The 929,448-nt window shown below is 36.9% G+C and overlaps 6 protein-coding genes and 1 long non-coding RNA gene across 22 annotated transcripts in view; 5 read left to right on the plus strand and 2 right to left on the minus strand.

Annotated features, from left to right (window-relative positions):
* The window catches only part of TMEM236 (transmembrane protein 236), a gene marked incomplete at its 5' end in the record, with an annotated part of 47,890 nt that extends 14,036 nt beyond the window's left edge, over positions 1–33,854 (plus strand). Inside the window, 3 exons of the mRNA XM_081300522.1 lie at positions 10,358–10,430; positions 13,908–14,049; positions 30,321–33,854. Coding sequence (XP_081156648.1) covers positions 10,358–10,430; positions 13,908–14,049; positions 30,321–30,904 — 799 coding nt within the window. The 3' untranslated portion in view covers positions 30,905–33,854. The remainder of the gene's footprint in view (positions 1–10,357; positions 10,431–13,907; positions 14,050–30,320) is intronic.
* Positions 33,855–40,795: 6,941 nt separating this feature from the next.
* On the plus strand, positions 40,796–127,357 carry MRC1 (mannose receptor C-type 1). Its single transcript, XM_081298996.1, has 30 exons — positions 40,796–41,001; positions 53,429–53,830; positions 56,887–57,060; positions 60,147–60,311; positions 68,702–68,815; positions 73,038–73,184; positions 77,188–77,373; positions 80,397–80,554; positions 81,034–81,144; positions 83,134–83,249; positions 86,611–86,759; positions 89,905–90,104; positions 93,375–93,502; positions 94,013–94,100; positions 95,290–95,434; positions 96,862–96,903; positions 98,257–98,420; positions 99,498–99,565; positions 100,900–101,000; positions 101,685–101,827; positions 102,390–102,504; positions 105,488–105,654; positions 109,098–109,200; positions 112,388–112,620; positions 114,844–115,009; positions 115,723–115,872; positions 121,024–121,137; positions 121,645–121,809; positions 123,925–123,966; positions 125,025–127,357. Exons 1-30 carry the CDS (start codon positions 40,941–40,943, stop codon positions 125,273–125,275), a joined length of 4,368 nt encoding a protein of 1,455 aa, XP_081155122.1. The 5' UTR covers positions 40,796–40,940; the 3' UTR covers positions 125,276–127,357.
* Positions 127,358–144,959: 17,602 nt separating this feature from the next.
* SLC39A12 (solute carrier family 39 member 12) lies at positions 144,960–215,664 on the plus strand (the record flags this gene model as incomplete). Of its 3 annotated transcripts, none has more annotated exons than XM_081299749.1 (12): positions 144,960–145,220; positions 152,197–152,478; positions 155,574–155,781; positions 167,286–167,458; positions 171,598–171,769; positions 176,580–176,752; positions 180,034–180,189; positions 182,368–182,478; positions 184,818–184,884; positions 189,183–189,341; positions 190,961–191,148; positions 215,536–215,664. In XM_081299749.1, 12 exons carry the CDS (start codon positions 144,960–144,962, stop codon positions 215,662–215,664), a joined length of 2,079 nt encoding a protein of 692 aa, XP_081155875.1. The 3 variants fall into 3 exon arrangements, with proteins under 3 accessions (XP_081155875.1, XP_081155876.1, XP_081155877.1); XM_081299750.1 differs by having other exon boundaries at positions 182,371–182,478; XM_081299751.1 differs by lacking the exon at positions 182,368–182,478.
* An 88,718-nt stretch (positions 215,665–304,382) lies between these two features.
* Positions 304,383–667,185, plus strand: CACNB2 (calcium voltage-gated channel auxiliary subunit beta 2). Of its 8 annotated transcripts, none has more exons than XM_081298774.1 (14): positions 304,383–305,204; positions 312,889–312,981; positions 550,606–550,725; positions 635,223–635,345; positions 636,960–637,096; positions 640,289–640,365; positions 645,224–645,357; positions 649,239–649,319; positions 650,341–650,399; positions 659,378–659,487; positions 662,820–662,971; positions 664,368–664,463; positions 665,529–665,708; positions 666,377–667,185. In XM_081298774.1, exons 1-14 carry the CDS (start codon positions 305,064–305,066, stop codon positions 666,869–666,871), a joined length of 1,998 nt encoding a protein of 665 aa, XP_081154900.1. In that variant the 5' UTR covers positions 304,383–305,063; the 3' UTR covers positions 666,872–667,185. The 8 variants fall into 8 exon arrangements, with proteins under 8 accessions (XP_081154900.1, XP_081154893.1, XP_081154894.1 ...); XM_081298767.1 differs by having other exon boundaries at positions 304,492–304,755; XM_081298768.1 differs by lacking the exon at positions 645,224–645,357 and adding an exon at positions 645,973–646,034 and having other exon boundaries at positions 304,492–304,755.
* LOC308651552 lies at positions 664,373–669,551 on the minus strand. The gene is made up of 3 exons (XR_014022582.1): positions 667,901–669,551; positions 666,342–666,585; positions 664,373–664,509 (listed from the first exon to the last, which is right to left on the minus strand). It is a non-coding gene; the product is annotated as an uncharacterized lncRNA (long non-coding RNA).
* Positions 669,552–671,965: 2,414 nt separating this feature from the next.
* NSUN6 (NOP2/Sun RNA methyltransferase 6) lies at positions 671,966–723,994 on the minus strand. 5 transcript variants are annotated; one of them, XM_081298777.1, is made up of 11 exons: positions 717,835–718,344; positions 715,641–715,796; positions 711,949–712,028; positions 703,112–703,221; positions 701,574–701,727; positions 699,660–699,741; positions 689,110–689,229; positions 685,721–685,865; positions 677,366–677,514; positions 673,142–673,203; positions 671,966–672,213 (listed from the first exon to the last, which is right to left on the minus strand). In XM_081298777.1, the coding sequence occupies exons 1-11, from the start codon at positions 717,907–717,909 to the stop codon at positions 672,156–672,158; spliced, it is 1,191 nt and encodes a 396-aa protein (XP_081154903.1). In that variant the 5' UTR covers positions 717,910–718,344; the 3' UTR covers positions 671,966–672,155. The 5 variants fall into 5 exon arrangements, with proteins under 5 accessions (XP_081154903.1, XP_081154901.1, XP_081154904.1 ...); XM_081298775.1 differs by having other exon boundaries at positions 673,142–673,267; XM_081298778.1 differs by lacking the exons at positions 711,949–712,028; positions 717,835–718,344 and adding an exon at positions 723,744–723,994 and having other exon boundaries at positions 673,142–673,267.
* Positions 723,995–724,243: 249 nt separating this feature from the next.
* ARL5B (ARF like GTPase 5B) lies at positions 724,244–927,665 on the plus strand. Of its 3 annotated transcripts, XM_081298780.1 has the most exons (9): positions 724,245–724,347; positions 724,463–724,583; positions 736,897–736,957; positions 739,342–739,489; positions 741,928–742,011; positions 746,189–746,340; positions 747,350–747,389; positions 864,648–864,678; positions 868,322–868,390. In XM_081298780.1, exons 2-9 carry the CDS (start codon positions 724,535–724,537, stop codon positions 868,375–868,377), a joined length of 621 nt encoding a protein of 206 aa, XP_081154906.1. In that variant the 5' UTR covers positions 724,245–724,347; positions 724,463–724,534; the 3' UTR covers positions 868,378–868,390. The 3 variants fall into 3 exon arrangements, with proteins under 3 accessions (XP_081154908.1, XP_081154907.1, XP_081154906.1); XM_081298782.1 differs by lacking the exon at positions 864,648–864,678 and adding an exon at positions 927,651–927,665 and having other exon boundaries at positions 724,244–724,583; XM_081298781.1 differs by lacking the exon at positions 864,648–864,678 and adding an exon at positions 908,888–909,067 and having other exon boundaries at positions 724,244–724,583.
* Positions 927,666–929,448: the final 1,783 nt, after the last annotated feature.

Raw genomic sequence — 929,448 nt, forward strand, 5'->3', positions numbered from 1 at the left:
TTATTGTTGTTATTTAAACATGTTTTTGTTTAGCCCTTGGAGTTATCCTGATAAACAATAAAAGTGATGATAAACTGAAGACAATTATATGCTATCAGTGATATTCCTTGAATTTGGAGAATATTTTCTATCTCTATGTTTTAAGAATAATGAGTGCCAATATAGTGATATAATTAATATCTTATCAAGTATTTTGCATTTACACATTGCTTTTATGTTTCAATTTCTCACTTAACCTGCATGACAGTGTTGTAAAGTTGACCAATTGGACTAATTCCCATTTTATAAGGGAGGAAACAATTTCACAGAGCACAACATACACTAAATCAACAATTGAACCTGAACTGTAATGCAGTGCTCTTTCCTTTACTTATTAACACTTCCTCATTCTTTTAAAACTATTATTCCTTTTTAGGGTTGCCTGCAATAATTCATAATGGACTAGGGAGATATTGGGAGGAATAAAGAAAAGATATATCTCCAAATACCAAAGTGCATATTGCAATAAACGAGGGAGTCTTTTCCTGGAATACCAATAAATATGCAAAACTAGTGAGCTACAAGGCTAACCTGAAACTAGAGCAGCTCTCCACTGAGAAAGCACCTTGGGAGAAGGATAATGGAGGGTTCATGGAGATTCCCAGACTTTCTGGAGCTATATCTCAGGAATTCCCTTGGGTCCTTCAGAGTGCAACTACTTTAGACTGTAACATGTCAGGAATCCTGGATGGTGTCAAGTTTCAAAGACCCCTATATTTTAGGTTACATTTACTTTGCTTGAATCCTTAATGTTTGAGGAGAGTTTGCTGCTGTGTGTTGGGTAGTGGTAATAGTGTGGTAGTAGGTATACTCATAGTAAAATAAGAGCACATATTTATTGAACATTTTCTATGTATTAAGCATAATTCTAAACACTTTAGACTCTTTTTAGTTAAATCCCTAACCCTTCCATTTAAGAACTATAGTCCCCATTTTTTTTTTTTTTTACAAATGAGGAAATTGAAGCACAGGAGTTAAAAAATCAAACAGCCAAGGAAGAGTTGAGATGAAACTGCTGTGTGTCCAAAGCCTGGTCTCGGGAGCACCTAGCTGTTTGTAGCAGCACACACAGAAGAGACACACCATATCAGTAACAGCTGTGCACTGCTGCCCAGACTAGCTAATCTGCAAGAAGCAGAGCCTATTCTTTTTAGCACCTTGAGAGATCATTCGTTGGTAAAATTCCATTAACCAAACACTGGTGCTTAATAGTTACTTCCTTCCAGAACACTCCTGTGGATCTGTCACCTTCTCACACACTCAGTATCAATAACGTAGTCACACTTGACTGTAGTTTTTCTCTTCTTTTCTCCTACCATATCCCATAAATCAACAAGAGTATACTTTTTCTTTTCTCTCCCCGCCATATGCAATGTCCCCATATCCCATAACTTCTGTCTCCTCTCTCTTGCATCACCTTCCTATTCCCCATTACTGTCTACTTTATCCCAATTGGACCTTTCTTTCTGGGTTCACCATATATTTGACTTTCTGGCATCGTTTCCCAAATTTTTGTGTATTCAGATCCAATGTTGGACTATTTGTCCTGATTGTTTTCATTCAAGGAAACATAAAAAGCATTTTGTTGATTAATTCTAGGGTCTGGCAACCTTCATCAACTGGTGGTCTTGCCTCTTCCCCTTATTTACTCCTAGAGCTTGTTGATGGGGCAGTACAATCATATATGTTTAACAATAGGTAGGTTCTGAGAAACATGCTTCTTGATGCAATCAATAGCCATAAGATGTATGAGGCTACTTTTGGCATAACAGGGCATACTCTTTTATGGAAAACCTTTAAAATTAATTTTAAACTGTTTTCTTTGTTTTTAAAATATGTTTTGATTTTAATTGACACATAGTAATTATAATATATGCAGGATATAGTGTGACATTTCAAAACATACACATATTGTGTAATGATAAATTCAGGGTCATTGGCATTTTTATCTCCTCAGACATTTATTGTTTCTTCCAGTTGGAAATATCCAAATTCTTCTCTCCTAGCTCATTTGAAATATTAAGATAATCGTTGTCAACCCTGGTTATCCTACTGTTCTATAGAACATAAAAAATTATTCCTTCTATCCAACTGTACCCTGTACTCATTAGGTATCTTCTCATCATTTCTCTTTCCACCATAAATGTCCCAGAAACATTTTTAATAAGTAGGAATGTACTCTCTAAAATAACAACAAAAGTATAGTATAGAAAATACAAAAGCCAGTAACAGTAGTTTATTATCATCATGGAGTGTTTTATATGGTACATAATTGTATTGCTATGCTTTCAGTTGACTGGCAGCTGAGCATATGTGTTTGTACCAATATCACTACCAACATGTTCCACTGTGTTACGACAAAATAATGGCTACCCTATGACTACCTGAGAAGCTAGCAGTCCCACTTGATTTTGTGATGGATGACATATCTTCTTGGTCTCCTTGGGGAGTCGTCACTAAACATCTTAGCTGGAGAATCCCTATGAAATCCTTCATGTTCATAGTGACCCACTGGTCCACCCAAAGGGTTTGTTTAAAAAGCTCTAAATTTACCTATTTGAATTTCTTTCCACTTTCCACTTCCCATTCACTCAATCCCTTTTAAAGTAAGTGTTTGCTGAGTAGCCTCTGACAGCGTGGCAGTCCTGTCTACAAGCTGACATCATGTGTACTAGCCACATACATACCTGATGCCCTCACTATATCCTAGGACTTAGCCGGGCTTTCAAAACCATCTACCTGCTTACTTGTTCAGACTCCTCCTACACACTCTTCATTCTAGCTAGTGCTATTCCCAGGCTACTGTAGGGTAATATCTGACTCCTTTTGGCATTGCATCCTTCATCAGGGATGTTGTAGTCCACTGTGGAGACTACACAATTACACCTGATAAATTAAGGTGATTTAAAGCACTGTACAATAAATTACTGCATTTTATGTGACCTCCCTCTACAAATCCTTTATTAGTCCAGAGAATAGAGTCATCACAACTTAATGCTGACAGTTGGGGAGGTGTCTTCTTTTTCAACTCATTCTTTCTGCCTCACCCTCAGTCCCACCACTGTTAGCACCCACCAGGGCCTTGCATCCAGCAGGTTTCTTGTACACAGGGTGTGTGGATTTAGGTTTATTAGAAGAGTGCTGTGCTTTAGAGGAGACAGAAGAAGTCTCACCAGGCAAGATTTGAGCTAAACTTGGCAAAACAGAAGCAGGGGAATATTCCAGAGGAAAGGAATGACTATGAGGACTACATAAAAATTTTTAAGGGGTAGGAGAGAGCAACTTGCTTAGAAAGGAGAAGACAGAGAGCTGGATAGTGCTTCAGAGTGGTTAACCTATTGAATTTTGCAGTCCAAAAGACCTAGATTAGAACTCTTCTTTCACTTCCTGCTGTTGAAACTGGGGCAAATTATTTAAACCTTTGACATCAGTTTCATCATCACTAGGAGAATTGTGGGATTTGGGTGATGTGTGTAGCATGCTTTTCTACAGTACTTGGCATGTAGTATGAGCTTTTTAAATGTAGTATAGACAGGGAATGTTATTATGTGTTGGAGAATAAGATCAGATTGTGGTCTTAGACAGGTAAGGTTGACTTAATGAGTTAGGTAAAAAAAAGAATCATATATTTCTGAGCAAGGTAGTCATATAATACACATGATATAAAACTTAGAACCTTGCCCATTTTTGTGTACTATTCAGTGCCATTTCATTCTAACTGCAGTGAGATGAAATCTTAGTATAGTTTTGACTTGATTTGAATTTACTAAACTGATAAAGGTGTTGAATATATTTTTTTTCATTTAGTCATTTTCTGACTGTATTTCTTCTTTTGAGAAGTTTCTGTTTAGTTCATTTGACTATTTCTTAATTTTCCTTTCTTGGTGTTAAAAACTGACATTGTTGTGTGCCATCGCCACCATCCGTCCACAAAACTGTCTTCATCTTGCAAAATGGAAGCTCTACGGCCATGAAACAATAATTCCCCATTTCCTGTCCCCCAGCACTGTATATTTTAAGCAGGGCAGTGATAAGATGTGTTTTATATTTTAAAATATGGACATAATGTGGGCAGGCAAGAAGAGAAGTACTAGGTAACAGGAAGCAAGATAGGAAATATTTCAGATGAAGGATGATAGTGGATGAACGTAGCAGAGGATGACTTTTGGCAGTAAATCAGACAGGGTTGGATGATGGATTGGAACGGGTAGGGGGGAGGACTTGTGTTCTGTTTCAGACAGGCTAAGTTTGAATTGCCTCTGAAATCCAGGCAGAGATGTCAAACAGGTTTACAAGTTCCGAGCTCAGGAAAAGAGAAACCATATATTTGTCATGGGCAAGTGGGTGGTATTTAAAGCCATGGAAATTGATGAGATAATCAAGGGACATAATTTAGATAAAGAGGAGGCTCAGGAATAATTGATGGGGCACTTTCCTCTTCCTAAGGTCAAGTTGAAAGTAATAGGGCCCTGTACATGGTTTAACAAGGGTTACATAGGGACCCTTTTTTCTGATTTATTTCTTATTGGTATAAATATTATATATATTGGTGGGATTTGTTTTTGCATATTTGTTTATGTGCATGATATAACAATATAATTTGGTTATTATCATTCCCCAGTATTTCCTCTTATTCTCTCCTCATCCTTCTCCTTGGGAGGGAGTAGATCTTTCCTCTACTCTATTGGTCTCCCTTTATTTTTCATGAGACATTCCCTCCAACCTTTTTCTTTCCTTTTTTTTTCTCTAGCTTCCACATATGAAAGAAAACACGTGACCCTTGACTTTTCCTGTTTGTGCTTAACATAATGTTCTCAAGTTCTATCCATTTTTCTGCAAATGATATAAGTTCATTCTTCTTTACGGCTGAATAAAACTCCATTATGTATATGTAAAACATTTGCTTTATCCGTTCGTACATTGATGGACACTTATTCTGGCTCCATAGTTTGAACTGTGCTGCTATAAACATGGGTATGGCAGTTATCACTATACTATAATGACTTTACTTCTTTAGGATAAATACTGAGGAGATATGGCAGGGTCTCTTGAGTAATCTCTATGCTGATTTCCATAGTGGTTGTACTAATTGACAATCCCACACCAATGAAAAATCGTTACTTTTACTCCACTTCCTCTGCAGCATTTTTATTGTTTGTATTCTTGATGGCTGCCATTCTAACTGCAGTGAGATGAAATCTCAGAATAGTTTTGACTTGATTTGAATTTACTAAATTTATAAAGATGTTGAATATTTTTTTCACTTAGTCATTTCCTGACTGTTTGTATTTCCTCTTTTGAGAAGTTTCTGTTTAGTTCATTTGAGCATTTCTTAATTTTCCGTTTTTGGTGTTAAAGTTTTTGAATTCTTCATATATTCTGGATATTAATCTTCTGTCAGAAGACTAGCTAGCAAAGATTTTTATCCATCGTGTAGGTCACATTGCTATTTCCTTTGCTGTGCAGAGGCTTTTGAATTTAATACCATCCCATTTATTCTTGGTATTATTTCCTGAGCTTTAGGAGTTCTACTGAGAAAATCAGTGCCTGTGCCTGTATAAAGTAGTGTTGATCCTACATTTTATTCTAGGAATTGAATAATTTCTGGTCAAATTACTAGGTCATTTTAAAAATATTTTTTTATATTGAAGGACATTTATTTTATTCATTTATTTATTTGTGGTGCTGAGAGTCGAACCCACTGCTTCACACATGCTAGGCAAGTGCTCTACTGGTAGATCTTTGATCAATTTTGGAGTTGACTTTTGTGCAAGGTGATAGGGCTCTAGTTTTATTCTTCTACATACAGATACACAGTTTTCCTAGCACAATTTTCTCCAGTATATGTTTTTGGCAACTTTGTCAAGGTTCAGATGACTGTATCTGTTTGAGTTTATTTCTGTGTCTTCTCTTCTATTCCATTGATTTGTGCATGAGTTTTTATGCCAACACCATGCCGTGTTTGTAACTGTAGCTCTCTAGCATAATTTGAAGAACAGGTATTGTGATGCCTACAGCATTGCTTTTTTCATTTAGAGTTGCTTTGATTATTTTGGGTCTTTTAGTTTTTAAAATAAATTTTAGGACTGTGGTTTTTTTTTTTGTTGTTGTTGTTGTTCTGTGAAGAATGTAATTTGTATTTTGATGGGAATTGCATTGACTATGTGTATGCTTTTGGGAATATGGCCATTTTAATATTAACTCTGCCTTCCTATGAACATGGGAGGTATTTCTTTTCTTTCTTTCTTTTTTTTCTTTTTGACTACATGCTGTATGTTTTTATTTATATGACTTTCTTTTTTTCTAGTTCCTAAAGGCATTTTTAAAAATTATTTATTTATTCTAATTTGTTATATATGATATCAGAATGCATTTCAATTTATTGTACCCATTCAGAGCACAATTTTTCATGTCTCTGGTTGTACACATAGTAGAGTCACACCATTCGTGTCTTCATACATGTACTTGGGGTAATGATGTCCATCTCATCCCACCGTCTTTCCTATCCCCATGCCCACTCCCTTCCCCTCCCTCCACTTTGCCCTATCTAAATTTCCTCCATTCCTCACATGCTCCCCACCCCCATCCCCAGTATGGATAAGTATCCTTATATTAGAGAAAACATTCAGCATTTGTTTTTTGGGGATTGGCTTACTTCACTTAGCATAATATCCTCCAACTCCATCCATTTACCTACAAATGCCATGATTTTATTCTCTTTTAATGCTGAATAATATTCCATTGTGTATATATACTACATTTTCTTTATCCATTCATCTACTGAAGGGCATCTAGGTTGATTCCACAGTTTAGCTATTATAAATTGTAAATTGTGCTGCTATAAGCATTGATGTAGTTGTGTTACTATAGTATGTGGTTTTTCAGTTCTTTGGGTATAAACCATGGAGTGGGATAAGTGGTTCAAATGGTGGTTCCATTCCCAGTTTTCCAAGGACTCTCCACACTGCTTTCCATATTAGCTGCACCAATTTGCAGTTCCACCAGCAATGTATGAGTGTGCCTTTCTCCATGGGAGGTATTTCTATCTTGTTTTTGTCAATGTCTTTCTTCAGTGATCTATAACTTTCATTGTAGAGGTCTTTCACCTTTAGTTAGATTAATAAAACTATTGTGAATGGGATGGTTTTTCCTGATTTTTTATGACTAGATTTATTATTAGTACACAGGAAAGCAACTGATTTTGGTTTGTGGATTTTATAACCCTACTTTGCTGAGTTTATTATTAGTTCTAGCTATGTTCTGATGGAAGTTTTCCCATCGTCTAAGGATAGGATCATATCATCTACTAACAGTGATAATTTGACTTTTTCCTTTTCCATTTTTACTCCTTTTGTTTTTTCTCTTGCCCAATTTCTCTGGCTAGAATTTCTAGTATTATATTGAAGAGGAGTGATGAGAGGAAACAGCCTTGTCTTGTTCCTGATTTTACAGGAAATGCTTTCAGCTTTTCCTCATTCTCAATGGAACAGGAATAGTGAGGTCAACAATTGTCAACAGCAAAAATAAAACATAACTATGAACTAGATGTAGCATTATGGTAAGCAACTAGTGTCAGCTATACCATCTACCATGAACTGGGGGCAGCAATTTTATAAACCAAATAAAAGATGGCAAAAATATAATTCATTAAGAGAAAAAGAAAATGTGATAGGAAGGTACAAGACGGTTTAGAGTATTCAAATGTGAAGAGAAAGAAAGCAGAAGAGATGTAGCAAGCGGTAGCTATAAAGAAAAAGGAGAAAAAGAAAAGAAGTAAAGCAAGTAAAGACAGCATGAAAGTAAGAACAAGAGAGTTTGGCTATTAGAAGGGGAAGAAAAGAGAGAGACAACAAGAGAAACAAACAAAAACAAAAAAAGCCAAAATAAATGAACAACCCTCTCCCACCCCAGCCCTCAAAAAACAAGATAAAGAAAAACAACAATCATGGAAAATGCTAAGAATAATAAAAAAGAGACAGTATGTATATGCATAAATAACTAGGAACCAATTAGCACAGCAAGAACACTAAAAAGAATTTTAAAAGGCAGGGTGGAGGGGATACTTAATGCAAAAGAATTATCTCCACTGAGATGGAAAAAATTTTCAATAAAAAACTTTGAATGGATGTTCACTGCCTGTGTCCTCTTGTACTTTATTCTTGGACTATGTACCCATAGAGAAAGCAAAGGCTGGGAGTTGTTAAACACTTATTCTTTTTGTGTTGAACCCCAAGCTACCAGCTGGAGTGGCTTAAAGCTGAAGCTGGTTGAAATAGCATTCAGTTTCTTTTCTCACCAGTATAAGGCAGGATAGAATGGGAAGTACCCTGGACTGGACATTTATCAGGACAGACCAGATTGATATACTCCCAGGGTGGGGCTGCTGCACAATTCTAAATGGGAAGTTTCAGAAGCTGGGACTTAGCTCTGACAGGCCTTTAGGACTATTTTGGGTGGTATCTGCTCTGGAGAGATTACATTAACACACCCCTAGGGTTGGGCAGATGACAGTTTCTACTGAGCATCTGTATCTCAGGAGTATTCCCAGAACAGTATTGGTGGGGTAAGGGAGCCAACCCTCTGAGTTTCACATACCACCACCCATGAATATGGCCTTTCCAGGTCTAGTCCCCAAGTGCAATCATGCCCACCGGTTCAGTTTTCTGGCTTTTTTTTTTTTTAAGCTGATCATGTGAGCTGCCAAACTCCAAGGGAAAGCAAGTTGCACTCCTCTCCCTATCTCTGACTTAATTCCCACTAGGTAAAATCTTCTGTGTGCCTGTTTCAATTGTGTTCTGGTAGGCACACTCTCAGATGTATGGCAGGTGCTTTCCAGAACAGTATATTTGCTGTGCTCTCCAGGATTGCTAAAGCACCAAGCTGCAACCTGTGGCTCTTGCTTCAACTCTCCACTTACCAGTTGAGAAACACTTGTCAAACACTAGCTCATGGTACAACCTCCAGTTCATTTAAGTTCAGACTGCTTTTCTGTCCCACAGGATTTTCCATACCAAATTTGTCCATTGTTTTTCTGCCTGTGCTTGTTTTATTTCTCCCCTCTGTGGTGAACCGGTGCTGCTGCCACTGCAACAATTAGCTTGGCCCCAATTTACTCCTTTTTCCCCCTTTTGTTCAATGCACCCAAATTTAAGAGTCCTAAGATTCTCTGTCTGATATTGAATTTCAGTGAATTCCCTCTTTGACCCATGTCACCGAGGAACAATACTCCTGCCACATGAACTCCCAGCCAGGCAGCAACTGCAAATGTAGCCTTAGCATTTCTCTTCTCTGTACTCCACCATCTTGACTTCTCCCTTAGGGAGCTGTGTATTGCAGGAGCACAGGTCTGGACTCACACAAAGAAGCAAAGTTACCAATTTCAAATCCCATCATAACTGATGTTAGCCATGTTTTGCTGGGTCTGGCTAAGAGTGAGGACATTCTACCCTGCTAACTTATGTCTACACCTACAACATCTACCAGGAGGCAAGGACAGGGCATGCATGATAAAGTCAAGTAGAAATTATTAACAATTTGAAAATGTTCAAAACATATTATATAAATGTAATTAATATAAAAATGTTTTTAAGAAAAGAGAAGGTAAATATTTCATCATAAAAAACTTTTGAATTGTCTTCTCATAAATCAGTGAAGCCAAACACCATTTAATTTTCTCTGTCATAAGATATAATATTATAGTTATAGTATATCTCCATAACCATTTGATTATTTGATTAATTTATTATGTAAGTTTTCAGAAGTGATCCAAAAAGAAGTTTGAAAATTTTGTCATTTTTATAAATGTGTGACTTTTTTTTTTTTTGGTTAAAGTAAAAAAAAGTCCAAATGTTTTTACTTTAAATGATCTTTATCTATTAGTTTGTCATTCCTAAATTTAATTAAAAAATAAGTTTTACAACGTGGGGTACAGTATTGCTTGAGAATTAGTGCTGTTTTTTTTTTTTCTTAGTTGGTCACCAGAGCTGGCTTGTCCTCTTGGGTAGGTTTTGAAGTAATAAATTACGGAAATGTTAAATGTCATTGGATGGGTACTTTGATGCTTTCAAGATTCTGTGGTTTGTTAGTTATTCAGATTATCTGGAAATCCGTCTCCCCTTTGCTGGAGAAAACAATTCTGTTTTTTGCACATGTTCCTTTTTGCCATCCTCAAACATTTGGGAAATGGAAATAGGGAAGCAGTTAGCTTCTTAGAAAAACTATAGATGAATGGAACAGGAACTGCAAAATTAGCAAAATGTAACAGGAACTGTCGATCTGGTACATTATTGCTTTGCTTATTTTTTTTCTCCTTTGCTAGGAGACCCGTTCTGATGATGTGTGTAGTACTCACCACCCTTCCCAGCTTCAGCTTTTCTATAGCAGTGACTGAGGTATGGAATTTTGATTTCTTCTGCTGCAAGGTTTTGAAATTTAAAAAGTTTCCTGTTATTGGAATTTGATTGAGCAGCATACCCCCCACAAAAATTGTGTAAAGCTATGTAATCTAGTTTTCTTTCAAATTAAAATATATTTATTTTAAGGAATGAGATAATTGTTATGTTGAAGTTTAACATTTAACATTTAATTCTGTTCTAAATGGAAAATTACAAGGTCCAAATGAATAACCTCTCACACACTTAAGATCTTTCTTAAAGATATCCATGCTGGACATAGTGAGGCACACCTATAATCCCAGTGACTCAGGAGGATCTCAGGTTTGAAGGCAGCCTCAGCAATTTAGCGGGGCTATAAGCAACCCAGTGAGACCCTTCCTCAAAATTAAAAAAAAAAAAGTAAATATAAAAGGCTGGGAATGTGGCTTAGTGGTTAAGTGAACTTGGACTCAATTCCTGGGGGAAATAAAAAAGAAAAAAAAATCCCTGGATAAATGCTTTGCACCTGATGTCTACTTAAAACTGACATTATGTTTTGACTAAATATGGCTTCAAGAGGGACTTAGATGGGCATCCACAAGTAGGAATATTGTGGGTACTACTTGTAGTCTGTGAACCTTTTATTATCCAAGAAGGTCAAAGAGGAATGCTCCACTAATCTTACTAATTTTCAAGTTGTTGAGAAATAGGAAGAGAGTAACTTGGGAGATTTCCAAGAGCTTTACAAATTCACTTTACAACCTCCCAAGAAAAACCACTATCGTAAAATGGTGTTATATCTGGAGTTTGATGGCCCTTTTTGGTTCATTTCTATGATCTATCTATCGCCCCCTGTTACCTATTTTTCTTTCCTCTTTTTCTTATATTTTCACTGAGGTGTAACAAACAGAAATGTTCACAAAGCATAAATGTACCATAGTGATGTAACACAAAGCAAACCCTGGTTCAAATACTACTGAGGTCAAGAAATAAAACTGAGCCCACTCCAAACCATGCTCCTCTCAATGATGACCTTTCCTTTCTCCCCAAAGGTAACTTCTACCTCATAAGTTTACTTCTTTTAAAATTAATTTTTAATGGAAAATCAAATTAAATGTCCTTTATATGTAAATGAACATATGATCTCTGTCTATATTATCATGTGATATATATATATGATCTTATATATATAACATAAATCATGACTGGCTTCTTTTATTCAAAAGTGTGATTGTGAAAGTCATTCTCTTTTAAATATATTTTTTTGTTAGAGCATCATAATTGTCATAATTATACATAGTAATCGAGTCATCTATTTTTTTAAATGTAGCTGTAGTTCGTTGCTGTTCACTGTTTCATTTCATGCAGTTATTACAGTTGGCTACATGCAATGGCACATGCCTGTAATCCTAGCGGCTCAGGAGGCTGAGGCAGGATGATTGCAAGTTCAAAGCCAGCCTCAGAACTCAGTGAGGTACTAAGCAATTCAGTGAGACCCTGTCTCTAAATAAAATACCAAAAAAGGGCTGGGAATGTGCTCCTGAGTCCTTTTGTCGGTACCAAAAAAAAAAAAAAAAAAAAAAAAAGAAAGAAAGAAAGAAAGAAAGATATTACAATTAATAAATGAATGAATGAATAACACAACATAGTGCTGGGCATCACAGACAAGCCCAGTCCAATAATTCAAGTTATTTATCAGTTCTATCTTGATATTCATTTCAGTTGTTTCCAGTTTTGGCTATTACAAATAATGCCACTGTGCACATCCTAAACAAGTCTTTTGTACACATGAGCCATATTTCATTAGGTTAAATTCATAGAAGTAGAACTGATGAGTCATAAGATATTCAAGTGTTTGTCAACAACTAGTGCCAAACTAGTTTCCAAAGAGATCTTTACAGTACAGAACCCACTAACAAAGAATGAGCATTCCTATTGCTATGCATGCTTACCAACACTTGAGTTGATTTGAAAGTGTCTTTTCCACATTCAGATTACAATGCCTTTGTTGGTTATGTTTTGTGCTCTTGACTTCCCTTCATACTCTTACTGATATCTTTTGATAAACAGAAGTCCCTAACTCAAAAACAGACCCACTTATCAGTTTATTTTCTTTATGAAAAAAGCTTCTGGTCACATATTTGAGAAGATTTTATTGTATTGTAAATCTGAATCTCAAAGTCATAAACACATTCCACCATCTTACATTTCGGAGGCTGTGTTGCTTTTCCATTCTCATTTGGACTGACACTTCATCTGGAACTGATTTTTGTATATGTTGTATACTTGAGAGCCAAATTTTATTTTATTTTTTCCAAATAACATCCAATGAACTAAGCACCATCTAGTAAAAAGCCCATCCTTCCCACATTTCTCTGTAGTCTTGGCTTTGATATAAGATGCACATACACATAACCTGGGATTTTTAGGCTGTCTGTTCTGTCCCATTGCCTGCTTTAATATAATTTAATTGCCTGCTTTAATTTAATTTAATTCCTGTGCTAACAAACACCACACTGTCTCCATTCTTATAGCTTTACAATGGTTCTGCACACCCAGAAGAGCAAATTGTCCTATCTTCTTTTTCTTCTGGAATTTCTTTCCTTTTGTATTTCCACACAAATTTTAAGAATGCTTGTTATTTTCCACAAAAATTCAAACAGCATTTGAATTTGCATTGAATGATATCCTTTTCTCAAAAGTCTCATTTTTAACTCTTTGTCATTGGTATTTAGAAATAATTCATCCATTCTGAGGAATTTTCTCCATGTATAATCATCTAGTCTATAAATAATGATACTGTTTGTCTTCATTTTCAGTACTTAACCTGTATATTTTTTTTCTCTTATTACACTGGCTAAGGCCTCCAGTACAATGCTGTATAGAAATGGTTATGGTAGCATCCGAGAGGGAAAACCTTCAACATTTCACCATTAATATGATGCTTGCTAAGGGCTTTTTCTAGGTACCTTCTCTGCAGATTAAGGAAGAAAGCCAAGTTGGGTTCACCTGGGCTCTCCCTCCTTGGAAGATCTAAAAAGCCAATAAGCTCTGTTTAGCAGTGGATTTGGAAGGATTGCCCATTCCACTCTAACTGAGAACTGGCTATTATATTTTTGCACACATTTACTAAGCTTCATCTACAATGAAAAACTCTTCAATTTATTTGAACCCTTATTCCCTCTTAGGAAATGGTTAAAAACCTTGTGCAGTTTAAAACTCGAGAAGCTTACAACCAAACTTTAAGTTTTTCATAAAATGTGTTTATAATTAACTTAGCACTGTTAGCAGAGTATTAAAAGAATTTTGAATAAAGAAAGCACAATCGGGGCTGGGGTTGTGGCTCAATGGTACAGCACTTGCGTAGCATGTGTGAGGCACTCCAATCCTCAGCACCACATAAAAATAAATAAATCAAAAAAAGATATTGTGTTTATCTACAACCAAAAAAAAAGCACAATCATTGAATGAGTCTAATTGATTTTCTAAAAACAGGTTCAAAAGAACATCAATGGCTCTGCAGATTTATTGCCTGATGCCTTACCTGATCTCCCAGTGTCCCTGGTTCTGTTATCCTTGATCTTGGTTGATATAATTGAAAAAATCAGGATATATCCCCTCAGAGGAAGTGAAGAGAGTAAGTATTCTCCTGAATATAAATATTTTTAAAAGTTTGATATATCTTTTATCTTTCTGCTACTCTGTTTTTTGATGGTAGGTTCAATGATACCATTTCTTGGGGTTAACATTACTGATAAAAGATTGAAAATGAAGATATCTGAACATAACCAATTTTAAACCTCCTTTGATAGTCAGTTATTTCTTGTTCGAATTTTGGTAGTACTGATAAATAAATAAATTTGCCAAATATTTAATGCTAAAAACTTTAGTGGTTATCCTAACAAGGAAATTATCTAGTTCTTGAAGATTTATATATTTTTTTTTCTAGGAACTGTCTTAAATCTTTAAGTTTAGATGAATTAAAAAGTAGTTCAGATACCTTTGCTATGGGAATTATTATGACCATTACAGTTGTGTCTTAAAGAATTATGTGTTTTTAGTTGTGGATTATACAAAAATCAAAGATCGCACTAATAAAACCAAAATACATCATATTCCTCCAGAGTGATTCAGTTGTTTATTCAGTCATAAATTCCTTTAGCTTACATTTAATTTCATGTCATAGTTTGTATAATATTTTATTGCTTGGCTGAGGTTTTGTCATGCTATACATTTGAAATGGGCACATATTGTAAGATCACTTCCTGATGGGGTGGATAGAATGAGCTATAGAAGCATGCTTCAGAGTGACAGGGTAACTATGAGAGCCAGTCAATCATTTATGGGTTGGGCACCACCAATCACCCTTTCAGTCTTTCTTGAATCACAAAATGAAAGCAAAACTGAATTGGAGGCCATCAGGAATTCTGAGCCTCTCATTTTGCACTTTGTTCTTAGGTGGGAGATGATGGGCTGTTATACTTAAAATGACACAGGTGACAAGGAAGTAAGATGGCACTGAGCCTTTCCCTCCCCCATTGAGGAAAAAGCACTCCCAATTACACCTCTTCTCCAGAGCCAAGTGTATCTGTCTTAAACTGAAGAGATTTGGGAATATATAAATCCTTTAATTCATCTCTTGACTCTTTAAAACCACAAATCTATTTTGAAAGCAGACTGTGATGACTGTGTTTTCTGTTAAGTGAAGATTCTCTTTTTAAAAATGCACATTTTTGGTGAGGAGAATAAATTAATGGCATCTTATTTCAGTTAGTGAGGAGTTGGAGTTTTAAAGGGGATTTTTTTTCTCTGTATCCAGCAGTAAGGATGACTGTGGAAATCAAAATAAAGGATTTCAAAGAAGTGGGTCTTGGAGAAGACTCCAGAACATCTTGTACAACTGATTCTTATTTTAAGATGCTCCTTTTTGAGCTCTTTTCTGCCCAAATGTAGAAGGGTTAATTAATATATGGTTTAATGGTTCCACAAAAAAAAAAAAACATTTTAACAAATACCTTTGTAAATATTAAGGGTACATACATACAATTTTGATGCAAATTTTTAACTCAGTCTCCTACACATTTTAACATGCATGTTTCTATAATAAATTATGTGAATTTTTAATTCATGGGGTATTGCCATTTATCCCCTGAGGCTTAACTTAATAATTAAAAACATTAAGATATAAATCTGAGTGGGTACCAGAGATTGAACTCCAAACAACAACAACAAAAAGATATAAGGGATTATTTCAATAATTTTGTATTTGTTTGGATTGGCCTTGTGGCCTAAAATATATTGTACTTGGGAAAAAGTTTTATGAGCAGCTGAAAATATATATTTATCTATTGTTTTTTACTATTGTTTATAAAGTCCACTTTATAGTATTTTTTAAACATAAGTAAGATTTTATAGTTAAAAACAGGGCTAATTTTTGCAACTGAAAGCTAAACCATATCATGCATAATCAGTATCTCATAATCACAATGCATTTGGAATAATCACCATGGCAAACCTGTGTATATTGGATTTTGAGAGAGCAGAATTAGAAATAAAATGATCCAACAACAACAAAAAAAAAAGATATAAAACTTAATACATAGATTGGAACCTAAGCAAGTATACTCTAAATATAGTATTATTCCATGTAGGACTTCAGAATCAAAGAAATGGGGTGGGAATGGATGGTGAATAAGGTTTAGACAATTTGGGAAAAGTAAATACATTCTGTGCTCTGTTCAGATAATTTGAAATAAATACATATCAATTAGTTTGTAACAGTCTTGACTTTATACTATATGAAACTAAGGTGGACTAAAGTGCTTGGATTTATGAACATTTATATCCTCCTTACCAACTTAATTCAAACTACAAAATTTTGATCTTTGTGTATCTTTTCCTTTTCCAAATCTTAAATAAAATTATTCTTTACATTATTTTATGTATGAAATATGCAGAACCATGGAATCCTTCCTGTTAACTTGGAATAGAAAGTTTCCCATTGAAAACACCAATGTTACCATTGGAAATACCTCCATATCAATTGATTACCATGTCACAGTTTCTGAACTCATCCTTTCGTGTCTGTGATAGCATTACAGACACACATAGGGCCGAATAATATCAATCCCCAGTGATATAAAAAATGACAAGAATAGAATGTATAGTTTGACTATCCCCCACTTACTGGTCTGTGGATACAAATGTATCCATCTCAAGTTTGTGAGCTGAATTCCAACCTTTTAAAGACAGGACCTGCATCTCCTCTTCCACTCCCATCTTGTTCCTGTTCCTAATTTAAAATCAGATCCGTGGTGGGTCTCTTCTGTTCTCATGTGTTGGTTCAGACTATTGGACGTCCAGTTGCTCCTGCTTTACTATTAGCTGCCCCTCTGGGGCACAGAGAGTCCCGTGTGCTGCTTCCCACCATGCCTGCTGGTCCTTGCCCTAAACATGGTTAGTCCTGTGGTTGTCTTTGGGATATAACAAATGCCCTGTGGTGTTTTAAGTAGACTGATTACAGCTGCCAGTTGGAATATTGACTTCAATCCACTGAATTCTATTTTTTTCTGGAAATGTTTAGAGACTTCTTTTGTTTGGAAACAGTCTTTTATCCCCAGAATGTACATGTTATCAACAGTTTGCCTGTCAATTTCAAGTAATGGCCCTTCTTCTCCACTGGGAACTGTTGCTGTCCTCCTCCCCATAGCAGAACCTATTGAGCCAGACTCCTTTTTTTGAGGTGTTTTCCCCCCATGGGGGACTCACACTTTCTCCTTACATGAGGATTCCTTATATTGTCTGAACCTGTAATCATGGTCATTATTTGATTCTTCTCCCCTGCCACTACCTAGATTCCTCCACCCCCCTATAAACCAGCAGATACAAACAGACCCATCATGAAGGTGTGTCCATGGCTAGGAGTTTTCAATCCTACCTATGGGACTTATTTAAATAGTATTCATAGCCCAGCTTGGACACCATGTTACAAAATAGTATGAGAAGATATAGTTAAACTACTATGGGGCTATTGGGGAAGACAAGCTTAATTTTTCTCTACAGTGTTAGAGGTCAGAAAGGACAAAAGTAGGGATCTGGGGTTTGTAGGAGTTGTAGGTGAACATGGTGAAGAAAGTTTTTGACGTCAGAGGAAGGTTACACCTCAAGGAACGCAGGTGTGCATACAGGTGAAAGGATGTGTTTGGGAAGTACAGATAACTTCAGCTGGATTTCACACCCTGAATCAACAAAACTGTTGCCACAGTGGAAATGACTTTCTTAAAATCAATTGCTACTTTCTTATCAAGTTGTCATTTGGAAACCTATGAGGCTGCTTTCAGGAGCTGGTATGAAAACCTGGGTAGAAGGTAAGAGTGGAAGTGGGAGAGATTGAATTGGGGAGTTTAGAGGATCCAATTTCTACTTCAACCAGATTAGGAATGATAAGTAAGATTTCACCTGAAATACAAATGCTAAATATTTTAAAACCAATACTCTAAGGCCTTCATTTAGAACTGCTGGCAGTACTCATTTTTAGGGTAGTGGCCAACTCTTTACCTCTCTAGGTCTAATTCTCTGGGAATTGTGACTTTGCACAGTGCTCCGGGCAAATTCAGCTTTGCTGGTAAAGTAGGCCCATCATGGTGGACTCTACAACTTCTGAGACACAACATTTATGAAAAGCATATACGTTTTTTAATATGCCATTTCAAATTGTCTTAATTTTAGTGTTGTATTTTTTCAAAAGGATGCATATCCATTTTCATAGAAATAAAAAGGGGAACATAATCCCATAATCTGGAGATTTATAATTAACAACATCTTATTGTATAGTGTTCAGTTAATGGATTTTGTAACTTTTTTCCCCTTTACAATATGTAGGTAGCTGTTATTCTTGTGATTACATAATCATCCCCTGCCTCATTTTTATTGGTCAAATAGTATTCCATCATGTTAGCGAACCATGATATATTTAGCTAATCCTCTGTTGTTGGACACTTAGATTTGTTCTGGTTTTACTGTTATAAGCACTGCCACTGCCAAAGGACAAGGTATGGTTAGAATGAGTAAGGCCATGTGTGTTTGAGTTCGGGAGGAGAAACAAGTCATGGTAGAGCACATTCATGTATTGTAAGGCATAGGTTGGCTGTGTTTAAAGGGACCCTGTGATGTGTCTGGGAGACAGAAACCACTCAGTGAGGTAACTGGCCAAAAAGAAGCTGGGGATGGAGAGAGTTAACTGCTACTGGATCAGAGCCGAATGATATCAGGATGATGACTGCAGAGTGTCCTCAGAAGACCTGGAGCATCTGCTCATGCCCAGACTTCTTGGCAACAATGCTGCCCGAAGAAAGTGACTATTATGGACTGGCTGCACATGTGGAGAAATATAGAAGGGGCCCCTAAGGGGATTGTACAAACAGTACGGTGTAGTAAGAGTGATTTGGCTACATTAGAGCTCACTGCCGAGTCAGAAGTGACTTGCTGGAGATGAAGTCAACAGGCTATTTGAGTGGAAAACCTCAGCACTTGCAAAGGAGGTGGTTTCCACTGTCACATCAGTGAGAGGTGCCAGGTATGGTGTTGGCAGGGTAAAGTTTTCAAATAAATCTGCTCACAGGGGCCTTCGTCCAGTTCCTTCTGTGCAGTCTCTTTAATACCCAAAGACTTGAGCCAAGTGCTACAGGGACCTCAGTAGCACAGATGATTCTTTCTAGAGGAGAAATGCTTAGATGCACAATTTCTGGCTCAGCGACCACATAAGATTTTAAGGCTTTTTTATGTCAGTAATCAAATTGCTTTCTCTAAAAAAAAGTTCTAATTTACCTTCTAAATGGCAGTGTAAGGAAACACCTGCTTCTATTCAACCTTGTAACTTATTCCATTTTATCTTTGCCAATTTCACAGGCAAATAGTATCTTATTACCTTCATAGTTTGCTTTTATAAAGTAGGAGACATGTTTGACATTTTCTCATAGGTTTTTTTTTGCAATTTAAATTTAAAGAAAAATAATGTATTTATTTCCTTGATCTGTTTTTCTGATGGTATATCCATTTTTTTGAACCAAGGATTCATGAGTTCTATAAATGTTAAGGAAGTTAAGTTTTGTCTGTCATATATGTAGCATATATTTAAGAGTTATTATTTGCCTTTTGGTTTTACTATGATTTTTTTATTTTTATTTTTTGTGGTGCTGGGTATTGAACCCAGGGCCTTGTGCATGTAAGGCAAGCACTCTACCAACTGAGCTATATCCCCAGCCCTACTATGATGTTTTTGATTTCAAGATTTTTACTGTTGGCATAGTTTAAGCTATCATTCTTTATTGGTTCAGTCTTTGGTATTATGCTTTAAAAGTCTTTTTTATTATTTTTACTGAAAGTGTAAATTATTTGTCAGTTATTTTTTTTTCAAAAAGTTATATTTAAATGTTTAATGAAGAAAAGTTGAATTCTCTGTAGGGTGCAGATTGGTTAATGCATAAATAGCTAATAAATTAAACATGTTAATTGTTTTGGTCAGCTTTTTCATCACTGTGACCGAAAGATCCAACCAGCACAATTTTAGGGGAGGAAAAGTTTATTGAAGGGCTCATAGTTTCAGAGATCTCAATCCATACACAGCAAACTCCATTCCTCGGGGATCAAGGTTAGTCAGAGCATCATGGTGGAAGAGTGTGGTGGAGGAAAGCAGCTCACATGATGATCAAAAAGCAAAGAGAGAGGCTCCATTTGCCAGATACAAATATATACCCCAAAGTCATGTGCCCAATTCCCACCTCCTCCAGCCACAATTTACCACTTCAGTTACCAGCTAATTCCTATCAGGGGATTAATTCACTGATTGGGTTAAGACTCTCACATCCCAATCATTTCTCCTCTGAACTTTCTTGCATTGTCTCATATCTGAGTTTTTGGGAGACAACTCACATCCAAACCATAACAATAATCAATATATTAACTTACGTGATCTGGCAAAGTTTTTTGATTTATGCCTCTATCTTATTTCTTTTTAGTATCAGGAATTGAACTCAGGGCCACTTAGCCACTGAGCCACATCTCCAACCCTATTTTGTATTTTATTTAGAGACAGGGTCTCACTGAGTTGTTTAGCGCCTTGCTTTTGCTGAGGCCGGCTTTGAACTTGGGATCCTCCTGCCTCAGCCTCCTGAGCTGCTGGGATTACAGGTGTGTGCCACTGCATCTGGCTAATTTTTATCCATTTTTTCCAATAGCTACAATGTTTCAAACAAACAAACAAACAACAGAGTGCTTTACAAACATAAATGCAAAGTATAACCATTCATATCAACTAAATCTGAACCATTGGGGATAGAAATTAGGCATGTACAGATTTTCAAAAAGAAATATCATTGAATGATTCTGATTTTTTAATCTTTAATTAAGGGCAGGGCAGTATTTTTCATCCTCGGCTATATATTAGAATCAACTATGGAGCTTTAAAATGTTTTGACACCAAGGTGCATCCTCAGATATTTGCATCTTGGAATGAAAGCCAGGCACTAGGAATTTTTAAAACTCTCCAAGGGGTTTACAATCATGAAAGTAACAAGGAAGAATGAAAAGAAAGCAATCGGGGGAAATTACAATTAATGATGCCCTATTTTTTTTTTTTTTTTTTTTTTTTTTTTTGCGAAACAGGAAGCACATTTTCTGCTGAGAACAGTGGAGATGAGTGATAGGGAGAGACTAACAGAATGTGGAAGCTCTGGAGCGATCGCTACAGGGTGGGAGTGAAGTGGGCCAGGGCCAGAGAGAGGAGTGGATGAGCCAGGCCTTTACAGTAAGGAGTGAAACAGGAGCATGTTCTGCCACCAATAAAGATTATGGGTTTTTTTTTGTTGTTGTTGTTGTTTTTTGGTGATAGGTAGAAATCTGGGCATCGATTGTAGAAAAGGTAGAACTATAAAACTGATCCAGTTTAGGAGTTTGTAGAGCAGGAAAAGGAACTGTTCCTTCCTGTATTATTTCTTTTTGATATTGACTTGTCAAAACAATTTGTTAGCTTGGCATGGTGGAACACACTTGTAATCTCAGTGGCTCAGGAGACTGAGGCAGGAGGATCTAGAGTTCAAAGCCAGCCTCAGCAAAAGCAAGGTGCTAAGCAACTCAGTGACACTCTGTCTCTAAATACAAAAAACAAAAAACAAAAACAATTTGCTTTTCCATCTTTTTTAAAAATGATGCTGGGGATCGAGCCCAGGGCCTCACACATGCTAAACATGCTCTTTATCCAGCCCCCAAGCACAATTTTTTAAATGAATAGCAATGATGATTTTATTGAAATTTAAAGTTATTTCTGAGGAGTCGGGGCCACCTATTAACACATATGCAGGGGCTCTTAATTGTGGGTGCCCAGCAGCATAATACACACACATGAGCTCTGTTTACAGATAGGAAGAGGAGAATCTACCATCTGTAAAATTTTAAAGCTCCATAACAATCCTGATGCCCACTCTGATAAGAATCCTCAAGGTAAAAGTCGAGAAGCCAAATCTAAATTCCTAAAGAAACTCACTTTCCAGATTTTCTTGAAATGTAATATATCACACCTTAACCAGATAGAATGCAAGAGATGTCACAAAGGTTAAAGGGGAGGGGGCAAGGAATGGCAGGGAGTGGGGTGCTTTTTCTGAATAAAATGAATGGCATTTTGAGTTCCTCTTTGTTTCTTTTTAAGAAATAGCTTATTATACAGTATGAGTCCAGAGTGAGCTGGATTTCCATAACACAGTGTTTTGCAATGTGTCCAGGGATGAGAGTGAGGAACACTGTGTTCAGGGCCATGCCAAGTAGGGAGGGTATTTCCTTCCTCGCCCTCCCGGAGCTATGTAGAAGAAGGAAGTTTCAGGAAAGTGTGTCAGTTCCAGGAGTTTTTCTTCTCAAGAAATAAGTGGCCATTTACCAGACTAGGGCGAGAGGAGGATAGAATTTCTGATTTATACCTTCTAATGAAGCACCAGCTATCAGGATTAGATCCATGAGTGTTGGGCCAAAACCTCTCATGGAGTAAGCCCTGAGCCAACAGACACGGGACATCAGAGGCCATCAAAATCTTGAGTGAAGGCTTCATTCAATTGAGAGAGCTATGCATAATTTTAACAATTTGTTATTATATTGTTCATTTTCTCCTAAACAGGCAAAAAAAGAAATGTGTGCAATTTTAGTATGTCCAATGAGACATTTGAGGGTGGCAGAATATTTTCAAAGTAAATTTTCCAGACACTGATAGGAAAAAGGGAACATAAAAGTTCAGTATGCATTTCTTTTGAATGCTCAACTTTGATTTTTCCGTGTCATTATTAACCTCAGTTTGAAATGAAAGGTCAATGATTTTTCAATATCTAAATTTTCTGGTCTTGGATTTTGAAGGGTTAATTCCTGGCATAAGGTGCAGATGTCCTTGGTCATTTTTTTTTTTTTTGTTTACATTGTACATATATTAACAGTGGGGTCCTTTCTCTAGGAACACTGTTTTCTCCTGCTCTGCTTCCACTGTTATTTTAGGGTGCCAAGTCTCCCTATTTCTGAGCGTGTGCATGGATTGTCAGGGGTGGTGATAAAGTCTTTTCCTATGAACTGAAAGACAGTCTTCTCGGAATCACACATCTGCCCTTTTCTTGCCCTGCCTGGTGACCTCTGGGTTGACTGTTGCCTGAAAGTCTTCTGAAATGCTTTGAACCATTGCTGCTGCTGCTGGTGCCATCTGTCTGTCTGCCTGAATCCTGCTGGGCTATGCAAGTGCCACACCACCCTGGCATGCTCTGCTGGGCCTGATGCCACGTTACATCTTCTCTTACCGATGAGCTATGCAGGTTCCCAAAGCTGTGCTGCCAGCTTCTCCTGATGGCTTCCAGGGCTTGTTAGTGGAATCAATCCATAAGGACTTGCTTAAAGGGCTCTCTCTAAGACTGGGGCCAGAGCAGTAGCAATCTGAGGCAGAGCAGGGCAATCTGAGTGGTGGACCCTGTGCAGGTCTCTAAAGTCCTTCAACCTGTTAACTGTAGGGGTATTGCTATTGGACCAGGCTTTTATGCTTTGGGTCACTGATCTCAGTGCAAGATACCCCTCCCCTACCAGATGTGTATTGCTAACAGACCTCAGAAAAGAAATTCCTTTCATCTCTTATTCAGCAAATGTTTATGTTGGAGCTATTCTTTACCCAAACCAGGCACCCTACTAGGTGGTGAGGGCACAATAGTGAGTGAAAACAGAAAGATGCCCCCTCTTGTGAATCTCCTTGGCTAGTGGGCATAAGAAGCTGTTAATAAGCTGCTCTTATAAATAAGTATAATTAATAAAGGTGAGATAGGTGTTCTGGAGCTAATAAAGCAAGCTTATTCCCTTATGTATCATCGTTTTTCACCCAACTTGGATCCAGGTGGGATGCCTAGCTCTCATTTGTATCTGAGAATTTAACACTCTGGTGTTTGTAATAATATGGGGAATACTAATAGAGGCATTTCAAACCATTTTAAAGTTTAGAATTTTTAATATCTGTCAATGAGACACACTATATGCTTTCCAACATTTTATCTTACTATTTATGTTTTATTGAAATATACTCTCTTTATATACCTATTATAAAATAAATAAGTACTTGAAGCAACCTAATAGAAATAAGGGAATAAACAATACAGCCTGCATTATTTTTGCATGTTACATATTTTGGTCAACATCTAGAAATACATATCATATATTAGTAATATAACTATGTAATATGATTTTCTACTTCTATATAGTAAATTAGATCCTATCCTCTAGACTGAACATTGATCTCAACTATGGAGAGGGTCTGAATGTAAAGGAAGTTCTGAAGATTTGGAAGTTTAGGTCAGGAAAATTTTCTCGATCTTTAAAAATAGAGTAATTTAAAACTGATTATGCGATCAGTTCTTGGCAATTCTTGCACAGTACTGGATGAATCTAAAAGTAATAATAGAGAGGAAAACAATTGTGAGGGCTTTTAGCTTCTTAGTTGTGTTCTCAGATGAAAGAGTTCTCTTAAAATTTTACATTGCATAAAATCCAGAAGTGACACATTTATTTATTGTCAAATTGACACAGTGCAAGAAAGTGAACTGAAAGTAGGTGCTAGGACTTTTGAATTTTCTCTATAAAAATATAGTATCTTTACTAAAGAAACTTGCCACAATTATTTCCCAGCTAGGAATGAGCGACCATCAGCTTTTCTAGATTCTTGATGGTGGGCTGAATATGGTCTTGGATTCATCATCACCGTCATCATCATCACATTCACATTCAGTTTCAAGCACAGACAATCAATAGTAAGCTAGTTAATGTATACCCAGCTGCTCCTCCAAGGTGGAGATGTGGATGGAGGAACTCTGATTTGTGGTGCTTGCCGATTTCTGGGCTGTAACCCCTCCTGATGTGACCAGCTTCAAGCTACAAAGGCCATATCCCTGAATACCAATGTTGGAATTGGGAAGAAGAACATGCAATGAGCTCTAGGTAGCTGCTAGAAGCTGTCCTCACCTGTACAGATATTACACCTGCAGAGTACCATTTTTCTTGATGATGTGAACAGGCATATATGAGAAATTGACTCATGAACTTGTGTGACACGGTTTCCAAAGTTTTGTACATCCTTAGAGGATGGGATACTGGGTAACAATGTGACCTTGGCTGAAGTTTAACAAGCCACCATCATTCTTCCTATTTACTATGCTCTGTTATTTTCTATTCTTTCCAATTAATTTAAAGCAGCCAATTATCTAGCTATTGCAACTTTTTATTTATCTAACCCATATGATTGTTCTAGGTGCCAGACACTATTTTCCCCTCAGTATGGCCACCCTATTAGATAGGTACCACATTTCTGCATTTATTACTTAGTGATATAACATTATTAGTGATATTACTTGTCTTCCTCCCTCAATGAGTGTATAGTGTCAAAGTAACAATATTTATAATTTTCCTTTGTATGTACTCTAATTTGTTCCCTTTATCCTTCCTGTTCTCATTCTCTGAGAGCATTGACTAAAACTTCTGTGCATGCTTGTTTTTTTTAAAATATTTTAATAGAACTATTAACTTTCTTCTCTAGATTTTCTTTTCAGTTAGATTTCTTCATTAGAACATTTTCTGCTGAAGGAAAAAACAAATTTGGAGACTGTTGATCAAGACTGGCCATACTTGGTTTCCGAGTAATTCTTTGTCTTCTAGTTGCTGAGAAATGAGTCAGAATCTTATTATATGTCATGACCTCACTGTCCTTTTTTGACTTCCATCTCCTCTAAGTGAGTCTGTCTATTGCCCAGATATTTTCAAAGGCTTTCTTCTTGGAATAAAGACCAAAACTTTCCTCCTGGCCCTTAAGGATGTATCTAATCAGTCTCTGCCACAGACAATGTGGTATAGTGGTTAACGTTTGGGATGCAAATTCTGGTTTCTCTACTAGCCTGCTGCATCTTAGGATTTTTACAAGTGAGTTAATGCACATAAAAGGCTTAGAATAATGACCAGTATATACAAAGCACTTCATAAATATTGGCCCCTCTCCTTTTCCTCTGCCTTTCCTGCTTCCCTAACCCCTACCCAAACTCTCCCCTCATCTCATGCTACTGGAAGAATCTTTACACATGCTGTTTCTACCACCTGGAAAGTTCTTTTTGCACGTGTCCCCTAATTCATCCCTACTTATTCTTCCTGCCTCTGCTTAGTTGTCACTGCTCAGAGGAGCCTACCTTGGCTCCTTAGGTCAATTTGAATCCTTCTCATTTCAGAAGTTCCAGTCACTTCTTCATATCCATAGTTTCTGCATCTGAGGATTCAACCAGCCATGGACCAAAAGTATTTGGGGGGGAAAAAAAAAGAAGGTGGTACATGGTGGGTGGGGTGGGGTGGGGAGGGGGTGGGAGGGTGAGTCTTCAGCATCCACAGATTTTGGTTCCCATGGGTTTTCAGGAACCAGAACTAAGGAATGACTCTATTTTCCTTTCAAAGACCCGCCACCATTTATTATTTTGTATTTATTGGTATGAGCAAAGGATATTCATAGGCTGAGGAGGGGACTGTCTCCATACTATTTGCCATTTCCTTGGCTGATGTCCAGTTTAGGCTCCATGCAACACTTGAACACCCAGGCAGCTGGCAGTCCAACTAGCACATTGCAATATCAGCTTCAATCCTGATTTGTGACTCCTCTTTCTTTTCTTCCCTTTTGATTGAGGTAACTCATGTGTTCCTGTTGTCTTTGCAGGAGGAATACATAGTCACACAGAAAATGTCTCACTACCGATTTGTCAGGTTGTGCTGCATTCATTCCTCCTAAACTATCATAGACTTTGGGGAACAAGCTAGAAGTAGAACTAAAGCAATAGAAATAGTAGTAAAGTCAAATAGATAGGACTGAGCTACTTCCAGATTTGTCTGCTTACCAGATAACACTGTCTCAATTATTTAGTTTGCAGTGAAGCTAAAAAGTAATTTCAGCAACTGACTTTGGATATGAAGAGCTATGCAGAGTAGCTGCTATATTTACTTGTTACTGTCACTGTGATCTCTTAGTATATGAGTGGATTGCTCTCTTCATGCCTATATCTTTTAGGGCATGCACACACATACACAGACACACACACACTAACTAACTAAAATAGAACAAGTAACACTTAACAACAGGAAAAAGAATCTCAGCTCTGAGTGGAAGTTTATAAAGTATTAATTTGAAGAGGAACCTAATCACAGAGCCAAAGGGAATAATATTGAGTATACAAATGTTTACATAATATTGAGTATACAAATGTTTACATAATATTGTGTATACAAATGCTTAGAGATACGTTTGCTGATCTAAACCAGTGACAAAAAGATTTCTTGGCTTTTTAACTCACCTTTGCCCTGCTGGGAAGGCAAGAGAAATTTCCAGTTAATAGTTCCTGGACTTTTTTGCTGGGAAAAACAAAAAATAAAAAAACAAAACCTGACTGAGTCCCTGTACCTCAAAATCTGAACTAGTCCATATTAAATTGAAAAGAGGACAAAATACACATGGATTAGAGTCTAATATCTCATCAAAAATGAACTCCAGCTTGGAACTCATTGTTCATACCCATAGCTCTTACTCTCAGCTGTTATTAATCTCACTGACTGTTTAGAAAATGTTAATGTTTTACTTCTTAGATGGCCAGCCACTTCCTGGCCTTGAAACAATGCTGAATTTGCAATCATATTTCAAAAGTCCAAATCATACACTATGGCTCTTCATGTTCACAAAGGGATTTAGATTTTCATTCAAAGAACTTTTTCTACTAAGGATGGTGAAGGAGAGTTCTCTACAGCATGACATATGCCAAGAAATATATATATATTTTTAAATTGTTGCATTATACATAGTAGTGGGATTCACTGTGACATATTTATGCAGGGTGACACAGGCCAGTACCTCCACTTTCATTCCCCTGAACCTCTTCGGCTATTCTACTGTTTTCTATTAAGAACCATCATTTCTCTGTTGATTTTTTTAAAAATTAAATGAGAAAGGCAAGTGACCTTCTAAGTTTAAAAAGAGATAATTTCATGAATAAATAATAATCATATATATTATTTTACCTCTGACTTGAATATTGTTTGTTAAGATGATACCCACTGAAGCCACTGTGACTTCTTTTTTTTTTTTTTTTTTAATTTGTTTTCTCTTGTTATATAAATCCATTATTTTTTTTTTTTAGAGAGAGAGAGAGAGAGAAAGAGAGAGAGAGAGTTTTATTATTTATTTTTTTTAGTTCTCGGGGGACACAACATCTTTGTTGGTATGTGGTGCTGAGGATCGAACCCAGGCCGCACGCATGCCAGGCGAGCGCACTACTGCTTGAGCCACATCCCCAGCCCGCCACTGTGACTTCTGAGGTTTGTAAAGAGGTTTCAAAGAATCATGGGTCCTACTATTTACTTATGAATAATTCACACCAGAACTAATGTTTCATTAAGAATTTAGATAGCCTTTTTAGTTTATAAAAATACTCAATTCAATCTTAAAATTTAAAAATAATTAGTTTTATGAAAACAAAGTTTATTGTGTCCTTTAACTAAACACTCCTGTCATCACCAAGCATTTTATTACTCCTTAATCATAATTTATTTTAAAATGTTTTTGCTTTCAGCTCAATGCCATTCAAAACAAATTTTTATTGATTTTGTCTCTTTGACCTTTAGAGCAAGTCAATCTAATGACTCCCTTTAAATTCGGTCTTATCAGGTAACTTGGCAGCTGAGTATGTTCACTGCGTAAACTTTATCAAGGCCTGGTGAATTCCTAGCAACAAAAATAATGCTTAAGGAGATAAGTGTTTGAAAAAGAATGTGCTGTACCTTTCATGTATGAAATCAGTGCCGTTGGGCTGGAGATGTAGTTCAGTGGTAGAGCACTTGCCTAGCATGCATACGACCCTGAGTTTAGTCCCCAGCATCAAAGACAGTGCCATCAATATCAGGTGTGGGTCTTGAGATTTGAGGGTCCCTTCATAATCTCCAACCTTCACATCCTATGTATACACAGTGAGGAAAGCGCGCGCGCACACACACACACACACACACACACACACACTCCACAATGGGGTAAATCAAATGCCCTCTTCATTCAGATAGCTGGTGTGTACAGATTCATGGCCATGGACAGATGCTTTAAATAACCAATCCTACTGACCACTTCAAAAACTTTGGAAGAGAACAGCTTAAAAGTCTTGAATTCCATTTCTCACTCTTTACTCTGATTCTCTAGTGATTATACAGATTCCCTCTTACTATCAAACTCCCCACCTACAAAATGGGGGTGAAGAGACTCTCGTCAGTCTGTTTATCATACAAAATGGTAAAGTTGGACTGGTGAACTTTTAATTTGATTTTTGGATAGTCATATATTTCGTAATGCTTTTAGACCGGTAATTGCAGCTTTAAGGTTAAGAGTTTGTCAGTTGGAGTCAAAGAAATCTGGGTGTGAATTCCAACTCTGTGCATACTGACTGTGCATGAATTTAACCTCCTGGGCCTCAGTTTCCAATTTGTAAAATGAGATACTCTTATTTTGTCCTGAGGACTAAATAGTGCTTAAAAGCATTTAACTCAGTAAAAATAATGGCTGTTACAATAAAATGGTAAAATTACTTAGACTGAGGAGAGGCGTTGGAGAAAATAATGCTAAGTGAAGTTAGCCGACCCCCCCCCCCAAAACAAATGCCAAATGTTTTCTCTGATTTATGGTGATTGACACATAGTGGGGTAGGGAGGGGGAGCATGGGAGGAATAGAGGAACTCTAGATAGGGCAGAGGGGTGGGAGGGTGCAGGGGGTTAGCAATCATGGTGGAATGTGATGGACATCATTATCCAAAGTACATGTTTGAAGACACGGATAGGTGTGAATATACTTTATATAGAGAGATATGAAAAATTGTGCTCTAATTGTGTAATAAGAATTGTAATGCATTCTGCTGTCATGTATTTTAAAAATAAAATCAATTCAAAAAAGTACTTAGGATTCATAACCAGAAAGACACTCAGACACTAAGAACCTTCTCAACCTCTGTATTTTTTTCAGCATGCAGCACATTTTTATATTCTTGTGTGAAAAAAAATAGGCTTCAAATAAGGAAACCACTAACAATTTTCTTTTAACTTGAATTTTAGATTATCATTGTTGTTGTTGTTGTTGGTACCAGGGTTTGAACTCAGGGGTTCTTTACCACTCTTATTTCAAGACAAGGTCTTGCCAAATAGCTGAGATGGCCATGAACTTGTGATCCTCCTGCCTCAGCCTCATTTGGATCATATACACGCACCACCATGCTGGGCAAATTTGGGATTTTAAATTTTAATACAATTCATATTAAAATTTTAAATTAAAATGTAAATAAATCCATTGATTGCAGGCAATGAAGATGGGCACATCCACACAACCTCTTTGCAACAAATAAAAACTGTGACGGAGCAAGTGAGACAGAATGAAGTCAGCCCTGCGTCTCCCCAGGGAAACAACTCCATCCATGTGTCTCGGCCACTAGGAGCAGTGACTCAAAGGCATGTTCCTGTCTTAGTGGGACCCCAGGAGCCCTCCTTTGACTCTGGAATCCTGAGAACAATGTCCCGCAGAGATGTCCGGGCAGAGGTATTCCTGTGGAGCTTTCTACTGTGGTCGGACACTGTGGAAATGTTACGTGTCGCTGGTCACACGGCTGTGTACAAGTCGGGCTGGCTGTACCCAGTCTACATATTCAGTTTCATTTCTCTTCTTCGAATAATATTCACTCCCAAGAACCCTCTTCTGAATTCCTTGGGCATCCTACTACAGGATTTACCCTTTGTTTTTGTGAGACTTAGTTTAATTATTGTCCTGGGGACTATTACACCCGTATTGGGACTTTGTAAAAATGTACTAGTGACTCTCTCTTATGTTTACTTCAATTACTTAACCAAACTCAGGGTTTTCTCTACCTTTGAAGCATCTCCATTTTAAAAAGAAAGGAAAACCCCGAGACTTCATTAAGCATATGTGCACATTTGTAATAATTTTTTTTTTTCCTGGACCATATGTGTTTGTACTATACAAAGACATGAAGAATAGATTGTAGAGAAAAAGCGCTTCTAATAACTATAGCATATCAATTTTATATATAAAAATGGTGCTAAATTTAAGCAGTTATATTCATATAAGTGAGCTACAATGGATCACAAGAAAATGTTAGTAGTTAATTTTAGTTATGTATACTGCCTTTTTTTCTTAAAGCACTCTTTAATAAAGACTTTTTAAAAATAGAAATGTTTACCCTGTAATTTAGCTCAGAATGAGGTATATCTTTTACATTAAGAAGTTGCATGAAGGCTGGGGTTGTAGCTCAGTGGTAGAGCACTTGCCTTGGATGTGTGAGGCGTTGGACCCTCAACACCGCATAAAAATAAATAATAAAATAAAGATATTGTGTCCATCTGTAACTAAAAAATATTAAAAAGTTACATTAATTAATTAAAATTAGTTTTTAGGAAATATACCTGAAATTATTGAATACTTTTAGATTCAACTTTCTTTAAATCTGAAAATTGAAGTTGTAGGTTTCCTTCAAACATAGAATTATACACACACACCACTATTTTTTCTTTACTGCAGTGCTGATGATCAATCCCAGGTCCTCATGCATGTTAGCCAAGTATTTGGTCACTGAGCAACTATATACCTCAACCCTGGAATTACAGTTTTCCTCTACTACAAGTGACTTTTACATAATTGATTGATTTCATGAAAAGCAATTTACTTTAACAGATGTTTGACACAGTTTAAGCCTTAGTTGTTTTGCTAGTGGTGTAGTACTAACATGAGTGTTAATATAATGAAGTCAACATACTTCAACAATCTGTGGTACTATGTCATGAATATCTTGAAACCTTAAAACAATTATGTACATAATCACATAATTTGCTTTCCCAGTGTTGGGACACTCTGATATCCACAGCTGGGGCTCACCATTTGATAAGGGAATCTTGTGAGCAACTTCTGTCTCCAGAACAATGATTTTCTAACCAGTTTCTTCAGTGACATGGTAACAGGTAGTGTGAGAATAGCTAAGTGACCTTGTGCACCCTACTTTCCATCAAATGACCCCCAGGCTCACTTTGCCAGGTTTTATAGTTTTTCTCACATTGTAAGAGAAGGTTTACTGTCAAAAGCTTGACTGCTAACATTATGATTTGTGCAAGTTTTTTGACCACTGAGGGATGCATGTAAAAGATGAACTCAATACTACTTCTACTTTAATAGGATTGAGTCAACGAAAGAATAAGGAATTCCCTTAGCATATTGTCTGAAAACAATAATAACTTGATAAATCTTGAATATTTAAGGGCACTGTCCCCAAGAAGCAAGCAACTGGATGCATTGTTTTAATTTTCCTCTTTTCTTTTCTGCATCCTTGCCCATCCTTTGGGAATGATAATTTAAGCTTTGCATTTGTGAAAAATAATATGTAGAACCTTAAGGCTACCTAAGGCTATAACTTTTGATCAAGTGTTGTTATGTTCAAAAACGAACAATTTGCTGACTCTACAAAGTGAATATTGCCATTCTTTCATTAGATGCGTGAATATCCTTCCTATGAGTTCTCATATAAACCAAATTGTAGCATGTTTTCTAAGTCTTTAATTAGGTGTTTGCTTTTCTTGAGTTCCTCCTTGATCTGTAATGTTTTAAAGGAAGGCCTCAGAGAATGCTGCTTAACAATGCATCTTTATCTGTCAATCTTACGAGTATTTACAATACTCAAAACCTAAAAAAATACATAGTACACATAAAATTTCTTTCAAATTCTTGAAAATATTCATGGCAATATTTTTTATTAAGAAAATTCTATATAATTAAGTGATTGATTGATAATATTCTTAAATGTGAAATATTTTACATAAGTGTGTATTAATCTTTGTATTGAAAATTATATACTCAAAAGTATTACTTGAGTTTAGAATGCATTTTGTATGTAGTGTTTGAATATGAATGTGCCTGATATTTGGGAAGTGGCAACACTTTGAATAAGTAATGAAGGCATGTACAAAAGATTATGTGCAGGAGGAAAAGAATTGTGTATCTAATTGACTTCAAGTCTATGGTATTTAAGTAAGCATTACAATAAATTATGCTAATGAAACACTTATACTTCTACATTGTGTGATTAAAAGTTATGTTATTAAAATTGTATTGTGATTCTCATAGCTTCTATGATTATTGGTATTAAGGCCCATATACATTTTGAACATGATAAAAATTTTACTTTTCTGCTATTTAAAAATATTTGTGGAAAAAAGTAGCCAGATCTATAGTATGACATTTTATCCCAAGTAATATTTAAAGCCCAACTGATAATTATGTCCTCATTAAACATTCATATAAAGTTAGTTGTTGAAAGATACACTTACATTTTTTTCTGTGATCAAATATATTGTACGATGTAATGATTTTTATAAACATTCTTTAATAGATTTTTTAGTGTCTTTTTCTAAAAGCTAATGTTGGAAATTCCAATGTGTGAATGTCAGTCTTCTTTTTTTTTTTTTTTACATATATAGGCCCCTTTTCACTGAGTGACAATTGCACTATGTCATAGGAAAGGAAAGGGAAATGAGAGAGTTTGTCGAATGTGTATTTTATGCTGGGCACTGGGCAGTTTGCTTAACAATTATTATCTTGTGTAGTGAATCTTGGAGCAGGACTTGACTCAGTGAATGTCATTGTAGGCATTGAAATATGCATTGAGTTAACATTTTTAAAATGACAATATATCACTTAGAAGCTATAGTGCCTGAAAATAAATACTTTTGCCATAGAGGATATAGTAAATAACAAAAAGAAAATGCATGTAATATCCATTGCTGGAGCATTTTATTTTATGAAATATTTTTTATTTGCTAATTAAATTTGTATGGTTAAGCAAATCTTTTGTTGTGAAGTTTATTTCCTTATGAAAGGATGACCTTTACTTAATCTTTAGCTTCCTGGCTGCCTGTCTCTCATTTACTCTCTGGGCTTTTTAGTCCAAATGTGCAGTCAGGAGGTGATAGATACACATATATCTGTGTATATAGAGAGACACAGAGAAACATTAAGAACTAAATCAATCTGTTAGAAGGGTTTCAAGGTATTAATTCACAAACTCAAAACCATACTTCCTGATATGGTTTGGATGTGAGGTTTCCCCCCAAATCTCATGTACGAGACAATGCAAGAAGGTTGAGAGGAGAAATGATTGGGTGATGAGAGCCTTAACCCAATCAGTGAATTAATCCCCAGATGGGATTAACCCAGTGGTATCTGAGGTTGGGTAGGATATGGTTGGAGGAGGTGGATCACTGGGGTCATGCCTGTGTGTATACATTTTGTATCTGGCAGGTGGAGTCTCTTTCCACTTTCTGATTATTATATGAGCCACTTATCTCTGCCACACTCTTTTGCCATGATGCACTCTTTTGCAGCCTTACCTCAAGCCCCAAGGAATGGAGCTGGTTGTCCTTAGACTGAGAACCTCTGTCATGGACTGAGCCCCCAAATAAACTTTTCTTATTGTCAGGTCTTTTGGTTGCAGCAATAAAAAAGCTGATTAAAACACTACCCTATGAATTTATCAAGACTGACATCTGTGATTGGGCTACCATAGACCAGGGAAGAGTGCCCCTTCAGGTTGAGGAGTGCATAAATTGTACAGCCCTGAGAAATAAAAGCCAGAGTACCTGTGGTTAACAGTTTCAGTAACAGTAAAAAATTGTAAAACAGTTGACTATTTACAAGATCTTTTACACATATTGCCACATTTATTCTGAAGATTGGTTTTTGAACATTTCATTAACTCATTCATTCAACAAATCTGAGTACCTGTTATTGATGAGGTGTGGTTTTTATGAATCAGTAATCTACAAAAAAGTCTTAATAAAATGGTCAAAGTTACTTTAGAAAGTAGCTTAATCTTAAATGTATCAAACTTATCTTCTATGAATTTGAGGACAATATTTACTACAGTGATATTGTTGTAAAAGTTGACATTCACACGAATACAAATTTTAATTTTTCAGAATGTCTATTAAAATATTCAAAATTTTCCTTACATTGAAATTGGAATATTAATAGATTTTTCAGGAAACTTTCTGTAAAAATCTTTCTCCCCCCCCCCAAAGATTTATAATAGATATTCTAGAATATATGGGGGAATAAACACAAAGTTTGCATTCCAATTGTTGAAAAACATAGATAACGTTAAACACTTGGTGTGGTTCTGAAGAGCAATTCTAGTATTTTTGTGTCTTGGTTTCTATCTGTGAAGTGTAGGTCACTTTCAGATTATAATTACATTTTTCATCTTATTTTTAATTTTCTCCCCAATATTAAATGGGAGTAATATTCCAATTAATTACTTTGTAAAATTAAATAAGATAATAAATATGTGCCATGTCAGATAATACAAAATAAAGCATTGGTTATAGAACTGTAAAATTTATGGATCCTTCAAGTAATTTGGACACAAATGTTGTAGAGTACAGAAACCTAAATATTCTCTCTGAAATGATTGAGATTAAAGTCAAATTTTAGATAAATAATCCAACATGAAGAAACTTGATTATTATAATTGTTCTCTATGAAACTGTGATTATTGTTGGTATTTTGCTTCATTTGGATAAGAATTGAAATATATGGAAGAAGGAAAAAAAAAAAAAAACCAGGCAGACCTGGAATTCCAACTACTCAGAAAGTTGAGGCAGAAGGATCACAAATTCAAGTTCTGCCTGAGCAACTTGCTGAGACCCTTTCAAAATAAAAGCTTATAAGGGATGTATCTCAGTGGTTGCCTAGCAGGCATGAGTTCCTGGGTTTTAGCCCCAGTACTGGGAAAAAAAAGTGTCTATCTTCTAAATTTAAAGATTCATACTCAAGTACATTATTATTTTTTCTTTTTTCTTCTGCTTGAGTAGAAATTACCTTGATATCATTTAAGCAAATTTGCCCATAAAAGATAAGCTTACTTAAAAAAAAAACTTTGCCTGGATCACCTGTTTCATCTATGGGAAATAATATACTTTTATTACCCTTCTCTTTATTATACTTAAAAGATTTTTTTTTTTTTTTACAAATTGGAGGTTGAGACAACCTTCCCTACCTTGAGGAAGTCTATTGGCACTATTTTCAAAATATGTGCTCTTTTATGCAAGGAGGGATCAATTTAGGAGGGAAAATTCAAAGCTGTGTTATTTTTCAAATTTCCATGGTCACCCCAGTTTTCAGCAGCCACCTCCCCTGACCAGTTAGCAGCCATCACATCGAGGCAAAACTCTCCACTTGAATCACTGAAGATTCATGTGAAGGTCAGTTTTTAATTTTTTTTAAGCAATGAAGCTTTTTACTTTTTGCAGTATGGGTACTGAACCCAGGGCCACAGGCATGCTAGGAAAGTACTTCACCACTGAACAATATCCCAGTCCTTCTTTTAAAATTTTGTGACAGAGTTGCTGAGACTAGCCTTGCAGTTGTGATCCTCCTGTCTCAGCCTCCCACGTAGCTGGAATAATAGGCATGCACCACCATTCCTGTCTTGCAGTAAAACTTTTTAAAATGAAGGTATGTACATATTATAGACAGAAAGTTATTACACATGTAATACCGTAGATTGTCAATATAACTTCTATGGGCACTGAGGAATAAAACATTTTGTGGGGCTTGCTTTTTTTCTGATATTTACTCTTGCTGTGGTCTGGAACGGAGCCTCATATTTCTAATGTAGGCCTGTGACAGGTTACCACAGAATTTGTTGAGCTAATTTTCTTGGTACTATTTCAGAACAAAGCAGAATCTAAGTTCATCATCTATGGAACTGAATGGGTATGAGGTGGCTGACGTTTGAGAAGGAGAAAGTTTGAGAGGAAATGAAATAGTTTAGCAATCGTCTTTCCAAAAAGAAATGAGAATTTCCTTTTATTTCGGCTTGAAGAAATGTCTAGGTAAAAGTATCAACATTCACAGCTAACCAAAAACCAGAACCAAAACTTAATTGAAGGGTATGAGGAGGAGGGCAAAGGTTGGATTTTGAAAAATTGAAGTAAAACATATATAGCATAAAATTTACCATTGTAAACTTTTTTTTTTTTTTTTTTTTTTTTTTTTTTTGGTACCAGGTGTTGAACCTAGGGGCACTTAACCACAGAGCCACATCCCCAGGCCTTTTTAATATTTTATTAGAGACAGGGTCTTGCTGAGCTGCTTAGGGCCTTGCTAAGTTGCTGAGGCTGGGTTTGACCGTGATCCTTCTGCCTCAGCCTCTTGAGTTGCTGAGATTTCAGGTGTGTGCCACTGTGCCCAGCTACATGGTAACCATTTTGAATGGTACAATTCAGTGGCTTTAAGTATATTCATATAGTTTTTTTTTGTCATTATTTCAAGGAATTGTCATCGTCCAAAACAGAACCCCTGTACCCATTAGACAATAAGACTCCATTACCCCCACCCCCATAAAATCTAATGTCATAAAGATTTTTTTTCCTAGTGTTTTCTTCTAACAGTTTCATAGTCTTAGTTCTTTTTTTTTTTTTTTAGAAAGAGAGAGAGAGAGAGAGAGAGAGAGAGAGAGAATTTTTTAATATTTATTTTTCAGTTTTCAGCGGACACAACATCTTTGTTTGTATGTGGTGCTGAGGATCGAACCCGGGCCGCACGCGTGCCAGGCGAGCGCGCTACCGCTTGAGCCACATCCCCAGCCCCAGTCTTAGTTCTTAAGTTTAGGTTTTTTATTTACTTCAGTGTAATTTCATATATGTAATTTCATAATTTCTTTTGTATGTTGATGTCCATTTTCTCCAGTATCATTTGTTGAAAACACCGTTCTTTCTTTATTGAATCAACCACATCTATTAGGATTTATTTCTAGAACCTCTGTTCCATTCCATTGGCCCATTTGTGTGTCCTTACGATGCTGCTACACTGGTCAGGTTACTGTATTGTGATTTTGTAGTTAAACTTTGAAATTGGAAATATGAACTCTCTTTTCTTTTTCAATATTATTTGGGTGATGGGGAGCCCCTTAAGATTCCATATGAATTTTCAGATGGGGTTTTGTATTCCTGCAGTGCCACAGTCCGGCTGGGCACAATAACCGGGAGGTGACAAGCGACTTGAAGGTTGAAACGGGAACTGCTTTATTGCCGGGAAACTCAGCGGGAACTGAGCGGGGAACTCAAAGTAGCGGGCACCCAAGGTAGCAGGAGTGGCTTTATTGCAAAACAGTAGAGGTATATATACCTAATTGATTACACACAGCTTGTCTCAATTAGCATCATCTAGATACAGTAGTCAGCCAATAAGGAATCCCCATCATCTTAATGGCTCGGTGGCGTTGCCTCACAAACCACTCCTCCTGGCAAACTGCCAGGTGCCATGTTGACTTGATTTGTGGTCCCCAACACTGCAGAAAACAGCATTGAGATTTTGATAAGAATTGAATAAATGTATAGATTTCTTTGCGAAATTTTGTTCTTTTAACAGCATTAAATCTTCTATTCCATGAATCTGGTATATCTTTTCATTTATTTAGATCTTTACACAACCCTCTGTAGTTTTCAACATACAACTTTGTTTTTGCCTTATTGGTTAAATTTATTTCTAAGTATTTTATTCTTTTAGATGTTATGGTAAATGGAATTGTTTTTTTAATTTCCTTTTTTGGTACTGGGGATTCAACCCAGGGACACTTAACTACTGAGCCACATCCCCAGCCCTTTGTTATATTTTATGTAAAGACAGGGTCTCACTGAGTTGCTTAGGCCCTTGCTAAGTTGCTGAGGCTGGCTTTGAACTCAAGATCCTCTTACGTCAGCTCCTCGTAGCCACTGGAATTATAGGCATGTGCTACTGCACCTGACCTTAATTTCCTTTTCTAATTTTTCAATACACAGCTGCTTGAGGAATGAGGAATGAGGGATGGAGGATGGTAGCAGCAAGTGAAAAGTTAAAATTCACTGAAATTCACCAGCCTCTTTATCACTTTCTCCCCTGGATGCTCCAAAATTTTGAGATAAGGCTATAGAATTACAAGGTCCTTCAGACAGTTCCTGCCAGTCCCATGGTTGTTTAGGTAGAGGGACTGATTCCTGAACTTCCTACTGTATCATCATCTGAAATACGATTCCTTTAAGAGTTGATTTCTTTTTTTGCCTTGGTCTGATCATCTCTTGAAGCATGGGAAAACTTTGTTTCAATAAGGTCAAGGGCAAATATTTTTGTGTGACAGTTGGCTTTATTTTGCTTCAAAGCCAACAATTTTATTACTGATTGTGATTTTTAATTACACAAGTGACACACTTGTTTAATTTTTAAAGACAGAAGGTAAGTGTAGCGATAATTTACTTAAATTTTCTTTCCTTCTGAAATCAACATGAATCTAAGTTAGGAAAAAAATATTTGAAGGGTATATGATTGATTTATGTTTAAAAGTCACAAATGATTCATTTAAAATATTTTAAATCCCAAATCAGTGAAACAATGTTTGAGAATGAAACATTGTTGTTTCATCTGCTCTATTTTGCAGGCTTTTTTTTTGTTGTTGATGTTGTTGTTTTGGGTCAGTCAAGTCATACATTGTCACCATCTTTTCCTGTCAGAATAATCTTAAACCTAGCATGCTAAAAAAAAAAACCAAACAAACAAAAAACAACAACAACAACAACAACAAAAAAAAAAAAAAAAACAAAAAAAAAAGAAAGCACTGTATCACAATTTTATTAGGAAGTAAAGTTTGTAATTTTATCACAAAGACAGTGAATCGTGGAGATAAACCATTTAAAATTTCAAAAAAAAAATATGATGTTTTCTGTAGCTTCCTTTTGAATTACTAACACACACACTCTTCAGTTACCAGTGGGCTATCTTGTCATTACTATGTTTCAAAATGTTCTTCATTCTTATTTTACTCCTGAAAAATAACAAAAATAGGTGTGTGTGTGTGGGGGGGGGATTTAAAATTTCTGAATGAAAGATCTATTGACCTTTGTATTTTGAGAGGAATTCCATTTGTCACGAAACCAATACACATCTTCAGACCAAAAGACCAGTTTTTCCTCCAGCAAGAGGACCCTTCTGAACAAGAAGAGGGCCATGATGTCTGAAACTGGGCAGCAAGGCTGTAGGGTAAATCCTTTGCCACTATTTTCTCTGGCTTTCTAGAAAAAGACTTTTAGAACATTCTCCCTCTGGGGTCTCTCTGGGGTCCCATTTTAGATTGAGCTTCCTTTTCACCTTTCTCCTGATTAGAGGAGGAAAAGTTGACATGAACTGTGTTTTTTGAAGCTTTCCAAGAAGAAGAAGAAATGAGGAGGAGCAGGAGGAGAGGAGAGGAGAGAGAGAGAGAGAGAGAGAGAGAGAGAGAGAGAGAGAGAGAGAGAGAGAACTCTAAGCATGGGATATAGAGAATAAGGGGGTCAGTGTCAACCCGTAGGTGCCAGTTTCCACCATGAAACTGTCCCCTTCAGAGCCTGCCATGTCTGTCTCCGGGGTGGAGGCTTGTGCCCAAGGCCCAGGTGACGGCCCGCAGCGTGGCCCAGCCAGCTCTGCCATAGGAGGCCGAGGTCCGGGAGGTTTCACTTCTCCCCCTGGCAGGCCAGGCCTGGCTGCTCACTTCTCACTCTGGCCTCCCTCCTCCCCCATGGTCACCCTTTTCCTACACGTGCGCCTTTGTCCCCTTCCCCCTGTGACTGCTCTTCTCAGAAGTTAGCTTACGAAGCAAAGTTGTAACTTTGAATTCCTGTTTTTCTAGCCACCCTCATGTGACAGGATATCTCCTTATTGGAGGTTTTTCCTAAATTCAGGAGCCCTTTAAAAGGGACGGCTTCCTCTGTCCTCCTTTTCAGCTGAGCATCTCTGAGAACCTGTACCAAGCAGGGGCCCTCTGGCTGTTTTATTTCTTTTCTTTTTTCTTCTTCTTTCTTCTTTTTTTAACGTCCTCTTCTCCATCAGTGGATGAAAGGATCAACTCTGGGCCATGAGTCTGTCCCTACTCCTGGTTTTTGTCTCTGTCACTCCCGTTGCTGTGCAGCTATTGGGTAAGTCTGCGCTGCGGTGGGGGCCTTCCAATGTAGGGACCTGTGACACAGCCTCCATCTGGGGTTAAGATGAACACCTGAGTCCTGTCAAGACCTCTGAGAGGAGGCTCGCACAGCCCTGGGCAGCACCAGGTTCTGCTGCAACCTATGGCCCCCAGCTGCTGCTGGCAGCTAGAGGAAGGGGCAGATTTGCGGGTGTCTGGTGCTGTCTGGCCTGCAGCCTCCTCCCCCCCACCCCCACCCAATCTCTCAGGTCCCTCTCTTTTGAAGGCATTCCTCTCTATTTTATCTGTGCAAGGATTTCCTGTTCCGGGGTTTGCTTCTTCTCTTTTTCCATGTACGCTCTTGACATCTCACTCCCAATAAATATCTTGGAAGTGCTTCTGGCTGAGAGGAAGAGGGAAAGGCTTCCCCTATCCCAGGCCTTAGGAGAGGATGAGGGAGCACCCCAAAGTAGATTCCAGGTCCCTTCTACTCATTTTTTTTTTCCCCTGTGAACCATTTCAGTCATTCATAGTTTTGACGGCCTTCAAGCTGGTTCTTATCTGTATTCTAATTGTTCTAAGTGTCTCATAAGTGGATTTATTGGGGTTTTTACTTATTACTCTTTGCGGGTGTCTGGTGCTGTCTACATCAGGGATGGATTCAGAGCTTTTCAGATTCCCAAAGACATTGTTAAGTCTTCCTACTTCTCTAGACTCAGCCTGTTTAAGAAAATTCTCAGCCTGGGAAAATTTTCATCCCTTTCTGTTTTGAATGATATATAAGGGATTTCAATTTTGATTTTTTTTTTTTTTGGTTCCTTATTCGCCTTTGTTCCTGTCAATCAACGAACACTGAGTGCAGTTTGTGTAGGAGTCCTTTCCCTACCTGCTGGGACTGTGGGCAAGAAGCTCCCTAGGGAGAGAGCATCTGATAAAAGAAAATGCTAAATTCTAAAAAGCTTTAAGTTCAGGGATTATCAAAACACAAGCAAAGACAATATGCTTTGTGCCCTGCCTCTGCCACTTGCTAGCTGTGTGACCTTGGGCAAGTGATTTATGACTTGTACTTTAGTTTGGACAATGATATTTCCTGCCCCATGAGTTGTGGTGATTCAATGAGTTAAAATATGTGTGTGTAGAAAGGAGTATGGTCCATAGTAAGTGCTTCATGAGAGTCTGCTATTAAAAGCAGCAACACCCCCCCACACACACAATAGTAATTAATTGTCTAATAAGTCCAAAGCAGTATATTAAGCATTTAAAGGAGAAGTTTCTCAAGAAAAAAAAAAATATGCTGAAATTCCTGGAGCTGAAGGAGCCAGGGCTACAGAATATTTCTCACAATTAATCCTGGGTGCTGGAGAAGGGGCTGCTTAACCCAGCCATGAAAAGACTGCAGTATAGGTGAGGACTTATCCCGTCTCCATCTTTTCCAAGATATCTGTCTTGGGCAAGAGGATTAAAATAGTCTTCAAGGTTAAAGGTAAAAACTCAAATAGCAAAAATCTTCTAAGGATTGTGCTCTCTCAAGCAGAGGAATTTGCTGAAGAATAGCAAGGTCCTTGTCACTGAAGGTCTTCAGACAGATGCTGGATGAACAATTCACAGGCAGTTTATGAGATCTGGTCTCTGTAAGCTGACACAGTTCAATAGAAACATAATCTATTTCATGATGAAGCCACATTCCTAAAAAAAAATAAGTGAAATTATTTTATGAATATATTCTATTTAAACCCAATATATCTCAAACATTATCGCCTCAATTTAGCCAATACAAAAATCATGGGGATCACTGCACATTCATTTTCAAAATTAACTCTTTAAAATCTGACGTGTATCATCCACTACTTGCTGTAGGTCTTGACGGAAGCTATTGTCATTCAGAATGTATGACAGTCACGTGGAGCTGCTGCCGTGCATCTTGGGCAGCACAGCTACAAACCTTAGTTTTCTTTGAAATGACTCAATGCTTTTGGAGCAAGCAGTGTTTCTCAATTTTCGCAGGAATGTTTCTCTCCTTGAATCAGCAGGATGACTTCCTCTGAGTAATGTCTTCCTCTTTTCGGGCACAGATATTGGAAAAAGGAGGGAGGTACTGAAATCTGTTTACTTAGAGAATAAAAACCTAATAAGCAATAAAAAGGGGGCACAGAGGTCCTTCCAGATTTTTGTTGTTCTTATTTTACTCAACAGTCTGTGATCCTTAATTTTTTTTACCTTCCCTTGCTCCAAGTAGCACATGACCACAGGATTCTGATAAAAGCAGAGCACCTGCTTAGTTGGTAGCAGACTAAAGGATATGGGACTTCTCAGGACCTCTTTTCCTGGCTTCCTACCCATGGGAGGGTCTCCCTATTTCCGGATGGTTTATTTCCTTTCAACCAAGAATCCTTTTACCTCCAAGGCAGCTTTCCATTCCATTAGCCCCGTAAGTCACAGTGGGTTGATGCCAATGGACAAGCTGGTTGTACCCTGAGGAGCCCAGGGAGGTGAGCAGAGGTTGCCCTGGTTACTTTTCTTGCCCTGTTACCTCCCAAACTTCATTGCCACCGTAGGCCTCAGTGGGTTATAACTCTAGGAGAGATGCTCTGAGAGTTGCTCAGACACTGAGGTTGGACCACTTGGAAATGGGTTTGGCTCATGGCAGTGCTGTGCTGGTATACTTAACAACTGGTTTTCTGAAGAAAGAAACCATCGATTTGACTTGGGGTATTTACTGATTTTTATGGTGTAAGCATTCCCATGATGGTTGATGTCAAATTACAACGTGGTGACATATAAGAAAGAGCTGGGGAGAAATGACAGCCAGCTTTTGTGGATGGTGTTAAGTGCAACACAGAACCTTTCCAGGATAACAGGGAACCAACAGTTATGAAGAAGCTTAGAACCAGGGTTAATCATGAAAATGAAAGGGAGTCTTGGTGTGAGAGAGAAGCCATGGCATTATGTCATTAAAGCAAGAAGCATCTTGGAAATGATGTTTTGAATCATCATTTTACAGGCGAGGCAACAGGTTTAGCAAGGCAAATGTCCAGAAGGTCACCATTTGGCAGGTAGAGGCAGACTTAGGACTTTACCCCTCAGCTCCCTTTAGATCTTGCTGTAATGTAAGACCAAATGAGTGTTAGGACTTTACCCCTCAGCTCCCTTTAGATCTTGCTGTAATGTAAGACCAAATGAGTGCAGATCAAGTTACCCCTGTGGTACACACGGGGAGCTCACAGTGGGAGGGAATCAATCCAATTGTGATTTTGACATTGATGCCTTGCTAACTTGTGTAATCCTCATATTCTTCCTACTTCAGATTCCCCATCTAAATGCTAAGGGAGATGATTACTGTCATAGCACCAATTCTCACAACCACTCTTGGGAACTTGGGTTTCAGCATAGACATGTCTTGCAATATTAATCTTTCAGTGTATTTTATTTTTCATTATTCTCAATTAAGTAGAAGAAAAATACTCCTCCTCACCCTCACTGCACGGCTTCCTCAGGGCTGGTATTTGGAAGTCTGTGCTAATATCCAGATCTTGGGACAGCTAGTTAGATTTGATTTTGGATCGTTAAGTGTAATTTTTGGTTTAATGTAACTGTAGAATTAACACAGGCCCCAGGGGCCCCTAGAGTCACATAAAGCAGATGGGAAGGTGGGAAGGGGTCACACTCTACCTTTTACTAGATGACAAAACAGAGGCTCAGAAGAATGAATGGGGTGCCGAAGTCCACACACCAGAGAGGACAAGAGAGACTCTTGATCTTGCTTTTTTGACTCAGGCTAAGAGGTAGAAATAATTTATCAGCTGGAGTGTGTTACTAAAGGAAAATGTAAATTCGGTTCAAAACAAAGGCACCTTAAAAGAAAGACTTAGATCTCTGTGCTTGTTTCAGTTAATTTTTAGCTTTTTATTTCAAAAAGAGGAAAGGGAGGGAATTAATATTTATCAAATGCTCACTGTGCACATCAGGTGCTTTACCCACTTTCTCTCATAGAAGTTCACTCATCTAGAAGATATTCTCAAAAGACCTTATTATGCCCATTTAACAGATTAGGAAATTGAGGCTAGAATGGTGAGTTTAACTAAGGCAGCACAGCTAAGAAAAGGTGGGACCAGAATTTGATTCCAAGTCTGCCTACTCTAAAGCTAGAAACTTCTTCTCTTTCTCTTTCTGGGCTGCTGCATGAACCCATTTGTTGTCTCAAATTTCATCTTGTTCAGAACCCACTTCACACTGTGTTCAAGACTGATTTCCCCCAAGTTAATGATAATAATAATAAACAACACAGATGGAGCAATTTCTGTGTCAGGATCTGTTCTAAGCACTTTGTTTAGATTATCTCATTTAATCCTTTCAGCAATGAATAGGACCTGTTACCTCCCCTGTATTGTACAGATAGGAAAATGGAAGTACCCAGTTGTACTGAAACTTGACCAAGGTCACAGAGCCTGTGAGCAGAGGAATCTGGTAATCTGGTAAACAAACACTGAAGCTTCGATGGATCGTGTCCAGGTAGACAGGATACAGAAGATTAGTTCATTAGCATGGCTGTGTGTGGAAGAAGAGAGAGAAGAATAGAGTCAACTTCCTAACCTGCAAGATTTGTCTGTCCTCAAGCTGGGGGTGAGGCTGGATTCTGAAGTTGATACAGGAGGAGAGGAGAGGAGAATGAGCAGGGAGGGAGGAGGCAAGGTCAGTAGGGGGAGAGAGGCCTCTTCCCGTGAGATAGATGGGAGTACATGACCCAGGGAAATCCATATTTGAGGGGAAGTTGGAGTGACCTTGGAAAAGTCTCATCACCTCTATTTCCTCCCGGAGAATCAGAATCTACTTTGAATTCATATTTGATCCTCCCCAAATGGCCAAAGGCAGCGACATGAATGAGTAGGTTCTGTGAATGAATATCTGTGAATGAATGCATGAAAGATCAAGGTGAAAATCTGAGTCAGTCTGCAGGTTTGGTATTGCTAACCCCTATACCATGACTATTCCACTTCTCCCTTCCCCCACCCAGCACCTGGCAAAGCCCTTCATATAGGTGTATGATAAGCACTTTTCACTCAAATTATCTTTTTTGGGGGAGTCATTATAGGTTTTACATTTGTTTAGTGAGGCTAATGGACAGCGTAGATTCTTCTAGAAGATGACCTCTGATAGCTGTACTGTGAGTTGAAGTCAATTAGTTTTGTAGGGAGGAGGCCCCAGGAAGCACTATCAGGGAATGGGGAAGTGAGACAGGGAGGGAAAGTATTGACAAGCCAGTGGCCACTGTAGACCACAGGAGCTCAGATTTGCTGGGGCTCTCTGGGTGACAGTGTGGAATATGTGCCTCTATGTCATCCCATACGAGGTGCAGGGCATGGGGAGAGTTCATCAATTCCCATGAGCCACCAGCAAAGGAGGCTCATAAGGGGCCTTCATTCTCTGACCCCTCTAGTCTGGTGTGTGTGCAGGCCTAGGGGGACCTAATGGACCAAAGAAGTCCCAGGTCAAAAGATGTGGTGCTGGCATTTTGGGAGAGGGGCCATCATGACTGAAATAGCAAGGCCAAGGAGAAGGAATGGGGTTCTGACAGTTCCTGCTCCAGAATTCTTGCTTATCTTTTTCTTCTTCAGTTTTTCTTTCTTCCAGAAGTGATTTTCTCATGTTTTAACACCAGCATTTTATTTGTTTATAATGGAGAAAGTCTAAAAATATATTAGAAACTATATCAAATAGCAGTTGTATTCCTAAATACTCACCTCTTATTTTGTTTTATTTGGTACCAGGGATTGAATTCAGGGGCACTTAGCCATTAAGCCACATCTTCATCCCTTTTTCATATTTTATTTAGAGACAGGGTTTCACTGAGTTGCTTAGTGCCTTGCTAAATTGCTGAGGGTGGCTTTGAACTTTCGATCCTCCTGCCTCAGCCTCCCTAACTGCTGGGATTATAGGTGTGTGCTACTGCACCTGGCTCTCACCTTTTATATTCTCAGTTTCTTTATTGGTAGATTTAGAAATGTAATTACTTGTTTTATGCTAATGAATGATTTTAAATTATGTTAAAACTTGCCTAAAAGAAAATTTGTATCCAATAATATTGGCTATTTTAGTCTTTGGTTACTTTTTTTTAAATTTCTAAGATGACAGTGGAATGCATTACAATTCTTAATTCACATATGCAGCACAATTTTTCATATCTCTGGTTGTATATTCACACCAATTTGTGTCTTCATACCTGTACTTGGATAATAATGATCCTCACATTCCACCATCATTAATAACCCCATGCCCTCTCCCTTCCCCTCCCACCCCTCTGCCCTATCTAGAGTTTGTCTATTCCTCCCATGCTCCCGCTCTCTATTCCACTATGAATCAGCCTCCTTATATCAGAGAAAACATTCAGCATTTGGTTTTTTGGGATTGGCTAACTTCACTTAGCATTATCTTCCCTAACTCCATCCATTTACCTGCAAATGCCATGATTTTTTTCTCTTTTATTGCTGAGTAATATTTCATTGTGTATCTATGCCACATTTTTTTTATCCATTCATCTATGGAAAGGCATCTAGGTTGGTTCCACAGTCTTCAGTTACTTTTAACCTGAGCTGATTGATTGGAATTTATCACATTGTTCTGGATATAGTTTTGCTCGTCCTGTTTCTGTCCTGGGAATAATCACCGTGGAGTGTGTGTTTGGTGTGGGCAGGGAACTTGTCTTTGGTTTCTCCTTGAATTGTCATTAGCACAGTGCTTGGCACACAGTAGTTGTATGACAAATATTTGTTGAAAAGTAAATATGAGATTGTAAAGTGAAGTTAAGATGGAGAGATAATCTAATTTCATAAATTTATAATGTGCAAATATTAAAAAAGGAAACTCATATATTAGGTCCCATAAATTAGATTGCTGAGAAATGAGTATAACTATTTCACTGTCCTCATTTGTTCCACTTTGCAGTATTTCTATTACAGAAGCATATCTAGGATGTTTATAAATGTTACATTGGTGTGGTGAGGAATGACAAAAATGTGGCAAGTTGCTTTTGGGTCAAGGCCGGAAGTGCACTTTCAGAGGAAGAAGTATAGCATTTGACATCTGATACATTTCACAGAGACAATGATAACAGTCAAACGACATGCTGGCGATTTGGGGAGAATCATAATGCATGAAATGTATCACTGCTGTGTGATAATTTTACATTTCCTTGTATTGTCTGACAAAGGCAATATCGAACTTGCACTGCTTCCTAATGTCAAAAGATAAGCAACGGAAACAAGAGTAGATAAGTGTGCACTGAAATAGAAATCTTTCATTTCAAGTACTCTTTTCATAAGTACAAATGTTCATAAATTGCTTTGAGAGAAAAAAATAAACTTTCAGGTAAAACCCTGGTTTTAAATAGACCCATAATTGGGCATGCATTATTAAATAAAATAATTCACAAGAGTTACTAGTCAAGGTGCTTCAGGTTTAATGAATAGTCTTCTATTCATTCAATAAATATTTGTTAAGAGACAATCTGTGCTTTCCAAAGAGAGACTCCAGTACCAAACCAGAAAGATCGAGTTCCTCTTTCACATGGCATTTACCTAGTAGGGGAGGGATATAGACAAAGCATAGGTAAATAAATGAAAGAAAGAGAATATATCATAAGATATATGGATATTAAAGAGAAAATAGAAGGGGGGAACTAGCTAGTAAGTTCATCTGCAGGAACTTTAAAAAGCATCTCCAGAAGAGGGAACTCAAAATATGAAGTTACTAAAGTGGAAATGAGCCTGGAGTGTTAGAGGAAGAGAAAAGCAATGTGGTTGGAAGGTGGTGAGTGAGAGTACAAGTGGTGAGAGGAGGTGAGGGCAGAGGGACCATAGGGCTGGAGCATGCCTTCTCTAGAAGGCTGTGATGTGGAAGTCAGATGGCTTCTTCCTGGGTGCCTTGGTACCACTCTCAAGGGGTTTCTATTGTTGGAAAATGAACTTCAGTTAGAAGCAAAGTCTCTTCCCAGCCCCAAACCCTCTCCATAAAGGTGGAAGAGAAAGAAAACACTTTGATTACTGAGTAAGCATGCAGCCAAAGTGTGGTGTGCAGTCACAGGCGATCCAAAAAAGAGACTCAACAATTATGTCATTGGGATCTGCTTAACATTATGTTAAGCAAAATAAGCCAAACTCAGAAAGTCAAGGGTGGTGTTTTTTCTCCTATATGGAAGCTAGAGAGGAAAAAGGAAAAGAAATGTGGCAGGTGGCGGGAGGATGGCAATCTCTTGAAAATCAAAATTAGATCGGTAGAATAGAGGAAGGAGACCAAGGGGAGGGAGGAGGGAAGGAAAAGGGAAATACTAGGGAATACCACTGGCCAAATCATGTTGTATCTTGGGCATATATGAATATATAACAGTGAAACTCACCATTATGTATGATTATAATGACCAGAAAAATATGGAGGGAAAAAAGAGAAAGAAACAATAGAAAGAAATCTTCACTCTTTTATATGGTTCAGTGGATTCAACCATTTCATGGGTTAGGCTTTGCAATATGGACTCAGGGACCAAGTCATTACCACATCCTTTAAGAAACAGGGAGTTCAGGTGTTATCTTCCTCTATGATTCCATTCCAAAGTAAGGGTAAGAGTAAGAGTGTAGCAAGACCATGATAGCTTGGTGTAGGTTGGTGACCATGAAGTTGGAGAGAAGAGAATGGATGAAGGCATATGATATGTATTAGTCAGGGTTTGGCAGAGGAATAGCATGTGTGTGTGTGTGTGTGTGTGTGTGTGTGTGTGTGAGAGAGAGAGAGAGAGAGAGAGAGAGAGAGAGAGAGAGAGAGAGAAGGGCATGCAGGCAGGCTTATTTGAGGAATTGGCACATACAGTTTTGGATGCCAAAAAATCCAAAATCGACAGGCTAGAAACTCAGGAAAGAGCTCATATGTTTTAGTCAGCTTTCCATGACTATAGCAAAGTACTTGAGATAATCAACTTTATAAAGAGAAGGTTTATTTTGACTGACAGTTTTGGAAGTTCCAACCTACCATTGATTAATTGTTTTGGGCATGTGGTGAGGCAGCACATCATAGTGGGAGTGCCTGGCAGAGCAAAAGCTCTCACTTCATGGCCAGGGAGCATAAAAGAGAAAGGGGAAGGGACCATAGTCCCACAGACCCCTTTAAGAGAACATTCCTAGTGACCTAAGGACCACCCATAAGGCCCCACCTCCTAAAGCATTTACCATCTCCCAGAAGCACCACCCTGCAAATCAAATCTTTAACTCATGGGCCTTTAGATCCAAACTGTAACAGACTCCAAAGGCAATACAGAGGTAGAAATCCCTCTTCCTCAAGGAATATCTTTGGTTTGTTTTCTCTTAAGGTCTTCATATCATTGGATGAAGTCCACCCACATTATGGAGGGTGATCTAATTTACTAAAAATCTCTTGATTAAAATGATGATCTTAGAAGAAGATCTCAGCAAAATTCAGATTGGTGTTTGATCTAATATCTGCTTACCATGATCTCACCAAGTTGATATAGACAATTAGCCGTCAAGCCGTATTTTCAGTTACCATTAATAGATTCAATTATTGTCCTGGAACAAGAGGGAAAGCTGAGAATCTGGGTTGACCCTAGGGTTTTTGGTTTATGAATCTGCGTGGCTAGTGGTGCTGTTAAGAAAAGGTATATTGGATTTTTGTTCATTAAATACCACCATAATTAAAATAGAATTAAGTTGAAGCTACAGATGAATATTAGGCACCCAACAGCTCAGAAGACTGAGGCAGGAGAATTGCAAGTTCAAAGCCAGTCTCAGCAATATAGTGAGGCCCTAAACAATTTAGCTGACCCTGTCTCAAAATTAAAAGAAAAAGGGCTGGGGAGGTGGCTCAATGATAAAGCACCACTGGGTTCAATCCCTGGTACCAAAATAAAATAAAATAAAAGTCAAATAAGTGTAAATCATCTGAAAGAGAAACACTAGTCATGCATTGACTTTTATGCACCTAACCTTATGTAGCTGTTTACCAAATGGATTGCTGACCAAATTCTGCCAGTTTATTAGTGTTTGGATTGCTGACCAAATTTGTCCAGTTAATTAGTGTTTGCAACAACATAATAAAAAATGGCTGAAATATGAAATGGAAGATACATTTATTTTTAACAATGAGATATTACTGAGCAAAGCCATCTGAGAAGTCAAAGACAAGTTCAGTTAGGAAAATGGCAGAGGAAATAGTCAAAATAAATCAAAAGTAAGTTTCAGAATTTATTACTGCTTTATTCAGCTTTGCATTGCTGTGGCCCAAAGACCTGACAAGAGCAACTTAGAGGAAAAGTTTATTTTGGCTCTTGTTTCAGAGGTTCGGTCCATGGTCAGCTGACTTTATAACTCTGGGCCTGAGATGAAGGAGAACATCGTGGGAGAAGGGTGTGTCAGAGGAAAGCAGCTCAGGACATGGCAGCTAGGAAGGAAGGAGGGAGGGAGGGAGGCAGAGAGAGAGAGAGAGAGAGAGAGAGAGAGAGAGAGAGAGAGAAGAGAGAGAGAGAGACCTGTTCACCAAGAACAAGATATAAACACCAAACTCTAGTAACCTACTTCCTCCAGCCACAACCCACCTGCATACAGTTACCACCCAGTTAACCCACATCAGTGGACTAATCCAGTGATCAGGTTACAATTTGCATAATCTAATTACTTCACCTCTGAACAATCTTGCATTGTCTCACATATGAGTTTTGGGGGACACCTCATATCTAAACCATAACAATTACCTTCGTAGATTGGGGGAAACCAAATTTGCATTTGTGTATGGTAAATGATCATAGTAACTTTTTCAAAAAGGACATTTTTTTTTATTTTGAACAAAGCACCATGTTATTCAATTTTTAATTTTTTTTTTGCCAAGGCAGGAAGTCACGTGAGGGTGTGGGCAGCAAGAAAATAAGATGAAGTATGGATAGGAGTTCTGCTGGTCTGGAGGTTGTGGGGTGAGATTTGGTCAGATATGGCATGTTCCGCTGACGCATGTCTCCAGAGACACCAACAGAAGCAGGTATTCTAAAAAAACATAAGGAAGAGCTGAGGAACTCAGGCAGCAGTTCTAAGTGGCACAGAATTAGGATCCCAGCTAGGACACAGACAAGAGGTCTCCAGCAAGTATGGGCAAGAGCTGATGGAGGAATGTGCCTGATCTCTTGAGACTGAGGTTCATCATAAGCTTTAAATTCAAACGATCCAAATCCTTTGAACGATTTTGGAGTGCAGGTGGTGCTAACCTCACTGGACAGTTGACATCAGTCAATGTGGTGTGGCTTGTGAAAGCAGAGGAAGATCTAGTGGTACTAACCTTTGTTTTATTTCACTGGGATGATTTGATTAAAAATAGTGAGCTCCTTTGTCAGACTCTCAAAAATCAGTTCGTTTTGAAAGTACCATGCAAAAATCAGTAGAAGACATTTAGGAAGACTTCAAAGAAGTATTTAATTTGTATTCATTTCTTTTCATTTGTACATTATTTAAAAAGAAAAAAGAAAAATCTTGACATATATTCAATTTTGATTTAAAAAAAATATGCTTACCAGATGTTTTTTTTCTTTTCTTTTTTTAACAAGAGGAAGTCCTGTTTTGCTAGCTAGCAGCTATGTACTATAAGTAAAGCTATCTATACACATTTCTTTAAATCATCAGTTTCAAATTATCAGCACAAAATACATTGTTAAACTTATTGATGTAAAGTATTATCTCAAATTTTTATTGAAAATGTCACAAAGAATAATTGAATATATTTTTGTATCTTTTTGCTATAAAAAGGTATAGACATTAAAATGTGAGTTAACAATACACACTCTAGATGCTAACTAAATCTTTTAGTGAACTGTTATAGGGAGAGAAGAAATAATAATAAAATCAAAATAAAACAAAAAAATTGTTGTGTTAGCGTGACCTGGACTACCAAGAAAAATATTTCAAAAATTTGGAGAAGAAAATTATATATTTGATTTTATATTATTTATATATGTTTCATTTATCTACTTCAAAAATGGTTGGGATATATCACACTTCAAAATCCTGGTTTAGGACATATATGTATCAATTTTAAAGCTTATCTATATTTGATTATCCACATTTTCTTTTCTCAAAATTGTATTATTTTTTTCTATTATCTGCCCTTCATATTCCCTCCACTGCTGTTCCTGAGCATTTAAGGAGAACCTTTTCCTAAGTCCCCTGATAATGATCAGGCCATCTTGAGGACACTAGTTACAGGTGCTAACTCTGGGGGACCCTTCAGTCTCATCCCTCCCTCTGGCTTCCAGGGAGCCCAGGGGGAAAACGAGCTGGCTCAGGGTACCGTGATCTTCAGGATTTTTCCGGTCATCATGAATCTTTATTGGGAGCTTTGGACCTAAAATATTGACCTCTTTGTGTGGACACACTCACAGATGCTTTCCTTCTTCTTCTTGACAGACACTAGGCAGTTTTTAATCTACAATGAGGATCACAAGCGCTGTGTGGAAGCAATCAATCCCAGTGCGGTCCAAACTGCAGTTTGCAACCCGAATGCTGAATCACAGAAATTCCGATGGGTATCCGAATCCCAGATTATGAGTGTTGCTTTTAAGTTATGCTTGGGGGTGCCATCCAAAACGGATTGGGTTCCTGTCACTCTATATGCCTGTGACTCGAAAAGCCAATTTCAGAAATGGGAGTGCAAAAATGACACACTTTTTGGGATCAAGGATGAAGATTTATTTTTCAACTATGGCAATAGACAAGAAAAGAATATTATGCTTTACAAGGGATCTGGTTTATGGAGCAGATGGAAGATCTATGGAACCACAGATCATCTATGCTCTAGAGGTTATGAAGGTAAGAGACTTAGAATTTTTTATCTTTGTGTTCAATTTATTTCATCTTCTTAGTTGGAATTGAAGCAAATGAACATGTTCTTGTATGGTCTGTACTAGAAATATTAATTGATCACTTTTTTTGTTTTGAATTATTCGGTGTTTTTAAAGAACATGATAGTGATTAAATGTGAAATAAATTCTCAGCTTTCCATTTTCTGTCTAGAAAAAGAGGAGAGGAGAGTAATACCTAACACTATTTGTAATTAATAGGAAAGCATTTCTTTTGAATTTCTCTAAATTACATATATTTTTAAACAATGGGGTATAATTTTTACAAAATAATTTTCACTATAAGCTTTGATCCCAAACCTCCTATTTAATATTATAAGGCTGTAGTGATGAAAACTTCTAACCAAACTTTTATTTTTCTTTTATGTAAGTTATTCCTGGAGAATCCTCAGAACAATGTTTTTCACAAACTTAGATTGCCTAAAATGAAATTTTGGCAAATTACTTGACAGTTTGAATTTCTAAGTGTTTCCAATTCATTTTGTCATCCTTTGGTTATTTAGATACTATGATATGCAGGTTGAAAGAACTGAGGACTTATAAATTAACAGGCAACACATTTAGATAACTCTCTTAGAAAGTGTAGCAGCAGTAAGGTGAGAACATTTTTTTGTAGTTGGTTTCTTGAACTACTGAAAAATAAGTAAGATCAGAGTATTTTGTCTTCCCTTATCTTGGCTAAATTTCATTCTCTAATGGTTGCACGGAAACAAAACAATACAAAGACAGAACTTGAAACCTTTTGCAAAGGCTGGTTTCTTGAGTTAGTTGATGTTATAACCCCATTTCATTTAGATACTTGGTTACTGTGAAGAGTTATCTAGAACAACCTCAAGGTCAGAGAAGGAACATGTCCTTGGGAACAAAAGACAGTTATTTTCAAAATTACTTTGTTACTGGGATGGCTAAGAATAGTAGAATGTAACTTAGCACAGCTAAGACAGAGCATAGAAGAAATTCTGTCCTTTGTGAGGAGATAATTTCTCAGCTTTCCATTTTCTGTCCAGACTACTATGCTAATTGAGGATTCCATTTGAAGATCAGTGCTAAGACATCATCAGACATTTATTTTAAATAGCATACTCCCCTCTTTCATCTTTTCTCTTCTCCCTTTACTTGAAGACAAATATCCATGGGGTTTAGGAGAGAGGTCCTCTTACATTAATACGTTTTAAGAATTATTTGTGGAGCTGGTTAACAACGCAGATCCCTCCCAAGCTCCCTTTCCCACTCAGATTCTGCATTAGTATATAAGAGCAAGGACCCAGGAAACTTCTGAATTATTTCTATAAAGACCTGGGTGATTCTGATGCAAATGGACCATAGATCACATACTCTCTAATGATCTATCAAAAAAGTCATCCTGTTACAGGGTCTAGCCCCTCAGAGTGACCTGGAGGTCCATTAACAAGACTATACACTAGAACTGAAGACAATTTAGAGTTGGGGGATTGGCTGAGACTAGAGATTATCTTAGAATATTAGAATCAGAATTGTAGACCTGGATGGATTTAGGTTATCTGGAAGTTTGGAGAATAATAAGAGCAATTTTAGGGTTCTTTAATGAGGTGACTGGGGGGAGTCTGGTTCTTGTGGCCTCAACAATGCCTGGTGTACAGAATGCCTCAGTAATTTTCCAATAAGCCAAATTCGTCTTGAAAGAGACATTTATTGTTGGCATCTATAAATCCAGCAAGGAAAATTTTCAACAAACTTAAAAAATAGTACACCTTGCCTTGAGGTGGTCTTAATGGATATTCTTTATAGAATGGAACAGGAATCCCAGTGACTAAGAGTTGGCATGATTCTTTCTGAATCTAGGACATCCCTAGGTAATTTATGATTTGGAAGACTAGTCCTGTAACTTAGGAGAACTAAAGCTAGAATAGTGTTTTGGAATTATTAGCAACTAGCTAATTGATAAACAATTAATTTTGAAGTAATTAAAAATAGAACTTGCTAGAATAAGTACAATAAGTAAAAGAAAAGAAAAAAAGGGGGAGGGGCTGACATTTATTATACCCTTAATATAAGCCATATGCTTTATAAACTTTTTATTATCTAAATGCTCAAATGTCTTTTGAAAACTTTTTCAAATTACGGAATCTGTTAAGGAAAGTATTCTTACCTAAAATAAATTCTGAATGTCAACCAGTGGCAAAAGGTCAAATACTTCAATGTAGATGGTTGTTATCTCTCAAAGTGGGGATTCCTTCAAACACAGAGACTTTGGAGATCCTGATGAATTCAGTATTGAGTTGTTTGGTTGTGGGTGGAGATAGGTGTGAACTTTTCTAATCCGTTGTCTTAAGCCAAGCCATAATCAACAATGATTCTGCATTTGTTTTCAATGTTCTTTTCTAGTTAAATCCTGGGCTTCCCACCTAATCTGTTTGAAATCAGACTTTAAAGAGACAAGTATCAGGTTCGATTATAGATTCTGAATACGTTTGATTTTCTTTCATGATGTGGATTAGAGAACTAGGTCCAGATTCTTATCCTTCCTCATAATCACTGTGGAGAGACTTAGTGGGGGCTGGTCGGATAGGAAGTGATTGAAGGAGATTTAAGTGTTGCTTGTGCGTTTTGGGCTACACAGCTTTAAAGTTATTTCCTATCTAAAGATTCAATAATGTTGTGATTCCAACCAAGAGGAAGGATGACCTCTCTTCTGTTTTGAGGAAATGCAGAAGTTAATGCTGGCATCAAAAGAACTGACCACTATTACCTTGTAAGAGGAAGGAGGAAAACGTGTTTTAAAAGGCAGTGGAAAAGACGTGGTACTTAGTGCAGACTGCTGTGGATACCCAGCCAAAAACTGGGGAAGAAGGGGAAGTTGGATCCCTCCACCCACCAAAAAAAAAAAAAAAAAAAGATTCCCTCCCTCCCCGTGATACATCAAGTATTATGAGAAGAGTAAGACGAATTCCATCGTGCGCTTCTTACTGGAAAGTCAATATTAAGGACTATCACTCACATTTTAAGTGCCCATCCATGTTTCCCTAGATTTGTACACGCTGCTGGGCAATGCAAATGGGGCCGCCTGCGCATTTCCATTCAAGTTTGAAAACAAGTGGTACGCAGATTGCACAAGTGCCGGGAGGTCAGATGCATGGCTCTGGTGTGGAACCACCACAGACTACGACACTGACAAGCTCTTTGGATTCTGTCCATTGAAATGTAAGTAACTGTTTATTATCAAAGAAAGTTTGGCATATTCAGTATTGCAACCTAGGGATAAAACCTTTTGTTTCCCTACAGCATTTCCCCCCAAAGTTATTTCACATTTATTATCTCATTGCATTCTACCAGGACCCTTTCCACATATCATTGCTCCTGTTTTTGTAAGGGAGAAAATGGTTCATATGGGCTGAAGACAAAAACAGATCTGACTCTCATTCTTGGGGCTTTTTATGTGTATTTAGATGTTACTAAGAAGATTGCACCGTTGTCCCAACATACCCTGCATTAGATGACCCCTTAATTTTTACCAACTCTCAGTTATTTCTAAGACTGTATACTTAACACTGGAGGTAGGCATACCCTTCCCCCCAACCCACATATGCTTTATCTTCACCAAACCTTAGATCAAACACAGAATTTAAGTGATGTGTTTTGTTGGAACTGGGAGGCGGGATTTCTACATTTTGTGTCAGCGTAGTGAAAGGGGCTCCTCACAGAGAAAATGATCGCTTAACTTAAAAAGAGGGTATCATTTAATTTAATATAGCTATGCATCAATGGGAATGGGTAAATTATATGCTTGAAGATCTTTTTAAAATGAAAGATTAGTTGTCCTTGTGGTAATTGCAAAATAAGTGGCACTGCATTTTATTGGTGGGAAACTGCCAGAACATATGGATTCTTGGTGCTCTGTCCATGCTTGCAAATCTGTACAGAAGCAGTGTAGCAGGTTTTAAGTAGGTGGAAAAGTGCATCAGTGTTGGGAGGGGAGCTGGGGCTGAGGAAAAGGAAAAGGATGGATTCTTTGCTATACTTTTCCCATTGCATACATCCTTTCTGCTGCCAGCTTGCTAAATTTCTGACCCCTCACCTCTCTCACCTCCTATTTTAGACTAGATCAGAGCAGCTGCAGTTTCCTGGCATCCCCCAGAACTTTCTCCTGCTGCCTTGCAAAGAGGTGGGGGTGAGGAAGAGCATCCAAGGTGGTTCAGAGTGGGAGTGCAGCCCCTGACTTGAAATAGCATCACTTACTACTAAATTTTGTGACCATAAATCCACATGTAATTACTTTATGCCAAATGTTATTATAAAACAGCACAGTTTTCAAAAATATTTTTATTTGTTAAATTAAAAGAGACATCTTAGAGTTTTCCTCACTTATTTGTTTGGATCTATAGCCCCTAATCAGCCCATTAAAAGCAAATTTGAGCCAGGCATGCGGGCACACATCTTAGTGGCTTGGACACTCACAAGTTCAAGGCCAGCCTCAGCAACTTAGTGAGGCCCTAAGCAATTTAGTGAGACCCTGTCTTTTAAAAACAAAAAACAAAAACAAAAACAAAAAAACCATGAATATAGCTCAGGGCTTAAGTGCCCCTGGGTTTAATTCCTGGTATCAAAGAAAAAAAAGTAAATTTGATTTCTTAGCCTCATAGATTGTTATAATTGTTCTATGTGTAGCTTTTCTGGGTGAATGTCCACAAGGGTAGCAGACTTCCAGCTCATAGATAGAATTTTGTCTCTTTTCTATCAGCATTTAGAGATTTAATACCCATTAAAGGTTTATAGATGTCTAATATATGTCTGGAAAAAATTGAACTTTTTTTTTTTTTAAAGAAAACAGTACTCGTTTTTCAGTGATTGAGGAATGTTTCTCTTTTACTTAGTTGGAATGATATTTTCTAAATCTGTTATTGCACAGGTCTGACGATAGCATCCTTCACTTCTGTGGTGTTCACAAAGGAGTTGTTGTATCAACATGTGATTTAATGACTAGAATGTGGAGATAAATGATAATTCACTAATCATAGAGAAAACTCACAGCCTTAGCTATCCTTGGATATGTGTTGGAGGAAGATCCTGAGTAAATTCATTAGAAAAAAAGTTTTAGTCTTGTTTCTTCTAATTTATATCTTCAAAGTCAAGTGATATATTTTCCCTCTTAAATGTGAAATAATGGTAGAAGATAAAAAAAATGGGGGAGAGGGGTTGTGACTCAGTGGTAGAGCGCTCACCTAGCATGTGCGGGGCACTGGGCTCGATCCTCAGCACCACAGAAAAATAAAATAAAGGCATTGTGTCCAACTACAACTAATATATATATATATATATATATATATATATATATACATACATACATATACACATATTAGTTGTATTGTATATTAAATTGGCTGATTTCAATATATATTAAAAATTTAAAGCCCAATGTATAAATTTCATGCCTTAAGGGGTTTTGTAATATCAAACTCTATTTCACTTTATATTCCTTTTAGAACAGTACTTTATTTTATATTAGCCTAAAATAAGCAGGTTCAAAACAGGAAAATGAGGTACCAGTTATTGACCTAGGGACACTAAATATATGTTCTTCATTGTCTTTTACATTGATTATTGTAATGTCTTCCTTCATGACAATAGGAAAAGGAAAAGACCCATTCTTTCGATTCTCTGTAGCTTGCAACTTTAAGCTCCAACATCAGTTGTACAATTTTGCTGAGGGAATTTGAACTCTTTGGGAAGATCTGCCCAACCAGCAAACCTAGACATCAGTTGGGAGACAACATTTAATTTTAAAATGAAAATATACCTTCTTTAAATGAAGAGTCAATTGTGCTTCCTTTATTGGTCATTTATGCCCATTTTCTCAACTCTTCCATGAATGTGGCAAAACACCTACTTGCAGAGAGAAGACATATATTTATTTCCTCTCCCCCATTTCAACCTTTTTGTAGATTAAGAAACTTGGGCTGGTGTCTGATCTTTTTATTTGCCCCACTTCTAGCTCATCCGATGTCCCATGACCCAGCAGGAGAATACAGAAGGGATGCCTCCTTTTCTTTCTTTAGGCTCATGGAAGGGATTGGATGTGATTGTTTTGTGAAACCCACTCTTCAGTTCAGAAGTGAAGAAAATCCAACTGGATTTATCAATAAGTGAAAGAAAATGAAATAAAAAGAAAGGAAAGAAATAAAAAGATAATGCTTCAGGCAATACAGCTAATAGAAGGGGCTAAAAAAATATTGTTGGCTGGAAATGTTTCCATGTCCCATGCAGCAAATTCTGTCTGACTTCTTTTGCAGTTGAGGGCAGTGCAAACTTATGGACTAAAGATCCATTGACCAACGTTCTTTACCAGATAAACTTCAAATCTGCTTTGACTTGGCACCAGGCAAGGAAGAGCTGTCAACAACAGAATGCTGAGCTCCTGAGTGTCACAGAGATTCATGAGCAAACATACCTGACAGGTAATGACATGGAAAGAAAACAAAGTTGTAAGTCAAGTCATGATTATTTTATTTCTACATAAACTGAACTTAAAAGTACTCAGCACTCAGCACGTATGATTATAAATATCAGGATATGGGTGATCCCTGGGCAGATAGTTTAGAGGGTATGAGAAATTCGCACTCTGATGACAATGCCAGGAATGGCAAATAGGTCTTATTTCATAGGCCAACTTTGTTTTTTTTTTATTGGTTGTTCACAACATTACAAAGCTCTTGACATAGCATATATCATACATTAGATTGAAGTGGGTTATGAACTCCCAATTTTTACCCCAAATGCAGATTGCAGAATCACGTCGGTTACACATCCACAATTTTACACAATGCCCTTGGTTGTGACTCTAGAGAGTATGCTAAGAAAGATTCTGAGGACTAACCTGGCTCAAAGTACAGGATGCCACAATCAATGGGTGATGTCATTCTTGGACACAAAGCCGTGGACCATTCTGGTTAAGTATTCATTATCTAGGTCTAACCTGAAGTCAAAACAGAGAGACTAGGGCCAGAAATAAATATGGGAGCAAATCCACCTTCAATTGTCTGCCTCAAGAGCCCCCTCCTGCCAGTTTGCTCTAACAATGCTATTAGATTAATATATCTCCTATCTTGTGACTGCCCTGTTTCAAATACCCTTAATGGCTTCTCATTTCCTATCAAATAGTTACTAAAGCAACCTTTGCCTGATTAATAGGCTATCATGTATCCATCTACTGCTCTTCCCCTTCATGCATTTTATCATCTTTTTTTGCGGGGGATTGAACTCAGAGTCACTCGACCACTGAGCCACATCCCCAGCCCTATTTTGTATTTTATTTAGAGACAGGGTCTCACTGAGTTGCTTAGCATCTCACTGTTGCTGAGGTTGGCTTTGAACTTGCCACACTCCTGCCTCAGCCTCCCAAGCGGCTGGGATTATAGGCTGCATAATCCACTGCACCCAGCCCATTTTGTCATCTTTAAAAAAGAAAAGTCTTGGGTTCCTCCTGGATGATGTAGATGTCTCATACTTCTCACCTTGGCATTTTCCTATGCCAGTTTTTTAAAACCTGGAATTTGCAAAATCTTATATATTTGCAATGCAGTTCTGTCCACTTCCCTTTGCATTTCTCTTATCTTGTGTCCCACCTTAATAACAGTTTCCTACAAATTTGCCCTACTCCCCCCAAAAGAGTATAAATACATTAATTTGTTATTATTATTATTTTTTTACTTATTTATTCATTTCACCAGATATCAGGTACCTGTGTGTCAGGCTTTATGCTAGGTTCTGGGGACACCAAAGCCAACTCTGTCCTGTTGCCATTAAGTCTAAGGGGTAAGACAGACATGAAAAACAAAATGAATGAACAGGTTCAAATGCTAGCACAGGCCTCAGAGGAAGGGATCTGAAATCTGTGTGGAGACTGGATTAGAGGGGCAAATATCTGAAACGAGGAACATCCTATGAAGATGTACACCCTACTCCAAGCAGATTCACACAGAAACTTCCAGAGGAGTCTCCACGAATGTTTGCTGATTCACAAACAGTGATACAGCAAAATAAAAATAATTTTATTTTGAAATTCTACCTAATGTTTACACAACGAGACAAGAAGACAGTAAGTGCAGTGATTCTTTAAAAGTGAAATTGGTTATATATGATCTGGGAATTTTGCTAGAGTGAAGTTGTTACTCAGACCTAGATCCCTGAGATTCCAGACCAGTAGCTGGCCCAGGAATCTGCATTTAATCCATCACCCAGATGATGCTGGGGCAGCTAGTTGAGGGATCACACCTGGTGAAACACTGTATCAGCATGTGCTATATCCAGGAACAATACCAGATAGTAAAGGGGAGGGGGCAAGGGCGTAGACTCTGCAATCAGACTTGCTTCATTTCCTAATACTTTTCTTTTTCCAACTGTTTTTGGATGATATCTTTCATCAGCTGGAACCCATTGCTCCTCTAAGCTATTATTAAACAGAGTGAAGATAGAAAAGCAATATGATCTCACTGTGTGCATTCATGAACCTAGAGATAGGATTCCACCTCCGTCTGCTCAATTGTTCTATTTTGTGTTGGTCTTTGGTGCCTTCCCAATATTGGGACAAAGGATCAGAGCAACTAATATTTACAACCATGAGTAAAGGAGAGAGAAAGAGAAGAAGGCATGGACAGAGATCAATGTAAATTCATGTAGATGATTAAGAAATAGAAAAGGGAGATTCAAGAGTTACCTGCATTTTTGCGTATGTTGGAGAAATGGGTGTTGGGATTGAAATGGTTTCATTTGGTATCTGAAGGTTGCGTTTTCTTGTCTTCTACAATTTTTACTTGTTTTCTGGCTTTCTGAAAGTCAAGGGATGGAGCATGGGTCATTTTTTATTCTCTTCACCAATTCCAGAGAAGAAAGGGATGATAGGAGTGGACAGCATCTCTGCCCAGCTAGACTCATATCCTGGTCCCTGGACTCTCCTATCAGACTGGGAAGGCAGGAAATGCTTCCCTGGTCAACAAGCACCATCAGTGTGCCCACCAGGGGAGCCAACAAGCCCCGAGAGATCCAGGGCTGGGTTGACTTCAGATGCTTATTTGAATCTTTTTCCAAGGGTATGGAATTTGAGTCAGCAAAGTTTAACCAGAACCTGGATAAGAGTGACTTTTCTAATGAGATTTGGAGTACTTCATGCCTTTCTAAGTAATAGATATCAATCAATCAGGAAAAAATATCTAAGAGGAAATGTAAAAAATAGAGGGAGGTTGGGGTTGTGGCTCAGTAGTAGAGAACTTGCTTAGCATATGTAAGGCACTGGGTTTGATCCTCATTTAAAAAAATAAGTAAAATTAAGGTATAAAAATTTTAATAAAATAAAGGGAAGGCATTCCTTTTTTTCTGAAAGAATGATATTCACAGCAGTCAATATTAATGATATTCACAGCAGTCAATATTGGGATATATGAAGAAGAATCTAGGAAATAATGGTGTGCATAGGTGTTTGTGATACTCTCTATTTGGAGAACTATAGCATAAAAATGAACCCACAAATTATTATACTTTTAAAATGAGGTTTATTTAAGTGAGGATTTTGAGAAATAAATATTATTTTTAAAAATGAGTAAGCCAACATGATAATTCTGACATTAAATTCGCTGTCACTTATTGATCAGCTGGTGTGAGCCAGAAATAAAGTCCACACCAACTTTATAAATAAACATTATTATCCCCACAAGCAGCGTCACAAACACGCAGAGAGACGTTAGGAAACTTGCTGAATGCCCCTGGTTGAACTGGAATTCATCTCAATCTTCCATTTTACCCTGCCTGTGTATCACAGAATTGACAGGTTTCCTGTGTACCCCAGAGCTCTCCTGAGAACCCTTAATTTTCACCTGGCTTCTCCTTGCTTCAGCAAAGATATTGCAAACTGGAGATCTGATTTTATATAGTCTTCAGGACTCAAAAGTTTCTGCCTAGAAGCTCCTTGGCAACATCACCCTCAGCCACTTCACTATCTCACTTCTGTTTCTGCCCTGAAAAATCTTGGGACAACTCTATTAATCTTCAGTTCCTGAATCAGATTTATAACTATGTCTGTACAGGCTTAGGATTTACAGAACTGAAATGAGATAGAGGAAGCAAAATTTGGTTTGTTGTTCTGAATGTTTTTACCAGTTTCCTTTGGGACTACCTAGAAAACAAAATTGAACGTATATATCAAAATGAAAAAAAAAAGTGTAGTACTGGATGTGAATACATGTTCTATCATAACTGAGTTCAAAAGCAGGTTTATCACTATTTCAGGCAATACGTGCAGAAGAATTTATTTTAAAAATAAATTTAGCATGTGAAATTAGTGCTTTGTTTAGTAATACTAAAATATTTTGATCTGCTCCTCTATGAAATAACAAATACACATTAGGAAAAAAGATGTGAATGATGCTTTTGTTCTTTAATTGATTTTTTCTGTGTATGTATGCCTGGTGCTGGGGATTAAATTCAGGGCTCTGTGCATCCTAGGCAAGTGCTCTACCACTGAGCTGTAATCCTAGGCCTGTAAGTGATCATTTAACACAAGATTTGAATTTTGTTTCTAAATCACATCTTTTTCTTACTTTAATTCAAAAATGTAGGTATTAGTAGTAATAATAATGGTAATAGGAGCCACATTTATTAGACACAATACATCAGGCTCTATTTTTAAAAGTATTAATCAATTTAATTATTCAAGACAAACTTAGAAGTGCCTAGAACTAATAAGGAAGGTCAAAGGATAAATACTTCCTGAAAACAGCTGTAGGCATTTCTCATCCCGCCAAAGAGGAATTTACATAAGCAATATCAGACAAAATATACTTTAATGCTTCTTTAATTAATGAATTATTTAGTCTTGATAATTTAATTATGCTTATTTTCTTAGCTGAAAATTTTGTGAAATCCCAGAGAGGTTGATTTTGGGAATAGCTATGTAGTATTTCTTTTAGCTTACCCTTCTGCCAGTATAGAGATAATTATTATTCAAATTAATACAACTTTAAATGATTTGTTAAAAATTATCCAATGTTCAATAGTAATTAGTAGAGTAATTATTAACATAAAGAATATCATCAATATTATACTGATCTCAGAATATTTCTAAGGTACAGTCTGATAAACATGTGTCTCCTCTTGGCACTTTATTCGTAATGAGGAGGGACAGTACTCCAGTTGATTTCTTTCTCCTAAAGAAACACAAATACCAATTTAGTACTCAAAATAATTGTCATATTATTAAGATAAAAGGAAGTGGGCTGGGGTTGTGGCTAAATGGTAATAGAGCACTTGTCTGGAATGTGTGAGGCACTGGGTTTGATTCTCAGGATAGCGTATAAGTAAATAAATAAAAAGTTCCATCGACAACTAAAAAAATTAAAAAATTATAAAAGAAAGTAATTGGTGATATGAATAATTATAAAATGATTTTAATATGGACAAATTCATTGTTTTTTTAATGAATATAGTTATTCTTGATAGTGTTTAATCCCACAGATTTAAGACTAAACAAATATTTCCTTTTTTGATAATGTTATTTCCTTAGAAAAACCTTATAATACGTATCTCTGGATTTCGTGGTACAATTCTAACCTTGAAAATCCAAAGCTGAGTCTTCCTAGGTGACAGGAGTGAGTCCTGGCAGTGAGCTATTGTTTTGGAAGCTAAAACATGTATTAGAAATATCTGCTTAGTTCATTCTTTGCTTAAAGGTGCTCTACAATTTAAAATTATCTCAAAAAGGTATTGTAATAATAACTCACAGGCAAATTTAATTTCAGTGAGGATTAAATCCACCGGGAAAACAAATTGAACCTTGTGTTCCCATCCTGAGCTGCTAATCCTCTTCATTACTCTCAATAAATTGCTCAGACTCTCTCTTCTCATCCATAAAGCAAAAGAATTGAACTAGGTAACTCCCACGTTAAATAACACTGGGCTAGTTCTTCAACTTTTTTTTTTCCTAGAATGCTTGGTAAAAATAAGTGGATTTTAATTAATTCTCACTGATTTTGCATGTCAGTATTTAATTCTATCCCATTTTTTTATTGCTTTATTTAAAGAAATCATAGTAGGGTTTACTTTCCAGGACAAGCATCCAGTATTGAGGTCAATTCAATTTATTAAGCCTCAACCTACTTCATCAGTTTCAACCTATCAGTATCCTCAAGTGGTTATCTGTTTGCACACTGCAGTTTTACAGACCTGGGGTGTGAAAAATGTGAGATGACTTTTGACATTGAGATCCAGTGCTCCTCATCCATGTCAACAAATGACAGGACTCTGTGTCTCTACAAACTCATGAAAAATTTGTAAAAATTTAATGACTTAGAATTATGGAGTCTGAACTTTGGTGTCATGGTTCAAATTTCCAGTTCTATTATATCATTTAAACACCCAGTTTCTTCATCTATAAAAGTTCAGTGGCAAGGCTCTTGTCTTGCATATGCGAAGTCCTGACTTTGTTTCCCTGTTCCAAAAAACCAAACCAACCAACCAACCAAACAAACAAAAAAACTTTATGAGGATTAAGTGAGCAAATACAGTCATTTAATTACTTTAAAAAATTTTTTTATTCTAATTTGTTATTTATGACATCAGAATGCATTGCAGTTCATATTACACATAGAAAGCACAATTTTTCATATCTCTGGTTGTATACAAAGTATATTCACACCATTCGTGTCTTCATACATATACTTAGGGTAATGATGTCCATCTCATTCCACCCTCTTTTCTATCCCCATGCCCCTCCTTTCCCCTCCCACCCCTATGCTCTCTCTAGAGTTCATCTAATCTTCCCATGCTTTACCTCCCAAACCTGCTATGAATCAGCCTCCTTATATCAGAGAAAACACTTGGCATTTGAGTTTTGGAGATTGGCTGCTAACTTCACTTAGCATTATATTCTCCAACTCCATCCATTTACCTACGAATACCATGGTTTTATTCTCTTTTATTGATGAGTAATACTCCATTGTGTATATACACCACATTTTCTTTATCCATTCATCTACTGAAGGGCATCTAGTTTGGTTCCACAGTTCAGCTATTGTGGCTTATGCTGCTATAAACATTGATGTGGCTGTGTCCCTGAAGGATGCTGGGTTTTTTTTCTTTTAGTTGTGGATGAACACAATGACTTTATTTTATTTATATATACGTGGTGCTGAGGATCTAACCCAGTGCCTTACACATGCGAGGCATGCGTTCTATTACTGAGCTACAGTGCCAACCCAGTAGTGTGCTGTTTTTAAATCCTTTGGGTATAGACCAAGGAGTGAGATAGCTGGGTCAAAAGGTGGTTCCAGTCCCAGTTTTCCAAGGAATCTCCATACTGATTTCCATACTGGCTGCACCAGTTTGCATTCCCACCAGCAATGAGTGTGCCTTTCCCCCTACATCCTTGCCAACACTTATTGTTGTTTGTCTTCATAATAGCTGCCATTCTGACTGAAGTGAGATGATATCTTACAGTAGTTTTGATTTGCATTTCTCTAATTGCTAGAGATGATGAGCATTTTTTCACATATTTGTTGATTGATTGTATATCATCTTCTGAGAAGTGTCTTTTCAGTTTCTTGGCCCATTTATTGATTGGGTTATTTGTTATTTGTTTGTTTTTTGGTGTTTAGCGTTTTTGAGTTCTTTATATATCTTAGAGATTGTGCTCTCTCTGATGTGCAAATGGTAAAAATTTGCTCCTAAGCTGTAGGCTTTCTATTCACCTCACTGATTGTTTCTTTTGCTGAGAAGCAGCTTTTTAGTTTGAAACCATCTCATTTATTAATTCTTGATTTTAATTATTGTGCTATAGAAGTCTTATTATGGAAATAGGGGCCTAATCTGATTCAATTATTATAAGTGTTTCATAATTGGTAACTCTTAGCACTGAAAGATTGGACTGGGGAGTATATCCAAAAAACTTGCCCAGTTACATTTATATATACATACACACACACACACACACACACACATACACATACATATTTAGATTGGTATTTTTATTACCACAAAGAACAGTGTTTTTTAAAATTTGTTTTTAATCAACTAAAAGAATTTAAAGAGAACAGGGAATTCGTATCTATGGCTCTTAAAAAGATAAAGGTAATAATGGTTAGTTTTTCACACTGGGAGGTCCATGTTGCTTCTGTGTTTTGTCTTGTTTTTTAACTTCCACAGTAGGCTGAGGATTGAACAGAGTTTTAAACATTGTAATTGTGATTTATTATCTGCCTAAGTGAAGAGTTTAGAGTAACATAAACATTTAGTGCCTTGAATTACCATTTTAATAAAGAAGAAAAATTGACTTATACAAATATAAGATTCTTAAAGTAAGTTCTGAAACGATAAGAACTTACTGAGGTTGAGATAATGACTCACGAACATGGTAGCTTAAAATGTTCATTGAAATTTTTGAGTCATAGAGAATTTTGGCTTTTATATAAAACAATCTTACTTTTACTCTCAAAAGAAGTAAAATGTCATTATTTGATGATAGTTAAAGACAGTTAAGTTATATCAAAGTAAGAAGCACATTCGTAATATCCTTGAGAAAGCATGTAGTAGTTAGGAGGATGGGGTTTGTCATGGTTAGATCTGGGTTGAAACCTTAGCTAGAGTCTTACTAACTCGCCTAGCTCCCTTGGCCTCAATTTCTTTATCTGTCAGTGCAGTAATAGTTCTACTTGCTTTTGATTACTAGTAGAAACAAAGGAGGAAGGTCAGGCTTGATATTTATTATTTCTCTTACATGTTGATTCAAGCACTTACTTCTGAATTGAACTTCAATGTTTTCTGAATATCTGTTTTATTTTTGGTTTTGCTTCTTGTTGTACAGGACTAACCAGTTCCTTGACTTCGGGACTCTGGATTGGGCTTAACAGTCTGAGTTTCACCACTGGTTGGCAGTGGAGTGGTGGCAGTCCATTCCGATATTTGAACTGGTTACCAGGTAAGGCTAAGCCTGTCTGTGGTTGAATTAATCCAAGTTGAATTCACCAGGATGCTGTTAAGACCTTTTCATCTCACATGAAGATCTCAAAGAGAAGAACTGGGAGACTTCATTGATCACAGTCCATTTCTCAACCTGGTTGGCTATCTACCAGCTAGATTTGAATATTCTAGAACTCTTAAGGTTATAGACTGCCAGCTTCCTGGGATAAGAATTTGTCTTCCAGGATTATCCCCAATTAATACATGTCTCTGTTTACAGTATGAATTCTCCGCGTATTCTTGATTTGTTAAGGTATTATACTCAAAAGCAAATTTATAGCTAGTCTGAACTATGATTTATTAAAGACAGTAACAGATATTATTATTACTATGTATACATATATACCTGTGTGTGCATGTGTGTGTGTGTGTGTATATATATATATATATATATATATATATATATATATATATATATATATATATACTATGTACACACACACACACAAAACATGTTCTTGCGTCCATCTTCTCATCATCTCTGAAAGTGTTATTCACCAAATATTTATAAAGTTTGGCAAGGTGGTTTCGATTCTTTGAATGTCTGACTTTTGAATCTTTGTCCTTTTGGAATTTTCTTTAACATTGCAGTTGAAAGTGCTTATCTATAAATTACCTGAAAGTGCTTAAACACAAATTATGTTTATAATATGTAACACATAATAACACATAATATGTTACATACAATAATCAAAGATTTATGGTTTTATTAATTGGGGATAATCCTGGAAAACAAGTTCTTATCTCAGGAAACTGGCACACTATAATCCTACAGTTTTTTACATATACACATTATGAATTTAAATGAACTGAAATTATCCTGATTGACAAATTTCTCATTAATTCAGTTGTGCAATATTTATAATATTGCTGTTACTAATACAAATACCCTAAGGTTTACATTGATATCATTTTCTGCTGTTTTTAATGTAGTACAATTGTGGATTAAAAAATATTACCTCAGTCACAGCTTATAATATTCCATACTAGCATAAACATTAATTAGCACTTCTCTTGACAATTTGTAGTTTGATTGTAGAAAACTAGAGTCAGGGAAAGACAAAAACTTCAGTGGCTTTCTAATTTTCTGGAGGATATAAAATGGTGTGAACTAATTATTTCTATGTTATCATAACATACAAGTAACAGAAGAGGAGACTAATTCCTGAAGGTAAGTCGTATGTACAAAGCCACTGTTCAGAGAAAACAAAAAAAGTAATGCTAAAAAGTTTTTGCATTATTCACTAACACCAACTGATGTTGTAACACAGTGTGGATGGATGGGTTCTTGGTCTTATGAATTTGAGGAATAAAATCTACAGGCACAAGGGTGAGAACAAAGTAACTGGATTTATCATAGTAATAGAAAGAAAGCGAAGCTTGTGAAGTGATGGGGGATGTCTCAAGAGAGGGTTGCTGACAGGTATCTGTTGTCTTGGGGTTTTTATGGGCTGGATCTATTCCTATAGGTGATTGATGGGGTATAGGATCCAGAAAGGGGCCAATCAACTCTGTTTTGTCTTCTTCAACAAATCTGGGAAAAGTGATTTCTAAGCTTTTATTAGCACAAGGGTGGGAGTGAGCATTGGTTAGCACAAAAGGAAGTGCTTGGGGTAGAGGTAGATTTTGTGGTTGGCAGTTGTTAGGGCTAGGGGTAGGGGAAACTAAGGAAGATCTATTGCGGTTGAAGCTTTCAGGGGCAGTGACAGGAGGTTCCCCAGGCCCAAAGTCTCCTTTCAGGATGGCATGGTCTCATTCCCTCTTTCCCTTCTCTAAAGCCCTTATCCTATCTCCCTATCCTGGTCTACCTTTGAGTTTCAATGTTAGTAGCTGCTAGAGAACCTCTATGGAGTGTGATTTCAATCCCTTCAATCCCATTACAGTACCAATCCTGGCTCCTCAGGAAAGAGTGCAATTAATAATCAGTAATGTCTACCATAGGTGTAGAAAAGGAAAACAGTAGCATATTGGTCACATCTTTCTTTATCACTTTTACTACAAACAATATCAAGACAGTGTTCTTTGATATGTTCAGACTTTATCTTTTAAAGCTAAACTTTTATTTTCTATATTGACTAGTGTTTAAAAAAAGAGAGGAAAAAAAGCAAAAAAGAAGAAGAAATTTGGTAAAATAGTATTCCACTACATAGATGTTAAAACATGCTAGAAGTTTTAGAGGTTATGTTTTGGTTTAGATTGATTAGATTTTACTTTGAAATCCTACTTTGGATGTATTCCTTCAGTGCATGATAGTGCAGTGTTGTTGCTTTAGTGTGTGAGAGACAGGGAGAGAAAGAGTGGAGAGAGAGAGAGAGAGAGAGAGAGAGAGAGAGAGAGCGAGAGCGAGCTGAGAATCAAATCTGGAGCCTGATGCATGCTAAGTGCATGCTTTACTACTGAGCTATATACCCTCAGTCCTGTCGCTTTAAGCTTGACATGAAAAATCACTTTTATTTTCTTCTGAAATACAAAAAGTAAATATTACTATAAGGGATGTACTTTTTATGAGTGAGGATTTCATTTGTCTGCCTATTCATTCTGTCAAATTATGCTGGAGAATATTAGTTGGGCTCCAACAGATCATTAGACAATAATAATCATATATTAGGAACTAGAATTCACTCTTAGTGGCTAAATTGTCGTACAATGTAAAAATTAGATCATTTTCTTTATTCAGTTTAGGAGTAAGGATTATAATTTTTAAGCACTTGTATTCTAAGAGTTCAGTGTGAGAATTTGGGGGTTAATGTTGGTGAAGGTGAGGGTGTGAAAGGAGAATATTAATGGAAAATATTAGCCCCAATTCCTGAAAAGTAGGTACAGAACTACATCACCTTCTGAAAGACTACAAGAGATTTCTAAAAGTAAAATTAGAAACTTCGTGGAATTCTATAAATCGCTTTTGTATAAATCATTCAGTCAAATATTTCAATTGAGCACTTACCAAGTGGTACATTTGTTAAAATATATTTACTTTTTAAAAATTCTTTTACACAAAGGATGAATTAGTATGAATTCAAATATGTAATGACTATTAAAGCATTACAGACCACTGTTTGGTATCTTAAAGTTGGCAGCGGCATTGTTTTGGCAAATCAACGTATAATGTGATTTACTATTGAATACGCGAATTACTAACCAACAGCTGTAAGTGTATTATTGTTTCTTGAAAGTTTCTCTCTAGTACTGGCAACTTACTTGTTAATTTAGTTACCCTGGTGTTTTAGTCACAGTTTCAACACACTTTTAAAAACATCTTTATATTTATAACTCACAGTTGTTTTTTCTTTGTGTAATATTTGAAAATTTTCTGCTGAAACTTTATAGAGCAGGTAACATGATTTCCATCTTGCAGGAAGGGAAGGGAAGTTCAGGAATACATAGGTTATATACACATCCAAGGTCACAGAGTAAAATCACTAGCAGAGCATCATTCATTGGCCCTGACTGCAGGTGTGAAACGTAGCTAGTGTTTGAAGTCCTGGTTTAAAATTCAAACAGCAGAGGAACACAGAGCAGAGAAATGCAGGTAGCAATACATGGAACCACTGCTCAGTAATGTCGTCTATCTGGATCTTTAATCAGTTCATAGTAAGAAGTGCATGAGAAATTAACTACTCAACTTATTCTTCAGGGGGCTGAGTGGAAGGAACTGAGAACCTAATTCTGGGAGCTTAGCATGTTGTCATTACAGATCTCCCTTCCTTTGCCTTTGTCCTTTCCACTGTCTTTCTTTCCGGTCTCCTCTCTCTAATTGAGGAAAGTTTCCCTATGTGCAGATTCTCTAGCCTGGTTCTCAGTTATCCTGGTGACGTGACTTGGCTTTTCAGTAGGTATTGACAGTGTTTAATATACAGATACCGCTTTGTGATCCATAATGTGATCTAGTGTGATGATTGTTTAAGTCTAGCTTTATTAGTGGACGATAGGGAAAAAGGTATTTCAAAGAAGTATACTTTTATAATCAACATTTTTCGGGATTGGAATGATCCAATAACAAGGAAACAAATAGATATCCATCATGTCTTTTGCTCTGCAGTCAGTAAATATTTATTTGTGAATGTGTAGCAAAAGACAGAATGGGGATCCATTAAATCTCGAGGATGAAGATGTGGGATTGGAGAACTGTCTACTTGGAATACGTGTAATAGTGCCATTTAAACTTTCTCATTTTCTCAAAGGAAGCCCATCAACTGAACCTGGAAAAAGCTGTGTGTCACTAAATCCTGGAAAAAACGCTAAATGGGAAAACCTGGAATGTGTTCAGAAACTAGGCTACATATGTAAAAGGGGCAACAATACTTTGAATACTTTCATTATTCCTTCAGGTGAGTGATCAATTTGATCTGAAGTGTGCAAAATATTAGAAGTTAAATAGAAATAAAATTACAGTCTCATTATAATTGTTGGGAATGACTCCAGAGGTCTTGTTCGTAGTTGATGGGTGATACAGTTTTGTTGTTGGTTACTACCACTGGTTGTAATGTTTCCTGAGTGTGCAAAATCTTTGACATAAATAAGAATCTTCCCAAGCCTTTGGGGTAGCTATTATTTTTCACATGTTAAAGAATTGGAATAAGATACATATAGCACATGTACCACTTGCACTTATGACAACATTGGAATCCGAGGTAGGAAATAAATACTGGAAGGGATGTTTTTATTATGTCCTCAGGGATCAATCTGGGCTCCAGTGTTGTTCAATGCAGCATCTAAAATTGAAGTTTTCACAGAATGGAATAAAATATTCAAAAAGTAGTCACAGAATGTTTCATATATAGACGAGGCCCCAGGAAAAACTTCAATGATTGTCTCCATTATAATCTTATCTAAGAGTTAAACTGCTAAGGTGAGGGATGAATTCTTTCTTCAAAGTAATGAAAAACAAACTCCATTTTTTACCATCAGCTGTTTGTGGAGAAATAACTAATGCTCCCCAGGGTTTTATTTAACTTTTTTTTTTTTTCCTGCTTGGGAACTGATAGTGCTGCGTTCTTGAGTTCTTTCTCCTTTACTTTTAGAAGCAATTTCATTTAAAACATGATTGACATACTTAGAAATTCAAAATGTGCCAAAAGACAAATGATAATATCCTCCCTTATCTCTACCACATAGTTCCCTCTCTCTGGAGAGTCAGTGTTTCTGCGTATGTCTATCCTTATCTACATGTAAGCGAACATATTTATAATTTTGTCTATTTTATTGACATGGCAACATACTAGCCATATAGTTATTACCTTAAGCTTTTTTAAATTTAATTACAGTTTTGTTCACCATTCCATATAGTACATAAATAGCTTATGTACTCATTTTTATGGCTGAATGATAGCCCTTGCACAAACTATAGTTTTTGACTAGTCCTCTCTAAACAGATTTGTAGTTTTCTTCCAAGCTTTCATTATTATAAAAAATCCTGAAGCATTTACATGTCCTTTCATGCTTATGATAATTCCTAGAAGTGCAGTTGCTGGATTAGAGAGTAGGTGTGCCTGTAACGTCAATAGCTGTAGAGATGGTCAAGACCTCTAAAGGCTGTAAATGAGGGTACCAGTTCATGGGCTTGATTGTGCTTTATAGACACTTCAGAATGTCTGTGGACATGCCTCAGGGAGACTGCAATCACTTTTACATTTCATATGCTCTTCCTTAGAATAGTGTAATTCTTCTTTCTTAGAAGAGCTCATACAGTTTCCTTTCAAAGACTTGCAATTGCCATTTTGGGGAAGAGGAGAAAGGTTATTTTATAATTTCTTTCACGTGGGAGGCAGAATTCTGTAACTTGATCTTGTTGCTTAACCCACCAGTTTCAGGTTCCTCATCTCCAAAATATAAATATTAATAAATCTTCTTCCTGAAAAGTGTTGTGTGTATTGTCAAGCACTCAGGCCATTCTTATTTTTCCACTGTTTTTCCCTTGCCTTACTTCCAACCTTCATTTAGTTTTTGCATATAACTATACTATCTGGATTATTCTGTATTTACAAACCCTACTAAACCAATGCTTGATAAAGCATACCAGAGATCAAATTTTGCTGTATTCATGATTGGTGAACCCTTCGGCAAGAACTCAACCTCATACCCTGTCGGTTCTTGCAACAGTACCTTGTTTGCCCCAAATTCACAGTGTAGTCTAGAACTGTATTTTCTAGTTCAGCAACCGCTAGCCACATGTGGCTTTTGTGAAAATAAAATGTGTTTAGTTCAAACTGCGATGTACCACAAATGTAAGAATACACTTGATTTCTAAGACTCAGCATGAAAAAAAGGCAAAAAAAAAAATCCCAATTTTATTGATTACATATTGAGATGATAAAGTTTTGGGTGTATTGAGTTAAATAAAATGTTTATTAAAGTGAAGTTGACCTGTTTTATTTTACTTTTATTTCCTATGGCTACTAGGAAATTAAAATGACATGTGTGGCTTACCTTTGTGGTCTACATTATAGGCAATGCTGCTGTTGAGGAATAGAGCTGTTTTGTGGGATCCTGCCCCCAGGGAACTCCTCTTCATTTTTCTTGAGTTGGTTGTTTTCATGTTTATTTATTTAGTGGTACTGGGGGTTGAACGCAAGGATGCTCTGCCACTGAGATATCTCCCCAGTTCTTTTTATTTTATTTTTGAGACAGGGTCTTGCTACGTTGCTGAGGCTGGCTTTGCACTTGGGATCCTCCTGCCTTAGCCTCCAGAGTTACAGGCATGTACCACTGCCCAGCTGTTTTCATGTTTTAAAATATATTTAAAGGTCATTTATTTTGGTTTTAAAGTCCTCAGCATTGCCTGACATTATCTTCTGTTTCTTAGACAGCAAAATTAAAATATCCCACCAGAGGGCTCCAGAGGCATGCTAACAAAAAAAAAAATAAAAATTAAAAAAATATTTTTTTTCCTTCCTTCTTTAACTTTTCCCCCCTGTTACTACTGGAAGGGTACAGAATCTAAACTGCATTGAGGGAATAGAATTTTTAACATATGCATCTTCTATTACAATAGTTCAGCATTAGGGCTTTGTATTATATATTTTCTTAAATTGCTACTGCACAGAATCCTGGGCTTAACCAAAGATGTTTCCGAGACTATCTGCTTTTAGAGAAAATGGGATTGACTCTTTAAAAGAATGACCTACGATTGTCTCCTGAATTGAAAATTTGCTAAAGGTCCACGTTTGAGAACATTTAATATCATGCTTAAATATATAAATTAACCTTTATTTGATCATATAGTCCCTTTCTAGCCAAGGTATGTTGCAGTTTGAAACAGTGTCTATAGAATGGTAAAAATAAGCTGCCTGTATATCACATACAACTTCAAATTTTCTCCCAACCAACACTGGTGGTAGCTATCATGCTCCAGGCCCTATGTCAGGTTCAAGGGTGTACAGGGATGCGTGCAGTTGAGTCTGCCATCAAGCTTCTTGCCCTGGCTCATTTCTATTAGAGTAAACATTTAAAATTATAAATTTGACCATAGCTATTCATACCAATAATACAGTGCTGTTACTGATTTCTTAACTAGTAAGTGTGTAGTGTATGTCATTTATAAGAACATCAACTCTATTCTATTTCAAAAGAACACAAAATAAGTAATTTAACATTAGTATGAGTAATACTGTTTAAAAATATTTACACATGTGATTACTTTGGTTCATGTATGTGATAGGACTTGCTTAATATCACGCAGCTGTGGCAAATTCAGGTTCTGCCTGAAAGACTTCTGAATTTCTATTGCTCTCTTATCATAACAACATACCATCTTTTATGAGTGAGTAAATGGGGGGATGGATTCAGAGGTGCAGGTGGCTGGCTCATGCTACTGTAGTTGCAGAGGCTCTTTGATGGGTCTGCCTCAATGCAAATCTTTTTCATGCCCACCTTATGAGCATTGCACTCCTTGAAGAATCATTGACTCCCTAAGGTCCATGAAGAAAAAGGTACATTGAAATATTCCAGAGGATGTATTATGTCAAAACTTTCAGGCTTCCAGAATTTAAACTGTGCCTAATAGATGCTTAGTACAGGTTTGCGGATGTTTTAAGATGTTGGTAAAATTAGTCTTCTATATCTTACTGTGGTCTTGTGACAGGTACACATTTTTAAAGAGACTTCCCCTTTGACATTAAAGATGGATTCACTTTTTTTGTCTGAAAGTAAGGCAAATGGAACATGTCTAGCCTATCATTTATGAATCTATATGCCAAAGGTGAAAAATAAATATTACCATTATTTGCCTACAACTACGAACTGTTTTATATTTAGAATGCTGGAAAATATTATTATAATTTTAGACAAAATTTCTCTTTTAAGTGCCTTCCAAACCATCTTTTTTTTTTCTAGAAAGTGATGTGCCTACTAAGTGTCCTAGTCAGTGGTGGCCATATGCAGGCAACTGTTACAAGATTCACAGAGAACAGAAGAAAATCCAGAGGGATGCTTTGACTGCATGTCGGAAGGAAGGTGGTGACCTCGCAAGTATCCACACCATTGAGGAGTTTGATTTTATTTTCTCCCAGCTGGGATATGGTGAGAAACCTTATACTGGTAATAAGTTGAGCTCCAACCCTTTCTCCTCTCCGCCAGTGTCTGAAAAATTAATCAGAAATGTTACTTTTAAATTTAAATTTAATTTTAAATTTAAATTAATAACTAAACTAAAGGTATAGATTGAATAGTAAAGGCTAATCATGCGTACAGTGCAAAAATTATATAGTAATTTAAAGGATTTTTATCACTAAGTGGTAATTCAATTATTTTTCTCATAATATGTAATCAAATTATGGATAGTTTTTAAGTGTTATTTTCCCACATAAATATTATGTGTGGATACAGAGATTCTACCTTAAAATTCTCAATGATGTTTAACTTTTGGAATTACTAGCGTCTATGTATGTATTTTCTTTTTTAAGGCCCGTATTTTATCTCACAAGAGACATCTTTAAGTGTACCGTCTCTTACTTTGGATTTTCTTTTCTTTATTAATGCAGCTAAGGCTGCTAGGGTGTTGTTGAATAGCAGGAGAAATGAACCGGTTTTTTTGTTTTGTTTTGTTTTTGTTTTTTTTTTTTTTTTTTGAGTGATTAGGTGTTGGCCTGAGCCTTTTAAAGAAATTGATGTCTCAATCTAGGTGGACACTTTTAAAAGTGCATAGAAAATGTATTAAGCAGAAATAAAAGATGGGTAAAATGAGTTGGGAATCCTGGTCTTAGAGAAGGGCTGGCTAAGAAACAGCACAATGATCATGGGCCTTCTGCAGTTCTTGTTGATTAAGTGATTATCATTTTCATCTCTCACTGATGAGGCTGCTGAATAGCTGCAGCTGTTCTTCATTTCCACCCAGCAAAACAAGAGGAAGTGGATGGTGGTGACAGAGTTGCTGCTGTCTAATGCATACTGCCTGGAAATGGATTGCGGCAGTGGGGGAGAAAAAGCAATTAACAAGTAGATAGGAAAAAATAGGAAAAGATTTAAAAGGTCCCCAAACCTTGTTATTCCTACCAACTGTGTCCACTGGAAACCATTCTCCTTGCACACCTCCTTGAGGGTGGTACTGAGAAAATTGCCTGCTGCTGACTGTAAACAATTTCTTAATTCTTCTGTTTACCTCTCCTGGGAAATTTAGACTAAGTGATAATGAAATCACAAGGGATATATCTGAATAACAGTTACTTACCATCATCAAGTCTGGGGATGAATCAGTGGGGGACAGGTAGGTTAGAATGCTCAGGGGCTGCAGTGTAGATCTTGTCTACTTTCTATAACGTGACTGAGCAATAAGAGAATCATGTTTTTATTGCTATAATTATTGTGGGAAGCTGGACGACCAGGGTTGCTTTTAAATTCAGCTTGAGAATTAGTAAATTTAGAAATGTTTTTATTTTTAAAAAAGAATTATTAAAACCAGAAAATATATAATATTTATAATATTACAACATTGTAATGCAATATATACTTATTTAAAACAAAATCATCTTGATAAAGGTAAAGGAAAGTTATAAAATGAAGATTGCCACTTCTAAATCAAAAGTCTTCAGAATTCTTTTTATTTTAATTATGGAAGTATATTGCCTGTGGATAAATTGGGACCTGCACCCATAAGCTATGCCTTTCCCAACTAACACAGCTCCCTTAACTGATTTATATAAATTAGCCTAATGACTTTACACTCACGTGTTGTATATTTTTGTAGGATGACTGTGCTTAGGAATTACAAAAGCTGTAGGGGGAGAACAGTTTCACGACAAAATATGTTTGTAGGAGTCTCTTGATACTTTATTATAATTGTGGGACTTGGGAGTTGAAACTTACATTCATCTTCAACTAAAATCCTTAGGGGACGCATGAGGTCTCTTTGAAACCTATATTTGTTGCTCAAAAGAGCATGATCTGCCACTCCAAGTGAGAGGAAAAGGGGGCCATCCGGGCACTGTCATTCATGCTTCGTGACTCTGGAAACATCTGCTGCGCTGGCATGAGGCCAGTCAAGGACTTCTCCAAAATCAAAGCTGAATGACAACTTTTAGGACGAAGAAACTTAACCACTTAGGGAATTTCTTATAATCATCTTTATAATCCTTTGAAATATTTTTTAACCATGAAAAGACCATTTAACAAATATTCATGATGAAATTTCCAGTTATGCAAATTAGATAGATATTGAATTATAGATTCTTTAATTTGTTTTGTTTGGAAATGTTTACTTTTTGCAGGCATGGAATCTTATATCTGCAATTACTGCAACTTTTTCCCTCATTTTTGTTGTGATATTTAGAATTATTAGAATGGGAGTAGCTCCTTATAAAATCAGCAATATTTTCCATATAATTTGAAAAAAACAGATCAGATTTTAAATCTTAACCTTGTTATTTGAGTTCTGCTAGTATTTCTTGATATTTCATGGTGAAAATTATTTTAAAGTCATTTATATTTCTAGACTAATAACTAAATGCCAATTGTCAGAAACCAGTCTGTCTCCTCAGTCTATGTTTCTATCACTGTTACTCTTAATAAAGTGATTGATCAATCAACAAAAGCAACTAGAATATTCTTAATTCCAATGATTAGTAAAATAGAACTGGTTTTAAATTTGTTATTTAAAAGTATTCATAAGATTTGATACTAGTCAAATAGGTCTTTATGCACTGAATACCATATTTCCAGCGATATAAGTGCAGTTGGCAGGAAAATTATTTGTAACAAACAAGCATCTTCACAAGATAGAGTGTAATAATAGATGTACCTTAATTTCATTTTCACAACTCCCAGGAGATATAGTTTGTAATAGTGACAACTAAAAAACTCAAGTCATATTTACAATGCAAAGAAAACATTACACAACCTACCACTGACAACATAAAATGTGGTTTACATCTGAGTTTTCAGCATGTAGGTCAGATTAACACTCCAAAGGATTACATTTTATGACAATGACGATATCAAGGGAGTCTAGTTGTGTTGACAAAGCAGAGTGCCTTCCTTTCCCCATACCCTGTTGACCTTTGGAAAGCAACCTTTGTATACAGTAGGTTTGTATTTTTCTTCCTGTTTAGAGCCAAATGATGAGTTGTGGATTGGCTTAAATGACCTCAAGATTCAAATGTACTTTGAGTGGAGTGACGGGACTCCTGTAACATTTACCAAATGGCTTCGTGGAGAACCAAGCCATGAGAACAACAGGCAGGAAGACTGCGTTGTGATGAAAGGGAAGGTAAGGCAACTTTACCGACATCTGGGAGAAGTCAGCAGAGTCTTCCTTCTGTCCCTCTTATTGCGTATGTTTGGTGAGAGTGTTTCCATTTGAGATATTTTTATATAGATCAAAATTGAACTAAGATTCAGATTTAGTTTCTTGAGTTTCTATCAATTGTATTGCCAAGTGACATTTTCAAGAAGACCAGAAAGATGTTTTTTGCTCCCAAAGATAAACTTAACTAACCATTAGCTAATATTCAGAAGTTCCTATTGCTGGGTCATAAATGGTACCCACAACCACACAGTCACTTTACATCGGTATAGCTGGAGTTCAATTTGCTGTTTACATGTAAACCATGAAATTTCCTTTCCCTTTTATAGTTGCCATAGTCCCTTAATATCATTGGATCTTAGTTTTCCTTTATGGAATCACAATTGCAAGAAAATAGCATCAAAGAACAGATAATCATTTATTTTTCTTTGTGCTCCCTTAAGGATGGGTACTGGGCAGATATGGCCTGTGAGAAGCCACTTGACTACATCTGTAAGATGAAATCACAAACCCAAGCTCCAGAAACAGAGGAAGCAGAAACAGGCTGTCGGAAAGTAAGTATAGAACGTACACAATGACCAGTCAATATTATTTGATATACTTGTCTTTACTTTGTAGGAGAAATTCTTCGTTCTCTGCAGAACCAAAATGTTTCAATGGTCTAAATGTTCAGTGGTTTACTGCGTTTGGTGTCATTGTTCTGTTGAAAGTTTTTTTTTTTTTTTTAAATTCTCTGCAGGTAATATAGGGCTACCCATGGTCAGTGGTTCCATTCAGAATGTCATGAGAATTGGATGAGAGAACAGGGAATAAAATGGCACTCCTCATAGAGCCTGGTGAGGGCACTGATATGTAGGCAGGTCATAGGAATTAGTGACATCCAGATGTTAGGAGTCTATGATCTGTCCAGAACATTTCCAGTAGATAACCTCAAGTGCATATAGCAAACTATCCATGGTCACTTTTTCCATATATGTATATGGGACTGACCTTGAACTTGGGATCCTCCTATCTCAGTCTCTCAAGTGGCTGGGATTACAGGCTTGTGGCACTGCAATTTGTAATGGTTTGTAATTTTCAATTATGAGTTGGGGTCCACTGTTCCCACCCCTACCCCCAAGTATCATCATCTCAGATGACCTGGTATGTGGAATTTTTTCTGCTGCATGTTATTTTGCATTCTACTTCCTTCAGTGCCTAAGAACCCCCACCTTTGTAGACCAAGTATTACTTTAATATTTTGGCCATGGATCTCATGCAATGTGAATAGTGTAGAGTTGGAACTGGCATCCATCTTGGTGCAGAACTGGTATCCATCTTGGTGCAGACCTGGCATTTATTTTCAAACTAAAGAATATTTTTTCTAATACCCAGAACCCCAAGCAGATGACAAGGCTATAGTCATTTTTTGTTTCTATGGCTGGAGTTTTCTAGTTCTCCATTCACAGAAGGAGACTCCTCTTCCTAGAGGGGCCTCAATTCCAACTCCCTGCCTCAGGTGGGTGAAAAAACAAATGTTGTATTCTTATGGACAGGAATATCCAGCCCCTTGGATCTTAATCTGGATTTGATACACCGGTAGACTATTTTCCATTTAGCTTTTAATATTCTATTTATATTTGGTACTCAGAGAGTTCCCCTTCTTCCTGTCAAACTCTAGTATGGATTTTTTATTTATTGTTATGTATTTGCCCCATTTGATGTATGGGAGAGGAGCCACATCAAGTTGTGTTGCCTGAGGTTGAATGAGTGCTCTCCTATGATCAGATGATATAGATTTAATTTCACCATTGGTAATTGCCTCTATAGACAGCCAGACTTGCTATTTCCCAAATTATTTTCTGTGGTTAACTTTTTTGAACTGAAATCTTAGCCGGTTGTTCAGTTTCTTCAGTGACTGTCTCACAAATAGTTGAAGGACACATAAGAACTGAAGAGAATTACCACCCTTTATAATTTCTTATGTGACACACAATGTAATACTGTGTTGTTTTTAATGTATATATATACACACACACATATATACATATACATGTATATATACATATGTTTAATCATATATTTGATTTTTGTTGCATTTCAAGTCCTTCAGGTTTATGCTCTTTAGACATTTCTATTATTTATTAATTTGTGTTTCATGATAGAAGATTACCAAAATAATATAGTTTCTAACATATATACATGATGATCTGCTTTTTTCTCCATTGCTTGATGACATTATTTTTTTTTTCATTTTTTAAATTTGTTTTAATTAGTTACACATGACAGTACAATGATCTTGACATATTATACATTTGAATCAGATGGGATATAATTTCTCATTTTTCTGAGTGTACAGGTTGCAGAGTCACATTGGTCATGCAGTCACGTATATACCCATAGCAATAATAATGTCTATTTTATTCTGCTGTCCTTCCATTCCCCCCTCTCTCCCCTCCCCTCCCATCACTTCTCTCTACCCAATCTAATGTGATACAATTCTTCTTCTTTTTTTTTCCCCCTCACATCGTCATACCTGTATTCTGGCTTGATGACATTATTAGGGCTGGAAAAGGCATGGCTTTTACTGCTATATGATTGGACACACACTTTCAACATTTACAGAAGCCAACCAAACATGCCAAAATGAGAAAGCTTATTTGACAACAGTTGAAGACAGGTATGTCACTGTTTTAATTTTATTTTAAAATATAGTCAAATAATGAAAAGTTTTCAAAAAGGCCTGAAAACTGAAATATCAGTATGCTCTAAATTTTTGAGTGAATCATGTGTGACCTTGTGGTATGGCTTATAAACGGAAAATCATTAAAAACAATACTCTTATTTGAATATTAGTTGCAAACATTATAAAATATTTTGCTACTTTTAGTACTATAAAGCAATATTTAGAACAGCTTACTAATAATCTAATGAATGTAGTTTTAGAATGAACTCTTCTCTGATCTACTACATGTCAATTTTAAAACAGGAAAGGTAAGTAAAATTGGTCAGCTCAAAAATCCCACTTTCTATTTCTGCCACTTTCTCCACCAAAAAAGAGCACAGAAGCGTCAGAATCTGAGGATACAGAAGGAAAGACCAAATCAAACTCAGTTTCTCCTGATAGACACTCACAGTACAGAGTGCGTCTGTGACACTATCTACCTGGACATGGAGTCAGCCCACAGCCTGAGGACTCAGGTCCCAAGACTGCCCCTTCAAATGCCACTCATAAGTCCTAGGTTGTTTTACATGTGCTTCTGAAAGACTGGATGTGTAGGAGTTCCTTCTTTAAGTTCAATTAATTTGCTTGAGTAGCTCAGGGCACTCAGGGAAACACTTACATTTACTGGTTTATTGAAAAGGATATTATAAAGGATATCCATGAAGAGGTGCACAGGGTATGGTGTGGGAGAAGGTGCATGGAACTCCTAAGCCCTTCTTGGTTTGCTGCCCTCCGGGAGCCTCAATGTGTTCAGCTGTCTGGAAGCTCTCTGAACCCTGTCCTTTTGTGCTTTTAACAGAGACTTCCTTGGCTAGGCATGATTGCTAAAAGACTGGGTGGGAAAAACTCAGCAAGGTCTGCTGTTCACAGTCCTCTTGGCTACTCTGTGCCCCTCTCTCCAGGGCATGGGAGCAGGACCCTTCTGGAATGAGGGGGTTATTATGACCTACTATAAAGCAAGCATTATAAGCTTGGAGTTGAGGACAAAATCCTCTCTCTCTCTCTCTCTCTCTCATAGTATCGCAGAGAATAATTTATTCAGTCTTTCCATCCTTTCATTTTTTCCCCTTTACTTTATTAATAGTCTTGCAGGTCAAGAAAATAAAATAAATAAAATAGATATAGAAGATTTTATATAACTTTTAACCTTTAACGTAAAATTTACTTATTCATTCTTTACTTAATTCTCTGTAGAGCCTTACATTGGCCACCTAAGAAAATTAAAAGAAACTTAAGAATATCTATTTTATTTGTAGCAAAAATTATTGAGTGTTAATAAACATAATAAAAAATAAATTATACCTATTGGTCTTTCAAAGCAGACCCGATAAAAAGTCTAAGGAATAGTGTTGATATTAAATATCCTTTCATAGGCTGGATGCAATGGTACATGCCTGTCATTCAGTGACTTAGGAGGCTGAAGCAGAAGGATTGCAAGTTTGAGGTCAGCCTCAGCAACTTAGCAAGTCCCGAAGTAACTTAGTGAGACCCTGTTTCAAAAAAAGAAAGAAAGAAAAAAAAAAAAAGACTGGGGATGTAATTCAGTGGTAAAAATGACTGTTATAATATTTGCAGTATTTATAGAACAACTGTATTTCAACTTATATCTTCATCTCATGTACAGTTAAATGCTAATATATCATGGCACACTCCATGATGCAACATCTGAAAATCAGAACAAAGATACTTTGCATCTTCTGACAGAGAGGATAAACTGCCTGTCTTTAAGTACTACAGGGATGATTTGTATCTGCACTATCACTGATTTATTAGTCTACTGAAGAATAATGTACAAGATTTCACTATATTTTATGTTAGTTTTTCTGTGTTTTTGGTGACATTTATATTTAGGAACCCATTAACTCTTGTTGAATTTGAATTTTAACTTCTTTATTGCAGTGTATCCAATTAACGAATACTCTTTTCGTATCAGTAAACTCGAAAAAGGACAAAAACTCTATCTACATCATGTTCAGAACCAATCATAAGGTGTAGGTACTTGATCTGCAGGTATTCTGCAATACATTTTCCCATAATTCTTGAGTTCTGTTCACACAAATTCTATCTGGATATTCTGGATATTCATTTATTCTAGAAATAGATTTCAGAAGCTGAAATGTTGTAATTCCATTTGGTCTTGTCTTTGGGTCTTGTACATTGTATGTTAACAGTCACAGAATTTTCAAGGAAATGCATATTTATGTTATTTATTTTTATGTAATTTTATTTAAAAATAAATGCAATCTCTGTCTATGAAATTCAGGCAACATCTCAATGGCAATAAACTCCTTAGAACATAATAAAAGTATTTTTTAAACTACAAAAAAAATTTGGATATTTAAGGAAAATAAGCTGCATTTGGAACTTGTGTTTGTCCTATTTGATGCACAAAATCATTAAGACGATGGTCAATTAATGTTCTGTTGTTGCTACATCTCTCCACATCCATTCTCTGGTCTTTTTGAAGTCAACTCCTTCTCTTTTTGTTCCTGAAAACTCTCTCTTGTTCCAAGGAGAGATTTCTGTCTGTGTTGCCATCAGTCAATTAAAACAAACTTCGGTTGCTTTTTCCAAACAAATTGCATTGTTGCCCGGTGATGCCAATTCCAGGGATGAGAACGCAAAGGCTAAGTGTTAGAATTTGTGTTCTGCCTCCAGCTCTTGGTAGAGACCGAATTTTTGCTTCTATTTCTTAATAATTTTCTCTTTCAGAGTTGAGACATGAGAAATAAAATTGAGGGAGAAATCCTCACAGATTATTTCATTTGCAACATCTTCAATAATGTTACTATCCCTCTCCTTGCTTAATCAAGAATCGAGTGGAGTGTCTGGCCTATTTAAAAAGTGAAATAATTGTTTTTCATTTTAAAAAGACTTTTTAAATGACTTTATTTTGTTTATTTATTTATTCATTTATTTATTTCATATGGTGCTGGGGAACCAACCCAGTGCTTCACTCGTGCTAAGCAAGCACTCTACCACTGAGCCATAAATCCAGCCCGAAAAAATTGAAATAATTGTTTAAACAAACCTTTAAAAAATTTATATAGCGCCTTCCTTTGTATTTTGAGGAGGGTAATGACGTTAGTATATGTGAATGATTTTATCCACTCAGCTCTGTATTTTTCCTTCGTAAACTTACCTATCTTAAGAGACAATTTTTATAATTTAAGTGACCTAAATATAACACAATATGGTTGCATTACCAACTACAGCATAGCTCAAACATAACTGAGATACTTTTCGTGTTGATAACTTAAAACATTCATATAAATATTTCTAAAGATTAGTTGAATATTAATTTTTATTTTTAAAGATATGAACAAGCATTCCTGACTAGTTTGGTTGGATTGAGGCCTGAAAAATATTTTTGGACAGGACTTTCGGATATACAAAACAAAGGGACCTTTCAGTGGACAGTGGAGGAGGAGGTGCGGTTCACCCACTGGAATTCAGATATGCCAGGTACGTGCCCTGCCTTTTTTCAGGGATTCATTCATTTTATGAATCCATCTGACAAAACCTGTTACTTCTCCCTTTCCAAGTAGACAATGGAAATTAATTGTGTTTTCAGTAACTATTTATATTTCACTTATTTTTCTTTTTGTTTTTTAAATCTCAGTGAGTTTGCAGTGTTCTAAGGAAAAGAAGGAAGAGAGGAATTGCTAGTTTATTTGGTATTGGTCTATTTGAAAAATACTTGTAAAATCCTAAGGAGTCACAAATGTTCTGAATAGTGAACTTTTCTGAAAACTTGAACCTTTATTAAATGGATATACAACTTTTCAATGCAACTGTAAAAAGAAATATTGTTCTTGAGTGGTGGGGTAAAAAGAATGCTTATGTGGAATTCATTATTCTGCTTTCTTGAATGTGTGATTATGTTTAACCCTTTGTATGGCTGAGCATAAAAGAGTAGAATTTATTCAAGTGAGGAAAAAGGAAGACAGAGCTCCCTCAAGGTGAATGGGGACCCATTCAGGGTTTTCACTTAACTGTGCTAGTCTAGGGGTTTTTATGTAACTACTAGCATTGCATATAACTAAGGGCATTGATCAATGTCTGTGCTAATCAGGCATAGGAGAATTACCAAATGGTCAAAATCTATGTCAATCAGGTATTGGAAAAATGCCAAGGCTATTAGTTAGCCATTGAGTTTGTAACCTTTACTTAGGTCTGAGAACACATTTAGCTGGATTGTTCGTCATGCTTTTACGAGTTAATCTCATGAAGTGGCTTTTACATTTAGAGAAGTCTTTATGTGTCCCATTTCCTTAACTGCCTGTTTTTATTATCCATCCTATCTTTTTCGACAAAACACAGAAAATTCAACATCCTTTATAAAAAATATTTTATGTTCTTGGGTCAGAAGCTAAGAAAGAAAACAATAGCCCAAGCATGTGTATTTACTACAGAGTGGTTGAGTAACTTATCAATCTAATAATGATCTAGTAATACACCCTAATCTCCTGCAGTTATTTTAACTTGCATTCTCCCTCAGCTTCTAATAAGAAAAACAATAATCTGAATGGTGCAATTCTTGTATAATTATTAAATTATTGAACTTTATGAAAAATAATAAGATTGAGGCTCAGTCTTAAAGTTACTGTGTAGGATATTAAGAACTGAAAGTGTATTTAAAAAAAATCTTGGTAGGAATTGTCCTTTGTACTCTTACATTTACTTTGCCTCTTTTGCTCATTAAGCTGTAAGATTCTGCAAGATTAATCCTAGAATGTCTTTGAGGGGAATAAAAAACAGATCAAACTGTAGCTGGGCACGGTGGTGCATTGTTGTAATCCCAGTAATTCAAGAGGCTAAGGCAGAAGGATCTCAAGTTTGAGGCCAGCCTCAGTAACTTAGCCAGGCCCTAAGCAAATTAGTAATACCCCGAGAATGGGCTCAGTGGCAAAGTGCCCCTGCGTTCAAACCCCAGTACTCCCCTCCTCCAAATCAGATCAAACTGGAGGTACAATTCATTTGCAACCATTGTTATAGGGAAACCTTGATGGAAGGTTCCCCTTTAGGAAATGTTGACCTTTTTGACTTGAATGTACAGTTTTGAGAAGAGCAGGCAAGAACTGCCAGGCAAGTTCCCCCTCATGCTATGGTGAACTGATTCTGGGAGTTGGTGGGCTGCTACAGCCCTAGCTCTCTTGTATTCCAAGGTAATCAGGTTCCAACTCAGGACTATAAAGAGGATGGGATTATTGTGGGACTCAGAGAAATCTCTTGGGATGTCAGGACATCAGGTATTTAAGAGAAAACATTCTGGAAAAGATTTACCTTTTAAGAATTATGAGAATTATATCTAAGCCCTTAAATATCTTTAAAATACCATTAATAAAAAATATTAGCTCATTGGTGCAGCAAGAAATTATGATGTTTTCAAAGCTCTTAGTTAATTACTGTTTGGAAATAACCATCACTAGGAAATAGAATGGTAGACTATTAAGCTTAGTATATTTGTTGCAGAGGGGACCTGCCCGTGGAGCCAAAGTGGCCACAGGGGTCTGTAGCCACCAGTTTTTCAAATCCTAAAGGAAGAATTTCACTCGAGTTGCACAGAAGTTTATTAGAAAAGTAGAATGAATATTACATAGAGTATAGGAAGGAGGTGGCTCTTAGAGAATCTGTTGTTTTCTGGGTTTTGGGTTCCTTTGTTCTCGCCTTAGTTTCACATTCTCCCTTTAAGAGGTTTAGTACCCCTTGTATAACTCTCAGCAAATACCCTTTGTGAGGGTCCTGACGACCTGGTCACAAGGGGTGAGTGAGACATGATCTTGAAACCAACATTCTCTTTAAAGGTTATAATTAACTATGGCTGGGGGAGGGTTGGTGCATCAGTTCCCATTTTTCCAGATCTTTGTGTTGATAAGGTCCTCTGTGATTGGTGATCCTGTGATCTATGGACTCTCTTTGATGATACTGATACCCTCTCTATCAGTGACCACCCTTCATCCTCCTTCTTCCTGCTGAACATAGTCATCATTTTACTTTATGTACTTCTTTAATTATTAAAGCTGGCATTCATCACAACCCCGTCAGCTAGGCCCTGTGAAACGCATTTTAAGATGAAGAAATCAAGTTCACAGTGGCTGAGTAACTTATCGAAAATCTCCGTCCTCAGGAGTATCTCGTTTTGAAGTCTGTAAACAACTTCAGCCTTAGAGACCTACAAGGACCTAAGGGGAGAAAAAGTTCTTAAAGAACTAAAAAGAAAACGCAGTCAGGCAGCCCGCAGGAAGGAAGGAATGAAGGAAGGAACATTAACTCACTTCTTTTGTCATTGTGGCACATTTGATCATACTAAAAATATTGTATTTTTACATGCCTATGTGTGAGATGTTAGAAATTCAAAATATTCTAAAACTTTCTACGATTAAGATCATAATTCAGTTGGAGACAGAGATCACATAAATAAAAGGCCAGAGATGGTTCAAATAGCACAAACAATGGTCAAATGCTGCAGTAGTGCTCTCCTGCCTCGTGTTACCCTGTGAAGGTTTGAGCAAGCACCCTCACCCTCAGCTTGGAACGGGCTGCTGTGGGGCTGCAGGCCTGCAGAAGACTCCTGTAGACTGAATTCTGCTTCATCTATTTAATGCAGGGCGAAAGGCAGGATGTGTTGCCATGAGAACTGGGCTTGCAGGGGGTTTATGGGATGTATTGAAATGTGATGAAAAGGCAAAATTTGTGTGCAAGCACTGGGCAGAAGGAGTAACTCGGCCACCAGAGCCCACGACAACCCCCGAGCCCAAATGTCCAGAGGAGTGGGGTTCCAACAGTAAAACAAGCTTGTGTTTCAAGGTAAGCGTCACTTACTAAGCTAATCAAGAATCTAGAAAAAAAAAAAATCTGAGATATCCATCAGCCCAAAGACTCACTTAAGGAATTAAAGAAAAACAAAGTACACACCCTAGAAATTTTATTCTGATTTTATTGATCTAGAAAGGGCCTGGGTGTCTGTTGGTTTGATGCCAGTGGCTTATGTAGACCAATAAATGCAGCCAACCACCCAAATGCAACTTGTGGAAGTCTTTCATAACCTGCCTTGTCATTATTACCCCCTCTCTGCCTTTTTCTTTTCTTTTTTTTTTTTAAAGAGAGAGTGAGAGAGGAGAGAGGAGAGAGAGAGAGTGAGAGAATTTTTAATATTTATTTTTTAGTTCTCGGCGGACACAACATCTTTGTTGGTATGTGGTGCTGAGGAATCGAACCCAGGCCGCACGCATGCCAGGCGAGCGCGCTACCGCTTGAGCCACATCCCCAGCCCCCTCTCTGCCTTTTTCTATTTATCTAGTTTTATTATCCTATTGTGAACTCCTTATTTTTTTCATCTTTATCAGAAGCTTTGTTCCCCCTCACGCTATCCTTTGCATCTCATTTTTGTCCTGCTGTTGAAGCCTAAGCTAACTGAATTGGCAAACTAATCTACAATAGTGCCATGAAGGTATTCAAGAGAAAGTACTTAGGTTTCTGTGATTTCATCCCTGATGGATCTACTGATGGAAGATGAAGTCATTGAGAGGTAGGGGCACATGGTCTTTCAGTGCCCTTTAAATGACAGCTCAGAATTCTACTATTATTTTACACATTCCTAGGTTGGACCATCTATTTCTTCCTGATAGAGTCAAGTTCACCAAAATAAACCATCAGCCAATCAGAAATAGAAACAAAAGCACAGACGAATTAAACCTCAATGAATTAAGAATTTGGGCTCTCTCTCTCTCTCTCTCTCTCTCTCTCTCTCTCTCTCTCTCGTCATATCCTTTCTAGAGAAAGTCACACTTAGGCAAATACAGCAATGTATCTACTACTTAACATATTGTCCTGCTGTCATGACCTCTTTTATGGCAATTAGTCATGACATGCCTTGTAAGACAGTTTGAAAAGACTAATGAAGAATGTCTGTCAGGCCTAGAGATGTGGCTCAGTGATGGAGCACTTGCATAACATGTGTGAGGCCTGTCCCCAGTCCCCAGCATTATAGAAAAACAAAAACTGGTTTCAGAATGAAGTTGTTTCGTATCCTCTAATTCAAGAAAGGATATGGCAAGTTAAGCTGGTCCCTCCCACTAGTAGAGGATGGAAAGTGGATGGGTAGATTGTCTCATGAAGTAAAGGAATGAAATCCGTGGTCACAGGGGTGAGAGCAAAGTAACAGGATTGATTTCAGTAATAGAAAGCAAGCAGGGCTCCCAAAGAGGGAGAAGTTCCAAGAGAGGGTTGCCCACAGGTTTGTCACCTAGGGGTTTTTGTGGGCTCAATCTGTCCCTATAGGTGATTGGTAGGGTATACAATTCAGAAAAGGGCCGTTCAATTCCATTTTGTTTTTTTCAACAAATCTAGAGAGAGTAGTTTTCAAGCCTTTATTATCATGAAGGTGGGGTGAGGGTTTGTTGGCACAAGAGGGGGATTTAGAAATTTTGTAGTTAGCTGTTGCTAAGGGGTAGGGGTAGGAGTAGTTGAGAAAGAGCCACTGTGGTTGAAGCTATCAAGGGCAGTGACAGGATGTTCTCTGGGCCTGAGGTCTCCTAGGATGACAAGCTCTCATTCCCTCCTTCTCGACTCTGAGGCCCTTATTCTACCTGCCTGGGCATGGTGTACCTTCCTGCCTCCGTAGCAATAGAGATCAGTGAGTTGTTCAATCTAGGTGGACCTGTTAGGGTTTAAAATAAGTTACATAGAAGAGAATATATTGAGCCAAGACAGAAGAGGATTTTGGATTATTTGAGGGCTAACACAAGCTGATCAAATATTTTATTATTACCACTGGAAATTTTGCATCAGTGCATAAAGGTCAGATTCTTTCTATTTATAGCCTTTTGCCCAAGTGTGGTTGGTAGGTTATGGAGATTTGTTGCAGATTTTTTTTTTTTTTTTGAGAGAAGCAGTGGAATTATCCAGATCTGGAAAGTGAACTAGAAATTCTAGTAGACAATATTTAGATAGCTGTTCAACGGATCAGTATATGTGTTTCACTAGAAATGATGAGGTTTTAGACATGGTTGGAGTAGGCATTATTTGAACATATATAGACCATCTTTATAAATATAAAGATGTGAGAACTGACAAAATTCAGCTGATAGTAATTTTTTTAAGAAAATAAAATCTGATATCAGAGTCTATTAAGGTGAAATGCTCACTGGAGACTTGAAAGTCATAGGAACCACTGATGTGGAAACTTGCTCTAGTCAAACTCAGGTCAAGGTGAAGATTTTCTCACATTACTTCATGACAATCTGGGCAGCTTTAGTCCATTCAAAGCAAATCTCTTTTACCATAGCCTGTTAGGGTGATGTGCTTGAAGAACAATGAATGAAAATTATAAAAGTCAGTGGCTATGATGAATTCATGTACTATTACCATAGGTTGATCCAGATTGTCACTGTGGATCCCATTTCATAGTTCTATTTGCAGTTCTCTGGAAAATAGGATGTAGTCCCTAAATTATGACAGCCATTAAGTGTAGTTTACCTTGTAACTAATTTCTGCCAGATGAGTGTCTGTCCTTGCTTGTGCTCTAATAGTTGTTAAAATGTGCAAGTATGAGGACATAAGAAAAGGTAGTTTTGAAGGAGACTGTCAACAAAGTTGTTGGGATATTGTGAGATTATTCATTATTTAAGCTAAACAGGATAACAAACTATGGCACAATTTTAGGGAGGTCATTTCCTTAAGGCTTTCCTTATTCATTTTTGTTTTTTTTCTGTATCAAAAAATTTACATTTTTGCATCTCTATGCCTCTTTCCTCATTTAACCAAATTAACTCTTTCTTCTACAATGAGCTATGTACCTAGTCCATAGGCTTCTAAGATTTTAATCTAATGAAATATTTTAATCTTATAAAATGCTTTTATTTTGTAAGATTTTCTCAAAAAAAAAAACACCCCCAAGTTTTCTTACCCAAACATTCACTCATAAGTTGTTTTTACAAGAAGGAAATTATATGGTTTGGGGATAATATTACAATGTTTTGCTTTTCTATAAATGAAATCTCATCAAAGGAAGATGATAGTTTCTCTTGATTTGATAAGCCACGAAGTGTAAAATGGTTTCTGAAATCATATCTTTAGCTGTTTGCAAAAGGAAAACATGAGAAGAAAACATGGTTTGAATCTCGAGATTTTTGTAGAGCTCTGGGTGGAGAGCTAGCCAGCATCAACAACAAAGAGGAGCAGCAAATAATATGGCGATTAATCACGTGAGTGTCTTTTCTTTTACCAATTCGTATCTGGTGCTCAGTCAAATTCAGGTCAAGGTGAACATTTTCTCACATTGTTGAGAAAATGCTTACTTTTCTGAAATTGTTGGTACAGGAAGCTACTTTAAACACCTGCTTGAGGTCCCCATTCCATGGGCCCTTTTTGATCTACTTTTAGTTCGAATTCCTTTGATTTTATAAGTTTAAAGCCAGTGATAAATTGCCCTACAAATTAGAAAACACTCAATACACATTGATTGAATGAATGAATAAATCACCATTTTTCATGGCTTTGCAAGGATGTCTTCTCAATGAGTGGGCCATTTTCAGTATAATGATGGGTTGTACCAAAATGTATATCTATTCTACAATACTTAAATTTAGTTGCTAAATGTTTTTACGTGTGTGTTAGCTTATTTATATTTTGGAGGTAACTTTCAAATCTGGTAAGTCCTTATAGATGATTGAACTTGTTTCTTGAAATCCCATTTTTTATTTATGCTTTGTTAGGACTAGTGGAAACTACCATGAACTGTTTTGGCTTGGATTGACGTATGGAAGTCCTTCAGAGGGGTTCACCTGGAGTGATGGTTCTCCTGTAAGTAATTTAATATATCATTTTTACCTATGCACATACTTATTTTGATGTTATCCTTTGGTTTAATTCAAACTTTTCAGCAAGACAGCCTATTGTGATAGCTAGACAGTTTTCTATGCAAAATAAACATAATTTGAAGGACCAGTAGCATGTTCTTGGGTAAATAGTTTTCCTGTTAATCCAAAGCAATCCTGTCGTTTACTGGATGAAAAAAAGAATAAAAAATCATTGCAACAGTATAATAAAAAAATGTCTTCATTGTATACAAAATTGCTAAGTGTTATATAGTCCCTTCTGGATCAGCAGAACTGGGTACAAGTTTTTACATTCCCATTAATAACTGTTATGGTTTATCATATTTCTCCATTCTCAGAATTGGACAAATGAAAGGTTGGGGCACTTTCTGGCAACATTTAGCCCTTCTAATTGTCACAGGAAATTATTTTGTATAACCTCAGTTCTGTCTCTTCTTGTAACCTACCAGCAACTTTCCAAGGTACATAGGATGGTTTATTTGATGGCTCCATGGATATCTGGATTTTATATTTATATCTCTGGAAAATAGTTCATAATCCTTAGTCTAAAACCCTGTGGGCACTGATTACATAATGAAAACTCGGAAGAGAACCTAAATGCAGGGCTTTGATTGATTTCTGCTGTTTATTTTGGCAAAGTTTGGTTGGTCTGTTAGCAACATTTTATAGGTATTTTTATGTGTAAGAAGAATTAATTGCATTTCTTTTTCCTACCCATCTAATAAAAAGAAAGCTTCCACAACTCACTGAAATATTATCCTTTAAGAGTGGTTTTTAGTAGCTTTCCATATAGAGAAGTGGAACTTTTTTGCTAAGTTTTTCCTATATATAAATCCCACTTTTGTGTCCCTTGGATCCATTATATTTAATGAGAGCAAAGGAAATGTCATAAAAATCATTTGCCTACTTTAGTCAACTTCAAAAGTTTCCATGTAATAAAAGCTATTTTTTTCTCACTCATGTTCATAAACTGCTTTCAAATCAAACCTCTGGTTAAAAAATAAACAAGTGGATGAAAAATGCAAGTATTTCTTTCTTTTTCTGTTTGGACAGATGATTGACACTGGCCTGACACAAGTCATTAATAGTTGCAATCGTGTTCCTAATATAGCATTGCATCTTGGCCAAGATCAAATCTAATATTTCTAATATAGGTTTCATATGAAAACTGGGCTTATGGAGAACCTAATAATTATCAAAATGTTGAGTATTGTGGTGAGCTGAAAGGTGAGCCGGGTATGTCCTGGAATGATATTAACTGTGAACATCTTAACAACTGGATTTGCCAAATACAAAAAGGTATGATCAACTGTCCTCCCCTTTCTCTGAGATTGGAACTAATCTTCTGGCACCCCTGTATTCTCCCTTTCTTAGTAGAATCAAACAAACTAACAGAATAAAGGAACTGCCAGGGACTGTCACTTCACAGGAAAAGAATGAAGTCACCAAGCACAGATAAGTGTTCCAAAGGAACACAAGATCAAAAAGTCACCCTGGAATCCAGGACGAGAGTCACATCCTCCAAAATTATTCCCATAGGCAGCTCTGATTCTAGGTTCTACAGTAGCAGGTTCTACAGTAGTAGAAGTGGGTGGGTGTCCTGTGCTAGGAAGCAAAGTCATGAAAAGGCAGTGAAATTCCTTTTTGGTTTTCACCTCTGACCTTCTACACTAGTCATCAAATAGTTGCTCCAAGCCTGAGTAGTTTATTGATTTCTCAGCTAAATATTCAACATTAAGAACAAGCACCATTAGACCAACCACGTTATGATGATGACTCAGAAAGTTTCACACATCCAACTCAAACACTGAAGTTAGAGGATCCAGATTCTGATGTTAAGGTAAACACACCACAAACAAGAAAGCAAACCTACCCTTGAAACAAAAATCTACATCAGCTTCCTTTGTTAAATAGATAAATGGAACCACATCGCCCTCTGCTGTTGGGGAATGGTGGCAACCACCCCACTTTGCTGCTAGGGCACCACAGTGCCCCTGCTCACTGTTCATTTTCCTTACTCCCTCTGCTTAGACAGTGCTTTCAAAGTTATGGATCAGAGGAGTCAAGGGACCACATTTTTAAAAAGGTCTCCCGGATGCCAATGGCTAGTATCCTTTCAGATATATTATTAACTACTCAGAAAGAAAATCAATTTATTTAAATTTTAGTAAAACATACATTTAATAAGATTCTTTGAAGAAAATGTATTCATATTTTATATATAAATAGTTCACATTTGAGTAGTTTCAAATAATGAAATTGTGATTTCACAGCTATCTATAAGATATCTGGCTGGAAAACTAATGTCTATTGAGTGCCTACTGCATGCCAGTAACTCACACATTTTACCCCCACCTATTTACACATATTACTAATCCCTGTTAGCAATTGACAAAATAAACACTTTAAATGTGGGCTTAGCATTTGAAGCTAGCCTTCCTGACTTTAAAATTTGTGTTCTTTTTCTTTCCTTGACAACCTACCACATGTGCCTAGAAACTACCTTCCTATTTCTGGTGACCATCATTGTACCTAAATTTATTTAAGTTTTAATTAATGATTCTCTTTTCCTTCATTTTCATCCTCTTAACATAAGTGAATTGGACAGTGGAAGGGGTCGGGTGTGAATGGTTAAGATTTTAACAATACTGACCCATGAAAATAGAAGGATCTGTGATCACAGAGGTTCAATTACATTTTATATCTATATTTCTCTTGTTTTACAGGAAAAACCTTACAACCAGAGCCAACACCGGCTCCTCAAGACAGTAGGTGTTTCTATATTTTCTGATTTCTGAATTGGTAGTCTTTCCCCTACCTCCAACTTTTCCCTTTAACAATGGAAATAATTATCCTAGGAGAGTGGAAAGCAGAAGTTCTTTGAGAATCTCATGTAATCTTCTGGCACCCCTGTGTTCTCCTTTTATTAGTAGAACCAAACAAACTAACAGAATAAAGGAACTGTCAGGGAATGTCACCTCACAAGATAAGAAGGAAGTCACCAAACACAGATAAGTGTTCCAAAGGAACACAAGATCAAAAAGCCACCCTGGAATCCAGGACAAGAGTCACATCCTCCAGAAATATTCCCATTGGATTTTAGATTATTCGATTTTCCTTTCTAGAGAGAAGCTCATATGCACAAGCATAATACCTGTTAGAATAGCTTCACATGAACTTATGAACCAAAGGGCCCTGATTTCTTTTTCTTAAGCACCTGGCCAACGGCTGCTGCTGCAACAGATCACCTCAAACTTGGTGGCTCAAAACAACACATGCTTATTTTCTTACAGTTCTGGAAGAAATTGACCTCAATGGGCCCAAATCCAGATGACTGCATTTCTCATGCTCCCTCCAGAAGCGCTAAGGGAGAGCCTGATTCCGTGCTTTCACCAGCTTTTAGAGCTGCGCCCTTGCATCCAGACATTCACGGTCCCTTGCTCCATGAAATCAGCAATATAGCCTGTTGCTTCAGTTATCATATCACCCTTACATAGTCAAGTCTCCCTCTGTGTCTCTCTGTAAGGTTGCTTGTGTTACATGTAGAGTCTGTCTAGAAGATTTCTCCTTCCCAAGATACTTAATTTAATCACGCTTACAAATTCCTTTTCCTTATAAGGTAGCATCCACAGATTTCAGGAATTAGGACCTAGGTATCTTTGTGGGCCCCTGTTCAACCCACTGTAGCATAGGACTACAAAATTCTATTGTTTGAAAGAAGCCTCAGAAGTCTTCTTGGTGTATGAATTCCTTAGTTTTCCAATTCTATCCTGATGTACCCAAGATCATCTATAAAAACTTATTTCTTAGAATAGGATAAAATCTGACCTCATAGCTCACATTGCTTGGACCTAGAACACCATGGGTGCACATATGTAAATGCTTCCGGCTGTGCTATCCCATTGATGAAAGTAACACTGGGATTTATTTTACCCATTAATGACGCATGGAACTCAGGGAGAGAAACCGTCTAGTTTTTATAGGGTTGGGGAAAGGTGGATATTTGGCTGACAATTTATTCTATATTTGATATAGAAATCCTGCTTATTCTGGGCTCTCAAAGTGATAGATTCTTTATCCAAGTAAAATTCATTACCTTTTCTCACCATTTTTTTTTTCAGATCCACCAGTCACTGAGGATGGGTGGGTTATTTACAAAGACTACCAGTATTATTTTAGCAAAGAGAAGGAAACCATGGACAATGCTCGAGCATTCTGCAAGAGGAATTTCGGTGATCTTGTTTCTATTAAAAGTGAAAGCGAAAAGAAGTTTCTATGGAAATATGTAAGAACATGATTAATTTAAGAAAAGGTGACATGTTGTAAACAAAAATGATGTGTACCCTTGGTGTTCCATGATAGAATTTCAAACTCTGCTGAATTTGAAGGTCCTAAATTCAGGGGGCCATAATGGAAGCACCCTCTTTTAGAGGTCTTGATGGAAGTTATATCTTATAGTTTGAATATTCAATGTAGAATTGCAGAATCCAGAAACATTTTTTAGTTTGGACTTTATGAAGATCCATACTTGATGGCTTTGAATTCATTCATTTGATTTACAAAGATCTTAAATCTTAACTAATTGTTGTATATCACTCCTGGATTCTTTTTATGTCATTGTATATTTTGGTTATTAATTTTTCAAAAATCTTATTTGGACCAAATTGCTGGCTAACAGATAGTATAGTATGATTATTTATATAAAAATCTTTCTTGGATGTCCTCAAATTGTTAGGTATTGCTGAAGGTATAGTTTATTTTTTTTTGAAGAGTGCTTAGCTCAGGGTCTTTCTTATTAAAAATATTCATGGCACCCCTAATTGTTTGCAAGAAAGGAGATAAGAGGGATAGCAAAAAACACATTGATCTGTACTAAAAGAAAAAAATTCATTTGAAAACATTGGCATGAGTATGTAATCTGACTACAATATTACATATATTTATATTATGTATTATGTATTAAACCCACATATTGAATGCATGTAGTTTGCAATAACTATAATATATAAGTATATAATTTGTAAATCTATGGACATATATTACCAATATAAATATATATATTTACTTTGGTACCCAATCTCCACTAGCTACTTTGTTTTAAAAGGTGTTTTCAACACCTAACTATTATGGACATCTGATATTATGGTGAATGACTTAAGAAATTTCCTTTATAAATGTGGGTTGCTAAATTGTATGTATATCTTCTTTTTATTTCTATGAAAAGTATACATGAACATACACAACATTTTCTCATGAACCTTAGAAAATATTCCAAATAGACTTATTAATATATAGGTTTTATTTAAGAACTTGATTATTATGTGGTCATGAGTTGAATTTTATGTAAAATTTTATGTTCCAGATAAACAGGAATGGTGCACAGACACCATATTTTATTGGTTTATTGATCAGTTTGGATAAGAAGTTTATGTAAGTAAATCAAGCTAAAACAACTTTTCTTAGGATAAGTTGTTTTGGGTTTTGCTTGCTGAATGCTTTTTAAAAAAATATACAGTATTTTTGGTCTGAAAGCATCCTTAGAAAAGTAAAAAGGAATTATAAATGATCCTATTAAATATTTTCAATGTTACAAATTCTCAAACAACTAAAATTGGATTTAATCTTGCAAAATGTAACCTTTCTATCTTTCAGCCACCAGTAAATCATCAACTAGGAGATTATATTAGATAAATATTAATGCTTAACTTATTTTAAAAATTATGATCCCATTGGATTAATGGCACCTAGAACCAAAGGATCCTTTTTTGACTGCTGATCCACACCAACTGCTCAGCTGCAGGGTTTTGAATGCTCTTTCAACTGCAAGAAGTACTTTCCTTTCAAAACAATGATTGTCCTGCTTTTTGTTGGATAGAGGAGCCAAGAAAAACTGAGTAGGAGGGAAGATATTAGTACAATTTTGAGGTTTCTTTCCTTATTTATTAATACATATCTGAACTTGAAGAGCAGACATGGCCTCCCAGCTTATGCATGAACATCTTAGCCACATATGTTCCATGGGTCGTTTATTAACTTATTTGAGCAAGGGACGTAACTTCAAACTCGTTATTTTTAAAGGACCTATTTTATCATCTCTAAAATGAGAAGGCTGGGTCTGGTGATTTCTTTTCCTCCCAGCTCTCACAGTCTTTGTGTTTCTATAACTTAGGCAAATAGGCATTGGCCCATCTACTTTACAAAGAACCAGAGTGACCAGAATACTCAAAGAATGGGCCTAATAAGAAATTCTGTATTCTCTGCCTCTCTATGGGTGGTTATGTGGGAATTGTGCCTGAATAGTACTGTAGAGGGATTTCTGCTTCTGGCCAACTTCCAGAGCAATTGGGATCTTCATTTGTTTTCCTACTTCAGACCTAAAAGTAGTTTCTTCCAGGGAGGCAAAAGAAGAGGAGAGAAAAAGTATTCATCATTCATATCTGTCTAGTACATTTTAGTGGACAATTTACTAATGACTGATGATATACTAAAACAAAGATAGATGATGTTTTATAAGATTAAATCCAATTTGATATTGTTTGTGAATTTGACCCACAGGCATGAGGATTGATTGCTACAATGGGGCAGGGACAACCAAGTACCTGGGCCTTGGGATTTTCCCGCCAGTGTCTCTAGATTTTTTCTTCTGTTTGCTGGGCATTCTATGCTTCCTTCCCTTTGATTGACTTGCCATTTCCCATCTCCAGGTTGTAGCCCATTATGTTACTGAATGAATTGTTGCAAAATGCTTGAATTTTCTTTTCCAGTTGGATGGATGGGAGTAAAGTGGATTATGTGGCTTGGGCCACAGGTGAACCCAATTTTGCAAATGAGGATGAAAACTGTGTAACCATGTATACAACTTCAGGTAGACAACACACAAATCTTCTGGAGTTTGTTTTGTGCTGTTATGTGTCATTTCCTACATCCTTAGGGTAAAAGTAGCAAGTGTACACTTAAGTCAAGCAAGAAAACAGGACAGTTCTAATCTTAACAGCATAGCTATTCAATTTATAAAGAGAAATGTGTAAGGATGCTTATCATTTGTTAGTTTAATAACAAATGATAGTCAATCTTCTCATTTCTTCCCAAATTTAAAAACATTTTTTTCATGATCTTACTTGTGACAAATATCCAGAATATGTTTATCTATCACTTTATCTCTTTTTCTAGCTCCTTTATTTATTGCTCTAAAATGGGAATAATGACCTACTCTGATTTTGTGAGATAATGCATCTAAAATTGTACAGATGCTTAGATATTATTAGTTTGTTATTATTAGTAGAGATTGTTAATTAGATAATGTATCTGCAGCACCAAGCACACGCTTGGTTCATAGAAATCTCTATAAAGTTGAACTATTATTGGTCTAAGTAAAATAGCAAAAGGGATATTACATGGATTCTTCTAGTCACTTGTAAAAAAAACCATTTGATTATATTCTAAACTATTTTTGAGAACCCTTATAAAATATAAACATATTTCTAAAGTAGAGTAAGTGTTTTGAAACATAAACATGTAAGTCTAATTTAACTATTTTGCTGTTTGCCAGGGTTTTGGAATGACATTAACTGTGGCTATCCAAATGCTTTCATTTGCCAGCGACACAACAGCAGCATTAATGCCACTGTTATGCCTACTACGCCCCCCAGTCCAGGTGGCTGTAAAGAAGGTTGGAGTTGGTACAATAACAAGGTATTAGGAGAATTCTTTGTAGTCTTGACATCAACCAACATGGACAGTGACGATGCAGATCTCTCAGCTCAAAGTTAACTTTTGCTTACTCAGCACTTTAGGAAATTTTTGGCAAGTATAAGTGAAGGTTCCTGTGACAAATTCTCAATAGAATTTGAGAACAACGTACTTAAGATATCCAAATCATTGTATGCTTTATCTCAAGGGGGAATAAAACTTTGCAAAAACCTAACATAATTTTTAATCCCTATTTGGTTGTTAATAAAATTTGTATTTAGCTCTAATCATTTACATAATAGTGTCCATCTACAACTACATATATATATATATATATATATATATATATATATATATATATTTATTTATAAATAAATACTTTTATTTTTATATGTTTGTTTTTATGTGGTGCTGAGGATGGAACGCAGTGCCTTACATGTGCAAGCAAGTGCTTTACCATTGAACTACAACCCCAGTTAGTTCTAAGCTAGATGAATAATTTTGATTTCCATAGAGCAAACTTTATTATCTTTAATGAACCCCTGTTTTTCTCCTTCCATCTCAGTGTTTCAAAATCTTTGGATTTGCTGAAGAAGAAAGAAAAAATTGGCAAGAGGCACGAAAAACTTGCATCGGATTCAAAGGAAATTTGGTATCCATACGCAATGAAAAAGAGCAAGGTATGCAGGCCGTTTCCCAGTCATTGATAAGAATTTAAGTATGTAAGTTTGCTCATGGAATGGTAAGATTACGGACTGTATCTTTTTGTTTTTTTCAGAGTAAAAACCAGTAAGGGGAAAAGAAAAAAAAACACCACAACAAAACTTATTTAGAATAATTTTATTCAGTTGTAGGCATCATGCTGGGTCTTTTACATGGAATCCTTTTCCATTTTCATAGCCACTTCATGAAGCAGGAATTATTATTCCAGTCGGAGAGTGAGGAAATGGTGTTCAGAGAGCCTTGAGTCAGGGAACTTGCCTGGTAAAAGAGAAGTTTGGAATCAAACCCAGCTTCAGTCACATCCCGATTTCACTAAATCAGTTTGTTTCCCAAAGAGCCAAGGATAAGTGGTTCCAAGAATAAAAGAAAAAGTTACCGATTTCCCATTTACTTCTCCTCTAGTCACATGATCCTATGACTTATAATACAATAAAATGGAGAAATGTGAACTATGAACAAATTTAGAAAAAAAATTTTTTGATAAAATGTGAGGATAAACCAGAGCAATGAAGAGCATCAAAGGAGAGACCTTGTCATATAGCAGATGGTAAAATTCATTCTACTGTCATCAAAGATAGGAACTCAATCAGTTTGTGTGGTCTTTGGTGGGGCTGCTTTGCTAAGATAGGTATTAGGTTAAATTTGTGATTTGTACTTTTGCTTATTTCGTTTTTTAATGTGGTGCTGGGGCTCGAAGGCAGTGCCTCATGCATGGTAGGCAAGTGCTCTACCACTGAGCTACAACCCTAACCCAGTGATTTGTACTTTTGAAGGAGGATGTTGACCAACTGCAGGAGATTCAGACTAATGATAAAGGGTTTGGAAACCACTGCAAGGGACTCATGAATAAAAGACCCTAATGTTAGACAATTTGGAGGATTATAGTGAGCAGCCCCCCAAAGGAAAACCTAAGACCAAGGAGTGGCAGTTACAGGGAAACAGATTTGGGTTCAAAATGAAGAGGCCATCCCAATAGCAAAAACTGATCAGATAGATGCTTAAACTGGAGGATATTCAGGTGCATATGACAGAGCCAGACATATTGGCTGCTACACAGTATAGGGAAGAGGTTCATTAGATGTTTGTTGTATACATTCATTTCTGAGGGTGTTATAGGAAAAAAAAATGTAGACTGGATATTCTCTCTATTTTTTTTTATTCTGAGATTCTTTGACTTCTCAAATCACTTACTACCAAAATTGATATGTTTTCAAAAGTACACAAGAAAGAAGGAACTAGAAACCTACCTGGTGCTCTCCCCGTATTTATTGTATAAATGCTGTCATGCGCTCTTCTAGAAAAAATTGTACAACGAACCAACCAAGAATTCAATGAGAATCTTTGACAAGTTCAACAATTTGCCAGATACCCAAAGAAAAGGGTCAAGCCACAGCACACGTTACAAGAATATTACATTCACATTTGTCTAACTGGCCTCCACATTTTGGGCTCAAAATGTATTAACCTAATACCCAGCAGAGAAACACAATAATGGATTTCCTCTCTTAACCACAAAGTGCTGATTCCTGGCATAACAAAATTAGAACGTGGGTAATAGAGATGTACAGAAGGAAACAATTTTCAGATAAAATAACATTATTCCTGGCAAAACAGGTACACATTGTTGAATTCTTATTGTGGCTGTTGGCAGTGAAAAAAGTCAGGCTGAATATTGGCAGGTGGAACTTTTCCACATTTCATGTCAAGTTGGGAAGAAGGCAAAAGTTAGGATCTTATTCATGAATCAAAATAAAACCAAGGTAAATATCTGCCCATGCTCTTGTTTCTCTGAAACATGTCGGAAGAAGTCTTTTTTTGTTATTGTTTTTTTACCTTTAGTTAATTGAGAAAAAAGTTAGTCTCGAGGTGAGGTGGTTGCTGCCTCTACCCCTCTGCAAAGAGTTAACGTGGCAATGGCGGTTCCTTGGGACTGTGGGTTCATCAGTAAATAGACCAATGGATCTCTGTAGACTTTGAGTGCATTTTCTATTAGTAACCCCAAGCCCTTAGTCATTTCATTGCCAATTTACATTCAGGAGCCATGTTCAAGCATAAATGTTTGCAGACTGCTTTTGAGCATGTCTCATTCACTTAGAAACCAATGGTTTGGGCACAGTTGCTGGCAGCAGAAGGCAGCTGCTGCAATAGGCATGAGCTAATGGAAAGGAATGGGGCACATGTGCATTTAAACCTTTTTATAGCTCCTGGGTATTTGCCACTGTCCTCTCTGCCACAGAACTGATAAAGGAACAAGAAACCATATTGCACTACATGATCTGAATTTCTCTAGATCTCTTTACCCAATGATGGGAACACTGCAGTCTCAGAGGTGCTCTGGTCCGAGCACACTCAGCAAATGACCACCGATCCCTAGGAGTTGCCCATCCAGAAGGAATCCCACTTGGGTTGCTCTTTGCCTTCAGCAATCTGAGATACAGCTAGTTTGAGAAGCTAATGTTCCTTATGTCGATTTTTGGAAGTTTTAAGAGCCTTCTCTTCCATAGTGGTTATAATGGGAGAGTTTTATTTTCGTAATTAGGAGCAGCTGCTAATTCATAGGATGACTTTTTATGAATTTTTAAAAATATGTACCTCTTTCTGCAGGATAGTAGGGAACCACAACCCAGATCAAGGTGTACAACAGGAGAGTGGGGCATGGGATGAACTTCAGCCTCCTTTGGGTCCCTCGCCCTGGTGCCTTGCCAGTAGCCTCGATAAAACCTAGTCTTTTATTGTAGGAAACTTTTCAAAGTCCAAAGTTCAGTGGCTAACATGATACTAAGGTTAGAATGTGTTTATTTTCGTGGTAAGTGCTTTTAAATAATAATAAAGTCTTGAACACATGCTCTGTATTTGAAAATGAACCTATATAAAAATATTTTCTATATTTTGAGTGTTAACCCCTGAGGTTTAAAATCAGTTTCTGAAACTTTCTTTTAGCATTTCTTACCCATCTCATGAAGGACTCCACTTTTAATGCCTGGACTGGGCTGAATGATGTGAATTCAGAGCACACGTTCCTTTGGACAGATGGGCGAGGAGTTCATTATACAAACTGGGGGAAAGGTTTCCCTGGTGGAAGAAGAAGCGGTCTTTCTTATGAAGATGTAAATATGACTTTCAGATCACCTCTCTATGCACTATCGGGCTTTAGTAGACTCATCTTATTGTTGATTAACCTCCCATGGTAAAAAGTCTACAAGAGTATTCTTTAATTTGGTCCATTCTTAGAGCTTTTAATTATTTCAGACCTTGAGGAAGGGGTTCCTGTTTGGTTGGGAGCTCTTTGCCTTGGGGGATGGGTGGTAGTGAGCAGTAGGAAAACTGGCTTTCTAATAAGAAGGGATTGCTGGTAGTAACTCTTGAACCCAGGGTTTATCAACTTTCTTTCCATTAGCTGTCCCTTGCCCCTTGCAGCTGTTGTAGTATTTGGGGTACAGGTATGGAAGCTACTATTGCTCCTAAAGATATCATCAGTATCATCATTATCATTATTGAGCTCCTATTTACAGGATGTTTTATGTGCTAAACACATGTGTTTTTGTGCATGAACCCGAAGACTATCACTTCTTTATTACTTTTATTCTTATGTAATAGAACTGTCACCCTGCTGGTGTCAAACAACGTGCTAGGAATTGTAAAAAGCATGAAGAAATGTATGATTTTGTTTTTAACCTTTAAAAGGCTTGCACTTAAAACCACAAGATTTTTGGAGTAGAGCAGAGACTGTGAGTCAGGCTAATGGAAGAAAAGAAGAACTAAGATTGTGGATGTGGATGGGTGGAGAATCTTTGGAATGTAGGACTTAAGGGTATGGGATAGTTAAGGCTCATGGGACAAGGATGCTGGCAGAATGGAGGTTGACAAGATAGCTGCATGGTAGTGGGATCTGCCATCAGCTATGACTCAGAAAATGTGTTAAGGGTATGTTTATTTCATAGGGACACTCTCATCATTTGCATTGTTTATGAACTGCAATCACATTAAAAATAATTAAATTGGTGTATCATCGTTGACTTAGTATTTTGACAGCATTTTCTTTAATTTCTAAGTATTTGGAGATTTTCTAGCTAATAGTGATTTCTGGTTAATTCTCATTATAGTTTGTGTCTGATTTCTATTCTGTTTTAAAAAATATTTATTTTTTAGTTGTAGTTGGACATAATACCTTTATTTTATTTATTTATTTATTTTTATATGGTGCTGAGGATCGAACCCAGGGCCTTACATGGGTGAGGCAATTGTTCTACTGCTGAGCCACAACCCCAGCCCTAATTTCTATTCTTTTAAATTTGTGAAGGTATGTTTTCTAGAGCGAAAGACAGAGAAAGAAACAGAAAGGAAGAAAATGCACACTCTGCATTTTTCCTATATTTGAGTTTAAAAAGGAAGAGGAAATGGAAGGAAGATAGAGGTGGAAGTTAAATGATCCAAAACTCACTTTCTGAAGAGTTGGGCTGGGTGGAGCCAATGGGGTAGTCCATGACCTTGTACTTAGGTGAAATTTTAGAAGCTGGCCACTGCATTCAAGTCCTCAAATACCTTCATGTGGTTAGGAAGCTGCAGCACCAGTAACTCAGTTCTATGGAAGGGTGAGTTTATCTAGACGGATGTTGTAATCCATAAATATAACACACACACTCACACACACACCAACCAGTATCAACACTAAGGAATATGGATTTTTTTCCATGACAGAAAGTCCAGAGTCTGAAAGACTAATTACAGTATTTCATTATATCTAAGGTATAATACCTAAGGTAACATTGATTGAAAAATTCACTGTTATTGTATGTGCCACTCAAAACGAATGACTGCCAGATAATCTCTGTTGTGCTGCTGACTATGATATGCATCTTTTATTTAGAAATGTTAATATGTGAACAATATGCATCTTGAAATTTGTGAAGTATGATACATGGCTCACCAGCATCGCCATAAATGCAATTTTTTTTCCATCTTTCTGCTCTATCTCCTTGGCATGCTGGTAGATTAGGAAAGTTCCTGGCATTACATCCAATCGTCCATTCCTTTATGGCTCTTTATCAACAAGAAGCCCTTTCCCTGGGAGCCCTCCTGCCTCCAGGGCACCTTGCATATCTCCCTCTTTGGGAAGCAGTGAAACTTGTCATTAATGTGTAGGTTTAGAGCCTAAGTGCCTGAGTTTTAAAGCTAACTTTTTTATATATTAGCAGTGTGAACTTGGGACCCAAGTGTGACCCCGTGCCTCAGTTTTCTCATCTTACAAATGGGCACAATCATAGTACTTACCTCACAAGGATGGGTGTGAGTTTACATGAATTAATACATGTCTAGCACTTAGACCAGTGTCAGACATTATGAATGTAAACTGTAGTCATTACAATGGTTGATTAAAAAAAGCCACTGGCAGGTACAGGTTTCATGAGACTTTTTGGTTTACTTTTGATTGTTAGACTATTCTATGGAATCTTGGAATTAAAAACACATTCACAACTAAACAAATGAAATATATTTACAACTCTGTCATACTCCCTAGTAAAATTACAAATAAGATGTGAAACTTTCTGGCTATACTAATAATTTGTTCAGAAACTGAAATAATACTTTTATAAATTAAGTTAGTGATGAACAATATGAATTGTTCTCATTTCCCTTTAATCATAGGATCCCTCCTTCTGGGTTTGGATAGTGAGAATTCATATGGGTAAGAGATGGTGTTCTCATAGTAACTTTGGTTCCTAAGTTTTCGTAGAAATTAATAACATTTCTGATAACAAAGTTTCAAGCCTATCTCTAAAATTTATCCAGATCTGTTTGTTTTTCAAATCAGAGAGCAAGGGTTTAAATGTGAGGGATCTACAGTTGGTTGGAAAGTAATGATGGACTGAATATACTGTAATGAGGACTACCTTAAAACTCCACAAAGTTAAGAATACCGAGGGACATTTTTTTTTTTGCTTATTAATGAGCTGTTTTAATAGTTATTAATTCATACTTTTTTTGCCTCTTAATAATTTTTTATTTTGTAATTTAGTATTTTATAACTAATAAAGGTAATTCATATTAATTACTCTATTTTACTCATACAACCATTCTATATGAATAATAATATTCTCATAAAAATTTGTAATATAAAGTATTTTTAATTAGTTAATTAATTAATTATAATTAGGTATATATGGCAGCAGAATGCATTTTGATTCAATGTACACAATTGCAGCACAACTTCTCATTTCTATGGTGTTACACAATGTAGTGTCTCACGATATGTGCAGTCATACATGTACCTAAGGTAATGATGTCCATCTCATTCCACCATCTTTCCCCCATGACCCCTCCCCACCTCTCCCTCCCCTTTGACCCATCAAAGTTCCTCCATTTTTCCCTATTATGGATCAGCATCCACTTATCAGAGAGAACATTCAGCCTTTGTTTTTTTGGAATTGGCTTACTTTGCTTAGCATGATATTCTCCAACTCCATCCATTTACCTGCAAATGCCATAATTTTATTCTCTTTGAGTGCTGAGTAATATTCTCTCCTTTTTTTCTTTATATAAAAATGTACAGGCTGACTGTGTTGCTATCATTGGAGGCAAATCAAGAGATGCAGGAATGTGGATGGATGATACCTGTGACAGTAAGCGAGGCTACATATGCCAGACTGATCCTGGTAAGTCCTTGGCAAGCCTCACCTGCCTGTGGAAGAAAGGGTATAGAATATGTTTTTAAAAACTGGACCATTTTTGCACATCAATAGGCCTGTTTGCTTCTCAATTTAATCCATCTGAGGCTGTGATAGACTAAAGGAGTTTCCACTCTTGATTCATGAAGTCTGCTCCTCCTCATTACAGAGAGCTCTGTGCAGATTAAACTTTAAATGGAAACTTAAGTTTGTTAGAAACCTGGAATATTGTCATACTTGTACCTTGTTTTTAAATGTCAACACAAGAATACTACAGTTCAACATACAGAATGTGAGAACCATTGGCACAAAACATCACATATGACTCATTATTTGTTTTCTAGCCTGTATCTTAAAAAATGTAGGTATCTGCCTTAAGTTTCTCTTTTCCTAGGAAAGCTGAACATGATTCAATAAAAATATAAGAGAACATGTGGATATTTACAGTGAATCAATACAATGGTGCCAACACATTGCAATGTTTAGTGAAACTAGAATAATGATGTCTAGCTACACAAAAGAATCAGAAATTTAAAAATCGGTGAGGGTTGAGGGTAGGAAGGGGCTTATCCTGAGAACAGCCCTCAGAGGATGAGACTGAATTAGGAAGGACTTGTTCTCCCAGACCTGAAAGATTGTTCAATATTTTCTGGGGAATCAGGAAACTAATGTCAACTCATGAGAGGACTGAAAGTCAGCTGAGGCCATGTCCCTCCCTCTTTATACAGTTGGCCCTCTGTATCTGTGATTCAATACCTGTGGATCAATCAGATGCAGATCTTTGATATTCGTATATTTGGAAAAATAATTGCATTTGTACTGAACATATACAGATGTTTTCTCTTGTCATTATGCCTTTAGCAATACAGCATAAGAACATTCACATAGCATTTGCATTGTGTTAGATATTATAAGTAATCTAGAGATGATTAAAATATACAGGAGAATGTGCATTGGTTATATGTCATTTTTATTTTGTTGTTTATTCAATTAATTGTAACTACTACATAAAACATACAATATTGTACCTGTAAAGGGAGTACCATGCAATGTTTCAGTACATGTATATACTGTGTAATGTTTAAATCAGATTAGATGTCATTTTATATAGGGAACTGGAGCATCTGCAGATTTTGAATCCAAGCGAGGAAGGGGTGTCCGGGGACCAATCCCCTTGCTGATCCTAGAGATGCCTGTACTATGGCCCACTGCACTTGGCCTTGGGCTGCCAGTAGTATCAGAGCTGCTGTTTGTGCCTGTGTTCTTTGGGCAATGAGGGAAGTTCTTTTCAGAAGTGAATAGTGATTCACAAGCTTGTTCAAATCTTCTTTTTTCCTACTTCTCATAAACATAAGTGATAGAATATTTTTCCATGCATAATATATTTTCAAAATTTTATGACTTAAGGAAAAGTTCACGGTGTTACAGTGAAAAAAGATAGCACATCAAATTGCATAAGCCATGAACTATCAAAATTGCTATCTTCCTATTAAAAGTCAAGAATTAAAAAGACTACAATAATATGAGAAAATAGGAATAAATCATTGTCTTCAGATAGTGGGATAAAAAGACAGCTTAAGTTCCTTCTTTTCTGGTATTCTGTGTTTTTCAAAACCTCTACAACTATATTATCTAGATCTGAAAATCTTTTAACATAAAGAAACAATGTTTTAAAGAATATATAAGACATTGTCTTTGCTATGCTCTAACCACTAAAAACAATCTCTTGATATTTTAATTTTTTTTCCTTCTACTTTTTTAAAAAAATATGCGTGTTTTATGAATAAGTAAAATGGATACCTAGTTGGGTATCACCTGTGAAATGATTTTTTTTCTATGAGTTTTACCTCAAGCCTCACCTGTTACATTTAATGGTTCTAAATTTTCTCAGTGGCATTATTATGAGCCCAATGTCCCCATGTTGGGGAGCTGTAGGGCAGTTCCATGAGGGCCGTAATATTTTAGGGATCCTATCAGGGTCCCTTAGTTTAATGATATTATATCAACACAAGATGGCAGTAACAGCAGAAGAAAGGGAGGCTGCTCCCTTGCTGGAATGAAGTCACCTCATAGAAGGCACAACCCAGAGAAAGTTTTGGGTCCTTCTATAGTAATAGAACAGGGCAGGTAATGGATTGGCTGGTATAAAGTGGAAGAAGTCAGAAAATGGGCCAGGACAAAAACAGGTAGGCAAGGATATCTAGAAACCTTAGCCAGGGGGCACCTTTTTGGTGAAGAACCTGGTTGTAAATATTTTACCTTGTGCCAGTTGCAAATGTCTGTTGGGACTGTTCAATTCTGTTGTGGTCATCGACAATCATAAACACCCTGTAAACAGAAAAATGTGTCTGTGTTCCAATCAAACTTTGTTATTTATGGATGCAAATCTGAATTTCATATCATGATTACATTTTAAGCAATATTCTTTGAGTTTTTTTCCCCCCTGGCATTTAAAAGCCTTTGGTAGTTCATGGGCTACAAAAACCAAATAGGCCAGATTTAATCCTCTGGCTGCTTTTTGCTGACCTCTGCCCTAGGGTATCAGCTAAGGCAAACAAAGACAGGCTTTGCCTTGTGTCTTGTTTATGTGGCCTAGAATACAGGCAGGAACATAAAGCATTAGGAATCCACGCTAAGATATTAAGGAGGAAAGATCCAGAGCTGATGTGACCCTGGCTCAGTTTGGATAAGAGGTGAAGGTCTAAGGAAGGACCTAGAAAATCATTTTCTTCAGCTATTGCTTCCATAAATAACTGGTAAGAGTAAAGCTTGATCCTAGACCAAGGTTAAATGAACCAGTAACTTGTGTTTGTAGAGCTTCACTTTAGAACCTATCTTGTGAAAAGTGAATTACTCACAGGTTGAGTCAAACAGGTATGAACAGATGCAAACTCATGCGGGGATGACATTTTGTTCATCCAGATATTAGATCACATTGAATTTGCAATACATATATTTTTTTAGTTTAGATACTTGATCAAATACCTGCCTTAGTATTCTAAATATAGTTCAGAAATTATTTAATTTAATTAGGCTAATGGATTAAAAATAAAGTTTCTGATTTCTAATGCACAATGGCTCATGAAACTATTTTAACACTGGACAGTTTGGATTTGTGATGTGCAATGAATAATTATTGATAATGCTAATAAAAATAATCAAAATTTTTTTGTAGATCCTTCTTTGCCTTATTCTCCAACACCAACCCCAAAGGGTGGCTTTATTAAATATGGTGAAAGCAGCTATTCACTCATGAAATTGAAGTTAACATGGTATGATGCCGAGGCATATTGCAAGAATTCCAATTCTCTCATTTCTAGTATTCTGGATCCCTACAGCAATGCATTTGCATGGATGCAGATGCATGCATTTAATGTACCTGTGTGGATTGCTCTGAACAGTAATTTGGTAAGATGTAACAACGTGTACAACCTGACATGATTGATAAAATTATGATTGTGGTTGGATAATTGTCTTTCTGTTCATTCTGTTGAACACTTATATGAAAGAAACTATGGTGGGCAGTGTGAATGGTACCAACATAAATAAGAAGGATCCCCTGCCTTCAGGGATCTAGTAGGCTAGTGATGTGTGTGTCAGAAATCAAACTCAGAATGATCTGACCGATATTCACTTTCTTGCTTTTTAATAATAAATTATATTCTGTATTTGAATAGTTTCCACTACTTGCTTATTTATTTCCAGTGTCATGATTATGACTCTGTCATGAGATTAGGAAAGCAGGTCAGGGCATAGTTACTAGGTGATGGGGACATTTTTGATTTTTAAATTTTTTTGGTGAAAAACTATTCTGGAGTTGTTATGGGTCCCACGGTTGTAGAGTTTTCATCCATGTTGTGAGAAGTATTTCACTGCAGTCAATTTACTATAATCTTTCATAGAAAAGGGAGATTGTCAGTGAATAGGACAGAGTGCGGGAAGAGGCCAAGAACTAAGAGTGGTGATAAGTTACCAAAATATCACTAAATGAGTCTTCTCTGGTTCCTTGTGGTCCATCTGTCCTTCCATGTTGACCCAGTTAGTCAACCAGAAAACCTCTAAAATAGAGGAAATAGAGGTGTTAGTAGGTCATTAAGGGATAAGATAAGAAGTGCTAAAGAGAGCACCTAGGAAGTGTTATTGGAGGAGTTGGGCCAGGGGAGAGGACCAAGAGGACTCCTCAGGGAAAGTCAACCTTTTTAGATGTAGCATAGGATGGTAGAACATAAGGAATGTCAAGAAGAGGGAAAAGGATAAGAGGGAGGTGAAACTGGAAAGTAGATTGCTGTCAGACGTTATTAGCTTCCAGTGACTTGATGCAGAGATGGACATTTACACGTTATACAGTGACTGTTTCCTAAGCAGGGAAGTGAATATTTAAAATTATCCATATGATTTTTGTGATTAAACTTAGGTGAGACATTTTTACATCTCTGTTGACTGTGTTTTTAATAATTAATCTACTTGATCAATCATTCATTTTCTTCTCGTAGACATGGTCACAATTCTCTTTGAGTTTAAACTAAGCTTTTCTTTGCTTTTAGAATGATTAGTTCTCTAAAATGCTAATATTTATTACTAAACAGTACTGTTATTTCCCTTATGTCTGTGGAATCAATGATTTTCAGGGATTTTGATTAAACGTGGGAAAGTACTAAAAAATTTCTGATGAGATGACATATATTTTTAATTTTTGTCATTGGATCTTTGACAATTGACTTGGTAAATTAAATAATGCAGTTAAAAGGGGGAAATGTTTGAATTATTTAAAAAATTCAGTCACCTTTAGTTAATGTTATATGTCAGCTATAAAATACCTTAGACTGTTAAAAGGACATAAATAATATTTTTGATGCTATCATTTGTGACCATAAATTTGTCTGGGTAAATGTGATAAGAAATTGGGGCTGGGGTTGTGGCTCAGCAGTAGAGCCTATTGTGTGTGAGGCACTGGGTTCAATTCTCAGCCCTGCATATAAATAAATTAAATAAAGGTCTCTTGACAACTAAAAAATTTTAAAAATGTGTTAAGAAATTAGTGTGCAAGTGGAATAAAACAACCAGCTTTTTAAAAAATGACATGATTCACATCATTGAAAGGACATCTAACTGGAAGTCAAGAGATCATGGTGCCTCTGTTATTTACCCACTTAAATTACCTTACCTGTCATGTCATTTATCACTGGTGCTGTTTCTACAGCAGAACAATGAAAAGATCAGAAGAGATTAGTGCTTCTCTCAGGGGTCCATGAATCAATGAAAATTAAAGTTTATTATAATTTCAATAATGTAAGAAATATTTTATTTGTTATAATGATCAAACTTCAACCCTAAAGACTTGAAAACAAAGAAAATTTCATGGAAGAAGGCAGACTTCCTTTTTTAGTCAGTGTTTTTCAAAATAGCTTCAGAAGATGTATTCCTAGGAATCTCCAAGAAATAACCATTTATAAGAAAAGATGCCTTTCCTGAATTTGAGTTGGTAGAAATGATTTATAATGTTTTTCCCCCATATGTTCAAGATTCTTGGTCAAATAACAGCTTTGAATATACTTTTTCTTCATTTGATTCTTTTGGCATTTTCTAAATGAAGCAAGACATCCATGTTCATTGTTGTTTTTATTCTTGCAGACCAATAATGAATATGTTTGGACTGATAAATGGAGGATGAGGTACACTAATTGGGCAGCTGATGAGCCAAAGATGAAATCAGCATGTGTTTACCTAGATGTTGATGGTTACTGGAAGACATCATACTGCAACGAAAGTTTTTACTTTCTCTGCAAAAGATCAGATGGTAAATTTAGAATTTTCTGAATAAGCTCCTACACACCACTGTTGATGTTATTAAATGGTAATGTGTCATGCGTAGCTTAAAATAAAGTAAGACATTTTCCCTTACCTAACAAAAGACCGACTTGGCTGTCAATCGAACATACTGGTCAAAATAATGGAAAGAGGAAAATTTCTTAATTTCTAGAGTTTAATTGCTCTTTTAAAATCCCTGAATGTCTGCTATTGAGGTTGTCCTCTGAATCTATAATGATAGATTCCCCGCCCCCCACAGCTGTATCATTATATCATAGTGCATGTAGATTTGCCAGAACCAAAGATATCATAGACAGAGCCCAGGATTCTAACTACATCATAAATTATATTACAAGGACCATTATTACAATTAAGAAGCTAGGGTTCCAGAAAAAGAAAAGAGTGACTTGAAAAAGGGAATTCCTTTATAAAAATTATTTTCTAAACTTTTAACATTACTATAGATATTTATAGATTTATACGCTTTAATTATAAGTATGATTGATTCTCATAGTGCATTCTGTTAAAATGTATTTAAAATAAGTGAAAAATGAACAATAAAAATGGTGGAGCCATATGATGAGCCTTAGAACTTTCCTTTTTTATTATGTTAGATGATAATAATTTTCCTTAGCTGTGAAAATATTATTCTCTATACTGTAGAAACTTCAGGTTTTGCTTTAAATGTCTTTTTATTAATAGAAATACCTGCCACTGAACCCCCACAACTGCCTGGCAGATGTCCAGAGTCAGAGAACTCTGCATGGATTCCTTTCCATGGTCACTGCTACTATATTGAGTCTTCATTTACAAGGAACTGGGGTCAAGCTGCTCTAGAGTGTCTTCGGATGGGTAAGAGCCACATTTCCTAAAAGAAAGTTCCACAATTGTGTAGAGTACAATGACATTAATAACATTATAAATTACAAATACAAGGGATGTAAAATTACCTATTTATTTATTTTAAATTTTTTTTTTCTTAGTTGTTGATAGATCTTTATTTTATTTATTTATACATGGTGCTAAGAATCGAACCCAGTGCCTCACACAGTCCAGGCAATTGAACTACGGCTGAGCCACAGTCCCAGTCCACCTATTTATTTTTTTTAATTATTATTTTTTTTTGGTAACAGAATGGTCCACATCATATCTCTTAAATGTAATTTCTAATTTTGTAACTTTGAAATTTTAGGAAATGCAGATAAAAATCAGTTATTTGTGGAACAAATCTTTCTGCCCCAGAATTCTAAATTGTTTGGATGCTCATCCTCAGTTTTCCAGAATATGCTCAAACTCTTATCAGTAATTGGCTCAGGAGCCAATTTGCTTTACTGTTAATAGACAAGTTTTTACATTTGGCCATAATATTAGTGAAAAAAAAAAAGCAAAACAGAACCAAAATAGAAATGACATAGATGAATGATTTTCCTTATGGAAAAAAAAAGTTCAAGAAAAATAAAACTTTTCAGGGTACATTTAAAAGTTACTTAATTAAATTCCACTGAATACTTACTGAATTAACTTTGCTATACTTTTATTTCCCCAACTGGGGGTTCTTCATCCAACAGAGGTATGTAAAGATTAGGGTAATATTCTCATTTCCTTTTGGTTCCTTCAAAAGTCAACCTTGACCTTAAATTTTAAATTCTGAGTGAGATGAAGTCTGATTTCTCAAATTTTGAGGCTCTGATATAAGGTCATATGTTTACAATTATCATCTTTTCCTGTTTAAACTTTATCATTACAGAATGTCTTCATTGCTTCTAGTAATAATTTTTTTTTCTAAATGTCTAGGATTAGTATAGCTACTCCAGCTCTTTTTAAGTTATTATTTGTATAGCCTATTCTTTTCTATGCAAACTATTTGTGTCTTTGTATCTCCTTTTTAGATATATTTATTTATTTAGATCTTTCTAATTAATTAACATTAATGTCCAACCAATCTCCATTTTTTTCCATTAGTGTCTCCTCCATTTAAATTCAGTGTAGTTATTGATAAGGTTGGATTTGATATGCTATTTTGCCATTTTTTTGATCTGCTATTTTGCCATTATTTTATGTCTTATGCATTTTGATTTCCCTATTTCTCTATTACTGCCATTTTATGTTAAATAGATAATTTTTAGTTTTCTACTTTAATTCCCTTGTTTATTTTATTATATAAATAATTTCTAACTTGTTATGGTTCAATTTAAAATTTTTTTTCACTTTCCATTGGGTTCATTAGGCCATAATTTCATTACATCAGGGAGCATCTGTATATTTTTTAGTTATTTTCTTAGTGGTTGCCCTGGGAATTACAATTAACATCTTTATTAGAAACAATCTAGATCAGATTCACATAAATTTCATTTTAGTTGTATATAAAGTTTTGCTCTTGCAAGTCTCTAGTCCCTCTGCCCTCCTTGTGCTGTTATTATCATATAAAAACACCTTTATACTTTGTAGCAACAACACAGATTGAGAATTATTGCTGTATGTAGCTATATTTAAAATAGATACAATAAAAAGGAGTTATAAGCAAAATATACATTTGTACCATGTTTTACATTTACCTATGTACTTACCTTTCCTAGTGTGCTCTTTATTTCTTCTTGAGGATTTGAATTTCACAAAGCTTTTATTTTATTTCAGACCCAAAGATCCTTTTTTTATAGCATTATAGTTATGCATAGTAGTTGGGTTCATTCTGACAAAGTCATACATGCAAGGAATTTGTTTTTAATCCCCATTCCTCTGCCTTTCCCCCTCTCCTGTTTCCCCCTCTTCTCCTTCCTCTATTGATCTTCTTTTTACTCCTTTATTTATTTTTGATTGGTGCTTTCCACTTATACATAATGGTGAAATTCCCTTTGGTACATTTATATATGAACATAACCTTGTTAAGTTCATCCTATATTTCCTGTCCTTCTCCCTCCCTCATGTTCTCCACCTTCTACTCCACTGATCTTCCCTTTATCTTTATAGCTAAATCCCACCCCCACCTCTTTCTTTCCCTTATTTTGCTCTACCTTCCACATATGAGAGAAAACATTTGCCCCTTGATTTTCTGAGTCTGGTTTAGCTCACTTAGCATGATGCTTTCCATTCAGAAGGATCCTCTTTAGTATCTCATAGTGAAAATTCCTGTTTATTGGTACTGGGGGTTGAACCCAGGGGTGCTTTACCACTGAGATATATTTCCAGTCATTTTTATTTTTTATATTGAGATAAGGTCTCACTAAGTTTCTGAGGGTCTTGCTAAGTTGCTGAAGATGGCCTTGAACTTGTGATCCTCCTGCATCAGCCTCCAGAGTCACTGGGATTACAGGCATATGCCACCATGCCTGGTTCTTCATTAAAACAAAACAAAACAAAACAATTCAGGAATGTTTTAATATTTCCTTGTTTTATTTTTCAGTACTATGGACTAAGAATTGAACCCAGGGCACTTACCACTGAGTTACATTGCCAGCCTCCTTTTAATGTTTTATTTTGAGACAGAATCTTACCAAGTTGCTGAGACTGGCCTTGAACTTTTGATCCTTCTGCCTCAGCTTCCTGAGTCCTTGAGATTTTTGAAATATAGTTTTGCTGGATAGAAAATTTCTCATTTTATTTTAGCTTTTTGAATATTTCCTCTGACAGCTTTCTAACCTCCATGGTTTCTGATGAGAAATCAGTGTTAAGATATCTGGTGGGCTAGGGACATGGTAGAGTACTTGCCTACCATGTGTGAGGCCCAGGGGTCAATCTCCTCCACGAAAAAGAAAAAAAAAAATCTCTGTATGTGTTGAGTCATGTCCTTCTTGCTAGTTTCATGATGCTCAGTCTTTGGACAATTTGATAATGATGTGCACAGATGTGGATTTCCTAGACATGGTACACACATGTTTTATAGTGCCTAGAACTAATTAAATCTCCCAGGTTTTGCTGAGGGGATCTGTGTGTGCTGGGATGTGCTTTCAACACCCATCCAAGCTATTTAAAAGTCTGCATTAGCCTTCACTTCCTGCTTTTGTAAAGCCTTTGTAAAGATTAGATGGAAGTGAAAACTTAAGACCTTTTCTTATCTTTCTCAGGCATGCACACAGCCCTGGGCACATGCACACCCAGTGTGTGTCTGTGACCTTTTAGTTCCCTACAAATGTGTCAATACTTTTAAAGTCCCCTGTGGACATTTTATTCTCTAGCTCTTGCTTTTAATTTTTTGTTAGCTTATTGTTTGCCCCTACTCTTATCAATGTCTTAGGCAATTGCCACTGATAAGTTTTTTGTTTTTTTTTAAACTCGTGTTCCCAGGAAACAAGTGACAATAAGTGATCTCTGAATAAGGTCAAATAAGGATACACTTTTCAAGTGGAGTTTTCTAGGGAATTATCAGACAGGATAAATAAGGGACATTCTTTGAGAATGCAGCTTGGAAAAGGCTCCAATCTGGTTGTTCTCATTCTTTTAGTGCCTTCTAAGCTGCTGATTTTTACTGTGGTGGTAGGGTTGTTGGTGTTTAAGGTCACTACAGACCTTAATGGCAATGGTATTAGTACAAGTTAAAACACCATAAAGCTTACTGTCATTACCAAGATCTAATCATTTTCTTACATAAAATGCAAGCCTTTGTCTAATTTTCAGCATTCTGAAAAAGTTGCTTTTGACAAAAGTTGATTTTGACAAATTTGTTGTCATTCTCAATGTTTTTGTAAAGGAAATGATTTTTAGAGGTCCTGTTCTGCTTTGGAGTTTTAAAATTAAAAAAAAAGTTTTCTTTCATGTTGTTAAACATTTTAAAATTTTTGTAATGAATATATAGGAACTTTGTTTTCATTTTCAGGTAACTGTTTTATCTGGTCAAAAAGATGAATGATCTTCATTCATTAAAGTATGTCACAAGTATTTTTAATGGCTAATGTGAATAAAATATATTTAAGAATGAATTATAAAATAATGCAAAAAATAAAAAAAAATAAAATAAAAACCAAGGAAACAACTCAGGACCCAGTAGAATGGGATGTAAATGCATGATTTATTCAGGGTGCCTTAACTTAACACCCTGTTAGTGTGAGGATCTTAGCAAATTACTTATCCTCTGCACTTTATTTTCCTTATCTACAAAATGGGGTATTAATAGTACCTACTTAATGAGGCCTTCTGAAAATTTAATGAGATAATGCTTCTAAAGTCCAAAACAAAGTGTCTGTCATTAAATGCTTGAAGTATATTAGTTATTATTATAAATCTTTAGATTACTACTATAAAATCTAATGCTGACCATTCATCGTGAGTTATTAATTTCAGCTTGTCTGGTGTTCCACTTTGCTCTCTGTTCTTCCTTTGAACCGTCCTATGGGTGACATTCATGAATGAAGCTGGAATAATACTCCTATAATACATTGCATCATTCTGATGCCTCAAAAAATGTTCTTTATTACCACATTACCAATCTTCTGCCATCTGCAGACAGTCCTAACCCATATATATTTTTTCAATCTTCCCAGATTAGTGTTACACTGGAACTTTCAGCCATCTCTGATCCTAAAGAAGTTCTGTGCTTCCCTCCTTCTTTGCCTTTCCTCTTATTATTTCTTCCTGGAATTATTTTCTGTCCCTTGTACATAAAATGCTGCACTCCTATCTTCTTAAATTCTATTTTTTTTCCATCCTGCTTTTTAGTTGCTTCACCTGGAGTGGATATTTGATGAGGCTGAAGCATATTGCACTGATTTTTTTCTCCTATTACATTCCTTTGTAGTCTGAATTTATAACTGGTCCCTGACCCATAACTTTATTGACTTTTTCTATGTCATCCTCATGTTTGCAGGTACTAGTCCATGCTTGTACACAAATGATGTTTTAAAAGCCACATTTTCCAGAATTGAAACTGAAGAAAACAAAATGCTCAATCTTTGAAATTCTTCCTCTTTAGTGGAGATGCTGGGTTGATTTTTTATTGCTCCCATCAATACTGTTTATAAAAATATTTTCAGCTACTTAAAGTTTCATATCTTTCCTTTTAATCTCTTGCAGGTTCCACTCTGGTTTCCATTGAAAATGCTGCTGAATCCAGTTTTCTGTCATATCGGGTTGAACCTCTTAAAAGTAAAACCAATTTTTGGATAGGACTGTTCAGAAATGTTGAAGGTAACTTTTGCAGAAATCTTATTTAATTGCAAATAGTTCAAAATGTTGTATGTATAATGAAGCTTCAGTTTTGGAAAGTCTTGCCTTAAATAATGCTTAATTTGTGATGAGTTTGAAAATTCAAACTCTCATGATTATTTGAGATAAGAACCTAAAGTTCTTATCATATTATATTATCTTCACAGTTGCTAATTAAAAAAATATATATTCTCTAGCTAAGTTTAAGAAGGTTTAAAGAACATTTTTTTCCCAAAATAAAAAAGCTAGGGAAGGATAGGCATAAATAGTTGTGCTAATTAGAAAAATGTTTTCACCTCAAGCTATATAATAAACCTATTCTCCGTGCGTGGTTTACTTCACTATAATATAGTATTGCCTATTTAGTTATGAACAGTTATTGATTCTAGTATAAAATAATATGCTTAGAAATTCTGCATAGTAAGCTGAACTTGTTTTGAGATGGGTTATTTTTAGCTTCTGTTTTTATTGGTTTTATTTGTTGATCAGGGATATGGCTCTGGGTAAACAAAAATCCAGTTTCCTTTGTCAACTGGAATACTGGAGATCCCTCTGGTGAACGAAATGATTGTGCAGCTGTAGACGCATCTTCTGGGTTTTGGAATAATATTTACTGTTCTTCTTACAAAGGATATATTTGTAAAAGACCAAAAAGTAAGTAAGAAGCTTATCACATGGCAAATATGTTCATGGGCCAGTTTTTTTCATATAGTAAGATGCCGGTATGGGATTATAACTGATTCCAGATCTATTGCAAGCTTTCTCCCATTATCAGTGAAAAATCCATTTTGCTGTGGGGATCATTTGCTGCCCAGCTGTGAGTGAGTGAACAGTATTCTGTCTGCTAGCCGACAGAGTAATTTTGGTTTCTCAATATGTTTATAATGGGATATTCATGCCAATGGATTTGCAAAACTGCTAGCGATTTGGACAGCCCATTTACAAAGCCCTACTGCACAAGGGGAAAGGGGTGAAGTAGTGACCAGTCCAAAACAGAAGAGGCCGGGACTCTCAAGAGAAAACAGAATTGATCATGGAGGAAGTCATCTAAAACCAGCTCAGTCTCCCTCTGAGATAGAGTCGAAGACTATGGAAGGAAAGGAATTGAGAAAATTAATAGTTAATTGGTCACCACGTGTCATTGTCTGGACTTCAATAATATTTTGATGCTATTCTACCTAGCATAACATCCTTCTGAGAGAGAAAATGATTAGTTAGATAGAGGTTTAAGTACACAAATTAGATACACTAATTCTGTCACCTTGGTAGGTTTTTCCTCTGGGAATGTTGGGTTTGCACTCTGGGTCCAAGTTTGCCTTATTTTACTTTTCATTCAAATGCCGTGTGATCACCATCTCTAGCAGTCAGAGAAATGCAAATCAAAACCACCCTAAGATACCATCTCACTCCAGTAAGATTGGCAGCCATTATGAAGTCAAACAACAACAAGTGCTGGCGAGGATGTAGGGAAAAGGGTACTCTTGTACATTGCTGGTGGGACTGCAAATTGGTGTGGCCAATTTGGAAAGCAGTATGGAGATTCCTGGGAAAGCTGGGAATGGAACCACCATTTGACCCAGGTATTGCCCTTCTCGGACTATTCCCTGAAGACCTTAAAAGAGCGTACTACAGGGATACTGACACATCGATGTTCATAGCAGCACAATTCACAATAGCTAGACTGTGGAACCAACCCAGATGCCTTTCAATAGATGAATGGATAAAAAAAAATGTGGCATTTATACACCATGGAGTATTACGCAGCACTAAAAAATGACAAAATCATGGAATTTGCAGGGAAATGGATGGCACTAGAGCAGATTATGCTTAGTGAAGCTAGCCAATCCCTAAAAAACAAATACCAAATGTCTTCTTTGATATAATGAGAGCAACTAAGAACAGAGCAGGGAGGAAGAGCAGGAAGAAAAGATTAACATTAAACAGAGACATGAAATGGGAGGGAAAGGGAGAGAAAAGGGAAATTGCATGGAAATGAAGGGAGACCCTCATTGCTATACAAAATTACATATAAGAGGTTGTGAGGGGAATGAGAAAATAAACAAGGAGAGAAATGAATTACAGTAGATGGGGTAGAGAGAGAAGATGGGAGGGGAGGGGAGGGGGGATAGTAGAGGATAGGAAAGGTAGCAGAATACAGCAGTTACTGATAGGGCATTATGTAAAACTGTGGATGTGTAACCGATATGATTCTGCAATCTGCATTTGGGGTAAAAATTGGGAGTTCATAACCCACTTCAATCTAATGTATGAAATATGATATGTCAAGAGCTTTGTAATGTTGTGAACAACCAATAAAAAATAAATAAATAAAATTAAAAAAAAATTAAAAAAATTAAAAAAAATCAAATGCTGTGTGATGCCTTAGGCTTCAATAGGCTGACTTAAAAATTCTTAGCTTAGGATATTTTACTTATGGGTAGATTTGATAGGTTTTTTAAAAGGTATCAGTGCTCAAATACATGTTGGAGGATCACATTTTCAGATCTTCTGTGTTCAGAATTACCATTTATCTTTAGGATGCTGCTATAGCATAAATAAACAAAAGAATAGATGGAGATAGTTTTTTGTATCTGTATCTCTCTATCTATCCTATCCTATTTATCCATCCATCCATCCATCCATGTCATACCATATCATACCATATCACCAAATATGGAGTATTCCATGTATCACTGAGCCAAATAAAGATTGCTATTTGCATGCAGTTACTATGGATTTTTATAAATATTTTTTAAATTTTTTTTACAGTTGTTGATGCTGAACCTACTCAGACATTAATGACGACAAAAGGTAAGAAAACTATGAACTTTCAGTATTAATCATATGATACAGTTTAGTTTAAAAGTCATAATAATTACTACCTACTCTTGCATTTTAAGTAAAATTGTTTTAATTAACTAGCCTTTCTGATTATGTCATCAACCTACCTTGATTGATATTTTAGTAAAATAGGGTTGGGAGTCATGTTGGTATTTTTACACTAAGAAGTTATTGAAGACATCATTGACTCTTATTACAAAGAATTTATGAGAACCACTGGATGAAATTTGAAATTTCCTCAATGTTTGTAGTTTGTTTGTTTGTTTGTTTGTTTGTTTTTTTGGTGATGGTGGTACTGAGGATCAAACCCAGGGCCTTGAATATGCTAGGCAAGTACTACATCCCCAGGCCTTTAAAAAACTCTTTTTTATTTTGAGACAGAGTCTTGTTAAGTTGCCCAGACTGGGTGGGATTACAGATGTATACTACCACACCTGGCTAATCTTTTCTTTTTATAGCAAAGTTCTTTTGTGTTTTTGTCTTAACTTTCATAGACCATTTGAACTAGGTAATTAATCCTATTTTACTCATTTTATTGACTGCTAAATAAAGCTCAAGGTGAAATTTATGGCTCTCTTCTAATGCCCTTATTATCCTTATTCGTGCTATTTGTGTACTAATTATATTCATGAATTTAAATCTCCACTATTCTTAGATTTTTCCAAAATTTTTATTTATTTTAAATAATCATTATTATTGTATTATTTTATCTTCTTATAATCTGTCTTAAATTACTTGGAAACAAAATGTGTGTGTGTGTGTGTGTGTGTGTATAATTTTTAAAACATTTGTTATTTAGGTCAGTAGTATGACATACAATATTCCTGTAACTGAATCATAATCTTAATATTTTAAACTATCCTCTGTATCTTGCTGATTTTGTTTTTAATGCTTTGAATTTCTGCTTGATAAATATCACTTGAAAGAATATTCATGTATTTTAGTTTTTCAATAAGGAAAGTAGTATTGTGTGCTATCGCATAACCCTGTCTCTCTCTCCACTTGTTTCCTAATGATTTTATTTATAGCTGACTCAAGGAAGATGGAACCTTCCAAACCATCTTCCAACGTGGCAGGGGCTGTGGTCTTTGTGATCCTCCTGATTCTAGTGGGTGCTGGCATTGCTGCCTATTTCTTGTATAAGAAAAGACGTGTGCACCTACCTCAAGAGGGTACCTTTGAGAACACTCTCTATTTTAACAGTCAATCCAGCCCAGGAACCAGTGATATGAAAGATCTCATGAGCAACATTGAACAGAATGAACACATGGTCATCTAGTATCATAATGTGATTTTGTTATGTTTGAATTTCAAAAAAATTGTAACTAAAGTTTTAAATTCTTTAATTCAATGTGATTGTTCCTTTTAAAAATGTGTACTGTATTATAATAAATAGTCTGTTCTTTTTCTCTGCCTAATTGAAGAAATAATTGCTTGTTTTCTAGCCTGGCAATATGTTTTCACCAAAGAGGGATAATAATGTTGATTACCACTGTTTGAAATATTTTAGGCGAATATACAGCACTATGATGCTTATGAATCATCCATGGGTAGCTAGGATCAACTTCATGCAGATTACAAGAGCTCTAGAAATAACCAACTAAGCCTCTTGAAATATGTAAACGAGCTCCCCCAAATATGCTCCCACTGAATTATAATCCAACAACTAGAAGACCATTTCAAAATCAGTTCAAATAACCTCAGATGGAATAAAAATTCAGTCAGTTTCCACTTTTACGAGTCTTGATTTCACTCCAATAATTTAGAAGTTATTTGTCCACATGCAGAAGAATAAAGTGGTCAAGAATCTTGTTACCCCAGCCAAGGTTTTGCAAGTTGTTCTTTGTACTGTTATATGTATATCAGGAGGGAAAAGATGTGAAAAATGTAAATTTGCATAACTGGATGTATTTGGATTATGTGAAATAAACATTAAAGATAAGGTCTATTTTTAATAGATTTGCATTTTGGTGCTCTTGTTAAGTGTAAATTTGCTTTAAAATGAGATTTATTTACTTTAAATTTTACTCTTAAAATAAATGATGTTATCAGCAGAAGAATTCTTTAAATTGAACTCTTCATCTGTTTGGAAAAGGTATGTTGCTAAAACACTGTGGAATATGAGGTTTTCACCATACTCACCAGCACATTTCTCCCCCCCTCCCCCCCGCCCCCATATTCCCTGTATCATTGATTCAACTCAGAATTCAACAAAGGTGCTATTATTGAGAACTTAAAATACTAAAGAATCATTTTCTCCCTTTAGCATTTTTTTAGCTCAAGAGTTTGGACATAAATAAAGGTTTATGTACATTGTGAAATATATCATAGATTTCACATCCACACATGGTACTCTCCTGCCCACTCATCCTTTTACTTTCCTAAGATTTCATTCGTGGGCAGGAGTTCTTTACTCAGGACCACTGGACAGGACTCCTTAGATGGCATTAAGGAGGCGGTGGGGGGATGAAAACACATTTATTCACATTTGTTCCCTTTTTTGAGGGGGTGATATGGATAGTTATATTTTCAAGAAAGTCAATAATTCAAAAAAGATTCAGAAGCAACTAGTTGAGTAGGGGGCTATGACAAAGTTTCTAATACCCCAACTTATAGGAGACAGAGCAATCGGAAGTGAGAAGTAATCAAGTATGGAAAAGGTGTTTGGGCTCAAACAACTCCCTTTTCTACAACTAATAGAAAACATCTTGCTTTTATTTTCTTGGTAAAAACAAAGCATGTTCTGCTTGAAGAATTCCAACAGAAATAATGGTTATAGAGTCAAAGCAGTACATGATGAATTATACTAAGGGAATCACTTTCTCTCTTTCTCTCTCTCTCTCTCTCTCTCTCTCTCTGTGTGTGTGTGTGTGTGTGTGTGTGTGTGTGTGTATTCTGCCCTCAAGCTGCATGAGAGAATTAGAAATATGGAATGGGAGATATATACAAGTGAGGCTGGTTTGCAAATTCTGTAGGCAAGTCTTTTCATTGTAATTCACATAAAATACTTTAGACTCAACACAATATATATCTCAGATTCAAATATCTTATCATTTGGAGAAACGGTTTGACAGGGTTGCTGAGTATTATGTTTCACAATCTCACATTACCCATTCTGACATATGTATCCAAGTCACATGTATCTACAGACCTATCCAAACATAATACTAAAGCACCAACAATATGTTTTGGGAGAAGGTATTGGGTGGAGTAGACCAGTTTTGCTTTTGGTCGTTTTAGTTTTTTGTGTTTGTTTTTGTTGTTGTTAACTGGAAGCTCTCCCTGGCGATTGGGTATTATTTGAGTGCTGTTGCTCTTCCTCACTAGCTTTAAAACTTGTATCAGGTTTTTATCAGAAATCAATAGCTGGAAGATTTTTGAGAATGGTTTTTCCTGGTTGAACTCAATGTGAAAAGTCTGTTATTTGAACTCTAAAAATAAAGGTGTTGTCTATAGAGGCTGGAAGACTCTTGACTCATCCATTTTTCAGTATTCATTCACATATCTGTTTACATTTTTATCCAGTCTTTTATCAAATATTTCTTGAGTGTCTTATATATATGTGGCAAGCATCAAGCTAGCCTCTATAGATTCAAATATGGGTAAGAAGCATAAGAAGAACAGTCTAGTGGTGGTCCAGACACGAGCAGATCATTTTGAAACAATATGGCAGAGATGCTAGAACATGCCAAAGGTATAAATGGAGTAATGAGATAGATAGATGTGGTTGCCATCAGGGCAAAGCCACGTTTTGTGGGCCAGAATCACAGTACCCACTATCTGTCAGGCTGGATTTCAGTCTTGCTTTGGTCCCATCCTTTCAATGTCCTTGTTCCTCCCTTTTGGAATACAGTGTTTTTGCTGTGCCATTGTATATCAGATATATGTAACTTGCTTTTGATTTTTCAGAAGCTTATAGCCAAGAGTTTGCCTTGAGTCTTTTTTTTTTCAGTTCTTAAAAATTTACTAATTATCATTCCTTTAAGGATTTTTCTTTGCCTTGAAGCTTGAAGGAGACTTTAGATTTGGACTTTTGAGCATTGCTTAAACTGCTAAGTCTATGGGAACTCTTGGAGATGGACTAAATACATTTTGTACTGGGAATGGACATACGTTTTTGGGAGCCAGAGGGTGGAGTGTTATGGTTTGGATCTGTGAAGCTCATGTATTAGGCAATGCAGGAATGTTCAGAGGTGAAATGATTAGATTTTGTAAAATGTAACCACATTGGTGGGTCAATCCACTTGATGGGTTAATAATTTAAATGGACTACCAGGTGGTAACTGAAAGTAAGTGAAGTGTGACTGGAGGAAATAAGTCACTGGGACATAGTCTGCATTCTATTTGCCCATGGTCTTTTCCTCCTCTGCCTCCCACATGCCACATGCTGAGCAGCTTTCTTCCGCCACGCCCTGATGTTCTGCCTCACATGAGACCCAGAACAATGGATTTGGCTGGCCATGGACTGAACTTTTGAAACCATGAGTCCAAATAAGTTTTTCTTCCCCTAGTTGTTCTTGTCAGGTATTTTAGTTGCAGTGAAGAAAAGCTAACATACCCAGTCTTTTCAGAAAGACAGGAATTCATTCAAAAGGATGGTGTCTCCATTACCTAACCACCTCCTGATAGGCCCCACCTTTAATGGTCTTACAATTTTTTAATACCATTACATTAGAGACCAAGATTCTAGCTCATGAATCTTTGGGGGATGTACCGTATCCAAACCATAGCAATACGAGTTTTTTTGTGAGATTGTATTCTGTGTCAAATTAAGCTTGAAAATTAGTTCTTTTTCCCCCAATATTATTCATACAATTTACTTATTTTCATTAACTAAATGATTGTATAATCTAAGAGTCTCTTCATTTGTTTGAAATTTATCTCTTCTTTAAATTACTACTTTGGGATGATAAAAAATCCTCTTGTTAATATTTCTTTCTTGATCTCAGAATAATCTCTATTGGTTTCATGACTATTTGCTTTTTGCTTTGTTTCATGATCCCATTAAACTTATTTGTATTTTCTCCTAATTCTTTAATAAATTTAAAAATGATCAATCAAGGTTATACTTTTCATACATCTAAACCTTCTATTGAAGCATTTCTCAATTTTTTTAATTGAGATTTTCCAAGTGAAAGTTAAAATTGTATATTTGCCAGAACTCTAGTAACACACATTCTCATCAAAATAGATAAATTGAAATTATAAAAGCAATTATAGTGGTTGTACAATTGTTCATACTATTTCTAAAACATTATGCTTTAAGTAGACATTGCTGATAATTGAAATTTCAACTTACATTTTTCAGACTCTGGTGATAGAAAAAAGTTTGTATAGATTAGATCAGGTTTCATATATTTCTAACCTTTCTCCTCTAATTCCTCTTTGCTTTGGTCCTGTCTCTCAACCTTCCTGTCAGGCTGGGTAGTTTTGCACATGGGGTGACCAGGTATATTCCAGAAACTATTTGGGAAGTGGCATTTTGATGTGTCCCTTTCACCAGGCTGAGCTCTGGTACTGTTACCCAAACATAAACCTAAGTGCTCAGTGAAGAGATGTTGCAGAAGTAGTTAAAGTCCCTAATCCATCCACTTTCCATTCAAAATATTATCCTGAGTGGGCCTGAGTTAATCTGTTGAATTGCCTTAAAATCAGGCTTTGGCTTTTCTTGGGGAGAAGCAAGGGAAGGAGAGACTCTTGACTGTAGAGTCCAACTTTGGCCTGTGAAACTCTGGCTGCTTCGTCTTCCCTTTCTGATGGCCTGTGTTATGAACTTCAGACTTGCTTAGCCAGTGTTTGGTTTGGGTTTGGAATGTTTCCCCAAAAGTTCATGTCTTAGGCAATACAGTAATGTTCAGAGCTGAAAAGATTGTACAGCAAGAGCTACCACTTCTTCCATGGATTAATCCATTTGATGGATTGATAATTTGAATGGACTACTGGGTGCTAACTGTAGGGAAGTGAGGCATGGCTAGAGGAAGCAGGTCACTGGGGATGTAACTTCGGGGACTACATCTTGTCTCTGGCTTCTTTCTCTCTGCTTCATAGCTTCCATGTGCTGAGCAGTTTTCCTCTTGCCACGCCCTTCAGCCATGATGTTCCTGCACTGGAAACGTCCAGACAGGATCTGAGACCTGTGAGCCCAAAGTAAACTTTTTCTCCTCTAAGTCATTCTTGCCAGGCATTTTGATCACAGTGACAAGAAGCTAACATAGCCAGTCTGACACAACTGTATAAGCCAATTCCTTGTCATATCTGTATATCTATGAGTATCCTACTGCCCACATCCCCACACAGGTGGTGGGAATGGGGTTCTCCTCTGGTGGAATGGGCTGACTGAGAAATAAAAGCTAAGAGAAATAAAACAGCAAAATAACCACAGAACACAGAAAGTAGTTTCAAACTGGGGGCAGGACAGGCAAGCTGACCAGACGGGTCCAGCTTCTAACACACAAAGGAGCCTGCATCTGCTTTATTTATATCAGAAAACATCAAAGACTTTCCATAGAAAGTTCTTCACCAAAATAGGATAAGTGTGGGGGCAGGTTGGCTGCTAAGTTCCTAACGGGTTAAGCCCATCTCCAGTGCTTTCTAACAGAGGGACCTTTCTAACAGAGCATTGGGCAGTCTGTCTCCAAGGGACAGCCACAGGACCTATCCCTTCCCTGGCTGCAATGCCGAGTAAAATTCCTCATGCATTTCGTGGATTGCTTCCCACAGTATACATCAGTATACACGATCACCAGTCTCTTAATATTTCCTACTGGATCTGTATTCTTGGTTGAATCCTGACTGATACACCATTTTTATATTGACAACCATATCAAAATATTATTCCATTAAACCCCAAACCCAATGTATTCCAAACTCAACGTCTGTTTACCCTGACTCCACAGAAAGCTCATGACCAACTCAACACCAAGCAACACAAGAGGATGGTGTGGAGATGCAGTTAAAATGAAGAGTCTAAGTCAACTATGTTAAAATATGCATATTTTACTTTAAAAATATGACCATGTGAAAAGAGAGATAGAACCTTGGAAGAGATCCATGCAAGGGAGTGGCCCTGAAAAGGAAACTTCTTTAGCTTTAGTATAGATTGAGTCTGAATGTCAGGAACAGTTTCTGAGAGAAGTGCCACTCAGGGGAGACCTGAACAGAACCTTAAATATAAAAGGCAAACTTGGAGGAAAAAGGAAGGCAGAGATGGACACTAGACAGAGGAATAGTTTCTGTGTGGTCCTCTCTCTATTTGTTCTACATTCAGAGCACGCAGGTATGATATTAGGCTCTGCCCAGGTAACCCAACCAAAAAGACTCCATGTCTCTCTACATAATCGAAGCTGCATGATGTACTATCTGGCCTCATTTAAAAGACGCCCGAAATAATATTTCTTTAAACTCAGACATTCAAATCTCAGGCCATGAATTTATCCTAGTAGATTCATGAAGAATTAGGCTCAGCCCCCCGCCCCACCCCCCAGAAATTTAGGTCCTATATAACTAGGGGATGCATAGAACAATTTTCTTTATAAAAAAATAGGAAGTGGAAAATTCTATCTTAATTTGGAAATATTTGTATTACTAAGAATATAAAGACCCTTATATATATTAGTGAGAATTTCTTCTCTGCTGACATGTGACGGAAAAACAATTTTGTTAGCTATGTTCTTAAGCACATGTAATCACCTGGGCCTTCCTCCAGGCACCTTGGATCAGAACGATGGAAGTGGGATGTAGACATCACCTTAAGACAATAGAGTAAGCAAACAGAAACTTCAGGTGATTCTACTGGGCAATGAAGATCTACGATTTAACTGTGTCCCCTACAAAACGCAGGGGTTGAAAGTCACCGGAATAGTACTGATGGCTGAAGCCTTTGAGAGGTGATTAGGGAAAGAAGAGTCATTTGTGAATGTATTTAAGATTCAATAAGAGGCAACGGGAGGACTTCAGTTCTATTGCCTTTCTGCCTCTTGCAACTTGAGGACACAAACTCCCCACCCCCCCACCCCCCCCCCCCCCCCCGCACACAGCAAGAGGTTTCTTTCAAGATGTCAGAGAATAGAATTGAACTTGAACTTAGCTTTCAAAATTGTGAGAAAGTAAGTTTTGCTGTTCTTTATAAATAGCCCAGTCCATGGTATTCCCTTATAGCAGCACAAAGCAACTAAGACATGAAGAGAAAAAAATATTAAATAGAACTAGCTTGAAGGTATTAATTATTCCTCAGGATTCCCCATTAGGTCAAATTCTTGAGAACATGAGTATAATAATCTCTCCCACAATTAGGGGAGAGCAGCTGGTGAATTTCCTGCTGTAGAATAGCTACTCGTCATATAATCATTTTTTTAGCAGAGAGGTTATGACCAAAAAATTTTCACATTATAATTTCCCTTTTCATGCTTCTGGTTTTTTTTTTAGGGAATTGATATTGTGTCCAAATATCAAATAAGAAAATTTTCCTTAGGACATTGTTTTTGGTTAAACCTCAATAGATGTTATCATAAAAAATGTATCAAGAGACTATTGCAACAGGAAATTTCACCCAAACCACTGAATCCATGTACCAGGAAGATGTCTTTTGGCGTTAGCATTTCTTTAGAATTTTGTAGACAGTGTTTTTCATTTGGACTGGAGCCTTCTTTAAAGGAAAGTGACACTGACATTAGAAAGATTCCCTGAACCGGCAGGAGATCCTGCCACTGTGGTGGCTTTAAACTATTAGCATTATTCATCAGAACACTTCATGATTAGGCTTTGTCAACCATTATTGATCACATTCAGCTAGCTGTGAGGGATGAGTGGCAATCTTATCTCGGTTTTCCCTTTAGGGGTCTGATTATAGCTCCTGTGCACACAGTTCCCTGGGAGTTTTAAAGAACCCTATAAAGCACACATCTTATTTTTTTTTTCCTGTTGATTCATTTTTTCTTTCAAGGCAAGAAAGTTCTAACTCTCTGGGTCTGTCTGACTTTGATTCATGATCTTAGCAGGAAATTTTGCTGGGCTAAGAGCCACATGGGCTTGTTCAAAACCCATTCCTCTCTGGATTTATGCTTGTAATTCTGATTAAATAGACCTGGGTGAGAGTCTTGAAACCTGCAACTAGGTAGACAACCCAGGAGGCTAAGGTGTGCAGCCCTTAGACTATGACTTTGATGAGCACTCTATTTTGGAGTCACAATGTGTTAAAACAGAATTTTCCCAAAGGTATTAAAAGTCTCACATAATCCATGTCCAAAAGCATAGGAATTAACTAAGGTGATAGCTTCTCTATTCTTTATGTTTATTAACCACAAACCATAGATGTTTAAAATCCACTTTTGTACTTGCTATATTTTGGATCTTGAATGTCTCCCAAAGACCCATGTGCTAAAAACTTGGTCTCAGGCTGATGATATTGAACAGTGATGGAAACCTTTGGTAGGTGGAAGCCTTGTAGGAAGTCCTTAGGTCATTGGATATGTGTCCTCAAATGGGATTGTGGAACTTCAGCCCCTTTCTCTTCCTCTTTGTTCACTGGCTCATGATATAAGTGGTCTTACTCTGCTGTGCACCCCTCACCACCAAAACAATGGGTACTCTTAATCATGGACCAAAACCTCTAAAACCATGAATCAGAATAACCTTTTCTCTTTTGAGGTTTATTGACTCGGGTGTTTTATTATATTGATAGAGAGCTAACACAGTTCTTCCCTGCTGCACTCCCTTCTAGTTGTCGTACTGTCCCTACATCCCCTTCTCCAGCACCACTGATGAGTATGTACATGAAAATATTTTCCATATTTGTTAGGATATGAATTCCAGGAAGGGAAAAGCCAAACATTCTGTAGTCTTGGGCAGAACCTAGATCTTTGAGAAAAGAACATTTTTCTGGGCTGTGGGCACTACGAAGAGAGTGTTTTCAACATAGAGATGTCTAACCCATGAAAATGCCAGTCTTCTTGGGTCAGAGTTTGCTCGTGTTCTAAAAGGAAGTAAAGTGGAAACTTCTGATGCTTGTGATTGTCATAACTTGGTGATTCAGCTTTATTCTCTTCTAGAAAGAAGAAGGCAGATGAAACAAATGACATTAGCTTCTTTAAGAAAAATCACAAAGGCCATTTTGAAGGAGATTTCATCTCTTCTTAATTATTTTGAAAATCAGAGTACCACTTGGATAGAATTGTAATGGAGGAACGGATTAAGTCCCCATCATATGTGGGGCACACTTGCACATAACCAAATGGGATTCTACATAGTCCTGAAGTGTTCTCTTGATTGGCATGTGCCACCCCAGTGGTTGATGCTGAAATTCAAAGGCTCTGGCTCTTGAGCTGGTAGGGACAGAGGAAGAGGGGAATTTGAAGTTTCCAGCAGACAAAAAGAGAGGGTATGTGGTGATAATCTGTAGGAATCTTCTTCTCTGAATATGATGATTTGTCACAATAGCAAGTTTTTTCCATCAGAAAAGTTCTGAGCTAAGAGACGGGCCACACTTTTGTAGTTTCTGTGCCTTTTTTTTGTTACTGAGTTTGTCTTATAAGAAGTTCTGATTTGATGGGGTCATGCCAGGATTCTCTAGGGTCCCTTGCTGCCTGTGCCAGTAGGCTATAACGAGGGATGGATCATTCAACAAATGCTTCTGTGGGAAGAGTCTGTTCCCATATTGTATGTACCCAGCTATTTCTGCTGTGAGCCCCATGGATGGCAGCCTGGCTGGATGCACCTGTTACCAGTCTCAGGAACCTGTAATAATATATCTATTCCAAGGTAGGTACTGGGTCTCTTATCTTCACTCCATGCAGGGCCATGCCCCATCCAGGGTAGACACATAGCCAAACATGCAGAACATGAAGAAAACAGTCCCGGTTGGGACTCTAGCCTGAGCAGCTGACTTGAATTCCACTGCCAAGCAGAAAAGAATCTGGCATGATTTCTGAGGAGTCTCAGCCAACGGGTGCTTCTGAAACCATGGCTGTCCTCTGAGCTTCCCCTAAGGATGTGTATAGTTCTTGTGCTTATTTTTGCTTCTTTATTGTTCTTGCTTAAAAGCCAGATTCCTTCTCTAAAAGGCAGCAAAACCTCAGGATTTTCCACGTGGGCAGAATAAGCGTGGAGAGGCAGGCAGTATCAGGTAACCCTTCCTGATGTTGATCCTTGCAGTGTCCAAGCCACTGTGTTCTTTTGGACAATCTTCAACCAGGCATAGTCCATAGTGCCAAGCCTCAGGATATCACAGAACTGCTTACAAAACACTTGTTCCTTTACAAGAAACAGAATGAGTTAGCCAAGAGGGTATACCTGCCAACATAGGCTAAGACAAAAACCAAAAAATAGCCCAAGGACCATGAAAGTGCTCTTGGTGGAAATAGCCACAGTCCATCTTTCTCCAACAATTTCTATTCTCTGCCTAACAAAAGTACTTTGGTAGCTTCCACCTGTTCCAAGGAACAGACACAGACACAGAAGTACACACAAGACTAAAGGAAAAAAAAATGTGGTATTTCAAGAATTATAATAGGCAAAACACCTGGGCAGCTAACAACATCTGTAACTCATGCACTTCTTTTTCAATCTGTAGGTCTAAACCAAGTGGTGTTTTATAAGTTATTCTGAAGCAGTGCATAAAGAAATACAGATAATAAAAAGACTTGTGAAATCAATTTCATTATTCCTAAAGAATCCTTTCTCTTTTCAAGAAGAAAATGTCATGATGTTGACTAGAACGAGGCAGCAATTTCATCAGCGTGGGAAACTCATTATGGACTTGTTTTTATTGTGTCATTTTTCAACATCAGATTTTTTAAAAATTAATTTTATATAGGTGCATTATAATTATATATAAAGTGGTATACATTATGATATATTTATACATGCATATAACATAATTTGGTCAATTTCACTTTCCGGTACCTCTTCCCCTTCCTCTATTCTGCTGGGCTCTCTTCTAATTTCAACATCATCAGATTTAAAGAAAATCCTTGTGGATCTTAATTAAAAAGGAAATCCCTGGATGGGATCATTTTTTTCTCATTGGATCCAGTCCATTAGCATGAAGTACTAACCCTCTCTAGTTCGTCAGACTTAAGCAATTAGTTCCCCACACTGTATCCACAGCTCTTTCATGTTAGGGTTATTTGGGGATGGGTTTGTGATCTCCCACAAGACCCAGCACAGCCTTGATAGTATAGATCTTTGTTTTTCACAGAAACTATAGTAGTAATTTCCACATACCAGGCTCAAAACATGTGCTCACTTAACCAAATTGTTACTTATTAAATTAAAGATTTATTAGAAATCATTTCTCAAATAAATAAATAAATAAAGGAACCCATTTCTCCAGTAAATGGTAAGGACAACTTTCATTCCCTAACATTAACCACTGTGGGATTTTTAAAAAATTTAACAATCTATATTTTCTTCCATATTCTAAGCCAGTAGCTAGAATCTTAGTGTTCTTTTGCCTTTGGAGCTTTTGCACAAAGAAGGCAGAAATGATTGGTATCAGAGGCTCCTTCTGTCATTTTATAAGAGCCAATTTTCATCAGAAAGATGCAAGGGGTCCTTGAAGAGAAGAGGAGAGAAGAAAGCATTTTTAAGAGAAAGGAAAGGAATTAGGGATATGTCACTGACAAGAGCATGGGGTCCTCTGGGGACCAGAAAGTAACCCACACTACTGAAGCAGTGTCCTGGATAACCAAGCCTCAGAGGCAGGCAGGGAACCCGAAATCAGACAAAAAGGTTTCTAGCCTCAGTAAAGATTCTGAGCCCCCACATGCAGAGTGGAAATAACAGGTCAGTGAACTAAAGCAGACACAGGAATGAGAATGAGAGGCTTCTTAGCAATCACCAGAGTGCAGCCTGTATTTAGGGCTTCCCTAGTGTTTGACCTGGGACTCTGGTTCTACCTTAAGATGGAGTTTCTCTCCACCCAGCCTCCATGGAGGCTCACAATTAGACTAAAGTTGATAAAAGGAAATAAAGAGAAGCCATATTTTTCACACACACACACATTTACTACTGATTTCCTGTCAATATCTCTGTACTTATTGACTGTCAGGCATAGCCATTTGGAAAAGTAATGGTTTTCTCAACACTGGAAAGATGGGTTGAGTTAAGTGAAAGCAATGCAAGTTCTACTTCCTCAGTGACATACCAATGAAGAGGAAAAATTGGGAAAATTGGTGGACTGACCTGAGGTTCCCTAGTGCAATGCTTTTGCCTCCTCCAGAACTCAAGGGCACTGTCATCCTTTCATGGTCACTAAACTTGCACCTTCTGCTGCCAGTTCCTGCTCCTCCTCCAATAATAGACATTCCATTCATTCATAACCATCCTCTGATTCTCCCTTTCTTGTAGATTCCCAAAAGGTTGATTTGTATCCATCTTTTTTTTCCAAACAGGGTAATGTCAACTACAGCTAAGTGCCTATGTTACAGTGGACTGCTCACCAGGGCTGTCAAAACACTACTAGATGCTAGGGATATGAGGACCATCAAGACCCATGTCCCATTAATGGGAAAGAACAGATGTAAATATATTAATTACCATAAAGACAAAGTATTAGGGGACACATACGATGGAGATTCTACCACCAGGGGGAGTTATGGGAGGCTTTCAAGAGGAAGTTGTATTTAAGCTGGGTCTTAAAATATAGAGTAGAGCAAGGATCATTGTGGTCTGGGATAATAGCATGAAGGCCAGCATATGGAGAAGTGCAGTGTCCTGGAAGCAAAGGAAAGTGGCTTTGGAGAAGGAGCCAACGGAGAGGAACCAGAGAGGGATATTCTTCTAGCATGACACTATAGAGCTTGGACAATAATTGGGTGTGCAAATACCTTCACTGAGCACATAGATGTACAAAACACCAAAATATCACAAGGACAGATGCACTTCTATTTTAAAAATGAAAAGAGGAAGAATGAGAGGTCCTTCATGAGTCCAACTTGCAGCAGGTACTCTCTTCTGTCGGATTCCATTGCAGCCACAGCCCAATTTAAAGCTTGTGATTTTAAAATTCTGTTTCAAAGGAGGACCCTCAGCTCTATAAACAATATAAAATAACTTCCAAAACACAATGACCACTCTTTTCAGGGTCATAGATTAGAGTGCTTTCTAAGAACTGTTTTGAAGAGTTTTAATGCCAGAATAATCTAGAACAAAGAAAACTCATAGGTTTAATCCAATCAGTGTTTAAAAATATATTTTTTCTTTGGCTATGGGAAATTGTACATGTTTGTATAGAAAACCTGGGAAGAATAAAATATAGAAGGAAAACCCTACATATTTCATCCATAAGAGGACAAGTATCATGAACAGTTTATGATATACAATATTTTTGCCATGAATATATTTTACACAGTCAATATATAACACTAAATATAAATGCTTAAAAATTATATAGACTACAACAATACTGAAAAGATTTCTTTTTATACTGAGAGTAAAATATTCACTGACTAATAATCATTGAACAGTTTATTTGGTAGAATGCTTGTCGATGCCAATAGCTTAAGCAATACAAATAATGTTAAACCGTTCTTTCTTGGCAATATTTGAGTTCAAAGTTTTTTTTTAGTTGTCATTAGTGTAAAGGTTATTCAAAAGAGAAATTTTAGCAAGAGATACATTTTTGATATGTTTATCAATCAGTACCGAAACTTGATCTTAAGAAGAAGAATAAAGCATTAAATAGAGTCCTTCTGTTTTTTTAGAAACTTTCTGAAGATTGTTATAATTTTGGTTTGTGGAATAAAAAACATGTTTGGCTATATCAGTCTGTTTTCATTACTATAACAAAATATAGGAGGCAGGCTAACTTTATATAGATAAAAAAGGTTTATTTAGCTCATAGTTCTGAGGGTTCAAAGCCCAAGATCAGAGAGATTCATTGTTTCAGTCTTCTGTGCAGGCCTAGCAGTGGCTGGCATCACAATGGTAAGATCACATGTAAGAGGAAGCAATCACATCTCAAGCTGGAAAGCTCAAAGATGATTTAGTAGTTAGGCTCACTCTGGGGTCCTAAGAAGGCTCCCTCAATCTCTTCCAAAGCAGCTCACTGTGTCCTAAGGGCTTTTGAGGGGGCCCCCCACTTCTTAAAGGTTTCACAACATGTCTCTTCACCACCACCCTCAGGACCAAGCTTTTAACAACGAACCCTTAGGGGACAAACCACATCCAAACCATAGCACTGGTTATATTCTTTAATATCCTTAAATCTCAAACTATAAAGTGTTCTTAATTTTAGGATCCAGCAAATTAAAAAAAATACTAAAGAAAGTTCCCAATATTTTACATTAGTATTCAAGATTCTGAAAAAATATTAAATGTTGGCTATATATACTTCATTTATTTATTATTTATAGTTAATCCATGGAGCCTTTAACACAAGTAAACTTGGAGTGATTAAGTGATGAAGAAAATGTGAGCAGCTACATGTTCCCCTGAAAAGAGTATGGATGACAGTCTTTTAGGATATCGAAATATGACAACTCATAATTCCCTGCCCTTCTACCTTTGGTACCATATGGCTCTCAGTGATGTCTTACCCCCTGATATTCATGCCCTGGTGGCATCCCATCTCCTTTTTGTATTGGTGGGGTTCACTTCTAACAAGTAAAATAAGGGATGTCACTCTGTCATGTTAGATTCCATCAGCTTTCCAACAACCCCAGGAACTCAAAAGAGGATCCCTGCCCAGTCGGACGACTAGGGTTTAGATATGAGGTGTCCCCTGGAAGCTCATCTGTGAGACAATGCAGGGTGTTCAGAAGTAAATGCTTAGATGATGAGACCTGAGATCAGGGGATTAATCCATTTGATGGGTTAATAATTTGGATGGAGTCCTGTACTGGGCAGGTCAGGTGTGGCTGGTGGAAGTAGGTCACTGGGTGTGTGACTTTGGGGTTTGTTTTGTCCTTTGTGTCTTGTGCACGCACTCATTCTTTCTGTCTCTGTCTTGCTCTCTCTCTCTGCTTCCCGGCTGCGATGATCTGAGCAGATTTCTCTGCCACATGTTCAGTCATGAGGTTCTGTCTCACCTCAGGCTCAGAGTCATGGAGTCCACTGACCATGGATGGAGAACTCTGAAACTGTGAAACCAAAATAAACTCTGCCTCTTCCAAATTATTCTTGTCGGGTACTTTGATCGCAGCAATATTAGGCTGACCAACACAGACCCTCTAAAGGAACTCCAACCCTTGCTGACACCTGCATTGTGACCTTGTGACAGACTCTAAAGCAGAGGAGCCTGGGGAGTTTTCCTGGCCTCCTGATGCACAGAAAATGAAATGAGCTGCACGTCTTGTTTTGAGTGAGCCAATCTGTGTCAACTCATGATGCAGAAAAACAGTACAGACCTTGTTCACACAGACACGGGCTCAGAATGCCAGAACATGAAACTAAGAACCCACCATGCATGATAATAGCAAGTCTCTTTCACTCTCTTCTTTGCCTGAAAATGTCACTTCAAGAAACAGCAAAAGAAAGAGATGACAAGACATATTGTTGCCTCAAACTGTACCACTGTTTGCATTTGGCTCAAACCAAGAGAAAACTTGATGGAAATGATCTCATGGAGACAAGGGTTAATTGGTCTCATTCAGAGTGTCAAGGTTAGGCCATCAGGGGCTCATAGAGCAACTTGGATCATAACCTTATTCTATCTTCCTTCTCTGAAAGGTGAACTTTTGAAATGACTGCTGTCACACCCAACCAGACTGACACAGTATAGTAAATTGTAACAATGAACCACAAAATTAAACACGTGATCCAAATCACTGTGAAACAATAGGGAAAGACCAAGAGATCACACATCATCTCTTATTCTTGAATGAACAGATTGTCTTCCCTCCCACCCTGTACTCTTGGGTATTTTTTTTTCTTTTACAGTTTTTTTTTTTTTTTTGTGATCATATGTGACTCTTATTAATTAATCAGAAGAAAAAATATTGTTTGAGAGTTGTACATAAAATTGATAGTTCTTGTTTCTTTTATCATGTTTACAGTCAGCTTCCAAATCAAAGACAACCCAAAGGGTTGAATTTAAAACAATTGACATTTTCTAAATGGTGGAAATAGTGGTAATTTTGGCAGGGTCACAGAAACAGATGTATAGTCCCAACCCTGTAGGAGCTGTTTTTTTAGTTGAAAACTCTGTTTATAATCAGAGAAAACAGTTTAGAGAAGGAATAATGTTTGATTCAAGTGCCTGGTGCTAAGTACTGTTGGCAGGTATTCTAGAAGGGGGAGCCTAAGATTCTGTTTGTTTGGAAGTTCTACTTCTTTATTTGGGCTGAAAAATTAGCAGGGGGGTGCGGAATGCAAGGGGTAAAATGTAAATTATTTCCTTTATTATGGGCACACATCCGGGTCACCTGTGTGTTCCCCGCATTGATTTGTTAAAAGAAGCTGAGACCTAGAAATAAAAAGGATAACATTGCATCTGTTGCTTGGCAGTACAAGCACCAACCTGGATGTAAATGGGACTAGATTTCTTGTGGCACCTGCTAGAAGTGTGACCCAGGGCATTTCTGGATTGTACAGTGAGGATTTCACTGGGTTTAATTGATATTACACTATTAAAATGTAAAATTACATAGCACAATGCCAAAGCATGCAAGATAATAAATGCTGATAAATATCAGTATTATTTAGAGGGGTTAGCATCTTTGAAAAGAAGGGAAAAAGACAGCATAAAGGTGATGGGAGAGGGGGGAAGCTGGCCAAGAGGTTGCTCATAGATGGTAGATCTGATCTTACTGCCAGAAATGACCCCACAGGGGGTAGGCTGAAGCTTCCCTTTCCCTTCAGGAAGTATGCACATGTGTGAATTAGCAAAAACTATCTTTCCTCAGAACATCTGCTGAAAAATTGTAACAAACATATAAATCTATTGTAGAGGTAAATATTGATCTTACAAGTTGTATAGTGCTATATCTGCAAAATTAAACATTATATATAAAATTATGTAATCTGGTGGGCCCCTTTAAAGTCTTTCTGGGTCAAGACGGGGTATACGTATAAATACATTGTATTAGTATGAAGAAGAAGTTTGATGCTCAGGACAAGAAGAGAGAAAAAATGGAAGTGAAGGAGGAGTGACCAGCCAGAACCTGCACGTCTCCACCCTGTTTTGCTGGGATAGCACTAGGGAAGATCTACATATTAGCAAACACTGCCTAGGATGAGACTAATCTGAGGATTTGGGCCCAATACCTCACAAATGTCAATCAAAAGCAGCTCTTCTTTACACAGTTAAGATAGGACACGTGGTACTCCCAGAAGTTGGTTCGAATTGAAAATAAAAAGTTAAGAAAGGTGGATTTCAGGTTTGTCGTGGAAGCAGGCAGGTTGTACATACATGAAGGGTTTAAGCTGCAACCATGAGTCAGAATCTGAGATCATGTGGGACTTCGGGACTGGACACTACCAGAGGGGTTAAGCAGGTCACAATGTCCTAGAAGGCAACTATCCTGGGGACACTGGTCAGTGTCAATCTGGGTCTAGTCTTACAGCCACAGGGCAGGTTCTATATAGTGGGACTGGAGCAATTTTAAGGATCTTCTCATTGGAGCTGAACCAGGCTATGAGGGTAATTACAGGGACCAGGGCAAAGTGCAGGTACTTGCTGGTACCCTGGAGGACAAGCTAATTTGTTGAATAGGTATTGGACTACTTCTCTTTGGTCACCTCTTGACCAAGTTTTAGAGAAAGGGTAAGTCCAAGCCTTGAACAAAGCTCAGGTGGTCCCTGCTGTGGGGTAGCAAGCGGGTTAGCAAGAGAAATCCCACTGGGAGATTAGGTCCAGTGTCCTCCAGCTTGGAACCTGCTTCCTCCTGGTTCTGCCTCTGTAGGAGCCTCATCTTGAAAACCTTAACTCTGGTCTAACCTGGTCAAACCTTGCTTCTTTGTTTGATGATCCCACACTCTAACTCCAATTAATCCTTACCATGGAATTCAGGAGACAGAGGCCAAGTTCCTTCCCTTGAGATCAATCCCAGTCATTTATGATGGGTTAAAGAGAAGCCTGGCATTTTCTGGAAATATTTGCCTTCCATATGTTTATCACTGTTACTAGCAGTTTTTCGGGATTTTCTTACCCTGTTGTTACCTTGTTCATTTACTGATCGATGAGAGCAATTTTCCCAATTTTGTTCTCCCCTTTTCCCCTACCCAGACTCGAATTCTGCACCATGTTGGGCTTCTGTGAGCTGTATTATTTGCTTGTTCTCTATCTACTTTGAAGTCTTGGATTTTAATCTCTTTTGCCTCCTATGAATTTTGCCACTTTAATTCCCTAAGTCATTTTTTTCCACTAATAATTTATTGAGAGGCTGCATTTTGCAAAAGCCTGAATGTCACAAGATCCACAGACCCCAGGGATCCTAATCTAGGAAGCTAATTAAAATTCCCCCATTTGCCTCTATTTAATTCTCAGGTAACAACATTACTCCTTTCACAAATTTTGTTTGAAAACTTCTACTTATGAATGCCTTTGATATTTTATACTTCCACACCTTATGAGATAAATAAGGTTCTGAAGAAACTATTTTTCCAATAACTGCTTAGTTTAAGTCTGGATGAAATAGTTATCATAGAATTAGCTGGAAAGAAAAGAAAAATCTTGATTGAACACTAAAGTCTTTTCTATTCTGTAACATGATTTTTTTTTTTTTTGACCTACATTCTGTCCCTGGAAAGGCAAGCGACTGTAGATGATTCTTTTTTTTTAAAAAAAATTAGTTAAATATTAATATTAAAAGGACCCATTTATTAACCAGATTTATTTGATTATCCCCCAAACCTGCCAGACAGAAAGTTCCTTTTACCCACCTTCATTGTTACCCTGTGAGCAGCTCTCTCCATAGCAACTGAAAACTTCTCTGGGCTGAAATAATCCCCTCTGGCTCCCAGTGTACAGTCAAGGAATTTTAAAAACAGGGGACTTTGAAACCACGAAATGCTCTCTGAGATTTAAAAGCCTGCAGAGCTCCAGATAAATAATCGTTTATCTTTCTTAAGGTAAGCACTGGGTTTAGAAATGTTTGTATCATTCTCTGTCATTTTAAAAATGCTAACATAAGAACCTTAAGAAAGATTCTTAACCACCCCTGCCCCCTTAACCTCAAAAGTATTCCCAGTATCTTTGTTACTACCCCAAGGTCATTATTAGCTCATCTCTGGGTCAGAATCTGAGATGAGTTGCTGTTAACATTTTGTATTCCTTAAACAATCTACTGAAGAGATTTGTTTTTTTCCTCCAAAAGCTGATTGGCTTAAAAGTCATCTCCTATCCTTTTAATCACAGTCGAGTGAGTGGATTGATCAGGGCTTCTGAGATCTTGCAATCTTGTTTTTCTAAGATAATTCATTCTCCAGAATCTTGATTCTTAACTAAAGAGTGACCAGTATTTTATGAACATTCCTATTTTTTTTTCTCCAGTACTTTTCCTTGTCTGAAAACTTCTAACTCAACAATTTATTGGCAATATATGGAATTTATTTTTCCTTCATTTTTATTCTCTTGCTTTAGTGATGAGGACCCCAATCAAAATTTCATGGGGTTCTTTACAATGAGCTTAGAGGAGGGTGTTTCCTTTCCAGGTTTTGTAACTTGTGTCACCTGCAGAAAAAAGAGACAATTTACTCTTCCTAATGTTTGGCTGTTTCAAGGCAGGCAATCTGACATGCTTTTCTGTAGCTGCAAAGTTTACAGCCAAGATAGTTTCCTGCCCGCTGTTTGGGGTTATAAAAATTACCTACAGACCTCCCGTTGTTCAGAAACAGCTTGTCATTGCAAATCAGCTTAGCCACCCAATTAATGAATCCTTTCAAACATGTTGCAGGCACAATAATTGAAGCCTTTATTCCCCCCCCCCCCCTTTACCACAGAAATTCTTCTGGTCTCAAGTTTATCCTGTGAACAGCCACCCACTCACACCTACCTAAGACAGATTCAAGGTAAAGGAAGCGTGGAAATGTGTTTGTGGACCAAACATTCAGAAATTTGGGTACCATTGTTCTTTCTACTCAGCCTCATTCCCTTGACTGAGACAGTCAAACCCTCAACCAAGGACAGCAGCAGCACTGGGAGTCAAGGCCAACTGGCAGAAATACTACAGGTTCTCTCTGCTGGTGACTACCCGCCCCTCAACCACTCACGAAGCCTCATCAAAACATTGTTGGAGAAGACGGGGTGCCCCCGGAGGACAAATGGAATACGAGGAGATTGTAACCTGGTTAGTGAAATACAATGGGGTCAGGTGCCAAGGTGTGTTCCAAAGAGAGTAATGGATGCTAGGGTTGCTTACTTCAGCAAAGCAAAAGGAAATGCAGATCTTCTAAAACCCAAGTGGGCAATGCATTGTGGTCAAATAACATCCAGATTTGGGATCCAACAAACCATTCAGCATTCTGCAGAGAACACTTAAAGATAGAGAATTTGTTGTTGTTGTTGTTGAAAGGGTAAAGTTTATGTTTTTGAGGATACTTCTGTATGTTTAGAGGTATTTATGAGCTTGAACTTTTAGTCCTTTCTTCTTTCTAATTTTATAATCTTTTTTGAGCCTGCAATCAACTTGCCAGTGACTAGTTAGATAGATGCTATTTGTTTTCTGTAGTGTGATTATAGCAGTCTGATGTTTGTCTCATGTTCAATGTTTGAGTACTTTTTTTTCTAGATGTTGATTGGGGTTTTCTGATATTTTTCATGGTAGGAAGTTCATGATTGGATAATTGTCTTCATAATGACGAATCTGAGCTGAGGGAGAGAAATGCTACATACAGGTAGACCTGAAATTAGATCCATGACTTCTGAGGTCCATAGCACAGCTTTCTCCCAGTCTACAAAGTGGATCCCCACCCTGGATGCACTTCTGAATCTGCTGGCAAGTTTCACAGATACCCATGTTGGCACCTTATCCTCCTCAGATGGAGACTGAAATTTCCCAGGATGGAATTAAAAAAAAATCTCTCCAGATGAACTTAATATGCATTCATTGGAGGCTTGAGAATTCATCCCATTGGGGTGGGTAGATGCCATGGTAGAGGGGTGATAGAACAATGTATAAGGTGAGAGCCCTGTGTCTTTAAAATAACCGCAAAGAAAAATTAAGCAAAATTGATCTTTACCATTGTATTGCTGACCCATGAGATTTTGGGGGGAAGAACCTACAAATATATAGTTAAATGAAAAAATAAGCAAAACAGATGCAAATAACTGCTTCCAAATTTTCCAAATTAAACTTTGGAATTTTCTTTTCAATCATACATAGTTCTGGGATGGGGAAGGATTTCATGGCCAAATGTTTTCTTTCTTCTTCTTCTTCTTCTTTTTTTTTTTTTTTTTGGTGACAGAAGGGATCTTGCTCATAGATAAGAGTCTTTCTCTGCTCTGTTTCAATGATAACTAATTCAATAATTATTAAAATGTCCAGTGGCTCCCAGAGGACACTTGTTATAATAGGCAATTCATGTATGACAACATTAATATGTACATGGATACATAGCAACAGAAGACATGCCTCTAGATGTACCCAGGAATCATGTGTTATGAATGTCCTCTGAGAATTTGCTTCAGTGCAACGTTCTCCTTTAATGACATGGAGTGCCTTATTAAGGCTGCTTGAATATGGTCTTGCTAGGAGGAATGTAAACAAGCAAAATTGTTCTCCATTTTTGGGGCTGGGGAAAAGGGATTATTTCACATTTATTGTTTTCTGTGTCATTATCAAGAATTTGACCCATTTGGCTTTCCTTTGAATTATTTTCATTCCAGGCCTTGAAATAGTGTAATAGTTTCACACTCTTTCTGATGCTCTATTTCTTCCTTTCTGGAAGAAAACTGAAGTGAAGCAAAGTGAATCTCAGCTTCACCTGCTCAGTGGGCTTCCACTCACCTGCCTTACCTGTCACCAAGGAGCCCAGGGAATGTATCCCCTGCCATTCACGAGAAACTAGTGAAAGCAGAATCCTTCTGATTTCATAAATACCCAGGTTCTGTCCCAAACCATAGGGCTTCAGCTTGCTTTGAGTCTCTGGTCATCTCAGGGACTTTACTGGTAGGCAGGGCTCATGCTAGAAACTCTATGGTAAAGTGAGAAGGGTAAGGGAGTGAGCTCATATCTCTCAATGTCTGGAAAAGTAAGGGAAGTGGGTGCCTTGAATTTGTGAGGAGGAAAATATTGTAAGTCTACGTAAACATAGAATTAAAAGAAAACCTGAGCTTCCTTGGAAATATTGGGCATTTAAATATAAACCGATTCCTCTGTAGTCTTTGGATAGTTCTTATGTGATCCTGGCTTTTTCTTTTCTTTCTTTTTTAATGAGAAACAGCTTTACTGGACTTAATGAGGGATTAAGTGACTCTACTTCAGTACTAATGTGAACCAGGACCCTACATGGTTTCCCGAAGGAAAAAGAGCCTGGTTCTGGCACCTTCTAGCTTTTGGGACCTGCTGACTCTCGGCTTCCTCATCAGTAGAACTGATCTAGTGATTCTCTCCTTGGGGATATCTCTGGGGATCACAGGGACATCTGGGCATGCATGAGCTTGGACACAGGAGCTCAAGTTTCCTCTTTGCCTTCTCTTCCCTATACCTCATGCAGATGTAGCTGGTCCTTCCTGGTCCAGGGACATTGGAACAGTGACATTCTTCAGAATGCTTTTCCTGCCTGTCCCACAAGGTCCCCTCAGCTGTGCCAGATGCTCAGGATTTTAACCAAGTTCTTCAGATAATTCTCAGCCACATTTAAGTTGAGACACAAAGGTTTTTCGTTTATTTCACACTCAGCACCACCCTCCCATTCATTTGTCATAACTTTCATGGGATACAATGTAGAAAATTACAGGATTTATCTTGCATCTTTAACAAGTTTACCCTCACTCTTCAAAGTAAAGACTTTCTTCTTGTCAGTCAAAAAAGCCACTAAAACTTGTTCAGACCCATCGAGAGCCATGGTCTGCCATCAGCTAACATCCATCCAGCCCTTTGGCAGGAAAAGGAAGAAATAAAATTTCCCTCTTGTAGTATATTAACATTGGTTATTGTCCATTAAAAACAAATATTCCTCATCCCCAAACAAGACCTCACAAAAATCTAAGAACGTAAAAGAGGACAGTAGATTGGATCAAAATCCAATTTTTAACATTTATGAGGCTAAAACCTCAGGTTCATCCTGTAGGTTTGGCAGCTGTCTTATTGATGTACAAAAAAAAGAAATTATCATATTGCTTTTTGTCACCAAGGTTCTCACCTGGTATAAGCAATAAGCGAAGCTGAATCACTTACCTAGCCAATCTGATTTGGCTTCAGGGTGTAATGAACAATTATTACCAAGTATCAGGGTAACCTATTAGCTTGTAAGGAAGCCTCTGCTTGAATTTGAATCAATCTTTTGCCAAAGCTTATTGCTTTATGAAGTCTTCAAAATGAATTCCTAGAATCTGTGTGGGCATTTTTCCTTTTATAACTTATGCCTCCACATGACAAGATTTAAAGGAAAATCATTGGATTATTCCTGAATGGGTCTATTCTTCTTTAACAAAGAATCACTTCACTATAGTCAGCAGCCTTGGTCAGAGTAGATCTTGATGCCTATGGGGTGGCAATAATTGCAAAAATTTGCTAAACATCCTTCCCAAACACAATTCAGTCAAAAACTTTAACAATGAAAACAAATCTAGTGGCCATATATTGAAAATCCTTGTCCCCTTCCCCACCACCACCCCCTAAATTGCTTTCAATTGGGGGATTTGTTTTTCCTTATTTATTTCATTTGATGCTTTCTGCTGCATTTGTTCCTCAAACCACCACCTTCTGTATTAGGATAACTTTTCTAAGATTCTAGTATCATCAAAGGGAGCAAAGTTCTCAGGTCCTGGTCATTTAATTCACAGTTACACTTTTTTTTTCAGCAAGCCTCAAAATATTAAAGCAAGGGCTAGGTAGTACCTGTTTATTCAACTGAAATCTCCAGAGACACAAAATTAGATGCTTCCATAACTGGTTTAAACTTTTCAAAGTCAGAAGTTAGTTTTACCTTTTGTATTGTATGCCTTGTACAAACCAGTTCTGTAATACTTAGCAAGATTACAATGCATACCCCATTCTCAGCTGCCCCATGCCTTGCAAACCCAATATTCTAATCCTGAAAAGGCCTGGCAAAATGTTGAGCAGGAACTATTGATGGATTGAGTCTCAGGCATCTCAGACCTGATGAAATGTGGCCACATACACTGCTGTGTGTCCAAGTCCTGGCGATCTGTGCATGGTCTGGTGGCCTCATGAGCATTCTCTCTTGGTGTTGATGTTCTTCTTCCTACTGATCCAGTCCCACCCATCAGTATATCATCGTGAATTCATTTAACCCTCTGCATGTATAAATTCCTCATTCTGATTGCTCTTTGAGTTTTACCAATCCTATTGATCCTAGATGATCTTTCTTCCTATAAATTGGGAAGGAAGGAAAATAATTGATTGGGAGGGCTGTACAATGGGTCCACAGCTTATGTTCTCCATGACACAAAAGAAAACAATAAAAGAATAAGGCCTATCCTTGCTAGAGCAGGAATGAGCATTAGTACAACTAACCATTATGAGCTCTGTGGCTTTAAGCTAGTTACTTATCAGGTCTTATACTGGTTTTCACATATACTAGAGGTACACTTTTTTTTAACAGAAGGAAAATATAGTTCTTATTTTTGTTTATTATCTTTGCATATTGCATACAAATGTATCCATCAATTCACTAAATATTAAGTAATTGCATAACTGGTATTCTAAATGCCTTACAGTATGTGAAAATATTTGGTGGATTATTATACAGGCTGAGGATATTTTTCCATCTAAAATAATGGAATAGGGTTTTCACTGTCAAAGAAATCATTATCCTAAACATTTTCCAGAACCAATTCGATTATACTCTGAGGAGTGCCTGGATATTAAGGTGCTCAGCACAGTTCTGGGCACCAAACTGCTAATAATTGGGAGCTAATACTACCTTAGTTTGGTTTCAGGAGGAGGTTGTTTGGCACCAAGAATGACTTTATTGCACTTTTATTTCAACTTATTCACTTGTTGTTGGTGTTAATCCTGCAAAAGGCTAAACTTGTAAAAGTAAAATTCACTCTCATTGCAAATCCTGTTTCTCCTCTCTTTGCTGAGTTCTCAAGCCCTTGCAGTTGAGATGGGAGTGAGACTGGAGTTCCTTGGCTTGTGGAAGAACATCATTATCCTTTGTTTTGGAAATTTGTTCCTCTGGATCAGGGTGGTATGTACCAGAGGGCACCTTCTGACCTACTGGGTAGCAGAGAAGGCAGAGAATTAGAACCTCTAAGTGGGGACAACTCACTCTGAGATACTGGCAGGCATTTCATTACTTCACTCTGAGGTTGTTGTGGCTAGGTAATGGAGCTGCTTCTCAGATTCTGTGAGAATCTCAGGAGCTTCCCAGTTGTCTCTGACAAAAGGTAGCTGCTCTCTTGCTAAGAAAGCTGCCTATCCACAATTCCCATGTCCATCTTTTTCTTACTGCCCTATGATGTTATCCCTAACCCCTCAGACCATGTGAACTTTTCAGATTAGAGGAGCCACATCTGCCTGTGGTTTGTGATAGGGGACAAAAGACTTTTCCTCTACCCACTTAGATTCTGTGACTGAGGCCTGTGAGCTGAACTGACTAAAGCATAACAGAAGAAAAGGCATACAGGTTTAGTTTGATGTTAATATTTTTATGTGGCTTGGAAAACCTCACAGGAAGAAGTGCAAGCCTAGAAGAAGTGGTTGGACCCAAGGACTTGTATACCATTTTAACAAAGAGCAATAAATTGTGGAGATGTGACAAGAGGAGGGAAAATGGGTGGTAAACTGTGGGGAAATGAATGGAAAATAGATGATGGACACTAATTTCCTTCATTAGTAAGGTTCTTGTAGTCAAGTTTATATAGAAGAATATCTGCATCAACTCTGTCTCCAGTGATAAGAATGTACATGGAGGAAACATTTCTCATGGGAAATTATAATGGCGTTTAGAGACAAAGGGGGAGGGCAGAGAGACCTTCTTCATCTACTGATTTTCAATTGCCTTCAGCTCAATGGTGTCAGTGTGCCAAAGTGATATGTTTTTGGGGTGGTATGTGTTCTGATTCTCTTCAGTGGAAACATTTTTAGCAATTATCTTTGGTAAGATTGATGAGGGGTATATGGCACTCCATCATTGAATTTTTATACCTAAGTAAACAACTGCACAAAATTGACAAAAACCTAGCCTTCATGATCCACTTGTTTTCATGGGGGATAAAGAAAATAAACAAGAAAAAAACCCAGTAATTTTATAATACTAGTGCTATGAAGCAAATAAAATAATGATATGTTCCAGAGGTGGCTATCTAACACAGTAGCTATAGCCACTTGTAGATATTGAGCACTTAATATGTGGTTCATCAAAATTAATAATTTTTAAAAATCTTTGATTACATGCTGAAATGATCATTATTAGGGATATGTGAATTTCTATAAAATATTATTAAAATTAATTTGGCCTGTTTCTTTTTTTAAAAATGTGGCTTCTAGAAAATTCCAAACACATGTAGCTTGCATTATATTTCTATTGGACAGCATTGTGCAGAAGAACAAAGATTGGGGGCCGGCAGGTCTTTGGGAAGGCTTCCCTAAAGGGATGGCACTTTGAGCTAATGCCTGAGAAATAAGGGGAACAAGAAGACCCAAAAGATGTGGGAAAAGAGCTTTGAGGAACCGACAGAAAAATCATAGGGGCAGAATTTCAGTTATATTGTACAGAAAGGCTAAGATGAGGTAGGGCAGGTAGGGTAGACAGGGGCTAGATCAGGAAGAAAACTGTAAGGAGTTTGGATTTTATTTGATATCTCATGGGAGATCATTTTAAAAGCCAAAGAATTGGCTAGTTTTATGTAAATCAGCAGATTTACAACTATATGACTGACAACTATGACAGTGTGACAACTATGGTTGGAGATAGAAGGACTAGACTACTCTTAGAAAAAAGGCTTCCGAGGAGAGCATTATTGTTATATGAAAGTCCAGCCATGATGCTCCTATCTGAATCTACTTATCAGACCTGACTCCTTTCCCCTTCTACACATAAAGTATAGGCAGTGGAGACCCCGTGGCTGTCCATGTTCTGGAGCTGTTTGTTAAACTTTGCTTCTGTTTCTTTCTTCCCTCCCCTCCACAGTGTTTTGAACCAGATGCACTATTACTAATAGCTGGAGGAGACTTTGAAGATCAGCTTAGAGAAGAGGTGGTCCAGAGAGTTTCTCTTCTCCTCCTCTATTACATTATTCACCAGGAAGAGATCTGTTCTTCAAAGCTCAACATGAGTAATAAAGAGTATAAATTTTACCTACACAGCCTCCTGAGCCTCAGGAAGGATGAAGACTCCTATTTTCTTTCACAGAATGAGACAGAAGATATCTTGGCTTTCACCAGGCAGCACTTTGACACATCCAGAAGCCAGGTAACAAGGGCACAGTTGCTAACTAGCTCTGCTAAGATGCTGTCTCAGATTCTTATTCACTTATTTATATTTAGTCAGTTAATGATTCCCAAGTCTTTCAAAAACTTCTAAGAAAGATAAGTATTTATGTGTTTTTTTTCTAATCCACGGTATGGTAAGTGACATAATTCAGAAATCTGAGTCTAAAAGTGGAAATGTGATGACTAATCAGAAGATGAATTTTAGCCGGAAAGCCAGTGGCTGGTAGGCAGGCAGGACAGGTGACGGGCAGCTCTGTCTCCTGACTCCCCTTGAGCACTCCAGTGACTCAGGGTTTTTAATTAGTCTGCAAGGACTGAACTGTAATGGTGGAAGGTACTGTGTCTACCTACCCTGCTACTGGTCAGGGAAGAAGGCAGAAACAGTTTGAGAGAGATGAATTCATTGTTAATTATTTTCCCAAGGAAGCATCTTGCCAAAGGCATTATTCATGATGATCAGCATGAGCCCTTTTATGATTTTTGATTACATGGTCTGCCTGTGCACAGGGTCTGTTCAGAGGCCTCTCATCTCTCCCAGCTCCCATTAGGAAATGAGCACCTGCTCATTTGCTTCCTCATTACTATTCTAGCAAAAGCTGAACTTTTAATGGTGTTTATGCTTTCTGGGTTGCAGTAGAAAGTTTCAGAAGGTAAAGATTCTGAACATCAAGGTTTTTGAAGCCTCTTTTCCTAGCAGAATTAATTGAGGACCTGTACCACTTTGAGAAATTGTTGAAAATATTTTTTTCTCTCTTGAATTATTCATTGATTATGTGTAGACATTTTGGTTCTCGGTCTCAATGGTTACTTCTAGTAACCTAAAGGTATCTGAATAGTCATGCTTTGACTTAATGGCCAGCAGACATTTCGTCCAGTTTGCTGTAAATCTGTTTAGTTTCTCTTGTCATTAGTGGAATAGAAAGGCTGTTTACAGGGCACTTTGCCAACATCATGAAGTAGCTCTAATCATGTAAATATCAAAATTGGACCATAATCTTGTTTCTAGTTTCATTTTAGGAAAAATTTCCTTGAGAGAAATCAATTTTCTGTTTAATAACGATGTGTTCCTGGATATGATGGCTTCATTATAACATCTATACAACACAAGATGCGTTTGAATTAGCCACTAGGAATTTAGTCATCCTCCCCATTACTGTCTTGTGATGCAAATTAAACGGAAACCCAGTGCTTAAAACCAGATGGTGTGTATGTGTCTAGGTTTATGGTTATTACACACGTACTGCCAATACCTGGGTTTCTGAGTGTTTGTGAGATCAGACATTCTCAGAATAGGGTAAAATAATGTTACATGGACAACTTTTAGTCAACAGGAATTGAGCTCCTGCTCTCATAGCCTTTGCTAGGTCTTAGACTAGTGATCTCCTAGAGATAGCACTGTTCCTAGTTCTTGGAACTAGGAACACCCAGGACTCCCTGGGAAATCAGTCGATATAGACTTTTGCAGAAGGCTGTTGACACCTCCCTGTAGCTGCTGCTCTTTTTGACCAGATGATGTGAGGTCATGGTAGGGGGTGCTGGAACAGGAGTCCCTCCACTAGCATCCCCAGGTCTTGATCTGCACAGGACTTTGCTTCTACGAATCAAACCAGTAACAGCTATTTCAGGTGAACCTCACTCATTCCCCAAAAGAAACACCTCTACTCCATGGGGTCCTACTGCGGCCAACTCCCCTAAAGAACAAAACACAAACATCATTCCATCTCTTCATTCCAAACAACTTTGTCTCCCATCTTCCTAACTCAATCCCTTAGTGTTCCACCTCTTCTTTTACTGTTTGTGATTTCTTGGTAGAGGAATAGGGATGTGCACAGAGCTCTCTGCCAGCCCTGCCCCTTGCATAGAGAATGCGCATTCTTGGCTACACCCTAAACACTTCAAGGATGAAATCAATAGTAACCCTTGTAAGGGTTACTATTTTACAACCTCTATGAAAAATTCATACTTCTGTGAGGTTCGTGTTATCTAGTATTTAACTTATTTTCATGCAAAAGAACTTCTTGTTATGTCTCCAAATCTATCAAGATTTTGATAACTGACTCTCAGCCTTCCATTCTGCTGTCTACCACAGCAATGAATATGCTCCCTGCCAAGTTCACCAATTACAGACCTAGAAAGGAATAAATCTAATGTGTACATTTTATTCCTTGTCCCAGGTCACGAGAATTGAACATTGACACAATAACCTTCTTTTCATTTCTCTGTTGATGAGCACATTCTCTTCTTCAATTGTAGTAGGCCTAGCATGGTGCCAGGTACACAGTAGGCATAAAATCAATGTTTAAACCAATGAATGGGAATACTAGTAGAATATAAGGCAAAATTCTAGCCTTTTAGATATTTATAATTTAGTTGAGCAAAATTAACATATAAATATGAAAAAAGGCTCCATGTCATTTGTCCTATGTCTTTAAGAGTTCAAAGAACATAGACCCTGTGCTGACTTTTGATTTGTAATAAGTTCACACTGAACTTGAGACTGAGGGCTGATGTGGAAGTAAGTAAGTGCCCTGTGATGGTTAAGGCAGTAGGGTTGGTGTGAAGTCAAGGTAGGGAATATAGACTTGAAAGTCATTGGCCTGCAGGCTGTGTTGGAAGGTGGGAGAGATTTCACCAATTGAGAGGATGCTATAAGAGCAGGGGATCATCTTGGGAAAAGCACATTCATGAGATGATAATAAGAAAGGCTGGATAACTGAGGACTGGTGGGGGGGGGCTTAGAACACTCAGTATCATGGCAGATAAAAGAAGTCAGTATTGGGCTAGCGATACAGCTCAGTTGGTAGAGTGCTTTGCCTTGCATGCACAAGGCCCTGGGTTCAATCCCCAGCACCAAAAAAAAAAAAAAAAAAAAAAAAAAAAAAGTAGAAGAAGGGGGTATTTCCAAATACAGTTGCATCTGAGACAACTTTGTGAGATGACAGTCATTCCCGTACACAATTCAATCTTCTTTCCGATGGACTATTCCTTGTCCTTGGGGGGAAATCCTAGAGATAATTTTAAAGTATTAGAAATAATTTTAGAAGTTAAAAGTTTTTTCTTTGTATGTGATTTCAGTGTATGGGAACTAAAATGCTACAGAAAAAATCTGGAATCCAGAACAGTGACGGTGCGGATGAACATACACTTCCCAGATTGGCAGCGACAATCATTGCTTTGTCCCTCCAGGGTGTTTGTCTGGGACGAAGAAACTTGCCAGCCCCAGACTATTTTACAGAATATATTTTCAGTTTCTTGAATAGTACAAATACTCTCCACTTATCAGGTAAGGAGGATCTTCATGAATTTAACTTCCAAGTCACAGCTTCCAAAATGATTGTGCCAAAAACAAAGGCTGAAGCATTTCAGTGACTGAATTTGTTCAGTTGTATTTTAAGTACCATTTTATGTCGGCATGTAGTAAGAGGGGCTCAGGTGGCTTTTCAAGGCAAATGTGTTATGATGTCTGTGTGGTGATGAGGTGTAAAGATAGATTTGGCCCCTTTCTGTGTTGATGAAAATTGTGATATCAAGCCAAAGGGAAGATTTTTAGGTCTGCCATAGACCTAAATATACCCTTTCCTAATTGGCACATAATACTGGGGATGTAGCTCAGTGGCAGAGCACTTGCCTAGCATGTGTGAGGCACTAGGTTCAATTCTCAGCACCGCATATAAATAAATAAATGTCCATCAACAACTAAAAAATAAATAAATAAATAAACTGGGACAGAGGTGGCAGAGTGTTCTGTAGAATCATGAAAGACTAATTCACTAATTCAGGGTTCAAGATGGTCAACAACCAGTTTGCTTATCATCATATATGTGAACCATTTAATTTTAAATTAAAATAATGTGAATTTTCTGTCTTTGCTGAATTCCTTTTTGGGGCTCTTAGATGAAATGGGGTGTCATGAAGGAAATCAGAATTTTTTTGCACATTTCTTTGTACTGGGTAGGACAGATGACAGATGACTCAAAGGTGGTATGACTTATTTTTCAAATCTGCATTAAGATGGATAGAGAGAGATTTTTAAAAAGCATCTCATTGCCGGTATCACAAGTGAAAAATAATGATTTCTTAATATCATAAAAATGTGCTCACATTTTCCTGACTTTTAAAAATGTTTTTTTTTTTGAAAAATCAGGATCCAAAAAAGGTTTATAAAATGCAAAATGCAAATTGTTGGTAGAGCTCCTAAATATCCTTAATAGAGCCTAAATATCCTTAGGTAGATCTCAAATATCCTTAATCTCAATTGTTCCCCTCCTTCATCTTATCTATTTTGTTGCAAATTATTTTGAGGAGGGGAAAATAAAAAGGTCCTTTACCATCTGGATTTTGCTGATTGATTTCTTAGTTTTTTAACACGCATTTCTATGTGTTGCATTTCATATATTTTGGTTGTTACATGTGAAGGCTTGATTAGTTTTCAGTTGTTATTTGGGAATACTATTTTATAGTTGATATCTTCTTCCAAGAAACATATAACATTTGGTTGTCTCTTTACTGAGAAATTGAAGATATTGATGATGATCATTGCCTACATGGATTATTTAGGACTTGCAAAATGGTAATCTTCTAATTTTCTCATTCCTGTTTTATTCATTGGTGTGATAATTATACACTAGAATAACTTCCTCTCATCAGTATTTCATTTGTTGAAGTTCCTAGAGGAAGTTCTTAAAGGAAATTGATATTTTAATTGACCAGTTTTCAAAATAGTAACACATTCCTTTGCATCTTTCAAAGAACAGTGAGGTTTTTAATAAATATTATGATGTCATATCTCTCATTTGTCATTATTATCCTAATTGGTGCTTAGAATGTTCCCTCCTTAACTTGTGAAAACTTATTTAAGTTGACTTTAAGTCCTTTTGACAAATATCATTAAAATATTTTGCATCTACCTTGCTTTCCAAAATAACAAGATATTTCAGGCTTATCCTATACATTTCCTGTCCAGACCTGGAATCAGTCATTTCCTCAAATATTTTATTTTTATACAACTATGTAGTCAAACTTTACTCGCATTTTCAAAGATAGTTAAGAAAGCTTTTCATATCCCCAGGTTATACAAGTCACTCACATTTTCTTCCAATATGTGTATGTTTTCATTTATGATATAGTTTGGATTATTTCTGGTGTATATTGTAAAGAATAGATGCAGTTTAATTTTTCTATGCAACTCTCCAGTTTTTCTTATACCTCTTATGCATTATTTCCTCCACTGACTTGATAAAATTCTTTCATATGATACAATAAAGCTCTGAACACAGTGGAGCCTGTTTCTGGATTTTTCTAGTCCGGTATATTCATGTGCTAATACCATGTGATTTTATTTGTAACAGTTTTCCAGTATACTTAAGTACCTAGAACAGCTAGCCTTCTCCATAGTTCTTTCCAAGATTTTCCTAGTTTGCTTGTTCATTCTAATGAATACCATCAAATTGTCAAGCTCCAAGAAAAAACTTAAGATAATTTTATTATGATAGAAAAAATATGTATATATATAGAAAATATATATATAAATATATTGCATATGCATATATAATTATATATATTATGTATATAAAATTACTTAAAGAGAATTGGTATTTATAAGGTGTTGCACCTTTATATCCAAGAACAAAAAATGTTTTTCCATTTATTCATGTCTACATGTATATTTTTATGGAACTTTAAAAAATTTTCCTCACACAGATTTTAGGAGTTTCTTGTTATTTTATACATAGGCATCTAACTTTCTTTTTGGATCTCATAAATGAGGTTTTCTTTAATTATATCCTCTAGTTTATCTTTGGATATATGAAAGCCATGATTTTTTTTAGATTATTTTTGTAACCTACTCTGATTATTTTCTTTTTACATCAAATTTTAGGAGTTTCGGCTATATAATTATATCATCTTCAGAAAGATATAATTTTTTCTCTTTCTAAGTCTTGTATTTCTATTTGTTTCTTGTGGAATTGCACTGGTTAATAATTCCAATATAATACAATAAGAGTGGGAGTGGTTAGTATTCTTATTATATTGCTGATTTTAAAAGAAAAGCCTATAGTATATCCTGATTAAATTTAGATATCCTACTGTTATGTATAACTAATTAGAACAAATTAAAAGTATTTAGAGAACAAATGAGCAAAATATTTTAATTAACTTGCATTCTTATGTTTCTAGTACTCTTCATTTTTCCAGTAGACTTGAACAAAATGAAAAATTTAAACAAAAGGTACATTTGGGTCATTTCTTTTAAGCCTAAAGGACTTAATTTTATATTTCTTATAAGGCAGTTCTGCTAGCAATGAATTCTCTCATTCATTGTTTACCTGGAATTTTTTTCTCCCCTTTATTTTGAAGGATTATTTTGCTGGCTATCAGGTTCTTAAATGACATTTTTTTTCTTTTTGCTCTCTGATTATACCATCCCACTACTTTCAGGTCTCTATTGTTCTGATGGAAAGTCAGTGGTTAACTATAGTGATGCTCCCTTACATGTGATGAGTCCTTTTTCACATTTTGCTTTCAAGAATTTATCTTTGTCTTTTTTTAGGGGGGGAGTGTAGTCTGACAACTTTATTCTTCCTTTTTTTTATTGATTGTTCAAAACATTACAGAGCTCATGATATATCGTTTTTCATACATTTGACTCAATTGGGTTTTGAACTCCCATTTTTACCCCAAATACAAATTGCAGAATCACATTGGTTACACACTCACATTTTTACATAATGGCATATTAGTGACTGTTGTATTCTGCTACCATTCCTATTCCCTACGATCCCCCCTCCCCTCCACTCCCCTCCCATCTTCCCTCTCTACCTCCTCTGCTGTTGTTCGATTCTCTCCCCTTATTTTTTCCCTCCCCCTTGCCCCTCACAACCTCTTATAATTTTGTGTATCATTGAAGGTCTCCTACCATTTCCATATGCTTTCCCTTCTCTCTCCCTTTCTCTCCCCCCATTCGTCTTTGTTTACTGTTAGTCTTTCCCTCATGCTCTTCCTTCCTGTTCTGTTCTTAGTTGTTCTCTTTATATCAAAGAAGACATTTGGCATTTGTTTTTTAGGGATTGGCTAGCTTCACTAAGCATAATCTGCTCTAGTGCCATCCATTTCCCTGCAAATTCCATGATTTTGTCATTTTTTAGTGCTGCGTAATACTCCATGGTGTATAAATGCCACATTTTTTTTTATCCATTAATCTATTGAAAGGCATCTGGGTTGGTTCCACAGTCTAGCTATTGTGAATTGTGCCGCTATAATCATTGATGTGGCAGTATCCCTATAGTACGCTCTTTTAAGGTCCTCAGGGAATAGTCCGAGAAGGGCGATAGCTGGGTCAAATGGTGGATCCATTCCCAGCTTTCCCAGGAATCTCCATACTGCTTTCCAAATTGGCCTCACCAATTTGCAGTCCCACCAGCAGTGTACAAGTGTACCCTTTTCCCCACATCCTCGCCAACACTTATTGTTGTTTGACTTCATAATGGCTGCCAATCTTACTGGAGTGAGATGGTATCTTAGGGTAGTTTTGATTTGCATTTCTCTGATTGCTAGAGATGGTGAGCATTTTTTCATGTACTTGTTGATTGATTGTAGGTCCTCCTCTGAGAAGTGTCTGTTCAGGTCCTTGGCCCATTTGTTGATTGGGTTATTTGTTATCTTATTGTTTAATTTTTTGAGCTCTTTGTATATTCTGGATATTAGGGCTCTATCTGAGGTGTGAGGGGTAAAAATTTGTTCCCAGGATGTAGGCTCTCTATTTACCTCTTTTATTGTTTCTCTTGCTGAGAAAAAACTTTTTAGTTTAAGTAAGTCCCATTTGTTTATTCTTGTTATTAACTCTTGGGCTATGGGCATCCTATTAAGAAATTTGGAGCCCGATCCCACAATATGTAGATCATAGCCAACTTTTTCTTCTATCAGACGCAGTGTCTCTGATTTGATATCTAGCTCCTTGATCCATTTTGAGTTAACTTTTGTGCATGGCGAGAGAAAGGGATTCAGTTTCATTTTGTTGCATATGGATTTCTAATTTTCCCAGCACCATTTGTTGAAGATGCTATCCTTCCTCCATTACATGTTTTTAGCCCCTTTATCAAATATAAGATAGTTGTAACTTTGTGGATTGGTCTCTGTGTCCTCTATTCTGTACCATTGGTCCCCCTCTTTTGTTAGGTTGATTCCCAAGTATCTTATTTTCTTTGAGGATATTGTGAATGGAGTGGTTTTCCTTATTTCCATTTCAGAGGTTTTGTTGCTGATATACAGGAATGCCTTTGATTTATGCGTGTTGATTTTATAACCTGCCACTTTGCTGAATTCATTTATTAACTCTAGCAGCTTCTTTGTAGACCCTTTTGGGTCTGTTAAATATATTATCATGTCATCCGCAAATAGTGATATTTTAAGTTCTTCTTTTCCTATTTTTATGCCTTTAATTTCTTTTGTCTGTCTAATTGCTCTGGCTAGTACTTCGAGAACTAAATTGAATAGAAGTGGTGATAGAGGGCATCCCTGTCTTGTTCCAGATTTTAGAGGGAATGCCTTCAGTTTTTCTCCATTTAGGATGATGCTAGCCTGAGGCTTAGCATATATAGCTTTTACAATGTTGAGGTAAGTTCCTGTTATCCCTAGTTTTTCTAGTGTTTTGAACATAAAGGGATGCTGTACTTTGTCAAATGCTTTTTCTGCATCTATCGAGATGATCATATGGTTCTTGTCTTTAAGTCTATTGATGTGGTGAATAGCATTTATTGATTTCCATATATTGAACCAGCCTTGAATCCCAGGGATGAATCCTACTTGATCATGGTGCACAAGTTTTTTGATATGCTTTTGTATTCGATTCACCAGAATTTTATTGAGAATTTTTGCATCCAAGTTCATTAGAGATATTGGTCTGTAGTTTTCTTTCTTTGAAGTGTCTTTGTCTGGTTTCGGGATCAGAGTGATGTTGGCCTCATAGAATGAATTTGGAAGAGCTCCTTCTTTTTCTATTTCTTGAAATAGCTTGAAAAGTATTGGTATTAATTCTTCTTTGAAGGTTTTGTAGAACTCCGCTGTATACCCATCAGGTCCAGGGCTTTTCTTGGTTGGTAGTCTTTTGATGGCTTCTTCTATTTCTTCCTTTGCTATTGGTCTGTTTAAATTGTGTGTCTCTTCCTGTCTCAATCTGGGCAGATCATATGACTTAAGAAATTTATCGATATCTTCACTATCTTCTATTTTATTGGAATATAGGGTTTCAAAATACTTTCTAATTATCTTCTGTATTTCTGTAGTGTCTGTTGTGATATTGCCTTTTTCATCCCATATGTTAGTAATTTGAGTTCTCTCTCTTCTCTTTGTTAGCATGGCTAAGGGCCTGTCTATCTTATTTATTTTTTCAAAGAACCAACTTTTAGTTTTATCAATTTTTTCAATTTTTTTTTTGTTTCAATTTCATTGATTTCTGCTCTAATTTTAATTATTTCTTGTCTTCTACTACATTTGCTGTTGTTTTGCTCTTCCTTTTCTAGGTTTTTGAGGTGTAGTGTGAGTTCATTTATTTGTTGGTTTTTTCTTCTTTTGAGGAAAGAACTCCAAGAAATGAATTTCCCTCTTAAAACTGCTTTCATTGTGTCCCATAGATTCCGGTATGTTGTGTCTGTATTATCATTTTTCTCTAAGAATTTTTTTATCTCCTCCTTTATGTCTTCTGTAACCCATTGATCATTCAGTAACATATTGTTCATTTTCTATGTGATGTAGGATTTTTCCTTCCTTCTTTTATCATTGATTTCCAATTTCACTCCATTATGATCTGATATTGTGCAAGGTATTATCTCCACGCCTTTATATTTACTAAGAGTTGCCTTATGGCATAATATATGGTCTATTTTTGAGTAGGATCCATGTGCTGCTGAGAAGAACGTGTATCTACTTGATGATGGTTGATATATTCTATATATGTCGGTTAAGCCTAGGTTGTTGATTGTGCTGTTGAGTTCTATAGTTTCTTTATTCAGTTTTTGTCTAGAGGATCTATCTAATGGCGAGAGCGGTGTGTTGAAGTCACCCATAATTATTGTGTTGTGGTCTATTTGACTCTTGAACTTGAGGAGAGTTTGTTTTATGAACGTTGCAGCTCCATTGTTTGGTGCATACAAATTGATAATTGTTATGTCTTGTTGGTGGATGGTTCCTTTTAACAGTATATAGTGTCCTTCTTTATCCTTTTTGATTAACTTAGGTTTGAAGTTGATTTTATTTGATATGAGTATGGCCACTCCTGCTTGCTTCCGAGGGCCATGTGAGTGGTATGATTTTTCCCAACCTTTTACCTTCAGCCTGTGTATGTCTTTTCCTATCATATGAGTCTCCTGAAGGCAGCATATTGTTGGATTTGTTTTTTTGATCCAGGTTACTAGCCTATGTCTCTTGATTGGTGAGTTTAGGCCATTAACATTTAAGGTTACAATTGAGATATGATTTGTACTTCCAGTCATGTTTATTTATTTATTTATTTTAGTTTGGCTAATTTTACTTTTTGGTTATTTTCCTCCCCCTTTACTGAGATACCTCCTGCTGTTAGTTTTGGGCACTATTTTTCAATTCCTCTTCTTGTAGTATTTTGCTCAAAATGCTTTGCAGTGCTGGTTTTCTGGCTGCGAATTCTTTTAGCTTTTGTTTATCGTGAAATATTTTCATTTCATTGTCAAATCTGAAGCTTAATTTTGCTGGATACAGTATTCTTGGTTGGAATCCATTATTTTTCAGCGTTTGATATACATTGTTCCAGGATCTTCTCTCTTTCAAAGTCTGTGATGAGAAATTAGTCTTTAACCTAATTGGTTTACCCCTGAATGTAATCTGCCTCCTTTCTCTCGTAGCTTTTAATATTCTCTCCTTGTTCTGTATGTTGGCTATCTTCATAATTATATGACTTGGAGTTAGTCTATTATGGTTTTGAATGTTTGGGGTCCTGTAGGCTTCCAGGATTTGGCAATCCATTCCATCTTTCATCTCTGGGAAGTTTTCTAGAATTATTTCATTTAATATGCTGTCCATTCCTTTGGTTTGAGTCTCTATGCCTTCTTCTATCCCGATGACTCTCAAATTTGGTTGTTTTTATGACATCCCATATCTCTTGAATAGATTGCTCGTGGGATTTAAGCATCTTTTCTGTGTTGACTATATTATTTTCAAGTTGATAAACCTTGTCTTCATTATCTGATGTTCTGACTTCTACTTGATCAAGTCTATTTATAATATTCTCGTTTAAATTTTTAATTTGGTTTATAGTTTCCTGCAATTCTAGGATTATTGTTTGATTTTTTTTAAAGATCTCTATCTCCTGGTAGAGCTCGTTCTTTGCCATTTGAATTTGTTTGTTTAATTCATTTTCAAAATATACTTTTATTGCTTGGACTTGCTGTCTCATGTCTTCTCTAATATTCCTTTCCATTCCAGTTAGGTATGCCTTGAGTTCTTTCCCTATCCCTGTTTCTGCTGTTTCTATGTCCTCCTGTAGAATTAAGTTGTCCTGCATTGTTTTTACTCCTTTTTTCCCTTGTTTTCTCATGATGTTCACGTTACTTTCCAGCTCTATTTGATTGCTGTGTTTCTGCTCTCTTCTATAGATTTGTTTTTGTTTTGTATTACTCTGTCTCTCCTTTGTGTTGTTAAACTACGCCTGCTAACGTGGATTCCGCTAGGAAGGAATTCCGACAGCCGAGTTCCAGTGACATCTCTTCTCTGCTATGACGGGCCCCAGGCTCCTTGCCGGGGTGTCCTAATGGGGGTGTGTGACTGGACTGTCTCTGTTTGGTTTCAGCTCCCGGTCGCGGCATTCAGGTGGTTGCCAGCTGCCCAGTAGCGCAGGCAGCGGGCAGGTGATCAGTCACCGGCGGGGGGGTGGACTCCAGCCATCCAGTCGTGCGGGCAGCGGGCCGGCTGTCGCCGGTGGGTGGGCGATCTCTAGCCACCCAGTCGCACGGTCAGTAGCCGGCGCGCGGGCGTTCTCCTGCCGCCCAGTTACGCGGGCAGCGGGTGGGCTGTTGCCGGCGGGCCTGCGGTTTCCGGCCGCCCAGTCTGGAGGGCCGGGCCTCTAGTCCCCTGGTTTCTCCTGTTAGTCTTGGTTTCTCCTGCTAGACCAGATTTCCCCTGAGTGATGGCTCTCGGCAGTTCAAACTGTACTCTGGGCCTGCCGTTTGTTGGGTGTGGAGGGTGGCTATTGGGAACCCCGGCACTCTATTGTTTTGTTTCCGTTGTGGGGGATAGAACTGTACCGCTTCCTTCCCCCTCTGAAATCCCGTACTCAGCCCAGGGGTCAGTGCGGGCTCAGCTGGCGGGATTCCACAGAATCGCAGCCACTTTTCTCCCTGTTTGCTAATTAATCGCTTCTCTGTGGTGCCCCGCCGTCTGTAGTTGCGGGGCAGGCCGCGAGAATCTCAGTCAGCCCGGATCTCCGGTCGCACAGTTGGCTATTGGGATCCCCGGCACTCTATCGTTTTGATTTTTTCTGCTTGCCCCTCCCCCAGCACTGGCTAGACAGGTTTCGTTTTGGCTGCTGATGGGTGGGGGGAGTTGAAGGTCAGGTGTCTCTAGTTTTCCCCTAGTCTTTTTTTTTTTTTAAAGAGAGAGAGAGAGGAGAGAGAGAGAGAGAGAGAATTTTTAATATTTATTTTTTAGTTCTCGGCGGACACAACATCTTTGTTGGTATGTGGTGCTGAGGATCGAACCCGGGGCCGCACGCATGCCAGGCGAGCGCGCTACCACTTGAGCCACATCCCCAGCCCCTCCCCTAGTCTTTATGTAGGCTCACTCTGATACTCCCTCCCCCGGAAAGCCTAGGAGAGATTTTATTCGAATTCCCCGATGTATGGGGGATGAGCTGAGTGACACACACCTGTTTTATTGTTGCAATCTGTCGGAGAGTGGCAGTGGTTACTTCAGCTCTCCAAGATGGTGGCTGCTGATTGCCTTGATGGAGTTTCCGTTGTGGGGGATAGGACTGTACCGCTTCTTTCCCCGTCTGAAATCCCCCACTCAGCCCGGGGGTCAGTGCAGGCTCACCTGGCGGGATTCCACGGAATCACAGCCACTTTTCTCCCTGCTTGCTAATTAATCGCTTCTCTGCGGCGCCCCGCAGTCGGTAGCCGCGGGGCAGGCAATGCAAATCAGTCAGCCCGGATCTCTGGTCGCACTTATCTTTGTCTTTTGACATGCAACAACTTAAGTATAATGCGTTTGGGTGTGGATCTTTTTGTGTTTATCCTCCTTGGTGTTTGATGAGTTTTTTGAACACGTTAGATTTTTACATCGCTTGGAAAGTTTGGGGGTATTATTTTGTTCAATAGATTATTTTTCAGATTTTTTTTCTCTTTGTCCTCTCTTTCAGTGACTGCCAATACATAGGTTTGATATGCTTCTTGTTTCATAACTCTCTGAGACTTCTTGTTCTTCCTCTGTTTTTACTTTCTATTCTTCAAAATGGGTTGTTTCTGTTAATTTATCTTTTTGTTTAGTGATTCTTAATGGATTCAATTTTTAATTGGTACATTTTAGTTATGTGTAAAAGTGGAATTCATTGTGATAGGTGTATACATGTGCATACATAATTTGGTTAATTTCATTCTGCTGTTACTCCTTTCTCTAGCCTTCTTCTCCCTAATTCCCCTTCCTTACTCCACTGATTCCCATTATATTATCATAAGACCCTTCCCCTTTTAAAAATTTCATTATTTCTCTCTGACTTCCATAGGTAAGAGAAAGATTCAAACACGATTTTCAGTGTCTAGCTTATTTCACTGTTTGGTGACCACCCCCCCCCCCCCCGCCCTTCTCAAATATGTTATTGAGTGCCTTTAGTGAATTTTTTGTTATTATGTCTTCCTTCTCCAGAATTTCTTTTATTTAATTTTTATTTCCTTATTGAAAATTGCTATTAGTTGATTTGTTGTTTCATACTTTCCTTTTTTTTCTTTAAGTATGTTTTCCTTTAGTTCCTTAAACTTGCTTACACTAGCTGCTTTGAAGAATTTGTTAGAACCAACATCTGGGATTACTCAGTGATGTATTTGTTGACTACTCGTTTTCCTGAACATGGGTCACATTTTCCCTTTTCTCTGCAAGTCTCATGATTTTTTTTTATTCAAAACTAATCATTTAAAATAAAATTCTAGTTTGTAGTTTTTCTATCATTGATAACATTTAGGAGAATTCCAAAGACATTTTAGTAACAAGTAAAAGGATGAATGAATCCATATGAATTTATAATTTCATTTAATTTTTCTCTGTATAAGTATTTTTTGAAGCCTAGAGTAATATTGAGGGAAACAAAATTGCAATCTATAAACTTATATTCATTCCATAATATCACTGGAAAACAAGATCTAGTTTGTCTCTGTAATCACATCTCCCTTTCATTTATTTTTTCTTTTCTTCATATATTTCCTAAAAACTAGGCCAGTATTTTCTTTAATTTATACATTTGTATTAAAGGAAAATATTTTACTTAATGGAAGACATTTTCATTGGTTGTGTTGCCCATTTATCATCTCTAGTGTATTTAAATGGTGGGAATACCTTTAAAAGATTGGTTCAGCCTTAGGTAGATCCTGTGAGAGAATCCATATTCATGTGAGGTATAAATGTTATGTCTTTGTTCAGAATGAAACCTTGATTTTTCAATATAACAAAAATTTATCTTGTAAAATGTCTATGCTGTAGCCATGTGAAATTATAATTATTCTGAACAAGATCTGCCTATTCTATGTAACACCCAATTTTGTATGAAATTTCTAGAACTAGACCAACTTCTCAATACTCTCTGGACCAAAACCACCTGTATCAAAAAGGATAAAATCCATCAACTTCAAAGGAAACAAAACAACATAATAATCCATGATTGGGGCTACTCTAATCTATCTGTGTCTATGGACAAAGGTTCAGATGATGGTCCAATTTCCTGGGATCAGGTATTTCCATTATTTCTCTCATATAATCATTTGCTATTAATAAAGAAATTCAGCAGTGAGAGTTCTATCAGAGTTGTAGAAAATTCAAGAAGAGAATGTATATTTTCTTAAAAGTAAAAATGATTTATTTCTATAGCATGGTCTTACTTCTTTTTCTATAAGCAAGTTCCTGTAGAAATAAAAACAAGGGGTTTGGGGATGTGGCTCAAGTGGTAATACGCTCTCCTGGCATGTGTGGGGCGCTGGGTTCGATCCTCAGCACCATATAAAATAAAAATAAAGTTGTTGTATCCACCGAAAAGCCAAGATATTTAGGAGAATGAAATATATTGCTCTTTTCTTCTTTGAGTCACTATCAAATCCATATAAAATTAGTTCAGAAAATATATGGTGAACATTTAGTATGTACCAATCACCATCCTAGGCATAATGAAACCAGTGCTGAATAAATATACGCATAGCATTTAAGGACAATACAAGGCAGAGGAGGATATATACATTGCATAAATAACTACAATAATGCATAAATAAACTTAAGTTAGATTAGGAAGCAATAGCTTTAGATTGTGAGCAACATGACATTATTTGTATAGTAGATGGTACTGAAGATTTTTTAAGAGGTGATAGGTGAGCCTACAAACATATCTATATCTGTATTTCCTAAAGTTGTGTTTCAGAGAATATTCACTGGTCTACCTTAGCTTCTCTTTAGGTGCTATGGTCAAACAAGTTGGGAAAATATACTGGAAATACACATTTAACTGTGGCTTGTAAAGGAGTCTGGAGAGGTTCATTTTAGACAAATTAATCTTACTGAACCTAACTTTGATCAAAGAATCTTTCTCTGCCCTACTCATTTAAAATCTTCAGAACTTAGTGTTCTGTGATAATGGCTTGCATTTATTAAATACTTATTATGCATCAGACACTGTGTTATTTTGACCTGCATTAGTTCATTAATTACTAGAATAACTATATGTGTTAGTTTGTATTATTGCATCCTGTAAATGAGCTATGGAGCTAATAAGCATTGCTTGAGTTTATAGAAACTGAGGATATACATCTTTAGTTTTATATATATTATATATATATATATATATATATATATATATATATATATATATATATAAAAATATATAGGTCACATTATTAACAACTATGCTATTATTTGGGAAATGGTCCAGGAAATTGGACCTACTATATTATTAATTGGGAAATGATTTAAATATCTTAAAAATATTTTGTTCTTTATATCTTAAATGAGCAATACTTCTATGAAATACACTCTGTATCTTAAAACAGACAAGAGTACCTACTTTATATTCCTAATAATTCTGAATGTTGTGTTCACAAGTTGTGAATGCATGATTGGGCAATATCAAATATTTTTGCTACTATGTATTTTTAAAAAGTTAATTTCTGTTACCTATGTCATGTATAAAATATATCAATCAGAATTGATTCTTTCAAACTTATGATTATTATATTCAATGGAAGGTGACAAAAATGACCTCCAGATTAATCTTTGTAAAGTATCCTTAAGTGTGTCTCCAGAGCCATATTTCAGGAAGGGAATAAATTTGATTTATGGAAACTTCATTTGCATAAGGAACAAAGGTTATTTCTTAAAATTTATGTTTTCTTATTTAAGGCATGCATTTTTAATAACAATTACAATTATTGTTTGTGCTAACTATGCAAAATAAATGAAATAATATCTTCTACAATTATTCTTCTCTGTTCCAATATGTCACTTTTTTGTGACTCTTGGTGGGACCCTAACATGGAATACCAGTTCTGAGGACCCTGCTTATATTATTTAGACAACATTCTGCAAGTCTTGTCCCTGGATCAGAAACATTATTATCACCAAGAAACTTGTGAGAAATGTATATTCTCAGGCCCCACCCCAGAATTTACTGAACTAGCAACCCTGAGAGTAGAGCCCAAAACTCTCTTATAATAAGCCCTCCAAGTGATTATCAAAAGTGAAAATTAGACACTATTATTTTAGAAGACATTTGAAAACTTTCATAGAAATCTGGTGACATCAACACAAGAGTCAGCACATATTGAAGTTTTATGCAAAGGAATAAAGGTGTTTTAAAGATTACTGACCAGATATTCTAAATTTTCATTCTATTCTTTAACATTTTATGGAATGTAACTAAGACATTCATATTATCGATTTCAGAAGAAATTTAAAACAATAATGACTTACAGAGCAACAGCAAGTAAAGATCAAGGGCACAGAAGCTTATAATAGAATAACTGTTCTCTCTGAGAAGGTATTCTAAAACTAGAAACTATTCAATTTCTTGACAATGAACTGGGAAAAGACTCATGATATTCTGTTCCTGTTTACCTCTGTGCTCTTACTTACCAGATAGACATTTTCCCATAAGATATTTATGATGGAGATTTCATCATCAAAAGTGTGTTACTAATTTCCCTTTCTTTTGGCAGTATTTTAAATGAGATAAACATATTCCATCTGTAACAAATGGTTCAAAAAAGAATATTGTCTTTGGTACACATTATCTTATTTAAGGGAGGAATACCACATATTTAACTTTCAGGTGATACTTTCAGGTGAGTAGGAACCTTTTTGGAATTCTTGCACAATTCCTTTCTAACAAATGCCTTCCTCACTCCTATCACATGGGTAGAACTGACCTATCAGACAGATAACTGACCCAAGAGAGCCCCCAGATGACTTTCCTGAACTAATCAGTTCTCTCTCAGGTTTTGCAGACTCAATCCATTCTTGGATTCCTGACTGAATGTCACTTTAGAATGGGAACTTACATAGCCTCATGATTATCAAATGAGAGGACAAAGTGTAGAAGGAAATAGATACCCACAGAAGGAAACAGAGAGGAAAAAATGCTTCATGTACATGTGTGCACACACATACACATCTTTGGTTCCGATTTCCAGTTTGGGCTGCAGCTCCTTATGAGGTGTGGCCTTCAGTGCCTGGATTCTCTGAGATCCTTTGTGTCCTTCTACTGTGATCTCCTCCTGATTTTCTGGTTTATGTGGTTTGTGTTCCATGCAAACAAAAGCTTCCTAATCAAGAAAAAAATTTTCTTATCTATGGAACCATCACCAGATGATTTTTTTGTGTCTGTATGGTTGAAAAAGAATGTATCATTATTTTTTAATTAAAAACTTGTCTTTGTTTAAAATCTTAAAAATACTACAGCACAGCAAATCAGATTAGCCTCGTAAAGCACTGACTTTTCTAAAAACACTTTAGTGACTGCAACTAAAGATCACAAATATATTGCATTGGGGTCTTCTTTCAATAAAAGTCATTCATTTGTGCTTGTGAAAATATGTGCCAATTGCATTCCCATATTAAAACATTTACATTGTAATCTTTGATGTATACAAACATCAGCTTTTATTTCGGAGATGAAAAAAATGCCTTTTGGAAATTTTTAAGAGACTTGTTGTCTTTGTTGTTTATTTATAAGTTTTACTTAATTAATATGCCTATATCATATGGAAAATTATAGACATTAAAATAAAAAAATAAAACAATAGAAAACAACAATTCCTACTGTTCTGTGGAACGGTGATGTCAAGTAACACAGGTAGTCATATCATTGAGTGTTTGTGTACCAGCTAGTTGACACAGAATCCACTTTTAAAATTTTTAACCTTAATTTTATCACTTTTGGAAATACAGGTTGCCAAAACAGGCTTATTAAATCAAGGAGTTATTAAAGATAACGACCTCATTACCACCAAGTTCCTGTTTATCCCGTGAAGTCTTAGCTACGTTGAAAACCAACAAAACACAGGCATCAAGCCTTATTTTGACTGCTGGTTCCATCACCATGCAGCACATTGTAAAAACAGTGAGTCTTTTCAGGAAAGAAAAAAGTGTGCAGGAAATATTAAATAAGATTCAGAATGAAAGCAAGGTGCTACAGACTTTGATCTCAGATTTAAAAATAATCCTGGGAGGTTCACAAAAAGTTAATGAACAAAGAGCAGCAGGGAAACGTATAGGAATGGCTTCCTCTGTCCATTGTCGACATTCTGTCTAGTTTGTTCCTCGAGGATGGCAATTGGTGGCACATCTGGTTCAAAACTGAGGTTAGTAACAGCATGTTTTCCCCATACAGACTTGCTTCTCTGCTCAGCAGCTGGTGGAGATATTTCTACAGAATAGATTTTCATCCATTTCTAAGGAGGACTTTAAGCAGCTGAGTCCAGGGATCATCCAACAGCTACTCAGCTGCTCTTGCCACCTTCCCACCGACCAGCCAGCCAAACTTCTACCCACCACGCTGGAGAGTAAGTTCTGGTTCTTTATTAGGAAGCTGATCAGCCCAATGTATGTAATAATAATAGTGAGCACAGAGTATTTATGATGTACTAGGTGCTATTCTGAACATCCCATATTTACCAACTCATTTAATCCTCCAATAATGTGAGGAGAATAGGGGCTATTAGTATACTCATTTTACAAATGAGGAGACTGAGGCACTGAGATGTTCTGTGACATACTCAAGGACACACAGATGGTAAATGATGAAGTTGGCATTTAAACTTGGGCAAACTGGCCCCAGTGTCCATGTGTATAGCAATACTGCTTTCCAATAAATATTTCATATTCTGTACACAATTTATGTAAACTGATTTTGTCCTCCATATTTGACTCAAATCATAGATCAACTGAAAAACCCACAGTTGATAAGTGACACGATCTAAGAGAAAACACATTAGTATTGGAATCTGAAGTGCAGAATTGAGTCATCTCTTTTCATCCCCGGCCACTCCATGACCTTAAGCATATTTCTCCTTCCACAAAGTTGTCTCTTTTCTGCACAGTGAGATACTATGGTGGTTCCTAGCCTTTCACACATCATGGAACATGTACAAAATGAAGGAACACAAAGGTAAACCAAAGATGTGCTTGGATGGAGGTGACCAATCCAGTGGGATACCAGCCTCCCAGTTATAGTTGACAGCCATAAGAAGTGAAGGCATGGACACTTACACTCACAGGAAGTGAAGCCATGGACACTTACAGGAAGTGAAAGTACGGATACTTGCACTCACAGGAAGTGACAAAATCAACACTTGTACTAGCCTGAGTCCTGTTGAGTCACTATAGTAGACAAGCTCTCTCACAGGGTATCCATGAGGTTCTGAGGTGTTCATGAGTACAAAAATGTGTTCAGTGAACCTAAATCACTGTACATGTAAGACCCTCCTCCAATGGTGGCTTAAGAATATCCATGACATATAGTAGAGATGTGACAGTTAACACATGCAACTCTAAAGTATTGCCATTCATTTGAGGACCTTATATGTATTTTTTTTTCAGAACCGCATTCTTTTTCTTTGAGCTAGCCTGCAATGCCCATCATAGCTAAATTATTTAGCAACTCACCTCTGAGCCACAGTGCATTCTATGGCAGCAAGTGGCTCATTTGAAGACTTTATGGGAACAAAAGCCTGCCAGGCCTAAAGACCAGAGCCTCCATGTTCACTGGGAAGGGAAAAAAATGTGTTCTTAAAAGTGATCAGCTAAATAATTTAGTATCTGGTGGTCACAATGGTTGAGGACAGGACTATGGTACCTATGAGCTTGTTTATATTCCCACCACTCAGCAGAGTGCCTGGTACATTCAAACTTGGGAAAGGGTTTTCAAACTCAAGATCTACAATGAAAAGTTTATTCCCCTTTCTGACAAATTTCTAGACTCTTCTAAGGAATAGTCTTCCTGAGAAAAATCTCCACAAATAACACACACTAAAGAGCCTAGAAAAAAAACATCACTGTCCTCAATTTAAAAATTTTCATTATGTGATTAAAGGAAAAGACTTGTGTTGGACTTTGGAAATTATAGAATATAAGATGTTGCATTAAAGATGGGAGGACCCAGGGATACATTATTAAGGAAATATTGTTTGCTAGGCTGTAACTAAACCCCTAAGTGCCACCTTTCATTGTTTCTGGGAAAGTGGATTATACCCATGTTTAAATCAAATTACAGACCTAGCTGCTCAGGAATGGCTAAGAATTTAATAGAGAGGTCAAGGTCTATTGTAATGATGGAAAATGCTTACAACATTCTGCAAGTCATCTGACTCCAATCAAGACACCATGGCACCTCTATAGAGACCTGGGGTAAATTATCAGAGTCCTTTGACCATAAATTCTGAGATTTTTATGGTTTTCAGGTTGCCCTTCCCAAAGGAGAGCAGGCAAAATCTGACTCACAGAGGATCTGAAAATATTTTGTAATGTATGTTATGCAACATCCATTCTCTTCCTCATCACATCTACCCACAGGACAAAGAAGAGTATAACAGGAAAACAGGGAACTTGAAAGTTTTCCCTTTGCCTATGAAATGTCATACCCTCACTTGTCCTTGGGAGTTCTTGACATTTTATGATCTTATATAGCTACTATAAAAATGTGACAGCCTTGAATTTTATTGGAAATTTAGGTACCCAAATTAAAATTAAAATAGTTTTATGTAGAGATGGTAACAATGAAATTCCCATATAGAATCTATCTGGGGAGAAATGAGAGATGAAACTTTGTTGGAAATCTTTAGAGATGTTATAACATAGGTATTCCTACTAAATTAGAATGAAATAAGACCTCTATGACCATTCCAACCACTTCAATTTTTTAAAGTTTTTTCTTTTTCCAGTGCTGGGTATAGAACATAGGGTCTCACACATGCCAGGCATTTACTTTACCAGTAAGCCACATTCTCCAGACTTTTTTGAATTTAAAAAAAATAAATTGTGGTAAAATTTACACAAAATAAAATCTACCATCTCAACCTTTTTTTTTTTTTTTTTGGTTCTTGGGATTGAACCTAAGATCTCATGCATGCTAATTATTTGTTTTGCCATTGAGCTACATCCACAACCCCCTTAATCATTTTTCATTGTACAGTTCAAAAATGTCAAATATATTCACATTTGTGTACAACAGCTCTCTAGTACATTTTTTCATGTTGCAAAATAGAAACTCTACAACTATTGAATAATAAGTTTCCATCTCCCCTAATCATCTTATGAAATGTCCATTATCAATGAAGGCAATGGATGTGGGGGAATCAATGTCTGAAATTTTCGTCCTTCATCTGAGTTCTCTATGAATTCTATTTCAATATTAGACCCCTTAACAATTCAGAAGGTAGAATCAACAAAGGTCCTTCTAAAATCCCAAGCCCATTTCCATGTCACCAGTTGTACCATTAATATCATCTAACGTGAAAGGTGAACTTTCCAGAAAAACTTAAAATTAGTTAAAAAGTACATTTTCTATTATAACATTCTTTTTTGTTGTTCTTTTAAAACTATTTTTTAGTTGTTGATGGGTCTTTATTTTATTTATTTGTATGTGGTGCTAAGAATAGAATCCAGTGCCTCACATATGCTAGGCAAGTGCTCTTCCACTGAGCTACACTCCAGCCCCTCTATTATAACAATGTTTGAAAGCACATTTTCTTTAAAAGTGCATAGCACTTTAAGTATTAGGATAGCTGAATTGTTTGATTTCAGCCAAATGAAAATGGTTCCATGAATAACTCTTTATCTCCAAGTCATTTATTTGTTTCTGAAAGACACTTCTCTCTTAATGTTTGTTTTTCCATCTCCTCCTTTATTTCTTCACCTTCACATATATTTGTTTTTGTTTGAATAATCTTATAGATTTTACTTTTTTGCTTTTCTGAATACTAAAATAAATACCTGGAAACCTGGAGCCATGGTATAAATTTTAGGGGTTATATAATTATTGCAGTAATCAAAAAATGCAGACTGTTCAACTTTATATTATCATCCATTCACATTTTATTTTTGGCTATTTTTTACCAACAAATCACTCATTTTAGTTATTGAGAATAAGAAGTACTTTCAACATTGCATGTGGTTTTGAGAATTTGGGGGAAGAAGTTTACATAGTTATTTTGTACAGAAATGGATCTATCATGGGGCCAAACTATAGCCTCCCCTATAACATCTCTTCTTTGCCTTTTAAAGATTTAAAATCTATTAGATGGAACTCATTGCTAGTGTCTGTCAGTGGATTTGTAGTTTTAAGAAACAGATATTAATTTCTTTGTGGTTTGGAAATAAACTAGGTTTGTGATTGCTTCTTTGATTTTTATTAAAGAGTAGTCAGAATAACTTCAAAGCAACGAGCTTAAGTGAAAGTCTTGTCTTAGTCCTTTCTATGACAATACCATAGAGTCGGGACTTATAAATGATAGAAAGTAAGATCTGGAGATTCAGAAATCCAAGATCAAGGTGCTGGTAGAGTGGCCTTTGGTGAGAGGTCCACTTGCTGGTGTCTTCTCACTGAGCCTCCAACTGGTGTAAGAAAGTCTGGTCTCTTTAGCGCCTTGTAAAGGCTATAATCCCATTCTCAGGGCAGAGCCCTCATGACCTAATCACTCCCCAAAGGCTCCACCCCCCTAATATGGTCTCCTTGAGGTGTTAAGTTTGAAGGGAGAAGAGCTTCAGAGTAGTCCATTGTTTTCCATAAGAATTAAAACTTTCCCCATATTTTAGTTAGCTATTTTGCTGCTGTGACTGAAGCATCTAACCAGAACAATTTTAGGGAAGGAAAAGTTTGTTTGAGGGCTACGGTTTCAGAGGTATTAGTCCATAGAAAGTCAGCTCCATTCCTTGGGGATCTAAATGATTCTGGCATCATGGCGAGGGTGGTGGAGGGAAGCAGCTCACATCATGGTGATCAGCAAGAAGAGAGAGACTCTGTTCACCAGATACAAATATATACCCAAAGCCATGCCCTAATTCCCACCTCCTCCATCCACACCCTACTACTTCAGTTACCACTCAGTTAATCCCTATCAGGGGATTAAATCACGGATTGGGTTAAGGCTCTTGTAACCCAAACATTTCTTCTCTGGACCTTCTTGCAATGTCTTGCATGTGAGCTTTTGGGGGATACCTCACATCCAAACCATAACACCCCATATGTAATTTATATCACAATCCACATCTCTATCTATTGTCATTGTAAAACAGATTATTCTGGCACTTTGAGTAGCTGAAACATGACTGAACAACAATGAGTACTGACAGTCTTTGTGATCTCCTTTCACTTAGAATATGGCTACAGCACAGTGGCTGTGACACTTCTCACACTGGGCTCCATGCTTGGGACAGTACTGGTCCTTTTCCACAACTGTGAAGAGAACTACAACCTTATTTTACAGCTGTTTGTGGGTTTGGCTGTTGGGACACTCTCAGGGGATGCCCTGCTCCACCTTATCCCTCAGGTAATCTGTTTCTTTCCATTTCAGATGGAATGTGTTGAATTTCTCTTTAAATTTAACAACTGGAGGCATTTACACAAAATTTTACAGTGGCTTCAATGAATAAATACAGTGGCCAGTATTTTCCTTGGAAAGAAATAGTATTTGTCCTAAGCTTCTCAGCACTTGTGGAGGAAAAGAGACGACCAAACATTAAGTTCACCTCCTATTATTCTTATTTTTGAAATAAAAAAAGAAAAGGTGATCAGATCTAGATTCCTATTAAGAAAGATTCCATAAGGCAATATCCGTTGTCTATAAATAGAAAAAAATGGACTGTGAGATGTTATGCTGGTTTTTCTCCAGTTGCCTGTGCTCACTCAGATCCACACCCCATTTTTCTCTTTTCTGCCCCAAAAGGTTGCATCTCCTCAGCTCCCATGCAGGCTAGAATTTTGTTTGGGTCAAGCCCATGGGAAGCCCAAGATAGATCGGAGGAGAGAGAGGCAAGTGGATTTCTTCACAGCTCCCTCCTAGCATTGGTAAATGTTATTGTTTCAGTAACAGCACTTCCTCCCTTTGCCCTTTCTACCTGAAGGGTGGAATTGAGTTTCTGGGTTTGCTTTTCCCTTGTTGGTACCTTGGACCCTGCCCACAGCTCAGTGTAGCAACCATTATTAATTTCTCTTTCATGAAGCCCTCAGAATGGATTTCTAATTTTCTTTCTTGAATAATGGTGTCTGGATTTGTCTTAAGTAAAATGTAAGCACCAAGAAGCTAGCCCTTTGTTGAAGTTATCTAAGGGTTTCTATTTATCAGAAATGAAAGCTCTTAGACCCAAGCTACTAAAAGAGTGGTGGATATCTATTCCCTCTGAAATCTCTTCATATGGATGGAGACCATAGACCAATGATCCTGCCCTTTGCAAATCCCAAGATGTTAAAAATTTTCCACAAGCCTCTGGCACTTTTCTACAGGGTCACTCTTGTTGCTTAGAGGCTCAATAATAATATGATGTTTGGAAAATCGCAAAGTGAGCATTGGAGAAATAAAACAAACCATTATTAGTTTTAATTTCCTTCATAATCTAATTTTCTGGAAATAATTCAGGGCTCGTTATTGGCTTGAGGCAGTGGCCAGGGCCTTTTTCTAGGTCACCACAGTGGTTACAGAGTTGTTTACTGCCTGAGAGTCTGGAAAGCCAAAAAGGATCTGAAGGCTGCCTGGGTCTTTAGAGGGGAGCACACAGCTAGCTACAAGCAGCAGGGGTGGATTTGGGGGTGGACAGGAAATGTTACAGAGGTGAACTTAAAAGTTACCTTGGTTTCCTGAAATTTAGAGGGCAGTTTCTTTGCTTGAAAAAAAGAGTTGAGAACAAGAATTATTAGAAAGAAGAGGAAAGACATAGTACAAATGTGGTGGAAAGTTAGAAAAATCAGTGTCCTGAATGTGACCCAGGTTTTCAAAAATCTGTGCAGAGCTGGGCACAGTGGTTGCATGTCTGTTATCCCAGAGGCTTGGGAGGCTGAGAAAGGAGGATTGCAAGTTCAAAGCCAGCCTCAGCAATAGCAAGGCGCTGAGCAACACTGTGAGACCCTGTCTCTAAATAAAATACAAAATAGAATTGGGGATGTGGCTCATTGATCTAGTACCCCTGAGTTCAATCCCTGGTAAACTGTGTGGAAATGAGACAAATGTTATTGTTGTAATTTCCCTTTTTATTGGCTAAATTTATTCAACTTAAATCTATGTTATATCCGGAAAGTAAGGTGATTTCTTCTGCTTTATTTTGTGATATTGCAATACTCACTAGCATATGAAATAACGGTAATTACAAGTATTAGGTTGATATATGTTAACATACTTACCAAAAGAAAAACAGAATAACATAGGTTTTATTTTTAGTCATATCTATATACTCAAAGTATGCATGTAGGTACACAGTCATACTCACACATATGCATACGTACATCCCATAGGCATTGATATCCATGGGATAAGTTCCAGGATTCCAAAGGGTGTCACAATCCAAGAAAGCAAGGGTATAGTATGTGCATATATCCTATACATTCAAGGGTGTAGTATGTGCATATATCCTATGCATATCCTCCCTAAACTTGAAATCATCTCTGGACTATTTACGATATCTAATACAATGTAAATGCAAAGCAAACAATTATTACACTGTATTATTAAAAGGATAATGACAAGAATAAAACTCTGTACTTGTTCAATAAAATTTCAGGGTTTTTCCCCTGATTATTTTCAATATGCAAAGGATGCAGATGTAGATCATGGATATGGAGGGCCATCTGTACATGTGCACATGCACAAATGCCGACATTCACAGGTGTATGAACATACATACAGAAATCTATACATAATTTATTTTTTTTCTTTAATTTAGTGGTCAGGAGCATTCGAAATCTGGAAACTACTATGCTAGTTTACAAATTTTATACTCTTAAGAAAGAAATATGATATATAAGGACTTACAAGAAATTCTGGGAGCTGCGGCTGCGGCTCAGGGGTAGAGCACTTGCCTACCATGTGTGAGGCACTAGGTTTGATCCTCAGCACCACATAAAAATAAATATGTAAAATGAAAGTATTGTGCCCATCTGCAACTAAAACAATTTTTTTAAAAAAGAAATTATGAAGTCAATTAATGGATTGAAAGAACTGATGAAAGAGTCAACCAGAGCAAAGTTCTTATTCTCAATTCATTTCATGATTTTTGTTTGTTTGTTTTGTTTGTCCCAGAGGGCTGATAGTATTGCTGATCATATAGCATACAAGTGGAGGAATGTCTTCCAGATGGATTTCTTACATATCTGAATATTTATTAAAACTTTACTCTAGTTGCATTGGGTCGGGGGGAATAAAATTCCAGTGAAATATCTCCTTCTGTGTTCTGGGTATAAATCATATTGATTTGGAATATTGATATACCAACAGATAGAACTTCTGGAAGAAAAAAAAAGCAGCCACAAGACAGAGAATGTATAAAAATCTAGGCCACTTGCTAAAATAAAACTGAGGTGTCATTTTTATGCATCAGGATAAGCTATTCAAAGCTCTCCTTTATTTTCTACTGTATACATTTTATTTGACCCTGTTTAAATCATGTAGTGGAAATATTCACATACCTAAAACAAATGGCAAACTGAGTTTTGAATATCTCAGTCATCATGAGATCCCCAGACTGAAAGCTGAATATATTAAACTACTGTGCTTACTATTTGATACCAAGGTCATAAAAAGTTCTTTTCTCCCCCCCCCACTTTTTTTTTTTTTTTTTTTAGGTTCTTGGTTTAGATAGGCAGGAAGATGCTGAGTTTGGACACTATTTCCATGAAAGCAAAGGTCATATTTGGAAACTGTTGGGTCTAATTGGAGGCATCCATGGATTTTTCTTGATAGAAAAATGTTTTATTCTTCTTGTGTCACCAAATGTCAAGGTAAATTTTAAGTTTTATTTATCCCTTTTTCCAAGATTTTATATCTTTTGTTTGAAAGGTCCTTATTCGGAAGTATTGATATCTTCATGAAGTTGTCTATGCAAGGGATAAACTCTTCAAAGAATCATTCTAATGAGTTTCTCCTATTTTTTTAAACATATATTGCTGGTAAGTTAATGTACTTGCTACAACCTTCTACGTAATCTTCATGTTTGGTACAAAACAGGACACTATTTCACGTCTGGGGAAAGTGGCTCAGGACTGGAGTTGTGGCTCAGTGGTGGAGCGCTTGCCTGGCATGCATGAGGCCCTGGGTTTGATACTCAGCGCTACATATAAACAAATAAAATAAAAGATCCATTGACAGCTAAAAATATTTTTAAAAAAATAAAACAACAGCAAAAAAGAATTGGCTCAAAGTTCTAGCTACTAATCAGGATTTAGGATGTTTTTCTTATCCATAAACAGATAACAAACAAATGAAAGCTTTGAAAGTTCACAAAATCACCAGCCATCATCTATTTTAAGGGCATTTAAAATGATACAAAACCAGAAGCTCAGGAACGTGATATGTAGCAAATATTTTTCCAGCTTGAGTAATTTCTTTCATTATACTTTGATAATCATTTTCATTTTTAATGAAATAAAATCAATGTGGCTTATTTGTGAATTATTTGTCTTTTGCTCTTACACAATGTTGTTTAAGAAAAAAAAGTTACCTATTTGGTGGGATGGTTAAAAAGGGTCAATTTTTATGAAGGACTCTAAAAAATTAAAGCCAATTTTCATGATAAAGTCCTCAGGTTCTTCAGTCCTGTGGTTTTCCACGTATTCCCTGAACTTTACCTCTCCACATAACAACTGGAAACTTAGATTTAATTCCCAGGGCAAACATGATTACCTTTTAAATATCAGCACTGATGTATTACCATTCCTAAGTTTTTACAAAGTTATTTTTATGCATCAAAATATAAAATGGCTTTATGGATGAATGGAGGGATAGGTGGGCAGATCTGTGATAAAATACATATAGGAAAATGTTAATGGTAGGATCCAAGAAGTGGTTATCTGTATGTGCCCATAGAGCATGTATGTTTGAAACTTTTCATTACTAAATGGATGTCAAGATTCAAACAGATTTCAAATCAAGTCTTATAAACATTTTGTTTCAATGAGGCAGGATTTTCTTTGTCCTGGAGTGCAAGCTAGGACACTACATTAATTCAAAAATTATGAATTACAGCTGCAATCATAGCAATTATCCAAAACATTTAGGAAATTAGCCTCCACAAATGAAGTTCTAATCTTAAGAAGTACAAATAGCAGCTAAAGATCTCCATTTACCTACAGTAGATTAACATTCATGGACTGGGAAAGCTAAGCTAAAATATCAGTCTATCTCTACTAAATGGTTAGATGTTTAACCAGTTTGGAAATGTGTAAAATAAATTCTGAAAAACTAATCTGTAGTTCATTTAGATTGTCCTTGAGCTTGTCATGAAACTTAAAATGAGTTTCAACAATATAATTTCAAGAAACTTTTTATTGCTGGGCAAGGTGGCATACGCCTGTAATCCCAGCAGCTTGGGCGGCTGAGGGAGGAGGATCGCAAGTTCAAAGCTAGCCTCAGCTACAGCGAGGTGCTAAGCAACTCAGTGAGACCCTTTCTCTAAATAAAATACAAAATAGGGATGGGGATGTGGCTGAATGGTTTAGTATCCCTGAGTTCAATCCCATTACCAAAAAAAAGTATAATGCTCTAATTGAAGAATGCCTTACTAGAGATATTATTTTAGTAATTATGTACAATACAGTGGATGATTTTGCTATCTCTATCAGAAAGTATTAAAATTAAATTTTGTTTAAATAGAATTTAGTGATAAAAAGACAATATAAAAACTACCACCTTTCAAACCTCTCTTACTCTCAACTAGACATTTTTAAAATTGTATTCTCAAAGCATTCTGAGAATGCATGATTGTTGCAGAGAAGAACTGTGCTTCTCCAAGATTAGACATTTTAGCAAATATCCATCATGAGGGACATATTCCTGGTGTTCTATTTATAATACCCAACACTCTGAGCAATAAACAAAATGTTCAATGGAACCCTGGAATTGACAAAGTTGCACCTGTGTTCCTCTGTCTTCCGCACTAATTTTAAACCATCCTTATCCAGCAGGGCCTGTCATTGGCTAATGGACACGTGGGACATTCCCACCACCTTGCGCTGAACCCTGAATTAAGTGACCAATCAGGAAGAGGCAAATCTCCTTCAACTATCCAGTTGGTAGGTTACTAATCTAAATGAAACATTCTATTAATGTGATTGCCTTCTTTCCTTTATTTCTCATTGAACAGATGAAAATCAGTAGGGTAGACAGAAGAGAATCCACTCCTGATTTGCCTATTTGTCATCATGATAGATATCAGAAAAATCTGCCAAGCACTTGAAGCTGTTTTAAAGAACAAAAAAGCCCTGTCTGCAGACTTAAGTGATTGCTATCTTTACCACTGTGTATCACTTACTTGTGGATAAGATGGATACAACAATCAACTTTTAAATTTTGTTTACAAGTTTTCATGAACCAGTTGACCTTTAGATTTTCCATTTTGTATGCTCCTAGCTACTTCTAGGTTGATGCATATAAATGCTGAGTAAGGTATTAGTGTATCGAGGGCTAGGGCATTTATTTTATCATGCAAAAGAGAATTGATTATGTCCAATGAGATGTTCCATAGTGGGGGCCTTTGATTCCACTGAATTCTCCACAACAAAATCTTCCATGTTCATTTTTAAAATACAATTCCACTAAGGTTCAAAACAATATTCTCTTTCCACTTAAAGAAACAAGTATAGAGGCAGGAGAAATATGAAAGTGATATGTAACTCTTAACTCGTCTCTTGTAACCCTAGCTTTGACATACGGGGTTTATAGTTCAAGGATACCTGAGTAGAGATAAGTTAGCTATTCACGAGAGATTAACATAGCAAAATAGAAATCTGATAATAGATTCAGGTCTAATGCCAACTCAGAGACATTCACATAAAATATTCTTTTAAGATGATTTTGAAAATTGTATTCTATTTATTACTTAGGTATTTTAAATGTGTTTTAAAAAACAATAGTTTCAGGCTGCAATTAGTTTTGAAATCACTTTACTGCAGGTTTTATTTCTTCTGTTTCACTGAAGAGCCCACAACCTCAAGACACGTGTAAGCAAACCTCTGAAGCTAACTTTGTTTTCAACACTTTGAACACTCGGGGTCACTAATATATTTCACTGTTACTTTCATTATTTAAGCCGCAAGATCAATTTTCTATTGCAAAATAGAAATCATGTGAACTTTTAAAACTGTTTCATGGGTTCCATTTCCCATTTTTTTCAGGAAAGTATAGCTTGAAGGAGGAAAACCCTCAATTTTTCCCAACCAACGAGGAACCTTGAACATTTGCCTCTGATTTCCTTTGCATAGTATGATGATACATACTTTTTTTTTTTGTCAGAGAGAGTATTGTGGGATTAATATTTGGACCCCTTCCTTTTAGTAGAACTATAGAACATTTTTCTTCTGGTCAGGCTTTTGATATAAAATATTCACATCGCTTTCATGTTTCTAGATCTGCCCAATTTCAGGCAAGAGGCCTGAAACTCTAAATTGTTATCTTTCAGGTCATACTCACTTCTTAACCTTCCTTCTCAAAAAAAAAAAAAAAAATAGCCTATCTATACAACCTGGGGTTACTGTGCCATGTGAACTTTATTTACTTTCCCTTTCACATGACAAAAGACATTTATTTCTCACATTAATTTGTATCAAAATGTCCCTAATTGGGGGGTGATAGAGTTATGTGAATATACTTCTTAAAGGACGCTCTTTCCCATTGGAGGAAAGCATTCTTTTCACAAAATAGATGAAGAATCTGAGACCCAGAAAGGGTATCCTACAAAAAAACCTGACCCAGTCTCTGAAATAAAATCAGGTAGTGATAACTTACACCCTAGAAAGTAATTTCAAAAATCTTCTCTGTCATGTGTGAAAGGATGAAAAATTTTAATAATCTATTTGTTTATGTAAGTCTGTAGATCTATTTTCCAAATTGACAAGACTCTTTGACTAGAAAAACAATAATAATTTTTAAAAAAGAACATTATACTGCAGTGAGTGAAATAAAGTGTTAGGTTTGCAAGCCTTTCTTTTCCATCCAGAAGATGCCATCTGCTTGCACAGCAGAAGAGGAATCCTAGATCTACTATCCACTCTCACAGGAGATGTGACAAATGAGGGCAAGGATCATTTTTTTTTCTCTACCGCTTTTGGGTTTCATAAAAGCTTGCATAATTTAAAAGTCTGAATTACAGACTGTCTCTTGGTAGCCTACAGCCATCCACGGAAAGGTACTGATCTGTGTAAGAGAGATATTTTTATCTAAACGTAGGTAGTGCAAAAAGTATTCACATTGTTCAATTTTAGATTACATATTGTCTATGAAACCGAGTAGTTTTAACGTCTACCTAGAGTATCAAAATATCTTTTAAAGCTCAATATAACTCTTCAGATGTTTCTGTTTCAGCCAAATGTGACTGTTACCCGCTTTTCACCAGTTATTTTTAAATTTTCAATAGAAAGGTCCAGAAGATTTACACACTGCTGAGAGTCCCATAGACAGTATGACAGCCTCCCACAGAAAATGTGAGTACCAATTTAAAACAAAACAAAACAAAAAACAGGTCTGGGGTTGTGGCTCAGTGGCAGAGCGCTGGCTTAACACGTGCGAGGCACTGGGTTCGATTCTCAGCACCACATAAGAAACAAATAAAATAAAGGTATTGTGTCTATCTACAATTAAAAAAAATAAAAACCCAATAACTCATCTTTAAATGTAGTAAGTTCCATAGAAAAAGACTGTATCTGTTTAAAAGTAAAATGGCAAAAGCATATAATTTCATATTGGATATCTAGTTCATTATTAAAAACTTAGCAATAAGATCTTCAATAAAAACCCATTCTCATCTGTCTCCCAAACATACTGACACATTCATAACAACTTGACTCCATTCTTTTAAAATGACATTTTCCCCCTTTGCCTAGACTGAGAGGTCCTAAAATCTTCAGTGTATACACATGCATGGTTATTAGGACTCCTTTTAAATTATGCCTCTATGATGTTTGAGACTTTTAATTCACTCTGAAATGTGGAGACTTCCTTGTTTTTTTTTTTTTTTTTTAATCTTCTTTCAGAGTCGAATAAAAGTTCATCACAAATGTCTGTCTTGTCATACTGCCATTAGGACAGTAGAGTTCAAATTTGGTGATGTTTCATTATTCACAACTTTTTCTGTAACTCATTTGTTCATCAAGCTTTCAATCGACCTTTTTTCTTTCCATTTCACCATTTCTCTATTTAATTTCCCAATTGTAGATAGAACTTTATGCCTTTTTGCTATGTTTTTGAATAAGTCTTTGAACTTCTTTGTTTTTGGTTTTGGTTTTCATTAGTTGCTTTTGAATCTTGGCCCCATTTTTTCCCCATTTATGCTACTGTTTTGTGACACAAACTTCCTAATGTTTTAATGTTAACCGGTTATGATTAGTTATTCCCATTGTACCACAATAAGTTAGTCAATCAGTGACAAAAAAACAGCTAGGAAGAACTGAACTCTTCTTATAGGCCAAGAACAATGTTAAACACTTGATGCAGACTACCTTGTTCAATTCTCCCACAATTTAGATACAAATAAATATTATCTAAATTATACAAATGAAGAAAGCAATTATTAGAGAGGTTAACTCATTGCCCAGAATAGCTAGTCAACTCAGCACTGGGGAACTAAAAAAAATGCTAATATACCAACAATTTCTTTGTGATTATTTATTCATGCATGCAGCCAAGGATCCTCTCACATTCTTTTTTTTTTTTTCATTCAAGAAGTGTTTGAAGATATGTGGTGCTAGAGGCACTGTGTATGCAGTGGAGAACAAAATAAGAAGGTTCCTTATCCATGGTCTGTTACATAGTTTGGGATATAAATACTAATAAGAGCAAATACTTATTAGCATTATAACCATGATTGTTGTAGCAATGGCTATTCAAAGTGCTTTAGATATATTAACTCATGTAATTGATGTGTTTCTTTTATTCAAAATATATAATTACATGTGCTGGCAAGTTCAACTTCTAAGACACTGCTAATATTGCTTTCCTTACTGAATTTTTAGTTCCAGGATTAATTTAGAATATTTGGCCCTTAGTAGGTCCATCATCAAGTGTTTTTGTTGTTGTTGTTTTCTTTTTTGAAAGAAAGGAAGAGGAAAGAAGCTGTGTCAAGTCAAAATTAGGACCAGGGAATGAAAACTAGACGGGGGGGGGGCATTAATGTTCTTAATCAAATATTTTGTAGTTTGCATATCTTCCCATTTCAGATATCAAGCTTGGCCTTCAGAATGAAAAGTGAACAAATCCCAATTAGAATATGCAACTGCCCGTCTGCCAGGAAAACACTGAATTAGCTTCAAACATTTGATTACTTGTTTCCTATTATCTCATTGGTAGAACTCAGCTTGTGTTTCAAAAGACAGGATGTGAAAATCCTATCCACAGTCTGATTTAAATAAACAACAACAAAAAAATCATATTAGTTCCAGCTCATGTTTCACCATGGAAAACCTCAGATATATAGAAAATGTTAACATAATATGACTGCCAGGTACATGAGCAAAGGTAAAAATATTATAGATTTTTCTCTAATGAGTACATTAAATTACCAACGGATGCTTATCTTCCTCTAAATGTTGTTTAAATTATCTTAAAGAATAGTCTTCTTTGTGGCTTACATGCAAATGTGTATTTTGCCTTGTGGCTGGTTACATATCCATATTCTGACATTTAGAAACCCATAATCAGAGATAATAAAATAACAGACAGCAGAAATAGGCCATACTGTTTCCTAGCAGAGTGTATTTTGGCTAAAAAATCTTTCATTTGAATATATTCTATTAATATCAGAACTACATGTAGGCACAGGGAAATCACAATTTTATTTGCCTGATGCAATGTGGTCAGATATATCACTTTAGATTTTGAAACATTATTTATCTCAGAGAAGAGCATTATCTCTGAAAAATTGGCAGGAATCGCTAAGTGACTAGTACCATTTGTGAACTCTGAGAGATTCTGGAGAATGCTGGTAAGAGCTTGCTGAATTTATTAATGCAATATTTTCTTGTGCATTTATGACTACTGCCTGAAATTTTCCCACTTGTAATAAAGAATAAAACGAGTTAATAAACCACAAGAAGTATGGAAGCAATATTTGTAAATAAGTATAATATTTAGAAAGTGAGATGATGGGACACCTCTGCATCACAGGTAATAACAACCTCCTGGCTAAAAATCTGGCCTATGATTGCTGTTTATTGAAGCTACTTATTTTATGGTGTGAGCTATACAATATGCCAAATAACATTCCCTAAATAAAATAACAAACCATATTATAACAGTCCCTCTGGATCTCAGACCATGTATGGGCTGAAACCACAAGATAACTTCTTTTTTATGAGCAGAGGTAAAATATCATAGATATTTTATAATTATTCAATGTACAATTATTCAAATGATGTTTTCAGTTCTAACAGTAAAGACAGTTCCTGCTTACACCTGTTGCACACTATACATTTAGATGAATAATTAATAAAAATTTGGACTATGACAGTTGGTGAATGCATGTTCCCATCAAGTGTTATGCCTGGACATTTTACTATCAGAGCAAGTGTTTCCCTCAAAATACTTTTTTGCCTTTGTTAGTTACTCCATTCTTGTAATTGGGTTATAACCTAAAATGTAGGATTTTCAAAGCAGAAATCTGTGTATTAAAAACTTGAACCCAATTTTGGTCAAAATCGTTTTATCTACTTTCTCTTAATCTCTCATAGAATCCCATGAGAACTGAAACTTCTCTTTATTTTGTTCAACATCCAAGTAGATGTATTGAAGGTTATTTTGAAGAAAGACAAATATATTGAATCATTGTTTCAAAGATAATTGACAGCCAGAAGAGTTGGTTATGGCTCTGTTGCAGTCACAGTAGGGGAGTGAATGAAGTAATTTAGAATGGTCATTAGCACCAATTAGAAAAGATAACAGATGATCACAGGATGGCAGAAAATACACTGCAGCAGATTATCACAAGGACCATCAGATTCAGAGGAACTGTTTTGGAGAATTGACTCCCCTTTAATAACATTCTGCAGGGAGGTTTGTCTTGGTCCATTTGAGTTGATATAAAACAAGCTACTATAGACAAGATGGTTTATAAACAACAGAAGTTTCTATCTCACCGTTCTGGAACCTGAATGATCAAGATCAAGATGTCATAAAGGCAAGGATCTCCTTTTTGGTTCCCAGATGGCACCTTCTCAGTGATTCTCCATGTGGCAGAAAGACCAAGGGAGCTATCTGCCATCACTTTTATAAGGACACTAATCCCATATATGGAGACTCTGTGCTCATCACCTAATCACCTGTCAAAGGCTCCATCTCCTAGTACCATCACATTAGGAGAATAGTTTTCAACATATGAATTTGGTGGGGGTGGGGACACAAGCATTCTGAATATAGCAAAGTTCTTAAGTTATTTTAAAATACAAAAGACAAATAGGAAGGTCATCAATAGTACTGGGGGAGGTTACAACATTGTTTTTGTTTCTGTTGGCATAGCTGAACAGGTGTTAAAATAATTACTGCCAGCATAGAATTTATCTCATTATTTATCAGACCAGCGGGGAAAACAGTGACCACTTTAAATGTATTGGCTACCATGTTTGCATCTCTAGTCCTGATTTATTTTGAAAGCTGAAACAGAGTAGGGTTATTTAATTAGATGCAATGTAAGAATGTCAAGGGTCGATGGGAAAACTGGTCAGATTTGAAGGATGTCATGAAATATGTAGTGCTCTGCTAATGCTTCTCATGCCTTTATTTGGTTCCATAGGCAAAACCATTAGCTTGTTAGCCATAATGATTCTGGTTGGGGACAGCCTGCATAATTTTGCAGATGGCCTAGTGCTAGGAGCAGCTTTCTCCTCTTCATCTGAGTCGGGAGTGACCACAACAATTGCTATCTTGTGCCATGAAATTCCACACGAGATGGGTAAGTCTTACAATAGAATCACTCTTTTGCTAATTGTTGAGAAAGTCCTAATATATTTCTAGCCAGGGTTTACTTAGATTCTTTTTCCAACATATAATTGAAAGATGAATACTTCATGTTTATGAGGTATTTAAACCATAAAAGAAGGAAGGCACCAAAAAATTCCTATACCTTGAGATAAAACTCAAGTCGTTTCCTTTCTGATCTTTCCCAAGTCCAGAAATGATGATGGATTCCAGAGAATTCTGTATGAGAGAGTCATTCAGAGAACTCTCATTTTAGAGAACTCTGGCAAGGATTTTAAATTCTGCATGCTAAATGTGGGAAAATATTAAGAGGGGGAACTTCACCCATTATGTTAGAAAACAGGCCAATGATATAAAATAACATTTAAATTGAAACCAACTCTTGGTTTCCCAACTTGATTTAAACAAAATGTTTAAAGCCAACAATAAAATTGAAATGACAAGCATATGGTAGCAGATACATATAAGACTTTTTTTTCCGGATAATCTTAATAGCCCTGTAATTCAAGTCCTGCCTCCCAGGAACCAAGATGGGATAAAATAAAGATTTCCGAAGCAGACTCAGAAATAGTACAGATGGATCTGTGTCTGTGCATGCACACACACAATGTGCCTCAGGGACATGACTCTTCACAGTCATTTTTCTGCTTCTACTTTCAGCCTACCTGGCCTCTTGGACCACCCCTTGCTCAAGGGTGTTCATTGATCAAAGTCCTGTCACTGACTCATTGTTAACTCATCTTTCTTGGAGTAGTTTATCCTGAGCTTACTTATGTATATCTGGTCTAGAAGTTGTACCCTACATCCCTATGAGTAGCTACTGTGATAGTAGCTGATCCTTGATCCAAAATCACAGGGCAGTGGGACAGTCTGCAGCAAACCCACAAAATTACTTCAAGACATGTTCATGGGACCCATTATGTAATGGAATTGGAAGTAGAGTCCCAGGCCATCTCTTTATTTGATGTTCATCTCTTCTAATCCCTGAGATTAAGAAATACATACTCTGAGATTTAGATAGATCATTCTTTATTTAGAGGATAGGGATGTATGGAAGAAGGTTGTTTTTCTGTACTCATGAAGGCAGCAAAATGATTTTCTAAAGGAAAAATTTGTTCTCTTGACTTGTAATGAATTTAAAAAAAAATATCTTAACTGGTTTTATCTTTCCCAACAGCAGTTTCTGCATCAGTAAGTTATTGAAGTCCATATAATGTCATGATTTCCCCTGGTAAATTGCCAGGCATAAATATTTAGAAACCCTGGGATAGAGAGTGACTCTATTTTGCATTTATCTAAGTTGAAAATGCATGGGATATCAGGAACTGAAGAATATATCATAGACCTGTCTGTATAGGCTCTATTTAGGAGAAGCAAAAGGAATAGAATTTCACACTGCAGCTCCCTATCAGTAGAATGAACTTGCTGAAAATCCTATAGAAATACAGGACAGCGCTTTTACTAACTTATCAGTCAACTTTACAAATGAAATTGGTTCCAGCTTCTGAGATTAGAAACAACCGAATAGCACATTACTTTTCAGACATCACTAGTTAAATGATAATTACACTCTTTTTTCCCCTTAAACTTCAGGAGACTTTGCTGTGCTTTTAAGCTCTGGACTCTCTATTAAGACTGCCATTCTGATGAATTTTATAAGTGCTCTAACTGCCTTCGTAGGACTATACATTGGCCTCTCAGTGTCCACTGATCCATGTGTCCAAGACTGGATCTTAACAGTCACTGCTGGAATGTTCTTATATTTATCCCTGGTGGAAATGGTAAGCTTTTTTGGCTTTTATACTTTGTTTTGTAAACACTGAAAATGTAAAAGCATTTTAAAAAGTACATGCCTGTAATCCCAGCAATTCAGAAGGCTGAGGTAGGAGGATTGAAAGTTTTTGAGACCAGCCTCTGATACCTTAGTGAGACCCTGTCTCAAAATTAAAAAAAAATTTAAAAGTCTGGGGATATAGTTCTCTGGGGATATAGTTCAGTGGTGGAGTGCCCCTGGATTCAATCCCCAGTACGAGAGAGAGAGAGAGGGGGGGGGGAGAGAGAGAGAGCACAATAAGCAATTAAAATGGAAGGGTAAATAGGTACAAGATAAGACTATAGATAATAATATATATAAATGACTAAGTAAATATTCAATGAAATCCAATAAGGTAAATTGAAGTAAAAAATAACATAATTTCAGGTACAGAAAATATTGACATTCTATTAGTCATCTAAGTGGAAAGGATGAAATGTTTATAATTATCAAAATGTGGCTTATTTTGTTCCAGTATTGTATCTTGTATATAATGTCTGAACTCCCAGTTGACAAATGAAGTGTTTTATTAAACAACCATTTTACTCATACAATGCAATATAGTTCCATGGAATTTATCATCAATGATTGTTTGATTTAATCAACCAATTATATTTTAAAAATAAAAATTCATCATTGAGTTTAACTGCCAAAGGTCTATGAGCTAGAAAAATGAGAAAGATTATGAAAGCTTTTGTTCTATAAAATGCAACGTGTTTCCTAAGAGGTCCCCACTGACACTAATCACAACTCAATTATCATGTTTCATTCCTATAATCTTATGAAGGATTCGAAGCTGGGAAATTTTACCCTTTTATTTTAATTAAATTTTTCCCCTCTTAAATTCTGGTACCTATAAGATACCAGTCTATTTTTTTCAGATTGCCCTCTGTTGGACTTCAAAATATTTTCTGGGTAATGATCCTAATGATTATCCTTTCTGATGGCTTGGACTAAGGCAGATAAAAATTCAATAAATTGGCAAAAGAAGCATTGAAGACTGAAAATCAATCTAAATGGGAGTAAATTATGTCATTATGTATGTTGAGAGGATAAAGCAAACTAAAGCAATGCTGGAAGTAATATGTCTAATAGATCGGACAGCAGAATCAGCTATAGCCCCAAGAGTGAATAAAAAGAAATGTTTCATGAAGAAAAAATTATGCAATCAGGAGCCTGGGCTGATGCAATCAGAATGGTGCATTCTAGAAGACTGCAGAAAGGGAACTCTCAGAGTAAACTCCATCATTTTAAACCCCTATGTATTTCTTTTCCTTAATTCTTATGAAATCCAAGTAGCTGAGGTTATTACCAAATAAATGTACTTCCATATTTAGAAATGTTCGTATATATTATTTGGGATGTTCAGAAAATTTTATTAATTTTGATAATGAAGCTAAAAGTGGAGTAGATTCAACCTTCCCTTTCTGAACCCCATCCCCTCAACCCCATCCCCTAACCTGTGGTCGATGTTACAACATCCTGTGATCCCTCCCATGTGAGAAATTCAGATTACCAGCTTTTTGTGACTTCAAAAACATACTGTCACTCACCATTACATGACATGGTCTATCCTTTGTTTAAAATGTCTACATATCAATCTTCAGATTCACTCTTGAGCCTTCAGATTTTCAGATTTCTTGTTTCTGTTTTCTTTATGGGGTCAGTTGGGGGCAGTTGCTGTATTCTTTGGAAGTTTGTTCTGTTTTAACCCAGACTGGATCTCTCTTCAAGTATGATGGATGTATATGTACATACTCAATCTTTTTTTCTTTGTTATGGTGTCTTAAGCTTCCAAAATTGATCTGGGAAGATTATCAAGTGCCATTTGTCATGTAGAACCCTAAGCTAAATGTGTCATTTTTCTCCTCAATGTCTCTGCTACTTATCTGGTAAGAGTAAGTAATTGCTTTATAAGAAAGCAATGTAGCTGATACCCTAGGAGACTCCAGCTAGCATAAATCTTGACCTTATTGCAGATGACTATTGGCCAAGGGGGGCAAAAAAAAAAATCATATCCTGGCAAAAAGACAGGAAAGTAAATACTCTGAGTTTCCTGGAGCTGTTTCCTAAAATCCAGGTCGCCTGCTCTCACGGCCTTCTGAGTAACTTCTAAACAAATACAGCTCTTTCACATAGCAGCGAGTTTAACTATTGCTGTATTCTGGGGCTGTGCCAAAGAAAACAGTCTGTCGTTTAAAGAGAAGAAAACAAGGTTCCAAGACTCTGTGAAACAGCAAAGAAAATAAATGACGGCAACTGAAGGGTAAAGGGGAATATTCTAGAATATACTCGTTACTTGCTATATTTACCAGGCACTTTTCTGTGCAGGGTTAACGTGAAAAGATTAGCTAGATGTTTGTTTGTTCGTTTCAAAGAAACGGAGTGTGTTATTTCAAACTCCTAAAAGAGAAAGAATGGGAGGCAAGAATGGGGGCCGTTAGCTATGAGGTCAACAAAGAAGAAAGTCTTCTCTGGGGAAAATTGCCAGCCTTTTCTCCAAGCATGCTGACTCCCAGTCGAGTTGATTGATTTCTAAAGAAGTCAAGAATGAATGCAGCTCTGGGTGGCCCCAGGAAATCAGTTTTCTGCTATGAAGATCAGTGTCCTAGTGGGTTTTCCCCAAACCAGAAACAAGGGTGACTGTGAAAGCCATTCTGTTGGGACATGACTTCAGAGAGCAGAAGCAAAGTCCTGAAAAGGGAAACAGACTATCCCACAGGACCCTCCAAGGAAGCCTTGAAAATTTACTTTAAACTTACCTGGAGAGTGAAAAGGCCTTTGTCTATATGGGCTCTTGTCCCATTTTTCAAAACTGTTCCTACAAGTATCTTCTCTCCACACTCCTAGACTAAGCAGGTTGGAGCACCAAGGTCATTCCCACTGAGCTTATGTGCCAAGACATCAGAGAGCCCCAAATCAGGAGAAAGGAATGTGGTCTAGAACTGAAGCAAGGGTCTGTACAAAACTAGTCAATACCCACTTGGAACTGATCTCTGCAGCAGTGGTTGGGGTAGGAGCCTTGAGAATAGAATCTAACTCAGTGACATCCATCAACAGTCGGCCCCTTCTACCGCTCAGATATGCTCATAACCTCTTTTAATTTTAAGTCCCTTCTATCCCAGAGTCCCCTTATGATGGTAGCCAGTCAAAAACTTCATGAGAACATAATACAAAATAGTTGGCAGAACAAGTGCCAAACCCTGCTGTTTTAGTCAGCTTTTTCATTGCTGTGACTAAAAATCTGTTCAGAACAATTTTAGGGGAGGAAAAGTTAATATTTGAGGGCTCACGGTTTCAGAGGTCTTAGTCTATAGAAGGCCAGTTCCATTCCTTAGGGTTTAAGGCGAGGCTGGACATCATGTGGAAGTGTGTGGCAGAGGACAGCAGCTCACATGATGATCAGAAAGAAAAAGAGACTCCACTCTCCAGATACAAATTACATACCCCATAGCCACACCCCCAAAGAACCACTTCCTCCAGTCCACCCCACCTGCCTCCAATCACAATCCAGTTAATCCCATCAGAGAGCAAATCACAGATTAGGTTAGGGATACAACCCAATCATTTCTCCTCCAAATCTTCTTGCATTGCCTCACACAGGAGCTTTGGGGGAATATCTCACATCCAAACCATAACACCTGCTGCTCTGGAGGCCTTATTTGATACTGAACATCTCGGTCTTCCAGCACCCAGTCTTCATCCTCCTCCCCTCCAGGCAGCATTTGGCTGACATAGATTCTCCTTCCGGAAGAGGAAGCCTAGCTCTTCACTGAGGAGTCTGAGTCTTAGTTGCTTTGTCCTTAGCGGGTCCTATTTCCTCTAGTGGCCTGTTTACCATTCTACCAGACTTGAAATCATCAAGAGAGGCTCCAAGGACTCCCCCAGTTTCTGGATAGGTTCCTTCTTCCCCCATGGGGTGGCAGTAGCCCTAGCTTCTCCTGAGGACTCCCACCAGTGTAGTGACATGTTGTTGGTATTTGATCCACCGGTATGGAAACTCCAGATGATCACGGAGTGGTCATAGCTTTATGTTCAATGGAAACATTATTTTATTCCCTGGTGCATTCTCCCCAAGAACACAATCCACAATCTAACTGTGCCTAGGTTTATAGGAATAGGAAGCATAGATGTCATGATTGTAGAAACTAGTAATGACGGTGTATCAATGCTTTATGATTGTTTTGTTGTTTCCACTATAATCAATTTTCCTGCCTTCCTTCTTAAATGTATTTACTTTTTATTCTTTTGCTTTATGAGGTAAAATATTATATCATGTATTTTCAATCATTATTATTTTCTAATATTAGCATTTAAAGCTATACATTTCCCTCGAAGCACTGCTTTAGCTGACTCATATATTTTGATATGTTGAGTTTTCAATATTGATCATTTTGAAATGTTTTTAAATTTCTCATGTTGTTTTTTTTCCTTTTTGATCTATGGGTTTTATAGAAGTAGGTTACCTATCAGTATGCAGACTCTTTCTAAAATATTTTAGTTGTTGATTTTAATTGAATTCCCTTTTAGAGTAAGGGTATATTCTATTCCATTTTTACCAACTGAAATGTTTTGAGACTTATTTTATGGTTAAGCACAAAAAAGATTGACAATTTTAATGAATGAACCCTAATACATTTGAATATTGGAGATCAAATTTGGCAGCATTGGAGATCAAACCTAGGACCTCAGGCATGCTAAGTTAGAACAGCAGAATACAATAGACACTAGTATGGCCCTATGTATAAACGTGGCTGTATAACCAGTGTGATCCAGCAATCTGTACACGTGGAAAAATAAGATTACGTACCCCATTAGAATCAAATGTATGATATGTCAAGATCATTGTAATGTTTTGAGCAACTAATAAAATTTTTTTAAAAAAATAATATCTTATTCTCTCTTAGAACCCAAAGTTCCTTCTAAGAAAATTCTCAGAACTCTAGAGGATTTCTTGTATACAACTTCTTTAAAGTTTACAAATTCATGCAGAAGGAAGACACAAGCCCTCAAGTATTGTTTTTTTAGCAGATTGGATAGAGAAATTTCATTTTATTAACTACTATGATTTTTTATATAAAGCATAGATTTATTAATTTATAAAACATAAATGGATTGTGCCAAGGTTTATTTTTGGATCTGAATCAATGTTTGAAATCTTTAGGCATTTTTAGGCTTTACAACCTGCAGAAACTGTTTCCATAGCAACAGATATGTAGAAACCTCAAGGGGCTGTCCTGTAAATGTACCAAGAGATGTCCTTAGAATAGGGGAACTAAACACCTGCCCAGTGTTCTCTACATTAATATAACCTAAGCTGATGGTGGAGGATACTCAGGAAGGCAGGCAGAATGAAACTCAAACAAAGCTGAGGTGCTGGCTCCATGGAAATTCAAGACAAATTAGTTGAGAGTACAGGTGACCCTCTGTATCTCCAGGATTTGGCCAACTGCAGATCAAAACTATTTGAAAAATTATTGAATCTGTACTGAACATGTACAGACATTTTTCTTCTTTTTATTCACTAAACAATATGGTACACCAATTATTTATGCATCATTTGCATCACATTAGGTATTATAAATAATCAGGATGATTTAAAGTATATGGGGAGGATATGTGGAGATTATATATAAATACTACTCCATTTTCTCTAAGGGACTTGACCATGTGCATATTTTGCTGAGATAGGTCCTGGACCAATGCCCACATGGATACTGACAGGTAACCACATGTCCTATTTCCAACCTTTCCCCTGCTCTTGCCCAATCTTCCTTATCACATAGTTTTCCAAATCTGCCCCCCACCTACATTTTGGATGCTCTTTTGAAAATTCTCTCCTTCTTCAAGATGATTGCTGCTGATTTCACTTATATAGTAATGGAGGAAAGATAAGAAAGAATGGAGAACAACTTATTGCCTACCCTTTTCTAGGAAGTATCTCCCAGAAAGGATATCTTGGCCATATTTTCCCTGGAGCTTTTTCTAATTTCCATGTAATTTTTCTTGTGGAAAAGGCAAATAAAGAGCATTTAAATATAAACTTAATTTTCTCTATGTTTAAAAAATACACAGGAATGCAAAATAAGACCTGAAACCCAACCAATAAATCAATAGTCCAGATCAAGTAGATCATTGGCTTCTTTAGAGGTATTTTATTTTAGTAAATGCAATGGCTTCAAGGTAGTAAATTGAGTGAAAACATTAAGCGAAAAAAACAGATTTCTCTTTGTTTAATCACAGGATTACAAAATTAAACTATAATCATATGCTTTTAGGATATTGATCCCATTCTCTTCTCCCCATTATGGTTTTTTTTCATAGTATTGGGCATCAAACTAAGGGCCTTCCTCATGGTAGGCAAGCACTCTACTACTGAGGTACATTACTGGTCCTCATTCCTTTTTTTCAATTTACTGAGTTTGATGGAGTCAATCAGAAATCCAGATAAGTTCAATGCAATTAAGTAATAATACAGAATCATCAAATCGAGTCTGATAAATGAATCCCTTTCCATCTAAAAAACAAATAAGTCACCTTTTCTTATAAGTGTGGCAATAGCTGGGTAACATCCTTTAAATACCATCCATCCATGTGAAAGGGACAATTTGTATGAAAAAGACATAAGAAGCAACCTTTAAATACAAAATTGTTTGTAACAAATATTGCATAATGTTTGAAATCAATGAGTATAACTGGCATCATTTTAAATACTCTTTGCTGAGAAATGACCCATGTTTAAAACTTACCCCAGGCAGCAAAATTAATATAATTTAACATTCACAATTATTTCCTCATAAAAGCAAGAAGTATGAATCATTCTTACCAACAACTTTGAAAGATTTCTATTCTCTTTGTGTCAAAATCAGCTGAACCCTACCCTTAGAAAATTTCTACTGAGACAATGATTAATAGACCTAACTTTGATAAATGCTGAACTTACTCTATGACTTAATAAATGAATACTGGAACTTTTTATGCATTTTTCTCCTAATCTCTCTTTTCTTCTAGCTCTTCTTGAACTTCTTTTTTTCTCGTTTTCTCTCTATCCCATCCTCTCACACACCAACCGAAGTAATTGTTTCTGAGAAAAACACTGAAGCTGGCTGATGGCTACCTTTTGGCTGAACTATAGAATTAAGAATTTGTCTAAGTGAATTGTTTCCCCTAGGACAAATGGAGGGGTAAATTATTAAGTAGAGGCTAAAAGCAGGTCCCATTTCTGTCACTCCTAACTATATGTGATGACCATATGATCCTTAACTTACCAGTTTCCAAAGGATAAATTTTCACTTATCTTTTGCTATAAACTGCATCATGACTTGCTTTGGAAAGGTATCATTGGGATTTTATAGGCCTATAATATCCTGTATGTAAATATTGACGAGATATTAAAGTTTGAAAAGTTGCAGTTTTAAAGGTTTCCTTGAGGAAATTCTCCAGTTGCCTATCCCACATGTACTGAGAGCTGTGGTCCCTGCCTTCTGGCTTGATAAGAAAGATTTACACTGGTATATTAAAGGTTTTTTTTTTTTTTAAAAAAGCTACAAATTGAAAAATACCTCAATTCAAAATAGGACCCGTCTTTAATGGGACTATATCAATTTTAGGATATTTCCAGTCAATCAACATAGTAATCTGCGTTGAGGATCGTACTATTACTAATCAAATATGATTCTAAAATAAAACACACATTAACATCTCCCTTTTCATGGGTGTCAAAAGGGGAAACAAAGAAAATAAATCCAGAAGAGAAAAGGGAAAACTTTATAGTCACACCCCAAACATTTATTGAATTCAACTCTTGGGATTATTAAAAGCAAGAAATGATATGGTTTTTTTAAAGGAATGTTCAAGAGCAAATTCTCATTCTCCAGAGTATTGTAGAAGAGAAATCCTACAAGGTCCTCCTGAGATTTTGCAGAGGATAAAACTTCATCTCTGTAGAAGTGTATTCTTTTCCAACCAGGTCTAATCAGAGGACCAGCCAGGTTCCCTAAAGGGAAGGAGACTCTAGGTGTGAATCTCTCCATCTCTTTTAGGTCAATCACAAAGAAATTTGAAGTGGACAACACTACAGATGATTAAAAGAAAGGGCTTCTAATTCTCCAGAAACGGACCGTTTTTTGATTACTTATGAAACATGAGAGCTGAGATCTAAACATAACCCAGAATTTCATGTGTCTAAGTGAAATGTAATGGCAATGAATCCTTATCAAGCAGTAAATGACCCTGTTATGGTTTGAATGTGGTTTGTCCCCCAAAGGCCCATGTTCTGGAAGTCCCTAGTGTGGTAGTGGAAGCTTTCAGAGGTGAGACCTAATGGAAGTAGTTAGGTCATGGGGTCTCCACCTTCATGAATGGATTCATGCTCCAAGTGTAGTGGGCCTTACAGGACTGGATTATTCCTTGCAGAGTGAGTTCTTATGAAGTATGGGTACCCCATGTGTTTGGCCCCTTCTGCAAGTGGTGGGTTCCAAGGCTAATAGCTTTTGAGGCTGAAAGTCCAAACTCAGGCCCCCACCATTGGTTCAGACTCTGAGGAGGGTCTAACAATGGGTGGCATCATGGCATGATGAGATTCACTTCAGAGCAAATTGGGTGGTCAGGCATGCTCTTGTGAGAGCTAACTCAAGTTCCAGGAAAATTATGGTAATCCCTTACAAGGGCTGCTTCCACAGTGACTTAAGGACTTCCCCCTAGGCCCCACCTGAGGTCCACACTACCTCCCAATGTTGCCACACTGGAGACCAAGCCATGCATGAACCCGAGGAGGACAAACCACATCGATATTATAGCACTGTACAGGGCTTTCACCTCCTTAGTTGACTTTATTCTCACAAATATTATTCTTTTGGGTACTATTATAAATAGAATTATTTTCTTATTTTCCCTTTGGATTGTTCATTGTGAATATATAGCATCTGACTTTTCTGTACTAATTGTGTCTTTCAACTTTGCTGAATTTATTTATTTGTATATTTAAACATCTTGGGAGTAGAAAGCAGTGTAGATTCTGCTTAATGAATTATTATTTAACAGAAGGATATATTCTATAATTTGTATTTTTAAAAATATAATGCTATATGTATAAAATATAGAGAGTGGAGACCAACTTGTAAGTCAAAGGGATTCCATGCCAACCACATAAGCCCCTTTCTCTTGCTTTTGAAACTCACTAAAAACAAAAATTGGAATTTAGTCCATCCAGTGATTCTTTCTTGCTTCTTCAATTTTAAATTTTATTAATAAAGAGATATATATTAATGAGCAACAATTTTTCTATTTTACTAATTCTTTTTAGCATGTTGTGATTTCATGGATAACTTTTTCTGTGAATTTTCTAGGAGACAGTGCATAGATAAAGAATTACACAGATTTTTGGGTCTTGCAAAAAATGGGTAAACTTCTGGGTGTCATGAAGAATCGTACGCAATTTGTGCATATAGAAGTACTCCTATGTGTCTCTGGGTAATCATGCTACCAATCAATAATTACCAACAGTCTTTCAAAATCAAGAGAAAAATTAGTTGAATGCCTTATTAATATTGTTCTAAATATATTTAGACATATGAGTGTTCAAGAGATTAGTTCTTTTGTTTCTTTATCCATTTTTTTAACAATAGAAAGATGTTCCAGGGACTTCATATCAGTGATCAACATTAGAAAAAAATCTAGTACATTGGTGGTTCTAATGTGGAAAATACTTGGACTGAATCTTGTCCTGAGTATAAATAGAAGACATTCAAATGGCACAGTCTAGTTTGGACTTAGACACCAAACACTTCTGTAACTTAAAATATGCTACAGTTTTTCCTTCCTTTTTTATTTTTAGAGTAACAGGAATGTTTGGGTGGGACATAAAATGATGATCCATAACATGCTGGGTCTTCTCCAGGCAGATGTATAGCTTCTGTAAAGGTAAGAGCACTCCTTCAGTTTACATTAGGGATAGATCAGTAGCCTATTCTTTTTTCTTATACTGCCTACAACAGAGGCCACTGACCACGTGTAGCCATTGAGCACTGGAAATGAGGCTAAATGAGGCTAGTGTAACTGGGAAGTGGATTTTCAGAAATTAATAAACTATTTTAGCACAGTTTTATGCTCTCAGCAAAACTGACCAAAAAGTCTAGAGAATTCTCATATGCTTCCTATTCTTACCCACAAACACACCCTACCATTTTCCCCCTGCACTATGCTGGTTCATCCATTATCATCTACAAACCTACATTGGCACATCATTATTCTGACACTCCATAGTTTATTTTAGGTTTTGCTCTTGGTGTCATGCATTCTATGGGGCAGACCTATGATAACATTTACCCATCACCATAGTATCATATAGGATAGTTTCACTGCTCTAAATATCCTTTTTCTTTTCCTATTCATCCTTATTTTCCCCCAGCATGGGTCAACCTTTATTATTTTTATTTTCCCTATAGTTTTGCCTTTTTCCAGATGTCACACAGTTCTAGGGTACGCCGCAGTCTTTTCACATTGCCTTCTTTTTTTTAGTACTATGTATTTAAATTTCCTCCATGTCTCTTCATGGCTTGATTTATTTTTAGTTCTGAATACTATTCCACTCTCTGGATGTACTACAGCTTATTTAACCACTCACCTACTGAGGAACATCTTGGGTACTTTCAAATGTTGGCAATTGTGGATAAAGCTGCAGTTTTTTATGTCCGCATAATAAGTTTTCCCTGTTCAGATTTTGTGTGGACCTAAGTTTTCAACTCCTTTGGATAAACGCCATGGAACCTGACTGCTAGTTCGTGTGGTAAGAATATGTTTTGTTTAATAAGAAACCTCCAAACTGTCTTCCAAAGTGGCCGTGCCACTTTGCATTCCCACCAGCAATGAATGAGAGTTTCCGTTGCTCTACAGCCTTAGCAGCACTTGGTGTTGTCTGTTGCCGGGGTCCAGCCCTAGTGGGGTCCAGGGAGTCCTGAAGGATGAGTGGCGTCGGCGAAAAGATGAGACAGGAGTCGTTCTGTTCGAGCAATCTCCAGAGAGAGAGCTAAAGCAGCTTTCTCTGGGTCCCCTTTTATTACGATTTTTCTCATCATTATAGATTCACAATACGTCATTAATTACATAATTTAAAACTTTGCCAAGACATGACATTTCCTTAACCATGATTGAAGGTACATTAATTTACATTTTTCCAGGATGTGACCTTCAGTTATATAATTATTAAAAGTACAGAATCATTAATAAAATATGTCACTAATTTACATTCTTCAGATTTTCCCAAGATTTACTATTTTTCCCAAGATATGTTATTTTCTTATTAACTAATGCCAAACTACGTAACCAGACTCTAAGTCTCCTAACCAATCATTAACCTAAAGTACACTTGTACTTTATTTCTAATTTAAAATTCCCATCTAAAAAAGTCCCTTTAAATCTTATATTTAAATATCCTAAAGTTTATGAATCATCCTTAAAACATATTAGAAACCTATACAACTAAAGACTTAAGAATTTCTAAACTTAAGAATCTAAATAAAATAATATTTCTAACATTATTCTAAAACTGTGTCTTATAAAGCTATTTTAATTAATTCCTAAATTTATTCTCATAAAACTGGTTGAGCTGCTTTCTCAAAGAGTTTCTTTGTTTATCAGTCAAGGTACACTAGTTCTCAAAGAGTTTGTTTCTCAGTCAAGGTACACTAGTTCTCATGACCTATCAGAGGATGATTGTTGTCCGTAATTAGGTTTGTCCACAATGTACTAAGATAGAAGAATAGCCTTTTACTTTGTCCTAGATATGCTGAGGGGTAGTAGAACAGCCTCCAAGGCATGAACTACCTGTTATGTTCTAGCCATCTGAAATTTAATTTGTTTGGCATTTAACATATTCATGCCTCCTGTGAGAAACATAAGCATGAAAATGCAAAGTCCCAATTACATAAAAAAGGGTCTCATGGTTTCGGTTACCCACCAACCAGCCTGGCTTTGCCAGCATTCATCCTCACTGTGACCCTGTCAAGACAGTGGGAGAGCGGCTTTGCCAACACTTTTTCTCACTGTGACCCTGTCAAGACAGTGAGTGGGGGATCGCCTTCACCAGTCTGTGTCCTGGACTTTGGCCATTCTGATATATGTTTGGTGGTATCTCAGTGTTTTAATTTGCAGTTTCCTAAGATCATGTAAGGTTGAGCATATTTTCTCATGATTACTTGTCATCTGTATATCTCCTTTGATGAGATGTCTATTCAGATCTTTAACGCATTTTGTAATTAGTTGTCATTTTCTTATTGTTGTGTTTTAAGTTCCTTGAATTTTAGTCTTTTATCAGATAAGCCACAGAGAGAATATTTGCAAAAAAATAACTTATCTTCTCATTACCTAGACATTGTCTTTCATAAAACAGAAGTTTTAAATTTTATTATAGCCCAGTTTATCAGTTCATTATTTAATAGATTATGTCTTTGTTACTGTGGATTGAGTGTCCCCACCAAATTTCATGTTGTGATTTAATTCTCTTTGTGAAGTATTAAGAGGTTTGAAAATTAATTCAGTTACAGTATTTGAAGGTGGAGTGTTTGTGAGAAAATATAGCTATTTGAGACTGTAAGGGTGCGACCCTAATCCAGTGGGACTGTGGTTTTATAGAAAGAAAGACCTTAACTAAGATGTTCTGTCTTACCATGTGGTACCCTATACTGCCTAGGGACCTACAAAGAGTCCCCACTGGCAAGAAATACTTCAGGAGGTATGGTGGCCTCCTCTTCAACTGCATTGTCTTTCAGAGCCAAGACTTAAAGAAAACGTTATTCTTTTTGTTTGTTTGTTTGTTCGTTTAATATGGTTTTTTTTTATTGGTTGTTCAAAACATTACATAGTTCTTGATATATCACATTTCACACTTTGATTCAAGTGGGTTATGAACTCCCATTTTTATCCCGTATACAGACTGCAGAGTCACATCAGTTACACTTCCACTGATTTACATATTGACATACTCATGTCTGTTGTATTTTGCTGCCTTTCCTATCCTCTACTATCCCCCCTCCCCTCCCCTCCCCTCTCCTCTTCTCTCTCTACCCCCTCTACTGTAATTCATTTCTCCCCCTTGTATTATTTTTCCCTTTCCCCTCACTTCGCGTCTGACTACGTTTAATATGTTTTTAGTTGTTAGTGGACCTTCGTTTTATTTCGTGCTGGGATTCAAACCCAGTGCCTCACACATACAAGGCAAGCACTCTACATCTGAGCTACAACTCCAGCCCCCAAGAAAACTTTATAAATTCCTCAATCTTTGGTACTTAGTAATAGCAACCTAAAATGGGTTAAGATAGATGTCTTGTCTAAAATATCATTGCCATGTAAATGAAAAACCAGACTTTGTTTATTATAGTCTTCAAGAAGTTTCATGGTTTTGCATTTTACATTTAGGTCTATGATCCAGAGGCACTTTATCACTGAGAAATATCCCAGCTCTTTTTATTTTTTATCTTGGGTCAGAGTCTAAGTTGCTGAAATTGGCCTTGAACTTGCTATCCTTCTGCCTTAGCGTTCCAAGTGTCTAGGATTCTAGGTGTGTGCCACTATGCCTGACTATATGATCTTTTTTGAAATAAGTTTTTTGGAGAAGAGTGAAACATCCATATCTAGATTAATGTTTGTTTATTTATTTATTTGCATTTAGATACTAAGTTGTTTCAGTGCTATTTGTTAAAATAGGCCCATTTCTGTCTGTCTGTCTGTCTGTCTCTCTCTCTCTCTCTCTCTTTGATCACTGATCAATCTGCCTGTTGTTTTACTCACACCACACAGCTTAATTACTGAAACTTAACATGAAAGCCAACATTGGGTACTACCAGTTCTCGGACTTTGTTCTTGTCACTCAATATTGAGTTGGCTACTGTGAGTCTTTTTTTTCTATCCACATAAACTTTAGAATTGGCTTATTTACATCCACTAAATAAATTGTTGGAATTTTGATTTGGCTACCATCAAATCTGTATATCAAGTTAGGAATAAGTGAACTTGTGAGAAATCTTCCCATTCTTAAACATAGAATCCTCTCCATGTCTTCAGAGATACTTGATATCTTTTCTCAGAGTTTTGAAGTTTTCCTCATATAGATCTTTTACATATTATGCAAAACTTATACTTAAGTGTGTCATTTTCATCATGTTAAAGTTTTTAACTTTAAATACCACTTTTTATCGATGGTGTGTAGGAGAGCAATTGACTCTTGTATATTGTATGCTGCAACTTTGCTGTGATCAATTACTAGTTCTAGGAGATTTTCTGTCCGTCTTTTTTGGGTATTCTTTAATAGATGACTATGTCATATGTGAACAAAGTTTTATCACCTCCTTCACAGTATGTATGCCTTCTGTTTTCCTACCTTGCCTAATTGCATTGGCTTGGACCTCCAGGATAATTCCAAAAGGAGAAATAAGAGAGAATATCTTTGCTTTTCCCCCTAATCTTAGTAGAAAAGTTTCTAGTTTATTACCACTTAGGTGGAAGTTAACTATAGATTTTTATAAATATTCTTCATTAAGTTGAGTAGATTTCCCCTATCCCTGATTTTCTAAGAGTTGTTTGTTTTTTTTTAATCAGGAATGGGTATTGGATTTTGTCAACTGTTTTCTGCACCTTTTGCTATTAATATGTGATTTTTTTTAGTTGTTGCTATAATGAATTACATTGATTTTTTGAATGGTAAACCAGTCTGCATACCTGGAGTAAATCCCACTTGGCTGTGGTATATACATATAATTATTTCTAAATAGTGTTGAACTTTAATGTAGTTTGGGATCTTTAATGTTCTGCAAAGGCCCAGGTGTTAAAGACTTGGCCCTTGGTATGTTGCTAGTGAGAGGTGGTGGAAACTTTGGAAATGGGGATTAGAGGGTGGTCTCTAGATCTTTCAAGGCATGCTCTAAAAGTGAACTGGGCAACCACGGTCCCTTTTTCTTCTCTTTGGCTCTCTGGCCATAAGGTGAGCAGTCTTTCTTTGTCATACGCTCCCACCATAATGTACTGCCTCACCACAGGCCCAAAGCCATGGGGCCAAATCATGAACTGGAAACTCAAACATTGTAAGCCAAAGCAAACCTTTTTCTCTGTATATCATCTTGGGTATTTTGAATAGTGACGGGAAGCTGATAAACACTTTTGATTTTCTAATATTTTATTACAGTTTTTTTCTTCTATATACCTGAGAGATATTCGTTTGTAGTCTTTAATTCTTGTAGCGTTGTTGGTTTTTATTATTAGGACATTACTGGTCTCATAAAAAGAGGAAGTATTCTCTCTGTTTCTGTCTTCTGGAAGAGGTTACCAAGACTTGTTATACTCTCTACCTTAAGTGGTAGAATTCATCAGTGAAGTCCTCTGAGCTTGCACTTTTTCTTTTGGAAATTTACTAGTTTATTTCCATCTCTTTTATAGATATAGGCCTATTTAGAGTGAATATTATTTGTGTGGGGTATGGCAGATTGTATTTTTCAGGGCATTGATCCATTTTCAAGGCATTGGTATGGGGATGGAGTTATTCATAATATTCCTTTGCTATCTTTTTAATGTCTATGAGATCTGTACTGACATACCCTTTCTTATTTCTGATATTAATAATTATGTCATCTCTCTTTCCTAGTTAGCTGGGCTAGAGACTTATCTATTTCATTGGCTTTTTTCAATGAATCATCTTTAGTTTTGTTGAATTTCTGAATTGATTACCTACTTTCAACTTCTTTATCTAATGTTTTGTTCTAATATTATTTCTTTCCTTGTGCTAATTTTGGATTTAATTTGCTATTCATTTTCTAGTTTCTAAAGACAGAAACTTAGGTAGTGAATTTAAATCTTTCTTCTTTTCTGTTATGTATTATTTAATGCTGAGAATATCTCCCTAAGTATTACTTTTACTCTATTCTACAAATTTTAATAAAATCTATTTCAAGTTCATCCATTTCAAAAATCTGAGATTTCTTCATGAACTCATGTGTGATATTAGATGTGTATTGTTTTATTTCAAGGTATCTTGGCATTTTCCAGTTTTCTTTCTGTTGTTGATTTCTAGTTTAATCAATATGATCTAAGTGAAGATAGATCATGACTTCTGTGCTTTTAAATTTGTTATGTCTTATCCATCTTGGTGAATGTTCCCTTTGATTTGGAGAAGAATTTTTAATCTGCTCTCATTGGATGAAGTAGTCAATGGGTGTCAATTTTGTCCAGTTGATTTATGGTGCTGTTGAATTCAACTATGTCTTTATTTTCTGCTTGCTAGATCTGTCCATTTCTGATAAAGGGGGATTAAAGTCTCCAAATAAAATAGTGGGTTAAACTGTTTCTACTTGCAATTGGATCAGTTTTTACCTCACATATTCTGATGCTCTGTTATTAAGCACATACTCATTATGGATTTTATGTTTTCCTAAAGGATTGCCTCCTTTATTGTTATGTGATTTCTCATTTATTTCTGACAAGTTTTCTTCATTTGAAGTCTGCTGTGCCTAAAGGTAATACAGTAGCTTTGACTTTCTTTTGATTAGTGTGTTAGCATAGTATATCTTCCTCTATCCTCTATTAATTGCAATATATATTTGCAATTAATCCAATTATTCATTCTAATAATACCACAGTGCTTCAGAAGGAATGCAAACATTTCATAATAACAAAATATTCTTAATTCTTTCCTCTTCTCCCTTTAGGCATGTCTTCACTCATTTCACATATACATAAGCATATGTACTTGAACATCTTATTTATTATTTTAAACAACTATTATCTATTAGATCAATTAAGAATAATGAACTAAAAGTTTCCTTTACCTTCACTTATTTTTTTCTGATGTTCTTCCTTTATATAGACCTAAGTTTTGGACCTGTGTCTTTTTCCTTTTCTTAGGAAATTTTGCCATTTCTCAGAAGGCATGTTTCATTTGTTTGGCAGCAAATTCCCTCCAGTTTTTTTTTTTTTCTCTGAGAAAGCTTTGATTTCTTCTTCATGTTTGAAGTATAATTTTTCAGGACACAGAATTCTAGGTTTGTGGGGTTTCTTTTTCTTAACACTTTAGATATCTTATATCATCCTCTTTGGCTTGCATGGTTTCTTTTCTTTTTTTAATATTTACTTTTTAGTTATAGGTGAACACAATGTCTTTATTTTACTTTATGTGGTTCTGAGGATCCAACCCAGTGCCTCATGCATGCTAGGCACACACTCCACTTCTGAGCCACAACCCCAGCCCAGCTTGCATGGTTTCTGAGGACATTTCAAATAAGTCTCATCCCTCTGGCTCCTTCAAGATTTTCTTAAGTTTGAATATGATGTACCTACATATAATTTTTATTATTTTTTTTCATGCTAGTCTGAACGTCTTGCATATCTAGTTTAGTGTCTGACATTTACTTGGAAAAATTCTTATTAGTGTTTTGAATATTGCTTCTCTTCCTTTTTCTCTTTCTCCTCCTTATGATTTGTTTTACCTTTTGTAGTCATCCCAAAATTCTTGTATATTCTGGGTTGTTTTTTAAAGTCTTTTTTTTTTAAAATTCTGCTTATTTTTGAAGATTCTTTTGTAATAGCCTCAAGTTCAGAGATTCTTTAGCCACATCCAATCTATTAATAAGCCCATCAAAGACACTCTTGATTTTTGTTATAGTGTTTTTATTTTCTAACTTTTTTTTTTAGTTTTTGGTTTTTCTTAGGATTTCCATCTTTTTGCTTACAATGTCCATCTGTTCTTAAATGTTGTTAAGTCCCTTAAGCATGCTGATCATAGTATTTTAGAATCTCTGGTCATTATAAGCCAACATTCCTGTAATATATGATGACAGTTCTGATGGGTTATTCCGTCTCTCTAAACTGTCTTTTTTTTCTTACTTTTAATACGATATATATATATATATATATATATATATATATATATATATATATTTCTGTTTTTTTGTTGAAAGTGGAGCTGATATACTAATTACAAGGAATTGAATTGAATCAAACTTTAGTAATATAGCAGTAAGGTATAGGGAGGGGCAGGTTCTCCAGGAAAACTTGTGCCCTGGACTGTGATCCTTCAATAGAGCTTCTCATTCCTCCTCCCACTCCCACTCCCACCCACATAAGAGAGAATGACTAGATGGGACTGGAGGTAGATTAGGCTCCCAATAAACCCATGCATCTTAGCCTCGGGTTTATTAGTTTTCCCTGAGAACAGACTTTGTTAAGAAGAGCTGAATGCTCTGGTATATTTACGAGTGGTTCATTTTTCCCTTCCCCCACCAGAAAGTGGAGGGGAATCTATTTCATCTTCATGGTGAGGACTGGGGAGCTCCTAGGAGCTCCTAGAATTAAGATTCACCAAAGCTGGACAATCTCTATGACTGAGTCCCCTGGAGTTTTTAACTCTTAAAGATGTCCTCACCAAGCCTCCAGAAAGTCATCCATCATAGCAAGTGTTCTAGCCCAGGCACTGGTTTCAGCAGAAGTCTCTTCTACTCCTGCTTTTGCTCCTGGTGAGTTATGAATCTCTGAATCCACCATGCTGTTTGTCCAGTTTCTGAGGTATGCCTGGAGATCTTTCTTCTTTGATGGGTCTAAGAAAAGTTATTTATTTTTCAGTTGGTCTTTTTTTTGTTTTTTTGTTTCTTTAACATGTTCAGACAGAGTGCTCATTTCTAAGCCCCTTTATATATTGGACTGGAAACCAGGAGACCCAGATAATCAACTTTTAAGAATATAGTTTGCACATGCAAATAAGTAATTGGAAATTTGCAAGTCAAATGGTGACTTGAACCAACAAGTTTCCATTTTGTCCTTGGATGTATATTTTCTGCAAGAACAAATGAAGCCAAACAAAGGTTAGCATTAACTTCATCACTTTTGTAAATGGCTTAGGTTGTCCTTGAAGACGGCAATCAACAATAAGGATGCTCTCCAGAGATTAAGCAAAATTAGGACCTCCTTCAAAATGAGTCTTCAAATTTTCTTCTTCGTCCTATTATTTAGGAACAAACATGATTTTGCTTATCTGATGCAAATATATATCATGGGTTTAGGACATTCTTGAGAGGACGATGGCTTAAATCACTTGTCGAATGGGCTTCATGATGGAGAAGAAAATCACTTCTAAAAGTCCAAGATATCAAAGGCTATGCATTCCTAAAAGAAAAAAAAAGTTGAAATAAAATTTTACCTTCATACGAGGCAATACCAAGAGTTTTAGTAGATGAGTATTGAATTTCTGTACTGGAATTGTGCATTTTTAATAATAAAAGGTCTTTTCTTTTTTATTAGTTACACATGACAGTACAATGATCTTGACATATAATACATTTGAATCAAATGGGGTATAATTTCTCATTTTTCTGAGTGTTCAGGTTGCAGAATCACACTGGTCATACAGTCGCGTATATACATACAACAATACTAGTGTCAGGTTTTTGACATCTTTGCCTATTTTAGAAGCCCTGGTGCTGATCTTTCTCCTTCAATATGTACATTTATGTATCACCAATGAAAGTAAAAACTGAAGGGTTCAATGAAGGGTCTTTAATGACACCAGTAAGAAACTATTTTCAAATTATAGATGGAAAAAGAGAAGGCTTTACTTGGTGCAAGAGTCAGGTGTACAAGAGACCCAATATTAGATCCAGAGAGTGTTCTAAACATAATCTTTCTTTGTGACAGGTCTTTCCTAATATGTAATTATTATACAGTACCTGATTGGTATTCATCTATATTCTTTCCTGATATGTTTTCCCAGTTTCCTCTATGAGCATTTATTTTAAAGCTTTGGCTTGACTAGGAATACAATTATGGAAACTAAAAGTTCAAAACATTTACTTAATATAATTTTCTAACATATTCAGAAATCCCACATAGTGGTTAACCATAACAATAAGTCAATTAGAATTTGAAGGGAACATTATCTGTGACAAGTTACAGTCAGTGTGTGGACTGTGTGCATCTTAAGGAATATATATATATATATATATATATATATATATATATATATATACATACACACACACACACACCTTGATTTAAAATTGAAAAAAGAATTAATAATGGCAAACTAAAGAGCTGATTTTTAGGCAAGTTTTTTCTTTTTTAGAAAATTACCACTCCTTGAGTGTCAAGTCTTTACATTTAGTACATTGAGTTAGAAATCTTGCTAAACATGTTGGTAAAAAAGCAAGCTGCTTTTCTGTTTCAAGGTTTCCAAATTCTTGAAAGAATTTCTCTTAGCACTATCTTTGGGCAAGGCTCTTTTGTTAAAATTCTTTTTTTGTCCCTTCTGTGATAATATACTCTATCCGTCATCTTATTTTTTTATTCCTACAATATAAATCACAGTCTGTAAAACTGCTCCAAACAGAATTAAACTTTCTTGGAATTAAAGTCCCCTTTCTCACTGAAAGCCAGGGGTGAAGCGTCGGCACTTGAATTCTTATCAGGAATTTTAAAAACAGAAGAAAAAAACCCAAATATTTGCTTTTGAAAATTACTATGAACCTTTTTTTTTTCCTTCAAATTTTAGTGACTAAAATGAAAAAATATGGCTAGCTTCAGAGCCACTGAAAAGTTGTAATCAGATATGGCTTGAACTTTCGCATTTTATGTTTGTGTCCTTTGGAAAGACTTTCTATGATGTTTTCCGGTGTTTCAGTATGTATGCAAAAGATATTATGATTCATATGTTCATGTATTATCATGCTAAAAAGAGCCAAGTATTATCTCAAAAGCAACTTTAGTCAAGTTTTCTTACCAAACCAATTTATATGTGAACATGGGCAGTTCAGATAGGCCACCCAAATTAAAATTAAAACTTCCATTTTGGGATGAGAATCTCCTTCGACCCTTTTTTAAATGTAACTTCAATTTTCCATATCAACAGGATAACAAATTTAGTCTGTTTTTAATGTCCTTTTTCAAATGTGCTTTGTCTGTCTTGAAAATATAGACTTATATTGTAATGCCTTTTATAACAAAGACAGCACGATATCTGTATATTATATATTTTCATCATATGCAGTAATGGTTTTGTGTCTAACTGGACATTTTAGCCTTGGAAATTTCTATTCTTTTTATAATTATAAAGGTTCTGGCATAATAGATAAGCTTGAATTTCAGATAGAGACCTGAACACTGTGGGTCCACTACCATAAGCTAACATGGCTTTTTGTTCTAGTTCTGATGTCACATCTTGGTGATGGTGGGGTGAATCTTTTATCTTACCCTGAACCACTGCTTCTACATAACTCAAAGGAATTAATAATTTCCTCTCTTGCAGGACAATAAGGGGTAAAGAGCAGGAGCAGATATAAGAAAGAACATGACAAATGATTGTAAATGAAAAGAAAATACAATAAGCACTGCATAAGGTTTTGAATCTATGTAGCTAGGTTGTTCTGAAAAACCTCCAGGGAAAGACATGCTTCTAGAAGGCATACCAGAATGGATGGCAAGTTACCTAGAGCCAGTTATCTTAAGAAGAAGGTAGAGCCTGCTGCACAACTCCACCAGGCATGGTCCTTCATGGGAACATTGCCTTGGAGCTATGAGTGCTCATGTCGTCTCCTTATGGATGATGCCATCAATGTACTCAGAATGAAGGATTAATGATTTTTCTCCTTGGGGAACTTCAATTGTCCATATCAACAGGATAACAAATTTAGGCTTTTTAAAATATCCTTTTTCAAATGTACATTGTCTGTCTTGAAAACATAGACTTATAGTCAGGGACTCTCAGAATAATAAGAGACATTGTGACTCATATGTTTTTGTTTTTTTTTAATTTGACACTCAGATTTAGATAGAACAGTAACTGCTTGAGATTTTGCTGTAAATTCCAAGACACTAATGCTGGCTCTGTGGTTTTCTTTATCTAAAACTTTTTGGATTTTAACTCTACCCTCATCAAGGATCAACTTCTCCCCAAAGACTCTGATTAGAAATTTGAGGAAAAGATGGAAATGAAAATAAGCTTTCTAAAGTGTGAGTTCATAAAAACATTGGTGATTTGAAAATTAATCTCCGTTCTAATCTAGTGAAATAGAATCATTCTAGTTAAATCATTCTATATTATCTGAAATATTTTCCTCCATGATAATCCACTCAAAACAATTCTGGTGGTTCAATCAGTGGCCCATATTTTATAAGTCTTTGAAAGAAAATCTTTCCAGAAACCACTTCTCCTCTTTATGAAAGGAGAATGGCAGCAGGTACAGTAAGGAAGGACATGCTATTAATTCAGCTACATCTTGTAAGTGATCATTAATTATCTTGTGTGAAAAATAAGAAGGAAAAGAAAGTATACAATGTCTCATCCTAGTATTTGGAAGTAAGTTTAATCCAAGTTTAAGCCATTAAGTGACCACAATTGGTATAATTGTATCTCACTGAGAAAGTCTGACACAGATTAGAAAACTCACTGACCATCTCACCTGACTATGAAGTTAACTATTAAAAATTGGTTAAAACTTGAGAATCAAATATTAGAAAATTTCAGCACATCTTGTTAATGCTTCAAAGGTCCTTCCCTACACATATAAACCTTAATAGAGAATTCTACAATACTGCTCTGTTCTCTGTGGATTACATTTATATCCAGGTGTTAGAAACCAAAACAGTCCTATTAATAGAATAGTAGGTATCATTCACTAAGAAGAAATGGGGAGTTTATAATAAACCCATTGTGAACTGTATGAGCAACTTGCTACATTATACCAAATTTAAATATTAACTATAATGATAAATTCACATGATATGAAAAATGTAAAATAAAAGTAAATGCTTTAGCTTCCTTTTACTAAGGTACTTGACTACAAAATTGGAAAGCATAATACATAATAATTATGTATTATGTATTATCCATAGTTTACAGATTTTTCAAAATGTCATTTTGAATTTATAATAATTTATGGATCACACAGGACTTCTCTAAAATAGCATGTTTAAACATGGAATAAAGATACCAAGGGCATGACATGTGTTTAAAGCCAACTATCCTGGAAGGCAGATCTGGATCCTATTTTTGTCTTTTCAATTTTCAAAATTTATTTATTTATTGGAGTGAGGTGGTATTGGGAATTGAACTCAGAGACACTTGGCCACTGAGCCACATCCCCAGCCCTATTTTGTATTTCATTTAGAAACAGGGTCTCACTGAGTTGCTAAGCACCTTGTTTTTGCTGAGGCTGACTTTGAACTTGTGTGATCAGCCTCAGCCTCCTGAGCTGCTGGGATTACAGGCTATTTTGTCTTTTTAGTCCACTGCTAAATGCTGGAATGCAAGATAACAGGTCACAATAATCCAAATCTTTATCCCAGCCAATTATCTTCTAAAAAGAAGAAACATCCATCTCAAGCATACACAGATAGAACTTTTAGGATGCTCCTCCCACACATATTTGAAAATGTGTCCGTCTGTTCTCAATTGCCATAAATCTAAAGCCTTTGAATACATTATCTGTTCATCTTTTATTTGATATAAAATAATCTAGTAGTTCACTACTGCAGAGATTTTTATCCCCTAGGTGACATTTGAAAAGGTCAGGGGACAAATTTGATTGTCATGGCCTTGGGTAGAGGAGCAATCAATATCTAGTAGAAGCCAGGGATATGGCTAAACATCCTATAGTGGACAGGCAAGGCCTTACGACAAGGAATTATCAGGGCCAGAATGTCAATCACACCAAGATTGAGTTAAATCTGCAGTCAATGTTGACCTCACCTGTCTTACAATAGAAATGTCTCTTTGTGAAAGAGATGTACTCACTCTGACCTTCTCAGGATGAGGGATTCCAACTAATAGGCTTCAAAAACACACTGGAGCACTTCACACAGGTGCTTGAGTGAACATTTCCCTCTACATGATATTATGGCATTTGACAGATGTGAAATCATCTCCACTTGTCTCTCTGAGTATAAAATATAGATCTAGGAAATGAGGGCTTTACTGTTCTAAAGGTCATGAAGGCCTTGATCATCTCTTTGAATAAGAAAAAAAATTACAGATGCTTTGCAGCAACCATAAGCCTAACAGAACAGTCAAAAGTCGTACCTTTCAGGTTTTATCTCTTTCACATTTAAATAGTTCTGAAAGCAAAAGTGAGAGGAATTAGGCTTCAGCTGATAACGATGTCATTTTAAGACTTGTGCCAATGCTAGGACCCTTAGAACCATAATCACGTGGCTTATTTTAGCTTACATTTCAAACTCGTGGTAAGAATAGGTATTAAGTATTTGGTAACTGGGGAATTTTAAAGGTTATTAAGTTCTGAATAACAGAGTCTCTCATGTTTTCCCACCAAGCTTTTCCCAGCAGTTGAATATATCTGGATCTTATTCTGGTTTTTCATTCTTTTTTTAGCTTCCTGAAATGACTCATGTTCAATCACGACGACCCTGGATGATGTTTCTCCTGCAGAACGTTGGATTGATCTTAGGTTGGCTTTCTCTCTTACTCTTGGCTATATATGAACAAAACATTAAAATATAAATTAAGATTCTCAAAATCCTTCAAAGATGAAGTCACATGGTGTCATTTCATTTCTTTTCTTGTATTCTATAGTGATGAGTAAATTATGCATTTCTTATCTCAAGTGAAGACTGTGCCTTGGAGTTCATTAACCTGCTAATTTTTAAATGCAATTTTGGTTTTGGAAATATCTAAAGGTCAGACTGTCACCATTGAAATTTTCATTTTTCTTTCCAATGCTGTGATAGATCTTATTAGTTTTTTTTTAGCCATTAGTAAACTCAATTAATTCTAGTAAACTTAAAAAAATATTGTTTCCCTGAGAAAGAATATTTGCTCATAGAGTTTGAAGTAGACAGATGCCTGTTGGGATAAAATCAACTGTGACCTTTCTGATGTCAGCTATACACTTTTTTTCCCTGTGATATTTTAAAATCAAAAGCAAACTAAATAACAAAGAAACATAATAAAGTCTAGTTTTAACATGGTGATTTGTATGACCTTCTATTATTGGATGTCAGATGTGAAGTCCCCCCTTACCGCGTTGACATGGTATAGTTCACCTGGAGGCATAACTCACTGGCTAAAGAGTGCTCATGAACTTGAGAAACCCAAAGGATAATATATATGTCAGCATTCTTCTTCTAAAGTCACCAAAGGAAATCTGCTCCAGGCTGGTAGAACTGGAAACCAAAGATGAAGTTTGAACATTTTTCAAATAACAAAGGTTGATTCCAGGCAATAGATTAATGCCTAAATGCTCACAGATTGTGTAATGGAGAATATTTATGGAAATAATCTTCCTGACAAGTGAGATGTGTTTTATATTCGTTCTGAGGAAACACAGAATCCTAAACAGGATTGCAGTAGGTAAGCTTATGAAATGAATAAGCAACATTACTGATAACCTAGAAAAATTATTAAAATAGAAAATAACCCTGGATTTAGTCATGTTTTTTCTTGGAACATGAATGCCTAATATTTTTTCTGTTTTTTTTTTTTTTTTAAGTATTATCTTGACAAGGGAAAAAAAGCCTGTTTTACTGCCAAAATGACTCATGGTACTCAGTCATATGTCTTTCCTATGAGTAGATATTCTTTGCCATGCCCCCCCCCACCCAAACACAACCTTTTTCAACCACTTTTCTTTGATTTCAAAAGGAAGTAGGCTTCTTCTCTAGTTGTGTTTAGAGTTTGCTTTTAAAGAAGCATCATTGAATACTGCAATAGTACTCAAATTTGGATGCATAGCAGAAATCAACTGGAAGACTCCTCAGTAGGAAACAGATGACTGGCTTCATTCATTCATCCTTGGAGTTTCTGATGCTGTAGGTCTGGATTGGGGCCTGAGAACTTGATTTTGAACAACTTCTGGGTGGTGCTGATGCCACAAGATAGAGTATGAGTCTGAGCACCACTGGTATGACAGGAGTCAGGCACGATGGGTTTCAAGAAAGAACAGGTACACACTCTGCTGCTCAGAAGCTATGTGCTTTTGAGTAAGGAAATTAACACTTCTGAAAACCTCATGCTAGACATGAGTTCCTGAAACTCGCTTCTCTTCATCCCTTTGCCTCTGAGCAACAGATCAGTCCTGGGAGTTGCTGGGTGGGGAGTCCACAGACAGTACTTTGAGTCACATTTACCCTGAAAGGTAAGCAGTTTGACAGGTAGAGCTTTGCCCTTCTTTTGTTAAGAGGCTACATTGTAACTGAATAGATACATACCCTGGTATAGGTCAACACAATGTGGAGGTATCACGATTCATTCCTGGTGCCATCTGTTTGGGTTTCTATGCCCAGGTTCTGATTTTGACATGAAGTCTTCATTTATACCCACTCAATTAGAACAGCTCTGATGGATGTTTTGTTTTTTCCAGTTCAAGTTTAGAGTAGTCTGGGACTGGCTAATTAAAATTTTTAGAATGAGCTGCTCCCTCTATAACCTTTAAGTTAGAGTTTGACACTGGTGAGGCGAGGAACTTGAAGGGAGCCAACTGTTAGAAGGGATATATATGTTAGAGAATCATACTCAGTATCCTGTAACCTTATCACCAGTGTTCCCTGATCATCAATAGAGACCTTGTCACTCTGCGGTAAACCTAAGGGAAGTGTGACATAGTGGTTTCTAAGGGTGGCTTTCTAGCATCCCCATTTCCCTTCTTGAACTTAAATGCTGTTGTTTTTTTTCCTAATCCATACTGAGCTCCAGACAGCAAACCACAACCTAAGATAAAATTGCTTGAAAATCTCTATTCCTCAAAATTGGGTGGTTATGATAAAAATATGATGCCCACTGTGTACCTTTTTAAATATGAACAGAGTCCAAATCTGAGATGGTGAAGATTGTGATTCCTTTTGGCAATATAAGTTATGTGTTACCCATTGATCTTTGAGGTAGATGGCATTTTCCTTGAAACCAGATTTTTTCAATAATGTAACACTGTTTCTATTTCCTAGACCTAAATTTAGGATTCCACTATATTTTTACTTGGTGATAGATTTATTTTTTCATCACTGAACTAGAAATGCTCCTGGAGAAAAATCAAAGAGCAAATCATGCAGAAATCTTATTTGAACATTCATCATCCACTGACAGGGCCATCTTTAGGAGAGAGAAATTGGCCCATGTTCTGTGATGCAGAGCAGAGTCTAAAAAAAAAAAAAAATCTTACCACTACTGTATGCTGATTAGCACCAGAGTCTTCCATGACTATCCCCAAGAATTGTGGCCATTCTGGCCCTCACCCCCTTCAGAACCAGATTTATAGGTGAGACTATGCCTGCCCTTCAGAGACCCCCTTCTCTGGATTCTGCACATTTACAACTCCTTTTGCATTTCTAAATGGAAAGAAGTGGGAGGGTCACTCAATCAGTTGGATAGACTGGACTAATCATTTGACTTCTTATGTGGTCATTAAGAATTCAGGCTCCAGGGCTGGGGATGTGGCTCAAGGGGTAGCGTGCTCGCCTGGCATGAGTGGGGCGCTGAGTTGGATCCTCAGCACCACATAAAAATAAAGATGTTGGGTCCATCGAAAACTAAAAAATAAATATTAAAAAAATTCTCTCTCTCTCTATCTTAAAAAAAAAAGAATTCAGGCTCTAAATGGACATCCAGATTCAAATCCCAGCTGTACTTTTGGGAATAACACATTTACTTTCCACAAATTAGGGCTAAGAAGAGACCCTACGTAATAGGGTTGTGGTGACATCAATATGGGACTACCCATGAAGCACTTAGCACAATACCTGGAAAATACTAATGGCTCAATAAATATTAAACCACCACCACCACCACCACCACCACCATCATCATCATCACCATAGTAGCTCCTGTTCCCTTCTTTCAATACTGTTTCACAGTTTACCCCCCCCCCCAGTGTTGTTCCTTTGGTCAAGAAAATGTCTTTTCTTGATGGAGAATGGAGATCAAACCTTTTTTTATGTTTCTGTAATCTTCTATAAGCCCCCACACCAGCTTCTTCCATCCCTTCGAAGAAGCTGTCTACACCATTTTCACCTTGACTCACTTCCAGAGCAGGAGACATGGGCCCCCTCTGATTTGCTGCACTCTCTCCCCCCTCCCCAGGCAGGCTTTGTCTTTGTGGCACAATGCAACATGGTGTGAGCCCCTCTCTCTTATTGTCTCTTGTAGCAAGTGAAAACCTATTGTGTTTCATGCCAGTTACACTTTTGAAGTTGAATAATGGAACCTGACAGAGAGGAACCTTCCTGAGGTCATAGTTATTGTCACAGCTCGATCTCATCTCAGGGAAATCAAAACGTAGTTCAACTGATTTCCCCCTGTTACCAATGCACCTTGCTGAGGATATGAAACCAGCCTGGAAAGATTTCAGCACTAGGAGGCAAAATGGCATGTGCCTGCTTGAAGCCTGGATTGTTTAAATAAGGCTGATGTAGCCTGTTCATTGGGGAAGAGCACCAGGACAGAGAGGTTGCATGTGCCCAAACTAGTGTCCCTCAGCCTGAGGGGATAAGCCCCATGTTGTCATGCACCCCTCAAAATCCAAGTGAAATTTAAGAGAAAATGTGAGATGCCAGGGGTGTTCCTCAACCCAGAGTGCTGGCCTCACATACCACTGCTTCTTTGAATGGCCTGTGAAACGTATTTGCACATCTTTCCGGTTTGTATTCCCACCCCTGCATCCCACTGCCTTCTTGGTTTTCTAATTGTTGATTTTGAGAAATGGTAAAGAAAGTGCTCAGACCACCTCGACATGGATTTACCACTAATTGTGTCTTCAGACCTGCATTTCCTCCTCTGAGAGAGATTAGGTTTGATGATCCCTTACGATCTCGCTAAGAACTGGCCTGTGGTTCTCTATAAGGATTCTCCCTCCAAAGGAAGTGGTGTTGCTTGTATCCTCTACTGCATGTCAGGCAGCACATCGCTTAGGGTAGAGTCTATTGCTCTTGTAGAAGTCACTAGTATAGTATTGCAGTATCCATGGTTCAAATGGTGTTCTCCCAAAGTTCATCTCAAACCTGAACCCTTGAATGTGATCTTATTTAGAAATAAGGTCATTACCACTGTAATGAAGTTAGGATGAGGTCATGCTCTATTTAGGTGGTGTCCTAATAAGAAGATCCACCTGCAGAGGGAAGATAGCATGAAGACAGGCAGAGGTGCTGGAGGGCTGTGGCTATAAACCAAGGAATGCCAAGGATTGTGAGCAACTACCAGAAGCTAGGATGAGGAAGACAGAATCCTTTCCTAGAACCCACAGAGGCCCTGATGATGCCTCGATTTGGAACTTCAAGTCTCCAGAATTGTGAGAGAATGTTTCTGTTGTTTAAAGCCACCCAATGGAGTTATGTATTATGCCAGCCTTAGGAAACTCACAGTCTCTACAGAAGAATATCCCCACACATTAAAGTCTTGGGGTTCCCATCAGCATAAATATTTGAAGAATTATATTTTTAAAACCTGGGTTAAGAACTGACTTTAAAGCTGTAAAGTGTCATCAGTGGTCACTCCCTCTTTAGGTTCATTTGTTCAACAATCTTCTAGACAAACGGGATGAAGACATGGGAAACAATTTTTAAGTTTGCTGATGACATAAGTCAAGGAGATGTGTAATTATGTCTGTAAAATAGAATGAAGTTTTGAAAACACGACAATAATATTGGAAGCAACTTAAATAATGGATATTAGCATTAAGCAAACCTCAACAGTAAACCTTTAAAATAAATATCCTTCAACCAATGAGAAAGATGCTGTAGAAGACCAGGTTTAAACACATAGGTCTATATTTTAAACAAAAACTTTATTTCCTTTTTTCTTTGTTAAAGAAATTTTGTATGGGATATCCACAAATGCTACTAAAATTGATGAAAAGAAACCAGAACCCTACTCTTCTGTTGGCCTTCCCTTCTTTTCCCTTAGACATCTATAAGGGATCTCTACTAATACTGCTTAGAAGAATGAAATTCTGCATTATACATTGATATTTCAAACATTTATTGCTACAAATGATGTCCATGACTCACTGAGTAAAAATACAATTTTCAACTGAGCATATGATTCCAGTTTTATGAATATATAGTCTATATCTTATATATCACATGTATTATTCTTATTGAAAAGTTTCTGGAAGACTATACACTAAAACATGCATAATGAGTACTTTCTAAAGGGGAATACTGGTCTCAAGGCAAGGTAAGCACTTGCATGACAGGTCCTCACAATGAAGAGTAGATCAAAATCCTTTTGTGTGTCTGAAGGGAGAAGGAAAAGTGGCCATTGTGAACTGGGCCAGAGCACTCTGTTCTTAATAAGGCTTGCCCTGCAGAGAAACAATTTTCTGAGATTCTTTTCAACTGGAATTTTCTAAGCAACTAGCATACCTGGGAGAAAGAGAATACCAACTCCAGCTATCCCAAACCTTTCCATGGCATCTAAGATGGAAAAAATGAATAAAATGGAGAAGCATTTGTGAAAGTCACAACCCAGGGTCCCAGACTCACTAAAAGACTGAGCTCTAATCAGAGAATTATAGACTACTTCCTTTTCCCACACATTACAAACATATCAATAGGGATCTTGTATAATAACAAGGAAATGCAACCTGCAACCAAAACAACTACACATCTTGCATGTTAGCTTAAAAGAGATCCCTTGGGAACTCCAAAGACGACAAACAGACAAAAAAAAAAAAAAAAAAAAAAAAGGAAAAAAAAACATGAAATTTTAGCCTCTGAGAACTGCTACTGCAAATAGTAAACAAAACCTAACATCAACCAGATAAACATAAAAATATCACACTAAAGGACTATTTATCTTGCTTCTTTTTATCCAGCACATCATGTTGACTTTCAGTAAAAAATTACAAGGCAGACTAAAAGACAAAAAATAAGTTATGTAGCTCAGTGGTAAAGCATTTGTCCTGTTTGAACCATAGCACTGCAAATAAATAAATAATGAAAAACAAAATAGAAAAGACAGAGCAACCATCAGAAGTTATTATGTATGGCAAGTATTAGATATGGCAGTATTATATATGACAGAAATACTGGAATTATCAGACCAAGGATTTATAATAACTTTGATTAATATGATAATGTAAAAAGTGGACAACATGCAAGAATAGTTGAGTGATGCAAGTAGAAAGACAAACACCTCAAGAAAGAATCAAAAGAAAATCCTATAAATAAAAAAAGTGAAGAATGTATTTGATTATTTGTTGGATTCTCAGCTAACAGGTAATTGGAGTGACAATAGTTTATAAGAAACGGGAGATAACATGAGGAATATTCTACTAAGATATTGCACTAAGTGGTAAGTGGTGGTATCATTTGGAAGAGAACTGGGTTTAGTTTTAAATCAAGGATTACCACAAAAAAAACTTAAAAAATAAAGGGTAATTGATATGAGAGAAAAATAATGGAAGCATACAAAATAAACTAAATTTATTTAGTAAATTTAGTAACTAAATTTAAACTAAAGAATGCAAAAAAAGGAAGACCAAAACAAGCAAAACAAAACAACAACAAACCCAAAACAAATAAGAAAAGCCCCCAAAAGCCAAAAAGCACAATGAACACAAAGCGGTAACAAGTATACTAATAACCACTTCAAATGCCAATGGTATAAATACACCAGTTAAAAGGGATTGGCAGATGGATTATAAGACTAAAACCCAACTATATATTTTCTATAAGATACCTACTTTAAAGACAAAAGATGCACTAAATTAAAGGGATGATGACACTCCTGGGTATATGTCCCAAACTATTGCAGTCAAAGACTCAAACAGATATTTGTACTCTTACTATTCTGAGCCATGTATCTGCCTTACTTAGCTGAAAGGTGTAAAGAACCCAAATTTTCATCAATGGATGAATGGATAAACAGAATGTGATATGAACATATGATAGAATATTATCCATCCTTAAAAAGAAGTGGAATTCTGATACATTCTACAACATGAAAGAATCTTAAAGCTATTATGCTAAGTGAAACTAGAAACAAGGACAAATATTGTATTTCACATATATGAGGTACCTAGAAGAGTCAAATTCACAGAGACATAAAATAGAATGATAGTTGTTAGGTGTTCCAGAAAGAAGGCATGAGAAGTTGTCATCTAAAGAGTACAGAGTTTCAGACTGAGATCATAAAGTTCTGAAGATGAAATAGTGTTGATGGTTGCACAACAATGTGAATTTACTTATCACAAGTGAACCAAACACTTTAAAGTGGTTAAAATGGTAAACTTTACATTTGCCTATATTTTATTTCAATAAATTAAAACAAAGAGATGGGGAAAGATATTCTATGCTAACATTAGTCAGAGGACTATATTAATTTTAGACAAAGCACACTGCAGCAAAAACAAATCTATCAAGGAAACAGAAAAGCATTATATAATTATACATGAGTCAATTATCCCAAATATAATAATTCTTAACATGTATGCGCATAACAGCAAAGTGGCAAAATATGTGCAGCAAAAACTAATAGAAATGCATGGAAAAAATAGATTAATCTATTTCTAATGTTGAATACTTTAACTGCCTTCTATCCATAGTTAGGAAAGAGAAGTGGATAGTAATTGACAAACAGCAGGCAGAAAATCAGTAAGGACATAGCTGAAATGAAGAACATCATCAATTACCTTGGATCTAATGACATCTATAGACTACTTCATCCAAGAACAAAAGAGTACACATTCTTCTCAAGTTCACAAGAACAGTCACCAAAACAGACCATATTCTGAGCTATAAACACACTTTAACAAATTTAAAAGAGTAGAAATCATATGTTTGCTCCCAGATTATAATGAAATTAAACTAGGAACCAATAATTGTTAGAAAACTCAAAAATAGTTGGAGATTAAACAACATACTTCCAAATAACACATGGACCAAGAATCTAATCTCAGTAAAAACTAAATATATTTTGACCAAATCAAAATGAAAACACAATTTTTTAACCTTGCAAAACAAAAACCACCATGCCTAGGTCACTTCACTGATGAGTTCTACCAAACATAGAGGAATTTAACACAATTCTTTACAATCTCTTCTAGAAGATAGAAGGAGAAAGTATCATTCCTAATTCATTTTGTAAGCCTAGCATCACTCCAATAAGAAACCAATGTCTCTCATGAATACAGATGCAAAAGTTCTCAACGAGCTAGGTACAGTGATGTGTGCCTGTAGTCACAGCTGCTCAAGAGGCTGAGACAAAAGAACCACTTGAGTCCAGGATGCCATCTCAAAAATAAAAAAAAAATAAAAGTCCCCAAATTGAATCCAACAATGTATTTTTAAAATTATACGCCCTTACCAAATGGAATTTATCACAAGTATTAAGACTGATTCAACAGTTGAAAATCAATTAAAATTATATGATCATATTAATATTTGCAGAAAGTGCATTTGACAAAATCCCATGCCCATTCCTGTTTAAAACTAAAAGTCTTCAGCAAAATAAATAGAGGGATATTTTCCCCACTTGATAAACATCTATGAAAAGCCTAGAACTAAGACCAACCTTAAATAGTGACAAAATTAAAGCTTTCCCAGTAAGATCTGAACAAGGAAAAAAATGCTCATATGGACGCTCTTTCTCAACATTGTACTAGAAATCCTAGCTAATGAAATAAGACAAGAGAATAAAATAAAAGATACAGATTGCAAAGAAAGAAATAAAATTGTCCTTGTATAGATGACATCATCTATATAGAAAATCTGAAAAAATTTGATAAAAGTAGTCTGGAATTAGTAATTGTGGGAAGATTGTAAGATGAAAAAATTAATAAAAGTTAATTGTTTTCCTTTATGTTAGCAATAAACATGGAATTTGAAGTTTAACACACAATACCATTTACATTAATGCTCCCCAAAAGGAAATTCTTAGGTATATGACTGTCAAAACAAATAAACCAACAACAACAAAAACATGTACAAGATTCTTTGAGGAAAAGAACAAAACATCAATAAGAGATACCAAAGAACTAAGTAAATAGTGAGATGTTCCACGTCTAAGGAAAATTAAATCTTACCAAGATTTCAGTTCTTCCCACCTTGATATATAAATTCAATGTAATCCTAATCAGAATTTCAGCAAGTTATTTAGTGGATATCAACAAACTGATCCTAAAGTATCCACAGGGAGCAAAATAAACCCAGAATAGTCAATCAACATTGAAGGAAAAGAACAGATTTGGAGGACTGAAATTACCCAACTTCCAGTCTTAATACAATACTATAGTAATCAAGAAAATATGGTATAGATGAAACCACAGAAAAATAAATCAGTGGAACAGAATTAGGAACCTAGAGATGGACCCAGATAAATGGAATCAAGTGATTATTGACTAATAAAGGCAATTCAATGCAAAGAGGCTAGTCTGTGTTGGCACAATTTGGCATGCACCTGCAAAAACAAAAACAAAATAAATTTAGACACAGACCTTACACTTCACAAAAAATAACTTAAAGTGGATCATAGACCTAAATGTAAAATGCAAAATTATAAGTGCCCTGGTGGATGACATGAGAAAATCTAGGCGACTTCAGATTGGCTATGACTTATTAGATACAACACAAAAGGCCCAATTCATGAAAAACAAAGTTGATAATGTGAACTTCACTAGAATGTAAAATGTCTTCTGCACTGAAAACACTGTTAAAAGAGTAAAAAGATAAGTCATAGATGAGGAGAATATATATATATATATGCAAAACATGTCTGGTAAAGGGCTGCTACTCCAAATATACAAAGACCTCTTAAAACTCAACAATAAAATAACCTGATCTTAAAATGGGTAAAAGATCTAAACAGACACCTCACTGAAGATGGTATACAAATGAAAAATGAGCATATGAAAAGGTGTTCAACATCACACTATTGAGGAATTAAAAATTAAAACAATGAGATAATACTATACTATCTATTAGGATGGCTAAATCCCATACACAGAAAACAAGTGCTAGCAAGAATGTGGAGCAATAGGGACCCTTGTTCGTTGCTCTTGGGAATGCAAAATGGTACAGCCATTTTATAAGACAAGCTGCATTTACTTATATACTCTTACCCTATGCTACAATAATTTACTACTTGGAATTTACTCTAATGTGTTGACAAATTTATACCCAAACAAAAATGTGAACATGGTTGTTTATCATGTTTATACTTATCAATATCTAAAAGCAGTAAGATATGTTCAGTAAATAAATGAATACATAGATGTTGATATAATCATCCAATATAATATTATCCAGCTATAAGAAAGAAATGAGCCATCAAGCTACAAAAGATATACGGGGGCTAGAGTTGTAGCTCAGTGGTAGAGCACTTGCCAGAGGCACTGGGTTTGATTCTCAGCACCACATGTAAATAAATAAAATAAAAGTTCAAGGACAACTAAAAAAAATTTTTTTAAAGACATAACAGAACACTTAAGTACAAATTCCTAAGTGAAAGAAGCCAATCTGAAAAGCTTATATACTGTATCATTTAAGCCCCATGACTTCTGACAAAGGCAAACTATAAAGATGGTAAAAATATTAGTGGTGACCAAGGGTTTGGAGGGGAGGGAAAAAGAGTTATACCAGTTATACCTCTTCTTGGTATTTATCCTAAATAATAATGTCCTCATTATTAAATTGGCATTGATTGGCATTAGATTGAGGGACTAAGCTTTGGGTTACAATTTAAGCTCCATTTCAAGCCATAGTAGAGATGAGCAACTTGAATCAGAAATTTCCAGTAACTTTCCAAGGATCCCTCAGCCATAACTGATAGGACCACCAAGATTCCATAGTCCTATGTATCTCCCACCACTCGCACTGCCTCAGCCAGGAGTTGAAGGAACTTAGAAGGCTTTACTGAAGAAGGCAGTCTGAAGCTCTAGGCAGAGATCAATTTTCAGGATGTGCACTTCCAAGAGTAGCACAAGCTATGCCGAATGGGAGAGTCTCCAGTTCAGGTCCCCATCCTGACTAAAGAGATTTGTGCTTCAACATCATCTTCAACACACTAAGATTTCATCTCACTCCAGTCAGAATGGCAGTCACAGAGAATGCAAACGATAATAAATGCTGGAGAGGAGGACTTGAGAATAAAGGAATGCTTTTGCACTGTTGGTGGGACTATAAACTAATACAACCAAGCCTGGGGAGATGGTACATGCCTGTAATCCCAGTGACTCTGGGAGCTGAGGTAGGAGGATGAAGAGTTCAAAGCCAGTTCAAGCAAAAGCAAGGCACTTGGCTGGGGATATAGCTCAGTGATAAAGTGCTTGCCTCACATGCACAAGGCCCTGGGTTGAATCCCCACCACCCCACCACACACACACACACACACACACACACACACACAAGCAAGGCACTAAGCAACTCAATGAGACCCTGTCTCTAAATGAAATACAAAATACGGCTGGGAATATAGCTCAGTGGCTGGGTGCCTCTGAATTCAATCCCCAGTATCTCCCTTACACCCCCCCCCAAAAAAAAAAAAATCAGTACAACCACAGTGGAAATCAGTATGGAGATTCCTCAAAACATTAGGCATGGAACTACCACATTACCCAGTTATACCACTTCTTGGTATATTTATCCTAAAGAATCAAAATCATACTATAGTGATACATGCATACCTATGTTTATAACAGCACAATTCACAATGGCCAAAGAGTAGAACCAGCCTAGGTGTTCATCAGTATATACACATACACAATGCAGTTTGCAGAAAAATGTCATTTACAGAAAAATAAAAGGAACTTGAGACACGTTACATTAAGTGAAATAAGCCAGACTCAAAAGGTCAAAGGTCATGTTTTCTCTCTTATGTGGAAGCTAGAGAAGAAAAAATAAATGTTGGAGGATCTCAAGAAAATCAAAGGGAGATCTGTAGAATAGAGGAATGGGAACGGAAGAGGGGGAGGGAAAGTAGAAATTCTGGCAAATGATTCTGGCCAACAATATAATAATATTGTTATATCCTGCATGTACAAATATGTAACAACACATCCCGCCATTATGCACCATTAAGAAAAAAGGAAAAATTAAAAAGAAATGTGGAGCTAGACAACCTCCAAAGTCCCATCAAGTCTGGGTGTACAAAGGCATTTTGGAGAATGACAATGTATTTGTGTCACAAGGACTCAAACTTTGTACCACATACAATTCAGGAAAGGGGAGCATTTTCCCAACTATTTTTGGAGCTGTTTCAGATTTGCCAACTACATGTGGGTGTTCTTTTCTCAGATATCCAGGTCACTGTCATAGCATTCAGCCAAAGTTTTGAAGTTAACTCTTTTCTATCTTTTCCACTAGACTTTTAGATCCTTCATGGAAAAATCCTCTCTCTCATTCATTTCTTGAACTCTCAGCCATTCCCATACTTCTCAGAAGTGCTAATAAAAACTTAGGGTAAACTATCTAAAAAACAATCATATCATATCATTCCCCTATTCAAAGTATTTTCATCTTGTCATCTTCAGGAAAACATCCTTGTTGGTTACCATGGAATAAAGACTCTCTATGATTGTTGCCTTTCTGATTCTCCTGTTGCATTATCCATCTTCTCCTGCCTTGTGTTTTATGTCCCAACAGGATCAGCCGGCTTGTATATTTTCCTTGAACACTTGCTGTTTCTCATCTGTGTATATTTGCCAAGGTGGCTCTGTCTGTCATGCATCAGGCATGTCTTCCTCCAGAAGTTCTCTGACTCTCCCAGGTCTCATCAAACCCAGCAGAATCATCTTGACATCTTGATCATAGCACCTGTTGCTCTGTGGTATAGACTACTTAGTGAACAGGACTAAACGACTCTACAGTGCACTGTATTGCTGGTGTTTGGGGATATGGGAATTCAATAAATTGCATGAGCTATTCAACACTTTATCATAGATATGCTTTATTTTAGATGACTTTGCCCAACTGTCGGCTAATGGATGTGTTCTGAGCATTACTACATTAAGGTAGGTGAGACTAAGGTGTGGTGTTCCATAGGTTAGATGTTAGATGTGTTAAATGTATTTTCCACTTAAAGTATTTTGAATTTATGGTGAGTTTATCAGCATGTAAACCTATTTTAAAACAAAGAGTGTCTGTAGTCTGTTCACTGATTGTGAAATCTGTTGTAGTTCTGCCCTCCATAGCCTGAAGTATTGAAAGAACATGGGTTTGGGAGCTGCCTCTGACATGTACTTGTGTATTAATTTGGGCAAATTCCTTAACTTTTATGAGACTTAGTTCCCATCTTAGATATATTACTTTCTGCTTTCCAAGGCTGATATGTTATATGTAAGGAACCTAAAACATTTCCTGCAAATAATAAACACTCAGAAAATTATAGCTATTGTTATTACTCCTGTTAATATTTTTATCCACCCAGTACTAAAAAAAATGAGTAAAGCTTAAACTGAGACCATTAAAAAGCAACAATAATAATATTACCAACATTTATTGAGCACTTTCCACATTTGGGGTGCTACTTTGTAAGTAATAATCTGTACTATCTCACTTAGTCCTCAAAACAATCCTTACTGCCTGCTTTATAGTGTTTATTAAATTAGGAAAATGTCAATACTGTTATTTCCCCCATTTTTCAGATGGGATAAGAGATACTGAGATTAAGTAACTTGACCAAAGTTATGTCAGTCAAGAAGGTAGTGAAGCTGGAACCCAAACCCTCCATCCCTCATACTTCAGTGCCATGACAAACTGTTCTGGAATTTTCCACAGGTTGTACCTTATTCTGGAGATGAAGAGCATGACACACCTGTCGAGTTGTCTTGCATTTTTCTTCTTTTACTCATTTCCTTCTATAGAATTCTTTTTCCCAATGCCCTAACATCCAACTCTTCCTTTCTCTTTATCAGCTCTGGTGGTGGTCCTTGATTCTGCAGAAAACAGCTCAACTTCATGGATCATACAGGGACCCTGAAAACTTACCATTCTCTCTCATGAGATGTGCAGTTTCAAACAACCCCATTCTCACCCAGACTGTAAATTGTCGGTCAACTTGGATCAGAAATAGTGCTGCCTTCCCTACCCTTGTGAGTTTCCTGGAATGTTCCTCCTCCGCCCTGCCCCCTTTGCACAAAAAGGCACATCATTCCCCAGGAAAACACATTCCAGGAAGAACATTCTAGAAAATGTGCATCCGCCTTACATGATTACCCAGGAGAAGCACGAGAGCACATGTTACCTTTTAGCTGCTTCTGTCCTGAGGACCAGTCATGGCTACAAGGCACTTGCCCTTGGTGAGATCATTCACCTTTTCTCACAAATAATCTGTATTTTGTGTGTTTGCACAGAAGGCCCTGTTTATGTTCTGAGTCTGCCATTTTGATCTATGTGATAAGAAAATCACTATCATTTGAATCCACAGCTTGAGGGGACTGCTTTGCTTTTCAAGTACGATAAGTTCTTAAACACGAGTGAGATGAAAAACATATTGCGCATCCCTCGGGGACTATTTAAAATGTAAAATATAAATATTTCTCCTTTGAATGTACTTAACTGAGCAAGCCTGTCTCTGGTTTGTGTCCTTTCAGTCATCACATTGACATTGTGTTTGCTATTCCTTCATTTAGCTGAGTCGAAGGAAGCTGGAGAAGGGAAAATCAACACTTGAGCCTTTTCTGCCCCGAGGAGCCCGCGAAGGTTGCCAAGCCTCCCTTGATCACATATGCCTTTCAGATAAGGTTAGCTCTGCAGTAGGCTGGGCTCGTGTTAGTGTTTTATGGTGACAGATATGCTGGCTCCAGTCCTCCTGTGGCAATGCATCTATTGTGGGGAAGAGCTAACAGGAAGTCAGCCAGCTAGGGGGCCCCCATGCAGCCTCTCACAGGCAGGACCTGGGGACTTGGTGAGGGAGGGCCAACGCAAAACCACACCCAGACCTCTCCTCCCCCAGCTGGAGGGTTTTAAAAAGTTCTAAAGAACTAGGAGATGCTGGGCACAGTGGCGCATGCCTGTAATCCCAGCGGCTGGGGAGGCTGAGGCAGGAAGATCTCGAGTTCAAAGCCAGCCTCAGCAAAAGTGAGGTGCTAAGCAACTCAGTGAGACCCTGTCTCTAAAGGAAATAAAAAAATGGGGGGTAGTGCTGGGGATGTAGCTCAGTGGTCAAGTGCCCATCAGTTCAATCCCTTCATCACGACCAACATTTGCTATTTTCCATTTTTATTTATTTATTATGGTACTCATCCTAGTAAGGAGGAAATTATATCTCACTGTCATTTTGATTTGACTAAAGATACTAACATCTTTCTATGTGCTTACTGGCCATTTGAATGTCTTCTTTGCAGAAATGTCTATTCAATGCCTACTTTTAAAAAACATTTTTCTTAGAGCAGTTTTATGTTCACAGCAAAGTTTAGCAGAAAGTAGAGAGAGTTCCCATATATTATACCCCCAGATAGCCTTACCCCTTATCAACATCCCCTACTAGAGTTACAATTTGTTCCAATTGATGAACCTTCATTGATACATCAATATTACCCAGCCTTCATCATTTATATTGGGTATCTCTATAGTGTAACATTAGTGTAAATTTTATAGTACCCTTGGAGATGTACATACAATCTATGCCTTTGGATAAATAAATAATAAAATGTATCTGACCCTGTAGTATCATGTAGAGTATTTTCAGGGCCTTTAAAATTCTTTGTCTATTCATCCCTTCCTCCCTCCCCCAACCTCTGACAACTGTCTCTAGAGGTTTATCTTTTCCAGAATGTCATATGGTTGAAATCATAGACTATGTAGATTTTTCAGATGGACTTCTTTTATATAGTAATATGCATTTCAGTCTTGTGTGTGTGTTTCCATGGCTTGATAGCTCATTTCTTTTTATTGAAGAATTTATTCCGTTGTCTGAATATAACTACAGACTCCTTATCTGTTCGCCTACTGAGAAATGAATATCTTGGTTACTACCAAATTTTGAAAGTTCTGGATAAAATTGTTGTATGCTTTCCTATCAAATTTTATGGGTGAATATAAGATTTCCATTCTCTGTGTTAAATACCACGGACCACAATTGCTGGATCCTGTGGTCCAAATATATTTAGTTTTATAGGAAAACACTAAATTAACCTCCAAAGTGACTGTGCCATTTTGTATTCCCATCAGCAGTGAAGCAGAGTCCTCATGGGCATGTGGCACTGTCCCTGTTCTAGATCTTGCTCATTCTAGTAGGGGTACTCTGGCTTCTCACTGTCATCTTAATTTGCATTTCCCTGATGACATGATGTGGGATATCATTTCATATGCTCCTTTGTCATCTGCATGCCATCTTTGGTGTCTATTCAGATCTTTTGCCCAGTTTTAAACGAGACTGTCCTCTTATTGTTTTGAGTTTTAAGAGTTCTGAGTATATTTTGGATAAAAGTCCTTTATGAGATCATTTTTTTTTTTTGCAGATATTTTCTCCTACCCCATGGCTTATTTTTCCTTCTCTTGACATTGTCTTCATAGAGCAGAAAAAAAACTAATTCTAATGAATTCCAGCTATTAATTCATTTTTCCCCCCATGGATCATGCTTTTGGTTTTTTATCTAAAATGTCATTGCTAAAACCAAGGTCATCTAGATTTTTCTCCTATGTTATTTTCCAGGAATTTTATAGTTTCACACTTTGCAGTTAGGCATGTGATCTATTTAAGTTAGTTTTTTTAATTTAAATTTATTTTTACAAAAATAAATACATTAAATTGTGTATGTCCATACGATGCTATGTTTGGTTTTGATAATATTTGAGTTAATTTTTGTGCAGTGGATAAGGTTCTGTGTCTAGATTGTGTTTTTGCATGTGGATGCTATGGTATTTCACTACCATTTGTTGAAAAGACTGTCTTTGTTCTATTATTTTGGTTTTTATTCTTTGTCAAAGCTTCATTGGCTAAGTGGCTCTATTTCTGGAACATTATGATCTATCGATCTATTTGTCTATTCTTTTGCCAGTAACACACTGTTTTGATGACCGTTATTTAATATTAAGTCTCACAGTTTGCTAGCCTTACTCCAATATTGATTCTAGGCCTTTTGGTCTCTCCATATATAGTTTCAATCAGTTTGTTAGTCTCTACTAAATAACGTGCTGGTATTTTGATTTGGCTTTCACTGAACCTATATGTCAACTTGGGAATAACTGATATATTGAGGATATTGAATCTTTCTTTTCTTGAATATGGAATATCTTTCCATTTGTTCAATCAATATCTTTCATTGGAGTTCTGTTGATTTATACCCAACTGTTTTATTTTGAGGACTGCTAACTAAATGGTAAAATATTTTTAACTTTAAATTCTATTTTTTCATTAATGGTCAGAGGGAATACATTGACTTTTGACTTTTGTGTACTAGCCTCATATTCTGCAATCTTATTGTAGTTGATTATTAGTTTCAGGAGCCTTTTGTTTATTCTTTCAGATTTTCTTCATAGATGATCATGTCATTTTTGAACAAGGATGGTTTTATTTCTTCCTTTCCAATCTGTATACCTTCTATTTCCTTTCTTGTCTTATTGCATTGACTTGAACTTCCACTGTGATGTTGAAAAGGAATGGTAAGAATTGACATCCTTGCCTTGTTGCTGATATTAGTGAGAAAGCTTCTAGATTTTTGCCATTAACTATGATGTTAATTGTAGGGTTTGGTGGGGGATTTTGTTTTTGTTTTGTAGGTGTTCTTTTAGGAAGTTCTCTCCAATTCCTTTGCTTTTTTTTATTTGTTTGTTTGTTTTAATCATTAATACATGTTGGATTTTGTCAAGTGCTTTTTTGCATCTATTGATATTATTGTGTGATTTTTCTTATTTGTTTATTTATTTATTTTTTCATTCATTCATTCATTTTGCAGCCCTGGGGATTGAACACTGGGGCACTTTAACACTGAGCTACATCCCCAATACTTTTTAAATTTTTATTCTGAAAAAGGGTCTTGCTAAATTGCCCAGGCTGTTCTCAAGCTTGCAATCTGCCTGCCCCAGCCTCATGAGTAACTGGGATTATAGGTGCATACCACAGTGCCCAGCTATGATTCTTCTTCTTTAGCTATTGGATTACATTAACTAATTATTGAATTTTAAACCAGACTTTCATGCCTTGGATAAAGCCCACTTGATTGTGGAACATAATCCCTAATATAGTGTTAAATTTGCTAATATTTTGTTGACAACTTTTGAGTCTATGATCATGAGAGAGGTTACCCTGTCATTTCTGTTCTTGTAATGTCTGTCAATTTTGTTCTTAGGTTAATGCAGGTTTCATAGACTGAATTAGAAGTACTGTTTTTGCATCTATCTTTGAAATAATTGTAGAGAATTATTATAATTTCTTCTTTAAATGGTTGGTGGAATTTATCGGGTGAACAACCTGGGACTGTAGCTTTTTATTTGGTAAGATATTAATTGTTGACTATTCTTTAATAGATTCAGATTGTCTGTTTCTTTTTGTGTGAGTTTTGACATGTGTCTTTCAAGGAATTGATGCATTTCATCTAGGTAATTGAATTTATGGGTATAGAGCTATTCATAATATTCCTTCATAATTTGTTTAATGTCCATGGGCTCTGCAGTAATATCCCATTTTTAATTCTAATATTAGTAATTTGTGTTTTCTCTGTTTTCCCTCAGTTAAACTGGCTAGAGGTTTATCAATTTTATTGATCTTTCAAAGAACAAGCTTTGAGTTTTATTGATTTTTTGAATGATTTCCTTTTTTCAATTTCATTGATATCTGCTCTAATATTTATTATTTGTCTTCTTCCAGTTACTTTGGATTTAACTTGCTTTTATTTTTGTAGCTCCCTAAGATGGAAACTTATATAATTGATTTTACATTTTTTCTTCTCTTCTAATATATGCATTCAATGCTATAAATTTTTTAAGTGGTATTTTCTGTATATCTCAATTTTTTGGTAAGTTGTATTTTCATTTTTATTTTGTGCAAAATTATTTTAAGTTTCTCTTGAGATATTTGTTTTGACCCATGTATTGGCTAGAAGTGTGTTATTTAATCTCCAACTTTTAGGGATTTCTAGGTGTCTTTCTATTATTGATTTCTAGTCTAATTTCATTATAATGTAAGAGCAGACATTGTCTGACTTCTATTTTTTTTGGATTTATCAAGTATGTTTTATGGTCCCAAATGTGGCCTATCTTGGTGAAAATTCCATGTGAGTTTGGAAAGAACATGTATTCTGCCGTTGGATAAAGTAATCTTCATAAGTGAGTTATATCCAGTTGATTAATGGTGGTCTTGAGCTCACCTTAGTGATTTTCTGCCTGCTGGATCTGTCTGTTTCTGACAGATGGGTGTTGAAGTCTAGGATTCATCTGTTCCTCCTTGTTGATAACCTCACTGAAGGTTTATAAATTTTATTCTTTAAACAATGCTGCTGTAAATAGGCCTTTGGTGATGAGTTGGAGAGGGAGGAAGAAGGATTTTGTAGCCCTTCTACTAAGGCTCAGTCTTTCAGTGAGCCTATGCCCTGGGGCTATGAACTTCATAGACCTTTCTCAGAGTTTTTCTCCCCTATTATGTGGGATTGGATGTCTAGACAGAACTATATGTGGGTATTTTATTTATTCTACTTGGAAGTCCTGAGCAGTTGGAATTTGGTATTTCCCTCTCCCTGGGGTAAGTCAGTCCAGTGAGTTAGAAGTGGTTAACTAGTTTCTCCTGAGGGCACACCTGGTTAAAAAGAATGTTCTGGTGTTCTTTTTCCCCTCTCCATGCATGGTGCAAGAGAGAGCTTTTCACTAATATTTACTCTAAGAACCTGCTTAAACTCCTGCCGGGTAAGACTCACAAAAGCACAGGAACCCTGGAGACTTGGTCCCCAGAAGTTTTTAACTCCGATTTGCCAACATCCAGCCTCTATCAATGAATCAACCACAGCTTAGTGTTGACCAAGCCTGGTATCTGAGGAGGTTTCCACTTAAGTGTTTCTATTCCCAGAAGTCATGATTCTTTGTATCTGCCTAATTTTTTTTATTATTTTTTCCAATTTCCAGGGCAGTGCTATGCCTGCAATCTCACTTCACTCGTGGATCTAAGAAAGTTGTTAATTTCTCAGTCGTTCAGCTTTTTACTTTTTGAGGAGGTCAGAGTGGTGACTTCTCAGTTTCTTCTATGTAGAACAGGAAGTTCCTCTGCCTATTTTTTACCTGGGTTGTTTCTGTCCCTATTGAGTTGGAGTTCTTCGTATATTCTGGATATAGGATCAGACAGATATCTTATCAGATAGACAACTTGCAAATGTTTACACCTTCCATTCTGCAGGTTGTCTTTTTTACTTTTGTGGTACTATCTTTTGATACATAAAAGCTTTTAATTTTGATAAAGTCCAATTTGTCTCTTTTATCTTTAATTGCTTATGTTTGTGGTGTTATGTCTAAGAACCCGGTACCAAATCCAAGGTCATGAAAATTTACCCCCAGCCCATCTTCCTGAATTATTTGTGTGTTTTTAAACACTATGTCACTTCCCACATACAATCTTAACAAATTCTTTTAGCAATCATATTTGGTGGTGGTGTCCCCTTTTGATTGATAAGGATGTCTGAGCTCAAATCAGTAATTTTCCTAAGACTGAACCACTTGTAAATTGATAAGGCAGGGATCTGAACCAGTGTTTCCAAATTCCTGATAGATAGCAGTTAGGGGTGGGATTCAGTAATAAGATGTAATGTGTGAAATCACTGGGTTTCTCAGGAATCATAAATTATTCCAAAGGTACTTCCAACATTCTTTCATATACCTTAGTTAATCTTATGGATATCTAAAAAAGCTTGCCTAATACATAAGAAATATTAAATTTCACATTATTTATGGAGTATGGTGAATATTCAAAGGACTGAGAAATGCCAGCATACTGTATTGGGTGGTATTAATAATGTGACATTTGGCTCTCCTATAAGGCTAACAGAATGACAACAAATCTTGCACAGAAATTGCCAAATTAAGGACTTATTTGCTTCTTTGTTATTTCTTAGAACATTCATAGGATTTAAATAGAGCATGCAATGTGTGTAAACTTATACATCATGTATAAGAAGCTTATTAGTATTTATTTTATGTGCCAAGATGAATCACTGTTAGTAGCAGACAAAGCCATAAATGCTTTGAAACTTGAAATGTGCAGGAAATATGCATAGCAACAGCTACAATGAAGACTGGCTAGATTGTGAACACTCCTCCCCTACGTTGACGATTAGTTAAGCTTTAGCTCGTGCTGTAGAATTATAGTACTTGTATCCTTTCCCTTATTTCTCAAATGACTTTTCCCAGGATTTGGAAAAACGTGAGAAATGCCAAGAAAGAACTCTTGCATAGAAACACTAATTAGTCTCAGGTCTGGGTTTTTCTCCTCTAAAACCTGTGTTCCTCTCACTACCAAATCCTGCAGGAAAGACTAAGAAGGAAGGTGACAGAGTTTATTCTTACTTTGAGATTCTACCTGGAGGCTCTGTAAATAGGACATATTTTAAAGTGACTACCTTTATTTCTTGGATTGTGTTCTGTTTTAGTGTTTGTATGGCTGTAACAAAATATGGCAAACCCAAACCAGGGGATTTAATAAAGAACAGGATTTATTTTCTCACTATAGAGAGCCTGGGAGTTCAAGGTTAAGAACCCAGCAGGTGTTTTTGTTTTTTTTTTTTTTTCTTTTTCTTTTTTGGTCTCAAAAGTCACTGCTTGAGGCTCAGGCTCTCCTCATAGTAAGCAAAGCAGACCCATAACTATGCCTCAGAAGGGCTGACCAAGCCTTAAACTCAAATATCCCTCTTGACTTTTTTTTTCTGTTTTTTCCTTCAATTTGTCAAGCTTGAGCTTTATTCCTTTACCTTAGTGCTTATCGGCCTTTGTAAAGACCAGTGTTCCTAGGTACCATTTAAGACACCATTTAAGGTACTGTACTTTAAAAGTTCAACTAGTTTCATATCATTTTTGCCATCACGCTTTTTGGGGGTAATATAAAAAGAATAATATAATTCAGTGTGATGGTGCCCACCTGTAACCACAGCTCCCGTGAGGCACAAATTCAGTACCAGTCTCAGCAGGTTAGTGAGACTCCGTCTTAAAAATAAAACAAATAAAGGGCTGGGGATGTAACTCATTGGTAGAGTATCACTGGGTTCACCCCCAATATAGAAAGAAAATAAGAAGGAGAAGAAAAAGAAGAAGGAGGAGGAGGAGGAGGAGATGGTAGTATCCTTCCATTGTCTGCAGTTTTATCTGTAGTCAACCAAGGTCTGAAAAATATTATATGGGAAAATTCCAGACATAAACAATTCATAAGTTTTAAATTTCACATCCTTCTGAACAACATAATAAAATCTTGAACCATCTTGCTCTCTTCTTCTTAGAATGCAAATTATCCCTTTATCCAGTGTATCTACACTGTATGTGCTACCCACCAGCTAATCACCTATTAACCATCTCTGTTATCAGATTGACTGCTATGATATCATAATGCTTGTATTCAAGTAGCCTTTCTTTTACTAAGTAATTGCTCTAAAGCATAAAAGTAGTGATGCTGGTGATTCAGATATGCCAAAGAGAATCTGCAAAGTGTTTCCTTTAAGTATCATTTCCCATCATCACAGAAGAGGTAAGTGAAACACAGTAACGTATTTGGAGAGAGAGATACTATGTACACATAACTCTTAGAGTATGTAATTATAATTATTTTAAAGTTATAAGTCTTTTACTGTGTATATTTGTAACTTTATCATAAGTATATGTGTAGGAAAAAATATAGTTTACTTAGGATGCAATATTCTTGGAACATATCCTCTTTGGACAAAGGAAAAGAACTGTGTTCTGAGAGAAAAGGAGTAGGCAGGGGGAAAAGCATCTGAAAGAATTAGTACAGGTTAGTGGTTAAGAGATTAAACATGGGAGACAGACACAGATTCAGATCCTAGCTCTGACACCGTACGGTCCATGTGATTTATAGTCGTTGCACTTAACTTTCTGAAGCATTATGTTCATTGCCCATAACACAGAAGAATGATAGTACTGGGGTTGTGAGGCTCTGGAAAATGGAAATAATTTCAGTCATACTGTGGTGAGGATTCAATGAAATAATATATTTGTAGTAATCAAAATGACATCCATCTAAAGATAGATTCCCACATCCTAATCCAGGAATCTGTCAATGTTACCTTTTATGTCAAAAGGTATTCTGCACACTGATTAAGGCTCAGAATTTTGGGGAGATGACAAAGGGGAATTAAGTTTGCAGACAGAATCACGATTCCTAATCAGCTGATCTTAAATAAGAGGAAATATTGGATTACTTGTTTGGGCCGAATGAGATCAGAAGGGTCTTTAAAAGTGGAGGAGGAATGCAGAAGAGGTCAGGGGGTGCTATGAGAGGGACTTGGCCTGCCATTGGTGACTTGGAAGTCCAAAGGGACCTTGAGGAGGGGGAAGGGGTGGCCTCAGGAAGCTGGAAAAGAAAGAAAACGAAAGCTCCCCTAAAGCTTCCAGAAAATACCACAGCCCACCTGACACTTTGATTTTAGTGCTATAAGAGCTATGACAGACTTCTAATCTACAGAACTCCAGGATAATAAAATTCTGTTGTTTTCAGTGACAAATTGGTGAAAATTTGTTACATCAACAATAGAAAACTAATACAGTAGTATTAAAGATCTTAATGAAGTTCCTGGAACATAGTTAATTATCAATAAAGAGATACATGTTGGTCATACACCCTAGATAGGGAAAGGAGAAGTCGAATGCTTCTAAAACATTCACTATTTCACAACTTTGTCCAGACTCTCAGAGGCCTACTGATTCTCAGAGCTGGGTTTAAAACCTAAAATAGTTTTTCTCTTAATTATTTATGGCCAGATCCAGGATTGCCCTATCTATTTTCACCCCTGTTATTCTGTCTGAAAGACACTCGAAAATGTGTTAATAAAATACATGTGTGTACAAACTGTAATGCATAGATATTAAAAATCAAGACTGTTCCTGGATGCAGCAGTTCCAGGTACATGTAAGCCTGTCTTTCTGGTTACCCCCATTCTAAAGCATCCCACCATTACTTCTCACAATAGAGATGTCAACAGCCTTCCAACAAATATCTGTGGGGATCCTCCCTTCCATCCATTTTCCACACTATCTCAATTTGTGTGTGTGTGTGTGTGTGTGTGTGTGTGTGTGTGTGTTGCTGAGAATTGAACCCAGGGCCTTGTGCATGTGAGGCAGACACTCTAGCCACTGAGCTATATTCCCCAACCCCATCTTCTAACCATCTCTATGGTGAGTTGTTTATTTTTTAAATTAGAGCATTATATTTATATAAAGTATTTGGGTTCCTTTTGATATAATTATACATGCAAGGAATTTGATTTTAAACTGCATTTCCTTCACTCCTTTATATATTTATTTTTGATTGGTAATTTCTACATATGCAAAAAGGGTATATTCCCTTTGGTACATTTATGTCTATTTATATACATGATTTTCTGTTAGATTCAGTCCATATTTCTTTCCCTATCTGTTCCTCCTTCTCTCCCTCACATTCTCCTACTTCTCCACTGATCTTTCCTATATCTTTATGCTATCCAATCCTCTCCCAACCACACTGCCTTCTTTCCTTTACTTTGCTTTAGTTTCCACATATGAGAGACATTTGACCCTTGATTTTTTTTTAGCCTGACTTATTTTCTTTCTTTCTTTCTTTTTCTTTTTTTTTTTTTTTTTGGTACTAGAATTGAATTCAGGGTCACTTTACCACTGAGCTACATCTCATCCCTTTTTAAAATTCTTTATTTTGAAGCAAGTTCTCAATGAGTTGCTTAGGGCCTCTCTAAGTTGCTGAGGCTGGCTTTGAATTTATGATACTCCTGCCTCAGCCTCCTGAGTCACTGGGATTACAGGAGTGTGCCATGACACCCAGCCAGTTTATTTTCTATGGTGACTCATTATAAAGCCTTTAATGATTTTCCATCACTTCTAGGAAAAAGTTCCAAATTACCAAGTAATTTTCAAAAGTCTTTGTAGCTCATTTCTGAACAACTTACTTTCTAGCTTGAATTTCACAGCTGCCAGCTTGAGTTTTAGGCTCTGAAACACTAGGACCACACCACAGTTTCTAAATACACATTGCACTTACCTGTCTCCTTGCTTTTGCCATGTCACTCACTCCTCCCCAAATGCCTTTCTCTAACATGATGGCAAATGTGATCATCCAACACAGTCTGAAGCCTTTGTAGCTCACCCCAGCTGGAAGTGGTCTCTCCTCTGGGTTCAGGGAGCCTGCTGCATTGCTCATCTGCTGTCTTCTACAAAGGTGATTTTCCTATGGAGTTTCTCTTTACTACAAATCTATATATGAGTTGGGGAAGGGCAGGAGGTGAAGGTGGGAGAGTCAATACCTTATATTCTGATGAATATCACAGAATCTAGAATTGTGCCTTTCCTTGAATCACTGATGCACATGGCTAGGTAGATTTAAGTCAGTTGAAATTAAGAGAAATTTAAAATTCCTTAGTCACAATAGTCACCTTACAAGTGCTTAATTGTCATTGATAGTAAGTGTGCACCACAAATGGGACATTTCCACCATCACAGAAAATACTGTTCGTCAGTGCTGATGTAGAACACAGGAAATGACCAATAAATAACTGAGAAGGAAAGAAAGGAGGAAGGGGGAGAGAAGAGGAGACATGTTAGTCAGTTTCACATTGCTGTAACCAAAATACCTGACAAGAACAATTTAAATAAAAGAAAATCTCCTAATTTGCTACTTTTACAAAGGCTAATCTCTACCATGTAAATACCAATTTATTGAATCAGAGTCAACTAGAGCATTTGAGGTGACTGAGCTGAAGAGAAGACCCACTCACTCATTAAACACATACCAGCCAGTTGTAACCATGGGTTTATGTGAATGTTTTATTTTATAATTGAGAAAGAAGAGAAATTTTTATAACTTTGAAAATGGGGAAGGCTTTTCAATTGTTGGTCTTCTTTGTATGATAAGTGACTCGTTAGCAGCTTTTAGTTCTCTTTATAAAAGAAAAGGGACTGTGAGTTCTTCTGCAATGTCATTTCTCAAAATATGCCAATAGATTACTACCTTCTTTGCTCATGTTTAAAAGGCTTTGTTCAGGTAATCTGGGCATATTTCTTTAAAAAGCAAAACTACTCATTTAGAGTTTCTTCAATGGGACCTAATAATTACCAAATTGAAATGTAATTCTACTGAATATATTGCTTTGTAAATAAAAAGTCAAATTATTATAGGAGCTTGTATTTATTTGCAATGCTAATATTTTATAGTGTTATTATTTCAGTAGTACCAATGTCACAACTGAACACCTCTTATAGAAAATTCATTAATTAAAAACCTATTTGTGTATCAATTGAAAAAAAAAAAAGAATAATTTAGAGGAGGGACAGTTTATTTGGGCTAATGTTTCCAGAAGTTTACTCCATGGTAGACCAAGTCCATTTTTCTGGACTCAAGGCAATACAGAACATTATGACAGAAAGGTTTGGTGGAGAAGAGAAGCTTCATTCATGACTGGCCAGGAAGCAGAGAGCGGGGCGGATCAGGGGTGTCAGGGCAGATGCACACTTACCCTTCCAGGGCACGCCCCCAGTGACCCACCTCCTCTAGCCATGCCCCACCTGCCTACAGTTACCACCTAGTTAGTCCATTCCAACTAATTAGAATAGACTAATTAGATTACAGCTCTCATAAGCTCATCATTTCACTTCTGAATATTCCTGCATTAACAAAGGGGAACCTTTGTGGGATGCCTCATATCCAAGCCATAACAGAAAAGAATATTGTATAATTCCAAAAAGATATTAGGAAACATTGTCTAGGACTTGGAAATGAGCATAAGGAACTACTTAGTGTCCTCAAAGCACAGAGATGGCAAACCCTGGGGATTATTGAATTCTGTAGTGCTGGGCATCTATGCTGACCTGTCATTATCCAATATGGTATGGACAAGAGCTAACTGGTACAAAAGTAATTGGGAAGCAATGCAAATAGATTTTGTTGCACTAGAGAAATATTTGCTCCTGGTATAAAAGATCATCTCAAATGTTACATTTTATAGCCCTACAGGATATTAACATGTATTACATTTATTAACATTTTTTCTAATTTGTCCTAATTAGTTATACAGGACAGCAGAAGGCATTTCAACTCATTGTACACAAATTTAACAAATTTTTAACTATTAAAAAATGTATGTGTATATCATCTATTCTTCAAAGTTTTTTGGGAGCAGGTCTTCATAACTTATTGGTTCCTACAATGATTATCAAGCCTAATAAAATCTCACATATATGTTCATTTTTTATATGTAGGTGGTGAGCACTACAAAAGCTATTCCTGGGGAGTTTTGAAGGTTGTGGTAAGATGCTCAGGTAGACTTACATGGGAGCTAGATAAAAATGCCTGTCTTGAGACATGCTCTTCAGAGTCATATTTGGCTTCCAGAGTGAATGTAAAAAATCAGTAAATTTTTAACTTTGTGACTTCCTGTTTATTTAGGTTCTTTCATACTTTGCTGTTTTTGTCGTTGTTTGTTTGTTTTTGTTTTGTTTTTGTTTTGAGTGCTTTTGGTCCTTGTTCACTGAAGGCAACTAAATTATTTCTGTCTGTTGTAGCAATGGGATTCAGTTGTGTGGTCTAGTTGGTGATCTGTGCCAGATGCCTGGTCCAGGGGAGTTCGAGCCATGTTTTCAATTCTTTAAAAAATTATACTATAGCAGGGAAAGCTATAGTAACAAATGAAAGAATCCCCTTTTGTAGAGGTCCTCTTTTTAGATGCTGATTTCCAAGCACTTACCAAAATGTGAGCATTTGGAGTCATTTGGAAAGAAGAAAATTTCTTTTCAACATCTATAATGAAAGAGTTTCCAAGAGAATGAAAATTGACAAACCAACAGACAAAAGTAACATAAAGGTGAAAATGTGTTTTGTAATCCCAAAGTATGGAAGGCAGAAGACATAATAGTGTATGAGATAGAAAGCTGATATTAAAAAGAAAAAAGGAAAAGTCCTTAAAAAGATTCCCATGAGGTCAAGGTAGAAGTTTGTTACTTTAATACTATACTTTAAAAATGCTAAAAGAGGAAATAAAGGATAAGAAATAAAGTGAATACAGCCAGGACAAAGATTTCTTTGATGGATAGAAAAAGAAATAAGAACAATTATAATGGTGTTCAGGAGGAAAAGGTCATTCTCTAACCTCTTGGGTTCTTTTTATAGGGGCTTGCAAAGTAAAATAACAAAAGATATTAGCAGAAGAAAAAGCACACTGATTTTATTAATATTTATACATGTGAGTGTTCACTGAAGAGGAGTAAAACTCCAAGAAGCAGACTTGTGTTTATAGGTTGTTTTAATGAAGAAAATGTGGTTAGCGCTTTAAAATATAATAAAATATGAGGAGTGAGCTAGGAAATTTAGAGGGGGGATTAATGGAAGATCACAGTTATTTTAATAATATCTACTTATACAAATTTGTCTTGGTGTTGACTCCGTTTCTCCAAGGGTAAGAACTGCACTTTTAGTTTCTGGTATTGGGCGGGGTTTGGTGGTGAGATGCCGCCATGAGGGGAAATTGATGCTCTACTCTTAGGTGGATCAGGGAAGAAAAAATAACTCTCCCTCCATCTCTTGATTCTCAGATTCCTTCAGCTCTAAATAGTATGCCAAAGTTCCAAGTGTTGGAGTGACATAATCTAATCCCTTTCAATGGCTTTCTATATCTATAGTAGGTTCTAATGTGTAATGATGAGTAGATTCTGAAGACAGCTGTTGTTCATTCACTCATTCATGGCACTTGGCCAGGAGCTCAAAATAGAGACATTTCTCTGCTCTTAAAGGTATTCTAGATCCGGGGGTCAGATATGGAAGCAAATTAAGTAAATACAGCACCAAGGAACTCTGCCATATAAGTATATGTTTGATACAAAAGATCACAATAGGATAAATCACCAATTTTATGTGAGAATAAATACAACACAGTACTGAAAATATGAGTATTGCAGTTATTTTCCATGGCTTCTGAGCAACTCTGACTGTAAACATGAAATCAGAGTCACGGTGACTCAGTAGCGATTCCTGTCAAATAACAGAGTTAGCTAGCAAATCAGTATTCACCGGAAGCTATGTTCAATAAACAATTCACTTGGAGATGTTACTTTGGTTGAAAATGTGTATCTGTGAAAGCTTCACCAGTAGCTTATTTTCTTCAAAAGGAAAGTAAATCAACAAAATGGTAATAATTATACACATGTCCAGTAATCTATCTCCATAAATATGTATGTATATACATATACTTGTATATATATTTTACAAAATGTTTATATTTTACAGTGGAATCTGCAAAGCGCACTTCAGATTCTGTTGTGCTAATACCTACCGAATACTTGTGTCTGACTGACTTTTAACTGAGTCTGAGAGCCTTTTTATAAAGTGTTTGCATCGAATTTGTTGTAGTGACATCTGTTCACTGTGTGAGAATGTGCTAGCTGGATTTGTTTGGTGAACTCTTTGTCTCCAGTCAATCTTTTTCTTAGAAGTTTACCAATAGCTTGCATGCAGATTCTCACAAGAACTCAGACTTACGTAATAGCCTTTTCTCCTCTAGCTCAAAGCATCTACAGTCTGCTGTTGTTTTCCTAACTGCTTGATGACTTTCTACAAACCTATTCCTCCCAACCTATTATATCTGATCTCAAATCTGCTGCAAATAAACTTTACCTTTCTTAAGCTGTCAGTCACAGGCAGGATCTATGTGAATTAAATCAGTTGCCCTGGGCAACACTGAAGTACAACGGTTTCGAGGAAATCAGCATGGTTCTTTGAAGTAAACAGAGGTAATTTTCCATTCTTTTTATGAATACTTTGTGCCAGTAGAAAAATCAAACCTCATTGTGATGATAATATAAATGTGTTGATCTTCAGTTACAATCTGACTCAAATGTAGCCAGGGCCAGAAGAAAGGTTCTTTGTATGGAAATCCTTCCTGTGTCTTTGGGTGGGCTACAGAGGTGTGGGGGGGCAAAACCACAACACACAATTAGGGTCATTGTGCAGGTGGTCCTGCTAGGCAAGGACAGACATGGCCATTTATTTTGAAAGCCAAACTGTTCGCTTTGGTTTGCAGAGAACATACAAATTATTTGAAATTACTTCTAAAACTCTTATCTCTCACTTCATCTCTTTCTCTTTTAAAAGCTAGGTTCATTTTAACTGGTACAATTTATAAAAGGATTTCCACAATTAATTTTTATCAGGTACCATTTTTTTTTCTAGAACTTTCTTGGCAGTCTGTCCTGTGATTGTTTTTGAACATGGAATTCACCCTCTCGACCCACCTGTCAGTTTACAAACAACCAAACAGAAGGCCAGGAAAATGTGGGCTTCCAGGCCTGCAAGGGTTCAAACAGGGCCCAAGGCTTCTAATTACAAATCCCAGTTCAAGAGGGCTAAGCGTTCCTTCTAGACTTTCATTTAATCCACTGTATACATTATCTTTTTTGCCACATTACAGTAGTTCTGATTAGGATGCTTGGGACCTAAAGACGTAAATCTTTAAGTGGCTTACATTTGGAACCACTGTTTCTTTTCTCTCTCTTGATTCTCAAATTCCTTCCCTAGGAGCCAAGAGGACCTGCCTGATTCTCCCTTCCTCCTTTCCTGGGTCTTCTCACCCTCACTCCCCTCCCATTCCTGGTCCTGTGGCACATTCACCTTCAGCTTCAGGGACTGTGCTAGATACTAAAGTGTGGCTACTTCTATTTCCACCCTCACCAAACCAGTTCATGCTACAGAGCATCAGCAAGAAATAAGTGGTGTTAAAAACTGTTACATGCATTTTTTAATATGTTAAAATGAACCCCACTATTATGTATAACTATACTACACTAATAATTTTTTTTAAGTAGGAGCAAGAAACTAGATTGAGGTAAAAATAATAAAATGATCAATGGTTCCCTAAACTTAAAACTGGATCACAAACTTTGAGGGGGTTTGGTAGTAAATTTTTAAGGCTCTGTGAACTTCTCTGTACATATTTTCTAAACTTGGAATCTTTATTTTGACAAAAAGGTATAAATTTCACATGCACACTAAATCATAGGTGTGCTTGTAACCTGAGTATGGCAGGAAATTTCAGCATCCACATTTGTTTTTGTTTATGTGTCCTCTTAGAAAGCCACTTTTAAAAAAATGCAATTTTTCTTGAATTCGTGGTCAGAGCGATGAGGGTCTTGAGGCTGGGGGCACAGGGAGCCAGGGTTGGACGGAGGCTGCGGAGATAGGCAGTGGTCACTCTCAGAATGGAGCTCCCTTGAACCATGTCTATGAGGATCGAATATGATCCTGCCCAGGGGTAGGTAATATTTAAAATTAGTCTCCCACGTTCAAAGCCTCCCTCAGTTGGGTGTGGATCTTATCCGCGCTGCACTCGACCACGACAGATGCGTGCGTCCGGCCACGAGCTGGTCCTTGGGTTTTCCTGGAGGTTGCACGAGGCTCGGAATCTGTCGAGAGCTCTGCAATGGATGCTTCAGAACTGCAGAGTTTTATTAAATGCTTCCCCAACTGCTGCTCCTCGGGACTTCCTCCCACTCCCGTTATCTGTTCTCAGAGTCTGGTGACTAAGGATTTTGAATTATAAGGTACGCTCCTCAGCGGAACAGCCACCCTCCCCCCGTTCCCCGGCTCCTCGTGGCTGTGCTCCAGCTCCGGATCACCACGTTTCTTCGCTCCTTTCCTTCTGGCTTTAAGAAATCTGATATTTTCATTGTTTCTTCCCAGGAGCACTTGAGACTTCAACTCAGAGAAGAGGGTAGAGATGAGAAGCACATTCAGGTTCCTTGGGGAGGGCTGTATGGACTTGTTTATCCTTTAGCTGGTACCTCATTTGCTATTTCTTGCTGTCTTTCCCTTCCCCTGTGCCTGCTTTCTTGTTCTTTCTCTCCATCTCTTTCTCCATCTGCTCATGCACACAGTTGCATGTACACTCCACATTAGTGTCTAATAAGTCACAGGGGTGATTTTTTTTTGAGGGGAGGGGTTCCAGGAATGGAACTCAGGGGCACTTCACCTTGAGCCATTTCCCCCAGCCCTTTTTTATATTTTATTTATTTAAAGACAGGGTCTCACCGAGTTGCTTAGGGCCTTGCTAAATTGCTGAGCCTGGCTTTAAACTTGCAATCCTCTTGTCTCAGCCTCCCCAGCCACTAGGATTACAGATATGCACCACTACTCCGCCAAGCACAGAGGTGATTTGTGGTGCTTAGTTTCTAATCTACATAAGGATACCTGAAAAAAGTAAAAGCAATTATAAGACCTAGAGACTGTGCCAGGTACTCTGCTCTTAACTCATGCTGTTGGATGATTGTTTTAAGAAATCCAGCCCTGCTGTTTAGGCAGAGGGAGAGATTTCTGGTTCCTGTGTAATAAATGAGCTCTACTTCTCTCAAAGAATCTAACACCTTTTTTAGTTGACAATTTGGGATTTTTCAACCATGGGAGAAAGACTAACTGTGCTCATTTTGGTCGAAGCACAAAATGCTGAAGAACAGCATACTGGCTTTACTTGGGTCAGATGTCCACATTGGAACTTACCAACTGGGACCAAGGAGGGAGGGTGGGTTGTGGTGGGGGTCATATTTTATCAACATGGTAGTTCTCATATAGATCTGGCAAGGAAAGGCACAGATTGAAAGGAAAGAAGAGGTTCCAGACAGATCATCTTAGGTGGCCATTTTCTATATGCAATAGTGTCTGACAGTTTCAACAATCATGAAAGGTCAACATTACTGTCTCCACTTGGCAAATAAGGAAAAGACTCTTGGAGAAGGTAGGCCACATGGGTGAGAAATGGTGGGTCAGATCCACTTCTGAATCCAACTGTCCCATTTCCACTGTGACATGACACATAATACTGTTTGGATGGATATGAACCCTGAATTGCCTTAGTCAAACAAAGGAATTCTTAACTGATTGTTACTCAGTATCACACGGCAAATGTCACTGCTAGTCATCACTTATTTAATTGTTGGTTGTTTCTATAAATCCAAATGCTGTGATGTTAAAGCTTAGAATCCCAGCTGCCTTCATGCCCCACATAAGCAGCCTGAGGGTCTATAGCCTAAGCTCTCAGTCCTTGGGCCACAGGAATCCTGTTCATCGTTCTCACCTTTCACTCTTGTGTCCACCGCCAGTTACTGTCCCACTGGACCTGGCTCCTTCACAATACCTTATATCCAGCTGTTACACTCTCTGACTGCGCTTTCCCTGAATTTCAGCTTTCTCAGGTAGTTCCACTAGCCCTCACGGGTTTCATTGAGGTATTCAATTCTCAACCACCCTCCCTGACTTCCACGCCTGCCTTATTCCCCTCATATTCTCTCTTCCCTCTTTTCTTGGCCAAGAATACATAAATGCGTCTTCTTAAAATCTATGTCATAACATAACATTTCACCACTCAAAAAAACCCTCCAATGCTTCCCATCTCACTCAATAAAACACAAGCCCTCAACATTGTATCCAGGACACTCTTAAGATCCGACCTTCCTTCTTAAGCACAATCTCTATGTTCCTCTGTCCTCCTGGGTGTACCATTGCTTGCTGTATGTATTCACTTCCTCTGCCTGGAAGGTTCATCCCCCAAGGGGTCACATGACTCACTCACTCTCCTTTGCCCACATCATACCTTTTCAATGAACTTTAGGAAGTTCTATGTCAGTTATTGAGACATGAAGGATAACTTCTTGGATTCTAGAAAACAATCATGGAGGACATTTTTCTGTGATAGTAACGGGAGATCCCAGGTCCTAGGAAAATTTCAAGGCAAAGAGACTGCCTTAGAATGGCTCACCCTCCCCTTCGGCCTCCTAAAGCTTCCTTTCCTCATTCTGGAAGCTTTTCATAAGGAAACAGAAATGTGGATACATCTGAGACCAGTCAAAACCTCATGGGTCTTCCTGCTCCCTGGTTGGTCAGACTCAAACCTGCCTTTCCATCTTGTTCTCTGCCACCTCCACCTTCCTATCATAAACTTTTTTTCCAGAGCATCTGAATCTGCTGAGTGTACTTAGTCTGTAGACACTGTTGATACAAATTTCGTTGTTTATTCCACTGACAAGCTATTTGCATCTTAAAAGATAATCTCATTGATCCAAACAAATACTGAACTGGTAGATGGTATAACGAAGCTGTTTTTGACAAGGGAATCTTTGACGGCTGGGGCCTCCTTTGCGACACTAATTCTGTGAAAACATAGAGGCAGCAAGTGAATTCCTTATAGTTGAGAGTTGGTCAAATCCTGATGTGTGAGGAATGCTATTAAAAATGCTATAAAATAGTTGGCATCTTGAGGTTTTCAAGAGAAAGAATGCCCTAAGTAATGTTACTCAATCTTGCCTTTTACGTCTATATTTTTTCAAATGTCATTTGTTGGTAAAAGTCAGTATTGTAGTTTTCGAGTGGAATCCTCAACCCCCATTTCTTTTGGCTGAGACCCCTCTGTAATTTTGAAGTATAGAGTCTGATGATCATGACCTTCAGGATATGTTCTGTTTTTAAAGGAAATATTTAACCATGGAGCAAGACAGTTTATCACAGGCACTTAATTTCATGTGGAAACCCAGCTGTTATTCTCTCTGGAATTTTTAGCAACGATTAAGGAAAGCAAAGTGGTAGAATTGGAACCTGAGCTCTAGTTCATGGGCCAAAAGAGTTTCCAGAAGAAAGATTTCAGATGGGCTGAAAAGAAAGCTCAAAACATGGCGGAGAGCAAGCCGCCAAGACACACAGAGCACTTCAAACAAACCCCAGCCTCATCCTTGAGCAGTCATTAGTTGGCCAACTGCCACAGGAAGATATGTGGAACTCCCGGGAAGTGTGCCCAGCGCAAGAGTTCAAAGCTTCCTGTTTGAACAAACTCTGAGTACCAACAGATAAAAGGCCATCCTCATTTTAGAAAAGACTGGGGGTGTTTTGGTTAGCAGCCTGATGTCAAAACGTTTCAGAATGTGCTGGTCTCCCTGTACCTACTCTCCATGTCGATTGCCTTTAATCATCAGCTTCGCCCAGGCTGTATTTTGGGTGGCCTAAGCAAAATATAATAGCATGATAAATTACAGAGCAGTTAGAACAAAGGTTTTATGTAGAAAGGAACAGTTGTATATAAATTCCCATCATGTTAAGTTACCCCAAATGATAGGATTCTGACTCCATGTGTACGCAGATTTCAGATTACTGGTTTTGAATGCATCAGGTTGTGTGGAAACAGACTGAAAGGTCTTCATTCTCATTGAAATTGATATCATAGGAGATTATCCCTAACTTGCCGTCTTTCTTTAAAGATGAACAAAATGCAGTAATGATCTGTCATCACTCAGTGTTTGGTTTTAAATTTCTGGACAACATCAGGGTAATATGAGAATGAATCAGAGTGGTTTTTTTTTTTTGTGTGTGTGTGTGTGTGTGTATGTGTATCTGTGAGGATGAAAGCATATATATGAGACCACAGAATGCTTTGTCCTTCAAGAAAAGGGATTGTGTAAGCTCTTTGAGGGAAATGACTGCTTTTTGGATGGTTTTTTTTCAGGACCTAGTACAGTGCCTGGCAAGTGAAAGGAAACAAGGAAGTAAAGTTATAGACTCACACTTTAGAAGATAGAATCTTTTTGAGTCTACAAGAGGAAATAACGATATTTTAAAAATGGTATGGGAAAGGCTGTACATTTGCAAAATTCAGAAAAAAAAATTACGTGGAGAAATTGTCCAGAAACTGTAAGCAGTTAGAACTGAGTATGGGTTGGGAAAAGAAAAAATAAAATAAAATAAGAAACACAATCTACTTTGAGTCAAGGTCCATTGAAGCCATATAAGAAATGGGAAATTGGAGAATAGTCAATATCTTCTAACAGTGGGGGAAAATGAAAGCTTGTTCACAAAGACCATTTAAGATCGGGGAAATATGTGTGGGGGTTGCACATTAGAGATTAATTCAACATATCTTTGAGATTTAAGTCTACCACGCGGCCTGCGCAATGGTTTCATTAATGAGGTTCTAGGCATAAAGTTAGTTAGAAGAGATGGAAATAAAACACACAAACTCAGTTACCTTATTTCTATTGCTAGGTCCGAGACGGCTCACCTCTCTGGTTCCCACCTCTAGCCGCCCAGCAGGGCAGCGAGGATTACTCAGGGCTAGCAGGAGAGAGAGAGAGTGAACACGCCGGGGAGTAGCCTTTTATTGGGGAACAAGAGATTCAGGGGAGAATTCCATCCAATGAAGGTTGAAGGGGAGCTGCACTCCAAGGTCAGGGTCAGTGATTGGGTCCCCGGCGTCAGTGGTCAGGCACACCCCCACACGGATGGGCTCTCTCATCAGGAAAGGGTCGGGAAAGCTTCGACAGAGCCAATGCGCCTCAGGCCCTTAACGGGAGTCACCCAATCACGTGTCAGAATGGCTTCCCACATATCACCCCTTTTTTTTCTTAACAATGAGGCAGCGGTTCACTCTCTGGAGTTTCTGGATCCTTGATTGGAAGACTCACCATCCTATGACTACAACACAAAAGAGAATTAACAGCAAGGAGAATAATCCAATAATGTACCAAGCGGAGTGTTTAAGAATATTTCCAGGGTTGAATCCATTTAACTCCTTTAATATTCGGTTAGCCAAAGAAGAAGGATCTGAAAAATCAGCTCTATTATTTTGAATGTCTTGGATATGGTGATGAAGTTCCAGAATATCCAAGCTATTATTACTATTTTGCCAAATACCTAATAAATGGTTTTTAACCTTCTCCCAATCCCAGAGAGAAGCATTGTACTTGGCAGCTGTAACACATACATACTTATAATTAGCATGGCATTTAAGCCTTTCTTTAAATTTTAAGGCTGAAAGTTCATTACGTATGTCTATAACAGTCGCCTCTAAGGCGTTTAATTTAGTTTCAATACTCTCATCAATATTTACTTGATTACGCACAGCCTTGGAAGTATTTTGAGCTAAATTATTAAGAAATTTTGTATGCTGAATATTTTGAGACAATGTCAGAGACGCAGAGACAGTTGGGGCAATAAACGAGACCAGTGCTAAAACACCAACAATTATGACTCCAATAGCACGTTTAGGTCTTGTTAGCTGGGCATGAATTTGCTGCAAGACTTGTAAACCAGCATCAGCATACCATGGCTCTGGAATATTAGCAGGTAATAAAACAAAAGAGGGCTGATGAAGTATCAGCACTCCTTTTCCTACATTATACCTAGTAATACAATTAGTTAGGTTGCACTTATTACAAGTAACAACATATCTGTCATCTATCCACTTAACTTTTACATTTCCAATAATTAAAACATAAGGAGATTGGACACAAGCTCTTAAGCCATAGCAAGATCCCTCTTTACAGTTCTTGCCGACAAATTTTGGTAAAGGTTTATCTGTAAAATGTAAATATTCTGAGGCAGCAACTAAACGCCAAATATCTCTTTGAACACCTCCTTCACTATAAGTCAAAATATTACTAACAAATCCTGCAGGTGTCATAGCAGAATTTCTTCGTAATTGTCTCTTATCAATTTTTGGAGACCAGTCTAAAAAATACCCACTATCTTTAGACACCTTATGTTGTACAGGAAAGGTATTTACACAATCCATCCATTTAGGAAAGGTGCCAATTTCAATTGTAGAACTATTTGGACAGTGGGGTATCGGTGGAGGTTTTGCAGAAATGACTGGCTTGTTATGGGAAAGTCCCATCTTAATTACTGATCTAGTATTAGGTTTTAAGTCCCCATAAATAGAATTGTCAGTCTAGGTTTACCGATCGCTGTCTTTTCTTCGAATGATACTTTTAGACAGCCAGCATGTTTATCATGTGACCAACACAAAGGTAATTGGGCACTGTAGCCAGAATAATTAAATCTAGTCACATGATTAGGAGTAATATGAGTATCTGTAAATCCTCCCATCATGAATGAGTCATTAGTAAATACTGGAATAGATTCTCCAGTCCACACAGCTGGGTGTACCAGGAGTGGATCTGGGAAATATGTCCAATAAGTGTCTACTTGATTCCCTTTTACCTGACAGCCCAGTAGGGCAATTACTGTTGTTACCATCAAGACTGGGTTCCTGTTCTTTCCTAGGTGTTGAAGTATTTGGGAAGCCTGGGTTGTTAGCTTCTTCACATCTTTCCACGAAATCAGCTTTTCGGCTGGTTCAATCTGGTCTTTCTTCATCTTTTTCCGATATCTCCTCCTTCTGGGTAGTGGCTCCTCCGGGTCGATCCTCAGTCACTTGAATCTGGGTTCTATATCCTCCATGTCTGATAGCATGTTCAGGCACCCAAATAGGACGGAAAGAGCCTTCTGGGAAGATACAAGCATGACCTCGGCCCCATGTTATTACCGGGTCTGGACCCTTCCACTGACCAATCTGTAAATCTTTCCACAGAACTCTGCCTAAGGGGCCTGTTACTGAGGGAGACATTTGCCTCTCAGCAGCAGTATGACCTTCTGTGTCACAGTTTAAAAAATTTAAAACAAACAAGGCATGATTAAGGCTATTTTGGGGAGTCACAATCCTATTCCCCCCTTTTAATTTTTGTAATTGAAGCTTAATAGATAAATGAGCTCGTTCCACAATGGCTTGACCTTGGGGGTTATAAGGAATTCCTGTTTTATGATTAATTTTAAACTTTTGGCAAAATTGTTGAAAAGAAGAGCTTACGTAAGCTGGAGCATTATCTGTTTTAATCTGCATAGGGCACCCTAAAACGGAAAAAGCTGCTAAGCAATGAGAAATTACATGTTGAGTATTTTCCTTAGTACGTGCTGTGGCAAAAATAAATCTAGAATAAGTGTCCACGATGACATGCACATAACATTGCTTACCAAATTGAGGAATATGAGTTACATCCATTTGCCATATTTTATTTGGTTTTAATCCACGGGGATTTACCCCTGATGGCAGAGATGGAGTGTGAATAACACACTTAGGGCATTGGCTTACAATCTGACGAGCTTGTTCTCTGGTAATACTAAATTTTTTACGTAAGCTAGAAGCATTTTGATGATGTAAGGAATGGGAAGCTAGGGCACAGTCATACGAAGACATCTGTTGACAAAAAGCTACTAACTTATCAATTTTGTCATTACCTGAAACTGGAGGTCCAGGAAGATTAGTATGGGCACGTATGTGTCCTATGAAACATGGGTACTTTCGCATTAATACTGTCTTTTGTAGATTATGAAATAATTCAAATAACTCCTGTGATGAAGTAAACCCAATAACTGAGGTTTCAATATTCTTGGTAACTCCGACTGCATATAAGCTGTCAGAATAGATATTAATAGGCTCATTTGAAAAATAATCTAAGGCACAAATCAGAGCTTGAAGCTCTGCCCTTTGGGCAGAAGTATAAGAAGTTTGTATTACCTCTGTGTGAACATGGCTGAAGAAACCTGCCTTACCGGAGTTGGAACCATCCGTGAACACCAATAAAGCTTCCTCTATTGGATAAGCTCGTACAATCTTTGGAAAGATAAGTGACATTAATGATGCAAATTGTACAATCTTATCACGAGGATAATGGCTATCTATCTGTCCAGGAAAATCTGCAAAAGCTATCTGCCATGAACTAGAAGTTTGAAAAAGCCAATTAGTCTGTTGAACAGAAAATGGAATAATTATGATATCAGGCTCAGATCCAATTAGTTGTAAAATCCTAGTTCTACCTTTAATTACTAATTGAGCTATATAATCATGAAAAGGAATTAATGTTTTTTGAGGGGAGTGGGATAAATAAATCCACTCAATAACTCCTAATCTTTGCCATATGGCTCCTGTTGGGGTATGTTTAGTTGGAAATATTACTAAATACACTATTTCTTTAGGATCTATTCTAGCAAGCTGTGCATTTTTAATTGCAATTTCAACTTTTCTTAAGGCTGTTTTGGCCTCCAAAGTTAGCTGCCGTGGAGAGGTTGGAGAAGGATTTCCTTGTAATATCTGAAATAAAGGACTTAATTTAGAAGTAGTTAGTTTTAAGGATGGCTTTAGCCAATTAATCTCTCTTAAAAGCCTTGAAAATCAATAGGGGTTTGTACGGAAACTGTTGTTCCGCTCCGGTAAAATTAAAGATGGCAGCCCCCATGGTCGGCGCGATGACGTCACATTGCGCGACCACCTACTTCCTCATTTTCTTTCTGGGGGCAGGCCAACCGGAAGTTTGTGTTCCGGCTAGGCGGAAATGATGACAAGAAGGCGGGCTCATCTGCGCCATCTGAATCTACTGCGTGACGCTGAGTCCTGCAATATCTATTATTGTTAGTAAATGGATCTTTGAACTTAAAACCGCGCATGCGACACTTGCGCGCAAAATGATTATTTTTTCCACAAACGTAACATCTCCCGCTCAGACAAAATCTGGCTAAAGAAATCCAATCGCTAGGAGGAAGGGGTTGTGAGCAAATATTTTCTATCAGACTCTGTACAAAAGGTGAATTTGGACCATACGTCTCACATGCACTTTTTAATTCTTTAATAGTTTTAAATGGGATTACAGCATGAACTCTAACTCTCTGATCTTGCTCATTAACTTGCTCAAAAACTGGAAAGAGATGAAAACCAGTAGTATCCTCTCCCATTTCTTGAGCCTTCTTAATACCTTGCTGGACTGGGGTAAGAAAAGTCATTTTTAATTCAGCATACCTGTTAAATTTGGTCCTTCTAGCAGGTACCGGCCGAATTTGAATAGCTTGGGCAGGTGGTGTTAAATGCAGCCTATTAAAATTTCTCTCTAAGTCCTGAATTTCAACATCTGATTCCTCTTCCTCAGACTGTGAGCCGCGGTCAGACTCTGCACTATTGCCATTTTGAATTTGGGTTTCTAAACCACGTGATTGAGAAGAACCCTGAGCTCCTCTAGGAGTCTCTTCTGTATTTTTCTCTCTAACAAGATCATCTACCTCTTCCGGAGGGCTCTCTAGGATTTGGGAGGTTTCTCCTCTATGATGTTATTCTGTACAATCTGCCTGCGGGCTAGCCTGATCTTGCGAGTTTAAGTTCACATTTCTAACCTTTGGCTTGGCCCCTAGTGCCTTTGTTTTTAAACGGCTTAAGGGAAAGGGAATTAACTTAGCCTCAGGCTGATTCTCCATTTGAATAGACCTAACAGCTCCTTGAATGCCTTTTAAAAGGTCCTCAGGGGGCCACGAACTCTGGCCCATATATTCAAAAAGACAAACTTCTAGGGCCGTCCAAGTTTTCTGTATATTTTCTATGCCTCCAGGTAGTTAATTAGAAAGACAGACTCTCTGTAACTTTCTTCCTAATTTCTCCCAAGTAAGTAAATTTGGAGACTCTTGGTCACAAAACTAAGGACAATATTCACCTACAATCTTTAAAAATTGTAATAACTGAGTTTTCTTTATCTGTTTTCCTTTCTGATTAATTATACTGTCTAAAATAGTCAGATACATTTCCTTATCCATAGAAGTTGAATTTCCCATTTTAAGTAATTTAACGTCTCTTTCCTTCAATATCTCCAGGTACTTTTGTGACTCAAATTGTCACCTCTTCCTTTATCTTTATTTTTATTCCTTATCTTCCTTTATCTTTATTTTTTTCCTTATCTTTATAGCGCGCTCCCACTCAATCTAACTAATCTAGAATGCCCCCCTCGTGGGCGCCAATTCTACCACGCGGCCTGCGCAATGGTTTCATTAATGAGGTTCTAGGCATAAAGTTAGTTAGAAGAGATGGAAATAAAACACACAAACTCAATTACCTTATTTCTATTGCTAGGTCCGAGACGGCTCACCTCTCTGGTTTCCACCTCTAGCCGCCCAGCAGGGCAGCGAGGATTACTCAGGGCTAGCAGGAGAGAGAGAGAGTGAACACGCCGGGGAGTAGCCTTTTATTGGGGAACAAGAGATTCAGGGGAGAATTCCATCCAATGAAGGTTGAGGGGGAGCTGCACTCCAAGGTCAGGGTCAGTGATTGGGTCCCCGGGGTCAGTGGTCAGGCACACCCCCACACAGATGGGCTCTCTCATCAGGAAAGGGTCGGGAAAGCTTCGACAGAGCCAAAGCGCCTCAGGCCCTTAACGGGAGTCACCCAATCATGTGTCAGAATGGCTTCCCACATTTAAGAGCCTAGTTTAGTTGCCCTAGAATTCCTGGAAAGTGAACTCACCCCTATCAGTGTATCCTGGTGGGTTTGTACCTTCCATTCTCATTGGCTTTTACCATGGATGTTTGTTCTTTTCCAAGTCAACTTTATCCCAGGCAGCTTGGTGTGGATTTCTATTCAGCAGATGCCTGAGTCCTGCCTAGATACCCCATCTGCTTGAGAAGATGGACCCAAGGAGCAAATATGAGTTCACCCATTTTATTTGTCATCTACTCTTCACCATACCTGTGACTGAGTTGGGTCCATCAGCCTCCACACTTAGTGAATTGAGAGGACCTGGGTTCAACACATTTGAACTCTGAGTTCTGCACTTACACAGAGAAGTAGTACCTGAAAAGTCACGCATTGCCAGGCCCTCCCCTGTCTTATCTGAGGGAATCCTGAGGGGACAGTGGGCTGGTAGGGTACAGAGTAACTCCAAACTCCATGACTTCACTGTTTGAAACAACAGGTTTTGTCCTGGCGTCCTTTATAGATGAGTGGCTCCGAGTGTCACTTCCATACATGATTGCATTTAGCTGGTCCTAGGAGTCCTTTCAAATTTCTGTTTCTTTTCCCAGTTACATCAAACCCAAAGCATTTTGTTCACTTTTCAAAAACTTCAACCTCTGTCAGTGGTCTTCCTCTAGTGAGAGGGGATCAGCATGCATGGGTTGCCCACTCTGAGCTCAGCACTGGGCTAGATGCTGGATACACCATACTGCACACCGTATCTTGACAGTCAAAAGAATATCATCTAACCAGGGAGATAGAACTAACAGAGGGGAGCATATCCATGATAGCTGGGGTTCATCAAGCTAGAGCCGTGAGTGGTGAGTGAGGAGTCAGATAAGAGGACGAGGAGTAGGGGTGAGGATATGACTGGTACAATCGAGAGGGTGGTGCAGTTGTCTGAAGAAGGAGCTGAGCATGCGCTGAAGCAACATGAATGGTTCTGTCATGGGTCCCAGGGAGAAGTTGCCATAGCAGCTCAAGAATGCAGAATAGGACTTCAACGAGGAGGATGAAGACAGTAAGAATGAAGAATAAGGTCAGGTGTGTGAAACATGAAAGGAGATTAATTAGGCAATCCTGTATAACAAAAGTACTGTTCATTATTTTCTTCTTGCTTTTCCTTCTCCCTAAAAGTTTATTTATATTTATAAATCCTGTAAATAAATAAAATAAAGCTTCTGAATTCCTAAATATTGCTAAATTACATCCCCTTCAACCAATCTTCTAGCTGCAACATGATGTAACAAAAACAGGATGAATATAAAGGACATATAAAGTCAAAGAAGACCAACCTGGACTCCAGTTGGTGTAACCTGAGGAAAGCTAGTTTACTTTGGTGAGTTAATTTTTTTGGGGGGGTCGTGGTACTGGGGATTGAACTTAGGGGCACTCAAACACTGAGCCACATCCCCAGTCCTTATTTTATATTTTATTTAGAGACAGGGTCTCACTTAGTGCCTCACTTTTGCTGAGGCTGGCATTGAACTTGCCATCCTCCTGTCTCAGCCTCCTGAGATGCTGGGATTACAGATGTGTGCCACCGCTCCGGGCTGGTAAGTTAACGTTTTATCACCTGCAAATAGAAGATGAGAATTCTCCCTAAGATGGTTGTGAGAAATCAGTATATGAGATGGAGAACTCTTCTTGTCTTCCTTCAGAAAGTTTGTGAAAACCTGGAGAATCCACCAGATAGAGCTTGGCCCCAAGTTACAGACCATAGATGGCCAAATACCAGATGCAGATTTTACAAGAGGCATTTGTCCTTGGAATTGCAATACCATCATCACACCACTGAAGTAATCTGTACAAATATTTTCCACTCATTCTACCATAGAGAGTTAATATTTTTCTTGCCCCACTCCATATCTTAAGAGTTTCCAATTTAAAACAAAAAGTGAAGGAGAATACATCCCTTACCTACCAGTGAATATAGTCCTTGGCTTCCAGTGGCTTTTATTTTTGCCAAGCATTGATTTGGCCCTTCTATCAAAATGTCTCTGTATTTGCTGCAATTATCTTATAAAGGAACTATCATTTCATTTCATGAGTTTTGTGTTTTCTGTACAAAAATAGAAAGCTTAAGTTCTGCAATAACAAGTTGAATGTTTAGCTCATTGCATTCTGGAAATATATCAAATAGCAGGGATTTAATGTACAAGAAACATTGTGTTTGAGTTGTTTTTTTTTTTTTTCTTTCTGATTGTCATTATTTCAATTACCAGCCTGGTTGTATGTCTTACCCTTTCCAGCCCACGGGTTGCAGGGAGAACATAGCCTATTGAAAGGGTGCTTGGAGTGGGAGGGAGAGGTCCCTTTTCCACTTTATAAGTTCTCCTTGATAAGGACAATGAACAAAGCATATGATTTAGAAAGGGAATCACAAATCAGACAAGATCTTGATATGGAAATCTGAAGGAGGTAGGAAGGAAAGAAAGAAGGAAGAGAGGGAAGGAGAGCCAAAGGCCAGGGGACTTCCAAGTTCCATGTAACTAGTTTGGTTTTATTTACCTAAGTTGTAAAAGAAAACAGGATTTTTATTGAAGCCTCCCTATGTGCTAAGGGCTGGGGATTCCAAGGATATTCTCAGAGACAGAATGCTTGAATAAGCCAAAGAAAACGTTTCAGTGTTCAAAGCTGATAGTTTTGTGCAGATTGCAGAGGAGAATAGAATGCTGCTTATGTAGAAAAATGGTCTATATGGAGGAAAATACCTAATATGCCCTTAGATTCAATGAACAAGTTTCAGTGCTGGCCTGGGTGAGAAAGATGAAGAAGTTGGTCTCCTGATAGGGAAGAGAAGGAAAACATATGGACCAGAGGCTGGTGGAGATGACAGAAAGGTGACCTATGAGAACATCTCTTTACTGCAGATGACTGGGGTATTCAAAGTGAACTTGTGTTCCATTCCAAGTTTTCTCCTGCTTTATTAGGTTGTGTGCTATTATCCATTATTGTTCCATTCTTGTAAAAATCCTAAAACTTCACTAAACTTTGTTAAAAATAACAGCTTCCTCTGGAATATAAAAGAGGAAAAGATAGGCAGAGAAATGATGAAAGAGGTATTAATGAGCAAAAACTATTGCTGAATCTCCAATACACACGTCCATATTATCTCCACCTTTGAGCTCTTTTATAAATCTGTAGGGTAGAACAACAGAAGCAATGTAAATGATTCTCGTTCATAAAAGTGCAAATTGTGTGGAGATGTTGGTAACTGTTTCCAGGGGTATTAGTCATTTTGCTTTGATCTATAATTCCTTTCATCTTTTATGTTTGCGTATTGTTAAAACTCTCACTTGATGCCGTGGTAACATCTTAGTAGCTCCCTCATTAATAAGAAAATTTTTTTCTTTTTATATTTATGCAAGGCAATATGATTTAATTTTTAAGTTATCCTTTAACATAGGAAAAGGTAGAGGAGAAGGAATATAAAAGGAAAGATGGAGGCCAAATTTTGAGGCAATCTGTATAAACTGTGAATAACAGAGAAAGGTAAATGAGAAGGAATTGCGAATACATTAGGAGTTTAAACTCACAGGAAGAAATGACCGTGAAAACAACTTTACCTGATACAACTAGAGCTCTTAGGAGTACATGCTGGCGTTTTCACAAAGAATGGATGGGTGTCTTACAAACTTTACTCGGATATTAAAAGAAAGGTGTTCTCTGTCTGCAATTGCTATCACAGAAAAGTGAAAGAAATAGACACTAACAAGTTTAAAGGAGGAGGGGTTAGTAAATTGTTCTGTGTGTTACAACCTCAGGTGTTCTCTGTCTGCAATGCTATCACAAAAAGTGAAAGAAAGAGACACTAACAAATATATTGATAAACAAATGATTGTAATACCACATGGTAATTGTTAGATTGGCAATATTTACAATTTTTTTTTGGTACTGGGGATTGAATGCAGGGTCACTCAACCACTGAGCCACATCCCCAGCCCTATTTTTAATTTTATTTAGAGACAGGGTCTCACTGAGTTGCTAAATGCTTCGCCATTGATGAGGCTGGCTTTGAACTCCCAATCCTCCTGTCAGCCTTCGGAGCCACTGGGATATTTAAAAATTTCATGAAATCATGGTAGGAGTCCCTAAATCTATTGATTATATCACCCAAATTTTGCCTTAATTTTATTAGTATTTTAAAACTCAATTTTTAGAAATAACATAATAAATAGATCTCTCTGCACATCCATTTCTCTGTGTATCCGTCTATGCCTCATCCATCCCTGCCTTCTTTCCTTCCTTCCTATTGGTGCTTTTCTCAGAATATTTCCCCCCATAGATTGATGGACACACCACTAACTTTTCTGCAGTCACAGTCTCACATCATCAGTGTAACTGAGAACCCGCCCCTTCCCAGCCCAATATTCAAAGATTCTTTTTGAAATAAAATAGCAGTATCTTTCCTATGTTACAGGGAAAAAGATTCCCCTTCTTCTAAATAAAAGCTACCCTCTTAACTGACATGTATAAAAGAAAGGCAAGGATAGTTTTGTTCTCCAAGGGGTTTCAATGTTTCAGTGAGGGCCAGTTTAAAGAAGGAGGGGTTAGTGAATTTTTCTGTGCCTTAAAACGTCAGGTGTTCGCTGTCTACAATGCTATCTCCTTCTGTTTGGGCAGCCTCTCTGGGAATTACTACCCCAAATTATATCACCCCAAATATAATCCAGGGGGCAAATCTATGGAGACCTGCTAGAGGGATGATGGCAATAAAAACCAAACTCATAGGTGCTCTTGTGGCCAGGTAGAAATAACAAATGTGAGAAGAGGTCATCTACCTAGCCATGTGCCTTGCTGGCTATTCAAGCTGCAGTAAATTCCCTAACTTTTCTAGAGATTTCTCACATATGAAATGCAAAGATAAAAGTGCTAACTTTAAAGGTTGATTGATGGATGGAGACAAGATGATAACCAGAACTTGGCCTGTGGGAGATGTTCCATGTTACTTCTACTTCCCTGTTTGGCCTGCTCAAGAGAAGGTTCCAGATCAGAGTCCTTAAGAAAGAAATTTTAGAAAAAGGAAGGATGAGTGCTATGGTTGGAATATGTATTTCCCCCCTAAAATTCATGTGGAAACTTCGTCTCCAGTATAATGATGATAAGTCGTGGGCCTGATGGGATTAAGGCTCTTATAAAAGGACATGAGGGGGTGGTTTCTTTTCTTTCTGCTGTGTGAGGATGCCATGTTCAAGGAGCCATGGAGGAAGGAGAGACCAGCCTTCACCTGATACTAAATCTGCTGACACTCTGAACCTAGACTTCACAATCTCTAGAGATTCATTTGTTTTTATAAATTTCCCAATTTCAGGCATTTTGTTATAGCAACATGAATGAGCCAAAACAATGAGATTTCCTAACAATAATATTTCAAGAGATATAATAAAAAATAGAGGATTGGGGGCTTGGTTTCTCCCGTCTTTTGATCATTAGGTTTGCACCCAGGAACAAATGCATGGTTCTCGGTGGCAAAGGACTGGGTTTTATTGCTAACTTTTGCCCAGACTACAGCAACAAAAGCATCCTGATCGATGGAGTCTGCCCTCCATTGGTTACTGGCTGAGCCACTGGAAGGGGAAACAGGCTGCTAGAATTCTAACCTAGAAGCACCTGTACCAAAGAGCCACCAGTGAATGGGGAGGCATGCACCGTCTTGAGTTCTCAGTCCCAGGACATTTTGAATTTGTTGGTGGCAGGTAGACTCAGCTTCAAAGACTCCATCACCCCCACACTAGTCATTTGACTCCTACCCGCAAAATTGCCTTTAGTAGGGAATCAAGCCTCCTCCTAATCTGCAAAGATGACTCAGCTGTGAGTTCTCAGCCCCCTGAATATTTTCCTGGAATGTTGATCGACATCACACAAAGGCATGGCCCTGGTGACATCCTTTCCTCCGCATAGCACCATCTGCACACACACACTACTGTTTGGGAGACTGGCATCCCACAGCAGAAGCTAGGGAAAGAATTTCCAGAACATCCATGAGAAAGTTATATTTTTAAAGGATCTTTACGTATGGACAAGGGCACTCAATATTTTGATAGCACATTCCTCGTGAGGTCTTTCAATCTCTACTTCAAAGGGTTAAGAAAAGACTGAGCTGAACTGGAGCTGTGGAGGCCTCCTGATTGTGGAAGGCAAAGGTCATTTACAAAAATATTTTAGCTCCTCAATTTCTAAAGCTGGGATGATGGTGTGGTAAAATTTTATTAGAATATGCCAGATACTGGGCTAAGCCTGTACAGCTGTTTGCTCATTTATCCATATAGTAACCTGCAAGTGAAATAATAGAAACTGAAACTCAGAGAGGTTAATTAACACAGCTAAAAAGTTCTAAGCACACCAAATTACTTTTAATTTAAAATTTGCTCCAACTTATAAGGCTAAAGATGGGACAATGCATCTTGATACTAAAACATTCACCATTGTATTACTTGCTTAATTCTTTTTCATTAAGTAGAAGGAATGTATCATTAGCTTGAGTATTTTATTCAAATTTTCTCATAAATAGCTAAAAATAAAAAGTACCTTTAACTGAAAAAAAAGCAAATTATGAAAGATAAACAAAGGTAATTCAATTTAAAAATCCAAGATTGACCAAAAAAAAAAAAAAGAGTGAACTTAGAAGATTGTTATATGGAAAGAGTGTGAATGTGGCCTTATGGCTCTTCATTGTCATTGTTCCAACAGCTAAATATTTCCTCTCCTCTACCACCTCCAAATGACAGATTTGTTTTCTCTAATACTCAGTTATTCTCATAGTTAAGCTCCTACAGGATGACCTTCCTCCCTTCCAAATTTATAGTAGCATCACACTGAGTTCATCAATATGGAGAATTAGTTACTTTGCTAAAACATTCTCAACTTCACCAAAGGGTTACCAGTAGTTTTTTTTTTTTTTTTAACATGATTCTTGAGCAGATTTAGGTGATTCACTCTAAATCATAATATAAGTTCTTGGAGGCCTGCATGTAGTCCATATAGAACTAGGAATGGAGAGACCTTGTTTTGATCAAACATATGTGGGTTGCACAAGTCAATTAGACTAGTCTGAGATTTGCTTCTCCTGGCAAGACCTACTCTGTCTTGCATAAATATTAAGCATCACATGCTAGACACAGGCCATGAGAGTCTGTGCAGAAGCACCATTCCTTCTTCAGTGATCCTAGGCCAACAATCCCCTGTCCACCAAAGAGAGACACTTTCCAGAATGCACATACCACCCAACAAAGTTAACTAGTATAGGATTCTCAAAACGCATTTGAAAAACCACCTAACTTGGATTGCTGATAGGCTGGAGCTAATGCTATTTAAGCCTGTTTTCTAAGAAGGGCTTCTTTGCCAGATGCAGGTCACTTACAAAGCTCAGATGCTGCTAGGACCAGGCAGCAAGCACCTCCCAGCTTGCAGAATATTTGTCATGTTTACCATAATCATGAAATACTCAAAGGTAGAAGGTGCAAATTCCAAATATAGCAATGTTTTAAACAGCCTGAAAGAGTGGTATCATTTGGCTTTAAGTACTATTTGTTCTTCTGTTACAAAGCATGTGATTTGTGATCACAGAAATATGCTGAATTTTTAAAAGAAGAAAGAAAAAAAAAGAGAGACATAAGATGAGGTTGTGGAGCATAGCTCTTTCACAAGTAAGTTGAGTCAATTCCTAAGCAGCAGCTGCCCAGCTGCTGTGGTGCATTGTGAGAGAGACCACAAAAGTTGCTCTGATTTTGTATAAAGAGGTGACCATCCTTTGTCCATGGTCTGCTGGTGAATATTTTAAGTCACTGAAATTTAGACAGTTGCTATAGGTAACATATTTCTCAATTTATTCAACTCTGGAGGGAAATAAAGATTTGCAGAAAATCACATATTTGAGCTGAACCCTGGTGCTCTCTTTTGCAGAACAGAGTAGGCATATTAATTCTTAAAGGCATATTAAGAGTTTTTCTTTCACAAAATATCTTGGGTCTTTCAGAGAGACAAGAAGTTCTGGAAAATGCAAAGAGATTGTTTTGTTGTTATTGTTTTTTTTCTGACATATCAGCAAAATAGTCTTTTTCCAGTTGCCAGTATTTATTTGCCTATGTGAATGTTATCAATTTTTAAAGTCTTATTCTCTTTTTGTCTTACTCCCTTTAAATGAATTTCCTTGTTTATAGTATTTTGTCATCAAGAACAGCAAAACTGAATTACAAATATGACCACTGTTTGACTCAAACAACAAATGAAAACAGAGATAGTAATTGTGTCCCCCAGAAATGGTCTCTGTATCCATATGCTATTTTTTTCTTTTTTTTTTAATATTCTTTAGTTGTCAATGGGCCTTTATTTTATTTTATTTATTTATATGTGGTGCTGAGAATCGAACCCAGTGCCCCACACATGCCAGGCAAGCGCTCTACCACTGAGCCAAACCCCAGCTCCCCATATGCTATTTCTTACAGGTTATCAGTTATACAGGGTGTTGGAGACCCAATCCTTACTTCTTCCTTGAGTAAATAGGTTTTCTGCTGTAATAAATAAGTGAATCCTTGGTTTCAAGCCAATATGAGCATGCTCAATTGCATAACTTATTTTTTTTTTTTTTTTGAAGGAGGATTTTCATTTGAAAAGTCTCAGGGTCCTTTGGAGAAGAGAGTCAACAGGATCTCGTATATTCTGGATGCCTCAGTGTTTTAGTCAGCTTGTTTACTACTGTGACTAAAGGACCTGACCATAACAACTGTTAGAGGAGGAGAAGTTTATTTGAGGACTCTCAGTTTTAGAGGTCTCAGTCCATTGACAGCTGGCTCCATTCCTCAGGGCTCAAGGTGAGGTAGAATATCATGTTGGAAGAGTGTGGCAGAGGGAAGTAGCTCATATGATGATCAGGAAGCAGAGAGAGGCTCCACTCACCAGAGACAAAATATATACACTAAAGACATGCCCCCAGGGACCCACCTCCTCCAGCCACACCCTGTCTGCCTTCAGTTACCACACAGTTAATCCCCATTATGGGACTGATTTACTGATTGGATTAAGGCTCTTATGATACAATTGTTTCTCCTCTAAATTTTCTTGCATTGTCTCACACATGAGCTTTGGGGAACACCTTTCATCCAAACCATAACAATCAGAAACATGAAGATTAACCATTATAGTTTTTTTTTTTCATGCCTAAATATCTTCATATAGTCAAGAGGATTTTTCCTCTGCCAGATATAGAACTCTGGTTGTCTTTTTCTTGGTACTTATTTGTTAACACTTACAGAGAGTACTGTGATGAATCATCATAATAAATATAATTCTATTTTCATTTTCATAACAATAGCTACCATCGTGAAATCTTAAGAGCGCAGGCAACCTTTTGCATGGATTAACCCATTTAATCCTCAGAAGAGCCTGTAAAGTTACTGTTACCCCATTTCACATTGAGCAAACACAGTTAGGAGAGGGAAAGTAACATAACACTCAGGAAATAGCAGGCCTGTTCGAGAGTATTTATACAAATATATAAGTGTAGTGGAGGTTTGTGTGCATTGTGCGTGTTTTGTCTTCAGTGATCCCATGTAAAAAGGCAGTAAGGTGTTGGTCAGTAGTTTTTCGACCACAAATGAGGTCAGAGCAGTTTACATTTCTGTTCTGCTTTACACATTGACACAGAAAGGACTCATGGACCTGATGAATTTCTTCATTGCTTTGTATTTTTTTAATAGGAATCTTCTAATTTTATTCATCTCAGGCTCTGCTTACTTCTTTAATTTATGTTTCTTTATTACCACTTTTCAAAAGAAATTTTTTTATTCACCAAATGTCTTAGGTGGTGTAGATACAGCTGGGAATACGTGAGTTGGTTCTCAGTGGAACACAGGTGAATGTTTTTTTAAATAGTTTTAGTGTGATGTTGTTTGCTATAATAAAAAAAGGCACATAAAATCTGTGATTTCACAAATATTTGTATCAAAATTTATTTGTACATTGAAAATATTAAATAACGGATGGTAGAATTGAGAAGTTGAGGATTGAGAAGGACGTGACTTCTAGAGATGAAATGTTGGAGAATACCACGTACTGTGGGACATGGTTTGGTTTTTCTAAGTATTATCCAGTTGCTACTATATGTAATTTTTATTCTGCAAGCAAGATTATTTTCATCATTAATACTGAATAACTTTAATGTGTCTATCCCTATGTAAAACCAGTAGCCACCTCAATTCATTCGTTCTTACAACAACCCTGTGAGATGGATACACTTTAAATCCTTTTTTGTTGTTGTTCTTCCTGCTACTGTTTTTGTTTTTGCATTTCTGGTGCATGCAACCCATGACCCCATGAATACTAGGCAGGCATTCTACCATTGAGGTACACCTCCAGCCCCTCTGTAATTATAAATCCATTTTATGGAAGAGGAAACTGAAGCATAGAGAGAGGTCAAGGATTCTGCTCTAACATATGCAGCTGGTTAACAGTAGATCCAAGATTAAAAACCAGTTTTGGGTAATGCCAAATTCATATTCTGACCACTGGTACTCCCTCCTCATTTAAGGACACCACTTGGGGTCAGAAACTGTCCACAGACATTGTGGTATCTGGAAGTATTGCTTGAGTACTTTGACTTTCCAATAAGAATTTAGAAAGCAGGAATAAAACTTTTTAAACCAAAAATATTTTTTAAAAGAATCTGAAATAAATATCAAGAACAGAGTAACATGATGGCCTTTTCAGGAGAAAGCAGAATTTGTAAAGCATTAACATAATTATTCTTCATGTTTGCATCTCTTAGAGGGAATGCTTCTTGGGAAAAGAAACACTTTCTAGAACCTTCTTTGCTCCAACACACACATACATATATGCATGTGCAGACACACAGTATTTTCTTTAGATGTCAAGCCAAAGCTTTGTTTGGAGCATCCCAGTTTTGTAAGCATCACTGATTTGAGGCATAGCAAATTTAGGGGCATGACTGCCTCTGGGGTCATAGTCAATTTGAGGAGCACTTGCTGATTTTGTGCAATGGATTCACTCTTCCCATTCTTCCATTCCCTTGCTTGAACTAAGGCCATCAGATTCCTTCCACACTAGACAAAAAGGGGAGTACATCAATCTGTTAAATCTACTGTTGGGTTAAAAAACAAAGTGAAACAAAATATCTAAAGGCAGATTGACTTTATTTCAAATCCTTTCTTCTTTCTTTCTTTCTTTCTTTCTTTCTTTCTTTCTTTCTCTCTCTCTCTCTTTCTCTCTCCTTCCTTCCTTCCTTCCTTCCTTCCTTCCTTCCTTCCTTCCTTCCTTCCCTCCTTCCTTTCTTATGTGTACTGGGGATTGAACCCAGGAGCCCACTAAGCCACATCCCTAGCCCTTTTTTCCATTTATTTAGATACTGGGTCTCATTGAGTTACTTAGTGCCTCACTAAGTTGCTGAGGCTGGCTTTGAATTCATGATCCTCTTGCCTCGGCCTCCTGAGCAGCTGGAATTACAGGTGTCCTTTTCATTTTTAACAGAGTGAAATCTCCTTTATCTTTGGCTGATGGACTCTGGAGACTTATTTGAATTTTTGATACATGGCATTCTCCATTATTAAAGTAGGTTTATTATAGTGGTTATGGGGAGTAAACTCCATCCTATTTTCCCAAATCATTGCCTTTCCTGATTTCAGTTGGAAGCTGGAATTCTGAGTTCCTCTTGAATGGGTAGTGAGTGGACGAATCCTTTCAGTCTTACTCCACATATGCTTTCAATATTGGAGTGAAGCATCTTTAAACTCCATTTCTTCTAATGCTTAGCTCCCAAGTTTGCAGAATTTCCTCATGGTATAATAATCTTTTATGTACTTCTCAAGGTTAGGCCCTTGGTAAGGAATCAATAAACATTTCTGGAATTAATTTTTAGAAAAGTATCAGAGATAGGAAAAGCCTAAAGGAGGAGAAAGAGGACAATGGATTCCATGGGTTTATTATTTGTGCCTGTGTGTGTTCGTATGCACACCTGCATACTGGGGATAAAAGCCAGGGTCTCCTGCATGCTATGTAGGCACTCTACTACTACTGAGCTACACCCCAGCTCCAGCTGTTTTCTATATACTCATTATAGGTTCTAAACTAGATAGCTCCTTGAGGACAGGTACATATAAGGCTGGTAGAGTGCCTAAGACATTGTAAATAAGAAATACACGTTTATTATACTAATGTTGAGGAGTTCTTTAAAGGTACACTATTGCGAGTAATGTCAAATGTTTTTAACAATTCCATGAGGATGAAAGAGAAAAGAGAATAATTATTAGAACTTGTCATAAATTAATAATATCTCAGTCACACAGTTGCTTTTAGAATGACCTTTGGTAGTTTGTTCCCAAAAGAATAATCAAAATACTTCCACATGTTCTGAAGCATGAAATGGGCATCTCTGTTCTTGAGGATGACTACAGCCGTGATTTGTAGTTTCTTCTCCACTGCCAAAAATAAGGTTAGGCTCTTCTGGTGTTCATGGCAGGGAAGATAAATGACCTTTGTCTTTCCCTGTGTCTGAAATGCACTAAATCTTTCAGGACTGTTTGAAGAAACTTCATCTATTTTTGGTCCTGTTTTCATGAGTGTAGAATTACGTCTTAGGACCTGGAGAATGCTTTTTGTTAAAAAGCCATATTACAATTCTCTAATTTGTGATAGATGTTTTTTGTGCATTCCTTGGTCCTAAGGGACCCAGGATACTTTGGGAAAGTAATGCCCTGCCCTTGACTTGGGCATTCAGCCAGAAACTAGGGATTCTCTCTTTCTTTAATATCCTACTGAACATATGAAAGCTCTCTGTCACCATGGGTCATAACTACTTTTTAAGAAAAATGAGTGAACACTATACGTTGTGCACCAGGCAAATGGCAGTAACCTAAATCTCTCTTCCTCTCCAACCATCTCTTGCTACCTGTGTATTTTAGAGTCATCTTCATAATAATAGTTCCATAATCTGTTACACTGCCCTCTGCTGGCCTGACCTGTGCTTGCTGATACAATGAAAAACTTGAGATACTAGGAAGGGATATCCTTCCTTATGAATGTGACCATTGATTACAGCTCTTCCAGTAAAGCCCACAAACCCATCAATCAAAAAAGGCTATGTATGTAATACTTATGAGTCTTTACTCTTTTCCAGGCAATATAGGAACTAACAACACATTACATATCCTGCTCTACATAAATTTTCTGTCTAGCAGGAGGGATGATCTGAAGGCTTGTAATTATAGAAGAGGTAAAATTGCTCACATTTGTGTAATGACAACATTGATGTTCTTCCTGGTTGTAACTATAGATGCTACTCACTTGGTTGGTATATGAAAGGCCATATCCTAGTATTATGTCCTTGCCACAAATATTTGTCATCCTAAGATTGGAGACAATGTATGCTTCCTTAGATGCAGGCAGAGTCCATGATTTGTCAGGAAGCTTAATGCTGAGGATGCTTGTCAGACAACTTGGACATGTGGATAAAATATGGTAAATTATTAAGTCCCAATTTTGTAGCTCACAGTAGAAGAGACGTTCCAAAGCATTAAAATGTGTCTAGAACAGCTACCCAATGTTTTAATACATTTGTAATTCTGTACCTTCTGACCAAGATTTCTTGTTTGAACAAGCAGTTTTGGCAATGTAATTTGGTTGGTTAAAAATTACAGAATGGCAACTTAATCATTTGAAATTATATTAAAAATATGGCTAATAATTTAATCCAAAGTTTTTTGAGATAAATCTAGGAATACAGGTGATGTGAGGTCAGGGTAAATGCTGAGACTGAGAAGGTCAACAAAGATCTGAGATGGTTATTAGGAAGAGTTTTCATCTTAACCAGACTTAGCAGGGTTGGAGCTGAAGATCAGAATCCCAGGGAGAAGTTATTTCCTCCTTGTTTTTTATTTTATTTTATTTTTCTATACTTTTCATTTACTATTATGTTATAAGGGATACAAAAGAATCCTTCCTGGTTATTTCACTTTTCTGAACTTAGGGTATTTGCCAGTGAGTGGAATCTTGGTCCAAGGGCATTGATTAACTGAGTCAAAGAAACAATAGAGGTTTCCACTAAATTATGTCTGTTTTATAATATAATTCAGTTTTTCAGATATTCAATTAAGAAACTATAAAAATAAGATTAAAGGATTATTTTTTCTTACTAATAATTTGCATTAATCATCCTTAGTTCAAACTCCTTTTTTCTCATACCTGAGTAGAATACACCTGCTTCATTACCATGATTTTTTTTTCTTATTTAGTTTTTGCCTACCCATGACTCCAAGATCTCTATATCATCTCATTAAAATTTCACATCAGATTTTCTCTCACAATTCTGGAATTTTCTCAAGCAAAAATTTCAATGACTTCCAGTTTTATAAAAGGAGACATTAATGTGCCTGTGAACACCCTTCCTTAATTAGTTCTCTGAGTTCTAAAATTTTTCTGTTGTGCTCCTTAGGACATTCATTTGTCATCTCCCTTACTACATTTTTCAACTTGGGTGCTGAAAAAATATTCCAGAATCTTTAATAACAAATGAAGTTAAATTGCTCTTAATTTATTTAAACTAGAAGAATGTCCATCTAAAAACAGACTTCAATCATGGGACTAGTGAAGAAAGTATCTGAAGACTCCACTGTCGGAAATAGCTGGCGTAACATGGGGAATGAGGTCCTTTTTTGGACATGGAGTGGAATCTCAAGTGCAGGTCCTTGGACATTCTCTGATAAAGTGAAGATGACTAAACTTTTGTCTGGATTGGTTTAACAAAGGAAGCAAGGAAGCAGAGTAGTCAGAAATTATCTACAGGATGGGAATGAAGATAATTTTTTTAATGCTTTACAAATACCTCTATTTCTATGTTTCTAATAAAATAAATAAATATGTTCCAATACGTGGGCTTATTTCCAGCCCTTTCATCAATCTACCCAAGTTTTAAAAATTCTCTTTTTGTCCTCAGATTTGTTTTTAATTATCTGCTTCTATCACTGGCTATTTTTTAAAATTTTGCTGTGGGTCTTTTTTTTTTTATATATTTACTTTTTTTTTTAAGTTGTAGTTGGACACAATACCTTTATTTTATTTACTTATTTTTATGTGGTGCTGAAGATCGAACCCAGGACCTCACACACGCTAGGCTAATACTCTACTGTGGAACCACAATCCCAGCTCCTGGGATTTCTTTCTTACAAAAAGCACTTAGGAAGTAAGACTTAATCTTTCTCATTGAATCAGATATTCAAAGCTTACCTAGTCACTGAGGTGAAATGCAAAGCAGGGACACAGGCAAGTTGATTGTTCTCATTTAAATCAAAGCTTTGCCCAGGCCCAGAGTTTTGGACCTTTGGACAGTAAGTGTGAGAGCCTTGATTTGTTCATACTTAGTAGAGTGTAGTTATAAGGATCGGGTATAAAGTCTCAGTATGGTACTTGGCCCTTTGTAAAGGCTGTTTATTATTATTAATGTTGTTATTGTTTTCTTGTCCCTGCTAAGTGTCTGTCACTCTGGGGTAAGCTAAATTTTAACAAGACATTGGGCACATAGACTCAGTCAAGAATTTTTTAATTTTTAATTTTTAATTTTTTAAATTTAATTTTTTTTTTTTTTTTGGTACTGGGGCCTGAACCCAGGAGTCCTTATCCACGGAACCACATCCCCAGCCTTTTTTTATTTTTTATTTTGAGACAAGGTCTTGGTGAATTGCTTAGTGCCTTGCTAAGTTACTGAGGCTGGCTTTGAACTTGTGATCCCCCTGCCTCAGCCTCCTCAGATGCTGGGATTATAGGCCTGCACCAACACACCTGGTGGGAATATTGTTTTACAGACTTAGTTCTTTGATAACTTGGACCTTATTTTCCCATAAAAGGAGGTATGGCAGAGGGGGTATATATGAGAAAGAGAAAAAAATCTTGAAACTTCTCTTGGTTTCTTTGACACAACTTTTTTTTTTTTGAGGGGGAGAGGGTTCTGAGGATTGAACCCCGAGGCCTAAACCACTGAGTGACACCCCCAGCCCTTTTTATATTTTAATTAGGGACAGGGTCTTGATAAGTAGCTCAGTATCTTGCTAAGTTGCTGAGGCTGGCTTTGAACTCACCATCCTCTTGCCTCAGCCTCCTAAAGTACTGGGATTGCAGGTGCCAATGTGTTTGCTTTTGACACAACTTTTAAATATCCTTCAGTTTTTACGTTGCTCTCTCCTATTTACTGGTCCACCTTCGTGTGTCCTTGTCTCCTCTACAATGGCCCTAGATGGCCATGGTTCCAACTCCGATACGTTGGGTAAAGGTACCAAAATCTTTTTCCAGCTCCCTTGAGCTTTAGAATCACATTCCACTGCCTCGTTCAGCATCTTCTGTGAACTTCCTTTAGGTTTTTCAAACCTTACATTTAAAAATCTGACCACTGCAGGCACCCTACTGCCCCTGAGTTCATTTTCTTAGACAGTAGTGTCATTATCTACCCCAGATTTCTGGCTGACGAACCTCAGAGTCATTCCGAACCTGATCTTCTAAATCATTCTCATCTATCATCTCCATTTCTAAGTCAGCTTTTATTTTTTTTAAGTGTGTTCAAGTGTCAAAATTTGACTGTGTCTAGAGGGATTCATCTTGAAAAGAATATTTGCATACCAAGCACAGCTTCTCTTACCCATAGTTTATTCTTCCCTAGTTTAGAACTTCTACTATCTCCTTTTTCACTACTGGGAAAAATCTCTTCAATTCCCTCTACTAGAGTCTCTATTTACAATTTGTTGCTAAATTTAACAGAGACCTGGTTATTAATTTCCTCTGTTTAAAGATGGATACAGTTCTTTGTTGTCTATAAAATATAATTCAAGCCCCTTAGCATTCCATACCCAGTTGTTCACCCCTGGTTACAGGATATGTTTCTGTTTTCTACACACCAATACCTCTCCTGCACCAAACCCTCTGTCAACCCCCGTACAACCAAATATGCCAAGTTACCTTGAGGCCATTCTTCACTCAGAGTATCATTAAAAAACAACACAAACTGACCTCAAAAAGCACAGATTACAATGCCATACTTTACTGAACTCTTCTGGTAGAGAAAGAAAACACTGAATAAGTCAGAGAAACTTTTTCTCTCTAATGTTTCAGCCTTCGTGGAAGCCACTCAGATGTCTCATCAGATTCCCTCTGAACTTTGCTTTGTCTCTATGTCTAGCATCACCTTCAGCAGCTGGTACCTTCCTTATCTCACGTAGGAATTCTGGCTTCTCCACGCTTATTTAAATCAAGAAACAAAACCAGTCAACACAACAGAGTGAGCAGAAAAACAACCAAAAAAAGATGGTAGAAGGCAGAGCACAAGTTCTTGACTCCTCTTTCTCATTGCTGAGAATTGACTCTAAGAGAAGAGAATTTGCAAAGGTAAGAAGCAAGGAAACCTGTTAGGAGGTTAATAAGGTGATTCAAAAGGGATGGTGGTTGCTAGGACCAGACTGGCAGGAATCCAGATGTTAAAAATAATTCTGGTAGTATATTCAGGGTAGGGTCGATAAGAATTTGAGAAAGAGAAGTAACATGATGATACTTGGTATTTGGGCCTGAACAACTACAAGAAATTTGTATTAACTGATAAAAGACATTGGATGAACTAAGTTTAATTATATCAGAATCTCAGTTTGGGACATAATCTAATCTTCCACATCTAAGTAGATATGTCAAATAGATATTTGCATATGTAAATGAGAGTGTAGGAGATAAGCCTGAACTAGAGATAAAAACTTGGGTACTGTAAGTAAATGGTCTTTAAGGTCAGGAAACTGGGTGGAAGGATCACAGGAACTTGGCAAATAGCAGAGGAACAAAAGCTCAGGCCTGACATCCTTCATCACTGATGGGTCAGGACCCAGGGCAAAATTAGCAAAGGACACTGAGGAGCCACCAGCAGGGGGTGAGGAACTCCTAGGAGCCAAGGGAAGTGACCATAAGATGAGGACTGAGACAGAAGAACAATTTCTGTAGAATGGTGGAAGAAAAGACCTGGTTAAATGAGCTCAGGAGAGGAGTTGGAAACTGTGCATATAAATAGGCCTTTAAAAGGAATTTTGTTAAGAGAAGCAGAGAAATCTTTAGGAACTTGGGTTGGAGGAAGTAGACTGAGGGGAGTTCCTTACTTGTTTTTAAGAGGAAAGTGTGTCTGTCTACTTATGGTAATGTTGGGGGTGGGGTCATGGATGGAAAAATTCCTGAATCAACATCTTCAAGCCTATTAGAAGACATAGGATTTATATATATATTTTAAACATATGTTGATTCTTTTTTCTTTTTGTTTTAGTTGTAGATGGACACAATACCTGTATTTTATTTGTTTATTTTTATGTGGTGCCACAGATCAAACCCAGTGCCTCAAGCATGCTAGGCACAGAGGCTAGGCACTGAGCCATAACCCTGGCCCCTAGGGGATCTATATTAACAGGACCAAAACTGATCTCTGTTGTCCTTAACTAGCACAACGCTTTGTTCAGGACTGATTTTTGGCACATATTTAATTGTTTTCCTCTTTCATTCATGTAAAGAAGGAAGGAATAAGTCAGGTGTGGTGCGCATGCCTGTAATCCCAGCATCTTGAGAGGCTGAGGCAGGAAGATCATGAATTCAAAGCCAACCTCAGCAACTTAGCGAGGCCCTACACAACTTAGTGAGACTCTGTCTCAAAATAAAAAAATAAATAAATAAAAGGGACTGGGGATGTGGCTCAGTAAGTAAGCACCCCTGAGTTCAATCCTTGGAATAATAATAATAATAATAATAATAATAATAATAATAATAATAATAAAAAGAAGAAGAAGGAAAGAATACTTACTTTAATAATTTCATTTTCCCCCCTCTCTTCTATCTATACAGTTCATTCCATTGTTTCACTGAGTATATCATAAGGAGAGAAGAAAGCAGTAACAGTAAAAGAGAGATGGAGGGAGGGAGGGAGGGAGGGAGGGAGAGAGAGAGAGAGAGAGAGAGAGAAAGAGAGAGAGAGAGCTGTGAAACTTCATGGAACTTTATTCTTGAGTTGTCTGACAAAGGAAAGCCACACAGTGAGGGAAATGCTGGGTTCCCTGTGCCTGAGGGAGCCAGGCAGTTTTCAGGGTAACCTAAAGTTACCTAAAGTGAATCAACCCTAAAGTCTTTGTCGGCTGTGTCTTCGTCACCGATGAAGAGGGGTTGTTTTCTGGCCCACTACTCTGATGCAACAGTGTTTTTTGGTTTTTATTTTTTTTTCCTCTTTGGCTCTGTCCCTGTGTTCCCAACTGTCTCTCCACCCACACACAGAGCGGCTGATTCCTTCTGTAGGACAAATTTTATTTCTCTTATAAAATGTTAATACATTTTGTGTTGCTACATTAGCTCTGTATCTGTCCCATGACCACATAAACTATTCTAAGCACTTTTGGGAACTGGCCCCATATAGACACATCCTTTCCTAATATTTTCTAGTAATTAAATATCTTCAGTATCAACTTTTTTTATGGCTTAAATCTCAATGAATGAAGCAGACCAGACCATTACTAAACTACCTGAAGAATGACTTAATAGTAATTGGGTATACCTCCCCTAGTAGAAATTATTTGATTTTTAATTATTCTTGTCCCTATAATATGTGGCACACTCTATGTCTGATGACTCTGGGAAATGCTAGGATACATCGCTCATCCCTCCATGTCTCAGGGTGACATTCCATAAGTGGGCCACAGAATTCCTCATAAGAATTGATCTGGGGCTATTTTAAGGTTCCCTAAGTCAGGACCTCTGAGATCCACAGTCAATCTCGGAGACTACAAGCTGAGGCCATAATTCTATGAATCTGGAACTTTTTCTTACTTAAAGGTTAACAGTTCTTGCCATATCCTCATATTAATGCAATGAAGTTTGCATGTCTCAGATTTAAGACTCCAGACTTTCAACCCAGAAATTGTAGTTCTGTATTGAATTAGAGAGGTAGTAGAGCTGGCAGTTGGTCCCTGTTGAAGGAGTAGGCAATAGAGGTGTATCCCATGGACCCTCGTGTGATGGGACTAAATGGCTGGATCAGTGTGATTCCTGACATGGTCTGGTAAGAAAGGACAACCTGAGCCAGTTCCTCTCCTAGTCTTATATTTTCATAGGGAAATATTAAAAGAATTAGATGGTTATGAAAGAACTTGAAGTCATCCTGAATGAAAGAGTAGCCAGAGAAACCCACACAGGCCATGGGTACTGAGTTCTCAAGGAAGCAGATGTTATGGGTAATCATCAGACACCAGTGGATACAGAGAATGCTATAGACACATGGAATTAAAATGTTGACTGTCCACAGGGGTGGTCCCAGGTATCTAGGGCTTAGAGGTTATACAATTCTAAGTGTCCTACATATGGAAAAAAAAAAAGGCTGTAAGTCTACTGGCACATTGATCTTGAACTTCCCTGCCTACAGAACTGTGGGAAATAAATTTCTGTTGTTTCTAAATTACCCAGTAAAAGGTTTTTTGTTATAGCAACCCAGACAGATTAAGGTGGTGGGTGTCATTTTAGAATCATTTTTTTCTATTGTTCTGTCTATTTGGGGGTCAATACTGTAATTTAAAACTTTTGTTTACTAAATGACACATTAAGAGGGTGAAAAGGCAAGCCACAGAGAGAAGACTATTTATGAAACAAAGCACTAATATCCACAATAAAGAATTACTACAAATAAACTATAAAAACAACCACCACCACTACCACCCAATAGAAACATGACAAAAGACTCGAACATGCACTTCTCAAAAGAAGATATATAAATGACCAATAAATAAAACATCCACCTTCATTTGCAAAGCAAATTAAAACCATAATGCATCTCGACCATTGAGAGAGAATGCTCCACTGGTCTTTAACGTTTCTGCATGTTTGTCAAGTACAAGGCATATTCTGCTTTGAGAGCCTTCCTTTTATTCAGACTCCTTCTCAAAGATTTTTGTATCATGTACAGTCTTCGGCATTAGAGATATTGTCTGCCTCTGAAGCAAAGCAGTCATGCTTTCTACCCACTATAAAAGATTTATATTCCCTTAACTCAGAATTCCTCTACTGTAATGCAACCCACTGCTCAGGCAGGTACCTTCTGGTTTTCCTTGCCTTACCCTGTGGAGCTGGGGTTTGAAGAACTGAACAGAAGTGTTGATACTCCAGTGACTATTATGTTCTGAAGTAATAAACTGTCCTTCATCTCTAACCCAGGATCTTTGTATCTTCTTCCAGGCTCCAAGAAGCTGTGGTTAGCTAATTCGTTTGAGTATAGGATAAAATCCAAGACCCTTTATAGTTCATGACAATGTACACTCTCTAGAATGGCTGGAAGTAAAATAATTCGTTGTATCAAGTGTTGGAAAGACTGTGAAGCAGTTAAAACTCTCTTTTGGGATGGATGGAGTGGTGTACACCTGTAATCTCAGTTGCTCTGGAGGCTGTGGTGGGAGGATCACAAGTTCAAGGCCAGCCTTAGCAACTTAGTGAGGCCCTAAACAACTCAGCGAGACCGTGTCTAGAAATACATATATATGTATATGTATATGTGATATATATGTATATGTGTATGTTTATATATATATGGATGTGACTCAGTGGTTAAGCAACCCTGGTTTCAATCTCCAGTACCAAAAAATAAAACTCCTTTGGGGGGAATATAGACTGACCATCCACTTGAAAAACTGCCTGACAACATCTCTTATATCTGAACACCATGCTTAAATTCATCTCCTAGAAACATGCATGTATCCATATATCACCCAAAGATAAGTGCAAGAATGTGCATAATCACAGTCTTCACAATAGCCTCAAAGAAAAACAACCCAAATGGCCTTCAACTGTAGATTGTGCCAGTAAACCATCATGTATTCACACAAGGAATACTAAACAGAAATGGCATTGAGCAAACTACGACTACATACTACAGCCTGCATGGATCTTCCAAACATTGAGTGAAAACAGCAATACACCCAAAGTGTGTACCATGGGATATGAGGTGCTAATATATTACCTCTATCAGAACTGATCACACAAATGCATATTTGCTGTGTGAGATGCATCCAGCTGCATGCTCAGGACCTGTGCATTTTCCTGAGTGTGCTGTATTTCAATGAAAAGACAAAAACTCATCACTCTGAGTCCTTTTAGTTAGCATACAGTTTTAGTGAGCTTTTTCACTACTATGTTCAAAAGACCTGACAAGAACAATTTCAGAGGAGAAAAAGTTTGCTCGGCACGGTTTGAGAGATCTCTGTCCATAGACTGCTGACTCCATTGCTCTAGGTCTATGGTGAGGCAGAACTTCATGGCAGACTAATGTGACAGAGGAAAGTAGCTCAGAACATGGCACCAGGAAAGAGAGAGAGAGAGAGAGAGAGAGAGAGAGAGAGAGAGAGAGAGAGAGAGAGCGCGCGCAAGAGAGCTCTGCTCACCAAGGACACAATATACACCAAAAAGGCACACCCCTGGTGACCCACCTTCTCTATTCACACCCTTCCTGCCTGTAGTTATCACCCAGTTAATTAATTCAGGTGGATTAATGCACTGATTCGTTAAGGCTCTCATAAACTGACAGTTTCAACTCTAAACTTTCTTGCATTGTTTCACATATGAGCTTTTGGGAATGTCTCATATCTAAACCATAACACATACTGTGTGACTTCAAGATAGTAGTAATTTATCTCATTTAAGATTTAGCATAATTTGGGGGTCTAACCGGTTTAGAGGACATGGTTCAAAAATTCTATAGAGAAAACACCCTTCATAGTGATAAAATCTCTTTAAAATGAAATGCTTTCATGTTTATGTCTTCAGGGGTACTTAATAACTTTTCTTAGTTAAAATATAGCATGTTATAGATAAAATGATACTAATTCATATTTCAGTAATTAAGATCAAAAGTAATAAATTATACTTAACTAAAATTTTTCTAAAACTAAACAAGTAAGCCATATAGACCTTCAATATTTTATACCATTACTAGTGTGATTAATTAGTAACCTTGACATATTAAAATGCTACTAATAAGCAACCTTCATGAAGGGTTTACTATATTCAAAATAACCCCTACTTTGTGAGCATTATTTCATTACTGATTATTTCAGTAATCTCGTGAAATTTTACAGTTTTTGAACTCTGTATACAATCCACACCCAGTCATCGCATATGAATCAATTCAGAATTTTAAACAGCATTACAGATTATATTTCCAATCATCAATGTATCAAAATAAATATAGAAAAGTTGATTTGTGACATGATAGCACATCATGATAAAAAGAATTTAAAGAATGATTTTCAAGTTAAAAAAATGTTTTGAAAATAGCAATCATTTCCATAAAACCTGCTCTGCAAATCTTTAAAAAAAAGATTGATTACTCATAATACCGGGCTGATTTTGTCTGACTCGTTTGCCATTTAATACTATGTTCAATGCAGGTAACAACACAGAAAGCCCAAATTCATCAGTACAGTACAGAATTATCTATACTGAATTTTAAAGAATCCCATTAATAGAGTATTTGAAAATTCTCATTCAAAAGACTAGAGTTTATTATCATATTGCATAGTGTTAAAGAAATGGGAAAATCAACCCTTCTCAACACACAGATGAGCTGCTTTAAGCTCTCTATTGCTGGTCCTTGTGGGGAGAGTAAAGGAGTCTTCATACATTTTTCTTTCTTTTTTTACAATTTTTTTTTCTCAAGACCTTTATTCTATTTATTTATTTTTATGTGGTGCTGAGGATTGAACCCAGGTCCTCACGTATGCTAGGCAAGTGTTCTACCATTGAGCCGCAACCTCAGCCCCTCAAACATATTTCTAATTCCTGTTTTTTAAAATGGCCTAAGGACCATTTAAAAAAAATCTTTAAAAAATTAAATAGATTTTTCCTCTTAAAGAGCAAATTATCATGTAAAAAGAGTGATCTTGAGATAATTTTGACTAGGGTTATATGATAAATCATGAGATAGATAATTTACCTAAGATAATAACATAAAATTTTGAAAAATTTCCTTTGGAATTGATATGAGATACCCCAAGTAAGCCAATCCAGGATTCACTTATCTTTAAAAATTGTACTTAAATTATGAGTAGCTCTCCTATCCCTTCTTATAAGGACCCTAGTCCCATCCTGAGGGCACCATCCTTATGACCTAATGCCTCCCAAGGGCCCCATGTTCATGCTGAGGATTAGGAGTTCAATGTGTAATTTTGTGGGGGGCACAAACATTTAATCCCCAGCAATCTATGTTAAAGGCTTTTGCTCATGAATCAGACATGCTTACATGCAGGTCACAACAGAAAGATCCTGAAATCTTTGAGACAACATCAGATGTCCTTCATGAGTTTCAGTCTGTTCTTTTTTGCCAGACTTTCGATTCAATTGTGTGGTTTTGTTGTTGTTGTTGTTTACTATCACAAAGATTTGATAATAACAAATATTTCCAGAGTGCTACATTAGTAACACATTTATATGTATCTGCTTTTACAATCTATCCTCTTATAATATGCCTGAAATAAGAGAACATGATTCATTAAGAAATAAAATAACTTATCCCGCCATAGCTTTTTAACTCATCCAATAACTGCCCCTAAAATTCACATTAATCAAGTTCAAGCACGAGACAGACAAACATGCACAGGGACTCTGTGTGGGTTTGTTTTGTAAGCTGGGGAAAAGGTCAAATCCTTTTTCTATTCAAATGACTAATTCGTTCAGAAACCAATGTATATGGGTGACTACTAGATGACAGAAAATACTAGCAACACTCAGCAAGCAGATAATGAGGAAGCAAAGTTTTCGTGGTTAGCAAGTAGCGTTGATTGAGGGGAGAGAAGGATGGCAGGAAGGGCGTCCACCAGAATCAACCCAGACTGAGATTCCCAGCCGCACAAACCTGTTAAAGAGGTTTCTCCACACCAGACACTTGGCACACAGTTTTTTTTTTATATTGTTTTGCTTTGTTCATGGTTCTGGGGATGGAGCCCAGGTTGCTACCACTGAGCTATGTCCCCAGCCCTGATTTTGTTTTTAAATTAATCTCTTGACAGTATTCAGAGGTGGGTGGAGAAAGAGGCCACCAGAAAACCCTGCAGAGATTTCTGTGTAAAGTGAGAAATACAGAGTGGATGTCGTAGACTAGAATAATGGCAGGGAAAGGAGAAATGCAGAATTATTAAAAAGACATTTGGGAAAAAAAGGGAATTACTATAATTTTCTATCTGATTGGATGGAGAGAGACAAAGGAGAAGAAGAAGAGCGTAGAAGTTTCTAGCAGAGGCAATTCGGATAGCAGTATTTCTATTGTGGAAAAGGAAGGGAAGAGATTTTCTTTTTTTTAAGAGAGAGAGAGAGAGAGAGAGAGAGAGAGAGAGAGAGAGAGAGAGAGAGAGAGAGAGAGAGAAAATTTATTAACATTTATTTTTTAGTTCTCGGCAGACACAACATCTTTGTATGTGGTGCTGAGGATCTAACCCGGGCTGCACGCATGCCAGGCGAGCACGCTACCGCTTGAGCCACATCCCCAGCCCCGGGAAGAGATTTTCTTAAGAGATTTTATTTCAGAATTATTCAGGGGTTTTCTGTGGTATTATGCTCAAATTGCACTGATGTCACCAGTAAGAAGAAATAAATGTGATATTCTATGTTCTGAGTCTAGATCTTCTGTGATATTTTAATTAAAATGAATTTTATCTCTTCACAATTATTTTGCTGGCCTAGTATTAGAACTGAGGGGGGAAATGTTAGGAACCACACTATTTCTGTTTTTTAGGAGTTACACTTTTCAATCTCTCGTCCTTAGGGATATGAAGTTTGTGTGCTTTGTTGTGAGTGGTGAATATGTGTGGCATGGAGGTTGTGTTTGTGATGTGTGTTTTTTGTATCAGGTGTCTATGGTATGTGTGATATATGATTGGTACGTATATGTTATTTGTGGCATGTGGGATGTGTGTGTGATAGAGGTGTGGATCATGTGTGCAAATGTGACTGGTGTCTGTGAAGTGTGTCATATGTGGTATCTTTGTAGTCTGTGTGTGTGTGTGAGAGAGAGAGAGGGCGGGGGCAGGGGGATGGATTTGGACAGCCATATTCATCAATGGGCATAAAAGGAAGGAAATGTTCTTACTCTGCCAATAAGTATTGAATAGGCATCAGAGTCACTGTATAAAGAATCTAGTGTCTGAGGGAGTCCCAGCTACCAGACAATGATTTCAGAAAGACACTGAAAGAAACGATTAGAATAGAATTATTAATATGAGGGTCTTTTTTTTCTGGGGGTGGGTAAAGGGGATTAAACTCAGGGTCACTCAATCACTGAGCCATATCCCCAGCCCTATTTTGTATTTTATTTAGAGACAAGGTGTTACTGAGTTGCTTAGCATGGCTTTTGCTGAGGCTGGATTTGAACTTGTGATCCTCCTGTCTCAGCCTCCTGAGCCACTGGGATTATAGGCGTGCACCATAATGTCCTGCTAATACGAGCTTTTTGATTGTGAATTTCTCTTCATCTCTTTTTTGCTCCAACATATAAGTGAAGGTAACCAACCCAACAGAATGCTGCTCATTCTCTCAATTGGAAGGCAAAAAGGAATGATTAAAATTTAAGGCTTTGTTACCATTTGTGAAACACCTTGTGTTTATTAATACATAAAATCTCTACAAGGTCAAAAAGTAGAGATTGATTTTCCTAATATATACATTAAGAAAATTGATCTTCAGAAAGTTCAAAAGATTTTTTCAGGGTCATAAGGAACAGCATAATATATGTGGGTACTCAAACCCAGGCCTCTGTGACCCCATACCAGTGCCCAGAGCATTAAGTCACTTTGAAAATTGTGGAGTTTTATTCAGATGCAAGACCTTAGTCTACTGGGCTTATTTCATAATGAAGTAAATTAAATAACTGCCTCAATTCAACAAGACTTCAATAGATAATTCTACTTTTCTGTCTCCACTCCTCCCTCCTGGCCTCTTCTCTTTCTCTCTCAACATAGACTTTTGTTTTATTGACTTAAAATCTGAGTACAATGTTCAAAGTTGGCAAAATTCCACCATTTTGAATTTCTGTTTTTTTTATCCATTTGATAATTAAGTGATTCCAAAACAGACCTCTAATATCAATAGCAGAAATGACTGCATATACATACATATATGTGCACATATACATATCTGATTAATATTTGTCATTAATTATCTCTTTAGACTTGGGCAAGATTTTCCATGCTGTTCAGTGTCAATACTTTGGAAATGATAATGGAACTCACTTTGCAGGGTTGTTGTGAGGTTTAAATAATCTATGAGGTACTTGCATAGTGCCTGGTACATTGTAAGAACTTCGTACATGCTGTTAAAATTTCAAATTGTGCATATATTTGATTGAAATATTTCTGTTGCTTAATGAAAACCTGCCTCCTTCTTTTTGTAGACTACTGTGTTACTATTTCAACAGTATCTTTATTTCTCTGGTACCTCAAGAGTCCATGACTGCAGTTTCAAGTAAACACAGCCCTTCCTGAAATTATTACGGGGTAACAATATATGAGATTAAAGGCACACTTCTTTTGATTGTAAATTTCTCTCTCTTCAGGGGCTGTGCTTAAGCCTGATCTACCATACTTACAAATACCCTTGGGATTTTTCTGGATAAATGGAAGATACTATCATTGCCATCTGGCATTTTGCGTCTGTTTATTTCTATGACTTAGGTGATAATAGCAGGTCACTCACAAAGTCCTTCATGTGCAGTTTGGAATCTAGTTGTCAAAATATTATTAATCTACTTAAATTAGTAAAGCTCTTGGGAATGCTTAGATTTAATATACCATGTTTGTAAAAAATACTGCTACTAGTTCTACAATTATAAAGACCTTTTAGCTGCCTCTTCAATTATAATTGAGACATTTTTCTCAAATATGTGATTCAGAGAGCTAGTTATTCTGACATGTGGATTGCTTATTAGAACATAATATGCTTCAAAATGTGCTGAAAGCTTTACTCGTCATAATCTATAGTAAGAGAATATTTGGCTCAGGGCAATGTTCTTACATATTCCCATGTACACACTTTACTATCAAAATGATAATGCAGGTTTTAGATGTCTCTGCTATAATTTATTTGGAATGCAGTATAAAAGGTACTGAATTATCTAAAATCCTTTTCAGAAACTCCATTGAAATAGGTATCTCCAAACAATAAGGGGAAAAAATAGAATACATTGTGACTGATACTGTGCTTCCCTTCTTTCCAACATCTCTTTCAATCATAGGATTTTAGAGCTGAAAGAAACCTTGAGAAGTAATGAAAATTTACCATTGCTTCTTCCTTTAACAATAAAGGACATTAAGGTGAATAACACAAGTCATTCCTGTTTAAATCTAGAACTTGTTCTTATGTCTTCTGAAGCACTGTGCCAAAACTGTCATTTAAAAAAACACCACCCAGGTTACCATGGAGATTGCCCGTCTTGTTTTGTGACTTAGATACGTCACTTTTACATTCTCAGTATCTAGAATTCCCATCTAACTGAAAACATTTTTCAACATGTGTAGAGAAACGCAGAAAATCATAGGGAAGTGGGAGAATCAATTTAATACATTTATTTATCACAATTCCCTTTAAAATCACTTAGAGTCTGTCCAGTTTTTCCATAAAATTTTTTCATAGTGATATTTCCTGGGACTTCAAGATCAGATAATATTTGACTATAATCTCAGTTACGTGAAAGACTTAAACAGGATATCCTCAGTTTGAGGCCAGCCTCAAGCAACTTAGTAAGAGAGACCTTATTGCAAAATTAAAATAAAAGTGCTGGGGAATATAGCTTGGTGGTGAAGTGCTTGCCCAGCAAGTGCAAGGCCCTGGAATCAGTCCCTGGTACAAATAAATAAATAAATAAATAAGGATATATATATATATATATATATATATATATATATATATATATATATAATATTTGACTAGACTACAATATTTTGAAAGTTTTTTTCAGTATCTGCAATAGTGATCCTCTGAATTCAATGCATCAAAGTATCACATCTCCTGAAAACTCTTACTAATAGAGTTGTTTTTGTGTGTGTGTGCAATGGCTTTTTTTTTTAAGACTTCACACTCTATATTTTATATACTTTAAATAAAAATGTAAATAAAAATCTTGACAACATCACTCACTGAAATGTGATTGTTAGCCCTGGCTTAACTATTTTTAATTTTGTTGAAGAAGCATATGTAATTATGTTAAATTATAAACAGAGAGGCCACATAAAGACCACATTTTTAGGATAAATTTGATACTAGAATTGTAATAGTCTTTATATCATCTTGGCCAGAGATAAGAAATTACCAGCATTTTCAGCTGGTAAGAGCTGCACTGAGGAAAATTAGACCAGTGACTCCCATTTAATGTTTTCAGGTATTGGCTACAACAGTAATGTCAGTAATTCCAGTGTGTTTCTTTTTCTTTTTCTTTTTTTTAAATCATTTTGAAAGATCACCATTTTGTACTTCTTAAATCTGTGATAGTCCAGTCAATGATATATTAAAAAGTCATGTTCAGTGAGCAAAGAATCTATATGATACTCAAGGTTTTTTTGTTTGTTTGTTTGTTTGTTTGTTTTGTTTTGTTTTGGTTTGGTTTTTTGGTGCTAGAGAATGAACCCAGGGCCTTGTGCACGTGAGGCAAACACTTTACCAACTGAGCTATACCCCCCAGCCCTCAAGTATTCTTTTTTGATCTAACAGGAATGTCCTAAAATTTTAACCATTTTGTGCAAACTCAGAAATTTCATTTATATAAACTTTGGACCAGAATTATATGGCCTAATTTGGTGAGAAAACTGAATCAAAATTCTACTAACTTAGCTAATAATTTTGGAATTTCTCCAATTGTAAATGTGTTCATTTACTGATTTTTTCTCTTTATTTATTTATTTGCATTAGTTTTAGTTACTTCTGACAAGAAATTGGGCCTGCACAATAATAAAAGCAATATTCTACAAAATACTTTATGAAATATTAAACAGAAAAATAATTGTTTGGAGTTTTCCAGAATGTATTATTAAAGCAAACTTTTGTTCTCTTATAAAATTATGAAGGTTGTCATATGAACCTAGGCATAAACCAATTTTCATGAGTTCCATGTTCCTAGCTATGAGAATAATAATATTATCTGGGCTACCTGGATTAGAAACTAAGATATAAATTAGAAAGACAATGGGCCAGAAAGCACTTCAGCATGAAGATGGATAGAATAATGTTAATGTGGGTCTGACCTTTAAACAGCCAAATGTTTAAGAAAATTAAAGTAGGAATGAAAGGAAATTTCTGAATATGAAAAGGGGCATTTATAAACCCATTGCTAACATCATATTTAATGGGGAAGGACTAAATCCTTCATTAAGATCAGGATACAAACAAGGACACCCACTCTAAATACTTCCATTCAACCTTTTACTGAAAGTCTAAGCCAAAGCAATCAGGCAAGAGAAGAAAATTAAAGATATTGAAGTTAAAAGGGAATTTGTACAAGACCTTTTTTCACAGATGTCTCTTACACATAGAAAATCTTAAATAATCCAAGAGAAACACTAATGGAGCTAATTAATTCAGCAATTGTAGGATATAATATCTACAAAAGAATCACATATTTTATACACTAGCAATAAATAATCTGAAATTGATACTTAAAGTTCTATTTATAACATCAAAAAGAATAAAATACTTAGAAATAAATTTAACTACAGAAATGCTTCAAGATGTGTACACTGATAATTATAAAACATTATTGAAAGAAATTAAAGAAGACCTGTATAAATGAAGAGACATCCCATTTCCATGGATAGGAATACTCAATGCCACCAAGTTGTTAGGATTTCCCAAAGAGTCATCTATTGATTAAATGCAATCTCTATCAATATCTCAACAGTATATATATATTTATAGTTTTTTTTTCAGAAGTAGAAAAGCTGATTCTAAAATGCATATGAAATTACAAGGGAATCCAAATACATCAAAACACCTTGAAAACAAAGAGCAATGTTTGAGAAATCACAATTCTCAATTTCTGAGCAGAGTTTCTATTTGAAGTATGAAAATATTTCAGAACTAGGTAAAGGTGATTGTTTTATAACACTGTGAATGTGCTAAATGCCTTCAATTATACACTTTAAAATGGTCTGTTTTATGTGGATTTGACCTTAATAAAAATAATGAGAGTATGATATTATTTGCGTGCCTAAAATAAAAAAGAAGGCTCATAAATATGTCACTAAATATTGTAGGAATTGCTAAAAAATAATTTCTAAATATGTCTTAAAGATTTAGATACTAGTAAGCATTTGTATATGGATCACTTAAAAAGACAAAAAAAATTTCTATTTAAGTGAAGACAATCCCTACAGCATTACAACTGCAATAACTAAGAGCGAACACATGACAGGAAAATTAAGAACATCACTCAGCTTGAGTGGCATTTTACTGTGGATTTGCTTGCCAATGGAAATAGTGGGAACAGTTAAAAATAGAAACAAAAAAAGGAATCACAACAAATGCTAGGGACACATCTGTAAAAAGAACGAGGTTGAATTGTAGAGATGTGTTCTTGTCATTGTTTACACTAGTATTTATTTCAGTAACAGTAAGAGATTAATATTTTGCTTAATTTTACAATAATTTTAATGGTTGCGAACCAAGTACCTGACGACAAGATGTGTCTTTTCTGAGCCTCAGTTCCCTCCGCAGTAACTCCCCCAGGTGTGTGGGGAGGATGGCATGGGGTGATTGATGGGAAGAAAGCAGGCTGCTTAGCCCAGAGCGAACAATTATTAACACGAGTTCTCTGATGTAAAGGAAAATGCATCCTATACCCATCTCTGGGGGCAACGGCCAGCGTCTCATTAAGGGGTTCTTCTTCCTGCCCAGGATAATCCAAGCCATCCTAAGATTTACAATCTCAAATAATTAGTAAGTAACAAAGCACAAATATTCAGAAATATATTTATAGAAAGTGAAGTCCCTGATAGATCTAGCACACATGGGTTCTGGAACTAGACAAAGACAAAATGGTTCTGGTGGTTTATTTGAGGGAGTACATCAAAGGCAGGTATAAGGGTTCAAGGGTGGAGTTTTGCTTCCTGATGCTTTGCAGCCAACAGGCTAATGGACATCTTGGCAGGTCATACCCATCTCAGGTGCTATGTGGGCCACAGCAGAGCAGGATAGAGATTCACATTGTCCCTGGGCAATTGACCAGAAGAAATGTCCATTGGTCATTCCCAGACACCAGATGTCTCTATCCATAAAGCTTCCATGCGCAGTGACTCACATGCAACCCATGGACGGCTCCTGACACACATCTCAGTGAGGTTTGTGTTTAATGTATTCACCCTGTTTTTTTTTTTTTTTTTTGCAAAAATAAATAAGAAGATAACTTACTTTTAAAATGGGATTCTTCTAAAGAAGAGCACCATGGAGCACCGAAATAAAACATGAACGATTTTTGTGTGTGCATTAATGACTGGACTAATTCTTGTACTTCATATAAAATTCTTCATGTAGTTAAAATTTATCATAAAGTTCATCTCCAAGTAAATCATTCCTATTACTGTTCCTTGTGGATAAAATTTTCTAATTATTAATCACCTAAGAAGATGTAGGACTGGAATTGGGAATGCAATGTTCTGTATTTTTCCAGTATCTAACTTATCTGAGGGTTTTATAAATCTTGACATGGTCTTCTTTGGTTTATGTAATGAAGGAACAACTCAATTTTCCCCTAAAAGCAATATGAAAATGCGTAGTTTTTCAAGAATTTAAAATCGGGGTGTATAAAGTGTTTGGAAAAATTATTATGCACTGTCTTCATTCGAAAACTCTTCTGTTCGTGGGAATTAATGAAGTCAAAATATATCTTTTAAAATCACATGAGTAAACAGGAGCATTGTTAAAATCCAGATCATGAATTCCCAATAAATATAAAGATACTGATTTTAAAGTCCTATAATTGTGAATTCTTTGAGTTACTTTAAATTTTCAAGTGTTATTATTCTTAAAATTTCAAATTATTATCAACAATTCAATCTGACAAAATAATGCAAAATAAAAAGAGCAGGGCAAATGTTTCTTCCCATATTAGGGTAATGAGGGTAAACTTTCTGGGCCAAAGTTGTTTTTTTTTTTTTTTTTTCTGGGCGTGTGGAGCACTGGGGATTGAATTTAGGGGCACTCAACCACTAAACCACATCCCCAGCCCTATTTTGTATTTTATTTAGAGATGGGGTCTCACTGAGTTGCTTAGTGCCTCACTAAATTGCTGAGACTGGCTTTGAATTCATAATCCTCCTGTCTCAACCTCCTGAGCTGCTGAGATTATAGGCCTGTGCCACCATGCTCAGCCTCTGGGCCAAAGTTTTTAAAAAGAAGTTGGAGTTAACTCTGAGTAGGAGGCATGTGCTTCCAGGTAGAGGATGGAATGACCAAGCATGAAACAGTAATATGTGACTAATTCTCCATCCATGACCAAGAACTTCAATGGTACAACCTTGTCAATCCAGAAGCATCGGACTTTTAACACTTGTGTGATTTTTAGGAGTTAGTTAATTTCTGCAAGCCTTAGTTTAATTTTTCATTAAATAGAAACAGTAATGGTAACATCTTAGAATTGTTATGTGGACTGAAATGATCTATCTATGTAAGTGCTTAGTATGGTACAGATTGAGTATTTGATAGGACATTGCTATTGCTAGAAGACTTGAGTAAATACATATTTTAAGTCTAGAACCCAAGGCTGTCACTGTTCATACAGGATTTCAAAATCAGAATATGGTCTATTCTTCTAGAAGTAGTTAACTAAAATAGCAACAAATGCAGCAAACTGTATCTTATTGCTTACCCCAAATTACTAAATGAACTATATAAAACTTTGGGAAAATTACCCAGGATTACGAGGGCATTACATTTTGAAGGGATCATGCTTTGATCCCACAACTCAATTTCCATTATGATTCACACAGAGAATTTTAGGCTGCTCCATCATATATTAAGAAAGCCTTTTTTTTTTTCAAAGTAACTCTGGAGACTTTTGCCTGATTGGAGAATTTTCCTGATTATTGATTGATGAAGAGGAAGGGTAGGCATAATCAGATGCTTCCTTGTTCATAAGGATCACATATATAAGAGGGTTGGGAAATAAAATTCTGCTATTTTTAAAAAATAAAATTTCATTCTAGATGAAATATTCTTACTGAACCCATTTTATGAAAATGTTAGAAAGCTAATTCTTCTTTTTATTGTTCTGCTGACTTTCCCTCATGGTGACTTATGTTTCTTTATGGTTTGCAATTTGGGAATTGGAGCTCACAGTGAGGCTGTCATAAAAGCAAACCTGTGATGGTAGAATTGAAGGTGTGTTCCAGATGCTCCTGCCATTGGCCCAGGGACTATGGTCATAGGACTAGCCAGAATCACCCTTAATCCTAGATAAATGTATACTTCATCTACAGGATTCTGAACTCGGTGCAGGCATAGCACAACCTGAAGCATCTTTGAAAGATGTTACTTTGAAAAAAAAAAAAAACACGCTTTCTTGACATATGATGGAGCAGCCTAAAATTCTCTCATGACTATCATCACTCATAGTCCAGGAAAAGACTTTTCCTCATCTCACATTCTATATCTCTGAAATAGGAAACATTAACTCTGAATGGTAATGGTATTGCCTGAGGCTGACATTGCTTTGGAGTGAGTGGAGGGTTCAAGTAAAGTAAGTACATACCTATGAAAAGAGACAAGTTAACTTGTCAAATTCTTTCTTTCAATGTGAGTTAAGTGGATCCTTGTATAAAGAGCTCTATACCAGTAAATTAGAGTGTCTCTTTTCTTCTCTTTGTGTTCTAATTCTTGATTCTAAAGGCACTAACCAATGAGCTTGGGGCTTCCAATAGTTGCATATGGTGACCACGGAAATTTAGTGACACTAAAACAACTCATTTTATGCATTGATTTGCATACTAATATGTCTAGAGTTCATGTACAAAATATGTACTGATTCCTTTGGCATTTAGATGATAAATATAAGAATCATATTTTTAATAATTTGCAATTAAACTTCAAAAATCTTAAATAAAAATTTATCTTTGCTTAAAATTTAATTTTTTTTTTGTTTCGTTGTACAAGGACACAATACCTTTATTTAGTTATTTATTTTTATGTGGAGCTGAGGATCAAACCCAGTGTCTCACACATGCTAGGCAATCACTCTACCACTGAGCTCCAACTCCAGCCCTGCTGAAATTTTTTATTTAAAAAGTTAATATATATTGATCACCACTCATGTTGACCTTTTCACTTTAATAGAAAATTTTTAGGAAAAACTATCTTTAAGAATCATGTCAAATAGTTTTTGTATTTTAATATTTCCCTTATTTTTCTTTTCAAATGAAATGTGTAAATTTTGTACATGCTACTTTTAATCCCAAAGGATTAAAACACATCAAGTGTTGGCAAACAAAAGTGTGCAATTTTAATGGTTTAAAAACTAATTGTCTAAACTTGTACTCTAAGTAGCTACATATATGGGTTTGGGAGATGTTCCCCCAAAGCTCTTTCATTAATACATGAATGAACAGAGATGAAATGATTAGATTAAGACAGCAGTAACCTAATCAATTAATTAATCTATCCAATGGATTAATAATTTGAAAGGACCACAATAATGGGTGGTAACTGTCAGCCACTGGGGTTTGGCTAGAAGAAGTAGGTCACTGGGGGTACAGCCCTTGGGGGGCATATCTTGTTCCCTGGCTCCTCTTGCCCTCTCCTGACCCATCCTCTGCTTCCTGGAGCTCACCTCTTCTCCTCTGCCAAGCCCTTCCCCATGATGTTCATCATCTCAGGCTCAGAGCAATGGAGTTGGCCAACCATGGACTGAACCTCTGACACCATGAGCCAAATAAACTTTTCCTCCTCTAAGTTGTTTTTGTCAGGTATTTTGGTTGCAGGGATGAACTGCTAACATACTACAAAAGAAGAAGAAGAAGAAGAAGAAGAAGAAGAAGAAGAAGAAGAAGAAGAAGAGGAGGAGGAGGAGGAGGAGGAGGAGGAGGAGGAGGAGGAATCAATGAATTAAAAATGAACATATAATACAGAAAATCAAATAAACCTCTGAAACTATTGTCCAACTGAATTTAAAAATACATTTTTAAAAATAATCATTCATAAACAAGTGGAGTTTGTCTCCGAAAATTACATTGTTTTAAAATGAAGAAAGTAAGCAACAATGCTTTGTTATACAGGATAAGATAAATGAGGAAAAAAAAGTATCTGTATCAGAAATAAAAAAGGAATCATAATTACAGATTACAAATATGAAAAGGATAAGAAGAGAATAGTATGAACAACTTAATGTCAATAAAATAGACGATCAAGATCAAGTGGACAAATTTGCTGAAAGACAGATAACTAAGAGCTAACATGAGAAGTAATAGACCACCTGAATAGCCCTATGTATATTAAAGGGTTTTTAACTGAAATCTTCCTCCATAGAAAACTGCAAACCCAGGTGCCTTTACTGTTGAATGGTATCAAGCTCTTAAAGAATTAATATTAATTTAATAAAAGCACTTTTAAGAAATAGGACATATCCAGACATAATAAATCACAAAATAATTTCTAAATTTTCTTGAGATTTGGAAGTGCTTCTCTTATAATTGAATCTTTTTTTTTTTTTTTTTTTTTGGTACTGGGGATTGAGCTCAGGGGCACTCAACCACTGAGCCACATCCCCAGCCCTATTTTGTATTTTATTTAGAGACAGGGTCTCACTGAGTGGCTTAGCACCTCACTGTTGCTCAGGCTGGCTTTGAACGTTCTGTCCCAGCCTCCAAAGCCGCTATGATTACAGGCGTGTGCCACTGCACCTGGCATGATTTGAATCTTTTACTGATAAATTAAAAATAAAAAAGTTCCTAGCCACCTAACAAACTTCCAAAAATCTTAAAGAAAAAACAAAAATATATAAAAAAAACTTCACCTATACAGGAACAAAATAAAATTATAGCAGAGATCTGATAAAGAACTATGTCAATGTCTTAAAGTACTGAAATGAAAGCAAAGTCACAGAATTCACAAAGTCACACTTTGTATAAAATTCCGTAACTAGAGAAAACATGTATAAAACTGAAGATGAAATAATATTTTTTCAGACAAACAAAAGCAAAAAAAGTACATTGCCAGTTAACCTGTGCTCCAGGAAAGATTAAAGCAAGTTCTTCAGTCAGAAGGAATATGATACTAGATGCAAATTTGGTAAAAATTATGATAAGTATATATATTTTAAGATTTAGTCTCATTAAAGATGCCTGGTTAAAACAAAACATATACTGATGTACTGTGATATTTATAATAGTAAGAAACAAAATGTGTGACAATAGTAACAACAACAACAAAAAATGTTGGCGGTAGGTCAGGGGTAGAGTGCTTGCCTAGCATGTTGAAGGCACTGGGTTTGATCCTTAGCACCACATTCAAGGAAAAAAAAATGTATTGGCAGTATACCATTTAAGATTTTTACATCATTAGTAAAATGATATAACAACATTTGAATGTAAACTGTACTAAATTTAAAATGTATATATAAACCTTCAAGCAAACATTAAAAAATTTTAAATTAGATCTAACTAATTAGACAGTAGTAGAGATTTATAAAAAATACTAAAACATATTCATTATCATAAGACTATAGAAGAGGAAGGGGGAAAGGAACAAAGAGCAGATGGGAATATTGAAAGCAAATGGTGTAATATTAGATTTAATAATTCAATAATTTTGCATGTAAATGGATGGAACAAGAACCCAATTAAAGTCAGAGATCTCCAGATTGGAAGAAAAGGCAAAATGCAATTATATGCTGCTTACAAGAAACCCACTGTGAACATCAAAACATAAATAGGCTAAAAATAAAAGGATAGGAAAGATAAAAAAAAAAACATTAGCCAAAACAAATGTGAAATGTCTATCTGAATATCCAAGTAGACTTCAGAAAAGAAATGTTACCAAAAATAACTACATAATGATTAAGGGGTCATTTCATATTAAGGTTATGATAATTCTACTAACAGAGCTTTACAATATACAAAGCCAAAACTCCAGACTGGAAAGGTAAACAAATCCATGTTTATACTTGAAACTTTAACACTCTTTTCTCGTCAATAGATTGAACATGTAGACACACACACATCAGTAAGGATAATTGGAGATCTGAAAAATACCCACAAGTCACTTCATCTAATGTGCATTTGACATTTAACCCAACAACAGCCGAACACTAATTATTTCACGTGTATAAAACACAGAAAATTCAACAAGGCAGATATTTCCTGAGCCATAATCATAAAATGAATTTCATTAAGTTTAAAGTGAATGAACGCAAAGTATATTGTCTGATTACAATGGAATAAAACTAAAACTCAAAAGTGGAAAACATCTGGAAAATCTCCCATATGTTTAGGACTTTTAAAAATGTGCTTCTATATAAACCCATGGGTTAAAGGAAGAAATCACAAGCAAAAATAGAAAATGCATTGAATTGCCTGAAAAGAAAAACATGAGTTAAAAGGAGCTAAAGAGGTGCTTAGGGGAAAATTTATACTGTTGTGTTGACATTAGAACCAACATGAGATCTCAAATTTTTTAAGCCTCCATGTGAAGAAACTGGGGGTGGGGGTGGGGGACAAATAAACCTAAAGAACGCAAAACAAAGAATAAAATAAAATTTCAAAAACCCAGAAAACTTAAAAATAATTGAGAAAATCAATAAAACCAAAAGCTGGCTTATGAAGAGATTAATATTTATAACTCTTTAATCAAACTGATCAAGAGAAAAAGACTACATAAGTATTAATAACAGGATTGAGATGGAAGACATCAATATGCACATGTAGATGTTCAAAGGATAGGAGCATATTAATAAAAATTTTATGCCAAAAAATCCAATAACTAAGATACAATGGACACATTCATTTTTATTAATTTTTAAATTTTTTGTTCTTTTTTATTATTCACGACAGTAGAGTATAATTTGTCTTACTTATACAGACATGAGTACATCTTATTCTACATAGGATCCCAGTCTTGTGGTTATACATGACATAGAGATTCACTGTGGTGAGTTCATATATATACATAGTAAAGTTATATCAGAAACAGTCCACTGTCTTTCCTATTCCTTTCCCCCTCTCTTATCTTCATTTCCCTTAATCTAATTTACTAAACTTCTATTCTTCTCCCCCCGACTTGTTGTGTGTTAGCCTCCATATATAAGAAAGAACATTCAACATTTGATGTTTGGGAATTGATTTATTTCACTTAGCATAATCATCTCCAGATCCATCCATTTTCTGGCAAATGTCATAAATTCATTCTTTTTTAATGGCTGAGTAATATTCCATTGTGTGTATTTACCACTTTTCTTTTTTAATCTATTCATTTGTTGAAAGGCATCTAGGTTGGTTCATAGCTTAGCTATTGAGAATTGATAAATGTTGATGTGGCTGCATTATTGTAGTATACTGATTTAAAGTCCTTTGGGTAGGTATATACCAAGGAGTGGGTCAAATGGTGGTTCTGTTCCAAGTTTTCTGAGGAATCTTCATACTTCTTTCCAGAGTGGTTGCACCAGTTTGCAGTCCTGCCAGCAATGCATGAGTGTACCCTTTTCCACACATCCTCACCAACATTTATTTATTATTACTTGTATTCTTGATTGTTGCCATTCTGACTGGAGTGAGATTAAACCTCAGTGCAGTTTGTTTTTGTTTTTGTTTTTTTTAGAGAGAGAGAGAGAATTTTTTAATATTTATTTTTTTAGTTCTCGGCGGACACAACATCTTTGTTTGTATGTGGTGCTGAGGATCGAACCCGGGCCACACGCATGCCAGGCGAGCGCGCTACCACTTGAGCCACATCCCCAGCCCCCTCAGTGCAGTTTTAATTTGCATTTCTCTAATTGCTAGAGATGTTGAACATTTTTTTTCGTGTATTTGTTGACTATTTGTATTTCTTCCATAAAGTGTGTTTTCAGTTCTTTTATCCATTTATTAATTGTGTTATTTGTTTGGGGGGGCATTAAGCTTTTTGAGTTCTTTGTATATCCTGAAGATTAATGCTCTACCTGAGGTGCAGGTGGAAAGAATTTCTCCCATCCTGTAGCCTCTCTGTTTGCATTCTTGATTGCTTCCTTTGCTGTGAAGAAGTTTTTAGTTTGATACCCTCCCACTTACTAATTTTTTTTTTACTTTATTTCTTGCACTTTAGGAGTCTTGTTGAGGAATTCAGTTCCTAAGCCTTTAGGATGGAATGTTGGGCCTATCTTTTCTTCTAATAGATGTAGGGTTTCTGATCTAATATCCAGGTCTTTGATCCATTTTGAGTTGAGTTTTGTGCAGGGTGCAAGTAGGGGGTCTAATTTCATTCTTCTACATATAGATTTCTAGTTGTCCCAGAACCATTTGTTGAAGAGGCTATCTTTTCTCCAATATATGTTTATGGTGCCTTTGTCCAGTAAGAGATACTCTGTATTTATGTAGAGTTTTCTCTGAAAATGGAGACTTTCTTAAAAATCAAGAACTATCAATGCTTAAGAAAAAATACTTAACCTGAATACATCAAATTAACAATTTAAAACTTTATCAGAAAGAAAACTCCAGATCCACTGAATTTTTCCAAATACTTAGGAAAAATCTATAACTCTAACTCATTCTATATAAATCCTTCAGAAAGAGAGGAGGGTGAAATACATCCCAACTCACTTTAGGAGGCCAGAATTCCTGTGATATGTAAATCAAAGTAAGGTAAGTTATCCCTAAAAATTTTTTATTTTAAAAGAATTATTTTGAGTAATAAAAATGATCCTTAGCTTACATAACAGAAACTTCAGCAACCTAATTGCTCATTGCTGCCTTACTTACAAGGAATCTATAAGTTGGTAGCCCGGGACTGGCATGGTGGCTTTACCGTATAATCAATGATCCAGGTTCCTTTATTTTCACTCAACTTTAGCATGTACCTTCTCAAAATGTCTTCACCCACACTTTATTTACACTGTCCTCAATGGAGTCACAGAGACATAGCTAGTTACAAGAGAGACTGGGAAAAATACAACCTTTTGTTCTAGGTACCAAGGTGCCAAGCTAATATAAAAGTTTCTTCACAAGGAGGTATGGAAAACTAGGACTCTCTGCTACAAATAAACTGGCTATGTTGACAAAATGCTTCTTAATTAAGAGGATGTCTCAAATCTATAGTCCTATGATTTGTGAGTGTACATGTGTGTGTTTGTACCTTCCATTTAAAAAAAAAATGGTTTGGCAAGATAAAGCATGGGAGACCAAAGTGTTTGCTTATAAAGGGGACATTTTATCAAAAGATAGGTTGAATCCATAGGAAATCAAAAGATTGGGTAACTTGGATGGTTTTCATTATTCATTGCCTGCCCTTTACCTTTCAACTCTATTTTCAAGCCCTATTGAATTTCTTCTCCTTTTTTTTTTTTTTTTTGTAGTTTCTGGTCTTTGCATGGAACATTCTTTCTTGATCTTTAGAAATCTCTACCACAGTATTTTGCAATCTTCATCATCATTCCTTGTTTGTGTCTTCGCTACCCTACTGTATATTCTAGAAGTACAGGAGCCATAATTTATTCAACGCTCTTTATCTTCAGAGCATTATAGTGCCTGCATGCTTGAGGACGGACACACACACACACACACACACACACACACACACGGCATGTATTGATAAACTTTCTTCAACTCACTGCTATTTTATGAGAACAGTCCTACTTGTAGCAAGTACATTGCTATAGTCAACCCAGTGCACAAGCAGAAGACCCATGTAAATCCGATTCTGTAACTAACAACTCAGTCTTAAATTACGTGACAGGGCTCATTGAAATAAACCAGTCATCTATGGTTGACTGACAAGGAGCTTTGAGTTGGGGTTTGAAAGGAAGGTAAATTCTACCTCTGTAGCCTGTCAGCTTAAGTCAGTCAGTCTCAGCTGTTGAAAATACAGCCTTCTTTTCCTCCTGAGCCACACAATTTGGTCATATTTCTCAGCTTATTGTGAATGTCTCTGAATGCAACACAATTCTAGCTAATAAAATGGAAGTGGAGTTATGTACCACTTCAAGTTTGACCAATAAAAACTTGCACATCCCATGATCTACCAACACCCATGTTCCATCACTCATCTTCATCCTTCTGAATGACCCGGATGGGAATCACCATGGAAACATTAGAAGCCCTTGGAGACCACTTTGGTAGATAGTTACTCAAGTCTTCACTCCCAGATATTAGCAGGAAGAAGAGCTTCTTCTGATGGGGAACTCCTCCACTAATATCAGAAGAATACATTTTAAAAATAATCCCATTATGGGCTGGGGTTGTGGCTCAGTGGTGGAGTGCTGGCCTAGCATGTGTGAGGCACTGGGTTCCATCCTCAGCACTATATATATATATATATATATATATATATATATATATATATATATATGGTTGTATATGAAACTATATATATATATATATATATGGATATATATATATATATATATATATATATATATATATATATATGGATATATATATATATATCCATCCCAATAACTGTTTAGGGTTTATTTGTTCCTGAAAGTTTGGCTTACCTTACCTTAACTAACAAAGAGCATAGTATGTTTCTCACAAGCAAGACAATGTATATAAATTTTTAATACCAAGCCTGGCACCCAAAAGCCTCGAGTGTTATAGGTTTGGGCAATAAATAAATAACAAATGTCCTTTATAAATGAAAAAGTGCTATACAAATGTTAAATGTTCCAGATTGCTTTCTCCTAGGTAGATCTAAGAATTCTTGAAATGTCATTTCCATGAAGCCTTTCCTGAGAAAGTGAATCTAAGTGTTCCCTCATCATTTTCATATTTTGGTTTTAACCCTTCCCTACACCCTCACTCACACACCCATACCCATTCACACCTACACATACAACTTTTTTTTTATAGATTTACTTGAATCATTATATGCTTTCAAATAACATTCTGTAATTCAGGACACTGACTTCATAGAGTAGGTTTACAAACAACCTATGTGTAACTTCATGGAATGCATTATACTGAGTCAGATCTATAGCCAATACAGGTATATCTTATGTAAATGTAATTAATAATGGCCCAAATTCAGAACTATCTGGTGAAAAATGATCTAAGTAAGATGAGAAACCATACAAGGCACAGATCTTAAATGTAGTCACAAATCTTCAAGTGGGAGAGAAGACATAAAGCAATTGTAATCATGCTTTCTTTTGTTTAGGAGCAAAAAAATGCTCTTTTAAACTTCTGGCTTCCTTGGCCAATGTTTCTTACCAGCTCCTGTTTTCATTTCAGAGCATTAGTAATGCCCAGAATATGTCTGTCCATTACTGGGACTAATGAGCACAGTGAAGCTTACATACAGCTTGAAAAAATTAGTCATCTGCATTTGAATGCCTCTGCTGACGATGGTACATCCATTACTGATGGTGTTTCTTGCATTTGCGTAACTTTTAACATTAAAAGGATTAGGCTTTACTTATCAAATTTTTGCTTTCATCTCTGGCATTTAAACACAGCACAAGTCAAACTGTTAAAAATTAAAAAAAATGACCATGATAGAAGGCATAGTTGACAGTTTTCCAAGCCTTTTAGTTCTACATTTATTCTGACTTTTCTCCCATTTAAAGGAGTAACATTTTGTTACTTTTTATTTGAAATCTTTTACAAGCCAGACAGGAGTCTGAATGAGTACACCCTACTGTATTGGTTTTCAATACATGCTAATTAAATTAGCATGGTATAATGTTCCCATAGAAGTCATGATTAGGCAAATGTTACCTTTGTATATTAAAAGTAGCTAAGTTGTACACTGTTTAAACTTGCAAGAAGATATCATTTAGCATTCCTTCATTCATGCAACAAATGTTTTAAAGCTTCAGCTGAAAGCCAGACACCAGACTCAGTGCTGGGGGATTCTAAGATGAATAGAACAATTGCTGCCCTCAAGGAACTCTGTCAAGCAGTGGAAAGAAACATAGAAACAAAGTTCAGTATCACAGAATACATGAAATGAACATACTATATCACTTTTGAACATTTAATTCAAACTTTACTTGCCCTCTGGCTGTAAGTATAAACATTATTAAAAGTATTTTCAGGGTTGTTTTGATATTGTGGTCTTTTTAGAAATCCAATGAAATATAAAATTCTACTTCCCGAATGGTCATAATTGAAAGGGAATGCACAAATAATTAAGTATGATTGAAAAGATTCAATCAGATGGATGTCATGGGAACTCTATCAAACCTCCAGTTTTTTTTTTTTTTAACCATTCATTCATTCATCCATTCATGCAACAAGTGTGTATTAATTAGCTTTTAAGTCCTCAGTACCTAGACTGTAAGCCCCAAGGTGGCAGTGTTCTGGTCTTCTTTGTGCTCAGCCAGTAGCACTACATAGAAACTTGATTCATACTTTATTGATTTAATGGTTAAAAGAATTTGGAGGACAATCTGCTGGCTTCCCAAGTGTGTCCTGATGAATAAGCATAGCCCCTAGCATCTTTTATTATTATCATTATTAGAGTTTAACATCTATTCTAGAGTTGATGTTATCACTGAGATTTAAACATATCCTCAAGAAAAATCAACAACTTGCTTAAATGACTAGGGCCAGCAGTAGACTTAAGCTCCAAACTTTAAATACAATTTACTTTCCATTTTCCACACACACACAAACATACAGCATAATGTATATGTCTAAAAGCAATGCTGATTGTTATAAATAAACTTTAAAAACAAACAAACAAACAAAAAAATAGCTAGGGAGCTGGGGAGCCTCCCAATCTGCCTAGAAGGCAGAGTGCACATTCTCAGATGCCTGGCTACCACCCTTACTCTAAACCACAGCTTCTCAGCTCCATAATTTGTTGCTTTTTGAAAGTAGCACACACCTTTCCCTTTTAAAATAATTGCAGCCTGATACTTTGGTACTTCTATTTGGTAAATTGTAAATTAAAATTGCATTATGGTATTAACATTAAAGATTGAGAAAATCAGTGGCAATTTGGCTAATGCCTACATCTGAAGTCATATCAAGACTTCTTTTTTAGTTTAAGGCTGTTTCAAATCAGCGTATGGTGGGTGGAGAGAAGTTTAAAATATCTGTTTAATGTTTGAGAACAAGCACTGCAATTGAAGACTGCAGGAAACTTCTGCATGAATATAAAAGTATACACAACTGTTATATTTTGTTGGTACAAATTAGTTCGGATGCCTGGAAAACTTGTACAGAGATTTCTACTATAGTAAAATTCGTCGGAATGAGATGCGCCCTATTAAAAGTGTTTTATTAGGAATATCTGAATAGAATATTTCTAAGCCAAACATCAACCCTGGAGAGAAAGCACAGATTAAGACAAATAGAAGTCAAAAAAGAAAAAAGTGAGAACTCAGGTTTGGTCGATTAGTATCTAAAGAGGCCAGCTGCAGATTCAGGTGGGATCACAGTCTTTAATCCATCAGCCGCTTGTCTTTTTTGGTTCTTAATCACTGACTTAATCAAGCGCTTGCAGCTGCCCAAGAGACGTTCATTGCAGGCACTTGCTCTCTGGGGCTGCAGGAGGCCTTTGCCAATTTAAAACTTTCAATTTAAAAAAACCGAGTGACCTGTTCTTGCCCGCCCTCCGGGAGGCTCTTAGGTCCGGAGGTGGTTTGGATCAGAGGGAGTTGAGCTCTGCAGCCAGAGAGAGTCACCTCCCAGGCGCCAGGCCTGGCTTTCGTGGCTTTGAAAACTTTCCAACGCGTGTGCCACGGCGACGCGCAGCGGCTGGGTCGGAGCCCACGAGGCCCGCGCCTCCTGCGAGGAACTTTTCGGCGTGTCGGTTGCTTGTCACTCTCGCTTTCCGACGCGCCTCCCCCTGGCTCGTGCTCCCGGAGCTCCCTCCCTCCTGGTGAGGACCTTCCCCGGAGCCCGCAGTTCGCGTCTCGCCACCAGCCCCGCTGCACCACGGAAGGAGTCCCTCGCCTCGGCCACCCAGCCGAGTGCCTGAGCCACCACCTTCGGGCTCCACGCGTCCCGCTTTGCACAATGGCCCAGCCGGGTCCCGCGCACTGAGCGGCACGGCCCGAGCCCCAGGCGGTCCCCGAAGAGCTGCGGGGCGGGGGCAAGGAGGAGGGGACCCACGGCCAGAGGCTGGCCGCTCGCTTTCTTCAAGCGTACTTTTTGCCAATGGTTCAAAGCGACATGTCCAAGTCGCCTCCCACAGCGGCGGCGGCGGTGGCGCAGGAGATCCAGATGGAACTGCTGGACAACGCGGCTCCCGCGGGGGCGCTTGGAGCACAGGTAGCGAGAGCGCGGCGCCTTCTTCCTTTGTGAGCCGCCCGGGCGCCGAGCTCCGTTTCTCTCCGCGCCTCCTCTACCGCGATCGCCTGGGTCTCTTCGCCACCTTCTCTTCCCCTCGCCGTTTGTCACCCACTTCTCTCCCGGCGCTGGGGACCCTGCCCCTTTGCCCCTTTCCCTGGCTCTTCGGCTTCCATTTTTCTCTGCTTGTGAATAGCAAGTGGGAAGGGGCGGGGGAGACCTGCCGGTCCTCCCTGGCTTCTCCCGGGCCGCTCTGCTCAGCTCTCCTCGCCCCTTCCCGGGAGAGGCACATGGAGAGACATGAACCAGGCGAGTGGACTGGACCTGCTCAAGATCGTGAGTCCGAGTGGGCGGAAGGGGTCCCAGCTTCCCGCAGCGCTTTCTCCAATGCTGATCCTTTGGTCCAGCTCGGAGCGGGGGTGGGACGGGAGGTGTGTGTGCTGGGGGAGGGTGTGGGTGGTGGACCTTTCGGGGCGCCCTGGGAGCAGCGCCGACCACCCTCAGCACCTGGGGTGTTCCAACCACTCATTTATCTCCAGTGGCAGTTGCCAAAGCTTGCCTAGACCCCTTGTTCCTTTCCCTTAAGGACAGAGTTAGGGAAAAGAAAGTTTTCATTTTTCGATTTCCTTTGTAATGTTAGCTCTAGCTCTTTCAGGGAGCTCCGGGATCCCCTTCCTCTCCGCTGAGTATTTTCGGTTTCTGGAAAAATTCTGCTTCTCTGCTCATTGTGAAATAAGAGATGTCAATTGTAGGCGTTGGGCAATGATAAGGTGGCTTTTACGTAAGGCTTTGGCAGGTACAGTTTGGATTACTGACACCTCCAGACCTCGGTGGTAAAGAGTCTCTCAACTTTTATCCTAGCAGGGAAATGACTTCAGACTCCTAGCTGTGGGCTAGTTGGCCAGTGTATTGAAGAGATTAGGGGTACTTTGCAAGCATCTTTCTGGAGACATGTCTGTTTAATGACATTGGCTTGTTGGTGTCAATCCTATATTAGTCAGATTGTAAATTGTAGTAAGATACATGGGTGTGGGTATGAGAGTACGTGTGTATACACACATAAAATACATGAGATCATGTAAGGGGGTCACTGTGGTAGTGAGGTGGGAGTGAGCCATTCTAATAAAGGTTGCACATGTTTCTCTGTTGTTATTTTGATGGGTGGAAGTTGGCTGCTGGAGGTATTTTGATACTGTAATAATTCCAAATGGCATAATAGTCCAGCTTTATTGAATTTTCTTTGACTACTGGGAAATAAATGTACTAACTTAGAACACATAATTTACTTTGAGATGGGGGAAGAATGTAGGAACTAAAGACTTGTATAATCAAAAATACATTTCTTTTGTAGTAGTAAAATAGCAAGATTTTAGTCCACCCTGGGCTGCTCAGCTTCACCAGCAATATGGGGATGTGTAACTAGCTGTGTTCTTTTCTAACCCTTGCCAGAAGATCTAGATTCTAACTCCTACACTTCCCATTTGTTTTAGACTCCTGATTTGATCTAGATGCTTGCCAGGTTAATGAGAATGAAAAATGTACTCAGAGACCTTGGTTATTCTAGGATGAAGGTCTTGAATATTGATAGAGGAAGGGACTTTAAAAGTCTCTTTTCTCTTTGATCTTCCTTGAGGGATTTTTTTTTTAAGAGAAGTCTTCATATGATTAAACACAGTTCCTAAATTATTGGAGATCAAAGTCAGGGCTAACACAAAGCATAACTGCATTCAGATAAGAGGTAATTTGCTTAGTGGTTTATATAATTAAACATTAGTCAACAAATATTTATTGTGCAGCTGCAATGTGGAAATGATTCATGATTTCTGCCTTCAAAAACTTACATATGAAAAATGTATAGCAAGTGTATGTCATGGGCCCATAAGAGAATATTATGAGGTTTAAGAGGTATAAAAGTCACTAATATTCTATATTGAATAATCCATAAGGACCTCATAGAAGAGGAGGCATTTAAAAAGAAATTTGAAGGGTGGGTGAGATTTCAACACATTTTGAGATAGTAGGGAGCCATATGTGAAGCAATAACACAAGTTAGAAGTCACATTCATAGCATACTTTTATAATCCGTAGTTTGAAAAGAGTGTGGAAGGGTACAGATTGAGTATGGTTAAGCCTCAGACTGAGAAGACAATTGGAGGCTGTAATTTGGAGGCCATATGTTTAGTGTATTGAATAATAGAGATCTGTAGAAGGGCTTCAGAAAGGCAGCCATTTAACAGATCATTGAAAAGATCCACCTGGGAATGTTAGAATAGTTTGGAGCACAGAAAGGCAGCTGCCAGGAAAAAAAAAAAAAAATTGATGTAACAGTTTGGGCAAGAGGTAATGCAGCCTAAACTAAAGAGAAAAAAAAAAAGATTACAAATGTTGACAGCTCTTCACACTAGACATTTCAAAGATAAATCGACAGGAGAAAGGAATGGATTTCGTAACGCAGGTGAGGTATAAATCCTGAAAGGCAATAGCATCTCTCTTTGCTTTCTTTGCCTTCCAAAAAATGAAAGCAATTTTTGCTTGAATTGTGTTCACGGGACATCCGTTATTAGAGGGTAACATTGCCCTGTTTATTTTATATCTGATTAATCATGGCATCATAGGGCTTGTGTGAAACTTGGCAAAGCTATTCATTCTGAGTCTCTAGTGGGCACAACAGACCAGCTGTCAAACCGCCTGAGAAAGGAAACTATCTTCAGAGCATCCCCCTTTTCTTGTGGCACTGAGTAATAGTAATTCTACCCAGAAATGGAACTACCATTTGCAAACAGAACCTATAAGCATTGGTTTTCAGAAACTTTTCCCCTTCACCTCAGGATTATATTACAAGTTTCATGTGAACAAAGTAAAAGATGTAGATTCATAATCTCTGCAGTTATTTGTTTATTTTTTGTATCAATAATACTGCTTAGTGGGATGAACACCCTCTTATGTCCCAAGCCCTTCCCCCAGCATAAGCAAAATGGATGCATTTCTTAACATGAATGGAATGGCCATCTAACTGCAAGCTCTTGAAGGTTTTGATTTAAGCCAATTGCTCTGCTTTTTCAGTAACCTGTTGAACAGTTTTGGTGCAAACTTGAACGGTCTCTATCTTCAGAGTCAAGGTGCTCACGTAGGACTCTCCAAGCTCCAAGTCCATATCACATATTATAGTACCTGCTGGCTACCTGTGGCTTTTTGAGCACTTGAAATATAACTAATCTGAATTGAGATGTGCATATTTCATATTTATAGCTCATCCAAAGACAATATGAAATGAATAGAACACACCTTCATCAATAATGTAAATTGGTTACATGTTGAAACAATGAATTTTGAGTGTGTTGGGATAAATAATATGCATCATCATAATTAAGTTACCCAGTTGTTGTTTGCATTTTTAATGCAGCTACTAGAAAATGTTGAATAGGTAGGTGGCTCATATTATCATTGCCATTGGACAGTGTTACTCTAAAGTATGGAACTGGTCATTCTCCAGGTAGTAGAATAGCTTCTGGGTGGATGGGAAGCAAGTGACTGGGATTGGAAATTGTCTGGTGACAGAAGAGGAAATGGATGAGAAACAAGAGCAGTAGCTCAGTAATTTAGGCCTCAGAGATTGTAACCAGCATCTCCAGTCACACCTGAAAATGAACAGGCAGTAAGCAGAGGGCCTGTTTGTTTTGCTCCTAGCAATGCATCCCAGCTGGTTCCACCCCGGCCCAGTTTGCCAGATGCTTTGCAAGCAGATTGGAGGACGAAGGCCTGGTAATGACTACATTCTGATAAGCTGTAGTGAGGGGCTTTATCAAAAAAAGAGCAGCAGCCTTTTCCCTGTGGCTTTGAAACCAAATCAGCACTCTTCTAGAAACATTCTTAGGTTCCCTGTTACAGATTTGTCTTCTGCATTCTTCAAACGTAGTGGTCATGGGTCCTGTGCTTTATGTTTTGCTAAAACCTTCATTCCTAACCACTGGTCATTTTCATTCTGAGTGGTATTTTTTTTTGTTCTGGAGTTGCATGGGAGAAATTTAAAAACATGCCAATCAATTTCTGTGTGTGTTCAAATTTGACTTGTATCTGGTTGATTTGAGGAGTAGTTGTTCTGGAAGTTCTATGCTTTTGTTATTATATAAAAACATAGTGTACCTTTAGAATTCAAACAAGTTAAATATGCAATCAGTGGGTAACTTTGGTCCTCTCAAGAAAAGCTGAGTGGAATCTGTTAACCCTGTAAGGGATGGTGGAACTCTTCAATTTGTCACTGGAAGTCATGTCTATATCTTACAGAGAGTATATGGCAAACACCACGTAATTACTTTAAAACTACAGAGAGTTAAAATTACGGTACTACTAAAATGAACAGTGCATGGCAGGAGGTAGACTGATAATGAGGGTCCCTGGCCACCTCCTGTCCTCCTCCCTAGGTAAACTTCTACTTGCAGGCCCAATCCTTCCTCCTTCCTCCATATGCCTTACCCACAAAGACCTGTGCTAATGTTGCTTCCTGATTTCTGATTTTGTGTGAACAGATCCATACAAAAGCCAACTTCTTATTTTTCCCCTTTTCTAGGAAAGTCACCTCAGCTACTTCCCTCCTAGTAAAGGACTGGCAGCCTTGCTCACTTTAAGCTTTTGGTAAATGAGATTTAGTGGATGACTCCTTTCTGGGTAGTTTTGGTTGATTTTGTTTGCTTTGGTCCATAAAATGAGGGAAATGAAATGCAAAGGGATAAACATCAATGAATATGAATGGAGGGGACTTAAAACTAACTTTAGGCATCAGCACTCTGCTCATGGGGAGCAACTTGTTGGTAGGCAGGCAAAATGTCACTGTCTGTAGCCATGGAATACAGAACCAGCATCAATCTTATACCTGTCCCCTGGGGCTGCCATGGCAACTTTATGTGCCCTGCTGAAATCTGCAGTTAACTGAAAATGTGTAATTACTACTGTCTCCTTTGATTATTCAGAAATTAGATTTTAATTACCTCTGAAAACATGAACATTCATTTGCTGAATAAAATCCATTCCCCTGTTTCTCCTCACTCTCCTGTATCTAGTAGAGTCCATGTTTAAATGCTGTTCGGTGTCAAGATGTTCATACTAAGCTCCTATTGACATATGATGGATTTTGAGCATAATATATTTGTGGAGGTTTCAGGAAATTTTTTTGTTTTGTTTCTGAAATCTTGGTCTGGCATTTTAGGACAACTAAAGGATTTTAGACTTTCTTCCCCCCTTTTTACTATAGTGACAAAGTTTGTTTTTATTAAGGTCCATACAGTTAATTGGCAATGAGTAGGAAATGGTCACCTTCTGGGTTGTTCCGAGAAGGACCTGGGGATCTGCCTATGCCAGGGAGAATCTGTAGGTAACACCATTCTCTGGCCAAACTCCTGTCTTTTTTCCCTCTTTGGTCTGGTACCCAGAGCTGTTCTAATGGATGACTGTTTTAGTACTGGGCATTCATAACTATTGCTAATTTTTTTTTTTTAAAGAAAAACCATTGTTCATACAGGTACCTGTATTTGACGGGAAAAATTAAGAAAACCGTGCTTCTTTCTTAAATATAGCCAGCTAAATATTTGAACACTTAATTTTACCTGTCTCTTTCCATTTGGGGGAGGTTTCTCTTTTACCTTTTACTATATTCCTCGGAAGAGATACTCTAGTCCTTTCTTTCAAAGATTCAGAGTAATGGGAAAATGTTATTTCAGCAAGATGAACTTGATTTTTAAACATGCATTGGATGAAAGGAAGTCTAATTTTGTAATGGCAGTATAAATTTTCACTAATATTTTTAAAGTACATAAAAATAGACCCTTAGCTTTCCAGAGATGCTTTGTTTATTTATCCTGATTTTTTAAAAAGTCATTGAGTAGTTACTGTAGAATTAAAAAAGAAACATTTTAATAGAGAACTTATGCTGAAGTGAGTAAAAAGGAATTGAGTTAGCTTTTAATATATAATGAATATGAATTTTCTATAACACTATGATGAGCAAGTTAATAGTATAAGTCATATTCAAGCATTCAAGTGACTCAAGGACAATATATTTTCAAAACTGTCACCTGTTTGTGCTTCAGTATATTCTCATTTTCTAGTAGGCAAACTGTGTTTAGGATAATTAAACTATTAATTCCATCTTTATATTGCATAGGTAGCTAAGTGCACCTGAAATATTGTTTGCTAACAGTATCCCCAGCGGTCTGGAAAAATTAGTGTGAGGTTTTAAATGTGCCCAACTGCTAGCACAGAGCAGCCACCTCTGGGATTGAATGTCTTCAGCATTGTGTGGCTCTCACAATGCACATTGTGTAATTATGAGCAGCCATGAAAAAGCTGGAGACACCCAAGCAGCTGAACAGTAAAATAGTTATCGTTAAAAAGCTGAAATAAACAAAACGGCAAAGACACTCTTTTCCTGTTTCAGAATGGTCCCAGAAGGAAAAAGGATACAAAGTGGCATTTTCTTTGCTCTCAAAAATAATTACTCTTCCTCATGAAGATAGTGTATTTCACATAGATTGTCCCCAACCCTCCCATAATAAACATGTTAGGCATTAACAATGCTTTCAAGGTAATAGGTATTTTTATATCTGGAATAATGTAAATTTTTAAAAATAATTTTAAGGAGATTCGTACCTGATTTTTGCCTTCTTAGGCCTTGTCAGATACTTCTGTGTAACCCTTTACATAATAATTGGAAAAGGAAGAGCATAGTTAAAAGAATGTTATTTTTCAACAGTTTACTGAATAATGTTTATGTAAGAAAGAAGAATAAGCTGTGAAGTGAGAAGAGCCTTGTATATTACATTATGAAAGCCCAGCCTAGCTTGTCTTTCCTTTTATGAAGTTCAGAGTTAATTAAATGTCATGGAAACACATTTGTATTACATAAATCCCTTAGATCCTTGGAAGAGAACAAACATATTTAAGAAAAACTTTTGCTTTAATATTACACGACCCTCTCACTGATTGCAAATTTACCTAAATTTCTCATAACAAAATGTTTAGATTTCAGCTTGCTTAAGTGCTATGTATATTTTGGGTTATATTTTTGTTTTTAATTTTTGGGGGGTATCAGGGATTGAAGTCAGGGGTATTAAACCACTGAGCCACATCCCCAGCCCTATTTTGTATTTTATTTAGAGACAGGGTCTCACTGAGTTGCTTAGCAGTTTTCTGTTGCTAAGGCTAGCTTTCAACTCGGGATCCTCCTGCTTCAGCCTCCAGAGCTCCTGGGATTATAGGAGTGTGCTACGGCACCACCTGGCTATCTTTTTATTTTAATGAAAACCTTATTACTAAATAACTAGAACATGATTGTGTATTGGGATAATTCAGTGATGCCCTGAGTCTAATAATTGCCATCATATTATATTCTTTAGCCCAATCTGTCCCCTTACTTTCCAGCCCTCATGTGGGGTTGCTTTTTATATATTATTCTGAACCTTCACCATGTACTAGATGTTCTAAATGTTATAAATACATTATTTTACTTAATACTTAAAACGGCTCCATTTTAAAGATGAGAAAAAATGATACTTGCAAAGGTTAAATTTGCTCAAGGTCTTCTATAGGCAGGATTTTCACCTATGTATTTTTAACTCTAAAGCTCGGCATTGGACAATTTTTCATTGTTTTAATATTTAATATTTACAATACATTTATCTATGCTTGGAATTACACATATTTTCAGATTACACATTTTCAGAGCTCAAATGTAAACTGTAGATACAATAGAAAAAGCAAGTTCATTTGTAGATGTCTGTGCTCAGCTGGATCCTATTGTTGAAACAAATCACCTTTAATGTCTTAAATGCTTATTTTTAAATGCTTTATCTTTAGCATCTTTTGCCGCTTAACTGCTAAGATGTTTGCAGATAGTGTAAATTGTTTCTGTTCAGTAATTATTAAATGTTTTGTCTAGAAATTATTAAATGTTTTCCCCTATATACTTATCTGAAATTTTTGTGATTTCACCAATACTAATCTTCCATTTGCCCATTTAATGGCAGTTTCTTACTTGTTTTGGCCTTGATATTTTCTAGAACTAGGCCCAGATTCCTGTAAAAGGGTTTAATAATAACCTCATTTTTTTTTTTTTTTTTGTAGTCATATGGAAAAGGAGCCAGAAGGAAAAACAGATTTAAAGGATCTGATGGGAGCACGTCATCTGACACTACCTCAAATAGTTTTGTTCGTCAGGTAAGGGAGGTCTCACGTTTATGGTTTTGAGGAATGTATGTTAAAATGGAATTAATGTTTTCAAAGAGTCATTTTAAACTCTTAAGATTTACATGGCATTGTTTCACTATGAATTAAAACAAAAATTGTGCTGTTTTTCATAATGTAAATATTTACAACTTGAGTGAGACTGTGAGTAATAACTACAGTCTTCCCTGGCAATTTGGGGAAGGGGAAATGTTGGCTGCATTAGGGAGGATTTTTTTTTTTCATAACAATGACAGAATGGCAGCAGGAATGATTGCAGGGTTTTGAATTTGGTGGTTTTGAGGGGAGGGAGGAGGAGGTGACATCTAGTTCCTCTAGCTAGAGTTTTCTTCTTCCTCTTTGGATTTGGATTGAGAAAGAGAAGATTGTTCTTGGTCAAGAAATAGTTGAAGCTTCCAAGGTTAAATGGAATACATGGGGGCACTGATGTTCTTTAAATGATTGGTCTTTGGAGATGTGGTTTTTGTTTCAATTAACGTGGAGTATATTCCAGTCCTGTGGTCTGGAACTGTCCCCTAAGCAGAAAGTGTCAGGTTCCTTAACATAAACACTCTTCTATTTGGTAACAGAAGGGACTTCAAGTCCTGCAGGAAGCACATGTAGTTCTGTTAAGACTCAAGTCTCCTGAGGTGTGGGTGAGCACAACCGAGGGAACTGCAAGAGAACCTGCTTTCCTGGTTCATTGATGACCAATGCTCTCATTAAAAAAAAATCTGTCAACTGGGAAAGCAGCCTCATTTCTTATGGATGTCACATTTCCCCATTGCTTCTTGGGTCCTTCATCATGGCTCTAGGTTACACCCTTGCCACCTCCCCCACAATTTTTTTTTTTTTTTTTAAACAGGAGGGTCTTCTCTAAATCCTCTGTGAACTTTTGAGTTTTATTTTTGTTGGATGGTCACACTTGACCTTCCCTTATTAAGTCTGTTGACCCTTTTTGGCACTACCAAGTGCTTCCCTCAGGTTCCCATCGTTAGCTACAGCTGGCCTTAAACTTGTCTTCCTGATGCATGGGGGAATTTCCATGCTGGCTCCTTGCTGCCTCCTCGCACTGAAACCAACAGAGGAAGCTGCCCGCCCAGCCATCAGTTCCCCCATGCGGCATTTGCATACACCACTAGTTTGTCTGAGTAACTGTTAGGCTACTGGAGAAATTTGGGGTCCGTGCCAACTGGGAATTTTCTGATTGCCGGAAGTTAAGAGAATTGGCTATAAAGGAGCCCAACTTGTTTACCAGGAAATATTTAGAAAGAAAAGAGATGAAGCCAAATGAAGCCTGCTCTAGAGCAATGTTCTAATGGTGTCAGAGGGAGCAGGGAAGGTTGTAGCAGGACCCTGTGGTGTTTGCCTTGGTATGATGTTATTGTGGGCAGAAGGGACTTCATGGTCCTTGGGATGCATGAAAGACCTTGGGATATAGTTACTTAGGTGAATCAGCACAACGGAAGTTACCCAAAGCCTTTTTCATTTCAAGTGTCCATATCTATTCTGTTACTGGAACAAGGAGATCTAACCTGGAGGGCTAACTCCACAACAGTGAGTCATCAAGTTGAGGGCTGAGCATACGAGGACCAAAGCAGCTTGTTGAAATTGCATGAAAACCAATATTCAAGTGAGCAAGATGTGGCAAATAGGAAATAATAATATAGAGTTCATTATTTTTATTTAAGCTCTTTAAAAAAGTTTCATCGAGAGGCAATCACTGAACCTCACTTTCCATTTTTCCCTTTAACTGTGTATTTATTCCTCTTTTGTGGAATTTTGTGAGCTTAATTCACAAGGCTAGGAGGGATGACCATATTGAGTATAAAATAAGTGGAATTTGTTCTGACATATTCTTAGAGATGCATGTTTGCTTGAGAAACAATTATAAGTGAGAACGGTTAAACTATCTAAATGTAGATATATATTGTTAAAAAATGTGAGAATGTAAGAAGTTGTATTAGTCAGGGTTTGCTAGAGGAATAGAATCAACAGAAAGTATAATTATAAAAGGGGATTTATTGGGTTGGCTTACATGACCAGAAGCTGGAGAGTCCACAGTGGCCGTCTGCAGGTTGGACAGCTGGAGAAACCAGTAGCTGTACAGTCCAAGATGCTGACACCTCAGAACAAGAGGGATCAATGGTGCTACCCTAGTCCAAGGCCAAAGGTTTCTAGAAACTCCTTGGAGAATCACTGGCAGAGTCCACTTTGAAAAACTGAAGGATTAAGAATCTGATATCCTCAGTCGATTGCAGTAGCAATCAAGAACTCCAAGGAGAATTCAGCTTGCATTTTCCTAGTTCTTCCAACTTTTATCCCATCCAAGCCACTATACTATTGGACAGTGCTACCCACTCTTAGGGAGGGTTTCTACTTCAGTTCACTAACCCACATGCCAATCATTCCTAGACACATCCTTATTGACACATCCAGAAGCCTCTTAATCTTCTGCATCTCTTAATCCAATTAAGTTGACAATTCAAATGAACCATTTCAGAAGGCAAAAAAAAAAAAAAAATCTATTCCAAAATGCAAAAGTAGAAGTCCATTTCCTAGAATTTCAATAGAACAAGGTGTTCACTGTGGCATGGATTTTGGGGTAATAACCATACACAAGCAGTTGTCCAAAATCATATGCACCAATTGCATCATCATAGAAGGGAGATCAGCATTTTTGTCAAGACTTTGGAGTTTAAAAATTGGGGCTGGGGGTATATCTCAGTGGTAGAGTACTTGCCTAGCATGTGTGAGGCACTGAGTTCAATACTCAGCACTACATAAAAAAAATAAAGATATTGTGTTCATATAAAACTTAAAATTTTTTAAGCTAAATGGTAAAATTTTCCTTGGGAAAATTTAATCTCTATTCCATTAAAATAGCCATATTTTGGTCCCATTTGAAAATAAGCAAAACTTCCTACAACATGGGTGGAAACATAAAATGTATGGTAGATGGTGACAGTATGCATGTTGGATTCATAAGAAATTTGAAAGAACACCTTTTAAATGTTTTCAGTTTATCACAAGTAGATGTTAAACAAGGGACTCATGTTGAAGTATATCACTTTTATCTGTGGCCTGGGCACGTATATAATTGGTATTAGAAAACTGGTCAATAAAACTGGACCTTATTTAAAAATATCATACAGCCAGGTTCTACTACTGTCTTTGTATTAAAATTATTTTATGATTTTTTAAAACCTTCACATTCTATTTTTATAAATAATATATTTATAAGACATTTACAACTGGGAATCATTAGGCAGTCTTGATACAAAGATTTAAATTTTAGAGGTTGGAAATGTAAAAATTTTACATAAAGAAACATTAATTTTTTTAATATCTGAGAATATCAGTTTGTTTGGGGCTAATTATTACCCCTGAAAATCCATACATTGAATTATTTCCCCTAAACATTTGTATGCAGAATTCCATTGTGACTGTATTTGGTGATAGGGTCTTTAGAGGGGACCCTCTAAGTTGAATGAGATGAGAAGTGTGGGGCACTAATTCAATAGGATCATTGTCCCTATAAAAAGAGAAGGCAGGGATGTTGTGCACACATTGAGCTGTGTGAGGATGTAGCAAGAAGGTATCTGTCTTCAAGCCAACAAGAGAGGCCTCACTAAAACCAAGCTCTGTTGACCCATTGATCTTGGACTTTCAGCTTCCAGAACTGTAAGAACATTCATTTCTGTGGCTTAAATCATCCTTTGACACTCTGCTATGGGAGCTTGAGCACACTAATAGAGATGTACATACAATCAGGCTTGAAAGTAGGCTCCCCTCCCTTTTTTCTTCTTTTTGGTATTGGGAACTGAACTCAGGAATGATTTAACAATGAGCTACATCCCCGGCCCTTTTTATTTTTGAGACAAATTCTTGTTAAGTGGCCTCAAACTTGTGATCTGCCTACCTCAGCCTCTGAAATGGCTGGGATTATAGGCATGTGCCACCGTATCTGGCTTTTTCTTAATTTTTTAAAAGCTAATTCTTTTATTGATGTGATATGCCAATAAAGGCACAAATCAAGTGTTGTGTCTGAATTTTAGATAATCATCGCACTAGTGGAACCACCAGGTGAAAAAGTAAGCATTACAAGTGTCCCAGGTGTGCCCCTTGTGGCCTGTCTCAATCTGTATTCCCTCCTTCACTAAAGGTAGCTACCATTGCTTCTAAGACCATCCTCTTGCCTGGCTTCAAAGTTTTATATAAATCAATTCTTTTGTGTCTGAGTTCTTTTAACAACCTTGACAGTTTTATTTATTGTGTTCATTTTAGTGATTCATTTCTTTGATGTACAGCTTTCCATTGTATGGATCTGCCCTCGATGCTTTATATGATCTATGCTTGATGAATGTTATTTCCAATTGGGGTTATTGAGGGCAATGCTGCTTTTTTCAATTCTTATAAGTATATTTGATAAACACAGGGATGCATTTTTGTTCTTTGCTAGATCATAAGATAGGCATGCGTTCTACTAAAGTAAATATGGTGAATGCTTTCCAAAGTGGTTGTACCAATTTGCATTCCTACAAGCAGCATATGACAGTTTCAGTTGTTCACATCCTAGCCAATACTTGATGTTAATCTTTTTCATTCCAGCCTTTCTGTGACAGTGTAGTGGAAGCTCATTGTGGTATTAATAACCATTTCATAATTTTTTTTTAAAAAAAGCTACAAATTCCCTGTGGCTGGATCTGGGGAACATCTATGGAATATTGAATATAGCTTGAAAGCGCTTATTCTTATTGTAGTAAGTATCCCATTAGTCCTAATATCTAGATTTCTAGCTATTTTGTTAAAACTATCTTATCCCTGGACATGGTGGCACATGCCTGTAATCCCAGCAGCTCTAGAGACTGAGATGATATGATCACAAGTTCAAAGCCAGCCTTAGCAACAGCAAGGCGCTAAGCAACTCAGTGAGACCCTGTCTCTAAATAAAATACAAAATAGGGCTGGGGATGTGGCTCAGTGGTCGAGTGCTCCTAAATTCAATCCTGGAATTAAAACAAAACAAAAACACCAATCTATTTACTGAAAAACTGAAACTTATTGGAACACATCAGAATATGAACATGAAGAAAAGCTACAAATTAAAAGAATAAATGCATTTACACATGGCTTATTTTTTTTCTGACGTTTCTGGTTGATGATTATTATTTTATGGACATTATCTGTGATACCCTAATTGAATTTACTAGGAAGATTCATGAGTCTTAAAAAAAATTGCTTATAGATAAGTTTCTGCTTTAGGCTCTGAAACAAGATTATAGTTGCATTAAGAATTATTGCAGTGATGACATGTTCACTCTGTTAGTTTACCAAGTCACCATTATCTAACCAGTTAACTACCTTTTTGGCACTGAGTGTCATCAACCTATTGGAAATTGGTGATATTTTAAAGATGGGGATTCTGGTGAATTTCCTCTTGAAGTTCATTTTCCTCCAGAACATCAGTCCCATGCTAAAGTATGGAGTGGGGACTGTGTCCTAATCAGTGCTTCCTGGTGGCCTTTGTCCTCAGGGCTTGTTAGTTATGGGGCAGATATTAGTAGGATTTCCTATGGGTAGTAGGAATAAAGTTGCTTTTGGTTCTAATCTCTCTAATTTTTCTGTGAAGTGATAGACTAACTTTGTATCAAACATTTCAAAGATGTTTTCCTCCTTCCACTTTCCTAAAGCATTAACAGAATGTTAATTGTAGTTCATTTGAGTCCTAAAGTCTCATTCCTTTGTTACCTCCATGTGATATGTGCACTAGTTCCTGGACTTATAATTTGCATATTTCTCTTATGTAAATTATGATGCTGTGAGATTTATGTTTCCTTCAAGAAGCAGGGTAATAGTTAAACACCTGAACTCTGACATTGTATTCTTGCTGACCACGTACTTTGGCCTTTGGATAATTTTACCTTTCTGCCCCTTAGCAATTTTTTTTCTGGAAAATAGCACCTTCATCAAAAGTTAGTTGTAAGAATTATGGGTGTCCAAATTTGTACATTGCTTAGAACCATCTCTGATGCCTGGCAAGCACTATTTAAGAGTTTGTTATTTAAAAAACCATTGCCTATTTGGAACATCAATTAAAACTCAAATAAGAAATAGACCATGGCAGAGGAAATAATAACAGTTAACATTTATGAAATGTTTACTGATTGTTGTAACTGTAACCCCATTTTACAGAAGAGAAAATCGAGGCATTGTGAGATAGAGTAACTTTTCCACAGTAGTTCACATGAAAAGTGATATTGGAATCAGAATTTGACTCTAGATCCTTTGTTATCCTTGTTGATAATGCTCTACTCCCTTGTAGCAAACACAAGAGGGAATAATGAAAATCACAAAGTTTGATTCTCTCAAGGAGGACGTGTGGAAAGATTCCTACCAGTGTCCCTTGCTCCTTCCATTAAAGTTGTTCAAATTCCTAGTTTGTGCCCAGACCCCCCTCCCAAACATTTTTAAAAATAAAAGGAAATGAACTTGAGTGTGAATCACCTGTTGGTCTGTTTTGAGTTTTGACTGAGGCTGATAGGAGCCCAAGAATCACCATATTCTGAACCTGAGTTCATCTGGACACATGTATAACACCCGGTGTCATGTTAGTCTCCTATGGAAATAGTTAAGTCATCTGGAGCCTTTCCTTTGTTAATAGATACTTTAATTGATTAAAGGCTAGGCAGCTTCAAGGCACTGACTTCTAGGCACTATAAGCAGTATTAATGAATATTGTTCATGTTTATGTACTAAAAGGTCCTTAATACATAAAGCAATGCTTATCTTGGGCTCTCAGAGGTAATTGTAGATACTGAAATTGCCTTTGGTTCTAATATAAACTCTTTGGCTACTTGTTGAGAACAGACATATGCATGAGAGGACTTTTTTTTTTAATCATAACAAATCTAGAAAGGCCATAATTCTTAAAGCCCTTTGCATTTGGTTCCTGGCATAAATTCATGAAGTGAATTAAATTTTCTTATATATTTTTTTCCTCCCAACTTCATCAAAATAATTTTAAAAAATCCCTAAGATCTGCTGTTTAGAAAGAATAAAGAAGTGTATTTTAACACTAGACCCTAAGCTGGGTAAATTAATTTGCTGGAAGAAAAATAGGTGGGATTGAAGTAATAACAAAGACTGGCTGGCACTGCAGGGTAGAACATTTGTGCTGTTCTTTTCAAGTGGTTGTGCAAGAACTGCTAACTGTATAAATTCTTTGATATTGCCAAGGTCAGGGAAAACTATGTACATCTGCAAATAAGTACTGGTCATCAAAATTCAAGCAACTGTGAGGGGTGGAGGAGGCAGTGTTAGTAACTGTAACTGCTTATTTAGCCAAGTTCTTCATTTTCTTTCCCTCCCTCCCACTCTCCCCTCCCCTCCCCCCATTCTCTCTCTTTGCTTTTTTTTTTTTCCTTTTATTTCTTCATTTTCTTATGCATGTGTTCTCCTTGGCAACATTTATGTACCTGGCAATCTTCCGAAGATGAACACCAAATGCTAAGGAGATGACTTGCCAGTTCTGCTTTATTTTCATCATTCTACAGCATGGCCACTTCTTAGAGGACACTGTCATCTGACCTCCACTATATGCTCCTGCCATGTATGGCCAGGAGTCATGAACTGTTTACACTGATTTAGTTTTTCATAGGTTGCTGAGTTACACCAAATGGTGTCCCTGGTGCAGAAAGTTGAGCCTCAGGACTCAACATCCCTTTCCGGAATTTTCAAGTACCGTTATTTTTTTTTTGTGGTTAGCGGGGAAGAACTCGGCAACCAATCTGGGATTTTGCTCACCAACATATGTTGTGGTTGTAACAAAATAATCCTGTAGCTTCCAAGGGCTTCCAGAATACAAATCAGGATGACAAAATGGAATGAACCAAATATTTAACAGAAGGTTGCATGACACTTTCAGAACATGGTATTCTAAACAAATTCCATCGTCTCCCAGTACCATGTTCTTGGTGCTGCTTTTTTGGACCTTTTATATTAGTTCAGATTGGCTTTAAATAAGAATGATTAATCACAGAGACACACAGTCTATTTTTTTTTTTTTAGTTTTGTTTTGCAAAGACAGATTAAACTGCGATAATGATTACAGACTCCAGGCCTGTGTAGACTGATATGTTTAAGGTTGGATAAATCTTTCAGCCCTTAAATACTGGCTTGTTGCCTTGTTATGCTGTATTCATCACAAACACAACTATAAATAATAAAGCAGTAGATTTATTGCCTTTGTGATTTCCTGTAAATGTCTATCTTATTAGGCATTCACTTGGGTTTTGTGAATGGCAGAATCTTTCATGTCCCCTTGACTCTTTCTAAATACATTGGTATGAAAAATGCTTTTGGATAAAGAAGTTCCTTGTTCTTTCTATGGGTTAAGCCTATGTACTACTAAGAATATATTTTTATTTTTAGGAGACATGTACGTTTTGAAGTATAAAGTGAAATTTAGATTTTTGTACTAATGTATCTACTTAGTTGTAGCATGTTTATGAGTTCATAATTTTGTGGGAAAACAAGGATGGGGGGGTTATGAGAAATCTTCGTTGCCAGGTTGTTTGCATATATTTGGAATACCTCACCTATCAATTTAGGCTTGGTTAGGTCTTTATTACTTTGTGCATGGAGGCTTTTAAAAAAAATCTTTGCATACAGTTTTTCCACAAACATATCACTTTAAAATCAAGAATTATTTTTGCAGGTGCTTTATGTTCTTAGACTCACCGATATGTTTCGAATTAGGCTTTCCACCTCATGCCTGATTTAATTCATCTTTTGCTTGGCTAAACCATGCAAAATTTCAGAAATCATACAATGAGTTAAGCTCACTGAAATATTAAAAATTTATTCAGATAATCTAATTTGTGGAGTAACTAATAGGACTAGGAAAATACTTTCCTTAAACACTGAATTTACAAAAAGTGTATGTTTCAGTTAAACCCTAAACTTTTAGGAGTACTGCTAGAGATCAGTTACTTCACTTAAGGTTAATTATTCATGTTAATTATTCATTCACAGGCGTGCCACCTAAGGTAGTAGCCTAGTATGATAAGGAATCATTCCCTCTTCTTTAGACTATCTTTTATGCATATAAGTGTTGTTAACTCTCTCTCCCTATTTATTTGTTTCTGGAATCTTCATGTTTGTCAGGTGCTGAAAAAAATCCTTTTTGAGATTTTTGGATCATGTCTCAAAAATGTTAAGGTTCAGTTCAAGTACACCTTCCAATTTTGTCATAATTCCACACCTGTGACCAAGCCTGGATCTTTATTACCCAGACCCAAGATGTGGGAAAAGACACTGAGCCCGGCCACTGTTTTGGAGCTTAACCCGCTTTCTTTGCCCATCTGTTTATTTTTGAGTGGGGGATAAAGGAAGGGAAAAACCAGGACGTTGACCACAGGAGGTTAGGAGAAACTTTGCCAATTCTTCCCTGGACTTGTATTTGGAAAGATGTAGTGAAAACTCTCAGGAAGTCCCTGTCCCCTGCCACCACCTCCCCAATCTGTCATCACCTTTTAGAGCATCATGTTGGCATCAGGCTTTGCATCTGTAAATATCTCCTCATGTCCTTGGTATACCGAGGAAAGTTTTAGTCCTTGTTCCTTTTCCTTCACACCTGTGACAGGATGGCAGGGGGAGAGTTGCTCCCTTGGACCTCTGACAAGGGCACAGTGTTCTGATTTACCCTGGGTGTCCTGAGAGTCTGGGTTTTGTGATCTTGCCAACTTTGCTTTCTTGGGAACTGTCATCTTCTACCTTGAAAAGAAGATAGAAAGTCCCATCTTCTTGGTATAACCTTGGTGTTTCCTCATATACAGATGTTTCACTGTGGTTGAAAGTTTTGTGGATTCCTCTTGGGTCCAAGTATCTAAATGAAAATTGGAAAATGGTAACTTTTTCTTCCTTTAATAGTCCCTTTCCTTCAAAATAAACATGTAAATTTTTAATTTGGAAAGAAAAGATAATCGATGACTTATTAGTTTACTAGGGGTGATGGAATAAAGTAACACTGGGTGGCTTAATCAAGAAAGTATCTCACAGTGCTGTAGGCTGAAGGTCTGAGATCAGGGTATCATGGGGGTACTTTCTTCTATGGCTGAGAGGGAAGGACAAGTATGTGTCCCTCATCTTGGCTTCTAAATGGCTGTCCTCATGTTCATGGCTTTATTCCTGTGGTGTCTCTGTCCAAATTACCTCTGTTTATAAAGACACCTGTAATATTGGGTTAGGGCCCATCCTAATGAACTCATTTTGAACTGGATTACTTCTAGAAAGATCTTATCCTCAAATGTTACATTCTGAGGTCCTGGTGGTTAGGACTCTGACATATGAATTGGAGGTGTGTGGGCGGAGTATCACAATGTAACCCACAACAGATGGTGACAGTTAGCTTCATGTAACTTTATTTCCTTGTACCTTAAGTATTTAATATGAAAATGGACTTATGTTAGTATTGAATCAAAAAGTCAGTATATGTCAAAGTCTGGAAGGCATTATTTGCTAGAGAAATAAAGGAATAAAAAGGCAAGTTTACCCTGTGTCAACATAATTCATATGGAAATGGAATAACTTTGCTTATTTTATTAAATAAAGTACCTAAAGTAATCAACTGAATAAATTCAACCAGTACTTTAATTAGTAATCCCCTTTAATTATCATGTAAATTTTTACTTAGATTATTAACTTTCTCCAAAGTATGAAATCACTTCCTAAGGCCCTGCTCACGTGTAGCTAATGACATGTCAGATTTATAAAATGTTTAAAAGACTTCAGGTTTTTGAAACTTAAATTCATCAGTGTAACCCAGAGTTTGGTTCACTCTTTAGTGTGATTTGATGGGTAAAATACATACAAATGATGCATGAATATAACAGATGAATCACATTTCGTGACAGCTACAACTATGTAACATTTATATGTGTGAGTATGTAATCTATGACCTTAGCATTTTTCCTTTTACTGTTTCTTTTTTTTTTAGTTGTCAATGGACCTTTATTTTATTGATCTATATGTGGTGCTGAGAGTCGAACCCAGTGCCTTACACATACTAGGCAAGCGCTCTACCACTGAGCCAGAGCCCCAGCCCTACTATTTCTCTTATATGCAAAGACAGGGCTATCTTTTAAAAGGAAATGATATACCCAAGTCATAGTCCTTCCTAGTGTGCTGAGATTATTTAAAAGTAATTTTTGTTCTTCCATGTATCACAGCGCATGGTTAAGTTTGCTAAGGTCTTGTGATGATTACTTCAAGCTTATAGAAATTTAATACCAAAAAGAGGGAGGAAGTAGGAGTCTCACTTCATCTTTCTCTCTGACAACTACAAGGAGGAGCTGTCACAAGAAGAAAGCCCACACAATAGGTCAGAATGCCCTGCTATGTTATTTGTAGAAAAAGCATCATTTGTCATCTCCTGCTATTTATTTGATGCTTATTCATTCACCGTGGTGTGGCTCACACGGAAGAATGTTGTTTTTACACTTTTCAAGGTTCGATTTCAAGTCATGTTCCTTTGCTAACATGTTGAAGTGTAGAAAGCCCTAGGAAGGATTTCACAGCCAGGTGGATTATAGCATCCCTGAGCTCGACATCTATATTGTAAAACCAATTCCCAAAGGATCTGGTGCTCTCATGATGAAGCACTGTTATGTGGAAGAGCTCAAGAGGCCAGGCTGGATCATCAAGAAAAAGGGGTAGAAAACATGCCCAGGGAAGTAGCACGCAAAACATGACTTCCTAACATACAGTCATCTGTGTGAATATGCATGTTTTTGTAGAAGAGCAAAAGAAGGTCCTGTTCTAACCTGGAGGGAGTGCTGGAGATTTCTGCACAGTGAGATGGCATTTGGGCATGGATCCCAACAGTAACTTAAGACAATCTGCATGCACCGTGTTTCTGAGGTGGTAAATACTTGCATGATCAAAGTCAAAGTACACAGACGGATGGATGGGAGACCAAACTGGAGACTTATGAGGACACCAGATAACAGGGGTCCTCTGTGCCATGATTGGTATGATGTAGCATCCTAGCTTGAGAGAACGTTTCAAAAAAATGCGCTGATAAATCCATGCTTAGAAAATCGGGCATGTTCAAAGAATATATTTGAAAATAAATGACAGAATAGCTAACACATGCTGACAACTTGCCAGCCACTCTGGAAGGTACTTTAATCATTCCCACAACTCAATGTGGCTAGTGCTGTTGAATGGAGACTTTGATAAGTTAATTCATTTGTCTAAGTTTGTATACTTAAAAGGACATAGAATTTATTGTTAAATTGGTGTACCCCTCTATCCTCTTTTAAAGCCAGCAACTGTGACTGAGATTAAGGTGCAGGGTCCTTCCCTTTGAGATGGGACACTGGCAACATCTGGGCAAAGTGATGGGTCCCAAGAGCTGAGTTAGCCTAAGCAAAGTTGAACTATGGAGGATTTAGGAGACCACCTGTTTAATATTGAGCATATATAGAGAAAGATGTTCATAGTGGATCTGCATGGAGGTTATACAAGATTAACCATACTATTCTTTAACTTTTGCTACAGGTTTGGACATGTTTTTTTTAATGTGTGTAATGTTGGGCCAGGCGTGGTGACACACACCTGTAATCCCAGTGTCTCATGAGGCTGAGGCAGGAGGATGGCGAGTTCAAAGCCAGCCTCAGCAACTTATCGAGGCACTAAGCAACTCGGTGAGATCCTGTCTCTAAATAAAAATACAGAATAGGGCTGGGGATGTGGCTCAGTGGTGGAGTGCCCTTGAATTCAATCCCCAGTACCCCCTGTCCCTGCAAATGAGTAGTGTTGGGCAGAAGGAAGCCATGGGTGATGGATAACATAAATAGTGGAAACTTGGAGGACCCCAGGGTAGAGCTGAAGGGGCTAGGCTTGAATTTTGACCCACCAGGCGCACAGAGGAGGAATTTCCCACTCTTCTGAGGTAGAGTGGGGTGGGGAAGGAAGTTGGGAAACAACTCCTTAGATGGCATCTGCCTGCCTACCTCTTCAGAGACATTTTGAGGGCTGACGGGCACAATTAGATCGGAGTTAGGAGGCGGAGGCTGACATTCTATACTGACAACTTTATAAAGAGTTCTGGAATTTTAAAAACATTTTTTAAAACTTTTCCAACAGACAAAACCATGTGCAATCACAGTTATCAATAGAATTTCCTTATAGATGTCCAGTTGAAGTTTAGGGATTTATGGCTCTAAACAGCTGCTTAGTTCCATATTGTGGCTTTTCCCATGAATTTATGGAAAACCCCTTTGAACTGGTGCCACCGAGTAATAGATGGTTCCCCTCCAGTAGAAGTAGTCATTAGTGGTCATATAAGTTGAAAGTGGGCTATTCTTTCTCTGCCTTAGGCCATTTGTATGTGGGAGAGCATTTTATTTTTAGAAAATTGGGCTTTTAGGTTACCAAAAGACAGTGCCCTTTACTGAATTCAATCACCTTCTTTTGGAAGGATTGCTTAGTATTTATTAGACAACTGCTTATTAATGGTCTTTGGGAGATGTTTGCAATATTCCTGCAAAACAGACCAAAATAATTCTTCTAGCTTTTTTTAACCATTTCTTTTTATTGCAGTTAATATAAGAAGCACTAGCCATCGTGGAGATGCAAAATATAATGTGAATATAATGACATGAATTGAAATTGTCTTTTAAAAAAGGTTGTGCATAGGCCTATTTTCAAACAGTTGTTTCAGGACAGTCATCTGTGTTTACGGTTTTTTGTTTGAAGCAGAAAAGTGGTTGTAGACTCAGGATTTGAAGATGCTCTCATTTTCTTGTGGGATAATTTCTTTGGCTGAAAGAAATGAAAATTACATTGAAAACAAGCCAAGACTGCATGAACTTTGAGACTTGATGGACTATTTGTACTAATTTCTCTCTGGTGGTCCTCATACATATATTCATTCATTCATATTTTTCATCTTCCAACATGTAAAGTGCCTGACAAAGTTTCAGAATTAAAGTATCAAATGTACTCATGCTTTAAGGTCCATTAAAGAGAGGTTAGAGCAAAATGTGGTGGGCACATGGGGAATGGACTAATTAATTCCACCATGGGAAAATAGAGTGCCATTGATAGTCAGATTTAAGCTGGATCATAAAGGGTGAGAATGCACGTTCTATGAGAGGATATCGGGAAGGTATGTATCAGGGAGTTCATCCTGTGCCAAGGCAGGCAGAGGGGTGGAAAAGGGTGGGCTCCATCTGCTGTGATTGGGTGGTTGGGTGGGTGGGAGATGAGATCAGATGAATGTAGTACAACTAAATTGTGACATGGATGGTACAAAGTATCAGATTTAAAAAAAAAAAAAAGTATTGCACCTGTGCCTTGCAGGTGGTACACCTGTGGTATCAGCTTGCTTTTCTCAAACCACTGTTATACCAAGGAAGACACATATGCATCTGTAAAATGCCTTATTCACATATTGAACACTTGTCCCTTGGTATCTGCAGGAAATTGACTCTAGGACATTCATGGATACCCAAATCTGCTACGCTCAAGTCCCTTATGTAAATTGACATGTATTGTACTTTTTAATTTTTTTTTTGTTTTGGTACTAGGAATTGAACCCAGGGGTGTTTAACCACTGAGACACACACCCCCAGTTCTCTGCATCATTTTTTACTTAGAGTTAGGGCCTCACTAAGTTGCTTAGGTTGGACTCAAATTTATGATCCATCTGCCTCCGCCTCCCAAATTGCTGGGATTACAGGTGTGGGTAATCATGCTGACCATCCTTCCATATATTTTAAATCATCTCTAGGTTAAAATAGCACAAGGTAAATACTGTGGAATAGTTAACATATATGTGTATAATATATAGATATACCTGTATATATACACATATATACACACACATGATTAATATTTAGGAAATAATGAGAAGGAAAAAAAACTCTATACATGCTTAGACACAGTCTTTTGCTTTCTGTGTATTTCCATCTGAAGTGGGTAGATTCACATGTGTAGAGGACCTGTGGCATGCTGGTTCTGAGAAAGCTGTTCCGGAAGTGATCTTTCCCAACAAACATCAAATAAGGGTGTATTTTCATAGCTTTCTCTGTTAGTGTGGAGCATTTTAAAGGGAAGTGTGTTTATTAACAAATGACATGCTTTTTTAAACTAATGCTAATTTGACTTAGATGTTTATCTTTCTGTGGTTGGCAGAATTGTGGGTTTCTGGGTCAAAAATTTTATGTTTTATTTTAGACTTTAGATCAAGAGTGGTCTGTGAGAAAATTATGTAATTTACAAAATGGGCTATAAGTATAAATTGATCTTATATCTTATGACTATATGCGTTCAAGTGTACATACCTTTCCTTCTATGGATGGCTTTAGGATTACACTTAGGATGGATTCAGGTTAGTTATGTAATCTAACATTATTAAGGTCATAGGGTTTCTCCTATGAATTCACAGTGACAAATCTTGAAAATGTAGTTCAAACCTGAATCAATTTAATTTACATACAGTTATGAGTTCCATTGCTTTCATCTCCAAATGCATGTGTTCCTAGAAGTGTGTTTGAGAGATTAAATGTGCTTATTTTGAGGATAGCTACTTCTGCACCAGTTCTTTTGGCTAGAAAGTTCTGGCTCAGGGTTAGATGGTGGAGGGGAAGGGGAAAATGTTAAGGGGCCCAGATCTCTGCACAATGAATAAGAGAAAAAAAGAAGTGAGCAGAGCCGTTCTTGGAGGTCTCTAAAACTCTTGGATCCAAAAGCCTTCCCATTTCCCTTCCCAGTTATTAAGAAAACTGGAAAGTCTGTAGAGTCTTAGGACAGGCCTTCCAGCCTCCCCTGCCCCTAACCCTGTTCTTTTTTGTTTTGTGGTACTGCAGTTTGAGTTTAGGAACATTCTGCCTCTGAGCTGCATGCCTAGACCTTTCTTAAAATTTTTATTTTGAAAAAGGGTCTGAATAAATTACCCAGACTGGCCTCAAAGTTGCAATCCTCCTGCCTCAGCTCCAGTGTAGCCAGGATGACAGGTGCATGCATGTGTCTCTTCCTTATTATTTTTTTGTAGTTGTAGGTGGACACAATGCCTTTATTTTTTATTTGGCACTGAGGATTGAACCCAGGGCCTCACGTGTGCTAGGCCCCAACCCCAGCCTCTCTACCCTATTCTTAAAGGTCAAATTGCATAGAATACCTCTCAATTTAGGAAATGGATATCATGGGACAATTTGCAGGGTGTGTGTATGAGTACAGGAGGAAAGCACGCCCACCCTTTTCTCATAGGGCTACTTCATCCCCCAGCTCATCTCGGACATGTTTGAGTTGACTGTGAGAAAACAGTGTTCTATTTGAGGCTCCACTCCTTGATACCTGTGGGATCTGAGAAAGTTAGAACAACCCTCAGCTCCTCTGGAAAGTGAGGCTACTAATGCAGAATGGCATAGAGGGGTGGCCAGTTGGGGGAGTGGTAGTTCAACTTCCTCCTAATCTCTATCACAAAATCTATAGAAGGAAATCCGGAACAATTGCTGGTTATGTGCAGCTTTGAGGCAGGTGTCAAGTCATTGATTTTTTACAACCTGAGCGAAATCCATGTTTACCAAGGCAATGAGGTCGCTCAGCAAGTTCCCAGGCCACCCCCACGCCCCAGCTGTTCGTTTGTTGTTTCTGAGCCCCTTGGGTGTGGAAATGCTGGAGAAGCCATTTTCAGCATCTGTGTCTTAAAAATTAATCGTGCAGATGTTGTATATTCCTTATAGCTGGGTTTAAAAAAAAATATTGGCTCTTGGTTTATTTATTTTTATTTGAAAGCTTGGGAGCCTGGTGATGGGGTGTGTGGTAATACCCAGTAAACCAACTACAGGAGGATTCTGTGTCAGCCCACAATTAGGTGATTTTTTTTTTCCCCCTCAGAAGTTGATTTTGTGCAAAGCGTGTTATGTAAAAGGGCCTTCATTTTACACACACACACACACACACACACACACACACACGGCAATTTCTTGATAATATTGTAGATTTGAATCTTTCTTCCTACCCTTCTTTTGTTTCCTGGAGGGAGGAGCTACATTGAGAACACTTTAATCACTTTACACTGCCATTTTTTCATACCCTGCCTTTAGGAGCTAATAATCCACTGTGTCTGTCCTGTTTTACATTTTACTCAAATCTGTGAAAACAAGCCCTGGGTTATTTTGATCAACATGCTTCCTCTTCTGAAGCTAAGTCGTGGTGCAAGAAATCTGCTTGGAAAAGCAAACATCTTATTCCCCCAACATGAGGGAACATGAGGTGATGTAAAGGTGGCACCCTGACACAGACCAGTGATGTTGACTCGGTTGGGTTTGTGTTTCCCTGCAAACACCTCATAAATGTGTGTCATCTTGAGACTTCTGTTTTTTCTACAGTCTATTCACAGCCAAAAAAAAAAAAAATCTCAATTAACTTCTATTTGATAGTATATGCTTAATGAGGTTTATAATCGGTGATGAGTAGGTGCCTAGAGTAGTCTTCACAATCTTATTATACCAATCACTGCTGTAATACCATGGGATTTCAGTGTGAATAAGAGAATACAATTGTGTTTGGAAATTTTAAAACAAAAGTATTTCTACTTTTTAATTTTTATACTCCTGGCATGTGGTTTTTTAAAAGAAGATGAGTTTAATTTAAAGACGGTCAGAAGTGATGGGTCCATGGGTTGGTAACATGAGTCTTGCATGCTGTGAGTAGGTTTTTCATTTGGAGGTTTTTCATCTACCAGGTCATTCGACTTGAAAGATTTACTAGTGTTTGTGTTTTATGTTTACAAAGAAGTTTTTCCTGTCTGATCATAAAGTGAACTTATGTCCACATAAAATAATTTAGAAAACACATTTCTCATGACTCTACCACCCCATTCTAGTTCATTGTAAAATGGAGGATTGATGATGAGCCATCCTTGTATGGTACACATATTGTCCTCTGAATAAAGTCTTTGGTTTAGTTCTGTTCTTGCTACTTTTTTTTTTTTTAGTTCTTTCTTTCACTTCTTCCCCCCAGAATTTTCTCCATGTTGACCTTGTAAAAGAAAATAAACACAGTACTACCAGTTAGAATTCACAGGAGATTGCAAACATGACTCAGGCGGGCTTAAGCAACCAGGAAATTTATGGGCTCATTTAACTGCAGAGCCCAGGTGTCAGTGACAGTATGGTTCACATGATGTCATGGGACACCTGGTCTCCTTCCATCTCTGGCCTCTTTCTCCCATGCTGGTTTTATTCTGTGCTCTAAGTGATGGCCAGATGGCTCCCAACAGCTTTCTGCCTAGGCCCTCCCTGGTTCACAGTGTGTTGCATGCCACTGGCTGTGACTGGGTAACTACACATCTGTGAACTAATCATTTAAGCTGGGACCTTCAACCCACAGATAGGCCAAGGCCAGGCCAGAGGTGCTCACTGTACATGTGGGAGAGAAGTCAATGGCACACAGACACATGGTCCACCAGTGGAAGAAAAGGATGATTCCTTAGAGGGCGCTTAGCAGAGGAAGAACAAAGGCATGTACAATGGTATCGAAAAGAATGGAGACCCACCTTGGGGAAAATGAAGCTTGTTGACTTGTGAGTTCTCAAATTACCTAGGAATAGCTTTGGAAAGTACCACATCCAAGATACTTGGATGAAAAGAACATCATTGGAACCCCTCAAGCCTTCTGCAAACTTGGCTGTTTGCTTTTCTATCTATTATAGGTGGATTCCCAATAAAGATGAGTGAACCTGGGAATATCTGTGTCCAAATTATGTATGTATGGCCATGCAGACTGCCACTATGTTTTGCAAATTATCAAATTTTAGTCATTCTGATAGAAACAGTAGAATATTTTCGTGTAGGATGTGTGTGTTTTGGAAAACAAAACAACCAAACCCTTGTGGGGACAAGAAGACTAACTAAACCCACTTATTATGTGCTTGGAAACATTTGAGCAGCACTGAGATACTAAAAAACAGCATCCCCATTGGATTTAGAAACTAGGAAGTCATGTTCTTGATTAAAAAAAAATTATCAGTTTAATATTGCATTGTCGAATTTTACTAGGCTACTTGACATCTTAGGGAAATTTCACAAGATGTTTGAGAATCTTACTAATTGGGGGAATTAACATTAAAATTTAGAATATACTTTTTAGGAAATAACTTTTGAAGTCTTAATTCAATGGTAAGGAAGATTCGTTTGCCAATTTGCGAAGTATTTCACACTGGGGTGTGTGACATTTGGTACTCCTGGCTTTGTCATTAAAAGCACATTTGGCATACATGCAGAGAAAATTGCTGTTCTTATTGCTCTTGGACCTTTGTACTAATCTTTTTCATTATATTTAACAGTGGATTTGGGTAGTCTTGTCTTCAGCTGGGCACTAGGGTCCTTTATAGCAGTTTCATGCAGGCTATTTTGAGGATTTTGAGACATTAGGATTTTTTTTTAATTGTGTCAGAACCTCATCTCAAATTTGCTTAAGCAAAATCGGATTTGTTGTCATATTCATTTGTAAAAAGGATATTACCAGATACTGTAGGATGCTGTTAATAGCGTACCTCCTTCATAGGTGCTTGGTTCTAGCTTACCACAGACAAGAATCCTCATGCAGGCAGGGATATGATGTCATTGGAAGCTCCCTCTTTCTCAAGTTCGATAGCAGAGAAAAAAGAGATAATTTCTTTCTACCCTTCCCGACTCCAGTTTTAAAACAAACCAGAAGAATTTTTTTTTTTTGTACCAGGAATTGAACTCAAGGACATTTAACCACTGAGCCACATGCCCACCCTATTTTGTATTTTATTTAGAGACGGGGTCTCACTGAGTTGCTTAGCCCCTTGCTGTTGCTGAGGCTGGCTTTGAACTTGATATTCTCCTGCCTCAGCCTCCCAAGCCGCTGAGATTACAAGCATGCACCACCAAGAACTTATTTGACCTACATAGTTCACACACCACCTTTAGGACCTATCTCATGGGAAAAGAATGAAATACCATGATGAATCAGTTTGGATCAAAGATAGTATATGTGATAGTGTGGTTAGAGCAGAGAAAGTGCAATCAACCAAGAAAGGAGGGTGAGGATGTTATTGGAAAAAATCAAAAAAGGATGCTGGACAAGCACATAATCAGTGGAAATAACTAATATCCGTTATATGTGATGTTTATTTAAATATCTCTTTGCCCCGCCCCACATTCAATGTACAGAGTGAAGTAGATGCTGCACTAGTGCCCTATCTCCTCTCTATAAAGAACTTAGTCCACATTTCAGGAATAGAACTAGGAAAGGCAGGTGTAAGGGTACTCTGGGGGAGGACAAGACCAGTATCAAGCTAACCCTTCCATCTGAATAGTTGACTGAAAATGTTTTCCTGTTGAATCTTCACTTCCAGAGTTTCCATTTATTGTCTAGTCTTGCATGCTTTTTTTTCCATAATTGCTTTCAAGCTATGACATATCCTTGAATATAGACAGAGCTTCAGGGAAATTAGGCCCAAGGTACAATAGCTAGGAAATGGCAGAAGCAAAACATAACCCTGGTGCCCTGTTCCCAACCATACCAGGCCACTTTGTCTTTGTTATCAACATTTTGTAATTAGTGTCATCAGCATTCACTGCTGAAAGCCGACATTTATTTCACTTTGTCGTGGTATGTAGTTGTTAATGGACAAGTGTACAACTAGCATGCCCACATTTGTCATTTAGTGGCAGAATTACCTAGACGTTAAAGAGCACAGAATCCAGAGCCAGGTTGCTTGCATTCAAATCCACACACCTTATCTCACTGGCTCTCTGATCTTGAGCAAGTTACTTCGTCCTTGTGAGGTTCAGTTTGTATAATAAGGCCCATCTTATAAAGCTGTTATGAGAAATGAAAGGGATTAGATGAAGTAAAGATAATTTGTCAAATACCATGGTTTACATTAGCGTACTGCTGGTACATGACAAACTCTGTTGGCTCAAATGGTACTAAAAAAGCATTGAGGCCAGTAGCTTATTTTAGAACAGTATATATTTTCACATTATACCCACAGGTGAGAAATGTATTCCTGGTTGAGAGATTCTGGAACATGTTAAGAATAAGGTTCCTAAGAGCTGAAAGACATGGGAATTTTGAGTATAGTTTTGACTTCCTTGGGGTTGGGTTCAGAGTTCCTTATGATATTCAGCTTATGGTTACATGTGTTATGTTCTTAATTAGTACTTTTTTTAAAAAAAATTTGTTTTGGTAGTTGTGTTTGGAGAGCAGGCCTTTATTTGTTTGTTTTTATGTGGTGCTAAGGATCGAACCCAGTGCCTCACACATGCTAGGCAAGTGCTCTGCCACTGAGCTACAGCCCCAGCCCTTTAATTAGTGATTTTTTAATGAAACATTGCTGCTCCTGACCATAGAAAGACTTGCTTTTCAACTGTTTAATATAACATGGTCTCTTAACGTGAGAAATAAGGACTTTGTATGTTTTGTTGACATTAAGAAGCTTGCATCTGGTGCACTGTCTTATTACATTTTTGTAGGTTTCTGAAATGTTTGGCAATTCACTGAGATTTTAAAATATTTAAATTTTATATTTCTATAAAAGTACCACAAATATCCTTGCAAAATTAGCTCAAACTAGTGGTAGATGGGATTGTTTGCCAACAGAAAGTGGAGGCTCATGAGTCTCAGATGGCCTTTATTAAACAGGCACTTTATTATACAAATCTAGTAAAAGAAACTATGGAGAGTGATAGAGAGATTCTCTTTTATAATTGCAAACACATAGAAACTCCGTTCTCTAATGGTTACCCTTTAAAATTTGCAAATTGCTATGTCTTGTTATGAATTGAGAGGGTAATAATTCAGCACCTTCAATGATGGGAATTTGGGACACTTTTATTTCTTTGTGTGTGTCTGGGGCGGGGGTTGTTTTGTTTTTGGTACCAGAGATTGAACTCAGGGGCACATACTCACTGGAGCCACATCCCCAGCCCTTTTAAAATTTTATTAAAGACAAAGTCTCACTGAGTTGCTCAGAGCCTCAAAAGTTGTTGAGACTGGCTTTGAACTCACAATCCTCCTGCCCCAGCCTCGAGAGCCATTGAGATTATAGGTGCATGTTACTGCACCCGAGACACTTTTATTTCTGACTTCAGATTTACCTTATAAAAGTCTGCTTGATTCAGTCACTACAGGGAAGTGTGTATGTGAGATAATCTGTTATTTCTAACATTAGTTCAATTACAGTCCAGATTTATAATCACCTCTGAAAATTTTTCCTTGACTAACAAAAATGTTTAATAAATCCACTTGAGACTTTTTCCTTTGGTTTGAGACTTTTAAAATAAGGTGTCAGTTTATAGAAACACAAATAAAATTGAAGAGTTTTATAGCATCAATGGCATAACAATTATTGATAAATAACCTGCAAACCTGTTCTTTTAACCACTTTCAACTGAGATTTTAAAATGTATGAAATTGAGACCATTTTGTGTAGCTAATGAGAATTTACTTCTCTAAGGTCTTGTTTTAAAATATTTAAAAACAACTTTTAAAACCTTAGGGTTTTTCATGATTTTTAACATTAGGGACAATGTTGTTATGTTGGCCAGTGTTCAAAACACTCATGAGATTGTATGAAATACACATTCTGGGGATATAGCTCAGTAGAACACATGCTTACCATGTGCAAAGCCCTAGGTTCACTCCCCAGCACCCAAATATAAAACATCAGATGGTCATTGCAGTTCTAGTTTTCCACAAAGCTGCTAGTCTTGAATGGTCTTTGAATTAAGACTCAGCAAAGCAGCAGGATATAGAAAAGAAGGATCTGCCCCTCAGAGCGTAGTTCATCACCTTTTCTCCACTGATGTACTTTGTGGCATATTAAATAAGAGGAATATGAGTCAAATGACGAGCACACTGGTAAAGATGAAAGTGTAAGTATGAAGAACAAGGGAGAATTATTGAAATATTAAATTGGTATTGGAGAACAATATTTATGAGGACTATTGGTTTCATGAATGTTTACAACTTTCTATTTATTACATCTTCAGAAATCTCTCTCCATATATGTACACATATATACATGTGCACCTACCTGTACATGTATATATATGTATGTGCAACCACATGTACAAAGACACTGGTCCTCCGCCAGTGGCTCTATCTTTGGGCCTTTTGCATCCTAGAATTACTGTGGTGTCCAGCAGAAAGAAAGTACCTATGTGCCTTTAAAGTAGAAACCTATGGGGAGTGTGCTCTTAAGTGTTGTGCTCAGAGCAGACACTGTTGAGTATTGAGACTGGATTGAATTTTGGACGTAGTACATTGTACATGAGAACAATGTGCTTTATTCTTTCATAAGCATCATTTCTAGAATGCCAAGGAAAATTTAAAAACAGTTCTGGTCATGACCACACAGTGTTTGCTCCATGTTGCCTGAGTATATGTGTATTTGTCTTTGAACAAACAAACAAGACGTCATAAATGAGAAGCTGTAAACATTAATGAAACCAATATTCCTCATAAAAATTGTTCCCCAATACAAATGAAAAAATCATCAGTTATTATGGGGGATTAGAAACTCCTAATACATAATACAAGACAGTGGAGTGGTGAATTATCTGAAAAGAGAAGAATTCTCTGACTCCAGGAAACTTACCAAGGAGCATATTTTGTAAGGAGACAAACTATGCACATGATGTGTTTAATAGAAGAAAGGGGAAATGTCTCAAATAGGGAAATAGAGAAGATGCTGTAGAAATTCAGTGTCAAGGAAGATCATATTCTGACTAAGGTATCATAGAAGCTATATTGGAAAAATTAAACTTGAACCTCCAATAATGGGAATGAGAAAGAAACAACAGCATGCCAGGAGAAGGGACCAGCAGAAGGAAAGTCATAGAAAAAGGAAACACGATTTCTGTAACAGTAAGTCATACTTTGCCAGGCTCCTAGGAAGCCTTGAGAATTAGGAGCAGTTAACTCTAGGCAGGTGGGTTGAAGGAGACGGACAGCTAGGATGCCAAATTGAAGAATTAGAATTTAGAGGTGGAGGTGAAATGGTCTGGAGGTTACTATTTCCACTTGAGCTGGCTACCATAGAGTTGGTATCCTGTGAGCTGCCATGTTTCAGGGAAGGTTGGGACAAAGGCCCATTTCAGTTTCAAAAAATGCTGACAAAGGTCAGGAAGCTTGTTCATCATGGTTCAGAATATCAAGCAACATAGCAAGTACACAAGAAAGGAGAGAAGATAAGGAGGGGTGAAAGGGAGTTTTGATTAGAGGTAAAGATGCCAGAATGTAGTAGCGATGGTGGTGAGAAAGGTATGGGGGTGGTTGGGAAGGTGCCCTCTCCCGTGGTGACTGAGGGGAGCTTTCACTAAGAGTGCAGTCTCTCTTTACCTGGCCTTCAGGTGGTGAAGATATTTAGCAAGAAGAATGTACAGAAGCAGAGTGCCCTTTTAAGGTCCCACAAATGATCCATAAAGTAGGGGTGTGTGTGTGTTTGTGTGTGTGTGCGCGCGCGATATTGAATACATCCGTTAAACAGATAGATGACTTCTGTTTGGGAGACATCATCATATGTCTCCTATCCAACATGGCAAGATGACCCTCCAGTACGGATAGGATTAAGACTGATTATAGGATGGTGGTGCCCCACTTTCATCTGGGATTCACATGGGGGCATGTGTTCACTGCAATTCCCCCACCCTACCCACCTTTTCTGGTGGTGGCTATTGAAGCCACTGAGTTGAATTTGAGAAAAGAGCTGTTTGATGACTGTATTGTATCATCTCCTTAATCAGTATATGGGTATAATCAGTACAATCAGTATAATGGTATATGGTATATGGGTATAATCAGTATATGGGTATAATCAGTATAATCAGGATATGGGAGTTGCCCATTGCAATGCCAATGACACAATCCTACTGTTCCCCTTCCTCCCTCCCTCCTTTCCTCCCTCCTTTCCTTCCTCCCTTCCTCCCTCCCTTCCTCCCTTCCTTCCTTCCTTCGATGCTTGTCCATCAGTGATTTTCAGAGTGCCTTAAAAATATTACTTTGAACACTAAATATACCTCATTAGGCTTTGTTAAAGCTGAGATTACTATCTCAGATTCATTCTTATTCAGGAGACATTTAGTAAATATCTGAATTTTGCATGTATTTCACAACTGAAATACGTACTAGACACTGAAAATCATAGTGATGAATCAGACAAGAGTCCTGTCTACAAGGCTCCTATTGGCCAAAAGATCACTTTTTTGATTTTTTTTTAAATAAGAACTGTGTGTAGAAGAGGGGGGAAGAGAGAAAAGGAAAGAAATATGTCTTTTAATGTTAAGATCTTAGCAGAAATTTAGTGGAATCCCTTTAGATGTTTGTAAGGACCCACCTTGGTGTTGCCATGGGGATGAAGACTGTTAAAAGGACCTGCCATTAGCAAGTCATTTGAAACTCTGAGGACCTTTGACACACAGGAAAGCAGTGTTAAATCAAAGACCTCTGGGTATTTCAACTATCAAACCTTGCAAGTATAAGATGGGGGATAGGTGAGTAAACAGACCAGTGGTTGGATCTAATTTGAACATTTGATCTAACTTTTGAGAGAGGGAGGAAGAACCTTCCAGCAAGTGTATAGTCCAGTTCAGACATTTACAGAAACAGATCCTAATTTTCTAGGCCTTGCTATAGAACAGACTTTTGCCAACTGGGTAATTACAAACATTTTTATTGCAATATAAACTAAATACTATGAAAGAAATGCTAATATCTTCAATATTTTCTACTTCCTTTCAGCAGAATATCAGAAAACAATCACATTAGGAGGTCTGGAGAGAAGAATTTTAAGTAGAGGAATAGCAGTCAGTCCCTCTCCCCAGATAATAATTACAGAGTGCAGATATGTCCCCACACCATTCATAAGGGTCCCCTACCCCCTGAGTAAAAAGAGTGAGCAAATTGGTTCACTAACAGGGTCAAACTCCCTTTTTTCTTTCTTTTCTCTCTTCCCCTATCCCATCTCTAAAACCACCTTCTTTCCATTTAGTCTACAACATAACTGATCATTGTTGTTGAATTAGACTTCTTATTTTTGTAGTCAGATTTGGTTTTGGGAATCAAGTCACTCTGAACGTACCATAATGGGACTTGAATATTTCCCATTTTTATCATTTATTTTTTGGCAATCTTTGGATAAAGATGAATTCAGATTAGCTGACTTTAGACATAGGATTTAGAGATTTCTTCCAAGTGTTTTAGTTAAGTTTGTTTTATAGAATTGCATGCTGTTTATTTTCCTTTCACTTATTAATAAATATACATTTGCATATGCACTTTAACCTGAATGAACTTCAAGGTTTTAAATTCAGATAAGAAACTCAAATGAAATTTTGTCTTTAGTAGCCTAACTTAGGAAATTTACCTTTCTCCCACACGCAGAATTTCATAAGAACACTTTTGGCTTGTTGTCAACTTAGGTGGTGTTCTTCGTGGTATTGGTATAGATAAGGAGTTTGGAAAGGACGAGTCCTGCAGATTCCATCTCCATGCTGATATGTACAAGTTGGCATGACTACGGGCTGCTTCCTCTGCTGGCTGGAGCAGGGGCTATTTATAGTTTCTTTTCTTGGCTTCCGAGTTAGCGTATTAGTAGGTATTTATGCAAGGGAGAACTCTGAGGCCATATAAGACTGTAGTGTAGAAACCTAGTAGCCTCATTTGCCTTTTGTTCTCTGGAGACAGAAGAATGATCTTATATTTTGCCAACATAGAAATGTAACAGGATGGAGTGGAATAAGACACACAGGTCTGGTCTCTCTCTGAACTACAGGTGACATGAGCAAGATCTGAATCAGTGTGTACAGGGACAGGAATTAGCCAAGGATGAGTGATAGGGACACCTTCCAGATGACAGGGTTGCTCTAAATGGAGCTAATTAAATCTTTAGTTCCTTTAGGGGGCAGTGGCCTGTATCTCAAATTCCCTTGTTTTTTTTTTTTTTTTTTTCTTTGATGTTTCCCTTGACTCTAAAGATTTCCCATTATGATGCCAGGGGAGACAATATGAAGTGATAGGAAGAACGTGGGTCAGATAAGACTGGCTTTTAGTCCTGGTCACAAGTGGTGTGGAGAAGGTCATTCTCCCTCATTTTCAGTGTCCTCATCTGCAACATGGGAAAATATCTCTCTCCCTCCTGGGCCAGTTATGAGGACCAAGGACAATATAAATCCCAAATAAGCCGCTGTGGTGGTGGACACCTGTAATTTCAGCGGCTCAGGAGGCGGAGGCAGGCAAGAGGATCGCGAGTTCAAAGCCAGCCTCAGCAACAGTGAGGTGCTAAGCAGCTCGGTGAGATCCTGTCTGTAAATAACATACAAAATAGGGCTGAGTGCCCCTGAGTTCAATCCTTGGTACTCCCCCCTCCCCAAACAAATCCTAAATAAATAACTGGCACAGAGCAGATGCTGATCAAATTCTGAAAATCCAGTAAGAGAAATAAAAGTAAATCCCTTGAGAATTCACAATAAGACTTTTAGCCAACATGGAGGCCATGTGCATCTTTGGGTACCATTTCTGCCTCTTCCTTGGCCATCTATTGATCCAGGGTCATCTTGTCCTCTATAATTTTCTTCATCTAAGGTGTGGACCAAAATGATCTCACATAAGTCCCTCCTTCTCCCATTAAGTGCCCTCTAGATAAAAGGGTTGAGAATTTTAGACAGTCTCAAAAATGAAAACATTTCATCTAAATAATGAGAAAACATAATACTCCAGCCCTAATTAAACCTCCCCAATCTTTTGGAACTTGGTACTAAACTCTCTTAAGGTTTAGCCTTTGAATAAAATAAGGAATATACTATAATCTTTTGCCATTAAAAAAAAAAAGGCTGGTAGTCAGAGTCCTGAAATTTGAGATCAGTTTTAAATTGCAGCCAAATAAATCCCCCAAACAATTAGTGATACCTGTGGGCATTCTCCTAGGATACTGCTTGTCTCTGATGTGCAATCTGATTTCAGTGTCTAAGAGTCAGTAAGGAAATGACAGACAGTAGTAAAGCTGATAAAGTGCTCCTGGGTGGCTTCCTCCTGGCCACACCTCCCCTGGGCAGACCGTGGGCTACCTTCCCTTGGACCCACTTGGTCTGAGGTTGTTGTTCATCAGTTTTTAAGTAAGGTCAACAAAGTAAATATTTTAGATGTAAAAAAATCAGACAAAATTCCATAGCATGGATTATTACATTAATCATCTTATTCACTCAGAACCTATATCCCGGTGCCAGTGTGGTAGATGATGAATTTACACTTGCAGAACTCAATTGCGTTGGGTTGAAAATGGCAAGGGAAAGGCAGAACTTCTTGAGATGATGGCCAAACGAAGATTTTATTACCAATGCTTCATGGTTATTAGGCATCTAAGATTAAAATACCACAGGAAACTAAAAATACTTTTTTTGTAACAAATCTTTGTTTTAAGGTCGTTAAAGATTTATGATATTATTTCCAAGATGGTACAGAGAGTTCCCATATAACCCAAGAACAGTTTCCCTTATTTTTACATTTTAGGTTAACTTGATACATTTGTTAGAATTCATGTACCAACACTTCTATACTTTCACTAAATAAAGCTAAAATTTTATTCAAGTTTTCTTAGCTTTTCCTAAGGAATTTTTTTTAAATCTGAGAAATCTCTCTATCATTTAGTAGTCACGTCTTCTTAGGCTCTTCTTGGCTGTGATAGTTCCTCTGCCTTGTTTTTGATGCCCTTGACAGTGTTGAGGGTTACTGGCCAGGTATTTTGTAGAATGTCCCTTAACTGGTAATTTTTTTTTTAATTAAAATATCATCATATACCATAAAACTCACTTTGTAAAAAGTTTGTAGCAAACTAAATTTAAAATAGTTCTTTGGTAGCTTGATTCTGTTCAACCTAAAATTTATTAACAAAACCAGATTACTTAGATTGTATACAAAGTACTTCCAGATAGGAAATGTATTATTTAAATTCCATTTATATGGTGAGCTCAGCCGGTTCTGGTGAGCGTTTATTTGAGCAGGGTTTTAATGCATTTTGGCAAAAGGAAACTGGAAGGTCATCTTGGGTTTGCTGTTGCCCTGGAAATGCTGAGAGGAATGAATTTGTTCTGGCATCTTGGACTGTTTTGGACACAGCTTCTAGCAGGGTCCTTGTTTTTGTATACTAACTGAAATAGTACTGATGTCAGAGTAGCTAGCATTTGGAAAACAGAAAGGAAAATGGAAATACATCTTTTACCTTGAGGAAAGGCTGGCAAAAGATGGGCAGGGATGGTTGGAAAGTAGAAAGCTGTGTGGCGGGGGAGGCGGGGGTTCCTGTTTGTGTGGCTCTCTGGGAATACCTAGTGCATTCATTCATTCATTCATTCAATCAACTTTAGTTTCAGTGCTCACTGTTGCCAGAAATTATTCTCAGTGGAAGAAGAAAGTAGGTGAAATCATGCTCTCATGGAGATTGCATGCTGCTGGTAGAGAGGGATGGCAAACAGATTAGCATGCATCAGGAGCAGAAAGTGGTTTGAAGAAACTAAATCAGGGTAAACTGATAGAGAAGGGTGACGAGGAGGTGTTCCAGAAAGGCCTCTTGGAGTTGACATTCAAACAAAGACACTGATAGATGTTTTAATAAATGTGTGTCTGAAACACAAAGTCCTTCTTGGAAGGGGATATCTCTTACTATCACACTCTCTCGAATCAGTTAAAAAAATGGATTATCTTTTCTACAACCGTCATTGTGTTGTGCCCTAAGGATTTAATAGTAAAATCCAGTGTCTCTGCTTCTGTGAATTTATGGCCTTCAGAAGGAATGGGGGTTGATCGATTAAAATAAGCCCTTTAGTGACACTCTGGGAAGAGAGAACACAGAGGGCTGTGAGCGCGGATGGGTAGTCTAAGAGGGGCCAGTGTAATCTGAGAAGTCCCAGCAGGCTTTCCAGAGGAAGCAACTCTAGAGCTGAGCCAGCAGAGGAGATGGTGTTAAAAGAAGTGATGATGGTGGAATGAGAGGGACATCTTTACCCTAGGTACACGTATGATTGCATGAATAGTGTGAGACTCTATTTCTTGCACAACCAGAGAAATGAAAAATTCTGCTTCGTTTGTGTACAGTGAGTTGAAGAGCTTTCTACTAGATGTATAACTAATTAGAACTAAATAAAACAATTAAATATATTTTCAAAAGACAAAAACATCATTTCTGAAGAGAGTCAACATTGATTGTACACATTCAAAAAAAAAATGATGATGATTGATGTACTGGTAGAAAGACCGGTGAGTCTGGGCACCGAGAACAAGAGAAGGTAGCTAGAAGAATGTGCTACTTAGAGCAAATTCTAAGTCATCTGTTAACATCATGTCCTTGGAAATAGTTTTTTAAAAAAAATAATTTTAAAGGCTCAGAACCAGACCATGCAGTTGACGTGCTTTGACGTTTTTGGAATTTAGGGTTTAAGTTAGACACTGCCAAGATAAGCTAGGATGTGTTGTTAAAAATCAAATTTCTTATACTTTGCTCAAATTGGTAAAATTTAGAATTAACAGATCATCCTTTAAAAGTAATTGTATGAATAAAAGGGAAAAATACTTTTTAGGAAGAAAGTTTTTGGCTTCAAGACATGGAAGGTTCTTATGTTTTCTTTCTTTCTTTTCTTTAAACCTTCAAGTGAAATTCTAGAGGAAGCATTTCACTGTATTATACAGTATTGTTCTGAGAGGCAAAATAGCCCTCGGGGAATGTTTTTTAATCTAATAAAATGAATTATCTTTGTTTAAAGCTTTTTCTCTGGTACATTCAGTTACTTAATGTCCTGCATCATCTTTTAAGAGTGTTTTGATATGGCACCTCAGAGTCCAATGACTTTATAAAGTCCGAACAATGCTTTTGTTAAGGATGCAAAAATGTTATCCTTGTGCTTTTAAAACATGCCCTTTTAGAAAAGTCCAGAACTAATTGTGGAATAATATTAAATGAAGGGTTTACAACAGTGGAAGTGGTTCGGATGACAGCGTGAGGGCAGTGGTTGGGGTGTTTGGACTGTTGAAATTGTATTTGATTATGACCCTGTTGCATAGGTCGCAGACTCCTTATGGACATCTGTGGGCCAAGTTTCATATTTCTGTTAACAACAACAATAAAACACACCATCAAAGGTTTCATTTACTGTTTAAGCCCTTTCCAGACTTTCAAGATTTTTACTAAACTTCGAAAGTTAAACCATTTTGTTTGTGAATTTCTAATGATTTTTTTTATAATGAAAGTAAGATATGCTATTTTGGAAAACTTGGGAAATACAGGCAAGGATAAGGAGACAGATATTTAATCCTATCCCTAAATCATCTCCTTCTTGCATATAAAAGTTATTATTTTTCTGGTATAAATAACATGCTTAGTATAGGAAAATTAAGACAATATTAAATAAGGTCACCACTCTGGACATTTTGGTTAATTCCCGCCCCTCCCCTCCCCCCCCCCCCCCCCCCCCGCCCTCGGTATGTTTATTTCACATTCTAAAACTTGAGTCAGTATCAGGATAGTCTCTGAGAAAGAATAAGGAATAAACTTTGAAGAATTTGTTTAAAATATACAATCTTCTAAAGTAGCTCCTTAAACATATTGGGATTTTACATTTTGCTAGAGTGTTGGTATCTTCAGAACTGGTTTATTTCATGGTTTCAGTTGTGGCTTTGAGGATTTTATTTAAAATGAGAATTGAAAAGCTCATGAATATGCCATAAAAATAGCTGCTAATTTATTTAACAAGAAATTCATATTCATTGAAAAGAAACACAGCAAAAAAGGGGTAAGCACACATCACACAACCCTCCAGATATTGTACTTTTGTATTCTCCCTGGACTTCTTGGATTCAAACATCTGTGTTGGGTTGTGCATGGTTTTGTTTTTTTTCTTCCCAAACGATTTCATGTCTTCATTGTTCTGTAGCTTAATTTCCCCATTAAGTTGAATATTGTGAACCCTTTTCCATTTCATTCAACATAATTCTCATTATTTTCCATGGCAGAATAGTATTTCATTTTATAGTAGTAGTTTTTAAGTGATTCCCATTATAAAAATTTGGGTTTCTCTCCATTATTAAAAGTAGCACAAAGGTGAAAGTCGGTGTCAGAGTTTTGTCTAACGACGCATTTTTTGAAATGGAATTGTTCAGCATTGAGTTAGACTATTTCAAAGTTTTGTTATGTGCTGCCAACTCATCCTCTTGCAACAATGGATCAGTTTAAGCTACCATCAGTTAGTTTAAACTACCTTTGTGTTTTCCATCACATCTTAACATTTGATGTTGTTATTCTTTTAAATCTTTGCCTGTCTACTAGGCAAAGAAAAATGTCTAGTTGCTTTCATTTGTTTCAGTATACCTTTGCCCGCTTTGGGGATTCCATGGTTTTAGGCAGTTCAGTTCACAAATACATGTGGAAAACTTGTGGGCATATTTTGTTGAACCTCAGCCCTTGGATGACAATCCAGAATACATGAGGCCAACAAGATGGTGATAACTCCAGATTTTAATAGCAGAGAATGGGTAGGGAGCTTTGGAATTCAGAACTTATTCATATTGACTTCTGTGTTTTGATTGGTGTTCATGACTCTCAAGTGGAAACTTATTCTTATGATGTGTTCCCATCATATTCAATTAATCCCTATCCAATTTCTGAATTTATATTCCATATAAATTTGTATTTCTGTTCTGGGAAATGCTGTTACTTGCCCAAGTAAGAAAAAATAAATAAAAGATTCAAATTAAATATTATTTTAAAAGTTCTTCAATTTTCAAACTCTATTTTTTGCTAATATTTAGGGAACATAAAATCCTATGACTAGAGGAGCTGTAGGACTTTTCCCTTACTTTACCTTTGGATTCTAACCTGTAGGGAGGTAACATGACTTGCTCAAAATCAGAGGTGATTTCAAAGCCCCCAGGAAGTGTGTTTATGCATCTGATGCCTTCTGCTTACCTCTTAGAGCTGAACATGTCAAATCCCGCACTTCCACCATACAAATATGCCCAACACCTTTAAATCAAAACAATTGAAAAGATGAAAATGCTCTTAGGTGAAAGAAGTATTCAGACTAGAGAATGGAGTGTAAAGGCGACCCTAAAGGAAATATTCTTTAAGACCACTGCATTTTAAACAGTTTGTTCTTCCTAGAATTGTTCTCCTTTACCACACAGTTTTTCTAAAAAGTATAGTTATATGTGTGCCTAATTATTAGAAGCCAAGGATGACATTTATTTTCTGTGTATTTTTCAATACCAAATAAGGTCCTCCAGGTCTCATGCTCTTTCATGCACATGAAAATGATATTTGTTGATGCTCTTGACATAAAGAGAGGAAGAGGTAGTTTGAGGAGAGCCATCCTTCTATAAATGTGGTTTCAATATATTTTCTTTTTTTTTTTTTTTAAAGAGAGAGTGAGAGAGGGGGGAGAGAGAGAGAGAGAGAGAGAGAGAGAGAGAATTTTTAATATTTATTTTTTAGTTCTCGGCGGACACAACATCTTTGTTGGTATGTGGTGCTAAGGATCGAACCCGGGCCGCACGCATGCCAGGCGAGTGCGCTACTGCTTGAGCCACATCCCCAGCCCGGTTTCAATATATTTTCCTTGAAGGTTTTTATTTATGTGAAATTAATGATTTATATGGATTTTGAATCTATGGCCTTATATCACTTATTGGGTATTCTCTTTACATCCAAGCTAGTGTATTTGGTGTAATGAGGCCATGATCAATGCCACAGGATGGGTTTTCTGTGATGCAGACTATGAAATGGAGAGTAGCAGGCAGATTATTTATTAGTGTGCTTGGAGGTTGTCTAGGTGGGATAAGAGGAAGGCTAGATGGAGAGACAGTGCAATGCAGGATTAACTGCAGCCTCCGCAACTACATAAGGAGCTGTCTCATGATGAAATGATTGAGGCAGACTGAGACAACCAGAACCATAGATTAATCATCAGATGGTGCTATGGACGAATGGTTGTGTCCCCCCAAAACTCATATACTGAAAACCTAATTCTCAAGGTGAATATTAGGAGTTGGGGCCTTTGGGAGGTAATTAGATCCATGAGGAAAGTCCCTTATGGTGAGATAAGTGTCCTTATAATAAGAAATAGAAAGTTGGCTCTTTAGTTTCTTTGCCATACATGAATACAGTGAAAGGACAGGTCTCTGCAAATTAGAAATCGGGCCCTCGCTAGATACCAGATCTTTCAGCATCTTGATTTTGGACTTCTCAGTCTCTAGAATTGTGAGAAATCAATTTTTCTTGTCTGTCACCTAGGATGACATTTATTTTCTGTGTATTTTTCAATACTGAATAAGGTTCATGATTGTCCTGAACTGACCAAGGCACATGAGGACAACCCATGGAGGGTGATGACTTTGAAAGGGGCATTTTCATGGCAGGGGTAACAAATTGTTCCTCAAATGTGGTCACGGTGACATGTTAGGGTTCCCTGGAGTCAACATAAGTGATCTTTGGCCATCTTTTCTTGTGACCTGCACAAATAAAGAAAGGATAGTTGACCCTGGGTATAAAAATAGTGATTTTTTTCATCTTTGGTTAAATTCTTAAGAACTGACATTTGTTGAATACAGGCAAATGTTGAGTCCCATCTCCAGAATGAAAAAGCATAGGAGTGAATTCTTTCTTGTAGGAGTTTATACCATTTTTTACCACCTCGTGGGCAAGGATGACTCCAAGTCCACTTTTTCCTCCTCCCATGGGTTGAAAGCATTGAGCATAAAACATGTCTCTCTTCACATGAGATTTGGGGCCAGTGGTCATAGAGGAAAATATGTCATGGGAAGGGCAGGGAATTCTAAGTCTTGACCACTGCACATGATTATGCAGATTGTACCCACTGGTTGCTACACAGGAGGTGCATGAGTTGGACTTGAAATTTGGCCACTACTTCTTGCTGGGGCTGCATCAGTTTAGAAAGGCTACCTCTTCTAAACTCTGCTTCGAGGGAGTCAACTCTGTTAATGTACACAAAGCTACTGTTATGGTGGTCATAGCCCTGTTTAGGAACTCTTGTAGAAGATCCCTTTTAAGTGAAAGGGTGTGTGCCTCTCTTTCTGTGTGTGTGTGTGGGGGGGGGTGTATAGTGTGCTTATCTGTGTTGTGTGTTAAGGTTTTCATAAAGCTCAGGCAGGCATTGGGGATGCAGTACCCATAGGCGGAGAAGGAATGGACTGACTCATTTTCCCTTGAGTCCCTTTATGGTTGGAGCTCCCTGAAGCCCCAGCATAGGTTTCCACTGAGATCTAATTCATCTTCATGCCTTGAAAGTAGTAAGCTCTTGGCAAATGCTAATTTATTCTGGGATTTATGCCCACAACCCAAGGGCTAGAAGATCTGCCTAATAATATAGACATATTCATGTAGGATTTACCAGATCCAAAGGGTCCAAGAAAATGATGGCACAGGGGCAGTTTCTAATCTATCAATATGTTCCCATCAGCCGTTATTTCTGTAGGGAAGGCCTCAGTCATCCACCTTCTTTATTTTCTCTTTCGCCAAGAGTGACCCTCTGTATAAGAAGGGTGTATAACACAGTCTTGAGTCATGGAAGACTTTCTGGAAGAGGCAATGTCTTATTGAAACCTTATGCTTGGATTTATTCTGCAAAGGGTTTGAAAATGTGGTAGCAGTGGGGGTAGGGGCAAATGGAGGAGGTGTGTGTGTGTGTGTGTGTGTGTGTGTGTGTGTGAGAGAGAGAGAGAGAGAGAGAGAGAGAGAGAGAGAGAGAGCTTTCAGGCAGGATGGCAGGCTCAAGAGCTGAGTTAGGTGTTGATAAGAGAAGAGTAAGGAGATTAAAATGGGTCTATATCATAAGTCATCTTGAAGTCATATTGGGAGAGAGTCTTGAGGGCAGTGGGAAGATATGGAAAAGTTTGAAGTGGAGACATCATCAGTGTTTGGTTTTGAAAGACCATCTGATGGCAGAAGGAAGAATGCATAATAAAGTGTAAATTGAAAGTAGATTTCCTTTGAAGATTAAGGCAAACAAGATATAAAATGGTAATGATATAAAGTGGAGTACTAAAATTGAAATGAAAAAAAAGATGGAGTTGGAAAATATAAGAACTGGGGGGACTCATAGCTGATTATTTCCAAAGTACTTTTCTATTTTTCCTTTAACAGTTGAAATAACTCTTGCAGATAAATAAGGTGGACATTCTTATCTCTCTTTTCTAACGAAGTCATCGAGGTTCAGAGAAGCTAAATGATTTGTCCAGTGACAGTTGGTGAAAGAACTAGAATTTGAGACCCATTGACTCTGTTGAATTGCTTCTTGAACAGTCTTTCTCATTTCAGTGATTAAAGTTGGAGAAAAATCAAAACACTTCCAATATAGTTTTATTGATCTACATTGTGATGAAAAGGACCAAAGTTTGATGTATCAGAAGATAAACAGACTTGAGCCAGGATTCTAGGACTCTAGGATGATGGTCATCCCCTGCTCCCAATCCGTATCCATGGTTTTGTGTTCCACAGTTTCAATTAGCCAAACTCATCCAGGGTCCAGAAATGTTAATTGGAAAATTCATCTTTTGAGGAGGAGGAAGAGACACCTCACTCACATGTTTGTTACTACTGTATATTATTATAATTGTTCCTTTTCTGTTTCTATTATTAATGTCTTACTGTCTAATTTGCAAATTTATCTTAGGTATGTAAGTAGTATATACGTGCCTGTGTATAAATTTCAGTGCTGTCCAAATTTTTCAAGAATTTACTGTGGATCTTGGAACATACACTGCACAGATGAGGGGGGATTGCTGAACTTGAATTTTGAATTTCAGCCCCTCTATCTTCAGACCCATTCCTCTGATCTCCAGTTGGTATAGAGGCAGAAACGAGACCACACAAAGACATTTATTTTTCTTCCTTCCTTTCTTGACCAAGCCCCACTGGATCTGCTCACTTGGACCTTCAAGGAGTCTTTGTCTGGGTCTGGTGGGCTTAAGTGGCTTCATGCATTTACTCATTTTTAATAATTATTTTATATAAAATTCACTTAACCATTTTAAAGTGAATTATTCAATAGTACCGAATGCATATACAGTGTTGTGCAACTGCTGTCTCTATCTAGTTTCAAAATATTTCCATCACTTCAAAGTAAACTCTTTACCTATTAAGCAGTTTCTCCCCATCCTTCTCTCCACCTAGCTTCTGATTACCTCAAGCTGGGTTCTATATCAATGGATTCATCTATTCTGGACATTTTATATAAATGGAATTACAAAATTTGTGTCTGGCACCTCCCCCTACCCCCTCGGCAGGCTGGGGGGGGGGGGTCTAATCCAGGGCCTCAAGCATTCTAGGCAAGTTTTGAGCCACATTTTCTATCCCTGGCTTCTTTCATTGAGTACAATGTTTTGTGAGGTCATCTGCATCATAGTGGTACTTCATTCCTCTTTATGACTGAAAAATATCCCATCAAATGGATATACCACAATTTGTTGAGCCATCTACCCCTTGATGAAGACTTGGTTCACTGACACCTTTGGACTATCATGAATATTGCTGCAATGAACATATGTTTATGTGAACTAGTTTTTGTCTTTGTTTTCATTCTTGGGAGGTGGGAATATACTTAAGAGTAGAATCACAGGGTCCTATGGTAAGTCTGTGTCGCTTTTTAAGGATCTGTCACACATTAAATATTACACAGCAATGGACAGGAATCCCAATTTTTCTACATCTTCACTGATACTTATGTTTCTGTTTTCTTGCTTAATTTGGGGTTTGTTTTGCTATGGCCATTCTGGATATGATAGGCAAATAAGGAAAAAAAAAGATTTGTTTCATTAGGCCATTCCTATTTCCACTTGAAGAAAGAGTTATTTTAAGTAGAAAGGAAACGAGGCCCACTTTGTCTTGCCAGTTATTATTGAGGAAAGAGATGTCCAAGGAGATAGATTCTAAAAGGGCCCTTTGAGTGGGGGCTTCCTTCTGGACCTCAAAGCTGTAGTCTCCTGGCTTAGCCTCTTGATCCTCCCCATTAACATAGGGGATTGATGAGTATTTTCCTTTTGAGGAGCTTGCTACCGTCCTTTCCCCTTGAAGGTAGGGAGAATTTTCAAGGCATGGATGCAGGTCTGAAAGTCTTAGATTTGTTTATTTAATAAATACTTATGCACATCTGTTATGTGTGCTAGAGGTGCTCACGAAACATCATTGGCTCAAACAGACGAACTTTATTTCTTTTGTGAGCTCTCATTCTTCAGAGGGAGAGATTAAGCAATAAATGTGCTAAATACATTGTATAGTTTATTAGCAGGTGATAGGTGCTACAGAAAAAAATAAGTAGAGCAGAATAGGAAGGCTCTGGAGTACTGGGGTAGGGAATGGTTTGTGGTATTTAAGAGAATTTGAACATAGACTAGGAGGAGCTAGGCCCGAGGGATTCTCGGAATCAAAGCTTACGTAGTCAGAGCTACCCCTGCAATTCTGAGGTCTCTGTTCCATTTCCCTAGTTTTATCTTCATCCCCTATCTTTCAGGTTTTCGTTTTCTGAATTCTCTTTTGAGGTTCATCTGTCTACTTCACTATGCCCAGTATACCAAGTGGTCTTTCCAGTTGGAGTTGCCTGATTAGCATTGGTGGAAAATTTGGCTCCTTAGGGCCTTGAGTACCTGTAAGTCCCACATTGATATGGAGATTCCAAGTTGTAAAGGCCTGTAGACCATAGCACAGTTTGCCAGGGAGGTGTCTTTTCCTTCTCTAAAAGATTCTGGACTTCTTTGTAGCTTAAAAGTTTGTAATTTTCAGATTGTTTCTGTGCTTCTGGTGGTATGTCCTGGGGACTCTCAACAAAGGCCTTAAGGCCACGTTCCCTCCTTTCTGCAGCTTCTTCCTCCCATGGACCTCAGTGTTTTGGAACAAGAGACCATAGCTGGGGCATGGGCAGGTTTGGGGAGATATTTCTGTTTAATGTTCCCAGTAGGATTTCCACTTGAAAAAGGAGAATCGGAGTCATTTTGATTCTGGGACACCATCTAGATGGGACTTTTTCTTTACAGGTCTCATACCTGTCACTGTGCTTTTAGCAGTTCTGGTCATGTTGCACAGAATGCAGTTTAGACAGGATGATGTTCGCTCTACAGTGATAACTGACTGATGTCCTATTTGTCCAAAGATTCATTTTAAAATTATTTCTGCTTTTAACCATCTAACTCTAGATTCAGTATTTAGGGAACTACAATTAGGTTGATTCTTAGTGCTTGGTCTCTATCCTTTTCCCTTTGATATTTAAAAATACATAGCAAAGTCTGAAGACAAGAGATTTCTTTAAATATCCAGCTATCACAGAGGAAATTTCAAGATCATCTTGGGAATACTTTTCCAAAATGTAATGGGGCTTGCTCTTTTTCACTTCAGTTATTTTAGGCAGTCATTAAACAGTTGTTAGCCAGTTTAGTAAGTTTATATAAAACTGCATATTTTGAGACTTTAAATGCCACAGGAGACATTTCAATGTAAACAGGGGAAAATAGATTCAGTACTTTGAACGGAAGCACCCGACACTATACCTCATGACAATTGAGGAAGAGTTTACAAATACAAGCTCTCGAACACAAATTGACCCACCCAGCTGTTCAAGAGGTTGTGGGGTGAGTCATCTCTGCAGGTTACCAACTGGGGCCCAGAAACCCAGGTCTCTGTTCAAGTTCTGGAGCAGTCACTAGATTCACTCTGTTCTGTGGTTACAGATTGTGCCTCAGCCCTTGGTGAATGTCTCATAAATGCATTCCACTCACCAAGAGTGTGGGTTATGAGCTGCTGGCCTCTGGCCAGAGGGATGTACAGCAATCCTCAGACAGGCGTGCCAAGAATGTAATCTGTTGGGACTGTCAGTGCCTGACAGGGCCCAGGCAGCTCTTTCTCAGTGTGACACCTGCCTTTAGTGATAAGCAACGCCGGTCCATGGGGCAGCTGGTTCTAATACGGGTCAGTTTCTCCCAGAGCTTCTGCTGAAGAAGAAGCTCTTCTGTAATGTCTCTAAACTGTGAACTTGCATTCATCATGAGAGTCAATGCTTGGGGAGAAAGGATCCTGTTCTTGGGTTCATTGATAAAATGCCTTTGCAGTCTTAAAACTAAGCTTTAGTTTGGACCTCCATGATGCCTTTGAAAAATTCTTTATTCTAGCTGCTCTAATCACGATACAAATAAGCACCAGTGTTGGCTGAGCACTCCAGGCTTCGTTTTGCATGTGATTTACATATATTAACTTGCTCTATGCTCAGGAGAACCTCATTGAGAGGATGCTATTACTATTATAACCATCCTTATTTCATGCTTGTGATTCAGAGAGATTAAGTTAATTGCTTATACTCGAATAGTTTGTAAACTGCAGGACTTGGACCCAGGATGTGGCTTTAGAGTTTGTTAGCCCCTACGCTTAACTGTCAAACAACATAGCAGCGGCAGCAGCTGCAGCTGCAGAACTTTGGTGAGGGCCGCCTCTGTGCCAGTCTCTTATTAAGTACGACTTGACTGTTATATCATTTAATCTCACTGGTGTCTAAAATAAACTCGCCTTCCTCCCAATGGGGGCACCTTTTCCATCCTTTTTGTGTCATCCCTATGTATGTAATGTGTTTTGTATATGTGTCTTCCTTTGTCCCCAAATTCATGATGGCTTCAGAACATTGTCTTCTAGATAACTCGGTGTAAATCACCAATTTTCCTATCTTTCTGATTTTTCCAGTGAAGTAGCTTTTGATTCTACCCCATTCTGAGTTCTTCTAGCTCTTCTTGAATTTAGGGTGTTTCATTAGTCTTATCTACTTGTCCCTTCTATTCCCCTTTCTCTGTTCCCTTTTCCCTTTCCTTCTCTGCCTTTCCTCCTTCTCTTTATCTTCTTTTCTTCCCTTCTTTTAATCTTTGTCCCCACAGGGCTTTCTGACCCCTGCAGTACTGTAAGGATCATGACCTTGGTCAATAGTTTTCAGATACAGGGCTCTTTAGTGGCAGGACTGTGTCGGCTCCATCTTCTTGTTCTTTTAGCCCAAGCTTTTAGACCTGGCACATAAGGAATGCTCAGTAAATGTTTACTGAATGAGCAAATCCCTTCCTTCCCATTCCTTCTGTCCCTCTGCTAATAACCTACTCCAGACACCATTCTTATTTCATGCCTAAGGTATATCAACTAGAATGTTTTTGCCTGCAGTAACACAAAAGACAACTCACCCAGGCTTAAGCAATAGGAATTTTATTGGCTGACAGAACTGAAAGTCCAGAGATAAAGCAGACCTCAGGACAGACTTAGGCCAAGCACTCTCGCATGTTTCTTTGTGATTTCTCTGGCTCCATCCTCTTTCAGCAAATAGGAGCTCAGATCCTTAAATTGGTGTCCACAAGGGCATCCAAAGTGTATATTAAGAGGACTCGTTTCCTCACAGTTTCTAGAAGACATCTCTTGGTATTTCTTTGCTTTAAATTGGACCACATGCATGTTCCTGAACTGATTCTTGTGGTCAGAGGATTGACATCTTTCAAGTGGCACAGCTGGACTTGTGGAGCAGGTCAGTGACAGGGAGATGGGGTTCTTCTGAGACAAAATACAATGGGGCCAACTTTTCTTGGCAGATATGGCCTCTTGTGGAGGATAGTAGAAACATGAACAACATTTAGGATATTACTGAAAAGGGGGAACAGATTTGGAGGTCGTCACCATCAGTGACCACTACACCAGGTTTTACAGAGCTTCCTCTTTTGTGTCTCTATCTGTGGACACTCCTTTTAGCCTGCTCATATACTGCCATTAGGTTAATCTCTGTAAAACGTGACTTTGATGACACATCCCTGATGAAAAATGTAAAATGACTCCCCATTGCCTATGAGAAAATATTCAGACCTTTAAACCTTCATTCAAAGCAATTGTATCATTTTACTCTTGCAGAATCATCTTCCAATTCACTTGCACAGTAAAACTGAGCTTTAACTAAATGAACTTACTAATCATTCCCTAAAAATGTGTGTCCCTACCTTTACTTCTGCATTTTCATTTTCTGATAAACCAGTGTCCTAACCTTGCTTTCATGGTCCAGTTTCATTTGTTCTCTCTGAAGCATTTTATGACCATCTACTTTAAATCACTTAGCCTGTACTAAATAAATACTATAGCATTTATTATTGTAAGCAACATATGTTGCTATATTGTTTACATTTCTTTTTTTCTGGTCCCCCTAAAGGTGAGATTTCTGTGCATTCATAATTGTAATGTCTTAGTAACTGTCTTTGAACATGTGGGTGCTCAATAAATATGTCTGCATGTGCCAGCTGAAAAAAAGTAGTAGCAAGAAGGATTGTTAGGAGAATTGGAACTGTGAAGGTGCCATCTACTTATTTGGAAAGAAGCTGAGCACATAGTTATTGGGACCTCTTATGAACCAGGCACTGATCAAGCTTCTGGAAATTGCAGTGATGAATATCCCAAGTCCCTTTTCTCAGTGAGTTTGTCTCTACTGGAGAGACACACAATATAGATATCAATATTTAATAAAATGTCCTGAAATGTCAACTTCTAGGATGAAAAACAGAAGAAGTGGACACTGGGCTGATATTTGGGAGATGGAGGGATTGGGAAAAGCTTCTAAGCAGAGGTCCAGTGGATCTCCTTGAAATGATCCAGGCCTGAGCAGCCTGAAAGCCCACGGGGCATCTTGCATGGCATACTTGAGAGTGAGCAAGATGACTAGCATGTTTGGACTGTGCTGATGGAGAAAGAGCAACAAGAAAGTGGGATTGTCATGGAAACTGGGGTTTGGATAATGTAGGCCATGCTGGAAGTTCAGTTTTATTCTAAGTGACTTAGAATGCCTTTGAAGGACCTGAATTGATTTACATTTTGACGATCACTTTGACCTCTGCCTAAGGCAATTTTTGGGGAGCAAGACAGGAAGGATGACAGCAGGAGGCTGTGGAGTAGCACTGGTCATGGTGGCTTGCAATGGGAAGTTGTGGGAAGGGTTGAAGAAAGAAGTGGTAGGGCTCTGAGTACATTGGAAGGTAGACACAACAGATGTGTGGATGGTTGGATAGGAGACGTGTGTGTATCATTGCAAACAAAGATGACTAAAAAGGGAAGTGAGAAAATAATGGCTTTTCAAATAGAGTACTTAGATTGTGTTTACAAAGGCATTTTTGAGCAGGAAACATTTAAAAGTATTGTTACTGAAAATACTACAGTTTCTTCAGTTATTTAAAACACTAAATAAATGATAAAATACTAAAAAGTCAAAGGCTACTGTAATCATTTGCATTTAGTGGCATTAAGTTTTACTACTGCAAAATCTCTAACTTAGACCTCTTTTTGTACACATTGATTTTATTTTTAAAAATTTTGCTGTTAAGATCGCGAGTTCAAAGCCAGCTTCAGCAACTAATTGAATCCCTAAGCAACACACACACACAAACAACATATACGTGTGCTGTACACACATATAGACACTAAATAAAACATGTGCTAAATAAATGTATAGTTTATATATATTATAGATACATATATAAAAGGGCTGGGGACATGGTTCAGTGGTTGAGAACCCCTGGCTTCAATCTCTGGTACCAAAAAATAAAAACAATAAAAAACTTGCTATGTTGAAAATTTTCATCATGGAAGTAACAATTGAGAATATCTTGACCTATGCAACATGTACCTTACTGACTTTAAAAATTTATTCTACTTTGTATAATCATTGTTAAACATATGACCTTCCTGAAATTTGAATGCATGCTTTTCATGAATAAAAGGAGGGGGAAGTTTTAAAAAATACATAAGAATGAGCATAAATATTTTAAAATAATAAAATTTAAAATTCCTAATGAAAATGATTCTTTGTTTTTACAAATACTAGGAATGTTTCCAATAGTATTTGATTTTTATTATACCTATTTAATTGAATTAGTCTACTATTTTCCCCTAATATTTAGCAAATTGAAGAATTTAGTATCGTGATACCCTTAAAAAAGTCATAACTTTATTGAATGCATTAATTTTATAATATTCTTTGTCAAGTGGCAATTATTTGTTGTTTCTTAAGTAGGGACAGTTTAAGAGGTGAGGAAAACAGTAATTGCGTTTTAAAAATTGATTTTTAATGCCACCACACCTGAGGTAGACTCATATAGAAAGATTTTGCCTATTGAAACAACAGGTTTATGCATTACATGTATTTTTTGCATTAAAATTCACCTCTATTACACAGATTGACACTCTATACAACAGGGTAAGAGTTTGGATTCTGCAGTTTAGTAGGGCTGATATTCATTAGTTATAATTTTATGGCCAATCAATTTTTTTTTAGTATTTATTTTTTAGTTGGGCACAATATCTTTATTTTTTATTTTATTTTTTTATGTGGTGCTGAGGATTGAACCCAGGGCCTCGAGTGCTAGGCAAGCGCTCTATCACTGAACCACAACCCCAGCCCTGGCCAATCAACATTTATGTGATAATCATTTTTCAATGTTCTTCCAAGAGTTGTTTGCTTATTAAATCACTACAAGTAGCTAGTTATTATGTGCTTCTATCTTATTCAATCTTTTATTCAGTGAAAATGTATTGAGCAATATTATTTTTCTAACCCCTGTGTTGATTATTCATTAGGACTTTCAGCCTTTGTTAGATTTCTCACCTACTCACCTATTACACGATCCAGTATTATGTTTTGAACATCTTATACAATTTGGAATTCAAATAAGTACAGGCCAGGTAGAATTTGAAAGATACCTGCTATCTATCTTATCTGCTTTGACTCTCAGAATTTCTCTCTTGTGACTAATCTTAAGCTATATAATAAGAAATTAAAATACTAATTTTAGTTGAATGATACTTTCACCAAAATTTTCCCAGTTTACTGTTAGATGGTTTCCTATTTTGGTGGTAGTTTGTTTAGGGGAGAATATGTGCTTTGGAGCCCCCAAATAGGCATAATTGTCTGTTGGGTGAAGGATGCTGGTGAAAAATCTGGCTGGCAACACAGAAATGTGAACTTGCCTATGTTCAAGTTGTTGACTTGCCTTTGGGTGGGGCCAAATAGAAACTGAGATCATCTTGCATGATTTTTGAAAGACAACCCATCTAATTTCTGGTTTCTTCTTTAACTGTGATTGCATACTTATAACATTCTCTCTGGACATCAATTTCTCCATCTCTGTTGAGGCACCAAAGGTTATGGTGGTGAGAATATGGGGCTGTGGAGTCAAAGAATCAGACCCCAAAATAAGCCCTGCCACTTGCTTAAGGGTTATTGCCTCTTACCATCTTCTAACCATCATTTCCTCATCTGTAAAGTGAGGCTAATACACAAGCCATGGGTACTTAGGAAAATATTAAAATATAGATTAAGGATTTAGCATAGTGCCTGAGACAGTTATTGCCCCATAAATGGAAGGCAAATAGAATGCATTGAGAAGGTTGTACTGGAGTCCATAGTTCAGAATCACTCTCACGTTCTATTTTGGGATGTTTATCCATTCTGCGTTGTGCCTGTGTGGTAACTTCCATCCGGAATGTTGTTGCTTCTAGAAATGGCAAGTTCTTTGCCCTTACTGTCTTTGTTTTGCGAGGTATTGCCTTTGTAATCTGATGTTTTGACATTGAAATTCCCTTTTGTAGGGGACAGTCGGACACAGTGTGATTGTCTGTTTCCTATCATCTCTGTTAGTAAATGTTGGGAAAGCTTCATTCCCAGGGTCTTCATTATGTGAACCATTCCTGGATTGATGCTTTAAACGTCTGTCATCTGCCCTCTGAGAGTTCAGACTATTTAACTCTAGAACAGGTTTCAGCAATATCTTGCAGCATCTCATTGGTACAGTACAGGCACAAGAAAATGGGTCACATAATCCAGATCCAATTCTCAGGGAAAAAATTGTTTCCTTCTAAGTTCCACTCAACCAACTGGAGGTTGACCTGGTGGGGCAGATGCTTGCGAAGTGCACATTTGTAACAGAGTGGTATTGCAGAGGAGTTGAAGAGAAGCACACTGGGGCCAGAACCAAGGCATCTCCACAAGGCAGGCTGGACAGAGTGAGTGTGACCCTCTGACCAAAGACAGTTTTGTCGTTTGGATGGTAATTTTCCATTTTTCTTTGTTTGATGTCTATGGATTTCTTTTTTTTTTTTTTTTTTTTTTTTACTGTGGGTCTTTTTGAGTAAAACATCATAAATGAGCTCAGAAAAGCATTCCTTATAAAGGTATCAATTTTATTCAAGATTAAAATGTTTATTTTAATTTAATTGTACTTATTTTAACTGTATTCCATAAATTTGTACCCTCATAAGAGTTGATAAGGGAGAAATAGAAATGGACAAGCACACACATACACTTGCTTACACATACATACATGCGTGTGTACATGGATGTATAGAGAGAAATTTAAGGTATATGTAAATGATGTTGATTTTGGCAGGGACTGAACGGTGAGCAACATAATTACATATATGGTAATGAATAAGGAACAAGTAATTGTGTTGTAATTTCCTTCTCTGCTTTTTGCTAGTGACAGCTATTATGAAAAGCAGGTTGTTGGATTAAAAAAAACTAAATAAACAAAGAACTGTAGTTTTATAATAGCATTTTATAGAATCTGTTTTTTGAAATATAATAGTTTTTCACAATCCATGTTTCTCTGCTTATGCCAATTATCCATTGTGTTTGTGCTTAATCATTTAAGCATGGAAGTTTCAGTAGGAAAATACATTCATTTTTGCAAAGGTTAGATTTATAAGCTTCAATAAAAACAAGCTCATTCAGACAAAAAAGCAATCAGATTGTGAAATGGCAAATAAAAGGAGAAGCTTATCCATATAGAAGAAAAATATTAAATTTTAACATTATGTTTAAACAGACAAAGGGACCCACTGCAGACTTTAACAGTGCTCATATTTTGCTTCCATTGCTGTGGTTCAGCTTACAGATGGTCCATGTGATAGTTGCTATAGAAACCAAACCTTTTTCATCAGTCTCTTTGTTGCTGTGGTGTATTTGGGGCTGCCACATGTAAACTTTCCTATAAATTGTCATTTACGCTTTTCATGACTGATCTTATAATGAAGCATATCGAATTTGCATTAACCAAGAAAGGAGAACATGGACTGCTGCATCACCACTAAACACCGGTTAGGATGCACAATAATTGGACCAAAAATTATCCACAGATGTGCATTGTACATTTGTTGGGCGGTCTATTTCAAACATTAATGTGATAAAAGTTTTGGTCTTCATCCCGTAGCTCACTCTACAGTCTCTGCTAAAATCATCATCATTAAGTGTAACTTAAAATTGATAAAAATTGGTCTTCATCCCATATTCCAAAGTATCTTACTAATGTGTACCTCTCAAGTGTATTTTTGTCTTATTTTGTTTTTATATTTTCTGGGTTCTTAAATATAACTCTCCTGATCTTTGTAAACTTATTACCCTCTGCCTCATTGGGAAGGTTATAGCCCACTGTTAACCTCAGTTTTCTCATCTATCCAATGGGGATAAATACCCATGTACCTCATGTATGTTATTCTGAAAATGAAAGGAAAATTTAAAGTACTAAGCACATAATAATTAGCCAAATGAGAGTTCTATAAATGATTACTATTATTGTTTAGGTATGCATAGAGGAGGTACTTGGCCCTAGTTTTTTGAACAAAGCATGGATTTTTTTGCTATTTTTTTTGTTTCTATTCAGTGTCTGTGTTGTGTCCATTTTTACTTTTCCACTGGGTGAGCATGTCTTAATAACATTTGACATTGTATAAATGAACAGTCATTTTGGATTATTTTTTAACATCCTGTACAGTTTGAAATTCCAGTCACACATATGCATAAAATCTGATCTTGAAGACCTTTTGATCAGATTCCTGAGTCTTGGAAATGGATGAGGCCTGGTCTGTTCATCAGTTCTTCCTTCCTTTCTAGCTCCTTGGAGTTGGGTAGAGAAAATGGTGTTTCACTTTTCTCTGATCCTGTCAAAGCCTACCTCCTCTAGTGCTGTAATATCGACAAGAAATCAAGGCAGCAAAGATGTTATATAACTTTCCAGAGGTGGGGATATGCTTTTGATTTTGCCCTGGTTTGGACTGATTCCATCTGTTGCTGGTGACCTCTAGAGGTGGGTCCCAAGGACAAGCTAAGCATGGGTTTCAGATGCCCCCAAACCAATCCCTTACATGGATGAGGATTCTCAGAGAAGAAAAGTATGTCCCTTTCTGACCCTTGGAAGCAGTCTTCTCCCCCAGTTTCCTCTCCAAGATGTTGGTGCATCCACTTGACCATGCAGCTGCTTATTTTTCCACATCTCTACTGTGTCTTCTGGAACCACAGGAATGGCCACATCCTACAGCCTGTTCTTTCCCCCATGGACACCACCTTCCCTCTTTTCTATCAAAAACAATTGCTCTAGCAAGCCTTCCCCCTGCTTTCAGACATTTCTAGGAAGATTCAGGAGCAAGACACAGGCTGTACCATGTACTTGCTCCAAACTCCTGGGGGTGCATGCAGATTTTCCATGAACTCCCTATTGTGCTCTGATCTCTTCAAAGGGCATGCTCGGAGGGGTGGAGGTAGCACCTGCTGGCTGAGAAGGTTATACCAGTCTGCATTTCTTATTGGCAGGTAAAAGAAGACATGCTAGCTAATGTATACATATAAACCGAAATTTAAATCAACAGTAAGGCAGAAATTGGTATATTTTAGTTAATAACAATTTTATTCTAAAGAATTACAAAACAGTTATCATTTACCAAAAGTTAGTTTGTGATACAGACACACACACATATACACACATGCGCGCGCTATGTGGCACTTAAATCTATAAGTGCTTGCAAGTACCGTAAAACAGAAAATCATTTACACCCATCATTTTATCATTTGATTCCTCATTCATTTCTTTGCAATATATTTACATATACATTTTAAAGAAACATAATGGATTAGTTTGCATCTCATAGCAGCAATTTCCGCCTCATTTGTTACCTAAGAATAATTATTATATGAAACACCATGTATGCCTTGAATACATACAATTTTAATTTGTTACAAAAGGTTTACAAATTTTAAAAATTATTATGAAAAGTTATTGGGCCAGCAAAAAAGTAGAAAATTAAGAGTTTTGATGTGAAATTCATCATGGTGCAAGTTGATATAAACGTATTTTGTGTGTGCTGCTACTTTGTAAAACTATGAACTGTGAAGATGCAAATATTAGGTGCATTTCTCCTTCAGAGGGACTGTAAAATAACAGTTAACCCAAATACTAAGACCCAGGGTTGTAACTGTGTCTATTGTCTGACAAGCCCTTAGCCATTTGTGGCATACATCAAAAAGGCTATTTTTTAAAATTCTTTTTAGGATAAATTCTGACATAATCACAAAAGCATGGAATATAATTTGCTCTAATTCAATCCCCAGGACATCCCTCACCCCCTCCTCCCTCTTTCTTCTCCCCTCCTTCTATTCTACTGATCTTTTTGCACTTTGTTGTTTTTTTCCCCCTTGTTTTTGTTTCCTAAATCAGTGTCCTGTGGATATACTTGATGTTGAGATTCACTGTGGTATATTCATACATGTACATATGAAAATTTGGCCAGATTCATTCCACTGTTCTTCCATTATCCAATCCCTCTGTGCTCCCCCTCAGTCCTCTTCTCTATTGATCTTTCCTCTGTTTTGATGGAATTCCTCCCTCTCCCCCTTTCTCTTTCAAAAAGCCTGTTTTGATGACACCTCTTCTCATGGAACCAAACTAGGCAATGCGAAACTAATATAATATTTTCCAGACTGGCTGCCATTCTGCATTATCTGCTGAATTGATTCATTTCCCTTTGGTGGGTTATGAGCTTGACTACATATGAAACATAAGGTAAATGTATGTCTTATTAATGTATCCAGAAAGCTCTGCCTTGATCTCACACACAGACAAGCATGAGCATGCACACGCATACACACAAACAGCTTAATTAAAAAAAAAAAAAATCACGTCCCTTGGGCAAGAAACAGTTTAACAGCAAGATCAACTTGACGGAGGACAGAAATTTTTCTTTGATAGATGGATGTGTTTCTCCAGGGACTTTTTGCTTTAATTTACAAATGGTTATTAAATTTTCAAGGAAAGTCTTAACTCAGAGTCTGACTATTTTCAGACTTTTACAGCAGGAAACAGAAGTAAAGACGTGCTTTTCCAGATGTTCCCCACTTGCTTTTCATCAGCTGAGTAGTTTTATAAGTTGATACCTAAGTTTGGAGTAATTTTGAGCTTATTACACTGTTGAAAGAGTCTAATTCAAAATTTGCAAACATGTTGCAGTCTGTATACTCATGTTTTATTGAGCTAAGGAGAATTGTATTAGCTATTCGTATATATATACAGCATGCTCATACTTGATATTTTGAATATCTTATTAGTGACAACATTTTATTTTATTTTATTGTACTGGAGATCGAAGCCAGGTCCCCATGCATGTTAGATAAACTCTACCACTGAGCTACAACCCAACCTCAACTCATGTGTTTTAAGGGCAACACGAGAGTCTTTTTTTTTTTTTTGGAACTTAGAAATTAGTATTCCCAAGTTGTTATTTTTCTTGATCTTCTTATGTGCTGAATATTACTTTAGACAGATTTATCAGGATGAAACGGTCTGGAAAATACTTTTTCAAGAAATATTTTGGTTAAGATAAGAACTTTAAGTATGCAAATGAAAAGCTAATTTGGTCATTGACAAACTATTTGAGTGTCTCAATTTGGAAGTGAAAAGGACAAAGCAAAAGAAGACTGTCTTAATGCTGTTAGGTATATAAGTCTCATTTCTTAGACATTTTGCTCAAGTTGTCAAAAGGTCTGTTATGGATTTACAGGATGAGAGAGTATCATTTTCCCTCAGTTTGAGAATGAATCATGACTTCATTCCCCGGGGCTCCATTTGGAGATTTGGAAGGGCTGCCAGGTGAGTCCTCGGGCTTCTAGATTCATGATGAAATACACTTGGGTTGGTGACTGTGGTCAATTTTAAGCCAGTCTGAGTATGTCAAAGGGATGTTGCAACTCTAGAGTAGAAATATGTATACATGTGTATGTGACACTTTTGTAGTTGTTATCGATGGCATGCCAGTTAATTGAGATGAGGAGCAATAATCCTTTTGAACAAAGAGAAAGAAGTTTTTACCTTTGGGATTTGGCTGAGGTGGTTGTGCAGTGTGAATCTGTGTTGAGTGTCATGCGGAGTCAAAGACCTGGTTTTGAGTGCTGACTCTACCACTTGCCAACTGCCTATAATCTTGGGTTATGTTTGTTTTTCTTTTCTAAACCTATTTCCTTGTTTGAAAAAGTGGTTATAATGAAGGACTCTACCTCCTTGATTCATCGTTTATCGATAAACATAGTAAAATTAATTTCTTATTAGGAACCCTCAATGTATAAGTAACTTAATAAGTTTTTCCCTCACCCTGTCTCACCTTCACCAAGGTCAAGGAATTTAAGTGATTTTAAGTAGAGGTGGGTGTGTGGTGGCACACATCTGTAGCCCCAGCTACTTGAGAGGTGGGAGAACTCTTTTGACCAGCCTGGGTCACACAGTAAGACTCTGATTCAAACACAATTTTAAAAAAACAACTTAATATAAAATGTATAAAATGCATATTTGCAGGTATATTATAAAAAGTAGCACAATACAGCTGGAAAGAAGTGTGAGTTTTGGACTAAGAGCCTGTGGGCTGGGTCCACTATTCCTTACCTGCATGATTTAGGACAGAATTCTTAATCTTTATTATGTTATTGGGTCTTTCTGTGTTAATGGGCATGTCATTGTAGACTATATAATTGTTGGTGGAATTGTTAGGATTAAATGAGATGGCATCCAAAGCACTGGGAATGGGACTGGCTTGTGGAAAAACCTCCATAGATACCAACTGTTGTGGATTTTCTAAATAGACTGGGGGAGTGTGCCATGAGTTGGTCTGAGGGTGACAAGTAGAGGACAAGAGAAACAGAAGAGTAGAGAGAGAAGAAAATGGAGGAGTGTAGACAGAATGGGAAACAGAAGATGTGGTACCCAGAATCAGTGATATAATGTACTTGTGATGTTCATCTTGGACATTGCCATCATCTGTGAAACACTAATCTTTGAATTGTGTAATTCCCCATTCCTTATGTAGACATTTATTAGTAACTCGATGCTTCTATTTTTTTTAATTTGTCATGCAATTTTTAAGACATTCAAAGTAGTACAAAGGATAATGTTATTGCATACCCATCACTCAGCTTCATGAACTGGGTTCATTTTCATTACCAATGTTGATCCCCTTGTGTATGTAGCCCTCCTTCTCCCACTGGCAAAAACCACCACCTTAAATTTCTAAAATCAGTTCCATGATTTTAAAAGGTTTTTGTTATGTATATGTATATCTTTAGTGTCTAGTAATGAGTATTCTTCCATGTCTTTCAACAAAATTCCTATGTTTCAGCTTTATAAGTAATAGAATACTGTAGCGTGCTTCTAACTCCTGTCTTTGTTCAGCACTGTAATTTATCCGTAATAGTACAATATTACACAGAGTGGTAGGTAGTTCAGTATGCTATTGTGCAAATGTAGGACTCTTCATTTATTGCAGCTTCTGTTGATAGACATTTAAGAGGCTTTATTCCTGCCTCCCTCCTTCCCTCCCTCCCTCCCTCTTCATTCCTATTCTGAGGAAGGATGCTATGAATACTCAGGTACAAGATTGCTGGTGCACACTTGTAGGCCTTCCTCTAGAGCAGTGCTTTTGCAATTTTTTTTTGAGTTATTGCATATTAAAGAATATTTTTTGCAGGCTGTTTGCAGCTGCAGCAATTGGCCCAGCCCCCTGCAGCTGAGCAGATTGATATCTGTCGTACCTGGATGTGATTTGCCTTGGATGACTGTCTGGGAAGCTCTGCTTGAGGCATGCCTTGGAGTAGAATGGCTACTGTTAGAATGTGCATATTTTTAATTTTATTAGATATTGCTAAACTGTCATCCCAAATAGCTGTAGCATTTTTACATTCATCAATAGCTAGAGTTCTCATTCTCATATCCTTATCACAAGGAAATGTCAGACTTTTATACCCTGCCTTTATATCTTTTGTCATATATTGTGGGTTTTTTTTGTAATCATTTCTTTGATATTTATATAATCTTGCAATAATCTTTTGTCAGTATGTATTGGAAATGTCTTCTCTCAGGTTATAAATTGTTTTTCACTGTATTGCTGATGAATGAGTTCTAATTTGTGACATTGTCAATTTTTTTCTTTAATATTTTTATTTCTCATTATGTGAGAAGTCTTTTCCTAATAACAAAGGCATAACAGTTTTTTATTTTAAAATTACTCAATTTTTACTTACTTTTGTATAGAGTATGAGGAAAGAATCAAATCAGTTTTTATTTGGATAATAAATTATCCCAGAACTACTTTTAAATACTTCTTCTCTCCCCTCTACAAATTTGCAAGGGGAGCTCTGCCATATATCCAGCACCTATGTGAATGTTATTTTTCAGTTTGATAAACAAATTTATCAAAGTTAAAAACTAGAGGGGTTGGGATGGTATCTTGGTGGTAGTGTGCTTGCCTCACATGTGTGAGGCACTGGGTTAGATCCCAGCACCACATAAATAAATAAATAAATAAATAAATGATATTGTGTCCATCTATAACTAAAATAATATTTTAAAAATTAAATAAAAACCTGTAATTCCCTCTACTTCCTGTTACCACAATTTAAATCAAAAGATTGATAGTAATGAAACTTGGGTTCTGAAGCAAATTAGGAAGAGAGCCTCAGTACTAGTCAATTCAATATGGCGCCCAGGACCTTGGGTCAAATGTGTTAGAATTTTTGAGTTTGTGGGTTCGTGATAAAAGCACATAAGAAAGTAAGGGAATAAGGCATCCTTCCTCTATGTGTAGTCATCTTGGCCTCATGCAACCCAATGTCCCTAGAGGAGCAGTGTGTTCAAAACTCATTTCGGGTTTGTTCACTTATGGCCCTATATAGCAGGCCACATGACAGGTCCCAGGGACCCCTGGAACTGCTTTTCTCAAGGGCCCTAGGGAGTGATAGACTCTTGAAGGGGCAGTGACCCACTCAGGTCAGTAAAGCAAGTCTTTAGCCACTTTGACCTTGGTTTCTTCATCTGTTGAACAGGAAATGGGCAATTTCTCATGCCTTGGATTTTGAGAGAGTGTGCAATATAAGATTTGGCTGATGTCTTTTGGAATCTGTTAGATGTCCTCCTCATTGCTCTTTGAAAGATGGGTGCTGTTTAATTTCATACTGCCTGAAAGTCTAAAAGCTAAATGTTAATTGTTCTGGGCTCAAAAAAAAAAAAAAGGTGTTTTTTCCAATGAGTTCCTCACTTCATTCTGTAATGCAGACTACTCTACAAAAGCACTTTAATAGAGCTATCTCCTGGTGGAAATGTTTTCAGTGTCGTAGATGTGTCTTCGGCAATGCATATCGAATTTTCACAGCCACCTTTGAGTATAATTGCTATGGAGTATGCAATGGATAATTAAATTTTGATCTGTAGCACTGTAGATCCTACCCACACACAATCTTTTTTTGGGATACTTACAGATAAATACAATATCATGACTAAGAGAGCCTTCTGTGGAGTCTGAACAATTTCAGTGGTCAAGAACTACGAGGAATTTCTCCAAACGTTACCTGTTTTTTATGAAACAGATGAGTAATTCACTCACCTGGTTCTGAATTTTTAAGAATACATCACATGTAAAATGTTTTAATTCACATAGTAACTGATCAATGTGCATATATACATATGCTTATACTATTATTGATGTAATTCTGTAATTCTTGGTTTATTAACTAAAAATTAATCATTCTGCAAATCCAAGTCATGCTGAATTCTTTATTGGGTACTGAGTTTTCCCAATGCTAAACATTTTTGTAAAGATATATATATATTTTTTTTGCTTATGGCACCTATTTAATCTGGATTAGATTTTACTTTTAAGTAAAAACAATAACAAAACTTCAAAATAGGGGAACCAAAGAAATTTAATTACTTACAGGAAAGGAATTAAGTTTGAGAGATTACTGGTCTCTCTCCCATTCCTTCTGATACACGTTAGCACACAAATGGATTTCCAGATTTTTTTTTTTGCTTCTGTTTATATACAGTGATGGTAGCATTGTTCTTCTTTGTACTGTTATTTATATAACCTACATATTTGGAGTGAGTATTTTGGTAGAATCATTCAACCTTCTTCCAAGGGTACCCAAGTTTGTTTCTATGGCTTTATTTAATTTTTTTTTCTTTTTAACTTTAAGTATCCTAAAACTGACTTGGAAGCAAGCATTTCTGCCTGGATTGGATTTAAAGCAGGACCTCTGCTTCATTATCTACTCTTACCTTGCACAGGGACAATGAAAACAATATGTTGTACAGTGTGATGGCACCCAGTCAGGAAGGTCATCCACCATCACCTCTCTGGGACAGGTTTTAATTCATAGTTGATGGTTCATAGAGTTCAAACCAGTGCATGCAACAGGACACATTTGGGAACTTGGAAAGTGGCTCTCTATGAAATGGTAAGGGAGAATTTCAGTTTGGCAACACCTGGCTGAGCCTGTGTGTTCTGCCCAATGTCTTTTGGTGCTCCTTCCACTCCAAGGATGATTTGCGCAGACTGGGATAGAAGGAATTTGGAATTTAATACTGAGAACCACAATAAAATGTAGTTCTTATTACCTAGACGGGTTTAGTTTTTAAGAGAAAATTAGGCTAAGAGTCCATCAACCTTGTTCTTTGTGAAATGTTAACCCCACCGTATAAACATTAAGACCACTGGAGTAAAAGGTCTATTGAGCGTGCCCTCCCTTTCACATATAGGTTTGTAAGGTGGCATTTCGTGGGAGCAGTGACATCTAGTGTTCCCTCCCCAGAAAGCAATGGCTCTGAATGAACCCATGTATTTATTTCAGAAGCAGCCCACCAACTTGATTACTTCATCCAGGGTCTGACTTTTACCATTTTTGAAGCACATCACATTCATCTAAGTCAGGGGGTCTGGTTTGTTCCAGAATTTTATAACCACTCCAGCAGGTCTGGCAGGGCAGCCAGACATGTTGCTTGTATTCTGGTTCAACTCCAGCTGGTGCTGAGCTCAGAGCCCCCCTAGGAATAAGGCATTTCTGAGACCAATCATCTGAGGATTTGCAAAGAATTTTAAGTGAGCACAAAACTACTCTCCATAAAAAAAGAGGGCGCAAGCTCAAGTCTAGCCTTTTCTCCTAACACATTTATATATAATATTAAAAAAAAATCATTTTGAATTAGAGACGATTGGAAAGCTCTAAGGAAATAAAAATGAAAACTCACCAATCTCTTTTATGGATATGCGTTCTGACTTTTGCTGTTCTTTCCTAGATGATTTTTCTTGGGATTGGGATTTCATGAATATGTATTTTATTTGTACTTCTTGGTGAGCACTGCTCTAGGGAATTGAGTTTGAAAGAGAATCAAAACCCTTGGGTGGCTCTAAATCCACCACCCCCCCCAACCTCCTTCTTAACCCTCCATCTCCCACTCCCAAGGACTTAGTGATATTTAAAAGCCATCTCTGTTTTTCTTTTATTCTAATGTTGATGTCAGGAGGACACTTTTATTGCTTCTTATTCAGCTCTTTAGCTTATTTAGCTCTTTCTTGATGTTCTTTAGCTGGGCTGTGAGCAGCCCTGTCATGGTTATGTGAAGCTCTGGGATCCCCAGTCATGGTCATTGTACAATTCTTGTTAATTTAACTCAAAACATGTCTTGAACTCTTACCTGAGGTTCTCTAAGTATGACCATCTGTTTGGTAGAAACCACTGCAAGAAGAGATTTTCCCTAGATCCCTTCAGTCTCAAGAAGAACAAACAAATAAAAAGGTTATTTATTTATTTTGGTAGGCACATCCTGTGATTATAACTGTTTGCCATTATTGGTACCTGTCTTAGTCATGGTAGTGTTACAGTGTTCGAGGGCCTCTCTCTACCTCAGTAGTTTAAAATCATTTAGTTTTTTATAAAACACATTTAAAAAAAAACAGTATAGCTCTTGATAACATGAACGCTACTCTGTTGGGGTTGGGGAGATGGTGCTAGAGCACCATCTGGGGCACCTTTATTTTTTTTGTAGCCCCTCAAGTAGTTTAAAAAAAATCATTATGTAAAATTCAGCCATTCCTAACCTCCCCAAATTCCAAAATGGAGGTCTTCATGAAACATTTCTTAAAATCAGGCATAAATAAATATGTAGTAATATCGATTCCTGCCTGGTGGATGAAGTGAACAGTGTAACCATGTAAATCACATCACGATGGGGGTGCTATAAATACATTCCTTTAACTGGTCCACTTGCTTGTGCCAAGTGGACCAGTTGCCTAGAGATAACCCAGAAATCCTTCCTGGGCTATAAATAGAATCTTTATATCATTCACTTATTTGTACATTTATTGAAAAATATTGTCGCATGCCATGTGCTAGGCACGTGGGACACATTGCTGAGCATGCCTTTATTACTCTGTATGCACCCCAGGAAATTCCTGCATGCAGGGGAATTACATGTTATTTGGAGGATACAACTATAAACCATAAATAGCAATTGTTTCGTGTTATAGAAAATGGAGAACAAGATGAGAAGCTGAGTGTGAATTTCAGTGAGGCCACCGAGGGCCATTTGAGCAAAACTTAATGTGAGGAACAAGTCATGCAGATATTTAGGAGGAGAACATTCCAGGCAGAGGGAGCAACCATTGCAAAGTCCTATAAAGGAAGTGTGTCGAGTGTGTTTAGAAATGTCCTGGAGGCCAGTGTGGCTGGAGCCAAGAGCATGAAGGAGATGAGGTGATGCAGGAGGCCAGGCCAGTTCATGCATTTGTTCTTCTGTCTCCACTCCAGGAAATGTCTGTCTCTGCATTATCCTTATTGTTTTGATCCTGCTTGAGATAGTTTTGCGTGTGCTTACTCTTTAAAAATTGTAGATGGACACAATACCTTTATTTATTTATATGTGGTGCTATGATGGAACCCAGTGCCTCCCACATGCTAGGCAAGTGCTCTACCACTGAGCCACAACCCCAGCCCCTGTGTGTTAGTTTTTGACAAGGAGTTTCACATCATTATGAATAGCCTATTGTATTTTGGTGTATCATACCAGGATAGAAGTCATGTATCCCTCATTCTCCATATTAAATTTTGCAGGACATTTTAAAGACTTTGGCGAGAACTGAATTCTAACAGTGGTGTATACTGGTCTGTGATGGCAAAGGCCACTGTGGCCTAACATGACATCACCAATTTAATAAAAATCTTTCTTGCTTGACTAATCAGTACCAATTGTTAATTCTTTCTTAGAGTTTGTCTTACTAAAATCCCAAAACCATTTTATCCCCTAATGGAGTGACAGTGTGCCCTTTTGACTAAATCAATCCAGGTAAGTAGCCTATTGATAAACTCATTATTGATACTGATTTCTTTTCCAGATATATATTAGTCGCTATAGAATTTAATTCAGTTAATCTGAAATAGTAAAAGTATCGAGTCTTCAAATTTTACATTACAAGAGACATTAAATACTGCCAGTTATAACTTTTTCATCCCTAAATGAGGAAGTAGAGATCCAGGGAAATGTGGAGGTGTGGTACCTGCCTGAGATCCACTCCGTGCACAGGGGAACCTGTCTGTCTGTCTGAAATTCATCTTCTGTTGAAAATCTTTCTACTTCCAGAATCCAAAATGGTATTTTTCCACTCTTGTCTTTACAGGAAGACAAATAAATTTTCAGGGAGTTGCTGGCTTAGAACTTGTTCCCATTATACCTCAAATATAAAATGACTCAGCAATCATTGTTCTCCAAGGGTGGGGAGAGAAGCAATTTGAAGTGGTGGTGAAAAATATGAGGGAATCAGATGACCTGATAATTCAGTTTCCAGGTACTGTTGGCAAAGATATTTGACCTTCTCAAGAAGGTCAGAATCAAAACACTAGCCTTTAAACATAGTTATTAGAGATTGCATCTTCTATTCCTTTTGCCATGTTTCTCTTAATAATGCAGGTAGTTCTAGCACTGCTGTGGAGGATGGAAGTGAACCAGCACAGAGAACATTAGAAATTTTACCTTGCTCCCTGTGTCGCTTGTCAATTAAATAGCCAGTTGGGGCATCCTTTGGAAAACAAAAATCATGAGCTGAATTTGGATATCATATTCTAGTCATTTTTTACATTTATATTTCCTTAATATTTGATAGCTTCTGAGTATTAGTCATCTTATCTCTGGCTTACCTTTGACAAATTTTACTCTCCTTCTCAGATCCTCTTCTCAACTACCTAATAGATATGATTCCCTGTCTATTTTTGCAGTCTAGAGGATCCTAAAGGGATATTTGAACTGTTCCCTTCAGAGGAAATGACAAATAGCCTTGCTTTCAGTATAGAGAAATTAACCTCTATGGGGAATGGAGCAATTTGACCTGGCTGGCTGCTTTGCCTTCTTTAGGGGTTCAGAGAAGAGAGAGGGGAGAGGGTGCGGGGAAGCCAGAATATCCCGAGTACCATTGTAAAAGGTTCTTCCCAAAGGTCTTCATCTTTTCTGTTAATTTTTAAGTGTTTTCCAAACTCGCCACTTGCTTATTTTCAAGTCCAAGTATATAAATTAATTCCAAGGCCAAGGAACAGTATTATCGATTGGGTCATGGAACAACATGGGGGTTAAGAATCACAGTGACTCATGCCAGCACCCATATCTGCTAATTCCTGGAACTCTTGCTTTTTCTATCAGAATTCATTAGATCACAAAGTTCCATTAAAGAAACTTTTTGCTGGTGAGCACTTAAAAGCATTTTAAAGACTTTTATATACTCATTTAAAAGGACGTGAAATGTTAGAAAAGAATATCTCATTCTCCTCTAGCACACGGTTCCTTTTAGCCATTGAAGCCAATCCAGAATCTTGAACTATATTTTGTATTATATCGTTCTCAAAATCTTGCAAATTGTTAAGGTAGGGCTTCTCTTTATAGAGGTATTTTATATAAAGAGCAAATAAAGAATCAAACAATTTCATCATTCTGCAATCCTGATGATTCTAGGCAGTGGCATGATTAATATCTAACTTCACAAAGAATAGAAGAAACTGGCAGTGGGTACCTCCTGGTGGGAGCATGAATCTATGAAGTATCCTGCCAATCTTATATCAGGATTGGATCAAAGCTCTAGATCTAAATAGCAGTCTACACTGAAATATATTGAACTACAACATAAGGATGCAAAACCCCAATCATCTGAAACTATGGGACACATGACCCGTATTTTTTCATAACCAAATTGCAATGGAGACAATGGGAAGCAATAGCTGGGACCAGCAGATTAACGAAACTTGAGACCCATTGAAATATATAGACCTTATTTGGCTCCTGATTTAAACAAATGGGAAAAAAATTTTTTTAGAAGATAACAAGAAAAATGTTAACACAGACTGGAGTTTGCAAAGAATCACTATAATTTTTTAAAAAATTTGTGATAATGGCTCTTATTAAATTGTTTTTAAGTAGTAACAATACTTTAGAGATATTTGCTGAAATATTCATGGGTGGAATAAAAAGGTAATATTGAAAAGTTTAAGAGTACATTGAACATAAAAATGTAAAACTTGTTTCAAAATGAGCCTTTTTCCCCCCACAGTATTTCCTGTGAGCATTCTGTGTTACATAAATGACTTATAAATTCCATCTGCTACAACTTGAGAACACTTTGTTTTGCTGTCAATCATGTTCATATTACAGGCATGACACAGATGAAACCACTTGGAATTCTGAACATTACTAATTTTGCTTTAGAAATAATTCTTCAATTGATTTTTTTATTAGTGCAGTTTAATTACACAAAATAATGGGTTTCATTGTGGCATGTTTGTATATGCATGTAACATAACTGATGCTTTTGCTTAATCCCTACATACTTAGTCTTCAAATATGAACTATAAATTAAATCATATGACCGACCAAATATATTTATACATAAGTGGATGTTGATAACTGATCTAAGTAATTCCAATTCCATGGTACTGTAGAATAGCATATTATTAAAGAAGCTAATCAGTAATAAACATTCAGCCAATATTTGTTGAATGAGTAAATGAAATTTCATTTAGTGTACTTTTTGTGAATTCAAAAGAATATTTTTAATACATCCTTTAGCAAATATTTTGGTGAGTTTTACAAGATTTTCAGAGCAATTATTATCATAAAAGTACACCCATTTTAAATACGTATGCAGAAAAGCACATAAAACAACACTTCTAGAGTATCTTATGTATATTAAACTTTCTGCCCCTAAAGACTTTTTCTTTATATACAATATTATATGGTTAATAATGACAAATTCAAAACTACTAAAAAGTTTTGATTCTATCACCAGACACAACCACTATTGGCCTGTTTGTTTCATTTTTACTCTTTTAAATATAAAGCTATCATTATAAGACAGTAAGACTCATTGTCTTTGATTTTACCAACAGAACCCCTTTACAGAATTTTGTTTTTTACATTTGCCCTTTGTGTTATTTTTCCTCTAATAAAACTGGAACTTCTATGCTTTTAGAAAGTGGGACTCTTTCATGTAGTGAAATATGGACAAAAGATAAAAAAATAAGCGCAGCCTGCTTTTCCTCTAGCATACTGTGACTTTAACTGAAGGTTTTTTTGTTTTGCTCTGAGAATAGTGGGCCCATTTTCATTTATAAAAATATGTGATTTAGTTTGGTAAGTACCACTTTTAAATGGACATAGAGATTAGTAATAACAAGTTAGTTATAAAATGAGGTACAGGTTAGTATCATTATCTGAAATGCTTGGTACCAGGAGTGTTTTTAGATATTGAAATTTTTGGGGGGTGAGGAATGGGACCCAACACTAAATATGAAATTAATTTGTTTTATGTGTGCTTTATACCTATAAAGTCTGAAAGTAATTTTATACCTATAGCCTGAAAGTAATTTTATAACATATTTTAATTTTTTTTGCATTGAACTCAGTTAGTGTACATTGAACCAGCAGAATTGTGCAGTTATGTTGGTTCTCAAAATGTTTCAGAATTTGAATTTGCAGCGAAGGAAAATGCTCAACTTGTTTTACTGCTTTTCAGTGTTTTCCTTCCCCAGACATCTCTTTTTGGGTGCTGCTACTGTGTGTACAATTTGCATAGAATGGTGTTTTAGTCAGCTTTTTTTTGCTGCTGTGACTGAAAGACCTGACCAGGAGGAAATGTTTATTTAGAGAAGGGCTCATGGTTTCAGAGGTCTCATTCCATAAGTGGCGGGCTCTATTCCTTGGGACTCCAGGGCAGAAGAGAATGGCAGAGGGAAACAGCTCACATGATGATGAGGAAGAAGAGAGAGAGACTCCACTCTCCAGATACAAAATATATACTTGATAGACACGCCCCTAGTGAACCACTTTCTCCAGCCATACCCCACCTGCCTCCAGTCACCACGCAGTTAATCTGATCAGGGATTAATTCACTGATTGTGTTAAGACTATCACCCAAACCATTTCTCCTCTAAACCTTCTTGCATTGTCTCACATGAGATTTTGGGGGGACATCTCACATCCAAACCCTAACAAATGGTTTGAGAACATGGTATATAAACACTTGAAATACAGAGAAATTTTAGACTTCAACCTTATCAGGTTTAAGTACTATTAAAACCTACTGTTGTGACTTATCCTCCTTCCCTCTTCTCTTCCAGTTTTTCCCTTCAAAGTATACGTCCTGTTGCTCTCTAGACTCAAAGCTCAGCATGCTAATAGGAAACAAAACTAGTTATGAAATTAATTTCGAGAAGTTCTCTACAAAATTAAAGGAATTCCATTCTATTTGATAAGATTGACTGCTTACAGACACTCATTTTTGTATCTGCTTTACTTTCCAGAAATTTCTTTGTCTAACTCACAAAGCAATGGAACAGATGTTTATATTCTCATTTTCATGAGACGTAGACAGTGAGAGAACTTGGATTAGGTTGCAAAATGTGTCCTTGATAGAAACTGGACAAGAACCTGGTCTCCTGTGTCAGAGTAGGAGTTTCAGCTTGGGGACAAGCTTGTGTCCCACAAATGTTGACAAGCCCAGTGTTTCTCAGAGTTCAGTCTGATGTAGGATTGCTCTTCCAAGGCAGTGACATTATTGCAAGCTTCCATGGTCAACAGAGCCAAAATGAAGTGAAGCTGGCTTTCTGGATTGTGAGAGCAGAAATGGGTTAAAATGCCCAAACCCTCCCACTGCACTGTATCCAGTCTTCATCCTGACACAAAAATTTGTCTGTACCCGAGTCCATCAATTTTCTGAGCTTAGTATGGACACCAACAATTCCTGTCTCTTTCTCTTCCAAAGTCTTTGTTCTTTTCTGATATAAGCTGTCTATTTGCTCCAGACCAAGGTTACATGATTACTTACTGTGCACATTTTATTTCCCTTGTTAGCCAGGACCTGCTCTTGCTCAGGCTCCTGGCTCTATATCAAACTTTTTTTTTTTTTAAATGTGATCCATTGTACTCTTTCATGTCCTGTTGAGTTTGGAGGAGTCAGAGTCTTTTAATATTAGACATAGATAAATTCCTACTAGGGGAGAGTGAGAGAGTGAAGATATGGTTAGTTAACTTAAAAACTGCACTACCAGCTTCCAGTGAAGTCCCTGCTTGATGCAAACATTTTATGTAATCTCAAAATATGACAGATTTTTCACAATAAGTAGTATAAGTCCCCAATTTACAGGACAGGAAACCGAGGTTCTGAGAAGTGTAGCCCGAGTCAGGATAAGCCAGGATTGGTAGACACTACAGGCAGGCTAGGCACTGGTCCTCATTCAAATCATATTCAAATATTTTAAATATTTTATCAGTGGAGGAACAGGCTAGCAATTATACATGTTGCTTTTAAATTTCCTCTCACTGATACTAGCTAGTTACTTCAGCGGGAGCTGGACCTACCATACATATTGTTGGCTTTTTGAAACTGTAAAGAGGTCAGATTATTTTCCTGGTGTTTTAATGCTGCTCATACACCAGCTGACTGCTTCTGTACGTTCTTCTGCACCTTTTCTGACTCATAGGCCAGAAAGCTAAATCATGGAAGAGATGGAGTTTAAAACCTGATCTTCCTCTGTTTTATCTCCCATCTTCTAACCCTTTGTGTGTGTGCATGAGCGTGCCCACACACAGTACTGGGGATTGAACTCAGGGTTTTGTACATCTAGCAAGCTCTATACCACTGAGCTACACACCCTCACTTTTTAAGAGCTAGGAATGTTAAATGATCATTAATTAACAAACAATGATTGAGTGGATCCTATGTTAGTCAGCTTCCCATTTCTATAACAAATATTTGAGACAAATTAACTTAAAAAGAAGAAAAGTTATTTTGTCTTGGCTTCAGTTCTTGATCACTTGAGCCTGTGGCAAGGCAGCACATCATGGTAGGGGGAGCATGGAGGAGCAAAGCTGCTGACCTCGTGGTAGCCAAGAAGCAAAGAGAAGAAGATGAGGGTTGGTATCCTCATATCCCCTTCAAGAGTATGCCCCCAATAACCTTACATCCTCTCATTAGGTCCCACCTTATTAAGATATTAATAAGTGCTAATTTAGCACTGCAGGCTAGGAGCCAAGGCACACACACCGGCCTCTGGGGAACATTTTATGATCCAAGCTATAGAAGATTCTTTATATCTTATGTTTGTGTATTTTATCATTTTCCAGAGTTTTCACAGGTATAATCTTAGTTAAATCTCACTCCAGAAATGCATGGGAGATATAGGCCAGGGAATACTAAAACTACCCCTCATACATGTGGAAAAGAGATCCCTCAGGAGACACCGGCCTTTAACTTCAAGTCTTAGGATACTCCAGAACTTCCACCTTATTAGTGCTTCCTTCAGATAGTGTTATTGTCCCACCAGGAAATGTACAAGAGGAGGAAGAAGGGATTTCATGGTAACTGAAATTCCTAATCAAGGAAAACGACCACTAACACGAAACTGTCTTCATCCATGATTCTAAGGATGGCATAAGAAGTGTAATGATAATGTTTCCTGAAGCTAGAGTAGGAATTTTATGTCAAGTTGCAGAGTAGGGTGAGTGGGGATGTACAAAGGCAATGCCATAGTAATTGGGTTTTGATGAGTGAATCAGAATTTATTCAAAGAAAGAGGGATGAGAGGCCCAGATTGCCTTGGGGAGAGGGGGGTGGGAGCACAGATCCAGGTGCTAGGCAAGGGCAGGTGTAAACATTAAGAGATGTGTGGGACAAGCTTTACAACACACCAATGGACCAAGGGGCAGGAAGGCCCAGAGCTGGGATACTAATGATGTTCTCATTCAGTACTTAGCTCCATCATCGTAGACCTGTTCATCAAAGGAGTGAGAGGAAGTGAGTGGTCCTTGAGTGTATCCTCTGAAAGGAGAGAAAGGTAGCATTTTTCCAAGTAAGAGGGCAACCTTTTCTATAGCTTATCTCCTTTTGTATACAAATGAAAATGAAAAGTTGGATTATATGATGTCTCCTTTAAAAAAAAATACCTTGTTTTGGGGTAAAAATGGAAACCACCTCATTAGTCCTACAAGATAATACAGAGGAGTAGTGAAGGATGTGGGCTCGAAGGACCCATGTCCTATCCCTTATTTGAAGGCAAACACACTTCCTAGCTATGTGACCTTGGATAAGTTCATGGTATCTAAAGAACACTCAGCACGTGTGACAAAGCTGTGGCCTATAGTCAAATCCTTTGCTAATGTTATTTTAAGTGAAGTGGCTAACTTTTATCCTTTTCACACTTTATGGATTTCTCTGCTATTCTAAAAATAAAAAATTAACAGGGAGTGAATGCATACATAAAATATTTCTACTATTCCTTATATAGTCATGTGAGTAACATTAGTATGATTATGAGAAATTAATATTAATCCATTAGGATGGTTAACATTGGCACATTAATGAAAAAAGGAGAGAACATTGCCAATCCGAAGGTTAAATCCATAATTTCAGTTGCACAATTTTATTTATTTATTCTTAGAAAACAAGAATGATTATTCCCATATTCAGGGGTTGAGGCAGAAGTTCAAAACTTTAGTTGTATTTCTGCTTGGGAAAATAGCAGAGATCTAAAATTAGTCTTATTAGACCACAGATATGTACCCAGCCAAGTTTAATGTGGGATTTTAAAGTTCATGGAGTTAAATAGTTTAAAGTAGCACTGTACAAAACAAATAGAAAATGCACTTCTAAACATTTTTTTCAGTTTAACTTGGAAGGATGTCAAAATCATTTAAGAAATGTATTTACATTTTTATGATAATGATACTTAAAACATCAACACAAAAACATTCAATATTAAAGTGTTAAATGTTTTTTAAAAGAGTTCTTTACTAGGTATCATTTGTTACATGGAACACTCTCGTGGTAGAAGTTCCTAATTCTTTGTTACAAGTTTATAGTTTCACGTATAATAATCTGTGGTAATGACGAGTATTAAAGCTATGTTGAAGCATTTGTGGAAAACAACAAGATATTTAGGTTTATTTCTTTTTTATTTAGTTGAGTAAATTTAAATGAAGATGAATTTAGATTCATACAGTGAATTTAGATACAGCATTAATCCTACCATTTGGAGAATGCAGATTATGGTATATTACTCTGTAGTATTGAACTAGGTATTTTCTTGCAAAGCAAAAAAGTATACAGCTCATAAATCATATTTTTTTGACCTATCACTCAATAACTAATGCTTAGTCCACTGATTGTATTCCATAAATATTCATGTCTTATTCACTATAATACCTAACATAAGTGATGACTGTCTTTTTTTTTTTTTCTCTTTACATAGTTCAATATGGCTAGGTCATTGTTAGTCAAGGCAGGAGAGGAATACAAAACCCCTCAGTCCTTTGTTCTTCAACAAACAACCACAAATGGAATTGGAATTGTTAACAAGAAAAAGTGGTGAAAATGTCAAATATCTCAAATCGCCACATGTGAACATTTCTTCAATAACATACAATTTCCTTTAAAATTAGAAAATAAAAGCAAAAAGAATGAGCTCCATCTTGTGGAGAAAATGTCCTTTGTCACACTGAACCTGTTACCTCCATCTTTTTTTTTTTTTCATTTCTATAATATTAAACAAATGGACAGAAATTAATATGGAAAGTTTATTGAGCATGATATGCTTATTAGAACTATTCCCAGAAAGCTAAGGCATCCAGTAGCATTTGTGTATATGTGGTTTCATGTTGCTTGAGACTTAAAACCATTATCAAGGATATCTCCATACACGGTACCAAATTTTCATGGGAACAAAGAATGAAATCGGGGAAAAATTAGTTTCCTCTTGAAACAATTTATAAATGACTGAAACCAAGCATGCTAATCTTAAAGAATCATAGGCATTTAGCTCTAGAAGGAATCTTTAAGAATCACTTAGTCAAACTTCCTCATCTCAAGGAGATGGGGAGATGCCTATTATTTCCTTAGTTAAAATGACAAGTGATCCTTTTACATTCCATAGGAACTGAAACTGACAATGAGAAGAAAGTCTAGGGTTGGCACCTTTAGTCACATTTAAGATTTTATACTTTCTGGTCAAGAGTTCTGTGTATAAAAAATTAAAGGGAGACATCAATTCTTTCAAAAATTGCTGAGTGTGGCACCAATGGGTATGTACCTAATTGGGCAGCCTGCGTCTGTTGGAGGAGGAGCAGGAAGAAGGTCAGCAGGTTGGAGTGAGAGGTTACTTCTCAGAATCTCAGTTTTCGTATATGCTCCAGGAATAGCTCTGCTAGGCACGGTCCCTGTGCAAACAAAACAGTGTCACCCCAATCCTATGACTTTGGATGTCAGGAGGTCCAGCTAAAAACATTGCATTCAGCTCTCTGTCCTGTGTGTCTCTTATTTGTATCCTCTGCCCAATGAGGCACATACCATAAGCTTTCATCGGGTTCTTACCCAGTGCATCTCAACTGGCACATAAAGTGGCACTTCATAAAAACTTTATGATACAGTCAATGGTTGATTGGCAGCTGCATCTTTAAAATGGAAACTCAGTGTTTTCGTTTTTCTATGGGTTTCAGAGGTGCAGAACCATAACGGCATACATTCCAAACCAAATTCTTCCTCCTCTCCTCCCTCACTCTCTAATGGCTTTCTGTCTTTTTATTCAGACTCACTATTCCCAGTGTGTCTCCAACTAGGATTTTTCAGCCCCTGACACTCCCCTGGTCTAGACCTCTTTGTAAACATTGATGTTCTTTTGTAAAATTCTTGGCAGTTGTGATAACATGTGCAACAAAGACTAGTACCTTGTCTTTTTTTTTTTTTTTTGAACTTGTCCTTCCATGGCTTTGTTCTCCTTCCCTGAGCACATAAAAATGACCACAATGATATAACATTTTGAGCTCTTTTGAAAATAGCTATGATACAAATTTTATTATTATGCACCCCCCTCGAAGGGTTGATAATGAAGGAAATGTCCAAAAGCATAACAGGAAGAATTTACTTTAGAACAGAAGACACAGATGACTAACACTCCACTATACTTGATATGTAATCAATCGCTTGTTTGCATCTCATGGCCAAACCAGGCAGTAGATTATTAGGACCATTATTCTCATTTTACTGAAGAAGGGACTTCAGGGACAGAAAGAGGACAAGGGATCTGGGCATCGACCTCGCCCCACTTGCCAGAGGTTGTTTAGCCACGGTACCCTTCAACCTTTTGATATGTAAGAAAGGAATAGTTTTTCATTCATAGTTTCCAGTGTTTGCTTTAACAAGAGTTGATTACCTGTGAATCCTTAAAAATACTTTTCTTGGGGGTCAGAATTATAATAATCTCTCCCTTTAATTGTCAGAGCTACTGAATGTGTGAGTCATCAGATGGCATAGCTGAGCTACGGTATGTCAGTTTTGCCTAAAACTTGCTAATTTAAAAGGTTTCAATGGATCTTTGTACGGCTATTACCATTTTTTGAAACTTTTAAAAATTTCTTTTTTGTGTATTTGTTAAAAACGTCAAGTTCAAGTTTCCCAGTATCTTTTAAATAGCTTAGAGAGCTTGGGAAAGCACACATGCTTGTGACCTGATATTAGTGAGAGTCTGGGGCAGCAATTGAGTCGAGGCATCTGACGAGCGTGGACTACCGCGTGCCAAGAATTACCACCCTTCACTTCCTGCACTTGAGGATGCAGTACTTGAGTCTGCTCTCTTAATTTATTAGCAGTGTTGCCACTTTTATGTGTTTAGTGACCTTTACTTGCAATTTTTTGTTTATTGTTTTTAAAACTTGTAAGCACTTGAGACGTGGGAGCTAGACTCGAGTGGAAACATCTGTTTTCTCAATTACTGAGACTAGCTAGATTTCTTTTTGTTATAAAAGGGATGATCTTACCAAAAAAAAAAATTAAGAATTGGAGTTTGATCTTAGACTGTGCTCAATCTGTGACTTTAAGTCCTGTCATCAAGTTGAATATCATTGTTTGAAGAGCCAATTGACTACCAAGCCTGATAGTTAGACATTATGCTAAATCCACTGTACACATTCTATCTTAAGGTCCCACTTTGTGTGAAAGAAGTACTAGGCTAGGTTCTGCAGGATGCAAAAGAATACCCAATAAAATTCCAGTTCTCAAGATCTTACTTGTCAACTCATGACCCAATTCTATGATAAGAGATCATGTTTGAAAATTACTTTCAGCAGGAACTGGTTTTAGAATATGTTTCCCTTTCTCTGTCTCCACAAGTACCTTAAACATGTCCAACAAAGATTTCAGGAGGTGGGCCAGTGTCTGAGCCATGTGGAAAGGTTTACTGCTTCAAATTGCCCATATTAGACAAACTCCTCTATATCTCCAATATTTCCTGCTCAGAACTTAGAAGGTCTCTACTGCTGTGAACATAAGACTGTAATCCCAAGAGGGAGAACAGTAATTCTAGTTTCCCAGCGCTGAGACGCACCAAAAACCTGAGGCAGGCAGTTGGGGCAAACAGTGGAGCAAAGGCTACCAGGTCAGATGCTGGCCTCAGAGGCTGCTTAGGACCAATGCATTTTCTGTCTAGGGAAGATGCATGTTCTGTCACTTAGGTCCAGTATTATAGGAAACATGGTTGGGGTCTTGGGTTTTTTTTTTTTTAATTTATTTTTGCATTGAATCGAAATGTTGGGGTTACTTTTTTTTCTTCCAACATATCTTAAAGTGGAAAATGATGCAGCCTATGGAAAACAATATGGCATTTCATCAGAACACGAATCAGATTCTCATATGATCCAGCAATTTCACTTCTGGATAGATCCCCTACAGAACTGAAAGCAGAGACTTGGAAAGGTGCTTGTGCAGCCGTGTTCAGAGCAGCATTCTATGCAATAGCCAAAGGTGGTGGAAACAACTCAGATGCCCGTCGACCAGGGAAGGGATCAACACCATGTGGCATATCCTCATGACAGAAAAGCTTTCAGCCTTAACAAGGCATGAAGTTCTGACACCGGCTCCAACATGGACACACCTGGAAGACATTACGCTGAAGTGAAAAAGGCCAGTAGTTAAAGGACAAATACTGTATGATTCAACTTAGAGGTTTCAAGAGTCACCATTCACGTAAGACAATAAGTAAAACAGTGTCTCCCAGAGGCTGGGGCTAGGGGAGTTATTTAATGGGGTATAGAGTTCAGGAGGATGAAAAGTAAAGATGGGTGGTGGTGACAGTTTCTCAGTGTCACGGAACTGAATGCTTAAAAATGGTTAAAATGGTAGATTTTGTATTTATATTTTTTCACACCAAAAAAGATTCATGGGCTGGGGATATAGCTCAGTTGGTAGAGTGCTTGCGTCGCATGCACAAGGCCCTGGGTTCAATTCCCAGCACCAAAAGAAAGGAAGGGTCTATTTGGTTAATCAAAGAGCCGTAATAGGAAATGGTTGGTTGGACACCCATTCTGGACAGGCACTACCTCTCATCTCTGTCCTCCAACAGTGAGAGACGAGGGAGCTGGAGATGGCTGGCTGGTCTTGGTCCTGCCTGGAGTGACCCAGACCTCTGACTGCCTTGTGGCTATTGACTTGTTTAGCCAGAAGGATGATGAGATTTTGGTTGGTTATTATAACAGCAGGAGTTCTGATCCCATGGCTCCATTTGGACTATAGCCCAAACTGGACTCTGACCCAAGTCTATGTCATGCACCATCCCGTCTACTTACAAGCAGGAGAACTTGTTATTGGCCCAAACCAGATACAGAGGTGAGACCGGTTGGAGCAACACCATCTCGGTCTCTCGGGCAGAGAGTGTGAGCCCACAGCAGACATTTGTGTTGATGGGAGATCCCGAGTCCATGAGAAGAGGGTGAGGTACAGAGAAAAAGAAATGCATTCAGCAAGTCCACACAGTTTTCCATTTCACTCCCAATCATTTACGTTCACTACAGCTCCTGAGCTTTCTCAATAGGTATCCTCAGAGCAAGGGGCCACCTTTTGCAGAAGCCAAGTGTCATTATTAATCAAAGTGGTTAGAAAAAAATGAAAGGTACTTGTTTGGAGTCAAGCTATGGCATAAAAGATCCATTGTCCTGGAGACCTGTATTATCAAAAAGTGTTGCTTCCCCAAGATGACAAGCTTAGTTCCACAGCTTGCCTGCTCGCTACCATTCCCTGTGTCTCCCTGAAGCCATCGACATCCTAAAATACTTGCTTCAGTGATCCAAACATTTATCACCCTGCTCCAACCCTTCCTTGTCCAGAGCCTTGCAACCTGAACCTCGCATCCACTAAGGACCTCCATTGGGGGATGATTTTAATCTGATGCTCTAGCTTAGGCTATACAGGAAAAGCCAGGAAACCAGATCTTTTCCAGAGTTCCACTGCAAAGAACTGTCTTCATTCATGGGCCCAGAGATCTATGCATTAGGCTGAGTGCCAAGAAAGGCAAACACACAAATCAAAAAGAGGCTCTTTCCCCCCAGGGATCCTGCAGGGTAACACTTGCCTCCAATCTGGTCAGCACTGTCCACGGAGGTACAGATTGAGACAGAGGTGGCAACTGGCTCTTGGGGGGAGAGGTGGTGAGTGGAATAGGGAGTCAGTGTTGTGGATTGATGTGTGTCCTGCATAATTATGTATTTAAGTCCTGATGCTCTGTACCTGAGAATGTGATCTTGTTTGGAAATAGGGTCTTTGCAGATATAATCAAGTGAAGCTGAGGTCATTCTTGATTAGGATGGGCCCTAAGCCAAATATGACTGATGTCTATAAGAAGAGGCAATTGAGATCCAGATGTGTGTGTGTGTGTGTGTGTGCGCGCGCGCGCGCGCGCGCGCGCACACACACATACAGGGCAACCACATGACAATGGAAGCAGGTATTAAATGATTCATCTGCAGAAGAACTTCGAGTACTGATGAAAACACCAAATGCTAAGAGAAAGTCATAGAACAGCTTTTTCCCTATGACCTTCAGAAAGAGAGAGAGCATGGCTCTGTGGACAGCTCGATTTTTGAACCTCTGGCCTCTAGAACTGAGAATGTATTTCTGTTGGTTTAAGTCACCCGGTCTATGGTAATTTCTTGTGGTACTTTTGTTTCCAAATGAGCGCAGGTGGTATTGTTTGAACTGAGTCTCGGCATTGGAATCGTTCTACATGTGGGTAACTAAAGCCAGGAAGATGTGGGGTCTTGGAAAGAACAAGAGCTGCTCTGCAGGAGTGTGGGCCCAGGGTGGGGTGGGGTGCCTGTTAGTCAGCTTTCTGTTCCTGTAGACATTACCTGATATAATCAGTTGATACAGAGAAAAGATTGACTCTTGGCTTGTAGGTGTGGAGGTTTCAGTCCACGATCAGTTGGCCTTGTTGCTTTGGGCCCTGTAGCAAGGCAGCACCTGGTGGAGAAAAACTGCTCATCTTACCATCAGGAAATGAAAGGAAGGAGCTGAGGTCCCATTGTCCCCTTTGAGGTCACATTCTCATTGATCTAAAGACCTCCATTAGGCCGCATCTCTTAATGTTCCCATCAATCTCAATAGTGCCATGCTGGGGACCACATGCCGGAATATTCCAGATCCTCTGGGGTATGGGTATACTAGGGCACACTCTTGTATCTGAAGACAGGCTGGAGTTATGGCAGAGAACTAGAGGCAGGAATTAGCCCAGATAGGGCATTTTATACTATGCTAAGTAGTCTAGACTTATTTCACTGGGATTCTGTAGCTGAAAGATCGTAAAGTCCCTGGTATCCCACATACTCTGCTCCCCATCCTCTTTCTAGTGTGGAGCATATCCTAGTTTGGACCTGATGTCTTGTCCTGGAAGTCTTCCAAATGGAAGAGTGGTCCAGATGCAGACTGACTCTGGGATGGGAAATATGAAGACTATTTTCTAAAACGTCTCTCTTCCTTGGCACTTGATTTTATATAGCTCCCATATCCACCCCAGACACAGCTTAATGATTAGCTTATAGTATGCGTGGATCCAAACCATGATTAAAGCCTGTTTTGGTTTTCAGATTCTTGGCATCAGTTCATGAAACCCTTCCAGTTCTAATCTGGACTTGACTTAATAAAATCGAAGCTTTTGATATCTAGCATGCCAAGGTCACCTCGCACATGCGTACTTGTCCTGTACTGTGGAAAGCCAGAGGTTTTTGAGGTTTACCTTGGTTCCATTTTTCAATTCTTTTCTTATCTCAAACCCACTTCATTCTTTTCATTTTTCCCATTATTTGATTAATGATGCTTCCAAAATCTTTTCTAATGCTTTCTACTTAATGAGAACCAAAAAAAAAAGAAAAAAGAAAAAAAAAAAAAGCCCCCAACTTACCAACTTACCCCAACTTACCAAAAAAAAAAAAAAGCCCCCAACTCACCTGAGTCTAACATAAGGAGCTACTTGTTACACTTTCTTAAAGGGTCATTTAAAATCTTTTGAAATCCTTTGTTGCGTGAGCTAGTGTAGCATGAGTGAACTGACTGCCAGAAAGCATGGATTATAGTGATTCAAAATTTCTTCACGAGGGAATGACTTCATATTTGCCAGAATAGCTTCATTCAGATAATAGCAAGTGCTATAGTTCTCGAAAACAAAGTGGAAAAGTACTGAAGGGAGAAGCCAGAGGCCTGAGCATGAGTCCCATCTCTGCCCTTAACTAATACAACACCAAAACATTCAACTATTTTTGACCTAGCTTTTCTAGAACATGAGAGGCAGCCCAGATTATATCCGAAATCTGCAATTGTGAAATTGTGTTTACTTTTTTAATTACAGTGGTGATATGACCTTTCAGGAAAGTATTTTAAAGAAAATATTTTAAAATTTGATGGCAGCTATAACCCAAATGCTTTGACTAAGACTTGAATCTTAAAAAAAAAAAAAAAAAAAGTGATAGTATTCCTTAGCAAAGTTTGCCACCTAGTGGTCAAAAGGAGTAAAGCAGAACTTTGCTTTAAACTATAGCACAAAGACTCTGTGACAAGCTAAAATTGTTGAACGCAATTATTATATTGATTAGGTTTTTAAAAATTGAATCTACTTTAAAAGTAGAAAATGGTTCTAAATCCCAATCAGTCCTGCATCTTAATTGTTACAGGTTGTACTTTGGGTTTCTAGGTTGCCTTCAAATCTGATAAAGCGATAAATGCTTTTAGTCGTCTCAAAGAAGGACTTAGTTTCTGAGCCCTGGAGTCACTTGTCAGCTTTAAACATAGCTTTCCAGAGTCCTCTTGAATCTTATGTATACAGCTGCCTCTGTACCTTAGCTGCAACGAACTCAGGACTTTTGAATAGCCTCATATGAAAAAAATAAATAAAATCTTAAGTGCGAAAGGTTAAATATTTTCACATTTCATAATATTTTCATAAAATATTGAATGACCAGAATGATAGGAATAGTTCATGCTTTGAACTAGCGTAACAAACACTGAGTGTTCCATTGACATTAGAAAAATGTCTAAAAACATATCCTGCTTGACATTTCGTTCGGTTCCACTTAGACTTTTTCTTGGACAATATTAGTTTATAATCCAAATAACATGTTGCAAAATATTCACAGTGACTCAAATCACTGAACATTCTTTGGTTGTGTGTACAAAACGTAGCCCGACCTTTGATTAAAGTCGGATGCAGATTGTGGCTCAGGCTTCACAGAGTTTGGACATGTGGTGAGTCAGATCAGGGTCCTCCTCAACTCTAGATTTGGGAATGTGCCTGTGGTGAGATACTGAGAGCATGAAGGGTGTAGCCAGGTGACTTGATATTGATCTTTTTATCTGGAGAACAAATCCAACTCCTTCTTTGCTCCCCTTTTGATTTTCTCAAAGACACCCCAGGCTCAACATGTCCCAGGCTGACCTTGTGATCTTGCTTCCCCCAGACCTGGCTCACTTTCAATCTTTCCTCCCTCAGCAAATGGTATTTCTCTCTCCTCAGTTATACAGACCCATAACCTAGGAGTCATTCTTGATAACCTTCCTCTCCCTTGGTCCAGAAGCCAGTCAGTCACCAGTTCCTTTGCAGGTGCCTCAGGTCCTGCCCTCCTCTCCTCTGCCAGCTCACCTGAGCTACTTGTTCCCTCCGCCAAATATGCTCTAAAGTTGCCCTGCCAACTCATTTCCTGAACTATAGAATACACCCAAATTGGTCTTTTTAATGTGGAAAGTGGTCTTTTTAAAACCTTAAGTCTCCCTTAATTGACATTCCATGACAAATACAAAGCCCCTAAAAATGGCCTGAAGCTTAATAGTGGAGAGTAGAAGAATGGTTGCCAAGGGTGGGGAGGAGAGGGGAGAGGACTCGGGAAGGCATTGGTGGAAGTGTACAGAGTTTCAATCTGCAGGATGAGTAAATCTTGGAAATCTAAGAGGCAGTCTGTGTGAGCCAGTTAAAAATAGTGGACCTTATACTTGAAATTCTCTAGAAAGCCAGCTCTGAAGGGTTCTTACTCCATACATGGCAGAGAGGTAATTTTTTGAAGTGATGAGGACATTCATTAGTTGGATTGTGGTGACTGTTTCACAGTGTACATGTGGATAAAAACATCGAGTTTTTATACTTTAAATATTTACGGTCTTTACTTGCCAGTTGTTCCTTGGTAGTGCAGGAAAAAGAATCGTCTTAAAGAACTTGTGTGATGAATTCCCTCTGGATCTAGTCTTAGGAGAGCATACCCACACTGGCCTTGTATTCAGGATGCCTCTTCCCACAGAGCCTCTGCATATGCTGGTCCCTCTCCCTGGATTGAGGTTCCTATCTCCCTTTCATTTGGTTCACATTACTGTCTTATAGATTTCAGTTTTTGCCTCATTTCTTCAGGGAATTCTTCCCTGTACTCATAGACCAGAAAAATTGTCAGTTCTCTTAGCATCTGTGTTTCTTCTTTGAGCCACTTGTTAGACCTGCAGTTTTACTGCAGCTACTTGAGGTTGGAATCTGCATTTCCTCCCCAATGAATCTCCATATCCTCATCCAGTATTTGGCCCCAAGATACTTACAAACTGGTAAATGACCAGTATTCTAAAACCGAAAGTAAATGACATGATCAAATAGAATATTCCCAACCACACAGAAATTTGCAAAACTCCTTGAGAAACACAAATTTGATAAAGAAGCAGCCAACAATGTTTTGTAGGTTTTTTTCAACAGAGAAGATACCTCGTTGGGCTTCCATTGAGCACTGTGCAGGTGGCATGAACTATATGGGCAGCTCCTCGACCAGCTTTGCCTGTTACCATTTTCTTACAGATTCGTTGCAGAATTCCACGTTCAGAATATTCTGGTTCAGAAAACACTTCACATAACAATATTAAATATCACAACTCATGGAGCATAGTGAAAGTAAAACTGAAATTTTGAGGGGAGTAAAATTAATAGAGAGCCACACTCTATTCTAGTAAGAGTGATGGTTCATTTGTATTACAGGTATTATGCCACTCCATTCTGACCTCCAATGCTAGGAGTTAAATAGTGATTCTTCTACATTGATACCGGAACTGGATTTAAACCCACATGTGACTATAAAATCAATGCTCTTGAAATAATTTATATATTTGCTCTCAAAAAAGGAAAAAGAGGGGAAAAATTGAACCAGTTATAATAACCTTGTAAGGTAGTTTCTATTTTAGTCCCATATTGGAGATGAGAATACAGAGGTACAGAGTGATAAATGAACTTGTGCAGTCACAGAACCTGCAAAGGGTAAAGCTGGAATGGAAACCTAGTACTTGGAATTAAAAACCAGGACTTGTACAGGAGATATAGTCCCTTTACATGAGGGAAAGAAATTAAAGTGGGTCCAAATCACTATTAAATATATAAAGCTCATTGAATGTAAAATATGAGCAAAAAAATTTTATGCTATTTTTGAAATTCAGTCCAATGTAACAAGACATGAAATATAATTAAAAATTAATATTGCAGAGAAATGAGTAAGCCACTTATATTACTAAACTAAAAGAATACCAAGTAAAAATCATGAGAATAAAAAACTATTCAAAAAGAAAGAGATATAAGAAAAAACACCTATGATACTATGGTAATACGTTGTGAAATCCATGGAGAGACTACATTGAGAGTGGCAACAGAAAATGCTTGCTTTTCTTTTTATGTGTTCTCTATTTTGTTCCATTAAAGAGGTATGTGGAAAAATGGAAATTAAAAAAATTAACAATAACCTCACAAAAGTGAGACAAAGAAAGTATATGTAAAAACAAAGATCTAAAATTCCCCCAAAAGACTTCAAGTATAAGATATAGGTGTGTATGGAGTATTTATGCCAGACAATGATCGTCTTCCATCCAGGTCTCCTCACCAGGATGGATGGACTTAGTCATTGAGGTAATGTGGGAATGTCTGCAATGTAGGTGAGACTGGCTGAATTGACCTCCTTGCTACACTGCAGGTGTAGCTGTAGCATCCCAAGGTAAGCCACCTGTGACAGCCATGGTGGACAGAAGTAGTTATAAGAAGAAAACACAGATCACAGGTAGCCTGCCCTAGAAATCACCAAGCTCTCTTTTCTGCTAATATGTTTGCATATTAAAGAAAATGACTACTCAACCCCTCTACTTGGGGTTGAGACAGTGAGTTAAAACTCTATCACTAGAGAAAAAGTTCATTAAATATAAAATTTTTTGTTACTATTTTATCAGTCAATCACAAATAAGGAAACGGGCACAATCTAAAGCATTAATCTTGAAAGAAAAACTGGCATCTAAGGAAATAGAAGATTCTAGAACAGAGCAGGAAGCATATGATACAGCTCCATTCTAATGAGGAAGCAGTCTTAAGCATTCCCACAGACACGCTTATATCTTCCTTCCAAAAGTAAGGAGTAGTGAAAAATACTGAGAAATGCTTGGAATGGAAAGTAGGACCAGTATTTTCTGTGGAAATTGATTCCAAACCTACATAATGAAGAAATATTCTAAAGCAAGAGAATGGGATCTCACCATCCTGTAAAAATGCTACCTCAGAAGAGGGACCAGTGGTCAAGTGTTGTAATAGACTGTACGCTCTTTGGTTGAACCCTGGGTCCCCATGCCTTCATGCCAACTCACACTCTGCTACTTCATAAATAATAGAATAGGATGTGCTTGTCCCTTGAACTGTAGCTCAGGGGTCACAAAACAAATGGATCTTGGGGTATCATAGAATTTACCAATTCTTCAACAACGTGACTGGAAAGAGCTGACCAGGAAAGAACAGCAGCTACAACGGAACCAAAAAGGGGTTTAAGCAAAATGCTATGTGAAAACCACTCACAGGAAGGAGTATTCAAAGCAGAAACCAAAGGGGACCCTACACTGCAAAGAGCATCAAGGATGAAAAGGATATTTCTCACAATGTCCTCACACAGAGTACGGTGGTTTGGATCTGGAACGTTCCCCAAAGGCTGGTTTGTTGAAGTCTTGATTCTCAGTGCAGCAAAGTTCAGAGGTGGGAATTTGGGGACGTGATTGGCTCATGACAGCTCTGACCTCATCAATGGGATATCTCCTGACAGATCATGGCTGAATGGACTATTGGGAGGTAATGGAAACTGAAGGAGGTGGAACCTAGTAGAAGGAAGTGAGTCCTTGGGGTGCGCCTTTGGGGACTAACTCTTGTCCCAAGTCCCTTCTCCCGGTTTCTCTCTGCTTCCTGGATGCTATTAGGGGAGCAGCTTTGCTATATCAACCCTCCACACCACCAAATTCTGCCTTCACAGGCCCAAAGCAATGGAGCTGGGTGACCATGGACTGAAACTTGGAAATTGTGAGCCAAGAGAAATCTTTTTTTTTTCTTAGTTTTTCATTGCTATATGAAAATACCTAAGGGTGAAAGAATATGGATTTAATAGGGAAAAAAATGAGAAAAAGGGAGATGGCAGTCTAAGGAATTAAAGCATCAAAACAGCAGAAACAGCGCAGAAAAGATTATATGCTACAGTAATTTATTGACGCAGAGGGAAGGTTTGAGATAATCATAGTGACTGCGGGTGAAAAGGACTAATTTTTTTTTTTTTTTTTTGCATGTGCATGTGCGGTGAGGATTATTGGAAATTGAACCTAGGACTGCTCTGTCATTGAGCTACATCCTCAGCCCTTTTTATTTTCTCAATTTGAGAAAGGGCCTTTCTAAATTGCCAAAGCTGTCCTTGACTTTGCCATCCTCCTGCCTCAGCCTCCTGAGAGGCTTGGGATTACAGTTGTGCACCATGATACCTGACTGAAAATGACTATTAAAAGCCATTGGGGGGAAATCCACAAACACAGAAGACAAAGAATGACACAACAGAAGAATACTTGATATTTAAAAGAAAATAGATCACATGGTGGAACAAAAGACATACTCTTTGAAATGAAGATTGCAAGAATGCATTATATTTCCTAAAAATTACTGTATAAAATAACTATTAAACTTTAAGGATTAAAAAACTTTCTTCAGATAAGGAAAAAAATCTGACATCTTCACATTTCTCCATGTACCCCTTAATGCCAGAGACTACTGGGACATTTTTACAAAGTCCTGAAGGAATGAGCATATGACCTAAGGATGATGTTTGTATTTAAATTGTTCAATATTATGGCAACACACTATAGAAATGATCCCTGAAAATACAGTATAGGAGATTCTTTGGAAAACTTGGAATTGACCCAGCTATCCCACTCCTCGGTCTATACCCAAAGGACTTAAAAACAGCATACTGTAAGGACACAGCCACATCAATGTTTATTGCAGCACAATTTATAATAGCTAAACTGTGGAACCAGCCTAGATGCCCTTCAGTAGATGAATGGATAAAGAAAATGTGGTATATATACATAATAGAATATTACTTAGCAATAAAAGAGAATAAATCCATGGCATTTGCAGGTAAATGAATGGAGTTGGAGAATATAATACTAAGTGAAGTTAGCCAATCCCAAAAAACCAAATGCGAAGTGTTGTATTTGATATAAGGAGTCTCATTCATAGTGGGGTTGGGAGGGGGAACGTGGAAATATTAGACAAACTCTAGATAGGGCAAAGGGGAAGGAGAGGTAGGGAGGGGGCAAGAGGTATAAAAAAGATGGTGGAATGAGATGGACATCATTACCCTAAGTACATATATGAAGACACGAATGGTGTGAATATACTTTGTATACAACCAGAGATTAAAAAAACTGTGCTCTATATGTGTAATATAAATTGTAATGCATTCTGCTGTCATATAACAAATTAGAATTTAAAAAAATAAAAAATATAACAGCAACATGAGCAATCTCAGAGAACATATCACCCGTGAGCCTTTTTTGAGACACCAACTTGACAATGAAATTCAGCCATTTAACACGCAGATCAAAAGAGAGAGCTCAAGAAAAAAAAGGAAGTGTGGGGAAAAATCTATAATAAGCATGGAATCCATTTAAATACAGAACTGATCCCAAACAGAAGAATGTTACATAATAGAAAGGGTAGCTTGAAACATTGAGATATAAAAATAATATAAACAAGTGGGAATTGTGTGATGGGTAAATGAGAGGACATGAGAGTGTGCTAGTTACAGCCTCTTAGAAGAGGGGGAGAACTTCTGCTCTCCGGAATTGAAAACTTCAAGAACAAGAGCCTACCATGTATAAAGTCCTAAATCCCCAGTGCTGGAAAGAGAGGGAAGAAAGAAAGAGAAGGAAAGTAAAGATGATTCCAATGTCTTATTTTCCTACTGTTTTCTATTCTTAACTTTAGAGAGGTCATTTAGGAAACACTAGCTATTGTGTACAACAATCATTACTTGAAGCTCAATTGTGTTTTTATTTTTATTTTTTTTTAATTTACTGAAACAAGTGAAGTTGAATTTAAAACTTTAAACAACTTCAAACTGGGGATGTAGTTCAGTAAAGTGGTCGAGCATTTGCCCAGCATGTGCAAGGCACTCGGTTCAATACTCATACCTAATGATAATGATGATGATGATGATGATAATAAAATAGCATCAAAACCTGGCACAAGCAAGGTGCAGTTGTGCACGCCTGTAATTCCAGTGGCTTGGGAACCTGAGGCAGGAGAATCGTGAGTTCATAGCCAGCCTCAGCGAAAAATAAAGTGCTAAGCAACTTGGTGAGGCCCCATTTCTAAATATAATACAAAATAGGGCTGGGGATGTGGCTCAGTGGTCAAGTACCCTTGAGTTCAATACCTGGTACCAAAAAAAAAAAAAAAATTCCTGGCACAGTAGCACATGCTTATAGTCCAAGCTACTCGAGAGGCTGAGGCAGTAATATGCCTTGAGCCCAAGAGTTTGAGGCCAACCTAGCAACATAGACCCTTCTCAAAATATAAAAATAAAAATTAAGAAAAGTATCAGTTGGTCAATTCCATTTTGATAGCCATGTTATCAATCTAGTTGCAAGGAGAGTTGTCTTCAGATTATCACTGTACTTCTTTATAGATTCTAGTACTAATGTGACTTAAAAGAGATCTTCGTCCTTTCTTGTATTGTGAACTTGTTTTTTAATGAATTATTTCTATAAAAGCAATAGGGGAAATCTACTTTTAAAAAAGACTGGAAGTATTTATGATATGCCAAGATGCTATCAGTTAAGTAGATGATAGAATTATGGATACTTATTATTTTATTCTTTTTATTTTTAAATTAAAAGAACATATGTTAATATAATGAAATGCTTATTTGTAGACTTCTATAAATTAAGTAATATTTCAAGAACCGATTTAATACTAAATATAAAGTTATCATATCTTACTAAAGTAGATTCATAGATTTAGCTTCAGACTTACCAAAACAAAGTGATTCTCTATAGAATTACAAAAAAATCTTTAAGGTAATTTTTAGGAAGTACTTGATAAAGGAGAGTTTTCCTAAAATCGTGGCATCAGGCACCACATACTTCTTGGTCCAGAGACCACATTTCTGGTGGGCTTATCCAGCCTAAAGCAATAACTGTCTAATGAGTTAGACTGGGGCCTTAACTCTGTGAGAGTTTTTAATTCATACCATTAAAAAACATCTGGTAGAGTAAGTTGAAACACAATCTTGGTCATCATCAACATGTCATTAAGATTTCAGGGGCTGGGGATGTGGCTCAAGCGGTAGCGCGCTTGCCTGGCATGCATGCGGCCCAGGTTCAATCCTCAGCACCACATACAAACAAAGATGTGTCTGCCGAAAACTAAAAAATAAATATTAAAAAATTCTCTCTCTCTCTCTCTCCTCTCTCTCTATCTTAAAAAAAAAAAAAAAGATTTTGGTTCAAGTCAGGCATGGTGGCATGTGTCTGTAATCCTAGCAAATTGGAAGCCTGGGGCAGGAGAATCACAAGTTCAAGGCCAGCCTTAGCAACTTAGGGTCTCTCTAAATTTTTAAGGGTCTCACTATCTTGGAAAAATAATAGCAAAAGACTGGGAATGTAGCTCGGTGGTAAAGTACCCCTGGGTTCAATCTCCAGTACCTAGTACCACAAACATTTTTTTTAAAAAAGGGGGAAAAATCTTTAAAAAATTAAAATGTTTGAGAAACATGAGAACAGGACAGGAAATTATACATGTATACAGTTTTAATTTGTTTAATTGGTTAACAATTTAATTTGTTTAATTGGTAAAGTTTTTCTTGCTATGATATTGTAAAGATTTAATTTTTTCTCTGCTTAAAACACAGGGGGAATTTGTCCCACTTATTACCTGGTACATTTCTGTGGTTAGCTAAGTATAACTTTGAAGTCACTTTGGGCAATTTAGATGCTGCTTTAATAATTTTTATTCATATCTACTTTTACTGAGCTTTTAATCTTTTTATGTATATTTTACTGAAAATCCAAAGAAAAAACTTTTGAAATGTTTATACAAATAGTTATTACCAGCTAAAATGATCTTCTATATTATATTTTGAAAGAGAAGGGTGGTAAGCAAGCAGATCAGTCTTTACTTATACTAAAGTTGAAAGTAAAGAAAATGGTCAAGTAACAACAAACAATATTCAAATTCAAATTCCATATTTTATTTTTCATATTCTGTGTTCAGACTGAAGCAAATATGCGAGTCTTAATATATACAGATGCATAAAAAAGAAATTATTATATGATAATAGAACATTATGAACTGAACTCTGAACGGAGCTTTAATTATGTAATATAAAAATACATAATAAAATAATGGAGCAATAATTATTTTACATTATATTAGGATAACTAACTACTTAACACTAAGTAAAAAGTTAAATAGAACATGCCTTGCAAGTTGAAAAGAAAACCATGATTAGAATAAGAATGTTAAAAAAATTTTGCTTTATCAGCACAATATAAAGGTATAAAGTCTTAATTTTGATGCAAAGAAAAAATACTGTGATGCTTAAAATATTCTTAACAAGAAAAAAAATGAAAAGCACACTAGGAAAATATTAGAAGCAAAAATGTAAATGAGGAATCAAACTATCTCAAATACAATCTACTAATTGGTAAAGCTACAGCCATAAGGAAAATGAATTAAAAACTATGTGTACATGGTGGCATATGCCTGTAATCCCAGCGGCTTAGGAGCCTGAGGCAGGAGGATCTCAAGTTCAAAGCCAGCCTAAGCAACTCAGTGAGACCCTGTCTCTAAATAAAATACAAAATAAGGCTGGGAATGTGGCTCAGGGGTTGAGTGCCCCCTGAGTTCAATCCCCTCCCAAAAAAGTATGTGTATTTAAATTCAATTAGGCAAAAGTGAAATATTTAAAGAAAATATAGGAAAAATCATTGAATTTATACATTGAGACAAAAACTGAATTTTCTTTGATATTTTCTAAATTGTCATAATACTTTCAATAAAATTAAAAATTTATCTAGCATCCCAGTAGACATGGAAAGAGACTATTTTAAAACCCACAGACTACTAATACACAGAATCCCTAGATTTCAACAGCCGTCTAAAACACTGTTGCATTGAATATGATGAAGAGTTAAACCTAAAGTGTCTGTGACATTTATTCAGGTTTTTAAAAAGCAATTCATAAAACTCCCAATAACTATGCTCAAGTAAAGTGGGAAATTTTGTGTTAAGGGTAACTCCGGCTCTTTCTGGAGATTGTTCTTAGATGGGTGGAATCAGGCAGAGTAGGGAAAGAGACCACAGACTTGAGATTGTTCAGAGTTTAAGGAACAAGGGCTTGGATGTCTGAGGGCTCTGAGCTGGAATCACAGTGGTGGCACTCATTTATAGTTGCCCTTGGGTGTGCGCTGGCACTGTTTGAATCCTATCTCCTTAATTGTGTTGTGGAACTACTACTAAGCATAATGCTGCATTGCTGGGGAGAATTAAATAATACAATGTGGTAAGATGCAGGTTCCTGCCCTCTATCACAGATATTAAAAGCATTCAATCAGGAAGATACAGACTTGCTTCTCTACAGTACAGTGTCTTTGATATTTGCTGCAATGACCTTGGCTACAATTCTGTTACATCCTCAAATGATATTCAAAGACTTTTTAAAACCTCATCAAATGAGTTCATTTTGGAGCTACAGATTTCTGGTTTCTTTGCTACAGTTCATACAGAACGAAATCATTGAACTCAACAATGAATTGTGGACATCAAAATTTTACCTTTGAACAAAAATCATTTCAAAAGTAAAATTAGGATGTTTAAACCATTTCTCAATTCCCACAGGTCAGTGACCACAGGCTTCCTGAAGGGTATGACTTTTCCTAATGTGCAACTTAATCTCTCATAAAACCATGGCATACGTATTCAGGGTAACACAATACAGAGCAAAGACTCAAGTGCACGTCAGCAATTTTGTCTGAGTTTTGATTTCACTTGTTCATTTCAAATTTCTGAGCAGGTGTGTGTGTGTGGTCAACCTTATGCAAAAGGACTTGAGATTTGTTAGGGTTGGACAAAGAAATAGCCTTAGAAAAGGCATGGTGCATGATGGTTGCCTGAATAATGACCTTCCAAACATTTTCTTGTCTCAACCCCTGGAAACTGTGAATATGTTACCTTACATGGCAAACAGAATTTTGCAGACATGATTAAGAATCTTGAGCTAGGAAGCCAATTCTATGGTACTAGGACCAATGTAATCCCAGGAGTCCTTGTAAGTCAAAGAGGTAGATAGGGGTTCAGGGTCTGAGAAGATGTGACATCAGAAGCAGAGGTCGTTGGGACATGACTGCTGGCTTTGAAAATGAGCCAAGATGGACAGCAACCCCTAAAAACTGGAAAAGATAAGAAAACAGATTCTTTCCAGGAGGAATGGCCTCCTGCTAACACCTTGATGTTTTTTCCTGGTGGGGCTCATATTAGACTTCTGGATTGTAAAATGATCAGTTTTTATTGTGTTAAGTGCTCAGGAGGATAGTATTTGTTTACAACAGCCCTTGGGAATGCATACAGGCACATTATGTGTGCACTGTCCCGGGAATCTGCAGAGTGTGTTTCAGAGAACCAAGATGGAATTGCTGGAAGGAATCCTGCACTACTGTTGCCTGCATTTATGTTTTTGCAAAAACAGTACAAAATGTCTTTGGCCTCTTGAGTTAGGCATGTGCATTTCATTGTTTCACCAAGAAGTGAGACAATCAAGAGTTCCTAGTCCTTCTGCGCTCTAGTTAAGTGAATTCCAGGGCAGAGCACAGAATTCTAACATCAGAGATTCAGAGGCCATAATCCTGGAGATGTGAGCTATGAGGTTGGAAGTGTTCCTCTGTTCCTTTGTATATACAAGACCTTTCATTTATTTTTATCCTGACTTTGCTTTCAAATTTGCCTACTCTCCATGTTAATCAGGAGTTGGAAAGCAGTCCATAGGCATCCTTGGTTAGGTACTGGAGAGCAAGTAAAGAAAGAGTCTTTTTATCACACTGAAAGTAAATGATCAGAAAAGATAATACTCTGTGGGCTTGTCCATTCCTAGAATCTAGAGAACTTTTATAGGGCAACAAACAAAGGAAAAACAAAATCACAGTAACATACTGGCTCCCTTAGGGAAAAGTCCTTGGATGAAAGGATGCATTCTTCAGTGGTTTGTGTTGGTCATCTTTTCTGTTATGGTAACAGATAACCTGAAATAATCAACTTGTAAAGAGAAAAGGTTTATTTGGGCTCAGTTTCGCAGGTACTAGTCCATGATCAGTTGGCTTCATCTTCTTTGGCCTTATGATAAGGAAACAAATCTTGGCAGAGCAAAACAAGTACCACCCCCACAACACTCCCCTCCCCAAATACAAATTAGGTCTGGGAATGTGGCTCAGTGGTCAAGTGCCTCTGGGTTCAATCCCTGGTGCCAAAATAAATAAATAAGGCTAATATTTTATTTATTTATTTAAGTCTCATTGTGAAAATGGAAGGAGAAAAAAAAAGAAAGTGCTCAGTACATAGAAAGCACCTCATTAGTGTTGAACTATTATAAGTATTATAACTTTAGAATTTGGAAGGGAGAACTGAATAGCCCTGATTTCTCCATTTCTTTCTCTTTTTTAAAAATTTCACGTATTTTCTCTACTTCTTCCATTATATAAATGAGATAAAGACAGACTCTGTATTTATCTCTAGGCTGTTAATTTCTTCACTAAGGGCTGAGACCTATAGCTCAAAATCCTGATGAATCCAAATGAATTTTTGTATACAGCCCAAACAGGTAGATTTTTTAGCCCTTGAGTCTACTCTGCATACCACTTGAAGTCGTACCCCCATCTGCTGACCATAGGTAAAATGTAGCCTTGTGAGACTGTAGCATCTGCCCAATTAGAAAAGGAAAACTGAAATACATAAACTTTAGCTTTGAAATTCCACAGAAAGCCTCCACTTCTTCAGAGTTGGATGAGGTTGATTTTAGGATCCAAATGAACTGTTCCTTATGAAGAAGAGAATTTGTTTGTATCAAACATGATGAGTTAGATCTTCCAAAAACTCATAATTTATTTTACCTTTGGTATTATCTAGTTCATAAACTACTTTTACAGCCTGGTGATACAAATAATTGGGCAAAATACTATTTTTTGAAGTACTTTATTCCTAATCTGATGCTTGTTCCCTGGTTCTACTCTTTCTGATCTTAAATTTGAGAAGTTTACTTTCCATCTGTCATCTTAAGTACTCTAAAGTAACTAAATCATGTAGGGAAAGAGGAGTTGGGATTTTCCCATCCATTGCTTCGCCACCATGTTGCTCCATGGTTAATGCAATTTCAATGAGACAGACTTCTTTTGAAGACACATAGGTGTCTTTCTTTGAAGACACTTATGATATAATTTTATGTATCTGATATTACTAAAAATTCTTCCTGTTTTCTGTTCTATGATTTTATCTTGGTAACCAACGTTTTTTTTTCGTAGTCGATCATCACTTAACCACCACCACCATGTCTTTCTTTCCTCCTTACTCTTTAGGTTCCATGATCCATCAAACATTCTCAATGCTCTGCTCCTCTCTCCCTCTGTTCAATAGTCTTGGGAAATACCAAGCCAAGCAACGCTAGCTCTCATCTGTGATGCTCCTTGACTCTTTCCTTGAAGTTCAGAAGATGAAAAAGGAAGGAAGAAAGGGTGAGAGTAGGAGCTGGCCACTATGGGGACAGGTTTACACAAATATGAACCTGTGCTCAGTACTGTCTGTCTGTCCTATTTCCCTGGCCCAGTCCACTTGACCACTCCTGAGAGGGTTTTCATACACCTTCTTTGTCCTCAAAACTCCAGCTTTCTGTGTCTCTTCATTCTAAGTTAATGATCTTTTTATTAATTGTTTCTGAAAAACAGCAAGTGTCTAAAAAGACCTTCCTATTACTTCCATTAAAACTATCCACTGGTACCCCAATTCTCTACCTTCATGTTATAGTGGGTGAATCAACTGTCTTCTCATGTATTCCCTCTGCATAGAGTTCCATTCCTGTGATCTAACTGAGGACTTTCCCTCTACAATTATCCATGTTCTCTCTGGAAGCATCTTTTGTTTTCCCCTTTTAACCTGTAGGACCTTCTCCTCAAAAACACTACCTGAGCCCACATCTTTTTGAAGTTGTGTTTTCATTTTTTTTGTAATACTCTGCTAAAGAAAATCTTGCAAATGTCTCTACCCACCTATCAAATTGTTTGCCTTCCCTCTCTTGATTGATCTTATTTGAATAGACTTTTGATCCAGCCCTGCCAGTGAATTCACTCCAGTCACAGTCATCAGTGGCTCAGGTCTTAGAATTAGTTCTCAGTCTTGCTCTTAACTATCTCATACTGGCTGTGGGCCAAGGAAGTCATTTCCTGTGTCTTGTAGAATACCACGTATGCCCCGTTTTTTTGTTTTATTCCCCCCCCCCCTTTCTCTCTGATCATTCCTTTTCTAGATCCTCCTCTTTACCTCTAAATGGTGAAATGCCCCAGGAACCAGTGTATAGACCTCATCTCAAGGGAATTTCACCAACACTCATGGTTTTAAAGACCATTTGTACAATGACTTCTAAGATTCTACTTGTACTCCCTCCCTTCTGAATACTAAATTGCCTACTGAACCTCTTCACATTGATGTTCTATAGATTTCTCAACATTAATATCCCCCCCGCCAAATGTATTTTTTGTTTTCTCATCCAAGGCTGATGCTTCTCAAGTGCTCCTCTTAGGAAATGGTACTGCCATTTGCAAGGTTGCTAGACCTCCACCTCCTCCAGTTGAGCTCATTCTTGGCTCCTTTTCCTCTCGGTAGAATGGAGTTCCATGGCTTTAGTCTGTCACCTCTGTCTTTAAAATATATCCAGAATCCAACCATTATTCAATAATTTTTCCCCCACAAAAGCCGTACATCAGGCCCTTTTCTCTTACCTGAACTTTTACAGAAGTCTCAATGATCTCTTTTCGACATTAACTCATTGCAGTTTTCATATAGCAGACAGAATACCACTGCTCAGAGGTATGCCAAATCATGTGTCCTTTTCAAAGCCCTCCAGTGGCTTTGTCTTGCAGAATAAAAGTCTAGTCCCTACAATGACCTAAAGAACCCAAATGATCAGGATGCTGGCCTTAAAATGGGCTCAGACCATGGGCATCTTCTTTCGGGATTTTTCCATGGGGGAAGTGTGTTTTCACCTCAGAGCATTTGGGTAATTTTTTTTTTCTTTTTACCCCCTGTAAATACCACATCTCCTTAACTTTCTGCTTCTCAAAGCTCTTCTTCCTAGGAGACTTTCTCTGTGTACCATAAATAAGTTAGAAACTTACCTGTCCCTGTCTGTCATTCTTTATCGCTTTCATAAAATGCAAAAACATTGCATGTTGACATTTTAAAATATTTGCTTACATTTCCGTTCTTGCCTAGTCCCTGGGAGCAGAGATTTTCAGTTGTTCACTTGAGCATCTCCCTTGTCTCGACCTGGCCTGCATGCAGAGGGCCCTCAAGATGTGATTGTTAAAAGATGGGAAATTTAACAAATGTGTATTTCCTGAAAAAATGATCAAAGATAGCATTTTGATCCTAGCCTAAGATAGTAACTCCAATTTATTTTGTTTCCCTTAGACCATATTTATTTTTTAATTTTATTTTTATTATTTAAGCAGCTTTATACTTCTTCCATAGTTTCTCTATAGGATTTCCCCTGCTCAATTTGGGTACTTATAAATTATAAAAATGTCTAGCTAACTGTAAAAATGGTTTCATTTTATTCTATGGACTAACGTCAAATTTTCTATTTTTTAAAAAATCCTTATTGCCGTTGATTCCTGCTTATTCTCTATTTTTTTCATTACTATAATGAAACAATATTTTTCTCCATTCCCTCCTCCTCTTTGGCAGTTATTTTTTCTAAAGGGCTTCTTAATCTACACTAAATTTATTTTATTATTATCAATGCCTGGACTTTGGCCTAAGATGTGTTTTTTATTAATAATTTCTAGTTGGAGATGGACACAATACCTTTATTTATTTTTTATGTGGTGCTGGGGATCAAACTCAGTGCCTCATGTGTGCTAGGCAAGCGCTCTACCACTGAGCCACAACCCCAGCCCTGAAATGTGTTTTTAATGTCAAAGATGACTTAAAGTATTCATTGATTCATTTATTTAACCAAAAACCAATATTGAAACCACCCAATGTATTATAATACATTTTGAAAAGGACCCACTAGTAGTAGTAGTAATAGCAGTTATGTTTTCAGATTCGAGGTTAATAGCTAACAAATTTAGAATGGATTCTGGCAATCTGGGAAATATTTCCATGAAATCCTTGACAAATCCCTAACAAAATCTATACAAAAATATGGCTCTAAAGAGTGTTTTCTTGCTTTGTTCCTAAAAGAAAGATTTTGGATTGTGTGAAACCATCTGAAATCTGCTCAAGTGAGTATAAGCAGGTTCTTTGCTGTTGACTGATTTTGATTTCTTCTTTGCTAACACACGCTCTGGGAGCTCCCACATTAGTGGAATTCACCAAGGTGCTACTTTCACCTCCTAAAGTAATTAATCTGAGAACATTTGGTTTCATATTAGTGAGGAAGGACTATTAAATTACCTCCTTTTAAGATAACATAAACTAAAAAAGTATTTTAAAAACTACATTAGCTGGGTGCTGTGGCACACGCCTACAATCCCAGCAGCTCAAGAGGCTGAGGCAGGAGGATTGCCAGTTCAAAGCCAGACTCAGCAACTTAGCAAGACCCTATCTCAAAATTTAAAAAATTTAAAAAGTGGGAGTGCTGAGTATCTGGCTCAATAGTTAAGTGCCTCGACCTGGTACCAAAAAAAAAAAAAAAAAAAAAAAAAAAAAGAAAATATGTGCATTTAAACAAACATACAATTTCAGTTTTTAGCTCCTGTTTGTGTCTAATCCTCCAAAAATAGTCCTGAGGACACATGAAAATTAGCTAATGTAATGATATGCTACAAAGACAAGTTAACGTTTGGCTATCTGACCACATCTTTTCTAACTGGTCCCACAGATTTACCATATGTCCTCAGATTTATCTTATGTCTTTGAAGTTGTTTGTTATAAATGTGGAGAGGATTTCAGCAAGCAGTAGCTGTGGAATAAAATGTTTTGCCTTTGTACCAAATTAAAATTTAAGATATCCAAATACTTAGCATCACTGTAGGAGACTAGCCTAGAAGAAAGACCTGGTTGTATTGTTTTTGTACTAGAAAAAATACATCTTTACTTCCTCCTCTGTTTCTCCCATCTCTGCTAACTTAACCCCTGATCAAAAAATCCACTACTGATGGGCTTGAACTCAACTCCCTCCCAGGTTTGTCCTTGCTCCCAAAGTAGCCCCACACTGAAGCATCTGGCCACTGCTTCTTCCTGTTCTCTAAACCTTATCAATGACAGGTGGATATTTGGAAGGAACATCATTTGCTTTGATTACAGCCCTCAGCTGAAATGGGGTAGCCTCCCCTCCCTGTAAGCACACTCATGTTTTATTCTGTCTACCTCCAGCTTGATGATTGCTAATTCATATGGATTTGTGTTGAACGGTCTTAAGGTCACTGACCTGTAATAGTTCTTAGAACTCGCTGATGAGAAACAATGTCCAAAAGAATGTATCTGAAACTCTGGAGTCCCACAGGAGGAGAGCAAGTGCTTTGCAATTCAACAGGCCAGGCTTCCAATCCTACTTCTGTTGCTTGAAGTTTTGTGGCACAAAGCAAGAGGCTTGACTCTTCAAGTCAGTTTAGCCCATGAATGAACAATAACAGTCTTCTTCATAACTGTCATGAGGATAATATTTGCCAAGTACCTGCATCTGAAAATGCTTGCTCTTTCGCTATTGGTCATTATTGTTACCAGTGGGTCAAGCCAGACCTGTGAGGAGGTGAGGGTATGGCCTCCCTTCCCCATACTCCACCCCAATTATTTTATTGAACAATGCTATGGTCGCCATGGTGTGGGGTGCCTAACTTCCTCTGAAGGCCAACCTGAGAAGCAACTTTCTAAAACCCACTGTGGCATTTACCGTAAAGACACAGTCAGGAATGCTGTTTGTGTCTTTACATGATGTTCCTTTTTATGGGGCTTCAGGAGAATTCAGTGTCTGCTGTTGGTGCCAAGCAGAGTGGTGCTTCTGAGCATTGGGTTTATTTTAAGCTTATGGCCAGTAAATTATATAACTGACCGAGTTTCCCTTTTTGAGTTGGCTGCTAGAAAGCTTAGAGCCAAATTCATGGCTCATTTGTAGGAAGTGTATTGGTTATTATGGGATGCATTTAAAGTCTCATTTCTGCCTCCATTTTGTGTCCCCATCTTTGTTTATTGTTTTCTCCCTTTTCATCCTCCTTTCATTTCATGCTATTTAAACATTTTCTTTCATTTATTCTTACAAACTGTCTTATATTATTTCTAAAACAAGATGGGGAATAGACAGGTAGCTAGGTTGGTAGTTAGGGAGAAAATGCAGTTTTGAGTAATTTTGCATGTTGTAGCTCCTATATTTAAAAGATGTTTAATTTTCATAACCTGGCATTGGCAACATAGAATGAATTTTGCAATTGGTATAATTTCAGACTTTGCAAGAAAAGGAAAGAGAAATGTTCAGGAGAGGGAGTACTTTGAAGAGAACAAGGGTGATTTAGGAAACTGCTCGGAGGAAAACCAGCAGAAGGCAGGAGGACTACAGCTCAGGGAAGGTGGAAGACTGTCCCCTCTGTGATCAGATTGGTTCATTAATTAACCATTGTGTACTCCTCCAAGGTCAGCTTGTAAAAATGTTTACCTTGCATAGAGAACACAGGGCAGTGTTTAAGACCATGGGCTCTGGATTCTGGAAATACTGACTGGGCCATTGCCTGAATTTATTTAACTCACAGTGCTTCGTTTCCTCATGTGTCAGTTGGAGGCAAAAGCAGAAAATACCTCACTGGGTTCACAGTAAAGTGCATAGACTCCTCTAGAGACTGGAACTTAGTAGAAGGCATCACCTACTGACTGTTGTTATTTTCTACTAAAGGTCAAGGATTTTCAAAAAGTAGTAAATCATCAGTTTTGCCATATGAATTGCATAGTGGGGTTTGTGGTCAGGATGATATGAATGGCAACCTTTATGATAAGAATTTTAATTATATATATGTATGTGTATATGTATATGTATATATCATATATGTATGTGTATATATATATATATATGAAATACACATACATACAGTTTATAGGTACGTCATGAAATTTTCAAATCATCAGGACTTTCATGGTGAATTCAGAGACAATGTGTATTTTTCTTGATCTTTCCAATCCAAGAGGAAATCAATGTAACTGCTGGGAAATATTATGTTCTGTTTGCATCATAGAGTTGTTCATGAAATATTTTAATGTGAATAGTATGTCTTATGTTTTTTCACCCAAGGGTCAGTATTTTCTTTGCAATATGCAGACCAAGTTCCCTTAATTATAATGAATAAAAGGCCAGATATAGTCCCAGAAAAAATCATTTGTCATGAAATCTTTGAGACATGAATGTTCCTGATCTTTTCCCTCTGTTTCCTTCCACGTGTCCCATTCCCCATAACCAAGAGAACTTGACCTCTGTCTGCTTGGTCTCTCCTTTCATTGACATCTAACAATGTTCCAACATTGCCAGCTGCTCTGTAGTACAAAATCTAATGTTGGGTGGAGAGAATTTGGGTTCAGGGTGTAGAAGAAAAGGGATGGAGGTTTTCTTTCTTTTTTTTTTTTTTTAATTTGCTGGCTCTCCTTGTTCAGAATCTGAGTAATGGGTAATATGGGGGAAATGGAAAGAAGGCGAAAGTAATGAAAATCTGTCCAATAAAAAGCTGGGGCACTAGGCTGAGGGAGAGAGTCAGGAAGCTAAGTTCCCTGGGGAGTTGGTGTAGTTTGTCTTGGGAAGTAAGGATACATTCTCCAGTGGCTTTGGGATATGAGGTGATGGGGGAGCAAAGAAAAAGGATTTTTGAATAAATGTTGCCGAGGGTGAGAGGATTCTTTATTGTGGTCTTTGAGACTGGCATTTGACTTTGAATGAGTTTTGTTGCTGGACAGCGCTTGTGTCAGTGTGACTGAGCTATGAGAGAATGAGGGTTTGTAGGGTTACCTGGTTTACTCAGTCTTGATGCAGTATGTGTTGTCTAACCCTGTAACACAAAATATATCTTCAACTTACCCTTGACATCTGGTACACACAGTAATTGGTAATTTACAAATACGATTCTCCCCTGATTACCCCGTGGGCTGCTGTTCTGCTCACTTCTGCTGCTCTCTGTGTAGAGTGGGGAGCTAATGTGATGCTGTTCTTAGACCTGAGAAGAAATGCTGGAATGTTGGTCAGAAAAACCCATCAAACACCCCCTAGATCAAAGAGGACCCAGCTGCCTTGGTGAGAAATAAGGGAGAACTAGAGAAAGAAAGGGTTTCAGTTCTGTAGTAGTAGCTGGAATAAGATGGAGTGGTGGGTTTTGGTGGCTAGAGAAGTGGGGTTGACATGGAAGATTAGGGGCCAGTAAGGATTCTGCTCTGGATCCTAAGGAGAGAATGAGGATGCAATCAAGAATGGAAGCAAACCAGGAAGTGACAAGAAAATAAAAGCTGATCATAGATTGAGTGACAGGAGACTGAACTTGAGTGTTGGATGGAAAGGTCCAGAAATGAGAGAATTGGAGAACATATTATTCTACACTGGGCTTCTATTTCTGTGTGTTTTTTTTTATTTGTTTCAATTCCTAAATGTCTCATAGATTCATCCACTTCTCTTATTTTCCGCCTCCATTCCATAGATCAAGGTAACGTCATCTTTTATGTGGATAATCACAGCCATTTCTTAGCTATTCTCACTTCCTCTCCAGCCATCTTCCATCTGAGTCAACTCTACTGACAATGTGTATTTTAAAGGATACGAATCTGAACATGCTTCTTGGCTGCCTGAATAGAATCCCACTGCTCTTTGTATAAAGATCCTCAGCTAGTCCTCATGATGTGATCACCTTCCGCCCTAACCCTTTCTCACCTCCCCTCCCCTTACTTTATCCCTCAGCAATCTCCCCTCCACTGCAAAGACCTTTGTGGATAATGTTTCTTCCACTAAGAATGGAGGCTCTGTTCCCTCCCCTGCCTCCTCTCTCCTGCGTTTGGTTACCTCTGTGTCCCCCTTCAGACCTCAGCTGCTACAGCATTCCCCTAGAAATGCCTTTTCTGCCTCCTACTTCTGCAAGATGTCTGCCTGCTCAAAGCATCCTGACCTTTCATTCACAGAAGTTACCATCTGTAATGATATGTTGATGTGATTATTTTTATGATTATGCTGTTCCAACATACTGTGAAGGAAGAGAGCGAGGAGTATATATGGGCTGCAGTGTCTGAGGGCAGAGACCCCTTTCCTGAAAGAAATGCCACAAGACGCACCCACCCAAGCAGAGCTGTCTCCCGTGGGACACCTTCAGTTCCATTTCAGTAGGCTTCTCTAGATCTGTTTTTCTCTTCGGCATTTTAAAATTAAATTATTTTTAACTGATACATAATTAAAACATGAATTATTCAAGGTAATTTACCATATAAAATTTCGATACAGGTATATGCCATGAAATGTTTAAATCATGTTAAATATATCTATCTTCAATGGTTATCATTTCTTTGTAGATAAAAAATATTCCAAATTGCTTCTTCTGTCTCTTTGAAATCTATAGTGATTGTCATATTTAGTCGCCCTCCTGTGCCACAGTGCACCAGAACTTCTTGCTCCTAACTATAACTTAGTCCCCATGAATCTACCTTGTCCTGTCCCATCCTCTACTCTTCTAACCTTCAAGTAACCACCCTTGTATTTAAACATCTAGGAGCTTGACTCTTTTCTGCTCTTATTCTTTCTTATTAAAGAGTTTTCTTTTTCAGGAGGAACACTGTACCCTACTGTGTGCTTTCTCTCTCCTGGCTAACAATAGTTGAAGAGACGAATTCTCAGACTTTGTAAGACTACCCAGAAATAGAGCTCTTGGAGTTTTTGTTTTTAATACCTGTTCTTGACATCATGTATGTTGTCATTTTTGTTATTTTTGTTCTTCTGTCTCACTGCCATTTCTCAATACTTTACTTTTAAGGAACCATGTATTATAATTAAAAAAAAACTAATTGAACAGTTCATTAGGTTTATCATTTAGCCACATGAACCAAGAAGCTGGTTTTACGGAATTTATTTGATGTGGCTATTTAGTAGGCATTTATCGCAGACGAGTGTGGAATTTCAAAAACCTTTAATTTCTCACTGAACTCTTGGCCAGTATTTTTATACCAATCTAGAGGAGATTTGTTTTTCCTACTTCTCAATAAAACAACAGGTATTTTCATATTGAAAAACTTCCGTAATTCGGAAATCCCTGCTAGGTGAGGTCTAAGCCCCTAGCCGTGGTGTCCTGGGCACTTCCTGGTCCCACCCGAGCTGGGGCTTCTTTCCCTTCCCCTCTTTGCTTTTCCTCACCACCCCACAGTCTTGGATTCTGTAAATGGCTCATTCTAGAAATAGTTCCATATACTTTTAAAACCTGATTTTCTCTTCTTTAACTGAGATTAAAGTAAAAGTGACTTGAACAATTTGAGTTTTTTATTTTTTCCTCATTCATGGTACCGTCCAAAGATAACCACCATGGGACTGATAAGGCAGTGCCCCCTCCGAGGGTCTTGGGCTGTTTGTGTCCTATTGTTCCATTTTCCTGAATATCTAGCCATCTTCAAAAGTGGCTGGTCCAGTTCTCATCAGCTGGTCTACACTGAGGCCAGTGAGAAGGGGAAAGTGTGCTCTAGTCTCACTAAGGACACAACGGGGGGGGGGGGGTGTTGACACATGCCATTTGTTTCATGACCAGATTATAGTCACATATCATCTGTGTTATTATAACCTTGATTTTTAAAAACTAATTTAATAACCATCTTATTCTAACCTTGTTTTATTTTAAATTCTTTATTTCTATTCAGCCATCCATGTTGTGGAACCTGGGATATTTATGTTAGACCAACAACCATATTTCCATTATATTACAGTTAAAATAATAGATATTGAGGGTATGACTAAGTATTTTTTGTACCCTCTATGTCATTCACTGCGCTAAGTGCGAAGCATATGCACAAGAATAAGGACTGAATCTGGCGGGGAGAACTAGGATTAGTTTGAAGACTTTGGCTATATCCCCATTGTCTGGATATACCATAAATATTTAATCCATATACATTCTTCTTGCATATTCTATCTGAACCTACTATGTGTAATCATCCATGCATTTTCATTTAATGCCCTATTGCCTGAGACTCTTTCTTTCCCTGTTTTCCACTTTATGTGATTCTGCCATCCTGCAGAGGCTAGCTCAGATGTCCCTGCCTTTGCAGACTTCAACATTTCTTCCAGGTTAAGTAGGAACTGTTTCTTTGATGTTCCATTGCTCCCAAACACTGTTATCCTTACACTGTTGTTTTATAAGAGCCTAGAGGCATAGGTGGACTGGGCTTTTTTTTTTTTTCTTTGCTATCCCCATACCTCAGTACAGTGCTGAGCAAATAGAAGGTGCTCAATAAAGATTTGCTGAATCCAATTAGTTAGTGCTCAGCATTCTTTCATAGAGCTTTGAATGACAAGGTGGGTGGAATCTCCAATGAACTGGGGAATCTCTCTCCTATTATGTTTAAAAATATCATGGTTAATGGAAAGTTAAGTGAATTCCAAATCAAATTCAGAATCAAGAGATACATTGTTTCCTTAGTGTTTTCATCTTATTCTAACCTTAGTTTTTTTATTATTTATTTCTATTCAGTTATTCTCTTAAATGAGTGAAGGGGCTTAAAAAATCTTGAATTTTTATCATATGTGTTCTTTTATTACTATGTTTCTCACTGAAGTTTCTTTTAAAAAAAAATCAAACCCAAATCCTGTATACTAGAAATATATAGTGTATGGTCCAGAAAACATTGAGTTTTCCCCAGGACTTAATTCAAAAGCCAATGTGCAGTATAATTCAGAAATTTTATTTTATCTTTCTTTGCTTTAGGTTTCTGACTTAATTATAAAAGTACTCTTATTTTCTCTCAGTAATCTATTATTTCCCTTTTGGGTCTTAAAAAACATGGAGGACTGATTAGTATGTGATAAAGTTATAGAATTTTCAGACTGTAAATTATGTAAATTACAGACTACTAATTATACTATTGATCATATCACTGATAGACAAAACAACCATTTGGGACCTCCATTACTTTATTGGTCAAATAAGAGAACTGAATATTTTTTTTCTGGCTCTAATAGTCTCTAAGAGTAATGATAACAATAATAATACAGAGCTGTTACTTTAAACTGTAGGTTTTTAAGAAAAGGCTGGCAAAATGTGGAGAATTAGCAGAATCTCACATTCCATGAACCTACAGAGCAAAACGGTGGTTGATCTTAATCTATGGCATGAGATAATTAATTTGCCTTCCTACGTGACAACAGTATATGAAGTGACTTGGGTGTAGGTGCAAATTTGGATCAATATCTGTGGCACACTGAAAGGTTGTATGAATCATTGCTTATTAGAATGGTTGATATCATCAAATTAATAGTTGAATCCCCAGTGCTTTAATGATTCATCTTTTTAGGTGTGACATGTATATGGTCCTTTAGGAAGAATGTTAAGATCAGCTCCAACTCTGAGAGCTGCCTTTAGGGAATGATATAAACAAGAGTTTACAAGTAGGATATTGACTTGTAAGCTCTCTGGCCCGGAAGGTAGCCTTATTTGGTTTATTGTGTCTAAATCATAGTATGTAATTAATTAATTAGATCTGACTCTGATCAAATTTGCTTACCAGAGTTATGTTTAACAGCCTTTAGTATATTAAAAAAAAAAAAAAGAGTATTTGGCAGTGAGCACAGAAAAACTGCAGGCGGGGTGCTAGAGGGAGAAAGGTCCTGAGCCCACTCCATCAATCCTCCTTGTAATTCATGTGAAGTACATACTGCAGGAAAAAGCATCTGACAAATTGGAGGGTGGTTCTGTAGTCCTAGGAATCCACAGTGAATTAAAGTCTAGACTGGGTAATTTTTCAGGTAAGGGGAGGAGGGAGAACTAGCAAATCAGATATGCCCAAAATGTTACAGAGGTAACACGGAATCAAAGATGCTGTTGCCAGTTTGTGCATTGTGAGAAGGCAATAACAGCCGAGCAGCAGCAGGAGCAGTGCGTTCTCAGAGGCAGTCACATCAACAGCAGCAGGGGTAGGCCGCCTCCTTTCAGTGTACTGCAGGGTCGTGAAATGCAAGACTCTCTGATGTTTGAAAATCTCCCGAGTTGAGCATGGCTACTGTAAGAACGTTGCTAAGAAACTCTGCTGATTTGGACAGTCATGAGTATGTGTTAGCAATAGTTACTTTAGGAAAAGAGATACTACTTTTTGGAAATCAATAGGCAACCTGCCCCCTGAAGAAGAAGATCTCAAATTACCTGGTTGGGGTGGTGGTGGGAGATTAAAAAAAAAAAAAGACAAACAGGGAGAACAAAGTTTTGGCATGCCTGCAGGAATGGTGGTTTCTGTAGAAACTACCTAACAGGCAGAAGCTAAGTGTTGATCAGCCCATGCCTCTTACCTGGGAGTGGAAGGTGGGAAGAAATGGACAGCAGCTGTGACGAGGAGACAAGGCACGGTGCAGCTTGGTGAAGCCACACGCTGACTGCGTTCTGCCCCCTCTTCATGCAGTGCTGCGGGCTGGTACATCGCCGGCGAGTACGGGTGTCCTATGTAAGTTTCTATTGCTGTAGAATCGTGGCTAGGAGCTGAAAATCTATTTGTGTCTGTCTGGTGCATGTTGCTTCTTTCGGATATTTTAATCCCTGTGCTGAACCAAACAGATTGATCGATCATTTTGTACCATGAGTTTTCAAGGCACCTGAGGTCTATGAGATTCTGAGATTTTTCCCAGAGATGTTATTGTCTATCTTTTGTGTCATGTTACTTTAATAAGGTTGGGGAATTCCTTGCACAGGATTTGGTTTGGAAAGTCCATTGTCTCAGATATCTGTATCAGTTCAAACCAGTTGATAGTCTCTTTTACCTAGAGTGGCTCTGTTTTCCTGTTTGAATTATGGCATGGGGGAAAATAATTCTCGAGATAAATACCATGGAGTTTGTCAAATTAAAGATAGCCACAGAGGCTCACGTTAAATCGTGTCTTGAGCAGCCTCAGAAAAAGAGTAGATGAGAATTGTTTGATGGATGAGAGAGCTGTTGCAGTAGCGCCAGCATTTACAACAGCTTTATCATGCTCTGACTATTTCACAGAAATAGCCCTTGTTCCGTGGACCTGCTGTGTTTTTGCAAAATGGCTGTCTGAGTATTAAATTCTATGAGGCAGACTCTCACACGTACTGAAGTATCACTACTTCAAATGATTGGAGGCTAATTGAAATATGCCGTGCTGTTGGCTAGCCGACAGGCTCCAGGGAAGCACTGGCTTGATTTTCATACCCCTTTTGCAAGCAGTTACTTTATTTTCAGGGAGTGATGTGAAGGGGAACAGGAGGGCTGATGCAGGCTGGCCAGACTGCAGTGTTGAATTGCTTGACACTGATTTGAGATTTCTGGCTGCAAAACAAATAGAAAATTGACAAAGAAAGCTAATCAATTCTTAAGGGTATAATGTAAAGAAATCTGTGACCTTGGGAAATTGGCCAGCAGAAGAGAGAGAGATGTGAGACTTCCAGGACAAACAAGGTCAAAATCTGATATTAGCCAAATAATAAAGTTGGAGACTGAGATTTGGAGGGGTGGGGGAGGGATAATTACGTTCCTGTTAGATCTTAAAGATGAGATTCAATTTTATGAAATAATCAAAAGCCCCCAAAGCTCCTTTGGAGATTTTTGTAATTGTTATATATTTGGTGCCATTTGTCTTTTGAATGCAACAGTTGAAGTGTCAGGAGTAAATGTAGTACTGAGGTAGCCAGCCAAGAGTCTTTACGACATCTGCAGGGGCAAATGATTTTTTTCCCAGTAGAAAAAAGTAATTGCTTTTTAATAAGATTTGCAAATAAGCACTAAAAACTTTTTGGTGAGTAAAATTGTCCACATAAAGAAAACCTTAAATTAAAAGTAACTTGAAATTTAAAATGTGTATTTTATGGAATAATGAAAACTAAGAATTCATAGCTTTATATATTTCTTTTTATTTACAGTGACTTAGAAAAATATCTATGGCTACCTATGCCTATTGTATAGAATATTTCTAAAATATGGCCTCAAAGCAACAATAGATACTGTTTTTGTCCTTTTTCTTATATCAAACATGTAAATAAATAAGAGGCAGTAGCATCTGCATTTTTTTTTTTTTTTTGGAATCATGACTGAAAAGTACAGAGATTTGGTTCATGTGCTAATTTTCAAACTTTTTTTGCTATGTATTTTGGTTAAGGAACCATGAGAAATATAGCAGAAATCTATTTTGAAGTTAAGAGGAATTCATAGACCTCAGTCACTATAAATACATTTTCCTTTATTTTAGAGCCTTGTGTCTTAGGCATTCTAACTGGGAACCCACCTGCTGCTGTTTTGTCCTGTCTTCTCTGATAGCTTAGCATGTTGATTTCCGTTTTCTTTATAGAGTCATAGATATGTGAAATGGGAAGCATATTTCATTCTCTTGGAGAAAAAGGAACCCACTATGTTTAAATCCATGAGTGAGACCCAATTTGCCTGCAGAGCTGTTGGAGATGGAGGCTAATCATTGATAACCAGGCCCACAGCAGGACAAAGGGTGGCCCAAACCCCAGTGTGGTGCTGTTGCTCAGGACCTTCTCACATTAGACTGTCCTGCTGTCCTTTCTCAAATCTGTTGTCAATTTAGGAGAATGATGAGGCATATCATACCAGTAATAAATTGCAACATTTATGTACATGTTTCTATTGCATATAATTATAGATAGTATATATTACATATCAGATTAAATATAGTATATAAATCGCACAACATATATATGCAGTCATTGCTGTATAATTGCGTTTCAGTCAATAATGGGCCACGCATACAACACAAGTCCCATAGGATTCATGTTAGTGATGTGGTGGTTTTTGTTTAAGTGTATCCTGATGTTCCCACAGTGACAAACTTGCCTCATGATGCAGTTCTCAGACAGTATCCCTGTTGCTAAGTGCTGCATACCTCTGTGTGTATATCTCAATCCTCTGAGTTCTTCTACCTTGTTTTTAGTGTGACAGCTTTCTTAAGAATTCCTCCTACTCCAACATTGTCTTTCAGAAAGATATGTGGGTTTTAAAGAAAGTTATATGCATGTGCCATAGTTCTTCATTTCTAGGTTTTTACTTTTCAAAGCCTGTGTTTTATTAGGCTCCATTTCCTATTCTGTTTGCAGTTATCTTCATATTCAAAAATTGTTCTGTGAGTAATGGACCCTTCCTGCAAACTGGAGCCCCTCTTTCTCCATATGACTCAGTTCATAAGACTCTTTTCAAAAAAATTTCATTTTTCAGATCTAGTCTTCATTGTTTTGTTTACATCTTATAATTTTTCTTTTTGAACCCTGCTTTATATCTTAGGAGTCATTTCAATGTTTACTTAAACTGTCTTATAGTATTTTAAGTGACAGGAAAAGTCATCAGCTGAATAAATACTTAAATTTAAAAGGGTGTATAAATGTGGTAAACTGTATGTCTGCTTCTGTAAAACACTTCTAAAGTTCTGACATTATTATCGCTTCTCGGCCTTTTTGCTAAGATCAAGTGTAGTATCTGTTCTTATCAGTTTAAGTTCTGACATTATTATGCTTTGGAGAGAGAAGATGGGTACTCTTTTTGCTAAACTTTTTATTGAAGTATGGTTGGTTATTCATATCCATGGGGTCTACATTACGTGGATACAACCTAATGTGGATCAAAAATATTTGGAAATATATACACACACACACATATCTGTAGTGAACAAAAACAGACCTTTTAAAAATCTTTATTCCCTGAAAAAGGCAACATTTACATAGCATTTACATTGTTTTAGATGTTTGCTAGAGATGGTTTACAGTATATGGGAGTATCGCAGAGGTTATGTGCAAATACTGCATCATTTTATATAAATTTTAGTATCCATGAGAAAGTCTGTAAGCAATACCCTGTGGGTACTGATAGATGACTGTACAGGTTGACTATTCCTTATCTGAAATTCTTGGGACCAGAAGAATTTCAGATTCTTGTGTTTTTTTTTTGATTTGAGAATATTTACCTATACCAGTTGAGCATCATCAAATCTGAAATGCTTTAAAATTAAATGTTTTGGGTGTTGAGTCAGAATATCAGGGAAGCTCAGCCTATGCTACGTACATATGGGAGCATGAGTGCAGAAATTTTAAGGATTGAACTTGAGGAAAGTTCACAAAGTGAACTCCTGTGTGATCAAGAAACCAAATATTATCAGATGGCTTATCTTAAGACTCCAGTTGCCTCACTCTTCCCACCAGGGTACTCATTCATCTGACCTCTAGCATCATGAATTCATTCTTCCTATTTCTGAATTTTATATGAATAAACTCACGCAGACCATACTTTTTGCCCACCTTAGTCACTCATCCTTTTATTTATGCGATTCTGTGGTTGCACCTAGTTACAGTTGTTGCTTTCTCATTCTCATGGCTTTATAATATTATGTGATTAAACCAAAACTCATCCTTTCTACTGTGATGGCCATTTGCATAGTTTCCAGTTTGGGGCAACAACTATTGCTGTGAACAGTTATGATGTATGAATTTTATGTAGGCTTTTCTGTACAATGTAGATATAGGATTGAATTTGCCAAGTCCTAGGACACAGTATACATACATTTAGTTTAAGTAGATACTGGTAAACAGCTTTCCAAGATGTTCAATTAATTTACATTCCCACCAGCAGTGCCTCTTTGGACTTGGTATTATATCCTGTAATTTGTCCAGTCTGGCAGGTATGCAGAAGCATCCCATGTGGTATCACTTGGCATTTCTCTGATAACTATGGAAGTACCTGTGAAAGCCTCTTGCTTCTTTTTCTATTAGGTTATTTGTCTTTTGAGGCAATTATGTTCAACATAAGAACTGACGAGGGGAAAAGCAACGTGCGATTAAAATAATAAAATGATGAAAGACAAAAGTGATATATACAGAGGTATAATTAGAATGCAGAATCGGACCTGACCTGGGTTTGAGTCTTGATGTTGTCATTTATTTACTGTGTAATAGTGGGAAGTTCTTTTCTCTTTTTCAGCCTGATCATGATTCTGTATAATCAGGTTAATAGTAAAACTTTGAAAGTTTATTTTGAGAGCAAAAATGAAATAGTTTGTCAGCACCTCCATATTGCCTGATGCATATATTCTCACGGAACTATGAGACAGGAACTACAATAAGAAACTAATAAAGATGGAAGAAAGGAAAATGATAGGTAATTGCTCATGACTTTGTTGTTCCTGTATTAGTTGCTTAATACTAGTAATCTTGAAAAGCTTTGATAAATGAAATAGATAATGGGAAGTAAATGAGTCCATAAATGTGTTCCTAATCTCTCATAAGATGATACTTTCCTTAATATGAGACCAGTTTTGAATTTTTAGAGCATCTAAATGTAGCGAGAACACCAAATATTCCTTTAGCGCATACAGCAGAAGCAGGTCAGTATTCTAGTTAAGTTCTCATTAGCACCATTGCCTGATGCACATTTACATAGGCTTTGAGAGTTTACAAAATAGTTTTTGCCCACTGTTTCACTTGACATTAAAGCAACCTTTAAACATAGTCAAGGCAAGTGAAAAATATGTTACAGAAAAGAAACCTTCAAATCAGGAAAATTAACTATTGTCAAAGGCCACAGAGTCTATGATAAGGATCAAGCTGAGAATCAAATTGAAACAATCTTATTCCACATGCCATGTTTTGTTCATCGTATTTCTAAGTTTAAATAATTGGATTATAATTAAATTTAATTATGAAAATTTTATAGTGCTTCTCAGTATAGAAATCAATCATCATTGAACTGAAGTACTGAAGTGCCAGTTGTTTGAGATTTCTGGTTAGTAGAGTTGCAGCTAGTATATTTTTTGAATTAGTTTTTTACTCTTAAGTCATACTTTTTCCAAATTATAAAACTGTATATTCATATACTTTAAATAACTGACTTTTCCAGATACATCTTCAAATGTGCTTAAGAATGATATTTGATCTTCAAGACCAGTGTTTTTTAAAGTCAAATTCATACACGAGAGGTTGTTGATTCTTCAGATTTGGAATTGCATGAGTTTTTAGTAGCATTTCACTTGAGCCATATTAAAAGTCTTAATTTGGCCCTTCAGATTTTTTATGTACCATAAAGATCTTAATGTACTTTTTTTAAAAAATATTTTTTTTTGTAGTTGTGGATGGACAGCATGCCTTTATCTTGTTTATTTTTTTATGTGGTGCAAAGGATCTAATCCTATGCTAGGTAAGCGCTCTGTAATTGAGCTGTCGCATCCCCACCTTTTTAAAATTCATACTTACCTCTCTAGTAGGTGAGAGAGTCCCTTGAAGATATATGCCTCCTTCGGAGCAGTACACCTCAGCTTCAGAAAGAGCAAACCTGAGTATTTAAATATTATACAATAGAAATACTACTTAATAATTTTTTTCAGAACTTTGAGTTTTGCTGGAGATTTAAGCTTCCCTATACAATAACATTTTATGAATAGAGATTGAGGTAGATGAACATTCTTATAAACATCAAAGAACACAGAGTAAGGAAGACGAAATTAAGTCAACACCTGGTGACTGCTGGGCTCGTGTAGAGAATGAGCTCATTGATGAATTTTTTGGTCATAAGACCCTCCAGGTGCCCGATACCTTCTCAGCACATCCCTGGCCACCACCCATTGCTTTCCCTTCCCTAGGAAGTTTCATATGTGAATAACAGACCCTGAACAGAGGCCTAGACTTTGCACATTGGAGACCATTCAGCAGGCTCCTCCATCCCTCTGTGCCTAGATTTCCTTTCATGTGAAATGAGGACTATTAATAATTGACTTACAGATTTTCTATGAATATTACTGTGTTCATCTGTGAAAAAACTTGGCACATAATACATACTTAATTGTGAACTATTTTATTTTGACTCCCACCCATCTCTGCATCAAAGCAGTACTCTTGTGCTGAGTAACAGGAATCACTTTTAGAAGGATGCATTCATTGTTTTAAAGAGAGCTTTCGTGGGCTGGGGATGTAGCTCAGCAGTAGAGTACTTTCAAGTACAAGGCCCTGGGTTCAATCCCTGGCACCACCTGAAAAAAAGTAAAATAAAAAAGGAAAGTTTTGTGAAGTTCATTGAATTATGCAAAGTGCAGTAGTCATCATCTGTTTCTTCATGAAGCAATTACTGAGCACCTGCTTTTTGCCCAGGGCTACTCTGAACATTAGAAATATAGCGAGTAGTTAGATTTCTCTTCTCTGTTCTTGGAGGAGTCTAGTCCAGTGGTGGAGACGTAGGGTTTATAGAACATGAAAATGTTTTAACATAACTGAATTATCTGACAATAGGAGAAAATATTATAGTGTACCACCTATTGTAGTGAATACCATGTAGACATTAAAGAAAAAAAGCTAGATTTGTACAAACTGACAAATCCAAAGAAAGAAGAAAATACAAATTCTAACACACATTCTGCAGGAATCAAGGTGAAGAATGATGTATGTAGTACACTCACATTTATTCTACATGTGTTTATGTCTATATTAGTATTTGCGTAAGAGGAGATCTAGAAAGCTATGGCAATATGTAGATAGCTCATGGAAACAGAATTATAAAAGAATTGGTGGAATTTTCCTTTTATATCACTAGATATTTCACAGGGAGTTCAGTTTATTTTTGTAATTTTATTTTTGTAATATTTAGTGTACTAATTGTACTTCATTATTAAATATAATTAAATATATTAAATAATTAATATGATCTAGTTAATAAATATTAACATTAAATATTGAATATTAGATGCCTTCACTTATCCCTCACTCTTTTCCAGAAAGGCTTATGAAATATAAGTTTGTATATATAAATATACTATTTTTTTATACTAAACATAAATTTTTAAATTTACATCAATATTATTATAGAATTAAAATACATATCTTAGCACATTAGAAAACACTTGACTAGAAATACATTAAGTGAAACCAACCCATTGGGGAATCTGTTGATTGAGAGGTTGGCATGTACATTCAAAAATAAAGAAGGGTAAGGCCTAGCTTATTCTGTAGTCCATCCTTCATGGGGTGTTACATACAAAGGGGTTTAACTGGAAGTGAGGTTCAAGTCCTGTGCTTTGCATTGCTAAGAACCTGTGCCATGAAGCATGACCAAATCCTATTGTTTGCACTCTGACATGCCTTTGTTGTTATGTTTCCTGAGTAAATGAAGAAGGAGTCCCGGAGTATAGGAGATCTGAGCAGGTGAATGATGTTGATAATAAAGTTGCATTGATTGAAGCTGCCCACTAAGTCATCTTCCTTTGCTAAAGACACACAGGTCAACATAGTCCCCAAGTTGATGGCTACTAGACCTATATATTCAGCTCAGATCTTTCTTCCACATTTCAGACCCATTTGAACATCGACGGGTATGTGAACATTTTTCTGTGGAAACTCCACAGATCAGCACACACGGCCTCTGCAAGACTGAGCCTCCTTATTTTGGTCTCCATCCTCCCCATTTCTGCTACTAGTATTTCTATCTGCTTCCACCTTACTGGTCTGGTTAAATATTATTATTGTTTCATTTGCTCAAGCCACAAATGTCCCTCATTGTCCCTCCCCTTTAATTCAGGTCCTATCAAGGTAGAAAGAGCTCTGGGATATGTTTGACGTTTCAACCCTAGTGTGGGACCCAGTTATTTCCTTCCCAAGTTACCACAGCTACCCCCTGACTGGTATCCCTACATCCTAGTCTTCATTCTCCAACAATCCATTCTCCATTGTGAATGTAGCTGCTAATGAGATTTTTCTCAAATGCAATCATGTTCTGTTTAAACCCCCAGTTGACTGCCATCTTCTGAGAATATAAGTAGATTCCCTCACATGCTACAAAAGTGTTCCTGGTCAAGCATCTTTCACCCTAGCACCTTCTCACTGAGTTTCCAATGGCATTGACTGTCACATACTTTCTCCACACCCAGGGCTCTTTTTTGCCTCCATACCTCAGTAGAGGTTGTTGCTCAGAATTGGTTAGTTCTTTGCCTCTTTCCTAAAAGAGCACTCACTAGCTGGGCACAGTGGCACACAACTGTAATCCCCAGGACTCAGGAGGCTGAGACAGGAGGATCACATGTTTGAGGCCAGCCTCAGAAATTTAGTGAAACTTTGTCTCACAATTAAAAAACATAAAAAGGACTGGGAATACAGCTCAGAAGTAAAGCACCCCAAGGTTCAATCCCTTTAAGAAAACAAAACAAAAACCAGACTGTACCTTGGCCTTGTCATAATTCTCTCCTCTCTCTTTGAACTCTGAGTTTTCCCCATTCCTTTCTCATTGTTGTATCCTGTTGCCCTCTAAGAACATCTGGCCCGTGACACACTCTCAAGTCTTCTTGAGTAAATACAAAGCTAATGCTGGAAAAAATATTATCAAATTCTTATTTTTCCACAACCACCCTTGCATTCCCACTTGCTATGATGTGAAAAATTCATTTTATATTTAGGTACAATTCATCTTATAGTGGGTGCATAAATACATACACAACTTGCTGATGGTATCAAGTTAGGTTCCTTAGTTTTGTCAACATGTATAGAGTAGAAAAAGAAATTTTGCTAGAGTTGCAAACTCTGTAATCAGTTCACTCTGTTAGGCTGTTTTTACTGCTCAGATAATAGCCTGTGTATTTCTCTTAAAAAATTTAAAGCAAAAACCAGTTTATTTACCCATAACAAGAAACCATTCAAGTACAGAAGGCATCTTGGTTCTGATTTGAATGATGAAATTCACTCAAAACCACAAACTAACTTTATTTTAAAACAGTGGTTACGAAGTAGATAAACATGTTTAAAAACAGAACCACATTTTGAAGTATCTCTAAGCATAGCCATTTAAAAATAAAAACACTGCTAGATGATTTATATAAACCCTTGAGTTAAGGCTTTAACAGCTACGCATATTAAAAAGCTGCCCTAACATCTTGGCCACGTATTCGACGGGCAGCTCCTAATGTGTCATTCATCACGCCCGCCCCCCCCCCCCCCCCAGCCCATCTGCCTATCCAAGCTCAGGCAAGTAGCAGCCTTTTGTGTTTGGGGTTTACAGCCTTCAATTGCAGGATGACCTTTCTGCTGAATAGACCTGCTTTAGTTGAGCCGGACTCTTGTGTTTGTTCTCTTCCTGGGCATTACGTTGAGATGACCGTCAGTTCCCTTCTGTCTGAATCATCACAAGGAGCTTCATGTTTTGTTCTTCCTTACACTTTGGTGCTGTGCCTATTGGCATCCTGCTCCCCACTACCAAAGGAATAAGTGATTTATGTCATCTACTTGGATTTCCTGAAAACAAACTTTAGAATAGAGTGAGGGGCGAGGCAACTTCTTTGAGCACTGGCTGAGGACCTGGGCCCCTCCCAGTTTCCATCTCTCACCAGCTTTTTCTTTCTTCCTCTTATGTTTTCCCCCCTTCTCACTAATGGTTTCGGTGAGTCTGTAAAACCTGCCCACGTACCTCACTGGCTACTCTACCCCCCACCCCTTGTCATGGCTGGATGAGTCATTCCCCCCCACCTTTGGGGCCAATCCATGGTGAAATAAAGTGACAGTTATTCAGAGAGGTGGATTGCAATCTCTTGATGAGTGGGACACAGTCTCATTAGGAACAGAGACTTCTTAATGATTTTCAAGGGTTGTGGTTAAGGAAGACAGAGCAGGATATTGGGGAACGGATAGTTTAAAAATCACCTAATTGCTGCTTGCTTGGGAAGCATGTGTACTAAAATCGGAATGATGCAGAGAAAATTAGCATGGCCCCTGAGCAAGTATAACATGCAAATTCATGAAGCATTCTGTATTTTTATCACTGATTTTCAGTTATCAAGTTAAAAAAAAAAATCTAAGTGGAAGATCTGGAATCTCTCCTTTCCCCTCCCCCTCTAAACATGCCTCTAAAAATCACAACTGCTCTCCAAAACTTTCTCAAAGCTAGGTAAGATAAGGTTATTTGCTGATACATGGGAGAAATCAATTTTTTTTTTCATTGAAAATGTGGAGTCCATTGCAGGTTTATAGAAATGTTTCTCGGTGTATTCTTTAGATCACTAGAATTAAAATTTCTATGAATATTTTTTAAAAATAATGCAGACCCCTGAGAACCATCCTAGACCCATAGAATATGAATATCAGGGATGCTTTCTGCTCATTTCATTTTAAATAATCTGTTTGATTTTTAATGCCCCCTCTTGTTTAAGGTTCCCTGACCACTAGAGAGCTGAGTGAACCAAAGGAAAAGTAGAATTTGGGATCAGAGCAGCTCTGGGAATCTGGGTGTCTCCGTGGCTAAGCTCTTTGGAGTTCTTCCTCTATGCAACTTAGTCTACCGCAGTTCAACTTGTGTCAGGTTACTCAAGGTTCATATTCCTGGGAGAGAGGATCAGAGTAGCCCAGTTTCTCATCAACCCTGTGTACACTAGAGGAGAATTTCCCAATATAAAACAAGTTCTTTCCAGAAAGAAAGGGAAATGAATCCTAGGCAGACACACAGTGTTGGAATTTTTAATAATATATACATAGAACATGATGTGATTTTTAAAAAGGAACCATGCACTCTTGTCATGAAAGTTTAGAAAGTAAAGCATTAACATACTTCAGTTGAGCAATCCTGAGGTTTTCCAGTTATCTAAGTGGGGATTGTGGAAGAGGTAGATGATAGTGTGGAGTTTGTAAGGAAAAATCCAGAAATGCCTTTGGGATCAGTAGCAAGTGAGGACTTGAAGTTTTCAACATTTAAACCAACTTAAGGCTAGGGATGTGGCTCAAGCGGTAGCGCACTCGCCTGGCATGCGTGCGCCCCGGGTTCGATCCTCAACACCACATACAAACAAAGATGTTGTGTCCACCGAAAACTAAAAAATAAATTTAAAAAAATAAATAAAATAAATAAATAAACCAACTTAAGTCATTAAATGACATGATGAATTTTATTCAGATAGATGGTCCATAAGTAATTTATTCAATTATGGCATTAAAAGTTTACAGAATTGCCTAAGCAACGCTTTGAAGAGACTTGTAATAAAAGAGCCCAAATATCACATACTCGTTAATTCCTTTCAAGGGACAACTGTGGTTGCTAGATGAAGTTTATACCATTTGTGTCACCTGGTAGGTACCAGGGGACTGAGCAGCTCTTGGGAATGTGTAGAGTGAAAGATACAAGTGGGATTTCATATTTTCAGAAAATCCATCTTCGTGGGGTTCTTCCATCCTCCAACTGTAAAGTCCTTGTAGATGCCATGGGAAGAAATCCGTTGTCCTGTGTGCGGTGGTGTGCCACGGGCTATGCTCCAATGCCTACTGGCAACTTTCCTTAGACCAAGGTTAATATAACTCAAGTAAATTGACCTGCTTCTTTTGTTCTGATGAAAGTCAATTTCAGTCTTAGAAAAAAAGAGACAGAAAGCACCCAGTATGAAGAGAAATACGATTTTACAAATTGTTTCAAAATATGATTCTTAACACCCGCCACCCCTTTCTTTGTAATTGAAAGAGCACTGAAAAAAAAAATCACTCAGTGATTTAATCACTGGCCAAAAGTTTCCTCATTCCGCTTTGTTAGGTCTGCACCTCAGATCTGATAAGGCAGCAATACTGATAGCCCCCAGGAGTGATTATATAAATGTTAGGGCTCTAAGCAAATTTTGCCTATGAATTTTTGTCTCATTGAAAATGGGTTCAGTGTCACAAATATTTTAATAAAAGAAATCCATGTATTTGCCCACTCATACAGTACAGATCTCCCCTTTATTTAAAGTCTTATGATTTTAAAAGTTTACTCTTTTAAAGAACTCTTGGTCAATCCCCACAAAGCAACCAATTTTATAGAATTTTTATTCCTGAGCTATAATTATAATTTGCTCATTACCATTTAAAGATAATGGGATTCTTATTTCTGCAGACCAAACAGCACTGAAAATTTTGAAATGAATCTCACTTCAAAGGGCAAAGTCATCATTGTTGGAGGGAACTTACTTGATTGTTCATCTTTTTCCTGTATGATTTATTGCACTGTTTTGAGCCATGATTGGCAGTCCAATCAGATCAAAGAATACGCTTTTAAAAGACACTGATTTGGGTTTATTCTCCTCATTGCTCCATGAAAAACTGAGATGACAAGATGACTTTTTCCTGAGTTGATTGGATGCCCCTTGTTTATTCTACTTTCTTAAGCCCTTGATGAGACATGCCCTTCTTGGAGAATTTTTTACATTAAGTCAGCTAAGATTTCATCCTGACAGGTCTGCTGCATTAATACCTGGAGAAAACCACAGTACCTCAGAGTTCTACAGTTTCACCCATGCTTAGCCTTCAGGCTGTAGGCATTTGCTAACTGCCAGACCTCTGATGGGTCAGATATAAGTACAGCCGTGTCATTTAAATACAAGCTTTCCAAATTCATTTCCCAATATTATCCTGGGAATGCCAGTACTTCTTCATGAAGGAACAAAGTTACCATGTTGGCGAGGAATAGATGCAAGAGACTGCCGACCAACTGATTCTTTAACACAGGCTTCCGAAAGAATTATTCTCTGTGGAATGAATTGGCACATAAAGAAAATAAAATGTTTGTATTCTTCCATGCAGCTCATCAGGGTTTTAAGTTTTTCTTCATTTTAAATATGGCTGTGCCCTTTGGGAAACATAGACCAACCCCATAAATGTCTTATTAATGTTTTTCTTTTTAAAAATTTTTTTGCTTTAATTAGTTATACATGACAGTAGAATACACTTATATACTTTGATATATCCTACATAGATGGGATATAATTTCTCATTTTTCTGAGTATACATATTGCAGAACCATATTGGTCATAAAGTCACATATACATAAAGTAATAATGTCTGTTATGTACATAAAGTAATAATGTCTGTTATATACGTAAAGTAATAATGTCTGCTTTATTCTATTATCTTTCTTATCCCCACATTATTAATGATTTTTCAGATGATCATGTAGACCAATGAAACCCAAGCTTTTAAATTTCAGTGTAGAGCTTTATCATCCATTTTGATTAGTAATAGGAACCAATTTCTCTAGTTTAAAAATATATGACTTTATTGCAACCAGAGTAGTGAGACTTCCTTCAGATTATTTGAGGGACTTGTGATTCCACTTTGCTTTGCTCATGGCCACTCTTTTCCTACATTTCAATAAGTCTCAAAATAAATTTTATAGTGATCTCAACTAATGACCAGTCAATAAACACAAAACCTCTGTGTACCGTGCCTTGTTTTTGGCTTCACATAGCAAAAGATTAGAACCCTTGCAAACCTGAGAGTAGAAAAAACAAGTGATTTCAGGCAATTTCATAATTTAGAGTGAAATTCATGTAAGCAATATAAAGACGTGAATGATTGTCAATCTTACTAAAGACTTCAATTATATGCTTAGCAGTCTACAGCTCTCTATGTCAGTCTAATGCAAAATTACTGTCAGAGGACAGCTCTGTAGGAACTATGTGGGCAGCACTGCCAACCCCCACCCCATGGGCACCCAATATGAATTTGCACTTGACTTAGGAATTGGGGTGGCAAATTCACAGAATCAGCAGGGGGAGCTCCTGCTGAAAGATCAGCACTTGGGAGGGTTCCTCATGGGGAGTCACTGTAGTAAGCCCAAATTTTGATATGGGATAAACTATGTGATAAAGACTGTGTACACAGGAAATAAAAGAGTCATCAGAGTGGCTCAGGGTGCAGAAAGTAGAGCTTGCAGGAGCTGTGGCCTACGAAGATGATACTCTTTTTTTTCTTTTATTGGTTGTTCAAAACATTACAAAGCTCATGACATATCATCTTTCATACATTTGATTGAACTGGGTTATGAACTCCCATTTTTACCCCAAATAAAAGTTGCAGAATCGCATCAGTTACACATCCACATTTTTACATAATACCATATTAGTGACTGTTGTATTCTGCTACCTTTCCTATCCCCTACTATCCCCTCTCCCCTTCCCTCTCATTGTCCCTCTCTACCCCATCTGCTGTTATTCAATTCTCTCCCTTGTTTTTTTTCCCCTTTCCCCTCACAAACTCTTATATATAATTTTGTGTAACAATGAGGGTCTCTTTCCATTTCCATACAGTTTCCCTTCTCTCTCCCTTTCTCTCCCCCCCACTCGTCTCTGTTTAATGTTAATCTTTTCCTCATGCTCTTCTTCCCTGTTCTGTTCTTATTTGCTCTCTTTATATCAAAGAAGACATTTGGCATTTGTTTTTTAAGGATTGGCTAGCTTCACTTACCATAATCTGCTCTAATGCCATCCATTTCCCTGCAAAATCCATGATTTTGTCGTTTTTTAGTGCTGCATAATACTCCATTGTGTATAAATGCCACATTTTTTTTATCCATTCATCTATTGAAGGGTATCTAGGTTGATTCCAGAGTCTAGCTATTGTGAATTGTGCTGCTATGATCATTGATGTGGCAGTATCCCTATAGTATGCTCTTTTAAGGTCTTCAGGGAATAGACTGAGAAGGGTGATAGCTGGGTCAAATGGTGGTTCCATTCCCAGCTTTCCCAGGAATCTCCATACTGCTTTCCATATTGGCCGCACCAGTTTGCAGTCCCACCAGCAATGTACAAGTGTACCCTTTTCCCTACATCCTCACTAGCACTTATTGTTGTTTGACTTCATAATGGCTGCCAATCTTACTGGAGTGAGATGGTATCTTAGGGTGGTTTTGATTTGCATTTCTCTGATTGCTAGAGATGGTGAGCATTTTTTCATGTACTTATTGATTGATTGTATATCCTCCTCTGAGAAGTGTCTGTTCAGGTCCTTGGCCCATTTGTTGACTGGGTTGTTTTTTATCTTATTGTTTAATTTTTTGAGTTCTTTGTACATTCTGGATATTAGGGCTCTATCTGAGGTGTGAGGGGTAAAAATTTGTCCCCATGATGTAGACTCTATATTTACCTCTTTTATTGTTTCTCTTGCTGAGAAAAAACTTTTTAGTTTAAGTCCCATTTGTTTATTCTTGTATTTAACTCTTGGGCTATGGGCGACCTATTAAGGAATTTGGAGCCCGACCCCACAATATGTAGATCGGAGCCAACTTTTTTTTTTATCAGGCACAGAGTCTCTGATTTGATATCAAGCTCTTTGATCCATTTTGAATTAACTTTTGTGCATGGCGAGAGAAAGGGGTTCAGCTTCATTTTGTTGCATATGGATTTCCAGTTTTCCCAGCACCATTTGTTGAAGATGCTATCCTTTCTCCATTGCATGCTTTTAGCCCCTTTATCAAATATAAGAAAGTTGTCATTTTGTGGATTGGTCTCTGTGTCCTCTATTCTGTACCATTGCTCCACCTGCCTGTTTTGGTACCAGTACCATGCTGTTTTTGTTACTATTGCTCTGAAGTACAGTTTGAAATCTGGTATCGCTATACCTCCAGATTCACACTTCCTGCTTAGAATTGCTTTTGCTATTCTGGGTTTTTTGTTTTTCCATATGAATTTCATGATAGCTTTATCTACTTCTACAAGAAATGCTGTTGGGATTTTGATTGGCATTGTGTTGAACCTGTAGAGAACTTTGGGTAATATCGCCATTTTGATGATGTTGGTTCTGCCTATCCATGAACAGGGTACATTCTTCCATCTTCTAAGATCTTCTAATCTCTCTTCAGGGTTCTGTAGTTTTCATTGTATAAGTCTTTCACCTCTTTTGTTAGGTTGATTCCCAAGTATTTTATTTTTTTGAGGATATTGTGAATGGGGTGGTTTTCCTCATTTCCATTTAAGAAGTTTTGTTGCTGATATACAGGAATATCTTTGATTTATGTGTGTTGATTTTATAACCTGCCACTTTGCTGAATTCATTTATTAGTTCTAGTAGTTTCTTTGTAGACCCTTTTGGGTCTTCTAGGTATAGAATCATGTCATCCGCAAATAGTGATATTTTAAGTTGTTCTTTTCCTATTTTTATGCCTTTAATTTCTTTCGTCTGTCTAATTGCTCTGGCTAGTATTTCAAGGACTAAATTAAATAGAAGTGGTGATAGAGGGCATCCCGGTCTTGTTCCAGATTTTAGCGGGAATGCCTTCAATTTTTCTCCATTCAGAATGATGGTAGCCTGAGGCTTAGCATATATAGCTTTTACAATGTTGAGGTAAGTTCCTGTTATCCCTAGTTTTTCTAGTGTTTTGAACATAAAGGGATGCTGTACTTTGTCGAATGCTTTTTCTGCATCGAGATGATCATATGGTTCTTATCTTTAAGTCTATTGATGTGGTGAATAACATTTATTGATTTCCGTATATTGAACCAACCTTGCATCCCAGGGATGAATCCTACTTGATCATGGTGCACAATTTTTTTGATATGCTTTTGTATTTGATTCGCCAGGATTTTATTGAGAATCTTTGCATCTGTGTTCATTAGAGAGATTGGTCTGTAGTTTTCTTTCTTTGAAGTGTCTTTGTCTGGTTTCGGGATCAGGGTGATGTTGGCCTCATAGAATGAATTTGGAAGAGCTCCTTCTTTTTCTATTTCTTGAAATAGCTTGAAAAGTATTGGTATTAATTCTTCTTTGAAGGTTTTGTAGAACTCCGCTGTATACCCATCCGGTCCAGGGCTTTTCTTGGTTGGTAGTCTTTTGATGGCTTCTTCTATTTCTTCCTTTGTTATTGGTCTGTTTAAATTGTGTGTGTCTTCCTGCCTCAATCTGGGCAGATCATATGACTTAAGAAATTTATGTATCTTCACTGTCTTCTATTTTATTAGAATATAGGGTTTTAAAATACTTTCTAATTATCTTCTGTATTTCTGTAGTGTCTGTTGTGATATTGCCTTTTTTCATCCCGTATGTTAGTAATTTGAGTTTTCTCTCCTTCTCTTCTTTAGCATGGCTAAGGGTCTGTCGATCTTATTTATTTTCTCAAAGAACCAACTTTTAGTTTTATCAATTTTTTCAATGGTTTTTTTTTCAGTTTCGTTGATTTCTGCTCTGATTTTAATTATTTCTTGTCTTCTGCTATATTTGCTGTTTTGCTCTTCCTTTTCTAGGGTTTTGAGATGTAGTGTGAGTTCATTTATTTGTTGATTTTTTTCTTTTTTTGAGGAATGATCTTCAGGAAATGAATTTCCCTCTTAAAACTGCTTTCATTGTGTCCCATAGATTCCGGTATGTTGTGTCTGAATTGTCGTTTATCTCTAAGAATTTGATTTCCTCCTTTATGTCTTCTGTATCCCATTGATCATTCAGTAACATATTGTTTATTTTCCATGTGATGCAGGATTTTTCCTTCCTTCTTTTATCATTGATTTCCAGTTTTATTCCATTATGATCAGATATGGTGCATGGTATTATCTCCACACCTTTATATTTACTAAGAGTTGCCCTATGGCATAATATATGATCTATCTTTGAGTAAGATCCATGTGCTGCTGAGAAGAATGTGTATCCACTTGATGATGGTTGATATATAGAATATATGTCGGTTAAGTCTAGATTTTGATTGTGTCATTGAGTTCTATAGTTTCTTTATTCAGCTTTTGTCTGGAGGATCTGTCTAATGGTGAGAGCGGTGTGTTGAAGTCACCCATAATTTTTGTGTTGTGGTCTATTTGACTCTTGAACTTGAGGCAAGTTTGATTTATGAACGTTGCCGCACCATTGTTTGGTGCATACAAATTGATGATTGTTATGTCTTGTTGGTGGATGGTTCCTTTTAACAGTATATAGTGTCCTTCTTTATCCCTTTTGATTAACTTAGGTTTGAAGTAGATTTTATTCGATATGAGTATGGCCACTCCTGCTTGCTTCCGAGGGCCATGTGAGTGGTATGATTTTTCCCAACCTTTCACCTTCAGCCTGTGTATGTCTTTTCCTATCATATGAGTCTCCTGAAGGCAGCATATTGTTGGATTTGTTTTTTTGATCCAGGTTACTAGCTTGTGTCTCTTGATTGGTGAGTTTAGTCCATTAACATTTAAGGTTACAATTGAAATATGATTTGTACTTCCAGTCATGTTTATTTATTTATTTATTTTAGTTTGGCTTTTTTTACTTTTTGGTTATTTTCCTCCCCCTTTACTGAGATACCTCCCACTGTTAGTTTTGGGCAATATTATTCCATTCCTCTTCTTGTAGAATTTTGCCCAAAATGCTTTGCAGTGCTGGTTTTCTGGCTGCGAATTCTTTTAGCTTTTGTTTATCATGAAAGAGTTTAATTTCATTGTCAAATCTGAAGCTTAATTTTGCTGGATACAGTATTCTTGGTTGGAATCCATTATTTTTCAGCGTTTGAAATACATTGTTCCAGGATCTTCTCGCTTTCAAAGTCTGTGATGAAAAATCAGTCGTTAACCTAATTGGTTTACCCCTGAATGTAATCTGCCTCTTTTCTCTCGTAGCTTTTAATATTCTCTCCTTGTTCTGTATGTTGGCTATCTTCATAATTATATGTCTTGGAGTTGGTCTATTATGGTTTTGGATGTTTGGGGTCCTGTAGGCTTCCAGGATTTGGCAATCCATTCCATCTTTCATCTCTGGGAAATTTTCTAGGATTATTTCATTTAATAGGTTGTCCATTCCTTTGGTTTGAACCTCTGTGCCTTCTTCTATCCCAATGACTCTCAAATTTGGTTTTTTGATGAGATCCCATAACTCTTGGATATTGCTCGTGAGATTTAAGCATCTTTTCTGTGTTGAGTATATTCTTTTCAAGTTGATAAACCTTGTCTTCATTATCTGCTGTTCTGACTTCTACTTGATCTAGTCTATTTGTAATATTCTTGTTAGCGTTTTTAATCTGATTTATGGTTTCTTGCATTTCTAAGATTACTGTTTGTTTTTTTTTTTTTAAATCTGCTGGTAAAGCTCGTTCTTTGCAGTTTGAATTTGTTTGTTTAGTTCGTTTTCAAAATATACTTTCAATTCTTGGACTTGCTGTCTCATGTCTTCTCTAATATTCCGTTGCATCTGAGTTAGGTATGCCTTGATTTCTTTCCCTGTCCATGTTTCTGATGCTTCTAGGTCCTCCTGTAGATTTAAGTTGTCCTGCATTATCTGTAATCCTTTTTTCCCTTGTTTTTTCATGTTGTTCACGTTACTTTCCAGCTCTGTTTGACTGCTTTGTAACTGCTTTCTCCTATACATTTGTTTTGGCTTTGTATCTCTGTTGTCTCTCTTTTGTGGTGGGAGATTATGCCTATAGATATTGGGCTTTATTGTACTTTAGAGCTGATTCATTCAATTTATAAAGGGCTTCCGGATTCTGTATGCATATAGTGATTTGTTGTTTGTTCTTAGGACTTTAGGTTAGGTGCTATGAAGGTATAAGGGGTAGTATGTCTTGGCTACTTTAGAAGGTTGCTCTACTGAAGGGGGATACTAACCGTTGATTGGATCAGGGTGTTGGTAGTAGCTAGGTCTTTAGGAGCACTATAGACGGCCTCAAAACATTGACCTATTTGCATTTAGACAGTTACATGTAATGGAGGACGTAATGCTTGGGATGAAAGTTGGGTATAAGGGGAAGGAAGGTTCTCTTAAAAGAAAGAAGGAGAGGGAGATAAATAGCATAGAGGAGAATGGAAAGAACAATAAAACTTGGAAGGGGAAAGAAAGAGGGAAAAGGGGAGAGAAAAAATAAAATAAAATAAAATAAAATAAGAAATAAAATTAGGTCTTAGAGATCCATTTTCTTCTCTTCCCGTAGGCAAAGCTGTGCCCTCCGAGCTGAGTTTTGCCCTCAGTATGTCAACAGCAATCCCTGTAAGGCGGCTCCTGGAAGTCTCTCAATCCTGTTGGTCCAGAGCTGTTTCACTTCTCTGGCCCCTCCTCCCCTTCCTCCTGCCAGCCAGCCAGGTCCTGCTCACCAGAGGCGGTTCCCCAGGGATCTGGTTACACGTTCAGCCCCACCGCGTGCCCTATTTCCCGAACGACTGAGCACTCTCTCTGTCATTCATCTAAGCCCCAGTGCTGTAGAGCTGTGGTCTGGGAGTCAATAGTTTGATTTTTCCGGACCCCTTTGGTGGGCACGCCCTCGGAAGCTGGTGGCTAAGAGCTTTGGTGTCGCCACTGGTGGTAATGGGAGTTGTGGGTCGAGGATCCCCTCTGCTTCCCTTAGCCCCTACAATCACGACCACTCTGCTGGTGGTAGGAGGATTTGGGGGTCTGGAGTGTCCTGTTTCCCTCCGCCCCTACCGTCACGCCCACGTCACTGGCATTAGGGGGAGTTGGGGGTCGGGAGTCCCTTGGCCCTTAAGGTCACGCCCACGGAGAGATTTTGAAGTTTCCCGGTTGTTTGTATCTGATGTCAGTGGGAGTCACACACCTGCTAAAGTAGATTCTGCTGGGAAGGAATCTCGTTGTCCGAACTTTGGTGACTTCCCCTATCTGCTATGGCGGGCCCCTGGCTCCTTGCCGGAGTGTCCGAAGGGAGGGGTGGGACTGGCTTGTCTCTGGTCTGACTCAATCTCTGGTTTCAGTTCCCAGTTCACTATTTCATAAAGGCTTGGTTAGATTCCCTTCAGGTCGCCTCCTAAGCCGGGCGGGCGGGGCTGTTCACCAAGCCGAGCGGGCGGGGGGCTGTTTGCTGGGTGGTCAGGGCCTTTCGCAGAGCCGGGAGGGTGGGGGGCCGTTTGCCGGGGCCACTTGCAGAGCTGGCAAGCAGTGGCCGCGGGACTGGACCTGTGCACCGCGTGGCCAAGATTCACTCATCTGGGACAAACCGTCACCTCTAATAAACTTACTAATTCCCGGAAGGTCTCCTTTCAGTGGAATTTTGCTAGAAGTTCCTCAGTAGGTAGAATCTAGGTGTATTAATGGGTCTTTCTGATCCCGTTAATGTGGGGATAATGAAAGTGCTGCTTCCTCACCGGCCACCATGTTGGATCTTCCTGAAGATGATACTCTTTATCCCATAGCACTCGGGGTAATGGCAGAGTATAAGCGTGAGGATGAGAATCTGTCCCTGGCCTTTCCAAAGACTGGTTGTCCAGCTGTCTGATTTTGCTCAAGAGTAGTCTTTAAATAAAGCCCTCTCACTTGAGGGGCCTTCAGTTATCTCTATTCTTTTCAACCAAATTCTAATAAAATGTCCCCAAATCTAATGAAACAAGGAAAAAAGATGATCAGCCGAGGAAGTAAGAGGGAATGCCAAATGCTTGCGTAAATTTAAATATGAGTTGGTAAATCAATATGTTTGAGATGAAATACATATGCAGATGTTCGTAAAACAAGAATAATTAAAGCATAATATCTGTTAAATTATAAAGCAAGACAGACTTGATTTTTTAGCTTAATGATGTTTGTTTATTCATTTAATCAATATTTAGCACACATGTGACACACTGCTGGTCTGTAAAATACAAAGATGAATCAAATAATCCCTTCCCTCAAACTAATAGTGTAGTTCTAGAAACAGTATCTCTTTCACTATTTCCTTTAAAAAAATGTTATTGGTTTTGAATCTTGAGTCAAATAGCTTCACTTAGGCATAGATTATGGGAATTTGGGAACCAATTTCTTCTAACCAGCTACAACATAATGTAGTTATTTATACATAAAATTTTGGTTAAAATCATGGATTGAAGTGAGTAATTTTGGGACTACCTGGAAATGGATATTTTCAGGCTAACATACAAAGATGTGTGTACCAATAAACCTACTTATAAGGGAAAGATTATTATTTGGGGCAGGAGGGTAACCAGGGATTGAACTCAGGAGCACTTGACCACTGAGCCACAACCCCAGCCCTTTTTTGTAATTTATTCAGAGACAGGGTCTCACTGAGTTGCTTAGTGCCTCTTTTGCTGAGGCTGGCTTTGAACTTTTGATCCTTTTGCCTCAGCCTCCCAAACCACTGGGATTACAGGCTTGCACCACCATGCCCAGCTAAGATTATTCTTAATATTGCCGTTACAATATAGATTAATTTAAAGGCTAATCATATAATTGCTGTACATGTATTATGACCAAAAATAGAATCTGGTTTAAGACTTGGTGTGAACAATAAGGAGCTATCCTCATCAAGATCATAAGTCTACATTGATGTGAAAAGAGGTCTCAAGGAAGATTGTTTGGGCATCATAGACCATTGGATTTGGATGGAGAAATACAGGCAAAGTCAATTTCTTAGGTATACCCAAGGTAAAGAAATAAAGGGATGGGAAAAGTACCAGTGTTAGGATCTATGGAGAGAAGGACAAGAAAATGAGCCATAAACATAGCAATCTTAATTTTAAATAATAAAAAAATAAAACATGATTTATTTTTACCAAAATTTTATTTCATTTAAAAAGTTATTTTGATAGTTGTGTATGGACAGCATGCGTTTATTTTATTTGTATGCAGTGCTGAGGATCGAACCCAGTGCCTCACACATGCTAGGGAAGCACTAGTTATTTTTAATGAAACAAATAGAGACAGAAAATGGCTAAGACAACCAAAGATAGTCATTCCACGTTTCACAACACATTTTGGGTTCATTGGTGAAAATACTTTTTTTTTTCTCCCATCTCTATTAAATGGTGGTTAAAACTTAGGATGTGAGGGAATCTTATGAATCCTCACTATATACATTTCTTCATGCCTTTCTTATCAAGGACATTTTAATTTAGCTGGTTGGCCAAATTAATCGGATCTGAAAGGAAGTGGCTGTCTTTTTGAAAACTGTCCCAGAACTGGTAAAACAAATGGTTCTGTTCTTCCTGGAAGAAGTTCAAAGAGCCCTCCCCCCTCCCCACTGCCCCACCTCCTTCCTTTCCACCTGCCCCAGTGTTCACTGTCAAAGCCAGAAGATGCCTTTGTGACCATTATTAATAATGACACATCATTGTTGAAGACTCCCTCCAGGGGGACAGGATGTGGTTAGACCCTGGCTTAAGAAGCATTATTTTATGACATTATCCATGTCCTTGTCCTCTCTGGGTTCTATTACTGCAGCATGTTCTACTGGGGTGTGTCTTTGAAGTTCATTTGGCAGGCGTTTGCATTATTTCAGCCAGCAACTTTTGTATATAATATGTCATCGTAATGAAAACTAAAATGATGAATATGCTTCTTGCCCTTGAGGAGTTTATAACCCAAGAAGGGTCAGCATTTAGCAGATAATTTATCTGATGGTGATTTATCAAAAGAAGTGCTATGACCTATTGACAGAATTTTAGGACGTCTATTGGAAATGTTCAGATAGAGCTCTTAAAAAATCATTGGTACTAATAGCCCTGGCTTGAGTTGAACAAAACAATTTCCTGTCCAAGAGAACAAGTTCTGACTGCTGTTTCAAATCATCAGAGCTAGGTTTTTATAACCTGCATGTTTCAGTAGTCCTTTCAACTGAGTTCATCAATTTTGCTACTCTGTTCATCAAAAAAAATCAGAAAACAAACATATGCATTGTTAATTAGCCTCATTCAAAAGTGTGTACACACACAGATTGGTTTTGAATAGACCTGACTCTATTTTAAGTCATTAATACTGTGTTTCACCACAATCAACATGTCTTTATTTGGATTGTGGTAGAAGTTAACAATTATAACAGTAAGAATCATGATAGTGAGCCATGGGCATGTACCAAGTGCTTACTACATACCAGGTATATATCTTGAGTACCTTACATAGACTTCTGTAATTCTTATGAGTGCTGTAAAGTAAAACAAAACAAAACCTTTTATTTTGTAGATTGTAATGGAGGCACAGAGGGACCATGTCTAACACTGTATAACTAATAAATGACAGAGCTAGAATTTGAATCTGTTTTGTCCTAAAGTCTAATTAATTCATGCCTCTGCTACTTAGGGTCCCTCTGTGCTTTTTTATACTATTTGAGTGGACAAATTTGAAAAGTGCACCCCACTGGGAAGATGGAGACTTTCATGTCTCACTTCTAATTCATCCTGTGGCCAGGGCCTTTGTGCATTGCACAGAATGTACAAGGACATGTGGTGGCCCAGTCTGCCTGCCTCTTATGATTACCGTTACAAATCTCCAGTAACTTTTCCATGCATGATTTCGAGTCTGGCTTCAGTCATATGAAGTAAACATGAAGATTAATTACCTCACCCTTACAAATGAGAAGTCTAAGCCTCAAATGGGTTTATGTATTGATCACACAATAAGTATATCGCAAAGACCAAACAAGATCCAGAGCAGGAGAGATTCTGGGTCCTTAGCCACTATTTGCTATGCCACCTGCTTTACACATGGTTTAACTTTCCCAAAAGCTTCCCGGAGTAGGGGTCTGTAGTACCTATATGAAGATAAAGAGATTTAATACTGCCCTAGTTTGCATGTTTTTTTAAGTAGAAGAGACCGAATTTAACTCTGGTCTGACTCCAAATCTGCTTTTACCATGCTTGCTCAACTGGATTATAGTGGATTGTAAGGTATAGACATGTCAATACTAAATAATACTCATTTGTGTCGAACAATTGGAGATTAGAAGAAAGCATTACATAGATGGATGATATTTCCTAGGGAAGATAATGCCTGCTTTTTTAATAGGTTAAAAAACAAAGAGGTAACGTTCTGAAGAGCAAGGACCACTTACTTAGTTAATCGGCACCTGCTAATTGAACACTTGTTAAATGCTCTACAGCCATTTAAGTGCTATGTGAGAAACGACTTTCAAAGTCAGACCACTGGCCCTAAAGGAGATCAGAGTATAATTAGCAAGATTACCAACAGGACTGAATGTGAAAACTAGCTACTTACTAATCTCCAAGGACTTCTTTCAGTAAGGACTCACTTCAATGAATTTGCAGAAGAAATATTCACAGATTTGGAACATCACTCCATCTTCTCCACCAATTGGTGGTATGCTGCTTCTTGTCCGGTGTGTGTATTAATTATAACCTTATTCAAAGCTGGAGATGAGGATTTAGTGCAGGCAGTTTGTTAGAGGAAGTTCCCAGGAGACAGGGAAGGAGGAAGAACCAATCTAAAGGAATATTATCAAGGCTGAAGGCAAAGGGGACTGGATTCTACTAGTCTGCCCCACCACCCCCATCCCCAGAAGAATGCCAAACCTCCCCCAATTGTCCACATTAGAGATGGCCAGTTAAAGCATCCACCAGTTCACTGAGAGTTAGGTCTAGTGGAGTAACTCCTCCACACTTTTGGGCTTGCTGGTGGACTCAGTCCTTGTTTGCAGGCCATGAGACCCTGGGGGAAGAGAGTGAGGAGCTGCGTAGCCAGTTTGAAGTGTATAGAGTTTACTGCAGCTTTGGCTGAGGTCAGAGGTGTGTTCAGATAGTGAGTTTCATGCCCCTTGGTGGGTGGCAGACCTGGACGGTTGAGCACAACATAACTGAAGATAGACCAAACAAGCCAGCAGACACTGGTGTCTGACTGTTACAGGGTCAATGCTGGGTTTGGCCAGTGGTCACTTACACTAAGAATAATAGAACCTGCCTTAAAAGTCATTAGGAGGACTTATGAACTCAGTGAGAAAATGCTTTATAGAATTCTTAGCACTGTGCCTCTCACAGAATCAATCTTCAATCTGTTAGGAAATAGAGACCCCCTCAGTTCATATTAACAAGACAAGAAGTTATTATATTGGGGGGGGGCCTGGGGATTGAACTCAGGGGTACTCTACCACTGAGCCACGGCACCAGCCGTATTTTGTATTTTATTTAGAGATAGGGTCTTACCGAGTTGCTTAACACCTTGCTTTTGCTGAGACTGGCTTTGAACTTGAAATTCTTCTGCCTCAGCCTCCTGGGCTGCTGGAGTTACAGGTGTGCGTCACCAGTGTGCCCATCAGGAAGTTATTTTTTAAGTGCATCTTTTCCTATGTTGTCTGACTTGTTAATTGGCCCACTTTTTCTGGTTCCAATTTTAGAAATTCCACCAAAAGTTCAGTTAGGACCTAATGGAATATCTTTGATCAATGGAGTAAACATGGTTGGACCTAAAAATGTTCAATTCGTTTGTTGAAGCACCAAAAGGAAAATGCTGAATCTCTATCTTTTATTCCCCTCCCCAAGAGCATGCACAGAAGTGATGGCATGTTCTCTGCTATGTGTGCAAAATAATGACAACCTCTGTTTTACTCTTGCAGCCCACTTCCAAAAGCCATGTAGCTTTGCACATCTTCTTTTTATGATGATATAAGTTATTAGATTATTTTGGAGTAATTGCAGTGTAGCAGGAAGTGCATGTATCCTTAGAATTGGGAAGAGTATGAATAGAAAAAAATCAATGCATTTCTCTTTTTAAAATTTTTCTTTGTTTTAATTAGTTATACATGGCAATAGAATGCATTTATGCTCTTTGAGATATCATACATAGATGGGATATAATTTCTCATTTTTCTGAGTGTACATGTTGCAGAGTCATATCATGCAGTCACACATATACATATAGTAATAATGTCTGTTTCGTTATACTGTCTTTCCTATCCCCACATTCCTTCCCCTCCCATTACTTCCCTCTACCTAATCTAAGGTAACGCTATTCTTCCCTAGTACCCCCGGCCTTATTGTGAATTAGCATCCACATATTAGAGAAAACATTTGGCCTTTGGTTTTGTGGGATTTCGCTTAGCATGATATTCTCCAACTCTAACCATTTACTAACTCTTCTTTAAAGCTGAGTAATATTCCATTGAGAATATATACCACATTTTCTTCATCCATGCATCTATTGAGGGACACCTAGGTTGGTTCCATAGTCTACCTATTGTGAACTGAGCTGCTAGAAACATTGATGTGGCTGTGTCATTATAGTATGCTAAAGAACTCAAAATACTTAACACCAAAAAAACTAATAACTCAGTCAATAAATGGGCTAAGGGAACTGAACAGATACCTCACAGAAGAAATATAATTGGTCAACAAATATAGGAAAAAGCGTTCAACATCTCTACAGTTAGAGTCTTTTTGATTTGCATTTCTCTAAGATTTCATGTCACTCCTATCAGAATGGCAATCATCAAGAATACAGGCAACAATAAATGTTGGTGAGGATGTGGTGAAAAAGGTACACTCATACATTGCTGATGGGACTGCAAATTGGTGCAACCACTATGGAAAGCAGTATGGAGATTCCTCAGAAAATTGGGAATGGAACCACCATTTGACCCAGCTATCCTGCTCCTTGGTTTATACCCAAAGGACTTAATATCAGCATACCATAGTGACGCAGTCACATCAATGCATTTCCTGTCTTCAAGAGTCTTAGCTATTATTGAAGGAATTAAATGAGTGAGTGAACTTTTAAAGATGATGAGGAAGCAGGAAAACTAAATCACGTCTTTGGTCCCACTTTTACTTATCCAAGGTGAAAATAAGAAATTCAATGGGAAGGAATTCATAAGGGACTCTTTGAAAACTCATGAGCTAAATGATTTGGAGACATAGGTGAACATGACTAACTGAAGTCCCATCTCATCGAATTCAGTGTTATGTTCAGGCCTTGCCCTCGACATGTGTGGTAGTTTTGTGGGTGCATTGTACCTGGTCACCACAGATGCCCTTCTCCCCTCCCATGAACCATGTGCCGGGGATTCATGTCCTTGTGTAGTCTCCTCCCTCTGATTCTGAGCTGACTCTGTGACTCACTTCTAACAAATATGACATGCAGAGGTAATGCTGTGTCTTCCAAGGTGAGGTATGAATCACACAGTTCTGTTCAGGGTTTCTCACAATGCCTGCTCTGAAGATTGGTCTCTTGGAACTCAGATGGCATGCTGCAAGAAGCTCAAGTCACACAAAGAAATCTCATGTTTTACTGTGGTCACCAGGCCAGCTGAGCTTCCATCTGACAGCCAGCATGTGGGCAAACCCACTTAGATGTCTAACCCAAATCTCCAACCAAGGCTTGACGAAGCCTTCAGAAGACAGCCCAGTAGCTAGCTGACCATCCCTACATCAGTCTTTAAATATAAACTGCCAACGTGAACTCAATGGACCCACAGAACCATAATCGTCATATAACGCCATTAATTTTTTTAGATACTTTGTTTACACCATGAACCGAGACAGAACTAGATAACTGGCACAGAATTTAATTCAGCAATGCCTTTGCTATTAGCAAGGTTTTACTTTTGTACATGGTTATTACATAACATTTTAGTTTTTTTATCTATTTGTTTTACTTTATGCTTACCATAAGTAAAAAAAAAAGTCTTACATTTCATATAGCTTATGGAAAATATATTCTGCATACCAGCTTTTTCATAATGATCTTATAGATGAAATGCTTAAATTTATTGTGCGGTGGATCCTTTTAAAGTCCCTGAAGCCCAGTGGAGACTTTCTGGAAACAATATTTTAAAATATACAATATGAAATTTGTAGAATTACAAAAGAAAATCATATGGCAATACAGTTTTGAAAATATTTTAAAAAACAAATCTGTGGTATAGCAACATATGTACTACTTATTAATACATTGAGAAGTCTAATGACTATAATTATTTTTGTAACTTTGAAGTACTAATTTAAAAACAATAATTTTACAACATTTTATTATGAGAATTTTCAAATATACAGCAAAGTCAAAACAATCTTATATTTTGTTGTTGTTGTTACTAGGGATTGAACCCAGAGGTGCTTTACCACTGAGCCATATCCCCAGCCCTTTTAAATTTTTTTTTATTTTGAAATGGTTTTGCTAAGTTGCTTAGGGCCTTGCTGAATTACTGAGGCTATCCTTAAACTTAACAGCCTCCTGCTTCAGACCTCCCAAGTCACTGGGATTACAGGCTCATGCATGGGTGCCTTGCTGACAATTTTAATGCTTTTATGCATTTCAATATCAGTTGCAAAGTAAACAGCAAATTGCCCCTAATTAATTCAGTGTGTATTTCATTAACTAAAAGATGTACATAAAATTTAAATATATCTGAATCAATTATAATCTGATATCAGTAATGGAAGTCACATATTCATATCAATAATACTGCCGGTACCAAGGCTTATTGCTAGTATTCCTAATTGAAACAAATGCTAAACTTCAGTCAGAAGTAATGAAAATAAATGTGTAATTTTTTTCCCTCTCATTTAAGTTCATGAACCTACACAGCCATAGACTCATTGAGGTTCAAGAGCCCTAGGTGGCCTAAGATGTGATATGTGCTAATAATCCATGCATATGTTAAAAAATATAAGTCAAATACATAAGATAAACATCACATAAAAATTAGGTTTTGAAAATAAATTCTGACATTTTTACCTATGGGGTTTTATGTCAAAAGTAATGAAAAGAGCTTGGAATAGTGCAAAACATTATTGGAAAGGACAAGATTTGACCTCTGTGTTTGTTTTCTAGGGATTCTCTGACAAAGTACCCAAAATCAGATAGCTTCAAACAGGAGCCACTTATTGTCTCGTAGTTCTAGAGCCTGGAAGTCTGAAAACTGAAGTATGATCAGAGTCATGCTCTTGCAGATGGCTCTGGAGTCACCCTACCTGCCCATTCCAGTTTCTGGTGTTTGATGGCAAGCCAGGCGTGGCAACCATGGCATTCCTGGATTGTAGCTGCACCGCCCCAGGGACATGGTCATCTTTTCTCCAGAGATCTTCATGTCCTTTACCCTCTATGCTCGAGTGCCTCTGTTTCAAATTCCCTTTTTAAAAACAGGAACACCAGTGACGGTTCAACCCACAATAACATCAGATTGTATGATTCAAAGGAACAAGAATTTAGTTGTAGTTTGAAACTATTTCTAGAAGGATCTGAAGTTAAATATGGTCTGGATTCATATGGTCTGGTCTTGGGAACAGAAACTTCTAGAGCACAAAACTTGCACCGCTAGTTGTCCCTTCATGATGGTGAGGAACTTTGAAATATACAAATACGAATGTAAAGTCATCCCAAGCATTTATATTTGAGTGGAAACATCAGATTTCAAATTGCTTTATTCACGTTTCAATAATATCATGGTGTAAAAAAATTTTAACCAAAAATTATGTTCAAAAGAACCATTTTAAATTCCATAATAGACCTGTAACCAATTAGTCACCAACAGTTACTGAGCAACCTAAAATGTCATATTCCCTGAAGAGAAAAAAAAATACAGTAAATGTGAGCCATGTCTTTAGGAGTTTAGAGTAAAATAAGGCAGGTTAGATTGACACACAAGGAAACAGCATGCTCACAACCAAACCATCCCTTCATTTAAAAAGTCCTTTTAAATCTCCATTTCTGTGTCCATTTCAATTTTTTCTTATTTTGAACTGATTTAAATTCCACTTATATTTGCAAGTTTAATTGCATGGTTTTTCCCTTTTTTCATTCACTGCTGATAAATACTGCCTCTACCCCCCTCCAAAAAGAGCCATCTCAAATTATTCAATGAAGCAAGCTTGTGATGTTGTCATTAGTGAGTAAGATTAAGAAAGTATAATGCTCACCACATAGAATATATTTAACCAATGTTAACTGTTTTTATTCACTATATATGTTGAATGCATGACAAAAACTCAACAGAGATATAAGTAATTCCCTGGCAGTATTGATATTTATTCAGTGAATTCTGTATAAATATCACCCTCTTTAGTTGTTTTATACTTCAGAAAACATTTAGAATAAAATTTCATTATGAGGACCTCTGGAACATTGTCATTTTATGTATGTATGTATGTATGTATGTATGTGTGTGGTGCTCCCCAGGAGCCTTGTGAACTGAACTCAGGGCCTTGTGCATGCAAGGCAAGCACTCTCCCAACTGAGCTATATCTCCAGCCCTGGAACATTGTTATTTTTAAAATAAATAAGAATCACAATTCCAAAGAATTCTAAAATACATTAGGGCAAAATGTGATACTTAAAAAAAATAAAAATAATCCTTTAGACCAAATTGAAAGAGTCAAATTCAGATGTCATTTGTTTTCAGAGAGGAGTCTAAAAAGTATTGCTTTGGCCCATTAGATCTTTGTCAAGAGGTATCTAATATCTTTAAATTTTAATTTCCTACCTCCAGCATTACTTGAGCCTGGATGCATGTAATGTTCTTAGTGTGGCGCTTGGAATAATGATTAAAAAAAAAAAAAAACTGGCACCCAGTTCTCAGCCCCCTCCATCACTTTCTGTGACCTGAGTGTCTCAGTCAAAGTGGCTACCCTGCTAGGGAAATAAATTTTAATGAAGTGGAAAATATTATGTCTTTTTCCACAATAATATCACTTTTAATCAGAGAGCATTATAAATTGGAAGAAAAATTAAAAAGTGAAATAGTTCTTTCTTCCTCTATTTGTATCTGAGTGGCTTCAGATGAGCAGGTTTTTCTCTTGGTAGCCTATTCCCTCCAGCAGAACCTTCCAGAAAGCCTTATACAGTGAAGAGAAGGACAGCAGGCTTTCAAATTGCATGGTGTTGCTTGCTGAGGGAGAAGGCAGAGGTTCGCCTGTATAATCCGATTTCATCATCTCACACTAATCACTACTGATAGTTGCAAAATTTAGCCTGGATCTGCTTAGTTAATCTAGATTGACAGGAGGTAAAAGTAAGGGGACACAAGGGCGCAGAAACAAAGAGAAGAGAGCCTACACTGATTTCCAGCCTTGTTCTTTTATCTAGGACTTCTAATTTGCTCTCCTTTGGGAATTCTATTTCTCTTACCTTATAAACAAATGCTACGGGTTGTTAAGATACCAGCCTTTCATGGAATCTTGAATCAACAACAGGTGCACCATGAGTCTCTGAGACTGCAGAGAGAGCAATACCCACGTCCTCCTGAGACTGCGCGGAAGGTACTTCCAGGTGCACATTGTATCTGATGCTATGTATTATTTATTGAAACTGAGCTCTGCACTTTCTTTATCCTCTGGGAAACACTGGAGACTGGTGCCTCCTAAAATGGATGCCACCAACAGCTAACCTGCAAAGTCTTCTAAATGTTCTTTGCTTTCATTGTTTTGTTTAATAAGAATTTGCAAGCTAGAGCTACCAAGTTTTTTAGTAAAGCTTGGAGAATAATTGGGAATTACAGTTGAACACCCGAAGGAAGAACACCTCTGTGATTTTGGTCGTTTCCACATGGATTCAAGTTTTATTTTATTTTTTTAAGGGAATACCCAGCTGGATTTTGTGGATATGTAAAAGATTTATATGTTGCAACCTCTGCCTCTATAGACTGCATGATTACTGTAGCGATCTGTTATGTGTGTGTTCAGATGCTTAATACCAGGAAGGAAGATGGGTTATCTGAAGATTATCTTCATTGTTACTTGTGATATCTGTGTCTGGCAAACCAGAGAACTTTTTGCATTTGGGTAACAAAGAGGTTTGGAATATACTCCATTGGATGTTTCCATGTTGGTGAAACTGTTGTTGACCATCTTGGTTCTGCATGTTGCCATGCTAAAAGTACCTAAGGGTAAAAATGTCTCCTGGGTAAGTAGATGATGATTTTATATCTCTTCAAAATATATTTTAAGCACAAACATATCATTTGAGAACTTAAAGACATTTAATGGTTTCATGCTAGTAGGAGTATTTGGAAAAACTTCAGAAAGCATTTGCCTTAGAAAAGTATAAATAAAAGTGTTAGAAATCTTTCAGCAAAATCATGATGGTGAGCTTGCTAAAATATGAACTACAAGAAAAGAAAACTCTAGGTTCGTTTTGCCATTTGCAGTTACTTCTCCTTCACATACCCATGCAGATTTTAAATGTATTTGTATAAAGTCAAGGCTGTTGTTTTAAAAATGTTTCCAACTTTACAACTGATAATGTGGATTTCAAGTGGGGATGGTAGGGGCAAATCAAATTTTAAGGGTAGGATGTGTAGAGTTTTCATTATTTGGGGATATTTTCAATATGTTCCCCTTTTTCACTCTTAGAAACAAGATAGTGCTATTTCTTAATTTTATATGCCTAATTTCTATTAGTAATAAACACGTATAGTGAAAGTTTAGCATTTCAGTATGAACAATAGCATATTAATCCTCATACGATTTAAATCCATAATATTATTTTAAGGTAGTTTTTCAAACATACAAAGCTTGTCAGACTGAGCTTAAAATAATGAGAACCATCTGTAAATTCTTAAAAAAAATAAGTACCTTTAGTTCTCTGCTATCATGTTTAGTGAGCTAAACATTGAATATAATAGGCAGATGGATACCCTTCTATTTCCACATAAACTTGTAGGTCTAACACCAAATATTTAGTTGGTACCAGCACATGAAAAGTCATCCATACTCATCACAGAATTTATTATGATTATAGTTTTCTTAAAGTATATCAAAAAAAGTGATCCTGTCTTTGTGTACAGAAACATTTTTAAACTAATTTGAAATTCATCAGGCTGTTCTTAATTTATGTGAAATAACACAATATTGGTGTGAAAATGGCAATTGTAATCTTTTTTCTGTTATGGACACTTTTTCTTTGTAGTACTTAATTAACAAAAGTCTATCTACGTTTAAAGCACCATTCCCCATTTCAGACAAATTTACAAAATGTTTGAAGCTGTTCATTATTGAAAATTGATAGGTTTATATTTTTGCTACTGCTGACTCTTCGCTCCTTCCTTTTAGAAAGGAATAAGATGGCAATGACTTTTGGCCCCACCCGTGATTTTGTCTGTCTTCCCATCCAGGAGCCTTCATGGCGATTCTGACACCCAAATATGGGTTGACACTTCCTGCCAGCACATGAACACCAAAGAAAGCAGTAGTTTCGAGAGTGTGTCCCCCTCCTTCATCTGACTAATCCTCCTAAAAGATTAATTCTCCCAAAGCAGTGCCTGCCTAATGGAGTACTTCTGCCATGAGAGGAAAAGTCTGGAAACCTTTTGAAAGCTCCGGCTGTCTTTGGGTTTGGTTTACTTCTGACTCAATTATACTATTTTTTTTAAAGATCAAATTATTGGCTAAAAACTTGGATTTATTTTAATATCATCAGAATCCTTCCATTTTCTTAGATTAGAATTTTCTCTATATATCCCATTCTGTTATGAACGTCTCTGTCTGCATCAGGGTCTGCCACAAGTCAAGTTTATGGGTGCAATTCCCCTGGGACTCCCTGTAATAATATAACAGCCATTTGCTTGATGTGTGATGATCCTGTAATGAATGATCAACTTATATTGATGACTACAGTATAGTTCCTTTTGTTTGGACATCAAGTACAGAAAGACATTTTCAATGTGGACCACTTGATTTTCATCAGTTGTGGTTGCTTCGGGTGCTGAATGATCCTAAGACGAGATCTTTGGCTTTGTAGGATGAGTGGTTTCTGGTAGTCCTGTTTTTGCCATTATCTATCTGCACTTTCACTTAGACTTGAGACTGGGAGGAAAGTAAAATGATTCGTCCTGTCTCCTTATCCACAGAGGGAACTTGGTGTCGACCCTAAGTTTTAAACTCACCCCTTGGTGCCTCCAGTTCCTTAGGCACACACTCTGCCCCTGCAGTAAACACAAACACATCTTGCTGAACAACACAAGCACCCTGGTGAAACTCCACCTTCCCTCTCCTTTGGGCACGCACAGTGTCGGCAGATGATTCAGCTGAGCCTGACAGTGTCCCTGTCTAAAAACGATGGCAGTGACTACTATTTCTCTGAGATGAGATAAGGAATATCAGGTCATCCAAGTATGAGAGTTCACCAGTCATTTCTCAAATGCATACAGAATACATCTCTAAGAGACTTTTGGCACTGTAGAAAGAGCAGTGAATAGGATGCTTGAAATCCTGGACCTCATGGGGCTTACATTCTAGAGAGGGGAGATGCACGAAAATGCAAACAGATACATGTGTGAGATGGTGAGTGAAATACAACAAGAAAGGGGCAGGAATCAAGAGGGATGTTGCACATTGGTTCCTCAAGCTTATTTAAGAAGAGACTTGAGGAAAATAATAGAGGGTGTGTGTGTGTGTGTGTGTGTGTGTGTATGTGTAGGAATCGGGCATTCCCAGCAAAGAAAATGCTGGGATGGAGGAGGCAGGGCCATTCATGCCTGGAGTATGTGAGGAATGGTAAGAAGGCTGGAGTGGCTGGACTACAGGGACATTTCTTTGAATTTATGTATCTTTTATGTGCAGTCATCTCTCATTTCCAGTGGAATAGTTCCAGGACCCTTGTGGATACTAACATTTTACTATATAAAATGGTACAGTATTTGCCTATACTATGCATCTGCTCCCAAATATAAAAGCATCTTTAGATTACTTACGATACTCAATGAAATGTAAGTGCTATGGAGTCATTACACTGTGTTGCTTAGGGAGTAATGACAAAGAAAAATGTCTGTAATACTCAGTACAGATGGGATTTCTTTTTCTTTTTTCCTGGATATTTTTGTTCTACTATTGGTTGAATTCACAGGTACAGGAACTAGCAGATACACAGCACCAACAATAGTCACATACCTGTAGTAAATGGTTCTTCAGAGATTCTGAGACAGACCTGAATCCCAGCACTCAAATCACCAGAGTATTGTGGAGTATAGAGACTTCATAGGACAGTATACGTTGGCACTTGCCAGGTAAGGGTTACAAGTGACAGGAGGAAGGGTCAGAAAATTGGGCAAGTGTCTCTTCTGGGGATCGATCACTTCCCCTCTGATGCTTTTCAACTGATTGTGACTCTTAAGAATTCAGAAATGTATTACCTGTATTCATGTCATTGAGAGTGTTTCAAATGAGCGTGATTTGGGGAGTATAGAAATTAGAAGAAATTTTAAACTAAAAATTTTAAACTAAAATTAAGGATAGTGTTGAAAAAAAGAGTATTTAGGGGTAAGCATCCAGGTATATGGAACACACACAGCTCTTCCTATAGAAATTTATACTTTTTATTAGGATATAATTAAGTACACACTGGAGTCTCTACATGTTTTGTGACTACAAGAGACTTTTCTAGAAGTCTAGTTTTTTTTTTTTAGCCATACCTTGCAGATGTTTACTCATGATAGCTGTATAGACCAGTTAAAATGTGATTTGACTTTGTCAGACTGACCTATTTTGTAAAAAAGTCACGTTGCCTTGGAAATATAAAAGTAATAAAGCCCACTTGGATTCTTCTTACAAACTCTCATACTGATTTTTTTAACTGTTGGAGAGCTGAAATCAATCATTCTGAACTTTCTAACATTCTAAATCTATGGTCCTGTATATAATTATTTTTTATGTATAGTGCTGAATTAGATGTTGTAATTTTTTTATTATGCACCATTAGAAATTAATACAATTTATTTAAGAAAATGAAAGGGAAGCTATAATGAACATAAATGAGTACTTAAATTTATGGAACAGAGTTTTAGAGATCAAATAAACTCAGAACTTTGGGGCTTACTTTTTATTTCTTGATAGAGATATTTCTAGTAAATCCACTAAGTATGCCTATTGTCATAAAACAGATATTGCTGAAAAATGGCAAAAAAACACACCCTAACATGACTGTTAAACATACTGTATATAAAGTGGGACATTGGTACATTTCTTAAGCAGAAAAAAAAATGTCCTCTAGGGACAGGAATCTGTTACTTTTCCTTGGCCATATAATTCATCTTATTTTCATGAAGATGACTTCCAAATTATTAGGATTCATGGACTTCTGTCTGGTTCACCCCTCTAGCCCTCTGTGTCTCTCTTAGCAGATTTTAAGCTGAATCAATTCATGTCATGACTCTGTTGGAGATTTACTTCTTGTTCAGGTTTTGCTACATTTGAGAGGCAATTTTTTTTCTATAACCCCTAGATTACTTGTCTTTCAGACAATAATTTCTGAAAACATCCACTTTTGTATTTTTCCTTTTTATCTCTGAACCTATGCCACTGTTATTAGAAATATCTCCCTGTTATTTCTTCTCCCACCTTTCCTTATTCAGATACATTAGAAGGTTTACTAACCATTTCTCCAAAATCTATGCAGGTTTTAGGTTTTTTTTTTACCTTAATTCATAATTGACCAGAACTCATAGTGTGTCTGGTGATAGAGACAGGTTATTTACCTATGCCCACATTCACTGAGAATCTTTCAGACACACATGGAGGAAGTTTTTTCTTTCCCCAGTAAATACATAGTTTGTTCTAAATAGATTAACTCTAGGTGTAGGCTTGGAAACTTGAGAGATTGTGCCAAGCTGGATTTAGTGAATGTGAATATGATACTTTATGTAGCCATTCATAAAGCTTTAAGACGTCTGTACTTATATGTAACCTGCCACTATTAATTAAGTTATTATCAAAATGCATATATTTTAAAAATAATCATAGTCAAGCTCAGAGGATTCTTAGGGAATGACTATTCCCTTTTAAATATCTGTCTCAAAACTCACCTCTTCCCCGTTTCTAATCCTAGTGACATTATTCTTTTCAACTTCAAAGCATCATTGACAATGTATTGTAATGGGGAAATATGTGCATCAGAGATAGAGTCTAGTTTTGATCTTGATTGTACCACCATCTGTGTGACCTTGTACAAATTATTAAACTCTGAGGTTTAGTGTGCTCATCTATAAAATAAGAATATTAAATTTCCTGTAGGTCTATTTTTAAAATAATGTGTAAAAAGTGCTTATTATAGTGTTATCACATATAACTTAATTTAGCAATATTGCTTGGTTCTCCGTTGTTTTCCAACTCCACTGCTAATTCGGGAGCTCATCCTCTTGGATTGAACAGGCTCCATGGCAGTCTCCATGCCGATTGCTAATTTCTAAACTTTCCCTTTTCCCTTCCATTCCAACCACTTCTATTTAGTGGATTTCCTTAAACCCAGGTTCTCATTTGTTTCCAAGCAGATCAAAATCATTTAAAACTTTCTCATCATCTGTACATAAATTAAATATTCCCAGCCCGACTGAATTCCCTGCACAGAGCAGATGCCTGAGCCATCCAGAAACAGAGGCCAGCTGAGCCAAAGGCCCCTCTGCTCACTGCCCTCTGCCTTATATCCCCTGGGTTTGAGCCCACCTGTTAGACTATAGGAGCATTCACTACGTGGGCATTTCTGTCCTCCAGTTTGCTAGTTCTTATGTCTGAGATTAAGGGAGAAACTGAATTGCATTTGGGGGATCCTCTCATTCTATGAAGGTGCTTCACCCTGGGATGCAAACATGCTTTCCTTTGGGGCCAGGCAATTTCTAAATCAGAAGATGGTGTAGTGAAGGCAGAGGGAATGCAAATAAAGAAGGCTGAGGAAAATTGAATAATTATCTGCAAGTTACTCAGTGTTCTGATCAACTTTGGCTTTTTCTACTCAAGCTGGGAGAAGAAAGACATCATTTAAAACCTCACCTGGAGTCACCATGTCTAGGGAATCCTACCGGGTTTCATTTCTAGGAAAATGTTTCCATCTTAAATGCCACATTGGAGGCATTAAGGGTCCAGGACTGGGAGAAGCAATTGTGAATTTTTCCCTCAGATCAAGATATGATGACAATTGTCAGTGTGTTCGGAAATAACAACCCACTTCAAAGGATCTGGGTCTATGCCCAATTTGGGGATTTTGTTCCCACTACTCCTACCTTAGCTATGAGTGATGGCTTTGGTGGCATGAGCTGCCTCAGCCAGCCAGGTCAGTGCTTTCAAAGAGAATATGCCACACCCCTGTGGTTCCATGCATGAAGAGAATGGCAGATGTGGTAACCTTTGTTTAGAAGTAAAAGGTAAAGCGGAAATGGGGATGGGGCGTTTCCATCTCTGATCTGGGGGGTACCCTAGTATGTTCTTCGATGGAGATAAGGTCAGGCATGCCACCTCCCACTGGAAAAAAAGTTGGAGAGATTCCACTACGAGAAATTTCAAATTATCAAGTAAATGTTAACCTTGTTTTACAAATATCCATTAAAACTAGGGTGGTGACTGGATACTCAGGGGCAGGAGGCATGTTGGGCATGCATGAGGCTCTGGCTGGATCCCCAACACTGCAAAACAAAGCAGAACCAAAATAACAAAAAAGAAAACAAACCTGGGGTGGCCAAGAGTCCCATGTTACACCTGTTGCCACAACAATTAGTAGTGTCTCCTTTTAGTCTCAGAAGTGTTCTGTTGGGAGCAGTAAATTACTTGATTAATTGTGATAACAGTATAAATACACAGCTAAGGTGAAAATGAGTGGAAAGGTTCAAGTTTTTTTCTAGAAAAAAAAAATCTCCTGTAAAGTCATCTAAAATTCAGGGGGAGAACAAGTGGGGCTATGCCTATGGACTACTCTAGGGTGAGATGTGGGGGCATCAGCTTTGTGATTTGGGGCAAACTAATTTATATCTTAATATATTTCACCTGCGAAATGGGGATCGTTATACTCACCATAGATTGGTGAAAGCCAATCATAAGAATGCAATGTGTATGTATTCAGAAGACAAATATCTTTTTAAAATTTTTTATTCTAATTAGTTAATTCATGAAAGATTGCATTTTGACACATCAAATATAAATGAGGTATAACTTCTCATTCTTTGGTTGTACATGGTGTAGAGTTATACCAGTTGTGTAATCATATATGTACATGGAGTAATAATGTCTGATTCATTCTCTTTCCTACCCCCATACCTCCTCCCTTCCCTTCAGTCCTGTCTAATCCAAAGTATATCTATTCTTCCCTAGTCTTCACCCTCCACTTACTGTAAATCAGCATCCACATATCAGAGAAAACATTTGGCTTTTGGATTTGGGGGATTGGCTTATTTCACTTAGCATGATATTCTCCAACTCCATCCATTTACCAGCAAATACCATAATACATTCTTGACAAGAAATATCTTAAGAGAAGTGTTGGGATTTTTCCTGGCTAAACTCTTGTGCCAATCTAGATTTTTTTAACCTGGTCTTTAAGAATGTCCATAATCCAGTATGAGCCTAGGTTTCCCACCCTGTTCCCCATCAATTCCATTGTGAGACTCTCTGCCTTTCCGAATGCATGTTCTGTGTTCTTCCCTCTGTACATCTGCTCCTCCTGCTTATCTAACCAGATGACTCCCACACCCCTGAAACTTCTGCTACTAAGCCAAGATCCAAAGTGAATCTTACTGGCACGGGCCATGGGAAATGAGAGAAATCACCCTCAACACATCTATAGGTATAGCCCTTGTGTAAAGTAAACTTATATTTATGTTCCTAGAACAGAACATGTTTCAAAATAACTTCACAATTCTGGGTGTTTATTATTCTTTTGAAAATTAACATTGAAAATGCAAGCGAAAACAAGCATCTGGGAAAAAAATGAGCAGGATATTCAAAATGGAAAGGAAGGTGAAATTTCCTAAGGACTCGTGCTAATTCCCAAGAAAAGGAGACAATCGGTGAGAAAAGAGCATTATTTTTTAACTTGCATACAAAAAAAAAAAAAAGGAATCTTTCAAGGTACAGAGCAAACTCCCACTCCTTTCAAAAAAGGGGACTTGTGTATTCAGGAGTGCAAACATATCAGTGTTCCTGTCACCACAGAAGTTTCATAATTTTTATCTTGGTACAATTTGCTAGTTACCAACTCTTAAATTTATGATTGTCATTACCTTTTCAAGTCAAACCAAGAGAGTGACATGAGCTGGATTGTTCTCTGATAAGATGAAGGAAAGCACCAAGAGGCGGATGACGAGGTTCTTGCGGGTGTTCTACCTGGTTCAGCAGCTCCATAAGCCTAAATCTGCTGAGCCTCCTCTTAATGCATAGGAAGGAGATGAATATCTCATATTTCTGAGGACTCATGCAAATAACCCAAGTTATGCATTCTATTTAAGTGAGGAAAGCTGAGAGTTAAAAAAAAAGTTACCAACCTGCCAAAGCAGGTTGAAAGAAAGAAACAGCATTGTAATAGATTTCTCAGAATTGCTCACATCAGGTGTCCCAACTTGACAGAGAAATCCAAATGGAATCGCTCATCTGACAATCAGTTGTTGGATTGTCAAACAGACGGTGTGATACTGTCTCTGTGATGCTCAGATCCTGCGGAGCAACAGTCTAAGTAGTTTGGTGGGGGCTTCATAGCTGCATCCACCTTCTCTGCTGCTTGCAGGTCTGAACAGCAGTAGCGATAATAGCACATATTTTTAAATATGAATGACAGGTGTGGGGTAGACTTGTCTAATTTTGCAGGCAGATTTCAGCTTCCTACAACCTGAGCCGAGCAGGGACAGCTTTCTCTCTAGAGCTGTCTCCTAAATTCCTACTGGTAAGTGGGTATCCTTTAAACTTTGAAGCTTCACATGGATCTCTCCAGGCTCATTTCTTTCATGGTGAGACTCACAGTGAAGGACAACAAGTTTGAACCATGTTAGCCACTGTTGTAGCCTTTGGAGATAAAGAAATAAGAGGAGAGTTTATTCTTGTTTGTGTTTTTTCCTGGAAGACTCTGCAAGAATGCAGATTGAAAGGCAAGATGTGAGAAATATTGGGAGTTGAGGAAATAAGAAAAGAGAACCGTCTCGGTGTAACATGTCTCCATGTCTCAGATGTCACATTTGCTTCTCTTCAGAAGAGCCGGGACTTTAGTCCTAGAAGCTATGACAGCTCCTGTGGAAGTCTTCATTTTCTTTCTTTTTCTTAATGATGAATGAAACTACAAGAGAGGTGAGAAGGCTTAGGGCCAGTTATCCAGCTGAGACACCTCATGGTCCATATCCCAGCTCTCTCCTTGACGAGTTGCAGCACTAGTTACTTATCTCCCTGAAGTCAGCATTCTCATCTGTTCAGCCAGAGACTGAACTACTGATCTACTGACCTCTGGCAATTAATTGCAAATGAAATGATCCCTGTCACATCTTGACACAAGACCACATTATAAAAATGTTTTCCTTTTATTGAAATGAGATTAAAATTTATTCAGTTTCTAGAAAAACTGCCTCTGCTTTTAAAGACAAAATTGCAAGTCATGGTGACAACAGGCAAGTATATTTCTCATTATGCAATGGGCAAGTGTATTGCCTCAAATAACAAACTTGCTCCACAGAAGAGTCATGGGGTGTAATAAAAGGTCTTAAATACATTTGTTTTTTAAACATTGAGTTGAAAAGATTGCTTGTTTCCCCAAATTTCCAGGTGAAGGACGAGTCTGTGCTTATTTTCACTCCATTTTTTTTTCCAATGCAACTTAAACCTGTTAATATCTATATTCAGGAAAACTACCCTGGTTGCCTGGCAACCAGGCTTAGTGGGCTAGGAGACACCAAGGTAAGAAATCAAATGGAGCCAGCGCAACCGTGGCTTATGCTGTCATTGCCAGACATCCATTCTCCCTGTGCTCTGCTGGATTTTTATTTTCAAAACATAAGTAAATCTTTCAAAGATGTCAGCTCGATGCTATTAGGGGTATAAAAATTATGGTATGTGGGGTAACATTTCAGCATGGTTGAATAAGTATGAAGAAGCAATCTCCCTCTGCTCTTAATTAAAACCAGCCTAGTCTTTTTGCTTGTAGGTCATGCTGTACTTTTCACTCGTACTTTTTATTTCCTCTGCAGAAAGATGTATGCATTGTTCTTGGAATGAGATGTGATAGAAATTGAAGCATCAACTTTGAAAAATACAAGTTTAGGATTAATTACTGCCAAGCATATATTTTTGTGTCTTATGCAAAGGAATAAAAAGAGAAATGTGTTAAAATGACTTTTCTTTTGAAGATTCTTCTTCTACTTTCCCACCTTTATGTACTTTCTCATGTGCTTCCCCATGGAAACTTTGCTATGTTGAAAATTAGGAATAAGAAAAGCTTCTGGATTAAAAGAAATGTCATCTTCCTCATGGGCAGTATATACACTATGTGACTGGAACACAGAATCTGGAATTCAAATCTTACATTATTTTACATCTCACTTGTTTCATAGTTCAGCTTTTATTAGCAAGTTCAATATTTGGAGGGAAGGTATCCTACAGGACTCTGAATCAAATCCTTTTTGAAATATGATTGCAGAATAACATGAGATCAAACAAATAACAGGGACATTGAAGTGAACATCTGGATAATCTGACAAGGAGAACAGAATATCAGTATCATTCATCCACTAATATCTCAGCATGTGTCCTCAGAATCTTGAAAGCTTTTGGTTCCTTACAGGAGAAAAGCAAGTCTTTTGTTGTTTCATTGCCACCAAATATTTCTTTTACCCTCATTCCATAGTTGGTATGAATTATGGGCTTTTCAAGATAAGTTCTATGTTCAGATTTCAAGTAAAATCTTCTAATTTATGAATGTTGGCTTCAATATAAACTACCAAACTCAATGTTGTGGGATAAACTGAACCCATCTGGAAGGCAGAAAATGATCACAGTTGCCATTGATGATCCTTGGTATAGATAAGGATTAATGGAGAGATTCTAAGGAATCCTCCTCTGTTTAGACACAGCATATAAAAGTGAGGAACTTTCAGGGAGATGGGACAAGAAACAGGACCCCATTTCATGACTAAGGGTGGGAAGAATATCGTGGGGAAGAGTAGGAACATCCGCAGGGTCAAAATGGACTTCAGTAAGAGGGCACTTAATTATGATCTTACAAGAGGAATTTTAAGGGATCGGAAAAAGTCCAGCACAAATGCAATAAATTATTATAAGGAGTGTGGGTGTTAAAAGCAGACATCAGCAAAATACAGTCTACTTTCAAAAGGAGGAAATATGGGCATATGCACTGGAAGGGAAGGAAGTGGATTGGAGGAAGATGTGGGTATATTTGTAGACAGAGGAAGTATGAGAAGAGAGGACCAAATACAGAAGTCTAGGGTTTGGAAAACCATAAACAGACTCGGACCACATGGTGAATATGTACAATTTTTGCAGTTCATAACGCGAATTTTGAGTCAATTCTGTTTGGGTTCACGTCAGTCTTGTTGAAGTAGACATGGGGGTCCTTGGAAAGTAGGGGGAATGGAAAATGTCTAAGAAGTAGCGGTTTCCATGTTGCTAAAGAATGAACTGTTGAAATGCTGGGTCCTGAGGAGTGGTCCAGGGAGGGCCACAAGTGATTTGGGAGGAGGTTAGTGGACCTAAGATACTACACAGGCATCCAAGGTCCTGGGAAAGGTACGGTATAGATTTATTATAAGAGCAACTGAAAAGGTAAAACAATATAAAGAAAAGCTGCAGGATTTGTGGTCTTTTGCTTAAAATAATTTGAAGTAAAGGCAAGAAGAGGTAAGGGTTATGCATGTGGGTTTCTGATAAGGAATGGAAAGTCCTTCTAAACAAAAGTCACGATCCAAGGGCAAGGAAGGGAGTTTTGCATGTGACATCCTGGATGATAGTAGAGAAGAAAACCAAGACAGGTGAAATAATGTTTGGAAAACCCAGAGGAATAATCAAAAGTTGGTATACGGACGCTTTAATTTTTACTCATGGTACGTAGGAGTTTCAATCTTGTACCAATTGTTTTTGATTCCCCTCTTTCCTGCTAAAGTGAAGACAAGGAACATACGTCACCTGTTTTGTTCTTCACTGAATACCTAGCTCTTATCTCAGTGGTGGTACATAGTAGATGAGCTCAGTAATTATTTGTTCTGTGAATTAAAAGATAGTGAATAGGGATGGGAAGGGGGAAGTGAAATGTGACATCAAGGCTGTAAAAGAATGTGAGATCACTGAATGAAAGGAATGGGTGACATTGTAAGGATTATTGTAAAATGGCAATTTATGTACTTACTTGCAAATTTTGCAGTACTGGCAATTGGACCCAGGGTCTCAAGCATGCTAGGCAAGCACTTTTCCACTGAGCTACATCCACAGCCCCAAGTGTGTTTTTAAAATGTAATTCTGTAAGTGCATTCACGGTAATTTCTTGGGTTACCATTCAGCTTCACTACAAGGTCACTTTCAGCAGTTCATGAGATGTGGCTATTGAGGCTATAATGAATAGTAAGTTGGGTACCCATCTGCCTGCCAAAAATAACCCTAAAGGTGCCAAGTCCAGGAGCCAGCAAAGTTACGGAAGCCATAAGGTATGCTTGACACCTTTGGCTCTTGGCAAAATGAGTCAAGGGAATGACTTGACGCCTTTTAGGGGTGAACAAGTTGTCCCTTTTGTATAAAATGTCATCAGCTCACTGATGTGTATTTGCTGGAGAGTCAGCCAGGAAACAAAATACTTTGAAAAATGAAATTTTAAAGCTGAGGAATATTTGAATATGAACCTACTCAATGTGACAATACTTCCAAACCTACTCGTTTTGGTTTGGAAGTATTGTCACATTGCCTTAAAAAGAGGATGCTTATTAAGTGTATCATCATCTTTCTCACTCAACATTCCTTTTTCCACTAACATGAAAATTTTCAATATTTAACTAAAAGAGAAGCTGTTTGGGGGAATGTTTTACAATTTTTTTAAAATATCAAATGGTAACTTTCTGGATTGAGTCTGTTACCTTTTGCTTTATATGTGTATATGTACAAGTGACATAGGTTACTGGAATAGGGGAAGGTACAGAAATGGGAAGATAGGCAGAATTGAAACATATCCAAGAGTTACATGAATACAGGACTTCCCCCAAACTTTTATATTGAAACCAGCTGATGGGGAAGTAGGTGGTCCAACCAAATGAAGCCAAATTTACTTGGTAGGCGCTGTCCATATATCATCTCAGGCCTTGGACATCAGAGACCCTTAAGAAACTATGGATTTTCTTGTATCCTCTGCATTTTTTACTTATTTCATAATGGATATACAGTCCACTGAGAAGGAGGAAGTTGTTTTCCAGTGTGCTCTTAACAAATGGATTATTGATTACACAATTAGAATGGAGATAGGAAAATAATTTTCAAGTTGACATTGAATTTGCCCGTTTGAAATTAATAAAATGAAGATATTTTCTGAGACCCGTTGTCATGAGAATATAAAACTTCACACGACTAACAACTATTGAGTACCTGCCATGTTTACTGGGGAATCCATGAGAATCTTCCTGAGAGGTGGGAAACGCAGAAGTGAGAGGCTCTAAGAAACCAAACCAAAATGAAAATAGAGTAGATTATATTCAAAGAAAGCAAAGACAGGGGAGGAGATGGAGATTGATGACACTTTAGGGCAGTGCACACGTAAAGGTGGTCAGAGACCAGCTCTCTTGCTAAGGGAACATTGGGTCAGAGACAAAAATCCTTGTTCCAGGAAGCAATTATTTGATGCATGGTTCTGATAACCTTCCAAAATGATAAGAGCGCTGCTAATCCTAAATCTGTTTGTAGATACTCAGTTATACAACTTCTGAAGTTTGTTTTATTTTCAAACAGTTTTTTTTCCAGCATGAGAAGTACATCTTTTTTCCTCTCTGTTGTACAGTATGTTCAGAATGCGTTTAGAAGCCTAGTCTTTGAAATTCTAGAATTTGCCAATTAAGGTTGGATTTTGTAGTTCTTCAACATATTTTATGCTCTCTAAAATTAAGTTGACTTTGATGGTAATAATTTTGTTCTGTTGGAAGGCATGCAAAGGGAAAAATTTTTATTTCAATTTTTAAGTTACGTGTACATAAACATGTAGGCTATGTTTTCAATAATCCTCTCCTGAATGTTATTTCTCAATTTTTTTGGCCTGTCGCTGAATTTTTTTTTCATTTTTTATTATGGGACTAATAAATGCTTATTTATTTTAAAACATAAAAATATTGCCCAAAACAGAGCAAACAGATATGAAATGAAAAATGTTCTCTTATTCTCTCCTCCACAAATGTACTCCTTAGGGGGGAAGAAAACAACACTCTTTAAGTGGCTTATAAATCTTCATTTATATGGTGGTTACCAGTATAGATTTAAATATTGTACATCATTCCCTATTTAGAAATTTATTAACTTTATGTATTTTGAAAGATGAGAAATTTGAAACACACTACCACCCACCTCCTGATTTCCAGTTTTTGGTAGTTTTATTTTTATCGTTATATTCCATTCTGAATCAGGAATTAAGCTGTGAGCTTCATTCTGCTTTTTTAAAATGAAAAACTAATCAACAGCATTCCCAATATCATGGTTATGAAGGTAAAATTGACATGCCCGCTTCATGGAGAAGGGCATGTAATCTGATACCATTAAAAAGTGATACTTAAAAGTGACTCTTCCATATCCCAGAGTCGATGGATCCTCCTATTTTCTTTCAATCATCCTCTACTTCTCTGTCATTTTCAGCTGATAATGTGGATGATGCCCATGAAGTTTTTGTTCTCAGACGATTTTTCTATTTTGCTTTAAAAAAGTTTAGTAATATAAATGTGTGTGTGTGTGTGTGTGTGTGTCTGCAAAACTTTCTGAATTGAACTTTCAAATTTCTTATTGATACCACACTTAACAATTTATTGGTATACATGTCTAATTTCAAAGTATGTTTTTCCTTCAAAACTTTATTTTCATTCTTTCTTGTCATGCACAGTTAAGAGATCTATCAGTCTGAATACTTTGTAGATAATTTGTTTTTTTTTTCTTTTCTCTCTCCTTTATTTAAGACTTGGCTTTATACAGTCTTTAGAACCAAATTTATTTACTAGTATATCCAGTGACTGTTTTATTTCTTCTATCTTTTAAAAATTTATTCTTTAGCTATATACATGACTATATCTTGACATACGTACATGGAGTATAACTTATTCTAATTAGGATCCCATTCTAGTTGTAAGATGTGGACAGGAAAGTTATGTCCAATTCATTCCTCATTCCTATTCTTATCTCCCTTCCCTTCATTCCCTTCTGTCTAATTCACTGAACTTCGCTTCTTTCCTGCCCTGCCTCCTTGTTGTGTGTTAGCATCCGCATCCCAGAGAGAACATTCAACCTTTGCTTCTTTGGGATTGGCTTATTTCACTTAGCATGATAGTCTCCAGATCCATCTATTCACCAGAAAACGTCATAGTCATTCTTTCTATGGCTGAGTAATATTCCTGTGTGTGTGTGTGTGTGTGTGTGTGTGTGTGACATTTTCTTTATCCATTCATGATTAAGGGCACCTTGGTTTGTTCCCTGGCTTAGCTATTGTGACTTGAACTGCTAAAAACGTTGAGGTGGCAGTGTCACTCTAGTATGCTGATTTTGACTTCTTTGTATATAGAGAGAGGAGTGGTATAACTAGGTCAAACGGTGGTTCCATTTCTAGTTTTCTGAGGAATCTCCATACTGCTTTCCAGAGTGGTTGCACCAATTTGCAGTCCTACCAACAATGTATGAGAGTACCTTTTCCCTACATCCTCAACAACCTTTGTTGTTGCTTATATTCTTGATAATTGCCGTTCTGACTAGACTGAGATGAGTTCAGTGTGGTTTTAATTAGCATTTCTCTAATTGGTAGAGATGTTCAACATTTTTTCTTGTTTGTTGACCATTCATATCTCTTCTGTGAAGTGCCTGTTCAGTTCCTTTGTTCGTTTATTGATCGGATTTTTTTTTTGGTGTTAAGTATTTTGAAGTATTTATATATGCTAGAGTATAATGCTCTATCTGAGGTGCTGGTGGCAAAGATTTTTACCCAGTCTGTAGGCTTTCTCTTCATGCTCTCGATTGTTTCCTCTGCTGTGAAGAAGCTTTTTAATTTGATACTGTCTCATTTAGTTTTAATTTTACTTCTTGAGCATTAGGAGTCTTGTTGAGGAAACCAACTTTTTATATTTGAACTTCAAATACTTTTGAATCTTTCTTAATCAGCAGGTTTGCATTGAGTAGAATTTGCAACTTAAGACCTCTCAGTTTCTTATATTTTCTCCATTTTCTTATAGATATTGGGACACCTGAATTTATCCATGTTTTTCAAACTTTCATATTTTCCGTCATTGTTTTTTGTTTGTTTCTTATACCTCTGGTCTTCAAATTCAGCCTTTTTTAAAATTATCCTGGTCATTCATTTTTGTTTTATGCTGGCAAGTATATTTTAATGTCCAAGGACTTTCTTATTGCTTCGGTGTTGCCTTTTTGTAGCTTCTTGTTCTTGTTTTATCAAAGGGGTAGATCTTTTAACTAATTTTTGACTAATTTGGATTTGTTTTACATTTACTTTGTTTCTCCAAGGGTCAGTTTTTCTATTTATTTTGGACTTTTCTTTTGCACGTATCTGTTTTGAAAAATGATTCGTTCATCAATACATGTGCATGATTGACTACCTTGGTGCAGATGGCAGGTGGCCCGGGTACTTGTCTGATGTTTTAGTTGTTTGCTCAGTAGGTCTGTCGTCCCTAAGTGAGGTGTCAGCGTGATCCTGCATAGATAGATGGGTATGGAGGGCAGTCAGATTTCTCCATGGTACCTTGTCAGGGAATCACCAAGCAGGGACCCGACAACTACCCAGGGAGGGAAGGCTGTAGTATTTGGGGTGAAGCACTTCAGTTTTCTTCACTTCTGGGTGAAACTTCTACACATTTTTTTTTCCAATTATTGTCCCTTTCTACACTTTTGAGTGTGTCAGTATTTACGTTAAACTGATTTGTTCTTGTTCAATTCCTTTAAAAATGCATTTATGCATTTAATACTTCTAATATTCCTTATCTTTTTAAAGCAAGTCAGTTGTCTCACTAAAAAAAGTAAACCGTTTTTGTAATGTGTTTATGGTGGTGGGGATCAAACCCAGGGCCTCATGTAGTCTAAGCAAGTGCTCTACCTCTGAGTCATTCATCCTCCCACCTCCCAAGTAAACCTTATGAAATAAAGAAAATTAAAATCACAAATCTGGTGAAAACAAAGATCTTAATGTTCAATGTAACATGTAAACTTAAGAAGTTTTTAACTGGAAATCCCAAGTCTAAATCAATTACTGAGTTACATTTTTAAAATGGAACTTAAAAGCCTGATCTCTTTGTATTTGGGGAAAATTCTTTTTAAAAAAATGGTAGGAGTACAAATAGGTTCCTTTCCCTAAAAATATTAATGGCAAACTAAATGTGGAGGTGCATTGCCTGTTTTACCAACTACTCTAGAGGCTGAGTCAGGAGGATCACAAGTTCAAGGATGGCCTGGGCAAATTTGTGAAACCATGTCTCAAAATGAAAAAGGGCAGAATAAAACAGACATTATTATTGCTGTATGTATATATGTGACTGTATGAACAATGTGATTCTGCAACTTGTACACTCAGAAAAATGAGAAATTATACTCCATCTGATTCAAATGTATGATATGTCAAGATCATTGTACTGTCAGGTGTAACTAATTAAAACAAATAAAAAAATGAAAAAGGGCTGGAGATCTAGCTAAGTGGTAGAGTTTGCATAGCATGTATGAAGGCCTGGATTCGATTCCCAGTACAGAAAACAAAATTTTAGTCACTGAAGCATTTTTTTTAAATTCTAGATTTTTCTGAGTTTACCCACAAACAAAGAATACTTCATATTATCTTATCTCAGGCAGTTACGATTATATAAGAATAGCCATACTGGCCCAGATGCTGCCTAAGTCCTAAGACTATGATAGAGATGCTTAGCTCTCTTTAGGCCAATTTATCAAACACATCCATCATTTGTATGTGTTTGGGTGCAGAATGTACCCGGGATGAGGATGCAGTCTTATAGCCCAGATCATTCAAATCCTCTTCCTTCTTTCTTTATGTACTGGATTGGAATTTGCCTTCCTTCAACTCTTGAGATTAGAGGGTGCCTTTTCCACCTAACTCAGAACACCTTCGATAAATCCTGTCCCCTTTTCCTGTATTTACTATTGCCTGGTACTACAGAACCTTTGGAAGGGGTATTCATCTGATATGCCAACTGAGTTTTAGCGAGCTTCCATGACACTAACTTTTTGTCACAACATGAAAGAACATGCTGACAGTTATTGAATGAGAGACAAAGCAAGTGACTGCTGACCTCTAGAGGATACTAGGCAATAATCAATTTTTGTACCAATAATACCACAGACATCATATGGTTGTAATGAAATTTGAGTCGGGACAATGCAAGCAAAATGCATAGCCCGGTGCCTGGCATGCTCTAAGAACCTAATGAATAGTATCATTTGGTACAGTTGCATTAGGCAAAGAATTGTCAATATAAATAATATATAGTATGACAAGAAAGAAACTTGGATGTCTTTAGATGATTGGTGATTATATATATATATATATATATATATAAATATGTATATATGTATATATATGTATATATATGAAAAATATGTATATATATTATATATATATAAATATGTATATATATATGTATATATATAAAAAATATGTATATATATATATATATATATATATATATATATATATATATATATCCTCCCCTTTTTTAAGCAATATATTATTATTGTAACATTACAATAATAGCTTACCTTAATAGCAGGCTCTCAAGTTCAGCACTGTTGACTTTTGGGGCTGGATAGTTCTTTGTTTCAGGGGGTCGGTCCTGTACATTGCAAGATGTTTAGCAGATTCCCTGGTTTCTATCCATTAGGTGCTGGTAGCATCTGTCCCCAGTTATGACAGCCAAAAATAGGTCCAGACATCTCCTAGGAAAGGCAAAAATCACCTTTACAGTAATACAATTATATATATTTAAATAATTGTTTTCCTCTTTCTCTCTGAATTTAGCTTCTGCCTTTGGCGCTTTCTATCTTTTGCTCTAAAGTAGCATGGAGCATGTCAATACTTTTTCTCCCAAGCTCAGGGTCTAAAGATGAGAAATTGAAGTTGAATTCAGAGTTTTATTTAAAGTAATCTATTGAAGGGAAAACAAAAAAACAAAAACGTTCCACACAACTCAGAAGATATTTCTCCTTGTGAGCCTGACTTTTGTGTCTTAAGTTTCTTGCTGGTTAAGAGAACTGCAGATGTATTCCATTGAGGAAAGTGGTATGTTCCCACACTAATGCAAAACATTGTATTCTCCTACTTAATCATTTTCAAAGAACTGTTTCTATTTGTGGTTACTGCACAAATAATGGCCTCCAGATCCTCTATTTATGATAAAGTTAATTCTTCTCCATTGAAATATTATAGGCTTTTGATGAAAGGAATCAATTTCCTTGAGGCTTCTGGTCAACCAGTAAATATTTTAACTTGACATGTGGAACACCAAATAATTTTAAAGTAACCTCAGAATATTATTGGCTTTCTTTTTTTTTAAGTGTTGGGGATTGAACCTAGGGCTTTGTTCATACTTTATTAGAACTCTACCCCTGAATTGTATCACTAGATCTCTTATTAGTTCTTTATTATGAATAGCTATTGATTATTGAGTAAATGAATGATTAAACATAAATATAAATGAAAATTCAATATTTATAATTATACTACAATCCCCATTTTGTAGTTAAAAGAGAATTTTTACATAAATATGCTAAAATTTGGGATTTGGGGGGAAGCCCCATTTAATTTATCAACCTGTCAAAAATAATCCTAAGGAATATTTATATTAATTAATTTGAATATTCATTTTGGATAAGGAGAATAAGCAATATTAGGATTCTTTTTTTTTCTTTCTCCTTATTTGAAGCCTGAAAACTAAATTGCAGATGGGTGGAAATATCTTTAAAAAGTTGAAATTCCACAGTTCATCTTTTCACATTTGTGAGGAGGAAAAAGAATAAACTACTCCAAAATAATAAATACAACCAAATCCATTTATTAGCATTGCCCTGTCACTTCTCAAGTTCTTTCTGCTCCCCTTTGACTCTGCATATGAACTCTATAGTACCTGCTATAACAGAGCAAAAAATACCATAAAACCTTTTCAAATTATGATAAAAATAAAAATTTTGAGTATTTTTATCATAAAAAGCTTTTCAAGTTACAATGAAAAATTTTTAATATAATAGCAATAACAGTCCAAAAGAACAATTCTGCTTAATCCTGAAAACTTCTTAAAATTTGTACCAAAAAATTAAAAACCACAAACACTAAAAATTTACTCAGAAAGCTCATGGTAAAGACAGATAGAATTCTAACTTGTTATTTTAAGGTTCTCAAGGTTGGAAATTTCTGTATTAATTCTAAACTTACAAGTGAAAATTGTGCATGAAGTAGTTTATAGTTCATAGATAAACTCAGTGTTGTGCTGATAACTCTCCACAAAATTTGTAAAGTTCTCATTATAGCACTCGCCAATTTCCATGGTATAAATTCTCCCACTATGGCTAATTTCAAGCTGCAAAGTGACTGTGTTGAATGCAGAGCTGGATGAGATGGTCACAGGAACACCATTATGTAATACTTCTAGTATACAGATTTCAAGGGTGTAGACAATAGCATAATGTAGGAAAAATAAAAATTTTGTCTTTTGAGTATTTTTATTCTAATTTATTTAGCTGAAAATTTATAGTTTGACATTCTGGAGTAGGCCATTTTTGTTGCAAAAGGGCTATCCTGTGCATTGTAGAATGTTTACCAATATCCCTACTGCTCTCTAAAAAAGTTATGATTGTGTTTGACAAAAGGCTTTCAAAATTGCTAAGATTTTAGCCATGGGTGGGCCAACTCCAGGAGCACACCACTGATATTTTTTAAATTCCAAACTTTCTGAAAGGTTAATAGCTACTTGAAACATTAATTTCCCAAGTGGATTTTTTTCTTGGGGGGGGGGTGATACTGGAGATTGAATCCAGTGGTGCTTTGCCACTGTATTAGATCTCAGTTCTAATTATTGTTTACTTTGTGACAGGGTCTTTCTAAGTTGCCCAGGTCGATATCTAGCTTGTGATCCTCCTGTATTAGCTTCCAAATAGCTGGGATTACTAGCATGTGCCACCATGCCCAGCCTATTCCCTAAGTATTTTAAAATAATTCCCTAACTCTATCAGCATACATTTATTCACTTTTGTAGGTCAGGCATCTAAAGCAGGAACTGTAGGCTGGGGGTGTATAGCTCATTGGTAGAGCACTTGCTTAGCATGTGAGAGGCACTGGGTTTGATCCTCAGCACAACATAAAAATAAATAAATAAATAAATAAAGGTTTAAAAAGTTCAAAAAAATAATCTATACCTTAAAAAAAATGAACTAGGAGATGACCTATACTGAGTTCTAAGCAAATGTTGGATGATTAACTATCTTAGTCATGTGAAACAAGCCAGGTAAACCAAAGGGAAGTCCTTGTTGATATCATCTTAAGTGGTCTCTATATTGAAAATCATTACTGATGAATAGAATAGATCTTAACCTGCACAAAAAGCTTCATAGAACCAAAGACTTCCTCCAAATTGCCTTTGCTTTTCCTTACTAGGGTCACGCAAAGTCTATGGACACTGTTAGCCATGTCTGACCCTCCCAGTGTTCTTCATCTTAGGTGGTATTCTTATTATCTCCAAAAAGAAGGGCTACATTTCTTAGGATAGTAGAGAAGAAAAAGGTTGAGCTCCTTTTGTAAAGCTAATGTTGCTTTTTTACTTTTGTCATTTCCTCACCTAGTGAGAATAAAAGAAAATACAGCCTTACTTCCCATATGCTCATAAACTCTTAGCAATTTGGTTTTGATTCCCTGTACCCACTACAACCCACTTTATAACAACAGTCTTCTCCATGGTCTTCAAGGACCTTTCTTAATTAAGGTCTTCTTGCTTAATCTAATGACTTCTTTTTGGCCTTCATCCTAAAAAATTTTTTCCTAGCTTCCCATGCTAAGGAACAGGAACTCTTAAAATTTTCCTATTGTTATTTCCATTCTTGAAAGTTTCCTACTGTTTTTCATTCATTCATACATTTATTCAACAAATATTTATTGAGTTCTCTGGGCCACGTATTGCTCTGGATATTAGCAAAACAGCTACAAATAAGGAAGATGGTGAACCGTGTAGGGGGGGCACATATTTGCTCTTTTAAAGAATCTATTTTAACTGATAAAGACAGTAAAGAAGAAAACCAAATGAACCAACAAAATAAGGAGAAGAGTTGGTTTTTCTCAACAGAGCAAAGACCTTTCTTAAGAAGGTGACCTTTGGGCTGAAACCTGAATGACAAGGGAAAGCCATGTAGTGGTTCAGGTTATAGAGTTTTCCAGGTAGATGCAAGTACAAAGTCCCTACGGAGCAATGAGCCTGGTGGGACACAGGAATAGAAATGCCAGTGAAATTGGAGTAGGTGTTCAGTGGTGGAGACTGAAGCGTGTGACCTGACTGGAGCCAGGTTCATTGTCTTCCTATAATTCTGCTCTTTGGTCTCCTCCAAGGGCACTACCCACTAAGTGTGCTTCACTTAGTCAGCCCCTGACCCATCTCTTATTCTACTCTCTAAGAACCTGATGTCCCAGAATTAATTTATTTTCCTTTTCGTGGGGAGCGGGTTATCGGGGATTGAACTCAGGGGCATTCAACCACTGAGCCACATCCCCAGTCCTATTTTGTGTTTTATTTAGACAAGGTCTCACTGAGTTGCTCAGTGCTTAACTTTTGCTGAGACTGACTTTGAACTCTCGATCTTCCTGCCTCAGACTTCAGAGCTGTTGAGATTACAGATGCATACCACCATGCCCAGTCCAGAATTAATTTCTTCCTCTGAGTTTCATATCAAACTCTGTTGACCCTTTTATACCCAGTTCTTATACATTCTTCCATGTTTCAGCCAGAATAGGAGTTTATTGAGCATAGGGATCTTTACCATCTTTAGTCAAGGCAAAAACTTGGTTGTTGTTTGCTTAATTTGCTTTGATTTAGTTTTTGGATCTTTGACATAGTACAAAATAAATATCTTTTGTTTGTTTAACTTGATGAATGACTGTATATTTAAGGATATTGTTCTGGAAAATGAAAAAAAAAACTAGAATTTAAAACATGGATTATAATTAACTCCTTGTACGAAATAGGACATGATTATGACAGGTGGATCTAGATTGCTGGGGCAGGATCCCAGCACTGGTGCTACTAAGTATAATGGTTGGGCAAGTTATTTGACTTCACATGTCTTTGTTTTCTCATTGGTAGAATGGAGATATATATATCACATAGGGTTATTTTTTATATTTAATTGATTATATTTTTTAAATCATGAAAGGGGAATGCATTACAATTCTTATTACACATACAGAGCACATTTTTTAATATCTCTCTATATAAAGTATGTTCACACCAATTCATGCCTTCATACATGTACTTTGGATACTGGTGTCTATCACATTCCACCATCATTGCTAACCCCCAGCCCCCTCCTTTCCTCTCCCTCCCCTCTTCCCTATATTTTTTACATCACATGAATTAATGCATGGAAATCACTAAAAGCAAATACAGTTAAAACTCCATAACTCTTGACCATTCTTCACTTTTCGATGGGCTGTGAAACTATGAATTATACGTATATACTGATTTTCACTACCTGTCAAACCTTTGATATTTAGCCAAATTTAGAATGCTCTCAAAAGTCATTTAATTATACAAAAAAGTGAGGTTTTGCCAAAAAAATCCATTCTTTCTTAATGTACTCAATTTATGTACTCAAAATTACTGTTGACAGCATTGAAGGGGTACAGAAAGTTCATGTTTTTCCTTGTAAGGATTCTAATTAGTAAGTCCTTCACACTCTGCGGACTGAAATATTTCCAAAGGGCAAGGCAAGAGGAGAATGATACTGTAAGAAACAGGGAGAAATGGGCAAGCAAGAAAAAAGCCTTATACAGGCAAAGCTGATGAATTCTGATACATTGACACAGGCCAGATAAGTGAGAAGTTGATACTGAGGCTCAGCGCACCAAATATAGCGCTTCAGCCCACCCCTAACCAATTGCATGGACTAGCAAGATCAGCTTGGAGTGTATGTACATTGGTATAGTGAGGCTGTGGAAGATGGTATTAGCAGAAATTTCAGCTCTTACACATTCAAAGATGCCACAGTACCTTGAGGACTTAATTATCTTCTTCTTCTAGCTTATAGGAGTATGGCAAATGGGTGATTCAGAAGACAGATTTGTTAGGTGCATTTGTTACTTCAGTCATCCAGATCTGTGACAATCACAGGAACCACAACATCCTCTGGGGCTCTAGCTCCCGAGGCACCTTTAACCGTGTCCCCCTCCTGAACTTTGAAACTGCGGATTGCCAATATTGAGAAATCTCGCGTAGTAAAGCCCCTTGAACAGAAATCTTGGAAATTAGAAAATTAACTGTCATTTCCAAAAGATCATATCTAATGGCAAAAACAGTTAAAAGATGCTGAAAACAGAGAAAACATGTCAGTCAACCTTCATGGATACAGTCTTCTGCATTATAATAGGCAGTGAGCAGATACTTTGTTGGTTTTTATTAAGGTTCTTTGCTATTCACCAACTCAATGAGTGTTCTCTTTGTTGTATTCATAAGTTGTGTGTATATTATACCTATATATTTATTCCTATGTATAATAACAGTTTTAGCCTATGAAAACATTTTCATAATTTTATGAAGCTACCCTGAATGAGATCAAATAAGCCAATTAGAAACAGTGATCTGAGGACTGAGAAATACATTCAGCCCTCTGTACCCACAGGTTCTGCATCTATTCAAACACAGATTAAAAATATTTTGGGGGAAAAATTCTGTAATGAATATATACAATCTATGTTCTTTGTGATTTTCCCCCTAAATAACATAGTATAGTGTCTATTTACTTAGAATTTACATTGTGTTCGATTTTTAAAGTAATCTAGATGTGATTTCAGCATACGAGAGAATGTGCATAGGTTATATGGAAATACTATGCCATTTTTTAAAGTGAATTAAGCAAAGCATATTTATTTTCATAGCATTTCAAATAAGTTGATATTAGTTAATTATCTCCCCTTTTTATTTTTTACATTTTTATTAATTTTTTAAAATTTATATATGGCAGAAGAATGCATTACAATTCATGTTACACATATAGAGCACAAATTTTTCATATCTCTGGTTGTTTTTAAGGCACTTGAGCTTTCATGGATTTTGGTATCCGTAGGGGGTCCTGGAACCAATCACCCATGAATATAGCTGTCACTGTCTTTATTTACTCTAAAGAAAATAGGCATTTGATATTTTTAATCTGATATAGTCATTATTTCTTTCACATTTATTTTAATATTTGTTAGAGTAAAGTTGATGATACATCATCAAAAAGTAATATTAAAGGAATAAACTGTGTGAGGGAGATACTGGAGATAAAGCCAGGGGCATTCTATTACTGAACTACATCCCTAGACAGTTTTATTTTTCAGTTTGAGAAAGGGTCTCACTAACTTGCTAAGACTGGCTTCAAACTTGCCATCCTCCTGCCTCAGCCTCCTGAGTTTCTGGGGTTTCTGGTGTGTACCACAATGACCAACAAGGAATAAATTCCTTTTTTTAAAATCTTTTTTTTTGTTGTAGTTGGACACAATACCTTTACTTTATTTATTTATTTTTATGTGGTGCTGAGGATCCAACCCAGGGCCTCACACATGCTAGGTGAGCGCTCTACCGTTGAGCCGCAACCCCAGCCCCAGAAATAAATTCTTTAAATGTCTTATTTTTCCATTAGAGACCACAGCTGTCTATGTCATTTAGATTAATAGGCATGTTTAAATTGATAAACAACATTTATATATTTATAGGGTGTAGTATAATAATTTGATACTTGTACATAATTTGTACTGGTCAGAAAAGTGTAATTAAGATTTCCATCTTCTCATGCCAGAAAATTTCTACCTTTTCTCTTCTAATTGTTTTGAAATATAAGATAAATTGTAGATTATGTTACCCTACTATGCTTTAGAGCACTAGAACTGATTTCATTCCTGCCATCTAACTGTATTTTGGTATCAAGGCTCTCTCTATCCACATCCTCACCAATCTTCCTAGCCCTTAGTGACCACCTTCTATGAACTCAACTTTTTTAGCTTCCAAAAATGAGTGAGAACATATAGTATTTGTCTTTCCATGCCTGGTTTATCTCACTTATCATAATGACTTTCATTTCCATTCATAATGTTACGTATGACAGAATTTCATTCTTTTTTCATTTTATTTCATTGTGTACATAAATTATATTTCTTTACCTGTTTATCCATAGATGGATGCCTCAGCTGAATCCATATTTTGACTACTATGAATAGTGCTGCAATAAACGCATCTTTTTAAAAAAAATTTTAGTTGATAGACCTTTATTTATTTATACGTGGTGCTGATAATCAAACTCAGTGCCTCACACTTGCCAGGCAAGTGCATTACCCCTGAGCCACAGCCCCAGCCCTAAAAACATCTCTTTGATGTAATTATTTTATTTCCTTTGGTTATATACCCAGTTATGGGATTACTGAATTATATGGTAGTTCTATTTTCAGTTTTTTGAGGAACCTCCCTACTGTTATCATAATGTCTATAGTAAATTATATTCCCACCAACAGTATATAAGAAATACCCTTTCTCCACATCCCTACCAGTATTAATTAATTTTGTATTTTTTATAATAATCATTCTAATGGAGGTAAAATATCTCCTTGTGGTTTTGATTTGCATTTCTAGTTAGTGATGTAAAACTTTTTTTACATATTTCTTGGACATTTCTGTGTCTTTTGAGAAATATCTATTCAGTAAAGTATCTCTACAATGAAAATTATAAAAATTGATGAAAGAAATTGAATGGGACATACTAATTCTCACATTCTTTTCCTCTTGTGTGTATCGTTAAACTCTCCACGCTACCCAAAGCAATCTACAGATGTAATGTATTCCCTATTAAAATACTAATGACACTATTTACAAAAATAGGAAAAGTAATCATAAAATTCATGAAATCACAGAAGACCCAGAATATTCAAAGAAATTCTGAGCAAAAAGAAAACTGAAAGCTTCATACTACCTGACTTCAAAACACATCACAAAGCTATAGTTACCAAAGCAGCATGGTAGGTACACTGGCATAAAAACCAACATTCAGACTGATGAAACAGAATAGAGAAACCAGAAATTGGTTTATATTGTCACAACCAACTGATTTTAGATAAAGGTATCAGGAACATGCATTCAAGAAAGGACAAACTCTTCAATAAAGTATGCCAGGAAAATGGATACACATATGTACATATATGTATACCATGTATAAAAATTTACTTAAAAGGGATCTAAGCCCTAAATGTAAGAACTGAAATTATTAAACTATTAGAATAAAATAAAGAGGAAATATATTGGCATAGGAAGGTATTTTTTATAAGAACCCGAAGCATTGTTATCAAAACCAAAAATTGGCAAATGGAATTATATCAGTTAAAGGAAGAGCAAAGGAATCGATCAACAAAGAGATAACCTGCAGAATGGGAGAAAATATTTAACAGTACCCATCTAATATAGGATTAGTGTCTAAAATATAATTGTAAACAATACAAAAAAACACCAAATAATCCAATTAATGATTTTTATATGCATACTAATCATAAATCTATTAAATTTTAAAATTTTACTTTCTGCTTAAAACATAAAATTTTATTTTTTTAAGGTTCTTATTTTTTTTTCACCAGGGATTGAACCCAGTGGTGCTTAACCATTGAGCCATATCTCCAGTCCTTATGTTAGTTTTCATTTTGAGATATAGTCTCGCAAAATTGCTTAGGGCCTGCTAAGTTGCTGAGGTTGGCTTTGAACTTGTAATCCTCCTGCCTCAGTCCCCCAAGCCGATGGAATTGCAGGCGTGCACCACTGTGCCTGGCTATATTTTTTTAAGTTTTGAAAATGAAATGCACATAGAAAACTGTAACAAAAAACACTAATCGTGATCTTGACTTTTACAGTGATAATCATCTGGATTTTCTTTATCATTTACTACTTCTATACACATCTATAAGCAATATAGATTAATTTTGCATATTTTTGATACTTTTCATGTAAATGAAATCACATTCTATGTACATAATCTTTGGAGGCTTGCTTTTTCACTGAATATTACACAGTTCTAAAATCAGTCTATGATCTTTGTATAAAACACCTATCTCACAATATATCTACTCATAAAGGTTTTATGTTTGGAGCACTAGTAGAAGCATAGTACAATAACTAATGTTGATAATAATGAACCTGAGTCATCGAAAAATTTTGGCTTGGATTTCATATATTCTCAATAAGAATGTATGGAATTAGAGATTTTCCTATCAGAATGAATCTAAATGTGAAATTTTTGATCAGTTGAGAGAAAGAGTTTTAATAGTGGACAATTAATTTATTTGGGATGTTTTAATGAAAAGATATAATCACATTCTCAAAGCAGACAGAAAGCTATATAATTCCTGTTTTTCTATTCAAAAAATAAGTAGCAAGTTTGATTGAAGTACTTTAAGGTGTTATAATTTGATGGCAGTTGTTTGAGCACATCAAAATGAGAAAACATAAATCCATTCAGCTGAATCTTTGTCATTTGTAGAAAACAGCACTTTATATGGCATGAATGGCATAGTTACCAAAGCAGCATGGTAGGTACACTGGCATAAAAACCAACATACAGACTGATGAAACAGAATAGAGAAACCAGAAATTGGTTCATATTGTTATAACCAACTGATTTTAGGTAAAGGTATCAAGAACATGTATTCAAGAAAGGACAATAGATAAACCATTCTGGAAAAAAAATGATAGGGAAAAATATAACATCTATCTGCTCATATGAATGGGAGCAATAACAAGCAGGGCAAGTAAGATTTGAATAACACTGAAGCTTGCAAACAATAATTCATTCAGGCATTCATCCATCAAATATAGATTAGGCTCCATCTGTGTGTTAGAGCCCAGGATTGAAAGAGTGCTATAGAGGACAAACACTTGAAAACACAGAGTGGCTGGTGCTATCATAGTGCATAACAAAAGGAAGATCTTTTCCTCAGAAGACCAGAGAAGGTTTCTGAAAGAAAGGGAAGCTTAAATGAGTCTTAAAAAGAAGTGTTGCAACTTTCCTATGTACATATATGAATACACTATAATCAGTTTCCACAATCATATACAACCACAAGACTGGATCCCCATTAGACTAATATTTATACAAACATGATATATATCTGTCAAAATAGACTCTACTGTTATGTATATCTAAAAAAAAGTGGAAAAAAAAACTAAGTGTTGAAGTTTGCTAAGAAGATAGAAGGGGAGGCCTATTCCAGAATGCAGAATGCTTATTGAATGAGTGGATGGTAGTGGATGTTCAAGGAGAAATAAGTAAGCCAGTGTTGAAGTCAGTGTTATAGAATACAGAGCAACAGAAATAATAGTTTTGAATGGTGAATATTTACTGAGGACATACATGTGCCAGATACTGATGAGTGCATTTGGTATGTTATCTCATTTATTCCTCATGTTAACTCTATGAACTATGTACTGGTAACACCTCTCTGGCCAGGTTGATGGGCATGTTTGCCTGTGCTTGGAAAGGCCCTTCACTTGGATCAATGCTCTGCTATTACCATGTTAAATTCTTAATTCTGATCAAGAGGTATCATATTTTCATTGTCTACTGCTCCCCACAAATCATGCAGACTATCCAAAGTCTCTTCATTCCTTGCTGAAGGAAACCAGAATTTTTACAACAAAGTAACTTTGTCTAGATCATGCAGGGACTCAGTAGCAGTCAGGGCTCAGTCTTGGTGTTGCCTGTCACCTAGACTGACTCTTGTGTCTCCAGTTTTCAAAATAGTTGAATAACTAAAGATAGTATCTACAACAAGTAATTAGTAAGTATACTGAAACAGGAAAAAAAGTAGTAAAAAAAAGAAAAAAATTCATTGATTAATTTGAGAATAAATGGAGCATGGAAATTTTGAGTGTGACCTCGAGTCAAACGGGAAAATCCAAAATAAATTATTAGTGAATGTAAAGCTTTCCCCCCAATGTAAATGGTGATGTGAGCTCAAAATCATGTCTCAAGGTGTATATGTTCAATCTTTATTCATCAAAGTACAACTCAGTGGTGACCTAACTCTTGGTAATTTATGCAAGAAAAACAAAGAGCAGAAAATTCATGTGTTCTAGTCCAGGAAGCAGATGGAGGTAAACATGCAATCCCTCCCTCATCAGACTCCATCAGAACTGCTATGGCCTCTGACTGCGTAACATTAAATATTGCAGATAAATCAGATCCATTGGGTGCTTAACATGCACAACTCCCTTGGAGGCAGTGTTGCCTTAAGATAGCCTTGCTTTCCTAGAAATATGGCAGTTTACTCCTCTAACAGTAGGAACCTCCAAATTTTTACTTAGGATTTGTATTAATTCAGAAAGGAAAAGGTAATGTTTTTATTCATTTTTGAAGTTCTGGGAATTGAACCCAGGACCTCATGCATGGCAGGAAAGTGTTGTATCACTGGGCTACATTCCAGCCCCTTTTACATTGTTTTGAGACTGGGTATCATCTCACTGTGTTGCCCAGGCTGGTCTTGAACTTGGAACTCTTCAAACTCAACCTCCCTTGTAGCTGGAATTACAGATATATGACCCTGCACCTTGTAAAAGTAATAATTTTTAAAAGAACTTTGAAGGTACCCTTCCTGGAAGACTAGGAAGCAAAAGTTCAGCGGTATTAAAGAATAAATTCCTAGAACATTCCTGATTTGTTCATTCTGTAAGAGATAATGCCTTGAAATATGTTCTGATGTTATTCCAAAGCACCTGTGGATTTCAGGGGCCAAGTAAAGTGACCACTCCAAAAAAAAACCTTTTACATGTTTTTCATAAGTATATCCATTACATTTTCATAATAAAAAACAATATAATGATCTTGTGATTCATTTCTTTAGCCTCCAATAATATCAAAACCTACCCAAATGCTATTTTGTAGAAATATGCACATCTGGAAGTACTAAATTGCTTCAGAAATATTGTTAATGACTACACTAATTTGCTGTATTCTGCTAAGGGCAGAAGTATCAGACAGTATCTAGCCATTGTCTTGAAGATAAGCAGGATTTATATGTAAAAGCCTGAGGGTTTAGGGCTGAGTGGAGCCTCACAGGGCTGGTTTAAGACCAGAGCATGAAATACTTGTGTCTTAGAACTGAGTGAAGGCAGTATAGGAGTTGAGATCAGAAGTGCCAAATGGTTGAAACTGATGGAAATTTAAGACTGACATGCCAATATATGTTTTTAGGGTAACTGGTGACAATGCAGCCACTTTTGGAGACAGGGTGTGTCAGTGCAACCTCCAGGCAACACCCACCAAATGCTAGGTTTCATGGTATAAGTTCCAGAGCTACAAAAATTCAAGACTCATAGTCTGAATGGTGATGAAACTTGCAGAGAAATGCTGAAAATGTACGTATCCCTGCAGCAATAGCTTTTTATCTTGGCTGCACATTAGAATCATCTAGGGAGCTTTTAAAAATCCACATGCCCAAGTTGCCTCCCAGACCAATTAAGTCAGAACCTCACAGAGTGGGATTCAGGCACTGGTGTAACTAAAATTCCCCAAGGAGTCCACTTTTGCAGCAAGGCTCAACACTGATGGTTTAAAGCAAATGAGAATATTTCCACACCGGCTTTGGGCCCAGTTTATCCACGTAAGTATCATCTCCATCATATTCATTGTTAGAAAAACTCACAGATTCACCATAATAATTCTCAAGTATACCCATACTTAAGTTACACCAGTATGGTTTGTTTATGCAAATATTGAAGGGATTCAGTACACACTATCAATCACTGGCACCTCTGTAACAGCTCATTCTGTCACTCTAAAGGAACAGTGTAGAATAACAAGATATTTAAAGAGAGACCTTCTATTGAAGTAGCCATAGATTTTTTGGGGGGGAGGCGGGGTTCAGGAGATAACCAAGGATTGAATCCAAGGATGGTTAACCATTGAGCTACATCCCCAGCTCTATTTTTTTGTTTGTTTGTTTTAAGACAAGGTCTTACTAAGTTGCTTAGGACCTCACTAAATTGCTAAAACTGGCCTTGAACTTGTGATCTTCCTGCCTCAACCTCCCGAATTGCTTGGATTACAGGCATGTGCCACTACTCCTGGCAATTTTGATTCAATGAAGCCAACCATTTTATTGTCATGGATTAAGTAAGTTTTAGGGGTCCAGACCTATTTGTGTGAGCAAACACAAGATCAGAGATTGGTATGATTTGGGCCTTTAGAGAAGAAGGAGATAGAAAACGTCTACATCTTCCATACTTTGGGGATATCTCCTGTTTTCCATTTGATGCTCAGTAGAAAGTTGACTTCACAAACCTCCTGAAATGGTCTCAGGATTCTCCCTTTGAGGACTGCTGATGAGGGAATGAATATAGGTATTTTTCAATTTTCATTTGTATAAAAGCATATGCTTTGTTATTCAATTGTGAGGATTAAAAAAAATCCTAATTGCCTTCCTAATCCCAGATCCACTTGGCTGCAGTATATAATACATTCAGATTAAACGTGTGTATTCTGGGCAATATAGGAATAAATATTATTAATGTAGGTGATCAACTGTGTTACAAAAAAAGAATGGTAAAGACTAAGGGAATAGTCTCCCAAGTGAAGCACTAAGCAGTCACAAATCATATTACTACATGAATAGGTTCCTACTTGTGATATATCCTGAAGTTCCACAAACAATAAAATAAATAGGCTCAAGTTTTTAATTCTCAAAAAAAAAAAACAGTGGTGAATCATGCCTATGTTTTTGTAGTGTGGTTGTGAATATATATTTTTCCAGAATTGGTACTCATACATCATTTCTTATGATAAAAAAGAGGAGACAATATGAGCTTAAACATGTGTCTTTGTAGTCAAAATCATAGTAAACAATAGTTTGTGCTTTATGCTAAGTTTATACCTGCGAAGCAGGATTAGTTTCACTACTACATTGGACAAGTCCATAAAATGAAATCACACAGTGAGAACTACCACATCTTAATCCATAATTCTAGCCATCCTGTATGTTCCTTTTTAAATAGTATCTTTATCCCACATTATTTTTCCATATCTATTTTCCTGTTTATTTCCTTTTATTATATTTAACTTATAAATTTGTGTTTTAAAATTTAGAAACTTTTAAACACCTCACAAAGAACACATCCATTATTTTCATTAATACTTTAATATTGGCAAACTTTGCATAGATGAGTGATCTATTAGTAACATACAATACATATGTAATCAAGCACAAATGCAGGCAGTTATCAGATATACTCTTTCCAGAAATCACTATATGAACAGATTTTAATTTATATAGAAATTAGATGCAAATTCAGCTAGCCAAGAAAGTAACATTTATTCATGCCTTTTCTTTCATTTTCTTTTCTTTAAATTAAGAAGTCCTGGTGGTTGTAATTGGTAGCTCTCAACAGCTAATGGATTAAGATTATGACATAAAGCCTTTTCCTCCATTTTCCCTCCAACTGTTTAATAGAATAATGTTCCTAGAACCGTTGGCTAAATCACTAGCCTGTCTTTGAGTGACTAGATGAGCATTCATTCTTTTCAAGTAAGTTTCAGGGGTCCTTTGCAGTAGAAGGGTTCTCTGCAGCAGAAGACTGAGGCTCCTACATATCAAGTAACTGAACCAGGCAATGGCAATAGAGCTGGGACTACCTCAAATTTCTAAGTCTAAATCTAATGTACTTTTCACTTTATCAAATGTACTCTAAGGCTTGACTGGATTCTGAGCCAAACTATTGTTACTTTAAGAGCAGCAATTCTGTTTGTAGTAGTAATATTAAATCAGAAACTAGCAAGGTGAACAGACGGGAGGCTCCACACACATTATCATTGGGGAAAGCAAATATTTACACACACATACACACACACACAAACACACATGTTATATAAACATTCATGAAAAGAGTATCTAATATACATGGAAACACATAATCTCTATTTTTCATGTACATGTTTTATAAGATGCCTTTGTCTATTCATACATGGCTATAAGGAAAACCAGAGTATTTCATCTAGAATTTCATCTAGTATTGCATGAAGAGTATTTCACCTTTGGTGTGAGTACTTAGGGTCTCTTTGAGAACACGAGCTCTGAAGTAAGACTTCGATAGTGTAAGCAGAGGCAGCCTGTGAGCGTCCACAGGGAGAGGTGCCAGGCAGGGGAGGAGTATAGAGACCCCAACATGGAAGTACTCTTGGCATGGACTGAGAACAGAAAGGTCAGGTATGACTGCAGTATGGGGGTGACCGGACACTGCAGGGAGGTGACATCAGCGATGTGGGCAGAAGCCAGTATTCAACAGGCCCTGGAAGCGTTGGCTATTTCAGGTGCAGTGAGAAATGGGTAGAGGATTCTGAGCACAGAGTGACAGAAGTGACCTATGCATGCTTCCTAACAGACCACTGTGGTGCCCTGCAGCCACTGGATAGCGGCCAGAAGATGAGTCAGGTGATGAAGGTTGGATATGGGAAACCCTTGGAGCTAGAATGGACAAGACTTAATAAGTTCGGGGTCTGGACACCTGAGGGGATGGTGATGCAGTTTCCGATAGTTGGAAAGATCAGGGTGCAGGGTGGGGGGGTGGGGCTTCATGGTTGTTTGAGAAGGCAGTTTGAAAAACCTGTTGGAAATTTAGAGAGAAGCAACTTGTCGACATTGAATTCAAGAGTCTTGAATATTTAGCAAAATTCAACCTTGTGAAAAGGGAGCATCCAGGATGACAAAATAATTATTTCTTAGAGGCCAGAATTTTAAAATTTCAAGAGGAAACCCCTTAAGATCATGGGATAAAGCAAAGCTGAGAGAAGATGATTCAGGAATGTGACGAGAGTCTCCTAAAAACACACGGAAAGAAATCCTGCCTTTCATGTGCCTTCCCTAGCACAAGGCTCATATGGAATAATTCAGTGGCAGTTGTATTGAGAAATATCAAAACATCATACATAATCTACAAATTAAATATTCACTTAGCTGTTATAGAAATATGTCACCAGTAGTTCTTTAATGGCTAAGTCTAGAAAGATGTTTCATTAATTTTAGTGGTATAGAAAGAAGGTTTTACCATGTTAAGTTATAGGTGACAAGTACCAAAAAATTACCAGCCATGTCCTTCAGGCTCAAATTGAAAATGGACCAGATTCATGAAGGGATAGAAAGGTCAAATGAGCTCCCCAAACACCTCTATATCCTAGAATTGTTTGATTGGGCAGCTTTGATGTTAAGTTAAAATCACTGCACCTCTTCATTCATGAGGGTGCCCCATCTAAAAATGGGGTGGGAGATGGGAAGCAGAGATCTTATAGTTGGTTGTGATAAACCTAATGTCTCAAAAGGATGTTGTTTAGCCATTGTAAGCTCTTCAATGATAAAGAGCATAGTACGTAAAAATAAATGGGGGTAGAGCTATTCTATCAAGGAGAAAGAGAGATGAAAATCCAATCATGTTCCCCATTCTAATTTTTAAATGCAATAAAAAGGGGGCTTTTCCCATTCATTTATTTTTCATTTATTGAGTGTCTGGTTTGAGTGAAAATGCTCAACTCTTCTGCCTTTGGAGGAATCAGAGGCAGGGATGATTATGAGCTACTTAGGGGAATAAAATCTGAGGAAGTTCCATAGGTTAGCACTGGGGTAATACGGCTTTGAAACAAAATAGCTTTGCTCTTTCCCAGTATCTTCTCAGAACAAGTTTTTCTGTTGGACGTTTTGTTAAATGAAGTAAAGAAAATTACTATTATTTTGTGATGTGGAATGAAAACTCAGTTGTGTGTAAGAAAGAATATTTCCGTTTTTTTTTTTTTTTTTTACTTTGGCACATGAAATTGTTTCCTATTTTTATTTCTTGAAAAAAAATGATGTGTTTGGCTGTTATTTACCAAAAACACATGTGTGCCTTAATGGGTACACACGCTAGTTTGGTTTTGCTTTCTTGATTCACTGTCTGGCTACCATCATGGTCCATATTTGTATGCATATCATGGCCTATTGTAATCAAAGACAACACTATTGATGCACAAGCTCTAAGTTGGGGTGTGATCAAGGGAATTTTTTCACAATCCTTTTCAGTTGGATAAATAGTCTGGACTGGCTACTTGAAATATGTGACCTCCAAAATTCTGCTCTTTTTTTTTTTTTTTTTTTTTTTGTCTCCTGGCAACATAACATATTTATCCTTTGGCCACTACCTCCCCAACTAGAAAGGTCTGCTGCCGTTTTAGAGTTTAAAACAACAAAAGGGAAAACTGTCTCAGATGGAAGAGTCAGAGTTACTGAAGCTCTCTCCCCTCCCAGCCTTCTGTGTGCAAAGACAGTAACAATACTGCATACCAATCTAACAATAAGGAGAATCCTTCTTTTCAGATGAGCCAGCAAGCATCCTCAGTTATAAAAACAGCTCTCTCCAGGCGTTGTTCTCTGGTTATAATGTTTTCATTGTGATTAAGCCCTTTTCACAGTTCAGCAAAGACAACTTGGAGGTGGGGATGGGAGGGCAAAGGAAAGGAATTGGAAACACACTAAGGCAAAGGAGTGAAGACTCCTGTGGACTGCAAAAACCTCAAGTCCTTCCATCTGAAATCCCACACCCGCTACCCCCGCCTCCCTGGACTCTGTGGGCTTCTGCTGTAATCACAGCAGCAGAAGCAGGCACTTGGCAGAGCTCTCTGGGGCTGCCTCGGAGATATTCCAAAAACCACAGTGGCCAATTTTTCCTGTGCTTCCCCTTTGCCTCTCTTAACCCCCTCTCCCATTTTCAGGCAACCTGAAGTCGTTCTGGAAATGATGTGAATTTCATGCCCTGTCCTCTTGGGTTATGATTTAAAGCTTCACATTGACAGTGTTGCTGAAAAGGACATCTTCCTTTGTGGTGGGTTTTCTTGGTCTCTGCACTATGGACATACTGAGCTGGGTGGTTCTTTGTCATGGGGCTGTCCTGCGTACTGAAGTGTGTTGAGCAGCATCGCTGGTCTCTGCCCAAGAGGTGCCAGTACACCCCCCACCTCTTGCAGTTGTGGCAATCAACAGTGGTTGTAGAAATTGCTCAATGTCCCCTACAGGGCAAAATCACTACCAGTTGAGAATCACTGAGTTATAGAAAGGAAACGAACATTTATTTGGAAACTCTGATATGCCAGATGTGTACTGGATGTTTTATGTAATCCTGACAATTATCCTTTGAAGTCTGATCCCCTTTTTTGCAGATTAGGAACCTGAGGGATGACAAGGATAAGTGTTTCCTTATTTTTTTTGCTGCTGTTGTCATCTTATTTTCCAATACTCAAAAATAAAAATGAATTACAACCAGAAAACTTATTTTACACTTAGAAACAAAGTGTGCTGTTTTAATATATTTCTTCTATAATATAGCTGTGTATTTTTGATACTCCCTGAATGATGATCATCTAGCTTGAAAATTTGCTAGAAGTATGATAAATTCAGATCCAATAGCATTTTTTGTTTATTTATCTAAATTAAGATTTATTTCTGTTTTCTATGCTCTTACTACTGGGAAGTGACCAAATTTTCTTGAATTTCTTCTGGTTTCTGGCATCTAAAATCTGTCACTTCCTGTCCTCATACATATCAATCCTTCCTTTCCTCAACAGTCTATTTTTAGTGGTATGTGTGTTCCTACCTTAACTTCTGTAGCTTTTTCTCTTCATTCTCTTCACAAGGACCTTAGCAAAATATCTCTGAAACGCCCATTTGAGAGAAAGAAAAATTCCCAGTGAACATGTGAGAGAAATAATGTACTTGTAACAATCACACACACGCACGAAAAAACTACTCTTGTTTAGTATTAGAAAGTTTGTAAGACCTTGGGAAGGCACTGAACTACTCCTGTTTCATTCAAAAGTTCATCCTCATCCTTTTTAAAAATCTGTTGTGTTTTGCTTACCTGAAATCATTATTAGTTATTAGCCTTTTTCCATTGTAAATATATCTTAATGGCTTTATAAATGAAAGTGAGATGGGCTTGAAAAATGAGTAATCATACCTAGCTCAGTATTTAAAGAAATAAATTACGGTTCAATAATTTAAAATTGGTGTGCACGTATAGTTTTTCCAAAATTTCTGAATGTTTCTTTCAAACAAATATAGAAAGGATATATGCTGAAGATTTTTTTTTAATTCATGGAGAGAACAGCAGAATGATGAAGCCAGTTTAAAAAATTAGGAAAATGATATAATATTTAGAAACATTAAAAGAAAGAATGCTGGGCTTGACTCTTGAATTGGATACAGTACTGGTTAATACCCCATGGAGCAATAAAACAGTAATTGAGGGATGGGGATGGGGGATCTTTTACATAAGATCAACTACATTTGCATTTCTTTTTTTTTTTGCTATGTATTAAAAGGTGTTTTATTAGTTCACACTTCATAGCATTTTGCCAATTTTATTCACTGGAAAAATTTTCTTTTTTTAAAATTTTTATTGTTGGTTGTTCAAAACATTACATAGTTCTTGATATATCATATTTCACACTTTGATTCAAGTGGGTTATGAACTCCCATTTTTACCCCGTATACAGATTGCAGAATCACATCAGTTACACATCCACTGATTTACATATGCATTTCTACTGGGCAAATCCTTCCTCCTTCCTTCCTGTGCTGGGGATCTTCTTTATGATTTCTACAAGTTACTGTCTGCCCTCATAGTGAGAGGAAATATCCTAACTCAGAGTAAATAGTGAGTTAAATGAAGAATTCTAATTTCCCTGGAAAATTAGGTAATCCTTGATTGCCTGTTAGACACTGAAAAAAAAAAAAATTGACATTGAAGAAGTAATATAAACCATTTTAAACATTTGAAAAATACTAAATTTTTCAAAAGAAAAACAAAGTGTTAAACTACTGCCAAGCAACCCACAACCACAGTTAACATACCGCATATATTTCCTTACAGGTTTTTCCTAAACATTTTTAGCAGTGCTATCCTTATTGTAAAAGCAAATGGGTGGCTAACATTTTTCTTTATCTATCACACCTATTTGTTACATAAGTGTCCCATAAATATTTTAATGGCTTTGTAATGATCTGGCACTTTTTGTGTCATAATTCTTAACATTTTTCTCATTTTCTACATTTATTATTTCAAACAACAAAGAAGCAAATAAAACAATACAATAGCAAATAGAAGAAACAAAATATCACTAATACAGTTGCCATGCCCCCATTAACTCCTCAATTATACAAACATGATTCTGGTTTTGGCACATCATTTTCATATTAATCTTTATATGTTTTATTACCTAAAGTACATAGTATTTTTGCATGTTTTCAAACTTTATAGAAATCCTATCATAGGTTCTTCTTCTTTTTTTTTCTTTGTTACATGGGATCAAACTCAAAGCCTTATACTTGCTAGGTACAGGCACTTCTATACCCCTAGTGAGATGAAACTGAACCCTTATTTTATATCATTCACACAAAAAAATCAACTATAAATGAATTAAAGACCTAAGTATAATATCAAAAACCATAAAATTGGAAGAAAGCATGAGGAGAAAGCTTCTTGATGCCGGCCTTGGGAGTGATTTTTTTTTTTTTTTTGGACGGCATACCAAATAAACAAGTGAGACTAGATTACACTCAAAAGTTTCCCAGCAAAAGAACCAGTCATCAAAATGTAGAGGTGAGATTCCTGAAGATGGCGGGGAAGGGAGTGCATCACCCCAGTGCGCCGCATCACTGTGCGGGAGAAAGACGAGGAGAAACAGCTGAAGGCTATCTTGTTGGGAATTTCCAGTGAAATTGAGGTGCTCCAGAATCTAGTGGACGGATTTTCATCGCGCGAGGTTCGGCTGCGGGGGCTCGGTCGCGGGCGATTTCTCCGCACGGAGGGTTGCATTGCCTGATCTGCGGACCGCCCCGCAGCTGGAGACTGCGGCGCACGCTGGGAAGTGGCAAGGTGCCGGAGCGGGGGTGCAGCGATGTGGATTCTGGGGGCTCCTGCCAGTGGTGCAATGGCCGTGCTTAGTGCTGAGTTCCGGCTTTGAGACAGAGGAGAGAAGCGGTCCAGTTCGATTCTCAACACCGGTCGGACCACGGAGGAGGACAGCAGCCGCCATCTTGGAGAGCTGATGTAATCATCCCTGTTTTCTACTGATCTCAGCTCATTCAGCTACGGAACAGGTGATTTCAGGCTGGTATTTGCCTGCGTCTTGCAGACAGATCGCTCAGGCTCGGGGCTGGAGAACCTGTGGAGAATACTCCTTGGGGCTCGCTCCTGGCAAAGCATGTGCCGGGCTCTGAGCGGCCGGATTCTGGTTCCCCGGGCTGCTTTGGCCCAGGGCTGGAGAACCCGCGGGGGTCGCTCCTTGGAGCCTGCTCCTAGAGGAGCGTGGCCGGGATCGGAGAGGCCGGGTTCTGGCTCCTGAAGCTGCTTTGGCCCAGGGCTGGGGAACCTGCGGTGACTGCTTCTCGGTCCGGGTCCTGCTGGGTGCTTTGGGGGCCAGAGGGGCAGAGTGGAGCTGCCGCCTGCGCCCAGAGCAGGCCAAGTGACCTGCTGGCGTGGTATCACGACACCCCAACTGCAGCTGGGGCCGAAGAGAATAGCCGCCCACGCCTGGAACAGGACCAGCGACCCGACGGCGCGGTAGCCAAGTCACCCCATTTGGACTAGGGGCTGTGCAGAGCTGCCGTCTGAGCCTGCAAGGTAGCCAGACCTGCAACCCACTGGCAGGACAGGCCCAGTAGCCTGCCAGCGTGGTGGACAAGTAGCACTGAGGCAGTCACGTCACACTGGTTGGAGTGGGGGTGGAGCAGAGCCGCTGCCCGTGTCCGGAAAAGGCCCAGCGACCCGTTGGAGAGGCAGTCAGGTACCCACACTGGGAGTGGGGGCTCAGCAGAACTGCCGCCCGAGCCCGCAAGGTAGGCAGACCTGCGACCCACCGGCGGAACAGGCCTAGAGGCCTGCCAGCGTGGTAGACACGTCACACCAATTGGAGTAGGGGCCGAGCAGAGCCGCCGCCCACATCCGGATCAGGAACAACGACCCGAGGGCGTGGTAGTTACGTCACCACAATTGGAGTGGGGGCAGAGCAGAGCCGCCACCCGCACCCGCAGGGTGGGCAGACCTGCGACCGACCAGCATGGTAGACAGATCACCCTAATTAGAGGAGGAGCACAGCCACTACCCACCCTGCAAGGGAGATTTCCCAACTATGCAAGAGCAATATAAATAAATAGGGGGAAAATTTCAAAAACACAACAGTTTCACAAAGCAGAAAGAAACGCGAGCAGTATGAAAAGACAAGGAAAGAAAGGACCACAAGCAATGCAGGTCAACTCAACTTGGGAAGAGGTAATAGCTGCAACAGATGGAATGTCAGATAAAGAGTTCAGGATATACATGCTTCAGATGATCTGGAGTCTCAAGGAAGACATGAGACGGCAAAATCAGACAATGAAAGATCCCTTTGACAAGGAACTACATAAACAAATCCATGAAGTAAAAGATCAATTTCACAGGGAGATAGAGGTAATAAAAAGCAAACAAATAGAAATCCTAGAAATGCAGGAAGCAATAAACCAACTTAAAAACTCAATTGAGAATACTACCAGCAGAGTAGATCACTTAGAAGATAGAACATCAGACAATGAAGACAAAGTATTTCAACTTGAAAAGAACATAGACAGCTCAGCAAGACTGCTAAGAAACCATGAGCAGAACATCCAAGAAATATGGGATAACGTTAAAAGACCAAACTTAAGAGTCATTGGGATACAGGAAGGCACAGAGCTCCAAACCAAAGGAATAAATAATCTATTCAATGAAATAATACAAGAAAATTTTCCAGACTTGAAGAATGAAACAGAATCCCAAATCCTAGAAGCCTACAGGACGCCGAATGTGCAAAATCATAAGAGATCCACACCTAGACACATTATAATGAAGATGCCCAATATACAGAATAAGGAGAGAATTTTAAAAGCTACAAGAGAAAGGAAGCAGATTACATTTAGGGGTAAACCAATCAGGATAACAGCTGATCTCTCAACACAGACTCTGAAAGCTAGAAGATCCTGGAATAACATATTTCAAACACTGAAAGAAAATGGGTTCCAACCAAGAATTGTGTATCCGGCGAAATTAAGCTTCAGGATGGTAGATGAAATTAAAACCTTCCACGATAAACAAAAGTTAAAAGAATTCGCAGCTAGAAAACCATCTCTTCAAAAAATCCTTGGCAAAACATTACAGGAAGAGGAAATGGAAAATAACAATGAAAACCAACAGTGGGAGGTAGGACAGTAAAGGGGGGACAGCAATCAAAGAGGAAAACAAATCAGGTTTAGTAACATTAATAAACAAATATGGCTGGAAGAACAAACCATATCTCAATAATAAACCTAAATGTTAATGGCTTAAACTCACCAATTAAGAGACACAGGCTAGTTGAATGGATCACAAAACAAGACCCAACGATATGCTGCCTACAGGAGACAAATTTGATAGGAAAAGATATACATAGACTGAAGGTGAAAGGTTGGGAAAAATCATACCACTCATATGGACTGCGGAAACAAGCAGGAGTGTCCATACTCATATCAAACAAAATAGATTTCAAGCCAAAGTTAATGAAAAGGGATAAAGAGGGACACTACATACTGCTCAAGGGAACCATACACCAACAAGACATAACAATCATAAATATATATGCCCCAAACAATGGAGCAGCTATGTTCATCAAGCAAACTCTTCTCAAGTTCAAGAGTCTAATAGACCACCATACAATAATCATGGGAGACTTCAACACACCTCTCTCACCACTGGACAGATCTTCCAAACAAAAGTTAAATAAGGAAACTATAGAACTCAATAACACAATTAACAACCTAGACTTAATTGACATATATAGAATATACCACCCAACATCAAGTAGTTACACTTTTTTCTCAGCAGCACATGGATCCTTCTCAAAAATAGATCATATATTATGTCACAGGGCAACTCTTAGACAATATAAAGGAGTAGAGATAATACCATGCATCCTATCTGATCATAATGGAATGAAACTGAAAATCAACGATAAAAGAAGGAAGGAAAAATCATGCATCACTTGGAGAATGAACAATAGGTTACTGAATGATCAATGGGTTTTAGAAGACAACAAAGAGGAAATTAAAAACTTCTTAGAGTTAAATGAAAACACAGACACAACATATCGGAATCTATGGTACACACTGAAAGCAGTTCTAAGAGGAAAATTCATTGCTTGGAGTTCATTCCTTAAAAAGAAAAAACCAACAAATAAATGATCTCATACTTCATCTCAAAATCCTAGAATAAGAAGAGCAAAACAACAGCAAAAGAAGTAGAAGGCAAGAAATAATTAAAATCAGAGCTGAAATTAATGAAATCGAAACAAAAGAAACAATTGAAAAAATTGACAAAACTAAAAGTTAGTTCTTTGAAAAAATAAATAAAATCGACAGACCCTTAGCCATGCTAACGAAGAGGAGAGAGAACCCAAATTACTAGCATACGGGATGAAAAAGGCAATATCACAACAGACACTTCAGAAATACAGAAGATAATCAGAAATTATTTTGAATCCTTATACTCCAATAAAATAGAAGATAGTGAAGGCATAGATAATCTGGGCAGATCATATGACTTAAGAAATTTGAGTCAGGAGGATATAGACAACCTAAACAGACCAATAACAATAGAGGAAATAGTTGGTAGTCTTTTGATGGTTTCTTCTAAGAAAAGCCCAGGACCGGATGGGTATACAGCAGAGTTTTACAAAACCTTTAAAGAGGAACTAACACCAATACTTTTCAAGCTATTTCAGGAAATAGAATGTATTTGGAAGTTCTCCCTCTTTTTCTATGAATCACCCTGATTCTGAAACCAGACAAAGACACTTCAAAGAAAGAAAACTACAGACCAATATCTCTAATGAACCTAGATGCAAAAATCCTCAATAAAATTCTGGCAAATCGGATTCAAAAACATATCAAAAAAATTATACACCATGATCAAGTAGGATTCATCACTGGGATGCAAGGCTGGTTCAATATACGGAAATCAATAAATGTTATTCACCACATCAATAGACTTAAAAATAAGAACCATATGATCATCTCGATAGATGCAGAGAAAGCATTCGACAAAGTACAGCATCCCTTTATGTTCAAAACTCTAGAAAAATTAGGGATAACAGGATCATACCTCAACATTGTAAAAGCAATCTATGATAAGCCACAGGCCAGCATCATTCTGAATGGAGAAAAATTGAAGGCATTCCCTCTAAGATCTGGTACAAGACAGGGATGCCCTCTCTCACCACTTCTGTTCAACATAGTCCTGGAAACACTGGCCAGAGCAATTAGACAGACGAAAGAAATTAAAGGCATAAAAATAGGAAAAGAAGAACTTAAATTATCACTATTTGCAGATGACATGATTCTATACGTAGCAGACCCAAAAAGGTCTACAAAGAAACTATTAGAGCTAATAAATGAATTCAGCAAAGTGGCGGGATATAAAATCAACATGCATAAATCAAATGCATTCCTGTATATCAGCAACAAATCCTCTGAAACGGAAATGAGGACAACTACACCATTCACAATAGCCCCCCAAAAAATAAAATACTTGGGAATCAACCTAACAAAAGAGGTGAAAGACTTATACAATGAAAACTACAGAACCCTAAAGAGAGATATAGAAGAAGACCTCAGAAGATGGAAAAATATACCCTGTTCATGGATAGGCAGAACTAACATCATCAAAATGGCGATATTACCAAAAGTTCTCTATAAGTTCAATGCAATGCCAATCAAAATCCCAACAGCATTTCTTGTAGAAATAGATAAAACAATCATGAAATTCATATGGAATAATAAAAGACCCAGAATAGCAAAAACAATGCTAAGCAGGAAGTGTGAATCAGGCGATATAGCAATACCAGACTTCAAACTATACTACAGAGCAATAGTAACAAAAACAGCATGGTACTGGTACCAAAACAGGCGGGTGGACCAATGGTACAGAATAGAGGACACAGAAACCAATCCACAAAACTACAACTATCTTATATTTGATAAAGGGGCTAAAAGCATGCAATGGAGTAAGGATAGCATCTTCAACAAATGGTGCTGGGAAAACTGGAAATCCATTTGCATCAAAATGAAACTGAATCCCTTTCTCTCGCCATGCACACAAGTCAACTCAAAATGGATCAAGGAGCTTGATGTTAAATCAGAGACACAGCATCTGATAGAAGAAAAAGTTGGCTAAGATCTACATACGGTGGGGTCGGGCTCCAAATTCCTCAATAGGACACCCATAGCGCAAGAGTTAACAACTAGAATCAACAAATGGGACTTACTCAAACTAAAAAGTTTTTTCTCAGCAAAAGAAACAATAAGAGAGATAAACAGGGAGCCTACATCCTGGGAACAAATCTTTACTCCTCACACTTCAGATAGAGCCCTAATATCCAGAGTATACAAAGAACTCAAAAAATTAGACAATAAGATAACAAATAACCCAATCAACAAATGGGCCAAGGACCTGAACAGACACTTCTCAGAGGAGGACATACAATCAATCAATAAGTACATGAAAAAATGCTCACCATCTCTAGCAGTCAGAGAAATGCAAATCAAAACCACCCTAAGATACCATCTCACTCCAGTAAGATTGGCAGCCATTATGAAGTCAAACAACAACAAGTGCTGGAGAGGATTCAGGGAAAAGGGTACACTTGTTAATTGTTGGTGGGACTGCAAATTGGTGCAGCCAATTTGGAAAGCAGTATGGAGATTTCTTGGAAAGCTGGGAATGGAACCACCATTTGACCCAGCTATTCCCCTTCTCGGTCTATTCCCTAAAGACCTAATAAGAGCATGCTACAGGGACACTGCTACATCGATGTTCATAGCAGCACAATTCACGATCGCAAGATTGTGGAACCAACCTAGATGCCCTTCAATAGATGAATGGATAAAAAAAAAGTGGCATTTATACACAATGGAGTATTACTCTGCATTAAAAAATGACAAAATCATAGAATTTGGAGGGAAATGGATGGCATTAGAGCAGATTATGCTAAGTGAAGCTAGCCAATCCTTAAAAAACAAATGCCAAATGACTTCTTTGATATAAGGGGAGTAACCAACGACAGGGTAGGGAGGAAGAGCTTGAGAAGAAGATTAACATTAAACAGGGACGAGAGGTGGGAGGGAAAGGGAGTGAGAAGGGAAATTGCATGGAAATGGAAGGTGATCCTCAGGGTTATACAAAATTACATATAAGAGGAAAGGAGGGGTAAGAGAAGAATAATACAAGTGGAAGAAATGATTTACAGTAGAGAGAGAAAAGGGGAGGGGAGGAGAGGGGAGGGAAAAGGGGATAGTAGAGAATAGGATAGACAGCAGAATACATCAGACACTAGAATGGCAATATGTAAATCAATGGAAGTGTAACTGATGTGACACAGCAATCTGTATACGGGGTAAAAATGGGAGTTCATAACCCACTTGAATCAAACTGTGAAATATGATATATTAAGAACTATGTAATGTTTTGAACGACCAACAATAAAAAAAATAAAATAAAAAAAATGTAGAGGTGAGCCAGGCCTGTAATCCCAGCCTCTCGGGAGGTTGAGGCAGGAGGATCCTGAGTTCAAAGTCAGCCTCAGCAATGGCGAGGTGCTAAGCAACTCAGTGAGACCCAGTCTCTAAATAAAATACAAAATAGGGCTGGGGATGTGGCTCAGTGATTGAGTGTCCCTGATTTCAATCCCTGGTACCCCCGCCCAAAAAAAAAGTGGCCAATGGAAAAAATATTTGTAAATCATATATCTGGTCAAGGGTTAATGTATAAAATACATAAGAAGGTCACAGCTCAATAGAAAAGAGATAACACAATTTAAAAACCAGAGAACCTGAATATATTCCTCACCAAAGACATAAAATTAACTCACAGGAACACATGAAAGGCAGCTCAAGAGATGGCTGCTGTCAAAAATACAAGAGATAACCAGTTTGCGGTGGGGTGGGGGGTGGTGAAGAGAAAGGGAGCCTTTGTACACATAGGTTCCTAAGGCATCTTAAAATTTTTCAGCTTAGGGGCTGGGGTTGTGACTCAGTGGTACAGCACTCACCTAGCACATGCGAGGCTCTGGTTCGATCCTCAGCACCACATAAAAGTAAATAAACAAAATAAAGGTATTGTGTACAAATAAAAAATAAATATTTTTTAAAAAGTTCTGCAACTTGCTTTTTCTACTAATATTTGGTTTGTGGGGATTTTTCTATGTAGTTAATTTCTGAACCTTTGACTTTTACCACTGAATGGTGCTTCAGAGCTTTGTATCTACTTTTCGGTTGAAATGCATTTAGGTTAGATTTTTTTTTTCTGTGACCCAGAGATGCTACAGACATTTTGTACATGCCTCTCCCTGTATACTTGCAGGAGAGTGTCTCTGGTCATGCACTTTCATCACTTGGTATCCAAGTAAGATTGGCTTCAAGACCCGCCCTTACCCCTGCCATGAGTACCCAAATCTGTGGATGCTTAAGTCCCTTGTATAAAATCGCATAGTGTTGCCTATAACCTATACACATTTTCCTATAACCTATACACATTGTTGATATGATATCCAATGCAATGTAAATGCTCTGTGAATGGTTTTGATACATTAATGTTTAGGGAATAACAACCAAAAGGTCTATGTGTGTGTTCAATACAGGTACAGCTATTTTTTCCCCCTCAACTATTTTCAATCTGTAGTTGGTTAATCCCATGAATGCTGAACTCACAGACAGGGAGAGCCAACTGCATTGAGACTGAGACCGTGCTCATTGGCAACGTGGCCACATTCTGCCAGGTCTCTAATGTGACTGTACAATTGTTGCTCCTACCAATTGTATATGAATGTCTGACTGTTCTTCAGTAGGGCTTTGCACGCCTTTTCTGTGAAAGGCAACAGAAATATTGAAGGCTTTGTGAGCTACATGGCCCCTGTCACCACTAGTCAACTCTGCTATTGTAGGACAAACACAGCCATAGAACATATATGTATAGAAAAGGGTAGTTTGTTGTCATAAAACTTTATTTAGGAATGCTATTTTTTTTTTTTTGTACCGAGGATTGAACTCAGGGTGCTTAACCACTGATCCACATTTTTTGCCATTTATTTACATTTTATTTAGTGACAGGGTCTCACTGAGTTGCTTAGGGACTTGCCTAATGGCTGAGGTTGGCTTTGAACTTGCAATCCTCCTGCCTCAGCCTCGGGAGCCACTCGAATTACAGGTGTGTGCCACTGCCTCCACAAGGAACACTGACTTGAATTTCATATATTTTTCATGTGTCACAAAGCCTCATCCTGCTTTTGCTATTTTCCCCCAATATATAAAAATGTAAAACACATTCTTAGCTTGTAGGTCATGCAAAATGGGTGGCTAGCTAGCTAGATCTGGCCCAGGGACTGTCCCCTTGCCAATCCCTGCCTGACATCTTCACCAAGATAGGGTATTTTCAGATTTCTTGAATATTTCCATTCTGAGGGGCATGAAGTGGCAAACCGTGACCTTGGTTTCTATTTCCTGATTACTAAGGAAGCGAAGCATTTAAGCCTATTTACTGGGTAGTAGGATCTTCTCTTCTATGATTTATCTATTTGTGTCTATTTTTCTTGTTTTAGGTTGCACGTCTTCTCTTTAGTGACTTAAAAATGTATTTCTGGATAGTAGCCATTTGTCATATGCATTGCAAATATGTTCTCAAGAATATTGTGGTTGTTGTTTCACTTCTGAGTATCTTTTGATGAGGTTTTTAATTTAAACATAAACTTATCCTGATACTTCTCTGATTATAAAATATCTCCGCCAGAAGCATCGAGAACTTTAAAGGCAGTGGAAGAGAAAGATATCATTTTCTCATATGCCAAAAAGAAAACATTTCTTCACTGGGTGGGTGTAGAAGAATGTTTTTGCTTTAATTCCACACTTTTTCAGGACAGTAGTTGAATGCTAAGAGCTTACTCAGTTGTGCAATCTATTTTTCTATACTGCAGAAACTATCTTTAAGCACTTTGTGACCAGTGCTGCCTGCAGGCATGCATCTGATATTAATGAAGTGTTACTTTGCTTTGACAAGTTTGCAAGCCTCTTTCTTCCAAGCCAGCTGACGTCATTCAAAGTAGAAAGAGACCCTCCCACTTGCATTTGCTAATTGACTTTGATGGGCTTCTTTGCTGTGCCTAACTGGTTTTGGAACTGGGAGAGCTATTGTCATCTGAAGAACTTTAGAAAGTCATACCGACTAAGATTCCACACCCCAAAACAGCAAGGAAAAAGAAAGTGATTGCTATTCTGTTCAGCAGAGCCAGACTTGGCCGTGGTTAGCTGGTCTGGAGTTCTTGCTCCTGTGAAGGGTATTCCCGCTGAAGGGCTGTGCCCCCTCGGAACTGGGCTGGCATGCTTGACAGACGCTTCATGTCTCCTCAGACTAAATTCATTATTCCTGGGGTAAGCAGACTGGGAGGGAGGCAAGCCAGATGTGTGGTGTGGTTTCAAGAAAAGGAGAATGTCCTTAACTGTTAATGAGCTCAAGCTAAAATCATGTTAGTTGCTTTACTTTTTCAAGATTTTCTTGGCTTACCAGAAATGTCACTCAGAGTTATCACTTAACAGCTAAGGTGGTTAAAGCAAGTAAAACTGTGACTCTCGTTTTAAATGGTATCTTACTGAAATCCATTTAGCAACTTGTGGGGAGAGGAAGGGTCTGGAAAACTTGGTGGAAAATGGAAATGCTTTTCCCAGCTGCAGTCAGGCACTTGTTGACTGAGAGCTGGATCTGTCTGATAGCCACTGATCTTTTGGTTTGTTTCTGAGACCTTTCTATAAATCAGGATGATTTGACTTCCTATGTTGCTGCAAACTAAGATTTTATTGTTGTTGGTCACTTTAAAATTTTTGAATTTAGTTGTGTACAAACAAGAGATTCTAATGTTTTGAAACACTGAACACCAACCTTTACAGATACCAGGCCTGAATCTTTGGATCTTTGAATTTGGATCAGAGCTTTTACAGAAAAGATCTTATCCTTATATCAATATATCATTTTGATAACAATTATCATTAGATAATAAAATTATGTTACTAAGCGTCAGTTTCATCACCTGTAAAATTAGGAATATTAAGTTTCAAGAGAATTTAAAACAGATTATATCATTACTGACAATGGTATCATTAGCGTTATTCTACGGAAGCCTTCAAAAATATGCCAGAACCTAAAATTAAATTAGAGCCTGTAAATATAAAAACCACAAGGTTGCAAATATTTGTGGTAATAACATGCAGAAATATTTTAAAGTCAATTAAATTAAGCATGTTTGAAAATTCCTTCCAAGTTACCTCTTTTGTTTCTAATTGTTCCAACTTATGCTAAACTTAAAGAAAAATACTTGCTAAAAAATATCTGTGTGGTAACCATTTTTTCTGTTTTGTTAAAATATACTCTGACACACTTAGCTTAATTTTATGTGATTTCCATGATCGTTCATGATATTTCATTTAAAATTGTTTAAAGATACAGAAGGCCATTCCTTGTGTTGGTCCCCATTAGATTGTGTTTACCATGTTTGTGTTCCTACAGGCTCTGGTATGGCTGGCAATTCATGCACTCAGCATATAAAGATTTCTGGGCATTAGCTACTTTATACAAATTCCTGAAACTTTTCAAATGCCCCTTACATTAATTTAGAAATTGTTTCATTCCTGTTCCATTGTCCCTGTGGGTTTTTCTTTTTCAGTTTTTTATTGTTATACATGACAGTAGAATCCATGTTTACATAATTATAAAAGCATAGAGTATATCTTGTTTTAAGAAACATCTGGAATAATCATTTCCTGTAGACTTCCCTACTTTCTAAATATCTTATCAGACCTGAGATAACTGCTGGGTTTTTGTTGTTGTTGTTGTTGTTGTTGTTTTGTTTGTTTGTTTTTCCTGCAGAGAAATTCTGGTGTGAATTGGGAAAGTATATAACCTGCAGCTCAAATTGCCAAATGTTCAAATTGCCAAACCCATTCCACCAGTCATTTTGAATAGTTTTAGCAATGAAAATGGTCACAGTAATGTCACATTTTCTAAGTAGAAATGTCAGTCTATATGAATCTAAAATAGTCACATGAATAATGTATTCTAAGTTAATTTCAGGGAGATATATGCTCTTAAACTATTTCTTTCTAGAAAATTTCTTTCCTTGTTTCCTGTATCCTGGCTGCTTCTAATTTTAACTAACACTGTGTTACAATAGAACTATGAACACATGGATTTTTGTTTGATTAAAGTTCAAAATAACTTTTTCATGATTTTCTTCTGTATCCATTTAACATTTCCAATTGACTCTTCCTCAAAGTTCTCCAATAATGACCAAAATTCTTCTTTTATTATTTGGACAGTAATACAAATGAAGCAAACTTTAAAATATATGTAAATTTATATACGCATATTTATGTGTGTCTGTAAATGCATCATGGGATAACTTTTAAGGATGCCAAATTATGTAGTCTTTCTTTGTTCTAATCCAGTACAATTTCAGCTTTTATAATATTTGTAATTTCTAAAGTCACTCCAAACCCCATCTGTATGAAAACACATTTAGAAATTATTTTTCATTTGCATTAGAATGATATTAATAAACCAAAGCAATTTGGAAGAGATAATTGCTTTTTCACTGCCAAAGGCAATAAAATATATATATATATATGTTAGTCCACCTTGTATTAAGTATAGTTGTTATCTTTTCATGGGTTCTGGTATTCATACATTATTGGTAAATTGAATATAGTGATCATTCAGATTTGTGAAGATTTTTTCTATGTATTTATGATATCACCTATATTTTATTCTATTTTTTAACTGTGTTTAAGAGTGTTGGGATTTAATCAGACTTGACATTGAATCTTAGAATATCCCCTTAATTCTTGATTCAGCAAGCATTGTTTTCTCTGACCTTCAGTTTCATCATCTGTAAAATTAGGAATAGTAACATCTATCAAAAAATGTATTACAGACTATGAGTATATACGGACTACTCAGCATAGTACCCAGAGTTATGGAAGGAACTCGTGTGCTTCCCTACATTTCCTGCACTGGTTAAGAATGAAACAACTTGGCTTCGAGATCCCAAACTGTATTTATGATAGACAACAAGAAAAAGTCATCAGTTATTTTTTTTATTTGCATTTCAGAGGAAAGGGGAAAGATGAAATAACACTCTTGAGACATGAGTCTCCTAACTGGAAATGTGTGGATCCTCTATCAGAGCCTGGGAGGGGAAGACAAGTGTAGACCTTTGAAAAGTGTGTGTCAGTATTTTGGTCTTTGTACAAGTGACCATTTTCTATCTTCCGTGAATTCTCAAGGTGGTCCTTAACTCCCAGTGGTAAAGAACCAGAGCTCCTGAAAGGAAATAAGCCAAAAAGATGACGGATGCTTACTATTCTAGGCTGAAAGATGTAGTTCAGTAATAGGGCGCTTGCCTAGCATGTATAAGACCCTGGGTTCAGTCCCCATTGCCAGAAAAAACAAAATATCAGAATCTAGTAGTTATCCAATTATTCTTTCTTTCTCTTTAAAAAAAATGGCTTTAGCAACTTAAATGTAAAGAGGAAGTTACCATGTGACATTGTATTCTTGTATATTATAAAATCAATAATGGTCTAAGGCTACAGGTTTCTGCATCACTTTGCAACTACAATTTTTATTTCAATAGAAGTACAATGTTAGTAAGACTGGGGATAATAGTATACACAGGGATGCCTTGCGGACGTTACCTGTCAGAGATGCCAACCCATTTGATATAACCTCGCCTCATGAAGCAACGACTTAAAACTATTTAAACTATTTAAAAATAGAGGAGATATTAAAAGAATCGTTGTGGATGTAGAAATACTTCCTAATCTCACCATTCTTTTTTTTTTTTTTTTTTTTTTTTTTGGTACCAGGGATTGAACCCAGGAGCACTTAACCAATGAGCTACATCCCCAGCCTTTTCCTGTTTTTTTTAATATATTTGCATATTTTATTTCAAGACCGGGTCTCATTAAGTGTCCTAGGGCCTTGCTAAGTTGCTGAGGCTGGCTTTTGAACTCGCAATCCTCCTGTGTCAGCCTCTTGAGCCATTGGGATTACAGTCATGCACCACCACATCTAGCTGTAATATCACCATTCTTTTTTATTTTTTTAAAAATTTTTATTCTAATTTGTTATGTTATATTTGACAGTGGAAAGTATTACAATTCATATTAATATAGGATAGAATTTTTCATATCTCTGGTTGTATACAAAATATTCACACCATTCATGTCTTCATACATGTACTTAGGGTAGTGATTTTTATCTCATTCTACTATCTTTCCTACCCCATGCCACCACCCTTCCTCTCCCACCACTTTGCCCTACTTAGAGTTCGTCTATTCCTCCCATGCTCCCCCTCTCAAGCCCACTATGAATCAGCCTCCTTCTATTAGAGAAAACATTCAGCATTTGGTTTTTCTTACAGAGAGAGAGAATTTTTTAATATTTATTTTTTAGTTTTCGGTGGACACAACATCTTTATTTTTATGTGGTGCTGAGGATAGAACCCAGCGCCCCACACATGCCAGGCGAGTGCGCTACCGCTTGAGCCACATCCCCAGCCCCATCGGCATTTGTTTTTTGGGATTGGCTAACTTCACTTAGCATTATCTTCTCTAACTACATCCATTTACCTGCAAATGCCATGATTTTATTCTGTTTTATTGCTGAGTAATATTCCATTGTGTATATGTATCATATTTTCTTTATCTGTTCATCTACTGAAGGGCATCTAGCTTGGTTCCACCGTTTAGCTGTGTCCCTGTAGTATGCTGTTTTTAAATCACTTGGGTATAGATCAAGGAGAGGAGTAGCTGGGTCAAATGGTGATTCCATTCCCAGTTTTCCAAGGAATCTCCATACTGCTTTCAATATTGGCTACACCAATTTGCAGTCCCACCAGCAATATATGAGTGGGTCTTTTCCCCCACATCCTCACCAATACTTATTGTTGTTTATATTATTAATAGCTGCCATTCTGACTGGAGTGAGATGAAATCTTAAAGTAGTTTTGAGTTGCATTTCTCTAATTGCTAGAGATGTTGAACATTTTTTCATATATTTGTTGATTGACTGTACATCCTCTTCTGAGAAGTGTCTGTCCAGTTCCTTGGCCCATTTATTGATTGGATTATTTGTGTGTGTGTGTTTAGCTTTTGATTTTTTTTTTACATATACTAGAGATTAGTGCTATATCTGATGTGCAAGTGGTAAAAATTTGCTCCCAAGCTGTAGGCTCTCTATTCACCTCACTGATTGTTTTAGTGAGAAGATTGTTTCAGCTGACAAGACGCTTTTTAGTGTTAATTCATCCCATTTAATAATTCTTGATTTTAATTCTTGTGCTATAGGAGTCTCATTAAGGAAGTTGGGGCCTAATCCAATATGATGGAGATTTGGGCCTACTTTTTCTTCTATTAGACACAGGGTCTCTGGTTTTATTCCTAAGTCCTTGATCCATTTTGAGTTGTTTTGTGCATAGTGAGAGATAGAGGTTTACTTTCATCTTGATACATATGGATTTCCAGTTTTCCCAACACCATTTGTTGAAGAGGCTATCTTTTCTCCAATGCATGTTTTTTGTGCCTTTGTCTAATATGAGATAACTGTAATTTTGTGAGTTAGTCTCTATATCCTCTATTATGTATCATTGGTTTGGTCTATCAGTCTATTTTGGTGCCAATACCATGCTGTTTTCATTACTATTGCTCTGTAGTATAGTTTAAGGTCTGGTATAGTGATGCCACCTGCTTCACTCTTCTTGCTAAGGATTGCTTTAGCTATTCTGGGTCTCTTATTTTTACAGATGAATTTTATGATTGCTTTTTCTATATCTATGAGGAATGTCATTGGAATTTTGACTATAATTTCACAAAATCTGTATAATGCTTTTAGTAGTATGGTCATTTTGACAATATTAATCCTGCCTGTCCAAGAACAAGGGAGATCTTTCCATCTTCTAAGTTCCTCTTTAATTTCTTTCTGTAGCATTCTGTAGTTTTTGTTTTAGAGGTCTTTCACATCTTGTTAGGTTGATTCCCAAGTTTTTTTTTTTTTTTGAGGCTATTGTAAATGGGATAGTTTTCCTCATTTCCCTTTCAGAGAATTTGTCACAGATATACAGGAATGCCTTTGATTTCTGAGTGGTAATTTTATATCCTGCTATTTTGCTGAATTTGTTTCCTAGTTCTAGAAGTTTTCTGGTGGATATTTTTTGGGTCTTCTAGTATAGAATCTTATGGTTGGCAAATAGTGCTAATTTGAGTTCTTCTGTTCCTATGTGTATGCCTTTAATTTCTTTTGTCTGTCTAGTTGCTCTGGCCAGTGTTTTAAGAACTATGCTAAATAGAAGTGATGAAAGAGGGCATCCCAGTCTTGTTCCAGTTTTTAGAGGGAATGCCTTCAATTTTTCTCCATTTAGAATGATGTTAGCCTGGAACTTAGCATAGATAGCTTTTACAGTGTTGAGATTTGTTCCTGTTAACCCTAGTTTTTCTAGTGTTTTGAACATGAAGGGGTGCTATATATTGTTGAATGCTTTCTCTGCATCTATTGAGATAATCATATGGTTTTTATCTTTAAGTCTATTGATGTGATGAGTTACATTTATTGATTTCCATATGTTGAACTAACCTCGCATACCTGGAATGAACCCCAATTATTCGTGGTACACTATCTTTTTGATATGTTTTTGTAGTCAATTTGCCAGAATTTTATTGAGAATTTTTTCACCTATGTTCATTAGAGATGTTGGTTTGAAGTTTTCTTTCTTTGATGTGTCTTTGCCTGATTTGGCAATCAGGGTGATATTGGCCTCATAGAATGTGTTTGGAATTGCTCCCTCTTTTTCTACTTCCTGAAATAAATTGAAGAGTATTGGTATTAGTTCTTCTTTACAGGTCTTGTAGAACTCGGCTGTGTATCTATACAGTCCTGGGCTTTTCTTGGTTGGTAGGCTTCTGATAGTGTCTTCTATTTAATCGATTGAAATTGATTTTTTTTAAATTGTGTATATCATCCTGATTCAATTTGGGCAAATCATATGACTCTAGAAATTTTTCAATGCCTTCGATATTTTCTTATTTTATTCAAGTACAAATTTTCAAAATAATTGCTAATTATCTTCTATATTTCTGTAATGTCCATGGTAATATTTCCTTTTTCATCACAGATGTTATTAATTTGAGTTTTCCCTCTCTGTTCTCTTCCTTAGCATGGCTAAAGGTTTGTCAATTTTATTTATTTTTTCAAAGGACCAACTTTTTGTTTTGTCAATTTTTTTCAATTGTTTCTTTTGTTCCAATTTTATTGATTTCAGTTCTGATTTTAATTATTTCCTGTCTTCTACTGCTTTTGGTGTTGATTTGTTCTTCTTGTTCCATTCCTTTGAGATGTAATGTTAAATAATTTGTTTGTTGACTTTTTCTTCTTTTAATAAATGAATTCCATGCAGTGAACTTTCCTCTTAGTATTACCTTCATAGTGTCCCAGAGATTTTCATATGTTGTATCTGTGTTCTCATTCACCTCTAAGAATTTTTAATGTCCTCCTTTATGTCTTTTAAAACCCATTGTTCATTAAGTAGCATATAATTTAATCTCCAGGTGTTGGAGTAGCTTTTAGTTTTTATTTTATCATTGATTTCAAATGTCATTCCATTATTATCTGATAGGATGCAGGGTATTATCTCTACTTTTTTACATTTGTTAAGAGTTGCTTTGTGGCACAGTATATGGCCTATTTTAGAGAAGGATCCATGTGCTGCTGAGAAGAAAGTGTATTTGTTCATTGAAGGATGAAATATTATATATATATATATATATATATATATATATATATATATATATATATATATCAGTTAAGTCTAAGTTATTGGTTGTATTATTGAGTTCTATAGTTTCTTTGTTCAGCTTTTGTTTGGACAGTCTATCCAGTGGTGAGAGAGGTGTGTTAAAGTCACCCAGAATTATCATGTTGTGGTCTATTTGACTGTTGAACTTGAGAAGAGTTTGTTTGATGAACATAGATGCTCCGTTGTTTGGGGCATATAAATTTATTATTGTTATGTCTTGTTGATGAATGTTTCCCCAGTATAAAATATCCTTCTTTATCCCTTTTGATTAACTTTGGCTTGAAGTCTACTTTATTTGTTCTGAGGAATGGAACCCCTTCTTGCTTCCACAGTCCATGTGAGTGGTATGATTTTTCCCAACCCTTCATCTTCAGTCTGTGGATGTCTTTTCCTATGAGATGAGTCTCTTGGAGGCAGAATATTCTTGGGTCTTTTTAAAATCCAATCTGTCAGTCTGTCTTTTGATTGGTGAGTTTAGGCCATTGATATTCAGGGTTATTATTGAGACATGATTTGTATTCCCAACACTTTTTGTTTATTTTTGTTATTTAACTTTACTTGATTTCTCCTTTGATTAGTTTTTCCTTTAGTGTAATACTTTCCTTTGCTGATTATTATTGTTGTTTATCAATTCCTCTTCATGGAATATTTTGCCAAGAATGTTCTGTAGTGCAGGCTTTCTAGTTGTGAATTCTTTTAACTTTTGTTTATCATGGAAAGTTTTTATTTCATCATCAAATCCAAAGCTTAATTTTGCTGGATATGATTCTTGGTTGGCATCCATTTTCTTTCAGAGCTTGACATGTGTTGTTCCAGGATCTTCCAGCTTTCAAGGGCTAGCTTAAAAAATCTGCACATATTCTAATTGGTTTCCCCCTATATGTAATCTGATTCCTTTCTCTAGTGGCCTTTAATATACTCTCCTTATTCTGTATATTAGACATTTTTATTATAATTGCCTTGGTGTGGATTTGTTGTGATTTTGTACATTTGGCATCCTGTAAGCCTCCTGAATTTGGTTTTCCAATTCATTCTTCATGTTTGGAAATTTTTCTGGTATTATTTCATTGAATAGATCACTCATTCCTTTGGTTTGGAACTCTATACCTTCCTCTATCCCAATAACTCTTACATTTGGTCTTTTTATGCCATCCCATATTTCTTGAATGTTCTGCTCATGGTTTCTTACCATTTTCACTGTGTGGTCTACATTCTTTTCAAGATTATATATTTTGTCTCCATTGTCTGAGGTCCTGTATTCCAAGTGGTCTAATCTGTTGGTGATGCTTTCAATTGACCTTTTAATTTGGTTTATTGTTTTTTTCATTTCAAAGATTTCTGTTTGGCTTTTTTTAAAGCCCTCTATCTCCCTATTGAAGTAATCTTTTGCTTCCTATATTTGTTCATGTAGTTTTTTGTCAAAATGATCTTTTGCTGCCTGTATTTGCTCTCTTATATCATCCTTTAATTCACAGAACACTTTAATTATGTATCCTGAACTTCTTCTCTGTCATTTCTTCTGCTGTGCTGGGCATGGATTGTAATAATGTGGTGTCTTGATTTGTTTTGGGCACTTTCTTCCCTTGTCTTTTCACATTGTTTGTGTGTCTTCCCTTCAAGCACTGTGGATCTGAGGCATTACAGTTTTTACCCTCTAGGCTTATAGTGTCCCCTCACCTCTCCTTTGAGGTGAAGGACAATGTTAACAGATCCCAATACAAACAATATACACCCTAAAAACAAATGTTTGCTTTTAAGACATTTACAGTTTGGTCACAATGTACAGAAATGGTGAACTCAATTATTATCGACTATATACTCAGTAGGTTTGTGAAAGGGTTTACAGTTTCTGATGGTGGGCAAATAACCAGGGATGAGGAGTAGGATGATATGCTAATGAGGTAGGAGGTGAGAATATAGAGTTATTATATATTAGTAAGTGTGAAAGAGAAATCTAAAGAGGAAGATTAGTAGCAGGAGAAGGTAGAGGAAGTAATTTTAGGTAGACAAGTGGGAAGACAGTAGAGTACATAAAACAAACACATATATACTAAGAAAAACAAAAAAATGTTAAGTTAGTAGAAATTTGGTGGGAAATAAGAAAAAAAAAGAATACACAACACAACTGTAATATACTGTATTCAGATGTACCAGTCCTCAAAAATCCTAATTCATGCAAAGTACTTGGTTTTACATATGTTGGGGATGTGAGAGCGGGAGAATAGAGAGGGAGAGGGAAAAATATGAAAGAAAGAAACAGGGATTGTTTGGGTTGGAGATCAGTGTCTTTCCTGCTTCCCTTCTCATCCAATAGGTGGAGTCATCTGTTGTTAGCTGGTATCTTAGCCCTCAGGATGGTAAAAGTAACCAGGGTGTCACTGTGCTGGGCTAGCAACTTCTGGGGAGAGGAGGGAGTTAGAAACTAGGTACCTGGCCAGCCGGAGTTCCAAACTAGGAGTTGCCCCCACTGAAGATGGTGAAAGGTTCCCCAAAGTAGAAGCACCTGCTTTCAATGATGGGGGGTCGGGCCAAGTAGGCGGAGCCCAGTGATGGCATTGGGCATGAGTTCAGAGACAAGCTCTGTGGTGTGCAGCATGTGGCTTTCAGGTGACTGCAGGACCTATGTGAAGTTCTCGGGTGCAGGTAGGCTACTGAGCATAGGGGATTATCTCTGCTGCTGCAGAGACCCAAGATGACAGCGACCAGGGGAGCCCCAAGTTGGTAGATAGGTGTCTATATGGGAGTGGAGGCCAGAGTTGCTACTTGTGGGAAGCTGCCAGGTGTCCTGCATGGGAGTGGCGTCCATGATTTCTGCTCAGGTGGGTGGCCAAAAGTTCTGCACAGGTGCTGCCACCAATAGTCTCTCTTGGGCACCTGGTAGTCCTGTGAGGGTGAGTAGTTGGGAGACCTACTCTGACACTAAGGCCTGGAGTCCTTGACAGGCATGGTGGCCATGATTCCTGTGCAGGAGCAGGAATATTACTTGCAGAGAAGCAGCATTCTCAGTACTTGAGTCCCATGTCAGGAGCAACACAGAATTCTGCCTCCCTCTGGCCTGCCATCTTGGATATCCGTGCCTAATTTCACCATTCTTGATCAATTATTTTTATGTTGACATGTTGCATTCTTGGCCTTTTCTGATAGCATACTCATGTTTTTGGTTATAACTGCTGTACAGACTGCTGTGGATTCTTTTTCCTTCAACCTTATTTTAAGATAACTGTAATCACAGCATAATATAACATTGTGTGGATTTGCCATTGTTAAGTGGTCATTTATTGTTGGACTTTTAGGTTGATTTTTTTTTTATTTTGTTTTCATAGATAAATCTATAAAGGCAATTGTGAGCATATGGTTTTTTACTCCTTTGAATAACTCCTTTGAGATTAGTTCTCAGATGTGAGATTATTTACACGGTGAATGGGTTTGAATGTTGTTTGTGGCTATGCTTTTGATACCTCTTTTCAAAATGATTCTACCAGTTGACAATGCCAACATTAGAATATACTAGTGTATAAGCACTATGTACCCTATATATAGAGAGATATTAATACCTGCTTTAAGTATAAGAGTTACACAATATTGCTTTAATTTCTATTTAGTGAGTCACTAGTGAAGGTGAATATTTTCTGAATACTTGTATGCTCTTTGTATTTCAGTGTCAATTGTTTTTAGGCTTCCTACATTTAAAATAAAATGTGACTTTCATTTGTGAAGTATTAAGAGAAGTTCTTTCTAGAATGAACTATGAGACAGTCTTTCCCCTAACTAGTATCAGCTATTAAAATGTTTTCTTTCCTATAAATCGATCTTAAATGCACATATAGCAGTCATCTGATATCACCAAAGGAACTTGGAGAAGATAGTATTGGCCTAAGTAGAAATCAACAGAAGACTAGTCGCAAGGTTAAGCCTCACTTTTGGAAAGTGGAATGATAAGCTTTTGACTTTGTTCAGTTATCTAACTTATTTGGGGCAGGGAGCTAACAACTATTACACAGAAAAAGGAAAAGACCCCATCTGACACCAGCTGCAAGTGATATGAAAAGTGAAGTCTGTCTCACCTTTAGGTTCCTGATTTTTCATGGTCAAGGACCACAAATGAATAAATCATCCAGTTTTTATTGCTTGAGGGCTGTCAGGTCCTGGAAGGAACCCTGCACTGTGTGGCTCCTACAGGGCTCCCACTTGGTGGCCACGCAGGGGCCTGGCACTCTTCCCTTAGGGTTGGAGAACTGAAATTTTCTATACTTATTCTTGGTAAAGGACATGCTGCCATTTTGACCTTGATGTAAATTATGTCATTTGTAAACCCTACGAACCTTAATTACTTACCCTTAAGTATTGGTCCAGTTTTCTTTTTGTTGTTGTTTGTTTTTTATACTGGGGATTGAACTCGGGGACACCGAAATACTGAGCCACATCCCCAGCCCTATCAAAATAAAATACAAATATTTTATCTAGGGTCTCACCGAGTTACTTAGTGCCTCACCATTGCTGAGGCTGGTTTTGAACTCGTGATCCTCCTGCCTCAGCCTCCCGAGCTGCTAGGATTACAGGCGTGCAAAGCTGTGTTTCCCACTACTGGCATTTTAAAGCATCTATTTAAGAGAAGAAAAAAGAATCTGATCTATGAAATCATCTAAGATCCTTACCTATAACACACAAAATAGATGTGCCACCATCAGAAAGATCTACACCATTAATCCAGGTGCCCTCTCCACAGGCTGTTTTGTGCCATTTTTGGCTCCTGATCTTTATAGTTAAGCACTGACAGAAAACAGCTTTGATTTGAGGATATGATAGGACAGACATATCTCCCTGCACTTCAAAGAGAGCAAGATTTTATTGTTGATTCTAGCACAGGTTTCCAAGTTTTGAAGCAAGTTGATTGATATCTCTGTATTTTTCACCTAGGAAATGAAAGTAATATTTTTCCCTCTCTCTCTCTCTCTCTCCACTGCTCTGTTTGAGAGTTGAATCTATGTACTCAAACTACTCTAGAAGATTGTTTGTCCTTTAGTCTTTTAAGACTCTAGCAATTGCTTGAAGAATGTATGTTCAATATTAATATCTTGGTTTCTAGCAGCGCAGGTATTTTTACAGCTTGAAATGAGATGAGCAAAGAGAGGTCTCCTGTGGGGCCCAGGCTTATGATCATTTTTGCGACTGAGTTTAATAATGTTTAATGTTCAGTGAACATGCTTGGGAGGAATCTTTCAAGGCTAAATTCCACATCAGGAGGTTTGGAGCATTTAACACAGCTCAGCTTCCAGGCTTTCACAGGGTGCTGTGAATAATTAATGCTAATTTGATGGCTGGGTGTTTTTAAAAGATGATCATTTATGCACTCAAATATAACAGTATAGAAGAAAAGAAAGCTCATGTTATTGCCCAAAATAAAAATCACCCGCATGATATGTCAGGAACTATCTAGGTGAAGTTAAATGTGGTTTCCACTGAGGAAGTGATCATGTACTGGGATAACATAACAGGGTAAGAGATACGTATATTTCCAACTATGCAAATGTTGAGGAATAAAGAATCATGAATCTCTCTCTCTATTATAAATATTTAGAGGATTTGCAAGATAAAAGATGAGTTGAAAATTTGGGAGATATGGAATTCAGTGTGACTTAAATATGTTTATTGAGTGGCAAAAATTAGAGAATAGATATGCCAACTGCCTCTTTAAAATGATTTAATTAAGATACATAATGTGGGTTGTAGCTCTTGCCTAGTACATGTGAAACATTGGGTTCAATCCTCAGCACCATATAAAAAAATAAAATAAAGGTTTTGTGTCCATCTATAACTAAGAAAATAATCCTCCTTAAAAAAAAAAAAAAAAAGGATACATGATGTTTTTACATAGTAGATAGAGAGCCTGACATGATTTTGTGGTTTAAATTTGAGCTCAGTAAAAGTTCAAGGTTTAGAGGGAGCTCGGGCCTCTTCTCTCTTCTTTGTCTTTCAAGTGAAGGCAAAAGAATTCACAGAACATTATAGGAGGTCTGATAGGATGGGTGCTCCCATGAGAACCTCCACTTGACTGCTTCTGACTTTGGCAGAGACATCCTTGAGAGTTGTTTGTTTAAAGAGACCCCCAAAAGATAGTTTTCACTGAATGTTCTATTAATCCAGCTACCCAACTTAATTAGAGAAAGCCTGGGCAGATAACAATGGTTTCCCAGTACTGATGTAATATCTGCTTTGGGGTTGAGAAAAATGTAAGTTTAATTTCTACAGCTAAGTAAAAATGCATGATTTCTCTGGGACCATTTTCCTTTGTGGCTGCATAAACCTGGTATTCAAAATGTCATTGAAATTGAACACAGTATGCTATGTGAAATAAGCCACATATACGATGAGAAGTAGCGCATGATCCCATTTAAACAAGATACCTTGGAAATGTAAATTCATAGAAGTGGCCTTCTTGGAGCCAAGCAGGCCTGGCAGATCTTAAAGCAGCAAAATCTAAGACCCCTGGGTTCCTTGCTTTATAGCAGAGTTAATGAAAGCCTGGTACCAAGATCATCTCCAAATTAAATCAGGCTTTAAAAAACATTTTTAATCCTCTCTAAACAAGTCACATTTATGACAAGAGTGCTCCATCTTCTAGAATGATCAGTTAATAAACAAAAAAGTAGCTCATTTTTTATTTCTATGTCCCTGCTACTTTTCAGAAAAAATAAGAATATCAGCTCGTTCCCACTAGGAATGTGAATGAAAGTAAAGATATTTTCACAAAGACTGCATTTTGTGGGGCTGGGGTTGTGGCTCAGTGGTAGAGCACTTGCCTAGCATGTGTGAGGCACTGGGTTCAATTCTCAGCACCACATATAAATAAATGAATAAAATAAATGTTCGTCAACAACTAAAAATTTGTAAAGGCTATTTGTCATTTCTCATCCTTTTTTTCTTGCTGATATTTGTTAATCACCATATTTCTTATCATGTTCTATTGGAATTTCTGTGTGTGTGTGTACTTTGTAATGATAGTATATACCTAATCCTAACTCTATCTCTGATCATCCTGAGGGGTTGTTGAGGACAAGTCTGTAATAAAATATAAATCAGAAAACACTGAAGAAGGTGCTTGGGGGAATCGGACTGAGCTAAGATTTTTTTGTTTCTGCTACATCCTGATTATTTTCTTGTAATTTACATTCTTCTGACATTTTTCAACTGGATGAAATGATGAACTTAAAAATGACTTGCCCTATCCAGAAATTTCAAAATATTTTTCACTTCTTTAGGGGAACACATTTTATTCATTTATTACCTTTTTTTTTCATTTTATTATGGCAAATTAGGTGGTCTGCACAGTGAAGAGAAATAATTTCCAACCCAGTATATTTGCATAATTTTCTCTCTGCCCTTAATATGGAACAAAGGAAACAAGATTAATCCAATTTAACACAATGAAATAAATCAAATTTCTAATTATGGAATTAGAAGAATTTTAACATAATTTAAGATTCCATGGTCGTGCCTCTTTCAAAGTTACAAAGTCCCTTTTAAAATGTGGTATCTGTGAATTGCCTTTTCCTGATGAATTTGTCAATTCAACAAGTTAAAGTGGTAGCTGTTTTTTCAGAAACCTAAGAAAATAGAGGCATTGAAAATACAAACATAGACCTCACAAGGCTTCAAATCCTCTGCCCTCCTGATGTTTATTCAAGGCCAGATCAGTCTCCTAAAGAGGACACATGACCTGCTTATGGGGCTCTGACAGATGATAATTTTGTGGATCTGCTCCTTCTGTGCATTCGCAGAATGCACTGGAATCGGCTAGATTGACAGAATGTATCCAGCCCACACCTGCATTTTAGCATCCATCAGTCTCACGGTAGATCACATGCATCCAGGTGATTTCTTCATGTCACGTCCTGCTGCAGGGCTCTTCTGGGAAGCAGGAAAAGACATGGCATCTGCTCTTGTTATTGTTTCAACACCAGGGGAACATAATTGCTTTATCGTAACTGAGCTATGCAGATAGCACTAGTCACCACTGTATAAATGCCCTTAAGTTGTGGAATTTGGGCAGTGACTAATGTTCTCATGGAAGGACAATGAAATAGAAAACAGATTGATAAATGGGGAAAGAAAGTAACGAATAATAATGAATGGTAAGCAAATACATGGCTTAAAAGCATCCCAGGAATTCCACTTACAATAATTCTTTCTTACTTTATTTAGCTATTTGTTGCTTTGCTACAGTTTCACTTAACCAGATTTATCATTTTTCAAAAGTGCATGTATGCCACTTAATTGTTATATGAATGACAAGGCACCACATGGGTGCAGTTAGACAGTTGTTTTGCAAGTAATACTTGAAGAAAACATTGCTTCATAGTGTTTCAAGGTATTTGGATTTTTGTTTTTTTGTTGCAGTACTGAGGATTGAACCTATGGGTACTTTAACTGATCTACATTTCCAGCCCATTTTTTGAGACAGGTTCTTATTAAGTTGCTCAGGCTGGTTTGGAACTTGTGATCCTTCTACGTCCACCTCCAAGTCACTAGAATTCCAGGCATGCACCACTGTGGCCAGCTAGTATATGACATTTTTAAGAAAGAGTACTTTACAGATAATATTTAGCACAATTTGAAATTATTAGTATATTGGATTTTCTCACCTTTACAAATGAAGGAATATATACATTAGTATCAATAAAAGCTATGAACAGAATTATGAGGATATGTTTTAAATCCATCAAGTATACTACATCATTATAGCTATAAATTATACAATATTTTATTGAGGCTATTTTTCATAATGAAATGTTACCTAAATTTAGTAGCAGGGAAATGTGATCTTTTCAGTGAAAAAAAATATCAAAAGATAGAATTTTTTATAATTTTTTGTTGAAAAATAATATGGCCTAACTTTTAATTCTAGGTGATCTCATATTTTAAAATTAGAATTGGACTTCACAAATTTCTGATTTTATATGCAATGTAAATTTTAATGGACTTGGAAAAACCTTGGTTAAGGACATGAATCTTCTCTGCTGTTTTTAGCTCAGTATCTTTGTCATATAAACTATGTAAGCATTTTCATTTTTCACAGTTGACTAATCTGTGTGGATTCAGTATAAGGAACACATCAAAGTAAAATTAATGACAAAAACACCTAAAACTAATTGAAATGGAAAATAAAGCAAATGCTTGGTAAGAGAGAATGTATTTTTGTGGGGATAATGAATTGTTAACATTTGTTTTTCTATGAAATCTAGCTTGAGAATATGAATTTATATTTCAATTTAGTTCTTCAAATCTTTCCTTTTTTTTTTTTTTGTACTGAGTATTGAACCCAGGAGGTTAACCAATGAGCCACATCTCCAGCCCCCCCTTTTTTTTTTTTTTTTTTTTTTTTGAGACAGTGTCTTGGTAAGTTGCTGAGGATCTCATTAAATTGCTGAGGCTGGGTTTTTGAACTCGTGATCCTCCTGCCTCAGCCTCTCGAGCCATCTGGCTTAAAAGCTTTCCTCACACTACTATATTGAAATAGAAGAAAATAAAATAATACTCAATATATTTCTTTGCCAAGTCATTAGAATAAAATATGAACTTTTTTTTCTAGTATATACAATAAAACTTTGTAGGCATGTATCAAACCTGTATTCTGATTGGCATTTTGAAGAATCTTGATACTTTTCAATAGCAGCAAGTGCCTGGTAGCTTGATGAGTACTTGATTAGTATTAAAATGGAACTCATGGTACTTCAAAAAACTGGAGTAGGCCTTCATTAGCTGAGTGACATTGGACAGATTCACTTGGCATCTCTGAAAGTCAAATTTCCTTTATCATTTCACTTGCTTATCATATGACCCTGTAGACCTTGAAGTTATAGGATGAAAATTCTGAGAACAGAGAAGCATGTATGATACTGAGGCATTGGTCATTTGACAAACAGTTATTATAATCAGCCTGTCTGTTTGCTTCTGCCTGATTTGTCCTCTGTTGCAAATAGTCTCCTGGGTGAGGTCCCTGAGAACTTTCCACTCTGTCCTGTCTCAACCTCATCTACCCTGCACTCCTCTAGCACCTCCGTTTCCTTGCTTTGGCTTTGAAAAGTTTGGAAGTCTGATGGAGGAATCTGGGGAGAGGAAAATGGCACCTCTTCTGATAACAGCTATGTTGAAGGCTGAAGTGGAGCCAAATGGTAGTGCACTGGTTGATTATGTTGGATGCTGCTGAGGTCACAGAAGGTGAAGGCTGAAAAGGAAAGTGAGGTCATTTTGTTTAGATTTTCCTGTTCCATTTTTACTTTTTTTGATTATAACTGTGGAGGTGAGGGAGAAAGATCTTTTTAGAATGCTTTGAGGACACTGTGAGGTCAAAGGCCCAAATAGAGAGGAAGAGAGTACTTAGGAAAAGCAAGGGAGAGCCCTCGGCAGGAGTTTGCTTTCTGTTAGGATATAATAGGCTCATTATCAGCATAGTCTACACTTGGACTGGCAGGGTTCAGAGCATTAGGAGACAACTACGGAACCCGGCATGGTTTCCTCCTCCAGAAGTCACTCTGAAGTGAAGCTATTAGTGTTTCATGAAACACCTCTTGTTATTTGACCTTACTAGACTTTTTGGCTAGATAGGTTCATGAAACATATGTTCCTTGTATCTTTCATAAAGCTTACTTGTGGCTGTTCTTTTCCAGGTAGGAACCTAAGCAGGAAAAAGAAAATTAGATTAAAAAAGAAAAATCTAGTATTTTTTTTAATTCCCACATGTAACTAACTATTTGATATTAACGTTATGTATGATTTGTTCTTAGGATGGTAAATGAGATCACATGAATGATTATAACACTTATATGTAGGCTGATTTATTTATTTATTTTTTTAAATTTTTTTTAATTTTAATACTATGGCAGAGCCTCTGCTGAATATGGAGTCCTAGTTATCCTAAGCCAGTTGATTAGGCTCCCCAGGACTCATCTGATTTTTTTTTTCCTCCTCTGTGGTATCTGAATCAAATAACATGCAGGAAAAATAGGCCAAAAAAAAAAAAAAACCTTTCTGGAAGATTTTCACAATGGTCTCTTTATTGGGACTCTATAGGGATGCAGCAACCTCTAGATCCTAGGAGACCTGGACCCACCATCCATGTGTCAACATAGTCCCCTTGCTGCCAGGTTACGTGCACATCTTCATTCCTATGTGGCTGGGACTCCTGGAAGAACAATCGTGACACTAATGGTCTGGGCCTTTGCTCCCCATTTTTTTCTGCCATGTTGATGCTTCAAAATATTTTGTACCTAGCTGGGCACAGGGGAGGGGTGGGTGGGGAGGAGGAGGGCACACATCTATAATCCCAGCAGCTTGGGAGGCTGAGGCAGGAGGATCATGAGTTCAAAGCCAACCTCAGTAACAACAAGGTGATAAGCAACTCAGTGAGACCCTGTCTCTAAATAAAATACAAAATGAGGCTGAGGATGTGGCTCAGTGGTCGAGAGCCCCTGAGTTCAACCCACGGTACAAAAAAATAAAATATATATATCACGAGTATATTGGATTTTGTCATCTTTAAAAATGAAGGAATATATACATTAATATCAGTAAAAGCTATGAACAGAACAGAAGGACATGTTTTAAATCTGTCAAATATACTACATCATTATAGTTGTAAATTATACAATATTTTACTGAGGCTATTTTTCATAATGAAATGTTACATAAATTTGGTAGCAGGGAAATGTGATCTTTTCAGTAAAAAGATATCAAAAGCATTTACATCATGCTAATTCTATGCCTGCCAGGAAACTCATCACCTGCATCCCTGTGCCCCCATCTGATTCACTACCCCATGATCACTGTTTTTTTTCAAGTTCTTGTAATAAGTTACATTCTTTCAATCTTCATAGCTGGTTTTTGTTTTTGTTTTTGCTAGCTGGGATTGTACTCAAGGTCTTATCCCCAGCCATTTTTTATTTTTTGAGATCTTGCTTGTTATTCTTTTTGCTTAAAAATTTCTTCCCTGCACCTTTCTCTAATCCTAGACATTCCAGGAAGGTTTGCCGTGACTACTCTGTATAAAGTGGTTTTTCCCAATGTTTACTGTCACAGTGCCTCATTTGTTTCCTACAAATGGAATTATTTGACTTGCTTATTGTCTAGACCAGTAACTCACATTGCTGAGCTTCTTTTCCTTTAACATGAATTTCAGCCCACCTCTTTATGATCCTGAAATGAACTTAACAATGTGTGAACAACCGACGTAAGTTTTTTAAAACCTCAAAATATTGATCTAAACAAACACTATTCGCAACTAGTGTATATTTCAATTTGTAATTACGCTGGCATGATCACACCAGAAGATGTGCTGACGTGGTCATATGACTCCCTCTCCATGTAGGGAGCGTGGTTATGATAGCTGTAAACTGTAAGTGGACATTAATAGTGGTGATGGCTAGTGGTGTGGCTTTCGGTGACAACACTTAACCACTTTTGGTAAAGTTCCAAACAAAGTATGATCGACCCTTGATTCACATTGTACTTTCGTTTCTAAAAAATTCAGTATATTTTAAAACTAGATTAAAAAAAACTTTGCTTCTTTGCAACTTAGAGTTACATTTCAGTTCCTGATAATCATATAAGCAGATTTTCACCTTCATGAATTCTAGAAGGTTGTTCAGAGCTCATGAAGGTGCACACTTAGTTTATAATCACATGGTTTGTTGTGTACAAGGCAAGATGTGTATGTCTGGGGTCAATGTGCACAAAGTGCCTATAATGTTCCTTGGTTGTTGAGATGATCAAAAATGCTCAAACGGATTTCTGGAACACCCTTTTCAGATCCTACCAATCTGGATTACTAGCTCCATTGATGTCCAAAACACTGTTTGCCTCATCAACCATAAAAGCCTGGACATCTAGCATATTATGTGTATCATAGCAGTGCATAGCAAATATTTAAGGAAGGAATAAAAGAAGGAATGGGAATGTATGGAGACAGGGAAACATTCTTCTGTCAATTAATGTTTACTGAGAAACTACTATGTATAAGATGCCCTTGGAATACATCAATTAATGATAGAAATCCCTGCTTTAATGAGCTTTCTCCCTCCATATGTGAAACTATATCATGGCTGCATTATGGCCCCTGGGTTCCAAATCATTGTGGTATATCAAGTTTTCTTTCATTCAGAATACTTACTATACAGAGTTTAGTCTATGGATGGTGATAAAGAAAGTTGGCTAGAGAATAAAAGCAATGGAAGGAAGTCAGGTTGGTGACAAAAGAGGTGTGAATTGTGCTTTAGAAACAAATAATACACAAAAAGTGGCAGCCTGGAAATAACTTGGTTATTTTTAGATTCCTTATGTCTGTCTATACAGTATCATGAGCCAAAACATTTCAATCCAAATTGATTTTGTTATTGTTCCTGTTGTATACATGATGATGTTTGAAATGCTGTGAATTTTTCCCTGTGCAATCCTTTTTACACAGTAGGTTCTTGAGAGATGGTAGGTCAGTTTTAATTTATGCCTTGAGCAGCTGAAAAATAGTCACACAAATGGTGACATTTGAAATGGAATATTTTGGGGGTCTTAATAGACATGGGCTATTTATTTTTATTATTTATTTATTTATTTATGCTTTCAAATGATTCAGGAATATATTCTGCAGGCAAAATCTTAACCTAAAAGAGCCAGTGCCCTTGAAGAAACCTGTGCATTCTCCCAAAGGTAGATTTTGTTTCCAATGATGTACTTCTTAAACTGGCATGTGTATTGACACTGTTCTTGCATTTTAATTATTAATTTTTCTGATGTTAAGATTGACTTTTATGGACTGGGGATATAGCTCAGTTGGTAGAGTGCTTGTCTTGCATGCACAAAGCCCTGGGTTCAATCCCCAGCACCCCCCAACACCCACACCCACACACAAATGGCTTTTATGTCTTTTACTGTCATGGGTAGTACTGAAGAACCCTGGACTGTAAATTTGAGTCTTCCAAGAAAGAGAAAAACAAATCGTTGTAGATTGAAATTGATCCATAAATATAGAAACGGAATCTTACACTGGGAGTAGCCACACGGCAGAAATATATAGCATGATGCGGGATAGTGTACAGGAAAGTTGTATTTCATTAGTAAATTCATAAAGCAACATTCTAAGGGTAGGTTGATGAATACGGAACTTTCGTTGACCTCAGTATTTAAGCAACCTCAGGAATATTCTCTGCTGTATAGAAAGGGAAACTAAGCCTCAGAGGTTTTTTGTTTTGTTTTGTTTTGTTTTTAACATTTACTGAGTGCAACTAATAGCTCATTTATTGCTCACAAGAGTCCTTTGATGTACATCTATTACTATTTCCATTTTACAAATAAGGGAAACTGAGGCGCAGAACTTTAAGCTCCCTGGCTCCCGAGCTCACCCTCTAAAGCCTGGAGGCACCTTGCAGCTCAGGTGGCAGGTAAGGGGCCTGCCAAATACAGGTGGCAGGTAGCAGAGCGGGGTTGTCCGATTTCAGAATCCACAGCCTTTCCACTGCCATTCTGTTGCAGAACCAGTGAAATTTCTTACTAATGATAGAAGGAAAAAACAGGAATGCTTTCCTAATCAATCAAAGCCAAGGGTGGTTGTCACAATCCTGGTTCCTTGGAACCAATTTTCCCATCTGTTGCTCATCCCTCTGTCGTCTCATTCTGGTGTTTTCTGCCTCCTAATTCTCTGTGCCCAATCTCTCCTTATCTGGCTTTCCCACTCATCTCCTGAAGGTGTGTAGCCCCCAGAGCTTTATGTTCAACTCTCTCCTCTCTTATCTACTGTGCAATCTTCCTCTTGAAGTTTTCATCTACACTCTGGATTCAACCATCACCTTTATGTGAATGGCCTTAAATAGACTTCAAAGAAATTTCCAACCATACACATCCAATTTCTTGTTACTGCAACCATGGAGAAATGCGTATCACTGTTCTGAAGTCTAAGGTAAAATTCTTCATTTTTCTTTTCTCAAAACCAACTTTTATTTTTTACTTTCATATTGTTACTGTCAGATATTTATGCAACTCTAGAATAGTCTATTTAACAACTAATGATCAATCTAATAGTGTTTTCCTTAAGATCCAAACTCCTTCTGTGTATTTCTGCATATATGCAAATTTCTTGTTCTTTTTATTCCCCCCTTTTTAAGGACTTGTTAAAGATGCTTTATTACAACATTTTCAACTTAATTTATATTTCTAAAACTATTATCATTTTGTTTTCATAGTACTGTGGATATTTTTATTATAACTGGTTATGCATGCTTTTCTAAAGTCCTATAGTTCTAAAGACTATTGTTAGGAGCCATAAATACTTGTAAAACTCATAGAAATTTGATCAGTTTTACCAAATTACTTCCTTATAGTCTGTGATTATTTCTTCCTTAGTCACCAACAACTGATTCTATTAGTTACTTTTAGAGAATGAAAACAGAAGGTAAATTGATTTAAAACCTTTTTAAAAAAGGGGGGGGCGAAAATAATACGTTGCAAAATCATGGATTAAAATTCCATAAAAATAAAGTTCATTAAGAATATTGCCATAGGAAATGAGGGTAGCATGTTAGATAACTCCCTGTTTGCCTGAGTGGAAGCTGGGTATGTGTTGATCTCTCAAATTATTTTCACACCCTGCCTGTCTCTCAGTTGTCTCCTCACCCACCTCAGAATCTCCCCATTGGCCTTTCTTCTCAAAGAGCATTCTTCTGTGACCAGCACGATAGATTTTGTAAATATCATAACATCTCTAGCCACTGCATTAAAATCTGAGATTGCTTCTTATTGTTAATAGGATAAATTTCAAATGGATTAGCCTGGTACTCCAAGTCCTCTTCAGGATGGATGACTCGGGCCTTAAAAGCATATATCTTTGGTTCCTGTACAAACTTTATTTTTTATCTTTTTGGCTACTGCCAAGCCAATTTCCTCACTTGTAAATTTGAGTCTCCTTGTAACAGTCATCTCAGCTGTCTGTCTTCCCTGGATCCTTCTCTGTTTCCCCTGGGAGACCCTTTCCCCGATCCTCCATGCTGGTTAGTGTGTGCTATGCAAGTTACACCCTGACTGACATAATTGTCTTCACTTTCAGAATGTTCAGGCACGAACATTCTAGTACCTTCAGTGTTCCTTTTTAGTAAGTTCAAACCTACTGTATAATAGGATGTTATTTTAAAAAGAGGTATAAATGGCAGCATGATATGGTTGAGAAAAGCAAGGATTTGAGACAAATGATCTGAATTGACGTTTTTGTCTATGTACTTTGGGTGTGGCACCCAACATCTTGTAACAGCAGTTTCTTTTCTTTTTCTTTTTTAAAAAATTTATTTGTTTATTTATTATAATTAGGTATATATGGCAGCAGAATGCATTTTGATTCATTGTACACAATTGCACCACAACTATTCATTTCTCTGGTTGTACGCCATGTAGCATTACACCATATGTGTGGTCATACTTGTAAGCAGTTCCTTTTTTAATAAAAGAATAAAATAGTAATATCCATCAAATAGGTTGGCTTAAGAACAAATAATTTAGGGCAGTGCCCTCTATCAGATAATGCTACAAAAAAATAATAGTAGCAGTCTTTTTATTAATGCTGTTGTTAACAGTGAAGCCTTCAGTGCAGTTCAATTCTTCTTCTGGCCTTATTTTCCTATTTCTCAGCCTTCTCTTTCCTCCTGTCTGTTCTATACCTTCTTACCTACAACCCGCATCTGTCGCCACCAGTACTCCCACATGCATCTCCCTTTGGCTCTCTTTCCTTTGCAATGCTTCTGAATTCTACTCTCTACCCCAAACCCCATCTCCCAGGCAGTATTGCTTTCCTCCTTATTCTTCCACTTTAATTCTTGTTATTATGTATCAGTGGACTTGAAACTGGCGGGGGGATTAAAGAGTACTCACATAATCCAGAAGTCTATACAATTTCCCTTGTTCTTAGGGCAGGATTTTTAGCAAATGTTCTTGTTTTGTAGGCGTAACATTTTGGAAGGCTAAAGGTAAAAAAGAACTGCAGAGATTGGATTCATCTAATCCAGTGCACTTGGTTTAATCATGAAAGCAAATATCCAGAGAGGTTAAGAGAATTGCCCTGGGCCTCAGAGTTAATTGCCAGTTGAACTCGGAGTGAAGCTTGCTTCAGGAGTTCAGTGCTCTCTTGCTTCTTGTTCATTTTTTGCTGTTTAGGGCATTGTGTTTCCCAGCCTGAAATTTGGCTGAAGACACCATCTGGGAGTTTGTTTGTTCCCAGCATGCAATCTGATTGGTTTTGAGTAAGTTATTTAACCCCTCCGACCTTGAGATTCTCGTCAGAATATAAGAGGACCAGATAGATATTCTTTAAAGCATCTTTTTATTTCTCAACCTTCCTGAACATTCTTAATTACTATTGGATGGGAAATTATTTATAAATAAGAGGTGATTTGGGTCCTTCTATTTGTCTGCTTTCATGTTTTTTTTTTCCAAATCTCACCAAAGGTTGAGCTGTTTTTGCACATTACTCTATTTCATTCTATATAACCTTTTAGACTTGTCCAGTATTTGGCCAAATTATTTCTAATTAAAATACGATGGCTTCCTTGGAAAGAAATCCTGTCCTTTTACTAGAAGGATGTTTGGCAAGATTTTTGTTATAATTTTTTAAAAGGCTATAGGAAAATGCAAAATCTTGTTGAAATATTTTCTTTGGATCATAATGTTGAGACAGAATAATGTGACATTCTTGGTATATGCTGCGTGAAATTTGACAAATGAGCTGTGTTTTTCTTCATTTGAGAGCCACTGTTGAATTTAGAGACCTTCTGACATAAGTTATTCATAATTTGAGGCAAACGTAGATCAAAGAAGAAAAGAAATGTGTACATGTATCTTTGAGGACATCAGAATCTGTTAATTTGGCTTGTGTGGGATATGAAATCCAGTATTAAATCCTTTAACTTTCATAAACTGACACCTGAATTTCCTCTAAGTGCTTAAAAAAATATTTCTACTCAAATAAATGGGAAATAAATCTTTTCATTATTTTTTCCTTTACCTGAGCTATTAGAATGTTTGCTGGTTTGCCATTAAATTTTAAGGGCTCTTTGATATCTAGGTCTGGATCTTGTGATTAACCCACTTTATAGAAACTTGAATGAAAATCTTTGGTCCAGCATTTTCTTTGCTTACGTTTTTCTCTTAGTAATAATCAATCAATATATTACACTAAAGCTGGGAATGGTGGCCAGTGCCTATAGTCCTTGCTACTCAGGCAGTTGAGGCAGGAGGATCACTTAAGCCCCAAGGTCAAGTCCAGCCTGGGCAACATAGACCTCATCTTAAAAAAAAAAAAAAAAAAAAGGTGGGGTGGGCTGGGATTGTGGCTTAGCGGTAGCTAAGATTCGATCCTCAGCACCACATAAAAATAAAGGCATGTGTTGTGTCCATCTACACCTAAATAATAATAATAATAATAAATTAATTTAAAAATAAACTTGAAAATACATATGAATCTATTATGCCAAAAAAAATGATTTTGACTGGTTGTGGAATTTTCTATCAACTTGCCAAACTATCATTTCCTGAAATACTTGCAAATAGTCATGTTTTGTCTTTTGGTGCCTATTTTAAGAGGACTATCAAGCGTGGGAAACTAATGCAACTATAAATGCATTTTAGCTTCCTATAAAGGAATTCTTAATGGCCATGCTGAAAATCTAGTTCAAGATGGGTGTGAAACATAAATTATAAACTACATTTTCATCAGATTTTAAAACTTTTCAATTTGTCTTTAACCTTTCTGCTCAAGCACAAATGTTGAAATACTTCAAAACCAAGTTTGAAATTAACAAATACATCTTGTAATTGTATGATTTGTTGCACTTGGGATTATTTTTATACTTGGATTTGAAATAATTTTCAATGTCTTCAAACATATTCTGAAAAGATGTGCTCAAAATTTCTTGTCACTTAAGGCAACTTAGATTATTAAACTTGATTGTCCATTGTAATTTTACGTGTTAAAATTGAAAGCAATTGATTTGAGAATTTTTGTACATTCTAAAACTTTCTTTAGGTCATTTCTAAACATTTAGTAAAGTACTAGTGAAATATCACTCTAAACAATGTTGTTCTTAAACATTGAAATCAATAGTGCTTAATTTCAGATTATATATCTAGTTGGGTGAGGTGGCACATGCCTGTAATCCCAGCTGCTCAGGAGGCTGAGACAGGAGGCTCATGAGTTCAAAGCCAGCGTCAGCAACAGTGAAGCTCTAAGCAACTCAGTGAGACCCTATCTTTAAATAAAATACAAAATAGGGCTGGGGATGTGGCTCAAAACTCCAGTACTCCCTTCCCCTAAAAAAAGAGTATATATCTAATTAGAATTTTACATTGTTCGAAATCTAAAATATTATGTGAAAATTAATGTTAATCATTACATAGAGAAAAACAGTATCTGTTATTGCCCGTTTCTTCTAGGTGAGGCTGAACTTAAGTTACAGGCATTTTTGAAATTGTGGAAAGATTTTTTTTTAAAACCATGTATTTCTTTGAATTAAATGATATAACATTTCAAACTCAGGAATTATATTTCTGATTCCCTAATATCTTGATGAACTGAGATAGTAATCTGATGTGATTTTTAAAAGATTTGTAAGATCTAAGTTCAAATAATACCACAGTTCAACTGTTAAGAAATAAACCTGTATTAAAGAAGACATTTCGAGTCTCTGATCTTCTTCTACTAAATATCAATCCCATTTTCCGGTGTCTGTAGGGCTATACTAGAATGGGATGATTTTACTTCTTGTCCTATAGCCAGAAGGAGAAACTCCCTGAAAAGCAACCAAGTTTCCTACAAACTGAGATCCCATGTTTTGTGTTTATTTGGTCTCTTTATTTCAATCATAGAACACAGTTGTGGACAAAGCTGTTATTTTGATAAGAGGATTAAAGGATTTTGTTAAAATTTCAAAATGTTTTTCAGTATTCATTTGGCCATTTTTTAAAAGAGATTCTCTCAAGTTACTGAAAATGAACAAAAGAATTTTTAAAGGGTAGGCTATGATTCCATTCATATGTTCCCAGGAACTCAAAACTGGTTGTGCAAGTTTTCAACATAGTGCCGAGAAAACTTCTGTGTAAATGACACAGAAATGTATCCAGCATTGACACCTGCTTTCTATGGCTAGTATCTGTCTTGTGATTCATGAAGAATTTTCAAACAATTTAAGAGACGCATCCAAGCATATGCTGTCAAAGAGGAAAAAGTATTTTGCAGAATGATATTGACATTTCAGAGAAAGCATTCCAATGAGCTTCAAGTTTTCATTATTTTTTGAATAAAGAACATAAATATACACAGAAATTATTTTTTAGAATACACACCAAAGAGTATTTTAGGAATATAAACATTCATTAGCCTTCACGTGTTTCAATTACACACCTGTTGTATATGATTATGCACAGTAACCAGTTTTTATGAATAGTTTTTTTTTTACATAATTTGAGAACCCATATGGTCTACAATGAAGAAAAATATTTAATATTTAAGGTATATAAGCATGCTAAACAGTTACAGCATGAGTCACTATATAAAGGGGGAAAAAAAGTACAGGCCTCAATATGACAACAGGAACTTGGAGGATCTGATATGGGTAAATGCACTGTGGATTTACTAACTTAGTTCACTAATTTCATTCTGGTTACTGGGACCCAATTTGGAATTTTTCTTGGGTTAAGTATTTGAACTTAAAAAATCTCCAGCTCACACAAAAGCTTATCATCCCAGGGATTTGGGAGGTTAAGGCAGGAGGGTCCCAAGTTCAAAGCCAGCCTCAACAATTTAGCAAGATGGTATCACAAAATGAAACTGGGAGTGTGGCTTAGTGGTTAAGTGTTCCTGGTACCAAAAAAAAAAAAAAGAAAAAAGAAAAAAAAAAAGAAAAGAAAGAAAGAAAGAAAGAAAGAAAAAGAAACAAAAAACTCCCCAAATCCTAAAAATCAAATCAGTTTATTCATTGACAGCTTAGATTTGAGTGTTTGTTCTCTAATATGAGATCTACATAACAGTTTTAAAAACTGATAATTCTTCTAGACTTCATAGTAAAATTTGTGAGAATAATGCTATTCAAATTAAAATTTTAAACTATTTTTAAAATACTTTGTTTTACTTCCCAAGTCCTTTCTCTCTCTCTCTCTCTCTCTCTCTCTCTTCTCTCTCTCTCTTCTCTCTCTCTCTCTTCTCTTCTCTTCTCTTCTCTCTCTCTCTCTCTCTCTCTCTCTCTCTCTCTCTCTCTCTTTTATAAGTCAAACATTGTTTGTGTCACTATTAATATTTGGAGGGTGTGGATTATATTGGCATCAGATCAATACTGGCATCGGATCTGTCATTGGTTGGGAGCCATTTTTATCTAGGGACTCCTAAGTTTTGATTCAAGGCCAATTTATTCAGGGACTCCCATGTTTGGATTTAGGAGCCATTTTGTTTAGGGACTCCCAGGTTTCCATTCTGAATGTTCCTGCCCATGACTCAACCCCTAAGCACACTTGTGAAATTCCTCTTGTAGTCTGTAAAGCTGCCCTGTGAGTGCCCACAGGCTGCTGCCCTCCTGGAGGGGCAACTTTGTGGGTTTGCTCCAGGTACTGACAAGAAATCTCTTGTGTGGGATTCCTGGGTGTGGTGTGGTCCTCAGAGTTTGTGAGAGCCCCTTAAGATTAGTTGTTATTAAATATTTGAAACATCATATACCTTGCTTCTTATGAGGACTCAGTAAACTTTGTACTTTTAATACACTCACATCAGAATTTTTATTTTTTATTAGAATCATCTTTCCCTAAGGTAGCTAATGTTGTTTTAGTTTTAATAAGAAACATATATCATTAAGAAACATTAAAATATGCTACATTTAAAAGAACTATAATGAGAAGATATGTTTCCTTGTCGTGTCTTATGAGAGGGGAGACTAGGCCAGCAGAAATCGTAAGAGAGGACTGTGTGTGTGTCTTTTCTAAGTTTTTCAATAATATGTGAACCCAGGAAGAAATGAGCAGATACCTTCCCATTCCTAGAAGTCTTCTGTGTTACTAGTAGCATGCTGTAGGCTGCACTGTCCAATAAAACCTCCCCTGGTTATAGAAATATTATACATACATGCTGTTCTATATGGTAGCCACTTTTTCATGTCGGGCTGTTGAGCTCTCCAAATGTGGCAGCTAAAGAATTGAATATTAAATTTTAAAAGCCACAATTATAACTTCCACCAGATTCCTCTCAACTCCAAGTGTGCTCAATGGACTGGCTATGGCTACATTCCTTCTGAGCTTGTTAGGAATGTAGGATCTAGGGTGATGAATTCATTATAGTTTAGAAGAACTGGTCTGAAAAGAACTTCAAGTACATACTAGCTGCTTAGAAGAGATGAACATTCCAGCTCCACACGATGCTTTAATTTCAGAGAAGTTTAGTTGAATTCACAGGTTAAGAACATATACTTTGCCCAGCTTAGTGGCTCACGCCTATTATCCCAGCAATTTAGGAGGCTGAGGCAGGAGGATTGCAAGTTCAAGGCCAGTCTCAGCAATTTAGCAAGGCCCTATGCAACTTAGTGAGACCCTGTCTCAAAACAAAAAAAAAAAAAAAATAAGGCTGGGGATACAGCTCGTGGCTCAGTGGGAAAGCATTTCTGGGTTCAATCCCTGTTACCAAACAAAACCAAAAACAAAACATATACCTTGAGGTTAGATGAATAGTTGAATCTTGAATTTTGGCTCTGCCCCTTAATAATACCACTGAGTAACTTTGAGTGAATCAACCTATGTAAGGTTCAGTTCCCCATCTGTCAAATGGGAATGCTAGTGAAATAGGACCTGCCTTTCTGTTGTGAAGATGAACGGACATGATGTAGGTGAAGTTTTACATGCAGTAAACCGTCAGCAAATGATCAGTGTCATTCATAGTGTTATTCACTCCCATTTACCTAAAGTTGAGCTGTTACAGATTAGGACAGGCGGACTAAATTTAGCAGACTTAGATGGGAGGGTATATCTTTCTTATACATACAGATGGACTTTGTAAAGTCTGAAATAATGGCTCCTTGTCCCAAAGAAAAGAGGATCTGGAGCAGCATGGTTTGATCTTTGTCTCACATTGTGTTTTTAGGATTAAAGTGAGAAATAATGGCCTAGCCTCTTTGAACCATGAAAGAATTCTTAAATTGAAAATCCAAGACCATAGCTGCAGCTCTTTAGTTCCTTGACATTCAAATCCCCCTTTCCCTTTCTTTCTTACACTCTGTGCAGTCCACAGTCCCCTAAACAGCTATGAAATGCCTTTCAGATTCTGCCTCTTTGACTCACAATTGAGATCACAGAAAAGTGACGTTCTGCTCTCTGGGTTGCAAGATGTGGAGAGATGTTTGGGAAGCCTTCTTCAGAGGGCAGTCAGAATCACCTGTTAAGTAAATTCTGTGATTTAAAAACAACCCAGGACACGCTAAAGCTACTAGGTCACAAATTCTCATCTGTATTAAGGGGGCTTATCAGGGAGGTAATCCCACTCAGGGGTTGGGGTGTAGTAGCCTACCAGTCATGAAACTCATGCTTACTTAGAATTCCCATTATTCTTTAGGTACCTAGGAAGTTATCCATGCTTATAGAATCTAATGTTCAAATCACTCTTTATAATAAATTATAATGTCATTGTTGGATGCTTAGTTGATGTGTGTTTGTGTCTAAAACAACCTATCAATATCTATCATCCCATGGTGATCATTCTGGTATCTGAATATTTCTCTGAATGTTTTTCCTTCACATAGATTCTGAAAATGAGAACTGCTGAATATCTACATTGAGAAATGTAATATGAGCTGGGTGTGGTGGTAGTGCATGCCTGTAATCCCAGTGGCTTGGGAGACTGAGGAAGGAGGATCACAAGTTTAAAGCTGGCCTCAGCAACTTAGTGAGGCCCTAAGCAATTCACGGTAGATAAAATACAAAAAAAAAAAAAAAAAAAAAAAAAACAAACAACAACAACAACAAAAACAAGGGCTAGGAATGGGCTTAGTGATTAAGTGCCCCTCAATTCAATCCCCAGTACAAAGAAAAAAGAGTGTCCTATGTATCCCCAGTTTGCTTCTGGGGAAGGTTGAACTCATTGAGACTTCCATTGTAACAGTGACTGTGATTTTTTTTTAATGTCTAATTTGATAGATAAAAAATATTATCTCATTTTTTAACATCTACATATTTCTGGTTACTGTTGAGGTAAAGTGGTTTCCGTGTTTTTTAATATATATAGATTTTAGCCATGTAGATTTCTTCCTTCTGTGTCCTTAGATAAATTACTTAAGTTGTCTGTACCTCAACTGAGGTACAATCGGCTCAAATTATGTATATCATAAGGCAATTTTGAAGCTCAAACAAGCTCAGATATTTCAGGCACTTAGTACAGGAGATGCTGTGTATATGTCAGTTGTTATTAATCTTCGTCCTTGGTGAATTTTCATGGCATGGCTTTTATTCTATTCCTTAATTGAGGTCTTAGTGTCTAGAGCCCTACAGGACAACATTATTCACTTCTCTGCATGAAGCTGGGAGAGGACTACAATTTCCAATGAATCTGGTGATTGCTATTTTTGAAGATACTGAGTACCAAATGACAAATGTTCCCCAAGTTTAAAGTTGAATCCTCACTATGTATTTTAAAATGGTGTCACTACCCCCATTTTATGGTTAGGTAAACAAAGGGTCAGAAAAATGAGAATGACTGAGTATCTCCTTTTAAAACCATCATAGGCGTTCCTAATTTGCTTGTCTAGCTCCTTTTCCTGTGTCACCTCCCTGCTGCTCTGGATTTGTGGTTGCTCATTTTCTCTGAATTGTCCTTTTGGCTGTACATCTTGCTATCGAGGTCATGCAGCATGGTGGGACATTGGGCCCAGATGGCCCAAGTTCAGATCTTGCCTCTGCCACTCAGCCATGTGACCTTGCCAAACATGCTCACTTTATCTGTTAAATAGGATCAACAATAGTACCTACCTTCAGGGATTGTTGTGAGGAGTAAGTTACATAACAAATATGTAAATCATCTGGCACATCTTGTAGATCTTACATGCTAGCTGCTGTTATAGAGACCATGGTTAGAGGAACAGATGGCCAAGAGGCCTGAATGACATTGTAGGGTGTTGCCTTTTTGTTGACTGTACAACTCTCTAGGGAGGAGGAAGAGGTCTCTTGGGAGGTTTCTCAATGGCCTGAGAACTTTCATTCATCCTGTGCCACAATGAATTAGAAAGGAATTTTGCTTAAATGAACATTATACCAATTCTGATTTGTTTTTTTACCAGTGAACAGATAATGAATCTGATGTTCCTCCTTGCTCCTCAGAGAACATATTTCACCATTAAAATTCCCAAACAAAGGAACTCACTATTAGGGACGGTATTGCCTCTGCTGCTGCCATCTCTTAGAAAGCACTGAATGACATCTTTAGCTGAACATTAGCTCAGTAGCATGACTCCCGTCCAGAAATCTGTGTCGCACTCTCTGGAGATTCACCCCACTGAAGGTGCCAGAAGCACCCTAGGATCTAGTGGATTGGAAAATAGCAAAAATGAGAATGAAACTTTGCTATGAAATGCATTATCGTTGGTCATGGAGGATCCCATTTCACAAAAGATGAGCACACCTCACTTCAGACTACATTTCAAGGAGATCTTAAATATTTCTCTTTTTGAAGTTCTGTGATGTGTGGTAGAGGCAGGAACACACCCTCCCCTGTCGTCGATCCATCCAGAGGCATTTATTGAACCCTGTGAGGTGCTTTCTCCTGCCCCGATCTCAGGTTGATTAGTAACTGATGACACTGTTAAACCTTGATGCCAATTTCTTTTCCCCCAAACAAGTTGGGTGGCTTTCCTTAAGGGACTTCAACCTGCTGGGCAAAGATGGTGGTGATAGCAGCCATCATTTGTTGAGTATTTTTGGTTAGGCACTGTTAAGTGATTGATGTCCATGAACTATTCCAAACATCTTTTTCAATCATTCACACTTTACACAGGAGGAATCTGATGTTTAGAGATTTTTTTTTTTTTATGTGGACCCAGGATTGCACAGTTAAGAAGAGGTAGAATTCAAACTTGGGCCAACTGACTACAAAATCCAAATGCTTCCTTTCTGCATTCTTTTTCACTCAGGATTTCTCCACTGTCTGTCTGCAGCCTTTGAGGTTAGCCTGCCTATTCCTTCAGACTTGTCTTCAGACTGTGCTTGTGTTGTCTTATTTAGTGAATGTGGTATTAGAACAACTAACTCAGTTGGCATATTCTTTACTTTGCGGGAAATATTTACTCAGTAGGTCTCTGTTCAAGTCCATGTGTCCCCAGGCTACACTTACACTGTCAAGGTGAGGTGGACATCCATCCTGGAGAGCATCCATATTTCCAAAACAAAATTAAGATGTAGCGACAAAGAGCAAAGTTTTGAGGGGAAATCTTCAAGACTCTTTGTAGGGCAACAGAAGCTCTAGAAAAATAAATGTAGAAAAATAAATCAGCCTCTCTCCTCACCCCATATTGCAGTTATGTGTTGCTTTGGAGAAAAATATGTAATTTCATGCAAGGGTGAGATGGTGACTAAGAATACAAGGAATGGCACGGGAAAAGGAAACTGTACATAAGTGACATTTTGACCCAGGCTTGGACTGCAATGGTCACCCAGAAAGCTGCAGAGTCCAGCTGCGAGTCAACTTTCTGTCCCTGTTAACAAATACCTCAGAAAAAAGAATTCACTTATCAAGTGGAAAGTCTTACTTTGACTTATGGTCTCCAGGGTTTCAATCTATGCCTCTTTGTCCCATTTCTTTGGGCCTGTGACAACACAATGCATCATGGTAGAAGCACCTGTCAGAAGAGGGCTGTTCATCTTATAGCCAGGTCTGAAAGAGACAGAACAAGGAAAAGGCCAGGGTCCCACCATCCTCTAAGGGCATGCTCCCAATGACCAGAAATCTCCTGCTAGGCCCACTTCTTAAGGTTTCTGTCACCTCCCAACAGAGCCACGCCCACCATGCTGGAAAGCAAGACTTTGATAGATCTTTGGAGGCCATTTCAGATCTAATCTATAACACGTGGCTGCAGATGACTGAGAAAAGACTTAAATCTGAAATTTCCAGTAAGGCAGGGACAGCTTAGGGGAAGGTTATTGGCTGAACAGATGCCAGGGAGGAGGAAGATAAAATAGAATCACAGCTTTGTGAAGACAGGTCTGCTGGGTGAGGTAGTACATGCTCATAATTCCCAATACTGGGGAGGCTGAGGCAGGAGGATTGCAAGCTTGAGGCCAGCCTGGGCAACTTAGCAAGACACTGTCTCAAATGAAAATAAATAAATAAAAAGGACTGGGGATGTAGCTCAGCGTGTGTGAGAACCTGAATCCATCCCCACAACCACACACGCACCCACAGTAAAGACAGGGGGGTTGATCCTGGATTATGAAGAGGTAAACTTTTTTCCTAAGGACAGGAGGCTTGAGGGCTTTACCGCAGAAATAGAAAATTCATCAAAGCTACTATGTTGCAGTCCGAGCAATATTCCAATCACCTTTGTCCCCTCGGTAGGTGTTCCTTACTCTAGGTAGTAGCTTAGCAGCCTGACTGACTGCCTTCACACTTCACGTCCTATATAATGGCATAATAACAATGCAGCACCAAATGGCACCTTTTTGAGCCCTTCTGCACCAGTATTGTCCTTACTGATGTTACCTAACACACAACAACTGTGGACCCAGGTGCTATCTCCCCGCCACATTTTTCAGATAAGGTAAAACAGCTTTAGAACTTCTAGTAACTTGTTCAAGATTACCCAAATAAGACACATCTGATTTAATCTTTGTTACACTGACTCCTAAAAACAGAATCATTTGGTAAAAAGCAAGAGACTGTGCCCCTAAAATTTAGGCCGAAGAGAAATTCCTATGTTCTTTAGTATTAGAGATTGCTATAGTTTGGATGTAGTATGTCCCCTGAAGACCTGTGTGTGTGAAAAGCTTAGTCTCCAGCTTGATGCTGTTGGAAGGTGGGGGACCTTTAAGAGGTGGAGCCTAGGGGGAGTGTTTAGGGGGAGAGTCCTCCAAGGGAATTGTGAACATCAGACTCTTCCTCTTTTACTCTTTACTGTGCTTAATGGTCAATGAAGTGAATGGGCATGCTCCATTGTGTATATCTGCACCACTCTAGGCCCACAGCAGTGGAGCCAGTCACCAACTGAAACCTCCATAATTGGAAGCCCAAATAAACCTTTCTGCTTTATAAGTTGAATGTATCTAGGGTATTTGTTATAGTAACAGAAAGTTCACTGACACAGAGATCAAAAGTGAGTGAGAGCTCAATGTTTTGAAGTGTCCTGTTCCCCTTTATTTTGTCCTGTGACTTCACCCTCCCTATCCCATCCCTATCAATGCCATAAGTGGAAACATATCTTTATTAAGATAACCTCAGTGTGCTAATGGGATGAAATCCATTGTTCAATTAACCATTTACTAAATCCTCTGAGAGGTAGTGTTTATTTTTGAGATTGAGCTTTCAGAGTTATGCATTGGGAAAATGTCAGGCAATTTAAATTAGAAAAAGCAGCTTTTAATTGATGAAGATTTTTTTCTCCTCTTGCCCAAAGATGGCTTATTCTTTAAAACTGGGGAATGGGAAACCATTTTTTTTACACAAAATACTGTAAATAAGCAATTGAAATTTAATTCTCTTTGGGCCCTTGTTGGGGGATGTGCCGCAGCCCCCACCCTGAGGTATATCTTTGGTTTTCATAGGCCTCCGTATGATTATCAACAGATGTGAAGTTCAAATGTCTGAATAGCATTGTTTATGTCTACATTTGAAGGTGGGTTCCATTTCCTGGTTTGCTGATAAACTGATGGTGCCATCATTTTAATGCCTTTGACATAATTTGGAAAATAAAATATTTTTCATCACTTTAGTCACTGGATTAAAACCCAACTGTCTAAGATAAGGGTATAAGTGTCAATAATTTCAATTAGGTGAAAAACAAGGGGAGAAATTTTGGGTGACCCCATGGAAGACTTCCCAAAATAAACCCCTCAATTACTCATGTAAAAAAAATAAAAAAGGGTAATTGAAGCAAGGAATAATTTGATTTTAATATCAATATCATTGCCAATATTATGCAAAACACCTCATTTTAAGTCTGGCCTAACTTCTCATACAGAGGTTGACAAACTTTTTTTCTGTCAAAGGCTGGCTCATAAATATTTTCAAAGTCTCTATTGCAAAGTCTTCATTTTGCTACTACAGAATGGCAGTAGTCATTGACAACTCCAGGTGGAGTGTGGCCATGTTCCAATCAAGTATTTTTTTTTTTTTAGAACACTAAAAATTGAGTTTCATGTAATTTTCACATATCCTGAGTTGAGAGTCTTCTGGTTGTTTTTAACTTTTAAAAACGGTGAACCTACATTCTTAGCTCACAAGCCTCATATAGTCAGGCAGTGGGGCTGAGTGACACCCAGGGTTCATGGTTGGCTCATCTCTGATAAAAGTCCAGTGGTTAGAACCCTGAAGGGAGTTTCATACAAGCCAAAGTGTTACGCTTTCTACAACAGTCCAGTATGAAATTTGGGAACTCACTACAGATGTCCCTGTATAGAAAGCAATTTTTATTGTGATTTCTGACAATTATGTTTGCCAACACAAACATTAAACTTAGCGCCTTTTTCAGATGTTACATTTAAATTTCTACCCAGATCTGGGACTGGCAACCATGATTATGAGACACACAGGGCCCTTGAACTCTTTCTTTGAGCTGTTTTGAAAGGTCATTGTCTTTATGTTAATCAGGAGCCAGGAACATTAGGCTTCAGCTGCTTGTGGAAGGTATTATCATTAGGAAAATGGTCTAATTAAGAATTTGTTTGGCAGTTTGTGGGTGCAGGCCTGGAGACTAGCAAACCTGGGAGGGCGAAATTACAGGGACTGGCAACAAAGAAAATCAACGGATAATTATAGTAAACTTCTCCCTAGGCCTGAATGCAAAGCCTGAAATGTGTCAGTTTTCACATTTGAATTATTATATTCAACTAATGACAGCTTACTTGGTGATATGTCAACATGTTAATTCTGAATGAGTCTTAATTGGGTATTTTGGTGCTGAGATGATTTGTTACCTAAAACGCAGACACAACCTGAAATTCTCAGAATTTTATAATGCAATGGCACATCCAGGATTTGTTTCCTCTAGATTTGATTGCTTTATTCAAGACGTATAACTCCATTAATAAATCGGAACTGTAATTATTAGCCTTCTTGATGACATGATAGGACTTTTTTTGAATCAGCCTATTCACAGAGCAGGGCATTCAGAATGGGGCTGGTTGGAATTTGGAGCTTCACTTCAAAAACCAAAACATAATTCCCTTTCCCTCTTCTGCTCCTGACTCCCCAGAACAAATCTGAGTGCCAGCCTAATCTAGTGCTGGCCTAGGTGATTGGGATTGGGGGAATGTTGGGTTTTTTCTTTCTTTCTTTTCTTTTTTCTTTCCTTTTTTCTTTCCTTTTTTCTTTCTTTCTTTCTTTCTTTCTTTCTTTCTTTCTTTCTTTCTTATTGCTTTTATTACAGTGTAGTTGCTAATTAAGTAATTTTTTTTAAATGCTGATTGAATCACCAGGCAATCTTTTCATTTTGTTTTTTAGCCCAAAATAAAAGGTTTGATTTTGAAAATCATTCTTTTTTTGGGGGGTGGGGGGGGGCACTGTTTACCTGGGATTCAACTCGGGTACACTCGACCACTGAGTTACATCCTCAGCCCTATTTTGTATTTTATTTATAGACAGGGTCTCACTGAGTTGCTTAGCACCTCACAGTTGCTGAGGCTGGCTTTGAACTCACGATCCTTCTGCCTCAGCCTCCGGAGCCACTGGGGAAAATTCTTGAATGTTACAGTCTAAGTAGGGAAATCCAAGTGTACTCTTTGTATGGGGGTAAGGAACTATTTTGAGAATGATCTTACATTCAATTACTTTAGAAAGTAACTGACAAGTTATTAACAAGGAAAATGATCTTTTTAGGTTAGATTTAGAGAAAGAGGCCTTGTAATATTTTTAACTTTTTATATCACTGAAAAAAAAAAGATTAACTGAAAAAAATAATATGCCAACTGGAGGATCCTACTTAGAAAACAAATGTAAACTTTTCTCTATGCAGTCCCCATGCAATCCAAATTTCATGTTAATTAACGCCCCCACCCAAAAGGAAAACAGTAGTGCTGTCCCTCCATGGTGGGCTGCCTTGCTTGTAAGCACCCCCAGGAGCCTCTCTGAAGAATGAGAGCAGCTGGTTTTCTGAAAGTAGAAAGAAGTGAGATCGACAGAGTAGTTAGTACTAATTGCTGAGACCAAGTCTCCAGATGCAGTTCCAGCTGGGGAAATTATCCTCCTGGCTGCTGTCCCTTGGTTCTGTTGTCAGTAATAACAAGTAGGAAGCCCCACCTCTTCTGTATAATGGAAGGTTCATTTTAATATGACTTAATGGACGACAGTGTTTGGAATGTGGAGGAGTAGCAATGTATCAGTGAGCACTGTATTAATAAAATATGTGCTACATACAGACAGAAATAGGTCCTGAAAAGATATCATTCCCTAATGACGTGAATTCACAGTGTGACTCACACCGAGCTACAAAATCCTGTTGGCCACAGGCAGGTAGGTTCCACTGATCAGACATGTCTCTGGATGCGGTGGGAAGATGTTCTTTTACTTAGTTCCTCGTGAATACCACAAAACAATAACTGGAAAAGGATCAAATTCACATGGTGGACTGAGACCTTCCTGTATTTTTACCAGGTCATCAATCATCAGCAAAACTGTACATGTTATTACATGGTATAAATGATAGACAATGGGTTCTAACATTATTTTCCAGTTCCCAGAAATTATAGCAACAGCAACAGCAAAAAAAAAAAAAAAAAAAAAAAAAAAAAAAAAAAATTGTACTTGATTGTACTTGCTCAGTCTGAAGCTCTTGTTTTCTAACATTGCCCAGATTGCTCCAGATTTTACCCAGGAGTAATCCTTTCTGATAGGCTCTGCAAATGCACAACACCCCAATAATCATTTTTCTCTCTTCCTTCTGTGGACTTCTTTCTCTATTTTGGGTACTCAGTTGTCCCAGGCCAGGTGCTGGTTTTCTCATGACTGGATTCCCCAGTGGAAGGAATGATCAATGATGGATTATTTGCCAAACAACCCATGGAACTGTCAACCCAGACCACAGAAGTTTTTCTTTTACTAGTCCTCCAAGGCTTGATATGATAGACCAAGACGCTCTTTGGCTTACCCACAAATGTTTATTGTGGTACAAGATATGTTCAGAGATGTGAGCAAAGGCCAAATTATATAGGTTAGGATTTCGGATTTTATTTTAAATGGAAATATTTAACAGCGTAATGTAATCGGTGCACATGCGCATGAACACACACACACACACACACACACACACACACAAGGTTGGGGGCAAAGGGTAGAAGCAGATAAGTCATTTAGAAAATTGCCACCAGAACTTACAAGAGATGAGTGATTTGACTAGTGTTATGGTGGTGAAGAGGAAAGAATGGCAATGATATTTTCATACAAATAAAAGAGTAGCTTCATTTTCATCTAACAAACAGTCATTGAGTTCCTAATGAGTATTGACTCCTGTTCTAGATACTGGGAATTCAGTAGTAAATAGAAGCAGCATAAATCCCCATAGTCCTGAAGCTGGGCTTTCAGTGGGTTGAGTCAGATGATAAGTAATTAAATGTATACATTTAATATATATGTATATAATATGTCTGACATATAATTCATATGTGGCATGCCAGAAGGAGAGAGGAAGGAGGGACATTGAGCTGAGGAGAAGAATACTGGGTAGCTGATGGATTACTGTTTTAAATGGTACAGTTATTATGTCAGATAAGGATTTTTTACATTGGTGAGTCACAGAGACATTTTGGAGGGAAAAATAAAAGGTATGCCCCAAAGCAGAATTAACAGATACAAAGAGGTACCCATTCCCCAGGGGTTCTGTTGTCATTTCCAGAGTCCTCCAGATCAATAGGCTCCACTTTCTGCCTCTGGGTAGAATGGTCATGTTTGAGAGTAACTTCAGTATTTTCACCATAAAAGAAAAGTGTACCTGTTATTTAGTAATTGAGAAATATATTCCAAGTAATTTATATATATATATAAATAAAAGAGAGAGAGAGAGAGAGATTACAAGAATTGAGAGTAGAGAAAGATATTGCAAATCTCTTACAGAAAATGACCTAGGGATTTATTTTTATTATGTCTTTGAAGAGTGAACAGTCAAGCATTACAGAAGGCTACAACAGTGAAAGTCAAGTCTCTCCCATCTCTAATCCTGGATTCCTTAGTTCTCTTCCCTATAGATGACCACTGTTGCCTTTTGGGGGCCTGTCCTAGAATAATGACTTTCAACCTAGGTTGAACCAAGAAGGACTGTGGCTTTGTCCCATCCCCAGAGGTTCTGATTGAATTGGTCTAGGATATAGACTAGAGTTTTTTTAATACCCTTACTTAGGTTATTTTAATGTGCATACACTGAAATGTTCTAAAGATGATCTATATGCTGATAAATGAATACATTCTTCAAAAAAATATGATAGTAAAACCATATTCACTATTCTAATTCCTTTATCTGTAAAATTATTTCATGTTTGCATATATCACTAGATACCTGATTACTTTTACTGTCTGAATAATATGCTGTTATACTGATGCAACATAATTTATTTAATCACTTCCCTACTTTGTTGGACAGTAATCTTATTTAAAGTCCCCTGTTAAGACAAATGACACACATTCTTTTAAAAAAAATATTTTTTAGCTGTAGATGGACACAATCCCTTCATTTTATTTATTTATTTTTATGTGGTGCTGAGGATCAAACCCAGTGCCTCACACATGCCAGGCAAGCGTCCATCACTGAGGCACAATCCTAGCCCTGATACACATTCTTATGTGTGCATGCTTATATAGCATTTATATATTTCTCTAATATAAAAAAATTCTACAATCAAAAATAGAATTTTGAATCAAAGATAAATAAAATTTTAATTTTGATACATCCTACCAAATTTCATCTATAAAGAACAATGTGAAAAAGTACTACACCGGTAGTAATAGTTTATCTTTACTTTTATTTTTCCAATAAATTTTTAAAAATAGTGTTTTCTTGGATTTTGCATACTTTAACATCAGGACTAAAATTAGACATTTCCCATATGCTTCAAAGTATTTTCATGTGAATATCTTACTATTTTTTTTTCTTCTTTCTCTCTCCTCACCCATTTTCTACTAGGTTATTGGTTGGTCTTATTGATTTATAAGATCTGTTACTATGTGAAAGAAATCAAACTTTTGTCACTGATAGACACATTTCCAGTTTTATTAATGGCTTTTTATTTAGGGTTTTTAATTTTATGTAGCAAGATGTATAGCTTTTATTAATTTGTGAAGTTTTTCAGGTATCAATCGGTCAGAGACCAGGTTCTGACTCTAAGCTACTGGCAGACTGAGAATCTGCCCTGCGTGTTCTTATACCCTTAGTACCTGGCATGTGGTCGACACTGGTTGAAAGAATAGCTGCATGTAAATGTGATGGTAAAGAATCATATTCACCCAGAAGTTAAGGAAGTAACGGGATCATTCTAATTTAATTTCCCTTGTCATTAAATGCCTCAACTTGTACCTGAAGTACTGAGTTCCAGAAAGCACACTCAGTTATTTCAAAAACCCTCCTTTTTGTCAATAAATTCCAGCTCCTTAAATACTAAGGTCTTTCTCCCCTTCACGTTGGTCCTTCTGCTGTGGGAATTTGTTCCCTTAATTCTGTCTGTGACTATTTTCTGTCAACTTCCAAACTCAGCCTGAATCTCTTTCCTTTTGAAAGCCTCTTCTGAGTCAGGCTGAGACTATCATGTTAAGTGAAATAAGCCAGTCCCCAAACCCTAAGGCTGAATGTTCTCTCTATATGTGGATGGCTGATTCACAATGGGTCCTAATGGTGGGGAGGTTCACCAGATTGGATGGGGAAAAGTGGGGGAAAGGGTGGGGGATGGGAATGGGAAAGACAGTAAAATGAATTGGACATAACTTTCCTATGTGCATATATAAATACACGACCAGTGTAACTCCATATCATATACAACCAAAAAATGGGAAGTTGTACTTGATGTATGCATGATACGTCAAAATATATTCTAATGTCATGTGTAACAAGAAAGAATAAAAAAATTAAAAAAAAATTTTTAAAGAATAGGAATGCTCGTACATGATGATAAATGATAGTCTTTTATATAAAGTGGAATACCCAGAAGGTATATTTTTGGTTTAGAATTGATGTGTCTCAATAGCAGTGGTACCTGCATATCACACACATTGTTCCAAGCTGTGAGACAGTGCGTGGTCGGCAGGCAGTGGTCACCATCCTCATCCACACATTTGTATCCTCAACAAACTGTCAGGTCATTTTTGCCCTGCTTGATGAAAGTTTTACCAAAGTTCATTACGCTTGAAAATCCTAAAACAGCAGGTATTTCTGTGAATTGTATATGCATTTAAAATGCATTCTCATTTGTGAGACAGAAAGCGTGACATTAATTGCTTTGACCAGCTGTACATGTCCATGTTTTATTAAACATTCTCAACATAGTTTGGAATTTCTAACATTAATATTTTATTCCAATTGGTACATTTCCAACTGAGGGATCTGAAACTTGCAGCCTTTTTCATACATAGATGCATAGGAAAGATTGTCTCTTGTTCTTAAGTCACTTCCCAAAGGTGGCGAGTTGCTTAAGGGATGAATTAGCTATACTAGGTCACTAGGGTACTTTACAGTGCTGTATTACTAAGCTCTCCATACCACTGGTGTTTTTCCAACCAAATCCCTCATTGTGTAGCCTATTTTTCATATTAAATCTCTCTGAACCAAAGTCCTTTCTCCCTTGAAGGTCAGACTTTTAGAGCAGTATATTAATAATTTACTACCAAATTACTGAGTCATTTGGCCTGCTTAAGGACCCCACCCAATACTAACAAATAATTGAAGCGCTGACATGAGAAAGGACCGTGTTTTAGGTGGAAACTTGTCATCATTTTTTTTTTTACATTTTTAACAAGGGAATGATACTTCACAGTGTTAACATTTTATGTCTAGATATTTTTCTTTGATTCTTATTTCTTACCTGACATCATTTCTGTACTACTTTATTACTGTCAGGAGACCTAGTCCTTGGCTTTTTTCATAGTTAAAAAAAATCAAGGTTAAATACATTAGAGAAAATATGTATATGTTAACCATCATTTTTTACATCAAAAAAATCTTCAAGACATTTCAGTTGCTATGGGAAAGCCTTTTACTTTTATTCACAAAAATGTTAACATTTACAGAAAATGATTCAAAATAATCTCCCCACTGTTTCTGCAAAGTAATCTAACCCTATCTCTCATTTTTTTGTGTGTGGTGGTAATTCTAGTATTTTTTCTTACATGAATGCATGTATATTGAGAAATGATTCAGAGTTTGGTTTGGTTTGTTTTCCCAGTCACAATCATCATAAACATTTGCCTACATATAATAATCTTTAGTCTTTGTAAATATTTCAGGGTTGTCTAATAAACTATTAAGTATCTGGATCATAATTTTTAAAATGTCTTAAGCTAGATCCAGAAGTAAAATTATCAATCTGTATACATTTGGATACATGTCTAGAGGAAGGAGAAATTTGTCTTTCTAAAAGGTTGTTCTAGTCGAAAACATGCAGCATGATATCTAACTACCCGTGTTATTGCAACCTCCTGATAGTGTGAACTGGCCGTTTGCAAAGAGTACCAGGTGACTGAGGACACAGGTATTGTTTAGTTGAGTGAGATTCCACACTTTTTCCTGTTGCCTGTGACGAGTTGATTTTGGCGGGTGGGTGGTGTCAGTTTTCTATTCATATTTTTGTTTACTTGTATCTATCCGTCTCCTATGGGTTTTCTTATCAATTGGTAGGTCTTGGGTATTATGACAAGAAAATGTTGGAGATTAAACTTCTTAAAAAGTGAAGCCATATCCCTTTCACAGCAGTGTCGTTCTCGAGGACACATGGGGTGGCTGTCCATTAGTGTCTGTGGATAGATGTTTCCTTGACACCCGGGGTGGGGGTGGGGATCACCTTGGAAGACAAGAGCCAAAATTCTTTCGTTTGATTGTTTTACAACTCAGGGAAAGCCCTAACTCTTGGCCACCTCATCTTTTCATGTGGCCTTTCTTTAGTAGTAGAGAGCCAATTCCGGTGTTTCAGTTTTGTATTTGTTCAGTTAGTAGCACTTCTGTACAATATACTACTCCAGGGACAATGGAAGAACATGTACTTAGCATGCACAAGGCCCTAGGTTGAATCTCCATTCACACACACACACACACACACACTCACACACACACACACACACACACACACACGTATAGGTATTCCTATACACCTATACCTATATATGCCTATTACTCAAAATTATTTAAAGAAATATCTTCCTCTTGTACTGACTTAATGTTTAAAAACACTCTGTCTGCATAGAAGTTTTCTGCATCGTCAGATTTCCTGATGTGAATTTTAAAGTCCATCTTGAAATGATGATGAATATTTATACATGTCATGCTTACATTGTATTTGCAGCCATTTGTAAGAAAAATTTCAAGAGCACTCTTTCTAATAGGCTCCATTTAGTATACTCATTTTGCCAAAAATTAGCCTGGGGAATATTTACATGAGTTGTCTTTGGCTATGCAGTGAGTCATTGGGAGTTTTAAGACTGGAACTTTAAGTTCCTGGAATGAAGAAGTGAAATTTAATAGGGAAAGATACTTCACACACACACACACACACACACACACAAATACACAAATAAACAAACTTTATCATCTTGTCAAAATACAAAAATCTCTTTCTTTGGAAGAATGATACCATATAAATTTTAAGTATACTTAGTTTTTTAAAAACATTAAAGTGCATTTCTTGTTCTAGAACATGGTTATTTAACCAGCTGACCTATAGTTGACATTTGTACAAAGTTAATGAACTTGGTATTTACTGAATTTTATGATAATAACACCAGGGATATGTTCAAGCTAAAGTCTTTGTTCTTTCATTCATTATAAATATTTATTGCCAACTCGCTGTGGTTAGCCAGATTTCTGTTGTTTGATGTTATTTTTGTTTTGTTTTGTTTTTGAAGGAAGAGACACAAACCTGTTTAGGAGTGCTTAGAAATGTTTAGGAATGCTGAGGAAAACCCCAGAGATCTTCAAGATATGAGATATGAGGAAGAATAGACTCCCTCTCAACTCTTGTTCATTCATTCAACAAATGCTTATATAGTATGTATCCCATGCCTGGCAGTATTCTAGGCACTTGAGGCATATAAGTGAATGAAACTTAAAGGGCTATATTCTAGTGGAAGGAAATGCACACTAGTCAATCTAGTAAGTAAATTTATGTTAGAAGGCAAAAGCACTGTTTTTGTAAGTAGAACAGAATGAGATGGTTTATATGGGCCTATAGTTTTAAATGAGGTAAAAAATAAAATGTAGGTGACCTTCAACAGATAAATGGGTAAAGAAAATTTGGTACATACAGACAATGAAATATTACTAAGCCATAAAGAAAATGAAATTATGGCATCTGCTGGTAAATGGATGGAACTGAAGACTCTCATATTAAGTGGAATAAGCCAATCCCCAAACCCAAAGCCACACTGAAATGTTTGAGCAAGGCTTGAAGGAGGTGATAGTTAGGTGTAATGAAATCTGGGAATTGGAGAATTCCTGATTGTGTGTAACCAACATCATGGAGGCCTGGGGAGGGTGGAGCAGGAAGGAGGGGTGTGTATATGGTTGGGGAGCAGGCACCTGGAAGAGGATGTAGCAGTTGGGTGGAAGAAGAGACAGGAGCAAAGGAGACTTGAAAGGAGCAGCCAGAGAAGTAAGAGAAGACCCAGGGAGCGTGCTTTCTTGAAACCAAGTTGAGAAAAGGAGTAGAGAGTGGGAGGTGATGAGCTATGCTAACTGCTATGGTGGGTTGAAAAGTAGAGCCTGGGGACCCAATCACTGGGTTTTAGTCTTACAGTATCAATGGCCTTGATGAGCTTTTGCAGGGTAAAGGGGATAGGGTTAAGAGAGAACAGAAAGAGAATTGGAGTACAGGCAACATTTTCTAGGTGTCTTTTTTCCTGCAAAAGGAGAATTAAAGCAATGGGCAGGAACTTACTGAGGAAATAGAGTCAACAGAAGGTCTTCTTAGGAAGAGAGAAATAATAACCTGTGCATGCCGGGCAAACGATTTGTCCATGCAGTGTTTCCACTGGGAACCCCTATTCCAAAACTCCCCACATACAATTCATTCACTCCTTTATTCCCATTTCATTCAACTTGCTTCTGCAATATATTGAGACAGGGGAGCTCCCTCAGCAAAAGGTTGCCTGAATATATTCTTTATTATTACTAGAAAGATCGTTTTCCATAAGAAATTACACTAGCAAAAAAAAAATTATTGTCTATCACCATTGGTAACTATATATATCAAAGTCCTAAAAGTCTTCCTTATACACAAATACACCCAATACTTAAAAAAAATTGTAGTTGTAGATGGATAGAATGCATTTATTTTATTTACTTTTATTTGGTGCTAAGGATGGGAGCCAGTGCCTCACACAGGTTAGGCAAGCGCTCTGCCACGGATCTACAGCCCCAGCCCCACCCAATATATGTTAATGCGATTGAATGGAAATTATTCTATGCCAGAAACCCAGAATTCAAAATGATATAAAAAGTGACCATATAATTTTAACTTTTTAAAAATGGTGGGTTTTGACCATGTCAAATATTGGGCAGAGGTTTCTGTATAGACAGCTATTTTGCTGGTATCTGAAGGAATAACAAAGCAATAACAGTGCTTTGGTATGTTACTCTTAATAATATGCAAGTTAGTCACATCTCTGTGCTTGAGACCAATCACTGGTACTTTTCAATTAACTTCAACTTCAAGGCTGAAAACTAGCAAGTGTTCCTACTGAACTGTGAAAGGTGTCTCAGGAGACCTCCAGATTCTCATCAGGGGATAGCAGCTTTGGAGGCTACAGAAGGCCAGCTTGCCAAAGTTATTTTCATTTCCAGGGAAAAAAAGAAAGAAAAATTGACTTGGACTGTTCTCCTATTCTACTTATCTATCTATTCTACTGTTTCCATTGCATATAAGTAAGGAAAAGAATGTATCATCATTTTGAGATGCTCTGAGCAGCCAAGATACTTGTAGCAGCCAAGTCTGCAAAATAGCACTACATTAGTGAATGTGAAATTATCTCTTTTGTGAGATGCTCATTGTACCTTTGTTGTGCCTTTTGGAAAGATAAAATTTAAAAATTTATGGAAATGTGTGTGTTGGTGCATGAGAGAGAGAGAAAGGTGCTTACCGGGGCACCTAGCTTAAGAAAGCTAGAGGGAATAATTTGAAACTCATAATGATCTTTATGGCCATTATAAATGGATATAATGTGACTGGCACACAGCAAAAAAATGTTTTTGGATAACAGAAACATCAGGTGTATGAAGAGGCTTGCTCTGGCTTTTATTTTTATGAGCTGATGTACACATGGGTTTGAAGTCAGACTCCTAGAAATTAACTTCAAGTTCCTTTGGTTACTAGCTGTGAAACTTTATCAGGTAACTTAACCTCTATGCCTCAGTTTTCCCATCAGTAAAATGGAGTTAGAGATTAAATTAGATAATACTTGTGAATCAGCACAGTTCCTTACACAATTATTATCACTCACGTACCAAGGGTAAGTTGGCTGTTGTAATTATTAACACGATATAGGACGATCTCAAACATACCCTCCTTACCTCTAAGAGATAGGACTAGATTTAGAAAGAAGAAAACCCAAGAACTCTGTTTGTCTCATAAAACAATGGTGTTTCCAATAATGTGGACTTTACCAACAGCAATTTCAATGCCCACTCCTAATTAAAAGAATCATACATGTATAAAATCCATCTGAAATGATGCTGTATAAATGCAGAAGTTTCCTATACATAGTGCAGGCTTCTGTGTGTATCCAAGTGGGGTGGATGAGAGGAGAGAAAGCTTAAACAAATCATTCTTAAAGGATAGCACATCGCACACTGGACTCTCTGCAATTCATCAAACATGCTACATATGTCTGGTCCTTAGGGCTTAATCATATGCTGTTCCCTCTACCTGGAAATCTCTTTGCTTAACACAGTTAAGCGCAAAGTATTTTCTTTTATTCTTTGGGTTTTAACTTGGTGTCATCTCAGACTGTCATCTCGGCACCCTAACTAAAACATTGTCCCCTCCCTTCATCATTCTATCATCTCGGTCTTTATTGTCTTCCATAGCATTTTTTTTTCCTGATAACTTGAAAAAAAGTAAAACGCCTTTACTAGAATATCAAGCTCAGTGGTAGAAAGGAATTTTCTTTTTCGTAGCCACATTCCTAGCATTTAGCTTATAGTTGGGGCACTTAGAGCTTCAAAGCGGTAATACTCAATAAATGCTTGTTTTTTTTTTATTGTGGCTTTTTTATTACAAAATTTCATCTCCATCATGACATACTATAGCTTCACAAAGTTTAAAATTTTTCTTATTCTCTTGATAAAATTGAAGCTAACATGTTAGCTTTTACATAATCATAAAACCCTTAGAGATGATCTTGCAAAGATTCTTCATTGTCATCTCGATAACTGTGTTGACATCAAGCCAAATGATAGTCAATCACAGCACCTCATTGTATGAATTGAAGAGTAATTTCATGATATTTGCAAACTAAAGTACACAGTATTTATGAAAATGTGCTTAATTGAAATGCATTATATAATTTGAGTTTTTAAAGTTGAGATCTCTCAAACCGAAAGGTTAAATGAGGCTCAAATTACACAAGGGCCTTGTATAGACTTTATTTTGATCCTGATTTAACCAAACTTTTGAATTAAAATTGTTGCAGAATCGGGAAAATTTTAATACTGCCTTGTTGGTTTCAATATTATGTTGTCATTACTAATTTTAAGTATGTTAATGTACTATGGTTATGATTTAAGAGAATCCTTAGCTCTTAGAAATCTATAATAAACATTTTAGAAATGAAATGATACCTTTGACTTGCTTGTAAATAACCTAGGATTGGGGGAAAATAGTAGATGTGGATGGAAATGAATTAAGTTTAATCAACCACAGTTGATAATTATTGAAGTTAGATCATGGAGACATGAGGGTTCGTTATATTTTTCTGTCCTATTTTGATATGTGTTTGAGTTTTTAAAAAATATTTAATTTTTAGTTTTAGGTGGACACAATGTCTTTATTTTACATTTACGTGGTGCTGAGGATCAAACCCAATGCCTCGTGAATGCTAGGTGAGCACTCTACCACTGAGCCACAACCCCAACCCCTTGAAATTTTTTATGATAAAATTATTTAAAATTTTACTCTTAAGTCATTCATTAGGACAATGGTTATGTGACATCCATATGTTCTCATTCTCTTTCTTATTTTCCCCCCTCCTTAGGCTTCACTTCAACAAAGTTATTTCCTCTCTGTGAATTCTAAAGGGGTCTCTCTATTACTATTGAAATAACTACAAATGATAATAATTCTTGAGCACCTATCATAATTAGAATGTCATTATCCGTATCCTGGATACTGAATTTTGAGGGTCCCAAAGCAGCTCATATCTTGCTATGTTTATATTTTACAAAAATGAAGTCAACAAGAACATGCCGTTCTGCATCTTTCTGTATTTTACTTAATAAGTTCCTATGACCTTTAAATTTAAATAAATCTTTTTATTTAAAAAAAGTTGAAATCGCTCATTATCCATGAATGGGTTATTAAGAAATAACAGTTAAGATTTCTGAAGAAATATAGATTGCTTTCCAGAACAACAGTTAATTCTTGTAAATGGTAAGAGATGATAATGAGAAATAAAAGAATTATCACCCCACAATCAGACAGTCAACAATAGAATTCTTTCCCTTTGTTCCTTGTCTGTTTTGCTGTATTCTAAAAAAATGGGGGTCTGGTCCATATGGCAATGGAATGTTGTTTTTCTAATGGCAGGGTGAAGGGAAACAGCTGGAGTCACTTTGCCATTGGGTTGGCGCAGTTCTGTGCATGAGGTTTGAGTCTGAAGAGGACAAAGCCTTGTCAAGAATCAGGGTGTCCTTGGGGTACCATGAGAAACTGATTTTGCTCAAGAATGTTGCTTTAGATTTTATATGAAGAGTTTCTACAGAAATAGATGACACAATTTGGGATCCAAGATGCCACTTTTAAGTAGGCTTACAACTCTTATCCTTTTGACTTTAAAAGAGAAAAAAAAAAAAAACAAGAACACTCACAAAAACTGGTGCTGGAAATATACATGACTGTGAAAACAGGAGAGTACGACATCCAAAAAGCAAACTTTACACATACAAACAAAGGTGTTAAAGGAAAAGGGTGAGGCTGTATTGTGCAAATATTTGACATCGAAGTGGAGAAAGAAAGTGAAAAGTTGATAAAAGAGTAAGTTAATCTGATTAAACTGTTTTCCTGTCTTAGAGGGAAAGTTCTAAGCATCAAAGTAGAAGATCCTGGGATGGACTGTGGGGTTAGACCTTAGACTCAAACTGCAATTTGGAACTGTACAATTAGCAACGTGAATACTGAGATGGAGACAAGCAAATGTGGGTAGGTGAAAGGAAGAGGGAAGGACAAAACCTTCCGCAGAAGGTTCACATTATAGGAACTGCAGAGACCCAGGGTACATCTTGTAATGACACTGTTTGAGAGCTGTGAAAATGACTGCCAACTGTTCCTGTCAGGTCTACTTGAGGCACCATGACCCAGAAAGTCCATATGGTACCAAAGTCTTAATTAGTAATATCACTTCTAAACGTACAAATCCATACTCCCAGAAGGAAGGAGATTAATTGTAATGCCTATGTGAGGAGGTGACTTTCAGACAACTCTGGACACAAAAATATGCTATGCTACTCTTTAACAGTGTTTGTGTCTGGGTACAGAATTTGAGGTGATGGTACTTTGTGTCTCTTTTCACAGTACCTATAACTTCTATAGTGAAAAATATTTTGAAAGTCTATACTGTCAGATGGAAGGAATAAAAGTAATCTGGTTCTTTCAAAAGGCTAAAGATCAGAGCAGGGGATATTGCTCAATTGGTAGAGTGTTTGCCTCATATGCATAAGATCCTGGGCTCAATCCCCAGCAACCCCCTCCCCCCAAAAAAAGCAGTTCATAGTGATCATAAAATAGTAAAAAATTGCTTCAAATATTCAAAAAGTCATTGCCAAGGGTCAATGAAGAGATTTTTAAAAACTGCTTAATTATTTAAAACTGGAAACAGTTCTCAAAAAAATGATGCAATGCAAAAGTGTCATCTGATTATTAACAAAGGACTTTTAAGATCTTATTCTGTTTAACAGCGATTGAGATGATAAAAAATGTATATATGTTCTTATTATGTACTTCATATGTCATTTTGAGTTTTTTTTTTTTTTTTAATTTTTAATTTTGAGATAGGACCTCACTGAACTGCTTAGGGCCTCTTGCTAAATTGCTGAGGCTGGCTTTGAACTTATGATCCTCCTGTCCCAGCCTCATGAGCCACTGGGATTATAGGTGTGCACTACCATGTCCAGCTATTTTGAGATTCTTTAATGATAGAAAATTTCTATCTTCACTGAAATGTGGCCTGAACGTCATCCAGGTGATTAGGGCTTCAAAATGCCAAGATTGGTGCCAATAGGGCTGTGGGCAAAAAGTGTGCTTCTTGGTTATTTTCTAGTTTAGGAAGTTCCCTGGGAAGATTAGGAATCCCCTACAAGTATATGTGTGTGTTACAAGATTCATTTGTCCCTTGTAATTTGCTTGAACAAAAAGTAAAATGCATTTCTATTCTCCAGGCATTTTTCATTTACTTCATAATGTTAAATTGAGGTATAGTTGTTCTTTAACTTTTATTCCGAAGTGCCTATCTTTTTTTATTATTATTTTTAAGCATTTAGAGCAGTAAGATTTGTATTAGCCTGGAAACCAAAGGAAGGAGGGAGGGAGGGACTTTACAGAATCATTTCTCCCACTGCACTCAAATTAAGTGCAATTTGGTTTTCAGTTTTATGTTTAAGAAACCCAGAAGTGTGCATTTCTTCATAGTTGATCCTTAAAAATAAAAGTCCATTTGCACAAGCTATTCATAACCTTAACATCCTTCGAGCCCCAGTCACCTTATCTACAAGAAGAGTTTGGACTCCATTACTGTATTCTGTGAATCTTAACACAAGCTAATAAATCAACCTATCTTTGCAATTTCTTCATATATGTATTGTAACAATTCACAGTTATTTGGTGGCTTATTTCAAATGGCATTTGCTCCATTGGAGAAGCAATTCAAAGTCATTCTGAGCTCAGTTAAACTCATTGCTGTATAGGGCTGTGATTATTTCCATGTCCTAATTAAAGGGCCAAATCTCTTACATCTTATTTGAAAAGTTACAAGCAATAAAGAGCTGTATTATATTATGAGTGATGAGCACTGTTTGATTTTTTGCCATCCAGTACTGTATATAATATTTATTATCTGTGAATTGCCTTTATGACATAGACATCCTTTCTGTAGCAGGTCATGGAGAGGGATTATTAAATAAAAAGATTACATGCTTTGTCGTTGAGAGAAGGTTTCATCTGAAACAGAAACCTGACAAACATACCATGTGCCTGTTACTATAGAAGCAAAGAGACCTTTCCAGCTGTTTACACTTTGGATGTAAAATGGCAATGTAACATAGACTAACAGTGTGATGTGAGCATCTGCGTAAAAAGGCTACATATGGAGCATGCCCAGTGCGGGTAGTACGTCCTCCTCCCTCCCCCTCCCTCCCCTCCAGATCTCTAAAGATAAGGCTTGAACTTTGCACTTGCAAATGTCATTGCATACGTTTTTTGCACTAGGTGTTTTTTTTTTTTTTTAAGGTCCTCTTACAACTAATTTCCTTTAACAATCCAAGAGCAGGGGAACAGGGGAGCAAGGACGAGAATATTTAGGGTAATAAGATGTATTAAGTTTAGAACCGAGTTGATGATGCCGGGCTTTGCACTTGAAGGGTTTTTTATTTTTAAAAGACATAGAAAGAATTCGAGTGTGTGCTGATACTCTTGGAAGGGGAAAATAAGAATCTCCTTGGATGGGAGTCTTCTGGGACAGGGAGTGAAAACCCTGGCAGGAGGGGACGGAGCAGAGGGGCTGCTTAGAGCATGGATAGGAAGGGAGCTGGGATTCTCCCGGGCTCAGCGTGCACTGAGAATCTGTGCCCCGGGCTGCAGCTGCGGACGTTAAAGGCGCTGTCTGGCTAATGAAGGCCACCTGGATCAGGCTTCTGAAAAGAGCCAAGGGAGGAAGGCTGAAGAATTCTGATATCTGTGTAAGCTCAAGGGCTTTGCTTTGGGGGAGACGTTGTTTTCTTGGCTTTTCTGTATTGCAGTGAGTGCAGGCAGAGAGGGTGGTTGGATTTAGTTAATATGCTCAAGACTGCAAGAGAGGGAGCTAGGGAGATTCCTATCATTTTTTTGAGCTCCTTTTCCTACGTTGTGATTTATTGCCAGAGGAGATATTCCAGGCAGGTGTTTTCTGTAGACAGTTCTTATTAAATATCTCTGTAAAGGTGTTTTAAAATGTGTTCCTGAAAGAGGGAAAGAAGCTAGCTGCTAGTGTCTTATTACAGTTTTGTCGGAGAAGGTAGCAGGTGTATTAAAAAGGTATAAAATGATTCTTAAGATTATAATGGGAGTCGCATCCTGGCAGTGACATTTCGGGGCGGGGAGAGTTCAGATTGATAACTCATTAGACTTTTATTTATTTTAGTTTTTGGTTAGGCTTAATGTCTTTCTAGTTGTGCATACCTGCTTTAGCATGTAGATTGTTCTTGAAGCTATCCTTGAAACCCATGAGTGCCCTTCAGCTCTGCACTGCACCACCCAGCTGGTTTTATTATAAAGGAACTTGTTTTGGTTTCCAGAATAGTTTCTGGAATATGAGGCTTGGGAAGGAATGGTAACTTGGTGGACACAACTACCCTAGTGAAGGGTCTGCAATGCAAAGTATGTTTTTTCCAGATTGGGTTGCTGCAAAAATGGATTATTTTTTCATCTTTTCAGGAATTTATAGCACAATCGAGGAAGCAAACCGCCACGTCAGTGAGACTTTCCCAATGCAAACATCATGCCTTGAATCTATTTTAATATATACATTTTCCTCTCCAGGGTTCGGCAGACTCCTACACCAGCCGTCCATCCGATTCAGATGTGTCTCTGGAGGAGGACCGGGAGGCAGTGCGCAGAGAAGCTGAACGACAGGCCCAGGCACAGTTGGAAAAAGCAAAGGTAAAACCATTTCTTCCTTGCCAAGGCCTTTCTTTGCAAGTTGGGCTATGCCTGTGATGAACCACCTGTGGAAATTTCTCTTTAAAGAGTATTACATTGTCTGATTTTTAAAAGGATAAAATTAATGGAGCGTTTTTTTTTTTCCCCTTTAATAGCAGGAAGTTTGATATGTAAGACTGGTCTTCACTTTTGTTCTATAATCTGAGCAACCTGTTTCTATCAGTGGGTGGTTTATTTACACACACACAAAAGGATCTCTAAATATACCAAGAGGGAAAATGGTATCTAACATCCAAATATTTTACTTCATTTTCCTAGCCATATCTGTGTTGGGGGGGGGGACTTTCTTTAAGCTAATATTTATTTTCTTAGTCTTGAGCAATCTTTCCCCTAAATTTTATTCTGCATTTTATAATGACATATTTTTAAAAATGCATTATATTTTGCTTTTGAAAAATGAAGCAAAAGGTGTCATTGGTTGGAGAAGATTCTCCCTTTGGGGGATCCCACTTTCTTCCTCATTCCATTATACTACTCTATGCATATATAGGAGGGAAACTGGAAATCAGATGAAATATAGAATTTATTCCAGTCTGAATTTTATTTCACTATGAAATTGTGATTTGGATTCTTTTTTCTCATGGAGTTGTTTGAACAGTAGCTATTTCTAAAGCATAAGCTGTTGTCCACGTTTAAGGGATGTTTGTTTGATCCTTGGTACCTGAGTGAACATATTGTAACACAGTTGGTTTTCTTTTGCAAAAAAATGACTGGTTTTGAAAAAGAGTAAGTATTGTGTTGATCATGCTGGAAAAATCCGGGTAGCATTACAGTACTTCTTCTCACCACTTCTTCTCTCAGATGAGTAGAACCAGTGTGTGTTGCTATGGGAATCGTGGCTTGGAGATTTGGTTTGAATGCATGGGCAGTCCTTATGTAATATTCATGACCTCTTGCTCAGCTGCCATAGTAGTATACTGAGGAGCCGCCAGGAGACCTTGACTTCTTAAAAGCAGTATTTCTGTATATCATGACAAAGTTCTCACCTCAGCTGGCAGGGAATGTGAGACCGCTTATATGCATGAGGAGCCAGGAGGGCTTTGTGACCCTGGGAGCTGGTAGAGCAAGGAGTAGCCAGCCCAGTTGTCATCACGAATCTGCTCTGCCAAAATCGGCCATTTGAAATGCTGTGCAGTTGAAATTAGATAATAGTTAAATGATGAATGTTTGGTAAAGTTAATTGCTGCAGGTTTGCTGGTAGTTTAATATGTCATGACTGAGAATTCATATTCGACATTCTATATTTGGCACCTGAGTGTCAGGAAAAGTCAAGGAAAAGAAATAACAGTTTGTATTCCAGAAATAAGATTGTTCTATTTGCAGCTAATTTATTCATGTAATTTTCACATACAGTTTTCTCAGATTTATATCATGTCATCATATATCCCAATGTAGTATGAAGTTGGTTTTCAAAATCTTTATCTGATTGGGGGACTTTTGTAGGTGGCTGTGTACTCTTAAGTCATGAATTAAGTGACACAGCTGCAGAGAACTTCTGAATCTTTCAACCTAATGTGCATCAAAATGTTGATCCTAAATCAAACCAGGTCCATATTGCTTCTCATACTGTCTAAAAAGTTTACAGTTACACATGATATAGAAAAAGAAAGAAAAAGAGAAATCAAGAACACAATAATTGAAGGACCATTTTTTATGTTGAATGAAAATAGTTTACTTACATTAGTTTTTTCTTTAAAAAAGCATCTTAAACCTTTGTTGTATTCAAATGATTTATTCCAGGGAGAGCATTTAAATGTGTTCTGAAAGACTATAAAAGGACTAGGAAGTAAGTTTACGTTAAAATCATGGTTTTGTAGGTCTGACTTCTTCTAATATCCTTGAGGGAAAAAAATGGAAATGAGAAACTATACATGTCAAATTCTTCCTTAGGTTATTTGTTTAAATCGGTATATCATCCTGACTTTGTGGGACCTTTTTTAATGTTTAAAAATATATATGAATTCTTTCATTTTGGAAGAATCAAATGTTTTCTCCATTTATTATGTAACGATCCTCAGACAGAAAGACTTTATAAGTTGGTGTTTTCACTTGTCCTACAAATGACATGTAATAAGTGGATGCCAATCCACTATGCTTCCAGATCCTTGTCCTAAATAAAGATGAACTACATTACCCATTAATTGCCTTAATAGTACTGTTCTGAGGTAAGGTAATTGGCAAGTAGAGACACTGCCTTTTGAAATTAAGTGACCTAAAAAAAGGTTACATAAGGAGGCACTCTTCGCTGCTAATAAAACCCAGTACTCCTCACTACGCTTTATTATGGCTTCTCCTAAACTCTATGAGGAATAGATTTTATGTTTAATTTTGAGACAAGTAAATATCAACTGACTTGACTTTTTTTTTTAAGTTGGTATTTTCTGATCCCAAATATGTGTTTTGATCTTGTCCAGGTTCGGCGTACTTTGCAAACCCTGCCTTGTTTAAGTTGATGTTCTTTGATATTGCTTTAAAGATGAGTAATATATGAATTTATTTTCTCATTGAGCCTTTCTTTAAAAGCAATTTTGTTGAGCTGTAACTTCCTCAATTAAAGTATATATGAGTCAGTGTGGTTTCTAGAATATTCAGAGTTGAAATTTTGGGGGGGAGGACAATGAAAATTTTCTAAAATTGATATAGGCATTGATATAGAAATGCCCACTAGAAGTAACTAACTCCTCATCATTTCCAAATCCCCTTAGCCCTAGGAAACTACTATTCAACTTGGTCTCTTGATTTTCCTATTTTGAATATTGCATATCAAATGACTCATATTAGAGTGGTTGTGATGGGCTGCTTTCACTTACATACTGTTTTAATGTTCATACTACAGCATGTATTGCCCTTCATTATTTTTATTGCCAAGTTATACTCTTATTGAGAATATATTCCAAATTTTACTTAAACATTTATCAATTGGAAGACACTCGGGCTTTTCTACTTTCTAGGTTCTATGAGTAATGCAGTTATGAACATTTGTTTTCAAGTTTTTCATGGGCATATGTTTTCATTTTGCATATGTATACACCTAAGAGCAAAATTGCTGGATCATATGATTTTCTTTTTTTTAATTTAAAGAACAATGTTTTCCTTCATTCCTTTCTCAAAAATCATCCTTTCTCCCCTATCTACAGAGACTTGAGTTGGCAAATATGGATGTGGTCAGGACTGGAGAAGAGATATAATAGGTTCAATGTGATATTTTATAGGAGAATCGATCAACAATAAATTTTGAGTCACTGTTATTGTCATTGAATGTCCACTACAGTAATCCATGGTGTCTGTCATCCTATATACGGGACTCCTATAAAAACTTAGAAAGTTTTTTAGAACACCTATAAAATATTTTTATAGGTGTTTCATACATAGAGGGTGATAGGACATAATGGATCTTATAGACATTGTTGGCCCAGTTGGTGTGTAAGAGGGACCGTCAGACCAGAGCCACAGAAGAGAAATGGACAGGTCTTTTGCCGACAGGAAGCTTCTGTTATTTAGGGAGAAAAGTCATGGTTCATAAAAAGCAAAGTCAAAGTTCTTTGTGGGGTTGGAGAGGTCTGTGAGCATCCAGAAGAAAAGACTGTACCTTCCTGACCGGAACAGAACATCCTTCCTGGAGGAGGTCATGGCTTAAAATTCAACCTTACAGGATGGATATGTGAAGGTCAGCTCCTGAAGTACAAAGCAGGGGGTGTGGAGTAGAGCTAGGCCATCAGGATGGAACGCACAGAGAGAACAGTAAAAGCTTGGCAGCTTTTTTTTTTTTTTTCTGGAAGGTTCCAGGAAAAAAAAAAAAAAAGCTAACTTTTTGGAGATCCTACCACACCTAGAAATATCTTTATTCTATCCTCAATTAATAGTTTGTCTGGGTATATTATTCAGCGGGGGGGGGGGGAGTGTTTCCTATCAGTTTGGTTAAGATGTCTCTTTGTGGTCTTCTGCCTTCCAGCTCTGGTGTTACCATTGCTGGTGACATTCTGATTGAGACCATTTTAGTTTTTTGTAATTCTAATATTTCGAGAACTGTTCTTTCTTGAGTATTTTGATCTTTTCGTAGAATGTGTCTCCGTGTGGCTCTTTGCTTCTCACGCTTGTGTCTCTTGCCTTCATTGTGAAGGGCCAGTCCCTTTGGTTCTAGAAATCCATTTTTCTTTGATCTATTCCCCTGTATTTTCCTCTTTTTCTAGTTCTCTGGTTGGTCCCGTGTTTAGTGAGAGTGTTCTTTGTAATCTTCTTTCTCCCTTTTTGTTCTGAGTTTTTCCCAACCGATCTTCTCGTCCATCTACTGAATTTAAATTTTTATCAAAATGTCTAATTTCTAAGGGTGAAATATGTCACAAAAAATACTTGCTGATTTTCAGCAGCGTGCATCTGTTTAGTGCTCAAACATACATTAGCTTAGATTGAACTTTCTTACAGGAAGTTAAAAATGTAGGGAAGCCCTCAGGGCCTGAGTAGGCTTCTGGGTTCATTCATGCTTATGGCTAGGTAGGTACAGTCCAGTTCCAAAGGCTACCTTTGTTCAACTCCCCTCTAGTGTTAGTTGATAATAATAGACAACAATAACACTCAATGCCCAATTACTGCTCATTGTAAAATATTTGAAGGAAATTTTTTTTAAAGCAAAGCTCTATTTTTGTGGCATTTTGAAATACTGTTGGGCGGTCTGACTATTGATCTTTTTACTATCAGCACCATTCTCCCTCATTTTCTTAGGAAAATGAGAGAAAAATTCTCTCATGTTTACTGCAGAACAAACCAATATTCACTTACTGGCTGAAAGCTGACTATAGTTCCTTCCTGGGCAACGTTGGCTAGCTGATAGGTGAGCTATGACTAGGTGACCTGAGATGGCCTGTCACAGGTGTCTGAGGGTTGGTGGCTGTCATCTTCAGGGATTTTGGCTCTCCTCCTTGAGGTCTTTTATCTTCCAACAGACTGGGTGGGGCTTGTTCACCTGTGGGCTCAGGGTGGACCTGAAAGAGAACAAAAATCAATGGGTGATATCAAGTCTCCTTGTGTGTCATTTGGCCAAAGAAAGTCACAGGGCAAAACTTGGAGCTAGTGCAGATGGGAAATGAGAAGCCTATGTAGTCAAAGGGGTGTCGAGGAGCTATTCTCTGCCAACAGTCTACCATGCCCATCTCTTTTTCTTCCTTACCTTTTTGGAAGAAGAAATGTCTCCACACCATCCTGTTTCGTCTCTCCTTCTGCTTACCTCATCACCCAAACTTTCTCCAACTCCTCCCACTTTCTTTCAGTCCTCCCCCATGCACCCTTTAACCTCTTGAGCCTGATTTCTGTCTCTGTCTCTCGACTGATGTTCTCTAGTGACTCTCTAATCACTAAGTCCATTGACCTTTCATTAAGCTTTCCTTGATTTCTCTGCAAGGCACAACCTTGTCTTCTTCTCCAGTAAGTGTGGTTTTACAGGCACTGGCTACAACACAAAACCTACTTCTGCTGCCACTCTGGTTGTTCCTTTTCAATGTCTTGAGCATCAGCTTTTAGTCCCCTCTGCTGAAATGTGGAAGTCCATCTATCCAGATGCTCAGGGCTTAGCCTTGTGGTATTCATGGCCCTAGGCATGCTATTGGTGTTCACGTCGAGCTCTGCAGAGTACCAGGGGATCCATGGGTTTCTGGGGAGGCAGAGGGGTGCCCAGCTGCTTGTAATCTGGGTGTACCATCTGGAATTTAGCCCCCAGACCTCTTTCCCATTCATGTTATAGGGTGAAATCTCTGGGTTAGTTTTCCTTTGAACATAGATTTTTGCCTCCAATATGAGTTCGAAATCACTGCCATCTTCTCCTTTACCATCTCCTCCTCTCAAGGTTCCAGCCATCACTATAAATCCACACCTTGGCTTCTGACTTCTCTCCCTAGTGTTAGCATCTCAGGTCTTCCTCTTCTGGGCATCTATTATCAATTCTGCCATAGGTTTAAAAAATGGAGCTCCTTATCTTTTCCCTCCAACCCTTTCTGTTTCCTCTTTCTTTTAGAGTTACCTTCCTCCTCCCATGTCTGAAGCCTTGGTCCAGAAATTAGCAATTTTTTTTTTTATTTCCTGTGGAAGATCAGATAGGGAATATTTACTCAGTGAACTATCCACTCAGTGAAACATTTCCTCTCTGCCATGGACTGCCAGTTTGACCTCTTGAGAAATTATGTGGTGAGTTCAGTTTTGCCATTTGTGAAATGTCAGTACGTCCTGCTTCTCAGGATTGCGGTAGTAACTGAATGAACATGTTAAGTACCTGTTAAATACAGGGGTCCTAGAACCTTCTCCTCCTGCCCTGGGCCTCTTATCATGGGCACAGGAGACTGGAATGCACGGTTCCTGCTGTTAAGGGGTTCCATGTCAAATGGGGAGTCTGTATTACAAGTTTTTAAACTCACGTCTTGGTTTCCTTTGAATTAAGTATAGTCTTCCTCTGCTGTTTTATATGGCCACTAGCCTGTTAGCATTATTCATTTCTGATTTTTTTTGGTAAGTGCTGTAAGACAGACTTGCAATGTACAGCGGCTGCAGACCTGAGCAGGGTGTCACTAACATTGACATTCTCACTTGGTCTCACGGTAGCTCACTGTGGCAGGTCGGATTGTAGCTCCATCTGTCCCCACGACCAAGGCATACATCCTGCCTCCTGAACTGTGACTCTGAGCCCCTTGACAGTAAAGATGTTGCTGTACTTCTCTGTCACCCCAGAAGAGACCCCCTTAGTTGTCTGGAGAAGATTGATACTACTTCCTTCTTCTTCTCATAGGCTGTTTTCTAACACCTGAATATTTCTGGAATAAAATCATACATTGCTCTTGATTTCTGTAGGATTATATTTATCTTGGCAATCTACCTGTAAGTTTTAAATTTCTTGTGGATGAGAATCACACATTTTAAAAAGAACGTGATATTCGAACCCAAGAGTCTCGTAAGATACATTGATGGTGGGCTGGGGGATACAGCTCAGTTGGTAGAGTGCTTGCCTCGCATGCACAAGGCCCTGGGTTCAATCCCCAGCAACACACACACATACACACACACACACACACACACAAAGATACATTGATGGTTTTTATTAATGGAAGTTGGAGAGGACTAAGGGTTTGCACACACTTAAAATTGCACTCTTGTTTAAGAACCCTTGTAAGGAATGTTAACATAATAAAGACTTCTGGCTATTCAAAACCATAAATGGATTGGGGAAGGATTATTATAAACTTTGTGGTTCAAGTCTTTTCTTTTCCCCTTTGTTAAAGAGCTGTAACTGAATATCTTTGTATCATTGTAAACACAGCTATAAATACAGGATTCTTCTCTTCCTTTTTCTAGATACGAACAGAGAACAACAGAAAAACCTCTGTGCAGAGCTTAAATTAGTCAACCTCTCTGATCTACTAAGTTTCTGCCCCAAAACAGCTAAATTAAAAAAAAAAAGGCAAATTGACTATTTTATTCCACTCATTTAACATTTGATGAACTGTGTGTGCTGTTGAGTGAGAGAGTGGGGAGAAGCCATCTGAGATGTGATTTCTCTCTCCAGAAGCTTGTGGTCTAATGGTGAGAGCTAGAAACGTGTGTCACTGGACTGAGCAGTTAGACCAAGCCCTGTGATCCAGATACTTTAAGAATGATGAGCAGACAGACCTCAGTGGTGGTGTGGAGGAAGGCTTAGAGGGCAGCCTGGACGATAGATGCCCCTGCTGTCATCTGAATGTCTCTGTGGGGACACAGCCTTTGCTAGCCAGAGACGTGCTTCTGTAAGGTCAGAAAGGTGACTGCTAATGAAAGGGTCCAATAAAGGCTGCTATTTTGGTTGAGTTTTGTTTTAAATCTCACTTGATTCTCAATTTATCTTAAAATAACTCTTCTCAAGGCTGTTTGCTTTTTACCCTCTGAAACCATTTTTAAGTGAACAGTTCAGTGGGGTCACTGTACTGCCAACGCTGTGCAACAGATTTCTAGAACATTTCATCCCAGAAAACAAGCTTTGTACCCGTCTGAACAATAGCTCCCCATTTCCCCTGGCCAACCAGTATTCTCTAAATAATCTTGACTGCTAAATTAGATACCTCATGTAAGTGCAATCACACATTGTTTGTCCTATAGCTGGCTTAATTCATTTAGCTTAATGTCCTCAAGGCTCATCCATGTTGTCATGTATGATAATTTATTTCCTCCTTTAAGACTGTGTAATATTCCATGCAATATACATGCCATGTTACTTTGTTTATCTTGTAAACCAAGAGACCATAAATGAAGTTACAACAAGGGCAAAAGGCTGGTGTGTGTGTGTGGGGGGTTGTTTGTTTTTTGTTTTGTTTTTTGTTGTCTTTGAGAGGACAGGTGTGCAGAATAGATTTGCTAATCAGAATACACAGGTCAGTTAGACCTCGACATTCTGCTGAGAAGGGGTAAACTTGAGATTTTCATGACAAGAAGTGGATGAGTGAAGTTCAGCATTCTTTGGGGGGAGATAAATAGGACTGAAGCAAGTTCAGCAATGAGAAACTGATAGAAATCAAAATGGTCACAACATTTGTTAGCCCATGGAAATGTCCAGGTGAGGGGTCAAAAGCTGGTCACTCCTGTATGTCTCAAATCTTGCAATGTATTGTTAAAATCCAGAAGATGTTTCTCTCTGGCAGATTGAGTTTTCTACCCGATATCTGCATAGCAATCTTCACCCTGTCCAGTCAATTGCTAAGGTTTGGAAAAGGATTTTTACTTTTTTTTTTTTTTAAGTATTCTGTGGCCATGTTGACTTTTATTTTATCAATCTGTCATTGGACATTTTGGGCTGCTTCTACCTCTGGCTATTGTGAATAATGCTTTAAAGTATTTTTTTGTTGTTGTTTGTTTTTTAATCTGGATTTTTTTTTTTAAAAAATAAGCCTCTTAAGATGTGCTATCAGCAAGTATCAGTTATAACTTGTGTTTATATAGTGTCTCAGTGTTTAACTTCCATTGTATACTCTCTTTGGTCCATGCAACTACTCAGGAAAGAAGGAAATATATAATAATCTCATTTTATAGATGAGGAAATTGATGAATATTGAAACATTGTGCCCAAGGTCACTCATCTCCTAAGAGCAAAATTCAGGCAAGGATCAAGATTTTGATCTTGTATTCATTCATCTAATCCATGAGCCCCTTTTAGAAGAACATAAACTATAAATGTCTTAATTTTTCCTCTTTGTTTAATGCTCTGGAGGAATCAAAGGGGGAAAACTATTTTTTTCCTTTGTAAAGATGAAAATAGTTAATTATCAAAATAATTTTAAAAGTAGAAAAACCACCTGTACTTTTTTTTCTTTTCTCTTGAGTCTAGAAAGTACCAGTAGAATTCACAAGCAAAACATTCGCCTTTTTTCTTGAATGTAATAAGTTGTTAAAGGAAGCAATTTCAGGATGATTGTATTCTATTCTTGGTTAAATGGAGATATAAATAAAATGAACTTGAAACTATTTCAGTGGAAGTCTTCCTGTAAAAAAAAAATTGGGAAAATAATTGAATATCTAGGAAATAGGTTGTATCAAAATGCTAGAGGAAAAAAAAAACCACACATCTTGAGTAGGCTGAAGAAGAGAAAGTGGAAATTATAACAAAATGACTTGAAAAGTGATTTCACTAAGTGTCTGTTTCTAAGGGGAAAAAAAGATGAAAGGAACCATCTAAAAGTTTTAACAGACAAATGTGAGTTTAAATGTTCCTGTTGACTAGAGAGAGATGTGAAGGTGCTAGAAAGGAAGATTGGGAAACAGCTTTCGTGATGGTTTTAAAAGAAATTTTTGTGACAAAGTTTTCCTTTTTTTAAACCCTCTTTTTAGAAAGGAAGATGAATCACATAACTTATCAAAGTTATTTATATTCTAGTGATTTCTTACTAAGAGTTATTGTACTGGTATTTGTTTGCAAGATTAACACCCATTGCTTAAAAAAAAAAAAGTGTCAATTCCTGAATAGTTGAGGCCTTCCCCTCCCTAGGTGGTACAGGAAGTGAGTTGGGCAGAAATGAAACAAAAATGTAGATGGACTAGTCTTCAGTCTAGCCCTATTGCCTGGGTTTTAAACCATGATGACTTTGTCTCCTTAGAAGAACTGTAGTCACCCTTGAGTGAAATATTTATTGGGCCAATTGTTACCTGAGAGTTGAGTCACCCTGCATTGCTTACAGACAAGTGTTAAGTTGCACTGTCTTTCTGCAAGGATCCCAGTGTCAAATGCATTCAGCAGAATTAAAAGAGATCCTTGCCTGTGACTGATGGAACAGGGAAGTCTCAACAGTCACACAGGATACTGTAGCTTGCTTGTGTTCTGAGCATATGGCCACTGGCTTCCTCTTGTGCGTTGAAGTCGCCTGAAGTACATAATAATCACGCAAAGGATGCAGAAAGTGGGGTATAGAACCCCTTCAAAAAAGATGCGCACATGCTCTATTACTGCATTCTTCACTGCACACACCGGGAGCGGTCATCTATCTTTGGTATGTGAGGCTAGGGAGTACAAAATGATGAAGCCTTGTCCCTCATCTAAGAGGACATTGAAAAAATACTGTACAATGGCGTACGATACCGTCATATTCACTCCATACTTTAAAGATGCGAGGAAATGGGTGTCACACTGGGCCACAGCACACAGCTAATGTGAACTGTCACTAAGGTTTAGGATCCATCTGGTTGACCTCAGACGTAGAATTTCAGGGGTAGCAGAGGAGTCATTACCCTCTTATCCAAATGGGATTTAATCCAGGGGTGCTTAACCACTGGGCCACATTCCTACCCATTTTTGTGTTTAATTTAGAGACAGAGTCTCCCCGAGTTACTTAGAGCCTTGCTAAGTTGCTGCGGCTGGCTTTGAACTTGCGATCCTCCTGCCTCAGCCTCCCTAGCTGCTGGGATTACAGGTGTGTACCACTGTGCCCAGCTCTCTGATAAAGGATATATTCAAATCTTAAGTGTTTTATTTAGACTTAATATTTTTTTTTAGAACTTTGGCCTTTTATTTTATTTTTTTAAAGAACTGATGTGATTCTGCAATTTGTATTTGGGATAAAAATGGGAATTTATAACTCACTTGAATCAAATGTATGAAAGATGATATGTCATGAGCTTTGTAATGTTTTGAACAACCAATAAAAAAAAAGAATAGTATATTCTTTTTTTTTAAATACCACATCGCTAATTTATTCCAAAGACTGTGTACTGCATCTTTAATCTTTTGCTAGAAAACCAAGACCTATTCTTGGAGCTTGAGTCTTTGTATTGGGGTTCTTCGGGAAATACCCAGTGAGAGATAAAAAGATAGATGGAATAGAGACAGATGTAGAGATGTATCCTTGTAAGAGATTGGTGCACATGATTACGGAGATTGAGAAGTCCCATGATCTGCCATCTGTAAGCTGGAGACCTAGGAAAGCTGATAGTATAATTCCAGCCAGAATAAAAAGGCCAGAGAACCAGCTAATGATATAAATTCCAGTTCAAGGAAAAGAAGAGGCTGATGTCCCAGGTCAGTTCAAGCAGGAAGACAAGATAAAAAGTAGGAGGGAGGGATGTTAATTTTTCCTTCCTTCCATCTTTTGTTCTCTTTAAGACTCCAGCAGATTGGGCGATGCCTCCTCATACTTGGGAAGACAATCCATTTTATTGGGTCCACCATCTTAAATGCCAATTGCATCTGAAACACCCTCACACACATAACCAGAAATACTATTTAATCTGGGCACTCCCCAGTACAATCAAGTTGATTCATAAAATTAACCATCTCCATCTACTAATTGAAGTTTCACCTATACCTACATCTTCAGCACAGAATTTCATTTGACATTTCATGTGATTTTGACCCTCTCCATAGGGATTTATGGCCCAGGAAATACACCTAAAGAACTGAAAAGATTGTTTTTTAAAAAATTTTAAAAATAGACACACTTTTACTTCAACATAATATTTTAAAATCTCTTCCAAGTATTCTAGAAGTTTAAGTTTGTCAAACTCAAACCATTTGGTTTTAATATTATATTTATGGCAAATGTTTTGGCAAAATACAAAGCAGGATTTTTTTTTTTAAAGAATGTTGTTTGAGGGCTTGGATTGTGGCTCAGTGGTAGAGCCCCTGCCTTGCACGTGTGAGGCACTGGGTTTGATCCTCAGCACCACATAAAAAGATAAACAAAGTAAAGTCATTGTGCTCATCTACAACTGCAAACATTTTTTAAAACGTTGTTTGAGTAATTTAAAATAATTTTCACCTCTAAGTTCATCTGTATGTAAAATGTCTTGATACTTGTAAAGGTCCCTCTGCCCTTGCTGACTTTGGCCCAAGAAGAACTATCAGTGTGAGTTATAAAAATAGATATTTCTAATCTTAGTCCTTGATATAATTTTTGCATTTCCCCTAAATATATGTGTCCTTTCCTTGGCTGAGAAATGTCTGTTATAATATCAATATGGCACCCTTGTTGAAAGAACTTTTCAAAACAGTATTCTTTATCTATTTTTCTGAATCATGAATGCCTTTGAATATATGACAAAAATCAGAGTTTTCTCCAGAGAGCTGGTCAGCTGATATCCACACATCTTGGCTTATATTTTCATGGTCCTCACAGACCCCCCAGCTCCAAGGATATACAAATTATAAGAACCTCTTTTTATAATGCAGCCTTCCTCCAGTGAGAGTGGCTGGTGCCCAAGAACTATGGGACATTGCCCTAAGTATGTGGAGTGTTTTCCTTTGCTTTCAGATACTTGAGGAGATTACCACATAAATTCTCAGAGTTGTGGTTTTAGCTATAGTGTTTAGTCTAGTGTAGAGGCAGAGGGTTGGGCAAATATACAGTCCTCTAAATACTTTCACGTGCTATAGCTGTTAAGTGTGTTCTAGTATAAACAGTTGTCAAGAATTAGCAATTTCAATGTTTGGTTTGAGGATTTTTTTCAGTGTTCTGCATGAACATGAACCCAACTAAAATGTCCTAAAACTAAAACATACCCGATAGTGGGAGGTAATCTTTTCTATGTTTTAGCCTGGCCACGTGCCTCCGTTGGTTTACGAGTCTGTGAGCTTTTGAGTTGCTGGATCTTGTGTTAACTCCCATAAAATATAATCACCACATTATTCCTGTTTATTCTTGCCTAGATTAGTTATCTGACATAGATAGATAGCTAGAACACTGATTAGCTGTCCAGAGGTTCTCCTGCATGTGGGTTGCAGAGGGATAATTCTATTTCCCTGGATGAAACAAGACCTGCCATCTTTTTGGATATTGGAACAAATAAATGAAATGTTGAATGTTTTCAGCAAAAGGAGCTTTTCCTGCCCGAAGACTCCAGGTTCCATTGACAGATTCCATACCATTCGCTCTGGTCTGGCATGGCTGTCACTCTGTCTCACCAACTGCCCATCACCTCACTTGTCACCTCCCACCCTCCAACAACTCTTCGATGCTTCTCCTACAGCCTTTGATATCATATTGAATTGTTTGGTTTTCTCCCCAAACATACACAACTTGAACCGAGACCTGTCCTGCTGACATTTTAAAGTTATTTCCTTTCTGGAGGCTTCATAAATATTTATGAACTGAGTGAATCGCATGACCTGCTGAGTCACAGGGAATGTGTGGACAGAATCTTAAAACTTTGGCTGTAATCACATTTTGCCATCTTTATCTCATAACTTATGTGTCCGAGATTATACTTTATTTTCACCACTACATGTGACCTGGGGGGGGGTCATGTTTATTATAATATCAATATGGTACCCTTGTTGAAAGAACTTTTCAAAACAGCATTCTTTATCTTTTTTTTCTGATTTGTGAATGCCTCTGAACATATGACAAAATCGAGAATTTTCTCCAGAGAGGTGGTTTCATTCACTTTCATCTCTGCATGCCCAGTGTCATGAGTGATAGATAAGGTTTCCCTCCTTGCATTTTTTAGCAAAAAGAAAAAAAAAACTTTAATAGGTTTTGGCAGAGGTAATACAAAGAGGTCTTTTAAGAAGATGTCCTATTTGGCATAGTGGGCCTCCCATAATAGTACACCAGGTGTAAGGTAGAGAAGAATATAGTAGGAGCTACATATAGGAGCAGAGGTGGTCTCTACCATGAGGAAGAAGGATTCCTGAGGGGCAGACGTCAAAGCTCTCTATTGTCCTCTTTGGGCGAGTTTCCACTGCAGCCCGGAATCTGAGGAGCTATTCTGCAATATGATGATATTATAAATAAATTGGGCATTCTTCCAGTAAAATGTGTGCACGTGTGTGTATATACATATCCTGAATTTGTGGCCCATACAAAGTTTGAGTGTTGTCATATTTGTAATAATTAGTGAAGAGAACATGGTAATATCAAGGGCTCGAGCATGTGACATGAACATGTCTATTACCCTGTGTAGACCATTGGATTGTTCAGTTTGCTATTGTAACATGAGAATCAAGTTTGGGGAGAAATGAAATTATATGGCTTGTTGACTCTTGGAAAGAGTTTTTTCCCTAATGTGCTGATAAATATGCTATCGTTAAAGACTGATAAGTATTTGCAATGTTTTCTGTGGATGTTGGTCACAAATATATTGTCCTATAATAAAATTTTGGGAAAATAAGATACCATCTAGCTTTTCAATTACATTTTAATTTTCTATTCTATAATGTATATAAAGCTATATAGCATATATATTATTTTTCAACTATATTTCAATAAATTATATACATACGAAAATTTATAATAGATTAAAAAACCCTCTTATTCTCCATCCATAATTAAAGACACGGCATGTTACTGATAGCTGTGTAGGCTCCTAGGTTGTCCTTCCCTTGGCCAGCCCCTTTCTGAAGGTTATCTTTATTCTGCTCTTGGTGTGTCTTACTCCCTTCCTACAGGTTATGTTTTATGGTAATTTGTGTTCGTATTCCATTCATCATATTGCTTAGTTTTTGTGTTTTCAAATCATCATCTAGAATAATGAGATGTTCTATTGTGACTTGCTTTTTTTGCTCAACATTAAGTAGGTAGAGTTCATCCATGTCAATTTGTGTTGGAGAAACTTACTTTTACCAATATTTCATGATCCACTGTAGGATGTTCCACAATTGATTTGTTCTGTCAGTGGACATTTGAGTCACTGCAAACATTCTTCTATGGAAGTCATTGGTACATGTGCACATGTTCAAGAAATTCTCTATAGAGTATGTGTAAGTGGCAGTGGGATCTTTGGGGGTTAACGTATGTGTGCCTGTATTGGCTATTGTATGTAGTTTTTAAAGGGGTTGTCCAAATTTACATTCTTAGCTATTATGGTAGGAGTCTTCCTTTTCTCTCTGTAGTCTTGTAACACTTAGTATCATCAGATTTATTTTTTTTCCAACCTAGCAGATGTAAAGTTCAATTCTCTTTGTAGTTTCATTTGGATTTACAAAGTTACTTTAGAAATTGAACACTTTTGCCAAGGCACAGTGGTGCATGCCTGTAATCCTAGCGACGTGGGAGGCTAAGGCAGGAGGATCACAAATTTGAAGCCAGCCTCAGAAACTTAGTGAGGCTCAGTCTCAAAAAAAAAAAAAAAAAAAAAAAAAAAAAGAGCTGGGGATATAGTACAGTGGTAAACTATCCCTGATTTAGATTCCGAGTACCCCCTCCCTTAAAATTGAACACTTTTTCTATAATTTTGACCTCCAGTTTCTATCTGTGAAATGGCTGTGCATGGCTGTGGACTAGTTTCTAATCAAGTTGTCTTTTTCAGTGCATTTATAGAGGGATTTATATGTTCTTTATCTCATTATTTTTTGTTGTTTACATTGCTGAAAGACTGATTTGTAGCTACCCTGGTCACATTTACAAAGTATTCTCCATTTTAATCAAGTCGGACATGTCTCCTTTCTGTCAGGTTTGTGCTTTGGGGATCTTGCTTTAAGAAATCCTTTGCTACCCTGGGTTCAAAAAGAATTCTTAAGGCCCTGGGTTTAATCCCCAGCACCACAAAAACAAAAAACAAACAGCAACAACAACAACAAAACTTCTACCTTTACTTCTAATAGTTTTAACAAGTATTCCATGTTTAATCCCTCAATCTCTTTGAATTCAGTTTTTTTATATGGAATGAGGGAGGGGTCCTATTTCTTGCAGAATATCCTTGTTCCTGAGCCATTTTTTTAATAGCTTGTTTTCTCTCTCCTCAGTCTAAAATGCCTGCTCAGTCATAAATCATTTTTCTACACGTGATTTGGTCTATCAGAACTCCTTTTTCCATGTTAGTGCTATGCTAATCTCAACTGCCATAATGTTAAAAATAAATAATAATACAGTTTGTGTCATCCCACCATATTCTTTAGCACAGAATTGACAATTCTTGGACCTTTCTTTTCCACATAAATTTTATATGAAATTCAACAGGCAATCATCATCATCATCATCATCATCATCATCATCATCATCATCATCTTCATCATACTCTGCTGATATAACGTTTGGAATTGCATTTAAGTCTGTAGATTAATATGAAGGAAATCCCTTTGTAATCATATCGAGTCATTTTTATCCATAAATGTGAATTGGCTCTCCATTTATTAGGTTCTTCAATGTTTTATAATTTTTTTAATGAAAGTCATGCTTATGAACTGGGGGGTATAGCTCAGTATACTACAGCACTTGCCTAGCATGTGTTACATGGCGGGGGTGGGAGGTGGGGGTGGGGAGTCAAGCTTATGCTTATACTTAAATGGTTACTATGTATTTTATTTTTTTGATTATTGTTACAATCTGTTCAAGTCATCTTGGCTTTCTGTTTGATATATGGAAATACAGTTAATTTTGTCTGAGAATCTTTTAATTCACTGACCTTCCAAAACTTCAATTAAATGTTTAAAATTTTTCTGCAAATTCTTGTGTCAGACATAACTAGAACAGTTATACACTGTAAATAATGAAGCTTTAATCCTTTTAACTTTTCAAGTATATCTGAACTTCCTGCATGGCTGGAACCTCCATGACAAGATGAGATTAATGGGCATTCTTACAAAATTTTATTTTTTTATCATTTAGTGTAATATTTGATGTGGGCTTTCTAGACACACACCTTTAATCATGGTTAGGATGTTTTCTTCTATTTTTAGCTGGTTGGATTTTTTCCAAAAGTCCTGAATCAATGTTGATTTTCTTTCCAATGTCTGTTTTTTCCTTCTTTTAGGATAAATTTTTTTTCTTTAAAATTTTTATTGTGGTAAATTATATTAAAGGATTTACTAACTTTCCAAAATTGGTTAAATAAATTTTTTCGCAAAGTTCTGCCTTTTTAAATATGTTGCTGGATTGGATGCTCAAAAAATTTTTTTTCACTTGTTAGATTTGTTGTACATTTGTTCATGAGGAATACTTTCTTTTCTAATACTTTCTCATATGGTTTGAGATTGAATCTTCTCTTTTACAGGGGTGGGTGCGTGTGTTTTGATCATCGCATTCTTCATTATCTCTTCCTTGAATATTTTTAGAACTTACTGGGAAAATTATTTGATATACTGTAATTTTTGTTTCATGGTACAAAGATCCAAATATTGACCCAAATTCTTTAATCACTGTAGAACTCTTAAAGGTTTTCACTTCTAATGTCAACTTGGGTAGAACAGCTTTTAGTTATTTTTCCATTTCATCTATATTTTCATATTTTTAGGCATAAATGTATATTCCCACTGTCTTATTAATCTCTGCAGTATCTGTAGTTAAATCTTCAGCCTTATCTCAATATTTTTACTCAGTAAATCTCACTACATACTTAAGTATTTGATATTTTCAAAGAATAAAATTTAGTTTGTATTTGTTTTTTGTTTTGTTAGTTTCTCCTCTTTTCAAATTTTATTCTAATTTCTCTTCCTTTTTAAATTTAAGTTACTTAGATTAATTTCTTGTGTTCTCTTCTGTTACTCATGAAAGTTTTTTATGTTTCTCTTTAGAAACTTGGTTTTCCACATCTCACAAGATTTCTTATATAGTATAACATTATTACTAAATGCAAAGTATTTTCTACTCTCATTTCAGTTTCTTATTTCAGCTGTAGGTTATTTATAAAATGTTAATTCCCTAATAGATCTAGATTATCATATTGTTTTCTTTGTCCTCTGGTTTTAGGTGTGTCTGTTTACTATATTGTATTTTTCTTTTTTTTTATTTGGTACAATAGTTTTTGCCTTTCAAAAATGTAGTGTTTAAGGCTGAGGTTGTGGCTCAGTGGTAGAGTGCTTGTCTGACATGTGTGAGGCACTGGGTTTGATTCTCAGTACCACATATAAATTTTTTTTTTAAATTTTATTATTTTTTATTGGTTGTTCACAACATTACAAAGCTCTTGACATATCATATTTCATACATTAGATTGAAGTGGGTTATGAACTCCCAATTTTTACCCCAAATGCAGATTGCAGAATCACGTCGGTTACACATCCACAATTTTACATAATGCCCTATTAGTAACTGTTGTATTCTGCTACCTTTCCTATCCCCTACTATCCCCCCTCCCCTCCCATCTTCTCTCTCTACCCCATCTACTGTAATTCATTTCTCTCCTTGTCTATTTTCTTATTCCCCTCACAACCTCTTATACGTAATTTTGTATAGCAATGAGGGTCTCCCTTCATTTTCATGCAATTTCCCTTTTCTCTCCCTTTCCCTCCCATCTCATGTCTCTGTTTAATGTTAATCTTTTCTTCCTGCTCTTCCTCCCTGCTCTGTTCATAGTTGCTCTCATTATATCAAAGAAGACATTTTGTATTTGTTTTTTAGGGATTGGCTAGCTTCACTAAGCATAATCTGCTCTAGTGCCATCCATTTCCCTGAAAATTCTATGATTTTGTCATTTTTTATTGCTGCATAGTACTCCATTGTGTATAGATGCCACATTTTTTTTATCCATTCATCTATTGAAGGGCATCTGTGTTGGTTCCACAGTCTAGCTATTGTGAATTGTGCTGCTATGAACATCGATGTGGCAGTATCCCTGTAGCATGCTCTTTTAAGGTCTTCAGGGGAATAGTCTGAGAAGGGCAATAGCTGGGTCAAATGGTGGTTCCATTCCCATCTTTCCCAGGAATCTCCAAACTGCTTTCCAAATTGGCCGCACCAATTTGCAGTCCCACCAGCAATGTACAAGTGTACACTTTTCTCCACATCCTCGCCAGCACTTGTTGTTGTTTGACTTCATAGTGGCTGCCAATCTTACTGGAGTGAGATGGTATCTTAGGGTGGTTTTGATTTGCATTTCTCTGACTGCTAGAGATGGTGAGCATTTTTTCATGTACTTGTTGATTGATTGTATATCCTCTTCTGAGAAGTGTCTGTTCAGGTCCTTGGCCCATTTGTTGATTGGGTTATTTGTTATCTTATTGTCTAATTTTTTTGAGTTCTTTGTATACTCTGGATATTAGGGCTCTATCTGAAGTGTGAGGAGTAAAAATTGGTTCCCAGGATGTAGGCTCCCTATTTACCTCTCTTATTGTTTCTCTTGCTGAGAAAAAACTTTTTAGTTTAAGTAAGTCTCATTTGTTGATTCTTGTTATTAACTCTTGTGCTATGGGTGTGTTATTAAGGAATTTGGAGCCCGACCCCACAATATGTAGATCGGAGCCAACTTTTTCTTCTATCAGATGCAGAGTCTCTGGTTTGATATCAAGCTCCTTGATCCATTTTGAGTTAACTTTTGTGCATGGCGAGAGAAAGGGATTCAGTTTCATTTTGTTGCATATGGATTTCCAGTTTTCCCAACACCATTTGTTGAAGATGCTATCCTTCCTCCATTGCATGCTTTTAGCCCCTTTATCAAATATAAGATAGTTGTAACTTTGTGGATTAGTCTCTGTGTCCTCTATTCTATACCATTGGTCCACCCGCCTGTTTTGGTACCAGTACCATGCTGTTTTTGTCACTATTGCTCTGTAATATAGTTTGAAATCTGGTATTGCTATACCGCCTGATTCACACTTACTGTATAGAATTGCTTTTGCTATTCTGGGACTTTTATTTTTCCATATGAATTTCATGATTGCTTTATATATTTCTACAAGAAATGACATTGGGATTTTGATTGGCATTGCATTAAACCTATAGAGAACTTTTGGTAATATCGCCATTTTGATGGTGTTAGTTCTGCCTATCCATGAACAGGGTATATTTTTCCATCTTCTAAGATCTTCTTCTACTTCTCTCTTTAGGGTTCTGTAGTTTTCATTGTATAAATCTTTCACCTCTTTTGTTAGGTTGATTCCCAAGTATTTTATTTTTTTTGAGGATATTGTGAATGGAGTGTTTTTCCTCATTTCCGTTTCAGAAGTTTTGTCGCTGATATACAGAAATGCCTTTGATTTATGCGTGTTGATTTTATATCCTACCACTTTGCTGAATTCATTTATTAGTTCTAGTAGTTTCTTTGTAGACCCTTTTGGGTCTTCTAGGTATAGAATCATGTCATCTGCAAATAGTGATAATTTAAGTTCTTCTTTTCCTATTTTTATGCCTTTAATTTCTTTCGTCTGTCTAATTGCTCTGGCCAGTGTTTCGAGAACTATATTGAATAGAAGTGGTGATAGAGGGCATCCCTGTCTTGTTCCAGATTTTGGAGGGAATGCCTTTAACTTTTGTCCATTCAGAATGATGCTAGCCTGAGGCTTAGAATAGATAACTTTTACAATGTAAAGGTAAGTTCCTGTTATCCCTAGTTTTTCTAATGTTTTGAACATAAAGGGATGCTGTACTTTGTCAAATGATTTTTCTGCATCTATCGAGATGATCATATGGTTCTTATCTTTAAGTCTATTGACGTGGTGAATAACATTTATTGATTTCCGTATATTGAAACATCCTTGCATCCCAGGGATGAATCCTACTTGATCATGGTGCACAATTTTTTTGATGTGTTTTTGTATTTGATTCGCCAGAATTTTATTGAGGATTTTTGCATCTAGGTTCATTAGAGATATTGGTCTGTAGTTTTCTTTCTTTGAGGTGTCTTTTTCTGGTTTCGGAATCAGGGTGATGTTGGCCTCATAGAATGAATTTGGAAGAGCTCCCTCTTTTTCTATTTCCTGAAATAACTTGAAAAGTATTGGTATTAATTCTTCTTTAAAGGTATTGTAAAACTCCGCTGTATACCCATCCGGTCCTGGGCTTTTCTTGGTTGATAGTCTTTTGATTGCTTCTTCAATTTCATCCATTGATATTGGTCTGTTCAAATTGTGTGTATCCTCCTGACTCAGTCTGGGCAAATCATATGACTTAAGAAATTTATCGATGTCTTCCCTATCTTCTATTTTATTGGAATATAGGTTTTTAAAATAATTTCTAATTGTCTTCTGTATTTCTGTAGCATCTGTTGTGATATTGCCTTTTTCATCCCGTATGTTAGTAATTTGAGTTCTCTCTCTTCTTCTCTTCGGTAGCATGGCTAAAGGTCTGTCGATCTTATTTATTTTTTTGAAGAACCAACTTTTAGTTTTGTTAATTTTTTCAATAGTTTCTTTTGTTTCAATTTCAATGATTTCCTCTCTGATTTTAATTATTTCTTGACTTCTGCTACATTTGCTGTTGTTTTGCTCTTCCTTTTCTAGGGCTTTGAGATGAAGTGTGAGCTCATTTATTTGTTGTTTTTTTCTTTTTTTGAGGAATGACCACCAGGCGATCAATTTTCCTCTTAAAACTGCTTTCATTGTGTCCCATAGATTCCGATATGTTGTATCTGTATTTTCATTTATCTCTAGGAATTTTTTGATTTCCTCCTTTATGTCTTCTGTAACCCATTGATCATTCAGTAAAATATTGTTCATTTTCCATGTGATGTAGAATTTTTCCTTCCTTCTTTTATCATTGATTTCCAGTTTCATTCCATTATGAGCAGATAAAATGCATGGTATTATCTCCACCCCTTTATATTTACTGAGGGTTGCCCTATGGCATAATATATGGTCTATTTTTGAGAAGGATCCATGTGCTGCTGAGAAAAAAGTATATCCGTTTGATGATGGTTGATATATTCTATATATGTCATTTAAGTCTAGGTTATTGATTGTGGTATTGAGTTCTATAGTTTCTTTATTCAACTTTTGTTTGGAGGATCTGTCCAATGGTGAGACAGGTGTGTTGAAGTCACCCATAATTATTGTGTTGTGGTCTATTTGATTCTTGAACTTGAGGAGAATTTGTTTTATAAATGTCGCAGCAACATTATTTGGTGCATAAATATTGATAATTGTTATGTCTTGTTGGTGAATGGTTCCTTTTAACAGTATATAATGTCCTTCTTTATCCCTTTTGATTAACTTAGTCTTGAAGTCGATTTTATTCGATATGAGGATGGCCACCCCTGCTTGCTTACGAGGACCGTGTGCGTGGTATATTTTTCCCCATCCTTTCACCTTCAGCCTGTGTATGTCTTTTCCAATCAGATGTGTCTCCTGGAGGCAGCATATTGTTGGATTTGTTTTTTTAATCCATGATACCAGCCTATGTCGCTTTATTGGAGAGTTTAAGCCATTAACATTCAGAGTTACTATTGATATATGGTTTGTACTTCCATCCATGTTTGATTATTTATCCTTTTTTTAAAAAATTTAGTTTGTTTCTCCATGATTATCTTTCCCCTCGCCCTCTGTCTTTACCGAGGCACTTCCCACTGATTGTTTTGGTTATTGTTTTTCATTTCTTCCTCGTGTAGTGTTTTGCTCAAAATACTTTGCAATGCTGGTTTTCTGGCTGCAAATTCTTTTAACTTTTGTTTATCATGAAAGATTTTTATTTCATTGTCATACCTGAAGCTTAATTTTGCTGGATACAGAATTCTTGGTTGGCATCTATTGTCTTTCAGTGTTTGAAATACATTGTTCCATGACCTTCTTGCTTTCAGTGTCTGTGATGAAAAATCCGTTGTTAACCGTATTGGTTTACCCCTGAGTGTAATCTGTCTCCTTTCTCTTGTAGCTTTTAATATTTTCTCTTTGTTCTGTATATTGGATATCTTCATAACAATGTGTCTTGGCGTTGGTCTACTGTGATTTTGTGTGCTCGGTGTCCTGTATGCATCTTCAATTTGTATATCTGTTTCCTTTTTTATTTCTGGAAAGTTTTCTGTAATTATTTCATTCAGCAGGTTACTCATTCCCATGGTTTGAATCTCTGTACCTTCTTCTATCCCAATGACTCGTAAGTTTGGTTTTTTTATGTTATCCCATAACTCTTGGATGTTTTTCTCGTGATTTTTTACCAGCCTTTCTGAGTTGGCTAGACTCTTTTCAAGATGATATATTTTGTCTTCATTATCTGACGTTCTGGCTTCTACTTGCTCCACTCTGTTAGCGATACTCTCAATTGAGTTTTTAATTTGGTTTATCGTTTCCTTCATTTCTAGAATTATTGTTTGATTATTTTTTATAATCTCTATCTCCTGATAAAGATGCTTAACTTCTTCTTTTATCCTTTTATGTAATTCATTCTCAATGTGTTCTTTCGCTGCTTGAATTTGCTGTCTTGTATCCTCTTTTAAGGTTCCATTCCATCTGTCAAAAGTGTTCCTTGAGTTCTTTATATGACCATTTTTCTGATGACTCGAGGTCCTCCTGAATATTTAGGCTGTCCTGCATTATTTGTACTCCTTTTCTTCCTTGCTTTTTGAAGCTGCTCATGTTACTTCTTGTTCTGTTTGACTGATGAGTTACTGTTTACTCCAATAAATTTATTTGATGCTTGGGAGGAAAGGTATTAGAAGGGAAGGGAAGAAGTCACTAAAGAGAATGAGAGTAAGCAGGTAGAATTCAAGGAAGGGGGGATAAGATAATTGAAAAGAAATGAAAAGACAAAAGAAGAAAAAAATAGGAAATAAAAAAGGAAAAAAAAATTTTTAAAAAATAATAAAAAAAATTAAAATTAGAAGAAAAAAAATTTTAAAAAATTGTAAAAAAAAGTTTAAAAAAAACAAGAAAAATGAAAATGAAAGAAAAACCCAAATCATAAAAAAGAGAGAAAAGAAAAAAAGAAAAAAAAAACTAATAAATGCCGTCTTAGAGCTTGATTAACTTCTCTTCCAGTAGGTGGCGCTGTGCCCACCAGGCCAAGTTTCTCCTGTCAATACGCGGGAACCAATCACTGTGCAGCAGCTCCTCCCAGACTGGGCGAGTCTCCAATCCTGAGTGCCTAGGGCCTCCTCTTGTGTCTAGTCACTTCCCACTTTTCCTCTAGCCAGGCCCCTCTCACGGGTGCCGCTCACCACAATACTGGCTACACGCCAGGTCTGCTGCTCCCGGGAGCCCTTTTTTCGTGAACGACTGGGCACACTCTTCCAGTTTGCCATTCCCTCAGACCCTAAGTTTGTAGAGCTTGAGGCTGAGAATCCTCAGCGAATTTTACTTGCCCTCCGGTAGCCACGCCCCCGGTAGTTGGTGCAAGAGACCTCAGCTGTCAGCACTGGTGGGAGCGGTAGTTCTGCGCCGCGAGTCCCGCGGCACCTCTGGTTCCCTCGGTCTGGCTATCGGGCTCATGGGAGAGCTGGGAGGGGCCCTTACGGGAGAGCTGGGAGGGGCCCTTAAGGTTTCCCCGATGTGTGGAGAGGGAAGGCTAGGGAATTACACACCTGTAGCCGCAGGTTTCAATGAAGTTATCTCCTCCGCCGCAGTCTGATGACGTCAGTTCTCTGCCATGGTGGTATCTCTTGCAAATGGCAACAGTTCGTTTCCGTTTGCCGGCTGACCAGTGGAACGGGTGGGTCCTTACTGTCTCTCCCAAGCCCCGTTTCAAACCTGTGGCCCCTACCTATGAAGGCTCGGTTGGCATTTACCTCCGTAGGATCAGAAGGGCTGACCAGTTGTTTCAGCTGGATGGATTAGTGCTGAGTCACAGCTGTTTGTCTGCGGGAAGCAGGCGAACGGGAGCTTGAATTCAGCCGATCTGGGCTCAGTGTGTGTTCTGAGAGGCCCAGACTGTTTGCCCCAGATCCATGTCAGCTCAGCATTGCCTAGTGATCCTGAGCAAACAGATTTAGGTTGTTTACGACTCCCTATGCCTGCACAGCTGAAGAGGTCAGAGACTTGATCTCTCCTCGCCCACCGCCATGTTGGAATCTCACCGCATATAAATTAATGAATAAAACAAAGGTCCATCAACAACTAAAAAAAATTTTAAAGGAAAAAAATGAAGTGTTTAATCATCTTTTTGCTTTTATCATTACCAGTTTTCCTGTTCTAGATCTCATCTCACTATTTCTTTATTTCTTGAAGAATGATTTTTTTTCTTTAATTTTTTTTTTTTTTTTTTTTTTTACCTTTTACTAGTTTGGAAGTTTTACATTATGGTTCTATGTTTATTAATTTTAAGTGAATACTTAAAAATTTCACCATGCCTTATTAAAATAATCTCAAGTTAATCAGTATCTTTACCCTCCTTTTGGATAATATAAGAACTTTTGAACATTTAAACCTACCAACTCCTTCCTGATTTCTATTTTTGACAGTAATTTAGTCTTATCTGTTTTTTCTTTACCTTGAGTATTAGATATTATTTTTATGATTTATCTTTCCATAATAAATCTGTAATTGGATTTATTCTTTTAATTACTACGGCCTTTTTTTTAACATTTCACTTGAGTGTCAAGGATTCCTTCTATTATTATTATTATTATTTATCATTTGCACATTTCTTTATAATAAGAGAACGTTTTGATGATGAAGTCTTTGCCTTTCTGGAAAAAAAAACTGTTTTGTGAATGATAATTTTGTTTGAAAATTATTTTACATTGACAATTATTTTTTCCTAGAACTTGAAAGTTGATATTTCACCACAGTTTTGGCTTCTGACTGTTGAGGAGTCAGCTCTGGGCATAACTGTGAATTGTTTGCATATAATCTTTGCTTCGTACCTATTACAGAATTGTAACTTTGGTTTTGCATAGTGTCACCTAATATCTGCCAAGGTATAGGTTTCTTTTTATTTTTCCTGCTTGGAGTTTATTATGCCTCTTAAATCTGAGGATTTGAGTCTGACATCAACCCTGGAAAATCTCTGCTATTATCTCTTAAAAGCAAAAAGTAATAACACTTGTTATTAACTTCAGTGGAATACTTGTCCAAAATGTCAAGTCGGTCACATGGCCAGAATCAGTAGGTACATTAATGAGGTTTACATTATGTTTTATGTCATCTGAATTGTGGTAGAATCCTCTATTTTACAATTACAGTCATAAACCATATAATATTTCAGTCAATGATGGATTGAATTTATGACAGTAGTTCCATAAAATTATAAAGAAGCTCAAGCTTTTTTGAATAAGAACACTGCAGCCATTCTATTGTCATAGTGTATGGCATTACCCTTGTTTGTGTTGATGCCAATGTAAGCAAATCTGTTGCTTTGCTAGCTATATAGAAGCACAGCATATGCAATTATGTTCATCATAATACTTGATAATGATAACAATGGTTTACTGTACTTTTTATTGTTCGAATATTCTCCTACTTAATAAAAAATGTTGGCTATAAAACATTATGCCACACGAAACTGGCCACAGCCTCATACATCACATGTTTACTCTATTTCTATTGCAACAAGAGGTCATATTTTAGCAATTGACAGATGTATTATATAAGCTTGTGTAAGTACACTCTATGATGTTTATGCAATGATGAAATCACTAATGATACATTTCTCAGAACATATCATTAAGTGACTCATGACTATATTTACCAACTTAATTAAAAAGAAAATCAAGAAGATGTTTAAAAAGAATCATATCATGTAAAATAATCGGGAAGAAGAAACTGTTTTCCAAGTAGGATGGTTCTAATATTGAATGGCTATCCAGGCTGCTCTAAAATACTGAGAATCAAGTCTAAATATAAAAATGCCAGTATCACACAGGATGTTTACATTCTGTGTTTCTGTGGTACATGCAGGGAGAGAAAAAGGGGGCATTTATTTTTATCCTGTTTAAAATTACAAATGAAAATTTTTGTAGGGGATATAGGTTAACTTCTATAGGTATCTCATTACAGTTCACTATCTCAGCAAGGGAAATGTTTTGACCTGTGATTTGTGGTGTTAAGGTATGTTCCCCAGAAGAAATTAGTAAGAGGTGGATGTAATCCTGATGTGTAAATCATCTCGGGGAAGGCTGACAAGTTGATATTACCCAACCCCTATTTTTTTCTCACAGAAAACATTTATATATTTGCATGAAATGTGTCTAACCAATGGGTTACTTCAGAAGATAATCTGTTATTTATATTTGAGTCTAGTCAGATACTTCTGCATTTCTATTTATATGTGGATATTTCCTTTGAGATTTTTATAGTACTTCAAATAATAAATAGCCTGGCTTTTTTACCCTATTCATTCACATTTGCTATGGGCACAGTAGATTTTCTTTTCTACTGATGACTAAAGTAGGTCTAAAGCGCTTCTCATAAATTTTTCAACACTCCTTGAAATGCCCCTTTTGTATTTTCATGGGGTTATTACTTGTAACAGCAAATATGCTCTGTTTAAAATCTAGACTGAACTTGTACAGAGTTAGCAGGGATGTCAACTTCAACATAGACTTTACTTCTACAAGTCTATGATATGACCAATTAAGAGCTGACCAGTTTTCCTTCCTTTGATTAAAAAGCTTTAAATATAAATCACAATATTTCCCCCACTTTAATCCAAAACAGGAAAATTAAGACAAAATTATTGTCCACTCATCTGATAAACTCAAGAACAAAATGGAAAAACCCCAAGGATATTTTTGTTGACCCTGTTGTATCTTTTTCCTAAGGACATGCTGCTGTCCCAAGACTATTAGATACCTTTCCAAAGAAGAATAGATTAATTTTAGAAATAAGGATGGACTTCTAAGTCTTGTTAAAAACAAAACACTGACAAAAACAGCCCTTCCCCCCCCAAAAAAAAAAAACAACCCTCTGATTCATAATCTAAAGTGTTAAGTATTAAGACTTTTCCTTAACTCTAAAAGTAACCAAAGTTTCAGCCAATATATATAATACATATATATGTTCTATCTCAAGTAACACTTAAAATTTTAAATGACAGTAGACATTTTCTTCCACCAAAACTTTCCTCCCACTCCTTTGTAATTCCCTCCTGATATTCATACTGGGTCATAGTCTTGATTGTGGTGATGGTGTCCACAGGTAGTTACACAAGTTAAAACTTGACCTTGTACCTTGCAGAGGTGTGTCTGTGTCTCACTTACACCTTAGTAGAAAACAGTTCATAAATATAAAAATAAATTTTCAGAAATCTGTAGGAAAAAGAAATTTTTTGGCTTTATACTTCAAAAGCAATTGGGAATGCAGTAAAATATATATGTAACAATATTGAGATTAAAGATCGATAACCATTACCAGCCACTTTTGATTACTGCCCAAGCCTTTATTCCTTTTGGACTTCATGTTGTTATTTTTTAAACTTATTAGAGCCTAACTGTTCTAATAATGCTATTTATTAAAATATACATACATACATAGATATCCGAGAGCCTGTTAGGTAAGAGGCACGTGCCAAGGCTGCAGATAGATATACAACATGATCAAGACAGACTGTTTTATGCAAGGGGACCAGCATGTTCCCAAGAGCAGAAGACAGCAAGATTTGTTTTAGGAACAGCAAGCAGTTTAATATAACTGAATTAGTGACCACAAATAACAGATTTCTCTTATGTAAAGCTAGGCTACTTTGTTTCCCAACATTCTATGTTAGGTATGAAGTTCTGCATTGTGCAGACCCTTCTCGATGGTAATGTTGTGATCCAAGATGAAGCACATAAGAAAAACAGCTGCTGTTTCTGCAACTCGGGCATCTTTTGAATTTGGTTTGCCACAACATGGTAAGGACATCAAAGCACCTGCAGGTTCTGGTGCCAGCCACTATTGGTAGAGAAAAGCTCTTTCTTATATAAACACTAAATGCAAGTAGATGATGGGTTTGTGAGTGAAATTTAGGGTTTATAGTTATTTTTGTAAAGTTTAAAGGATTATATAAGTATGCACAGGGAAAAATTAATTTGTTATGGCAAGGTAGAAACTTTCTAGCTTCTAGTCCTCTTCTGCAGTTTAAAATATTGTCTTCAATCAAGTGTTTGCTTTAATGAATTACTTGGCACTTCTTGGAACACAACTTTTGTGTTAGAGCACACTGTGGTACAGTATTAATATCCATTTTAATACGAACTATCATGTAAAGCTTGCTTGCTTAATTTTGAGCTTCCTCTGAAGGACATGGCATGTTGTATATAGAATAATTGTTTTAAAGCATAGAATATTGAGTTAGTTATCAACCCAAAGCAAATGATTTGAGGGTAGTTTTTTTTTCTAATTTTTTGTGGAGGTTGGAAGATATTTTCTAGATATTTTAAATATTTTAAAGATATTTTAAAGATTCATCGGAAGCAAATTCGTAGTATCCTGTATTGAACACCTATTCAATTCTATGCATTATTTAGTTAAGAAAACAAAACCACTTTTTACATTTCAAGGATGAAATGGTGTAATACATTAGGAACTTACAAAACCTGAAGGGATAGGATGAATTAAGTCACAGAATGATGCCAGTCCTTAGATTGGCCAATAGCTTTCAAAGATTGGAGAAATTGTCAGAACCGTTGAAAGTCGACACTGATAATTGCAGTTACCTGAAGCATTAGATGGGTGATTTTCAGAATACAACCTAGTACAGCCTGTCTCAAACATTTTTGATCTCATGACCAATATACAACCTTAAAAAATTTTGAGTATCTGGGAGAACTTTTATATAAAAGTTCTTATATGTATTGATATTTATTATATGATAAATCAAAACAAAAAATTAAGCCATGAGACTACACAAGCACACATTCTCTTTGCCACCAGATTGGTACGGTCATCACAGGTCATGTAGCTTCTAGAAAATTCCACTGAGTGGTCATGACACAAAGAGCATATGAAAAGGCTAGTAAAGTCTCACTATGGTTATGAAAATAGTTTTGACCTTGTGGAACCCCTGGACCCTCACAAAGCTGAAATACCTGTTGTCAGCTGGTGCCCTCACATAAACCTTCTGCTGGTGGTGAAGCAATGATATGGCTTCTCTTCTGCCGTCTGTGTGACACACACATGCCTCTCACTGGGGGAATCCAACCTGGTACCCTGTTGGCAGAAATTCTGTAAACAGGAAATATTCCAGGCATTCATTTTGATAATAGAAAAGTATGAGGTGGCGGGAGGTGCAATGCCGATCTGCTAATAAGCGATTTCATTAAACAACCATGAGACTCCACCTGATTTGACAAGGTTGCATCTATGTGAAGGGGAAAAAAATTTCTGTGAGAGTGGGAGTCCTTGCTACTACTCAAACTCCCCTACACCTTTCCAACTATCACCTCCTTGCCTCCATCTGGCAATAATAAATCTATGAAATAACCAAGTAGATCTTTGACTATCCTCCCAAATTTTCAATAGATTTGTCTATCCTGAAACTTTGTTTTTCTATGTGCATATATAGTCAAAGACACATCAAAACTACTGACATCTACTTATAATCTGACAAATTCTGGTCCCATCATCCATGAGCCCAAAACATTAGTACTTGTTGCAGAGATCAGCCCTTGAGAGGCAGACAACTTTTAAGCACTGTAAGAGGCTAGAGAATGCTTATTGATAATTTTTAGACAGTACGTTTAATAAAAAGAGAACTCCAGAACCAAAGTGACTATTATATCTTCTATGAAGAATGTTTTAAAAGATAAAAGTTGTTAGGTAAGCATGACCTTAAAAATCTTAACCCAGGGAAAAAGTTCAACACAAATAATGAATTATATTTTGTGATCACTAATAGTCTTGTAATAAGATCTTTCATTATCTTTGGTAGAGAAGTTTTGAAAACTGTTTAATTTCAAACTGGAATAAAATGGCAGAAGCCATTTCAGGTATAGTCTTACCCAGAAATTTTTGCAGAAAAGTATAAATTTAAACTTTCTGGAAAAAAAAATTGTAGTGAATAGAGCAAATAACAATGGTTTAAAAAAAGACGCAATAGAACTCAAATAATCAAAATAATGCTATTTTCTTTTTAGTAATCATTGTTACATTTCTCTTCCCTACCATTTACCAATAAAATAAACTAGAAAAGGACTTACAAGTAACAACTTAGTCCTTGAAAATGTGTGGATTAACTGTCTGTGACTTACATATGGGTTTGTAATCAGAAGTACTGTTGCTTGTAAAACATATTTGGTATTTTTTAAAACCCCAAAGCACCTGAGAAAATAATCAGAGATTCTTATACATACAAAATGTTACTGAATTCTCATTCCATGTAGATGCCAAAACCAAATGAGCTTATACAACTGAACAAAAATAAATCATGTTTATTTTTTCCATCTGCACTTAGAAAGAGAATATGCAAAAATAAAATGTTCAAAAATAAAAATTTGCCAACGATTACCACATATGCCTGAATGTAAGATGAGGTTTTTTTTTTCTTCAAAATTGTTTTTCAGAGAAGAGTCACCTTATCTTTGAACCTTCATACATCCGTGGTTCAACAAGCACATTCTCAATTACTCTTTTGAACAACAGTTTACTGTTTGCTGAAGATATATTGGCCTGAACTAGCTCAGTCAATCTTATTTTGATGTGTTCATATAATAAATTTTTCTTAAGCATTTGAGTTTTAATGATCATTTTTAGAAATATGACCTCACAGTTATACATCTCCTTCAGTAGCCTGAAGGATTCAAAACTTTACTGGTTCAAACATGTTGAAGTTTTTAATAGCTAGTATCTCCAATAATGTCCATGAGCTAGGTGAAAAGTTTGCAGAGAGTTTATGAAAGTAAGGGTATGGAAATAAGTGTTTATTTATAAAGTGTGACATTTGAATAGTCTGCATGTAAATTTTAAGTTGACATTTATATTAGGACAAGCAATACCACCTGTTGTAACAATCCCAGACATCACATTGGTTTATTAAGGTAAAGATTTATTTCTTAACACCTTCTGAGCAGCGCTTATTTAGGCAGTGTTTGGAAATGCAGGTTCCATCAATTTTATGATACTGCCATTTTCAACATGTAGCCTTCAGAGCTGCCCTTAAAAACAAACAAAAAGGGTAATTTTGTTGTCGGGCGGATAATGTCAGATGTGGATTCCACTTGCATTCCACCGGCCAAAACTCAAACATTTGGGCTCTGTCTATCTGCAAGGAATGCTTAAAAAACTACTGGTCTATAGTTAAAGGAATAAAATCAGATTTTTCAAGCATGTTTTATTTAGACACAGGGTCTCACTGAGTTGCTTAGTGCCTTCCTTTTGCGGAGGCTGACTTGGAGCTGCCAATCCTCTTGCCTCAGCCTCAGCCTCCTGAGCCACTGGGATTTCAGGTGTGTGCCACCATGCCTGGTTGGAGTCTTTACATTCTTATTAATAGAACATGTTTTTCCCCTCCAAATAAGATCTTCTATCCAATCTCATTTTCTGAAACAGATGACAAAGCTGTGTTCATAGATTTAGGGATGTGGACTTGAGTTGGGGTCTCCAACAGCTTGGCTCAGTTGGATTACCATCTCCAAATGACAAAAAAGCATTCCTGAGTCATCCCCGTGGATCCTTGGGCTCTGAACTGGGTTAGTAGACAATAACCAATCCACCTTGCTTTAATGATAGGGGAACTGATGCCCAAATTTTTTGATAGGCATCAAAGGCCCCACAGCTGGTGGGTGGTAGCTACACCTGCAAGGTCCCAGACCACCTGTGCTCTGCTTGTGTTTATACCACATACCTGCAGAAGTGTTCCAAGACAATTATCCATCTGCTCTCCCGTGTCAGGGCCCTGCAGAAAGGCCATTTCTTCTCCTCTTGGCTGGCAGCCTGTGCCCTCTGCCAGCAGCTCTGTCAGAGCATTCTGATTTACAGAAAATGGAGGTCTGCCTTGTTTTACTATCAATTCTTTGATCCCAGTTTGGGGCCTTATTGTGTATATGATTAGCCTTCTTCTCTTTAAACTTTGTCTTTTTCTGGACTAAGTCCTCATGTGACTTTTTTTTCCTGCCCCCTTACCTGGTTCTTTTCTGTCTGAATGTGCTATAAATAGAGCTCTAACAAAGTAGAACACACATCAAATAAAATTCCTGAGTTGTGGTCTGGCCAAGCACTAAATAGAATTGACCAGAAAGGCATGTGAATTAATGGTAAAAATTAAGGTTATCAGTGACAAAATCTTTTTCTCTACCCTCTTAGGTTTAGCATCTAAAGACATATGAATTAGACTTGCAAAAGACAGATTGACAGGTTCAAAGAGACAATTTTACTAATACTTGATGTGCATAAGAGTTCATAGAAAAAAACGTAAAACTAAAATAAGTGGTGGGATTCAGGACTTACATAGTATTTTTTTAAACTTTTTTTTTAATATTTACTTCTTTTACTTATACACAATATCTTTGTTTCATTTATTTATTTTTTATGTGGTGCTGAGGATTGAACCCAGGGCTTCGCATGTACTAGGCAAGTGCTCTACCACTGATCCACAATCCCAGCCCCTACATAGTATTTTTAACAAAGGAAAGGGAGAATGGGCTACAAGAAATGTACATCACACGTGGCGATGAAATGTATGGAGAGCTGAATGGAGGATAGGGTTATTTTAGTAAGAGCTGCTTATGCAGACTTGTCTCAATGCTGACTCTGTTACCATTGAAAAGAGTCACTCTTCTGGGGCTGTGGGCATAGCTCAGTGGTAGAACACTTGCTTAGGGGTTCTGTTCCCAGCAACCCTCTACCCCCACACAAAATTCTTTGGTATAGTAGAAAAGACTTTGTAATGTAACATTTGTGCCCTGGTTTTTGGAAATTCAAGAACTCTTCCAGAATCTGTTGATTTTTCAGTTACCTTTAGTCCAAAATAATCCTTATGCGTAAGTGACCTATTTTGGGCTGACATCATCTGATCTCCTTCAAGATATTTGTTGAAACCCACCTTCTACTTCAATTATTCTGAATTGCTTTAGTCTGGGTTCATATGTCCCCCAACTCCCACTATCACCTTCAGAATCGTGCTCCAAATATTTCTTCAAATTATCACATCATGAATCAGGAATTGAAGTTTGGTTATTGAGACAGTCATAAATTAGTGTCTTTATTGCTCATTCAGATTTCACATTCTCAGTAAGAAGAGAGGTCTCATCAGATTCTTAGCTGAAATCCAGTCCCCTCCTTCCTTCCCTTCCTCTTTCTCTCCTTTCATTCTGGACCTACTATGTGCCAGCCCTATCCCTACTACCAGGAATAGGTAAGCAAAGTCCTTGCTTAAGGAGGGAGACAGTCCAGTTGGAGTAAATGGTGCACACACCAACACAGACATTTACAATGTGATGTAGCTATGATATTTATATATATATATATATATATATAATCAGTCTCTTCCTGCTGCTATAACAAAACAATTTAGCCCAATTAATTCACAAAGAACAGAACTTTATTTCTCCCGGTTCTGGTTCTAGAAGTTGGAAGAGTCTAAGATCAAGCTGCTAGAAGGTTCAATTTCCGCCTTGTGGATGGTGCCTTCTTGTTATGTCCTTACCTGACGGACTGGTCCAGAAGGCAAAAAGGAGCAAAGGTGTTTCCTCAAGCCCTTTTACGAGGGCAAAATCCCATGACTAGTGCTCTGCCTACTCACCTCTTAAAGGCCTACCTCTCAATCCTACTGTGTTGGGGATTTAGTTTCAACATAGGAATTTAGGGGGCACATTCAGACCATAGCACAAAAAAAGAAGGAAAGGCAAGTGGAGGAGGAGTTGGGGAGTGACCAGAAACAGCATCTCTGTGGATGTGACATTTGAGCAGAAACGTGAATGGAGTGTGTGTATGTGGATATTTGGAGGGTGGAATGCAGGCTGCCAGGCAGTGGGAACCAGACCAGAACTTCTGAAGCACATCCTACAACAGCCCAGAAACCAGTGTGAGCACAAAAAATGGGGACAAGGAGGCAGGCTGAAGATCACATTGGGTCTTGTGGACTATGGGGAAGAATTTGCACTGATTATGACCAGATGGAAGGTGTTGAGCCAGAGAGTGGCCTGATTTGATTTAAATCTTAAGAGCACTCAGAAAAGGAAAAAGAAATGGAAAGCACTGGTTATGGGAAAGGAGTGTTTTTCAGAGCAAGAGTAGAGGCATAAAAATGAGTTAGGTGGTGGTCCAGACACACCGTGCTTACCTGAGTCCTTATCCAGGTGATTTGATGGCTTTTAGTGATTCTGCTTTGTTTCTTCCTTCCCTTCCATTTCTCTTTTTTTTTCCTCTTTCATTTTAATTATTGCAGAAATTCTTTTCTTCAATTTTTTAATATCTTTATTTTTATATGGTGCTGAGGACCAAACCCATTGCCTCACACATGCAAGGCAAGCACTCTACCACTGAGCTGCAACCCCAACCCTTTTTTCCTTCAATTTTATTGATGTATAATTGACAATGTACAATTGTATTTATTTACAACATACTATGTGACTTTGGATATACATGTGCACTGTGTGTATGTGTGTATATAGCTGCTGTCATTTTTCTAAGTGCTTTCAAGCTATTCTCATCCTTCAGGAAACTTCCATTGTTGGAAAGCTAGTGTTTCTCAGTAAGATAAACCTACAAAGACAACATGAGGTAGCAGAAAGGGTCTGTCCTTTGTGGTGTTCACACCCAATTTGAATCTAGCTCTTTCTATTAGGCAGAGTATTATGATAAGTTATCTTGAGCATAAAATGAAGATGATATTATTGCTTTCCTAAGAAATGTAATGGAGACAAAGTGCCTAAGTGTATACCGTCCTGCAACTTAGGGGCTCCACAACTCTTTTTTTTTTTGTACCCAATTTTATTTTACTCAAGTATTTATTTTACCTGCTTGTGAAGTGTTTAAGGTTAAGAAACTTGTTTCATACATGTTCTTATCCCTAGCACACTGCCTGGGCCATAGCAGGTGCTATACTCAGAACACATCAATGAGTCTGTGAAAAAAGTGGCAAGTTAGCAAAAATCACTGTATTCCGGCATAAGATGCTATTTCTGAGTGAGAAGTGTCATCACTGACTGGCAGTCTTCAGTTTACCTGGAGTCCCTGAGGCTCCTCATCAGGTTGACAGGGTGACCTCCATGGTTTCTGACAATCAGGAGAGTCAGTGCAGGATCAGCAGCCACCCCCAAGCAATCCTCCTAGGACAGTGCATGTCTCTGTTTGGCTTTTGCTGCTGTTTGTAGTTATTTTCCATCTCCTGGTCAGTTTACAAGGAAGACATAGATCTAATTCATCAGGTCATCTTAAAGGACATTAACTAATTCAAATGAATACTATTCTCCAAAGGCTAAGAGGAGTGTTCTGTTTCTTCCCTAGGTGCAATGGATTAACTGGGAGATTCAACTTGTGTACGTGTTCCATTAGACTCTGGAAAATATTATATTACCTTTTCATCACTCCCACTGCCATTAGTGACCTCATCTGCTGTGGCCTATCCTCCTCACATTCTTAGGTTGAAATCCTAACCCCCAAGGTGCTGGTGGTAGAGGTGTGAACCTTATGGAGGTGATAGATCATGAGGATAAACCCTCGTGAATGGGATGGGATTAGTATGCCTATGAGAGAAGCCCCCAGGGCCCCCTTTAGAAGACATAGCAGGAAGATCCCCCCTGTAATAAACCAAGAAGAGGACTCTCACCAAATCTAAGACCAAATCTCCAGCACCCTGACCTTGGGCTTCCAGAACTGTGGGTCAACACATCTCTCTTGTTTAAGCCACTCAGTTTGTGATACTTCAATATGGCAACCTGCATAAATGAACCCAATGCCCCTCATAAGAGCCTTTGAACCAGTTCCAAGAGGGACTCTGTTAGCCTTTGCTTTTTTTTTTTTTTTTTTTTTTAGAGAGAGAGAGAGAGAGTTAGAGTTTTTAATGTTTATTTATTTATTTTTTTAGTTCTCGGCGGACACAACATCTTTGTTGGTATGTGGTGCTGAGGATCGAACCCGGGCCGCACGCATGCCAGGCGAGCGCGCTACCGCTTGAGCCACATCCCCAGCCCCAAGCCTTTGCTTTTTAACATGGATTGTGGTCCCAGGTTTTATTAGAACTGCCATACCAAAATACCACAGACTGGGGGGGCCTAACAACAGAAATTTATTGCCTATAGTTCTGAAGGCCAGAAGTTTGAAATCAAGGTGTTGGCCATGTTGGTTCTTTGTTGGGGCTTAGGGAAATATCTGTTCCAGGGTTTATTCCTTGACTTGTAGATGGCCATCTTCTCCCATGTCTTGACATTGTCTTCCCCACATGTAGGTCTCTGCATCCACATTTCCTTTTAATCGTCACACCAGTTACTTGCATTAGGGCCTATTAATGGTTTAGCTTGATTACCTCTAGAAAGACCCTTTTTCCAAACCAGTTCACAATCTGAGACACTGCTGGTTCCAATTTAAACATGTGCATTTTGAGGGACACAATTCAACCCATGATAAGCATCTCCTCAGTTATAAGTTGGTCAATGGTCTTACCCACTCCCCCTCAGTTTGTTTAGAACTTGTACCATCCAGTGAGGACAACAGAGTGAAAAGAGCCAGAAAGACCTGGGTTCAAGTCATTTTTTTTTGTCATTCACTCACCTGTGTGTTCTTCAGCCAGTTACTAAGTTAACAGCATTCTCTATTTAGTTTAAGAATATTTATTACATAAAGAGTCTACCACTGCCAAGCACTGTTCTGAGTACTTTATAGATATCATTTAATATTTATGACAACTGCAGGGAATGGTGTCCCAGTTTTTGTTTTGTTTTTGTTTTTTTGCGGAGGTTGGGGACAGTGGGTACTATTAAGTAACTTGCTCAGGGCCACACAACTAAAAAAACAAGTAAGTAGGATCTCCAGAGCACTTCACTTGATCTACTCTGGATGCCACAATAGATTTCTAGAACTTGTAAATTAATAGCCACGTGGTGGATCTTATTGGGACAATTTAATAAATGTTAGCTTCCTTTTCCCTTTGCTTTCCATATAGAGAGAGGATTAAGGGACATAGTGGACGGAGCATTAGGAAAAGATGATAGCATTTAGAATTGAAAATTGGGGGAGGAAAGAGGAAACAATAATGAGAAGGAAAAAAAAATTTTTGGTCTTTTTCTAATAGTTTCTAAGTTTAAATGGTTTTACTCTTTGTTTTCCACAAAGAGGGAAAACTGTTGTTGAGCTAGTAATTCCAAGTTTTTTATTCTGTTTTCACCTAAGTATTTGCTGCTGATGTGTTCTATAACAAAATGAACTTGTTTCCAGTTTTTTCTTACCTGAGGTGCCTCATGTAGTGAGGATAGAAGTAGGAATCGTTTGCCTGTTTTACTTCGGCCTGTGATATTTTTGCTAATAACTAATGCATTAACATTATTACATTATTTTTCAGTTTGGTATTAATATTTTATTGGGAATTTGAACCCATATGATTTCTCTTGGGAACAAGGAGGAAATTTCAAGCAGCTGGCACTCTGGTGCAAATTACCATGGCTGATAGTTTATCTTGAACTATGGTGTTTATAGCTACCAACAGAGCATCAATTTAGCAAAATTACAGCATTCAGTATTGAAAGCTTGCACTTGAAGGAAGAACATGGTGAATTTTCTTTTCCTGTGCACATGTACTGACTTCACAGTTTCATGGATTCTGAATTAAGGAGTATGAAATTCCTCTTGTATGTACAGGTCAACATGATGTGATCCTTATTTATTATGCAGGTTATTTCTAGAGCTTTCTAAGCAAGACACAGTATTACATACAGCTGAGGAGATGGATACAAATGAGATTTTGTGTCTACTATGCTTCTTGCTGAAGACAGAAAGCCAGATGGTGCCATGAACATCATGCTCCAGAATTTCAAAAGGAGCAGTTACAAGTTAAGACAGAATGAGGAAACTTTGTAGAGGCAGTGGGATTGTAGCTGAGCTGTGGAGAATAGACAAGAATTTGAGAAGCTCTGATGATGGCTTTTCAAGATGAAGCAAACTGCAAGACCAAGAGCATGGATGTGATAAAGTTCCAGGGTCAAAGGTCAATTTTAGATGAAACTTTGATCACCGAACGAAGAGAAAGAAAGCAGGGGTCAATCTGGGTTAGGAAAGACTTGGAATATTATTTTCTGTATTATGACATTTATTTTTTTATTGAGTGCAGGTTTTGAACCTGAAAGTGAGATGATAATCTGGCCTCAAACTAATAATTATTCATCAAAGATTCAAAAGCATACATGTGAAATGATCAGTTGGAATTCTTAGGCAAGAAGTAGTAGGGCCTGAAGCTCAGAGGTGACCACAGAACCAGAAATAAGTTCTCTGCTAGGAGAAATTAGGAGAGCTAGGCAATTGGTTGAATCTGAGAGATGAGATGGAATGATAACAGTAGTGTTTCTGGATGTTCCTAGGAATGATACTTAGTGTTAAAAAAGAAGTTAAGACCTTGCTTAAATCAATTTACAATTACCTGCTTTATTTATTTATTGACTTGTTTGGTATATGATTTTTTAGAGCCTCTAATATGTTAATTTGCATTGTGAACACCCAAAAAGATGACATTGTCCCATTTCTCAAACTTATTTGTCCATAGAAACCTCCTTAACAATGTTTTTAAAAAGTTCTGAACTTTTCCTGAACACTCTTTTGGGACATTCTGCCGTTCTTTGGGAGAATGAGGATATAAATAATAAAAACTGAGAAATCAAACTTTGAATTTGGTTTGTACTAAAGGAAAGTTGACTTTGAATGTGTTAAATTTGAGATACTATGAATCATGGGGTTGGAAGCATCTAGAAGGTGGCATGTTGTGTGGAACTACAACTAAGATGAGAAGTTTGCATAGGAAGATGAGTTTTGAGAGATCCCCTAGCAGTGATAATCCGATCTGTAAAGATGAAAGTGGTAGGAAAAATAAACATGAGTGGAGTGAATGAAGGAAAGTTCCCTGTGAGATAGTGAAGTAGCCCCCCAAAGACCCTGACTATAATTAAGCTTCTCCAGAAACCTCCACCATATTCGTAACATATAAGCTTCTCTCCTAGTCAACAAGATCTTTACAAAGAATGTCAGCAGGATTTCTGCAGAGAGCTCAGTGCAGTTTGAAGCTGCTGCTTGTAAATGCCAGCTCTGTACACAAAAGGTGTGATAGCCTCTGTCTCAAGCTTGTTGCTGTACCAAAGATACAATCTCTGGTTTCTTGGTAAAAACTTGTCTAACCTCTGTCTAGCCTAAGAATATGGGACATAGAGTAACTGGTTTGTACCCACCCACTGTCATGTGACTACCACCCTGAGTTTAAATCTAAAAGAATTTTGGACTCAGGGTCCAGAGATTTTTAGGCATTGGCCCCTCTGGACTGCAGTATCTTGAATAAAACTGCTTCCTGGAAAATTCCTTGGGTGTCCAGCCATATCTGTCCTACATCAGTAGAAGAAAGAGAACTGGTAAAGGAGGCTGAGCAAAGATGGTCAGGAAGGAGGAAAATTGGGATCTTGCCCTTTGGGAAACTAAGATAGGCTTTCAAGACTAAGCAGGTGTTCAACAATGCCAAATGCTGCTGAGAGCCCGAGGAGAGAAGGCTTTAAAGTTCGGAAAGTAAGAAGTTATTTCTGGTCTTGGAGTTTTAATAGACTTTTAATAGAGTGTGATAGAGTCGAAACCCAATTTTGGAGACTTTTTGAAAGAAAATGCAAACAAGCTATGTCATATAGCTTGTTTAGAGTATGTTCTTAACCAAACAAAATATTTAATGGACGTTTATAGGAGGAGCAGGATTCAGAGTTTTCCTTTTTGAGCACATGGGAGACCTGAACATGATGAAGTAGAAGAAACAGAAGAGAGAGGGACATGGCAGTGTGTGTATTGGGGGGGGGGTGACGGGGGGGGAGGGTAGGACCTTTTTTTACAGAGTGCTCATCTGCACCCCTAACCTTTCTATTCAATAGATCTGAGGGACCCCCAAAACTGACATTTGTAATAGATTCCCTGGTGTTCTGATATTGATCTGGGAACCCAAGGTGACAACCTCTAGAGAGAATGTAGAATCCAGACCACAGGTGGAGCATGAGTCTTAAAAGACAGAGAAGGCATATCCTTGTTTAAAGGAAAAAAAAAAAAAGAAGAAGAAACGGTAGTGAAAGAGGCCTAACATTTTGAAATGGGGTTGGACTAGAAGCATCAGACAGAATTGGGGAACTGTGGTCTAGAGTCCAGAGAGCTGTCACTGTGGATGTGGAAGTTACCACAGTGAAGATAGGAGGTTAACATGGGGATCCTGATGCTGAAGCCATTCAGGAAGGTGGATGTGAGTGACAGAATGGACATTTCCGAGGCAGGTCATGACTGTGGGTGTCGTGAGGCCTGAAAATGGTGCTAGGGGCAGAAGAGTCCTATCCAACTCCTTAAGTGAAAAAGAGGAGAAGGCAGGCCTGCCTCCAGGGCAGGAAGTCCAGAGGAACTTCTAGGAGGAGGAGAAATTTCTGCTTCAGCTGAGGCAGAGTCCAAGGGGATCTGACTGAGTGCTCTGCATGGACTTTCTCCTTTCTTCCTCAGGAGGACCCTGTGGAGTGTGTGCTATTGTCCCCATTTTACAGTTAATGAAATGAAATAGAAGTGACTTGTCAAATTCACACAATTAATTAATGATGAGGCCAGGAGCTGAATCTAAGTGGTATATGGGGAACTTGACAGAATCCCTGAGCCTACTTAGCATATTCAGTATTCCGTTGTCCTTTTACCAGGTCCCTTCTCCATCAGCCAGTGTCTGAAGGAGGGAATGCCAGCCCCAGGGCTTGCTCTGGGTGCATCTCGGGAGCTGGATTACATATTTGGGGGTTGTTCCTAGAGCTGCTCTTACCAAAACATGATTGAGGCCATAGGCCTATTAGTAGAGAAGGGTAACTTGAGCAAGGTGGCACTTTGGTGCCAGAAACAGGGATAAGAGTCAGAAAGAGGTTGGAATGACTCAGAATGCAGTCCCAAAACCTAGGAAGGGGCCCATTCTCACCAGCATGGAAGAAACTGGGCAGGAGCATGAGGCAGAGAGCCCTTCCTCAGGCTCAGGGATACCACTTCTCTTCCCTGTAAAAGTGTTGTACAGATGGTCAATGAATATATGAAAAAAATGTTCAACATCTCTAGTAGTCAGAAATTGTACATCAAAACTACACTAAGATTTCATCTCACTATAGTCAAAATGGCAATTATCAAGAATAAAAATAGCTCTGTATTGTTTTGAACAATCAATAAAAAAAAGAATATGTAAAAATAAAAAAAGAAATGTTTTGAGGATGTGGAGAAAACATACACTCATATATTGTTGGTGGGACTGAAAATTAGCACAACCTCTCTGGAAAGGAGTATGGAGGTTCCTCAAAAATTTAGGAATGGAATCATCATATGACCCCTCCATCTCCTGGATATTTGTCCATAAGAACTAAAATCAGCATACTATAGTGATACAGTCACTTCAATGTTTATAGTAGTATAATTCACAATAGCCAATTTATGGAATCAGTCCAGATGCCTGTAAATAGATTAATAGATCAAGAAAATGTCATATGTATATACAGAGGAATTTTACTTGCCATAAAGAAGTATGAAATTATGGCATTTGCCAGTAAATGGATGGAAATGGAGAATATCTAAGTGAAATAAGTCAGCCTCAGAAAATCAAGGGTCAAATGTCTTCTCTCATGTGGAAGCTAGAGCAAAATAAGGGAAAGAAGTTGGTGTGGGGGGAGGATTGGATATCATAAAGACAGAAGATCAGTGGTAGGAGATGGAAAGGGAAGGAGGAGGGACAGGAAAGGGGAGGAAATATGGAATGAATTTAACCAAACCACATCATATGCATATATAAATATATCATATAATTTCACTTTTATGTATACATAGAAAGGACCAATAAAAAATAAGTAAATAAATGAGTGAAAGGAATATCAGTAGAATTATGTATGATTTGGCCCAAATGAATCCAGCTACTATGTATAACTATAATGCTCTAATAAAAAAAAGTATCATTTTCTCTGTTTCCCTAGGGTCTGTGTAATATAAATTGAGAAGTCTGTAAAACCACAGATTATACCATGAATGCACAGTTTCAACAATCATAAGGAAAAATGCTTTATAAAATCTCGATGTACTATATTTCTTTTCTTGTTTGCACTTTTAAAAAAATAAAAGTGCCTCAGTCCCGAATCTCAAGTTTGAATTGAGGGAAACACTACTGGCCTGTGCCTCCACATGCACATTCAATAAGACTAAAAGCATCCTTAAATAAAAGCAGTTTTTTTGTTTCCTTGCTAGATATTTTGTATGCATTTTACCTCTCATCACCTAAAAATCAGTGATTTCAGCAACTGTTGAGAAATAAGATGAAAAGATTGTGCTGACTGAATAACGTTGAAACCACATGATGAGGGATCTCACAAGGGATAGTAGGTAAAGATAGAGTGTGGATGGTGGAAAACCCCTCAGCAATGGATGCTCCTCCTTGCTTCCTCTTCAGAATGCACGTTAGAGTAAGAAAGGATTGAGTAAGGGAGGATTGAGCCCTTACATGATCTAGTGCACGTTTTTCATAAAAAGAATCACTTCTGGACTGGGGTTGTGGCTCAATGGTAGAGTGCTGGCCTAGCAGGTGTGAGGCACTGGGTTCAATTCTTAGCACCACATATAAATAAATGAAAGAAAGTTCCGTCAACAATTTTAAAAAAATTTAAAAAGAATCACTGCTGACATTTCAACATCTTACTTGGGACCTAGTTTAGCAGCTATTGCAATACAAGACTAGAAAATCACTAACTAATTTTGTGATTGTAACCATCAGTGTGATAAAATCTCTTCACATCAAAAGAGATTATTTGCAGCCTGGATTGGATCTGAGAAGGAGGAGTCCAGGGCAAGGATTTGAAAGATGGGCGGTTTTTGGAAAACTTTCAGTGTTTTCCCCAGGGCTCCCTCAGGTTCTTCTCAATTCAGTTGATGTGAGAAAAGCAACAACTTAATGGAGAAACCAAAATTAAAATGCAACCATCTGGGTTGTTTATCTTGCATGTATACAGTTGCAATTCTAAGTTGTTTAGAATCAGGTGGAACATTCCTATACCAGGTAGACATAAAATTTCCACCTGTTTCATGGTTTGCTTCAAACTCTGTTCATGTACACTGCAGGCATGGATAGTGTTTCTGTCATTAGGATATGTCAGATCTGTCATATTAATTATGCATTGCTCTAAACTGGATTGTGCTAGAATTTGTTCACAGTGAAATTGTCGTGATTCAGTATATATTAAACTAAAAAGCTTTAGACCTGTGTTGATCCTATAAACATATTTTCCCCCTGTAGAAAACAATCATTATCTTTCTTACTTTTCCTCTCCCACAAGAAAAAGGTTTACCACAAGCAAGGACTCTTTGTCCAAGTTTCCTAATACTTAGATTCTCTGGTGTCACAGCTCTGGTGAGAAACTTTTTGTTGTTCACAACCATCAATGACCACGTAGTCCTTCAACAGAACTAAAAACAGATACGCTTATAAAACCTATAGTTTCATTGCATTTAACTTTAAATTGTTGGACAGAATGTGAGGTCCTGGTGTCATAGTTTACATCTAGATAGTGCTCAATTTGTTATGCCATTATGTTTTCTTCATAATCTATTTTGGTTTCCTGTTCAGCATTTTTAACAGATATACAAATTCAGATCACCCAAGGGAATAAGAGGCCGCTCACCTAACATCTGGCTATGTTCCTTTCTTATACTCACATATCTTTCTTTTCCTGATGTCCCAATTCCATTTTCTGTAAAAGTTTTTGTGTTATTGTTCCTATCTCAGAAAATTCATATCAGTCCTTTCAGAACAAGTCCTAATAAAAATAAGCAGTATATTTTTTTAAAAATCTAGTTATCATGATCACCTTAAATAACTGCCATTCACTGATCTGTGCTAAGATGGACATTATCACAATTGGCCTCATAGAACACTCTCTACTGATCCACTAGCAGCACACTGGCTGCTTTTGTTGAATCTTGTCATTTCCTAATGAGTACACCTGGTGGAGCCTTACAGGAATATACCATAGTGCAGTCGAGTGTTGGAATCTCTCTTCTTGACAGCAGGCTTGGCTGAGGGGGCTGAGACAAGATACTGATAAAGCTCATCTGGGCAAGTGTCACCAACATCCACACAGTTACATTTCTCTCTGTCTCTCTTAGCTCAGGTTACTTGTCCCACTCCTCTTTTCTTTACTTCTGCTGCTGCTACAATAGTTCAAGCCACATTCGGTCTCTCAAGTGATGAACACAGAAGAGACATCGAACCTGTCTCTTTCTCCCACTCTTGCTCCCCCTGATCCTCTCTCCCCAGGGCAGTCGGGGGTGGGGGGGGGGTTCTTCACACTTGCATTGAATCCTCTCCTTATCTTGTCTAAAGATGAATCTTGGCTTTCCACTGCTCTTAGGTAGATCAAAACTCCTTACTGTGGTCTAAAAAAGCAGTGCTGGAACTACCTCCCGTTGTCCTGTTGTCCTGACTTCCTAGCATCTTTTCCTGCCAACCCTCTCCTCGCTGCCAGGCAGCTACTGCTCTTCCCCCCACCCCCAGCCTCCCATCCACAGGCCGCTCCCTCAAGCTCTCTCTCTCTTGGTCCCATTTGGGCTTGCACTCTCGTCCTGGCCATTGTTGCCTGACTCCTGTCATCTTCAAGTATCCCTAATAAGTAACTCTGTTTTGTTACTATATTATCATCTGTATTAACCATCTGTTATATCTCCATGTTTATTTCTTCCATAGATCTTCAGTGAAATAAGGGTAAAACATCCCTAATCAGAAAATCCAAAATGCTCCAAAATTCCAAAATTTTTGAGCATCGACATAAGCTGTAAGATTCCATGCCTGACCTCATAAGATATGTCACAGTAAAAACACATGCACGAAAAATATGTAATTACTTTCAGGTTACGTGTGGAAGGTATACATAAAACATAAATGAATATCATGTTTAGACTTGGGTCTCATCCCCAGAATATCTGATTATGCACATGAAAATGTTCCTAAATCCCCCCAAATCCCAAATATGAAATCCTAGCATTTGGATAAGGAATGTTCAACCTGTAATTTATAGATTGTTTTGTATATTGTTTATCTACTGGCTTTTGACTATCAATCTATTTCTTGTCTATTTGTGTCACACTTAGGATGGAAGTGCCAGGTGGCCAGGTTCTTATTGGACTTGTTTCCTACTGTACTCCCCGGAGCAAGCCCAGTATCTTTCTCACAGAGGGTATTCTATAAATGTCTAAGGAATGGATGAAGACAGTCTTGTTCTCTTGAAGTAAAGATGGTGGTGAGGGGTTGCAGTCCAATGGCAGTCACAGGAGGATACAATGGGTCCTGTGACTGGGAAGGACTCAACCCCTTCTGAGATGAAGTGTTATGAAATATTCAGAAATAAGAAAAAGTGTCCCAGAGAAAATGATGTCTGCAGATTTCTAGTATCCCTAACAAATAACTACATTTTGTGTTACTGTATTAACATTGATTTTTATAGTAAAAAAAATTAAAGCAATGATTTTAACCTTTTTCATTATTTTCCCTTTAAGGAAACTTTTCTAGACAATTCAAATCAACATGAAATTTTATACCACAGATATATGTATACCACGGTATATCTATTTATGAATTATATATATATATATCTGTACTTGTTATATCAAAAGATTGCTTTTCAACCCATACGAATAAATTTTTGCCCCCTTGAGACTGAAATTGCCCCCATTGAGAATACATATATTAAATAAAGCATTTAATATGGATCTTAGAACCAAGTTTTGAAGGAGATGTAACTGAGGTACCATCACAACACTTGTTCTAAATATTTACGCCTGGGTATTGTTTAACAACACACATGCACAAGAAGAAACAAAACAACAGCAACAACAAAAAGCGTGATTTTTTTCCCCACTCAGGAAAAAAAAGAGATAATCTTGATTTTTATCAAAAATATGATTGATATTTGTGTTCCTTGAAGTGAAAAGTCACTGTCAAACTCATAATGAGTTCACATAAAAATATCCACCAATATGTCATGGGGCATTGACCTCCAAAAAAGACCATTAAGAGATGCATCAGAGGAACTTGTATTTTTAGGTGGAAATGTGACAGAGAAACACTCAGTGATCACTGCATAGGGCAGAAAGGAGCGTGTGGGGGCTGGTTGACTCCAAGAGTACTTGGTGATATATTGGGAAGGTGACTTAGTATGAAAATACTACCACAGATTTTGAATTTAGCTGGAAATTAAATTATTAGGTAAATTAATGCTGATAAAGTTGCATGGAGATAATTACAGATAGGAGAGAGCTTTATTTAAAGATTCATGGAGATTAAAAAGTTTTTGAGAAAGTGAATAATCTGATTAACATCCTGCCATTGCTCTTGCTAGAGGTTAATTCCAGTTGGAACCCTTGTACCAACACAGGTATATACCAAATGGGTCTTCCTTGGTAGGGAAATAGTGTATTGGTATGGGAGATGCTGGTGAATGAGTTTTAAATAGTGGAACTTAGCCCAAGGGCAAATTCTATGTCACTCAACACTTTCCACTTGCTTATCTTTCAGGAATTTTAAGAAGGTTAAGGCACTAAGGTTTGTTACAGGCTTTAACTGTGTAGGCCCCCTTTATATTCTGGCTGGTATTTGGCAGCTACAGATGGATAGTGCTTCAGTATGATGATAAGAAGGGCATGCCCCCTCCCAAAGTGGGGGCTTATAATTCTGTACTTGTACCAGAATTTCTTTTCATTAGCCAAGTAGAAATTGAGTTTTACTAATGTGCAGTGAAATGAGGCATGGTCCAGCCTGATGGCCCATGACAGATGCTCAGTGAGGGTGACATCTAGTCCCATTAAAGCTGATGTTCCTATTTATACCAAGGACAGTTTGTTCAGCTACACAGAAAGATAAAAGATCACCTGGTTTTACAGATATGTACATGCTTTGTTTTGATTTCTCATATAACCAGCCAGATCCTTGTTACCAGTTATTCTACTTCACCTGTTCAGTATAATATTATAATATTATAATATTTCCTACGCATTCATATAGCCAAAATCCCTTTATTTACTGGTTAACATATATTACTCTTCAACCTTCTTTTTCATTATAAATATCAAACGTGAAACACTGAGCTGTGATCTGTTTATTCCCTTTACCACTCACTCCTGTCAGCTGCCACTCAAATTCTCCCCTGTCTCCTGCTTATAGCCTTCCTACTGTTCTCTCCCCCTGTAGGGACCCTCACCTTAGCCTCCTGCTGGGCAAACTCAACAAAACTATCATGGCCAAAATACATGATAAATCCTGTTTATACTAACTTCAAACAAAGGTGGACAACCCCCAGGTGTTTCTTTCAATGCTTGGATATAAGTTTGTTATTCGCTCTCATCTACCTTTAATTTTGCTATAAATCAACCTCATGCATTTATTCAAGACTTACGATATCTTTTTATCCAACCAGTGTTTCAATCACACTGAGGCTTCTTTCCTTTGGAGACGGCTTACTGTGGCATACTTGGACACATTAGCTCCATGTAATGATGGTTGTAACTGATAAATGGATAGTAAATGAATTTCCTTTGACATTTGAGAGCATTCAGCTCACAAATAAGGAAGAATGGTTTATTTGAATGAGTTTGTTCCTTAGAAAAAAAATTCCATTTTTACTTACAAGTTTCAAGGATTATTACCATGAGAAACTATCTGTAAGAATGTGGGTCCCCCCCCCCCATTTTATATAATGTGAAGGGCTTTTTCTGCATCTTTTTTCAGTATGGTGAAATATACATCACATAAAATTGCCATTTAAGCCATTACTCAATGTGCAGTTCAATGGCACTAGGTCCATTCACATGGTTGTGTAACCATCACTACCATGGATCTCCAGAACTTTTTGTGTTCCCAAACTGAAACTCCATACCCATCACTCACTCTCTGTTCCCCTCAGCCCCTGGAAGTCACTAAACTGTGAATTTGACTATTCCAGGTACTTTGTGTGAGTGGAATTAGACAACATTTGTCCTTTTGTGACTGGCTTATTTGACTTAACATAATGTTGCCAAAGTTCATTCCTGTGTAGCATATGTCAGCATTTCTTCTTAAAAGCTAAATAATATTGCACTGTATGTGAATACTGTACTTTGTTTATCTATTTGTCTATTCCTAGTTATTTGGGTTGCTTCCACCTTTGGGGTGCTGTGTATAGTGCTTCTGTGTACAGGTATATACAAACATACCTCTAACAACTTTTGAAAGAAATCCTATTAATTATATTCATACAACTTGTGATTTACCTTAGATTGTGTGCCATCAAGTGAGGTCCTCCTACACAGCGATGGCTCATTTTAAAATGCTGCTGAGTCTTAATCATTTTTAAATATGTATCACATCTCCTTGACAGAAAGTGATCTTGCATAGTAACTTTCTTTAGAGTAAAAGAACATTAAGATAAAATGTTCAGAGAACTGAATATAAAAACCAGCTTATTTTTAGAATGTATTTGTTCTCAACATGCCTAATTGTTTTAGATAATTACCAATCTTGGACTATAAATATATTTCATTCAGCCAGCAAATTGTTTTTTGAAATACTTTGATGACACTGGGGGAAAACACTTAACCAATCTGTTACCTTATTGTTTTTTATGAAATAGTTCCTTTAAATGTGTGCAATGTTTTAAGCTATGCAAACATCTAAATGTGGTTGAAAATAAGTAATAAAAAGGTTTTTGGTTGCAGTTGAGTTCATATCTTCCTGCACAATAGTAATCCATGATAAAAATATTGAGCTCCCAGGTGAGAAACAAATTTGGATTATCAAATATTATTTAAGTTTAGAAATGTGACAATTTTATTGAAGTTCACTTTCATTTTCACTCTTAATTTGTGTATGTGAATTTCTACTTGTATTGATTATAAGAGATTACATAAACTCTGTAAGGATAAGGATTATGTCTGTTTTGTTTACTACATACAGTAGGCACTGAATACATATTGAAGGCATACAAATGAACAATCATAACAGTATCATTTGGAAACTTTTGCATGGACTTTTTTAGTGCTTCAACATGAAATTAAAAAGCAGAATTTTAACAAACGTCCTATATAAATTAAAAATCCAAACATAAATAATATTTTTTCATTATCCTAACTTCTTGTCCAACCAACACAAATGCCAGTATTAGTATGAAAGAAAGAAGGGAGAACTTTCACAGAGATTTTTAAATGTTTAATTTCTGATGGTAGCTCATTATTGAAGATGATTCTTTTAAGAATCCTTATGAGACATTAAAAGAAACTGTAGTTTTGGCTTTTGTAAAATGAAGTCTACTGCCTCTTGTCCAGACTTTCAGCTTCAAACACTAAACTTTTGTGCTGATGGCACTAGGAATACTGGACTGATTGCCATGTGCCATCCCGGCTCCCTTGCTATGCTTCTTTGTCCTTTGGGACAACTAGGAAGGAAGGAGGTGGCTGAGATGACCCAACTGTTTTTTTTTTTTTTTTTTTTTTTTTTTTTTGCTTTCCAGCCCAAGGCCATTCTGTTAGTTTCATGGGGCAAGATGAACCCACAGATCATTTTTTTCAATGCTGTTCTTTACAGAACCACATGGAGGGGGCTACCCGTCAGGAACTAAAACTTCCTTACCTAGGTGGTATTCCTTGGCATGAACAGTGCTAGAATAAAATTCAGTAAGTATGGCAGATACTCTTTTCTCCCAGTTATATTGTTAAGCATGGTATAATTGATGATGGAAATGTCTGTAAAATTCTAGACATCCCATATAACAAATTAGGTAGTTCTTACTCCCTAGTCATTTGTAACAGTGGAGTATCAAGATATTTTGGATTTAAGAAATTTATATGTGTGTATGCATAGGTACACAGACATATCCTTAAATGTCAGAAATAGTGGAAATCTGTAATAAGGCATAAAAGTATGGAGGAAATCAATGTGGTTCTAATTCATGTTTTACCTCCCTGCTTGTGGCCCTCAACAGACTAACATAAAGCTGTTTGGAAAGAACTAGGAATTGTTTTCTGGCTCAATTTATTGAAATTTTATTTCTACATTGGTAGAATTTCTCTCAATGATGACCTCTTGGAGTTGGGTGAGAATAAGTTCTGAGAAAAGTCTTTCTCAACTTTATCACTTTACAGAATTTATACACACAACTCCGGTGCTTAAGCAGGACTGGTGGTTCTTTTATATCTGTAGGAGTATTTCAAAATTATTCACCATTTTCTTTTCTGAAAGAAGTCTGACATGCAGAAATTTGGAGGGAGTGTTCAGTGAGTGTTGTAGGGAGAATTTTCTTTTTGAAGATCACAAAGCCTTTAAAACCCTCTCCTAAAAGAGATTTCTCTTCTAATTCTCAAGACCAGAGAGCCTTCTTTAATTACCCTCAGTTCTGTAAGCCGCTGTCCTTGAGGTGCTGAGGATTGTTCTGCACTTATCTTCTGAACTTTGTCCAGAATGTTCTGTTTATGGACATGTTGCTCTGCACTGATCCCTTTTCAGGCTTTAACTTCCTTGATTGCCCTCTCCGTTTCCAGTTCTCTTTAGATGCAGGGACACTGTTTCCCCCTTGAGTCTACCAAAAACATTCCATATTTTCAGACTATACATCCTTTAACATTTTGAAAAAAAATTCCCTATTTTGGGACAATGTACCTCAACCCACATCTGTGACTCTCAGATAGTAGGCCTGGGAAGTGCTGGAGGCTCCCAATCTCTCCATTGTTGCCTTTCAAGGGAATTCACCCAATACCTGCTAGGACATGGCTACCTCAGAATTCTGAAATCTTTCCAGAGCTCTAGAAAGATATCTGAGATGCTTCTCTTTCAGGCAAAAATTCATCCATTTCTGGGGAATGGGTTCTCCATCTTAGTCATTTTCAATCTATGGAAACTTAACTTTCATGAGATTCTCATCAACCTTGATTTCCCAGCCTCTCTTCATAACTTTGCAGAATTTCCAAGGATCCTGGGACAGAATATTTACTGTTAGAAATTATGAAGATGTCTAAAAATAGCTCTCTCACTGTCCATAGATAGTAAATAGGATCTGTGTATTAAACAACCAGTGTTTACTTTCCTGTGGTTCAAGATGATTTTCATACCTTTTCTTCAAATTTCTTTTTCTTTCACTTTGTTATTTTAGTATCTCTTTTTTTACTTCAGAAAAACAAAAAGTCATTCACTTTTAGTATTTCATTATATTTTTCACTTATTTGATTGGCCTTATCTCCTCCTCCATTTAGGAAGATAAAAGCTTAATAAAACAGTCATGCACTCAACTTGTCCCCACCAAGTCTATGAACCTGTCTCCATCTCCTGAGTTCTCCCGCTTCCCCCATTGTCATGAACTGCATGACCATTAATTCAGAAAACTGGACAAGGGGCAATGCGAGATTAGAAAATAAAGCACACACACAAATAGAGAAAAACCTGGGATATCCCGTGAACACCACACTCAGATGGAGTGCAATGACACGAGTCATATCAGCATGTTTATTATGTAAGTTTTTATCATAGAAAGCGATATTGTGGGGAAGTCTCTCCAAAACAAGCAGAGCCAAGGTCATGAGTATGAGCAGCCTAATTATGATTATCAGCTTGTGCCCATAACTTTCTACCCCAAGCAGCTGGCATCTTAAACCCAAGGTTAAGAACATAATATTTCTGTGACTGGCATAGAACCCACAATTGCACAGGTTGTTACCATAGCAACTGGGCTATCTCCATGGGCACCTTTGCACCAAGAATTCTCCAGAGGGCCATCACCTCTGTTACAGGACAATTTCAATACTCATAATTCGGTTGCCACTCCGACACCCGATCTTAAAGAAAAGCATTCTCTCCTCCTACTGGTCCTCTTTTTCTATATTTCTCACTTCCTAAGATTTCCCGCATTCAGTCATCTTCTGTAATCCTGCAGCATCCAATCTTTCCCCCTGTCCTGGATCATTCCAAGCATAAAGTATACTATGGAGTTGCCCATCCTAAAAAAGACCTCATCAGATCATCAGCTCCAGCCTCTACTGCCCTTCCCAGCTGGATTTTTTCATAAACAAGTGGTCTGCACTTAACCTCTCCCTTCTTCACCTCTTCATAAACAGACCAACAACTCCATAAACCCCAACAACTCCAACAAATTGCTCCCAACAAGGTCACTTGCAATCTCTGTGCTGTCAAGTAAGTCATAAACCTTGCCTTATCTTTTTCAAGCTGTCAACACTATTCAAAATAGCTGCCCCCTCCCTCCAACTTGTAATGTTCTCTGCTCTTGACTCCTGTGACTTCATGTTCTCTGGCCATCCCATGCCAGCTTGGATGCTTTGGGGTTTTGTGTTTTCTTCTTTTTCTGGGATGACAGAGGGAGACAGACTCCTCTTTTTCTATTTAACCGCTCAAATTGAGGATACTTTGGCACTTGGAACTTGCCTATCTTTTCTCTAACTTCCCACTGTTTGGATTTCGATTTTTGTTTGTTTGTTCAACTGCTTATGTAGCTTTCTTGCTTACATATTCCCATGAATGTCAAACTGAACTTGTCTAAATCACAGCACTGTTTGCTCACCTATGTTCTTCAACAGGTTCCTCTTTTTTCATGCTTCCCCTTCTGGTTAATGGTCCTGCCATCAATAAGTTCCATTGTTTTATTTCCCAAACCTACCCATCTTAATCACCATGGCATGAGTCCCAGCCACCATCTCTCATCTGGGCTCAGCTTCTACTCTCGCTCCTTTCCAGTTTTTTAAAGAAATAAAGTTGGAGAAAATTGACCGCATCAATATTTAAAATTGGAGAAAAGTTGCAACAACTGTATTTAAGCAGGGCTGTAGGAATGAGGGATAAGGAGATGCAGTTCAAAAACATGTATTTAGCTGGTAGGATACACAGACTTCAACATAATGAACCAGTGAAAAGTGGGAAAGAACCATGCGGAAGGAATCCAGGTGATAGGAAACAAGTGGGAAAGAAGTGGAGGCCAGGTTTTTTGTTTGAGACAGGATCTCATGAAGCTGCTGATGGCCTTGCTAAGTTGCTCAGACTGGCTCTCAAATCTGGAATCTTCCTGCCTTACCCTCCCAGGTTTCTGGGATTACAGGTATATACAAAAAAGTGATCCGAACCTACAAGAGGCCAGGTTTTGAATTGAAGTCTTAGTTGTTGGATTTGTTGAGCTGTAGGATCATCAAATGTCTATTTCTTTTTTAATGAATATTAATTATACAGAATAATGTATTTCATTGTGGCATATTTGTACATATGTATTATGTACTTTGATCATTTTTACCCCCCGCATAACTCCCACTACCCTCCCCACACACTTTACCCTGGGCGCCTTCCTCTTCTCTGACAATCTCCCTTCTAATTCCATGTTGTCGTTTATCCCCTGGATTCCATATATGAAAGAAAACATGATACTAGACTTCCCAAGTCTGACATTTTGTTAAGCAGGATGATCACCACTTCCATCCATGTTCCTACAGATGACATGATTTCATTTTCCTTTATGGTTGAATTATACTCCATTTTATAAATATACCACATCTTCTTTCTGCATTCACCTAATGATGAATGCCTGTGCTCATTCCATAGCTTGGCTATTATGAATTTTTCCACAGTAAATATGTGTATGCAAGTATGTCTGTAATATATAGACTTCATTCAGGTGTATACCCAGGAGTGTTATAGCTGGATCAGATAGTAGTCCTATTTTTTTTTTTTTGAGGAAGCTCCATATTGATTTCCATATGGCTGCCTAGCTTATATTCCTACCAATAGTACATACAGGTATCTTTTTTTCCTCTGAGTACTCACCAGAATTAACTGGTTTTCTTTTTTTTTTTCTTAATTCTTTTTTTTTTTTAAGTTCTTGGTAGCCATTCTGACTAAAGTAAGATAGAATCCCAATGCAATTTTTATTTGCATTCTCCTGATGTCTATAGATGTTAAACAATTTTTCATATGATTACTAGTCATTTGTACTTCTTTTATGAAATGTCTGTTCCATTTGATGAAATGGATATGTTTGGAGGTGGTTGTATATACACAACTAGAACCAAGACTTGAAGACTAAATGTATAGACTTTGGAATCATCCATTACAGGTTATACCTGAAGTTATGAAGATAGATGAAATCACCAAGGAAAAAAGTACCCATGGAAAAATAAGTGTCAATCCTGCTTGTCAGCCTCAGGTTGACTTCTTGTACTTCCCATCTAGTCTCTGTCTAGAGCCAAGCATTCATTCCTCTTCTCTTCACAGCTCTGCACCATCTTCATTTACCCCAGTCACTCCCTTCTCAGGATACACACAAAAGGAAGCACAGTGCCCCATGTCTTTTTCAGTCTTGTTGTTCACAATGATAAGCACCTACACCCACCTTCTTATTAAAGGTTTTGTGGCTGAACATTTTGACCCTTGATAATCTTCAGTTATCGGGAGCCAGCAAGAGAGTACAACACTTGACAAACAAATACAGTCACACCTCCCCACCCTGGTGATTACTTATCTGACATTCCAGTGGATGGCCCACGAAGCCAAGAATCCCAAAGCAGCAAATAAAACCTTCCAGCCATCTACTTAGAATTCTCCTTCCAACCATCCTGGTAGAATTACAACATGGAGGAGGCACCAAAACTGGAGTCTGTTTTTTCACTTCTATTTTTCTTGTTGTTGTTCTTTTTTAGATATACATGACAGTAGAGTATTTTTGACGTACATATACATGGAGTACAACTATTCTAATTAGGATCAGATTCTAGTGATTGAACATAATGTGGAGTTACATTGGTCGTGTATATTCATATATGAACATAGGAAAGTTACCTATACTTCTAACGAGGTTGGTTTTTCTGATCATGGCTGTTAACTCTTTTTTTTTTTGCATATTTTAATGTCTTTATTTACTTTTGTATTTTGGTATTTTATCCAAAAATTCCAGAAGAAATTTACATAAATGAATATACACAGAAAAATCGAGGCAAATTTGTTATTGGTATAAAGAGAATTCTTATCAATTGAGAATTATAAAATTTCAATTGAAATATTAGCTTAAAATTGTAAAATTTACATGCCTTTTTGTGCAATGACATGTAATTAAGCATTTATTTTCCCCACCCTCCTCCCCCTCTCTCTCTCTCCTCCATAATCTTTTTTTAAAAATTTTTTATTAGTTGCTCAAAACATTACAATGATCTTGACATATCATACATTTGATTCAAATGGGGTACATAATCTCATTTTTCCACGTGTACAGATTGCAGGATCACATTGGTTATACAGCCACGTTTATACATACTGCCATACTAGTGTCTATTGTATTGTGCTGCCCTTCTTATCCCCTCTCCCCTCCCATTCCCTCCCATCACCTCTTTCTACCCAATCTACTGTGACATGTTTCTCTCTTTTTTCTTGCCCCTCACACCATCTTATATGTAATTTTGCATAACCATGAGGATCTCCTACCATCTTCCGTGCAATTCCCATTCTCTCTCCCATTTCGACGCACCTCTCGTCCCTATTTAATGAACTGTATGAAAGTCCTACATATAATGTTCTGTCCTGGTGTTTTGGGAGAAGGAAGAAAATTAGGTTCCTTTATTGTCATTGTTATAATCCGTTACGAATATTAGCAATTGCCCTCAATTTAATGGTACTGCACAGTTGATCTAAAATTCTAGCTGGTGGTTGGATAAGTTCTAGACAAACAACTATTAGAAATGTGTGTTAATGAAATGGTTACCAGATTGAAATAAATCTAGATAAAATTTCAGTAAGGTCCAAATAATATGGAATATATGTTTTAAATAGAATCGGATGAGATAGAAAGGCATTCTTAGTTTTGGAAGAGTATCAAATAATCTGTTCCGTAGTCTTTTAATTGAAGTGATAAATTCTCTTTGCATTAACCTTTTGCTACAACATTAAAATATTTACTGCCTGTGGTCAGCATTTATGTTCAAACTTTAGTGTTGAATTCTTTATACTTGAATATCATCTGTATTCTCGAAGAATCTTAAGAGTCTAACTTTGAGGTCAAGTAATATCAATTGGTGTCCAGTGTATACCAGGTATTGGAAAAACAAAGATAAATAAGAGATTGTTCCTACCTCAGAAAGCCTTCAGTTTGGTGAATTTACAGTCTGGCTAAGATAAAACCCACATTCAAGATACATAGCAATACAAACTAGTATATAACATATGCTAGTTGAGTAGCATACACTTGAAGTGCTTCAGGACTTTAAAGAAGGGAGCCTCCGATAGGCTGTTCAAATAATTGGAGAATAATTTACTGGTGTCCACCCAACAGCAGCAGCCTGAAAACCAGGACCCCTATGTATGTTTACTCAACTCAAATGACTTCTCACTTTGGCATTTTTTCTGCCAACTTCTCCTATTTACTTGTTTGTTTATTTATTTTTGTAGCACTAGCAATTGAACCTGGGGCCTCATGCATATGAGGTGAGTGCTCCATCACTAAGCTCCAGCACTCTTCATTTTATTTTAGATAAAGTTTGCTAAGTGGCTCCAACTGGCCTTGAACTTGGGGTCCTCTTCCCTTACACTTCCTAGAAGCTGTAGTTATAGGAATATGCCATCATGCCCAGCAACTTGCTCCTCCTCTTCAGGCACAGTTGATCAACCCCTTCTTTGTAATGCTTCTGTTAGTCCTCCTTAATTATATGGAAGCCCTCAGAGTATATTATAAGATTCCAACCAAAAGATTCCCTATAAGATTCCAACTTCCTTGAGACTGCAAATGTTGTACGTTTGTCTCTGAATCCCCACCACTGCTTAACATGGTACCGAGGATATTGTTAGTGTCCCCCTAAGTATTTCTTTTATGAATAATTAAAGGAAAAAAAATGAATACACAAGATATGAGGTAGGACCTGAGGGAAGATTATAACCCTGCACTTAAAAATCAACAGGTAACATATCTTTACCAGGTACACAGGGATTAGGAATAAAGAAGAATAAATAGTGCAAAGAACAGGAATTCTCAAACCTCATGCTGTCTCATTCCTTCCTTTGTGACTCTCAGTTATTCTGTCTCCTGACATCCTGTTCAGTAGATGATATTGTCCTGCCTCCCCTGCCGTCCTACCTAATGCTTCTAATGTTTTTGGCAAGCCCAACAGGTCACCTGGCTTATTAGCAACTATATTTTGAAATGATGTCAATCTCATGGACTTCTGTAACTTTATTTTTTTAAAAATATTTTTAGTTGTAGATGACCACATTACCTTTATTTTATTTATTTTTTTATGTGGTGCTGAGGATTGAATCCAGTGCCTGTAACATGCTAGGCAAGCATTCTGCCAGTGAGCTACAGTCCTGACTTCAGGAACTTTATAAAGGGCTATTTTATTTTAGATGCTTCATTTCTCTCTTGCTTAATGGTATAAAGTTTCTAGACAACACCCAAACCTAGAAATCTTGACTCCTTAAATGGGAGGTTCGTAGAATAAGTTATTTAGAAGAGATTACTAAAAGTTTGATTCTTACCTTTTCTTTTAAACATAAGCAAACTGAAGTTCTGGGAGACATAGTGACCTGAGATGGGAGAGTTGTTATTAATAAACCAAATTCAACAGAGTTTTCATGGTTTGGGCCAGCAATCACTATAAAATCTTAACATCCATAGAAGGAATATCTGGTTATTAAGAAAAAAACAAGTAATGGTTGATACAGTTTCTCTAGTGTCTGCTTTTAAACTAAAACATAATTAATCACATCTATACTTATTTATTTAAAGATTTTTTTCCCCACCCTGACAAATCATAGGATCTTGAGATTAAGGGTCCTGGTTCTGTTCATTTTTGTATATAGCCCACAAACTTAAAACTGGCTCAAAGTATTTTTCTTGTCATGCTACAGATCTATTTTTCAATTAATAATAAATATGTAAATCATAAATATTTTCAGTAGAGCATTCATCTTAGGAATTGCTGCTTGGAAATATATTTATGAAAATATATTGTCATCTTTATTTAATGAAGCCAGATGCTTGCACTAGTCAAAAGATTTCTAGTTAAAAAGAAATGTGAGGCTGGAGCTGGAGCTCAGTTGCAGAGTGCTTGCGTAATATCTGTGAGGCACTGGGTTTAATCCTTGGCACCACATAAAAATAAACAAATGAAATAAAGGCATTCTGCCCATTCTATGAATACAAAAAAAATTATTAAATGTATTCATGAAAAAAACTTTAAAATTATATAATGGGTCTATCATAAATACAATAATAAGTGGCTTAAAACTTCTAATAAAAGAGATAGATAGCATCCTCTGGGGCTAAAATGCCAATACCACACCTGGGAAAGCTAAATAATAATATTACCTCTTCTGAGTTGTTGGATTTTAAAAAAACTAAATGCTCAGTATTTTAGTTTCATGTGCTTAAACATGTTCACGATTTTTGCATGTGTATATATAATATACAAATGTACATATTTACATCTATTAAATATAAACTTCTTGGCCAGGCATGGTGGCACACACCTGTAATCCCAGAGGCTCAGGAGGCTGAGGCAGAAGGATCACGAGTTCAAAGGCAGCCTCAGCAAAAGTGAGGAACTAAGCAACTCAGTGAGACCTTGTTTTGAAATAAAATACAAAATATAGGACTGGGGATGTAGCTCAGTGGCCAAGAGCCCCAAGTTCAATCCCTGGTACCCCAGCAAAAAAACAAAAATAAAAAATAAAAACCTCTTAACTGCAAAAGGCTTATGTAGTCAAAAAGTGTATAGTCTTTATCTCTTTCCTGTCTTCTCTTCTCTTTCCTATCTTCTCTTCTAGACTTACTTCAGTTTGCTCACACCAGATTTATATAGTTCATGAGATCCTATCACACTGTGTCTGTGTACTCCTTTAAACTGATTCTACCTGAGCATTCAGCTCAGAGTGTTCGGTGTCTGGCCCCTGGGAAGCAATCAAATATTTGTTCATATATTTGCTGAATGTTGGAGGTGGTAAATGGTGGTGGTGCAGAATAAACAAATAAAGGAAGCACCATCTACCCTTAAAGGAACTCAGTCTGGTTACAGAGACCAAGGCAGGAAGGGTTATGAATGTTTTAGCCAAATACACTGGTTTCCATTCTCCTGTTCCAAACTAGAGCATTGATATTATGGTGGATGCCATCTTAGGTCAAATATAAAGTGCTACACAGAATTGGAAAATCTGTCCAATGAACATTCCTGGAAGACCTTAAAATTGGAAAATTATTTACCCATGACAAAAACAAAGACTTTTTTTTTAAATCCCAAAATTTTAATAAAATGTTTGTCTTGATACATTGGAAGTTCATTCTTGTTGGTAAGTGTTGTTTTGTCAAACACAGGAAGCCATTACCCTTCTGCCCCCAATCTTTTGGATTTTCCACTTCCTCTGGAGCACCACTTAGCCAGAGCCTAAAACTGGAGCTGAAATTATGGGGTACTGGAGTTGGAATTATGGGTTAGGGTTTCTGCACATACAACCATCTGGTTTGGATCTTACCATCTGATTTTCTTCATTTCCAAAGTGGGAATAAACATGCCTAATGTACCTGCTGAAATATTTGGCTTTATCATGCAAAAAGGACCTTAAATATTTCATTTTATCATTGAGGTAAAGAAGAAATTGGTAGGTGGAGACAGGTATAAAGTAAAAGATGAAATGTCTTAAATGTGGTTTATGAATTATGAATTCCTATCAAATATTGAATACTAGTCACTGAACATCATGACACCACCACTCATTTGTTTTCTGCTTAACTGAGTTTAGGGTACCTAGACATAAAGGAACTATGTGTCTCACCCCAGAAAGGCTTAGCCCCAGGATCTCCCTTTTTAAGTCTAGACCTCTCTCTGCATGGCTCTTCACAGCCCTCGTTCCATCTTGAATGCGGCTCTGAGGTTTATGTTCCTTCACTTTCCTTCTGTGGATCAGACATCCCTGGATTCACTTTCTTTTCTGTCTTCCTCGAACCCCACAGTTGACCAGACAAACCATTCTTCAATAGGAGAATCAATTTCTTTGACACCCAACACATCCTTCCACCCAACTGCCTAATTTGGTGCCATGATACAAGCAACCTATTTAACCAGATATTAACCTCCCCAAATTTGGGTTTGGAGACTTGGTAGAAGAGCTTTATTACCCTTGGTTTAAATTTAGGTCTAGGTTAGAACTGTGTCTAACACAACATCTCCTTAACTAACTTCTTGGTTTACTGTTTTCTGTTTGATCTTTGGAAAACAAGTGGCCCTTTAGGAAAGCTTCCAGAAGTTTGGGGTTTAAGGTTTTGTGTGCTTCTGAATTTTCTGTATAACTTTATTAAAATGTAGTTTTTAGGTACCTGAGCCCACCTCTGTGACATAATTTCAGTTTATTAGGTTAGGGCTGAGACTTGCCTTCTGCATTTTTAAGAATGTTCAGCACTGTGGCTGAATCAAATGAAAAAATAAAATTTTAGTGTCACTACATTGTTTCTAAACTTGGTGAGATGTTAAAGTGATTCAGCAGAATTTTCATGGCTGTTCTGTTGTATCAGTTGTTATTAATCAAAGACATCTATGAAAAATCAGTTGTGCTTTTAATATCATCAGTGCAAAATATTCATCCTTTGCATTCACCCACTCACTGGTTATTCAGGACATTACTTTCAGGTGGGTCCTAGCTCCCTTATTCTGTTAGGAAAAAAAAATTACAGATGATTTACATTTGGTATATGTGTTAGCTTTCTGTTGCTGTGACAAAATACCTGAGATAATCAAATAAAAAAGAAGAAAGATTTATTATGATGCATAGTTTCAGGTTTCAGTCCATGGTCAGTTAGTCTATTGCTTTTGGGCCTGTGACAAGGCAATATATCATAGTAGGGATCATATAACACCGGAAGCATAAGGGAGAAAGTGGCTGAGGTCCCAAAGTCCCCTTGAAGGGCACACCCCTAATGACCTTACTTCCTCCTAATAGGACCCACCTTTTAAAGGTATTACCACCTACCCAATAGTGCTATAGGTTGGCAGGCAAACCTCTAACACATGAGCTTTTGGAAGAGCTTTAATCTTTTTTTTTTTTTTTTTTTTACAAGACAGTCTGTTTTTTATTGGTTGTTCACAACATTACAAAGCTCTTGACATATCATATTTCATACATTAGATTGAAGTGGGTTATGAACCCCCAATTTTACCCCAAATGCAGATTGCAGAATCACGTCGGTTACACATCCACAATTTTACATAATGCCCTATTAGTAATTGTTGTATTCTGCTACCTTTCCTATCCCCTACTATCCCCCCTCCCCTCCCCTCCCAACTTCTCTCTCTACCCCATCTACTGTAATTCATTTCTCTCCTTGTTTATTTTCCCATTCCCCTCACAACCTCTTATATGTAATTTTGTATAGCAATGAGGGTCTCCCTTCATTTCCATGCAATTTCCCTTTTCTCTCCCTTTCCCTCCCATCTCATGTCTCTGTTTAATGTTAATCTTTTCTTCCTGCTCTTCCTCCCTGCTCTGTTCATAGTTGAGCTTTAATCTTAATCATAGAAGTATGGTAAGATACATCTGCAACAGAAATAAATGCATGTTTTGAATAGTAGCGTTTCTGTTTAGGATAATAATTGATAAGTGTAAAGATAATATTTGAGTTATCCACAGGACTTAGAAAAAGTCCCATGAAAGTCTATAGATTTACTACAGCCTTAAAAAATATATATATTGCCACAGCATAAACACTGAAAGTAATGTTGTGCTTTCTCCATTCCTCACTGAAATCACATTTAAATTCAGAGTCACCGGTGCTGGTTTACATTCAATTTAAGACAGCAAGGCCAAAAATAGCCTTAATGACGCATGCAAAACATTTTCCTAGGAACAGACTCTGGACTTATTAGCGTCTGGAGTGATCAGTCAATACTCATCTGGGGCACTGGTGTGCCTTCTCCTATCAGTCACTGGCGAATTAACGTAACTGGCTTTAAATAGCCCAAGTGGAGAAGGAGATTGACTTTAAGTTTGTTCCTGCTTCTTAAAATATGTTATCTTTTCCTGGCTGTAAAGTAGCAATTAAAAGCTGTCCTCTAAAGTGAAAAATAATTGGCTTCATGTTGCAGAACTAGGCTTAGGGTTCTGGAGAAAATACTGGAATACTGGACAAGAAGCAGAGAGCCCCAAGTGCAGTTCCCTGTCTTGTTCCTCTCCATGACCTTGAGTGAGTCAAAATTGCTAGGCTTTGTTTTTTTCGTTTTTACAATGAAAGCTTGGATTCTCAGGTGAAGGGCTCTTCTGGCTCTAATAGTCAAGATGTTGAAACACAATGTTTCCAGATATTTGACTGAAATTGCTCACAGGGAAAAGGGGCCTTTTTGAAGAGGCTCTCACGGTAGGATAGGGGAACATTGCAAATCTGAACATGACCACAGGTTGCAGAATGACAACATATTAGAATTGAAGGGCGCCCTGCAGACCCCTCATCTAACATACAAAGAAGCCAGCTGCCTGAGAGAAAGCACCAATGGACTCTGGTTCGTTAGCCATCTTCTAGCAGCAGGCCCCATGCTTTGCTGGGCTCATGAAGTAAGATGCCATTAATCAATCACTAAGTGTGTGCCATTAGGCCCACACATTTATTACATATGGCTGTTATTTGTTGGATCTAATAGTCAAAATGATAAGACATAACATTTCTAGATACTTCACTGACACTGCTAACACAGAAGAGAGAATTGTACTTAGGGGTGGGAAGGAACTCTTGTGGTTGGGAGGGGGAACATGGCAAATCTGAATGACCACAGCTTGAAAGGTGACCACACATGAGAATTGAAAGGCCTGTGGAGATGCCAATTTTGTACCTGTCTTCCTGGGAGTTGTGACCTGTTGGTTCATGCACTTAGTAACAGCTCAGACTTTTGGGCAGAGGGCCTAGGTGGATAAGCTTAAAGCTGTGAAGCACGTAAAAGCATTTACTGCCTTTTGAAAGATCAAACTCAGTGCTGGCCACATTAGCCTAGGGTGGAGTGCTGAAAGAAAAGTCTTATTTCCTCCCTCACCTCCTGCTACTATCTGCACCTTTTGTACCAGATGTGGGATTTCTGCATACCAAGCATACTATAAACTGGAGAGTTTTCTGCAGGTATCAGCTTGGTGTCTTAGTCAGCTCTGTGTCACTGACCGAAAGACCTGACAAGAACAGCGTAGAGAAGGAAAAGTTTATTTGTCACTCAGGGTTTCAGGGGTCTCAGTCTATAGACATCAACCCCATTGTTTGGGGACCAAGGTAAGGCAGAATATCATGGTGGAAGACAGTGGAGGAGGAAAGCAGCTCAGGATGTGGCTACCAAGAAGCAGAGGGAGAGGTCCACTCACCAGGGACAACATATAGATCCCAAGCACATCCCCAGTGATACGCTTCCTCCTTCCCCACCCTACCTGCCTACTGCTATTACCCAGTCAATCCCTATCAGTGGATTGATGTGCTGATTAGATTAGGGCTCTCCTAACCCAGTTATTTCACTTCTAAACTTTGTTGCATTGACTCACACATGAGCTTTTGGGGACACCTTATATCTAAACCATAATAGTGTCCTGCAGTTTGATTCAACTCTGGCATTATCTACTAGAGTTAGTGCAAACCCTCCAGGCTAAAGTCTCAGGTCCCACAAGATTGCACCCTACTTCAGACACCCACCCCAAGTGGCAGGTCTCCATGTTATCCACAACTTTCTCATGACATGACTATAAACTGGAAGTTCCCACAACACCTCCCCACCCCAGGTTGGAATTTACTAGAATGGCTCACAGAATTCCAGAACACGGTTTATTATAAAAAGATACAAGTCAGTAACAGATAGATGGAAAAGATGCATAAAGTAAGGGATCAGGGTAAGTTGTGGAGATCCCATGCCTTTCTGGGTACATCATTTCCATGTGTTCATCAATCTGAAAGATTTCTGAATTCCTTCCTTTTGGGATTTTCTCAAGGTGTTGTTACTTGAGCATGATTAATTAAATTACTACTAGTAATTAAGTCAGTCTTCACCCCTTTGCCCCTCCTGCAGGGTCAGAGGGTGGAGCTGAAAGTTTACCCTTTCTCACTGGTGGGTTCCCCTGGTAATCCTTGGTGACCACCCCACATTTTCAGGCTAAGGAACCACACACACCAGCACCACTGGCCATAGATCACTTCATTAGCCTCATTAGCATATAAAAGACACTTTTATATGTGAGTTTTAGGAAATGTATTTCAGGATGTAGGGGCCCTTTCCAAAAATATATTTCTTACTCTATCACAGTAGATGAATTTATGCTCACCCTTGGACCACATTCTGAGTATGGACTATTATTGATTTGGCTCCAGGGATGCCTCATTGATCTTTCCCCTAAATCTCCCTCCCAAAGAACAAATTATTACTTATCTACTAGTACTGGAGTGGCAGAACTCAAGGTTGGTTAGGAAGGGATCTCTGAAATTTCATGTATTGATGGCTGCCATTTGTTGTATATCCCTGTTCCAGCACTATGCTGACAACTTTTTGTGACTTGCCTTACTACACATTCACAAAAGCCCCTTTAAGGGGAAGGAAACTAGCTTAAAACAGTTTAGCTGCACTTGCTCCCACAGCCTGTCCAGGGCCAAGGTTGGAGTCACCCAGGGCTTAGTCAAACAACGGCGGCATTCTCATCTGCTTTCTCACCGAGTCACTGGGTAGAGCCCTGACTTCTATTTGACCACAATTTTCAATTCTGATATTGTGGTTTTGATTTTTCCCTTAAGAACAGCTTTCTGTTGTGAGGTCTTCAGAACTTGTTAAAAATATTTAAAAATGCATATAATAAAAATATGTGGTGTATTGGTGTGGCCACTTGGTATTAAGCATGAAATACATAAGTCATGAACTTTTTAATCTGCTAAAACAAAGGACAGCATGTTGGCTGGGAGCCCAGTGATGGTGGTATCCATGTTTTTTACTCACGTAGGGCCTTTGTGGGAAGTTCTTCTTTCCACCATGAGAGGCAAAGTATGGATACAAATTGGGCCACTTTTAAGATTGAGGCAGACTTTAGGAACACAGAAGCATCAGGCAGAGAGCAGTCAGACACAGAAAGCTAAGGGGCCACTGACTTAGAAAGGAAAGTTATTTTTAGGTTCCTAAACAAATTGGCATCAGATTTTTGTCTTATGGCAACCACTAATGGAAAGCAACGTCCTTTGAATAAAACTGATAAAGTACATATTTATAATGAACTTCAGGCAGCTGCAGACAGGCTGCCATGAGTAAAAAGGGACCCTTGTAGGCAAAGACTGTCATCTGGGCAGAAATGAACCAGCTGAACCCTGAGATGTGAGAAAGGAAGTTCTGTATTGGATCAGGATAAGACAACTTGTGAGCCACTGAATCATAGGCAGGAGTAAGTGGCAACTAATATAAAACTCTGAAATAAGCCATTTATAATTTGCTTATCTTGCTGTAACACAAGGATAATTATATATGTTGCATATGGATTTAATTCTATAATGAGACTTCCATTTTTTTCTTAATCCATTTGTTGTCTGCAATCAAGATTCAGATGAAAATTTCTCTCCAGAGTAATTTCTGGTGTTCTTTTGCTCAGACGGAGATTACAGTTAACAATAATGTATGTTTCAAAATAGCTAGAAGAGAGAATTTCGAATGTTCTCACCACAAATGATAGGTTTGAAGTGATCACATAATTGCCTTCATTTAATTGTTGTACAATGTATACATGTATCAAAACAACTCACTGTATCCCATAAATATGTATAATTATTATGTATCAATAAAAAATTGATATTTTATTTGTACAAAATAAATCCCTCCCTGTTACTGACTCTGGGGATCCCAACAAACCAGGTCTGGCCACTTGCCCCCAAAAGCAAACAGAATAGATAATGGTGAAAAGAAGAAAAGGAAACTTTAGTTAATCTGGCCATACTGAGAAGGCAGAGTGAGATGCAGCATCCCAGCTCTGTCTTCAGGTAGTTGACTTGAGCTACAGGTTTCAAAAGATGGAGAACTGTGACAGGGAGTGAGTCATAGGCAAGATTTAGCCTTCTCAGTCAGACTGTGGTCAGGATGATCAACATTTCAATTCTGGTTAAGCAAGGCAGTTCTAGAAAAGTCAAAGTCACTTGAGGGGGGCAATTTTTGTTTATTGTTCAAAATGTTTATCTGCTAGACCTGTGAACCCAGCAGGAGTAGTAATTCAGTCCCCATCAAATGATTGCTTCTGTTTAGGGGGCACATTTCCTGGAAGGTGTAGGCCAATGACCAATGACTTCCAGGAGTCTGAAACAGAATGCTACAAATTGTGTCTCAGTATTGAAGGGTAATGATATAGGCATAGGAAAATTTAGGGTTAATAAACTTTGTATTATTCGTTTTTTAGCTGTGAGCAGAGACGAGTAGTTCACAAAATTTAAGGTAATAAAGAAGCCAGATACAAAATAAAGGCAGAGGTGCTGGGCTGTTCCTACTTTCAGTTAGCCATTAGGTTTCTTCAGGACTAGGTAGAGTTGCTGCTGTTAGCAAAGGCAGCTTCTCTAAGTCCTTGTTTGATCCAGGAACATCGATATCTGTTCTGGAGTTCATAGTGGGCCCACCCATTAAGCAGAGCCATTTATCAGGAAAAATGGTCATCAAGGTTGTTTCTTACTCAAGAGCACTACAGATCACTGAGGTTTATCAGCCCAAACCAGGGACAAAAGACCTAGCTTGACACCTGAGTTTAAATAGAGAGCAGGATATACAAAATGAAAAAACTGAATTGTAGAACATTCCTTTGTTAGTATTTCTTCCAACTACTATTCTGCATTGGAGGGGAGAAAGTTCTAGAAGTCTTGGACTACGTGGGTGTGTAAGATTATGGCTAATATTCAGTATTCCTTTTAAAAAGTAGATAAACTTGGTTTTGTATGTCATACATATTTTTCGTGTGTATATGCAAAGATAGATTCTGTGATATATAAACATATATTTGACGTGATATCTTTTATATCCTGAAACCATTTCCCTCATTTCTTGTTTTTCTGCCAAGAATGAGCACAAAGGACCATAGATTCCAGGATACTATCTCTTGACAGATCTGTGCTGAGAAATTACTGTAGGAGTACCTGCAGTTCTTCATAAAAATTTCAGAAGCACAACTTTATGGGAACCATAAAAGATTTAAGAAAACTTCTGGGACCCCCTAGAAGGGCCTGATATTCTCTCAAAAAAATGTTGACACATTGTTTGAATGTCTTAAGACAGCGCGCGAAGTACCAAAGGAAGACGGCTCATTAAGTACCCAAGGAAGACGGGGCTCATTACTCTTAAAAGTCAGGCAATGTTTTTAATTTAAAAAGGTTATCTCCCAGGTTGATCATAGGCCTCATCAATTGAACTTGGCTTTGAATGACTCTGGGCTATTTCAGAGAGTGAAGTTTTTCTCCAAGGAAAATGAACTAAATGTTCAGGGCATTCAAAATATTATGCCTTTAGTTCTGGTGATGTTTGAAAATTATTTAAAATTCATTTTTTTCAAACAGTGAAGCAACCCTGGAATATATCTGTGTTTTTCCAAGGATACTTTTTTGAAAAGACCAACATTGACTTTGATAAGTTTGTATATACTTGATTTTTTAAATTACTCAAATTATTTAAAGAGCATGAATTTTTTACAGTAGAAGTGTGGATTTTCTCCCCCTCTTTTGGTTGCCAAGCTGATTACTAAAAGGCTGGTTCTCCTTGCCCTTCCAGAATAAGGCAATCCAGTGCCATCCTCTGCAACTTATCTTTGTAAAACCAAGCACAAGTGCAAGAATGACGCAGCTGTCAGTTGAGTATGTTTCTCTCCTGCTAGAGTACCAGCCTCACAGAACAAACTCCATCTCTCCATTGCCAAGAATGTGTCCTGCATGGAAGACATACTTAATAAACATTTGATGAAGAGGAAATGATTTGACTTTTGAACTCATTCTACCAAACATAACTAGTTCAACCACAGAAAGCAGAATCCGGAACTGTTATGTTTCCAGCCTATCAATTTGGCTACAGCTTAGGAGTTGTGTTTAGGGCAAAGAGAACATAGGTAAATTTATCCCCTGCTGAGGAGCATCAGAGTCAGTCAACTTTTCTGGGAGGAAATTTGGTAACACATATTAAAATCTCACACCTTGCGATCCTAAGAATTTGTCTAAGGAAATAAGGATAAAAAGGTTTAGACCTTTTTTTTTTTTTTTTTTTTTTTTTTTTTTTGGTACCTTGGATTGAACTCAGGGGCGCTTAACCACTGAGCCACATCCCCAGCCTTTTTAAAAATATTGTATTTAGAGACAGAGTCTCGCTGATTTGCTTAGGGACTCACTAAATTGCTGAGGCTGGCTTTGAACTCTCAATCCTCCTGCCTCAGCTTTCCCAACCCCTGGGATTACAGGCGTGCCCCTCAGTGCCTGGCTTTTTTGACCTTTTGAAAAAAAAAAAATGGTAATCACAGAATAGACCTCTTGAAATCTTTTTGGCCTCACCTGCCTCTGGGGCCACCCATCTCTGTGGCGATTACCATAACCAGGGTCCACAGGTCCTCCCTCTTAGGATTCCACTCATGGCCCTTGAATACACAGAAGCACAGGGGAGTCGCGGCCAACAGGCAAAGCTTCGACTAGCGGATTGGGCTGATAAATGACATCTCCCCTAACAGACTGTCTTGAGGCATGGTTTACATGGCTCATCAGAGGAGAGTCCAGAAGGATAAGCAATCAATCATACCCAGCTGCAACTGGCTCACATTGTCTTTCTTGCCTCCTCCTCTTGCCACTACTTCCGTTCCTGCAGTTGCATACCTACTTAAACTGTTACCCCCTGCTTCTGCTTCTGCTTTTGATTCCTGGGGAATCCCGGGGAACTGAGAAATTGTCTAATTGGTTAAAGAAGCTGTGTTATCTCTGAAAAGAGATACAGATCAGTGCAGTCTTTAAAAATGATATGGGCTCAGCAGAGGCTGAGGCAGGAGGATCCCAAGTTCAAAGTCAGCCTCAGCAATTTAGCAAGACCCTGTCTCAAAATAAAATGAGGCCAGGAAAATGGCTCAGTGGTTAAGTGCCCCTGGGTTAAATCTCTGGTACCAAAAAAAAAAAAAAAAAAAAAAAAAAAAAAAAAAAAAAAAATCGAGGGGCAGGGAGGCAGTGACTTTTTAAATGAGATAATTGTTACAAAAGTCTATTTTATGATCCTGTATTTGTTATTTTAAAAGCAGGTATATAATTTCTGAAATCTTAGCTAGATAATGAGAGCACAGATGTTATTTTCTTTCTCTGATTTCCTGCATTTCCTAAATTTTCTACTTTTATTAATTTTTTAAGGGAAAATTCAGTTGGGTATATTTTCTATAAGAATTTCAACTGGAAAATATAAAAGGTTATAATGTAAAAGCTGTAACCAAGGAACAATAAATTAAAATTTTTTGAAGAGTTACCATAAATATAAATTGGTAAAATTTTATAAGAGCTTATGAATTGTAAACTTCACAGTATTTTCATTAGTTTTTATGGCATATAGTAGGAATTTTGTAAAAATTGGAAAATACGTAAAAATAAATGAAAGTAAAGTATTACCAAAGAGGCTGTGATCTCTCTTAATGACGGTATAGTGGCTCTGAGAGAGCATGTGCTCTTATAGTTAAAAACAAAACAACAAAAAAGAACCCTTAGGTTTGAATTCTGGATTCTTATTCACTAGACACATGATCATGGGTGACCCAATCTTTCTTTGTAGTAATTAGAAGTAATGCCATACAATTTAGGTATTTTATGGGAACTAAATATGTTTAAGTGCAGTGATTCTATATGAAGCAAGTACTCTAATATAATTATTAATTACCACTTTTTAATAATATCAGGAAAAGGTGTGTACCAAGCTAACTCATACCATTGTAAGTGCTACAAATTTGTTCAGAGTTGGAATTGACTCCTCAGATTTGTCTACAGTAACTAATTGCTTTGTTTGAAACCTTAATTCACAGAAATCTATAAGGAATTTGGAAATATCCCCTAATTTGATCACAGATGATTTGGGGGATATTTGCAACGTCTTTAACCTTTTAAAATCATTACAAGTTGCCACCAGAATTCATTTGTAGGTGTTTAAATGATAAGTTAGCATCTAAAAATATGACTTAGTCATTGTTGAACATCTATCCTTATTAGACAACTCTTCCTCTATTCACCTGATTTTCTCTGGTGTCTGATCCTATAGACCTTGTTCTGCCCTCTCAAGGAGAATGTCAATCAGTCACCAAGCCTTGCTGCAATGTGTCTCAGGATACTGAAATAAGGGTAGTTGCAGAAATTTTAAAGAATTTCTAAAGTGAGCAACGAGACAGGGTCTCATGTTCTGAACTTGCCACCCACAACTGTCTGCACTACTTTTATTTTTTTATTTATTTCTTATTTATATATGACAGCAGAATGCATAACAATTCTTATTACACATATAGAGCACAATTTTCATATCTCTGGTTGTATATAAAATATTCACACCAATTTGTGTCTTCATACCTGTACTTTGGATAATGATCATTACATTCCACCACTATTAATAACCCCATGCCTCCTCCCTTCCCCTCCCACTCCTCTGCCCTATCTAGAGTTCATCTATTCCTCCCATGCTCCCGATCCCTATCCCACTGTGAATTAGCCTCCTAATATCAAAGAAAACATTCAGCATTTGTTTTTTTGGGATTGGCTAACTTCACTTAGCATTATCTTCTCTAACTCCATCCATTTACCTGCAAATGCCATAATTTTATTCTGTTTTATTGCCGAGTAATATTCCATTGTGTATATATGCCACATTTTTTTATCCATCCATCTATTGAACGACATCTAGGTTGGTTTCACAGTTTAGCTATTATGAATTGTGCTGCTATAAACATTGATGTGGTTGTGTCCCTCCAGGATGCTATTTTTAAGTCCTTAGGGTATAGACCAAGGAGAGGGATAGCTGGATCAATGGGTGGTTCCCTTTCTAATTTTCCAAGAAATCTCCATACTGCTTTCCATATTGGCTACACCAATTTGCAGTCCCACCAGCAGTGTATGAGTGTACCTTTTTCTCCACATCCTCACCAACACTTATTGTTATTTGTATGCATAACAGCTGCCATTCTGACTGGAGTGAGATGAAATCTTAGAGTGGTTTTTATTTGCATTTTTCTAATTGCTAGTGATGATGAACGTTTTTTCATATATTTGTTGACTGATTGTATATCATCATCTGAGAAGCATCTATTCAGGTCCTTGGCCTATTTATTGATTGGGTTTTTTTTTTTTTTGGTGTTTAGCTTTTTGAGTTTTTTATATACCCTAGAGATTAGTGCTCTATCCACGGTGGGAGGGGTAAAGATTTGCTCCAAAGATGTAGGCTCTCTATTCACCTTACAGATTGTTTCTTTTGCTAAGAAGAAACTTTTTAGTTTGAGTCCATCCCATTTATTGATTCTTGATTTTAATTCTTGTGCCACAGGAGTCTTATTAAGGAAGTTGGGGCCTAATCCCACTAATGGAGATTAAGGCCTACTTTTTCTTCTATTAGACGCAGGGTCTCTGGTTTTATTCCTAAGTCCTTGTTCCATTTTGAGTTGAGTTTTGTGCATGGTGAGAGATAGGGGTTTAATTTCATTTTGTTGCATATGGATTTCCAGTTTTCCCAGCACCATTTGTTGAAGAAGCTATCTTTTCTCCAGTGCATGTTCTTGGCATATTTGTCTAATATAAGATAATTGTAGTTTTGTGGGTTAGTCTCTGTGTCCTCTATTCTGTACCGTTGGTCTACCAGTCTGTTTTGGTGACAATACCATGCTGTTAATGTTACTATTGCTCTGTAGTATAGTTTAAGATCTGATATAGTGATGCCACCTGCTTCACTCTTCCTGGAACAAGACAGGGATGGCCTCTTTCACCACTTCTATTTAACATACTTCTTGAAATACTAGACAGAGCAATTAGACAAAAGAAAAAGGTATACACATAGGAAAAGAAGAACTCAAATTGGCACTATTTGCTGATAATATGATTCTATACCTAGAAAACCCTAAAAGTTCCACCAGAAAACTTATAGAACTAGTAAATGAATTCAGTAAAGTAGCAGGATATAAAATCAACACCTATAAATCAAAGGCATTTCTGTGTATCAGTGGCAAATCCTCAGAAAGGGAAATGAGAAAAACTACTTTATTTTCAACCTAACGAAAGAGGTGAAAGATCTATAGAATGAAAATTACAGAACCCTAAAGAAAGAAATCAAAGAAGACCTTAAAAGATGGAAAGATCTACCTTGCTCTTAGAATTAATATTATCAAAATGACCATACTTCCAAAAGCACTATACAGATTTAATGCAATTCCACTCAAAATTCTAATGACATTCCTCATAGAAATAGAAAAGGTAATCATGAAATTCATCTGGAAAAATAAGAGACTATAATTTTATTTCCTGCAAAAAAAAAAAAAGGTTTTGGTCATGGAGATACTGTGCTTAGTATTTTTGGTTTAAGAAAAACAAGATACTTAATGCAAAATAAACAATAAAACAAATGTACCCAAACCTGCATGCCTTTGAATCACTGGAAGTCTGTGAACTTGACTACGTCCGCAGCTGCTGGAGCAGAGGAGCAAGTGAAGATTACTGAATTAACACAAAATATAATGTGTCTGCCTGTGTTTGTCAGCATGTACTTTGTAAAGGCTTTCCTTGCATTTGTTTAAGAATGCTTCTTTGAAAATTCTTTGCAGTGTGTAATTTTCTAAATAAGGACAGAATAGACATTTTATAGCAGTTTAAATGTTAAGCAGTAGTTTAAAAGGGATACCATTATTGGTTTCTCTTAATTCTTCCATCTTTGTGACAGAATATAAATGGAGAGAAACCAAGATGGCAAAGGCAAAACTACTCAGTGCTTGAGGGTCTGAATGAGTGCCAGGCCAAGGGACTTCAAAGAATGGTGCCACCTGAGCCTAAGAAACAGCCTCCTCTTTTTGCTTTTTTTTGAGTTTTTATGTACTTTGCAAAACATAAAAACAATAGTAGGGAAAACCACCTAAGAAACAGGACAGCTAAGTTGACAAAGTGTAATAGAAAAGCAAAGAGAAAGAATATTAATGAAAAGTTTTTTTTGGTTTTTTTTTTTTTTTTTTTTTTTTTTTTTAAGAATTGGAGGCAGCAACTACAGAAATGGTGCAGCCAACCAATACCAGAGAACTCAACCACATATGGGAATCCAAGCTTTAGCTTAAGTGTTTTGTCTTAAAGTGATACAGGCATGAACTCCCCCAATAGGGTCTCAAGGATCATAAGAAAGGAAGTCCTGCACTGTCCTGTCCTTTCAGTGTTGGATGTTAATAGATGCTAAGTTGACGTGTGTTGAAAGGAGGAGGAGATTTTTATTGACATGACGTTTGCCTAATTTTTTCCAAAAAAGCACATAAGAATTTAAGATAAAGAAATAATCTTTGGTTATTAACAACTTTGATATAAAAAATACAGATGAAAGATCTGTTTTTCCCTAGAAATATGAAGCATCATACTAATTTGTTTAAGGCAAATCAATACTTTTTTTAAACAGGGTTTGGTGTGGTTTTACAATAAGCAGTCTAAAGCCACTACCAGTTGAGCCTTTGTATACCTCAGCTGAGGAGCTCAGACCCAAAAATGATTGATGAATTCTGATAGGCAGAAGGAAAGAGTTGGGCTACATTTCTTTATGTCTGTCATTATTCAAGTTCGATTCATCGTGTATATTGTTTTTGTGACTGTAAGCACTATCTTGATTTCTGCATTCATCAATATCGCCTTTATTTTTGCTTTCAAATGCATTTTTTTAGAGTTACTACAGTTTTGAAGAATTATTAGTCATTACGTTGAAAAAACTTGGCAAGACTTTTATCTCCTTTTAAATCATCTATTTAAAAAGATGTAGGATATTTTTTTATTTATAATTTTATAGAATATTTATATTTTTTGCTTCATATACAACTTTGACTTCTAAGTTTCATGCTTTTAGAGTGATCAGATTTCAAACATTTAGATATTTCGTTCTTTTTAAAGTTCTAATGAATGTAGCTACTTTAAATTTAATAAATATATGTACATTTGCATTTACATATGTGAATGTTAATTCTGAGACAAAATCCTGAGCAAACCAACCTGATTTTTATGGTGATTTTGCCATTTGTCCCAGAGCTTTGCACAGAGTAGTTACTGAATTGGTGCCTAACATTCAGTTCTTCTAACAGAAAGGAATCAATTTCTTAATTGATTCCTATAGCAGTTACTAATGCACATCTAGCACTATAGGAAATACTTGGAGGCTGGGATAAAAAGCAAAAAGGAGTATAAATCACTTACTTGAAAGGGGTTAATAACCTACTTCAGAAAAAAATCGAGGGAAATGGATAAAAATGCCCTCAAACGCAGAAAGAATATATTTGTAGAAAATTCAAAGTGAAATAGGAAAAGGTGATTTTCCAGCCATGTTATCTTAGTGAGAGATTATGCCTATTACCTGTGTGATGATGTTCATTGCATTCTAGCATGACATGACTATCGTACTATAAATCCACGACCTTGCCTCTTCCCGGGGCCTCTGATGCTGCCAGGCTAGCAACCGTAGTAATTCACTAGTCCATTTAATCTTCCACATTCTTACAAGTCTGTATTGTATCACCTCCTGTCTCCTCCAATGCCTAATACCTTCTTCCCTGACTTTAATTCCACCTTCCTATTTTGCAGAGACACTAAAAACAATTAGAAGATGATGGCCTACCAGTCACTCAGTGATGACCATCTGTGCATGTATGTGTATGCTCTGTCTCCCTCTAAGACCTGGTCCTTGACCTGTGTGTTGGATCCCACTGCTTCCTCCTGTCTCAGCAGGGGCACTGCTTTTACAATTCTGTCCTCTCTTTCCTGTATCATGTCCTTTCTTATCCTGTATCATACTGGATCATCCTCATCAGCATAGAAATAAGCTGTTTTTTTCCTCCTACTGTAAAAGAAAAAAAAATGTTACAACATTTCCCCTGCCATTTACTACTCCATATCTTTCTCCTCCTTGGAAGAATCGCCTATACCCACCAAGTTCGATTCTTCTCCTCCTTTCTTCACTCCAGTAGGACTTTCATGCCCTGCTAGCTGCTGACTTGGCTTTTGTCTGAATCAACAGTCACTTCTGGCTTGTCAAGTCAACGTGGCAGTTCTAGGCCTTCATCTTTTTGACCTATTTGACAAATACTGTGTAGTATTTGACACAGCTGATTGCTTTCTGCTATTTGGAACACTGTCTTTCCTAATCTAAGCAGTCATTCTCCTTAGAGCTGAGCCTTCTGAGCCTCTCTTGCAGGCTGGAGGGCTCCTGTGTGTGCTTGTTTCCTTGGTGATCTCAAGCAGACTCGTGGCTTTAAATGTCATCACTATGCCTAAGACTTAGAACCTTCTGTCTGTAGCCCAGATTTTTCTCCCAAACTTTCACTTTGAGGACTCTGCCACACTCTACATAAATGTTGCACACAGTCTCTTACTTGTTTAAAACAAAGCTTCTGATGTTTGCCTCATCATCATCTAAAATCTTCCAAATCCCTTGATGGGTAATCCTTCAGATTGCTCAGACCCAAAACATGTGACAACATCTTTGACTCTCACACCCACATAAAGTCTGAGAAATCCTGTTGATTCTATCTTGAAACTGTATCTATAGCCCCACCATTTTTTCACTACTCCGTTGCCTCTGCCTTGAGTGACCATCATTTCTACACTTGGATTACTGTGGTAGCCTCTGCCTGCAATCTGTTTCCATTCCTGCCTGTCATGTTCCTTTTCAACTTCATAGTCCTCTTAGTCCTGTCAACATATCAGCCCAAATCACTTCTCTGCTTGAAAGCCTCTAGCTACTTCTCATCTCACTTGGAAAAAAAATGCCAAACGTCTTGTCTATGACCCGAGAGCTCTTACTGTCATCTTTTATTCCTTTCCCTGGCTCTCTCCACTTCAGCCATTCAGAAGCAAACTCAGCTGTCCTGCTCCAACTGTAGCCATTCCGCAGTGGCTGTCCCCTCTGCCTCGAGTTCAGATACATGCATTCCCTTACCTTTGCGCTTTTCTTCAAATATCCTTGATGTAGATTGCCTGGACTCCTCATTTAAAATTACACTTCCTTTCTCACCTTGCATCCTGAATTTCCATACTGTGTTTCTATTCATCCTTTTTTCAACAACACTTATCGCCTTCTAACATGTTATATACTGCATTTGCTTATCCACCTCTCCCCTGTAGAATGTAAGCTCCAGAGGGTAGGGAATCTATTGCTATCAATCATTCACTGATATATTTCAAACTTGGCCCAAACAGTGTCTGATATATGAGTAATGAGTGTGAATGAATGAATTGATGGATGGATTCACAGGAGAATGCAAAGAAGGTTTTCCCTACCTGCTAGGAGCCACAAGCAAATATACGATGTATGGCACCTTTGGTTGTAAAGTGACGCCAGCTAGCCACTGAGATGATTATGTTAAGATTTACATTCATATGGAAATTGGACTCCCGCTGTTCACTACTATCCTTCTATCCTTCTATCCTACTATCCTTCCCCAACCAATGGGAACTCTTCATGAGTCCCATAACATGAGTCCGGTAGCAGGCCAAGGTGAACAGCGGGAGTCCAATTTCCATATGAATGTAAATCTTAACATAATCATCTCAGTGGCTAGCTGGCGTCACTTTACAACCAAAGGTGCCATACATCGTACATTTGCTTGTGGCTCCTAGCACCTACCACTCCATTTCAAGTTGCCTGTCCACCCTTCTCCATGGTTACTCTCTATTCACATCACTTTAGTTCACTTTCTTTGTTATTGGAAATTATATCACTTGCAGTATCTCTTCTACAGGTTGCGTGAGGGCAGTGACTTGAGACAGTTATAGCATGTACAGCAAATATTAGTTAAAGGAATTCTGGAGAAGACATTTGGATTTCTCAAATCAGCAGCATGTATAATTTTTATCTTATGATTTTTGTGATTATCTGCTTATTCAGTCTGACTCAGTGTTTAGTTATCAGGTTACAAAAGTAATTGTTACATTCTTTTTATCCCTATGATTTGATGTTTTGCCATCAGAAGAATTCTAAAATTGCCTTTGATCATTTGTAATCAATAAAGCAAAGATTTTTGAAAGTTCAATGATTGACAGAACTCCAGGTAAGATTTTTCACAACACATTGTAGAAACTTTTGCCTATCTACCTGGGATAAAATAAAATTGAAATATTTCTTATATTACAAGGATTTTTTTCCCTGTATTGTGGATTGAACCCAGGAGCATTTAACTCTTAGCTACATCTTTAACCTTTTTTTATTTTGAGACAGAGTCCTTCTCTACAACTTTTCAGTACCATTTTGCAACTTGTGATAATCAAAAATCCTGGTCAAATACCATGAGGCAAGCCTGTAATTCCAGCAATTTGGAAGGCTATAGCAAGAGGATTGCAATTTCTAGGCCAGACTTGGCAATTTAGAAAGACTCTGTCTCAGTTCTGTGATGGATTTAGGTTATGCTGCAATTAGCAGTTCAAAAGGATATGACTGTTTTAGGGAAAAATACAATAGAGTAAAATTTTAGAAGCATAGAGTAAGTTTTATAAGAAGTTATGATATACCATAAGAAAATAAGTGTTAAAATCTTAAGATTTTTTTAAAACCTCTTTTCTATTGTCTAATAGATATTTGGGTAATATTTTTAAAGTTTATCTTAAAAAGATTGCAAGTTGGGAGTAGTTAATATTTAAGACAAATCCAATATATATCATTTTATATTGTTTCTTTTATATTGTTTAATAAAGAAAATGAGAATGCATGCTTTGCTACTTCACATAGTATAGTAAATCTTTGTAATAAGAAATTAAGGAGTCAATACATGGGACACTAACTTTTTTTTTTTTTAAATACGGGGGATTGAAACCAGGGTCACTTAACCACTGAACCATATCCCTAGCCAGTTTAATATTATTTAAAGACAGAATCTCACTAAGTTGCTTAGCGCATTGCTAAGATATTGAGACTGGCTTTGAACTCACAGTTCTTCAGCCTCAGCCTCCTGAGCCACTGGTCCTGGCCTAACTATTAATCATTTGTTTATTTATTCATTCATCATGATCAGAAATTAATTTTTAAGTGAATTTCACTTAGGGGTTTTTTTTTAATACTGTACTTGATCCCAGGGGTTCTTTACCACTGAACTACATCTTCTGTCTTTGTTATTTTTTATTTCGAGACAGGGTGTTGCTAAATTACTGAGGGTATTCTCAAGTTGCTGAGGCTGGTCTAGAATTTGTAATCCTCCTACCTAAATCTCCGAGTCACTTGTATTACAGATGTGCACCATCACACCTGGCTTCACTTTGATTTTTTTAATGGTAGATAGTCTGCTACTTGCACATTTTTTTAGTAAACTTAAAGTAAACATTATGTTGTATTTGTTCAAATTATTAGTTTCACTACTTGTTGAGTTATTGTTTAGAAAGAAAGCTAGAAATGGAACCATGAATTTGTGCTAATCTGTTTATTCTACTTCATGATCAGAGATATTTTTAAAGTTAATTGTTTTCTCTTTATAATGATAGCTTTTTAAACAGACAAAGTCTTAGTGATTCTAGAAGGTTGTGAGCAAATAAAACTGCTCCTGTTATAATACATCTTTGATAGGCTTCCACAGGCCAGGCCTCTGAAGAGCTAACAGAGCTTCCTTTGGATGTAAGAAGAAACAAGTCCTGTATGCACACAGCTGTCCACAGATACCCTCATGGACATGCCAGACAGCCCTCTCACATACACATCTGTTAATGACTGGTCTGGCATCTGTGTAGAAAAAATGGAGCATATGGCAGTATGATTAAGGCCTGAAGGTAGGGGTTACAATGCCTGAGTCAGGAGAAACATCTAGAACTTGGAAAGTTGGATAGATGTTTCTGAATACATGTTTTTTCTGGATCATCCTTTCAGGTCTTCAGACCAAATGTTATTAGAATTGGAGTCCAGGTGGGAAGGAAAGTGGTGAAGCCAGGCATTCTAGGTCTTTAGCAGCATTTTTAAGGTGACTAAATTGCTCTGTTTATGACTAAGTATAATCATTTATCAGAAGAAGCCCACCCTAAAAGTCATATATCAAGTAGAACTATATGAGTTTCTACAGTTGAGCCACCCAGATGGACTCTAAGGAATCCTGATACTGCAGTGTATTGAGCCAGTATATCCAATGCTGTTACAGGAGAGAATGAATGACTATTGTATATGACTTGCTATGTAGCGCATGCCCACCTGACAAAGAGAAGGTACCCAAAGCAGGAAAAGAAATCAGTTGTATTTTATCATGGCATGAGGCAGGAGAAGCAAAAACTAGTACAATAATACACCTTGACCTCAGGTGCCTTTTCCTCTACAGCCACAAAACAAGTTATAAGGAATCTAAGTAGAAAGAGACAGCAAAAGTAGACTCAAGTTATGATACTGATGTGAGAATAAAGTCCTTATGTTACTAAAAGAGTTAAGTGAAAGTGGTATTATGGACCACATTTGTTACAGGATCAGTGGGTTCTTGTGCTCTGCATCAGAAGAAGCAGATAAAAGTACAACTTCAACTGGAACAAGACTCTTTTTTTAAAAAATATTTTTTTACATTTTTAAAAATGTATTCTAATTTGTTATATATGACAGCAGAATTCATTACAATTCATATTACACAAATAGAGCACATTTTTTATTATCTCTGGTTGTATATAAAGTATATTCACACCATTTGTGTCTTCATATATGTAATTAAGGTAATAATGTCCATCTCATTCCACCATTGATTTTACCCCCATGGCCTCTTCCCTCCCCCTCCCACCCCTCTGCCCTATCGAGAGTTCATCTAATACTCCCATGCTTCCCCTCCCAACCCCATTATGAATCAGCCTCCTTATATCAGAGAAAACATTCAGCATTTATTTTGGGGATTGGCTAACTTCACTTAGCATTATATTCTCCAACTGCATCCATTTACCTGCAAGTGCCATGATTTTATTCTTTTTTTATTGCTGTAATATTCCATTGTGTAAATATACCACATTTTCTTAATCCATTCATTTACTAAAGGGCATCTGGGTTGGTTCCACAGTTTAGCTATTATGAACTCTGCTGCTATAAACATTTATGTGGCTGTGTCCCTGCAGTGATGCTGTTTTTAAGTTCTTTGGGTATAAACCAAGGAGTGGAATAGCTGGGTCAAAAGGTGGTTGCATTCCCAGCTTTCCAAGGAATCTCCATACTGCTTTCCATATTGGCTACACCAGTTTGCAGTCCCACCAGCAATGTATGAGTGTGCCTTTTCTCCCACATCCTCACCAACAGTTATTGTTGTGTTCTTAATAGCTGCCATTCTGACTGGAGATGAAATCTTAGGATAGTTTTGATTGGCATTTCTCTAATTTTTAGAGATGTGTTGAACATTTTTTTTAATATATTTGTTGATTGATTGTATATCCTCTTCTAAGAAGTGTCTGTCCAGTTCCTTGGCCCATTTATTGATTGGGCTTTCTTTCTTTCTTTTTTTGGTGTTTAGCTTTTTGAGGAACAAGACCCTTTACTGGTAGTTCTTTCATCTTTCTTTTAAAAAAAAAAAAAATTTACTCTTTTTAGTTGTAGTTGGACATCATACCTTTATTTATTTATTATTATGTGGTGCTGAGTATCGAACCCAGGGCCTCACACATGCTAGGTGAGCACTCTACTGCTGAGCTACAACCCCAGCCCTCTTTCATCTTTCTTGAGCAGGAGATACAGCATTGACTGAGAGTATCAAACTGACCTACAAACAAAGAAGGTAGCTAGTTTTTATTCCCATGGAAGGGACATAGGGATATACTAGAATCTAGGAATTTTAATTGACTTTGAGCACATCTTCCAAGGTGTTTTCTTTGTGGGCACTGTGCACACACATTAACCTTGGAGGAGCGCAATCAGCCAAATGTTACATCTCTCTCAGTAGAATCTTCTTTGCCTTGGGATAAGAATGAGTGGCTGCAGCTGTGAGGACAACACATATGTAGGGTGGGGGAAGGAAACAAATCACGTGAGCAACAGGTTAAGAGTCCTGGGAATTTGCTATTTTGGTGACTCCTCCACCATTGTTCTTTGTCATGAGAGTCACAATGAGGATTTCCTGGCTTTACTGATGCACCTGACTTTTGAGGCTGATTACATGGTTTTAGAGTAAGCAAGTGAGAGATTAGCAAAAGGCACATACTCATAATAGTTAACAAGCCATTAGTTATTGTAATGGGGCTGGAGGGCTGTCTCATTCCCTCCTCAAGAGTGTTTCTTTTTATACCTCTGCCTCATTCCTTTCTTCTTTCTTTCCTCTTCCTCTAGCCATCCAGAAAACCTGGAAGACCTTGGAATAGAGGGTGGGGGGAAGGACAGTTTTATCACAGATTTCAGAGCTCATCGTTACTTTTGGTCTTGGGGTCTGCAGGAGCTTTGCTTCCCTCAAGATCTAGAACACCTCATTAGTGACCCATAGTTGTCAATCTATTGCCATAATTCCCTCTGTTCTGTGTCCCCAGGAAGCCTCTGTTGGGCCAAGGTTTCTTGACTTCTGTTCTTGCTCTGGGGACATTGCTTTCCTTTTTAGGGATAGGGGGTGCGAGTGGGGAGAGAAAGATGAGAGAGAATATAAATGGCTACTGACCTCAAAATGTTTATGCCACAAAAATCAGTTAGATCCACTAATTTCTATGAGGTGCTAATTATTTCAGTCTAAAGATAGTGATGGTACAAGGAAGTGATTTGTGCTGGGCCTTAGAAGAGGAGGAATAAATGTGGGGAAACATTTACTTATATATTTATTTTGGTATATAGCAAAATAAGTCACATGAAAAATGTCAAATTAAAAACTAGATAAAAATGAAATATATTATGATTATTGTTCTTGGAATAAAATTTACATATTTAGGAAAATTCCAAGAAAAAAATGGAAGTAGCATCATGCTATCAAGGATTTTCAGGGGGCTGGAGTTTGTGGCTCAGTGGTAGAGTACTTGCCTGACATGTGTGAGGCCCTGGGTTCAATCCTTAGCACCATAAATAAATAAATAAATAAATTAAATAAAAGATCCATTTACAACTAAAAAAAATTAAAAAAGATTTTCAGTGGTAGAACTATGGGTGATACTTATTTTTACAAATTAAAAAAATATACACACATATATAGGCATGTATTTTAAATTTCGACTTAAGGAGCAGTAGCCCTTGTATCATTAAAATTCGTAATGGATACCAAAAATTGGCTTGTCAGATATTTCAGTTCACTTTGTGTCTACTGTGCCTATATCCAGAGTGTGGGCCTCTTTTCCTACTATGCAAACTGTGAGTGGACCTGAGTAGGACTCTTAGCTTAGTCCCCAACCCAGACAGTAACAGCACAGATTAACTGTGGATTTTTCAGAAATAAGACAGATCTCTACTTTACTCTCCCTTGTCCTTCCTGGCAGGTCCAGATGGGCACTGGTTGAGTAGGGCAAAACTGTTCAGAAAACATCCACTTGTCCACAATGTGAAATACAGATACCAGTTAGAACAATACCCCTTTTTCATCCTTTCTGAGCTTGCTTACTTTGTTCATCTTGAGGATAAGCATTTGCCCTCTATCAGCAGTACTTGCTTATCTGAGAATTCTCAAGACATCAAATAATGAAGGATGACTTAATTAATGTTATCTTTAGTGGCTGAGTGAACTCAAGGAGGAAAAGAGAATGAAAGGTCACCACTTTCAAACTTCCCTGTAGCCATGAATAATAGTGTTAAAGTTGTTACATATATTCTCTGATCCTTTGTCAAAATATTTTGTCTTTAGAAATCATGTCTTTACTAATTATATTAGATGTTTTAAAGTAGGGGTAGGGAGGCAAACTCTGTCTTTTCCAGTTCCCAAACTAATGAACTGGGCATTTGTATTCCTGTTTGTGATTCCTGATGTCCAATTACTATAAGTTGTTATTCTGTAAACACTCATTTCAGATCATCTTCACCTTTATTACTTGTAGTGCTTTCAAAGAGAACAATGGCCTTTTTCTAGTTCAAAAATGGGTGGTATATAGCTGAGAACTATTTCATGCATTGGGGATACAAACAAGTTGTAATGTGATAAAGAACAAAAGGGGAAGAAAATGATTGCAACAGTTTTTCATTGTGTTTTTTATTTGATGGGGGAGATTGGAAGGGAGCGATTGTTTTTCCTTAATTTTTTTTTCCTTTTCTTCCTTAGACAAAACCCGTTGCATTTGCAGTTCGGACAAATGTCAGCTATAGTGCAGCCCATGAAGATGATGTTCCAGTGCCAGGCATGGCCATTTCGTTTGAAGCAAAAGACTTTCTGCATGTTAAGGAAGTAAGGAAAATAATTTTAATTTCTATCAGTTTTATTTTTCACCTTGAAACATCATTTTTCATTTCTTATTATTGTGAAATAGCCCGAGTATACAGCTGCAGTTGTATAATATACACTGAATCAATGACCCTCAAGTTTTTCTGATATAAATGTACATTTTTAAAGTGGAAAGGAATCAAGGGCTTCTGGCAATAACTTCAGGGCTCCCTTGGGCTCTGTGGCCCAGATATCAGGAATTGTTACAGTAGATGATCCTTTTTTACGCTTAACCTCTACTTTTTCTTTTAAGGTTTAACCTTGACTATGTGTAGATTTTTCTGATGTCTGAAGTTTAGCCATCAGGGGAAGGTTTAATAATTTCCAGAATTCACGACTCTTCTTCTCTGCTGACAATGTCTAAACTCAGATTACGCGTGCCCTTTTTCCCCCTTGAGTGCTAAATTTCTGCAGTGAAAGGGAGAATGGCAGAAGTTGGAGCCAGTGAGGCAAGAAAGAGATATTAGGAAAATTATTTTCCTCTATGCCATATGTCTCTACCTGTCAGTTAATAACAATATAATGTGCAAATTGGAACAATTCACCCTTATGTTTGAATTTTGTTTAGACTCAACATGTATGAAATGCCTGCTATGTGGGACATTATATTAAGTGACAGAAAGTCCCCCTACATAATATTGTGTGTGTGCACATGATATTTTTCTTGGATCTGGAGGGATTTACAATTGGAGCATTTTACATATGTCATAGTGTAACACTTTACATATGTAAATTTAACTTATCAATGCACTAAACATTATAAAGAGGTAATAAGTGCCAATTAAAAGACTATCATTTCAGTAACATAAAAGAGATATAAAATATTGGTTATATAGAAAAGACAGAAAAAGTTTTCAGAAGTAGTAGTGTGCCTTGAACCTCACTATAACAAGAAATTAGAGTAACATAAGGTCTCCTCTTGATGGATAGTGCTCAGAGGAGAATCTCTTTCTACCATGGAAAGAAAAAGAAAACAATGAATATTCTTTTTTGAAGTGTTCCAGAATAGACTTATTCAGTTGAGGAAAATGAAATTAAATTATACAGACTAAAGATAAATATTCTACCTATAGGAGATAAAGTATCAGCATCTACATAAAGAAAAATCATGTGTGAATTCTGTTAGCAAAATTTACCTTTGTGCAGTTTTACAAACACAAAATATTTCAGATAGATTCCGGTATTTATCTCACTCTTAATTCTTCTAGTTAATCTGATTATTTAAGGGAAAAATCTCTAATTCTTCCTAGTTCCTGATGGTCTTTTACTAGGAAGAGCTATTAATCTCTGAACCTAGAAAGCCTGTCCTACTCATGGTGACAACAGCAACTGTGACAGAATTCTACCCCATCGTAAAGGCAGCACCTAGCAAAAGAAGAAAGCGTAAAGCCTTTAATGGACTGCTGCACACACCAAACGCATTAAACCCATGAACCTAAGGGCTTCTTGAGTTATGATATTTAAGGCATAGTTCATTGTAATTGTCACATTCTCTCTCCATTGAAAATGGTTAATGTGGAAGAAAAAGGATTCAAAGATTTGAACTTCTGATTTTAACACTTCTGATTTTGTGTTTAGAAATTTAATAATGACTGGTGGATAGGGCGACTGGTTAAAGAAGGCTGTGAAATCGGATTCATTCCAAGCCCAGTTAAACTAGAAAACATGAGGCTACAGCATGAGCAGAGAGCCAAGCAAGGGAAATTCTACTCCAGGTATGAGAAAAATGTCAAGAGTTTGTGCAAAAGTTCAGAGTATAACATCATATATATACTGTTTGTATTCTACAGTCTTATTATTTGAAAGTAGCCTGGTGAAATGGTCTATTGATAGCATAAATACTGCATTTTAAAAACTTCATCCCATTTGGTAGAGAACTAAAGTTAAATATGATCATTAATGAAAATAGCTAAGGTCATACAGTATTAAATTCCAGCTTCAGTGCAGAGGAAATCTGAAGTCCTAATCATTTGCTGAAAATACTCTGGCACAGAGCAGCTGTGGTGACTAATCCAAGTGTCTTTAGCTGCCTGGCATGGCAGGGAGATGTTTTAGAGATGACAGTCTCAGACATGATTGGCAAATAGCAGTTCTTGTCATCTGTTAGTTTCATTTTCACCTAAGAAACTCATTTTTCAGTTCTATCCACTTTTAAGTATTTAAAGAGATACTAGGTATGAAACAAGTTAAAACTGCCTTTGCAGATAGCAATTATGTGAGTTATGTAATCGGCTGGGGCTGAATAATCCTTCCTAGCAGGCTTGAGGTTATTTACCCTTCACTGGACAACTCACTAGGGGGCTGCCCAGACAGGTGGTGAATTTTAAACTGAAACCTATGCAGACAAGTCCAAGGACATACATGACAAACTTCTCCCCACATGAAGGATGGGCTACAGGCAAGACTTTAGTTTAATCTGGACAGCTTGGTTTCTGTTTCTCTATGCTTTATGTCTTGTTTGTTCATATGATGATGCAAATTCCTTTGTCAATGATAACATTTTAAATGTCAGCAAGGATTTTTTTACCCAAGTATCAACAAATGAAATGGAATGTGTCAGTTTGGAATAGCCATCCTCATTAAGTAGCATTTACAACTGTCAAGTTCATAGCATCTTATAATTAATTCCAGGGTTAACTTTTCAGATAGAAGTATAATCTTTCCTTTAGTTCTCGGGATTCAGCCCCATCTCTAAACACAAACTTGCCTAAGTGGATAAAAACACTTCCTGCCTTTGTAGGTTTTTTCATTTGTCTCCTAACATTAAAAAAAAAAAAAATTAAGACAGAGTCTGGAGCAGTGTTTCAAAATTTCAGTAAACTATCAAAATGGACAGAAAAGGTGATTACACTTGGATGTGGTTTACAAATTCGGCATTTTTTATACAAGTAAAAGTTAAGGACTGGCTGGGTGCTGTGGCACATAACTATAATCCCAGTGGCTTAGGAGACTAAGGCAAGAGGATCATGAGTTCAAAGCCAGTTTCAGCAAAAGCGAGGTGCTAAGTAACTCAGTGAGACCCTGTCTCTAAATAAAATACAAAATAGGGCTGGGGATGTGGTTCAGCGGTTGAGTGCCCCTGAGTTCAATTCCCGGTACCCCTCCCCACGTCCCCCCAAAAAAGTAAAGGGCAAATTTGCATCCTAGACATTTTAACTGAGGATTATCTGTCAAAATACTACACAGCTAAAATAATATTTTGACTATTAAACTGCAAAAAGAATGTAAAATAAACCCACACTTAAACTGAAATTATACTTAGTGTTTTAGAAAAAGAAAATACAATAAACTTCTGGAAGAAAATGTTTTGGTTCTGGTAATAGGTGTCGTTACATAACTGCCAGAAACTGCCTCTATAAATACTACTTCTTACTAATTTTACATACTGCCTGGTTACTTATTAAATATAAAGGAGTATCTCTTAAAAACCTTAAAATAGATGTAGAGCCCCCCTGGTAGTTACTTAATAGGTTTTTGATATGTCATGTTTGTTTTATATATGAAAATGCTGGAATAACAGCAATGATTCAGATTTTTATTATTTACTGTTGTTGAGATTTCATATTAATATTCAATATAACATTAATATAGTGAATATTGCCCTTTGATTCACAGACACTGTGACGAATTCTTTCAACTAGATTCTTGCTCATGCATAATAAACATTAAGCAATGGGATCATTTTGCCCAAATTCTGTGTCCTCTTTTAAGGTATTTCTTGTCAGGCTGAGGTTGTAGCTCAGCTGTAGAGTGCTTGCCTTGTACATTTGAGACACTGGGTTCAATCCTTAGCACCACATAAAAAAATAAATAAATAAAATAAAGGTACTATGCCCATCAACAACTAAAAATATTTAAAGAAAAAGATGCTGATTGCCATCTTCATTTGTGAATTTGAGTAATATGTTATTTCCGTTCTTGTACACTGATGAAAACCATAAATGCTTTTTTATTTGGTACTGGGGATTGAACTCGGGAGCACTCAACCACTGAGCCAGGTCCCCAGCCCTATTTTGCATTTTATTTAGAGATGAGGTCTCACTGAGTTGCTCAGCACCTTGATTTTGCTGAGGCTGACTTTGAACTTGTGATCCTCCTGCCTCAGCTCCGAGCCACTGGGATTATAGACATGAGCCACCATGCGGCCAATGCTATTGTTTTAATATTAGCTCCAAAGGTTCTAAGATGCAGAAATGTATCTTCTATCAAATTTTAGAATTTGGTGGTTTTCAAGGATATGCTCTTCAGATCATTCCTAAATTAACCCAGTTTAATTCTCCATATTAACTATGCTTATGAAATATTCTGGGTACTAATTGCTGATTAAATCATAAAGTACTCTGTTTCACATTTCTTCATGTGAAAGGTTAGCAAGCTTTAAAATTGCTTTGTTTTACTTTTATAGGTTGCCCATGAAGGCTTGAGCATTTTGAATCTTAGTATAGTAAAAATAATGAAGCTAAGACAAAGGAGCTGGAACTAAACAAGAAGAAAACATTCAACTTGGGTGTTAGCGTTAATATTCTTTGTATTCACTAACTCAGAAGGCCTCCAAATTAAAAAAAAAAAAAAGCAGAAGAAGTCTCTGTTGTTTAGTCACTTCTGATCTGGCTAGAGAACCTGAAGCCTGCAGAAATTATCCTAGTTTGCTTCTATTCTCTGAAGGCTTTTTAAAATTAAATCTCGGATTTGAAAATGTGAACAGAGACCATCACATAATCATTTCAAGTACTCCAGAGTCTCCACCAGGAAATTACTGTTCACATTCTTGTAAAGAAAAAGAAAAAAGAAAATACATTTTAAAGTTCAATAAAAATACAATCAAGTAGCATGTCTATTAAACTGTATGAATGTTTTAGAATCTGAAATAAGTATCAGATTTAATATGAGTTTTTGCTTTACTTCAGCAAATCAGGAGGAAATTCTTCATCCAGTTTGGGTGACATTGTTCCTAGTTCCAGAAAATCTACACCTCCATCATCTGGTAAGTAGGTGATAAGTGCTGAACAGTATATACTGCATTTCATGCTTCCCCCAGTCTGATCTAGTTTCATGAATTCACATACACTGAATCACTCTGTCAATCCTACAAATGCTAAGATATATCAGAAATCAAAACTAACTAAATAAAAAACTAACTTGTGGAGTTAGCAAGAATTTGGAGAACTTTTTCTGGCTTCGGGTGAAAAAAAAAGTGTGTCAATTTACTCTGAGTTACTATAGATGACCATAGCAATAAAGAAGTGAATGCCCGCCAACTATCACAGTATAGTGTGAGTTGTAGGGCTTCAGAATTAAATAAAAAGAGAACATAGCATTCAAACTTTAGAATAGAGTGAGGAATGGACAATTAAGTGAAGATGGAGTGATCAGCTTCTCAGAAGAAACACTAGACAGGCTCTGTGGAAGACATAGACAATGCACAGAACTATCAACAAAAACTCTTGTAGGCAGAGTAACACTACTTATTTTTTCCAAAGCAATGGATTTATTCTTATAAGTGCTAAACAAAATAAAGGACAGCATTTAAAGCTGAAAATTTCAAGTAAACAAAAATAATCTTTAGTCTAAGTATGTATTTCATGGGAAATACTTAACACTGAAAATTTATGGATCCTACTTAAACTAAAAAAATGTTTTTATCTGGAAATCAAATTTAAGTGTATTTTGTTTTATGTGGCAACTCTAGCATTTTGAGTAGAGCTTACATTTCTATATCAATAGAACACTCACTGTTTTAGCATGAAAGCTCATAATCAGTGCCTTGGATTTTATACGACATAACTGGGGGTCAGTAGGATTATAAGGATTGGCTGCCAGAGTGTTATAGCAAAATGATCTTGTGTGTGATTTCCAAGAAGCTGGAAATGAGAAAAAAATCATAAAGAGAATTATGCATCTATAGAAAAGTAAGAAACTGTCGGCACTCTGACTACAGTGTCTTAAGAACACGATTCTTCTATTAATAATCATACCAAGTTCCTGAATGTGGACAGCTTTTAGAAACTAGAGATTTAGCAAAAACTACAGATTTCTTTTTAAGTGAGCAAAATCTGAACACAATGAGAAATTAGGATGCATATTGATTTCAAAAGCAATGAACTTATAACTTGCAGCAATTCTAAGATGCTCAAAATGAAGTAACAGTGTGGTTGAAGGGAAGATTAAACTACTGTAGCTATTATGTGAGGCTTGTATCTTCCCTTGAGCATTAGGAAGAAGGTCTTCCCTGAATGCACAGAAGAAAGGAACCTAATCCTGCTCCACTCAAATGTGTGAAGCTGTACAGATTCCTACATAGACTCATACATTTCCTATATATGTAAAAGAATATCTCCAGGATTCCTGAGGACTGCTACTAGGCTCTTAAGATGGAAAAAATGCTACATCACATTGTGATAAAGCCCCTCTTTTGTCGGCCAGTACAGTTCTTTCATTTCCTCTAACCAGACTGTAGCCATCTAATCATTCTAGCCATATAATGAAAACCAGTGCGTGCATTTTGGAGAATAAGTTAGTGTATATGTAAAATAAAATTTCATTTTATAGTCATATGTTTATCATTACTAAAAATAAGTTCCATGAAGAATATAATAAAATAAAGATAACTTTAAACTTCACCAAAGTTTTATACAGACACAGGACTTTGGAATAACTTCTCTGAATACCAAGAGAATAAAACATTTGACCGACTGGCCTGGAGATGTGATCAACTGTGAAATGAATAATAAGCATATCTTTTTTGTGGTAATTTTTACATCAATAGCTCGATAGATCTAAGGTAAACCTTCACAAAATTTGAGAGAGAGGATCCAGGAACAACTACCCCAATTATCAAGTGTGGATTGGCCTATAATTTCATCTTTTTGTTTCTCAGAGGCCCTATCTATAATTCTCCTCAATCATTGCTAGACCAAGGAATATTAGCATCTGACTGAAGTAAATGTGCATGGATGTTCTCAAGGGTGTGGAAAGGAAAACTTTCTACTTCACATTTGCATAATGGGGTAGTACGCCACACACCTGCATGTGTGTAGACACACCACCCTTGAGCTCTGCTCACCTTGACCCAAGTTCTGAGATAAAACAAAATATACCTTTCAAAAAATGTTCCCAAGGCTCTGTACATAATTACATACATACACGCATATACATGTATGCACATATATAAACATAAATGCTACTAAGGAGGACTGAAAAAGCTATTTTCAAAGTATTTTTTCCAACTAAATATTAATGTTTGCCAAGGTATGGAAATACAGTTCTGAATTTAAAAAGCAGTAACATCTCTTAGTAAAAGGAGAACCATGTGAATCCAACATACTATACAGAACTGTGAAAAAAAGATTCTATTTTTGATGTGTTCTGAAAGTGACCACATATTCTTGAATTATCAGTGTTATAAAGAAAACCCAAATGCTTTTAGACTTAAGTTAACTAAATTCAGAACCAGTAAGTTGGAAAGTTGTCTCTTTGGGATATGGGGCCCCTGTGTTGAAATAAAGATAAATTGTAGTCCTCACTCAGGATATGTATGTGGGTAGCCAAATATCTGAGCACATCACAACATTTATGCATTTCCACTCTTCCTTTTAAAACAAATTCATCTGATGATCACAGCAGACAGGGTTTAGTGGGCAAAGCATAAAATTCAGTTCATGAACTTTGCCATCCCAGAGTACTATCAACATTCACCTCCAATTGGGCACCCTTAGTTTCAGAAAGGCATTCAGAGGGAACTGTCCCTTGATTGGAGCCTTACTAAGCCAAATAAAAGGTGGAAAAAAAGAAAGAGTATGTGGAAATCTATGGCCAGAAAGGAAATGTATTTAATATTGGTTAAGACCTGTTACAGGAACAATGAAATAATGGCCCAGATCCTCTCCTTAGTCCAGAAAAGTACTAACAATAGTCTTCCTTTTTAGGATTCAAGAAAAATTATTCCTCAAGACTTTCTATTTTTCAGACTTTTCCCATGATAATCATTCAATAAGCCCCATAATGAAACATACCTATATGAGCAAAGGGTTAACCATAGTGTGCTATAAAAGCCAGGGTAGATTCAAAGCCCTGGGCACATTTTATAATTTCTTGGCACACCACACACTGAACCTTTTAGTTACTCCATATGCATAGACAGTAAAAAGAAAGACATATTTACTAGGTAAATATGTGGAATTAATTTAGTTTATTACTACTTTCCCTTGATAGAAGACGGTACCTGATCTATTATGCAAGCCCAAACTGGTATTTGTAACACTGTACAAACAGTGCCAGGTATTCACTCCATCACAGGTTTTTGACCTTATCAAATGAAACAGAAAAATTAAATGAGATCCTAATTTCCAAATGGCTGAATGATCTAAAATCCATAATAACCACAAAACTGAAAAATAACATGCCTATAAGATGATCTCCCCTTCTTTGGAAGGTTAAAAGAGACTATTGTGAGCATCAATTCAGCTTGTATGTCACAGGAATGTATATGTGTTGCAACACCAAGCAATCTGTTGTTCCAAATGGTAAATCATTCCTTCAATCTGAAAGTACTGTGGTTTTTGTTAGAGGGCTAACATGTATGATATGGTGTTTTCCCACATGGTAAGTAAATTTTCTCTTCATCTCCCTGATCTAATCTCAACCATAAAATAATTTTCTAGTGAGCTCAACTCTGTGATACCCTCCTGAATCCTGATACCAAAGACATGACCCCCTTGAAGAAGCAAAAGGAATTGAAAGTGTGTACCCAGATTGAGAAGGACTGAACTGGAGGGCAGCATGGTATAGGGACAAGAATGGACTCACTGCAATGGGAGAACTAGGTTCTGAGTCCTGCCCTGCCGAGTTATTACTGAGAGCATAAACTCTAAGTTCAGCTTTTAAATCTTATATCAACGTCGACCCTCTTATTTTTAAGTGCTTCCATAGTTGAAAGAATTGTATCATAATTACGTGTGGAAACATTTTTATAAACTCTGAGATTATGCATCTTTTTCCCATTTGCTACTTTTTAAGAGTAGTATTTTTATGTTGAACGATTTCAAATGGAAGGATGTCAAGCAACAATCCCAAACCTTCACTGTACAGTGGAAAAGAACAGTGACCTATTATCTTAGGTCTTTGTGCCCTCCATTCTGCCTAATGGGTTATAACCAGTGGCTTCATAAGTCACCACAAGCCTTATTGTTTTTATTAGACTGATTTCATTGGGATATCATCAGATCCAGTGTTTTCCAATTAGTCTTTGATCAGGCCTTTCTGAGTGTGCACTTGCCATTCATTTTAATCCTGTCTATCCTGAATCCCTCTCTGTGCTGTTTGGATTGAGGATTTTCTATTCTCTTTTCCTCAAATGCCTGTTGCAATTGTAGTAAATCTTTTCACATGGCCCCTATTTTCCACAAAATTAGAAATATGAGGCAAATCCTGTTAAGTTTTCAATATAGTTGCCTATTATCTAAAAGCTGGGTTAAGACACTGTACAAAGTGAAGCAGAATGTTCTGTACTGTAGTTTTATATAGTCTATGTGGAGAATAGCAACATTATATCTGAAGCTATAAATTAAAAACATTTCTCAAAATATTCAAGAGATCTAACATGGAATAGATTTGCTCAAGCAAACAGATATAAGGGTATCTTTCAGTTTTATCAGATTTGATTACATTGCATTCTTAATGTGATATACCTTTAAATTTTACTTTCTTTGTGTACTGTGTTGAACACTTATTTATGATAGCTCTTTTACAGTGGTTAGTTTATTTGGTTTCATTTTATTTTCTTTATAACCTGTTTTTCCTCTCCTGTCCACCTGATGATTTTTGAATTGTTTGTCTGTATATAGCTATAGACATAGATGCTACTGGCTTAGATGCAGAAGAAAATGATATTCCAGCAAACCACCGCTCCCCTAAGCCCAGTGCAAACAGTGTAACGTCACCCCACTCCAAAGAGAAAAGAATGCCCTTCTTTAAGAAGGTAACATGAACTTCCCAGCTCCCGTTGTCCACCTGCTCAACTGCACTGCGTCACATTTCTAGTCCTGTTGACTGTCTGTGTCCTTTGACAAGCCAATAACATGCATGCTCTGTTATTCTTTGTTTCTTTTCCACGCTGCTGTAGCTAAGCAGAAGCAGAAATCGGTAAGTTTACATTGACATAAGCTGTGTTTATCCTGCCACTGGCATCATTAGCATTAATTCCCACAGTTTTATTAAATACAATAATTTCTGTCCTAAGAAAAGAACCTATCAACAGCTAATTGAGTCCATGCATTTCAAACCGGCTAAATTCAGTGACCTGTTAAAATACCATTACAGTACTTATCCTTTTTGATGGAATAATATCTACCACCAAGGGAATTTGTTTCAGCATTCAAAGGATGTCCAACACTGACAACTCCATCTAATGCACCTCAATTGTGCATGCTTATTCTGTCTGTCTTTGTTTCTTTTTTCCAGAAATTTAACTGATAATCAAGCATATTAAAGCAGTTATTAGATACTGATTTATGATATCCAGATACATAGCTTGTACTAAAAAAAGATGATTCAATTTTTAATTTAGTCAGTATTTAAACTTCTAATCCACTAGGTGCAAAATCTGCAGATGAACAAGACCAGTGGAAAACTGCAGGCTTGTTTTGGCGGTTTACTGTGAGTTTTTCCTATTGTCATATATAAATACTCTCCCAATGTTCTTGCCTTCTCCATCAGTCAGATTTCAGCATCTCACCTGTTGGACAATGGGGCTGGTGGCCATGCATAGAGCCTTTGCCATTGGCCAACCAAGATGCTACGCACTGATGCTGCTTGTCCCCTGACTGGAAATTCCAGGGAATTCCTGAGCTCTCTTTATACCAGATAGCCTGATTCCTTTCAGCATGTTTTGTAGCTTCAAGTATTATTTTTTAAAGGAACACATACCCCCAAATTTCCATTTTTTCCCCTTCATTTATAAGCCACTTTCCAGAAGCTACCCTGCTGTCTTTTAGACTCATATTTCCTAATGTCACCAACCTAGCACAAACATGGGAATACTCTCTGCCCCATAGTTTCTCAATACTAAAATCTTTTCCTCTGCAAACAAGTATTTTACTCTGTAGAGGAACTCTAGGTTAATTAACTTATTGTGTCATATACTGAACCCTACACTTAGTTGTTTTTTTTTTTTAAATAAATTTAGGATACCTTAAGAAGGGAAGACCTCAGAACTTAAGGAAAAACTTAAAACACCTGGATTTTTGTGTTAATACAGAAAGCCCCAACTTAATATTCATCCACTCCAGTGGGCCTATCTTTCTGGTCCTATCTTCTGATCACAGCTAAATCTTGCAGCCAAGTGACCAGCAGTGTCCACAGGTTAGGAACTTAGAAAACCATCATTGGTAAACCACTCTGGACATCACAGGACAAGAACAGCCACTTAAACCATGATGCTGGTCAAGATAGTGTTTGAAGTTTGCTTACCCTTAAATTTCACAACTTTAAAAAGAGCTTATCACAAATTTTTCACTAAATGATTCAAACAAAATAGGATAAGTAGGAAAGGGAAGATAAAATAGACGTATTCTTGGCTGGGTGCAGTGACACATGCCTGTAATCCCAGCAGCTCGGGAGGCGGAGGCAGGAGAATTCCGAGTTCAAAGCCAACTTCAGCAATTTAGCAAGGTGCTAAGCAACTCAGTGAGACCCTATCTCTAATAAAATACAAAATAGGACTAGGGATGTAGCTCAGTGGTTGAGTGCCCCTGAGTTCAATCCCTGGCACCCTTCCCCCACAAAAAAGACATACTTTTTATCAATAGGGAACAAAGTACCAATATTCCATCAAATAAGGTAATTTCTGTAGCTACCTTATTAAGAAGCCAATTGATTACCAGCATGGGAACCCTTTGCTAGTTGGCAGTCACAGATTGGAGGAACGAAAGAGCTATTAAACACTGTGCCACTTTAGACTTAAAGACTTGGAAATAAAATTTCTTGGTAGCTGTTATTAAAAATGCATGCAATTTATATTCCTAATTATGATGGTGGGAAAGGTGTTCTTATACTGCATAGTTATAAGGACTTGGCTTCTAAACATTTTCAGTAATATCCCAGGTGGTATAACATAATAATTTAGTAAATATGCTTATGATGCCTTCGGCACTGGTATTCATTCTTCTTATGTTATCAAATCTGTGGTAACTTTCAACATAGAGCTCAGGAAAAAAAAAAAAAGCCTGAGATTCAACAATAAGACTGTTTTCTGTGTTTTAGGTTGCTTTTAGAGTGGTGCTTGTGTGGCATTTGTGCTGTCACTGTATTATGTTTGTCTCTTATTTTTCTGTTCAAAAATGTATCCTACCTTAATTGTGTCTATTAAAATTAATTTTAAGAGCTAGGTAAAATTTTAATCAGTAAAATGTGACAGCACAGTCACAGTAATATTTTTCTTCCCCTTGATCATGCTGTCTACAAATATTGGTGAAATCTCAGACAGAAACTATTGAATTTGAAATGCTTTTTAAATCATTCCCACAAGCAACTTAAATTCAAACAAAGTGAGAAACTTTATAATAAGCAATTTTAAGCAACAATAAAATGTTTTTCAATGACAGGCTGATACAAAAATTACATTTGCACATTAGTTTAACAAATTCTTAAAATACTTAAAAAGCATTGTTCTTTTGGTACATGTAATTCTTTAAGTATATATATTTTCATGAATATATATACTTAGTGGAGAAGGGTACTCCTTAACCAAAAAAGAGTTATATAGAGAAAAAATTAATATTAACTTTCCCAGTGTCTAAGGCCATATTTATTGCTCTCCTGCATTTCTTTTTTATTAAAAAGATTATTTATGGATCAATTTAATATTTTCTGTTATTAAAATAATACAATATACAAATACTATCAAACAAATCAGTCTTAATGTAATCAAATTAGGTAATATATAATTATTTTGAAAAAACTGTATTTGAAGAAAGCTGAAAAATGTTGATAGTTTTAGAAATTACAACAAAATTTATCTCCTCCCCTGCACTTCCAGAAAAGAAACAAATTCCTGCAGAAAAACATGAATTAGTTATGTAATAGAAACACTAACTAAACTACATTTGAGAAGTATATTAGATATGCAAGTTGATAATTAATCTTTGGAGGGCACTGAAGCACTGTCGAATGTTATTACACATTAATCATCTTCTGAGACACAAATCTTACATTTATGTTTTTAAATGCCAACATATAAAAACTAAAAATCCAAAAGCATTAATTATTAACCTGGGAACAGTGCTCATAATTACTGTTTACTGGAATATACATTCATGCCAACTTAAATGCTCACAATAAAACAGAATTTTCAAGTATTTGGTAATGAGATTCACAATGTTTTGAAATTAGGCTTTATGCAGGTAAGACAAACATCTAAGATACAAAGAAAATAGAATCTTTCTTTTTTCCGTAATTAACCATGATCATCTCAATTCTTCAAAAAACTCAAATGCATTTGAAAAGCAATATTAACTTCCAGTCAAGCCTATGGCACCTATTCTGCATGAGGCATGTTTCTGTTTGTTCTACAACTAGTTTTTTGTTCAAAAGTGGCACTTTATGCTTTTGGAACTATTATGATAATAGCATTTCTTGAGATGAGCAAGAAAATCTCTGCACTATTCAGTAACGTGAAATTCAGGAAAATAAACCCACCAACCTTTGATTGGGTTTATTTAGAAAAGAGGCAAGTAGAAAAAAATTTAAATGTCTGGAAAACCAGTGCCTCATATTAGAGTTCAGCAAAGTTATTTTATTAGATGCAAAATCCTACGTTTCCCCTGTCTGTGAAACATCTAAATGCATGTCCTCTCTCTGCAGACAGAGCACACTCCTCCTTATGATGTTGTACCTTCCATGCGGCCAGTGGTCCTAGTGGGCCCCTCTCTGAAGGGTTATGAGGTGAGTAGCAGCCTTTGCCTCGGTAGCACACTTGACCTTCTCATGTTAAACTGCTTTGTGATTCTACCTCCCACTTTAAACTATGGAGTTTGAACTTAAAGAGCCCAGAGCAGCAAAGCGTGTTTTTTTTTTTCAAGTTGTGGTATATGTTGTTTGGTGTGTTCTCGTGGTTGTTGCTTAGGATATTTCTGCTAGCTAGAGTTTCCTCAGTCCAGGAAATCATATTAAATGGAGAGTAACTGAAACCATTTGCAGTCTAATTTATTGTCACTAAAGCATCAGGATAAGTTTGGGGAACTCTTTTGAATTGTCTTTGCATTGGAACTTAGAAACAGAAAAATATCGTAACCTCACATGCTTCTTTTTCCAAATACAAAGTTAAGGTAATTTTAAGAGTTCTTTTCATTTTTTCCTTTTTCGTATTTTATTTTTCTTAATTTATTTATTTATTCTAATTGGTTACATGATGGCAGAATGCAATTCATTTCATATTACACCTGTAGAGCACAATTTTTCAAGTTACTGACTGTACACAAAGTATTTTCATACCATTTGTGTCTTCATACATGTACTAAGGGGAATGATGTGTAACTCATCCCACCATTATTCCTACCCCCATGTCCGCTCCACACTATCTAAAGTTCCTCCATTCCTCCCATGCTGCCCAGCCATCACCATTATGAGTCAGCATGCTCATATCAAAGAAAACATTCAGCCTTTGGTTTTGGAGGATCGGCTTGCTTTACTTAGCATTATGTTCTCCAACTTCATCTATTTACCTGCAAATGCCATGATTTTATTCTCTTTTAATGCTGAGTAATGTTCCAGTGTGTGTGTGTGTGTGTGTGTGTATACACACACACACACCAAAGTTTTCCTGTCCATTCATCTACTGAAGAGCATCTAGGTTGGTTCCATAATGTAGCTATTGTGAATTGTGCTGCTATAAACATTGATATGGCTGTAAAAATTGTTTTATCAAAGTAGTAATATTTTATCATAATTTATTGCTTTCTCACAGGTCACAGATATGATGCAAAAAGCATTGTTTGATTTTTTAAAACACAGATTTGAAGGGCGGTGAGTATTTCAGAATATTGGCCTTTGTGGATTTTTGATTTCATGATAACCAAACAGTGGTGGGACAGGCATATGATCTCAAGGGTAAACTGCCCACTAATATCTATATGATGACAGAAATAAGTTTTGTGCAAAGTTGAATCAGAATCAATAAATATTTGTCATGTTTCTTTTCTACATCTGCAATCCTGGAAAATCTAGTTCCTGTACTTACATTTATAAGCTGAACTTGGTCATGGCCTTCAGTTTACGATCAACCAGCTCTCATATCACTGCCCAGACATCATAAATAAATATTCCTTTCAATTCACTTTCCTATTCTTCCCAAAGACTTTTCAGCATCTCTTCTTAAACTTTCTCATGTCAATCTCCTTTTATGAACTTGCATCCTAAATCACTGAGAAAATGGGGGCAAATAGAGGAGAACATCCAGTAGGTCTCATCACACCTATCCCAGCTTGCAAATCTACCAGAATGTTCTGCTTAGTGTTAAGATACATTCTAGCAATGGCTAACCCACCTCACAATCACTTGAGCATTAGATCCCATTCAAACTATCTAGATAAAAAACTATCACTCCTTCCCCATCTCTGCATCAGTATTTGCTGTTCCAACGGAAACTCCATACACATAAAAAAAATGCATTTTCTCCTCATATTTGACTTCATATTCCCCTCAAACTGTCTCATTTTTCTTCATATCTTTATAGCAAGACTTATTTAAAGACTTGTGTATATTGTACTTGCTCTCCTTTTTTCTCTCACATCTATTCCAGTTATGCTGTCACAAGAACTAGTCAAGATCAAGAGTGATCTGCACACTGCTAAATCTAGAGGTGAATTCTTACCCCTTATGTTACTTAACCACAAGCAACAGATGACATGGTGGACCATTTTGTCCTCTTTGAAATAGTTTGCTTGGTTTCTGGAACCACATTTCTGGTTTTCCTTCTATTGCCCTAGCTACTCCTTTGTCGATTCTTCCTCATCAGCTAGACATCTTGGAGAGCCCAGGGCTAACCCCTTTGGACTTTTCTCTCTTCCAAATACATTCACTCCTTTTAAAGATCATTTCATTCTTTGCTGATATTTCTCTGAATTCCAGGCACAAATACCAAACTGCCTATTCAGCATCACCACTAAGATGTCTACTGGAATTCTCAAACTCAACCTCCAAACCCCCCAAACCTCCCCGTCTTCCTAATCTGATTTAATAACTTCTTCATCTTTCATTCCCCAAACCCTTCAGCCCCACATCACTGAATTATCCTCAACTGTTCTTTTTTATATCCTCCATCCAAAGGCTGTTGTCTTTATCCTCAAAATACATCCATCTCTAACTACTTCTCATACCTCTTCTACTCTCTATTAGCCTTTTGGTCTGAACACTATCGTATTTTCCCTAGATTTGTCTGTGCTTTTTTGTTTTTTTTTAAATGCTCCCTTAAAGTCTGCCCTCAGTTCAGCAGCCAGAATGTCCCTGTTAACTGTGGGCTGGAGCTCACCATTCTTCCATTCGTGACTTTTCACTCGGATTGAAAACCAAAGTCCTTTCTGTGGCCTGTATGACCTCTGGGATCTAACCCTGCACACACCCTTTATTTTCATCTTTCACTACACTCCCGCTTGCTCATTCTGCTTCAGCCACTCACTTCCTCACTGCTACGTCCCCAGACAGCTCAGATCCATGTCCACATCAGTGTATATGCACTTTGTAGTTCCCTCTGATAGGAACACTTTTTCCTCAAATATTCTCCTTGGTAACATGTGCATATGTACACACACAGTCTTTACCTTCTCTGTTTATGTATTTTACCTATATATTGTTATCAGCCTTCTCTGACTAGAAAAAACTCCAGGAGGATAAGGGTTCTTAAAGTTTTGTGAACTGTGGTACCTAAAATGCTACTTGACATGAACAGTGAATGAATTAATGCTGATTCAATGTCTGCTGTGTACTCTGTGCTAAAGAAATGCAGAAATGTTGAAGCTACTGTCTTTATGAAGGACTCATATGAATACCATAAGTTGAAACGTCTAGCAGTAAAACAGTACACTGATGAAGGGGCACATCAGTATGTGTAGCACAAGGTATAGGTAGCATAGGAGCAATTAATACAGATTTAGTGATGTCCCCAGATAGTATGGGGTTTTAAATGGACCTACGATCTTACCAGTTGAACCAGGAGGAAGAGGAGAAGGGCATGTCTAGTAGAGTGTGCAGGTAGCAGGGTATGATGTACTGTATGTGAAGTAAGCCACCTAGAGGTCTTCAAGGACCTATGCAGGGAATGATTAGTAACAAAGCAAGAAGCTGTATCTAGTATGGCACACCAGTAAGCTTGGACTCAATCCATTACCTTTCCTCCCCTTCCCTCCCCTCCCCTTCCCTTCAATAAAGCCAATGTTGTGTATTTTTTAAAATTGATGCTTTATAATTATACATAATTTGTTCAATCTCATTCCCTAATACCTTCCTTTTTCCTCCCTCTTCTCTCCCTGATCCACTTGATCTCGTCTTATATATAAACTCATTGTAGCATGTTTTTACATGGACATAGCATAATTTGGGAATTTCATTCCCTAGGACTTCCCTATATACTCTCCTCCTCCCTTCCTATACTCAATATTGAGTCTCCTTCCTATTTGGGGAGCTCTTTTTGTTTTTGCTACCCCTTCCCTACTTTACACATACAAAATTCAACCTCGACTTTTAGTCTGGGTTATTTCACTTACAGCACGATATTCCCCAGTTCCTTCCTTTTACTAGCAAATCACATAATTTCATTCTTCTTTATGACTGAGTAAAACTCCAGGTGTGGGGTATGTGTTTCATATTTGCTTTGTCCATTAGTCTGTTTATGGATATCTAGGCTTGGTTCTACAACTTGACTGTTATGAATTGAGCTGCTATAAACATTGATATGCATATATCACTACAGTATGCTGACTTTAGTGTTTTGGGTTATACATACACCAATAGTGGGACAGCAGGGTCATACACGAATTCTATTCCTAGCCTTTTGAGGAATCCCCATACTGCTTTCCAGAGTGGTTGCACTAATTTGCAGCCCCTCCAACAATATATAAGTGTATCTTTACCCCCACATCCTCACCAGCAATTGTTGTTATTTGTGTTCTTGATCATTGCCATTCTAATTGGAGTGATATGAAATATCAGTATAATTTTGATTTGCATTTCCCTCATTGCTAGGGCTGTTGAACATGTTTTCATGTTTGTCAGTTATTTGCATTTTTTCTTTTGAGAAGTGACTGTTTATTCTTTTGTCTATTTTTGATTGAGTTATTTGCCTTTTGGTGTTGAGCTCATTACATATTCTGGATATTAATCCTCCCTTGGAAAAGCTTTCAAAGATTTTCTCCCATTCTGTAGGAATGTGTACTGAATTGCTATAATGTGTAGGTTCTCTTCATGTTCTTTTCCTTTCCTGTGCAGAAGATTTTTCATTTGATGCCATTGCACTTATTTCTGGTTTTTATTCTTAAGCTTATTAAGGAAGTCACTACCTGTGCCAATATGTTGGAATGTTGACCCTATGTTTTCTTCTAGCAGTTATACTGTTTCTGGTGGAATTCCCAGGTCTTTGATCCACTTTGAGTTATTATGCAGGGTGAAAAGAATGGAATCTAATTTCATTCTTGTTCATAGGGAAATCAGTTCCTCCAGCACTGTTTGTCTAAAAGGTGATCTTTTCTCCAAGGTATGTTTTTGACAGCTTTGTTAGGGATCAGATGACTGTGTCCCTGTGGATTTCTCTGCACATTCTAGTCATTGATCCTCATCTAGTTTTATGCCAATATCATGCTATTTGTTACTACAGCTTTGTAGTACAATTTGAGATCAGGTATTGTGATGCCTCTGCAGCCTAAGCAAGTCTTTATTGAGTATATTCCATGTACCAAGAATTGTGAGGTGTCAAAGCAGACAAGGGCTTTAATTTCATGAAGTTGACTTAGACAGCCTTGAATCAATGGGTAGCATAGTAAAGTTTAAATCAGCTCCTGAAATATCAAAGACATGATAGGAGTCCAAAATTTAAGAATAGATTATAGGGGACTTGGGAACATGCTGGACTAGTACATATTTCTCCATTCTAACTAAGATAAATTTGCTGCCTCTTTGCCACACTCATTTCTCTGATCCTAATAATATAAGTACAACAGACAGTTTTTAGTGTTCTAATAAATTTCTTAATATTTTCTAGATCATACTTATTCCTCCTATCATTCTAATTTACATTGACCTTTAAGGCAGGGGTGTGCTAGGGATTAAAGCCAGGGCTTCACAATGCTAGGAAAGTGCTTAAGCTACATCCTCAGCCCTTATATTGGTTTTTGACAGGAAAGGCAAGAGTAGGGAGGGAAATTTTTATGGCTGGACAGATATTAATAAGCGTCAAGCAAAGATCTAAAAGGAATTGAAACTAGTTTTCCTCTAAATACAAAAATATATATATTCTTTTCTACCTACATCAATACTAATTAGATGTTTATTGTTCCATTTAGTAAGTGCCAGGAAATGGCTTTTGGTTTGGCCTGGGACTGTCAGGCACTGGCCAAGTTTAAAAGGCATACATCTAATCTGCCCAATTGTTTCTTTATTCTCAGTTCTGTCATTTTTCACAATTTGGAATTGTCTACATGAACATGCACACCTAAAATAGAAACTGTACTGTCATGAATATGTTAACTCACTGCCCTCTCCTAAAATGGAATGGAATTTATTGACTTACCACTTCTAAGTAACCCTTACTATGATTTGGATTGGAAGGTGAATTCCAGTCAGGATGCGTATCTCAGAACCATGTTCTATGGTATCATTCAGATTGATTTCATTTAGGAAACAAAATATCTGAATGTTGGATCATCTACTGATTCTCACCAGAAGTAACTTCCATATGGCTTTACTAATGGACCTGCCTTGGGCCATCTTGAGTCATAGAGCTGGAGTTCACTACCAATTAAAGATCCACAAAGGAAGTAACAAAAGTCCATAGGTATAATTTCAAAAGATATAATGTTTTTGGCAAGGCAAGACAACAGTAGAAAATCATCAGAAGGTGCCAGCTATATGTGTATCCATTATATTGTAAAAGGGAAAAAATGGATTATTCCTTTAGGCCCACAAGAGAGAAAATAAAGGTTCTAGGTATTTGGGAATTCTTTTTCTGTTCTGAAACCTAGTTAATTTAATTTGTTAATAAACCTAGTTAATTTAACAGCTCTGGAGAATTGTTGGAATCACTCTTCCAGTTATTAGTGTTTTGTGTGTCAGGTCAAAAAAGACATGATAAATCATCCTCTTTTTGTTGTGTACAATAGAATAGCCCCTAGCCAACGGTGTCATGCCAACAAAATAATCTCCAGATTCACCTTGTAGGACAATGAAAGGTAAATTAACAAAATCATGAACAAAAAGGAAAGCTACCATTTGGGACAAATTGTTTTCTCCACCAGTGACTTTTAAAATGTCAGCTATCAGTACTGAAGTGTTAGGAATGTGTACTGAATTGCTATAAAGATACTGTATACCAGTGCCAGAATCTTGAGTAAACCTTATTGGAAATCAATAATCCTGGGAAACATTGTATCACTTTTTTCTGGTGTAAGTAAACATCTTCAAAACAGGTTTGGATACCTATCAGAATCACCTGAATCATGTTAAGAAAACTCAAGGGGCCTTTTGCCACTTTTGTCTATTTAATATCAAATCTCTGGGGGCAGGTTGTGAGATTTCTAACTGTAGAAGTATATATAGTGATTCTGACATACTATGAGAATTGAGACTCACTGCTCTAAAATGAATTGTTCCTATGAATTTTGCTATTTAGATCTTCAAGGTCTGCTGCTTGGCAGACAATGCCCAAATCATGACTGTTAAGAACTCAGATAGTGGCCTGTCTCATGTAGCATATGCAGATAACCACATAAGCAGGTCAATAGAAGCCTAGCTGAGCAGTGTCATGTCTGTTTCCCCAGGATGTCACCATCACAGGGCAGCTGCTTCCCCATAAGTTTGCAGAGCTCTTTCAAGGCATATAACTAGAGCTCTGGTCATCAGCAGTGCTCAGGTCTCAAACAGCTGTAATAATCAAGTGCCTAATACTTTAGGTACTCACTCTTATTTCTGTTAGGAATCCCCATCCCATAATAATATACCAGGTCACTCCCTCCCTCAGGTCTCCAACAAATGTCCCCTTACCTGAAAGATCATCTCTGAACATTTAATTAAACCTTTCACAGCATTCCCATCTTCATCCTCACTATTCTGCATTTCCAGAGGCACTTATCATGACCCAACATCAGGTATCTGTTTGCTTCTCTCCATTCTCTGCCTCTTCTGTAAGAATGTAAGTTCCATAACAGCACCTAGAACAATGATCGACACATAATTGGTACTCCATAAATATGGATGAAAGTAATGACTATCTTTGCACTATGCAGGTGTTTAAAATAAAGGAGTCCTATTACATGCATTACAGCTGAAAATTCCCTTTACATTCCACACCAATCCCCAAGTAAATAGGAATTTTAAAGTAATCATTGAGCACTGGTTCTTCCTACTTCTAGCCTGATTTCACTTGTGAATGCATTCTGAAATAATAAATTATTTTTTAAATTTATGGGTTTATTATTGGGTTTTTGTTTTTCTTGTTCTTGTGGTGCTAGGACTTAAACCTCACAACACTAGGTACATACTGTACCGCTGAGCTACAATCCCAGGCTTAGTTGTGCTTTTTAATGCTCAAATTTTCATCAAAGCACAAAAATTTTAAAAATCAAGCAGACTTACAATAATGAAGATGAATCTCAAATCTGTTAGGTAAAGAAGCTCAACTTGAAAAGTTAAATATATGTTTCTATTTATATGATATTCTGGAAAAGTCAAAACCATATGGAGACAGTTACTAGTTTTATGGTTGCCAGAGTGGAACAGGAGGAAGGATTCTCTACAGAGGGGCAGCATAAGGGAACGTTGGAGTCATGAGATAATTCTGTGTCATGAATGCACTGGTGGGTGAAGAATTCTATGAATTGGTAAAAACTCATGAAACTGTATACCCAAAATGTCAAAAAAAATCTTTTTAAAAATATGTCTATTTTTTTTAGTTGTAGTTGGACACAGTACTTTTATTCTATTTATTTTTATGTGGTGCTGAGTATTGAACTTAGCACTTCGCACATACTAAGAGAGCACTCTACCACTGAGCCACAACCCCAGCCCTAAAAATGTATGTAATCAACCTTCCCATTTAACTGTTGACTTAAATGGTCAGGGCTTTCTGACGAGAATAGCTTTCCTTCAGAATTGTGAAAGCCTTTGCTCCATTAACTTCTGGTTTCCATTGTTGTTCCTAAGAAATACAAAGCACTTCAATTCCTGTCCTGTTTTTCTTCTGGAAACTTTTAGTTTTCTCTTTGTCCCATAAATATTATGAAATTTATAAATTTTAGTGTATATCTTTTAATCACTACACTAGATGCTTTCAATTTGAAAAATCAGACTGTTAATTCTGGAATTATTTTCTTTTACCTATTCTCTCTTAACTCCTAATCTGTGGAATTTGAACTTCCTGTGCAATTCTAATTTTCTCTTTGGCTTTTTTGTTAAAGATCCCCTTAACTTTCTTTTAAATTTTGCTTCCTACTGTCACTTTTAATTTCTAAAACATCTTATTTTGTTTTTAAACAACTTTATTCCAGTTTCATAGATAATAATTCCTTATTAATGGATGACCTTTCTATTTGTTGTGGCCCCTAATGTAAAATGTTTTCCTAAGATGCCTAGTAAACACTGCTGTGCTCAAATTAATTAATTGGAAGTTCTGTGCTGGTAGTGGAGTTTGCCGATGTTATGCTCACCTATAGGACAATCTTGATGGATAATTTACATAGAAGATATCCAATATACATTATCTTTATGCCTATATATATGTTTTTTTAAGTTTTTAACAGGCCTTTAAATATTTGTTTATTTATATGCGGTGCTAAGACTCAAACACAGCACCTCACACATGCTAGGCAAGTGCTCTACCTCTGAGCCATAACCCCAGCTCACAACTTTATGCCTTAATTATTTGGCAGTTTTCCCCAATCTTCCTTTCTTACACCTCGAGGATATAAACATAAGCCTGGCTACCAAAATTCACTGATAAATGGCACTCTTTCTGCCTACAGATAATTTGTGGTCTCATACAAGATAGGAAAAGAATTCTCACCTGGCCACTTTTTGTGGCGAGCTCTAATTCTGAAGCAGATTTTTAAATTGGGCCTGTCAGTAACTAGTGGTGCAAAAGTGATTTTTAAATCAGTCCTAACTTCACCATCCTCTTCAAAGATATTGTCAGCATTCAATTTTGTTTCATAGTTTTTTCTCCTTCCAACTTGAACACTCATTGAATACTTTTTTGGAATATATCATTTACTATTTCCACTTCCAGATCTTTTTGCTCATTTCTACCCTATCTAAAATGAACCCACTCAATTCACTCAATATAACAATACCTTATATATTCTCTTCACAATAATCATCATAATCTTTCATTGCTTTATTCTTCATCTCTGCCACTAGAGGGAAGATCAGATTTGCCTTGATCTTATTTTTCATGATTATATATTCTGCAGGGCCTAAGAATATAGGGCTCAGAAGTCTGGGTTTAAATCTGTATATTTAGTAAATACCCACTAAACTTCTCTCCTAAAAGTTTTTGGAATAATTTAATCAGAAAATTCATGTAAAGTGCTTAGTACATATATGGCACTTGTATACAACCAATAAATGCTAAGTAAGGCAAGTACAGGATAAGCAAAAAAGTACAATGAAGTATCCTAACATGTGGTTGGAAAATATGGTCATTATATATATTTCATTCTTGGGATGAATTTGGGGCATATAGTTCAATTCCCTTTTATAAGATTAACAACCTTAGGGTCTTTTGTTACTTTTTTCTCCAACAGGATATCTATCACAAGGGTCACTGCTGACATCTCCCTTGCCAAACGCTCAGTATTAAACAATCCCAGTAAGCATGCAATAATAGAAAGATCCAACACAAGATCAAGCTTAGGTAAGTCTGCAATACTGATGAGCTGAAGCTATGTGGACATTGCTCTCCTAAGAATGACAATGAAGAGATCTAGCCAGATGATGCTTCCACGTACTGCACAAACAAAGGGGCATGTGTTGTCAGTAGCTAGTGGTACAATCTTCATTTTATTGTGTGGAAAGATTTGTTACAGTTTCAAGTTAAAAATTCCACGTGCTATCAGTACTGATGTTTTGGTTGTGGTTTGTTTTCACTAATAGGAGCTGAGAATTTGAATTATCAATAATGAAATCATATTCAGAATAATGTAATTTGTATACATGATGAGAATGAGGAAGTAAATTCAGGGCTATTCTCCATTGATACCAATATCTGTTTTATTTGTAAAAATAGTATAGGGGTCTTGGTTAATTTGTTTACAGAGTAGTTCTGAAAATTGCTTATTAACCTATACTGATTAAATTCAGACCTTTCCCAACTATTTCTTCTCTTTGAAATATGTGCTTAATCACTGTTACACATTTAACTTACTAGATTGTTGGGTTTATATTTTTATAAAGTAAATTTTCCAAGGGTTGTGTGATACTTAACCTTTAGTTAGTTCTTTTTCATTTATATATTAAATAAATTCTTTGAGATGCTAGCTTTTAACAGAGAAGTTTTTAGTTTAGTCTGATGTAAGATTATGTAAGTAGAAAAACTACTAGAAATCAAAGGTTAGTTATGGTACTTTATAAAACTGTTTTATCCCTTACCAAACAATTCTTCACTGATGAGTCCTTATCTGACAACTACTCTCAATATTGAGTGCTCACAGGAATTGTTATAAAATGATCATTTCATAGATTCAACTGATAGTTAACTAATTAGACTTACTATTGAATTAATGAGATGCATTTAGATTGTCATCGCTCTCTAAAACTATTGTGTACACATTATTTTTAAATGGTATCTAACTCAATACAATGTTGAAGAGTCAAATAAAAAGATGAATTAGATAAAGCCCTTCCTCCTAAGAGCTTAATGGCAATAAGAAAAACATAAGAGCTCAATAGAGTAGAGGACAAAAACCATAAGGGAAGGTTTTCTAAGAAGCTGGTCTGAGGGGCTGGGGATGTGGCTCAAGCGGTAGCGCGCTCGCCTGGCATGCGTGCGGCCTGGGTTCGATCCTTAGCACCACATACCAACAAAGATGTTGTGTCCGCCGAGAACTAAAAAATAAATATTAAAAATTCTCTCTCTCTCTCTCCTCTCTCACTCTCTCTTTAAAAAAAAAAAAAAAAAGAAGCTGGTCTGAGCTGAGACTTGAAGCATGCATGGTACTTTAGTCAAGAAAAAAGTACATCAGTGGTAGAGGGCTTGCCTAATATGTGTGAGACACTGGGTTCAATTCTCAGCATCGCATATAAAGAAATAAAAATAAAGGTCCATCAACAACTAAAAAAATACTTTAAAAAAAAAAACATGTTTCACTGTGGCTGAAGTGTATCATTGAAAGAAGAGGCAGGTGGAAGGTGACACCAGAAAGAGGTAAAGGTAAAATATTAAGGAGCTTGGAGCTTAAGGTATTAGGGAACCATGTAGAGATTTGTGTCCATTCATTTAATAAATACTTGAGAACCAACCATGTGATAGGCATTATTCTAAGTGCCAGAGACATAGAAGGATACAAAGTTCATGGTCTTAGGGATTTTTGTCTCATGGGAGAGATAAGGCCAAAAACTTACAGACCATTCATTAGTCAATGGATGATGAGTCCTGAAGTAGTACCAGGCCAGGGAGTAGAGTTAAGCTGAGAAGGAAGGTACAATTTTATAGTGTGAAGGCCTCACTGAGGAAGTGACATTTTAGCAGAATGATGGATGTGGTATTTAGCATGCCAGGAACACTTTTCTCAAGTAGCTGCAAAACAAAAGACACTATTCCTGTTTCATTTATAGTCCTGCCTCTTCTTCCATCAACAACCATCCCTAGATTATTTAGAAGCAAATCTCAAACATAATTTGCTGAGTTTCTTCATTTGTGCATTATAATTACTACCTGACTAAATCAGGATTCAAATTAAATCTATACATCATAGTTCACAGATCTCTTAGGTTTGCATAAATCTTTTCCTTGTCACTTATTCTGTAAGACACTGAGAGTAAAAATTTTCCTAACTGTATTACACTGAGATAATTTATATGCATCTGTTTCTTACAAACTATTTAATTTGGAAGTCCAATGTGTATTTTTTTTCTTTTAGCAAGACCTTATTGTGGGCAGTATGTCACCAAATATTATTTTAAAGCTATTATGTTGAGCCCTGGTTCCTTAAAGAAGTTCAGGTAAATAAGAGGTCTCTATTTATAACACTGTGAGGCCAGATGATTAATGACTTGCTTTTCTGGAATAATATGCCAGTTAAAATTATTTCTAGGAATCTTCTGGTATGAATGCAGATGCATAAGAGGAATCAAAGGTATTCATAGAACCAAGTTTGCTGGCTTAAAGGAGTCTTATAGAATTGATCTTCCAATAATTGCAGTGAAAACTACAAGTTATACTTTATAGGCCTATGCAGTCTAGCAGCTTCTGGCTAATTATTAAAATCAAACTTTTAAAAATTCAGTTGCTTATTCATAATAGCTATATTTTAAGTGCCCTGCAGCTAGGCTACCATACTAGGCAGCATGGATATTTTCATCATCACAGGTTTTAGAATCTTTGGAAAGATCATAGAGTAGTAGATGAGCTGAATGCAATTTTCTTGGAGTGCAAGTAGGTCTTTTGTTTGTTTTATGGTGCTGGGGATCGAATCCAGGGCCTCATGCATGCAAGGCAAGCACTCTACCAACTGAGCTTTATCCCCAGCTCCTCAAGTAGACTTTTAGATGTTTGGTGATATCTATTAGAAGAAGCACTCAAAAATCTAAGCTAACTGCCCTTATAAACCATGAATGTTGCAGGACCGTTTCTTGTTATGGGGACAGTTTGTAATAGGTACCTTTCATGTGGTTCAGCTTGCTAATAAAATCTCAACAGCATGATCGTAGGGGACACAAATGTACATAAGCTCATGCAATGACTGCTTGGGTGAAGTGGTTAGAAATAAAGATATAATATTTTTATGATTCCACAGAATGAAAAATGAGTCAGCAGAGAGCAAAAACATTTGGCTCTCAGTATTATGCTGAAGCAAATTTTAGAAACTCTAAAGGTATTATAAAGAAATAGCTCTTTTCAAAAAATAACTGATCAAAATTGTGGTGCCTATAAACACAAACTGGCTGATCTGACCTTTCTGTTGAAGAAATAATATACCATTTAAAATGACATTTTTAAATAACTGAACTCTGCTTACCCTTTTACAGCGGAAGTTCAGAGTGAAATCGAAAGGATCTTTGAACTTGCAAGAACATTGCAACTGGTAGTTCTTGATGCGGATACTATTAATCATCCAGCTCAACTCAGTAAAACATCTTTGGCCCCTATCATAGTGTATGTAAAGATTTCGTCTCCTAAGGTAAGGAGGATTGCTGCTGTTAGCTTAGCTCTATAACCAGATTTTACTAAAATGTGTTTTATGTTTGCTTTCCAATTAGAACAGACTATGCCTTTATGATGGGTGTGGAGGTTGAAAAATATATTATTAGGAATTTTTATGATTGATATAAGCAAAACACCACTACTGTAATGGGTTAAAGCAGTAATTCTTAAAGTGTGGTCCATAGATCCCTGGTGGGCTGAGACACTTTCAGTGGATACTTGAGGTAAACCTTAAAGATATTTGCAAAAATGATGAAAAGCAACTATGGGTAAAACAGCACCAACAGTCATTGTATTACCATCATGCTATTATAGTTAATTTTCATTACACAGATTCTAGACCCACAATTTAATAAAATTAAGTATTTGAGGACACTCTGCTAGATTTTCTATAACCAGATTTTACTAAAACGTGTTTTCTGTTTGGCATAGCCTGTTCTATTTGGAAAGCAAAGTTAGCTACATTTTTCCCCCCATGGAATACCGTTTGTATGTAGTCAATATTTTCTTGAGCACAATAAGCCAATCACTTTAAGGAGAACAACAGCCTTTGTTACATGTTATATGCTCATTTGTATCATGTTTTAAGTCAATATAAAGTCAACAGTTTTGGATAGATCTGATCAACTCAGTGAACTATTATTTTCCAAATGATGAGTAAATGTTACAAACATACCAGTGGAACTTAATGAGAGAGAAGTTCATTGATATGGTTTCAGATAATACATGTCAACTAGTCTTTAAGGCAAGACGACTTGTTGAATTTTAGGTGATATTCTTTGATGCTATCTAAAAGGGTGCAACTAAAATATTCCTCCTTTTACATTGTGTAGCAGGTTAAAATTTTCTTGCCTATTTCAACAAAAAATGATACATTGTAGAAGCATACAGAATAACTGTATTCTATGACAAAAACTATAGCTGTTTTAGGGGCTGTGGCAGAGCACTTCTGAGCCTGGTATGTGTGAGGCACTGGGTTCGATCATTAGCACCACATATAAATGAACAAAGTCTCTCTGCCAATCTACAACTACAAAAATTTTTTTAATTGTAGCTGTTTTATTAATATTTCCATTTCACATAAAAAAGCTCTTGGGGGGTTTTGATTTTTTTTAAACCTGAAGAGGTCATGAAGCAAACAGTTTGAAAACTTAGGCTAGAAAGGACACAGTAAGCTCTATGCAGGTATGTAAAGATGCAAGTGAGATTTATGTTAGCATACTGACTTTGTAGAGATTGTCTTTTATAGCTCAGTCTGTTTATAAACATCTTTGTTATATATAAAAAGGTCCCTAGATAAAGGAGTCACTAATGTACCTTGTAGTTTAGCTGAGTGAAGAGATTTCTCTGTTGAAAACTTGTCTCTCTTACAGGTTTTACAAAGGTTAATAAAATCTCGAGGGAAATCCCAAGCTAAACACCTCAATGTCCAGATGGTAGCAGCAGATAAACTGGCTCAGTGCCCTCCAGTAAGTTTTGTCTGTATATGGTAGAATCCAGTTGAAGAGATCAGACCTGGAATTTCATTGAAAAGGCAATAAATGCTTGTCAGGGAAGAGAATCTTCATTGTGTACAGTGGTATTCTCTCCAAAGAAAAACTGTCTGCCTGGATCACATTTTGAACACATTAATAAGCCAGATAAAGATGCACATAGCATTTTGTAAGCCATGATCATTATGGTATACTCACTTAAATATCAACTACAAGACTACAGCCTCATAGTTGATTTGTAAGACGGGTCTCTTTGGGGTTGGTTTATTATTCCCTTCTGATCACAGGGAGCCAGTTGTCTACTCTTAACTGCCCAAGGAGTTTTTAGTACCAAAATACCTGAAAAAATAGCAACTTAAAGAAGGTAAAGTTTATTTTGGCTCGAGGTTCAGAAGGTTAGTCCATGGTGAGCCAACAATTTCTTTGGGCTGGAGATTCAAATTATTAATCCATTAAGTGTATAATTTGCCTTGGAACTATTAAAGTTCTTCTAGTCCCTTCTACCTGCCCCATTAAGTGCTGCTATAAAAGTTATCAAGTTGATTGAAGTATATTAAAGGTTTTTAAAAATGTTTGTAGAAAATACATGCCTCACTGTTAAAATTAACAACAAACTACTATGAAGTTTGAATCATGCCAATTTGAGTGCTTTCAGCAGCTTTTGTCAAATTTCACATCCTGATATTACCTCATTAACTTCTAAATTAAGCCTTTCTGCAGTCACTGTGTCAAGAACAGGCTTCTTCCTATACTGTTCAGATTTTTATTGTTTCTCATCTCTCCTATCATAGTTCACTGTTTTTCATTATTGATGATAAACCTACTATTATACCCTTACCAAATATTATGACACCTGTTCACTTAGTGTTCTACACAAGGAGTTGAGATGCCACATTTCTGTTGGCTGTCTTAGCTTATAAAAGAAGAACACATAAGCAAATCAAGTGGTACAGGTTTATCAGTCTCTTCCTCCTTAGTTGGTGGAGGGTGGTGGGAACTCAGTCCTGGGTTAGTGTGTTATTTAAATATTTACCTCCCCAGGAGTTGTTTGATGTGATCCTGGATGAGAACCAGCTTGAAGATGCTTGTGAGCACCTTGCTGACTATCTGGAGGCCTATTGGAAGGCCACTCATCCTCCCAGCAGCAACCTCCCCAACCCTCTCCTTAGCCGTACCTTAGCCACTTCAACTCTGAGCCCCACCCTAGCCTCTAACTCACAGGTAAGGGGAGTTATCTTGTATAAAGAAAGTGGGATGCCCAAGGTGACACCACTGCCGTGGTATACTAATGCTATCCTAACTAAGACAAGAAGTGTGAGTCACTTGGATACTCAGGTTCACCAAGTTGTGTACCTGAAGAGAAGCACTATGAACACAACATCCATAGACTTTAAAACTAACTGCATGATCCTAAAAGACCACCTGGACAACCCTGGGCAAGTTCCTTAATTGCTCTTGTCTCAGTGGACTTGGAATGATAAGGGCAAGTGAACATATCTTCCCTGCCCCCCCTGGACATTTGTGCAGGCATGTCCCATTTCAGCACTTCATAATTTTTTTCTTAATCCACTCACATGTACTCCAACAGAGGCAGTTATGTGTATACCCACATATAGAAAAACCTCAGACCTGCACTGGAACTACAATATATAAAAACTTTCTCCCTCCTTCATTTAGTCATTAAAATAAAAAAAAGTATGTGTGCTTTTCCACACACAACAAAGTCCAGCTTAGTGTCACTAATAAGGTTTGTAACTATATTATCAAAGGAATTAATACCTAGGTCAAACATTTCAGATATGTAAAAAGAACTACACCTGAATGGCCTTGCATCTTAGTTCTTTACACACTCACCTTGGTTAATGTCTGCATGTTCCCTTTACTGCCAGGGTTCTCAAGGTGATCAGAGGACTGATCGCTCAGCTCCTGCCCGTTCTGCTTCCCAAGCTGAAGAAGAACCTTGTTTGGAACCAGTCAAGAAATCCCAGCATCGCTCCTCCTCCTCTGCCACACACCATAACCATCGCAGTGGTACGAGTCGAGGGCTCTCCAGGCAAGAGACTTTTGACTCTGAAACCCAGGAGAGTCGAGACTCTGCCTATGTGGAGCCAAAGGAAGATTATTCCCATGAACATGTGGACCACTATGCCCCACATCGTGACCATAACCACAGAGATGAGACCCATGGGAGCAGTGACCACAGACACAGGGAGTCTCGGCACCGGTCAAGGGACACAGACCGAGAGCCGGACCACAATGAGTGCAACAAACAACGAAGCCATCATAAATCCAAGGATCGCTACTGTGACAAGGATGGAGAAGTAATATCCAAAAAGCGGAATGATGCCGGGGAGTGGAATAGGGATGTTTACATCCGCCAATGACTTTTGCCCTTTGTCTCCCCCTCCCTCAAGTCCCCTCAAACAATCTTTGGGGTCTACATTGCAATCACATGTGATCTGTCTTGTATATTTTGTATTGCTGTTGCTTAAATAGCAATAGCATGAAATAGAGTATTAATATCCATTATTTTATTTTGGAAGTGCTATATAAACTGGCCTGGTACAGCAGTTCTCTGGTTGTATACTAGACTCTTCAAAACCTGTTTGAGGTAGCTGCCACATGAACAAAATCTTTTGCCGTCCAGACAACGTTGGTGTTTTAAGAAATGTAGTTGATGTACATCCAGCAAGCCAGATTCAGCAGATTAAAAAGTGGAATTTCTTGGTTCTCCAGATTTTTACCACCCAGATACCTGATGGGCATATTCATTCATTCATGGACCACTGTTTCTTGCTTGTACCTCTGGCTGACTAAATTTGGGGACAGATTCAGTCTTGCCTTATACAAAGGGGATCATAAAGTTAGATTCTATTTTCTATGTACTAGTACTGTGTACTGTATAGACAGTTTGTAAATGTTATTTCTGCAAACACCTTATTATATATAATATATATATCAGTTTGATCACACTATTTTAGAGTCTTAATGCCAAGTCAGCAGATTTGCTTTATGAATTACAGGGATCAGAAATGCCCACATTCAGGAAATTTGTAATAATGTTGTCTAGACACCTCTCCCCATTCTAAAAAAAAGTCTGTATATAATGTAAATATGTGTGATTGCTTGACTTAAAAAGGTTTGATTTCTGAATGTTCTACCATCCTTGTAAGTTTATAATTTTAATCATAAATTATGGTAAATATAACCAAACTCCAGAGATTGTTCTACTCCATACAGTTCACCCAGATTGTGACAAACACATACTTAGGAGCTAGTCACGGCACTGGAGTATATGAGCCGGAACCCGCTGTGTGCATGTGTCTGTACGTAAGAATGTGCACGAGTGACTGAGATGTTTGAGATGCTGAAGTCTAATGAAGAAACTAAAGTCTGCTATCTAGAATTCTCACCTGGCTTTGTACTTAATCGTGCTATATGTTGCTTTAATAATCCATTGAGAAGTCAGGGAAGGTGAGGAAGCTTGCTGCCAAAGGTAACTAGGAAAGCATTCATCTGCTGGCTCCTTATTTTTGCTCCTAGAGAGTAAAAATACAGGCAACTTTTACTGTGAGTGTTTCACTGGAAATATACAATCTTTGTGTGTTAGAGTATTTGTTTTAGTAAGAAACGTTTACACAGCTTGTGGAAGTATTTCATAGGAAAATAAATTTTTATAACTTCTCCCACTTCATTTTCTAACCTTGCCTTTTAATCTTGTTGTTTATCTCCTAGTTACCTACCGTTCCTCCCACCACCAACTTGAATAGTTTTACTGTCTGTCAGAACCCAGAAGTGCTTCTTACAACCAAAGTTTCTGCTCTTCAGAAGTTATCAGGGCAAAATGGGGTGACTTGAAGTGAATGAAATGTTAATATTTTCATACATCTACTCTGAAGGGGAATCTAGAAGACACTATCTCCATGCCTCAATTATACTGCTATAGGAGCTTCCAACGCTATTTTGCTAATGCTAAAACATTCTGTCTCTCAAGTGTTAAGACAGTATTAGGTGTGCAAATACCTAGCACTTGAAGCTTGTCCCAGGAAAATGCCTATCTATAGATCTGTACATTAATTTATTTAACAATAATAATTATAGTAATTTATTTTGCTTTCTTAATTATTCCAAGTTCTTGCCAAATATTCTTGGGCATTATTTCCCCTACACCCAAGAATACTGGAGTTTTATCAGCTAAGTGAAAAATTTCAGAATTAGTCTTCTGTACTGCTTATAAAAATTTACAGAATATAAAGTCATTAGTTTTGACATAACTTTACATGATTAAAAATATATATTCCAATTTAAATTTCTTTTAAAACACACACTAAGATATTAATTACCAATCCATTCCTTTCTTACATGTTAGTTCATCCCAATTAACAACTTTGGAATTCTTAAATTCTTGAAGTATAACTGGCATTTACCTTTCCTGCTGCTATCAATAGTGCTAATAGATTTCATCTTTTTAATTTTGTCCCTGATTCTTAGTTTCTCACTTGACTGTGGAACACATTAGTATAAATTAGAGTATCCCTTAAATAAATATATTGAAGAATCTGATACAGCATTTATGTGAAAACTGTATAGTGGGCATATGCATAAATGTGTGTAGTACATCTATAAATGAAGAAATAATCACAAGAACAATGGGATATTTACTGACTTGTGGAATGTAAAATTAGTCTTCACACAGCAGAGGCTTAATCTTAACCTATACATTTATACAATCATGATTTTTGTAGTCAACCTAGAAAATGCTGGAAATGTTCTTTACTGGTTTTTGTCATACCCATTTCAATTTTTTCCTATGCTTTTCTCTACTGCTTATTTAAGTTACTGTTACAAAAAGGTGCTGCTAAATGTAGGATGTCTTAGTCATACTGTACTTTGGGACAATGCCACATTTTAACATGGTCTGCTATGCATTCCTGTTAAATATGCACTGTCAGCTACACTGAACTGTTCAACAAACCTGGTTTAAAGTCGTTCATATAAAACAAATAAAGAGCTGGCTTCTGCACTGTTAATTAGTAGTAGTATTAATTGCCAATTTTAGGAATGATCTTTGTAGTTAAGAACTTGTTGCATATTCAACAACGATTCCGATTGTGGAGCATCTTCCTTAGGAGCACTGCTAACTACTTGATGTTCCTTTATCCTGGATTAAAATAATAATAATAATAAAAGTACGTAAAGGATTTGTTAAGATATGAGCTATAGCAGAGTGATCTTCCTCCTGCCTTAATATGTGCAATGATTTGGGGATTACGTTTTAAGAAGAAGATCCATCTTCATGATGTATTTCATTTATCATCCTTTTTATTTTGCTCAGTGATGTATTGCTACTAGTCTTAGATGCTCTGCTCTTATTAAAACAGGAGTTGCATTGCTAGAGAAAACACTTTAATTTCTGCCAAAGTTTATTTTTAACTATTTGTACTTCATTTTGTGATTTAAAGTAAAATGATAGGATTTAAAGTAATATACTGTTGAATTCAAGTATTTTAAAAAATATATTAAAAGATACATTTCTGATTTTCCTTACATTTTTGTGTTCCTTAAAATTGAACAGTTATATTTTCCAATTTGCAATTATTTGAAGAAAAAACACCCACTGAAAATCACCGAGGTTAAAGGAAAACTTTCAAAATATTATTTGTTCTCACTGCTTTAAATATGCAAATATCGATTCTATTTCACCGGTATTAGTTATATTTTGATAGTTACTGGTATTGATCCAAAGTTCATACAAGTTTGCTACACTGCTCTTCTACCATATCCATCCCAGCTAAGGCTTTTCAGACAGCATGAAAGGAAATATTTAAAATGTGAGGGAGCACGTGGAGTCCTGTTACAGAAGTACCACAAGTAATAATGTTTTTTCAAATAACATTTACTAGACACAAGGCCAAATGAGGAGTGTGCAGGGGTCACATATTTGAATCCTGTAAAGCTTGAAATAAGTTGTTTCTCAGTAAACATCTATTAACCATCTACTCTGAAGCTATGACTCAATTAAAAATATAAAAGGGTCTCCATTTCCAACATGTTTCCTAAGCATGGGAGTGGGGCTCAGGACATGGCGGTAAACAAAAGTATTAGGTGCCTTGAGAGCAAAAGATATGGGTACCAGAGGTGTACACAAAGAGAACTCAGAAGAGTGTGACCAAGAAAGATTTGTTCAAGGAAGAGACCTTACCTACCTGATCCAAGAGACCTTGCAATCATTATGGATACAATAAGTAGTTTTGAGAAATTCCTAAAGGAACTGATGAGGGGAAAAAAAAGAATCAAATATTAGGGAATTGTTTCCAGTAGTTCCTTTCTTATACCCAAGGCCCAGTAACATTTGAGTGATTTGAATGAAAGCTAACAAAATAGTCTGATGTATTTAACACACAAGACAACCTTTAAACTCTGGTTGGGTCTTGAGTATATGTAGAGTTTATCTAAAAACCGGGTAGAGGGATATAACTCTGTTAGTACAGTGCTTGCCCTGCATGCACCAGGCCCTGGGTTCAATCCCCAGCACCCTATCCCCCAAAACACACACAAAAACACCTGGGTAGAATGAAGCAAGCCTTTTTTTTTTTTTTTTTTTTTAAAAGAAGTAGATGCACTGGCCACCACAGAACTATGTTTGGTCATTTATGCAGTTTGAATGGTGATCTTGTTTTTTGCATGAATTCAAGTTTTATAGGAAGTGATCTTTTTTTGTCTTGATCAGTCAGAAATATAGTTGTCTGAGACTGTTTCCTGTGAAACTGGTTATGTTCAGTAGAACAAGATCCAGCTGTGACAACCAGTTGTCAGAAGCTGGTTTTCTCATTCTTACCAAACACTTTCTAAAAACTTGTACAATGTGGTCCAACAGATGATAAAGGTACCCAGAATGTGAAATGTTCTCATTTATTTTACCCACAAAGAAAACACTCATTTTACTTTTTTGTTTAAAAACTATCATTTAGAAAAGGCCAAACTTCATTTAAAAGAGGATTTACCAAATAATAAGCAGAAAAAGTAAGATAAAATACTTCCCTTGGTTCTTGGCACACGGTAAATGTTGTATGTCCCAGGCCCTGAATTCTTAAGGAAACAACTACTTAGGATCCTGGGAACAGAAAACAACTTTTTAAATAACCACATTAAATATTGCTAGTTTTATTCCACTGGTTTGATCCACTTTTTTCATACTAAATATAACTAGTATTCTTTATAAATTAAGACCCTACATGAAAATGTTCCAGATATCCATAGCTCCTTTTATTTATATTCTACTGAATATACAGAGAAAAAATTATTTCATAAACTCAAGAATATAATTTCAGCCTCCCCTCCCCCAACACACATACTTTTTCTTTCTCAGATCTCTAGTTAAACTGCTGGCAGCTTTCTCTGTTACCATAGCTACCAGGACATCATTCAGTTGGCTTGACAACAATGTAAGGGGGAAAAAAAAATACCCAACAACAGCAAATGTTTGGAATTTTCATTTCGGTGGATCCTTTTCCAATGTGCTTTTGCACTTTTGAAATTTTGCAATAAAAAATCCTATACAATCCTTATTTGCCAGCCAAATCATGTCTTCTATTCTGGCATCTCTGAGAGAATCAATGTCAGTATCCGGTAATGGCACAACAGATGGATCAAATCGCTGCAGCTGTTTCAATTGTTCAAGTGATAGGCCAGCTCCCACCATTCCTTCTCCTCCAATCTGTGGTTCCTGTTGGGAGCAAATAAATGTGGACAAATGCCCTGTAATTAGTAAGCAGGACTGATACAATTTAAGGTAGAAGATAAATCAAGTTGTACCTACCACATCTTCCAAGGACAGAAAAGTGAATAAATGCCTTTCACTTTTATGAAATGTAAATTTTGTTTTCTGTATATAGTATGTGGGAAAGTAATAACACATAGTCATCTGATGCAAGAGTACCCAACATGTCCTACATGCTTATCAATTACCATGAAATTACAAAAAGTCTAAACTTCACAGAACCATAAAACTGCATGCAGCTCTGTCCCATTTACTTAGTTCTGAAACTTCATAGAGGTAGCATTGTGTCTTGCATAAAGTGACCACTCAATAAATGGAATACTATTATCAATAAAGCAATAGATAAAAATCAGCTTTATGATCTCTAAACCTCTGAACATTTAAAAATTAACATTTTTCATATAATAAATTATAAAGAAGCAATAATACTGAATGACTTTTTTTCTCTCTCTTGGTTGCTCTTTTGATACCCCTCAGTAAAGTCAGTATGGGCTATGATTTGACATGAGAAAAATGCTCTTAATGAATTTCATAACAAAAATATAGGACTGGAAAGGGGAGGGAAGCCTTTTTGGAAACAAAGTGCCAAGTAAAATAGAACAACACCTATAAGTAGAATAAACATGTAACAAAAATTACACCCAAACTCTGTGCCATTTTAAGACATGACAAAGTAAAAAGCCAGGGAAGAACTGTCATCAGAATAAGGAATTTCCTTATGGGGTATCTAAAATGGACCTAAATAGAGACATTCTTGTTTATGATGATATCTGAGTCAGAAGTTTTACTTGATATGTTTCCTCATATGACACACTGCACTTCATTTTCTGTGATTCATGAGATTACAGAGAAGATAAAATGAAATTACTCTTACCTGGGGTTGAAGCTGAAGGCAAGGAAACATTTTGAGGGCCCAGGCAACTTGTTCTTCATTTTCTGCCAATGTTATAGTGCATGTGCTATAAACTAGCACACCCCCTGGCTTCAACAACTGAACTGCCTAAAGAAATCTATGGTCAGACCAGACATACCACCAAGCCACAGAAATAGTTGAAATGATTATATAGCCTTAAGGTACAATATTTTTCAAGTATTGGGGAGAATGAAAATTATGTTCTCTATGGCATATTATTAAGCATGAAATACTTTTATTCAAGGCTAGATGCATTACTTTGGAGCTCCCATACCCTATATGGACCAACACTCTCACTTTCATGTCTTTAGATACCAATTATAGGTCAAACACTCCCAAATTGCACAAATTGACATTTTTAGGCCAGAATTTCTTCCTGCATTTTGTATTCTCATATTCATCTGCCTCCTTGGAATTGCTACTATCAAACCTGACATGTCCTGAAATGAACTGTTATCTACCCTCTGAAACCTACTAGAAACCTTAGATTATCCTTTATAGAATAGATTATCCTCTATCATGTTCATCATCCATCAGCAAACCCTACTGGTACTACTTTTAAAATATCAAGAATTTGGCCACTTCGATACTTCCCCTGCTGTCATTCTGGCCCAACCTTCTTTATCTCTTGCTTGCATCACAGTTATAGTCTCCTAACTCAACTACCTGCTTCCTTCCCTGCTCTCCTACCATCTATTCTCATTATCACAGCCTTCTAAACTTGTCACCTTGCAGCCTAAATCTTTCCAATGTCTTCCATTATCACTTAAGAATCAAAGTCAAATTCAAGGAGGCCTTCAAGGCCCTATACAGACAACAAGTCTCTTGTTGTCTTTCTGATGTCCCCTAGGTACACTTCTCACCCTTGTTCACTCTGCTTCAGAAACGGTGGCCTCCTGCTGTTCCTGGAACATGCAAGGGCAACTTCCACTGCAGGATCTCTGCACCACATAGGAAAGCTCTCCTAATTCTCAGATTGCTCACACCTTTACAATCTTATATTTGTTTACATGTCATCTTGTCAGCAAAGCTCTTCTTGACCACCCCACATAAAATCCAAAATATTACAATCTAGCATTTCTCTCCCATCTTACTTTCCTTAGTTTGCTCCATAATGCCATAGCATTACTGTCTTATAATATATTAAACTTATTTCCTTCTCCAATTAGACTAGAAACCCCAGGAAATAAGGGCGTGGTTTAGTGAAACTTTTCTACTGTATCATCAACATCCACAATAGCATCTTGCATATAATAAGTGCTCAGTAAACATCTGTCAAATAAATCAAGAAATAAAGTTATGCTAAAGTGAATTTGTCTAAAGTTTATTTTTTCAGATTCTATTTTAAAAACTTTTTGCAAAAACTGTTTTTAAAAGCACAGAACATAGCCAGGCCTGGTGGCATAGGCTTGTAATCCCAGCAGCTCAGGGAAGCTGAGGCAGAAGCATCACGAATTCAAAACCAGCCTCAGCACTTAAGAGAGATTCTGAGCCACTCAGCAAGACCCTGTCTCTAAAATAAAATACTAAAAAGGTGTGGGGAGCTGATTCAGTGGTTTAAGCACCTGAGTTCAATCCCCAGTACAAAAAAAAAAAAAAGAAAGAAAGAACACACACACACAGGACATATACTACTGTTTTCTTCACTGGAAAATTTAAACTTTATTACTCTGTGCCAGGTATTATGTGAAATACTTTAAACAGATTTTCTCATTAAAACCTGTAACAACCAAATTATGTTGCATTAGGTAAGCTTTTTCTGTTTTATTTTTTTTTCTTTGATGCCCATTTTTTTTTATTGGTTGTTCACAACATTACAAAGCTCTTGACATATCATATTTCATACATTAGATTGAAGTGGGTTATGAACCCCCAATTTTACCCCAAATGCAGATTGCAGAATCACGTCAGTTACACATCCACAATTTTACATAATGCCCTATTAGTAATTGTTGTATTCTGCTACCTTTCCTATCCCCTACTATCCCCCCCTCCCCTCCCCTCCCAACTTCTCTCTCTACCCCATCTACTGTAATTCATTTCTCTCCTTGTTTATTTTCCCATTCCCCTCACAACCTCTTATATGTAATTTTGTATAGCAATGAGGGAGGGTCTCCCTTCATTTCCATGCAATTTCCCTTTTCTCTCCCTTTCCCTCCCATCTCATGTCTCTGTTTAATGTTAATCTTTTCTTCCTACTCTTCCTCCCTGCTCTGTTCATAGTTGCTCTCATTATATCAAAGAAGACATTTGGTATTTGTTTTTTAGGGATTGGCTAGCTTCACTAAGCATAATCTGCTCTAGTGCCATCCATTTCCCTGCAAATTCTATGATTTTGTCATTTTTATTGCTGCATAGTACTCCATTGTGTATAGATGCCACATTTTTTTTTATCCATTCATCTATTGAAGGGCATCTGGGTTGGTTCCACAGTCTTGCTATTGTGAATTGTGCTGCTATAAACATCGATGTGGCAGTATCCCTGTAGCATGTTCTTTTAAGGTCTTCAGGGAATAGTCCAAGAAGGGCAATAGCAGGGTCAAATGGTGGTTCCATTCCCATCTTTCCCAGGAATCTCCAAACTGCTTTCCAAATTGGCCGCACCAATTTGCAGTCTCACCAGCAATGTACAAGTGTACCCTTTTCTCCAAAAACAATAAGAGAGGTAAATAGCTTTTTTTGTTTTAAAGCCAAGGATGTGGTCTCTGAAATAGTTATCTAATCTACAAAGAGTGCTACATTGGTGTGTGAAGAAATTAATATAAATGAACTCAAAGACAACTTGAGACTGAATAATCACTATTTCCATTGTTGCTGTGGTCTATGTATTTATACTTAGAGGGCTGAGAGGCAATAATGAAGTCATCTTTGATCAAATGTTGTCTATACTTTGTAAAAATCCATTAAGTCATTTTTCCAAGAATGACAAATTCTCAAATAGTCTACCTAGGCTTCTTTTGAAACATGCTGGAGATCAGATAAATTTGCATTTCTTATGGTTTTTCTACATTTTACACTAGACACTGTTCTTCCCATTTTTTAATTAATGCATTTGCCCCTGGTAGACTTCTTGCTTTTTGTATGATAAAAATGACCCGGGCTATGAAAAGAATAATTTACATCAGATTCTTCACATCAATAGGTAACTACATGTGAAAAATTAGTAACAACTCAGCAAATTTTCTTTTTCCAAAGACAGATCAAGATGTTTGGAATTCACTGATGTCACAGCAAAGAAACTGCCTATGTATTTAAAAGATGAGTCAACATAAAAAAGAGCCCTATATTTAAAATGAGCTCTTTTCAGTCTTTGCCTTATACATAGTAAAATATACATAAAATTGACCCTTTTAATCATTTTTACATATATGATTCAATGGCATTAAGAACATTTGTACAGGGGACTGGGATAGTGGCTCAGTGGTAGTGTGCTTGCCTAGCATGTGTGAGGCACTGGGTTCGATTCTCAGCACCACATACAAATAAATAAAATAAAGGTCCATCTACAAATAAAAAATATTTTAAAAAAAGAACATTTGTACAGCCATCACTACTATTCATCTTTTGAACTTTTGCCATCATCCCAAACAGAAATTCTATAACCATTAGACAGTATCTCCCCATCCTCTCACTGTCTTACTCCATGGTCAACTTTGGTTTTTTAGATCTACTTATTCCAATGCCCTAATATAAGCAGAATCATGCAAAAATATTTTCTTTTGTGTCTGGCTTATTTTACTTAGCATAATATCATCAAGATCCAAACTTACTATAGCATATATCAGAATTTCACTCCTTGTTAAGGCTGAATAATATTCAACATACAGTTATACCAAATTTTTATTTGCTTATGACTCTTGAGTTGTTTCCACGTTTGGGGTTGGGGTGGGGGAGGTACCAGGGATTGAACTAAGGGGTACTCAACCACTGAGCCACAACTCCAGCCCTATTTTGTACTTTATTTAGAGTTGCTTAGTGCCTCAATGTTGCTGAGGCTGGCTTTGAACTCATTATCCTCCTGTCTCAGTCTCCCAAGCCGCTGGGATTACAAGTGTGCGCCACCGCATCTGGCTTGTTTCCACTTTTTGATTACAGTGAAAACTGCTGCTATAAACATTTTCCTAATGCTTTCAATGTTTAACTAGTGATGTTCAACTTCCATTACAGCAAAGGAGCATCACATACCACAGAAAAGAGTTTTCGCTGTAGCGGTTGATACGATGTTATTTCCTTTAAAGTCCAAGTACAAGCCATGTTTGGTCTCTGTCCCATTCCACTACAGGGTGCATCAAGGAGAATTCGGTCAAAAGATTCTGGTAAGAATGGAGGTGCTCCTACAGAGAGAATTGTAAATGTTACTTGTTATCTTCTATATTGGTCTTCAATAGAAAACTCTTTAATATAAGAAGTGATGATCAGGAATTTACAAATTATAATACAGAAGAAAAAATACTGGAAACAATTTCTCCCTTTAATCAAGTACACCTGGTTAACCTACTACTTCTATTTAATGTAGATTTGACTTTGTAGAAAGGTTAAAAACATAGTTATTATAGTGTCTAATTATTCTGTTAATATCATATAGATCTAGGTTTAATCAAATGATACCCCGTGCCCTAACATTAGAAGCCACTATTTATCAAACCTAGGACTTGGAATTAATTCTAACTAATTCTGGAAACTGACAGTTATCTTGCTAATTCCTACAGCAGACAGCTCCAGAAAAAAAGAGAGCCTGTTGAATTGTAGTCAAACATCCTGGTTCTAGTTCTGTTGTTCTTTGACCTCCTTTTGTCTGTGGCCATCAGTATGGCTAAGATCTAGGATGAGTCATTACCCTCCTTGGATTCATCAAGGTTCCCTTTGCATTCACTTGAATAACTTTTCCATTCCAATTTCTGATCTATTTACTGTTACTGGAGAAAGTCTTTAACAAATATAAAAACAGACCATTTTATTTACCTACCTGCTACTGATTGCTTTTAGTTATAGCTAGCTGATCCTACAGGACCCACAGTAATATTCTAAATCTCACTCTCTGCTTTTCTGATTGCAAAGCTCTATTAGACACAAACAATTATCAATTTAACTCATTTCCATCTACTACTACCTCTTGCTTTCTTACCTATTGTCTTAGAAGAAATTCTGCTCAAAGAAATTATTATTTGGGATTTTTGACACATAAAATCCTCTGGAAATATTATACCACTTACATTTTCATTATCATGAATGTATTTGTTTCCCCAAATCCTCAAAGGTGATTTTTACTTTACTGGCCATTTGTGACTTTTTTCTTTTTTTGTGGGTACCCTTTGCTTACTCTTTATCTATTGAGACTATCTTTTCCTCATTGGTTAGAGTAGCTCTTTGTACATCTATTAATATTTCCTCTATTAAATATTTTATAAATTTTTTTCACAATCTGTTACATTAGTCCTTTTTTACATGCACAGATAAATGCTGGGTAGTAAATGTGTCTTCATTATTGTGTTGTATTGCTGCTTTCATGTTTTAAAATAATCTCCATTATAAAATCAGATAAATACACAAAGATCTATTTGACGTATTTCTGCTCTGCTCCATCATATATTAAGAAATTTTTAGACAATTATGACTGAATTTTTTTCCATTAAATATGAATAGTTTTCAATATATACATCCAAAGAGATGAACTAACTCTCAGTAGGAAAAATGCAAAAAGATCCACAGCAAAAACATATTATTATAAAAATGTTCAGAGCCAATAGCAAAGAGAGAAATCTTAATAGCAACAAGAGAAAAATGATTTGTTAAATGCTACAGAACTGCACTAAGATTAACAGCTGATTCCTCATCAGGGACAACCAAAGTCAAAAGATGCTAAGATGACAAATTCAAAGTGCAGAAAGAAAATATCCTCAGGTAATCAAATACCTTATGTTTTACCAATTATTTTTTAAATAATGGTGTAATAGAGATACTTCCAGGAAAAAAAAAATGTTATTTGTTGGTGGCACCACTATCTTAAGAAATACTCATGGAAGTTCTTCACACTAAAAGCAAGTGACATCATAAGTAATATAGATGCAAGGCTGGATGTCAGCAAGATGGTGGAATAAGGTTTTAGTGTACTTATGCCCATACCTTGAAACATCAATTTGAACAATTATTCACCAGAAAATACCTTTACAAAAGAAAAGCAAGCAGGTAAGAGTACCTGAGTATAGTACAGAAATAAGACTCACTTATAAGAAGGTAGGAAAGACAATTTTACATTACTCACATTGCCTCTCCTTCAATCCCAGGCAAGCAGGTAAGAGCACCTGAGTATAGTACAGAAATAAGACTCACTTATAAGAAGGTAGGAAAGACAATTTTACATTACTCACATTGCCTCTCCTTCAATCCCAGGCAGCACAACCTGGAGAGAAATATCCTTTGCTTGGAAGGAGGAGGGAAGTAAGCCAATAGCATTTCACCTCAGATTTCAATAAATAGGCCCACCCCAGTAACATCCAGAAGGAGCAGACCCCAATAGCACCATCCCCCAGGCCAGCTTATGTGGTCCCACACTTCAAGCTTGCTCCAGTATTCTCCAGTGCTGTATTAGAAACCAGACCCTAGGAGTATCCCTGAGGATCCAGGTTCTCAGGCTTCTATGGTCCTAGGGCCCAGGCAAACCCTTAAGGATCCAGCCACTAGAAGACTACCTAAATATACCTAGACTCTAGGCAGCCTTAGGGATCACAGTCACCATAGTTCTAGGTACAAATAGGGCAAATATCCTAATCCCAGGTGCCAGATTGGCACCCACAAATTCAAGATCCATACCTGTCACAATACCTACTATATTAGAACCAGGGTCCTGGCCTGTTCTAGCAGATTCTAAATTCAAGCCGGCCCCAATAAACACTGTAACCAGGCTGGACCCAACGGACTAAGCTTTACATTCATAAAGACTCAAGTTCCAGACCAACCTCTCAGACACAGGATCCAGGTCCAATCCTACAGACACAGCGTATGGGCCTGACTCATTACTAGGCCAGACCCTATAATCTAAGCTCTAATCCTATTCCAGTACACCTAGCCCCATAACTATATCAGCAACTAGTTGGTGCCTGAATACTCAGGCTCAAAGTCTATCACAGTGCCAGGAATGTGGCTCAGTGGTTGAGTGCCCCTGAATTAAATCCCCAGTACCACCACCACCACCACCAACAAAACAAAACAAAAAAACAGAAAATCAAAATTTGAAGCTAAAACTTACAATGAACAAAAGGAAAAATGATATAATGTCAAAAGCGGGAACTGATCAAGCAGAAGAAAGACTGTGTGAACTCAAAAAAGAAATATTTAAATATACAAAGTCAGGAGGGAAAAGGAATGCAAGGAATGAAAAAATCTTACAGAACATTCAGCAAAGCCCCCAAAGATCACATTTTCTAATTATAGCAGTTCTAGAAGGAAAAGAGACAAACATGTCAGAAAGTTTATTAAAAACGCACACACACACAAAAAAATTTCCAAATTGGGGGGAAAACATAAAAGGTACAGGAAGGTCAAGGTGTACCAATCAAATTCAACCCAAACAAAACAACACCAAGACATACAAATTAACAAAAATACAAGACAAAAAGATCATCTTGAAAGCAGCAAAAGAAGCATATCACATATAAAGAAGTTCCAATAGGCTAGCAACAGACTTACTAGCAGAAACTACACACCTAAAAAAATGAGATGATATATTCTAAATGTTGAAGTTAAAACAAAAACAAAAAACAAAGAATACTCTTCTCAGAAAAACTGTCCTTCAGAAATGAAGATTCAAAATTGTTCCAATCAAAAGCTGAGAGTTCACCACCAGATCTAGCTTAACGGGAGCTCTTTGAGTAGAAAAAAAATAAATGATGCTAATTAGTAGAGAGAAAAAAATATGAAAGTACAAAACCCACTCATAAATATAATAATCAAATACAGAATACTCATTTATAATGATTGTATGTAAATCACGTATCTTTAGAAGGTTAAAAGGTAATGCTATGAAAAATAGGAGGATTGCAAGTTCAAAGCCAACCTCCGCAACTTATCAAAGCCCTAAGTAACTTAGAAATACCCTGTTTCAAAATAATAAAAAGGGCTAGAGATGTGGCTCAGTGCCCCTGGTTTCTAATCCCTAGTACAAAAAAAAAAAAAAAAGTAAAGTTCTACCACGCGGCCTGCGCAGTGGTTTCATTAATGAGGTTCTAGGCATTAAGTTAGAAGAGATCAAAATAAAACACACAGACAGTACCTTATTTTATATTGCTAGGTCCAAGACGGCTCGCCTCCCTGGTTCCCGCCTCTAGCTGCCCAGCAGGGCAGCGAGGATTACTCTGGGCTAGCAGGAGAGAGAGAGAGAGAACACGCCTGGGAGTAGCCTTTTATTAGGGGAACAAGAGATTCAGGGGAGAATTCCATCCAATGAAGGTTGAGGGGGGGCTGCACTCCAAGGTCAGGGTCAGTGATTGGGTCTCCAGGGTCAGTGGTCACGCACACCCCCACACGGATGGGCTCTCTCATCAGGAAAGGGTTGGGAAAGCTCCGACACAGCCAGAGCGCCTCAGGCCCTTAACGGGAGTCACCCAATTGTTTTAATTAGTTACACATGACAGTACAATGACTTTGACATATCATACATTTGAATCAGACGGGATATAATATCTCATTTTTCTGAGTATACAGGTTGCAGAATCACATTGGTCATGCATTCACATATATACACACAGTAATAATAATGTCTGTTTCATTCTACTATCCTCCCTCCTCCTACTGAAATGACACCCACCTCACACACACACTATGTTAAGGACAACATTCAAAAATTATATCATAGTGGACTATGGATTTATCTGTTTTCAAATATTGGCATTAGCCAATGTCGTACTGAAGCTGACTTGACCCAGATTGCAAAAGGATTACCTCTTCTTCTTAACACAGAATTAGAAGTCCTAACCACAGCAATTAGGCAAAATACAGATATAAAAGGCACCCTAACAGGAAAGGAAGAAGTGAAATTATCTGTTTGCTAATGACATGATCATATATGGAAAACTTTAAAGATTCCACCAGAAAACATTAGAACTGATAAACAAATTCAGTAAGTTGCAGGATATAAAAGCCACATTAAAAAATCAGTAGTGTTTCCATACATTAAACACTTTTCATAAACAACAAAAAAAAACCTGACTTACAAAAACAAAAGAATAAAATACACAAGAGAAAATGTAACTGCAAAGATGATCTATATACAAAAAACTTTTACAAAGCACTGAGGAAAGAAATTCAAAGACAAAAAGGTGTGCACTGTCTGAGCATTAGAAAACTTAATATTGTTGAAATGTCCACACCACCGAAAGCTATGTATAGAATCAATGCATCCTCCTCAAAATTTCAATGTCCTTTTTCACAGACATAGAAAAAACAATTTTAAAATTATTATGAACCATAAAATAATACAGCCAAACAATCTCGAGCAAAAAGAACAAAGGTAGGAGAATGATACTACCTGCTACATTTATAGTACAAAGCTACAATAATCAAAACAGCACGGTACTGTCACAAAAATAGACATAATGATCAATGGTAAGAAAAAGTCTGAGGATAAATCTATGCATTCACAGAAAACTGATTTTCAATAAAGATGGTAAGAACACACAATAGTACCTTAGATAAATGGCACCAAAAAAAAACTGGCTATCCACATACACAAAATTGTATCCTTATATAAAGCCATGTTTAAAAATAACTCCAAATTGATAAAAGACCTGGTAATGTAAAATAATAGAAGAAAAGTTCCATGACATTGGTAGGTGATTATTTTTTACATATAGCTCATAAAGCACAAGCAACAATAACAAAAACAGACAAACACAATTACATGAAACTAAAAAGCTTCTGTACAGTAAAGGAAAAAATGTAAAGAGAAAACCCACATAATGGGAGAAAATATCTTTAAACCACATTTCTGATAAAGGCTTAATAATCCATAATACATAAGAAACTCAAATTTAAAGTTAAGAGATCAATTTAAAAAAGGGCAAATGACTAGAATACACATTTTTCAAAAGAAGATATGGCTAACAGATGTATGAAAAAATGCTTAACATCACTAATCAGGGAAATGCAAATAAAATCCATAATGAAATTTATCAGCTCACATTTGACAGGAGGCTACTAACAAAAGAAAAAAGATAACTTGGTGAGAGCATGGACAAAAAGGAACACCAGCATGCTTTTGATCAGAAACGTATAGTGCAGCTATTATGGAGAGTGGTCCAGTTCTTTAAAAAAACCTACATAATGAAACTACTATGATCTAGCAATCCCCTCACTGAGAATATATGCAAAAGAACTGGGATTAATGTCATAAAGATATCTGCACTCCCAAGCTCACTGCATCACTATTCACAACAGCTAAGACATGGAGTCAACCAAGTGTCCACTGACACATAAATGGATAAAGCAAATAAGGTATATACACAATAGAATGCTATTTAGTCTTAAAAAATAAAAAAAGGAAACTCTGTCATTTGTGACAATATGAATGAATATGGAGTACATTATGTTAAGTGAAATAACCAAGGCACCAAAAGACAAATACACCATGATTTCACTCATGTATGGAATATTTAAAAAGTCAAACTCACAGAAGTAGAACAGAATAGTGGTTCCAGAGACTCAGGGAATGAGGAGGGGCTGGGGAGATACTGTTCAAAAAGTATACACTTTCAGCTAAATAGGAGGAACAGGTTTTTTGTATCTACTGCACAGCATCGTTACTACAGTAATACACACACGCACATACGTGTGTGTGTGTATATACATATACTTTTTTTCAAAATTGCTGAGAATTTCATCTTATCACAAAAAATAAATGAACTGACAGATATGTTAATTTGCTTGCTTTGATCATTCCACATTTAGACATATATCAAAACATCAATGCAACTGGACATGGTGGTGCATGCCTGTAATCCCAAGTTCAAAGGAGGCTGAGGCAGGAGGCTGAGGCAGGAGGATCCCAAGTTCAAAGCGAGCCTCAGCAACTTAGTGAGGCCCTAAGCAACTTGGCAAGACCCTGTCTCTAATAAAATATAAAAAGGGGCTAGAATAAAATCAGAGTAGTTTTGATTTGCATTTCTCTAATTGCTAGAGATGCTGAACATTTTTTCATATATTTCTTGATTGAGTGTATATCTTCTTGTGAGAAGTGTCTGTTCAGCTCCTTAGCCCATTTATTGATTAGGTTATTTGGTTTTGTTGTTGTTGCTGTTGTTGTTGTTGTTTTTGCATTAAGTTTTTTGAGTTCTTCATATATCCTGGAGAGTAGTGCTCTATTTGATGTGTGTGTGGCAAAAATTTCCTCCCAAAATGTAGGCTCTCTGTTCACCTCATTGTTCTTTCACTGAGAAGAAGCTTTTGGTTTGAGTTCATCCCATTTATTCTTGATTTTATTTCTTGTGCTTTAGGAATCTTATTATAGAAGTTGGGGCCTAATCCAACATGATGAAGATCTGCGCCTACTTTTTTCCTCTATTAGGCGCAGGGTCTCTGGACTAATTACTAGGTTTTTAATCTACTTTGTGTCAAGTTTTGTGCATGGTGAGAGACAGGGGTTTATTTTTATTTTGCTGCATATAGATTTGCAGTTTCATCTCATGCCAGTCAGAATAGCAGCTATCAAGAATACAGACAACAATAAATGTTGGCGGGGATGTGGGGGGAAAGGCACACTCATACATTGCTGGTAGGACTGCAAAGTGGTGTAACCAATCAGGAGAGAAGTATGAAGATTCCTTAGAAAACTGGGAATGGAACCACCATTTGACCCAGCTATCCCACTCCTGGGTCTATATACAAAGGACTTAAAATCGACATACTATAGTAACACAGCCACGTCAATGTTCATAGCAGCTCAATTCACAGTAGCTAAACTGTGGAAGCAACCTAGATGCCCTTCAATAGATAAATAGATAAAGAAACTATGGTATATACACAATGGAATATTACTCAGCAATAAAAGAGAATAAAATTATGGCATTTGCAGGTAAATGGATGGAGATGGAGATCATCATGCTAAGCAAAGTAAGCCAGTCCCCCAAAACCAAAGGCCAACTGTTCTCTCTAATAAGTAGATACTGATCCATAATGAGGGAGGAGGAGGCATGGGAAAAAATGGAGGGACTTTGATTGGCAAAGGGTAGGGAGGGTACATGAGGGCAGGAAAGATGGTGTAATGAGATGGACATTATTATCCTAGGTACATATATGAGTGAACATATATGGTTGTACACGCTATATCATGTACAACCATAGAAATGTAAAGTTGTGCTGCAATTGTGTACAATGAATCAAAATGCATTCTGCTGTCATATATACATAATTAAGAAAAAAAATAATTAATTTTAAAAGAGGGGGCTGCTGGGGATGTGGGTTGTGGTTAAGCACCACTGGGTTTAATCCCTGGTACAAAAAAAAATGCAATGACAATTTGCTCATTAAAAGTAACAAAATTTAACTCACCTTCTGTGTTCTCAATCATATCAAGTTTAAGTGCCTTTGTTCCATCAAAGCAATATGCCTTGATGGAGTTCAATCCAAATAATGAAGCATTCTGCTTGATTTTTTCTATTTTGTTGGATATTTTGTCCAGTGCTATTACTTCTCCCTAATATAAAAAATCAAAAGTAGTCATGAAAAAACAAAAAACAGATGAAAAATTAGTATTCCCCACTATCCTCTCATTCCTACTCTACAAACTCATTGAACAAACATATAAAATTTACAGCAAATAATTTAAGTGTTTCCTTTTAAAAGATATCCTTGCAATAATTAATCTTTCTTTTTTTATTGTTGGTTGTTCAAAACATTACATAGTTCTTGACATATCATATTTCACACTTTGATTCAAGTGGGTTATGAACTCCCATTTTTACCCCGTATACAGATTGCAGAATCACATCAGTTACACTTCCATTGATTTACATATTGCCATAGTGTCTGTTGTATTCTGCTGCCTTTCCTATCCTCCACTATCCCCCCTTCCCCTCCCCTCCCCTCCCTCTTCTCTCTCTACCCCCTCTACTGTAATTCATTTCTCCCCCTTGTATTATTTTTCCTTTTTCCCTCACTTCCTCTTGTATGTAATTTTGTATAACCCTGAGGGTCTCCTTCCATTTCCATGCAATTTCCCTTCTCTCTCGCTTTCCCTCCCACCTCTCATCCCTGTTTAATGTTAATCTTCTTCTCATGCTCTTAGTCCCTACTCTGTTCTTAGTTACTCTCCTTATATCAAAGAAGACATTTGGCATTTGTTTTTTAGGGATTGGCTGGCTTCACTTAGCATAATCTGCTCTAATACCATCCATTTCCCTCCAAATTCTATGATTTTGTCATTTTTTAAAGCAGAGTAATACTCCATTGTGTATAAATGCCACATTTTTTTATCCATTCATCTATTGAAGGGCATCTAGGTTGGTTCCACAGTCTTGCTATTGTGAATTGTGCTGCTATGAACATCGATGTAGCAGTGTCCCTGTAGCATGCTCTTTTTAGGTCTTTAGGGAATAGACCAAGAAGGGGAATAGCTGGGTCAAATGGTGGTTCCATTCCCAGCTTTCCAAGAAATCTCCATACTGCTTTCCAAATTGGTTGCACCAATTTGCAGTCCCACCAACAATGAACAAGTGTACCCTTTTCCCCAAGTCCTCGCCAGCGCTTGTTGTTCTTTGACTTCCTAATGGCTGTCAATCTTACTGGAGTGATATGGTAACTTAGGGTGGTTTTGATTTGCATTTCTCTGACTGCTAGCGATGTTGAGCATTTTTTTCATGTACTTGTTGATTGATTGTATGCCCTCCTTTGAGAAATGTCTGTTCAGGTCCTTGGTTAATCTTTCTTATAGTTAGCTACTTTTAATCAATAGAAATCAAAACTGAAAATAGTGTTTGCAATCTTCAAGAAGCTCAAAAACACCTATTGAAAGTAAACATCAAAAATTACCAATTTGATGTGACTTCCTCACCCCTCAAAGAGGATGAACTAATGTATGAGACATCTAACTTAAAGTACCTTTATATGCCAATAAAGGTTACTTATAAAATTGATAGTCATTTTAATATTTTTGAGCTATTCACACAAAATTCCTATAAATTCTTGCAACTAAAGGCAGAAAAAGAAGAGCCAAAACCTCTGTACATCCCAGCAAAATATTCTGGAATTGATATTAAAAACACTTCAAAATTACTTTATATGATAAAATTTGTGTTAAGTCAAAGTTAAGAAAGATGACAATTTTAAGAATGCATTGTAATACTTTAAAATGTACTATGAAATGATTACTGCAAAAATGGTGCAATTGACTTTTCTATGTATTTTCTTTTGTTCCTTTTGTATATATCATCTGTCTATGATATATGCCTCAGGGGCATAGACTGATAACAGAAAATTTGCTAATAATGTCCCTAGATTTTTTTTTGGTTTTCATCACTTTAATATTGTGTTTGAGTATTTTTCAAAATGTTCATATTTACTTGTCTTCCTTACCTCGATGTGATTTTTACCCAGCATTATAAAACTGGCTGAAAATGAATATATCTATAATATTCAGATTCTCTTTGGAAAGACTTTACTAGAGAGAATAAAGTATGTATGAATAATAGCCATCAGGCAAATATAATAAACATGTCATAAATTAAAAGGCGGTTATTTTCACTGTCAGATCATATCATAATCAATCTGTACATTTTTAAAATATTTATTTTTTAGTTGTAGTTGGACACAATACCTTTATTTTATTTATTTATTTATTATGTGGTGCTGAGGATCAAACCCAGGGCCTTGAACATGCTGGGAAAATGTACTACTGCTGAGCCACTATCCCAGTCCCTCAATCTGCATATTTAAAGTTTCAAGAAAACTGAAAAAGGATTTGCATTAAAATCTATAGTCACAAAATAAACCCTTCTATTTCATGAGCTTTATTTTAAACACTGTTGGCATTTTTTTTTAAGAAACACTATTGGTATTTAATATATTTATCCTTCAAGAGTTTTTCCTGCCACTACTTAAATTCCTATTAGGCAAAGAAGAGTATAATTAAACACATAAATATATCAATGCTTTATCCCCAGTATCTAACACAAAGTAAGTACTAAAGAGTGTTCAACCAACCAATCAAGGGCTTTAGACTGAGAAACTGGTAAGTATTCAGATTTTAGGTACCATTTAGTTTTATAGAGTTTGAAACAAAAGATGGCATCAGATGGCTAAATACTTCTCCAATTAAATAAAATTGTAGGCTATAAGGCTATAATGAGTTTTGAAAACAGATAAAACCAGTCCATGATAAAGCACTTTGCAAATATACATTCATAGGAAAACAATAAGATCTCAACCAAAGTTATCCAAGATCACACTTACCTGCATTGTTACAAAGAAGCATATTTTATAATTAAACTAAATAAGATTTAAGATACTCAAGATGCACACATTCTGTAAGTATTTATATGTGTTTATTTATGTATTATATATATCTATGTGTATAGATATCAACATATACATTTCCACCCTAATAATATACTCTCAATATTTAGTGGTAGAATAGTTAGAACAAGGGCAAAACTTTAAAAGAAAGAATATGAAAAGATCTCTTAAATGTTTCAAAGTTAATTATATGAGGAAAGAATTGTATTTTATAATGTAGAGTAAATTGAGGATTCAATTGGGTCTTCAGATAGTCTTCACAAATAATTGTTTACTGAACTTAATGTTTGGTGAACTGACATAATTGAACAATTTTCACTTTGGATAAATCTGAAGTAGAAGTATAGATGTGTTTTCTAAGTTACAGTCTACCCTCACCACTGAAATAGGTAATACATCGAATAGTTTTGTTATGAAGATAGTCTTACCTGATCATGCATTAGTGTTGCTATATGTGTTGTTTTGCCTCCAGGAGCTGCACACAAATCTAGAATCTTCTCTCCTGGTTGAGGATTTAAAACATGAGTTACTACAGCAGACGGCAAATTCTGAAAAGAAAAAAAAGCATCGATGCAATAGATTATCAATGATTCTAAATAATTTTTAATTTCAGAACCAGAGAATATAAAGAAATCTTCAGTGTAAATTCAGTACAGCATCCCCAAATTTGTTAAGAGTACAATTTCTATAAATATACTAATGTCAGGAGATCAGTATTCCTAGAGTATCCTACGACCTCACACAATACATCTACCTGCACATAAACACATAGGACATATTTTCCAGTCAATTCAGGGTCCTTCCCTGATGTTTTCTGGGTATCAGCAAAACAATAATTATTATTATTTTTTTTACTTCCAGTGGTTCTCAATATTTGAGAGAATAAAATATGAGAATGCTCTGGCTCTTTTTCTAAAAAAGTAGACTTTACAATTTGCGGGCACCGCCATCATCTAATGTAAGAATCCTCAATTTACACTAAGTTCACACAGAAGTCATGTTTGTGTTCCTATCTCCATGATACCCACAACATTTCCAGAAAGGAAATGTTGTGGGTATCATGGAGATAGCAGTAGGTAATATTAAATCATTGTTATTTGAATTATTATATAAAGACTGCTATTTCAGGACAATAGCCCTGAGTAAGACAGGTGTAATACTATCACAAAATAATCCATTTTTAAATATTTCTTGGGCAAGGGGAAGCAAATAGAGGCCAACAAACATGAAGTAATTTTTAAAGCCAAAAGTTTTCAATTTCTACCAAAATACTTAAAATTATATCCATAAGTACACCCTCTACAACTGACAAGGTTGCAATCTTCCCAAAGGAATCCAAGATTAGCAATTCAAAAAGGAAGATCCATGGTGAAAAAGCAGTTATGAATGAGCAAGTTTTCCCTGTGACTATACAAAGCATTAAAATCAATGCAATTTAGGGCATATGAAAAGCAATTCTTTACACTAAAGACTAAAACCTATTTACAAATAGTTCATCTTCATGGGCCTAATTTATTCCAACAGTACTTAAAAACTGAACTCCAAAACAGAACATTAAAGCATGTGGCTACTAAAAATTGTTTGATGCTTTATCTAGAGATAGCTGATAAAGCTTCACTCATAATTATTACAATCTAGCATTCCTCTCCCACATTACTTTCTTTAGTTTGCTCCACAGGGCCACAGTATTACTGTCTTTTAACATACTAAACCTATTTCCTTCTCCAATTAGAATAGACACACCAGAAAATAAGGGTGTGGATTGTTTGTCTAAATATTTCTACTATATCATCAACATGTATATGCATCTTGCATATAATGAATGCTCAATAAATATTTGTCAAGTAAATAAATGAATCAGTACCCTGAGCTCTAGCCACTGGCCACAGTCTTGGTGTCCCATTGCAGCCATGTACCGTAGCTGTTGAGTTGCATTTTGCCTCTGCCATGTGTCCCTTTGCCAAAAGCACCAAAACCTACAAAGGGGAGCCCATGCCTGTTATTATAAATACAGGAGTGTGTAGGAAAATATCCCCCATTGAAAATATCTCAGCCAGGATAAAAAGAAGACAATAAAATTAGAGATGGAAAAACAGATACTATCCCAGACATCACTGAAATTCAAAGGATTACTAGGGACTTTTGAAAATTTATATTTCAATAAACTGGAATGATACAAATTTCTAGACAGATATGACCTACATTGAACCAAGGGGCTATAGAAAACCTAAACAGACCAAGAGCTAACAATAAGATCAACACAGTAATAAAAAGCTCCAACAAAGAAACCCATATACAACCACAAGATTGGGATACTAATTAGAATAAGATGTACTCCATGTTTGTATAACTGACAAATTATACTCTACTCTCATGTAACTAAAAAGAATGAGCAATTTTTTAAAAAGAAAAATAATAAATAAATTGCTGAAGGGGAGAAAAAAACATGACCAGATGGTTTCTTGGCTAATTCTACCAGACCTTTGAAGAACTAATGCCAACACTTTTCAAATTATTATATGAAAGAGAAAGTGAAGGAATCCTTCCAAATTTATTCTATGAAGTCATTTTCTCTAAAATAAGGACCAAGACAAGGATGTCAACTCTTACCACAACCATTCAATATAGTACTTGAAATTTTAACCAGAGCAATTAGGCAAGAAAATAAAAGGGACATCCTGATCCCCAAACTAGGACACATTCATGAACAAAAATTAAAGACCAAATTCCCTGATGTATGCAACCCAGATGGAAGAATCCTTAATAAAATATTAGCAATTTGAATTAAACACGTTAACAATATTGTATATCATGATCAAGATGATTTCATTCCAGGGATACAGGCATGGTTCAACATATGCGAATCAATAAATTAATTCATCACATATAGAATTTAAAAAAGGTCTCCAACAAAATTTAACACCCATTCATGTTAAAAACATTGAAGAAACTTACCTCAATGTCATAAAGGTATATATAACAAACCCAAAGCTAATATCATCCTAAACAAAAAAAAAAAAAAAAAAAAAAAAAACAGAACATTTCCTCTACAGTCACGAACAAGATAAGGACATTGACACTTACCACTACTATTCAATATAGTACTTGAAATTGTAGCCAGAGCAATTAGGCAAAAGAAAGAAAGAAAAAGGGACAGATAGAAAAAGAAGAAGTCAAACTATCACTGTTTGCAGATGATATCTTAAACTTAAGAGATTCAAGAAACCACTAGAAAATGACTACAGCTGATAAATTTATTAAAATAGCAGGATTAAAAAAAAATCAGGGGCTGGGGTTATGGCACAGCGGTAGAGTGCTCACCTAGCACATGTGAGGCGCTAGGTTCTATCCTCAGCACCAGGTTCCATCCTCAGCATCACATAAATAAAAAATAAAAGATATTGTGACACCAGAACTGGGGAGGGAGGAGGAAATCAATATACAAAAATCAATAGCTTTTCTATACAGCAACAATAAATCCACTGAAAAATAAATCAGGAAAGCAATTCCATTCATAGTAGTTTCAAAAACAAACAAACAAACAAAAACTTAGAAACAAATCTAACCAAGCAGAAAGCCTCTATAATGAAAATTACAGAACACTGAAGAAAAAAAATTGAAGACAACACTACTAGATGAAAAGACCTGCCCTGTTCTTGTTTAGACAAAATTAATGCTGTTAAAATGACCACATTACCAAAAGCAATCTACAGATTCAATGCATATTGAATAGTAATGACAAAATAGCAATGACATCCTTCACAGATCCAGGGGGGAAAAAATTCTAAAATTCATATGGACGAATAAAAGATCTAGAGTAGCTAAAGCAATCCTGAGCAAAAAGAGCAATACCAGGGGCATAATACCCAATATCAAATTATATTAGAACTATAGTAACAAAAATTACACAGTACTGACAGAGAGAGAGAGAGAGAGAGAGAGAGAGAGAGAGAGAGAGAGAGAGAGAGAAGAGAAGAGGAGGGGAGGGGAGGGGAGGGGAGGGGAGGGGAGGGGAGGGGAGGGGAAGGGAGGGGAAGGGAGAGGAGAGGAGAGGAGAGGAGGTGGTGGTGGGGGAGAGACATGTAGATCAGAACAGAAGACACAGAGACAAGTCCACCCTGGTACAGTCACCTGATCCTTGGCAAAAGGATCAGAAACATGTTAGAAGAGAGACAATCTTTTTAACAAATGATGCTGGCAAAACTATGTACCCATATAGAAAGATGAAACCAGATCACTATCTTTCACACTGCACAAAAGTCAACTCAGAATGAATCAGACTTGTCCAGCATGGTAGCACATGCCTGCAATCCCAGCAGCTCAGGAGGTAGAGGCAGGAGGATCACAGCCTCAGCAATGGCGAGGTGCTAAGCAACTCAGTGAGAGCCTGTCTTTAAATCAAAATGGGGATGGGGATGTGGCTCAGTGGTTGAGTGCCCGTAAATTCAGTCCCCAGTACACCACCCCCAACCCCACCCGAAAAAAAAAAAAAAACAGAATCAAAATTAGGAATTACACCAGAAACTTTCAAGCTGTCTGTTTTTATGTCAGTACCATTCAATTATTGTTACCACAGTATAATTTGAAATTAGGTATTGTAATGCCTCCAGGATAGCTCTTTTTACTCAGGATTATTTTTGCTACTTTGGGTCTTTTATTCTTCCATATGAATTTTAAGATTAATTTTTTCTAGTTCCTGAGGATGTCATTGCCATCTTAACTGGAAATGCATTTTTATCTGTAGATTGCTTTTAGTAATATTACCTTTTTAACAATATTAATAGTCTAAACAAGAACAGCAGAGGTCTTTTCGTCTTCTTCTGTCTCTAAGAACACATCAGTTAAACATGCTAATATATACATACAGGCAACAACTTCCTCAATAGAACTCCCAAAGCATAGCAAATACCAAGAATAAATGGGATAACATTAAGTTACAAAGCTTCTGCACAGCAAGGAAATAATTAAGAGTACAAAGAAAGCATACAAAATGAAAGAAAGTATTTACAAATTACTCTTCTGACACAATCAATATGCAGAATATATAAAGAACTCCAAAAGGACCCCAAAAATAATAATCCAATCAATAAGTGGGCAAATGAACTAAACAGACATTTCTCAAATGAAATATGAATTTAAGACAAATATGAAGAAAATGTTCACTATTTTTAGTCAGAAAATGCAAGTCAAAACAATACTGAGATTTCATCACATTCTAGTTAGAATGGCAATCATGAGGATGTGTGTGGGAGTGTAATATTTATACACTGTTGGTGGAACTGTAAATTGGTGTACTCACATTGAAATTGATAGGGAGACTTCTCAAAAGACTAGGAATGGAACCACTATATGAAATACCACTCCTTGGTATTTCTCAAAAAAAACAAAACCAAAAACTGATCAGTATACTGTAGTGAAAAAACTGATTAATATACCGTAGTGAAACATGCATACCCACGTTTATAGTAGCACAATTCACAATAGCCCCACTACAGAACCAGCCTAGGTGTCTGTCCATCAACAGATAAATGAGTGAAGAAAATGTGATATATATACACACACAAAGGAGTTTTACTCAGCCATAAAGAAGAATGAAGAAAAATTAATGGTACTGGAAGACATGATATTGACTTAAATAAGCCAGACTTGGAAAGCCAAGGGTCATGTTTTCTCTCACACCTGGAAGCTATAAAGAAAAAGGAGGGAAAGAAAGCAGGGTGTCTCATTAAAATAGGAGACTAGTAGACAAGAAGACAGAGACCAGGGAGAGACAAAGGGGACATACTGGGGAATGAAATTTATGTTAAATGCACATACAAATATATCACAATAAATTCCACTATTATGTATAATCAATGTACCAATAAAAATTGCAAAAAAATACTTTTTGTGAAGTTCAAAATTAAAAAAAATTTTAAATAAAAGATTTCTAGTATCTACTCTAGACCTACTGAATTAAATTCTCCAGAGAGATATCAGCCCTGATATGCGGTATTCTTCTGCCAAACAAAGTAATCCCAGTCTAATCAAAAGAAGACATTAGAAAATTCCTAAGAGAGAGAGTCTACAAAATAGCTTAGTCTCAAAACTATGGAGGTTTTAGAAATAAGGAATGACAGCCACTACCCAGGCCAGAAGAGATTAAGAATAAACAATGATTAAATGCAGCCTGGGATCCTACAGACACGCACACAAAAAGAGGTTAAGGGAGAAACTGGTGAAATATGAATAAAATTTAGAGTTTATTGTAATATGGTATACACATTTGGAGTGCTGTAACGTACATGGGGATACTATTTAATGGTTTAATGTATCAGTTTTTGTTTGTTTTGAATGACATAGCAATCTCACTATTACCCAGGCTGGTCTTAAACTTGTGGGCTCTAGTGTTCTTCCCAGCTTAATTTCCCAAGAACCACTGTTGGTTTTCTAAGCAATGACAAATGTACCATCATAATTTGTTACTAATTAGAATTTTTTAAACTATAAAAATATTGAAAAAAGAAAAACAATTGTTACTATTAGGGGAAACTAGGCAAAGAGCATACAAGAATTCTTGTATTATCTCTGTAATTCTTAAATTCCACTCTGTAATTCCAAAATAAAACTTTATTTAATTAGGAAATCTCCAAGAACAGATCCTAGGTACCTACAAGTTCTTTTAAGTTCTAGAAGTGTTTTGATGCATACTAATTTATTCCAGAGTACTGATAACCAGCATGAGGGAATTATAAAATTTGTGAGACATCAAGACTCTGTAGGCTGAAACCTACGAAAGAACTTGAATATCTTTTATGACATCATGTTGGTTCCTAAAACCACAATGCAATGATATGTTATGTCTACTATCAGCCTCTTAGCTTTTAGAGAAGAATGGAAACTGACACCTAAAAGCAAGCAGAATTTTCAATTTGACATTGAAGTATCAGTATCTATTTCAATGACCTGAAGCTCTTGAAAAGTGCTTTGAGATGATACTTCTCACATCATTATACTTTTGGTCTTTTAATTGACATCTAGACTTTATAGTCCTTTGTTCATGTTTGTCTGAAAAGGCTATTGGATTATTTAGAAATTCAAAATTTGTTCTATTACCATTACCTGTAAATATGAGAACTTTTCTATTTGTGAAAAGAAATTCAAGGACCATAATGATTCTTTAAGATGGACATTCTTCTTAAAATAAACTTACTATTCTTCTTTTGGAAATGTTTCTTTTAAAAAAAAATATATATATATATTTATATTGAGTCATATATATATATATTTTAGTTGTAGGTGGACACAATATCTTTATTTCATTTTTATGTGGTGCTGAGGATCAAACCCAGTATGCTAGGCGAGCACTCTATCTCGGAGCCACATCCCCAGCCACTGGATATGTTTCTTTTTTTATTTTATTTTTTTTTTATTGTTGGTTGTTCAAAACATTACATAGTTCTTGACATATCATATTTCACATTTTGATTCAAGTGGGTTATGAACTCCCATTTTTACCCCGTATACAGATTGCAGAATCACATCAGTTACACTTCCATTGATTTACATATTGCCATACTATTGTCTGTTGTATTCTGCTGCCTTTCCTATCCTCTACTATCCCCCCTCCCCTCCCCTCTTCTCTCTCTACCCCCTCTACTGTAATTCATTTCTCCCCCTTGTATTATTTTTCCCTTTCCCCTCACTTCCTCTTGTATGTAATTTTGTATAACCCTGAGGGTCTCCTTCCATTTCCATGCAATTTCCCTTCCCTCTCGCTTTCCCTCCCACCGCTCATCCTTGTTTAATGTTGGTCTTCTTCTCGTGCTCTTCTTCCCTAGTCTGTTCTTAGTTACTCTCCTTATATCAAAGAAGACATTTGGCATTTGTTTTTTAGGGATTGGCTGGCTTCACTTAGCATAATCTTCTCTAATGCCATCCATTTCCCTCCAAATTCTATGATTTTGTCATTTTTTAATGCAGAGTAATACTCCATTGTGTATAGATGCCACATTTTTTTATCCATTCATCTATTGAAGGGCATCTGTGGACCAATGGTACAGAATAGAGGACACAGAAACCAATCCACAAAACTACAACTATCTTATATTTGATAAAGGGGCTAAAAGCATGCAATGGAGGAAGGATAGCATCTTCAACAAATGGTGCTGGGAAAACTGGAAATCCATATGCATCAAAATGAAACTGAAACCCTTTCTCTCGCCATGCACAAAAGTTAACTCAAAATGGATCAAAGAACTTGATATCAAATCAGAGACACAGCGTCTGATAGAAGAAAAAGTTGGCTACGAGCTACATACTGTGGGGTCAGGCCCCAAATTCCTCAATAGGACACCCATAGCACAAGAGTTAATAACTAGAATCAACAAATGGGACTTACTCAAACTAAAAAGTTTTTTCTCAGCAAAAGAAACAATAAGAGAGGTAAATAGGGAGCCTACGTCCTGGGAACAAATCTTTACTCCTCACACTTCAGATAGAGCCCTAATATCCAGAGTACACAAAGAGCTCAAAAAATTAGACAATAAGATAACAAATAACCCAATCAACAAATGGGCCAAGGACCTGAACAGACACTTCTCAGAGGACATACTATCAATCAACAAGCACATGAAAAAATGCTCAGCATCGCTAGCAGTCAGAGAAATGCAAATCAAAACCACCCTAAGATACCATCTCACTCCAGTAAGATTGGCAGCCATTAGGAAGCCAAACAACAAGTGCTGGCGAGGATGTGGGGAAAAGGATACACTTGCTCATTGTTGGTGGGACTGCAAATTGGTGCAACCAATTTGGAAAGCAGTATGGAGATTTCTTGGAAAGCTGGGAATGGAACCACCATTTGACCCAGCTATTCCCCTTCTTGGTCTATTCCCTAAAGACCTAAAAAGAGCATGCTACAGGGACACTGCTACATCTATGTTCATAGCAGCACAATTCACAATAGCAAGACTGTGGATATGTTTCTTAAGGAAACTGTTATTTCCTGGTCTGGCCTGCACTAAATTAAGCTATTTAGATTTCACTGTATCAGATATGACCCAGTTAAAAACGTGGTGGTTCTGAATTAGTCTGTAAAGGGCAAGAAATTTATTGATTGGTGCTGGGGATTGAACCCAGGGGTGCTTTACCATTGAGCCCCAACCCCAGTCAATTTTATTTTAAGACACCATCTTGCTAAGTTGCTGAGGCTGACCTTAAACTTAACAAGGCTCCTGTCTCAGTATTCCAAGTCTGGAATTACAGGTGTGTATCCTCTTGTCTAGCTTGTAAAAGGAAATTTAATCATGTACAAAATAAACACTAGACAAGGATTTCTGGGAAGTTGTAAAAGAAGTATTTGGGAAACTTAAGGACTATGTGAATTACCTGGAGCCCCCACTTACTCAGCTCAGAACCTGCATTTGAAACAGGCCCTGCAAGTGATTCAGATCTTCCAAGAGTCACACTGTAAGCATTGGCATATGGTCAAGAGCAAAGGCTTTAAGTCAGAAAGACCTACATTCAAATTCTGGCTTTCTTGATTTATATGTGGCAATCAGCAAACCCTAATTTAGCCACTAGAAAATTACTGAGTGTCTACTATGTGCACACACTTTAATTCTCTAGGCTTCCATTTCCTTGTCTATGAAACTGAAGGTTTACAAGTAGCGTATGAAAAAGTGTATCCAGAACACTCAGCATGACACATGGAATGCAATACCCACTCAATTAGGTGCTAGCTGGTATTACCATTTTCATTTTTAATAAGTTTACTGGCCAAAGATCATCAATGTACATTTTATACAATAAAATAGCTTTCATTAGGGAAGTGACAAAAATTCTACCCTCAGATACAAAAGATTCATTCTAGCTATAACATCTCATGTTCCTTGTCATTAAGTGATAAAGAATATGACTTTATGATGCTACTTGAATATTTTGAATCATAAACTGTTTCACAATTTATATTTTATGTACTTGTCAAGTTGATCTTAAGGTTACAGGTGAGGGAAAGTAATGATCCTAGTATAAGTATCAAAAAATATATAAAAATTGCACTATACTGATTTTTCTCTTTTCCAAAGTCAAAACTAAATCATGGGATAAGCAGGTATATGGCCCTTTCTTTTACTGAAGAGAGAAATAATATCGTATTAGATTCTGCAAGCAATGATGCATGGCTGTATTGTCAGATGATCACAAGTGTTTGAAAATGGATTATACAACAAATAAGCAAAAACCAAAAATTAAGCAAACAAAATGACCAAAAATGATCCACAAGCCATTGTGTATTAGGTTATAGAGTCTAATATTTCACATTATTAATAATGTGCCAATAGATGACAATATAAATCATTTTCTGATTATTCACCACGGGAATTATTTCTGAATTTGTAAATAACTTTTGGTTTAATACTAGAAAGAGAATAAAGCACATGGCAACTGAACTTAAGTTTGTAATCAGACTCTACCAACTACTAGTGGTGTGAAGTTGGCCAAAAACAGATCTGGTTTTCAGTATCTTCATCTTATATTGAGAAAATCAACATCTAACCAGCAAATAGTAACAAATGAGTTAATGAATGAAAGTGCTTACTAAACTGGAAAAGGCAAACCAGATGACTTATTACTGCAACTGATATCCATCTCATAAATCTGATATCATTAAACCATTAGAATCTTACTAAAAGAGACAAATGGAACACTTAAATGAACATCAAATGTGTGCATTATTTAGGGACTGACATTCTTAGATGGAAAGCAGTAATTTTAGTGTCATAAAGTCACCTTTGAATAAAGGAGAGAGAAAAAGATTTTCAAAAAATGTATTAAGAAAAAAAGCAGGAACACTCAGATTTTCCCTGTTTAATCAAAATATATATAAATAGACCACAAGAAATATTTTAATATGTTTTTCATAAAAACACTGAGATTTAGAGTTATCCACCAAAATATATTTCAATGTCATACATATTTTTCTTCTATAGATACTTACCTGTAAAAATAAGTAGCTGGGCAGTACATTGTCAAACGAAGGGCTGAGATATATTGGTTCTGTCATTCTTATGCCTATACCTCTGAAAAAAGGAAATCTAACATTAGTGTGTACAAACTACATAGTACATATTTCTATGAATATATTCAAGTAGCATGTCAAATATAAAATTATTTGCCTTTTTTAACACTAAAATACTTTGAATAGTCCTGAGAATTGTTTGTGAATGTTTACCTTCAGTAGGGTAAAAGAGCCCATCAGAATCAAAAGGAAAAAAATAAATAAGTTTTTAATTTAGGCACAAGAGTTTCTTTAGATATCTTAATAAACTAAAAAGCCAAGAACATCTGATTTTTGATTCATTCTAATCTTTTTGGTAACTGACTTACGGTAACTTAGTCTATCTAATTAATCAACATTTCATGAATGATCGAGTTTATAAGATACTCTACTCAGTACCTGTATGAAAAATGAAAAAAATACCTAGAATCATGCTGAGCAATGGCAAAGACTATTGCTTTGCCAGTCTCCCACCTCTGGGTTAACCAGGCTCCCACCCCTGGGTTAATCAGGCTCCCCTGGCTGCACATCCACATACTACATTCTCATATCAACTTTTTATAGAATAACTGCCCAAGTGTTGACACAATCCCAATATGACCTTTTCTACCTATGTCCCATTTTATGAGTGGCAGTGGAGCTGATCAGAACAGGAAGGGGCCAGGACACAGATGGCATAGTAGACAGTGATTCATAAAGACAAACAATGCAATCAAAGATAGTCAGAGACTATTAAAGGGGGGAGAGAGGGCATACAAACACTGTCAGAGAAAGTCAATAGTTTTTTTTTTTTTTTTTTTTTTTTTGTAATAGCTGCTTTCTACTCCTATCAATAAAGGAAACATTCAGAACACTGATCCAAAAACATTATTCAACACAGTAATAGGAACCACCAAAATTAAAGAATTGAGAGTATACCATTAATAATGAACTAAAATATCAATCCCCTATTACAGACTCAAAGAGAAACAGAAGACATTTGCATGATTTTCATACTCCCAAAGCCTTTTAAGGAGAACACAATTTAGAAAGTATTGCTATCTAAATATAGGAAATTCAATAATTTGTTTCTTCAGAGGAGTTTCAATTAGACAGAAAAACTGCTGTAACATGAAAAACACTGTTCCAGGAATCAGGGATATGGTCTAGTTCTAGATGGATAAATGCAGAGATCTTAGTATGTCCATGTCAACTTTGGAGAAATGAAGATGTCTACAGTATTCTACAACAAGCTGAAAGAACTAAGTAAAATAAGAACAAACATAAATTGTTCACAGAAATATTCATGTGAATACTGATTTTCTGGTAAATTTTTTTTTATTTAAAAGACCTATTTCTGCTGGGTGTGGTTGTGCACACCTGTAATCTCACCTACTCAAGACACCAAGGCTTATAAATTCATGGCTTGGCAAGTTAGTTACACCCTGTCTCAAAAATAAAGGGCTAGGGATATAAATTAGTGGCAGAGTGCCCCTTCATTCAATCCCTAGAATCAAAGGGAAATTTTTTTTTGTATTAAAATCACAAACTTTTTTCCCACAAAATTTGAATGTTAAACTGATCTAGATGAGTCATTTAATTCACTCTCTATCAAGGTAAGTACTGTTCCTCAAAGATGCAAAAATTTTTAAAATTCAAAGGACAAGTAAAATTTTGACAATTAGCATGTGACTGGTTGCTTAGGTAGGCTTTTTAACCTATTTACTGTTTTTACCCAAAGGTATTTTTTTTTCCCAAAAAATCATGGGATTATGGATTAAATAATTTTTTTTCCATTTGATTTTTTACATTGTGTACACTATTTTTAAACCACCCAAAGGATGTTTATTCCTCCCATAGCACTGAATACCATACTTCATTTCAGGTAGCCCACTGAAGATTTCTTTGCGGCTTAGTTCAGAAATCCCATTTCCAATAAATACTTTTGTTCCATCAAATTCTTTGGCTCCTTTCTTACATTTCCCTTTAATATCGGAGTACACAGAAATAACATCTCCAGCTTTCATAACTAGGAAAGGAAGAAAACCAGATTACATTAACCCATGTTCTAGGAGAATAACAAAACGTTCTTCAAGCTACAATCAGGGTCTCTAGGGACATAAACAATGAAAATAAGCCATTTAAATTTGCTAATTATCTCAATATAATCCTTACAGAGAAATCTTTTGGCTTTAAAATATTCCCAACAATAAATCTAAATGGAGAAATTTTTCAGTGAAAACAAAAGAGTAGTCTTTAAAACATCCTTTTAGTTGGAAATGTTCAACTGAGCAAAGGAAGATATTTTCCATATAAATTATGATCCCCAAACCTCACATTCTTTAAAAGATTTCCTGTAAATCTTTGTATCTTAGCTTAATATGCAAAAGCTCTTTAAGTTTCCTTCCAAAGGAAGATTCCTCAAAAATGTATGCTAAGAGCTGGGCATGGAACACATGTCTGTAACCCCAGCAGCTTGCGAGGTTGAGGCAGGAGGATACTGAGTTGAAAGCCAGCCTCAGCAACAGCAAGTCGCTAAGCAACTCCAAGGCCCTAAGACATTGTCTCTAAATAAAATACAAAATAGTGCTGGGAATGTGGCTCAGTGATCCAGTGCCCCTGAGTTTAATCCTCGATATGAAAAACAACAACAAAAATAATGTATGTTAAGATTCCTCAAAACGAAATTTCTAAAAAAAAATTAATTTGAAGGCCAGACAAAAACAAACATAGGCCCAATCTGGTCTGCAGGAAGTAGTCTGACAATTCTGATGTGGATCAAAATATTTACTTCCTATGCAAGATAATCAAAGCCCAGAGAAGAATAAGATTGCAATAGATTAAAACTTGTGGCTTAGTGGCAGATTGCTTGCCTTGTATGTGTGGGACACTGGGTTTGATCCTTAGTACCACATAAAAATAAATAAATAGTGCCTTGTGATTTCAAATCCAATAAGATACCAGTTAACCATGGGATCTTAACTTAGTAAGCATATGCAATATGCTGTCAAATGAGTGAATAAATTAAGAATATCACATTTCACCTAATGTTCAGATTCCAAGTTCTACATATTACCCTCACAAATTACACGAGAGAAGCCTGAGGTTTTAAGGCAACAGAGTTGAGAATACAAAACAGAATCTCACTTACACTGTCTACTAATCAGTAATGACTCCTTAAACAAATATCACCATGTAAATACTTATCTGCAGAGAAAACAATTGTCAGAAAGCTTTATGTGCATGCTTACTTTGTTAGTCCTTATCAGGTAAAATCCTCACTGGCTATGTTAAATGCTAAGCTTGAAAAATACATAACAAAGGTAAATTTGAACAACATCTCAATGAAATATACCAAATTTTCCATTTGAAAATACACATGATTTTTAGGGAAACCTAAAACTTATACTTACATTTTGAAGCTGACATGATTCCTGGAACATAGACATGAGCTCCTCTTAATACTGCATTACCACATTGGGCTCCAACAATGGCTTCATACTGCTGTCTTTTTATATTCTTTCTATGAATAGTAAAAGAAATTTAACAGTAATATTCCTCCAACACCTACAAACATTTTCAATGTTTCAGTATGAACTCTACATAAATAACTTCTTTAGCCTCGACTTTCCTGAATAAACAAGAGAAAGCTGAATTGAAAGGAATAGAAAAAAAAACAACAAAAAAAAACTGAGCATTTGAGAAAACAATTGAAAGAGGTCCATCTAGTGGAAGGAAGGAGAGTGGCATAAAAATCTGTTAATCACTTAATAAGCATTACTATTTTCATATTGCACTGTGATACTTTTGCTGCTTTCAAAGACTAAAACAGAGAAATATGCAAGAAATTAAAAACATTTCTAGGGCCGAGGATGTGGCTCTGTGGTACAGTACTTAACATGAGTGCAGCACTGGGGTCAATCCAAAGAGAACACACAAAAGAAGAGGAAAGAGTAAGATTTCTAAAGTGGTAAATTGTTGCATGGAAAATTGTGATTTTTTAAAAATCTAGACAGATAAATCTTTTCTATACAACATTTTTGAGTTCTTTTTCAATTTCTCATATTCTTTATACCACTAAAATCTGGCATCATTTCTAATATTAGGTGAGATTTTTTCCAAAGATCAAAGGTCCTAATGTGATCAATCTTCAATAAAAATTCTGAGCAGAGTCTCTCATGAGCTTCCCTGGTTGGCAACATTTCACACATGAATCATGTCCCATAATCTTTCCTTGAAATCCAATTATCAAACCTCACTACACTTCTCAACTTTACACTACCTGATCCCACCTATTCACGTTGCTCAAGCACACCATGGTTTCTACTTGCCTTGCACTCTATCCATTGGCAAGTTCATTATTTCAATAATCACTTGGTTGATAACCCCAAATAGCTGAGATTATCAGGCACATGCCAGTAGTACCAGCTACCTGGGAGGCTCATATAGGAGAATCACTTGAGCCCACAAGTTTAATAGCAGCCTAGGCAACAGAGCAAGGTCCAATTTTACTGAAATAATAAAGCCACAAATTCTAATGTTCAGTCTTTCTAGACTGATACTTTGAATTACTTGCAGGTAGCTATATATAGATGTCTCAGAGTAACTTCAAACTCAGCAAGTCTCACACAATATTTCTCTCTCCTATATTCCTCAGATGACCTCAAATCGTCTTTTTTTTCTTCTTGTACCAGGGTTTAAACCCAGGGGTGCTCTAACACCTCTCTTGCTCTAACACCATCTAACCATGTGAGGATACAGCAAGACCTCACCAAGCACCTGCACCTTATTCTCAGATTCCCCACCCACTGGAACTGTGAGAAATTTCTGTTCTTTATAAATTACTATCCCAAAATACGTTTGAACCTCTTCTTCCTAAGCCTTGACTTTCCTTGAGTTATGGAATGCTACCTCGAGTTTTGACTTTTTTTTTTCTTTTGGGTACCAGGGATTGAGCTCAGGGACACTCCACTATTGAGACACATCCCCAGCCTTATTTTGTATTTTATTTAGGGATAGGGTCTGAGTTATTTAGCACCTCACAGTTGCTGAGGCTGGCTTTGAACTCATGATCCTCCTGCTTCAGCCTCCCGAGACAATAGGAGATGTGTGTCACCATGCCCAGCTTGACTGACTTCTTGGGTCTAGCACCTGACTTCACACATACATCATCTCTTTACTTGTTACTGATGCAGTTTCCTTTTACCTTTAATTACTTTCAGAACTTTATGTCTTTGGTGTTCTACAGTTTCACTCTGAAGTACTTAGACATGCATTGTTTTACTTTTGGGTTCAGACTTGTACTTCTTAAATTTGTCTTTCATCAATTCTAGAAAATTCTTAATGCTTTCATTATAGTCTTTTCTCCATTATTTCTGTTCTTTATATCTGGGACTCATTAGAAATATAAGCTGTCTTTTAATTCCATTTACCATTAATCAATTTCAATTTCATATTTCTAATTTCTTTATCTCTGCTGCATTCTGGATCATTTCCTGAATCATCACCTAATTCAATAATTGTATCAGTTGGGTCTAAGTTTAGTTTGTGGAGTGAATTCTTAATTTTAACAATATTTCCATGAATTATTTATCAATTCTACCTTTTTGTCTTATTCTTTTGTTTTTAATCAGTTAGGAAAACTGATTTATATCCTCTACCAGAAAGTTCTGTTAGAATTTAGGGGACTCTATTTCTGTAGTCTACTGAACACACTAATTTTCACTATGATAGTCTGATTCCTAAATTATCTTTTAAGGATGAGAAAAGTGTGAGGCTTGGCTTAAAAGTGTGCCATTCTAGAATGATTTTGATTGGTTTGTGCCAAGTAGTGGAAGAATTGGCTTGGGACCCAATTTATATGTCAATTTCCCAGAATGTAGATTTCAAGACCATTTGAGTAATAAGATTTGAATTCCAAGTCTTTGTGAGGTATGGAACCATAGTGCATTATCAGAATTTTTTTTCTCTAACCTAGACCCTAACAGAGACACTCCTTGCCTCCTAATTCCTGTCTCATAATGATTGCTCGACAGATCTCAGTCCCCAGTGTTAAACCCATATTAAAAATCAAAGACTCTAAATTTAAAAAACAATCAATGGCCAGATACAGTGGTGTACTATTGTAATGCCAGCATCTCAGGAGGTTTCGATGGGAGGACTGCAAGTTCAAGGACAGCCTCAGTAACTTAGTCAGACCCTGTCTCAAAATTGAAAAAATGTGTTGGGTATGTAGCTCAGTGGTAAAGTTTCCGTTAGATCTCCAGTACCAAAAAAAAAAAACAAAAAAACAAAAAAAAAAAAAAAAAAAACATAAAAACCATGAATGACATTCTTTCTCCAAATCTCACCCCCCTAATATTACTCTAGATGCTTACTGCTTTATTTTCCCCATTACTCTCTATTCCTAATTTCTAAATACTTTACTATTACTCATCACTTGACTGCTTTATTTTCCCCATTACTCTCCATTCCTAATTCCTAAATATTTTACTTTATTACTAATCACTTGGCTATGCATTTTACGACCCATTTTATTTTTTTATTACATTCCTAGGTATATGTAGAAGAAATGTATTCTGGTTATTTCATTTACCATACTGTTGAACTAAAAACTAAAATTCCTAACTTCTCCAGCTCTGCAATTCATTTTTTTTTTTAAAGAAAGCTTTTTGAAATTTTGATTGTAGTCTAAGAAACACAAAATACAGGGGCTGGGGCTGGGGCTCAGTGGTAGCGCGCTTGCCTCGAATGCGGGAGGCACTGGGTTCGATTTATTTATAAATAAAATAAATGTCCATCAATAACTAAACATTTTAAAAAACAAAACAAAACAAAAAAACACCAAATACAACAACCCACTCCACCTACATGGCTCCATGTGTGTGGACACACATTTTTATCATTTCATGAAACAACTCCTTTATTATACAAATTTTAAGGACATAAATATCCATTTAATTCATAAAAAATTGACTTCACAACTCACTAATGTAAAACTATTACCAGTATTATATTTCTAAAATACAGATCTAATCGTTACTCTAACAATAATTCTTTGGCTCCTAGAGTCTATAGGGGAAAATATTCTTAGTTAAAAATATCCTTCCTATTTCACAACCTGTCTCTCCTAACTACAATCTGTCCTTCACCTACCTTTCTGAAAAAAATCAATTCAGCAGCCAAATCTGATCTCTTTTATCATGAACCATCAGGATTTTTATGATTTCAAATCTTTGGGTATGCTTTCTTTGTACCTAGCATACATTCATTTATCCACCTAATCTTATCAGCCTAATTTCTACTCATCTTCAAGCTCAAGTAAAATACCTGCTTAGAGAAAATCTTTACAAATTTCTATGTACTCAGTCCTTCATTACCCAATAGCACCTCACTTACACTTTCATCATGTTAATCATACATCTGACTTGTACTACAGTTGCCATTAAGCTGAACAAGTATGACCCATTTGTCTTTGTAATACTTGCACCTTACCCACAGCATAAATTTGTATAATGGAAACTTGTAATGTTAATTAATGAATTTAAGGAGAGAAAATAATGAATTCTAGAATGGATAGCTACAGAGAAAAGTTAACCTAACAAGCCTGTTTCCCTTTGAAGGGTCTGCTTTTAAGGCTGGCCTTGACTGGCATCTGCAGTTTAGATTTCAGAAGTGTCCCTACTATTAACTGATAAGAGTAGTTCACTGTGCCTAAAGCCATAAAAACTGGTGTTTAAGAGGAACACCAGATTTCCTTCTTCCAGTTCAGACTTTGGGTATGTACCAGGCAGAGGATGTTTACATGATGATGTTTTCTGAATAGAAATCTTGGACACTGAGGAAATACAAAAGAGGAAATGTAAGAGTTGGCATAGGCCATAAAACATGTTAAAAGCTTATATTTACTGAGTAAACCAACAATAAGGTGCAATAGTACACAATAAAAACTGGAGGAAAAATAGTACAAAGACACCTAATTAAAACTATTAAGAGCTGGGGTTGTGACTAAGTGGTAGAGCACCTGCCTCATAAGTGTGAAGCACTGGGTTCAATTCTCAGCACCACAAAAAAACAAGTAAAATAAAGTTTTATTAACAAATAAAAAAATTATTTTAACTATTAAAATAATTAAAAATGAGGGGCCGGGATTGTGGCTCAACAGAACACTCGCCTAGCATGTGTGAGGCACCACATAAAAAAAATAAAATAAAGGTATGTGTCCAACTACAACTAAAAATAAATACTAAAAAATTAAAAAATATTAAAAATGAAGTAACTAGAAATTAAACAATTATGGGAATGTCTCATTAAAACAAACAACAAACTACATAGCACTTTTTATCTTTGTTTTGCTTTTAAAAAAAATTGTTTTTCTTTTGACACTTTTTATTTTTTAACTGCACATTTTAACAACTCTTTAACAGAAGATGGACAAAACTGTGATATTAAGGGATACTGTTATATGTCAACCAATTTCTTTTCAGAAAGACTGCCATCTTTATTGAACCAGCAGTCTTTATGCAATTACTTTGAAATTCTATTGATTACCTTATGAATTCATATAAATTAAAATTTTAAAGTGCTTATTATGGACTGACTGTGCATCCTATCCAAAATCCGCACTGAAACCCTAATCCCAATGTGATGATATTTGGAGGTGGCTTTGGGAGATAATTAGGTAAAATGGTAGAATCCCATGAATGGGATCAGTGCCTTCATAAGAGGAACCCAGACAGCTCACCGTCTTTTCACAATGTATGGAAAGGACCAGAAGTCAGTCACCTACAATCCAGGAGTGCACTCTCACCAGAACCCTGTCACCCTATCTCAGATTTCTAAGCTCCAGAACTGTAAGCTGTAAACTAAAACAATACTGATATTGGTGAAAACGCAACTTTAAAAGATGGAAATCAAGCTAGCTAAAGAAGGCAAATCTAGCCTCATTTGGATCAAGAGATATGTATTCAATTATGAAAAAAGGGGAAATTTTATTCTAACCTATTTGAAATATTGTGTTGAAATTTTGTTTTAATGAGGAAAGGAGAACTAAGAAAATATAGAATTTAAAATTACAAATTCAAGTCAGGCACTGTGGTGCATGCCTATAATCTTAGTGACTCAGGAGGTTGAGGCAGGAAAATCACAAATTTGAGGCCAGCCTCAACAACGTATCAAGAGGTTCTCATTCAAATGAGTTTAAAATAAGGGGGAAAGAAAACCCTGTCTCAAAATGAAAAGGACTGGGGATGTATCTCAGTAGTACAGCACCTGTGGGGACAATCCTTAGTACCATCTCACCCCCCAAAATGTTTCAGATACAATGTTCTAAATACTCTTGTGACCTCAGTTAACTACACAATTAACTAAAGCCCCAAACAAAAAACAGTGTGAACTACAAACTTTCACAGAGAACCTACATTTTTTAATCAGCTCTGCTCACCAGGACTAGAGCTGTGCTATCACAATATCTGATGAAAGTATTTCTGAAAAAAAAAAGTCAAATTAATCGTCTAGGTTTTCTCTTCACCACATTCTATATCATTCTTTAGCAAATGGCATACTAGGATGCAACCATGTTCATTCATGAGTTACAAGTAAAAAAGATTCAGTCAACATTAAACACAGACCCTATAGTGAGTAGTACAAAAAAACCTTAATAAGCAAAAAGCACATAAATATGAACAATAAAGTTTCAAATATGTCTCTATTTTTAAATAAGCTTAAAGAACATCTAAAAAGGAAGAACAGCAACAAAATACAAAAGTGAACTAGTAAAACTGAATGCAAAAAGCAAAACATATGAAATAAAAAATTAGAAGTATTGCAAACACTTACTGAATATATACAATGTATCATGAACTATTCTAAGCAATTATGTAAGCCTCACAACAATCCTATGATTAGAAAGTATTTTTAATTTCCATTTTAGAGATAAGTAGAGATAAGGAAAGCGAAGTACGGAGGAGACAGACAACTTATGTGCTACACTACTTATGAGAGCCACTTCTAAAACAGTCCATTATTGACCAAATTATGTTGTTACACTGTTACACTGTGTTCATGTACTAATATACAACAACAAATTCCACCATATGTACAACTATTATGCATCAACAAAAAGTGAAAAAAAAAGTATTTAAAATTTTTTTTTAAAAATAAAACAGACCATGACCAAAACAAGCACAGATTTTTGACCCAGGAATTCCATGTAATATGTAGTACTCTGTGCACATGCTTAGGCAAGTCCACAAATAATCAATGCAACACTTAGCAACAGTGGAAAGCAGGAAAAAACTAAATGTCTTTCAACAGACAGTTGAAAAAATTAAGCTCAATCATAAGATGTACTATATATATATATAGCTATTTAAAATAATATAATGATACATAAATCACAGAAAATTATATCATGGAAAAATATTCATAATAGAGTCTTAAATAAACAGAAAAACAATTGTAAGACATTACACACAGGATTTTCTTTCTAAAAATATATACAAATGAATGCAAACATGCATTCAGGTGTGCAGTTGTAAAGATAAGCTGTCTGGAAAAATATGAATTTGATGCTAAGATAATCAGAATTGGTGAGAAAGTAGATAAAAATTAAATTGTCGCTTTTAAATTTATGTATAATTCTAAATTTGTACAATAAATTTGCCTTTTATAAAGAGGAAACCCTAATTGTTACCTATTTTAAAAAGTATTAATCTGAAGAATAAGATTATTTCAACAGAATGAGAAGTGGCAAAATTTTGAACCTATGAACAGCAATGTTGTATCCTCATAAGGGGTGTAGTCTTAAAAGATCTATCTGTAATACTACAGTATTACAGTAGTTGACCAGTTCAAAAATCAAGAAATGGCAGAAATCAGAACAATAATTTCCTAGTAGGGTAGCATAATCCAAGAAAATTTTCTGGGCTGATAAAAATGCTCAGTTCCTGGGTGGGGTGAGTTTTGGCTATACAGTTGAATATTTGGCAAAGCTCAAACTGTACACTGAAAATCTCACTATTTCACATATAAATCTCACCTTAAACTAATCAGATTTTGAAGTTAATCTATTTTTTAATTGTAAAAAATCTATGCTTGTAGTAAAAAACAAAACAGAAGTGTTACAAGTAAAAATCTTTTATTCCTCCCCTTTCTCCCAATCCAACTTCCTCAGAGTTAAGCTACTGTTCATAGTTAACTGGTTATAACTTCCAAACTTTTTTTCATATGTAAAGAAGCATACACAAATGTGTAGCTGTCATTTTCTTAACTGCAACTAAAGTAATTATTCCAAGTACAACTATTTTGTGTATATGTGTGTTTGGGGAAACAAACCCATGTCCTTGTGCTTGCTAGGCAAGCCCTTGACCACTGAACTGTATCCCTAGCCCATTTGTTTTTAACACTTAACAGATCATTAACATCTCATCTTATTGGTACATAAAATTCTTCCACCTTAAAAGACATATAATATTCTATTGCATGGATAAACCAATAATTAACCATTCTTCTACTGACCACTAAATTACTTTAAAGCTTTAAAAAAAAAATCTTTATTTTGTACCATAATATGACTTTAAAATTCTTCTTGGAGCCTGTATAATAGCACACACCCATCATTCCAGAGACTGGGGAGGCTGAGGCAGGAAGATTCAAGTTTGAGGCCAGCCTCAGCAACTTAGCAAAATCTTCTATCAAAATAAAAAATGAAAAAGGACTGGGGATGTAGCTCAGTTGTATGGCACTCCTGGGTTCAATTCCAGGACCAAACAAAGAAAAAAATGGTCCTTAGGTAAAGAATTCTGAAAGCCTGTTTTTCAATATATGTCTTCCAAATTAACCAATGCCTGGTACACAGTAAGTTAACATAATTGTGAATTGTGGATAAAATTTTATAAACATATCAGTTCTAAAAACAAAAAAAAATGGTATTTTGGTGCAGTTCAAAAACCAGTTTAATTCACCACTGGAATCTCATAATAAATAAATGAAATAAAGCTTCTCAGAAAGTGGAAAAAATTTAAAAATTAATCATTGCACAAAATAAAGTTAAGGTGTTTTATTACCAAGGTCCTACCACCCATTCCTAGTCTTCTTTAGTGTTTCCCATGACAAAGTTTACATTTATCAATTTATAAATTCCTGTTTATCTATGGAGAAACTTCACATTATCACCAAAGAGTAAAAAAACAATCCTGTGATAAATCTTTATTTAGAAAAAATATAATTTGAAAATGAAACAGTCACAAACCTAGGTCCAATAACAGGAATAAGTAAGACATCCTGAAGGTCTGGATGTTGAAGAACAGGAACAATCAATCCATTAAGCTGCTGTTTAAAACAAACACAAAATTATAAAGAAATCAATATAAAGCTTGATTTGGAGCACTTTCATTTTGTTCCATGGGATATGGGGGGGGGCACCTCAAAATAACATTTTCTTTAAAATTCTGATGTATTCTGACTTTTTTAGGGGGAAGTAGGTATTGGGGATTAAACCTAAGAGTACTCTACTATTGAGCTAGATAAACAGCCCTTTTTATTTTTAAGGCTGGCCTTGGACTTTTTTTTTTTAAGAGAGAGAATTTTTAATTTTTTTTTTTTTTTTTTTTTAGTTTTCGGAGGACACAACATCTTTATTTGTTATGTGGTGCTGAGGATCTAACCCAGCGCCACACGCATGCCGGGCGAGCGCGCTACCGCTTGAGCCACATCCCCAGCCCTAACTTGACTTCTTTTGTAAGACTCAATTTTGCTTACTGTTTCACTTCACAAACACAAACTATAAGCTGGTCATAGTGATGCATGCCTATCATCCCAACTACTCAGGAGCCTAAGGGGAGGATTATATGCTCCAGGCCAGCTGAGGCAACTCTCAAAATAATCAATTCTAGTACTTAAAAAAAATTTTAAAAATAATAAAAAAGAACTGGGATGTAGTTCAGTGATTGAGCACCAAAGTTCAAACTCCAGTACCAAAAATAAATGAACACAAACCACGTTTACCTTTCATGACTTACTTTGCCTCTAATATAGAATTAAATGTAGTCACTTAAAAGTTTCTGAATAGGATATTAAATATTGAAATTACCGAATACTAATTAATATACAATATTAACACCAGAAGCCATGTCAATTTTAATGAAGGAAACAAATGCTTTTGGCAGTTCAGAATTTTCAGTATCCTCTATAGTTGGTTGGTTAGACTGGAAATAAGCACAAAACCAGCACTACAGGTGGTGGATGGAATCAGCTCACATAGGCCCACAGTGTGTGTCCTTCCCAAATTCCACAGCCACACTGGTAGCTTGAAACTGACCATTGTGGGAGTATTTAAACCACCGATAAGGTTATATTTCCCAGAAAATTGCCTGTTAAATATGTAGCAGCATACCACTGTTGCAGGCAGATGACTTGTCACCCCATGCAGAATGAAGAGCAAATGGAACAATGGATTGGATAACAGGACTATGTACAGTATTACAGGAAAATATGAAAATATTGAGAACAAGTCTATGCCAGGTAGGCTAGGAATTAACAACTCAACTTCACATACTATATGAAAGAACAATAACAATAATACTTGCATTGCTATGTAGTATTCTAGCTAGAAAACACTTGTAAGATCAACTTATTTCTAACTAGATAAATGTAAACATGTTACATATTTTAGAAATGAAAGTTTCTAAAATTTCTAATATTTCTACCAAGTCAGTATCTCCCTTGACTTCTGCATTTTCCAAAGGATGTTTTTGACTGTAACCACATTTAACAATGAGTAATCTGATGGATAAACTCCTTTTCTCTCTCCCTGTTGGGTATCAACTAAACAGATCTGAGAAGATAATAAATTGTGTCATTTCTTTTTGTTTTATAAATACTATTTGCTTTATAGTATAGAAATATTTTATATAGAGATCAACCCTTCCCAAATCAAAGGTTTTCTTCTTTCCTTTTCTATTAGAAACTTGTTAAGAGGATACAAAAACAAAACTTTCATAAAATCATACATGTGACTAACTATCAAAGCAACACACAAAAACACCAAGCATATGATCTGCTTTTACAGTCCTAGGAAGTATAATTTACATATCAGAAACTCGCCCATTTTAAAAATAGAATAACTTGCAGTAAATTTAATGATTTTTTTTAGTAAATTTTAAAAAAATGTGCAATCAGCATTCCAATCCAATTCTAGATAAATTACACCACCCCACAAAATCCCTCATGATGATCTGCGGTCAAATCCTGTTCCCATTCTCATACATTCTCATACCACTAATATTTCTTTATAAATTTGCCTTTTCTGAGCCAGGCATGGTGGCACAGGCCAGCAATCCCAGTAATCCCAGTAACTCAGGAGTATTGCAAGTTCAAAGCCAGTCTCGGTAATTTAGCAAGGCCCTGTCTCAAAAAAAAAAAAAAAAAAAAAAAAAAAAAAAAAAAGCTGGGTATATGGCTCAGTGGTTAAGTGCTCCTGGATTAAATCCCTAGTACAAAAATAGATAAATAAAATTGCCTTTTCTGGAAATTTCATATAGAGTAATATTATGTCTAATTTTTATCAATAGTGTTTTGATGTTAATCCACTTTATTGCATTGATTAATTACATGTACTGTAGAACAATATTCCACTGTATGAATATTTTACATTTGTCCATCACTAGTTGATAAACTTTTGACTTGTGAATAATGCCACAATGAATAGTCATGTTCAAGAATATGTATGGCCATGTTTTTACTTCTTTTGGGGAAGATTCATAGGAATGGAATTGCTGGGCTGCACAGTAAATTTGTATTAAAGATATTACCAAAATTGTTTTCCAAAGAGATTACACCATTTTATATTACCAGCTGTAATTTACAAAAGCATCCAATTTCCTCACAACTCTATCAGCTATATGAAATTTAAAAATTTTGAATTGCAATATGTTCCAGAGAAATTTATGACAAATTACCTAGTACCATACTACTTGGGACAGCTCTGCAGGACACACATGGAATTTGGAATGTGGAAATAGAAAATTTAAACTAGACAAAACTAGACTTAGTTCTTCTAAGACCCCTTTCTTCCTAGACTTAAGTATACAGTTTCCCATCTAGTGCCTAAGACCCAGGCTTTACTGTTCAATCCTAACCTTTAAAGAAAGAGACCCAAATCTCTGAGTGACAGTCCTAAAATCCTAGTCCATGAGATCTTAGATTTCCATCAGATTGTGATACACCCAAGTTTTTGGAACAATTTGTTAGAAATGAAAATGATCTAATCTACTTGAATTATACACACCTCAGATGGGCTTCAGAACAGTTTCTTTTCTACTAGACAAAAATATATGTACGAGAGTAGTCATTTAAGAAGCCTAGTCATTTTATGAACTGCTTATATTTTACCTGTTATTACACTCAATATTACTTTTTCTATTTATTATATTGTTTTTTTTCTCATATACTTATCTTCTTACAACATGAAACTTATCGAATGATTCTTAAAGAGACCATGAAACATTCAATAGTGTAATAAGATTGAAGGAAAAAGAAGAAATGAATCAATACCATTGCTAGATAACTGTTTTGAAAGCAAAGACGACAATATAAGTTAAATAAGATACTACTTTTCTGGCTAGAAATCAAAAAACAGTCATTTTATAATATTGTCTTCACTTACGAAGTATCATGCCAAAAATATTTTGTCAAAACAACACAAAAGACTTTTTGTCCTATTTTAAAAGTATTTTCCTCATCTAATTCAGAATGAGAAGTGCCATATTCAAATTTGTAGTATTACCACTTATTATTCAAGCTTGTGTAATTTAACATCCATTATTCAACTTTCTTGTTTATAAGACTGCAATATTATTATACCATTCATTGGGCTTTACTGTGGACCAATATGACACACTGTGGTAATGTAATTTGATATAATGACAAAAAATTTACACAAACCTTTTTAAGTTCATCTACTAACAGACTTTTTACATGTTGTACTGAGGCTAAATGTGTATTTACTCTGACAGATGTGAATGATGGAGGATGTGACAGGTGATTTAACAGAGCTTCAAATTTTCCTTGTGCATCTTGTTTACTTGAAACAGCTAAAACCTGTGGGGGGGAAAAGAATGTTTATATTTCATCAAAATAAAAATACAGTAAATATGCTTCTACATTTGTTCCATCTAATGAAACATCTTTTAACAATTGTTCAGTTCCCTTTTATTTTGTTGTCTTATGTTAGCAACCTTAAGAAACACATAATACTTTGGAGTTCTTAGGATTAATTGTGGTAATAGACACCTAACAAAATGCCTGACATAAAGGACTTAGAAAAACATTGTAAGTTTCAAAATATAAATATCTTCTACATCTGTTCATATAAATTCAGGATTTCATTCTACTTCAATAACACTATAACATTGATGGAACAGTTATTTACTAATATATCCTAGAGCAAACTGGAAATATCAATATATACAGAATAAATATCATTGATATACTCACTGTCAAAGATCCTCCAGGGTATCCACTTTTTAATGTAGTATTAAATATAACAAATAGATTTCATCCAAAAAAGACTGGCAGAGTAGCAAACATACCTGTCAGAAATGAAGGTATAAAGTCTCACCTGGGTACCCTTGCCATTAAAGCTTTTTAAGGCACCCATTTTCCCTTTTTGTGACTACTCTGAATTTTCATAAGCCACTCACCAGCCTACTAAGTCACTGGTCTTAAAAATTTATTTTCTGTAAGTACTGTTAAAATTTAATATTTCTTTCCCTTCAGTACTTTTTTTTTTTAAAGCAAAGGAATGGCTTTTGTTTTTGTAATATCATGTAGTTAGTGGGTATAAAAAAAAGCGATGGTGTCAAAGATATTTGAATCTTTTATACAAGAATGTTCATTTAAAAAGCTGCTGAAAATACAAAAGAAACAGTCAGTGGGATGAACAGAGTGCCTACAGAATGGAGCCAATTTTTATCAGACACATCAGATAGAGCACTAATCTCTAGGATATAAAAAACTCAAAAATCTTAACACCAAAACAAATAACCCAATCAATAAATGGGCCAAGGAACTGAACAGACACCTCTCAGAAGATGATACAGAATCAATCAACAAATACATGAAAAAATGTTCAACATCTCTAGCAATTAGAGAAATGCAAATCTAAACTACTCTACGATTTCATCTCACTTCAGTCAGGATGGCAATTATCAAGAAAACAATCAAAATAAGTATTGGGGAAAAAAGGCATACTCATACTATGTAAGGTGGTGCAAACAATCTGGAAAGCAGTATGGAGATTTCCTGAAAAATTGGGAATGGAACCACCATTTGACCCAGCTGTCCCACTCCTTGGTTTATACCCAAAGGACTTAAAAACAACAAACAACAGGGACACAGCCACATCAATGTTTATAGCAGCACAATTCACATAGCTAAATTGTGGAACCAACCTAGGTGCCCTTCAAACTGTGATATATATACACAATGGAATATTACTCAACATTAAAAGAGAATAAAATAATGGCGCATTTGCAGGTAAATGGATGGAGTTAGAGAAGATAAAGCTAAGTTAAGTAGGTCAATCCCAAAAAACAAATGCAAATGTTTTCTCTGATATGAGGATGCTAATCTGTATTAAAGTGAACGAGTTTGTAGATCATCTAGCACAACTGATCACATTTACAGGGACACTCAACAAATTACAAAATCCTTTTTAACTTAAGTGTCAGAGGCAGTGCTCCAAGACAGGTGTTTTCTTCTATATAGGACTTAAGTTTTTGAGGACAGGGATCTTTTGTTTATTCTTGTATCCCCTTCAGTGACATAACACTATGGAGTTAGAGAATATTATGCTAAGTGAAGTAAGCCAATCAAAAAAAAATGCGAATGTTTTCTCTGATATGAGGATACGTTTTTTATCCCCTGTCCCACTCTTAGAATTAAAACGCATGCCTTATTCACCTCTTGTCTCAGTAAGCATTAATTCCTGTGAAAAGACATTGGCTTTTCTCTTATATTCAGATAGACAAATGGTAAAGAGAAAGTTATAAAGATTTTTATTCAGATTTTCTATTCCTGAAGAACATGTAAATATTTGAATTTTTAAAAAGTTATCAGATGTATTTGTCTGACCCACCTCCTCATTCATAAAGTTCTCCTTAAGATAGTTTTCAACCTCAGGCCTCAAAGATATTTTAGGAAAAATGGGCATTTTTCCCCCCCGTATTCAGTTCTCCAAGAGAAACGTTTTTTTCCGTCCCAATTACAGTGTGCAGTATCTTCACAATGAATAGCAACCCACAAAGTCCCGGGACCTTCAGGTGCTCAAGGAAATCGCGACGATCCTGCTGAGTTAAATTCCAAAACGAGGAGGACAGTCCTTGGTTTCCCGAGTGTTAGCTAAATTAAAAGCTGTTTCCTCGCCTACACCACACCTGGCTTTGATCCTCCAGGTCGCTCGGGGAAGTCACTGAGAGGCCATGCCACTCACTTTGCAAAGACAACTAAGGAAAAAGCCTTAGTGACAGAATCAACAAAAAGAAAAAGAAAGAAAGAAAAATTGGAAACGAGGCTGTCAGCAGCAGCTCCTTTCAGCCTTATATCCTAATTTCCAAACCCGCGCCCCCCAACTTCGCAGCGGAAACCCGCTTCCGGTCTGCGTCACTTCCGTCGTCAGCGGCACACCCCTCCCCTCTGACTACCCAATTGACAGCCGCAAATCTATATTACGTCACGACTGCGGAGATGCAGGCGGCTCTTGCGCTTGTGACAAGACTTTTGGGGAGACTGCAAAGAGCGCTGTGTCCCACAGAAGATGTGTGGACTGGCATGGATCGAGCGGAAGACGTTCCTAGCCCGAACAACGTTGGCAGGCCATCAGTGTTCTTCTGAGTGACCTCCAAGAATAGGATGAGGCCAGTTTATTTGACCGCATCAGCTCCCTCTGATTTCATGGAATTGTTTGCTAGGCAAGCACCCCTCCACTGCTCGGAACCCCCATTACCCCCCACCCTCCCGCATCTTGTTTTAACATAGGGTCTCACTAAATTGCCCAGGCTAACCTGTAATGGAGGCTACTCCTGCATCAGCTGTGATTACACGTGTGGAGAACCACGCCTAGCATCCTAGCACCTGCCTGCCTTATTGTGAATATATCTTTCCCACCTGAGAAAGGAACAGATTGGGAAAAATAAAATTTTTGTTACTTACAAGTGTGGTGTTTATCAGGATTCTTGGGTGACCCATATCTCTGTAATTGTGAAGTATGTGATTTCTAGTGCTGGGCTTGATAGAGTTTAAATTACACTTTGTAACCTCAGGAAAGTTTATAGTTTTGTAACTCATTTTCCTACTTGATATTGTTATTGAAAATTAGGTAAAATGCTTCAAACACTACTGAAGCAAAGTTAGACCTTAATAAATATTAGATAGTGTTATCCATGTATTTGAAGACTACTCAGGAGGGAAAAACTAAAGTCAAGTAAATTCTGATAGACCAGAACTAACTTTTCTATCTCAAGTGGAGTGAAGATAGCAAGTTTTAGGTGTTATGGAAATATGTGTAAGAGGTTCCAACCTAAGGAATGGGGGTTGTAGCAAAGGAAAGAGGGTTACAGTTGGTTTCTAAAGAGGAGAGTACCTAGATAATTTGAGAGATTGGATCAGCTTTAAAAATCTGTGCACAGGTAATTTATGAGCCATAGTGACTGCTACTGATCAAGAAGAGAATCAGCAGATCCCTTGCAGACCACATGTATTCATGTAAATGCTTTCATGCACCTGTTGAAGAGACCCATTTCCTAAATGTAGGAAGGCTGATCATATTTAGCTAGAAAATACAGAAGCGATGTTAATACTCATTGATTGGCTCATGACCAAAGTCACAGACCTAAGATGACTTAGATGTTTTGAAACTCAGGATATTATGGGTCCTCTTGGTGAACATAAAGGAACTTTGTTAGGTTTTTACCAACATACTCTTCCTACTGATAGGGAAGAAATATTAACATTCTTTTGAATAACCTATACCATCTAAAAAGCATTTGTCTCTCTACAGACATTTATTAATGAAATTATATTGATTTCTTGGGCCATATGGCAAAAGAGAATTTCCTGATGGGAAATCTATCAATCCCAATTCATCTGAAAGCTGACCAACTGCACTAAAATCACAATAAACATTACCTTAAAGATTGAGGAGTTTTTCAAATTATTTTTTAAAGATTTATTCCTAGCTGGCAGAACACACTGTTTCTTGAACACTTCCTTAAAGTCATGAGCAAATTGATCTGAGTAATAAATTGAATTCAATTCTAGGTGCAGCTGGTTCTTCCAAGTATTATCTGTAGTTTAAAATAGTTCTTTCTAAGAAATATTAGATGTAGTTTTTTTTTTTAAGTTCCTGGAGTTGGCCAATATTTTCCTTCATTGAAGTTTCAGTTTTGTTCTACGTATGCACTTACGCATTTTTTTTAATTTTTTCTTTATTTTGTTGTACTTTGTAGAGATCTTACTGTAGCATTCCCTTTTAATTCAATGAAGTAATTTACAATAACTAGTTAAGAAAAGTCATAATCCTAAAGATAGTTTTATTACCGCTGTTTACCAGTGAGGAGTCCTTGCTTCCCTGAATGCTGAAGTATAACACCAGAGAAGCACTCGAGGCAAGTGCAGGGTGGAGAGTAGAAGCTTTAGTAAAGGACAGAAAAAGAAGACTTCTCTAGGAGGAAGAAGGGGACCCAAAAGGTGGAATCCCTGGAAGGGCGAGGTCTTCCCTTTTTTATAGCTAAGGTCTTCTTTCAGCTTTCCCACACTCTTTTGTTTCCCTTTATCTTTCAGTGATAGAATATAGGTGGGAAGGCCTGAAAGGTGGGAGATAGGTGGACTGGAGGAGTAATCTGGGCAGGAAGGGCCTGGGGCAGCTTTGATTAGCACCTCCTGGTTTGCTAACCTTACCTACCTATCTGTAAATCTGGCTTCAGTTTCATCAGGTTGTTTTCTATCAGGACTTTTCTGATTTCCTGTATTCAAAATATATTTTCAAATAGTATTACTCCATAGAATTTGTTATCTCCTCTAGATCAAGGACTACACCAAAATTAGTTTTAAAGATTTTAAGGGATTTAAAAAAATTCAGGGAGAAATTATGTTGCTAAGGGCTATTTTAAAAAATAGATTCTCACAATTCTCTACTTCAATTCTTTACAATTATTCCTACTACAATTTACAGTTGATAAAACATTCAATATGAACTGAGGTGTGTTTTTTCTAACAACTCAGTATATCAGCATGATTTGTTTAGATAATATACAATATATTCTTTAAACCAATAATATTCAGGTTTTAGTTGGGGCCAGTTTTTCTTCCTTCCAGTTAGTAAAAATCTCAAATTTAAAAGTTTAAATAAAACTTTGTTTCCTTGGTTTCTTTTTGCCCCCAGTGGTACTGGGGTTTGAACCCAGGAACATTACACCATAAACTATTTATTTATTTATTAGTTACATCCCCAGTACTGAGACATGGGCACCTAGCAATTTGTGACAGGATAGCAAGTTCCAGGCCATGGATTCACTAAATTTCCCTGTCAGGCCTCAAATTTGCAATCATTCTGCCTCAGCTTCACATGTGGATGGGGATTATAAACACATGCCACTGCTATGATCTATAAATAAAACTTTCCCAGGCCCCCTTGGAGTGTTTTATATTGAACCCAGGGCCTCAGACAGACTAGGCAGCACTATACCACTGAGCCACATCCTCAAACCCTATAAATATAACTTTTTAAAATGAAAAAAAAAAATTCTAATGTTAGAGCTATCCCATTACCAGGTAAACTGTTCATAGAAAAGGTGTTAAAAATCTAGGCATGGTGCTGTAAACCTGTATTCCCAGCCACTCTGGAGGCTGAGGCAAAAAGATCAAAAGTTTGAGAACAGCCTCAGCAATTTAGCAAGACCAAGTCTAAAACAAATAGGTTGTGGGTGTAACTGAATGGAAAAGTACCCAGGGGCTTAATAAACACAAATAACAGAAGAAGAAGAAGAAGAAAGAAGAAGAAAGAAGAAGAAAGAAGAAGAAAGAAGAAGAAAGAAGAAGAAGAAGAAGAAGAAGAAGAAGAAGAAGAAGAAGAAGAAGAAGAAGAAGAAGAAGAAGAAGAAGAAGAAGAAGAAGAAGAAGAAGAAGAAGAAGAAGAAGAAGAAGAAGAAGAAGAAGAAGAAGAAGAAGAAGAAGAAGAAGAAGAAGAAGAAGAAGAAGAAGAAGAAGAAGAAGAAGAAGAAGAAGAAGAAGAACAAAGTTTTTAACAAATTTTTCAAATATTTTACTTTGTTTCCCCAATGAAGGAAGAGGACGAGGAAGAGGAGGAGGAAGAGAAGAAGAGGAGGAAGAGGAGGAGAAAGAAGAAGAGGAGGAAGAGGAGGAGGAAGAGGAGGAAGAGGAGGAGGAGGAAGAGGAAGAAGAGGAGGAAGAGGAAGAAGAGGAGGAAGAGGAAGAAGAAGAGGAAGAGGAGGAGGAGGAAGAAGAAGAGGAGGAAGAGGAGGAGGAGGAGGAGGAGGAGGAGGAAGAGGAGGACGAAGAAGAGGAGGAAGAGGAGGAGGAGGAGGAGAAGGAGGAGGAAGAGGAAGAGGGAGAGGAAGAGGAAGAAGAAGAAGAAGACAAAGTTTTTAACAAAATTTTCAAATAGTTTACTTTGTTTCCCCAACCCACCCACCAAGAAGAAGAAGAAGACAAAGTTTTTAACAAAATTTTCAAATAGTTTACTTTGTTTCCCCAACCCACCCACCCCACCAGGATTGAAACCAAGGGTTATTTACCACCAAGCTACATATGTACCCCAACCTTATTTTTTATTTTGAGACAGGGTCTGTAAGTTGATAAGGGCCTTGCTAAATTGCTGAGGCTGGCCTGGAACTTGCTATCCTATCACAAATTGCTAGGATTACAGACATGTTCCACCACGCTGAGCCTAAATTTTCCAATATTTTAAAGAATTAAAATGAATAAAAATGACAACAGCACTGCTCAAAGTATTAATCCCATTTTATTAAAAACAAAAGAACAATTCATATTACTGTCTCTAAAATATCATTAGGCTATCATGAAAATTTTTACAAAATAAAATTTATAAAGTTTTGCTTGAAAGATCTCCCTTTATATAAAGATAGTTCTTTTTAAAAAGGTAACTTTTTTAGAAATCTGAAATCCAGGGGGGAAAATATGTAAAATGTGGTTTATCTTGTCTAACAACTAAAGAAGCTGTTATAGTTTCAACAAAGAAACTAGGACTAGAAATATCTCTTTAGCGCACTGCATTATGTCCTGGTGTCCCACATGACACTCATAAAAACTGAAAACATTATTGCTGTTCAATTAAAATTTTATAAGTGTCCTTTATAAAGGACTCAGGGATAGAACGGCCTGTTTACAAACACACGATAGTTTATATAGTCAAAAGGATGGTCATTAAAATTAATTTGCAAAGATTCAGCACATCCCTTTTTTCCTATATAGGTTGAAGCTTGCCTTTACTATCATAAAGTTGAAGAATTACTACTTTTTTTTTGGGGGGGGGGTACCAAGGATTGAACCCAGGGGTGCTTACGCACTGAGCCACATTCCCAGCCCTTTTTATATTTCGATGGGACCTTGCTAAATTGCGGAGGCTGGTTTTGAACTTTGATCCTTCTGTCTCAGCCTTGAGCCATTGAGATTACAGGAACACACCACCGTGCCCAGCTGCATGGAAGTTTTAAAAGGGTCTTAAAACCCTAGCATTGGGAAGACGGTACACTTCTTCTAGTACAGGTGACCAAATATTTTAGCATGTTAAAAGGCCACCCTACCTCCTGACTAAAGTTCAAAGTCTCTTATGCAAAGCTTGCTTGGTCAAATGGTTTCAAAATCAGTTTTCTCTCATTCCAGGCTTCCCCCCCACCAAGACCCTGAGCATGGTAAGCAAGGGGGTTACCTTTGAATTACACCTCTAGCTGAGGCTCTCCTTTTGAATTGTTTTAGGCACGGATTTTGATTTAGGCTCCAGGAACCTACCTGATGCTTGGCAAAACTGTTGGGGGAGGGAGCCACCAACTGAACTCCGTGATTGCTGGTATTCCATAGTTCGTCTCCCAATCAATCCTATTTAGAATTAAGAATCGTGGCAGAACCCCAACACTGCCTGCCCAAGTGACGGGAAGAGTCAACAGACAAAACTTTTCACTTCAGCGCAACAAAGAATAGCAAAACAGTAGCTGCTAAATCAGGGAAACTTAGGACTTTCCTCGTTTCCAGACAAAACTCTAGACCACGCAGTAAAGTGAGCCCCATCAACTTTCCAAACGGTGACGAGAAAAGACGCGAGCACCCAAGGAAATCCCCAACTCTCAATCAATAATCTCCCACTTTCTAACCGCTTTGGGTTCCGCCTACCGGAAGTGAAACTGGAGGAAACGCCACGTCGAACGCGTGGGTTGACGTAAGCGCGCTGACGTCATGCGTCGTTCTTCCGGCGATGGGTGGTCCTGGGATAGGGGGGGAGAGGCGGAGCGGAGGCGGGGCTTGGGGCTGGTCGAGCCTCTGGTGGGTAGGTGGGTTCAGACTGAGGGGACTACGGGTCGGCGTTGGGCTCAGCGGACTCGAAACAAAGGACTATCCGGTAGGGTTTCGATTAGGCACCTTCTGGTTAGTGTCTGAGCGGCGGGTCGAGGCTTCTGGGTCATCCAGTGCCCTCGCGGCGCGGTCTCAGCCGGTTTCTCCTCGCTTCCATACAGCCAGCGCCGCGTTGGGGGACCCCGCGTAGCGGCACCTGCTGCTGAGGGACCCCGCGGCCCGCCCAGGTGCTCATGATGGGGCTGATCTTCGCTAAACTGTGGAGCCTCTTCTGTAACCAAGGTGAGAGCGATAGAGCTGCGCAGCGGCTGGAATCCAAGCCAGCGGGGTCCGACCCGTGAAAGGGGACAGTGGAGGCAGTGCTTTTGGTGGTCCGAAACATTCTTAGACGCAGAGAAGTGACTTAGTCCAGGGGGTGGGCAGAAACTCGGTATTTTAGACCTGGAGAATGTGCAGGAGAGACCTGGCATGTGGGGAGAAAGAGGGACTCAGAAGAGAAGGCATCTGGTCTCCCAGAATCCAGACAGTATTTTTGGATTTTAGTGGAGCAAAGCGGAAAACACTTAAGGATGCCTGGAGGCATATTTGAGGGCCTATTCAATTTCAATTAGGCATCCTTGAGTCTATATTTTGCCCCAGGATAAGTGTTCGCCCAGGAACCTAAAACTTCTTTATCTTTCCTTTTTTTTTTTTTTTTTTTTTTCTTCTTCGAAACTCGGTGTTTTGTTTTCCATCCTACTGTCTAAGCCTTTGCACCTACTTGTTCTCCGATTTCGCTAGGGAATGAGTTCTTTTATACCGGTTTCCGGAAATCATGCTAACCTCTCCACCTTATTTAGGCTTTTTAAAAAAAACCAAAAAAACCCTCAGTGTTTTCGGTTTTGTGTAACATGTTACGTGTCCGTAATTAGTCGAGAACAGGTTATGAGACAAGTAGAAGTTGCAAGTCCAAAGGGGCAAGAAGTTGTAAAACCTGTTCTGAGTCAGAATGAGATGTGGTTTCTTGTGAAGAGAACAAATACCCAGACCAAAAAAAAAGGGGGGGGGGGCAACAGTAAAGTTTTAAGGATTATTTTAGCAGAATGATTTCTTAGTAATTCAAACCACTTTTAAATTCATCAAGTTTCATTTTGCCAGGCATAATTTTTAAAGCATTTTGGTTTTTTTATGCTAGTAGCAATTTGTTAGTTAATGTACAAATCCTTTTTCTGGATTTAAGAAGTCTTGAACTAGAATGTGTGATGCTTCACTTGTTCTTTAAACTGGTAAGAACACTAGTCTTTCCAGATTATAAATATAGATAAAATAACATATATGCAACATGTGTACCCATATATATGTAAGTATCACTTTTCAAGTGATTTCAAAGTGATCAGAATTTTAACTACCTGTGGATATTATTTACAAATTTAATACTTATTATTTTGACAGCTAAAATGTTCTGAATCTTGTTCTAAGAAATGACTATGTTAAGGAGTGTTTAAATACATAATTGAAAGCATAAAGATTAATAATCACTTCTGTTTATCATTCCCCTTAGCTTAACAAATAGAAATTACTGAAGTAGTTGATTCCTTGTGCACCCTATTCCATTTTCTTTTCTCCCTTTTCTCTTGTATTACTGTCATTTATCATGTTTGAGACTTTCTGGCTGAAACTGGAAAGTAGTAAAAAAATATAAAGTATAGAAAATAAAAGACATTCATGGGCTATATTTTATAGTCACAGAATTGCTTATGCCTCTTAAATTACCATTTCTACCTAGAATTTTTATTTAACTTTCTTGTTGAAAATTTAGAATTAATGGTTATTTAATTTTATTCTCATTCTGCAAAATTTACTCATATTCCATAAACCAGTCTTGGGAATTAGGCATAGGAGATAGAAAAATTAAAAACAAACCAAAAAAAAAAAATGCAAACCTCACATGCTCTTAGAGCACTCAAAGATTAGTAGACAGACATAGAACAAGCAATATGGTAAATTGCTTCCCAGATATTCCTAAAAATGTAGGTGGCATCAAGAATGAAGTGATCAATTTTTCTTAGGTGGTTCCTGGAATACTTTGCAGAATAAGGTATACTTGGACTTAAAGATGAGTAGTAGGTTAGGAAGCGTGCTACGCTGGGTAAAATGGGCATACTCTTCTCTGGAGAAGAGCTAATTAATACAAAAGGGGAAAAATGAAATACTTTGGTACATTTAAGGAAGCTGAATAGTTTTATTTGGTCGTATAATATATTGATTTGCTTGTTGCTTAATTAGAAGAGATGAGAGTGAAGAGTTAACAGCAGGAACCAAATCACGTAGGGCCTCAATATGTAGAGCAAGCAGTGAGAGCCATTGAAGAGTTTGGTCTTTGGATAATTGTTTAAAACAGAATGATATGATGAGACTTATATCTTAGTCCAGCGTGGGGTTGTTTTTTTGTTTTTACTATATCAGCAAAACTACCAATCGAAGTATCTTCCATTTTCATCACAATACACACCTAATCCGGAAGTATTCAGTTTGGGTTGTATATTAGAATAATGCCCATGATCCCATGTTAGACCAGTTAAATCAGAATGAGGGAGGGTGTCCTGGGCATCCGTGCCAAGATAATTCTAATACGAAGCAGTGCTAAGAACTACTGATTTTATGTACTCCTTTCCCTTAACTCTGTTTCCATATTTCCTCTTTGGTTTCGCAGCATTTTAGAGCACCAAGCATCTTCTTATAAACAAAATATCTTTTTGGGAATAAGTATACTAAAACATGTATGTATTATCTAAGTAAAGCAATTTAAACATAATTAATCCTTGCAAATTTGTATTATTTTAATTTTAAGCTAGAAGGTTAATACTTTGACACAATTATCATTGAAATAATTTCAAAATCCGATTGCCTTTGCAAACATTATTTTATATATTTATGTGTTTGTATATGTGTATTTTCATAAAACATACTTGTGGGGGCTATCTTTAAACTTACGTCTAAAGTTTGACATATCATTTAACTTTTATAGGCCTGGTCCTTTTTTTCTGTTACGATTGCACACACTGTTCATCAGTTTTTTCCTAGTGTAATCTAGAAAGACAAATGAAATAAGTTTTTTGTTGTTCGTTTTCATAATCAAATAACAATAACATTAATTTCATTAATCATTTCTTTCTCATTGGTGATTTTCATGTTATCATTTTGAGCATTAGTATCTAGCTTTCTTTTTCTTTTTTTTTTTTTTCTGGATACTGGGGATTGAACCCAGACACACTTTACCACTGATACTACATCTTCAATTCTTTTTTTTCCCCTTCTCACTAAGTTGCTGAAAGCCTCGCATAGTTGTTGAGGCTGGCCTCAAACTTGTGATCCCCCTTCTCAGCCTCCTGGGTTGCTGGGATTACAACATGTGCCACCATATCCAGCTTGATATCCATCTTTTTATGAGTGTTACTGTACATTTCTAACCTCTTAAATCTTGTTTCTTACATTTTCCCCCTTTGCTTATTCTGCTCGTAATTCTGGACTTTTTGCTGGTTTCATATATACCAAACTTATCTGTCTGCTTCCTGTCTTCTAGAATCTTCTAGAACATTATTTATCCATACCTTAGCAAGGTTCAGTCCATTAATTTGTTCAGATTTCTGATCACCCCATTCCTTAGAAGACTTTCTTTGTCATTTTATTAAAAACAGCACTCTTCCTGTCTTAACACTCTCTGTGTCTTTACTGTTTTTCTGAATAATATTTTTCTATACCCACAATCTATTATGTTTATTTACTTGTTCTATTTCTTTCAATGGAAATAAACTTGTGGAATTAACTTGGTCTTATTCACTCTTATATTTACAGTGACTGGCAAATAGGTGGTGCTAATTTTTGTCAATTTTTTTTTTGCTTTATTTTATGCAAACATGAAGTTTTATATCAAAGTAGCATATAAATTGTTTTTTAAAAAATCGAATAATTCTAGTCTTAAACTGATAAGTATGTCAGTCATGTCTCTATAAACTTTCTTCTAATATAACATACTTCCATATTTCTGAATACTATGCCTGTATGGAAATTTTAAACATTATCATTTGCTAACTTATGGTAGAAGAGAATACTATTATGCCTGTTCGATTCCTTCATCATCATAATATAGGTTTTTGGTATAATTTAATCTCTTTTTATGAAGACTAAAGTCTTGTTACCCCTGGGCCATAGCGTGCTTATAATTGTTTCTGTTTTTCCTTTAATATTTTTACCCCAGTGTAAATAATTACAAAATTGTTTTAGTTTTCTTTGCATGTTTGGCTAAGAGGTTCCTGCTCCAAATCCAACATTTACCTCTCTGCTGGTTTGAACTTGTCTTTGCCATTATTGTACGGTTTTTTGTTTGTTTCCTTAAACCAAGTTACTACATCTCAAGCTGTTTTAGTTTTTTCTTTTTGGAGACAGGGTCTCACTAAATTGCCACAGCTCTCCTCAAATTAGTAATCCTCCTGCCTCAGCCCCTAGAGTAGCTCAGATTATAGGCATGACATTTTCAGTTTAAAGATAAAGATGTAGCTCTTTTGCTGGATGCGGTGGTGGTGTGTGTCTATAATCCCAACTTCTAGGGAAGTGAGGCAGGAGAATTCAAAGTTCCAGGCTAGCCTCAGCAATTTGGTGAGGCCCTAAACATTTTAGTGAAACCCTATCTTAAAATAAAAGATAAAGAGGACAGGGAATGTGGCTCAGTGTTAAAATACCTCTGGGTTCAATACCCATTACCCCCCCACCCACCCACCCCCCTCAAAAAAAAAAAAAAAAAACAGCTCTGTTGGAAAGTTTTTGTTTCTTTGTTTTTCACAGGAGAGAGAGAGAGAGAGAATATCCTTTCTTTTTTTTTTTTTTTTTTTTTTGGTAGATGGACAACACACACAATGCCTTTATTTATTTTTTATTTTTTTATGTGGTGCTGAGGATCAAACCCGGGTCTTGCCCATGCTAGGCAAGTGCTCTTCCACTGAGCCACAATCCCAACCCCATCATCTGTTGGAAATTTTTAAAAATTTTCTCTTAGGGTTTTTTCCCTAGAAATATTATTGATTATATTATTGCTAGATTGGTTTTCAAAGATTACTTTCCATATTGCCTTTTTTCCTACCTGTATTTTCTGGGTTATTTCCTTTGTCTTCCAATCTCCCCATGGAATATTTTGGTTCAGCTACTATATTTTGTATATATAAAAGAAATTTTTCTAACTTGCTAAATATTTTCTTACTGTTTTTGTGCCACTGTTCAATGAATATTGTCTTTTCCCTCTTTAGTTTCTTTGAGGTTTTTTTTCTGTTCTCTAATATTATGTTTATATTTTTTAATTAAGCTTTCACAATGGAAACTTGACCTATAGCTCTCTCCTTTGCATGAATACAACTACTGTTTTATAGATTTGCATTTTGATGGGCTATGCTATGACTACCCCTAAAACTTTTGTAGGTATTTTTATTTCTCTTAAGAAACTGCTTCATCTTTTGTTTTATATTATCTTTATACTTTTATCAGCAATGTTTGAGAGTTGTACTTGTTCCACATCCTTACCAACATTTGCCATTGTCAGTCTTTTTAATTTTAGTTATTCTGTTGGATGTGTAATGTATCTCATTATAGCCTTAAGCTACATTTTTCTGGTGGGCATGCTAATTTCCTTGTTCTTACCATTTTATTTATATATATATATCTTTGAAGACAGTTCAAATCCATTATTTATTTAAAAACAATATATATCTATTTGTTGTGTAATTTTAGAAATTATTACTATATTCTGAAATGGGTTCTTTGTCAGATTTATGTTTCGTGAATATTTTTCCCCAATCTGTGACTTTATCCTCCCCATCCCACTGCAATGCAAGGGATCAAATCCCTGGCCATAAGCATGCCAGGCAAATGCTTTACCACTGAAGTGCACTCCTGTTCCACCTCTGTTCATTTTCTTAATGGGAATTGTCCTGAGAAGAAATTGTTAATTTTGGTAAAGTTTTGTTTCTTAAACAAACAAAAGCTCAGTAACTTTTATCTTTAAGGTACCTGCTTCTTTCATCTGGAAGATTAAGCTAGTGAACCACCTCAGATTATTTTTGGGTTATGATATGACTAGGAATTGGGTTTCATTATTTTTTCACATGGCTATCTGTCTGTTCTAGCATAATTTTCTGAGACTTTTTCCCACAGATGGATTACTTTGGAGCCTTTGTCCAAATTCAAATGATCATATATGTCTTCCTTTCCATTGGTCTATGTCTACTCCTAAGCCATATTACACTATCTCAAATACTATAACTTTATGGTAATTTTTGTGGGTTTTTTTTTTTTTTTTTTTTTTTTTTTTTTTTTTTTTTTACTAGGGATTGAACCCAAGGATGCTTTACTACTGAGCTAGACCCCAGCTCTTTTTATTTTTTTATTTTTGAGACTAGTTCTCACTAAGTCGCTTAGAGCCTTGCTAAGTTGCTGAGGCTGGCCTGGAATTTGCTGTCCTCCTGTCTCAGTGTCCCTAGTTACTGTGGTTACATCACATATGCCACCATGCCCAGCTTTGTGGTAAAATTAGAAATTTGTACTCTAGAGTTCTCCAACTTTGTTTGTTAATCTTTTAAGATAGAAAATTTTAGTATTGTTTGTTTGTTTTATATTTTACTAATTCCTGCCACTTACTTCCTTCTTTTTACTCTTTTTTGCTACTTCGCTTCTTAAGGATTAAACATAGTAGTACTGATTTTCTCTCTTTAAATGCAAGTGTTTCAAAGCTATAAATGTCTCTCTTGTGTACTACTGCTTTAACTGTATTCCATAAATTTTAGTGTTGTATTTCAGTATTCAGTTTGAAATATTTTTTACCATTTTTTTTTTTTTTGGTGATTTCTTCTCTGACCTATGGATTACTTATGAGTATGTTGTTTTGTTAAGCAAATATTTGTTGATTTTTAGATAGGTTAATCTTAGATCCTAATGTAATCTCTTGTGGTTAGAAATATACTCTATAAGATTTCAATTTTATTTCAAATTTATTGAGATTTTTTTTAGTGACCCATCTGTGATCTCTTTTACTCTTTGTACAGTTTACATTTTTTCAACTGTGAACATGGTCATAGAAGCTTAAAGGCTGTGGACTAGATTGTCTTTGCCCCTTAACATTTGTCTTTCAAATCATTACATTCCTGTGGACAGCATTTAAACTTTCTAGATAACTAAATATGTTAGATCAATAAGAGTATTTTGTTTTGTGTTGTTGTTGTTGTTGTTTGGTACCAGGGATTGAATCCAGGGATGCTCTGCAACCAAACTACATCCCCAAACCTTTTTAAATTTTGACATATCTCCCTAAATTGCTGAGATTGGCCTTAAATTTATGGACTCTGCTTCAGCCTCCATAGTTCCTGGGATTGCAGGTGTGTTCCACCAGCTCTCTTTCAGTATGTTCTTGTTAAAGTCTTCTCATCATTATTCAGTGAGTTGGGGGAAGTACATCTTTGGATTCTTTTTAACTTTTAGAACACTGTAAAACTCAATTTTGTCACAAAAGTGGGTAAGTATCACATTGGGAAACCATTAGCCAAACTTGAAAAAATTAACACATTTTACTAAAATGTTTTCTTATATTTACTACTATTTAAATTTTTTCCTGTTATTTTATTTACATTTACTATTTTAGTAATAAGTGTTAATAAGTTAAGTAGTAAGGAGTAAATGATAAGTAATGAATACACTTGTATTTACTATTTTAGTAGTAAAATGTTACTTAAAAATTGAGAAGAAGCTTGACACAGTGGTGAATGCCTGTAATCCCAGTGGCTCTTGGGGCTGAGGCAGGAGAATTGAGAGTTCAAATGCAGCCTCAGCAAGAGCGAGGCATTAAGCGACTCAATGAGATCCTGTCTCTAAATAAAATACAAAATGGGGCTGGGGATGTGGCTTAGTGGTCTTGTGCCCCTAAATTTAATCCCTGTTAAAAAAAAAATTGAGAAGTAGTAAAGATATGGAACATGGTTACCTTTTTCTATAGGCTCTATACTTCTTGAAATAAAACTATGTTTTAAATACCCATGAAGATATATTTAAATGTTTTTAAACTTTAAAAATAGTGTATATGAGGAATTAAAAGTAAGATCTTTTTAAGCATTTTATTTATGTATATGTAGTTTGCTAATAATGTTAAAATATGATCATGAAGGCAATATATTGCCTTACTAGTTAAAATTGCTTCTCTGGAACCAAATACCTGGCTGGATGAGGTTCTGTTTACTTTGCAGCAGTATGCCCTTGGGAAAGTTATTCAGCCTAAGACTCGAGTTTCCTGTCAGTAAAATGAGAAATAATATCACTTTCTTCTGGGATAATTACAAAGATTGGTCTAGATAATGTATGCGAAATACTTAATGACAATCTTCAGTATCTCTTTTTATTATTGACATTACAATCTTCAGTATCTCTTTTTATTCTTGACATTTTGTTCCTTATCTGAAAGTTGAACGCTAGCTTTTTCTTACCTTTAAGAATATTACCATGTTATACCTCTATTACTTCGTATTAATGGTGCTATTTTTTAAGTGCTTGTTTACCCTACTTTTAAGATTCTTGAGGTTAAAGTCTTTTGCTGTTCATTTTAATCATGAATATCCCATAGTCAAAGCATTTAGTGAACTCAATAAATGTTGAATTGTTGAATCATCATATCTATATTGTTGGTTTGAAAACATTGAATCATCCAGAAATGTGGTTATTGTTGGTGGTTAAAGGAAAGGAGAGGGAAGTGAATATAGGAGAGGGAAGTGAATATAGTGTAACCTAACAGAGAAACAAGTTCTAGCTTTTCTTATGTCAGTAATTTTGTGATTTTTTTTTGGGGGGGGGGGGTTCATTAGAGGTACATTTGGAGAGGTACATTTGGAGATGAGGTATGTGAGAGAGAAATATTTCTCAGATTCTACAGTCTGTTCTAAACTATAACATCTTATGACTCTATAATTAATATAGCAGGGATAAAGAAGGTTTGAGAGCATATTTATTTTCAAGATTCAGCCATCATTGCTATGTAGGCTTTTTCCTCTTTTTTACTGTCTAACTTTTTTCTGTCTACACCTTTGCAATAATTCAAACATATATTTTATAAATATAGTATCCCAAATTTTCTAAATCACTAAATTTTATTCTTTTTTCCTTTGTTTGGTTTTATGGTTGTTTACAAACTATATTTATAGTACTTGCTCTAGTTACATGATAGCATTGGGATAGATGTGCTCTACTAGAATGTAGCAGTCCCTATTTCATGATATCTTTCTTACACATTAAAATGAGAAGTTGGACATTTGATCATATTTTAACAATATTAATTTTAATGTGATAAAATAAATTTTGACACATTTTACAATTTATTTTTTAATACCACTACTGTTTAGTACCCATGATGCTAGTCTATTGGGCATCAATTGGTATTCTATACTAAAACTATAAATTCTTTTTCCACTGAGTAAAATTTAAAAATCGAAGAGAAAATTTTTCTTTCTTTGATTTTTTTTCTCCCACTTTTTTTCTTTGAAGTTTCTTTTTTTCATTTTTATTAGCCATTGTTTTTTAACCTGCTCCTGTGTACAAGCAACTTATTTCTTTTGGATCCTCATTGTGTGTAAGTCTGTGTCCCTGTACTGCTTACAAAATAAAAACGTGGACCAATTTTTAAAGAAATCCAAAAGAACTAACACCATAGCCAAGAATACAAAAACGTTCATCAAAATTAAAACTTTGCGATTGAAGCTTTCCTTCATTTAGTACAAATAAACATACATTATGTTGGGGTCTGGAGATGCATAGATAAATAACATTGGAAGAATCTCTCCCAGCTTCTTGTTGGAGAAAGAAGCACAATTTGGTTTCCAGGAAGGTATTTCTTTTTCTTTTTTTTCTGGGATTGAAACCAGTAGTACTTAACCAGTGAGCTACATCCCCAGCTCTTTTTTTACATTTTATTTGGAGACAGATCTCATTGAGTTGCTTTAGGACCTTGCTAAGTTGCTGAGGCTGGCTTTGAACTTGAGATTCTCCCGGAAGTTATTTCCAGTGAAATGATGTCCTTGGTAATGATCTCATGGTATGCAGACACATTTTTTTTAAAGAAAACATTCTAATTTACTGTAACTCTGATAGTTATGGTAATGTCTTAACCTAAAATTATTTTTACTCACATTTCTATCCCCAACACAAATATTCCTGCCCTGAGCATGGGCACCTTTTATTCTGTGACAGCAAATTGATTTTTCCTTGAATGGGTAAAAACTTTACTAACCAGTATATGACCATCAGCATACTCAATTAGCAATTATTTAGTAGCTTCCTAAAACACAATTTCAACTCTTATGCAACAGAGTGCATTTTTAATTGGTTTTTAATCAATGACTTTTGAACTGCTTTTATTCTTACTGTACAGATGATGATAAATATATTTTTCAGAACAAAGATCTAAAACCTTATTATTCTGTGCTTTTTAAAAACACATAGGCATTCCTTAATAGTTGATGTTCTCTTATAGATAGACTCAGATTGTTGATGGTAATTTTAAGATCAGAAGATAGAATTCAGTTTATTTGAAGAATAATTGTGTATACCTTCATCATAAGAGTTGAAATTGTGTGTTTTAATTGCCAGAATTCCTTGTCAGTGTGGGCTAGAAGCAGTTTTATACAACTTGAATGAAATCTATATGCTATCCACCTTCAGAGTTTGTCTCTCCTTAATTCACTTTGGAGACCAACCTTTGGGAGACCAACTTTCAAAATGATGCATGATTTTTACTGTTAGGCCTTTTAGTACTCTAGTTGTCATGATCATCAAAATGTGAAGCAGAATTGTTTGAAAATGGCTCCAGGGTGGGGCACGGTGGTGCAGGCCTGTGATCCCAGCAGCTCTGGAGGCTGAGACTGGAGGATCGCAAATTCAAAGCCAGTGTCAGCAATAGCAAGGCACCAAGCAACTCAGTGAAACCCTGTTTCTAAATAAAATACAAAATAAGGCTGGGGATGTGGCTCCGTGGTTGAGTGCCCCTGAGTTCAATCCCAGGTTCCTCCTGTCCCAACCCTGCAAAAAAAAAAAAAAAAAAAAAGGAAAGAAAATGGCTCCAGGTATTCACTTCACTTTGGTAGTGTCTGTCCATTCTCTTCCCCTGATACTCCTGAGTAGCATGGCATCATCTAAAGTGATGATTGTCACAATACTGCTTTGGTAGCTTGCAAAAGAGAAGACTTGAAACTTTCAGAGAAATACATAAATACTTGTAAGTTTTGCTTACCCTTTGATTAGTGTCTTCTAACTGGTCTCCAGATGCTGAGGAAGTAAAGTTTTCAGCTGCTATCAAAATTTAAAATGCCTGTGCTAAGAGTGCTCTTATTCTTATATTATAAACAAGAACAAACAGCACAACACGTCAAGAGTGCCTCCATTAGAAATTAGGGGATATGAACCAAAAGAATGGAAAAAGAATTATAGTGACTTACAATAAGTGAACTAGTTTCATTTGGTTTAGTTTTGTTTTACAAAATAGCTTCTCCTTTTTTTTTTTTTTTTTTTTTTTTTTTTTTTTACTGATACAGTATTAAGGCTTTAGAATAGGAATATGACCTGAATTCAGGTAAATGTATTATCAGAATTTTGACACTCATCAGAGGTTATCAAGAGAAACAGGATACAAAATGCTAAATTGTTGACTTCAAAATAATTTGTATTCTGGTTCTTGTGACAGCTTCCATACATATCCTGCTTTCTAAGCATTCTGCCCTGGATTAATGAAATCTTTAATATATTCTGTGTGGTATCCAGAGGTTTTCTCTTTTTCATTCAAAGAAGATCTTAGATTATGTACCACTTACCACAATAATTAGACAGGCTTTAATAACTGCTTATAAAGAAGTGACTAGTTAGTGCATGGCACCAGAAGGAGAAAAGCACTGAAATGACTTTTGTTGTACAAAAAACAATATCTGCACAGGAAAATTGTTGAATTCAGATTGAAAAAAGCACTAGACTGAGTAACTGCTTATATTTCTCTAAATTAGTACAAGCAGTGAAAAACTAGTTAAGAATATGTGTGTCTTGGTAACAGAAATTATTGCAGTTTTCAGCTAAAAGAGGGTTTTTTAAAATTTTTATTCTAATTTATGTATGACAGCAAAATGCATTACAATTCATACTACACATATAGAATTTTTCATATCTCTGGTTGTGTACAAAGTATATTCACACCATTCAGGTCTTCATATATGTACTTAGGGTAATGATTTTTAAGTGAATAGAAGAAAAGTATCCTGGTACATGTAGGTGGAAAATCACAACTAAACACAACTGACAAAAAGCTAACTTGATTAGCAGAGACTTTAAGTAGCTGTGTAAAGCAGAGTCATGTTTTGTCTACATTAATGTTTATACCCAAAGTGACGGGTGCTTCTAAATTTATTTTAGTAGTTCAGAAGTAGAAATCCAGTAAATAATTTTCATTAACAGGCTAAGTAATAATCATTGTTGAAAATGTGTAATTGTATGAATACATGTAGTTGTAGTATGCAACAGTATTAAATGTTTATGGTTTGCTTTCTTTCTGTAGAACACAAAGTAATTATAGTGGGATTGGATAATGCGGGGAAAACCACCATTCTTTATCAATTGTAAGTATGAATATTTAATAGTTTTTAGTATTTTAGTTATTGAAACATTTTGTAATTAACAAAAATGAGATGCCATTTTTATTCACTTTTTCAATACAATAGGAAGACTTATATATGTTTTTTCAGCATTTTACCATAAAAGCAAGTAAATAAGCTGTCATGTTTTGATAAATATATATTTCTACAAGAACTTTGTTTTCTGTCCTTAAAAGAAAGAACCAATATTAAACTAAAATAAATAAAACACAAATTATAGCACTGGGTAAGTGGATAAAGTGGATTTCACTTAGTTCTTCTCACACCAGCTTGATATTTCCGGGAACTTACTACTCTCCTGACTAATAGCTTTGGAATTAGTTAGCATAACCAGACTTGTCTGAAGTACTGATGATCAAAGTATTGCTTTATTAGCTCACAAAAGGGAGAAACTTGAAACTTTAAGAGTAATATATTAATGCTTTAAGAAATTTAATTAAGAGTTCAATTCACTCATCCAAGTAACTCTTATTATTCTGTCAGTGCTAATGCAGTGATCCTTTCAGTGCCAATGAGATGTTAACTTACAAAAATGGATCAGGATCTCAATCATTTTTACAAATAATAATAAAGTACTTTACAGGATTGCATAGCTCTCACCTCTTCCCTCCACATCTTGTGTTAAAAGTATATGAATCTAGGGCTGGAAGTATAGCTCAGCACAGCTCCTGTCTAGTATGCAGGAGGCCCTGGGTTCAAAACCCAGCCTCACAAAAGAAAATAAATAAATAAAAAGACAAATGTGCATCAGTCTGTGGCTCACCAGAAATATTCACTTAAGCAATACATGTTATTTTTCAGTTACTTTGCTAAAAACTTACTACCTGTGGTTTGTTTCAGAGTTCAGTAACTGCTTCTTTTAACACATTTTCATTCATTATCCATTGTGTATTTTAATATTTTAAAAGTCTTTAAACAACAAATATAGATATTTAAGAAATTTCTCATCTTTATTATAATTTCATGTAGCCTCAAATATATATATAAAACTCAGGAGAAAACTGGAAGCCTCTTCCAACACAGTACTTTGTCATATTGTCAGCAAACACATGTTGAATTAAATAATTAATGTAACTTAATGATTATGGCAGTATAAATATACAGTTCATTTTATGTAAGATTTTTATTTGCCCATGGTCTTTTTAAGTCTGTAATTTGGGTTGTACTACACTGATTGGGGGAGGGGGGTTATCAGGGATTGAACTCAGGGGAACTCAACCACTAAGCCACATCCCCAGCCCATTTTTGTATTTTATTTAGAGACAGGGTCTCATTGTGTTGCTTAGCACCTCTGTTTTGCTGAGGCTGGCTTTGAACTTGCAATCCTCGTGCCTCAGCCTCCCAAGCTGCTGGAATTAGATGTGTGTGCCACTGTACCCAACTGCACTAATTTTTTGACTGAGCTAGGTCTTAAATTTCTCACATAGCCTTTGATGTTCATGTTTGTGCGTATGTGTGGTTACTGGGAATCAAACCCAGGAGTTTTCTGCCATGGAACTACATCGCCAGCTCCTTTAATTTTTTATTTTGATACAAAGTTTTGCTAGGTTTCCCAGGCTGGCCTGGAATTTTTAATTCTCCTACCTCAGCCTCTGAGTAACTGGAATTACAGGTGTGTACCACCATGCGTATGGATAGCCTACTCTCCAATGGTTGCCATTGCAGATACTGATGGTCAGTCACCTAGAAACTTGGTTGAGGATGAGGCATTGGTGGTATATGAATTTTTTTCCCACAGAAATGCAGACTCACACTACAGTGTTCCCTTCTATCCAAATCAAGTTTACATCTCATTCTATTAAAAAAACAAAAGTCTTCAGCAACTCCAGAGGCTGAGGTGGGAGGATCACAAATTTGAGGCCAGCCTCAACAACTTAGCGAGGTCCTGAGAAACTTAATAAGCCTTCATCTTAAAATAAAAAAAGAAAAAGGGCTATGGATATAGCTCTGCAATTAAGTGCCTCTGGGCTTAATCCCCAATACCAAAAAACAACAACAAAAAAGTCTTCAGTACTTGTTCTTTTTTAGATCTTTTTTTTTTTTAATATTTACTTTTTAGTTGTAGTTGGACACAATACCTTTGTTTTACTTATATATTTTTATGTGGTTCTGAGGATTGAACCCCAGGGTCTCGCACGTGTGAGGCGAGCGCTCAACTGCTGAGCCAGAATCCCAGCCCCCATTTGTCTAGATTTTTATTGGCACAAATGTTCTCCAAGTATTTATTTTGTATGCTTATGGTTTTTATTTTGAGAAAGGTTGATTCATTCTTAAAATATAGGGATAAAACTTACTTTTCTTCTCAAAATGTACAAGAGAGTTTTTATAGTGTTTGTCTTTTTCAACAGCTTAATGAATGAAGTGGTCCATACTTCTCCAACTATAGGAAGCAATGTTGAAGAAATAGTTGTAAAGAATACTCATTTTCTTATGTGGGATATCGGTGGTCAAGAGTCCCTACGGTCATCTTGGAACACATATTACTCAAACACAGAGGTATGCCAAGAATACTTCTGAATTTTAACAAGAAAACGAAACAGAAAATAGAATGTAAATTAGGATTATTGACAGTTATCTTTTAATAAGATTGTTTTTTTAATACAGAATTCAGATTTTTTAAATAGAAAAGGCAAGGAAAAGAGTATTGGGAGTGATTATTTATTGAGTTCTTACTGTTGAGTAGGCGCTCACAGTTTATTCTTTTAGCAATATTGTAATATCTCTAAGTATTGGAGAAATTTAACATTAGGAGAAATTATACAACTTTTCCCAAAATCTTGCAAAAATAAAAAGACATGATTAAAGAAGGAGTAAAATATTTTTAAGTATGATTTAACATAAGATTTTCAAATAGCATCAAATGAATATTTAAAATTTTGGTGAGACTGTATTGTAATGTTTAAAAACAAAAAAAAAAAGATGAGTTTGCAGCATCCCTCAGAGTTCTTTATCACTTATGTAATTATCTTATTACTTCAGAGATAGCCTGTGGAACAAATCTGGACTATCTACAGTTTCTGCTTTATTTTTTCTTAGAGGCCAAATTTTTATTGTTGTTGCTTTAAAGTCATACAGTGATGATGAGAGGTTTATCTTGAGAATGCTAGTGTAAATAGAATCCATGTAATTTTTCTTTGCAAAGAGGTACTCCTCAGGAATTATTTTCTAAAATGAAGCCTTTTAAAAACTGGATTTGGGAGAAAGTGAAATGGAAAGAATTTTTGGTGTGCAAAGTTGCCTTTTTAAGAAAAAGATGTATATTGTAATACCATAACTGTATGTGTGCGTATATTCTAATGCAGTGTGTAAGTAGTAAACCAGGATGAGTTATTTCAAATATTCAGCACTTGTGATAGTACTTATTTTATTTAGGTTGGGGGTGAGGAGAGGCAGAAGAGTAGATAAGCAAATATTTTTGTTATAGGTTAGATTAATATACATTTGTCAACAGCATAAATACTTTTTCCAAAGCTCAGTTAAATTCAGCTGTGAAAGAGCAGTTCACCTTTGAGAAATAGGTCAAAGTTAATTTTAGATGTTTCAAGTGTACTTAAAACACTTCAGAAGGGTAGTTTTTGAAATTGATGAAACTCTAGGCGACTTGCCCTTAGTTCATAAAAAGATTTTATTACTGATACCATATGCATGAAATGTTCTTTCAATAAACTATTTCTGTAAGAATATCAAAATTACTATGAAAAATAAAGGCCTTTGTTGCAATACCAGCATGACACCTAGCATTTGCACTCTTAGATTCCAGACAGGGATCTGATCTGTGTGGTATTTCACTAATCTTTTTGTTCACTCTTGTCATCTTGCTTTTTTTTTTTTTTTTTAATATTTTTAGTTGTAATTGGACACAGTATCTTTATTTTGTTTATTTATTTTTATGTGGTGCTGAAGATCAAACCCAGGGCCTTGCATGTGCTAGGCAAGCGCTCTACTGCTGAGCCACAATCCCAGCCCCTTGCTTTTTAAAAATTCTTTGCATTGAAGTGACTGACATCCAAAAGGTACATTATAATCTAAGGAGTTAATTCCTGACATCTTTCTCTCATTAACTCACATGTAATTCTTGGTATTCTGTCCATTCTTCCTTTGCTGTATTTCTTTCTCTTTTCTTTTGTCTTAAACCCTTCTCAGTTTACATTTAGATTGCTCTAGTTGTCTCTCTCTAGTTTTAAGGTCATTTCTATAACTTAACTCCATCTTTTCTATCTTATCTTAGATTACCACCCTACTTTACATAATCTTTAGCACCATATAATCTCATTTTTAAAATTTATCTTCTGTATAAGGTGTTTGAGCTATATGCCTTTTCTTACTATCTTTTTTTTACCTAGCAAAGTTACTTTCATTCTTTGTTTTTATTTTAGTTTGAAGTTCCTTGTATTTTTGTTTGCAAGACCAAATTTTTTTTCGTGTACACCTTCACCAGTGGATTACTCCAGTTGTCCTCTTGCCTCAGCCTCTGGAGTAGCTGTGATTACAGAAATGCAAACCTTCCCAATACATTAGTATTATTCTTAATGTGTTTTAACTTTTTCTTTCCAATAAGTGGGAGACTGTCTCATAAATATATAGCTGATTATTAGTAAATGAATAATAGAGTAATGTTTTAGTGAAAGTATTCTTTAAATTACTGTTTCTTTTTATAAATCAATTTTATTCACATTTAAAAGCATAGTATATATTCAAAAAGCACTTTAACAAATAAACTTGGTTACAGTTTTTGTTTATTAAAATTATCAATTATCATCTTATTATTAACATTTTGTACTCTGTAAGCTCTTGGTGACTAAAAATAGCACTATCTATTTTATAGGAATGACGATGCTATGTGAAGAAGCTACTAATATCACTTGAGTAAATTAGAAAATTTTTCACCATCACATTCAACTTACTTACTTTCTTTTTTTTTAATTGTCTTCTAGTTCATCATTCTCGTTGTTGATAGTATTGACAGGGAACGACTAGCTATTACGAAAGAAGAATTATACAGAATGTTGGCTCATGAGGTAAGTTTTGAAAACATATCTTCAAAAAATAATGGTGTCAGGTCTCTGTATATTGGTTTTGCTTTTTTATAATGATTAGTATACAGTGGTATTGGTTATTTCATCATTAGTAAAATTTTACATATTGAAAAATTTATTTGTTCTTTTTAGATATATATGACTAATAGAGTGTCTTTTGGCATATTAAACATTCATGGATTATAACTTACTCTGATTAGAATCCTATTCTTGTGATAGTACATGATGCAGAGTTACCTTGGTCATATATTCAAATACAAGGCTAGGAAAGTGATGTCTGATTAATTTGTACTGTCCTTCTCATTCCCCCTACCTTTCCTTCATTTCCTTCCTTTCTCTAATCCAGTGGACTTCTATTCTTCCTCTCCCACTCTCTCTTGTGGGTTGGCATCCATATGTCAGAGAGAATTTCAGCCTTTGATTTTGGGGGACTAGGTTATTTCATTTAGGCATATATACTCCAGTTCCATCCATTTACTGGCAAATGTTATCATTTTGTTCTTTATGGCTGAGTAATATTCCGTTGTGTATATATACCACATTTTCTTTATCCATTCATCTCTTGAAGGACACATAGGTTGTTTCCATAGCTTGGCTATTATGAATTGAGCTGCTGTAAGCATTGTAGTGACTGTCACTGTAGTGTGCTGATTTTAAATCCTTTGGGTTATAGACAGAGAAGTGGGATAACTGAATTGAATGGTAGTTCCATTCCAAGTTTTCTAAGGACTCTCCATACTGCTTTCCAGAGTAGTTACACCAATTTGCAGTCCCACCTGCAATGTTTGAGTGTATCTGTTTCCCCACATCCTTGCCAACATTGTTTGTTACTTGTATTCTTGATACTTGCCATTTTGACTGGAGTGAGATGGAATCCCAGTGTAGTTTTAATTTGCATTTCTCTAATTGCTAGAGATGTTGAACATTTTTTCATATTTTTTTGGCCATTTGTATTTCTTACTCTGTGAAGTGCTTGTTCAGTTCCTTTGCCCCTTTATTTATTGGGTTATTTGGCTTTTTGATGTTAAGTTTTTTGAGTTTTTATCTGGAGATTAATGCTCTATCTGAGGTGCAGGTGGTAAAAATGTTCTCCCATTTTGTAGGCTCTCTGTTCATGTTCTTGATTGTTTCCTTTTTAGTTTAATACCATCCCATTTATTAATTCTTCATTTTACTTCTTGCGTTTGGGGGTCTTATTGAGGAAGTCAGTTCCTAAGCCGACATGATAGAGAGCTGGGCCTACATTTTCTCCTAGTAGATTCAGAGTCTGTGGTCTCATTCCTAGGTCCTTGATCCACTTTGAGTTGAATTTTACGCAGGGCAAGAGACAGGAGTTTAATTTCATTTTGCTACATATGGATTTCCAGTTTTCCCAGCACCATTTGTTGAAGAGGCTCTTTTCTCTAATGTATGTTTATGGCATCTTTGTCAAGTATGAGGAAACTGTACGTATGATTCCTTTGATCTTCATGTCTGTTTTTGTGCCAATACCATGCCATCTTTGTTATGATAACTCTATAGTATAATTCGAGGTCTAGTATTGTGATACCTCCTGCATCACTTTTCTTACTAAGGATTGTTTTGGCTATTCTGGGCTTCTTATTTTTCCAAATGAATTTCATGACTGCTTTTTCTGTTTCTAGGAACAACATAATTGGAATTTTAATAGGAATTGCATTAAATCTGTATAGCGCTTTTGGTAGTATTGCCTTTTTGACAATATTAATTCTGCGTATCCAAGAACATGGGAGATCTTTCCATTTTTCTGAGGTCTTCTTCAATTTCTTTCTTTAGTGTTTTGTAGTTTTCATTGTAGAGATCTTTTCCAGCTGATTCATCATTAGTGTATTGGAATGCAATTGATTTATAGGTGTTGATTGCATACCCTGCTACTTTGCTGAAATAATTTATGAGTTTTAGAAGCTTTCTGCTGGAGGTTTTTGAGTCTTCTGTATATAGAATCATGTCATTGACAAATAGGGATAGTTTGAGCTCTTCTTTTCCTATTCATATTCCTTTAATTTATTCTATCTAATTGCCCTGCTGGGGTTTCGATGACTATATCGAATAGGAGTGGTGAAAGAGGGGATTCCTGTCTTGTTCCAGAGTTTAGAGGGAATACTTTCAAGTTTTCTCCATCTGGCATGATATTGGCCTTGGGTGTAGCACAGGTACTTTTATAATGTTGATATATGTTCCTTTTATCCCTAGTTTTTCTACTGTTTTGAACATGAATGAATACTGAATTTCATCAAATGCTTTTTCTGCATCTATTGAGATAATCATGTGATCTTGTCTTTCAGTCTGTTGATGTAATATATTATTTTTATTTGGTTCTGTATGTGGAACCAACCGTGCATCCTTGAAATGAATCCTACCCGATCATGGTTCAGTATTTTTTAAATATGTTTTGTATGCTATTTGCCATTATTTTAAGATTTTTTTTTATCTATGTGCATCAAGGATATTTATAGGGTCTGAAGTTTTCTTTCCTTGATGTGTCTTTGTCTGGTTTTGGTATCAGGGTGATAGTAGCTTCATAGAGTGAGTTTGGAAGGGTTCTCTCCTTTTCTGTTTCATGGAATAATTTGAGGAGTATTTGTTTAAGTTCTTTGAAGGTCTTGTAGAACTTGGCTGAGAAGCCATCTAGACTTGGACTTTTCTTTGCTGGTAGGCTTTTGATGGCTTGAAATTGATCTGTTGAATTTTCTGTATCCTCTTGATTCAATTTAGGAAGATCATGTGTCTAGAAATTTGTTGATGTCTTCATGATTTTCTATTTTATTTGAGTATAGATTCAAAAAAATCAATGAAATAAAATGTTGGTTCTTTGAAAAAATAAATAATATTGATAAATCTTAGCCAAGCTAATGAAGAAAAAGAGAGAAAACTCAAACTACTAAAATTCCTGATGTGGAAAAGGAAATAACACCACAGACATTGCTTGAAATACAATTGATAATTAGAAGCTACTTTGAAAATCGGTACTCCAATATATTAGAAAATCATGAGTACATATTGAAAATCTTGACATCAAAATTTGATTACTTTTGCAAACATAAAAAAGCCTGACATTAATTTATAGGCTACTACTGTTTCTGCAGTGTTTTTTTCCACATTGAAATTTCTTATGCATGCCTTAGAATAAAGTGTGATAAGTGAGATATGAAAAAAGAAAACCTTTAGTCTTTCCCCAAGTATTATAATTATTAAATTATTTAATGAATAATGAGATCATTGTAACATTCTTCTTTAATTAGTTACACATGACAGTAGAGTGCGTTTTGACACATCATACATAAATGGAGGATAACTTCTCATTCTTCTGGTTGTAGGTGATGTAGAATCACATCAGTCATGTAGTTATATATGCACATAGGGTAATAATATCTGATTCATTTTACTGTCCTTCCTACCCCCATACTCCTTTGTCTCCCGTAACTCCCCTCTAACAAATATTCTTATGAAACCTTTTGATGTGATTTTTCTCTCAGAGGTTGTCCAGTATCCTAAAAGTAGTGATTGTTATTTCTTTGCTTATTTTTATACTTTTACTGTGTTTTACTGTACCTCTTCTTTAAACCTCTTATACTTATTATGTGTATTTTTTTATTTCAGTTCTTTTCACAACATTGAAATTTAGCCATATGTCTATATTTCAGATTCTGGTATATTCCCACCACCACCACCAGGGATTGAACCCCGGGGCACTTAACCACTTAGCCACATCTCTAGCCCTTTTTTATATTTAAATAGAGACAGGGTCTCACTGAGTTGCATAGTGCCTCCCTAAGTTACTGAAGCTCCTTTGAACTCAATCCTCCTGCCCCAGCCTCCTGAGAAGCTGGAATTATGGTTGTGTACCACCAAGACTATCTGTATATTTTATTTTTAATTTAATTCTGTTTGCCCAAATATAAAGATAAAACTTTTAACTATCTGATTTATGTTAATCTGTCTTTGTTAGACTGAGCCATTAAATTGTGATGGAGATTATTTTTATTTCAACAAAATTTTAAAATTAATTATTAGTGCCTGATCATTTTAAAGTAGGGACATTCCATTATAACTGTCTGCTGAGTATATTTTACACTTTTACTTCATTATTTTAGTTTGACTAATAATATCTCACATAATAGAGATTTTTTATTGATCGCAGGATTTAAGGAAAGCTGCAGTCCTTATCTTTGCAAATAAACAGGATATGAAAGGGTGTATGACGGCAGCTGAAATCTCTAAATACCTCACCCTTAGTTCAATTAAGGATCATCCATGGCACATTCAGTCTTGCTGTGCTTTAACAGGAGAAGGGTAAGTGTTAATCAACCTGAGGGGAGATATGGGTCCTTTCAACTTTTTTAGGCAAACCTGTTTCCTTCTTGGATCTTTGTTTCTTTTACTGTTATTAAGGTGGTTTTTATACTGTATCTCAGACTTAGAGGGTTGCATTATTTTAGTAAACAAAATTATAACTTTTTTATAATTTTTAATGTAAATGTAATATTTAGCTAGAAAAAAGCAATAATTTTTATTTTATCTATTTATATCTAGCTAAGTTACACAGGCTGACCGCAAACTTGAATCCTCTTGCCTCAACCTATTGAGTCACCAGGATTACAGGTGTGGTTCACCATGTCTAGCAATAAGTTTTGAATTAAATTTTCACAGTCCAAAATTTTTATTGTTCATTTATAAATTTTTTGAGTGAGAGAAAACTATTATATCACCTGAACTATAAAGGAACAGAATGTTTAAAGAAATTATATATTTTATGCAAGGACTTAAACTCAAGCTTCCAGTTTTTCACAAGTATACATCTCCTTTATTATCAGAAGCCTTTTTGGGAGACAAGAAATTTTTCTAGACAAGAAACATTTGAGATAAATGCCATTGTGGTGTATTCTTTTCTAAGAATTTGAAAGTGGGTATTAAGCCAAGGTGTGTTATACATAGATTATATAGTTTATATCTAGGAACTTGTTTTTCTTCATATCAACGTAACTTCTTAGTTTTCTCCTTAGAAATGCTTGCAGTATAATAGATGTGTTATAGAAATGCTTTGACCCATGATTTTAAGGTTGTCTGTAGGTATTTCATTCTTTAGAGTTTAAGAGGGTAAGGTGAAGTTCTTGCCCTTTTTTTTTTTTTTCCAAGTGGTTTCAGTTAAAGGGGAGGGGCATTTGTAGTCTTCATGTCAAAACTGCCAAAGCTGTATCTTCAAGATGAAAGTAAAGCAGTTTCCCACAATGACTCATAATGATTTAAAATCATTTTAAGTGAATCTTTTATTAATTTTAAAAATACTTCTTTCTTTGTGTAGGTTATGCCAAGGTCTAGAGTGGATGACCTCCCGGATTGGCGTAAGATAACTTTTTAGCTTGAAAGAGACTGCTCTATTTATTCTATGACATGAACATTTTTCCTAGTACCTTTGGCTGCTGAGGCAGCAGCATGTTTAATTTATAACAACACAAACCTCTATGAGCAACACTTGAATCAAGTGCAGCTGAACTGGAACATAAAAGATTTTTTCTTAACTTTTTTTAAATGCACTAATCTTCAGTTGGATGAACATAATGCATAACTGTTTTCAGCAACAGAACTCTTCTGACTGCTTATTCTGTATTCTAATTATTCAGTGACTGCCTTGTAAAAAATGTTTGTCATATGTTTAATGTTTTCAAAAGTATTGTTATAACCTTTATGACCAATTTCTTTCCATTCATGATCACCACTCCCTCCTTCCAGTTTTGACAGAATTTTAGTGGAAATTATCAGGTACTACTTCCAAATTTTTCCAGCACTAAATATTTGTTCTTTTTATGAATCATTTATCTTTTTGACAGACTTTATTCTAAAGAAATAAATCTGCCTAGAAGATACATATAAGAAAGATTATCCATCATGAATATTTGCCTTTAATTCCCTCACATATTGCATTTTATGGAAGAATTGTAAGTTGCTATTAGCATGGAAATTAAGTGGACTATCAATTTATGTAAAGAAATTGAGTTCACTTTTGTGCTTACAACATTTGGTAAAAACTAATCCAGGTAAAATATTTATTTGAAAGCCTGGCATGGATGGTAAATACTGTTGGATTAATCTGGTAATAATCAGAAATTATTAAAGCACACCAGCACTAAAATTAAAATATGACATCTGAATCTATTTTACTATCAATTTGCAAAACTCTGTTATCCACAAAATTTCAGCTATTATTTGAAGAAAACATCGCATCTGCTTTGGACAGTAACTAAAGCAGAAGTATGAATAGTCCTTGTTTTTTCCTTAAAATTTAGTGTCTGTAATAGCATTTTTGCCACCAGCAGAATGTTAAAAAACCATGGGGCTTTCTTTAAATATTTTTTGAGAATGTTGTATGGAGTAGCCTTGAAACAGTTGCCATCTTTGAGTTATGTATACTTCATGTTCTAAAATCTTATAGGAAGCTGCTAAATTTAATTCTAGCTTTTATAATATTACTATAATACTCAAAGTTAGTATTCTTAACACCACATAAATTCAGAGATCAAAGTGCAGGAAACGTCATAATCAAAAGTTTATTGGATAGCATTAAAAAGGTTTTGAGGCAGTTGTCTAATATGAGTATGTAAGCATTGCATATTTTCAATTAAGAGGGAGGACAGGAATTTGAATTCTTTTATTTCAAATGTGTGATTTTGCTCTAAAGAAGGTATAGAACATATATTTAGAGAATATTATTCCATTCTTGCAGTATTTTTTTCTTTTGGATCAAAAATAAGATTCAGTGTTCATAAGAGTATCAAAATATCTGTTCAAAAGTGGTATTTTAATTTTAATATTTTATTTGTAAATGAATTTAAATTTTGCTGTTTTCAGGTATATTTTGTTTACTATATTGAGATTAATTAATTGAGATAAACTTGATAACACTTTTCTGAGTTGTTTAGTGGTAGCATGCCCTCAAACAGAAAAATGGCCAAGAGAAAGCTTTCTGGACTTTGGAAAATAACTAACTTTATTTTGAACCTTTTAATTAATTATTCTATACCAAGTAGTGGCTTAGTTTAGTTTAGTTTTAATATAACCCATAATCAAGAACAAGTGAGAAAAGCAGATATAAATCAATACAGATGCTTTGTGGGGTGTGTGTATGTTGTATGTGTGTGTGTGTGTGTTGTGAGTGATGGTGGTGGAGGGAGATGGGAATTAAGAAAATACCATTTGCCTAAAGCACACTTTGCCTGAATTTCTACTTGGTTTTGTTGTTTACCATAAGTACTAAGGAAAATTCTCGAACCTATCCTGAGAGAAAAAGTATATTTAGTACTCCAGTATTCTTATGAAATAATTATCTGCCTTCATGTATCCAATAAGATTGGCTGGTTCAGTTCTCTTCTATCAAATTACATGTTTATTTTTTATATTACCACATCAGCATTATATTGAAAGTGTTTTTTAATAGTTGATTGTATTTTGTCAAACAGCTATACTAGGAGAGTCTAAGATTCACTATTTAATTTTCTAAGTAATTTTTTTAAACCGTTTTGTTATTTTTGGATTAGAAGTGATCTGTGTTAGCTGTTTGTTGAGGAGGAAGTCATCATTCAAGTAGACTTTGTGCCAACGATTGGGAAAAGTTCAATTAGGAAGTTCATAGAAAACTTTTTAAAAGGTTTTTGTTAGATCTTTCCTGTTACATAGTATGAAAACTGATCATCCTTTACTCCAAGAGAATGTCTTTACTTAAGCAAGTATCTAATACTGAAGCATTGATTTTATTCATTATAAACAGCCAACATATATTATTTGAAAAATGTAAATTTGTGATTAGTGCCTTTATTCATATTTGAGATAAGTTCTTAATTTTGTATTATACCTGTTCTTTAGAAGTCAGCAGCTAATTAGTTCAACAAGGGAATAATTTGAGCTTTTACCCTCTCTGTCCACTCCACATATTGCCTAGCAAAGTTTCTAATAAGTGGGAAGTAAGAAACGCAACACACATTACCTTCAGGAGATTATTATACATTTTATTTTTAATTGGAGGATAAAGAATTTAAAGTTTTGTGGGGGTTTTTGTTGTTTGTTTGTTTTGTTTTTTTAGTTGAAGATAGATACAATACCTTTATTTTTTATCTATTTATGTGATGCTGAGGATAGAACCCAGTGCTTCACAGGTGCTAGGCAAGCACTCTACCCTAACCCCAAAGAATTTAAATTTTAAGGAAAATATTTTCATTGTGTTAAAATTAAAATGTACTTGCTTTTGCAAGTTCAAATATGGTATCTTTCTTAATTCTGAGATTTTGCTGTTTGAAACTCACTTGAGAACTCTTTTAGAATTAACTGTCCTTTTTTAATAAGGGAATATACTTGATATTGTTAATGTAATTTAATTTCTTAAAACCTGAAATATTATATATATATATACACACACACACATAAAATGTAATTTTTGCTTTTAAGTTCTTATATTAGTATGCTTAAAGGTATATTTTATTCTGTATTCATTAGAGGAAAGATAATACAAATTTCAGTGCTGAAAATTTCTAAATGTCACCACCCCTATAGCCATAATCACTTTGATTAAGCATAATTGAACTTTTATTATCTATAAAATAAAGAGAAAATAATTATTTTCTTATGGAAGCAGTAATATAGGCAATGCCATTTACAGTAGCCTCTGAAGAGCCATGGAATGCTCAAAGCAAAGAAAATTTTGAAGAAAACAATAGAAGCTTTTTTTTTTTCTTTTTGGTCTAGTGTTGTAGGACAAATTATAGATGAAATTGTTTCTGAATAGCACTCACTTAATCCATAAATGTACTTTAGGAAAGTGTACCAGTCCTGTACATATATATGTATAAGTTTTATTGGCATTTCTCTTAAATTCTTAATTTATGGCTTTGAACCAAAAAAACTTTGAAATCATACTCATTTATTATTTGATTCCTACCCCCTTATCACTCATTTATTATTCAAACAAGTAGGAAATTTAATAACTACTATTCAACTTAAATTGAATTAATGGCTAATGATAATACAAAAGAGAAAACAAGCCATATTGCATAGAAAATAATATACTGCTTAAAAAACATCGGTGTATATTGGAAATACCTTCTTCTGGAAAATTTATCTCGCTCATTTTCCTGGCTTTACTAATTGGATGGAAGTGGTTAGTTCAGTTTATTGCCTATAAATGCTACCCCAAACTACAATTCTGTTTAACTTTTTAGTATTGAAAATATACTGTAGACAGACTGTTCTTGTTTTATAAATGTCTGCATAAATTTGAAACTTTTTTATATTGAAGGTTAAATTTTCCAATAGTGTCTCATCATTATTCATTGATTTTAACTGTGAAGACAACCCAAAAGCTAGGCTCCTCCTCAAAAAATGTATAGTTTAAGAATTTTTGGTAACCAAACCTATTTTAGAAAAGGTCAGTGTGAAAAATATGTTCAACTTCTACATTTTAAATTTGGGGGGGGGGATGTATTCAGTTGGCCTAGAGTCAGCTTTAAATATATGTGCTTTGATGAAATGTTTGGATAGTGTTAATTTGAATGCTATTAGAAACAAATTCTGAATATTTGAAATTAAAGATAGATATAAAATCTTTAAAAGGATATTAGATAAGAAAATGTGAATGGAAGAATGAATTTCTCCCCCTCCTATTTAAGGCACTTGTAATTACTAGAAAGTATATAATAGTTTACTGTAGAACTAGTTGACCTGTATTATTTTTAATGTCACCAAAAAAATTGAAGACTGGTTACGTTTTCAGATTTTGGAACTATAGTCACATACAGGCATCTTTTCCTTGCCACCTATCCCCCACCCCCGCCCCTTAACCAGTAATCTATCTAAATGTTCTCCTGAAAATGAAGAGATAATATAATGTGCTCTGCGTGGCTTTTGGAATAGAAAACAAAGTCCTGGCTAGGGTCAGTGGCACATACCTACAATCCCAGCATGAGAGAGGCTGAGTCAGGAGGTTCATAAATTCAAGACCAGCCCTAAGTGACGCTAAGACCATCTCAGAATAAAAAAAACAAAAAGGTGCTGGGGATGTCACTAATGGTACAGTGCCCCTGGGTTCAGTCCCCAGTACTCACCCCGCCCCCCCCAAAGAAAAGGAAGAAGAAAGAAAAGAAAAAGGAAAACAACGTTCTGAAAGAGTGGAAATGTTTTCTTGCACCAACTTGTAAATTTTTAATTAAAAAGTTACCTCATTTTTCAGTCCACAAGGTGCTTTGCTCAAGTTTGTGGGATGTTACACCATCCCATAATACCCCATTCACCCAAACTGTGTTTGAAATATGCAAAATTCACAACTAAGGAATCGAATTCCTTAAGAGATTTTTGTTTTATTCTTAATTGTTTATTACCAGCAGGGCTAACATGATGTCTCAGATTCACATACAGTTTTCATTAAAGCAAATGAGCCAATACTCATTCAATATTTAATTAGTTAAATAGAATAAGGGAAAGGAAAATCCTTTAATTTGAGTGGTTGTAGTATTCTGTGAATATATTTCCGTCAATATTGGTTAAAATAGCAAATGACTACCATTTGATCTCAGTTTCTTTGCATGTTTTATCCCCTAAAAGACTATAATCATTTTTAATCTTACATTTTCCCTCAGGAAATTCAGGGACTTGAAAGACTTGAAACCCCTCTTTTATTCTCTTGGAGTAAACTTTCAGTGTGGGTTATGAAATTTTGTAATTTTGGTTTTTAAAAAGTTGAGCTACTGTTTCATTGAAAGTGTGAAATGATGGTTGTTGTTATTTTTTTCAGTTATTGGATTGTTATAAAGTTTATCATGTTCATCTAGTCCACAGAGCATAATTTAAAAAAAAAAAAAAACTAAAAGCAGTTACAGCCTTGCTCTTGCACTTATTCTAATCAGAGTATAATGATTATAATCACACATTGCCATCTTAACATAAATTGGTGCTTTAGACCATTAAAGAGGAAGCATTAGGTCCCGTATTCAATATACTTCTTGCCTCAGAATGTACAACTACATTAAAATGTGTGTATTTATATTTATGTTCATTTCTTAAAATTTAAATTGTATCCATAAAGATTCAAGCTTTTTGCAATAAACAGTATATCTTAGTTAATCAGCCTGAACAAATACAAATGGCATTATAAGGTCAAAATTTTGAGTCAGATCTCTCTGTGGGCCCCCTGCAGTAGTTCTGAGGAAAGAAAAAATATCCTTCACACCACAAATTGCTCTGAACCCTAACCAAGCAACTGAAATGTATGCCATTGGTTCAAGATTATAAGCATTAACCAAGAAAATTGCAAAGGTAATTAATGATTCACATCATCACTTCCTGCAAATGGTTCAAAGCATGTTCTTCTGATGGTGGGTTGTTTAAAAGACATGTTTTTGTCATTTTAATACTTTATTACTATTGTGAAATGCATTTTATATGTTAAGTTCAGGTGGCTGGTTCTCATGATTATTTCTACAATTATGTCATAATGAGTTGCTTGCATGCCTACTTATCTAAGTAAAAGGATGCTGTTTGCTCTGGAATGTTCATCTTTTAAACAGGTTTTGGGTCATTTACAATCATGGTGCAATATAGTGTAACATTCATTTGTTTTCAGTCAACAGTTTTATTTTTGTCATAATAAATAATTACTTTTCCAATATGAAGTGACCCAGTGTTTTCTTTTAACGATAAAATATGTTTTAACAATATTTTTATTGGAAGTGATAGAAATTCATCTAAGTTCACAAAGGATGAATTTTATTAGAAAAGTCATGTGGTAAGGGATCATGACACCCAAGGTCATTTTTCTAGAACAGACTGGAACCAGACTGCAACACTGGGGAAAAACCAGGAAATTATGCTTTTCTCTTGCTTACCTCTTTCTCAGTCTTCCAACTGTATTTCTGTTTCTTAGTCCACATGGTAGACAATGTATAAGTTTATTTTTGTGTAAGGGAGAAGTCAGATTATTGTTAGATACTTAGATACAATTCCGTATTTTCCAGGAAAATTGATTTATTAGCTGGCATTGGGTCAGTTACCCTCTCTGATCCAAACAACTGGTTAAGTAGAAGGTACATTCATCAGAGAAGGAGAATCCCTGGGGAAGGAAATCCAAGGAGTTGTGTATACTCCATTTTGGGATGTTATCAGGATCATCTACACTGTATATCTACTTGAGTTAATGTTCTTTAAAACATTGAGATGAGTCAGGGGCTATGGCACATGACAGTAACCCCAGAAACTCCAAAGGCTGACGCAGGAGGATCATAAATTTAAAGCCAACCTGAGCAACTTAGGGAAACCCTGTCTCAAAATTAAAAACAGGCTGAGGATATAGCTCAGTGTAAAGCATCCCTCAGTTCAATTCCTACTAAGGGGTGGGGGATGGGGGAATTCATTCCTTTCTATTACTGAATAATATTCCATCATATGGATGTATTGTAATTTGCTTATCCACTCACATGTTGGTAGACATTTGGGTTGTTTCTAATTGTTTTGCTTTTACAAATAAAGCATCCAGAACATTTCATGTATAAAATCTTTATATAAAAATTCAAAATTATTTACTGTTGTTTTGTTGTTGTTGTTGTGGGTTTTGGTTTGGTTTGATTTGGTACTGGAGATTAAACCCAGGGGCACTCAATCACATTCTCAGCCCTTTAAAAAAATATTAGAGACAGAGTGTGACTGAGTCGATGAGTGCCTTGTATGTTGCTAAGGCTGACTGAACTTTTGATCCTCCTCTTAGCTTCTCAGAGTCACTGGAATTACAGGTGTGCACCACTGCACCCAGCTTGTTTATTGTTTTTTATTAGTATTAAGAATGCTCATTTCTTCAATCTTATTATTTTAATTTATTGTTTTATTATAATTATACAGAATAGTGTGTTTCATTGTGACATGTTCATAATATGCACATAACAATTTGATTAATTTAATACCCCAGGTGCTCTTCACGTCCTTAATTGTTTCCTGTACAGAAGCTTTCTCAGCTTCCAGAATAGCTGAGATTACAGCATGCACCACCATGTCCAGCTCCTTTCTAATTTCATGAGATTCCCTCCACCTTTTCCTCTCTAGCTTCCACATGAGAGAAAATATACATGACCTTGACTTCTGAGTTGAACTTCACTTAACAGGATGTTTCCCAGCTTCATTCACTTTTGTTGGAATTGGCATAATTTCATCTTTATTGCTGAATAAAACTCCACTGTTTGTGTGTGTGTGTGTGTGTCTGTCTCTCTCTCTCTCTCTCTCTCTCTCTCTCTCTCTCTCTCTCTATATATATATATATATATATATATATATATACAGCTCAAAATTTCCTTATCCATTCATCTGTTGAGGATACCTAAGCTGGTTCTATGACTTGGTTGTTGTGAATTGTGCTGCTATAAACATAGGTATGCATGTATCTCTATATACTGACCTTAATTTTTTTTTATATAGTTACCAAAGAGTGGTATAGCTTCATATGGTGATTTCATTCTTCTTTTTTGGAGGAACCTCATGCTAATTTCCCTAGTGGTGCTACTAATTTACATTCTTACCCATAGATGTGTAAGAGTTCCTTTTGTCTGCTCTAAATATATTTTATTAGTTTGTTTATTGTGCGGTGCTGGAGATTAAACCCAGCCAGCATCTCTCTACCACTGAGCTACATCCCTGGCCATTTTTATTTTTTATTTTGATAAATGATCTCATTAAGTTGTCCACATTGGATTCAAACTTGGATCCTCCTGCCTCTGTCTCCCAAGTAACTGGGATTACAGACTTGATATTGAGTTCTTTATATATTCTAAATATTAATTATCTGTCAGAGGAGTAACTGGCAAAGATTTCTCCCATTCTGTAGGTTCTTTTATTATTATGGTTATTTCTGCATGGCAGTAGGATGCACTTTGGCGTATTATACATACATGGAGTATAACTTATTCTAAGTAAGATGCTATTCCCTGTTCGTGTATTCAAATACAAGGGTAGGAAAGTTATATGTCTGATTAATTCTACTGTCCCTCCTATTATTCTCCCCCACCTCCCTTCCCTTTCATCACCTTGGTCTAATCCAATGGACTTCTATTACCCTCCCCATCCTCCCTTGTGGGTTAGCATTCACATATCAGAACATTCAGCCTTTGCTTTGGGGGGACTGGCTTATTTCATTTAGCCATATATTCTCTAGTTCCATCCATTTACTGGCAAATGCCATCATTTCTTTACGGCTGAGTAATATTATGTTGTGCATATATACCACATTTTCTTTATCCATTCATCTGTTGAAGGACACCTTGTTTGTTTCCATAGCTTATTTTGAGTTGAGCTGCTGTAAGCATTGATGTGGCTGCATCACTATATAAGCTGATTTTAAGTTATTTGGGTATAGGCTGAGGAGTGGGATAACTGAGTCCAGTGGTGGTTTCATTCTAAGTTTTCTGAAGAATCTCCATGCTGCTTTCCAGAGTGGTCGCACCAATTTTCAGTCTCACCAGCAATGTTTGAGAGTACCTTTCTCCCCACATCCTCACCAACATTTATTGTTACTTGTATTCTTTAAGATTTTTAGCTATAGATGGACAAAACTTTTATTTTATTATTTTTTAATGTATATTTTTAGTTGTAGATGGATACATTTCCTTTATTTTATTTATTTATTTTTATGTGGTGCTGAGGATCCAACCCAGTGCCTCACAGGTGGTACAAGTGTTCTACCACTGAGCCACAATCCCAGGCCATTACTTGTATTCTTGATAGTTGCCATTCTGACTTAAGTGAGGCGGAATCTCATTGTAGTTTTAATTTGCATTTCTCTAACTGCTGGAGATGTTGAACATTTTTTCATGTATTTTTTGACCATTCATATTTCTTCTGTGAAGTGCTTACTCAATTCCTTTGCTCCTTTATTTATTGGGTTATTTGGGTTTGGGATGATAAGTTTTTTGAGTTCCTTGTATAACCTGGAGATTAATGCTCTATCTGAGATGCAGGTGGTAATGATTTTTTTCCCATTCTGTAGGCTCTTCACATCCTTAATTGTTTCCTGTACAGAAGCTTTTTACTTTCATACCATCCCATTTATTGATTCTTCATTTTACTTCTTGCACTTTAGAGGTCTTATTGTAAATTCATAACTTATATAAAGTGCATAAAGGAGTGTGTACAATTCAACAAGTGAACACATGTACACCTACCACTTCTTACTGTCCTCAGTATCCGCAGAAATAGACCATTTCCTGTGGTTATGGTTAACAATTCTCATTCAGGGGTATTTGAGGCTGTTTCATGTTCAAGGGCTCCTGAGGTGGGATTAGGGTTGTTACTAATTTCCCCTAAAACCCACAGAATGACCCAAGGACACATTACTATGATAAGGAGAAATCTGATGGGGTTGAAAAAAGGCTCTGTGTATTGGATCTTGAACCCAGGGCTCTGCCATTCAAGGCAAGCATTCTACCACTGAGCTACGTCCACAAGTCCCCCTTTAAAATTTAGAGACAGAGTCTTGCTAAATTGCCCAGATTGGCCTTGTGCTTGTGATCTTCCTGCCTCAGCTTCAAAGTAACTGGGATTATAGTTGTATGCCACTGCCTCACCCAATAAAAAGGAGGATTTGATCTTCTACTCATCTCTTCTGTTCCCTGGAGCCTATGGCATTGAGAGTAAAATTAGAAAATTTTTCCTCAGTATCAATTGAGCCCCATCTTTGTTCAAACTCTGGGGGTACATAAAATGGGAAAAAAAATTTCAACATGGACCTTTCATTTTTGGAACTTACAATATAAGTGGAGAGGTAAGCAAATTAAAATCACACTGTAATACGAACCAAAGACCTGTTTGCTGGAGGTAAATTAATACGACCATAGTCATTTCCACACCCATAAGTTTTGAATAGAAGACATTAAGCATATACAATCATATTCCTAAATTAGACATAGTTTTAGGAGGGACGAACAGAAGTATAGAAAGAACTACCTGAGAAAGAAGTTGAACTTCTTTTGGAGGACAGTTAAGTATTAGTTTATTTAAAACAAAACCACACATACATATAAGAATAGAACTGGCTTATGAGTTGAAATGTGTCTCCCCTAAAATTTATATGAAGTCCTAACCCAGAGTACCTCATGATATGACCTTTTTTAGAAACATTGTTTACAGAGGTAATAAAGTTAAAATGAGGTCACACAGTAGGCCCTAATTCACTGTGACTGGTGTACCTGTGGAAGGAGAAATTTGGACACAAGATATATAGAGCATTAAGATGATGTGAAGATAGCATTCTACCAACCATGGAAAGAGGCCTGATCAGATCCTTTGTTCACAGACATCAGAAGAAATCTACCCTGCTGACATGTTGATTTTGAACTTCTGCCTCCAGAACTGAGGTTCTTGTTGTTTAAGCCACCCAATTTATGATACTTTGTTTCAGCAGGTGTGGCAAACTAGTACAATTATCATAATTTTTAAATTAATTTCTTTGTTATAGATTTCAGGTCACTTTCTTTTATTATTTTTAGTAGAGCATTCTAGTTACACATGGTAGCTGTGTTCATCCCAAAAAAAATCATGCATGCATGGAATGTGACCCACTCCAATTCAGTCCCCTTTCCTTTCCTCCCCCTCCTCACTTTTCAAATATTTACCTTTTTTTTGGGGGGGGGGTATTTTTGGTATTGATTGAACCCAGAGGAGCTAAATCCCCAGCCCTTTATTAAAAATTTGAGATAGAGACTTGCTAATTTGCCCAGGCAGACCCCAAACTTGTCATCCTCCGGAGTTAGAATTACAGGCATGTACCAGCAGGCACAGGTCAATAATTTAATTTGGGGGGGGGGGGCGGGTATTGGAGATTGAACCTAGGGTGTTTAATTATGGAGCACATCCCCAGCGCCTCCCCCCGCCTTTTTTGTTGTTGTTGTTTTGAGAGGGTCTCATGAGGTTGCTTAGAGCCTTGCTAAGTTGCTAAGGCTGCCTTTGAATTTGCAATCCTCCTGCCTCAGTCTCCTGAACCGCTGGAATTACAGACATACGCAACCATGCTTAGCCTCAATCTTTGAGAGTAAGTCTTTGAGCAAAATGATTTTTTCCAAATTTCTCCAAATGTTGTGGGATGCTCAAATATAATGAATTTTCCTGATCAGTCTTAACTGTCACCAGCTGATCTTTTTGGGAAATCTGTTTTCCATGCCCAGTGTAAGCATCTGGTTGCAAATGGCAGGAACATTCATGAGAATGTTTTCTCAAACATTCATGAGAAACAGCCTGTGTGATGGTGCACACCTGTAATCCCAGCCGCTCAGGAGGCTGAGGTAGGAGGATCAAGAGTTCAAAGCCAGGCTCAGCAATTTTGCAAGGCACTTAGCAACTCAATGATACCCCATCTCTTAATTAAATATTTTAAAAGGGCTTGGGATGTGGCTCAGTGGTAAAGTATCCCTGGATTCAATCCACAATACAGAAAAAAAGAAAGACAAGAGGACAGCTTTGGTTTTCATAACCAAATTTCAGGGAAGTCAGGAATGGTATCTGGCTTTATGGACAACATATCTAGAGATGCAAACACCAAGAGGATCTTCTCATCTCTGCCACTATGGTGATCACTGCTTCATTCCCTCCTACCGTTTGCAGGCTTTTTTTCCTTCTGTGACATAGACCCTATTGCCAACAACTCTAGATTCACATTCCAACAACTTTAAGAACACAGGAAAGAAAAACTTCCTTCCAGCATGTTGGAGAAGCACTGTGATTGGTCCAGAATGGATCAGGTGGCCAGCTTCTGGCCAGGTAGCAGAAGCATATGCAAATATGAACATGAATGTGTATATGTGTGTGTGTGGGGGGGGGGGTGTAGTGGGTTGGTGGAGGCTGAAACTGAATAGAAAAAAAGAATAACCATAATACCATAAACAGTCATTTTGTGAGCTGGCACCACCCTGCATTCTGCTATTACCATATGTCTCCCACTTATTATCACAAACAACAACAACAAAAGATGCCATATGATTGTGTGAATACAGTTTCCACAGCTTCTAAACATACTCCATCTTAGAAGCTATTAAGGATATTATTTCAAAAGTAGATTCAAGGAGCAGTTTAGAAAACTAATTCTGACATAGGTATTTCATAATTCATGAACTCCTTTGCATCAGTTGCTTCTAAAATCATTATGAATTTCTAACAAAAAATTTAAAATATAATAAATTGAGTTTGTAAATGCAATAGTTATGATGAAGTAGGGACCCAATAAGGTTACAGAGTTGACATAGAACTATTGAGTAAATGAACTGATCCAGACAATTTGAAGTATGATACACTTAGAGGTAAAGAGAGCAGGCTAAGTGTATCTGAATCACAGCTTTACTATGTTCTATTATTTATGTAATTTATGTTCTAGCTATGTATAATTCTATGTGCTGTCCATTTTGTGCCTCAATTTCTTCAAAAACCTTCAGGTTTATTGAGAACATTAAACAAGGTATGTCAGGAAGAGCACTTAGAGCAATGCCTAGAACATATTAATTGCTAAATAAATGTTAATATGAGTAGTCAGGTGTTGTCATCTTTGTACCCAAATTCTCATATGTTAGCCACAGGCCTAGTACTGCTAAGTGACTGCACTAGAATTCTAATTAAGGTTTTCTGATGGTGAATCTACTGCTTTTTTAATATCTTCTTAATGACTGGTCGGCAGACCACTAGGACACCTGGCTTTTGTAAGTCAAAACACATATCATGGGGTCTTTCCTCAGTCTTACTGAATCTCTGAAGGTGGAGCCCGGGGAGGTTCATTTTTTCAAGTACCTCTAGATGGTTTGAAAGCACACTGCAGTTTGAGAGTCTAAAGAAACATGCAGGAGCTTGTCACCTGCCTGAATCCCAGCAACTTGGAAGGCTGAGGCAGAAGGATTCCAAGTTTGAGGCCAGCCTCTGGTAACTAGTGACATCCTGTCTGAAAAAAAGGACTGAGGATGTTACTCAATGGTAGAGAGCCCCTGGGCTCAATACCCTGTATCCCCCCACCCCCCAAAAAAGCAGAAATCAGTTTAAAAATTTTATTTAACAAACTGGTTTTGGAATGCGATTTATCATCACACTTTGGAACATGTTTCAGCTATAGTTCTTTTTGAACTATAGAAATCAAAGCTTAAAAACTCATTTGTCTCATCTCAGTAGCTTCATAACTGCCTTTGGTCAAAAATATTAAAATTCGGAACTGAAACTAAACAAAATTAGTAGAAACAGGTGATTGGAACAGGGCTATTATCCTATATCCTTCAAAGCTATCTGCTTGATGTGCCAGAACAGACTTCAACTTTCCCTTGTAATGAGTGGATCTGAAAACAGCCTCTTTGCAATAAGATTTTGGTTTAAAAAAAAAAAATGTCACTGGGATGCATCTATGTTATTTGCAGGAAAATGGAACTGGCAGACATCATGTCCATGTTCAGTGAAATATTTTCTTTCACATGTGGAAGCTAGAAAAAAAAGGAGGGATCATAACAATAGGAGACAGATCAGTAGAGTGAAGGGTGGGGATGGAAGGAGGGAGGAGGAGAGGCAAAAAGAAAAAAAAAAAGGGGGGGTTACCAGGCAGTGAAATTGACCAAATTATGTTTTGTGCATGTATGAATATAGAATAGTGAATGCCACTTCACAACAAGAAAATTGCTGGGCAACCTGAAAACTAACCACTTTTCTCTGATTCATCAGAGAATTGAGGTCACAGAGCAAACTGTTGCTCCCAAAGTGGGGAGACAGGTAAGTGTAGGAAATAAATCACCATTTACTGTCGCGACCCCCTTGCCTGCAAGGAAGACGCAACACCGGGAATCTTCTTCCAGTCGTTTATTCAGGTTCTCGAGATCTCTTCCACTCTACTCTCTTCTTCATCTTCCTCCTCTTCATCTTCCTCTCCGAATGCTCCTACCAGCCTTAATAAAGCATCTCAAGCCCCAATGCGAAGCTGCCACGTGGAGCTTTCTCATAGGGTGTTAGAAAACCACGCACCAACTCTCCCAATTAAGGAGTTGTTTGTCACAAACCACAGTCGAGCCAGCGCCATCTTGTAATGGCGACCGCAGTCCGCAGAAACGGCTCACTACAGTTCCCCCTTTTGTTTTCTAAAAACAATACAGGCGAGAGTAGAGGTCCTATCCCACTGTGCAGAAGTGGCTGCATAGTATGGCTCAGCCCCAAGGAGGGCCCTTCCCCAGATCTGAGACCATATCAGCCGACGCTTTTCTCGTGGGACGGGGCGTGGACGCGTCTAACCCGCATGCAATAGGACATGCTCTCCTTGAGGTCCACTTCAAGGATCACTCAAGTGCAGTGCCTTGCCTCGCATCCTGTATCGTGACGATGGTGGACGAAGGGGGATGGCTGAGGCTGAACTGTGGCTGTATAGAAATATAACGACAAACAAGTTGGTAACACCCTAAAAGAAAGGCACGGGTAATCTGTGCAAGCCAGACTTGAGGTGAAATGCCATTACTCATACTAAGCCTTCAACCAGGAACCTTATCAGACCTAAACAGGTCAGGACGTTCCCACATGACCGTTATTGGCTGAATATGAAAACAGACACCACAAATCTTTCAAGGCCTTGTGAGCTCCTTCAAGGTCTTGTGAGCTGGCCTCTTTGACATGCACAAAAATCAGGGCTGGATCCAAGCCCTGAGGGCCGGGGGGAATCCGTGCCAGCAGTTCCCCCCCTTTTGTTTGTTGCACGTCAAAGGGAATCAAGTAGCCCCTGTCTTAGGTCGTTCACTGCCCCTACACTGCTTACCCGTCTTTGGGGAGGCCCCATTCCCCTGTCTTAGGTTGCAGTGCAAGCGTGAAAGTTGCCCGTCTCTGGGTACTACAAGATCAGCTTGTTGTTGCCAAGGCGTTCAGTGGTATCTATTCAGCCAGTCATTATTGGGTCTTTAATTGGTTCCGGTTCAACAAGGCATAGAGTAAAAATAAAGAAGAAAAAGGGGGCAAAAGGAGGAAGGCATGAAGCAGGGATCATTGTAGAAAAATCATCTTCGAATTGGTCGGAGACAAACTTCAGCAAGATCATCCTTGGTCTGCAGGCGTTGATAATGGATCTGTATTGGCTTAGAAGTCAGAATGTTAATTTGGTCTTTAATAAATTGTGTCATTCTCTTACCTAGGCAGGGGCCTACAGCAGCTATAAGGAGGAGACCGAAAAGCGGTCCCATTACAGTGGATATCAAAGGAGTTAACCATAGGGTGTTTTTTTTTTTTTTTAAACCACTGTTCAAACCATCCTTGTTGTGCTTCAAACTCCTTTTGTCTTTTAGCCAATCTTTCCGTGACCTTTTCCATAGTTTCACGGATTACCCCAGTATGATCTGCATAAAAACAACACTGTTCCTTTAAGGCTACACATAGTCCTCCTTCCCTTAGGAATAATAAATCTAGTCCCCTCCTATTTTGTAACACAACTTCTGAGAGGGAGGTGAGGGACTTTTCCAAAGCAGTAATTGACTTGGCCATGGCTGTTAAATCTTATAGCTGGGTAGAGAATAACATTTAAGATCTATAGTGGTATTAGAGGATAATTTAGACAGTATTGCTACCCCTTCATAATAGGGCGGCCTGGAGGTCAAGCATAGCCAGCAATCTTGGGTCCTGTTAGGACTAGTGGCATTGAGAGCGAAAAAGGCTCCTTGGATCAAATCAAAAAGACGATCTCCAGTTCCAGGGTGTATGGGCCCAGGGGCACAATCAAAGGTTTGATAGCCCACAGTTATTGTTTGACCGCTGGGGGGAGATATTACTGCTGGGGCTATAGGCTGTTTGGGTCCAGATGGGGCCTTTTGATCTCCGAGCACCTGATTGGGTCCTATTAAACTTCCAGTAGGCTGTTCTGTGGTCAATTTAAGCCGAAAAAGCAGGCCAGGATTGTACTGTCCGGGGGTGTAAATACGCAGCCCCCAGAGATATCCTTAAGTCCAATCTGGCTGCTGTTTTCCATTGGGAGTAAACTGAATAGTAATATCTGATTCTCCCTCTATTGATTGCCAGAAGTGGGTAACATCAGTTTGCCAGACATCATTGGTGTGTAAGCCTCTAGGATTAACACTTAGACTAGGGGAATGAATGAATGGAGCACACACTGGGCATAAGAAAACAATTTGTAGAGTCTGATCACGTGAGCACCCCGTACGGAAGCGTAAGGATTGTGCATTTAGATGGAATTTAGCATGGAGCTAAGGAGTTGATCCGTTTGTAATTGTTCCATGATAGTAAATTGTCTGCCAATATAAGGGGTTGCCTCAATAACTGAGGCTAAATTAGCAACATAGAGACTATCAGTATACACATCAAGTGGGATGGAATTGTATAGTTTAAGGGCCATAATTAGAGCCTCAACTTCTGATATTTGGGCAGACAGTCTAGGAACAGGGTGTCGAATTACTTGAGATCCATCAAAAAACAACAGCAAACCCTCCTTTTTGCTCCGTCTGTATAAACAGTTTGAGCTCCCGAAATAGGCATAGAATAGTTTATCTGGGTAACCTGCATATCTTGTAGGGCCTTCTCTATCAGTCTTAATGATTGTAGAGCCTCAGGTGTGGGATTCTCTTGTAGGGCCTTCTCTATCAGTCTTAATGATTGTAGAGCCTCAGGTGTGGGATTCCTGGCTGAGCTGGGGGAAGGGTCTCCTTGGAGGAGATCATACAGAGGCTTAAGTTCCTGGAAAAAGAGGAGTTGGCACTGTTGTCAAAGTCATAAACATACCTCTTAAGAGAGGGGGAAAGGAAGAAACCTTTAGCAACTTGACGTTTCTCCCAAGAATGATCCTGACAAGGCGTAAATGTTGGGGAGAAACCAAGATTAGGGGTACAGTAAGGAGAGGCCTTAAAATGAGTGGCATTATAAAGACTATTAGAAGAAGGAGGCACTGGGATTAGTACCTCGGAGATAATAGCCAAGGTAGTTATGTTCAAAGCAGAGCTATTTACGGGGGTTCCTGAGCCTGATTGTTCCCCTGAGGCTACTTAGCTCAATACAGCACTGAGAATGCTTCCTGAGATCTGACTGGACCGCAATGGGTCCTTCCAGTTAATCAAATTCTTGGTCTTAAGGCTAATACAATGAGCGTTCCCGAAGCCAAAACAAGAAACTCCTGTGAGATTAACTTGAGATTGATCAAAAATGCTTTCCACCTGAGTTAGTGTGAAGGCGGCATCCACTCCATAAGTGCGCACAGACTCCGCCAGGGTCTTCAATTTATCATCTTATGAGTTTAACATAGAAACCTGTGGAATCAAATTTTGTCTGAAAAAGATATCTTCCGTTAGCATTTACAGGTAGGCATTTTTTAAAAATACAGTTTCTGAGTAGCTCCGGTAGAAATCTGAAACGCAGCAGTACAGGTTAGTGGCTGGAAGGCGGGACTAGAAGTCCTGTCTGAGTGACTGTGGAAGAACCAATCGGTAGCCCCCAAGAGTGTGGGAGGTGGGACCAGGAAGTCGCTCTTCCGCCAGGCAGCCCATGGTTACCATGGTGATGCAAGCAACACGGAGTCCGTCGCTCACCCTCAGGGCAAAAGTTCCCCAAGATTTCCTAGCCGACCGCACCTTGCCTGATTTTGTTTGCATTTTTCCCCGCCTGGCCAAGCTCTTACTGCGGCAGCAGCCTGCTCTGTTTCTGGACCATCCCCGCACACTCCGGCTTCCGGGCCGGGGCGGGCTCCTGTTCCCTTTTCCCGGCTGCAGTGGGCGTCCCTGGGCATAGATCCCAGGGTCATAATTAATCTGCTGCTGCGGCACCCATGGCACAGCAACAGAAGGAACACAGAAAACGAAAGACACAGACGACAAAAAAAGAACACAGAAAACAAAAGTGAAAGTACACATAGCAGCTGCAATAAAATATGAGGCCTACGGGGTCCCGCTCTCGGGGACGAGGGGTCCACTCACGGGACGAGGGGTCCACTCACGGGACGAGGGGTCCACTCACGGGACGAGGGGTCCACTCACGGGACGAGGGGTCCACTCACGGGACGAGGGGTCCACTTAGGGACGAGGGGTCCACTCACGGGACGAGGGGTCCACTCACGAGACGAGGGGTCCACTCACGGGACGAGGGGTCCACTCACGGGACGATTGGTGCACCACTCCTGACGACTGAAAGTTCTGATTTTCCCGGGTCTCGGCACCATTTGTCGCGACCCCCTTGCCCGCAAGGAAGACGCAACACCGGGAATCTTCTTCCAGTCGTTTATTCAGGTTCTCGAGATCTCTTCCACTCTACTCTCTTCTTCATCTTCCTCCTCTTCATCTTCCTCTCCGAATGCTCCTACCAGCCTTAATAAAGCATCTCAAGCCCCAATGCGAAGCTGCCACGTGGAGCTTTCTCATAGGGTGTTAGAAAACCACGCACCAACTCTCCCAATTAAGGAGTTGTTTGTCACAAACCACAGTCGAGCCAGCGCCATCTTGTAATGGCGACCGCAGTCCGCAGAAACGGCTCACTACAATTTACCAGAAGTCGGCTTCTCAAACCATATTTAAAAATGAGTCTCTAGGGAAAACAAAGACAATAAGACCAAATCAAGGGCTATAAGAAAGTTTAGCCTCCAACATCACAGCTGCTCTGGTGTCCATGGCCTAAATCCTCGACAGATACATGCAAAATTTCACACTGAATGTCTATCATCTCAGATGCTTTTATAAATACTATATGTCTGCCTTTCAATAAAAAGTAACAAAACGGGACGAAAAGCAACAGATGTAAACGAACAATGTAAATCACAAAGCAAGTAAGCACCAAAACACACAGATATGGCACAATTTTTGCAATTATCATACAATGGATTTGAAATGACTGATTAATATGCTAACATGTGCATATGTGTAATACACTCTGAAAAGCACATATTTTGTAAATATAAACACTGCGGTTTATAATATTTAATAGTAGATATACATTCACTAAGGAAACTTAAATAATCTTAAACAAAAAAAATTCAAATTGTACAATGAAGTACATCAGCAGCAATCAGAGAATCTAGGTTTTTATTCTTATTCCCCCCTTTTTTCTTATTCGTCCTCCTCTTCTTTCTCAGCCTTCTCTTTCCTTTTCTTTCCCATCTTGCTTCTTCTCCTCTTCTGCCCTTCTTCTTCCTCCTCATTTTCTTTTTACCTTTTTCTTTCACTCTTTTTCATCCCCTCCTCTTTGCTGTATGCTGGGCAAGGGCAAGATTCAGCAAATCCATGACAGAATAAGTTGAAGGATCTACTTCTTGGCCTTCTTGTTTTCTCCTCATTTTTTTGTCATTAGATATTTCACTAAGAACTCCAGAGGAGTTTAGATATAGTTATAATATTGAAAGAGGGACTTAGGTGAATACTGAATGGACACATACTATCAAAATATGAGAGTTTACTGGAGGAATCTGAGATTAGGTATTCAATGGACAGAGTCAATGAGAACGTCAACTGGGATATTTGAAAGATTGACAATTGGAACCATTGAAATTAAATTTGAGTGACCAAAATAGCTATGATTCCACCAATGCCTGTCACAACCAAGTAATGATGATGTGCTAGGGTGACTGGGCCAGTGTGAGGAGCTGGAGCAGGTTTAGAGCTCTGCATTTGCAAGTGGCAAAGCCTTTGAGAATAGGTAGAGACACAAATTTGATGAGGTGTCAAAACTCAACTTGAGGCTGGGCGCAGTGGCTCACACCTTTAATCCCAGCGACTCAGGAGGCTGAGGCAAGTTCAAAGCCAGCCTCAGCAATGGCGAGGCACTAAGCAACTCGGTGAGATCCTGCCTCCAAGTAAAATACAAAAAAGGTCTGGGGATGTGTCCCAGTGGTTGAGTACCCCTGACTTAATCCCTGGTACCAAAAAAAACAAAACAAAACAAAACAAAAAAAAAAACCTCAACTTGATACATGTTTAATCCACAGATTTTTTTCAAAAGTGCTTTTTGAAATAAGTAATTTTCTTCTGTGAGCAAACCTGATATAATAACATAAAGAAAAATACATAAACCTCTCACAACTCCTTCCATCTCCCTTTTTGAAACCAGTGTATCATCTATTGATAAATTATTTCCCTCCCAGTTAGTCTGTGTCCTCTAGATGGCAGAACAGGATTTCAGTTTGCACTGTTGAAGCCTCTTGGCTATTTAATTGCAGATTTCCTTTTATACAGTTTTTAGTTATTGAATAACCAACACATTTATAAACTTTTGTACAGTTATCACCTCATCAATCCAATACCACAGGAAGAAGCAGCCATGATATATTCCTAGAAAAATCTAAATAATGAATTTCTTTTTTAAAAAAAATGCAATGTTTGATGGACTGAATTTACTATACAAGTCAGGTATCCGTATCCAAAATCCTTGGAATCAAAAGTGCTTTTTATTCCAGAATTTTCAAATTTCGAATTGCAAATATATAATGAGATATCTTGGATCTAAACAAAATGTATTTATGTTTCATATACACCTTCTACACATAGCCTGAGTATTGCACAATATTTTTAATGTGTGCATTGTTTTTGTTTATTTGTTTGTTTGTTTGGCTTGTTGTTTGTTTGTTTATTTATTTAATTATTTATTTATTTGATACTGGGAATTGAACCCAAGGGCGCTTTACTACTGAGCTGCAACCCTAAGCTTTTTATTTATATATTTATTTATTTATTTATTTATTTGAGATAGAGTCTTGCTAAGTTGCTCAGGGCCTTGCTGAATTGCTGAGGCTGGCTTTGAACTCACAATCCTCCTGCCTCAGCCTCCTGAGCCACTGGAATTACAGGTGTGTACTACCAACCCCACCCATCTGTGTGCTTGTATTTTGAATTTGACTTGTCAAAAGAGGTCAAGTGTGAATGAAATTATGATATTTTTCGTTGTAGTATATAGCATTAGTGCTCAAAAAATTTTGTATTTTGTATTTTAAGTTTAAGTATGCTCAAACCTGTACTATCTTGAATCAATTGCTAATTACCTTGCTGAAATGAAAATCCTATTGGACTGGCTTTACCAGATAGATAAGACTTGTTATTAATTGACATTTATTGTTGTTATTTAATGAAAATTGCTGGAGTCCTTGAAGATTATCCTATTGCACAGGTAAATATGTGGTGCCATTTGCCTCCATGTTAAAAATTTGCTTACTGACACATTGTTTTCCAAAGAAATTTTGAAACTAAACTTTAGAATACAGTTGGCTTAGTTATCAGCAATTTGGATCATTCACATTTGAAAGATAGGATTTATATAGCCCTTTAAGCAATCATTTATTTATATGAGTTTATCATACTATGAAGTGTCATTCCTGGTTAGAGTTGCCACCGGGAATCTATTAGCGTTCTTTCATCTTTCAATAACCTATTCCTACTTGGGAATAAATTTTCCACATAGTAGACACTCTATAAATTCTTAGGAATTTGAATTCATTTGAATACCGGTCACATTCTTTGATTTGAATCTTCTAAAGAGATGTGCTCAAGCCAGGTGCAGTGGCATGAGGCAGGAGGATCACAAGTTTGAAGCCAGCCTCAGCAACTTAGCAAAACCTGCAGCTACTTAGCAATACTTCATCTCAAAATAAACAAAATAAAAATGGTTGGGGATGTAGCTCAGTGGTAAAGCACCCTTGGCTCAATTCCCAGTACCCAAAACAAAAACAAAAAATAAACAAAACTAAAGCCCAAATAAACAAAAAATAAAATAAAATATAGAGTTATACTCAAGAAGTTGAATTTTAATCTTTCTTTTTAATAGAGATTGTCTTTTCACACACACACACACACACACACAAAAAAAAAAAAAAAAAAAAAAAAAAACTTGGTTCTCATGTCTCCCAAAATAAAGGTCACTCTATCTACTAATGAGGGAATAATGTAACAAAAACTAATTTCTGGATTTTAATTTTATATTGAAGTCTGATGTCTATGATTTTTGTTTTAGCAACAAAGAAAACTAATGATTTGTGCTTTCTCAGTCTCTAGTAATTTTGCCTAAGACCAACTAATATATATAAGCAACAATGACAATATATGTTGTCTAGAGTACGGACAGTCATGGCTTCAGGAGAATCTTGCTGAGGATTCTGGGGTCAAGGCCAAAGACAGCATGATTGATGATCATTTCCTGTCATGGTGGAAGAGTAGGGAGCAGGCAGGTGCACTAGGAATTTGCCTTTTCCTTTAGGCTCTGGCTGTGAAATCAGAGGGATTTCAAGTTCACTTCTTCAAAGGAATTCAGAAATGTGGCTGTTAGACTGGGGGATTAGACTAGTTCCCCTAAAGTGGCCTTTGCCAGGCTTCTTTGCAAATTGCATATTCTGTTTTGGAGATTTTGTTATTTTTCTCTCTCCCTCTCTCTTTTGATACTGGGGATTGAACCCAGGAACACATCCCCAGTTACATCCCCAGCACTCCCTTTTTTATTTTTAGACAGGGTCTCTGTAAGTCACTTAGGGCCTTGCTGAGTTGTTAAGGCTGGCCTCAAACTTGCAGCCTCCTACCTCAGCCTCCTGAGTTGCTGCGATTACAGGCATGTACCACTATGCCTGTCTGTTTTTATTTCTTATAGAAGGTATTAGCTAAGAAAAATATTCTAATACACATTTTAAGAATCAGTAGCAACGATTATTTTCAATTTTGGTATTATTCATTAATTCTAACAACAGGTACTTATATAAAAGTCTATTCTGTAATGTTTGCTTTGGTAAGTATGAAAGTTTACAGTGCTGGGGAAACAGATCTTGCCCTTCGGGAGTTTTCTTTTGAATTGGAGTTCCTCTAAAATTACCATATTGAATGGGTCTTCTAAGTCCACTTGATTCTTATAATACTTCATCTGTTACTCTAGGTGCCAGGATGCAATGGTGACTAAAAGTTCCAGTTCAGGAAGCTCTTTCATTTTAGCAGGAAGAATCAATGAATAAATATATACTGTAATGTCACTGATGTATACTAGAGAGAAAAGCAGAAGTTAAGAATTGAAGGCTGCTCAGGGCAGTGGAGTTTTAATATTTTAAGAGATATGAATAAAACGCAGTAGAGACCTTCATGAAGACCCACTGGAAGAAATGTAGAGGGGCAACAAGGTCCAAGGTCATAAGACTTGTGTGAGGACTAAGGTTAAGAGGCTTGTGCTTAGAAAGTGTGATTACCATAGAGTAGACTACACGGTTTTCAACTCCAGTGGAGGGTGGTGAGATAGACAGCTGGAGATGTAGCAAGATAGCCAGGCCATCAGAAGGACTTTAGGTTTTATTTAAAGTGTTTCAGAAGATACTGGAGAAAATAAAGGAATTGATAAACAGGGACCTGAAACAATCTGAATTTGTTTAAAAATATTCACTCTAATACAGTTAGACTGGGGAGAAACTAAGAATGAGCATGTACATCAGAAAATAAAACTGTAATATATAAAGAGATAAACACGATTATATTTTTTAAACATTTTTATAGTTTATGTACAACTGTTTATATTATTGTCAAAATTCTGAGATTAAAACTTCATGCACTTTGAAGAAATTCTAAGCTGATTAGCCTTCATCTTGTGTTGTCTAATATAGCTCAAATATTCATATTTTATATTACATTATAGAGCATAGAGAACATATAAAAATCAGTGATTTCTTAATTGAGACAATCAGAGACTTAGAATAAATGCCAGGCCCCATTTACCAGACTTCCAAGGATGCTTAGTTTGAGACTATGGATAACAGAAGCAGTTGTGTTAGGTCTCAGCCAAACCTACATCTGGAGACTTGAAGGTCCAAGCAGTTTGGATAGAAATTTCCAGAATATATGGGGTGTTGAAGAAAGAATATTAATTGTTAATGTTATAAGCCTGTATTTTCATATTTTATTTGTGTTGTTGGACCTTCAAGTTGGAAATAAAGATCAAAGGTTTCTTCGTAGTGGTTTTTGATGGTAGGACAGGCCTTATTGTTGGTGTTGTTTGCAATGCATTCTCCATGATTCTGGCACACAGAAAAATTGGACTTCTTGACTCCCTGTGGTTGGAAAGCTATAAAACAGTTCTGGCTAGTGAGTTGAAAGTATAAATATTGTCTGTCACTTCCCAACCAAATGTCCAATTGCTGGCCTAAGACCTTGCAGAACTCTCCTTCTCTTCTTACATGGTAAACTACATTGGCAATAGTGTTCCTCAATTAGCCAAGTTCTCTGTGTAACACACTGATTAATCTCCTCCCCATCCCCCGCAACTCCCTCCATCTCAACTGTGAAGAACATGAAGCAGAAGCAAGAAATGAATCTTGGTAGTTTTATGCCGCGTACACTTGAGGTTGGTTATTACTGGCCCCTGATGATACAGGCAACAAAGTTTACTGCCCTGGTGTGAACTGCCCCTTGAGAAGTTCTGTGTATAAAGAACTGAGAGGGACTTCTTCCCCACAGCAGGTGAAGAGCTTAGGCCCTCAGTCCAACAGCCTGGGAGGAACTAAATCCTGCCAAGAACCATGTGAGTGGGCTTGGCACTGGATTCTCCTGTAATAACCATGTGACTTTACGGAAGACCAGAGCCAGAGCTTCACGACTTAGCTTTCTGTATTCTGGGTCCACAGAAATTGTGAGATAATAAAAATTTGATGTTTTAGGCTGCTGCTAAGTCTTGAGGTAATTTATGTAGAAATAAATAAGTAAAACAGTATCTTAAGAATATGCTGGAACACAATGCCAAAAAATATACCTGCAGAGCTGGAGGTTTCTGAAAGTGTATTTTTAAAAGTATCTGGGCTAAATCCAATTATTTTAAAGAAAATGGTTCTCTTAGATAAATATCCAAACCAAGTGTCAAAAAGCAGAATTGCTTGATAATATCTCCATATACTGTGGTAGAGACTGTTAATGCCCACCTATATCTGTGAGCTCCTGCCTATTACTCACCCTGATTAGAGTTGGACTCACCATGTGACTAGTTCTGTCCCATGGAGTAGACGTAGAAGCAAACTATTTTACTTCTGGGTTAATTCTTTCACACTACCTTCTAGTTACACTCTAAGTCAGAAGATGATGGGATCCCCAGTTAGACAAGGTATTGACAACAGGGAGACATAAACTTGCATTCTATTAAGCACAAAAAATTCAGGTTTTATTTTTTACTGATCATGTCATATCAGGACTACTATACCCAACATTTTAAAACAAACACCACTGGAATAATAATAATGTGTAGGTATTCTGACTGCTCTCGTGTATATGGAGACACTATCACTAGTTCGATTTGTAGGACAGGTTTTTGGTGGTGTAGGACAGGTTCCGTTTTCCCCCAAATAGAAGAATCTTATCCTCCTCCACAGTGGCCTAGCTAAACATCCCAGAATGGATCTAGGCGAAGACTGTACCCATGAAAATTAGTGCCGCTTGCATATTCTTCTCATCTTCCATTTCACCATGCATAGTTTATTTACATTTGGATTTCTGGGTTTTTTTTAGTGGTGTTTCATATGTTCATTTTTATTTTAGTTGTATACATTTTTGGATTCCTTCAACTCTTTAGAAAAATGATAAATGGCTAGAATATGTGTTTTAATATAAAAACTATGGGCTTTACTAAAAAAACAGCTTGCTTATTAGTCTTGAGGATTGATATGGAAACAGCCAGAACATAGTGTGGGCCTTTTGCTTCACTTTCATTTTGAAATCTACATCAACCCCTGGGTTTCTAGACATTAAATCTCTAATGGAGGGGCCTGGGAAATCCCCCCACCTCCTGGCATCATATTTCTAAAGATAACAGTCTACTGGTTCCAATTCATATCCACCCTATAAAAGTATTTCAAAGTAACAGGACACATTGTTTCAGAGATTAATTAACAAATTCAACAAACATTTATTCAGGCCTAAAAGGTGCCAGGCCTCATGTCAAATGTTCGGAACACTCAGGTAAAGAAGACCCACTCTCAGTCACCATGGACTAGAGAGGCCATGGGGAAGATTGCCTCTGTTAGGATAAGGGTACGAGGGAAAGACATCCAAGTGGGGACACTGTGTCAGAGATGATCCTTTAGGGACTGAAACAGAAGCACAAGCAGGAGTCCATGCCAAAGAGGAAGGCATGCAGAATGTTCCAGGCTTTGAGGATGATAGGAGGAACTGAAATAAGTCCATCTTCCAGAGCTTTACCTTGCCAACAATATCTCACATGGTCAGAGAAGCTTGGTTTAAAAAGATTCCCTGACTAGAGGCCTCCAAATTCAATAGGAAGCTAAAAGATATTTTTCCCTTCTGATCTTGACTACTTTCCTCCATGTTGTCCATGTTCTGTAAGATGAATTTGATCAAAGGTATCACTTTCACTCCTCTCACCACCCCAGTTTCACTGATGGCAATGGTTATTGTATTTGGCTCAAGCTCCCATTCCTAGGCCTTTCTATTTATTTAAAATCATCTGTAACATATTAACATGTCAGTGAAATTGAAAGGTTAAATACTGAAGCTTTAAACAGTTGCAAAATAAATTCTGTGGTAAAGATATGTTTAATTTTTAGAGTGAACATTAATCAAAGGATTCATTCGGAATCCTTGGAAAATATATCACTGCAAAGCCATATGTGTGTATCTGCCCTTTGACTCTGAAAATGCCTATAGTCAAAACAGTCTCTTATTCTTCCTAATCTCATCCCAGAACATGTTAGAGCCACCAAAATGTTCTGCTATTCTGTCTACTCTATGCAACTCTGTAAGTGTCTTGGGATTAAATAAACTGGATTATTTTAGAAAGGATCTCTTTCCAAAAGTGAACCATAGAATAGGGCCATAGTGTATTCCTTGATGACAGCCAGTTGCTGAAAAAGCAATGTGGCCCAAAACGTGGAAACTGCCAGGTGCCATCAGCCGTGTCCTAGGTGCCAGGAATGATTTGTGGAATGACGCTACTTTCCCTCTGCTCATCGGCATGTTGTGGTAGGACACCCTGTGCAGGCAGCTCATCTATCAGGAAGCAGCACCATTCGCATCAATAATGTTTGCAATTAGGGCCTATTAGGCCTGATTGAAAGTGAAGCATCAGAGGTGTTATGCAATTTGAGAAAGGAGAAACAACATCTGGGATCCTGTCATCTTGGTGGAAGAAAATAATGAAAACCCGGGGCAGAGTAAATGTGAGCTTCTGTAAACAGGAAGCAAGTGGTGTGGCAAGATGGAATTCCATATTCGTTTGTTGATATTTAAAAATACTAGTTACATTTATGGGATGTCACAGGGACTGTATCAAATGCTTACATGTGTCAATTCAGTGAAAACTCATCTGACTCCGATGAAATAGTATTATCATCATTTTTAATTTACAGTTGGAGTTTTATCAGTATGAAATGAAGGAACAAATAAACCATCAGTACACTTCCCAAAGATGGGGAAACTGAGGCTGGAACTACTCAGGAGAAGTGACAATTGGCTTAAGCCTTTTTTCTACCCACCTGGCCTTAGGCTACAGCATATTTCCAGTTTACCAACCAAAACATGTGAACTAAGGAACCTGAAACTTCATGAAAAATGGGGAGCAGGGCTGGCTTCATATAAGATGCTCATCTATAAGATATATTATGAAGAATGATGCATAAATAGATCAAAATAGATTCTACTGTCATATATAACTAAAAAGAACAAAGAAAAAAAAATGAGATGCTTGGATATCCCCAGATGTTTTCTGTTCTTCATAAAGTGATGCCTAAAGTTTCAAGGCGTAAGCACTAAGCTCTTACACTATCAAAATATACTTTTTACCTCCTGCTAAAATGCAAGAAGTTATTTTTTTAAGCCCCAAATTAGACCTGGTATTTGTAATATGAATGAAAGGCAAGAGATCTGGCATTCCTAGGAAATGTGGGCACTGTGAGGTCCTTGATGGGAGAGATTATAACCAAGAAAGAGAACAATCCACAGTGGAAACATGTTGCTTAGACTACAATATGAACGGTGCCCCTGGGAGTTTCTGAACAGTGGTGGGCAGGGAGTTGGGCCAAGTAGTGTGTGTGTGTGTGTGTGTGTGTGTGTGTGTGTGTGTGTAATTGAAGAGTTACTGAGACTGAGGACATACATTGCTTCTTCATCAAATACTTCTTAATCAGTTTCTCAGTCATTTCCATGCTCAAATTTAAAAGTTTGCCCTACTATTACACTGGACTAGGTTTAAACAGATTTTGGAATCGTGAACAAATGCACACATTCCCTAAAGTCAAATGGACTTAACAACTTGTTCATGTTGTGGCTGAAAACAACAAAAGAGAATAATAGAAAAAGAGCAAGAAAGGGAGACAGAGATGCTTCATTAAGCAATGAAGGGGGAAATTTTCAAGGGGAAAAATGACAATGGGCTATGTTTTAATCAGCTTTTTTTGCTGCTGTAACTAAAGGACCCAACCAGCACAATTATAGAGAAGGAAGAGTTCATTTGAAGGCTCACTGTTTCAGAGGTGTTAGTCCATAGAAGGCTGGCTCCATTCCTGAGAGCTCTAGATGAGGCTGAGCATCATAGCGGGAGAGAGGGTGACAGAGGAGAGCAGCTTACTCTGTGATCAGGAGGCAAAGAGAGACTCCACTCGCCAGATACAAACACATACCTAAAGCTACACCCCAATTCCCACCTCCTGGAGCCACACCCTACCATTTTCAGTCACCACTCAGGTAATCCCATTCAGGAGATTAAATCACTGATTGGGTTAAGACTTTTACAACCCAATATTTACTCCTCTGAACCTTCTTGCATTGTCTCACAATGAGCTTTTGGGGGACTCTTTGCATCCAAACCATAACAGGCTACAACAACGGTCTGAGTTTTATAGGGGTTAGCAGGGCCAGTAGGAGGAATTTTGTCTGTAGCTGGTGGTGGGCCCAGTTAAGGTGGGTTCAGAGGGTGGGCAGGGGAACAGTTTTAGGTAAGGGAAGTTCCTTTGGGCCTATTGTTCTTTTCTCCCTGGGGGTTGTTATTTTCCATATCCTTCAGTAACCACAGAGAATACTCATGACATCAATACTTTGTGTTTTCCATTGTAGTTAAAAATTTAGAAATAAACCACCAGACTCAGGAGATAATAAATATTTTATTGAGCTTTGATTAAAATGGAAAATTTTGAAAAATTTGTCTAGCACTGAAGCTATAAAAAAATAGTCTTTGAAAAAATTATTCCTACAGGCAACCTGCTTTGAATAATTACTAAACAGAAGAAATAAAGGATACTTTAGGGCCAGATGATAGAAAATGAAGACTCCATGTGGTTTTTCTAGTAAGCATTCCTAAAGGGGCCTGATGGCAGCATAGATGCTTTTAATTAAATTCACTGGGTTTCCTCCATTGTGGCTATGATTCTTAGGTTGGTGACTAAATGGGTTTCTTTCATGGGGATTTGTGCATTAAGAATCACAGAAGGGGCTGAAGATGTGTCTGAGTGGTAGAGCACTTGCCCAGCATGCACAAGGCCCTGGGTTTAATCCCTAGTACTACAAAAAGGAAAAAAAAATCACAGAAAGTTGCTTTCTAAAAATGTCATATAATATGAATGTTTTATAGCACTGTGTGAATGTTGACCATTTTGAGTAAGGATTTTAATTTTAAGATAATTGCACTCAGTATAGATACCAAAGTTTAGCAGAATGGAAAGTATATTTTATTTGCCCATGTTTCCTGAAGATTCTTTCTCCCTGTATGAAATGAACCTTTCGTAAATCATATTTTACTGACAGGTATTGACATTCGAGTCTGATGGTCAATTTGACAGGCATAGACACCCTGGGTTTGAATTCTGGCTCCATCTAGCATCTCTAGCTGCTCTACCTTGGGCAAATTATTCAACACTGTTGTATCTTAATTTGCTTCTCTGTTGAAATGAGATGGTAACTATGATACAGGTCTTGGAGATCAGGAAGAGGTCCTTATCTTCTTTCAGGCACTGTTGAAGATTAAACACCTAAGAAACACCAAGGTGAGTGTAGAAAGGGAAGTTTTTGGTTTTGGTAAGAAAGACAGAGGTGGCAGACTTTTTCAGAGAGAAGAGGGCCCCCAGCTGGGTGCCTGAGGGAGTGAGTGTGTCTTGCTGAGATGGGACCATAATCCCCAGTGGCCTAGTGGGAGGTGTTAGCAAACCCTGGAGTGGGGAAGTGGGATCCTGAAGGTTATCTGTTAACAACCTGTAACCAAAAGCTGGGTCTCTATCCCCAATGCCAATCAATGCCAATTTTAATAATGAGGACAAGGTGTTGAGAAAAAGGAAAAAGAAGGTTTATTACTTTGCTAGCAAAGGAGAAACATGGGGAATTCCTGCCCTAAAGGCTGTGACTGTGTCACAGGAGGGACGGGGGACTTCAAGTGTTACATTCAAGGTTGTGCTCTGGTAGGGGGTCCTAGGGTGCCCTAATGGCCCCTTTGGATTCACTTGTTGATTTGGGAGATATTCACTTCCCAGATCCTCAGCAGGCATCTCCTTCCTATTGGGGGTGTGTTCAAGGGCAATTATCTAGGGGAATAAAAGATAACACCGTCTCCCTAATCTTATTGGGCTTGGTGGGGAAGGGAGAAGAGAGAAAAAAAATTTTTTTTTTTTTTTTGGAATAAGCCTTAGAACAATGAGGGCTACCTTCAGAAGGTGAAGGGGCCACTGTTACAAACCCATTTTCTTTTCTTTGATAAGCAGCTCTCATCTTTTTTTTTTCTTTGATTCTGCCATCTTTATTGAAATTGAACAATGTTAACAATATATTGAGGGTAATCACAGAGAATCATATATTTATGACAGTCATAATTTAAATTTAAAATACTTTCCCATTATTACACTATATCAAAAGTTTTGAAAAATCCAAATTACTACACATAGGTAAGACAAGCCAGGAGTGTTTTTTGATATAATGGTAACTTTCAATGACCTTCCTAGCACCTCTGGTCTTAGAAAATTCATGAGCTAAGGTCTCAAAAAATTCTCATTTAATAAAACAGGACTGGTCATGAATTGGCAACGTTGAAACACTCTGTTATTATACAATTATCTCCACTACTGTATATATTTGGACATATCTATGAAAGACTTTTTTTTTTAATGAGGGTAATTTCTAGGCAAATTTACCAAATACTTAAAATGAAGAACAATTGAAGCACCACATGTCAATGCTGATGGGACCCAACCAAGACGATGTTTAATGGGCAACTCAGGGAACATAAGAAAGGTAAAGAAATGATTTAGCTAAGTATTCAACTGAAGTAATTAGAGCAACAGAAGAAGTCCAAAGAAATAAGAAGGATAGAAATAATGAAGGCCACAAAGGTGGTTAATAAAACAAAACAAAAAAATTAGTTCTTCAAAAAGATTAAGTAGCCTCATAAATGGCTTGTGATTAACAGTTTCAGAGAGCGCACTAGCTCATCTGGTTTATTTTGATATTTATAAATATGTTTTTCAATTAGTTTCTGGATAATAGTTTTTACCAGAAAGTTACTCAAAGTTAGTCATTAAATGGCTATATTTCTGATTTTTTTAAACAATCAAAACAGGTATTTGAATGCCCATTTAAGTTTTGTCCAGCTACAACTAGTTTGATTGTACTCTGTGCCACAGAACTCAACCTTTTTTTCATATCTTTTGCTTTGATATTAGATCCCCATATTTTTAAAGGAAAACCTTGAGTCTCCTCCCCTGACCCACATCCGGGCAGTGCTGGACTGGTCAGACACATCCAGAAACATTCATTCCACTGTTAAGCAATGTAGCTGTCTCTGTATCTTTTAAACCCCTATCATTCATTACCTACACTGCCTGCTAGAACTCCCCCTCTCTCAGTTTGTTGCGGAATGTGACATTCCCTTCCTCCTCAGGTCTTGCGGGGTTGCAGACAGATTGCTTTTTTGTCAAAGCAAGCATGTGGGGAGTTCGTTAGTGAGCTCATTTTATAGAATTATTCCCTTAACTTGGGGTTCTCATCATCTTCATCTATTTGTCCCCTTACAAATACCTTGTTGAACTGTTATTAAAGTTACACGAGAAATACAAATATTATTATTATTATTATTATTATTATTATTATTTTGGTTCTTCCCAACTTTCTTTTCCTAGCCTTCCCCTACATATTTCATCCTCGCATCACACAAGAATGGCTGCCTTCCAATTCCGAGTTGACGATTGTGGGATTCTTGTACATTTCATTCATTGCAATTCCATGTGTTCAAGGTGTAAGATGAATAAGACGTGGTCTCTGCTCCCAGATTACAGCTCCTGCAAAGGACACGGGGGTGGGGGGGGGCAGCCTCAGCTAATTGAAGCATTAGGCAGAATGCAATAAATGCTTTTACATATGAATAAAATGCTTGGGTATTAGAAAAAGAGAAAGGAGAGATAAGTTTCAATTGCAAAATGAAATATGACCTGGAAAAGCTTTTCAGCGGTGGTGTGGTCTTTGCATTAGACTTTTCATGAGAACATTTTAAGATGAGGGGAACATGTGAGCAAAGATACTGAGGCCTGAAGGCAAAAAAAGAAGAAGAAGAAGAAGAAGAAGAAAATGAATCTGGAGAATTTCAGTAACTTTGTGAACTTGGAACCTAGGGAATCGTGCCTAGAATGGCAGCCTAGGAATCAGCGACAGAAGAACTATCCTAAAGACTTTAGAACTTATTTTGCTGGTAATGATACATCACCAAAAGTGAAGAATAAGGAGAAGAAAAATCAATCTTTTTTTCTTTCTTCCTATTCTATTCCATCTATTTTGTTCCTTCTTTATCTGTACCACTGATGGAAAAGTTGCTTTTCATTAAAAAATGGTTGATTAATCCTACCTAGGCTTTCCCTTTGCCTTAGCATTACACTTTTTGTGGCTCTCTGGGAAAAGAGTATTGTGTGTCCTCTGATATCCACTGCACCCTTAACTTACATTATGCATCCTAAATGATGGGTGCAAAGAGAACATCCTTTATAATAAATGTTCTAATGACTTGAGCTTCTCTAGTAATTAGTTTGAATGTATATACACCTACTAGATCAAGTTTGCCTTTAGTCAAATGTTGGACCATCAACTAGGCTAATTAGTTGTTGACTTGCTTATATTAGCATAAAATAGGCATTCTTTTGAAATAGTGCTCCTTTGTTATGCAAGCTAAGCAGAAGTTTAAGGCAATGACGTATGAAAAAAAAATTGCATTCTGAATCCATAGAAAAACAATGTGAATCTCTGTGGGGAATATTGTGTTTCCAGGTATGAGCTGATTCTTCAATCAGTCTTATAGTTTAGCCTAAGAAGTATAAAATTTTGAAGTGCTTATTATGAGAAGGACTCTGCTTAATGTCCCCAAATTCAGCTATATTTTTGAACTGAAAGAGTTAACTTTTGAGGAAGAGAACTGTCTTTCCTTTTCCCAGAAAGAGCGAGCCAGCCTTTACCAGTTCCTGTGGTTTTCTGCCTTCTCAACAAGTTACTTAACCTCCCTAAATCTGTCTCCTAATCTGCAAAGTAGTAATTATAAAGGTAGCTACTTCTACAAATGTTGTAATGATTAAGTATAATTATGTATGCAAAGCTTGTTGAATGCCTGTAACCCAGAGGTTCAGGTAATTGTACCACCTTTCAAAAAGGATTAAGCTACTTTTTTTTTTCTCGATACATTTTCTTCACTTATTATCCCAGGTCAATCTTATTTTTTCTTAGTGCATTTTAATTTACAGAATAACAGGTTTCATTGTGGCATAACCATACATGGATACAACACACTTTGATCATACTCACCTGCCAATAGCTTCCTTCCCCTCCCTGGACCTCTCCCCTAATCCTCTTTCACTTCTCTAATAGTCTTCCTTTAATTTCATGTCATGTCTCTTGGCCTGATTCCACATATGAGAGAAAGTACCTGATACTTGCTTTTCTGGATCTGTCTTATTTCACTGAACATGACTAATCTACTTTATTTTGGAGAGCAGTTTTAGGTTCACAGCAAAGTTAAGCAGGAAGTTCTCCAAAAGCACAGCCTCCTCCACCGTCGTCACACACCTCAATGTGGTTACAATTGTTTGAATCAGTGAACCTATATGAACACATCATCACCCCCAGTCCTTAGTTCACTCTTGGTGTCATGCATTCTATGGGCTTGGACAATTGCATGATGCTAAGCTTCCACTACCATCACTAGTAAATTGGGAAATTTCACTTGAAATTAGGACCAGGTCCTCAGTTCCCCAGTGTTAAAGATTAAACACCTGAGAAATGCTGAGGCAAGAAAACAAGTTTTATTTAGGGGATACAACAGAAATAGACTTGTCTGGAGAGAAGGGGACCCAGAGCTGGTATTTGGAGGGAGTGGGGTATCTTGCATTTTTATAGACCTCAGGTTTCCTTTCCTCTCAAGCCCCCTCCACCTCCTATCTTTCCTGTGTGACCAAAAGGCAGGACAAGAGCAGCACAGAAGATAGTCCTTAGCAACTCCTAGTGTTGGGAGGAGCAATTCCCTAGAGGTATATAGGTAACCTTGGTAACCTTTGAAGGGGAGGAATTTCACTGGAGGTGTTAGCATTTCATTTCCTTTTCTTTGAATTAGCCCTTATCCTCCCGATAGCATCAATCCTCATCTACCACTATCTGTCCTTTGTCCTGGTCTCAGCATGCTATGATTATTCATCTCTTCAACTCCACCCCCATTCCCTGGCAATCATAAAGCTTTGCTTTATCCACAATATCATATTGTTGGAATCAAGCCTTCTCATATTGACTTCTTTCATTACTAATGCACATTTAAAATTCTTTCAGGGCTTAATAGCTCATTTCTCTTTTGCACTGAATAATATATCCCATTGTATGGATGTACCACAGCTTGTTTATTTATTAAATTATTAAAGGAGATCTTCATTGCTTCCAAATTTTGGCACTTGCTGCTATAAACATCTGGGTTTAGGGTTTGGGGTAGACTTAAATTTTCAAATTACAATGAAAAATATCAAGAAATTTGATTGTTGAATTGCATGGTAAGTGTATGTTTAATTAAAAGAAGTGTTGGTATTCCAAAGTGTATATAACATTTTTCATTCTCATCAGGGAGGATTAAAAACTCCCTTTAAGCCACATCCTTACCAGTACTTGGTATTATCGATATTCTCAAATTTGATCATACTAATAAGTATATAGTAATATCTATCTCATTACTGTTTTAATTTGCCTTCCTCTGATGGCATATTATATTGAGCATCTTTTTAAAATTATCTTCAGCACTTTCTTACTTTCTGCCACCAAAAAATGCCCACCTTGTATTTTTCCTATCCACTCAATTATAATTGATTAGAAAAATATATATATGCATATAAATGTGTACACCTATGTATGTATACACATATACAGAAATATAGCAATATCTATTTTTGTGAATATGCTGTTTTTATCTTTCTCTACATATGTGCACATGCGTGTGTGTGTGTGTGCGCACAACACACATTGTGTATCTTTAGGAAATATTTTCTCAGACATCCCCATGGATGGCTAAAACCATAGGTAATACTGAATGAACCCTGAATCCTACATACACTATGTATTTTTTTCCATAGGTATGAAAGTATAGGAAAAATACATAGTGTATTTTTATACATATGCATATACCCACTACCTAGGATAAAGTTAGATATGTTATATATTAGTTATTGCTACTAATAAAGTAGAATGGAATGGGAATCAAGACAGGCCACAAAGCCATCTTGAGATTCAGTCTTAGAGAATGGAAACCACCCAACAACATGGCTTTTCTATGAAGGTTTCTCAGGCAAATGTGAGTTATATTTAAAATCTGGAATCTCAGGTTTTCTCCTGTTGGCCTTCCCCTGAGACATGTTCACATATAAAGACAGGGGTTGCCCCGCATCTTCTAGAAATGATTTATTTCAGATTCAAATGTATTTATCATGTAATCAATAGTTCTAGAGGTCAATTCTATATGGGTAGAGCACATATCCCAAGCAGACTCTACATTGATTCCTCTTTTGGTCTCAACAAGTAGCCCACTTTGAAATCCTGATTAGGACCAAATCTGTCACCTGCCTGTTAATTCATCCCAGCTGCTCCTGGGTAGAAGGCAACACTCTGCCCTCCTCATTCAGGAGACCTGTTAGCTTGATATGAAAACAGCCCATGTTAGCCCATGCCTGGCTCTCCTGTGTGTATACTCCTCTCTCTCATCAAACCCACCTTGACCTTGGCTCCAAAGGCCTGTGACAACCTATGTCACAAATGTGGCTTAAAAGTCAAAAGTGGATATAGAAGACACACTCACTGAAGTCTGCTCAAAATGAGAGTGTGGTGGAGTCAGCAATCTAGCAGGTCAGTCGAGTCAGTTTCAATTGAGCTTTGTTTTCCTTTGTTCACCACCCTTTGCTGAATGCTCTCAAGCTTTTATGACTCACTGACTCATAGATCATTCTCAAAGGAGAGCTTAATAGGTCCACATAGCAGCAACTGACTTACTTGCAGGGAGTTGGTGAAAAGTAGGGACGATTGCTCAATGTCTATAAGAAATATCACTACACAGAACAGGTTGAGGAATGAGTGCAGATACTTTAGAGGCTTCACCTGCAATTCTAGAACTTAATGCAGAGTGGATTAATGTGAAACGAAGAGTGGGACTTTTGATTGCTAAGAAAAATAGATAAATCAGGGTGTTCCTTTTGTGTGGTGTCCGTTAAGCACTGGCAGAACTGCTTCACCATGTTTTGGTTTTTCTTATATATCATCAGAGGCAGAAATTGAATTAAAAACAAAACATGGGCCTGTTAAATACGAATAATGAAAATAGCTAGTAAGCTGAAAAATTTACAGGACTGAATTTGTGCCTTTTGCTGTTAGGCACAGTGAGTTGAGATTTCAGAAAGAAAATCTGTGAAAAGGAGTAGGTGAGGATGAAGAGCTATTAAAGTTACAAAGATAGCAACTTCTGAACTTATTAGGGAGAAAAACCTGGTGATATTTATTACATGGTTTGTCCTCTAGTAAGTCCACATTGAAATATATTGAGCGTCGTCCTTGTGCTGGAGATTTACGAGGTAATGTTCAGTGGAGGATTTGAGTAGGGCTATTCTGGAATGATCTGTGCAGTGTTTGGGGGCTCATCTGTGTCCCTATGCTTCTAGAACTTTCAGTGGTGTCTGAAATTTCTCCCATTAGAATAGCGTTCATCATTTTGTATCATAGCTTGGATTTCCAAATACTCTAGTTATCAGGACAGAGAAAGATCTTATAATAACCATTAAAATTCTAAATTAACTGTTTCCCTTCCAGCAGTGGGAAAAAGTCACTAAAAAGGAATGAGGGTACTCTGGCTAGGACTCAATGATTACAAATATAAGGCTGGTTCAGCTGAAAGTGAAAGAGGGGCAAAAACAGACATATAGATAATTCCAGAACAAGATCTCCAGCTATGGACTTTGACAATTCAAATTTTTAGGTATGTTGAATGAAAAATAGGTTTTTGTATCATTGCAACATATTATTAAAATAATTTTATTTTTTCCTTTTTATTTTTCTTAGCTATAACTCCTATTTATCTCTTTTATTTAAAATACAATTAATATGATTACAGAATAGTGGTAGTAGAAACCATTTTACTCAGATTCTTGTTCTGCATAAATACTAGGTGACTCCTAAGAAGTTAGTATCTAATTATATGATATTATAAGCAATCTACTGTTATATAAAGCCTTAAAGATATATGTAAACCACCACTAAAATATGTGTATTTTATTTCAAGCAAATCAAGCAATAAAATATTTCATATAACCATTATTAATTTTAGGTGATTTTCTGCATCTGAAAATTAAGTGCTCTAAAGAACTACAAAGAACACTTAGTTAAAAAGGTTATGGAAAAAGGACCCCATTTTTTTTAAGAGAGAGAGAGAGGAGAGAGAGAGAGAGAGAGAATTTTTTTTTTAATATTTATTTTTTAGTTCTCAGCGGACACAACATCTTTGTTGGTATGTGGTGCTGAGGATTGAACCCGGGCCGCACGCATGCCAGGCGAGCGTGCTACCGCTTGAGCCACATCCCCAGCCCCCCATGTTTTTATTTGAAATTCAGCAGCATTTCATTAAACATTGGTACCAACTTGGGTTTTTAATTTTTATAATGTAATTATTTGGTAGTGATTTTTTGTTGTTGTTGTTAGGATTTGTACTGTTAAAATACCAACAATGGGTTGGGGATATAGCTCAGTCAGTAAAATGCTTGCCTCGAATGCACATAGACACTGGATTTAATCCCTAGCACCACCAAGTAAAAAAAAAAATTAAAAAGCAAAAAATACCCCCCCCCAAGAAAAATTCCCCTATTTGAAAACTGGGTGAGGATACTGGGCATGATGACACACACTGGTTACACCAGCTACTTAAGAGATGGAGGCAGGTGGGTTGCAAATTTGAGATCAGCTTTGTCAAATTAGTGAGAACATGTCTTGAAATTTAAAAAATTACAAAGGCTGGGGATGTAACTCAGGGGTAGCTGGATTCAATTCCCAATACAGAAAAAGTGAACAAAATCTGGATGAGGAATAATAGTTTCTGCAGAGTACCTAAATTTTCTCCCATCCTCTGCTAGTACTCTTACCCTATTAGTATATTTGCACATGACAATGAGAGGTAATCTAACAATGCAAAATATGTCACTTTATGTTTCAGACTTTTGATTGGTTTTCTTTGTATTGTTGTCTTTGCATTTGTGGGAGGTTGATTCCACAATGCTCCACCAAAATCAAAATCTGAAAATTCTCAAGTGGATTGTATAAAATGGCATGCAACTTGCATAGGACACATGCATATCCTCTCTTTCTTTCTTTCTCTCTCTTTCTTCCCTCGCTCCCTTCCTTCCTTCCTTTTTATGGGGGATTATACCCATGGCCTCATACATACTAGGCAAGTGCTTTACCACTGAGCTACATCCCCAGCCCTCCTACCAATAACTTTAAATTATCTTTTGATGATACAAATACCTTACACAAAGTAAATTCTACATAAATAGTTGATATACTGTGTTATTTAGGGATTAATGACCAGAAAAATAAGTTTACATGCTCAGTATAGACTTTATTTCCCCAAAATATTTTTGACTTGCAGATGTGGGACCTGTGATTATGGAAGGCTGACAATGTTTTAAAATTAAAACTTCCAGGCAGGGTGGTGGCATACACTTGTAATCCCATTTACTTAAGAGGCTGAGACAGGAGGATTGCAGGTTTGAGGCCAGGCTCGGCAACTTAGTGTAGATCCTGTCTCAAAATAAAAAATAAAAAAGGCTGGAATACAGCTCAGTGGTAGAAAGCATCCCTGGCTCCCATCTCTAGTACTAGAAAACAAAACAAAACAAAACAGCCCTCAAACTCCCTTATTCTTGCAATGAAGGTGAAAAAACCCCAAAAAACAACAACAACAAAAAAATGAATCCTATCTCTTTATCTTGTAAGGGTCTGGCGAAGCGTCAGAGAAAGAGACCACAGGAGACTAGCTTCATGCAATGGCAAGGGGGATTTATTAGGGATCCGTTCCAGCGCGCTGGGGCTCCGTGCTCACTCAAGAAGGGAGAGCAGCCCAGAGCCCAGAGCAGAGGTCAAGCAGAGCTTAAGTACACTTTTTGGAGAGGGCAGGGGGCTTTGCATGCATCAGAACAAATCATCATGAGGTGCGGGAAAATTGAACAACAACTCTGATACATGATTAGTCCATTCATTGGCGGCAACAGTCTGGGCAGGGGTGATTGGTCATTCCTAAGTGGGGTACACATTTATTTTTTATTTATTTTTTTATTTTTTAGACTCCTTTTATTTCTGCTTTGATCTCTTTTTTTTTTTATTGATTATTTATCGCATTACATAGTTCATGATATATCATCTTTCATACATTAGACTCAAATTGTGCTTTGAACTCCCATTTTCACCCCAAATACAGATTGCAGAATCACATCTGTTACATATTCGCATTTTTACATAATGCCATATTAGTGACTGTTGTATTCTGCTACCTTTCCTATCCCCTACTATCCCCCCTCCCCTCCCCTCCCCTCCCATCTTCCCTCTCTACCTCCCCTGCTGTTGTTCAATTCTCTCCCTTTTTTTTTTTTCCCTCCCCCTTGCCCCGCATAACCTCTTATAATTTTATGTATCCTTGAAGGTCTCCTACCATTTCCATATGCTTTCCCTTCTCTCTCCGTTTCTCTCCCCCGATTCGTCTTTGTTTACTGTAGTCTTTTCCTCATGCTCTTTCTTCATGTTCTGTTCTTAGTTTTTCTCTTTATATCAAAGCAGACATTTGGCATTTGTTTTTTAGGGCTTGGCTAGCTTCGCTTAGCATAATCTGCTCTAATGCCATCCATTTCCCTGCAAATTCTATGATTTTGTCATTTCTTAGTGCTGCATAATACTCCATTGTGTATAGATGCCACATTTTTTTTTATCCATTCATCAATTGAAGGGCATCTAGGTTGGTTCCACAGTCTAGCTATTGTGAATTGTGCCGCTATAATCATTGATGTGGCCGTATCCCTATAGTGCGCTCTTTTAAGGTCCTCAGGGAATAGTCCGAGAAGTGCGATAGCTGGGTCAAATGGTGGTTCCATTCCCAGCTTTCCCAGGAATCTCCATACTGCTTTCCAAATTGGCCTCACCATTTTGCAGTCCCACCAGCAGTGTACAAGTGTACCCTTTTCCCCACATCCCCGCCAACACTTGTTGTTGTTTGACTTCATAGTGGCTGCCAATCTTACTGGAGTGAGATGGTATCTTAGGGTGGTTTTGATTTGCATTTCTCTGATTGCTAGAGATGGTGAGCATTTTTTCATGTACTTGTTGATTGATTGTATGTCCTCCTCTGAGAAGTGTCTGTTCAGGTCCTTGGCCCATTTGTTGATTGGGTTATTTGTTATCTTATTGTTTAATTTTTTGAGTTCTTTGTACATTCTGGATATTAGGGCTCTATCGGAGGTGTGGGGGGTAAAGATTTGTTCCCAGGATGTAGGCTCTCTATTTACCTCTTTTATTGTTTCTCTTGCTGAGAAAAAACTATTTAGTTTAATTAAGTCCCATTTGTTTATTCTTGTTGTTAACTCTTGGGCTATGGGTGTCCTATTGAGGAATTTGGAGCCTGACCCCACAATTTGTAGATCGTAGCCAACTTTTTCTTCTATCAGACGCAGTGTCTCTGATTTGATACCTAGCTCCCTGATCCATTTTGAGTTAATTTTTGTGGATGGCGAGAGAAAGGGATTCAATTTCATTTTGTTGCATATGGATTTCCAATTTTCCCAGCACCATTTGTTGAAAATGCTATCCTTCCTCCATTGCATGCTTTTAGCCCCTTTATCAAATATAAGATAGTTGTAACTTTGTGGATTAGTCTCTGTGTCTTCTATTCTGTACCATTGGTCTACCCACCTGTTTTGGTACCAGTACCATGCTGTTTTCGTTACTATTGCTTTGTAGTACAGTTTGACCTCTGGTATCGCTATGCCTCCAGATTCACACTTCCTGCTTAGAATTGCTTTTGCTATTCTGGGTCTTTTGTTTTTCCATATGAATTTCATGATTGCTTTGTCTATTTCTACAAGAAATGCCATTGGGATTTTGATTGGCATCGCATTAAACCTGTAGAGAAGTTTGGGTAATATCGCCATTTTGACGATGTTAGTTCTGCCTATCCATGAACAGGGTACATTTTTCCATCTTCTGAGATCTTCTTCTATCTCTCTCTTTATGGTTCTGTAGTTTTCATTGTATAAATCTTTCACCTCTTTTGTTAGGTTGATTCCCAAGTATCTTATTTTCTTTGAGGATATTGTGAATGGAGTGGTTTTCCTTATTTCCATTTCCGAGGTTTTGTTGCTGATATACAGGAATGCCTTTGATTTATGCGTGTTGATTTTATACCCTGCCACTTTGCTGAATTCATTTATTAACTCTAGCAGCTTCTTTGTAGACTCTTTTGGGTCTGTTAAGTATATTATCATGTCATCCGCAAATAGCGATAGTTTAATTTCTTCTTTTCCTATTTTTATGCCTTTAATTTCTTTTGTCTGTCTAATTGCTCTGGCTAGTACTTCGAGAACTAAATTGAATAGAAGTGGTGATAGAGGGCATCCCTGTCTTGTTCCAGATTTTAGAGGAAATGCCTTCAGTTTTTCTCCGTTTAGGATGATGCTAGCCTGAGGTTTAGCATATACAGCTTTTACAATGTTGAGGTAAGTTCCTGTTATCCCTAGTTTTTCTAGTGTTTTGAACATAAAGGGATGCTGTACTTTGTCAAATGCTTTTTCTGCATCCATCGAGATGATCATGTGGTTCTTGTCTTTAAGTCTATTGATGTGGTGAATAGCATTTATTGATTTCCGTATATTAAACCATCCTTGCATCCCAGGAATGAATCCTACTTGATCATGGTGCACAAGTTTTCTGATATGTTTTTGTATTCGATTCGCCAGAATTTTATTGAGAATTTTTGCATCCAAGTTCATTAGAGATATTGGTCTGTAGTTTTCTTTCTTTGAAGTATCTTTGTCTGGTTTTGGGATCAAAGTGATGTTGGCCTCATAGAATGAATTTGGAAGAGCTCCTTCTTTTTCTATTTCTTGAAATAGCTTGAAAAGTATTGGTATTAATTCTTCTTTGAAGGTTTTGTAGAACTCCGCTGTATAGCCATCTGGTCCAGGGCTTTTCTTAGTTGGTAGTCTTTTGATGGCTTCTTCTATTTCTTCTTTTGTTATTGGTCTGTTTAAATTGTGTGTGTCTTCCTGTCTCAATCTGGGCAAATCATATGCCTTAAGAAATTTATCGATATCTTCATTATCTTCTATTTTATTGGAATATAGGGTTTCAAAATACTTTCTAATTATCTTCTGTATTTCTGTAGTGTCTGTTGTGATATTGCCTTTTTCATCCCGTATGTTAGTAATTTGAGTTCTCTCTCTTCTTCTTTTCGTTAGCATGGCTAAGGGCTTGTCTATCTTATTTATTTTTTCAAAGAACCAACTTTTAGTTTTATCTATCTTTTCAATGGTTTCTTTTGTTTCAATTTCGTTGATTTCTGCTCTAATTTTAATTATTTCTTGTCTTCTACTATATTTGCTGTTGTTTTGCTCTTCCTTTTCTAGGTTTTTGAGGTGTTGTGTGAGTTCATTTATCTGTTGGTTTTTTCTTTTTTTGAGGTAAGAACTCCAAGAAATGAATTTCCCTCTTAAAACTGCTTTCATTGTGTCCCATAGATTCTGGTATGTTGTGTCTGTGTTGTCATTTGACTCTAAGAATTTTTTCATCTCCTCCTTTATGTCTTCTACAACCCATTGATCATTCAATAATATATTGTTCATTTTCCATGTGATGTATGATTTTTCCTTCCTTCTTTTATCATTGATTTCCAATTTCATTCCATTATGGTCAGATATGGTGCATGGTATTATCTCCACACCCTTATAATTACTAAGAGTTGCCTTATGGCATAACATATGGTCTATCTTTGAGTAGGATCCATGTGCTGCTGAGAAGAACGTGTATCCACTTGATGATGGTTGATATATTCTATATATGTCGGTTAAGTCTAGGTTATTGATTGTGCTGTTGAGTTCTATAGTTTCTTTATTCAGCTTTTGTCTAGAGGATCTGTCTAATGGCGAGAGAGGTGTGTTGAAGTCACCCATAATTATTGTGTTGTGGTCTATTTGACTCTTGAACTTGAGGAGAGTTTGTTTTATGAACGTTGCAGCTCCATTGTTTGGTGCATACAAATTGATGATTGTTATGTCTTGTTGGTGGATGGTTCCTTTTAACAGTATATAGTGACCTTCTTTATCCTTCTTGATTAACTTAGGTTTGAAGTTGATTTTATTCGATATGAGTATGGCCACTCCTGCTTGCTTTCGAGGGCCATATGAGTGGTATGATTTTTCCCAACCTTTTACCTTCAGCCTGTGTATATCTTTTCCTATCATATGAGTCTCCTGAAGGCAGCATATTGTTGGATTTGTTTTTTTGATCCAGGTTACTAGCCTATGTCTCTTGATTGGTGAATTTAGGCCATTAACATTTAAGGTTACAATTGAGATATGATTTGTATTTCCAGTCATGCTTCTTTATTTATTTATTTTAGTTTGGCTAGTTTTGCTTTTTGGTTGTTTTCCTCCCCCTTTACTGAGATACCTCCTGCTGTTAGTTTTGGGCACTATTTATCAAATCCTCTTCTTGTAGTGTTTTGTTCAAAATGCTTTGCAGAGCTGGTTTTCTTGCTGCAAATTCTTTTAGCTTTTGTTTATCATGAAAGATTTTAATTTCATTGTCAAATTTGAAGCTCAATTTTGCTGGATATAGTATTCTTGGTTGGAATCCATTATTTTTCAGCGTTTGAAATACATTATTCCAGGATCTTCTCGCTTTCAAAGTTTGTGATGAGAAATCGGTCGTTAACCTAATTGGTTTACCCCTGAAAGTAATCTGCCTCTTTTCTCTCGTAGCTTTTAATATTCTCTCCTTGTTCTGTATGTTGGCTATCTTCATAATTATATGTCTTGGGGTTGGTCTATTATGGTTTTGAATGTTTGGGGTCCTGTAGGCTTCCTGGATTTGGCAATCCATTCCATCTTTCATCTCTGGGAAGTTTTCTAGAATTATTTCATTTAATACGTTGTCCATTCCTTTGGTTTGAAACTCTGTGCCTTCTTCTATCCCTATGACTCTCAGATTTGGTTTTTTTATGACATCCCATAACTCTTGAATAGATTGTTCGTGGGATTTAAGCATCTTTTCTGTGTTGACTATATTCTTTTCAAGTTGATAAACCTTGTCTTCATTATCTGATGTTCTGACTTCTACTTGATCAAGTCTATTTGTAATATTCTCGTTTGAGTTTTTAATTTGGCTTATAGTTTCCTGCAATTCTAGGATTATTGTTTGATTTTTTTTTAAGATCTCTATCTCCTGGTAGATCTCGTTCTTTGCCATTTGAATTTGTTTGTTTAATTCATTTTCAAAATATACTTTTATTTCTTGGACTTGCTGTCTCATGTCTTCTCTAATATTCCTTTCCATTCGAGTTAGGTATCCCCTGAGTTCTTTCCATATCCCTGTTTCTGAAGTTTCTATGTCCTCTTGTAGAATTGAGTTGTCTTGCATTGTTTGAAATCCTTTTTTCCCTTGTTTTCTCATGTTGTCCACGTTACTTTCCAGTTCTTTTTGATTGTCGTGTTTCTGCTCTCTTCTATAGATTTGTTTTGTTTCTGTATTACTCTGATGTCTCTCCTTTGTGTTGTTGAACTATGCCTGCTAACGTGGGTTCTGCTGGGAAGGAATTCCGACGTCCGAGCTCCAGTGACGACACTACTCTGCTATGCCGTGCCCCAGTCTCCTTGCCGGGGTGCCCTAATGGGGGAGTGTGAGTGGACTGTCTCTGTTTGGTTTCAGCACCCGGTCGTGGCAGGCAGGCAGTCTCCCGCCGCCCAGTATCTCAGGCCGTGGGCAGGTGATCCATCGCCAGCGGGAGGGCGTTCTCCTACCGCCCAGTTACCCTGGCAGTGGATGAACTGTCGCCGGCGGGCCTGCAGTTTACAGCTGCCCAGTCACGAGAGCCTTGCCTCTAGTCTCCTGTTCTCTCCTGCTAGGCTTGGGTTCTCCTGCTAGACCAGATTTCCCCTCAGTGATGGTTCTCGGCAGTTCAAGCTATACTCTGGGCCTGTTTTGTTGCAATCTGTTTTGTTGCTGCAATCTGTCGGAGAGTGGCGGTGGGTACTTCAGCCCTCTAAGATGGTGGCCGCTGTTTGCCTTAGCGGAGTGTCCCTTGTGGGGGGCGGGGCCTTACCGGCTTCCTTCCCCGACTGCAATCCCGAACTCAGCCCCGGGGTCAGTGCGGGCTTGGGTTTGGCTGGTGGGATACCACCGTGTCGCAGCCACTTAATTCCCTGCTGACTGGTTAACCCCTTCTCTGCGGCGCCACGCCTTCTGTAGCCTCGGGGCAGGCCGCGCGTATCAGACAGCCTGGATCTCCGGGGTCACACCGTTGGCTTTTGGGATCCCCGGCACTCTATGGTTTTGATTTTTTCTGCTTGCCCCTCCCCCAGCGCTGGCTAGGCAGCTTTTGTTTTGTCCACTGATGGGAGGGGGGGTTGAGCGTCAGGTGCCTCTAGCTCCCCTTTAGTCTTTATGCAGGCTCACTCTGATACTGCCTCCCCCTGAAAGTCTAGGAGAGATTTTATGCGAAATCCCCCTAAGTTTGGGGGCTGGGCTGGGTCACACACACCTGTTTTGTTGCTGCAATCTGTCGGAGAGTGGCGGTGGGTACTTCAGCCCTCTAAGATGGTGGCCGCTGTTTGCCTTAGCGGAGTGTCCCTTGTGGGGGGCGGGGCCTTACCGGCTTCCTTCCCCGACTGCAATCCCGAACTCAGCCCGGGGGTCAGTGCGGGCTTGGGTTTGGCTGGTGGGATACCACCGTGTCGCAGCCACTTAATTCCCTGCTGACTGGTTAACCCCTTCTCTGCGGCGCCACGCCTTCTGTCTTGATCTCTTTTTTTTATTGGTTGTTCACAACATTACAAAGCTCTTGACATATCATATTTCATACATTAGATTGAAGTGGGTTATGAACTCCCAATTTTACCCCAAATGCAGATTGCAGAATCACGTCGGTTACACATCCACAATTTTACATAATGCCCTATTAGTAATTGTTGTATTCTGCTACCTTTCCCATCACCTACTATCCCCCTCCCCTTCCCTCACATCTTCTCTCTCTACCCCATCTACTGTAATTCATTTCTCTCCTTGTTTATTTTCCCATTCCCCTCACAACCTCTTATATATAATTTTGTATAGCAATGAGGCTCTCCCTTCATTTCCATGCAATTTCCCTTTTCTCTCTCTTTCCCTCCCATCTCATGTCTCTGTTTAAAGTTAATCTTTTCTTCCTGCTCTTCCTCCCTACTCTGTTCATAGTTGCTCTCATTATATCAAAGAAGACATTTGGTATTTGTTTTTTAGTGATTGGCTAGCTTCACTAAGCATAATCTGCTCTAGTGCCATCAATTTCCCTGCAAATTCCATGATTTTGTCATTTTTTTAGTGCTGCGTAATATTCCATGGTGTATAAATGCCACATTTTTTTATCCATTCATCTACTGAAGGGCATCTGGGTTGGTTCCACAGTCTAGCTATTGTGAATTTTGTTGCTATGAACATCGATGTGGCAGTATCCCTGTAGCATGCTCTTTTAAGGTCTTCAGGGAATAGTCCGAAAAGGGCAATAGCAGGGTCAAATGGTGGTTCCATTCCCAGCTTTCCCAGGAATCTCCAAACTGCTTTCCAAATTGGCCGCACCAATTTGCAGTCCCACCAGCAATGTCAAGTGTACCCTTTTCTCCACATCCTCGCCAGCACTTGTTGTTGTTTGACTTCATAGTGGCTGCCAATCTTACTGGAGTGAGATGGTATCTTAGGGTGGTTTTGATTTGCATTTCTCTGACTGCTAGAGATGGTGAGCATTTTTTCATGTACTTGTTGATTGATTGTATATCCTCCTCTGAGAAGTGTCTGTTCAGGTCCTTGGCCCATTTGTTGATTGGGTTATTTGTTATCTTATTATCTAATTTTTTGAGTTCTTTGTATACTCTGGATATTAGGGCTCTATCTGAAGTATGAGGAGTAAAAGTTTGTTCCCAGGATGTAGGCTCCCTATTTACCTCTCTTATTGTTTCTCTTGCTGAGAAAAAACTTTTTAGTTTAAGTAAGTCCCATTTGTTGATTCTTGTTATTAACTCTTGTGCTATGGGTGTCCTATTAAGGAATTTGGAGCCCGACCCCACAATATGTAGATCGGAGCCAACTTTTTCTTCTATCAGACGCAGAGTCTCTGGTTTGATATCAAGCTCCTTGATCCATTTTGAGTTAACTTTTGTGCATGGCAAGAGAAAGGGATTCAGTTTCATTTTGTTGCATATGGATTTCCAGTTTTCCCAACACCATTTGTTGAAGATGCTATCCTTCCTCCATTGCATGCTTTTAGCACCTTTATCAAATATAAGATAGTTGTAACTTTGTGGATTAGTCTCTGTGTCCTCTATTCTATACCATTGGTCCACCCGCCTGTTTTGGTACCAGTACCATGCTGTTTTTGTCATGATTGCTCTGTAATATAGTTTGAAATCTGGTATCGCTATACTGCCTGATTCACACTTCCTGCTTAGAATTTCTTTTGCTATTCTGGGTCTTTTATTTTTCCATATGAATTTCATGATTGCTTTATCTATTTCTACAAGAAATGCCTTTGGGATTTTGATTGGCATTGCATTAAACCTATAGAGAACTTTTGGTAATATCGCCATTTTGATAATATTAGTTCTGCCTATCCATGAACAGGGTATATTTTTCCATCTTCTAAGATCTTCTTCTACTTCTCTCTTTAGGGTTCTGTAGTTTTCATTGTATAAACGGGGTACACATTTAAACTGATTGGTTTTGGAGCCTAGATGCTTACGTGCCGTGCTACTCGGAGCCCTTAGCTATTGAACAACCAGGGGACCAGAAGAAATATTTACTGGGCAGTTCAGGTATTGTCCTAACAGCTACAGAGATTACAGGTTCCGGGGGTAGCAGAGGAGTTGTAACAATGCCTTGTCTTTTACTTTTTAGCCCAGGCCTCGCCATTTAGAGACTTTACAAAGCCCGGTCTTTTACACTTTAACTCAGACTTTTGCAGCTTAGAATCAGCTTAGAAATTTTACCTTTACATTCCCCACTCTTTTTTCTGACTACTTTTAATCTTAAAAGTACTGAATCATAATTATTGGGGAGTTTTATTATATTTTTTTTTATCTCTGTCAGGGGAGCATATTGCTGCCTGATTACCATGAGTTGTCCTGCGTTTCCTGGAATCAATTTCAGCATGGCCTCCATTTTAGATTTCACTTGATATTAGACCCCAATTTATCTAGCTACACTGACTACCTAACTTTAAATCTGGCTTCATTCCCCCCTCTAATTTGGGAACTCCTTACTGCTGTGAGGAAGGGGGACGAAGAGAATCTTTCTGGCTTCTTCAGGCTGAAAAGGGACGGCGTGGGGCAAGCAGTTTGGAGTCCCCCTTAAAAATATCAGGTCTATCGAGTGGTCCATGATAAAAGTCCAATTGAGAAGTAATAGGCTGGAGAGCCATTTGAATGATAGGTGGTCTATAAGAGAAACAAGAACTCATTAGTACTGGAACCATATTGATGCAGTAATAAATGCTACACCACAGGAATATGCCAATGAGTATAATGACCAAGACAAAGATTAACAATGTTTTCCATCAGGCAGTACCAGGAACTAGGAGCTAAGATATTGTTTCCACGACAAAGTTGCTGAGGACATGGCTTCCATCTGAGCATGTAAATCTTTAAGGATATTTGTCACATTGTCAGAGATGTCAGGGATGTAAACACAACAACTAACATTTAGGTTTACAGGTGTCTTTTTCCTTAAGATATAGTCTAATAATTTAATGCCATCTGATCCTGCAAAATCCTTTTACTAGTATGACCTCTGTGTCTAATAGAGAAATCTTTAATTCTGCTACTTAGGGCGGGATAACCATATTAGCAAACATCAAGCCTACCTGCGTTGGTTAGAAATAAAGGCCTTAGACTAAAACTACTCTAGTAGTCCCTCTGACAGTTGTCAGGCATTTTTGTCTAAGAATCTCTTTTGCAACCTCCAGTTTACTTATTGTTGGAGGTTATATTTAACTATTATTATCATTTAAGATGTCCAGGAACAGCTGTGCTTTGGCTTTGACTGTCTTTGCTAAGTGTTTAAGTTGAAGCAAGTCAAACTGACTTCTGTTTCTACCTATTGTTAACAGTCAGCTGAGTTATCCTGGGAGTCCTCGGGAACTTCACAGCAGCTTCTCAGTTCTGCTAGTGCCATTTGCGCTAGGATGGGTCCAGGCCATGCTTGACCATACGGCTTCCCTCAGAAGCATCAGGGATGTCTCCCTTCTCTGATGACCCTCCTCTTTACAGCAAATGCACTGATTGGCCTTCTGTCCTCCACTGGTCTCATTAATTTCCCTGCTCGGGAAGTTATGTGGCCTAGAGTTGCAGAGCCCTTTGAAAAAGTTCCCTATTCCCTGATTCAGACTGACTCAGAGGGCAAGAGCCAAATTTTTAATTTTAAAACTTAATCTTAAACATCTAGCAAATAAGTTAACAGCCTTATATTAAGAGTACTGGGCTTTAGTACCTATCTCTCTATCCTGTAAGTGATAACTCCTTGTAACACATTATCTTAAATTAACCCAGGTTGTGAGTTCTTAAAGCAGTACCTCTTTAAAATATTAACAGGCAATCCTTAGTCCATCTAAAAGCAAACTACAAAACAAGACTAACTAGGGTAAAAACATATTTAGTCTGTGTAATAGCTACCTAGAATTTTGGCAGAGTTGTACATTATAATCCCCTGTTTGATATCCTGGCAATTGTGACAAAAACCAACTTTTGGGCACAACTTTAAATGCACTGAAATCTGGTCTATTTTTTAGTTGCTCCCACATGTAGTGAGATGGGACATAGAGCCTTATCTCAAGTAAGGTGGGGCTCTTTATAAGTCTTAAATACTATAGTTCTGAAGCTGATCTTTGCTTTTTAGACATCATTTTACAAAGTTTACATAAATTGTTGCTCAAGTTTACATGAATATTAGCTAACACAACATAATATCACATCTAAAACATGAATTAAAGGAAGGCTGGAAGCTTCTAACCTCTTGTTGGAAAGTAGCAAAGTATTTTTGTGTTTTATAATAAAAGCTCTACCCAGATTAGGCTCTCATTAACTTAAAAACACATTTAAATTGTGTCTCAGTGTAGAAAGCAACATAGAACTTTACATATCTTACTGATAACAAGTCCAGTTATAGAACACAAATGATATAAATAAATCTCCAACATTTTTTTAAGCCTAAAATTACCATACAACTTTAGAACACCAGCTTGATATAATGTTTTTTTGAAGCTTCTACCTTACAGACTTGTATACCTGGAAGATATGAACACATTAAAATTACCATAATTACATTGATAATTTTATGTTAACCATATTTGGCTTTTAAAGAAATGACTAAGGGGGAGATGGCGGGGCTTAGATAAATAGCAGGCAACCCGTCTATTGGCAGGTTTTTCCAGATATCATCACCAGCACCTGAAGAAGATCAGAGCAAATAAGAACAGAATGAAGATAAAAATTAGAGCACAGATCAATTTCTGGCAGAAGTTCCATGTTGGGGGGCTGACAGAAAAGAGACCAAGGACCATGAGGAAGCTTAAAAGGACATAAAGACTCATGAATCCAGGATGGCAGATTAAGAGGTTCTCTGAACTTGTTGTTTCCCGCTGTCCCATGTCCGGTGCATTCCATCGTGCCTGGTAGTGAGCTTCAGCACTGAGTGAATTGTTCTCTTGAAGATGTTGGGGGTCCATGAGTCATCAGAGGCTGGTAGTGCCTAAGCAGAAGCTGGTTGGATGTTTGATTTGAGACTTTCTGCAATCGGATTTGAAGGAACTTCATTATGCAGAGCAAGAGAGCACAAGAAAAGTATTGAAAAACAACAGTTGTTGTTTAACTATAGTTGTGTAACTTACTCAAAAACTTATACACATAACCAATTTACATAAACCTCCTTTATCCCTTACTTAAACCCTCTTGATTACTTAGTCACATAGACTCTCCTATCTAGAAACACAATTTTTTCTCTCTATTAGTTCCATACCTAGAACCTTTTAGTTTCTCTTTTTTATCTACTAACCTCCTTTTGTTCACATTTTGAAACAATACTTGTAAACTTTTAAATGTAAACAGAGTTAACATTTTATTAGGGCCTTTTTGAACACCTAGAGAAACTTATAAGTTTAATTTTAAAGACATCTTTACTTTTATCTGTTTACCCAATCTAAATTGAACCATTTGAATCACATGAATTAAAGATATTTGGATCCATTTTTAATTTTTCATGAGCGCTCCTCATCTGTCAATTGTCATATCACTGCATGATATATGGACATACACACAGACATACTGACATACAACACGTAACACAAGAGTAACACATAACACAAAAGGCCTTGCAGCTTTCTCAGGTGAAATCTCATTTCAATGTTTAAAAAAACTCCAGTTGATCAAAAATAGAACTTATCAGAAAAACATTAACTTGTCTGTAGGATAAAAATCATGAGCTCAAAAAAAAAATACATAGAATCTAAGAAAAGGCAAAAGTCCTAGAAAAAAAATTGACCAGCCAGTAATTAGTAAATGCCATACAATTTACTCTTTGGTTTAATCTAGTTTGAGTTCCCATAAAAAGACACTTTTACCCTTTTTTTTCCCCTTGGGCCTGAGTTCCAAGCTTCTTCTGTTTGCATATCAGCTTAAGCCCTGGCTAAGTTCTGGAAGGAGCAGGGAAAAACTGCTATTTTGAGCAGACACTTTAGGCCTAAGGCATTTTAACCTTAAGTTATATTTTCCAGATTTGGATGTTGAAAATTATGATACAAATTTAAGAAGCAATTCCAAAAATTTTATATCTTTTTACACTAGAAAAACTTGCTTATATAAAACTGGAAATAGGATCTCTACCATCAGAAGAAATTTCTTTAGGACCTCTTAGCCACTTTGCTTGTTCTGAAGTTTCTAAAGTAGCATTAAGTTACATTAAATTTGCCTGAAAAATTTTAAAAAAAAGAACTACACACTACCATGCATATCTGAAATTAAGCTTTAAAAATTTCTAAGACTGTTGCTATTTAATTATCTAATGTTATTTTAATAAGCCAGACCAACGTTTTAATTTAACACTTTTTTTCTAAATTTTACACACTGAGAGAAACAGATACCAAATCATAATTTACTATCCTTGCCCAAATCAATGCACTGTATACCTAGTGAAATCTCCTTAGGCTACCCAGTTCAAAATTAAAACTCTTTAATTTTTTTTTAATCCCAAGTATTTATGTTTTCTAGCATGAACTATCTGAAATCAAACTAAACAATTGCTTAAACCCAACTTTTAACTGCAAGATAGTGCAATACTTTAGAAACCCATTCAGATACCAGATTGCTACAATAAAAAAATTATTTTTTTAGACACACATTTAACCTAGATTATCTTTAAGAAACAATCAGACAACCAGATAAGAATATATAAAATTAAGGGTCTCAGTGTGACTGGCTTTATTGCATTCAGTGTTTCAGTGTCCCTTCTTTTTAAGTAAACAGAGGTGGTGTAATCCTTAAGATGCAGATAAGGACCCAGGGAACTCCCCAGAGCTAAATGGCTCTGGCAGCTGCTGGGAGTCCCTTAATCTTATCTTTCACCCACAGGATCAGCTCCTCCAGTTTGGTTTGACCTTAGGCACTAGGCATTTTTTTTTCTAACTTTTTAGTAGCCATCTCCCAAAAAGCTCATCCTCTGCTTGCAGTTGTTTCGAGTGCTAGGCTTCCCCAAGAAAGCAGAGTGGGGACTCCTTAGAAGTCTCCTCAGGAGTGTTAAAATTTGTGACTGAAAATTTGGTTCCCATCCCCCAAAGCCAATTAACACCAATTTAATAATGAGGACAGGGCTTTGAGAGAAGTCAAAGCAAGATGTCAAAGTTGTTAAATCCCCAGCAGGCATCTCTATTTGCACTCAAACCGGTTATGGGAGGGAAAGAAAACATTGCTTCTCTAGTCTCAATATTTAGCCTTAGATGGAATTTGTCACCCACCTTGGGCTGCATTTCGGTTCTTCGGCCCCAGGATTTGGTGATCACTGTGGCCAGGGAGGGCTGTAACACTCGGGGGGTTTGGGGACCCGGTCCCTTTTACCCCCATGAGGGAGGGAGAGGGCCAGGTGCCCTCGAGCCGCCAACCCCGCCCGCTCCGCTGTGGTGCAAATGCGCCCAGTGGCAGCCGGTTGCCGGCAGAGGAGGGGGAGGAGGGGCGGTCCCCCGCCGACCTCACCCCTGATTCCGTCAGCCCGTCCCCCACGCCCGCAGGAGCATTCCCCCCCCTCCCGGGAGGGGAGACGACCAGGGGCGGAGAGGACAGGTGGGTGGAGGGGCCGGGAGGAACAGGGACAGGACAGATCCGCCATACCGCCAGGTGGAATCCTCCCAGCGGACTGCGCGGACCCCACCCATGCAGGAAGAGATTTGCAGAGGTCCTGAAAGGTTAGAAGCCATGATCTGGATGGCCATGCGGCCCCGGCTGAAAGACAATATCTCTGACTTTGCAGATTAGAGAGAGAGATGGAGGGACTCTCCTGGGGGCCATTCAACTCCGAGGGTGGGCCACTCTGAAGCGCAGAGAGACAATACAAATGTGACGCAAACACGGACACACAGTAAACGTTTAACACGAATTCAGAAGCAAAAATTAAAGACAGACAGTGAATTCAACAGAAAGTGTTGCTGGCAAAACCAGACGTGTTGGCAGCAAAATATACTGACAAGGGTTCATCTGCCCCTCTACCTGATGGGGTGGGGCACTCTTGTCCCCCTGAACCCTCCAAAGCGTCCTTTGGAGGGGTGGCCTATGGCTCCTAGACACGTCTGCCTGCCACCGCCAGGGGGAGCTTACGCTCTCCACTGACAGCCACACACACACTGCCAACCCCACCCGAGGCTCTGAGAGCTTACGCCCTCTGGGGACTTACGCCCACCATTGAGCCGCCAGAGACCGAACCTGAGTGATCGCACCTGAGCAATTGTAAAAGAAGAACAAGGGGGAGAAAAGGAGAAGAAGGAGGGGAGAGAGAGAGAAAGAGAGAGAAAGGCGCCTTACTTACCCCCGAAGCAGTTCGTTGGGTCTCCCTGTCAGGCGATGCGCAGTTCCCGGCCCATGCACCAAATGTAAGGGTCTGGTGAAGCGTCGGAGAAAGAGACCACAGGAGACTAGCTTCATGCAATGGCAAGGGGGATTTATTAGGGATCCGTTCCAGCGCGCTGGGGCTCCGTGCTCACTCAAGAAGGGAGAGCAGCCCAGAGCCCAGAGCAGAGGTCAAGCAGAGCTTAAGTACACTTTTTGGAGAGGGCAGGGGGCTTTGCATGCATCAGAACAAATCATCATGAGGTGCGGGAAAATTGAACAACAACTCTGATACATGATTAGTCCATTCATTGGCGGGAACAGTCTGGGCAGGAATGATTGGTCATTCCTAATCGGGGTACACATTTAAACTGATTGGTTTTGGAGCCTAGACGCTTACGTGCCGTGCTACTCGGAGCCCTTAGCTATTGAACAACCAGGGGACCAGAAGAAATATTTACTGGGCAGTTCAGGTATTGTCCTAACAGCTACAGAGATTACAGGTTCCGGGGGTAGCAGAGGAGTTGTAACAATGCCTTGTCTTTTACTTTTTAGCCCAGGCCTCGCCATTTAGAGACTTTACAAAGCCCGGTCTTTTACACTTTAACTCAGACTTTTGCAGCTTAGAATCAGCTTAGAAATTTTACCTTTACAATCTTTATACTTTCCCCTTGGTGTACTGTGTTCCAATCATGTAGACTACTCTATAGTGGAGATTCAGACCCTGGGAAACAAATCCCAGATTCAAGCAGGTGGAAGAAGATGCAAGGTGCAGTTGGGATAGTGAACATTCTTTATTCAGAGGTGGCAGAAGACCCTAGCTGCAGCCCATTTTTGTCCCAGCCAGTTCCATTTAGCCCAAGCAATTTCAGTTAGCTCCCTGAGCCATTTCTATAGGCCTTTTTTTTTAAATATATGAAGGCCAAAGAAGACACCCTGCCAACAGGTTACATAACTGGGTGCATGCTCACATACAAATGTTTATAATCTTGAGTACATGCACTGAATTAGGGTATTTATGACCTTGGCTACATACTAAAACCATAGCCCACTGGAAGCTTCGGTCAGGAAAATTGACTATAGTCATCTGCCCTACAACCACATTGTGCCCTCCATAAATCCCCTGCCTCATCCTTGCATTAGGGCTTCACCCCTGCTACCAAAGCAGCATAGAGAGCTCTGTTCCCTGATATTTGTATGACCGTGACTTACTATCACTCAGGGGCCACTCAAATGTTACCTACCTTGCAAGACCTAGCTTGCTCTCTAAACCTAAGCATAACTCGCTCCCAGTCACCTGGCTTTTTGTTTGTGTACTTGTTTTTCTTTTTTTTAAGGAATGCAGATACTTATTTAGAAAACCAGAGACAAATTTAAGGGAGAATTAAAGACAAATTTAAGGGCTATCTCAATGGACACTATTGGGGTAAAGTAAAAAGTTCACATTGAAGGGAGAATGCAGTTACCTTGACAGAAGTTTTAAGGGTAAAGCAAGGAACACACATATAAGGGAGAATGTGCCTGGCCATCTCCAGAGGGAAGGAGAATGTGTCTGGTCATCTCCAGCCTTGTTTGTTTTTTAATATCATTTTTCATTATCTGAAATCATCTCCTTCAATCCTCTGTTTATTGTTTGTCATCCTTCACAAGGATATCTCCATTATCTGTCTTTCCTTCCCCCTCCCATGCACCCAGACTCATAACAGTGTGTAGCATGTAGCAGGAATGGCATACATATTTTTTGAATGGGTAAATATATAAATTTTTATTTTCTTGGTTAACTGATAGCTCACCAATACTATACTAGGCTATGTGTGTTTCAATAATGTTTTAAAATATTTTTTTTAATTTTTAAAATTTTAATTTGTTATATATGACAGCCGAATGCATTACAATTCATAGTACACATATAGAGAACAATTTTTCATATCTCTGGTTGTCCACAAAGTAGAATCACACCATTCATGTCTTCATACATGTACTTAGGGTAATGATGTCCATCTCATTCCACTGTCTTTCCTACCCCCATGCCCTTTCCCTTCCCTCCCTCCCTTTTTTGCCCTATCTAGAGTTCATCTAATCCTCCCATGTCCCCCACACCCCATTATGAATCAGCATCCTTAAATCAGAGAGAATATTTGGCATTTGGTTTTTGGAGATTGGCTTACTTCACTTACCATTATATTCTCCAACTCCATCCATTTACCTGCAAATGCCATGATTTTATGTTTTGACAATTTTGTATGCACAGTTTGACAATCATTCTTGCAGGGAAAGGAAGAGATTTTCCTTGACTGTGTTTGAAATTAAAATGTATAGATTAACAAAAGAAAAGCATCTAGATTTATTTAATGTAAATTTTACACAATACAGAGCTTTCATAAGAAAATGAAGACCCAAAGGAACAGTAAAACCTGTATATTTTTTATATTAAATTTGATGATAAGCAGACAGTTGTGCAGAAGTATGGGTGGGAAATGGGGGTATGATCTAATGGTGATAAACTGGGGGAACTTGGCAAGGCCTGCTTTCAGATTCTTGTGTGTCCCTTTTTCAGAAATAAGAAAATTTCTTTCCTTTAGAGCTAGGGAGAGTACTCTCACTTGAGGGTCTTATAACTGGCTTCAGGAGAAGGTCACAAAATTCTTCCTGGGTTCTGTAACCTGCTTCAGAAGAAGGTCAGAAAAGGTTGGCACAACCTTCCTGCTTCTGCTACTTTCTTTAATATGCCAAGTTGCTGTATTTTGGGGCAGCGTGTCCTGAACCTCATCATCTTTATCAACAACTAGGAGATTTGACTTAGAAAGAGTAAACCTTTGAATTTAGAAAAAAAATACTAGTGGTTTATTAAGAATATATTCTTGCGGAGTACATGCCTGTAATCCCAGTGGCTTGGGAGGCTAAGGCAGGAGGATTGCGAGTACAAAGCCAGCCTCAGCAAAAGCGATGCTCTAAGCAACTCAGTGAGACTCTGTATCTAAATAAAACACAATATAGGGCTGGGGATGTGGCTCAGTGGTCAAGTGCCCCTGAGTTCAATTCCCAGTATGCCCTTCACCCTGCAAAAATAATACATTGTCTTCAGCTCAATGAATCAGACAACACAGATGTCAAAAGAGGTCTAAGTAGGGATTTTAGCTGAGGTCAGAAGTGGCTGTGTCTATAAAGTAGCCACAACAATTCTTCTCACTGCAAGACTTGGGACTTCAGGGGCAGTGTCAGAGCCTGGTAGTGATGCTCTCTAGATGGGCCAGGAATACTGGGTACTGTGAGGTACAGAGTGACAAAGCCAATCTGAGTACATAACCATCAAAGAATGCTGAGGGAAAATTTTCCGCTAAAAAAAAAAAATGGTAATGTCAAGACCCGGCAATGCATAGAGTGTTGGAAGATGAGTCTGTGTTTCCTGAAAGGGAAAATAAATTCAGAAAGGAAGTGAAGGTTGTGTGTGGAAGGAGGAAGGGGTTGGCTCAAACTTTGTACTTAATGAGAATGAAAGAGGAGAAATGTAGTGTAGAGTTGCAGACTGGTGGCAGGCAAATAAAACCCTGATTGTGTTATAGACAGCTGACTGAAATGTGTTCTGCCCAGGGGTCGCTTTGAGCCACTGTGCAGACATGGCAGCAAAATACTGTGAAGCAATTTCTTCCTGTGCAACCGAACCCATTTCAAAAACCATGAGCAAATGAACCTGGAGTCTGTGAGAGAATTCAAGGAATACCAATTCTGAGGAATTCCTGAAACCCCATGCAAAGAATTGTGATTAGTGTGTATATATTCATAGCCTTGGAAATCACTCATAATTTTTCTTGGAGTCCCAAAGGGATGACTTCTATTTATTTTTAAAAATTCTTGTATTTATTTTTAATTCTCTCTTTCATTTTCTTTCTTAAAAAATATGACTTTTTAAATTATTTAAAATTTTTTCTTCTCTCTCTCTCTCTCTCTCTCTCTCTCTCTCTCTCTCTCTCTCTCGTTCATTGAGCACAGGGCCTCACACATGCTGGACCAGTGGTTTACTACAGAACTACATCCTCAGCTCAGGATTTGTGAATCTTCAAAAGGGCAAGCTACTCTTCTGTCTGGCTTTGCCTAATAACATCCTTTTTAAGAGAGAACTTTACTGCTTTTCTCTTAGGTAGTGACAATCAAGAGGGCTCCTAGATCCACCAAGGGGACAAAATTGGTACTAAAAGCTTTTGTTCAGCTTGGTAAATTTTGTGAGTCATAGCATAGGGGAAAACTGTCCTGTTCCTCTGAAGTTAACTCTGGTTATCAGTAATTTTTCAGTGAGAGTTCCTGGTACAGCATGAATAAGGCTATAGACTGATTGATAGACAAATGATTCATTGTCCTAAAAAATGGTGTGGAAAAGGCTTTCTTTGCATCTGTCTGGGCTATAAATTTGCTTTTGATTGACATTGTGATAGTAAACAATTTAAAGGAGGGAAACAGAGAGAAAATGTCGTCTTTCTGATGTAGATGCTAACTATTATTAGAAGCCAGAAAATCTGATGGCAGTGTTTTTGAAATGCGTAATTTCTCCATGTCTTTTCATGTCACCATAAGCACAGGAAAAATATTTTTATTCTTACCCTTGTTTTAAAAATGTCAGTGGATTCAACATTCATAGTAAGGGCAAAAGGATTGCTGATCTGCTTTTTATGGTGGGTACACACTAGTTTGAATAAATGGTTCCAAGGGACCTGTAACATCAATTATTGTTATAATTTAGAATGACTGAACAACTCTTTTGGTGAAATTTTATTCTGTGAAAACTCACTAGTGTTTATTGGAAATTCATTATAAAACATTAGGAAACATCTCAGAAATTTGGGCTCCAAAATGTTGATATATTGGGTGGAATGAATTGTTGTGGTTGCACATCAGAAGCACCAAGATGTTTTTGTGATTCCTTACGTTCACTTAGTGTTTGAGTATTTGCAGATGATATGTTAACTTTAAAAATCATTGTGGCTCAGTGGTTACACATCCCTGGGTTCAATCCTAGTGTGTGTGTGTGTGTGTGTGTGTGTATGTGTGTGTGTGTGTGTGTATGTGTGTGTGTGTGTGTGATATATAAATCATTAGAGAGTCTTTTAAATAAGCATTGCCACATAGGCCCAAAAAAGTCCATTCCTCTTCTTCCTGGGAGTTGCCTAGACACTGGGAAAATCAGATTTCATAAATATAGCTTGATGTTATCCTTTTTCTACTCTGCAAAGATAAGATGAGAAACAGCATGTCCAATCCAATAACAGATAAGAAAAGCACACTTTTTCTTTTCTGAGAGCTATGTAACCTTTGGGTCAGTTTGGATGTTAAGAGAATTTTTTTTTCTGAATTTTGTGGGCATTTTAAAGATATATAGAGACCAATGAGTTTGTATCACATAAAATGACCTACTTAAAATAGAAAAAAAAAGGGACCAGTTCCATTAATCTGAGTCAGCAGAAGCTGAAAATCCTTTATACTACTCTTTTTCTTTTAATTTCCTCTGCTTAAGTTCTCAGATGACATTTCTCAAGGTAGAGGATATAAACCTTCCTACCTCAAATGCACCTTCAAATGTACCCAGCAGATTCTCTGTGGAAACCTCTTGGGCTTCTCACTTCATGTTATTATCTGATAAGAAAAGACTTAAATCTACAAGTCAACTGTCACTCAAACTCCCCCCCATCCCAGTCTCAAGAGGGTCCTAACAGCAGCAAATCTGTCCCCTCTGCCCTTGTGGCACTGTTTAAAATAGGCTACCTCTGCTCCCTGGATCTAGGAGGGCAAAGTGAGGCTTTACTGTGCTCTGCAACTCAATTGCCACTTGGCTTTTGCTGATCTTCAGGCATCAAGATTTTGTCACCTTCTTAGTCTCAGTATGTACATCAACATGTCATTCTCTGATTCACTTTAGCTGTTCATTCCTCGTAGAACTCAGACAGCATTGCAGAATGTCAGAGTTCAAAAATGTCTTCACAAAGCTGAATAATCTGACTTCCAAGGCCTTTACTTTCCTACTTTCCTGCCTTCATTTCTTTAAGGACTTTTGCTCTCTTCTCTTCTCCGGGTTTTGTATGGTCAGTTTGAGAATAACACCTAGTACTCCCTTTCTAATAAACTGAATTCTGGCAGACACGGAAACTACTATCCATCAACTCTACCTCCTCTCTCTGGGAAGGGGGTGGTATTTGTGCTTGCATAGATATGTGTTTATGGGTATACACATGAGCCATTCATGAAAAATTCTAGAATTTTGCACATGCCAAATAACTATTTTACCATAAAATTCTTGTTCCTTGGGAACTTTTATTTATTTTTGTATGCACTTTTAAAATTTAAAAAAAAATTATTTTAAAATGTGGCATTTTTAGGCTTAGTCTTACCTCCTTATTTTGTTCTTAGAGAGCCTATGCTAACTTACTTACACATTACAAATTTGATAATATTATGAAGTCATGTTATCAGTTATGATGTTCTGAATAGATTTCAAGAATCTTTTTCACATCAGAGACTTTTTTCCCTAACATTATTCTCAATGTGGCTACCACTTTTGTACAGTATTATATGGGAACTGCTGACCTCCACAAGTAGGGACAAAGTGGAACAGAAACTGTGTACTTACTGACCTGGGTTTCTGTATTATTCTGACTAAATTTAAAGTAGCAGATTTAAGACAGGAATAACAAGGGTGACTTAGAATCCATTCAGAAACATTAAAATTCTACATAAATTTGAAAACCTTAAAATGTCTTGAGATAGGAAATCCCTTCAAGTTATAGTTTTCTCATTGTTTAGGCTGGGAATAATTTACTCAGAATAATTTGCTCAATCTGTGAAAGGACTTCCTAATGGTTTACGTTATGCCTGAAAAATATCTGCGTGAACTTCATGGATTTATTCTCTGATCCCCTCATATCTGAAATTTGCTCATGATATTTGGAATCAAACAGACAAAATTCACAGGTATTCTAAAAAGGAAGGTATTCTGAAAAAGGTGGATTACCTACTCTTCCCCAAGATTTTGCAGGATATGATGTGTCCTGAGGAACCCAAAAGGAGCAATCATTCTAATATTATCAATTGTAATTTTGAAGAATTTAAATAAAAAACTTGATAATCTTGCAAAATTTATTATTATTTGATTTTATGTTTTTTGGGGGGAGGTACTGGGGATTGAACTCAAGGACACTCGACCACTGAGCCACATCCCCAGCCCTCTTTTGTATTTCTTTGAGTTGCCTAGTGCCTTGCTGTTGCTGAGGCTGGCTTTGAACTTGGGATCCTCCTGTCTCAGCCTCCCGAGTCACTAGGATTACAGGTGTGTGCCACCACGCCTGACAAAATGATTTATTATTAAACCACTATGATTTTGTACTTTATAAACATAAACACACATATTTAAATTATTTTTAATCAGAACATTGATGTCTTTTTAATCAGTAAATGAATACCATTTATTATGCCTCAAGTATCATTTTATTCCTTTATTAGATGGTCAGAAGTAAGCTGATCAAAGAAAAGGGCACTGCATTATAAAATGATACTTTTAAATGTTTGATAGAAAAGAAGCTACGTGGTAAGCAATAGGGAAAAATGAATGGTTTTGTCTTTGAAGCAAAAATTGTAGAAGCAATTCTCTTACCCTTAGCAAATTGAAAGATTTTTTTCCTACATCAAAAGCATCACTCCTGGGGGCCACTCTCCCCTTCTGATCTAAGAGGATTAATGCGGGTATGAGATATGAAATTGTAAAACTGTTTATTACTCTGAAAATTTGTTTTTACTGAATACTATTTTTATGAAAGCTTTTCAGTAGTTAATCTCATCCAAATGATAATCTGTAAAAGCACTTTACAAATCAATGTTTTGTGACTGTTTCCTCCCACCGAACATGGTGACATTTTAGGTAGTACACACTACCATAGGAAGAAAAAGAGCTAAGGAAATTGTTTTTGTGTGTTGACTGCGACTCTAGTGTGTTCCGTTCCCTTTGCCACTTCTTCAATGTAGTTGAGAACTACTTGAAATAGCAAATTATGCTCCAAAAACAAATGGGTCATTTCCATAATTTCAGAAGTGTCCTTTGGAATGATTATTTTATGGTAACAAAGTTTTATGGAAATCCCTGTTGGGCATTGGCGTTAGAGCTCAGTTGAACGTCTGTCTTAGCATTTATTTTGACTATTGCAGGCTTCACTTAAAATTGAGGAAGTTAATGTCTGGTTCAGAGGATTGTTGAAAATATTTGCTAAATATTTGTTACGTCAAACTCCTGGCCTGGTATTTGGGCAAGAAGAGCTGTCAAAGAGTGCTGAGAGTATTTTCACATGTGAGCCTGCTGGGCTTGTCTCTTGCTGAATGGGTGTATAAGACAGTGGGGGTAGTTCTTTAAACTTTGTGTCCTCTAGATTTGGGTTGGAGCTATGCAGGTGGTAAAATGTCTTGAAAGTCAGCCAAATTCGTGAACAGAAGCATCTTAGAGTATCTAACAAAGGAAACCTCAAACTCAGGATATTCCCTATGCTTTCCTCCTAGACACTTCCTTGTTTAGGTATTATATGCGGTGGCCAGGTCTGCCATAGCCAACAACCTCAGACTGGAACAACAGAACTCATTATCTCACAATTCTGGAGTCCATAAGTGTGAGGTGGAGCTGTCATTGTGCTGGTTTCCTCTGAGGGCTCTCTTCTTTGCTTACAGATGGCCACCTTCTTTCTCCTCTTTCTTTATCTGCACATGGCCTTCCTTGTGAAGGGTGCCTGTGCTCTATTGAGTTAGGACTCACCCCAGTGACCTCATTTTAGCTAATTCCCTCTCTAGAGACCCTATCTCCTGTTTGAAAAAAACACAGAATGTCTACAGATTTAAAGATTTCATTGTCTTTTATTGGTGATTTGGGAAAGATTTAGAAAAGGTGCTCCCCGGGGCATGGCCGAACAGTTGGATTTTGTAAAGTAATTTGAGCAATTTTAGAAAACAGAATAAGAAAAAAAGGAGCTGATTGGTCATTCGGTACTCTAGATTATTTTTCTTGAAAGGGTGAAAGCAAAGGAGACTTTGTTATCATGCCAGCCTGGGCAACATATAGAGAAACAGTATGTTTCTGAAGCAGTATGTTTCAAAATTTAAAAAAAAAATTAGTAATCATTGGAAACTTTAATTTAGCAAAGAATCAAGTAAATTCAGGTTAAAACAGTCTAATAAAAGGGATGGTAGAGAACTATTTTAAAAAATCTTGAAATAATTCAAAAATCTTGATTAATCTGCCTGTCTACCCAGGGGATCTGCAAGTTAGGTTTCTCATTGAAAACTTTCTTCAAACTTCAGTAAACAGACAAGAGTTGTTTTGAGTCCCTTAATGTTAGGGGACTAGCAAGAAATCTGTTGGCTTACCCAGCCTTTTGTATTATTGCTGTGTCAAAACTTTAGTTATTCACCCCATTTCTTAATAACTCTCTAAAGATTCCACCACACTGGGAATAGTCAGTCCTATGTCTCTTTCTTTTTCTCTTTCCTATTTGTTTTGCTCCTGTCAATATTTGCTTTACTCACCTTATTTGTTAATAACCTTTAAGCAATATTCTATCCTTTTGGGAAAGAGTTCCTTTGACTTTACCCCCTTTCTCCATTCTCTTGTTAATAACTTATTTTTATTAGAATCTCTAAGACGTTGAGGGTACGTTGAAATAGCAAATTTCATAAAGCTTCCTGAACTATCTCTGGGTTTTGGAGCAATGATAACAAAGGAGGCTCATTTTGCCCGCTGCCCTGTATGCCACACACTGATGTGAGGACTTTTACAAAAAAGAAAAATTACCATGAGGTGGCCAAATATGAGGAGGAGGGAGTCCCAAGTCTCAAATCACCTCCCCACAGATGGGGTTTAAGGGTATTATCTATGGGATAAAGAAATAGGGTGGCCTGAGGTGAGTGGGCAGGTGATTGCAGGTAAGGAAAAGTGAAGCAATAGCTGATCTGCACATGCGTATTCAAACTTCAGGGGTCTTCCTAGGACACATGTTCAAAAATAGCAGTGTTAGCCTGGTCTGAAGGTGACATTGGCTGTCCAATGTCCAAAGATCACCATGGAAAGACTTGTACAAGCACAAGTGAAGAATGGGTTGTTTTAACTGGTTCAAGCTACCTCCAGGTCCCTGAAAGACAAATTAGGTAATCCTTGCCACTGTGACCTGTATGTCAATGGTGATATTTATAGCAAAGCTAATGGAAGTGTACTACTTAGCTATATGACCTCTAAGTTGGTGATAAAAGAAAGCAACACTAGAAGATTTTTTCAGGTTTTCCATCAGTTTTAGCAGTATGGTTATTTAGGGTGTTTTTTTATAAAATGGAGCACCCTTAACCATAGCATTTACCAAAACCTGGGTAGCAGGCATATCCAGTGGGTTAATATCCCCATTACCATAAAGCCAATTCCATGTGGCTTGCAAATGGAGCATACTAGTTACTTCATTTGAAATGTTCCATTTGGCAGTTCTAGGGATAGATGAACAGTTTTCCTTCTTTAGGTAAACAGATTTTACAGTGGCTTTTATCCAGCCCACCAGCCTGGATGTTGTCTCAGGAATAAGCTGTTTGGACAGACAAGTATGTCCATCTCTGATTTTTTTCATAGTGAGCTGTGGGTACTGTATCAATCTGAATGTGCTTTTCTACTCCGAAATATTTTAAACCAAATATACTGCCATTAAATTAATTATTCTGGCAATCTGTTTTAGTAAAGATTCCTCAGGACACCAATGATACTCTCACTACCTTTGCTTTCTATATGACCTGCATAGAAGCCAATACTATGGCATTGGGTTTTTGCAAAACAAAAAACAAAAAGGTTTATTGCAAACCCAAGGAGGTCAGGAGCTAAAAGTCCAAGTCTGCTTCCCATTGATTGGTAGTAGGGGAATTCATAGGAAGAGAGAGGAAAAGCTCCTCAAAGGTTAGATGAGAACGAAGAGCATGTTTCTCTTGGGGAGAGTTATTTTGTGCACAAAACGGATTTTTGAGCTTGTGATATCATTGACCAGTTGACCTGGTTTCTTTTGCTCATGTACATTCTTGAAATCCAGTTCCAAATTGGCTTCCAGATTGGTAAGAATCATTGTTGAAAGGACTGGAGGCTTTTCCTGGAAGACAAGTTGAGGAATTTGTGTCTATGTATGTCTGGGCCTTAGCGGATTTCAGTACCCACCTATACAATGAAAAAATACCTTCCTACTACATGCCCTGGTTTTAGTATTTTCTTGGTTTTGCCTGGCCTTCACATGGTGACTAGAGGGAGGTCTTAGAAGTGCTTTCTATTGTTCCTACATACTTTTTCCCCTGGGGGGTAGCTCTGAGGCCAATGGTTGAAGCTCAGAGTCACTAAAATCTGAGCTTGGTTTAGCATTGATGTCTGACATAGCACTTTATTTTCATTTTAGCTATTATAGATAACAATAATCAAGGGAATGGAGATTTTTCCTTTTTCTTGTTAGGTTGTATTTCCTTATGCATCCCATGAACCAGCTTCCAGGAACTGAAGGCATACCTAAATTCCACTGCTACTTACCTTTAGCATTTGATTGCAGCACATTGGCTGCTCTACACCGTGGTTGACCCAACGGCCACCCAGAATGCAAGAGGTTCCTTACCTCCATTTTTTATCCTGTCTCTTCAGGAACTGTGTGTCTGTGAGTCAAGGCTGTTCTAGTAAATCCCACTTCTCTGACACCAACACAGATAATTTCTGTCACCAATGTGTGGGCCTCCCCACACACTGACCAGCTGATTATCCTACAATTTAACTCAGTTCTGACATAATCTACCTGGAGGCAGAAATCTCAGGCTGTCACCTGTGTTTCTGACTGACTAGCTATAAATCAGAGATGCCTTCAACCCATTCATTTTGGGTTTCCATGTTTTCTTAGGACAACTCACAGAACCCAAGAAAGAAGTTTACTTCTTAGATTTCCAGTTTATTACAAAGAATTCAGCTCAGCAACAGCCAGATGGAGGAGATGCATAGAAAAAAGCATGGTGGAGGGGTGCAGAGCCCCATGGCCTCTCTGGGTGTGCCATTGCCCCAACACCCCCCAAGAGTTAGAAACCTGGAACCTCAGAAAACTTCTGGGTTTAAGTTGTCAGAGTGTAAAATATAATTTCCCCTTCTCTTCTAGGAAGTCACCTCCAACATAAGAATAAAACACAGAAAATTGAATTTCACTTTTGATAACACCAAGGGGTAGCTTAGCTCTAAATCACAAGAAATGAAGATAGAAATGGACTAAGTAGAGAATAAAAGGGTGACAGCCAATTTCCCACAGAAAGATGATAATGATGTAAAGGTTGTCCACACACTCTGCAGGACTCTGAAAGAACTGAAGACACCAGCTTCCAGGGAGATGGGTAGTAAGGCAGTGGGCAGAGAGGGTGGACTCTTTGCATCTGTCAAAAGAACACTGACTCAAAAGCCTAATGAAGTCCTATATTAGTTTTCTAAGATGACCATGAAAGAATACCATAGACTGTGGCTTTAATGATAGACATTTAGTTTTTCATGGTTCTGGAGTCAGCTGGTTTGATCTTCCTGAGGCTTCTCCTAGGCTTGCAGATAGCTGTCATCTCCTTGTCCTTATGTGGCCTTTTCTCTATGTCTGGGCACCCTACTGGATTAGGGTCTACCCTTCTGATCTCATTTAACTTTACTTCTTTGAAGACCCTATCTCTAAAAGCATTCATATTGGGAAAGACAGTAGAATGAATCAGATATACTTTCTTATGTTCATATATGAATACATGACCAGTGTAAATTCATACCATGTACAACCACAAGATTGGGAAGTTATACTACATGTATGTATAATAATCAAAATATGATCTATTGTCATGGATATCTAAAAAGAACAGATAAAATTTTTTAAAAAAGAAAAAAGCCCCTAGTCATATTGGGGATAAAGACCTCAACAGATGAATTTGAGGAGACACAGATTATCCCATAACAAATCTTTCTCACTCCTCAGGTAACATCTTAGGGAGGGGACATCTATAGTTGGAGGAGGTAGAAATGGACAGAGAATAGGGGTTCACTGGAAGGTTCATATTGAAAGATGAGGACCTCAGACTACCTTGCTAGTCCTGGCCCTAGAAGGTCTACTACCAGACATAGGTGAGACTTGTCCTTCCTTCTCTGGAAGTGCAACATAATACCTGTGGAGTGCTTTTTATCCATCGTGAATAAGTGTGTGTGTGTGTGTGTGTGTGTGTGTGTGTGTGTGTGTGTATGGGGGGGTGATAAAGAATTAACTGGAAGATCCTCTTGAAATCAGTGTGTTTGGTCATTAGTGGAAAAATCATGCAAAAATTTTTGTGAGCATTCTAGACATTGTTAAGTGCTTTATTAGGGCTCATCTTGCTTCCTAAGACACTCATGGTTTGTATATAATTCTTACAAACCTTTCAATATACATGGTAACACCAGAGAGCATGTCTGTGAGGAGCTGTGAGCTAATCTTGAAGGCAGGACAGTATCTAATTAAGCAGCATTTCCTGAGTCTGTCCTGTAATTGGTGCTAAATACATGAATCCTTCTGGTTGCAAGTGGCTTTTTTTGGGGGGGAGTGGGGACATATATTATTATAATACTTATTTTGAGATATAATTTGGGATATTTCAAGAGCAATTTGGAAGTTTATAGGTAACCAAATCATTTTCAACCTTCCCTTTGTATATATAACCTCTTTTGTGCATATGTGTGCACATGTGTACATATCCACATACACAATTAGATTTTGGCATAAAGCCTTTTATAGGTAGGAAAGCAGGAAATTTGTGAAATTTAATGACTAGCGGGACCAGAACTCTGATATTTTACTCCTTCATGCTGGCATAAATTTTAAATGCAAATCTTGTATTTAATTAAGCATTAATTTTTAAATGCCTGAAAGTTGTACTTAAGCCTGCAGATTATGTTATTGCCTGACACAAATAGAATTTTGTTGAAAAGGCAGCACTGGATAATTTCAACCAGATGTTAAAAAGATGAGTAAAAAAATGTTTAAATCATCCACCCTCAAGTTTAGCATTGGTGTCTGGAGAAGAAAGAGATATAAGGAATCTGTCAGAAGAACAGCAACAAAGGTCTGAGAAGTTGCTTCTGTGTGGAAAAAATTATAATAGCTGTGGAGAAATCTCTAGAAATGTTGTACTCTAGGGTTTGAGAGGCTGAGATGAAGCAATACAATACAAAATAAAGCTTTTTTAAGGAAAAGACCTGAGCTGAAAACCAATGAGAAAAAGAGTAGGCCAAGGGCCAGCCACGTTTTGACTTCACATGCCCGCCTGCATTCAGATTTGAATGAGGTAAAATGAACTTGTATATTCCTACCTATTGGACATTTATCTCCACAACAAATTCATTCAATGATATGAAGTCAAGAATACTATATATCAGGTCATTTCCAAATGTGACATTCTAATTAGTACAACAGCCTGAGACTCTGTTTGGTAAGAGAATTGACTAGATCAGTCTATTGGCTAATTGTGTTAACAATCATGTATATATTTCATTGTTTACCATTTCCACAATGATAAGAAATAGCTTAGTTGTGATACTTATATACTTCTTTTTTTTTCACTTTATCTAACAAATGCTTTTATTACACATTCTGGATGGCAGGCACATTTCTAAGCACTTAGCAAATATTGATTCATTTAGTTTTCAAAACAACACTTAAGACAAATAGTGCTTCTATATTCATTGTGCTTTACAGACCGAGGAACAGGCCCAAGAAGGTTAAAGGACTTTCCGGAGGTCACCCAGCTATTAAATGTGGAGCCAGGACTGAGTACCAGCTGTTTGGTTCCAGGGTCTGAGTTCTTAAATCATCTCAACTCAGCCTATTCAGCTGCCAAGTACAGGTCACAGACCAGGGCTCTTGACGTCAGGAGCCATTCCAGGTGAGCTAAAGATGACAGTGGTTCTTCACCCTGGCTGCCCATTAGAGTCACCCGAAAAGCTTTTCCACAGTACTGATGCCCAGTCTCCATCCAGGCCGCTTAGATCAGAATCTCTCATGGGGAGGCCTCTGCCAATTACATGACTGGCTGTTCCAACGAGCAACCAGCCCTGAGAACCACGATGGCAGGGGAGAGGATCCTCATGGGTGTGCAGAGTTCAGAGAGGAGCGCGGAGGAGGTCTTCCAGTGGGAGAGGGAGTGGGCAGAGGACAGCCGCCCCCTCTATTCTCTTTCCCTCTTCTCTCCCACCACCAAGCTTTTGGATCTCCCTCCACCCTTGCCTTCTCTCTCCTTGTTATTCCTTCCTTCTCTTTGATCCTTTTGCCTCCTGTCTTCTGTCAACCCCTTACCTCCTCCTTCCTGCATTTCCTTTTTCTCCTGCCCTGCCTCTTCCTTCCAGTCCTGGAAAGGGTCATTGTCCCTCCTTCCAGCGGACAGTGAGCATTGCATTTCATGTATTTTAGCACATTTCTTTCAGTCTAACAAGAGTTCTGAGGACAAAATTAAAATGTAGCCCATTTCTTACAGCCAGAGGATCTGTAGTTCATGGAGATTAGATAACTTGCTTAGCTGTGAGGTAGGTAATAATATTTTCTTCCTGGGGCTGAAGGAAGTTAGAATGTTAGAATGTGTGTTTAGCATATGCAAAGTCCTGGGATCAGCCCCTACACCAAAAACTAACCAAATTTAAAAATTAATTAAAAAATATTTTTTTATCTTACTGGTAGGAAAATAAAGCCTAGAGTCTTAGAGTAAAGAAGTAAATTGCCAGAGAAGACACACCAAGTTTGAGGTATTAGAAAGAAGTAGGATTTTAATTTTAATTTAAAATTTACTATCCTTAAACACTGTCATTAACCCTGTGGTATAAAACCTCTTAAAAATGTAATATAGTTGCTTTTCTGATGATTTTAGCTAGTAGAAAAGAGTTTTTATTTTGGATGATATTTCCAAATACCATTTTTGAGAAAAGAGGTACACTTTAGAATTAATTTCATTTTTTATAGTATGAGCCAATGTAAGGGACCAGCGAAACGTCGGAGGAAGAGACCACAAGAGACTGGCTTCATGCAATAAGCAGACGGGGATTTTTATTGAGGATCCAATTCAGTGCACTGAGGCTCTAGGTTCACTCAGGAAGGGAAAACAGCCCAGAGCCCAGAGCAGGGGTTGAACAATGCTTAAGTACACTTTTTGGGGAGGGCGGGGGCTTTGCATACATCATAGTCTCCTTTAACAAATCACCATACACCGCGGGAAAATCAAACAACAATTCTTAGACTTGATTAGTACATTCATTGGCGGGAACAGGGCTGGCTGGAGTGATAGGTCATTCCTAAGGAGGGGGTTACATTTAAACTGATTGGTTCGGACCCTGAATGTCTATGTGACAAGCTGCATAGGGTCTTGAATGCTTACGTGAGGAGTTGCACAGGACCCCAGGCCATAAATCAACTAAATTCCCAGTAGGGCCTTGTCTTAACTGCCTCAGGAATTTAACCCATGCTTTGCAGTTTTAGAAGCAGGTTTACAATGCCTGGTCCTTTACATTTTAACTCAGGCTTTGCAGCTTAGAAACTTTACCCTTTCACCAATACACTTTTATATCTAAAATGTAAGTGCATATTAGCTTATGTCTACTGGTGTAATTTTGCCCAATACATTTTTTTGTGTGTGTGTGAGTGTGATTCTGGGAATCAAATCCAGGGACAAGTGCTCTACCACTGGGCTACAACCTTAGCTCCGACCTAATACATTCTAAGAGAAAGTTAACCATGGTAGGAAAACATCTACTGTTTTATCTGTGGATAAGTCCTAAATTGGTATAGTTGACTTTTAAAATCAGACAAAAGGGGCCTAGGTTGTGGCTCAGAGGGAGAGCGCTTGCCTAGCACATGTGAGGCACTGGGTTTGATCCTCAGCGCCACATAAAAAAGTAAATAAATAAATTAAAAGAGGTTAAAAAAAAGTGTCAAGAAATAAATAAAAGCATACAAAATAGTGTGTTAAACTATGCTGTTTAACTTGTGCCCTCAACAAATAAGTTTTCAGCCTTAAGAAATGTGACCCATTTTTTTTTAACTATTAACATGCAGTTAGTTTCCAACTACATTGTAGAAGTTAAAATTAATTATAAAATATGAGTCCAAAGTACCCTAGATGCTATACTTTTAAAATATGAACTTTTTTTTAGTGTGAGTAAAAGCCTGAAGTGCTTTAGGAAACATCTTCTGAGAGCTATTTAGTATGTATGTAGTCCAAGTAAATACTTGCATCAACTGGGTCCTTTTTGCTGACAACTAAGTAGTAATAATAAATATTGCTATTGTAATAGCTATTGCTCCTGGCCATGTAAAATTTTGAGACTCTAAGAGTCAGGTGTGGATGAACCTGGCATTCTGCAGCTCAGTTCCGCCTCCTCTAGGGCACCCTCAGTATTAAGTTCTTCCTGTCTGGGGTGGGATTGCTTATCCTTGCAATTGTATATAAACTGCAATTCATTTTCCATATTCCAATTGAGGCCTGCACTGTCAGGCTTGGAATGCTCACCTAAGAGTCTGAACTCTGGAGCTAATGCAAGTTTCTCTTTAATGCTGTGCTTATGGTATTTCTTTGTAGCCTGTTGCTGATGTTACTTACCTGGGCAGGGTGCCTGTGTGTTCGAGCGTCATATTAACCACTGAGATTCTCAATTGCAGTCTCTTGCAACAGTTGATGGTCTGAATCCCACCCCATCCCCGCCCCAGGCCCCAACTCTCTCATTCTGCTTTGCAAACTTCTTCTAGGATGTAAAACTGATTCCTCAGGCCCTGTGTGTGTCCTTGAACCATGGGCATTGAGTATGGTTAAGATTCTTCCATCTTACATCAGCCTCACTTACTTTGTCTTTTGAACTTGGTTAGTTTGTTTATTTATTTATTTATTCATTTATTTTGTAGTTTTTTGTCCAACTTCCCCAGGATTCTGTAAACACATTAGATATAGTTCTTGTCAACACTTTTATAACAGCTCAGTGACCATGTTTTCACTTCTCAACATATCATGCAGTCTTCTGCAAGTAGGTTGGGGAGAATGAAATTGAGGTGGCTTAATAATAGTTACAACACAATTAAAAATTAAATGTAAAACAATAAACAATAAAAAAATTAGACTGAACCAGAGAATAACATCAAATCTCAAGGGTGACAAAGATAACATTTCACAGGCATTTCCTTAAAACCAACTAGTTTTAGGTTTATACCTTAGCATAAAATTTGAGAGGCTCATATATAAAATCGTCTTTAAAATGGTCATTGGCCTATTTTACTAAAGAATACATTACGTGCAACTTTTGCCTAATGTTGAGAAATGGATATGCATCATAAGAGCCCAATAGTCAATAAGACATTCCGTGGGCTTTTGAAGAAGCATTGTGTTCAGTATCGACTTTGCTTTTGGAATCTAGGACACAGCTGAAATTGTTCAGAGCCAATGACTGTCTCATTTGGAGTAATCTTTCTCACAATCTTTTTTAGCCTAGTAGATATTTCAATCTCATATATTTGCCAAATGGATATCAGCTCTCTTCTCTCTCTACTGTTTCCTTGAGGAGAACTGATAGTTCATTGAAATGAGAAAATGGAAACAAAATAGCAAACTTTACTTTCTAAAACAAAAGTGTAGAACAAAGATTAGAGTTTGATATGAGATAAAATAGACTTGTTCATATACCAAACTTTGGAGCCCTGGGTATGTGTCCATACATTGCCTGATTTAGCATTGAATAATGACAGTTTTGGTGTATCCTTTCTGTAGTAAAGGGACGGCTGAATTATTTCCACTTTTTGGTGGTTATGAATAATGCTGCTGTAAACATTTTTATACTGGTTTTTATGTGAACCTATTTATTTTACTTGTGAACATACCAAGGAGTAGAATTGCTAGGTTGCATTGTAATTGTCTGTGGAAATTTGAAGAAACTGTTGAACTCTTTTCCAAATTGAATGGGTATACATTTTGCATCCCCACTTGAGGAATTGAGGAAAGCCTCAGTTGTTCTACATATTGTTGAACACTTGATTTTGTCAATTAAAAAATCATGTCTATTATAGGTAATAGATGTGTGGTGATATCACATTATGGCTTTAATTTTCATTTTCATCATGACTAATTGATGTTGAGGATCTTTTTCTGTGCTTACTCCCATCTGCATATCTTCTTCTGTACAGTGTTTGTTCAATTATTTTACTAATTAAATAATTTAAAAATATTGTGTTTAAAGAGCTATTTATGCATCTTGGACTCAAGACTTTTTCCAAATAAATTTGCAAATATGTTTAGTGTCTTTCAAAGAGCAGAAGTTCTTCATTTTGAAGTCAAATGCATCAATTTTTTTCTTTATGAATTTGACTTTTGGTGTCACGTAAAATTGAACTCAACAAAAAGGGAAAAAAAAGTTTTAAGTTTTACATAGAAATACAAGGTTAAATCTCAAGTACACTGATTTAAGTAAAAGAATCCAGACTCAAAAGTCTACATATGTGATTTAATTTATGTGATATTTTTGGAAGAGACAAAGCTAAAAAGACAGGATATAGATCTGTAGTTGCTAGGGGATGAGAGTGGGAATAGGGCCAGAAGAATCAAGTATACATAGGAGGGATTTTTTGTTTTTGTTATCTTGATAGCAGCAAAGGTTATACAACTATATGTACTTGTCAAAATTTCTAGAGCTGTCCTCTAAACAGGGTGGTTTTATTGTATGCTATGTGTTTCCAGAACTATTTTGTCTATCTCCTGAGCATACTATCAGATAATTTCAAGGCTCCCTTGCAGTTATGTCTGGCTATAAGAATAAATCCTATAGAAGTTATGAATCCCACTGTTATACCTGGCCCATAAGAATCCCTTACAATTCTCCATTCTTTCTCTTTCCACAAATTCTAGAGGGATGCAGAAAATTCAGTAACACGTTTAAAAGCCTGTGACATGGTGGAACCACTAGATGGAAGTAATCCAGATTCCTAAGTAGCCATATAAATTCCTCACTCAATTGGTTTGTAAAATGAATTTAAAATAAGATTTTTTTCTTAAGGCAACTGAGATAGTTTATTACCACATTTCATGTTACTTATCCTACCTGAATGGGGGCAATTGTTTCCAGGTATATTAAAAAAAAAAGCTGGGGATGATAAATCCATGAGGGTGGAAGGTTTCAGATATTTGTGGATTTGGCATTTTTGGCAAGTTTTTTTTTTTAACCTATGGTATGGTCTTTGGGAAAGTACACCTTTTGTACCTTCATTTGGTCTAAGATTGTTATAAAGTGCCTATGTTAGGTTTCATCACTGACCAAACTATGCACCCCACAAGATCAACTTTGAGGAGGAATAATTTATTTTGGCTTATGGGTTCAGAGATTAAGTCCACAGTGGGCCAACTCCATTACTCTGGGCCCAAGGCAATGCAGAACATCATGGCAGAAGGGCGTGGTGGAGGAGTGCACCACAATTCAAGATGGTGTCAGTAACTAGAGAGCGAGGGGAAGAAGATACAGGGAAGAAGCATGCTTCCAGGGCATGTCTTACCTCCCTACAGTTACCACCAAGTTAGTCCATTCGTTCTAGAATGGTGATTAGGTCACAGCTCTCATAACCTAATCATTTGCCTGTGAATACTTCTGCATTAACACAAGCGCTTTGGCGGGGGCACCTCATATCCAAACAATAACAGTGCCTGATGTAAGTATTGATTAGTAGGAAAGGTATACACCTAACCATATGATCCAGGAATTTCATTCAAAGTATGAAATAAAAACATGGGTGCAGACTTATACCTATAGGTACATTACCCTCCAAATGGAAAACACTTAAATGTCTGTCCATGGATAAACAAAATGTAATTAAAAAAATCCAGACACACACACAAAATAATATTTTTCTATTCATGTAACAAAAGGGTTGAAAATGGAGCTGGGGTTGTAGCTCGGTGGTGGAGTTCTTGTTTCATATTTGTGATCCTCAGCACCACATAAAAATAAATTTTAAAAATATAGGTATTGTGTCCCTCTACAACTAAAAATATTTTTTAAAAAAGAGTTGAAAATGATATGCTAGTTTAAATATACACCAGTGGTTGTCCAGCATCAGTGGTGGAGAATGGGGTGTTCTGAGGCATCTTTTGGGATCATGGAAATTTTCTGTCAATTGGCTATGGAGTGGTTCATGGGTATGATCATCTACCAAAACTCACTGAACTGTACAAATAAAATTAATACAATTTATTTAAAATATATTACACCTCAATGAATTTGATTATTTATTCACTAGGTTTAGAATGCTAACATCTATTTTCTCTCTGCATTACATATAATCCCACTGTACCTGGGTTCCATTGTTGCACATGATAAATCAGGTGTTAATGTAATTGTCATTCCTTAGAAGGTGCTCTGACTTTTCCCTGCAATTGTATTTTTAACTTCTATTTTTCTTTGTTGTTTTTTGGTGTCATTGTGATAATGGGTTCCCTTTCTTTATCCCACTTGATATTTATAATATTTTTTTTGATCTGAGGAGAAGGGTTTTCCATACATTTTATAAACATCAAAGTTATTTTTCCTTCAACTATTATATTTTCTTCTCTTTCTTCCTTCCTTCTATTAAACTCCTTCTCTTGGGTGTGCCTGTGTAACTTGTTCTGTTCCTAAATCTTTTAAAAGCCTTGGAAACTGAAGTTTAAGTTCCTAAATTCAAAAATTGACCTCTTACAAGAAACAATTTGTTTTAAATTCTTTGCTTACCTTTTTGGGTTTCTGCCTTCATTTAATTTTTGCCATCTGAATACTCACTGTTTTCCTGCTAGATATAGAATTTTTAAAGACTTAAAACATTTTTTTCGTTAGTATTTTAACTTGTTTCCAGTCTCAGGATGTATTTTGGAACCTGGTATGAACTGTCAGATAATGGAATTCCATGGTACAGTTGACTCGATTTTAAATATTGCATTGTAATATATCCATTAATATTTAAATTGTTTCTTTACCAATTTTTCCTTAACCAGTACATAGTTCAGGATCAAATTTAGTTTCAGCTGTTTTTACAAGCTGAAAAATAGTTTATTAACACAAAACACAACCAGGGAGATTTTGTTTTGGTGGTATTGAATAACCTAAGGTGCACTTGGAATGAATTGCAATGAAACCTGAGATGTTTCACATTGAATAGAAGATTAGGTTGTGAAAAGTATATATCATTTCTTAACAGTTCTCATTAGAAACTTATATCTCTGGTTCAGAATGGATCTCAAAATTACACAAAACAGAATCTGGTAGCTGTGAAGAAAATCTTTTGAGAAAGTTGCAATGATACAAGAGAAAGGAACAATATTTTTATTTTCTCTAGTTTAGTAAAGTAATATTTTAGAAATGATAGGTCTTAGAGATAAAATGTTCTAACTTCATTATTATTCATTTCAAGTTTTTTTCAAGCTTATATTGAATAGAGTAATTATCTCAATATTTTGAAAATTAATGCTGAGTTTGACTTCATAATCATTTTACCTTACCGTCTAACATGTTGAACTTTAGATATTGAGGTGGTAACTGCATCTGAGCACTAGCATTCCTGATGTGCTGTGGTCATCATCCTATCTTATGCTTACTATTACAGTTTCAGCTAATTCACAAATCTCTAAGGTAAATAACTACTGAATTGTGAAATTGATCAGATACACACACAAACATGTTTGTCAATGCAATATTCACATTTTTTTTTTGCTCTGGAAAGGAGTTACTATGTCTATTATTTTTATTACTGTTATAAAAATCCTACATGTTTGTTGTTCAGTATTTAGTGCTTAGGAAGGAGATTTTGAACTTATATCTCATTTTGAATTGTTCTGGAAGAGACTCTTAAATTTTTGGAGAAAAACCAAATCTGTTTATTTATTTTTTTCATATGTTATCGGTACATTAATAATTATATATAATAGTGGGATACATTGCTACTTATTTGTATGTGCACATGATATAACAACATAATTTGGTCAATGTCATTCCCCAGTATCTCTCTTTTTCCTTCCTTCCTTCCTCCCTCCCTCTACTCTACTGATCGCCTTCAATTTGGGGACAGGAAGAGGGGTTACCAGGGATTGAACCCAGGAGTGCTTAATCACTAAGCCACACCCTCAGCCTTTTTTTATTCTTTATTTTGAGACCACATATCACTAATTTGCTTAGGTCCTTGCAAGTTGCTGAGGCTGTTTTTGAACTTGTGATCCTCCTGCCTCAGCCTCTCAAGCCACTGATCTTCAATGTTTTTAATTATGAATGTGTGCTGAATTTTGTTGAAGGGTTTCTCTGCATTCATTGAGATCACTGCATGATTTTTTCCTTAATTCTATTTATGTGGTGAATTACATTTATTGATTTGTGAATGTTACGTCATCCTTGCAACCTTGGGATAAAACCTATGTGGTCGCGGTGTGTACAATATCATTAATTGTTATTGAATATGATTTGCAAATATTTTATTAGGGATTTTTGCACCTAAGTTCATCAGGAATATTGGTATGTAGTTTTCTTTTCTTGATGTGTCCCTATCTGGTTTTGGTATAAGGGTGATACTGGATTCATGGGATGATTTTGTTAGTGTTCCATCACTTTCTATTTCATGGAATAATTTGAGGAACATTGGCATTAGTTCTTCTTTAAAGGTCTAGTAGAATTCAAATGCTAATCCATCTGTTCATTGGCTTTTATTTATTGTTATTGCTTTTAGTTCATTGCTAGTTATTGGTCTGTTTTAGTTTTCTATGTTCCATTGATTCAATTTTGGCAGGGTATCTGTGTCTAGAAATGTTTTTATTTCTTTCAGTTTTTCCCATTTATTGGTGTATGAATTTTCAATATAGTCCCTGATGACCCTCTGGATTTCTGTGATGCCTGTTACGATTTCTCCTTCTTCATCTCTAATTTTATCAAGTTAGAACTTCTCTCTTTTTCTTTTGATTAGTTTGGCTAAGTGTTTATCAATGTTGTTTATTTTTTCAAAGAACCTATTTTTTGTTTTATTGATCCTTTGCATTGGTTTTCTAATATCTATTTAACTAATTTTAGCTCTTAATTATTTGGTGTCTTATACTATTATTGGAATTGGTTTATTCTTGTTTTTAAAGGCTGTTTGAGATCTTTCTGAATGTCTTATATAGGTACTCACAGCTCTAAACTTTCTTCTTATAGATACCTTCATAGTGCATGAGAGGTTCTGAGATGTTGTATCACAACTTTCATTTTATCCTAAGAATTAAAAAAATCTCCCTGATTTATTCTGTTATCCACTCATCATTCAAATCATTTAAAAGTGTATTGTTCAAGTTCCATGTTTATATAGATTCTGTAGATATTTTTACTTTTGATTTCTAATTTCATTCCATTATTATTCAATAAGATAAAAGAAATTATATTAATTTTACAATCTGTTTTGTGATATGGTCTGTTTTAGAGAAGTTTATATGCATAGCTATGAAGAAAATGAATTCAGCTCTTGTTGGAGGAAATATTTTATAGATATCTCTTAACTCCATTTTATTTCTGAAAAGTCTTAATTGAATTTATGACTGGATGAGAAGATAATGTTATTGAAGAGAGGTTTGTTGAAATCACCCAGTGTTTATTGTACTGCTATCTATTAGAATCTTTAACTTAAGTAGTATCTGTTTTATGTAATTGGGTGTGCCAATGCTTGGGGCATAAATATTTACTATCATATATCTTCTTGTTGTATTATTTCTTTTCCAGTATGAAGTGACTTTTTTTGTCTCTTCTGTTTAATTTTGGCTTAAATTTTGCTTTGTTAGATAGTAAAAATAGCTTTTCTTGCTTTTTTTTTGGGGGGGGTCCATTTATATGATATATCAATTTCCATCCTTTCACTTTTGTTCTGTTTCTGTATCTCTGTGTGTAATGAGTCTCTTGCAAAGAACATATAGTTGGATCTTGTTTTTTTATTCATTTTGCCAGCCTATGTTTTTAATTGGAGAGTTGAGACCATTTCCACTCACTGTTATTCTAGAGATGTTTCTTAATTCTTGCCATTCTGATTTTATTTCTAGTGTTTAAATTGGTCCTGTTTCCCATTTCTATAGTTACTCTTCAAATGTGATTTGTCCATTAGTGAATTCTTGGGTTTGTTCTTCGGTTTATAGTATTTCTATAAGTATTTTTCTATAGTGCCTGCTTCATAGTCATGGATTCTTTCAGTTGCTTTTTATCTTGGAAGGCTTTTATTTCTTCTTCAATTCTGAAGGATAACTTTGCCAATTATAACATTCTTGATTGACACTTATTTTCTCTCAGGGCTTAGAACACATCATTCCAAGCTCTCCTGGCTTTCAGAGTTTGTGAAAGAAAACTGAAAATAATTCTGATTGGCTTGCCTCTAAATGTGGCCTGACATTTTTCTCTCGAGGCTTTAAAAATTCAGTCCTTTTCCTGTCTGTATAGTGTGTTGTGGACTGGTTATTTTCTTTTTTAATTTTGAATATTTAAAATTCTGTATGTCTCCTCTATCTGCATGTTCATCTCATTCTCAAATTTTGGAAAATTTTCTATTATTATTTCCCTAAACAAGTTATCCATGTACTAAGCCTGCATGTCACAAACATCTTTAATTCCAACAGTTCTTAAATTTGGTTTCTTAGTGTTGTCCCAGATTTTTTCTCTATTCTGGTCATGGTTATTTCCTTTTCTGGAATACTGAATGTTCAAGTCCAGCCACTTTGTCTTCCAGCTTTGAGATTCTGTCTTCAGCCTGGTCTGCTCTATTAAAGAGACTTTCAACTAAGCATATTATTTGGTTTATTTTTTTTTCTTTTCCAAGATTTCTATATGAGTCTTTTTTGGTATTTCAACTCCTTATTGAATTTCTTATTTATATCCAATACTGACTTCCTTAAGTCATTCAGTTGTTTTTCTGTGTTAGAATTCATTGATGATTTTTACAATCTTTTTAAAAATTTATTATTCAGCAGTAAAAGAGAATAAAGCCATGGCATTTGCAGGTAAATGGATACAGTTAGAGAAGATAATGCTAAGTGAAGTTAGCCAATCCCCCTCAAAAAGAATTGCCTAAATAGGGCAGAAGGGTGGGAGGGGAAAGAAGCCGGCAGGCGGTTAGCAAGGATGGTGAAATGTGATGGACATTATTATCTAAAGTACATGTATAAAGACATGAATTGGTGTGAATATTCTTTGTATACAACCAGAGATATAAAAAATTGTGCTCTATATGTGTAATAAGAATTGTAATGCATTCTGCTGCCATATATAAATAAAAAATTAATTAAGAAAAAATCTTTATTTGGTATATCTTTCACTGCAATATCTTTGAAGTCTCTTGGTGATTTATGATATTTAGAGGGCATCATATTACCTTATTTTCCATATTTCTTGTGTTTCTGTGTTGGGTTTTATGCATCTGTTGGGATGGATTTCTCTTCCACTCTTATGTGTGGTCCTTTTTAGAGCACAGCCTTCTCTTTCCAAAGTGTTCTTGTATATCATGTGGTTGTGAATTTTTAAATATATTCCCAAATATATTTGATAGTATAATTTTCCAGCTGGTTCTTTGGTAATATTAGTGTATTTTGATAGAGTGTATATTGTGTCAGAACTTGAGGATTCCACTTTCTCTGTTAACCTCAAAAGAGTGGGTTACTTCTTGTAGATCTGAGAGTTGTATACAGCAGGGTATATGGAGCTCTACCCTTTTCCGACTGTTCTTTTTCACTCAACAGCTTTATATATTCTAAGGGCATATGGGAGTGATCTAGAATGAGGCCCCTCATAGTTGTGGTATCCACAGCCTTTGTGTTAATTTTGTTTTTAATGTAGGAGTGTATGTTTGTAAGTGTGATCTGGAGGCCTCCTAAGTCAATCCTACTTGGGGCATGGTCATCAGTTTGGGGTTTTGTCTCTTCTATTCTTTGTATTGCTGAAGTCTGAGTAATGTTAGTTTGTGTGTGGGGCAAGGTGTACTGTCTCTTGACTGGGTTCATTTCAGTGGCAGATTCTCTACACTGTGAACTTTAGTATCAGAGTAGATTCCTAGCACCTCACAGAAAAGGTAGAAGCAAACAACAGAAAAAAAAAACCCTAGAAGCAAATAATATACAGAATGCCTCTTATGACATCTATAACACTATTATAACAACAACAGGAATTGTAAAATTAACAGTTGCCAACAACAAAAAGGAACAAATAGCCATAAACTAGATTTGGCATTAAGTAAAGAGCAAATGTCAATTATGTCATCTGTAGTATGAGAACTGCAACAACATGAATGGTGGGGGCAGGAGATATATAAACCAAATAATTTTAAAAGACAATAAAGATACAGTTCACTAAGGGAAAAGAAAATCACATAGGAAGGTAAAGAAAATTGAGAATTTTCAAAATGTGAACAAAATCGTGAGAGATGTAGCAAGTGGTGGTATGAAGAAGGAAAAATAAATAAAAGAAAATAAAGATAGATAGAGATAATAGAGGGATGTTTTAATCAGCTTTTTTTTTTTTTTTTTTTTTTTTTTTGTAACTGTGATCAAAAGACCTGACAAGAACAATTAAGGGGGAAAAGTTTATTTGGCTCATGGTTTCAGAGGTCTCAGTCTGTAGACAGCTGACTCCCAAAACTCTGGGCCTGAAGTGAAGCAGAACATCTGGTGGAGGAAAAAAGCTCAGGAAATGATGACTAGGAAGGGGGGAAGTGGGAGTTGGGGGACACTAACAGGAGAGCACTTCACTCACCAGGGACAAAATATAAACCCTAAGGCAGGCCCCCAGTGATCCACCTTCTCCAGCCACACCCTACCTGCCTTCAGTTACCACCCAGTTAATCCAAAGTGTATTAATCCATAGATTAGGTTAAAGCTCTCATAATTGAATCACTTCACCTCTGAATCTTCTAGTATCATTTCACACATGAGCTTTTAGGCGACATTTCATATCTGAACTGTAACAAGGGAGGGGAGAGGAAAGAGAAGCAAATAAAAATAAATCAAACAAAACCAAGTAGACAAACAACAAACAAAAAAACCCTAAAGGCAAGACAAGAAAATTAACAATGATAAAAGATTCTAAAAAATGACTGAAAAGAAAACAAATATGTATAAATAACCATGAGACAATCAACATAGCATGAACAACAAAAATAAGTGAGTAAATAAATAAATAGAAAAAATATTTTTTAGTACTGGGGATATTACCATCTACGGGTCTTGGGTTTGTGGTCTCTGCTCAGCAAAGAATTGGAGAACAGCTCATAGAGACAGCAAGCAAGCAGCAGGTTTATTATAAAAGCATCAGTAACATAGGCATTAGTAACATATTTCTCCAAAGAGAAGAGGTCCCAGAGCCAGGATTCTGGTGGTGAAGTTGTGACTTTTTCTTTTAATGGGTCCTTGGAACTTTCTTATCTTCTCTTCTCTCCATGTTCTCCTCACTATTGTTCATTGGTGTCCCCCACCCCATGTCCAAGCTTCTATTTTACTTTTGGATACCCCTAGTCTTAGGAGCTTGAGTATGGAAATGTCTCTCTGATTGGGTCCCCAGCTTGTGTCCACAACACTTTTGTCAACTGGGAATTTGACCTCATTGGAAAACCTTCTTCATGCTCCTTTTGTCTGGACCTGTCCCTGGCTTCCTCATTCGCCATCTTGTCCTGGCTGCCTGTGTCCTTCTACATGTCCCTCAAGCATTGAACCCTAGGGTGCTTTACCACTGAGCTACATCCCCCAGTCTTTTTTATTTTTAATTTCAAGACAGGGTCCCCCTACATTGCTGAGATTGGACTCAAACATGCCCTCTTCCTACCTCAGCTTCCTGAATCTCTGGGATTACAAGGCATGAGCCCCTGCTCCCAGCAGAAAAAAAGTTCTTAATGAGAAATGACAACATTGTCTTCAGTGATGTGTTCAAAACCATCAATGAGAATGGATGGTCACTGCCTATGCCTAAATGTCCTTTCTGTTTCTTCTTGGGCTACATACTCCTGAGAGAGAGCGAGGACTGGGGCTTTTTGAACAATTCTTCTTTTTTTGTGTTGCTCACTGAGCTGCCAGCTGGAGTGGCCTAAAAGTGAAGCTGGTTGAAATGGCTCTCAACTTCTCACCAGTATAAGATAGCATGCAATGGGAAGAAGCATTGTAGGTTGTAGTTTGTCTGGAAAGTTCAGATTGATGACTTCCCAGTCTGGGGTTGCTGCAGAATTTTAAGTAGGGGAGTTCAGGCAGATGGGGCTTCCATCTAAATTGGCTTTTGGGAACTTGCTGGGTGCTTTCTGTTTTGGAGAGATTTATATCAACACACCCCTAGGCCTGGGAAGATGAGGTCTTTGCTGGAAGCTGGATCTCAGGAGCCTCCTGAGAGTTCTATTTGTAGGGCAGCTGGGCCAGACCTTCACAGGTCTCTCACATTCTGTCGCCCACAAATGTGGCCTTCCCAGGCTCAGTCTCTGTGTGCAATCACACTCACTTGTTCAATTTCCTGAACTTCTTCAGCTGGTCACATGAGCTTCCAGAGTCAAAGGGAATGTGAGTAGCATTTCCCTCCGTATCTTTGACAGGAATCTCCCCGGATACAGTCTTCTCTGTGCCATTTCACTCATGTTCTTCTAGATGCACTGTAGGCACATGGTAGGCACTTGCCAGGACAGTGTGGCAATATTTTCTCTGCTCTCCTGGGTTCCCACAAGCAGCCAGCTGCAATGTGGCCTTTCAAGATGGCTCCCGCCTCAGCTCTTTGCTTCCCAGTTGAGAAATAAAGAGGATTGATTTGCAAACACCAGTTTGCTGTGCAGCACTCTGGAGCAGGTGAGTTTGGCTGTATTTCTGAGCTACAGGTTTTTGCAGGCTTCAGTTCTATGTGTGTGTTATCCCTCCCCCCTGCAGTGAACTGGTGCCCCTGCCCATACTGCAGCAGCTTGATTCCAGTGTGTTCTCTTGTCCTTTGTTCAGCACACCTGGATTCTGAGTCTTAAGGGACTCTGACGGACTGTCCAAAATTGAATTTCTGTGAAATTCCTCCTTCACCCACGAGGCTGAGAAGCAGTATTCCTGCTACTTGAATCCTGAGTCACGGAGCAACTGGAAATGCAACCTTCCTCTCATTTGCCATCTTGAATCTTTGAGTTTCTTATTTTTTAAAAATAAAAGATTTCAAGTTGTTGTCTCTTGCGATGCATTTTAAGGTTTGTAGTTCTGCATTCATATTTTAGATGCATGAGAGTTTTATGTCAGGCTAGAGTTCTGAAAAAGTATCATTTCATAAACACTGCTTCAAATTTCTAAACTTTATATATTGGAAAGTTGAGGGCCCTATTGGATTATATGGGAGGAGCCTAGACTCATATCAACTCCAGTTTTGAAAAAGTGTATGTTTTATAATGAGCAATGGTTTTATTTCTGAATGGAAATTAAATTAAACAGAAATTTCAAATTTAAATTAAACATTTTTTTTTGCTTTAATGATGTAAAAATATATTATTTTGGGTATTAGAAAAATAATTACAGATTTTGAGGTTCACAAATAAATTTGGATTTTTGAGGTGTATTCACCTCTAAATTCTATTTAGCACCAGAAAAAGGATTTTATCTGTACAGATTTTAAGTAGCTCAAATCTAAAATGGGTTGAGTATAACCTACAATATAGAGGTTATAATGATCATTTGTTAAGTAAAATATGTGTGATGACTATCACATAGGCATTTAAAAATGAGTTGTTTTTTTTTTTTTTTTTTTTTTTTTGGTTGAGGTCAACTCTGTAAAGTGGCTTAATTTCTGAGCAAGGACTAAAGGAAGCTATGACTTATGCTTAATGTTGTAAAAATGACTTTATGGGTAGAGCATTTAGTGACAGTTTTCTAAAGGTCCATAAGAGGAAATTCTAATTTCAGGAAATCTTTCTCCATTCCATTTGCTCTCATTGTGTGGTAATCGAAGAGCATCATAAAATGCAGCCAGTTGTGAACAAAGACAGGAACCACCTCAGCTAAGAGGAGGTTCTCTATCATATTTTGTCAGGGAAACTTTTCTAGGTGAATGAATATGCTTTTTGATTTTTGAAAACCTCTTTCTGCAAGATGCTGCGCTAGACACTGTACACAATTATCTCCCAATGAGAAAGTGTCTATTTCTAAGAAGTTTCATCTGCAGCACAGTTAATACAGGTGTTAAAGAAAAGACTGTACACAGTGAATTCCCAAGACCTCTATATTTTTAATATTTTTTTTGGTCCCACTGGAAACCAGGATTTCTATGAAGGATTGTTTGAAACAGCCCATTCCTTTCTGTGCAATAACAAAATCAATTAATTAAATGCAATTAATTACTGTTTAGATGCATATACTTTTGTAAAGCAATGCACTATTGGCATTTATTTGAGGGAAACATTTGAAGTTGTTACTTATTACATCATTCAGTGCTCCTTTTATGAAGATCTATATAAATATGGGAAATTATAGATTTAATCATTATTTCTTTGAGGGCATTGTTGGCCTTCAGAAAACTTGAGGCCTAATTTGGGCCCAATTTTATAACTTTAGTATCTATATCATCAATAAGTATGTACTAATGGTTGGTCTTATTCAGATACATCTGGAGTTTTTCTGACTTTTTTTTTAGATTAGTTTTGTCATTTGTCAGTATTTGTCAGTTCTTCGTATACTTTTGGTCTCAGATTATGTAGAAATAGATAATTCATCTAAATAACATTTCTTTTATGCTCAACATTCTACGAATGCTTTCTTAATTTTCTAGAACATTTTCACTTAAAATCCAGTGTCATATTTTCAACATACTTAAGGAGAAAGGGAAATTTGGAAGTATGTCAAGATTGGAAAACTTAATAATGGGTAGCCATTAGAGAAGACAGGGATATGAAGGAAATAATTACCTACATTCAAACTCTTATTTACAGTTTCAAACAGGCAGCCTTTTAAAGAAACAATTATTGTAATTTTTTTCGGAACAGTAAAACTACATTACTCAAAAGAGAAAATTTCTGAGGTTATAAATCCCAATGCTTAACATGGAGTGCTTTGTGAATTTCTAAACTTCCTTTCATGCAAATCCGCAATTTCTCTTACCATTTGGAGAATCAAAATGTGTCTTTCTGAAGGGGATTGGTGAAGCTCCTATTTAATTAAAGAATAGCTCTTTAAGCAAATTGCATTTGAACACTTCCCTTCGGCGTAATTCTTACCTATTGTGTCCCTTGAGCAGCTCTTTCAGTTCTCCTTCTGCTGAAGTAAATTTATAGTTATTGTTTAAAGTCATCCAGAACTCATTAATATTTATCCGTTTCTGTTGTGTATCAGGTACTATGCTACAAAGAGTAAAAAATGATAACAATAATATTAAGGGATCGACCATCTGTGCTTGAAGCAGTTAACTCCGCCGTCATTTTTAAAAACCTTTATTAGTTTTCATTCTGCCTTTGTTTCCTCTTCCCTCACTGGCTTTGTTTTCCTATTTACCTACTTTAATGAAGAAAAAAAATCTCCCCAACCTTTGAAACTGAAATGCCCAGGGCTCAGTCTTGGCCCCATTCTCTACCTACACCAACCCCTTTACAGATCTCATATGGTCTTGTGCTTTGAATGTTATGCTGATAGTGCTCAAATTTATATCTACAGCTCAGACCTTGTCCCTACACAACAGTCTTCTATATCAACTACCTACATGACATTTACACTCAGATCTAAGCCTTCCATTTCTTAAACTGGGCTCCTGATTGTCTCCAAAGCCCCACAAGCTAAGAATCTTCCCCAGCACAAGTAAAGGCAACTCCATCCTTCTAGTTGGCCAAATTCAGGCCAACAATCTTGAAGACACCTTTGTCTTCTCTTCTAATTTCACATCCCAAAGAGAATCTATCCGTAGATTCTATTGATTCTTTTTAAAGATGTGTCAAGGCTCTGATTGCTTCTACCCATGATCCTCTCAAATCCAGGCCAACATCATGTTAGACTTGAATAATTGCAATAGCTTCTTTTGTTCATCATGATACTGTTATAACAAATGACTCCAAAATCTCAGTGGTTTAATGCAATAAATGTTTTATTATTTTCTTATGAAAGTGAGAGGGTGCAGAGATTCTGGTATATTTGGCCATTCAGGGACTGGTGTTCTTCCATGCGGTGGATCCACCTTTCTCTGTGACATGGAATTAGTTCTCTGTTTTGTTTTCTGTATCTTGCAGAGAGTGTAAATTTTGTTTTTGGAGGCCAGGACTGGAAGTGGCATGTCACTTTTGACTACTTTCCTTTGACCAAAAATCAGTTGCATGGTCCCATCTAGCAAGGGAAATTGAGAAATACCATTTTGCTATGTGCAAAGGGAGGAAATAAAGTTATTTGATGAACACATAGCATACATAGTTAAATGTAAGTATCAGGTTGCTTTATTGTTTTAAACTTTCTAACGGTTTCCATTCTTAGAAAAATAGCTAAATCTGTACAATGGACTATGAAGCTCTATATGATTTGGTACCATTTCTTCTTTGACTTTATTTCCTATTATTTTTCCCTTTGATCATTTTTTTCCCAGTCACCCTGGCTTCATTGATGTTCCTTGAACATGGCAGGTACATGTAGTCATTGAACATGGCTACCTCAGGGCCTCTGCATTTGCTGTTCCTTCTATAGTATGTTTGTTCTAGATAAATCTATAGCTTTCTGTCTCACCGTCTTTATATCTTGGCTCAAGCATCACTTTCTTGGTGGGTGCATTCCTGTTTACCCAAATTAAAATTAAAATTAAAATTCTCAATTGCAGTATTCCTTATTCTGATTCTTAACTTTTTCCATAATTTTAATCACTGTCTATTGTAATACTCATTTATTTTGTTTATTATCTTTCTCCTCATACTAGAATATAAGCTCTATCAGGATAGAGATTTGGTTTGTTTTGCACATTGCTGTATCCTCAGCCCTAGAAAGAGTGCCCAGCTAGTAGGAGGTACTGAATAATAATTTTATTATTTATTCTAAATATTATTTAGAATATAATCAGAATAGTATTTCAAATGAATGAATTCTTTATTCCCAAGGATTTAAAATCAAACAGACAGCTACAGTATCTCGCTATAAGAGAAAGATGTCAAACATTGTAGAAACAAAGAAAAGACTGATTTATTCTTTCTGGAAGCTCTGAGGCGTCACAATGAGGACAGTGCTTAATTTGTGAATTGAAGAATGAGTAGGAGTTTTACAGGACTTGAGAGAAAAGGCATTTTAGAAAGAAAAATAGCACAAAAGCTTGGAAGGAGTGGTTTTGTGGCATTTGGGAAACTACTGAGGAATTTGAGGTACTTCAGGTGGATATATGTGCATGTATTTAAGATTGGAGAAATTAGGCTAAAACGTTAGCTTAGTCCAAATGTGTCTAGTATTTCAACAAATGTGAATTTTGCTCTCCTGGCAGTGAAAAAACTTTGCAGTCCTTAGCAGGACCATAATGAGTCCAGGTGTACCTGCATGAAAGGTAAACATAGTGAAGTTCAGGAAGTGTCAAGGGCAAGTGGCAGGAAATGCAGGTGACAGACTGTTTTGAAACTTTGGACAGAGCAGATGAATATCTGACCTACTATATTCAATAAAGGCTCTGCTACAGCTTGGATATCTCTCTCTCTCTCTCTCTCTCTCTCTCTCTCTCTCTCTCTCTCTCTCTCCCACACACACACATCTCCGTCCCTATTTTTGTATTTTATTTAGAGACAAGATCTCACTGAGTTGCTTAGCGCCTCACTTTTGCTGAGACTGGCTTTGAACTTGGGATCCTCCTGCCTTAGCCTCCTGAACTGCTGGGATTACAGGCGAATCGCCCCCAGGCAGCTTGGATCTTGAATGCCTCCCAAAGGCCCATGTGTTAAGAGGCTGATCCATAGGATGGTGTCCTTGGGAGGTGTAGAACCTTTGAGAAGTGAGGCCTTATGGGAGGTGCTCAGGTCATTGGGGGCATGGTTCCAAATTGTGTAACCCTGGCCCCTTCCTATTTGCTCTGCCTCGTGCTCTCACCATAATGTGCTGCTCATCACAGACTCAAAACAAGTGGCTAATCTGTCACAGAGTGGCAGCTCCAAAACTGTGAGCCAGTTAATTATTTCAGGTATTTTGTTATAGTGATTGAAAATGGACTAACACAGGCTCATATGGACAAATCTAATATGATATGTCATGAAGCTATTATCTACAATTGCTTGCCTGTCTTTACATGGTAAGGGAGAGAAATCTGCCCAACCTAGAGATGAGGGTAATTGTCTTTGGCTTAAACTAAACATTATACTTTTCTGTCCATGTGAAAACTGTTTGAATGCTTTTCATGGCCATTAGAGCAAAGTCCTCAAAGTCTGAATTCTTTGGGAAGAATTATTTTGTGAGCAAGAAAAGATATGAGCACTTACATTATTGTCAAACACACAGGTTTTGAATTTGACCCTTGAATCATCGGTTCTATTTTGCTTTTTCTAAATGAACTCCACACTTTGTAAGTAGTTCGTCATTATTGACTGTATTCTATACATTTTACTGTCTACTGACTATTCATAGTATTTTCATTGTAAGGTACTGCAAGTTTCTACAAATATGACTAAAACACAGAGAACAGCGTTTGAATCACAGGGCCTATTTATCACTGCCTTGGCCCATTACAAGCATGCCCATAATAAAGAGATAATAAAAACTTGTGGGTCTTTCAGATATAACACTTATAATGGGATTGTTTCTCTGGCAATGAAGCATTCATTCTTACATCAACTGTCTGAATCTGAATTGAATCAGTTCCAAAAGATGTTCCTCTTGTTTTTGTTGAACACTTTGCATTTTTAAAATTAGCAGTCTTGTGATGTTAGATGTGCTAAGTTGTGTGTGTGTGTGTGTGTGTGTGTGTGTGTGCGCGCGCGCGCACTCGCGCACGGGCACACACATGCATAGCTATGTGCTGGATAAGTTATAGGGTCAGTGTGTTAAGTTTCATCCAGATAAGGATAAAGGGACCAAGGCTACCCATCAGTCTCTGACTGATATGTGTTTATTCTTCTTAGCACTATAAACTCCACAAAAATCCTTGCTTTGTTTTCTTTAATGGTAGAAGCTGTTTCTTAAAAAGTTTCTTTATTAAGCATATGCATGTATTAATTGTAAAGAAATAGAAAAGCTCAAACTTGCCAGGAGCTGTACTTTTGAAAACTTCTCCACCCTGAAGCATTGTAAGTGCTGTGTCCTATCTTAGTACTGGTAAGTTGGTAATCTAAAGCTTCCAAGCCTAGCCTGCAATCCCTCTGTGAGTTCATTTCATAGTGAACTGTGGTACTTGATAAAAATATACTTGACTAAATTCTGGGCATTGATGGTATTTCATTTTTGTGGGTGTGCTTAGCTTCACCGGCATAGAAATAGGTTGGTTATGGGAGTGTAAATAACAGTCTTCTCAGAGTTTCTCCATCCCTTCTCAGCTCCAGCATTGGGTTTTTATTCTCCCTCTAGATTCCCCAGCACACACTGTATACTCTGAAAGAAACTTTTGGAATCCTGACCTTAGCACTTATCATTACCTCATAGCAAACCTCGGTAGACGTTTCTCTTTTAGATTTATTTTTGTAAAATCATTATATTGAAGGGGCTTTGCATCCTACTGGGTACCTGCTTTTGATGACACTGGGAGAAAATTATATGTTTCAAAAAAAGTTAAGCCAAGTATTTTATCCATTGTTCTGAGATTTCTGAAGAAGTAGGACAGTGTAGGAGGTACACCTGCATCATTTTGAATTCCAAACAAATAACAGATACTCTCCATAGGGAAATAACTCGTTTAGTAGTTGTTACTTTAGGAGAAAAATGCTATAGCTTTAGATTTTGTTTTCTGAGAAAGCTTTTGTTATTTCCAGTGAAAGACATAGCATTGTAAGCACAGTCATTTGTGTGGCAGGATGAGTTGGTGACCACTGAGGAAAGTGACAAATCTCAACACGGATGTGCCCCCAAATCAGGCCATGTTAAGTGAAGAGGGCTGAAACTATTGTTTTTTTTTTTTTTATTAGCTACACATGACAGTACAATGATCTTGGCAATTCATACATTTGAATCAATTGGGGTATAATTTCTCATTTTTCTGAGTGTACAGGTTGCAGAATCATATTGGTAAAACTATTGTTTTTATTTTCTGTGGTGGTGGGGATTGAACCCAAGTACTCATATGTGTTGGGAAAGCACTCTATCACGGAGCTACATCACCAACCTTTATTTATTTATTTATTTAGTTAAACAAAAGGTTAAACTTTGTTTTAGCTGATTTTATATCAAGAATTAAATAGATGTGTGTATGTTCTTTTTGTGTGTGTGTGGTGCTGGGGATTGAACTCAGGGCCTCACATATGCTAGGCAAGCACTCTACCACAGAGCTACATTCTCAACCCCACAAAATGACCTTTTTATAAAGGAATGAAATCTTAAAGATTCATTTAAAAGTGTGCTTTAAAGATTGCCATGGAAATTGTAGGCCTGAGAAAAATATCTACTTAGTTTTTATTTATATATTACTTAAAAATGACATCACAATAAAGCTATATAGGCTGGTATTCGCCACATGATAAGGATGAATCTTTTTATATCTTTGAAAATATAAAAGCAGTTTTGTATATCTCTTATCCCCCTAAAACTTTCTCTTTATGCCCTAATTTCCCATGGGTTCTTGTCTATTTTCTCTATCTCTAGCAAACTTCTTTGAAATAGTCATAACTTTCTGTCTTTATTTTCTATAGAAACCCCTCTAGTAGGGCTTTTTTTTCCCCATAATTATCAACCTGTTCTAGTCATGTCTTCTTTTTTTTGATTCATTTTTTATTTGTTCTAATTAGTTATATATGACAGTAGAATGCATTTTGACACATCATACATAAATGGAGTCTAACTTCTCATTCTTGTTGTAGGTGATGTAGAGTTACACAGGCCATGTAGTCTTATATGCATATAGGGTAATAATGTCCAATTCATTTATCATTCCTATTCCCATGCCTCCTCCTCTCCCTTCACTTCCCTCTGTTTAAATTACCAAATTACCTCTATTCTCCCCCTCCCTTATTGTGAATTAGCATCTGCATATCAGAGAAAACATTTGGCCTTTGGTTCTTTGGGATGGGCTTATTTCACTTGGCATAATATTCTCCAGTTCTATCTATTTCTATTTTCTTCTGTGTTGCTGTGTTCAGCGATCACTTCCTAGTCCCCATCTTCCTCAACATTTAAGGTCTTTGGTCTGTCCTTTAACCTCAAAGCAGTGCCTGCACTTAGTCACTGGAATAACCTTTTCTTTTTGTTTTCTATCTGACTCATTGGATTTCTGCTTGTGTATTTTTTTGTGTGTTTACTTTGCTGGGTCCTGCTCAGTTTTTTGAATTCAAATATTGAAGTCTTCCAGGGTAGAGCCTTTCAGTCTTTTTTTTTTTTAAATCTGTATTTCTTTTAACTCATCTTGACCCAGAGATTTGACTCTCAAAAGTTATCTGCTACCTGGGCAAGATGGTGCACACCTGTAATCTTAGCTACTTGGGAGGTGAGTCTGGAAAATTGTTTGTTTGAGGCCAGCTTGGGAAATATAAAGAAACAGGGTGGGAGGAAGGGTAGAGAATTATCCACCTTTACTTGAAATACTTGAAATGATCCTAATTTTGATCTATCAATTACTTATTTTTAGTCTAAAGCACTATGACACTCAGTTGGTCTATTGCAGTTGGTTTCTCTTGAGTCTCCTGGCATCCCCTCTTGCCCTCAATCTAGCCTCAACTATGGTTTACAATTTCACTCATGAAATCTGGGAGCTTTACTGTGACACAGAATATCCTTTAAGACATGGACTTCATCTATTTCTCTAGGTGCATCTTTTAGCTTTCTTGGCCTTCCTCACATACTTCAGCCACATTTATCCTTAAAAGGAAAGCGAGGAACCAGGAGATGGACGAGGGAGAAATGAAAGTAGAAGACCAAGCAGAGATACCCATAGATGGAGACAGGCAACACAGGCTTGAGTTTAGTCAGGCGAGTCCTAATATGGGCAGTTAAGGATTGGGTTGGTATGAGGGAGTGGTGAGCCCTTGTCAGAAAGGCCCTTGGGCAGGAAAGCAAAATTCTTCTTAAGATGGCAGCTGTCACTTAAGATGGCCATCCAGATACTAAGCAAGGACCTTACAGTCCTCAATCATGATAAGCCTGCTTGGGCCTTAGCACATGGTGCTACTTCTGTCTGAAGCACATGTACCAGATAGCTTTAGAGTTAACTCTCACATCACCTACGTGTCTACTCAATGTCATCCAGTCAGATAGTAATTCCCTGGCCCTCCATCAAAAACATGGAATCTGCCAGCCAGTTAACCATTATTCATCTTCATTTTCTTTTGAGGTCATTTCAGCATTAATTATATTGATTCAGTTGATTTATTGGCTTCCTTTCTCCAATAGAATGTAGACTCTAATAGCAGACATTTTGCCTTTGTGTTTGAAAGCTACGTCTTCAGTATTTGGAGAGTGCCTGACCCACAAGTAGCAGGTGCTTTGAAAATTATTTTTATCAATGAATGAATGGAAGACATCGTGAATGTTTTTTAGTGTGTTGGTACAGAAATGTTTGTCTTTTCATGAGTGTGATCTATTACATGCTGATTGTAGTGATATGATTAATCAATTCAAGAAAGCTTCACACTGAGCATTTCATGTACTGCTGGGCTCATGCAAGAGTAATGGCAGGGTCAACGAAATATGTTTTGCTAGAAATATCTCTTCCTGCTTGAGGTTCTACTGAAAAACTGATGCACCATTTTGGGGAAATATGATTGCCCTTTAGCATCCTCAGCAACACTATTAAGATCTCTCCTACTTCAGCAGTCATGGATCAGGGATTGAACATGGCAAGATTCTTTGGTCACTTCTTCCCAAGAGCAGATGATTTATTTTCATACCCATGTAATTATCTTCTGGAACCTAGTTGTGTAGAATCATTAGTTTGTTTTGTGTGTGTGTGTGTGTGTGTGTGTGTGTGTGTGTGTGTATGTGTTTGTAGGGGAGGATGCTAGGGAAAGTTGTTTAAAGTGCTCTCTGCTTTAAAAGAAGGATAAATTGGAGGTGTTTCCTCTGTGGAGAAATTGTCCATATTTGACCTTGGAGTCAATATTTTTTAATTTATTTGGATATTTAGTGCTTATCAAATCACTTGCAGTCAAAATAAAATGTCAATCAGAGCAATACATTTTACTGGTACAAATTCAAGATTTTACAGGATTTTTGTGATACATATCTCTCCAAGTTACAACTTGACAGAAGTTAAATTAAATCTACCATTTCAAATGAATCCTGAGGCAGGAGAAATTATCTATAATTTTCAATATTTGATAAAGATATGTTATTCTCTAGCAGTGAATGTCACTGCCAAAATAAATAAATAATTTTAAAGATTGCTTGAGATAAGAATTGCTTTTAGTAAAAGAAACCATTAAGACTGATGACAGAAAAGTCATAATGGAATAAATATTATAACAGGGAGTTGATTATAGTTCTCCAAATAAATATCACAGATTTTTATAAAATTAATAAATATTAATGTATGTTATTTCATTCATTAAAACTGTTTCATATTTAGTAGACAAAGTGTTTGTTAGATTTTTATGATATATCCTAAAATTCATTAGATTATAAAAACCAAAATATTATCATAATGACTTTTTTAAGAAAATAAGAGGTAGTTATAGAAGTAAATGTCGATAACAGAACATATTATCATAAAACCATTAAAGATTGTCCCTAAAATTATTGTTTTCAATTTATAGTTACTATGAAATTAATAACAAATTTAAAAGAAAGAATTTTGAACATTCTGACACATAAAATGCATTTTCTTGGTATGCTTTTTTTCTCCCCTCATTTCAGTCCATGCATATATTATTCACAGACAAAATCACAAGGCACATACAATTTTATATTTATGATTTTCATTTGAAATGTACTGTCCTACCTTGTTCCACAATCTTTATGAATATAATTTTTAATGGTTACTTAATAGTCCATTGATTACTATAGTTTGCTTTTGGGGTGTGTTCATGCTGCTGGAGATTGAACCTAGAACTTTGCATGTGCAAAGCATGTACACTGTCACTGAGCTACTCCCCCAGCCCTTAATCTCCTATTCAAATGCTGGATTCAGTCACATTCTGTTTGCTTCCTGAGTAGGCACTTAAAATATTTAGTTATAATAAATAAACTCCCTATGTGGTATGATTACAGTAGTGATAAAAAAGATTTCTCATTTCAAAATTTCCATGTAAAGCTGTTATTCATCATTATACCTTGAGTTGAATTAGTTAGCATATTATTCTAACCAAAATATGAGAAATGCATTTTGAACAGAGGAGACACAAAATAGTGCTCAAAACCAGACTCATCCTCAGAGACCATATCTGGTGGGTTGATCCTGAGAAAGGATCTTGTGTGAGAATGGTTACCCCAGAAGCTCATAGGGAATGCCTCATTTGCAACATAATATCTATTATTGGGTGGGGGTATAAAAACATATGATTTGTATGAAGTTTGATTTTGCATAGACATGGAAAGAATCTATAAAGAGAAACAGTTACAAGTTATCTATTTTTTTCTGTCTTTGCATTGAAGGAAGTTTGGGGATAGGTTTCTGATTCACAGTGTGTATCACAGTATGGGTAAAAAAAAAAATACATTTTACTTGATCAGCAATTTTCTACAATAAATGAGCATGACTGTGCTTACAATGGTTCAAATCAGTGAAGTCAGAACCTTGCTTCTCAGTTCTGCTGTCATTAAATCATGAAGAAAATACCAGTGAACGGCAATATTTTGAACACTGATCTGTTGTCTTAAGATTCTTTCACAGCCAAATGACCAAGACATCACTGGAACAAAGGTTTATCTCAATTGTAAGGCAATTTTGCAAGGACCAATTAAATTATCTCTTTTTTCATCAGTGGCTCTTGTAATTTACAAGCTGATGTTTTTCACTTAGGAGGTCCAACTGTGGTCATTTATGACCAAAATGATAAAAATCAATCTTACGAATTTAATTGGAGCAACGAAGCAAATTGTAAATTACATAAATTGTAAATTATGTGTATAAATATGGGTTAGTTCATTCGTTCATGTAATAATATTTTTTGTGCCTTTCGTATGGCACAATTAGAATTGTCAGGCACAATTCTGGGGGAAATGTAGTGATGAATCAAGTCCTTATCCTCTGGGGCTTATATTCATGGTAGAGTGAGAGACACTAAGCAAATACATATAATGAAGTTTGAAATTTTTGTAAGCACAGGAACAAAATAACTGAAAATGCAGCAAGAGTGTCTGTTTTATATAGGGAGGTATAGAAGGTTTTTTTTTACATCTGAGATAATTGAATTAAGACCTAAGTGGGGGGCTGGGGCTGTAGCTCAGTGGTAGAGCACTTACCTCCCATGTGTGAGGCACTGAGTTCTATCCTCGGCACCACATAAAAATAAATAAAGACATTGTGTTCATCTACAACATATATAAACACAATATCATATATATATATATATATATATATATATATATATATATATATATATATATATATATATATATATCTCCAAGTGGGATAGTGGAATAAGCCTGAGTTATCTGGGAGAAGAATGTCTAGATGATAGAACAGCAAGTGCCAAGGGTATTGAGCTGGAAACATACTGGGTATCTCCTGCAGAAAGCACTGAAGCAGATGTGGCTACAACAGAGTGAATGGAGGTAGGAATGGTGTGTGGGGAGAGAGGCTGATGGAGCAGATGGTGCAGATGGCAGAGCACTTTATTTTTTACTTTTTTTCTTATTTAAGTGTTTATTATTTAATTTTAAACAATCAATTATCTTGAACACATTTAAGTCACAAGAAAAATATTTTATATTGACCAAAGTAGTTATCACTTTTGGTGCTCTTTTTCTTTTCTTTTTCTTTTTTTCTGGTTGTTTAAAAGTATATTGACACCAATTCGTGTCTTCATGCATGTACTTTGGATAATAATGTTTTGAACCATGACACAAAGAAAAGACCACCGACTCCAATTTTAAATCAAATTAAAGCAAGATTGTAATTCTGACTAGCCGGGACTGGTCTCTCCCAAAATCCATGGAATAGAAGACATTACATCAGCTCTCTAGGAGCTCAGTTTTATAGTACAAAAAGTTGCAAAAAGGGGGGTGCCTTGAGAACTTACAGATAACAGGATTTTGACAAGCATAATACAAAGGCAGATAGTAGGTTTATGGTCTAAATGGTTCAGCATTTAGGGAGTAAATTTAGATCCCAACATCAGAATTTCTGAGGCACCATTAGGATTTCAGAGAGGGTAGTTATCTGGTCAGGGAAAACCAGGCATGGGTGAGTTCAAGGAACGAGCAGGCATTTATAGTAAAACAGAATTTAACTTTTCGGGACTTTGTGATGAGATGGCTCCCAATCTTAAAATGGAATTAGGCTGGGTTCATCAAATGATCATCACATTCCACCATCATTTCTAACCCCATGCCCCCTCCATTTCCCTCCCACCCCTCTGCCCTATCTAGAGTTCATCTAATCCTCCCATGCTCCTTCTCCCTATCCCACTATGAATCAACCACATTATGTTAGAGAAAACATTCAGCATTTGTTTTTTTGGGATTGTCTAACTTCATTTAGCTTTATCTTCTCTAACTCCATCCATTTACATTCAAATGCCATGATTTTATTCTCTTTTATTGCTGAGTAATATTCTATTATGTGTATATGTCATATTGTTTTGATCCAGTCATCTATGGAGGGGCATCTAGGTTGGCTTCACAGTTTAGCTCTTGTGAATTGTGCTGCCACAAACATTGATGTGACTGTGTCCCTGTAGTATGCTGTTTTGGCAGAGCATTTTAATGACTTTAGTTTTTTTAGTTAGGGTGAGATGAGAATCCATTAGAGAGTTTGGATCAAAGGAAAGACATTCTAGTTTGTTTTTTAAGAATGACTGTAGTGTGGGAAGTAGGATACATCCGATGCAAAAAAGAGAGGCCAGTTAGCAATCTCTGTACAGAAAAGAAGTAACTGTAGGTTTGACATGGAAGAAGTGGTAGTGTTCAGGATTCAGAAGGATGAGCTGATAGGTCTTCTGGTGGATTGGCTGTGGAATGTGACCAGTAAGTGAAAAGACAAGGACATATGGGACATTTGGCCTGAGCCACTGATAGGAGGGGACCACCATTTGCTGATATACAAGAGTGTGAGAGAAGCAGGTTGTTGTGGTTGTTGTTGTGTGTGTGTGTCTGGGACCAAAAGTTTGGTTTTGGAAATGTGAGTTCAGGATGTTTACTAACCAGCCACATGGAGATGATGCATAAACAGTTTAAGGTAAACCCAAAGCTCAGTGGTTTTCTGAAGGTACAAATATTTCAAGTCTGTTCTGGAGCAAGAGTGTAGCATGGTTGGGTCTGTCTAATCAGGGCCTGGGGATAAGAAATGAATATCCCCATGCTCATGGTGAAACATGACTCTAGGGGACCCTGAATGAGGATCCAGCAGACCACAAGGGACCTGCCCTTAGACATATGACCCAGTTTGTCTGGGTGTGCTTCTTATTCCGATGTGATTTATTGCACTTAACTTATTTTATAATTAGTTGTTAGAGTACAGCCAGGAAACAGATTTTCCTTTGAGCTTGGCCCATGTAGAACCTCAATAAATTACATAAAATTGAAGTTAATTTCTTTCTATGAATTTGATTATTCTAGGTTCCTGATATAAGTGGAATCATACAGTGTTTGTCTTTTTGTGACTGGTTTATTTCACTTGGCATAGTATTGAAACCGGAGTTTTGAGATGAGACTAGATTTTGCTGCTTGGCCAATTTCCTCTAGGTTCTTATCTTACTAATTCTGAAGAATAAAATCTACAGATAATCATGGAAGAGAAGAGTAAACAAAGTAGGATTTACTGAAGAAAGAAGAGATAGAATTATTTCTTCAGTATATCCTACTTTTCAGCTTAGGAGTTTATACATGGTTCAGGGCGAAGCATCGAGGAAAATCTATGTAAAATGGGCATTGAAAAAGAATCAAGACTATCATCTGTGTTCACTACCCACTTCCTTCCTTTAACTTCTATCTGGGTTCATCCCCATTTTTCATTTTTTACCTCTGGTACAAAGGGGTTGGTTGGAGGTGTTCTCATGGGTGACCCTCAAGGTCTTTTACATTTGAAATTGGCCTTGATGGTGCCCATTAATATGTCTGTGGGTTGGCTTGCAGGTGTGGTTGAATGGGGCTTATTATCCTGACTGCCTGGTTATTTTACTATCTGTTCAATTTTATCCTTATTCAGTATCTTTAAGGCTCATACTGAATTCTTGCAGCATCATTTTTTATTAGTTCTTTTTTAGTTATACATGACGGTAGAATGTATTTTGGCAAATTATACATACACTGAGTATAATTTATGCTATTTAAGATCTCACTCTTGTGGTTAATCAGAGTTACCTTGGTCATGTATTTAAATATAAGGCTAGGGAAGTTATGTCTTAATTAATTCTACTGTCTTTCCCATTCCCATTTATCTCTCTTCCTTTCATTTCCCATTGTCTAATCCAATGGATTTCTATTATTCACCTCCCTACCCTCCCTTGTGGGTTAGCATCCACAGATCAGAGGGAAACTTTGGCCTTTGTTTTGGGGGGACTGGCTTATTTCACTTAGCATGGTATTCTCCACTTCCATCCATTTACCAGAAAAATGCCATTATCTCATTCTTCTTTGTGAGTGAATGATATTCCATTGTGTATACATGCCACATTTTCTTTATCCATTCATCTGTTGAAGGACACCTCGGTTGTCTCCACAGCTTAGCTATAGTGAGTTGAGTTGCTATAAACATTGATGTGGCTGTGTCACTGTAGTATCAGCATCATTTTTTTAAACCCAGAATATGGTGATCCAAAAATAATTCATGGCATTGTGAAAAGGATTGTTAAAAATTAGGTAATATAGGTGCTATGCCACATATTGTGGCTATATATGGAAGGCACTTAGAAAATGGTACAGAGTGGTGAAAAATTATTTATATTACAAAGGGATCAAACTTATAAACTTGTCCTCTAAAACTTATTCTTCATTTCAGGAGTTCATTTCAGGGATATTTTAATATAGTACACAATTCTGTCATTCATCATTTTTATGACTATCTCTACTTGTCCATAGTGCACAAGTTCTACCATTAAAAATATACATTTTAGATATTAAAGTTCTATTTCTGATTGTGTGCTGTTCCTTCAGCATCCCCAAAGGCAGTGTTTTCCAAAGTGTTCCATAGAACAATAACAAAGATGAAAATCTGCCAATTAAATAATGTGTGGTCAAATAAAGATTGAATAACACAGCTTATGATATCTCTCTTTTATTAAATCATGAAGCCTAATAATTCTTCTCTTTTGCTGAGGCACAAGCCTAATAAGAAACTGGTGTCTATAGTAAAGAAACCAGTTAAGTCCTAAGTTTTCTGTTCTGTGAATATTTCAATAAAATTGACACAGGTGCTATTACTGTAGGTTGGAAATTATAACCTAGACTTTGTTAGATAATTTATTATCCTTAATGATATTAATAAATATCATCACTAATAATTCACCGATTGCTTTTTCTCAAAAGAATAGAACTCCAAAACCTGATATTTATTTCAAAGTCACCCTAAGTGGTGTACTTGTGTTATGACAGATTCATGGGACCCCAGTAGACCTCCAGGAGCCAAATCTGATGCAATCACACAAGAGTCTTTATTGCAAGCTCGAGCCTGAACTCACAACAGTTCCTGACGCAGCGGTCCCAGGAAGTGAGTCCCGGTCCTTTGTTCAGTGAGATTTTATAGGTTTTGGGCGGATACTCTATGCGTCACAACATCACACAGCAAATCATTCCACACCACGGGAAAATCAAACAACAACTCTTAACATTGATTAGCACATTCACTGGCGGGAACAAGTTGGGTAGGGGTGATTGGTTAGTACAAGAGGGGGATTCCTTTGAACTGATTGGTTTAGGCCACGAGGGGTGTACATGCTAAACTACATGGTTTCCCAACATGTTATCAAACACCATAAACTACTGGGGGGGGGGGGCGTCATCTGGCATCCCAGGTATTTTTCCCTGTCTCATGCTGATTGGAGGTTGTTAGGGGGGTTGCTATGGGTCCTCATAGGTTCTTATAGCTTAACTGAGTCAGGGTCACCTGGTGCCTAAGACCTCTCCTGTTATTTGTAGACAAACAACTCAGCAGGGTGGGTGTGTGCTTAGGAGTGCTCTGTGGGTCTTTCCAAGGACAAGGGTCACGCCCCCCTTCCTTGGACAGGCTTTGCTCTGAGGTAGAGGCTGGTTTCTCAAAAATGGAGTCACATTAGTTTCTCACTTGTTCGTCAACATAAGATTTTCAGGTGTTCCATAAATGAACAATAGGGCATAATGGGACTTTTTACTTCTCCAAGACTTGGCAATTGAATCTTTTAAAAAGTATTACTTTGTGTATTATTTTTGTTTAAATTTTAAATTTGCTTTAATTAGTTATACATGACAGTAGAATATATTTATGTACTTTAGTATATCATACATAGATGGGATATAATTTCTCATTATTTTTAATAGACCACAATTAATCAAAACACTAGAAAAACTAGGGATAACAGGAACATGTTTCAACATAAAATCTACCTATGCTAAGCCCCAGGCCAGCATCATTTCTAAATGAAGAAAAATTGAAAGCTTTCCCTCTAAAACTGGAATAAGACAGGGATGCCCTCTTTCACCACTTCTATTTAATATAGTTCTTGAAACACTGGTCAGAGAATTAGACAAATAAAAGAAATTAAAGGGATACAGATAGGTAAAGAAGAACTCAAATTAGCACTATTGGCTGATGATATGATTCTATACCTAGAAGACCAAAAAAATTCCACCAGAAAACTTCTAGAACTAGTAAATGAATTCAGCAAAGTAGCAGGATACAAAACCAACACCCATAAACCAAAAGCATTTCTGTAGATCAGTGACAAATCCTCTGAAAGGGAAATGAGGAAAACTACCCCATTTGCAATAGCCTCAATTACAATAAAAAATAAAATAAAATACTTGGGAATCAACCTAATGAAAGAGATAAAAACCTCTACAATGAAAACTATAGAATTCTAAAGAAAGAAATTAAAGAAGACCTCAGACAATGGAAAGATCTCCCTTGTTCTTGGATAGGCAGAATTAATATTGTCAAAATGACCATACTACCAAAAAGCATTATACAGATTTAATACCATTTCAATCAAAATCCCAATGATATTCCTCACAGACATAGAAAAAGAAGTCATGAAATTCATCTGGAAAAAGAAGAGACCCAGAATAGCTAAATCAATCCTTAGCAAGAAGAGTAAAGCAGGGAGCATCACTATAATACAGAGTAATAGTAACAAAAACAGCATGGTATTGGCACCAAAATAGACTTGCAGACCAATGTTACTGACTAGAGGACACAGAGACTAACTCACAAAACTACAGTTATCTTATATTTTACAAAGGAGCCAAAAACGTACATTGGAGAAAAGATAGCCTCTTCAACAAATGATGCTGGGAAAATTGGAAATCCATATGCAACAAAATGAAATTAAACCCCTATCTCTCACCATGCACAAAACTCAACTCAAAATGGATAAAGGACCTAGGAATTAAATCAGAGATACTGCATCTATTAGAAGAAAAAGTAGGCGGCCCAAATCTTCATCATGTTGGATTAGGTACCAACTTCCTTAATAAGACTCTTAGTGTAAGAATTAATATCAAGAATCAATAAATTGTATGGATTCAAACTAAAAAGTTTCTTCTCAGCAAAAGAAACAATCAGTGAGGTGAATAGAGAGCCTATTATTTGGGAACAAATTCTTACCACATGCATGTCAGATAGAGCACTAATTTCTAGAATATATAAAGAACTAAAAAATTTTAACATCAAAAAAATAATCCATTTAATAAATGAGCCAAGGAAATGAACAGACACTTCTTAGAAGAGGACATGCAATCAATCAATAAATATATGTAAACAAGTTCAACATCTATAGCAATTAGAAAGATGCAGATCAAAACTACTCTAGATTTCATCTCACTCCAGTCAAAGTGACAGCTATTAAGAATACAAACAACAATAAGTGTTGGCAAGGATGTGGGGGAAAAGGCAAACTCATACATTGCTGGTACGACTGCAAATTGGTGCAGCCAATGTGGAAAGCAGTATGGAGATTCCTTGGAAAACTGGGAATGGAACCACCATTTGACCACTATCGTACTCCTTGGTCCAAAGGACTTAAAAACAGCATACTACAGTGATGCAGCCTCATCAATGTTTATAGCAGCACAGTTCACAATAGTTAAACTGGGGAACTAATCTAGATGCACTTCAGTAGATGAATGGACAAAGAAAATGTGGTATATATACACAATGGAATATTATATAGCATTAAAAAAGCGTAAATTAACGGCATTTGCAGGTAAGTGGATGGAGCTGGATAATGCTAAGTGAAATTAACCAATCCCAAAAAACCAAATGTTGAATGATTTCTCTTATTTAAAGATGCTGATTCATAAGATGCTGCGGGGCCTGGACAGGGGGAGGCAGATGGAAGGATTAAATGAACTCTAGAAAGGGCAAAGAGGAAAAGGGGAGGGAAAAGAAGGAAGGGGTCATAGGGGTAGGAAAGACAGTGGAATGCAATGGTCATCATTACCCTAAATACATGTGTGAAGACACGAAGGATGTGACTCTACTTTGTGTACAACCAGAGATATGACAAATTGTGCTCTATATATGTAATATAAATTGTAATGCATTCTGTTGTCATATATAACAAATTAAAATTAAAAAACCAGATAAACCTTAATGAAAAATTTGTGACATTTTCAAAGTAAACTTTTTTTTAAGTATTAAAAAAATGTTATTTTGGGTGTTATTTTTAATTTTTTTAATTTGTTTTAATTAGTTATACATGACAGTAGAGTGCATTTATGCACTTTAATATATCATACATAGATGGGATATAATTTCTCATTATTTTTAATTGTGGTCAAACACACATAACATAAACATTAGCAACTCAACCATGCTTAAGTGTCCGTTTAGTGACATTAAGTGGATTCACAGTGCTGTGCAGTCATTACCACCATCCATCTCCTGGACTCTTTCCATCTTGCAAACCTGAAAAGTCTCCACCCATGAATTATAACTCCTAATTCCACTTGTCTCTGTCTTTGGAAAACCATTGTTCTATTCTCTGTATGAATTTAATTATTCTAGGTACCTGGTATAAATAAAATCATACAATATTTGTCCTTTTTTGACTGCCTTATTTCATATAGCATTATGTCCTGAACGTTGATCCACATTGTAGCATGTGTAAACAAGGCCTTCCTTTTAAAGTCTGAATAATAAATCATTGCGTGTATAGCAGCATGGTGTTTAGACACTCATTTATCAATGGATGCCTCCCAGCTGTCATGAAAAATATTCATGAGTGTATAAAATGTTTCTGAGACAGGCATTCAATTCATTGGTTATAACAGCAGCAGTAGAATGGCTAAGTCATATGGTAATTCTATTTTTAATATTTTTTCAGTATGCCATACTGTTTTCCACAGTAGCTGTACCACTTTATATCGCCTCTAACAATACGCACAAGAGTTCTGATTTCTTCAAATCTTTACTTTTTGGTTTTTTTTTTTTTTTTTTGGTTTGCTTGTTCATTTATTTAATAGTAGCCATCTCCATGGGTGTAAGGTGGTATTGTGTGGTTCTTTGACTTGAATTTACCTAATAATTTGTGAATATTGAACATTATTATATTCATTGAATATCTTTTTATATGTTTGCTGGACATTTTGATAACTTCTCTGGAGAGTTTTTTTTTTCAAGTCCTTTACCCACTTTTAAGTTGTTTTGTTGTTATTTTTATTGAGCTGTCTGTGTTCCTGATATATTCTGGATAGTCACCTCTTATCAGATACATGATTTGCAAATATTTCTCCCCTTTCCTGAGCTGTCGTTTCACTCTATTGATTCTTTACTTTGATGCTGAGAAATTTTAAATTTTGATGTAGTCTGATTTATCTATTTTTCGGTCTCTGACCTGAGCTTCTCATGTCACATCCAAGAAATTATTGCCAAAACTAATGTCACAGAGCTCCATGTTTGTAAGAGTGTTATAATTTTAGCTTTCCTGTTAAGGTCTTTGATCCATACTGCTAATTTTTGTTTATGGTGTAAGATGATGGGAGACCATTGTTCTCTTTCCTTGGGAAGAGCCAACTTTCTTAGCACTATTTGTTGAAAAGTCTGTCCTTTCTGCACTGAATGGTCTTGTCACCCTTGCCAAAATCATATTTCTGGGCTGTTTATTCTATTCCATTGGTCTACATGTCTATTTTTATGGCAGTACCACAACTGTTTTGGTTACTGCAGTGAGTTTTTAATCAGGAAATGTGAGACTTCCAAGTTTGTTCTTTTTAAAGATTATTTTGATATTCAGGGTTCCTTAGGACTCGATATGAATGTTAGGGTAATTTTTTCCTATTGCTGCCAAAAAAAGTTGTTGGGATTTTAATAGGGATTGGATTAAATCTGTAGATCATTTTGGATAGTATTGACAACTTAAAAATATTCATTCTTCCAATTCTTGAACACAGGATGTTTTTTCAAGTATTAGTGATTTTTTTTCAATTTCTTTCCATACGTTTTATAGTTTTCAAGTATAAGAGTTAAATATCCTTGGTTAAGTCTATTATGGTCCAATGTCTTGGAAATTTTGTAAACGGAATTACTTTCTTAATTTTTTTTCTTGGATTATTTATTGTTAGTGTATAGATATGCAATTGATTTTTGTTGAATCTCTTTAAATCTCATAAAATATCTCTTTATATCCTATAAAATTAGTGTTGTGAAGAATAAAGTTTGGAAAATATTGCCCAAAGGGATATATACATTGTATTATAGAATCTTTCTTTGAACTTTTTTTTTGCTATTTTACATCCTTTGGAGAGTTCTGCTTATGCCATTTTAAACATTTATAGTAAATCATGTTCTTATTTATTTATATATTATTTGTATGTGAAAGACCCTAAAAAATTTGAATAACATCATAGTTAAATGAAAGTTGATCTCTCCTCTATCAGAACTTTCTATTTACTTACATTTAATTAATTCAAAGACCAAATCTAATTCTATTGCATGTGACATCCTGCTTAGTGATTCTGGATGTAAGTTTTCTAACCAGTAAGACATAGTAACAACACTGGTTTTATTTTTGTTAAATTTAAAAGAGATATATGTATTTATTTATGTGTATATAATTCCTTTTAGGGAGTTTTTAAGATTAGGGATGAAGAAAGTGTATTATATTTGGACTTTGCTATTGGCTTTTTATAGTGTAAGTTAAAATATTACACTTCTAAAGATAATTTCTTCATTCATATTGAAGAAATAGATGCATAAAATAAGATCTACTAATACCATTAATATTTCTTTTGTGAAATTGGTAGTTTTACTAGTCATATGAATTTTTCTTACATGGTCTAGGGACTGTCATTTAAAAGCACAAGTAAGAAGTACTTGAGGTGGAGGAGCCAGACGAGATGTTTCTAAATAGAAGTTCTAGGAAACATTGATCAAACTAGTAGATGAAAAAAAGAATCAGGTCTTCACTTTTGGTAGCAATCATCATCTATTCTTATTATAAAGCAATCATTTTTCCTTCACCCTAGGTTTTGTGAAAGAACTCACTTGTTAAATTACCATTACTGCATTTCAACTCTTTGACTGCAGAGGCTGGTAAACTATTGAGAGGTGACTTACGATCTTTTCTTTTTCTCTTCTTCAAGGTTGTGGAATAGATTTGCCCCCAAAGATTGTAATTATTCTTCTCTTTAGTCTCAGTCCTTTCAGTAGAAGTTTAAACTAACTTCTTATCGATGAGCTTAGAGGTAGTATTGCTGTTATCTCTGCAGTGATAACATGCATTCTGCTGTACAGAATAGAGTTGCAGTCATTTCCCAAAGGCTTTGCTGCCTAAGCAGAAAGTCCACACCAGCATGAAATTCTCTAAATGAGAAATATCAGTCGTGCATGGTTGCTTATTCCTTAACTGGGTGGCGACAGGAAAAAAAAGGAAAGAGATTTCAGTTCTTGGAGAAGCCTTGGAGTAAGTAGAGGGACTGTCAGCACTGCAGTCCCCATTTTTCTGAATGTCTCAGGCAGCTCTGATCATGATCAGAAAGAGGGCTGCAACCAGTGTTGTCTGGTGCCCCCCTCTCAAGCTCTCAGTCTCAGCAGCATTCAGAAACGGTGGCTGTCTGACTAAAATGACACACGCTGAAGAATGCATTCATTCATGCTTTCCTTCTTTTATTTGTTGATTTACTCACTTGTTCATAATATATATTGAGCTCAATGTGTAAGGCATTTCTGAGGATACACAGATGGGAACAAATGTCACTTCTGACCTCAAGGCACTCAGGCTATTGAATAATATAACTTTACTACACTGTGAATATTACCAGAGCACACAGGAAAGATGCCTTCTCCATGAGGTGCGGGGAGAGGCTTACATTTGAGACTAAAAGATAAAAGCAGCTTTCCCAACTTAAGAAATGAGGTTTGAAATTCCAGGCCCAGGGGCCAGCTGAAGAGGGCAAGGCACAAGGTGATTTGGGGTGGTAGCTTCACGTGAACATGGCTCAGGCAGTTCAACCTGAAATCTCTGCTGTGAATGGCTGAGCTGCTGCCTGCTCCTATCTAAGAGGGAACAAGTGCTTCCTCTTTCTTACCTTCAGGTGGTACCCAGTGGGGAATGGAGTGCCATGTCTTAGTAGGGTGTCAGGATTGGGGGGTTCCAGCCCAGCTCCACTTCTAGAAAGTGACTGCTATCCTACATTAAAAAAAATCAATTCATATGACTCTTTGGGATGACCTGGCTTAGTGTTATTATTCTGTTGGCCTCTTTATTACTTGATGACTCTGCCTCCTCTTAGACTTTCATACCTCACGTGGACTGCCAATCCTTTACCTAAGACTTCTCTGCCATCGCTCCCTGCGGACCTCCTTCAACCTCCTGCTAGGTTCACATTCCTCCTTATTCCTATGTAATGACCAGCTGGGGCTCAGTGTAATTCTTCAACTTGTATTTGGGTCCACATCTGCATAGAAGGAGACAACCAACGGATATGCATCCTTTCCCAAAATACTTTTCCAAAATGTTATAGTTCAAGACTTTAAAGAAAGTCAAAGATATAACTGGTCAATGGGAAAATAAAGGAAAAAATTATGTGCTGAAAGTTGAAAGGAGTAAAATGATATATAGTCTAATTGGCCTTTTTTTTAATGCTGGGGTTTAATGTACATGATAGCTTTAATATCTACCACTGAGCCACTGAGCTACACCCTAAACCGTGGTATTTTTTAATTAAAAACATATAATTTAAATATATTTAAATTATATATATAAATTATATATATATATATTATATATATATATATTATATATATATATATATTATATATATATATATAATATATATATATATATATATATATATAAAATTTATATATATATATAAATTGTGGTTCCAAAGTCTTTTGGGAAGGGATGAATATATATTGGTTGTCTGGTCAAATATATTGCAACTATGACTCGATAACATTTATTTTACAATAAAAAGTTTAAACTCCTTTCTCTAAGATTCTGTATATTAATAAATATAGACAATTTAATCTCCTAGGAGTAGAGTAATGGCCACCAAAGCCTGGGGGAAGGTTCAGGTGGGAGGGAGTGGTTAATGAGTGCATTGATGCAGTTGGAGAGGAAGAATAACTTCTGGTGTTCTTATAGTGCAGGGTAACTGTGGTTGACAGTAATTAATTCTATAATTCAAAAGATCTAGTAGAGAGGACTTTGAACACTCCCAACACAAAGAAATAATGTTTTGAGTGACAGATATGGCAGTCACACTCTATGATCATAAAAATTTATATACATGTATTCAAATATCATACACCATAAATATATAAAATTATGTCTTTAAAATGTAAAAATATATTTTAAAAGCATGTCTATTAATCTTTGACACAAATCCTCTCTCATGATATCTTTCAGGTTTTTTTAAAAATATTTTTTTAGTTGTAGATGGACACAATATCTTTATTTATTTATTTTTATGTGGTGCTGAGGATCGAACCCAGTGCCTCATACACGGGAGGTTAAGCGCTGCTCAACCACTGAGCTACAACCCCAGCCCTGATATATCTTTCAGTTTTAAAAATGAACTTGGCTAGACCTTCCACCTACCTTTTTGGTGCAGCATATGTTTGATAGAAAGTTCTGTCCAGGGAAATAGCTGGGCTGCATACTACTGTGGGAAAACAGGGGGAAGGGGCATTCGGAGAGGAGTGAGGTGTGGCATCCCCATCCAGAAGCTGCAGGTTCAGAGAACACCTGCCCTTCTCTGGGCTGTGGGAAGGGAGTGATTGAGGTAGAACTTTCCTTGCTGTTCTTCTGGGCCTGAAGACAGAACATGAAGGAGCCACCTTCACAATAGCAAACCAACTAAACCCTCCAGTCAAACAACCCAAGTATTGGAAAGAAGAAGCCCAGACATTGTAGTCCTTTACAGGAATAAATTAAAACGATCACCATGCTGCTGTAGAGTCACAGCCTCACACTGTTGACAAGGATCAGTGTGACAGCACTGGGTGAGACCTATCCCACTGGGAATGGATTTGCGCCCACTAGTGTAGATCTATGTACATGACAGTCTGCCTGAATTTAGGCTTCCTGAATTTGCTCTGATATGCTCCTCTGGCTCCCAGACAAACCTGAGGGGATCAACAAGCTAATTTTGTGCACTTTTTCATGAGCTTTCCCAGCAGAAAAATCACTCCTGTCTTTTCAATGGCACGGGATTGCCCTATTTGAAGGATGCTAATGTGATGAAGTCTGCCTGGACAGGGATCATAAATACTCTAATCAATTCCATGTTGTGCCCGCTGTAGCTCCAGTAAAAGATGAGTAACTGTCCTGATCCCAATAGAAGCAGGCTAATTGTTTAGGGAGAATGCTAAAAACTGGGTGTGATAGTTTATGTTTAGCTTCAGTAAAACACTAAAATTCAGGGCAATATATAATAAAGCACCTAAATAAGCACCCAAGATTAAGGAACTTTAGTCTCTCTCTCTCTCTCTCTCTCTCTCTCTCTCTCTGTGTGTGTGTGTGTGTGTGTGTGTGTGTGTGTGTGTGTTTGTCATAGGTAGGTCAGCTCTGTGTGTTTTCATGGTAATACAGGTAATATATATTTTGTTATAACAACAGAGAATGGACTAAGACATCATATTGCAGTTAAATGGTGGGAGACTATAGAGATAAGATGGTTTCTCTCTCTTTTTTTGTCCTGGGAAAAGTTGAAAATTGTTGTTTGACCAGGAAACTTGTGAATTTATTTGAATTTATTTGTTAATTTTTTGGAAATAAGGAGTGGTGTATCTATTTATTTATTTGTGTTACAGGGGATGAAACCCAGGGGTGCTCTATCGCTGTGCTATACTTCCAATCTTTTTAACGAATTAATTATTTTGAGACAAGTTCTCACTAAATTGTTCAGGCTTGCCTTAAACTTGTGATCCTCCTGCCTAAGCCCCAAAAGTAGCTGGAAATCCAGGCATGTGCCATTCTGTGTGGCATAAGAAGTGTTTAAATGGAAAGACTATTTGGAAAGCTGGTTTAGCAGTCTCGGGGAAATGAAATATTCTTGGATTAAAGTTATGGCAATGAGAATAGAAATGATCAGAAAAAATAGTTAACTTACAGAACTTATAGAAGGACACTTTTTAATGTCTTTTACATTTACTCTGTAAAAATCTCTGTGCTAGGTTTTGGTACTATTATAATCATTTCCATTTTACAGATGAGAAAACCGAGGCAACCAGAGGTTGTATAACATCTCCATGGCACCTATCTATTAAATAGGAAGGAGAGACTGGATCCATGGAGGCAACCTGACTACACAGTCTATTTCTTTGTCTGCTTTAAATCCCCTTGTCTCTGGGATGGAGAAGAGGGGCATTTATGAAGAAATATAGATAGTATTTGCCAGATCTGTATTGCATGTAAGAACAGGCAGCGGCATCACTATGCTTTGGGTAGATTTTAATTGTTTATTCAACATAGTGTGTTGTTTTTGAGTTAAGGATGGATATTAGACTTTTTAAAGGGACCATTGGGAGATCAATTTTACAATTTCTTTAATTGGCTTTGAAAAGGGAAGAGATAATTAAATCCATTCAAGTGCCTCCAAAATGGTGAGCGTTTATATTTTGCAGAAATAAATTCTGCATTTTGATTTGTTGGTTTATCCGTAATGCAAGTTGGAATTTTAAGTGTAAAATGATTGATTCATACTATGCACAGAACACAAATGAGACCTTTTTATGTATCAGATTAATAGATCGGATGTTTTGTAGTAAAACCCAAACATTTTCCTTTCTAAAGTGGACAATTTGCCAAGAAGCTTGAGCAACTTAGTAATGTGCCAATAAATAGCAGGTTTATAGTTTCACTGCAGTTAGACGCTCTGTCCTCATTTCTAAAGACAAAAAAAGACATTCAGAGAAAAGTATTTTAGTTCTTCAGCTATTATCCTTTATTTAAGTGGGGAATCACATTTCTAAAGAGAGGCCAATCTCACATTGAGCATCTGTTATTAAATATGTACTTTCCGTCTTTCCTTAGGGGAAGTTGTTGTTTTATAAAATCCTAATAGTTTTATGTCAATAACTAATGAACACAGATAGAACATTTTAATGAATATGTCATATGACTAGATTTGTAGTTCTGAATTTAATGATGAGAAAGGGAAAATATTAAGGCTTTCCAAACAAATTGATGAAAACATTGTATCGATCTTGTTCCAATTATAATTTCTTTTAAATTTGTTCTTAGTTACAAGCTTATTTTTACTTCAAACAAGGGGATTACATATGAGTTAACTATAATTTTAAAGAACAAAAAATGTTCTTATTAATATGTAGTAGAACATAATAACTGACTCTGAAGAATGACAAATTTTTCATTTGTTGTATTAAGCTATTTTGGACATGTTGGCTATTCCATTGCAAAGGTTCAAGTTCTTTCTTCCATTTGCAGTTATTTGCAAAGGAGGACAAGAATATTAAATACTCTTGATGAAAGAGGCCTGTCTTTCGGGGAAAAAGATTCCTCTTCCAGGGCTTATTGGAATTTGCTCTTGAGATTTTGTTGGGCATTTAACTCTTGTTTGCATTACGGTACTTATGCAATCACTTTATTTTATTTCCAGGCAGAAGAATATGGTTTGCTCCAACTGTTGGTTCAAAGACTTGGAGATTCTGGGTGAAAAACTTTAGTTCGTGTTTGTATGAACAGGCAAAATGAACTTGAGAATTGCTAGAAGATAAAATATCAAAACTGACTTTTGTAAAGTTTAGTCACCCTAGACTTATCTAGAGGAAGGTGAAAGAAAAAGAGAAGCAATCAAAAGAACTGTTTGTCCACAAATGATATTCATTGTATTTAATCAAGTAGTGATTTCTATGACTTAGGAAATTCAATTTTCTTGAACAGATAGTAATTTTGTGCCATGCAAATAAAGCGGGTCAGATTTATTATTGGCAAAACTAGTCTGAGAAGTTGCTATGTCTATTTCTGACTCTCCTATGCAAAAGTTTGGCTATAACCTTATTGCCAAAGTTATGTAGGACTAAATGAGCTGGTAAGGAGAAAGTACATAGGGAGGAAGAGCAATAAATAAACATAGAAATAGCTCTGGTTATATAAAACAATAGGTTTATAACATGAAAGTACAGAAAAACAGAAAAAAGAAAGAAAAACTATAACATAACCTGGAAATGACTCTCACTAAGTCTTTGTTGTATTTATTTCTAGTTTTATTTTCATAAATGAAGGCAACTGATTTGGATCATATTTAATTATTCTTTTTCTGAATTCACTTTTTACCTAACATCATATCAGGAACATGTTAAATTTTTTTTTTTGAAATTTTAATTTTTAGTAACTAAAAAGTAATCAAGACATATATGTTCAATTTTTAATATTTCATTATTTGGATACTATTTCCAATTCATTCCTATTGCAAAAATGTATAATGACCACCTTGACATATCAATACTTATAATCTCCATCTCATAATTTCATTTGGGTTTATTCTTAGAATTGAAACGACTAGAATTCATTTATGTAATAATTTCTGCAACAAATATATTTTTGAATGCTTTGTGCTATGAAACATTTTGAAGTTTTTTGATACATATTGTTAACACTGCTCTCTGGAGCGGTCATACCAACTTATTGGTGGTCCTGCCATATATATTTTCCTCTTGGTATTTATACCCTGGCATAGTCCTTTTTATATCCTGTTCATCCATTGGCTATTATAGAAATGAAGGCTGATCATAAAGGGAATTCATTTTAATATTGTTTGGATGTCCTGTCTGGAAGAATCCATCTGCTATGTCATGAGAACACTTAACCAGCCCTGAGCAGAGGCCCTAAAGCCTCCTGCCAGGTGCCAGGAAGAACCTGTGTCCTCTATTCAATAGTGAACTGTCTTGTAAGCAGCTCTGACTACATCTTCATGGCCACCAAAGGAGAGCCCCTGAGCTAGGACCACCTAGCTAATCCATTCCTAACTCTCAGATATTGGTAAGATAATATATATCAGTTTAGATTTTTGGTGACACTTTGTTACACATCGATATATAGATAATATCCAATATTACCAACAGTTAGAATCCTTGCCTACATTGTCACTTTTCAGTTATTTTGGCTGGTAAAATATTTAAAAATTTTTTTCACTTTTTTTTTTTTTTTGAAACTGGGGATTGAACTCAGAGGTTCAATCAACTAAGCTGCATCCCAGCCCTTTTAATTTTTTTTTTTTTTTTTAATTTGGAGACGGGCCTCATTAAACTGCTAATGGTGGCCTCATATTTGTGATCCTCCTGCCTCTGCCTCTGAGTTGCTGGGATTATAAGCATGTGCCACAGTGCTTGACTCACATTTTGATATTTTGATCTGCTGTTTTTTCTTCTTCTATTTGGTGATTTATATCCATCCATTTTTCTTTCAGTTTTTTCTTGGGTTGAATTTTAAGGGAAAAATTAATACAGCAGCATAAAATTGCCAATAGATGCCATGAGGAAGTCTTAGAGATGCATAATGGATTTTGTTAGATTAACATTGTCAAGATTCAAACAAAAAATAATTCTTAAGGGTGAAGTTTGGCATTTTTCTTATTATCCTCTTTGACCCTCAAAGCAACTGTGGAAGATTTTGCATTCCAAAAAATGCCACAACAATATTGTCCATTCTAGAATCTCTTTCTACAATGTAAATTTTACATTAATTTCACTGAGTGGGTCTATAACTCTGTTACCTTGAACCTGAATAAACTTGCAAGTACAGGTGAGGCAATGTGACTTTTAAAGTTGATCATAAAAGATGCTGCATGTCCAGCCAGGGTTCCTTTTTTTTTTTTTTTTTTTTTTTTTTTTTTTAAGAGAGAGTGAGAGAGGAGAGAGAGAGAGAGTTTTTAATATTTATTTTTTTAGTTCTCGGCGGACACAACATCTTTGTTGGTATGTGGTGCTGAGGATCGAACCCGGGCCGCACGCATGCCAGGCGAGCGCGCTACCGCTTGAGCCACATCCCCAGCCCCAGCCAGGGTTCCTTTTGATACTCACTCTGAAAATTCAGCTACCATGATGCAAAGGAGGTTCAAGCTAACTCACTGTGGAGGCCATTGGTAGGTTTTCTGGTCAACATCCCAGCTGAGGTCCGAGTCAGCAACCAGCATCAGTTGCCAAACAGGTGAGTGACGATACCTCTGAGTAAGGAATTGAGTCACCTGCACCCTTCAGGTCTTTCCAGCTGAATCAGTAAACAACCAAGGACAATCTGCTTTAAGTTTAATTTCTGATCTAAAGAATCTATGGGTGTAATAATATCATTGTTTTATGCTTCTAAGTTTTGAGTGGTTTGTTATGCAGTAGGAGTTACTAGAATAGTAACCATATAAAGAGAAGTAGATTGGTTACGTGTTTTTTTTTTTTAATACTTTATTTAGAGACAGGACCTCACCGAGTTTCTTAGGGCCTCACTGAGTTGCTGAAGCTGGCTTTGAACTTTTGATCCTCCTGCCTCAGCTTCCCTAGCTACTGGGATTATAAGCATGCACCACCATGCCTAGCCTGGTCAGATATTTTTAATCTTTTAATTTTAGTGCTCAGGAAAAACGGGCAAAGAGAGAGGGGAGTAACATTTTCATATATTAGGGTTCTCCAGAGAAACCCTGACTGATATACTCTGAAATCGTGCATGCACACGCGCGTGTACACACACACACACACACACACACACACACACACAATTGGAATTGACTCATGTGACTGTGGGGATTGAAAAATCCCACCATCTGCCATCTGCAAGCTAGAGAATAAGGGAAGTGTGTGGTGTGGTGTGATACCATCTGCCTTGGCAAGTCTAATTATCAGAAGATGGGAAGAGTGGGGATAGAGTGCTGGCGTAATTCCTGGAATCAGTAAGCCTGAGATGTCCAAGACCAGGGGAATACAGATGTCCCATCTCTAGAAGAGAGAGAATTCACCTTCATCTGTCTTTTTCTTCTTTTTTAGGACCCTATGGATTGGATGCCCATACACTTTGGTGAGAAAGGATCTTTTTTTTACACAGTCTTCTGAGTTACATGATAATCTCTCAGACACACTCAGAAGTAATGTTTTATCAGCCATCTGGGCACCCCCTAGTCTTAGTCAGTTTGACACTTAAGTATCAGGTAGTGTCTCCTAATAAGTTAATGTCAGCTTAATCATGGATTATTTACATATTCTATGCTGTTTCTACAATATAATTTTGGTTATTATTATCATTTTTTGGTACCAGAGATTAAACCCAGGGGCACTTAACCACTGAGCCATATACCCAGGCCTCTTTTGTATTTTATTTAGAGACAGGGTCTCACTTTGTTGCTCAGGGCCTTGCTAAATTGCTGAGGCTGGCTTTGAATTCCCAATCCTCCTGCCTCAGCCTCCCAAGCCATACAGACTACACCATATTATAATTTTGAATGGCAAAATATGATGAAGGTACTTTTCAGTTAATAATTTGTCCACGAGTTATTTATTGAGAAGTCCTTTGAGGTGTCAGGCACTATATTAGGTAGTGAGAGCACAAGTGAGCAAGCAGCAGCATGGGTTCCAGAGATTAGTCCAATAATCACAGACATAAAAGTTAACAAATAGGTATGTGAAAAGCGGGAGATTATTATAGAGCTCTGGGAGGAACGCATTCGTTGTGGTCAGGAAAAGTCTGAAGAACTGGCTTTGGAGATGAAAACTGAAGCATGAGTAATTGTATTTAGCTGTACTTAGCTTTTCTTTTTACACAGTATTTAGTTGTCTTATTTGTTCATTCACTTTCTTCTATTAAATTATATGTTCCTTGAGGCCAGAAAATATGCTTTCTATTTCACTGAAATAAATAACTCCACACAGCTTATTTACGCTCATAGTTTTGCTTAGCCTTCTACAAAATGACCTGCTGGCACATGATGGATTTAAGAATAATTAAATTTAGGTTTCCACTTCTGTAATTGTTTTCCAATGCTGCCTTTGTATCAGTCACCTCGGGGTTTAGGTGAAGGCGCTGTTTCACTTGTACCAAGCGTTTCAGTTGAGAGTAATGAAAATGGGTTTGGACACAGATTTGCAGTGGAGGATTCAATTGGTTGATAACCCAGGCATTTACATGGCAAAATGATGTGTTGCAGCCACTGATAACATTAGTGACTTCAGTGCTACTAACTATTGAAAATAATTTTGGGGTCATTAATTGGTGAGACAGATTGCCACACTTTTTTTGGGGTGTGTGTGTGAGGGTTGAACCCAGAGCCTTATGCATTTGAGGCAAAGCACTGTACCAACTGAGCTATATCCCCAGCCCCTGCCACAAATTTTAAAGATTTTCTGGACTGGATTTGGTTTTCCTAACAATATGAGAAGGGAAAGAATGTGATGGAGAAGTAGGATCTCAAATTCTCTAAAACCTATTTTACAGCTTCGAGCCTTATTACCGTTCTCAGTATTTTGTAAGGACATTTCTACCAAGGAGTTGTAACTACTATGGAGACTTCCAGTAGAACCAAACTTAGAAGGTCTGGTGGAACACAGGCTGGATTTTCATGGAAGTAGCCATGAAGGAAACCTGAGAAAGAACACAAGGAGTTCCCCAGGTTAATCAAACCTGGGTACTCTATCAGGGCTATAGAGAGCAGATGTTCGGAGATGGACTTCAATCTAGAGATACTTTCTGATTTATGGCCTTCATCCTTTTAGGAGATCTTTTATGATACCAAGTCTTTTCTGTACTTGCTGAAACATTCCATTTATCTTCTTGTCAGGGACTCAGCTATCTAAGAATTGGGCTGCAGTTGAGGTAGACAGGACAGTAGCAGATGTGATATACTGATGTTGGGAACCAGGAGACACTGTCAATGGGCATGTCTTCTGGTACATTTGTACCAGGGACAAGTGGAGGCCTTGATTGCCTCTATGTTAGTTTGGGTTACATTAAAGCTATTTCTTTCATTTGGATTTAATTCATCACTCTGATCAGGTATATGTTAGGTAAGAAGGAGAATCATATTAGACATTTGGCAATGAGGTGTTGTAGATGGTTATTGGAGGGATGAGAAAGAGGTCAGGATATTTATAATCCCCACCACAGCCCCAGGGCTTTCTGTAAGGGATTATCATGATCTTGCCATGACTCAAGGCCACAGCTCCTGTCAGGAAGCTTTCTCCAAGTAGCTTCCTCCCTCATTAACCTTGCCTCATCTATTGGCCCTTCAGATTTAGGAGTAGTGACAGAGTCTCCCCTGTTCCTGAATTATTGTATTGGGATCTTTATTAACCTCCTTTCCACTTGTCCTATCTGAGTGTGTCCTTGCTTCCTATCGTGAACTAATTAATGCACGATTGATGTGATGATCCAAAGGCAGAAATGATAGGACTTGGCAACTCAGTGTGGATTCACAGAGGCTCCTCACAGACAGCACTCCATTGGGAGAAGGCTTAGAAGGAACACTTTCAAATACAACTTTCAGGATATCCTTTCATTAATCATTGTCCTGTTTTGTTTTTCTTTTTATCTTTTTGGTTGTAGATGGACACAATGCCTTTATTTTTATTTATTTATTTTTACATGGTGCTGAGGATTGAACCCAGTGTCTTACACGTGCCAGGAAAGCGCTTTACCACTGAGCCACAACCCCAGCCCCCTGGTTTTTTTTTTTTTTTTTTTTTTAATAACAATGTTCTCTGAAAAGGAAGATACAAGTGGAGATGGCGAGAGGTCAGAGTATTCAGATAGATTCTAAAAGCAGAGCCGATAGAACATGCTAACAAATAGAATTGGTGAGTGAGAGAAAAAAGACTGAGAACTTATCAGTGAAGGAAAGAAATGTTGAAGAGCCACGGAGTCAGGAAAGAACAGATTAACTTCACTTTTGTTACAATTTAGGTGAGCCTTGCTAACTTCCTCTTAACTGTGTGTGTGTGTGTGTGTGTGTGTGTGAGCTTATTTTTACTGCTGTGACTAAAGGACCCAACTAGCACAATTGTAGAGGAGGAAAAGTTTATTTGAGGGCTCACAGTTTCAGAGGTCTTAGTCCTCAGAGGGCTGGCTCCATTTCCTGGGGCTCAAGGTGAGGCTGAACATCATGGCAGGAGAGTGTGGCAGAGGGAAGCAGTTCACATAGTGATCAGGAAGCAGAGAGAGAGAGAGACTCCACTTGCCAGATACAAATATATAGCCATAGCCACGCCCCCAGTAATCACTTCCTCCAGCCAAACCCCATCTGCCTCCAGTCCCCACCAAGTTAATCCCATCAGGGATTAATTCACTGATTAGAAATGACTCAATCATTTCTCCAAACCTTGCATTGTCTCACATGTGAGTTTTTCAGGGACACCACATCTAAACCATAACAGTGTGTGTGTGTGTGTGTGTGTGTGTGTGTGTGTGTGTGTAAAACAGGCAGTAAAGTAGGGGAAGGATTGAAATCAGTAACTGGTCCATAGAAAGGACCAAACTTTAATAGTCCTGGAAGGACCTGATTGGGAGTCAATACTTTCATCAATCAGTATGCTGTGATAATGACTTCTCTTAGACCTTGAAAAGTCCTTACAAATTGTATTTTTATATTTATGTTCTGTTTCAGCATTGGGTGTTTACAGTTCAGTGTTTAAAGTGCTCAATACATATTTATGTATTTTTATTTTATTTTTAGATGAGTGTTCGGTTGACATTCACCTGATCTGCCTTACAGAGGAAGTCTGCCGGTGATTCTAAGGAAGAGGTATGACTCAGGGCCATTTGAGGCCCACTGCAGAGGGATCTTTTGGTTGAAGGCAGAATGTAGAATGATGAAATGTGGAACAAGAATGGACTATAGGCATAAAAGGAGAGAAACCCTAGGATTGGTGAATGCATACATATTAGCCTCAAGACAGCATAGCTATCATTTGTTGTCCTTAAAACATCCCCAAATTTATAGTTTTGTAATGAAATCCAAGTTAAGGATTTCTCATAATTTTGTTCACTGATGTAACTTCAGAAACTTGGACATATTTGTTGCTGAACTCAACAGATTATCATATTACAACCAGATAAGTATCTTGTATATATTTTTGCATCCTCTTTATCCCTATAGCCACTCTTTAAATTTAGGTTTTCTTTTATTGCTAACACTTAATGGAATAACATTTTTTAATGTCACCACATAGCAGACCGAGTATATAAATCCCTTTGGAGTCTGGCATCTGTTTGCTCTTCTGCCCTAATCTCCTTCCATTCCCCTCTCCAACATAGAGACACACACATGCATATACATGTACATGCAGAAATGATTATTATCTTCTGAACATGCTAAACCCTTTCATGAGCTCTTTCGTATATGTGGTACTGATTTCTCTCTGCAAGGAAGGCCTTTTCAGACTTGTACAATTCTATCAACCTCACTTTGGGGAGAGTTTTGAAATAAATCTGCGTTTTCATCCCAGGAATGAAGTTGATTGTTTCAAGGGCTTATTTAGCACCTAAACATCTTCTAGCACTCACCACAAGGAATTGTAGTTATTTTCTAGCATGTCAACAAATTCTAGACAGGAAGAGCTTAGATTTTATATATATATATATATATATATATATATATATATATATATATATATTTGTATTCTGAATTATAGAGTCAAATAAGATTTACAAGAAATGTCTGTCAAATGAATACGACAGATTTTTTTCTAATTGGTGGGAGGAGAAATGATACAGGGTAACAAGTAAATAATTAATTGATTTGTATTGTGTGACCAATAGGTAAAAAGACAGAGCCAACAGGATAGGCTAACAAATATAATTTCTGCTAGATGTGTATATATCTTGGTTATATCTTCTAAAATTCTAATAAAAATGTGAATCAAAGTTTTCAAGAATAATTCTACCTATCCTAGTTAACAAGTTTTCCATCATAGCTATGGAAATCACATCAATATTTATTTTTTTCTGTTGGAATTTGTTCAGTATAATTGTCCCATTTGATAGCTTTTTAAAAATTCTGTAAGCCTAGTAAAGAGATATCTATCCTCACATTATTTAAGTTAAATGTCCTTTCCTTGAATACAGTCTCAGGTAGACCAGCACTCTGACCAGAGTCAGCCTTGGGCAAGAGCTGGGGCTTCTTTGAAAAGTCTGTTTTCCCTGATATTGCCTAATGCTTTCTTTTCCTTTTGAAGCTGACCCTATTAGGCTTTCAGGACCTTGCCAATTAAACCCTAAAGATCATGTTGCTCAGATGAATGTTAAAGGCAAATGTACATGCACGTATGCATAACTCCACTAAAAGTTTCAGAAAAATAGCATTTGCTATGAGCTCTGTATTTAAAAAAAAGGTTGATAGCTCATTAGGAAGACATGAATAATGCTGTTGTAGATAAAGACCATCATGAAAAATATCATTATTTCTGAGTTCTTTTTGAGTATAAAGTCAGAATGTGTAATGCCAGGGTTAGATCTATATTGGGGTTACTTGGGCAAAATTTATTTACAGGCAGGGTTGTTCACATGAGGAAAGCTGGGCAGTGTTAGAAAATGTCAGCAAGGAGCTGTTTTTATGAAGGTGCAGATTCTGGATTGACCCAGAGTCATGCTAGTTTTATACCATTAAACCACAAAGGTCAGGACAAAACTTAGGAGGAATAAACAAGCCATGAGGGTCATTTTGTTCAAAGGCTCCAGTTTTATACCTGATCACAATGATAAATTTTACAAATATGGAGTCCAGGTAAACAGATTAGCTAGAAGGGCTAATGTATTCCATCAAACCAAAACATAGCATGACAACCAGCAAATAAAACTAAAATCAAGGCCAAAACTAAGCCAAACCCCATCTCCTCTAATTTTTTTTTAAACTGAGGATAGACCAGGATCTTCTTAGCATCTAAAGGGGCCCTGTGGTAGAGTGCTTGCCTAGCACATGTGAGGCACTGAGTTCAATCCCCAGCACCGTATAAAAAAACTAAAACAAAATAAAGGTATTGTGTCCATCTACAACTATAAATATCTATCTATCTATAAATCTATATAAATATCTATAAATCTACAAATCTCTCTCTCTATATATATATATGTAAAGAAGAACTTAATTCTTTATAATCATATATATATATATATATATATTTACAAATCCCCTAGTTTAAGGCTTTAATTAAAATAACCCAGGAATAACCTTGATTTGAATTAGCAGGTCTGTAATAGAAGGGTCTGGTTAAGGTTGTTTCTGAAGCCTAGAGTTTTGAGATACGTGTGCTGAATTAGCTGGTCACCTTGGTCATGACGTGGTCTTCAGATTTTTTTCTTTTTCATTGAGAAAATTTAATGAGATGAATGGAAAAGTCTCTTCTGACTCTGGTTGTGTTTAAGGATTTCAGAGGAAGGATGATGATATTTGGAAGCAGAGGTCTGGGGTACCCACTGATACTAAATTCAGACATTTCCTACAGGTGAAAGGTGCCAGGAATTTTTAATTATTCATCATGGATAGTACAACAAATTCTCTGATTTCTGGATGGTGCACTGTAATAGGTATGAAGTTGCTTTCTAAGAAATCTTGGCTCTACTTGTGAGAACTCCTCCAGCAAGTCTTTCATGTGACCCTATTATAGATCATTTAAGTTTTCATAAAAAGTATCTTTTTATCCCTTCTCCCATGTCCTGTAGACAGAACAAAGGTTCTAAGCTTTCTTGTGCACTTGCATTAATTGAAATGCATATGCCTACATTCTGCCAATAAGATAGGGAATCCCAGTTCTGGGGTGAGTAAGAGGAATTTGTATTTTTGGTAAGCTCCCAAGGGGAATGGGCTGCAGTTGGACATACTGATTCCAGAGACCATGGTTTCTCTTCCCTTCAACCATGTGTCAGCCTGCCCCTCACCAGCTTCCATTATCTTGAGTTGCAATAATTCTGCAGCAGCCACAACTGATTTTTAGTTTTTTTTTTTTTTTTTTTTTTTTTTTTTTTGGCAGTGCTGGGGATGGAACCCAGGACTTTGCATATACTAGGCAAGCATTCTACCACGGAGCTACATCCCCAGCCACAACTGATTTTTGAAAGTGGCATTTCTAGGAGATGGTTCTCCAAAGGTGGATCCATATCACTTGAGAATCATTTATTCTGTGTATGGATTCCTGTTTTCCAACTCTGAAGTTCTAGGCAACAGTATAGGAATTTGCATTTTTATTAGCAAATGTGTAATTCTTCAATATGATTAATTTAGAGAAACACAGCTTCAATGGACTTAATTTCCCAAGATTTTCTGAGTTACAGTGTGACATTAATCATTCTTCTATTGGAGAAAATTACCAGAAGTTTTCATATTTTTTACAAAATCATTGTGCCCTTTGCTTTCATTGAGTCTTTGAGATTATAAATAGCCATGTGTTGAATAGTATTCTTTATTCTTTGATGCTTTAGAATTTGTAGCCTAATATTTTTTCAATGTTCCTTATATTAAGATCCTTGGGATAAATTTTCTTTTTTTAAACTTCTTTTGTAAAAAAAATTTTAGTTTATGAACACAATGCCTTTATTTTATTTTTTATTTATGTGGTGCTGAGGATCGGACCCAGTGTCCCATGCATTCGAGGCAAGTACTCTACCACTGAGCCACAACCCCAGCCCCTTAGGATAAATTTTCTTAAAATGCAGATTTAAGAAAATGTTTCTCCTCAGAATTTGTGTGCTTTTTTTCTACTGCACAATGACAGTTATGTGACATGTCACAATCTCTTCTTTACTTTGGTTGCCAGGAAGCTCAAAGAATCCAAATCATTTATCAAAATGAAAGGGGTGATCAGAATTAAGGAGAATGATTAGTTTTAAAGCTGTACTTATTAACTGATATCCAACATGCTCTGGAAAAATAGTTCTTTCTTTGTGCTTTACTTTGAAGGCACTGTTTTAATACCTTTCAGTCTATACTGAGTAATGTGATACCTAACTGCTTTTCTTTATTTATTGGACTGGTTATCCTGCATTTTTTTTCATGCCTTGATTGATTTTGTTTTTCCCTGGTTCAGTGTTTTCAAAATGTGCCTAATCATAGGATTACTTAAAAGTGCTTGTTAAAAAATACACAATGTCATTATTACCCTATTGCACATATATGACTATATATATTGTACATATATGATTCTACATCATATACAACCGGAAGAATAAGAAGTTTTACTCTATTTATGTATGATGGGTCAAAATGTATTCTAAGGTCATGTATAACCAATTAGAACAAATTAAACACACACACACACACACACACACACACACACACAATCTCCAGACATCCTCTAGATAAGTGGATGATATGATAAGGTTGCATGTTATTGTAGATTTCTCCTGATGTATTGATACTAGGTTTGAGAAATGACCAAGCCATGCTTTTAGTTCTTTTTTTTTAGAGAGAGAGAAAGAGAGAGAAGTTTTTAATATTTATTTTTTTAGTTTTTCAGTGAACACAACATCTTTATTTTATTTTTATGTGGTGCTGAGGATTGAACCCAGCACCCTACGCATGCCAGGCGAGTGCGTTATCACTTGAGCCACATCCCCAGCCCCCCAAGCCATGCATTTTGTTCCAAGATATTTACTAAAGTTCGGATTTTTCAATGATTTCCAATGTATGGAGTACTGTTAGGCAGGGTTTAGGCATGGCACCATCCACTACCATTTGGAATTCTGGCTCCAGGAAGAAAATATCTGTGCAATTCTTTTATTTTTTCTGACACCAGGACTCTCCTTTTCTCATTCCTGCCTACAATCTGTACTACAGAATTTAGCTTTACTAAGTTGTATAATTTAATTCAGGAAACATTTGATACAGTTTTAAGTATAGGTATTGAAAGACAAATGGCTCATGGTTTTTTGCAAGTCTTCCTATGAAGACTCCAATGCTAGTGAAAGATTGTCTAGTATCCAAAGTGTGAAACGGATGTAAATACAATTACAAATCAAAAGCAAGGCACTGTTTAGGAATAAAAGTAGACAAAAGCCACAGGGATTTTTAACCAAGCATTCTTTGATTTTTTTTTTTTTTACCCAGCATTTCTCCCTTGAAAATTTATAGTGTGTTATGGTGGAGGGTCTCCACTTTGGGTCCCACAGAATGATCTATGGTACTTCAAAAAATGCAAATGCCTCAGCCCCAACATTTTGCTCCGAATGAGTGTCTCTTGGGTTGAGTCTAAGTGTGTATGTTTTAAAAAACTTCTAGACTTGAGAAACCCTGAAGTATGCACACCTTTGCTTTGGAAAAGCTCATTATTCAGTAATGTACATCAGTAGCACTGAGGGTGACAAGCCTGGGAATCATCTAATGATGAAATTTTGAAACCTGTTATAGTTAGTGTTTATTTACTTCAATTTTGTTTTTAATTGACAAAATAATAAAGCAATTTTATTGAAACAGAATCCTTTGGAGGTAGGACAATAAATCTGTATTTTTTTTTGTTTATTTTCCCATTCCCCTCACAACCTCTTATATGTAATTTGTATAGCAATGAGGGTCTCCCTTCATTTCCATGCAATTTCCCTTTTCTCTCCCTTTCCCTCCCATCTCATGTCTCTGTTTAATGTTACTCTTTTCTTCCTACTCTTCCTCCCTGCTCTGTTCATAGTTGCTCTCATTATATCAAAGAAGACATTTGGTATTTGTTTTTTAGGGATTGGCTAGCTTCACTAAGCATAATCTGCTCTAGTGCCATCCATTTCCCTGCAAATTCTATGATTTTGTCATTTTTTATTGCTGCATAGTACTCCATTGTGTATAGATGCCACATTTTTTTATCCATTCATCTATTGAAGGGCATCTGGGTTGGTTCCACAGTCTAGCTATTGTGAATTGTGCTGCTATGAACATCGATGTGGCAGTATCCCTGTAGCATGCTCTTTTAAGGTCTTCAGGGAATAGTCCGAGAAGGGCAATAGCAGGGTCAAATGGTGGTTCCATTCCCATCTTTCCCAGGAATCTCCAAACTGCTTTCCAAATTGGCCGCACCAATTTGCAGTCCCACCAGCAATGTACAAGTGTACCCTTTTCTCCACATCCTCGCCAGCACTTGTTGTTGTTTGACTTCATAATAGCTGCCAATCTTACTGGAGTGAGATGGTATCTTAGGGTGGTTTTTACTTGCATTTCTCTGACTGCTAGAGATGGTGAGCATTTTTTCATGTACTTGTTGATTGATTGTATATCCTCCTCTGAGAAGTGTCTGTTCAGGTCCTTGGCCCATTTGTTGATTGGGTTATTTGTTATCTTATTGTCTAATTTTTTGAGTTCTTTGTATACTCTGGATATTAGGGCTCTATCTGAAGTGTGAGGAGTAAAAATTTGTTCCCAGGATGTAGGCTCCCTATTTACCTCTCTTATTGTTTCTCTTGCTGAGAAAAAACTTTTAAGTTTAATTAAGTCCCATTTGTTGATTCTTGTTATTAACTCTTGTGCTATGGGTGTCCTATTAAGGAATTTGGAGCCCGACCCCACAATATGTAGATCGGAGCCAACTTTTTCTTCTATCAGACGCAAATCTGTATTTAAAAGAAAAAAAAATCTGAATTGAATCTGATCATCCACCAGGTTTGGGAACAATTCATCTGAAATACCCAGGGACTTTGGAAGAAAGACTTAGGAAACAATTTATTAAAAAGACCTTTGAAAGATCCATAGATCTCAACCTAACATTTGGCAAGCTGTAGAATTCTACAGTTGGACTGAGGACAGTGAGCCAAATTTTATGAGTTTTACTACCTTATCTTCTTTTCATCTGTGACACCTCTAGTCTTCCCTTTCTGTTTCTTTCTTTCTTTTTTCATTTTTCTGACACCAGAGCTCTCCTTTTCTCATTTCTGCCTACAATCTATACTACAGAATTTAGCTTTACCAAATTGTATAATTTATCTCAGGAAACATTTGATACAGTTTTGATTAGGTATAGAGCAGAGGTTCTCAAACCTCATCTTACATTAGAATTTCCTGGGAACTTTAAAAACTACACTATCCCCACCCTGGTGTAATTAATTCTGGGTTTGGGGTCCTGGTATTTTATTTTTTTTGAAAACTTTCTAGGTAATTCTAATGATTTTTAGGGTTGAATATAGCTGGTTCTTTGTTTGTTATTAATGCAGCCACGTTTCTAAACTCTTTTGCATTCTGCCTCTTTTTGGTTGTTATTGTTGCCCCTTTTATCTTTTTAGCCTCTAAAGAGGTGGTAATTGATGCATGAAGACCAACAATAGAAGATTATAAGACACTTTTTTTTTTTTTTTGGTACCTTGTAACCTGAGCACTTTTTACCATTACTCATGGGATTCGCAGCTATAATTCCCACAAATACAAGATTCTGGATTTTCTTTTACCATTCATCTTTTTTCTGTATAATTCCAAATATTTTTGTAGTGACGTATGCACCTATCTTGGAGACTGAAGAATTTAGGCCTTATAAAATCTTTCCTTTTATTTTTTAGATATACATGACAGTAGAGTATATTTTGACATATTACACATACATGGAGTATAACATTTTAGGATACCATTTAGTGGTGGTACATGATGTGCAGTGACAGTGGTCATGTATTCATATATGTACATAAGAAAGTTATGTCCAATTTATTCCATTGTCTTTCATATTCCTAACCCTGTTCCCTTCCCTTCATTCCCCTTTGTCTAATCCACTAAACGTCTCTTCTTCTCCCTGTCTTCCTTGAACAAACAAATAAATGCAAAATGAATTTCTTAGTTTGCAAGTAAAGTTTGCATTTGCTTGTTCATTCATAGGTAATTTAGGTAATTTGGTTCTGTTTAAGGGAGCATAAAGTAGAAAGTGTGTGTGTAATGGAACCACATATTTGAGAAAGAGACAATGAACTAATACAGATGTGTTCTGTGTATATCAGAGAGAACGTTTGAACTTTGTTTTTTTTGGATTGGCTTATTAGCATGATAATCTCCAGATCCATCCATTTACCAGAAAAAGCCATAGGCATTCTTTTTAAAGACTGAATAATATTCTATTGTGTATATACATCATATTTTTTAATCACTTCATCTGTGGAGGTGTATCTATATTGGTTCCATAGCTTACCTATTGTGAGTTGAGTTGCTATAAACATTGAAGTAACTGCATCACTGTAGTATGCTGATTGTAACTCCTTTGGATATATATATATCAGAGAATGGTACACCTGGGTCAAATGGTGGTTCCATTCTTAGTTTTTTTGAGGAATCTGCATACTGCTTTCCAGAGTAATTGCACCATTTTGCAGTCCCACCAGCAATGCATCCTCGCCAATATTTATTGTTCTTTGTATTCTTGGTGATTGCCATTCTGACAGACATGAAATGGAATCTCACAGTAGTTTTAATTAGCATCTGTAATTACTAGAAACGTCAAGCATTTTTTTCATATATTTGTTAACCATTCATATTTCTTCTTCTGTGAAGTAGGACTTATAACTGTCTTGATGTGCCATAGCATATATACAATGAAATCCTATGAGTCTTCATGTACATTCCAAGTAAAAAAAAAACTTAGAATGTGAATATTTTAACAAATGATTTAAAAACCCTTAAATATTTTTTTCAAATACTTGTATAATTGAAGGAAGGAAACTAATAAGATATTTGTTTCCTTGTGAGAATTTATAATTATTATTCATTAAACATTTAGGGATTGCCAATCCCCAGATAGGCTGGGGATTGAGAAGAGAGTTTTATGCACATGGGTATTCACAGTTGAATGAATGAAGGAGATGTTCTAAGGGATAAGATGGAGATACTATATATGCAGTTTAGTTGAGGAACTAACACCAATGTGCATAATATAAATATTATCAATTTTTTAGATCATAATAGGGAAATTATTAGAGGATAATTAAATGATCCATAGACGGGTGCTATTTATAGGTAATAGGAATTTAGAAAGCAGAGGGTCCAGTACAAGCTGACACAGTTGGAATAAGCTTCATGCAGCAGGTGGTCTTTTATTTGTTCCTGCAGGAAGAATAGATTTGAACAAATGTAGAAAAGGAGACCAAGGGAACCCAGCACAGAGAAGCTACCAATGAGGCATATGCATCACCTGTATGTATATTGGGACAAGGTACCTGCAGACACAGAGAAGAGTACTCGCATTTTGGAAAGGTTTTGTGAATCCTTTTGGCAATTTTTTTTTGTACCAGAGCTTGAACTCAGGGGCACTCAACCACTGAGCCACAATACCAGCCCTATTTTGTATTTTATTTAGAAACAGGGTCTCAATGAGTTGCTTAGTTGCTGAGGCTGGATTTCAAATCATGATCCTCCTGCCTCAGCCTCCTGAGCCGCTGGGATTACAGGCATGTGCCACTGCACCTGGCTTCCTTTTGGCATTTGAATGAAAACTACACAAACCCTTTTCCAGAGCAATGCATACATATACACAAATGCAAATTTTTGTAATTTTAGAGCTTTACAAGTTCCTTAAAGTTAATGGAGGATATAAATCATATGTGGTTTGTTTCAAAATAACTGCAGATTGTGAGCAAGGGAATGAAATTATTATACTGGGTTTAGGGACACTTTCCTAGTGTAGGGAAATTTTCCAAGTAGCAATATAACTGGAATGATTAGTGTGTGGAAAGCCCTGGAAGTAGAGGATATAAATATGAAAAGATAATTTGTATAGGCATGAAGATTAAACTGCAAGAGAAAGATATTATTCATTAATTAACTGTAGATGAGTTTTTAAATAGAAGGAATATAATGAATAATTTTGTGTATACATGTTTTGATTTTTATATTTAATGTTCCAATATTTTTGGAACTATTTTATATCAGAGGTTATGTAGTTAAATATCTTAGAAGCAGGAATACTTCATTAAAGGTTTTAGAAGTAGTCATTGTAAATGAGGAAAAAATACAGTAATTTCCATCAGATTAATTCACAAGGCAGGAAAGGGGGAGGGTAAAAATATGATTTACACTATCAAATTCCGTAGGATGGTTGGAATTAGCCAAGAAAGAAAATGACTTCAGAGATAAGGAGCTCAACAAAAACTTTTACTAAGAAGCCTGAATTCACTTGTCCATTCCTAGGTAATTTAGGTAACTTGGTTCTGTTTAAAGAAGCATAAAGTAGAAAATTCTTGAGTACAGGAACCATATATTGGAGAAGGAGACAGTGAACTTGAATGTCCTTAAGCTTGAGGAAGACAGGCACTAACCAGCAGAGGGAGTCCATGTTAACTGACTTTCAATAGTGCTAAGTTTCACAGGTTGTTATGGAGTAAAAATATCATAAAAGGGTAAAAAATCAAAGAAGAGTGCCAACTACCTGGGGCACCAGGATCAATTGCCTTGTTTCAGTAGAATCTCTGCATCTTGCCCTTTTGAAATGAGACACGAGGCTGAAATTGTCAAACTGAAGAAAATGTGGCAATAAAGTATTGTTTTATTCATGTTAACTGTCAGGAAGTTCGTAGTTTTTCTTGCTTTCTGCTGAACTGCTGGAAGGTATATCTGATTTTCAAAAAATGAAGTGTGGTGGTGCTGATGTTTACACGTTCGACAAAAAAGATTCTTCTATATATTTTTTTTCCAAAGAAAAAAAGCTGAATTGTGACAATCTCTCTTCTATTTAAAATTTGGGTATTATATGTTCATTTGAAAGTTAGAGTTAACTTCACACAATACCTTTAGAACTAAAGCAAACCACTTCTAAGAACAGGCTGTTTCCATTTTGCATGACCTGCTCCAAATGTATGCATCAAAGAGTACAGTAAAAATGACAATGTTTAAGTAATCTATTAGTTGCTTCAAAATAGAATGCTTTTTATAACTGATTAGAATGAATGAATGAATGAATGAATGTATAAATAAATAAATAAAGACAGAATGCTTTTGATAGTGTTCAAACATGAAGAGCCCGATGAGACAGCACAGATTTAGTCAGGGCTCTATAAATACTAGCCACAGAGGAAAATATGACTCTGGAATTAACTAAATTCAAATAAGTAAAGCTCAACAAATTAAATTTTTATATGAATATTCTGTTTTATTTAAAAAGAAATTACAAATTTAGTAAATGTTGTTATTATAATACTAGTTTGGGTCAAGCAAACTAGGATAAAGTTTGATTAAATTAATAATAGCAGTGACAATTTAATTAATAATTAATGTGTACATCGTTCCAAAGAGAAAATGAGGTAATATACCAGTTGCTCCAGAGAACAAATAAATGCAATGCAAATAAAGGGGATGTAAGGGTTCTCGGGCTGGGACATCTGTCACCCCATTGATTGCCAGGGATGATGCAATTGATCTGGCTATGGAGGCTGGTGTTCCCTCCCCCCCCCCCTTACCAGTCCATGTGCATCCTTCCCAGAGCTGCGTGCTGTGTTTCTGGACAGAAGGCCTGCTCTCCAGTCAAGGTAACAGGAGTAACCCCCTCAAACCCTTGCCCCACATCCACCCCTGACTCTGGAGTCTGGAATTTTCAGACAAACTCAGAACAAGTAAGTGGGAAAGTCAAGATTAGAAGCTGGTGGTAGGAGAGATGGATGGAAGGACAAATGTCAAGAAATGGAAGGTAAAGTACAGATGAAGTCAGTATTTGAAAACAATCTAAAAAGTTGATGCATTTGCCAAAGTTGGTTGGAACTTGGAATCTCGTTCCTTCTTAGTAGGAAACAAAATAGGTTATGCAATTTTTCAATTAAAAGTTAGTAGCTTTATGGACATATAATATACCGTGGAGTTCACACATTTAAAATGTCCAGTTTGGTGGTTTGAGTATATTTACAAATACACACATCCATCAATTATAGAACATTTTCATCACCTTGGGGGGGGAAAAAACCCTGCAACACTTTGGCTTTAACACCTTAAAAAAAAAAAAGAAAGAAAGAAAGGGCAACACTTCAGCTTTAACCTATCCTTCAGATAACTTGTTTTCTGTATTTATGGATTTCTTTCTTTCTGGAGTTTTATGTGAGGAATCACATAGTATGTGATTTTGGTGGATGGTTTCCTTCACTTAGTGTAATGTTTTCGAATTCATCCATCATGTAGCATGCTGTCAGTACTTCATCCCTGTTTTATGGCTGAATAATAAATAATATTCTATAATATGAATGTAACACAGTTTGTTTATCCATCATCTATCAGTGCCCATTGGGTTGTTTCCAGATTTTGGCTAATATGCACAACTGTTTAAAGCAACATCATTCATATCAGTTTCTATCTAGCAAATGTTCTCATACATTGCTGAATCATATGATAACCTCATATTTAATCATTTGAGGAGCTGCTGGTCTCTTTTTCAAAGTGGCTTCACCATTTCATATTCCCACCAGCAGTGTGTTTGGGCTCCAGTGTCTCCATATATCCCTCCACCCTTATCTGATGTTTTGATTCCAGCTATCATAGTGGATGTGAAATGGTTTCTCATGGTAACTTTGATTTGTGTTTCTCCAATGACTAATGATGCCGTTACATGATCTTTAGTGATCATAAAATAAAAAAGAAGGAATTTGCCTAATAAAATATATCTATATTTCTGCTTCATACATGGGCCTACAAGAACTTTATTTCAGGGGGTCTTCATGAATAGGTCTGTAACATTCCTCCAGAGAATATAATATATTCTGTAGGGTAAAGAGCAGGTAATAAATGCTCCCTACTCAGATTTGGAGGATTTGCAATCCTGAAAGATTAGCTTTTAGAGTTGTGTTTTATGATCAGGGTGCTTAATATTTCCTTTGATGATCGTGATTAAGGAGACACAGGTGTTCAACAAACCTGTTATCTCTGAAGCACATCTGAACAGCTGAGGTTCGCCATCTTTATTTATCTTTGTAGGTGTGTTAATCATACCAACTGTAAATCAACATTTGTATTTACTCTGTTTGTTCTGCTTGAAATTAAAAGGAAAGAAATTAAGGTACTCTGAGGAGTTCATTCTAAAGAACACAATTCCTATTTTTCTTTCTAGGAATCCTGTGTTATCAACTGGCTCTGCAAAGATTATGAATTCTGTCTCCTGCTGAATGTCTGCCCCATTAGAAGCTGAGTTCCAATATACTTTTATCCACTTTAAACTCGAGGTTGATCTTTTCAGATCCCTACAGCTGAGTTGAAAATAATAATAGACAAAAGTTCTGGGAAAGATTCATCTCCTTTGCTGCTGGAACACAAACAGTGCTATTTTTTATACAAAAAAATATGTTCTTTTTCTTCTTCTCCTTCCTCCTCCTCCTCCTCCTCCTCCTCCTCCTCCTCCTCCTCCTCCTCCCCCCCCTCCTCCTCCTCCTTCCCTCTCTCTCTCTCTCTCTCTCTCTCTCTCTCTCTCTCTCTCTCTCTCTCTCTTTTAAATTGAAGCAGAGTAGGCTGGAACTGTAACATCATAAAGAAAAAAGTACTGTCTTTTTTTCCCTCAAATTAAACCCTGTGGTTCTGAATTAGTCCCTGTACGTAGTTGAATAGGCAAAGGACAGATGTCCCTCAAAAATTAAATGCTTTACAGTTAATAAGACTGCATTTGATGCAGTATTATTCCCTGGTCAGAACATAATAAGCCATTTCATAATTTCCAAAGTACTGTAGGAAGTTATAATACAACGTTGCTACTCTCATTAGCAGCCCTTTGTTACTGACAGTCTCCTTTAGCTTTGGGAACTTAATCTTTTTGATGAATTATTTAATATGCTCTGGATTCTCCAAATTTGGCAAAGAACACTTACATTAAAAAATCACTAATTTATCTTGTTTCTGAAATTTATGAGCCTCAATCTTTGTTTTTGTGAATTTTTACTAAGAGGATGAAAATGTTCAGCCAAATATAATTTTTTTTATGTAACCCCAGAAAACATATCAAATAACCAGGTAAAATGACCAAGCCAGGCACGGTGTTGCATGCTCTGAGGAAGGATTGCTTGAACCTGGGAATTCAAGACCAGCCTGGGTAACATAGTGAAACACTGTCTGACAAAAAATTCTTATAATTATCTTTTCTTCTTCTCTATCTCTTCTTCAACAATTAATGTTCAAGTAGAGAGAGAAATAAAGTCAGTGAAAATCATATTACAACTTGTGGATCTCATTGTCACTATAGTGAAAGAAAGTAAATCTGCCTTGACTAAAATAGGCAGAAACTGGTAAAAAAAATACTTCTGAAAACTTTTTATAGTTATCTAGTAACAGCACAACTGTTAATTAAGTGTATCACAAAAATAAGGAGGGAAAATGAAAGTCCCTACTCTTCCTGAAAATTTGGTTAAATCTCATTTTCTCCCCCCACCCGTAGCAGAGCAAGATAAAATGTGGGAAGGAGGGTTTTGAAGTGCTAGAGGAGCCATTTCCATGGGCTCCTTCAGTTCACATTTGTCATCATGCCCTTGGCTTAGGTGATCCTCTGTTCTTAGGATGGCCTTCTTGGGCATGTGACCCTGCAGTTGCGTAGCACTTGGCATTTAGTACTCTGAAATGGTAGTTGCAACATACTGAACAATTCGTTCTTTGAATTGAGTTCTGTAGGAGAAGTCTGAGGAGCCAATGGCCTTTCCATACCAGAGACTTGGAACTGGACTTCATGTGAGGTCCACCTTCTGCCACTTCTGTGCTGCTTCAGAATAGACCCACAGGCACCTGCTTTGCTTCCCGTCTAGGTGACTGCTTGTCACCTCTGTGTGGGAAGAGGATGGAGGTGGGCTGGTGCCACTTTAAATAGCAAGTAGGAAACGCCCCAGTGGATCATGAGACAAGACTGTCAGCAGTATGAACAAGGCCCTGCGTTTTCATTTTTCCTGGGCCTGGCCAGTTATGTAGCTGACCCTGCTTAAGACCCAGTGATTGTGCCCATCTGATCCTTGCTATCAGATTGTTTTCTTTGTGAAATGTGTGGATGGAAAAAAAAATAACATTTTCTTTTCCTTTCCCCCCATGTGTCTGAGTGTTCTTATGGAGATTTTCACTGGCCTGATCCACAAAAGCTCCAATGACACTTTCTTACAGAGACCCCTATCCTAAGTACTCTAAGGATTAATGTTTTTTTGAAAAAGTCTGTTGATTTTTTCCCCCCAGGTAATCCAAATAATTTACATAAAAGATTTTATAATGTTTGTAATGTCCCCATATTTACTTTTGCTATCGAGTGTGTTGATTAAGAACATGATCTTATAATCAAAAAGACTTTGCCACTTGCCTATAGAGACATAACAGATAGGCTACTCATTGGTTTTCCTATAGTGTTTTTTGAAAAAATTTTGAATTGATGCATAGTAATTGTACAGAAAATGGGCTTTAGAATATGGGTTTTATTGTGGCATAATTTGTTATGCATATATTTTTGATCATTTCTATCACTTCCTAACCCACTCTTACCCTTAACTCCCTCCCCTTGATCTCCTTCCTCTTTACTAGCTTCTCCCTTCTACATTGATTATTATTATTATTATTATTATTTCTTCTTCTTCTTCTTCTTCTTCTTCTTCTTCTTCTTCTTCTTCTTCTTCTTCTTCTTCTTCTTCTTCACATTACACATATGAGAGAAAATATATATGTCCTTGACTTTCTGAGTCTGGCTTATTATGATCTCTAGTTCTGTCCATTTTCCTAAAAATGACATGATTTCATTCTTCTTTATGTCTGAATAATACTCCATTATGTCTATATACAACTCACATTTTCTCTATTTGTCCATCTGTTGATGAACACCTAGGCTGGTCCACAACTTGGCTGTTGTGTATAGTGCCACAACAAACATGGGTATGCAGGTACCTCTGTAGTATGCTGACTAATTATTTGGGGTATATACTGAGGAATTTCTCTGGCTGGATTATATGGTAGTTCTATTTTTAATTTTTCTGAGGAACCTCCATGCTGATTTCCACAGTGGCTGTACTAATTTAGATTCCCACTAACACTGTGCAAGTGTTCCATTTTTTTTCTCATCCTCTTCAACATTTATTGTTATTTATATTATTTATTTATTTATTTATTTTTGTCAATCACTGTTGTACTTTATTTTTTTATTATTAGTTGTTCAAAAGATTACAAAGCTCTTGACATATCATATTTCATACATTTGATTCAAGCAGATTATGAACTCCCATTTTTACCCCGTATACAGATGGCAGAATCACATCTGTTATACATCCACGTTTTTACATATTGCCATACTAGTGTCTGTTGTATTCTGCTGCCTTTCCTATCCTCTACTATCCCCCCTCCCCTCCCCTTCCCTTCCCTCCCCTGCTATCTTCTCTCTCTACCCCATCTACTGTAATTCATTTCTCTCTCTTGTTTTTTTTCCTACTTTCCCCTCACTTCCTCTTATATGTAATTTTGTATAAAATGAGGGTCTCCTTCCTTTACCATGCAATTTCCCTTCTCTCTCCCTTGCCCTCCCACCTCTCATCCCTGTTTAATGTTAATCTTCTTCTCATGCTCTTCCTCCCTGCTCTGTTCTTAGTTGCTCTCATTATATCAAAAAAGACATTTGGCATTTGTTTTTTAGGGATTGGCTAGCTTCACTTAGCATAATCTGCTCTAATGCCATCCATTTCCCTGCAAATGCCACGATTTTGTCATTTTTTAGTGCTGAGTAATACTCCATTGTGTATAAATGCCACATTTTTTTTATCCATTCATCTATTGAAGGGCATCTAGGTTGGTTCCACAGTCTTGCTATTGTGAATTGTGCTGCTATGAACATCGATGTAGCAGTATCCCTATAGTATGTTCTTTTAAGGTCTTTAGGGAATAGTCCAAGAAGGGGAATAGCTGGGTCAAATGGTGGATCCATTCCCAGCTTTCCCAGGAATCTCCATACTGCTTTCCAAATTGGCCGCACCAATTTGCAGTCCCACCAGCAATGTACAAGTGTACCCTTTTCTCCACATCCTCGCCAGCACTTGTTGTTGTTTGACTTCATAATAGCTGCCAATCTTACTGGAGTGAGATGGTATCTTAGGGTGGTTTTTACTTGCATTTCTCTGACTGCTAGAGATGGTGAGCATTTTTTCATGTACTTGTTGATTGATTGTATGTCCTCCTCTGAGAAGTGTCTGTTCAAGTCCTTGGCCCATTTGTTGATTGGGTTATTTGTTTTCTTATTGTTTATTTTTTTGAGTTCTTTGTATACTCTGGATATTAGGGCTCTATCTGAAGTGTGAGGAGTAAAAAATTGTTCCCATGATGTAGGCTCCCTATTTACCTCTCTTATTATTTCTCTTGCTGAGAAAAAACTTTTTAGTTTGAGAAAGTCCCATTTGTTGATTCTTGCTTTTAACTCTTGTGCTATGGGAGTCCTATTAAGGAATTTGGAGCCCGACCCCACAGTATGTAGATCGGAGCCAACTTTTTCTTCTATCAGGTGCAGAATCTCTGTTTTGATATCAAGCTCCTTGATCCATTTTGAGTTAACTTTTGTGCATGGCGAGAGAAAGGGATTCAGATTCATTTTGTATCGCTATGCCGCCTGATTCACTCTTCCTGCTTAGAATTGCTTTTGCTATTCTGAGTCTTTTGTTTTTCCATATGAATTTCATGATTGCTTTATATATTTCTACAAGAAATACTGTTGGGATTTTGATTGGCATTGCATTAAACCTATAGAGAACTTTTGGTAATATCGCCATTTTGATGATGTTAGTTCTGCCTATCCATGAACAGGGTATATTTTTCCATCTTCTAAGATCTTCTTCTATTTCTCTCTTTAGGGTTCTTTAGTTTTCATTGTATAAATCTTTCACCTCTTTTGTTAGGTTGATTCCCAAGTATTTTATTTTTTTTTTGAGGATATTGTGAGTGGAGTGGTTGTCCTCATTTCCATTTCAGAAGATTTGTCGCTGATATACAGGAATGCCTTTGATTTATGCATGTTAATTTTATATTCTGACACTTTGCTGAATTCATTTATTAGTTCTAGTAGTTTCTTTTTAGACCCTTTTGGGTTTTCTAGGTATAAGATCATGTCACAGCAAATAGTGATAATTTAAGTTCTTCTTTTCCTATCTTTATGCCTTTAATTTCTTTTGTCTGTCTAATTGCTCTGACCAGTATTTTGAGAACTATATTGAATAGAAGTGGTGATAGAGGGCATCCCTGTCTTGTTCCAGATTTTAGAGGGAATGCCTTCAATTTTTCTCCATTCAGAATGATGCTAGCCTGAGGCTTAGCATAGATAGCTTTTACAATGTTGAGGTAAGTTCCTGTTATCCCTAGTTTTTCTAGTGTTTTGAACATAAAGGGATGCTGTACTTTGTCGAATGCTTTTTCTGCATCTATCGAGATGATCATATGGTTCTTATCTTTAAGTCTATTTATGTGGTGAATAATGTTTATTGATTTCCGTATATTAAACCAGCCTTGCATCCCAGGGATGAATCCTACTTGATCATGGTGCACAATTTTTTTGATATGTTTTTGTATCTGATTCGCCGGAATTTTATTGAGGATTTTTGCATCTAGGTTCATTAGAGATATTGGTCTGTAGTTTTTTTTCTTTGAAGTGTCTTTGTCTGGTTTCAGAATCAGGGTGATGTTGGCCTCATAGAATGAATTTGGAAGAGCTCCCTCTTTTTCTATTTCCTGAAATAACTTGAAAAGTATTGGTATTAATTCTTCTTTAAAGGTTTTGTAAAACCCCGCTGTATACCCATCCAGTCCTGGGCTTTCCTTGGTTGGTAGTCTTTTGATGGCTTCTTCTATTTCATCCATTGATATTGGTCTGTTTAAATTGTGTGTATCCTCCTGACTGAATCTGGGCAAATCATATGACTTAAGAAATTTATCGATGTCTTCACTATCTTCTATTTATTAGAATATAGGGTTTCAAAATAATTTCTAATTATCTTCTGTATTTCTGTCACATCTGTTGTGATATTGCCTTTTTCATCACGTATGTTAGTAATTTGAGTTCTCTCTCTTCTTCTCTTCGTTAGCATGGCTAAGGGTCTGTCAATCTTATTTATTTTTTCGAAGAATGAACTTTTAGTTTTGTCAATTTTTTCAATAGTTTCTTTTCTTTCAATTTTGTTGATTTCCGCTCTGATTTTAATTATTTCTTGCCTTCTACTACATTTGCTGTTGTTTTGCTCTTCCTTTTCTAGGGCTTTGAGATGGAGTGTGAGCTCATTTATTTGTTGGTTTTTTCTTTGTTTGAGGAATGACCTCCAGGCAATGAATTTCCCTCTTAAACCTGCTTTCATTGTGTCCCATAGATTCCAATATGTTGTGTCTGTATTTTCATTTATCTCTAAGAATTTTTTAAATTTCTTCCTTTATGTGTTCTGTAACTCATTGATCATTCAGTAACATATTGTTCATTTTCCAAGTGATGTATGATTTTTCCTTCCTTCTTTTATCATTGATTTCCAGTTTCATTCCATTATGATCAGATAAAATGCATGGTATGATCTCCACACCTTTATATTTACTAAGGGTTGCCCTATGGCATAATATGTGGTCTATTTTTGAGAAGGATCCATGTGCTGCTGAGAAAAAAGTATATCCACTTGATGATGGTTGATATATTCTATATATGTCAGTTAAGTCTAGGTTATTGATTGTGTTATTGAGTTCTATAGTTTCTTTATTCAACTTTTGTTTGGAGGATCTGTCCAATGGTGAGAGAGGTGTGTTGAAGTCACCCAGTTATTTATATTCTTGATGATTAATATTCTAACTTGTTTAAGATGGAATCTCAGTATAGTTTTGAATTGTGTTTCCCTTGTGGCTAAAGATATTGAACATTTTTTTCATATAATTAATACTTCTTATTTTGAGAAGTATCTGTTAAGCTCATTTACCCATTTACTTTTTGGATTATTTATTTATTTTTTATGATGTTAAGTATTCTGGATGTGAATCCTCTGCCAGAACTTAGCTGGCCAGGGTTTTCAACTATTCTGTAGGTTCTCTCCTCACATTGTTGTTCCTTTTGCTGTGCAGAAGCTATTTAATTTGATGCTGTCCCCTTTGTTGATCATCGATATTACTTTCAGAATTTTAGGAATCTATTTAGGAAGTCATTGCTTGTGCCTATATTTTGAAGTTTTCTTCTAGCAATTTCAAAGTTTCAAGTCTTATATTTGGGTCTCTGATCCATTTTGAGTTGACTTTTGTACAAGGTGAGAGAGAGGGATCTAGTTTCATTCTTGTACTTTTGTATATCCAATTTTCCTAGCACTATTTATTTTTTAAAGAGGCTATATTTTCTACAATGTATGTTTTCAGAATCTTTGCCAAGAATCAGTTGGCTGTAACTGTGTGGGTTTATTTCTGTGTCCTCTATGCTGTCCCATTTCCTCTGCATGTTTTATATCAGTATGCTACTCCTTTTGTTACTGAAGCTCAGTAGTATATTTTGAATTTGGTTATCATGATAATTTTAGCATTGCTCTTTATGCTCAGGATTACTTTGGCTATTCTGTGTTGTTTTATGAATTTTAGAATTGTTTCCCTAGTTTTGTGAAGAACGTAAGTGCTATTTTAATAGATATTGTAATGTATCCATGGATCAGTTTTGATATTATGACCTATTAATTCTGTCTATCCATGAACATGGAGATATTTCTATCTTCTAAAGTTTTTTTTTTAATTTTTTTCTTCAATGTTATGTGATTTTAATTGAAGAAGTCTTTTACCTTCTTGGTTAGATTTATCTTAGGTATTTTATTTTTTGAAGCAATTATGAATGGAATTTTTTTAAAGATTGTCGTATTTTTTTTATACCTTTATTTTATTTATTTATTTTTACATGGGGCTAAGGATTGAACCCAGCACATCGCACATGCTAGGCGAGCTTTCTATTGCTGATTCACAGCCCCAGCCATGAAAGGAATTGTTTTCTTGATTTCTTTCTCAGTGGATTTATTAATGGTGTATAGAAGATCTATTGGTTTTTGTATGTTGATTTTTGTATCATGCTACTTCACTGAATTTATTTATCATATCTAAAATCCTGGGGCTGGGGATGTGGCTCAAACAGTAGCGCGCTCGCCTGGCATGCTTGCGGCCCGGGTTTGATCCTCAGCACCACATACAAACAAAGATGTTGTGTCCGCCGAAAACTAAAAAATAAATATTAAAAAATAAATAAAATAAAATCTTACAGGGGTCTGTTCAGGTGTTTTTTTCATTCAATTTTGGAATGTTGCATATATCTAGAAATTCATACATTTCTTCTAGATTTTTTAATTAATTAGGCTATAAGTTTTCAAAGTAATGCCCAGTGATCCGCTGGATATCTGTGGTAATGTTGTTATATCCTCCCTTTTAAAATTATCCTCTAATTTTATTTATTTGGATCCTTTTTCCTTTTGATTAGTTTTGCTAAGGGCTTATTAATATTTATATTTTAAAGAACCAAATCATTGATCCTTTGTATTTTCCTTTTTATTCTATTTCATTAATTTCAGCTCTGACTTTATTATTTGTTTCCTTCCATTGGTTTGGGGTTTGTTTTCTTCTTGTTTTTCTAAGGTCTTGAGATATATCATTAGATTATTTGAGATTAGTCTGATTTTTTTTAATGTAGTTACTGATAGATACAAACTTCCCTCTTAGAATTAATTATCTTTGCTGTATCCCACGAATCCTGGTATGTTTTGTTTCAAATATTCCTCCTGATTTCTTTAGTGACCCACTAATAATTTCAAAAGTGTATTGTTCACAGTGAAATTTTATTCAGCCATAAATAAAGATGAAATTATGTCCTCTGCAGGAAAGTGGATGGAATTGAGATCATTACGTTAAGTGAAACAAGCCAAACTCAGGTCAAGAGTTGTCTGTTTTCTCTCATATGTGAAAGCAAGGAAAGAAAAAGGAAAAGAAAGGCAGTAGGCCAGGAGATGGCAGATCTCATAAAGCAAAGAGAAATCAGTACAATAGAATAAAAGGACTTGGGGTGGGAAGCAAGGAAGTGGAGGGGAATGACATTGGCCAAATTATATTACTACGTTGTGACCATTATGATCAGAAAAATTGCAGGAAATTATTTAATTTTTTTCTGGTTGTTGTATTTGCTAAAACTTGCTTTGTGGCCTAAAATTGATCTATTTTGGAGATGTCCCATGAGCTGCTGTTGCTTTTTTTCTCATGTTTCCTGTTTTTTTATGTTGAGATTTTCACATCAGTTGGTATGGATATCTTTTCCACTATGATGTGAAGGTATTTTTAGTGAGCAGTTTTCTCTTTACAGTGTGTCTTCAGCTGCAGGTATATCTCAGAATCAAATCACCCAATCAGTGTTTTTGAAGTTCTGTGCTCAGTCCATAGTACTACCTTAAGAGGAGGAAAGAATATCCACTAGTGACAGTGACAACTTAAAAGCAAAGCATATATAAAGATGTAATGAGGGCAGGGGATGTGGCTCAGTGGTAAAGCTCATGCCTAGCATGTGTGAGGCACTGGGTTCAATTTTCAGCACCACATATAAATGAATAAATAAAATAAAGATTCATTAACATCTAAAAAATTTGTAAAAAGATATAATGAAAATTATTTAAAATGATTTCTAAAACTCCACTCATCTATGAGAAGAAAGGTAGGTTAATAATATTAAATAGGCTGAAAGATTAGGATTAATGGTAGTAAAACTGATACTAAAATATATAAGGAAAAGGCAAGGGGAGAGACAGAAAAAAATGAAAGGAGAAAGAGAGAAAATGGAAAGGATTGAAAATGAGAAAGAAGAAAAGAGAAAAAAAATCCAGTTAAAAATTTTAAAATACAATTAGATAATAATATGACAAAACAAATAGTGAGGGAAAACAAAACCAATAGACAAAAAAGAGAAAGTGAAAACACAAAAAAGAGACTAAGATTTTTCCTTGTTGAGGCATTTAAAATGGAGGTACTGCTTCCAAGGACTTCTAATTTCAGATCTACCAGGCATGGGTGGGTATTGTAGGATGCATCTACAGTTCATTTTAGTCCTTTCTCAGCTCCAGCCCAAATGGGCTGAGCTTGTTTTGGCAGTCTGTAGGATGAATGCTATCCCTCCTTGCTCACCAGCTAGTGCTAAGGTAAAGTTGTCCCCTGCATAGCTTGATCCACACTCAATACTTCTGTTCTTGTACCTGGGGATGGGGCTCCTCAACATGACATATCTGAATCCACAGGGAAGTACAGGGAAGCTTTTCATCTGTGCCAGCTCACTCAGAAGAATTCAGCACTACTATCTGCTAAAATTGAATATTTGCCTGGTTGTAGAATCTATATTCCTTGAAGTCATTGGAATTCTCCATTTCAGCTCAAAGGGAAGTTAACCTTCCTCCACTGAATGCCACACATTCTAAAAAACAATATTTTTACCGGGTCACTGATTCTCCCACGTTGCACTCCAATGTTCTCCTACCTGATCATGCAGCCTCATACCTACTGATTTGGTTCAATCTTAGGAAGCAATCAGTAAGCACTGAATGCTTCTAGTCCATCATCCCTAAAGATATCCTAGAACTTTTATTTATTTATTTTTTAATTAGACCACTTTTCCAATACAGTGGGCAAGTCACAGAATGGACTGTGCTTCTATGTACGAAAGACCATTGAACATTTTTCTCCTCTTTTGCACCATAATGTAAAAATTGACCACAAAACTCTGCAGATCACACTCTCAATATTTTTATTCAGAGAGTTATGTAACCATATGTATTGATATATCTTATTGCATATTTTTATAATTTTTGTTATTAGTAGAATTAACTATTTTATTCTTCATAAATGAACCATGCATACCAAGTTAAAATAGGTGATGGCTTAAACAACATTAGGTAGATATATTGAGCATCAAACTTAAAGAAATGGAGAGCTGAACTCAAGAAATATATCAAACTTTCCCTAGACCTGGTTTTTCTCCAAAGCTTCCAGGAGAATATATCTTCAACTCTGTAACATCTTGCATTTCTTTACAGAAACAACCATTCTATGTTTACTTTTTAACATTTGTATGGTCCAGATGAGAGTTTCACAAACTATTATCTACACATTCTCCCTTTCTCTTGATGTTAATCCCCACAAAATGGGTTTTACGTCTAGAATGTGTTGTATCTACCAATATCTTCTTAGAGAGTCCCACCAGATACCAGGCCATTGAAGACTTCCGGCAGACCTGGAGTAAATGGATGTTTAACGTTTCCTAAACTTGGCTTTTCCTGACTTGATTATGAATCATATTTTTTCCTCATTAACATCTATTAACATTTTAGGGCCAAAGAAATATGTGGAAAACCTTTAGATAGTCACTGATCTAGATGGTTAGAACTAGTTGCAGGGAGGTAGGGAGATGAATATTCACCTTTAACCACCTAATCTGGATGATTGTAAAGATATATATGGACTCAGTGGTATCTGAAGTTGTCAGATAAGACTTGGATACAGACTTTGGATCTTCATTTCAGAACAAGTTGGCTGTAGTTGCATGTCGTTCTAAACTGATAATCAATAATATAATAAGAAAAATCACTTAGTTCTTCTAAGGACACACATCTCTGAAATGGGAGCAGAGGCATCATTTATCCCACTTCTCTCAATGATGTTCCTGCCTCTTATTATGGGAGCTGGGTTCTTGTGTTAATGGGAGGTGTTGATTTTGAAGAATATTTTGGAAGATTATATAATGTGAATAGAATAGGCTTATTAATGGTCCTCGAAAACATTGAGTACTAATATCTGGAAACTGGAAATGTTATTGTGTATTGGAAAAGCATTTCTGTAGATGAAATTGATGGAAAGATTTTGAGATGGAGAAATTATCCTGGGCCATTCAGGTGGGCCTAATGGTGTCCTTGTTAGAGAGAGGCAGAGGAAATTTACAAAGAGAAGAGAAGGCAGTGTGAAGCAGGAGGTGGAGATTGGTATGATGTAGCAACAAGCTGCAGAATGGTGGCAGGCATTAGCATCTGGAAGAGAAAGTGGATGAATCCTTTCCCAGAACCTTTGGAATAAATGTGGTGATGTAATACTTTGATTTTGGCCCAGTGATGTAGATTTTGGATTTCTGGCTTCCAGAGTCACCACAGCAAATTCCTATTGTTTTAATTAAGTTGCCAAGTTTGTGCTATTTGTTGTAGCAGCCATTGAGAACTAATACACGGAATCAAGAGAATACAGACCTTTCAGGTTTAGTTCATTGGTCTGGGCTAGAGACTACTTTTCTTGCTTCAGTGAAACAGGGAGATCAAGGGATCTTTAGCATTTCATCAGATTCAATGTGAGGACTCACATTTATCTCAGTTATGTTTTTCAAGTTTCCTCAGGAAACCATTTATAGGAAGTAGCATATATGAGAAGGTGGGTCTTAGACCCTGTAACAGGAGGTATTGCAGTTGTGTCCAAGGTGAAAAAAGAGGGTGTGGCATTTGTGAAGTTGGTGTATTATCTTATTGGCCAATTCTCTTGAGAGATTCCCTCACATGTGAGGCAAATGGACCATACTGTCTAAGGAGAGCAAATTCAAAATAGAAGCTTGTTGTTTAAAAAGATACATATTATTTATTTCATGAAATCTGATGAATATAATATCAGAATCAACTGGGATCAGATGGTTAAAAATTAAATGAACATTTTATCTCTATGTGTAGGTGTGGATATACAACATGTATTTATTATCTATACACATCAATATTCTCCTCAATATATTACTTAACTCATAGCATTACCATTATTAACTTTTATATCACTAGAGATCAAATAATCAAGTCCAACAAAGACCTTACCTAAATACTTAAAAAGACAATAATAAAAAAAGTATCTCAGCAAAAATGACATGGTATTGGCACCAAAATAGACATGTAGACCAATTGTACAGAATAGAAGACACAGAGACAAACCCACATAAATATAGTAATCTCATACTAGACAAAGGCACCAAAAACATGCATTGGAGAAAAGATAGCCTATCAAACAAATGGTGCTGGGAAAACTGAAAATCCAAATGTAGCAAAATGAAATTAAACCTCTATCTCTCACCCTGCACAAAAATCAGCTAAAAGTGGATCAGATTTAGACACTAGAACAAAGACCTTGTGCCTACTAGAAGAAAAAGTGGGTCCAAATCTTCCACCATGTTGGCTTAGAAACTGACTTCCTTAATCAGACTCCTAAAGCACAAGACATAAAAGTCAAGAATCAGGACTAAGATGGCGGCCAGCGAGGAAACAGCACTGTCAGTGCCTCAGCTGTAACGGGATCAGAAAGAATACACCCACAGACGTCCTACTGAGAAACCTATAGCAAAATTCAGCTGAAAGGAGACCTGCCTGGAACTAGTAAGTTTAATTGGAGGTGGCAGCGTGTCCCAGACGCCTGAATCTCGGCAACTCAGAGCTGGGACACAGTCCCGCCGGCTGCCGCCAAATGGCTGCAGCCCACACGTTGCGGTAAACAGAGGAGCAGACGCTGTCTGCCTGGTCCCACGCGGGGGGCTCTGGGAACTGGCCCCAGCCGCTGGTTGCAGCGACCTTGGGGGCGGGCGCTACCTGCCTGGACGCATGCCGGAGGCTCGGTGAACCGGCCTTGGCCGCTGGTTGCAGCGACCTTGGGAGCGGGCGCTTCCTGCTTGGACCCAAGCCGGCGGCTCTGGGAAACAGCCCGGCCGCTGGTTGCAGCGACCTAGGGGGCGGGTGCTACATGCCTGGACCCACGCCGCGGCTCGGTGAACCAGCCCCGGCCGCGGGTTGCAGCGACCTTGGGGGCGGGCGCTACCTGCCTGTACCCACGCCGGCGGCTCTGGGAACCGGCCCCTGCCGCTGCCCATACGTTGCAGTGATCGTGGGAGCGGGCGCGGCCTGCCTGGACTCACGCTGGCGGCTCTGTGAACCTCCGCCAACAGCTGCTCACACGTTGCAGCCAGCTTAGGAGCCGGCGATGCCTGCCTGGGCCCCCGCCCATTGGGCTCTGTGAGTGGTCGTCAGCTGCCGCCAAACGCCCGCTGCCCACACGTTGCAGCGACAGTGGGGACGGGCGCTGCCTGCCTGAGCCCGAGCCCGTCCAGCTCTGTAAATTGACACCAGCCGCAGACAGGCGGCCGCTGCCCACATGCTGCAGTGAGTGGGGGAGAGGGCACTGCCTGCCCGGCTCCAGCAGGCCCAGATCTGTGAGGCCCCTCTGGCGGTGCTGGGCTCCAGACGACCACATCCAAACTGCCAGCCAGCGCCACAAACGACCCCCGCCGGGCTCGGCAGCAGGCCCCGCCCACAGGGCGAACAGCAGGAGTGGAGACCCGCCCAGTCCGGGTGGAAGATCTGCTGCACAGAGATTGAATCCCGACCACTGAGAGGAGGAACTAGGCCCGGTGGCCACAGCGCCATCTACTGGAAGAACAGTTAATCGCACTCTAGGACTGCATTTATAAATATTTTTTTTCTTGTTATTTTTTTTTATTTTATTTTATTTTATTTTTTATCTTTATTTTTTTTATTAAATTTTTATTTTTTTTATTATTATTATTTTTTTTTTATTGTTGCTGTCTTTTTAAATGAGATTTTTAATCCATTTTATCTTATCTTATTTTATTCCATTTTTAAACTTCATCTCTCATTTCTATTATTATTATTTGTCCTTAAATTCTCTTTAATTCTCTATCCTTTTCTCTCTTTCCTTCTGTTCCTCTGTCTTTACATTTCTTTTCAATTTTCTTATTCCCTCTTCCTTGAATTCTACCTGCTTACTCTCATTCTCTTTAGTGACCTCCTCCCTTCCCTTCTAATACCTTTCATCCCAAGCATCAAATAAATTTATAGGAGTAAACAATAGCTCAACAGTCAAACAGAACAAGAAGCAACATGAGCAGCTTCAAAAGGCAAGGAAGAAAAGGAGTACAAACAATGCAGGATAGCCTAAATATTCAGGAGGACCTAGAGTCATCAGAAAAATGGTCATACAAAGAGCTCAAGGAACACCTTAGACAGATGGAACGGAACCTTAAAGAGGATATGAGACAGCAAATTCAAGCAGCGAAAGAACACATTGAGAATGTATTACATAAACAGATAAAAGAAGAAGTTAAGCATCTGTATCAGGAGATAGAGATTATAAAAAAGAATCAAACGATAATCTTAGAAGTGAAGGAAACTATAAACCAAATTAAAAACTCAAATGAGAGTATCACTAATAGAATGGAGCAAGTAGAAGCCAGAACTTCAGATAATGAAGACAAAATATATCATCTTGAAAAGAGTCTAGCCAACATTGATAGGACGGTTAAAAACCACGAGAGAAACATCCAAGAGTTATGGGACAACATAAAAAAACCAAATTTAAGAGTGATCGGGATAGAGGAAGGGATAGAGAGTCAAACCAAGGGAATGAGTAACCTGCTAAAAGAAATAATTACAGAAAACTTTCCAGAAATAAAAAAGGAAACAGATATACAAATTGAAGATGCATACAGGACACCGAGCACACAAAATCACAGTAGACCAACGCCAAGACACATTGTTATGAAGATATCAAATATACAGAACAAAGAGAAAATATTAAAAGCTGCAAGAGAAAAGAGACAGATTACATTCAGGGGTAAACAAATAAGATTAACAACGGATTTTTCATCACAGACGCTGAAAGCGAGAAGATCCTGGAACAACATATTTCAAACACTGAAAGACAATGGATGCCAACCAAGAATTCTGTATCCAGCAAAATTAAGCTTCAGGTACGACAACGAAATAAAAATCTTTCATGATAAACAAAAGCTAAAAGAATTTGTAGCCAGAAAACCAGCATTGCAAAGCATCTTGAACAAAACACTACACGAGGAAGAAGTGAATAACAATAACCAAAGCCAACAATGGGAAGTACCTCAATAAGGACAGATGGTGGGGGGAAAGCTAACCATGGAGAAACAAACTAAACTATAAAAAAAAAAAGAGATAAATAATCAAACATGGCTGGAAGTACAAAATATACATCAATAGTAACTCTAAATGTTAATGGTTTAAACTCTCCAATAAAGCGACATAGGCTGGTAACATGGATTAAAAAAACAAATCCAACAATATGCTGCCTCCAGGAGACACATCTGACTGGAAAAGACGTACACAGGCTGAAGGTGAAAGGTTGGGAAAAAATATATCACGCACACGGTCCTCGCAAGCAAGCAGGCGTGGCCATCCTCATATCGAATAAAATCGACTTCAAGACTAAATCAATCCAAAGGGATAAGGAAGGACATTATATACTGTTAAAAGGAACCATTCACCAACAAGACATAACAATTATCAATATTTATGCACCAAATAATGGTGCTGCGACGTTCATAAAACAAATTCTCCTCAAGTTCAAGAATCAAATAGACCACAACACAATAATTATGGGTGACTTCAACACACCTCTCTCACCATTGGACAGATCCTCCAAACAAAAGTTGAATAAAGAAACTATAGAACTCAATATCACAATTAATAACCTAGACTTAACTGACATATATAGAATATATCAACCATCTTCTAGTGTATATACGTTTTTCTCAGCAGCACATGGATCCTTCTCAAAAATAGACCATATATTATGCCATAGGGCAACCCTTAGTAAATATAAAGGTGTGGAGATAATACCATGCACTTTATCCGACCATAGTGGAATGAAACTGGTAATTAATGATAAAAGAAGGAAGGGAAAATCCTATATCACATGGAAAATGAACAATATGTTACTTAATGATCAATGGGTTACAGAAGACATAAAGGAGGAAATCAAAAAATTCTTAGAGATAAATGATAACACAGATACAACATATCGAAATCTATGGGACACAATGAAAGCAGTTTTAAGAGGGAAATTCATCTCCTGGAGGTCATTCCTCAGAAAAAAGAAAAACCAACAAATAAATGAACTCACACTTCATCTCAAAGCCCTAGAAAAGGAAGAACAAAACAACAACAAATGCAGCAAAAGGCAAGAAATAATTAAAATCAGAGCAGAAATCAATGAAATTGAAACAAAAGAAACTATTGAAAAAATTAACAAAACTAAAAGTTGGTTCTTCGAAAAAATAAATAAGATTGACAGACCCTTAGCCATGCTAACGAAGAGAAGAAGAGAGAGAACTCAAATCACTAACATACGGGATGAAAAAGGCAATATCACAACAGATGCTACAGAAATACAGAAGATAATTAGAAATTATTTTGAAAACCTATATTCCTATAAAATTGAGGATAGTGAGGACATCGATAAATTTCTTAAGACATATGATTTGCCCAAACTGAGTCAGGAGGATACACACAATTTGAACAGACCAATATCAATGGATGAAATTGAAGAAGCCATCAAAAGACTACCAACCAAGAAAAGCCCAGGACCGGATGGGTATACAGCGGAGTTTTACAAAACCTTTAAAGAAGAATTAATACCAATACTTTTCAAGTTATTCCAGGAAATAGAAAAAGAGGGAGCTCTTCCGAACTCATTCTATGAGGCAAACATCACCCTGATTCCGAAACCAGACAAAGACACCTCAAAGAAAGAAAACTACAGACCAATATCTCTGATGAACCTAGATGCAAAAATCCTCAATAAAATAATGGCAAATCGGATACAAAGACACATTAAAAAAATTGTGCACCATGATCAAGTAGGATTCATCCCTGGGATGCAAGGATGGTTCAATATACGGAAATCAATAAATGTTATCCACCATATAAATAGACTTAAAGATAAGAACCATATGATCATCTCAATAGATGCAGAAAAAGCATTTGACAAAGTACAGCATCCCTTTATGTTCAAAACATTAGAAAAAATAGGGATAACGGGAACTTACCTCAACATTGTAAAAGCTATTTATGCTAAGCCTCAGGCTAGCATCATTCTGAATGGAGAAAAATTGAAGGCATTCCCTCTAAAATCTGGAACAAGACAAGGATGCCCGCTCTCACCACTTCTGTTCAACATAGTTCTAGAAACACTGGCCAGAGCAATTAGACAGACGAAAGAAATTAAAGGCATAAAAATTGGAAAAGAAGAACTTAAATTATCACTATTTGCAGATGACATGATTCTATACCTAGAAGACCCAAAAGGGTCTACAAAAAAACTACTAGAACTAATAAATGAATTCAGCAAAGTGGCAGGATATAAAATCAACACACATAAATCAAAGGCATTTCTGTATATCAGCGACAAAACTTCTGAAACGGAAATGAGGAAAAACACCCCATTCACAATATCCTCAAAAAAAATAAAATACTTGGGAATCAACCTAACAAAAGAGGTGAAAGACCTATACAATGAAAACTACAGAACCCTAAAGAAAGAAATAGAAGAGGATCTTAGAAGATGGAAAAATATACCCTGTTCATGGATAGGCAGAACTAACATCATCAAAATGGCGATATTACCAAAAGTTCTCTATAGGTTTAATGCAATGCCAATCAAAATCCCAATGGCACTTCTTGTAGAAATAGATAAAGCAATCATGAAATTCATATGGAAAAATAAAAGACCCAGAATAGCAAAAGCAATACTAAGCAGGAAGAGTGAATCAGGCGGTATTGCAATACCAGACTTCACACTATATTACAGAGCAATAGTAACAAAAACAGCATGGTACTGGTACCAAAACCGGCGGGTGGACCAATGGTACAGAATAGAGGACACAGAGACTAACCCACAAAGTTACAACTACCTTATATTTGATAAAGGGGCTAAAAGCAAGCAATGGAGGAAGGATAGCATCTTCAACAAATGGTGTTGGGAAAACTGGAAATCCATATGCAACAAAATGGAACTAAACCCTCTCCTCTCACCATGTACAAAAGTTAACTCAAAATGGATCAAAGACCTTGATATCAAAACAGAGACTCTGCGTATGATAGAAGAAAAAGTTGGCTCCGATCTACATATTGTAGGGTCAGGCCCCAAATTCCTTAATAGGACACCCATAGCACAAGAGTTAATAACAAGAATCAACAATTGGGACTTACTTAAACTAAAAAGTTTTTTCTCAGCAAGAGAAACAATAAGAGAGGTAAATAGGGAGCCTACATCCTGGGAACAAATTTTTACTCCTCACACTTCAGATAGAGCCCTAATATCCAGAGTATACAAAGAACTCAAAAAATTAGACAACAAGATAACAAATAACCCAATCAACAAATGGGCCAAGGACCTAAACAGACACTTCTCAGAGGAGGACATACAATCAATCAACAAGTACATGAAAAAATGCTCACCATCTCTAGCAGTCAGAGAAATGCAAATCAAAACCACCCTAAGATACCATCTCACTCCAGTAAGATTGGCAGCCATTATGAAGTCAAACAACAACAAATGCTGGAGAGGATGTGGGGAAAAGGGTACTCTTGTACATTGCTGGTGGGACTGCAAATTGGTTCGGCCACTTTGGAAAGCAGTATGGAGATTCCTGGGACAGCTGGGAATGGAACCACCATTTGACCCTGCTATTGCCCTTCTCGGACTATTCCCTGAAGACCTAAAAGGAGCGTACTACAGGGATACTGCCACATCAATGTTCATAGCAGCACAATTCACAATAGCTAGACTGTGGAAACAACCCAGATGCCCTTCAATGGATGAATGGATTAAAAAAATGTGGCATCTATACACCATGGAGTATTACGCAGCACTAAAAAATGACAAAATCATGGAATTCGCAGGGAAATGGATGGCACTAGAGCAGATTATGCTTAGTGAAGCTAGCCAATCCCTAAAAAACAAATACAAAATGACTTCTTTGATATAATGAGAGCAATTAAGATTAGAGAAGGGAGGAAGAGCAGGAAGAAAAGACTAGCAATAAACAGAGACATGAAGGGGGAGGGAAAGGGAAAGAAAATGGGAATTACATGGAAATGGAGGGAGAGCCGCATTGTTATACAAAAATACATATAAGAGGCTGTGAGGGGAATGGGAAAATAAATAAGGAGAGAAATAAATTACAGTGGATGGGGTAGATAGAGAGGATGGGAGGGGAGGGGAGGGGAGGGGGGATAGTATAGGATAGGAAAGGTAGCAGAATACAACAGTTACTAATATGGCATTTTGTAAAAATGGGGATATGTAACTGATATGATTTTGAAATCTGCGTTGGGGGTAAAAATGGGAGCTCATAACTCACTCAAAGCTTATGTAAGAAATATGCTATGTCAAGAGCTTTGTAATGTTTTGAACAACCAATAAAAAAAAAAAAGAAAAAAAAAAAGTCAAGAATCAATATATTGGAAGGACTCAAACTAAAAAGCTTCTTCAGCAAAGGAAACAATAATGTGATGAGAGACCCTACAGAATGGGAGAAAATCTTTACTACATGCACCTCAGATAGAGCACTTAATCTCAGGATATTTAAAGAACTCAAAAAACACCCAAACAAAACAAAACAAAACAAAAAACCCAATCAATAAATGCACTAAGGAACTGAATAGACACTTTACAGAAGAAATACAATTGATCAACAAACATATGAAAAAATGTTCATTCTCTGTAGTGATTAGAGAAATGCAAATCAAAACTACTCTAAGATTTCATCTCACTCCAATCAGAATGGCAATTATCAAGAATACAAACAACAATAAGTGTTGGTGAGGATGTGGGGAAAAAGGCACACTCATACAATGCTAATGGGACTGCAAATTGGTGCTACCAATATGGAAAGCAGTATGGAGATTCCTCAGAAAACTTGAAATGGAACCACCATTTGACCCAGCTATCTCACTCCTCTGTCTATACCCAAACGATTTAAAATCAGCATAATACAGTGAAGCGTCCACATCAATGTTTATAGCAGCTCACTTCACAATAGCTAAGCTATGGAACCAACCTAGATTCCCTTCATCAGATGAATGGATAAAAAACTATGGTACATGAGACTGAAATGGTACTCAGTGGTAGAATGCTCACCTAGCACATGCAAGGCCCTGGGTTTGATCCTCAGCACCACATAAAAATAAATAAATAAAATAAAGGTATTGTGTCCAACTACAACTAAGAAAAAAAATAAAGAAACTATGGTACATATACACAATGAAATATTATGTATATCAGCCTTAAAGAAGAATAAAATTATGGCATTTGCAGGGAAATGAAAATGGAGCTAGAGAATATCATGCTAAGTGAAATAAGCCAAATCCAAAAAACCAAAGGCTTAATTTTTTTTTCTGATAAGCAGATGGTAATCCATAATGGAGGGAATGAAGAAACTTTGGATTGTGCAGAGGGGGGTAAGGGAAAAGGAGGTGGTGTGGGGATGGGAAGGATAGTGGAACGCGATAGACATTATTACCCTATATACATTATGATTACACTACTATTGTGACTCTGCATAATGTTCAGCCAGAGGAAGGAGAAGTTGTGCTCCATTTGTGTACAATGTGCCCAAATGCATGCTATTGTTATGTATAACTAGTTAGAACAAATTTAGAAAATAAAAAAGCATCTCAATATCTTTTCATAAAAATTTGCAAGGTGCACAACCAAATATGGATATCTTGAAATTTGTGATGATTACATATTAGAATACTAGAATGTTATAGGCTCAGAAAAATCATCTCTGTAATCCCAGTCATATAATGATATTTAAATTGTATTTATTTCTAAACTCCATTCATACCAAAAAGCTTCTGCTTCTGATGTTACACCATTTAATAAGAGCAAATTCTTCATTTCTAAATTGGAAAGGCTTAGTGAAGCCCACCTGAATGGACTTGTGTGTAAAATGGTATTTATTTTGGGAGGTGAGAGTTTGCTAATACTGAAGACTTTCCCAACTGAAGTAGCAGCATACAGGAATCAATCCAGGTGCAGCGTGCCAAGGACAGTCTGGTTTCCACACGTCCAGAACAAACCCCCATGAACTTGCCAAGCTGCTTTGATCGCATCTCAAGTCCAGCAGCCAGGTGCCCATCCTGGGTTCTGTTGCATATATAGAATGGGAACCACTGGCAAGTGGGCATTTAAATGGAAATGAACAACCTTCTGTGCTCTATTGGCTAATGCTGCTTTTTGTGTTTTCCTGGCATGTAGACTGGCCATTATCAACCCCATCCCCCTTTGTCCCTGTCCTACAGCTTCTGTCTTTGTCTTTAATTCAGTGACAAAGACATTCTGTGTATTCTGATTTCAACCTGGCTGAGTTCCCTGGATCAACTATTTGATGATTTTAGCTGGTTTCAATCTCTCCTGTAGCTAGTTTATAATTTTTATTTTTGTGGCACTAGGCATTGGACTCAGGGCTTTGTGCATGCTAGGTAAATGATATACCACTGGCCTACATCCTCAGCCCTTTTACATTTTATTTTGAGATAGGATCTCACTAAGTTGTCCAGGCTGGCTCCCAATTTGCAGTTCTCCTGCTTCAGCCTCCCTAGTTGCTGGCATTACAGGTGTGCACCATTGTGCCTGGCCTTTGTTTTTAATTCTTGATAAGACTTACCACTGGTATTATCTTTTCATTTTATTGTGAAATTCAGCTTTCAATCCTGATAGTTGGGAACCTAGTGTATTGGGGACTAGAAGGGATCATCGGTTTTTCTGTCTTTCTATTCAATTATTAAGTTAAATTATCTTTTCTCTATCATCAGTAATTATATAGGTTTGAATAAATTGACATTTGCCACTGCAGTCATATTGCCTAACTGCATTTTTTTGGCGAGTGTAAGTGTCATTGTTAGAGACAATTTATAGTACCATTCAAACAGACAGACTCCTCCACCAAAACCCTTGTCCCCTTGACTCTCTTCAAGCATAATGAGAGAAATGTAAAAATCTGCATGGGAGGGAAAACGGAAATATAGTTGCCAAATTTGAGGAAGAGAGAATTAACAAAATAATTATTGCTCACTTCTCTTGGATGGAGTGCTGGGAGTTGCTGTGTGTATTTGTATGTGTGTGTAAAGGAGTGAAAACTTGAGAGAGAAGGGCAATCCCCATTTTCCTATGTATTTGGGCCAGCTCAGGTAAAAATTCTTTCAGCAAACAACAGACATCAAACACTAATTAATGATCCAACACGATTCTGTGCAAGGCAATGTTCATCCAGTTTAAAAAAAAAAAAACAGGCAAAATCTTGCTTGAAAGAAACTCACTGTGATTTTTGTCATTATTATTACTATTATTTTTTAATTCTCTGACTTGTATTTCATGGGACAGATCATGAGTTCCTTAAGAACTTAGATCAAGGTCATCCTAGAACTTTAAAATGATTCTATAATTCCAAGAGATAAAAGGAAGGCTGATCTAATACTTTTTCATTCCCTATGCTTGACACAGTTCTTGAGAAAAATAGAAGAATGCTCATCTCTTTAGATTTTATCTTAGGAGAGTCTGTGGTTTTTGGTATTCAGTGAATATGTAGTATATAGAGAGAATATTTGATATGTGGTGAACAATAGAAAAGATGCTTTTTAACTTGCTGAACTTTTAAAAATTAGACAGCATTATAATGGGTCCCCGATTGTGAGGACAAATTTGCCCTCTGGGTATTATTTTTCAGTATAGCTTTTTTTTTTCACTCTCTGTGCTTGTTGATGATGCTCCTTAAAGTTCTTCCATTTTTTATACTCTTAGTGGCATAAGTAGAGGGAATAATAGTCAAAGTGGAAATAATAATCTTTTCCTGCTTTACACCATTCTTTGCATTCTTCTGGGAACAAACACAAATTGCATTTAAATGCAGAATGTTCTTCCTTTGAAAAAATATTGGGTTGGAAAACTATAGGAGTAAAGCTGCATTTTTTTTTCAAGGAAAATGACAACTATTTCCTGCTCTAACGTTGCCTGAAAAACACAGTCATGGTTAAAGTAAATAGCAACTGCACCCAATCTAATGGCTCCTGTGGGTAGGTGGCATTTACTCTCCAAGCTGAATTCAAATAAGATTTCAGTTTTGGATTCATAATTTTATAAAATTTCTGAACTCTTCTCTTTTTATGGATATTATTCAGAAAAGAAGGTAACACAGGTAATTAAACCCACGTTGAGGGGAGATATTAAGTATTTCACTCAAGTGAGATTTTATTTGCATTAAATTGACTTATCATAAAGAGTCAATCAATCTATTTTATTTTTACAGGGAGTACATTCTTACTAGAAATCACCTTAATACAGGCACTTCACAAATCAGAGACATTTACCTGTTAGGTTTATAAGGTACAGGAGCTACACTTGAAAGCAGTAGTGTAGTTATTTCTCTTTTTTTTGAACCCAGGGCCAGGTGCATAATAGGCAAATGCTATACCACTGACCCATATAGAAGACCTCTATCTACATATTTTATATCTGCATAATGAAAAAAAATTATTTGGTGGTTTTAATTTTCATCACATGTTGAATAAAACATTGGGGTTTCATTAAGAAGTGAGGATTTTTGTTTTTGTTTTTGTTTTTGTACCAGGTATTAAACCCAGGGGCACTTAACCACTGAGCCACATTAACAGCCCTTTTAAAATTTCATTTAGAGACAGGGTCTCACTAAGTTGCTTAGGGCCTTGCTAAGTTGCTGGCTTTGCACTTGTGGATCCTCCTGCCTCAGCCTCCCAAGTTGCTGGGATTACAGGCATGCACCACCATGCCTGGCAAGAAGTGAACTGTTTTGATACAACAAATGATTAAAGGAGAGTTTGAAAATATGTTTTCTCTAATACATTAGGTTTAAGTAAAAAGTTGTAGATATTAGAAAATTTCTGTCGGAGATACTGGATTCAAAAGAGGCTGAAACTTCTTGTAACTATTTGGAAAGAAATTCATTTTATTGAGATATGAGAAGCACAAAACCATACATAGTAAATGTATACCATGAGTTTGGAGATAAGTATGTACCCATGAAACCACCGTCAGTCAATAAACTTATCCATCAAATAAGTTTCCTTATCTCCCTTTGTCCCTCTTGGTCCTTCTGCCTCCCCCTATCCTTCATTCTCTCTTCTCCTCCTCCATTTCTCCCTCCCTCCCTTCCTTCCTCCTTACTTTTTTTTGTGGTTATAAGAACACTTAACACAAGGTCTATATTATTAGTGAAATTTTAAATATGTAATACTATTTTGTTAACTTTAAGCACCATGCTGTATGTACAGTAGCTCCCAGAATTTATTCAGCTTTCATAACTCAAACTTTGCACTCACTGACAAATACCCTCCCATTTCCCCTCCTCCAGCCCTTGGTCACTCTAATCTCTGCTTCTACATGTTGACTATTCTGTTTTTCATATAAGTGGGGTCATGTAGCATCTTTCTTTCTGCATCTGGCTTTTTAACTTAGCATAATGTCCTCCAGGTTCATATATGTGATTTTTTTCAATGGCAAGATTCTCTTTCTTTTTAATACTATGAATAAAGAAAATTTGGTATAAAGAAAATATACCACATTTTCTTTATTCATTTATCCATGATGGAGAGTTAGGTGCTACTATATCTTAGCCATGGCAAATTACACTGTGATGAACATGAAAGTTCAATTATTTCTTTGAGATCTTGATCTCAGTTCCTTTGGATATATACCCAGAAGAGAAATTTCTGGCTCATATGGTATTCTATATCTTAGTTTTTTAAGAAAAATTATACTGTTTTACGCAGTGTTTAACCAATTTACATTCTCACCACCATTCTGTACCAATGTTCCTTTTCCCCTCTACATTCTCATCAACACTTGTTATCTTTCTGTTTCCTCCTTTGTATAACAGCCATACTAAGAGGTGTGAGGTAACATCTCACTGTGGTTCTGATTTTCATTTCCCTGATGTTTAGTGATTTTGGGTACATTCTTATGCACCTGTTGGCCATTTGTATGTCTTCTTTTGAGAAACATATCCTCAGGATTTTTGCCCATTTGAAAAATGAAGTTGTTTTTTTTTTCTCTTAAGCTGTCCGTATGTTTTGAATGCTAAACCTCTCATCAGATATACAATTTGTAAGTATTTTTTTCCCATTCCATAAGTTGACTTTTTGTTTTGTTGATTGTTCCCCTTACAATAAGGGGCTTTTTAGTTTGATAGAATCTCACTCATCTATTTTTGCTTTTGATGCTTGTGCTTTGGGTACCATTTGTAAGAAACCATTGCTAAGGTCAATGTCAAGAAGCTTTTTTTTTCCCTTTATTTTTTTTTCTAATAGTTTTATGACTTCATGTCTCAAGTTTTAATCTTTATTATGTTTTAAGGTCATTCCTGTGTCTGGTATAAGAGTTATTTTGTTCTTGTACACATGTGTATACCGTTTTCTCAAAACCATTTATCAAAGACAATATAATTTTCCCCTTTTATTCTAACACTTTTTTGTGTGTGTGTGTGTGGTGTATTCAGGTTTTTTCTACATATATGGTCATATTATCTCCAAATTTAATTTTACTTCTTCCTTTCTTATTTGTATGCCTTTTATTTCTTTTTATCTCCTAATTGCTCTGACTAAACCTTCTAGTACTATATTGAATAAAAAATAATAAGCAAGGGCATCCTTGTTTTGTTATAGGTCTCAGAGAAAAAGATTTCATTTTTTCCTCCATTAAGTTTGATGTTAGCTATGCAGCTTTATTGTGCCAAATTCTTTCTATATTTTGTTGAGTCTTGTTTTACGTGTAAAAGGGTCTTGATTTTTGTCATATGCCTTTTATGTACCTATTAAGATGATCATGTAATTTTTACCCTTCATTCTATTGATTTGATATATCCTATTTATTGATTTGCATGTATTAATACTTGCATTCTGGGGATAAATCTCACCTGGTCATGATGGAGGATTCTTTAAATGTGCTTTTGAACTTACTTTGTTAATTTGTTGACAAAATTTGCACCTGTGCTCCTGTAGGAATTGAAGTCTCCTACTATAATTCTATTTCTATTTCTTCCTTCATATATGTGAATGTTTGCCTTATAAATTAATTGCTCTGCTATTGAGCAACTACCTATTTAAGATTGTAATGTGTTCTGTTGAATTGGCATTTTTTCATTATATTATGAAAAACCTTTTAGAAAATTTTTGATTTAAAATTTATTTTTTCTAATATAAATATAGCCATCTTTGCTCACTTTTCTGCCCCTTTGATTTTAGCCTATTTGTGCTCTTAAATGTAAAGTGAGTCTCTTGTAGGAGATAATATGACCATAAATTTAGATACTTTAAAAAAATTCATTCAGACATTATATAGCTATTAATCGGGACATTTATTTTATTAGCACTTAATTATTGATATGCTTTGTCAGTTTTTTAATTACTATAATAATATGCCTGAAATAATAAACTTATAAAGAATAAAGATTTATTTTTGCTCAGTTTTGCAGGTTCCAGTTCATAATTGCTTGGGTTTGTTGCTTTGTGCCTGCAGTGAGTCAGCACCTTGTGGCAGGAACATGTGGAACAAAACTTCTTACATTACAAGCCAGGGAGCAGAAGAGAAAAAGGAAAAAATTGGAGTTCCAGAATTCTCTTTGAGGGAATGCCTTCAGTGACCTAAGGGTATTCCAATTGGCCCCACCTCCCAAGGGTTTCATCACCTCCCAATAGTACCACCTGAGGAAATCTTGGGGATATTAAACATTCAAATCTTAACAATATGTAAGGATTTACTGTTGTCATTTTGTTACGCATTTTCTTTTCTTTATTCCTTTCTTTTTTTGGTTCCTCTCTTCCTTTCTTGCAGTCTTCCTTTGTGATTTGATGACTTTCATCATGTGCCTATTGTTACTATTTTAAACATGCAAAAAATGAATGACAGAAATACACCCACACATATCAGTAAATCTCTAGGATATATATAAAGAGCTCAAGAAACTTAACACACACACACACACACCACACAAAAAAAACCCAATCAATAAATGGGCTAAGGAACTGAAAAGACCCTTCACAGAAGAAGAAATACAATTAATCAACAAATATATGAAAAAAATGTTCAACATCTCCAGCAATTGGAGAAATGCAAATCAAAACTACTCTAAGATTTCATTTCACTCCTGTCAGAACGACAATTGTCAAGAATAAAGGCAACAATTAATGTTGGCGAGGATGTGGGGAAAAAGGTACTTTCATACATTGCAACCACTATGGAAAGCAGTATGGAGATTCCTCAGAAAATTGGGAATGGAACCACCATTTGATCCAGCTATCCCGTTCTTTGTTTTATACGCAAAGGATTTAAAATCAGCATACTATAGTGTTGCATCCACATTAATGTTTATAGCAGCTCAATTCACAAAAGCTAAACTATAGAACCAACCTAGGTGTCCCTCAATAGATGAATGGATAAAGAAAATGTGGTATATATACTCAATGGAATATTACTCAGCTTTTAAAAAAAGAGTAAAATTATGCCATTTGTCAATAAATGGTTGGAGTTGGAGAATATCATGCTAAGTGAAATAAGCTAATCCCACAAAACCAAAGGCTGAATGTTTTCTCCAATATGTGGATGCTAATTCACAATAAGATGGTGGTGGAGGGCACTAGGGAAGAATAGCATTACCTTAGATTAGGTAGAGGGAAGTGATGGGAGGGGAGGAGAGGGAATGTGAGGATAGGAAAGATAATAGAGTGAAACAGATATGATTACTGTACATATATATGTTATTACCTGGCCAATATGATTCTGCAATATGTACACTCAGAAAAATGAGAAATGATATCCCTTCTATGTATAATATATCAAAGTGCATAAATGCATTCTGTCATGTATAACTAATTAAAACAAATAAAGAAATTAAAAGCAAAACAAAACAAAAAAGGAAATAGATTTAAAGCCATTATCATGATCTCTCATGTTCATAAAAGAAAATAAAACTAAACACCATGTTTAATTAATTGGTGTATATTATCTTCACTCTGAAAGTACACACATTTTATATTATCCAGGCAACACTGGTGATGTATTCACACTGGTCTGTACCATGCAGCTTGCCTAGTGTTCCTGCTGGTGTAAGTGGGCAATAGCAACCTTTTGATGTTACAGGCAACATATTATTAAGATCATTTGAAAGAAATCTAAGTTTTAGCCTTTTGAAAACCTACTCCTGGTGTCTTCAGGTAAGATAAAGAAATTATTGGCATCAAGTCTTGCAGAATGAGTGTAAGCAGCTTGGAAGGGATCTCTGGGAAGAATAAACTCTTTTATAAATACTGTCTCACCAATCTTCTTTGTGGCACATCTAGACTGTGCGGGGAAAACATGAATATCATCAGGTAAATGGAAAATGATTCAGAAGCTGTGAATTCTGAACATGAAGAAGGTTTGTTTGAGGAATACATTTATTATTTTTATTTTGCTTATATTTTCCTTTCTTAAGCAGGTGTATGTTTAACATACATTAACAATTGATTTCTGTGCATTGTATTTATTAAATACTTGTTTCAGCAAGTGGAAAATTAATTTTTGTTTTTGCACATCATATTTGTGTGTTTATACTAACTTATTGTTATGTTTATTTGAATACACATATTTGTTATTATATATTTATTTATATTGTAGGGGTGAAAAGGGGGTGATCCCTTTCCTGCCCATCACAAAACATCATGGCTGACACCTCTATGACAAAAGACAGATTGGCAAGAGAAAAACAAAATAAATTTATTTGATCTTTTTTTGGTGTGTGTGTGAGACACAGAAGACTTTTTTTTTAAAGAATCAAAGACCTTTGTGTTTGGGGTCAGTGATGCATGGGCAGCCATTTAGAAATATGATTGACAAAAAGGGTATGATCTAATCATAATAGACTAAGGGGGAAGTCTTAGCAAGTTCTGCCTGTTAAGATTCTTCCTGTGTTTTATTTTTCTTTTTTTAGAAATGTTTATTTTTTAGTTTTAGGTGGACACAATATCTTTATTTTATTTTTATGTGGTGCTAAGGATCGAACCCAGTACCTCACGCATGCCAGATGAGCCCTCTGCCACTGAGCCACATCCTGAGCCTCTTCCTGCATTTTCTATGTAACATTTCTTCTTTCAAGTTATTGGGTAGGATGCTTTCTGGACTGGGGGTCTTTTGACCTACAATGAATCAAGATAGGTCAGAGAATTTCTTTATGTCCCATTCTTAAACAGAAAGGTCAAGAAAAGTTAGAGTAATAGTTTTAAATTTTATGGCTGGCTTTGTGTATAAGGATTGTGATTTCTATGACCCCCCCTTGGGGAAGAGGAATTCTAGTTTCTCTGGCTTGCTCCAGGGAAGAATGAGGGGTCTTAGGAAAAAGGGCATGAAAAAGTAAGAGAGAAATTTAGCTTTTAATTCTACTTTAATGTCTTCATAGTTGCTGGATAACTGTAGCTCATATATGAAGCTTATAAAATAGCAAATAATCATTTGTAATAAACATCATATCATAAAATACATCAGCAAATAACTCTTTAGCACACATTTTTATGGCTTGTTTTTCTGTAAGAGATGTAAAAATTAATCATTTATGCAATATAAATATAATTGGGTCATTTCTTCTAATAATTCTACAAAAATATCATCTAAATTTGAGATTTACTTTGGGCAAAGCAATTTCAGTTCTGAGTATCTGAGGCTAGCACTAACTGGTGGTGCTTTGCTTTATTTTGTAGTAATCTAGATATATAAGTAAATGATCCCACTTTTTCTTTAAAATAGCATAATTTTAGCAATAACACGTTTTGAACTATGTTGATTATATATGCTCTAAGACAACAAAATGTATAAAATTCACACAGAAAAAGTCATTTTTCTTTGCAAATGATTTTTTCCTTTAGAATTTCTATCTACCAATTTGTGCTTAACATTTTTCATAGGTTAGTAAATGCACTTGGAAATGTCACTCACAAGCTTCATTAGGTATAGAAGTGTTTGGAAGTGATCGTAATTAGCTCTCTGTTGGAAAGTCCTGTGAATCAATCTCTCTCTCCTTCATCATCATTTCTATCTATCTATCATCCTGTCCAAGAATGAGAACAGGATGTAGAATCTGGAGATGGAAGATTGGAGCATATGATCTAAACCTATGACATCCTGGATACTCATATTCCACAATCGTAGAGAAAAGCAAAAGTATAAACAGCTGTAAACTCATGGAGCCCTTCCATGTAAGAAGAAAGAACTTGAATTTATGAAATTGTTTCATACTCCACATTTTGTCAAGCTTGTCTTCCAATAATCACTTTGTATCGAGTTCTACTAAATTGCATTGTTAACTATCTTGCTAGCTTTCTTTCCCTGTATTTCTGGCTAATATTTCAACTCTTCATTTTCTTTTAGCCTTTTCTTTAAAAGAAGAAAATTATCACTTATTCTTTGGGTAAGGTACTAGACTCATATTGTGTAATTTTGAGTTTGTAAAGGCATGATAACAAAATGTTTGTTAGCCTTGTTTTCATCCAGATTAATCTTATGAAATCACAGTAAGTATATCCCTCTTGAAAAGTACAGGAAAATAAAAGGAATTTTATCTCATTTCCATACTCTTTGTTTATTTAACTAATTTGTCCTTAACTGATTTTTCTTCAACTAAACTGTTCCCATTTAACTTGAAAAAGAAACGACATAAATCATCCAAAACATGACAATATGCCAGTCACTAATTTTTGATAGTCAATTTGTGTTCCTATAATTGAAAATTCCTGATAGACTATATATTGAACTATGAAGATTGCTGAAACTGATAGTTTAAAATTATCAGAATTAATTGACTTCAAGTATGTCCTTCTTATTGGAATAATCATATTCTGTCATTTCTGATACAGTGGTTCTCAAACCCTCACCTCTAAGAGTTTGTGATTCACAGTGTAAACTGTGGATTAGATGAGTTGCATTTCTAATCAGCTCCCAGGTGATGCTGAGGGATGCTGATGATCTGGACCACACTTTACAAACCATTACTCTGAGCAGTGAGGCCTTCTTCTCAGTAACCTCCCAACAATAGGTAATCTATAGAGCAATTTACCTTTTCTGCTTAAGCATGTTGATTGCTTCTTTTCTAACACCATTGCTGAAAAGATTTATTTTACCCTACCTGAGAATTAGAAGGTAGGCATGGGACAGTTTGTGGCTTCAAGGCCATTCTTAAGGACACAACATTATAACAAACTCAGAAGGCATCTCTCTTATGTAGGGGAAGCTCTTAATTTTGTTTCAAATGCTTACTTTGTATATCATTATACTTCGATATTGTTGTCGAATTAATGAATCCCATTGATAAAAATTTGATTATTAAAAAAGTAAATATGAGTCCAGGTACAACCATGAAGACCATTATAATCCATATATTATTTTGAAGGTTATGTAAAATAACTAAATGTTAAAACTTTTATTTCTGAATTTGGGGCACAATGTTCAAGGAAATTTCCATCATGGATTCTGAAGGTGCTTCTCTGTTTTTTTTTTTTTATTGTTGGTTGTTCAAAACATTACATAGTTCTTGATATATCATATTTCACACTTTGATTCAAGTGGGTTATGAACTCCCATTTTTACCCCGTATACAGATTGCAGAATCACATCAGTTACACTTCCATTGATTTACATATTGCTATTCTAGTGTCTGTTGTATTCTGCTGCCTTTACTATCCTCTACTATCCTCCCTCCCCTCCCCTCCCCTCTTCTCTCTCTACCCCCTCTACTGTAATTCATTTCTCCCCCTTGTATTATTTTTTCCTTTCCCCTCACTTCCTCTTGTATGTAATTTTGTATAACCCTGAGGGTCTCCTTCCATTTCCATGCAATTTCCCTTCTCTCTCCCTTTCCCTCCCACCTCTCATCCCTGTTTAATGTTAATCTTCTTCTCATGCTCTTTGTCCCTACTCTGTTCTTAGTTACTCTCCTTATATCAAAGAAGACATTTGGCATTTGTTTTTTAGGGATTGGCTAGCTTCACTTAGCATAATCTGCTCTAATGCCATCCATTTCCCTCCAAATTCTATGATTTTGTCATTTTTTAATGCAGAGTAATACTCCATTGTGTATAAATGCCACATTTTTTTATCCATTAATCTATTGAAGGGCATCTAGGTTGGTTCCACAATCTTGCTATCGTGAATTGTGCTGCTATGAACATTGATGTAGCAGTGTCCCTGTAGCATGCTCTTTTTAGGTCTTTAGGGAAAAGACCAAGAAGGGGAATAGCTGGGTCAAATGGTGGATCCATTCCCAGCTTTCCAAGAAATCTCCATACTGCTTTCCAAATTGGCTGCACCAATTTGCAGTCCCACCAACAATGAACAAGTGTACCCTTTTCCCCACATCCTCGCCAGCACTTGTTGTTGTTTGACTTCATAATGGCTGCCAATCTTACTGGAGTGAGATGGTATCTTAGGGTGGTTTTGATTTGCATTTCTCCAACTGCTAGAGGTGGTGAGCATTTTTTCATGTACATGTTGATTGATTGTATGTCCTCCTCTGAGAAGTGTCTGTTCAGGTCCTTGGCCCATTTGTTGATTGGGTTATTATCTTATTGTCTAATTTTTTGAGTTCTTTGTATACTCTGGATATTAGGGCTCTATCTGAAGTGTGAGGAGTAAAGATTTGTTCCCAGGATGTAGGCTCCCTATTTACCTCTCTTATTGTTTCTTTTGCTGAGAAAAAAACTATTTAGTTTGAGTATTTGACAAATTCCTCAGATGCTTTTTTGCTAAAAACATAATGCTTTGGTCAATTTTTTGGTAATTGCTATTTCTATCATTGCAGTCTTCTGTTGCTTAAAGGACAGATATTAAACTGGGGTGAAAATGATGAAGTGAAGGACATATATATTCTCAAGTGATAAATGTACTCTTTACTCACAGTTGTAGACTATAGACATTTCTTTTCATATAAAGGTGGGCAGAAAATGTCCAATTTAGAGAAGATTTTGTTAACCTACCATTTAATAGTCCCATATCCACGTTCCTTATAGATTACAATTCAGAAACAAGTATATTCAGAAACAAGTTCTACATTATTAGAAATATTAATGTAATGATAGACTCCAGTCAACCTGAGGATGATCTAATGAAATTTGCCTTACTGTTTATTATTTCTGTAATCTGAGTTTACCAAGTATTCACATCATTCATTGTATTTGGAAATTCAAGATTATATATAAAATTTCCTGTTTCTAAAATGGACCTCATTCTTCTTCTCCTTGACCTGCAAATTAGCCTTACAGCTGTATGATAACCAAAATTACTTTATTTCTTAGATGCAGTAAGATTTTGATTAGACCATCTTACAAATAATTATCCTGCTATCATTGATGCTAATATATTATTATATAAACCTTTTTTACATAATTAAAAAGCTCAGGGATTTCAAGGACAGGTAAAAGGCATACATGGTAAATAAAATGAAGGTGTGAACAATGGTGCATTTTTAAACTTCCTTTAAACATTAATAGTGGGCAATTGATGATGAAAGCTTAAGTTTTCAAGGCATATGTGATGTTGTAAAATTAATCCCAAGACTTTGAGATTTGATTTTATACATTAACATGAAATTAATGCAAGCTAGTTTGAGATCTTTATGAAGCACAACATATGGTAGACTATATCTATATTAGTTATTTTCAGTTCTAAAGTTTTAATGTGAAATGATATAAACCTTATTGTAATTTTAATGTGATAAACTTCATGCATGATTTATTCATGAATAACTTTTAGTAGCACAAGATTATATAAGAAGGAGTACATTTACACAGGGGTATGCAGACATTACCTATGGAGATATTTATAAATCAAGAGTTGATTTAAAATGTATTATTTATTAAAATTCATTTCATAGAATTGTCAGTGAACTTAAATGCTTAAGATAAGGAAATTTTGATGCAAATTAATCATCTTTAGTGTTGTACAAAAAAGTTAAGGAAATATTCTCATATTTCCCCTAAGACATTGTGGTTTTCAGCTTCTTAGGTTTCTATTGGTTAAGATGCTAAGAAGTATAATAATAAGAAACCCATCAAGGTTGCTTAAATGATAGCAGAGATTAATTAGCTAATACACCAGAAAATTCCAGAGCAGGTCATGTTTCAGGAACTCTTTTGAACAGAAAGACTTTCTACATTTTAATTTTTTCAGTTATAAGTTTTAACCCCCAGGTGCACCAATATCATATCTATATTATGTTTTCCCTTACATTTCCCTGTGTTGAAAGATACCTTATAGTAGCAGCTAAATATTTTCTTCTGTGCAATCAGGAAAAAGATGATCCATATCTCAACTTGATAATTGAGGTAGAATGTTCCAAAAAAGGAGACAGCTCAGAAAGAGAGGAAGAATGTCTTGATTTCATGTGATAATTGACCAAATATGTACACTTGCTTATTTGAGAAATCCTCTGATAATTATTAGAAATATGGGACTAAAACTTAAAATTTTCCAAAGACCAGTGTTCAATCCTCCAATTATAGCAGAGATGAGAAGTAACAAAACATGTTTTCATCTCCTTCGAATCAGTCCTATTAAAATATCTGTAAATTGTTATTTATACCTGTACATTTTTTGGTCTACATCATGAAAATTTGAAATATGTGGAAATATAAAATAATTCTAATATTTTTAATAACTTCTTTTTTATTTTTCTAATAGTTTTTATATAATAGGCATTAATTCTATATTAAATAGCAAATTCAACACTGTCCTCTTCTGATTGGAAAAATGTCCTCTGTTAAAAACAAAATGAATCTTTTGAGGTCATTTATCATTTATGTTTTTTTCTCTTGAATCCTACTCTTTATGGTCTATTAATCCTATGACACCAAGTGTCTTTTTCTTTGAGTTTCAGAGTAAACATTGTGGAGTGCAGGTTTTGGCAAGAATACATTAGCTATGTCTTAGCTAGGCATATTTATATGTGTAAGATCAGTAGTACAGGGACTAGATCCAAGAGGGGCATTTTTAGTTCTCCTTTGTGTTGGTAACTGGACGTGTTGAACATTATTGGGATGGATGACTATTTTAGTCAGATTTTTCTTTGCCATGACCAAAAGACCTGACAAGAACAATTAGAGGAGGAAAAGTTTATTTTGGTGCTTACAGTTTCAGAGGTCTCAGTCTAAAAATGGCTGACTCCATTCCTTAGGGCCTGAGATGCAGAAGGACATCATGGTGGAAGTGTTTGACAGAGGAAAGCAGCAGAGAGCATGGTACCATGAAACAGAGACTCCACTTGCCAGGGGCATAATATATAACCTAAAGGCATACCCCAATGACCTACTTCCTCCAGCCACACCCTACTTGTCTATAGTCACCACTCGGTTAATCCATTCAACCAGATTAATGCACTGAGTAGGTTAAAACTCTCAGAACCCAATCCTTTCACCTTTAAACTTTCTTGCATTGTCTCATGCACGAGCTTTTGGGAATACCTCATATATAAACTATAACAGGGGCTGTTTTCTTTTCTTCTTGTGATGCATTCTGCTTTGTGAACACATTACTACCTTGGTATACCTGTGGATAAGGTCTAATAATTGATTTACTAGTGCTGCTTGTGACCTTTAAATCAGAACTTTTAATCCACGTCAAACTGACTTCTAAATCATGACCACTATTTTGCCCCACAGGTCCCTCTCACCATCTCTTGCTGATGTCCTGTGTGGGCTATGTATTTTGGGTTTCCCTTGTGTGAAATGTGCTGGCTGAGAAATACAGTAAAAAATCACACAACACAGAAGTAATTTTGAAAAGTGAGGGTGAGATGGATCTCCGACCTTAGGGGTCCTGCTTCCACATTGGAAGGAGAGAGAGAGAAGAGCCGGCTTGCTTTATTTATACAAGGGGGCTTCAAAGGATTTTCATGGAATGTTCTTGTTCCAAATAAGGTAGCAAGAGGGCTGTCCAAGCCCAAGTACGGACTACATAGCAGCCTCTCTAGCTGAGCGAAGACTGAGGTCACCATATGCTTTGTGTAATCCATTAAGTGGGAGAATCCACAAAATGACTTGCAATGCCTGACCAAAATCTCCTTTGCTCCAAGGTCAAGTAGAGGCTTTTCAAATAGCTCAGGGGTGGCCCCCTACACCCATCTGTCCTGTGTCTTCTGTTTTTTCTAATCTAAAAATTCTTCTAATTTTTAAAGATCAGACCATAACTGACACTTCATCTTTATTTGTTTTGATGCATGGTGTCTTTTTATTACGTATTTTGAAAAATTTCCCCTATTTTTATTATATGAGTTAAATATTCCTTGATTTGTTTGCTCTAATGCTTTGAAAGATATCTACCCTGTTTGTAATCATACTAATATTTATATTTAATGAAAAAAAATAATTGATTATGAGTCTCAATATAAAGAATGCTAATATATTAATCCTTTGATTAAGACGAGCTCATTAGGAGACTTTTCATTTCTTTGATTCTCAAACTCACTTTTTAGTTTTTAGTGTTTTCAATTTAAAAAGTATAGTGCAAAACTATAGGCTGATAAAAATTCAAACAGTATTGGTCTATGTATGAGAAAAAGTAACTGGTCCCTGTTTCCCTTTTACTTCTAATTGCTAATGTTCACTAGAGTGTACTTCTAGAAGCAAATCGGCTATGTACATTCACATACAAAGTTTTGTATTTTTTCTTGCTAAATTTCTTACTTAAAGTCTTTGTCCATTTTTTTTTCTATTGAAATATTTGTCTTTGCAAGTAATTAATGTTTATTATATCATTAAAGACAAGTTGCTTGCTTATAGTGTGCATATAGATTTAGACTTATTCAGAACTTATATCTAAAATTTTTAATAGATATAAAACTTTTAAGAATGGGCTCATTTTTATTCAGTAGTAAAATAATGTGGTGGTGTATTTCTCCATTAATGCCAGACTGTTACTGAACTTTTATAGTAAGTTTTGAAATTTCTCACTATTTTCAAAAATATATAGGCTATTCTTGAATACTTATTTTCTCATATAAAGTTTAATAGCAGCTTGCTATCCCCAAATCAAAAAAGAAACATGTGTTGGAAATTTGATTTTGATTGAGACTGTATTTACTGTAAAGATTTGAAGGGCCTATGTTGGCCAATTTTGGATTGTTATTATAGGATATGCACCCAGTCTCTTTGAAGTGCATGGAAATATTGTTTAAAATAAAAATGTGAGACTAGAGTGTTATTATTTAAGTTAACCTTATGGATGTATCCAAAATATAAAAGTAAAACAACCATTTTAAAGATAATTAAAGGTAGCCTATTTACTCTTTAGAAAATTAATTTTGAATCTGAATATTATAGAATTGAAGTAAAAGAATGATTTTAAGTTTGGTTTCATTTTTACTTCATTAATAGCTACTTATTCACTTGGAAACAAATGTCATAGATATATTTCTATAAAATAAAAATTTAAATGAAAACACAAAGAAAATTGTGTTACTGATTATACTTTTATAGGTGCATGTTAATATTGTTTTCCTCTTGTGTTAATAAAAGTCAATGTAAAGGGTCAGTTACAAAAAAAAGGGTCAGTTACACACATATACTATGATTTAAACAATAATTTTATTGACAGTATCAGATTGGTTAGGTACATAGTTCAGTGTTAATAAAACAGGTTGACCATAACTTTTTGCCATCTTGATGTTAATAAATGTCCCCCATAATGGTTGTGACATTTTATATTCTTCTCAGTAATATAAAGGTATGCCAACAGTGAATTTTATCAGTTTTAAAAATTATGCTATGGTGATGGTGATTAAGCTCCCATGATTCCTAATGATTTGGTCAACATTTCATATTTTTATTTGAAATTTGTGTTTATTCTTCTGTAAATTCCTTATCCACACATTTTAAAGACAGTTCTATTTCTTAAAAAAATAAATTGGTAGAAGCCTTTTATACACTATAATTTTTGTTCTCTTACATTTTTACTTTAAGGTGTTTTTGTTTAGGGTTTTTTTTTTCTTTAGTCAAGTTATAAAATTTTATGACTGAAATTTATCATTTCTATACCAAAATATAATTTCTTAGATATTTTTACCAAAAGTTTGTGTTTTATTATTTACATTTTGGTCTTTAGGATGGCAGGAATTAATTTTTATGAATGAGTGATATAGTGATTTGTTCTTTCAGGTATATAGCAAATTATTTTAATACTATTTTCCCCCATTATCTGAAATATCATTATTATAATTAATTTCTTTTTACTGCCTATTTTGCCATTTAGTTATTCAATTGTTTTCTACAATACCTTTGTAGAGTTTCATAAAATTTTGGTTTGAGTTTTTTTAAAGATTTTATTGATGTTATAAATTTATTTATAAAAACTTGGTACAGTATTTTTACCTTCAATTCAGAGCATGATGCAACTCTGTGTGTTTAGATCCTGTTTTATGTCCATGAATAAAGTTTTAACTTAACATTTTTCTTCTTATGCATCTCTTGTATATATCAATTCTCATATTAATTTCTAGATATTTCATAGTTTTTCTTGTTACTATGAGGTGAATCTTTCTTAAAGTATTATATCTTTCAGTTAAAAAATTATTGTCCACTTACTTGTTAAAATATTCAACTACTATTATGTATAATAGTAGTCTGCAAGTCTCAGAATGTATTTTAATATTAAGTGGATTTTTAAAACTCCTTTAAAGTCAAGGATCTAATATATGATTTTTCTGTCATCAAAAAAAATCCTGTCTGGTATAACAAATACCACGTGACACTATCAACGCATATGATTGCCACTTTCTTTTTTTTTTTTTTAAATTGATTTTATTTTTTAAATACATGACAGTGGAGTGCATTCAATTCTTATTACACATAGAGAGCACAATTTTTCATATCTCTGTTTGTATATAAAGCATGTTCACACCAATTCATGTCTTCATACATGTACTTTAGATAATGATTTCCATCACATTCCACCATCAATGTCTATGTTTCACGCCTTGTCTGATTATTGGCACTCATCCAAGGTCATGAACCTTCCTTGCATCTCTCAATTTTCTTTATCCTTTGAGAAAGATAAATTTGTCCCAAGTGGCACAATAATTACATTGTCCTTAGGAAAATCATACTTCTTGAAATGCTTTATTTTAGCTCCAGAGTGAGCAATATAAGAAAACTATGATTCAGAGAGTCATCATTCTTCCAACCCTTTTATTCTGGCCACTCTCAGATATGTCACTGCTAATGCAGTGCTTATGACATAATAGTTATCAATAATGGATTATCTAATGAAGTACACAACTGTTTATTACATTAAAAACCCATGTAATCTCAAAATTTTTTTTGTATCTTCTATATATCACCAATACGTTTTTCAGGTTGTTATGTTTCTAAAATCTTGGGAATCTATTCAAAGTAGTGTTCAGATATTTCAAATCTAGCTCAATGTCTCATTAAAAACTCAGTGCCTGGGGCTGGGGTTGTGGCTCAACAGTAAAGTGCTTGCCCTGCACATGAGAGATCCTGGGTTGGATCATCAGTGTCACATAAAAATGAATGAACAAAATTAAGGTATTGTGTCCAACTACAACTAAAAAATTAACAAAACAAAAGCAAACTCCATGCCTAAATGGCACAAGTAAAATTGAAGCCACCATCTCTATTCCCTTTAGTTTTTGTGCTACTCAAATTTGTTTTTACCTGGGTTGCTATTGGCTCTTAGGTTTCTTATGCATCATATTCTTAGCCAATAGAGTATGAAGATCAAAGCACAATTCTTACCTCACAGAATAAAAATAAAGACTCAAATGTTTGTAAAATAGTTAATAAATTTGAAGTACATTTAATTCCTACTATCAGTGCTATACTCTGACAGTCTAAGTGAAGTATAACATACAGGTTTAAAAGCATGGATAATGCATTTCCATTTTCAGTCATTAAGGGACACCCGTAGAGAGAGGGTAATTATTTTTTCTTGATTATGAAACATTAGGTTGTGATGCTGTGTGCAAAAATTTTGTTTAATTATAAACAGAATGACCTGGGATTTGACACAGTGACGATGGCTAGAAAAGTAAGGTTTAAGTGCTTTTCAAGCTGTGCTTGTTTTATTAATGTAGAAGTATTGTATTTGCTGACTTCTGGTTTCTTGCTTAGGATATATCAACAGAAAGTATCCATCTCTAAGTCCTGATACTGGTGTTCGTTTTTCTTATGTAACAGAGGCAAGGATATTAATCAACTCTCCAATGTCTTTCTCAGGCAGAATGAATAAAAGGAGATGATTTTATAAAATTATTTATTGAATAAATATTTTCTCATTGACTACTAGTGGGGTTCTCATTTGTTGAGCTAGGTTGTGACAGTTAGTTTAGAAACCTCTTCCATAATTCTCATAACTGGATAGAGTGTAGGATACATTTGTTATCCCCATTTTACAGAAATGACTTTTTTGTGGTTGTTTGTGTGAAAACTATAATTTTGAGGCTCTGTACGATGTTATGTTCTTGCTCTGAGAATTGATCTTTGCATCTAGAATGCAGGTAGTTTAGGGGAGGAATACCTGGATCCCAGATGGGAGTGAGTTGATTTGGAATGTAGGAACCTGAGGGCAGGTATATGAGCCAAAAACCACCCCCGAGGCAGTCAGTGCATTGGCTAAACGCTCTTGCTTTACAGAGAAATTCATGGTTGAGGGGAAAGCAAAAAATAGAGACAATAGAAGGGAAGGGAGGGGAGAGAGAATGAAAGAAGACAACGTGGTATGGCTGAAGAACCAGCAGAGTCAGGTGGCTGGGGAAATTTTAATGAAAGGACATCATTATTCAATTTTATGTTGTTCATCTTGCTATAATTATAAAAGTATTAAACTTTATGTTTCACCCAAGAGATCAGTAAAGAAGTTTGCTACATGCTATCCAACAGAATCTACTATAAGTTATTTTAGTTTTTTCTCTTTTTTTAATTGTGGAAAATGGTTGTTTGCCATGTAATGTTGTCTAATGGGTCAGCACAGGATGAAACAGGGCAAGTGCAAGTGCAAGTCAGTGGATGGGGTACTACTTGAATTGAATGAATTCAGTGAAAGCCAGAATATGCAGTCACAACTGACCACTGTCAGGCCCTGTGTAGAAATCTTGTGGAGATCATTAGACTTTCCACAGGTAATACTGTAGAGATTCAAACCAATCTCACTTAGATCCTAAGTTATTTAAACTTTGAGATTTTAAGAATTAAGATCTTGGGCTATCACTTGGGCTACAGAGAGAAATTGCCTTCTCTAATTTGGTTTAAGGAATATGTATATATATTTACAGCAAACCTCCAGGATTTCAATTCTGGCTCCACCATGAATTTCCTATGTGACTTTGGAAAAGTTGTTCAGTTTACCTCTACCTCACATTTTTAGCTGAGAAATAGGGATAAAAGTGGTACCATATACACAAGGGAATATTACTCAGCCATAAAGAAGAATGAAATTATGGCATTTGCCAGTTAATGGATGGAATTGGAGGCTACCATGCTAAATGAAATAAGCCAATTCCCCCAAAACAAAGGCTGAATGTTCCCTCTGATATGCAGATGTTAACTCACAAGGCAGGGGGAGGAGTGTAGGTTCATTGGATTGGGGCATGGGAGAATAGGGGGAATTTACAGGGGATGGGAATGTGAAAGTAGAATGAATCTGACATAACTTTCATTTGTTCATATATAATACACAACCAGTGTAGCTCCACATCGTGTACAATCAGTAGAATGGGAAGTTATACTCCATGTATGTATGAAACATCAAAATATATTATACAGTCTTGTATAGCTAAAAAGAACAAATAAAAACAAATTTTAAAAAATAGAGATAAAAACAGTCCCAACATCACAAGATTGTGATGAAGGTCAAATGGATTGAGACATGCAGATCTTTTAGCAGAGTTACTGGTGCATGGCAAGCATGCAAAAATGTGTTACCAACTATTATGACTTTGACTTCAGTAGTTCTGAGCCTTGCTTTGCATATAGTCACCTGTGGAGTTTGAAAAAACGTATATGCTCAGGTTCTACCCAAAACCCATCAATGAAAATTGGAATTGGAATTGGAACCTGGACATGTATAGAAGAAAACCACAGAATTGTGAGGTATGGTTAACTATGGGAAGCAATTTTATGAGTATATTTTCACATAGAAAATTATGAAGATAAGTGAGAATGGTGATCACCTTTAGAAATTATATCATTAGACATAAGTCAAGCTATCAAGCTGTAAGCCCATTAGTGCCAAAGCAAGTACTGTCCAAAAGTCTTTGGCATTAAATGGAAACATGAAAAAACTGTTGTAGGACACATTTCTGTCTCTAACTGAACCACATCCTTGAGGAGAGAATGTTTATCTCTGTTTTTCCAGGTGGTTCTTATTGAAAGACAATAGCATTTTTCTCTTTGATTTGTTTTGAGAATGAATTCAAACACTCAGAGAATTCAACGGGTGTCCGTGATTGTGAAAGTTCATGCTATAATCCTGAACTTTTTTTTTAATATGAATCTACCTGTGTTTGCTTATTAGTATTTTTGCATTTTGCAAGGCTAGACAGACAGTAGCAATTATGTTCTAATCCTTGTGATTCAGTGGACCATTCTACACAGTTGTGCTTTCCTGAAATCCCTCTTGCCTGTCCCTGACTACGCATCCACTCTTTTTGCTGCTCAGACTGACACTGGTCCACATGGGCATGCTCTTAAGGTCTTGCACGGATTCCTTGATGGTTCTTTGTTATTGTGTTTATAGAATATAATACTCGTTGGCAGGCATTCAAATTTCTTTATGATTCTTAGTTGCTTTTCTTTTAATTTAGCCAGTTAGCCCATTGAACCCATTACTACTGTATCAAACACTTCAAAGATGGAGGTAGCATTACATCAGCCTAGCTAACTCTCCTCATCATCCCTCTGTAATCTGAGGATAGGCTAATGATACTTACAAATCTGTCTGCAAGCTTTTGTCACCTTATAAGAGGAATGCTAGGTACAACTATATATCTCCAACATCTATCAATTTATCATTTATGCCATGTCTAAGACAGAAGATTATAATAATTAAAAGGCTATTTTGGAAGTAATTTATTTTTATTTTTATATTTTTTTATTGGTTGTTCAAAACATTACAAAGCTCATGATATATCATCTTTCATACATTTGACTCAATTGTGTTATGAACTCCCATTTTTACCCCAAATACAAATTGCAGAATCACATCTGTTACACACTCACATTTTTACCTAATGGCATATAAGTGACTGTTGTATTCTGCTACCTTTCCTATCCCCTACTATCCCCCCTCCCCTGGAAGTAATTTTTATTGGGATGTTACTTAACATCTATCTATAAAGGGGGATAAATTATAGTAAGTACTTCATAGACTTAGGAGAAATAACTGAGTTTTATTTTTATTCTATTTAGTTTTATTTACTTCATTCTGATTTATTTTAGTCACATCCTATTTTATTTATGGAGCAATGCCTGGCATATAGGAAACATATTAATATTTGTTAAATAGAGAAAGCAAGTCAGGACTGCAAAAGCCCATAGCCCATTTGGGGAACCAAGTCAATCATCTCCTCAGTCTTGACTCACTAAGGTATTATCCTCTAATCTTAGTATTTGATCTACTTTTTACCACATATTTACATAGTTTGACTTCTCTTCTTGGGTTTGCCAAAAATGAAAGGAATAATCCCAACTGTTGCTAATTTCTCTAAGATTTTTAACTTTCATTCATTGGGCACTTGTGACAATTGGACTATGTTTTGGTTTGGAAATGAGGTGTCCCCAGAGGCTCCTGTGTTAATTTAGTAATATTTGGAGGTAAAGCAATTGGACTGTGAGAGCTGTAACCTAATAAGTCCATTCTGGTTTGAATAGGCTGGGTAGTAAGTGTAAGCATGGTGATTGCAGAAATTGGGTCACTGGGGGCATGCTGAAGAAAAACTCATCCTCTCTGTACCCCTCGTCCCCTTCCTCTTTGCAGTGAATGGAGAAGTGCTCTTCCACCATGCCCTCTGCATACAATTATATATCTCCAACATTGCCATGTTGCGTTTACCCACCTTGGGCCCAGAGCAGTGAGCAGTGAACTAGGCTGACCATGGACTAAATCTCTGAACTTTGAGTCAAGATAAACTTTCCCAGCTCTTAAGTTGTTCTTGTCTGGTATTTTGGTCATAGCAATACAAAGCTGACTAATAATGACTACTATAAATGTAAGGCAATAAAAGCAAGCCCATCCCTCAGGAACTGAACAGACACTTTTCAGAAGAAGATGAATAATTGATCAACAAATATATGAAAAAATATTCAACTTCTTTAGCAATTAGAGAAATGCAAGTCAAAACTACTCTAAGATTTTATCTCACTCCAGTCAGAATGGCAGTTATCAAGAATACAAACAATAATAAGTGTTGGTGAAGATGTGGGGGAAAAGTACACTCATACATTGCTGGTGTGATTGCAAAATGGTGCAACCACTCTGGAAAGAAGTATGGAGATTCCTTAGAAAACTTGGAAAGCAGTATGGAGATTCCTCAGAAAACTTTGACCCAAACTTTGACCCAAAAACTTTGACTATCTCACTCCTCAGTTTATACCCAAGGGACTTAAAATCAGCATACTATAGTGATGCAGCCATATCAATGTTCATAGCAGCTCAATTCACAATAGCTAAACTGTGGAACCAATCTAGATGTCCCTCAATAGATTAATGGATAAAGAAACTGTGGTATATAATCTCAATGGAATATTACTCAGCTTTTAAAAAAGAGTAAAATTATGGCATTTGGAGGTAAATGGATGGAGTTGGAAAAGATAATGCTAAGAGAAGTAAACCAATCCCAAAAAACCAAAGGCTGAATGTTCTCTCTGATAACTGGATGTTGATCCATAACGGGGGCTGGGGGAATGGTTTAGGAAGAACGGAGGAGATTTGATTGGGTAAAGAGGAGGGGTGAGGGGAGGAGGCAGGAAAGATGGTGAAAAGAGATGGACATCATTACCCTAGGTACACGTATAACTGCACATATGGTGCAACTCTACATCATGTATAACCAGACAAATGAAAAGTTGTGCTCCCTTTGTGTACAATGAATCAAAATGCATCCTGCTGTCATTTATAACTAATTAGAACAGATAAAAAAATAAAAGAAACATGATCAACAAAAATAAAGTAAAATCAAATAAAGCAAGCCCATCTGAGTATTTCCTTTTTGATACCTTTCAGAGTGATTTTGGATTTCATATCTGGTTTCTAGAGTACAACAAAGAAAAGAAAATCAGAGTCTTCATTTCCTGTGTTTGGGTCATTTGGAGAGTTTTTGCAGAACTAGAATATTGCTGACTGGATTCTTGGTCTTTGGTGAGCTCACACTTTCTGTAGGGGTTGCTGTTGGATATCCACTCATGTTTCCCCAGCCTCAGCACTCTGGTTTGCATGAAAGATGCTGCATTCTGCCAGAGGACTTACAAAGGAAATCCTGTGAATTGAAAGAATAAAATGCTGCCTGTGCCCACAGATTGTACAAACAGCAGTAGAATTGACATTGCCCACCAGTGGTTCCCAGTCTCTGATTGACGGAGTATTTGACCTTTTCACTTCCAACCTATGTTCCTTCCCAGACAAAAGTCTTGCACTTAAATGTCTGCTTCTGGGGAAACCCAAATGAAACCCCACAGGTGCTTCCACTGAATAGAATGGAGGATAAAGTGATGAAGTTAAATTTGGGTTACTCTACAGATGCAGGGGAGGCTGGGATTGTTTGCTATTATTTACAGCATTAGTTGGTGCTATGGACTGAATATTTTCGTCTCTCCTAAATTCGTATTTTGAAACCCTAACTTCCAGTGTGATGGCACTTGAAGGTGGGTCCTTTGGATGTGATTAGGTATGAGAATGGAAGCAAACAGTGGAGATTAGTACCCTTATAAGAAGAGAGATAGGAGCTCTCCTCCACCTCATTCTCCTTTTCTCTGATCTCTTCTTCCCTACCACCCACACCAAGTTCGGGCAAGGCAGATGTCCTAACCAGGCAGCAAACCTGCAGACACTCTGATCTTGGATTTCCCTGCTTCTAAAACTGTGAGATAAATCTCTGCTGTTTAAGCCACTCAGGTGATGATATCTGGTTATAGCAGCCTTGACTTATAAAAACAGCTAGTGTTGCAAATGATATTGGTGGCTAATATAAAATAAAGAGTTTATGTGTCATTTAAAGAGTAGAAATATTTAAGGGATAAAAATTCTTACTTTGATTATTTGAGATCTCTCCCTAGTACTGCTCTGGATTAAGTATCAAGGTTGCTTCATAGAACATAGAGCAAGTTACTAGAATTAGTAACAGCTGGGATAAAACACTAGTAACAGTAACACCTTGGATAATTTTTGGCTCCAAGTAGCAGAAAACTAAACTCAGTAAAGCTTTTATTTATGGTTAAACAAATACAAGGTTTATTGTTCTACTGTGATAAGAAATTTGAAAGTAGAATGTCTTATTCTGGTAGTTTAGTGGTTTCACCATTGACCTGGGTTCTTTTTTATTCTTTTATCATGTTTTTCAACCACAAGATTTTAGTAAGGTTGTTATACCTCTATGAATTGTTTCCATATTCTGGATCAAAGGGGAAAGGAAAACCAGTAAACCAAATTCCCACAATTTATACCATTGTTTATTTTTTGAAAAAAAAAAACTATCCAATGAATTCTACTTACATTTTATTGATTGGGTGTGAGATGAGGAGCTAAACTCACCTGTAGGGTATTCAAGAAGGGTCTCCCAGCTCCCCAGTCTATATGTCGGAGGAAGTTAAAGGGAAATATGTTTGTTCATAATCTTTGCATAACTGATTCATAGAATTAAAAAATTTAACTATTAACTTCTGTAAAGTTCAGAAGCATTTATTTTGAAAACATTTAAAAAATATTAACCTACAGTATTACAAATAAAAAAAGTTGTTTTAGTTCATTTGACTGGATTTGAAACAGTTGTGAATTTCATCTTGTCATGTTGTGACTAACATTTATTTGAATGTTTCTTAAAATGAAGAGAAACTATT

Source organism: Spermophilus citellus, assembly GCF_964194105.1.
Source record: "Spermophilus citellus genome assembly, chromosome: 6".
Classification (NCBI taxonomy): domain Eukaryota; kingdom Metazoa; phylum Chordata; class Mammalia; order Rodentia; family Sciuridae; genus Spermophilus; species Spermophilus citellus.

Excerpts from the sequence above, each read along its gene's own strand:
- MRC1 (XM_081298996.1), top strand. The coding sequence starts at position 40,941 with ATGAGTCTGTCCCTACTCCTGGTTTTTGTCTCTGTCACTCCCGTTGCT. Across the intron at positions 96,904-98,256 it reads AACACCGGCTCCTCAAGACA|ATCCACCAGTCACTGAGGAT; the intron begins GTAGGTGTTTCT and ends TTTTTTTTTCAG. Across the intron at positions 121,810-123,924 it reads TATTTGTAAAAGACCAAAAA|TTGTTGATGCTGAACCTACT; the intron begins GTAAGTAAGAAG and ends TTTTTTTTACAG.
- ARL5B (XM_081298780.1), top strand. The coding sequence starts at position 724,535 with ATGATGGGGCTGATCTTCGCTAAACTGTGGAGCCTCTTCTGTAACCAA. Across the intron at positions 724,584-736,896 it reads GAGCCTCTTCTGTAACCAAG|AACACAAAGTAATTATAGTG; the intron begins GTGAGAGCGATA and ends TTCTTTCTGTAG. Across the intron at positions 736,958-739,341 it reads ACCACCATTCTTTATCAATT|CTTAATGAATGAAGTGGTCC; the intron begins GTAAGTATGAAT and ends CTTTTTCAACAG.
- NSUN6 (XM_081298775.1), bottom strand. The coding sequence starts at position 717,909 with ATGCCCATTTTTCCTAAAATATCTTTGAGGCCTGAGGTTGAAAACTAT. Across the intron at positions 699,742-701,573 it reads AGTGGGCTACCTGAAATGAA|AGGTATAGGCATAAGAATGA; the intron begins GTATGGTATTCA and ends TCCTTTTTTCAG. Across the intron at positions 673,268-677,365 it reads AGCGAAAACTCTTTTCTGTG|GCAGTTCAGTTGTTGAAGCC; the intron begins GTATGTGATGCT and ends AGATTTCTTTAG.
- CACNB2 (XM_081298774.1), top strand. The coding sequence starts at position 305,064 with ATGGAGAGACATGAACCAGGCGAGTGGACTGGACCTGCTCAAGATCGT. Across the intron at positions 550,726-635,222 it reads CACAGTTGGAAAAAGCAAAG|ACAAAACCCGTTGCATTTGC; the intron begins GTAAAACCATTT and ends TTTCTTCCTTAG. Across the intron at positions 662,972-664,367 it reads TAAAGATTTCGTCTCCTAAG|GTTTTACAAAGGTTAATAAA; the intron begins GTAAGGAGGATT and ends TCTCTCTTACAG.